This window comes from Antedon bifida, chromosome 3 (assembly GCF_963402885.1).
Source record: "Antedon bifida chromosome 3, ecAntBifi1.1, whole genome shotgun sequence".
Taxonomy (NCBI): domain Eukaryota; kingdom Metazoa; phylum Echinodermata; class Crinoidea; order Comatulida; family Antedonidae; genus Antedon; species Antedon bifida.
The window spans coordinates 2,018,573-3,132,303 of record NC_136228.1 but is presented as its reverse complement, the minus strand read 5'-3'; the positions used below and the strand labels follow the sequence as shown (position 1 = coordinate 3,132,303).

The 1,113,731-nt window shown below is 33.2% G+C and overlaps 79 protein-coding genes and 4 long non-coding RNA genes across 117 annotated transcripts; 45 read left to right on the top strand and 38 right to left on the bottom strand.

The window, feature by feature from the left end:
- The first annotated feature begins 14,889 nt into the window (after nt 1-14,889).
- LOC144837783 (uncharacterized) lies at nt 14,890-34,892 on the top strand. Of its 2 annotated transcripts, XM_078693035.1 has the most exons (10): nt 14,890-15,169; nt 17,278-17,480; nt 20,800-21,332; nt 21,533-21,871; nt 22,495-22,530; nt 23,089-23,487; nt 26,260-26,304; nt 32,848-32,880; nt 33,101-33,163; nt 34,518-34,892. In XM_078693035.1, the coding sequence occupies exons 3-10, from the start codon at nt 20,810-20,812 to the stop codon at nt 34,556-34,558; spliced, it is 1,479 nt and encodes a 492-aa protein (XP_078549161.1). In that variant the 5' UTR covers nt 14,890-15,169; nt 17,278-17,480; nt 20,800-20,809; the 3' UTR covers nt 34,559-34,892. The 2 variants fall into 2 exon arrangements, with proteins under 2 accessions (XP_078549161.1, XP_078549162.1); XM_078693036.1 differs by lacking the exon at nt 17,278-17,480.
- A 490-nt stretch (nt 34,893-35,382) lies between these two features.
- On the top strand, nt 35,383-47,255 carry LOC144837395 (uncharacterized). Its single transcript, XM_078692469.1, has 11 exons — nt 35,383-35,516; nt 35,977-36,039; nt 36,812-36,868; nt 37,003-37,065; nt 37,486-37,548; nt 38,979-39,035; nt 39,327-39,374; nt 39,769-39,819; nt 40,109-40,159; nt 40,569-40,637; nt 41,306-47,255. The coding sequence occupies exons 1-11, from the start codon at nt 35,474-35,476 to the stop codon at nt 45,913-45,915; spliced, it is 5,175 nt and encodes a 1,724-aa protein (XP_078548595.1). The 5' UTR covers nt 35,383-35,473; the 3' UTR covers nt 45,916-47,255.
- Nucleotides 47,256-49,927: 2,672 nt separating this feature from the next.
- Nucleotides 49,928-62,016, bottom strand: LOC144837403 (high affinity copper uptake protein 1-like). Its single transcript, XM_078692480.1, has 6 exons — nt 61,994-62,016; nt 61,665-61,820; nt 57,198-57,380; nt 54,780-54,846; nt 54,332-54,500; nt 49,928-50,187 (listed from the first exon to the last, which is right to left on the bottom strand). Exons 3-6 carry the CDS (start codon nt 57,375-57,377, stop codon nt 49,986-49,988), a joined length of 618 nt encoding a protein of 205 aa, XP_078548606.1. The 5' UTR covers nt 57,378-57,380; nt 61,665-61,820; nt 61,994-62,016; the 3' UTR covers nt 49,928-49,985.
- Nucleotides 62,017-62,093: 77 nt separating this feature from the next.
- Nucleotides 62,094-72,896, top strand: LOC144837397 (ribonuclease 3-like). The gene is made up of 23 exons (XM_078692471.1): nt 62,094-62,206; nt 62,529-63,274; nt 63,559-63,739; nt 63,900-64,047; nt 64,601-64,752; nt 65,068-65,235; nt 65,586-65,744; nt 66,034-66,115; nt 66,346-66,572; nt 66,905-67,032; nt 67,371-67,578; nt 67,669-67,776; nt 67,896-68,258; nt 68,559-68,777; nt 69,037-69,090; nt 69,244-69,347; nt 69,600-69,705; nt 70,021-70,165; nt 70,392-70,474; nt 70,694-70,797; nt 71,039-71,131; nt 71,550-71,596; nt 71,828-72,896. The coding sequence occupies exons 1-23, from the start codon at nt 62,156-62,158 to the stop codon at nt 72,058-72,060; spliced, it is 3,909 nt and encodes a 1,302-aa protein (XP_078548597.1). The 5' UTR covers nt 62,094-62,155; the 3' UTR covers nt 72,061-72,896.
- Nucleotides 72,897-73,604: 708 nt separating this feature from the next.
- LOC144837104 (WD repeat-containing protein 47-like) lies at nt 73,605-84,355 on the bottom strand. 2 transcript variants are annotated; one of them, XM_078692105.1, is made up of 10 exons: nt 84,294-84,355; nt 80,591-81,847; nt 80,136-80,420; nt 78,248-78,694; nt 77,495-77,649; nt 77,018-77,187; nt 76,545-76,712; nt 76,082-76,219; nt 75,614-75,832; nt 73,605-75,108 (listed from the first exon to the last, which is right to left on the bottom strand). In XM_078692105.1, the coding sequence occupies exons 2-10, from the start codon at nt 81,764-81,766 to the stop codon at nt 74,963-74,965; spliced, it is 2,904 nt and encodes a 967-aa protein (XP_078548231.1). In that variant the 5' UTR covers nt 81,767-81,847; nt 84,294-84,355; the 3' UTR covers nt 73,605-74,962. The 2 variants fall into 2 exon arrangements, with proteins under 2 accessions (XP_078548231.1, XP_078548232.1); XM_078692106.1 differs by lacking the exon at nt 78,248-78,694.
- Nucleotides 84,356-84,606: 251 nt separating this feature from the next.
- Nucleotides 84,607-95,837, top strand: LOC144837707 (syntaxin-6-like). The gene is made up of 7 exons (XM_078692932.1): nt 84,607-84,863; nt 85,375-85,544; nt 86,446-86,603; nt 86,800-86,910; nt 90,115-90,221; nt 91,283-91,377; nt 93,812-95,837. Exons 1-7 carry the CDS (start codon nt 84,829-84,831, stop codon nt 93,886-93,888), a joined length of 753 nt encoding a protein of 250 aa, XP_078549058.1. The 5' UTR covers nt 84,607-84,828; the 3' UTR covers nt 93,889-95,837.
- A 937-nt stretch (nt 95,838-96,774) lies between these two features.
- LOC144837608 (uncharacterized) lies at nt 96,775-102,940 on the bottom strand. Its single transcript, XM_078692798.1, has 11 exons — nt 102,805-102,940; nt 100,543-102,263; nt 100,095-100,171; nt 99,857-99,962; nt 99,575-99,653; nt 99,156-99,295; nt 98,785-98,947; nt 98,552-98,641; nt 98,110-98,178; nt 97,594-97,679; nt 96,775-97,300 (listed from the first exon to the last, which is right to left on the bottom strand). Exons 2-11 carry the CDS (start codon nt 102,230-102,232, stop codon nt 97,146-97,148), a joined length of 2,655 nt encoding a protein of 884 aa, XP_078548924.1. The 5' UTR covers nt 102,233-102,263; nt 102,805-102,940; the 3' UTR covers nt 96,775-97,145.
- Nucleotides 102,941-103,020: 80 nt separating this feature from the next.
- Nucleotides 103,021-106,219, top strand: LOC144837301 (protein Dr1-like). Its single transcript, XM_078692351.1, has 4 exons — nt 103,021-103,127; nt 103,483-103,817; nt 104,180-104,343; nt 104,830-106,219. The coding sequence occupies exons 2-4, from the start codon at nt 103,589-103,591 to the stop codon at nt 104,968-104,970; spliced, it is 534 nt and encodes a 177-aa protein (XP_078548477.1). The 5' UTR covers nt 103,021-103,127; nt 103,483-103,588; the 3' UTR covers nt 104,971-106,219.
- A 4,364-nt stretch (nt 106,220-110,583) lies between these two features.
- On the top strand, nt 110,584-122,964 carry LOC144837697 (ADAMTS-like protein 2). The gene is made up of 18 exons (XM_078692914.1): nt 110,584-110,629; nt 110,803-111,029; nt 113,882-113,967; nt 114,110-114,170; nt 114,463-114,559; nt 114,663-114,802; nt 115,945-116,068; nt 116,321-116,398; nt 116,776-116,963; nt 117,070-117,808; nt 118,047-118,202; nt 118,290-118,416; nt 118,923-119,130; nt 119,531-119,689; nt 120,314-120,478; nt 120,719-120,913; nt 121,373-121,529; nt 121,965-122,964. Exons 2-18 carry the CDS (start codon nt 110,919-110,921, stop codon nt 122,075-122,077), a joined length of 2,904 nt encoding a protein of 967 aa, XP_078549040.1. The 5' UTR covers nt 110,584-110,629; nt 110,803-110,918; the 3' UTR covers nt 122,078-122,964.
- A 12,533-nt stretch (nt 122,965-135,497) lies between these two features.
- LOC144837702 (uncharacterized) lies at nt 135,498-140,949 on the top strand. Its single transcript, XM_078692921.1, has 8 exons — nt 135,498-135,857; nt 136,318-136,489; nt 136,855-137,021; nt 137,163-137,268; nt 137,835-137,948; nt 138,311-138,892; nt 139,143-139,379; nt 139,618-140,949. The coding sequence occupies exons 1-8, from the start codon at nt 135,574-135,576 to the stop codon at nt 140,335-140,337; spliced, it is 2,382 nt and encodes a 793-aa protein (XP_078549047.1). The 5' UTR covers nt 135,498-135,573; the 3' UTR covers nt 140,338-140,949.
- Nucleotides 140,636-151,245, bottom strand: LOC144837708 (allograft inflammatory factor 1-like). Its single transcript, XM_078692933.1, has 6 exons — nt 151,015-151,245; nt 143,559-143,620; nt 143,110-143,176; nt 142,613-142,654; nt 142,030-142,192; nt 140,636-141,255 (listed from the first exon to the last, which is right to left on the bottom strand). The coding sequence occupies exons 1-6, from the start codon at nt 151,049-151,051 to the stop codon at nt 141,171-141,173; spliced, it is 456 nt and encodes a 151-aa protein (XP_078549059.1). The 5' UTR covers nt 151,052-151,245; the 3' UTR covers nt 140,636-141,170.
- Nucleotides 151,246-151,662: 417 nt separating this feature from the next.
- Nucleotides 151,663-155,571, bottom strand: LOC144837704 (uncharacterized). 2 transcript variants are annotated; one of them, XM_078692927.1, is made up of 9 exons: nt 155,447-155,571; nt 154,962-155,118; nt 154,806-154,869; nt 154,539-154,640; nt 153,998-154,150; nt 153,742-153,869; nt 153,512-153,612; nt 153,170-153,311; nt 151,663-152,806 (listed from the first exon to the last, which is right to left on the bottom strand). In XM_078692927.1, exons 2-9 carry the CDS (start codon nt 155,094-155,096, stop codon nt 152,657-152,659), a joined length of 975 nt encoding a protein of 324 aa, XP_078549053.1. In that variant the 5' UTR covers nt 155,097-155,118; nt 155,447-155,571; the 3' UTR covers nt 151,663-152,656. The 2 variants fall into 2 exon arrangements, with proteins under 2 accessions (XP_078549053.1, XP_078549052.1); XM_078692926.1 differs by lacking the exon at nt 155,447-155,571 and having other exon boundaries at nt 154,962-155,287.
- A 699-nt stretch (nt 155,572-156,270) lies between these two features.
- Nucleotides 156,271-171,049, top strand: LOC144837700 (sarcosine dehydrogenase, mitochondrial-like). Of its 2 annotated transcripts, none has more exons than XM_078692917.1 (17): nt 156,271-156,288; nt 156,795-157,128; nt 159,523-159,707; nt 160,053-160,232; nt 160,348-160,471; nt 160,888-161,093; nt 161,487-161,616; nt 161,804-161,981; nt 162,393-162,534; nt 163,362-163,445; nt 164,230-164,343; nt 166,008-166,146; nt 167,010-167,120; nt 167,393-167,540; nt 168,215-168,471; nt 169,093-169,261; nt 170,304-171,049. In XM_078692917.1, the coding sequence occupies exons 2-17, from the start codon at nt 156,828-156,830 to the stop codon at nt 170,563-170,565; spliced, it is 2,730 nt and encodes a 909-aa protein (XP_078549043.1). In that variant the 5' UTR covers nt 156,271-156,288; nt 156,795-156,827; the 3' UTR covers nt 170,566-171,049. The 2 variants fall into 2 exon arrangements, with proteins under 2 accessions (XP_078549043.1, XP_078549044.1); XM_078692918.1 differs by lacking the exon at nt 156,271-156,288 and adding an exon at nt 156,343-156,361.
- A 16-nt stretch (nt 171,050-171,065) lies between these two features.
- On the bottom strand, nt 171,066-174,561 carry LOC144837709 (uncharacterized). Its single transcript, XM_078692934.1, has 2 exons — nt 174,335-174,561; nt 171,066-173,987 (listed from the first exon to the last, which is right to left on the bottom strand). Exons 1-2 carry the CDS (start codon nt 174,438-174,440, stop codon nt 173,743-173,745), a joined length of 351 nt encoding a protein of 116 aa, XP_078549060.1. The 5' UTR covers nt 174,441-174,561; the 3' UTR covers nt 171,066-173,742.
- Nucleotides 174,562-174,837: 276 nt separating this feature from the next.
- On the top strand, nt 174,838-182,445 carry LOC144838667 (spliceosome RNA helicase DDX39B). The gene is made up of 10 exons (XM_078694101.1): nt 174,838-174,991; nt 175,571-175,794; nt 176,105-176,232; nt 176,570-176,846; nt 177,263-177,381; nt 179,298-179,429; nt 179,871-179,980; nt 180,326-180,470; nt 181,213-181,360; nt 181,727-182,445. Exons 2-10 carry the CDS (start codon nt 175,593-175,595, stop codon nt 181,741-181,743), a joined length of 1,278 nt encoding a protein of 425 aa, XP_078550227.1. The 5' UTR covers nt 174,838-174,991; nt 175,571-175,592; the 3' UTR covers nt 181,744-182,445.
- Nucleotides 182,446-182,657: 212 nt separating this feature from the next.
- On the bottom strand, nt 182,658-185,382 carry LOC144838668 (prostaglandin E synthase 2-like). Its single transcript, XM_078694103.1, has 5 exons — nt 184,826-185,382; nt 184,142-184,335; nt 183,496-183,696; nt 183,147-183,261; nt 182,658-183,049 (listed from the first exon to the last, which is right to left on the bottom strand). The coding sequence occupies exons 1-5, from the start codon at nt 185,366-185,368 to the stop codon at nt 182,921-182,923; spliced, it is 1,182 nt and encodes a 393-aa protein (XP_078550229.1). The 5' UTR covers nt 185,369-185,382; the 3' UTR covers nt 182,658-182,920.
- Nucleotides 185,383-185,610: 228 nt separating this feature from the next.
- Nucleotides 185,611-196,401, top strand: LOC144837701 (cubilin-like). The gene is made up of 17 exons (XM_078692919.1): nt 185,611-185,703; nt 186,330-186,439; nt 186,726-186,941; nt 187,145-187,252; nt 187,696-187,923; nt 188,624-188,737; nt 189,324-189,566; nt 190,333-190,434; nt 190,769-190,808; nt 191,366-191,658; nt 191,908-192,006; nt 192,408-192,632; nt 193,315-193,662; nt 194,103-194,289; nt 194,586-194,758; nt 194,956-195,072; nt 195,244-196,401. The coding sequence occupies exons 2-17, from the start codon at nt 186,349-186,351 to the stop codon at nt 195,381-195,383; spliced, it is 2,724 nt and encodes a 907-aa protein (XP_078549045.1). The 5' UTR covers nt 185,611-185,703; nt 186,330-186,348; the 3' UTR covers nt 195,384-196,401.
- Nucleotides 196,402-196,883: 482 nt separating this feature from the next.
- On the bottom strand, nt 196,884-203,610 carry LOC144837698 (uncharacterized). Of its 2 annotated transcripts, XM_078692915.1 has the most exons (13): nt 203,524-203,610; nt 202,761-202,929; nt 202,437-202,542; nt 202,078-202,326; nt 201,793-201,895; nt 201,517-201,611; nt 201,139-201,204; nt 200,724-200,883; nt 200,378-200,612; nt 199,935-200,069; nt 199,326-199,555; nt 198,995-199,024; nt 196,884-198,538 (listed from the first exon to the last, which is right to left on the bottom strand). In XM_078692915.1, the coding sequence occupies exons 2-13, from the start codon at nt 202,927-202,929 to the stop codon at nt 197,288-197,290; spliced, it is 2,829 nt and encodes a 942-aa protein (XP_078549041.1). In that variant the 5' UTR covers nt 203,524-203,610; the 3' UTR covers nt 196,884-197,287. The 2 variants fall into 2 exon arrangements, with proteins under 2 accessions (XP_078549041.1, XP_078549042.1); XM_078692916.1 differs by lacking the exon at nt 198,995-199,024 and having other exon boundaries at nt 203,524-203,608.
- Nucleotides 203,611-203,968: 358 nt separating this feature from the next.
- LOC144837703 (WD repeat-containing protein 31-like) lies at nt 203,969-223,950 on the top strand. Of its 3 annotated transcripts, none has more exons than XM_078692923.1 (10): nt 203,969-204,090; nt 204,980-205,100; nt 206,439-206,513; nt 209,922-210,084; nt 212,009-212,177; nt 212,525-212,666; nt 214,327-214,477; nt 214,778-214,847; nt 215,682-215,784; nt 223,914-223,950. In XM_078692923.1, exons 1-9 carry the CDS (start codon nt 204,041-204,043, stop codon nt 215,773-215,775), a joined length of 1,035 nt encoding a protein of 344 aa, XP_078549049.1. In that variant the 5' UTR covers nt 203,969-204,040; the 3' UTR covers nt 215,776-215,784; nt 223,914-223,950. The 3 variants fall into 3 exon arrangements, with proteins under 3 accessions (XP_078549049.1, XP_078549050.1, XP_078549048.1); XM_078692924.1 differs by lacking the exon at nt 223,914-223,950 and adding an exon at nt 216,918-218,501; XM_078692922.1 differs by lacking the exon at nt 223,914-223,950 and having other exon boundaries at nt 215,682-218,501.
- Nucleotides 223,917-224,741, top strand: LOC144837381 (uncharacterized). Its single transcript, XM_078692454.1, has one exon. The coding sequence runs from the start codon at nt 223,917-223,919 to the stop codon at nt 224,739-224,741; it is 825 nt and encodes a 274-aa protein (XP_078548580.1).
- A 1,242-nt stretch (nt 224,742-225,983) lies between these two features.
- On the top strand, nt 225,984-228,841 carry LOC144837705 (uncharacterized). Its single transcript, XM_078692928.1, has 2 exons — nt 225,984-227,263; nt 228,763-228,841. Exon 1 carries the CDS (start codon nt 226,130-226,132, stop codon nt 226,940-226,942), a length of 813 nt encoding a protein of 270 aa, XP_078549054.1. The 5' UTR covers nt 225,984-226,129; the 3' UTR covers nt 226,943-227,263; nt 228,763-228,841.
- LOC144837706 (polyglutamine-binding protein 1-like) lies at nt 227,465-231,523 on the bottom strand. Of its 2 annotated transcripts, XM_078692931.1 has the most exons (8): nt 231,403-231,523; nt 230,969-231,101; nt 230,261-230,319; nt 229,487-229,650; nt 229,074-229,179; nt 228,890-228,965; nt 228,307-228,494; nt 227,465-228,134 (listed from the first exon to the last, which is right to left on the bottom strand). In XM_078692931.1, exons 1-7 carry the CDS (start codon nt 231,482-231,484, stop codon nt 228,356-228,358), a joined length of 759 nt encoding a protein of 252 aa, XP_078549057.1. In that variant the 5' UTR covers nt 231,485-231,523; the 3' UTR covers nt 227,465-228,134; nt 228,307-228,355. The 2 variants fall into 2 exon arrangements, with proteins under 2 accessions (XP_078549057.1, XP_078549056.1); XM_078692930.1 differs by having other exon boundaries at nt 227,465-228,494.
- Nucleotides 231,524-233,671: 2,148 nt separating this feature from the next.
- On the top strand, nt 233,672-235,346 carry LOC144837943 (uncharacterized). The gene is made up of 3 exons (XR_013611572.1): nt 233,672-233,763; nt 234,003-234,161; nt 234,741-235,346. It is a non-coding gene; the product is annotated as an uncharacterized LOC144837943 (long non-coding RNA).
- A 9,840-nt stretch (nt 235,347-245,186) lies between these two features.
- On the bottom strand, nt 245,187-259,589 carry LOC144837375 (uncharacterized). The gene is made up of 16 exons (XM_078692448.1): nt 259,194-259,589; nt 258,910-258,961; nt 258,289-258,469; nt 257,421-257,474; nt 255,913-256,102; nt 255,605-255,735; nt 255,206-255,451; nt 253,742-254,912; nt 251,951-253,570; nt 251,800-251,840; nt 249,128-249,184; nt 248,694-248,816; nt 248,140-248,222; nt 247,784-247,911; nt 247,475-247,598; nt 245,187-247,244 (listed from the first exon to the last, which is right to left on the bottom strand). Exons 1-16 carry the CDS (start codon nt 259,503-259,505, stop codon nt 247,141-247,143), a joined length of 4,617 nt encoding a protein of 1,538 aa, XP_078548574.1. The 5' UTR covers nt 259,506-259,589; the 3' UTR covers nt 245,187-247,140.
- Nucleotides 259,590-260,387: 798 nt separating this feature from the next.
- On the bottom strand, nt 260,388-263,928 carry LOC144838761 (S-crystallin SL11-like). The gene is made up of 5 exons (XM_078694233.1): nt 263,605-263,928; nt 262,099-262,194; nt 261,730-261,842; nt 261,111-261,218; nt 260,388-260,708 (listed from the first exon to the last, which is right to left on the bottom strand). The coding sequence occupies exons 1-5, from the start codon at nt 263,741-263,743 to the stop codon at nt 260,541-260,543; spliced, it is 624 nt and encodes a 207-aa protein (XP_078550359.1). The 5' UTR covers nt 263,744-263,928; the 3' UTR covers nt 260,388-260,540.
- A 422-nt stretch (nt 263,929-264,350) lies between these two features.
- LOC144837374 (S-crystallin SL11-like) lies at nt 264,351-267,065 on the bottom strand. The gene is made up of 4 exons (XM_078692447.1): nt 266,901-267,065; nt 265,756-265,851; nt 264,738-264,787; nt 264,351-264,555 (listed from the first exon to the last, which is right to left on the bottom strand). The coding sequence occupies exons 1-4, from the start codon at nt 267,034-267,036 to the stop codon at nt 264,391-264,393; spliced, it is 447 nt and encodes a 148-aa protein (XP_078548573.1). The 5' UTR covers nt 267,037-267,065; the 3' UTR covers nt 264,351-264,390.
- A 964-nt stretch (nt 267,066-268,029) lies between these two features.
- LOC144838762 (S-crystallin SL11-like) lies at nt 268,030-272,657 on the bottom strand. Its single transcript, XM_078694235.1, has 5 exons — nt 272,439-272,657; nt 270,362-270,457; nt 269,783-269,898; nt 268,815-268,922; nt 268,030-268,476 (listed from the first exon to the last, which is right to left on the bottom strand). Exons 1-5 carry the CDS (start codon nt 272,569-272,571, stop codon nt 268,312-268,314), a joined length of 618 nt encoding a protein of 205 aa, XP_078550361.1. The 5' UTR covers nt 272,572-272,657; the 3' UTR covers nt 268,030-268,311.
- A 1,350-nt stretch (nt 272,658-274,007) lies between these two features.
- On the top strand, nt 274,008-275,587 carry LOC144838760 (uncharacterized). The gene is made up of 3 exons (XM_078694232.1): nt 274,008-274,085; nt 274,494-274,571; nt 274,691-275,587. The coding sequence occupies exons 1-3, from the start codon at nt 274,023-274,025 to the stop codon at nt 275,558-275,560; spliced, it is 1,011 nt and encodes a 336-aa protein (XP_078550358.1). The 5' UTR covers nt 274,008-274,022; the 3' UTR covers nt 275,561-275,587.
- Nucleotides 275,439-280,057, bottom strand: LOC144838763 (S-crystallin SL11-like). Its single transcript, XM_078694236.1, has 5 exons — nt 279,839-280,057; nt 277,565-277,657; nt 277,234-277,349; nt 276,774-276,881; nt 275,439-276,480 (listed from the first exon to the last, which is right to left on the bottom strand). The coding sequence occupies exons 1-5, from the start codon at nt 279,972-279,974 to the stop codon at nt 276,316-276,318; spliced, it is 618 nt and encodes a 205-aa protein (XP_078550362.1). The 5' UTR covers nt 279,975-280,057; the 3' UTR covers nt 275,439-276,315.
- Nucleotides 280,058-287,856: 7,799 nt separating this feature from the next.
- Nucleotides 287,857-293,448, bottom strand: LOC144838862 (adenylate kinase 8-like). The gene is made up of 10 exons (XM_078694378.1): nt 293,319-293,448; nt 292,612-292,696; nt 291,950-292,113; nt 291,236-291,386; nt 290,605-290,676; nt 289,875-290,078; nt 289,614-289,745; nt 289,167-289,256; nt 288,725-288,866; nt 287,857-288,333 (listed from the first exon to the last, which is right to left on the bottom strand). The coding sequence occupies exons 1-10, from the start codon at nt 293,400-293,402 to the stop codon at nt 288,009-288,011; spliced, it is 1,449 nt and encodes a 482-aa protein (XP_078550504.1). The 5' UTR covers nt 293,403-293,448; the 3' UTR covers nt 287,857-288,008.
- Nucleotides 293,449-296,313: 2,865 nt separating this feature from the next.
- LOC144837373 (barH-like 1 homeobox protein) lies at nt 296,314-299,629 on the top strand. The gene is made up of 4 exons (XM_078692446.1): nt 296,314-296,464; nt 298,744-299,065; nt 299,456-299,567; nt 299,618-299,629. Exons 1-4 carry the CDS (start codon nt 296,314-296,316, stop codon nt 299,627-299,629), a joined length of 597 nt encoding a protein of 198 aa, XP_078548572.1.
- On the bottom strand, nt 298,905-386,515 carry LOC144838860 (ATP-dependent DNA helicase DDX31-like). 4 transcript variants are annotated; one of them, XR_013611720.1, is made up of 17 exons: nt 386,406-386,515; nt 385,730-386,001; nt 385,383-385,458; nt 385,138-385,252; nt 384,263-384,372; nt 383,691-383,732; nt 383,024-383,208; nt 382,423-382,529; nt 381,402-381,625; nt 379,086-379,295; nt 377,043-377,102; nt 376,392-376,582; nt 375,952-376,124; nt 375,339-375,522; nt 314,509-314,560; nt 299,437-299,695; nt 298,905-299,024 (listed from the first exon to the last, which is right to left on the bottom strand). XR_013611720.1 is itself a non-coding variant. In XM_078694372.1 (15 exons), the coding sequence occupies exons 1-15, from the start codon at nt 386,472-386,474 to the stop codon at nt 299,683-299,685; spliced, it is 2,031 nt and encodes a 676-aa protein (XP_078550498.1). In that variant the 5' UTR covers nt 386,475-386,515; the 3' UTR covers nt 299,328-299,682. The 4 variants fall into 4 exon arrangements, 2 of the variants coding, with proteins under 2 accessions (XP_078550498.1, XP_078550497.1); XR_013611719.1 differs by lacking the exon at nt 314,509-314,560; XM_078694372.1 differs by lacking the exons at nt 298,905-299,024; nt 314,509-314,560 and having other exon boundaries at nt 299,328-299,695.
- Nucleotides 345,677-352,458, top strand: LOC144837766 (barH-like 2 homeobox protein). The gene is made up of 4 exons (XM_078693006.1): nt 345,677-345,775; nt 346,086-346,628; nt 347,940-348,150; nt 350,207-352,458. The coding sequence occupies exons 2-4, from the start codon at nt 346,196-346,198 to the stop codon at nt 350,463-350,465; spliced, it is 903 nt and encodes a 300-aa protein (XP_078549132.1). The 5' UTR covers nt 345,677-345,775; nt 346,086-346,195; the 3' UTR covers nt 350,466-352,458.
- Nucleotides 386,516-390,164: 3,649 nt separating the features above from the next.
- Nucleotides 390,165-404,016, top strand: LOC144837497 (transcriptional adapter 1-like). Its single transcript, XM_078692642.1, has 10 exons — nt 390,165-390,293; nt 390,552-390,588; nt 398,107-398,161; nt 398,551-398,616; nt 398,710-398,828; nt 399,473-399,682; nt 400,100-400,248; nt 400,995-401,151; nt 401,526-401,729; nt 403,343-404,016. Exons 1-9 carry the CDS (start codon nt 390,223-390,225, stop codon nt 401,724-401,726), a joined length of 1,065 nt encoding a protein of 354 aa, XP_078548768.1. The 5' UTR covers nt 390,165-390,222; the 3' UTR covers nt 401,727-401,729; nt 403,343-404,016.
- A 1,629-nt stretch (nt 404,017-405,645) lies between these two features.
- Nucleotides 405,646-410,746, top strand: LOC144836969 (uncharacterized). 3 transcript variants are annotated; one of them, XM_078691927.1, is made up of 6 exons: nt 405,646-405,833; nt 406,463-406,571; nt 407,249-407,633; nt 408,099-408,200; nt 408,675-408,815; nt 409,625-410,746. In XM_078691927.1, exons 2-6 carry the CDS (start codon nt 406,508-406,510, stop codon nt 410,232-410,234), a joined length of 1,302 nt encoding a protein of 433 aa, XP_078548053.1. In that variant the 5' UTR covers nt 405,646-405,833; nt 406,463-406,507; the 3' UTR covers nt 410,235-410,746. The 3 variants fall into 3 exon arrangements, with proteins under 3 accessions (XP_078548053.1, XP_078548052.1, XP_078548054.1); XM_078691926.1 differs by having other exon boundaries at nt 405,646-405,859; XM_078691928.1 differs by lacking the exon at nt 405,646-405,833 and adding an exon at nt 406,316-406,354.
- A 4,763-nt stretch (nt 410,747-415,509) lies between these two features.
- On the bottom strand, nt 415,510-431,001 carry LOC144838084 (interferon-induced very large GTPase 1-like). The gene is made up of 3 exons (XM_078693443.1): nt 430,982-431,001; nt 421,665-421,740; nt 415,510-421,530 (listed from the first exon to the last, which is right to left on the bottom strand). The coding sequence occupies exon 3, from the start codon at nt 421,515-421,517 to the stop codon at nt 416,805-416,807; it is 4,713 nt and encodes a 1,570-aa protein (XP_078549569.1). The 5' UTR covers nt 421,518-421,530; nt 421,665-421,740; nt 430,982-431,001; the 3' UTR covers nt 415,510-416,804.
- Nucleotides 431,002-454,370: 23,369 nt separating this feature from the next.
- LOC144838857 (interferon-induced very large GTPase 1-like) lies at nt 454,371-462,358 on the bottom strand. The gene is made up of 4 exons (XM_078694363.1): nt 462,305-462,358; nt 460,790-460,838; nt 460,366-460,449; nt 454,371-460,150 (listed from the first exon to the last, which is right to left on the bottom strand). The coding sequence occupies exon 4, from the start codon at nt 460,135-460,137 to the stop codon at nt 455,422-455,424; it is 4,716 nt and encodes a 1,571-aa protein (XP_078550489.1). The 5' UTR covers nt 460,138-460,150; nt 460,366-460,449; nt 460,790-460,838; nt 462,305-462,358; the 3' UTR covers nt 454,371-455,421.
- Nucleotides 462,359-463,553: 1,195 nt separating this feature from the next.
- LOC144837413 (tRNA wybutosine-synthesizing protein 3 homolog) lies at nt 463,554-466,845 on the bottom strand. The gene is made up of 6 exons (XM_078692493.1): nt 466,675-466,845; nt 466,343-466,414; nt 465,986-466,084; nt 465,499-465,570; nt 464,973-465,106; nt 463,554-464,328 (listed from the first exon to the last, which is right to left on the bottom strand). The coding sequence occupies exons 1-6, from the start codon at nt 466,834-466,836 to the stop codon at nt 463,935-463,937; spliced, it is 933 nt and encodes a 310-aa protein (XP_078548619.1). The 5' UTR covers nt 466,837-466,845; the 3' UTR covers nt 463,554-463,934.
- Nucleotides 466,846-467,767: 922 nt separating this feature from the next.
- Nucleotides 467,768-489,528, top strand: LOC144838863 (cholesterol 7-desaturase nvd-like). Its single transcript, XM_078694379.1, has 7 exons — nt 467,768-468,371; nt 477,663-477,851; nt 479,876-480,048; nt 480,715-480,809; nt 484,911-485,058; nt 485,440-485,613; nt 486,161-489,528. Exons 1-7 carry the CDS (start codon nt 467,915-467,917, stop codon nt 486,320-486,322), a joined length of 1,398 nt encoding a protein of 465 aa, XP_078550505.1. The 5' UTR covers nt 467,768-467,914; the 3' UTR covers nt 486,323-489,528.
- Nucleotides 489,529-489,982: 454 nt separating this feature from the next.
- On the bottom strand, nt 489,983-491,085 carry LOC144838871 (C-type lectin 1-like). Its single transcript, XM_078694387.1, has 2 exons — nt 490,807-491,085; nt 489,983-490,409 (listed from the first exon to the last, which is right to left on the bottom strand). The coding sequence occupies exons 1-2, from the start codon at nt 491,068-491,070 to the stop codon at nt 490,059-490,061; spliced, it is 615 nt and encodes a 204-aa protein (XP_078550513.1). The 5' UTR covers nt 491,071-491,085; the 3' UTR covers nt 489,983-490,058.
- On the top strand, nt 490,979-519,852 carry LOC144838861 (transmembrane protein 268-like). Of its 4 annotated transcripts, none has more exons than XM_078694377.1 (11): nt 490,979-491,240; nt 502,923-503,519; nt 503,849-503,896; nt 504,986-505,033; nt 512,321-512,430; nt 512,844-513,113; nt 514,094-514,204; nt 514,780-514,815; nt 516,194-516,250; nt 516,588-516,722; nt 517,346-519,852. In XM_078694377.1, the coding sequence occupies exons 2-11, from the start codon at nt 502,958-502,960 to the stop codon at nt 517,499-517,501; spliced, it is 1,533 nt and encodes a 510-aa protein (XP_078550503.1). In that variant the 5' UTR covers nt 490,979-491,240; nt 502,923-502,957; the 3' UTR covers nt 517,502-519,852. The 4 variants fall into 4 exon arrangements, with proteins under 4 accessions (XP_078550503.1, XP_078550502.1, XP_078550500.1 ...); XM_078694376.1 differs by lacking the exon at nt 490,979-491,240 and adding an exon at nt 496,374-496,492; XM_078694374.1 differs by lacking the exon at nt 490,979-491,240 and adding an exon at nt 499,468-499,864.
- On the bottom strand, nt 491,560-493,305 carry LOC144838476 (uncharacterized). The gene is made up of 2 exons (XM_078693865.1): nt 493,147-493,305; nt 491,560-492,565 (listed from the first exon to the last, which is right to left on the bottom strand). Exons 1-2 carry the CDS (start codon nt 493,213-493,215, stop codon nt 492,146-492,148), a joined length of 489 nt encoding a protein of 162 aa, XP_078549991.1. The 5' UTR covers nt 493,216-493,305; the 3' UTR covers nt 491,560-492,145.
- LOC144838535 (uncharacterized) lies at nt 493,576-495,228 on the bottom strand. The gene is made up of 2 exons (XM_078693936.1): nt 494,947-495,228; nt 493,576-494,490 (listed from the first exon to the last, which is right to left on the bottom strand). The coding sequence occupies exons 1-2, from the start codon at nt 495,013-495,015 to the stop codon at nt 494,164-494,166; spliced, it is 396 nt and encodes a 131-aa protein (XP_078550062.1). The 5' UTR covers nt 495,016-495,228; the 3' UTR covers nt 493,576-494,163.
- A 1,649-nt stretch (nt 519,853-521,501) lies between the features above and the next one.
- LOC144838811 (metal-response element-binding transcription factor 2-like) lies at nt 521,502-530,459 on the top strand. 2 transcript variants are annotated; one of them, XR_013611708.1, is made up of 17 exons: nt 521,502-521,542; nt 522,319-522,564; nt 522,701-522,782; nt 522,908-523,000; nt 523,214-523,317; nt 523,815-523,845; nt 523,962-524,002; nt 524,584-524,660; nt 525,052-525,104; nt 525,444-525,486; nt 525,923-525,991; nt 526,582-526,705; nt 527,242-527,309; nt 527,428-527,601; nt 527,837-527,939; nt 528,561-529,288; nt 529,528-530,459. XR_013611708.1 is itself a non-coding variant. In XM_078694307.1 (16 exons), the coding sequence occupies exons 2-16, from the start codon at nt 522,352-522,354 to the stop codon at nt 529,110-529,112; spliced, it is 1,827 nt and encodes a 608-aa protein (XP_078550433.1). In that variant the 5' UTR covers nt 521,502-521,542; nt 522,319-522,351; the 3' UTR covers nt 529,113-530,459. The 2 variants fall into 2 exon arrangements, 1 of the variants encoding a protein (XP_078550433.1); XM_078694307.1 differs by having other exon boundaries at nt 528,561-530,459.
- A 6,216-nt stretch (nt 530,460-536,675) lies between these two features.
- LOC144837371 (sodium-coupled monocarboxylate transporter 1-like) lies at nt 536,676-540,977 on the top strand. The gene is made up of 11 exons (XM_078692444.1): nt 536,676-536,717; nt 536,837-536,888; nt 537,156-537,220; nt 537,403-537,548; nt 537,859-537,990; nt 538,633-538,756; nt 539,021-539,109; nt 539,831-539,943; nt 540,104-540,168; nt 540,418-540,504; nt 540,813-540,977. The coding sequence occupies exons 1-11, from the start codon at nt 536,694-536,696 to the stop codon at nt 540,975-540,977; spliced, it is 1,062 nt and encodes a 353-aa protein (XP_078548570.1). The 5' UTR covers nt 536,676-536,693.
- Nucleotides 540,978-541,335: 358 nt separating this feature from the next.
- LOC144837378 (uncharacterized) lies at nt 541,336-543,083 on the top strand. The gene is made up of 3 exons (XM_078692450.1): nt 541,336-541,377; nt 541,537-541,718; nt 541,813-543,083. Exons 1-3 carry the CDS (start codon nt 541,350-541,352, stop codon nt 542,716-542,718), a joined length of 1,116 nt encoding a protein of 371 aa, XP_078548576.1. The 5' UTR covers nt 541,336-541,349; the 3' UTR covers nt 542,719-543,083.
- A 340-nt stretch (nt 543,084-543,423) lies between these two features.
- Nucleotides 543,424-548,978, top strand: LOC144837376 (dipeptidyl peptidase 2-like). The gene is given in 11 exon segments (XM_078692449.1): nt 543,424-543,619; nt 544,030-544,169; nt 544,704-544,867; nt 545,208-545,343; nt 545,717-545,804; nt 546,095-546,258; nt 546,404-546,464; nt 546,770-546,891; nt 547,451-547,607; nt 548,005-548,140; nt 548,657-548,978. Coding segments are annotated over 11 exon segments (1,434 nt in total). The 5' UTR covers nt 543,424-543,465; the 3' UTR covers nt 548,769-548,978.
- A 671-nt stretch (nt 548,979-549,649) lies between these two features.
- LOC144837379 (uncharacterized) lies at nt 549,650-552,464 on the bottom strand. The gene is made up of 3 exons (XM_078692451.1): nt 552,343-552,464; nt 551,019-551,617; nt 549,650-550,441 (listed from the first exon to the last, which is right to left on the bottom strand). The coding sequence occupies exons 2-3, from the start codon at nt 551,581-551,583 to the stop codon at nt 549,936-549,938; spliced, it is 1,071 nt and encodes a 356-aa protein (XP_078548577.1). The 5' UTR covers nt 551,584-551,617; nt 552,343-552,464; the 3' UTR covers nt 549,650-549,935.
- A 2,429-nt stretch (nt 552,465-554,893) lies between these two features.
- LOC144837370 (uncharacterized) lies at nt 554,894-569,649 on the bottom strand. The gene is made up of 4 exons (XM_078692443.1): nt 568,650-569,649; nt 560,284-561,156; nt 557,037-559,839; nt 554,894-556,848 (listed from the first exon to the last, which is right to left on the bottom strand). Exons 1-4 carry the CDS (start codon nt 569,647-569,649, stop codon nt 556,782-556,784), a joined length of 4,743 nt encoding a protein of 1,580 aa, XP_078548569.1. The 3' UTR covers nt 554,894-556,781.
- Nucleotides 569,650-571,369: 1,720 nt separating this feature from the next.
- LOC144837829 (uncharacterized) lies at nt 571,370-574,216 on the bottom strand. The gene is made up of 4 exons (XM_078693103.1): nt 574,105-574,216; nt 573,185-573,913; nt 572,905-572,967; nt 571,370-572,577 (listed from the first exon to the last, which is right to left on the bottom strand). The coding sequence occupies exons 2-4, from the start codon at nt 573,879-573,881 to the stop codon at nt 572,078-572,080; spliced, it is 1,260 nt and encodes a 419-aa protein (XP_078549229.1). The 5' UTR covers nt 573,882-573,913; nt 574,105-574,216; the 3' UTR covers nt 571,370-572,077.
- A 2,130-nt stretch (nt 574,217-576,346) lies between these two features.
- Nucleotides 576,347-581,150, bottom strand: LOC144838712 (uncharacterized). Its single transcript, XM_078694168.1, has 3 exons — nt 579,971-581,150; nt 576,822-579,660; nt 576,347-576,493 (listed from the first exon to the last, which is right to left on the bottom strand). Exons 1-3 carry the CDS (start codon nt 581,136-581,138, stop codon nt 576,427-576,429), a joined length of 4,074 nt encoding a protein of 1,357 aa, XP_078550294.1. The 5' UTR covers nt 581,139-581,150; the 3' UTR covers nt 576,347-576,426.
- A 974-nt stretch (nt 581,151-582,124) lies between these two features.
- Nucleotides 582,125-591,729, top strand: LOC144838713 (transcriptional protein SWT1-like). 2 transcript variants are annotated; one of them, XM_078694169.1, is made up of 17 exons: nt 582,125-582,242; nt 582,657-582,791; nt 582,938-583,862; nt 584,107-584,168; nt 584,664-584,751; nt 585,068-585,237; nt 585,941-586,019; nt 586,395-586,483; nt 586,762-586,917; nt 587,301-587,401; nt 587,659-587,721; nt 588,027-588,124; nt 588,484-588,559; nt 588,694-588,921; nt 589,517-589,663; nt 590,224-590,305; nt 590,612-591,729. In XM_078694169.1, exons 2-17 carry the CDS (start codon nt 582,657-582,659, stop codon nt 590,771-590,773), a joined length of 2,661 nt encoding a protein of 886 aa, XP_078550295.1. In that variant the 5' UTR covers nt 582,125-582,242; the 3' UTR covers nt 590,774-591,729. The 2 variants fall into 2 exon arrangements, with proteins under 2 accessions (XP_078550295.1, XP_078550296.1); XM_078694170.1 differs by having other exon boundaries at nt 582,146-582,376.
- Nucleotides 591,730-592,584: 855 nt separating this feature from the next.
- LOC144837540 (beta-1,3-galactosyltransferase 1-like) lies at nt 592,585-594,210 on the top strand. The gene has a single exon (XM_078692711.1). It carries the CDS (start codon nt 592,600-592,602, stop codon nt 594,172-594,174), a length of 1,575 nt encoding a protein of 524 aa, XP_078548837.1. The 5' UTR covers nt 592,585-592,599; the 3' UTR covers nt 594,175-594,210.
- Nucleotides 594,211-594,716: 506 nt separating this feature from the next.
- LOC144838876 (uncharacterized) lies at nt 594,717-870,940 on the top strand. The gene is made up of 3 exons (XR_013611721.1): nt 594,717-595,058; nt 755,317-755,503; nt 870,880-870,940. It is a non-coding gene; the product is annotated as an uncharacterized LOC144838876 (long non-coding RNA).
- Nucleotides 595,678-598,726, bottom strand: LOC144837506 (uncharacterized). Its single transcript, XR_013611509.1, has 2 exons — nt 598,635-598,726; nt 595,678-598,239 (listed from the first exon to the last, which is right to left on the bottom strand). It is a non-coding gene; the product is annotated as an uncharacterized LOC144837506 (long non-coding RNA).
- LOC144838859 (proto-oncogene vav-like) lies at nt 598,987-630,131 on the top strand. 3 transcript variants are annotated; one of them, XM_078694368.1, is made up of 25 exons: nt 598,987-599,265; nt 604,921-605,037; nt 605,461-605,519; nt 606,552-606,617; nt 607,301-607,412; nt 607,878-607,976; nt 608,195-608,263; nt 608,667-608,864; nt 609,497-609,592; nt 609,690-609,835; nt 610,285-610,377; nt 610,729-610,792; nt 612,361-612,381; nt 615,979-616,062; nt 616,609-616,727; nt 616,965-617,060; nt 617,900-618,009; nt 618,356-618,552; nt 618,719-618,819; nt 619,112-619,225; nt 619,676-619,766; nt 620,208-620,310; nt 622,166-622,258; nt 624,651-624,802; nt 625,300-630,131. In XM_078694368.1, exons 1-25 carry the CDS (start codon nt 599,059-599,061, stop codon nt 625,342-625,344), a joined length of 2,652 nt encoding a protein of 883 aa, XP_078550494.1. In that variant the 5' UTR covers nt 598,987-599,058; the 3' UTR covers nt 625,345-630,131. The 3 variants fall into 3 exon arrangements, with proteins under 3 accessions (XP_078550494.1, XP_078550495.1, XP_078550496.1); XM_078694369.1 differs by lacking the exon at nt 612,361-612,381 and having other exon boundaries at nt 598,989-599,265; XM_078694370.1 differs by lacking the exon at nt 622,166-622,258 and having other exon boundaries at nt 598,989-599,265.
- On the top strand, nt 630,306-636,219 carry LOC144838868 (surfeit locus protein 4-like). The gene is made up of 5 exons (XM_078694383.1): nt 630,306-630,450; nt 631,480-631,628; nt 632,705-632,819; nt 633,484-633,527; nt 634,286-636,219. The coding sequence occupies exons 1-5, from the start codon at nt 630,400-630,402 to the stop codon at nt 634,737-634,739; spliced, it is 813 nt and encodes a 270-aa protein (XP_078550509.1). The 5' UTR covers nt 630,306-630,399; the 3' UTR covers nt 634,740-636,219.
- LOC144838875 (voltage-dependent calcium channel type A subunit alpha-1-like) lies at nt 638,605-762,722 on the bottom strand. Its single transcript, XM_078694394.1, has 46 exons — nt 762,446-762,722; nt 748,701-748,938; nt 730,459-730,676; nt 714,870-714,976; nt 712,777-712,916; nt 709,354-709,481; nt 707,097-707,273; nt 706,139-706,335; nt 705,886-705,989; nt 705,310-705,482; nt 704,354-704,467; nt 697,697-697,918; nt 697,181-697,293; nt 696,786-696,895; nt 695,574-695,705; nt 693,785-693,866; nt 693,343-693,460; nt 692,890-693,082; nt 692,461-692,504; nt 689,329-689,517; nt 688,257-688,344; nt 687,951-688,080; nt 687,291-687,463; nt 686,682-686,784; nt 686,089-686,249; nt 685,228-685,368; nt 684,657-684,858; nt 684,058-684,222; nt 683,059-683,169; nt 682,513-682,596; nt 678,055-678,171; nt 677,507-677,572; nt 676,339-676,433; nt 673,316-673,457; nt 672,673-672,800; nt 672,426-672,522; nt 672,152-672,257; nt 671,842-671,946; nt 670,930-670,974; nt 667,512-667,621; nt 653,449-653,639; nt 652,891-652,957; nt 651,155-651,223; nt 648,554-649,726; nt 647,526-647,592; nt 638,605-643,756 (listed from the first exon to the last, which is right to left on the bottom strand). Exons 1-46 carry the CDS (start codon nt 762,447-762,449, stop codon nt 643,188-643,190), a joined length of 7,308 nt encoding a protein of 2,435 aa, XP_078550520.1. The 5' UTR covers nt 762,450-762,722; the 3' UTR covers nt 638,605-643,187.
- On the bottom strand, nt 769,889-791,800 carry LOC144838856 (uncharacterized). Its single transcript, XM_078694362.1, has 23 exons — nt 791,768-791,800; nt 787,582-790,931; nt 787,230-787,310; nt 786,993-787,027; nt 786,745-786,837; nt 786,147-786,235; nt 785,832-785,886; nt 785,147-785,421; nt 784,836-784,945; nt 784,403-784,469; nt 784,043-784,125; nt 776,362-776,591; nt 775,977-776,078; nt 775,450-775,554; nt 775,190-775,305; nt 774,736-774,774; nt 773,964-774,131; nt 773,429-773,573; nt 773,042-773,119; nt 772,396-772,598; nt 771,931-772,009; nt 771,231-771,406; nt 769,889-770,832 (listed from the first exon to the last, which is right to left on the bottom strand). The coding sequence occupies exons 2-23, from the start codon at nt 790,889-790,891 to the stop codon at nt 770,688-770,690; spliced, it is 5,784 nt and encodes a 1,927-aa protein (XP_078550488.1). The 5' UTR covers nt 790,892-790,931; nt 791,768-791,800; the 3' UTR covers nt 769,889-770,687.
- LOC144838877 (uncharacterized) lies at nt 782,965-783,829 on the top strand. Its single transcript, XR_013611722.1, has 2 exons — nt 782,965-783,247; nt 783,385-783,829. It is a non-coding gene; the product is annotated as an uncharacterized LOC144838877 (long non-coding RNA).
- LOC144838858 (large proline-rich protein BAG6-like) lies at nt 808,643-823,118 on the top strand. 3 transcript variants are annotated; one of them, XM_078694367.1, is made up of 22 exons: nt 808,643-808,777; nt 809,190-809,288; nt 809,695-809,736; nt 810,347-810,604; nt 811,302-811,373; nt 811,573-811,707; nt 812,249-812,469; nt 812,762-812,885; nt 812,999-813,163; nt 813,560-813,983; nt 814,246-814,620; nt 815,056-815,297; nt 815,569-815,797; nt 816,237-816,653; nt 817,137-817,306; nt 818,094-818,250; nt 818,455-818,579; nt 819,049-819,199; nt 819,457-819,554; nt 820,157-820,336; nt 821,009-821,116; nt 821,240-823,118. In XM_078694367.1, the coding sequence occupies exons 2-22, from the start codon at nt 809,226-809,228 to the stop codon at nt 821,495-821,497; spliced, it is 4,014 nt and encodes a 1,337-aa protein (XP_078550493.1). In that variant the 5' UTR covers nt 808,643-808,777; nt 809,190-809,225; the 3' UTR covers nt 821,498-823,118. The 3 variants fall into 3 exon arrangements, with proteins under 3 accessions (XP_078550493.1, XP_078550491.1, XP_078550492.1); XM_078694365.1 differs by having other exon boundaries at nt 815,053-815,297; XM_078694366.1 differs by having other exon boundaries at nt 808,661-808,777; nt 809,195-809,288; nt 815,053-815,297.
- Nucleotides 824,160-825,593, bottom strand: LOC144838864 (ileal sodium/bile acid cotransporter-like). The gene has a single exon (XM_078694380.1). The coding sequence runs from the start codon at nt 825,585-825,587 to the stop codon at nt 824,232-824,234; it is 1,356 nt and encodes a 451-aa protein (XP_078550506.1). The 5' UTR covers nt 825,588-825,593; the 3' UTR covers nt 824,160-824,231.
- LOC144838866 (uncharacterized) lies at nt 833,507-846,792 on the bottom strand. Its single transcript, XM_078694381.1, has 6 exons — nt 846,311-846,792; nt 845,572-845,767; nt 844,679-844,709; nt 842,566-842,724; nt 841,626-841,745; nt 833,507-835,337 (listed from the first exon to the last, which is right to left on the bottom strand). The coding sequence occupies exons 1-6, from the start codon at nt 846,388-846,390 to the stop codon at nt 834,628-834,630; spliced, it is 1,296 nt and encodes a 431-aa protein (XP_078550507.1). The 5' UTR covers nt 846,391-846,792; the 3' UTR covers nt 833,507-834,627.
- Nucleotides 870,941-877,220: 6,280 nt separating the features above from the next.
- LOC144838873 (neuronal calcium sensor 1-like) lies at nt 877,221-884,102 on the bottom strand. Of its 2 annotated transcripts, XM_078694390.1 has the most exons (8): nt 884,008-884,102; nt 883,503-883,547; nt 882,277-882,373; nt 881,447-881,471; nt 880,645-880,783; nt 880,043-880,121; nt 879,412-879,578; nt 877,222-879,058 (listed from the first exon to the last, which is right to left on the bottom strand). In XM_078694390.1, exons 3-8 carry the CDS (start codon nt 882,371-882,373, stop codon nt 878,960-878,962), a joined length of 606 nt encoding a protein of 201 aa, XP_078550516.1. In that variant the 5' UTR covers nt 883,503-883,547; nt 884,008-884,102; the 3' UTR covers nt 877,222-878,959. The 2 variants fall into 2 exon arrangements, with proteins under 2 accessions (XP_078550517.1, XP_078550516.1); XM_078694391.1 differs by lacking the exons at nt 883,503-883,547; nt 884,008-884,102 and adding an exon at nt 882,913-883,069 and having other exon boundaries at nt 877,221-879,058.
- A 1,058-nt stretch (nt 884,103-885,160) lies between these two features.
- On the top strand, nt 885,161-892,979 carry LOC144838867 (negative elongation factor E-like). The gene is made up of 8 exons (XM_078694382.1): nt 885,161-885,308; nt 885,863-885,950; nt 886,438-886,499; nt 886,864-887,051; nt 888,131-888,174; nt 888,537-888,678; nt 890,321-890,481; nt 890,849-892,979. The coding sequence occupies exons 1-8, from the start codon at nt 885,231-885,233 to the stop codon at nt 890,929-890,931; spliced, it is 846 nt and encodes a 281-aa protein (XP_078550508.1). The 5' UTR covers nt 885,161-885,230; the 3' UTR covers nt 890,932-892,979.
- Nucleotides 892,980-893,539: 560 nt separating this feature from the next.
- On the top strand, nt 893,540-895,411 carry LOC144838869 (uncharacterized). The gene is made up of 2 exons (XM_078694385.1): nt 893,540-893,732; nt 894,645-895,411. Exons 1-2 carry the CDS (start codon nt 893,610-893,612, stop codon nt 895,299-895,301), a joined length of 780 nt encoding a protein of 259 aa, XP_078550511.1. The 5' UTR covers nt 893,540-893,609; the 3' UTR covers nt 895,302-895,411.
- A 4,385-nt stretch (nt 895,412-899,796) lies between these two features.
- On the top strand, nt 899,797-903,637 carry LOC144838872 (uncharacterized). 2 transcript variants are annotated; one of them, XM_078694388.1, is made up of 2 exons: nt 899,797-899,941; nt 902,537-903,637. In XM_078694388.1, the coding sequence occupies exons 1-2, from the start codon at nt 899,819-899,821 to the stop codon at nt 903,077-903,079; spliced, it is 666 nt and encodes a 221-aa protein (XP_078550514.1). In that variant the 5' UTR covers nt 899,797-899,818; the 3' UTR covers nt 903,080-903,637. The 2 variants fall into 2 exon arrangements, with proteins under 2 accessions (XP_078550514.1, XP_078550515.1); XM_078694389.1 differs by lacking the exon at nt 899,797-899,941 and adding an exon at nt 902,038-902,207.
- Nucleotides 903,638-904,227: 590 nt separating this feature from the next.
- LOC144838870 (uncharacterized) lies at nt 904,228-905,924 on the top strand. The gene is made up of 2 exons (XM_078694386.1): nt 904,228-904,415; nt 905,132-905,924. Exons 1-2 carry the CDS (start codon nt 904,284-904,286, stop codon nt 905,711-905,713), a joined length of 714 nt encoding a protein of 237 aa, XP_078550512.1. The 5' UTR covers nt 904,228-904,283; the 3' UTR covers nt 905,714-905,924.
- Nucleotides 905,925-908,685: 2,761 nt separating this feature from the next.
- LOC144838874 (uncharacterized) lies at nt 908,686-909,976 on the top strand. Its single transcript, XM_078694392.1, has 2 exons — nt 908,686-908,854; nt 909,021-909,976. Exons 1-2 carry the CDS (start codon nt 908,735-908,737, stop codon nt 909,420-909,422), a joined length of 522 nt encoding a protein of 173 aa, XP_078550518.1. The 5' UTR covers nt 908,686-908,734; the 3' UTR covers nt 909,423-909,976.
- A 2,445-nt stretch (nt 909,977-912,421) lies between these two features.
- On the top strand, nt 912,422-913,760 carry LOC144838517 (uncharacterized). The gene is made up of 2 exons (XM_078693915.1): nt 912,422-912,595; nt 912,940-913,760. Exons 1-2 carry the CDS (start codon nt 912,473-912,475, stop codon nt 913,282-913,284), a joined length of 468 nt encoding a protein of 155 aa, XP_078550041.1. The 5' UTR covers nt 912,422-912,472; the 3' UTR covers nt 913,285-913,760.
- A 1,120-nt stretch (nt 913,761-914,880) lies between these two features.
- LOC144837420 (uncharacterized) lies at nt 914,881-918,628 on the bottom strand. Of its 3 annotated transcripts, none has more exons than XM_078692500.1 (5): nt 918,534-918,628; nt 917,672-918,064; nt 916,984-917,120; nt 916,635-916,761; nt 914,881-916,142 (listed from the first exon to the last, which is right to left on the bottom strand). In XM_078692500.1, exons 2-5 carry the CDS (start codon nt 917,943-917,945, stop codon nt 915,601-915,603), a joined length of 1,080 nt encoding a protein of 359 aa, XP_078548626.1. In that variant the 5' UTR covers nt 917,946-918,064; nt 918,534-918,628; the 3' UTR covers nt 914,881-915,600. The 3 variants fall into 3 exon arrangements, with proteins under 3 accessions (XP_078548626.1, XP_078548628.1, XP_078548629.1); XM_078692502.1 differs by having other exon boundaries at nt 918,521-918,601; XM_078692503.1 differs by having other exon boundaries at nt 918,525-918,596.
- Nucleotides 918,629-918,712: 84 nt separating this feature from the next.
- LOC144837632 (transcription termination factor 3, mitochondrial-like) lies at nt 918,713-921,474 on the top strand. 2 transcript variants are annotated; one of them, XM_078692828.1, is made up of 6 exons: nt 918,713-918,916; nt 919,311-920,064; nt 920,164-920,256; nt 920,413-920,533; nt 920,886-921,010; nt 921,213-921,474. In XM_078692828.1, exons 2-6 carry the CDS (start codon nt 919,318-919,320, stop codon nt 921,363-921,365), a joined length of 1,239 nt encoding a protein of 412 aa, XP_078548954.1. In that variant the 5' UTR covers nt 918,713-918,916; nt 919,311-919,317; the 3' UTR covers nt 921,366-921,474. The 2 variants fall into 2 exon arrangements, with proteins under 2 accessions (XP_078548954.1, XP_078548955.1); XM_078692829.1 differs by lacking the exon at nt 918,713-918,916 and adding an exon at nt 918,927-919,022 and having other exon boundaries at nt 919,308-920,064.
- Nucleotides 921,475-925,356: 3,882 nt separating this feature from the next.
- Nucleotides 925,357-943,635, top strand: LOC144837053 (uncharacterized). Of its 3 annotated transcripts, none has more exons than XM_078692037.1 (7): nt 925,357-925,501; nt 925,849-926,126; nt 927,658-927,771; nt 928,179-928,297; nt 929,073-929,164; nt 931,926-932,066; nt 938,466-939,927. In XM_078692037.1, the coding sequence occupies exons 2-7, from the start codon at nt 925,882-925,884 to the stop codon at nt 938,793-938,795; spliced, it is 1,041 nt and encodes a 346-aa protein (XP_078548163.1). In that variant the 5' UTR covers nt 925,357-925,501; nt 925,849-925,881; the 3' UTR covers nt 938,796-939,927. The 3 variants fall into 3 exon arrangements, with proteins under 3 accessions (XP_078548163.1, XP_078548164.1, XP_078548162.1); XM_078692038.1 differs by lacking the exon at nt 938,466-939,927 and adding an exon at nt 943,581-943,635 and having other exon boundaries at nt 925,372-925,501; nt 925,846-926,126; XM_078692036.1 differs by having other exon boundaries at nt 925,372-925,501; nt 925,846-926,126.
- A 9,753-nt stretch (nt 943,636-953,388) lies between these two features.
- Nucleotides 953,389-972,063, bottom strand: LOC144837486 (prokineticin receptor 1-like). The gene is made up of 2 exons (XM_078692623.1): nt 971,722-972,063; nt 953,389-954,199 (listed from the first exon to the last, which is right to left on the bottom strand). Exons 1-2 carry the CDS (start codon nt 972,051-972,053, stop codon nt 953,392-953,394), a joined length of 1,140 nt encoding a protein of 379 aa, XP_078548749.1. The 5' UTR covers nt 972,054-972,063; the 3' UTR covers nt 953,389-953,391.
- A 4,141-nt stretch (nt 972,064-976,204) lies between these two features.
- Nucleotides 976,205-996,870, top strand: LOC144838781 (4-trimethylaminobutyraldehyde dehydrogenase A-like). Its single transcript, XM_078694261.1, has 9 exons — nt 976,205-976,379; nt 976,933-977,078; nt 982,525-982,654; nt 984,468-984,674; nt 987,790-987,914; nt 992,441-992,581; nt 994,714-994,902; nt 995,110-995,339; nt 995,823-996,870. Exons 1-9 carry the CDS (start codon nt 976,211-976,213, stop codon nt 996,028-996,030), a joined length of 1,545 nt encoding a protein of 514 aa, XP_078550387.1. The 5' UTR covers nt 976,205-976,210; the 3' UTR covers nt 996,031-996,870.
- Nucleotides 996,537-1,003,093, bottom strand: LOC144838786 (GDP-fucose protein O-fucosyltransferase 1-like). The gene is made up of 8 exons (XM_078694266.1): nt 1,003,020-1,003,093; nt 1,002,391-1,002,521; nt 1,001,875-1,001,990; nt 1,001,422-1,001,545; nt 999,623-999,788; nt 998,650-998,845; nt 998,199-998,432; nt 996,537-997,849 (listed from the first exon to the last, which is right to left on the bottom strand). Exons 2-8 carry the CDS (start codon nt 1,002,518-1,002,520, stop codon nt 997,646-997,648), a joined length of 1,170 nt encoding a protein of 389 aa, XP_078550392.1. The 5' UTR covers nt 1,002,521; nt 1,003,020-1,003,093; the 3' UTR covers nt 996,537-997,645.
- A 580-nt stretch (nt 1,003,094-1,003,673) lies between these two features.
- LOC144838705 (acyl-CoA dehydrogenase family member 11-like) lies at nt 1,003,674-1,018,478 on the top strand. Its single transcript, XM_078694155.1, has 20 exons — nt 1,003,674-1,003,689; nt 1,004,191-1,004,329; nt 1,004,538-1,004,637; nt 1,004,802-1,004,927; nt 1,005,210-1,005,371; nt 1,009,806-1,009,982; nt 1,010,426-1,010,552; nt 1,010,837-1,010,988; nt 1,011,652-1,011,758; nt 1,011,929-1,012,052; nt 1,012,405-1,012,473; nt 1,012,608-1,012,746; nt 1,013,183-1,013,290; nt 1,013,678-1,013,776; nt 1,014,144-1,014,207; nt 1,014,300-1,014,385; nt 1,016,419-1,016,487; nt 1,016,571-1,016,725; nt 1,017,281-1,017,397; nt 1,017,615-1,018,478. Exons 2-20 carry the CDS (start codon nt 1,004,208-1,004,210, stop codon nt 1,017,831-1,017,833), a joined length of 2,322 nt encoding a protein of 773 aa, XP_078550281.1. The 5' UTR covers nt 1,003,674-1,003,689; nt 1,004,191-1,004,207; the 3' UTR covers nt 1,017,834-1,018,478.
- A 5,415-nt stretch (nt 1,018,479-1,023,893) lies between these two features.
- Nucleotides 1,023,894-1,052,727, bottom strand: LOC144837278 (breast cancer anti-estrogen resistance protein 3 homolog). The gene is made up of 9 exons (XM_078692327.1): nt 1,052,690-1,052,727; nt 1,038,656-1,038,753; nt 1,034,774-1,034,894; nt 1,031,055-1,031,124; nt 1,030,736-1,030,760; nt 1,028,322-1,029,542; nt 1,027,242-1,027,339; nt 1,026,822-1,026,990; nt 1,023,894-1,026,440 (listed from the first exon to the last, which is right to left on the bottom strand). The coding sequence occupies exons 2-9, from the start codon at nt 1,038,746-1,038,748 to the stop codon at nt 1,025,904-1,025,906; spliced, it is 2,334 nt and encodes a 777-aa protein (XP_078548453.1). The 5' UTR covers nt 1,038,749-1,038,753; nt 1,052,690-1,052,727; the 3' UTR covers nt 1,023,894-1,025,903.
- On the bottom strand, nt 1,043,106-1,046,377 carry LOC144838715 (uncharacterized). The gene is made up of 2 exons (XM_078694171.1): nt 1,045,979-1,046,377; nt 1,043,106-1,043,291 (listed from the first exon to the last, which is right to left on the bottom strand). Exons 1-2 carry the CDS (start codon nt 1,046,313-1,046,315, stop codon nt 1,043,272-1,043,274), a joined length of 357 nt encoding a protein of 118 aa, XP_078550297.1. The 5' UTR covers nt 1,046,316-1,046,377; the 3' UTR covers nt 1,043,106-1,043,271.
- Nucleotides 1,047,770-1,050,065, top strand: LOC144837694 (zinc finger BED domain-containing protein 4-like). Its single transcript, XM_078692911.1, has 2 exons — nt 1,047,770-1,048,083; nt 1,048,443-1,050,065. The coding sequence occupies exons 1-2, from the start codon at nt 1,047,934-1,047,936 to the stop codon at nt 1,050,048-1,050,050; spliced, it is 1,758 nt and encodes a 585-aa protein (XP_078549037.1). The 5' UTR covers nt 1,047,770-1,047,933; the 3' UTR covers nt 1,050,051-1,050,065.
- A 563-nt stretch (nt 1,052,728-1,053,290) lies between the features above and the next one.
- Nucleotides 1,053,291-1,062,653, top strand: LOC144837423 (uncharacterized). 5 transcript variants are annotated; one of them, XM_078692519.1, is made up of 11 exons: nt 1,053,291-1,053,375; nt 1,054,102-1,054,302; nt 1,054,674-1,054,865; nt 1,055,024-1,055,164; nt 1,055,425-1,055,565; nt 1,055,911-1,056,576; nt 1,056,922-1,057,113; nt 1,057,404-1,057,538; nt 1,057,777-1,057,902; nt 1,058,697-1,058,763; nt 1,061,170-1,061,298. In XM_078692519.1, exons 2-10 carry the CDS (start codon nt 1,054,111-1,054,113, stop codon nt 1,058,745-1,058,747), a joined length of 1,836 nt encoding a protein of 611 aa, XP_078548645.1. In that variant the 5' UTR covers nt 1,053,291-1,053,375; nt 1,054,102-1,054,110; the 3' UTR covers nt 1,058,748-1,058,763; nt 1,061,170-1,061,298. The 5 variants fall into 5 exon arrangements, with proteins under 5 accessions (XP_078548645.1, XP_078548646.1, XP_078548642.1 ...); XM_078692520.1 differs by having other exon boundaries at nt 1,058,697-1,058,773; nt 1,061,170-1,061,263; XM_078692517.1 differs by lacking the exon at nt 1,058,697-1,058,763 and adding an exon at nt 1,053,679-1,053,720 and having other exon boundaries at nt 1,053,310-1,053,375; nt 1,061,170-1,062,653.
- Nucleotides 1,062,654-1,063,497: 844 nt separating this feature from the next.
- Nucleotides 1,063,498-1,108,604, bottom strand: LOC144838771 (uncharacterized). The gene is made up of 51 exons (XM_078694244.1): nt 1,108,093-1,108,604; nt 1,096,948-1,097,092; nt 1,095,510-1,095,674; nt 1,094,760-1,094,955; nt 1,092,857-1,092,952; nt 1,090,108-1,090,881; nt 1,089,551-1,089,673; nt 1,089,007-1,089,111; nt 1,088,584-1,088,691; nt 1,087,400-1,087,453; nt 1,086,632-1,086,685; nt 1,085,354-1,085,452; nt 1,084,783-1,084,827; nt 1,083,391-1,083,489; nt 1,083,007-1,083,060; nt 1,082,482-1,082,580; nt 1,081,302-1,081,400; nt 1,080,387-1,080,494; nt 1,080,196-1,080,249; nt 1,079,667-1,079,765; nt 1,078,634-1,078,684; nt 1,077,871-1,078,026; nt 1,077,664-1,077,717; nt 1,077,190-1,077,243; nt 1,076,507-1,076,650; nt 1,076,233-1,076,286; nt 1,075,951-1,076,004; nt 1,075,593-1,075,700; nt 1,075,215-1,075,322; nt 1,075,010-1,075,117; nt 1,074,459-1,074,620; nt 1,074,136-1,074,189; nt 1,073,805-1,073,858; nt 1,073,551-1,073,658; nt 1,072,860-1,072,967; nt 1,072,332-1,072,436; nt 1,071,939-1,072,046; nt 1,071,693-1,071,746; nt 1,070,863-1,070,916; nt 1,070,161-1,070,268; nt 1,069,837-1,069,908; nt 1,068,873-1,068,926; nt 1,068,470-1,068,514; nt 1,068,115-1,068,189; nt 1,067,531-1,067,680; nt 1,066,640-1,066,813; nt 1,066,399-1,066,537; nt 1,065,879-1,065,982; nt 1,065,483-1,065,613; nt 1,064,879-1,065,023; nt 1,063,498-1,064,410 (listed from the first exon to the last, which is right to left on the bottom strand). The coding sequence occupies exons 1-51, from the start codon at nt 1,108,463-1,108,465 to the stop codon at nt 1,064,267-1,064,269; spliced, it is 5,988 nt and encodes a 1,995-aa protein (XP_078550370.1). The 5' UTR covers nt 1,108,466-1,108,604; the 3' UTR covers nt 1,063,498-1,064,266.
- Nucleotides 1,108,605-1,109,159: 555 nt separating this feature from the next.
- LOC144838851 (deoxyhypusine synthase-like) lies at nt 1,109,160-1,113,251 on the top strand. 2 transcript variants are annotated; one of them, XM_078694355.1, is made up of 9 exons: nt 1,109,160-1,109,249; nt 1,109,580-1,109,790; nt 1,110,191-1,110,358; nt 1,110,627-1,110,845; nt 1,111,208-1,111,294; nt 1,111,414-1,111,519; nt 1,111,748-1,111,851; nt 1,112,281-1,112,406; nt 1,112,799-1,113,251. In XM_078694355.1, the coding sequence occupies exons 2-9, from the start codon at nt 1,109,599-1,109,601 to the stop codon at nt 1,112,901-1,112,903; spliced, it is 1,107 nt and encodes a 368-aa protein (XP_078550481.1). In that variant the 5' UTR covers nt 1,109,160-1,109,249; nt 1,109,580-1,109,598; the 3' UTR covers nt 1,112,904-1,113,251. The 2 variants fall into 2 exon arrangements, with proteins under 2 accessions (XP_078550481.1, XP_078550482.1); XM_078694356.1 differs by having other exon boundaries at nt 1,109,202-1,109,220.
- The last annotated feature ends 480 nt before the right edge of the window (nt 1,113,252-1,113,731 follow it).

The following is a 1,113,731-nucleotide window of genomic DNA, read 5'->3' as shown; positions in this document are numbered from 1 at the left end:
ATTGTTCGATATGATCAGTGTAGTCAGAATTTGATAACTGAGCACGCATCTTTTAATATCTACGTCATCAATAATTATTATTAATAATCTATATCACATTGTTCGATATGATCAGTGTAGTCAGAATTTGATAACTGAGCACGCATCTTTTAATATCTACCTCATCAATAATTATTATTAATAATCTATATCACATTGTTCGATATGATCAGTGTAGTCAGAATTTGATAACTGAGCACGCATCTTTTAATATTACATCATCAATAATTATTATTAATAATCTATATCACATTGTTCGATATGATCAGTGTAGTCAGAATTTGATAACTGAGCACGCATCTTTTAATATCTACCTCATCAATAATTATTATTAATAATCTATATCACATTATTGGATATGATCAGTGTAGTCAGAATTTGATAACTGAGCACGCATCTTTTAATATCTACCTCATCAATAATTATTATTAATAATCTATATCACATTGTTCGATATGATCAGTGTAGTCAGAATTTGATAACTGAGCACGCATCTTTTAATATCTACCTCATCAATAATTATTATTAATAATCTATATCACATTGTTCGATATGATCAGTGTAGTCAGAATTTGATAACTGAGCACGCATATTTTAATATCTACATCATCAATAATTATTATTAATAATCTATATCACATTGTTCGATATGATCAGTGTAGTCAGAATTTGATAACTGAGCACGCATCTTTTAATATCTACCTCATCAATAATTATTATTAATAATCTATATCACATTGTTGAATATGATCAGTGTAGTCAGAATGTGATAACTGAGCACGCAGCTTTTAATATCTACCTCATCAATAATTATTATTGATAATCTATATCACATTGTTCGATATGATCAGTGTAGTCATAATTTGATAACTGAGCACGCATCTTTTAATATCTACCTCATCAATATTTAATATTAATAATCTATATCACATTGTTGGATATGATCAGTGTAGTCAGAATTTGATAACTGAGCACGCATCTTTTAATATCTACCTCATCAATAATTAGCATTGATATCATATATCACATTGTTGGATATGATCAGTGTAGTCATAATTTGATAACTGAGCACGCATCTTTTAATATCTACCTCATCAATAATTATTATTAATAATCTATATCACATTGTTGGATATGATCAGTGTAGTCATAATTTGATAACTGAGCACGCATCTTTTAATATCTACCTCATCAATAATTATTATTAATAATCTATATCTCATTGTTCGATATGATCAGTGTAGTCAGAATTTGATAACTGAGCACGCATCTTTTAATATCTACCTCATCAATAATTATTATTAATAATCTATATCACATTGTTCGATATGATCGGTGTAGTCAGAATTTGATAACTGAGCACGCATCTTTTAATATCTACCTCATCAATAATTATTATTAATAATCTATATCACATTGTTCGATATGATCAGTGTAGTCAGAATTTGATAACTGAGCACGCATCTTTTAATATCTACATCATCAATAATTATTATTAATAATCAATATCACATTGTTCGATATGATCAGTGTAGTCAGAATTTGATAACTGAGCACGCATCTTTTAATATCTACCTCATCAATAATTATTATTAATAATCTATATCACATTGTTGAATATGATCAGTGTAGTCAGAATGTGATAGCTGAGCACGCAGCTTTTAATATCTACCTCATCAATAATTATTATTGATAATCTATATCACATTGTTCGATATGATCAGTGTAGTCATAATTTGATAACTGAGCACGCATCTTTTAATATCTACCTCATCAATATTTAATATTAATAATCTATATCACATTGTTGGATATGATCAGTGTAGTCAGAATTTGATAACTGAGCACGCATCTTTTAATATCTACCTCATCAATAATTAACATTGATATCATATATCACATTGTTGGATATGATCAGTGTAGTCATAATTTGATAACTGAGCACGCATCTTTTAATATCTACCTCATCAATAATTATTATTAATAATCTATATCACATTGTTGGATATGATCAGTGTAGTCAGAATTTGATAACTGAGCACGCATCTTTTAATATCTACCTCATCAATAATTATTATTAATAATCTATATCTCATTGTTCGATATGTTCAGTGTAGTCAGAATTTGATAACTGAGCACGCATCTTTTAATATCTACCTCATCAATAATTATTATTAATAATCTATATCACATTGTTCGATATGATCAGTGTAGTCAGAATTTGATAACTGAGCACGCATCTTTTAATATCTACCTCATCAATAATTATTATTAATAATATATATCACATTGTTCGATATGATCAGTGTAGTCAGAATTTGATAACTGAGCACGCATCTTTTAATATCTACATCATCAATAATTATTATTAATAATCAATATCACATTGTTCGATATGATCAGTGTAGTCAGAATTTGATAACTGAGCACGCATCTTTTAATATCTACCTCATCAATAATTATTATTAATAATCTATATCACATTGTTGGATATGATCAGTGTAGTCATAATTTGATAACTGAGCACGCATCTTTTAATATCTACCTCATCAATATTTAATATTAATAATCTATATCACATTGTTGGATATGATCAGTGTAGTCAGAATTTGATAACTGAGCACGCATCTTTTAATATCTACCTCATCAATAATTATTATTGATAATCTATATCACATTGTTCGATATGATCAGTGTAGTCATAATTTGATAACTGAGCACGCATCTTTTAATATCTACCTCATCAATAATTAATATTAATAATCTATATCACATTGTTGGATATGATCAGTGTAGTCAGAATTTGATAACTGAGCACGCATCTTTTAATATCTACCTCATCAATAATTAGCATTGATATCATATATCACATTGTTGGATATGATCAGTGTAGTCATAATTTGATAACTGAGCACGCATCTTTTATTATCTACCTCATCAATAATTAATAATAATAATTTATATCACATTGTTGGATATGATCAGTGTAGTCAGAATTTGATAACTGAGCACGCATCTTTTAATATCTACCTCATCAATAATTATTATTAATAATCTATATCTCATTGTTCGATATGATCAGTGTAGTCATAATTTGATAACTGAGCACGCATCTTTTAATATCTACCTCATCAATAATTATTATTAATAATCTATATCACATTGTTCGATATGATCAGTGTAGTCAGAATTTGATAACTGAGCACGCATCTTTTAATATCTACCTCATCAATATTTAATATTAATAATCTATATCACATTGTTGGATATGATCAGTGTAGTCAGAATTTGATAACTGAGCACGCATCTTTTAATATCTACCTCATCAATAATTAGCATTGATATCATATATCACATTGTTGGATATGATCAGTGTAGTCAGAATTTGATAACTGAGCACGCATCTTTTAATATCTACCTCATCAATAATTATTATTAATAATCTATATCTCATTGTTCGATATGATCAGTGTAGTCATAATTTGATAACTGAGCACGCATCTTTTAATATCTACCTCATCAATAATTATTATTAATAATCTATATCACATTGTTCGATATGATCAGTGTAGTCAGAATTTGATTACTGAGCACGCATCTTTTAATATCTACCTCATCAATAATTATTATTAATATCTTATATCACATTGTTGGATATGATCAGTGTAGTCAGAATTTGATAACTGAGCACGCATCTTTCAATATCTACATCATCAATAATTATTATTAATACTCTACATGACATTGTTGGATATGATCAGTGTAGTCATAATTTGATAACTGAGCACGCATCTTTTAATATCTACTTCATCAATAATTAATATTAATATCATATATCACATTGTTAGATGTGATCAGTGTAGTCAGAATTTGATAACTGAGCACGCATCTTTTAATATCGACCTCATCAATAATTATTATTAATATCTTATATCACATTGTTGGATATGATCAGTGTAGTCATAATTTGATAACTGAGCACACATCTTTAAATATCTACTTCATCAATTATTATTATTATTAACAATCTATATCACATTGTTGGATATAATCAGTGTAGTCATAATTAGATAACTGAGCACGCATCTTTTAATATCTACCTCATCAATAATTATTATTAATAATATATATCACATTGTTGGATGATCTGTGTATTCATAATTTGATATAACGCATCTTTTAATATCTACCTAATCAATAATAATTATTAATACTTAATGTTGGATATGATCAGTGTGATTTTGTTAAATTTACTGTATACGAGAGATCGAGTCGATGGGTTTTGAAAATGTGTTATTCTTTTGTTCCTAATCACCCTATTGATTTGTATCCGTTTGCTGTTTAAATGTATACTTTTAAGAACGCATCGTTTATGATGAACGTGTGCCGTTGTAAAAATAAAAATATTCCATATCTTTTTATGTTTCATATGTATTGTAGGGGCTATCATGAGACATGCTTTGACTTCTATTGAGGGTCCCAGTTCTTCTTAACAGAATAAATGTGCAGTGAATGAATAATGTGTGTTTTAACATCGATCTATACAGACCGTAATAATACTCTTCCAGAAATGATATGTTGCTATAATAGGCCTATGACGAATTTCCATTACATTAATAATTCGATTAAAAAGGAAATGTGTCAGAAATACTAAAGAATCCAGTAATCTTATTGATTAATAATTAGTTGTACCATTTCTGATGAACGAACAGAAAACTAAACTTGCAGCCAATCAAAAAGCTGCTGTACTGTATAAGTAGGGAATTTTAAGTAGAAGTTGTTTGTCATTGGTCTCGGCTAATCAGTTATTGCCATTTGACTATGATAGGCATCTTTATTACCTATAACTATGGGTAGACCAAACAATATTAAAATATAATGACTTCTTTCACTTTTTACAAGCTTCTGACCTAGTTTGTGTTTTAAAATGATTTTGGATAAATTGACAGATTTTACCATGTAAACTGTGCAAACTTTAAAAAACACCCCACAAATATCATCCAAACCACTTAATATTGATTATACCACTGCTAGAACTATAAAAGAGGACAATTTATGAAATAATTTTATTGAAATAGCTCTAGGTTTGATTTTTTAGGGTGAAAAATGTCAATTTTGGATAGATTTACAGATTTACCATGTAAACTGCATAAACTTAATGCAAACTTAAAAAAAACACCCCACAAACATCATTCAAACCACTTAATATTGATTATATCACTACTAGAACTGTAAAAGAAGAACATTTTTGAAATCAATTTATTGAAATAGCTCTAAGTTTGACTTTTTAGGGTGAAAAATGTCAATTTTTGATAAATTTACAGATTTTACCATTTAAACTGCGTAAACTTAATGCAAACTTTAAAAAAACACCCCACAAACATCATCCAAACCACTTAATATTGATCATACCACTGCTAGAACTATAAAAGAGGACAATTTATGAAATAATTTTATTGAAATAGCTCTGAGGTTTGATTTTTTAGGGTGAAAAATGTCAATTTTGGATAAATAGATAGATTTTACCATGTAAACTGCGCAAAAGTAATGCAAACTTTAAAAAATACCCCACAAACATCATTCAAACAATTGAATACTGATTATACCACTACTAGAACTATAAAAGAAAACAATTTATGAAATAATTTTATTGAAATAGCTCTAGGTTTGACTTTTTTGGGGTGAAAATGTAATTTTTGGATAAATTGACAGATTTTACCATGTAAACTGTGCAAACTTAAAAAAAACACCCCACAAACATCATCCAAACCACTTAATATTGATCATACCACTGCTAGAACTATAAAAGAGGACAATTTATGAAATAATTTTATTGAAATAGCTCTAAGTTTGATTTTTTAGGGTGAAAAATGTCAATTTTGGATAAATTTACAGATTTTACCATTTAAACTGCGTAAACTTAATGCAAACTTAAAAAAAACACCCCACAAACATCATTCAAACCACTTAATATTGATTATATTACTACTAGAACTATAAAAGAAGACAATTTATGAAATCATTTTATTAAAATAGCTCTAGGTTTGACTTTTTTGGGATAAAAAATGTCAATTTTTGATAAATTGACATATTTTACCATAAATTGCATAAACTTTAATGCAAACTTTAAAAAAAACACCCCACAAACATCATTCAAACCACTTAATATTGATTATATCATTACTAGAAATATAAAAGAAGACAATTTTTGAAATCACTTTATTGAAATAGCTAAGTTTGATTTTTTTAGAGTGAAAAATGATACTTTTGGATAAATTAACAGATTTTACTATGTAAACTTAATGCAAACTTTATAAAAACACCCCACAAACATCGTCCAAACCACTTAATATTGATTATCACTACTAAAACTATAAAAGAAGACAACTTATGAAATGATTTTATTAAAATAGGTCAAAGTTTGACCTTTTTGGATAAATTGACAGATTTTAAAATGTAAACTTTACAATGCAAAAAAGGCCATCTGCAAACATCCTTCAAACCACTTATTATATTAAGACAATATTAATGTTTGAAGCAGATATAAAATGATGCATGCTCAGTTATCAAATGACTAGGCCTACACTGATCATATTCGATATTGGTATATAGACAATTAATATTAATTATTGTTGAGGTAGATATTAGAATATGCGTGCTCAGTTATAAAACTATGACTACACTGATCATATCCAACATTGTGATATAGGATATTATTAATAGTCATTGATAAGGTAGATATTAAAAGATGCATGCTCAGTTATCAAATTATGACTACACTGATCATATTGAACAATGTGATATAGATTATTAATATTAATTATTGATGAGGTAGATATTGAAATATGCGTGCTCAGTTATCAAATTATGACTACACTGATCATATCGAACAATGTGATATAGATTATCAATAATAATTATTGATGAGGTAGATATTAAAAGATGCGTGCTCAGTTATCAAACTATGACTACACTGATCATATCCAACATTGTGATATAGGATATTATTAGTAGTTATTGATAAGGTAGATATTAAAAAACTAAACAGATCATATCCAACAGTATAATAGAGATTATTAATATTAATTAATGATGATGTATCTATATTAAACGATTTTTGCTCAATTATCAAATTATGACTACACTGATCATATCCAACAATGTGACATAGATTATTAATAATAATTATTGATGAAATAGATATTGAAAGATGGGTGCTCAGTTATAAAATTATGACTACACTGATCATATCCAACATTGTGATATAGGATATTATTAATAGTTATTGATAAGGTAGATAATAAAAGATGCATGCTCAGTTATCAAATTATGACTACACTGATTATATCCAACAATGTGATATAGATTATTAGGTGATCATTTAGAATAAAATGATCACCTATTGTTATTGTATAAAATCTTTATTATTATTAGGTGATCATTTAGAATAAAATGATCACCTATTGTTATTGTATCAAATCTTTATTCTTCTTCTTATTCTTATTATTTATTTCTCTCTGTACAAATTTGTGTAACAATTATCTCAAAAAGTTAAATGTCAATGATCACAAATTTTTCACAATGTCTTTTAAATACTTTAACTTAACCATAATAAGCTTTTCAGTGTGATCACTCAACCGTGACGTCATTAATACGCGATTTTGTGAAATCACACTATCAATCATATCTCCATAACTCTTTATCACATATCAATCAAATTCACTACACGTAAACTTCAGGTCAAGGGTAAAAATATAAGCAAATAAAAACTTGCGTGTTTCAAGGTCATGCACGTGAAATTGCGCGTTAAAAATTTAAAAAGCTTGAAATTAAGTTTTGATCAATTTAGAGCATGAATTAGGCCATTTGCGTGTTTCAAAAAATTACTGCGCAAAAAGACGTTTTTGCGCGCGCGATACTTAAAAAGCGTAAACAATACAATTTTTTGTACAAATCGCATTCCACCCACCATCCGTAGTACATTCACCAAATTTGAGTCTGTTGCGACTTAAAATAACGCTATACGAGCAGGTTAAAAATGACAAAATGCGCACATTAATTGCATCAAAGTGCTGAAAATGGTGAAAAATAGGCCTTTTTTAAAATGAAAATAACTCTTCAGAATGCAAGATGACCCCCAATTTTTTTAACTTATTCAGAAAGCTATTGAGTTGTAGATATGAATTCATGTACACATTTGATGTACAAAATGTTGTGACGTCATCAAATGGCCACTTGAATTTAAAAATTAGGATTTTTTATCTTTTTGTGTAGATTATCACATTCAACAGAGAGTATCTCGGTTATTTGTGCTCGAATTTTGCACAAATTGCAGTATGTGCTTGCTTAATTATTTATCTTTCCATGAGTGGTCAGCGTTTTCATTTTAATGACGCCATTGCGCGTAAAACCTTGAATAACGTAGGTCGTGTAATTTCACCTACACCATACATTTGAATATCTTACAGCTCTTCAGAATTAAATGTGACCTTGAAGATTATAAATTATTATGAAAGCTGATGAAATGTAGATATGAATTCATATAAAAAATAAGCCCATCTGATGTTGCGAAGTTATCATATGGCCAGTTGAAGTTAAAAAGTAGTTTTTAAATTTCTTTAGTCAAAGTTATACAAATTTCAAAGAGCGCGCATTGCGCTTCTACGTGCCAAATTCTCTTCCAATTCTTATATTTATTTGCTCAATGCATTATCTTTCAAAATGGTCCACTTCAAGTTTATTTTGATAATTCCATCATATCAAAAAATCAGAACATGATGTGTGTCCCGTAATTTCACCTATGCTACACTGTATATAGATACAGTATATACTGTACATATTGTATATGACATATAATAGGCACAACTCAGCACTATTATACAGATATTGACTGCTTAGAGGTTAAATATAAGATTTGACATCCCCGAGGGAATGATATTATGTTCGAGGGAATATATATTTCCCGAAGCGCCAGCTGAGGGAAATATATATTCCCCGAGAACATAATATCATTCCCAAGGGGATGTCAAATCTTATATTTAACCGATATAAAAGGCAATATCTGTTATATTATATAGCCAAGAACAAGTCTGCTGGTGAAGCTAGGCTAGGCCTCCTATTCTATAGTATTTGTATTGTATGTAAACAAGCCTCCTGCCTAGACACCTTACCTTGCGAAGAATAATATACAGATAATTACTAATTAATGATTCCTTGGCAATAAAATATTCACTTAGGCCTAGGTCGTTTAAATTAACAGAAGAATTTCCATCAATAAGCCTATTAATAATAATATTATAATCAGGTAGGCCGAATAAACAATTCATCGTCTTCTCTTCGAGGAGCTAGCCGAATCACCGGATGTTCAGCGCGTAGTTACTAGGTTACTACCGTGAGTATTGACCAATCACAAACGGTGTTTCATCACATTTAGGGAGGACTAATAACAAATGAGGGCGCTATGTATGCATAGTTTAAATAGTTTAGATGAATAATTTCTTCAAGCAAGCTGCGTGGCGCAACGGTAGAAGCGTTGTCTTGCGATGGAGTGACAATTCCACCCAGGTTCAAATCCAGTAGATGACTTTTGTTTATTTATCGGCAAACGCGAGTGTTGCCACACGAAAATTACACAGTCAATATCATCGAACTCGAGAATGTATATGTTTAATGACAGGGGACACGATAATTACGCGAAAATTACTCAGTCAATATCATCGTACTCGAGGATATATACGATTTACGATCCTCGCAGCGGTAGTCATGTGATGCAGTTTCAACCAATCACGTTCACGTATTTACATAGGCTATGTAATATAAGCATATATAATAGGATGGTATACATCAACATTTTCTGATCGTATGTTAACGTACGTGCATGTTTAAAAAATGTGTGGTTCCCGTAATTTCACCTATGTTACACTGTATATAGATATACTGTACACTGTACTGTATAGAGTATATATTCTATGACACATAATAGGTACAACTCAGCACTATAAGCATATGCATCATGTCGTAGGATGGCGTACATCAACTTTTTATGATCGTATGTTAACGTACGTGCATGTTTAAAAAATGTTAATTTCATTAAAATGATAAAAATGATCACCTATAATTCGTCAAAGTGACGAATTAAATTCTAGTTTTTTTTTTTATTATTTTTTTTCTTTTTATTGTTTCTGTACACTATTTTGTGTAACAATTATCTCAAAAAGTTTAATGTCAATGATTACAAAAATTTCAGAATATCTTTCAAATAATACAACTTAATCCTAATAAGCTTTCCAGCGTGATCACTCATCCGTGACGACATTTATACGCCATTTTGCGAAATCACATTATCAATCATATCTCCATAATTCATTATCACATATTAATGAAATTCACTACACGTAAACTTCAGATCAAGGGTAAAAATATTAGCAAATAAAAACGCACGCGCACGTAGGTTCATGCGCGTGATATCGCGCGTTAAAAATTTAAAACGCTCAAAATTAAGTTTTGATCAATTTAGAGCATGAATTAGGCCATTTGCGTGTTTCAAAAAATTACTGCGCAAAAATGCGTTTTTGCGCGCGCGATACTTAAAAAGCGTAAAAAATATGAATTTTTTTTACAAATCTCATTCTACTCACCATCCTTAGTACATTCACCAAATTTGAGTCAGTTCCGACTTAAAATAACGCTATACGAGCACGTTAAAAATGACAAAATGCGCACATTTATTTTACAAAAGTTCTGAAAATGGTGAAAAATAGGTCTTTTTTAAAATGAAAATAATTCTTCAGAATGCAAGATGACCCCCGATTTTTTTAACTTATTCTGGAAGCCATTGAGTTGTAGATATGAATTCATGTACACATTTTACGTACAAAATGTTTTGACGTCATCAAATGGCCACTTGAATTTAAAAATTAGGATTTGTTATCTTTTTGTGTAGATTATCACATTCAACAGAGCGCATCTTGGTTATGTGTGCTCGAATTTCGCACAACTTTCAGTATGTGCTTGCTTAATTAATTATCTTTATCATGAGTTGACACTATCTTCATTTTAATGACGTCATCACGCGTAAAAACTTGAATAACGTAGGCCGTGTAATTTCACCTTCGCAGTAAATTTGAATATCTTACAGCTCTTCAAAATTGAAGGTTACCTTGATGATTATAATTTATTATGAAAGCTGATGAAATGTAGATATTAATTCATATAAAAATTAAGCCTATCGGATGTTGTGACGTTAACTTATGGCCAGTTGAAGTGAAAAAGTAGTTTTTTCATATTTTTCGTCAAAGTTATACACAATTCAAAGAGCGCGCACAGCGCTTCTACGTGCCAAATTTTTTTCCAAATCTTATATTTTTTTGCTCAATTAATTATCTTTCGAAATTGTCATCTTAAAGTTTAGTTTGATAACGTCATCATGCCAAAAAATTAGAACATGTGTCCCGCAATTTCACCTATGCTACACTGTATATAGATATACAGTATATACTGTACATATTGTATATGGCATATAGGCACAACTCAGCACTATAAGCATATAATAGGATGGCATACATCAACATTTTCCGATCGTATGTTAACGTACGTGCATGTTTAAAAAAAAATTAATTTCAGTAAAATGATAAAAATGATCACCTATAATTCGTCAAAGTGACGAATTAAATTCTAGTTAATAATAATTATTGTTGAGGTAGATATTAAAAGATGCGTGCTCAGTTATCAAATTATGACTACACTGATCATATCCAACAATGTGATATAGATTATTATAATAATTATTGATGAGGTAGATATTAAAAGATGCGTGCTCAGTTATCAAATTATGACTACACTGATCATATCGAACAATGTGATATAAGATATTAATAATAATTATTGATGAGGTAGATATTTAAAGATGCATGCTCAGTTATCAAATTCTGACTACACTGATCACATCTAACAATGTGATATAGATTATTAATAATAATTATTGATGAGGTAGATATTAAAAGATGCGTGCTCAGTTATCAAATTATGACTACACTGATCATATCCAACAATGTGATATAGATTATTAATATTACTTATTGATGAGGTAGATATTAAAAGATGCATGCTCAGTTATCAAATTTTGACTACACTGATCATATCCAACAATGTGATATAGATTATTAATATTAATTATTGATGAGGTAGATATTTAAAGATGTATGCTCAGTTATCAAATTATGACTACACTGATCATATCCAACAGTGTGATATAGATTATCAATATTAATTATTGATGAGGTAGATATTTAAAGATGTATGCTCAGTTATCAAATTATGACTACACTGATCATATCCAACAGTGTGATATAGATTATCAATATTAATTATTGATGAGGTAGATATTTAAAGATGTATGCTCAGTTATCAAACTCTGACTACACTGATCATATCCAACATTGTGATATAGGATATTATTAATAGTTATTGATAAGGTAGATATTAAAAAACTAAACAGATCATATCCAACAGTATGATAAAGATTATTAATATTAATTAATGATGATGTATCTATATTAAAAGATTTTTGCTCAGTTATCAAATTATGACTACACTGATCATATCCAACAATGTGATATAGATTATTAATAATAATTATTGATGAGGTAGATATTAAAAGATGCATGCTCAGTTATCAAATTATGACTACACTGATCATATCGAACAATGTGATATAGATTATTAATATTAATTATTGATGAGGTAGATATTAAAATATGCGTGCTCGGTTATCAAATTATGACTACACTGATCATATCGAACAATGTGATATAGATTATTAATATTAATTATTGATGAGGTAGATATTAAAAGATGCGTGCTCAGTTATCAAATTATGACTACACTGATCATATCCAACAATGTGATATAGATTATTAATATTAATTATTGATGAGGTAGATATTAAAAGATGCATGCTCAGTTATCAAATTATGACTACACAGATCATATCCAACAATGTGATATAGATTATTAATATTAATTATTGATGATTTAGATATTTAAAGATGCGTGCTCAGTTATAAAATTATGACTACACTGATCATATCCAACAGTGTGATATAGATTATTAATATTAATTATTGATGAGGTAGATATTTAAAGATGCGTGCTCAGTTATCAAATTATGACTACACTGATCATATCCAACAATGTGATATAGATTATTAATAATAATTGATGAAATAGATATTGAAAGATGGGTGCTCAGTTATAAAATTATGACTACACTGATCATATCCAAAATTGTGATATAGGATATTATTAATAGTTATTGATAAGGTAGATAATAAAAGATGCGTGCTCAGTTATCAAATTATGACTACACTGATCATATCCAACAATGTGATGTAGAGTATTAATATTAATTATTGATGATGTAGATATTAAAAGATGCATGCTCAGTTATCAAATTATGACTACACTGATCATATCCAACAATGTGATGTAGAGTATTAATATTAATTATTGATGATGTAGATATTATAAGATGCATGCTAAGTTATCAAATTTTGACTACACTGATCATATTTGATATTGTGATTGATGATGATATATTCATATAAAGAGTTTGTTCTTCTGTACAATACTCACAGTATTTTTTAATCCATCCACATGAAGAAGAGACACAAGAAGAGTTGTTTGAAATTGTGAAGCCTCACAACCTTACTAATTGTGATGACATTTAATATAATATTACAGCCATACACAAACAGTAAGGTAGTTAGGGTCACTACAATCTATTAAAATAATTAACATTAATTAACTGGAAACATTGTTAATTATCAGTTTGAGTTTGACTTTTGTCTCTTTTGTTGTAGAATTGAATCTCTCTTTATCCATTGCTTTCAACCTGAAAATAAACAGGCCTAATAGTAATACCTTGCCATTAGCAATGAAATCAACTTACTTACACACTAATATTTTATATAGATAGGCTGTCTATGACCCCCCAGCCTATCCCTAGCTAGGCCTATGCCTCTCTATACCATTCTGCTGGCTAGCTAGCAAGGCCCTAGGCCTAGTCCTATAATTAATAGCACAGGTCTCATATAGATAGGCCTAGAGTGTTTAGACTGAGCCTGGTTATATGCCTATTTATTTAACTAGGCCTAGGCAGGCCTAATCAGCCTAAACTAAGGCCTAATAAACTAGTCTAGGCCCTAACTAGAATACATAGAGCTAGCTAGTTAGGCTAGCCTAGGCCTAGCTACTTATTAGCTAGTAAGTAGGCCTAGCCAGTTCCCTACCCTAGTAGGGCCTAACCAGGTGGGCCTAGCCTCTAGGCCTAGCTAGTAAGTAGTAGTAGTAGTACTAGGCCTACACTAGGCCTAGGCTAGTAGTAGCCTACTAGGCCTACTAGTTAGACTAGGCTAGCCCTAATAGTAGGCCTAGGCTATAGGCCTAGTAGTACTAGGCCTACCTAGGCTACTAGCTAGAGTAGAGAGATGCTAGCCTACCTAGGCCTAGCTAGGCCTAGGCTAGCCTAATAAGGCTAGGCTAGGCCTAGGCCTAGAGCCTAGGCTAGGCTAGGCCTAATCTGCTCTTTTTGGAGGCTAAAATATTGTCTAAAATAAGCTATGACCTACAAACATAGCTTAACTATCTGTTAAGGGTGACACTTATGATGGGTAATCAATAATATGCTTCTAAATCTACCTTTTTGGCTTGCAATCTTAATATCCAGTCTGGCCTAGGCCTGCACGGATCAGGTAGCGAAACGAACGAAGTGAGAGCAGCAGAGGAGCCTGAGGAGGAGGAGGCCTAGCTAGGGCCTATGTTTCAGGCAGAAAAGAACATCTTGTATTTGTGTAATTATATATCTATTTATAGTTATTTTAAAATATATCCCTAACATTTAAAAAATTATATATACTACTGATAATTAATTATAAGAATGATACTCTACCTAATGATATAATAAATTAAATGTATTTTCCGTACGAAATTAATTATATACGAGGATGGCATAAGTGATAGTTCTCTGTTATCAAAAAACAACTACATAATATACCTGTTATTAGAGGCAGTATCGGAAAGATTTACCAAGAATGATGTACTCTTACAGACTTTAGACTCATTGCAGTGTAAGGTAATAAAATGTTTTCCTAATAATTTAACATACTTTAAATGTTATCTTTTTATCAAAATAAATAAAAGACCATTCATTACAAGGACATTTTGATATGAATTCTACTGGTGTCCGCCATTTTCAAGCCTGCAGACATTTTTTTGTATAGGGATTCGTTTCTACAAATGAGTAAAAATTGTCCTAAAAATTGGCTAATCTTTAGTTTGAAAATGATTTGCAGCTTATTTCTATAGTTTTCATTATTATTTCAATTTTTTAACTGATTTTTTAACTGATTAGGGTACGAGTGTATTTATTTATTGTATCCTACTGTATATATTATAGGCCTACAGTGAGTAAATTTTAGTAACTGTTTTATTTAGAGCATTAGGGACTTTTCATTTTGAGTGATCATCCACGAATATATATGAACGTTTCAGAGGACACTTATGTTGACATGCCAGTGAATGTATGACGTAGTAGGCCTAGGCGATTGCTATAAGCGGTCTATAAACGGTCTTAGCGCTTAGCCGGCTATAATTTGTGACGTAGCAAGTAGTCTTTGTTATATACCATTGCTATACTGCGGTCTAACCTGTAAGCGGTCTTTAAAATTAAAGCCTACTCGAAGGAGTCTTAAAACAGTCTTAAACCTCTTTTTTTTTGTTGCCTTTACGTATTATTTATCGTGAAAGACAGCCAATTGAACAGGTTTTAAGTGTTAAGTCAAATAATAATGGTGATTTTATTTTTATATAGGCCTAGAATAGATTTTCTCGCGTAGAAATGTACGTACTGTTATGATTGTGATTTGAACAAATGTGACGAACATTACCTTATATGGTATTCTACACTCAAATTACGCCTTATATTTGATACTTTACGCGGTCTTAGCTAAGACTGTTTTATAGCAATGGTCTAACAGGGGTGGCCTTAGTAAGACCGTCTATCTGATAAAGCCAGCTTTAATCGGGGAGTTAAGACCATCAGGTTATTAGTTAAGATAAATATTTTGGCACATATGGTGTTTCATACGTATAATATAATACTCACAATTACGTATTTTTAGACAAAAATCGAATCGTTGACTAGTGAACTAACATAAAAAAGACAATAACTACATGACTTTTCGCAAGTCTAATGTTATAGGAAAATTCAATATGAATAAACATTTTGATTTACATACATTATACAGTGTCGATAAAAATACTATTTATTTCGTAAAATATGTTGTTTAATTTAACAAAAATGTATCATGTGAGTATGATTCCTGCAACACAAAGATGGAGGTTCAGTGGGGCCCTTTTCATATTTCCTCTTCAAGGTCTAACTATTATTTATTTCTTGCAATTCATACTGTATTGAAAACAGGAACAATAGTGTAAAACTATTTTAGTATTCAAAGCAAACATTACTAAATCCAAGTTCAATTGTTAGATATGGATGGTAGCATGTTATGCTTTAATTACTTTCTACAATTTTTCTCTATTCAGTATTTAGACTGCCAAAAGAAGTTTTCTTGCTCTTGGGTAAATTATTCAATAAGTAAAGGAATCTGGGTGCCTAGTATCTAGGTAAATTAAGTACCTGGGACAGTAATCACCTGGGACAATAACAAACCATAATGGATTTAACTATCGAGGTGGGGAGACTGAATAATGTTGCGCAAGATACATTGTATCTATATATATAACAATTGGGCAATTAAAAAATAATTTAATAGTGGCAATGCAATCAAAACAGGTAGGAAGATATGTAAAACTATACTACATGCAAAAGAATAAGAATATTTATATATTTACACAACAGGCACAGAACATGAATTGAAAACTGTGATATACTAAAATTTAATTAATTAATTTGAAACGATAAAGATGAGAAAATTTGTGAGAGTGAGAAAAAGTAGCCCCATCCATACACCAACATTGTTCTTCACCCCACTCTAACAATGGTAGAATCCAGTTGATGTTGATTTCCTCACTCGTTCTAGCTATTAATGTTAGTAAAAACTGTATGATTAAAGAACTATAACCCAGAAAATTAACAGTTGGCTATGCATGGATGGACAAAATATTGAATACAATAGGCCTATCCGTAGAATGTACTGTTATTATTTTTATTTTGTATAGAATATATTGAATCGCAAGATCGCTTCGATGTGACGCACAAAACGTTGCGGAAATCATAACAATACTTTAACCAGTGAGTTGTTTGGTATTGATCAATTTTGCTAAGCTATGGAGAGAGAGAAGGTCTCTTAGAGACAGTATCGGAAAGAAAATCTACAAATCATGATGTACTCTTATAGACTTTAGACTCATTGCAGTGTAAGGTAATAAAATGTTTTTCTTAAAGATGTATTGTTCCCCTGAAAAAATAATTCTTAACAAAATTTGTGTTGAATATTCCATTTTAATGTAAAATAATAGTTATCTACTTTGATCAAAAATTGAATTGAAAAAAATGTATTTACCAATACCAATATTTGCCAATACAGGAGTTCGTTTCTACAAAAAAGTAAAAAGAAAAGTGGATGTCTGTAAAATGATTTTCAGTTTATTTCTATAGTTTTCATTATTATTTCAATTTAAAAAACTGATTTTTTAACTGATTAGGGTACGAATGTGTATTTATTTATTGTATCCTACTGTGTATACAGTGAGTACATTGTAATACTGTATTTATTTAGAGCATTAGAGACTTTTCGTTTTGATGATAATAATATGCGTTATTATTAATAATGAGCGTTTCAGAGGACACTTAGGTTGACATGCCAGTGAAAGTATGACTTCTTCCCCATTTTACTAGGGCCATATTCAGGATTTTGAGCAATTAAAACATTATTTATACATTCGCAAAGAGGGCATAATTTGTTTACAGCATTCCTGTGGATAAATAATGATAATTTTTTATAATGTTTTTGTTTTGGACCTTATATTAATAAACAAGTCAAATTTTCATAGTTTTAGTGCTTTATTATCCCCACAGTCTCTCTGAAAATGAAAGAAAACCAAACATTATAAAATGCATGCACTATAGCATATATTTGACAAAATTAAATGGGCCGAACGTCCATGGGCCAGATCATCTGGGGCAGAAATGTCCCTGGACCAAATTGTTCTGCTACCTTTATTACTTAGTTTCATATACAAGCTAGATGCTGTGTATTAGTAATCAATACAACAATAGGTTTTAGCTTATTATTTCTTTCATATTCAAGCTAGATGCCTAACTAAGTACTGACTACCACAATATGTTTTAGCTTATTTGGTTTCATATTCAAGTTAGATGCTGTGTTTTTTGTTTTTTTTTTACCATATTTAATGAGGGTGATCCATCCAGCTATTGCTGATCATTAGGGACCCTCAGAGCAGGGCCGTAGCCAGGATCTGTCAAGGGGGGGTTCGGACACTAAGTATTTGGGTCAACCCCACCCCCTCCCTCCCCCCGGGGTGGGGCCTGAGGCGAAGCGAAATTTGCTTAAATGACACCCCTAGATGGCCGGAAATAACACTCTCATGCAGCATGCTACCAATGAGCAAGACGATAACATTTGTTGCCGTATGTTCGATGCGCGACGTGCTCTGTGCGGAACCGCCGATTGTTTGATCATTCACTCGGTATTTTGTTTTGCGTTCAAGTTCAATGCGAACGTAGGCTACGTCTAGGAGAAGCCCCGAAAAAAGCACACTGGGTGAAGGCAAATGCAATTCTTATTATAGCTCTATCTATAATATTAATTTACAGCAATTTGTTGAGGAAATTAAATATACCAATGTAAATAGGTGATATTGATACAGTTGAGTAGCCTACGTATCGGCTGGTGGTCTAGAAAAAAATAATCAGTTCCCATAATGTGAACTACAGTACATGATATTATAGTGTAAAATAATTAATATTCAATATAATCCTACTATAATGATGATACAAACACTATACTTCATAGCCACACATAAATACTGATGTACATCGGAAGGCTATATTATACTTTATGCATGCTGCCTGCCAGTGATCTAAACAATTATAGGTACACAGTTGTCTGGCGGTGTCCTTTGTACGAATCGTTCGTGCTCCAGCTCGCTGTAAGACGCGTCAATATCATGTTACATGCAGGGACAAAACATTTATTTATCAGGTTAAAATCGGCAATTCATTTGCAACTCTTAGAAATTTACAGACACGTACGCTCATACAGGGACGAAGGTACTGTATGAGTTATTCACGAACGAGTTTACGAATTTTCAATTTACGAACAACTTTTTGTACTGTGGGGCACATATTTGGAGGATTTTTGGAGATGAGGGTGAGGTATTGGGCATGTCGGGGATGGGGGTTCGCAGTCGGCTAAGGGGGTTCGCTGTAAAGGAGGGGTTCGCCCGAACCATAAAAACCCACCCTGGCTACGGGCCTGCAGAGGTTCACAAGACAAACATATACACAAGATGCTCTACATAAACAAAGTCTTATTACAAGTCTTTGGGAGTGGTGTAATTTGGTACTTAGAAAAATTCCTGACATGTGACGGGACTTGAACCCAGGACCCTTGGAGTGGTAGCCAAGCATCATAACCACCAAGCCACAACTCCACTTAAGTACTGAGTACCACAATATGTTTTAGTTTATTATTTGGTTTCATATTCAAGTTAGATGCTGTGTAACTAAGTACTGACTACCACAATATGTTTTAGTTTATTATTTGGTTTCATATTCAAGTTAGATGCTGTGTAACTAAGTACTGACTACCACAATATGTTTTAGTTTGTTATTTGGTTTCATATTCAAGTTAGATGCTGTGTAACTAAGTACTGACTACCACAATATGTTTTAGTTTATTATTTGGTTTCATATTCAAGTTAGATGCTGTGTAACTAAGTACTGACTACCACAATATGTTTTAGTTTATTATTTGGTTTCATATTCAAGTTAGATGCTGTGTAACTAAGTACTGAATACCACAATAGGTTTAGCTTATTATTTGGCTTCATATTCAAGCTAGATGATGTGTAACAGTAAAAATGAATGCCTGTATTATTCCAGCAAATTAAATGCTAATTATTAGGCCTGACAACAATTGTGATATAAAATTTGAATTCTAGATCAATGATTACTAGTATTTGTTTTTAATTGTATTAATTGTATGAAATTGTTTTGTACTGTAGTAACATTAGAATATCATCATTGTCTAGATGCTGTAAAATCATACATTTTAAGGCTTATATGTTTTTCAATTCAAAAATATACCAAATGTATATATCTTATTCTGTATGATTGTTTGAGATGAGAGATAAAATAAAGCATTTAGGTTTCTGTCAATTTGTAAATAATTTCATTTTTTAAAACTGTAGAATAAAATTGTAGTGAACTAGTTATTTAACTATGAGCAAATGATTAGAGAAAGAATACAAATTAATGATTAATGTGCACAGCAAAATATTGAATCTTGATGTGTGACATGTATTGCATTATACTTTATTTTTAAAGTTTATATGAGTGGATATGAACATATTATTATTATTTTATTATTATTGTATAATATACATAAACAGTCTAATAAAAATGCATGGACATTTATAAAATTCAAAGCATAGGCCCATTCAGTAGATTTGAATTTGAATGAGAAATTAATATAATCTGGTACTTTGATTTTGCAGATTTGGTAAAATGGCTGAGGGTACTGACAAATTCTTGATATTGAAATCTGAATTAAGTAAATACTATAATGGAAAAAGATACAGTTGGTTAAAATTCTGCTTGTTCAATCTTTTGTGTGTGGAGGACATCACCAATCCAGACTACACATCACTTGATCTTTTCAATGAATTACATAACAAAGGTTTTATCTCTTCTGATAAAGTTAGACTTTTATTGGAGATCTCTAAGCTATCAGAATTAAAGGGTGCTGAAGAACTTGTAAAGCAGTATTTGAAAGCAAATTCGCTCAGTACTGATGAAAATGGATTGTCTTCATACAGAATAAAACTGTTCAAGGCATTAAGAGAAGTTGATCCACAAGGGCTCAAAGATGTTATTTCTTACTATAATCTAAGAAACACTGAAATAACAAATATTTGGGATGCCGTATTTCAACTAGAGGTTGATTGTAAGTTGACTGATGAACAAGACAAAATAGATTGTTTCGCACATCGCCTTCCACCTTGTGCAAAAAACATATTACTAGAAAAAGGTAAGTATACTGGTAAGAGCATATTTTACATTCTGAGGATGATAAACTAATTTAGTTTAATTATTAACAATAAAAGAATAAGAGTTTAAATATTTATCAATTTTAAGTAGTATACTTAGTATAATTGCTAGTATTTATTCTATTTAATTCTATTTGCATTGAATTCATATTTAAAAAATGCTTACTACATTTTTTTAAAGGTGTAATACTTCCTCTTACTGTCAATTCCAACTGTAATCTTGATTTCATGCATGGATGTGTAGAATATTTGGAGCAACAGTTAACCCAAATTATACCATTCTTCAAGTTAACAAAATTGGGAATCAAGCATTCAAAAGCAACACTATGTTTCTATATGTTTACAAATAATCAAGAAGCTTTGAAAAAAATAATGGAAATGCATTTAGATGACAATTTAATCAAGGGGTTAGCAACAATTTTAAAACCAGAAGATCAAGAGAAGTTCTTATATGACTGGAATACGGACATTAATGTGAAAGAATACAAAGCATATTTAAAGATGCTAAGAGAGAAAACAGGTACATTATTAAATTATAGAAATCCAATACTTTCATTAGTGAAACAATTGCAACCATCTTTTAAATAAACTAAAAAATTATCAAGTAGATTTAAAACAAATTCTATACATTATGTTTTTGTAGTGAATTATAAACATTTTACAAAGAGCCTTAAACATTTTTTATGCTAGACAACAAATATAAATTTGCTTTTTTATTCATGGTTTTGTAATGTTTTATATATTTATATAATAGCTTTGAGACATGTCAGAATTACATAGGCTATTTGTTAAAGATATAATTGTCTCCCTGAACAAATATTTTTTTTTAATATGTCATAATGGGGAAAAATATTTTATGTGAAAAAAGGTTTCAACATTGCAAACCACCTAAAAAAACAGTTGCAGTCAATTTTGTATTGATTATATCACTACTTTTATCATAACAGAACACATTTTTTTTACAGTTTGCATGGTTTGCACAATTTGCATAACTCCATCACAATAGCTAGCCCTATATTATTTTAAGTGAAATTTTGTTTTACTACATCCACCTATACTGTTTTTAAATTTTTCTCATTCAAACCTTAATGAACACAATATATACTTAAGCATAAATTAATTCCATTAATGGTTATTTTGCAGGTGACCTTTCAAACACTGGACAGGAAAGATTTGATGGTAAGTATTTTTTGTGTACATTTTTAAAGAAGCAGATGAATTTTTTTTCTCTTTGCAAACAAATCTATAGTCCTGAACAATTACGTTTTCATTGATAGCCACTGAGTAGGACAAGGTTATTACAGAAAAGCGAAGAAACTACATGATGATCGGGTGCTAACTATCTAAACATAGTGGTGCTACTGAGGTTTTTAGTATGAAGAGGATGATATTCTAAAGTTTCCTGAGCCCAAACCAGCCTAACCCTTTCTGCTGTAATCCAATTAAATTTTGTACAGCAAGCAATGTCCACTCTGAAATTTTAACTGAATCCAATTTCATGACAAACATGACCCAGTTAAATACTCCAATAATCATAAATTGTGTTGTAGATTTTTATTATTCACAACAAACTATCCATATTTGGAGATTTTTCTGGATTCTAAGTAGTTGCAAAATGTGTGTTTAAACTGCTTGGAGTTAATTTGAAGGTGCATCAATTTGTAGTGTAAACAGATAGTAAAGGACAAGTTGAAATTCAATCAATTATTTTGATATGAATTGTTTAATTCCTTTAAGGTGTGACATTATTAGTATCTCTTGAGAAACAAAATTCTTCATCATTCAACCAGGAGCAACAACCACAAGCACTGTTACTCCTGTTCAAGTTAATGCAAGAACAGAAAGAATGGACTATATCAGATGTTGATGTAGTTCATGAAACTATAGCAAAACTTGATGAATATTTTCAACACAATCATAACATAACACATAATGAAACAACAACTGGAAGTATAGTGTTACAACTAGTGGTACATGACACAGAAGCGTTGGAAGAGCTATGGAAAATGTATTGTGATAAGAAGCTGCACCAAGGATTAGCACCAATCTTATTAACAGATGAAGACAAGAGTGAACAACAATTATTTGAAATTACCATTGATGAACACGATTACAGAAATGCAAAGGAAACACTTGGTAAGCATTTCGCAGCTTTCAAAATGATTATGTTCCTTTTCTTTTCTCTACAATTGTTAAATTTTAGTATACCCAAACTGACTTTAAATACACATACAATAATTTTGTTATTGAAGCTTTTTTTTATTTCAGTTTTATATTTCAAATATTAAATGTAACATATTTTACTTTTTGTATGTGTCTATTTCGTGAGATCCCTACCTGTATAGACTCTACATATGCCATTATTCCCAATATGGACACCCTTCGAAAGGAAAATGGAATAGTCCAGGTGTCAAAACAGGCCATAAAACCGTCTCTCACGCATGACATCATCCTCATGTTCCTTTTGCTTTCCGTGGAAAGCGGGCGTATGACCTTGAAAGAAACTAATTATAATAGAACAATAACAAAGGACACCTGCATGCCTTTGTGGACTTATTGTGTTTAGCAGCATTCGTGTGAAGAAAGCTTCTACAGGTACCAACATTATCCTTTATTGTCTGCTCATAAAGCCACAGCCTGCTCCGCCTGTCCACGAAGCTAGAATGCCATTTGGCGTGCCTGCGCTGCCGAAAATGCAGCCAATATGCAACCTGTGAGGTATGCATACGCTGGCTTACTCTAGCCCCCCTGGTAGAGCCCTGTCTATTAGCTCCGGAGCCCCGGCCGTACACCCTAACCCTCCACCTGTGCCTCAGATTCTAAGCCCGGATATGCTTATATTAATATCAGAGCAAATGAGCAAGACCCTAAAGAAGAGAGAGTGAATTAAAGCTGGATCGACCAGGGCCCCTCTTCCCGTCCCCTTGCTTAATAATCCAGGTATCGAGGTGCGGGTCTGTGGGGACTCCACTGATTTATATTGATACGATGATAATAAGCCACTCCCGTCCAGGCTTCACCATCTCGTCTCTAGGGCTTTACCGGGTATTCTTTCCCACTTAGGAATCCTGATGCTTCTGAAGGTGGCCTTTGGGACTCGCTCTCCCAAACACCTGCAACCTCCAATGTGCCTGTGGTGGGTATCCATCCAGACTTTTTTGACCATCAGGCCAAACGAATAAAGACCACTAAGGTCGTAAAACCATCGGCCTGGTGTTTGGCAGCACATTCCTGGTTCCTGAAGACCAATTTAAATCAATGATTCGAGAACCGTAGATACCCCGGGCCGCCCGGGATGATCAACACCTAAATCCATCAGCAATGGTGAAAAAAAAGTGTTATGTGATCGTGTACTGTAGTATCGACTTACACTACAGCAAAAACTAATTATGTTAATTGTTTGTATGTTCACCAATTTTTGAATTTACGAGTAACCCTCTGTACCGTGGGACACCTAAAATATATATTTCATACCTGGACTAAATAAAAAACATGCCATTTTCGCTTAGCCAACATCTTTATAACTAAGTTATTCAATTGTCAATGTCCTGTATGTCATGAACTTCTAACTTTACTGGGAAGTCCAGATGGTACGCATGCATACACTTGGTATAAGGTATAAACTGATTTCCCAGACTGAAAATGGTCTATAATTGCGGATGCATCCCTCCCCAAATAAGGCAAACGACCACTTTTTTAAACCTGAGGCATGATGTTTCCAAAGTATAACCACTTCCTGGACCCCCACCGGCCCACCCTAAACTGTTTGTTTTGTCAATAAAACCCCATGGCCCCAACCTCTAAGGATACGATAGCCCGTTGGGTCGTTTCCGTCATCAAGTCAGCGTATGCATCTTCACGCTCATCGCTACTAGCTTATATGCACGAAGTGCGCGGCTCAGTGGCTTTGTGGGCGTTATTTCGAGGGTGTGCCTGTTTAGGATATTTTAGCGCAGCATGGTGGGAGAGCTTAGGTTAGACCAATTTTGCATCGTGCTACCTTCAGGACGTTGTCTTGTCCCAGGCGACCATAGCGTCTGTAATTTGTCGGCCTTCTATTCAGGGTAAGTTGGGTTTTAGTCATAATCACGCCCTCCTCCTGATGCCGGTGCTACTCTGGCATATAGAGTCTATACAGGTAGGGATCTCACGAAATAGACTACACAAACCAACAGTGGTGTGGGTAGTCTATGAGCGAGATACCTGTATAGCAATCCCTCCCGCCTCCCCTCGCCGTGATCACATGAATCTCGGAATATGAGAACGATGTCATGCGTAAGTGACGTTTGGTATGGCCCGCTACGATGCCTGAACTATTCCATTTTCCTTTCAAGGGGTGTCCATATTGGGAATAATGGCATATGTAGAGTCTATACAGGTTAGGTATCTCACTCATAGACTACCAACACCACTGTTTGTGTATTTTGCCGGACACAAATTTCTGATTTCTGGTTATCGGGGATAAAAACTAATTTTGATTGAAGAGAAAATCAGTAGTGCGTAATGCTGTGCGATATTGCCCTAATTACAGTAGGACTAAGCCCAGAAAGTTCTCTGTCCTTAAAGAACCAAGAGTAATATTCTTTTTTTCTCAACAAAGTTAACATTGAAGAGTTGCCCAATTCTTACAGATTTACTTTACACTAGCAATAAAACCATCACCTAGTTACAGTTAAAAATTCTCAATGCATATTACCAGTGGCCATATCGTGTCATATTGCTTCACCTTTATTAAACACTTTATTTAAAATTGTTTTTTTGTGCTTGAAACATGTATAAGTTGGGGTGTAACAACAATGTTATTATCCTGTACATAGTCTATAATAGTATAGACTTTATATACTGTACTCTAATAAATGATATACAAAACTTAAATACAATTATGTGATGTTTGTTTTGGTTTTATAGTTGGAACATCAAAACAAGTAAAACGATCATTAAGTCCAGATCCAGGTATGTTGTATTATTCAGTTTTTGTGTAATTATTTAATAATAACTTGTTATTCGGACTATTATACATACTTTTTGCATTAAACTATTAGCCTATCATAAAGGCTGTTTAGGACTTGCCTGTTTGTATTACTGTCGAGGGTCCAGAGAAATATATGAGTCGAGAATTGAAATATCACACGGTTATATGCTTCCTTTAAGTCTTTATTTACCAATACCGTGATAGAGTTGATTAACTGTGAAACAATAAAAATGACATAATAGGATGGTTAGCTATAAATTATAATGTTCTTGGTTCTTAATTTAAACTGGTTTAACATGACCTATTTAAACAATTGACAGAATGATAATATTAACATTGATCCATCAGCAACAACTGCAATTAATACAGTCTTCTATAATAATGCATAATTGTTGTCTAGTATTACTATTACTATTATAATATGAGCATAAATATTAGCTATTCAAACAACAATTTAACCAAAAAAACGAGCATATAAACTGTTATGCTTTCATAGAAGCAACAGGTATATCTCACTTATGAGATGGTCCCTGAAAGTTAAAACAAAGTTATCTAGGCCTAGCCTACCGAAAGTACCAGCCATAAATAACATCTCAAATAACACAACAAAATGACTATATTCGATAAGAGAATTGAGCTTACCGAATTCTGTAAACTTTCCCTGGCTTATGGTTCAGTAATTTATACAAAAACTTTCTAAAATCTCTCTCTATTTATCTCTTATAATCTCCAACTAACTTCTTAAATCCTGTCTCCTTTCCTTTTCACACAAAAAAGGCATGTTACCATGCAACCTCCTCATATTACAATAGGTTGCCACAGAAAACCAAATATTTTGCCCAATATTAATTAAACTAGAAGCAATGGCTTCTACATTCCGGCCCCTTAATAGTTTACTAATTTAAACTATTACTAAACTACTACAAAATCTACTAAAGAACTGAATCGGTCATTCAAAAAATGGTATAAGTTTCAACTAACATATTACAAAACTAATCAATGTTCTCAGATTCTAAGAGTAAACATAATTTAGCTATAGGTCTTTCGATTACTGATGATTTAGTCTTAACAACACATGATCTAACAAAGTTCTTTGCATCTCTTCGTACTTCTATCACTCTTGCTAAAGACCATGAATTTCTCGGTAATGTGTTATCAGCTATGAGCACCACATCGTCTACTTGAAAATTCAGACGAGGATTCAACCACTTCTGTCGTTGCTGTAATGTTGGTAGGTATTCCTTTCGCCATCTTGTCCAAAATAGATCGCTCAAGTATTGAACTTGTTTCCAGCGCCGTCTAGCGTAAACATCCTTTCTGTCAAATACGCCTGGTGGTAGTGATTGTGTTGACCGCTGGGTCAGAAGCATGTATGGAGTTATGGGACTCAGATCTTCATGATCGCTTGACACAGTAGTCAATGGACGGCTGTTCACAATTAATTCAATTTCACAAAATAGGGTACAGAGCCCTTCATCATCCATCTTTATAGCTTGTTCAGCAAGAAGTCCCTTCATTACCTGCCGAACTGTTCTAATCTGCCGTTCCCACACCCCACCAAAATGGGAGGCTGCGGGTGGATTAAACTTCCACTCTATGTTTTTCTGATGACACCAGGTTTCAATTTTGGCTTGGTTCCAAGAATTCACGGATTCTTTTAATTGTTTCTCTGCACCAACAAAGTTGGTTCCATTGTCGGTTCTTATGCACGTGACCTCTCCTCTTCTGGCCACAAATCTTCTAATAGCATTCAAACAAGAATCTGTATTCATTGTGTGCAAAACTTCCAAATGAATGGCCCGTAAGTTTAAACAAGTGAAAATCAGGCCATATCTTTTCAATACACTTCTTCCTCTTTTAATCTCAAAAGGACCGAACACGTCCATACCAGTGTTCGCGAATGGAGGCTTATCTGGGGTCACACGTTCCGACGGCAAATCTGCCATCTTTTGCTCTCCTACTCTTGCATGTTGTTTACGACATGTTATACACCTTGTAACTATGTGTTTGATAGCCGACACGGCTGCAGGTATCCAATATCCTTTTCTCAGCTCAAATAAACTGAGTTTCTTCCAAGGTGGCCAAGTTGTTTATGGGTGTCGATTATCATAGCTTGTGCAATCTGTGAATCTTTAGGTATTATTAACTGGTGCTTGGCGTACTCATCGAGGGTTGACTTGTTCAAACGACCACCAACTCGTAATAAATCATCTTCCCATACCGGGTCAAGTTTGCGTATCGCACTTCCTCTCATTGCGCGGGCAATCAAACCATTATTTCCTGTTTTAAGTGCAAGGATCTCCCTTTTGAAGTATTTTTGCTCCTCATGATTGATTATTTCTTTCTCTGCAACCTGAAGTTGTAGCAAGTTTAGACTGTGATTAAGTGGTCCGTTCAACTTTTCTATTTCTGCCATAACCTTCTCGGTTTTTTCTTTAGAGTCAGGTTCGTTTTCATATTTCTTCTCTACAGATTTCCTGAATAATACCTTTTGCTGTAGTCTCTCTTTTATTTTCTCCAACAGCCATGCTACAGCACGTTTCAGCTTTCGGAAACTTGAGTACCTTTCAACTAATCGACACATTGCAGATTGCGTTTCATTTACAACTGCTGCATGAGCCTGTCTTTTTACCTCTGGATCGTCAAGTGGTATCACATTTAAGGCTGGTGATTCTTGCCACTTCTCCCATTCTACGGAAGATTTCTGTAGAAACTCAGGACCATGAGTCCATCTATCATTTTTTAGAAACTCATCGATTTTCATTCCACGTGATGCTTCATCAGCCGGATTATTAGCACTGCGTACATATTTCCATTGTGTATTGCAGTCACTCTATTTGCTACGAATGTCTTAAATCGTGCGGTGGTATTGTTAAGGTAGCGCAGAACAGTTTGACTATCTGTCCAATAAACAGTCTCATCTACTCCATCTAATTTATCTAGCAACATCTTAGTTACACGAACAGCCATGGTTGCGGCAGTGAGCTCTAGTCTTGGTACAGTAACATGTTTCAAAGGAGTAACTCGGCTTCTGGCTAACACTAGCGAACATCTAGCTTTACCTTGTTTGTCCTCATATCTCATATATGCTGCCATTCCGTATCCTTTCTCACTTGCATCAGAGAATACATGAAGCTGACGTGAAGCTATTTCTCCAAGACTTTTACTTATGTAACATCTAGGCATGTTCCATTCTTGTAGCCGTTTTAGCTCATCAAGCCATTGTTGCCATCGCCTGAAGTCCACTTCTTCATCAATTTTATCGTCCCATCCGGAACCCTTACGACATAATTCTTGCAGAATCAGTTTAGCAGGAAGGACGAAAGGTGAGACTAATCCTAGCGGATCGAAAACAGAACTTATCACAGAGAGCAGTCCGCGTCGGGTAGCTGGTTTATCAGGTAACTTAATGTCAAAGCCCAACTTATCGGTTTCTGCTGACCAACATACACCCAGTGCTCTTTCGCTTGGTAACTCTGCATTATCTAAATCCAGTGTCTTAAATTCAGGTGCTCGTTCATTGATTGGGATTGACTCCAATACAGCTCTACTATTGCTGATCCATTTGGTCAGCCTAAATCCTCTTTCTGCGCATAATTCTCTTAGACCTTTGGCTAGTTCCATTCCCTTTGCTTCAGTCTCAACTGATACCAAACAATCATCTACATAAAAGTTTCTTTGTATGGCTGTCACCACCTCTTGAGGATATCTTTCACCTACATCTGTAGCTGTTCTCCGCAGAGCAAGATTCGCACATGACGGCGAAGAAGTCGCTCCAAATAGATGGCAAGTCATTCTATATACGCTGGGTTCATTCTCCATATTGCCGTCTTCCCACCAGAGGAATCTCATAAAATCCTGATCATGTTCAGGAACTTTAACCTGTAGAAACATACCTTCTACATCGGACATAAGAGCTATTTCATTTTGACGGAACCTTACTAGAACTCCAATTAAGCTATTTGTAAGATCCGGGCCTTGTAGTAGCACATCGTTCAATGCACTTCCTTGGTACTTTGCCGCACAGTCGAAGACGACACGTATCTTATTTGGCTTATTTGGGTTGTACACTCCATGATGAGGAATATACCAAGTTCTCCCATAATTGATGTTATCTTTCACGATTTTTTCGGCATGTCCCTGTCTTATCTGCTTTTCCATAAACGCAATGTAGTCCTCTTTAAACTTTTGGTTTCTCTCCATTTTCTTTTTTAACGACAGCAGTCTTTGGTCCGCCATTGCACGATTATTCGGCATTATCTGTTTTCTGTCCTTAAAGGGAAGAGCTGTCTCATAGTGGCCATTCCTAAATCCCATTGTCTCGTTTGCTATTTTCAAAAATTTACGGTCATCTTGTGAGTGTTCTTGTTGCTCTTCCTTATCCCTTTCTGGAAAATCAATGCTAATGGCTTTCTCCACAGTGCGGTTGAGCCTATTAATTTCTTCCCGTTCTTCAATTGCCGTTATTTCTAGACGGTTGGCGGGACAACTCTCATTCTTGTATTCTTCACTTTGGTTCTTTCTCACAACATTCCACGGAATCCAACCCAAAGCTGTTTTCGAAGCATAGGGGCTTCCAGGAGGCCCAGTGATGATTTGTAGAGGCGTGTAGGCTTCTGCTACTGCATTACCGATTAGAAGCCCTATATCGGCATCAATGGATGGAAGCTCTATTTCTTTCATATGCGACCATTGAGCTACGTCTTCCATTCTTGGTATGTGAGCCTTTGTAACAGGCATGCCATCTTTTGTGTATACACTAGGTAACGTTATTGAGTTTTCTCCTTTAAGATCACATATCTCAAGTCCATTGACAATGCTGGTGTCTAGTAAACATTGCAAGCCCATAGTATCAAGCGTGATTCTTGCCTTTCGGCCTCCAAGACCCAATTGTTCCTTTAACCTTTCAGAACAAAATGAAACACTACTACCAGGGTCTAGAAATGCGTAAGTCTCAATAGCCAATCCATTCTTCCGAGACCTAGCCATTACGGGCACGATAGCCATAGTGCACAGTGTGTCTCCGGCCCCTGTACGACAAGAGGGTCCTGTGCTATTATTTTGAGGTTGTTCAGTTTGAGTTACTTGTGTTTTATTTTCTGCTGCTACTGCCTGACTTTGCTCATTAGTTCGGTGAAGAAGCGTTGGGTGTCGCTTGCTGCATGTTGAGCATATTGCTCGATTACGGCATCCCTTTGATCGATGTCCGTATTTCAAGCATCCAAAACATCTTCTATTCTCTTGTAGCAGACTAACTCTTTCCGGCACAGTCTTTGCAAGGAACACATCACATTTTTCAATTTTATGATCTCCCTTTTTGCAAATGTAGCATGACCTAGTGTCTGCCGGCTTTGATGTACCATGTTGTGACCTTGAATCGGTTCTTTCGTCCTGTGATTGTACGCTGGTTGCAAAGCTTCCCTTCGTTCCCTTTGGAAGGTTTTGTGTAGCAGCCTTTGGTCGGCTACTAGGTCCGTTCGAGGCTAAAGCGTCCCTACCATATGTTGGGTCATTTGCCTTCTTAGCTTCCCTTTTAACAAACTTCACTAACTCTTTGAAAGAAACAATCACATTTCGGTCCTTTAGATTCTGCACTGTGCTTCTCCATTTTTCATGCAATGAGTAAGGTAGCTTTTTAATTATTGATCTTATGTTCTCTGAATATTCCAAGACTTGCATAGCTTGGATACATTCGACGGCACTTGAGCATTCATTTAGAAATATAGAAAAGGCGTCTAAGGACTTTGAGTTACTTATTGCTGGCCAAGTTATTACCTTCTTTATAAAGGCGTCTGCAATCACCTGTGGGTCTCCATACCTTTCTTCAAACTCTTTAAGTACTGCCAAATATCCTATTTTGGCATCCATATAGCTGTAACCTTCAACTATGTTTAGCGCTTCTCCCATCGTGAATTGTTCAAGATAGTATATCTTCTCATCGTCAGTCTCCGTAAACTTCACAACCCTGTTGTTGAATTGCCTCATAAATTTCTTATATTCTATCGGGTTTCCATCAAACTTTTTTATCTCGCAGACCGGTTTTCTAAGTTCTTTTATCACTGAAGTCAACGCTTCAGTATTTGCTTGACCATCTGGCCTGTCGTTAATTTCCGGTGTGTTGGTGGTTAGCAATCTTTTAGGTGTGGTGGTAGCTAACAACCTCTCAGGTGTGGTGGTGGCTGGTAATTGACTGAGAGTAGGCACAAATAATTACCTTCCAGAATTTATAGGCCTAATCAAGCTTATCAGTTTATATTTTTTTTAAATGAAACTTAGGTACCATTATATCAATCTTTATCATATTAAAAATTGTATTGTCAGTTACCCTATTATATAAACTAAGCTTTGCTTTATGCATTACCTTTTTTTTGCTTTGTCCTTAGGGTCCTCAATCTATGTTCAAAATGTTGATAACTGTTGATAAATAAATGTATATGATATGAACCTGAAGCTACTCTTTTAATTAGGTTAATTTTGTGAACAACATCTGAGCTTTTAATATATGCATTTTTTATTTTTTACAGATGAAATTGGAACATCAGAAAGATCATTTCCAGGTACTGTATGCTATTGTTATATTATGTTAAAGGCTGGCTCCCTGTTTAACATTAATAATAATTATTCCCATAGTATTGATTGTCCTTTTGTAATAAACAATACAACCTTTAAAACTGGAGCTTGAATATAACATATAACTCCTTAACCTCTAACCTCATCAACTTTAAAATGATAAGAATATTTGTTCTTATGCCTATGTTAATTTATATCTAAACTTAGTTGCCTCTGAAAGTGGATGTTACACGCTCTCTGTTACAGACCAAAGTGTTGGATCAAAAAGTGGTGAGTTCTGACCTTTGAAGATAGGACTTGAGAACTAGCTCATTCGTCCCTTTGATGTCATAAATGCAAACTCTACATTTATATATCGGTGAACTTAATAACACAGGTTAAACGTAATGTAGATAAATAGATAAGTTAAATTCAAAGTCAAGTTAAATGTGCAGATGGAGATCAAAATAAACAAACTTTATGGCATGATCAACAGTTAAAATAAATGTCACAAAGAGCACTGTGACAATTAGATAACAATGCTAAGTAAGAAAAATAAAGAAAACTATATTTGAACTCGTCACTTTGACGAGTTCGGGTTATCCGCGCAAACGCAACATGCACCACATACATTATATGAACGCCGACAATTATTATGCCATCCTATGACATGAATTAAATATGTTTACAGTGTTGAATTGTACCTATTTTGTGTCATAAAGCATAACAGTATTTACGGAATACTCTGTATGTTATATACAGTTGAGTGTAGCAAAGATGCTAAAATTAATTTTTAATCCAATTTTTAACTTGATGACATCATCAAAATGTAATATAAAGATAGCAATTTTAGAAGATAATTATCTAAATAATTACATTAATAAAAAATTGAAGAATTTTAGACACGAAAAAGCGAGATGTAAATGCGGTGAATTTTTACAAAAGAGATGAAAATCTGACTTTTTTAATTCAACTGGCCATATGATGACGTGATGACATCAAATAGACAAAATTTTTATAGGAATTCATATCTACAATTCAACAGCTTCCATAATAATAATTTATCATTCTGATCACTTTTCATTCTGAGTAACTATAACAGATTGAAATATACTGTACGAAATTAAGTAGGTCAAATATCAAATACTGCATAGTGTAGATGGCTTATTTGATTCATTACACCTGTTTTGATAACAAGTACTTAATTTGTGTGATGACCATGGTTTTAAGTTAGAAACGATTAGATTAATATATAGTACATAAAAATAGCGTAATAATATAGACTTACCACAGTCGTTTTCAAAGTTGAATTTCGTGATGCAATGTGCGAGGACATGGAAGGTCCGGAAAATAAAATTGCATTAGCTCGTCAACGTCATTAAGTATATTCAAATTAGATGGTATCAGAGCTAATGCTCTGAGGGTTTTGACGTAATACCTTGGAATCTTTCACTCATTCCCTCCAACGATCCATCTATGAACGGCAGGAAAATTGCCCGGCGAAAGTATGTTCTTGGCCCATTTGCATGAACGTTGTTTCTTAAGGTCTGTTTTCCACAGATCCGTGGCATTTGTATTTTATTACCAGACACATCGGCCATGCTCTTCACTTTACTGTATATGTTCTTGAATGTTTTCTTTACAGGCTTGAGAGAGTGCAGGTTGAGCCCATGGCTTGCACAGTGATAATATGGAGCTCGTGGACTGAAGACTTGGAAGAGTTTTGCACATCCCTTTTGGCACCCTGTCATGTTGCCAGCTCAGTCGTAGGTTTGTGCCCTACACATTCCTGGCTCTAGTCCAAGAGATTTCAACGAAGCGACCAGTTTGTCCTCACAATCGATGAACTTGATAAATCGTTCGATAGTTTTTCCTCCTGTTAGGTACCTTATAACAAGTCCAAGCTGTTCCCAGTTTGACGAGTCTGTGACCTCATCGGCCTCAATTCCAAAATATCCACTTCCGTTTTTTATTTCAGTTGTTATAATACGTTGAATAAACTCCTTTATGCATATTATAAGCTCGTTCTGTGCCGTTTTTGATATGTAGGTGGAATTCTTAGCGTAGCAAACCATTTTTATCATGTCAAAAAGTTGCTCCATATTATACATACATTATACATATATATTATACTACAAGTTTCAGAATTTATGAGCAACCATAAAATTTCATAAAATCGCACGTAACTTATGCTGCGCGACTCTAACGTCATATTACACCATACCTCCATGGTTGTACGATGTTATGTCCACAACAATTAGAGATACACGTGCAACAAAATTCTGGGGAAGAAATAAGAATAAGATAGAAAAAAAAAAGATCCTGACAACAACAAGGGGTTATCCGCCAAGTGCGGAAACCAAAAAGGTAAGATAGTTTAGAAGACAATATGCAATATGGGTACAATAAATGGATAATAAAGTAATTGTCTGTAAATGTATTTGTATTTAAATTACGTATTGCTTTAAAGAAGGGACTTAATAACTTAACAACGGTACATAAAAGTAATAGATATATCATTGCTAAACAAATAAAGTATACATTTTTATATTTTTTTTTTTAGTCATAAAAGATGCGGCTACTTCTGTTAGTGAACATTACATGGATTCTGTTACGGATCTCAAACGTGTTGGACCACAAAGTGGTGAGTTCTTGTATGCTGATTAAACTTCATGTGTATGTAATCTTAGATGAAATTGAGATTCAATTGATACTCTCTAATAATCTTAATTAAGTGTAAATTTAGAAGGCAAAATTTAAAATTGGTATGGTAGATGGCACTATGAAATGGTGTGCATTATGTGCATGTTCTTTATACCCTTGTACATTTGTAGCAACCCAAAAAAACTAAATAAAATTTGATAAATATCTAGTGAGAGTTTGATTTTTTGTATATGACTAAATATTTATTGACTTTCAGACACATTGATTTTCACAGTCATGTACCCATGAAAAACATAAATACTTTTTAATACATAAACTTTTATTATTGAAATGAAAAGGTTCAAATACAGTATATGAGTTGCTGTGTTTGTTTAAGAGAGTGACTCTAACCTCATTCAAATTACTAAGAATGCTATTATTATTATTCATATTTAACCTAGCTGCTTCTGAAAGTGGACGTTACACGCTCTCTGTTATGGACGAAAGTGTTGGATCAAAAAGTGGTGAGCTCTTACCTTTAAAGATATGACTTAATTAATTAATTAATTAATTAGGATTGATTGATTGATTGACTTGAGAAATAGCTCATGCAAACTCTACCTTTATATCAGTAAACAATAATAATAGTTTAGATAAAAGTAAACTTTATGGCATGGTCACCAGTTGAAATAAGTCACGAAAAGCAATAGGAAACAGTTGAATAAAATTGGTGATTGGCTGTATATGTATTTGTATCAAATTAGGAAAACTTGCATTAAAGAAAGAATACAAGGAAAAAATATAACAAGTTGTAACCAGGTTTGCACACTGTAGTGAGGCCTGTTTTTGTTCCAAGATGTTCCGAGTTGTTACTGCGCGCGTGTGTTGCCCTGGTATTAAACTGACAATCATATTAATCAAATAGAGCGTATGCTTTCCCCCGAGATTTCACAAGGTTTGCGTATGCATGTGTGAAAACGTATAATAAGTCGGGCGATCAAATCTGGTTACAATTTGCTACAAGATAACCAAGGATTATGAATTACGCAGAAACATAAGTTGCAAGTCGTCTTTCCATTTATTTCTAAACCCATTAATCCAGCAAGCCACCCGGTAATTCAAAGTAGTCCTTCTAATACATGTTAACACGTACATACATAACTAACTAAAAAACGCCTTCACTGCCAGGCTTAAAAAAATGTATAAGGAATTTAGAATTTACAAGCACACCATATAGTTTTTTTAAGTGTTTATGTAAAAGTCATAATTAAAAAGTTCTATATGATTTTTTATTAGCTGCACAAACATACTCCAACACGACTGATATTGAACAAGAAATAAAATCTCTTGAAGGTAGGTAAAAATATTGGTCCATTTAAATGAAAATAATAGTAATAGTGTCTATAATCACAATGACAATCATTGCTGAAAACAATTGTTTTAATTGACAACCATTATTGAAAGTTCAATGTGATTTGTTTTATCAGGTTCAATAAGTTTCTATGCAGGTCGTAAACAAGAACTTGAAGAAGAACTTGCTGAAACTGAACGTGAGTCATCATTTAGAAACAAATTATTATTAGAACAACTAACAAACTATATTTGGTATAAAAAAAATGGTTTGTGGACTGGCTATTGAATTAGTGATGAGTGTAATGACCGGAAATGACATTTTTGACCAAAATGTCCTATTAGACTGAATATGAATGCAAAATTACCTTGTTGTGACCAGTGGTTGTAAGGATCTATTGGTGTTTTGGTCTTATAACCTTTCACCTTGACCTTTTGCCACATTTTCAAAATGTGTAACCAAGCCAAAAATGATTGTTTGACCATCCTAAACCAATTTCTGAAGTCAAATTCTCTGGACCTCAAAGACGTGCATACGAAAGTTGATCTAGCTACTACTGTACAGTAATAAGAAAGCATTAACAATTTTTAAATAATAAATTATATTTTTATTATTACAGGTTTATTAAGACTCAATGAAAATCGTAAGCAAAATCAAGAAGAAGAACTTTCTGAAACAGAAGGTGAGTCATAATACATACACTAATTATTTTAACACACTTAAGTATCCTTGTTATTTGGTTGTTTGCATTTTATTTGGTACACATATACTTGCTTGCTCCAGCATTTAATTATGACCCAGAGTTTTTCGGAACTAGAGATAGATGCCATGTGTTGCGTCTGGCCAGATGAAAGGGGCTAACTTTATAGATGTTGTGGCCCACAATAATTTAAAGGTGAAGGTGTTAGCAAAATGAAATGTTGAAGGCAAGCTGTAGAAGGGATTTCAATGTACTGGTACATGTCTTGAACTGTTTTGCACATCATTTTGTGTTATGTTCCTGTGCTTGGAGGATGACTGTTGTTGATGAAGGATTCTGGTGGTGAGAGGATGCATTACCCATACGGGGAATTCATCCTCTCACCTACTGATTTTGATGTTGGAAGGGAAAGTTGGAATAGTGTCTGTACTTACATTGGTCATGTATGTTGTTTAGTCTAATAGTGCATCTATCTTTCTGACGGCTTAGTTTTATCAACTATGAACTTGTCTTGATGAAAATCAATTTGAAATTTCCAGGTGTCATGGCACTGTCCTAACCATGGACCATTGAGGTACATGAACATTGACAATGTCACAAGTTTAAAATACATTCCTTTTCACTAAATAATCTTTCGCATGGTGAAGTCCACGATTGATAAATTTACACCTTTGCATAGCGAATAATGATCTTTGATTGTAAAATCTAAACAGTTACTCCTAATCGGTCTAATTTGGTATCAATTTGAACAGAAAATATCACATTTTCACGTACATATCTCTCATTAATATTGCGGGAATATTGTTAAATTAAGAGTTTTATAGAAACAGTACTAGTACTAGGAGGCTACGGTCCAGGGGAAAAATACCGGGGGGAGGGGGTTTAGGGGAATGTCCGGGGGTAAAATGTCCAGGGGGAAACTAGCCTAGATCCGATTTCACAACATTAAGATATTATTATTATTATTATTATTATTATTATTTACATGTTTATAAGCATTATAAATTATAGTTACGTCCTGTAATTTGTGAGTTTCTTGCGGTTGGATCCATGTTAAAAAGAATATTACTTTTAAAGCAGCTGGCCTATATACAAATATAAAGTGTCTGAAAACCTGGCCTTTGGCATTCTGTTTAAGACAAAAGTGGAAAAACAATTGAGCGGTTTTAGAAGTTGCATACTTTTTAATTGTGTATTATTCACATGCACAACACATGATATGAAATCAATCAATCAAATGGCGATAATACATTCATAAAAATGTATTATTAAAAGTAAAGTACAATAAAAGTGTATTCATCACATGTATCATATGTTAAAATACAATAAAAGAAAAATAATGAAATAATCAAAAAGAACTTCAAAAGAGCTTGTAAAAAACTTGATACCATTTTATTTGATGTCTTTTATAGATTTACTAAGGCGCTATGAATCGCTTAAAGAAAAACTTAAAGAGATTATAAGTAAAGGTAAGTTTAACGCATTCAAGAATAGCATTAAGCCTGTTTTCCTGTCGACGTTATTCGACACTATCGTTAATAATAATCGGCGATCTTCTACGTAAACATTGAAATGTTCACGATTTACAGGAAAAGGTATTCGCTATCGTTATCATTTCAACTTGATTGTTTTCAAACGATCGTCGTTGAACTTTTAACGATCAACGATGATAGCGTTAAATAACATTGACAGGAAAACAGGCTTTAGAATTTATAAAAAATGTTGTAATAACCCTAACTGTATTTGATTTTTTTTTATAGGTGGAGACCGTGAAATGCAGAAGAAAGAACTACTTTTGTCAACTGAAGGTAGGTTTTGGAAACAATTCCTTATATAACTAGAGGGCACTCTACTTTCAATATATTTTTCCTACATAAAAATTTCCTCCTGAGAAAAAAACATTTTTGTTTGTTTGTGACTTGCCATTTTACTCTGAACCTTAAGTTCAACAGAGTTTTGAAGCAAATTGTGACCTGTAGACAATGCCATTATATATAATATATTGTAAATAGTTTTTGTTGATTGTCACCTTTGACCCTACAACAAAATTCAACTATTAGATGATGGATAAAAATTGAACTTTGGCAAGATTTTGGGTGATAGATCAAGTTTTGAATAAGTAAAGATAGGAAAAATCATAGTATGTAAAAATAAATGTTGTGGAAGCTCTAAGTAAGATGATGTATTTGATTTTTTGGAAAGATGTAGGAGGCCATGAAATACAGAAAGAAGAAATACTTGTTTCAACTGAAGGTAGGATTTGAAAACAATTCCTTACATTAAACATTAATATCAGATAAATAATGAATTTGGACTTTTAAATAAAAAAAAAAAAACCTTACTTAGCTCTGTGTAATAATGAAATGTATACACAATGTGCACACCCAAACCAAAATGCATACTGTAAATAACAATACAGGTCCATAAATTGAAATACATAAGTGCCTGTCACGATCAATCATTAGATCATTAAAATTTTGTAGAAGAATGTTTACAATTTATAAGATTGTTGTAATAAGATGCTCAATTTGGTTTTGGATAGCTAAAGGAGACCAAGGGATGCAAAAAGAAGAACTACATCTTTCAAAAGAAGGTGCGTTTTAAGAATATAAATTATTTTATTATAGTGCAACATTTTATTGTTTCTGATCATGATCATAGCACACACAATCATGATGTATTATGCTTATTTTGGAGATGAGCAGAGGCAATCCAAATCTTTTCCTCTCAACTGTCTCGGATAAGTACTTTACTCACGCAAGATATAGACTGTGGTAGTCACTGATATTTGATTCTTTATTCTTAGCATTGACGAGAGACAACCTCTACACTATCAAACTTTATGTGACAAAAAAATGTGGTGTGCCCATATATGGACATGATGATGTCATATCACTACGATATTTAAGCATAGCACTACCATATTTATATACCATATGGGCTAATTAAGTAGTTTGCATGATTACAGTGGTAGCTTTTCAATCGATTTATTATATTCATAGGTGAACTTCTAAAAAATTATGAAAGACGTAAAGAGGAACTTCAAGAAAACCTTTATTCAACTAAAGAGCGTAAGTTTAGAAATTAGTATTTAAGTACTTTACAAACATTACATTACAATTGTATTAACTTTATATGAAATTGATAACACAATTAGAATTTTTCATTTGATAACTAATGAATCAAATTATAGCAGTTATAATTTGTTAGTTTGTTATTATTGTAATTGTTGATTATAAACAGACAAAATTGGATTATATTTATAAACAATTTGGGCAGTGGAACATAAAAAGTACAGTATAAATATTTTTACCAGAGCCTAAAGTGAAATAGCAAGTACTAATTAAATATAAATAAGTTCACAACCTTTGTGCTCGGATTATAAGAAGAGAAGCACAGAAAAGTTGTTTTAATTAAAACTTCTCCTGGTCGCATACTACAAGTATTATTCCCAATTTGCTTTTAAATGGTAGACATAAAACTTCACAAAAAACTAAGAATTTTTCACTTATTTGTTTGTTGTTAATTTAGGAATATGGTAAGTTCATTGATTAATCGTTAGCAAACATTTTCTATAGAAAAAGAGTCTCGTTTTATATTTTTTCAAACATTCTGCGGGCTAATGTTCTATCATTATTAAATTACAATAAACTATTTTCTATAATTAGACAAATATCATAACCATAACTTTTAAATTATTTTTTTTATTCTAGTTATTTGTACTATTTCTTTTTTACAGAACAAATAGAAACATATCTACTTAATAGACACCAGTGGCACGACATCAACAAATTTACACCAGAAATTTGTAATCCTGATTTTGTAGTTGATGTAAATGATGTTTTCAGTGATTTGGAATTCTGGGAAAAGAAAAGAAACGAGCCTATAACGTTAGATGGTATGTTAAATGTTATCAAATCCAAACCAGCATGTAAAGTTCTTATAGAGAGTGAGATGGGTACTGGTAAAACGACTTTATTAAGATACTTAGCATACAATGCCAAGGAGACTATTAAAGCCCTTGAAGGTAAAATCGTATTCCTTTTGAATGCAAGAGAGTTAGATACAAATAAGAGCATCTTAGATTTGATGGTAAAGCAACTGACAATGAAAGATTTCAGTGCAAGGACCAATCTTCCACATGATTCAAATTTGATTAAACGATTCATATTAAATCATGTGGATAAAGTTGTGTTGATGTTAGACGGCTTAGAGGAATTAAGGTTTAAAAATACAAGCTTAATTACAATGTTGAGAAAAGAAAACCTAGAGAAGAGCATTGTGATACTTACAACAACGTCAGGGAACCTTGATGAATTCATAAAAGTGATTGATATACATGTAAGAGTTGCTGGATTTAGTGAAGATTCTATAGGAAAGTATGTTGACAAACACTTCGGGTATTTTGGTACACCAGAATTTGGAAATTCCCTTAAAAAGGAATTAGGTATTGGCAAACAAGTTTGGAATTGCAAACACCCTGACATTTTGTCATTGTGCAACAACCCCATGTTTCTACTCACAGTTTGTATTATGTGGGGAGATATGCAAAGTCTTCCTCATAATAAAGATGACATTGCTAAAGTATTATTTATTAATATTTTGAATCAGTTTGGAAAAGAGAAACTCCAAAGAATCTCTCAATTTCAGGAAATTCCATTAAAATATGAAAATGCTATGATTTTGTTGGGGAAAAGTATGTTTAACAGCTTAAAAGTAAATCACCTTTCAATAAACGAAAAAGATCTGAACGCCAACAAGGATAATGTTGACTTAGCTTTGAAACTTGGATTTGTTTATAGAGATGCATCAATTGAAAAATCTAACTTTGAAGTGATTTACATGCCTCTTAATAAATTAATAGGAGAGTCATTGGTAGGATTTTACTTGTGCAAATTATGTGAAGCAGAAAGTGTGGAGTGCACAAAGGATACACAAAAATTGCTTACCCAATTAAGTGATGATGACTGGCAAATGATAAGAGAAAGTGAGAATTTAGAGGGGGCAAAAAATGTTGCAATTAATTTCCTTGGTGGTGATGCTGATAAATTATTAAAGCATTGGATTACAAATAATGTATCATATCAGGACCAATTTTTCCGCAGTTTTTATACGACTGTGTCAGCCGACTGCAAAGGACGAGTTCTTGCCCACATTTTAGGCCTTGCTAATGTAGTTGACGTGCATAATTCCAATCTAACAGGTGATGTAATGAATGAAATGATTGGAGAGTGCTCTTATAGAGGATTTGAGTTGCCATTACATGCTCTAAATATTAGTGATAATTACTTCAGTGACATTGATGGTGTTTTACTAGGTAAGTTTTTGAGTACATTGCCTAAACTGATTAAACTTGACATGCATGATTGTCAACTATCAGGTAATATAATGAATTATATGATTCTAACATATAAAGGAAATGAGTTGAGATTGCAAGATCTTGATATTGCAAATAATGATATCAGTGACATAGATGGTACTTTATTTGGTATTTTTTTCAGTAAGTGTTCTAAGCTGGTTAAACTTTACATGTCTAATTGCAAACTATCAGGTAGCGTAATGAATGAAATGGTGAGAGTGCATGCAAGAGATGAGTTAGAATTACAAGAGCTTGATATTGGGAATAATGATATCAGTGACATAGATGGTACTTTACTAGGTACTTACTTGAGTAAGTGTCCTAAGTTGGTTAAACTTGGCATGTCTAATTGCAAACTATCAGGTAACGTAATGAATGAAAGGATGAGAGTTCATGCAAGAGATGAGTTAGAATTACAAGAGCTTAATATTAGGAATAATGATATCAGTGACATAGATGGTACTTTACTAGGTACTTACTTGAGTAAGTGTCCTAAGCTGGTTAAACTTTACATGTCTAATTGCAAACTATCAGGTAACGTAATGAATGAAATGGTGAGAGTGCATGCAAGAGATGAGTTAGAATTACAAGAGCTTGATGTTGGGAATAATGATATCAGTGACATAGATGGTACTTTACTAGGTACTTACTTGAGTAAGTGTCCTAAGCTGGTTAAACTTTACATGCCTAATTGCAACCTATCAGGTGACGTAATGAATGAAATGGTGAGAGTGCATGCAAGAGATGAGTTAGAATTACAAGAGCTTGATGTTGGGAATAATGATATCAGTGACATAGATGGTACTTTACAAGGTACTTTCTTGAGTAAGTGTCCTAAGCTGGTTAAACTTTACATGCCTAATTGCAAACTATCAGGTAACGTAATGAATGAAATGATGAGAGTGCATGCAAGAGATGAGTTAGAATTGCAAGAGCTTGATATTTGGAATAATGATATCAGTGACATAGATGGTACTTTACTAGGTAATTACTTGAGTAAGTGTCCTAAGCTGGTTAAACTTTACATTGATGATTGCAAACTATCAGGTAACGTAATGAATGAAATGATGAGAGCACATGCAAGAAACGAGTTAGAATTACAAGAGCTTGATATTAGGAATAATGATGTCAGTGACATAGATGGTGCTTTCCTAGGTACTTACTTGAGTAAGTGTCCTAAGTTGGTTAAACTTTACATTTTTAATTGCAAACTATCAGGTAACGTAATGAATGAAATGATGAGAGTGCATGCAAGAGATGAGTTAGAATTACAAGAGCTTGATATTTGGAATAATGATATCAGTGACATAGATGGTACTTTACTAGGTACTTACTTGAGTAAGTGTCCTAAGTTTGTTAAACTTTACATTTTTAATTGCAAACTATCAGGTAACGTAATGAATGAAATGATGAGAGTGCATGCAAGAGATGAGTTAGAATTACAAGAGCTTGCTATTTGGAATAATGATATCAGTGACATAGATGGTACTTTACTAGGTACTTACTTGAGTAAGTGTTCTAAGCTGGTTAAACTTTACATTTCTAATTGCAAACTATCGGGTAACGTAATGAATGAAATGATGAGAGTGCATGCAAGAGATGAGTTAGAATTACAATTGCTTAATATTAAGAATAATGATATCAGTGACATAGATGGTACTTTACTAGGTACTTACTTGAGTAAGTGTCCTAAGCTGGTTAAACTTTACATGTCTAATTGCAAACTATCGGGTAACGTAATGAATGAAATGGTGAGAGTGCATGCAAGAGATGAGTTAGAATTACAAGAGCTTTCTATTTGGAATAATGATATCAGTTACATAGATGGTACTTTACTAGGTACTTACTTGAGTAATTGTCCTAAGCTGGTTAAACTTTACATGAATAATTGTAAACTATCCAGTAACGTAATGAATGAAATGATGACAGCACATGAAGGAGATGAGTTAGAATTACAAGAGCTTTCTATTTGGAATAATGATATCAGTGACATAGATGGTGCTTTACTAGGTACTTACTTGAGTAAGTGTCCTAAGCTGGTTCAACTTGACATTTCTAATTGCAAACTATCAGGTAAAGTAATGAATGAAATGATGAGAGTGCATGCAAGAGATGAGTTAGAATTACAAGAGCTTTATATTTGGAATAATGATATCAGTGGCATAGATGGTACTTTACTAGGTACTTACTTGAGTAAGTGTCCTAAGCTGGTTAAACTTTACATGTCTAATTGCAAACTATCCGGTAACATAATGAATGCAATGATGAGAGCACATGCAGTAGATGAGTTAGAATTACAAGAGCTAGATATTAGGAATAAGGATATCAGTGACATAGATGGTACTTTACTAGGTATTTACTTGAGTAAGTGTCCTAAGCTGGTTAAACTTTACATGTCTAATTGCAAACTATCAGGTAACGTAATGAATGAAATGATGAGAGTGCATGCAGGAGATAAGTTAGAATTACATGAGCTTGTTATTGGGAATAATGATATCAGTGACATAGATGGTACTTTACTAGGTACTTACTTGAGTAAGTGTCCTAAGCTGGTTAAACTTTACATTCATAATTGCAAACTATCAGGTAACGTAATGAATGAAATGATGAGAGTGCATGCAGGAGATGAGTTAGAATTACAAGAGCTTTATATTTGGAATAATGATATCAGTGACATAGATGGTGCTTTACTAGGTACTTACTTGAGTAAGTGTCCTAAGCTGGTTAAACTTTACATGTCTAATTGCAAACTATCAGGTAACGTAATGAATGAAATGATGAGAGCACATGCAGGAGATAAGTTAGAATTACAAGAGCTTAATATTAGGAATAATGATATCAGTGACATAGAAGTTACTTTACTAGGTACTTACTTGAGTAAGTGTCCTAAGCTGGTTAAACTTTACATTCATAATTGCAAACTATCAGGTTATGTAGCTAATATTGTGGTCAGAGAGTGTAATAATAGAAGAATCATGTTAATAATGTAGTGTGATATCATTGAGAACTATAGGCATCTCAAAGTTGTTTATTTCAGTACTTCTTATTGTATTACTGCCTGGACACCATATTAGACAATCCAGATGTTTTTGTAGGCCAGACAACAGTTTGATTACCATGGTATAATATGATTTGGGTATTGTAGTAACTTTACTGGGTTACTTTGGGTTATGTTTTTTTAAACATTTTTATGATATAGCATTTATGTTGTTCAATAATGTTTTTTATTCTGTTTTATATATTGTTTTTGAAAATTTACTGTGTATTTAGATGTTTTATTTTCTGGCAAATTGCTGACAGCTGACTCTTTCAAGTCTGAATGTATTTGATTTTGAAATTCTTTTTTAGAGATTTTATCATTTTTTTTTTATTGTATTTAATTTGTTTGTATATAAATGTTTTACTGAATCGTAAACAATGTCTGTTCTATCTTTTTTTGGCAGAAATTGCTTTACTTCGTTGTAGAATTTTTGGCTACTATATATCGTATTAAGTGAGATCGCTATTTAACTACATTGTATTTAAAGCATTTGTATGAGTTGTACGTCCTATGTTTCAGAATGTGTTTGTAAAAATCAATCAATCTTTAGACCTGAACGCATTAAATATTTTGTGACATTATTTACATTAGTAATAACACATTTTTGTGTATTTTTTTTGTTTATATATAAACTTATAATAATATAATATTATAACAATGTGTTACTTTTATTACATTTGAACATTGTGTGTATGTTTTTGTTTATAATGGGATATAGCTATTTTTTATAGTTTTTAACCGATTGACTACAAATTTGTTTTGCTTATTACTATCACTAGCATTTAGTTTTTTTCTGAACTAACCAATGAATCAAAATCAACCTAAAATTGAAGATAGAAACGATAAAACGTTACACAAATTAATTATCAAGTGTGGTTACAGTAGTTGGGTCATGGTTCATATAAGGATTTGTAGTTAGCAGTATTATGTCGGAAATATTTAATCCATAATACAGTCGACTCCGCCTAAGTCGAATCTAAGGGGACTGGTATAAAAATTCGACTTACGCGAGTTTGACTTAGGCGAAGTCGACTGTAGTAGGTCTATAGCGGGGTCATGGCTCATATAAGGATTTGTAGTTAGCAGTATTATGTAGGAAATATTTATATCCATAATAGTAGGTCTATAGTCATCTGTTTATTTTGAAACGTAGATGCTTCTGTAAATAAATGTCTTGAATATATATTGAAATATTATGCACACATAATTATGTTGATATTTATCACTATGTACAATTATTATATTGTAAATAAAAATTGAAATATTATAATAAAAATTTATTATTATTTATTTATTTTCTGGTTGTTTTATTACAATGTTGTTATAGATCTGTTGTAGACTGGTTATTTTTACTCTATAGCTTACTATGTCGGTCGGTAAACACTAAATTACTCAAATTTGCGAATGCGACTGCAGCCATGTATATGGCCTTGTTAGCTATAAGTTTAAAAAAATAATTGATTAGACCAGTCTATCATAGTAATGGCCTTTCATAGAAACTACTGTAACAATTGAATTATATCCAAGACTGTTTATTTGATCATGTTCAAAGCAAGTTTGAGGTACTCCTACCAATCACACCCGCAGAGTTAATTATCTTGCTTTGTCAAGAAAATTAAAATACCTGGTTTTAAAATATAAGCTACAATATTCCATGTACAATGTGTTGGCAAATTAAAGAGGCTCTCGCATTTAGACAACTACCGCTGGAAACTTATCACCGTACATTGCCCTTTAGAGGTTTAGAAAAACTATAGTTAGACAATTAACATTGAGAACAACTAATTGGCAAGGAGGCAAATCAACCAAATCAGCAATTTAGGACAACATAGGAACTAGTTATGTCATGGTAAATGCATTATGTGCATGCATTGAGTAGTATAGGTTCTAGACTCTTTTTTGCACATATGGCATTTCATACGTATAATACTTGAGCTTGAAAAATCCAGACAAAAATTGAAACGCCGACTGATGGACTAACATGAAAAAGACAATAACTACAGACGTAGGGCAAGTCTAGGACAACCAATAAGACTATGCAATATACATAGTTGTGGATCCTAGGTCATTCTAAATCAGAGTGATTGAACCAAAACAAAATAAAACAACACAACTTTGTATCTGAAAATAAGATGCTTTATTTTCATACATTAAAGCAACAACATTTAACATGCATGATAAGGCTAAACAAATTATAATAAAATTATACAGAAAAATGTTTCAAGTTAGCTAATAGTAATGTAATGATTACAACATTGATTACCATTGATATGGTAACAGCAAAAAAATGCAACAATTGAACATTTGTGTGTAATCCAATTGGACAACATTTTGTAAATTAGGTGGCAGAATTATACACATTTTAGCTGGTTTTCACTATGCAAATTGAAAATTACTGAGCTCTGACTTGTTGAGATTTTTTTTCTTCATATCACAAAATATAGATAGAACCATGAATACGTCCATAAACGCTTTTGATTCGCCGCAAATAAATTCACCTAGTTGAAAACAGGCTTTACATTTGCCTGAATTTAGTGACCCATTTCAGATGTAATGAAACATAAAACCAAAGGGACAACACTAAAATAATGTAGGGGGAGGGTGTTGTGTGAACAGAACCTTATTGTAAACACAAATGATCAAGGTGAACATTTTCATATGTCTGAATAATTTGTTAAAATAGTTAATGAGAAATCACAGACTGATAAATGGTGCTTGAGTTGCTTATAAAACTATTAATAATAGTTAATGGGATCGTACTCGTTGCTTCATATAATAATATTCAAACATAATTATTAAAATATTAATAATAGCTGCTGTATAATTAATTATAGCACAATACTAATAATATTAACATAAAAGCGTGTATAATTTATAATGATTATAATACAGTATTACAATAAACTAAATTAAGCTCTATTTAATAAATTCTAACTAATATTTAATATATTTTTAAACTGAGATAAAATTAAATATTATTTACTATACCTAGACAGCCAGGTATTATATGAATATAAGAGGATTTTTCAAAATATGTTTATTGTACATGACTTTCATACCAACAGTCTCACACAAACTGTCAATGTATTTAAAAAATTGACATGCTTAACAAATGTCTAACCTATTCTTTTAAAGCAAGGTAAACATAGTCGCATGGTACACATTGCTATGCCTACAAGAAATAAAGTGGTGCAGTGACTACAAAAAAAGGGAGGAACAATCTGTGTAGACCACAGGGTTGTCAAAGACCTCTGTGAAAAAGTGGTCAGGTTGAAACCTTGTACTGGTGACTATGGCCCTGGTATTAATTTACTTGTATCCATTATAATAAAGTAATGTAAACATATTATATTAATATTTTAGCACCATTCATATTTCAGGTAAATTTAAAAATCTTTGACAATTTTCTTTTGGAACAAATTAGGATGACTCTGTGAGGTCCAGTATTCATCCTTTAGCTATAATGTCTCTGTAATCCACTACATTTATTTATTTTTGTTTTCTTTGTACCCTCGGCAGCAGTACAAAGAAACTAATATCTGTCGTTTAATAAAATTCTAAAATAATTCTTAAACCATTTTATAGACTCATATAATAGAATAAAATTAATCAATCAATTTTTTCATTATCAAAATAGATTGGTCAAGATGATCACACTTCTTATTTAAAAATACGTTCTGTTGCATTTTGTAATTTAAAGTACTGGAATGGCCTATACAATTTTAAGGTTACACCAGCTAGAAGGAAGAGTGGAGACGGAAAGGGGACAGTTTGTTTAAAAAAACATCCTTTATAATGGATGTGATAATAAAAGCTGATTTTTTTTTCATATATTTTAAAATAAAAAACCACCCTTTTGGAAGCATCCTTAAAATTGGTGAATACCCACCCTATGTATGAGCCCCACCCCTCATAAGCCAATCCTCACACACCCCTAACTTAAAATGCACATGACTATTAAGTCAGTAGATTTTTTCTTTATTAAAAATGTCATTGTCTCACAATATACATAATGTAAAATTAATGGCAATGTTCGTTTATATCAACCACGATAGCTTTTTTCCAGCCGAATAAAAAATATCCGAATCCAGCACCGAGGGCGACAGATATGCATAGCCAGCCGTTGTACGTCATGAAGATAAGCATAAGGAAGTAACTGATGGTTACTTGAACAATATGTAAAAACGTCTGCAGAAAATGAGCACCACTCAACCAACGAGTTCTGAAAGAAAACAGATAATATATAACTAGACATGAAACTCGTCACTTTGACGAGTTAGTTATCCGCACCACGACAAACGCCACGTGCACGTCATACGTTGGAATATTGCACACAGATAAAGATTATGGCATTATGACAAGAACTGAAGAATATGATATGCTGTTAGTGCTGAATTCTGTCAATTTGTGTCATATAGTATATACATGCAAACAGTATAAGCTGTATACATATTACATACAGTGTAGAATAGGTGAAATTACGGGACCCGCCATTTATTCCAATTTTTAACATGGCGACGGTATCAAAATGAAACACTTAGATAGCAATTTCAGAAGGAAATTATCTCAGGAACAACATATTAACGTGTAGAAGAAATTTGAATACGTAAAATATAGATGCGCACCCTTTTAAATGTGATGAACTATTACGCAAAATATGAAAATACGACTTTTTTTATTCAACTGGCCATATGATGACGTCACAACATCCGATTGGCAAAATGTTTACATGAATTCGTATCTACAATCCAATAGCTTCCAGAAAACGTTTTAATCGTGATTATCACATTTTATTCTTACGAGCTATTACAGATTAAATTTTACTGTAAAGATGAAATTAATGACCCACGTAATTAAAATTTTTAGGCATGATGACGTCATAAAAATTAAAATATTTTTATCTCATGCTAAAGAAAGTTGATTGACCTACACAATATATAAATGTAGGAGAAAAAGGAATACAGATAAGCGTGATGCGCTCCATTGAATGTGATGAGCAATAACGAAAGAGACAAAAATCCTATATTTTACATTCGTGTGGCCATACGATGACGTCACAATGTTTTTTAGCCTTATTGATGCATGATCCGATATCTACAACTCATCAACTTCTAGATTTTGTAATAAAAATAAACGGTTAACGGTTTACTTTAGAAACTATGACTGTTTAAAAAAAGACATAATTTTGACGATTTTTTAAGCTTTTTCATAAAAAACGCGCACGAATGGTCTAATTCAACGTGTTCGTATGGCGTTATTTAAACTGGAAAAGGTCTAAATTGTTTTCAAAATTACTAGGAAAGGCTTGAAAAATATAATTCAAGAGAAAAAAATATGTTTTTAACGCTACGTGCGCACCACGCGCGTAAAAAATTGCGCGCCCGTGGGAATTTTTGACATGCTCAAAATGACAAGAAACGCGTAAAAAGTTGATTAGAAATTAATTTTGCGCATTTTGAAATTTTAAATGCGCGTGCGCGCGTAACTTCTTGTGAAACATGCCATTTTTAATCCGTAGAAAGTTTGCCCCTGATATGACTTAAATTTTGTCAAAGTGTCGATACTAAATGACTTTTGGTTTTTAATCTATGATCAATCATTGAAATTCATAAAATTGCGCGTAAGTCACATTGCGCAACTTTGACGTCATTCAAAAATAGGAGGTGCACAACTTCACGTAAATGCCCATATGTTGTCAAAGTTATGAAATGTTATGTTTACACATTTTAGAGGAACATGACTCACAAAAAGGAAGGAAGGAAAGAAGAACTAGACATGAAACTCGTCACGTTGACGAGTTAGTTATCCGCACCACGACAAACGCCACGTGCACGTCATACGTTGGAATATTGTACACAGATAAAGTTTATGGCATTATGACAAGAACTGAAGAATATGATATGCTGTTAGTGCTGAATTCTGTCAATTTTGTGTCATATAGTATGTACATGCAAACAGTATAAGCTGTATACATATTACATACAGTGTAGAATAGGTGAAATTACGGGACCCGCCATTTATTCCAATTTTTAACATGGCGACGGTATCAAAATGAAACACTTAGATAGCAATTTCAGAAGGAAATTATCTCAGGAACAACATATTAACGTATAGAAGAAATTTGAATACGTAAAATATAGATGCGCACCCTTTTAAATGTGATGAACTATTACGCAAAATATGAAAATACAACTTTTTTTATTCAACTGGCCATATGATGACGTCACAACATCCGATTGGCAAAATGTTTACATGAATTCGTATCTACAATCCAATAGCTTCCAGAAAACGTTTTAATCGTGATTATCACATTTTATTCTTACGAGCTATTACAGATTAAAATTTACTGTAAAGATGAAATTAATGACCCACGTAATTAAAATTTTTAGGCATGATGACGTCATAAAAATTAAAATATTTTTATCTCATGCTAAAGAAAGTTGATTGACCTACACAATATATAAATGTAGGAGAAAAAGGAATACAGATAAGCGTGATGCGCTCCATTGAATGTGATGAGCAATAACGAAAGAGACAAAAATCCTATATTTTACATTCGTGTGGCCATACGATGACGTCACAATGTTTTTTTAGCCTTATTGATGCATGATCCGATATCTACAACTCATCAACTTCTAGATTTTGTAATAAAAATAAACGGTTAACGGTTTACTTTAGAAACTATGACTGTTTAAAAAAAGACATAATTTTGACGATTTTTTAAGCTTTTTCATAAAAAAACGCGCACGAATTGTCTAATTCAACGTGTTCGTATGGCGTTATTTAAACTGGAAAAGGTCTAAATTGTTTTCAAAATTACTAGGAAAGGCTTGAAAAATGTAATTCAAGAGAAAAAAATATGTTTTTAACGCTACGTGCGCACCGCGCGCGTAAAAAATTGTGCGCCCGTGGGAATTTTTGACATGCTCAAAATGACAAGAAACGCGTAAAAAGTTGATTAGAAATTAATTTTGCGCATTTTGAAATTTTAAATGCGCGTGCGCGCGTAACTTCTTGTGAAACATGCCATTTTTAATCCGTAGAAAGTTTGCCCCTGATATGACTTAAATTTTGTCAAAGTGTCAATACTAAATGACTTTTGGTTTTTAATCTATGATCAATCATTGAAATTCATAAAATTGCGCGTAAGTCACGTTGCGCAACTATGACGTCATTCAAAAATAGGAGGTGCACAACTTCACGTAAATGCCCATATGTTGTAAAAGTTATGAAATGTTATGTTTACACATTTTAGAGGAACACGACTCACAAAAAGGAAGGAAGGAAAGAAGAATAATACAGAAAAAAAATATTGATCTCATACAATAACAAGGAGTTATCCGCTTGGTATACCAAGCGGATAACTAATTAGTTTTACACGATAAACAACAAGCACGAATGTGCGATACTCAGGGTACAGCAAAAGAAGCTGTAATGACTTCATAAGACGGGATGTGACGTCACATACACATCAATAACCTTGCTACCAAATAGTTTATATGGCTATACGGTACCATCTTCGAGACGCCATATGGCCGCATCCTGTTTGAAATTTAAAATCTGGCTCTATAGCTTTGAGGACGTGTACCTGTAGTATATTCATGCCAAATCAAATCTCAATACTACAATGAATAAGGGAGGAGTAGTACTTTATAAATCGCACTTTTTACTTAATAGTGTCGGATGGAAGAGGAGAGGATGAGAGAGTCCTAGACTCGGGTACCCAGAGTAAAAATATTAGAAGTCAACTAAACGCATGACATGGTTTTAAAGCCAATTCTATCTATATTATATTTGAGGTATATAGTTGGAATATATACACAACCATGATTTTATGACATAAACTACAGATTAAAGGTACTTTACCTCTATGCTTTAAATTGAGGGGTCTGTTTACTTCAACTAAATGTTCTAAATTTCGGCTCAGATTTCACTTTTTTCTTGTTTTTATTTTGAGTGAAGAACTTAATTACAGGGCTAAGTGGTTAATCACGGTATAAGTACATTCTCCTATCATGGTTGTCCTGTTTATGTTTAATTTCTACCATGGTTGTGGTACATACTACTTCAACCATGGTTGTGGTACATACTACTTCAACCATGGTTGTGGTACATACTACTTCAACCATGGTTGTGGTACATACTACTTCAACCATGGTTGTGGTACATACTGCTTCAACCATGGTTGTGGTACATACTACTTCAACCATGGTTGTGGTACATCTACTTTAACCATGATTGTGGTACACCATGGTTGTGGTACATTATTTCAGCCATAGTTGTGGTACACTATGGCTGTGGTACAATATTTAAACCTTGGTGTGGTACACTACTTAACCATGGTTGTGGTGCATTTCAATACTTACTCTCCAGAGCCATGTGTTTCTGTCAAAACAGTTTCACTTCCTTTCGCAATTTGCATAGTCTTATAGCGTACATTGACAACAGAACGACGCAGCAATGTCTCTCGCATCACCTTAAGTCCCTCATACAAGATGGCAAGAAAAAACACTGCAATGCATGATCCTACAAGGCCTATAAAAGAAATAAAGAAAAAGTTCTTAAATTAACAATGATATCATTTCACTTGAATGAATGAATCAACATTTTAGGAAAAATACAAACCAAAAATCCAGTAAAATTGATAAGTGGGTCAGTCAGTGATGTGTATCCCAGAGGGGAAGAGGCCAGCCTAGAAACACCTAGCAAAGGGACCAACAGGCTGACACCAAAAAGGCTGGCTTTGCATGGAAAGGACTTGGAGAGAATAGCCAAGTAGCCACAGTAACAAATGATTTCATGCTGGTTCCTTACCTCCAACTGAGCTGACTTCCCATTCTTCAAATAAAATTGTTACATGGGTACCAAGGTAGAACGTCATCTAAAAAAATAAAATGTTAATAATTAATACACAACCAACTGACAACTTAAACATCATTAAAACAAGGCCAACAGCCATTAAGTCGCGTGCTACAATGCACAGTGATACCGGGCCGACAGACAGACCGACAGACATAGTGAACTATAGAGTCGCGTCCACACGACTAAAAACATTGAGTACTGCCAAGAAGACACGATCAATAAATTCTTGTGTAGTTCATTTAAGTGGTTGCAGTTCTCCAAATAGATAAACACTGCCCTCCATCTAGAAAAGTATCAACATAAATTCATAGATTTTTTTGGCAGAACTCTATTGACATTTCAAACAGTTGTTGAAAACTCATCACCAATTTCTCCCTAGTTCGAGCCTTGTGGTCGTAGCGCAATACAGACAGTTCATTTTGGTTAGGTACTATACAAAAAAAAATTATTATTATTTGGCTCCTGTGTACATTCTAGTTTAAAATCAATTAATTTATCATATCTTTATTTTTATATCCATGAAAAACCCAACTATCGTGGCCAATCTCCTAAAATTACATAAAATATACAAATTGGATGTTTCCAATGTTATTGTACATTCTGTGTGTAAAGGAAATTAGGAATTAGCTAGTTACAGTATTGGCTGAAATCCAGATAACAAACACCATTTTACATTACATCATAGAAATATTAGTTCACTATAATATCTCTATGAGTACATCTTGCTTAAATTATATACTGTATGTAATGTACAATACAAAACAGTGAGAGTTACCAGAAGACACAGTCAATGTTTACATTGTTGCTTCATATTGTAATTTAAGTACAGTGTTTGACCTTTGTACATAAGTAGGTCAATTACTGACATCAACACACTTAAAGCATGAAATATATATTATTACCAAGAAAGAAACTACTATTAGTTGACCATTATAGCTTGGTTCACACACTATGACGAAACGCATGAACGTAAGTGCAGCGCAAGTAATTTTACCAATCACGCCCCGTGGATCATCCAAAACTGTCGCTGGTGATGGGTCAATTCCCCTTGCGTTTTGACTATGTCGTTAATTTATTCTTTCTGCCTTCATTCATACTATTATCCATTCATGCTATTATCTGTGTTTGCTGCTATAATTGCTGATATAAAGCCCTATGATGTATTGTACAGCATGACGTAGGCTTACCAGACACACAGGATATACACCAATAGCAACGTACCCCATATTTTGTTTGCAATTTATTCTTACTGTATATAATTATTATTTTTTTATTATTAAAAATACATCCCTTAAATATTAAAATTAATGTACGTCGTGGCGTAAACTTAGATTTGTGATTTATTTCTTTAATCTTTTTATCTTAATGTTCAAACCTTTTGATCACACAGCGAATGCATGCTCAAAATTACATAACAGTTTGGAGGTTATCAGATGTCTGAGTCATAGTTTAAGTAAATAGATGTCGACAGAAACATACTGTATGAAGCAATAGAGATGCATTTAGGTAGACTGATTGGTATTTGCTTCAGCAAGGTACTTAGTGTTTACCCAAGTTGGAATACGTGACCAGTAGGCCTTATGTGAAGGTCACTTTGAGCTATCGTGGTCCCACTAACAATGACTTTTATGACACACTTGAGTGTATATCCTTACTTTTTGATTCGTGTATTATTACGTATCACATGTTGATCACTATTTTGATACGTGCTCACGATTAGGTGGTACATTGAACGATTAAGTATTTGTACAAATGTTGTGCAACAAAAGAATGGTGACTTTCTGTAACGTCTCTATTCAACAACCAAATCATGTTTTGAAATTATTTTTGTTAAAATTTTACATAAAAATACAAAAATATGTTAAAAAGGTTAACATTTGATAAAATACAGATAAAATACATAGTAAAAAATAAAAAAAAAACTCCAAATTGGTGTGTGTAAGGGTACACTGTAGCATATAATGATGAACGTTTCTTTTTATCCTTTGACATTCACAGTCAGTGTGTATAAAACAAATAGTGAATGTTTTGTATTTGTGGAATTGATAGAATACTTTCATTCATTAAAAGACGTACTTGGTCTATTCAATGATGCAATTGGCCAGTCCATCTATCAACTATGAAAATATTCTATCCATTTCACTCATGCACATTAACTATTTGTATGCTTAATCTCACTATATGGTCTCTGACCCTGCTTCTGCTGCAAGCAAATAACGGCTTTATTAATATTGCGAGTAAATAAATTACCTCTACAGCATTTCAGCAAACATTTCTAAAATATAAACATGTTGTAATACTAATGTGATCCTGGTTTTAGCTGCAAGGCAAAATAAAAGTTTGATATACATTGGTTTTTTATTTTTATACCTGCATCATCATCGTATGACTGTCATCTCCGTGGTCCATAGTATGATCCATATGTCCAGTATGGTCCATATGTCCAGTATGGTCCATAGTATGGTCCATATGTCCAGAATGGTCCATATGTCCAGTATGGTCCATTGTGTGGTTCATTGGCATTGCTGTTGTATTCATATCCATATTCATTTTCTGAAACAAGATCATATTTGTTTTCATTTTTCGAAATGTAAAAAAGATTCATAATACATAATATCTACAATTTTAATAATTGAATACCATTAAGATAAAAAAATGGTTTTTAAACTGAAAGCCAACATAAAATAAGCATGTAGTATTAGCAGGAACACTCAGCTGTTGGCCTCCATAAATGTTTCAATGATTTTAATTTACTCATAAAAAAAAAATAGTCAAAAGTATGTTCCAAATAATTTCTGCACTGATGATCTGCACTGAGCTAAGTCAAGCAGAAAGTCAACGGCATTCAACCATAATTCCATCGTAACATAGTAATCTGATTGGTCCAATTAGTTATGTTGAAATCTTTTATGTTTCCTTTTCATGTGGTAGTATCTCTTTTAAGCCGATGGTCAAATTCAAGTATTCAGAGGAAAGAACATAGGAAATATTAAGATTACTGGGGGATAGTCAGTGGCGGATCCAGGATTTTTAAATATATGGGGTGTGCAGGGCCTACAAAAAGTGAAATAAAGGGCTGAGCTTAATTGTATGTCCTATCTTTTGCATTATAATTGGCGAAATTTAGGAAGAGGGGGGGGCCTTGGATCAGCCACTGATAGTTGAGCTAAGATAGGATCACAAGGTGTAGTCATTTCAATTAATCTAGGCCTATGTATTCAAATTGTTGGATTCAAATCTTGGTCGAATTCAACTATCATTAGACCTACTATCATATACTATTGTAAATTTTGTTTTTACATGGCCTGGCAGAAAAACAACTTCTAGTTCTTGGCCCAGTTTTTTTGTTTAAATAAAGCTAATTATTATAAGTGACCTAACAGGAGAAAAGATAGGGAATGTTGGATACTGTAGCTGAGCTAACGTACAGTAGTGCCAACAGGGTGTGGTCAATTTAACTAGGTCGCCCATATATTCTTGAAATTCTTACATCCACCCCAAACACTTTATGGAAGTTCTAGAAGTGGAATTCAAATCAACTTTCTCAAAAATAGGATTTAATTGTTAAATAAATATGGTTTTCATATCAAATCGTTGAATATTATTGTACCAGCAGGAGGTCTATGTTGAACAAAATCATAAAATACAATTCCAGTTGTTCATTTAATGACAAGTGTGCTATGCCAGTTGAGAAACAAAGCAGCCATGTCCTTTTGTCTATTATAAATCATAAATAATTTTGGCACATTTTTAATAATCATAGGCCTGGTGTTAACAATTGTAAATGAATGAGTATAGACCCTGTGGGCCTGGGTATAAAATTTAGGGGAAAAAGGGAAGGAATGGGATTATACTTCAATGAATTTAAAAGAGGTACGAATTTAGCTAAATTAGGTGATGGGATACAGTATATACCCTATTCGAGCATGGAATTATACTTGGTCAATAATAAAACATATTTTGTTACCATAATTTTTTAGGAAAACATATGACCAATGTAGAGAAATTTACCAGCCTCCAATACCTCCTCGCACCTCCTCATCCCCCCCATCCCCCTCAACACCTCCAAATAATTAGCAATGATGAATACCAACAGGTCTGTTAACTAAAAGTGAACTAGTTTCAATAAATTGCGATAATACCTAAATACATTTACCTGGTAGGTAAACAATTGGTACTGTATCTTTGGTTACTAACCTATTCACTTGAGAGTGTCTACTTGTCACGTAGAACAATTTTCATAAAAATATGTGATATTAATATAATTTATAAAACGGAAAGATTGAATGACATTTACAGATGTTTCACATTTTCTGATGACTATTTTGTCATCAGTATAGTTTGTAGGTGGTGTTCATTTTCTCTCCATATGGACTTAAATATAAAAGTAATATGTCATTAGTTACAATGATGTCATCCTTTCCTGTTCACCTGGCATTCTCTTTAAAAGGTGTCCATATGGAATAACAACAACAATTAGACCCACAGAGAATAAACATGATCTTTTAAAAGCGTTGTACACGTATGGCATAATTATCACTGCGTAGGTTCCATTTATAAAAAGCTAATTAAACTTGTAATCAAAACAATTGCTGTGTATTACTATCTAGTAGTACAGAATTACTCTTCTAGATAAATCTCTCTCAAATCCTAATCTAAAATCCATTAACATGTTCTTTAATTTTATATAAACAAAATCCTATTGATGATGATTAAGAGTGAGTGAGTGGCCGAGCGGTTAAGATAGTGGAACCGTAATTACGTAGCCATAACATCGGCAGGGGTTTTGAGGCTCACTCACTCCATGGTTCTGGTGGTAGAACGAGTCTTCTCGTAGGTTCAGTGTACACAACTAGCTCGTGTGCACTTTAAAGAACCTAGTACATCTTTCGAGACGAGTAGGGGGTTACCCCGGTGTATAGTATTAGTACATCACAGCCACTGATCACCAACTGGGCCCTCTGGGAGACCAGTCTTTGACTGAAGAAGTCACCCAGTAACAAACAAACAAATAAACAGCTCAACATTTGATAACAAAAATGTTATGGTGTAATACCCTATACAGTACAAAAGTGCCACTTATAATGCACTACATTACAGTTCATCATTCTAATTTACTGTCAAAACTTACTACTGTATGAAAATAATCCAAATATCAAATATAGTTTATCTAATGTGATTTTTACAATTTTCTGTTCTTTGAATACATAAAACAAAATTCTATTATATAATAGCGCAACATTAGTCAAAAAATGTATGATGCATTGTACTATAGTCAGTCCTTCTAATGAAATTCTAAATTCTAAATCCGCTAATCAAAAATCTTACAAAAAATAATCCAACTTATAAATATCAGTTTATAGTGTTTGATCTTTACGGTTTCCTGTTTATTGATTTTGTAAAACCACAGATTAAATTTATGATCTGTAAAAAGCGCTGTACTACAATGATATTTAATTTAAACGAAACAAATTTAATTTTTAATAAATCATTGTTATTAAACCCTTATATTGTTAAGAACTAACAATACAATGTTTATTTTTTCTGAAAATCTATCAATCGGAATTACAAAACTGTATACATGTAATTTATTTTTACTAACTATTTCTGGAAATAAAATTGCAGATACAGTAGAACACACTATTAAGGGGACACCTCTATCAAAGGGACTTTCTTGCGTTGTGAAATGAATGAGAGGAAATATATTTAATTTTAATTTAGATTAGATTTAACACACATCAAAGTAATCTTAGCCTATGTATATACTGTTTAAAAGATATGTATTTTTTTAGCAATGTACCTTCTAAATAAGAGAAATTATATATATATGTATTATTATATTTATAACAGAGAAGTATAATAAAAGTGGGACGAACAAAAAAAAAAGATTTAACACAGAAAATCCCTATTCAGGGGACATCCCTATTAAGTAAACACTTTTTTTAGTTCAGGTGTTCCTTAGAAATGATATTTAAAATAATTTAATTAATAATAATGACAGATTATTTGTTAAACAGATGTTTTGATAGTAAACTGTTTTATAATTAATGCCAATACTAACAAAGCTGAATCATTAGGGAGCATTGTGTAATTAGCACATTAAAATATAAGCTGGTACTACCAGTTACTGTAAATATAGATAAATAGAAACATTGTTGTTATGATTTTCTAATAAACCTGGCAATATAAATTAATACATTACATGTTTTGAAAACATAATGGATACATTGTATGGTTCTATAATTTGTAATATGATACAGAATAATAATGAAGATTATCTTATTCTATGATCATGTGATTACAGTCCATTGTTGCATTAGAAACATTCCATGTTGCCGTACCTGTAGGTCTATTTGTACTGTACACTATAACAATGCACAGTTAATGCCAAAAAGAGGATTTACTAACTGTATATTATAAAGAATGTTGTTTTTTAATGAAAATGTTTATATTTAAAAATTTAAAAACTTATTTTAATGACATTATCTGCGGATTGGGTCAAAAGTCATAAAACAAACTAGGCCTACAGTATGTTTGCAAAATTTTGTATGGCTAGCACAAGCAACCAGAAAATAATATTGAAAAAATCATATTTTGGAATAGTAAATACTGTTCATTGAGCATTAGAAATAACCTGTAAATAACTGTTTAATATTTTTAATGATGGGCAATATTCAATTATAAAAATACAGGTACTGTACGTAGTAACAATTGTCAATATCTACAAAAACTGTAACCCATCACTTTCAGTTTCATATTTTTACTTAATTTTCACAAATCAAAAATGATTTATTGAGTTGTTATAACAACTTTTCTCGAGTGCTGTATAGTACTTACCTATTTTAGATTAGTCTTATACAAATCTACCGAAAAATAAACGCTGTATACTAGTAACTGTGAAGAAGAAGGTGGGTCTGGTGTCAAATGATGAAGATGCTGGTAGAGAGAGCTGGTGGGTGCAGAACCGTGCAGTGGTGGTCTGGTAGGTTTGGCCTAAGTTTAAGATAAATCATACGGTAGTTTTCGTAGTATCTAACAGTATTAACTATATAATCTAATGAAACTTAACAATATTATTATCACTAATAATGAATTACCAGAAAAACTAGTAAATTAAACAACGAAACAAGTGAAAAACTTTCGTTTTTAAGGAAGTGTAACCTTACCTTTATCAAAAACTGGTCTCCAACTGTGTTTTTATTTGTTGTTGAACTTTAGCCACATAGCACATGTCGCCCTCATCGTAATTATTTTATTATAGAGGGCGCTGATCAATATTATTGTTTCTAAAAAAAAGTTTATTAAAAACGATGTGTTTAATACATTAAATGGAGAACAAAAACTACCATAATACTCGTTTACCTAATTTCAATTATAAGGTATATAATGTTAGGATCACTTTTAGAGCAAAATTATGTTAGTTAGTAGTAGATTCATGTACAACTTTAGCCTAGAGACTCTAGCCTAGCTAACTAAACTTCTAATCCTATCTACTATCTAAGTCTATACTCATACTGTACTACTGTATGTAGCAAGTGCCAAGGCAGGACCTACTATATATGGATAACTCCTCCATCTACACTTCATAAAGCCTAGTAATACTAGCATAGCTTAAGCATAGTGTTAACTACCCAGTATCGACAGGGGAAGAGAGAAGTGTATGGAGTAAACAATTATTTGTTGACCATTCTATTTTTTCAGAGAAGAGAACAAAGCAATCCCACTGATCAACATTCATTTCATCAATCTGAAAAACCACCTTATCCAAGTTTCCGACAAAATGTTCCAGAAAACAGCGATTATTGGGACAAAAAAAGGAGGGAGTTTCCGCCAAGAGGTCACCAATCTTGGCTAGAGCATGACCAACCAAATCCACCCAGAAGAGAGGAAGAGTATCCTGGTCACAGGTTCGACAATGAACCTTGGACAAGTGGCAGCCGACATGAAAAGAGGTTCTCAAATCGATATGATTACAGTGATAGTTATACATCAAGTTATCAAGAAGATCAGTGGAACCCCAGAATGACAGACTTTCCAAGAGAAGCAAGAGAAGGACACCGACTTGAAAGAGAATCTTCCTCTGAAGGAATTCAAAGAGATGATTACAACCAACAAAGAACAAGATACCAACATCAGTCATATGGTGACAGAAGACCAGATGGATATTCCTCTTCAATGTCTTCATCTGGACGCCAGACTTCTCATAAACGTCGATCAAGAAGCAGGTCACCACGGCACAGGTCGTACCAATCTGGAAAACACCAGAGATCAAATCCCATCTCTGTTTCATCACCAGTGTCAAACAGATCGCCATCACGGAAGGAATATCGTGGCAAGAGAGAGGATCATAGATATAGGAGAGAGAAGGAATCTTCATTGGCAAGTGAGCGGAGAGAAGATTCACCATTGAAAATGGATGGTGTGGAGGATGATGTTTCCATGAAAGGGTATGAGTGTGTAATTACAATTCTTATATTAGTAGACACTCCTACAAAGGGAGACCCTATTAAAGGGACATTTGTGAAATGAAAATTTGAAATCTAAAGCTCTGTATACATCAAACTTTATGTGACAAACAAAATGTGATGTGTCCATATGTGGACATGATGATGTCATATCACTACCATATTTGGGCACATAACATTTTTTTGTCAAACTAGTTTGATAGTGTAGACAGAGCTTAATATTCATCATCTTTCATTCCTTTAACATCATTTTATATTTTTTTTAGGTCAATATCGAGAAAAGACAGGTGGGATAACCTAGAGAAAGAAGCTGCATTTTTCACCACATCTCAGAGCAGCAAAGAGAGGGTAAAAGATGATGAGCAAGAGGAGAAACAGGCAACCCCTCCCTGGATACAATGTTCACCAAAAGAGAACTTCTACACAAGTGAGCCTAGCAAACAGAAGGTATAAACTGTATATTGCTTTCTCCTATTTATATGTATAATTATTATCATATCATCCTTATCATGTTATCATTATCTCATTATATTTCATCGTCATCGTAAACAGAAAAATAAATAGGAAATAAAATTCCTAAAAACTGTTGTCTTCATTTTTTAAAAAGAATCAATCAACGATGGCTGCAACAACTAAACTGGAAGAACTTCTTGAGAAATTTCAAACACAAATAGTTGAAAGGGGCAAAAGGGTACGGGCGAATCAACCACCAGTTGATCTTCCAGCACCAAAACGACATTGGCATGTACATAAAGGTATCTATAATCAATCATTTATTAATTTTCATAATTACTCAACATTTTTGTCATTGCTATGCTATTGAACTCCTCCTTTGGAACACCCCTGTTCAGGGGACACCCCTATTTAGGGGACAATTTCCTGTGAAATGAACAAGGGGCAATATATGTTATAACACTACGATCAACCCTATTCAAAGGGAATTTTGTTGAATCCCGAAGGTGTCCCCTTTATTAAGAGTTTTACTGTATATGCTCAATATATTGACCATCATCACTAAATCACCAGCTCTACCGTGCCACCAATAGCAGCTCAGCAGCTCTACCATGCCAACAACACCAGCTTTATCATGCCACCATCACTCGCTCTACCATGGCACCAACACCAGCTTTATCATGCCACCAACACCCGCTGTATCATGCCACCAGCTCTTATCATAACCACCTCTACCATCACACCACCTCTGCCCTTGCCACTTCAGTGCCATCACTACACTGCCACCATTATCAACATGACATTGTGTTTCTACAATCAATCAATTATTTATTATATAATATAATTTTTTTACAGACTGTTCTGACTCATCATGCTCATCTTCCTCGTCTGACTCAAGCTCATCAGAAAGTGATTCCGAAGACTTTGATCCTTTGGAATCTTTTAAGATCAAAGAACAGCATCCGCATCGTCTTCACAAGAACCTCTGGTACAATGATGCTGGAGAGGTTGGTCAAATTTACTATTAAAGATGCATTGTCCCCAAAAAACATGAAAAATGCAGATTAGTAAAGTCAGACTTTGAAGTTTTTTTGTGGTTTTAATCAAGTTAATAACTTCTGTAGAAAAAAAACTAAAAACTAATGTTTTCACTTATAAAAAGACAAAATAAATAGTTAAATTAAAACTAACTGAAAACCCTTTACCCTTAATTTTTGGTTTTAAAATAAATTTTTTATAGTTGTATAATTTTTCTAGGTAAATAATTGTTTTTATCCAATTTTTGTTCAAATTGAATAACTATAATTTTTTTAAATGTTTAGCTTAATGAAGGTCCATTGTGCAGTTGTACACCGACAGCAAGGAAGATAGGGATTCAACACAATATATTTCCAGGAGAGAAAGCTATTCCTTTGTGCGACCCACTTACTAACAATGCTGACAAACTTCATCACTATCGGATTACAATGTCTCCAGCAAAAAATTTCTTGGTAAGACTCAGCAAACTTAAATTGATACTATCATTAGTTTGAACTTTTTCAGTTGCTATTCCTAATATAATTTTCATATTTAATTATTTAATGATTGTTTTTTTTTTTTTAGTTAAAAAATATAACCTTATGAATAACTAATTGGAATAAGCCCATGCAATCTTATTTCAAAAGGAGTATTATACTAATGATATTTTGATATAAAATGACATTAAAACATTTTTTTGTAGAACATAACAAAACATTTTGGGAATGTTGATTGAGAGCATAGAGATGTGAACTATCTATATATCGAGAGCAAACATTTACTTTTTTAGGCCTTATATCAGAATTTTGTTTTTTATTTATAGACGCATCAGCCAACGGTGATAGAGTATGATGACAGGGAGTACATCTTTGAAGGGTTTTCATTGTTTTCACATTTCCCGTTAGATGATATACCTACGTGTACTGTTATCAGATTCCAGATTGAATACACAATACACTTTTTACCTGAAGCCATGCCAGAGGTAGGGTCATTATTATTATTATTATCTATGATACAACATTCATTAGCTTATATACTGTATAAGAATTACTTATCGTTATTGTCCCGAATTTGTAGTCGTTAATAGTAATATACTTACAGACAATTGATTTTCAAAATACAGTATTGCTTATTATATTAAAATCTCAAGTTATCTGTATCTTCAATATGAGCTGAGATATTATTAACATGTGTTCTGTTGCTCTGCATTTGTATTCCATTCAGTTCTGTTTATTTATTTTATTCAATTAAAAATATTTTCTGGATTTTAGAATTTCACAATTTGTGGTATGGATTTATTTGCCAATTTCCTGTTTGATGAGGTACTTGAACTACTTGATTTTCATTACAAAGGTATGTTAAAGGGGCTTTAAGGCATGGTGAACTTTGACCTTTAAGGTACACTCATACTTGTTCCATTTGATGGAACAGAAGTGAACGCTGTTCAATTCATCATCATAATTTTTCAATTATTATTAGACACAGTCTATCATTTTGGTGATACAAAATACGAATGCACCTTTATTCTGAATGTTGTTGACTAAGCATGTGTGATCAGATGTTATGCAACAATTTGTTTTCAGCTAAAGAAGGTTGCCAGCTTTTCCATTTTATGCCACGATTTGCAAGATCACTTCCCAACAACGGAAAAGAGATCCTATCTATGCACCATGTGATGCAGGCGCTTCTACGTAAAGGTCACAGCTTCATGGACGTCCTGGAGGAGATGAAATGGCAGCAGTACGATGACATTGATTGGCAGAGTTTTGCGGAAGACATGAAGAATTCAATCTTAACTTTTCCTGGCAAGGTAGCTCACAATTTAAATGTTTTCGTTTTAAAACTTTTATCTTACTCTACCTGTTAGAATTCAATTGGACAAAAGCTTTTTCTTTTCCTGGCAAGGTTTTTTACTAAATTTACAATTTTAGGATTTCATTTTAAGACGGCCATCTCAAAAAAAATTGTTACAGATCTGGAACTTTTTTTTTTCTGGCAAGGTAACTATTCAATTTTAGGTTTTTGTTTTATTTCACATGTTATAGGTAACAAAATGTCTTTCCTAACAAAATTTTGTACAAGCAGAAATTAACTTGATTTTGCTATAATTTGTTAACTAAATTTACTTGTTACTTCTTGCAGAAACCTAGTTCTATTCGTGTTGACCAGATAGACAGAGAAGAAGAAGAAATGGACCAGCCTCAACCATTTCCTACCATAGTTCACTTTGGAGTGCGACCTATTCAACTAACATACGCTGGCGACCATCAGTACGGCAAATATAACTTTTTTTCTAATTTATATAATAGTTATGTTAGATGAGCAGTTAGGACACTTGACTATCATAAAAAAAGACCTGGGTTCAATTCCTGATAACAACTCCTGTTCCACACAGTTGTCAATGAGTGGTTAGAAATACAAGAGGGGAACGTTGAGGAAAGGAACTGCCCATCCTACCACATAACACAGAGGCTTAGTACAATGAGTTCCTAATAGCTAACTTCCTTGCGCTGAAAATGAATATGGGACTCACCATTTTTTAATGGTTATGTTTAAGTAGCAGATGTTTGTTTTTCTCTACTCATTAGAACTTTTTGTTTACATTTAGGTATCAAAAGTTGTTCAAGTCTATCCTGAAGTTACAGCATCTCATTTCAAATAAACCTAAGGTAACAGCAGCTGACCGACGAAAGCTCACAGAGCGATCGGAACAACTACAGGCCATACGTCTTTCAAAGAACATGTCTCGTGAGGTTACGGCAGAACTGAACTGTGAGGGCGCCTATGTTACTGGCCTAAAATCTGATATATGTCAGGTATGATATGATTAAAGTCTCACCTTGGAGTTATGTTAAAATTCATTTTTAATTTATTACATTGTTAATAAATATTTTCTTTTTTCCCAGCATGCCTTAATGCTTCCGGTTTTGGTGGACCATATACGATACTTTACTTGTCTTCATAATTTGGAGAAATCAATTGGTTATGTGTTTACAGATAAAGTTCTACTGAAGGTATGGCAAATTATCAAATTATTTTTAGGTGTTTTTCTAAACAAGTAAAAGTTTTTGTAAATTTGTTTAGAATTTTAAAGCAGTATTTAAATGAATAAAATTTGTTTAATTTTTTCCAGCATGCTATGACTCATCCGTCGTTTGGCCAAGGTTACGGCATGAACCCAGATCATGTCAGAAACTCGCTTTACAACTGTGGCATGCGCCACCCTGATTACGGCGATGAAAAAGGCAAACAAGAAATGTACAACCGCAAGAAAGGAATCAACATACTCATAAACACGATGTCAAAAATGGCACAGGATGATGAAACGCCCTCTCACATCCATCATTACGAACGGTTAGAATTTCTAGGTGATGCCGTTGTAGAGTTCATCACCAGCACGCATTTGTACTTGTTGTTTCCTGATATTGAAGAAGGAGGATTGGCGACGTTTCGTCAAGCTATTGTGCAGAATCAACATCTTGCTGTTTTAGCCAAGGTTTGTACCTAATTGTTTTTCTTAAAGATTTTTTTTTAAAATTAATTATTTTTCATTGACAGTGTCAATCATCACCAATCTACAAAATCGTCTTTGTTGTATTCATGTATATTTGTTTAAAGAGGTACAGTGTAGAGTTAAGATAATTCATAGGATATTACACTGTTTTCTGTGTCACTTTTTATACTTTAAAACTTAAATAAATAAAAAAGATGCTTTCTAACAAATACTCAATACATTTGAGATGTTTTATAAATCTACCTTGATTTATAATTAAATTAATACATTGTTATTTTTCAGAAATTGAAGTTAGACCACTACCTACTCTATGCACATGGACCTGATCTTTGCCGTAAATCTGACCTTCGACACGCCATGGCTAACTGCTTTGAAGCGTTGATGGGTGCTATGTATCTTGAATCGGGGCTTGAATATGTCAATAAAACATTCTCAAGTGTTCTCTTCAATAAACAAGTGCTGAGAGATATCTGGAATGAATGCCCTAGACATCCTCTGCAGGTAAGATCTATCCATGCATATGATCTGAGGGCTAGTGGAAAAGTGTAGAGCACAGCCCCTCTTTTGGGATACCTTTACTCGGGGAATACCCCCATTATCAAGGGGACACTTTCCCATCAAAATGTGTTTTAACACAAAGGTGAAATATAGGTTTTAACACTATGACCAACCCTTCGTTGAGGTGTCCACTTAATACGGGTTCTAGTGTTACATACAGTAATACTATATTAAATTTAACTTGGTTTTTGTTTATGTGTAGATTGAATGTCCTGGTGGTGACCGTCACATGATAGAATCATATCCAGTCCTTCAGGTAAATATAAACAATATTAGACTTGCCAATAATAATGTTTACAACAAGCAGACAGTCAAATCAACCGGTGGAGTCTGCTGGTTTCAATGATTAGAATAATTATGATACCTTTTAAATATTTGAATGAATGACCCAAATTTCCATTTGTTTCAGAAATTAAACCAGTTAGAAGATTCAACTGGTATTTATTTCAAGAATATTCGTCTTCTGGCTCGAGCATTTACGCAAAGAACTGTGGGATACAACAACCTTACAAGGTAAATTTATAAAGCATGTCCTGTAGTTCTTTATAATATACTGTAGTAAAGTATCTTAACAAAAAAAATGATTTTAGAACACCCCATTTCAGAATGGTATAGTCCACAGATGACCACCTACAATAACAGTCCATCTATAAAGATATAAACCACATTCTTCATAAAAACAGTTTTATTGTTTTAGTTCATCATCAATTGTTTTAATTATCAGTAGTAGTTATTACTGAATATTTTTATCAATTTGTATTTCAGAGGCCATAATCAACGCATGGAGTTTCTTGGTGATTCAGTCTTACAAATTATCACGTCATGTTACCTGTACAGGCATTTCCCAGACCATCATGAAGGACATTTATCGGTAAGATGTTAAAGACATTTGATAAATAAAAAATATAACAGCATTACAAAGATAGACATTATTTAAAAGCTGAAGTATGATGTGTATCTACCAGTCAAATTATTTTATTACAAACAACAAAATTATAATAATTACTCTAGCTACAATAAAAAATATAACAGCATTACAAAAGAGATTATTTATTGAAGTATGATGTATCTACCAGTCAAATTATTTTATTACGAACAGCATAATAATAGAAGTTGTTGCATTTTAAAATATGCCTTTAGTAAATATATTTTGATTATTAATCCATTTAACCTTTTTCATTTGAAGCTTCTTCGAAGTTCTCTAGTAAACAACCGAACACAAGCAACAGTTGCGCGAGAGCTAGGCCTAGATAATTACATAATTGATGTTGATACTCGCAGTAAAAAACCTGGACCGCAGCCTACAAAGACAATAGCTGATTTACTGGAAGGTATGTATGAAATGGTACTTGGATAAACCATTGGTATCTTATCACGTTTTGTTAATGATGATTGTTTATGTTGTTTTTGTTGGCAATAAAGTAAAGTGAAAAAAGTATAAAACATAGTGTGGTTGAATTGTGAATTATATTTACAAAATTACAATAAAAGAATTCATAAAAAGGATTGGAATTTCTTTCATTAATTTTTTAATACCTCAACATTTTATTTAAACAGCTTTTCTTGGTGCTCTGTATGTTGACCGTGGACTTGAATTTGTCCAAGTTTTTTGTGATGTCTGTTTCTTCCCAAGACTAAGTGTAAGTTACTATATTAAGTTAAGAAAAAGGGTAAACAATAGAATAACTGCAGGCATGTAATACATTGCCATAATTAATTTATTTTGATAGTAATATTTTAATTTGAATATGGCCTAATAACAACATGTGTGTGCTCAGTAACATAATACTGTAGTTGACAATAAACATACTTCGATTTTATACAGTATATTATCCCCTTTTATTTTTTGTATCATCTAGGAATTCATCAGAAGTCAGGATTGGAACGATTCAAAGTCACAACTTCAACAATGTTGTCTGACATTAAGACAAGAAAACAAAGAACCGGAATTACCTACCTACAAGTATGTCTACATGTTTTGTACAATATAACATTATAGAGAAACTACACATTAATTAATTATTTATAAAAAGTGAAAATGATATTCTCATTAGACCTAATAATGGAATATGATAATATAATAATATTTCATTGAGATCCAGTCAACACTGTTTTTCCCCCAGTAAATTTGCCTTGGGATTATATACTGTATAACATTATATATTACATTGTATCAATATAAAATTATTGTTTTCATGTGACAGGGTTATTCAACAGACTGGTCCTACAAACACTCGGCGATACACTGTTGCTGTTTATTTTAGAAACAAACGAATTGGAACAGGAACGGCATCAAAGTAAGCATTTAACTTTAAAGACAGTTTAGATTATTACCCCAAAATGCTTGCTAAATAATTGTATAAACAGGTTAAAGAGTAAACAAAATGTGGTTCTGCAGTAACTGCAGTAGAATAATATTTAGCATGATCCCAAATTGTATGTACCGGTATTAATTATTTAACATATTTTAAACAATTCATAAACTCATAAACAATGCTCTTCTACAGCTAGTTTCAATCTCTCCCACTGTGTGAACTTGCTATTGTTTCCGGCTTTCACGCCAATCCCACCCTTTTCCACTTATATTCCAAGTTTCCTGGACTTTCTGCATTCTCACTCCTGAGGACGATCAAAGCATATTGATCGAAACGTCTTTTCAGAACTAATATACATAGTGTACCTCAAACTTATATCAACATTTATTGTTATTATTAGTGTTCAAGATGCACAGATGGCAGCAGCAAAAAATGCCCTGGAAACTTGTAAGTAGAGATTTTTTTAAAGATTTTGGTACAAAAAAAGTCACAATACACATAAATAGTAATTTCATCATGTTTGTAGTATGCAAACTTATGATGATTATCTATAGGCTATTAACTTAGCAGATAACTGAAATAATAGACCAAACATCAACCGATCAATATAATAAGATTGTATTTTTTTTTTTACAATAAACTTAAATTATAAATGACTATTTCTCTTTCTTTTTTTAGATGACTTTCCGCAACTTCAGCATCAGAAACATCTTCTGGGGAAGGTTCATCCAGATCAAAATGAAAGGCAAGAAACCTCACAAGGAAGAAATAAAGACAAAATGAGGAACGATAGAAGAGAAGGAAGGAATCGAGACAGAAGGAAAAACGACAGAAGAGATGATGAAAGCCGCTATAGAGAAAGAGAAGCAGAAAGAACGTTTAAAAGAAGACGGACGGATTCACCATGGTAGAAAATGAATAAAAGTATAGTGCATAGTTCAAGAAATGGCAATCTATTTATGAAATTGTTTCACCATGCCACGCTGAGTGTGAAAATCAGAGGTTTTGTTAATTGTTTTGTCAACAGGTTGAAAATACAATCTGCTGTAAAAATGTGTTACCACACCTTTTCAGTATATTCCCTGGAAACGGATTTAGTTCAATCTAGGTTAAAAAACGTTGTTGTACTTTTGTCAAATACTCTCAGTATAATGATAATAAAGGCAATTCATTGTAAAGCAAGGAAAGGAGACTTTAGGATGTATAATTTGTGCTATACTTTATACTTCACTTTTAAGCCATTATTTACTCTGCTCTTTGTTGTTATATTCCATATTGTACAATGAAATTAACCAAGTACAGTACTGCAAAATATCGTTTACAAATAAATATTTATGTATGCATAATATTTAAAAAAATATAAAGGCAGCGCGCCTACTGTATGACGTCACTAAATTCACGTCACATGCTCTGCAACGTATCTGTTGAATTTGTAAAGATTCAACCAATCAGAACACAGAGATTTTGTCAAAATTGTATTAAGCAGACGATAAGAATGGAAGTGCGAAGGCTCAGCTCAGCAGATACTCTGGGATATTTATTTGATTATTAATTTGATGTAAAGTATTGTTATGGATTGTGAAGTGACCAGAGTAGATAAATAAAAGCGTGGGCACACACTACCGACCATCAATTACTCCTAAACCTGGAATAAAAGGTATGTTTATAAAGCTAGCTAGGCCTAGGGTATATCAAATTGATTGATTGCTAGATTAATGGATGGGAGTTGAGGCCATCAGGCATCATGCAGGGGGATCTCATGCAGGTAGACCTCCCTCAGATAAATGTATGTATAATTATGATCATACATCTTATAATAAACGCCTTTATTCTGTCAAATGTATGATAGTCAATACTTCTTGTATTTACACAGACATATATGTACATTTATATAGAATATCATTTTATCATTGTAGGACAAACAATAAAATTAAGTTTTCTAAACTTTATTCATAGCCGGCGCCAGCTCTGCAGCCCTGATGCGCTAGATTTTTAATACAGCGCCCTCTCTTTCTTTCTTTTAATTTTAAGTTCGCGTTAATTATAAGCCCTCTATTGGTGGGTATGTATTTCTCTATTAATTGGTCACAGGACAGTCTCATAAAAGAGAGCAATGCTTTTATGGTGTACATTATAGAGCAGCAATACTTTTATATTGCTAAGAATTACATTACATTACTGGATTTAGAAAGACATTTTCTGGAAAATATGTGGTGTAAATAATGTGCAATATTGCACATACATACCATGTAATCCTCTTCCATTCTTTATTTTTGACATTTCTTTATACAACAGTAGTATTGTATGTTATGTTTACTGTATTTCTTCCAAATACAGATGATTGCCTTATTCTGTTTTCCAACTGAACACACTTATCAGGGCCATGGCATTATATTGATCAATGATATTTTTTTCACAAAAAAACATAACAAACTGAAGCAAATTCTTTAGTCTATTATTTTATTCAATGCAGTGATTTTATCTTAAGAAAAAAATAACTAAAAACCTACTCAAGCACACCCAACATAGCTCTATATAGCTATAAATAAATAACATTTTATCTTCTTTTAATATCTATTAACAATTTTGATTGATAACTTTCTCAATATCAACAGAAACTATATAGCATAAAATACTTGCAATATATACAAAACATTTTACAAGAGAACACATGTGTGTCTCTTAATATTGCACAAGTATGCGTCTTGCAGTACAAATTTATATCTTGTAATGCATTTTCGAGGGCGCATATCATTAACAGTGCCACTGGCATCTGTGGATACTCTCATAGTAGAGTACATCATCACGGACTTGAATACATGGGCAACAAAGATCAAATTGAAACATTTCTAGCATAAATACAGAAGGTGGGACATCCGAAGAGATATTACTATATCAATTTAAATTACTATAATGACCTTCTCATCAAAATTAATGTCTCTCATTGTTGTGCTATGTCAACATAATGTCAATGACGGCGAAATGTCCCCAATAATTGGGATAGCTATGCAAACAAGTAACAAGTATAATAGGTTACACACCCACAAAGAGTGGCCAAAAAACCCCTTTCTATAAAATCATAAGAAAATTAAAATAACATGTACGGTATGCTGTATGTATTAAATATTATGTATACATAACTTTACTACTGTATACTGTATACTGACTCTAGTACTAACATTTGTTAATGAATTATTCTCAAATTTTAAAAGTTCAACCATGAGCGCACAAGAATTATTGATTAATTATAGGCCAATAGTGACAATAGAGTACTACAGTGTTCTGGAGACACATTATATTACCAGTAGCAAAACAAAGAGAAAACTATTACTAACACTATACCCCTATGGAAAAAGCTTATAATTTTGAATGAAGGTGCTCAAACTACTGACAAATATTTGTATAGTTAAAAAAACAATGAATTACATATACAGTAAGATGCAGCATTGATAATGACAAAGCTTGCATCAGAAGAATTATAATAATACCATAATACCCAGAAGAAATGTAAAAGATATAAAAAGACTTTCATCATACAGTAACTCTTTGGCAGTAACATACTTCAACCTCATGGCCTTGCAGCAACACAAGCCCCACTGCATAACAATTATTATATAACTGTTTTAGTGCCAAGTTCCTTTTAAAACAATGGTTCCATTAAATAGAAGAAAAAAAATTGCATAAACCCTGTAATATAAAGAAATGATGAATGCAGCAGAATTGGGCCTAGGATGTTAGTTCGCATAGACAATTATTGAAAGATTCGATGAATACATTTCATTAGAATGTGTTGTTAGAATTCAGGAGGCATCCTTAAGAATTACAATGATTCCAGAGTGTGGCAGTTCTATCAGCGCTGGATGTTAAGAATGTAAATTGGTTTGGATGCCAGCGACACTGAATTATCTTGTCTTGATGGGTGGCTGCGACAGCACTTGGCAGTGGTTTAGTCAGGTCACCTATTGTAGAAAAATTGACATGTTGTAAGAACTTGGATAGGTCTTCTTGTGCAGTAAATCATAAGGAAATACAGCACATTAACATAGTGGTTAACATACAGTACTTGCCACCCCATCTTAGAATAGTTTATAAGCATACTGTAGTTTTAATTTGTCATGCTTTGTAAATGGGGAGTTAAATGTCTATTGGGTATGAGCTGAACAAATGTCATGTTAGATTTACACAAAAAAAAAAATCAAAGAAAATTGGAGGTTTAAATGCAGTAGAACTCTTATTAAGGGGACACCTTCAGGACCAACAAAGTGTTCCTTCAATAGATATGTCCCCTGAATAGGGGTTGGTCATAGTATTAAAACATATAATTCCCTTGGTTGATCCAAGAAAAAGTGCCCCTTTAATAGGGGTGTCACCTCAATAGGGGTGTCACCTGAATTGGCGTGTCCAAAAGAAGGGGATTCTACTGTAACATTAAATGATGTAATTAACCACATCCTCAAAACTTACCTTGTAAATCGCAAAGTACAACTTTACTATCATATGACCCGCTGAGAAGGTAGTATGCATTTGGAGAGAACCTTACAGTACGTATTTGATCAGTATGAGCTTGGTAGGTTTGAAGTACACGTCCACCACGTATGTCATACAACATTGTCGTGGCATTCTCTTGGCCAGATGCCAACAAACGGCCAGATGGATCAATGCAGACAGATGCGACAGAACTGCCTGTAATGATACATTATAAAAGTTTAGTGTTAAGCTCTGTTTACACTATCAAACTAGTCTGACAAAAAAAGTGTGATGTGCCCAAATATGTTAGTGATAAAAAGGAATAGCGGTGTTAAATGTTAATGTATTTATATAGCACATTCCACAAACAATATCAATGGGTTGAAGGGCCACATCTTGGTGACGCTATTTCGTCTGTCCACTGTATATTATTGGAAGTATTCATGATGTGTATACAGTACATACCCTGGCCTTTGTCTGATCCTGGACTACCAATAATGTTGATACATTTTGGCACCCGTAGATCCCAGAACCTCACTGTCTTGTCCTCAGAACCTGAAGCCAATAGATGGCCTGACCAGCCAAACAATGAGAGAACATGACCTGTGGAAAAACAATGAATATACAAATTAGTATTCAGCAGAGCTATAATTATTTTTCTATACATCCTTATGGCAGATTTTGGTCCTACTACAGTAGAATGTTGAAAATTGATCAGAATTCCCATCATGGATTCCCATTGTTGATAAATACAGTAGAATTCCTTTGGGAACCTCCATTAAAGAGGGGACACTTTCTTGTGAATTGAATGACCACTGGCCAATCTATATTCAGGGGACACTCTATTAAGAGGACACTTTCTTGGGTCCTAATGGTGTCAGTGTTTATGAAAGCATTGTAGTTTCTGTTAAATGATTGGTCTACCAACCTGTGTGACCACTAAGGGAATGCAGTGATCGACCTTTATTGCACTCTGTTACGTAAATACTACAGTTACCAGCTCCTCCACTCAGCAACACCGTTCCATGCGGACTATTCGGTTGGAATGTCAGATCACGAATCGTCCCATCATGCATTGATAACTCTGTATCAGGACCTAATTAACAATATATAAAAGAACAAAGCTTGTATATTTACAGTATCTATTTTACAAAACTGGTAATTGGATAAAAACTTCCAATATTAACAGCAAGCTCATGATTTGCGACGTTGGAACTTGGAAACCACTTAAACAGTGTCGATGAATAGTGATAAAGCATGTCCCAACCTCCCCATATGCGCACAATGAATTAACATGGCCCAACGTGTTCATAGGCCATTGCAAATTAGATGGTTAAAAAATAACTCTTAATACTACTACAGGTATACACAAAAAAATGAAAGGGAAAAAAAAAAAGGTACCTTCTGCATTACACTTTTCTGCATTAAACCGCAGTAATTTAATCAATTTATCGTTAGATCCTGTAGCGATGATGTCATCAGTGTGATTCCACGTTACACAGTAAATAGAGCCTTTGTGATGGCGGTTACGTTTGAATAATACTTCTGGTTGTCTCGGTGGCTGTGGTGACCTATGACACAATCAACATGTGATTATTAAATACCTAGTAGGGATGGTTATAGGAGCCTTCTGTATGTTGGGTTATGCAGTAGTATGCTTAGATAGGTTTTCCAGGGTATTATTGTAAAAATAGTGCCTCCAAAGAACAAACAAAATTGCATAAACAAAGTGTGATGTGCCCAAATATGGTAGTGATATGTCCAGATATGGTAGTGATATGACATCATCGTGTCCATATATACAGTAGGCATATCACATTTTTTTGTCACATAAAGTTTGATAGTGTAGACAGAGCTTTAGTGAAGATTATTACTTACGTTGAAATGTTAGATGGATAAGCGCACACACGCAGGGTTTTTGAGTTGGATCCGACGGCATACATGGATCCTGATGTGTTAAACGATATAGCACGTATAGCTTGAACATCTTCCAGCGTTGTCAGGGGGATGTACTCGGATTTATTGTTTGGAATCTGTCATTTAGAATTAGTCAATTAGCATTGTGTACATAATGTATTGTCAATAGTATTTGATAATAATCACTGTCCACTCCATCAAAATTTGATTTTCCATAAACCAAGGTCTCAAAATTTTCCTATAATTGAAATATATTTTGAAAACCATAGTTATACAATAGGTATACGTTTGTTCAATTATAGCAAAATATACATTTTGTCATAATTTACTTACAACATTAGCATGGATTAGCTGATAATCCTCCTGAGAAAGTGTTAAGACCAATGTGTGGTCACACTGTACTCTTCTTAATGTAATTACTAATGTATTTACTGTATGTCTTTATGCGCTTGACTGTTGCAATATATTCATCCCTGTTTACATTAAAGCAAAGCTACTACTTTGTGTTTCTGTATCACTGAGTGTGAGGTAACATAAAATTGAGCATGCTACACAGTAGACAAATATATTGTATTTTATAAATCTCTGTATACCAGTGTATATAGTATCATACAGTATGTTTGAGTAGCATGCTGACTGAACAACAATAAAAATATTATTACAATTTTCCAAGCATATAAAAAAATATAAGATTAATATATGGAGATCACTAACCACATCACTATGCATATCAACACCGCCACCAATTTCTACATGCAGTGGTTCCGAGTTTAGGTGAAGCATTTTAGGTGTGTCGCCACCGGCAACGTCTGTGTTTGTAGATTTTGAAAACCCCAGGGAAGGGTTTAAAGATAAAGTATTAAGTTTGCTTAATTGAGGAGTTTCCTTCCCCTGACTTATATACGTTAGGTTAACAATATTCCCTCCTTTCCCAATGATTTCCCCAACTGAGGTGTCTAGATTTTGCATCGGTGGTGGTGTGTGTTGAGGGCGGCCTGACTTGAGGAGAGGAATTGATGCTGGAGCTGTGGGTAGAACCGGTGATGCGTCAGGTTCTGGGGTTGCCATTTTATCCATCCTGTTACATTTAGGGGTACTGGAATTGAGACCAAGTGGGGTAATAGAATACGTTGCTGGATATGGAGGGGTAAGCGGGGGTTCCTAGAAAAAAGAAAATTTTACAAAACAATAAAGCATGCCACAATACTACACAAGCAAGCATAACTATTGGATTTTCTAACATTGGATATAAAGTGAAAAAAAATGTTTAAATGTGTAAAGTATAAGGTGCCAAATATGGTTGTTTGCAGCTGCCACTGCTTGGATAGCGATCTAAATTTACGATTAATTAAACAATAATAAATGGAACAAATAATCAGGTCAAAGTGCATTCAGTGAACCGCCGGTGCATAACATACCCTGCAGGAATTTTAAATTGTATAATTAAAACAATATGAAATCCCAAGAAATATACTGTTGATATTTTTGTGCATATTTAAGATTAAGACTACAAAAGTGCCATTGTGACATGATGGTAAAAGTCCTTGCTTATTATAATATGATGTATAATACTGAATGATAATAATGATGTATCAATGTTTGGCATAGGGTTCTTTGACCCCCATTATAGTGATTTTGAAATTGAAATCTATTATAATATCATTTAATCATCAATTCAAGGAGATATTAATACAGTTATTGATGATTTTAGTGGACATTGAATTGGGATGGCATTGTGAAATGCAAAGTATATTTAAAGCTAAACAAACCTACTAAAATTAATTATTCATTCAAGAAGGGCCATTCTGGCTATTGATCATTGGTGTAGATATTAAATGGACCATAGGTAATGGAACATCTGCCTGTCCCAACAATCTCAAGGGCATTATAACTTGTTTTATATAAAAGAAATAATTCATGTGCAAAATTTCTTAAGAACAAAATGCATCTGCTTTAATTAACCCAATAAATTAATAAACCTTATTATAAGATGTCCAGAAGGCAATCGTTTGAATCTTATACAATTATAATTCATGTACCTCAAAGGAGAAAGTGATACAGCGTTTTTGATAGAGTAAATATTAAGCATGTGTCCTGAGATTAATAATCAATAATTAGACTCTTTGCCAGGTGACATTCTGTCTATAACAGATTTCATGTGCAAAATGTAGTCAATTGACAAAATATTTTCATTGAAGGTGTCTGGATGTGAAAACTAGCATTAATTACACTATGTGTTTATAGTAATTTTCCATATGTGTAATGTTTATATTATAAGCTTTCCAACAAAGCTTCTGAAATTATATATTTGAGCAGTAATTTTTGTTTACACCCTAAAGAATAACAAACCACAATAATGAGTAAATATATTGTGATAATACTGTATACAGTAATTAACATCTGAATTAACATATCGTACAAATATATCAAAATAGTGGACAGCTTTTGTATAAGTTACTAGAGGTATCATGGATAAACTAGAATTAGTGACATATTAAATACTTAGTCACATGTAAAAATATTGACCAAAAAAAAACATGTGGAATTAAAATATCAATTACAGAAAGTGGTAAATAATAATAATTAAAATAGTAAAGCCTACTTGATTTGACACAGGTGTCATATTTTTGTTTATCCTATTATTCGCAACAATTCCTGTAGAGGGTGGCCTTGAATCTGTTGACTGGTATGGTGTGGACGTTCCATGTTGTGGTCCCTCGATGACAGAGGCAGAGCCGATAGCGCTGCTTTGGTCCAGTAATTCTCGTTGTAGAGCCTCGCGTCGTCTTTCTTGCGCTTCCATTTGTTGTCGCAACTGTTCTCGCTGCATTTGGTGTTCCTGATACATGTTATGCATGGAATTTGCAACAGGATCTGCTACAATTGGCTAACATTAACAAAATTCATTTTCAATTTAATTTTAAGACATTAAAAAGACATTGTGTAGATCGATTGTACTTTCAGGTTCTCAAATGAGGAATCATTAATCATATTTTGAGCTTTTGTTTGTATGTACAATCTTTTGGATCATATTTAAGAATTTCAACTATTCCTTACCTGTGGGGTTTGCCTCAATATTGGAGACGCTCTGTTACTAATCCTAGTAGAATCAGGAGGACTTCTCTCGACAGTCTCAGTAACCTTCGGAAGCGGTGTTGGCTTACTTGCACTTCCACCACCCATATGGAAATTACTGAAGGAATGGGACAATGGATTGCCGTTTAAAGAACCGCGCAACTCCTCTTCACGGCGTGCTTGTGATATTAGAGCTTCCATAGACGGTGTAAGAGATTGCGAAAGCCGTTGAGGTCCTGCCGACCAAGGTCTACCGCGGTAGAGCGTTGGTGTGGAAGGAGACGGAGATGAGCCTCTTCTTATCGGGGTGGGTGTCATCGGTGTAAGGATTTGCTCTGACCAAGAAGTCTTGGGTTTTAAAAGTTTGTCGCATTCGATTTCTAAACTGCGTTGTTCAAATGGACAACCGAAGGTTTCCTTTGGAATACTTTGAAGCCATGACAACAAACTAAGATCTGCATCATCGCAGCTGGTTCCATTCAGAAGGTTATCAAATGTCTGTGATATGCCTTTCACATTCCTTGATGTAGCTTTCTGTTGGCAGAAATCAACACACGCTTCAAATAAAAGTCCTTTCATCAGAAGTTGACACAAACGATCTGAACTACATTTAAAATCACCTTCAACAGAGTGTTTATCAACAGGTAAGAATTTACTGACCAGTGGACAGACATCATTAAAACACTGCATCCGTGCGATACTTGGACTCCAGTTTTTAAAATCCACATGATCTGCCAACCTTGGTATCGTCAATAAAAGACAAAGGTTATTGTAATCTTCCTTCGATGGGCAGTAAGGTTCCAACTCTTTCAAACAACTTGCAACTTCTTCAGCCGAGAGCTCCATTTGGTTTTGAAAATCTTCACTTTGCATACACAGCATTTCTAAGTATTTATGCTTTAATATTTTGTAACGGAAGACGTTTTCTTCAAAGGTAGGGATGCCTTCTAACGGCTGGATGAATTCCAGGACATCATCCCACTGACCATCTAAGATCAGATGACGCAAGAACAATACATCATCTGAAAATAGTCCGTTCACAACACCGCTTTCTTTCTCAACTGTTCTCATGGACATCAGCAGTTCTCTGGAACTCAGGAAGTCCAGAACGAGTTTAAGAATGTCAGACTCCTTGATGGCAATCTTAGTGAAAACCATTTTGTCTGGAGATGTGGTCAAACCAACTGGATACAGTAGTTAAAATTCAAATAGTGTTTACTCAATCCACTGAAACGGCATCTGAAAGAAAAAAAACAATCATTTATATTGATTTTGGAAGATAATAAAAAAACACCCCCAATTATTTAGATTGATTTTGCAAGAAAACATAATATGGTTATTTTATTTTAAATCTATAGTGATTCAGTAGACTTTAATAATATGGTATTAGACAGTGCACAAATGTTAATGAAAATTTCTGATTTACATTACATATAGCAACTACTTCAGTAAATACTGTAATGGATGCCTTAATAAATAATAGATATTTAGATCATGTACAATACTTACTTTAACATAGACTAGACTACTGTAGTACAATTATATCAGATTAAAAACACTAAGAAACTGTACAGCATGTAAAGTATCTGATCCAAATGGCATGCATTAAAGTTTCTGAACATGTACCAAATACAAAATCGCAGTGTGAATATTTTATGGTATAAATTATGAAATTATTTTATGAATCTATGTAACATATTATTTATGACTGAGTAAAGGTTTGGTAACAGCTTTAGTCTCATAATGCTTGTTCATGCATGCAACTTTTACAGTTAATATTTTACAGAACATTGCATTTTGTTAAAAGTTCAAAGGTTAAATAAAAATTTGTCTAGTGTTAAAATATATATATGAAGACCATTTTTACCACCATGTAACATGGTGGTAAAAACAATTTTTTGGTGGGACTATCCCAGTTTGAACATTGTTAAAAATGGGATAGTCCCACCAAAAAATTGTTGAGATTTATTTTTGAAGGGTCACAAACTCAATTCATTTCAAGATCACATTTATTCGGTAAAGAAAAAAAAATTAAATAGAAAAATAAAAAATATTTTCAATATAAAATTTAATGACAAAAAGAGAGATCGACGTTTCGGTACCATCATAGAACCATTTTCAAGATCAAGTGAATACAAAACAATAATAATTATGTGCACTAAGCACCAAAGTTGGTGACAGGAAATGCTAATTGAGGGCTAATTAAGTAATTAGCTCCTCCTACTGAGTTAGATAAACAATTTAGCTTTGATGGAATCCGATTGTTTATTGAGTGTAGGTTTTATCTCTTTGATCCACAACATCTCCTTAATTAGGCAATCAAACTTATTGTTACATTTAGATAAGACTCTAAAGTATTCAGAGATATCACCAGTTATGCCATGTTGTTTTAGGTGATCGCCTATAATACTTTTGTTATGTTCATTAATGCGTTTGTAAAGGTGTCGGCAAGTGTAACCGACATAGTTTGTATCACACAAACCACATTGAAATTTGTACACAACGCATTGTGAATTAATGATTCTGGGTTTCATTTCTTTAGGTTTTAAGGTGTCACCTATCTTACGACTAGTAAATACTGGTAAAATATCATTTTCAATCTTCGCACTAAGTTGTTTAAGTTGTTTAGTAACCGTGTTACAACAAGTTTGATCCTTGTACGGTAGTACAATCCTAATAGGCTGGGGAGATTCATCAGTTAGCATATCTTCATTAGTATTACTAGGAGTCACACAAGTATTAATGGATTGGTTGAAAGCCTTAACAATATTACTAATAAGATCTAAAGGATAATTCAACTTTTGAAAAATCTTTGTTACATTATCAACCTCTGATAGGAAAATGTCATGCGTAGATGACAATTTGTAGGCCCTATTAAGCATTGTGTGAATTAGATTACGTTTATGTTTGATATCCACATGGCTATCATAATGTAATAATAAGCCTTTATTAGTGGATTTCTTATATACTTTGGTTTCAAGAGATATATCGTTTTTTGAGATAGTCATACCTAAAAAATTTATTGAGTTATCTCTAGCAAAAGAAGATGATAGCAAAACACAGTGTGTATATAAGCATGCAGCAACAATGTTAACATGTTTTGATCGCGGTGCAGTTTTGCTTTGCTTATCACCTTTTTCCCATTGGATTTTTTTAGACCATCAAAACAATTTTTTTTAAATCATACAGTGATGCAAGCTAATCTTGTATGAACATTTTACAGTCAAACTAAAAATGATATAATAACACTTTTTAAGGAACTTGTTTGTCATCGATCAACAAAACAAAAAAGATTGTGAAAAACTTTTTATTTATAAATAAATTAAATTTAGCTAGGCCTAAATATAATTTATTTATAAATTATTATTTATGTTCATTTAGTTTACAGGTTAGATCTAGAAATAGTGGTCCTACTTAAGCCTAGTGCAACATGATTAGGCTTAGGCACGATAGTCTAGGAGCAACCGACAGCTAGCTGGAGGAGAGGGACACCACCCATCGCCGCCCTCTCTAATATTAAAAAATAGGCTGCGCCTAGGCTAGGCCTCGCCTGCTTAAAACATGACATGATTTGCTAGCCTAACTACGCTAAGTAGATTTCTAGCAATATATAGAGGCGTAGGCTAGCATAACAACAGAACTGCACTGGTAAAAAAAACCAAAATAATACAATAAACTAATTTACCTTTACATTTTAAAGCAGATGTTTAGTACGGATTTTTCCGTTCAATTCAATTTCAATTTTTGAGTCATCAAAATTTAACCTTTGACATTGTGCTGCGTGTTAAAACAAGATTATAAAAAATGATCCGATATAAAAGATTGGAATTAATAGCCAAAATTCTTAATAATAATACATAAAAAGAAAGGTTTAATTAATTTTTTTAAACTTTTTTTTAAATAAAAGTACAACCATCAAATATGAAATAATAATTGTCTATACAACAAAATATCTATTCATTTTTTTAAAGGCCATCAAAAAGTGGGAGGGCAATTTTCACGCCGCCCACCACTCTTTTCTTCTCGGCGGATCATACGTCAACTAATGAGCAAACAGACTTTCGTTTCTTTGTTTTCGTCTGTTATTACTCGCCGGATTTCCCTGTATTTTTTCATGTTTCCTTAAATATGACATGAGCTAATGGTTTGTAAATATTAGGACACCTTGTTCACGGTTTTTGATTCATTTACACAAGTTGTTTTAGTGGATTTTATCAGTCATGTCGGTTGAAGACCCATTCTTTGTTGTCAAAGAGTAAGTAATTCGTCTCAGCTTTCAATCAATCTCTTGTCACTTGAGCTAGGCTGTTAGCTAGGCCTCGATATCATACAGTAAGAAGAGATTATCCCGGCCCTCTGTTCACTCATACTTGGTGATCTTGAGCAAGGCCTAGTGTAGTCTTTTAGGATATTTATTAATAAATGACACTCACTAGCAAGGCCTAAAACCTAGGCCTACTAGGCCAGGCCTAGACTTAAAAACTAATAACATTTAATGAAAAACACTGGCATATTTCCTGGCTAGTATAATGAATGAATCAGAATAATACAGTAGGCTTATTTTTTTTAAATGATGTTTTTGTTTCCTTTTTTACACATATTTGCTAATTTAAAAGGAATTGAGGAAGGAAAAGGCCAATGATTTTTGAGCATTTTTAGATTTTCAATTCTTTTGAGAAAACTTACTTAAGTTTTAAGAGAACTTTATTGAAGGTTGTCAATCAATGAAATGAGAAAACAAATGTTAGTGTTGATTTTTCTTACAGAGAAGTTGAAAAAGCAGTAAACAATTCAGAAACACTTTATCAGAGATGGTCAGAAGTTTTAGAAGATCCCGAATCTGTTAGTAAGGAGGAATATGATTGGACAACAAATGAGTTGAGGAATAGTCTACGTAGTATAGAATGGGACTTAGAAGATCTTGAAGAAACAATTGATATCCTTGATTAATACTGACACTGATGTTTGGTGGTTAACATGCTTGTTTACTGTAACAATCCAAGAGTCCTTGGTTCGAATCTTGGCCCTCTCATAGACTCCTACTTAAGCGAAACCTCATATGAGACTTGGTTTACACAAAGCATGGGTTTCCCAACCTAAAAGTGATTTGAATTATTGTTGGATGGTGTCTAAAAATAAAAAAAATATATATTTGGATTTTGCTTTCTATTAATTTATTAAAATAAAGCTAATTAGAAAAATTAGATACCAACCTAAAAATTAACATTAATAATAATATCACCTAACTAAAATTATTGTTTCAATTCCATCCAATCAAAGAAGAGTACCTGTACATGTTTTGATATAATCCTGCCTGTAAGAATTCTCAGAAATTGCCTTGTGTGGTTTTTTCATTGTTAACATTTTTATGAATGTTTTTATTTAATTGAAAAAAAAGTGATATTGAATAGCTTTTATTTCTATTAATCAGTAATCATGAGATCTGTTTATAAACTTGAGTTAAGTGCTCCCATCTGGCTAACCATTAAATTACACGTCACTAAATCACCTTGCTTTTACATTTATATTGTTCATTATTTGGTTCATAGGATTCGGAACTATTGGGGTCAAGCAGGTCATGTGTCACTTTGTCTACTGTATAAATAGTATTTGATTAGTAAAGAATTTAAATTCACTTATAATTTAGTAAATATCCACCGCATAAATTGTGTTGAAAATGTGTGTATTTAAAAATATAACTCTATAATGTTACAATGATTTACATTATATTACATACAGGTAAACAGTAGGTTCTGTCATGGAGGTACAATATCCTCCATGGTATTGTATACAGTAAAAAAATAATGTTTAAATTTCTTTAACATTATTTGTTTTACGAATTGTGGAGGCAAACCCACGCAAGTTTAAAATTGACAGTTTAGACCTTGATGAACGGCGGTTATTTGTTGAGAATACAAAGAAACGTGTAAAAGAGATGAAAGAACACATGTCCAGTGCGAAGACCAAATCAAAAGAGGAAAGCAGAGGAAGACAGGTATGAAAATTGTATTGCAAAGTTTTTACTAAAATTTACGTAAACAGTAGCATAGACTTTTGATACACTTCAAAGCACTGTCACCAGTCACATTTTAAACATTGTAATTTTTGTTAATCTCAGATTTACTGTATCTAGTCTAAACTGCATATTTCTGTATATTATAATTTAATGAACTTATATTTATATCTTTCAGTTTTTAATGAATAATGGGCCAAGCAAAGGATTAGGAAAGTACTCGCGATTAGACAATGAAATCGAAAACTCAAATCAAAATTTTATTGAAAATTCCAGGCAGCAACAAGAGGTAAGAATAATATGATTGATTGATGATATGAAATTCCTTCTATCTTAAGTATTACTATACTCTCTTTGATGTACAGTAAGATGAAGATTGTTCCAAAATCATTTTATGTTCTGCTTCTGAGATAAGAAAAAATGCACAGGTATAGACTAGTATTATTTATGGATATCTATTGATAACACTATTCCTACTACTGTACAGTAATACTCAACAATTAATATAGACACTGACAGACTGTTTTTATTATTGTTGTGGCACTGTCCTTGACTTTCTATCAAGTACTTCTTGAATCCTATGTGTATACAAAGTTGTATAAAGATTAAAGAGATATCAAAATATAAGCCTCTTGAAATTTTCCCACATATGATACAATGTGTGCATTTATTTAACTCTGTAAGTGTAATATTTTTAATTTTTTATTTCAAAAACAATTTTGTTAACACGGTATTGTACACAATGAGAATATATTCCAATTGTTATGTGTACAGTATGATCCAGATAGAAACCTGATCAGCCAGTGGGTTTCCATGTATACTGTACAGGGACTGTACATATCCATTTTATTTTTACAAGTACTGACTTCCATAAACCCACCAAATTATTTTTCTCTTTCTGACTGCTTTTTAAGTTCGCACACTGTTGAAAAACACAAATATGTAGGTATTACTAAGTCCATTTTGTTGTTATCAAAATTCTGTCTTAAAAAATGGCAATTATCAGCAGCACATATGTTATTAATATCCATAAGGTAATTTAGTATTGGGAACAAGGTCAACATTATGACAGATGTAGTGACCCTTTCCCTACCACTGTGAAGTCTTTAGCTCAAATAACAAAATGTTCAGTATTTATACACTACAGCTTAAATTTTCCTGTTTCCAAGTTTCAATTATTTTGCTAACTTTAATTTCTACTTTTCATAAATTGGTTGTCTATGATTCTTTTACCGTATTGTAATCAAGCATTTTATTTTTCACAAAATTATAATCGGAAACAATTTGGCATTCAAATTCCAAACATTTTGATTAAACTACAGTAACTCTGAAATAAGTTACTCAAAACAACTTTATTCATAATATTAATATGTTTATTTATAAAAATACAAGTACAGTAAATATATTAAGTGTTAAAATAATTTATATATAATTGATGTACAGTAAGCAAGCAATATATTAGAATTAAATGATTAAAAATTAAATCTGGTTGAATAAATTATATAGTTGAAATACTGTTATTTGGTTACTGTAGTAGTACAGGAAATATAGAAACATTCCTCCATAGTACAGTATATTCAATAATTAATGAAGTTGTTATGTCAAAATTATGTAAAGCTCTTTATCTTATAAACATTTTTTTATAAACTTAACATTAAATCAGTTTATCAATATTCTTACCCACTGTTGGCGACTTGATGAACTGTGTATTCTATGAATACAGTGGGTAATAAAATGTACAATACTAGACAACCTACTTTCATTGGCCATTTAAAACCTTTTATTGAAAAGAATATGAATGAGTCATTTCTTAATTCATTCAGTCTATTATTACCATTGTTGTATATAGAACTGTGGATTAAAGACGCCGTATTTAAAGCTCTGTCTACACTATGATGTACCCAAATATGGTAGTGATATGCCCAAATTGGTAGTGATATGACATCATCATGTCCATATTTGGCACATCACATTTTTTTTGTCACACAAAGTTTGATAGTGTAGACAGCGCTCAAAAATGTTTTCCCATCATTTCATCTGATAATTGAGATGATCTGCTGTATGGTATAGTCAGAGAGATACTGTATTATTATTAAGTTCAATACAGTATGCTGTGCAACATCACAGCATATGGTAATAATCAAATAATGTAATTGCATGCATTGAGAGTATAAATTGAACAAAACCAATATTACTGTATATATATATTGTGTGGTAAGTTTACATAATTCACAATAGAATATAAAATATTTGTAAAGAGAGATACACTATTCTAAACTGCTTGTAATGTAAGTGCTAAAAATAAAGATAATTAATATCAATTAATAAGTAGATCCAGCAGGAAGCGTTGGCGTCACATCCTTTGCCAGTTGACAGCTAAAATGACATTAACTACATTTTGATACATTACTATTTATAACAACAGGATATTAATACAGTCAACTCTCCCAAAACCAGACACCTTTGGGCTGGCTAAATATGTCTGGTTTTCCAGAAAGTCTGGTATTCGGAATGTGTTTAATTGTAAAAAAAAATTAGGACCCTTTGATCATCAAGAAAAGTCTGGTATTAGGAGGGTTTCTCGTTTTCAGAGTCTGGTAATGGGAGAGTCGTCTATTATATGTTAGCATTCCCCCTGTTTACAAAATCCTGGATCGGCCCCTAAATTTAAATTGGTAATGAAATCTGCATGTTTTAACCCAACCAAGACTTTAGAACAATTCTGCTTGAAATTCAGGTCCATAATGAGGCTTTCAAATAATGTTACCGATTGGTTAGCTGCAATTCCACATGAAACATTTTACAAGATGGGATCATAGTTCAGAGAAACAACAAGTGACAGAAATTGTAAAAAATGTTTTCCTAAAACTAAAATTAATTGTACAGTAACCAAGCTATTATCTAAAATAAATTAGTTTTTCTTTTCTAGTTTTCTCAAAGAAACTACTGTATATTGTTAACCATAATAACAGGATGTATGAAGTTTTAAGATTTTGCAATGTTTTTATTCTTTGTATGATGACCTTTTATGTATTGCTGGCTATTGTTTGCATTGTATCGGTATGTCCACATAAGATAAGCTATGAAATAATTATATAAGGTAGAGTAATTATATTGTCATTCACAATTATGTACTGTATACTTTACTGTACTGTATGATAACAAAAAACAACCTAAAAAATGTAAAATAAAGTTTTGAACTTAATTTCCCAGCTTTTGCATTGCACCTTGGATCCTCTTATGCGTTTATGTGCATTTTTATAGACTTGTTGTGGTACAGTATGTCGAATGTCAAACTTGAGTTAAAAGTTCTAATGACCTTGGCAATGACCTTGGCACAGTACAAAGTCAAATTGGTCATGTTGTGAACATAAATTATGTTTTTATGATTTGTCAAATTCCAATTGTAATATAATCCTATGTCTTGTTTTTCATTTTCATAAATTATTTGTTGTCAATATTATATACATTTTATTTATATTTTATTTTTCAGTTAATTATGGAATCCCAAAATGATCAGCTTGAGCAAGTTGTAGATAGTGTTGGTGTATTACGTCATATGGGACAAGCAATAGGCACAGAACTAGATGAACAAGCAGTGTAAGTAGCCTACTGATGAGGCCAATTATGTCTCCGTTTAAAATGTCCTGCAATAAGCTGTCTACACTATCAAACCAAGAAAAGTGTGGTGTGCCCAAATATGGTAGTGATATACCCAAATATGGTAGTGATATGACATCATCATGTCCATATATGGACTCATCACATTTGTTTGTCACATAACGTTTGATAGTGTAGACAGAGCTTTAGCCACTCTTATGATTGGAAGTACTGTAGGATGTAGGGTCTTTCATCCTGGCATAAAATATGTACAGTACCACCATGGATCTACAGTATTTATTTATTTCAACAATATTTTTTGATTTAACTGATTATTAAGGACAGAACAATACAGTTTGACAAGACAATGTAACTGTAGGGAACAATTAAATACTGTAAAATTAAAATAATACAATCATCTCCTTTTAGTATAAAAAAGGGAAGAATAACCATGCCTGGGTTATTATACAATGCACTAATTAGTCCATGGATAACATTTTCAGCCCATTCTTAAATTTAAGCCCATCCTCAGATTTAAGCCCAGATAAATGGATAACTTAAAATTAAGCCCATCCAAACTAACTTTCCTTTTTATGCTATTATTATAATATAACTTTAAATATTGCAAGAGAACGCCATATTGCTGTTTTCATAATACTGTACACTATTAGTAAAGCTTCTCATTAAATTGCTATGCTGTCTAACTCACACAGGTTATTAAAGTTCAGTGATCATTTCCTGTTTTTTCAGGCTCAATAGTCTACCCACAACCATGCTATGCTAATCATTCATAGTCCCATTGTTATTTTACATTCAATTCAGTTTGTTTAGCCTAACCACTCCTTCATGACAGTTTCCATTACTTTATTATGATATTTTTTGTTTAATATAAAAGCTTAATCATATTTTCTACTGTTTTTTTAAATAAAATTTACTCCTTCATTGATTTAAAAACACATATTTATTTCTCATTCTGTAATTATTATAATAATGATTATAATTATTTCAACAATTGAAACAAAATATGAAAAAAATTAATTTCAAATCATTGATCTTTATAGTATGTTGGATGACTTTTCTGCTGAATTAGAAAACACAGATTCCAAGCTTGACTCAGTTATGAAAAAGATGGCGAAGGTTACTAGAATGTCAAATGGTAAGTATCCATTCCATCTTGCAGGTATATCATCCTTGATTACAGAAATCAATCATACGGTTTAAGAAACTGTACACCTCTTATCATGTGTCTAATGAAACTATTATCTTGTCTGTTTTTTTTAATCAATTAATCATGATATCCAATAAAAAAAACAGCCATTCTACTGTCCTCATAATAATGTTCAAAAAATAATTTACCTGTATTTCAAGTTTTATTATATAAATAATACAATATTAGATATTCAATTCAACTTTATTTATTCATGGAGGACCAGATCAACTTGTTGTTCTTTCCTGGGGCTGTGCATATACAATACAATTTTAACAATCATTAAATATTTACAGTGTAATGTTATATAAAAAAAAAATGTTCAGCTTTTGTTAATAATACTGTACATTAAATTGTTAAAAGTGTGGCAGAAACATTCTTTAAAAAACATTTAGCATTACTATAGGCCTACTGTAACATTATATGTGTGTTTTGGGATTTGAAGTGGCATTTTGTATTGTTATGAGCATACCTTCAAGTGAAAAAAAACCAGTCTATAACCTGTCCTTTAGTTCTACAGGATGGGTTGCAGACCATCAATTATTATACTCCAACAATCTGATGACATTTCATGTTACACAACATCTTCATTATCAACATTCATTAGTGTTTTCAGCCTTAGTAAGGCACATTGTTTAGTTTGGTAATTAGATGAGCTGTCCAGCATAATCAACTCTAATATCTTTTGACATTACATGTTTTGTAACATGTTTAATGTTTAAGTCTAAATAACCTTACAGTAGCAAGGAACATATTGTTTAGTTTGTTAATTAGGTGGACTGAGTCCAGCATAATCAAATCTAATGTCTTCTAACACTACATGTTTTTCAACATGTTATCAGAGCATACATTTAAGTCTTTACAACCATACAGTTAGCAAGGCACATGGTTTAGTTTGTTAATTAGGTAGACCATAGAGATATTGTTCTCCATAATATCTTTATGGGTAGACCGAGTCCAGAATAATCAGATTTAATATCTTCTATTAATAACCTTACAGTAGCAAGACATATTGTTTAGTTTGTTAATTAGGTGGACTGAGTCCAGCATAATCAAATCTAATATAGTCTGACATCTTACATTACATATTTTTCGACATGTTATCAATGCATTAATCAGAATGTTGTTATACAGCCTACTGTACCATTTAGCTCATTAATTACTGTCATTCAGGGTTGTTGATGCTCATTAAGAGACATGACAATAGCCAGTTAATTAGAAACGCTATACTTAAAGTTCATTGGTAATTTTGAACTCATTGTTACAACTGAAAAACATATTGTCTTTTTAATGACGTTCTAAACTGTAAATATTATATCATGGTATTTAAAATACAGTAGAATCCTTCTTTGAGACATCCCTATTAAGGGGACACTTCTCTGTGAAATGAATAAATGGCAATGTATTTTTTAACACTACAGGCAACTTCCATTCAGGGGACAGTCCTATTAAAGGGACTACCTACAATTATATTACCAGTATTGTGATGTGGTAGACTGATACAGTTATGATTTTAATATCTTTATTTTTGTTGTTATATTTTATAATATTATAACTCCAAGTTAGACAACAAATACAATGCATGTTCTAATAATAATATTTTAATCTCTCTTACCAATTCTCATGATGATAGTTGTATCATAATTCAAAATATGATATTAATATTTTTATATCAGTTTCAGCATAATCTAATGACGTTATAATAACAATGATTTTTAGAATTTGTAATATAAATATTTTTGTTTTGTTTTAAACTTTTGTTTTTAAACACAATTTAAATCTTCCTATATAAAATGTTAACACATGAAATCATATGCCAAAATATGTTATTAATAGTAATAATATCAGTAGCATAATGTAATGACGTTATAAACAATTATTGTTTATATTGTAATAGTATTTGAATTATTTTTGGTTTCGGGTGTATCTACATTTAGCAATTATTGCTACAATTTCTAACAGTGTGTATCACTATCAGAAACTTTAACAAATTGTATTTTAATAGTGACATTAAGAAGTCATTATAAAGTCAGTACATTGCAGTATTCAGTACATAAAAATGTAACACATAAAAAATGAAACCAATATGCCATGTTTTTTTCTAGCAGAGATAAAACACAACCAAACTTTTAAGAGGGATGCCTATCACCAACAAATTAGTTCTGCTAGTTGATTATAAAATATGTTTTACATTTGACATTTTTTTGTATGACTATTGGTATTGGTTTTAATTTGTTCACCTCCCTACTGTGGTACAATACAGTACTCCTAGAATTCCTATTACATTCTCAATTAGTTGAATTTATACTTTATTACTTTCCAAGATATAACATCAAAACAATTGTATTTTCTTTTTAAAATTCAAATTCTTTTTTTTTTGTAGATCGACGACAATGGATGGCAATTTTTACGTTACTTATCGTCATGGTTGTAGTCATCATACTATTCTTCGTTCCATGAGAGAGCAGATATTCTATTTATTGAACTGTAACATTGGGCATTTGTACAGCATGGGTTGTCACTGTGTCTTCCATAAACTTTCAATATAACAGGAAGGCTGTGAAAATGATGAAAATCCTGTGTTTGTTTGATTAACACAGCACTGGCCTATGACCTGACCTGGGATGTCCTGTCGTGAATAAACCTTTTTATTTTCTCATGGAAAATTATCATTTTTTGATTTGTTCCTTGTGAATATTGTGCTGTTAGATATGTAATGTAATTTCTGTTTCTAAATATTGCAGATCTTTGCAAGATTGTTGCTGATAGGTACAGTACACACTGAAATAGACTTATTGTGTTGTGTACAATAAAGGATAAGCATTTTAAAAAGAATTCATGTTTGTAATATAAATTCTTCAATTCTGTTTTTTGTCACAAAAAATAAATAATACAGTGTATATAAATGAATAGACAATAATGTGTACAATGCACAAATAGAACAAGTCAATCTTATATTGTGAGGTGGAGTCTGATAAAGGCTGATGACACCAAGGAGTCTGAATAGACCCAGTGGGTCCTGTTGGTAGCGAATTGTTACAAATTTGCTGTTATTTAGTTAAGGGTCTCTCACACACCTTCAAATTGAATGTCAATGTTTCGTTTTCACGATTCTCCACGCAGCTTTTAAATTTGATTTTCCTGCGCCAGACCGGAACCGTGCCAGAACAGACCCTTTAATCAATTTTAATTTTTGTTTAAATATTTTTCATTAATTTACTTGTACTATAAATTATACTTTAGCTAGAGACTGAGAGTAAGGTACTAGTCTTGCATTTTAAAATTAAAAAAAACAATTAGATCTTGTAATTAAATGATATTCCAACCAATTGTATTACATCCCTTTTAAGAGAATAATAAAGTATTTAAAAATTGTCTTTACAAATATCATAACAATGGTTATTGTTGCCTTATTTTGTCTTTAATAGTTTGTTTGTATTTTATTGAACATATGATGTTATAATCCAAGATCAGTGCTTACATACATGTATTCAGATTTCTCTAATGCATAGTATTAAAACCCATATTGGTGTTTGTAATTTTGCTGTTATTTTAATTAGTATATTATTTTGACGACGTTGATTTTAAATCTTGGTAATAATGTATTGTTGGTACAGACAGAATTGGGAAGCACACACAGTATAGAAGCATGTGCTGTATTCTAAGTATTGGCGACATATACAAAGATATATTCTTTGTTGCACTTCTAGCCAGACACAATCTAAAATTTACTTATATCTAGTTAACATTTACATGTTAATTATTTACCTAATTAATGCTCAAGTTAAACAAGCCCTTTTGGAATGATACGGTATGTAATAAGCAGAGCTCTCAGTTATTTTAATGGTAAACTTTTAAACATGAACGTAGGGTATTATGTTGTATGTAATTGTATATAATTCCACCACCTTGAAACCAGGTATAAATTCAATGGTAAAACAATATTACCACAGTAAATAAAATACCAGTCTACTAAACAAACTACAGGAATGTTCAGAGAGTTCTGTGCTTATAAGATAACATAAACACTGTATTATATTCAACATTGAGTCCAGTCAACCTGGTGTTTTGCATACAGGTGCCACAATTATGTACCAGGTGGCTTTGTAAAAAATTACGCAGGTGGTAAATGACATTACAGGTGGTTGAGCATCACACACTGTTCTTAAAGTACTGTACACTTTCTGTTAGCAGTGTTGTTGAAACTGTACAGAATAGTGTCAGGTCGTTTACCTTTTATAAAATAATATACTAAGAAAAGAAATAACATTGTACAGATAATTGAATGGTTAACAGCACTAATTTATAGATACATAATGTATTACGTAGTACTTGATATGGGAGCAGAATTCATGTAAACTGTATCCTAATATTGTAATAATATATAAAATGTCTTTTACAAAACCATGTGTCTGTGTTTTATTGGTTCTATATAAAAATGGTCTTGAATGCTGTAACTGATCGGCTGTGGTTGGTAAAAATATATTGGCATCAAAATGATGGTTTAAAATATGAACTTCATGTGTTACTGTATGCAAGGGAAATTGAAATATCAAATGTACTACAGAACCTTTGGGACACCCTCATATTAAGGAGACACCCTCATATTAAGGGGACACCCTCGTATAAAGGGGACACCCTCGTATTAAGGAGACACCCTCATATTAAGGAGACACCCTCATATTAAGGGGACACCCTCGTATAAAGGGGACACCCTCGTATTAAGGAGACACCCTCATATTAAGGGGACACCCTCGTATAAAGGGGACACCCTCGTATTAAGGAGACACCCTCATATTAAGGGGACACCCTCGTATTAAGGAGACACCCTCATATTAAGGGGACACCCTCGTATAAAGGGGACACACTCATATTAAGGAGACACCCTCATATTAAGGAAACACCCTCATATTAAGGGGAAACTTTCATGTCAAACTAACAAGGGGCAGTATAGGCCTATTATGTTTAAGCAATACAGTCAACCCTTTTTAGTGGACACCTCTATTAAGAGGACATTTTGTTGTGTCCCAAAGATGTTGGTTCTACTGTATCATTTTTAAAATCAAATATGGTATTTATTTCACTTTGAGAAGTATAACACAATCATTTGTTTGTTGAAGACAACACTTTCAGTTTTAGTCGTAGTCACTGTAATGAATGTATGGAAAATCCCTGACATAAACAGAGGAAATCCGCCAATGTAAAAAAGGGGAAATCCTCTGATGTGTAAGAAAGGGGAAATCCCTCATGTAATGACTTTCAAAAATTCATTTGTGCATCGATTTTGTTCAATGTGTTGACTTTTATTAACATTTATACAAAAAAAAAAGAAGCAAACACAAGATGTGCACAATTTGTATTTTTTTATTAGAAAATGTAAAATTAATTAATTAATCCTTTCTTAAATCACTAAAATATATTATCACTGCCTGACAGGATCTGCATGTGTAAAGTGTCATTTCATTTATTCACAAGGTTTCTGAGGCATGTTTACAGTATACTACATACATTAGATTATTGTTCACTCATTGTAAAGCATATTATATTCACACAGTTAATGTAAATTTGATTATACTACATACATTACAAATTATTGTATTATATTCAAAGAGTTTATGTAAAGTTGAAAGTTCAATATTTGTTTTCTGTGATTTTTTGTTATCATAGAAAAGTTATGAAAGGCAGAGGGTGCCCTTTAATTTATTGTCATAAAAGATTCAATCATCATCTGTATCTGAATCACTTTCAATAAATTCTACAGATGTTATAATTAATCCCTTTTCTTTTTCTGTCTTTTTTGCCTTTTCTTCTTGTTTCCTTGCTTTTTCTTTCATTATAGGTAAAACTTCATCCGCAATATAATCCAAAATTTCTATAAAAAAACACCAAAATATTTAAGATTAGTAAATAAATCAGATCTTATTTGATGAACCATTTTTTATTTGAAATAACATGCTATCGTTCAAACATTGTATTAGTATTCATATACAAGTGAAATGTCTCATACTTTCCTCTGGTATAATCCCACCCCTCTAGAATAAAGGGGTGGGATTATACTGGGACTACCCAGGAATATACCTGTGTAATCAGATATAAATAAGGGGTGGGATTAGACCCGAAGTGGGATTATACCAGAGGATATACATTAAGTGTAGTAGAACATACGATCTAGATCTTTATAATGATGTCTTGGAACATGCTTGCTTTTAATAGTATACCAACGAGATCGTAGTTTTTGAGGAGAAACTTTCCTGAAAACAAATAAAAAATAACTAAAATTATTAAATCGTTAATTAAAGGATATGTAATTATTGCAAAAAATTATTATAGATACAAGTTATAGTGTAGTGGCACTGTGGTTGATATACTATACCAATCCCAGGATTTTTTATTTTATGCCTGCCAATACAGCAACAATCTTATTTGGTTTATAAATTTTGATTTTCCCACCCTTTCATTTCATTTATTTATTTCCCACACATTGAACAAGATAGAACCTTAATTGACAAGTCATGTATTTGCTGTTGGATGATGTGGGAAAAAAGAAAGAAATTCTATGACCATCACATTCTAGTATTCTACTTGTTTAATATCCAGAAGCCATCATAGACTACTGGCCCTTTCACAATAACAATGGTTTAATTGAAAATTATAAAAGAAATAGAGAAACAAATATCTAACTTTTTAAATTCTGGCAAAAGAGCCAACCAATCAATTTCTTCTTCATCATGAATATTCATTTCATAAATCCTGTGAAAATAATTACAGAAACAACAAAAAATTCATTCTTAAATTAAAAAAAATTAAAGACCATTGAAAGAACTAGGTTAGAGTTATTGTGTACATTGTCATTAATCCAAGAAATAAACCAAGCCCGTAGCCAGGGAGGTTAGAATGTTTGAACAAACAACACTTTTTCCCAAAATGCCCTTTTAAAACTAGCTACAGTCTCTCTATTTTGCCCTTTTTGTGAAAAAAAAGAAGAACCCTCTGTAAAAATCCTGGCTACGAGCTTGCAAAACAATAAATGTAAATAGTCCAGTAGCTTAGATTGACTTATCTTACTTCTGACCAGAAGTTCAGATTCATCCAGGGCCATTTGTTGTCATTACTATTCTTTTACCTTTCAATCAATCTGACATCATCTGTTTTAGTCCAGGGGTCCTTTTCCAAGATTGTTTCCCCATGAGATAGACCACTCAGGATTGCCAACCTAAAACATAGAAAATAAATAAATAATTAATACAACTTCATTAATGTTAGCTGATCCTGTGTCCAAAAGCACTAGCAGATTTCTTTCTTTGCAAGTACTGAAATTCATAGCCTCTCCTTTCTGTTTTTTGGTCATCAACTCACCATTGATGCCTACACTGCTTAGCCTCTCTTGTCGGCACTTTCTTCTGTACCTTCTCCCATGGGATGTTATAATACCATGCCTCAGACCCCAAGTCCCCTGATACAAGTTCTAGAACTGCCTCCGTTAACTGCCTACACTCATTTTTTGTCCAGACACCAAGAGCTGAAGTATGTAAATGCAAGTACAAATTTGAGATAATAGGAAAATAAATGGCGATGTAATGATAGTGTGACATAGATGGCGCTGTTAACATGATGTTAATCAACGATGGTGGCGATAAAGATTATACAACGTTCAAGTTGAAAATGTATTCAACTGTTTGTTGTAATGGTATTTTATTTTAAATTGCTAAAAAATCTAGATTTATTACTTTTATTAGCAGCGATGCCAAACCGAAAGCAATTGACGACTGAATTTTCTGCCCTGTCAATCAAACGACCTATTTTTGTCCACTTGCTTCCATATTTGGCATGTAGGCGTGCAACAGCTTTTACTTCCTCACTGGTATACCTTAAAGAGAACAGTAATTACAAATTCAGGTTGTTATCTAAAAATGGCCAAGTGTAGTGTGTTTTAATTCATAGTAAATGACTCTGAATGACTCAAGTTCTTCCTGAAAATAACCCACTAATACGACCTACGGGTCGTATAGTGCATTACAACAGTATAGTATCATTAGGAAGCCAGCTTTGAACATGACAAATAAGAAGAATATTTCTGAAATTGTTATAATTATATTTTGGGATCCACTTTGTATGTGCAAATGATACCATCAAAACATTTACTTACCTTCCCTTATAGTTGTTTTTATCAAAGATTTTTCTGCAACGGTAGTAAATATTTAGGAGTGGCCGATCTATACCATTACCTAGACAAAACAATATAATATTAAATGACAATGCTGGTAGGTAGGCCTACTAAAATAATAAGCTAGCTACCTAGGTAGTGCATTGTTTTTCTCTTGTTATACCATTTAAGACAAGAAATGACATGCTTTAATGTTTTTAAAGTATGCATTATTTTTTACAAAATGTTTAAAGTTGCAGGGAAAATGTCTTTAAAGGTACGCACCTAATTTATGGTACATGTCTTTGTCTTTGGTGAGATGCGAGTAATTACCCTCTTCTTCATACTGCTTTGGAAATATTAATTTATCACAATCATAAACTTCAACTTCCTGCAAAAGAGAATTGGGTTAAAATACTGGCTGCATGGTTAATACCTTCATGAGTGAATCTCACTCACTTAAACTGTGTACTGTAGTTCTAATTTTTCATTAGAGTGTGAATGAGGCCTTAGATATCTTTACCTGACAGAATTTGCTCATATTAACTTTAAGAATTTCATCCTCCCATTTCTTCCACATCCCCTTCATTACTTTCATTCCTAGGTTAAAAAACAATGCAAAGAAATGAATAACCATTTTATCCATATACTAAACGGCTAACACAGCTTGAAACAAAATGACTTTGTTTTCTTATAGTGCAAGATACCCAATATTGATATATAACTAAAATGCCTATTGTTAATATACCAATGAAATAAAAATGTTCTTGAATACAATTGTATTTCTAGATGTGATAAGAGACTAAAGTTTTTTTTAAAAAGGTATTTAAAATAAAATATTGTACATACTGCAATTATGATCATAGTAGTGAATAAGTATAAATTACTTTTAGTTAAATACTTTTATAATTTAAATTAAGTTTTTGACATATTCCTATTTGTATTAAGGTAATATAAACAAAACATATTACCCATTGCTCTAAGTTTGTTGACTTGTTCTTTTGATGTGGGTGTCATACCAAAATCATGCAATTTGGCTGATGGAAACGTTTCAAAACCTTTTTCAAGAAATATATCCAAAGACAATTTAGCATAACCTGTGAAATTATCAGTAGAGGAGTTTCCAATTAAAGAATGATTATTTGATTGGAGTTCATTATCAGAAACTTTGTTGAATTTTGTCCTTTTCTTTTGAGAAAGCGAAATGTCTTCGACATCTTTCCTTTTCTTTCTTTTTTTCTTTTGCAAAGTTTCATCTGAACTATCTGTGAACATTTCTTTTGAATGACCGTCGTCAGCAAGAGTATGAATGTTAGGATCATCAACTCTGTTCAAGGAATCTTCTTGTCTATCGTCTTTATCTAGGCTGTGTTTCTTCTTTTTCTTCTTCTTCTTTGAAGAAAGAGAAATCTCTTCTTCCATTTCTCTTTGTATTGTATTGTTACTAGAGTGGACCTGCCTTGAACTTTCTGCAGTCTGGGTATGATTGTCAGAATCATCAACTGAGGTCAAGGAATCTTCACATCTTTCATCTAAGTTGTGCTTCTTTTTCTTCTTCTTTGGTGAAAGAGAAATCTCTTTTGTATTGTTGCTAGAGTGGACCTGCCTTGAACTCTCTCCAGTCTGATTATGATTTTCAGAATCATAAACTGAGGTGAAGGAATCTCCACATCTATCATCTAAGTTGTGCCTCTTCTTTTTCTTCTTCTTTGGTGAAAGAGAAATCTGTTTTGTATTGTTGCTAGAGTGGACCTGCCTTGAACTCTCTCCAGTCTGATTATGATTTTCAGAATCATCAACTGAGGTGAAGGAATCTCCACATCTTTCATCTAAGTTGTGCTTCTTTTTCTTCTTCTTTGGTGAAAGAGAAATCTGTTTTGTATTGTTACTAGAGTGGACCTGCCTTGAACTCTTTCCAGTCTGGGTATGATTGTCAGAATCATCAACTGAGGTCAAGGAATCTTCACATCTATCATCTAAGTTGTGCTTCTTTTTCTTCTTCTTTGGTGAAAGAGAAATCTGTTTTGTATTGTTACTAGAGTGGACCTGCCTTGAACTCTCTCCAGTCTGATTATGATTTTCAGAATCATCAACTGAGGTGAAGGAATCTTCACATCTATCATCTAAGTTGTGCCTCTTCTTTTTCTTTTTCTTTTGTGAAAGAGAAATCTGTTTTGTATTGTTACTAGAGTGGACCTGCCTTGAACTCTTTCCAGTCTGAGTATGAATGTCAGAATCATCAACTGAGGTCAAGGAATCTTCACATCTATCATCTAAGTTGTGCTTCTTCTTTTTCTTCTTCTTTGGTGAAAGAGAAATCTCTTCTTCCTCTTGACTTTCCATCTCTAAATTAGTTGGAGATCCAATGTTATCTTTAATGGTCTCTTTTGCATGCTTTTGCTTTGATCTATCTTCTGTTGTTTTAGTGGAATGGTCAGAATCATTAACTAAGTGACTGTGCTTCTTTTTCTTTTTTCTTTTGGGTGAAACACAGTGAGAGTCAATAACAAGTTCATTGGAGTCATCAATATTTTCTAATCTGTCACGAGGAGACTTTTTCTTGTGTTTTTCTTTAACACTTTGATCAACATACTCTTTTGTAATTGCATTGTCTACTGTTTTATTGTTTCTTCTTTTCGCTTTCTTCTTTAAGCCTCCCATCTTTATGCTAATATCATATTTTCCAATAGTCCTATTAAATACAATAAAAGAATACTTACAATCACAATTATTGTCATACTTTAACTAGGCCTACTCTGAATTTAAACAAAACTTTTGAATTCTGAAAGTAGACATACGTATTCTATAGACTAATGTAGTAATGAATTTATTAATAATTCAGTCAACAAGAAGTAGGCCATATATATAATGAGTTCTCTAAAGAAAGTTCACTATTTAATTTAAATATTATTTAATAATTATTTCTGAAAACACTTTAAAAGAGAATATAATTATCAATATATAAAATTATATAGTAGGTACAGTACACTTAATTACAGGGCGGTATGGATTTGAGATAGGCCTACCTAGCTAGGCCCCAGAGGATTATCTCCCATCTTCACAACGCTGTTACTGACAGTGTATGACTATGATCTTGTTCACTTAACTATGATCCACACACAGGCCTAGCCTAGCTAGGCCTACTACTACTAGCTAGAGAGGGCCTAGGCCCTACCTCTAAGTAGGCCTAGTATGTAAACCGTGTCTAAAAAACGTACGGGGTTGAGAATTACCTTGTTTTGGCAGTTCGAAACGTATTACTATCTGATTGTGCTTAATAGTAAACAACAAAACATTGGTTAGGCCTAGTAGTAGACTAGAGTAGTAGGCCAGCTACGAAGCCCAGTCATCTGTCCAATTCCAATATACCACCACCACGTGAAAAACGTTTTGTGTATTATTATGAGAGGGCGCCATCTACCATGTATTGCTTTAAAAATTAAAAGTAATGGGAAACAAATTTCAGACCCTGCTGTCCTGAGAAGACTTCTTCGTTTTATTATTGAATATTAATTATATAAAGTAGTTACACGTCATCATTAAATTCTGGTAATAGGTAAGATAATGTTAGTTTCTAACTATTTATCAATGCAATATTAAACTAGGCCTAGGCATACATAGGCTCATAGCCTAGTAGGCTAGGCCTACCCTAGCTAGGCTGCTAACATTTTTTTTTACAACCAACAAGAGAGGTGGTGGGTAACCGGAGTAGGAGTGTAATGAGGTTCAACGCAAAGGCCAGGCCTAGCTTAAGTGGTGTATGGGATTCAACACAAAACTAATTTATTATTAAATAGACTGTATATCACTTTAAATGATCAAGTTGTATGAATTTGAATCCGATACAGTAGTGACTGCTTATCATCTTCATCTTATAATATTTCATATGTTTTCTTATGTAATACGAATAGGTTAAATATTTTCTGACGTCATTGCAAATTCATTTAAGTTCCTGTTGAGATGATCTTCAATAGATCCTGACAAAAACTTTTCAAAAATACATCCTTACATTCCAAGATGGCAGAAGCTAATCAAGGTCAACAACCCGATGAAGAGTTGACAGTACCACGCGCAGCTTTAAATAAAATGATTAAAGAACTGTTACCACATACTCGCGTTGCAAATGATGCTCGTGAACTGATCCTAAACTGCTGCACAGAGTTCATCCACCTGATTGCGTCGGAGGCGAATGAAGTGTGTAATAAACAAACAAAGAAGACAATATCTCCAGATCATGTGTTATCAGGTAAAAATGGTGGATTATTTGGTGTAACCATACATATATTATAGTAAACTGGTTGTTTTTTTTGTTTTTCTTTTAGGAAAATTGCCAAGCAAATTCATTCACTATCCTTTAAATTGGCAATCCTTTTTACAGAAGAAAAACATACACTGGATGCTCTACTGTACACATAAACAAAATTTTTATTACAAGTCTTTTGTGGTCAAACACTCTTACTTACGGACGTCACACCCCTATTTAGTGATGTTACCCCCACCTATTTTGAGACACCCTATTAGAGGAAAACTTTCTGAATTTGAATTCCCCAAACTATTTGATCTCTTAATTCAGTTGAATAATAATAATAATTGTTCTTTTGTTCACAGCACTAGAAAGACTAGGCTATGCTGCTTACCTGGATGACTGTAGATCTGTCTTACAAGAATGCAAGACAGAAGCCGTTAGACGACGCAAAAAAAGTCATCGTTTGGAAAATTTAGGAATACCAGAAGAGGAGTTATTACGCCAACAAGAAGCTCTCTTTGAAGAGGTGTGTATGGTTGTATGTCATGCAGCTGGCCTCCTAATTTTTTTCTTAAATTTTGTGTTCCACACATTTAATTGATTACACTCAAATGAGGTTGTGCACAGTTTAAAGTTTGTCTCCAAACTTGGTCTCCTTCTGCACTTTGTGTTTTTTTTACTAGTGTAATTTTGTTCTTTCATTGTAAATGTTTTGTGTGTGTGCAGGAAAACAATAAAAACAAACAGTAAAGGAAGATGATTATGATATGAGTGAGTGGCCAGGCGGTTAAGACAGTGGAACCGTAATTACGTATCCATAACATTAGCACGGGTTCTTTAAAGAACCTAGTACATCTCTCAAGACAAGTAGGGGGTTACCCTGGTGTACTCGTACATCACAGCTACTGATCGCCCAATATAAATAAATAATAACAATATGGTTTATTAGCCCCATTAGTCATACTTATTCCATTTCATTGGTCATGTTCAACTTTTTAATTGTGTTCTTTAGGCACGGAGACAACAAGCTCTGATAGCACAACAGGAATGGTTGGAAATGCAAGCTGCAGCTGGCCAACAGCCTGACCAGCAACTAATGAATGCACAAGTGATTCCAGGTGGTCATCAAGAAATGCATCCCCCAGAAACATGAGGTTCAACAAAAATATGTAATTAATAATCGGTTAATCTTTAGAAATACATTCTTTGATATTGAGATACTGTACCTTAGATACACAAGAGTTGATGTTAGGCCTGTCAGGTTGTGGGTAAAGTCTTGTACAGTCTGAATGCCTTCCAGCATAAAAGTCTTTTCTCTTGCCTTCCACTCTGTAACCATTTCCACTTCAAACCCTCTACATAGCCTCCTACCTACTACAAGTGCCTGGCAGATCCAGTATTTTTCCTGAAGTGCTGGACTTGATTTTTAAAGGACAACTTGACCAAGGTTCATAGTTTAACAATGTATTAGGGGTGTACACATGATTTCAGAACCATCGCGAAATTAAGGATATCACCGCACGCGATCGCCGTACAGCCGTCACCGTAAATCTTTGGAGACCCAGTTCTTAGATGTATTTCTTAAGTTCTGTCTACACTATCAAACTTTGTGACAACAAATGTGAGGTGTCCATATATTGACATGATGATGTAATATCACTACCATATTTGGGCAAATCACACTTTTTTTGTCAAACTAATAAACTGATAGTGTAGACAGAGCTGCAATGTTGCCAAATATGATCCTAGTTATGTCTTAAAGTTTTGGGGTAATTGAAAAAGAGTTGAATACTGTAAAACAACATGCACTGATTGCCAGAATGCTTAACCTGCAGCCTGAATGATTAAGTTCCACAATACTTGCGATGTTTTTTTTTTTAACCTCTTTGTTTTAACTTTAGTCGGTATATTGCAGCTAGATTCTATGAGCTTAAAAATGTTCAAGCCCGTAACCAGTGGTTTCATAGGGCTTGAACAAACCTTTTTCCTGAAGTGCCCCTTTCAAACTAAAGACTAACGAAAGTTCTAACAATTATAGGCCTGACAATATATAGCCAAGCACATGTCATCTACTACTAGACTAGGCCTAAAACATTAGTTGCTTTAGTATTCTCTGATGCCTGCTCGCATTTACAGAACCCAGTAAAAATACTGGCTACGGCTATGGGATAGACATTGTTGATGCTATCCATGTTGTGTCCATGGGCAATACACGTTTTATTCACTTTGGTTGTTGATGAGCAACACAACAATAATGTTTCATTTATTACGGAAGGGGCTGCAGCCACCACTTTCCACCATTCTAACTGATTGTGTCCGACACAACATGTGCATTTCCACAATTTCTTATATTACATAATGTATAGCATTTTGGTTTTTTGAAATAAAATATTAGAAACAGATTGGTACTTCATTTTTTAGTTTAGGTTCAGAGGAAATAAAACTCTTAACTCGAGTTTGCTTCATTTTTTATTAAATAAAGATACAAGATAACTTTATTGTCAAATAGTTCAACGAAAGATTTTAAATTGGTTTTCTCATGGCAACTTAATATAAAAATAGAATAAAATGGCCAGTACCGCACCGTAATATAGACGCCGCGCCGCACTCCATTTCTTGAGCGTTACGAAGACATTCAACTTTTATCTGTTTCTTCTTCGTTTCGTTTGTAAATAACCTCACCGGTACCGTAAAAAAATATATACACGCCGCGCCGCACTTCTTGAGCGTTACGAAGAAATTAAACTTTCACCTTTTATCGGTTTCGCTTCGTTTTCTTGTTTTTGTAAGCAAAATCGCCAGTGTGACGACATTCTGTTTATTTTGGAAAAATTTGCTTTGTCAATGGGAATAAAACTCGCATTGTTCCGTAAGAAAAATGAGACAATGAATGGATCGTGTATAAATAAATATTACACCGGATAGTGACTGTGAAAAAAAGAATATAATAAATACAGTTACTTACCTTATACTGAAAATGTATTGACAACCGGTATAGGGAAATCCTATACAATAATGCAGCTTTCACATTGTTTGATGTTTGTCTACTCTTCGGCCAATGTATGTTTCCTGTGTTTAAAATTATTATGACCACAATATAATTACAAGCAAAACAAATGTTGTTTATTATTAAAATAAAAAAAAATATCCTTTTTCTAATTGTATAAAGTTCAGGTTATAAGTCTTCTAGGTCGCTTTCACATCTTTTTTCGAAATTATTTGACTATATAGACCTAAACAAACAATTGTTTTTGAATACATTTCTCGGTACTGTGTTTAAATGTCCAGTTTCATAGGAAAATCCTTGATACAGCACCACACGTGAAACATGGAGTGCCTGTATCATAGACCCTAACCAATCTTTCTATAATAATACATGTGAAAAACGCATGCGGAATTATTAATTCTTTTCGCGAAAAGATTTAATAATTCATGAATATCAAAAACCATGAACATTTTTAATCACTGATGATGATGCTGTATTACGGATTGCATTTACAGTAAGCCTACTGGATACGTATTTTCATATGTAAAGATACAGCAATGAGAATTATGTGGTTAATTTTGAACATCGATTTTACTAGATAGAAGTTTAGGTTTTATAAGTTGTAAGGTACTGAATAGCCTTCTATTTTATCGTCACTATCTTTTAGGGTGATAGTTCGGCCCGCCATAGTCAGCAATAAGAAATAATTTTTAATATAGATTCGATATAAGTTAGTTTGTATAAGATAAGTTGTAGGTACTGTATAGCCATCAGGCTACTATCGTTTAGGGTGATAGTTTGGGAAATAATTTTGAATATAGATTAGATATACTGTAAGTAAGTTTTTACATGATAAGTTGTAAGTAGGCCTAGTGTATAGCCTTCTACTTTATCGATACTATCTTTTAGGGTGATAGTTCGGCCCGCCATACTCATCAAAAGTCATGAGTCATACGTCCACAATTTGCTTTTGCAGTGTCCTTAAAGACAATACTGAATAGTTTGTAAGATAGGAAGATATCTCATAGTATCGTTGTCACTTAAATAGCGCCGGATATTTACGGAAGTTACATTCTGTCACCAAGGTACGCGAAGCCAAAAGGGAGTTGCACTACTCAACGTCGGTACAAGGTTTCGTAGAGATCATACTACGTTACCTTTTCAAAACAGTAACCAGTTTAGCATACAATTTTATACATCGTTTTTATAGTTTTCCGGCTTCAAAAATCTTTGATTTTTCTCAGGAGAGCGAGATATTCGGAAAGTTTATCAAGTTAGATTCACAGCGTGCGTTTTTATTGTGCTGTTTCGTTGTTTCATTCGCGGTTTAATTTTATATCCTGAATTCATTAAGGTAGGTATATGTATTGTTATATTATTTGTATACACGTGGATTCACTGTTGTTTTTTTTTTTTTTTATAGAATAGGCTTACTTCTTGGTGTACTTGAGGTGCGCGATCATAAAAACTTCTTGTACGAATTGAGTGGCTTGGAAGTGGGGCTATGATCGAGGGTAGACTTTATTTAGGTGTTTAAATTGATACTCTGAGATTTTAATTAAGCTCTGTCTACAAACTATATGTGACAAAATGAGATGTGCCCATAGACACGATGAAATCATGTCACTACTATTGGGCATATCACTACCATATTTGGGCACATCACACTTTTTGATAGTGTAGACAGAACTCTACATACATTCAGTAGTAGGCCTACCTATTGGCATATACGAGTTTTTTTTTCATTATGATCATATAGTTTTTTTCAAAAACGTCAAAGTTCCCATAATTAGCTGTAATTAATAGGCTATAGACATCTATAGGCCTATGTACACATACTACCAATATTTGATGTGTATTATCTGTTTTATTATGAATGATGGTAAACCTTCCTTGCAAGCTATCCGCAGGCATACCGAGATGTCTAGAATCACTTTTTATGCACCATATCCGTGTGAAAACAACACATCTAGGCCTAAGTTAACACACACAACAGGCATGTAATGTCTGTGGTATGAAAGTGGGTTGGTTCAAACCAATGTACTGTACTATATTCTGAATTTCCTTTTGGTTTGAAGGTCCCGTCTTGTCAATAATCAGACCGTACTACCCGAAGTTCAAGCCGACAATTTAAGATGTTATATGCCATAAACTTATGCTGAGAATCAATGCACTATACGGCACGCTTGGAAAATAAACAAAAAGGTATACATTTCAATTGTTTACAACTATGATTTTTTTCTCTATATCAGAATTTCATGATTGATGGGCCTATTAGATATTAACATTTTTGTGCAGTTTTATCCTTTATGTTGCCTTGTCTACTCTCGACCACCATTGTTAGTACAGTAACAGTAATGCGATAGGTACGCCTAAATCTCTGTAATTAATACGAACAATCATCGGTAAAAATCAAAGAAAACCGTGTATAATTTTTGCATTTGTAGGCCTATAATGTTCTTTACATTGTCTAAATGTTTTTAATTTAGCTATTCATCAAATTGCTAAGAATTTCTGAAATTCTTTATGTATTCTTTTTTTTTTTATTTACATGAGGTACGTTACACTATAAAAGTATCACTATTACCTTGCCAGACACTGAGCATTCCTGTCAATTATCTAGGGGTGTTCAAAAAGCGAAAATATAATGCACGTGATCTTGAACTTTACGTCTGACAAACTAATACAATTTGTCATACAAATTAAATTATTGTCAAATTTACAACTTAACTGCGTTATTGCTGAAAACTATATTTTTTTCCAAGAAAGCGAAATTTGATTTAATTCTATTAGTATAATAAAACGAATACAATTGTCATAAAAATATTTTATTATTTATATTTATATTTGGGTCAGTTAGCAACAATTATAAAGTTGTCGAATTTTGATACACGACTGGAACAATCGATACTCGGAAATTAGGATTCCAAATGGCCCGGCCTTCAACTCGATTGGGTAAACTTGGTGTACGAGTTTGGGAAACTTAATTTGTTTTTACAACCTGAAGTTTTAAATTGAATAATTATTTTGGATAAGGTGTCATTTTAAATTAGTACACATCATTCTTGGTGCTGTACATCCACATATGACAATAACTGCCAGTATCATAGGCAATTATTATATATTATTATATATTATATATATGCCGTATTACAGCATCACATGTGATGTGTGTATCGTGGAATGTTTGGTTAGGGTGTTACACACATGAGATTGAGTATCACTGAATTGAACTATGATACTGGATACAGTATCGAGTAGCGGATAGTTATTATTCAAACGAATTTCGGCAAACAAATTTTATTGCTTCATGGTGCAATATTGTCTTAAGCTCTATCTACACTCATCAAACTAGTTTGACAAAAAAAGTGTGATGTGCCCAAATATGGTAGTGCTATGCCCAAATATGGTAGTGATATGACATCATCATGTCTATATATGGGCACATCACATTTTTTTTCGCAGAAAGTTCGATAGTGTAGCCAGAACTTTAGATTAGTACGGTTGTATTTTGATGAATATAATAATAGACAGGCCTATAAATTAAACACCGGAACATAACAAAAATCCCACCATTGACCAATCGTATGTTCACAGTCGGTCATGTGGTTTATTTTTATTTCCTTCGTGGTTGACGGTCTGTGGGAAAATGGTTCCGTAGAGATTCATATTTTTTTCATTCTGCTGTATATGAGTGTTGAGCTATATGTACTTCTTATATAGTTTTCATCGTATAATTTTCTTTCAGTTTTTCCTTTTAGACACTAATACGATCAACTTGTGGTGTCGATTGATTTTAGTGTGTGACAAGAGAGTGTCAACCAAGGTACGACATGTACTCTAGTGAATTATACAACAAAATACTTTATAGAACATCAATTTTTTAAGTGTATGTCTATACCACGTATGTAATATAATAATCCCTACTAAAAAATGGTACAGTCTAAAGTTATAAACTTTCGTCTTTATTGACAAAATGAATTATTTGGTTTCCCATAGGTCGGTTGAAGTATTTACAATTTTCCAAAGCTGGCTTAGGAAAAGGAAGGAACAGAATTTTTCGTCCCTTTCTTTTGGTGATATCATCAAGGGAGCGAGTAGCAAGAACATAGACAATGATGGCCAGAGGAAAGCTATCTCTATGCATGTTTATAGGTTTAACCATTCTATCGGTTATGTTATACGAAGTTTGCTCAAACCCGTTGTTGCCATCAATTTCATCGAAGGTGAGTAATTGAAAATATAATTATTTTCAATAGAGGTTTTAGAACAAAACAATTAAATATAGAAATACAACTTCGCAATACAACTTAATGTGTCTTCACCAGTTGACAAATTAATAACAAACTAAGAGTTAAAATGTGGTGGTGAAGAACTTTGTGTGTTAATATGTGGTGCAGTAGTAGTGTGCAAAGATATTTCCATCTATCGGTTTTCTTTTCAAAAATATATAATAGTATGTGAAAGGGTGAAACAGCATTGGCGTGTTTATAGGGGAAACTTCGAATTTCGATTAACTTTACAAAAATTTGTTCAATAATTCAGAAAGTGTTTTAAAATGTACTTAATATCTGTAAGATACGTATTATTTATTATACGTATTTGTATTCATATTTCGTTTGTATCTTCCAAACCACACCCCTACCAGTTTGTGAACTTTCTGGATCAAACAGTTAGCTCTATATTTTAGGTCTATATTTAGTTTTGTACCGCACCTTTTCTACCCCACTTACGGTACATCAATCATCTAAAAATGTTGGGTGAGGTAGATAAACATTTTTCCAAAAATATCAAGATTAATGTAGAGTTGTATATGAAATTTAAAAAAAAACATGTTTTTATAATTTTGAAATGCTTGTTTTAGATGTAATTGATTTTTTAAAAGTTGAATAATTATTTTGTGTGTACAATGCAATAATGGGTGTTGACGCCCCTTGTGTAAACTTCGGAGATTTGAAAGTGGTATGAGCTAAGCTAAGTTATTATATGTATCAATTTCGTGGAATTAGTTTATCGTCGTTACATATTTATTGACGATGCACAGGCAACCTGTTGTTTGAGACGTACCAGGTACCCTTGTTCCTTCTCTTCAAACCATAACCTAACCAATTTGTACCAGATCCGATTCTGATAACGTATAATGTTCCTCTTCATGTCATTTTGTATTTCAATTCGACTGGGACCTTTCAAAGGTGTGTAGAGTGACCCTCAGAGGTCATAAATAGCAGACTGTCAAATTAGGCATGTAATTCATATTTTCACATTTACACGGATTCTTTGTTTTGCTCTGAGCCTGCGATGGGATTTGTCTGTAGACACAGAATGCAATCTACCCAATGCAATCTCAGATCATGGGAAGGGTACTTGTTGATGAATGAGGAAATTAGTCCATGTGTCAGAAAATATTGAACTGTGTCTGTTTGTTGATGACGTAATAAAGCGACTTGTTGGATTGTTGCATTCCAGAATTCTACCGAATGCATCTTTGTATCAAAGTGTCATTTCAATCCATCTGGCGGTTTCCGAGGCTTTTGTGCTTAAACAGTATTTCTTTTGAAAACTGCGCATTAATATCGTACGATTAATAGAAACATTCGTTTCGCTTCGCTTCGGGTTAGACAGATGTTTAAGTGTCTTTGATATAAAATGTTATTGTTATGGAATTTACAGTGGCATTTATGTAAAAATGAAGGTTAAGATACCTGGTATTCTCATTTTATTTACATATTACGCTTTCTTTCGTCTCAGGTAAATTCCAATGTTGTCATTCAATTCAAAATACAGTAGAATCCTTATTAAAGGAACATATTTATTGTTTGTGTTGCGTTAATAGAGTGTCCACGTATACGGCACGGAGGTTGCCCAAACTGCCTAACCGTATTGCGTTAAAACAAATATTTCGTCCCCTTCGGTTCACGAAGTGTCCCCTAGAGAGTCGAGGTTCCATTTTATGTTAAGTATCCCAATTTTCTACTGTCTTGGACAAACAAGTGTTTTCTTTCACGAGAATGCCAGTTTAAAATGCAGATAATAGATTTATGGAAAGAATTTGAATTAATAGACCTATCCTGTTGTATCTTATAAATAAAAAAATTATTAGACAATAACAAATCTCTTTATACAATTGAAATTTATCACTAGGCCTACTACATGTGATTTCGCCACGCGAACCTTCAAACAATATAAGTGTGTTCTGCTGATTTCTGTTATTTAATACGGTAATAACATGGGAATTCTAATTTTCGCAACTTCCATGTTTGTCACAGCCTATATACCAATCAATAGAGCGCTGGTCTATTCAATTAAAAATATGCAATCTGTACGCACTTTCAAAATTTGACCGGAAAGTCCTCTTCCTATTGGCATTCGATGCCGGAAACTTTGTGATATTTATACCTGTCATCTCTCAATGTGTGTTAATGGCCAGAACGATAGATAGCCCTGCTTTTAGTGTAAAACCTTGGATAGAGGTCTTCCAGCCACGCCTGCAATGTTGGAAATAAGTAATCGAATAACAACAACATTTATTTAGAAACAATTCAAGAAATAAAAGCAGCATATACATTAATTACAATAACTAAAATGGTAACATTAAATAAGAACTGTTTCTGGGATTGGAAAAAGAAGTAAAAGAACTTGTCAAATTCCCCTAAACAACAACAAAAAAGCAACTGCATGACAAATCATTAGCTACGCCTACATATGAGATCCTCCTCACGTCGTAAAACATTCAGCATTACAACTGGGGAAATTAGTGGGTGTATGAACTGCATTGACTTTATATATTTATATAACTTTGTTTTTGTTCTATGAGCTCTTAGATTAAGATTTTTTTTTCTCTATTTTGCTATGAATATATTATGTCACCATGATATTCTGAAATAAAAAGATGAATGAAATGAAATGAAATTTGGACACAAAATAGGAGAGTATGAAAAACATCCCTTTTAAAAAATGTTGTTAGAACCCGTTGGATATGAATCTCTGTAGAAAGTATGTCCCGGAATGGTTCCAGCAATTATAAGTGCATAGTATGATTAGACGAAATGATCTTGAACGTATCTTAAAAATTTCATAGGTTGAATCCTGGACTGAGTGGGGGACCTGTAGCCAACAATGTGGTGGAGGAGTATCGGAACGACGTCATATTTGTCATGACAACAGGTATGTGTAAAAATACAACAACATGGTGGCTATCTCGTTCAATTTCGTCTGTGAATCCTAACCCTTTTATCAGTGCCTATATCGTTTACGTGTCTATAACGTTGTTTTCTGTTTATTAATGTTTGATTATTTTTGTTTATAGTGATTCGCTCATAGAGGAGAAATGCGAAGAAACCGTACAATATAAATTGTGCAATTATCAGGTATTGTTAAAATGTATTCACATACAATAGGATCATTTCATAGTGAGCCTACTGTTATTTAAATATGGATGTCAATCCCGAAATAACGATTACAAAAATTCAAGGATCGATCGATTTATCGATTTATGGTACTTATTGGTTGATTTGTCCATATATTTATATATCGATTGACTTAGTAATTTATCTAAATTTTTTATATATTGATTGATTTATTGATTTCTCAATATATTTATATATCGATTGGCTTATTGATTATTATATATTGATTAATTCTGAATTTGTACGAACTTAGAAATGTCCAGGTGGTAAAGAAGGTATTGGTTGGCATCAATTATGTTCTCGTTTTAATAATGTATATTATCATTGGCGGCCGTACAGACCTAGAGTAGGTAAGTAACAAATTTAATTATCAAATGACGTCACACCTTAAATAATCAACAGTAGATGTTTGTACTGTTTAGTTATATTTTTTCTTTATTATATACTTTACAGATGGGGTGAATTCATGTGCGTTACGTTGCTATGCTACGGAGAACATTAAACTTATGGTACAGTTACCGGACATGCACGACGGAAAGTTATGTAGTAACAGAGATATCGAAAGAGGTGTCTGCCAAAATGGAGAGTGTGTTGTAAGTTGCCAGACTGAACTTATTTACGTCGAGCGCAGCATGTACCATCTATAATCATTGAGAAACAAACATTTCGAGATCGAGATCGTTACTATGGTTAACTTGAAATTGGGGTAGTGATGAGGAATGTCGTCGTCTAGCTTTTTGTCATACGCTGATCCTCGCTTACAGTCCTAGTTTTTTTGTGTCACTCCCCGAATATCAGCGTTTTTTTTACGAAATATATTGAGTGCAACACTGAAAGCAGCTGTATATAACTAAATCAGGTTCATTAATTTTGTTTCCCACTAGGACGCAACGCATTAGACGTAAGCGCAACTTAAAGATTCTTTCCCTCTATGGATGCAACACAAGGTTGACCAATATAATGACAAGCATCAGGTTCGGATAACAATAGTCAAATAACTTGCGTTGCGCTTATACGTCATTGTATTGAGTCCTAGTGGGAACCAAGCTTAAGTTAGCTGACCAATGTTCGGATAATCCAACGCTTGTGATTGGTCAAATTAATTGCGTTGCGCTTGATGAACCCTGTGGGAACCAAATTTAAGAAAATTATGACAACCCGATTTGCTGAACTAGTTGATTGCACTTTGTCAACTTTTGGTCTACTGTACTGTTGGCATTATGTAAACCTTTGTACACACTAGTATTTAAAGCGCTATAACTCTTAGAAGAACACACCAGCTCCTTATCATACCATTCAATTTGATTTTATAACGGTAACCAATGCGTCATATTCGTAACATGGAATTGGAAGAACAAAATGTATTACCTCATGTCTCATCAATTTCTAAGTCTGTAAGAATGTTAAGAAGTATGAAGTGGGACTAAGTAGAGTATCATGACATTGTAACACTGGGTTGTGAGTGAATGATAACATCATGTGAACGTGATGTAAAACCACATTACTCATACATGCCATTGCCAAGGAAGACCTAAACAACATCATAACTGACACTCCTTGTACTCCCCAAGTGTTCAGAGTTTAAGAGATCGTTAATTAGGACATTTTTTGCAACGTTTACTGATATGGTTAGAGTACCGACATTTACGGATCGTCCATTAGAACATTTTGTTGAAGTGTTTACCTGATATGGTGAGAGTATCCGAAATTAATTTATAGGTTTATTTATTTTCAGAAAGTAGGATGCGATGGTATACTTAACTCGGACAAAGCGCTAGATGTTTGCGGAGTTTGTGGCGGGAATTCGAGTGTGTGCGAATCCGTTGAGGGAGAATTTCAAACCAATAATCTTAAAGTAGGTAAGATATTAGTATATTTGATTCAAATTCAAACGTTTTTATTCTTGTATGGCGCTTAGGATCTAAGCGTAAAGTTGAACAATTTCCAATTCAATTATATTTATTTAATATTATGTACAGTATATGTATATATAAATAAAACAATGTTACTTAAGTTTTTAATTAAATGTTTGTAATATGATCATTACAAGTGTGTTCTTTTTATTATAACCACATATTATATATTTAGTAAGATAATTATATTTGTTTCAGGTTACAATAAAGTCGTTGAAATTCCAACAGGAGCGAAAAATATTCAAATAGTGGAAAAACGAGGAAAAAATTATCTTGGTGAGCATCAAATTAAAACCATATCAATATAATTAATTTTAAATATTTTCCAAAATAAATGTAAATGTCGCTTGAAAGCTGATAACGCCGCTCTGGTTTCCGGTGCATTGGGTAATGTTCTGTATTCATACATTTATAATATAATATACAGTATTTAGATAGTATGGGTGTGAGAGAGATAACATATTAAAAGTAATACACATAGACTTGTATCTCAATGAATTGCGATATTCAGTTAAGATGTATCTAATGACAGCTGTAGAATCGGGTGGTTTGAAGTAGGCCTATCTGCATGACAAAAAGTATTGTTGAAACATTTCTGGGATCGTTTTTCTTCACTAGGTAAATTATCAATTACTCTATGAATTCGTTTTCAGCACTTCAGAATGGCGTAGGCGATTATTTTTTAAACGGTGGTTGGTTAATAGAACGACCCGGTCAAATTAATATAGCGGGAACGTTGGTCAATTACAGACGACCACAACGAGGGATTTTGGGACGGCTGCATGGAGAATGGGAGACAATAACAGCGCCTGGACCAACAAACACTAGCATCTGCGTAATGGTACTGTACTTTTCTTAAACCTTTTTTTACAGGTAGTTAAAACATTTCGATTTTTTTAGTTTTGTAACACTTTAGGAAACTGATTGTTGTTTGTTTTGTCTGTCAGGTTTTATGTGCAGATACATCTGCTCACATAGCCTACAAGTTTACTTTACCTACCACAAATCAAGAAGCAACGTTCCATGTCGAATCAGTCATTGGAGAAGAGACATATACTAGGCCAACCGAACGCTCTCCATCAATATCGTTTACAACCACCGTTCAGACGACAGAACCAGGTAAGCTGGTCACTGATTTCAATATCAATGAAAGCTTACGTGATGGTATTTCGAAAGACAAGGCATCGCCTCTTCAGTACGACTCTCTTACACCAATAAGGCCAACGTCTGAAATTCCATTTCTTGACGACGTCCACACGACTGAAAGACCTGCTGATCTTATAATTGATATCGAAAGCGATTCAACACATATAGACGAGAATAAGAAGCTTACTTCGAAAAGAAACCACCTCCACACTTCTACACATGCGCACGAAGATCTGGTTGACGTTGGTCTTGGTGAAATAAATTCAACTGAACATCCACCAGAGAACGTACAAATCGGTACGTCTTTTAATATAGACATCAAATCACCAGATGATGGTGAAACTACCACGTCAAGTCAATATGAGAGAGGCACAGAGGTGTTCCGTCTGGGGTATGTTTTATATCCACCAGAGGAATCTGATTCAGAGATGTCCTCTGAATGGTTTGTGCGAGTTTTTCCAGACGCTGTAGAAGATGTTAATGGCGCCGAAGAAACGGTTGTTGAAGACTTCACAGGACCAACTGCTGAGGCTTATGAGAGTAAGACTTTATTTATTGTTTATACAGTATAATATATATAAATAGACAGTTATTATAGTTAAATGAAAAAAGTGACCATTTATAGGGGTTTTCACAATATAGGCCTAATGATTAGCCGTATAGTGTTAAAACTCATATTTCGTACGTTTCATGAGAAAGTGTCCCCATGGGGGTATCTGTGTCCCCAGAACCAATGTTTCTTAAAAGAAGCCTTCTATATTTATTTACTATCGCACAGATACCTCTACCGATGTCATGAATGTAAATCCAAATGGAGCCAGGAACACGTGGACTAACCAACAAAATACGTATCATCCAAATAACGGCGGTATCCAAAGCACGTACACATGGACTACTGCTGGTTCTAGTGACTGCTCAGCAACGTGTACACGAGGTAAGGAGACTCGTATCCATTTTCACATTGCCTAGCAAATCTACATTAAAACTATTAATGTTGCATTGAAATCATTTTGAATTACAGGTGTGACAACGATAAGTCCTTACTGCCAAAGTGAAGATGGTCAACGAGTTAGTGACCATTATTGTGATATAACTATGAAACCAAGTGTTGGGTTTAATGAATGCCTCAACGAACATTGTGAAGCAAGGTAACCTAGCAGATCTCCCAAATTTAATTTATATATTTTTCACCAATAATATTGTATTTTATATCATTCTAATGTTGTACACAAGAACCCCTAATAAGGGGACACCTTCGGGATACAATAAAGTGTAAGTTCTTAATAGGAGGGGTGTCCCCTGAATAAGGATTGGTTGTAGTGTTAATTAAAATTATACTTATCCTCGTTGGTTTCACGAGAAATTCTCAGCTCTTAGTTCCCACTAGGACGCACTACAATGACGTAAGCGCAACGCAAGTAATTTGACCAATCACAAGCGATGGATTTTTCGAACTGTCGCTTTTCATTGGTCTGCTCTCTTGGCGTTGCACTTACGTACTTGCGTTGCACTTCCTCCCTTCGCTGCGTCCTAGTGGAAACCAAGCTTTAATAGAAGTGTCCCCTGAATAAGAATGTCCCAATGAACGGGGTTGTATTGTAGTCCTTTCTTCTTCTCGATTCTCAAAATTGAAAGATATTGTATTGTGTTCCAGATGGGAGGTTAGTCAATGGAGCGGATGTTCCAAGACTTGCGATGAAGGACGAATAAGCCGTCTTATTAATTGTTGGAGAATGATCAAACCTGGCCTGGATACGTCGGTAGACAGTGGACAATGTGCTCACATTCCTAAGCCGAATTCATCCGAACCTTGTGAGAATATTCCGTGTACACCAACATGGCGGTCCTCCGAGTGGAAAAGTGTAAGAGACTGACTCTCTCTGAGTGAAAAATTCAGATATTAAGAGTTGTGGCCACAGTGGCCACTAATTTTATTTCGATCATTATATAGGCCTAGATTTGAAGAATTGTAGAATATGAAACTTCTGCTGTAAAATATATATTTTTTCATTTATAATATTTGTTAATATTTAACTCTTTATATAATTAATATAATAAAGCTCTGTCTACACTATCAGACAAAAAAGTGTGATGTGCCCAAATATGGTAGTGATAAGCTTAAATATGGTAGTGATATGACATCATCATGTTCATGGGCACATCACCTTGTTTTGACACATCATGTTTGATAGTGTAGACAGAGCTTTACACATATAAAGTGACGATTCATTGTATATATACAAATTGATATTTATATCCTAGTGTAATGTTAGCTGTGGAGAAGGATACGAGAATAGAGATGTGAGATGTGTTGGGCCATTCAACATGGCTTGTGATCAGAACACCAAACCCGTGGCAGAGAAACGGTGCGACGCTGGCAGATGCAAGTACCAATGGCATGCGTTATCGGACTGGACATTGGTAAGTTACCTTAATAACGGGTTGTTAGGAATATTATAGAGATAAGTTAGATAGCATAAATTTGCATTGATCGATTCGTTACGCGCGCGTACAAAACCCTACCATGTTCATCAAAATCTAAACGCTCGTCGTATTTTATGCTCTGTCTACACGATCAAACTAGTTTGACAACAAAAATGTAATGTGCTCATGGTAGTGATATGCCCAAATATGGTAGTGATATGACATCATAATCATGTCCATATATGGGCACATCACATTTTTTTTCAAATAAAGTTTGATAGTGTAGACAGGGCTTTAAGCTTTGATGATGTTACAGATGCGTCGATTACGATTGGTCTAGAACAATATAAGCTATTAGACAATGCATACTTACGCTGCGCTTAGCACAAATTTGGTGTAAATTTTCAAATCAATCTATCGTTCGATTTATATAGTCATTATCATACAGTCATTGCTCATTGCGCTTCAAATGCCTTAGAATTACTAACAACAACAGCCACACTCCTTGTAACCGAGAAAATATCAACCATACTTTTCTACACATGTTATGTTATTGCATCTCAATTATTTGTTAAATTGTTTTACATTGGTTGAACTGTATTCTAATTTTTTTTTTATTAGTGTCCCGGTATTTGCGGCGTACAAACGAGAAATCTGGAATGTAGGGATTACAATGGCACGACTGTTACGTCACAGTTTTGTCAAGAAATTGAGCAACGTTATGAAGGTCAATTATGCGGAGCTAAGACTTGCTCAAACCGTTGGGTTCCTCAGCCTTGGTCACCTGTAAGTTAAAAGCTCTGTCTACACTATCAAACTATGACGTGTGACGTACCCTAATATGGTAGTGATATGACATCATCATTTTTTGTCACATATAAAGTTTGATAGTGTAGACAGGGCTTTAGATTTTGTTATGATTGTTTGATAATAATATTTGTCTCAATTGAGGATGATTCGGATTAGGTCCTCTATTATAATATATAGTACAGTATAATTATTTTGGAATGATATGCATTTTTCTAGTGCTCTGCCAAGTGTGGACAAGGAACGCGCACGCGCACTGTGATATGTGCTTCTGTTGAATCCAATAAGATGGTTGTCCAGCCAGAGAATGCAGGTTACTGTTCAGGAATTATGCCATCGAGATCATCACGCTGTTTTAATGGCAATTGTGTCAGCAGGACGGTTGGACAGTGGTTCACATCGAAATGGTCAGAGGTAAGATATAGTTACTATTTCACAGTGGGTTATTATGCAGTAAGGTTCACATCGGAAAGTGTTCAGATGTGTGGTGAATTACTAGTGGCTGCTGCTGTGTGTATTTGTATTGTAGTGTTGGTTCACATTGTAATGTGGATTGGTAAGCAAGGTTACCACCACAGTGCCACTATTCGTACAATACTGAAAATTTACAACCAACGATACCAAATCATTAAACTAAAATAATTGATAATAAATAATTATTTCTATTAAATAGAATATCAATCAAAAAAGCATAATTACATCAAAAAGTCGTGCGGCGTTTTTTGTAAGAAATATTTATTGTTTTATATTAAAAAGTCCACCACCAGTCGTTTCGATTTTTGTCTGAGAGCTCATTAGTATACGTATGAAACGCCATATGTGCCAAAATATTCTTTCTTCTTTTTAATTTCCGTGTTCTTGCTGTTCTTGCAGTGTTCTGTGACGTGCGGGAATGGCTACCGACATAGAGACGTCAAATGTTACTATAAAGGTGTCGAAGTCAATGGATGCTCCAATGTTTCGAAACCAGTGTCACGAATGGTTTGTCACAAATCTGCCTGTTTATTAGTAGCAGCCGCCACAAAATCAGGTTAGTTTAATTTGTTATTACATTTCAAGTGTTTATATAATACAGAATACTTATGAAATAAATATGACAATAGGGCAAGATATGTTACCTTTTGACTATGTTAGATTTCTGACATTTACTGCAGCTATTACTCAAAGTACCATTTATGTCTCTTATAAGTTCTTAATAATACATTAATAACAATAATTTGATTAAACTAAGAGGGAGGAAAAACAAAGCTTGTGTGAAGCAGCCCAAGAAACTATATTTTTTTTGATTTTATGTATATTTTCGACGATCAACTTTCGACTTTCAACACATGACGTCACTTAGTTTTGATTGTTGTCGCCCTGCATGGAAGTTGTCTGCATGTTTGCCTTCGTCTTATAGTCCTGTCCACAAAAAGGGTGTCTAGTATGCCTATCCATTATCCCTCCGTTTTATTCATTTTTACAGTATGTAGAGATGAGCCTGGACAAAGCTGTCCTTACATTCGTGCTTACTCTATAGGCTTATGCCGACTAAAAATGTATAGCGATACGTGCTGTGAAACATGTGCGGCGTTTTAATCATCATCGCTTCGTTGTAGCAGATGAGGACGCTTTTATACGTATTTAGAGCACGTGTTACGTAATTTGATGGCTTGTTTAACACAAATAGAGAATAATTCGATACTGAAAAATGTGTGTGTTTGTGACGATTACCATTTGTGTTTTCAACCAAGCAGTTTTAATTTATATCATAAAGAGTGCTTTTAGTAAGCTATAGTGACATTATCACAAAAAGAAACATGCATTTCACCATTTTTTGATTACATAATGTTTTGCTATGACACAGGTAAGTTTTAAATTAATAGCACTAATTGTAAATAGACTATGTGCAGTTGCAGGTTATTGCGCTATTGCTGTTATTACTGTATTATTATTTACATTTATCCGTAATTATTTTATGTAGGCCTATAAACTAGAGGACTACAGTGTAATTGATGTGTTATTGTGTGTTTTTTATGTACTTTATTGTATGTTCTTGTATTGTATGTTTGTAAACTAGTTGCCGTCATTTCATAATTACGTTTAATTCATACAGCGAAGGGTTTCAAATCATAACATTGTCATCACAATCTATAACATATCTCACCTACAAAAAGGATGACGTGTGAATTGTTGTCTATATCTGGAACTGAGACTGAGAATTTAACAGGTTGAAATTAATGTATGATTTACACGTAAACATGTGTCCTATAACATACGCCCTATACATTTACAAAACTTAGTTTCTTAAGTTTTAAGTGTATGTAACTCCCATGATATTATCATCTCCCACCGTAATTTTAGAGCAAAACAATTACTTTAATAAATCAATTATTCCATTTATGATATTTGTTGATGGATCGCATTGAATTTAATATTTTATAACATCATTGAACTATGTACAGATTAAAAGAAACAGTGTGTAGTTGTAATATATCTTTTTTCTATGAATCAATAATGATCAATACGTCACACAATATCATTTTCCTCTAATCGTATAAGAGTATAGTATGTTATTATTATATGCGCAATTTGAACGATTTGCGCACAGTATAATTCTCTGGATCCTCAGAAATCGAATGCGCAAACCGTATAGTAAGAATAACTACGTCGCGTCATCAGACCGGAAGGTCACAATTTATTTTTTTTTAAACTGGAGGAGTTTCGGTTATATTTTGTTTTAAAACTCTTCAAAAAATTATAAAGCAGTACAGTATTTTAAAGAAATAATCATCATTATCGTCGATATTGTGTAGGCATAGGCCTACTTATACTAATATGTAACAACGTCACACAATTACTATTTCACCGCGTTACTGAGAAATTGACCGCAGGGCACCACTCAGTAGTTTGACTGACAGACATATCATATCCATCGTCGGATTCATTACCGTATCCAATATAGGCCTATTCAATTAATACAATAACAGCCGTCTAAATTAACTGCTGACAGGTATCTCAACGTATGTTCTTGATGACAATAATTGTTGGCAGGTAGTAATAGTAATTGGCTCAATCTCAATTATTTGTTTCTTTTGAAATTCTGGCAAAATTCAACAGGCTTATATAACAACTAATTTGAATGTTTTCGTATTTCTAATTTTCTCTTTCATAACAATCATTAACAATAAACCTTATTTAAGCAATTTACAATCCATTTAAAATACAAAGAAGAAAATAAAAGCACATCAATCATCATCATAAAACATCATTAAAAGTCTCCCTATTAATATCCACTTTTCCGTATCTGAAAGTATGTGTTGTTTGTGTTCCGTCTATTTTGAATGACTAAACAGTATTATAATAACACAGCGGAAAATTCGTTGTAATAACAATATTTAATCGTGTATAAGATAAACATAATATAACATTACAATGAATATGGGCAAGGCGAAGCACATGACACAGATTTTATTTCAGAAAACATAAACATGGGTGTAGGCCTGTTACTACCAAAAACATTTCGGTGAGTCAATTCACTACCAGCCTCGCGTGTAACACGAGTGTTGTATAGGACTAAATGAATACAGGAGACACGTATTTATTTGTGTTACCACACAGAGTGATAAATGAATAAGATGCACTCAAATAATTTTTAAGGGAAAACAGAAGAAATGCTTTGCAGTTGTTTTGTGTTTAATTTTAGTAACATCATCATTAGTTATAATCTGTTAATTGAAGTAGACACTCTCTTATCTGTTTAATAGCACACTTTTATCTGTATATATTACAGCTACTGGTATAAATACGTGCAATTACAGTATAACATAATGGGATTATTTTTAACCTTTAGACAACATAATAATGTATATTTGCATTTAGTGTATATCATTGTTTGTCAACTTTAAGAAAACGTGTGATATTGGTGGTATATTATTTAACCCTGGAGTTCTCCATTATTTAACAAAGACCAATGTTATGGGTTTATGAGTGCTATTCAAACATCTCACACAGTGTCACAATCGTTGACACGAACGTCGTAGAGAAACAAGCGTCGTAGAAAAGATGACGGTGTATGCACGAAAGTTAATCTTCCTTCAGTTTCAGTGACGAATGGACATAGCCTAATTAGGCAGTACAGCCGAAAGGTAATAGGCCTAAATCTAATCCGATCCATTCTAATCACATAATCCCCAAACTGAAATAGTGAAATGTTAAAAGATTCACAAATGTTAAGGCACAGACGTTATTAGGCATTTTATAAAAGGCCACCAACAGCTATTCACAACAACATAGCAATGGCGTAACTTTGCATAAGTCAGAAGTTAAAATGTCAAAAATCTACTGTATATTCTCAAATTCTCAAAATGTATTCCATGCACATTATTTCACAAAAATGTTCACTTTTCAAAGTATCTTTCTTGATATGGAAGGCCTAGCCATAAACATTCTTAATAGGTGCCTGTTTCTATGGCATTCTCATCCAATTTGCTACTATACGGCAAAGAGCAATACAAACAAGAGTACTGTATAGTTCACATTACAATCAGTGTAGTTATTATTGACAAATGTATTTCTTCAGTCCTTGTTCCATGCATCAGAAACTGTTTTGTACACAAAATGTGTCAAGTTAATCTAAAACTTTCTTTGCATAAAAGAGTTTAAAGTTCAATTTCAAAATTAATCAAATTCTCCGTCAATATCAATATCTTCCAACAATCCTGGATTCGTTACCCAACCGAGAGCGTCAGGATCCGATTCCGGCATGATCAAACACATAAACGGACGATTAGTGTTCCCTTCTTTCGGATAAATAGTAGTAGGTGGAAAACTTTCATGGTATTCGACCCAGCGGCATAACGCACTGTAAATTGCAGGAAACTGGTGACGTAGTTTCACCTCTCGTTGCCTCAGATGACGTTGGATGTTGACAAAACACACTTGGCGCAATTTTCTGTCGCGCGTACCGTCAGGAGGTAGTCCAGGCGGCATTGTCAAGATCAGTGTTTCACCAGTTGTCTCGTTCGCACTTGTGTTGGGCTTGGCCACATGTGTTTCACACAGAGAAAACCTAGCACATTTTTTGATTGCGGTACCTTGTCGGCGTGGAACGGGTTTCTTCGGTATTTCCATTCCAATATTGACGATGATATTTATAATAAATGACGTATTTGGGTCATATTCTTGACATACCGACAGTAAAGAGTTTGTATGTTCGTTTGGCTCTTGCGTTTTTTCAAGCTCTCTGACGGTAATGTACGAAGGAGGTGATGGAACTGCACGGAGTCCATAATGAAAAAACAACCGTGCTGCTATTTCGTTTGGAAATACAATCAAAATAGAACCTCGTCCGTGTGAAAGGAAGCATGTCCGTGCAATTTTTGAAAGGGTATAGTGCGTCGAACCGTCGTCACGACATACGGCTATCGCACGTTTACACGAACTACTTACACGAGCAAAAATACACCTTTGTTTGTGTTGTTCCCAATGTTCAATACGACAGTCACGTGAACAATAGTAGGTATAGCAATGGTGGCAGTTTTTAAAAGACTTCTTTGCTTCTTCGAGATTTGCCGAAGTTCTACATTTACGACAATGCACGACGTGTGTTTTATCGTCCGTTTTTGTGTCTGTTTGCTTTTTGGCGGGATCATTTTGTTTACGTCTGGCAGATGCCATAAAAGAAGATGAATCGCTTTCAGACGACGGTAAGAGTGATGAGGACGATTGTGCACTTTCGTTGTAAGAAAAATTTGAAGAGTTATTCAAACTTGCCGTAGTTAAACCAAGAAGTCCGTCGATGATATTCTCCATAACGACCGCTTTCTCTTTATCTTCTGAATCCGATCTTTGATCAGATCCGTGAAGACGTTTTTCAAATTCCTCTTCATCAATATTATTATTATGAGGATCATCTAAGCGTGTGTCGGTTATACTTATTGAAAGTCCGTTCTTTTTACCGCTAGCTAATAAGTTATCGCGCGATCGGTTTATAACCGGAAATCGCGGAGAATTCTTTTTAGATCCAAGACCAGAATCTGCCCGAGAAGAAGTCCTACCTTTCCCGCTGTTTACACGACTGTCTGATTTCTGTTTCAATACGTCATCATAACTCGATGATATTTTTCTACTTCCAAGATTTGTCAATGAGTTTAATGGGCAAGCAGATGGTTTGTGTTTCTTTTTGTGTTCTACGTGTGGTGGTGCGCTGTGTGTAATAGACGGTACGTATAGGCTGTCCGATTGAGCTGCTGACTCTTCGTAACTACGAAACGATTCTGAATCTTGCCCGGATGACATATTATCGAGATTTATTGCGCTATCATTAGTGATATCCGGTGATAAATTACCCTGATTATCAGACAATTGGTCACTCACCTTTTCCTCACCACATCTTACAATCGATGCGTAATATTCAACATGGTCCGATTCCTTATAAAATTCCGTTGATTCTGGTGACGTTTCATGGCGCGTACTAGTATCGTCTGCTGTTCCTTCTTTTAAAGTTTGTGGCGTACCATAGACTAGTTTATATGTGTATGGATTATGTTTATACTTTACTTCATCAGGGTAAGATTCGTCCCTATTGTTATGCACAGAATTGTTTGTTTCTATTTGCTTCTCAATTTCATTGTTATTTTCACGTCTTGCACCGCCGTTGACACCGGAATATGACCCTCGAATTGGGTTTGAACAATTAATCTCCTTTTGTTTCGTGTCTTTGTTTTCAACATGTACACTCGTAATATAAAATGTAGCAGTACCTTTATTTGACCTCTGCCGCTGAATTTTGAAATTATTCATCGGGATCGGATCCATATTTACAAGGTCTGACTCGGACTGTGGTCTCTCCGTTATTCGGGATTGCTCTACACGTTCCTGTCCAGATATATCATCACTATGTCCACTGTTCAAAACCGTAGTTTTGTCTTTTTCTCTAGCCAGACGATGAATATCGTAGTTACTTTGTGTTTTCAAATACGATGAGGACACAGCCTTGTTACGATATTCGTCGCTGGGACTACTCCGCATCGCTAAATGCTGCGCAGAATAATAATACTTAGCTTTTCGTTCGTATGACATCCTCGTACTTATTGACTTTGTGCTGCTACAGTCGCTGTCACTTCCGAATGACGATGACTTTGGTCGGCTATAAAAAGAATTTTGTCCATAAACAGTTCCACTATCCGATCGTAAAACCTTCCCTTCTGCCATATTTTTCATTTTTCGTTTATGCACGTCGGATTTTTTATACCATTCAGGTAATTGTAGATTTTTTAAAGAGTCGAGGACTCTTTTCTCGTGTACAGATAACCTTCGACTCTCTTCGGTTTTATCACTGGCGACGCTTTCGAGAGATCCTGGAATTTCATAGTTGCTAAGCTTCCTATCATTGGGTAAGCGGTCACTAGCTTCGACATTCCTTAAGTTCGTAGATTTTTCCAAAGGTATATCAACAACTTTAGCAACATCAATGGAGTCTTTCTTCAAAACGGTTAAATCCTCAACATGTTCTAGAGATTTGTCTGATATGACGCTTATATCCTCGTGCAGTGGTTGTTCCGTGATTTTCTCTGACGATACTACATTAACAGGTTCCTCTGTTGTTGCAGGAGGTGATTCAGCATCGGCGATACTGTTCGATTTCCTTCGTAGTAAATGCAACTCGATGGTTATAGTTTGTTTGCTTGTTTGCTCTGTACTCGCTTGATCTTTTCTGCTTTGTACTGGCAAGGCTAAGTCATGTTTACACGAATCATCAATATATTCGTTATCTTCGACACAAATAGAAGGGCCGTGTGTTGATAGCGGTTCTGACTCAAAGTCCACTTGTGATTCTATATCAGTTGTACCGACATGTACTTCAGAAGGATAACATTCTATTTGCCCGGATGAAAAGTCCTGTTGAATAGAACCATTTTCTAAAGGTGACTCAACGCATGCGCTATCTATTGCGTTGTCTTGTTCAACAACACTCAAATTGTTTGATGTAGTAGATGAAACTGCACCGAAATCGTCCCCTGTTCTAACAGGCAGAGGGCGTATTTTATCCAGTTCTTTGATTTCGACAAAAGGTATTTCGAACTGCAGAGGTACTGGATCTGCTGTTCGTGAAATAAACTCTGGTTGAGTGTCTATCGGCTTACATTCAGACGATTCTATTAGATCACTAGTCGACCTACTATTGTCGTCGTCATAACGTATGCTACCACTTTGTAAATTAAGTTCACTAGACGTTCCATTGTTCTTATATAAGTCTGTTCTTTGTACGCCAAAATCTTTTAATTTATTTTGATCTACAATTGCTAATTCATCAAGTGCAACTTCCCTTTCGTTACCGTGGGAACGATCACAAACTTCTTGTTCCGTTATAATCTTTTCAAAACTGTCCTTTTCCTCCGGGATTTGAGATGCATCAGACAAACAACATCTTTCGTGATTGTTTTGTATCGGTGAGCCAATTAATGCGAAACATTTGTTATAGTCTGCGCGTTCTATTTCAGCATCATTGCTTTCTAGATTTGTTTTCATGACAAACGGTTCGGTTTCACGATCAATTAAATCGGATCCTACAACCGGACTAAAGTCTAATGCGTTAGTGATCGGTGGAGAATGACATTCGGTTATCACATTTTCACATTCATAATGTTCTCTACTAATGCCGGTGTCAGGTTCAGAAAACCCACTGTTATTGGGTGTTTGTTCGTATTTGTTCTCAGAACAGAGTTTGGCTGAAACATCATTCGATTGGTCATCTGTTTTTATTTAAAAAAAATTTAAAATAAAAAAAAATTAAAATCAAGATAAAAAATGTCATTAGTATTTGTTATATCATGTGTCAGTCGTAATTGTCGTCATTGACAATCATCATCGTCATCATCATCATAACCATCATCATAACCATCATCATCATCATAACCATCATCATAACCATCATCATCATCATAACCATCATCATCATCATAACCATCATCATAACCATCATCATAACCATCATCATCATAACCATCATCATAACCATCATCATCATCATCATAACCATCATCATAACCATCATCATCATCATAACCATCATCATAATCATCACCATCATCATCATAACCATCATCATCATCGTCATCATCATCTAACCATCATCGTCATCATCATCGTTATCATAACCATGTATCATCGTCATCATCATCGTCATCGTCATCATAACCATCGTCTTGACCATCCTCATCATCATCCTCATCATCATCTTTATCATGGTATGAACCGACCCTTAAATACTGCAAACCACATACAGTAGATTACAGTAATTTCGAAAACAATTCCACAATAACGTTAGTAATAATAAAAGATAATATAAGTACAAACTAGTTGTGATATGCCCTAATATGGTAGTGATATGACATCGTCATGTCCATATTTGGGCACATCACATTTTGTTGTCACATAAAGTTTGATAGTGTAGACAGAGCTTTAAAAAAACCTCTATGATTTCTAACGAAAAATGTTGGTATTGACCAAAACCGGTATTCATTGTGTTGTATTCTGTCACTATTTATGTTAATGACGGTACGTATGCTAATGGCTTACGACATCGTCACAAATACAACTAATCTTAATTATACATTAACACATTTAGACACAACCCTGATATACTTAGCAGACCTTATGTATTACACTAAACGGATTATAATAAACTATATATATAAAAAAATGAATTGTTCGTTTGTGTTCATAAGACATACTAATCAAATATTAATATTGAGTAGGTGAATGGTAAATGCGGCCGGTTTCTGAGTTGGAAATCGATTTCAGAAACATCTGCCGGTACTCATGCCTATAAACCAAAAAACAACTCAGAACATACGAATTACCTTACTTATTTCTAATGTTTAGGATTATCAACGGTATATTCCTTTCGTTGTTTTTTGTTGTTTGTAGGCCTAATGCGATTGGTTATTATAGGATTCATTAAAGCAACAATTGTGACGTCCCCTGATGCTTTATTGAGTTTAACTCGAAAAGACACGCGAGTACCCCGCTGTGTTATAATAAGGTTCGAAAGTGAGCCTGTATTTGCCAAGAATCTGTAGCATTTCAATTATATCAGAATTGTTATCGATTATAGTTAATTTTATGGTAAATAAACCATTCTCGATGCGACTGAATAAAAATCCACTAAACCGAAATTGATTTTTAAATTCAAATGTACGCCGAATAAGAAGAATGTAATGTTATTAATGACATACCTTCACCGACGACTCGCCGAACACGTGACAAGCCAAATAGCACAGCAGGCCACATTAAACCAGTCATTTTAAATCCGTTATTCAGTAAATCCAAATTTAATACACTGAAGCAATCGCATGCACTTTAAACTATAAAGTAAAGCCATAGCATTCGTGTACATGTCTTCTACGCATGCTCACATAATTTTACTAAGCAAGTTCTCATTAATGTAAACAGAGATATCACCATGGTAACGTTTCTCATTAGTACGCGATCTTTTTTTCAATGGACGACAACGTTAATTATCATAGTAGACCTACTCCATCGACGAATATATTAATTTTCACCAAAAATTATCATAAACCATTACGATATTACAAAGATGGAGGACATTTAAAAATTACTATAGATTTTTAAAAAACTTGGGAAGGATTTGAATAAATTGTCATAGAAATCAATTAAATGTTACGGGGCCATAATCCTCTTAGCTAGGTACGTATTTATAGAAACCAATGAAAAAAAACCCTGTTTTTTATATTTAAATTTCAGTTTTAAAAAATGCTCTAAACAGAGAACGCCATATAACGAATAATACTTCTTCACCAACATTAATATACTTCTATATAAAAGAACCCATAATCTTTTACATTTTTGTCATAAAGTCGATTTTTTTTAAAACCATAAATGCCAAAAAAACGATGATATATCAGATGAATGCAATTGGAATTCCACAGACACTAAATTAATTGTCAAGCTTTCGGTAAGATATCGATAAAATGTATCGTATATTCGCATTATAAATTAGTATAGACCGTTCCAGCTATAAATCTACTAAGTGTACTGATAATAGTAGTAGTTGTTATAATATGTATTCATAATGTAGCTGAATTGAGGAGGATAAAACTGGGTTAGATATTCTAAAATGTTGAAGAAACCGTTTGGTGATGGGAGTGTTGGAGAACATTATAAATTAGATATTCCAATCTTAGTCTTCAACTAAATTTACTGATAATAGTTGTTGTTAGAATAAGCTCGTGATTCAGATGAATTGAGGTGGAAAACCAATTAAATATTATTTAAACATTATACTGAAGATGGTGGAAGAGTTTGGAGGAGAAGATAAATGCATTACAAACTAAGATAAATAAACCCATATATTATTATGGGCGTTGTTTAAATCAACCTAATGTTTCCTAGTACAGTAATCGGTTTTGTGAGTAATATTTTTAGATTAAAAAGTAAAATCGACAAAGGTTTGCATGGCGAACAAACACTAAAGTTTGGTTTCGGTGCACCATGTGTTTTCAGAAAGGAAATAAAGGATGGTTGACGCTCTCCACCATATTTTACTTCCTTTTGGAAACATGATGTACCGCCACCGCAAACCTAACTTTGCTATACCAGAAAAAAGGATGGTCACTATTGTTAAAGTTTAATATTTATAATTTGGTTATGTTTACTAAACACTGAAATGATATCGATGTGTTTTGACATATGTTGTTTTTCATTCTAGAAATCATAACTGAGTATACCATTATTATGTGAGTTTCCTGGTGAGTGTGAAGCTGAACTCACCTCAATGACTGTTGCTCTCATAGAATATCCGCATTAGAATCCTCCCCCACGCCCCTCTCCTCAAATACGATAAATGGAAATAATTGGAAATAACCGGCATGTTTTTTCCCACCGGTGCTCACACTACAACAGATACCTCACCACTACAAGTTATCTTATTGGATACGGAAAAATGAATGTCCAAAAAGCAAACAAATTAACAAATGTTGAATTAAGAATAAGAATGCATAATTATATTTACCTATACTTTGTTGAGCACCACTTGTTGATTCAGTTAAAGAATTACAATCATAATCACTTTCTTCTTCTTCTGATACTTCTTCAATTGTTTCTAATCCCCCTGATTCATCAGACTCCTCATCTTCTTCATATTCTCCTGTCTCATATTCTCCCTCTTCTTCTTCGTCGTCATCATCTTCCTCCTGATTGGTATCATTTGTTTTATGATCCTCTTCATACTTTTCAAATTGGCAGTTAGTTCTCAATTTGTCACCGTCAAAGAAAAGTGAATTAGTGACAACTTCTACAGAAACATCATTTAAACAATTCATATCAACATGGTTTGGAATTACTGAGACAAACGAAGACTCAATTAATTCGCCTGAAGCATTGTTATTTTTTAAGTATACTTCTGGTGAAGGTTCATCATTGTCCGCCGGTGCATTTTCAAAGTCGTCTTTATAGAAACAAGCGATTTCCTCAGGCGTAGCCATCTTAGCCGTTTCTATTACTGATGTTGGTACCAGCGTCTCGAGGCCTTCGTTTTCCTCAGCAACTCCTGTGTCTGCAACAACATGTTGGAGGCTTAAATCTATTGTTATCGGGCGCGACCCATTTAAATCAGTCTGATACCGCTTCACGGTAATATTGTCATTGATATCATTATCTGAATGTTCCGATACGACGACAATTGGTGGACGTTGTGTAATGGTTGCTTTATGGCTGAAATCAGGCGTAGATATTTTCTCATCTTCTTGTAGTAGGCCTAACCCATCGGCAGCAACAGTTAATCTGAGCTCATTTGCTAAGTGGTTACCCGTTTTATAATCATTTTCCGAACAACCATTCGTATTTTCTAATCCATTATAAGCATACCTATGTTCAGCTGTACTACATTTCATCGCCGGTGTATTGATTACAAATGTGTTTTCGTTGACAACCAATGAGCGTGAATTATCGAACGGGACAGATTCAGTGAATGAATTCTCTTTGAAAAGATAATCTTCTTCAATCCTATCTTCAATCAAATTAATCCCTAATCGTTTATCTGCGTTCACACTATTTTCTTCCATCAAATTAATCCCTAATCGTTTATCTGCGTTCACACTATTTTCTTTAGTCAAATTAATCCCTAATCGTTTATCTGCGTTCACACTATTTTCTTCAGTCAAATTAATCCCTAATCGTTTATCTGCGTTCACATTACTTTCTTCAATTGAATTAATCCCTAATCGTTTATCTGCGTTCACACTATTTTCCACAATATTGCTTTTTGTTCGTGCGTTAGTTTGAGGGCACAAATCTATGTACTTATCGTCGTCAACGATTTGTCTGTACTCATTGATAACACCCTCGTTATCATTGTTGATTCCAGCGGCAATTAGTCTTTCATCGGCTTTTAACTTATCTGGAATAATTACATTGTTGCAAACAACAACATCGTCTGCAATAATAGGACGCTTATCTTCTGTCTGATCAGCCCCAAAGTCTGGCTTCTTGTCTTCCGTCATTAGTAATTGTTTATCATCAGACGACTTCAGACGAGATTTACTCGGTTTTGCATTACCTGCTGTAGGCCTACCTTCTACAAAGTAACGCGCAGCATATGCTATACTCACAACAACCACGATAGTTCCAATCACTAAAACATGAAAGCTTATCGACCATGTGGCATCCACAACACTACCCTGCACACCGACGTCCTCCATGACGTGTCAGCCTAAGGGCGTCTGAAATACACACTTGAAGAAAAATAAAAACGAATCGATACAACTTTTATAATGTGCATAATGTGTAAAAACGCAACCTTGTTGTTTTGCTTCGAGCGCGGTTTTGTTATTCAAAAACAACGTGTAAGTACAAAGTGCACAGGCCAGATGACTTGGCTCTGAGCAGCACAGATCAAAGTACGTTCACGATTGAATACAATAAGATATGGAAGTTCATATCATTATCTACACCGTACAAACCTTGAGTATAGAAATGTTAATTAGGTATACTACCTGTTGTATCCAATTTGTCATTCACTCACTGCTCAGGAGCAGACGACTTTATTGCTTGCGTAAAAAACAGACGACAGTTCGCTCTGATTATTTCCACGCTATTTTTCATTAGCTTTAGAATAGCCAAAAGCGTTAAGTAACCTTATAGTAGGCGTACCTACAGTAGATTCATCAGATGTTAATCTTGGACACATAAATCGATCAAGACAATTAAGAATTCCCGCCATTACGGTGTTTAAAAAAAACAAAAATCTGTCCGTTTTAATAGCAATCGTACTATTGACTTTTCTTGCACTTCGTGTGCAAGCACTGTTCTATTTTAACATCGGCTGTTTTGTAATTCATTTGCTAATCAAACAGATTCTGTAAACAACCCAAAGCAGACAGCTATAAAAGATAGTTCGGTCAATTACGTCAGCTGTCCACAATCCAATAACTAACATTGTAATGTCTTTATTATTGTGGTTTGATAAATATGATATTTTTAATATGATAATATTCGTGGATGGAATAAAAGAAATAACTGTAAAGAGGGCGTTTTCAATTATTGATTATTGACAATTTGATTGTTTCGTCAACAAAGGATGTTGACACCATAAAACACGCAAGTTAATTTCCGCTATGACAAGAGAAATACTACGTGCCTTGTTAATCAGATGCAGATCTAATTACCGCACTCAGAAATAATTCATTATCATCATCATCATATCATCATCATCATACATCATCAGTCATTCATAATTAACGTTGTCGCACTTTTAAGTGCGATAACGTGAATTATGAATTATGAATGACACATGACAATATTTATTAAAATTAATATCATACCACGAGGCCTAGACCAATATTTATTATACAAACAATATATTTCATCATCGAACTCAATCAGTATTCGTCGTAGCCTATCTTCGATCCACCATGGTCATATTGATTCTTAAATTCAAACATCAGCTAAAACAAATAGGCCTATAGAAAATCGAGGGCGCAAACAATGAGGTTTCATAAAATCAGAATATTGGACGAAATCGAATTCACAACCTGGCAACATTACGAACCATTGTGAAAAGAAATGTAAACATGGCGGCGAACGTCGAAGACGATGTTGGCATTGAAACTAAAACAAGTAGCGAAAATCTTATTTCTAGCGGTGTGATTAGCAACGTAATACTATCAAATACATCTGGAAATCATGTTCCTTTTAAACTTATTGAGAGTAGCGATAGAGTATGGATAGGCCTGTTAAAAAACCCGGAAATATTCGGGGACAACAACTACATCCGTGGTTTCGTGAATGGGCCTGACGAACTGGAGTCGATTTTGGAGGCTCACAAACGGGCCACTACATCGTCATTTAGTGTAAGGTACGGTGATAAATATTGTATCATATTCTTATATCAAGTATTTTTTTACTGCTATTTAATTAGGTTTGGTGAGATTATTCTAGAGATGGGTGAACTAAATTTGAGTCCAATATCTCGTGGTAGAGGACTTAAGTTAAAATATAAGCCGCCTGAAGTAACAGCAGGCCTATCCTGAATACTGTAGGCCTATAATTAGTGGCAAAAATGGTAAATTCAATTTAACATATGATTTTATTAGGAACCATTTAAGTTTACCTGCATTGTTATTATCATTACTAGTAAAAGCTTAATTAGCCAGAATTATTGTCTCATTCAAAAGCCTACTTCATGTAGGCCCTACAGCAGGCTTATTTCAATTGTAGCAGTCCTAGGCTACGTAATTTTCATATTTATATATATTTACTTACGGTACTTATTTATATTATGATTGTACAAATAAAAAACTTTTGTACATTTACAGAACTTCAAATTCTAAACGTGACAAATCAGGCGCTTGGAAAAAGAACATCCAGCCTGTGTTTATTCGTAATTGGGAGCCAAAAATGAAGTTTGATTTTACTCCGTTTATTGTAGTGAAAGTGACGTACATGGAATGTGAATTTGGCAGAGACTACTGGCGCAAGGACAAAAAGGTTATTATCTATTGTTATATTGCTTATCATATTTGCTCCATATTTTGTATAATAACATCGAATCGATGAGAAATGAAATTTATACCACTAGGGCAAGAGAAGAAAATAACTAAGCCACCATAGTTCTTCAATGTAGGATACATTTATTTTTTCCTCCATGGTACAGCACTTGAACCCCGAGAGTAAAATTCCTACATTTATTTAATTTTGTTATTTAATCATTGTTAGCATCCTCGTCAAAATGATCGTTACATTTATCTTACCGTTTAATTTATTTAGTTATTTACGGTATCAATCGTCACTTTTTGAGAAGTCACCTTTCTTCTAAAATCTATAAATAAACTAAAATCGAATTGTCTTCACAGCAAAATGATGACCACAACTATCACAACATGTCAGAGGACGCGACCCTTGACACAGATCCAATTCCTGGGTCACGCAAACGTGGTTGCTTGGCTAGGTTGACAAATTGGGAAGTATTGATTTTCAACGAGTATAAAATATTAAATTGGTCTGAGCTATTACCACATCAGTAAGTGCAATTAAATCAATATGTAATCAGCTGAAATCAATTCGATATCAAGAGAAGTAGGCCTAATGGAAACATGTAATATGTAATGCTATTCCGTTTATGTGCGCATGTGTGTTTATGTTTTACTTTGTTTATTTGTAGACTACGTGAAGCAAAGAGTAAGAAATTAGATGAATTACGGAAAAGGCTGCACAACAATGAAGATGTCCCGTATGAAACGCGTTTTTTCTTAGAGCTTCCATTCAAAGTATGATTATTATTTTCATATTTTCCTTATCGTAAGCCTACTGTAAGCTTGGTTCTAACACTCTAGTACGCAACGCAAGGACGTACACGCAAAGGATCGTCCAAACTGTCGTCTGAGCTTTTTCAAATCGTTGTCTGTGGTTGGTCAAATCGTTGTCTGTGGTTGGTCAAATCAAGGCAATCTAACAACAGGATCCTCAGCTCCAGAGATCAAAATGGTTTATTTGTGGCTGCGACACGATAAGTTCCACGCCCTCTAAACAGACACCGCGCAGCGGAGAATAAGTACAGTACTGTTGGTATTTGTCGCAGCCAGACATAAGATCAAAAGACTATTAAGAGTTCCTATCTTGGCAAGGCGAGCTCAGCGTCATGTTGTTAGATTCCCCTGGTCAAATTAACCTGCGTACATACCAACCAAGCTTTACAGTTAGAAACGTTAAAACAAATCCCTTTCGTTTAAATTCAATATCTACCGTTACTCAATAATGTATACCACAATTCTCCTATTGTGTTGAGAAATTAATAGAATTGTTTGTATCTAACATTTAAATCCATTTCTTTCAGTCAGCACACAAAAACCACGACCAGGTTTCGGATAGTCTTCAATTACGTGTACACCCGAAAATTATTGATCGCATTCACCATCACGTCAGGAGTGGTATAACCGCCAAGGAAAAGGTAACCAAGTATCGGTTCTTTGACCATCATGCTTCAGCGCGCTACCGACGGTAGTCCTCCTTCTGCTAGCGAAGGTATTCTTAGCAGTTGTGATTTGACCAATCACATTATCCGAACTGTCGCTTGTCATTAGTCAATTCGCTTGCGTTGTGCTAACGTTCATAGGTTGCATTGTAGAGTGGGAAGTATTGTGCTATCTTTGTATTTTTGGGTCTTTTTACTCTTTCTCTCGGTCTCGTATACTGTTTTGAAGCAGCGTGTGTATCAGCCATTCTCTAGATGTGTCCAAATAGTCTTGTATAATTACTAAAAAGTCTGCAATGTGAAAAGTTGTATTTACTTTTCTTTTGATTAATTTTTAGGTTAAAGTGTTAGTTGATACGTTTGTAAAGCAAGAACTCTCAAGTTGTGGAGTTGAACCTAATCCGCTGGATAGATCTTACCATCCAACGGATCGAGATCTAACCAACCATATATATCGTGCAATAAACATTGAAAAGATTAAGCGCATTGACCATAACGCCATCCTAGAAACAATCTCCAAACTAGAAGCGAGTGGTCAACAAATTTTCTATCAGCCAACATCAGAGAAGACATGTCAAAAAATGAAAGAAAAAAGTGAAGAAGACTCAATATTTATGTTGATCTACCAAGAATCTTGGCAAAGTAACTTGATGAAGAGTCGATTGAGGGCTCTTTATGTGATTGACTCGACATACAAAACTCATCGATATCCCTTGCCACTGTACACGCTGTGGATTTATATTGATGAGAAGTTTATATGCGTCGCAGTAATAATTATGCAATGTGACGCAACCGATGATTTGGCGCAAGCATTGCGTCATTTAAAACATTGGAACCCGGATTGGAATCCGGAATATTTTCTTATGGATACCCAGCAGCCATGTTGGAAAGCTGTTGAGCAAACCTTTCCAAATTCTAAGGTTAGTAATATAGTAAAGACGACGTAATGACAATATTTTTAAAATGTTTGGTGACATTTAAAAACACGCATTTAAATTAAGTTAGAACCATGAGTACTTCCGGTATTCTAGCAGCTAGTTGAGCAAGTTTTCCATGTTTCAAGAGATGACAGTAAGACTTTTCTTAATTTAAAACAGTATTTTGAAATTGCTGTGAACTATGAATTTTGTGACGTGAATTAAACAAACTTTCTCTTCTCATATTGTACAGGTTTTTGTCAGTTCTTTTCATTGTAACCAATCGTGGTTGCAGTTCTTAAGTTCGAAGAAAGTGAATTTGTCCGAATCGTCCCGCCTACACGTCTACTCTCTTTTACAAAGGGCGGCAAACTCATCATCTAAAGAAGGTTATTTGGAATCCATAGATATGATTCAAGCAACACAGGAATGGGAAAACTCTGAGTATCTTCGTTACGTCATCAATCGATTTTGGTTTCATAATTCCTCGGTGAGTGAATTGGGTTTTCTGGTTTTGTTTTGTTTTCTCTTTTACCCAATGTTTAGTGGTCGTTATGTTGTCATCGCATAGATGTTTTAGAAAATGATGTTTAGAAAGATCCTCTTGATATTATTTCAATCAGAAGATGATTTCTTGTGCATAAGATTAAAATCGGAATATTAACATCGTAAGATAATCTCATCTGTACAAGATTACAATCGAAAAATGATCGTTTCTTTGGTTTCAGAAATGGGCAATGAGTAACCAACCTGAAGAATTGGTCATGGCCATGTCAGGAAATGCGCAAGACAAGTTAAAGTACGCATTGGAATACAGTTATCTTCCACAAATTTGGAGTATGTCTGTCAGTTTACTTCTTGAGTTCTTCAGTGGCATATTCTTTCCAGAGGTAGTCCGTACTGATGGAGGACTGGAACTGGTGAGTTTGGAAAGAACAGTTAGTGATTCCACCAACGAAGCAACGGCTGGTAATAATGTAGATAATCCTGATGATTATGACGATGATTATGATTTAAATCAATCATTTAGTAACTCTGAAGACGCGATGGTAGCATCAATGAAAATGGACATTAGTGTTCTATGCACAGAAATCAATGCCATGTCTCAAAGTTGTAGTCGTAAAGAGAGTCTTCAAAAAGCGTTGAGCATGTTGAGGATCTTGAAGAAAGACCTTGTGGTGGAAATTACCAAGACGTTTAAAGATTCACAGAAACGTGGAAGGAAGCAGCGAAGTAAGTTACTGAAAACACAAAAGAGGCAGAACGTTGAAGAGCCTAGGCCAGAAAAAACAAACGCTATCGATATCCATGTGAATAGATTAGGTGAGCCGGTATTAATATCCGATCATCTTGTTGTATTGAATGAGAATGATGAATGTTGTAGTGTGCCTGGAATTGGAGAAGCGGTTGAGATATCAATTGATCCTTCTGAAATGATGCTTGAGTGACTTAGCACAAAATGTTGGTGTTTAAAAATCAACTGATTGTCGTGACCTCGACTTTATGTAACAAAATGAATAAAATAACATGTTAGGTCAAAGTTCAACCCGAGCTAGGAATCCTGGTTAGGAGTGATGGTACCTTTCCAAATATTTAGCAGCTTCTGCCTTAACTTCAAAGCAAGTTGTCAGAGAGATGAGTGCACGTGTTACACCATATTTTGCACGACATTAATACTCGTCGTTTATAATCCCGTTTTTAATGCAACGTAATTTAATCATTTTAAAATGAAGATCTTGATATAACTATGGCCAACATCATTGTTTATTTATTAAAGATATTGTTTTTATTTCAAACAGTTAAATATATATGATCAAAACGCTGTATTAATAAACACAAAACTTATATTGACAATCTTATATCTACATTAAATTTTAAAAACATCTAAAAAATGCTAATCTTCAGAAAAATTCTTATTTTATAGATCCACATAAATTTGTTCGAAACCAACGTAAATACCATAAAATATTTGACAGTTTTCCGAACAATCAATGTACAAAGAAACACACTTTGTTAGAATATCCACATCAAAATGTAAAGAAATACAAACAAGAAAAGCATCGAAGTGTTCGAGTTAATGTACAAAAACAGATAAGCTTTAAATCCGTCTATTTAAGCTCTGTCTACACTATCAAACTTGATGTAACAACAAAATGTGATGTACCCATAGTAATGGACACGATGACGTCATATCACTACCATATTTGGACACATCACATTTGGTCAAACTAGATTGATAGTGTTGACATAGCTTTATTGGAGACGTGTGGCGTATACGTCTTCAGGGCAAATCTTCAATCTTTCTCACTGATGGCGGACCGCTTGGACCTGGTTTCTCCTTTGATTTTTCTTCGAACATTAGAATACTGCAAAAAAAAAAAAACAAATGTGCATAATTATGTTAGACTAAATAAATGTGTATAACATAACACATCAAAATAGTATATATTTTACACTGTTATGCCCACCATTAGGAGGAAATTCGCAATAGGGTTTTTGTTCACATCCGCCCCATAGCAGCGCCTACTAACCCACCGGAAGATGGTATACTACGTTTTTTCTTTTTCTTATATGTATATAAACGAAGGCAGCGACTTAGGGTTATATCCGATAGACGAGGGAATGAGGGTAAATCACTCTTCACACAATTTTGCACCATTGTCCATATTCATCAAATCTATTTTTAGAATGTCAACAACAATTTTGTTTTCAGATTCTGCTGTCTGTCACATTTTTCCCATAGAGCCATGAAAACTGAGAGTACTAAACACATTAGATCTCTGATTTATGTTTTAATAACAGTCAAAACTAACTTCAACCAATGAGAAGGATTCTTCAACGTTTCGATGTTGAATATATCACCAACTAAGCATCGAAATGTTAGTTTTGCGAAAACGAATGCTAATATACAGTTTCAGTAATTTTTACGAGTACCGATACTCATAATAATGACAATCAATAAATATTTTACATTCCGCTTTATATGATAAATGTTAAGCTCTGTCTACACTATCAAACTGACAAAACAATGTGATGTGCCCATATACAAACACAATGACGTCATATCACTATCATATTTGTGTACATCACACTTTTTTTGTCAAACTAGTTTGATAGTATAGAAAGGGCTTTAAGCGTACATTCTTAAAATTGAGTTCTTCTTTCCTAACATCATCTGCACGTATTCGTGGTAGTTGATTGTTCCGGAGCCATCCAAGTCAACTTGTGCAATCATCTTTTTGATTTCCAGTATATTCTTGTTCTTTCCTAACTTTTCCAACATGTACGCAACGTCGGTAGGATCTAGATAGATAGAGATTACAATGCATTAAATCCATTTGCATGTGTGATGGCGCTAGTTGCAATCCGTTATGCGTGAGTAATTATTGAATGACGTAATGGATAGGGAGTAAGAACTGTTACCCTATGTCAGAAGCCACAGATGTGTAAATGAAGTAGGAATGAATTTAGCTGATTTTTGTTGTTTGTACTTGTCGTCAGAAGAGTAACTGACACATTGTGTTGTATTGTATGTTCCTCCTTTATTTTAAGATTTGTGTTTAAATACCATCAAATGACTTGTTTTAGGTAGTTTTATGGACGTTCCAGTGTCCATGGCTAAATATTTTATTCTTGTTTTAGTTTTTTATGGTTTTTTTTCAATAGAAGACATATTGAACAAGGTAATCCATTTTAGAATTCGAATGTATGTGCGTTTCTTACCCAAATCCCCGGAATCATCAGTGTCGTATTCGATAAATTGCTCTGTTAAAAAGACCAAACAAATATTACATGTATTGAAGAACAGTTGATTATATACATCACACAACTTTATAAAGCATTGCCGACAATTCTGGCTTCAACGTTATGATAATTATGATGATCACGCCAATAATAAACCCAGGCCTACATAATATTAGTACTGTCAATGTACAAAGTATTTATAAAATTATATATGCGTGATACTTTTGCCGACATGATTTCTGTACTGTGAGAAATATAAATGAAAGTTAAACATTTGTATGTTAATTACATTCTCTATTTTTGTAGTCACTTCCGAGAATTGTTCGAAATTTGACTGACTGAATGACTTTTACTTCCTTATTTTGCTAAATATAACATTTTTACTTCTGTAACCCAGTAAGTCCTTCTCATATTGCACGATATGTTGATAAACATATGTGCAATATAACTTTAAAAAAGGATAAACAATACTGTACCTTTGTATGAGGTCAGTTTTTCCTCCAAGTCTTCATACTCTTTGTAATTTCCACTTTCAATAATTTCCTGTTAAAACAGAATGTATGACGTAATATTAATTATGAGAGACTATAAACCTCCTAGTTAATATTTTGGAAATTAATTAATAATTTATAAACGGTGATCTGTGATAAAAAAAAACTCCCCCAACTGGGATTCGAACCCGTATTTTGCTTTCATCTTTAGCTTGGTACACTCTAGGACGCAACGCAAGGACGTAGACGCAACGCAAGCGAGTTGTTGACCAATGATAAGCGACGGTTTGAATAATCATCGCTTGTGATTGGTCAAACCCCTTATTTTGCGTTACGTCGTTGTTTTGCGTCTCTAGTGGAAATTACGCATTATGGCCTTCGTGGTATGTTTTGAATAAATAAATCGCACTTAAATACTTTTGATTAGTACGTACTTGGTTGATGGTGTCAATCTTCTTAGCCTGCTCCTTCTTGACGTCTCCCCATTTTCGACCACCTGTGTTAATAATAAGTTATACATTAGTCAGTAGTGCAACAACCATCTGTTCTCTGTTCATAATTTATAATATTTATATCATCAATTATTCATATTCATCATTACTATCGCATTTACACAATTCGCCGCTCTTTTCCTGTATGTGCTCACTAATTTGCATATAGCAAATGTTCTGTTGTAATGGATATGTCGTACTTGGGGATAGATTCTGTAAATTCTGTCATCATTTAGTTTACAAAGTCTAAGGTTTATGTAAATTACTTATTGGTATAGTTAGTATTACGTCTAAAAAGGCTGCATATACATATTTTTTTTTAATGAAAACAGTTTGATTTGATAGTACCATAACATTGAATATTCATCAAGCATTTATAGTACATGTGTCGTATACAACAATATTTCTATTTGCATACTAGTATAAGAAAGGAATGGACACACTTGTGCTAAGGTGAGAAGCAGCTACTAAACCTAAGCCTCATAGATTCCAGTAAAGATTATGAGCTGGTGCAACACACCGAGTGAGAGGATTTTTGTGTTCTGTTGTTGAGGTGCTTGTGTTTGTATCCGTGGTCTATTCATATGAGGATGGTCAGGTTAGTTTACCACATTATGATATTGATTATCGCTTAAAACATTTTTTTCATTTGTTATAATTATAAAGTTGAAGGTGTGCTCATAAAAATACAAAATAATAGCGCCCATTTACTACTGTAGTACCATATTCTGCAAATGAGAACCTATAATAAAGTCATTTAGGTTCTATTTAGTGACAGTTGCAGAACCTATAGGTGTACAGTACTGTACAATGGACTTAAGGTATTATGTATAATATATTTGGACTTGATAATAATGTATAGCTAATATGTATTATTAGTTTCAGCGACAATACAACTTTTGTAATATTGTCGACTGGATGATATACCAATTATAGTCTACGAGTTGTGTTTACTTCTTTTACACAGTTATTTCCTCGAATATATAAGTCAGTTCCTTATTCATGTCCTGTTTTCTTTCACAGTAGCACCATTAAAATGTATTTATAGGGTAATCGATTATATTAGCAGTATTATCTTACGAGTTATTTTTATCCTCGTTTAACAATTACAAGGAACATCCTCGTATTTCTCTTAGTACACTTTTAACTCCACCAAAGATATCTTGAATGGTTTTACAATCCTGTCTGTATTATATTTAGGCCTACAATGGTTTCCTGGTTTGTCATTACGGAATCCCCCTAAAACTGTTTTATGATTTGTGACCTACATTAACGTTTACATTTATGATTGCGTAACAGCTTGGAATTTCCATTTAGAAATACACAGTGAATGCAGAATTCATACATAAACAAACCAACCTTTGCCTTTGTATATAGAATAGCTAATTATTTGCGCTGTATCTATAATTTCTCGAGTATCATAGGTAAATTATGTAATACCGCGTCACATATGCATCACATGTGACGCCAAATAATGCCATAAAGTAGACAGTGCAGAGAATGTGAACTTATGGCATGCCGCAAGCGTTCTAGTGTAGCCACATGTGCATTGAACCCTGTCCAAATTAGGCCTACCGTACACTATTTTCATATTCCCAGAACGGTAATAAAAATTATATCTCATTATATATCCATCAATAGAGTTTAAAAAGTAATGCAAACCAACTAGAAAAATTAGAGACAAAATGCTGATTCACAATCATAATATTTTAAACAAAGCGCACACCGTTATTGTCGCACAAAGTAAAGATACTAAAAGGCCAATTTACACAGACGAGCGGTAACTGTAAGCGGAAAACCGCGTAACTTGTCCCACGTAGAATATGTAGGCCTAAACCGTCCGTCCTCTGCGTTATTGAGCGTAAACAAATTCTACTCCATAAATAACTAATAACAAAAGAACATATTTATTATCCATATTATTTTATTATTATTACCTTGTCGTTGTTTTGCTTTACTTGTTTGTTTGTCTGTACTGTTTTGTTCCTGTTTGTTCAAACTTCAATATGATTACAACTTCTTAACAGGCTACCCGTCACAAGTTTTTTGGAGGGAGACCTTTAAATGTTATTACTTCCTGGATTTTGCCTCTTAATTATTTATATTTTAATTGTTATTTTGTTTACTTTGATAGAGAAAGAAATAAATGTCATTATGAATGAATGGTCATAAGGAATATAGATTCTATATGTTGTATTACCGTTTGTACCTCTTTATAAATTGGCCTTTAGGCGTTTTAAATTTGCCAAGAAAGGCCCGCTATAATGCGTTGGTCCCCTGGAAACAAATTGTAAATGTTCTGTCATTTTTGTATAATAGTATAATACACAACGGAGCTATAAATTCAAACTGCCACGCTTGTTGCTATGGTTAAGGACGCTACTTTTGAGAAACACACACAGAGAAGCAATCCGGTTTGAATTAGGTGAACCAGTTGAAATGTTAACTTAGATGTAGGCCTACATCATAAAATACAAATCTTGGAAATGAATGTTTTCAATATTTAGAATACTTTTGAGGATTTTTCGGAGTAGTTGTTCAAATCCCTCTCAATTTGTCTTTTGTATGTCCTTTTTGTAATTGTTTGAGGTTTTGAATTGAATAAACAATATCTGGGTAATAATGCTCTGTTACTACCAAACTAGTTTGACAAAAAAAGTGTGATGTGCCCAAATATGGTAGTGATATGCCCAAATATGAAGAATATTTTTTATACTACTTTGGATCTTATTTGAGTAATATTTCTTGTCATAGGCCTAATTGCTGTTGTTCCAAAGACAATTTCACTATTGTTTTTGATTAGGTTCACTGACATTTTTATTATATAAATGTATTCATCATTATTTTGTACAGTATGTTATTTTAGGCCTGTCATTTCTTTAGGTTTTTATTTATTTATTTTGTAGGAATCAATTGTATAATAAACAATCTCTCTGTTGTCTTCTGGTTTGATCGCGTTAGTTGTTAAATCATGGAGGTATAAATACATCCATGATTTAACATTCAGTAATATTCCTTGTCATAGGCCTACAGTAATTGTTTTTATCATTCCAAGGATAGTCATTGTTCTAATGTTAGATAACGTCCGTTGTTTTGTGAATCCACGATTATTTGTACAGTTATATCAATATTAGGTGTTCCGATATTAGTTGTGGAGTTGTGAAGCTGATACTTGTCGAATCATGAACTCATGACGACGAATTCAGAGAATTGTTTCATCAGGTACACATACTATACCGGTAATTGTTATTATTCCAAGGACCATTAGCAATGATAACGTCCGTCGTTGTTAAGTTAGGCCTATTTTCAGTTTCTCACTGTAACTTCGTAAATTTAGAAAACATTCAAGTATGAGATCAATATACAAAAACATTAGTATTTTTAAAGAAAGCTAAAAAATATAATTTTTTGACAGAGCACACATGACGTCCGCATATTTTACTTATCTTGTATGACTCCTTTTTTTTACTGTACCAGAATAAAAAAAATATATTATAAACATTAAATCCTAATATGGTATTATCAATAAATGTAGCCAAATAATGGTACTTAAATGTGTAAAATTGATTGTTGAACAGTATCGCGATTTTATGACCCTCGTCACCAAACGACCTCAGGTTCATATTATTATACAGTAGGCCCCTATTTATTATATTTTTGGAATCCAGCCAAAAGCCTATACCAATAACATTTACAAGTATCGTCCAACGTTGATCCGTACTGGTTTTATTATTTTGTCCATGGTAGGCAGGTGGGCTCCTTCCACACCCCCAGAGCAACTGTCGCACCATGTGATGACGTACGTAATGCACAATGTACTTCGAAAGAGGTTAGGCCTAGGTTTTTTTGTAACGCACACAGGTGGTCTACCGTAGCGTACTTCATTTCAAGTACAAAACACAGTTTAAGTATTAATTGACGCGAATCTATCAAATAAAACGCGATAGTTTACGTATTCAACGCGTGCAAGTCTATTTGCGAGGTTAAATTCAATGTATTCGTCGCCTCCCATTGCTGCACCGGTGTCCTTTATTTGAGCTCACCCTGGAGTTACATGCATGTTTTGTTTATACTTTGACATTGCTAAAGAAAATAAACAATCGTGCTATACATGAAGGTCAAACGCAGCCAATTTATATAAAATCAAAACCAATCACTAACTGTATTATACTCAATTTGAATGGGTGTTTCAAAATTATATATAGGCATCCCAATTTGGGGTTGAACACAAACTGTGGTCAGTCACATACCTGCTCATGCTCAAAGACAGAATACACAATACAGAACTTGTATTGTAATAATGATAGTACAAAATGAAAGTGGAATTTCAACTTAAATTTTAGATGAAGACGCACAGCAGAGGAAACCCAGCCTTGTCGTAGGCCTAATGATGTACCCTTTATTTCATTAATGATTACGATAAAAATGAAACATTATACCGTCTAAATCCATTTGTGCCATTAAAAATCATTTCCGAATTATTTTGACGGTGCTTTTCATACTGTGTAGAGACTAAACACAGGATAACAAGGACCCGGAAAGGAGTGTCGTCGTATGAGCGAATTAAGCCTGAACACAAATTATTTTCTTTTGTACATGATGTTCCACCATTATCTATACGTAACACATTAATCGGACGCATGCTTTCTGTAACAAGGAAGAGCATTATTATGATATCTGCAAAAACGATCAAGGTCCATATTGAGGCACGATTCACAAACAGAAGTTGTTGTGCTCGCGTTGTCTCATAAAAACGATGGAAATTATATTTGTCCTTTCCCCATTTTAATCTATGTTTACGAAGTTAAATTAATAATAAATACACGTGCATGCATATTGCATATCTTTAATTCATATTCATGACGTCACGAAATTATTGAATCGTATAAAAATGATGTCTTATCTTTTAGGATGGGTTTAGTTCGTACGCCCTACTATAGCTTCAGATAGGATAAGGCCTTTGTCGAAATTAATGGTTACTTTGCTTGGTCATTTTGGAACATGTTTACTTCCGTGGCCTATTGATTGACGATGGCATCAAATTATTTTGAAATATCATATAAGGATGACTTTTTGTTTCTTGAAATCCTTTGGTAGTACGTGTCGAAATACCGAATTTGTAAATATTATAGGCCTATTCATTGTTTTGAATAATGTACATGCTAAGTTGATTCTGTTCTTTCGGTTTCATATTAATAAATATTTTATATATTAATAAAATGTTGTTGTTGAATGATACGGGCCAATAACATAGAAATATTGCACTTATTTTTTCCCATTTCAATAAATATCTAACATAATTTCCTGGTTCAACGGTACAATTGTTGGAATGAAGAGCTACCAGAACGGTTAATAATAATATAGGCCTATAGTTGTTTTCATCACCAAAATGACGCTCTTGAATATGCATGTCAATGACGTAGGCCTACCCTAGTAGAACTGTACGTCAATCAAGGCAATCCAACAACAGGACACTGAGCTCGACTTGCCAAGATAGGAACTCGTAACAGTCCTTTGATCGTATGTCTGGCTGCGACAAATACCAACATTAGTGTACAATGTACATTCTTTCGCAGCCACAGATAAATACTGTAAAGTGAATTTCCAGATTTTGTTATAGGCCTAACATGTTTAATATGATTTTGATTAGATACAAATAGATCAGAATATGTTGGTGCCCGCAGTTCTCCGACATAATCTGTTATTTTAATGAGACTGTATCTGCTTTAGATATTAAACGCATATTTTTCATCAACCAATTTATAAATACAATATGGTATTATATCGAAGGACAGATGCTGCCAGTTATTCGCTGAGCTGTAGGCCTACTAATGATTAAAATTGATCAAAACTAGACCACCTGTCTAACACGCGGACCGCGACTCATCTATTCTGCGAGTAACTTCGTGTAGTGTAGTTTTAATAGGCCTAATATCTTGTTATAATCATTGATAAAGTTTCATTCATGGTATTCAGATAAATAGCAAATTGTGATGTAACGGTTTGTTAGTTGAGTGAAGTGTGAAATACTTGTCTACGTTTATTGACTAGTAAGTTACTCATGAAAATTGGATTCTATAGGATATAACTTTGTGAATCTCAATTAGCACAACAAGTTATCTCTAATTCCTCGTTTCCTCTTATATAGTCGCACTGATAAATGTATCATTATTATCTTGTCATCAGAAAGAATGGTCTGATGTGTCACGTGCATCCCCCAGGGCCTCAGTCAGCAACACATTTAGACCAAAGTGTGTCACATGCTCACACACCTCCCCCCCCCTACCCCCACCTCATTAGAGGAACACAGTACATTTAATTATGGCCTATTGACAGGGGAGTGAAATTACGTAATTTCACTCTTTCTGTGGCTTTTTTAAAAGAAAATGTTAAGCCTCAAAAAACTTCCTTGAAACCCATGGATAATTTATTTTTACAGCTCCCTTGATTAAGGTTCCCGCCCCCCCCCCCCCGCCCTACTTTAAAATTATTATAATATAAACAAGCTCGGATGCAAATGAAAATGTATAATAATAATAACACTTCCCAGTTCCGTATTGCGAGTTAATAATTAAAAAGCCAAGGCTTTTATAATAATAACAAAGTAAGGTATTTCTGATTATTAAAACTTGAACAAAATAATAGGTTCTCCACGTGATGCATCGAAAACTACAAAAACACAATTTATTATCAAAAGTGAAAATATTCACGCTCTGTTTATTAATAAAGCAGGCCGTATCAATTACGATAACTCTATACCTCTTATACAAAATATATGGGAGGAAGTGTGATTGAATTGGGAAAAAATAATATATAAATTATTTTATGATTACACAAGCTTTATTGGAAATTGCTGTTATAGGATAGTTGAGGGATAATGATAGATGATGGACTTTAAAAATACTATTTATTGGATCGACATTTAGACGCGTTCGTCTTCTACTAGTTTTATAAGTATAGACATGTATATCAACAAATTGATTTTAAATTTCAAGGTACAGGTCTACAACGAACCTTAAAACGAATTTCAAAGGGGATCGAGGTCTACCTTGAAACGAACCAACCTGAGCCGTAGATTTTAACACGATTGTAATGTGTCTGCAACTACTGTATATGGTAAACATATTTTCATGGTTGCATTTAATAACGTTCTGAAACCCAGGTTTTTTTCTTGTATATACATTCAACACGTAATATACATTGCATAGTTCTGTGTCTGTCGTTTATTAAAAGCATTCCCCGAAGTCGACATGACTAACCCATCCTGTATCCGATGACTCGACCATCACTACAGCTTGCGACCGTAGCAATTAAAGTCACCCTTCACTTTAAAAAATATACAAAGAAAAAAAAGATAGTATTGTCATTTTTTATAAAATATACAATTGCAATGCCTTACCTTGGTAGTCAGCTTTGTCCAGCACAGTAGACGGCATTGTATTTGAAAGACTTTTTTTCTCTCTGGTGAGAACTACCGCGAAAACTGATGTTAAAGATCGTCTGACCACAAATATCAGAAAACCTGTTGATTTTATTCGTTCACACACGGAAGTAGCAAGCTAATCCGGTTGTGAACAGGGGATATGTGCGATGTTTTTGCGTTTGTTTTGATTTTCTTCCTGATAGCAGAATGGTTGTAAAAAAAACCCTTTCCGCTTTTAGACTCTACCACTTAGATATGGGGGTGTTTCGGTTTAAAACTATACAGTGATTTTCCTATGTAGCAGCATTTATTATTCATCAGAGCGTTTTGGTGGATATTTATCGTAACAATTCTGTACAACTCCAAAGTATATTAAATACAATTATTAATAAAAAAATGTTTAAAAAAACATTGTTTATATATATTATTATGTATACAAAAATTACCGTAGTTTTTTTTTTTGAATAAAATACACGCACACGTAACAGTTTAGTGTAAACGTAAATAACAAAAACATGTCTATCGCCCTCTATTGTTACATCAAAAAACAGTGCTATGAAGTTATTGATGATTTGTAATCTTAATCAAATAAAAATTGCAAAATGTAATTATACATGTAGCTGAATTATAATTTATTAAAAATGTTGAAATCACAACAGAATGATAATATAACAATTATAGGTCTTAATTGTTCTTATCTATAAAAATACTATGTACAAAATTATAACAAAAATTATCTTCATAATTGCACTTTCATATATTTGCAATTTAAGGTAATAATTTCATTATATACACATGTATAGATTATTAAAATAATTATATAATTGAATACAAAAGTTGATTACAAATTCAGGGAAGTCACTCTTCCCTGACAGATTTAAGAAAAAAGGCTTTCACAGCATATGCACACAGCTGCATTAATAAATATCATACCTCCATACCTGGACCATTCATATTCATTTAGCAGATAGACTAATATTTACTGTCCTACATCATTTAGTCTTAAGAAAGTGTTGCTACCAACTTAAATACTCTGGCTAACAATCAAATACTCTTGAATACTATAAGAAAACAGTTTTTGAAGTTGGAAGCCCCTCAGAGCTTGGCCAGCCCAATGCAACTACCCAGAGGAGAACCCCTTTAGCTCTGTCTACACTATCAAGCTTTGTGATGTCGCCCATATATGGATATGATGGTGTCATATCACTACCATATTTGGGTACATCACATTTTTTGTCAAACTAAATTGATAGTGTAGACAGAGCTTTAGGATTGCTGAACCACAGGCATATGTTACGCTAATGATTTGTCTCAAAACTGTGATTATAGTACCGTTTGTGTAGGGAAATACATGAATTGGGAATGATTATGGCCCGGATACATGGAGAAGTGGGAAGGAACCGGTGTGAATAAGATATGGAGAAAACAGTTTTGGGACAGTGGTACTTAAATCATATACTGCAATAGCCTTAGTTCAAAGACTGCTGTAGTTAGGAAATCCGAAACTTCAGGGTCCTTATTGCAATCTCCCTCTTTACTTTTTAAGTATCTTTTGCTTGACCAGTGTTTGTCCAGTGCTTGACCAGTGGCTTAGAAAACTAGTTGCTTGTGCAGGTGTCTAGCTCGTAAGGTCCTCATACTTAGTTGCTAGTTCATTTTCTGCATTGAACCGACGCACAGAAAACAAAACATTTTTCCATTTCGCAACTTTACCATTTGTGTCTATGACCAGGTCTGAAGTCTCAAACATCGGACCATCTAACACATCCTAACAAAAAAAATATAAACAAAAACAAATGTTGAATTAATGTATTTTGGAAGAATAACATGTACAGTAGAACACCTCACACATATAAAGGGGACACACCTTTATTAAAGGGACACATATAAAGGGACATCTCTGTTAAGGGGACACATATATTAAAGGGACACATATCAAAGGACACCTATTAAGGGGACACAGATTAAAGGGACACCTCTATTAAGGGGACACTTTTGTGTAACGAACAAGGGGCAATATAATGTATGTATATTAACACTATGGCCAACACCTATTCAGGGGACAATTCAAGTCTAGCACAACGGCTTTTTCTTATTTACAATAGGTATACTGATTGAATCTTCATCTTACCTGTAAATGTTTAATAAGTTCCATAAGGACATCCAACATGTAATGCGCTTCTACCGTCTCTACTGATAAGGTACTGTAACTATCCTCACTAGGTGAGTACACTTCAAATTCAATTCTCTTTTCATCTTCTACACGTGTCCAACTGAAAAAATAGAAATTTATTAAACAACCCAAACAGATATAGCGGGTGCTGACTAACTTTCAACTAACCATTATGTAAATTCATTGTATTGTTAAAGTTATTCTTTTTTTATTAGATTAGCAAGTATGGCTGACATAAGGAAACTGCTGTTTTATGGTGCACAAGACAAAGTTGGTAATAATATTAGAGTATCTAGCTACCTTAATATTTTTCTCCATGATATAAGATAGTCTGTGTTGTCGATACGTAACCTTATTCCTCTATCAAACAAAACAACTGAAAAAGTTGTTCCTGGCCTCAGCTGAAAAGACAAAACAAACATTAAATCATCATTTGGTGATGTACATGACTTGTGGTTGTGAGCCCTCTATTTGTTGGTGTTGTTTTTCTGTTGACATATAAAATTAACATAAAATGAATTTAAACTAACTTGAAGTGACTTTATCTTGACCTCTTGACTAAGGTCACAACCTTTGAACTCAATTGCAAAGTAGTCGTCAATTTCTTGACATATACTAAGATATTGATGATACGTCTCTGATTTTGGAACAATTAATTCTGAAAAAGAATAAATGTTATAATAATATGTCATGCTGAAAATACATAAGAATATATACTTAGGTATTGAAACAGTTTAATTATATTATTGGAGATGTAGTAGAGTAGTACTAACTCTACTGCTATACCTTCAAGCTTAGCTTTAGTACTATCATCTAGTTGTAGCCTTCCAGTACCAATGTCATGTTTGGCTTGATGGTATAAAAGAGGCAGAGCACCCTCTATTTCCATGAGTTGTTTTTCATCTTCTAGATCAAAGCACCATTTTCTAAGTGCCAATCCTGAGACAAAATATAACATTTTCCAGTTAAATTAATTTGCAATTAAAGTTAATTTATAAAAAAAATAGCACGTTCCACTTCAGGTTATGGTCCACCTACTTTTCAGGTTAAGCTCCACCCACTTTTCAGGTTAAGCTCCACCCACTTTTCAGGTTAAGCTCCACCCACTTTTCAGGTTAAGCTCCACCTACTTTTCAGATTGAGCTACACCCACTTTCAGGTTAAGCTCCATCCACTTCAGGTATTATAAATGAAAAAGCTATAGATAGTGTTTTTACAGGAAAGCCTCTACCACAATAAATGTTAGTGACAGGGGTATAAATTAACAAACAGAAATGTTTTTAATTTATTTCATAATGAATATTACAATAAGAACGTAAAAACTCACCTTTTGTATCAGAGGTAACATATTCAGTTCTTTTAAGTTTCATAAATGAATTTGAAGACGCTTGAAACAAGGCAAACTTTTTTGAATACTGTTTACCAATACCTATACAAATTTAGAATTTATTGAATTATTCAAATATATACCTTATTCAAGCAACTACATTAAAACTTATTTAGACACAAGATAGACCTTATTCAAAGACAAAGTGTATACCTTATCATGGAGTATTCTTTACACAATGACCTTATTCAAACTCTAAATATTTACCCAAGTATTTGCAAACTTCTACAACTAAATCTTCAACTAGCATTCTGGATTCGGGCACTGGTATCTGGTAAAAAAAAAACATTATAAGAAAATAATACGCAAGTTTATGGAAAGGAATATTAATACTGGTGACGATAAATTCTGAGAGTGACAAACCTTCAATGTTTCATTAGGCAAAATTGAAACAAATACTTTTTCATGCATCTCTACAGCAGAACCTTTAGGATGAACAGTGCCGGTATCTTCACCAAACAATGCAGAAGACAGCCGCTTTGATAGTCGTTTCATCATGTTTTAACACAATTTTGATTTTCTATCAATCAACGAATCGTATAAAAGAAAAAAAGAACAATATACAATTCAACAAATGCCCAGAGTATATATTTTCTCCAAGCCATATGCAAATTTGAAGTCTAACCAGCTACATTTTAGTAAATTCAAAGCGTCCTAACTAGGCCTAGGCCAGGTTAGTCTACACTGCTAACAGGGAGGACATCAAGGAGGTCCAGCAGCAGGTGGTTTCTTCCGTGTGATTTGCTGTGTGCTATTATTAGAGACGAGGTGAGGCTACTCTACTCTGCTGGTTTAGCCATGAACAATTGAATACCTTCTAATCAACGCAAGAAATCTAAATTACTTACAGCTTATTACAATTATAAATCAAACAATCAGTGTTTTCAGTATCATTTTAGGGTTAATTTTAATTAGTTTAAGATAGGAGTAAAAAATGGCTGACTGAACACTCAAAGTCTGATGTGTCGTCAAAACATCCGGAATGACGTCATTTAATTGACCCGACACACCTCCGCGTGCATCCGATTCATTGACGCGCAGTCTGCTCCCCCATGCTGCTCATCAGCAGATCTTCTATTCTGATTAGATTTGTAATTGAGTTGTTCATTCGCAAAATGTAAAAGAAATATTCAATAAAATGTTAATTAACCATATTGTAGTTATTGATTTTATTTTCAACAAATAGATACAATGGAAAGAAATGAGCTAACACTAAATCCGATCGGTGTACACAGTTTGATTGTATTTATCCATCCATGCAGCAGACATGTTAATCTCATTTTTGTTTTGAATGAATGAAGTGCAATTAAATTATATAAATGTAATTTCGATTCGCCACGTACATATACGGGCACAGATTAACAGTCAGTGCACGCTGGTGAAAACTGGTTTACATTTTGAGAAATCACAATAAACCTATCCATTTTCGAATAAGGGGTGTTATTTTTTCTTTCTCCCAAAAATACTGTATTTATTTTTTTATACTTTCTCAGTAGTACATATCAAGTGTACACTCTACTACTACTATACCTTTAAAATAATTAATGTGTTTTGTATCAGTGGAAAGTTGGGCCTACGCATGATTTGTAAAAAATGTTTTCCCCCATTCAGAGAATGGTACATTCTACAAATTAGTACTAGCTGTGTGTTTGACTGAGTATCAACAACTCATGGTGGTTTGGTGTTACTGGTTTGTTGTATTTCATTTTAAGTTTCACAACTAGGCCTAAGCTAGTCTATGATTTGAATAGAGACAGTCTTAAGTATGTATATAGGAGTGCACAAATTGGGTACTAAAATAAAGACAATATGTCTAGGAATCAAGGATTGCTATTATTAAATATATCTAGCCACCTGAACTTGTCACTTGTGAATTGTGTGTATTGATTGTACACTGTGCACACGCACAGACAACAGCTCGAATTGTGTCACATTACAACGGTCATCCAGGGCAGCAGGAAAGATATGGATGAGGCTATAGTGTGTAGCCTATGCAGGCTGCAAAACACATTTTTTTATATCAGTTGTACTGTATTGGTTATAAACCACTGTCTTGGCTGCCAGTGTTGGCTGAATATGGCTTCCCATCCATGACATGTTTGTAACACTCGGCCACCTCCCCCGGCCCTATCTCAAAAAGAAAAATTACAATTTCCCATGCACTAATTCTATACTCTTATTATACTCTTATTACAGGTTTTGTTTTCCTGAAGTTTTTGGCAAACCACAATGAACCAGTTGATAATCAGATCCCTGCTAACTGCCAGACATGTTAAATCTGTCCAACGAACTGTACCCTCATGTTTCTATAGTAGTACAGCAGGCAGTGATGTAGGAAGTGAGGTTCCCTACAAGACTCTTAAATCAGAAACTACCACTGCCCCAAACTCTGTCCCCGCAGAAGCAGATGTGGTTGTCATAGGGGGCGGGGCTGTAGGTTGCAGTACATTATACCACTTGACAAAGTTGGGAGTAAAAAATGTTGTTTTGATAGAACGAGACCAATTAACAGCGGGAACAACTTGGCATACTGCAGGCAAGTTTTTGGGACAATTTAGAATAAATGTACTTGTAGACAGGCAGCCCAGAGACATTTGGTTAGATGAGCTAGGTACCAATATCTGACTATTTAAGTGTGTTTGGGGTCACTTGAAGTCAATGAAAATGGGAGTCTGCCGGGTACCCCCTGCTGCGTCTAGACCGGGGGACTCCGAAAGGTGCTAAAAAATCGGCACCGGTTAGATGAGAGAGATACCACCTAATTTTACCACCATGGGATGCCCATTGGCATCCTTATACCAGTATCACAAACGACAGAGTTTTTGTCTGCTGCAATAGGCCCGCCAGACCCCCCGAGGGAGGGCCTAAAATGGGGCTAGCATAGATGAGTGAGGTACCACTCAAAATTAATGCCAAATGAACAAGTTGTGTTCATACAATACTAAATGGATAACAACAGACTAATTGTCTGCTGCACCGCAAGTACCAGACACCCTAAAGTTAGACTAGAGACGTGCCCCACAATACAAAAGGTTATTTGTAATTGAAAAATTTGTAAACTTGTTGTGAATAACTCATACCGTCTATAAAGTATATAGCCTTCCTTCAAAAAATGGAACGCTGCGGTTACCTACAATATTTATGTGTGACTATGAAGTATAGTGTATCATCATCATAGAGGATTATAGTGAATTTAATATATTACACTATAATATCTATGGTATCATGTACTGTAGTTTACATTAGGCCTATAGCATTCGATTATTTTTTTCTAGACCACCAGCCGATACGTAGGCCTACTCAACTGTATCAATACCACCTATTTACATTGATATATTTAGTTTCCTCAACAAATTGCTGTAAATAAATATAGATAGAGCTATCAGGGGCAGTCGTAGGACTATTTTAAGAGGGTTGCCCAAAGACTCCAGGGCTGTAGACACTGAGTATTTGAGCAAGCAAATTGTTAAATGACACCCCTAGATGGCCGCAAATGGTACTCTCGCAAGTAAAATTCATAATAATTTTTTTTTCGTTCAATGCGAACGTCACATGGAAGTCCCAGATGAAGGTACTTTTGGTACGGTAATACATTCTAATAACTGTACTCAATTAATGTAAATTAATTATCAATTAATAATTTTAAAAAGTTATACAAAAAATATGAAGCTGTTGCTATAAATATTGAGCAAAAGGTTAAATTGTATAATTTGGAATTTTAATTCATTTAAAAATGCTAAATAAAGTCAGATGTTAAAACCACAATTTCCAAAAATTCATTTTTATTTATCCACTATAAACTTTACAAAAGTGTTGTTTTAAAACAAAGAAAATAATGATAGGACAATTGCAGAAAGAAGCAAACTTTGCTCTGCTACCGGTATAACACGGTTCAAATTTCGGAACGTCTATAAATTACTACGGAAATTCAGCTTAATATTTACGAACGTACGGAAATGAAGATAAATAGAGTACTACACGCATCGGAAATACAAAACTATACGTACAATTATGATTTGGCCTAAAAATTGGCCTTAGATTACGAAAAACCCCCGGCAAAACTCAATAATTATGGACAAATCAATTATTAGCCTTGGCAATATGCCTAATATTTAAAAGGAATGAATATAGGCTATATTTCGTTTGTCGATGAATTTTTGAAATCATGTGTGAATGATTGATCCATTAGAGGTAATCTGTGATGGCTCTAGTAACACTGCTATGCGTGGGTAATTTGTGAATAACGTAGTATGCTACATACACGAAGATCTACAGGGAAGATCTGTACTGTAGTTCATTGCGAGAGGAGGGGGAAGTCCGGTAATGTGTCATGAAAAATGTAACAAGCCAGAGATGAAATAAAATCACTAACATTTAGCTGATTGTCGTTGTTTTAGTCGTCGTCAGAAGTTTATCGACCGACATCTATTTCTCATGTGTAGTAGAGCGTTTCTTTGATTGAATAATATTGTTTGTATTATAACACAAGTTTATTTTGGATTTTCAGTAAATTACCAATGGTTTATTCAAAGTCAAACTGTAACTAATCCCTCAATATTCAATCAAAATGTTATTGTTATACTACTATATTGTTGAAAAATGGATTGCGTGATATGAAAATGGATTGATAGTAAAACGTAATAAAGATACGTTCTTGTCTGGTTATTAGGTATTCATGCTCTGATGAAGCAGAGGATTATTTTTATAGCGTTCCATTTAAAATAAATTTTATTACAAAGAAATATTTTGGTTGTGAAGGTCGTTTTAACAATTCTGACATCTGACAAGATTTGAACCCAGGAACCTGGGATTGGTAGCCGAACATTTAACCACCAAGATACAACTCCAGTCTAGTATGTTTATAATTATTTTAATGGAATTAAAATTGTTTGTTGATAGACTGGCATTACTAAAACTTGTTTACTTACAGGTTTACTATGGCGGTTACGACCCAACGACACGGACACAATCCTACACAATTACACAAGAAACTTGATACGAGATGTACTGGAAGAAGAGACTGGGATCAACCCTGGTTGGATAGAAAATGGCGGTATATTTATAGCATCTAACAAAGAAAGACTGGATGAATATAAACGCATGATGACTGTAAGTGTGTATGAAAAGGGCGGCTGAATAGAATGAAATCTCAGACACTGTTTGCCCTCAGGCCAACCAGAGTTTGATTGCCCTCTCTATTTCTTGGTGGCCGAAATAAATGGCGGCCGAAATAATCAAACATCTAATTGAGATTGGTCTATACTGTTGTATTCCTCAACAGATGCAAAACATTGTTGTAATCTTTTTTTATTTTACTAGGTTGCTTCAGGACCGACCATTTTGTCTATTTGAGTTGCCCTGGGATTGAGGAAAACTGATTCTGCAAGCCCAGCATATTTCTTATATATATTCTTTATATTTCAATCAATAATAAATGTTTTTTAAATTTTCTAGTTGGGAAAGGCATTAGGTATTGAGTCACATATTCTTAGTCCAGAAGAAACGAAAGACTTGTACCCACTTATGAACGTAAACGATATGCATGGCGCCCTCTATAGTCCAGGTGATGGCACTATGGATCCAGCAGGTTACTGCACGGCTTTGTCACGAGCTGCTACAAAAAGTGGAGCTAAGGTACAGTATTTAGAAATAACTATTTTGCTAGGACACAATTGGGAGATAGTGCTCTTGAGCTATGTAATTTAAAAACATTAAGTTCATCTATATACAAGTTTATTTTTATATTTAGGTGATTCTGAACTGCAATGTGACGGGTATAAAAGTAACAGAAGACGACATGGGAACTCGACGTGTTCAAGGGGTTGAGACTGATGCAGGGACGATACGTACAAATACTGTCGTGAATGCCTGTGGTAAAAAGTTATTCATATAAATCGTCTTTAATCGTCTTTAATAGGTATTTAAATATTTGGTTATGGTTGTATTTTTATTCATTTTTTTATGTTTAAAGACATCCAACTTCAGCTAGTTTGCTGGATGGATAAAGCATATTTTGCTTTTAACTTAAACTCTCATTTGAGTGAGTGTAGTATAAAGAGGAGTGAGTTATTACTCAGGTACTAGGTCAGGATTGAACACTGGATTTTGTGATTGGAAAGCAAGCATGTTAACCATCAAGCTACAACTCCACAACAAGATACAGCTCTCCACTACCTGCCTTCACTTATGAAACAATGGTACCTACTGTACAGTATATGAAAACTTGGTGAAATCAAAGAAAGGTCACCAACTAAGTAATTGTAACCAGGATCCTGGATTTTCCTTGCAGGTGCGTGGAGCCCATATGTTGGTGCGATGGCAGGTGTAAATGTACCTCTACTTGCTATGCGGCATGCATACATCGTGTCTGAACGAATCGAGGGGATTCAAAATATGCCAAACGTTAGGGACCATAATGCCTCTGTTTATCTAAAACTCCAAGGAGATGGATTGTCAATTGGTGGCTATGAGCCAAACCCACTTTTCTGGGATAAGGTTTGTTTCAAACTACTTGAATAAATATAACGAAGGTGACACCAAATGAGTTTTTTTCCTATCCCAAAAATAAAGTTAAGCTATATTTTAAAGTTTCTCATAGCCCGACTGTGCACTTAGTGACTGCATTATTCTGCTAGTGAGCACAATACTGGCAGGTGGCTGGGATTACCTTGTAGGTGGGGGCCGGATCATCTTGCTGGTGGCTGGATGACCTTGCAGGTGACATGATGACCTTCCCAGGTAGCTAGTTCTACCTGGGAGATGGTAGGATGGCTGCATACTTGCAGTAGGTGTTTGTACAAGCTCTCAAAAAGTTTTTTTATTCCCAATACTGAACATGGAATAATTTTGTTGTCTGCTTTTGTGACAATTTTTCATTTTCATTTGAAGGTTGAGAATGATTTTGCATTTTCATTATTTGAACTTGACTGGGATGTATTCAGCGTACATATAGATGGCGCCATAAACAGAGTTCCGGTCATTGAGCAAACTGGTGTCAAATCTACCGTGTGTGGACCAGGTGAGTACCATTGCTTTTTATGTTTTACATAAGTTCATTTTGTTCTTCCATGGATGAGATCAACACAAAAAAGCATCCTACACCAACATAGGGATACATTTGGCGCCCTTGACTCTACCAGTGCTCCACACATCAATGGCAAATTGTAAGGAAAATATTAAGTTTACTTCACTTGTCTCCTAAATAGAATCTTTCACAGCCGATCACAAAGCACTTATGGGTGAGAGCCCAGAAGTGAGAGGCTTTTACTTAAACTGTGGATTTAACAGCTCTGGTATGATGTTAAGTGGTGGTGTAGGTTGGCAGCTTGCTGAGTGGATTGTGAATGGTAGGCCTACCATTGATATGTACTCCCTTGATATCAGGTAAGATTTATGTCATCAAAGCCTAGTCTACACTAGGAAACTTGATCGAACTGTTGTTTGTAAACTGTGTTAGCTTGTTTTTAAAAACTAAAGTTTGCTAGTGTAAACTAGATACAAAGGTACAAAAGGCTCAGAATTCAGACTCCACCTGACAACTGGAAACTCTCTTTACTACAGTATTCACCCTGTGTTACTTGGGAGTATCTGTCTGAGCATACAAGCTAGTGAGCGATTGACTTGATCTTATGTCTGCTATTGTACAACAGATTGTCCCTTTACGGTGGTAACTTTTGTCCCGTTGCATATTACAGTATATGAAATTGTCATTTCAGTCAATTTCATTGAAAGCCTTTTTGGGCACAACATTTTAAGAACAGTGCATTATTTTATATAATTTTATTTTTACTCAAGACGTTTTCCAAGTTCTGTAACTGGCAACCAAAAATGGATTAAAGAGAGGAGTCATGAAGCTTACGCTAAAAATTATGCGATGTATTTTCCGCACGACGAACCGCTTGCAAGCCGTGGTCTGAGAAAGGACGCCCTCCACAAGGTATGCTTTGTTGTGAAGGCTATAGTGAAATTATATTTTATCTTGTAAAGTTATTTAAATTGGCTCTTTACATGTACTGTACAGTACAGGTGGCTCTTTACATGTACTGTACAGGTGGCTCTCTACATGTACTGTACAGTACAGGTGGCTCTCTACATGTACTGTACAGTACAGGTGGCTCTTTACATGTACTGTACAGTACAGGTGGCTCTCTACATGTACTGTACAGTACAGGTGGCTCTTTACATGTACTGTGCAGTACGGGTGGCTCTCTACATGTACTGTACAGTACAGGTGGCTCTCTACATGTACTGTACAGTACAGGTGGCTCTCTACATGTACTGTACAGTACAGGTGGCTCTCTACATGTACTGTACAGTACAGGTGGCTCTCTACATGTACAGTACAGGTGGCTCTCTACATGTACTGTACAGTGCAGGGTGTAACAACAAACATTTCTTAATACAAGATTTTGTTATTCTTCGCCCTCTACCAATTTATTGTACTGTAGGCCTAGACAAAATTGGTCTGGTCTACACCACTCGTGTGTGTGTGCAGTACAGTAGCAAAAATGTGTATAACAAACAAATACACAACATCTCTCTCTTTTAATATAGAATTTTTCGAATGAATTATCAATATGGATAAAAAAATGACAGTTCATTTTTCAATTAACATTGTTTTCATTTCTCGATATGCAGATGGCTAGTCTACCATACTCTACTAGACTAATTATCATAAATAATGAATTGATACATCATCAAAATGTGATTATTGCCTTAACATACATGTTAATTATTATCATTGACTATTGGATACAATTGCAGGTACTTGAAGATGCTGGCTGTTTGTATCAAGAACGTCACGGATGGGAAAGACCTGGCTGGTTCAATCTTGAATCTCCAGCACCGGTAAATAATAGTTATATCCTGTCGTTTTAAAAATATACTGCCCTCAATAAAAAAAATGACCACTATTCTATAACTTAACATTTTACCCAGATCCATATATTGAAAGAGTTCAGACATTGAATGGATTAGAAGCCATTTTTGTGTCCAAAATATTACGCGCTCCATGCACGCTCTATGCGTGTGCGTTTAATTTGGATAGTGGTTCTCTATAGTTAATGTATTGTTTTTACATTTTGTTGTTTAAAATCATGTACGCATTAACGTAATAATTTTGTTATTATTTTAATGAAAACCTTTAAACAAATGGATTGTTTTGATATTAAATTCGGTAGTTAAAGCCTTTTGAACATTATGTATTTTTATAACAGCCAGTAATGTACCACGTGACTTTCTAAAATCTATGAACGCAATGTCGTAACTTTTTCAATATATGGCCCTTATTTTACCTATCTAATACTGCCCTATAAAAAAAAAATCTTTATTTTACAGTATAAGTAACATTTTATCCATCCAATGAATGAGCTCTATCTGCAGTATTCATTGAATTCATGATGTTCTAAACGTACAGAATATAGCCGAGAATTTCCAAACGCAGCATTCGCAAAGAAATTGGTTTAAAAATACAGTTTTTGCCGCCAACAAAGCTGTTTTAAAATGTTAAATGGGTGCGAATGACTGGATGGAATCAAAAGTTGTCTTGGCTTAAACGGCTTGAGTATTTAACCAAATTACAAGTTTGTATAATACAAATATTTGATATGTTTATGTTAACTATTTATTTCAGTTAAAACCTTATGATTATTATGGTTACTATGGTATCGAAGCAAACAAAGATTATGCATATGGCAAGTTGCTTAGCGACGAGTACACATATGACTTTCCTAAACACCATGATAAGGTATTACTTTATTTGATTGTTTTAAAATGAATTCTGTTCCAACATATTATCATGATGAAAAAGAAAGCCCCAGTGAGTATAATAATATAATGAATGTTTATGAGTGTAATGGTACAAATAATGGCATGAGGTGAATGATGAAAGGTTATATTTCAACAAATTAAAAAAAAGTGCGTACTATTGCACGCCATGTGACCCACAATCGTCCAATCAAATGACAGGAAATAATTTAGATGTATAATATCTGTATGTGACATGACAACCTTCTTCAAGTAGATCTTGTCGGAATACTTTATTCAATTTTTCTCATCTGTTTAATCCCTTTGTTTAACCACATAGAAACATTATGGTTTGACAGCCATATGAGATGTTAAACTTTCTATATCACTTTATTTTTGACAAATAATTAAATAATTGTCTATTACTACATTCAGATTTCAGTTAAGTTTAAGGTTTAAGTAGACACACAACAATTCAACAGTACGAACGTCAGGTATATTCCGTTTATTTTAGCTGGCTTAACACAATACCACTGCTTACCGGCAAGCTGGCTTAACAACACCACTGCTTGTTTTTTTTTTTGTTTTTTTTTTATTTATTTCGGTATATAAAAAACATTACAAAAAGCAGAACAAGTCTGAAATTATTGTAGTACATATAATAAAAAGTTACATTACAGAACAAAAATACAAACAAATTTACAATATGTATAAAAAAATAAATATACTGTACATTAATCTTTAAAATTTATCCAATATATATATTTATCAAGGTTTTAATTTATTTTTAGCAATATCTACAATAGTATTAATTTAAATGAATTTATTTATTTACTTATAAAAATCCTATATAAAAAAAAAAAAATTTATTGAGAGTTAAGCAGATCAACAATATACGGTACAGCAGACCGTTTATATCTGTCGGTTTTGCATTTAGGCACTTCCAGATTTCCACCATTGGATCTAAGGTTTAATTTTCACTTGCGGCAAGGAGGGAGCATATCCCTGTGCAAAGCCGATTTTATGAGACCCTGACCAAAGGAAAGGACCAGACTTTCCCTCCTTGCCGCAAGCGAAAGGAGTTGCGTCTCCTCTAAAGCTAAATCGTACGATATATAATTTTTTCCCAGGATAGTTCTTAGAGCTCTTTTTTGAACAGCTTCAATTTGATATGCTAATTTTTTAGTAATTGCACCATGCCACACAGGGCATGCATACTCAAGAATAGGTCTAATATAGCAACAGAACACCTTGATCAGGTCATCCACATATTAAAACAATACATAGTATACAGACGCACACATTTATCAATCAATCAATAATACTGTATGTTGTCAAGGACAAATATATAATAATACTGTACTCAACAAAGTAATGAAATTCACTCCATCTTGACAGGATTCAATATTTCGCCATTAATATCATCATTAGGGCTGAATTGCAATAATTGCATTGCATATTGTATGTATTAAATCATTTTGATACCTCATGACAGTATGGATGCATGAGTAGCAAAAATTTGTATAACAAACAAATGTTAAAACGCAGTGAAAAGTGGGAATTTCTGATGCCATGATAGTCGTCATATTGGATCATAGAAGGCGAATAATGTTCAAATATAGTTTAAAACTTTCCAATTACAATTTATTTATGTTTTGTTCTTAGATTGGCAAGGAATGTTTAAGTTGTCGAAATGACGTTGCTGTGTTCAACATGTCTTACTTTGGAAAGTTTTATCTGACTGGACCAGATTCACAGGCAGCTGCTGATTGGATATTCTCAAACGATATGACCAAAAATGAAGGTACTGTATGCTAAATTGGGGAATAACCTGCGACACATACCAAAACTTTCTTTTCCCCTAAGGGTCCATTCGTGTCGTGTGGCAATGACGGGGCTGAAAGTACCACTACACTGGAGTAAAAACCTCCCTCCCCAGAGAAAGATCACTGGGCCTAAAAATGGCAAATTTTAACTGCATCCAAACTGAAATTAGTGTCCTATCTTTTGCATTACACATTACAAAATTTAGGGGGCCGTACCGGCTGGGGACCCCCCACCCCACACTTTGAATCCACCTATGCCCCCTACTCTTCCGAAAAATGTACTAGTTTCTTTCAAGTGCACATGAGCCAGATGTGTACACTGGACCTCCAGCTTTAAGTCCTTATCCAAGAAGTTCTACCATCAGAACAATGGTCGAGGAGTGTCTTGAACATGTGCCGATTGTATAGCTATGGTTTGCGGAGCCGCTGCCTTAACCGCTCGGCCACTCGACTCGTCTTAAATTCTACCCTCAATAGAAAAAAAATTACTACCTTGATTATATTGAGATTATCTAAACCAGTGTTAACAACACCATACTTTTATTTAAGTTAATTATTTCTGGTCTGATTGAGTCTGGTTTTTTTATTTTGAATTTATCAACATTAGTTAACATCAGAGCAATCAACCCAATTTAAATATATTATACCAACTAACTGACTTAAAAATCGATAATAATTCTCCATATCACTCACATTGTAATACTGTATTTGTTGACTTTAAAATACCAATTTGTTGGCTAAACCATATTTTGCAATTTTGCTACAGTATGTGCGAAAAGTGATGATGATTTTGTAATTAATTTTGTTCAGAATGTCAGGATTGAATTTGTTTTTTTTTTAGGTTCAACTGTTTATACATGTATGTTAAATAAACGTGGGGGCGTTGAGGGCGATCTAACAGTTAGTATGATTGAATCTGGTGATGGGAGTCCAGTTGAACCACAATTTGAAGGTTGGAAATTGGACTTTTATTATCTCAAATCAAAATACTTTACCAACAACTATTATATTTTATTGGGATAATTAGAATATAATTCACATACAGTAAAACACCTCATTTGGGAGACACCTATTATAGGGAACACACCTATGAAACAAATGAGTCACAATATATATTTTAACACTACAACCAACTACAGATACTTTGCTAGGTCCCAAAGATGTCCCCTTAATAGAGGTTTTACTGTAGTATAATTCATATTAATCTGTTTTAAATTTGTTCAGGGCGTGGTTTTTATGTTGCTGTTGGTGGGGGTGCAGCGGAGCAGGGCAAGCAACATATACTAACAGAAATACAAGATAAAGGCTTTAATTGTCAACTATTAGATCACAGTGAAGATATGTGTATGATAAGTATACAGGGTCCAAAAAGGTAATTCTGCTGTATTTATTAATAATTATACAATAAATTTTTTTTTGGAAAGTCTTTATGAATTGTTTGAAGGTTTGCATGGCGAAATCAGGAGTGAGGACGATCAAATCATAAGGGCGATCAAAGCATATTGATCGAAATGTTGAGAAACTCAACAGTTCTTTTCAGAACTAATATATGTGGTGTACCGCAAACTTTATATCAACATCTTTATGAATTATTGTAAAATATAAAGATTCTACTTGCAATATTTGTATGTAAATTTGTAACCATTCGAAACATTTTGATTTTTTATAGCAATATATTGTTTTTTTATTTCACTAAAAAGGATACTCCCCCCAAAGTGGTTCAGTAATATGTATTGTTGTTGTTTATATCAAGGCAATCCAACAACATGATGCTGAGCTCTGGAACTCTATATGTGGCTCTGACACAATCAGTTCCACGCCCCTTAACAGATACCGCACGCCGCAGAAAAAATGTTACATAGTACAGTACTGTTGGTATTTTTTGCAGACATAACATCAAATGACTGTTACACAAGTTCCTATCTTGGCAAGGCGAGCTCAGTGTCCTGTTGTTAGATTGCTTGTTTATAGGATATATCTAGACATCTGCTGTGTGATGTAACATAAAATAAAAATAACTAACAAACATTTTTATATTACAAACAGCCGTGCAGTTCTCCAAGCTCTCACCGACACAGATCTTAGCAATGACAACTTCCCATTCTCCACCCAGCAAATGATTAAAATTGGCAAGCATACAGTGCGTGCTATGCGGCTGTCATTTGTGGGTGAGCTAGGCTGGGAATTACACATGGACAATGATGTATCGGTTGAAGTGTACAAAGCTGTTATGGCTGCTGGTGCTGATCATGGGATTGTTAACGCAGGCTACAGAGCAATTGATTCGCTTAGCATTGAAAAAGGTATTGAAGGGACGCCTATGTTAAAGGGACACCTGTATTAAATGGCCACATGTTAATTAAAGAGATGCCTGTATTAAAGGGACACCTGTATTAAAGGGACACATGTTGATTAAAGAGATGCCTGTATTAAAGGGACACCTGTATTAAATGGCCACATGTTAATTAAAGAGATGCCTGTATTAAAGGGACACCTGTATTAAAGGGACACTTGTAATAAAGCGTGCCTGTATTAAAGGGACACCTGTAATAAAAGATGCCTGTATTAAAGGGACACCTGTATTAAAGGGACACCTGTATTAAAGGGACACCTGTAATAAAGAGACAACTGTAATAAAGAATGCCTGTATTAAAGGGATGTCTCAAATGGAAGCCTGTATTAAAGGCACACCTGTATTTACGGGACATCTGTATTAAATGGCTCCCTTTATTAAATGGCCACCTGTATTACAGACACCTGTATTTTTTATTTCAACCATCTTTAAAGAGGTAACCCTTCCAGTTTAACCCAGTGGGTTAACTAGTATTAAATTGACACCCGTATTAAAGGGACGGTATTGTTTAAATTTAACCTTTTCAACTTAACCATAAAAATTACATTACTAATACTGTATCTTGTTGTAGGTTACAGGCATTGGCATGCAGACATCCGGCCAGATGACACACCACTAGAGGGCGGTCTCGCCTTCACTTGTAAACTTAAGTCCGATGTCCCATTTCTAGGCAGAGAAGCGTTGGAGAAACAGAAAGAAGGAGGGCTGAAACGAAGACTAGCTTGTTTCACAATTGATGAGTAAGTGTAGTTTACCATCTTTCCTTGGAGTACTGATAGGAAAGTAAAGTTGAGGAAGAAAATAGACAATAGACTGGCAGGATGTGTGAACACATATTAAGAAAGCATGTCATAATAGACTAGTAGTGTGAACTGGCCATTCCAGAAGTCTTATTGTAGCAAGCACTCTCAACTTTTGTATTTCTATTTTTGGACTTGCATGGTGTTTACCACAATCCTTGTATTGGCCATGCAAACCTTTTAACAATGAGTGTAGTAATTACAGAATAGTATTAAGATTATGAAAGTAAAAATGGTTTTGTATTGTTGAAATAAGTAGGAGGGGCGGAGTCTTTTTGTGGCCCAAACAATACCTTTTCAATTAGTATAATTAATAGTTGTTACAAACACAGTGTCAAGTGACACAAAGCAGAGGGGATTCGAGCAACCCATTTTTTGTTCAATACACATTACTGTACTTTTAAACTCTTCATTCATGATAGAAAAACGCAGTAGTATTCTGACACATGTGTGACCGTGTGTTTCATTTAAAATAGTTCATAAAGTTGAAATGTATGTATGCTATGGCCTCGCGCACTGATGAGTGAAAGGTGTGGGTAAAGACATCATTAGTAGGCCTATACAGTAGTACCAGTTTTATGAATTCCACTGAATATAGAAGTTTGCTGATTTAACAAGTTTAACCTTATTGTTTCTTTTTTTTCATCGTTTTAGCCTTTTTAATGTTTTTTTTTTTGTTCATTTTTTTTATCAGAAATTGAGAAGAATAAATGTTTAGTTGATAGCTTGAGCTGATATTTTTATTTTATACAAAAACTCCAGCTCAAGTATAGTTGTTACCTATGAGTTACTGTGTGGCATGATGTAACTTTTCCACATAGAATCTGTATCTATCCTGTGCGAAAACCGCCCGTCCGCAGTGTGTATATATAACATAGATTCTATACAGTATTTTGATTATCATTACCGCTCATTTGTGTAAATTGGCCTTTACTGTAATCGCTGAACCAAGACTAAATGAGCTATATAAATTCTCTTTCAGTCATGAGGCTCTACTAGGTTTCGAGGCTATATGGAGGAACGATCAAATTGTCGGATTCATCCGCCGTGCTGATTACGGATTCGCCATAGGGAAAAGTTTAGCGTATGGATATGTGACGCATCCTGATGGAAAAACAGTCACTGCTAAATTCATCAGGGAAGGAAAATATGCCATTGAGAAGATGGGAATTAAATTTGCAGCTGATATTCACATGAAATCGCCGTTCGATGCAGAAAATAATAGAGTTAAAGGAAATTATTAAAGGATTATAATAAATTGTCACAAGAATAAGCTATTTTAATTTAAACCTGCCGATTTCTCAAATGGCAAGCACATATGGAAACTTACTGTAGCAAAATACATACAGTATGTATAGCGAGTAGAAAAAAACCCATTATGGACAACAATTTGAAAAAAAAATGATTACAATTTGTAGTAAACAATTTTAAATGAAAAGAAAAAAGTAAAAAAAAAATGAAATAGTAAAGTCATATTGACTACTATAGTAATTAAAATATTAATAGGTTTCATTAGTAGTGATGATTAATAGTGGTGGTCGAGATAAGAGAGTTTGATATATTGATACACAACAAACATAATTTTATGTAGACCTCAGGGAAAGTAGTGATTCTTTCAATATATTTAATAAGCTATTTTTCTGCCAGTATTATGAAAATATTAAAAGATTATTAATAATTTAATTATTTTAATAATAATGTTCAAAAACAGTTCCAGCTGGAAGAGAATAAAGATTTACAACACTTTTACTGTAGTGACCATTGCACATGTTTTATTGGATATCTCATGATTACAGTACAGGGTACATATTACTTCATACACAAGAGAGAACAGAAGGGGGTTTGTCCCCTGTTTTACATACAGCTGTATGTAAGGGAAGGAAAACCTGTATACAGCATTTTGATCCCTGTACGGTGTACATTTTTAGTTTGGTATATTTTAACACACACCAACTTTGTTGGGGGTGAAATACTCTGCATTTGATAAGTATATTTACTTTGTACAAAATGTGAACTATATCAATTTTCCTACACTATATTTTTTATTTAAACTACAGTACATTATTTTACAAGTTTAACAATCTAAGGTATGTATTTAATAACTATATAGTAAGTTATGATTAATGTTTCAATGATCAGTACATATGGTATCCATATATAGTAGTGTAATATTTGTGGGTAAGTTGGAGTATACAGTAAATGAACATGATGATCTGATATAGGCACATCTACAATTATTACTTTTTATTGTCATTAAAACAATTGTACACTTTGTGGATTTTGATTGGTTAACTCTCTAGTTTTAATATACAACAACTATGGATTCCCTTGTTTAAAACACCCCCTTATTCCCTGCCATTGCATATTAATGACATCCAGGTATTTCGTTTCCAAAACCATTCGTTACGACCACTTAAAATAAAGGCCCTCTCGCTCATGTAAAGGCCACTTTAAATACATCTATCTTTAGCTCTCCACCTTCTAAATATATTGCTGTTCCAACAGTGATGGTCCCCTATTAGAGGAACTTAAATGGGTCAAAGTGCATCTACATCTAGGAATGTTATTTGAAGATAATATGAAATATTAATATAGAATATTGTATAATTTACATAAGGAGTACACTTTTGTCGTCTGCTACTAGGCATCCTTCCCATCAGGCATTGCTCAGGCTAATTTTAAGTGTACTTTCTTAAATTTTAAACCTTCATTGCTACCCTTTACAGTACTTACATGTAGGAGAACCAATATACTAATTACTATAATTATATTATTTTAATTTAAAGATTGAGAAACTCAAAAAACTGACCATTGACTATTACGTTGAAATCAAGTAGAGTATGAATTAAGATAATGGAATGGTTGAACCATGGATTAAATTAATCCATGGTTGAACAGAACAAAGTGATATGCCCTCATCTTAGCAACAATTCACAAGGCAGGTTCTTCCAAGTATAATATATAAATTAAAAACACTATTTGATATTATATCATATGAAAAAATAGGAAAGAAATAATTCTATAAATAACACATACAGTATTTGGAAAACGATTAATATACTTAAATTCATTCACAAAGAACAATACAATTCTAGTCTTTTTCATCAGTTCTTCAAATCGGTCGCCAACTAAAACAACATTAGACAACCCACTTATTATTTTTATTCTTTATTTCAAACCAACAGTGTAAAACACCAATAACAGGTTGAAAATAAAATAACTAAACTATAAAATATGAGCCAATATAAATATATACAAAATGAAAAAAAGATTATTTAAATAATTTCATTAATAATACATTTAAATTGAGAAAAATTACAGTTAAAAATATCTAAAGAATTATTTTTTAAAAGACATGAATTGTACAAAGACGAGAGTCTACAGAAAATACCATTTTTACATACATTGACACGAGAAAATTTAACATGAAGAAAGGGTTTACTACGAAGATTACGAACAGGAACATTAAAATAAAACAACGAAACAATATTACAATCAAACTTAGAAGTAAGACATTTATACAGGAAGTGCAAGTCCTGTCTTGCTCTCCTAGATGTCGGGGAAACAATAGGAGGCAGGTTGGCTGCTGGGCCGACAAAGCGCAAGAACTTGTTATGGGTCCGATCAATTCTGGAGGCTTAATACGGAAGATTTTTAGAGTACAGTTTAATCTGTACATCATTTACTTGTAGGATACTCAATTCATCTTCAATTTATATTTACATTAAAAATAAATATTTCAGCACCTTTATTCGTACACCCTTTAAAAATATAAAATAAAATTTCATGTTGGCACTCAATTAAAATCACATCAAGGATTTTCTTTTTAGATCTGTATATATAAATAATAAATATCATTTTTAGTTGGTTATACCCAGATATACTGTAGACAAGCATTGTATTGTGGTAACTGTTTACTGATATGTAATGTAATGAGTATCAAATTAGGGCGTATTCGACTGGTCACTAGCAATCACCTCAAAGTGTTTGTGACTGCTTGCATATGAACAGCAAGAATCTAGATCTGCTGAAATTGTATCTGCTCAAAACAGCAGTCAAATTCAAATCAAGTCAAATACGCCTGTTACCATGCATAATTCGGTGCACCAACCTCCACACATTTTACATGTGCTGCGAGGCTGTGACGATGCTCTTTCATCAATTGTATTGTATGTTTCCACTCTGGGTTTGAATTCTGCTGAAACTGCTGCTCGTCTAAATAAGGTATTCGTTATTGCTTGGTTTCCCACTAGAGATGCAACACAAGGATGTAACGCAAGTTACAAGCGATGGATTTTTCCATTTCAGTTACTTGTATTGTAATTGGCAAACTTTTTTTGTTGCATCTACGTCCTTGCTTTGTGTCTCTAGTGGGAACCAAGCTTAATTTAAAGCTACTTTTCTTGATTCTCATGATATTATTATAATGTAGCATAAGGCATGCCTTCTATTTGCTCGGGTGGTTTCTTCCCCTTTTTCTTCCCTCCTCCTTTATCTGCATTCTTATCATCATCTTTCGCTTCCTCTTTTTCAATTTGCTCACGAGCTTGTCGACTTGAATCTATCAATTCCTGAATTTTGACAATAAGGTCGTCATTCTTTTGTTCAAGTTCAGTTAAATAATTGTCTAGTTGATCAATCGTGTTATTCAGCGATTCATATTCTGCTGCATGTGAAAAAGAGAAAACATTTGTATGTAATTATTATTATTATTAGTAATGTAGAACCCATATATAAGAACAAAACTATCCCATGCCAAACTACTCTAGTTAGTACAAATTTTAGTTAAAAAGAGTAGGCCCTAACCCGGCCCAGGCCAGTAATAAAACTCTCTAATAAATGATGTACAGTATTTATTGGTGAAAAGAAGGGAAAACAGTCTTTTTAAAAGTCCAGGCCAACCAAGTGCTCACTGCAGGTGATTCAACATTAGGGCTAGGCCTGGATTTATCCTAAAAGTCAGCCTAGATAGATATACACCCATCATGGAATCCATTCACCACCACCACCCACCTTGCTCAGTTTCTTCAACATCATCTACCATCATGTCTTCTTGATTTTCACTCTCAACGTCTGAAGATTCATTTTTATCTCCACCAATTCCCGTATGACCATTCATATTGTTATCGTGTCACAATCCTTATCCTTTAAGCCTTTAATTATTATTATTTATTAACTAAAAACATCAACAAAAACTGTTGTTTTTCACTCTTATTTTTTCACTTCTTCACATGATATGATTAGGCTTCTACGAAAAATATGTGTCTGGAATTCAACTTAACATATTGATCGTGTTGGACCACCAAAATCCCCATTTCTTTACTGTGGTTTTTATAATTGGTATATCACATTAACCAAAGGGTAGAAATATAACATAACATGTTTCATATTTCTTTTTCCTACTACATTTTAATAAACAATCCATTTTATTTAGTTATTAAAACAATAGTAATTTGATTATAGGTATATTAAATTACGTTTAGCTATATATGGCTATAATTAAATATTATTTTAGTAAAACTACAAAAGATTTAGTGACCCCTTAAAATCAAAATAGTTTTGTCCAAATACGTCACCACTGTGAAGACGCTGCATCATCAGCCATTTTCTCGTCGACTTTCGGTGTTAGTGAAGAGTTGTGGCTTCTATTTTAATCTGTATTTTTCAAAGGTTTGTGTTCACCAATCAATTTTGTTTGCACTGTTCAATAAAGTAATATAAATTAAACTGTTATTCTATGTTGTTATTTTAAAGAAAAATATAACAGTTGAAACAAATATTTACGTTATCTTTTGAGGAAATAAAATACTTTATAGAATAGACCGAGCTAGCTAGCTAGCTTTTGTTTGTGATTGGATTGGCGGATGAATATAGGAGATCAAAACCATTTATTTATAGGATCGATCCATTATTTTGATAACAATATTAATAAAATGTAATTTTATGTTTTTTAATAAAATTAAAAATGTTTAAATTAACAGCATGCCGTCAAAACATATAATGTTTTACCACAATTAATTACTAAAAATAATTATGACAAGGCTTTGTTGGTTGACTAGGCCTAGGCTTTTAATTTGTCCCAGCATGCACCATAGACTAGAGTGTATAAAAAAATCAATAACTAGCCAGCCAATGGAAAGAATCCATAATACAATAATTTTCAATCAATGTGTTTTAATTATTATTTTCAATAATGCTGTGGAATTCCAGGAAGGAAAAGTTCATACAATTTTTTTGTTCTTTTTATAGCTTTTGAATTTTAAACAACAAAATGGCTGAAAATGAAGATGTACTTTTGGACTACGAAGAAGAACCAGAAATGGCACCAGATGCTGCAGGAGATAGTCAAGTTGCCAAGAAGGAAGTGAAAGGAACCTATGTGTCCATCCACAGTTCTGGTTTTCGGGATTTCCTTCTCAAACCTGAGCTTCTCAGAGCAATTGTTGATTGTGGTTTTGAACATCCCTCAGAAGGTATGCACTGCTCAGGCTGTGCTGTAAATAGTTCTTGGCAAATTAGCAGAAAATAAGCAAACTTCATTTGTGCTAGGCCACGACACGATCACCACTCATTTACTCAGTACCTTTTTTCCTCGAATAGACACCCCGCCACATGCATACTGTATACACAATATTGTATACACCAAAATCCTATATTTGTAGCAGAATTCATTGATTAACACTATTAGTGCATTCTCCCAATGTTGATCATGTATTTTGATTATTAGTGTTGTGCTTTTTATTTGTAATGTGTTTTAGTAATTTGTCATTTAATCTTCCACAGTTCAGCATGAGTGCATTCCACAAGCTATTCTTGGTATGGATGTTCTGTGCCAGGCTAAATCTGGTATGGGTAAAACTGCTGTCTTTGTACTGGCTACCTTACAACAAATTGAACCAGTTGATGGACAGGTATATATATATAATTATTAATGTACACTAAAAATGTTAATGAAAAACAGACTTAACAATGTTTTAATCTAGATATTTTAGAATAATTTTGACATTTTCACACATTCGATATCTATCCATATTTCAAGGTTTTTTTTTGTGTTATTAGGTATTGTCTATAATGCTTGTGTATTTTATTGTTTTGTTCATTTCCTTTTGAGACAAATAAATAAAATGAAATTGTGTTTGTACCCAAAATACAATATACATTACCAAATATGGTGGTGATTGGAAAACAAAACCTGTTTTCCCTTTTTTCAGTATATAAGCATTAACTTTTTGTTTTGTTTTTCTGTAGGTTTCTGTACTGGTCATGTGCCACACAAGAGAGTTGGCTTATCAGATTGCCAAAGAGTATGAACGTTTCTCCAAGTACATGCCCACTATAAAAGTTGGTGTCTTCTTCGGAGGTCTTCACATCACTAAGGATGTCCAAGCTTTGAAGACAAACTGTCCCCACATCGTCGTCGGAACACCAGGTAGAACGCTGGCTCTTGGACGTCAGAAGGCACTCAATTTGAAGAATGTGAAGCATTTCATTTTGGATGAGTGTGACAAAATGTTAGAACAACTAGGTAGGTTGCGTGGTAAAGTTACAAATAAAATTGATTTTTGTTATTTCTAAAATGTTATGCTGCTCTACAAATTCTTATGGTAAATAATGAAGTAACACTTAACAGACTTTAACACAAATACTTTTAAATATTGTGCTTGCATGGAAAATAATTCCAATGTCAAATTTTAATGAACAATTTGAATCCACTTTAAGCTCTGTCTACACTATCAAACTATATGTGACAAAAAAATGTGATGTGCCCATATATGGACATGATGACGTCATATCACTACCATATTTGGGCACATCACAACTAGTTTGATAGTGTAAACAGAGCTTTACTGTGATCAACATGGTGCAAACTCGGCTGCTATTAATAGTCTTTGTTTTATTCACACATCAATCAATGCATATATTTTTTATTCTCTTTGATAGATATGCGGCGTGATGTGCAAGAGATATTCAGAATGACACCACACGAGAAGCAAGTGATGATGTTCAGTGCGACCTTGAGCAAGGAAATCCGACCAGTGTGCAAGAAATTCATGCAAGACGTAAATACATCTCCCTCTTCATTCTCAACACCCTCTTCCATTTGGAGTGTGGCTGGTTAGAGCTAGTCGAGGTTCAGCCGGATGTGGTCTGGTTCGTTTCGCAGCTAGTCTCTATCGAGCGTAGTCGGAGTTAGCGTACTCCGGTTCCTGCACACAAAGCCAAATGAGGAAGCCTAATTTTTCTTTGTCGTTTTTTAAAAGCAACATATGTGGCCCGCGGTTTATGGCATGTTCCGTCAACTTAGTACATAGATGGACTATTTTACACGGTTCTACTATGAAGGACTTAAATTATACACCCCAATATTTTACAATTCAATAAACATAATAGCAGCATTACTATCATTATACAACATGCAGACAAATCATTATACTTCATTTTACATATTTTCATCAACAATAGACAACAAATCATTATTAACCTTCATTTTTGGGAGCTGATCGATTCTTCATGTGAAAGGAAGCCATGAAAATCTACTGGTGTTTTAGAATCTCTACGCTTTAAGAAATGCAATTATTACATCCTGCCGCGTAATATAATATACACAATTATATGTGCCTCTTGCACTGAACATACAGCACTTGCTTACAATACACATGACAGCTATATTTACATAGTATACGCCAGAATGAACTTTATCATTGAAAGATCACGACAGCCAATTTTTCGTAGAATGGTTTTAACGCATCATTGCGCGTATATATTTACATACTCAAGTTGTGCCACATGCACATACATTTCACATGTTCCGGATCTAAATATACTTTACATTTATTTACTTACATTGTCACGAAGTTAAGGAAAATATGAGTACGCGTTTGGACATTGAAATACGATTATTAAGAACTTTGTTTCACGGAAGCGAGTTTGTTTTATATAATTGTGATCATATCTTCGTTTGCGATTCAAATCAACATCTTTTGTCGCTTTCAAACACAATCTTCGCGTATATACACATTCAACATCTTTCATATACAGTATGCAGTTTCACACATTACACAGGCTGGAGAATTTGAAAACAAAATATTCACATATTCATCTACATATAAGTCTTGAAGATCACCAAATTCTATTCATGCTTTTGCTGGAAGCCAAATTGGACTTTTATTAATGATTCGATAGACGTCAGAAGATGTGCCTAGCGTGAAGGTTGATTTAGTTGCATCACCGCGTCTCGGATGAAGTAAACACCATTACCTGTCTTAAGAAGGTATTGCATCTATAATTTGTTTGTTCGTCTTGGCGATCATAGCCGTTACAAGATCAAGAATTTTGCTCATTCTCTATGATCATATCGCGTTGTTGCCTTGCCTGCCACTTACTATCAAGATTGTTATGTTGTCTGAAGTGTATTCTACCAATGCCAGAAATGGAAATCCCGTCATCATGATGTGATTTGGGTGGTATACACAGACTACCTTGTGTGAAGGAATATTTTTCAGTTTATTTTACAACATAATGTATTTTTTGAATAATTCGAATTATCCTATTCTAGTTTGAATTAAATTTAAACAATTCAGTGTTCAAAACCTATTTTTTAATAATATAAAAAAAATAATTATATTTTATTTGGACCAAAATACCACTACTGCCAATATGTACAATTTAGACATGTCCATTTAGACATTTTTTACTGCACATCCAACATTGAAGTTTGAATAATAATTAATTAATATAAATCTATTAAAGGGACACTTCCAGGATCTCTTCTTGGGTACTGTTGTGTCTCCTTAATAGATGTAGGGCCATAGTGCCTAAAATATTAATATTTGTATAATGATAGCATCCCCACAAAGTTTAATTGGCTCTGTCCCTAAAGGGATTAATTATTAATGGTATAAACCCTTGTGGTGAATTCCGCGGGACTGCTTCCACCTTTGGGCGTTATTCCTATGTGTGCTACTTTTTCCAACAGCCTATGGAGGTGTACGTTGACGACGAAACCAAGCTGACTCTTCATGGACTGCAGCAGTATTACGTGAAACTGAAGGATAATGAGAAGAACAGAAAGCTGTTTGATCTTCTTGATGTACTAGAGTTTAATCAGGTATGATCGCTTATTGTAATTTCCAAGGGTGTTGCATAGAGCGGAATAGTCTGCTAAACTTGTGCTGCATTGTGAAATACCATGGGTTTTCTTTGGTCCATTCCATAATAATAATTGTCTTTAACTAAATAAATAAATTTTCTTCAACCACAAGGCTCGAACGAAGTAGTAATTATGTCATTTCATCACTGTTGAAAAACACCTTCTTTCGGATAAGATGTTAAGCTGTGTTAAAAACGGATTAGGGGATCGTCCCCTGTCTGTGTGCAACACCAAAATATTAAAGGTTATTTATACCACTTTAAGGTTGTTGCTGGATGAATAATTTTGTTTTGAGAGTTGGAAATTTGGTCAAAAGTTAAATTCATTGAACATCAAAATAACTTTAAAACTTGCTAAACAAACTTGGAAAATACTGTAATATAATATTTTTGTTTATAGGTTGTCATATTTGTGAAGTCTGTGCAACGATGCATAGCTCTTGCACAGTTACTGGTTGAACAGAACTTTCCAGCAATTGCAATTCACAGGTCCATGGCACAGGAGGAAAGGTAAATACTGTAAAGCTCTGTCTACACTATCGAAATGTCTGAAGTGATCTCATCGTGTCCATATATGGGCACATCACATTTTTTTTGTTGCATAAAGTTTGTGTAACGGACCTTAAAACAATTCTGCGTAAAATAAGTTTTGAGCCTATTTTGACAAGACCTTTTGTTATAATGGTATACACTACACAAATAACATGTTTGAAACAATTGCAGATATTAGAATTACTTTAAAACAATATTTTTAGGAGAATTGAACAATTTTTGCTAAGACAAAATGTGTCGATTTTGACCATGATTTATAAAAAAGAAATAACTAATGTGTATTTTCAATGTTTATCTTAACAGATTGTCAAGATACCAACAATTCAAAGATTTCCAGAAGCGTATACTTGTAGCTACGAACTTGTTCGGTCGTGGTATGGATATTGAACGTGTAAACATTGTGTTCAACTATGACATGCCTGACGATTCAGATACCTATTTGCATAGGGTACATATTTCTATTTCCTTACAATCCAAGCTCTGTCTGCACTATCAAACTAGTTTTTTTTTTTTTCAAAAAAGTGTGATGTGCCCAAATATGGTACAGTGATATGACATCATCATGTTCACATATGGTCACTTCACATTTTTTTGTCACATAAAGTTTGATAGTGTAGACAGAGCATTATAATCAGCCTAACATAATATGTAACATACACCAATGATATATGATCTACAAAAGAAAACAAAAAGATTAGGGTCATAAGTTGCAGGGAAAACTTATACTGTACAAGAATACAAGTATGTAGCATTTTTGTCGGTACAATAACAATTTTATTACGTTGCACATACTTTAGTAAATTTACACGGTGTTCGGATGTTTAAAAATTATGTAAGCATTGTTTTTATTCACGTTTTTACGCGTTCAAACAAAGCAACGGTACACTAGCGGTCGTTTCCCTAATTTATAGTGAGTACCGGCATTGGTAAACGTGGCGATCAAACTGTACTAGCGTTTGGCTCTGAAAAGGGGCTTTAGAGCTAGTTTTGTAATTGTTTTATTCATGTAGTTCCACATGCATACAAAGCGACTACAATTAGGATCATCATCTGGCATCATAGGGTACGTCTAGCGTCCGTGTGGCGGCTTTTGCAAATTACGGTGGTGGTACCAGCGGCGGCTCCTTTTTGGTTAATTTTTTTTTATGAACTAGTTCGTAGATACTAAACTTTACATATTTTGTTACCAGGTTGCTCGTGCTGGACGTTTCGGTACAAAAGGTCTTGCAGTAACTTTTGTCTCAGACGAGACGGACGCCAAGACGTTAAACGAAGTTCAAGACCGGTTTGAAGTGAACATTGGTGAACTACCAGAGGAGATTGACATGTCTTCTTACAGTAAGTACATTACAACTTCTTATAAACAATAAATGTTGTTTTTTTCACCTTATTTGGTGTTATTCTACAAGGCAGTGTTGACAAGGCTGTAGCGAGAAGGCAAATGTAAATGTAATTATTAATATAAAATGTGACGATCTGTTCTGGGGAATTAGGGTGGGTGGTGAAAACTGGAAATTTCATACAAGGCGAGTATCTTGTTCTGCCTCATGCTGGCTGCGCCCCTGGTTGACGTTGCTTAGTGTTAATAGGTAAAATTACCAAGACTATATACAGTATATAAATAAAATAAATACCAATTTACTTAATTTACTCTATTCGACATTGTAAAAGCACAAACTAAGTTTTTATTATTTTCTTTTTCAGTTGAACAGACTGCCTGATCAAACTATTAACTGGCGAAGAAGAGTGGATTTTGTCATCTCATGTTTTATAAAAATTACTTAAATTATTCATAATGATAGGCTATTTTTAGCCCGTTGAATATCCACTCAAAACTAATATGTAAACAATTATTTTGTACAAATGATAATGTTTCCGACTTAGTTTTGTAAAATGTTCCTTTCTGCCTTAGAATCTTGGTTTTTCCACCAATATGGTGTTTTATTGGTTGTGTACAGCTTCTTTCTCTACACTGGAATCATTGTATTTTTTACTATGTGGCATTTAGTTTGGTTAAAATAATTATGTATATTCCAGCTTGCTTAATCTTAATTTTCTGACAATTTAACCATGGTTTTTATACTAGTATATTTTACTTTACCATTGTCATGGAGTAGTAAACATTTTAGATAATGAAATACATAAGTAGTAAATAATATATAACTCCTGAGGGCAGCATATATCTTATCATTGCAAACTGTATAATGTAACTGAAATTAAAATGTCAAACCCACAATCATTTCTTATCTTGGTAAATATAATTATAAATGGTCGTTTTAAAACAAAATCAGGCCTATTGTGTACAGTTGTTGAATTAGATTTACATTTTGTTTTTCTTTTAATGTTTTCCACATCGAATGATGCTTTTCAAGTATTTTTATGTGTATGTAAAGTTTTCACTAATAAAACAAACAAAAATCTCAGTACCTGTAATTATTGTTTATTGTAATATGCATTCATAAACAAAATTAAGTAGCTATTTGATTTTTAAAAAAAGATTTACGTAAAAGAACAAAAATTCATACAACCATTGGTACGTATAGTATAGCAGTATTTGTCGAATTTTAAAGGCATGTACGTACAATGGAATTTTTTTCATTATTCGTACACCTTTGAAAAGTTTTTAAATATGTAAACTGAAAAACATGCATATGAATCATACTAATTTAATACATTTTGTTAAAAAACAACAGCCGTAGCCTGCATACGATTTATATCAAATGTGTGTCGCGCAACACTGGCCTATGGCCCTACAGTGAAGTCTATTCAAAGCCGCTTCCTTGAAAAACTCAAAACATTTTGCGATTTTCACACATTGTGCTCGGAGAAAAGTCAAACTTTAAGCACACTTCATTTTTAGAGTCTATTAGTAGAATATTGTGCACCAGTAATTTAAAATCACTTTGCGCCTCGATGGGTGTTTACCGCATTTTTTGTTCGCTCGTACCACGGTCCAATTTTAGTTTCACGAACCATGTCGTTAAAAGCATCAAGGCCTTCAATGGAACTCAGCACACCATACACCGCCTGCAATAACAAATTGGAAAGAAAATTGTTACGTTTCTAATTTAAAACAAATTAGTATGATTCTAAAAGCGTAATTTATATTTCAATAACATTTTACCAAGTCAGCCATGTTAGGCTCTCTTCCACCCTGGAAGGAATTTTTCCCGACGGATTTCATCCAGTCATTTGCCGCATCATACAGGGAGGATCGTACATCATCTGGTAAGTTGTATCTACAAGTTCAAATACAGTACATTCTAAATTAACTATGTATTTTGAATGGAGATCTAGTGAAAATGAATTTTAAAGCATACATTCCCATTTGACACACATGTGTTTTGACCATCACAAATACTGGTTCCAATTGTTAGTTCGTTTCCAAGCCAAGCTTTATACAAGATTGCAACCACAGTGTGTATTGGATTATAGAACCAGCGTCTCAGATGACAAAATAAAATTGCACTCACTTCTTTTTCAACTTTTTACTAACAAAATACATTCCAAGAGCTCCTATGTATTGAATAACAAACTTCTCGTAACTTGTAAAGTGCGCCTTTTCCGCTATGTAACTGAACGCCTGTACGGATTCATTCCAGGTGCGATAGATATTTGGAGGAATGTTGTGAACTAAAACATCGTCCACCCATATACGCCATTTTCTTTCAAGTCTAATAAAAAGAAATTGTAAAAAAAATGTTTAATTTGTAGAAATGTCATGGCAATATATGATGAATGGCATGTGTTGGGTAGGTAGGTGGCAGGCATGCTGGCTTGTCATACCACTTTTTTTAGGGTAAAGTGTGGTTGTCCAATTATTAATAATAGGCAGATCCCCCATCCCCAAGAACTCATACAGTATACATTTTGATTACATTAAAATATCTGTATAATAATATAATGTTTAATAAACTTCCTTTAATTTGCATTTATATACAGTATATTTTTTTTGTAGCAGGGGGTTTCTATTTTTAAAAGCTATGCTATGCAGAGATTCCCTCTTTCCATTTTTTTTTCTCTTTGTACTATGCTTATTTTAATGTATGTTTATGAATGTGTATGATGAATGGAATAAAGAATGAAATAAATGAATAATGCTATCACAACTTTCATTACTTCATTTCATTTGTTCTCCCGGGTTTTCCCAGCATAATTTCATGACGATTACTGTATTCCACATTTTTCCGGCTCATCCATCCCTTTGACTCGGTTTCAATTTTGGGGTAGTACGTAACAATTTGACGAAGATCTTGATCCGTTAGCAGGAAGCTCTTCAAGGAGCTTATAATTACTGATGAATCATTCATTTGCTGAAAGTGAATTTAATCAAATTATTAACAAAATTTATTTTATGGTAATAAAAAACACCATGGACTAAAGAATAATAATATTGAATAAATTCATCTGGTTCCAAATAATATTTTTGTGGATTTTTACTTTTATGTTGTAAAAATCCACAAAAATAAAGAATAATAATATTCTTTACTCCATGAAAACACGCATTGGATCATCTATAGTAATTATGTATTACTTGACCAGGCCTATATCAAATAGTCGACAGCCAGTTTAGATTTTTAATCAATAAAATTTTAATCTAACCTCTAACATCACTTAATAACAATTTATTTTATAAAAATGCGAATTATATTGGTGGCCATAAATTATTTATACTGTTGTGTTTGCTAATCATATAAAATGTTATTAACATTAACAATAAATACAATTTTAGTTAGTTAATATTTGTTAATTTATTATTTAAATATGAAATCTAATTTAATTTAAAGGTTGAAAACTATATACCACTTGTTCATCTTCTTTGGCTCCTTCATACACAAGTATTGGAACTTTCCGATACTCAGAAAACTTAAGTTCTTTTCTAAAAATAGGATCGACTTCAACTATGTTGTAGGATAAACCATGATAGTCCAGAAATGCTCGGACTTTACAGCAAAATGGACAAACTTGATATTGGTACAATGTAAGCTTAAGACCTGTTGTATCAGTTTGTCTGGTGATATGTTCAATTTCACGCGCCTGGACGACACTAAGCCCTGAAGAAAAGAAACTTGCACTCGCGCCTAGGCCCCTTTCCGTAACAACCGACACGCGATTCCATAAGCTCCGGCCCCACGAAACTCCACCGATAGTGGCGGCTGTACCAAAGGTGAGTAGGCTAGCTCTAATAACATTAGATTTGTTGATGTTTAAATTATCATTGCTAAATCTATTAAATGATAACTGCCTGTTATTTCCAAGAAATATATTATGGTGATTTTTCTTTAAGATATAATTACGCCGAACCAGACTACGAAGAAAAACATTCTGACAACTGGAGGCTGCCATGTTTCCAGAATCACGTGGTTGTTTTGTTGGTGTATACAATTCATATTTTATTCTTAAACCTAAAAGTGTATAATAATTTACTGTTGGATTATTTCTTAAAATTTAAAATTACAGTGTTATCAAATAAATATTTAAATATATTTCTTTATTTTTTTAAGTTTATACAATAAATAATATATATTATTTATATTTGATTTATTATTCACGACCAGACTGACCTCACGCAGACTGTATCTGGGGAAATCGGGAAATTCCCATTTTTACCTCGCTTCTCTGATTATCGATTCTCTGTTCGCCATATTTGTTTGTCACAAAGAAGTAGTAGACAAAACAATGTAAACGGTTTGCTATTTAAATTACTATTTAAATGAAAAAAATATTATATTTTGAACTGTATGTTAGGCTTGTTGTATTTTTAAAGGTCATTTGGAGAGCTAGATAATTAGTAAGAGTAGAGTTCACTTTTCTTGCACGCGTACGTGTTGGTTGGTGCAGGGGGACTTGCAACTCCCTGGTTGGTGCATGGACTCGGAGGTATAATACAATTATACCTCCATGGTTGGTGTGGGTATTCTGTAAGGACCATGTGTTACATGATGTACTAAATCTGAGTTAAATACGATTTTGTATGAGAAGCTACCTGCTGTTTGTGGTTACCTACTAATTAATAGAGGGAAATATATAAAATGAATACATTTTGAATGCTTGCTTAAAATCCCAGGATTTATAATATAACTATAATAATTATATATATTATTATATATATTATTATAATTTATAATAGTTAAAAAAACTAAAAGAAATCATGGGTTTTATATTCATCCTGCAATTGGCATGTTGTACAGTAGGCCTAACCTGATGCTGATGGATGTATTTTGAAACTACTCAGTTGTCTAAGTATATAGACTTAAAAACACAGGTTAAAATCATTAACAAGGAAAAACATTTTTTTTATGTACAGAGATTCCTCACCAAAATTTATGATGGGCAAACAGCACAGTAATTTGATTACATTGCTGCAATTTCTTCTGCTAGCTGGGTTTGTAAATGCCGACTTTATTTCTACTACTGGTGAGTAATCAACAATGTAAACAATATCACAGCAACAACAAATATATTATATTTTTTCATCCAATGAAAAAAATAAAATAAAAATAACATCATATACAGTAACAAAATTGAATATTCTATTATTAATTTAATTTACAGATATATACTGCAAATCAGTTTCAATTTGTTACTTTAGCTACAGTACTGTACATGTTAGAATAAATCAACAGGCAAAAATAATATTAATTTTACCATTAATTATCCGTTTTTAAAATGATTTATTGTATCAGTTTTTAATTTGTCATAGATTGTGGTAGAAAATTGACCAGCTCAGATAATGTCTTTCAATCACCAAATTATGCTGCTGGTGGGCCTTACGATTCCAACACTGAATGTACGTGGTTCGCAACCATATCAGACGGAATGTTTCTAGTCTTTGATGAGTTTTATCTGGATGGTTCTGATGATAAGATCGTTGTCGAGGATGAGGATGGCATCATTGGTACATACTTCGGAATCCAACGTAAGTTGTTCAAAATTATTTGTAAGATCACTGATGCAGAGGGTCTATTTGGGATTGGATTTTTTGTTGTCATCCAAGCAAGCATAATGCAATAAGCTTGAACCCCACATAATCTCACTCATGGTAATGATGTCCAGATGTATTTATTGTATGATTTTTACATGTATCTAGAAACTAGAATTTGTAACGTCTTTTTCTTACAGACAATTTGATCATCCAAACATTGTCTGGCAAACTTAATATTACATTTACAAGTGGCAACGACTCTAGGTCTGGTCTTAGCAGAAAATTCAAAGGTGCTGTCCAGGAAGGTGAGGGCTACAAATATTTTAATAGTAATATTTTACAAAATTACTATTATTAATGGACAGGACAAGATTTTAAACGTTATTGCCTGTGTTTAAGAGGAACCTAAAATCAAATGCAGAAGACAGGGGTGTTGTAAAACTATGCTAAAAAAACACAAATTTTTTAGGGTTAATTTTGCCGGAGACTAGGTGTAGAAATACAGATACTCTGATGGTATATTAGATTAGCCTGATATACAGTAAAAATGATGCAATCGATATAATATGATAGTTACTGTATTATTAAATGTATTAAATATACAGTATATTATAAAATGGCCCTTTTGTGTCGATTTGACATTAGTAGCTGTGCAGTTTTATCTTCATAGATTGTAACCTTCCACATTCAACCCAATTTACTGTATAGTGTAGGCCTAATATATCGCCTTCAATTTGAATCTTTACAGAATGCAAGACTATCTTTCCTCTTGATACACCATTTGGATACATATCAACACCAATATTGAAAAATCAAAATGAAAGCCACCCATTTATTTGTACTTGGTCAGTATCAAGTCCAATTACACTGGGTAGCATATTGTCATTTAACAATGCAAACTTCACAGACACAAATGCTAAACTAGCTGTATATGAAGGCATCAGTGAAGGAGGATTGTTACTAGCAGAATTCTCAGGTATTGCTTTCTAAAATCTTCTTTAAGCTCTGTCTGCATTATCAAACTAGTCTGACAAAAAAAGTGTGATGTGCCCAAATATGGTAGTGATATGCCCAAATATGGGAGTGATATAATCGTGTCCATAATATGCAGGCACATCACATTTTTCTGTTACATAAAGTTTGATAGTGCAGACAAGGCTTTACATGATTGGTCACAACAAACTCTTCTGATTTCAACCATGGCCCTCAAGGCAATCAACTTCAAACTAACATTATTTAATTCAAATTACCGTAATGATAATAATAATGTTGATTTGTATAGCGCCATTTCAATGATCATTGCTCTAGACGCTGTGGACTTAGATGTTACATTTTGCAACTTCATGTATCTCTCACATCACGTCTGCTACCAATTCAGCCTCATCTTCATTTCTACCAATGATAGCCACTAATTTCTGCAAAACATTGATCAATAAATAAAAAATGTTATAGTGAAATTATAGATACAAACACATGTTACCTTTTTACTATTATTAACAAGAAAGTTAGAAAAGCTCTTGTAAAAATCCGTAAAAGCATCAGCTGATATAAACTATTAAAAAATTATATTATTAAGTTATTAAAAATATAGAAAATTGAGATTTACATTCATAGACATTGGTCAATTAACAATTTGTCAAAACAATTTATAGTACAGTAACTATGTCTATTTTTAGAATCCAACCCAGTGCATGCAGTTGTCACAAACACCAATCAGATGTTGATTGAGTTGACTTATGATGTTGCATCACCACCCTTAATAATGGGTCTGTTTAGAACCACTACAGCAGGTAAATTTATCATATAAACTTGATTTTAATATTGTACATAGTAATTCTTTATTTTGTTTTGCTTGTATTGTTTGTCTGGAGTTGGAGAGACACGCCCTTTGACGATAGTTGTCTTTGACAGCTCTTGTCTCTCCTCAGTGCTCTTTTTTTATGTTTCACTGAAAGGAATAAATAAATAAATAACAAGTGTGTGACAATGTGACCATTATGTAATGTTTCCATGACTGTTGTGCATCTACTGGATAGAAGAGAGATGAGGTGTGGAGAGTAAACACAATAGGCATATTTATTTGCCTGTTTTGAGCAGACAGTCAACAGATCTACCTCCTCACTGATGTTATCTAAGTTGTGCAGTTACAATAATTCACTGCAGAGTGTTAACAAGTGACCCACTGAAATTCCCTGAACAAACTAACCATTAGAAATACTGTATGCCTTATACTGTTGATGTACTGTAAGAGTAGGATATTGAGTATAATGCCATATTAAAGAATGGGGAACAATAAAGTTACTTTTAAAACAATGTCGTTGTAGAAAAATATTCCATACAATGTAATAATAATTTAATATTATTATCTTGCAATAGAGTGCACTAATGTGGTTATGTTAACAACCAATGGAGAGCCAACTACCATTTCATCAATTGGATATCCTAAACAGTATCTCAACGACCTCAACTGCTGGTGGCTTGTAGAAGCTGATGACAACTGCACGCTGGTTGTACAAGTGAAAGATGTCAACTTATCTGACGATGAGGACAATTTAGTTTTTTTTTCAGATGCAAGTCGTAGCTCTGAGTATCTTGCAGAACTAAGTGGTCTCCCATTAGGTGAGTGGAACAGTTGTATAATGTAGTCCAAGAATTAAGGGGACACTTTTTGGGACCTACCCTAATAGGAGTATGCCCTAAATGGGGTTTGCCGTAGTGTTACAATTAAGACTTACTGAACTGCCCTTCTTCCTTTCATGAGAAAGTTTTCCCTTAATAGAAATGTTCTTTGAATAGATGTAGGATGTGCGGTTAAGGCCAATTTACACTTGGACGATAACAATTGACATTAAATAGATAAATATGCATTTTTCAAATACAAAACAAAAGAAATCTTAACAAGTTTTCATCCTATGACTATAGGATAACCATCTATGCTTCCTTTGATGAAAATGATATTTTCACATGTCCAATCAAATGACTGATTGATATGTCATGACAATATAACTATTTTATTGTTTTTATTAATCATGACGTCATTTTGATTGGGTTTTAAAACACATTATATATTTCATCAAAGACAGTATAAATGATTATCCTATAGTTCTAGAACGAAAAATGTTCTAATTTCTTTTGTTTTATGTAAGAAAAATGCATGCTTATCTATTTATCATCGATTGTTTTCGTTCCAGTGTAAATGGGCCTTTAAAATATAAACAGCCCTTTTGTTCCTTTTATGGTAAATTTTTCCCTTAATATGGATATCCAAAAGTAGGCCTTAAATCTACTGAAGGTCATTCATATGGAGTTTGATGTTAAAGCTGAGTTTTTAATATTCATTTTGTAAACTTTCAATTTGGTTAAACTGTGTTTATCTTTCTAACAGAGCTCCCAGTGCTTGTAACCGATAGCAACATGATGCTTGTCAGCTTTACCTCTAGTGACATGGGAATTACTGGAGGTTTTTCCTTTGAAATATTTGCACAAGGTATGACCTCTAGCAGATTTATTATAAATGAAAATTGCTATTGCAGGACATTTCACACCTGTTCTGGTACGGTTCCGGTCCAGCGCCGGCAAACATCGAACGCTAATGTTTCCTTTTAACAACGCTCCATGTGCCAATCGATGTGCATGTATCTGCGTCCTATTTGATTTGTCATTGATGGACCGGAACTATTCTGATAATTCACTAGTGATGAGTGCAAACTTATGTACTGTACAAAATTAAAAGAAAAATGGTACTTTTAGTTTTAGTTTTAGTTTAACATTCATAAAGTACCACACATTACAATAATTTCCATTTAATACAATCGTTTCAGATATTGGGGGTGTAATTAGACCAAGAGAATCAGAAGTTATGTAAGTATGAAAAAACAAATTCTTTTAGCTTCTAAAACCTTACAACTAAAATTAATAGTAATAACAATCAGTGTAAAATGTAGCTAAATTTTCTATAAAAGATTAACGAAAATTGCGGAACAATACAAAAATAAACCAATATACTTCATTTGTGTAATTTAGATTGTCAAGATGGTGTGCATTAATAAAAAAAAAATATTTTTATGCAGAGTTATGAATTATGAATTTCTCAACTTAATTTCTTTTCTTTCAATTGTCATCAGTATTTCTTCTTTCAGAATGCAACTTAAAGCTACACTACACTATCAAACTAATGTGATATGCCCAAATATGGTAGTGATATGCCCAAATATGGTAGTGATATGCTCAAATATGGTAGTGATATGAAATCATCGTGTCCATATATAGGCAAATCACATTGTTTTGTCACATAAAGTTTGATAGTGTAGGCAGAAAGAGCTTAAGAAGAATTTAAAATGTTTAGTAGTATAATGTACAGTAATTGTATGCAATTTGTTTTTATTAAAAGGTTAATTATTTATCTTTTTCAATATTAGAAACATCACTCTGCAGGAAAACAATCGTATTTTCCATCTAGTCCAGACAGACGGCCTCCTTCAACCAGTTGTTACACAACTACCACAAGCCAATTATCCCAACAATGGAAATATTTCTGTCAAGTTCTACCAAGACTCGACAACAACCAACGATCCGTTGGTTATCCAAACACCAGAAGATGGCATCGTGCCCGTGATATTTTCCAATACGCGAACGATGTTGATAATAGCAACTGGATTTGATGAACTAGTGAATGGGAGTTTGACAATGCAGGTTACTGCAGTAAAGTCCGGTAAGTATCAGACATTTTTAGGGTCATTCTTTAATAAACTTTCTGTATTGTGTTACGAGCAGCAATCTAATACCATTTAATTTTTACAATAATATGGAAAAAAATCCTCTTTTGGAATGTCTGACTTTCTAATTTGTGTGAAACCTTTTTCGTTGAGCAGTTTTTGTAAAAGGTGAAGTGACACTGCTTGGTGTTTAACATTCATGTTTACCAATCTCTGGATTTAGTTAATGATTTTTGTTTTTTTAGGAACACACCTTTATTCTAGGAATGTAATGGGAGCCAGCTTCAGTGGAAATGCTAAAGAGAATTACTGGATTGTAAATCCAGAAACTACTCATGTTAAAGGTAAAGTATTACTAACCATTTTTGCAATATTCAGTCTATGGTTGTTGATTATCACTATTAAATCCTATTTAGCTTAATATAGAGTACTGTATTCTATATCGATGGTTAAATCCCATTTTGCGAATTATTATGTTGAATAAAGTATTTTATGCTAATGACTAATTCACTTTTACCGCCACCATTTGAATAATTGCATTAAAAGAAATCGTTAAATTTAATCGTTAATAGTACTGGGAAAAAACACACTTGTTTTCACATTTTTGAAATTTTCCTAAGTAGTATGCTGTATAAATAATACTTAAATCAATTGAAAAAATACCAATAATTTTCATCAAATCCATATAAATGTTTGATTATGTACAAGGTAATTTTCGAATTAAGAATTTATTTAAATTTTTCAGACTCAACTTCCATGATTGAGCTGACTTTTCAAGATCTTCCAGTCTCTGGCGGACCTCAAGTCACTATTGGTCAAGGACTTTCTACCAATACATCCCATAATATCGCATCTTTTTCTGGAAGCACGAAAGAACTGTCTCTCCACGTTCCTCTTGCTGATCCTGTTCTGATTAAATTTGAATCAGATGGTCAACTTCCATTCTTTGCTAGCTATCATATAATTGACAGTAAGTAGAATTCTTGATGATGTTGCAGTTTGTAGTATAATTACTTTATAATTCTGATGCATATGATTTTTGTATACATGCTTTTATTATTATTAATCTACTACCTGTATTATGCTGTTATACCTTTTGGGAATTTTATTGACATTTTTATATATGCAAATTTTTCATTTTATGTGTAAATTCTTTGCTGTAAAAACCAAATTGTATTGTATTCATTCTATATTTATCTATTGTATTTAATTAAAAATACATAAATTAAAATGGAGTTATGGTATTACGTGTTATGGTTTTGTAGACTCTGGTTATTGTTTTACATTGCCACCGGCAGCTGTTTCAATTTTGTTCCATACCTAAAAACTTGTAAATTACTAAGTGGAAATGATTTACAAAAAAAATTACCTGAATACAGTAGATGTATTGTCCCCCCCCCCCCCAAAAAGAAGATTAACAAAAAAGGATTATGAATAGGCATCTGTATAAAATAAAATAATTTCTTGTAATAATATATCGTTAATGATTAACTTGCTATATTTGGCATAAATTATTGTACTATTGTACATCCCCCACCTTCCCGTGGTGCAATATGTAGAAAAGAGGTTGTAATTTTGATTTATCTTCTAATATTCATTGTGTGCTTCTTTGTTCATTGTTATTTACACTTTGTTTCTTTTTGCTAAAACAGGCTGTAGTGAGATGGTAGATTCCAGCATGGGATACGGCTCTATTACATCACTGCATTTCCCAAGTGCCTACCCATTGAATTCAGTCTGTGACCAAACCCTCAAAGCAAAAAGCACCAACAAGAAGACGTACTTGACCTTTGACATCTTAAAATTAGCTCAGAGTCATTCAGTTCAAATCACAGAAGTGACAAAAGGTGGTTTTAATGCAATGTATATGCCAGGTGATTTACCCAATGATATTGTCCTAAACAGCTCCAACTTCAAAGTTACTTTGAACAGCGAGATGAAGACGCCCATGACAAATGCTGCGACGGACCAAGGCTACAAAATTGACTTTACCGTCCTTGGTTAGTTTTACACATTTTGTTTTTTCATATTTTTTCTTGAAGAAGTAAAACATTATTAAAGATGTATTGTCCCCCAAAACATGAAAAACTAGAAAGAAGGGCACTCCACTGGAGTGCATACTCTACCTAAAGTATAATTGGGATCCTGGAGTGGTCCTTGACCATATATCTATCTGTGGTTTCAATTTGGTAAAGATCTGGCAATAACTATTTGATTGCTAACAACAGACAGACAAACAAACACACACACGCTATCGACTACATAACCTCCTTGGCGGAGGTAATGAAGATTAATAAAATCATTTTAAATAGACTGTAGTTTTGATAAAAGCTATTTGCTTAAAAAACATTTAACCATAAACCTTGTTAGGCAACAAAGAATGATACAGATAATAAAAACGAAACATGAAAAATAAAAGGTGATATATTTCTTGTTTTAGATTGTGGTGGAAACTTGACTGCAACAACAGGCAAGATGTCCTCTCCAGGTTTTCCAAAGAAGGCCAGTGCTTCAGTTACTTGTGTATGGATAGTGACTGTCCCTTTAAAGGTTAAAGGTTCCAAAGCACTTCCTAGCACAGCAAAGTTGCAGGTCAATGGAACTCAACTAAAAGGTCAAACGAAAAGGTGTGTTGATGAATTCAGCAAAGTAATACCATGGCTCAAAGGCCTGTATTCAACAGTCAAATATTTCCCATCTTAAATAATAATGACTTAGTATTTAAGCTGGGTATTCACTAAATAGAAGAAATTTGTAATTGGTGAATACCACCACTAGGGCCCCTATTTGAAAATCCTGGATCTGCCACTGCCACTTATAATGAGCTATATAAAAATAATTTAAAAAAATATATTTATAATATTAATTTAAATAGTCGTATTTACTTTAGTTTTTTTTAATCAATGCTTTTAAAAATCTTTAGCAACTATATTGAGATATATGATGGGCCAAGTGTACGTTCAACGCTGGTAAACACCTCCACAATGACTTCAGAGAAAGCAACATTTGAAAGCAGGGGTCAAAGTATCGTCGTTAAGTATGTCAATGGGAAAGGTCAGACAGGCTTTCCATTTGAGATTTCCTACTCAACTCATGGTACGTGTTTGAACCTTTAAATTAAATTTTTTTTGTTTTGTTACCAGACCTCTTTATTAGAACTTTTATTCCTGGTTTTGTTTGAATGGGGCACTTCTGGAAAAAGGGGTTCTTTCGAACCCTATGAACCCCCTCCCCCTCCCCCCAGGCTACAGGCTTGTATAACATATTGAACATCAACTATTTTTCCTTATTAGATTGTACTGCTGATGAAGTCTGCCACAATGGGATCTGCCTGCATGAAGATTGGAGATGCGATGGTATTGATCAGTGTGGGGATAGCACTGATGAACAGAACTGTCATACAGGGCTAGGTTGGTAGTGACTGGCTATAAAGGGACTTTTTTTCACCAGTGAACTTCTATTTCAAATGAGGCAAAATTTATAGAATAGACATTACTTCAGTATTTTTACCAAATAATGTCCAATTTATATAACAATCAAAAAATCAAATTTTGTTTAAATTAATGTTTCTTTTTTTTCAGTTACAAAGAAAACCCTTGGTTGGTCAGTTTTTGGAGGTATGCTAGCAACAGTTGTCCTTATTGTTGTTATGATGATTGTATACATAAAATACAAACAGCGAAAAAACAACTACGGACTTCTTGAAACAATAAATACTTAAGTCATTCAACATTTTGGTTTAAACTATTTGCCAACAAGCTGATTGTAGTTAAGTTGCAACATTTAGTTAAATTCAGTTTTTAATTTTTGAAAAACCTTACTACAATTTTAAGATTGTATAGGGTATTCTAAAGTCATTTATCCTCCTTTCAAATCTTTAGTTTCTTTGATAAGATAATGTTGAATGTTTGAAATATTTGCCAACAAGCTGATTATAGTTAAGCTGCAACATTTAGTTAAATTTAGTTTTTAAGAAGTTAGTTTTTTTTTTAAAACCTTAATACTACAATTTTAAGATTGTATATGGTATCCTAAAAGTCATTCATCCTCCTTTCAAATGTTTAGTTTCTTTGATAAGATAAAGTTGTTACTCATTTTAAGTCAAGTCAAATAAATTTGTTATCGTGAGAAAATATCAAGTCTTTCACTTGCTACTTTAGTTTAAGAAAAAACAATTCAGAAACTGATCATTTTAGGAGGAATTGCTGTCGCATATTTCTATCATATATTTCTAGTATTGTAAGCTTTAAGTTTATACACAGACTGGTTTTCCATAAACTAAACAGATAAATAGATAGAACATTGGGTAAAGAGATGCACTTTTTTGAACAATTTTGTATTGTATTCACTACATACTGTTGTTTAGTAGTTTTAGTTTTTAGTAATTTCAATGTGTCTTGAATAGATAGAAAGATAGTTAAGTTTAGCAATTTTTTATTTTCTAGTTTTAGGTCATTATTGTATCTTGAACACATGGTGGTATGTAGATTATACACATTTTTGTAGACTATTTTACAGTAATTCCATCAATATTTCCATTGTATTCAATATTGAATGATTTGAAATCTTTCATTGTTTTTTGCAATAAATGCGCACAAATTTGTGTCGACCAATAAAGAGGCAAGCTTGATGGTGTTGACGACCAAAACGTTCATAAAAGTACTGTATGGTAATTATGCAATTATCTTGTCAATGTTTGTGCAAAACGATGTGAAATTCATATAAAACTTATTTTTAAACTCAAATTTGTCTTGTGTTGATTATTGATTTTCTGTAAACTTGGATAAACACAAAACAAAGTGTAAGTATTTTTTTGCATTTGCAAAGGGCAAATAAAACCGAACTGGTTGGTCAAACTCTCTGTCCTAAAGGCTTATTAGTGGTTATAATTGACATGTGGTACAATTTTAAAAATTAATTTCCATCTAATGCGACACTAAATAATTTTCAACAAGCAAAAAGTGGGAAGGAGTACGAATTCAACCGTCTCCTCAACCAATTATTATGTACTAATCGATAATGCCAGCACTAAAAGTATTTAAATATAATAGTATTTTTTTTCTAGTTGGATGATTTGATATATTTTTGTAAATTGTGCTCTAATTTTGTAGAGAGAACAACCCCATGAGGTGTATCTGGTTAAATGATGTTGAACTTTGAACTATGTGGAACATGAAAACCATTCACACAACTTGGAATGAAAAACAACAAAAAGATCAAGTAAGAAACTATTATTTTTACTGTATTTACCACATAAATATCTCAAACTATAATTTTGTATATACAGATTCAAGAGACGGACAACAAACCTGTGGCATATCCGAGTCTTGGATGCTTTTATAACCCAAATTGGAAAAAATAAATAAAAAACCACAAAAAGATATTTAAAGTAAGAAACTATTTTTACTGTATTTTGCATGTAATAGAAATAAAATTGTTTTTCATAAATGAATTTTCTTATATTCTTTCTATTAGTTTGAATTCTCATTTTCCTCTTTTATTTATTAATTCTATGCTACATTAATTACAGCTTGCAGAATACATGACAGTCTAATGTTTAACCTCTGCTTTTTTCTCTTTACTACTGGCATCATTTCTAGTAACATCAACAGTTTCTGCTGTCACTTAGTCATTGTGTAAAATGTCTTTTTCATCTTGTACATTCACATCATCTTCATTTTGTACATGGACTACATCTTTTGCGTGGACTATATTTTCATCTTTTACATTGACTAAATTTTCTTCAGCAATGCCTACATCTTTTGCATTGACTACATCTTTTTCTTTGACTACATCTTCAGCAATGTCTACATCCTCAGCATTGCCTACATCTTTTGCATTGACTACATCTTTTTCTTTGACTACATCTTTTGCGTTGACTACATCTTTTTCTTTGACTACATCTTTTGCATTGACTACATCTTCATCTTTGACTACATCTTTTGCTTTGACTACATCTTCATCATTGCCTTCATCTTTTTCTTTGGCATCTTCAGCAATGACTACATCCTCTGCATTGCCTACAAGCTTTGCGTTGACTACATCTTCATCTTTTTCTTTGACTACATCTTCAGCAATGACTACATCTTTTTCTTTGACTACATCTTCAGCAATGACTACATCTTCATCTTTTTCCTTGACATCTTCAGCAATGACTACATTCTCTGCATTGCCTACAAGATTTGCGTTGCCTACATCTTTTTCTTTGACTACATCTTCAGCATTGACTACACCTTTTGCATTGACCACATCTTTAGCATTGACTACCTCTTCTTCCTCCTCTTCTTGCAGAGGAGCAAGTGAAGTAGTCACTACGCTTCTTACAGCATCTTGTAGTTCATCAAGGTTGCCTGGTTCATGTCCAGTATTTTCTGGCTCTGGTGAAGGTGGCGGTGCAGCAGGGGCAATGTTCTGATCCTCTACCAATTTTTCTGCTGGAGAGTTCAAATACTCATGTTCATCAATGGAAGGCCAGTTATCTGGTGTTGTCATGCCTGTTAAAGCAGGAGTTGCGACCAGTACTGGAGGCGAGTTCATCTTTTCTGAAGGTTGCACCAAAATGCTGGTTGATTTATCCCACTGCTGATCATGTATACTTGTAGGTATATTTACACTATCAGCCAGTGATGTTGTGTCACTACAACCCTCTTGAATTGTTCTGAGATTTTGTGCTGGTTCCTGCTGCTCTGCGTGGAATGGTGTATTTACAGGAGTTTGAGGAAGTGATCCAGGCATATCATCCACAAACTTGACAATTGTAGAATGCTTTGAAAGAGCACTGTCTGTGTTGAAACTTTGTTTTGTTGCACAAGCTGGTGTTCCCAGCGGCGCCAGTGGCACTCTTGTAGAAAGACTTGGAGATATAGCATGAATTGGCTAAAATTGAAAGAAAAAGATGTATACACAGTATTAAAAAGAACAGCTAATTCTCAAATAATAAAACATCCACGGTGGCCTCTATTGCTTTTTCAGCAGTAGGAAACCATACCAGAGTACTCAAGATTCAAAGACTATAATGAAAGTTGAAATAAACATCAAAGGACAGAAGAACAGAAGCAATGACAAGAAAACATGTTGATGAACCAGTAAAGAGAGCTTGAAATTTAAAAGTAGAAGACCAGACAACATGGTGAAGAAACAAAGAAAGATTAATCAGTGTGCAAACATCGAGAGATGGCACAGCAACATGGAATGATCAACAGTCATTTATCTCTTGTAAGAGAGTGGAAAGATGGTGTAACAGCATATGAATGATAGTAAGTAAGCTTTTCCAAGAGGAAGAAGAAATGGTGTAGTACACAATTTCACAGCAAGCCGAAGACAACAAGTTACCTCATAAATATACCAATGTGATGAATCAAACTGCATGCAAAATGGAGAAAATTATAGAAAAGCATGCATTAATAAAATATATACTGTATGTGAATTTATGAAAATGGTGATAATAAACAGGGTTCAATTTTTTACTAGCCCAGCATACATGGCTAGTAAAAACTGCAACGGGCTTGTCAGGCTAAGTTTCTAGGATGTCTAGTGAGCAAAAGTATGGTAGGTCTAGTCAAGTTGTGTACAAGAATGATGAATTTAAACTTAAGGCGAGGTTTCTAGGCTTAATTCTTCAACACAATCTAACCCAGTAACACAATTTCTTAATAACCCTTACATTTTCTTCAGCAGCTGGGCTTGAACGTAGTGATGTAGAGCGTCGGTAAGGAGACCTCGTCTTGGATTGATCATATGGGCTTTTGTTTCTGGGAGTGATGGGGGTTGTCATTGACAGCCTATCTGATGACATGACACTTGGAATTGTCACATGGAGAGTGGATGCCTTATCAGAATGTATTGGTGTAACAGGTTTAAGTACAACCTTCTTCTCTTTTATTGGTAATGGACCTAAAATAAAAAATAAGTTTCTCAATGAATATTATAAGAGAGACATTGTTTGTTAGACAAATTTGTCCTACTGCACACATCCACAAACATTGGGTATCAAATGGCCGTAATTGTACTGGTAAGGTTTAAACTACATTTGAAAATTATCCAAAATCTTGGAACCATTGTGGTGTCTAAATTCCCATTTTCAACTGTGAACACCCAGGAGGGGGATTACTTGCTCTGGTGTGGGTATTTTGAGAGCGGATATCGTTGTAAGTTAAATATAATGCAATACACTTGCTTAGGATATGGTACTTAAAGAAAAAGACTTATCTGCAGCCACTCCATGACATAGTATGGACATTTATATTTAGAAAGATAACTAAAGAATATTTACCAAGAGTCCAGTCCAGGGGTTTTGCTCTATATGTAAATGGTTTAGTTGGACTAATCCCAGGATGCAATGGTGATAGCTCTCTGGTGGCTACAGATGTCAATTTAGTCATGCTTCTCGTTGCTTCTGGCTTGACACCTGGATATTAAAATTAGAATAATTATATATGCATATTGAATTATAAAATGATCATTGTTTTAATATTATTCCTGTTTATTTCCAATTGTTGAAAGAACTGTGTTGGAAATCTTGGAACAAAGCCAAATTAGTTGCCAGAAACAGAGGGAGTTGGAAAGAGTCCACCTTATGAGCAACAGGGCCTGAAGACAACAGAATAAATGATGATGATCATAGATATTATGTATTCAGAGATTTGAAAAGAAAGGATTCAAACCTAGACCCCTTGATTGGTATGTAGTTTGCCAAAATACACCTTAAATAGTTACCCTTAAGTGGTGCTAATGTTTTCTTTGGTGACTTTGCTGTTAACTCTTTCAACTCAATAACTTTTTCAGCAGCAGGGTCTTCTTCTACAACCTCCTTGATGCATTGCACTTCCTGATCTTTCTCCAATGTTAATTCATTTTCTTTCTTCACATTTTCATCAAGGACAAATGGCTTGGTATGTGTAGGTATGGATTGATCACCAGATGTAAGCTTAGGACCTTCGTTCAGTTCAACCTTAATTTAGAAAAAAAAAAATTGTTGGGGTTTTGTTATTTTCAACATACTAATATTATGTCATGTAAAAATATTTCTAAATGGTACTGTACTGTATAAAAAAGTTATTACCTTTCTATTTAGGAGTATTCCACTGTCCTCAAGGGGTGTTCCTGCTGTATTCCTTTTCTTTGCCAACAGTTTCTGTTGATCACGAATATGTTGTTGGAAGTGTACTTGTGGCAACACCTTTTCTAATAATTTATGCACCCTTTCTTTATCATAAATATCACTAAAAAAATATCACAAAAAAAGAAATAGTAATTTAGTATCTTATTCTTAATGTGAAGCGGCTTTTAATGCAGGAGGCAAAGGGCCCTAGTTAAGCACTCCAATGCTGGTAATTGCATTGGAGCTGCTCAGGCTCTGGGGCCCCTTGGTTTAGTCACTCAGCGTTCTTAGCCCCACTGACTGTGTTTCACTCCACTCTTTACTTTATTAGTCAAATAATATTGTTAGTTAATAAGGTCATTGTATTTTTTCTTACCTATTTTGAGCATGTTCAATTACTTGAAGTAGGACTTCTTTTGGAAGATTCAAAAGCTGTGATATTCTATTAAAAAAAATGATCAATAATTACACTAAACTTGAAGCTAAAAAAGTCATTTCAAAATGTATCTTAAATGCATACAATTTCCATTATCAACTACCTTAGTATTAACTATTTTAAGGTGAATCTAGGATTTTTTAAATTGAGGAGCACTAACATTTATATAATAATAATTCAATAGATGAAAAAAGTAGTTCAGAATGTCAATTTAGCTTTCAAAGCGTGTATGCTCCTAGCGCTGCTAACGGGATCCGCCACTCTATTTTGATCAGAATTACAGGCTTTAAAATATAAATACATTCTATTTAAACTTACTCATCCTCCCGTGGATACTTGAGGTAGGATCTGTGTAAATTGGTTTTCGATGCGTTTGTATATGGGCGTCCACCTGTTGGTGGTTTATGCTTCTTCTGTAGAAAAAAATAAAAAATATAAATAATAATTGTATAACCCAATTAAGGGGATGCCTTTAGGACCCACAATAGGGGTGTCACAAATGTACCATTACCGTACTATCATTCTACAGGGGTATTATAAGCACTGTAATCTTTTAAAAGTAGGTCATCACACATGCTCAGTAACAACACTCACCTTTTCTTGCTTACGATGTTTTTGGACTTTCTTCGGTAGTAGATCTTCTGTCATATCTTTTATTTTCACATGCTCTGGGTGGATTGAGCTTAAAGAGCCGGTGCTAAAAGTAAATATAAATTTGGTTAAATCATATTTGGCACAGTTGCATGTATTTTGTATATCTGTATTTGGGCATGAGTACTTGAGTATGTATTTTTCAAAATTAACATTAATTAATCTTGACCCAGATCAAACACTAGATAGATTTTCGCTATTTTTAAACAATAGTAAAGTTAACACTACCTTTGAATGAATTTGGTATTTAGGTGACTGTTTGCTTTTGCTGATCTGTTTCTAGTGCACCACAAATAAAAGTGAGAACCCACAAAATTATCACTCCAGTCTTCAGGCCATTCCACTATCTCGTGCACTTCTATTTTCTTGAGAACTGGTGGTTTTGATTGGGGTTGCTTCTTGCTGAGTGATGTTGTTGATGTGTTAATAGCTGGTGATCCAGTTGGTGTAACTGAAGCTGTGATTGGGTGGGTTTCACTAAAAAATTAATGAAGTTAATATAAAAATATGATTTAAAATTTCTCATGGTATGGTAAGTGTACCAATATTTAGCTTTGAAAGAGGACACATTTTTTATTAACACTTACTGTAACAAATTTATTGAGGGTGCCGAGGAACTTCTGCCATGTTGCCTCGTAGCAGGTAAACCACTCTCACCCGCAAACAAATCGCAAATCTTTAATGTTGGAAGACCTACAAAATAATTATTCAATAAATTGTATACAAACTATTTTTAGTTAGTATTTTAAAAAATGGAAAAAAGAAATACCCTACTCTGTTGAAATTTGTAAAAAAAAGGGGTTGTATTTTGAAATAATATATTTGAATATACAGTATGTTATTGTGATCAAAACATAACATTTAGATACTACACAGTTAGTAATATATGTATGTAATATAGCCCTAAGTACCATCTGTTTCAGAAATTTCTGAATTTTTGTTTGAAGATTTTTCAACTACTCTGGGTAGTCCTCGTTCAACACGTCGATTGGAAGCCCAACATAACGGATGCTGACACAAGGGTCCACATGCTGTTTCGTCCACATGTTTTCCAGCAGATCTGCTGCTCCGTTCTTGCATCTGAAAAAAGAATTAAAGTTTTTCAACTGGTTTTTTAATAAGTTTTTTGGTTTAGAGAGGCAGGGACATTGGTGACGGTCCAAATGATGATGCAGCATCCTCATGGCCAGGACCTTTGGAAACAAATGGTTAATAATAATAAATAATAATTATTAATAAATAATTTTGTCATCCATATTTTAATATACATTTGATGTGAAAACAAACTGATAAGTCGATTCATTATTATTGAGTATAACTTGGCATAATAAATAACAATAAAATAAATAACAAAAAATATCGGCCTTTTATTTAGATAATAATAATATGGCTGGGATTTAATAATTAAAACAAATTGTTGTATTCACACGTACTCTCCTATGCAACTACCTGTGTCCACTTAAATGGTCCGATACGTCTCTCGAAACTTACTTCCGGGGCGAAACGTCCACCCATGACTCGAAACGTCCTTCTCAGTCCCTTGCCAAGCCACAACAAAGAAACTGAACGAGCCTTCCTACACTACACATACAGAGAGTCTAGCTAGTAATAAGCCTATTCTTTTATATTATATTACTCTTTGTAGTCTAATTAATAATGTGCGTTTATACAAACCTTACTCCAACCTACGTTGCGAAAACCATGCTTAAATTCACATAATTGTCAAGCATGTAGGCCTAGGCTAGGCCAACTTCGTGTTTACAAACAAATATCGCGTGTGTGTAGTCATAACGACCATCTGACGTAAAATTTTGTGGTTGCCGTGAAGTTCATACTTTTGGTACCCAATTACGTGTTGATTGTAATAATGTTTGGTGGTGTAAAAAACGGAGCTATGAATATAATATTTTCCAGTATTATATTGGTTTTAAAAGCAAAGGAGAATTTTATGCAATCCTATTCGAGACATAGTATATAATGGATAAATAATTTAAAAAAAAGAGAGAAGAGGGGAGGAGTCACTGAAACGATGATATGATGAATATGTATTACTTGACATTTGACCTTTCTTCTTGCACAAAAAACAAATGTGTTTTGTTTTTTGGGAGAACGGGAGATCGAGTAAAGTAATGCTGAATTATCACTCATAAAGAATAATATAATGTGTACACTGTTTTGTTTTTGAAAGAAAATGGGAAAGCGTCATAGTAAACACAAACGTGCACGTTCACCTTTGTACGAGTAAGTAACACAATCATCAATTAACATGCAAAAAAGAGGTATTGTTGTTTGTTGTTAGGCCGATTAAACTGCAGACTCAGTACAGTGTGCGGCGCATACAGAAAGGGGATAAATGAGGTGTGAGAGGAGGAACCCTTTTCATGCCATCACTGAAATTAAGAAGAATTAACAGACTAGGCCTAAGACTAGGTTAGTGTAGTGTGGTGCGAAATTTGAAAAAAAAAATGTTGGTGCAGTTCCAAAAATGGTCCAAATAAATCCTTGCAGAAAGAATATTGGATTGTGGAATTTATAAATTAAATTGAGCAAGGTATAAATTAAATTGAGCATATTATAACAAAGCGACTGCCACTTATTTCTGGTTCCCGCTTGGAGGCAACGCAGCGTCATAACCTGCTGGACACAACGCAAGAAACAGGTTTTTAAAACTACTTGTATCAAGATATCTGTAAATTAAATCAAATTATGTTTTGAAATTACAAATCAAAAATTATAACTCTTGTCTCTTGTACAAAAATGAAGTTTTTTGGAAAAGTAGTTTACTCGAGAAAATGCAAGTTTTGTTACTTTAATTAATACTGCCTCGCCGGCTTTTGAAAATTCTGTCCTGTCTTTTAACACTAGCAAGTCTGAAAATTATACTAAAAAGTGGTCCAAAATTGGGACCGTGGTCCGGATTCCCTCCAAAATTTAATGGAGTGGTCCTTGACCAAATATCTATCTGTATTTTGGTAAAGATCCTGTAATTACTTTTTGAGTAATCCTGCTAACAAATAAACAAACAATCACACGCAATCGACTACATATACTTGGCGGAGGTAAATAATAATGTTCACATTTACAAGTGTTGGCTGTTATATACAGTATATTTTTCTCTTGTACAAACAAGGGGTGTTCTGACAGCTGTACCAGTGGACGATGTGAGACGTTATACGCCAGTTCACACTGAGGCCGTTCAGAGTCTTTGCTTAGTCAAGGATGACGTTTGTCTGTCGGGAAGCTCTGATAAGGTAATGAAGGCTCTGTCTACACTATCAAACTAGTTTGACAAAAAAGTGTGATGTGCCCAAATATGGTAGTGATATGCCCAAATATGGTAGTGATATTACAGCATCATGTCCATGTATGGGCATCACATTTTTTGTCACATAAAGTTTGATAGTGTAGACAGAGCTTAAAGTTTTCAAAGAGTCCAGTTATTGGAAAAGTCAACTTTATTACCAATTTTCTTATAAATTTGTAAATAATTTGTAATTTATTCAAAATATGCTCATAGTCCCAGTAGAAAATTTTGCAATTATTTTTTAGCCTACAGGTAAATTAAGGAGTGGGTATTATCTTGAGCATGGAATTAGACTTGTACAGTATTGTGAATTAGTGCACAAACATCATACAGTATCATCTATAAAAAAAAAAATTAAAAAGAGTTAGTTTGCAAAATGTCTTTATTGATAGTTTGGAATATAAGCCAAACAAATCTTAAATTAATATCCAAATGTTTTTTTCTTTTGAATTTAGAATTTTGCCATAATAAGCACCCAGCTTAAGGATAATGTGCAATGCTTTTAAAACTAGACATTTAAAAAAAAGCCATGTATTGAAGCTCTTTGTTCGATTGCATCAGATGATAAGAGCAAACGGATATCATAGTAGCAGTGTTAAATTAAAATTGTATCTGTTATTATTAATGCTTCAAGCATTTTGCAGAAAGCAGTAGTTGTTATTATAATTAGCAAAGTGTCTAGCACTGTAGCAGTGGAAATGTGAGTGGACAAAGATATGTGTAGCTTTTATTTGGTGGCAGAATGAGAGGATACTGCTTGTTGATAACATGATGTGATAAATTTGTAACAATAATTTAAGTGCTTAATAAACTGAGGGAAATACTCAGCAGGGTGCATTGTTTGATAAAACCCCTCCTTTAGGACAACTCTATTAAGGGGACACTTTCCCATGAAACTCACAATTGCTTATATGTTTAATTTACCACTATGACCAACCCCTATAAAGAGGATACCCTTATTACAGGTATACAGTATATCTTTGGATCCTTATCGTGGTCCATATAGAATATCTAATTATTAATTATAAGCTTTTGTGTCATTAATATTGTATATATTTCCTGATTGAAAATATTCATGTTGGTATACAGTAGCTATATACAATAACAATTCATGACAATAACTTGGAAATTGTGGATGTTTATTGTTATGCAAAACAATATAATCAGAGCAAAATATTAATATAGAAAAGGCTTTGCAAGCATTTTTTAAAAGACATTACAGACATTAAATGATAAAGAAAAGAATAATATTGTTAGCAACTCATTGTTTCCTTTTATTCTTCAGAGTCTTGTTCTTTATAAATGGAAAGATGGAACGATTATGCAGAGATGGACAGGGCACAAAAAAGAAATTACTAAGGTATTTAAAATATAAGATGAATGTATGGCCACATTCAACAAGTGCAAAATAAACTTCATAAAGAAAACTAGTAACAAGTATAAAATTGAAAGTTCTATCAAATCTACTGGATTGCCTTAAAACTTATTTTAAATTTGCAAAAATACAGTACAAGAAACAAAATAAGATGTGAAATGGTACAAAATGTATTAAAGAGAATAATCGTTACATAAATCTTTCTATTGGAATTCTTTTCCCAGTTGAGTAGTCGTCTAGATAATATGTTGAGTGTAATTACCTTAATGATTTAAAATGAAAATAATGAGCCAGAGAATTATTAGACTAATTGAAAGGCGGAGGATTAGTGGAACAGCGCATTCATAATGGACAGAACGTTTATTATATCATTGAAAAAGATTAAAGGCAAAATTGTTTAATGCATATTGCATTCTTTAATTAATGAACATTATGAGCTCAATTATTGTGATGCGATGAAGAAGAATCCATGATTAGTTTGAAATCTTTTATTATAATTATTGCTTTTTTTGTACTTTATTATTATCATTTCTTCCTTCTACTTATCTTCTTGCTTCTTCTCTAATATTCCTTCTTATTATTTTTCTACTTCTTCCTTTTTTCCCTATTTTTTCTTGCTACTTTTATTATTATTCCTTCTTCCTACTTTAGTATTCTTTCCTTTTCCTAATTTATTCTTCCTTATTTTTTACTACTTTATTTGTTCCTACTTTAGTAGTCTTCCTTCTTATTTATTCCTACTTTATTATTCTTTCCTTTTCCTACTTTATTCTTCCTTATTTTTTCCTACTTTATTTGTTCCTACTTTAGTAGTCTTCCTTCCTATTTATTCCTACTTTATTATCCTCTTCCTTATTATTCTTCCTTATGTTGTTTCCTACTTTATTCCTCTTCTTCTTACTACTTTCCTTCTTACTACAGTACTTTCCTTCTTACTACTTTCCTTCTTGCTACTTTTTCTTCCTTATTTTGTCCTACTATATTCCTCTTCTTCATACTTTATTCTTCATTATTTTTCCTACTTTATTTCTTCCTTCTTTCTTCTTCCTATTTTTCTATAATTCCTTCTCTTCATTCTTATAACCCAATTAATTGGGGCTATTGTACTATTCATGTACATTTTAATTTATTAATACTGGTCAACATTTCAAAAATGTGCAATAAAAAATAATAACATTAACCAGCAAATATAATATTTTATAAATCTCATGAAATTTGTTGGAACTCTCCTTGCATACAGAAGTTGTATGAAATTTCATTCAAGGCCTCAGTACAAATTATTTTGTGTAAACCAATCAGTGTGGTCTATTAGAATCTTATAAAGCATTCCTTTATTTGTCTAAAATATAGTTAGTTTAAAAAGTTAGGTAAAAACGGAATTACAAAGTGCAAAAGATAAAGAATTTATCAATATAACACGATTCCTGTATATTTTATAAAAAAACATAAAAGATACTGTACAAATGCAAAACAGTAAGGCAAAATAACCCTCATGCACAGCCTAAAAGGGCTTGTTACATAACATAGAGAGAGAGAGTGGCAAAATTGCTAGAATAAACAACGTCTGTATTATATCATTTAATTTGACGTAAAAAAATAAATCAATAGTACAAAAATCATAAACATTAACAGATGTTTACAAATAAGACAGAACTCTACAAAATGTTACCTAACATTTTAATCTACAAATGTTTGGTTGATTTAAAGCTTGTATCAATCCTGTTATTAGCAACTCTGCTCACTGTTGGATGATGTTGAAATATTAATCAATTCATTTTTACGAAAATTAAAAGAAAAATAGGTTAATTGTCTGCATTCACTATTAAGTATTTAATTTCAACTACTTTGTTTGATAACAAAAGAACACAACAGACAGTTGAGTACGACGGCCATAATTTCTTCTTTCTCAAGACGTTACTCAACAACTCTTTTGAAGAATGACTGATTATGGTGTATTTATAGACTAATAAACTATAAATAATAAAAACTTAATGATCCTATATTTACAGGTTAATATTAGCTGTTGATCAATATGGAATCAATTGTCTGTTATATTTTATTTATGATCTGACAAGTTGCCACTTTTTATTTTATATAATTATTAAGGAATTTATGTAACAAATTACTGAAATTTAAATGAAGAACAATGTCAATTAGTTTGATATTTATTTATTTTTCTCTTCAATCACATATGATTTTGTTTTGCTTGCAATAAAACTTAATTGGATGAAGAAGATTTAATTGATTACAGTAGATTACATTTTTGTTAAATATTTGTATTCACAAATTCATTATAGTCTGGGGTTTAAGGTCCTTGTAAGGAACCACTGTTTAATCATTTTGAATAAAACAATACAGTCAGCTCTTTGCACCTTTGGGCTAGCCTATAAATATCTGGTTTCCCAGAAATTCTGGTATTGTGAATGTGTTACTATCCCAAATAGTTTGGGACCTTTTTTAGGACCAGAAAATCTGATTTTGGGAGTTCGGTTTTCAAAGAGTTCCGTGGTGGGAGGGTTGAGACTGTATTTTAACAATGGAAAAACGTAGTTCTTAGCTACATATTTCAATAATATAAACAGCAAGTTTATGAATTTCAAAGGTCACATTGTTCATTAAAATTAAATGAAGCATCTCAGAATATAAACAACAATCAAGAGGTTACTGAATGGAATCGTTAGATCTTTGTCTGAGCAGTAGTCTTTATTCAATAGAAATACAGTCCTTGTCTCATAGTATTCAATAGTAACTTTAGAAAAATCGGTATATAACAGTTGTAATACAAATGTATAAGGACTGTAAATAATTGAAACTAGACATTTTTTGACAAGATAATGAAAATGAAAAATCTAATATTAAATTTCTTCGGAAATTAATTGCCAAAGGCTGAAACCAATTGAGGAGTTCCTTTAATAATAGATTAAAAATTGTAATTTTACTGTAATTTATCAAAGATAGACATTTAAAAAATATATTGGACAGGTGATAACGTAAACGCTTTTTTTCAGTGAACACTTCTTTTTGCAATTGAACCCTTCATGTATATCAATCCATACTAAAAATAAACCCATACCACAACTTTCTTCTCCCCTAAAGGTGCCTTTGTGTCGCTGCCACCAAGCGGTGCCTGTTCGTCTACAACGACAGGGGCTGAATGGACCAGTAAACCGGGGTAACCCCCTTTTTTTCCGAAAGATGAAATGCCATATTTGTACACTGGACCTCCAGTTTTAAGTCCTTATCCAAGAAGACTTGTTCTACCAATGAGGAATGTCTTAAATTGAACCTGTGCCCATTGTATAGATGATTTGCGGCGCCCCTGCCTTAATCAGCCACTAAACTAAAAACATAGTCGTATTATAATTTCTACATTTTAAATGATGTTATTTATAGGTTTCCCACGCCGTGGACTCTGATGCTTTCTTTAGTGCATCGAGGGACACGACTGTAAATATGTGGAAACGAGGAACAACGCAGGGTGGAGTGTGTCAAAATATAAGTCAGACGTTTGAAGGCCATGACCTGGTAGTTACCGGATTAGCAGTTAGTCTACTCAGTAAGTTATCTTTTTTGTTCAGCCACACATCCTCTTTTGATAAAAAGAAAAATAAAAGGATACCCTTAGTCACAATCAGTTGCATTACGGAAACATTAGTTCAGAACCCGTGTAATCATCACCATCAATTTTAAATCACTGACGCAGATCCTGAGTTGGAAATGTCTCATTTTTTAATTTTGAACAAACGAATGCATCATATACAATAGAGATGTAGACATACAATTTTTCAGCTTTACATTTAAAAATAAACTCAACTAATTTTATTAACCATGAAAATTCAACATAAAATTCAGGCTCTACTGGTTCTTTATCCCTCCCTGTGTCAATATGTACAGTAGGTTATTAAATTTTAACTTCAAGATCAAAACAACATCTCACATTATATATGTTTAACATTAATGACATTGACAATCCACAAGTCAGACCTGCCATCTGAAGGATTATGTACTCTGGATGAATAACTTAGTCATTGAGAAGAAGATGCATAAAACATAATGAACATTTTCAACATTTCTCATGAAGCTGGTTTGTATTACTCACTTGAAGTAGTCGGCTAAGTGGCAGATTATTGAAGATGAGACTTTATGTGCTTATGTTACTATTCTCCTTATCTATCTTTCTATTTATAGTTACATATAAATGAAAAAAATGATTACATTTTCTATTTTATATTTGAAGCCTGCTAAAAATGTTTTGGGTAACATGCATGCAATACTGTACCATACAAAATTGGGAACAATTCTCTGACAGTCCATAGCCTCTGCCAATACATTCTACCCTGTTTATTTGCCTGCAGGATTTTGTAATGTTAGGTGCATATTTAAAAAAATGTAAAAAAATATAAAATGTTATTAAGAATAAAAATTAATAATAAAATATTAAAAAAATAAATGATGATGGAAAAAAAAGATCCTCAGGAATTGAACCAGGGATCTCAATTGTGTAAGGCTTGACCAAACTCACATCCACAAGGTTGTAGTTTAATTAGCCTAATCACACTCAGCACTATGACACAAAAATAACAATTTCGTGGAAAATCATATGTAGGGGAATTATATTTTAGGCGGAGGTATGCCCTCTCGGAGTTCCCTTATTTCTAATTTATAATGTACACACCATATTTGGGTATATCACTACCATATTTGGGTACTTTTTTGTTAAACTAGTTTGATAGTGTAGACAGCGAGCTTTATAGTTATTTTGTTTTGTTTGTCTTTGATATGCTCTAACTAAGACTTGTTATCCGACAAATGCTTGGAAGGATTAACAACGTAGCTATACTATTTTTAGTCAAAGTTAACCAGAATTGGCTAATGTGCCAAATTTAATCAAAATTTACTCCAATATTCACAACTTTTGCTGCTGTTAAAATCGCAAAAGCATATCAATTTTGACTATTATTGTGTCTTGATAATTGACATCTAATTTTAGAAACAGTTTATTCAAGCAGATGATTGTATTGTGACTGAAATTTATAGACCGAAAAACATATGCTAATATTTAAATAGAATTCAGATGTACTCAATTTTTATCAGTGGTAATTCACACACGTTCCAAAATCAATTATGTTTTTAAACCAATACAGTTGAGTTCTAATTTTATTTTAATAGGGAATATTTTTGTAGCGAAGTGACATTGCTTGACTCCAAAATTAAATTTTGCATCAAAATTAAATACTTGGGCTTATAAATTGAGTACTCAAATGTGGGCTTATACATGGGTCTATGAAATTTATTTTGAGGAAAACGTGTTGGTAATTGCCACTATATACACACATTGTATTTTGCTGGTTATGTAACCATTAATTTATTTTATCAGCTTTTAGATCTCTCTATAACTTACATATAACTAGTTTAATAATTATCTTAAAATTCTTAAAAAATAAAAATGATTATTCACAAAATTGAAAATGTTCTTTCAGATAATCAAATTATATGTACAGGGTCAAGAGACAACTTTCTAAGATTATGGGATGTAGAAACTGGCGTTTGTACGAAGCAGAGTGCTATATCGAGGAATTTAGTAACAGATGTGAAATGGGTGCCCAATCAACATGCAGTAGCCCAAACCAGCGAGGATAAATGTCTACGGTAAGGAGGTTTGTGTATCCAGGATTTTGAAATAGGGGTTGCCCGGGACCTAAGGATTTTGTAAATGGTTGTTAATGAAGTGCTGCATTGTATTTAACAAATAAAATTTGGATTCTACCTAATGAGGCTATTAAATATTCTTTACAGTCTTTTAAAATTAATATGACTATATATGGATTGATTTACATGTTTACGTATACAACGGTAGTAACCAAAATGGCACCACCTAAAGTATACATACTCACACAGTGAGTACCGTTATGGTACTACGGTATAATTCATCCCTGCTACAACTAATCTCTGTGAGCCATGCAATATGTTTTATTTCTTTATAATCTTTTTTTCAGCTTGTGGGACACTAGATCTCTTCAAGAAAGTCAAATATTTCCTAGAAAAAATTACATTCAAACCTGTTGTGATGTTTCAAAAGATTCTCTTTATTGTGTTACGAGTAGTAATGGGTTTAGCGAACAAGGCTGCGAAGCAACAGTAAGTAGGTATATGCCTAACAGGTATTTGTTAAGTCAAATGGTTGAGCGGTTAAGGCAGGGGCGCCGTTTACCATACCAAAAATGTGTTTAAGGGCGACTCGCTCCTAGTTCTGGTGGTTGAACAAGTTTCTCGGATAAAGACTATAAACCGTAGGTCCAATGTACACAGTTTGTCCATATGTACCGAGTTCATCATTCGAGACGAGTAGGGGGTTTTCCCGGTAAACTAGTTAAAAAAATAGCCCCTGTATCAGGAGGATTACCACCTATCTTACCTACCTATTTACTATTGGTAATCCTTAGCCACATGTGCCTAAAGACATAAAAATATTTTTTAAAACTTGATATACTAGCAGTTTACCCGTCCAATGGATACACAATATTAATTATATTTTTTATATCATAATAATCAAATATTTTATAGCAAATACTGGAAAACAAATTATCATATAATAATAATAGTTTTTAGATTAATTTTAAATGAATTAAAAGTGGGTGAAATATATATAATAATATAATAAATATTTCATTTATTTATTCAACATCAAAAATGTCCTAGAACCCCAAAAGCAACAGAGTCACCATAACATGATATGTCTGAGGCCCCAGAAGAACCTAACTACATAGATTATTTATCAATATACAATATACATTTAAAAAATTTCAAAACATATAAAACTGGTAAAATAAAATGGCACACTGGATTCATATTAAGAATCATATATTCCTTTGGTTGGTTGCTTAGTAATTTTACAGAAAGCATCTTGATTATCTAAATCTTTCATAGTCAAGTTTAAAGTTCTCAATTCATTGATCTTTTATTGCTTGTTGAAATTACTTAATCTTAATTTCTGCAATTAAGCAATTTGTGCAAAGCCCAGAATTGTCCGCATGTTAGTGTTAAGTCCAAGATGTTTATAGCCTTCAGATCGCCATGAAACGGAATATTTATTGCATCATTATGGTAATATATTATTAACTGATAGCCAAAGCGTGAGGCGATTTACTGGTCTATTAAAGATGAAGACATATAAAGCATCGGTAAAGCGCATTTGTGAGTTTGTTGTTGTTGTAAAGGTCAACTGTTCAAGTGAAAGTATTGATGAAAATATTACAATGAAATGTTGGTACACTGAGGATTCCGTATTTAAGGCATATATTTATTGCACTAAGTGATATGTTGTGAAATCAGTCAAGCGTAACATACTTTTGTGACCTGATTCAATCCTCATGATTGGATCAGAAGATTCTTGTTGATATTTAAAACAATTTTACAGTGGAACCGCTATTAAGGAGACACCTTAGGGACCCAAAAATGAAACATTAGAAAGTGTCCCCTTTAAAGGCCAATTTACACAGGCGAGTGGTAATGGTAATACAAATATAGAATCTATGTTATTCCTTATGACCATTTACACACAATGTGGAGCAGACGATCGGTTTCTGCTCAGGCTAGATACAGATTCTACGTGGGACAAACTATGCGGTTTTCCACTTACCGTTAACACATGTCTTTTTAGATTGGCCTTAATAGCAGAGTTCTTAAATGAGAAGATTTACTGTATGTATCAATTATTGTTCTGGTAAAAACAAAAATGCATTGTTTTTTGTGACACTTATTTGTCTGTATTAACTTACAACTCAATTTTTCTTTTTAGTTATGGGATTTAAGGACAGGCAAAATACTAATGGAGTATAAAGGCCACACACAGACAACCTGTGCGTGTGCATTTGCTAAAACAGAACGCCCTCTTGTGGTAACTTGTTCTAACGATTCAACTGTTAAAGTCTGGGATAGAGATTCCTCAGGTAATTTGTTTGATAAATCACAAAAAGAAATTAGAAAAGTTTTATCCTAGAACTAGAGGATAATAATTCTAATAATGCTGTCTGAAAATTCATACGATACAACAATTTTATGTTTTTATGACATTTTATAAATTGGTCGATTTATTTTCATTGAAGACAATGATTAACTCTACAATAAAAACATTTTCAATTTTTTTGCTTTTTTGTGTACTATATTTATCTACTTATCATCATTGGTTTTTGTAAAAACATGCCTTTTATTTTTTCTTCTTCTATCTTCTTTTTTCCCCCTGTTTTTAGAATGCCTTTCAACTCATTACCTTGATGGAGCTGGTTCTCTTTTATCATTGGCTGTTTTTCCTGATACAAGGTAAATTAAAATTACTAAAACAAAATTGTTTTGTTGGAGTGTATACGAACATGGTATATTATTAGGAACGAGTTTTACTTTTTTATTTTTAATCAAAATAATCTATTCATTTGTGAGGATTAAACAAATAAAATGTAAAATAAAGATTTTATTCAATATGAAACATATTTATGCCCTGGACAGCTTTTTTCTTCTCTCATAATCCTCATAAAATAGGTCATAAAAAACATACTGTTATTCATGTGACGTGTATAAATGTGTTTTGTTAAGATTTATTGATGACATTAATTCTCTTCAACTCTGTATTCATTTTACTCTGATTTATCATGTATTGTTTGAAATAACAGATGATACAGCAGTTTTTTTTTTCCCCTGACTCTGGAAATAAATAAATTTGTATTAAATAACTATACAATAAAATATAACAACTACAGTTAACTCTCCTAATATCCTTTAGCTGGTAGCAATATTTTTTTCCCAACCTGTTAAAGCAGATATCATGAATAATGCATAGGATAATTATGGCATAAATTAAATCCATAGTATAGAGGGCATTATGTTTGAATTCGGAGCGATGGATCAAGAAGCCATTTATTTGCAGCACAATTTGTCATACAATTTTTTTTTTGTCCAATCACCAGTGAGCATGAATGACCTCGCTTGACAACAGATATACTCAATATGAAAGCATGCTCAACGCTTGCGATATTTTTCTCAGGGCCCCCGAACGCTTAATTTTCATTTTTCAAGATTTTGGGGGACAATACATCTTTAAGTATAATAAATCATTGTGGTATAATTTTTACATAATTGTTATTACATTTTTGTTTGCAGTATCTGTGTCGGAAGTGTGAATACAGGTGTTCATGTTCTTTCATTTGGCACAGAAAGTGGTAAAGTTAGTCTGAAGAAAACAGCGACGTACTGAGCATGACAGGTACTCCAACCTTTCTTCGTTTAATTTATACTTTAGGTTCGATCTTTCACGATTCATATTCTGCGAGATTTGATGATGGTATCTAAACTAAATGGTTTATTTATCAAATTGTCGGGAATTAATTGAATCGAAATTAAAGAAATTGTTTAACAGCTTGATATTTTGTAATATAGTAGTAGTATGAGAACACCTTTGGGACCAGACAAAGTGTCCCCTAATGGGGGTGTTCTGTGAACAGGGGTATGTGTCTCCTAAATGGCGGATGGCTGTAGTGTTAAAATACATTCCTGTGTTGATTTCACAGGAAAGTGTCCCCTTATATAGTGGTGTCCCCCTGAATAGGGGTGTCCCCTGAATAGGGGTGTCCCCTGAATATTGGTGTCCCCTGAATAGGGGTGTCCCCTGAATAGGGGTGTCTCAAAAGAGGTGTTCTACTGTATTGATTTATGTTCAATTATTGATGAGTCCGTACTACAGTGAACATGTGATTTATTCTACTGCTCATCTGTATTCAGAGTAAATAAACCACCACAACCTTGATAAAATGTATATAATAACAGAGCATGATATTTTAAATTATTTTTCTTGCCAAGCACAACCCTGTTGAATGTGGGTTACTCCTATTATGAAATGGTTTATTCCATTGTTGGTTTTATCCATAATTATCTTCATTGTGATTGTAACATACTGTATGTATGTATAAATGTTGTATTATATTATAAGTCTGTTCGATTTGATATATTATTTACTGTATTAGATGTTATGATTCCAAGTACTTGTGTTTGAGTGCCAATGTTACAAGGGTACGCAACACGCAGGCATAGACAATAATATGTAAATAATATATGTATATGTATGCTTGAAAGTCTTTAGGTCACAAATGTTGAGCATTATAGTATGATTTACAAACTAATAATCTGTACAGTATAACTAACTGCCCATTACATTTTTCAATTACAAATAATTATTGTAATCTGTTCACTGTATACAAAATGGACTGCTTTAAGTTCAGAATATGTTTCAAGAGCATGATATGGTGACATTAATTAGTATTTATGTTGCATTAAAAGAGAAAGCTAAATAATGCAAACAAAGTGACTATTCAATAAAATCCATTAATTTTTAATTTACAGTAATCGGCTGATTATGCGAAAGAAGCTGTGGTCACACGAATATGTTAACTATGTATGCATGCTTAAGATGTGTTCATACAATCTTGTTCCCCTCTGTATGCATGCTTAAGCTGTGTTCACATGAACTAGTTAATTCTGTATGCATGCTTAAGTTGTGTTCACATGAACTAGTTAACTCTTTATACATGCTTAAGCTGTGTTCACATGAACTAGTTAACTCTTTATACATCCTTAAGCTCTGTTCACATGAATTAGTTCACTCTGTATGCATGCTTAAGCTGTGTTCACATGAACTAGTTAACTCTGTATGCATGCTTAAGATGTGGTCACACGAACTTAAGTTAACTATGTATACATGCTTAAGCTCTGTTCACACAAACTAGTTAACTCTGTATGCATGTTTAAGCTGTGTTCACACAATCTTGTTAACTCTGTATGCATGCTTAAGCTGTGTTCATACAATCTATTTTCTCTCTGTATGCATGCTTAAGCTGTGGTCACACGAATACGTTAACTATGTATGCATACTTAAGCTGTGTTCATACAATCTTGTTCCCCTCTGTATGCATGCTTAAGCTGTGGTCACACGAATACGTTAACTATGTATGCATGCTTAAGCTGTGTTCACACAATCTTGTTCCCCTCTGTATGCATACTTAAGCTGTGTTCACACAATCTTGTTAACTCTGTATGCATGCTTAAGCTGTGTTCACACAATTTTGTTAACTCTGTATGCATGCTTAAGCTGATCATAACGTTCGATGTAAATGCTTGTATGGTCAGTACCTCTTCTGTGTTAATTAACTCCGATATAGTGTTAACTCTGATAAGCATCAAAATGTAGTTCAGCCCATGCCATCAGGAGTATGCTGTATAAACCGATGTTTTTTTTACGTAATCTAAACTTCGGTACTACAGTATAGATAAAATAAAAGACACATTTAGTTTAATGATTTAAGGTTGATAGTGGAAGTATAGCAAAACATTTTATATGTTTGTTAGCTTTTGAAAAGCTAGAAATTTAAGGCGATAACGTATTGTACAGTAAAGATAGTTGAATTGTAACAATGTGGTCAGGATTGTGTTCTTGGATTTGTATATTTGATGTATATACAATACCAGATTTTTGTTTTGTCATGGCCAAAAACTATGCGATTTCACTTTTAAAAACCCCATTTCATTTCCTTAAGCTCTGCTTACACTATCATCTTTATGTGACAAAAAAATGTGATGTGCCCATATATGGACATGATGATGTCATATCACTACCATATTTGGGCACTTTTACAAACTAGTTTGATAGTATAGAGTGTAGACAGAGCTTTACAGGATCGTGTAAAAATGATTCTACTGTACTTTAGTAACTACCTTTTACTTCAGTACTTCATGATCACCCATAACAGCTTTCTAACCAGGTTAAAATGCAGTTACTGCAGCAACTACAATTGAATAATTTTCACATGGTTTCTACAATACCATGGCAGTGTATTCCAAGTAATTTATTGTAGTTTTTATAGAACGTTATTAATACATAAGTGTCTTTGTTTAAAAAAAAGTGCAATTTAGTAAATCAATAAATGTGATGCGTTGTTTTTTTTAAAGATTTCTCAAAAGTACTTTGTTCTCTGAAGCAATAAAGGAATGAAAAAAATATTTAAAAAAAAACAATAGTTCGAATAAAGCTCTGTCTACACTATCAAACACGTGTGATGTGTCCAAATATGGTAGTGATATGCCCAATTATAATAGTGATATGCCCAATTATAATAGTGATATGACCTGATCATCATGTCTATATATGGGCACATCACATTTTTTTGTCACAGTTTGAGAGTGCAGACAGAGCTTTATATATTCTTTAAAAAAAACCATTTTAGCACTATGTCTAGTTTTCTCACTATGACCGGCCGGAACGTTGGTCATTCGGTTGGTAGGTGAACACTAACTTGAGCATGCGACTGCAGCCATGTATATGGCCTTGTTAAATTCCAGAAGGAAAAGAAAGATGTTCGCTGAAAATAGAAATGATAGCACGGAGACTGGACTGGCACATCTAATTAAACTAATCTAAAACTAGCTTCTATTTCTTTTTCTATGTAATTACATGGATTTATTATACATGGTGGTATGGTTTATACATGGCGTATTAACCTAGATTCAATTAGTATTAAATTATATAGAAATATTGTACAGTATTGTATTACTCGGATGTTATAAAAGTTTACGTGATATCTTAATTACGTTATCCCAAGGTTTGATCACATGCGGGCGTTTTATTATTAAGAATTATAGGTGGGGAAGAAGCATAATGTTCACATGTAGCCTTATTGGTAACAAGTGGTCAACATTTGGCCATTTTTTGGATTTTTCTGAAAAAAATGACCAAATAATAGTGAGGTAATATGCGCAGACCACATTATGTGCTTCTGCGCATGCCAATTTTTGAAAAAATTAATGGGTCAAAATTGTTTCATATTTCGAACATTTCCCTGTAACTATAGTGTAGGCCTACATGGATTTTCCCCCAAAAATGACCAAATATGGACTGCTTAACATATTGATGGATTTTTTTTTCGATAAATTGCCAAAATTTTATAATTCAATAATTATGCGATAATATTGCCATATATGCGCATATATTGTGTTATCATCATCTTATAGAGGCAATAGTAACTATAGTTATGTCAAAAAATAAAAGGATCGAAATTTACCACTTTTTCGAAAATTTCGCTTTTTTCAAAAATGACCAAAATATCGACATTTTAAAATTCAAATATTATGCAATAATATTGCCATATATGCGCTTATATTGCGTTATAATCAACTTATAGAGTCATAGTAACCAGTTTTGTTGAAAAATAAAAAGGTCGAAATTTGGTCATTTTTCAAAAATTTCCCTGTACTATAGTACAGGGATTTTTTCAAAAATGGCCAAAATATCGACATTTTAAAATTCAATTAGTATGCAAAAATATTGCTATATATGCGCATATATTGCGTTATAATCAACTTATAGAATCATAGTAACCAGTTTTGTCGAAAAATAAAAAGGTCGAAATTTGGTCATTTTTCAAAAATTGACATGCGCAGAACCCATGATTTGTCTCTGCGCATGTTTATTATGCTATAGTAACCATTTATGTCAAAAAATAAAAGGTCGAAAATCGGCCATTTTTCGAAAATTTCCCTGTACTATAGTACAGGGATTTTTTTTAAAAAAATGGGCAATTTTCGACCTTTTTATTTTTCGATAAAACTGGTTACTATAGCACAATTGACATGCGCAGAACGCATTATTCGACTCTGCGCATGTTTATTATGCTATAGTAACACTTTACGTCAAAAAATAAAAAGGTCGAAAATCGGCCATTTTTCGAAAATTTCCCTGTACTATAGTACAGGGATTTTTTCAAAAAAATGGCAATTTTCGACCTTTTTATTTTTTGATAAAACTGGTTACTATAGCACAATTGGCATGCGCAGAACCCATTATTCGACTCTGCGCATGTTTATTATGCTATAGTAACCATTTATGTTAAAAATGGTTACTATAGCACAATTGACATGCGCAGAACCCATTATTCGTCTCTGCGCATGTTTATTATGCTATAGTAACCTTTTATGTCAAAAAATAAAAGGGTTGAAAATCGGCCATTTTTCGAAAATTTTCCTGTACTATAGTACAGGAATTTTTTCAAAAAATGGCCAATTTTCGACCTTTTTATTTTTCGATAAAACTGGTTACTATAGCACAATTGGCATGCGCAGAACCCATTATTCGACTCTGCGCATGTTTATTATGCTATAGTAACCATTTATGTCAAAAGTGGTTACTATAACACAATTGACATGCGCAGAACACATTATTCGTCTCTGCGCATGTTTATTATGCTATAGTAACCATTTTTGTCAAAAAATAAAAGGGTCGAAAATCGGCCATTTTTCGAAAATTTCCCTGTACTATAGTACAGGGATTTTTTTTCAAAAAATGGCAAATTTTCGACCTTTTTATTTTTCGATAAAACTGGTTATAGCACAACTGACATGCGCAAAACCCATTATTCGACTCTGCGCATGTTTATTATGCTATAGTAACCATTTATGTCAAAAATGGTTACTATAGCACAATTGACATGCGCAGAACCAATTATTCGTCTCTGCGCATGTTTATTATGCTATAGTAACCATTTATGTCAAAAAATAAAAGGGTTGAAAATCAGTCATTTTTCGAAAATTTCCCTGTACTATAGTACAGGGATTTTTTCAAAAAATGGCCAATTTTCGACCTTTTTATTTTTTGATAAAACTGGTTACTATAGCACAATTGGCATGCGCAGAACCCATTATTCGACTCTGCGCATGTTTATTATGCTATAGTAACCATTTATGTCAAAAATGGTTACTATAGCACAATTGACATGCGCAGAACCCATTATTCGTCTCTGCGCATGTTTATTATGCTATAGTAACCATTTTTGTCAAAAAATAAAAGGGTCGAAAATCGGCCATTTTTGCGAAAATTTCCCTGTACTATAATAGTACAGGGATTTTTTTCCAAAAAATGGCAAATTTTCGACCTTTTTATTTTTCGATAAAACTGGTTACTATAGCACAACTGACATGCGCAAAACCCATTATTCGACTCTGCGCATGTTTATTATGCTATAGTAACCATTTATGTCAAAAATGGTTACTATTGCACAATTGACATGCGCAGAACCAATTATTCGTCTCTGCGCATGTTTATTATGCTATGGTAACCATTTATGTCAAAAAATAAAAGGGTTGAAAATCGGTCATTTTTCGAAAATTTCCCTGTACTATAGTACAGGGATTTTTTCAAAAAATGGCCAATTTTCGACCTTTTTATTTTTCGATAAAACTGGTTACTATAGCACAATTGAAATGCGCAGAACCCATTATTCGTCTCTGCGCATGTTTATTATGCTATATTAACCATTTATGTCAAAAAATGAAAGGGTTGAAAATCGGCCATTTTTCGAAAATTTCCATGTACTATAGTACAGGGATTTTTTCAAAAAATGGCCAATTTTCGACCTTTTTATTTTTCGATAAAACTGGATACTATAGCACAATTGACATGCGCAGAACCCATTATTCGACTCTGCGCATGTTTATTATGCTATAGTAACCATTTATGTTAAAAATGGTTACTATAGCACAATTGACATGCGCAGAACCCATTATTCGTCTCTGCGCATGTTTATTATGCTATAGTAACCTTTTATGTCAAAAAATAAAAGGGTTGAAAATCGGCCATTTTTCGAAAATTTTCCTGTACTATAGTACAGGAATTTTTTCAAAAAATGGCCAATTTTCGACCTTTTTATTTTTCGATAAAACTGGTTACTATAGCACAATTGGCATGCGCAGAACCCATTATTCGACTCTGCGCATGTTTATTATGCTATAGTAACCATTTATGTCAAAAGTGGTTACTATAACACAATTGACATGCGCAGAACACATTATTCGTCTCTGCGCATGTTTATTATGCTATAGTAACCATTTTTGTCAAAAAATAAAAGGGTCGAAAATCGGCCATTTTTCGAAAATTTCCCTGTACTATAGTACAGGGATTTTTTTTCAAAAAATGGCAAATTTTCGACCTTTTTATTTTTTGATAAAACTGGTTACTATAGCACAATTGGCATGCGCAGAACCCATTATTCGACTCTGCGCATGTTTATTATGCTATAGTAACCATTTATGTCAAAAATGGTTACTATAGCACAATTGACATGCGCAGAACCAATTATTCGTCTCTGCGCATGTTTATTATGCTATAGTAACCATTTATGTCAAAAGTGGTTACTATAGCACAATTGACATGCGCAGAACCCATTATTCGACTCTGCGCATGTTTATTATATGTCTATTATAGTAACCATTTATGTCAAAAAATAAAAGGATCGAAAATCGGACATTTTTCGAAAATTTCCCTGTACTATAGCACAGGGATTTTTTTCCAAAAAATGGGCAATTTTCTACCTTTTTATTTTTCGATAAAACTGGTTACTATAGCACAATTGACATGCGCAGAACCCATTATTCGACTCTGCGCATGTTTATTATGCTATAGTAACCATTTATGTCAAAAGTGGTTATAGCTCAGAACCCATTATTCGTCTCTAGTAACCATTTATGTCAAAAAATAAAAGGGTCGAAATCTGCTATTTTTCGAAAATTTCCCTGTACTATAGTAAAAGGGATTTTTTCAAAAAATGGCCAAAATCTCGACATTTTAAAATTCAGTTATTATGCAATAATATTGCTATATATGCGCATATATTGCGTTATAATCAACTTATAGTCATAGTAACCAGTTTTGTCGAAAAATAAAAAGTTCGAAATTTGGTCATTTTTCGAAATTTTCCCTGTACTATAATACAGGAATTTTTTTCGAAAAATGGCCAAAATATCCACTTTTTAAAATTCAATAATTATGCGATAATATTGCTCTATATTTGTATATATTGTGCTATCATCTTATAGAGCCATAGTAACTAGTTATGTCAAAAAATAAAAGGGTCGAAATTTGCCAATTTTCTCTGTTTTATAGTACAGGGATTTTTTCGAAAAATTGCCAAAATATCCACTTTTAAAATTCAATAATTAAGCGATAATATCGACCAGTTATTTTTATTTCACAACCTGTTTTGGTAATCCCCACGCTGATCTAATTTTAGAAAAACAAAATCCACAAATCCGTTAGTTAGAAATCATAATCATTAGAGGAAATGTGATCCTATGATCTGACTAATATTGATACAGGTAGTTTTTGAACTTTTTAACGACTTCCCCCCCATTGTGTGATACTGGTATCATAAAAAATAAACCCACTTTTCATAGTATTATAGGCTGAGTACGGTATTATATAACTAACATTTCAATGGGATTCTCGCAGTTTACACCCGACTTCCTCCTCATCAGATATATTAGTTGATTGTGATTTTCCTTCTTTCGATTTTGTAGAAAATGGCATCTGAAGAAAAAACAACTCGTATTATGATGTGGTCAACGCCAAGGTGTGTCTCCACAGCAATCGAACGTTCCATTTTGACTTTGAAAGAAGCCGAAGTCTTTAACGAGATGTACTCGGCAGCTTTTCACTTCGGACCAAGTTCTTCTCACTTTCCAATGAACTATCTACCGCTATCACCAGGGTTCTCCTACGAATTTGTAAAATCAGAACTTGAAGAAGAATACCCCGGTAAAAGTGTTTTATTCGGTAAAGACTTTGCATACGCTTTGCGAGGTAACATGAATTTGCTGCCTAGTGGGTTTATCCATACATTTTTAATCCGAAACCCAAGAGAAGTGGTTGTATCAAACGATAGTATAATAAAGAATTCTCTGTTTCTGAACTTGACTGGCTACTCTATGGACAAACAGTTTGATGGCTTGATACTGTTTAAAGAAATGTGGGATTTGTACGTATACGCTAGAGATACGTTACACCAGAATCCGATTGTGATAGACGCTGATGATTTCCTGAAAGATCCAGAAGGCATGATGAAGTTATACTGCGACAAGACAGGAATACCGTTCAGAAAAACAATGCTGACGTGGAGGCCGACTAATGTGTGGCGTATAAACTGGCACAGTTCGTACGCTTTGAGTTTTGCGGGCTGGCTGCTAGGCTACTACGGAAAATCTTTGACAAGTACGGGGTTTCAACAAGTTAAAAAACCTAAACGAAAACTAGATTTAAATTCGATAGATGATAAATCTCTCAAAGCAATTGATGACAACATGAAGTATTACGAATTACTGTATGATAATAGATTAGTACTTCAGTGAATTATGACTTTCTGAATACAGTCAGTACCGGTAATTTTGCGCTTAACGGACATAAACGAGTCTGAGATACAATGTTCAATGTGGAATATGGTGAGGCCTATTTATAATAATTAACCGAGATCACCTTGAATGGGCAGCGTTTGCAAACACTGGTCCGTTAAATGCACAGAGGACTAGTTAGTTAAACAAGTCCACTTGGCCAGTAACAATTTCAGTAAAATGTGTTAATATATCAATAATTTTACTCAATTCACCGCTTCACAATTTCCTTACAAAATATTTCACACATGAACTAATGAACCTGAACCTGAACTAACCAAGATCAATTTTCTGTACCTCGTTTCAAGTTTTTTTTTTAAAGTTAATGTTTAGGTTCATGAACAGTAGCATTTTGGTTGTTAATTGAAGGCCTTCCTCATACAGTAGGCCCATATTCTGTGACAAGTAAAAGGAGTGGAGAGGACCAGTAAAAATGTAATTTCACTGGTCCTCTTGTCTAGTTACAAATAACCTTAACGGAGACCCCCGGTAGGACTATCATTTAAACCTAATACAGGTATCTGTCGATATCTACATTTGAAATTTGACCCTTGGCTTGTGCTATTTAATTAGTTGTTGTTTTAAATTTTATTCATTGGACTTGATAATGACCCCATGATGGAGTCGAAACGTCGTTCTTTTTTAAGCGTTATTTTTATATTATGTAATAGTAGAGTAACCAATTTAATTTAGTTTCAACTTACAAAGTTTACTAAATAGCTATAGATTTACAACTAGCGTCTCGTAATCAACTTAAACTATCACTTAAACTAATGTCATAATACAGGTATTATTCGATATCTACGTTGTTTGAAATACTGGTACAGTAAGTAACTTAATTTAGTTTCAACTGTTAGTACAAATAGCCACAGATTTACAACTTGCGTCTCGTAATCATCTTAAACTATCATTTAAAGTAATGTATTAATACAGGTATTATTCGATATCTACGTTGTTTGAAATACTGGTACAGTAAGCAACTTAAATTAGTTTCAGGAAGCAACTTAAATTAGTTCAAACTGTTAGTACACATCAGATATCGTCACTGCGTTCAATAAATAGACACAGATTCACAACTTGAGTCTGACTCAATAATTCGATATCTACATTGTTTGAAATACTGGTACAGTAAGCAACTTAAATTAGTTCAACTGTTAGTACACAGCAGATATCGTTACTGCGTTCAATAAATAGACACTGACTCAATAATTCGATATCTACACTGTTTGAAACACGGGTACAGCAACCTAGTTTAACTGATAGTACATAGCAGATATTGTTACCACGTTTGGTAGTCACAGAATCTCAAGTTGCGTCACTTCTATTTTATTTGCGTCGCCAGAGTTAAGATGGCGTCTAAAAGTAACAACCCAGTTCGCGTTATGATGTGGTCCACACCAAGAAGCGTTTCCACAGCTATCGCACGTTCACTTGTAACGCTCGAAGAAGCGCAAGTGTTTAATGAAATGTATTCTGCAGTGTTCAACTTTAGAAAAGAATCGAACCAAGTTCCCATATCATCGAGCTTTTCTTACGAATGGGCTAAATCAGAACTCGAAAAAGACTACCCAGGAAAACATGTTATATTTGGTAAAGATTTCGCACATGCCGTACGTGGAAATATGGACTTGATACCTAGTGGCTTCACGCACACTTTTCTGATCAGAAATCCGAAAAAAGTAGTAACTTCACTGAATCGTGTAATCAAGAAGTCTTATGTGTTAAGTTTGTCCGGTGCATCAATTGAAAAACATTATGATGGCATGATACTGTGTAAAGAAATGTGGGATTTGTACGTGTACGCTAGAGATACGTTACACCAGAATCCGATTGTGATAGACGCTGATGATTTCCTGAAAGATCCAGAAGCCATGATGAAGTTGTACTGCGACAAGACCGGGATACCGTTCAGAAAAACAATGCTGACGTGGCAGCCGACTAATATATGGCGTATAAACTGGCGTAGTTCGTATATATTAACAATGTGCGCTTGGTGGTTCGGATATTACGGGAATTCTCTTAACAGCACAGGATTCCAGAGAGTAGACAAACAGACAGAAGATACTGACTTGAGTATGATAGATGAAAAGTCGCTTAAAGCGATTAATGATAATATGGAGTATTATGATTCGCTCTATGCTAATAGATTAGTTCTTAAGTAATATTAAGTGTACTCGTTCATGATTTAAAATATTGCTGTATGAACACATATGTAGTATACCCGATTGACACATACATTAAAAATGTTGAATAGATATCTCCAGCGACATCCTCAGCTAGCTTTCGCACGCTAATTTGTCGCGGTAATGTAAACTCCGTGTAAAACCACCGATTTGATAATACAGCATCACATGTGGTGCCTGTATCATGTAATATGGTTAGGTTAAGTTACTCTAGATACATGTGTGTATTATCACATATTCCTGATACTTCGGAAATAGATACAGTACCGAGAAGATACGAGTATATATGCCGCGTACGCAGTGAGTAACACAGATATAATCTTTACATCCTTTGAAAGATTATGAGTATAACAAACTTCTTGTTTTCACATGAAAACTCTTACGTTGAATGATGTACGTGTGTGAACCGGGTACCGTAACTAATTATTATCTAAGTTGTTTTAGTTTTACGTGTTGAGCATCCTTATTATTGTTTTTCAAATGTTAATATTCTTAAAAAAATAATAGTGTCTTGTAGACTTTATTTAGTTTCGAATATGTATATCTCATCAGCATTTGTCAATTATTTTATATATTTTATTTTTACTTATAATAAAAAGAAAGTATATACTCATTCTTTTTTTAAATACAATTTGGAAAATCTCTGATACATGTTTTATCATTTTTAAATACATTTATTATATTCTCATGGAATATGAGTAAATGTTATACAATAGTTTGCTACTTGGAAATACGAAATATCGGGGACTTTTTAAAAGCGCTACTAAACCATAGAGGGCGATATATTGAAAAAGACATAAAAACATAGAGGGCACTATAAAATGGGTTCCGAGCATGACATATTCTGATGTGTATTCTTTAAAATACATCACCATCACATTAGTTCGCCTTTAGTAACCAAAAAGGGGCAAGTAGTAGAGCCTACAAAGTATTTTAACTTCCACAACAATAGGGATAGTTGCACCTTTCACTTGTACTATTCTGTTGCATTGTATCCATTACGCTCTAGTGCATCACATAATCAAAAAGTCGTGAGGCTGACCATCTAGATGGAACACAAGCTGCGCTCCTGTTTAATGTAGAATCTCAACAGTGATTCAGTTCGCTTTTAACAATCCTTGAAGTGATGTCACCAGCTTTTTTTTCCACTAACGACCAGTGTGGGACATTCCTGGCATTTGTAAACAAATCAAGCAACAAGATATGTTAAGCAAAGCCTGTTATATCGACACACTTCAATTGTAATGTAAGTCTAGCTGTTTTGGTATCACGAATTTGTTACAGTCCAAGACAGACTAAAGTTCATTAGTTGCTACAAACCATAATAAAAGTGTGGCACTCACGACAATCTTGAAATAGAGTTTATTGATTGATAAATAAGATAGGCATCCATCAAGACAAGCCAGCGTTAGCTCGAAGGATTGCACCAGGGTTGGGGTACGGCCTACTCTGGAATAAGGGTCCAGTTGCTGTCACGTCAGCTCCTGTTTTAGCATCGTTAGACATTGGCAGACCAGATGACCAGTCACCTCTGAAAAGAAACAAACTTACAAAATTAACAACAAACGTCTCAATTTAGATGGTCAAATCCATACAGCCAAACAATAGAGGGCACAATAACTTTGAGCTTATTGTCATTTTATATAAGGGCGTGTGGCACAGGGTGTTGGGCGTTTGACTACTAATCGTGAGGTCGAGGTTCGAATCCAACTCTCGCCGCATTGCTTGTATCCTTAGGAAGATACTTACCTTTGCCTCTCTCCACCCAGGTGTATAAATGGGAACCCGGTTAAATCAAGACACAAGTTGGCGCTGATTACTAGCTGCATTATGGGAGTATGTATACATACGTGTTTTATCCAAAAAATTACTAGGGTAAAAAACATTAGGCGCTAAAGTAAATCCAGAATCTTATTGTCATTTTACCTTGGTACATCTGAATAAGATGCAGGGTCCATGGGATCCAGTTCATCATCTCGACTTCTTTTCTTTCGCTGAGAATCTGAAAAAAATTGGCAAAACATTATGTTTGAAAATAATACTAGTGTAAAAAATAGTTTACAAAAAAGTTAAAAAACTATACAAATTAGTAATAATCATTTACACTAACCTCTATTTTGTCTTCCAGGCCTCTGATAAGGGGCATGTCTTCCCTTTTCACCTTTATCTTTGCCGCTCTGCTGGCCTGGAAAGGCTGGGCCAATTGATGGACCAATCTATACAAGTAAAACAAAAATATATAACTAAGTAGGTACATGTTGGTATATAACTGTTGCACGACAACAAAATATAAATTTGCCAAAAAATATTGGAATAAAACCAGACACTCTCCCAATACTAAACAGTCCCAAATTTGTTTTTACAATTAAAAACACATTCCGAATACCAAACTTTCCGGAAAACCAGACATATTTGGCCAGTCCAAAGGTGTCCAGTATTGGGAGAGTTGACTGTATTTACTTTTAAATTATTTATTTGTATTTATATGAAGACATTTGATGGGTGTAATGTTGTGATATGTACCTTTGGTGGTTCTAATCTGTCCCGGACCCCTTCATTTTGATTGTTTTGGGGTACTCTATCCAACGAGGAATCCCAGCGTGTTGTCACTTCCTTCTTTCTTGTCACTTCTTTTGTTTTCTCTTTGTCTGCACTTGATACAGCCTCAGTTATTACAGCTTTTGGATCTTAAAAAAATAAATAAAATTTACCATAGAGACTCAAAAATTTAGGGTAAAAGCAAGAGGAATAGGTTTACAACACCAGAAGACTATTAATGTACAGTGTTTTGCCATATATATGCATACATAAGGAATTACACCAGAGTCCATAAGCAAGGAAGGATTTTTTCTCCCCCTACATAGCACTATTAACTAGATACCAGAGCCATGCCCATTCCTAGTCCTACAGCCTTCATAGACTTTAAAAAAATTTCATAACACTATTAATACAGGATTGTAATTGTAGTTTTGCGTCAGGGAGTTGAGTAATTAGATGTTTTTGCCCTACTCTGACGTAATTTGTACTTTATACTAAGTACATTTGAGAATACTTGCGAAAAAATTCGCAAGTAGTTCTCGGGTGGGACTCGAACCCACGACCTCCAGATCACTAGCTTGGCGTTCATACCTCTAGACCACCGAGCTTGCGCTGATGGCTAGTGAATAATTACTATTAATACAGTAATATACTGTAGCAAATTACTATTTAAAAACCACAGGTCTCATCAACTGGAAAGTAATATTGGGAGAAGTAGAATTTGTGCTTTCTAGTTACCTTTATGTTTCAAATACTTACCTAGTGGATGTAACCATGATACCTTATCTGTATCCGAGTCCCAGAAGTAGTGGTAGCCACTAAAATGTGTAAAAGAAATGTTTTATTAAAATTATCTGTCAAACTACCAACTGGAGACGCAACTGAATTAAAACCGAATTGACTAATCACAAGCGATGGATTATTCGAACCTTTGCTTGTCATTGGTTGTGTCTGTAGAGTGGAAATCAAACTTTAATAGGGACGTTGATTGACAATTGTCGTATTCGATTGGGAACTTTCGCTGTCAACGTAAAGATTTGTTGAGTACTTTTTGTATTTGAATTGTAAATTTGTGCTCAACAGAAAGTCATTCGAATAGAAAGCTTTTTCGTTAAGAACAATCTGAACGCTCAAAATACCCTGTTAAATAAGTACTCAACGGAAAAACTACTCAACAGTCTCACTCGAATACGACAAATGTAGGAGATTTGATACCATCAGTTGGAAATACTTACTTTCGTATAGCCATTCTTGTTGCAAAGCTTTTTCAACACTTACTTAACTATGGCACTTATTAATAATTTCCATGCCATACCATTACTGTATCAAATAGTCATTCTAACTGCTGAGGACAATCAAGAATATTGATTGAAATGTCAAGACATTAAAGAACAGTTTTACACACAAAACTACATATTACTGTGTGTACCGCAAACTTTATATCATCACATACAGTATTATACTTACGATGTTGGGTCTTTTATTCGAAACCATCCTGGTGGCAATTTATCATTTGAGAGTTCTTTTGAAGACTGGTGGTTAGTATTCAAGACATCATCACCCGAGTAGTCTGCAGCAATAATTTCCTCGTCATCAGAAGCTGGTGAAGAAAAGTATGCTTATTTTGATAGTGCCATTGTGTGACTGAAACGGCCGCCAAAATGTTCTAGGCCTACTACTCTACTACACACTACTCCTAAAGAGGCCTTTACTCTAAAAGGCCTAGGCTAGGCCTAGGAAGTTTAGGCCGGTAGCGAACTAGGGGTGACCACCAGGCTAGCTAGGCCTAGGCCTACCTGATAATATTACTTTAGTTAGGCCTAATAAAGGGAGTATTAACCTGAATTTATAAATTAAAAGTGTACTTTGGTTATCCATTAATCTTAATGTACAAAAAATACCTTCATTTCGGGGCTCTATTTGAATGATTCCTCGCTTTTTTAAGCGAGCTGCCAACGCCGGTGGTAACCTTGAGGCCGCCATGTTTGTTATGTTTGTATTGCGCCCTCATACGCATAACAATATTTCTGCCTCTCTGAAGCAGCTGCGCAAACAAAAATTTGGTAGAAGTCGCACGCCCTCCCGCGTGGAAAAACTTTTAGCAAAGATCTTAAAAGTTTTGAAATAAAAAAAAATCTCCGATTATTTAAGGCGTGTTAAACTGAAAAAAATAATGAACGTTCATCCATTAATCCAGCATTTGATTGTTGCCGTCATAATTAAGACTTTTCGGTCTAGTACTACCGACCGCAGATTAATTAAAAGGTCATTATTGAATCCTCAATAACATCATTCCTGTTCTTATACAATAAAATATACTTATAGGATTTGTAACGGAATTAAGATGTTAAAAATGGCCATTTATTAACTTGACATAATTAAATCCATTAACTATTAAATCCTTATCTTATCCGATATATTTCCTTTATCTTCGATCAATTTATCGATTTCCTCGCAGAATTTGTATCACATAATTATTTTAAGCACATTGCCTTTTGTACCACGTATGATGCACAAATTAATTATTATTATTATTATTGAACTTAACTGTATTTGAGTGAACTTTTTTTTCTGTCACCTGTCGCCTGTCGGTGTCCTCCGATCGAAGTAGATTGGCTGTCATGAATTTCCATTCTTTCCTCAGCTATGCCTTTCTCACATACTTCTCATAGCTCATTTTTGTCCATTCCTTTATGTTGGTTGTCCATGTAAAACGTGGCCTACCTCTGCCTCTTTTCCCGTCTATTTTATCATCTAGTATTTCCCTTTTTCATGATATTTCATTAATTTTACTGTGTAATGTAAATACTGTATTAATTCAGCCTCAGCGGCGACTACAGTACCTTAAACCTTAAATATTCACATTTATTTATTTTCCACACAATATGCACAAAATAAACTTACACAGACATCAATAAAATAATAACAACAAGACAGATCCGTAGCCTCTGGCGGCGGCAGATTGTAAAATAAACACTCATCTAGAAATGCAGGTTAAAAGATGAAAGGTTATATTTTTACCATATGAAATTATTTGTCCCATCGCACTCATAAACATGCATTGTTATTTTTTTTTAATTCAATTTTCTGCCATATTATACAATACAATACTTTTTTGATCTAAATGGAACTTCTAGAATGCAAAAAAAAAGGGGATCAGATTTGCAAAAATTTCGTAAGAAAAAAGGTGGTAAGGTGACGATAAGAATCAGCAAAATATGTTGATACATGCTAAATAATCCTTCCAAAACGTCTACAATGCTCTTTAGTCTTTATTCCTATATGAAAATTCAGTTTATGAGGTATTTTGATGTCCTTGAATAATGGCTTGTAGAGATTTTATTAAGAGGAACATTGCATGCTGCACCCGTGTACTAATATTGTCTTATCGATTTATAAATAATAAAAAACATCCGTTAAAAGATTATATGAATTACTGTTAGATCAGATAATAGATGAACTTTAATCAAGGTTATAGCTTAAGATGCCTATAAATGGAGGAAACTCCCTCGTTGGAGTGCATTTCTCTCCTCAAACGACTGACGTCAGAAGATCCAGTACGTGCGCCCAGATACACAACAATGCTCACTCAACAGGAACGCATTGGTAAGTGTTTGGAACCTTATTTATTGTATTCAAATTTCTATTAAAAATGCACATATTTTATATGCCGTTAGAGCTACAGCTTAACAGAAATGGAACTTTGTTGAACATGTTGAAGAGCTTTCTTCCCATGGTCTCAAGGTCAAGTGTTTGATCAATAAATCTTAGACATCACTGACGATGAACTGGTTCAGCGCTTTATGGTGATGTATTGCCTATGTATGTCTTGATTTCTTGATTTTCAAGTTTTATTCTTTCCTCCATGATCAAGTTTCAATTCTGACTATCTCAGAATTGTGCATTTATTGCAAAGAGCTAGCTCCAGTATTCATACACACAAAAGGGCAGATGAAGAACATGATGGCGAGCACAAGCTGAGTTATTAATGTATGGTAACATTGTTATTTTATAATTATTCATTTTCAGATTTTAATTAGCTTGGCCCTGTTTCAAGTAACACTTACTTACAAGCCAATTGATGAACTAAGCAAGGTGCCACCAGAAGGCGAGGCTTCGCTGATTCCAATCTGCCGCAGTAAGATAGCTTCAGAGGCGTCAAAGGATCAGAAAAAAGATATTATAGATAAATTTGGAGCACCTCCGACTGAAGAAGAGGAGTTGGCATTAGGACAAGACCCTACTGATTTGAAGAAAAAAAGGTAGGCATAGATGAGATAATATTCAAGTTTAACACATCTTCATTATCAAAATAATGAACTGTTGGTTTGAGGTACTAAGAAAATGAACGTGTACCGGTGGTCACATGTGGAAAAATATCTTTGAATTACAGTATATCATGCCTACTCAAACAGGCCAATCACTATAAATACAATCTACTTCGTTTCGTTGAGTTCCTTGCGTTCATTATATTGATATGTTTCTGATTTGCTTTCTTTAGAGATGCTGTTGTCCTTCATCCGTACAAGTTATATTCGGACGTCTGTCCAGAAGTAAAAAAATCCTCCCTCCTCTACTACGCACAAAACAGCGCTGGTCAATGGGTCAAGCTTCTACAGACATCTTGGTACAAACAGTACTTCAACACTAACTATTGCAAGTAAGTTTAATTAGATGAATAGTAAGCACGTGTAAAGCTCTCTCTACAAACTAGTTTTACAAAACAAGTGTGATATGCCCAATTATGGTAGTGATATGCTTAAATATGGTAGTGATATGACATCATCATGTCCATATATGACATCATTATGTCCATATATGATCACATCACATTTGTTGCCACATAAGTTTGATAGTGTAGACAGAGCTTTACAGAGTCAGATTTCTTATTTGCATTGTACTTTTTCTGATGACAGCTGTTTATGCATATTGCAATTGATATAAATAAATGTTGTTGATGAATCAATGTTTATACATTAGTTACATGCCGTCTGTATCCATACAAAACGAGCTAAACATATTGGATTAACATTCAAAACGCTGTGTACATCCATATTAATATATTATGGGCACAGAGTCTGTTAGTCCAGGTATGGATTCTAATCTGAGTGGATCTCGCTATTTTGTTTGTGTGCTGAAGGGGATGGGAGTTGAGGAAGGGTTAGCGAGAAGTGTGGTCTGGTATGAACCAGTAATTGCTATTCAGTCAGTGTCGTTAATACTCTTATTTTTCTTCTAGATATAAAACCTGCCAATCTTCTTACGGAAGTCCTGCGATCAAAAATGGCAGATGCTTCCAGAAATACAACTACGTAAGAGCTCTCGTATACAGGCCTTATTCATGTGGTTGGGGATACAACGTCTTCCAGTGGCAGAATATCCGCGTACCATCTTGCTGTTCCTGCCGTATCTATAACATTTATCCAATAGATCCAATAGGACCAATAGAGCCAATAGGACCAATAGACGACCTAAAACATGCTGAATAATCATATTACTCTCAAAGAAACATTTTCCACTTACAACTATAACTAACACTATTTTTGTTATGTTTTAAAAAAAGGCACAATACAACCAGGAATAGAACATACTTATATAACAAATATGCGATAACTTCAAATGTTGTGTTGTTTAACTTTAAATTATTTAATAATATTGCTGTATTCGTGGCAATGGCATTTGAAAAGTAATAAAAGTCCTCTCGTTCCTAGGAAACTACTGTAAGCGTGAGGACAAATATATAAATACATTTACCTCTAGCAAACAAATATTTCAAAGAAACAAACAATACATACGCCTACTGACATACTACTGACTCCAAATAACGAGAGGCAAGCCCACTCATTATCTGATAAATAACTAATAATAATAAAACAACATGTTTATTCTGGATTTTCTGTGCTTCCATATAGTATTTTATTTTTATTAACTTGTCGTTGTCTTGTTTTACTTGTTTGTTTGTCTTGTTTTGTTTCTGTTTGTTTAAACTTCAATATGATTACAACTTCTTAACTGGCTACCCGTCACAAGTTTTTTTGGGAAGGGAAACCTCCAAATGTTATTACTTTCTGGGTTTTGCCTCTTAATTATTTATATTTAAATTGTTATTTTGTTTACTTTGAAATGATAAGAAATAAATGTTAATATGAATGAATGAATATGAATGAATTTTCCTACGGTATATTATTTAACAGCTTTTTGTATTTTAACACATATGTTGACAACTAATGTTGAATAAATATTAACGATGTAATGTATTTGCTATCTTCTGGTGTTTTTCTATAAGAGTACTGAAATATTGTATGGTATAATAAGACAATATAAGAGGTATTCGATATAAAAAAAGTTGACAGCACTATGAAATGAAGATAACGATATAAAGACAAATTTGCTGATGATGTTGATGATGATGATGATACACGACGATGATGAAAATACTGATAACCTGCTTATGTGTGTGTGGTTGGTTGTGTGTAAAAAGTACGGACCAATTCCAGGCTTAAAATATAAAATAGTTATTATTTCTGGAATCTGAATACAACGTGTATTGTGTAAAAATTGACTCTCATAAAGCCTAGGAATTGAAAAAAAATAAATAAATAAAGCATAGGGCTTACATCAATAATAATTAATAATCAATAAACAATTTTTCAATTTAATATGGAAAATGCTTATCAATTAATACTGTATGTACAATAAAAAGAAGTAAAATAATAGAAGGGATACATACAATATAATTGATCAAAACAAGAGTGGTTTTAAAAAGACACTTTAAAAAAAACAAGGTCATATACATGGTTGCAGTCGCGTGCTCAAATTTGAGTTAGTGTTTACCGACCGACCGACATAGTGAGCTGTAGAGTCGCGTTTGTACGCAACTATATAAGGAATTAATTCAAGGTGAATGCTTTTTTTTAAAAAACTTTATTAAAGAAGAAAAATCTAATCCGGGTGTACTGTGGTGATTGTCTGAAAAATGGGACATACATTATCAAGATATATTTTCCCCGAATGAGTTTCTCTCTACATTCCAGACTTTTTCATGATAACCGATATTTCATTTATATAGTTGAACCTAAAGGCCCATTTTACACTTAGGACGATAACGATCGACGATATGATTTCTTTAAAAGAAATTAAATTAGAAAAGTTTTCATTCTAGAACTATAGGATAACCATTAATGTGTCTTTGATAAAAGATATATATTTTTCAAATCAAATGACGTCAACTAACATTGTTGCATCACCACGATATTATTATTATTAATCATGACGTCATTTGATTGTTTGACGTGTTATTATTTTCACAAAAGGCAACATAGTTCTTGGACCAACCATATTGTTTAGATTTCTTTTGTTTATCGTCGATCGTTATCCTCATATTATTATTAAAAATATATAATGGGCCTTGGAACGACTACTGTTTCAGAAGCTGATACACCATAGAACTGGCTTGATCCCTAACTGGATCTAAGATTAATTTCTAGAGAAAGTCTTTGCGGAAAAAATCGCAACCCGGCCCATACGTCTTGCTAGCTTTTCGTGTTGTGATCAATAATGCTTATTGATAATTTTTAATAATACAATTTTTAACAATTATTCATAAAAGGAAGCGCCGGACTCTTATGATCTAATAAGATCCGGAAATTAACAATAAACAACTGCAATCATATTAGTCATTATTGTATTGATAATTATGCAAAAATGATAATTATACTTAAAATTACGGATGTAGAGTTAAATATTCTACCACTTCATAATCAAGAAATTAAACCACTGAGTCGGAATCTGGAAGTGGTAAAATAATTATTATACTCTTCATTCCTCTTCAAAACCGGACTTAATTTTAATTCAGAAATAACTTCAACAAAGAAGAAAAGACACAAGATGGAAAAGTTGAGAGAGTAGGCCCTAATTGATAAATATAACAAGTGAAACTTCGAAATATATTTTACTTTTAACTGTGAATTTCCAACTTTAATCATAAACAACATGAAATAACTAAAATATTAACCTAGTTTGATATATTAGAAAACGCTTATATGTTTACTTTTGATTAGTTTAATAAATATTGAGGAATAAAGAAAAGTCACAAAAAGTCAAAATACTTAAAATTAAGAATTAGGCGAAGTACAAAATTAATAACAAATATATTTAGAAGATAATCTTGCAATGTTACTCTAAAGTTGTAGCATTAAGCTCTGTCTACACTATCAAACTAATGAGATGTGCCCAAATATGGTAGTGATGTGCCAAATATGGTAATGATATGACATCATCGTCTCCATATATGGGCACATCACATTTTTGTTGTCACACAAAGTTTGATAGTGTAGCTTTAAAGTGTTTTTGTACTAATTTATCTTTAACATAATAATAATTGAATGACACTATAAATCATTCTTATTATATCATTAATTGTTCACAGATTGTCATTATCGTTATTAAATAATTAATTAATGATGATATTATGGAAGAATTAACTACGAACTATTTTAAAAGGTCCAAGTTAAGCCCGCTGTTAACACCAGATCCGTACTAAATGATCAAGGGGATCTCTTATCGTAAGTGCAGCACTTCATTTAATTCCACGCAAGTGTTTTACGAGTAGATTTTACACAAGTTTTCTCTATAAAAGATCGCGTTCTTCCACCTTTAGCCATACTCCGAGAATTGTTTCATTCAGCGCTTTTGTTTTTTAAAAACTCATTCGCTCATAAACACAGATATGTCTTCCAGAACACTTTTGGTACGTATTCTATATTTTTTCTTTTATTTTAATTAATTGTTACGCGATTAGTTAAACAAGCACATTTATGGTTATTTATTTCATCACTTTAGGCTAGCTGTTACCATCAACTTGAATAAGAGAGTTTTTATTTATAACACTACATAGACTTTATTACTCGTAGTTGTAAATAAATTACGATATTTTTCATATCAAGACAGATTACACATTTGAAATACTTGCAATGACAATTTCTTTGCTAAAAAAACATTTGTTTGTTAAAACTTATAAAACAAAATATTTCAAATATTGCAACATTTAAAATACTGAAATACAAATTTAGAAATTCGGAAAAAAATAAATTAGATTTTAATGTTTTTTGTTTTCCCCCCAATATATCACACAGAGGCGCCTCACAAGGTGGAACCATCTTAGCTTCAATGCGCCTTAGTGTTACTAAGTGTTACTGAGTACCTAAGTTACTCTTCCAGATTGTTCATTAATAATTTGTATAATAATTCGTATAATGTATGCAAGTTTCTTTTTAATAATGTTTAAGTTGTATTCACCATAAAATATAAATATTGTATATTGTATTCCACAACAATAATAAATATGCTTCCAGTTGTTCAATTAGAAATGGCGTAAAGTAGATATAAATATGTTTCGAAATGTTATCTAAATATTTTTACAACTCTATTTTCTACCCTTAATGTCTTTCAGGCGGTGATTTTCACACTGACGTTGGTCTATTCAGTGACATGCGATTTCAGCGCACCCATTGTAGATGCTGATGCCGCGGCACCAGATGGAAGCAAGAACCTTTGCATAGCTAATGCCAGGGATGCAAGTGCGATCAAACGTAAATATGGTAATCCAGAGGAAGACGTCAGTCCAGATGGTCCAGAATCAAGGTGAGAAACACAAATATTATGAAGGAACGTGTGCATTTCTCTCACAAACATAACGTAACGTAGCGTAACGTAGCATTGCCGGTCAGCGATGTTTGGAAACAAAAAGGTTGCAGTTATTTAGGCGTATCGTCTTTGTGTTAACTTCTTAATAAACTTCTATTGAAAAAGTGTAGTATAGAAAAATATAATAGAAGAAAATTAATGAAAAAAGGATGTAATATGGAATACAAAGTGAATTTACAAGATTAAAATATTAATGATGAAATTTACAAGAAAAAAAAACTAACAAAAATGTGAAAATAATGAAAATAATATGATTTTATGGTGATGACATGAAAGATAATATTAATGTCAATAAATATAAAAGAGAAAAAAAACATTGTCGGTCATACACCAAGTCCCCACCCCCACTACACCTCAATCGGAGTTTAACGTGTTTTTGTATATATCTATAGACTAACAACTAACGATAAAGGACTGCCCATGTCCCTAAAACGGTCAACTTTATATATTTATATTATTTACACAATTACCATTTCCTTTAAACCTAACTTTTTTTAAAAATTATAGATCAGATGCCGTGTTTATACCCGCACCTACATATCGTGATATATGTCCATCTCGCAGTCTGTACCGTCGCATCTACTGGGCCCAGAATACTGCTGGTGTTTGGGTAAGATTGCTACAGACATCTTGGTATAGACAGTATTTCCATGTTACCTACTGCACAACGTAAGTTTGTATGGTTACTTCAAATCCATTATACATTTCTTGGTACTTTATCTAAATGTATCCAGTACCAGGACAATTCCGCAATACAGGCATCATTTACCTAACCTTCCATGATACAGAAATCATGTAAAACACATGGGATGCTATAAATAAGGAATATTTCTATTCTACTTCTATATTTCTACTATCAGACGAAAATATATACTGTGAAACGAGAACGGTACGATTTTTACCTGTTAAAAAATGCCGTGTCCGTGCAACACACACAAAGTCGAATTTCTAAATGCAGAGCAACTGTAATCAATTATAATGTTATATTAAGGTCAATTTGTTTTTTTTTTTTACTTTACAGAAGAATATATTTAGTTTATAAACGTAAAAATAATAATTGTAATTTTTCTTTTCATTTCAGCCGTTCTTGTACAGGACTCTCACCCATTACTTCACCTAGTCGATGTATCATAAAGTACCGTTTCGCCAGGGCGTTGGTCTACCGTACCGGCGGCTGTGGTATTAGCTTTTTGCAATGGCAGTACATCCGAGTACCTTCTTGTTGCGTATGTCAGACCCGCCAACCGTTTATACTCACTAAAGGATAGAGTGTTGTTTAGATAATAATATTAATCAGCATGAATAATCATCATAATTAAGCCTCAGCGCTCTCATTTGCTATTACTATTAGTTAAACGTTTATGTTATGTATGGCTACTCAGAAAATAGATTAAAATACGGTTTGTAGATTGTGTTTTTTTCTTCTGATAAACACAACACTCTACATTATTATTGTGTTTTTTTCTGGATTTAATGTCATGTAATTATATTATTTTGATCTCAGGAACAGAGACATTTTATTTATGATATAGATAATTATACAGTAAAATATAGTTGGAAGGATGGTATTATAAGTTATGTTCCAATAATAAAATAACAACTTACAAATTACGTTTATTTATGCGTGTTTATTACTTGTTAACACTAACAGTGCGTTATTTTACCTGTGTGTACTTCTGATTGGCTAAAAGTAAGACGGTACATTGTATGATTGGTTAACGAATCGGAACACAATGACGGTAATACGGAATACAGAGACTTGATTGGTCACTATTCAAGAACTTAAAGAGCGACGGTTGTGATTGGACGAAAATAATCATCAACGTCACTAATCAGACTGATGAACGAACACGATGATCGACGTTGTTTTGTAAGGTCTTTATAAAAGAATTTAGGGGCGTTCATAACCTTCGTCCGAAACATATATGATCATCCAGTACAACAGGAAGTCAAGAAGATAATTTTATATTGTAATTTTTTAGATGTTTTTATATGAATGGTTTTATGCTATATTTGTTTTTATAGTGTTTTCTTTGTTAATATGACGAGCAATGAATTTCCTTTTTGAGGATCAATAAAAGTTATCTTATCTTATCTTATCTTATAATATTGTGATACTTCAAATTATGTATTGTTTAACTTTATATTATTAATAATATTGCTGTATTCGGGGCAATGGCCTTTAAAAATAATAAAAGTCATGTCGTTCCTAGGAAACTACTAGCAAACAAATATTTTAGAGAAACAGTACACAAGCCTACTAACAGTATAAAACTGACTCCAAATAACGAGAGGCAAGCCTTCTACTCACTATCTGCTTGTCCTATATTATTTAACAGCTGAATGATATTTTGTATTTTAATAATGTTGACAACTAATGATGAATAAATATTAACGATTTAATGTATTTCCTATCTTCTGTTTGTTGTGTGCTGATTGCACGAATTAGATAATGAAAAAACAGCACTATCAGCCGATGAGGATAACTAAATAAAGACAATTTTGTTGATGATAATACAAGACGATGATGAAATATTGATATCATGCTTGTGTGCGTGTTGGGGTGGGGCTCGTTCACAACAAAATGTATTCTTCTACGAGACCGTATGAAAGAAATACAACTATTAAAATTATGAACAAACATTGAAAGGAGAAAAAAAGTATATAAATTTATATTTAACAGATTTAAAGTTAGTAAGTTATATAAATTAAAACAGAAATGCTACAAGTTATGAAACTCACTACCACAAAAAAAGGCTTAAATAATTAAGAAGAAATTAATAGAGAAACATTTTTCAAGGAAAGAGCATTTTTTTTTGTGTTTATATCAATTTCGTTCCAAATTTTTGCTCCACGGTAGAAAAAACTTTTCAATTTATATTCTGTATTAATTTTTTTTAATCATATGAGGATTTTCTTTGAGTAAATTTATTTGATAGAGTAAAGCCATTTTATATAATAAGACTTTTTCGTTGTAGGTAAGTTTACATTCAAGATTATTCCAGTTGAGTTCTTCAATTGCCTCTGTAACCGAATCATACTTTTTTGTGATTATTTTTGCTTCCCTATTTTAAAGCACTTGAAGTTTATGATTAAAATTTTAATTTCATCTGCCCCACACGATTTTACAGTAGTCAATTTGTTTGCTATAATTGTTTATATAGCATTGACTGGAGAAGCTTTGACAACAAACAACATGTTTGTTCCAGGCTAGTAATTCATCATTTTGAACAGTGATAATTTTAATAACACAATTTTTAACAATTATTCATAAAAGGAAGCGCCGGACTCTTTTGATCTAATAAGATCCGGAAATTAACAATAAACAACTCAAATCATATTAGTCATTATTGTATTGCTAATTATGCAAAAATTATAACTATACTTAAAATTACGGATGTAGGCCTATAGTTAAATATTCGACCACTTAATAATCAAGAAATTGAATAACTTTGAGTCGGAATCTGGAAGTGGTGAAATAATTATTATATTTATCATTGGTCTTCAAAATAACCGGACATAATTTTAATCCAGAAATTACTTCAACAAAGAACAAAAGGGCACAAGATGGAAAAGTTGAGATGTGTGATTAATTAATTATACAAATGAAACGGCATGGTGTTGTTCTCATAGCAAACTTAATCTGTTTGCAAACTCCAAGTTTGCCTGTTAGGAGAAGTTCTACAAGAAACTTTACCAAACTTAATCTGTTTTCAAACTCCAAGTTTGCCTGTTAGGAGAAGTTCTACAAGAAACTTTACCAAACTTAATCTGTTTTCAAACTCCAAGTTTGCCTGTTAGGAGAAGTTCTACAAGAAACTTTACCAAACTTAATCTGTTTGCAAACTCCAAGTTTATAGTTAATTTATGACTATGTGTTTATTTGCTATTGATTGGCTAAAAGTATAAAACATTGTGATTGGTTGATGGACCGGAAAACCAAAGAAGACTGTGATTGGGTTCCATCAACGCCAATAATCACACAGACAAGACTATTTTATTGAGTGACGTAATTTTACAAGAACTAACCAAAACCTTTAAGAATATAATGAATAAACTCAATCAATTAACGCAAAAGAATTAGGAAGATATGCTATTTATGTTGTGAAACAAAACAATGAGAAAACAGGAATAATGCAAGGAATTGTTTTTGGTTCAACCAATGCAATAAACTAAAGAACACACGCGGCACTTTCAACCAAACTGAACAAAAGGTCACAGGTCATATTCAAGAACGCAAGGTAGTTGAAAGCCAAAGCTTGCCATCAAAATACATAACATGTGAATTAGGGACTTTAGGAATTCCAAGTCTGGTTTAGAAAGGTGTATAGCTGTTATGTACTTTTAATAAACATTCAGTAATCTAAGTATAACGTACTGTCTTTATTGAGACACAACAATAAGTAGGCCAACAACAAAAATACTGCAACTATTGGTTGTACTAAGGTACATATACAATAAAAAATAAAAAAAACATTATGCAATTGCATTTAAAGAAGTATAACAATTAAGGTGTTCAACATGAAAGGCATGGCAATAATTTCTGAAGGAAAAAAAATGTGTGTTGCAGGATTCGAACCCAGTGTTCTGTTCGAAAGCTACCAATGCAACAATATACAATCTAATAGTTTTTGTCTTACATTAACATTCATAAAAGTGATTAACAAAATATACAAATCAATACTAGGTCTAGCAAAACAATATTAAAATTTAATAAATTAATCATAAAGCACCAATTGATTATACGAGTGATTGCAAATTATTTATCAGTAAACAATTTTTTCGGAGGCAACTACAAATAAAAATTTAATAATTACTACATACAATTTTATTTTTAAGCGGTGCAAATATAGCAAAATATCAAATTTATTTTTAATCAAATTGAAAGCACATATCGTATATATAAAAATATAATATTCATCAATTTCAGTAAAATATTATATATTACAAATGTGTACAAAATAAAATTTCTGAACTGAAAATTATGGAAAAAAAAATGAATTTAGTGTCAATCTACAGGTTTATGGGAAACAAAATCTTTACCAAACTATTTATTATATATAGCTTTTCGTATGAACACATCCTTAAGCGCTACACTATCAAACTTTATGTGACAAAAAAATGTGATATGCCCACGGACATGATGTCATATCACTACCATATTTGGGCACATTACACTGTCTAGTTTGAGACAGAGCTTTAGAGAAATATCACCTTGGAGTAGGCCTACCTAATCTAAGATCTATGGATAAACTTGAATTAGGAAAAAATCAAATGTGAAAACACACTACAGTAAACGACTTAATCGTCTTGAAGGCACGTGTCTACGCAAGTACATATCCGACTCAAAAGGTAAGCCTGTTATCAAATATTATCCGGTTTGTAAGGAGAGATTTAATTTGATAAAATCATTATTATGAATATTAATATTTGATTGGTTTTATGATACTTAAACAAACCATACGTTTATAGATCCTGTCTATAGAAAGAGAGTTAATGTCAGTTATTATTATTATAATTATCTGATTGGCTTTATATGGTATATAAAGTATAAATCCTGGTATTACTTCAAACTGGGGGATAAGTGTTTGTAAGGTTCAATGACACGTTGTAGATCCTTGTAATAAAGTATTTAAATCCTAACTACCTGTTAACAAATTTGATCTTTATTTGATAAGAGAGTATAGACACGAACCAGTTCGTAGGACCAGGGAAGAGTTAAATAACATAATTTAACTCTTCCTTGGTAGGACGTGCTTCAAAATAGAGACAAGCAGTGAAAGCTCCAATAAATACGCCTAATTTATGACAATGTTTGGCAAATCCTACGTAACCAGCAGGCCAATTATTTCCATATACTTTGTTTGTAGGCATAAATCTATCTTCTCTTCAGCGACTTACTCTAGGACTAAAAGGGGGTGGGTGGAGGACTATCTAGAGATCGAGATGAATCTTTTCTCTAATTTTAAGTTTGTTCCTGTTTGTTTTTTTAAATAGGGGCCTAAAATGTGTAAATTGCTAAACATAATGTTGTATCTGTTAGCATTTGATTTGCTTATATTGAAAGGGGTCCAGGTTGGGTGTCAATGCACCTTGACCATGTCTACACAACTGTTCCTAAACGGTTACAATTATAGAAAATATTTTAAATATAGAAACTGAATCTTAATGTTTTACAAAAAGAATGGTGATATTACGATAGATTGATGTGATTGTGATATACAGCTGATATACAGCTGAGCTACATTCTCCCGTAAAATAGTCCCAATTTTATCCGCCTACATTTAATTCTAGAACTAAAAAATAATATCTTTACACATGATCAATAAGAAATACATACAATACAATAGATATTATTCTTATTGATTATGACGTCATTCGATTGAACTATAGGATAAAAACTTTTTTAATATATTGTTTTCTGTTGGAAAATATATATATATATATATATATCTTTAAAAATTTATCGTCGATCGTTAATGAATAATTGTGTTTTCTGAAAGCTCTGTTTTAATTACAAAAATACAAGGTGTCATCTTTACAGCAGAATGTTGAACATCAAGGCATCATAAATGGCACTTAAGCAAAGAAGAAAATGCTCTGAAGTGCGAGGTAGTGTTATTTTGTAAACATTTTGTGGTTGTGAGTGGTTTCTACCAATACAGCCGTCCAATAATATGAAAGATAGTAGGTTGCGGTAGAATAGTATCGATCCATACTTGCTTCTTCCCTGTTCAAATGACTTATGTTCACGCAATGGTATAGCTTCTGGGCAAATGAGAACACTGCCGAACACCAAGTTTAGCGTTGAAACAAATATCAATAATATACACGAAGGATTCATGATTTCCGAAAGGTTGGAACCTCTTGCAAATTATATGTAGTTTGTTTATTTTCACAAAATTGTTTCTCTTTTCTTCGCCCTCTTTTCATTTTCACAGAGATCTACAGCAACCAATCTACAAATCACAGCAATTCAGGGTTCTCCTGCCAAAACATTGATACAGTCATAACCATGGACCTCCATGGTCATAACCTTCCGGATCCAATGAGGTGCTCTGAGCCATGTGAGCATTGCAGTAACACCATCAGAGTTTTCCTTTGAATTGGTTTCTCTGAGCAACAAGCACTATTGTACATAACACTGTATTCTTTCATGTTTTATCATAAGACAACTAATTTGTTCTAAATAGAATATCAACTGAGCCATGCTATTGAAGTCCTGACATATCCTGACATATCCAGACAATTCATCCATCTGAAGTGTTAGAGACTGGGATCACTGCTTTGTTCTTCATCTTTCCATCACAACTCCAACTATCAATGTTTCTGAGTCAAGTGAAGGGTGTTTTATGGGTTACACCTTTTCACACCTAGTGTAACCAGAAATGTGATATATAATGTACTAACATGTTGAAAACTGGAACATGCAAGTATTGTTGTAAGCCGAATTCTCAACGTGGGACCTGGCCAACCAGAAATGTGGTACCTGTGCTGAAATGTCCTGTAAGTTGTATTCAGTTGTCGCATATTGAAGCGCAGTGTAAGCCATTTTCTGATGTCTGCTAACTGATCTCATGAGATACCTGGCCCAACCAGAAATGTGCACGTATTGAAGTGGGCAGTATATTCTGAAGTTCATTCAAGGTATCTGATCTGATGCAGTATTTGACACCTGGTTCAACCAGAAATGTGAACATACTGAAGTGGGCAGTATGTTGTATTCTGATATTCAATCACGTTATCTGATCTTGTGACACTTCATGGACCAATCAGAAATGTGCACATACTTTACTGTTAGTAAACTGTATTCTGGTATTATGGAAAAGCATCTGATCTCATGACATATTTGAGACCCGGCACACTCAAATACGTGCATACTCAAATACATGCACACTGAAGCTGTATCCCACTTAAGTATTCGATGATCAAGACTAGGATTTAGCACAACCAGCAATGTGCTCAACATAGCTAGGTGTTAGTAGTTCTGACCCACGTAAGCACTGTTGTACACTGTATTTTGACGTCAAGGTCATATCTAGAGGAAAGAAAAAAAAACGGCTGGTATTATATTTCATATCAGCATAATATTTCAATATGCTTTGTCAACAGCATTTAGATGTTAGAACCCTACTTTGTTTTAACACCATATGACCAACTTCTATTCAGGGGACATAACTATTTAGAGATTTACAGGTGGAAAGACCCTTTAGCCAGATCAAATGTAATATTGAATTTATGCATCACTATTAGTACTTGTGGTTTTACCTGTTGTTGTCCACTTATCAGTAGCTATATACATGACAGCAGGAATACAGTATTGTGCTATACCTAAGGCATCTGGATCATTAGAGTTTATCATCCATACTGGGAACATGACACGGCTAAAAAACTAATTAGGAAGAAAAACAAACAAATTTACAAAATAAATAAATTGTTATACTGACAAAATTTCACGCAGGCGAGGGCAAACACAATTATTAGAAGTGCATTTTCTTATGTTGCGTAGGTTGCATTATGTCGCGTTGCTAGTGGGAACAAAGCTTTACTAACCTATCTACAAATTGCTACACGTACCTGAGGATATCCAATGAATTTATCCAATGTTTTTAGTTCTTCCTTTGTAATTAAATAAACACATCCTTCAACTGAACTTTCAGGGTTTGCTTCAATGTTGGCAAAAACACCAGCTTCACTATCTGAACCTAAACGAACAATGTAAAATAAATAAATATTCTAGATTTTTAATTTAATTCATGTTAAAAAATAACCCTTTTATGAAGGAGCATCAAATACCAGATAATACCATAGCCCGTAAGACACCAATCGGTGTTGTGATAACACAATTGATACACAATTCTGCCATAAAAAAATGTTTATAAAGTTTATACAGGTTTTTAAAAAATAGAAGTATAATGCAAATTAATATTTACCTTTCTTATTGAACTTTATTTGAAATCCAAATAATAGTCCCCATAGACGCTGCACATCTTTTCTTCCTATGTACAGTGACACTCTAACAATTTACAATAAGATTTTTTTAGTAAAGATGATGTACAGAAGAGAAAACTAATTGATTGGGGTTAGGAAATGCAATGCAAAAAGGATACAAATCGTACGATAAATAAGAATTAAGAAAACAAATTTTTATATAGATTTTATGAACTTTATAACCGGAAATAATATCAACTGCTTGCTGATTCGAATAAAGCCTTACTTAGTTGTACTGTGAGTAGAACCACTACTACTAAAGGGACACTTGTTTGACCTAACAAAGTGTTCTGTGGTTAAACAAGGGGTTGGTTAAAATGTATTTTCTCTTCTTGCTCATTTCACGGGAAGGTGTCCCCTAACAGGGATGTCCCCTGAATAGGGGTATCCAAATGAAGGAGATCTACTGTACTGTATTTGTACTTACAGTGTTTAATTTTAATTGGATTAACAAAAATGAACCTAACACTCATCACTGTTCTTCCTATTTACTCACCTATTTTTGTTCATATTTTCTCCATATGAAAAGTAGTACACATGACCTGGTGGTGGCCGGGCATTAATACGAAAACAAACAGGCGGTATTGGAGCAACTAAAGGCACTTCTTCAACCTTTGACCTGAAGGAATAACAAAAAGACTGTTTGTATTCTGGTTTGCCCACTCTGACGATGTAATTTTACCAAAACATTCAGTACAATTATGCCCAGGTTAGGCAAACCTGGCTCCCTGATGCAAAAGTACTTTGAAGTACAGTAGTAACATTATCAATATGTTTGGCTCTTCATTCTTTTACATACATACAATCTAATATTTAAGAATTATTCAAGCTGCTGTTTCCACTATTTAGTAGTAGAGTAACAGTGTTTAAAAATGAGGTACATTTTCATATTAAAAATGGTCGATTTGTTTGTATAATCTTCTACTGTACCTTGTTTTTGATAGCTGTTTACTACTTGCTACAACAGACAACGTATTTGGCTCGTCTCTGTGAGTAAAGAAAAGAGTTTTTAATTTATACAAAAAAAGAGATAAATTTGCATATTTTACATAATTTAAAACATTACACAATTGAATTTGAATGTTGTGTAAATCCTATTGTTTACCTTTTATATCTTGTCCACATTGTGACGGTACATCATAAACGCATCCTTGAATATATCTGGCATTATGCTATTTACTTTGAACCGCGAGAATGATTTAAATTAAAAGCTAATATGGAAGAGTGTTGCTTGATATAAATAATGTACATTGGAACCGAAAAGTACTGTATTGCAGTCAAAACACATTTGCTGCCAAGCAAACTGTAAAATGATATGTAATCTTAGACAGCTAAACTTCTCCAATACTGGTTATAAAAACTTAGTCCACTTTCACTGGATACTTTTTCAAGATGCTTTACTGTATATAGTCTGCTTTGATAGATGCTTTGTATATAATAAAAGTATAGTTAACGTCTTTCACAAGAACTTGCGTCCACTTTCAATGGATAATTTTTAGATAGATATAATAAAGTAGTATTGAGGTCTTATGAAAAGACTGGACCCAAGATAATCTGGCCTACTGATAGCCTGCTATAATGTTGTATGGTCAATACTGATGACATATAAAGGTCATTTAAAAGACAATAAGTCACTCAAATAGATAAGAACAAACTATATGACATTAAGTTAAATTGTTATGGTTATATGAGCTAAATACAACAATGAAAAGGTACAGTAATGTACTGGATAAACATCTTATATTTATATAATTTGCTCAAATCATCAAATCAGTGTACACATCTTAAAGGTCATGAATAGAAGATTACGACAAAATGTTTCACAATTTGAGACCAAAACAAAGACTGACTCCTGACTTTCATATTCCGAATAAAAATATTGTCAATTGCCAAAAGTATAGCAAGTTAATTTCTGCACAAGGAATAATATTTATATCTTTCATTTCACATTTCTTTCAGTACTGGAAGAACTGTTTGTGATTGAACTTTCTTTTTCATTTTCATTATCTAGCATTTTTCTATCCAATGAATAGACATTATCTAATTAGTCAATACATGATGACCTCTCTGTGACCTGATCGGTCTAAAAAACATTTTTGGCAACAAACGACTAATGGGGAAACAACATAACTCAACGTTTAACCAATTTGGCGTTATGGTAGTGCTAATATTCTATACGTTGCCATTGGAGTAAAAATAAGCTAGAAAAAAAGAATCATACAAAAAGGTCTACAGGTATTTTAAAATTCAATCAAAATTGATACTCACAAGTCAACACATCCTAGAATAAAACAAAATTCTAATCCCAATAAAAATAATTAATTGCTTTCTGAAAATTTCACAACTAAAAAAAAAACAAACTTAGGAATAAGAAATCAACAACCTCAAAATATGAATACCATCGATAAAATCATGAGATAAACTCGAATCGTCTTCTTATTATGAATACACGACTAGAATAATCCATTATTAATTGAGGGTATGTATTTAAAAAAACCCATAGTACTGTACTGTAATTCAAATGGAAAACCAACCACCTGTTCGAAATAGACAGATTAGAACGGTACTTCTAATTACGGACTATTCTACTTATTCTACAGTCAAAGATTCTTATTTTGAGTTTAAAATCGAACAGCTTGTGATAATTTATTGCTTCAGCAACTAACTGCTCTTTATGCAGCTTTTGTGACTCCATGGGGCAATCAATCCATGCTAAAGTCCATCAGTAATTATTCTTTCTAATAATGGAATATTCTAATTGTTTACGCATCATTATTTTTTCTTCTCCTTCAGTTATATTTGTCAAACAGCAGGTGGTAATGTTTCCTGTTGTTTTTGCTGCATTTTTTTTGTTGGCTTAAACGATATGAACTTTTAAGTCACATCTAACATCACCTGCACTGAATTTGGGCTAATCATTTAAACTAAGAGTCATTTACAACGTTGAGCTATCTGGACAAAATAAAGCTCAGTACATTTACACTAAAATGCCAAAATATAGGAACAATGTGAAAACACAGCAATTGTACACACGACTTGTGTGATAAATTAACTGTCAAACTTTACACGCTTCATTGCACATGTTGACCAAATCATCCTCACTTCAAGAGCTGGATTGATTTGTGCATTTATAACTACAATAAATATTTCTGGTAATTTATCAAGGTTTCCAGCCAAAGTAAAAATACTCCTTCCATAAACTTATTACTACCTAAATATGTACATGATTAATATACAGTATAAACACTCTTGAAAAATAAAATACACTTATTGATTAAAGTATTTAGGTATGTCAATATTTACGTCTTGGCTGTCATAAAACATTAACTTTTGAGTAAACATCAATGGACTGGTTGTTATTACACGAAAAACATAAATGTAAAACACAATGTGTAATAGTTCTTCGGTAACTATTTATCTTATGTAAACTGGAAAGCTTACTAAAAAAAGAATATATATTTATATATATCATACTACTAATAAAATATGAATATAAAATAGTATGAGCAATGCCTTTAGTCTAAAAATAAAGGTCGTTACAAAATAAAATGTTCGGCTCTGAATTTTAAGTATTGGCATTTTAAAAATTGCTTTGTACTCACCCACCATTTAATGAAGTGCATAAATTATTTACATTGACTTGCTACAAATCAAAAGAAATTTAAAATGATTAATAAGTTGTGTAAGAGAATAAATCAGTAAAGAAAACAATATGAGGAAATAGTGCACAAAATATAAAACAAAAATCCTCACCGAGATTGAGTCTTCGAACTCTGTATTTGCAGATAGAGTACTCTCTTTGGACTCGGTGCAATTTCCAACAACATTGTCTAACAGTGAGTGATGATCTGTCTGTTGAACTATCTGGCTTTTACACAAAACACTCTTTAAATTCTCATTATGAAAATGGCCATTAACTATGTTCACAAAAGACATATCTTCTCGACTAGCGACATTATTGTTGTACTGGTTCCTATACATCATTACAAGATCATTGGCAACATCTGTCATCTGCAAATCTTCTCTTGGACTCCAACATTCTTTTGAAGATGCCATCACTTCAAGACTTTTCTGAGAGCGTGATGTATTTGATCCACTGTACCCGCTGTCAATCCTGGCGCATGACTGGAAATCTTGTGAAATTTTAGAACTTGGGCATACACAAGTGTCCTCATCAAGACCACATATGCCACAAAATAAAACACTATCATCAATTTCTGGTATATCATCGTATTCTATATCTATATCAGACATGATGTCTTGAGTAGAAAGAGTACCGATAAACTTTTTATCAGATTCATTTACTGGTTCTGACAAACTAGTTTGTTTGGTAGTATCAGACTGTTTTGAATTCCAGTTACTTTGATCACTATAATCTTGGTTAGGATTACCATTATGTTCTTGAGTTCCACCATCAGGTCTTTGAGAACCATCAGTGCCACCATCAGGTCTTTCAGAACCATCAGTGCCACCATTAGGTCTTTCAGAACCATCAGTGGCACCATTAGGTCTTTCAGAACCATCATTAGGTCTTTGGAAATCATCAGTGCCACCATTAGGTGTTTGTGAATCTGTACCACCAGGGCTGTTTGAATCGTTGCCACTATTATGGTCGTTAGAACTATTACCAGGTTCTTGCAAACCAGAACCACCACTGGATCCTGGTGAATCATCATCATTTTTGTCGTCTTCACTTCTGTCATCTTTATCATTTGCATTTTCGGCTTCTTCTTTTTCCTCATCATCCTCTTCCAGTTCCTCCTCTTTATTTTTGTTAACACTATCAGAAATCTGTTCAACATCTTTTGTGAAGAGATCTGCAGAAAATGTGTTGGAATCAGTTGGAATGTCTGAAGCTTCACTATTGCAATTTTCTCCTGAAAGCTCATCTAAAACAGTTCCTTTATTAGCACACGGCACACCTACTTTATATTCTATTGATTCTGGAATCACAAATTGCACATTTTTTACATGATGTCTATTTGACCCTTTCACACTATTAGGAGATGTTTTATCATTATTCTGATTCACAAATTTAAACTGAATATTGTTATTACTGGAACTTTGTTCTTGAAATTCATTTGATTGAAAAGTATCCAACGATTTTTCATATTTCACTTCTGGTAAACATTCATATATATTACCATTTTTATCCTTAATCTCTTCATCAACCACATTACTTTCTTTTAAAGGTATGCTGGTTTCAATTTTAGAAGGAATAAACATAGAATTGCTTGTTTTGGTATCTTCCAAAATAAGATCATCAATTAAACTTTCATTTGAATATAGTGCACTTTCATTATTGGAATTATTCTCTGAATTGGAGTCTTTGAACTCGATGTTGGGATTCTCCACCAAATTGGAGTCTTTGATCTCATTTTTGTAATTCTCAACAAAATTGGAATCTTTGATTTCATTATTTGAATTCTCCATCGAATTAGAATCTTTGATCTCATTGTTGGAATCCTCCACCAAATTGGAATCTTTGATTTTATTATTTGAATTCTCCATCGAATTAGACTCTTTGATCTCATCATCTTTAACATCATTGTTGTTATTTGTTGTGGATCCATCTATTACTAACTCTCTTATAGTACTATTCAGTTCTTCAGTGGCTTTTAGTTCAGTTTTGTTACATTTTGTACTTGGCTCTGGACTTAAAACAGTGTCGCCAGTTACGATATTTTGGGAATTATTTTCAGTATTAATGAGTGTAACAGATTTAGTTTTGTTTCCATTTATATCATTTGACTCTTTGTTAGTTGATGTGATTTGGTCTTCCAAATTATTTTCATTACTACCTTCAACAAGCAGACTTGTTCTAGCCTGGCAAATGTCTTCTAATGATACATTAACCCGATTTGTAATGTCTACTTTTATCTCTATAGATGGAGTGTTTGGTATTTCTGATTTATCTGTTACTGATTGTCTAACATTGTTATCATCACTCTCTTTTAAGAAGTTGTCTGTGACATCCTTCAAAATATTTGAAGATACTTCTTCAACAAATGACATCATCTCAGATTTCTTGGACGTCTCTACAGCCTCATTAATGACAGGGTCTGCTATTTCAGGATTGTTGTTATCTTTAGTAAACTTATCATCCAAAGATAAATCACTGTCATCATTTTCTGGTAATGGGGTTCCTTCTTCCTCCTCTTTCAGAAGCTTCTCCAAATGTTCCTTTGCTACTGCTTCAAGAATATTTGGCTGGTCTGGTGCTGTCGCAGTTCTTTCACCATAAACATCAAACGCTTCATCATCAAAGAAGTTTTGTTGTTCTGATGGCATTTGTACTCTCTCAAGACGGTTTCCACTCCAAACAAGTTCACTGAAGATGTTTTCGCCCGTTGCTTTTGAGGTTTTTAAAATTGATTTTTGAGTGGTAAATGAAACTTTGTCTTTGATTGGTTTTCGTCGATTTTTACCCTTTGTCAAAGCAGAATCAATCATGCCCGCAGCACCATCCATGAGTACATCACTGAAGCTAGATCTACTTTCACCAGCTGATCTATCCAGAAGCTTTGAAAGAGTTTTTTTGTTCGGTGAATGGATTGACATATACTGCATCAGATTTTCTTCCATTTCAAGGTCTGTTGGGATGGATATCAGGTCTAAAAATTGGTTGTATTCATTGCTGCTACTGATGTTGTCACTCACATCACTTTGAACTATCTTGTCCAATTCGGAGAGCGAATCATTGATTTCTGTTTGACTGTAAATAAATAAACTGCAGTTAATCCACTGACAATTATATACTTAAGTGGGTCTTTCAATACACAATAATTACATCTACTTTCTGTGCACTTTATTGCAAAAGTAAGGGGTTACTCCGATGTACTGGTCCATTTTAGCTGATGAGGACAGATGAACAAGCGCTATTTGGTGGCAGCTATAAGACACGAAGGGACCCTTTGTGGAGAAGGTAGTTTCTGTAAGTCTTTCCCTGTGCGCTATTTAGCCCAGGCTATTTATTTACCTAACATATAAACTAGATATTGCTCTTACAAAGTAAATCCATTGAAGTCATCCTGCCGGTCTTCAGACAAATTTGAAGCGATTGATGTCTGATGAACTGACTCTCTTGTTTCTGGTCGCTCGGTAAATACTTCAGGTGGAAGCATATCCAGAAGTTGCTGCTTGCGCATTTGCAACTGGAGTTGGGTTGGACTTTGGGGCTTTCTTTCAGGTTGGATGCCAGCACATTGATCTAATCCTGGTCCTGCTGGTGTGAATGCATGAAGTGGTTTAAGTCTGCAAAAGAACCAGCACATACTTATTTAGTTTTGATAATACTGTACCTTCATCATTTTAACAAGATACTACTGGGTATTATTATTAACCTTCTCAAGTTAATTTGATAACAGACCCGTGTAGAATTTGTAGAATTATACAATAGTAACACACCTTGCTTTGCGTAATCGGCCACTGTGTTTATTTCTGACAATGTCTCTCTCAGCTGCTAAGGACTTTGATACAACACTTATAGCATTTGCAGTTTGCATTTTTAAATCAAAGTCTGGTGCTGGACATCTTTCCTATAGTAGAAAACAAATAAATTTAAGCGAACAAAAATTCTAGTATGAAGTGAGGTTTAACTTGCTCTACAGTAGGTTGAGTTCATATAGAGAATAAAAGAGTGGTCTCATAGTGATCTTAAAATGTCTTTACTTGGTACTGGGTCTTTAATTAGAGGTAAACCTGTATATACATACTGGTAATGGTTCTGAACTATCTGCATGCTTGAATGGATAGTGAACTTGTTGGTTAGGGTAGACACAGGATGACTGAATTGCAGTGGCAGATGGCACTATTCTTGGTTTCCTCTCAGGAGTGTTTGAAGACGGCCAAAACTTGTTACCCATTGACCAGAGGTTTGGTGGACCAGTGATAAAGCTTGGGTTCCTGAATGAACAAAAAGAAGTATTTAGTATTTTTCTTGGAAAGTACATACTGTAGGGTTTTTTCAACACATTATTGTTTGGTACAAGTAGAAGGAATGTCCAAAAATCATTACACAATTGAAATTTGGTTTTATTTTTTACTTTCTCAAAGTTTATTAGTAAATCTACAAGCAGATTACTGTTAAACACAGAACTGCCAAACACAGAAATGTTGTATAAACACAGAGATGTTGACCTCAGAGATGTTGAACTCAGAGCTGTTGAACTCAGAACTGTTGAACATAAAACTGCTGAACACAGAACTGTTGAACACAGAACTGTTGAACACAGAACTGTTGGAATGACAGCAAGACATTGACAGTATCAAATGAGACATAATGAACAAAATGTAATTGAGAAAGAAAATTAGTGGATTGGTTGTCAATAAGTGTAATTATTTGAAAAAGGAAAAGTACAAAGATACAGTATAGTACATCAATTCCACAAAAAAGACTTGTCTTTTAATGGAAAGAACAACAAACACAGACATCTTTTCCTTAAAGAAGATGTAATCGGTTACATGATACGTTCAGGCTATGCTAAGTGCATGCTCTACAGTAACTAGTGAATTAATGAGGTACATTCATTTAATTAAAAGAAAAAGATACAATTATGAGATATTATGTTAAATGGTTTTCAAGCAATTTCAAAAGTTTAGTAATATTACACAGACTAACAAATTACAACATTTTAGGAGCTTTTGGCAATATCAGAACTTATCAGCAGTACTTGAAAAAGCTAGGAAGGAAGTTAAATGCGAACAAAGTTGGTAGCCAGTATGGTCTACACAAATCCCCTAATTTAATGTATGTAGTGTTAGCTATAAAGCTCTGTCTACACTATCAAACTAGTGTGATATGATGTCATTGTGTCCATATATGACCATTTTTTTGTCACATAAAATTTGATAGTGTAGACCGAGCTCTTAAAGTTCAGTATTACAAATTAGTACTATAGATGTTGTGACAGATTTCATTTCCCATTTCTGTCACAGTTACCAAATTCTGAAATTGGCACTAGTTGATTGTGAATATGCCAGTCCCATATTGTTTTGTGCAAATAAACTTTGATTAGTAAAGTTATTATCTGTTTATAATACAATAAAAATATAAAATACATTGTTATATATAATGTTATCACATGCATGTTTTTTAGTATCGCTACAGTAATATTCAATTTTCACAGAAAACAACACCACAGTAGTTTTAGTACCATATTAATAAATAAACACACTGCAAACCCAGAGTTAGAACAGAATCTTGACAAGAGCTTAAACTGACTGATGCATCCAATTGCCACGGTTACCACCATGTGGTCGTCCGCTCCTGGTAGACCTGTAGGTGAATTAACGGATGAAGTGCTAATTTTAAATTTCAATCAATTTGATGTCTTTTAAATCAATTTAAATTTCAGCCAGCTTATAATGCGTTATCAACAATACAGCTATTTCTACTGTATGTATTGACAGTGTGCTAGATCAAGAGCCCATCAAGAGCAGTTGTTCACATGAAGGCCTAATTTGCAAGCTTACGACCAATTTTAACCTTGACTTGTTTGCACATGCAATAAAAAATCTAGTGATAAAAGATGAGTTAACCAAAACCCCACACCAACATTTTGGAAGGAGCTCACAGCGAACCGTATAATGTAGAATTCAATCGCCAATAGTAAGGTAATAAAATAATAAACAAACACTACAAAACACAAACAGCAATTTATGCCACTCAGCAGTTTAATGCCAAACCTCACAATGAAAGGTTTAGTGGGCTTATACCAATGAAAAGAGGGGAGGCGGTGCACCTGTAAAATGCCTCCACATTCATAGAGAATACAGGTACCTCAAGATCTGGCTTACTCGCATCAGTCCCTCCAACGTTTTTAGACTTTTTCGACATATTTTAATGCCTGTTTTTTCCTCTGGGCACTGCTCAGTGTCCCCATAAGCTCAGGGGCCCCTGGGTTTAGCCAGTGAACGTTCATATCCATTACGCCACTGTACCATACACCGACATTTCACAACATTCGAGTTGCCAAAACTTTTCCTTGATAAACAAAGCGGTTTGGCGAGTATAACTGAATCTTAATAACCATTTTCCCCTTCACTAATTATTTTGTGGGTAGAAATATAAACAATAAACATCTTCGTACTTATGGGTGTAAAATGAATAGAAGTCGAATGGAGTTGTCCTTGATGAACATCTAGATGCAAGCTTTGGTGTGCGTGAGCGCCGTAGTTGACTGGATTGGTTTCTAGACATTGTCTGCTCCCTCCTCATTGGTCGGGCAGATGTGTGATGACTGCTGGCTGGTGATTCTTGAGGATCTAAATCTGAGAAATATTGTAAAGGTGATAAACTTAACCCTTTCACTGCGTGTACCGGCATTACCCTATTTAGCCTTTCATATTTTGTTCTTAAATAAATATTACGCACATAGTTGTGACTAATGCTGCACAGTGATAGGGTTATTATAAATCAGATTTTATATTGGTTTTAAACAACCACATGTACTCAGATGTAACGCAAAGACGTAAGTGCAATGCAATTTGACCAATCATGATGCGATGGATCATCGTTCATTCATGTCACGCATGTTTAAAATATGTTGCAATTTATTTTTGTGGTCACAAACCTTTAAATTATAGGAAAAGTAATGATTACCGGAAATTATTAAAATGTGTGTTTAATGGTTTAAGATTTCTGTGATGGTAAGAATGACAAGTGTCTGTTCATGTGAATAACTATTAGCATCTTCAGTGTTTATACTTACCGACGACAATTTTATCTGGTGACACGGTATTGACACTAAGAAATGGTGATGCCTATTAAAGAAAAATATTTTTAGAAACAGAAAGCAAAAACAAATTTAAATTGAAAAATGTCTTTATTTCTAGCTGTGATATTTATTGACACAGTTTTTTTATGTACTTTTAAGCATACCATGGAGCAAAGAATATTATTATTCTTTACTCCATGAGCATACCTAGTTTAAAGCAGCATCATGATTCATAACTTCTTAAAAAGCCTTAAACATAAATAATTTTATAATCCTACCTCCCAAGGTCGTCGACGCCTGGCCCTTGATCGAATAACGGTTCTGTCATTCTGAAAAGTGTCTTCATTCGACTGAATATCTTGTTCTTCTTTCACTGGAGGTCTTGGTTGCAAGACAGCTTTCCTACTGCTAGGCCTAAGGTTAGACCGATGCCCACCCGAATTAACCCGCTTCCTGGAGGGGGAAGACCTACCATTGCTGCGTTGCGATTTCTTGCGACTGGGCCTAACTGGTGATACCTCTTTCCAAGAAACTTTATTAACACTTACACCGGACCCAGAGTATGTTGGGATATCCTGAACGGCAGCCATTGTATTTTACGGTTTGATTTTTAGATTAACATTCATTATTATATTGTCTGGAATGTTGTTTGTCTTTTTCTAAAACCAGACACAAACAAATACAAAGTCAGGCATGACAAACTTTACTAAGCAATCAATCAGCAACAAGTGCATGCTTCAATAACGATGTCTGACGTGCTTAATATCAATCCGCATTTATAATGATAAATAAAAAAAGAACAAAGTAGAATTGAGGATATAAACAATTCTATTTAAAATATTTAAAAAAATCAAGTAGGCCTATAAAATAATAGTATCTCTATTATTAAAATTACTAGACAAACAATATTCACTTACTTAATGAAGTCTACTTTATTTCGGTTTAAGCGGATGCTTAGTTTGTCTTGTGTTGTAAACCGGTCGGTACGGTAACTAAGTACTGTACTCAACGCCAAACAAATACCTTTACTACAAGGGGGCGCTATAACACATTTCATATACAGCATACGCGCGTAAGTTGAATTTTTAATTTCATGATTAAAATAATAATTATAGCCATTTCAGGTTTGTTTCCAATCAAAAGGTTAACTTTAAACCCTTTGCTAAATTAAAAGTTTAAGCTATTGATTATAATAATTATTCGTTTTTGGACAAATTATTATTTTTTATAAATAAATAAATAAATATTGACTCTGGGCTGCATGGAAATCATTTTCTCATAACGACTAGCGGATATTTTTAATCTTTAATAACAAATATCACGTAGATGACGACGATGGTGATATGATGATGATGATGATGATGATGCAATACGAATCTAACAAATCACAATCGCATCATCACAAAATAACATCATCCAAATCCGACAAATATAAGAAAAACGAAATCTAACAAAAAACCAAACAAACAAGAAAAGCTTTAATTTGATTTATTCAATTGAATCATTAAAATATCGATCGATATACTGTAAAATACCCAACTTTTTTATGACGATGCTAAGTTACGAAATAACAGTATTATTATTGTTGCGCACAACGATCTCATACTAGTATTCAACAAGTTTTTTCAATATATTGTCTTAGGCCTGGTCTCAACCCACTTTGCAATCTTCTCATCGGCTCCTACACGCTCCAGCAAGCCATTCAGTAGGGGATATTTATCAAGGACATTTGGCTCCACAGCTTTTACATTATCTGCAAATGTGGTGAAAAATGCGATGTCGGCCAATGTTAACTGTAATGAAAAATAAATGATCAATATTACAGTTACGTGATGGCGCTAGTTACTCTTCGTTATCAGAGCCATATATATATGGCTCTGTTCGTTATCAGAGACATGCGGCCCTGTTCGTTATGCGTGATTGATTTCAGAATGACGTAATGTATAGCGGTATAAAATAATACGTAGCAAGCAGGGTACGCATTGTTATTGTTGGTAATCGGTAGATTGGTGATTTGTACTTTTTAGTTTGTGCGCATAGAGATAATAGAGTTTGCCCCAGTGCTCCGGAGCTGCTGATATAAAACAGAAGAGACCAGTAATTCCAATATGTGTTCTCTTCTAATATGATACTGTATAACTATCATTCCTAATTATCATTCCAAGTTTTCAACAAACATAAAAAACCCAACTTACACCTTTTCCAACGAAGTAGCCATTGCCGCCATTGTTTTGTTTTAAACTCGCTTCCATGGCAACACCGTAGATTTCAACTTTATCCAAAACGTTTTTCAATGTTTCTGCCTATAAAATTAATTATTCATATTTATATCTTGAAAGATGTATTATTACCCCAAAAACATGAAGATCAATAAAATCAGAATTTGAAGGCAATTTTGTAGTTTTAATAAAAATTAATTACTTCCGAAGAAACAAACCGTTTATGATATATCCTTAAAAAAAGCGATTTATTTATAGATTATTAAAAAAAAAACCAAAACTAATTTCTTGGTTTATTATTTTCGCTATGAACTGCAGGCCTGGAACGCAACCACCGTCGCCGGGTCAAAATAGAGCAAACTCACACTCTTTCTCTCACAGTTTTCTCGTTTTACTGAATGGGCAGAGCCATACCCCCTCCGGACATATAAAACAAATAGTGTTAATGGTGTGAGGATCGATTGTCAGACGATCGGGCCCATGGATGATCGGGCCCATTCCAACTCGTTTTACTGAATCAGCAGAGCCTAGCCCCTTCGAACATATCATACAAATAGTGTTGGTGACAGAATCAAGTTACTGATGGTCCTCCTACCTTTGCGTCCTCCTTTGCTAACAGATACTTATAGAACAAATCCATAATATCAGTTAAAGCATTGGTTATAGTGTCAACCTGTGTGTTTTCCTTATTGTTTTTACCATATAGATCTAAATTAGCAAAACATAATGTAAGAAAAGACAAAATCATTTTATTAACCACAACCGATATTTGAATAGTCGTAATCATTTTCGATTATTGAAATTTTAAAAGTCCTTCGTTAATATTTTTGTTACAATACAATATGACGAAAATAATCACTCATCATCAATGTCAATATTACTCCGCTGATCGTCATTATCTTCAACAATTCCTTCACCATCACTATCAATGTATAATGTAATGCAACATAAAACACTTACTTACTAAATTCACGGGCTAAGTAATTTGCGATAGCAGCTGACATTGATATGGATGTCCCATCAGAGAGTGTTAGGAACGGTAGTACTCCGAATGGCGTACCTTATAAATGAAAGAAGAAATGTATTGCGTCAATAATCATTTGATTTTATCTAAGTAGTAATATAAAACTTTCTTCCTACTTTTGGACGCAACGCAATGACGTAACTGCATTGCAAGTAATTTGACCAATCACGACGTTATGTACCATTCGTAGGGTCGCTTCTGATTGGTCAACTCACTTGAGTTTCCCCTACGTCATTGTTTATAACCACAGGTAAAAATGTTTTAATGGGGCCATGATATTAAATATGTTGCTTTCTAAAATAAATAATATTAGGCCTAGCTATTATGCTTTTAAAACGACCGCTTTTCTGCTATTTTTCCGAGGCTAAAAAAGACGATTCTATCGTTAGTAAAATACAAAACAGATTAAGAAAATTGTCATTTTTATGGTGATTTTTTCCATTGTTGCCACTGAAGTGACATGTGCGTTAACATCAAACTATGTTGAGATAGTTCATCTAGATAAATAATAATGAGACGATCGTGAGATTACACTAGACCAATTTACACAGACGAGCGGTAACGCTAATAAAAATATAGAATCTATGTTATTCCTTGTGACCATTTATTACACAATGCGCGGAGTGGACAGGCGGTTTCTGCTCAGGATAGATACAGATTCTACGCGGGACAAGCTACGCGGCTTTCCGCTTACCGTTACCGCTCGTCTGTGTAAATTGTCCTTAACACAACATTAGTAGGCCTATTAGCATAATACTCAGGCGTAGGCCTATCATTTTTTGTCGGAATTTATTCTACCAGAAAAAGCAGTAAAAAGATAATAAAATAATAAGGTAAATGTAGGCCTACATTGTAATAGCAAAGCCTAGATTAAATAACAAGGTCAGTGTCACCACTTTTATTGTTTCCTTTTAGAATGTTTTTGTGGTACAAGGCTACAAACAATTATAGGAAAGAATTCTTGATTCGCTGTAAGCCACCAGCCAGTCATTCTTAAGCAAATTAAATAAAATCAGTATTAACCTTTTGACATTCTCAACGGGTCACATTTAATGGGTGTGGATGAGGGGTGACGGCTCAAACCCCCAACAGACTCGAACTACGTGTGTATGTAATAGTACGATTTTCAGAGTGGAATTGGAGGGCTAAACCTTGAAACTTGCGACACGTACAGCGGACACCCGGAAAACCATGGGAGTGTTCACATATGTATAATTTCAATTAAATATGAAATTAACGCTTTACAGAACGCTCAATAATTTAGGTCATGGAGGGCCCACAATAAATACAGAGATACATAGGCCTACATGTCTATATTAATTGTATATCATTTTGCTACAAACATTATTTATAAATGGAGCAAAATTCACATGTATCATACAATATTATCTTAACGTACCTAGGTTAATAATAATAGTAATCTCAGACTGTATTTCATATACTTACTGCCTTTAACCTGCGCCCAATCCTCGGACCAGGCACTTTCAACCCGTATGTCTTCATATTGAACGCCTGCAACTGCAAATAATAGCCTAGCATTCTCCGCTCGACCTCTTCCAGCAAAGTAAGTGAGTTTATAAGACATGTTGAGAAATCAGTTGCTAATTAACAACGGTAGTGAATGGTACAATGATTGCAACAACTGAATAGACGGATGACTAGGCCAGCACAGATCTATATAGTAAACTGTGCGCGAACAATAAATGACGTAGCGTTTTGGAAAATGCCCGGATGTATCGATTTTAATGATTATAGAAACTCAATAAGCAAACCATGGTTAATCATTGTATTTATAGGCTACTTATGAGAATGGAGTGAGAAGTATAAGTTTCCTTTCTGGTCATTTGCGTCGTACACTCATGTTATGAGTCGTAAAATAGTTCGATTTATATAACAAACCAAGACCGATACTCGTTGAACTTCAAACTATATATTTATGATTGCAATGAATAAATAAAAATACACTTCAGATATAATGAATTCGTGCACAATGATTGGAATCGAGAAGAATAAAACAATCGAAATACTTACAATTACACCTAAAAGCTGGATATAGGCCTATTTTGAAATAAAAGCTAGGCCTATTAGGGCCTATCAGAAAAAAATAGTGCGCTCTATGTGAAATATCTATCAATAGGCCTATAACCTACTGTAAAATAGGCCTATATATTAAATAAATAAGGTAAATTACACACATAATATGACGATATTATAATATATAATTCAAGGTGTTTAAAATTGAGTCTTAGGCCTGGTCTCAACCCACTTTGCAATCTTCTCATTGGCGCCTACGCGTACCATCAAGTCCTTCAGTAGCGGAAGGTTGTCAAGAGCAGTTGGTTCCACAAGCGTTATATTTGAAAATGCGTTGAAAAATGCGATGTCCGCTAACGTCATCTATAAATAATAAGAAAATCAATTCTTTTTAATTCTAATGAATAAAATCTGTGTAGGTACTAACACTGGCCGTCTTTCGTGTCCCTGAAACACTACATCCCCGATTTCTAATCTAATTTAATCTAATTCCTTTAAAATAATCAATAATTACAGACTTATTAATAAAAAAAAACATAACTTACACTTTTCCCAACCAGATAGCCTTGGCCGCCGTTGTTTTGTTCAAAATTAGCTTCAATAGCGGCTCATAACTTGCAACTCTAGCCATGAAAGCTTTTGTTTTTGCTTCCGCCTATCTTTAAAAACAATACAAAACACTATATAAGCTAAGTTGTCGTTAACAAACTACTTATTTCAATGTTTTTGAAAATAAAAGTAAAAAGACGACTTGTCTAAAACAAATTATTGTTCACATTACAGTATCAAACTAGAGGAGAAATCCACAGCATCGCTGACAATTAATGTAGGCCTAAAGATTTTGAAAGAATGATGTCAATAAGATAGGCCTACGATGTACAGTAGTCACGGAGCTAATTAATTAATAGGCGGATCCAAAGTTAGAGTCCTTTTTTCCTCTGGGTCCATTAGGCACCAGGAGCCTAAATCTGTTTGACGTAAATTGTACCGCAGTGTGTAATATGAAATAAAGCACATGGCTAAATGGTTAATTGTTTATTTTCTCTTTCAGTAGCAGAACAGGGTTTTTAAAAATATAGATTATTTAGAAGGCAACATCTAGGTATCATAGGCGAAATATGTGTCCGGATGTACAGTCTTCTGACACGAAACATTTCCGCAGTTTCTTGTTGCATGATCGGATCTCCGATACTTCTGGTAATATTAATACATTTGATTATATAATAATAAAAGTGTCGATACAAGCCTATTGTACCTTAGCTGCGCCCGCTTCCTCTATAAACGCGTACGTGTATACCAATTCCATAATATCAGCTAAAGCACCAGTTACGGTGTCAATATGTGTGTTTTCTATATTGTTTTTACCATATAGGGCCTAGTTCTAAAATGAATAAACACAATTATAAGTAATAAAAGAAATGAAATCATTTCCGCGCCATTGTTACCCTTTTACAGTTATCAACATTGCCTCTATCAAAAGTTCTTCAACTTAATTGTACTTATTATTTTTAATTCAAGCTGATCGTGAAATTAAAAAATAGCCTAACCCATTTTGCGACTTACTAAATTCACGGGCCAAGTAATTGGCGATAGCACCCGACATTGATATTGATGTCCCATCATCGAAGGTCAAGTTTGGTACTACTCCGAATGGCGTACCTGATGGTAAAAAAGATGGCTCGTCAATATGATCATTTAGAAAATGAAATAGTGCATTTTCGATATATATTTCATAGGATGATTTATGAACAAACACTATTTTTTATTTCCTTCTGGTAAAAAATCAGAACCCAGTCAGCTGCAGCTTGGGTAAAGAACTGTACGAAAACAGAACCCAGTCAGCTGCAGCTGAATAGGTAAAGAACTGTAAGGAAACAGAACCCATTTAGCTGCAGCTTAGGTAAAGAACTGTAATTAAACAGAACCCTGTCAGCTGCAGCTTACTAGGTAAAGAACTGTAATAAACCAGAAAACAGTCAGCTGCAGCTTACTAGACAAAGAACTGTAAGGAAATAGTACCCAATCAGCTGCAGCTTACTAGGTAAAAAACTGTAAAACCAAAAACCCAGTCAGCTGCAGCTTACTAGGTAAAGAACTGTAAGGAAACAGTACCCAGTCAGCTGCAGCTTACTAGGTAAAGAACTGTAATAAACCAGAAAACAGTCAGCTGCAGCTTACTAGGTCAAAAACTGTAAAACCAAAAACCCAGTCAGCTGCAGCTTACTAGGTCAAAAACTGTAAAACCAAAAACCCAGTCAGCTGCAGCTTACTAGGTAAAGAACTGTAAGGAAACAGTACCCAATCAGCTGCATGCTTACTAGGTAAAGAACTGTAATAAACCAGAAAACAGTCAGCTGTAACCTACTAGGTAAAGAACTGTAAAACCGAAAACCCAGTCAGCTGCAGCTTACTAGGTAAAGAACTGTAAGGAAACAGTACCCAGTTAGCTGCAGTTTACTAGGTAAAGAACTGTAAGAAACCAGAAAACAGTCAACTGTAACTTACTAGGTAAAGAACTGTAAGGAAACAGAAAGCAGCGGCAGCTTCTTTACTATAATATTTAACATGACGCTTCATTTTTACAAGTTATCTTTTTAGAAGCTTCATAGAAGGTACGATGTAGGGTAAATATAAAAAGGGCAACCTTGCCTACTTTCTGAGTCCTTAAGAATCGATTCCTGCGATTACTAGTCTAGATTAATACTTACTGGCTTTAATCCACTCCCTCCACTCACTCTTCTCAATCCGTTTGTCTTCATATTTGACGTCTGCAACAGCGAATAATAACCTGGAAATCTCCGCACGACCTCTTGAGTTAAAGTAAGTGAGTGTAAACTTAGACATAGTCAGAATAGTTTAGTTATTTTAAGGGTAGTGAATGGTACGACTGATTGCAACTGAATAGACCGATGGATAGGCCTTCACACTGATTTATATAATTGTCTTATGCTCACAAATTACATATTTTTAGAAGAATCTCGAATGTAGATAATAATCGATTCAGTAACTCAATTTAGCGGGTTAATCATTAATGTCTTGATAGGCTACTCAGTGCAATTTACTGGCATCACTGATGGCAATTTATTATATAATAGATTGGATGGAGAGTCCAAACCCAGTCATTAGTTTCTCACCCCGCACCCTGAAGCTTCCTATCGTCACCTTTCGGTTATACTACCATGGAGCTGTATATTATAACAATATTATAGCCCCTTATCTTCTGCAGCGTGCATGGCGCTCTCATTTTTTCATCGACCATAACCAGATCAGGCACTTCACAAAATACCATTATTTAATTGCCTAAATATTTATTCAATAACATATGAGAGGCGTTAAATGACTTCGATCGGGCCCGGATAAATATAATACTAATTAATCATTAATTATAAGCATAATATAATTGTTTTTTACATTTTTATTTATTTTAATGAAAATGACGAAATGAATTTATTATACTGGGTTATGATCCGTGACTGCTGTATAAGTACATCGGGGTAACCCGTATTAGGTTTTTTAAAGTGTACAGGAGCTAGAAATGTGTACACTGGACCTACGGTTTAGGCCTATAGTCCTTATCCGAGAAGACTCGTTCTACCATCAGAACCATGGGGCGAGTGAGCCTCTACGAGCTACGGAATTACGTCTTAACCGCACGGCCACTCACTTCTCAGGCCTAGAACGGTAAAAGTTGGATCTACAGATTGCACAAACTGTTTCCACGCGTACGCAATAATAAGGCGAATTATAATATAGTGGAAAATGTATGTGAGGCAAAGAATTTAAATGTTGGTCTAAAAATACATACAAAGTTAGAAAAAAAACATCTGTACAACGGAATAAGAAAGAAGCAGATTTATTTTACGACCAAACTATCAATCAATATACTGTACCGATCAATAAATACTGTCAAATATCAATGAAAACTGTAAAAAACTATAGTGATCGATAACAGTAAAACGCTATTTGTAAAATATCGACTATAGTTTATTGTAAAATTGATCAATCGGTACTATAAAATATCCAACATTCATTTTCTGACTAAGTTTAGTTACGAAATACAATATTATTGTTACATATATAATATGGCGATATTATAATAATAAATTATCTTCAAGGTGTTTAAAATTGAGTTTTAGGCCTGGTTTCAACCCACTTTGCAATCTTCTTATCGGCGCCTACGCGTGCCAGCAGTGCCTTCAGTAGCGGAAGGTTGTCAAGGGCCTTGTCATCCATAGCAGCTATTTCTGAAAATGCGTTGAAAAATGCGATGTCCGCTAACGTAATCTGTAAATAATAACAAATACATTATTACCACTACTAATCAATAACACGTTTGTCTGCTGTGTTGATGCTTCACTGGTCTTCTCTTGAGAATTCTACAACTACGGTACCCCACCCACAACCTCAACTCCCCACTAAATCACCGAACTAGTAATTTTCATTATTTTGATCCACCAATTAGCCTACATCTAATCCAATCTAATCAATATTGTTAGGCCTACTATTAAATCATATTTGTCTATTTTACATGAAATTCGTTCGTTAATTATAGACATACGATTTTATTGGATAATTAATTACATTAAAACATCATCTTAATTAAATAAACAAACACAACTTACACTTTTTCCAACCAAGTAGCCTTTGCCGCCGTTGTTTTGTTTTAAATTCTCTTCTAGAGCGGCTCCATAACTTGCAATTTTAGCCGAAGCCTTTGTTTTTGCTTCAGCCTATAAAAACACAATGTAATATCCATGTTTAACTTCTTACATATTTCAGTACTTTTTAAAATAAAATTTAAAAAGTGCTATATTTTACTATATACTGGTTTAAACATCTTGAAAGGAGACTGCACGCCACTGGCAAATAATTGAACGATTTTGAAAGAAATCAAACCCATATTTTTTTTTCTTTCATTTCTGTCTGGTAATTTTATAACCAGCGTCGCATCAGCAATAATAGATGGTTTTAACTTTGATAATCTTTGTCGCCCATATATATTTTAAACCCCGTTGGAAACAAGTTATTTTAACAATTTTACGGGTTATCCATGTTTTGCTGTTTGTAAATTATTTTTCGTTTTATGCCAAATAAAGGAATGAAGAATGCCTTTGCCTCACAGTGAGCTGGTTCCAAAGAGAACCCAGTTGGCCTACCCCCGGTCGTCTCCCTTAAATGTTGAAACTTTCAATTCATATTTTTAGTTCAGCACTTAAGACCTAATTATAATACGTAGGGCCAATTCCCCTATTTCAAAATCCCTTATCCTATCCGTCATCGGCCCTACTTTCTCTTAGCATGCAGTTGTTTGTTTGAATTGTTAAAGTCTTGTCTCCTAATCCGTAGACCAGGGTTCGAACCCCATCGATGTGGTTATATATTATGTGATTAAATATAATATTGAGAGGTTATTTAGAGGGTAAAGTTTAGGTGTTGGGCAGTGGCATACGTGTGTTGTGGATGGCCTGTTACAGTCGCTTGACATGAAACAGTACAGCAGTTTCATGTTGTTAAACGTAATACCGTACGGGAATCGGATCTGGCGCTTGTAGTGATATTAATACATTTATTGTTGTCGACAAATGCCTACCTTAGGGCCCTCTTCTTTTGTAAAGATAAACTTGTACACCAAATCCATAATTTCACTCAGGGCATTGGTCACGGTGTCAACCTGCGCATTTTCCTTATTGCCTTTCCCATATAGATCTAAAATGAATAAACAAGTATACTGATAATACAAAAGAGATGGTATATTGGAAATTAAGAGGAGAACGTTCTTTAAAGATGTATTGCCCTCCCAAAACATGAACAATGAAGATTCATTAAATCATACTTTGAATAGGCCAATGTGTAGTTTAAACAAAGTTCATCACTTCCGTAGAAAAAAACCCCGAAAAAATAATTTATAACTTATAAAATGACAAAATAAACGGTTAAATTGAACCAAACACCCATTGGCTGGCAGCTAATTTGACAATTTTTGTACTTTAAATTACAGTTTTTTCAGGTAGGCCTAAATCATTTTTTCCCGACCCATTTTTTGGGTCAAAGTGAATACCATGTCACATTAAAAATGGCTAAAAAACAATATATTTTGTACTCGTTATCATTCTTATTTTTTTAAGCTGATATTGTATATAAAAATGCAACAATATAACACATTTCTTACTAAATTCACGGGCTAAGTAATTTGCGATAGCAGCTGACATTGATATGGATGTTCCATCGGCGAGTTTCAAGTTTGGCAGTACTCCGAATGGCATACCTGATGGTAAAATAAAGAAACGTGTTGCGTCAATTCACAAAATGTTTACTACTGATTGTTGCAAAAATATTGATAATAAATATAATATAGAATGTAAATAAAAAAGCATCATTCAATAAGGAAAGAACAATAATTAATGTTACGTCAAAAGTCGAGCGAAGTTTTTTGTAAGAAATATAAAATGTTTAGGCCTATAAAGAAGTGATCAGATCATATTTTCGGATTTACCAAGATCTTGTTGATATTAATGATGAAGATGTATAAACGAACAAAATGCTGTAATATAAAGTAAAACGGAACCTGTTCTAAATTCTAAACATAAATTAATGTAAATTCTGGTAATAGAAAATATTTTGTTCTCACCTTAATAAAATACAGTGTTAAATAAAATATTTTATCCTTAACTCGAGTCAATTATGTATGCATTTATTTATCTATTTTCTAAAAGTCTACTACTCTCACTTGTCCTGACGAAGGATTAGGCATAGTAGTGTTTTCAGAAAGCCTTTCTCTTTCTTGACTTTTATTTAGCTTTTTGTTTTGTATTATATCTGCACTGAAAAATTTTCTTTCAAGAACACCCCCTTCCACTATCTTTTCAATCCTCCATAAAAAAATTAACATAAGTGTCTTTACTCTTGCCTTACAAATTATGTAAGCATGAATGAAATTGGAAGGAATTTTTATAATTTGTTTTCATTCAGCCAGGGGCGGTGGATTCATATTTCTTACACCCGAGGGTATAAATTGTGCAAGTCACTGTAGCTCCATTCAACCATGCAAAAGATATTGTAGTAAAATAATATTGTAAATTGACACGGTAACACTTTATGTTTATCCAGGTCAGCTTATTGTGTTTATCCAAGGTCAGCTTATTGTAAATATTGCGGCACGATGCAATGATGCAAACAATAATTGAATCGATTTGCCGGCTTCACTGTTCATCAAACATGATAAAGGAAAATGATTCACCGATAAGTATAAGCCTATCACCGTGTTAACGCTAACAAGTCGGGGAAGGAAATATAGGTGGTGGGGGAGAGGATTGCTCTTATCGGATGGAGATATTGACGTCTAGGTTTAAAAGAAAAAAAATCTACAGCTTCTATCCAATTCTATTTTAATATCTATGATTAATCAAAATTGTAGACATACATACTACTAATGTCTAAAATATTACATATTCGGTAAAAAAGCACAAAGGGACTTGTCACATGAATGAATATCATTCATCATCAAGCTACAATGCAAGTTTATATGGTAACGGGACGATTCGGCCCTGAGACGATTCGGCCCGGGACGATTCGGCCCTGGGACGATTCGGCCCGGGACTATTCGGCCCGGGACGATTCGGCCCGGGACGATTCGGCACACTTAAATTTATCGGCTTTGATATGCATTTATAAGCATAAAATAAGCTTTTTTCCCCAAACTTTATTTTCAGAGAGACTATGGGGTAGTACTACTAGGGATAAAGATGCAATAAAGCAAACATTTTGAAAACATTGTCGAAAATGATCATTTTTTAGTCACGCGAACGATGTAAACAAGTTACGCCCTCTGTTGGCCGCTTGGCGAATGCACGAAATAAACAAAGTTTTCGAAGTAATAAATTGAATATAAAATTACGTTTTTTTAGTAATTTATTATATATATTATATCAAGATTGTCAATATAATATATATACGGATTGTTAACACCTTTAAAAACTGGATAAATACCAAAAAAAAATGAATATGAATTTGGTTTAAAGTGAGACGTTTCGGCCCACAAAGTGAGACGATTCGGCCCAAAAGTGGGCCGAATCGTCTCACCAAAAGTGGGCCGAATAGTCCCGGGCCGAATCGTCTCAGGGCCGAATCGTCCCTGAACCGTTTATATAGGCCTAGGCCGGTTTACAAAAGAGCAACATTGTACGCTACTCCCGCATCTTTCAAAGATTCAATGCCTGGATTACCGATTATCCCAGATTAATACTTACTGGCTTTATGTTGGCCCCATGCACTCATTTCAAACCGTTTGTCTTCATATTTAACGCCTGCAACTACAAATAGTAGCCTAGCATTCTCTGCTCGACCTCTTGCATCGAAGTAAGTGAGTGTAAACTTAGACATAGTGAGAATCGGGTTGTTATTTAACGAAGTGAACAGTACGACTGATTGAAACTGAATAGACCGATGAATTGGCAAACACACTGATTTATACACTACGCTGCTCACAGTGACATGGCATATTTTTCGAAGAGGCCCGGATGTTGGCCTAATCGATTAGAATCTAATAAGAAACCAAAGAGCAAACCAGGGTTAATCATTAAATGTCTTGATAGGCTATACGCAGTTCAAAACCGAAATGACAAATATAGGTATCAGAGATGAGTCTAATTAGTGCTTCGATTGAAGTATGTATTTAAATGAATATTACTGTCAAATTATTGAAACAGTGCTCATATTCGGAAGATACTATCATCATCATAATCGCGTCGAGCATAGCTCATCGGCGAAAGTACCGTTAAGTGGCGGATTTAAGAATCTTAAAATAAGGGGTGGGGAAACACACGGGCATACCAACTGTTAAGTTTAGCGCCGAACTTAACCTAACGTCTAGACAATGATTTAATGCCCGTTAGTCCACTAATGATAGTAATTAATTGTAATCTGGTTGTGGGCAGGGTTTACCTTATGCGACAGATATCCCGGATGCATCAATTCATCCCAGATGCCTGAAATTGACATTATCCACACATGGGGGTATAAATAACTCCATAATCCACATTTAATATGTAGAAAACCCTGAAAATATGAAAGTATGGATCTTCAGATTGTATAAACTGCTTTCACGCGTACGCAATGCGTATAATAATGAGTAATTTTACCTAAAAATGTATGTTAAGCGATCTAGCAGTCTATAGGCCTACGATACTGAACAATATTAAAAATGCCAAGTCATCTAAGCAAAACAATCTAAGGTAACCCGATATGATTAATATTTGAAGACTACTTCTTGTGTTGTATCGCATGTTCCAGCACAAAAGAGATTGTTTGCTAAACGTTATACCATGATTCATTAATTTTCCCTATGAGTGCTATGGACTTAATAATGTAACGACATCCTTACAATTCCCTAGAAAGTGCGACGAGTAGTCCTACTGTATCCGATCCAGGGAAGACTATGTTTATCATTCTAGCTCTGCTGACAAAATAGCAGACAAGAAGGCCTTAGTTACATTTCATAACAAAAAATGAACAGATGAAAATAACATTGGGGTTGTCCTTCATTCCTCTCCCATGCTCCTTATCCAGCCCGGTCTTCATGGGACCGCGGACCGCCCCACCATTCTTTTGGAAGATCAACATCATCTCTGTTGCTTTGCTTCAGTTTTCACAAAAAATATATCGCAAAATACGCCCTCTAATTAATCAAACAAGTCGCGCGCGTTGCGCGATTTGTTATAAATCCTATGGTAACGTGTGTAGGTGGCCACGGATACGAATGACAACAAACCGCATTACTTTTTACTGAACTCAGCTTGCTGAACACGTAAACTATTTTAAAGCTTACATTTATCATGGATATCCAAACAAGAATCAGAGAATTCATTGAAAAACGATCCAAAAATAAAGCGACAAAGGTAAGCATAACGAAATTGTTGATATGAAAATGAATAAATCTAAGAAATATTGAAGTAATCGGTCTTATCAGCATACACCCCTGAACAACACCAACGTGTTTTTATAATAATATCGGTTATTTATTGCCATAAATTTGCAACCAAAATGTATAGTACCAGGCCCATTTATTCATTCATCCATCCATCCGTTCATCCATCCGTCACATTATCCATCCATCCATCTAGGTTGTGTATCATTATTATAGACATATTATTTATCGGAACATTCCCTCTCCTTACTCCGCGTGAGTACAAGCCCTTGCCTATTATATGTTGCACTTCCTAAGTAAGTTAACCTAATCAGCTCATGGATGGGTATGGTAATAACAAAATATGATGATATAAACCATTGTTTTATTCATTGTTTAGGAGGGTCGCCCATCTTCACCTTGGTGGAGACGATTTTCCCGGTTTAGAAAGTTTTTCAAACGGCAAAGGAAAACCAAGGTGAGACGAACGATATACTGTATATACAAAAGCATAACTATCGTTTATTCATGATTAAAAGAGATATTAATAATTGTAAAATTGATTATTAAAATTGCTATACTTTTGAATTTGTGTAGGTTTCTCCTATTGCAGCCGATTCTGAGACTGGCAACAACACCACTTTACCAACGTCTCAATCTCGAGCAAGTATTCTCAGAAAAATAATTCGAAGGCTAGAACTCTTTCGTTCAAAGTCTGAATCCCGTGCAAATGAGAGTAGCCTGCAGGACCAAATGCAACCATCAGTATCATCTGGTGACAGTGTTGCAGCAGACATAGACTCTGCTGGTGATAAGCCATCATCTCCACATCGAAACCTTGCCTGGACAGTGTCATTCACCGATGACGTGGCTGAGAAAAATCCAGCCAATGAAATGAAATCGACAGAAGAGAAAGAAAAGATTGACCCAAGGGTGTTCTGGAGACTTGTAAATGCCGACTCTTCTCGGCTTAACAGCGACGAATGGGCGAGCGTTGACGGCGACAACGCATTTGATGAAAGCAGCAATGAAAGTGATAAGAATATGTCTGCATTATCCCGCAACCTGCAAGCACTGCAAGACTTTGGTGAAGAAATGGCATATATGATAAACCGTGCTACAGAAACATGGTCAAAAATCTGTAGGGGACCTTTTCCACATCTACAGGATCTAAGCAAAGACGAGGTGACTGAAATGATGTCTCGTGACTGCATTGACAACACCAATCAGTTAATACCAATCTTCGATGACATCATGAAGGATATATATGACGTCATGAATGTCATTGACGATCATTTTGGCTTGCAAATAGATTTCAAGGATAGACTTCAACTTGAAAGAAGTTTAAGAGATAAACGTCCTGGTATGATGAATCTAGCAAAGTCATACATGAAGCCAAGAGCCTTTCCTACAGTAAACTTCAGAGGTGAATTGGACACAGTTGAAGAATTGCAACTTGAGGACTAACTTATGTCGCTTAACGCTTTCACACAGTTTTACGCACAACAACTATTCAAACGAACTCAAATTGACCATTATTTTATTAACTCTATCTGATTGGTTACGATCTTAAGGAATTCGACTACATAGGATGCACTTCCGATATTACGTAATAAATGAGCACTGTTTGGAATCGAGAAATCTACAGAGAATCGGAGTACCAGTAATTACCTCAGGAACATGCATTGTGCAATAAATTCTTGCAATGAAAAAACTATGTTAATATTGTTTCGTTTCATTTAATGTTTTTTAGTATTTAGGTAGTGGATTATTGAACTCTTTTATTATAATGGAAAAATATGTGTACGTATGGAAGATTGAGAGATACTGTACATAGAATAGGCCTTAAGCTGCTTTCACATCGAGAAGAAAAAATATCGCGAGCCTTTAAGCGTGCTTTCACATCGAGCACGAATTCAGTTACCCGTTGTCATTCATGATCAATGCTAATTAAACAAAAGAAAGAAAATCGTACGATTTTAGCAAACAAAATGGCTTCTTGATCCATCGCTCCGAATCAGGTGGTACGGATTCAAATCGTACGAATTCGGTGTGAACGATCCTATGCTTTACCACTTTATCTACGATATTTTTTCGCAGGGCACCGGACCCAATCCGAGCGCGATGTGAAAGCACCTTTACTAATCGTACATCACGTTAAAACGCACGGCAATCGTAGAGTTGTTAGGCATACGTCATGCTGCGTTGTGTGTGTCATGCATTTAGTATTGGGTCTTTGGTCTTTTTTTAATCCACTCTGCAATCTTCTCATTGGCACTCACACGGCCCATCAACGCCTTCAGCTTCGGAGCATTATCAAGAGCGTCTGGCTTCAGAGTCAGTATTTCTGAATATGCGTTGAAAAATGCGATGTCAGCCAAGGTCAACTATAAATAATAAATTGATAATTGAATACAATAAAAAAGATTGAATAAGAGTATTAATATTACATTAAAATCGTTAGTTAGGCTTCTTATATGTTAGGCGTATTTACACTGAACCGGCCACTAGTTAATTATCATCTCTTCAGCTTATGAATTCCAAGCACTCATGCTAGAACCTAAATTCCAAAAGTGTAGGCCTAGGATAAAAAAAACAACCAGGAACCGAAGGTACCGATATTCCTCTGGATTACACTGAGGTAGGTTCTATTTCTTTGAAGACAATAACCTCAACTTACACTATTTCCAACTAAGTAACCATCGCCGTCATTGTTTTCTTTCAAACCTTTCTCCATGGCAACACCATAACTTTCGACTCTCGGTGTAAACTTTTTCAACGTTTCTGCCTATACATAAAATTTCAACATTTAAGCCGTATGATTTTCTATAAAAATGTACCCAAATAATGGTAGTGATATCCCCAAATATGGTAGTGATATGACATCATTGTGTCCATATATGGGCATTTTTTGTCACATAAAGAGTTTGATAGTGTAGATAGAACTTTAGACAAAATTAATGTTTTTAACAAATAATTAAATTTGGAATAAAGTGGAATAAATACTACATATACATAATGATACGTGAAATCAAGCTAAAATATAATATGTATGTGTGATACGGTTCACGAATAGTGAAAAAAGTCTTTAGGGCACACGTTTTTAAAGAGCCGGGCGTTTTAGTATGGTGGATATATACCTTAGCGTCTTCGTTTTCTCCTAGAACGTGAGTATAGTACAAACCGATAAGCTCATGTAAAGCATTGGTGATGACGTCAATCTGTGCACTTTCCCAGTTACTTTTACCATAATAACCTGAATTCAGCACAATAAAACATCGTGTCGTAAGTTTGTAATAAAATTATATTATCAAATTTATTTCATTTCTCATTCATTTATTTTCATTCAATTTTATTTGATCAAAATAAGTGTCAATTAAAATGCATTTAATAGCCTACACATCACAATACAAAGATTACAAAAACAATAGTTTAACCAATCGTTCCAAAAAATAAACAGGTTATTCTTACCAAATTCTCTGGCTAAGTAGTTTGATATAGCTAAAGTCATTGATAAGGTTTTTCCATCGACTGTTAAGTTTGGTACTACTCCGTATAACGCCTCTGAAACGAGCAAGAACGCATTATTGAAGGATGAAAATGGAGGTGGTGGTATAAAAATAGATTAAACAAATTGTCAAAGCAGAGAGTTAGGTCGAGAACGACGAGTTTCCGGGGCGTGGAACTGATCATGCCGCAGCCACAGATAAACTCTTTGATCTCCGAAGCTAAGTATCCTGTTTTTATATTTCTTTTTCAAAATAAATGATGGATTTTCGTAATTGTGACAAAACTTTAAAAAGTGTGATTTGCCCAGATATGGTAGTTATATGTCCAAATATGGTAGTGATATGACATCATCATGTCCATATATGGGCACCTCACATTTTTTGTCACATAAAGTTTGATAGTGTAGACAGGGCTTAATTCAGAATATTCAAATTAGGCCTCTATACAGTACTTGTACAGTATAATGACATTATTTTTAAAATAAGGGTAGGCTTAATTAAGTATCAGCATCCAAGGGCGAATTACAGTCGATCCGGTCCTTTGGAAATTACAATGCATACATAACAACAACATATAGGACATTGGGTTATATTCAGCACGCATTTAAATTCACATTTTTAGGTCGCCATTCTCTTTAGGCATACACTTTCTCAAGATAAAATTAAGTATTTTATATAAACTTTATTTAGACACGAGACTGATGCACAGTACAACTCGTTCAATCAACAGTGATTGTTTTTATACAAGTTCGTGATATTAAACAAGGCCATATACATGGCTGCAGTCGCGTGCTCAAGTTAGTGTTTACCGACCAAACGACCAACCTACCAACCGACCAACATGGTGAGATGTAGATAAATAATCAAACACCATATAAATACGAAAAAGAAGAGAAAGAAAAACAATTTGAAAAGAAAATTACAGTAGAATGCCTTCCATCTGACAATACAGAATTTAAGGGAGTGCTTCCTTCATGCATGACTTAACAATTTCTGATCATGACAGTTCTGATCAAACAGAATAAACACATTCATAATATGTAGTTTAAACAATGTGAACACGGGAATACCTACATGTTTAACTCTAAACGCACCCCATACTGTGACCTCCTTCCACTCATATACAATGTATATGTATGTTTATTTAAATGCATTTTAAATGAGTGGAAAATAAACGAAATGAAAACTTGCAGTGTAATATAAACAATGATATTGCACAAAATTGTAATAGCTCCATTAAGGTCCAAACCAGACATTTTCCCCCATGTTTTCTAGCTCAGTGAATCTGTCATACGCGGTGTATAGCGCTTGTTCGTGTCGCAGCCACATATATACCCTTTGATCTCTGGAGCTCACCATACTGTCTTTAGTTGCCTTGGTATAACGTTCTCATACACTGAAAGAGATTCGTTTATTGGGAAATATATCTTTGTCTCCCTATTATATTATGTACACCATCAAAACGGATATCATTACCGTACATCGCATACGGTACAACTCCGCGTTTTGTCAATACAGGTATATTATAATATTATAATTGTGTGTTATAATAATAACCCACATTACTAATTATAATTATACCAGTAACAACCACCCTTCAATGTTTATAGTCTGACACTTAATTTTTAAATCTTATTAAACTTGGCAGAGACGATTGAGCTGTTAATCAAACACACATTTATAAAGGTCCTCGGTTAGCGAATCAAATCATATCATTATAATATGATTTTCAATAGACTGTGCTATTTAGGCCTACGTGTGAAATTAAAAATTGCCGCGTCACGTTTGTAAACCATCCGATTGAAGTGGTAACATGACATTGCATTGCTGGGAATAATACGATCAACAAACATTCAAACGTACGACAAAGTCATAAAAACTCCAATACCACCCTCCCTCCCCTCCGCCTATGTGAAATTGGTTGTATGTTCATCATGGTATGTTGTGTAAAATCAGCCCTGGTGCGTCTTTTCGTACGATCGGTTGGTTGTGTACGAAAAAACCCCCGCTAAATAGGATCTACACAATGAGAACTTAAAGTTCTTTATGTAGGCCGCCTACCGTACAGGCCTGTGTATTTGGCAATAGTAAACTGAAAGTAGACTAGACTATTGTTAGGCCCAGCCATTGACGACTCAAAGCGTTGTCACATGCATGAGTTAACGCATTTCCGTGCATGACTGCTACTTAACATTAAACTGTGCCACTTGTAAAAATGGCGAATGTCATTGCTTACTGCTTTTGAAAGATATCGGCCATTCTTCTTCTGTAAATCGTATATCTTTGTATTCAACACCAGCAAGAGCAAAAAGGAACCTTGCATCTTCAACCCGACCCCTTGCATCAAAATACAGCAGTTCGTACGAAGGCATGATTAATATGTATACTAAAATGAACAATCTAAGCAAAGAAAAGAAACCCAAGCCACCGCACCAAACGAGCTATAATAGATAAAATACAATTTATCAGTGGACATTATTTGCATAAAGGGTCATATAGAGTCTGATTACAATCAAACAGTAGTCTAAAATGAAACATTAGATGCATTATGACTTCTTTTATTTCATTTCATTTCATTTCAGAACATTTATTTCTCTTCTCTTTTCTATAAACAGTGTTTGTAAAAAAAACAATTTTAAATAAGAGAGGCGAACCCCAGAAAGTGTAAACTTGTGGTGGGCTGCCAAAAAATAAAAAATATCAAAAAATCATAAAAAAAAACCAAAGTAAACAAAAAAAAACCGATTGAAAATATCAATGAAATTTGAATTAATATTATTTAGGATTCAGTGATTATATGTGGATAATAGATGCCTTTTTAGCTTAAAAGTGAAATGTTTTTTTGTTGGCGATTCAGTTATGTGTTTGGGTAAGTTGTTCCAATATTTTGGCCCTGAAAACTGAATGTTATGTTGGAAAGATAGTGTTTTGTGTAATGGAATATGTATTTTATTTGAGGTTCTTGTGTTATGACTATGATAGTTGAAATTGAATTTGAACAGGGGTTGAAATTGAGCGGGGATTAGGGAATTTAACCAAGAGTATACAAAAATACATTGTTGAAGGCAATTTATATCGTAAATTTTTAAAAGGGAAAGGGATGCAAACAACGGATCTGAGTGGGCTCTTGGAGGCGAGTTTGAAATGTTTCTAATACATTTTTTTTGTAGTAAAAGAAGTTTGTTTAGGTACGACGGATAAGTGTTCCCCCAGACAATATTGCAATAGTGGAGATAAGGAAGAATAAGGGAGCAATATATAGTACGAAGGATGTTTTGAGGAATAAATGCTGAAAGTCTAAAAATAATACCAGAACTTTTAGATATTTTGTTTTCGATTTCGTTAATATGGGCTTTCCAGGTCAATCTACTATCTAAATAGACCCCAAGAAATTTTGTTTTATTCACTAATGGTATTTGGTAAGTGCCAAACTGGAGTTGGTTTGGGCATCCTACTAGTGGTTTGGGCGAATTCCGAAAAATCATAAAATAAAATTGCACTTCTTAAAATTTACGGAGAGCTTGTTTGCAGAAAAGTAATCAAGGATGCTGGGTATGCTATCAATGGTAACTTTAAGGAGCGAGTCTAAATTTGTGTCAGTATATAGGAGGGTGGTATCGTCTGCATATAAAAGGAATGAAAGTAAATTTGAGGATCGGTAAATATCATTTATATATAGCAAGAACAGTAGAGGGCCTAACAGGGATCCTTGAGGGACTCCACATGTAATGGGTTGGAGATCGGATATGGATTGTTTAAATTTAGTGCATTGGTAACGGTTGGTCAGATAACTTTTATAAAGATTATACGCAGGGCCACGGATTCCATAATTAAATAATTTTGTCATTAGGATATCATGGTCTATTGTGTCAAATGCTTTGGAAAGATCGATAAAAAGGCCAATTGCTAATTTGTTTTTTTCAAATGCTTGTACAATCTCGTTTGTTAATTTAAGAAGTGCAATAGATGTGTTATGATCCTTACGGAAGCCAAATTGATTTTTGTATAATATGTTATTCTGCTGAAGAAATGTATATGTTCTGTCATAAATAAGACGTTCAAGAATTTTGGAGAAGATTGGCAGTACTGAAATGGGGCGGTAATTTCCAGGGTCGTGTTTATCACCGGATTTGAAGATCGGGGTAACTTTTGCTAACTTGAGACTATCGGGAAAGAAACCGTTTGATAAACATAAGTTAAAAATATAGCATAGGGGATCTGATATTTGATGAATAACTTGTTTGATAATAGATGGACTTATATCATCAATGCCAGGGGATTTGTCATTTTTGAAATTTTTAACTAAGTCGATTATCTCATCGCTGATAACAGGACTGAGAAATATAGAATTAAGGATAGGAGGGGGAAGATAAGTTTTATAGTTTACATTAGAAGTATTAATGTTTGATGCGAGATTAGGCCCAATATTTACGAAATAATTATTAAAGTGGTTGGAAATGGTAGTAGGGTCATCTGTAAGATTACCCCCGCAGTCAATTACAGATTCACCGTGATCACTCACTACACGTTTTTTAATTAAGGTGTTTATAATTTTCCAAGTACCTTTAATGTCATCTCTTTTTTGGTAAAATTGATCTTCATAATAATCCTTTTTAGCTTTTTTTATTACAGAATTTAGTTTATTTCGAAATTTTTTGTATTCAATTATATTTCTATTAGTTGGGAATTTTAGAGATTTAGAGTACAGTTTATGTTTATGTTTGACGGAAGTAATGAGTCCATTGGTCATCCAAGTCTTAAGTTTTTTATGTTTATTAACCCGATCTTCAAATGGAAAATGCTTATTAAATAACTGTTTAAATTTTGTTTCAAAGGAGGAAAATGCAGGGGTAGGATCGTCAGTTAAATAAATATCGGTCCAAGACACTCTCTCAAGTTCTTCTCTAAAGTTATTTATGGTGGTGTTATTGATCTTACGAAATGATTTTGGGGAATTTAGGCATTTGTCGTGTGAATTGGTAGAAAGTGATGTAATATTAAAAATTGGTAGGTGGTCACTAATATCGCTGTAGATCAGTCCATTAATATTAGGGAATTCAATATTGTTGGTAATTATGTTATCAATTAACGTTGAGGAGGTTTGTGTAATACGGGTGGGTCTGTGGATTAAAGGAAGGAAGAAATTACTAAATAGTAAGTTGACAAAGTGTCTTGACTGATTATTGGACTGATGTTTTAAAATGTCAATATTAAAATCCCCCAATAAATAAATATGTTTGTTTTCACTGGACAAGTTGTTTAATAAGGCGTCAAACGATTCAATAAAGTTATTTGCATCTAAAGAGGGGGCCTTGTAGATGACACCAACAATAATACTTTTCCCAGATTTTCTTTCAATTTCGATAAAAAGTGATTCGTATACGGAACTATCAGATAGTAGATCGACCCTTTCTTTAAATTTAATACCATTTCGGATATAAAAGCCAACACCTCCACCAGCCCTCCCAGGTCTGTTCTTATGAATAAAGGAATAGTGTTCAATTTGTGCTAGGGGATTATCATCCTTTAACCAAGTTTCTGTAATACCAATTACATCAAAGTTATGGTTAAGGGATTTTAATAATATTTGAATGTTATTTATATTATGTAGTAAGCTTCGGGCATTGATATGGAGGGAAGAAAATATTTGTTTATGATTGTCACTTTCACTTAGACAGGCGATTTGTTCAGGTTGGTAGTATTCACAATTTGTTTGGCTGGAAGAAAAAAAATAGGAATCTGGGTTGAGATTTTGTTCATGTTTATCATATGATGAATAAGGATTAAAAATTTGATTATCTAATCGGTTTTGTTTATCATTGTTATTTCCAGTAGGTAGGTTCATTTGGTTTTGTTTACACAGACACACACAAAACTAAACAGGAAGGTCGAAACATGGAGTAGACTAGCGATGTAAACAAAAAAAATATCTTTAAAGGTCACTTTAAAATGTGAAAAATTGGAAACAGTACTCGTAGTAATAATAATAACTGAGTCATAGAGAGATATACATTTATATTAAGTTCAACAAATCATCAAAACCGGTGTCAATGGAGTACACCAGCATTAATAGTGAGGTGAAATAAATCAATTGTTCAAGCAAGATAAAACATTGTTCGGGATACAGTAACGGGAACCAGTGCTGTAATGTAATAAAAAAAAAAAAAAAAAAAACGTCTGTAAAGTAAAAAAGTTAGTATTTAATTTGAAGAAGTTCAGATTTTGTCAAGTTCAGTTAGTGAAGAAATAGAAATAATTACTTCCCTGTCGTTCTTGTCCACTGTTGCCGAAATTCTCCCATCTATTGACCAAACATTTTTTATTTTTGGGTGTTGTTTGGCCTTAGCAAGTAGGTTACGCTTCATCAGAGTCAGGTCCTCTTGTATTGAGATACCACATCCTTTGAGCTTCCTGCGTGCAGATATAACTTTCTTCCTACTCCTGTAGGATGTAAATTTTACAATGATGGGTCTGGGTCTGCGTGCATTTCCATTCCTGGGTCCGGTTCTATGGGACCTGTCAATATCTAGATTGGTAATATTAACTCCCAGTTTACTGCTTGCTAGGTCAAGTACGATTTGGTCTGTATCTTCTTGTTTAGTTTCAGGTATTCCAAACACTCTCAAACAATTTCGCCTTGAGTATTGTTCTAAGTCGTCAATAAGTTCACCTTGTTTTTTTATCTGCCTCTGTATTTCATCCATAAAGGAATTTTCAGACGCAATGTTGCATGACATATCAGCCATTTTATTCTCACAATCGAAAATTTGACTTTCCAGGTGGTCGAGCCTATCCATTGTTTTCGCCATGATCTTGTTTACAGACCTATTAATTGCATCGGCGAAATTATGACTTTCGAGGGCTACGGATACTTGTTTGCTTATAAGATCAGCTATTAATGGACCTTCGAATGCCTTCCTAACGCTGTCCTCAATAAATCTGGCTAGATCCGGACTACTTATCACGTCAGACAATGCCTTGGAATGTCTTGTTGCCTTGCCTGCGTTAGTGGCGGGAGCTTCCTTTGTGTTGGTAGCCATGAGGCTAGCTCGAATAGGCACAGAGTTGAGACTAAAAAACAGTAGTAAAAGTACCTTAAATGCTCCAAAACTTATATGTATCAGTATAATATGTTACTTAGCGACCAGATAAGCGATAAAAGTCAAATTATAACATCGGAATTAGCCTCAAACTTAAAATGAATGAAAAGCCTAGCGGAGCTCGGTAAAAAGCACGTCCGTTCGACACAAAGGCTATTTCGTTATTACATTATGCAACCAAATGCAAATGCATTTCAATAAAATAATATTGACATTTTTAATCACCATGTGGATATAGCCAAGCCAAATTGTAAATAGCGCCACCTGTGGTTGCCACGTGCGTTGCGCGCGGTTTATATAAAACTCTATGACAACGCGTGTAGGTGGCCACGGATACGAATGACAACAAACCGCATTACTTTTTACTGAACTCAGCTTGCTGAAAACGTAAAATATTTTAAAGCTTACATTTATCATGGATATCCAAACAAGAATCAGAGAATTCATTGAAAAACGATCCAAAAATAAGGCGACAAGGGTAAGAATTTTAAAAATAATATAAATTTTGTAGGCCTAGTTTATCACCCAGTATCATCACCACTCCATCCACGATGAAGAAGGACGACGACGGACATCAATGGTGTTCATAATATAGTTAGGGCCTACTCTGTGCCATGCCATCAATATTACAATGATTTTATATAAATTTCACTTCAACCTTCATCTAAAGAACATTTTGTTTTCTCTTTTGTAGGAGGGTCGCCCATCTTCTCCTTGGTGGAGACGATTCTCTCGCTTTAGGAAGTATTTCAAACGACAGAGGAAAAACAGGGTAAGAAGAACGAAATACGCAATAATACCAAGTGTTTAAATAGGAGGCCTACACGTCGATATCGGATACTTAATTGCAATTTTTTGATCTCATTTTAATGTATGTTTCTTTGATTAGGTTTATCCACAAGTGCAAGAAGAAAGCAGTTCACAGAATTATGGGACAGAATCTTCAAAAGTTCAATGCCCTGTTGAACTGTTCCTTGCATCATCTTTTAAAGAAAAGATAAATGGCCTGCCTCGTCAACGATCTGCTGAACAAGAAGGGAGTGACGTTGTTGCAGACACCACCTCTGGCGAAAGTCATCAGGAACTGCCATTGCGAAAGAGCATCGCATGGACTGTGTCTTTAAATGACACTGATGAGAATCCTACAATCTCATCCAGCAGCAGTGAACCTGTTGATGCCAAGGTACTTTGGAATCTGGTGAACGCCGACTCGTCAAATGTGACCGATGACGAATGGGCGAGTTTCAACGATGTCTCCGCCGTCGATGATGTTGATGCCGATCATGAGGATAGATCTGCGTTGTCAAAGAATCTTCAATCTCTCCAAGACTACACAGAAGAGATGACGTACATGCTTCATCGTGCCAACGTCACATGGTCCCAAACCTGCCGAGGACCATTTCCGCATCTGAAATACCTTACCAAGGAACAAGTGATCGAGATAATGTCACATGACTGTACCAACATCACCGACCGTATCAAATTTAAGATTTACACTGCCATGAAGAAAGTCACCGACTTAAACCGTGCGATTGACGACCACCTGGGCATGCAGATTAACTTCAGAGACGAACTTGAACATGACAGGGAGTTGAGAGAAAAACGTCCTAAACGAACCGAGTTGGTATGGACATACATGGAACCAAAGGCATTTCCAACCATGAACTTTAAAGGTGATTTGGAAATGGTTGAAGAAGAGGTAGCTGTAGATGCATCGGCTTACGACGATTGAAGAATGAATGGGGAAAAGAATTGGTTATACAGTAGTATACAGTGTGTAGTTGGGATCGAATCATCAACAAATCGTAGAAGCAACTTCTACAATCAATGTCTATTGAACATTTACTGAACTTTTAATACAATCACAGAAACTTTTGAACGAAGATATTTTTAGAATCATGATCTGACGATTGCAGCACTCAACGACTGAAATACAGAGCAAACGGCGCAAAAGGCGATGTGTGCTTTCCCGGTTATCAACACTTTGAATTCACGATATTTGTAAAATAGAATGTATACATATAATTTCAAAAATATATTTTTCCACATGAATTGTTGCAATAAATATACAATAAATATAAACCATTTGTTTTAATCCATTTTCGTTTGAATTTACTGTAATAAAAAATAATCAACTTTCACACCGACATACAGCCAATGAACATAAGACCAATGAAGATATGAAAAACACATCTCATGACCTGAGGTAACTCCTGACTTACTACAGCACTGTAAAACAAATAATCAAAAGGATTTTAAGCAAGACTTTATTGAATCATATTTACAAATTAAATTAATAATAAGTTGACAAATGTTTGTAAACTATGAACAATTCACGAAAAAATATAATTTAAGAGTTATCTAACCTTTTTGAAATAATTTTAAAAAGTTACATAACTTGTTTACTCTTCAATTATATTTTCTTGAATTTCGCGATATATAATTTGTAAAATAGAATTTGTACATATAATGAATACACTGAAATATATACAAATAATAGAAACTATTTGTTGTTTAAAGATGTATTGTCCCTTGAAACACAAAAAAATGAAGGTCAAAACATTCTAAATTTAAATTGGCCATATCAAAGTAATATTAAAGTTATTCACTTTAAGTCGAAAATTCGAGCCAAAAGCAACAAGTTTACATAATTAACAGGTAAATTAGTTTGATTACATTTTGTCTGGAAAATCATCGCGAGCGACAGTAAACAAAGATTTCAAACGACGAGTACGCATTATGCATATGCTAATTAGGATTGTTTACAACTCGTCACGGTTGAGAAGGTATTTTCACACAGATCATGAGGAAGTTTTATGATTATGCATACAGAGTAGCCAAACAAGCGCGTTTCATTATGGGGTATGTTTTGATCGAAAACTTTGACTGGAAGTCAGAGTTATTTTTTTAACAAAAAAATGTCTGTATTTCAGTTAAATGATTTTTTTTTCGACAAATTTTTGGTGATAGTAAATAACTATTATGATACTTCAAAATTACCCACCTTTTTTCGAAATCTGTTATTTTTTTTTTTTTTGGAATTAGTCAAAGGGACAATACATCTTTAATTCATTTTCGTAATAATGATCAACTTTAAACTGAGGCAACTCAAAAAGCTGACCAGAAGAAAGTGAAATATTCATTTATTATTTAAAAAAAAACACCAGAAATACTTAATAATCTTTATAAAAGTTACAAGTGTGAAGAAAACTGTACACAGTAAGAATAAATGGTCTTATTTCAAAGGAGGATATTTACTGGGTACACCTTCTTATCCAATAGTGTATGACTGCAGCACACGGGGTATCAATCCCTATCCAGATTAGTGGGCAGCTGACTAACCAACATACTTTCCACAAATTCAAAGACTGTATGAGGATCCTGATCAGCATTGATATGTTGTCCTGTTTGATAATAATCCGATAGCTCTTCCACATAAGCGTTATACGCAGCCAATCTTTTTTGAACGGCATCGTCGGAGTCTTCAGGGTGTCTCTGACATCGTTCTTTAATCTGGTTTGAATGAGGAGGGTTGTAGAGGGTGTGGTATATGATACCGGTTACAGGGTCAGTCATGCGTAACGTTAACCTCTCATATACCGAGTCATTTGGAACGTCTAGATAGAACACTCTGTAAAATTTCAAATCAGAAGAATAATTTTGATGACAAAAGCTGTCTATACTATCAAACGTTATGTGACAAAAAATGTGATGTGCTCACCATTATATGGAAAACCCTACGAAATAGCAAAATTGTTAAAATACCACAAACCAGACTTACTCTCTTACACTATATAACTCGTTTGTCAAAAAAGCATGATGTGTTCAAATATGGTAGTGATACTGTATGTTGTGATCGTGTCCATACATGGACGATTCATATTTTCTGTCACATGAAGTTTTATAGTGTTGACAGAGCTTTAAATATGGTTTATATAAGAGCTATTCAATATGGTGTGTCTGTGCCACAGACAATGGATGCCAGGGTCTTTGGCTGGAGAGACATGTACACTCTTTCTTACCTGTTGGGTTCATATCCAGCAGTTTCAAGATTCTCTGCTTGCTCTCTTGTACGTGGGAAACCTCTCAACACCCAACCTCTCGTCACACAATCTATCTGACTCAGACGGTCCTCTATGAGTTTCAGCATAAGATTATCTGGTACTGTACAATAATACAAATTTAAATGAAATAAGAATGTCTATGCCTGTGCGCAATTTTATATATAAGATGTAAGTTTTTAGCATACAATTGGCTGGGACTCCCCGATAGAATAATAATAAAAAGCTTTAAAATAAATTAGAATAAGATAGTCCACGCTTATGCCTGTGTGGAATTTTATAAGATGTACATTATCTATCAGATTCAGATTGCCTGGGATTCTATACAATAGAAGAATATTAAGAGCTTTAAAATTAAATTTTATTTACAATTACATAAAATAAAATATTGCGAAAGGCTTACCTGGCATATCCCTGTTGACATATGGCTTGATGGCTTCTCCTGTCTTGGACTCGTTTGCAATGGCCTCTTTGACAAGCTGACCAGACGATACTAAAATATAAGATAACATATGTAACTATAAGTATCTGAAGAAGATTTCAAGGTGATTAATGAGGGACAAACGAGCATAGGCCTCTTGAAAACCAAGGTAAATCCAATTAAAGAACAAACATTCAGATTGTTTGTGCTTTGAATCATAGAGGTAGCATATGATTAACTTTGATCAATAAATATATAAACAAATACATTAGAAACAAATTTCAGAACTATTTAATTGTTAGCAAAAGCATTATTGCTTAATTATTCCAACCATCAAATATAAAACATCTGTTTTTAATTTAATGAAATGAGAATGCAAATATTGAATAAACATGTGATTATTATTTGAAATTGCAGAAATAAACTTACCACTAATGACGTCATATTTATTGGCCAACAACGCAGCTTGGACACTTTTACCACATCCAGTCGGACCAAGGAGCACAATACGTGGTATGTGTGGAGCAAGACTTCGATGCTTGGAACTCAAAGCTGTTATAACTGAAAAAAAGAAAGAAACTACAATTGTACTAAAGTTGTAAAAAGGGTATAGTAAGATTATAATAAAGTGCCTCTCAATACATTAAACTACTGTATATATGAAATAAGAACATTCTGTTTTAGTTTTACCTTGTGAAAATACATCAGCCTTCGGTTGATCTGCATTGATAACCTTAGTAAATTTCTGATAGCATCGTTTGAGTCCATCTATATGTCTGTGGTAGAGGATGAGGCGTTGAGTCATCTCTGCCTCTGTACACCCTTCTGGAGGTTCAACCAACCTCTTTTCAACCTCGCTGTTTGACGGGTAGTCAAATGTTGTATGGTACACATCTTAAAAAGGAAAAAAAAGAGGAAATTGATTTGTTAACTTTGGGTTTTTCATGTTTTTATTTTGGGATATTGTGTATTGGGCTGGGAGAAAATATTAGAAAATGGGATAAGAGCAGATTTGTGAGGTTGCCGAGTAGGATAGAAAGCAATTGCTTCATGATGTCTTCAGACACTGCCATGAACGACTTCAGAGTATATTGGAGTACACATCTGCTCCATGCCGACATTACCAGTGCAGTTATTATTGTTAGAAGTTGTAGAACAAAAGTTAATGCGCACACGGACAGTTAGAAGTACTCAATCTGTCCAGGCAGGATGAGATTACATTTAAAAGTAGGCTGGCCTTAATTTTGTTAGTAATGGTATTTCTATTTTTTTTAAATTATTGTGTATTTCATTAATTAGGATTTGACTCTGTTTTAATATACATTACCTTATTGGAATGCATGTACATATTTGGGTCATATACCGTCAACTTCCTAGTTGTTTTGTGGGAAGCGCTAAATTTTTCAGAACGAAACCTTACCTCCTGTTTGTGGATCAACTCTTTTCCCCATTTGCCTCTCAATGAGAACTGTATCTGGTGCATCAAGAATAACTACAACACAAACAAATCAAATTCAATACCAAATACAAAAAAATCTTTTTTCTCTTTCATCAACTTTTAAAAGATTGTCTGTATTTATAATAACAAGACCATTGCTTCTTGTAATAAAAGAATGGCCTCAAGACACTTGACTTGGCGTAATCAATTAAAATAGGACACTTTTCAAACTATACGAAATTGTGATTATTTAAGTTATACCCTTTAAAAATGTATTGTCCCCTTGAAAAAAGTATTATTTTTCTTTTTTTGAAGATGCTATTTTAATGTCACATAATATTCACTTTGACCAAAAATTGGATAAAAAAAAAAAGATTTATCTGAAAAAACTGTAATTTACAGAAAAAATAGTAAAATTGGCTGCCATCCAATGAGTTTTTTGTTTAATTTAACTGTTTATTTTGTCATTATAAGTGAAAACATAATTTTCCCATTTTTTTCCCTACGGAAGTGATTAACTTTGATTTTATTAATCTTCATTTTTCATAATTTTGGGGGACAATACATCTTTAAATATAAGCATTTGCAAGTGCATTTTTTAAACTGTCCTTACCAAAGTGCTTTGGCGAGATGCCAACCTGCTGCAAAGCCAATCCTTGTTCTCTGTTCTCAGGGAATCCTTCCATCACCCATCCCTTCTTGATGCAATCAAACAGTTTAAGTCTTGCTTGTAATAACTGCACCCATAGTTCCATCGGTATGGACTGTGATAATTTAAGTAGAAACCAATCAATTTTATTTGTTGTCTCATTTAATATGATTTTTTTTTTTGAGGAATCGGAAGAGTGAATAAAAAACAATTTTCACACGCTTTTTAAAGCTCTGTCTACACTATCAAACTAGTTTGACAAAAAAAGTGTGATATGCACAAATATGGTAGTGATATGACAACATCATGTCCATATATGGGCACATCACATTTTTTTGTCACATAAAGTGTGATAGTGTAGACAGACCTTAAGGTGTACATATTGATAAGAAACCCAAAGCCAGAACTATTTTGTAACCCCCACCTGACTAGGGGTTGGATTGACACAGCACTGTTCATTGATGTGACATACCATCTAGGTTTTTTGACGCACCCCTTTGCCAATAATTATATGTAAATGATGCACCTCTCCTCCTGGGGGTCGTATAGTGGGTCATACAAGTGCATTACTCTGCTTAATTTTTTGTGTATAGGATTTTCAATTGTTAAATATAATAAATAATAATTTCATAAAGAAAGGAGAATAATTGAAAGCGGGTATGAAGATTATCAAAATACCTGTTTCTTGTCTATGATTGCCCTGGCTTTGGCCGCCAATGGGGACACATCATCCTCTAACAGAATCTGTGGAGTGATGTGAGCTGTCCTCAGTTTGGCAGACACCATCTTACCTATTGTTGTCTTACCAGAGGCAGGAGGACCCTGGATGACAATAGCTGGAACTAGAATAAAGTTGAATATGAAATATTGTATTATTATTTCTTTATACTGGGTAGCTTTTCAGTCAAAGACTGTTCTCCCAGAGGTGTATACACCGGGGTAACCCAATAATCGTCTCAAAAGATGTACTAGTGCACAAGCCATTTGTGTACACTGGACCTACGGTTTATAGTCCTTATTGAGAAGACTCCACCAGAGTCATGAAGCGTGTGAGCCTTGAACCCTTGCCGATGTTATGGCTACAGATTACGGTTCCACTGTCTTAACCGTTTGGATACGCACTCAATGAATGGGTTAGGTTGATTATCTTTGAGTAGGGTAGATCAAATTTAATAATTCAGTTTTTTAAAATTATTCGGTCGATTTTGCTGATGGCTGATAAAATCAAAGCATGGAAAATGCCAAAATAAGTTCAGGGTTATTTTACCACCAGGGAAGAGTAAACTTACAACAAAATTAAAAATGTAATTTTCCCTGATTTTTACTGTGTACTATCTTACCATCATCGTCTTCTCGTTTTAATTCCTCAAGCATAAAAGTTAATGGATCTTCTGGCTTTTCCATAAGGAGTCTTGCAATCAGTCGCTAAAATTATAAAACAAAATTAATAATAAATATTCCCCCGCACCATGGATAATAAAAATCGCAGCCTAAATATAGGCGCGCCTAGGCCTAGTAGTAGGTCTATCTATAGGAGGCCTATGTTTTTAATATATTGTTGTACAGTAGGCTAGTTATACTTTTAATATTATTTTAATTTATTATGTATGTCTGGTTTGTATTTTTTTAAATGTTCACTTTCACAATTTTGATACAATTCAGTTCTTGACTTTAATATCAAGATGCTTTTATATATAGGCCTAGCTAGCCTAGTAGTAGTACTATAGGCCCTAATAACTAGCCTAGCCTCGAGCCTAAATTTGTTTAATTATATACTATAGAGGCCCTCCTATCTATTATTTATTAAATAGAATGATAGTAATTAATAGTAATATGCCTTGGCAAAGTCTCCATTATTATCAAATCTAGGGCATATGTAGCCTAGACCTGTTAGAAGCTAGGCCTAGCCTATGCAATTACTCAATCATTATAGACTGAAGCAGCCCCTCGGCCCGCCCGGTGTATTCCTCACAATACACACACACGGGAGGCCTAGCCTTGCCACCTACTTCAGCCTCTAAACGTTCATTAATAGTATTTAACTCACCCTGTATAGTTCGAACAATTCATGTTTCTGAGCATAAGTTGCAAATTGTGGTGGTATACGTAATGGCCTTTTTGTAGCATCCATTTTAACGTCTTTTATAGGAAATTTCTCAAATGCAAGATTGTTTTTGTTTTTGTTGCTAAGCTAGGCGAATTTTGTAATGAAGAGCGCCACCAAAAACAAGTGAACCAAATCGTTGAAACATGATCGAATCATCCGCACACTTTCTGATATTATAGCACATAATAAAATCATAATATTATTAAGATTTAGAATATCTATAAATTTCATTAATTAATTATGGGATCACGTACATTAACATTTTCAACTCCATATCTTCATAAATGTTTTCTCAAGTCTCTAATATTTAATTTTTATTCTATTTAAATCTTTCTTTAATTCTAAATAATTATCCTTTAAACACAAACTTGTATCAATTTTATTTGTTTAAGTTATTTTAAAATGATATTATACAGTATTAACTATTTGTATTTCTGTTAAAGGAAAATCTTCTTAAATTTCAGGAACAATATTGGCCAATTAGGAATTCGAGGCATAGGCATCAAATTGAGGCAGTTTAAATTATTTTTTTCCACAGAAAATACAATTATGCATGTAAAGTTGATTCTAATTCGATTGGTTAGAGTATTTAAAGGTTATAGAGAGGGTTGTTTGGGAGGGGATAGTGGTTGGATAATGGGTAGGGTGGTTAGACAGTGCAATGATAATATCGATAAGGCGATTGAGAACGTATATTAGCAAAAAAACCAACAAAACAAATGCATATAGTAGGCCTAATAATACAACAGGGTACGGATGTAATTTGTATAGGCCTCGCATATCGTTCTATTTGATCAATTTCAAGCTCAGGGGACGAAATCAAAGTAGGTCTAATGTCCGGACCTACATTGTTTTCTAATAGCACCCAAATAGGTCATGGGTCAAACAGATATGTCAAAACTTTGACAAACTGTACTAATCAAGGGTGTGATGAAAACAAACACAATTGACAAGTTTATCAGCAAAGTAAACTAAAAGTGAGTAGATGCGAAAATAAATGGTTTTCTCGGGAGAGTTTAGTGGAGGTGACGACAGACGCGATGGTAAATGACCCGTGTCATGGATAGACCCCTTTGTTGCACTGGTCTATTTTCTTGAAGGATTTGTGGCCAAAAAGACGATTTACGTAGAAAAAGTTGACTCACACGCGACTGAAAGTATAACAAATATCATTGTGGTTTGTAAGACTGACTGACATTTTCTGAGACATGTCGTCATTATTCTCTTTTTATACAGTTTACAAAATAAAACAAACATCTAGGCCCTATACGATGACATTTAAATTAACTTTACTCACGCTCTACTCTCTACAACGAATTTACTTAAAATACCCGATTTTACATTTCTGGTGTTTGTATTCAACTTCAGATTTTCATTTTCATGCTATATAGAAAACATTATCTATAGTACTATATACCCACCAACTTGCTTGCACTTTTTTCACTTTCTAGGGAGTCACCGTATCATGGTATTACATTGGTTAAACTACCTAAACTACTGAAAAATAATCTATCTGGCTTTTATAGCAGAATTTTGCTACATTTTGTATTTGGTCAAAATGGAAATGTTTTTTTCGTTGTGATTTCTGTTGTTTTATTAGGCCTATACATCTTTCTCAATTCAGGCGAGTCATCAATTCAACAATCAGGGCACTCGTCACTGTCTAAGTTCAAGAAATATTGAGGTTAACTAAACTAATAATTAAAATTAAGTTTCTGTTTTGTGTTGGCCCTTATGAGTCACGCAATAATGGATATATCTGCAGTTATACAAAGATTTAGTGTTGGCATACCGATAGAAATTAACACCATTGCTTTTCTAATTAACTAAATTGGCGAATAGTAGATCCGTCATCGCTTCTTTGATTATAGTTATTGTGGTACTCGATGTGTGTTACTATTATACACTGTTACCAACGGAAATTCTTTGCGATGATCAGAAACCATTCCTACACTGTCATCAGTCTAACGAGCTTCTTTCAAATAAAACGTCCAATTAAATGAATGCACACAAACCGTAACTTAATTGATACCTCACCCATCTCGCGGGGATGGTTAGCCTGTCAATAACGCATCGTATTTGTTGTTTAGAGAGCTTAGCTCTACGTGTCTAATAAATCACTAGGCCTGAATCTCACTGATCGCCACCACCAACTAAACGCTTTAATTATCAACAATTAGACGGACACGGAGGAAATGTGACAACAATAATTGGCTATTAATGGGAATTACTGAATCTTAGGCCATGATGTATTGCCGAACTGTCCATAATGTGTGCAAATACCGGGCTAATAGGATACCCGAGCAGGTATAAATTGGACAAGTTTAACAATTCCTCATTGAGGAAAAGATCATTGAAACTCAAGAGAACTAAGCGGTATTTCTTAACTTTCAACAAGATATACACACGCGTTGCTGCCACGCGTACAAACGTTGATATACTTATCTTGATAACTTATCAAGATAAACAGACAGCGCGGTATCTTACTGGAGTGTTTAACGATTCTCCATTGAGGTAAAGATTGTTGAAACTCCGAGAGCTAAGTGGTTCAACAGGATACACACGCGTTGCCACGCGTACAAACGTTGATATACTTATCTTGATAACATATCAAGATAAAGAGTTAGAGTGATATCTTAAAACCAAGAAACATCTTCAGATGCTTTAATAACTTTGACAAAACGGCAAGACATCTTTGTTTCGCACATCTAAAGAAACATCATCGGTATAACTTCGAAGGAAACGAAAACGTTTTTCGTCGAAACAACAAAACAAATTTCGTTCAACTTAACTTTTGATGCAGCAAATCGAATTATTTCGAATATCTTTAAAAGAGATGTGATTGCCGAACGGTTGGAATTCAAACAAAACTTGTTTTCGTTAAACACATTTGTATATTTTCAAAATTATTCCTTATTCCTCTCCTTTTCGGACAATGGCGAATTATATTCCAACAAGAAAGCGGTCGTTCTTCATCCGAGATATTCTAGGTTCGGCATTTGAGGATGAAACCAACAGACCAGTTGTTACAGCTACAGGAAAGCCGTTTCCATTTCCCAACGATCCGATACTTTCGAAAATACACGGTAAGTTGATATTCTGTTTATCACCTAACGAAAAACCAAACTTAAGAAATGTATACTTTTTTGAGAGTTTCAATTTTAAATACCTATATCCTATTTATATCTTTATATTTTTATAATTCTTTGTTATGATTTTTCGTCTTGTCTTGCTGAGGACCAAATAAAATCAGCCCACGCTGGCCGAGTCACACTCTTGAAATATGGTGAAATAAATAAATAAATAAATAAATAATTTGATAGGGCTCCAATGATTAGCCTTTATTTCGACTGTTGCTTGATAATTGGAACAAAACTAAATAAAATATCAACGTATAAGACAACGACAAGTAGTGTGTAACAAAATTCCGAATAATAGATAAATAATTTGATATAATTTAGTATGTCATGTATAGGGCGCGGCCTTGTTAGAATTGGTCATAATAGCAAAATAGTTATTTTAAAGTTATACTTATATTCTGTTTATTCTGAATCAATTTATTTTTAATCTGTTTATAAGTACAGGTCTATACCTGTTAATGTTAATAATATTTGCCAATCTTTAAAATGAATTTAATAAAAGAATTTATATTGTTATTTTTGATAATGGACAAAAGCATTTCAGTATTTCAGTAGTGTTTTCTTAAATCGATCATAATGCATTCAATTCAATTTCAATTCAATTTCATTTTATTTCGGAAATATCATCCATATAAATAAACTTATAAACCATAAAACTAAACTTAAGTATATAGAATGCTTCTCCATCTACAATACATTTTGGAGTTATGGAGCATATGTTTGCAAACACAAGCAACAAGGATGTTACCACTATTCAACATACGTTGCATGAAACTATAGGTAGATTTTCGCATGTACTCGTTAAAGGAAGGAACACCATGTTCATTACGCACGCTCAAACATAAAATAGTTATGTTCGTTTTTTAATCCATTACAAACTAGCTTTGCCCAGAATCCGGTAACTGAGCATGCCTTGCCAAGATAGGAACTCGTAACAGTCCTTTGATCTTATGCCTGGCTACGACAAATACCAACGGTAATGTAAAAGGGCGTCGAAATGATCATGTCGCAGCCACAGATAAATCCTTTGATCTCCGGAGCTCAGCATCCTGTTGTTAGATTATTGCCTTGGTTTTTGTGAACGGTTCTATCCTACACGTGCACTCATTTCTCACAATTTTTTTATCCGGCCATCGGACCGTAATCCGGGTTAGTGTGAACGTAGCTTTAACCAAGATCATGAAGCATCGGGTGTAATCTTCATTCGCTTTATAATAATTTAATAACCGATCAATCTAAACCCAGATCAAACTGGAATCACAAAGCAAACCAATAAACGATATAGCGCCAGCATAATTGAGTTACCAACCGCCTATGATACTATAAATTTTCTAAATAAACATTAACCACGATAATTCGTTTACATTAGTCCAGTTATCCCGGATAGCTTCGTAAAGACGCGCGCAAAGACGTTTTTAAAGTTCATGTAATCTACTATCACTATCAAGATCAGATAATACCTACAGAAAAATCCATCTTGGCACACGATATCGTGTTTACAAAACCAATGAAATAACGCGTGTAAGTGGTTAATGCATTGAACGGGCATCGGCAAATGTATCATTTAATGATTACAATCATATTAACTCGATTGCGCTGTGAAGGAATCGTTAATAACGTCAAAAGTTGAACATGGTTAACTCAAAATGAAGAAATCGAACAAACATCATTTCACATTATCAAACGATGAGCGTTTTCCAATTAGCAAATTAAAACGCGTATTTGTGCCAAGCGCAGTTTTACTAAAAGTATCGGCGTTTGTGGTGAGTTTAAACAAGAATCTTTCACATCATTAAAAAGACTGTTTTGGCTTGTTGAAGTAATTGATTATTATTATTACATTCGTAATCATGAAATGAAAACTAAGAAATCAAATTGCAATTACATATTCATCATACATTTTAAGATGTTTTTCCGTTATTTACCGTACAATTCGGCAAATTCTAGATAGTGTATTTTATTATCTATTACCACTATCATAGTCAAACTCCGTAATACAGCATATCACATATGATGGCTGTATCATGGCACGTAACTAGACTCTTAACCTAACCTTCCATGATACAAGCACCACAATGATACACATGTGATGCTGTATTACGAACTATCCTATGATACTTCGGAAATAGATAGTAATAGATAGACACACAGCACTGAGAATTGGATTATTGATGAACATTTTAGTAATATTTTATTAAAATATTGTCTTATTTTTCTATTTTCAGCTAAAGCCGTTGAGAACACCTTAAAGTTCTTCCGTCCACGAATTCTAACCATAGATTTAAATCAAAGCTTTTCATTATTGCCGCCAAAATCTGTCAGCCCGGCAGACGATAGACACAGGTCCGAAGCTCCTTTACCGGCAACCCTTCCGATAAAGCCAAAAAGGCCAAGAAGGCGGCGGACAACGTTCACACAATCGCAACTTGTTGTCCTAGAGAAGAAGTTCCGATGCCAGAAGTACTTGAGTGTGGTGGACAGAGGTGAACTGGCGAATAAACTCAACCTGAACGAAACACAAGTGAAGACGTGGTACCAAAACAGAAGGTAAGGTTTCCAATTTTCCGAAATGTTTGAAACTTTACCGGAGATATCTTTTTAGTGGCAAGAATTTGAGGACTTCTTTTCGGACAACTGAATAGTGTTCAGGCCGAACGTAGGCCTTTCATAGCCGAAACCCTGGTGCGAGAAGAGGCAACTTTATGATAGGGATCCCATCTTAAGCTTCAACAAGTAGGCCTATAAAGGACATCAATTCATATCGATTGTATTTTTCGTTGAAATTGAAATTTAATTTGCCGATTCTAAACATACGGTTGGTTACGGGTTGTGCCCGTGCTTTCAAACCACATGTTATCTTATACAGTGGATCAAAACCTAATTGGAATACATCATTAGAAAAGAAAATAAAATCTTACTTGGTTTTGTTTCTTACAGAACAAAATGGAAAAGATTGACAGAACCAAGTGACAGAATGGAACAACTACGGAACCATTTCTGCGATGAAGACGGCTGTCCTGGTAGACTACGAAGACACGTTGATGATCTTGTCAGGCTGACACAAAAGGAGGCTAACAATGACCTTCACAATGAACTTAGCTCATCATTTGAGGCTAAAGTTGATATTTGTAATGAACTGTCTTCTCGGTACGTCTGTCATGACATTAGGCATACAGTCTAATTTGATAAAACATATAAATAGACCGATGAGTAAAACAAGAATAATATAGGTCATATTAACAGTTTTAGTCAAGCAACCTGTATAATATAGCTCTGTTGTCTACACTATCAAACTATATGTGACAGAAAAATATGAAGTGCCCATTTATTATGACGTCATATCACTACGATATTTGTGCACATCACACTTTTTTTTGTCAAACTAGTTTGATAGTGTAGATAGAGCTACATTATTGAAAAATAAAATGTACATAGAACAATGATAATATATTGTATTCATCTTAAATAACTGAAATTTTAACCATTTAACCAGTAAAACCTCTATTAAAGGGACATTTTCAAGACAAAGTTCCCTCGTGGTAGGTGTCATATGGATTGACCGTATAGTCTTAAAACGTGATATCTCGTTCGTTTTCAGAGTGTACCCCAAATAAACGCGTTATACTGTAAAATGAAACATTAATTGTCACAACAAAGAGACAATATTTCATAAAAAAAATCAGTACAGTAATATGAAAATTAATATCTATATTACTACAATTATTATTAATATACAGAACCCCTCCTTTGGGACACCTGGGCCACTATTCCTGTGCAGCAACGAAGGAGAGGAAATGTTATCACTACGACCAACCGATCAGGGATTATTAGGGTATCCCTTCTTTGGTTCCGAAAGCGTCACCTTAAATAGGGATTCTACTGTATGGCATGGTATCATTATTCAACAACAGTACACACGTTTCTGACGTCCTGATACGTATGAAATATGTGAGTGAGCCCTCTCTCTCGCATGTGCGCTGTTGCACAACATGAATCGAAAAAGATAAGAAAATGGGTTCAATATTAATATATGTATAATACTATATGTTGATTACGCATATCATAGTGCTTATTCTAGTAGAATATAAAACATCAATTATAAATCGTATCATAAATCTACTTTGATCATACCTCGGTACTTGGAGGCTATATTTCTTATTCCAAAAAACAAATTCTAACAAAACAAAACAAAATATTATTGTAAAACTAAATACGAGTTTAATGAGGGTGGCGTAAGCACACACAAAAACCTCTCCAAAACGTTAAAGACACAGTTTATGCGTGCGCGTTGAAATGTTGATGACGGAGATCTTTTGTGTACGACACGCGGACGAACAAGTCAACTTTTTTGTAAGCTAGTACCTGCGCATGCGTCGTTTGAAAAACAACTTTATAAACCTTTGTTGTTCGATGTCTCCTATATGAAATATAATCTATATCCAATTTTGTTTACGTCTGAAAGTTTCCTAAGTATTCGTAAACTAATCACTCTTTTATTGCAAAGCCTTCTGGCAATCGTGAAATCTTTAACATCCTGTAGTGAGATATATTATAGCAAACGTTAAACGCGCCCCATTTAACTTTTAGTTGTAAACACCCATTCGAAGCTTTATCAGCGTGAAATTGCAACAAAAAAGATCATTTCCGATTCAAATTTTCGTGTTTCTTTGCCTCTAATAACCCTTAGGCAAAATGCAACAATTGCATAAATGGTTTAGTCATTCGAAATAATATACGTTACACTCCCCTTGTGTTAACTTGTCGACATTGTTTAAATTATAACGTTATACTATAATTAACGAATACGTGTCTCGTTGTATCTATTCGATACCATCATTGTAAGTGTGTGCGTCTTAGAAACGGAAACTTTAATTACTACAGGAACTTAAAGGAGTAGTTCACCAAAATATAAATAGCCGTTTTTATTTATTCACGCCTTTGAAATACAAATATCCCGAATCGCGTGGATAACTTGTTATCGGTATCTCGTCCTTGTACCGAGACGTTTTTCAGTAGCACGCGTTTAAGCTTATAGTTTCTCACTACTTGGACGCACGCACGGACATTAAGCGCAACGCAAGTGATCTGGCCAATCACAAGTGATGGATTATTCGAACTGTTGCTTGTCATTGGTCAACTCGATTTCGTTGTGTCTACGTCCATTGCGTCCCAGTAAAGGAGCCAATCTTCAAACATATTTATATCAGTGGTGTGAATACGCGCCTCTTTAAAAAGACTATTAGAAATTGGCGCGAGTCCTCCGCCGGTATTAAATTGACCATCGAGTTGGACAATCGTTGAGATATTTAAAATCCCTTGTTTAATATCGTTTAGAACACGAACTAGTATAAAAACAGTTCGATCGTGGCGAAATTGATGTCATTTACCTGAAGGACGGACGCCAAACGTCCAGGTTCATTTTGTTTCACTTTATTATGTAGGTTGACCAGTGATAGTCTTCATCAACACAATATTAAACGTCATAAAAACTCAATTACAGATTGTGATAAGATATTAATCATAGTATTCAGTTTCTTGTCATTGTAATTTTTGTTGTAACTTACTGATTAGCTATTTAAGAAGATAACGAAAAAGTTTAGACCAATCCGTAGCGCGACGCTTGTTTACGCGCGCGCGCGTAGTACTCACGACTATTAATATGGTAATTTTAATAATAATAGTGAGGGTGGTCCATCCAGCCGATGCTCAAAAACCCAAAGGTGACAACATACAACCGTGAAATAACATAAAAATCACACAATATACAAATAAATATTGGGAATATAAATAAATATGAAATAATTATAAACAAATATTAAACTACATAAAAACATAAAAAAACAAATAATTATTTCGTTCATAAGAAATAAGACAGTTTCGCATTCATCGCATCAGTTATATTTTAAGATCTTTCTATAAAATGACGTACAATGATTGTTATAAAATATTCCAAAATAATTATTATTAGGCTAATAATTATTATCCAATATGGATTAAAATACCGTGCCTATTCTATGCTCTCCCAATTAACTTCGGAATTTTTAGATGATTATAAACTGGTTTTTGCGTACGCCCTATTACACCCTTTTGTGGGGCCACACGGGCAAACCGAGGTCCAATTTTTTCCGCTTTTAACCCTTTTGTTCACGCAAGAGGCCAGCGCACTCCGGGGTGTTTTTCTTTGGCTCGCTATTGACTCCGATAGCAGTGGTACATATTTTCTTTATACTAATAACTTAAGACACGTTTAAATATTGTATTGAGATCAACAGCTTGAACAATAGTATAATTCTGTATAACTCCTGTGGCGTGCGATGGCGTAGAAGTTGAAGTGGTCGTAGAAAAATAGCTAATGGCGTATGTGTAAAGATTTTTCCGTTTACACTCATTTGGTGAGAATAATATAATCCTGTGCTACAAAGAATCTAATGTAAACCGTGCAAGGTCGGTTGTACTGTACTCTTTACGATAAACAAAATATTGATTCATAAATTATTTTGAAGTGAATTGCAGAAAGATCAAGTGAAACTATAAAAAAGCACAACGGTAAAAAATAACAGAAGATTGTAGCCAAAAATAGTTGATAGCTCATATCCATATTATTTCTTATATTTTTTCTTTATTGACACGCTGGGCAGTGAACAACATGGCACAATGCAGTATATAGTACAATTTTGAAGCATCAATATACACAAAATCTTAAAGAGTCCTAACATGTACTCTAACTGTGTATAATATGCAGATCTGATGGATACTCTGTTACACATTTTAGAGTATAGTTATATATATATATATATATTTTATAAACATCTATATTTTTTTATAAACATCTAAACATTGAATGAAACAACAAAAATTTTTACTATTGAAAATATCGTTGCCCTAGTCGTTGTCATAGATCGATAATTTCATTTCAACTTGTCTGCGATCGATTGGGTTTTTTTATTTTTTTTTATTTTGCAAAAAAATGGACTTTATATTATAACGTAAGTCATGATATAGAGATAAATCATTCGTCCTATTTTCATTATTAATATTCTAAACTATATTTCAAATATTATCTGTAACAACTTCCCTGAGCCACATCGGCTCGCCGGCATAAATGCTAAGTTTTGGTTGATTAAAAAAAATCACTAACCTTGATTGGAAAATAAATTGGTATAATTCTAAATATTTTTTTTCTCGATTATTCGTAATTATATTGATCTACGTCAGATTGGAAATATCCTCATTCGAAATGCATAAAACCCACATTAGGCCTGGCATTACCGGCGTATGTGTGTTGGGGGAATTTGGATATTATACACCTCTAAATTGTTTTCCGGCCTAGATATAATGGGTCTATAAATCGACCATATTATCCTTAATACAGCGTGGTATTGCTATTTAAATTCTCCTTCCCTCAGCCATCGTTATCACAACCACAGATAACCATAATAATTATTCCAATAATTATTTTTATTATAGTCTAATTGTTAGTAATAAGTCTAATAATTGGCATAAATATTTCCAATCAGTTTCGTTATACCGGAATGATGATGAAGTTTCCAGCTCATTGGCAACCAGATTTGGAATTTAAACGGGATTTCGATGGAATAATTTCATCATTAAAAGAATCACGTGGTAATGTTCCATGTAATATTGCTTATCTTTTTCTAGCAGATGGATCCCAAAAGAAAAAAAAAAGCTTCATTCTCGGCGAAGTTCTCATTACCCTATTTTTTTTCCAAAGTAGGATATATATTTCGTTTCTTTCTTTATACAGCCTTTTCTTTCCACGACACCTTAATTTTTTGGCCATTTAAAAAACAAAAAAGTAAGTTCACATTTGACTCGAGATATTTTCACGTATACACAAATTTGCTGTCACATGTCTTTCTTAAGCTCTGTTTCCACTATCAAACTTTATGTGATGTGCCCATATATGGACATAATGATGTCATATCACTACCATATTTAAGCATATCACTACCATATTTGGGCACATCACGCTTGATAGTGTAGACAGAGCTGTATACACCAATGGCGGGTAAAAAACGTGTCCATATTGTAGATGCGCGTGACGTGCAACCGAGTGGCAAACGATATTTAGTGTATAACTGAAATATATTTAGAATTTACATTTGCCTATGCCAGATAACTGTATGAAATGCAACTTATTGCGTTTGAATATTGGTTTTATTTAAAAGAAAATATTATAATGCATTATGTAAAAATAATAAACCAATTTATCACTGAATTAAAACCAAATGTTATATTAATTGTGGCGGTTAAAAATTCAACAATTCAAATTTGTAATCAAAGTAACAGAAAAACAGAGATAAAACACGAAACAATATGAACGGAGATATAATAACAGACGTGACAAACGAGAATTAAGACAAACATTTAAAAAAAATTATCAAAAAGGCTTATAATAAATATTTTGTTATCTCCAATAGGCCTATGTTATACGATTTACTCACTATGGAAATATAATTAAAAAATAATATTATTTCGCTTAAAAATATATATTTACATACAAAATAGAGGGAAGTTAAGATCTAAATTCCTGTTGGCAAATCTAGCAAATTGTTGAATGGGGTCCGGTGCCCTGTGGGGTTCAAATAGAATAATCCGATGTTCTAAGTGCTTACATAAATTTTGATGGAATTTAAAAGGAGACGTGCTTTCATAGTTAACACCTTTCGCCATACCCTATAACCAATCTACCAAGTTGTTTACAGCGTTGATGCCTACTCATCTCGAGCGTCACTAACTCCATTTATACAAAAGTCAAACCACTCGTTGATATTAACACGCAGACGGTCGTTTATTATTCGTCACAAATCGTACGAAAAGAATAACATAATTGGTGATTTTTATCGCTAATTTATTATACGACTCGATGCATTGGTATGGCAGAACACAAAGGCAAATTATAATTATCGATTCTTTTTATTTTAATTGCTAGATTTTAGTTGACTTTAAATCAATCAACTGTGGAAGGTAAAATATCATATTCAATGATATTATTACATGGATGGTACGTCAGAACGGTCATGAACTATACCGCGTTTACACGGAAATTCAGTAATTTATTCTTTAATGAAATGTTATACAACTTTTAATTTTCTGAAACGTTTTTCTTTAAATTCGATTAACTTTCGTTATCTATTCATTAAATGATGCAAAAATATGTGCAAGTGAATTCAAACTAAATAAAAAAAATTATTAAACAAAAGTTTCTTTAAAATGTATAAAATAGATATTCAATAATAATAATTATCATATTCAATAATATTGTTACACGCCATGAACTACCGCGTTTACACGGAAATTCAAACAGTAATCATTATTTTTCTGAGGAAATGTTTTACTTTTAATTCGTGTTCGATTTGTTGGCACTGTACCTATTTTCTTTTTCATTGAACGATGCAAAATGTGTGCAAGTTAATTCAAATTAAATAATGTAATATCATATATTATTAAAGATGTATTGTCCCCCTGAAAAAATAATACTTAAAAAATGTTTGGTTGAGTATTCCATTTTAATGTAACATAATAGTTATCCACTTTGACCAAAAATTGGATCGAAAAAAAATGTATTTACCTGAAAAAAATGTAATTCAAAGCAAAAAATGGTCAAATTGGCTGCCAGCCAATGGATTTTTGGTTGAATTTAATCATTAATTCTGTATAATAATAATTCTTATAAGTGGAAACATGACTTTTTTCGGTTTTTTTTCTACTGAAGTGATTAACTTTATTAAAACTACAAAATAACATATTCAAAATCTGATTTAATTAATCTTCCTTTTTCATGTTTTTGGGGGACAATACATCTTTAACTGAACTCTTTATTATGTTCAATGCGAGACTGGATGGAATAGTAAAATTAGCAAGAATATAAAAGGAGAATCCTCCCGGAAAATGAAGAATTTACGCATACGCCCAAATCAAGACAAACACTTTCATTTATTATATTTATTTAATTCATTGAATTATCGAATGACATTAAGAGTTTTAAAATGTTTAGCATTATTAATCAAAAGTTTTCTTAAAATGTTTAAAATAATATACATTAAGTATAAGGATAGTTGACCGTATGGACTCATGCATTGTGTACCGCCCTCTGGATTATCTTTCGTCAGAATTGTTTTGCCGAAGGAATTATTGCTTTCAGGATTCGATCAAATAACTCAAAAAGATTTGTCAAAAAAATAAACAATAAATAAAGCTAATGAATTATATTTCAATTTGAAAACAAAAACCAACGATATTTTATCATGCTGAATTTTAACTGATGGGCCCATAAGTATAGAGCATTAGCATTTAGTATACTTATCATAGAATTGTTTTGCGCAAGGAATTATTGCTTTAACGATTCGATCAAATAACTCAAAAAGACTTGTCAACAAAAAAAATAATAAATAAAGCTAATGAATTATATTTCAATTCATGTCATGCTGAATTTTAACTGATAGGCCCATAAGTATAGAGAATTAGCATTATACTTATAGAATGCTAACATAATTATGACTGGGGTAATAATGTTCAGCGCATTGAGAGCTTGCTTATATGCGCTATATAAGAATGAACTATTATTATTATAATTATGTATGTCAATATTTTCCAATTTCCAATAAATGAAATCACATATTAAAATAAATAAATTTGTTTTTATTATCAGATTTTTAAATAATTAGAAATTAAAAAATAAAGAACCTATCTATATAATTATACAGTGCATTTTTAACATGATGATTATGTATATAAAACAAATTATTACGCGCGTACAAAAATAGATACTTTATTATCAGAGTTAGTACGCGCGCGTTAGGTAGTAGCAAGAGTATCACAATTTTGACGCGCGTGCAAGTAGTATCAAAGTTTGTACGCGCGCGTCAAGTAGTATCAGTACGACTATTGTAAATCAACGTATCGAAATGTCGGTCGGGTCGGGGCTTTCTGGGTGATAATATTTAAAAAATCATCGCGCCTCCAGAGTATACAATTAACAAACGATATGTTTGACAATATTCAGCAATCAGTATTTGAAATTTTTCGTTCATTTTTTATGAAGTAAATCTAATAGCAGATGTGTGGTGTTTATTCTAAGACTGAACTCCCTCATGGCAACACTCGTTTTTTATCACCAAGTGCCAAAATATAGGATTACATAGCGCGAGAGAGTAGCCCACATTTCTCGTTCAGTTCGATAAATTGCAAAATAAGTTACTGTAAATGCCCATTATAATATTGAATAAAACATGATAAAAATAATCGACTTAATTTCCGTAGAGATATTCCGATAGAATTCTGATCTTCATTATGATATTATTTTATATAAAAAATATCCGTAATTAATAATTGTTTATAGATGAACATGTATATAACTCTGACGTCATTTTTTAAGTGTAATACTTATTACATTTTTATACTAATTGCAAACTTTGTCTCGAGGGTGGATCAATTATTGTTTGGGCAAAACATTTTTCTACAGGAATCTCTGAAGCAAAAATAAGTAATAATTATAGGAATATGTTTTCCGAAAGCTTGGCAAGAAAATCTTTCCGCATTGTTTATCGTATGAAAATTCAACTAAATTACAATAGGTAAAGGTGGGTTTCCTCGAAGGACAAAGTGTAACATAACATTACATATACGCTTTGAACCCACCGACGGCATAATCAACTACCGCGACTTAGGCTACTATCAAAGGTGCTTCGCATTGTTTTCTTATTAAGTTTTAACGACTTTCTAATTAACGTTAATAACATTTTAATTTACCCAAGATCGGTTCGGATCTAACGTATGTGTTCCGCAAATTCGTTGGATCAAGGAATTAAATGAAATGATACCGACAGTAATCGCGGTAAATACTTCTAATTGTGTAACTGATGCTACTTTTGTGTACAAGTATTTCAAATAGGTGCGATCGCATTGTATCAAATAGGCAGTGTATTTTGTCGGTAGGACGTAGAATAAAGACAACACTTAACACGTTTAAATAATCGAATTACAGAAGTCAGAATTAATTAATTTAATCGTTCCATCTTTACAAAGAAGTAAAGGATGTGACTTATTGCTTTTATGAAGAACACCAATCAATGTTATGTAGGCTTAAAGAAATTATTTGGATATAGATACGGAAAAACTACGGATCTAATGTGAAATATTGTCTTGTATTAGGGAAGAGTGAAATGTTACTCTTCTTGCTGTAGAGGCTAAACAATGTTTGTTTAGACTTGGATATAGAACCGTAACTAACTATACGGATTTATGCTGGAATATTGAGTTGTAAACTTTATTCAGAGAAGAGTACAATTTCACTCTTTCTGCTTTAAAAATGGTGGATCCAAGTCCTAAATCTTGAATAACATAATATAATATATATAATATAATGCGACATTTATATAGCGCTATTTCGTAAAGATCAGAGCGCTTTGAGTGTTAGTTGATTATTAAAATTATCTAGACTCTGAGCAGGAAATAGGCTTGTTAATGACAATAAAAAATAAATTGAAACAACGAAGATGATTCAAACACTACCGCACTGTTCCCCTGCAATTTAAGGCGCAAGGCCCGCCTGGACAGTATTCACAGTGTCATAGTGGTGTTTGGCGTCTATCTATAACACAAGAGATGCAGGACATCTGAAAGAAATGTTGTTCTTAAAATAGTAATTGGTTCATAGTTCAATCATCAACGTACAAATAGACCACCACAGTTGGCCTAGTTAATAACCAGCGATTTAATAACACAATTCGCGTCAATATTCCTACAAAATGATCATTATTCCAATTGAATTATATTGTTATGAGTTGTGTAAATATTTATTGACCGAATTGTATTGTTCTAAACGGCTCATGATGATCATTGATCAATTTCACCTGTTTATCATAATTCATTCTCTAATTTTCTATAAGTATAGATTATCGATTATCAGCATCATTAAATATAGGCCTAGTTTATGAATACTTGTTTATCACAATTCTCTAATTTCCAATAAGTATCAATTATCAGTTATCAACATTATTAAGTATAGTCCTAATTTAGAATATTGATCAAGTTCCTCTGTTTACTATAATTTTAATTGTATACATACAAACTGTTTCAAAGCTAAATTTAAATATCTCTATTTATATAAGTATCGATTGTCAATTATTAATAAGTAGGCCAATACTTATTAATAATATTCAGTTACACCTTCACTTTCAGTGGCCTAACAAACTAGACTCCTCTCTACAACAAAAATGTTGAACAAAACTGTATCTAATGCGCAAGATCAGAAACTATCTAGTCCTGATAATGAACTCTATCAATAAAAGGAAATTCTTCTAAAAGTACATCATAGTATTGACTTTAATGTCAAAGTACCCACAATTTAAAGTAAATTTATATACCAAAATCATGTCTAAAAAGAATATTTACAAATAAAATGCAACGAGAAATATGATATCATGTAGGCTTAAACTTAAAATGCTACTTAAAAAGGTTAACAACATTATAACAACATTATAATAGAAAGCGAGAAAGTCAATATCATTAATAATTCTTTATAAATAAATAATGTGCCGGCAATTAACTCCTTGCACAAGTAATCCACGTCGTGTTGGTCATGTCATTGTGAAAAAAAAACTTTTTTATGAAAATATGTTATGCTTCGGATAAAATAAAAATGTAATGATAAAGTGGTTTATAATAAAATAGATAGAAACAAATATGCTATATGTCGGTTTTTGGTAAAATTGAAGTTTTGTCTTTTATCTCAGTATTTGCCACAATATACTCTGTCGATTCTATTATTGCTTGTTTTGAATGTTATGAAAGTTTGTATATGTGCATAACGTCCAGTTATCGTCCTGGATTTTATTTATTTTTTTGGCGAATAGATTGTCTATTGATTATAGGATATATTAGTGACGTCACAAATGTTTACTAAAAAATCTCGAGTTATCTGTATCTTCAACACGCGGCCGAAATATTAAAAAGCACGCCCTCTATTTCGCTCAGAGAGCGCTTAATTTATTCATTAATTATTTTTTATTGAATGGCCAATAAACACATTGTTAAAACTATCGGTTACAACGTTCTTTAATTATGCAATTAAAAAAAAATCTAAGTCGTAACAAAAAATAAACAATTTAAGTAAACACAGAGGACAGATCAAGGAAAAGCTTATCTAATTAAGTTGGCATCGTCGGCACTCTTTGCGGAACATTTACCAATTCAATACCATCACAATAAAGCAAAAGAAGGCTGCGATGAGAAAAAGACAGAACACAAACAAAAAAGAACGGTGGGTTTGGACTTTACAGCGTATTTACAAAAGAACTAATCATGTTCCTTCTATGTTTTAGTTACACAAGGCGATAATCGGATAATTGTTCAGCTAAGAATTCTATGTAGACGATTTAAGCTCTGTTCAATTGCTGTAATAGATATCCTAAAGAAGGCGGCACATTAAAGGGTGGCATTTAACCCACCCGGGTTATTTCACATGTGTCTGGGATCCCTGTGATAAAGTACAATTCCATTGCTACTCGTCTTTTCGATTAATGAAAACAATTATACAAATGATTGGAACATATATGATTAAACCTATAACTTAAATTTATAGGTCCATGATTGGAACATTCAATATTTAAAGATGTATTGTGAGCCCCACCCTTCCAAGAAAAGCATAAATGATGGTTAATAAGATATCAGAATTTGCAGTTTTAAAGGTAATCATTTAGGTAGAAAAAAAACACATAAAGAGACAAAATAAACGGTCAATTTTTAACCAAAAAGCCATGGTCTGACAGAAAATGTGACTATATATTTTGCTTAAAATTACATTTCTTTAGTTGAATTTAATTTTTTAATTCAAATTTTTTTTTTTAATCAAATTTTCCAAAATAAACCAAAACCATAAATTAATATTACAGCATCGAAATATAATTCAACAAGTAACCTAGACTGAAAAGAACAGGTTGACAACCCAGGTTACAGTACCACAAACGGATTAGAGCCGTTTAAAGCTCTGTCTACACTATCAAACTAGTTTCACAAAAAATATCGTAGTGATATTCCCAAATATGTTAGTGATATGACATCATCATGCCCATATATGGGCACATCACAGTTGTTCAATTCAATTCAATTCAAAGTAACATTTATTTTCTTCAAATAAACAGTATACAAAATTGTGTAAAGAAAGGTAATATGAATGAAGAAGGCATGTTGTCACATAAAGTTTGATAGTGTAGACAGAGCTTAAAGCAGGCAAGAGCAACTTTACTGACAATCCTTTCAAACAGACATTATCCAGCGATTAATCAACCTCAGTGTCATCAAAGAAAAGACGCCGCCGCCACAAAGTCAGAGTAAAATAAAAGAAAATAAGTGAATCAATCAAATAAATCGTTTTTTAATTCAACGCGAACGCCTATGATTGAATAATCGATTTTAGCTGTTTTGTTGTTTTAATTGAACTGTTCCAGAAGAACCCATAGCAATTTAAAGTCTTTTGGTGATAAGTTAAAGTATTACGGGTGCGGTATTCATTAAGCGCCAGTTTAGACTCTTTATGACGACTTTAATTATACCTTTGGTGACGTCACCTCTATCTGTAGATTTGACTGTTATTAATTAATATGAAATACCAGTCATCTGGGTAACTTTGGTCATTAAACAAGCTAATAAGGCGCCAACTTTGAGGAGGCAGACGATTGATTAATCTATTTTTGCAAAGTATACATCAAGAACAACAATTTAAAAACTTTTACTTTACGAAACGATCACTGGTGTTTTTAATAACGTAATAAGTGACTCGTTAAACATGTGTTTAAATACAGAAATAAGACACAAATGTTTCTTATTATTGTTTGACATGTGTTGCTCAAACCGACTGAACGTAATGTCTTCGTGATTGGTTATTTCCGAAGTTACAGCTTCGTTTATTCGGATGCGACCAGCTTTGAATGATTCGGCGAGGTTTAGCGACAAATCTTTACCAACATCGAGCAAGGTCATCGTACGAATCAATAAAACCCATTCGGAAATGTTCACTCGGCGTACGCGTAACATCTTCCCTCCCTGCTCGAGTTGGTCGCGTTTTCGCGCAAGGCGGAAATAGACGGTGCCTAACAAACCGTTCCATTTTGAAAAATAAATTGAGCTTAATTGATTCAAATAAGTAATTCATTTTGGCAACACAACTAAACAAAAGCTAATGTTTTTACTTAGTTGTTCATTAGTTCGCTTGGTTTAATCATTTTACTGAATCATTTTGTTAAACCTAAGATGGCGCCATAATTTGCGTGCAGACGAATCGTTAGCTAACTTCCTGCGTTGTGCCCTGGGTGGCGTAAATGTGAAGATGTCCACACGTTAAATGAATTATTACATTTTGCTACGTGTGAAAAGGATCCCTAAAGATTCTTAAAATAGCGATGAGTTGCTGTTATTGGGTCCACCCGAATGACTATAAGATGCCGAACAAACAACAATACATTTTTATTTATTAATTTGTGCAATACCATTAAAAAAACACAGCAAGCTATTAATCGACGATAAATTGTTACCATTGATCGATCGGTACATGTATTATTTTGTCATAATTATGTTATGACAGTTATGTTATGTTATACATAACGAAATGCTTTGATTTGTTTAAAGAGTTGGTGATTATGTTGGTATTTACGGTGTCATCTTCAGATAGATCGCTTAGGACGTTAATTATAGGGCAATCGTGATTTAAAAGTCACACGTTAAAATATAGTAAAACCAATTCTTTAGGACACCCCTATTCAGGGTATCACACCCCTACTATCGAAATTCACTAGGCCCTAAGCCTACTGCATGACAACTGCACGAAGAAGAGAAAGAGAGCCTACAATAACTTGAATTCTAAATTTTGCATTTATAAGTTTTTTTCCTAATAACAGAACAAGAAAAGTTATTTAATTTAAGTGGATCAGTTCAAGGTCACCGTTAAATAATAAAACAATATTAGACAATATTTAGGCCTATATAATGAAATCCAATGTAATTATTAACAGCCATTAAACAGCTGTTAAATACATAATTAAGAAGCATGTGTTTAAATGCATTGGTGTTACGTTAGGGTTAGAATCATCACTCGAGAGATGAGTTACACCACGTGCCAACGAACGGCAAACAATACTGCGATCAACTAATCCAAACAAAATAATGTGAAAAATGATGTTTAGAAATATAATTAAGTTAAAATGATTGTTATAAATTGTCATAAAACTCATGAACATCAATCAATAAAGACAAACATAATGCGAAAAGGATGTTAAGAAATATAATTAAGTTATTAAATTATTTTAATAAATTGGCATTAAAAGAAAAAATAATTTTAAAAAATGACAAAAGGATTAAGGTAAATATTATTTTAATAAATTAGAATTAAACCTGGACGTTAACAAATAGTAGAAAAATAATTTTAAAAAAATGACCAATATAATTAAGTTAAAATTATTTCAATTAATTTCCAACAAACTAATGCATTTTTTATAAATTATAATTATTATATTAATATAAATGTTATTGTATTGTTGATCATTTCAAACCTTATGTTGCAAATATGATTTGAATGACGCATTGCCAATCAACAGCATAGAGATAGTTCTTTTTAAAGATGCGCTGTTTCTCTTGAGAATAATAATGCGACTTACTTATTACCAAAGATAAGATTTAGTAAGTTAAACAATAAAAATATCCGAGTATCAAATACAATTATTAAAAAGATGCACTATTCTCTTGAATTAGAAAAAAAACTCCAATTGTGAAGTTGTTGAACTATCAACAAAACAAATTTTAGTAAGACATTGAAAAAAAGAGTACTAAACCATTGAAAACAAGATACTTTGAACAAATATAAGTAAAAAACAAGTAAAACACGTAAAAAATAAAACAAAATCACATCATTAAACAGACTCAAAAGAGAACAAAACTCCATAAGACACACTTTTCAAGATATTCAACAAACTAACCTTTAAATCTGTTGTTTGTATATCAACATCATTTGGTTTTCATAATTAATGACTGAAGGTAAAAAAAGACGATATAATCTTCAACAAGAAAATGAATTTGTTGCAGTTATGTATTTCGATGCTTCAGGTCTATTACTAACTGCTGTTTCTATTTCTCATTTATAAATGTATTTGGTCCTCGAGCTGTTTCTTCAGGAAAAAGTAATATATATATTTCGTTGATCTTAAGGAAGATCGCAGACAGACTTTCAAATTCAACCATGAAGAAAGAACAATTTACTTTATGCAACATTTGATATACTGTATATGAGAATCCAGTTTAGCCCTAATGTGTATAGCTAGGAAGAGAACTATAGTTCAGTTCAGGAAAATGTGGTTATGCAAGTATCTATACAAACCTTAATATAAAGTATTATAATCTATGGTTATCCACTTTGACTACAAATTGGATCGAAGAAAATGTATTTACCTACCAAAAAATTAATGGATTTTTGGTTGAATGTAACCATTTATTTTGTCGTTTTGTAAGTGAAATCATTTTTTTTTGTTGTTTCCTTTTCTGCGGAAGTGCTAAACTTCCAAAGTCTGATTTAAGTAATCTTCATGTTTCATGTTTTTGAGGGACAATACATCTTTAATGATTAACAATACCATTGTTTAACCCTCTCCTTATTTAAGGGGACACTTTCTCATGAAGCGAACGAGAAATTATATTATATTTAAATATGGATACAAGAGTAAGCTATTAAATGGAATTTTTTGGGTAGGATTTTAGAAGTTAAAGTACTTATACAAAGAAACATTCAATATTTGAAATTGTTTTATTGTCTACAGAATTTTGATCAATTTAAATCGAATCGTTAGAAGACACTTCGCGATAATTGCCCCATTATCAACGAAATTTCAATGAAGATTAATGAAGCCTTGACTACTGATGAGGTATCGAAACCCCAGCGACCTACTCTACTTATTTTAAGCAATATCGAAAAAGTCACATGTCGAGAAACGAAGCTAATTATAGTGTAGGCATGTGTATCTCCCAAGATCCTCTTAAAAATGATTGCTAATATCTATCGAATTATTGTTTACCATCTCGTCGCACATTGTCAAAATAGAGAAGGTAATGTTAACCTGAACGGCGGCGCTTAACTAGGCCAATATCATTTTCATTGCTAGGATAAGTGACACTGCAAACGGAAATAAAAATGTGAAGTCAAGTAACAAAAAATAATATAAAAGCATTTCTGAAACGAGAACATGGAGTGAACTAAGAAATGTAGACGATAGATTCACTAACTTACGATACAATAATTAACAGCAGTTTTGTATCTTGAGAGATAATCAGAAACGTGGTTGTTCATTTTCGTTCCTTTGAGTCTAAACAACTTCCTTCATTATAAGGTGAACGACCATCATTTCTAATAAAATCGAGGAGGAGGAAATCAAGATTCACATGTTTAAGTTGAATGAGTTCGTCATCAAAACATGCGTGCGTAACGCGTCATCATGCGCATAAACGTCACACGTAATGTAACCGCACAAGATACGACATCTGTCTTATAAGCTTGTTTCCACGAATTTTGTTATAGTTCTTTTCTTTGCCGCCATCGTGCAACGTACCGCACTTAATTTGTTCGACGTACGCCGCTGCGGCACAAACTGAGAATACACATTATTAGCCCGTTATCGGTACTGTATTCATTGTTTAGTATCATTTTACCACATAAGTATCACATGTGCCAACTGTAACATGCCATAAGCCTAACCTAACATTACAATTTCCACATGTTTTATCAGCGAAAGAATCTGCCTATGATAGATAAAGACAGCTAATGATGTGGAGATCAGTACAGATAATCGGATTAAAATTCAGACAAAAACTTAAAAAGGTTCCTCATTTCATTTTTTTACGCGGACAGTTTTGGACTTAGTAAAATACACAATGAACCTGTCATTTCAATCCATTCTGCGATTTGAAAGCCTTTGGGCGCAAAACTTAAACTTAAACCGTGCATTTTAGTATAATGCGTAAAACATAATGATTATTGAAACACACAACGAATACATGACACAGAAGATACTTGTGAATGATTAATAATTGATAATAACATGACGACGACGATACCGATGTTGAAATTATTGATGAAAAATTCTGATGGAGATTATGACGCTGATAATAATATTGTTAATGAGAATGTCTGTGTCTGTGCAAGCCGCATATCAATACTGCGTTTATCGCATCATGAGAAAAGAAGATAGCATGAGATTAGGAACACACGAGAAGGAAATGAGATCGGAAAACTTTCATCCAAATTAAAGTCGCAATGTCGGAAGAATCCGGGAACTATACCAGGATTTAAACCAAGAACTGCCATGATTTGGTTAAATTAAGTTATATAACTTAGTTTGTAACTTCTACTTAGTTGTATAACATCTACTTATTTTCTAGAATCTTTCCATCGAACCACAAAATTAAATTATGAGGTCTAGATAGAGATGACATGCGCAAACTATGCTTAAGAATAATACAATCTTAGACATTTCCTTAAACATGATTGCGACGAATTCATTGGTTTTACGTCAATCGTCAGCTATACATAGCATAATTTTAACGGTAACAAACCGCTAAGCCAATCGCTTCGACGGTTGGACCGGATTACAGTTTTAAATCGGAATTGCTTGTGTATTTAGAAGGAATTATAAGATATCCGATTTAACTGAAATAAACATGTGAGTGATGACAGCACAGTGAATATATCACCGTATAGTCAACACGTTTTTAATAATTATATAATTTATAAATTGTATTACGTCAGACCAATGACATTATGTAAGTCTCCGAGTTATCGTCTGATTTTCATTTAGGCTAAATTTAAGATTCAAAGATGTATTGTTCCCCAAAAACATGAAAAATAAAGATTAATAAAATCAGACTTTGAATATATTAATTTGTAGTTTATTAAAGTTAATCACTTCCGTAGAAAAAAACCCGGGAAAAAAATAAATGTTGTCACTTATAAAATGGTTAAATTCAACCAAAATCTTATTGGCTGGCAGCCAATTTGACTATTTTTTTGCTTTACATTACAGTTTTTTAGGTAAATACATTTGTTTTCCGATCCAATTTTTGGTCAAAGTGGGTAACTATATTAGGTGATATAAAAAAATGGCATATTGAACAAAATATTTTTTGATAATTATCTTTTCAGGGAGACAATACATCTTTAATAAACGAGTAATCGATAAACTGAAGCCACTCGCATACTTTTGAAGGAGTGGATTTTGAGTGAAGTTGATGTGGGCCATTTGACCGGCTCGTGCAATGACGTCACGCGCAAGTAATTTGACCAATCACAAAACTCAGTTCGAATAATCCATCACTTGTGATTGGTTAAATGCATGCTATTTACAAGTAAAGAGACTGTAACTCAGAATGTTTATCGCAAAAAAATAATAAAAAATAATTCGAACATAACTAATTACAAGCCACTATCGGAGGATAGCATAATTTTCTTTCGCTGAACCTTTGAAAATTGACTGCACCTCGATAGATCACCTAACTCTACAAAGGTGAGGTGTTAAAACAGGCACCAGGATCAGGCTCATCAGCTAGCGCTGGGAATTTGCATTTACATCAGTGGGACTAAGCAAAATCGGGCACTGATCAACAGAGCGCAACACATCACACCTCGCAAAATGACAGTAATTTAGCGCACGCTCACAAGAACAAAATGGCAAAGTAGAACAATCATTACTTCAATTAGCAGCTTATTTACGTCACAAAAATACAATATTCATCATTATTACAACTATTTTATAACATAAACACAATAATTTAGGTTCATGAAAGTCCAGCAAGTTCTGTTTATAATAGATATCCGGGTCTATTTTTGGAAAAAATCTACAGCTTGTAAGCTGCCATATAATTAAAATAAATAATATTACATAGCCTATGATGTAAATACTTAGAAGGTGATTGGTCGTAAAGGCATCACATGACTACCGTTTCGTAGATAAAAAATGAATGAAGATGAACTAGAAAGAATTGACAACAAAGTCTTGCAATCAACAATAATAAATACACTACAAAAATAATCGGTTAATCAGTGAAGTAAAAAAACAGTATGCGATACAACAAAAAGGTAGAATAATATGTTTACACTAAGTAAAATAATAATAAATAGCCTAATACAGAGTACATTGTATTGTAAAACAATGTTAGGCCTATACTCATGATAATAACTGGGCCCTCTGGGAGACCAGTTTTTGACTGAAGAGGTCACCCAGTATTAAATAATAACATATACAGTACGCTGTTGAGAGAAAAAAAATAACAATTATAATAACAATTTATTTATATTTTTATTAATAACAGTATTTATTTTACACTATCAAACTTTATGGGATAAAACAAATGTTTCCATATATGGACATGATGATGTCATATCACTTACATTTGGGGCACATCACACTTTTTTTTTGTCAAACCAGTTTGATAGTGTAGTTTTATATAAAAAATATAATATGATCTATTAATGTAAAACATGTAACATAAAATAATGTAATATATATGTGTATTTATGTATGTATATATGTAAAATATGACATACACATAAAACATAGTGATGTTATAGCGCTAGTTACAATCCGTTATGCGTGATTAATATTATTAAATGACGTACGGTAATGCATTAGGGGCAACAAATAGAGGAAGATTTGTAGGCCTAGACTCGCGTGCTCGTCCACTGCGAGTACGGCCGAGTTCGGTGCCATGCTATTGTGTCAATGTAGTAAATAAAGGACGAATGAATTTAACTGATTGTACCTGTTTTGTATAGTTATTGACCGACATAATATTGTGAGACAAAATGGGGTCAAATGTGTAATATTTTTTTAGTATTCTTATTATTAGTTATTCATCTAGGCCTAATGTTATAAAATATAATATAAACTCTGTTATGTAAAACAATTTATAGAAGATAACAAATTAAAATTAATTTTGAATTTTCTAAATAACCTAAGGCTAGAATCAAAATCATAATTGGTTTTTATATTGAATTCATAATTATAACGATTGGTGATTTGGTTGGTTAATTACGCGCGAGGTACGCTGTTTTGTTGGTGATAATTGCGCCAAATTATTTCTACCACCTTAGTTCACCTAACAGCGAATAAATTATACACAGTTCATTATATTGAATTCAAGTAGAATTTTGAAATCTCTTAGATCGAATTAAACGCTTTCCTCTGAGTTACGCCAAATAATTATGGACAAATTATGACCGAAATTAGTGAAGGTGTGACAAGAAAAAAAATGGACTAAATCAGTAAGCAGTGAGCCGTGACACTGCTGTTAATATCGCGTAAGATATCTCCACATATCGCTTCAGTATTATGGAGAATAGACAAACGAGACGTTTGGGACCATTCGCGAGAAAACTTATGAATAAATAAGAAAGCAATTGCAAACGTAATTAAGCCCCTTTAGGCCATCACAAAACAATCTGTTGTTTTACAGACTATATTGATATTTCATTTACTATTATTCGAAATGGGATTAGTGATTTTAAATATATTGGAATTTTATTTATACAATATTACAATATTAAGTTTTGTAATGGGAATAAAAAAAAAACAATATTACAAAGTAAAAAAAACATCAACGGTATTATCAATCTAGATGACGAAGATTGGTGGTTATAAAAATGTAATTGATTTTTAAGAAAATACAATGAGGATAATAATGATGAGAGGGTAATACTTATAATCTTGATAATGACGATAATGATGCTATAATGATGATGATGACGACATTCGATTTAAAATACAAAAATGATCATAAGGGTGATGACGTTGATTTAAAGATGATGATGGTGATGATGTCGATGATTCTAATGACCAATATCGATGATGACAATGATTATGACGTTGATATAAAGATGATGACAATAATGAAGTTGATGTTGTGACAAAAATGATAAATGTTGAAGTTGATGATGGTGATGATGAAGATGATGACGTTGATATAAAGATGATGACCTTGATGATGATAAAAAGGTTGAAGTTTATGACAACGATGGTGGTGAAGTCGATGATGATAATTATTATGACGTTGATATAAAGATGATGAAGTTGTTGATGATGATGATGATGATGTTGATATAAAGATGATGACGATGAGAGACGTTGATGTTGTGACGATAATGATAAAAGGATGAAGTTCATGACAGTGATGATGGTGATGATGTTGATAGAAAGATGATAACATAGATGAAAGTCATGCCGATGATTTGTGATTATGAATATGACAAGGATGGATAAAATGATGGGAGAAGATAATGGTGAAGATGATGATGACGTATTCATAACAATGATGATGACGAAAACAAATATATAGTTTCCGTTGATGAAATTGATGATGATTCCAAATTATGATTAAATGAATACAATAATGATGGAAATGATGATAATTATAAAATAATTACTAATTAAAATCTCAGTATTGATGCATAATGCCGAGGGAATAGATTTTTTTAAAAAGTCTAATTATACTTTAATGATGATAGCGATACAATAACGAAAAGGGTAAAAGAACGTCACACTAGATTGACGGCAACACTGCTTGCTAATGACTTCAATTAATAAATAAAAAAATGACGCCCCGGATGGCGATATAAAACACCGTAGTATCTCGCCCGTCGCGCATATCTAAGAGGTTTTAGTCTGCTTGGTGACATATTCCACACAGACGATGCTACACGATTCCTGTGAATACATTTGAAAGTTAAAAAGACAATATTGAAAAGAAACAAATCGAAGTGGCTGGCAATTTCAGTTCAATTTGCAGGTCTGTCATGCGTGTCACTATATGTTGGATACTTGGCGACTTTAACCCAACTGGGAATCGTGTTTTTAAGTGTAGTTGAGTTAAGAATTGAAAGCCGATTCGCTCATCGTTTATCACGGACCAGTCGCGCTCGCTAAAGCTAAGGAGAATGTACGCGAGTACGCATAACTGAGCAGGTGTTTATGACATACGATACATATTCGATCATAAGTTTATGATAGGGTAATTTCAAGCATTCATAAAAAGCTAAACGTGTCCAATTTAGCAGACAATATATTCAGTACTACTATAGTTATGTCGCCTTCGTTATCTTCATTACAAACAAACCGTTCTTAGATGTTCATTTTGTTTGCCGTTTATTCACGTTTTATGATGAATCGTGACGTCACTGGTTCATCGATATTTGTTTCGTATGTGATGCTGATTTGAGTATCAACCCATTGCCTGTTCTATATTTCTTTTTACCTGTCCTAGTTATCTCTAAATATAGGCCTGTACAATGTTAAGACAAATCATGAACATACACAATGTCTAATAACGATCTATAGGGTAGGCCTATTACATTTACGTTTAGCATATCATCATACAACAACGCAAATGTGACTGGTGCCGAGTGAACCAGCACTATGCCTCACATCAATGACAAGTTTTGGTACCACGAAAGATACACGTGCGATTCGCACGTACACACAAGTCGTCAGCGAAAACTTGCGTCTTGTTTCGTGTTCTATAACATGCTACGTGACGCGTAGTTAACCACTTCGTACAACTTGCCACGTGACGTGACTGTCGTAACTGAACCAGTGGCCGTATTCATAAATCACTCTTGAAGTAAGATATTTCCCTTAAATATTAAGTATTTCACTTAAATCAATAAATATTTAAGTATTTCCCTTAAATTGTATTCACTTCGGCCTAGATAGTTAAGGGTAGGCCTAAGGCATACGTGTTTGCCTTAGCCTAAACGTGAATGGTGAATACGGCCACTGCTCTTTGCAGGTCTAAATACAACCATCATCACCGTTTTTATGAGCAGCAGGAATGTAGTAGAATTAGCGCAACCGTACACGCGCAAATGGACAGACCGACAGACCAACTGACTAATCTAGTACAATACCGTTAATAAATCCGCTTTATATTGTTCATAACAATTAGTTAAATTAAGTGTGACGCTACGAAACAAATACATAGTTGTTACAAGTCCACGCGTGTGGCCCGCGTGTACATGTGAGCTCACGAATCATAAAATCAGTTTCAATAGTGGTTATTCTGTTGTTAAGATTAGTCTGGGAATTTGCCATACGGTTTTGCATAATACCAACTTTATGAGCGAACCACGAATAAAAATGAAATTTCAATTAATAAATATTAGGTGATAAAATGACAATAAGATAACAACTGCTAAGCAAAGAAAAACTGCTATTTTTACATCTAAATTGTACTCAATAAGACTAATAACCAGAGTGAATTCTCACAGATTAAATGAACGTTATGATTAACACTAACATTTTGATTAAAGGTAAAGACACGTCAATCAAATAATATCCCTATATTATATTTTTATTACATTTCATATTGCAAAGCTATTAATTTTGCTTTATTATTATTGTATTATATTATTACTCTTATTTTAATAAAACATGTTATGAATTCATCTTCAATTTGTCATTTTGATTGAGTTTATTACTCGTTAAAGATGTTTATATCACAGATGTACTGTAGGCAAGCACGTAACCTCGCGTTCTACATAGCGATATAAAACTTAGAATACAGTAATAACAAGATAGATACAGTAAGTGTGGTAGTATTAAAAATAATTAGATTATAGATTATTAAATATTATTATATTAAAAATATTGGGAATTCATAATAGTTTAACATTATATTTTTTTTTCATTAAAAAAATCTCATAAGAACGCCTCCTGTGGAACATCCCTGTGAAGGGGTCAATTTCCTGCGAAACGAACGAGGGACAATAATATAATGTAGGTAACACCTCAAATTCCTCCTTTTTAATTTGCACTTTCAAAATTGTCTGTTGATTGTTCAGCGCTTAGAGAAACTCTACATATTGCGCTATATTAAATTATTATTATTAACATTAAGCCGACTAACCTCGATTTAGGGGGAATTATTTGCATGGACTATTTTTGATCGTTGTGTCTGAACACGTTAATTTTAACGAAACGGATTACCGTACGCCTTGCGTTAGATAAGAAACATTAACGCTGTGAATATGAACATACCTCTGTAAAATGCTGGTGTTACATGGTCAAAAATCTCATACTTAAAAGCTTGTAACTGTTGTTGAGACTTTTATTGATTTTGGTTTAAGATAAATTCGTACATTATTGTGAGGTTTTACAAAAAAAAAAGCACTAAAACCGATTTTAATGAAAACTAACATGTGTGGTTATATCACTACTCCATTTTTATTACAGGGGTCAGTATTTGTTTTTGACGAGGCGTGTAATGGTTTGTGATAAGTTTATATAAGCCATTGCACCGAAAATAAAGTTTATATAATGCCCTTGCACTGAAAATAAAGTTTATATAATGCCATTGCACTGAAAATAAAGTTTATATAATGCCATTGCACCGAAAATAAAGTTTATATAATGCCATTGCACCGAAAATAAAGTTTATATAATGCCATTGCACCGAAAATAAAGTTTATATAATGCCATTGCACTGAAAATAAAGTTTATATAATGCCATTGCACCGAAAATAAAGTTTATATAATGCCATTGCACCGAAAATAAAGTTTATATAATGCCATTGCACCGAAAATAAAGTTTATATAATGCCATTTCACTGAAAATAAAGTTTATATAACATGCCATTGCACCGAAATATATGCCTCTCACTCTTGCTTTGTTTCGGGCGATATACATGCATCACTTTGTAACCAAAAGAAATAAATTGTAAGACCAAGCTTAACGTCTCATTCGAAGGACGAGACAAACAAGTAGACATATTTCGTGAACCGATTGGTTTAACGTATTATTACGAATGATTATTTCCCTACAACAAACGGAATAAGAGTTGACTTTATGATAACATTAACAGTTTTTATATTATAGATTTATAATAGGATAATAAATGTATTGTCCAATCATTATGATGATCAATAAGAACATGACGTCACTTGATTGGGAGACAATCATCGAAGACAGTTACTGTATATTTATTTTGTTTTCTGTAGAAAAATGTATATTTATCTATTTATCGTCATATCCCTAGTATGAACTTACTCTAGTCCTAGTATAAAAAAGCCTTAAAGCAAATATTTTAATATCGTTAATATTATTAAAGTAAATAAACATAGGCCGTGTTTCCGCAGCCAAAAATTACCCGATAATTAACCGATAAAAACTAGCCGATAATTAACCGATGATAATTAACCGATAAAAATTAACCGACAGGACCACAATGCAAAACAAGTTTATTTCTACTTGATTGTGTATTATCCTGTATAAATATGTTGTTAAATAAATAAATAAATAAATAATAAACTGCCTGTGGAAACGGGGTTTAAAAATTAACCGATAATTATCTCATTCAAATCAGATAATTATCGGATAAATGCGATAATTGTTATCCTTTGACCTCCTGAAGGAAAAAATTGTTGCAATGTGATTGGGCATCTGGTTGGTTGGTAATGACTTATCATGCGCACTTTATTGGTTAAAAAACTTAAACCGATAATTTGGTTTTGGCTGCGGAAACACGGCCATATATCTAAAGTTTTACACACTCATAAGTTCAAAGTGAATCCTACGATATATAGGTCTACATGCACGTTATTGTGTACATAAAAATTATGGTTCATGTAAACGGAAACACTAAAAAAATGTCGGCAGTAAAAACGTAATGCAGGTTAGATAATATTACCGTGTCCGGTCAAGTGAACGGTTACAACTATCATACAATCCGACAGATCGTCAACCTGCATTTGTACACATATTTCCGTTGTGTTAAAATACAAGGAGTCGGTTATCCACATTATTTCATGTAACGTTATATTTAAAAGTTAATGACGGCGATTCACTTTAAACGTGACAATTTTCTATGGCGTCGAAGTAATCAGCATCAGTATGCGTCTGTATGGGTTGTTAGTGTGTATACTTAAAGCTCTGTCTACACTATCAAAGTTTGTGACAAAAAAAAAATTGACGTGCCTATATATGGATATGATGATATTTGGGCACATCACACATTTTTTTGTCAAACTAGTTTAATAGTGTAGACAGAGCTTAAGGATAGAAAATTGCGCGTAGGTGACGTACCTGTACAAAGCAATGACGCAAGAGCACCGCAAGTAATTTGACCAATCACGACACGATGGATCACCCGAACTGTCGCTTGCGATTGGTCGACTCACCTACGTCATTATGGAAGTTTAGGGAGTTTTCGGCGAAACACGTAAACTATACTATTTGTTAATTATTTTGCAATAACATAAATAAAAAAAAATTTCTATGGCAAGGTTTTATAAGAAAAAAGAAATTTTTTTCAAAGAATTTAGCCCTCAAAAAATGTAGGAAACTCGTATTTGGTGTTACATCGAGACTACTTTATGGCTAGGCCTTATAAGTTTGTTGATGACATTTTCAAAGGGCACTGTTCTTAATCCTCCCTTCCCCGCCAGCACTCGCTACACACATATTTTGTTAACTATGGCCCTTTTATATGATCATCCATCCAATCGCTGGTGAAATTATCGACGGTGGCTCTTGTCAGACACGTCTCCTGTCGTGGTTTTCTATGTGTATTTTGATTTAAATAAGAATCGCCTCAAATCAATTTGATTGAATGGTGATATTTGTAAAGTTCATTGACTAGGATTTTGTTTAGTACCAAATCATTTAATACAACTGCTCTAACTTATCCGAAAATCCTTCGTTCCGGCTTGTCGGTCAAGGAAGAGAATTACCTAAACAAAGAACACGGTAAATGATGGCGTTAGATGATTTATGAAATTAAAAGGATGACACGTGATTGTTGACCAAATTTGTAGCAAGGTGTTACTGTTATTATTTTAAAATCATTTCAATCATTCATATCCATCGATCAATAAAATCGAAAGAAAAGGTCAAAAGGGTTAATAATCATTGATTAATTTGTAACCTTTCTCATGGTTAATGTTGCACACATTATTCGATCAAATCAAACTGCAGAATATCAAAGGACAACAAGGTTATTAATGATCACTGATTAATAACCTTTGACACAGGTCAATGTGGCAGACATTCATGAGATCAAATCGAACTACAGAAAATAAATAGGTCAAAATGTTATTAATTATTGTAGCCTTTGACCTGGGTCAATGTTGCAGAAATTAATGCAATCATAAATTATTATTATGACTTTAGTAGTGTACATTATCTTATCTTAAGCCGTTTATATAGTTTAAATTACAGCGGTGAAAGTTGCTTGGTTAGGCATACCAATGAACTGGCTGAATAAGATGAGACGCAGCCTACGCGAACGAAAGTATAATTTGACCAACCATAGTAGTTCGGGTGACCCGTCGCTTGTTATTGGTCAATTGGTTTGCACGTGATACGCAGTCAAGTTTTAACAGTTATAATACATTAACTGGTACGTAACCTTCTCCGTTGCTTGTGTTTTTTTAAATACACATTTAGCAAACTCATGCAATTTTTATCAGTTCGTTTTGCACACATACGAACCGTTCATCGACAGAAAAACATCGTCAATACACTAGCAAACCGAAGGTGTCAATACGAAGTGTCAATTCACTAACGATTCTACCTACAGGCTTTTTAACTATTGATATGACAGTAACGCCAATACAATCGAAATCAATAAGTAAAATTATTCATGAAACGAGTCTGTAATTTCTCATTGAATTGGAGACTAAACACTGGTAAGTAGATGCGATTAGGAACGCTCGAAGACATTTCTTAATGAAAGATTTCACCCAATTTAGAAATTATGTATGTTAGATAAACAATTCATCGCGTAAGTGAACACGACTAACTTCTCCTAATTTCTACTTATTCGTCTAGAAACTCAGATCGATAAACAACTGTTTCTCTCCTCATTAAAAACAAATTGACCAGTTTTTAATATTTTTAAAGTCATAATTTTCCCTTTAGGGAAGTAAATAGCCATGTGATCAACTCTGGACGATTGTGAACTATACAGGTGGAACGAAGAAAGGACATGTTCACACATGTGCCAAATTTACATAATATAAAGCTAAATTAAATATTTAAGTAATATCTAATCCCTAAACAACTTTTAAAAAAAGTTCGGAAACTTTCAAGTAAAAAAGGGCCTAATGTTCAAAGTGACATATTTATAACCATCATTTATAAATAAACATCACATAAATAAATTAAATATAAATTAAATTCTAAACGCCCGGTAATATACTGAAATAATTAATTAATTTGAAACGATAAAGATGAGGAAATCTGTGAGAATGAGAAAAAGTAGCCCTAACCGAGATTCGAACCAGGAACCTTCTGCTTGATATGCAGATGTCCTAACCATTATACCACTGGGGCTTTTATGGTATTGTTCTAACTCGATTCGATAGCGACTATCTCAAACAAATCATCTAATATTAGGCCTAACAAAGAAAGTGGCGCTATTTAAAATCTGACTAATGATTGAACATTTATAATACATGACCGTGAGTGAAAAGCAAAGTGGTTTATGGCCAAAATCCGCCATCTTTGATGATTCAATTCCTAGAAAATGTTATTTTGTCGACGCACAATATGTGTGAGACTGCACATGCGCAGAATGATAGGCCTGATAAATTTAGGTAAAGGCGAACATTTTATTTTTTTCTTTTCTTTCTTTTGAGGCTTGGTGCGTTTATTCTTTTGCAGCTCATAACGAAAAATACACGAAAAGACGCACAGCGTAGACGTGTGCGTACAAATATTTGAGCCATTATCAGACGCTTTTGAACGCCGCCCACGATATGTCTCAATCTACTGACGAGATACTAATATAATTTTTCTGAAATTGATGCAGTAAGACCTTCTTGTTTTAATAATTTATTTCGCTTATTAACGCATCAGAGTTTAAAGTATCCATGTGGTCGTATAATAGAATTAAATTGATATTCGTATAATCTCCAATACTGACAACAAAATGGTAAATTGATTAAGTTTCTAAAGAGGGACAATAACCCATTATCACAATAGGTGTAAAATATTGATCACTTTATTGTGTAAACAGTTATTGCATATTGATCAAGTTTAACATATAATAATGTATCGTCTTACTGATGGTTTCTTTGTCAAAAAAAGTTAATTTTTACACATGCCTTGTTTCGTCACCTCGATTATAGATTTTTCAATAAAATAACATATTGCTTACCGCGCTTGTTGTTTACGCTAATTCTCCTTCTAAGTTAAATCATCAATATACTTATTATCGGAAAGCACAATGAAAGGTTTACAGTAATTTATCACGCTCGTGTGCATACCGTAAACGATCGAGAAAAAAAAATGTTGCTGTCGAATAAGCGCGAGTGCCGAGCGCCATGTCGAGTTTCATCGGTAAAACAGTAAATCACCAAATAAGCGATGTTAATTATCGAATAAATACGGTACCACTGCAAAATAAGTTCCACTTCAAATAGGCTTACCATAAACAAGACGCACAACGTAGACGCGCGCGTACGGTAACGAGTACAATTATTATCATGCCTGCCTGTGATAACAGAATCTAATTTCGTCACCTGGACCAGAATTGCCAATTGAGTCCGACTTTAAGTTTACCCGTCATATATACACTATACCGGTAGGTCATATGTCGAAAAGCTCGCCTTGTCTATTTTTAGTTTATACTGATAAAATATATTTTCCCCTTTAATAAAGAACTTAGTTGATGATATGATTGATACACATGGAGACCATCCTTCAAAGTTATTTTATGAAGATGACCATGTTATTGGTCGGCGATTACTGAGTTACTGGCTTATTTATACGCTCAATTTCACTTTAAGCGAAATGACAGAAGTGTTTACAAAAAACCATGTCAAAAATATATTGTATTATTAGAAAACTACGCCTATGCCTACTATACGACAGAACTAAAAACCGGGATTTTTGTAATCCCCATTGGAACGTACCACCAACGCAATTTAAACATTCTTCAGTACGTAAATGAAAATTGACTTGAAGTTAAATAATTATACCTAGTATTTATTAAAAATATTCCACTTAATTGATGAATATGTCCATAATATGTGATATATCGACATCATACCTATTCTACGAACAATTGTGCGGCAATGACGCACTTCTTTGATAGGCCTACAGGTATGGAAGGCGCAAAGTCAAAAACGTTATTATCCACAAGGAAAACGGAATGTTAACATGTTCAATTCACTGAAAAACTTTCGGAATGGAACTCAACAAAGTTAAAAAAATACCGGAATAATAATATTAGAAGGCAAATGTACGGTTATACGTACATCAGGAATATATTAAGTGTTAAATAATAAAAACAAAGTAGGCCTAAACAGAAATATGTAAGAGTCATTCCTGTTTTAATAATACAAAAAAAGCAATATAAAAATTTTATGAAATAACTGACTCATTGAAAACACGTTTAGCGCAAATTACGAGTCATTTGTCGCATGCTTTGAAAAATACCGCGTATATCGTTAAGTAGCACCAATCTTTTTCAAACGACGAATGCTTAACGTGCATAAAATGATTAGCGATGAGTCTTGTTTTGGGTACAAACGATGATAGTGTAAAGAAAGGAAAACCTTGTTGCAAAATGACTATTTTCTCTACTTATATTCTCAGTCATGTATGTCCAAACGCAATTGCAATAACGACCATAATTGCAACACACTCAATGAAGCGAGACCTAAACGAACCATTAAACAGACGATAATCCGAGGGTGATTATTATTTTTCAAATCGACAAAAATGATGAAGTGTAAAATGTCTTTTCCTGAGCCAGTTTCTAGGCCTCATTGATTCTTTCTAGTTTCCCCATGTTCACGATAATTACCGCGTCGTCAGACCTTTGTGAGCCGTTTAACGTTTCGCTCTCTCTCGTCTCTGTCTTTTAATTGCGTCCTTTCACGGTTGGTGAGTTCTGGCAATAGCATTTTAGGCCCGCCGATTTTTATTATTTTTCAAGATAGATGACAGGCTAAATGCGTCACTGACGTGAATGAATTCGTTAACTTACCATCCAAAGCACTTGTTTATACAGTTTATGAGTTGATATGCAAGATGAATTTGCCATTAAAGGGATGAACATCGTTTTAAATGGCAATACAAATGGTTGGAAATGTATTTGACGTCCAGCACCACCCAACTCACGAGTTAACGAACGTTAGAATACATTTAATTTAGTTATGATCTAAAAGTATATATTTTTTTTAGTAACACAATTTTCTCTTTTTTTTAAATCCTAATGTAACTCAATTATAATTGCTTATCAAGGAAATAAAAGAGGAAATATTAAATAGAATTTAGCAAAAAAAACCTGATTCCGAAAACAAGATAATGAAACATTTTAAACCGTGGACAGTATTAGGCCTATATTTTAGATATTATACACATATTTTAACCAAAAGAAATTCTAAAATGCTGTAACCTAATTTTATTCTGTTTACCTGTATATTATTTGCCAGTAACACAACAAAGATTACAAAAGCCGTGATATTATCAATGTTTGAACGCGGGTATTAAATACTATGGCATTATTATCATTATTCGAACTGTGCGCGTAAAAAATACGTGACAATATTTGAACGCACGCGTATCAAAGGCGTAATATTATCAATGTTTGAACGCGGGTATTAATACCTTGGCATTATTATCATTATTCGAACTGTGCGCGTACAAAAGACGTGATAATATTTGAACGTACGCGTAACATTATCAATGTTTCAACGCGCGCAAAAAAAAATCCGGGTCATTGTTGTCTTTGTGATTTCTTTCTATTTCTTTCCGACGTACTATGTATAGTATAAACGCTACGTTGGCACAACACGTCACAGTGCGCATGTAGATAATCACGTGGTTGTGCCAAATTAACTTTTGTACACCGCGCACTATAGTCGCGACGCGTAGTTGTACTGCTCGTTTATAAAATTGAACCAATAGAAGATAATAATATATTATTACCTCCAAAACGAGAACAAAAATTAATGCACTTTCCCGTAAACTGTAGTTCCCGGAATACTATAAACGGCATAAACATATTTATGTAAAGCACAAAGACCAATAAATATGAATATTATAATCATAAGCTAAAAACTAAAAAAAAAACAACAATTAAAATATTTAAAAGTGCAGTAACAATTATGTTTTATGAACTATTCATAATAATAATTAACCTATTTAATGTATATTATCAGTGCCGTAGATTTTACAATGTAAAATTGAAATGCTATTGGAACTGCATTGTATAAAATATCTCTGTATATATTTTTGTCTTTAAAGTGAAATTTAAAATATAATATATACTATATTGTTCTGTATAATATTAAATAATACCGTAAATAGCATCAGTAAAACATAAGTAATTATTACACAAAGAAATTCTTAAAACAATTATGGTTCAAAATTACAATTTAAAATGTGTAAAATCCATTGAAGCTTTTTCTTTATAATGAGTACAATGTAAATACACTAAGTGGATAATAAACGAGATTTAAATACAAAATAAACTCTGTAATTCTATTTAATGTATTAAGAAGAGCACAAAGAACAGGTGCGATAAGAAACTTTACTCCGGCAAGTGTCTGAGCAATAAGTAAGAATGATCTTAAGCGGTTCTTGTAATATCAACATAGACCCGCCTGGGACACGATATTGTAGTTTGATAGCGCCGTAATTGCTACTCAATGCCACTCGAGTTTTAGTAGAAAATTATGATTTGTTTGAGAGTGCCCACTTATGATTGCTAGCATGCATCTAGATAAACTTTCCGCGTGTGTGACAGGCCTGGTTGGTCATGCGTCGAAAACACAACTGTTACTCTGCGTTAGGCCTAGCATCGACGGAATACATTTAAGCGCAGCTTGCACAGACCTACAGCTACAGCTGTTTATTCCAGTGAACTAAAATACGATTAAAAAATGATTAAATATGGCATGTTCTCGTTTATGAATGGTTTAAAAGGCGTTTGCTTCGTGGATGTCATTTGTGTGAGATATTATCTATGGCCTGGGTATCAATCCGAGGAATTGTCGCACTCGGAACAGGGTCAAATTTGGTCGTTCGGGTCGATGAATATTTTCTCCCAAGGCTCGAGAAATTAATTTTAACTGTATTAATAATGATGATCATAAAATCATTGCTAATGTCATGCAAATAGTATTGTACCAAACAAAATTGAAATTTTGTTGTATTCGTTGTAGGAATAATTAGTTTTGTTTAGCGATATTGATGGTACTTCATGCCGGCAAATGAAGCCGCCTTAACGAACAATTTAAATTGTATTTCTAATTGTATAAATAAATACACACGAAGACTGTAGATAGCTTATTTGTGATAATGCCGATGTTTTATTTTAAAATTACTTGGTTTTTCTACTACTACTCAGCAGCACGTGACAAACCAAAGATACTTACTTAAATTAAGTAAATACCCTAATAAATCGACCCCTTTAAAGATCATGAATAAAAACAAAGCTAGAAAATAGCGTAAAAGTGCCTTAATGTTTCCATTTTGTCTATATATAGGATCACTCACTGCCCAATGATCTGCGAACGAACGCCGGTATATTTATATTGAAGTATAATGCGGTCTGAGTATACCAACTAACTATGCGGCATTTGGCTTCCGATGCGCTTCAATAGAGCAACTATCTGAGGCCTATTAGTGCGCACGTGTCTCCCTCATTCGCCTCAATTAGCTCGCGTTTGATTGCTTTTCAATATAGTCACTGATAACCCCAAGGATACAGTGTAATGGGTCGCAAAACACATCTTAACAATGCCATAGATTTCATTTGAATTACGGAACGACACATTAAGAATTAATAATAATTTTGTTAGGAACTAATCATGTAATAACGGCGAATGGAATACCGATAATTGGCTTATTGTAATATTTACCCGTAGGCAGATAGGATGCCATGTAAACGATCATTTAAAAGAGAACAATAAAGAAAGTCAGAAACAAATATTGATAGGTCTAGGCCTACTCTAAGCCTAAGTAATTTTAAATACAATCTGCACCATCCGCCCAGAGGACTACCAAAGCTCCGTCTATCTGCACCAATATACAGTACCACTGATGTTATAAAGAGGTAAAGTGCTTCGCTCCCACCATGGAGAAATATCTCATGCTCCCATACAACCCAGGCTTCTTGGTCCAAATCACCAAGTTATAATATATTATACCATGGACGACCTACAAATTAATACTTTATAGGTCCATTGTTATGTTTAAATATGGACAAATTGTAACACAAACGGTAGGAGGAACTTTTAACTACAGTTATAGGCCTACTGTATTAAATTTAAACTTTTAAGATAAATATATATTTTAGTATTTTGACTGGGATGTGGGCCAACTTATTAAATAAACTCAATTTATTTGTACGTTAACACTATATTACCAAACAAATTGAAAGAATCTTTTTAAAGAAATATAAAAATACTACTTAGACGGGTGTTTAATTCAAATAAAAAAATTAAATAAAATATATATCTCTTCAATCATAACATATTTACTTTTAATATTCAACAAGACGGTGGCTGTTTCCGACAAGCGACTCATTATTTGCCATTTCTCAATTTGTATTCATTAAGAAACATAAATCAATCTGACTAAGTCGAGTCGTCTCATTCAGGAAGCAATTTGCTTTTATTAACACCTTGTTAAATACAAGGTTTATTGTATACTAAATTCAAATTAGATTCGTTTTATGTCACTCTCGCATCTATTTGTTGTATTTCACCCGTTGCCGATATTGAGTTGATAATGCACTGCTAAAGACAAAAGGATGTATATAATAAATATACATTCTTCAGGTTTCTCAATCTTTATCGTTTCTAAAATATTCAGAATATCACTGAGCGGTTGAATAATAATATGTTCAATTTATGTATTTAATTACGATTACTAATAAGTAACATAGACTAGTAATACATATTCAATAACAAAATAAACGAATAAATAATCGTTTAAACTTCAAACATAATTTCTAAAAGTTCCGAAAAAATCCCACAATTTTCTGATTTCTGATTGGCTGTTGCTCTAAAAATGTCACCATTATTTGGGTACAAAATAACTCAATTTCAAAATGAGAATGGAGGTTTGGAATGAATAGCAACGATAAGCTAGAGTGATAACCACGATGAAAAGTTACTTTACGAACATCATAAAGGAAATTATATTACAATCAACAATAACTAACAAAAGGTAATTTAAGTAAGTTTATTTTGGTATTGTGTGGTTAAGCGATATTTTAACAGATGACTGACAAAAAGAACTTACATTTTACAATTTTGATTGATATTGTTAAAATTTGCCGGCAATAAAAAGCAGTCAACGAAAAAAAAAAATCAGTCAAGCCGAAATGAAGCCCTGATGAGTATAACAGACAAAACTTTCGGTTTGCATTATTTACATATATTATACACTCAAACAATTTTAAAACTTGGAATTCTTTAGAAATATACGAATAGAAAGTAAAAACAACCCCGTTCATTTAAGTTTGTATGTTTGTCAGATGAAGAGTGAAATGTTTGATTAACGCATGAATCAATTCTTTTAAATATTTATTTTACATTTATTTATGACGGTTTAAAAAAATCAAGTTTTACCATGAGCCAAAGTGTTGATTACAAAAGAACAAGAAGTATAAAAGAAGGAATTGATAGTACGTTTAGCATACACAAAAAAATAAAAAGTATGACATATGCAATATAATTTAAATACAAATACAAATATTCATCAAATCACAAATAAAACAAAATAATAGTACAATAATTCAAGACAATGATGAAATGGGGTCTCAGGAAACCAGGAGGTTTGTGTGATAGAGACTACAGATTACTTTAACAAAACAATTTAAACATTTGTTTACAAAATAATAGTTCAAGTTTAACAGTAAAAAAGATAATGAGGGAGGAGGAGAGGGAAGACCACAAAAAAAAATTGACAAGCAAGATAATTACCGTAAGTGTATAAAATAGAAATGAGAATAATAAAGGTAGGCGCTTGCTACAAAAGAGAGAAAATGGAGTGAATAAATGACATAGAATTCAATTAGTTCTAAGATATATTGGTAGGTCGATTTTCAAAGAAACAAAACCTTTCTAAATGAAGACAGAAGTTGATGGTGATTCTCGACGAACGATAAACTTCATAAAACAAAAACAAAATTACGACCATTACAATCCAACACAAGTATCACATTTTATTATCACTATCTAATCAAGGACTCTCAAACACACTTAACTTTTAAATTTCTTTCCATTAAGATTATTTTTGTCTGAAAGAACTTCTCAAAGAGATTGATCATGTGTTGATTTGTACACTGCATTTGCAATAACTAACGAGCTAACTAATACGAGAACGTGTTACAAAACGCCACAATCGTTGTAAATATTTGGGTTACAAGCTGTGATATTGGCCCATCAATCTTACCATGCTTACATCATTAGTTTCCTATTAAGACTCATCGTGAAATAACCGCCACGTTTACGTCCGGAACCGTTTGTACGAACACTCAAAATGATCACGTCCAATTAGAAAATTTAACCAAATAACCGCGTGTAATACTCTGGCTGTTTTGTTTATATATATTTGGTATTTTTTCTATCGCGTGTAATTCTCGCTGTTTTGTACGAACATTCAAAATGATCACGTCCAATTGGAAAATTTAACCAAATAACCGCCTGTAATACTCTCGCTGTTTTGTTTATATATATTTGGTATTTTTTCTATCACGTGTAATTCTCGCTGTTTTGTTTAGGCCTATATAGGTCTATTTGGTATTTTTCCTATAACGTCAACAGATTACGGTCTAATTACGGTCTTTGTATTATAAGAGAATGCAATCAATTTTCTTACAAGTTACCGTAGCATTTGGCAGACTTTATTTCTCCTGCAAGTGTTCTCTCGACATCTTAAATTGTAAGTCATTAATTATGTTTTAATTAAGCTTTCATTATAACAAAGGAAAGTGCAAGCCTATCAATGCAATACAAACATTCATTTTTGTTAATCGGTAGGCCTACTGCAAATATCGTATAATAATCTTACCGGTAACAAATTAAAGGTAGGCCTCTACCGTAGATGTACCGTACGGTATTATCTCACAAAACATGGAAAATAAAAATTCATATAAAAAGTTTGATAAAGTTTTTTCAGTTTGCTTTTAAACAGAAATAAACCAAAAAATACATTAGGAAGACGGACTAATAAAACAAAATATTCCGAGAACATTATAAATATTGAAGAAGATTTGAAGTTTGACCTCAACATTAGTGAGATCTTAGGCAACCACCTGACCTGAACACATTTTACAATTTACAAAACTATTTTGATATTTTTATAAATTACAATGAATGAAAAAAATTAAACAGTAAGTTTTATCCAACCACGGGAGTAATTCTTTCTAAACGTATTGGTCTTTTCACTAAAACTGCATCAAGCATACTTATAAAGAGCTATCTAATCGATACACCTAAAACGTCTTTAATCTCAACTATTAAATCAATATTGAACGTTTTAATCTATTAAGCATTGACCACCGGTCGGTCTTACTTATAAGTAAGTTTTAATCCTATTTTTATCTAAGTAGTTTCTTATTGTAAAAATTGTATAAATTATTCTAGAACAATGTTTTTGAAATGCCTTTTCACATTTAAAAAAAAGGAAAATGACATAGGAATTAACTATCACGCAAAGCATCTTGGGTATAATATCGAATTTAATACGCCAATCATCGGAGGACAGATAATGACTATTATTGCAACATTGATCTTCCTACAAAACTTACAAGATTTAAACAAATCATAATAATGATTATTCAGACCTTTTAAGCTATACTCAAAAGGAAAACGAATTACATTTAAATGACATTAAAAATTAAAACCATCTCAAAAAAGAACAAAAGAACAAACATACCAGTACGTGTCTTTCTATTGATATTCCAGATAAAGGTTATAGGAGATGATCAAGGATTTGTAATAATTTGCTAAACGTTTATTTAGCGTTGTTAAATACAGTCTTCATGAATAATAAAAGGAACATCAACTGCACAAATTAACTTTAACCTTGTTTTGTAAGCTCATCAACACAAACTTTAGCTTAGGTCATGACTGAGGAGCCTGCGGTGACAAAAAGTGAACAACATACCATTTCCTACCTGTTGAAAACAGGGGTGGATTCGGTGGGGTGGGGGAACTATTTTGTATATCTACTTCTGACTATTAATATGTTAGCGCACCGTTAAAAAAAATCAGTCCCTGACTGAAGGGGTTTAAAAGCACAGTGCAATTGCAACATGTAAAGGAGAAGGGCGATTTAAATCTATTTAAAGGTAAGCCTATTGAAATATCATATCATTTCAAACGGTTGCAAAAGCAGGAGAAATTACCCGACCTTCACCATTTTGTTGAGGACGAACTGACTTACGGGAGATTTGGGCTTATAAGATCGATGCCTTCCCCGGGACGCTCTATAGTACGATTATTTTAAAAGAATGATGTTTGCAAAAACAAGAGTATGTGAATACGTCTGTGACGTCAGTATGTAAAATGATGTATAGTTATCAAATATATCATCTAAAAAGACGATGATTATTTATTTTTAACGAAGCGATATCATTTAAGACGACAATTTATTTGAATTCTAAATTGAATACGATTTATAAAACATTTATTTTCAACGTTGACGTTAAAGAATCGTTATAAATGCCACACCAATCAAATTCCAAAATCTAATGGATTTCAAAATTCAGAATGTGTTTTATAATTTGGAAAGTTATAGATAAATATGATTTGAATGGACACATTACAAAAGCATTCATATCATCGTCTACAATTTATTACCTAGCATTTTATTTCTCCTCAGTACTAGTTATCTTTTATTAAAACCTGGATGAAAAGCAATTTATTATGAAGAAGAAATAGAGTGTTTGTAACCTAGAGGGACCATAAAATAATTAACATCAATGGAAACCAACGGTTTACAGTCAATTTTACATTAATTTATAAAATCTATATAAAATCCTCATTTGAATGATTTGTTTTAGTAATTACAATGGTGTGAGTTGACAAGATGATGATTGGTTCCTTTCTGATCGTCTGCTAGTTTAACGTTCGTTTGTATCGCGTTTGCTGATTGGTCCTTCGGATCGTCTGCTAGATTAGCATCGTTTGTATCGCACTTTCTGATTGGTTGCTTCAAGTTATACAGACTTGAACAACGAGGCGTTTGAAGAGTTCACGGAAAAAAAACTTTTTTTTCTACGGAAAGTTGTTTTGTTGTAACGTTTATATAGTTTTTGTAAACATAAATTTGACATCGAGATATTGTTCAGTGGTGGTTATTTGTATCGTACCGTATTCTATAGTTAGCTTATTTTGAAACGCCTTTAAACTCTGTATAACAACTGTACAACGTGGTCTATGTATAGGTCAATTCAGATTCACAATAGGTCAAAGGTTAGATAGAAAAAGAAGTCTTTATTCAGTAACGACCACACCTGTAGTGACTATTATCGGTCTGTAAAAATATTCAATTAAATTTAATTCAAACTGTTAATTAATCAATGATTAAATTGCGGTAGCTCTAACACACTGGGAATTTACCGCAGTAATGACGTCTCGGATTTGCCGTAATGATTGCGTTTTGTTTTTGATGGTCATGATAAATGTATTCATTCTCTACCTTTGATGTTAACCAGCATTCTAAAGATCGTCAGCTTGACAGGTCTTTATCTACGCCTTTGTCCATTATTAGGTAAAACTTAATTAACTTACGCGTTACGTATTGGTGTCCGATTATCGTTTGTTCTTTGCCGACAGGTAATTATATGCATAATGAGATACTGATAAATGTATTTAATTCGTTAATGAACCAGAGAGAGAATTTGAAATATACAGAGCACTGTAATGTACAGGGGACACCTCTATTCAGGGAACACCTCTATACAGGAGACACCTATTCAGGGGACACCTCTATTCAGGGGACACTTCTATTCGTCAATGAACCACATAGAATATACAGACCAATGAATTTGCTTATGCTTATCCTTGCCAATTTGCCTAAATATAAATACATATATATATAAAACAAAAAATAAAACCCATGCAACCGTAGTAAATAACTTTTATTTTTAACAGTATTATATCAAAACGGAAGTTTTAATTTCGTTTTAATGAATATTTTTTATCGGAAGCACTTGGTAACGAGTGCATTTTATGCGTAATAAATAGAAAATAATTTGAAAATTATAGAAGATAAAAATATGGGAGGCTGTGGGAGTTGCCTCCAATAATTGGTTTGGTGTGAAATGCAATGTTCAGTATTTAATGATTAAAGATATATAAATCATGGCATCCCCGTTGGAATAAACGATGCAAAATGTATAATTAGGAAAACAACAGCACGTAACATTTCCTTAAGATGTAACGAATGATTTGTTGATCAAGATTATATAAGCTTTTTTTAAAATCCGGGTTCCATTTCAAAATTCTTACATTTCAGTTGTCTGAAATTTTTATATTACGACCTGAAGAAATTCTAAGTTTAAACAATCTTTAAATGTATTTTTATGTATTTATTTATTTAATCACACTTTTGTTTAAAGATGTATTGTCCCTTTGTGAAATTCCAAAAAAAAAAAAAAAAAAAGATTTCGAAAAAAAGTGGGTCATTTTGAAGTATCATAATAGTTATTAACTTTCACCAAAAATTAGTCGAAAAAAAAATCATTTAACTGAAATACAGACGTTTTTTGGTTAAAAAAATAACTTTGACTTCCAGTCAAAGTTTTCGATCAAAACATATCTCATAATGCAACGCGCTTATTTGGCTACTCTGTATGCATAATCATAAAACTTCTTTGCGATCTGTTTGAAAACACCTTCTCAACCGTGACAAGTTGTAAACAATCCTAATTAGCATCATGCATAATGTATACTCATGGTTTGAAATTTTTGTTTACTTTCGCTCACGACAATTTTACAGACGAAGTGTAATCAAATTAATTTAGCTGTTAATTACGTAAAATTGTTGTTTTTGGCTTGAATTTTCGACTTAAAGTGAATAACTTTAATATTACTTTGATATGGCCAATTTAAATTTAGAATATTTTGACCTTCATTTTTTTGTGTTTCAAGGGACAATACATCTTTAAATTAAAATATCAGCCAATTCTGGCTTATGAGTGAACAAATTTATATAAATAACAATTAAAATAGACACGGATAAAAACATCTAATAAAATAACAACATTAAACAGTCTTACAGTCTTTTTTTTCCCGAGTAGAAGGGGAAAAAGAAACAAAAAATACTGTGATGTAAATAAATATGTTAAAAATGAAAAATTAAGTGTTAAAACAATGGACTGGCGTAATGAGAGAAAATGTATGGTATTATTTCAATTTTAAAACACGTCATATCCAAATATACAAATGATGTATTTGTATATAATTATTTTATATAAGTTTTATAGGTTCTTGGATGGACATTCCTCACTCATCAGTGTTTGTTTCGGTGGTCAAAGGGCGAGAAAGTTACGGTAGGTCAACACAACAGTCGACCATCTACCAACGTTAGCCTTTTGGCTGTCTATTTCACATTGAACAATAGAAACACTTAATCAAGGATAAATCTATTTCAAACATGAATCTTTTAATTCACCGACCAAATAACCTAAATTCGTTTTGTGATTACATTTTCTTTGCATTCGTTTTAGATACAAGTGCAACAGTTAAATGTTATTTCATTGGTTATTATGGGAAGCGATTAAAACGTCTGTCTATGGTTCGCCGGATTAGCAAAAACATTTGTCTTTATCGGTAAAACTCTTTGATCGCATTTCGTTGCTCTTTTTCAGTAGATCAGTGTATTTAATCTTATTAATTCGATTCAAATAAGGTGGCAAATGAGCATTGTAAATGACAAACTGTTTTCTTTTATAACTGTGGGTTTGTAATGAAAGTTTTGCAGCCAAACAAAGCATTTCGGGTAAGTCTCATCATCACAGACCTAACCGATAATCGCGTACAACGTTTTCCCTTTTCAGTCTAAAGTTCGAAGTAATGTATAAGATAATTAACAAGGTAATTAAATGGTGTATATTTCGTTTCGGAATTTTTGATGTTATCTATAGCCACGAAATGAGCATCGCAATGTAAACTGCTATTTAGAGACACCGTGGATTTACTAAACTATACAATACATAGTGTTGTTATGTTAGAAAACTTACAATAATTGCGATATTCTAGCAACACCGTTGTGGAGGTATTTTAGTGACGACCGCGAATCGAATGGATGATGACATCATGTATGTGATTTCCAAATTTACAACATCGGTCTGAACAAGATGGGTACTTTCATTTCAATTCACCTGTGGTTTAAATTCACAACCATTGTGAGAACAATGCGTTTGAGAAGAACTTTACACAAAGATAACGTTCAATGAGCTATTTGAATAACTTGTTATTTAACTAAGGGAAATATTGAAATGAAAATGTATCAACTTCAGTGCGCGGTCAAAGGTTTAGTACGCGGTCGTCAACGTTTTTTGTAGGCGCTCATCAACGGTTTTATTACGCGCCCATCAACGGTTTTAGTACGCGCTTGTCAACAGTTTAGTACGCGCCCGTCAATAGTTTTAGTACGCGCACGTCAATAGTTTTAGTACGCGCCCGTCAACCGTTTTAGTACGCGCCCGTCAACGGTTTTAGTAAGCGCCCGTCAACGGTTTTAGTACGCGCTTGTCAATTTTTTTAAAACTTTAATATTAGCTATGACAACATTAAAGTTAATTTTATGCGGTTATGATTTATTTCGCTGTTCACACTTACACCTACAAACGCCTACCATACTTTACATAGATTCAAATCAATAACCCACAGTACGTGATTAAGATAAGAACAACTATAAAATACGCAATAAAATGTGTTATAAAACACATTATATCAGTTAAAAATCACAAGTTATTCGTTCAATGACAATAAACAAGTTGTTTTGATGGTGATATTATTCTACTAACCTCAGGTGAGCTAAGATTACGCGATTAAAATATCAAAAAGAAAGCAATCAGGCAAAAGATCTAAACGAAATTACCAAAATTGCAATATTATTTCGGACGAATGGGTATAATTATGTTAATAAGTTAAACTGGTCGGTGTTCTACACACCGGTATTATGGGCCTAGACGCCTAAAGAAATTAAAAGCGGAACTGCTAAATACTAAATTCTCTTGTAATTCACTCATCTAGAAAATCACCATTCCACGACTCTATTATCAACTATTGTCTGCAATTAGCTCCCAGTTTTGACTTTGTAAAATGTTTTTTTATTTTGTGGTATGCGTTGCTTAAGGCAATTTTTCGCTTTGTGTTTAATAACCTAGGTGTAGTCATACCAGTGTTGTTTTTGTAATACTATAAAATTAACGTTGAAAAACAGAACTTTTCACGCCTTATTTGAGCAAATGTTGTGTTTTTTTTATATTCTGGCTAGCGTCTAAAGCCCATGCGTGCAAATTACGCGATACGCTAAACTGAACAGGCGGTATTGGTTTCCCTCAGGCTACTCGCCAATTATGATTGAATGAATTCACTTTTGACCAAACTCACTGTTGGATCAATATTACAGGCCATTAATAGTAATTAAATACACTTTAAACTCCTAACGATTATAAAATTATAATTCAAAATCGATATTTTGAGAACGTATCGTCGATCATAGAAAAATATGCCCCACGATTGTATTGTTTCTTAAATTTGGTTTTCACTTCCACGCAACGCAACGACGTAGGCACAACAGTGAGTTTACCAATCACATTGAGTGATCCATCGCGTCGCGAATGGTCCAGTACTTGCGGCGCACACGTCCTTGCGGAAACCATGGCTATATAAAAAACTTCACCCTAGGGTTCCACAATGATGCAGAAAATAATCTTTACTTTTATTTTTGTATACTATTATTTCTTCAGCAGTAAGTATTACTTAATAACTTGATTTCTCAATTAAGTGCTACGTTTATAGGCTGCTTATAACGGGACAAATATTAATATTAAGCCACCATAATATCACTGTAAAACACGTATATTTCAATTCACTAGTCGGTTAAAAAACGATGCTTTGCACATTAATATTAAGAAATAGTCTTCATGATATTAGTGGAGGCGACAACGCGAAACGATAAACTATTATTACTACACATGCGCAATAAGGGGTGATGATAATTCAACATATTATTGACCTTATTATCGCTACACGATATAAATTGAATAATAGATACACGTTAGCTAGACAAAATAGTCAGTTATCCTACATGTGATAGGTGTCAACGTACACGTATAAATATGATTATCTAACGAATAATCCATCTCATTACTGTTTTACATTACTTTCATTTATCATAATACGAGGTGTAGATTTAAGCACGAGAGAAATGATGTTAGATAAGAAACAAGAGCGAGCAACTTCAAACAAAGTAAGGGGTTAACATTTCTATTATCAATAATACGAAATGCCACATATGAAGTCACATGTGACAAACATATGACGTATTATCACACAATTTTCCTACATACAAAATGAAGAATTATGTAGCAAACGTCGTGAAATAATATCCCCTAGGCTAATACTAAGATATAATGTTATATAAAGATTGGAAATACATTTTTGTAACACCTTTTACTTGGAATCATTAATCAGATGAATATTTAAAAAAAATACTATAAAGAACTTAAAAATTAACTTTCGTTTCATTTATGGGCATAATAATTATTCCATATTCTATAACTACTAAATTTGATAGGCCTATAATATGTGTATGTATGCATAGTAATATAAAACATACTACGAAAATGTTGAGGTAAGCCATTATTCATAATAATCATTTCAACTTTTTATTGGTGGTCACGAAAAAAATAGAAATCGATTCGGCAACGACTTTTGACAAATAATGTACAGTAATGTAAAATGTACATATAAGTCCTGGTTCCTATAAATTGTATCAAATCGTAATTCCTATGAGTAGGCCTATATCGCATACATTTTTAAAATGTCGAAAATAACCAGTAGGCTTCATCAGTGGTTAAGATACGAACGAATAATAACTTAAGAGTTCAAAGATTCACAAAATATAGGCTATACGTTAACATTTCACTACAGAATCTTGAAACCATGGTCATGTGCATCGAATGGTTCTTTTTGTATTATTTGTATTTAAATTTCAATAACTATTTTATGCCTAGAAACAACGAGAAAGCTATCAAACAGCTGTAACTTTGTTAACAATCTTAATTTCATTTTTCTTTTGTCGTGTTATTATTTGTTTATGAGAGCCAGAATAAAATGTCAAAAAACACACCGTTTATTATAGCAATATTATTTACAATTGCAAAGTTATCGACAGATGTTTTGATTGAATAAAAGTTTTATATTATTTAACTAGTTTTAATGGTCGCGTCTTATAGGGGTATACTGTCCATGTTAAGAAAACCTTAACAAAACCTTCATCGTTTTATTGTTGACTGAGAGGAAATATAAATTGTATCTAGTTTGTTCGACGGTGATAATTTCTTTTAATACACTTTATAACTCATTAACCAATAGTTAATTTCAAATTAGCAAGAATACAAAATTGCTGGAACGTGATGATAGCTGATAAGCGTAAATTATTATACGAGGTACGTGTGAATGGAACGCGCATGTTCCTGCGTTTGTTTATTTGTTTGTTCGTGTCTGCCACGAGGCCAAGACAAAAGCGGCTTTGTTGTACTGAAGCATCTGATATAATTTCATTGCAATTGCCTTTTGAATAGCACTTCGCCTCTATCATTTGTCAATTTGTTCGGTTTATTGAATTTTAAGCCTTTTGTCAACACAAAAACGATGTTCTTGATCAAAGAGCATTGAAGCGTGACAGTGACCAATCAGCGCCTGGTGTAAAACTCATTAAGCGTGCATTTCGCTCGCTCTCATTCGCTGTTGTCTGTATACCACGTGCTCAGAATTACTCAAACTTAGGTGGTTCGAACCAATGGATAGTCACTCGATTCTATAGATTTAACAATGCTTTTCAATCCATTGGTCTACCTCTAAAAAGACAGTGAAACACTCTTCAACATCACAAAGTGTGCAACGGTTGTTGAGACACCACTTGTTTTCTCTTCAAAACTCAAAAGCCGGTTATTATCACTCAAGATAGTGCAAACTAAAGTATATTCGTTACAGGTTTATTTAGGTAAGATTGAAGAAAATTCTAATACTATTATTAACAAATTGACAATTTATATTTTCTTATACCAATAATAATTGTTTAATTAATAATTATTTAAAATATAGTTGTATCGTAATGTTTTAAGTTTTTTTAAACAAAAATTGTTAAAGATATTCGTTTGTAAAATAACTTTTGCAAATATGTGGAGTTGATGTTTTCAATTTTTCTTTAAGTAAAAGTGATTAGAACTTGTGAGTCATCTCACACCTACGTTTTATTCAGGTAATGAAGCAAAACGGTTCCATTAATGATATTTTTTTCTCCTTATTCACAGCGTTTGTTAACGGACCGACATCGAGTAACATCAGTTTTTACTCGCGGTTGATGACGGATCATAACACTACTAGGACACAAATTATCAACTAATCGTTATACATATTCAACATGAAGCCTTTAATATCAGACAGCCCAAGGGTTGAGGAAGTCACTACAGAAAGAGATCAAAACATGAACGTACCCGAGGACAGTGTTCAAATTGATGTTGAAAAATGTTCACATCACAATAAACAATCAACAATTATTGAAGAAAAAGTGGAAAACAGAGTACAGCCATCAAGTCCAGAACCACAAAAAGCAACAACACAAGTATCCTCATTCCTTATTAGAGACATTTTGGGCGATGTTGAACGAAAACGTGAAGTAAATAGGGACTTATTCGTATCAAAAAACTCATCATTTGTAAAACACTGTAAAGACATTGGTAACGAAACTGAAGACGCTCATGTAAGGTGTACAAAGAGACGGTATTCAGATATGGAAGACGACGAGGATGATGAGGGCGAGGACGACAGCGAAGACGATGATTCCGACTCAGGAGGTAGGCCTAACATTCATTTTATTCAATCATCTTTATAATCTAAGTGTTAATTAGCATTTAAAATGTATAACTGTATTTTAACAGCTTTAGCATACACTTATTTGATTTCGTCTATTTTTGTAGAAAGAATTTGATGAATTAAAATGTAATTTAGTTTAATTTAAAATGATATAATAATAGCACTATAAGAGGTATTTTAATAATATGCTTGAAGATAGTGTAACAAGAAATTACTATTCTTTAATATTGTTCTTTAGGCCTAACTGTTAAACATTGGAGAGATATTTCTCACTTAAGAGCGGCATAGACAAATATTAAACAAAACATTTAAATCGAAATTTGGCAATAAAATTACGTTATGCATCTAAATTAAAATAATTATTTAATTACTGTATAAATTTAATGTTTAACAAGAGTAGTGTGTTTGCTGTTTCTAGTTTACAACAGGTTAACTAAACAAAACGTACCATATGTCATCAAATTTAATCTTTAAACATAATTATTGTAATTAATTGATGAAAACGAAAGCTACACATTTTTATATATTTTGTTTTGTTTCGTAATTTAAATATTTTAATTTAAATACAGTAGTGCAAACAAAATAATATTAAACATGTTGTCATGTTGCCAGATGTTAAAACATCATAATAATTTGTTTAAATAAAATAAAACATATTAGCATTTAATTGCTTTAGTATATTATTCGTTCGCTAAATAATTTAATTTATTAATATAAATTCGTTATTCGTTAATACGGCATAGTGTATCTTATACATTGCAATGTCGTACAGGCTTAACTTGTTCGAAGCTACACCACCGCATGTGTAAAGCACAGTTAGCGCGCCTAAGTCGTGATGAGCTTAGCACTGCTTCGGGGGTAACACGGCTGCAACAACATCGTATGCCTCATTTTTTATAAGCTGTTTATTTTCTTTGGATAGAATAAAAAATAATAAAAGCATTGTTCATATCTAATTAAGTTTTAAGAATATTATTATATACTTAATTCACACCTGAATAATTAGACTTTAATTGTGACTTTTAAACGCTTTAAATGTGTGGATTGTGAACACCTACAATTGATATAATGTGGAGAGATTTAGAGTTTTTATAACAGCCTATAAATACAACAAATCAAATATTATGTGCCAAAAATAATTATTAATAGGCTATCTTGTTCTTATAAGAGAATGTTAGAATTATCGCTTACTTAATCTAATTCAAGCACACACGGTAATGTAAGCTATTATACTAACTTTAGTGTAATTTATTCTAAGCAAATTAACTGAATTTATTTCACTTTATTAATAGTTAAAGATAACGAAATTTCATCAAGCGACGGAACATCAACAAAATCGAAGAAACCACGCAAGGCCCGAACAGCTTTCACAGACCACCAACTCAACACACTTGAACGCAGCTTTGAACGGCAGAAATACCTGTCGGTACAGGATCGAATGGAACTAGCAGCAAGCCTAGGCCTAACTGATACACAAGTTAAAACGTGGTACCAAAATAGAAGGTAATTTAATTGTTTTTGTTTGTTTGATTAGTAGTCAAATTCTTGGTGTAACAATGACTTAAATGAAATGTGACCAACATTCTATTCTATAAAAAGAATATTTTTTATTCATAGGCCTAATTAATATTGAACTTAATCTGTTTCAATTGGATACTCCTTGTGGTTTTTAATTATAGTTTAATTAATACCACCCTCATTATATGTACATTCAACCTATTATTAATTAATAGCCAAAAACGCAATGCAATAACTATGTTTCATATTCAGAATTCACATTGATAAGTAAGACTAATCTAATTTTTTTGTATGAAAATGTTTCTTGAAACGCATTAACATGAATGGAAAAAATCTGTTTAATCATTATGCATTCTAAGAATGATAATGTACTTCTACACTTGTTCGGTTCAATCATTATTTCGTTAACATGGTACAAGAAATTCGGGTTTTTTTTTAAATCGTCAACGCGTTGCACAGTTTGATACGCGCGCGTTCAAAGTTGGATGTAAATTAACGCATTTTGCACGCGCGCGATCAATTTGTATCTCTTCTCTGTTTTTAAAATTACGATAGAAAAAATTCTCACCTAAAAATTGTGTTATTCTTGTAAAATGATTCAACAAAAATTGAAGGTTCTAAAATAGCATGAACATTAACATGGGCTATCATAAATGTAACTCTATATTATGCAAACGGTTGAAAAGCAATAAGCTCAAATATGAACAGTATCATAAAAGTATTTTACGTCCAACCCTTGTAAAAATATACCACACGTTATTCCCCTGCGAGTTCAGACATATTAGCTGTAATAAAAGTTCTATAGAAGCGAACAAATTGCCTTGGGAAAACAAATTGGTATCGTTTCCGATGTTAAACCGTAAGTTTAATAGTACTCATACCTGTACACGTAAACAAAATATCGTTATATTTTTATTGGCCTCGAACAAATAGATATTATAGGCTGTAATGTTTATTTAGACCTAAGTTTGGGTTTAAAGTATTTATCACTCTATTATGGACTAAATGTTTCCAATAGATCCCTTGCGACCTGTAAATCCCATATATTCTCTGTGAAAAATGATACACACGAACAAGCCTAGAGACATGTATAACTTGAGTAAATCCTTCAACAATAGGTAGTAAATCGTACCTTTAGAATGAGCAAAATGTTTCTTTTCATCTTTCGTTCCCTGAAGCAAGTTATAGTGTTCACAGGTGTTACTCTATAAACAGGGCGGTTTAGTTATAACAAGTTTTATACAAGGGGTATATGAGTACATATAAAGTAGAATTTTATATTGTAAATAAGTCAAAACACAGAATATACACTTCAAAAACATATTGCCAAAACGGAAAATTATTACAGTCGTGTATCTATATAATTATATATATCAATATTTATCAAGGGGTTGGTACAAGGGAGGAGATAGAGACCATAACGTAAACAATTTTAATATTAAATCATTAAACATTTAGAATTTTTTTTAAAATGTTATAAACATTCTCTAGGCCGATACGTTTGTAAATGTGAATCCACTCTCAACACGCTTGGGTTGTCTCGCAATATAACAGTATTGTAGTACTTAATGGTCACTGCAGTAATTATATTAATAATCTTAAAGTAATCCTTAATTCGTTATGACCTAAAGCAGCACACTGGATATCAGTTATATCGACAAACACAGAAGATAAATAATGAGGTGTTAAAAGGAATAATGATAAAGATAGTGTCATGAATGACAAATCATTATCTATCGCCACGAACATCTTCTACATAAACTGAGTGATTGAATTTAGAATTAGAAGCGAGTTAAAGTTCAAACTTCTCAGAGAGATTATCGCAATTGGTATTGTTTAGTTAAATCAATAAATTTGATTAGAATATTGAGTATACGACGAACAAATATACGCGCGCGTACAAAATGTGTACTGATATTATCAACTTTTGTACGCGCGCGTATATTTTTTTGATACCTTTAATACGACAGTATAGGTCAAATTAGTCGTGTTTAAATTTGTCCCCATAAATGTTAACAAATGTTACTATTTATTCTTGCAGGACAAAATGGAAACGACAAACACAAGTCGGTCTGGAACTTCTAGCAGAAGCCGGTAACTATTCGTCAATGCACCGTCTGTTTGCACCACCATTCTACTACCACCCAACGCAAGGCATCATCTCAAACATGGACGGCTTATACAGCATCCATCACGGACAGAGACCAGTTTTTCCCAGAGTATTCCTACACGGGCTACAACAACACGTTAACCACCTACCACTCACACCGAAAGCAATCCACCCGCACTCATCTCATTAGAGACAGTCTAAATAGTTTTTAACTTTTTATTAATTTATTATTTGAATTAAAATTGGCTTTTATAAATGTTTAAATTCCAATTTAAAATACCACGAACGCGTTTCCACCATGTATTGTTGCATATTGAAATAATTGTGTTGCGTTGAGCACATTCCATAAAGTGCTGCTAAAACACATCCGCGGCGTGCCATACACGTCAGTATGTATTGTACATGCGCTCGACGCAACACGCGTAAATCAAACAGTATGCAACAAACTTAATTTGATATATAAATAAGATAATTTTGTTTCTAATTACTAGTGTCCAGTTGATTACTAATCGATTATAAGCTTTAGTTTAATTTGTTTTAGGTATCTAAAACCGTTTGAATCCTAGCTTACTAATTACTCAATAGCAATCTGATCTTGGCTAATTTAAGTAGCTGTGAAGTTAACGTGATCGAAATTATAAATAAGATTCGAGTTGATTGATGAAGAGTGTCTTGATGACGATAATGATGATAATGATGTATTGATCATTCGAAGAGACACAAAATAGACGCGCGCGTACAAAAACTGTATTAATGTCATCAGCATTTGTACGCGCATGTCAAATTGTGTGTCAACAAACTTAATTTTGAAACATGGAACCTAACGAAAGTAGAGTTATCTACTAAACATTTTCACGAACTCTCAGAAAAATAGTCCTCTAAAAATAATTAATAATTATAAATACGTTATTTATGTTTAATATTATTGATCATATTGTATATCAATGACCTATCAATAGCACATCAATGTAAAGGTCACGTGAACATTCATGCGTATCATTTACATATGTTGACTTCACAAGTATTTTATAATTAATTTATCTTGTTTTATTTTATTTTGCTTCAGCCGTTCGCTGAATTTAATCAAAGACTGAAATATTTTGTTTGTAAAAAGTGTACAGATAGAAATTACGTAAATCATTCCTTGGGATATTTTTCAAATAGAAACACAGAGTTCAAAGTTCATATTTTAGAGTTACAATTTACTGGTATCCGGTTAAAAAATTAGTTTGGGCGCAATACTAAAAATTCCAAGACTTGATAGCGTACGTTCACATTACAACTTTTAACACGTTCTGTAGCCTACAAGTTGAATACACTCGATGTAAACGCGTTAAAATGAATTTCGTGTGAACACACGTTAATAAAACTTTTGAACAATATTGAGTATTTAACATAGGAAAACATTTTAAACGGATTTAAATTTGTTAATCAGGTAGTTTCCGTCGATAAATATGCATAACCTATATTTTTTAATCTGCTATATTCACCATATTTTCTATTTCAAAATTCTGTAAATTACCTAAAATTGGGTGTCTATCGTTTCGATGACCCGGATTGCGTTAAATACCGTCCCAGTTACATAAGTTGAATACAACTTTAACCATCTAAAAACAATTAACTGTTAGTAAAGAATTCACTATATTTAAATTCTAATTCAATTCGGATCGATTTTAGCAACTCACGATGCGAAATTAATATGAATAAATACATAGTGTTTATTAGACACTGTAATATGGGTGTTAAAATCATCTTTATAATTGACTGGGCGAACTGAGTCGAATATATTAGTTCATCTTAAAAAAAATCAAACATCGACCACTTTTACGATTAGAGATTTGATATGTTGTAATAATATTTAAAAAATATATCATTTTACTTTGACCAAATAAGTGACAAACAATATTAATTTCAACCAAATAAGTGTTTTAAGGAACAAATTTATTTGTCGACACAATGAATAGAAACAATTGCAGTATGGTCTCACTCCGGATTTGAATGAACTCTGATGTTATATATAAATAGTATATGTGTTCTTGTTATATAGCGTGTAAATATATTATGAATTATTATTATTATAAATGCGAAAGATTATTTGTTTTTATAGAATTGTTTTTGTCGTTAATTGATGGTGATAATGTTTAATTATTTATAAAATATTTCACAGATTTTAATAAAACATTATCAAACAATTATAAAAGTATTGTTCGTGTCTTTTTAATGTATTCACGCTAAAGAAGCCGGTATTGGGAGTTGGATACATTGTACTGTAGAAACCTAAGGGTGAGCGAATGAGACATAATGTGAGAAACAGATACATATATACATAACTGATGGCCGATATTCAGTGCTATACGCGTGGTTATTAAGGGAGTGGAGGGTTAGCTGCAGTATACGAGCAACGTGTGTGGACAACAGACACTGTGAATCATGGGGAGATTTCCAGTAGTTGATCTGAGCACATGGACATGGTTTAATATTGTGAAACTGTGAAAGGGGTTAGATGCAGCACGAGTCACGTAGTGTGGACATGGTTTAATATACAGAAACTGTGAGGGAGCGAGAACCAGTGTATGAGCCACCTAGTGTGGACAATAATATACAGAAACTGAAGGGCGTGATATCCAATAGATGAGCCACGTAAGTGTTGAACGGTAATGCGCAGAAGCCATGAAGGGAGTGAGATCCAGTAAATAAGTCTGGTAGTATATGGGCAATGGTTTAATATACAGAAAATAAAAGGGGGAAGATCTGGCACATGAGCCACGTACGTGTGGACAATCATGAAGGTTGTGGTAGGGGGTGGGGGTGGTTGTGGTACATTTCCAACATAGTTCGGCCAATACAATACATCGACAACGTGAAGGGTGACGCGAGATCAATGAGTATATGCGCCACGTAAGCATGTCTGTGGACTAAACTAAATCAATAAGAAGAGATACTAAATGTCACAATTGCATTTTATCAGAAAATAATATGGAAGTTTCACCTAGCCTCAACTCAGACTTGTAGTAACAAAGAGGGCGTTATTTAACTTAATTTCAACAGAATGCCTTTGTTAGCCTAGAACATAGAAGAAACAGATTTGCACTGAGCGCATTGCTGAGTTTCAATGTTTAAACAATTATTTTGGATCTAAATAAAAAATATCCAAATTATACACAGAAGAAAAGAAATTACTAAAATTAAAAATAAAGTACTGTAATTCCTATAAATGGCAACCAACAACATTTTAGTAGTAAGTAAAGAATAACAGAAGACTAAAGGAAGGCGGGTCAAACTATCGATTTCGACAAAAATGACGAGAAAAATCAGTAACAGTTTCGTTTTACAAGTTGCTAAATAAAAGATGCAATTGCGAGATCCATTATGACACCAAACTGTCTCAATGTTGACGCGCGCGTACTAAATGTGTCATTAGTATTTAAACGCGAGCGTACTAAATGTGTCATCATAATTTGAACGCGCACGTTGAATGTTGAGTAGGATAACACAAAGTAGACGCGCGCGTATCAAAATCACATTGTTGTAACATTTTGGACTAGTGTGTTTCTCTGCAGTGTCATTGATGACTCGTTTGTCGCCAAAACTACGAACGATTCTTTCAGTAGGCCTAATAACCAATCATGAGGCGGCCCTGTGGGATAGCGGAATATTGCTGCCTACACAGCTCATGTTTCTTACACTGATATCACACTATCATCAATATTATTCAGAATTCGGAATAGTATCACAGCACATTAATAAGAAATGACCACTGAGATAAAATGTATGTTACTAATGCGACAAAAAAACAATACACGCGGCAGATTATTGTACAAAAATGTTAAGATACAGGCTTTTATTTTTTATAATTATATATATTTAAAACATACATTTTGTATAACAATGTATACTTGTAATCACTTAATATAGAGCCTACTGTGTGTGACAGAATGTCGCCTGAACTATCTAACAGAATGTTTATGGTTTTTGTTTTATGAAGAAATGACCAGCGAGATAACATTTATGATACTAATGCGGCCGACAAAAACAATACGAAAGAATAATTTAAAACTATAAGAGGGGCAAAGCTTGTTAGAGGCAGCCCATAAAACTGAAAAAAAAAGTTTATTGAAAGTTGGTATGGAAGGAAGTAAAAGAGATTGTTTATTATGCCAGTTTAATATTATTATATTTCCAACGTCATCATTTGATTTAGTTAGGTAGATGATAACAAAATATTTTAATATGAATGACAAAAATACTTATACATTATTTGTAAAAGAAACGTATTTTGTTGTTGATGTTAATAAAAGTATTACAACGATAATGAAAACACATAATTAGAAAGTAATTCCTCCATGATATTCTAATCTTTAATACAAATATACTACAAAACTGGACAGGTTTTAGATTGCGCGGACTGAATAAACTCGACATGCATATAATGTTCATGTAATTAATAATTCACGGATAACTATCCGCATTGTTGATTAATTTAGCGAGGTAGCTTTGCAGTCGTGTTACACTAACACCTTTAAGGCATCCAACTGCAATATAATCATTTTCTGTGATGAATCGACTGATCACTGTTGTTAACTCCAATTGTTTCTTAGCCGACGTGTTGTGTCAAATTACAGGCGATATCAAACGCGCGCCTTTTGATCCGTGTGGGCTCGTTCACACTGCGGCTGTTTACGCGTTTCAGTTGACCAATAAAACTTGGAGCTTGTTCACATTAGCGGCTTACATGATTGCGTCATCAAGCAGTGTCTACGCACTTACGTCAATAATTTCTAAGCTTTTCTGATGCACAACGTTCGCACTAAAGTAGAGTTATCATGTTTACGTCAAACACTAAAGCAGTGTTTCCATCTTCGCGAAAATTGCGTTTCAGTGACCTGCCAAACGACGCTATACGTTGACAATTACGTAAGACTATACACACTATTTGACTCTAACGTTAGACATAAACGCATGTATACAACGTATATACATCCGATTGATATAACAGTATCCATTTTTGTACGCGCGCGTCGGCTTTAGTTTCCGCGCGAATGACTTAACTTTGTTCATCGCAGTATTCTTGATAAAATGAGAGCATTCATATCATACAATTAAAATCGCATTACCGATTATATTATTATTATGAAGTAGTTTTGTCGAGTTTTTCTAGTCGGCTTCGGATACAAACAGTGGTGAGCCGACCGCGCAGCTGTCAGGCCGTATCAGTTTCTTTGGCGAACAAGTCAAACGATACATTATTATGTGATATAAATTTACTAATGTGTCTAGAAAATTACACAATAATCTATAATAGTAGTCGACTGTTTCTTCTTAAATCTTAATGTCGTTTTGTTGGTAAACGCAATATCATATGTTTTCTTGTATTATTTTAAATATCAATACACTACATTTGATAAAGTACAATAAAAATGTATATATTTCTATATATCAGGCCCTAACTTTACTGAAAAATTAAACAGAAGGAAGAAACAATACACACCAACAAGCGACAATGTTAAGAGTGAAAACAAATTGTCGCTAACAGAGATTCGAACTTAAAAATTGTCACTAACCGAAAATCGAACTAAAATGTTCATTATAACCGAGACTGAGAATCAAATTCCACTTGTCACAACTGAGATTCGATCTCAAATTGTTACTGAGACTCGACGAACTCAAATTGTCACCACCAAGACTCGAACGAAATTTGTCACAACCGAGAATTGAACTAATTGTCCCTAAATGAGATCCGAACTAAAATTGTTACTAACCGAGATTCGACAAACTCAGATTGTCAAAAACCGGGACTCGAACTCAAATTGTCCCTAACCGAGACTTAGGCATAACAATAAAAAAAATAAGTTACCGAAAACTGTGTTACCAAAGTGTTTGATAACACAGTTGCTGAATCACAATCACCAAGCAAATCTTTTCAATTAAGGGTAAAAGAAGAAGCTTAGTTGATTATACAAAGTAGTGTAAATTGAGAAGTTGAACAAGGAAATTTCAGCTTAAACATCAAGTCAAAAGTAACATTTATTTCTCTCAGTTAATAATAATTAACTACAATTATTTGAGGAATCTAGAAAACTGAGGCAGGTATTTGAGAGCGAGGAGAGAAGAATAACTGTTATTATTAAAGTAGGCTTACCAGTTATGAAAAATTTCTTTTTTATCTGCAAGACTCATGATGGTAGAAGTTGCTTTTAAGACAACAGAGAATGATTATTAGGCATAAGATTTAAGAACTTGTATTGGTCCGCTTAACAAAATGGAAATTCATTTTGCTTGGCATAATTAAAACATTAAAACTATAATTAATGATACAGTATATGCAACCATTTGCAACAGTTTTGTCAAAGTTTTTGAAATGCCAGCTACTGATATTATTTTTAGTAGCATATTTCACGAAAGAAGAGGACGCACAAATGGCAACATTTCTCAATCTTTGAAGCATCTGATAGACGTAGACGAGGCATCATTTGAAGACAATCGGATAAACCATCTGAATATGGTACTCTTGACATTGATGACGTTAAAGAAGAAGCCGGCTCAGAATAAGCAGGGTTGCGACCACCAATCATGATGGGCTGAGGCTTTGCATTACTTTTTGTTCAAGTTTTGAATTTACAGAAATGTCAATAAAAACGCATAAAAGCATGTCTACACTATCAAACTTTACGTGACAAAGAAATGTGATGTGCCCATAGGCCTATATAGACATGATGATGTCATATCACTACCATATTTGACCATATCGCTACCAAATTTGGGCACATCACACTTTTTTGTCAAACTAGTTTGATAGTGTAGACATAGCTTAACATTCGTTAATATTTCCTCACAGATCACATGTGCGCAAGCTCCCCTGAAATCCGGTGTGAGACCTTTTTCGACATATTTTAATGCCTGCCTTTTCTTCTGGGCACTGTTCATGGTACCCCATAGGCTCTAATGTCCCTGGGTTTAGCCAGTAAGCGTTCATAGCCGTTAAGCCACTGCCCATCCCTCTTAATAGGGATGTCGACCCCACTAACAAAAGCTAGTGACTCCCATAATAAGAAGCATAGCTTGCTTATTGTTGTGCTAAACAAATATCGCTCCATTATAACAAAGACTTATTATTACCCAACTTCATCTTATTCATTTATGTGCGATGCGGCGCCGATTATTTTTAATATATAATTAAATTTCTAATTATATTATGCCATTTATTCTAATAATCAATAACATGAATATCATCTCTTATTGTCTCTACTTATAAAAATTAATAAGAAACCGTTACATAATTACAAAGTGTAAATTGATATTAATGTCTACGTTGTATAAACATTAAGTAGCGCTAATATGGACTTAAGAGTTTTAATTTACAGTCTTTTGAACAACATACTTAATTCATTTGCACGTTCTTAACCAGTCAGCGTATCTGTTTAATCGTTACAGCAGACCTTCACATAATAATTTTATTGTGATGTATGATATTGTATAGCAATAAGAATTTGTAATAGACGTTCTTAGAATCTAAACACAGCTATCAATTATGCAATAATTCCCGTTAGCGTGTTCGATATAAAGAATAAAACGTTCATAAAATAGACTATAAAACCACTCTATTGTTTTCCTCGTAACATCTATGTTTACTTATATAATTACATATACATATTTATAAGTATTGTATATAATATGCAATATTAGTTCGCATGCTGAATAATACATACAAGAATATACAATAGATACATTTATTGAAAAACACGAACATAAAAAAGAATATTTTTTTTTAAGGAATTCTTTTTTTCTGATAAAAGTTGATAATTATTTTTGTAGGCCTATTTGAATTTAATTTTTTTAAATCTCTCGTGAGTGTGTGTACAATCTTAGCCGACCCATATGTAAAAGCTATAGAAAACCAATCAATAGATTGGTATATCGACTAACCGACCGACTATTAATTTATTATCCATTCAATTAACAACATTATCTATTATAATAATCGTTAATTGCACTACAAATTCTACGCTCGCGTAAAAATATCATTGTATAACTCAATAACATTTGAACGTACAAATGCATTATCATCCCAAATTGAACGCGCGCGTAAAATATCTGTCTGACGTCACTAACAAAATGGAAATGCGATAAATGCTGGATATGAGCCTACATTTCTGAATGACAAGAATTTAATACATCATGCATTATAAATATTACCTATACCTAAGAAGTCGACCTAGTTTGCACTTTCACAATGCTTAATTTCATAATTATTAGAATATGATTACCATAATACACCCATATAAATGACATGACTAATAATCTATTAATATGATTTGTCATCATTTAATATTAATGTTTTGTTAAGTAGCGAATGTGAAGATCACATGTCAACACATTTGAAACCACAGAATGCTTTTAAAAATACAAAAAGAAAAGGAGTTACTATCATATACAGGACCATGCAAAACAGGTGCTACATCTATTACCTGATATGTTTTTATCCTGTATAGGCCTAAATATGTTTTAAATAAAAAAAAAGAATAAATATCAATCAATGGAATTTAACAGAAATGATAACAGCATAATAGGAACAAAAGTTGCAGTTCTTGTGGTAACGTACTAAAAAAAAAAACATGGGTACAGAGTGAGAAAAAAATGAAAACATCGGCTTGAAAAGAAAATTAGGATTTGGTTTTCAGGAGAACAACTGGTCTGCACGTTTCAATATTCAAATTAAATTGTCTTTAACAATAGGCCTAAGATTAATTTTTTATTTGTATAAAAATCGAAGCGAAGAATAAAAATATGTCTGTTCATGTATATTTATACAATTTAGGCCTACGATCTATTTTTATCTTTTCGATACAATCTAACGATTGGTAAATTATTATTACTTAAAACAAAATATATCTGTATTAAACTAATCTTGTTTATTCAACCATTTATGGAATGTACAAAAGAAAATATCGTTTTTAATTCTTATGAACTTAATATTCTCAAACACGCGGCTCTTTTGTGTCTAATTATAACTCTTTAATTTGACACCGTTCTCATTTTTGGGAGCCACTTGCGCGTGCGGTAAGGTTTCAAATTACCAATAATACATTGTAATAAATACAGTAATCTTTATGATAAGTGAATGATTCGTTTCACAATCAATATACAAAACGTTAACAAATGAAACACATTTTGACACACCATACATCTGTCGAGATACCATCATCATCAAAATTAATTTTTTCTGTAATAAGATCGCGTTAGAAAGTTATATCTGATCGATTTGAGAGCACCAGTCAATAGCGACATACGAGTGTGACTTTACACATCAACTAGTACCAATTACAAGCTGTTGATCACTGTAATTTGTTACAATATAAAACAATTGTTACACGAGATGGTAAATAGTGCTTAAGGTGAAGTCTACTACTTGATATGCTAGGCCTAAGCTACTTGAAGACAAGTCAATAATGTATTGATAAATATTTAAGTACTTGTATCGAACGAATCGAAGTTGATACGAGTGTAATAATAAACAAGTCATTATATCAATACGAAATGACAGAGTGATAACTTCTAAGATTAATTAACACAAGGCGTCGTTAGCGTATCTGTATTTATGTACTAGTTTTTTATTAACAGTTGTATGAATTATAGCGCGTCGAACAAACAAAAATATCAGATCTGTCTACGGGGGAAAACGTCAATATAAAATAAGCGGGAAGCAAACGGAAAAGAGAGTTTAATTTGGTTAAAATGCACGTTTTACGAACACAAGTAGTTTATAGTCTGCGTATTGAATACCTTATCACTGTTAGAAGAGATCCATTTATCTTATATTATGACACGATCGTCTTTGAGTGGGTAATCAATTAATCCTATAAACGTAATAATTATTCTTGTAATAATACGCTCGTCAAAGAAAAGCTGTTTTATTCTCACGACGTGTGTACTTTATAATTTCTTAGCAGCAATCCAAAATTTAATTACATTAACGCCGAAGACGTTAAAATATCATTCAAAAAGCGACCAACTCATCAATTGGTGTAAAATAGACTCGAAGGCGCAGCGGTGAAGTCAAAGAAGTCTCCCAGTTGGTATATTCTTCGCGCGCGAAGGTCACACGACTTTACCGTTTGCGGCGCAACCTGTTGGTATCTACGCGGAGAACCACGCGTGCGGCGTCTGAGTGTGACATTTAATTTTTTAGGACTACAATTAATTTATTTTAGCTGCATATTGTTTTTAAAGATAATTTGAAAGCTAATGAATTCGATCAATTTAAAATGTTTCAATGACTGTGTTTAAAAAAAAATGATCCGAGATTCGAATTAGTTCCCTTTTATGTCATGTAGGCTTCATCATGACGTCACGAACACTGCCTTACTATTACTGCTTAGTATAGGCCTATAGTTGCACGACTTTGAATAGGCCTAGGTCGTTTTGTTTTAATGAAGTTAACTTCCGTAGAAAAAAAATGTTTTCACTTATAAGAAGACAAAATAAACGGTTAAATTCAGCTAAAAACACATTGACTTACAGTAAATCTAACTATTTTATGCCTTAAATCATTTTATTTTCAGATAAATAATTTTTTTTCGATCCAATTTTTGGTCAATGTGAATAACTACTAATATATAGATGTGGCATTGGAATGGCATATTCAACAACAAAAATCCAAAGAATTATTTTTTTTAGGGGGACAATATATCTCTAAATGATTTCGAAAACAAATCAGATATAGGCCTACATAAATTATATAAACATATACTTCTCTGAAAAGCTATTTAACCTTTTATATAATTATTTCAAAAAAAACAAATTATTAACAAAAATCGAATGTCAACGCGGAACATAATTACTTTCTGTTACATGTTTTTCAGTTAGTTTACATTAGTACGCATGACCGTAAGTTATCATTCTGCGTGGCTCTAATATGGTCAGAGTAACGACACGTGACAATTTTTGTAAGAAAAGTTTCAGCCAAATAGACAAAGATAAATGACGTCATTATAATTACTGTATTCGATAAACAGCATAAACGAAGATTTGCAATAAAGAAATCTAGATACATACTTACGCATATGTTTTCTTAAGGATTTTAACCTGTTTAATGTAAATGTTACGATTTCAGCCTTTTGACTATTTGTGTCATTGATCGTCTGTTTTTGGACAATAAATATACAGTAGGGCCTACCTGAATTACATGAATCAAAATGTAGGCCTACGATAGGTTGTTGGTCGCGGGGAACGAGCGAAATGAGAATGTTATTAAGCAAATGATATCGACGCCAAAGGTTAGCGATATCGACGCCTGTTAGCGATATCGACGCCTAATGTTAGTTAATGATTGGATGTAAAATGAAGAGATGGTTTGGTCAGGTAGTAAGAGAAAATGTGTGGAATCGGCTAGAATGGAAGAAACGTAAAACTACTAGTGTAGCTAACAAGCAAACCTAGAAAATAGACAAACTGACGACGTTACTACCACAAACTCATAAATAGGCAAAACAATATAAATGAAGAAAATAAAAAGTATGGAACGCCTAATTTGGATTTTAAGATTTTTAATGATACCGTGTACTAAAAATACAGAGGTAATAATAATATTATACCGAGTTTGAAGTTGGGTAATGGTAGTCTACTATACTTTCTACTATAACATTCGCAAGTAGTTCTCAAATGTACTTGGTATAAAGTACAAATTACGTCAGAGTAGGGCAAAACATCTAATTACTCAACTCCCTGACGCAAAACTACAATTACAATTTCTACATAATAATATATTTATTGCTACATATAATAATACCGTAATACAACAACAATTCAAACAAGACAAAATGTTGATAATAATGGAACGCCTTTTACACGCGCACGTCTACTTTTTGGTGACAACAATGTATTATTGTGTAATAGATAGCTTGATGTAGTCCTACAAGGACAAATATTGACATAAAAAAATTAGACAATCGAAGATATACAATGTAATGTTTTCTGGTTAATCTGTTGTTTAAGAGAATACTGAATTCTTTTTTTTTAAAAAAATGATGTTTTATTATCACAAACAAAACGAAAATTTGCAATAATCTTTTGTACAACGAATTTATTATCATTTAAAATACAATTTAGAACATTAAACTTCAATAACTATACAAAACAAACGCGAAGATCAAGGATTTCTTTTATTTTACCCAAAATAAAACCCATTAAATGTTTTATTTTTGTTGGGTAATCTATTAACTTTTGTGAACGAATACAGCCTTGTGAAGTCTTGTACTGTATATTAATTTTGATTATCATTACAACCATATTAATTTAGTTAATTAAATAATATTGTTTTTATAGAATTATCTTCCGTTTTAAAATTTAGAATCGGGTGAGTAGGCCTACTCATACACTTTTTCTCCAGTGAGATGACAACATTTGATATTTGAAAATAAAAAAAAATCGACCATTACAATAAAACGCAGTTGGTATACACGGATTAGCGTTTAATTTTAATAAATTACTATTCCTACAAGAACGTAATAGGCCTACGATTTATTTCATTCCTCCACACGATTGCGTAGTATAAAAGAACTATAGGTGGCAGCAAACACTGTTTTCAACCTTAGACAGTATCCGGAAAAAGTATATCATGGAGTATAATCGACAAAAACACGGAATTCCACACAAAAATAACAAAATATTTTAGTGTTTAATTTCTTTCATAAACCGAATTAATTAACATTATTTCCAATAAAGAAAATAACATGAAAATATTGTTATTGTTTTTAAATTCGTTGAATTTCAATTAACAATAATATTAAACGCAAGCATTATAAAAACATGCAATAAAAGCTTACCTCACACTAAGTTTATATAATTTAAAAATGGCCCCCATGATGATTTTTTTTTTTAAATTACATACTAAGGCTGATCGACCAGAGACTTACTATATTTTGAATTTCACAAAACTTTGATTCGGCATCGATTTTCCAAGTGGAGTCACATAACTGGCCTACATACTAATTCAGGTGTCCGGTTAATAAAGACAAAACTGTATACAAAATAATATAGGAAATATTATATACGGTATATTAAAATACTTAATATCTAGGCCTAATATAGAAAGTTGAATCCATCTTCTGAATATGGCAGATATTACGATTTAATAGGATACTTTAGTGAGTGTTACCTCTTCTTCGATGGGTATTTACTAGTAAAGAAGTCCTGTGAGACGCGGCATTTTGCAACCGTTGTAGATGTAATAATTGTTTTTTCGTGGTCACTTTCATTATCAATGTGATACGATTACACACAATAAATAGCAAATGTCAGTGGTATTTTACTGCTTTCATCCTAAGAGAGCTTTTATGATGATTTTTAACTAGGCAGTGTGTCTGCAGCACGCGCCGTTGGGACCTGTGATATAGGTATGATGATCAAGAACACGTGATTTATACACAATAACCGCATCTTCACGAATCCACTTAAATGTTTAAATTACAAAATCATTTGTAATTATGTATATCCTTCTAATTAGCGACCGTTTTCGGGACAGGGGTTTTATTTTTTCGTTAAATCATAATCCTGAACCTAACCATGATGGTGGTTATAAACAAAATCTCGGGCACGGGTTCTTGATGAAAAAGGGTATGCTAAATGCACGTACGGTATTGGATAAATCGTTATTTCAAATCAAAACTCGCATTTATATACATTATTTATAACATCAACACATTTATGTAATCGCGTGCGTCATTTTCAGTATTGTTTCCTTTTCAAATAAAACATTCGAAATGTAATCCTATTTTGCCTTTTTATTTTTTTATATTATATTATTTTATATATAGTCAACTTCTATGCTTTCATTTCCGACTGAATGGTGCTTTTGTAAACCAGGACTTTAGACCAAACAAGTATTTCGTAGTCTTATCTTTCCTTTTAATTTCAATACACAACTATCGTTATATATTTAGTTGCGGTATTATTTTTTCTCCGTTGTATTAATTTTGTTTAAACGAATTGAGTTATTTACTGTTTTGCCTATGTTTTAATAATTTTCCCTAATTTATTTTGCTACTGGTACTTCCAAAATTCATAATAAATATATACCATATCTTTTTAGTTATGTATAAGTTTCGAGTTTTTGTTCATTCTATAAGAAAACTGGGGCATTAATTTGCGAATCTAACTCTAAAGTCTCCACATATTTTGTTATACCGCATATTACCTTTGTTCTCATTTTTCAAATAATGTATTGTTTTCTTAGCAAACTGGGACATTCGGAATGTATAAATACGTTGACTCCATAAACCTTATCGTTTTTGATATCTCAAGATTCGAGTTAATAACGCTATTAAACTTCTCTCAAAACGACACTCTAGGAGCTATTACAAAACTTGTTATTCATTTGCGATATATATTTAATTTCATTGATGATATTCGACACCAAAAGGTAGGTTGGGTACGTCTGTCAGCGAACGCGTCGAGTCCGTGTTTATTTCATCAGTATATATATTCATACATATATTCTATTGTGTCTCAATTTGTATACGTAGGTGAATAGTCATACAGCGACACGTAGACATATAAAATACACAACAGAGACACAATTCTTTCTTGAAAAGCGAACCGAATCACTCTCCGGGAATAATAAGTATGCATTTCTGATAACGTTAAGAAAACCCTACAAAATTAGAAACTACAACAAAAAAGTCAAGAAAATATTTGATATTATAACATTTTTTTAAAAACATTTAATTACAATCGTGTAACATTATGTATATTTTGTATTAAAAGTGTATTTAAAGATATATTTTCCCCTAAAAAAAAATTATTTTTTTTAATTTGTTGTTGTTGAATATGCAATTTTAATGTCACATAATAGTTATTCACTTTGACCAAAAACTGGATCGAAAAAAAAAAAGATTTCCTGTAAAAAACGTAATTTAAGCAAACAATACCTAAATTGTCTGTCAGACAATGGTTTTTGGTTAAAATTAACCGTTCTTTTGTCTTTTTATAAGTGAAATTATTATTTTTGTTGATTTGTTTTTCTACAGAAGTGAACAACTTTATTAAAACTGCAAAATGGCCTATTCAAAATCTGATTAATATTTATTGTTCATGTTTTTGGGGACAATACATCTTTAATTAATTGTGGCTTGTACTATAATGCTAGAAGCCTTCTTTGTGTATAATTAAACTGTTATGTTATTGTTTATACGTATTAGATATTGTTTCAGTTTAATGAGTCACTATTTAATAATATATAATTGTATACAGAAGAAGCGAATTAATTCTTACCTTATCCTGTTTAAGACCTTCTTAGATCTTATATTTTTAATTTGTAATATTACCTTTGATGGTGTTTTAATTAATTTAGACCTTTAGATTATTAAAATAATACTGGATAATTACAAAGTGATTTGTGACGAGTTAAAATGAAAACGCAATTAGGAGAAATTAAATAGTAGGAATATACTTTAAAATGGTAACGTAATGGTTGAGGAGTATTTTTTTTCTTTTATTATTCTCCGTTACAATATTGCATGTTGTATCAAAGAGATATAACTTATGTCTCGGGTCACATTCTATGGTACAGATAGGCTACTACATCAGTACTTCTATGAATGGATGACTAGTTGGTGACAAGAACGGTAGTTGGTCATACCCAGTACCGTTTTGATTTTACGATCATTCGGGAAACCACCTCACGATATTAAGAGTTAAAGTTCTATTATATCTTTTTGATTAAAAATCAAAATCAAATTTAAAATAGAAATCGTCTTTTTTACTGTCAATTTTAGAAGTCTTATTCTCAGTTTTAAACATATCTGTATCTTCCATGTGGCAATGTTTGAAATTGTTTAATTAAATATCTGATATTATTCATATTTCTAGCGATATTATATAACTCTATGAGCAAGCTTCAGTTTCAGCCACCTGGCCTGCCGCATTTCCTTTGCAGCTCCTGCCACCCGGTCGGTTACAGCCGGCCCCACATACATTCTGCAACCAAACCTGCAACCAACCGTCCACTCTCAGTTTATTTTGTACTGCTGTATTTGGTCAGAATATGTTTCAAAATTCAAACACACTCAAATACCAAATACAGCAACATCAGTCACAATTTCATTTGTATTTTCTCAATTTCTCAATAACAATGTTTTTGTGCGAGTTCAGTGCATCTACTTTTTATGCATTTTCCTTCTTTTAGTCATTTTACCACGTTTCACCGCAACAACGGAAGACAAATCAGTAATTCCACTCGCATGTTCCGAGACTAGCATTTGTCTTATGTTCATCTTCATGTAGTTAGATGGTCTAGAATTTATATCAAAGCAATAACACGTGTTTAATAAATGAGCATGTAATCATTGTAAACAATCATTTCATGCTTTAAATGCATTTTTTATTCATTTAAAATGTATATATTAATGCTATATTCAATCCTTAAAAACATGGAAGTTAAAAAAATATTAATATTTATTGCTGAAACCATGGAGGAAATATATTTCCTCCATGCTGAAACAAACATCAACTTGAACAATACAACAAAATTGCATTTTACAATAAAACAGGACGAATGAATGCTGATAAATTGATAAAACAATATATACATTTTTAGGGTGAGGTGGGGGAGGGAAGACTGAGGGTACAGACGAGGTATATATTTAAATGCACAACAGTATGTGATTGTTTAAAACAATGAAGGACTCTTTAGCTCTGTCTATCAAACTTTATGTGATGTCCCCATATATGGACATAATGTCATATCACTACCATATTTAGGCATATCACTACCATATTTAGGCATATCACCACAATATTTGGGCATTTTTTTTGTCAAACTAAGTGAACATAAAATACCAGCTAAAATGTGCATTATTATTATTTACAGCCATGTCGATTTGTTATATATTTTATCTTGTGAAAGGTTTAAAACATGACAAATTTGTCAAGGGTAGAAGAAATTTAAATATCACTATAATGTGTCAAATATATTGGATGCGGAGCAATCAGATAAAGGTAAAAGATGTAATAATCATATTAAAGAACTAAATGAACTGTTTGGACATCTTACAAGGACGGATGACAGATGGAGTGGACTATAAGAATAGAATGGCACTATGGCTAGATGAAGAGATAGAGAGATGGAAAGACGAGATAGAAAACCAGCATAGACATGAAACACCAAAGATGGCAGGGTTTGGGAGAGGCTTTGCTATGACCAAGAGTGGAATGATATATTTTATAATAATTTCATTAAGTTAAATATGTTTTTTTTTAAATAAAATGAATAAATGAAAATACTTCAATACTAAAAATAAAGGTTTTTTATGGATCAGGATATTTTTAAAAAAATCCAAAAGACATTTAAAAAAATAAATTGTCTGAGTTATCTTTAAAGCTCAGGTACAGGCATGAATTTTAAATATAATATTTGGTGAATTGTACATAATTTAACATAAATCATGACGAAAAAACATGAATTTCCATTAAAATGGTCAATTAGAAAAATTCTGCTATAAAACCAGACAGACTTTTTGTCAGTAGTTAGGTAGTTTAACCTAATATAATAACATGTCTGGTGACTTCCTAGAAAGCGGAAAAAAAAAGAAAAAAGATGGTGGGTATACAGTTGGTAATATTTGCTATAGCACGAAACCCTAATATTTAATTAAAGATAATTTAATTCAGTATTATGTAAGAAATACAATAGGCAAAATTATTTTTTTATTCAAACACCCTAGTAAAATTAAAGCCAATTTAATTCAGAAGACATTTAAAAAGTAAATTTTCCCAGTTAGTTTAAAATATATTTCATATTTAGTAATTTCATAAATATACAAAGCCTATTGAAATAACCTATTACATTATAAAGCCAATTTATGACCGAAAAAAGAAAGAAAATTGGACAGAATGATCAACAAGTTTCAGCTACTGAAATAATGTGGTTTAAATTGCATTACGTATGAAAATAAATTGAGTTAATAGCTTGATGATGTACACTATTCATTAACCACTACTTTGAATATGCCTTTAGGACGTAGTACAAGTTGGACAAACAATCCAATTAGATTTTCTAATACACCTAATTGGATAAAATACTTTAAAAAATAGACTAAGAGTTTATAATTATACTAACAAATTGTAACACAGATAAATGGTTATTAGGGAAAAGAATTAATGAACAAAAAAACTATTTACAAATATTGCAATTTTCAGGAGATGTGATAAGCATGCTAGTTTTGAATTAAATGTAAAAACTATCAGAGAGTTTAATTATTGGATGAGCAAATTAGGTAAGATTATACAAAACCAAATTGAGTTTTTAAAGTTAAGAATTAGTAAGTTGAACTCATTAAAAGATATTAGATTATTTAACAATCAACCAATCATACAGCCTGTTGTATAATTAGAATCTTCAAATAAAACTATTATACATGTTTTTTAAATGGTTAATTCAAAGTCATGTGGTTGGAAAATGTATTTGCTTTAGATTTAAAGCAGGGAGTTGTTAATTAAAAAAAGTTGTGTTAAAATGTTTTGTAAAGTTTCTTTATTCAATTGATTTACGTAAATAATAAGGTACCATGGAAGCAAAATAACATTACAAAGTTTTACTGGTAGAAATGTTAGTAGCAAATTTGTGAAAGACAATGTATTATAACCATTATTTAATCAATATCATAATACAATTAACACAGTTAAGAATACAAAACACCAGGATTGGACCAATTGGATCTGGATATAGAGGACCTTAATTCTGCATCCAGTATATCACCTAAGTAAGTAAACTTAAGTAATAATATTAAGATTAAATTATATAATTGAACTTTAAAAGGTGTGGTAGAGAATAAACATAGATGGTCAACATGGAATAAGTGACATTACCACTTGTAATTTAAAAGGAGAAATTGACATTGACAAAAATGATGACAATGTTGGTCTGATTTCAACCATGGTCATAAATTAAGAAGTACTGTTCATAAGTTTCAGTTAACTATTCCTTTTGTAAGATTAACTAGTTCTTCCCACTTTATTTATGTTTCTGGCCCTTTAATTTGGAATCAATTAGATACTAGTATTGTTAACTCCTCTTCTTGCAAGATCCTCTAATAATGGTATTTTTGTATTGTCTCATTATAAATTACCACTCTTTTTATTACTGTATTGCTTTTACTATTGATAGAAACTAATAAATGTTGAATTATTATTATTATTATTATAATGGCAGTGACCAATGCATGATTTGAACCCCGAATAACGGAACTAACATTTAACATTGGATGCATTTCAATAGTGAATAAAAACATCCATAACATGATTGTTACACCGAGTAAACTCATCGAGTTTGTTGAACAATATCCAAGCATGTTGATATAATAAAAATAATTAAAATGCCAAGTGATAAATTCTAAAGTATATTGTATTATTAGCCTACTAATTATTATATTTGATGATAAGTACATGAGGTTATCAAACAATAATATACCTCTCCTTTATCATGCTTTTAATCTAAAGTATATAATGGCTAATATATCATTACCAAGACACCACTCACTTGCACAATTAAGATTAGGTTGTGAAAATTGAGTCTATTAAGAGACGATGTGGTATATTAGATTGATAGATAGGCTTAAAATCTATTATTACTGATACAATCTTAATTCCAGTGTGTGCATTAAAATGTATTCATCCATTGTACAGCGTTCTAAAAGCTTTAATTAATGAAAATTTGCAATTAGATATTTAGAACACGCTAGAAAAAACCTTCAAGATAAATTAAATACAATCGTCAGAAATCAACAAGGATAAGAGTTAATTATGGGAAATATGATTCCTTTTTAAGCTTAATAAATTATATTATACCCACATAATAATGGGTATTGATGATATCATTTCATGACTATATTATTAAAAGAAATACAAGTAATGTGGGTTCGGTACACAATGCGATTCATAAAATTAAAAAAGTAATGTTGAGAATGTCTTTAATACATTTCTGTACAAAATGCTATAATGGTAATTACATAAGTAAAGACTACAGGTAAATTTGAAGAAAAAGACTATATTTGTCAATATACATTTTATTCTATTATCTACATCATGCCATAGAAGTATATACCTACCTTTACATGGTATAACTAATCTGTAGTTAGTGATTCTATTAAGGAACCATTTCAAAATTACTCTATTGCAGTTAATACAATTTGTTTGCCCTTTAACCCTGTTTTATGCAAATAAACCAACCAACCAACCGACCGAAATTGCTGTAAATGTTGAAAAATTGTTTAAACATTTATATTTGCTTGTTTTGAATAGGTTTAATCATGCACACCTATTGCACTGCCTCATAAACATTGAATCAAACTAATATAATACATTACTGCAGTAAAACCAGTAGAAAAATTAAATACGCAGCCAGAAAACTTAAACTAAAGTATAGACAACCGGATACAAAGAAAAGACAGTACAAGGCAACTGTAGTACCAAATCGAGCCATACTGTACTCAAATAAAACAAAGGAACACAATCAACAAAGTCAAACTTGAAGACATAATGTACTTCTGCTTAATTTAAAACTGAACAATTGTTTTGTGTGACCTAATCTAAAATAATTGAATGTAAATTATGTGGTTGACAAAACTACTTTGTTACTGAAAATTGGAAAGGAAAATGATTGACACCAAGTTGTTTATGACTAATAAAGTAAACTATATAACAGAAAGCAACAATTTTTAAATACTTGACAATAATAACGTTTATACAGATTCAAAGACTGAATTAATTACAGAAAAAACAACAATGATGTGGATATCAGTGGTTGGATCCCAATTGAGATACACAATAATATTTAACTGTACAACAAACAAACACAACAAATTTCATGTGATGGATAGGAAATAGGAGTTTTACATTTTGGTAGTTACAACCATGGCATTACGTCAGGATTGAACCATGGACCTTGTAAAGCAATCAACCACCAAGCTACAGCTCCACAAAATGCAAAAAGCTAAATTGAAATATAAAAGAAATAACAAACAAATTCTTTTATTTTATTAGAAAATGATAAATAAATTCTAATAATTTCTTATAAGAAAAGGAACCCTAAAAAGTAATTTTAAAATAAAGAGGATGTTACTCTTGGAAGAGCTTATTCAGAATTGTTTGTAGGTTGCTAAAGGTCTCTCTACACTATTAGTGTCAAACTTTATGTGAACAAAAAAATGTGATGTGCCCATATATGGACATGAGAAATAAGAGATGAGATAAGAAACAGTATGTAGCACATAAAAAAAAAAACCACTCGAAAAAGAGCAGCTATGCAATGCAGAGAGTGCCTCAAAGGGAACCCATAAGCATTTACTACTATATTCTAAACATTTTAAATCAAAGGGTGGGAACGAGAGTGTTATGAAGAAAGATTGGGTTTAGGAGGTATAGAGATAGGTTTAACATTCAAATACCAGGATATTGAACTAAAGGTACTGTAGTTTAAACTCCTTATATTTTTTAGGACTTTTGTTGACTTTACTTCCTGCCGATAAAATAAACAACTTCAAATGTTTACAATTTGCAGTAATTTCCGAGTGAAGACAAAAATTCCAGAAAGTGTGAAATACTGAAATACCATTTTCTTGATGAATTACAGACGCTTACATTTAATTAAAGAATCTGAATCGATTTAACTATATAGAAGTTATTCTAATTTACCACCAACTAGAGACAAAACAAGCAAAAAATGTTAAAGAATAGTTGTTTTTGCAAGTAATCAACATGGCTCAGTAGCTCAGAAAAGGACTTAAAACCATCTGTAAAGCATCTGGGACAAAAACACAACAGGGGTACACCAAAAAATAATTTGACTTCTTTTCAATACGAACAAACGAAAAAGGAAATTATCTTTTCAACAACATTTGGCTCGATTTTGCAGACAATCAGACCATGATAAGTTTCTGAATGCTGGTTTAGTGAACAAACTTATTAGAATGGAAACCGCATTTTGATTGGGTAGTGAAGGGTAAAAATCTGACCAATCAGGCGTGCCTAATGGCTATATTAGTTTCAGACTGCTTTCAGGATAGAAATGAACATGTTTTCATTTCATTGTTAATGTTACGTACTTTGAGAACCTTCATATTCATGCATCTTTTTTCAAAGATTAGAACCATATCGATCTAAAAATGATAAGTCTATGGAATAATTTAAATGGAACTTTCACAAGAAGTTAGAAATCCATACTACTAACATTATTTGTCAAATTACTACTATTATAAAGAGAAACTTTATTAACTAGGTTTCATCTGAATTGTCTACTGTTACTTACTTTGAAATTCTTAATATATTCATGCTTTTTTTTTTTTTTAAGATTAGTACTATATCGATCTAAAAATGATAAGTCTATGGAATAATTTAAATGGAACTATCACAAGTTAGAAATCCATACTACTAACATTATTTGTCAAATTACTTCTAATTATGCACTTTTCATCCTTTTTATTGTATAATTATGTCATTTTTTTTTATCCTACTATTATATAGAGAAACTTTATTAACTAGGTAACTAGGTTTCATCTGAATTGTCTACTGTTACGTACTTTGAAATTCTTTATATATTCATGCTTATTTTCTTTTTTTAAGATTAGTACTATATCGATCTAAAAATGATAAGTCTATGGAATAATTTAAATGGAACTATTGTGTACTGTCTAACATTATGATTACTTGCTTTGTTATCATTATGGGCACTGACACTGAGCATTATATTGCATAACATACAGCACACTTCTATTATACCTAGTAAAACTCATACCATTTTGTTAGGTTTCTTTCTGCCCTTATATAGGACAAAATAGGGTCAAAGTACATTGATTGGTTATTCTTGAAACTAGTAAACTATTTTTTATTAACCAATAAAATAAAATCCGGCATTCCAAGATGTATGTTCTTTACGTTTGTAAATTCAAATAAAATTATTTGTGTAACATTCTTGTAAGTTCTATATCATAATATTCATAATTAATTCTTTTTCAAAACTATAAACAACTTTTTAAATTATTATAACTGCATTAAAACAGTCTAAAGGAAAGAAACTGTAACTTCAAAATCATTGGTAGGAAGCCTTAATCATATTATATCTATTAGACAGGAGAATATCTCCACAAAAAATTCCTCTGTGTATTTAACAGATCCTGTAGGCGCCTAACGTAACGATAACAGTAGTTAATCAAATAGCGATGTACACTTATTAGAACCGAGATAACAATAAAAGAACAATGAATAAATAATACAACTTGTAGCTACTAATCATTGTGACGGTTTATTCGCCGTGGGACGCATGTAACAGTCGATAATTAACCTTAACTGCAGCCTTTTCCTTACTTTATTTTTTCCTTTTATCTAATAAGGTAATATAATTAAATGATTACAAACTTGTAATTTGTAGATACCCTCAAGTAATTTGCGAAATGGTTTTAAGTAGTGGTTGGAATGACATTTTACAGTACAATAAGACACAGAGCATGAAATGCATTATGTCCCCAGGGAGCTTTAGATTTACTAGTGTTATCAAATTAGTAGAATTGGCAAGTAAAACATCACATTATAAGCTTTTCTATTGTGTTCAGAAAACAAATTAGAATAATGGATTTGATTATCATCAGATGAGTTATCAAAATGACAAGGAATAACAGAGCAGCGTTATTACGGACATATTGTATAGGAGAGTATGAATAAAGTATTAAGAGATAATTATCAGCCCCAGGAGCCTAAATGGAGACTGTGTTTGAATGGGTGCATATTTGAATGACTTATTCATTACAATAGCTTACTCAAGTACGTAATCGTGTATAAAGAGCGCTGCGCTATACACGCCCGACGTCCAAAAGAACACACTTATCTACCGTAATTAACGCATTCGACTCAGTAATGAGACATTAGCGTAATGAAAGTGTTCTTGGTTCAGTTCTATAATTGGCAAATTGCCAGAGTTTTCGATCTTCGAAAAACCCTAATTTCTAGTAAATAGCGTTGCGGAATAAGTTAAAAAACTCAACCTGCTCGGGTATACAACGTACGGTTATTTAATTTACGTTAATGAAAGGAAATGTTGGCGCCACAAATTGCAAACAAGAAACGATGTATCCGAATCGGTAACGGAAGTTATTAAATAAGCGTTTGTTTAAGAATCCTTGGGAATTGGAAGGAGGATTGATCAGAAAATGGGAACGTACACTAGTTATTATGTTCGGTATGATTTACAGTATTATGCAATCACTTTATTACATAATAAAATACATAAACAAAATACACACAAGAGGAAACATATATGATTATGTTCAGGTATACAATAAACATATCTATGATTGAAGTCTTTGTTTTATTTCTTTCCAACATCGATATTATTATACAATGTAATTGAATTATCACGTTGTGGAAAATAAAAATATGATCAGATTCGAAACGTTGAAACCTCATAATGTGTTTTGTTTCTTTATATAGAAAATAATATGTGCTTATTTATAGTGAATATTTTGAATATTATTCATTTTTATTATATTTACTATTCATCTTTGTGCTCTCTGTACTTACTACCTATGCCAGGAATTAGCTGCCAAAATTGTTTTGCTAAATTTCCTATGCGAGTATCGGATGTCGTCAAAGACCAGGAATGTGCCACGTAATCGAACAAAATACTCATATGTTTTACCCGTTTCATATTTTGTACATTTTAACCATACAACAAGTTGTACCTATAGAACATATCAAGAAATTGGACAGACGTGTCCTATTCTTACGTCAGAGTACGGAAAACATCTGACCAACTTAGCTCGCTGAACAATGCTGCTTTGTAGTAATAATGATCATCGTTACTCTAATGTACATGCGGCGGCGCGTGTGAAAATGGTATTTTATGTTGAACATTTATTTTGGCAATGCCTTGTTACATTGGAACTAGAATGCAAACTAAACAAAGTACATGAAAGGTAGAACACCGAAATGAAGTAAAAAAATGCATTTATGGTAGTAGAAATAAAATAAATATTCACTTTCAACAAAATAAATACTTACTTTCAATAAAATAAATACTCACTTTTTTTTCTTCAACTCTGTGGCTTGTTTATGTCTCTGTTTCTGTATATTGCTACCAATGGTTGTCGGCGTAACCCGTAGGCCAAAGCTTTTTGCTACGTGACCCAAATGGAGATTTTTCACATGGAATATGTGTTTTAAATAAGATGGATACGTGGCATAGGCACGTATGAAGGATTGGTAAGCTGGAAATTTTAAAAAAAAATGGTATAATTTTATTATTTCAAATATGATCAGATCTGATCTATGTTGATTTGTGATAAGTAAAATTAATAAGAGTAAAATATTACATAGATGAAATAAATTAAAGGAGGAAGTGAGCAAGGGGAGGAGAGAATGAGCCATTGGAAGAGGGAAGAGGAGCAGTGAAAAATAGGAGATAGACCTGGATGAAAGAAAGAGATTGATAGAGAGATGAATGAAGAGATCAATAAAGTGAAAAAATGAATGAATAGGTTGATGAAGGAAATACCAAAAATGAATGCATTGAATCATTTATGGTATAATGCATACTTTTTTTTATGAACATGAAGTATAATTAAATGAATGAATAAATTATTTGAAGATGCATAGCACAATAACTAAAATAAAATATCTTGAAATAACAGACCAACCTGTCTTGGCAAGTTGCTGATTATCATTCTCCTTTAATACATAATTCTCCATACGTAACTGTAACGAAGACGCAGCTTCTTCCCACGTATGGTGCGCCCTCTTGTGCTGCTTGCTTGAAAAGTCGTAGCTTAATAAAGTATTTAGTATATCTTTTACAGCCATTTCCTTTAAACTAAAGAAAAAACAAATTGTAAAAACATTTTTATAAAAGTTGAGATTTTACAAATATGGCCAGGGAGTAAAGTAAATAATGATAAATTTGTAAACAAATCAAAATATTGGGTTTATAAACTACAGTAAGAAGGGAGAACTAATGGCAAGAAGCACCTGTATGTCGCTACGCTGGCAGGAGCGGCATTTCAGTAAGTTTTTATAGCTGGTTGACACCTACTAACTATGACAATCTAATCTTTTCATTAATTTCCAAATATCTGCTAACCTTATTTTCTGCTTTGATAAGATGTCAACATATCCCGCCTCGGCTGGTGTTAAGAAGAGAATGGATTGGCCTTCTTTGCCGATTCTAGCGGTTCTACCAACACGGTGAATGTATACTTCTGGTGTCTCAGGAGTATTATATTGCACTATCCAGTTAACTTTAGGCAGATCAAGCCCCCTTGCAGCTACATCCTACAAAGAAAAAAACAATATTATTAGCTATAAAATTGAATCTATTAAAAGTTATAGTAGCATTTCATCAGAGATAGGATGTGAGTGAATTAAATGGCCGAGTGGTTAATGTAGGGGTGCCATTTACCATACCTAAAGAGCCAACAATATCGGCATGGCTTAGAGGCCGTCTCGCCTATAGTTCTAGTGGTCTTCTCAGATAATCAGATGCACTTTAAAGAACCCAGTTAATTATTAGACACGAGTATGGGGTAACCATGAGTCACATAATTGGCCCTGTTCAGAAGATTACCACCTATCTGATAGAACAGTAATTAATGTATTATTGGTAATCCTACATGTGTCTAAATACATAAAGTAAATAGAGCTGTTCCACTATACCTGGTTGAAAGTTTATACTTAATCAGGTCGGTAGGTAATTTTCATTTTAAATTTGACCAAAAATATCAAAAAGACTTACTGTGCATAATAGAACACCAGATTGTACTAAGCAGAATTCTTGGTAAATGCTTGTTCTTTCCTGGAAAACCAAAAACATATATGTTTTAGATCATCATATTAACTGCATGATAGGAAATGTAGGCCTATACTGTAGATGGTATGATATTTTTATTTATTTTATTTCACACGCATCTAACAGTGAGTAAGAACTATTTAATAATTTATCGTGCTTATAAAACTAAGTCTCATTTGAGGCTTAGGGAGTGGAGTTGAAAGAGTTGTGAGTTACAACCCTGGCACTAGGACCTTGGGATTTGAAGGTATAGTACATGGAGGTATATAGTATATGGTGTGGGGTATATAGTATATGGTGGGAGAGAGTCTAATAATACACTTTATACAGCACATAGACATTTTAGACTGACTAGTAATAATGTAAATAAAACTTTCTCAATCAAGACTTTTGCTTGACACACCAACCCCCATTACTGTAGTAAGATGACTACATACAGAAAAGCAATTATGTGTATATAATGTATCTAAGCTCTAGTAATACTCCATAATAATGGCAATATCATTATATAATTATAGTCTTTCTTTTCTGTGTAAACATCATATTGTTTACAATTTGGTAACAGTAACCCTTGGCCCAGTTTCTAGATGAAATAATAGACCATAGATCCTGTTCCTTCAGGCTAAATATTTGTGTCGTCAACTTATTAAGAAAAACGATAGAAAAGGCGTCGCAACTAATTTCATGTTTAATTAAGGATGTTGTAACGAACCATGAACAATGTATCTACTACTTTAAATATAGTATTTTTAAAATACACAAAATTATATAATCATATTATAATTTCTAAATTAGCTTTCCTAAATATCGAAAACCATTGTTTATAAGTATAGTTAAAGTAATAGTTTAGAAATATAAGTTTTATTTGCTTATACCTAAGAACAGTATAAGTTTTAAACTTTAATAAAATGTAATTACCAAATAATCTATTTTTAATTCAAATTCTTAAAAAATGGGTCAGTTTTTGACAAAGTGTTTTTTAATTTTTTGAAACGTAATAACTTAATCTACACTTAAAATAAGAATTATTATTTTATTGAGTGACATCTTTAAAAATATTTACATTTAATCTATTAGCAATCCTGATGAAACTATGTTTATAAAAAAAATTATTTACTTATTATTTGTCCAAATTGTTAATTTAAAAAAAAGAATTTATAACATTTTGGAAGTAATAAATTGAGAAGCATTGTTGTTTTGCAAAATATAAAACAAAGTTGATCATGTCCGTTTTGAAATGTTTCCAGGCGCTTTATTATAATCTGGCGACAATGTTTTATCACATTAGTGAGGCATTAACAAAAACTTCAATCACAGTTTTTGGTTCAAAATGTTTCTTTTATCATGAGACACAATAAACATATTATGAAGAAGGTAGAATTGAAGACTAGGGCTCTTCCACTATACCATGTTCCAGGTAGAAAGAATTACCATCCAATCAAATTACACTATCAGTGTATCTACCAGAAAAGTCCGGGTTTCAATCTAGGTTGTTGTTTGAAATTGGATGATCCAGGATTTTGAAATTGGGGAAGTGGGGATAGAAAAAACAGGAATGGGGATAATTATGAATGGGAAGCCTGGGACAGGGAAAACAGGAATGGGAAAGTGGGGATAGGGATAATTATCAATGGGATGTCCGGGACAGGGAAAACAGGAATGGGAAAGTGGGGATAGGGATAATTATCAATGGGATGTCCGGGACAGGGAAAACAGGAATGGGAAAGTGGGGATAGGGATAATTATCAATGGGATGTCCGGGACAGGGAAAACAGGAATGGGAAAGTGGGGATAGGGATAATTATCAATGGGATGTCCGGGACAGGGAAAACAGGAATGGGAAAGTGGGGATAGGGATAATTATCAAAACGGACTACTGTACAAGGAAAGTGGGGACGAAAATGTATTATTTATTATTTCAGTCACTTTAGAGTTACTTCTCTTTACTTTAAAAACATTCATATTTCATAATAAAACAAAAAATATCACCTCTTGCGACATGTTTCCGTGAAGTTTATAGAAAGTTATCTTGTCATCATCATCATCTTCTTCTTCCCTCGTTTCTCCTAATATTTCATTGACTTCATCGATTTCTGTTTTCTCTTCTCGTTTATTGAGGATGCAATCCAAAAGAGCATGATGAAATTCAACCGAATCTCGACTTGATAAAAAAACTACAACTTTCGATTTCTGAGACACCTACATTTTGAAGAAAAATAAAAACATATGGAAATAAAAGAATAAAGTATATTATGAAAGAACTAGAAATTGAAAAATGTTTCATTGAAAAAATGAAACTAGTTCCTAATATTGGTAGAGTAAAATCAAAATAACGGAACTTTTAGTAAAAATTGTGGTTTTCCATAATTAAAAAAATGGACTTGAATCAACTATCTATTGTTTATGGTAAAGTTCAATAAACTGTAAAATTAGTTTGATAATAGAGACATATTATTTGAAAATAAGCCAACAGCCATAACGCAATAAACACAGACAATTGACAATTTTCTGCTAACAATTATTAACAATTTAAAACTTGTTGTTTCTGACACACATGTTTGCCAAAAACGGAATTAAAAAAAATATATATTATTCTCTCTATTTTTCCCCCCTTTTTGGATACTTTTAATTTACAATTATATCTACATAGATGATCATAAGATTATTTTGGCAAAATGGTAAATTGCATAAGATTAAAAAAAAAAAAAATTAAACAAAAGATAACATAGAGGGCGCCAAACTCATTATATAACAATTTAAGGAAAATGTTAAAATTAATTTTTATAATTTGTTTACATTATATTGAATACTACATTGTTGTACCTTGGATACTTTAATCCCAAATTAATGTTATATATTTTATTAAATTTATATAAACTATTATTATAATTATTTATACTATTTATAAGTAGTCAATTAATATAATCATTTAAATTTGTTTCAACTATCCTATGTATAATAAATTACTTTCTGCTTCAGTATTTATTAACACACATTTCTCATGAAAATATGAATTATAAAAAAAATTGATACTAAGATGCTGTACACAACAAAACTTATAGATTAAAAACAAATGTTATTTCTTTATATCAAAAATATTACCATTTATCACTTTTGAGAATCATTTTTTTATAGAGAAAAAATAAATTCTTTAAATTTGTTTTCTCTAAGATTAACAAGAACGGTTTGTTTCTTATAGTTTAGTAGAGCCAAGAGTGGTACTTCAAGTTAAGGGTGATGTTGGCTGGCTCCTACGAGAGCTGTTTTACAATGCTTTCATTATTTTGTCACAGTTCAAATTACGCATTGTCCGTTCATACTGAGCTGTTGTTGGATAAAGTAGGGCAAGAGGTAGAAACGAAGATTTTCATGGCCTTTAAAAAACGAATGAGTGTGAATTCTTTTATGTCCGGATATAACAAGAATTAACGATTAAACTTGATCACCAAACTGAGACAGAAACTTTGAGAAAACAAAACCTGAGCCTGAATAATAGTTGTACAGTCTCATTATTACATATCAAAGTTTAGACGTTGAATGTTGGATTTATATTGTTAAGAAACATCTTCTGTTCTATAAAATGTAGTAAACTTGTTTGAATTTGAGGTACTTTATACTTAGCTTGTTTAAAACTGTAAGTGATAAAATAAATTTAGAACATTTTTTAATGGAAAATAAATGAATAATAATCATAATACTGCATTTTCCTCAAAAGAAACAAATTTATTCCATTATATTTAAAATACAATAACTGGATATTTTTGACCAAGAATTGTACAAAAACTATATTTTTTTTGGCACTGGATAAATACATTTAATCGAGGGAGGTGTTTATTTTTTTGGGTGTAATATGCTAACATGTATAACCAAATAAATATCCTTTAGATATGAAAAAATACAATATAATTAATATCGAGAAGTAAAAATTGTTTCAAAATGCTTGGTAAATTGTAGATCATGTCATACAATGAATTCTACTACAAATAGAAAGGTGTATAGAAAGGTAATACAATATTGTGTATATATGCATGTGCATGATGTTCTATGGGGCATTTCTTTGAGGGAGGTGTTTATTCAAAGCGAGGCGTTTATTTCAAATTGAGGAGTTTATTCAAATAAATACGGTATTTGAAGTCTAACCAGAGTTGTGATAGCTTTTGTTTGCTTAGTATTAAAAACTGTAGCGTGTTTGTATCGTTCTCGTTTTTTAAGTGTTGAGGGCCTTTCAGTCTTCGCTATTTTGAGTCACCTTCATTAAACAAAGTTTAATACAAAACAATGAAAAACCTCTAAAATTAAATATACCTTGCATCGCCACAGTAAAAAAGCTGTTAGTGTGACTAATCTCAGTTTACTGGGAACCATCAAGAAATACTGCTTTAACTGGTTTGGTGTGCTGTAATATTTATCTGCCTCTTTACTCATCTCCTTCGTTGCATCATTCTGCACCAATGCTCCAGATTCTTGATTCTTTGCGATGTCAATATGAAGGGGGTCGTGGAGAGATATGCCAGCAAGTCGTTCAACACCTAACAACAATTTATAAAATGTGAAAAAAAAAATTATTGTATTGTATATCATTAACATGAAAATACATACAAAACTTTATGTATACAGATTTATTGTTTCAAATATAGAAACACAATAAAATATAATGAAAATCACATAAAAAACAACTTTAAAAAGCTTGTAAAATTCACTTTATAGGTTATTGTGAGTGTACATTAGCTAGAGACATAAGCTGGAAATTGTCGGCTTTATAGATAAGAATAAAAATGTTGAAAAGAAAATTGGCTATACAACTATATACGTCCCTAAATGCTACTATTAAACTTTGGCATCCCAGCCGCCTTTATAGCACAAGATTAAGTTAACATCATTCATGTTAAAATAATACTAATATAATCTTATTTCATTATCAGTGATACTTTTTACAAAGCGCCTCACAATATCATATTATATTTTTACATTTTGTTTCATGTTTTTTATTTTTTGTTCCATTACAATGCTGCTTTTACAAAGCGCTGCAGCCTCTCCGAAATACGATTTTTTACAAAGTGCCTTACAAAAACCGATTTCATATTTTGTTTCATTAAGACGATATGTGCTTTGAAGAAATACAGGACATGAGGCAAAGAAGTTCACTCATTTTTTTACCAATTTCAACATCATTAAACAAGGTTGGTATAATAAATACAACATATAAATTTAACTCAAGTTAAAATAATTTCATCTTCAATTATATAAAATATACTCGTCCAAGAATGTATAGGGACAGCACACATCAACTAAATGCATTTTATTTTGTTCCAGGCTTGTGTGTTACCTTCTGTTAATGTTGCTGACAGTAGTATGTTCTGTCGTGATTTACTTTGTTCATTTACTGCATTCATTATCATTGCAACATCCTTTTCAAAACCCATGTCTAACAATCTGTAAAAAGAAAGTTTTGAAAGTTTTAATTTGTTCAAAACTTTGTACACACTGACAGACAAATACCGCTTTTTCCGTCTAACGCCGCAGTTCACACACACACCGAGGTCCACATCCTACAAAACACCAGGGTTAACACATACCATACCAAAAGGTGGCATTGATGCTCCAGTCTGTGTGTGTAAACGCCAGAGTTTTGTGATGTGAAAATATTGTGGAATTACTATAACTAACCTTGATTGTAAACCAGTAAAATAAACTTACGTTTTCAAGGCAGTTTCGTCAGCTTGACTTCTTCAGTTGATATGCGTTATGACACTGATTGGCCTCCTTTCCAGTCACTGGATGTTATTGGTGCGTAGCATAGCATAGCAACTGAAGAAGTCAAGCTTGTCTGTCTTGAAAACGTAAGTTTATACTACTGGTTTACAATCAAGGAACTACATATCAATTATACTATCGAAACCAGAGGAAATGTTTTCACTATAACTAACCTGTCAGCTTCATCCAGCACAAACCATTTGAGTCCACTAAGGTCCAGTGATTTGGTGTTCTGTACATGATCCACCATCCTACCTGGGGTAGCTATCAGGATGTTGATTCCCTTACGAATCCTAGCTTTCTCAGCCTTCTTCTTCTCTCCTCCCATTATGCTTCCAGGAACAATCCACTGGAAAGGCTAAAAATAAACATATTTCATGAAGATACTTTTGGTTTTCCTGCACAATGTCACAACATACACATTAATCTGGGCTGAGAAATGACTCTAATTTCTGAGTAGACACGCGTGGCCCTTTCCATACAATTAAAAATAAATATTTCTATGAATAACCAATATTATGGATGAACATCTGAGCATGTTTACAAATTATGAAACCTGTGATGGCTTATGAAATGACTCCAATTTCCAAGTTGCTCACAACTTGTTTGTAAGCATGTACAGTACAGATACGCGTGGCCATTTAGCATAAAATCCATACAATTAATAATACATATTTCTCTGAATAACCAACAAAAAAAAAGGATTTAAATCATAGGCCATAATATCATGTTGAATAAATTTCTTAATTCTGGTTAGTTACATGATACAAAATTATTTATTTCTTATTCTTCACCTATAAATAATATTTTTTTGTGCAAAAAAAATGTAATTCAACTTACATATACAAGTTTTCTGAAAGTTTCAAAACTTTGCAAAGCCAACTATAAGAAAATACATTTTTATTATTGTTTGAAGGTTTTCATGGCAAAATCAATATGTTGATGGTACACGTGACCAAGTATATTTAATTCTGATAAGAACTGTTGAGCTACCTAAAATTTCGATCAATATAGTTTGATCGTCCTCAGGAAGTGAGAGAAACAGATTTTTCCAGTTATTGTACTATTTATGAAAGATGAATATATATATAAACTTTATTTATTCACAACTCATTCAATAAATACTGTTTGTTTTTACACAAGTTTTACATGACAACATAACACATTTTCACTTATTGGTAAGTTTAGTGAGCTATCGAAACACAGTGAAATTTTAAGAAATTAGATATGGATATAAAATTCATAGCATATTTAGCCAATATTTAACATTTTAAGAAATCAGATACATATATAAAATTCATAGCATATTTAGCCAATATTTAACATTTTAAGAAAATAGATACGGATATAAAAGTCATAGTATATTCAGCCAATATTGAACATTTTAAGAAATTAGAAGCCTGAATACTAACCTCTCTTGTTGGAACCAAAACCAATGCATAGACACCATGTGACCTTGCAACTGGTGGTTGCATTGCTTGTAGGCTTTGCACAATGGGTACAGCATAGGCTAAGGTTTTACCTGTAGTAGTAAATTAGAAAATATGAATAAAGTGAAATATATTATAACGCAAAGAATAAAACAAACTTCAAGACAATATTATAATATTTTATCAGGCCTTTTCTTTTGAGGTGAGCAAGTGCGATCACTCACCTAACACACTCCTAAACTGCCCTTGAGGAGTGTGATTTACAACACACTTATATTTGATAAACTTTTACACACCAAAATACAAACGGCACACCTACAGCACCCCTGAATGTATTGAGGAGTGCAATTTGTAGCACCCTACAATTTTAAAAAGACAAGGCCTGTTTTGTCTTTCGAAAATTGGTGCTATAGGAGTTAAAATATCATCATATGGAAAATAGTATAATTGACAAAGAAAGTGTTAGGTTGTTACAAAATGTGAATTCTCTGTATGGTAGTTACTGTGAGATGGTAGTTATTGTGAGATGGTAGTTACTGATTGTGTTGGTAGCAATACTCTAGTAATGTTTTAGTAGCTGATGGAAATATACTGTAGTATTCTCCTGCACGTCAAAGATTTGACTTTTAGTTCTGTGGTGCTGATATTATTGGTGTTAGGTAGCATTGGCAGCATTGAGTGTAAGGTGGCCGATGCTAGTATTGATTGATTGGTTTAGTGTTGATGTATGTTATTAGTCATTTAGTTATAGTGTTAATGGTGTTACCATTAAAACTAATATTGGTCATTTAGTGATAGTTTTAGTGTTAATGGTGGCATCACTCAATAATGGTCAACCAGAATAAAATGACAATTACCCGTTCCTGTTTGTGATTTGATGAGAACATCTTGACCACTGATGATTGCTGGGATAGCTTCCTTTTGAACGTGCGTTACTTGTGTTAACTTTAATCTTTCCTCCAAATTTGAAATCTAAAAAAATATAGTTAATGCACTTTAACATTATATACACTTTTTAAATTTATTTTAAATTCTGCTTGAAGACAGGAAGAAGGGGAAAACTTTTTGTACCGATTTAAAAAAAATTAATGTAATACACTACCATAAAGGGATGTAGGCTGAGGTTCTGGAAGCTAGAGTCTGAAAATAAACCTTCCTTGTGTTGTTTTACATTGTTCCTAAAATTAAAAAGTATATATATATTCACTATTGTGGAAAATTAATAGTATTTGAAAAACAATTTATTCATTTATAACAATATAAATAATAAGAATTTAACCAGGTTTATATTAAATGTATACATATGAATATATTACATGATAATAATATACATTGTGCTTTGAAAATTAGAAACATAGCGATTTATGTAAAAAGCGATTATGTAAAACCACTGTAAACTTTACATACTTTTTCTGATACTGACATATTTTTTAAAATTTGGATACATACTTTTTTATGACTGGAATTTCTGGATTATTTTTAAACAATGATGATACAACTCCTTGAGCTGCATCATGTTTAAAGTTATTAGAAACTGTCAGCTGCTCACTAGCATTTTTGGTTTTCAATTTCTTCGCTGGTGGTAACTTTAATTGGTTTGAGTTATATTTAGTTTTTAAATCGGTTGTTAGGCGTTTCATAGAATTTTTAGGCGGAGACTTCCCGAATGTGTTCTGCCATTTTTCCCTCTTGGCTGGAATATTCTGAACAAATCTTTTAAACTAAATAAACAAAAAAGCAAACAACAAAAATTACTGCAATTACACTTTACTTACACTTACAGTAAGACTCAATGAATGATTGATGAATGTTATTATATTACTAAAAAGACTAATTTTAATCAATATTTTAGGTTTTAAAATGTAATAGCATTTAAATTAATAGGCTGCAGGCAATAGCTCCACTGCTACTACACAGACGTCTCGACTAGCTAGGCCAGACAAGGAATACTCGTAGACGCCATACATACGTGGCTGGGCCGGGTCCCATCTATCAAGATAGGCCTAAAATCATTACATTTCAACTACTTTCTTAGCCTACCTAGCATTGATTGGCCTAATTTTTAACTTTATTATTAGTTAGCCTGTATTTTTTATTTAAGATTATATATTCTGTCAGTTCTCACATTTTTCGAATCAGGTTTTGGCCTACTTTCTGTTGAAAGATTGAGTGTTATACCCGAATCACTGTCCATAATTTACAGTTTCAACTTGCTAGGCCGTCTGCTTTCTGAAAAAATGAAATGAGCACATGTTGACGTGTTTGTAAATATGGTAACGCCCTCAACGATATTGTTGGACTTAAAATGTTATGGAAGGCAGAAAGCGCATTTAACAAGTACCTCTGATCACACACAATCGAAATATTCAAGCTTCTTTTATTTTTGAGTGGCGTTAAAAAACACAATGGCTCCTTGCATTTCTTAATTAATTAATGTAAACAATTTGAAACACTTAATCCAACGTTAAAAAAAAAAAAAAAATTCATAAAAAAAATATCCGGAGGAGTTCGAACCTCAGCTGATAGCACTCAAAACTGAGCATTACCCGTTGCACCACAAACTGAAACATGACTGAACAGCTGATAATAGCCTATTTATACGTGTATTACGTAATTCATCATTACGTCATAAATATCCTAATAAACCTTGCTTAAAACAAAATGATCAGTTAGCTCAGTCGTCTGAGCGTCGTGTTAACAACACGTATGTCGTGGGTTCGATTCCCATGCTGGTCGGTGGAATAGAGTTAAAGGCATGCGGCCACTGTGTTTGGGGTTCACAGATCATACGTCCCCCTTTCCACCACACATCATGAGGCGACAACATCAATGCATCTGGTGATGTGGTGGAAACGACCCCAAAAGGCTGTGGCAGGGCCTTAGTGCTGAGGCAGGAAGAGCACATTTACCATCTTTTTTTTTTTGGCTCTCGCCAACTGCTTTGATGGTTTAAATTTTATGTTTAGCGCCCTCAATTTATTTTAATGTAAAAAAAAGGGAATTAATTCTCTTCGTTACGTGTTTAGAAGAGAATTAATTTTATCTCATCGTAGTTTAGTATGCCGTGCGTTTGTTATGCAAATGAGTGTGCACATGTGCTGTGGGAAAGATGGTATTGTTAGTCATTCGCGATCAACACACAACACTGTTCAATTTTTAGTTTGTTAATCTTTTACATTAGAATTATAATTCTACCGTTACACATTATAGTGTATTTTTAAATATCCGTTTCATGCAAGATATTGTATTGTAGGCCTACTAATATGTTGTGAATAAAAGTTTATGGTAGAATAAATAAATAAATAAATATGTTTTAAGCAGGTCTTCGAAATTGAAGCATAATTATGAAGTCGAGTTTTTTAAAACCCAACCTAAAATTCGCATCTGGATAGTTGAAATTTAACATTATAATTATCAAAGGTGATATGATAATTGTAATTGTTTTCTAAATTATAGAAATATTAAAATTAGTAAGTAGGCTTTTGTGTGCTAGCTCTGTTTGTATTTCATAGTTTTGTTTTGTTGAATTACCGTCACGGCCGGCCGCGTGCATTGCATGTCTCACACTTGGGCAACAATCACCATTGTATGGCTGGTCCTGAAGACTTATATATTTCGCTTCATAATTTCCGGGGACTAAGCTTTCATTCTTAGCTCTGCCCCAACCATGGTGAGCTTAACTGGAGACTTAAAATTTAATTTCATATTTCAATAAATATTTTTTCAAAATTGTCTTTGCTCAGCCCCAATCATGGTGGGGCAGTGAAGACTCTTATATATCATGTTTCAAAATACTATATGTGTCATTTCTGGGGACCTAGTTGTAGCTATTTTAAACAGTTTGGTAAGCCCTGTGTCGCATCTGGATAGTTGAAATGTTAACATTATCATAATTATCATAGGTGATTATGTATAGTAATAAGTATAAGTTAAGTGCATTTCTGGGCTCTATTTTCATTATTAGCTCTGCCTCAACCATGGATGTGCTAGTAGGCCCTACTGGAGACTACATGATTTTATTATTTAATTTTATATTTCAATGAATAGGTGCACTTTCCGGGGACAAGCTCATATATTGTCCTGGTGAGTCTTAGTTTGTTTCATATAATTTCAAATCATGTAACGCCATTTTTTCGGGCGGGAACCTATACTGTATAATGCTTTTTTTCAAAATTGTCTTTGCTCAGCCCAAGCATGGTGGGGTACTGAAGATTCTTATGCATGTTGTTTGAAAACATAATAGATGTCATTTTCGGGTACCTTGTAGCTCTATTTTAAACAGTTTGGTATGTGCGTGCGTTGTTATGCAAATGAGTTTGTGCAGATGTATTATGGTGAAGATGGTATGTTAGTCATTCGCGGTCAACACGCCACACTGTTAAATGTTGATGCTGTTAATTATTTACATTAGAAGATTTTTCAAATCATGTAAATGAAATATTTTCCGGGCGGGAAGCTAGCAGTTCCCCTCGTTTAGTTTGCAAAAGTAATCTCGAAAAGAACTCCATGTGGAAAAGAATCCCACCCAAGAGTACTAAAAATGAAGGAGCACATAGGCTTCTTTTCGAGGTTTTATGGCAGTCTATTTAATGCAAAATAATGCCATGCAACTTTGTTTAAAAAAAGGTCCACTTGACATTTACAATCCTCAAAATATCTCTCTTTCAAAATAAAAGAAAAACAATATTCATTATTTTCCATTAAAAAAAATCCACTGGCGCCAAATTGGGTCCACTTGAGCACAATGTATTAACATACGAAAAGATTGAAACTTGAGTGAATTTATTTCTATTTTATATCACTGCTCCCCTGGTGCCAAATTGTGTCCACTTGAGCACAGTGTTTTAAACAAAAAGATATTAACATTTAGTGACTTTAATTCTATTTTATATCACTGTGCTCCACTGGGGCCAAATTGGGTCCACTTGAGCACATTGTATTAACATACGAAACGATATTAAAATTTAGTGACTTTATTTCTATTTTATTTTTTTATTAAACCTTATTAGTGAGGGTGACCCTAAACAGCATAATGCAGACAGTCAAAAACATATGGAAAAAGAAAAACGGATGAACTATGTTCAAAAAAATAATATATATGTACTTAAATACAGAAATATAGCCTACAATACTATACAAAACGTTGAGTTTTTTCTTTTGGGATTAAATATTTTTTTAGAGCAGACTTAAAATTATTTATTGTTACCGCATTTCTTAGTTTGGTGGGTAGCAAATTCAGGTATGTTGGTGCTCTATAGATGAAGCTGTTCTTAAAAGTTGCAGTTTTAGAGAAAGGGACGACAAATTTCCTCTCACTGACACTTCGGGTACATTGATGATTTGGAATTCTGGCAAGACGCATAGCAAGGTATTCCGGAGCAAGACCATTTGCATACCTGTAGGCAAGGGAGCCCAGTTGTAGATACATGGATCTTGGACTGTATGAAGATTTAATTATGTTAGTTCGTGGTGTGAGAGGATGAGCTTTAATGATAATGCGAAATGCTCTATTTTGAATGGTCTGTATTCGGTCAATATTCGATCTGATTCTCCAAACAATACAGCAATTGTCAAATGTGTGAAATGACGGGCACGCGATAAGATGGAGATGGACAAGCCCAGTTTGGAACGGAGTTTATTTACATGAAAAGAAAAAGATAAATTTGAATCAATGTGAATGCCAAGATGTTTCTGTTTGTCAGTTTGTGATATGGGTATATACGAAACGATATTAAAAGTAGTGACTTTTATTTCTATTTTATATCACTGTGCTACCCTGGTGCTTAATTGGGTCAACTTGAGCAGTTACCGTAGTGCTATTTCTATTATTGAAGTTAATAAAGGCATAAATGGCGCTCCGTATAGAAGTAGAGAATGCTCGATCGTCGAAATTACGCTCTGAATATACGTACCTCGAATGACATAATAAATAAAAAACAAAAATGGCTGGGTTTTCGGAGCTAGAAAAAGCTCGAAAGCAACTATCCAGTGTTCTTGGAGATGACATCAAGCAGTAAGTATATGCATTTGTTTATTATTTACTGGTTTGTTTAATATATTAAGTAAAAACAAGACATTTATCTAAGCTAGGCCTAGCTAGACGTACGGTATCATCTGTCAGGTGTGTAGCTACCGGCTCAAGCTTACTCAGTCAGCAGATGAATATCCGCAAATGATGGTGGGGAAGGAGAGAGCTAGGCCTAGCCTATTACCGTAATCTTCTAAGCCTATCGGGGTCTATTTGATGAACACATTTTTCTATTTTATGTAGATATTGGACCAACATGAAGCTATGGTTTCGACAAAAGGTAGTTTTTATAATTTTATATATAGGCCTAGCTAGGCCTATACTATTGTAACGAAACTTCTGGTCTTTGTTCCTCTACGGATGACTTTCGTAGAGGAAGGTGAGTAAGGCCACAGTTGTACACCGTGGACTTCAATTGAAATCAATACAGAAATAATGACAACACGAAATCACTTTTATCTTCAAGGTAGTATTTATTACTCAACTTACCCTTCATTAAGAACTAATACAATCGCAAAAGGAATGAATGTTGTACTGTGCAATAAATAGCTCCCAGACAATCAGACAGGGTCTACTCCTTATCAAATCCAGAGATCAACTGCCGTTCTCCACATCTCCCTCCATTACATTATTAAATACCCACCCCTCTATCACATTAATCTGACCAATAAAACATGGAACAAAAAGCTCTTCCATCAATTAGGAGTATACCCCCCATATCGCAAACAAATAGAGGGCAGCATTTTACCCATATTCGTTACATTGCCCCCTTCTAACACATATTTGTCCCCAAATATCAACGTTAATTCTAAAAACAATAACACCATAACACAACTATCTAACAAATTCTTCTTTTAAAATTAAGACGTTCAGGGTCTACTATGCCTGACGTTACTCTAACTTATAGGTTCTTGTTTCTCTGTCGATTTGTACTGTTTGTCCATCTTCAAGGTACGTTGTCTCGTATTTTACCACGACTTCAACTGTTCTATCTACCAATGTAGCGTCTAGCGGTGGTCTGTTAGCATCCATACTAGTCACCAGGCTATTCCTCTCTAACTGAGATAACAACGGCGGTTTCCCTCCTGTAGTCTTCATCTTCTGCTGCTTGCGTACAGGGCTTTCGGTCAACGCTTCCCTTACTAATGACTCACTTCCTGGAGACAGGGTTAGTGCATCAACATAAGCCGGCTCCTGTGGCAAAGACTGGTGTCGTTCCGCCTTATGACGATTGTGGGTCCTTCGTAGATGTCCCCGGAGATTGTTTCTGGACCTGAAGTTCCCTCCACAAATATGGCAAGGATACCTCCTCTCTACTCGCACCCCGCGAGCCGCTACAGGAACACTGGTTTCCTCAGAATCTGCAAAAAGAGAAGGATCAGTTTCATTATCAGTTTCATTATCAGTTACATTATCCCTGAACCTAACAGGCAGCCGGCGGTCTCGCCTTGGGTTGCGCCGCAGATTCAGTTCAGGTACTAGAGAGCCAGGATCATCTGCTCCGGATACCCTTTCATGTTGTTCTGTAGCCTCTTCGGATTCGGGTGCACTTTCGAGAGGCTCCTCATGTGGTTCTGTAGCCTCTTCGGTTTCGGGTGCACCTTCGAGAGGCTCCAGTAAATGGCAAGTTCCCCAATCAGGGGCATGGTTGCCTTGGTAAGGTTTCAACTGATCGCAGTGAACCACCTTCTTCTTCCCAGACCTAGTCAGTTTTAGACGAAAGGTAATGTCCGTAAGTTTTTCTATGATCAGGTAGGGGCCTTTCCAGCGGCATTCCAACTTTGGAGCAAGCCCCTTTCTCTTAGTATGGTCAAACATCCACACCCAGTCTCCCACAGCTATTTGGGGATCTCTTGCCAGCCGGTCGTATGTAGACTTCTGTCGGCGGGCACTGGACTTAAGGACCTCCCGAGCCCTTGCAATGGCCTTCTGTATCTTCTCTCGTACGTAGGGGGCGGTTACGGTACCTCCTTCGCTACTCTCTGTCTCACCCACGGGTGGGGGTGACGGGAAAGCAAGGTCCACGGGCAGCTGTACTTCTCTGCCTAACATCAGCATATTCGGGGTTTCCCCTGTTGACTCTTGAGGCGTGCATCTATACGCAAACGTGGCGTAGGGTAACCATTCATCCCAATCCTTCTGTTTGCGGACTGGGTCTAGCATTAAGGAAACTATGGTCACTAACGTTCGATTAAACCTTTCTACCATTCCGTCCGATTTCGGATTATACGGGGTAGTTCGGGTTTTTGTTATCCCTAACAGGGTGCATATTTCTGCCAACACCTGTGACTCAAAGTTTCTACCTTGGTCGGTGTGTAGTTGGCGTGGTACGCCGAATCGGAGTAAGAAATTGTCGACTAAAGCCTTGGCGACAGTCGCAGCTGTTTTGTTGGGCAAGGCATATGCCTCTACCCATTTACTTAGATAGTCTCCCACGACCAAGACGTATTTATTTCCGCTGTCAGTCTCTGGTAACGGACCGAGGATATCCATCGCCACACGTTCTAATGTTTCGGATACTGGCCAATGATGCAGTGGCGCCCGTTTCTTGGGATTTGGACCCTTTTTGCTGGCACATGGATCGCATCTCTGTAAACAGGTTCTTACTGACAAATACATTTGTGGCCAGTAATAGCGCTGCTTTAATAGTGCAAGCGTTTTGCGCTGCCCCAGATGACCACCCGTTCGTCCTCCATGTAACTCACGTATCGTGTTTTCTCGCATTGACGTAGGTACTACTAACCGGTACGCTTGTTCTTGGCCATCATGAGATTCCCATCGTCTGTACAGTACTCCCCTGCAAACCTCTAGTACCTCCCAAAGAACCCACAAGGGTCTATCAATCGGATCCACTTCGCCCCATTCAGGCCGAGGGCTTTCCGACTCTTTGGCCCTAATCACCCAAGATAATGACGGGTCCTTCAACTGTTCCTCACGAAGATTGAGGTCACTCATGTCTGGTATCAACCTTGTCAACCTTAGAAATGGATGAGGCGAAGTGTCTGGTTCTTCTGGTTCTGTATCAGCCGCATCCGCATCATTGTTAGTTCGCCCACACTGTTTACATGGGCGACGAGACAAAGCGTCGGCATTCCCATGTCGGGACCCCGGGCGGTGTTGTATTTCTAACTGGTACTCTGCAATTATCTCAAACCACCGAGCTAGCTGCCCTTCTGGATTCTTGAAATTCATGAGCCATTTTAGCGAAGCATGGTCGGTCCTGATTTTTAAAGGCCTCCCATACAAATACTGTCTGAAATGTTTGAGGTACACTACAACAGCCAGGAGTTCACGGCGGGTCACGCAATAGTTCCTTTCGGCTTTCCCCAAGGTTCGGCTAGCATAGCTGATCACCTTCTCTTCGCCATTTTGAACTTGTGACAGGACTCCACCAATCCCCACATTACTGGCATCAGTGTCAAGAATGAACTCACCCTCAGCTCTTGGATAGGCTAGTATAGGAGACTGTTGTAGTTTTTCCTTCAGTGTCTGGAATGACTGTTCCTGCTCTGTTCTCCACGCAAAGGGTCTGGCCTTCTCGGTTAACTGGTACAGTGGGCGAGCGATGCTGGAGAAGTCTTTGATAAACCGCCTATAGTACGAGGCTAGGCCCAGGAAGCTACGCACATCCCGTACACTTACAGGGTGTGGCCAATCCCGTACAGTCTCTATTTTTGAAGGATCGGTGCTAATCCCTTGTGCGGACACAATGTGCCCCAGGTACAGTACTTCTGACTGGAACAAGTGACATTTGTTTGGTTTTAATTTTAGCCCTGCATTCTGCAGTCTTCGAAAAACTTCACTCAGCCGTTCAATATTTTCACTGACATCCTTTCCGTAGACGATAATGTCGTCCAGGTAGATGAGTAGAGTTTCCCACTGCAGGCCTTTCAAGACCCTTTCCATCAAACGTTCGAAGGTCGAGGGTGCGTTACATAACCCGAAAGGCATAACCTTCCAGCTGTAGTGCCCTCCTCTCACAACAAACGCTGCTTTCCTTCTAGCGTCTGTGTCCAGCTCCACCTGCCAATAGCCAGAGGCTAGGTCTAAGGTAGAGAAACACCTGGCACCAGCCAGGGCATCCAGGGAGTCATCTATCCGAGGGATAGGATATGCATCTTTAATTGTGGCGTCGTTAAGCCGCCTGTAATCGACACAAAATCTTTTCGAGCCATCTTTCTTAGCTACTAATACGATGTTTGCAGCCCAAGGACTTTCCGTAGGTTCGATAATACCCCGGGTCAGCAGGTCATCCACCTGTCGACTTATCTCCTCCTGGTAGCGTACCGGGTGCCGCCGTGGTTGCTCCCGGATCGGTATGCTGTCACCGGTGTTTATAGAGTGTTTTACAATGTCTGTGCGACCCAAGTCATGATCCCCTTTCGAGAAGACAGACTGGTACTCATTGAGTAGCTTAGCGATCCTCCCCTTCTCTTGTGCCTCCACCGCAACACAGCTTCTAGAATACAGGTCAGACAAGAAAGTTGGAACCTGATTCTCCTTGTCCGACTTATAACGCTGTTCTTCTGGCTCTCCTTCGATCGTGACCACAGGTGTCAAAACACCTATTGTGGTATCCGCATGTAGCATCCGAGTGGTATCTCCGGGATTGTATACTCGTAACGGAATTGCAGTTGTTTTATCACCCACTAGCGTTCGGGCTAAAATCAGTCCGTTCCCAGTTAGTTCCTCCACCTCCAGAGGCTCAACCATCCTAGGGCCGACTAGGCCCTCTGCCCGGTTGGAATAACCCGTTATCAGGTGTTCATGTCCGGGTAAAATTTCTACTGATTCTCTGACAAATATTTTAGGTTCGAATGGATTACCATCTTTGCTTGCAAACGCAACAACATCGTCTTCCATTTGTAACTTCAAGGTCCGCAAATCAATGTTTCCACCGACCATCATGAGGAAATCCATCCCAATTATACCGGACGGTTGAATATCCGCAATCAGTGCATCTACCTGACGACTCTTACGGCCGACTTGTACCGTCACCCGGGCCTTGCCACGGGCCTGGAACGTTCCTCCGTCCACCTGGTGAATGGCACTACCGAAGGTGGCTAGTTCGGGCCGCTGTTCTGCCGGTATTTGATTGAAAAGGGACATGGAAAGGAAAGTATGAGAAGCGCCAGTGTCGACTAGAAGGTGGGATTCCACCTGATTCACCTTAGCTACCACGTACAATCCATCTTTTGGATCAGACAGAGACAAGTGCCGCTTCCCCTTCCGTTTCTGCTTTCGTTTCCGCTTCTTAGGTCCTTGTCTGCTTACAACCTTCCCCCGGACCTCGGGGTTGGTTGCGTTTCGTTTCCCGACGGAGTCTGCCTTTCAATGTCAGCATTGCACTCCCTGGCAAAATGTCCTTCCTTCCCACAACGGAAGCACGTTCTGTTCCCGACAGCCCTTTTATTCGCCATTCTAGGTGGTGGAACATCATTCCGGCCTGGACCTAATGATTGGCCTGCAATCTGCCGGGCCATGTCCGCTACCGCTCGTTCCACCTGAGCTAGCCTTACAGACTCCCCATCGTTATTGTGAACTACTCGTACACGGGCAGGTTTGTTAAGGCCGTTATCCGATCGCTGGTTTTCCAACATCTTAAAGCCTTCAGCGTTTAGAGCTGCTGTAATAGCCCCATCTAATGTAGTCGGACACGCCCTAAACACACCAGCTCTCAATTCTGGGTCATGAACAGCTTCCATAAAGTGGCCCTTGGCCAGCCTCTCCCTCTGCTCCTCTTTAAGGTCAGGATATGCTCGCATGGCCAACTCACGAATCGATTGGCCTAGCGCTTGTAATCCTTCGCCTGGTTTCTGCCTGCGTAGCCTTAGCTCAAGCAAGTAGTTCTCGGCTTGTTGAGCTGTTCCGAATCGCCGTTCTAAAGTTTTCACTAACCCATCGAACGTGTAATTCCCTCCTGGAAAATTACTCAGCACTCCAAGTGCCGGACCTTTGAGACAAGCTGCCAGGAAGGTAGCTGCTTTCTCGTCCGTCCACTGATTCGCTTTTCGACAAGATTCGAAGTGAGTGCGATACTCCCTCCATGGCACCTTGCCTTCATAGCGATCTGGGTTGATGACTGGTCGCTTCACCCCAAAGCACTTCTCGAACGCCTCTGGGCCAACAATGGCATTCTGTCGTTCTAGAGGCCAGGGTCGAGTACTGGCTTCCCGTTCACTACCTGTACCTTGGACCATCGTAACATTTCCAGGCACACATGTCTCCTTGTCCCGACTTCCGGGGAAACTCACTAGACTAGGTGTCTGGGCAGGGTTAGGTACCACAGGTAGGTTGCCTGGTGCCCTATTCCGCACCTGGTAATTTGACTCTCCAGGCCAGATTGAGTTTATACCCCGTAATGTACTAAACATCGATACCTGGCTTGGGTCTAGCTGGTCTTGGCCTGACTGGCTCAAACCTAGCTGGCTTGGGCCTAGCTGGTTTGGGCCCGACGGGCTTAAACCTAGCTGGCTTGGGCCTGGCTGGTCTTGGCCTGACTGGCTCAAACCTAGCTGGCTTGGGCCTAACTGGTTTGGAATTGACTGGCTTAAACCTAGCTGGTTTGGGCCTAACTGGTTTGGAATTGACTGGCTTAAACCTAGCTGGTTTGGAGTTGACTGGCTTAAACCTAGCTGGCTTATGCCTAACTGGTTTGGAGTTGACTGGCTTAAACCTAGCTGGCTTAGGCCTAACTGGTTTGGAATTGACTGGCTTAAACCTAGTTGGCTTGGGCCTAACTGGTTTGGGCCCGACTGGCTTAAACCTAGCTGGCTTGGGCCTAACTGGTTTGGGCCTGACTGGCTTAAACCTAGCTGGCTTGGGCCTAACTGGTTTGGGCCTGACTGGTTTGGGCCTGACTTGTCAAATCCAGATCTATAACCAGATTCCGGTTCCAACAGTGCGTGTAGTCTGGATTTATCGTTTATTGAACTAAACGGTGTACTGGTAGGAGCGGGTGGCCTAGGCCTAACAGGCAGTCGATACTCGGGTGTTGTAAACACCTCAGGTAAGCTAACTTTAGCCTGGGTTTGACCTTGCGCCTCCAATGCCTTACACTCTTGTTCTAACTTAAGTATTTGTTCTTGGATAACATCAATATTCGCATCCATATTTGGATTTCACACAATTAATCAATAAGACAAAAGTGATACAGATGTAATAAATAATCCCACTTCTGACACCAATGTAACGAAACTTCTGGTCTTTGTTCCTCTACGGATGACTTTCGTAGAGGAAGGTGAGTAAGGCCACAGTTGTACACCGTGGACTTCAATTGAAATCAATACAGAAATAATGACAACACTTTTATCTTCAAGGTAGTATTTATTACTCAACTTACCCTTCATTAAGAACTAATACAATCGCAAAAGGAATGAATGTTGTACTGTGCAATAAATAGCTCCCAGACAATCAGACAGGGTCTACTCCTTATCAAATCCAGAGATCAACTGCCGTTCTCCACATCTCCCTCCATTACATTATTAAATACCCACCCCTCTATCACATTAATCTGACCAATAAAACATGGAACAAAAAGCTCTTCCATCAATTAGGAGTATACCCCCCATATCGCAAACAAATAGAGGGCAGCATTTTACCCATATTCGTTACACTATATAGTATAGGCTAGTATAATAAGTATAGGCTATTTATTAAAATATTAATTTATGTACAAGTATAATAATAAGTTTACTCTAGATTTTTCAATTTTCAACATATTTATTTATCTAAATGTGTACTATGTTTAAATTGTATCTATAAGTATACACAATTAATAATTCTTATTTTTAAAAAGGTAACAAAGGAAGAATTTGATAATGAAGCAAGAAGGCTACTTAAAGATAAAAATGGTTTGTATATGTTGATCAACCTTTTTTTTTATATATTTTTTATCTTTGAAAGATTTCCTTACATAAAACCATTACTGATCTTATTCTTGGCAGTCTTGTTTCTGCCTCAAAAAGCATTTCACTTCTGTAAAATGATTTCACATGCATATATAACTAAAGCCCTGTCTACACTATCAAACTATTTTGACAAAAAAAGTGTGATGTGCCCAAATATGGTAGTGATGCCCAAATATGGTAGCGATATATCATAACCATATTTGGGCACATTACATTTTTTTGTCACATAAAATTTGATAGTGTAGACAGAGCTTTAGTAAAGTACAGTAATACAAAATAATTTGTATAATGTTTGCGTGCCATAGTTCAAATTATTGATATCTTTCTTTCAGTTCAATTACATAATGAATTCTTAGTGGCAATTTTAGCAAAGTGTGAAAGTCTGACCCATGCCGCAGGTAAGTTCAAAGTTCAAATTTGAAAAAGCTAATCAGTATCAATAAAACTTTTTTCTATACAATGCAATTAATTTCTGCACTGTTTCTTTTAAGAGCAAGTCAAAGTTGAAGCCAGTACACCGGTTCACCCACCGCCAAGTAAGGTGATAAAGAAAGAAAAAGAGGCAAAACCAGTCAAGAAGCGGCGACAATCAGTCAAGTTGTCGTTAGATGTACGTACAATATCATTTAAAGCTTGAACGCAATTAAAAAACGTAGGCACAAGTGAGTTGACCAATCACAAGTGGCAGTGGGGATGATCCATCGTGTCATGATTGTTCAAATTACTTATGTGAGTGAGTGAGTGGCCGAGCGGTTAAGACAGTGGAACTGTAATTATGTAGCCATAACAATACATCGGCAAGGGTTCGAGGCTCACTCGCTCCATGGTTCTGGTGGTAGAACTAGTCTTCTCGGATAAGGACTATAAACCGTAGGTCCAGTGTACACATAGCTCATGTGCACTTAAAAGAACCTAGTACATCTTTCGAGATGAGTAGGGGGCTACCCCGGTGTACTAGTCAACACAAACACACCACTGTCGCACACAGCCACTGTCTGTGCAATTGGGACTGGACCGTTTTTAGAGGTGTTTACCACCACCTGTTGGTCCCGATCCTTCACTAACAGTGTTAGTGAGAAGTTGAATAAATAAAAATAAAAAATAAATGAAATAGAATAAAAATTAAATCCTTGCGTTGTGTCCAAGTGGTAACCAAGGCTTTATTCTTTCATTCTCCAATTGATCTGTTAATTCTACATTACTGTTATCTTTATTTTAAATAATAATTTGTAAAATGTTCTCTTATTTTTGTAGCATCGGTTTATACCTATAGAGCCACTGCCGGAGACAACATCAATTGAGCCTAGGCTCTTACAGGATAGTGAGCAGTTGAGTTTCTGTGCAGGCAGCAGGCTTCTACCAGACCCTAGCATGTTGCATGGTAGGATGTTTGTGACGGCCTGGGAGTTTGGTCTAGACCAGATTGAGGATGATACCGTCTCAATGATGGTACATGCATCAGAGGTTAGTAGATGTGGTCCTCTCAAGGAGGTATTTTGTATTAAAGTGGCCCTCCCAAAGAGGTGGTTTGTATTTAAGTGTTCCTCTCAAGGAGGTATTTTGTATTTAAGTGGCCCTCTCAAGGATGTATTTTGCATTTAAGTGGTCCTCTCAAGGAGGTATTTTGTATTTAAGTGGCCATCTGAAGGAGGTATTTTGTATTTAAGTGGCCCTCCCAAAGATGTGGTTCGTATTTAAGTGATCTCCCAAAGAGGTGGTTTTTATTTAAGTGGTCCTCTCAAGGAGATATATTGTATTTAAGTGGTCCTCATACTTATTTTATCTCCCTGTTTATATAAACACAAACAAATACAGTATTAATGACATTTTTACACTGTTTTGATAATATAATAAAGTGCAGTACAATATTTATTTTTGCAGCAAATATTAAAAGATATTTTAACGCATGCCTTCTGCTTGAGAAGTGGTTATCAGGTCCGGCACGGAAACTTCCGCCATGCGATAGGCACTCACACACATGTTCCATCAATGAGAACAAGACAGCGAGATCAAAGCAACTGGACTTCAACGTAAGTTAATTACTATTATTGTATTCACTAATTTCATTTCATATCTTTGTTTATTCTGGAAAACTCATTTAATACATAAGTACTGGTCTCCCATGAGGTCCCGATTTGTGACTTAACTACAAAATTAAAGCAAAATATAATCAATCAGAAATCAGAAATAAAAACCTGTTTTTGATCTTAAACAATTTAATATTCATTCATTTAATACATCTGTTTCTCTTCATTTTTTTATATTTAACAAATATTAATAGATATGACAAATGTTTCCATTGATATTGTGTCCAGTAAGGGAGGATCTATTGAAAATATAATAGGTTAATTACAATCCTGAACAAGATTTTGCTTTGCAGCATGAGTGGCACTATCATATAAATAAAGTGCTATGAAATCCTGTAATTTTGTTGTGTAACGGCTATGAGCACTCATTGGTTAAACCCAGGGACCCAGAGTTTATGACTGTCCCTGAACAGTGCCCAGAAAAAAAAACAGGCATTCAAATATGTCAAAAAAGGCCCGAGGCCTCTAATGTTGTAGGGCCACTTAGGGTTCCTAAACCATGGGTCTCAGGTTTCTACCTTACGACACTGCCTGTAACACACTTTGGGACCCTTTAAAGTCATCCCAGATATCACTCAGCTGAAAATGATTTTTTGTTGGTCTGCCATTGAATTGTTCATGTGATATCTAATAAATCACATTTTCTATTATGAGTTTAATAATAACATTTTTAATTTATTTGTTTTTAGGATGCCGACTACAGTGGATTCACTTCATGGGCAGATCGCAGGCAAGCAGCCTTCGGTAGAAGAAGCTGAGGCCCAGGCTGTGATGCAAGCAGCAATAGGTGGCATCCAACCACCACGTAAACCTATGTCACTATATGATCTGCAAGATACACTTAAGGTAGGCTAAAATGTGTATGCCTTTCGATACTTTTCGGATGAGACTTAAAGATGTTGGTTCTAATATTTTCTGTATTTTCACCCATACACTGTCAACTCTAAATAATTCCATGAAATAGAATCTTTTCCATTTTTCACATGGAAAGCTGGTGGTTGCATACACAGTTGTTAAGATTTCCCAAATAGTGCACTCTATGGTCGAGTTTAAATACTTGTTTATATCACCCCCTATTCTTTGTCTATGCTTTTATAATATTTAATTTTTCCAAGTTGAGACCGGTACCTTCAAGCCATGAACCCAAGTATGTCCAATTTGGTCATGTATATGTAATTTTAAATATTTTGGTTTTTTAATACATTTATGTTTTTTATTAGACATATAAGAAAATGCTACCATCGCATACTATATACAGCATCAATATGGAACGTATAATAGCTGGCTTATGGCATCCAAGTCACGAAGAGCTAGAGCAAGATATTCTACATAGGGAAGAAAAACTGTACAAAGAAGAAATTGAGATAAGTGAAAAATGGTCAGCGCAGTGGAGAACAGATGACCTTACCAAAGTGCTATAATAGGTTTGTTTATAACACACCTGATTGTGTTCTTGCAATTTTATTGGTATAATTACGCATCACATGCCATTTCTTATTAGTTATACCAGGGAAGAGATACCTAAATGATGATAATTAATTGGTTCTAATGCATGTTCAGCTTTTTTTTAAAATTTTAATAATTGTTGCCATGCATGGTTTTTGACTGATTTCACGTTCGAAAATCAACATCTAGTGTGCGCCATTTATAGCTTTTCTACTCTGTGTCCGAATTTAGAGCACTGCCTTTTTGAATAGCCTAGCTTTCTGGCCTAGCCTTCGTCAATGATCTAGGATGAATACAGACGTAGTACATTGCCATAGTTATCATTGGCGTAATAAGTAATCATTAGTTAACAGTTGATAGAAAATTCAGGCAATGTTTTTTTGTGAGAAATTTAGTAAAAGCATTGTGAAGAAAAACTGAATACATACAATACAAAGTATTAAATTAGTTATGGATTTATTTCCTTAAAATCAACTTTATTCCAGGTGATGAATACAAATTATTAGTGACTGCCATAATAGATTAATTAATTTTCTGAGATGATTGATTTTTAAACAGTGAATATTGAAGTTATTGAATGAGCTTTAAACAAATTTGACATCTCCAAATCCAAGTGCTGCCTTCTCTGTACAAATATACTTATGAAGTTTATTTAAAACATCTTCAATGGATGGGCGTTGGCTAGGATCCTCTGCTGTCATATCGCGGCTCAAAATCTGAAGTTCTGGTAAAAGAATGTGGTCATAGAGCTCTTTAAACAAAACTCCCAGGGCGTAGATATCAGTAGCCGTTGTCTCGACCAAGTCACCAGTTATGAATTCTGGAGCAACTTCTGGCCAAATAGTAGAAAATCTTTCTCTTTCCTCCTCCTTACTGAAGTCTTCTTGGTAAAGTCTTGGTTGTTGTGTAGATGCAAGTGACACGGAACCAAGATCGACGATTCTTCCACACAGTCGTTCCTTCGTATTTGTCAAAACAATGTTGCGCGATGCAATGTTGTTGTGCAGATATCCGTTATTGTGCAAGACCTGGATTCCAGATGTGATGTCATAAGCAATGAGAAGCCATAGTAGTAGAGAATGTTCATTCTTGATGCCTTTGCATTCTTGAAGGTACTCCTGAAGTGAAGCATTATGATAATCACCTATGCTGAAGAGTTCCATATAAATGTCCAATATATGCTCATCTGGATCATAATGTATGCCATAAATCTTTGGGAAGAGTACACAATCTGATAATTTTGACAGTATTTTGGCCTCAATAAAACCTTTCCTAATGTAATAATTCTTTTCATAAATTAACATTGGTTTTTCCTCCAGGACAGATGTCGGATCGATGGACTTCACTGCAATCATTGTTGCTGAACCAGTTTCTGATATTTTCTCTGCTAGTTTCATTAAACCAGATGTTCCATTTCCAATAATTATTTCTTTACCTCTGCATAAGACAGGTTTGATGATATCATTAAAAGTTGGAAGTTTAAATGATAGAAGTGCTTCTAGGTCCTTCAGTCTGTAATTTACCCCCTTTTTCCATTGGGCAACTTTTCGGATCAGAGTTGTGTATTTACTGATGTCTTCTTCATTTTCAGATTCACTATCTGGTTGAATGGATGATCTACTAGAGCAGCTAGATACAGATGATGTAGCTTCTGCTGTAGTTACACCTTGGTTCTTGGCAGGAGGCAGAAGTGCGTCACCACATTGACACAACATAGAGGTCATGGTACTTGCATCATTGACTTGGCATATACTTGGTGAAGTTGTCGTAGATGTACTCTTTAACTCTTTGGGTAGAGTCTGAACTGATGCATGACAGGCTGTCTTGTGATCCGGTTGGCATGAGGCATCTTTCATAACCGTCTTTTTCTGGTTTTCCTCAGTCTGAACAGATGCATGGCAGATTATCTTGGGGTCCGGTTGGGAGTATTGGCACGAGGCATCTTTCATGACAATCAGCTTTTTCCGTTTTCGCTTGGAACGGGTTTGAACAGATGCATTCCGAGTTGACTTGCCATCTGCGTAAGAGTATTGGCACCAAGCGTCTTTCTTTGTGGTTGCCTTCTGCTGATTCTGGACATCGGAAGTCTGACAACCTTGTTCTTTTTTCTCATAGCTGTCAGTTGTTGGCGCTTGCCTCAGCATGCACATTCCAAAGATGAAGGTTGTGAAGCGGCTTGCAAATGATGCATTATCCTCTCTACAATAAATATTATTAGAATTAAAATCACTTGAGACTGTCATTATTTAAAAATAAATGTTGTATTTGTTTTTTTAAACCAAAATTATTGTACTGCAGCTACATCAGTAACTACACTTTGTTCACTTTTTAACTGTTATTTTAAAAAAAGCATCTTCGTGTGAAGTGCTTGGGTGGGGTGTATAATCAAACTATTTTTTATAGTGACTGGCTCATTGTAGACTTTGAAGCAAACTAATATCATTTGTTGCTTCATGAAATATATAGTTACTGCAGTAACTGCAATAGAATAATTTTGACATGTACTGTATATGTTGAATGACGTGTTCAAAGTTTGGTAGAAACTGCCAAATTATTGAGAGGCAGCAGACTGCGGGCTACATTTTAGGCTTACCTGCCAGCGGCTTTATTGGCGTCAGGGTGAACTTTATTTTTCTTTTTTCTACCCATCCTTAATCAAAAAGAAAGCTGAAAACATAAATGATAGAATTAAATAAACAATACAACAATTGAAATCTCAATGATGGAAAAATATAAAAAAAATTGTAAAATTTATTTGACTTCAAATTCATTGCAATTTTATTGAATTGCCTTTTAAAAAAATAAAAAAGAAAATCAACACAATATTGTCGATGTGTTTGTAGATATATCAATCAGGAAAATCATTTCCTATACAAAAATCGGTTGTGCACTATTCTATAGTGTTCAATAAACCTATGACGTACTCTTATCACAAGCTTGCCACTGAAGCTATCCTGTGCAAGTACAAACAAAAAATACAAATATAAAAGTACGACTTAGGCTAATTTATAAAAAAAAAATCATTAAACAAAGTTGAATACTAACTAAACTTCTACTACGTAGCCTAATATATAGCCATTAGGCTTATACAAATTTTAACAAGACATCTAGGTAAGGCTAATATTCCAATTTTACCACAATTCAAAATATATAAAAAACAAAATTGGCTACCGATGATTTAAAAAAAACTTATTTGTATTGCTTACCAATGTTTGGTTGACAAACCGTGCTTTAAGATAAGAAAAACAGGCAATTTAATAGCGTAGTTTGTAAGTACGTGTACTTCTCAACTAAGCGAATTCGTAAGTATGATTATTTGTTGTGGTGAATTGTTTCACGGGGATACGTGTTTCTATGTACGCGCAATGCGTGTTATCTTCGGGCGCGCAAATATTGACGCGCATTTCCTGTATTTCCCACAAAAAGAATGCGCCAAAATAAGGTCCAGCAGCAGCATTATGCCATTATAACGTTTTGATTTTATAAAATCATCTTAATTTCATCTTAACTTAGTATTAAGTCTATTCCATTAAGTCCAGTCCAAATCCATTCCATACGATCCACAGTACTGGTTTGATAAATTAGCTAGTTTTAAAATACTAACAGAATTGATAAAATAAACAGTACTATAGGCATAATCATATACAAGTTCTTGACTATGCAAGCAAAATGAAGAAACATTATGAAAGGAAAAGAATAATTAATTTGAGTAGAAATACAAACAATATTTTAATTTACAAAACATATCGTTGTACTTGTAGTTTGATGTTGAATTGAAACAAAATTATGTTTAATGTTAAACGAAATGTTATACAATTATCCTTTGTCAAAAATTATAAACTTTCTTTATATCTATTCACAGTGATGTACAAGTACAGTGCATGTAATACAAAAAAACAGTTTATCGTTTCAATACGATTAAATTCATTTTCAACAGTCAAGGTGGTACAAATTGTACTGTTTTAGCTTTTGACGAATTTGGCGTCCCATATTGTGCACCGCCACCATCGGCGAGTTACACGTCAACAAAAAATGAAAACATGGTGCTCGCTCTTGTAGTTGTTGTTGTAAACATTTCCTAGGTTTGCGATTTTGACGTTGTTTTACAGTAAATAAAACAGTTTAATATTTCTACATCAGTAGCTAAGACACAGTAAAATATATATTTGTAATTGCTTGACTGTGTGTAGGCCCAACGGTGATGTGATTGTAGGGTTACTTATTGTAGGGCTAGTAGGCTAGGCCTGCCTCTCTAGGCTAGACTCTAGTCACACACTGACAGGCCTAGACTCAGTCTAGGCCTGTCAGTGTGTGAAGAATCACTCAGTCTCAGTCTGCTGTGTCCCCCTGCCTTATATGATGCTAAAACCCTGCCTAGCTAGGCTGGTTCCCCTGGCCTACATAGGCTACGGTACCTCTAATTAGGCCTACATTTTTTGCACAACCTTTCTTTAGTTGTATTGTAGGCTAAGAATTGAATAGGCTTCATAATTCATACTGAGTATTTGATATTTCTTTTCTAGCTAGGCTAGGCCTAGTCTAGAATAGAAAGGTGTAGCCTACCTATGTTATGAAAATTAACAGAGTTGGTCCTACAGTACAGGTAGGTAGGCCCTTCTTTCAGTACTACCGTTTCTACATCTCTGACTAGACAATTAATATTTACATAAATTTAATTACAATTTTTTTTTCCATTTGATTTAAATTATAGTAATGCAAGTTATTCTATGTCGTGTTTGACTGGCAATGACAAACAATGGAGGGTTGGTCAGGCTTCACAGATGAACAACTGCAACGGTTGAAAGGCCAAGATGATTGTAGTATGTCAAGCATATACTTTTAACATTAATAGAGTCTTGTTATTTTTCAATTTGTAAAGAAAAAGCTGTCTTGTTCTGCTATACTGTTTGTATGCAGTGCAGTTTTGTCTACACTATCAAAATAGTTTGGCAAAACAAGTATGATGTGCCCAAATATGGTAGTGATATAATTATGATAGTAGTGGTATGACATCATCATGTCTATGGGCATCTCACATTTTTTGTCACGTACAGTTTGATAGTGTAGACAGAGCTTTAGAGATGGGTTCACACCAAAAATGATTAAACTATCCTGGAGAAGTGAAATTACTATTTCATTGTAATCATTTCATCAGTCATTTTGAACTTCCCTTGTGATACTGATAATTCATGGGTTTTCATTGAAGCAGTTTTACAGTTTAAGGGATAAGCTTAAAATCCATTTTTTAGTGACAAAAGAACAATTAGAAAGAAACTACCAAAAATACCAGTTTATGACAAGTTAATTGTAATAACGTTAAATTATTATTATTAATATGCCATTATTTAAATATATTTCAGTTCTGTAAGAGTAAATACTTTATATTATTTCATAGAAACTCTGCCCTATGATAAATTATATATAGATGAAATATGTTTGTAAAAAAGTTAAATACTCACCCCAATTAACTTTTAACTTGTATGTCTTTTTAAATCAGATACACAGAAGCCAACACAAAGAAGAAAAGATCCAAGAAGAAATCCTGCCACGAATAGAAATAGAGCGAGGGAGACATCACACCAGAGACAACGAGCGACTAATGAAGATTCAAGCCCACCATTGGACATTAATCAAATGTTATCACTTCCGAGTGAACGCAAAACAAAACCAAGCAACCACAAACAAAGGCAAAGAAATTCAGAGTTACAAACTGGTAATGAAGCTCCCGTGACTAAGGAGAAGGTTAAAAGTCAGGAAAAGAGCTCAGTTGATAAAGAAAGTGGTAAAAAAGATAAAGAAGAGGTGAAAGATGAAGTAGAAAATAAAGAGGATGAAGTAAAGACTGTAGAGGTTAATGAAATAGATGAGGCTGAGGGTAAAAGGTAATACAAACCAATCATTTTTAAAATTACTGTTTTATTTGTTGTGTTTGCCGTCGAGAACTGAAGATAAACAGTAATATATGATTTAGTTGATCGAATACTGTAAATTAATTACATAAAAGTATAACTATAACATTTCACAAACACTTGATTTTGTTTATGTTGTTGTTAGTTACAGTCTGGCTTGATGTCACCTCAGTGTTGGTGATGTCACTATGCTTTAATGCATTGTAGACGTTGTCTTGCTGATCTGGGTCTGAATAATGTTATAATATATATGTGGAAGGTTGTGTCTGCCTTCATTTGTTGTTTTTCTGAATCCACATTGATTATCTAACTTTCGTTTCAAACTATATATTATAATAATGTAATATATAAATGTCAATATAAATATATTATAACATTTGAAAGCGTCATTCTTTGAATTATCAATTTTGATTTACTGTCCTTTTGTTGTGTTAACAGTCGAGAGCTTACCCAACTGGAACAGATACAGAAAAAACAGATGGAAATGGAAGAGGAAAACAGGAAAAAGAAATTAGCATTGACGAAAGCAATAAATGAAAGGTGAGCGTACAGCATAATAAATACAAAATATACAGTTAGTTAAAGTCCATATCCATTTATTAATTTTGCTGTTAAAATAATAGGCCTACTTTTATTTAAAGTCTTTGAATTTATCATGTGGAACTTTTAGTGGAATTGTTTTGTGGTTCATTGCTTGTCTTTGGTTCAATCCTGTCCCAGTCACAGGATCTTCCTGCCTTATACAAACTTCGCTTTTTTTGGAATGTTGTCCCTCTTATTTTAATCATATTTACTGTTAATTTTTATATTCTATGAAAGAGAAGAGAAATAAATGTTACTTTGATTGATTTATTGATTGATTCCTTATAATCAAAAACAGCGTCACTACCTACAGTAAGCCTCAAATGAAACTTGGTATAGAAAACATGGATTTTGTTCATGGTGAGTTATTTTTTCTGTTTATGGTGTTGAATAAAATAATAAAAAAAAATATTTGTTTTCATTTTTCACTAGGAAGAAAAGAACGCAGGCAGAAACAAAACAACTTGCATTCATTCAAAGAGAATTAGGAAAGTTAGAGTCCTTACTGTCAGCGGATGTTAAGATATTGAGAGAGAAGATAGAAACAAGTAGTTTTGAATATAATGCTGCAAGGTATGTATAAATCCTGCCAATATCATCCAATGCTGCCCAGTAGAGAACTAGATTTGCAGGTCATAGCTATTTTTTTATTTTATGTCTTTAGGCACATGTGGTCAAGGATACAAGTATTGCCAATAGTAAATTATTCACTGTCCTATCAGATATTTTGTTAACCAATTCACCGGGGTAACCCTCTACTCTCGAATGGTTCTTTAAAGTGCACACTGGACCTACGGTTTATAAGTCCTTATCCGAGAAGACTAGGAGCGAGTCGACCTCGAACCCACGATACCGATATTGTTGACTCTTTAGGTACGGTAAAATGGCTCCCCTGCTTTAACCGCTCAGCCATTTGACTCACTCGATCAAGCAAACGGATAAGAGACCAGGAGCCCACAGCCTAGCCGGAAAGTTAACAATTTTTATGCATGTAAAAATTATATATGTAAATATCAATGTTAAGTGGGTGTGGTTTAATTGGTTGGAGGGACATTTTAAGGGGTAAAAAAAAATTATCTACATCAGCTCAAAAGTCAAACCCATGAAATCCTTTGCAAATGAATGTAATGCATGAACATTGCCATTTCATTGGTGGAGGTGGTCCAAAAATGAATTCAGCCCAAAATTAACCTTCTAATAAACTCATAACTATCATGCATGACCATAAGTCATCTTCTACAGAATGTGTTTGGAGGCTATCATGTTTGTCTACGTTAACTATGTTGCAGACACCAAGATTCCAAGGACACTTTACCCACCGATACATTATTAGAAATAATTTTTTTTTATAACAATAGAATATTATGTTTGCTTCTTGACAGGAAACGGTACGAAAAAGCTGAGAATGAATTTGTTGCCGCAAAGCTTCACCTGCATAAAGTGACCGAACATAAAGAGGCATTAACCGAACACCTTTACACAATAATTCAAGAAAACGAAAACAGAAAAGCGAACAAATTGGCAGAACTTATGGAAAAGTTAAATGTCGAAAACATGAATGAGTTTATTGATGAGGCAGAGAAAGAGATGGAACGTCAACAAAACAGCCAATCAAAAGAGATAGAACAACAACCAATCAGCCAATCAAAAGAGATAGAACATCAACCTACCAGCAAATCAAAAGAAATAAATTCTCATCCAATCAGCCCAACGCTAAAGACTGCTCCATCACTATCCAATGGTCAACAAAGCAGTATAAAAATTGATGACAATTTAGGGAATGTTACTTTAAATAGTGAACCGTCTTCAAAAGACAGTGTTGAGAATTTAGTAGTTTCACCGAATATATCTCTGTTTAATTCAAATCCTCATGGGTTAGAGACTATAGCCGAAGTAGACTCGGAAATACCAATACTTGTCGACGAAGCTACTACAAATGTGAATGAACTAAATGAACACGATCAAGAAAATATCCAATCAGTTGAAGCATAAATTACATATTATTAGTTTTATTTTTTTATACTGATAAGATATGACAACGTTACAGTAGCATGAGACTGCATGATACATCTTTTAATATTATTTGAGATATTTTTATTAGAAGTTGTTATGAACTGAATAGATTTCACCTTTAATTTTATTTATACTGTATATAATTTTTTTGATTTAATGACTCCTGAGTTTGCATGGAAAAACTGAAAAAAAAATAGATTTTTGTATTAAATTTGTATGAGTATAGATTATTTTATGGTTGTAATTATGACATTATTTGCACATGCTTACAAACCATTCTGTGCTGTGATAGCTTCCAAAATTACCCCAATTGTCAGAATTTCTTGTAATCGCTGTTTTGTTGATTTGTATTTTCATCATCTTTGAATCACAAAGTGTTCAATATTTGTAATGCGGATTTTAATAATTAGGCTTTTAAGTTTTTATAGTTTATTTATTCTTTAATAACAGTACTTTACTCTGTAGATACAATTTTATATTTATACAAACCACTTAATAACATATTTGGTAATAGTTTTCCATTGGTCTGTCTTCATTGCAGTATAGAATTATTTCTATCCTAGTTATATATATATAAACACATCAGGCAAAGAACATTAATTCTAAACCGAAATTGAATTAATTAATTTGAAACGATAAAGATAAGGAAATCTGTGAGAATGAGAAAAAGTCGCCCCAACCGAGACTCGAACTCGGACCGTCTGCTGGATATATGCAGTTGCCCTAACCATTAGACCACTGGGGCTTTCATGGTATTGTTCAAACTCGATTGGATAGAGCGACTCTTTAACATTCTCGGCGTGGTACGGTACCCATAGTTTTATATATAGATATTTTTTTACTTTTTATTCTTAACAAATTTATAGGGTTCAATAAAAAAGGTTTTTGTTTTTAATTCATGTCCAATTCAATTACCTGATTATTTATTACAATTATGATTATTACTAATTACTATTATATTTTTATTTTAAACAATTAAATAGTCAAAATCAAGCCTAGCATTGTTGATTTTTTTTTCAATTCTCACTTTATAATTAACCTGAGCACACAGCACCTGGCTGGATATCCTAAACGATCAGACTCCAGACGTTTATTTAAAGATCAATTCTTTTATTCTGTCGTCGCTTTTGTTTCATGGTCTTAAATCCGTTGTTTTTTCATCGTAAAACCAGTCACGTTGTTTCATGGTTTTAAGTACGTTGTTTTTTTCATCGTAAAACCAGTAACGTTGTTTCATGGTCTTAAGTACGTTGTTTTTTCATCGTAAAACCACGTTGCTTCGTAAATTATTTTATCTTCGTGATGGGTTTCGTCAACATCAGTTTGTTTTCTTCATACATTGTTTCGTCATCGTAAATTATTCTAGTATATCTTGGCTAACCAGAGCCAACGTCTGCTTTAAACTTAAAAATGTAATAAAAAAAAAAGTGAAACGCACGTTGATTCAAGTTTTTTTACAAAGCAATCTCTGCCAAACATCATACAACGTGTTCAGGAATCAATGTACCGTGTATATCGCTTGGCGAAGGCGACTGAAGGAAACTTTCTAAAAAAGCACTACAAACACATTTCTTTTTTAAGCATTATACATATGGAATTGAATTAAAACTTTACTCTCTGCAATTTAGGCTTATTGGCACATTGACATGAACGATTAATAAATAGGTTACAATTACATTATTTAAAGCATTAGTCAAATAAAAAGAAGCTGAATTTTACAACACAAAAATCTGATATCAATATCACAAACGAACCAAATTAAGTAAGTGGTCACACGAATCTTAAAACGTATTTTACAAACAGAAATTGGTTTTTTAAAAAACCGATAAAAACAAGTTTTAGTCAGGTGGATCGTCGCGCGCGGAATCAGTGGAATGGAGAGTCAATTGAACTCCGGAAGTGAAAGCTTTCATTTCCGCGCGCTGTTTTGAAACAATGTCGATTACTGTAAACTAAAAGAAGAATTTTATATAGGCTAGGTCTGCCTACTATTATCACAAATGTACTCTTACTGGATTAAAAAAAAATAGTATAGAAGGAAGAAAACTGGTACGAGATAGTCAAAGAATTAGGATGAATGGTGAGTATTCAAAAAGACATTTTTCAATCTTTGCTTGTTTGGTTCGATGTCATGGAGGTAAAATTTGATAGGCCTAGGCTACCTCCATGGTGGTTGAGGGTGATATCGGCGCTCGGTCTTATTTTTGTTGGCTTAGAAACAACTAGATGGTCGAGAAACAGAACGTCATCGTTTATGACGAGAGTCTCCCGATATTTTAAGTCCCATGTTGGATAAACAAAAACGTATCCCGATATTTCTAATTTCTACTACTCTAGATAAAGTGAGAACAAAATAACATATTATTAATAAATTATGCTAATATTTGGTTCGTAAGATGTTTATAAATAGATTCATACATTGTTTGATAATAAGTAAAATGTACCCTTGTTTACTTTACGACATATTAAATTATATGCTCTGGCCAATACCTTTTAATAGCGCCCTCTCTATAGCTTGATTTATTTTTCAAAATATTATAGTACCCTCTATAGTTGATTTTGTAGAACCTCTCGAAGTTGGGAGGTCTGAAATTACGGATGAAATTATATTTACAATGTGCATTTTTGTATGTTGGACTGTCACGACAAATATGATCTGGGACCAAAGTCGGTCCGGCCGGACCAGTTTTGGCTCTAAATTTGTTGCCAAAAGCAGTCCGCCACTTCCAAAATCGGTCCTTTTTTCTTTCTCGGCCTAATCAATCAATATTGGTATAATTGCTTTATAATAATTGTATTAAATTGATTTATTGATTGACTAACCATAAATCAGTGATAAATTAAATTGTTTTTTAACATCATGGAGAAACGAAGATAAGATGTTTAAACTAAAGAACAAAATGGATTAAAAACAGACATAGATAGGGCTATATTGTTGTACACAAAAAGCCTAACAATTAGTACTAATTTATGATGAGTTGCTACTAATATTGATAATTTAAAAATAGGCTTAATTTATAATATTAAAATTACAAATAAAACCCCGTAATTTTCAATATGATGACTAATAATAATGATGGAGTAAGAGCAGTTTTCTGTTTGGGCTCATGCCTAGTATTACTTGCTCCTGGCAAGATGAATTGTAAATGTACTTTTTTATGAACTTTTGCCGAATAAATATTATTATTATTATTATAATATACATTATGACTAATTTTGCGCACCATTTGTAAGACCAGACCATATTTGGCGGCCAAAAACAGTTTTACTGGCCGGACCGATTTTATCCAGGCCGGACCAGTTTTGGCGGCCGGACCAGTTTTGGCGGCCAAAATTGGCCCGGCCGGACAGGTTTTGGCAGCCATAAATGGTTCTCTGGACCGATTTTGGTGGTGATTAAACAGCATTAACAATAATACAAATTGGGATAGGCATTAATGGTCTAAAAGTGGCATTTATATTTTGTGACATTTTAGATATTTTCTATAATGATATAATATAAAAAGTATATATATTTCAATTGATATAGGAAACTATAGGATAATTATTCACTACTGTTCTACAAATGTCTTATCTTATATATTACAATTAGAATTATGTTTCACAATTACTGTGTAACGGAGACACAAACGTTACCGATAATGGAATGTATGAACATCCGATAGTCATTTTAGACTATACGTTACAACTAGGGCTACATCTAAAGGCCTACGTGAAGTTCGTGGCTAATTTACTATCTTCTTCAGTGTAGAAAATGTGATTGTATTTAGTAGCGAAGTAGTAAATATTTGCTTCGAATCTTTACCTGAGCAACAAGCTGATTTTGTTTTCGCAACTTTTTGATAACTTTATCATGAATTTTGCTGCTTTGTTTGTTCAATATTCACGATGATATTGGCATAGTCTGTAATAATGTTTGCTTAACAATCATTGTAAATATATATGTTGCTGATTACAGAATATTGACATGAAAAAATGGCAAAACGTTCGCCGTGTTTCGAAATTTATAATATAAAAAACACCCGTTTAACAGGCTACTGTAACACAGGTCATAACTAAATTATTGCAGTAACCATAGATATAATCAAGTACTCACTGCTACATGAAAGTCACACGTAAAGAGAGATTGTTCAATGTTTGAAATGAATAATTATTTAAATGTAACTATACAGTGAAAGCATGTACGACAATTATACAAAGTCATAGTGCTTACTTCTGTATGTTGGATAAACGCATATAAACTGAATTAAAAATTATTTCTCTAAGTATTTAACGTTGAATAAATACTATTTAAACTGATATACAGTTGTACACGTGTTTCGCTCATGATTCTTTCTTAAACCGAAAATACACATGAAAATTCACATGCGCACCAACCAATTAAATATCAGGATTCATGAAGTTGATAAAAACTAAAGAAATAAGGTTATGTTATTAAAGTTCATTTATTTGGTCATTGGCAAGCAAAGTCAATAGAACAGAATAAGCTTAATATTTATTGTGAAACATCCACAGCATAGTGCTTAAGCTATCTGCCATTAACTAACGATGATTTAAGCGGAAAGGAGAGCGATTTTTTACTTCAGCACAGTATTTTAGTAAGCATGAATTGATACATAACGCATTACAAATACCGATCTAAGTAACGTAGACAATGCATTCTACTCTGCATGTTTACGTTATATTTTTTTCCTTTCCTTTCTGTTGTTCATTGTTCATTCGATCCTTTCTCTTTCCAAATTCAATTTCAATGAGTGACATAGATGGCATGGTGGTCATTACATATTTTGTCATCATCATATTATCGTTTTAGTGTTTATAACTTTACTGTGTATACAACTAGTTTAACTTCAACATGACAAATTATGTTTTATAATATTTTGTCGTCGTTTCTATCGTTTTTTGTCGTTTTTGCCATCATTGTTTTTCGTCGTTTTTATCCTTGTTTCATCATTTTGTCATCGTTTTTGCCATCGTTATTTTGTCGTTGATTTTATTATTGTTTTGTCGTTTTTCTCGTCGTTTTTGTTATCATTTTTGTAATCGTTGTTTTTTTCGTCGTTTTTTCATCTTTATTTTTTTTTTCATCGTTTGTTTAGCACATTGTTTTCTTGTTTCTTTTACTGTCTATACATATGTGAATATGTATTTAATTATCTCCATTGTTGTTGGTCTCGACTCACTTCTTTATAGTAATCTAACAGCCAAACAATAAAGCACACACATAACGTTATTCTAATTCTAAAAGCGCATTTTATTGTGCAAACTGATTTACTTATAATATACGATTAGATAAGTATTTATTTTTAATATCATGATAACAATAGACCCTACTAATATTGGAGATATATTCCTAATTCATAGTAACAAACAGAATAGGTAACATATTGAAACGAATTATTCAACTTAAAATGAAAAATAGTATTAATAATTAATTACTGGTATACATTATGATTTTGTTCCATCTCTTTATTTTGTGTTTCTCTAGTTTTATTTTATCTGAAATAATTCAGTGGAACTTCTAGTAGCAATTACTGGTATACATATTTGTTAAAGCAATACAGTACAAACAAAAACATTATAAAGATATTATAAACTAATAAAATAAAACTAATATATTAAAAGAAAAGCAATATTAATTATATATTTTAAAATAAATATACAAAAGGAGCAATTTACTGCCCCCTGAAAAACTAGAGGGTCCCAATAAAGCATATAATGTAATACATCAACCTTATAGTGGTCCCAAGAGACTAATTGTAATTAATGCATAATTTAATTATTTACATAGTATCAGTTAAAATAGAATAGTATTGGATTAATAATAATTATTTCCTTAAAAAAAAACAATGAAAGCTTAACTAAAACATCAACATAAAAAGCTTGAAATCGTAATATGATTAGTTTGTGTCTAGAATGGATAGAGCATGTAACAACTAACTAAAGTTAAAATTATTAAAATTAAAATTAAATTAAAAAACTGAAAAACAATAGGAAAACAATATCACAATAAAGTGTAATTATATTGGAAATATTAAAAAAAATGTAGTATAGGCCTACCATTTTACGTTGAAGTTAACATTGATATTAAATAAACATCACCACAGTGACGACAAACTTATCTAAACATGCACATTGATACAATCTACAAAGTAGATAAAATACTGTATGCTAATTGATACAATCATTTAAGAAGACATTCTTATAACTCGGGCTCAGCAATAAAAACCAATGCCATTTACTGACGCAACTAGTTTACATAGAAATGTGTGTATATTGCTCAATTATTATATGGTCTTTTTAATATGCAAAAACCACAACAATTTTTAAATTTTCAAAGCATTATTGTGTTTAATAGTATAATTATCTTGAAATTTAAACATTTGGATTTTTTTATTCAGTGTTGTTATATTTGACAATCGACTGTCGCTTTCGAAATACAATACTGTACTCGGTAGTATAAAAGAATAGTGACACGGGAAAAACAATAATTCTCAATTTCAGGTCATAGTAGAGTTTGAAATGTATTAATCGATCGTTGTTGTTGATTTAAATGTCGTAGTGTTCTTTCATTTCTTTTATTGCTTCTTCTTTTGTAATATTCTTCCATCCTCCAGGAATATCAGCCTTCTTAACCTTGTAGTATTGAGCAAGTTCAGTATTGTATGTTGCCATGAACCATTTCCAGTACTTCTCTGACTCACCATCCAGAGGTTCAATTTTCCATGATGCATAGTAGTCATTCACGGTCTTATAATCTTTGTAATTGACGACCTCGTTGTTCGTATGTTGATTTATAAATGTTTGTCCAGCCATTACTGAAGTTGTGCATAATTCTGTCAGAAGTTTTTTAGAATCAGTCCAATGATATCCGGCGACTCCTTGTGGTCTGTGACATTCTGTACGATGATGATCGCCACCAACAAGCTCGCATAGTGTTTTACAAAATGGACACATCATCTGGCATTTTAGTAAATCTTCTGTAGCAAATTCACAGCAAAATGTTCTAATTTTACTGAAAATAGTTTGATCATAAGCTTTGATTATTGTATCTTCGACATCTTTCAGTTGAAGTAATAAGGAATCGATAAGCTCCTTTAAATCGAGATTTCTGTCCTGCTTTAAATAGCCAATGTCTGCTTTGACACAAAACATTTTGTCAGTGTGTTCAAGAAAAGTTGGCCACCATGATTTTAGTGTGACAGTACGTTTTGCACTTAGACTTTTAACAACTTTCTCCAATCCTTGTATTATGTCACGAACTTTACAGCCGTATATTTCTTGTAGCAAAGAATGACCGGTTTTATTTTTTTGGGAACAGATTATCTCTATTTGTTCGGAGGTGAACGTTTTGATACATTGTATTGGATCAGACAAATACTGCACAAAAGCTTGAAAGTTGCCTTTCTGTGCCATCTCAATAAGCATCCATGCATGAAGTGACATCTTACTAGAAAACCCTTTGCCTGAAGAGTGTCCTAGATATTCCATTACTCCAAGTTTGCATTTCTCTGGAAGGGATGTTTGAATAGCATGTGTAAGCTCTCGAGAAATAGCCAACGAAACTTTAACAACAAAATGGAGACCTTTACAATCTGCTTTGAACATTTCCCACAATCGATCTTTTTGACACTCCATGTATTGCTTCGGGTCATTTTCGAGTTTATGCTTCTCTTGCAATTTTTCCAAGCTGGGTATAAGCAACATCTTGAAATTACATATGGCTAGTCGAATCTTTCCATGTACGGTAAATCCAAACTTCTCTTCTACTTTTATTTCTCCAAGTCCGTTTGAGAGCTCACTGAGAAGTTGAATTCCGAGTGTTTTAGTGTACTTCAATCCTTCCTGTTCAGGCCTTAATATTTGTTTTTCAAGTTTGTTCAGAATTTGATTTTTTTGTAAATTGGCCTGATTCACTAAGTTTTGCTTGCTTCCGACACCGAACCATGATGTAATTTTCGCCATTTTTCCGAAGTGCATATCCGCTTCAAGTACTTCAGTTTGGCGATGATCACCATACTGCAATAGATCAATAACATCCGATTTATTGTTGTCTAAGAATGCCTTAGTAGCGATTTTTTGAAAAGACCTTTGAATGTTGTCGTATTCATCTCCAGGTGGTATCCCAGAAACCCATTTTTTCCAGTTTTTTGTAAACTCCATTTTAAGTTCGTTATCAGATAGGCCTATTGGTTTATGTCGACACACATCGGCAAGCTGCCTAGCTTTTACATTGATTTCTTCTTCCTGGATTTTGATTTTGGCATCAATGACACGTCTACCATTTTTTTTTTTTTTAATGGATGAATATTCATCAATTAGACGTTCCTGTTTCACTTCCTCACAAACATCGTTTATTTGTTTTTCCATTTTAAATTTCCATTCCTGGCAGGCTTTTTTATTTTTTTCAAAATATTTCGCCATTTTGGATTTAAATTCACCGATGTCTTTATCTAATTTCTGTTCGTATTCACTAAGGATTTTTTCTCCAGCTTCTTTAAACTCTTCAGCCTGTAGTTTATTACATTTATTTTGAAGTTCGTTGCTGTATTCCTGTGCTTTTATTCTAAATAGACGGGAATGATGCACATATTCTTTATTCAAATTATTGAATGCTGTAATCTCAAGAGAATTTTTGAAACTGAAAACAAAATCTTGACCCAGTATTGCTTTCCAGAGACTGGAAAGCAACTTCGTAAAATCTCCGATATATTTAGCATCAGTATCCGCTATAAATTTCAAGATTTGTTTCTTTACTTTAAGAATGCCTTGGCTGTAACCTGGATTAGGGGGCGCCATCGGTGGATCTCCTTGCCAAAGGCCGGAAATGTACATTACATGTTCGTTTTCTTGAAAATTGATGACATCCGAAAACGATTCATATTTTTCACTGCAATTTTCTGCTTCAGCTGCAATTTTTGTGATTTTATCCAACATTTCTCGCATCTTTCTTTTTTGTGTCGTATTCATATCAGAGGCTGTGATTTCAGTGACGTTTTGGTGTACAAATAAGCAGCTGGGTTTGATTTTAACATTTTCCATTTTCATAAAAGCATGAACTGCAATTTGAAGAGTGTCTTGCATATCTGTTGGATTCTCTCCCATGATATTTATTATGGTAAGATCACCTAAACCAATTACAAGCGTGGCTAGTTCATTGTCACGGTTGTTGGCCATCTCGACGCTAGCGAATTCAGGAGACCTCAAACCTTCAGTGTCAACCACCAGAATGTAGTCACATTGTGTCTTTACGCTCAAACCTGTATCTAAAGATACCAGTTGGGCGAATATACCTTTAGTACATCTGCCGGCGCTAACTGAAAATTGTAAACCAAACATGGCATTTAACATGGTTGATTTTCCGCTACTTTGAATGCCTAATACAGATAACACAAACATTTTTTTATTGCCAAGTTGGTCCCTTAGAGAATTGAATACGGCTTCAATCCAAGTAAGAGGCACGTAGGCTGCATCACCATCCATCAGCTCAACTGGGTATCCATGTAGTAACATTTCTGCTGTTGCTGTTGCTAAACCAGATGTTGAAGACATTTCTTGAGATTGTAGCTTGGATATCATTTCAAAATTCTGTCCAATCTCTCTACTGAAGTGCTCTAATCCCAAAGAATTCTGTGAAAGCGTTTCTTCAAGTATTTCAACTTCCTTTTTCATTGAATCACTTGAATGTTTTGGTTTTTTTTTTCTTTGTTGACATAAAGCATTCCATCGATCAATGTACTTTCTACGTATTGGCTGTAGCTTTTCAATGCTATAGCGATCGGTCATTATCTTAACGTACCCAAAGAAATATTTTCTTTTAAACAACGGGGTTGCGAATGAGGCTTTAAACATATTATATGTACTAGGCACACGTCTGCTATTATGTCCAGTCAACTGTTTAACACGTAGGTCTACAATATCTTTCTCGAGTTTGTCACGGTATTCTTCAATTAACATATCACCCCTGTCTAGTAGTCGATGCTGTTCTTTTTCTGTATCTCCAATATTCACTGTTACCATCTGCAACGGCAGCTCATTTTGTTTACCCGATTTAGTTACGCAGATGAGCAATTCGTTTGCATTCTTCTTAGCTTCGATACACTCTGGTAAGTCTTCGTCAACATGGTAAGTCATTCTCTTTGCTAAGTCAATGCAGTTCTCGATACTCTTATCGCATACATCCGTCTGATGACGTTCTTTCACATACGATTCAAGTAATTTCCAAACTTCTGCGCTTATTTTCAGCGTGTTCTTGTTTGATGACATAACATACTGTACGTGTTTGTTCACTTCTGTTTTATCATTTACCGTTCGAACCACTTCTTTAAAATCTTTTCCAGGTCTTCCATCTAATATAAAAATTACGTGACCATTTTGTAGGTACAATGATTTAAGTAACTCGGCGTCACTCTCCTCCAAATCAGCCGATGTAACGAATGCAATAGTGACCAGTGATATCTCCGACAGAAATTGTGTCTGAAGTTGGAAATCTGATGCATTTCCTCGCAGATTTATAAAAGTAAGCGCATCTGAAAAGTTGTCTTCTGTTTTTTGTGTGGGAAGGTACCACGCCAATTCTAATAAGCCATCTGATATTTTTCGTTCTAAATTTCCACCTTTGCATCCAGAGTTAAAGAAAATATCATGTTTCTGCTCGTTAATGACACAGTTGATGATTTTAGATTTGGATATTTTAGGTCTTCCTAATCGTAAAGCAGAAACAATCGGCAAACTTGTTTTTGCCATTGATTTTTCAGTCGAACCTGAACTCGTTTTCCATTTTTTTTTAATTGTGCTCATTCCCCACACAATCAGTTCCCATGTTTTGTCCCTAACATCAGCAACTGGCATCAATAACGGAATAGCTAACTGGCACATCGCCATTTTCTCAAACAAAATCTGTCTTAAGAAATTGTCACAACACAAGAAAATAGCTACGAGTGCATCTATTGGACTTACTTGAATACTTTCATTGCTGTTATTTGATTCATCATCGTCATCATCATCGTAGTCATCATCATCTTGTAAAATAGAAAAAGATTGACTTTCCTGTAAATCAAAAGATCTTCCTTCATAGTTACACATTATAAGATTTTGCAACATGTACCATGGTATGTTATGTGGGTCATCATTGAGTTCCTTTGTTGAAATCACATTTTCAGAAACTTGAAAGACTTTTTCACGAGTTAGTTTTTGGGGATAATATTCTCTCAGTCCCAGATGGCTGACCACCTTGTGAATGTTTGTAGATTTATTTGCCATCTTCTCTGATGAACTGTAAATAATAACAAAATCAATACAAAATAATTATCACGATCCCCACGAGAAAGGTGGAGAGAGGGGGAGGGGGGGGGGGAGTTGGGAGTGATGGTGGAGAAAAAAAAGATTAAAATACTCTAAAATACTCACATTTAAAATTGTTCAAAAACATGCCAGTCTTCCTCAGCAAAATATAAATGTCTTGTTTTAATGGAATTCATCAGATCTAAAAATAAAAATAAAAATCAATTACAAATATTTACTATATTCCAATGGATTTTGAATTTCAATTCATGAAAAATGTTATGTCGTCATCATACGGGCCACCCGAATATAAAAACAATCGTATTTTTGTCTCTTTCGTCATAGCTCATCACATGTAATAAAGTGCATCTCGCTTGTCCGTACCTCTTTTCCTCCAGATTCTAATATTTTCTTTTTGATCATTTTTTTGATGATAATGTTTGAACAACTTGGGTCTTTTAATTTCATCTCACTTATGCTACACTGTATGTAGTGTGTTATACTATTTGACAAAATAATATTTTTTTTATTTAGCTCTAACAACATGTATTATTAGCCTATTTTCTTCATGTCATAATAATTATAATGTTATAATCTTAATCTGTGCAAATTTTCACCAACCGAGAGGGAAAAAATAATTCTATTGTAGACCAGAATTGTCCGTAGATTACGAATCTGTAAGGTACTATCTTATAGAATAGGAAGCGTTTTTTTTAAATATAAGCTGTCAAAGGTAAACATTTACTAATGAAAATCCAATTTTATTTACACTTTTAAAATCAAATATAAACTAATATTTAACATAAAAGTTGATGTTTTATCATTCTTTTAAGATATCCACAATCGGATGGAAATTAATTTAAAAAAAAAGATAATTTATAAAAATGTGTTAATTAATTAAAATTTGTATAAAGATATAACACAAGTACATAGTTATTTTAACATATTTAGGCCTAATTAAAAAAAAACTTTGTTATGTTAATGTACTAATAAAAATTAAAAGTTAAATGTAAAACAGAAGATGCTAGTAAACTTCATTAGTTAAAAAAATATAAATAGGCCTAAACTTCAGTAGTAGATATGTACAGAAAAAATATATACAGTGTTTATATTAAGACGTTGTAAGAAAAAATCCATGTTCGAAACAAATTTTATAATTATGAAGATACCACTCCATCATCAAATAACACAAAATGTGGAAGGCCGATAGCATTGCAATAAACAACATTTACCTACAGTTTATTTTTCATTTTAAAATTCTCATAATGACAATTATATTTGGCTACAGATAATCGTGTTGTGTTCATTCGCTTTGTGTTCATTTTGACAACATCCAGTTATTCGATCACGCCAAAGTTTCTGTATTCGAGAGCCATTTGGGCAATTGCAAGAGCGTACGTATACATTTAGGTAAGGACGTAGGTTTTTATAGGACGTAAATTTGTATTCGCGTATTTAAGGCCACATATTTCAGTAAATCGCGCGTAACCATTTCTTTCCGTACCCAGCTTTATGTTGGCTAGGGTTTATAAATATTGCATTTTTGGTAGGTGAGTGAATTACGTTCTGTAATGCAATGTGTAAATATTTATTTTCCCAATGTGTGTTTTTTGTTATTTAACAGACTTTGCATTTACGTAATCCATCTATTATTTTTTATTGTAGGCCTATTTATTAATGATGGGCACAATTGCAGTATATTAAACTACAAAAGTGCATTCTATCGTGTCAGTATTATGTGCAGAGTGCCTTAAATTGCGTTTTTGTCAATTTCCAGTTATGTAGGCCGAATCTTTATATATTCGAGAACATCCGTGGGCACGTATTAGAGGGTACGCGAGCGAAGTGTCTAGTCTAGTGTATATAATTACCGATTTTTCAAGCGCACGATTTTCAAGTTTGATGTGCCTGTGAATTGTTATTTTGCAATTAATATTCATCAAAATAAATTGAATTTATCAATTGCAAAAATTCGTGAAACAAACACAAAATTTACATTTTTGAAATGGATTTTGTACAATAACAATAGGCGATATTTTAAGATCATCTTAATAATTAAATTAATAATTAGACTGTCAAAATGTTATGCTTAAATAAGATAAATCTTTAAGCAACACTCATATAAAATACATTTTCGCAAAGCTACTGTAGGTTGGTCAGAACAAGGTAGCAGAGTTGCAATATCGTTAGCTAGACACAAGAAGAGCAGCAAACCTCAAGCGAGAACAGTCAGATTATTCTCAAAATGCTAAATTTTAAATTATTTGCAATCTTGGGAATGAAGGACATTATTGTATGGGAAATGTTTTTAAAAAAGATAACATCAAAAGGTTGTATAAAAACATAATCTGTGGCTAGCGACTATATTGAAGCTCACGATTGACTGTTTAAAGTTGTATTGTCCCCCTGTTTGAATCCTGAACTGCTGTCCATCTTACAAAAACTTCCGGACTTAGCAGTATTCTGCGATTATTGATATTGCTATTTATTCTACTTTTCCGTCTCTTTTTTTCTGAATTTGTGACCAACGCACCAGGACGCTTCTGACCCTTCTGACTCGCCGTCATAAGAATGTTTTCTGTCCCCGCGCGCGAGAGGTTGTTGTTCCTCCGGCAGCCGGCAGTGCGATATAAGTTTTGATCAGTGTTTCCCCGCATGGGGAAAATTGAACAATATATGCATATTCATGAGCAAATCCAGGGGCAAAGGTTAAAATCAACCGGAAGTCGGTTGGCTGCCAGCCAACCGACTTCCGGTTGACTATTTTTTACTTTAAATTACGATTTTCTCAGGTAAATAATTTTTTTTTTATCCAATTTTTTTTCAAAGTGAATAACTTTTATGTATCATTAAAATGGCCTTTAAAAAAAAAGTTTTTTTTCAGGGGGACAATACATCTTTAAGACTCACTCGCTTTGTTGCAATACACAGTTCTACGCGGACCAGGCTACTTTACCGTTACGTTTGGAATCCACTGAATCAGTGGATGGCCTATCCCCTCAACATGTCAATTGTGGTCAAAGTCAAAGTCAAATAAACATTTATTTCTTTCATATTCATATTTGAGTAAAACATTATAATTTCTGATATTTTATATATAAATATTTTTTTTAGAGATATAATACAGTAAATCATAATGTATAAAAAAAAGATGATTCAGTTATATAAAAAATGAAAGAGGCAAAAAAACCCAAGAAAGTATCGATCAATTGGAAACAAAAATCCAATTGAAAACTTGTATGTTGGGAAGCCATGTAAGAAAATTATATACCTATATATATAAATGACTTTGACTTTGACTTTGACTTAAAGTAACATTTAGTAAAATAGACACTGATTTTGTCTTTTTTTAACTTGCGCTTTCTTTAATTTTGACTTTAGTGACCTTTCGGAAGATATGGAAGGATACAGTAACGTATACAAAATATTAATCTGCACATGCGTATTCCCTGTTTGCTTATTCAGGACTAACTATTGATATATTTAACGTTCAGTCCGATAGACGCCGTTTTGAAACTTGTTAACAATAAACCAACAATATTTCTTACAAAAAGCGCCCTTTACTTTTTGACTTAAAAGTTTTATTTATTGTTCTTTTCTCAGAAATAAGGATTTATTATCAATAATATATTTTGTAAATATAATCAGGTCACAGAACAAAAATATAATCATAAACTAAACTATTGTAATGTACATATTCCAGGGTAGGGGCATTATCCCTAAGGTCGGTAGTGGCTCGGCCCGTGTAGGCCTACTAGAGATAACGATGTAAAATAAATTATACATTGCCTATAAGAAGTTTGTATCAATAGTATGATAAATAACAATTTTGAAAATCTGACTTAGTTTTCGAAATATAGGTTTTAAAATATCGTATCGTATCGAATATGACAAATTAAAAGTTATAAAAATTGTTTAATGTAAAGTAATTTCGATCGAGATGAATAATGAAGATAATGAAAAAAAAACATTAAAAAATATCCCTTAATTAATTGTATAATTATAACCAGCATGCCGTTCTCTATTTACTGCTTTTTAAAGATTACGGTATAGTTATGTAAAAAAAGTACATTTTCAAAAAATTCAAAAATAATATAAGAAACATATTTAATTAAAACAATTATGTAAGCGACACAAATTTATTAAAACTGTAAATATATAATACTTATTGAGGACAAAATCTTGAATGAGTGGCGTTAAAGAAAACGTTTTATCTTCGACCCAATCTTTAAAAACTAGAATGAAATACTATAGTCTTTGATTTGTGTAAATCTGAAACAGATTTAGATAATTATCCGGGAGAAAATGTCCTAGAGGGGAGGAAGAAATAGTCCGATGGGAAATGTCACTGGGAGGGGGAGGGGATTGTCCGGTCACAAAAAGGTGACGCTCGAATGTTAAAAGCGGAGCAGAGCAGCCTGATAGACGGGATGGGTTTTTCGATCGAGCTTTTAAAATAGAAGTACTTTTAACAAAGCCGACATGCTACCATATAATATAATTTTAATCGATCAATTGGACCATTGTAACAAATTAATTGTGATACGTGACTAGGATACGCAAGATGTGTCACGTCATGGTTATATTTATAACAAAAGGTGTTCACTGGAAATTCCGACTTAATAGCCCGGATTAATTATCTTTAGGCACAGACTCATGCGCAGTAGTGTATTTCTAAGGGCGGATCCAGTGTCCACGGGGTTCAGACCCCACCCCACGATGTGCGCGTCACAGCTGGACGTTCTTTTCGGATATAAATAGAAATTTACAGCGGCCGATCAGGAGCAGCATGAGATTATATCTATCATAAACTCACACAACTTGCACATATGTGGTTTTCTGCACCCAAAGTTGGTATATTAGGTTGTTTGTACAAAGTGACATGGGTCATATATATATATATTTAAAATTGCGTTCACAAACCCTGACACATGCCATTCCATTATTTGTGCTGTTTAGAAAATCCTGACATTTCAAGGCACCTCTGAATCCAAATACAATAATAATAAACACACTTAGGCTACACGGAAATTAAATAAAAAGAGTACATAACACGATAATATGCTCCAACAGACAGGAATGTATCCTATATTATTATCCTTGTTCGTGAACGAGTGTAGCATATTGTTTGAAGGCTTGTATGCGCGAAATCAAATGTTGATATAAAGTTTGCGCGGTACTGAGGAAGATCAAAGCATATTGATCGAAACGTCGAGAAACTCAACAGATCTTTTCAAAACAAATATACGTGGTATACCGCAAACAGATTATAAAAATGGTTGTTTTTTAACATAATGATATTAGGCCTAATAATGATTATCAGCTAGCACCTCCGACGGCCCAGATGATAATAATAATAATGATTATCAGCTAGCACCTCCTACGGCCCAGATGATGATCATGACTCATGATTATCAGCTAGCACATCCTCCGGCCCAGATGATGATAGTAATAATAATTATCAGTTAGCACCTCCCACGGCCCAGATGATGACCATTGATAATGATTATCAGCTAGCACCTCCTACGGCCCAGATGATGATCATTGATAATGATTATCAGCTAGCACCTCCTACGGCCCAGATGATGATCATTGATAATGATTATCAGCTAGCACCTCCTACGGCCCAGATGATGATCATGACTCATTATTATCAGTTAGCACCTCCGACGGCCCAGATGATGGTCATTGATAATGATTATCAGCTAGCACCTCCTACGGCCCAGATGATGATCATTGATAATGATTATCAGCTAGAACCTCCTACGGCCCAGATGATGATCATGACTCATGATTATCAGCTAGCACCTCCGACGGCCCAGATGATGATCAGTGATAATGATTATCAGTTAGCACCTCCTACGGCCCAGATGATGATCAGTGATAATGATTATCAGCTAGCACCTCCTACGGCCCAGATGATGATCATTGATAATGAGTATCAGCTAGCACCTCCTACGGCCCAGATGATGGACGTCGGAGGTGTAGCTGATGATCATTATTACTATTATATAAACGGCCAAACAAAAAATTGTTTGTTTACCTACCGCCCGCCCCTAAATCGCCGAAAGCTATAGGCTATGGGGTGTTTTTATTTTCTTAAGGTTTCTTAAAGCCGATTTTCCACTAAGTGAATCTGTTCGCGCGAATCCAACGTTTCAAAGAGAAAAAAATCGCGCTACTCTCTTTCCACTACATAGCGACGTTCATGTTCCTCGCGTGGCTGCTGAGTTTTTGATTCGCATGAGTGCTCATGAAAGGTCATAGCTCATTTCCTGAGCTCTAATTGGTTGCGCAATATTTCACTTCGCAAAAAGTAGAAACAATTCTAACTAGTAAATTTCGTCGCAGAAGGGAGTATGACAGACAGAAACTTGAATACGCATGCGTATAGCATGATGTTACGATTCGCGTGAACAAATTCGCCTAGTGGAAAATCGGCTTTAATACATGACTTTCGACCTAAGCTTAGCGTTATTACAGACCGATATCTATCTTGCCTATCTAAGTTCTATGAGAGGGCGAGTGTACGATCAGACAATGTCATTTTTACTTAAATATAATGTACTTAGCAATTGATAATAAAAAGTTCGTAATGGAGTCTTCCTTTATCAAAAGCATTTGACTCTATGAATCATGAAATATTGCTTGATAAACTAAGGCATTATGGTATAAGAGGCATTGCTCTAGAATGGTCTGTAAGCTATTTAAGTAATAGGAAACAATAATATGTAGAAATCGAAGGCTGTAAATCGGATTACACACGCTATGTCAAATGTTTGTGTGAACTATCTGTTGTGAAAATTTTACTAAATTTGAATAAGGCATTGCTGAGCTATGTGGTCAGAAAGTTTTAAAAATATGAAAACGATAAAATTGTGGTCGAAGGTTGAAATTTGGTTAATATATCCATTTTTAAAACGTATTATTAAATATATATATGAATATAAATTTGTTTTTCTAATTTGTTGGGGATAGGTAGTATAGTAGAACAATATTTCAAATTATCCAAAATCATATTTTTCATAAATTTGGAAAAATATGTATTTTTAGGGGTAGAGGTTAGCCTTAACTAATAAATAGTTATTTTTGTATAATAATGTAGGATTACAGTATCATTGTGTAGGCCTATTGTATTTTTAAAAACATTAAGGGCTGCGGCATGGTAAGAATGTATTAAGAATACACTCGTTGTTGATATAAAGTTTGCGGTACACCACGTATATTAGTTCTGAAAAGATCTGTTGAGTTTCTCGACGTTTCGATCAATATGCTTTGAAAACTTTAGCCTATATCAACATTTGATTTCGCCACATGCAAACCTTCAAACAATATGCTACACTCGTTCACGAACAAGGATAATACCAATAATAGGATACTTTAATAGGATACATTCCTGTCTGTTGGAGCATATTATCGTGTTATGTACTGTTTTTATTTAATTTCCGTGTAGCCTAAGTGTGTTTATTATTATTGTATTTGGATTCAGAGGTGCCTTGAAATGTCAGGATTTTCTAAAGAGCACAAATAATGGAATGGCATGTGTCAGGGTTTGTGAACGCAATTTTAAATATATATATACGACCCATGTCACTTTGTACAAACAACCTAATATACCACCTTTGGGTGCAGAAAACAACATTTATGACTCGGATACAGGTTTCTAATAGCCAACATAGCACTGTTTAGTAAATCTCTAAACTACACCTGTATCACTCGCCTTAAAAGTATGCAAATTATTAGTAAAATTTACTACACATGAGAACACGCACGCGCATAGTAGATTACATTGGATTACAGTGTAAAGCCAACCCATCCAATTATTAAAACTACGTATAAAAATAATCAGGCCCACCACTATGGTTCTTTATATTCATGTCTAGGCAATCTATCTAAACAATGCTATATACATGGCTGCAGTTCATGCTCAAATTTGAGTTAGTGTTTACCGACCCACTGATCAACCGACCGACATAGTGAGCTGTAGAGTCGCGTATGCACGCGACTAAAAACAGCAAGTGAAACAAATTGAAGAACAGAGATTTTTAAATGGTCACATATGACGAGCAGGTCAAAATTTGAGCATCACACCTCTGTCACTCATCCCAATGATATGCAAATTAGCTTAAATACGCAAATTAGGGTGAAATTACAGGGGTTACAACAACAAGGCCATATACATGGCTGCAGTCGCGTGTGCACATTTGAGTTAGTGTTTACCGACCGACTGACATAGTGAGCTATTATCACTGTTTAGTAAATCTCTAAACTACACCTGTATCACTCGCCTTAAAAGTATGCAAATTATTTGTAAAATTTACATGAAATATGCAAATTAGGGGGTGAAATACAGGTTCCTATATATCGAAAACTTAGAGATTAAAATTAAAGATTATGTAATCATTGTTTATGGTATGCTGATCGGTAATTTGCATAAAATGCCATGTGGCGCTGGCGTACGTATGACAACGTACGTATAGACTAAATAAAATAAAAGATTACTGTACAATCATATCTCAACCTAAAGGAGTGGTCCATAACCATATCAATCAAGTTACGGAATTGTTTCGTCAACTACAACATTCTTCAGCATTAAACAAATACGAATCAATGGATTTGACCGAAAATTATATAAGTTGTGTTGTACCATAGCGCTGAGGGTAAAGTGCATTATGTGAAAAGAAGAAAGCCCTTTTTTTAGAAGTTCAACACATGCTACCAAATTGACTACTGGGGTAAGTACACTGATATGTTTTAAATACAATATAACAGTTTAAAATTAAATCCAGTTAGTTTAGTAACAAGTTTAGTTTTTTATTTCTTACACACCTGCAGTATCTTTAATTGGCAAAATGGGGTAGAGCTGTAGAAATATTATTGATATTAAATAATGTTTCGTTAATTATCAAAACTACTGGTTCTGTGTTGATAAATTACGGTACGTAAAGTAACAAGTATACGTTATAGCAGTTGAATGAAGTTTTGTATTCGTTGTATTCAGTCAATTCTCCCTATTTAACTCATAAATATTCATTTTGTATAATACGTTCAGTATCATAGTGTATGTACTATGAAAATACGCACTAGAAAAACACTCGCTCACGAATAAGAAACTACTTAACGCCTTATAGTTTAAAGCTATGTCTCATTTTTAGACTCTACAGCTCACTATGTCGGTCGTTTGGTCGGTCGGTTGGTCGGTCGGTAAACACTAACTTGAGCACGCGACTGCAGTCATGTATATGGCCTTTCTTTTAAATAACATTTTTCACCAAATCATCAGACAGCCTCTGTAACACCCACTGTGTTTGATCAAATCAGATTTGAGACTACCGACGTCATCTTTTAATTGTTCAAGCCGATATATTAATCAATAGTACTGTTTCAACTAATTAATACTGTCTTTCAGACCGCGAATTTTTAATTTAATCTAATATACGAACCTTTTAATTCCTGTCCAAAATCACACCCATAACTACGAAGTATTACGCCATGTTGAGTTATTGCAATGTGACGGTTCTTTGCTTCACACACCCAATTTAGACATTTAGACGTCGCTTTTTGGAAATGTTAAACTTTGCAGTCATTGGCTAATATCTTTTTAAAGGTAGGCCTATATTTAAATTAGTTTACATAACTATAAAAAATATGTATACCCTGGATCAATGGTGATTTCCTTCAGACGTTGAACAAACATTTACTGGCAAGAATTTGAAATGTTAACTTTGCAGTCATTGGTTAATATCTTTTTAAAGGTATATTTAAATTAGTTTACATAACTATAAATAAATATGTATACCCTGGATCAATGGTTATTTCCTTAAGACGTTGAACAAAAGTTTACTGGCAAGAATTTGGTTATTTCTCTTGTATTAGAATAAACGTACGTCATGACCTTATTTTCTTTTATATATGATTACATACAAATGCATTTTTTATTTTCGTTTTTGGGTCTTGCGTGACAAGAAATTTCTCCTTTAATCCTCTATTAATGGTATTGTTGTATTGTTTCATTATTATATATTACCATTTTTTCATTGTATTGTATTGTTTACCATTGATAGAAATTAATCATGTTCATTGATTGATTTATGTTATGATTTATTATTATTATTATTATTATAATTATGGATTATTTAAGACACGGCAATCGGTTTATTTTAAAGTTTGGGTTATACAATTTTTAATTGAAAGTTGAGCTAGTATACAGTCATCTTTTGTCAGTTTTCAGTATGCGAGGAAAATAGTTTAATTTAACCACTAACAAAATAAAATTAAAAAAAATGTTTTCTGTTTTCTTGTCGTTTTCAGATTATCACTCTTCCTAGTGTGACGTTTTTTCTCTGTTTTTATCAATTCCTTTCCACTATTTTAGCATCATTCTATTTTTCGTTAATATCATTCTCCTTATCGTCATGCTAAGATTTAACTTAATAACAAAATCCATTATTACACAGATTCGTTTCGAAGATGTTTACTGAATTAAAAGATAAAAGCAGGACAGCTGTCTTTTGAACCATAAGCGTATTGTATACTTCTTTTGTATTTTCTTATTTCCGTGTCTATAGAATTGTTTGGATTTAGTATTAATCTATTTTTATCAATATCTATTTCCTTATTTTCATGTTAAAGTTTAACTCAATAATACAATACTGTAGATCATTATACAAATTCTTTTGAAACGCTACAAGTACGGTATGTATAATTTTGCCAAAAGAAATTTGTCACGCACTTATTGTATAGAAAACAGATCTAAATCTAAACATATAATAGTGGTTTTAAATTGGCTACACTTTTGTACTGAATTAAAGTATAATAGGATTACATGCCTGTCTGTTGGACCATGAGCGTGTTATGTAGGCCCCCTACTCTGCTTTTCTTTAATTTCCGTGTGTTTAGAATGACTTGAATTTAGAAAGGTACTTTGAAAATATCATTGCCGTCAAGGTTGTCTAAACAATGACATGACATGTGTCAGCATTTTTGAAAGATAATTTTATATTTAAAATAGTATACAACCAATTTACCTATTCTAAAGAAACCATAAAAAGTCGTTAGAAAGAAAGCCTTAAACAACAGCCGACAAAAAACGGGTTCGATCGAGTCCAGAGACATAATTAACCTTAACGTTGTAAAAATGACAATAAATACTATCGTATCGTAATCTTGTCAAAATGCCCACAGTGATGAGCAGTCGTATATCGTGTACGTTATACTCGTGGAAATTGTTCTCAACGCAAAGTTTGACTCATGTAAATGGGCAACAAAGTTACAGAACAAGTTTCCCCAACCATGCAATGCTGTATTGGTAAGCCGCAGCGGTCGTCGGTGCCAACGATGATTGTATCAGTGATACAGCTTATTTACTGAGAGGAACTTCAACTAAAGTACCTGTACACAAAATACCTGCAAATACCAATGGCTAAATATAGTATTGTTGTATTGTTTAAAATTAAAAAACAACGTTGCAGAACTAGGACCAGACAAACCACCTTTTCATTCAGAGCTATAAATAATTGGAATTCTCTACCTGGGCATGCTGTTGAAGAAATTAAGAAAGACCAACCCATATCAACAAATAAAATATAGGACTAAACGATATAAAAATAGCCCTTTACCATACCTAATTAACCTGCTGATTAATAAAGAATAATTACAATTAGCCAAAGTTGCCGTCATCAACCAATGTGAAATAATAAACAAATAGTACATAAGTTTTAATACAGATATTTTAATAGGCCATGATTTGTAACAATTTCTTTTAATATAAGATGTTATTTTTATGTGAGAACTTTTTTATATGTGCAATATTTTGTAAAATTTTACACAATTTAGCCTTTGGCTACAATGTAAATTTTCGTTTTATTTATTATTTATTGAATTGAAGCCAATACAATAAACCGATTCAAATCAGGATTGGAAAAATATTGGACAAACCACTCAATGAAGTACGACCCTTACATCAGTGATGCACTGGAGAAGTAATGAGGGGCAAACAAGCAACGCTTCCAGCCTCTAAACCCAAGTAAACCCAAGTAAACCCAGGTTTCATTATTATATATTACTTTTTTTGTATTGTATTGTTTACCATTGATAGAAATTAATTATGTCCATTGATTGATTAATTTATGTTATGGTTTAGTATTATTTATTTTAATTATGGATTATTTAAGACACGGCAAGTCGGTTTATTTTAAAGTTTAGGTCATACAATTGAAAGCTGAGCTACTGTATACTGACATCTTTTGTCAGTTTTCAGTATGCGAGGAAAATAATTTAATTTAACCACTAACAAAAAAAAAACATGTTTTCTGTTTTCTTGTCGTTTTCAGATTATCACTTTTCTTAGTGATTTATACATTTTTCCTCTGTTTTTATCTATTCCTTTCCACTAAATAGCATTACTCTATTTTCCGTCAATATCATTATCATGCTAAAATTTAACTCAATAATACAATCCATTATTATACGGATTCGTTTCGAAGATGTTTACTGAATTAAAAGATAAAAGCAGGATAGCTGTCTTTTGAACCATAAGCGTGTTACATACTTCTTTTGTATTTTCTTATTTCCGTGTCTATAGAATTATTTGGATTTAGTATTACTCTATTTTCATCAATATCATTTTCATTATTTTCATGCCTTTTGAAACGCTACAAGTACGGTATGTATAATGTTGCCAAAAGAAATTTGTCACGCACTTATTGTATAGAAAACAGATCTAAATCTAAGCATATAATAGTGATTTTAATTTGGCTACACTTTTGTACTGAATTAAAGTATAATAGGATTACATGCCTGTCTGTTGGACCATGAGCGTGTTATGTAGGCCCCCTACTCTGCTTTTCTTTAATTTCCGTGTGTTTGAATGACTTGAATTTAGAAAGGTACTTTGAAAATATCATTTTCCGTCAAGGTTTTCTAAACGGCACAAATAATGGCATGGCATGTGGTCAGCATTATAAAGGACATTTTATACAGTATAACAATACCAGTTGACTTTGCCTTTGTCGTTTTCTACCAGTCATTGATGTTAATTATGACATTAATATTACATAGCCTATGTAAATACGTGAACGTGGTTGGTTGAAACTGCATCACATGACTACCGCTGCGAGGATCGTAAATTGTATACCTTATTGTGTATCATGTGGCCCACCATCGTTCAATCAAACTACAGAAATCCATTGAGGTGTTATATAATCATTGATCTATAAATCAGGTTCATGATACGATTGTGCTTTGTTATGTCAGTCATTTTAACCTAATTTAAGCATTGAATGAATTCGTACTACAAGCTTGTTAATATTGAAACTACTAATTTTCGATTGGAATTATTTTTTAAGGAAAGAAGAAACAATTATTCAAAATGTATTATTTTTTTCAATACTGTCATTAGAACTTAATCAATAAAAGAAACAGGTTTTATTAGTTTAAAATACAGTCTTACATGTAATAATAAAAACATATTACAGTATCATAACGAAAATGCAATTAAATGATACAAAAAAGACACAATATTTCCTTTTTTTTTAATGAACATTTTAAACAAAAAATCAAACATAATTCGATAGGCCTAATGTCAGCAAACAAAGCATATATCAAAAAATTGTATTTCATTTCACTATGGAAACTTACAGATGACTAATGACTAACTTTTATTTATGAATGACAATATACTACATTGATAAAATGCAATGTGCGATGATTGACATTTTGTATTTTTTCCCAATCAAAATCTAAAACCAGCAAAAATGTGCACCCCGGAAAATAAATTTGAAACTTGGCTGTGTTATCGTAATCAAAACATTTTCAATTTATCAGTCGATTTAAAATCGTTTGTAATTATTTGCGCTGTTTGTAGTTACAAATGTTATTGTATTGACATTAGGCCTATATATCAATTCGTCATAGGGAAATAAAATAAAATTTGTTTTTATTGGACAAAATTACTATTATTCAATTACTTAGTTTTCTGAAAAAGGTTCGATCATAAAAATAACTTCAGATTTTATAACCGTTCAGAGAATGAGTTTCTACAATTTACCACGAAGAAGGAATTACAGAAAAAAAACAGTAGGATAATCTAATGTTGGACTAGATTTGCTGAAACCATTATCGTCATCATCATCCTCATCATCATCATCAGGTGATGATGATGTTAAACGAGTTACAGTTTTCAAGTCGCCTCAAGTCAGCTCACTGTTTCGTCGATGGTGATTATTGTATTTGCTTTTAGCCAATTATGCTCAATAACGTTTGATATAACAAACAAAATTCGTTTGATCTGTTGATTTTAGTTTTCATGATATTAAGGAAGCGACTGTAGCCATGTTGTCTACACTAAAAGGCCTACATGGGAATAGTTCAAATTATATGGCTCGCTCTTGTTATATTATTTTCATTGTGACTATCATGCTATAAATAACACCGTCTTAGGAGAAAATATAGAAATCATAGAATGTAATTACAAATCATGATTACTAAACAATATTAATGGGTGAAAAACTCGTTCGTAGACCTACAGATGAAAAAAAAAACTGTAGTAGGAATATGTATGTCTAAATTGAAATCACGATTTTCAGATGATTCAATATATAATATCGATGATTTCTACGTTCTTTTGTTATGTTAATTTTCCCTTTTTAAATTTTGAATATGAGGCAGAATTTCTACCCTCCCACATTTTTTTTCTATATTAGCGTTCTTTTTATTAACATGCCAAAATGTAACTTAACATATATGGATACTGATATTAGATATTAAAAAATAAATTTGGTGGTTTTTACTTTATTTATGTTTCGTCGTCATTGTTATCGTCGTTGTCGTTGCTGTTGTTATCGTTGTTGTGGCTTCTGTCGTCGCCATTGTTGTTGTTGCCATCGTCTTTGTTGTCGTCGAAAAATTGTCGTCGATGTTGTTGTCGTCGTCGTCTTCATCGTTGTTTTGTCATCGTCATTGTTGTCGTTGTCGTCGTCGTTGTTGTTGTTGTCGTCGTCGTTGTTTGTTTTGTCGTCGTCATCACCATGTTGTCGTGATTATCCATATCTTTTTCGTCATGCAAGATTAAACAGTAACTTAATTTAATAATATGGAGGAAGCTATTTTTTTAGTCCTCAATCTTCTGTCTTCTCCGTCATCACCGTATCGAATAAAATCGATGACTTTTTATTCACACGTATTTATCTATTCAAATCGTTTATTTGAATCGACTGAACCCACTGCACAACGAATTAATAAAATACAGAAAGTGATTCTAATTCTAAAAGTACAATTTATTTTTGCAAATCAAATCACCAAACAGATTATACAATATTATTGGTCATAATATAATATTACGATAATGTTACATATTCTTCTTCTACCTCCTTAAGTAACAAATAATAGTAATACAAGAAAGCACATTAAATCGATTAAAGTTTAAGAAAAACATAGTAATTATACATTTGCATAAAATATAATTCAAAAAGGTGTAATTGACTGTCTCCTCCTACACACTAGGTAGGCTTAGAAAAACCCTAAATACAAACAACGTTGGATTAAAGTAAATATAAGCAAATTGTTACTGTTATATTGTTCAGTACAGAATATTATTAGATTATAATTTCATATTCTGGAATCTGCTTTTAAAATTACTGTAATTGTAAAATATTACAATAATAATAGTTTTGATTTGTTTCCACTGTCATTCAAACTTGCAAACATTACACACTGAAAATACTAAATTAACAAATTTAATGAAATGAAAAACATAACTATTATAAAATAATAGATCTTACAGTAATATTAATTGTAAATGTATTATATCTCATTGCTTTGTGATAAGAACTTAATTGGTAAAAGAATTAAATTACCTTTTTATTGAATATGAAACCGTGAAAGTAAAATACCTTAACTGAAGTAACTATTAAAATTAACAATATGAAAACAATACAATGAAAAAAATCAAAATATTCATACAAAAATGGTGCCACTAATTTAACACAATTAAATGATAAAATACGATTATGTATACCACGGAAACTTAACTTGACTAAATGTTTGAATTTATACAATATAATTGTATAATAATAATGCGAGTTGATATAATAATATGCGAGTGAATATAATATGCAAGAATATATAGTATTATACAAGACGATATAATTGTAATTATGTAATTATTACGATTAACTCAAGCTTAGTTATGGAAACTAATATTCCTATATAAAAATAATTCTAAAATTACAATTAAAAAATTACTTATACCGTGTACTGTAACAGACCGACGTCCTAATTAAACTAAAATGCTACAAACATTTTCAATTAACATTCATATTTTTGGAAACATTTATCATTGGTTTATAATTACGAGACGATTATTATTACGATTAAAGTTACAGTAATAAATACGTGCGGATAACAATAATTTCGTGCTCAGTTATGGCAAATACATTATATTCCTAGTAGCAACTCTACTCTTCTAAACGTACAATGTGTTTTAACAACTAATGCTACAATTTAAACGATACAATACAAACAATATTAATTTACCTTAATATGTATGGAAACATTTTAGTTCATTATTAAATATTAAAAACAAAAAACAAAATAATTATGCCAAATAGTGTGATTCATTGAAATTCATCGGTTGATCGAGTCAGTTTCCCTATCCTCTAAAAATAAGAGGTGATTTGAATTTTCTTAAATTTTAGATATGATGCTCTTTTATACGAGAAGATATATTAAATATTCACCAAACATTATTGATATCACATCTTTTAGGAGGACCAACAATAACTTCCAAATGATGAGCATTAATTACCATTAAAGATCAAAGATATTTAATGTGCCAACAAAATAAAAATTAAATATGTAGGCAACACACGATACGTTTTCATTTGATAGTCGAACAAATCAATTGATCTACGCATTAGGAATTTTGGTAAGGGTTGTTTAATATACAAAATGCGGAGTATTTTTGTTCCGACCGATTATATAGGCCTAGATTTGTTGTGACCTCTGTAATTGCCACTATTTCTGGGTATCCGTGATGATATGACGACACCATAAAGAAATCTTCAGACGTTGGTACAGCACATTAGTCCAATTATCCGTCATAGAAACAGTTACCAATCAATCTTTTAACATCGTTGCTGTTGTTGATTATTTAAATGTTGTACAATTTTTTCATATCTTCCGTCGCATCCTCCATTGTAATATCATTCCATCCGTCTGGAATATCAGCTTCATTAGCATTGTAGTATTCAGCAAGTTCAGTATTATAAGTTGCCATAAACCATTTCCAGTACATCTCTGAATCGCCTGCCAGAGGTTCAATTTTCCATGATGCGTAGTATTCATTGACAGTCCTGTAATCTCTGTAATTAATGACTCTGCTGTTCGTATCTTCATTCTGAAAACTATAGTTAGACAATACTCCAGTTGTGCACAAGTCTGGGTTGAGCTTTTCAGAATCCACCCAGTGATATCCGGCAACCCCTTTTGGTCTGTGACAATCTGTCCGATGATGATCGTGTGGTCCCTGAAGATCGCATAGTGCTTTACAAAATGGACACACCTCTTGGCAAGCTAGTAGATCAGCTGTAAAGAACTTACAACAGGATGTGCTTATTTTGCTGAAAATGCTACTATCATAAGCTTTAATAATTATGTCTTCGATGTCGTTTAGTTCAACTAATAATCTATCACTAAACTCTTCCAAATCCAGATCTCTATCCTCATCAAAAAACCTAATATCTGTTTTGACGTATAATTCTTTATCAATATTTTTGAGTAAGGTTGACCACCATGATTTCATTGTGATAGCACCTTCCGCTCTTAAAGCAGTAATAGCTTGCTTTAATCCAGTTAATATTTCATGAACTTTACGATTGTATATTTCTTGTAGTAAAGAAGTACCGGTTTTATTTTTCTTGAAGCAAATTTTCTTTATTTGTTGAGAGGTAAACGTTGTGATAAATACGGGACAAAGGTTTGAAACTTGCCTTTCTCTGCCATTTCAATCAGCATCCATGCATGGAGAGACATCTTACTAGAAAACTGTTTACCGGAAGAATATCTTAGATGATCAATTACTCCAAGTTTGCATTTCTCTGGAAGAGCTGTTTGAACAGAACTTGCAACCTCTCGAGAAATGGATGACGCCACTTTAACAATTATGTGCAAGTCTTTACATTCCTCTTCAAAAATTTGTTGCAATCGTTCTCTTTGAGATTTCATGTATAGTCGCGTGTCGTTTTCAAGTTTATAATGCGTTTGCATTCGTTCTAAGTCAGGTATTAGTTTAACTTTGTAGTTACACAGGGCTAATCGAATCTTTCCCTTTTCGTTAAGGTGAACTTTCTCATCTATTTTTATTTCTTCAAGTTCACTTGATAGGGAACTGAGAAGTTCTGATCCCAGTTGTTTAGTGTAACTTCTTCCATTCCGTGCATGATTTGAAATGTGTGTTTGAAGTTTTTCAAGAATGCGTTGTTTTTCCCAATTAGCCTGATTTACATATGCTTTCTTGCTTACGGCAGAACCACCGAACGCGTTAACAAATGTTTTAAAAAATCTTTTAAACCGATTGGTATTAACAGACAAGTCAGTTTCACGTACTTCAGTAGGGAAATCTTTGAACTGCAATACACTAGTAACTTCCGATTTATGATTTTCTAAGAAACACTCTTCAGTAATTATTTGAAAAGATCTTTGTATATCTACATAATCTTCACCAATAGGTATTGCAGAAACCCACGTGTTCCAATGTTTAGTGAACTCCAGTTCAAGATCTTTATCAGAAAGATGTTTATTTCGATACACGTCCGCTAGTTTCTTAGCTTTTTGATAGATGTCTTGCTCCTGCAATTTTATCTTGGCATCAATGTCAGCTCTTTCAATCATTTTATTTCTAATGGACGTAAATGCATCCATCAGCTCTTTTCTAATCTCCTTACAAAGGTATTCAAGTTGTAAATCCATTTTACCCTTCCATTGACATGCTTTTATTTCTTCTTTGAAATAAGATTCCATGTTTGATTGAAATGTACGAATGTCCGAGTCTTCCAATTTCTGTAAGTACTTTTTCAAAATGTGTTCCCCATCTTCTCTTATTTGTTCAGCTGTTAATTTCTTACATTCAACTTGAAGTCTGTAGATGTATGTCAGTGCATTTCGTCTGAAATCACGAGCATGCTTTACATATTCTGCATTCAAAGCATTAAACGCTTGGATCTCAACAGAATTTTTGAAACTGAATACGAAATTTTGACATAATATTGCTCTCCAAAGATCGCGCAGCAATGTTGTAAAATCTTCTATATGTTTAGGTTTGGAATATTTGAGGAATTCCAAGACTTGTTTCTTCACTTGAAGAATGCATTTGCTGTAACCAGGATTAGGGGGCGCCATCGGTGGATCTCCTTGCCAGAGGCTGGACATGTACATTATATGTTTGTTTTCTTGAAAATTAATAACATCAGAAAACGATTTATACCTTTCACTGCAATGTTCTGCGTCGGCTGCAATTCTTGTAATTTTATCCAACATTTCTCTCATACTTCTTTTTTGTGTCGTATTTAAATCAGATGCTGCGACATCAGTGACGTTTTGATGTACAAACAAGCAACTAGGTTTGATGTTAACATTATCCATTTTCATAAAAGCATGTACAGCGATTTGAAGTGTGTCTTGCATGTCTGTTGGGTTTTCTCCCATAATGTTTATTATGGTAAGATCACCTAATCCAATCACGAGCGTTGCTAGTTCGTTATCACGATTGCTATCCTGCTGCATACTGGTGAATTCAGGAGACCGCAATCCCTCAGTGTCAACCACCAGAATGTAGTCACATTGTGTGTCGTCTCTTAAACCTTTATCTAATGATACCAGCTGAGCGAATATACCTTTAGTACATCTGCCGGCACTAACGGAAAATTGTAAACCAAACATTGCGTTTAACATGGTTGATTTTCCGCTACTTTGAATGCCCAGTACTGATAACACAAACACTTTTTTATTGCCAACTTGGTACCTGAGAGAACTGAACACGGCTTCAATCCAAGTGAGAGGCACGTGGGCTGCATTACCATCCATCAGCTCAATGGGATATCCATGTAGTAACATCTCAGCAGCAACTTCTGCTAAATGGCAATTTTCGTCAAGTGTTTGGATTTTTAAATCTGACAACATTTCGTAATACTGTCCAATTTCTCGATTAAAATGTTCTAATCCCAACGAGTTGTGCGAAAGTTTCTGTTCAAGTTTATCAAGTTCACTTTTCATTAATTTTGATGATTCATTTTTTCGTTCGTCACAATACCTGCTCCATCGTTGGATGTAATCTGCACGTATTGGCTGTAGCGTATCGATACTATGTCGATCGGTCATTATCTTAACAAACCCAAAGAAATATTTTCTTTTTATAAGCGAGTTTCTGAATGAGGCTGTAAACATATCGTATGTACAATGCTCGCATCTGTGTTGCTGTAACTGTTTTCGACGTAGGACTTTTATTTCTTTCTTTAGGCTGTCAATATATTCTTCAATTTGCCTAATTCCTTTCCTTAGCAGGCGGTGCTTTTCTTTTTCCGTCTCTCCAATTTGAAGTGTTGCCATCTGCAATGGCAGCTCTTTTGGTTTCCCTTTTCTAACTACGCGCTTGAGTAATTCCACAGCATTTGTTTTGGCTTCTGAACAATCTTGTAAAATTTCGTCGACATGATAATTCATTCTCTGTCCAACTTCAGTGCACATCTCGATACTCATATCGCTTACCATCTTCCGATTACATTCTTCAAAATTAGATCTGACCAATCCCCAAATTTCTCCGCTTATTTTCAGTTCGTTCTTATTTGATGCTTTAACATATCGTATTTGTTTCTTCACATCTCTGATTTTTGTTTCCATTTTACGCAAGGCTTCTGTTAACTCTGCTCTAAGAGATCCATCTAAGATAAAAATTACATGACCCCTTTGTTTGTATAATGATTCAAGTAAGGCATCGTCATCTTTGTTGAAGTCAGCACAGGAAATAAACGCGATAGTGACCAGTGATATCTCGGATAGGAAATATGTCTGCCTTTTGAAATAAGATGCATTTCCCCGTAAATTTATAAAAGTTAGTGCATCCGAAAAATCATTCGTACTTTTCTGTGTTGGAAGGTACCAGGCCATTTCTAATAAGCCATCTGATAATTTTCGCTCTAAATTACCACCTTTGCACCCAGAATGAAAGAAAACATCATGTTTCTGCTCATTAATGACACAGTTGACAATTTTAGATTTGGATATTTTAGGTCTTCCTATTCGCAAAGCAGACACAATCGGTAACTTTTCTACCACCATTGACTTTTCACAAGACAAACCTGAACTCGTTTGCCATTTCTTTGTGATTGTGCTCATTCCCCACACAATCATTTCCCACTCTTTGTCCTTTACGTCCGCAACTGGCATTAGCAACGGAATAGCTAACTGGCATATTGACAATTTTTCAATCAAAATTTGTTTTAAAAAATTATCACAACATAAGAAAATAGCTACTAGTGCGTCTATTGGACTAACTTGATTGTTTTTACACTGATTTAGTTCTTCTTCTTGTAGAAGAGAATGAAAGGAAAAGGCTGTTCCATGAAATGATTGATTTTCTTCTAAATCATAAGATCTTCCTTCGTAGTTGCACATTATAAGGTTTTGCAACATGTACCATGGTATTTTGCTTGGGTCATCATTGAGTTCCTCTTGTAAAATCACATTTTTAGAAACTTCAAAGACTTTTTCCCGAGTTAGTTTTCTGGGATAATAATTCTGTAGCCTTAGAAGTCTAACTACCTGCTGGTAGTGTACATCACATTTAACTTCCATCTTTAAACAAAAAGAATGAATAAAATGTTTGATGTCTTCCTTTATCAAAATCATTTGACTCTATGAATCATGAAATATTGCTTGATAAACTAAGGCATTATGGTATAAGAGGCATTGCTCTAGAATGGTTTGTAAGCTATTTAAGTAATAGAAAACAATATGTAGAAATCGAAGGATGTAAATCATCGGATTACACAATATATTTGTGTGAACTATCTGTTGTGAAAATTTTACTAAATTTGAATAAGGCATTGCTGAGTTATGTGGTCAGAAAGTACGAGAAAATTGAGGTCAAAGGTTGAAAATTTGGTTATTATATCCATTTTTAAAACGTATTATTAAATATTAAATAAATATATATATATAAATATAATTTTTTTTTTTTTTTTTTTTTGGGTAGCTAGTATAATAGAACAATATTTCAAAAATATCAAAATCACATTTTTCATAAATTTGGAGAAAGGGCTGCGGCGTGGTAAGAATGTATTAAGAATACACTCGTTGTTTGTGGTACACCACATATATTAGTTCTGAAAAGATCTGTTGAGTTTCTCGACGTTTCGATCAATATGCTTTGATCGTCCTCAGTACCGCGCAAACTTTATATCAACATTTGATTTCGCGCATACAAACCTTCAAACAATATGCTACACTCGTTCACGAACAAGGATAATACCAATAATAGGATACTTTAATAGGATACATTCCTGTCTTTTGGAGCATATATCGTGTTATGTACTGTTTTTATTGAAATTCAGTGTAGCCTAAGTGTGTTTATTATTACTGTATTTGGATTCAGAGGTGCCTTGAAATGTCAGGATTTTCTAAAGAGCACAAATAATGGAATGGCATGTGTCAGGGTTTGTAAATATATATATATGACCCATGTCACTTTGTACAAACAACCTAATATACTACCTTTGGGTGCAGAAAACAACATTTATTTTGTGGAAACATGGAACTCTAATTGTGAAAACTTAAAAAAGCATAACTGTGCATTTCATGTATGTACTCATTTACATAACTACTGTAAATCATCTTTGTTTTCTGTTATTTTTAGTTTTACTAGAAATTCCAGCTTGACAGCCTGGTTCAATTACTACACATGAGAACACGCACGCGCATAGTAGATTACATTGGATTACAGTGTAAAGCCAACCCATCCAATTATTAAAACTACGTATAAAAATAATCAGGCCCACCACTATGGTTCTTTATATTCATGTCTAGGCAATCTATCTAAACAAGGCTATATACATGGCTGCAGTCGCGTGCTCAAATTTGAGTTAGTGTTTACCGACCGACCGATCAACCGACCGACATAGTGAGCTGTAGAGTCGCGTATGCACGCGACTAAAAACAGCAAGTAAAACAAACAGAAGGACAGAGATTTTTAAATGGTCACATATGACGAGCAGGTCAAAATTTGAGCATCACACCTCTGTCACTCATCCCAATGATATGCAAATTAGCTTAAATACGCAAATTAGGATGAAATTACAGGGGTTACAACAACAAGGCCATATACATGGCTGCAATCGCGTGTGTAAATTTGAGTTAGTGTTTACCGACCGACCGACATAGTGAGCATTAGAGTCGCGTGCTAAAAACTATAGTAGAGTTGATTTTTTTTCACTAATTTATTCAGAATGTATATATTTATATTTGCTCTAATTACATATTTTACGAAAAAATTATCGGAAGTACAGTATTTGACCCTCGACCCTATTTATCAATGTTTACATACACAATTCGACTATGTAGAGACTTTGTTTTGGCCTCAAATGATTCAGATACACTTTTGTCACACACCTCGAAAACATGCAAATTAGTAGTACAATTAAAATGAAATATGCAAATACAGTTGTCCCATATCTTAAAAACCACTAATTCTAGAGAGTTGATTTTTTTCACAGCCGTATTCAGAATGTACATATTTCTATTTGCTCTAATGAAACATTTTACAAAAACAAATTACTGGTGGAAGTACGACATTTGACCCTCGACTCCATTTCTCAATATTGCATATATATTTTGGAAAAATATGTATTTTTAGGGGTAAGCTAGCCTAAGGCTTAACTAATAAATAGTTATTTTTGCATAATAATGTAGGCTTACAGTATCATTGTGTAGGCCTATTGTATTTTTGAAAACATTAAGGGCTGCGGCATGGTAAGAATGTATTACGAATACACTCGTTGTTGATATAAAGTTTGCGGTACACCACGTATATTAGTTCTGAAAAGATCTGTTGAGTTTCTCGACGTTTCGATCAATATGCTTTGAAAACTTTATATCAACATTTGATTTCGCCACATGCAAACCTTCAAACAATATAATACACTCGATCACGAACAAGGATAATAATAATCCTATAATAATAGGATACTTTAATAGGATACATTCCTGTCTGTTGGAGCATATATCGTGTTATGTACTGTTTTTATTTAATTTCAGTGTAGCATAAGTGTGTTTATTATTACTGTATTTGGATTCAGAGGTGCCTTGAAATGTCAGGATTTTCTAAAGAGCACAAATAATGGAATGGCATGTGTCAGGGTTTGTGAACGCAATTTTAAATATCTATATATATGACCCATGTCACTTTGTACAACAACCTAATATACCACCTTTGGGTGCAGAAAACAACATGTGTGCAAACATGGAGGAACCCTATATGTGAAAACTTATAAAAAGCATAACTGTGCATTTCATGTACGTATTCATATATATATAAATTTACGTAAGGGCAAAATACGGTAAATCGCGCGTTACTTCTAGAATGTTTACTCGATGGTATATAAAGTTGGTTCGTACTTTCGGTACTGATTTTAACCACCTGATATAACCCTGTTTACTAATTTAATTGCGTTAGATAATTAGTTATTGACGATTAAAACGAATTTAGGTTCAACGATTTTCCCCAAATAGGGGTGTTTTTCGATCGTGGTATACACTGTCTAATGGATGTCTATCTTGAGAAATACCCACAGACAATAATACGTGGATGCTTTGCATTTTTCTATCTCCTCCTATGATAATTGTTTTTAATAGCTGAAAACCGGTTGAACAGCTCGAGTACAGCATCATAATGTTGAAGACAGACCGATTTTCTTTAAAAAATACTATTTTGATAGATTTAATATACGTTTATACAAATGTATTGATTTCCGATGAATGGAACATTCCAATATAACTCTTTCGTTTAACACAAGTACCATTAGCTGTAGGTAAACTTATTGGCACTTGGGGAATTAACCTAAAACCTAAGTATTAAAATCGCAAATGTTTTACTGTATCAAGTGGTATATTATTGATAGGCCTATAAAACATGAAAAACATATTTCGTAACTGAGTAGATAAAGAATATATTTAAAAATTGTTCTTCTTTGCACCCATATCCTCTTCCCGATCCCTCATCCAAATCTTACACACAAAACACAAATTGGGTTTGTTTAAATGAGTCCAAATAAAAATGTTGGACTCATTTTGTGACAAGTTTCTCTTTCGAAAGTAATTCCCTGGGTGCTAATTTTAGTTGACTACATAAATCATCGTGTCTATTTATTCCTTTCTGTAAATGACAATAACTATTATAGTCCTGCAGTACGTAAACATTTTTTTACGCTAAAATTACTGTGTATCCGAGAACCATCTGTGGGCACGACCTAGATGGTACGCGAGCGAAGCGAGCGTACCATCTAGTTTACATAACTACTGTAAATCATCTTTGTTTTCTGTTATTTTTAGTTTTACTGGAAATTCCAGCTTGACAGCCTGGTTCAATTACTACACATGAAAACACGCGCGCGCATAATAGATTACATTGGATTACAGTGAAAGTAAAGCCAACCCATCCAATTATTGAAACTACGTATAAAAATAATCAGGCCCACCACTATGGTTCTTTATATTCATGTCTAGGCAATCTATCTAAACAAGGCTATATACATGGCTGCAGTTGCGTGCTCAAATTTGAGTTAGTGTTTACCGACCGACCGACCAACCGACCGACATAGTGAGCTGTAGAGTCGCGTATGCACGCGACTAACAACAGCAAGTGAAACCAATTGAACAGAGATTTTTAAATGGTCACATATGACGAGCAGATCAAAACAACTCTGTCACTCATCCCAATGATATGCAGCTTAGCTTAAATATGCAAATTAGGGTGAAATTACAGGGGTTACAACAACAAGGCCATATACATGGCTGCAGTCGCGTGTGCAATTTTTAGTTAGTGTTTACCGACCGACCGACATAGTGAGCTATAGAGTCGCGTGCTAAAAACTATAGTAGAGTTGATTTTTTCACTGATTTATTCAGAATGTATATATTTATATTTGCTCTAATTTTACGAAAAAATGATCGGAAGTACAATATTTGACCCTCGACCCTATTTATCAATGTTTACATACACAATTCGACTATGTAGAGACTTTGTTTTGGCCTCAAATGATTCAGATACACTTTTGTCATACACCTCGAAAACATGCAAATTAGTAGTACAATTAAAATGAAATATGCAAATACAGTGTCCCATATCTTGAAAACCACTAATTCTAGAGAGTTGATTTTTTTCCCAGCCGTATTCAGAATGTACATATTTCTATTTGCTCTAATGAAACATTTTACAAAAACAAATTACTGGAAGTACGACATTTGACCCTCGACTCAATTTCTTAATATTGCATATATTATAATGAAACTGAAAAATCTTTAGAGAATTTGCTCTGCCCTCAAATGACTCGGATACAGGTTTCTAATAGCCAACATAGCACTGTTTAGTAAATCTCGAAACTACACCTGTATCACTCAACTTGAAAGTATGCAAATTATTATTAAAATGTACATGAAATATGCAAATTAGGGGTGAAATACAGGTTCCTATATATCGAAAACTTAGAGATTAAAGTTAAAGATTATGTAATCATTGTTTATGGTATGCTGATCGGTAATTTGCATAAAATGCCATGTGGCGCTGGCGTACGTATGACAACGTACGTATTGACTGAATAGAATAAAAGATTACTGTACAATCATATCACAACCTAAAGGAGTGGTCCATAACCATATCAATCAAGTTACGGAATTTGTTCGTCAACTACAACATTCTTCAGCATTAAACAAATACGAATCAATGGATTTGACCGAAAATTATATAAGTTGTGTTGTACCATAGCGCTGAGGGTAGAGTGCATTATGTGAAAAGTTCAACACATGCTACCAAATTGTAAGTACATTGATATGTTTTAACTACAATATAACAGTTTTAAAAAAAATCCAGTTAGTTTAGTAACAAGTTTAGTTTTTATTTCTTATAAATCTGCAGTATCTTTAATTGGCAAAATGGGGTAGAGCTGTATAAATATTATTGATATTATATAATGTTTCGTTAATTATCAAAACTGCTGGTCCTGTGTTGATTATTTACGGTACGTAACTTAACAATTATACGTTATGGCAGTTAAATGAATGAATTTTTGTATTCGTTGTATTCAGTCAATTCGGTCAGGATAACAATTTCTCCCTATTTAACTCATAAATATTCATTTTGTATAATACGTTCAATACGGTACTATCTACTATGAAAATACGTATTGGGAAAACACTCGCTCACGAATAAGAAACTACTTAACGCCTTATAGTTTAAAGCTATGTCTCAGTTTTAGTCGCGTGCGTGCAACGCTACTCTACAGCTCACTATGTCGGTCGGTTGGTCGGTCGGTCGGTAAACACTAACTTGAGCACGCGACTGCAGCCATGTATATGGCCTCACTTTTAAACAACATTACTTTTACCAAATGGTGGTGGTGGTGGTGGTGGTGGTGGTGGTGGTGGTGTTGGTGTTGGTGTTGGTGTTGGTGTTGGTGTTGGTGTTGGTGTTGGTGTTGGTGTTGGTGGTGGTGGTGGTGGTGGTGTTGGTGGTGGTGTTGGTGTTGGTGTTGGTGTTGGTGTTGGTGTTGGTGTTGGTGTTGGTGTTGGTGTTGGTAGTATTAGTGGTAGTATTAGTGGTAGTATTAGTGGTAGTATTAGTGGTAGTATTAGTGGTATTATTAGTGGTAGTATTAGTGGTAGTATTAGTATTATTATTATTAGTATTATTATTAGTATTATTATTAGTATTATTAGTATTATTAGTATTATTATTATTATTATAATTGAAATTTGAGCTAGTATGCAGTCATCTTTTGTCAGTTTTCAGTATGCGAGGAAAATAGTTTAATTTAACCACTAACAAAATAAAATAAAAAAACATGTTTTCTGTTTCCTTGTCGTTTTCAGATTATCACTCTTCTTAGTGATTTATACGTTTTTCCTCCGTTTTTATCAATTCCTTTCCACTATAGCATTATTCTATTTTTCGTCAATATCATTTTCCTTATCGTCATGCTAAAATTTAACTCAATAATACAATCCATTATATTATACGGATTCGTTTCGAAGATGTTTACTGAATTGAAAGATAAAAGCAGGATAGCTGTCTTTTGAGCCATAAGCGTGTTACATACTTCTTTTTTATTTTCTTATTTCCGTGTCTATAGAATTATTTGGATTTAGTATTGCTCTATTTTCATCAATATCATTTTCATTATTTTCATGCTTTTTGAAACGCTACAAGTACGGTTTGTATAATGTTGCCAAAAGAAATTTGTCACGCACTTATTGTATAGAAAACAGATCTAAATCTAAACATATAATAGTGATTTTAAATTGGCAACACTTTTGTACTGAATTAAAGTATAATAGGATTACATGCCTGTCTGTTGGACCATGAACGTGTTATATAGGCCCCCTACTCTGCTTTTCTTTAATTTCCGTGTGTTTTTGAATGACTTGAATTTAGAAAGGTACTTTAAAAATATCATTGCCGTCAAGGTTTTCTAAACGGCACAAATAATGGCATGACATGTGGTCAGCATTTATAAAGGACATTTCATATAACAATACCAGTTGACTTTGCCTTTGTTGTTTTCTACCAGTCATTGAAGTTAAATATGATATTAAAATGACATTAACATTACATAGCCTATGAAAATACGTGAATGTGATTGGTTGAAACTGCATCATATGACTACCGCTGTGAGGATCGTAAATCGTATATAATGTAAAAATAGTGCACTTATTGTGTATCATGTAGCCCACCATCGTCCAATCAAATGACAGGAATCCATTGAGGTGTTATATAATCATTGACCTATAAATCAGGTCCATGATATGATTGTGCTTTGTTATGTCAGTCATTTTAACCTAATTTAAGCATTGAATGAATTCGTACTACAAGCTTGTTAATATTGAAACTACTGATTTTCGATTGGAATTATTTTTTAAGGAAAGAAGAAACAATTATACAAAATGTATTATTTTTTTAATACTGTAATTAGAACTTAATCAATAAAAGAAACCGGTTTTATTAGTTTAAAATACAGTCTTACATGTAAAAATAAAATAATAAAAATATATTACAGTATCATACCGAAAATGCAATTAAATGATACAAAAAGGCACAATATTTACTTGTTTTAATTAACATTTAAACAAAAATAAAACATGATTCGATATGCCTAATGTCAGCAAACAAAGCATATATCAAAACATTGTATTTCATTTCACTATGGAAACTTACAGATGACTAATGACTAACTTTTATTTATGAATGACAATATACTACATTAAAAAATGCAATGTGCGATGATTGACATTTTGTATTTTTTCCCATTCAAAATCTAAAACCAGCAAAAAGGTGCACCCGGAAAATACATTTGAAACTTGGCTGTGTTATCGTCATCAAAACATTTTCAATTTATCAGTCGAATTAAAATCGTTTGTAATTATTTGCGCTGTTTATAGTTACAAATGTTATTGTATTGACATTATATATCAATTCGTCATACAGATTGGACTAAATTACTATTATTCAATTACTTAGTTTTCTGAAAAAGGTTCTAAAAATAACTTCAGATTTTATAACCGTTCAGAGAATGAGTTTCTACAATTTACCACGAAGAAGGCTAAGATCAAAGGAATTACAGCAAAATGTACGTCATTCACAAAAAAAAAACAGTAAGATAATCTAATGTGGGACTAGATTTGATTCGCTAAAACAATTAGCATCATTATCGTCATCATCATCATCATCAGGTGAGGATGATGTTGAACGAGTTACAGTTTTCAAGTCGCCTCAAGTCAGCTCACTGTTTCGTCGATGGTAATTATTGTATTTGCTTTTAGCCAATTATGCTCAATAACGTTTGATATAAAAACAAAATTCGTTTGATCTGTTAGCCCTGATTTATGTACAGTAGGCCTACGACGAATGAAAGCTTGATTTTAGTTTTCATGATATTAAGGAAGCGACTGTAGCCACGTTGTCTACACTAAAAGGCCTACATGGGAATAATTCAAATTATATGGCTCGCTCTTGTTATATTATTTTCATTGTGACTATCATGCTATAAATAACACCGTCTTAGCAGAAAATATATATAAACCATAGAATGTAATTGAAAATCATGATTACTAAACAATATTAATGGGTGAAAAACTCGTTCGTAGACCTACAGATGAATTAAAAAAACTGTGGTAGGAATATGTATGTCTAAATTGAAATCACGATTTTCAGATGATTCAATATATAATATCGATGATTTCTACGTTCTTTTGTTATGTTCATTTTCCCTTTTTAAATTTTGAATATGAGGCAGAATTTCTACCCTCCCACATTTTTTTTCTATATTAGCGTTCTTTTTATTAACATGCCAAAATGTAACTTAACATATATGGATACTGATATTAGACATTAAAAAATAAATTTTAGTTGGTGGTTTTTACTTTATTTATGTTTCGTCGTCATTGTTATCGTCGTTGTCGTTGCTGTTGTTATCGTTGTTGTTGCTTCTGTCGTCGCCATTGTTGTTGTTGCCATCGTCTTTGTTGTCGTCGAAAAATTGTCGTCGATGTTGTTGTTGTCGTCTTCATCGTTGTTTTGCCATCGTCATTGTTGTCGTCGTCGTTGTTGTTGTCGTTGTCGTCGTCGTTGTTTGTTTTGTCGTCGTCATCACCATGTTGTCGTGATTATCCATATCTTTTTCGTCATGCAAGATTAAACAGTAACTTAATTTAATAATATGGAGGAAGCTATTTTTTTAGTCGTCAATCTTCTGTCTTCTCCGTCATCACCGTATCGAATAAAATCGATGACTTTTTATTCACACGCATTTATCTATTCAAATCGTTTATTTGAATCGACTGAACCCACTGCACAACGAATTAATAAAATACAGAAAGTGATTCTAATTCTAAAAGTACAATTTATTTTTGCAAATCAAATCACCAAACAGATTATACAATATTATTGGTCATAATATAATATTACGATAATGTTACATATTCTTCTTCTACCTCCTTAAGTAACAAATAATAGTAATACAAGAGTACATAGTAATTATACATTTGCATAAAATATAATTCAAAAAGGTGTAATTGACTGTCTCCTACACACTGGGTAGGCTTAGAATAACCCTAAATACAACCAACGTTGGATTAAAGTAAATATAAGCAAATTGTTACTGTTATATTTTTCAGTACAGAATATTATTAGATTATAATTTCATATTCTGGAAACTGCTTTTAAAATTACTGTAATTGTAAAATATTACAATAATAATAGTTTTGATTTTTTCCCCACTGTCATTAAAACTTGCAAACATTACACACTAAAATACTAAATTAACAAATTTTAATGAAAAAAATAACTATTATTAAATAATAGATCTTACAGTAATATTAATTGTAAATGTATTATCTCATTGCTGTGATAAGAACTTAATTGGTAAAAGAATTAAATTACTTTTTTAATGGATATGAAACCGTAAAAGTAAAATACCTTAACTGAGGTAACTATTAAAATTAACAATATGAAAACAATACAGTGAACATAATAAAAATGTTCATACAAAAATGGTGCCACTAATAATAACACAATGAGTATACTTTTGAGATTATAAAGAAAAATACGATGTATACCACGGCAACTTAACTTGACTAAATATTAGAATGTATCCAATATAATTACATAATAATAATGCGACTGAATATAATAATAATAATGCGAGTGGATATAATATGCAAGAATATATAGTATTATACAAGACGATATAATTGTAACTATTATGATTAACTCGAGCTTAGTTATGGAAACTAATATTCCTATATAAAAATAATTATAAAATTACAATTAAAAAATTACTTATACCGTGTACTGTAACAGACCGACGTCCTAATTACACTAACATGCTAGAAACATTTTCAATTTACATTCATACTTTTGGAACATTTATCATTGATATAATTACGACACAATTATTATTATTATTACAACGATTAAAGATAAAGTAATAAATACGTGCGGATAAAAATAATTTCGTGCTCAGTTATGGCAACTACATTATATTCCTATCAGCAATTATTCTCTTCTAAACGTACAATGTGTTATGTGATAACTAATGCTACAATTGAAACGATACAATACAAAACATTAGTAATTTACATTAATGTGTTTGTAAACATCTATCACTGAATTAGATATAGCCCACGGTTAAACATTTAGTAAATTATTAATATTTTAAAACAAATGTAATTCCAAATATTGTGATTTATTGACATGAAATTCATAATTATTAAATCAATCTTAATCGGTTGATCGAGTCAGTTTCCCTCTCCTGGTAAATGTTAAAATTCATGGAGTATCGTAAATAAGACGTGAATTGCATTTTCTGACATTTTAGATATGATATACGAGAAGATATATTAGAATATTCTCCAATCATTACTGATATCAACATCTTCTAGGGGTTCTAGGACACCTACCCCCTAGACAGTTACCTCCCGGATGTTTACCACCCGGACAACTACCCCCTTAGGACAACTACCCCCTTAGGATAACAACCCCCCGGACAACTACCCCCCGGACAACTACCCCCGGTCAACTACCCCCGGTCAACTACCCCCCGGACAACTACCCCCTCCCTTAGGACTATATTTATGTTCAATCTTTTACTTTTGTTTACAATAATGAATAGTAATTCGTCAAAGTATCGAATTAAAATATAGTTATTAATTCCTATTATACACTGTTGCAGAGTCAGGTTGTTGAATGGTCTGGGTGGTAGTTGTCCGTCCAGGGGGTAGTTGTTCTAAAGGGATAGTTGTCTGGGTGGTAGTTGTCCAGGGGTTAGTTGTCCTACGGAGGTAGTTGTCCTAAAAGATTATTTGCCCTCGGAGTATTGACCTATTAGTTGTCCAGGGGTTAGTTGTCCTACGGAGGTAGTTGTCCTAAATGATTATTTGCCCTCGGAGTATTGTCCAGGTTCAGGAGGTAGTTGTCCTACGGAGAGTATTGTGTCAGAGGTAGTTGTCCGCGGGGTAATTACCCGGGGGGGTCATTGTCCGGGGGGGGGTGGTAATTATCAGGGGGTAATTGTTCCTAGGGGGTAATTGTCCGGGGGGGGTAGTTGTCCAGGGGGTAGTTGTCCTAAGGGGGTTGTTGTCCTAAGGGGGTAGTTGTCCGGGGGGTATTTGTCCGGGGGGTAGTTGTCCTAAAGGGGTAGATGTCCTAAGGGGGTAGTTGTCCAGGTGGTGGTTGTCCGGGGGGTAGTTTTCCGGGGGGTAAATGTCCAGGGGGTGAATATCCGGATACGTCTTCTAGGACCAGCAATAGCTTCCAAAATAATGAGCATTAATTACCATTAAAGATCAAAGTCATTTACCGTGCCAACAAAATACAAATTAATTATACAGGCAACACACGATACGTTTTCTTTTGATAGACGACAAAATCAATTGATATACATAGTGCGGAGTATTTTTGTTCGACTATATACATTTGTTGTGACCTTTGTGAATTTTTTGTTGGTATCAGCGAAGGTATGAAGACACCATAAAGTAATCTTCAGACGTTGGTACAGCACATTAGTCCAATTATCCGTCATAGAAACAGTTTACCAATCAATCTTTTAACTTCGTCGTTGTTGATTACTTAAATGTTGTACAATTTGTTCATATCTTCTTTTGCTTCTTCTATTGTAATACACTTCCATCCTAATGGGATATCAGCTTCCTTAGCATTGTAGTATTCAGCAAGTTCAGTATTGTATGTTGCCATGAACCATTTCCAGAACGTCTCCGCCTCGCCTCCCAGTGGTTCAATTTTCCATGATGCATAATGTTCATTCACAGTCCTATAATCTCTGTAATTAACCCATTCCTCATTCGTGTGTGCATTGTTAAATCTATGATTTGACAGTACTGAAGTTGTGCATATATCTGACGTAAGTTTCGTAGATTCCTCGTACCTATATCCGGCAACCCCTTGTGGTCTGTGACAATCTGTACGATGGTGATCATGTTTACCATTAAGATCGCATAGTGCTTTACAAAATGGACACACCTCCTGACAAGCTAGTAGATCAGCTGTAAAGAAGTCACAACATGATGTGCTTATTTCAAAGAACATGCTACTATCGTAGGATTCAATGACGGCGTCTTCGATGCTTTTTAGTTTACCTACCAAATAATCGGTGAGATCTTTTAAATTCAGATCCCTCTCCTCATCAAACAAATCAATGTCTGTTTTGACGTGTAACTCTTTACCAATCTGTTCGAGTAAATTTTGCCACCACGTTTTCATTGTGACAGTAGATCTACATTTCGCACTTAAGGTAGTGATTGCTTGCTTTAATCCTGTAACTATTTCACGAACGTTGTGACCATATATTTCTCGAAGTACAGAACTACCGGTTTCATCATCCTTCCGTAAACACATGTTTCCTATTTGTTCCGAGGTGAAACTTTTGATGCACTGTATTGGATTAGATAAATACTGCACAAAAGATTGAAAATTGTCTTTGTCTGCCATTTCAGTCAGCATCCATGCATGAAGAGACATCTTACTAGAAAACCCTTTACTTGAGGAGTGCCTTAGATGGTCGATTACTCCAAGATAGCATTTCTTGGGAAGTGATGTTTTAATTGCACTTGTAAGTTCTCGATATATAGCTGATGCTACTTTAACAACTATGTGGAGACCTTCACATTCCTCTTTGAATCTTTTCAACAATTCGTCCCTGTGAGACTCCATGTAAAGTCTCGGATCATTTTCGCGTTTATGTTGCTCCTGCATTCTTTCCAAGCTGGGTATCAGTTCAACCATGAAATTACATACGGATAGACGGATATTTCTTTTTTCCTTGACGCAAACGTTCTCTTCTATTTTCATCTCCCCGAGTTTCCTCGATAGTTCGGAAAAAAGTTCGAATCCTATTTGTTTAGTGTATTTTCTTCCATTTTGTACATGATTTGAGATTTGTTGTTGGCGTTCTTCTAGAATCTGTTGTTTGATCCAATTTGCATTTTGCACACATGCTTGCTTGTTTATGTAACCCAATCGTGATTTGATGACCTGAAACCATCCAAAATCCAAATCTTTTTCAACTATTTCAGTTTGGGAAAGGTCAGTCTGCCATACACGATTAACCTCTGATTGATGATGTTGTATGTAAAACTCTTCCGAGATTCTTTCAAACGACTTTCTTATATCTTCGTAATCATCACCACTTGGTAAAGCAGAAACCCATTCATTCCAGTTTTTAGCAAACTCACTTTCGAGATCTTCATCAGATAGTTGTTTATCTCGATACACGTCGGCCAGCTCCTTAGCTTTTCGATAGATGCTTTGTCTCTGCATTTTAATGTTTTCATCAATTTCAGCTCTTCCAATTGTTTTATTTCGAATAGATGTAAATACATCCCTCAGATCTTTTTTAATTTCTTTACAAAGATCTTCGAGTTGTAACTCTATTTTAACCTTCCATTGACCTGCTCTTTCTTCTTCTTCAAAATAAGATTCAACACTTTTTTCAAAATCATCGATGTCTTTTTTTAATTCCTGTAAGTAACTGTCAAGGATTTTTTCTCCATCGTCTTTCATCTTTTCCGTAGTTAGTTTCATACATTCATTTTGAAGACTGTGGCTATGTTCCAGTGCGTTTCTTCTGAATGTACGGGCATGCTTCACATATTCTGTATTCAAAGCATTATAAGCTTGAATCTCAAGAGAATTTTTAAAACTGAATACAAAATTCTGACATAATATTGCTTTCCAAAGATCGGATAACAATTGTGTGAAATCATCAATACTTTTACGTTCGGATTTTTTTAAGAATGTCAAAATGTGTTTCTTTACTTGAAGAATGCATTTGCTGTAACCAGGATTAGGAGGCGCCATTGGGGGATCTCCTTTCCAGAGGCTGGAAATGTACACTATATGTTTGTTTTCTTGAAAATTAATGACATCGGAAAACGATTTATATTTTCCACTGCAATTCTCAGCTTCAGCTGCAACTTCTGTGATTTTATCCAACATTTCTCGCATATTGCGTTTTTGTGTCGTATTCAAATCAGAAGCTGTGACATCAGTGACGTTTTGGTGTACAAATAAGCAGCTGGGTTTGATATGAACATTATCCATTTTCATAAAAGCATGGACAGCAATTTGAAGTGTGTCTTGCATGTCTGTTGGGTTTTCTCCCATAATATTTATTATGGTAAGGTCGCCTAAACCAATTACGAGTGTGGCTAGTTCATTGTCACGGTAGTTGGTCTTTTGGATGCTGGCGAATTCAGGAGACCGCAAACCTTCAGTGTCAACAACCAGGATGTAATCGCATTGTGTTTCTTCTATTAAACTTTCATCTAATGATACCAGCTGAGCGAATATACCTTTAGTGCATCTGCCAGCACTAACGGAAAACTGTAAACCAAACATGGTATTCAGCATAGTTGATTTTCCACTACTTTGAATGCCTAGTACAGACAACACGAACATTTTCTTATTACCAATTTGGTGCTTAAGGGAATTAAACACGGCATTGATCCAAGTTAGAGGAACATGGGCTGCATCACCATCCATCAGCTCAATTGGATATCCATGTAGTAACATATCAGCAGCCACTTTTGGAAGATGAGAAGTATCGGAGTTAAGTGTTGGTAACTTCAAGTTTGGTAACATTTCATAACTCTGTCCAATTTCTCGATTGTAATGTTCTAATCCCAAAGAGTTTTGTGAAAGTTGTTGTTCAAGTTCATCAAGTTTGTCTTTCATTGATTTTAATGCTGCTTTCGAAGTTTCAGGTTCGTTTTTTCTTTCGTCACATAACTCATTCCATTTAACGATGTATTTTTCACGTATTGGCTGGAGATTGTCGATGCTATATCGATCGGTCATTATCTTAACATACCCAAAGAAATATTTTCTTTTTATAAGCGAGTTTGTGAATGAGGTTCTGAACATCTTATATGTACAACAATCACTTCTGTGTTTGTCTATGTATAACTGTTTACGACGTAGGTCTTCTCTCTCTTTCTTTAGTCTATCAACGTATTTTTCAATTTGCATCTTTCCTTTTCTTAGTAGCCGATGTTGTTCTTTTTTCGTCTCTCCAATTTTCACTGTTACCATCTGCAAGGGCAGCTCGTTTTGTTTTCCCTCTCTAGTTACGCGGTCGAGCAATTCTTTGGCACTCTGTTTTGCTTCGTAGCAATCTTGTACGGTTTCGTCAATGTGATAATTCATTCTCTCTGCTAATCCAATGCACGTTTCGATACTTCTATCGCATACAGCATTCCGATTATTTTCTTCAAAATTAGATTCAAGCAATTCCCAAATTTCCGCGCTTATCTTCAGCTTGTTCTTGTTTAATGAAATAACATATTGTACTTGTTTCTTCACATCTCTAATATATTTCTCCATTTTAAAAAGCCCTTTTTCTAAATCTTTTCCAGGAGTTCCATCTAAGATAAAAATTACGTGACCCTTTTGTAGGTGCAATGATTCAAGTAGCGCGATGTGATGTTCGTTAAAATCAGCGCAGGAAATAAACGCAATAGTGACCAGTGATATTTCTGATAAAAAATATGTCTGCCTTCTGAAATCTAATGCATTTCCTCGCAAATTCATGAAGGTAAGAGCATTCGTACGTTTATGTGTTGGAAGGTACCATGCCATTTCTATTAAACCATCTGATAATTTTCGCTCTAAATTACCACCTTTGCACCCAGAATTAAAGAAAATATCATGTTTCTGCTCATTAATGACACAGTTGACAATTTTAGATTTGGATATTTTAGGTCTTCCTATTCGCAAAGCAGACACAATCGGTAACTTTTCTACCACCATTGATCGTTCACAAGATGAACCTAAACCCGTTTGCCATTTCTTTGTGATTGTGCTCATTCCCCACACAATCAGTTCCCATTGTTTGTCCTTTACGTCTGTAACTGGGATCAGTAAAGGAATAGCTAACTGACATATCGACAACTTTTCAATCAAAATTTGTCTTAAGAAGTTGTCGCAACACAGGAATATGGCTACTAGTGCGTCTATTGGACATATCTTACTATTTTCATTACATTTATTTGATCTTTCTGTTTCTTGTAAAACAGAAGTGAGTGAAAACCCCTTTCTATGAACAGATTTGTTTTCTTTTAAATCAAAAGATCTTCCTTCATAGTTACACATTACAAGATTTTGCAAAATGTACCAAGGTATTTTACTTGGGTCATCATTGAGTTCCTCAGGTGTAATCACATTTTTGGAAACTACAAATACATCTTCACGAGTTAGTTTTCTGGGATAATATTTCTGTAGTCGTAAATGTTCCACAACCTGCTGGTGAATTTCAAATGAATCGTCCATCTTTTCTAAAGAACTGTAATTAGAACAAAATTGATGAACACAAGTTCATCAATAGCTATTTCATTGTACAGTAAACTATGTATTTGTTAATGGAGCACATCACCGATTAGCAAAGGCTATTCTTGTTTGCTCCCATTTTGCCATTGTGAATGAAGAACAACAATAAGTGTGTGATGATCCTCAAAAGAAACAATAACATATGTTATAAATACCACTAGTTAAACTTACTTGACATTCTTTTCCAAAGTAGGCCTACTTTAGTTTTTCCCAGCAAACTCTTATTTTTGGGCTTTAACGGAATTCGCTTAAGATCTACAAACACAATTTTTTTATTAAATGAAAAGGTATGATCATCATTACAAATACAACTAAGAAAATTTAAGAAAAAAAAACGATTTTAAAATAAGGAATCTATTATGTTGTAAGAGCGGAATCTCGATTGAATAAAAGACATCTGCGTATGAATAATGCGTATAAATCTTACTGATGACTGTCTATTGCTGAACAATTCCTAACAAATCATAATTCAGTAGGCCTACAGTAGTCTACGACGATTACTGATCTTGTTTACTAAAATTGCATATAAAAAGGGAAAGAAATGTGAATAGTACTTTACTGTGCATCTTATGAAAACATTCAAGCACTATCTTACCAAAGGTCACTTCATTCGTGGTATCCTGCGACAAACAGTCTCACATGACCTAAGGTAGAATGACATAACAGCAAAAAATCAAATAGGTATTTTAATAATTATTATGAAGTTCAAAGTACGCTTTGTGAAACCATTCTTAAGCGCTTTAGAAGCTGGTTTATTGAGAGGGCCATTATTTTCGCGCACGTACCTTGAAATGCTTGTATTAGGGGACTAATAATAGTTATATATTATTATAGTAATATAAGATTACGTTCTATGCGAGTTTACAAACAGTGAGTATGTATGAGTTGAATGGGGATTTTATTTCTTGTGTTTAATAATGAATGAATCAATCAATTATTTCCATCAATTTATGCCCATCTTGAATCAGGTGTGGAAGTTTGATGCAAAAAAGGCGACGCTCGAATTTTGGCTGAGCAGTCAGACAGCGCACTCGACAGGTTGGTTTTTGGTCGGTGGCAAAACACTCTCAATATTTTTTGATTGATTAGTTGATGGAAATAAAAAAATGAGCAGGGCCTAGGCCTACAATTAATTAAAAATACATTATTAAGAACACACTTCAATGAAATTTTAAAATGTGTGGAGACATACAGTAGGCCTATATTACTGTATAAACATTTAAACATGTATGGTTAGAAATCTTTAAAATACAAACAAGTGTAGGCCTATATCAAGTGATACAAAAACAACCAATCACATCTCTCACTTATTACGACGTAGCCGGAGCAACACACTTGCATCATCATCTTATTTTAACTATATTGGATATTCCAACTCGACAGCTATTGGTTATAGTTTACATAGAGTCACGCAAGCGTAAAGGTAAAATAATCTTATGGAGATGGAACGTGTCTTTCCTCTGCTTTTTCACGGGAATTTCCAATAATAATAAAAATAAGCTTTATTTATTCACGGATACTTAACCCAACTTACTTAACTTCAGTAAGACCGTGCTCAAAGAAAAACACCAACAAAAATAATGTAAAAAGACCTTAGGCCTAATTACTATCAAAACAAAGCAGATAATAAAACAATTACAATGAAAATAAAATGAAACAAGGATACACTTACTAACTATAAAATTAAATAATACAATCTTAATTGTATAAGCACGTTTTACTTATGACACCTACGAACACGGGTACGTCTAGGCATTACGCGGGTGTGTAATTTGTGCAAATTGGAGAGATCAATAAAGTTCAGTAAAGGCGCGTCATCGGCATTTTAAAACACTCACCTCAAAATTGAGATTTTTAAGAATATTTTATGGCTTTTTTTATGAGTATTGTATTTTACTAAACCTTTTGAACATGTTCTAGAATAATAAATATGGTACCCTTGCCACTTATTGTCAAAAAGACGATACGATATGTAGCGCAGCCTACTTCGACTTGATTCACCCTGGTGGACGGATGTCTCTACAATATACTAGTATACTAGAGTACAGCTGCCACCTCACAAAATTAAATGACAAACTTTGAAATCGTAGGTCAGGCCTTTCATACTTACCAAAATCCCGGTTTATTGCGTTGAGTCAACCAAATGTGTGATCTGAACGACATATTATTGCAATATGGAGCTTTGGGGACGTTGCTTCACACCACGCCTGGTTCTTGGGAAATTCCAACTTTGCAGCCATTGGTTAACACTCTCTCCCAGTCAAAGTCGTTAAAATGTACTTTGCATAACAAAAGAAAGACCATAGAGTCCTGATGAGTGAGGTTGTACTAAAAATAGTTTCTTGGAAATATTACGGTATCACACTGTAACCTTGGTCTGGGTACAGAGAACAAGCGTAGAATGCTACAACGTAAGGGCAAAATTCGGTAAATCGCGCGTTATTTCTAGAATGTTTACTCGATGGTAAGTTGGTTAGAATCTCGGTACTGATTTTAACCACCTGATGTAACCCTGTTTACTAATTAAATTTTGTTAGATAATTAGTTATTGACAATTAAAACGAATTTAGGTTCAACGATTTGCCCCAAATAGGGGTGTTTTCCGATCGTGGTATACACTGTCTAATGGATGTCCTCATGAAAAATACCTGCACACAATAATACGAGGATACTTCGCATGTTCCTATCTCCTCCTAATAATAATTAATTGTTTTTAATAGCTGAAAACCGGTTGAACAGCTCGAGTACAGTATCATAATGTTGAAGACAGGCCGATTTTCTTTAAAAAACACTATTTTGATAGATTTAATATACGTTTATACAAATGTATTGATTTGCGATGAAAGGAACATTCCAATCCCTCAGACTCCCAGTTTGTAGGTAAATTTATGAGCCCTTGGTTTAACACAAGTAGGTAAATTTATGGGACCTTTGAGAATAAAACTTATATATAGTATTGCAATACTTTGACAATATTGTAAATACTGTACGTATTAACCATTTTTGGTCACCATTTGAATCGAAATTGTCTTACTGTGAATGTGGTTATTGTTAGATATATAAACAAAATATACAAAGAACATTTATTTATGTGACTGTGGGTAGATTACTAACAGTTGCTTCTCAAAGTTTTTGTATTAATTAATAATTATAAAAAATATAAACGTCGTAGTGGTGTATCGTTACATGTACTTTACTATTTCAATCGACTATAACAGGGACAGTTTTAAAAAAGTATTATAAATCGTAAATGTTTTACTGTGTTTAGTTGTATATTATTGATAGGCCTATAAAACATTTAAAACAATATTTCGTTACTGAGTGGATAGAGTATAATTATATATAAATTGTTCTTCCCATCCTCTTCCCCATCCCTCAACTCTAATGTTATATACAAAACACAAATTGGGTTTGTTTAAATGAGTTCAAATAAAAAAATTGGACTCATTTTTAAGACAAGGCCTAATTCCCAGGGTGCTAATTTTACATAAATCATCGTGTCTATTTATTCGTTTCTGTAAACGACAATGTACTATAGTCCTGCGGTACGTACATTTTTTACGCTGAAATTACTGTGTATTCGAGAACCATCTGTGGACACGACCTAGATGGTACGCGAGCATACCATCTAGTAAGTTTTATTCATCTACAGTACAATCTTCAAATAAATGCAGGCAAATTTTATCTTCTACTTTTTAAAGAATATAATTTGATAAAAGTATCAGAAAACTATACACTATTCATTGATTGTTAAATAAGCATGAGATTTCTATGTCTTCTCCATCAGTGTTTATGGGTGAATCTCTTAACCTCTGACCCTTCTCATTAGTGTTTATGGTTATATCCGTTAATCCTTGACTTGTTTTACAAGTGTTCATTTGTGGATCTTCTAAACTCGGACCATCTTCTTCAGTGTTCATTGGCTGATCCCCTGATAACCTTTGACCACTTTCCTCCGTTTTCATTGGTTGAGCCCCTGATAACCTTTGACCCCTATTAGTCATATTTCCAGTCTTTGGTATACAATTGATTGCTGTTGATTTTTTATTTCTCCTTCCAGGACCATTTTTATCATTGCTATCAATATTATCATCTTTAATTTTCTCCAATGCAATTTTTAAATTTCTTGTAAATCTGAAATATAAAACGATGTATGCTCAAATATAATCCAGAATATATCTCCATTTAATTACAGATCATGTGAGGACCATGTTTTAAGACAACTTATCTGCCCTGAATGACAGCAAGGTCCTTAGTACAAAGGTGTTCATACTGTAGAGTATACAGTAATTAAAATAGGTAAGTATTGATTTGTTAGTGAGGAGATCTTAACTGATGATATTGTAGCTTACTACATTTCATGATGCACTATACGACTATGCTGCTGTCGAGTCGAAAAGTCATTCATAAACATGTAAGCATGCACAGAATGACTATCTCGCCATGAAGGTGAAATGTTGCTTATATACTATCCAGGCAGGAATACAGTACATGAAAGTTTACAGTTCTGACATTCCCAGTGTTTCATACATTTTTTTTGCTATCTATCTAACTATATATCTGGTCAAAATATTGACATATACCTGTCAAATCTTTATTTGCAATCTGTTAACAGGGTTGACTTTAAAGAAGAACAAGTTTCTTAAGCTCTGTCTACACTATCAAACTAGTTTGACAAAAAAAGTGTGATGTGCCCAAATGTGGTCACATTTTTTTGTCACATAAAGTTTGATAGTGTAGACAGCGCTTTAATAAAATGCATATTAGTCCCAATTTACCTATCAATTCTTCTGAAGTTTTCTTCCATTTTCTCATTGGCTAGCTGCACTATATAATGTAAATATTCCGTACTGACAAGAATATGTCCGTCTTTTGACAGAGGTACCTCCAAACCATGAGTGCTTCGTACCGCCTCATTAGGAAAACAAATAAACAATTTCAATATTCAATGCATTTCTCAATATTCATTTACATTTCTATTAATAAAATTAAATTTAGAAGATAAAATATGTAACATTTGTTATGTAAAGTGGGAATCTAATTTTATTATTATTTAATTTTTGTAGTTCACTGCTAACATTTTTTTTTTTTAATTTAAAAATTTCTTGTCTTTATATACACTTATTTAGTAAAATCAGGTTCTCTTTTTTAAAGGTATTGTATAATATATATAATATTATTTGTATATTTCAATCATTGTTACAAGGAAATAAAAGTTGTAATTATAAAATTGTTATATCTAAAGAATATAAAAATGAAAATAGGTAAGTATTGATTACTTTGATAATATTGATTAAAACATACAGTTATGATTTTGCCTTTCTTTCCTATGGATATCCCAGAATTCCTAAATCCAGATGCTATTGCAGCCTCATGCTTGAAGAAGAAAACAATCATAACAATGGAGTAATTCATAATGGTATTTTAACATATTTTAGAAAATGTCTGATTTTGAATTTAAAGCTCAGGTACAGGCATACATTTGAAATAAATGTACATAAAACAAATACCATATGTGTAACAAAAACAACGACAAAAAAAATACAAAATAGTGTAGCACATAAAAATCCCAAAAATTATGAACATAGGTGAAATTATAGATCGATAATTATTAGAATGTATGATCAATAGAAATGTTTTTTAGTGTGGTTTTGAATTGATTACACTACATGTGTGATATTGTATTCAATGTTGATGATGGTACCTCCATGGTTGATGCCTACTAAACAGATTTGTTCTGATGATTTTTACATGGTATAAAGCTTACATATTTGTTTTCATTTAGACTTACCAAGATCCTAGCTTTTTCAATATCTGAACATTGAACATGTAAAACAAATGGTTCAAACTTAAAGAATGCATTCCCAGTAATATTTGACACACTTTCCTCCTGCAAAATAAAATCAGTAAATTTAATACAGTTTATATCATGGTTAAATTTAGAGCATGTCCAGCAACAGCACCACTATCAAAATCTGATTCTCCTTCCTAGTAATGATTGAATACCAGTTCCACCAGGCTCATTTAACACTATTAGTTTCAAATTGTAGTCAATTCAAATACAATAAAACATATTTTTTTACATAAAAAATGTTGAAACCCTTCGTGGGTCCCTGTATGCCAACACTGAAAGAAAGTGATTCTATACCAGTTGCTGATTGGATGAAAGTTCATGTGTTATATATAGCCATTCGCATCCTTTCTTTTGAATTCCACTTGCCTAAAAAATAAAATATAAAAAAAACATGAAAACATTTATAATTCACATCATCGTCAAGCGATCAGTCAAAAAGAATGTTCGTTTCGGCTGTTTACTTTGTGAGGCTAATAGTACCGCTAGGCCTACTTGTAATCCACAAAACGCTAGGCCTAACACCAAGCCAAAAGTACGCATTATTGAGTCCCCGTACTTCCCTGTACTGCTGTAGAAACTGAGTCGAGACTTACTCTACTAGAGCCTAGTAGGCTACCAATTCTTACCTCTTGAAATATACATATTCGACCAGAACATGAGCTAGTGGTAAAGTAATAAGAACTGGCATTTATTATATCTATTAACGGTACAATAGCCTCGTCAATTGAACCTTTTTTACTTAAATCGGCAATTACCAATCTTGATTGTTTTGTTTTCAAAAAATTCATGTTTGAGAGAAAACATGACAACTTCGAAAACACGTGTGTGACGTGAATATAATCTAGTATGCTGCCACCTACAATTCAAGAGTTGTGGCACGAAGAAAGGGGTTGACAAACTTTTTAAAAGCGTTTCGTGATACGTATTGGTTATTAAATTATCATAATTATACCAATAAATATTTTACATCACAATGTCATTGTATACGGGTATAACGGAGTTTACCAGCTTCGGATACAATAACGGATATTAATACCTGGTAAACAGGAAAAAATAAGAAAAACCACAACATAGGCATATGTATACGATAGACATCACGTTGTCACATACTCGATTTCAGACACCTGGTACATACACACAGAAATATAAGACACCTGTACGATATGTTGTATGACGTCACATCGCGTCCTATTTATTTTCCCCTCATCGTATGACGTCACGTCATCGTACAGGTGTCTTGTTCTTCCTGATACTAATATTGAGATGACGTCACGTCTTATAGAGCGAAACGAGAGGCATCGGTATTAATAGTGAACGTGACCCATTTAGTAAATATTTTAAAATAAAAAAATAAATATACAAATATTAAGAAGTTAGATCAGGCCTGAGTTAGGCATAAACATTGTTAAAACAACCAATGATTTTCTGATTTATTCCACATTTTCCATCTCGTTGTCACGTCTGAATCTATCCTAATCACAGTGTATAAAGCACATAATAGACGTCACCCATTATTTAATATACTGTAGTCTATAATTTTAATTAGGTTGTAGAAAAAAATGTAATGAATAATTAGTCTATTAGATCTTTTTCCTGTTATGTAATACCCAATTTCGCGCCGAATTATGAGTGACCCTATATGAAAATGGACGAGTCTGCAATTACACCACCAGTTGTATATTTACACAACAAGAAATCCTGCTCAATGAAGGTACGGACGCGTTTTCGTAGCAACCAGTCATCCATGCCAGGTTTTTTATTCCGTTATGAATGTTAATTTGATCATTGAAAACAACCTGTTTACCTAAGCGTACCTGTAAAATATTTATTCTACAACTCTTGGCGTGAAGAACACCCAAATACAAGATGTTAAAAAATTGGTTTGTGTCGCTAATTTTGATAATTGTTAGCGCGATTTTAATTGTAGCGGTGACAGCCGCATCACCTGGTCTAAGTGAGAGGCTAAAGATGTTTGGCTTACCGTTGGGCTCAAACTTAGCTGATGTTGGACACCTGTTAGAACAACATATTCTAGAGTTTGTTAAATTACAAACACCAATTTCGGTTTTATGTTATTCTTTGTCAACGTATGTACTGTATAAATTATATTATATTTTGTTTGCACCGTTGTACTTCGTTCGTAAGCATGGTGATGTCGGTTATATAATTGAAAACAAGAGCATCAATAAAAAAGATGTAGCGAATGATATAAAGAGAAGACGAAAGGCAGGAGAAGTACCACCAGTCTATCCCAACGGTTGGTTTAGAGTCATAGAATCAAGGTTCCTAAAGGTCTTTGAAGTTAAATATGTTAGCATGCTTGGTAAGTTTTAATATTATTATTATAATTTTAAAAATTAAAATTGAATCTTAAATTGTTTGGTTTTTCTTCTAGAGGTCTACTAAAGTTCATTGTGTACAATACAATGCACGTTACTGCACTTTAAGTTGATGGGATAGTCAAAAGAGATTAAGCTGCAGTAATCTTATGTAATCCACCTAATCCCAAGTTATCCTACCTACCAGTACTAATGCATATATAAAATTTCTTAATAATTCATATAGAATTGCAGATGTGATCATAAGCAGTTTATGTATTATGTACAATGTATTAGTTTTTGTTGTTTTCTTTTGTTGCTTTTGTTTTGTTTTTGTTTTCAATTTGTGATTATTTGTCAGGTTTACCTGAAATCATGTAAGTTTAATCATTATACTTTTTAATATTTTGTTTATATTTGTATGGATGCACCATTGAAATGTGTGCCACTGATTCTAAAGTGAGTACCAATAAAATACTGAATATAGCTTATACTGTAAATGTCCCTTTTAATTTCTCAGTGCTCCACCCATGACAAATTACGTCAGCATATTTTATAAACAAAACGTGCTGATATTCTGACAAACATAACATGACAATGTTTTTGACTTTTTTATACACTTTTTAGATCATATAAATAAATAATAAAACAAAAACAATTAAATTTGATTTTTGTAAGACTAGATTAAAAATCAGCATATACATGCCCTACTAGGTTAGGTTGCAGCATCAACAACTCTGGACTTTTTCAATTGCGTGCCGGGCTGCGTGTGATCGAGCAAACCAAGAAACGATCACTTAAATATACACTGTAAATACTATATAATTATTAGTGGTCTAGCTCAATCATCACCATCACTATTTAGTGTCAGCTTTACCAATAAAAAAAAAACGTTGACTGAAAAAAAAGCCTTAGCGGTTTTATGATTCTCTACAACAGTGGTAGTACAGCAGTACATACTACTTGGATGGCATAGTATGGAAAGTGTATATAGGAATCCTATTGTACATCTCTTTTTTCAGAACCTTAGCATGGTTATATTGTGATTATTGATTTTAAGCTTTTGTGTGTTGTATTACTCAGTTATGCAATACTCTAGCAAACTATGCAGAAAATGTATTCCAATAGGTTATAGAATTCACACTGTTCAATACTGTTACTTTAGTATCCATTTAAAGACACCTTCTCTACGTTTTTTAGATCTATTTTAAGATCACAAACTATATTTAATGTAAAAATAATACTATATGGTCCCATTGCGATAACTTTTTTCGTCTTTAAATGGTTAAAAATGTGAAAAATAAGTCTATTCTAATAATTATAGCAGCCCGCTATAAATCCCAAAATGCATTGCACGCGGATTTATATTTCTGTTTTTCTTCTGTAATTCACCCACTTTCCGATCGATCGTGAGGCCAAAACAAATGGAAGACTCCTAACTTTTCAACGAAAATACCGGGTTTTCCCCAATTTGTATCAACGGAGTCTGGCAAAAATAGAAAGACAATTATTGCAGCAACTATACAACGTCAGGCTAGGTATATAGCTAGCGTATGATGTTCGTACGTTACCGATGTTTACCAGCTAGGCCTACAAAACTAAGCCTAGCTAGGCTACGCCTAAAGACCGTCCACGAGAGGTCAGTCGCCGCGAGCTACTTAGGTAGTGCATTGTTTCTCACTTTTTATCATAATTTACCATAAAACGTACATTTAAGACAGGTGTTCCCTGAATAGGAGTTGGTCGTAATGTTTATACTGTATTGCCTCTCTTTCGTTGTCAAAGAAATTATCTCCTTAATAGGGATGTTGCCTGATTAGGCCTGTCCCCTGATTAGGCCTGTCCCCTGATTAGGCCTGTCCCCTGATTTGGTCTGTCCCTTGATTAGGCCTGTCCCTTGATTAGGTACTGTATGCGCCTTAAATATGGGTGTCCCAAAGCAGGGCTTCTGCTAAATTCAGATTCGAAAATTTAGGTGAGGAAATATTTAAACAATAGAATAAGAGTACAGTATCTCATTGGAGTATCCACAGAGCAGGTGTGTCCCCTGAATTAGGGATAAAAAATTCAGATGAGGAAATATGAACAATTTTGAATTTTTTACCATCATCGATATTAAGCAAAAATTTCAAAAAAGATCTGTAGCTGTTTCATTTGTGTTGTTTGCCATCCAGGAGGGTATCCCAAGAGCTTGGTGGCAGATAGCAATCTGTACTTTGGACGCCATGCTTCATCTCTGATAAAACAACTGATCTCGTTGAGATGATGCCAGTTTGTTTCGTCCAATCAAATTCATTTCTCTTCTCACCTCATATTTATTCTGGTGAATGATTTGTCGAAAATGTTCCACAGGTCTTTAGGAAGTACTTTAGATATTTGTTGATTAAATCTTTGTAAATTAACTATTAAAATGATTTTTATCTCTGTCTGCACTCAAGAATAGGTAAACATGTTAGCTTATTTAAAATACAAGATGCCATATCGCTCAATACATGTTTTATCACCATTAAATTTGAGGAAAAATGGTCAACTTCTACACTAATCAATTTGAGAGAAATGTGTATATTTCGTGTCTAGCTTACCTGGATAAACCGACATTGGCCTATTCTCTCCGAGAAGAGAGCTACAACTGGAATATATTAAAAACTTTTGAAAAACCCCTGTCAGATAATGGTACATTCCATGAACCCTGCCCTTAAGTGGGAACATCCCAACACACCACCATCATCATTTTCTTTTCGAGACATGGTAGAAGTAACATGTCTGAATGAAGAGCTACACTTATGTCGTTTTCTTTTGTTGTTTTTGTACTTTTTTTTCTATTATACTTATACAATATATATTGTTTTCCATTGAAATGAAAGTTCTTTACAGCCTTGTTGAAAAATACCATTGAGGTGAACAAGTGTCAGCGTAGTCAATGTATGTTATTATTATTATAGAGTATCAATGGAAAACTAAGTAGTTGGAAAAATGTCAAGATCTCAACATTTAACCACTTACTGTACATACTCTAAATATTACAAATCTACATAGAAAGTTGATGTGCAAAATTGAACGCAATTTTTACACAATACCGTATTCTGAAAAACTAATAATATTCAGTAGTTACTAATAGATATAATTTCCCCATTCTTTATTCTTCAACTTTCTGGTGTATAGTATATATAGTACTAAACATATTTCTTCTAATACTTCCAATAACCAATTTCTTAAATTTCAATCAAATGAGTGTAAATTATATTTTTAACTTTTCACTTTCTGTTAATCTTCAATAATTGCATCATTAATCATGGTAATGTTCTGTTTTATTATGAAACTATTATTATTAAATAAATATTAGATCATGTTTTATTAATATTTTGTAATTGTTCACAGCCTCTCTGCATCTCTTACGTACCACTGTATATACAATAAACATTTAAAATGTCGTTTAAGCCCTTTAATGGAGCTCAGGGAGAAATGCACAGTTTACATTTAATCTGATGCTAATTCGCAAAACCGATAAAGTTTAAATGTCTTGGAGTACTTTGAATTTTTTTAGATAATAAAACTATGGATAAGATATTAGACATCAGTACAATACCTACAGTACCTTGCATACTGGAATATAACCAATACAGTTGGACGAACTTTAATAATCAACAAAGTTCACATGACTATCTATCTCAGAGTAAATAATGATATTAATCACTAAACTGATAGATACCCTATTTATTCAAAATAATTCTTCTCTTGAATAAATTACCCCTATGAAACATTGTTTGGAATAAATGCCACAGGGTGTTAATAGTCTTTTCCCTTGCCCCACCTCATTATACTTTGCCCCACCTCATTATACCTTGCCCCACCTGAGTGGCCGAGCGGTTAAAGACAGTGGAACCATAATCCAGCTCACTCGCTTCATGGTTCCGCTGGTAGAACAAGTCTTTTCGGATAAGGACTATAAACTGTAGGTCCAGTGTACACACATTGCTCGTGTGCACTTTAAAGAACCTAGTACATCTTTCGAGACGAGTAGGGGGTTACCCCGGTGTACTAGTTAACACTCAGCCACTGTGTCGTGGACAGAAGATAGAGTGCTGTAAAACGCTGCAGGGAGGTCATTACGAGACCCTTAGGGGAGTTATTATTATTAAAAGGTTTTTTAATAATATGTATTTTACCACTTGATATTAAATGTGTTGTAGTCTTTCATGTTTAAGGGGTTACCATTTTAAGCCCAAAAAAAAATTGTGTTCCCCATGAAACTACAGGATATTGTATATAAAGAGAGCAATGTCATCTACAGGATTTTGATTTAGGTGGGGCCAAGCTAGAATTGTAAAAGTGCTAATACATATGACATCTTATGGATTGCAATTTTTGAAATTTAGGATTTTGAATCTGTCAATTTCAAATCCCATCAAAAGTGTTAAACTGTCTTTATAATTAGCTTACAAAATGATTTGTTGCTACTTTTATTTATATAAAAGTAATTAATTATAATTTTTATTGATTTCGATATTCATTTCAGTAGTTTGTCTCATTTCTCTTTGGCATAATTATGGTGTAAACAAAAAACAGGCAAAATTTGTGATAATAAAAAGTAATTATTCATGATTTCATTGTTGCATATGAAAATGGAATCAATAATATCAATGGTTTGATTATGAATAATTGATTCATTACATTGAAAGTGCAAGTATGTATTACTGTTTCATTTGTTCCATTCAGTATTAGCAATCTGGGCAAAAAAGAATATTATCAGCTCGGAAAATGATTAAATTAATTAGGAATGGAAAAATAGTAATAGGAAATAATGTTATAATTCAGAGGAATGTTATGATCTTGGGGAAATGCTATGATCCTAGGAGAACGTTAAGTTCCTGCTGGTTTAATCCTGGCAGAATGTTTTATCCTGGGGAAATGCTATGATCCTAGGAGAACGTTAAGTTCCTGCTGGTTTAATCCTGGCAGAATGTTTTATCCTGGGGAAATGCTATGATCCTAGGAAAATGTTAAGTTCCTGCTGGTTTAATCCTGGCAGAATGTTTTATCCTGGGGAAATGCTATGATCCTAGGAGAACGTTAAGTTCCTGCTGGTTTAATCCTGGCAGAATGTTTTATCCTGTGGAAATGCTATGATCCTAGGAAAATGTTAAGTTCCTGCTGGTTTAATCCTGGCAGAATGTTTTATCCTGTGGAAATGCTATGATCCTAGGAAAACGTTAAGTTCCTGCTGGTTTAATCCTGGCAGAATGTTTTATCCTGTGGAAATGTAATATTTATGAGAATGTTTTTAATCCCGAGGGAATAATGTGATTTAAGGAGAATGTTATGATCCTAGGCTATAATATTATGATCATGAGTATCTTTTTAATCCTGAGGGAATAATGTGATCCTAGAGGAGAATGTTATAATCCTAAAGGAGAATGTTATTATCCAAAAATGTTTTTAATCCTTAGAGAATAGTGTAAACAGCATATAGGAGAATGTTATGATCCTGAGAATCTTTTTAATCCTGAAGGAATAGTGTAATCATAGAAAAGAATGTTATGATCCAAAAGTGTTGTTAATCCTTAGAGAATAGTGTGATCCTAGATAATTTTATAATCCCACAGTGGGATGGGGAAATGTATGGATGTATGTCAAAACCAAGGAAATATTACAGTCCTTGGAAGGGGTTTTAACTCTCAATAGTAAGGTAGTGAAGTTGAGGAATCATCACAAAGAAACAAATAAGGCTATATTATTATGTTTGAAAAAATCTGAATTGTTCGCTATATAAATCCAATCCAAATCTTATATTAGCTTTATAGATTACCATCACAAGTTCACAAATCTACCAAACGTCACATGGCTCAAATATGACTTACAATTAGCCAATCAAATGTCTATTGGTGCTATAGAAATAAATGCAATATTCCATGGTAACAAACACAAATAATCTAGCCGGGCTTATTAAAATCAATGACAATTGAACAACTGAAATATTGATTGGTTTAAGGTATTTAAAAGGCAATCCCAGGTTTATGAGTATCGCATCATAATTACTATAGCAAAATGCTAAGTAAAGTAATTATTTTATTTGCTAGAGTGGACTGAATTCGGGTTTTTGGTATTTGTGTTGTGGTATTTGGAGGTGTGGCATGAGTCACATGGTTTAAGCAGGGAGATGTAAAATAAAATCTCGCTGGTTTAAGGTATTAGTTTTTAGGTTGATAGATATTTCCTCCATGGTTTGAAAGAGGATCTTAATACCACAATGGGGTGTGAACATTCTAATTGAAAACTTCCTCCAATAAATCAAATCAAAATAAACAATTATTTATAGAGGAAATACAACCATATAGAATTAGTTTGTAAACCAATTCCTCCATGGATTTTACTATGGAGGAATTTGAAACCAATTCCTTCAGGCCATACTACAGTACAGTACTATCTAGTTAATAAGTATCTCAGAGAGATCATTACAGTACTGCTGTAAATGTCTCTCATGTTGTGTTTACGAAGTTTTTAAGCACACGGAACATGCTGCTGGCACCAGAAAACCAAACCATCTTCAAATCTAGTCAGCCATTCATGGAAACTGAACGGCACCAATTTAAATTTGTGCGCGAATGTAGTTTGATTTGCATAGAATTCTTTAAAAATGCAGAAGCCTGAGGCCCCTGCCTTAGGAACCCCAAGTTGCCCTCTACCGTTGAAAGTCTCGGGGGTTTTTTAGCCTTTTTCGACATATTTAAATGCCTGTTTTTTTCCTCTGGACACTGCTCAGGGACCCCCATAAGATCCGGGACCCCTGGGTTTAGCCAATGAACGCTCATACTGTAGCTGTAACGCCACTGATTCCAATTGGAGATGTATATTTTGTCACTATGGGTACCCCTATTAAGGTAAAAAAAATTCTTTGGTCCCAAATCTGTCCCCTTAATAAGTGTTCTACTGTATTATGAATGGATATGATACAGACAGTTGTATTTTGGTAATCATACGTAGTAAACCCCTAACCTATTCATATTGTAAAAGGCACAAGTCTACATATATCATAAAATTGAATTGTTCTACATTCATTCATCACTAAGCACCTTGTTGTACAAACAATGGCTGTTGCTCCAACAGAGTGAATGTTGTCAAAACACAGTTATTGGATCTCTTAAGCCTTGTCTACACTATCAAACCTAATGTGATGTGCCCATATATGGACATGATAATGTCATATCACAACCATATTTTAGCATATCACGACCATATTTGAGCATATCACAACCATATTTGAGCATATCACCATATTTGGGCACATCATACTTTTTGGTAACGAGTTTGATAGTGTAGACAGAGCTGTACTGTTTGACAATCCATCCACCAAAAAACTGTTGCTATGAGAAATTAAGAAATTTTACTCCACAATATAGAAATGCTTATATTAATGATTTTTTATTTATATAAAATTATGTGGGACAGGAAGTTAATTTCCCCTTCCCCTTTAAAAAAATAATAAATTTCAGGACAACATAAACCTTTGACACCTGAGTTAACACTTTAATACAAATTGTGACTTTGATTCCAGGTCACTCTAAAAATTGCTTTCTGTGCCCTGAATTTTCAATAATCAATATTAGATTGATTGCATAGCAGTTTTATCTATTCCTAGCCCTTGTAGAAGATAAGAATGAGGCTGTATTATATTAAATTACAATAAATTATTTTGGTGAACAAATAATTATAATAAATTATTTTATTTATTTTTTAATAAGGTTGAATATTCTTAATTATTTAGTTCATATAGTAGAACTCCTTTTCTTGTTATAGTAGATATATATCACATACCATATTTAGGCACATTACATTTTTTTTGTCAAACTCGTTTGATAGTATAGACAGAGCTTTTGGCCAAATTAATTGAATATCTCAATTGCTCTTTAAATCTTAGGAAACAGACTTTAAAATGAATCACATGATCAAAGTACAGAGTCCATGGGTGTACCCTGTATCAATGTTATCACGGCCAGCTCACATGCATATTGTCACGTAGTTTATTTGTTTTGTACTACGATTCATAGATTAGTAATTGTGGTAATGGTATATAGTTTGATTTTGAGAGATGGAAGAGAGTAAAGAAAAAGAAATTGAAGATCATTTTTATTACAAATGGATAAACGGTGTAGGCCTACACAAAAGCAAAAAAAAAAAAATAAGCCTACAGTGAAAAATATTAGAACGAAAGAAGTCATCCCAACCATTACCTCCATGCAGATATAGTTGGTTTTGGTTCATAGTTTTTCAATTTGTTATAGTATAGACAAATTGCCATAGAAAAAATGATTTCACTGTCCTTACATTACATAAACAAAAGAAGTGTTATGTTTTTTTTTCCATGAGAAATAATCCCAATATCTGACAGGATTTGAACCCATGACCTTGGGAAGGGAAGCCAAGCATTTAACCACCAAGTTACAACTTCCACTCTCTACTGTTTATATAATTGATTAAGATTGTATTTATGTATTATTATAGACAATTTATACTTGTATATATAATATAATAAATCATTTTTCTGCTCTCCAACGGCATTAAATCAATTTATAATAATGATATTCAATCATAATAACCAGAAGTGGGAATAGGCTAAAACCCAAACAGATTCTGCACTCACTCCATATTACAATACAGTAAACAAACAGTTAAAATATACAACAACATTTAACAATTGTAATACAATTTTAATTAAATCCTCGCAGGAATAATAACTCATTTCTTCTATTAAATATACGGTTAGGCTACAGTATAGGATGGTATCTTACAGATGTTTTTACTGTATTTATAATTTGTCACTACAAGATGATAACACCTTTTGTCTGTGTATTTTTAATTAGATATAAATAATGTATACGATTAATGTTATTGGCAGGGAATGATATTAATGGTCGTGTACAGTATGTTATAAATTATATTTAATATCAATTGTCAATATGGCATTGGTCACAGGCATCACCTCTGTAAAATGACATTTTAAAATAAATTTAGATTTTTTGTCACAGATTTCTTTTAATTTTTCAACATATAGAGATTGAAATAACTAACAGACAGGCCAATTAAAATTATATATTATTTTTTTCTATAGTTTTGTGTAAAGTTGATAAACATTTTGTTTTCCAACCATTATTTGGACCTCAAGGTTATGTCAATGTGCCATTACGAATATTGGTTGCTGAATATGTGTATTCCTATTTCTGATTATTTTGCAAATATAATTTCATTTTACATCTAGAAATTTCTAATATTAATTTTGTTTATATTTTACTTACTTACAGGAGAAGAGCTAGCTGTGTATAGGGGTGAGGATGGAAAAGCCCATGTTGTCAATGCATATTGCCCACATCTTGGAGCTAATTTAGGGGTCGGAGGTCAAGTGAAGGGAAACTGCATTGAATGTCCATTCCATGGTTGGAAATTCAGGGGAGAAGATGGAAAGTGCGTTGACATACCCTATGCAAGTAAAGGTAATGTTTGAGATATTGATAGAGAATACCAAATATGGCTCGAGTATAGTCCCACGGGGCTGGGTATAAATTTGTTCATACTTCTGCTAGATGCAGTTTAAAACAGTTGATGCTGTGTTCTATATTCAATCATACAGGACTGCATAATTTGTAATAGTAGCCTGAAGTGTGTGTTTTTTAAATCTGTCCTATGAAAAATTTGAATTTACTTTATTAAAAATTAATATGATACATTATTAAAACAGTGTGTTTTTTTTTTTGTATAAGTCATTTCTATGAGTAACTATAATTAACCGTTATAATAACAAAAAATGTCTGGAAAAATGTAAATTATCTGTCTTTTTAATAAGTCATGTTTTTAAAATAATATTTGTGGTATTTCTGTTTCCAAATAAAAGGTTTTATGCTAGACATCTTGTGGCTAAACATTTTTCTTGGGCGACAAGAATACGTGCTTTATCCTCATAATATCATTGTAGAGAAATAATTACCATTGATATAGACATGATATTATTGCTATTATGGTTATTATAAATACCTGTTTCTCAGGCTTTTTTGCTCCAGGGTAAAGTTTTTTCATCCCTGGGGTAACAGCTGAATAGGCAGACATCATCCAATACTTTTCAATACACATGTTTTTAGGTTTTAGTCAAGTTTCGGTTTATTTAGGTTTACTGGACTGTTCCGTGGTATTGCTATATCAGATGGCATTATGTTAATGATCGCTTTTATTAGGTTTGTTAGTAAGAAGCTTAGAAATAAGAAACTACAAAGTTTATGTTTTTTATTAAATTAAACTTGCGACCAGTATTGGGAACATGTTAGAACACTTACAGTATTAAAGGAATACTTTCTATTCAAACAAACAAGCAATATATGTTTTAACACTACGGCTATCCTCTATTCAGGGGACACAGTATTATGAGTCACTTTGTTTTTTTCCAAAGATGTCCCTATTAAGGGTATCATATGAATTATATACACACTTGATAGCAGTAGCAATGTAGACATTTTAGATGAATACCTATGTTTACCATTATTATATTCTAACATGCATTTATACATCTAAAAGAACGATAACAACCATTAAACAAGGGATGTATGTATTATAGCTACCAAAAGATTAAGATCAGGGCAAAAGTTAATGTGTAAATGGCAATTGAAGGCCTAATTAATTATACTACTTCAACTTGTATGTAATAAATACCTTTCTTAGGGTTAGTGTGCTATAAGGTGAAAATTAAGTGCAAGGATTTAAAGTAAACTTAGATGGAATTAGATGGAAGAATAGGACTTACTTTGCAAACTAAAGCTCTTTGTCTTTTGGTAATATAAGGGTTAATTTAGTTTTGAAAACTTTCGGGACATGCTCCCTCCTTGCCGCGAGCGGATAAGAACCCGAAGTCTAATATTATTAATAAGCTTCATGTGCCAAGGTTTAGAACAGAGCCATATAGAAAGTCTGCCATACCAATAATTATTAATGCGATAAACAAAATGTTTTACTTATCGTTTTGATTTAGCTTTTCACTTTTTTTTTTTTGTATCTCCATTGAGATCCAGCCACTAATACCCACAGCATTGTCATTTTTTCAGTAATTTGCCTTTGGATTTATATATATAATTATTAACTTATAAGGGTGGAGTCTTATTCAGACTCCACCCTGTCACCTTTTGTTGTATTTCTTTTATTCCTGTCCACCCAGGCAGCATTTACCAGTTTTTATACTATGACTAACTTTTCTGGCTGTTTTACTTTATCGTTTTGATTTAGCTTTTCGCTTGTTTTTTTGTATCTCCATTGATATCCAGCCACTGATACCCACAGCATTGTCATTTGTTCAGTAATTTGCCTTTGGATTTATATAATTATTAACTTAAATTTAATAATGCTTTAATTAATTTTCACCTGGATCCCTTCATTTCAATATAGGCTTAATAATGAAAAAAATGCAGATGCAAATATTAATAATTATTGAAAACTTTATAAAAGCCAATATTACAATGTTTATTTCATTTTGTAGTTCCAGAGTTTGCAAAAATTAAGTCTTGGCCGTCAATTGAAATCTATGGACTTGTTTTAATGTGGTATCATGCGGAGAACTCGGAGCCATTATGGTATCCACCAGAAATTCCAAACTTTGACAAAATGAGATATCAAGGGTACACAGAACATCAGGTCAATGCTCATATTCAGGTAAATAATTATTTTCATTTATATAGCTCGATTGAAATACCAGTTCTCATCAGATCACCAAAGTTAAGCAATGTTGGGCCGGGTTGTGTTCTTGGATGGGAGAATGTACAGTATAGACCAGATGTGAATGTTAGGGAATCGGATTGGTATGTGATAGGGTTTCAACCTGTCTGTGCCATATTCATTATATCCTTTAAGCAAGATGCTTAACACTCACATTGCTTCGTCCTTCGGATTGGACGTGTACATACAGTGCCTGTTGAAAATCTTAGTACATTCCAAAAAAGAGCAGAGGCTTGTCTTTCCTAGTATGCTGATCTGGGTGGACGCTGCAATACTGGCTGTAGTGGGCATAGAGCCTATAAATCATTATATTCCACTAATGTTAGGGTATCAATATAGTGCAGTCAATGCTGTGGCTTAAATCTACTCTAACCTTAGCCATGGTGTAGAGGTATGAACACCAGTGGGTTGTGGGTTCAAGTCCCATTTGCAATTTTTTTTTTTCCACAAAAGTTTCTACAATTCTTTCAAAACATCTGAGTTAAATTAAAATAACATTGAGAGACTGTATCCCATATGGAGATACAAACAAGATGATGATATGTAGTAATATCAAGTTCTCCTTTTAAGAATTAATTTGTCTTTTCATTATTTGTTCAACAGGAAGTTCCAGAAAATGGCGCAGATATAAATCACCTAACTCATCTTCATACGCCGTTCATATTAAGTGGAACAGATTTGCGATATTCAGCAAACAGGTATGAAAGGTTTTACTCATATTTTACTCGTATGTGTACAGTAAGTAAAGCACTCTGGATTTAGGAATCAATGGGGACAAGTGGGTATTGAAGAAAAATTGTTTGAGTAGTTGAAATTTATTTTGACTAGTTGTCATGATGAGCTAGGCCTATTTTACTAGTACAGTTTCTCTGTTGATCTCATTTTATAACCCAAATGACTACAGGCTTGACTGATATAGAATAGAGTAAACGCCTCACTCATTTTGAAAGTTTTTTTTTTAGTATAGAATCTAGTTCTGGTTGTCCCATGACCTAGAGGATCTTAGGAGCATAGCAGATGCGATACAGTGAACCAAGTCCTTCCATATAGGGGAATTAGTAGTTGTACTCATCATGATACGATACACAGGCATAAGCCATATCTTCCAGTGTGCCTATCTCCTCTTTAGGCTGGCGGAGTTTTTGCTGGATTGCCATATAGAATACACATGTTAAAATTGTTACCAGGATTTGCTCAATTAGTGTCTGTTTTCTATCTACTGGTAATGCCTGCTTTCATGAAACTGGGTTCAAATCTAGTTCTACAAATTGGTCAGGAACACCTCTTCCTCATCTGTTATTAATTTACAATCTGTAGTACTTCCTTTTATTGGTTAACCTGTTCAGCCATCTGCACTGTATAGGTTGTATGATTGTGGTTATTGTCTGACGTCATTTCAAACTACCTGGTATTACAAATATGTAAACACTACTTTGTTTAGAGAAAAAAAATACACCAAAAAAAACCCAGAAAAGATTGTATAAGATTAAAAAGAAATTCTCAGAATGTAACAAACAAATTGATAATCATCTTCCATTCAACCATACAATCAATAGATTCTCAAGGTTTAACTTTGTAAAGAAATAAATACTAAAATAGTGTATTTTTTTCCGCTTTATGGTATAATTCTGAAAACCAGGTTTTCCAGAAAGTTTTCAGGATACTTATTATTGTGCAAAAATAAAATGACAGAAATGGAATCCAAAAAATGTAATTGTAATAAAATAGATTATGTAAATTCAATTCCTGAAAACATGACAATGGTTAAATCTCAATGGAGATGCAAAAATATAATAAAAACGATAAAATAAAGTGAAACCACCAGAAAGAGATGTATATAATGTAAAATAATGGTAAATGCCAAAATAAATGTAGATAATTTAAACTGTGAATCAAAAAATAGAAAATGTATCTATGGTCCATTACCATCAGACTTTAACTGGTCTCAAGTAATGAGAAACCAAAGTCCATTGGGTAAAGATGGCCCAGCAACTGCTGAGCTCCGGAAACAAGTAAGTAAACATCCATTTTAGGTTTAAGTACAATTTCTGTTTAACTTTGATTATAATAAACAGAAGCGGCACCACATCCTGGGGTATTGAATAATCCTCAACCTGTTGCTGTTCGTTGGGGTGGGGTAATCGACCACAAACACCGACAGTTCCTTAAAACATTTAAGTCCATCCAAACCACTAAGACGCATGATTGGTTTTACCATGAAAAGCATAATAATTGCTACACTTGCTTTAGCGGAAAATAGCTGGATATGTAATAGTGCTATTGGGGGAAAATAGGGAACAAACAACTTACTTATGTGTGGTAGGGTAGGTTTCGAGCTGGTATAGCAGAGAAATACTATCAAATAAGTGGCTATATTGCTAACCTAATCATACTAATTAATAAAGGACCTATTCGACTCCTTTAACTAACAGTTAACTTGACACACCCCTTCAACTCTATTAACCTTCAACCATAACCTGGGCCAATCATAATCACAGAAAACTTGGCAGAACATCATTCAATGCATCACAATATATTTTTAGATTAATATGATTTTTATCACATGTTTTTAATAGAAGATAACGATGACCTTAACATTATAAATTCCAAAAATATTTAAGTTCTCTCCTGAGACAAACTTGCAATGTATTTATGGACAAGGTCAGAGTAAGAAATTCAATTCTGGTTTAAGAAAACATACATTAAATTGTAATGTCAATAAAGATATGCAATAGAGAATTTTGACTACAATATTTTCCTTTTTTTCTCCTCCACCATCCCAGAATGAATGAGCGTGAACAATCCTCACTCTGCCCCATAACATCGTCGAAAAAAGGAAGTAAGAAAATAGAGAAAAAAAAGAAAACCAAATTATTATCTAGACCTGTTAGTTTCTTCGATATACGTGTGCGTGTGACACCCAATGAAGAAATTAGTTTTCAGACTAGTTTTACCTAAACTAAATTTGTCCATGCTTTTAAATTTTATTTAACATTTTTATATAATTTTTCATAATTAATAATGGTATAATTGTTTAAATTATATATATTATTTAGAACCGTGAACGAGTGTCTCAGTTTTAATTTTATATGTAACACTGTTACTAACAGAGTTCAACAGGTTTTGGAATGTTATGAAAATTAATTAAATTCAGTTGTTTTTTTTTTTCAAGGTCCTGGAAATTGACTTTGGAATTAAATATATTCTGTGTACTTTACATACATACATTTATATGAATAAATTAAGTCATCTTAGTTCATCGTGTTTTATTTTATTTTATTTACCTCTACCTCAGTGTATAAGCATATAGAAACTATAAACCACCCAGCGGTGATACTAGAAATTTAGTTAATTTTTAAAGCTATTATGTGTGTACAATGGAATAGCAATTGATTAGTATGTACCACAATACTTGATCTTAAACCACAAAATCATAAAATCAATGTACAAAAGGTGTTTAATGTTTATACAGTGAATTGTAACAGATTGTTTATCTAAAAGTTTGTTCAAAGTTGAAGCAGTGAACAAAGTCCTTTATAGCATTATTCCACTGAATTGTGAACGGCAGTATACTAATATTTATTCATTGGTAAAGACTGTTTTATTCAGTTTTGTTTTTTAATCCAGTCTTAATGCAACTTTATCAATTATGATATCATTTTAAATAGCAAAAGTTAACTTTTTCCTAATACAAACTTTAATCCTAAGATTTCACTTGACATAATATACAAACATTTCCACATAAATATTTAGTCATTCTCCACTTTAAAGACTGTTTCACTCTCTTTTGTCTTCTTTTAATCCAGTGTAAATGCAACTTTACCGATTTATGATATCACATTTTAAATAGCAAATGTTAACCTTTTCCTTTACAAACTTTAATCCTAAAATTTCACTTTATATATACAAACTTCCCACATGAATATTTGATCATAAATTCTACTACAGTCAAAGGTAAAACGTGCCAATTATGATGCGATTGGCCTGTTATACTATCCTCTATGGTGTATGGGGGTTGAGGTGCTCAGCATAAGCCCACAGTTTCAAATCTTACCAGAGGTTGTTTTATCATTTTATAGCTACTTTTCATAGCAGATTTAAGTTTGAAATGGTATTAACATTGAATGTTCCAAATTGTCCTACAATATTATTGATTTAAGAAGAATAATAAAAATGTTTAATATTTAATGTGTATTTTAAAGCTTCAATTGTTACACAAATGTTATCTTAATAATGTGTTTTATAGCATGTGTCAATTATGAAAAAGAGCATATATTTACATTGATTTTATATGACTCGGTGTATTAGGGACGTTTAGATTTGAGTAAACAAAGTTCAATATTCAATATTCATCTTGTTTGTAATTGCAGTGTTATGACGTCATACGTCCACTCGTACTCATATCGGAGAGCGAACGCCAATATGCCACTGTACAAGTGCTCAAATTTGCCAATCGACGTGCCAGTCGCCTATCGCATGCGCATATAAAAATGACCTAATAGGGTAGCAGTCTAAAAGTCCATGTACTGTCAATAGACAACTTTTGTATGTATTGGGAAGGAGGGAATTAAAGGACATTTCTGCAACAGAAGCTCTGAGCCAACCGAGATAGCCCTGGATCCATGTCATTGACCCAGACACAGCACTCATCACTCCCTCCCCCACACACAAAAATAAACCTCCTTACTCCAACTGTGCGTGCTTTCTAAAAACATTGGTTTGTTTTCTCCTACCTGCCATGTACATTTGAATGTACTAAAATAAACAAATTACATTAGATACTTTTTTTCATTTTTTAGTTTTTGGGATTGGATAACGCACGGTTGGGATGGTAATTGGAAACAAGATGAAAATGATAAACACATAGGAGAACTGACTCTGCTACACAAACTGAGCTTGTTTGGTATTGAAATTAAAAAGTTAAACTTGAATGTTACGGCAACTCAGGTTAGTATTGCATATACTTAGAACCCTCAATTGTCTAAAGGGTCTTTCACACCTGTTCCGACATGGTTCTGGTCCAGCGCCATCAAATAGAATATCAATGTTTCGATTTCATGCGGCTATGCGCATACCGATTGACTCATATAAGGTTTCATGATTTTTGGCTGCCAGACCTTTTTAAAGGTTCTGTCATGTATGCCAGAAACAAGTTATTTAAAACATAGGGCGCCACAACAGTATCCGACTGTCTGCTGCACCCTACCTCTCGGTTGGTTAAAGAATGTTAACCGAAGACGCTCCTATATATAATGTAATAGAATACAAATTAATAGAGGGCGCCATACATACAATCAACCTAGGTTACAATTTAATTGTTTTTTACAGGTTGGCCCGTCAATTGTCCACCTCACTTTCAAGACATTCTTAGGTACGGCATGTATGGTGCATTCTATCACACCAGTGGAGCCGCTCGTACAAAAGATTACGCATTCCATATACGTGGACGGCTTTATTCCAACTATTGTCGGTAAATTCTTACTGTGGGCCGAAGCAGTCCAGGTTAGTTTGGGTTAGATTCTTTAGCAGTAAAGAAGAGATTATTTTTTTTTATAAAACCAAATACAGTATGGCTGTGTGTAAACACAAAACATAAAAAAAAATTAAAATTTTTGTTTTAGACCAAATTGTTTATCGTTACCATATATAGCAGTATTACTGTAGAATCCCTATTAAAGGCTGTTCCCACTAGGACGCAATGCAATGACGTAAGCGCAACACAAGTGAGTTGACCAATCAAGCGACAGTTAAAATAGTCCATTACTTGTGATTGGTCAATTTATTTGCGTCATACTTACGTCCCTGTGCTGCATCCTAATTGGGAATCTTTGGGACCCAACATAATGTCCCCTTAATAGATGTTCTTTGTATTGTTAAAGATATATTCCCCTTGTTAATTTCACAGGAAAGTGTCCCCTGAATAGGTGTGTACCAATTCACACTATTTAACAGCAAAGAAAATTACAAAAAAACAATTTATGAGCAGATAAATGTTAAATTACAGTAATTGTTTTTATTGGATTTGACATAATGGACGTTTCTGTTTCAGATTGAACGAGATGTAATGATATGGAATCATAAAACGTATGTAGACAAACCGTTACTGGTAAAAGAGGACCATTTGATAGCTAAGCATCGACGATGGTACTCACAATTCTACTCTGAAAATAGCCCAAGACTTAAACTTCAAAAAGACACCCTAGATTTTTAAATTCAATGAAAAATATTTTTAATTAAAAATGTCAATTGCATTTCAAATTGAAACGTAAATCAAATATTGCATGTCAGGAAAATTCTCAGAAAGAGGAGATATAGATTTTAGGTGAGTCCCCTTCCTAGTATTTTCTGGGGTATGGGTACAAGTTACTTGCAACAGTGTAATTTGCATGTTGGGCTATGGATTTCATACTGATAAACAAACAAAACATTCGCATACACATAGAGAATTTATTCGCTATCATCTTAATTGACCATTGTCTAGAGGGATTGTTTTTCTTTTAGACAAATACAGAGGAAAAAGTAAACCACACTGGAGAATTATTAATCTGAAATATTTTTTATAATTTAAAAATTTCAAAGCATTTCATTAATGTAGATGTTTAGTCTGACCATTTTATTTTGTCATTTTTGTATGTTTGTAAATTTTGTTGTGAATTTTTTAATGTGCTTTTTATAATTCATAAATAACTTTCCAAAAATAAGTAATATTTGATTTTAAAATTGATCAGTAAATGATTTATTCTTTAGAATATTTTTTATCAATATATAGATTTATGCAACATTTCTTTGCTGTAGATAAAGATTTAAGATAAGGTTTCTTTATGGAAATATTGTATTCCTTCCAATCCCAGTAGCCTGGGTTCTAATCCTACCTATAGTTCTAGAATTAAGAGGACACTGCTATAGGTTGTTTTAAATTTTCTTTTAAGAGGTACCATAATGGGTAAAAGTATGGTACGATAATTACCTCATTTGGTGGTACAGTATAATATAATAGTTTGTGAATAGTTTGTGTGACTATGTTATTTTTAATCAACGAAAAATGTAGTTATTGTTATTTATAAAAACAAATCTATATATTCTAACACCCACTTATTGGTGTTTAAATATTTTATCTGTCTAGTGATGGCAGACATGAATATGATGCGAGTTCCTAGGCAATATACCTATTATATTGCTCAGAAAGGGCAATTTAACATTATTATATTGACCAGACAGGGCAATAGAACAAATTATATTGACCGAACATGGCCATATAACATGTTATATTGATCGGACAGGGCCATATACTGGTACTGGTACTGGTTCAAATAACCGTCCCCCAGAGACATCTGGTAGCCATTGACTTAAAGTTGGCATTTGGATGTGTTACTTTTAAATGTAGGCCTACAGTATGAGAGTGACTACTACCAAATTACACAGTCTCAAAACAACTTATAAACAGTTCATATATACAGTTAAAACATTGCTGGGAATTATAAATTTCTGTTGAAGCAGGCTCTAATGAAGTTGCATCTAGTAACATATTATATTGGTCAGACAGAGCCATATAACATGTTATATTGACCGGACAGGGCTATATAACCGCGAAACGGTAGTCATAATTTCATTTCGACCAATTACTGTACATTGTCCTATTTACAATTAAGTGTGTATCATGCAGGGATAAAATGGAGATGATGTTCGAGAAATATTCCAGAAATTCATTAGTAATACAATATGTAGGTTTATTCGGTTAGAACCACTGTATATAAACATTTTAAATATCCATTTCCTGGTATTTCTAAAGATCTATAAAGATTAGAAATTTCTTGAAAATCGGAGAATCGCAGTTGATAAACTAAATCTATATTGTTTCCACGCTGAAAACCAATAGATGCACTAATTATGTTTAAACAGGGAAGAGTGAAAATACTCTAAAAATTTTTAAACATCGGCGGCGTGTCATAGATTATGTCGTCATCGGGAATGATATGTGAATTTATATGTGCTGTACCATAAACGATTTTAATGAAACTGATTAATTATATCATAACCTCTTTGGTGTGTAGGCCTACTCGTTTGTTGTTAGCCGTTTGGTTTTATAGCTCATATTTTTATAAATAATACATTTAATAATAACTGTTAATACAATTTTTTAACTCGTAGATGACAGCGAGATAGAAATTACTAAACTGCGAAAATTGCCAAATTTTGAATATTTTTAACAAATGCCAAATACGAGAATGTATTTCATTTTATTTAAATATAGTTTTTTATAAATGTTCTCGTTAAAATTGCAACTGACTTTGCTCTCATCATATTTGTTCATCATATTTGTATATCATATGGTATACAAAACCGGCAATTCAGTGACGTGGCTGAAGGTCAGTCTATAATGACTGAACTTAAGTCTTTATAGAGTGAGTGACTGATGACGTCACTTCACATCCATACAGAATCAATCGCGTAAACGTACAGAATCTTCAGTGACGTCATGAAGACGTACAGTTTGACGCGCGTGTTTAAATGTTGATAATAGTACGTTTTGTATACGCGCGTGCGTATTTACTTAAGTTAATGACGTATCAGTCTTTCGAAACTTCCGATTTTTCTGAATTATTTTGAATTATCCACCATTTTTTTTTCTTTTTTATGGTTGACTTTTTCACCTTTAATCTTCCGATTCACTGGGCATTCGAAAGCCGACTGTTTCACGATAAATATATATTTGATTTCAGTGACTGGGAATATAATTGTTAATTGTTAAGTGTCAAAATGTTCTAATGCTATTTATATAGACTTTTTGTATAATTGAGAAATGAAAAGTAATGCAATATATATTATATCTTTTATATTTATCGAATCATGACAAATCAGCTCCAATTGAAAACTATATTTATATAATATTTTAAGGATTTTGCAGTTAGATAGATCACTTATTTTAATGCAACACTGAATAGTTCTATCTGTTTATTGGTATTAAAAGGTGGTGAAATGTTGCTTTTAAACTATCTGCATCGCTTGTAATTTAGAATAAAAAAATCTACTAAAAGAATATCAGTTTTGTTGCAAATGTTTTCGGGCATTGTATTACGTCAGAAACGGCGCTACTTCTCATCTTTCCTTGTGCGCCGCCATTTGGGTCCTCCTAAATACCAAGCCCTATCAATATAACCAAGCCACCACACGTGTAAGTGTAAATTATACAAAATAGGATTTAATTAGTGTTAATTGCATTTCATCAATAAAATTAAAATTTTTGGAGCGATTTTTTTTTTCAAAAATATTGAAAATTTGCCGTCATATGTCGACGCAAACATACAAGTTGACGCATTTCTGACGCATTGTACATTCTCGACGCTGATTTTTTACACCAAAATCACCTCAAAATTGCAATTAACACATGTATAATTTAAACTTTATAATGGTAGGGCTTGGTTATAATTGATTGGGCATGGTTATAATTGGTATTTAGGAGGACCCGGAATTTCGCCATCTTTATAGAACGGAAACTGCAAGAAACTGTTTTTGTTTGTATGAACATTTTCCCATTTAAATTTACTATAATCTCTCTAAAAGAATTAAATTTGGTATAACGCTGTAATATTTCTTGAATACTCATTAGGAAGTTTTGTCTTTTCGGGAGAGAAGAAGTTGTTTTTGTCATGAGGAAAAAAGACCTATCGATTTGAATCCAAGCCTGGTCGGTAGCGACCAAGCGTTCATTCATCCGTTCAGGCTTACTTTATTTACCTGCTAAGACTTCAGGACCAATTATCGCTAACTGGGTAGATAACCACTTACCCGGTTAAATTACTAAACGTGAACGGGCCATTACATATGATACAGCCCACACTACCGATATCAAACAATACAATTGTTTAGCAGATTACTGAATTAAATTATGATTTATTATCGTACCATATTTATTAACACTTTTTTACCTTTTTATCATTTTAACATTTTCAGTTACTTTTGTATTTTAATACAGATAGTAATATATTAAAGGCTTGCTTGTCCTTGGCTTTTGACTTGCAGATAAATGGTTGGAGGATGCTGCATTGTGCAGTATGCCATACACCGCCACTCTTGAATATTGCCGCGCATTCAGTAGGCATATTGAACGTTCCAGCCACGTTTGTAGGCTGCGAACTATCCCAAAGAGCGAACGTAAACGGAGAGCCGTCAAGCCAAGTGGTCCATGTATTTGTATTAGTATACGTCAGCCCGATCCAGTAGAATCCAACGTTCAGAATTCCTGTCAGTAACACGTTCTCTTCCATCGAAGTAATGGACGTTAATTGTCCCTCTAATTTCTGAAAGTTGGAAAATATTTTAAAATCATTAGACGTGACGCAGAGTACTATTTTATTTTGTACACATTGGTATTAAACACATAAATGACAGTTCCAAATTCAAGTAATGCTTTCAAATTTGCACACCAAACCGTCGCAATTGAACATGTGCTTCCTGTTAACAAGTTCTGCTCACATAAATGTGTTCAAGAGCTGAACACATGACGTGTTCAAGAGCTGAACACATGACATGTTCAAATGATGTTTTTGAATTAAACAACAGTGTTAAATAATAGAACAAAAAGGGTGTTTAATTTATGTTCATTTAATTAACACCGGGCGTTTCATGATATGATATTTTTTTAGCCGATAGTGATTTTAGGCCTAAATTTAGCGTGTGTTCTTGATGCCTACTTACCGTTTCACAGTGTGTCTTCGCGGCAGCAAATGTAAGAGCAGTTTCAACAACAACGTAACAGAATCCGTTTAACTCGGCATCACAAGCAAACGAAATTTCTAGAGTGGACAATACAAAAATAACTCTGATAATTTGCCCGACAACGACCATGATTGTCTGATTCTGTGGAATACAGTATCCAGTATCTGGTAAGACACTGGCTAGGACGGAGCTGTTGGAGAGTATGCAGGTGTCCAACAAGCAGTGTATTTCTGAAATTTGCATATTCGTATATCCACGCATGCGTAGTGTATTAATCGAAATATTTCTTTGTTGAATTATGGAGGAATTCTCCATGGTCGTTCAATAAAGTTTGGAAAGATAAAATGGATCGTCTGCAAGTAATATATGTTCGGAAGATTCAGTGTGGTGCTTTTTCAATCCGTAATAGACAGGTAGGCCTTTAAAGCTTGTAATTTGAACAGCAATTTATAAGTCAGTTAAAAATGATTCTTGAACATTGTAATAATATAGTATTTCATGCCTGACTGACTTCAGCAGAGGGAAAATAGTTACAGTATAGCACAACAGCCCCTCCCAGCCCCCCCTAGTGGGACATTCCTATGAGAGGGACGCGAATGTGTCCCATTATTACGTATTACGTAAATGAATGCAACAACAAAAAACCATTTTCAAATGTACTACATAATATGAAATATGTTAATTTATTAATTCGAATTATTGTTTTTTTAACATCTTATTCGTTTGAGCGGATTACACAAATACTATTATTATGAATGATACACACACAATTCAACAACTGCATTTACATTAGTTTTCTTTGCATTCTTCTTTCTAGTCGCATGCTAGCAAATAATTATATTTTTGTTTACATATATGCCTATATTTAATGTTGTTATTTAGATAACATTATATATATTTTATCCAAAGGAAAATTACTAAAATAATGTACAATAATGATGTTGGTATCAGTGGCTGGATCTCAATGCAATAGAGATATAAATAAAATAAGATCTGAAAAAATGACAACGCTGTGGGTATCAGCATGGAGTAATAATTAAGTATCAGTAGCTGGATCTTAATGGAGATATACAATAAAATAAGCTCTGAAAAAATGACAATAATGCTGTGGGTATAGGAAGATACACAATAAAATAAGCACTGAAAAAATGACAATACTGCAGTGGGTATGGCTGGATCTCATTGGAGATACAAATAAAATAAACAGAAAGCTAAATCAAAACAGCCAGCAGATAAAAAGTGCCAAGCTTTCGGAAAACACTATTCATTCGTCAGTACTAATTTGTTATTTCTATATTCATACAATTTTATTATTAAGTCATCTTCCACCTTTTTCATCTGCAGATGTTTCACCAGTTCCACCAGTAATTTTCCGAAACTTTTTTAAAACGTGTTTCAATTCCTGTTGCTCCTTTTGTTCTATAGACATCACGTGTTCAATTTCTTCCATGTCGTGCGTAAATTCATCCTGCAGTTTACTAATCGTTTCTTTCTTTTCACCATCTTTCATATTTCCAACATGTAAATTCTTCAGCTTGTGTTCCATCTCTTTTTCTGTTTCGTAGACGTCTCTCATGCCTTGCATTTCTTGATGGTTCCTTTTGTATTTGACACCAAGGCGTTGGCGTAACAAAGACATGCTGTGACTCTTGTCTTTCTCGGACAAATCCGAGCTTTTGATTCGTCTAATCTGTTCTAACACGTGACTGCGGAGGCCATGTGCCACTCCAGCATCGTCCTATAACATCAAGGAAATAATGTGTTATCTGTTTATGGGTCTAAAAAAATACAGCATAAATACACCAACACTACGTCGGTATATAGTTAAATCTTCATGAAATAGAGACAGTTGACGCGCGCGTTTAAAAGCTGTTGATAATGGTACGCGTCATGCATGCGCGCGTAAAATGTTTGTCTCTGCGCGTGCGGTATTTTTATGCGCACTATGTGTGCGTTATTTTTTAAATTGTTAATAATTTGTTACCTGAAGTGTTATCTGTTTATGGTCTAAAAAAAATACAGCATAAATACATCAACACTACGTCGGTAGTTAAATATTCATGAAATAGAGACAGTTGACGCGCGCGTTTAAAAACTGTTGATAATGGTACGCGTCTTGCACGCGCGCGTACAATGTGTGTTTCCGTGCGTGTGGTCTCTTTGTGCGCACTATGTGTGCGTTATGTTTTAACTTGTTAATAATAGTCAAAGACTGTATCTTTGATAATATTGATGGAATTATTTCCTCCTTGGTAATATCACACAATAGGACATTTAACAAATAAGTCTTGTAATATAATTGTATGTAATCGTACTTACCACAGTTTCTGCATGTACAGATATTATCGCTGTAAACGACATAAACAAGAACGCAACTTGAATATGCATGTTTAATGGTGTAACTTCGAGAAATGAATGTTTTACGTTCAACTCGAACGATGATCTTCCAACTCGTTTTTTAAAACCGTAATGAGCCCGAATCAATAGGGTCGATTGTATCATTCGTTTCTATAGAAACCACTGGTGTTGTATAACATGTCCATTAAATGACTTCAAATCGATATGAATAATTTACAATGGACGTGCTGGTATAAAATAAGATATTTTAAAAGGGCATTGTCATATGATTTATAACCACAATGCTTATTCACAAACAATAAAAGAAAAGTTGTTATTGTATTTTATTTATTACCTTAACAAACATACACAAGTAAGTAAAGTGTGAATGACATGTAAAAATTTAACGGCATAGTAATAGCATTTACAGTATAGCATTACTGTAATAATTATGCTAATACTGTATTTAAATTCAAATAATGACACAACTCTAAATAGTGTTGTTTATTGATTGAACAATTACACAATGCATAGAATATATGTAATAGACAGTGTGTGTATGATTATCAAACAGCTTGCTGAATATTTCCATAAACAGTTTTAAAGAAACAAAATGGAGTTACTGCAACAACGACAGTACCCTTAGTCATAGACACCGGTACGGAAGTAAAATATGTAAAGCTCTGTCCACACAAGTGGATTGACTAAAATACAGTTTATTTGCGCAGCTGAAAAAAATGATATTAAGATCTATCTACACTAACAAAATAGTTTGACAAAGTGTGATGCTCCCGAATAGGGTAGTGATATGACATCCAGTCATGTCCATATATGGGCACACCACATTTGTTTGTACATAAAGTTTTATAGTGTAGACAGAGCTACGGTATACAGTTTATTGGAACTTAATTGTAAATAACAGTACGAGGCCAATAGCGGGTGCTTCTTCTGGGATTAAGAGTTTAATTGGTTTGTTTTTTATTTGGCCTAGCTCCTCGTTTACTCTTTTTGAGATGCTGCCTTCTTCTTTCCGATGGCACCTTTACTCTTTATTTTCTTGAAGAGTTCTACCAACTCATGATGTTCCTTTTCTTCGGCTGACAATAATTTCTTAATCACTTCAGTCTCCTCAGTGATTTCTTTCTCTAGATTTCCAATTGACATTGTCTTCTCTCCTTCTGGCATATCGTCAAGCTTGACGTTCTTCAGTTTGTCTGCCACTTTCTGCTGTTTCTCATAGACTTCTTTGAGACCTATGATCTCTTTGGTATTTCTCTTGTACTCATCCTGAAGATGTTTTCGAATCTTATTCAATTTACTCGGTTTCTGTAAAATTAATAAAAACAACATGTCTTTATTGTTAGGCCAAGATCATTCAAGATTAATTTGTTAACCCTTGGTTACTTTTGGTTGCATAATATGTCCTTCTAGCTTGCTAACTAGTGGTTTACACCGTCAACTTAAAGTTTCAGTGATAGGCCTACTCTCTAACTAATCGAATTTTTAATGAATCTCTATCAATTGAAATAAGTTTAAATATAACATTTATTATTATTACTGATAAATATTATACAGTAATCCGAATAATTAAAGTTGGTGACTACTAAAACGATGAACTGAATTTAGAAAAAATAACGGGTTTCTTCACGTTAAAAAAGTAACACGACACTTGGCAGTGATCCACAGCCTTTGAGGAGCTAGATTTACCTATCAGAATTCGAATTAACGCCTTTCTCTATCTGTCTCTAAACCCCTTAAAACACAATTTTGTTGTTTACTTACGAATGCTTCAACTTGAAATGTTAACATCACTACAAATGTCAGGAAAATAAGTCCAGTTTTGGCGTCCATTTCAACGGTTATTTTCTGAACGACGAAGTTGGTTCAAGAGTCGAGTTCCACACAACCTGTTTCGAGACCTCCAAGTTTGCTAATGGGATTTAACATTCATGTGAATCGATGAAAACAATTCGATTGTGACATTCATTTCTATGAAAACAATCAAGTGTTATGTAACACTGGATTGTCGATTTCAGCTAAGCCTATTCACTACACTGTGTGAAGGATTCAAAGACAAAGAAATCCCCCTGTAAACGCCCTTGGTGCGTGCATCGTATTTTGTCACCTCCCTCCCTGCTTGGTGACTTGGTGTTTTATTTTGAGTCATCGTATTGTCTAATGTCACGTCAGTAAGAACTGTGACTTTTTCTTAGAATGTGAAAAACCTGCATAAGAATTCATTCATTTCAGTTGAATACGAATAATTATACAAGATATATTGTCTCCCTGAAAAATAATTTATTTTTACATTTTTTGTTGAATATGTTATTTTAATGTTACATAATAGTTATTCACTTTGACCAAAAAAAATGGATGAAAACAAAATTATTAAACTGAAAGAAATATAGTTTAAAGCAAAAAATATCTAAATTCATTGAGTTTTTCATGTTTTTGTGGAACAATACACTCTTTATTGGTGACTAAAAAGTGAAACCTTTCAGTGGAAAATTTCAATTTGTGTAAAGAACAAATCTTTTGTTGCAAACATATATAGTAATACATCATATAAAACTCATGGGTTTTTATTTGTGAAATGTTTCGATCAATTTACATTTATCGGCAGTTTATAATCAAATATTATGTTTGAAAGATGATAATGAATAATATCCAGGTAACGTATCCGCCTACTGAATCTACGCCCTCTATTACAGACAGGCGTATAACTTTGGCTTCTTAAACAATTTTTCGACGTTTAGTACCCGCTGAAGTGTAGGTGCATGTATATTTTACACACTATAGTAATAGTATACATTTTCTGTTTCTTGTTTCGGTTTAATACCGTGTATTTCATGCATTTTTTATATACTATCAATACCTCCATGATCAATATACAGTATCAGATCTTATACGCGGATAAGATATTATAAAGGTAAAGTTTATTACAACGCTTTTGTATCTGCGGTGGTGCGTTTATAATAACAAAGCAATATAAAACTAAAAGAAAAGTATAAAAAATAATATTTGAATCTTATATAAGAAAGGAACGAAAAACAATTTAAAACTAAAGAGAAAAATCAAAAAAATCTTATTGAGTATGATGGGACGGAGTCGAGAGGACAATTTGGTCTCTGGCACTTGAGGGCGGCCTAACAAATTTGCATCGCCGCAATTCAACTCTCTCGCAACAACAACACAACATACACAAAATCTGTGATGTTTTAATAACATAACAAATTGAAAATTAAAATGTGTAAAAGCACTTGATGAGTTTAAAAGATGGATAACGAAAATTACAAATCAAGCTATGCGAAACTATCATCCGGTTCAGGTGAGTAAAGTGTACAGTTAACCCAAAAACGCATTTTTATTTATGAAACTTATTTCATCAATTACTTTTGATTCACCTTTTTAGGCCTTACCTTTTCGTCTGTGGTAGGCCCGCCTCCGCCGTGTGGTCCCCACAAAGAAACCATTTCCCTGCTGGTGGTGATTCCGGAAACTCCCAGAGGTGGTACGTGTTTAGAGCCCTATCACCTTTTGAAGCGGCTTAGGCCCTAGCGAGCAACTCAAAATAAAATGAACAATGATACCCTAGGCTACAATTGTAAATATTGTTGGGTAGCTTAGAAATTATCTTATTTTTTTTGTAGACTTTGTAATTTTTATTTGTTTTATTTTATTGTTTTTCACTAGCTTAGCTAGCTAGGGCCTAGTCTAGTGGCTAGCCTAGCCTAGCCCTACTAGCTAGGCCTAGGCATATATGGTAGGCCCACATACAGACAGTTTAATCCAATTAAATTATAAAAATTATTGACTCTCTGGTCTCATAAATATTTAGGTTAAGTGCTGGTCATCTCGTCATATCCAAGCCAACCATCTCATACTCAACTTGGAAAACCCGTATATAATCAGTACTAGGCCTATAGGGCCTAGTAATAATAGGTATCTATTAGCTACCAATCTTGGCAAACTTGTAGTTGTAACCAGGGCCAGCCAACTCGTACACTACCAACTTTTGCAAAGGCTTATTCTATCCACTATTTGGCGAACTCGTACCACAATTAATAATTAAATGCTGTTTTATATTTTCTGTATTCAACTAAAATGTTTTGTCCGGTTAATGGGGTTTGTTTGCATCCAAATAATATTTTCACCACGTTTGATCCAGTTAGCCTACAATGTAAACATGTAAATTTACAAATTAACTCTTCCGAATTACGTGAAAACATTAAAACCAAGGACTACTGCATTTAATCCGTCAATTATGCGTTTGACTGAAGCAGCTGCAAGGAGGACAAGTGTTGATTATTAAGCAACGCACTAACGATGCACTAAATAATAATATCGGGCAGACTATGATACAGTAACTCATTAGGCTGTGTGCTACTAGAACAATTAATTTAAGAGCTCAAATCTGGAGTGTTATGTGATGTCTGTTCTAACATCCAAGACACGTAAACAGTATAGATTTACTATAAAACAGTATATTGGTCCAATTATGTCAGATTACTATATTATGCGCTTATAGAGATATTAGGATGTGTCTTGCTCGCCACCTCGACTAAGGTTGATGGTTTCTAGGCCCAGGCAACGACCGACAACACATCGATTGACCTGACCTAGGTTGGTCGTCGGTCGTCACAAATCAAGAGCTTTCAAAATAGTTGCAAATTACATATTGGAAATTTATTCCTTATATTAGACTCAATAACACTGGAACCTGACGAAGTGTGGATTAGGCCCTACTAAATATTATATGTATCCAACCACAGTGTGGCACCTACACTATCCCCTGTTCTTTTCTATCATCATCTCTTACAAAAGTTCTTTATCATTTAGGCCTATATCCTATCCAAAGAATGAGGCAATGAGAGTAAACATTAGGCCACAATTGCTATCTTTATTCATTCACATTTATTTAAAACAGCCAAAAAATAACAAGGAATTTACAATCCTTTCTAGAGTATGCTAGTAGTATGCTCTCTTTAACACCATGCCTTTCTTGTAGGCCATCCCTTGTTGTCCATAAATATCGTTCTCTCATTACAACTACCCGTACATCATATTCTAATATAATAGTTGATAATTTCCCCGGTTTTTCTAAATTTTTAATCCCCTGCCACATTGGTTTCAGTCTCATAATGGTTAATTAGTCCAATACAATGTGCACTTTATTACTCGTAACAACCAAAACCATTCAACCTCTGTTTCTTAGTACACTACATCATCTCAGAAAAATACTGTACCTTAGAGAATTTGTTTATCACTTAATATAATTCCATCGTAGAGTTCTATTTCGATTAATATTTTCTAAAGTGAATTGAAATGAAGACTGTTTTATGAATCATTGAATGTACCGAAAGCAAAGATGTTGCTTGCGTCAGGGACTTAATGAAACATGTGTTTGATGAGTTATTGTACTGTAGTTTCACTTCTAGACCTTGGGATCCTGCAGTCACATGATTTCACTTCCTGATTTTGAATCGATCTCCGTTAATAGTCACATGGAGAATTACCCGGCAAAGTATGGGAAGCAAGAACAAGGAGAATCCCTGTCATCATGCACTGGGCAAGGCAGTTGAATCATACTTTTTAAATTACTAACTGTATAGCTACTGTATTGATGTTATTTTCTGACTAATTAGGGAAATCCCCTTCAGCAAATTTTTGATATGCTTTTATACACTGTGAACTTTAAAGATGACTCGTACGCTGTTAACTGTTAATAGGATTTTACTGACTGTAATTGGATCAAATTTTCTTGAAGAGCTTTCACATTTATAATTGATATTTCTGATTGACCTTTTATTGTCTATTGTTCTGTTGGATGCAAACTAAGCACTTTTGGATGTGGTTAAACTACGACCGTCACACTCAGAGTTTTTGGACGATCACTTCAAGATTGTTAAACCATGATGATACTACTACTACTTTACTGATACAGAGTACAAATTGTCTTAATAATTTTTTGTATGGAATCGTCTAATCTGTCACAAATTGTTCATTTTGCTGGTTGATTTTTTTATGTATTAAAGTTCAAACTGATACAGGATGTATTGTATGCTATTGTTCCTGTTAAATTAGACCAACTTCCTTAAGATTTGGATCTGTTTACAAGACCTGAATACATTTCTATTGTCATACAGTAGATGTCATCTATTCTATTACTGATTGTAAGCCTACAGTACTTAAGTCAAACAAATGTAGGTCTGAAGTTAAGTGATTTACCAATTCTAATCGTGAATTCGTTATCAATTATTGTACAGTAGTTTTAATATTCATCAGTCGTTTTTTTTTTCTTGGAAAGATGAAACATGTTGTTACTAGGAAACGTTATCTTGACTTATGTAGTAGCCATTTTGGATCATAATGTTGTTTTTTACCTTCATTGATGTCTGGATGAGGATAGACATTGCACATTCATTGGTGTTCAAGAAGTCAAGCTATGGACAAATGTAGTATTTCACAAGTTTCGGTGAAAATCATCTTTTTGAAAAAGTTAAAGAGTTGAAGACACTGCTTAGAATGTCAGCAGTTACGCACTTTAGTCGTTTTTACAATGATTCGACCGAAGTTCTACAGACGACTGGTCCAGATTCTCCAATATTTCAAGGATCCTATGAATACGATAATGATGTTGACCTGACCTCACCAATTGTTGATGATGATATTTTGTTTTTAGGGTTTGAATTGTCCACAGGTAAGGTTAAAAATGTTTAAAAGGTTAAAGGTTGAAGTACTGTCAAGTTTCCATGGTAAGACGTACAGTATAGTATTACATAGCAAACAGTATACATGGGTTAGGTTGACGGGGTTGAAAGCCTTTAGTGCACAAGGGACAGTGCCTTATGGTACAGTATGAAGCCAAACACAATGTTGATACAGTACTTAAGCACTTATAGTATTCTATTCAAAAGGTTGCCTTTTGTATGTACACCAGTTTGAATCCATATCCGATCTTAACATTTGTGAACAAAAGACATCTTAACAATTGGAACACAATATCACATGTGCTTTTGTATAATTTACACTATGAAGAAAGTTCTCTGACCCTAACCTTTATAAATGCTAGAATAAATATTACATGCTTACAGCTCATGTAAGTGTGTGTAGTATTATTAGTAAAATCAAATAATAGTACGTACTTAAAAATTAGGGGAATTATTTTATTATATGACAATTTTGTTATTATTGTTATTCCATGGAGGTATATGGTTGTTCCAACAACAATGCAAGATAACATCAAGGCCTACAGTACGCTACAGTTAAACTAACTTTGGCAACAAAAAATATATAACAAAGAATAGACCTAGAACTAGAAATTAAACCAGACCCATCAGGCTAACACAACACCAAAAATAAACCATTTTAAAAAAACTGATTAAATTAATTTCCCATAGCAATTTTTTAATGCAAAAACTTTTGGCCTACACCTACAGTAATATGTCTGGTTTTCCAAAAAGGCTGGTATTCCAATGTATTTCTTATGGTAAAAAAAAGGACATCCAGATCATTTTTTACCAGGAAAACATATTTTGGGAGATTTTCCAGTTTTCAGAGAGTCGGAATGAGAGAGTCGGAATGAGAGAGTCGAATGAACAATTTGCTGTTTAGTTCAAATGGCCTGTTTGTTGTCATTACGACATTGTGGTTTCAATAATTAATAATATACTTCAGATGGATTTCATTGCCATATGTCTAATATTATGAATAATAGTTTAGTAAATGGTTGAGCACAGATTGCTGTAATAATTCAAGTGGAACTAGGATTCATATTAATCCACTACTTCCTGTCAGAGACGATAATATTATTATATTCTTTATAATATTATGTCGCTATTATTACAGTACAAAATGTACAATGTTGTGATGTAGTCAGTTACTGCAGTATAATCCCTATTAAAGGCCAATTTACACAGACGAGCGGTAACGGTTAAAAAATATTTAGATATATATTTTATTCCTTTTTACCATATACACACAACGCGGAGCAGACGGGTAGTTTCCGCTATTGAGGATAGATACAGATTCTACGTTGGACAAGTTGACGCGGGTTTCCGCTAAATATCGTTACCACTCATCTTTGTAGATTGTCCTTTAGGGGACACCTTCGGTAATAGGGGTGGAATTTATTTATAACAATACATGTAAATTTGTTTATTTTATAATAGTTTTTAACATTTTGATTAATTCACTATAATAATTTTTACAATGGCGAATTTAATTGTTTCCGTAGTATTACTATTACACTAATAACTTCCTATTAAATTTGCTATTTTAATTGATTTACTAAAACCTACTGACAACCAAGTTTATTTAAACAACGATCAATTTTGCAATTCCTACATGTGACCCATCAGGTCAATTAGCCTCCAAGCAGGATGTTCTTTTGTTGCGGCTACAAAGGAATTACCATAGTTACTTGGTAATCTAAGAATGCCCCTTGTTTTTTATATTTAGATATTTCACATTTCATTAGCTTAATACAAATTACTAAATCTGTTAAGTATACAACGGCCTAGACTAGTTATAACATAACCCTTTTTGTGTAGTTTGACCGATTTACAGTATACAGTATAGAGGGTAATAATTTCTTTAGATGTCTATAGCCTCGATCGTACTAGACTAAATTTAGTTAAATTAACAGAGTCGCCGGCTAAAGTGACCAAGAAAAGTCGAATCCGAACACTGGCTACATTTCCCACAGGGTTAAATTAGCCAAGTCCAATAGTTGCTTTTACCAACTACTGCCTGCCCAGTATTACTAACCATGCGGCTAAAAGGTCCAATCCAAACGCGCGATTCATGTTAACACATGCGAGTCAGTCGTTGTTTTTAACATCATGGTTAAATTTTGGTATAAAATATTCATTATGTGAAAATATTCAAGTGCGAACGATAATCAAATCTTCCGATGACATTGGGTAAAGCTACCGGTGGTTAAATTAACCATTTTTCAAGTTCAGTGCAAACAAGATTTATGTGTACCACCTTGGCTTCAAAATTAAACTAAATTAAAAAATCATTAGAAAAAAAACAGCAAAGATTGGTTGAATGTTTAAATTTAAAATAAATTAATTTATATTTTTACCAGCCCATACATCAAAGCATCTCAATGCTCCTGTACAGTAAAATTACAAATCTTTATTAACAAAATTTAATCATTTAATTTTAAAATCATACTTTTTATTAAAATGAAATAAGAAAAAGTTTCAATGTTTTGCCATAGGAAAGCGATGATATATTTGTGTATTTTATTGATGGTAGCCATTATGATTAAGAAGAATTAAAATAAATATATACTTAAAGCATTTTAAACGTTGTTATGTTTAATAGCTAGTTACAGCATCATCATCAGCATCATAATTATCTATTTTTTGTGCTGTTCTCATTACGGTTTACAAGTTTTTACACACTCTGTACAACCTCATGTTGTGAAGCGATTTTACTAAAGTTTGTCATCCAGTGGTGCAAATCCTATTAAATTATCAATTTGACCCAACATATATAAAATCCATCACTTTTCAACTAGGTCAACTTCTTATCATAGTTACAGCAAGATTTTGGGAAAGTGTTGGTTAGGATAGTGAGTGTGGGTGTTTTCCCCAAAACCAGTCCAAATAAGTTTCCCTTTTTTTTAAACTAATGCTGACTCAGCCCTAATAAGTAATAGAATCTTTGCTATGAGAGTGGCTGAATTTTATTTAGTACATTAAATAACCAATAATAAATAATGTTTATTTTGTTTTATATATTAGAGGACCTTGTAGATGATTACACAACGAGTAAAATAATGGATTGGGAACCGGATGGGAGTATACACGATGACGATACCGTTTTTCTATCGGATCATGGCAATGACGACAAATCAGACAGTTCTGTTGTGCAAATGGACTGCCAATCATCCGCAGCTACAAGTTCAGCGGCAACCACACCTTCCGGGATAGCGCCCCCACTCGTCGATGAAGAGACGAGCCACGCTTTTTTCTGTTATAATAAAGAAGATGACGAGTGGGCAATGAACGTCATGCGTAATCTAGAATCGCCGTCGTACGGTTTTCGATTCGTGAATCACAACCATGAACTAGACCCACATCAAACAGGGATGGATGCCATTGTAAATGCCATGAGTACGGCCAAGAAAATCGTAATTGTATTAACGCCGGGATTCATGCAAAGTATCTGGTGTCGCCACGAAAACTTAAAAGCCTTGCGGCCTTATTTTGCCGACCCACGAAAGGTCATTCCAGTTATACTTACAGAAGTTGATTTACCAGACTTTTTAGAAGGAATTACGACAATAAATGCTTTATCAAAGAATTTTTTACAAAAATTTGTTGCTACTCTGAGCCAAGGTTTGTTTTTATAATGTAGATTTTTAAAATTATCAATATTTAAATTTTCAGTGATTTTTTTTTTTTTTATGTAGAAGAATATCGGCATGTTCAATCGTTGCAGGTAGTTTATTATTCTCTATCGGCACGTTAATGTTTTATGCGCATGGTCGATCTTACACCTAGTTCTCAGCCGATAATTAACAGATAAAGATACACTTGTACAGTTATTAGATGTCCGTTTCACCATGACGATAAGAAACTTTAAATAATTTTCCAGATTGACCTTGCCAATAGCCTCAATGTTTTTTTTTTTAATTCATTAAATTTTAGTTTTATTTTTCTATTAGGAAGTTCTAATGGAATGATGTTAGGATTGAGGAGCAGTAATCGACTGGGTAAGACAAATTATTTTTCTGTGCATTCAAATGCAAACTTTGAACATAGGAAGTCAAGAAGATAAACATTACAAATGTCATAATATTATTATATTTTATTAATAGATACATGATGTATGAGTTGTTGATTTACACACTGAGAAAATGTCAACATTTTAATATAACCTAAAAAGTCCCTCAAAAAATGTAATATAGTTTAATAATAGTCGCTTAATTCTATAATGAAATAGATGCATTCAATAATATGGATAAACTATAGAAATCTTTCTTTTTTACTAATGTCTGTTGTATTATTTATACATAAATATGTTAAACTTTTCATGAATAACAATATGTTTCTTCCGTAAAATAACAAACTGCATTGCTACTAAACTTACAATAACATACTTAGGAAATATTACTAAATGGTTTGATATTTTGATAACCTGTGGTTTTAAAATTTCATCAATATATATGCAGACCAGCTGACTACAATACAGTATGTAAATTCTGTTTTATTATCCCACACGCAATGTAATAATAAAAAGTGAATTGCTCGGGTCTTACCAGCCCCACTGTATGTACAGTACAACCATTCTATTACCAATAGGAAAGTATAAACAATTGACCACTCTATGGGCCTGTTTCTGAAACATTGACCACTCTGTGGGCCTGCTTCTGAATCCACGACTCTATGGGCCTATTTCTGAACCCCCGTAACCCCTCTGTGGGCGGGCCTGCTTCTTTGAATCTTTGGCCACAATGGTTCCCTTTTTGAACAGTACACTTCACTATACCTGTAGGATTATTTCAGAACCATTGATCAAATCTATGGCCCTGTTTTTAAATCATTGACCACTTTTATGGGCCTACAGTATTTCTGAACCATTGACCATGCTATGGGTCTATTTCTGAACCATATACCACTCTATGCATCGGCTTGTCTCTACATTTATTTTTAGTTAAACTTTAATTAGTTTCTGCTGTGCATTTTGAGTAAATATACAGTAGGATTTTGAAATTTTAATTAATTTTATTATGAAATTATCTATATAAATAATAATTAAAAATGAATATATAATTATTTTGAAAATATTTTATTCAAATAAGTTGCTACAATCGACAAGGAAATATACGACATATTTCACAACCCGAATGGTAAGGTTAAAGTAATGTTGTAAAAATATTGTGAAATGTAAACAATTCAATTATGAATATTGGTTGTTAATTATGCATGATTCAATATGGTCTATTTTCCAGCTGTGTTAGATGTTAGCTGTCAAAATTGTTTTTTTAATGTTGTATGAATTGGTGTATTCGCTTGGGAAATCTCAATGGCTCAAATTCATTAAAAAAAATTGTGAGGACAGTCACCAGGCAATCGAGAAGCAAAAAAAAAATCCCCAGGGTGCCGGATAATGCTGCTTTACAAATTGTATGCGTTCGTTCGAAGAAAAATGGGGTACTGTCTACCTAATCGCCCTCCCCTAGCCAGCCATCTACCTAGGATCGGCACCAGTGTAAAATCCTCTGCCATTGTTCTGGAGTTTGCTTGTGTAACTCTTACTTTTCTTGAACACAAATTCACTCAATGAACTTGGCTTCAACATTTATTCTATCTATACTAGATTGTCATATCCCATGATGCATGTATGACAAAAAAAAAGGAATATATTATTTATTTGGTTTTTATGTGTTTACTGGACATATATACTGTAGTTTGTGGCAGTCCTTTTGTTCTCCTACTGTACATGCACACACATACTGTACCCCACCCCCACCCCACCTCGATTAAGATTCCATATCCAATCTTCTCCTCTGACCTAAGCCTGTAGCCAAGGTGAGTTTGGGGGATCAAAATGAACCAATTTTTTCCTGAAGTGCCTTTTTCAAATTACAGATCAGCAGTAAAGTTTTGATAAATATGCTGTCTAGCCTATAGTAGCTCATGTAGATTTTTGCCCCTTTTGTAGGAAACAAAGTTCTTTGTAAAAATCCTAGCTACGGGCTTGTGACCAAACCCTACATTTTATGTTTATTGCGCACTATGTTACTCAACTAAAGCACCACTCTACACAATACACGCACATAAACAGCATGATGTCTGTCACGCAATAACATTATAAAGCATGTGCAATTTGTTATATTAAATAAATGTTATTAAATCGTTCACGATTAAAGTGAAAATGCATTTAGCAATTTCCGTTGCATTATCATTTTTTGACGAGTCTATTAATTTCATTTTTTATCATGTATGAAAATAGTAATTGACATTATATGGATAGTTTTCATATTAATTTCATTTTGACATGAAATGACAGTGATGGTTACAAAATAATAAATTATAATGTACACAATATAACATTAGTGTACAGAGATTGTTTAAAATTAAACTGTATTGAAGATTTCATTTTAATATGTTTTATATGTTTTATGATAGTATTTTGATATCTTTAAACCGGGTGTATGTACTGTACTAAAGTGTCACAAACAAATTTACTTTCTCAGTAGATAGTATTTGCGAAATAAAGATGGTGATGCCTTCAAATAAATTTTTATCTGGGTTAAGAATTATTTACTATATAGTGAATAGGAAGCCATGGTTGCTATTTTATTTTGCAAAAAATGTTTAGCGTGGAATAGTATAATTGTTTGGTTTTTACTATTTTGATTTTTAGGAAATGTTTTTATCTTTCATTGTGAACACCATGGTAATTGTACTACAGATAGTCACAATAACAGTTGTGTGTTAGTCAGTTACTATAATAATGCACTGTTGTCATTGACTTTTGTGCCCTAAAGCTTTCTATCTATGCAATGCATTGAAATGATTACCAATACTGTACTCTTAAAATCAGCTTTTCATACTGTTACTGTATGTATTTATATTACCAATACTGTTTAATAATTTTGACTATAATTATTTCGACGTCACAATATCAGCATTACTGTACTCAAACACAATCAACATTTATCTCAGGAAAACCGGCGAGTTCAGTTTGCATTTCATTTATATGCTGGTACCCTTAATTTCAACCAATAGTACTGTTTCATAAAAATTTAATTTGATTTGAAAAATGGAATATTATGTTAACATACCTTACTGTAATGTCAATCTCATTATCTTTATTATTATAATGTTAGATATTCTGTGTGGCTTTCTTTACTACAGTACTTCTGGTTAGTATACTCATGGAGTTATAAAAAAAAATTAATTTTATAACTCCATGGTATACTAAACTGTATTTCTATTGTCAGAAACCAAATTAGTGATAAATTAGCTTTTGAACAAATAAGTCCGTCGCCAGTCAAGGTTTTTAATTTTTAAAATTAGTTCCTAATAATATTAATAATTATTTTTCTTCTCTATCATCATTATTTTTTTTATGGCATTTTGTTATTAGTTTATTAAACATTTTTTGGGAAATTTGATCTTTATTATTATTTTTGTTTTGGCATTAGCGATTTTAATAATTCAACGTTATTCTCTGAATTGAATTTATTAGCCAAATGATGCGTGACACGAACATTTATTGATCAAAGTCGTTTGGTAATTACTAGTAGTCCCTTCCTTGGGGCAACAAACTAATAATCCAATCAAAATTATTTTGAAATTCAAGTAGAAGCGAGTGAAACTGGAGACGGAGATCAGAATGACTGTCGCATCTCGGTGTTTGGTTCTCTTTTACATTATTTATTGCCTTTCCTATTAGATAGATCACCAGCATTTTAGATTGTTGTCATTGCCATGTTAATTTAACACAAAAAAAATGCCATATTCGCCCCACTACTAAATGTTTTTTAATTAAATTAAATTTAGTGGGTTACAATTCTTCAAAATGATGGTTATTGGCGGTAGGCAAATATTAATTTGTAAGTTTAATAATAAAAAGTATAAATAAATATCAATATTTTTGAATAGGTAATTTTTCAGGGTTTTTTTTAAAAGTTATTCGCTTTCATATTTAAAAAAACTGATAAATATAAAAATACTTGAAATAAACTTTTATTAAACTTACCCAAAAAAGGATTTCAGGTTGACTATTTCTTTTTTTGCTTTTTATTTACAGTTTTTTCAGGTCAATATTTTTTTCCCCAATCAAATTATTATGTTGACATGTTCAACAAATATTTAAAAAAAATTATTTTAGGATGACAAGACATAAAAACATAATTTCTGCTAAATATATAATAACCCAAATTTGGGCATTAACATATTAGTTACTGTATCAGTAATTGAGGAAGCAAAATTACTGATAAACCTATTAAAAAAATAGCATATTGTTTTTTTTTCATTTAACATGTAATATTACTGCTAAACTTCTTATTTAATATGAAAGCAAGTGTTATAGAGTTATTTTGTATTTATCCAAATCTATTATTAACATTACATTTCATAATTTATAGTTATGAGTTGACACTAAAAGCTTTCAAATGAATATTTAAGAGCGTGGTTCGCGATTGAGTGTTTCAGAATACTACATTTCAGCTGATATTAATGTTTTACTGAGGATAATCCAACAAATAGGGACATAATATTATTATTAGGAGTGGCTACAGAATAATAATGTTGCTACATCATAGTAGTAATGTAATTTAAATTATTAAATTTGAAATATTAATTTTCATTATTACTGTAGTCTACTGTATGTATGGCCTATTGTATACTTTTGAAGCTCTGTCTACACTATCAAACTTTATGTGACAAAAAAATGTGACGTGCCCATATATGGACATATCACTACCATATTTGGCCATATCACTTACTATCATATTTTCATACTAGTTTGATAGTGTAGACAGAATATATTATACTGTAGTATTCATATATTAGTTCATGTAGTATTTTAAAATCAGAGTTGATCAGTTTTGTAAATGTGACCTAAAGGTCATCTAATTGTTTGCATAACTTTTATAGTAGTCCACAAGTAAATAAGCAAAATGTTGAAGTATTCCTCACTATATCAATTATTTTCTTGTTCAAACAAATTTAGTATTGAAATATGCCAGAATGCAAACATATAGAATAACCCAAAAGAGTGTCCATAGTTTGGGGCTGGATTCACCAAAACTAGAAATTTGCTAGTAGATTTTTCATAAACTGTTGAAAATGTCCAAATACTGTAATATAGTAACTATTAGCTGGTTGTTTAGTTTTTGAAAACATTTAGTTTAGCGAAGGTACTGTGGGCTTGATCTACCTATTTCTGAAATTTTACATTTTGTAGAAATAATTAATTTCACGAAAATATTTGCTTGTTTTGTTTTGCAAGTTATATGTTGTAAAAAAGGTTTGCTAGTGGATATTTTTTTAGCAATGGTGGTTGGTCGTTATTGTCATCAATTTCTCTTCCTCTCTACACCAAACTACTTTGAATTCTCCAGAAGATTCAGCAAGATGGTTTTGTTTTTAAACAAGAATATTAAGATTCGTTTGCTATTTTCTTCTTCGATATGTTTCTAAAACCATTCATGTTTTTAAAATTTAAACAATTATTGTTTCCCCTGAAGCTCTGTCTACACTATCAAACTTTATGCGACCAAAAAATGTGATGTGCCCGGCCATATATGGACATGATGATGTCATATCACTACCATATTTGAACGTATCACTACCATATTTGGGCACATCACACTTTGACAGAGCTTTACATTGTCTATAAACATTTTGATTGTTTGATTCAAAATGTTTTTTTTTTCATAAATTTTTCAACATTTATTGAAAGAAAGGCTAATGACTTGCATCTCTAGACGCTCGTAGAATTTAATAGGAAAAACATTTAATGTTATTAAAACGAGTTCTTATACTTTAGAATTAATATCTTGGGAATATTGATGGATATACCATGAAATTTACAATGTCAAAGTGTTCACATTTGCCAGATGCGTTTCCATGACTACACAATGCAGTGTGATGCAAAACAATTACATTTATATTTATGTGTTGATATTGTTTATAACCAGGGAGATGTAAAAATAATCTCCCTGTTATAACATAACAGTTTATACCAAAGAATTATTTGGACAGTAGTTTTTTTGGACAATTATTTTTGACTAAAGAAAAAATTGTGACATCCTTTTAAAAACAATCTTTTTTTTTTGATGAATAATTTTTCCTGGTTTTTTTTTCAGTGGTATAAATATATCATTAAACAATTGGAAAAGAAAATATGCTTTGGGCTAAAATGTTATTGATTTTTTAAAGTTTAAAAAAAGGAAAGCTACAGTACAGTGATATCGCTACTCCATAGTTGCCCATAGAGAATTTAGTTTAAAGAACTCTTTAATGTTTTTGTAGTATAATATTTGAGAAGATCCCAAGATTTTCTTTATTGGAAAGCAATTTAGTTTGGAAAAGATGATGATCCCTGTAAGAAGTACGTATATTGTCTGACTATAATGAGAATAATAAAAGCCAAAATACTAAACTAAACTCACTTCATTAGAAGGTGGATTAGGTTGGATAAGGAAAAGAAAAACGATAAACTTTTAAAAAGGTTACTGAACATTAGTACACAAAAGTATTATTAGACAATAGTATGAATAGACAATAGTATGAATAGACAAAAATATGACTAGACAATAATAGGAATAGACAAAAGTATGAATAAACAATGGTGTACAGACAATCTGTATGAATCGTTAAAAACTGGTTTAAAACAAAATATTTAAAGAATTGTAATAATCATTTTACCTATGTTCAACCATAACAACCATTATTATTTACCATTGCAAATAAAAAGTACGTCACACCAAAGTTCAGAAATTTATTTGGTTTTTTAAACCGGTTTTTTCGAGAACACACTGGTTATAATAACAAGTATATACATACTGTACAGAAAACTTTAAAAAGGCTAAACTGTAATTTGCATGATTACTTTATGGAGACCATTTTTTCATTCCTGAAATGGTGACCAAAATAATGTTGAAAATATTATGCATATAATTTTGTAAGTGTGCTGGTGAGTTGTATAGACATGGCACTTAAACATTAGCTACATAAGCCTCTGACTTACACTGCAAGGTTGTAAACAAAGCAATAAATATATATTACATCTATAAACACATTAAGCAGTTACACTATGGTATTTTTATAATTATAGAACTGCTATACAGTATTCAGAAAGGGTAGCAACACGTATTTCTTATTTTATCTGAGACTATTATGTTATGAATGAACTTTTGCAGTTGGTTAAGACTGCTGTTTGTCCACCTTAATATAAATAGCTTTCGTTTTGCGAAACTAGGTCATGTTAAGTCATTGTGCGTATGTTAGGATATTGTGATGTCCCCGCTCGTCAGCTCGACATTAGTTTGATGGTTTAGGTCGAGGCGATCGATTGGCCTGACCTGGTCTTTGGTTGTCACTGCAAATCAAAAGCTCACTAATATAGAAAAGGATGTATTGGAGAAGTACAGGTTGGGTGAAAAAGAAGCCAACATTTTAAGGGTTCGTGGAAAAAAATAAAACAGTACATTCAGGTACCCAGGTTCTTGACTGGGTGCTGGGTGAATTTAAATTTAAGGAGGTAGAAGGGTGCGTGTTCCTGCCAACCTCAACCAGCACAATTGTAAATAAATGGATGGCATTTGTCAAAACTATGAAAACATTGCACTGCAATATCCAAGCTGCTGTTTTAAATTATTTTAAATTTATATAATTTCATAATAAATTTTGTGGAAAAACTATAATTCTATAATCATTGGTTGCTCATTAAGGCCAATTTACACAGAGGAGCAGTAATGGTAAGTGAAAAACCATGTACAGTAACTTGTCCCAAATAGAATATGTTTCTTTCCTGAGCGTTGTGTGTAAATGGTAATAAGAAATAACATAGATTCTATATTTTTATTACCGTTACAGCTCGTCTGTGTAAATTAGCCATTATTGTCAGACTATACACTACAGTAAATTTGTTTTTATGTTACCACAATTATGCAAAATTTTTCAGTATGCAAATTGGTACTGCACTATACCAAAAATATACTTTATGGACATTCATTTGGTGTTCACTTTTTTTAGTCTTTGATACTCGTCTTTTAAATAGAATGGTATGTCTTTAAAATTATTTGTCTTGTATTACTAGTTGCTTAGCAATGTGCATCACTGGGAAATGTATGGCTTTCTTCTCATCAAAAGATGAATTTGTATTTAATTTTCTGATAGTATTGTGTAGGCTTTACAATAGCTTTATAATATCAATCACGTAATATATTAATTCTATGTGCAATTAAGTTGATTATATAATATATAAGTTTATTACTATGTATTAATATGACCTTTAAATACATTTTTTTTGGTGTTCATAAATTATTCAACATTTTATCCCAGGGTAGGCTTTGCTTGAGTCAGTTAACTGACATTGTGATATTTATTGCCATTCCTTGGATGCTGAATGTACATTAAAAAAATGATATAATACTGTATATTTTTATTTCATTTAGCTTTGTACAATGGCGTTAAACTCGGTGATGTTCGGTCAACAACGAACGGTTGCAGATCTAGGTTTGACACGATTTACTGTCCAGATGAGATTGCGAGGAGAGGCGTAAACGTAAGTCATCAATAATGCTGATTGACTTTAGGTTCTACAGTATAGTTAAGAAAACGATGGGAAACCCTAAAATGTTCGGAAATGCCCAAACTGTTTGGAAAATCTCACACCCTAATCTTCTGAAAGAAACACTACTGTAGGTTTCTTAGTGCACATGAGCCATATGTGTACACTTGACCACCAATTTTTGTATTACAATTTAGGTTGCAGCACCACCGCCTAACCGTCCGACTCTGTATTTTGGTTTGGCCACTTTTTTATGAAGTCTCCCAATATTTAATTTTTCCAAGTTGTGACCTTTGTACAATATCAGTTGTTTGTTGGTAATGTGGCCGTGTTGAGGACCGTTAAATATATACATTAAATTTCTTTTCTTAAAGTTCTCATTATAAAAATAATCGTTTATTTTACAGATTCCACAAAGAGATTACACAGCAGCTGTGTCATTGATGATAGATGACCCCAAAATGAAATGCTACACACTTTGGTATAACCAACCATTTGGTTTACTAATGACTTTAGTCCTCTGCAGTCTCGTCATTGTCGGTATCATCGGTAACCTTAGCGGGTTCGGTGAGAGCAATGGACCGTTACACATTGGTGCGTCAACCATCGTCGCTATCGTACTCTGTCTCGTCATAATTGGTTTATTAAGTCTGATTGCGCATTACGAGAAAATTAAAGTGAGTGAATTTTAAAGACATCATTGCATTTCAATATTTATAACAATATAATTATTGATTTAGCATAATTGTATTCACCTAGGGTTAATTCAGAGTTTTGTTGTTTCAACGTGCATATAGTGAAAAGCTAAAAAAAGCAGCTCAAACACAATATAGGCCTGCTACCAGATAAACTAGAGTACCTCTGTAAAAGTGAGCCGGTATTATAACAATTTACCTGTTTTACCCATATGTACAATAACATAGTAATTTGCCTCTAAAAATAAATGGGCACTGTGAAAATTACTATAGGCTATGGACACCCTGAAGTTCAACAAAAACAATGCCATTCTGATTTCTCCCCTTGCCTCTGCCCCCTTTCTCCCACCAACTCCTTTATAGAGCTATAGCTATTGGTATTAGAGATATTTTCACAATTTTTTTTTTATCTTTATACTTAATCAGTAATTCAAATGTAATTAACATTAATGACTGAAGGAAATTTAATTAAGCATTATGTATGTTTGATTGAGGTTAATTAATAATTAGATTTTATCATCAGATAATTATGCATATCAATAAAACCACAATGTAGATCTTGAATTGCGATACAGTAATTAATTACATATTATCTAATGACTTTCATGTTGTACATTCATCATTTTTCAAATTATCATGTGTTCGTCGGCGATGACAAAGCTGAGCCTGTGAAATTATATATTGGTGGTTAGGATCCTTAGTTACCAATCCCAGAATTCCCTTCCTGTCGGTCTGGTTTTCGCAAAAAAAGGGAACATAATCTCTGTTCAAGCCACTAGGTTGTCAAAGGCCTCTGTGAAAATGTGGTCAGGTTGAAACCTTGCCAACCCCGTACTGGTGGCTAAACTGCAGCCCAGATATGACTAGAATTTAACCAAATTTGTAACTTGTATATGATATTTTATGATATTATAATTTTATAATGAATATTCTTTAAATACTGGTTTGTTTATTTCTTATAGTTAACAACACAAATGGAAGGACCAATCGCAAAGGCTAATGGATATTTTACAAAACACAATGTCTTGATTGCTATGTCAGACAATCTGATTGGTTGCTGGAACAGAGCTGTTGTATCCTTTATAACAATATGATTATAGCTACTTTATTTTGTGATACGACACTAGACTACCGAGTTATCAAGATTTGGGACACCCCTATTCTGGGAACACTTTCCTTTAGAACGAACGAAGAGAAATATATGTAAAAATAAATATAAGATTTAAATATTAAATAATAGAAATATGAATTATTAAATAGTTTATCCATCCTGTAATTGGTAAGTTACATGCTGTTGGATGCGTATGAAAAAATGAACGAAGAGAAATATGTAAAAATAAATATAAGATTTAAATATTAAATAATAGTTACAGTATGTAATTGGTGAATTACATGCTGTTGGATGCTTATGAATTAAAAAAAAAATGTTTATGTCCTATTAAAGGAACACTTTGTTGGATGCAGACGGTGTCCCTTTAATATAGAGTTATAATAGTATTATTTCACAATAGACAAAAGTACTGGTGCAACTAATTAAATTGTTTAGGTAGTTTGAGACCTAGTTGGTTATTTTTCATATTGTATATTGAAATGATGAATTATTATTAAATTATGTTTTTATGTTTTCCTTCAATCTTCTTATCATTAGCTGCATTTTATATATTATAATCTTGACGACTGTAAGGTAAGCAACCACTTCCACTAGTAGTACATTATTCCTATAGTACCTTGGGGCAAGAGTATGTACTGTAATTGTGTTTTTCAATAAAGTCCTTAAGAGAAACCAATAGATTGTACAGATAATCTAGCTGGTTAAATATTACATTCAACATTTCTACATGGAGATTATATATTTATATATAGTATGATACATTAACTAAAATAAAAACCACAAAAATGAACATTATTTTTTATATTGTTATCAATATCATTGTTACAAACTACAAAAAAAACTTTAGCGTTTGTCCTAATTCTTTTATATAAAAATGAACAAATTCATAAGAGAAATAATTATTATTATATTATTATACATCAAATAAAGCTTTTTTTTTTAGAACAGAATAGAACGACAATTCATTTTAGTATTATCTGTATCAAAAAAGCATTTGCAGTTTTATTTGATACATTACACTAATTTGAAATATGATTATTTGACCAGAGGGGAGAAAAATGCATCTTCAAAGTTCAATGATAAATGTAATCATTTGTGTTCTAGTTATAAATGCCTTAAAGGTGTATTATGATAATTGTAAAATCAATTAGTAGATTAGTATTAGGAAATATATAAATATGGATTTGATATTTCCGTAACAGATTCCATTTTTTGAAGGGCATGGGTTTTCAATTTTCTCTGAGGATATATAGATGGCCTATAAAAATGTAATTTAAACAACATTAATCATGAAAAGCGGTTGTGTCAAAGATGGTTTATCGTGAGCTTTTAATCTATTCGGCGCCAAAAGGAAGACAAATCTACATAATGCTCTCAAATCTTATTGGTTAAAAATCTGATTCATGCAACTACTCCAATCCGTAAATTGATATAGTGGTGTGAACTTCTGATAACAAAAATAAGGGAGAATAAACATCAAAGCAGAAGGTAGTTTTGTCTGTTTGCTATGCTACACTGGTGAATAATAATAGTTAGTTTCTTAAGCAAGCTCTCAGTGTGCTACACATTATCACCACGGTCATTTTTTTTTATCTAACACGTATGGAAACATAATGCACCTAGTAATCAGCGCAAAGTTGTGTTTTGATCTAAAACCGGGTACCTATTTTATACACCTGGGTGGAGAGAGGCAAATGTAAGTAAAGTGTCTTGCCTAAGGATACAAGCAATGCGGCGAGAGTTGGATTCGATCCACGATCTTATGATCCGTTTCCAACGTCCAACACCACCACACGCCCTCACAAAAGAATTATTCTCTGACACACATTTGGTGTAGTCACAGTGTGCTATCACAACACTCATTAGTAAAATAATGTTCAATAAGCTCTAATTCTGTTGGTCAATAATTTAAAAATTATTTAATTTAATCATTATAATGTTTTATTTACAGGAACATTTTAAGCAATTTCTTAATGAGTTGAAGTCAAACCAACGAGAATACAATCAGGTAAACATAGTCTTTTTAAAGGGACACGTTCTCATGAAACAAAGAATGAAATGTTTTACACATCAGCCAATGTATAAGACACTTTGTGTGAATCAACATGAAAGTTGACAAAAAATCTGTCAAAGCAGCAGCTGACATAAACTACTTTAAAAATGTGTATGTTTTTCATATTATAAACTAAAATTGAAGTCGTTAGTAAAATCATACTTTACTTCAAATAAAACACATAAGAATGTAACAAAAGGTCAGGTCACAGTTTGGAGGACCAAGCATATGCAGGGAAAAACAAGACAACAAATACAAAACACTTAAAATAGTTATACTTTTATTTACTTAGGATGTAACAGTTGGTATTGATCTAAATGGCAGTAGAATAATGGAAAATCCCACAGAAAGTGAAGATACAACTCGTCTAACCCTTGACCCACGCAGGGCGATGTTGACGGCAGACACAGAGCCACGGAACTTTGAGGTCAGTGCAGAAATATGCTTTTGTTTACTCACAAAGTATTATAATGAGATTTCTATTAATCTATTAAAGATGTATTGTCCCCCAGAAAAAATAATTCTTGATTTTTTTTTAATACGTCATTTTGTCACCTAATAATTATCCACTTTTTTTTCCAAATATTGGATTGAAAAAAAAATGTATTTACCTAAAAAAAACTGTAATTTAAAAAAAGTCAAATTGGCTGCCAGCCAATGGGTTATTGGTTGAAATTAACCATTTATTTTGTCATTTTATAAGCGAAATCCAAATCTTCAATGTTTTGAGATTATTTAAAGGGCTAATATCTTAAAATATATTCAGGAAGTAGGTTGGCTAACATTACAATAATAATAACAATAATTAATCTCATAAATTATTCATGATTTTTGCCTGAGACATTGAGTAATAAACATTTCACGGGTTGCTTTCCACCAGGCTTATACGCATGAATGCGTATAAGCTGACTTTTGATTCGTGCAAGCAAATTCGCCTGGTAATGGAAAATAGGCTTTAAGGCAGGTTACAAACTCATGTATCTTGCGTGCCAGTTCAATTGTATTGAATATGAATTTTTTATAATATTTGTCTTTTCTTTTTCTGTACAGGAAGAAGTTGAACTAATATTATTACAACACAGTGCTGTTTACACAAAGTTACTCATTAAAGGAAAATTACCAAAAGGACTAAGAACACTACATTGCAAGAAAGGAATGTGTCTGTGTCAGTTTGTGGCACGAGTCATATACAACAAAAACATTTGAAGAAAAGCCTGTTATATATTTGAATTCCACTGACACAGATAATGAACTCATGAAATAAGTTATTTTCATTCGAAATGTCATCAGATCCAGAACCGTGACGCGACTCAGACAAACGGTCTTACCACCTGTTCTGGAAAACATTTTAGGCAATTGCATTTGTTTACACTCTCAATATTACTTGTGGAGATTTGTTCTAAATCTTAGAGGAATTTAACTCAAAACCAACCAACAGTTTTGTAACTCTGTGGGTTAATCAATGAGTTGATGGAGCTTGTAAATGTTAGCGATCGACTATTCATCAATTTTGGTTAGCACACATGCGCAAATTCAAGAAGAAGATGGCTCCCCTCTATATTATTAACTCTGACGGCCTGAGAAATCTAAGAAATTTCGCTACATGTTCAGCCACAGCTATTTAATTAAGTCTTCGTTTTAAAGTAATATGTTACCAATTTCTATAGCTACATTTGCACTTGTTCTGTTTCATGGAGCGGAAGACCGTGCTGTTCAAACCCATATATATGATTTTCCATTTTAACAAAACACCGCCATCTATTTTGTTAAACGGAATAAGTGTGAAAGTAATTTTGCCTTTTACAACAGTTTTAAACTTAAAATGTACACAATAATAGAAAAAATAGCAATAACAATAAAATATAAAGAATTTCTTGGACTTGTAAATAAGAGATTATTTTATGAAAGATGTAACATAGGTTTTTGAATGGTGACATATATAATACTGAAATAAAATAAATTCAGAATAATTGTAAATTAGATATATTCTCTTAGTAAAAGAATGTAATATTTGCGATTAGAAAAATTATTTTACAATTGCTGATTTGGAAATTGGTTATATTTTCCTTTGATACATAGAGGTAAAGACAGATAGGGAGATTTTAAACATAGTAAAGTAATTATTTTGTTTTCTCTTTTACAAAAAAGTTGTAGTGTAACAAGTCCTCACTTTCTATGTTCCTCGTAATATTCTTCAAATTAGATTCTTCTTATTTTATCTTTCTTTCCCATCTCTCCGCATGTCATCTTGGAACATTATGCTCTACATCAAACTTCTAAATTCCAATCTCTATTTGACTCATCATTTCATAAATGTCCATCTACCTAAACCGATCTAAACTAGTTAATTTTCTTTGATCCTTTCTTCTCCACTGTTAACCATATTTCCCACATAACTCCGCCTATTTTTAAAACAAATTTGCATATGTAAATAAGTTTGTACATTCAGCTATGGAGAGAAAAACAATACTTTATCCAATAAGTCTTTCACGTGTAGATATATTATTAATTAATGGCACAAATTATGTTTGCAAAATGGTTTTACGTTACACAGAATGTCAATGTGACAAATCCATATATAGTCATTAATGCTAAATATGGGCATACTATAGATTGGCTTATCACATTATTTTTAGCTTGCATATTTTTTTTCTAGTTTGGGTGTTAAAATATTTCCATTGCTTTTATGAGAACCACATTTTATAATAGTGTATAGGAATTAAATTATTGTTACAGTAATGTTAATTATGTATATTTTGTAATGTACTGTACTGAATTTTATTGTTTAAAATACTTAAGGGTATTTATTAGATAACTAGGCCTAGATTGAAGCAATAATCTTTTTCCATCTTAAAAGTTGTTGAAGAATTAGTTTTCCTTTCTATATTTTTTATATTATATTTTTATTACAATATTATTACCCAAGTTTGTTAAACTTGTTTGTAAACCCTTATACTTTTTATACTTTATTTATGCTATATCCCTCACGCTGCCTTAGCTTTTTAATATTCATGTTCATTTATTTACTCCTTTATCTATTATAATTTTGTATTCTAAAGTTATCCAATGTTTAATAGTTTTACATTACATTTTTTTTCTGGCAATACTTCAGAGCATGGAGAAATCCTCTATGTTTTGAGCTACAATGAAGTAGGCTCACCATAGATGCTCTAGACCTGCTACATATTGATGTATGCTATAATAAGAGATGCCACAACTACTAAATGCTACAAATATAGTACTACAGATACATAGGCCTAGCATAAAAACAAATATACAATTTTGTAAACTGCATATGTATGCTACAAATATAGTTTTTTTCAAGGATACATGCTACAACTATATGCTACACAATTCTACAAATGTAATGTTATAGATTTAACAATGCAAGTCAATGTCTGCCACACGTACAAGAACATGCTACAATACGATGCTATAATGTAATCGTGCCACAGATCTGTGGCAATACAGTTGTGGGATGCAAATGTCATGTCACAATGTCACACAAACATGCTACAGATACATTGCTACAAACGCAATAATGTACTGCAACTATTCTATAAAACTATGCTTTAATACAATGTCGTCGTGTAACCTAAAAAACACGTTGCTATTAAAATGTCAATACTGCCCTACATAAAACCAGTGCTACAATTAACAATGCTACAGGTGATCTCTATGCTGTTGCACTGTCAAAATAATAACTTAATAACTGTAGGTCTAACTGTATCAATTTCAAATGTTTATGCAGACGATATTTTTAACGAATCAAACTTCTATATTTAACATTAAAATGTTAAACTGTACTGTCATTTGTTTTAAATTATGTATCAGTGCATTGTGTCCGGGGATATTCTCATCCAAGGAAAATGCTCTCATAACAGAAACAGGATATCTTTAAAATGTAGCTATATACTATATATTTAGACATTTTTTGTAATGTATATTCAATACAGTAATAATATTATTTAATACTTTGGTAGGTTTGTAAATTCCGAAATATCTTCCCATCATCACAACTCGTACATCTTGACGTTATAGAAATTATGAAATGCATGTTATAAACATGTTTGTAACAACGCAATATACGATATATTTTTCTTGTGTATATTTTAAAACATTACAATGTAGAGATCACACGTGTCAAGATATATAGATGAATTATTACTTGCATTTTTATGATATACATTCTTGAAAAATCTGAGTTTTGTTTCTTTTAACGTGTTTAATAAAGACGTACGGGGCTACTATTATTAAAAATGTTTTGATGTGTTTTATTTATTGGGTTGACCAATCGAGGATAATATCGGATCGGCGATCGTTAATCCTAGGCTGTCTATACACTAGCAGAAAGTTTGCAAATTCGAAGTCTGCAACCAAAATAGATAAATAGTAGTTTATAGTATAGAGTAGGTTTTACTTGGAACTTGTTGATTATTGAACATTTATTTTGATAATAACGGGTGTCTAAAAAACTCAGATCTAAGATAATTATATCTGAGTTTAGTAACAACGGCATAGCCTAAAGTAAAGGGCGTAAAGAACAAAAAGTATAAATATACGAATAAAAATTAAAACTATATAAACTTGTGTCACGGGAGTTCGCTTGTGTTTTCAAAAGTTTGTATAAATCGGGGAAGAACGATTCATTTCTCCTGATATAAACATACGATTTGTTTGTCTTACGTGGGTTCGTCCCACTTTTATTTCCATATACAGTACATTTCTCTGTATATGTAAAAAGGGCAGTATATTTCAATTTAAAAACGACTAAAATGCGTTTGAATCTCGGAACCAGCAACCATTATTTATAATAAAGAAGACCTACCATGAGTGATGGAAGATGCTGAAAACACTACGGCACGTTCTTAATATTTTAGCATGTCTTAGCATTTACCTCCATGGTATGAGTATGGTATGAGAAAAAGATTCTCAAAGAAAAGACTTCGATCTTCTCTATTAATCCATGGAATATAAAGAATAGCACGACATCCTAAAACTAAACAAAGGATCTCATGAATTCTCAAAGACATTATTTAATTATTCAGTTTAATACAAAACACTAACATTCGTACTAAAATATCTAACTTTTATTTTTGCCTATTATGATAAAAAGGTGATTAGCTACGTAACGCATTCAGATGACGCCACGATAAAAGGGTCAATAATATCGATATTCTGGCAACCGTAATTATTGAAGATTTCGCGGGAAATGGCGGAATTTGAGAAGTGATTGAATGAGATCGAGTAAGTTCAACTATGTTTTTTTGTGTTAATTATGTACTTTGAAGGTAATTTAGTTAATGCATAGAACATTGCTATGGTTTAAAAAATAGTTTTTAGGTCTGAACTACGTAATTAGTCCTACTCATTTATGAAATATGCGTAATTTTACTACCACTAAGCTAAGCCCAGCCAGGCCAGGATATAGTCACCACTGACTGTGTTACATGCTGGAACAAAACTGGTAGTGGTAGGTTAGGAGAGGGAGTGTGCAGAGTCTCTTGGCGTGTAGTGTAGGCCTAGATTAGGCTAGGCGATAGAAGGTAGCTAAATATAAGATACGGGCTGATTTAATGGGAAGATTATCATGCTAATTAGTAGATGAACATTCATTCATCATGATTGAAAATTGGAAATTGCATTAATAATAATATTAATAATAAATTATTAAATTATTGACATTTTTAGGACACGTTTTTGCCTTTGGACAGGAGGAGCCTGGCCTGGTACTACTACTACTACTACTAGTACTTACTAGTCCTAACCTACACTAAAAGACTAGCTACGAGGCCTACCCTGTCACAGTGTCTTTCTCTCTTCCGTAATGTAAGCCAGGCATAAGAAAACCAAAAACAAAACATAAATTTAGCATTAGTAGGCCTCTACACAGCAGAAACCCAGCAGTGCTAGCTGAATGTATGTGTATTGCATTAAAATCCTAGCCTATAGATAGTACAATTATAGCATGATGCACTACCTTCACTCTTCTTTACCTTCAAATTTTGTGATAATTTTCTTAGATAACAAGAACAAACATTAAACAAGAAAAGGTAATGATGGCTGAAATGGAAAATGTTAATGAAATGGAAAATGTTAATGAAACAATAGAGGAACCAACAAAAGAGGGACCAACGAAAGAGGAACCAACGAAGGAGGAAGCGTCAACTAGTCAAGCTCAATCACCCACGTCATGTACGTACTCTGAAGGAATGGAAGTGTTAGCAAGATGGACGGATGGCCTATCATACCTTGGTACAATACAAAAGGTAAGCCTACCACAAACCTGTAGAAGTTATATAAAAGTGTACATACTTTTCACTACTAGTAACTAGTATCTCAGAAAACCATTCATTTGGATTTACAGTGCCATTATAAAATATTTTCTTATTTTTTTCTTCATAGGTGGAATCCGACCTTGGCAAATGTTTTGTTACTTTTGAAGATAACTCTGAACATTGGGTTCTATATAAAGATCTACAAAAAGGTTTGTGATGTGTTGTTGCAGTTGCTGAATCTACTTCTAAGACTAATCTTAAAGGGTAGCCCCAGGACCATTAGGACTAATCATAAACATTGATAAAAATAATAACCTTACTTATTTTTTATTAGGTGTGCAGATGGGAGAAATCACATGTACGTTGTGTCATAGTGGTGAATCTGTTTTGCCAAATGAAATAGTTCTCTGTGATCACTGTGGTCTAGGTAAGTTACACATGGGCCTTGTGACTAACTTAAGACCTATGTTAAATAGAACTAGGAAAGATACACATTGGCATTAGTAACTTAGACATAGGCTTTAACCTATGTTACATGGGCCTGGGTGAGTTACACAATAGCCTTACGTACAGTATTAAGTGGGTTACATGCTGGAAAGCGCAATTAATGGTAATGTGGTTTTTTTTATATCTTCACCAGGTTATCATCAAAACTGCCATCAACCTACAATAGAGCACAAAGTGTTGCTATCAGAGGATGAACCATGGATCTGTCGTCAGTGCGTATTTGTCACGTCACAGAAGGTAAACAATATGTTTCAGTTGCTCAAATAGAGCAAATCCCTTTTTAGTATAACTGCCATCTGGCTGAACAGATAATATGAATAATATCTCAAATTTAATTCAAATTATCTTTACCTATTCTTCTGGAAATTCATTTATTACATATATAAATATATATAACAATAGAGGTAAAAAAAAACAGGTAAAATGTACAGACTAAGAAGAAACAGACAACATCAAACATGAAAACAAAATCTAAACAATACAAATTATAGAGTTCATTATTATTTACGTTTTAAAACTTGAATAAAAGTCTCATGGCAGTTGTAATTGCTTAAGGGCAAAATGATTTAACTTCATCTAATTTAATATAATTTGTAACAGAAAGTTTAAATAAACAAACATCCTTGTCAAGTATGTCACTGTTTTGTTTACTACATGTACAGTTTGTTTTAAATGTCAATGTATAACACATGTTCTCAAGTGAGTTTTTGAATACATGTTTGTTTACTCATTAGGTTGGTGGCGCTACACGTAGGGGATCAGCAGGCAAGTAAATATTGCAATTCCCGATAACATTTCCAATTTAAACTTTTATTCTAACTTTTTAGTTTATTACTTAAAAGAATGGATATTTAACTTTATAAATCTTTTTAAAAATTTAGCAAAAGTATTTCAAGAAATGAAACGGTCTTTGCCATATAGGGTAAGATTTTATTATCATCGTCATCATTATCATCATGATTCATTATTGTCATTATCATCACTATCATCTTCATTAATATCATTGTCATTATCAGCATGATTCATTATTGTCATTGTCATCACTATCATCTTCATTATTATCATTGTCATTATCAGCATGATTCATTATTGTCATTATCATCACTATCATCTTCATTATTATCATCGTCATCATTATCAGCATGATTCATTATTGTCATTATTATTCCTATAATCTTCATTATTATCATTGTCATCATTATCAGCATGATTCATTATTGTTATCATTACTATCATCTTCATTATTATCATCATTATCAGCATGATTCATTATTGTCAGTATCATTCCTATCATCTTCATTATTATTGTTATCATCATTATCATTGTCAGCATGATTCATTATTGTCCTCATCATTACTGTCATCGTCATCATTATCAGCATGATTGATTATTGTCATCAATACTATCGTCTTCATTATTATCCTTTTCATCATATGTCGCATATGTAACCTAAACTAGCTGTCTAGTCACACATAATATTCAAAAGCAATATTTGTTTACAGCTTGGCTCTCTTCACTGGGATAGTAACCATCGTGTGAACACAGAACAGTGTTACTGTTATTGTGGAGGGCCTGGAGAGTAAGTACTAAATGTGTACAAATTAAAAATATTTTTTTGATAATGTATTTTTTTGTTTTAATTCAAAATACCAATACAAAGTATGTGTATTTATGAAAATAACTGTTGAGTTTCTCAACATTTCGATCGATATTCTTCAATCGTCCTCGTGAGTGACATTCAAAGTATTATACGGATGCTAGTTTAGTATTAACCGATTTATCTACTGCCCTCTATGTAATGTTTTAGCCTGAATATACCATATTTATACAAATGGTCGTTTATTCCAAAAGATGTTTTATTGTGGGCGTTTATTTCAAGGAGGCATTTATTCAAACTGGGATGTTTAAATAAATATGGTAGTTTATCTAATCGATGTTTTTTCTATTTTTTTTTCACAATTCTTTTTTAGCTGGTACTTAAAAATGCTGCAATGTTGCCGATGTAAGCAGTGGTTTCACGAAGGTGAGAATTTTTTCATAATTAATTTGTAGTTTGACCTATCATAATCTTGGAGCTTATCATTATATCCTCAGTTTCCATAGAAAAAAATGGAAACTGCTATACTTGTTCCTAATTCATGACTCGTTTTATAATTGACATATAAAATGACATTACATAAGGACTGTATATTATTCATTTTGTTGGTTTTGTTTGCCTATTGTGGAATTTTATCAATGATGGCTAAGAAAAACGTTTGAATTCAGTTACTGTAAGTCTCCTTTATATAACAAACACAAATATACAAATACAATTTTTTAAATAAAAATATAATCAACTAAGTACTATTTCTATTTATTTCAGCATGTGTGCAATGTTTAGAGACGCCAATGTTATATGGTGATAGGTTAGTTCCTTTTTTTTCATTTATATTTTAGTACTTAAAATAGGTATGCATGGATTTACTGTATTTAGAAATACAGTACTGACAGAAATACAGCAACAAAAGGGCACTCAGAAAGCACAAACCTCCACCTAGGCATATGACAATTTAATGACATGTTCCCATACAGCTATGAAACCATCCTTTAAAATCTTGTGAAAATCTAGCAATAACTTTTTGAGTAATCCTGCTGACAAATATAGAAACAAACAAATACACACACAAATCGGCTATTCTGCCCGAAATAATAATTTAGCCAACTTTCTCAAATTATGGTTGATTTTAAGAATTTCTGAATTTTAGAATGCTCCTAGAATGAATCCATTGTGTGGTGTATTTTTTCAGAATTAAAATAATATTTATGAATATTAATTTCTCATTTACTCATTAAATTAAACAGGTTTTACATATTTGTTTGTTCAGTCTGCAATCAGGGACCAGAGTATTTGAAGAGACTGACATTAAAATGGTAAGAGACTGACATTAAAATGGTAAGAGACTGACATTAAAATGGTAAGAGACTGACATTAAAATGGTAAGAGACTGACATAAAATGGTAAGAGACTGACATTAAAATGGTAAGAGACTGACATTAAAATGGTAAGAGACTGACATTAAAATGGTAAGAGACTGACATTAAAATGGTAAGAGACTGAAATTAAAATGGTAAGAGACTGACATTAAAATGGTAAGGAGGTTGATGTTATGTTTCATTTGCCTTCTCATGTGTGGACATCTATTTCATATAACAACCCAACATAAGCATAAATGAACCCTGGCCTTCATTTAATATCACACCTACAAATTTTTCTAAATGCCTCTACAAATTTTTCTAAATACCTAAAAATAATCAAATTCTGTATACCACCCAGTGGTTTCTCATTACATGAGCCTTTATTAGGACCCCAAGCACCACCAAAACTATCTAGTTCCATTTAACAAACAAACACCTCTGCAAAATGCTCTCAGAAACTACTGGTTAATAGACATACGACTAGATCAAAAACATAACTTAATTACATAATTTGAATATTTATATATATTATTTGTTTTATTCAGGGCCGACGTTGCACACCTCGTTTTATACAATCTCACATTATTACACAAGAAAAAATATTATGATATTGAAGAAGAGATAATTCCTTTCTTAAATGAAATTTGGGACAGACTACAAGCTCCAAATGTAAGTTGGTTGAACTCTTAGTTTAACGTTCACACTATTACAGAAAATCTATAGCTTTTCACTATTCAGATATGTTTATGACTATTCTTAAGCTCTGTCTACACTATCAATAGTTTGAAAAGAAAATTTGTGCCCAAATATGGTAGTAATATTTCCAAGTATGGTAGTGATATGACATCATCATGTCCATATATGGGCACATCACATTTTGTTGTCGCATAAAGTTTGATAGTGTAGACAAGTCTTTAGTGCTTGTTCACACTAGGGGCATAGATTACAAACCATTAGGAAACAAAGATGTATTATATGTTGTTATCTAACTGTGCATGTTGAAGAGATCTAGTAGCTGTTCGAACTCCTCGCTGTTCGAACTCCTCGCTGTTTTTGAGCAGTGCAAACCCTTTTGCAAGCTGTTTTAGCAGCTTGTGAATGACCAATCCATTCGTAAACTGTGATATTATGTAGTAACTAGATAACTTAACATTTAAATGATGCCATTTTTCTTATTATTTATTGGATTGAACTTTTTATTTCAGCTACCAAATAGTTCAAGACTTGAAAGACCTAAATGTATATTAGGTGCTCTATCATCGTCAAAAAATAAGTAAGAATTTCTTTTGGTGAAAAAATGTAGTATTTGTACAAATAAATTTGCCATGTGTAAAACAACCTTATCATTTCCTTATATAATATGTGTTCCTTTGTTTGTAATTCTACACAAGATTTCGTTGTGGAAAAGAAGTTAAAAAGAAGAAAACCATTTGGGGGTTAAGGATCCGTACACCGCCTATTCAACCCCAAGTAGTCTTGCCAGCGATTGGACAGATCACAGAGGAAGTTATGAATGACCTTCAGATGAAAGGTCGAAAGGTTGTGACCTTTGTTCCAGTTCAAAGGTATAATATTTTTGTATTGTATTTTTTGTAAAAATGTGAAATATCCAAATACATTTTTCCAGTATTTGAACATAATCAAAGGATGATAAAATAAAATTAGAACGTTTTTCTAATTAAACTTTTTAATTGTTTTAAATAAACTTTTTATTATTTTTATTTGAAATTGTTTAATATTTTTAATTAAACTCCTAAATACTTTTTATTAAACTTTTTAATATTTCTAACCTTTTGATAGCAACTCGCCGGTACCGTTATCGCGCAAAAGAAAATCTAAAGAACAGATTGATAAACGTATGAAGAAGGCCAAGAAAACGCAGGACGAAGCTGCCCCTAATAAGGTATGACATTGTCTCCAATTATAGACCACTTTTGTGTTCTGGGCACGGTAAATCATTGATATCTTAAGAAAAGTCCAAATTGAATATTCAAAGGCCAAGTATTCATTAGTATTTATTTATTATTCATGTTAAACATGCATCTATGAATATATTTTTAAATTGTTGGAGTTTCTTCAAGTTAAAATGCAGATAAATTACAATTAAAAAACCCTCTTCCATTAAAAGTTAGTACATAGAAAACATGTAAAACAAAAAAAAATGTAAAATGCATAAAGAAAAACCAGTAAAACACATAAAAAAACAAGTGAAACATATATTTTTTTAAAAGAAAAATAAAAGACATTAAAAGACAAGTGAAACACCAAAAAATAACAAGTAATACAAACAAATTTGTAAAGGTTTTTAAATAGTTGTGGAGCTGTCTTCTAATCCTGACTTAGTGCCAGGGTTGACTCTTTCAACTCCACTCCCTAAGCCTCAAATGAGACTTAGTTTATAAGCACGATAAATTATAAAATAGTTTATCCATCCTGTAATTGGTGATTTTCTCACTGTTTGATGCATAAACCAATTTTAAACAAAAATTCTAATAAATAAATAATTTTTAATCTGTATTTTCAGACTTCAATCATTCCTCATGGAAAAAAATCAAATAATATTCTAAATGGAAGATGTAACATAAACAGTTTCCTTAACTCCATTCCGCTTGGCGGACCATCTGTGTTAGACTCCATTCAGCCACTAGAAACATTCCAATGCGGTGACATTTTGTTGCCTGCAACGACCTATGCAATCAGCACAAGTACATCTGAAAGTAGTTCTGTCGTATCAATGGCTAGCATTACGAATTCGGAAAATGGTTTCAGAAGAAAAAAAAGGCAAAGAAAATGGAAGAAATATGACCCGAATGATGAACTTGAAACAGCTCACTTTAACGGCGAAGTTAATGATATGAAGTCGAGTGTTGACGATAATTTTACTTTAGTTAATCCGAGAGTAAATGGATTTACGGAAACGCCACAATCTATGGCTGATCTAAAAAAATCAATTCAATCGTACTTCGGTGTTGAAAGTCGAATGGCTTCGGGAGAACAATATACGGTTCACGGAAAGAGAACAACAGACGATGGACAAGTAGAATATCTTATCGAATGGGATTCTTGCCCTCCATAGCTCAGAGAAATATTTTTTCAATAATTATTAAATGCATACAACGTCTCATCGTGCCTTATTATAACAAATTAATTATACTTTTTTATATATAAAACCAAATAAGTGATAAATTGTAGATTTTGCAAAAGATACCCGAATTTCTATTTATAGGTACTACTAGACATTTTTATATGATAGTTAAATCTGCCCCAGAAAAAAAAGACCTGATCATTAGTTAATTTTATTTATGGGGGTGGGGGAGTTGAAGACTTGGCAGATAGAGACAACATTGAACGTTAAAGGCTAGCTCCTAATTTTAAATTGCCTTTGTTATAAAATAATTATTTACGATCATCAGTAATACTCCAGTCCCATTTTTTTTAAATAGGAAGGAAAAAAACAAATAATTTTTTTTTTTATGGTGGGTGAGGATGAGGTTGGTCTTCCAAAGGAACTTGAAATTAAAATAATTCCATTATTCCATTTCAAACCAAAAAAATTTGTTGCTGCGAAAATGCTCTCTGAATTTTTCATTTTCAAAAATTATGAATTATTATAAATGCTAGGGAGTTAAAGGACAACTTTAACGAGAACCATATTTTTACAACGTATTAGGGATGTACATATTATGATTTCAGAACAATCGCGAGATTTAGGATATTGTCGTACAGCCGTCGCCGTAAATTGCTGTGACGTCACAAGTGCGTGGCAAATTTTACGTCATGAGTTTTCACTGTTGTTAACATACAAGAGATAGGTACCGTCACTTCAATTGCTAATTTGACCTGTGTTAGGCTTAAATTTGCCAAAATGTTTAGTCTGGTATTTTGAAAAAACACTTCATTATCCAGATAGGCAAAAGAAAAAATAAAAAAATTCAACATTTATATTTTTTATGATTTATTTAAAAAGTGTGTTTACTAGAAATGTTAGCCCTAATGCGTTGTTACAATTTGGTTCTCGGTCAAGTTGTCCTTTAACAACTCCCTAGAAATACATTATTGTTCCTTGCAAAATGGTTTTAATTGCTTGTTGTAGGCCTATGTTATATACTACATCAGTACTACTCAATGTGTATTCATTAGGCTGGTGCACACTAAAGTGATGCCCATCTATTCTGCTAAGAACAAATATGAATCGCTTTAGTGTACACCAACCATAAACAGACCCAGTGTTAGTCTGTCTGCCTTTTCCAATAGTATGCCTATTCTCTTGGCTAGGCCCGGAGCTAAAAATGTAAACCTAAATTTAGTCACAGCTTAGCTTTTGCAATTTAAATCAAATGCGAATGTTCAGGTTATTATAAATAATTGTATTACGGTTTAATAAATTGTATTTAGTCATTTTGAACTAAATTCATTTTCATAATTATAGTTTTGCATCTAAGGCCTTTTAAATTGTGATTTAATAAAGCTTGGTTTTACCACTAAAAGCCACATTGCAATACGCACGTGCAACGCAAGTAATTCGCCAGTTTGAATGATACATCGCTTGTGATTGGTCAAATTAGTTGTGTCGTATGTCGTTGTGTCATGTAGTGGGAGGAACCAAGCTTTAATAACTTACATTTAGTTCTAGAAATGCCATAGAGGTATTATAGAACTAGAGAGTCAACTCCGGAAATATTTATTTATAATCGGTTCTATTATTAAATGTTTGAACATAGATAGTGCGGCCTATTTAAGGATTTCCCACCCGTTCCGTTGACTCTCTAATTGTAATACCCACTGTGAAGAAAATAGGAAGTAGGTTAGAAACTAATTGGCTTCATTCACTTTCCCCAAATGTATGTTACTGAAGCTACCACAATGGCAAAAGATGTGTAAGCATGCGCAAATGCGATTGGTTCACACCGCTTGCTATCCTTGGTAAGCTGGTTCATACCAAGGCAATCTAACATGACGCTGAGCTCGCTTTGCCAAGATAGGAACTCGTAACAGTCTTTTGATCTTATGTCTGGCTGAGACAAAGACCGTACTATGCATGCACTGTGTACATATTCTCCGCGGCGCGCGGTGTTAAAGGAGTGGAAATGATCGGTCGCAGCCACAGATAAACCATTTGATCTCCGGACTGGTTCACTTGTAGAACAAAAAGAACAAAGTGGTATAGCAGCCTCTTTTCAATATTTACAGTTTTATTTTAGCACGAATAGCAATACTGTATGTTGGTAAGTATACATAGATACATTTAAATACTGTGTATTATTAACACAATAACGAGCTCAGACACTCGACGTAACACTGACGTCACCGTCTTAAGTCCCCTACTTGACGGCTGATATTTTACAACTGTCGAGATTTAATCTTAAGTATTGTTCAATCATTTGTTTAGAGAAGGCCTACTCAAACTGTATGAGTAGGCCTATAACGTGCCTAATGTGTATAGCCTAGGCTATTATATACTGTACATCTGTTATGTTACGGTATTACCGTAAACATCTGTTTAGTAGTAGTGTTTAGTCCTATGAGTGAGATGAGTATAACATGATTGTTTAATGTGAGTTTACGAACCGTAGGCGTAAACCTTTGTTTATGAGGTCCTACTTAAGTTCTATGAGTATAACATGTTTAATGTGTATAGCCATTATATAGTATATATTATATTGTATAGTTACGTAAAGATTTGTTTAGGACGTCCTACTCAAATTATAATGAGTATAACTTGTTTAATCTGTTACAGCACATACACTATCGCATTATATACAGTCATGTGGTTAAAGAAAATTAAGCGTGTCTTCTTGAAAGAATTGTTCCACATATTCTGACTGACAATTGTTACTTATCAGGTATATCTTTTTGTGTCTTTTTTTTTTTTGGTCTTTAAAAAGTATGTTTCCGTTAGGCAATGCGTTTACATTTTATGAATATAACGGCCCACGGCAAAATGTCCAAATAACTATCTCTTCACTTTTTCGCAGATTCTCCGCCATCGATGAACAGTAGCGAAATCCGGCATTGCTGATCTCTTGGAAGAACCTTCGGAACGAGTCGTCACATTTACAGATTCCAGGACGGAGTGACTCCTTATCTAATTTACACACGTTACAAATGAGTCTGTTATCGTTATCTCGGTTCAACTTTGGCATCGCTCGCATGACATCGGAATCTGTGTACCCATACCATTCGGTAAGTCCGCCCCAATGTTTGCGCTGTTCTAATTCAAACGTTACATTTTTGTTAAATAGTCCACGGCTTTCTTTAGCCGCTAAGATGGCTTCTGATAATTGTTCGATTTGGTAAAAGTCTGCTTCGGCTTCGAGGAGATCCCATTCGGAGAAGTGGTCCGGTAGGCAAAGTTGTGCGGTACGCAAAAAGTTTAAAATGTACCGAAATATCTTGCCGTCGCGATCAATGACGTAACTACCGCGGTTGTCTTTCACTGGCGGGAAACGACCGCTGAACATGCTACCGATCATGGAATCCGGGTACATCGTTAACGTCGAAACATTGGTTACGTAATGCTTGCCGCCAACGTTTAAGTTGATGATTTGATCGGTTTTCATCTTCTGCTGAGAACCAAAGTTTGAAATGTATATCCGGTAGGCCTCCACTTGCAACCTAAATAAAACAAACATATTTAAATGTATCAATTTTATGTTATTTAAAATGTAGACAACATTGCTGTAAAAACGATAAGAATTGAATTAACTTATGGCGAACTAATTTAACTGGCTCAATATAGGTATCAGGGGGAAAATGGCAAAATCAGCACTGTGATCATGTTACAAGAGTTGTCAAAACAATATAGATTATCTGATAAACTCCTAGAAAGTAAGAAACCTTCTGCCATTTGTCCCCTGACTGGTATGTATTATGTAGTGTATAGGCTGACATTTTTATTCAAATTTGAATTCCAACATTCTACCCTGGCACCCGTTCGGGTTTAGTCATTTACCCGGTAAGTTGTCCAGTCACGATATGAAGCAAATTTAGTATAGCGCGTAGAGAAATAACGGACAAATTTGTGTTGTCTGTTCGTTTTAAAAAATCTCCACAATATTGCACAAAAATAGAAATCTTCATAAGTGCAACAACGATTACCACAGTCCTGACATTTTTCACAAATTAGTATTACGGTACCATGGCAACAGACGTTTTCACAATGATGGATGAGAAAGGTATTATAGGTTTATACGACATTACAATCATTGAGACGCGTGTAATAATATTATTGAATAAATATTGTGATTTTACTATATACTTCCCCTTCTAAGTTGGGTCCAGGATCGAATCCATATTTTAAAATGGGGATAGGTATGCAGGAGGGAGGGGGTGGGGATTTGGGGCGCTGAGAAGGATGGGGATTAAAAATTGTAATATGAATTGCTGAACATTATTACTGCGTTTTATCTTTTGTATGGTTAATTATGTTACCCACGCTTGCTGCTTTGTAATGTAATGGTGTGGGGTGGGGGGAGATGTTGTGGTAGGGGGAAGGCGAATACAGTACAAAGATTCATACCGTCACATTATTATTAACTGAAGTGTGAATTAATTTTGGCAATTTATCAGAACTCGTGAGCCTCATTAAATATCGGAAATTGAAATGCAAAAGCCATTTTGCTTCAAATATATTAAGTCGGGACTCTCGATCCATTTTTATTTTAAACACAATCAAAGGTTACATAATTCCCTGTTATATTATCTTATCATAACAAATCCATTCACGCGCTGCTCCGACAAATCAATAACAGAGCTGACCATGTATTAATTTCACCAGTCAGACGTGATGTTGGCCATAATAGGATTTCAAAGCTATTTTTAATATTTGAGTTCATACAAAGTTCAGCGTGGAAATTTAAAATGCGCCTGAAGGACGGCTTTGTGCATGCCCCATCCCTCTAAATTTAGCCTACTAGTAAAACAGGAAATTTTTCAATACACATGATTTAACATGGTAAGGTAGAAGGTAAAGGTCCCGTATTCAATTCTGAACACTTAGGGGTAATGAGCTGTTAGGAGCTCATTTGAGAAGCCTCGAAATTATGTAGTAGTAGGGTCACGCCGCCTTATCCTCCTTTGTATTTTCAACCAGGTACTCATTTACAGCTGAGTAGACTGGGAGTTTCGGAAATTGAACTCAGGTCTCTCTGTGTGACAGTCTAGTGTCCAAACCACTCGACTATCCAACTCCTTTAAAATGTTAACTGAATCAAACATTCGCGCCGGTAACAGTCAACACGTGCTATAAATAGGAGGCATGTAGCCTATATGTAGACCTATAGACACGCATCACTAAATATAAAGTTTGTTAACCAGAAATATACGAACAGATCCCCGAATTAATCATTATGCGAGCTTGGGAAGGCATGGTCAACATGCAATAGTTATGACGTACTACACAATAATAACAATAACTAATTTAAGTTACCTCTGGGAAATAATTCCACCCCCCCCCCCCTCCCCCTATTCCCGGTACATTTGTTCCAAGTCCAAAAGTGTACAACAAAGAATTAAGTACAGAAATACATTTATTCTAAATCTAAAATTTTTTCAAGAGAAGACAAAAAAAAATGTATTTACCTAAGTATAGTATTATTAAGTCTGTTTTTCTCTCATTGACCAGCTTTATGTCCATACAATCACTGCGGAATGTCTGTCTGTAAGAATTGATATTATTAGTAAACTGTATTTATACAGACATTTTGTAAAGACAGTGTGTGCTCTCATTGGCTGGTTCGCTAAACGTATGATACAGCTTCACCTACTTGAGTACGGTGCAAAACATGTCTGTAATTTTCCATTACCTTGTTTGACCTGATCAGCTGTAAGCTACTACACAATATCCATATCTTGTTTTATTTCGTTGTAGACATGCCAGTATATTGATTGCTATCGATTTTAAATATTGTTATAGGCCTATACTTGATTAATTATATTAACCTTTTAGCATGAATATTCATGGTTTCGAGGAATCAAGGTGCCAGTCGTTCATTTTTAATATTCACGAGGTCTCTCTTCAAATTACCGGAAAATTATTCCCCTTTGTATGATATTTCCTGTATAAAGTTCATTATATAAGATAATAGTAAACATGATGACATCAAAATATAGCTATCATGCAAGCAAACAAGACGGATCGTGGCCACATTCCCCGTCTCTAGCACCTCGATCAGTCTGTTGCACACTGTTGGGTGAGGGGAGGGGAGAGATCCCGCTGCCCCGCTCCATCTAATCATTCTAAGAAAACAATATATAGGCCCTATCTATAAAATCTTATTTCAGCCCGATTTAGACCTACTTTTTTCCGTCAGATGCTTTTCGCTTCAAATCCTATCCGCTGTTTTCTTTTGTCGCGGTTGAATCTGAAGCCAGTTGTATCAGACTTTGGACTTATAGGCCATAATCGAAAATAAACGAATATAAACAACATTCTTTCATTTTGTTATGGACGTCAGTGTTTTGGCGGCACAGTAAACTATTAGACCTGAAAATGTTTAGCTTATAACTTTTGCTATGTGTTCAGCACGTGTTTTTGCCGTGGACGACTACGTTTTGTTCGGAATTGTACTATGCATATACCTTTTTTCTGGATATTATTTTGCACAGGCTAGAGGCCAGCCTCAGAATAGTGATGACTTTATGTTAGCAAGTGGTTCTTTAGGGGGCAAAGTGATATGTTTGTCTTTAGCTAGTTCAATGCTACCCGGCCTAGCTATTCTCATTTTACCTCTACAACTTTATTATAAAGGCATTGTAATTGTATTAATATGTGTCGCCTATGCAGTTGGAATTACTGTTACTTGTTTTATTTATTTACCAATCTTCTCACATCTGAAAACTAGGAGTATATTCAGTGTAAGTGAAGATTTGATTTAAATATTCAATACTTACTTTATCCAAACAAGGGGTAAAACATGCTTTTCACCGCTTTACTTATACTTAGCTCCCGCCATTAGTCTGTGTGATCAAGGCAATCTGACTGGAGATCAAAGGGTTTGGCTGCGACACGGTCAGTTCCACGATCCTTAACAACAGACATAAGATCGAATGACTGTTACGAGTTCCTATAAAGCGAGCTCAGTGTCCTGTTGTTAGATTGCCTTGGTTATAAATGCAATATTGTTACTGTGTTGTGTCATTTGATCCACCGAAAAATTTATACTCACGAATTTTTTCCCTATTTATTAATTTTTCGTTAGGTTTAAATTAAATGTTTCAGGTTAACATGTTAATAATATTGATGATAACCCCACTTTTTCGACTGTGGTAAAGCCTTGTCACACTATCAAACTAGTTTGATAAACAAAGTTTGATTTGCCCAAATATGGTAGTGATATTTTCAAATATGGTAGTGATATGACATCATCATGTCCGTATATGGACACTACATTTTAAACCCGGAGCTACACTTTAAAATTGGAATTGTTATCAATGTTATTTTATTTTAAAATTACCATATTTTAATAGATAAAATAAACGACCAGGCATATTTAAGCAATCTTTTAGTTTGAGATTAATTTTCAATGCCAGGTGCTAAAAAGGTACAATATAATTTTTTCCCGGAGTATCCCTTTAAATTCATTTTTTTTTTATGACGTCATTTTTTTTTATACAGTTTCTGAAGGTTCGTTTTTCAAGACATACACAGCTTTTAGCAATGATAATTCACTGTCTGTATTCGGTAAGTAATACATTATGAATCCAATTGCATCGTCGTAAATTGTTGCTGTAAAGTGTTGCAGAAATTGGATTGGTTGACCGTGATCCTAACTAGCATAATTTTTCTTTTTTACTTTTCAGATAACATTTTGTGTTTTGAATGCATACGTTTCAATATCAGCACTCAGTAAAGGTAGGCAATTGCAATTATTTTATTCGGCATTTATTTATTAATGAAGAAAAAACTATAATTGTTTGTAAATGATCGGATTAATTTGACTTTTAGATTTGACTATTAAGAGGGAAAATATTCTGGTCTGAAGGAGGGGGAGGTTGATTAATATTCATTCTTCCCTTGGGCTAATCTGACACCCTATTAAGATGACATTTTGAACATGTCCCCTTAATAGGGGTTCTACTGTATAGTATAACCCCATCAACATTATAATTTTTCTTATAGCTACTGGTTTTCCGTTCCAAACGGTTGTCTTGATTGGAAGTGTCACCACGTTATATTCAATTTTTGTAAGTTGGTGTTGAGATAAAACAGTACTGTAAAGGCCTATATACTGTACCTTTTAAGAATATCGTACACGTGGCTAGTACAAGCTAGTTCAGAGTCCAGTGGGAACCAGAATGCTACCGACGTTGTTGAATAATAAAAAATAACGAAAAATGTATCCCTTTTTATTTATATTCAATTGAAGGGAGGTTTGCGAGCTGTGGTTTGGAATCAAGTTTTTCAGTACTTCATTGTGTGTATCGGACTTACGGGATTCGTCATTAAGGGACTCGTACAACAAGGATTATCAATATTCACGTCATTCAGTAATCTTGGTGACGCTAGTCAAAGGTATGACCACTAATATTTTTACTTTAAATGACACAATGTAGGCTTACAAATCGAATATTTTGTTTTCTAAAGCACTCTAGTCCAAGTAGAACTCCATCTTTAAGGAACTCCGATTCCAGGTACACTTTGAGCTTGATGGGGTTGGTTACAATGTTAGCGTTTACATTAATCTATCATTGCTCTTAAAAAAACTTATTATGATATAATACCCCTTTCACACCAAAACACCGGGGCGTCAACTCCGGATTGTCTCCGGAGTTTTGCTTTTGGTGTGAAAGGTATAATATGCATTATGTCCTACTTTCTTTAGCTCAATCGTTCCAACATGGTATACCACAGTGACGTTGGTAATAGGTGGATCTATCCATGTTGTATCTGTAATAGCTGTTAATCAGTCGTACATACAACGTGCTCTCGCACTCAAACCAAATAAACGAAAACGGTAAGTGTAAACTTGTAAAAAAGTGTAATGTGCTCAAATATGGTAGTGATATGCCCAAATATGGTAGTGATATGACATCATTCTGTCCATAATACATCACATTCTTTTTGTCACAAAGTTTGATAGTGTAGACAGAGCTTTAGTTTGGAACTTTTATGCACATTTATATAAACAGTGCATAGATATGTCTGCAGATTGCTCTCTCATAACAAACAGTCCTAGGGTGGACAGTCATAGAAAAGTTATGTTTATTCTTCATCAACAAACTGCGACGTCTTTACGTACCATTGTAACTGGTTCTCGATCCGTTTTCAATGCATGCGCAGTCCCCTAGAACGCAACGTAAGGAGGTAATCGCAGTGCAAGTAATTCGACCAATCACGATACGATAGAGAAACTGTCGATTCTGATTGGTCAACAGTAATTAAGTTCACTTAGGTTGACCCTGGTCTCCCCAATTTCATTTTTTTTGTTATGTATAATATTGAAATAGACCGAATAAGATGAAGTGAAATTAAACTCACTTGCGTGTGCGTACGCCCCTGCGTTGCTTCCAACAAATGGAAAGCAAGTACTTTTACACAAACACAAGCGTGATTATTATGTTTATTACTAGTGGTTTATCGTTATTTATTCCTACAGGTTTTTCCTAAGTAGTTTGATTGCTTTGTCGGTGGCGTTTTTACTTTTGTTCATGTCAGCGCTAGTTATAAATGCTACAACTAAAGATTGTTCTTATGAATATCCAAGCATGCCGTTTTTGCAGGTAATCATTATTATTATTCCCACCGATATAATAGAACAATTATACAACTAATAAATTTAAATTTATATAACAAATCAATTACTATAAAACGCAAGATAGTGTGTTTGTTTGATTTAGTTTGATTCGTGCATCTTGCACGTTAACGTAAGAAATGGTGGGCTGTAATTGCCAGCTAGTGAAGTGGCCCTGCAGAGCAAAACAACCGTTATACTTCATTTGAAAATATATTGATTTAATCCTGTGTTATGGTCGGTTATTTTCTAGATACTGCCATACACAGTAACCCATGGGTTGAAACATCATCCTGGGATGCCTGGTTTCTTCCTGGCTGTCATTTTCAGTTCGTCAATGAGGTACACACCATCCAAGAGAACATGAGACGCATCACTAACATACATCAGCTTGTTACACGTTTCTAACACATTCTATGAGTCATTTCGACTAGAACGCATGAGACGCGACATGTCATCAAGGAAGCTTAAATGTTTCACGTTTAAATCAACGCTTAGGGCTCATTCTGACTAGAACACATGAGACGCGTCACGCATACGTCATATCACACTGCTTGATTACCATTTTACATCTGTAATTATTCATTTCGACTAGAACACATGAGACGCTTGAATACATCACACAGCGTGTTTCATATCAACGCTTAGGAGGACTCATTCCAACACATGAGACGCTTGAATACATCACACAGCGTGTTTCTTTATCAACGCTTAGGACGACCCTCATTCCAACACATGAAACGCTCCAATACATCACACAGCGTGTTTCTTTATCAACGCTTAGGAGACGCGTCACGAATTTCGCGTCACGTACAACACGTCACAAAGCTTGTTTCACGTTTACATCAACACTTCTCATTCAGACTAGAACACATGGGACGCGTCAAGCATACGTCACAGAGCTTGTTTACCATTTGCATCGACGCTCTAATATTCATTTCGACTATCTAAAACACATGAGACGCTCGAATACATCACACAGCGTGCTTGGACTCATTCCGTCACGCGCATCACAGAGCTTTCACTTTTTTAACTACTGTATTTTAAAAAGTGTTATTTTTAGCTTTACAGCATCGGCTCTGCATTCAATGTCAACGGTTTTTGGTGAAGACGTTATTAAGACTACGTTTAGCGAAATACGGGATTCTGTCTATCTTAATTTTCTTAAAGTTACGGGTAAGTGCTTGGAAAGGTCTTCATCAGTGGCAAAATCATGTATTTTGCCAAGCGTGAAAAATAAAACATAGGCCTACTGCATATAAATTATAGGGTCAAGTTAAACTATCATGGATGGATATAAACCATTAAATTCAGGAATTTAATTCGGTTTTTTCAGTTGTCTGTTTTGGTCTTATTGTAACCTTTGTTCCGTTGGTCATGAATGGTAATCAGGCTGAGCAAGTAAGTATGGACAACATTTAATAATGTGTTTCTAGTTTGCCATCGTCGTTATAATAAATCACAACATCTTAAGTTTAATTTTACAAAAACCGTCGTCTATTTTTCATCGTCATATTTTTGTTGACGTCACCAACTTTCTTGTCACAAGTCACTCTTCTCATTATTTTATCACAACCATTATACAATCAAAGTAATTCATTATTTCCATAACATTACCTTTATTGTTACCGAATTATTTTTCTCTTCCAGTTAGCGTTAAGTATTCCTGGCTTGTTTGGTGGACCTCTTCTTGGGTTATTTACACTTGGTATTTTCTTCTCTCGAGTAGATGGTGTGGTAGGTTTAAACTCTTTTCGCATACAATAAACATCTAAAGGCCAATTTACACAGACGAGCGGTAACGGTAATAAACAAAATAGAATTTGTTATTCCTTATGACCAATTACACAAAACGCGGAGCAGACGGACGGTTTCCGCTTAGGATAGATACAGATTCTACGTGGGACAAGCTACACGGTTTTCCGCTTACCGTTACCGCGCTCGTCTATGTAAATTGGCCTTTACGCGCACGTTTCAAGTAAACGCTGAATACATTCGCACAAGAAAATAAAAGATAATTGATATTCAGTTATTTTTATCTCTAGGCAGCATCTGTTGGTTGCGTATTCTCCATTGCTGTCAACATCTGGAGTTACACATACGGTAGTAAGATGGATGTTAACACCCTGCCTCACCTACAACTTGGCGGCTGTAACAGCACTAGAAATGGCACCTTGATATACGCACAAGCCATTTCTGATGATACGTAGGTACATTTAGCATGGCAAAGCCCACAGCTAATGTACTTTTTAAGTGTGAGAAAGAAAGGCTACATAACTGTTTACTGTATCTATTTTGTTCGGAGCGCATCAGGCTCGCGTCCCCTTATAAATTATATTTAACTTATAGATAAAAATACACAAAGCATGCCCTGCCTTGTTCGTGCCTAGGCACTAAATGCTCCTCCACCCCCCCTACACCTTTTATTAGCATGTGCGTGTGAACTGTGATAATTATTGTTTAACATTTATATATATGTCTTTTTTCATACCATTCCTTCTTTTAGGAAAGAAGAACACGTTTGGCACCTGTTGTTTTCGTACACTTGGTATGCTTTCTCAGGTTTTGTAGTAGCTGTAGCCATGGGTATGACAACAGGTCTTGTTAGAGGTAAGAACATAAGTAACTCACTTTCGGCTTTCTTTCTTACGCCATGTTTGGGGTTCACCTCAAATATCCATTTTATCTCATTTAACCGTAAATCATCAGAATAACGATAAACGACACCAGTCGTGTGATTCGTGATGACGTATTGATTCTTTTTCACAGGATGTCGTCCACATAAGAATTCAGAAACCTCGTTTTTCAAGTCAATATCTCCGTCTTCTTATTGCATTTGTTTCGGTAAAAAAGGATTCCGAAGTCGCGATACAAATCTTGATAATGATGATTATGATTACTATGGTGGTGGTGATGATGACGACGATAGCAAAGACGGAAGAAACCATAGGGTAAGTATGACGTTCTAAGAATGATCACCTTTTAACGGTTTGTAATGTAAACAACGTCAGTACTAATATTGGTTTGTATTATTACATTTTGTAGGAATTCCATGAATTAGAGCTGTACCACCGGTCGCCATTCCGCCGGGGATCGAGTTCGCGATGGCTTACCGAAGGAAATAGATTTTACGAACAGGACAGTACTGAAGGAGCGGCGGCGCGAATTGAGCAGCGACGCCCTTTCATTGGACGCCGGTCCTCGTCTATGGCAAGCAGCACAGATTCGGCGTACGCAACCGTGCGAGGTTTTGATCTTATCAACCAAATAGCGCAAATTCACGAGTTGGAGAACTATGAGGAAGAACCTATCAACCGAAGTGCTCAGACTGAGCACGTTCAAGAAGTTGGAGACAAAGACAGCAAGATGCAGTCTGTTGGAAGGTTTAATGTCGCCAAAGTTCCTTTAAAAGAGTCTTCTACACAAAACACCAGTTCTCTTGATGTACCAAGTACAAGTAAGCGTGGCAGATTTACAGTAACCCCATTAAAAGAGAAGAAGACTGAAGCCATCACTACCTCAGCAGAACATGAAAATCCGACACGCTCGGTTAACCCAAAAGAAACTCATTGCGAACGAACTGCGCGCGCAATTTCTTACGACAATGACAAGCAGACTATTAAAAATAACAGATTCCAAGTGTCTAAAATCAGTTTGAATGCAATACCATCATCAGAAACAAATTTAGAAGAAAAACTTTCCAATGCGGTTGACGACGTTTACAAAGACACTAAAAAATCGTCTTCCACAAACGATCCACGCTCACCAGATCACAAAGGACGCTTTTTGATAAGTAAGTGTAATAAAGGTGCAACCCAGTTACCGATTGTGAAATTGTTCAGTCCAAATAGATCATCGTTTGTTGCTCCAGATATTGGAAATGATTTGCTTCTAGAAATTGACAACGAATTATTTAGTAGAGACCAGGCTTACTTAGAAACTGAATTATAGTTATTCAAAGTAAAAACATTTGCTGACGAAGATGCTGATGAGCTAAAGACAACACTGATTTACACACACACGGTGGGACCGACCGTGTCTATAGAAAACTTTAATTTATACGCACAGTTAACTGTGCCAATAGCCTCGTATAATCTGACACTGTAGGCTGATTCCAGTACAGTTTCCGATTTTCATATTTATACTTTTGCCGAAATGTACTGTTCCTCGCTTGTCACCCAACACACACAAAATGACACGTTGCGTATCTTCGTACATACAATACTTTTATTAATATTGTTTATATATTGGTTCAATTAGGTATTTGTAAATAAATATTATCACACCTTGACAATTGATAAATATTATCAGGGATCCCTGATAATATATACGGTAGTCTCAAAGTTTGAGAATCTAAAATGTGGATTTTTGTACAGTTACAGTTTTTTTACCTACAGTATATGGGTAATAATAAAATACATTAATACTCTACTTGATCTGCGTACAATCAAAAGGGGAAAAAAAATCAAAAGAGCAAAAATCATTTTTTTTCCCCAACCAAATGAACTACTGGCCAATCATAAAACGCCAACCAATCATACAGTATACAGTAGGCCTATCTTTCCAATTACTGTACTCTCTTATACCAACGGGAACATTATTTAAAAATAGGTGGCGCTCTGCCTTTTTAAATTTTTTTTTCCAGATATCGAGTCACGTGAAATACATCGGTTTTGTCAGGTGATAAAACAAACAAAAATGAAACCGATAATATTTATCATTTGTATTGCTTTTTATGCAATAGAAAGCAATGCATACGATTACGAAACGAAATACTTTGATCAAACTATAGATCATTTCAACTTTGCTAGTTATGGAAGTCAAACTTTTAAACAGAAATACCTATATAATGGTAAGTTTATCTAGGCTAGGCCTAGCCTAGTCAGCCTGACTGACTCGTGACTGCTGGCTGAGACCCGTCCTTCCTGCTGTATATTTTAGTTAGGCCAGAATACAGGTAAAACCCACTAGGGTGATAGTACTAGGCCTACACTTAACACTATACTGCATGCTAGACAGGGCAGGTGATGTACGGTTGTAGCACCGGTCGATTTTATTTATCGCATAGGCCTTTATATATGTTGATTTCATGTAATAATAATATTATATGTGAATAATGATTAATGAACAAATAATAAATAAAGATACATTTTTATTTTTAAAGCTTTTTATATATAATTGAATTAGTTATTTATTCCTACAGCAGAATAGACACATGTTTGCAGTTTTATATTCAATTTTCAACTCATTCTTTTTTTTCAGATACATATTGGGATCGTAGTAATGGACCCATTTTCTTTTACACTGGAAATGAGGGACCTATTGAGGGCTTTCTGCAGAACTCATGACTTGTCTACGACCTTGCAGTCCAATCAAAAGCCCTCATAATCTTTGCAGAACATGTTAGTGCTAAACAGATATTCTTCAACACCCTCTTCTTTCTGCGCCATTCATGTTTTATATAAAAAATACAAAAATGAAAATAGGTGTATAAATAATTAAACACTATAAACTTTTATATCAGACCTCCCAACTCTCTGATTTTTTTGGATATATGAGAAAAAAATAATAATGATAATAATATTGAAAAAAATTTTATTATGCTGCTTACTAGAGATTTTAGTTTGTCAACTACAGGCCTGGCATATCCAGTGTTTACTGTAGATGCTAATGTCTAAGATTGGTTTTATGTTTTGTTTTTTTTTGCCCTCTATTTTTTGACCATGCTTTCATATATTCTCCGATATTTTACTTTTCCAATTTGGGACCTTGGTATACTACTTAAAAACATTTAACATTCAGAATTGAATAAGTTATAAACAAAATTTCCACTGTAATAATATCATTCATGGTATACATTATTTTATATGTATTATTACTGTTGCTGGAGTTTTAGTATTTCTCTGTTAACATGTAAAGCATTTTCTTTATTGTAGAGATTTTATGGCTCGTCACTGCCTTTTGGAAAGGACTCGTTCACACCAGAGAAAATCAGTTTATTGACGTTGGAACAAGCGATGGCTGACTACGCCATTATAATCAAACATTTAAAAGAAGATTTATCGGTTCAGAATACACAGGTCATTGCATTTGGCGGAAGGTATAAAGTATAAAGATATGCTGCATGAAACTTACATTCTCTGCACCATTTTACATACCAAATTTACCACCCACAAAAAATGTATTGACCAACAAGGTCATTCATTAGTCAATGATGTAATCAATAGTTGAGTCTTCGATAGTGATGACCTATGACCCAAGTCCTATGTGTGTTGTTGGTCGTTGTCTAGATATAGAATCCGCCAAAAAGTGATGTGTAATTAAATCCAGTAGAAAATGTCTTCTCATGGGATAATGATAATATTATAAAATTAATTAGTTAAATATTTGTAATGAATTATTTTCATGGTTATTGTTATGTTATTTTCTTTTGTCTGCAGCTATGGAGGTATGCTAGCTGCTTACATGAGATTCAAATACCCAAATGTAATAGACGGAGCATTAGCCGCAAGTGCTCCTATTTATCTGATTGCTGGCAAAGGAGATCGAACTGAGTTATTTGCAGATGTGACAAAGGTAATAACATTACATTTAGTCCAACTGTTGAGCTCTGTCGGCACTCTCAAACTTTATGTGATGTGCCCATATATGGACATGATGATGTCATATCACTGCCATATTTGGGCACATCACACTTTTGTTAGTGTGGACAGAACTTTAAACATTTAATTAAGAATCAAATGTTTTGATGAAGTATTACTGTACTCCGATGTTGTATAAGCCTTTTTTAGTATTGTTGCTTATGTTTACTGTTTAGTCTGTGCTGTATTTTTTTTTTATACCATACATAAGCCCACTGCCTTCAACGTGAACTTATACTGGAATGTGTACAGCACTAACTATCTAGTATATCATTTCTACATATCTATCTAATGTTTTTTTTGTACAGGACTTTGAGAAGGCTGACCCAAAGTGTCCTAAAACAGTCATGACTGCTTTTAGTAAGCTGGATAGTCTTGTGCAAATGGGTGATCAAGGTATGTACAAATTTTAACTATGAAATGGTGAAATATAAACATACATTATATAGCCCATGTAGAAATGTGAACGTGATTGGTCGATGCTATCATTTCGAGGATCGTAAACGTTATTGATCCCCAATGTCATTTGAAGTAATTTTCGTATCCCTGTCATTAGACTTACAAAATCCACTGAAATCCTGAGGACCCAGTCATTTTCGTGCAGCAACTCACTCAGCTTTGTTTCTTAAAAATATATAGTCCCTCAATAAAAATATCATATGACTATTTTGCTTTTATTATTTCAGGTCTTAAGACAATCACTGAAACATTTAGACTATGTAAACCACTCACTGCAGCTCAAGCAACGCATCTTAAAGGCTGGGTACGCAACTCATTCACCAGCCTAGCTATGATGGACTACCCATACCCTACACACTTCTTGGCTCCATTACCAGGCTATCCAGTTAACGTAAGTATTACCTTGTAACAGACAATATATACATGACCATGAAGGCCTTATAAATATTTGGTTTTATAACCAAGCTCTCCACTAATCTAGTCACAATATGAATAGATATTCATTCTTATTACAGTTTATGATAATTCCTTTTCAGTATGCATGTAAAATGATTTTAGCTGCTACTGATCCGTTGCAAGGCCTGGCTGAAGCTGCAGGTAATATCACATTTACTTGTATACAAAACCAATATGCACCGAGGAAGGGGTAGTGTTACCAGAAAGCTCTGTAATTTCTCTCTGGCTGTTTTACTTCATATTGTTTTGATTTAGCTTTTTTCTTATTTTTTTGTATCTTCATTGAGATTCAGTAACTAATGCAGCAGTAATTTGTAATTTGCCTTTTGATTTTAAAATTCAATAATACACTGTTTTGAATGAAAAAGTGTTAATATTGTTTAGAAGTTGAGTTTATATTAATTCTTAGTTGAAGGATTACTGTAGATCAAATGTAATTTTTGTAGGTTTGTTTTACAATGGCACGGGAGGCAGCCTGAAATGTTTTGACATTTTCACTGAATTTATTGAATGTGCTGACCCTACTGGTTGTGGTACTGGCAACGACAGATTAGCATAGGATTACCAGGTAAAGTAACTTCAGATGCTCCTAAATATTATCAAAATGAGACATTTAGTCATAGTGGCTGGTTAAAAGCTGCTTAGACTTCAAACAATTTATTGATTCGGTTTAGGCGAGAGAGCTTTAGAATTGGCAGCACTGACATGACATAAATATATAAATAACATCTAAGTCCCAGTGGTGTAATGCAGGGGGAAAAGACTTCTGGTTTGGCACTCCTAAGGGGCTCTCTGACGCTGGGTAGTTGCATTGGAATGTTAATTCTCTAGGGACACTTAAGCTATGGGTTTAGCCAGTGAGTGCTCATAGCTGTTACGCCACTTCTAAATCCACAGCGCCATGAGAAATGATCATTGGAATGGCGCTATAAAAATAGATTATTATTTTAGGAAATTTGACTTTAGCTTTACACAAGTCTGCAGAACTAATGAGATAAACTGTGATTGCACTGACTTGAACTTATCCTTTCTCACATACAAGTGTGATGCTTTTACCAATGTGTCACATTTCTTGTTGTTTGATGACTATTCTTTCAAACTTATGAGATTCAAATTCATTTTTTCAGGCTTGTACTGAATTGATCTTACCAGAGGGATCCAACGGACAGACAGACATGTTCCCGTCACTTCCTTTTACATTGAAGATGAGGGATGAGTATTGCCAGAAAACATGGAAAGTAAAACCAAGAAATGACTGGCTTGATATTAGTGTGTGGGGAGAAGGTACTGTATATAATACTACAGTATCAATATCTCAATATCGAACTTTCCAAAATGAAATTTAAACTTTTTTAGCATTCAATTTGGTCACATTATGTTATATCAAATACATTCTGAAAAATAAAAGGAAATCTTTTTAGGTTGGCTTAAGAGTGGACCAGTTTTAGGACAGATTTAAATTTGTTGGGTGACCTACAGTATGACCTAGGAATTAATTATTCCATGGTAATTCATTGTGCACATCTGCGCACATTGGGACATGCTTCAGCATTCATAGTTTTGGTAGATTCTAGGTCCAAACAAACTAATGACACATACTGAAAAGGCAAAGAAAAAAAAATTAAATAATAATTATTTCTACCAATTCTTGTTCACTAAACTTATTCATTCTTCACTTTAGATATAAAATCAGCAAGCAATATAATATTTTCAAACGGTGAGCTTGATCCATGGAGAGGTGGTGGCGTGCTTTCTAATATATCGGACTCCCTAGTGTCTTTCATTGTTAAAGGCGGTGCCCATCATTACGATATGAGGTAAGTAAGCGGGAATGATCTATTTATTAGTTTCTATCAATGGTGAAAGCAATACAATAAAAAAAGTGGTAATTTATAATGAGACATACAAAAATACCATTAATAATAATCAATCCTTAATACAGTGCCTTACAGGGGCGGATCCAGGCTTTTTTAAACGGGAGAGCGCTAACATGTGATATTAATAGTCTGTCAAGTAGTTAATAATTTTATTTTAGCTGTCAAAGGTTGAAACGCGCAATTCTTGCGCTGTCCCCTACATTCTCCCTTCACAATTACATACCTCCCAAATTCAGTGAAAATTTGTTATTATTCCATATCACCATCTCAACCAAATCAAACAATAACAATACAGTATTGAAACGAATAGAACCCGGTGCATTGAACATGGTAGGCACTGCACTATTAGCTCTAGTGGGTTCGTAGATAGTCTAGCCAAATTTCACTTTTTGTTTCCAGTTAAACTGAGGACAACTATTAATACATTAATTTATTTTATTTTGTTTTTCTCTGCAGAGGTTCAGATTCAAGAGACATTCCCTCAGTCATAGGCGTCCGTGCAGAAGAATCAAATCTCATAAATAAATGGATTGCAAAAGCCAAGTTATTAAAAAGAAAAAACATTTAAAGTAAACTACGCAATATAATCACTTAAATACACAGTTAAGGTAAACAAATAAATAATCAATGTTTTACTAATTAAAACAACTCGCATGTAATTCCTAACCTCAATACATTATTCAGCACGATTGTTGCTTTGTTCAATGGACATATTGTTTTACTCATTAATATTTTAAATTAATTGTTGTAATTTTGTACTAATAAATTGGACAAACAAGTAACAAAATTGTATTTGTCTATGTCATTGTGTTCTTGTAATACTGTAATATGTATGTTTTGTAATGTCTATTTATCTGTATATAATAATAATCATCACCATCATAATGAAGCAGTCGCATTTGAGATGGAGTTCACAATGCAACCCCACAATCCTTTGTTCAGGATATGAATCAGCTGGTGTCCCTTGCAATGCAGCCAACATAGTTTATTCGTCTTCTTCCTCTAGACGGACATGGGAGCCTCAAACAGAATATATTTATTTGGCAAGGTTATGTACATAAGTTACTAGAAGCAAGTAACTGTTCGTACTCTGTCAAACAAAGGCTTACAAGCTGTAATTATACATCTCAATATTTTGTTTGCATGATGTTATTGTTAATGTAATATTACTGTTACGGTTTTTTTTTACACTATTTCGGCAACTTTTGTTGGTGTTAGGCTCACCTTAACGTCTTTGTCACATGTGCCTATTATATAGTTTAGGAAAATATGGCACACTGCAATTCACACTCGGTAGTATGTTATATAGTGCCGCGCTGCCATTTACAAATCATAATTATAAAAAACATTTATTGAAAAAGAATATTAAGAGTACATTAAAATTGAATGAACTGTTAATCAATAATGAACTTAATTTTAAACAAGTAAACCAGCCGGTTCACATAAAGTGCAGTGATTTTTACTAAAAATATTAATTATAAAATATATACATAACCCTTACCCCCTAACCCTAACATCAGTTTTAAAAGACCTACAGTAATGATAAATAAAAAAATTAAAAAGTACTGACTATTAATTTAATTATACTGAATAAATACAAAGTTTCATTAGAGGTCTACAATCAATGGAAAAGGTGAATGAATACATAATAACATTGTAAGTCTATTTCAGTCCATAATTTATATAGCTATATAAATTGAATTAATGGTTAAATATAAACCACTGCAGAGTCACCTTATTTTCCTCTTTTCAACACCTTCTTAACTGATTCGATTTTGTTTTCAGTCAGCAACCCTCGACGTTGAAAATCTAAAATCAAATTCCAGCTGTCGGCATACTTCTTAAGGACAGAAAAGTTGTATCGTCCATCTAGAGTCTTAATTTCTGAATCACTAAGAGACTTGCCCAGCTTAAAAACAGTTTGAGTGTGTTCTGAAAATTTGACTATCTTACGCTCTTTGATATCTTTGAAAGCAGGAAGCTTATCTTTAATGCTTGGGTCAAATCCAAATTGTCCAGTTACCTTTATTACATCATACAGAACTGTAAGATTTGTTCGACTCAGTAGTCCTTTATTAGTTAAAAGACCTAACAGTTCGGATGTACTGGTAACCCTTTTCAATGCTTCATCATCTGGAAAATGTTCTAGTAATAGAACTTGTAGTCTGTTAAGGAGTCCACGTTGATCATACCACTCACTAACGTCCGTCATCAACTGATAAAAATCATCGTCTGAAATATCTATGAATAAGATGAAGAAAGTGTTGAATACTATGTATGAATTTGATATAATTGACTTTCGGTCGAAAGTTTATGTAAGTGGAAATTAAATGGGGCAGTGATCCTTATAACAATAACTTTTAAATAAGCCCTAATCCATGTTTTTATCTTTATTTGTAAAACTGATGATTACCGAATTACTGATTAAATTCTAATATGAACTTAAAAGTCCATAATAACATCGCAATAAAAATATAATTATTACCAAATTATAATATATATTTATAAGTATATATTTAAACAAGTAATGTACGATCTAATTGAATTGTATTGTACAACATTTGTCCTGTCTATTTTACATGTTATGGTTATCTGTATATTTAACTATTAACGGCTTTATATCACTTGTTCAGTCATGGGTTAAAAAATCTTCTCAATGAATGCATCAATTGTTAACATTTTAGGCTATTGCATAGAAACTCGCATTTTGCACTATTTTTCTGTAAACTTGTACTAAAATAAAAGGAAATATAGGCTAAAGATGTGTATATTCACATGTAACACCAACATTTTTTGGACAATTAATTAGCATACTTACCGAGATATAGACTTTCGATCTTCTGCCTGTCAGTGTCATCAAGCTGCTTATTACCGCACAAATCAATCTCGTTTTTGTCAACTCCTACTACTTGGAGGATTTCTGACAGTTTACTCCATTCAGTGTTGAATTTAACTTTAGGCATACGATAGCAATATGCGTGTGCGACATCGTTTCTGAATTTATTGAGGAGAATAATGTTCGCTAATATGCGATCACCAGGCGTAGTCTCACCTATCCAGTCAGATGTGTTGATACCTTTACCTTCAAATGAATGCTTTATCAACTTGAATAATAAACTAATATCAATTTTGTTTATATCAGCCTCGACTCCTTCTTCTGGGAATAACTTGTTGTATTGGTCTTTAAATAGTTTACCTAGCTTCTTTTTACAGGTATCTTCATTTTTAAAATTGTCGTTTACATATTTTTGAAATTGGTTTGGTTGTAGGCCACCATCAGCTGCATGATTAAGAAAAAACTTCACCATTGCCTTTGTACCTTCCTCGTATAGCAAATAAGAAAGTTGGAAAAAGTTGTTGATTTCATCATTATCACTTGCCATGATTTCAGTTTCAAGCCGATAGCCACTTAGGAACCTGTTGATTAATATGAAATACTAGTTATATTTCGTAGCTGGTAGTGGGGAAATCATTAACAAATAAAAAGATGTGCATGATCATTAACCACCAACCGTTCGTCAATAAGGATCAATAACCAGATCTACTTAAATATGTTATCGTCTTTTATGATTTTTTTTTTCATACTCAACACCTTCATCCCTGTCGTAATTGGAGAATTAAAATAAAGGAAACCGCCCTGTGGTCGAAAATATAGTGTTCGTCATCATCGCTTCTATCCATGGTGCCGTGGATTTTTAAAATGAGTTTTGTACGTTAGATCTATAATTCACTATAGATAATTGGATAAGTCTTTTTGGTCAAAAACAAATATTATAATAATAATTTGAATAAAATAGAGACTAGACTAGAATAGAGTGCTATTCTAAATTATGATGATGGTGAGTTATAGAAATATATACAAATTATTCAATAGAACTATACAGCATTAACGGTTGAATGTCACTGTAAAATTTACGTATTACAATCTTTCCCTTTTGGCCTTGCTTTCTACAGTTACAGTGGAAGTGGTTAGCTTTTCTACATCATAACCTGGAATTCCGTATCCGGACAAAGAGCAATTTTAGTAGGCCATCCCTGGTCCTTCTCGCATATTTTTCCTTCCCGCAGAAAGCAAGAATTTTGATTGTTATACTCCAATATTTATCAACAAATCAAATACCAGGTTCTTAATTAACACTTACCAAATCACTTGTTGGTTTTATTTCACCTAAATAAAGGACGTGATTAACAAATATATTATGTCAGCTACCAGTTTCACTCGAACACAACCAATATGGCGCTTGATCGATATATAGGTGTGACTCAATCCATTGACTAGCATATGAAACCTAGCGAATGTAAGGCTATAAATGGAAACATTACGTTATATTAAAATTTCCAATTCATATTGAAAATTCTTTATAAATGATACGCAATGAACTTTCTTTCTTCCCAAATTTCCTTTGTATTATATGCATTGTATTTTGTTCGTTGCAGTTGTTTAAACGCTAAAGCAGTACTTGGGACTCTGCCAGTATATAATAATAATATTCTTATATAGCGCTTAATGCACAGTGCTTCATAATACTACCCCGGTCTTTTTTCTTATCAAACACGAATGGGAACATAGGGCTTACTCCCATAACACAGTTAGTTGATCTAACCGGGTACCCATTTTATACACCTTGGTACGGTGGAGAGAGGAAATGTAAATAAAGTGTCTTGCCTAAGGATACAAACAATGCGGCGAGAGTTGAATTCGATCTCACGATCAGAAATCCACCAACGTCCAACCATGGAGGTGAACAAATCATTTTTTTTAAATATTATTTTTTCACCTCCCTGGTCCAACCATACATCCATGGTCCAGCACATACCATTATTATTATACGAATACGAATAGAACTTTATTGCAATCAAACGAAAGATTGAAGTTTAACAAAAGCGTTTCACTCAGAAAAATAAAATGCAATATACAAATATAAAAGACATTCAGAAATGTAGAACATACAATCAAAAAATTAAAACAAAATTACAATTAAAAATCACTTATTATAAAAACAATAAATATAAAATTCAAATTGTTAAAGACATAGGCCTGCAGGATAAAAATTTAAAAGTATTAAAAATGTTTACAAATTTAAAAAATGTTAAAAACTTCAAAAATTTTCAATAATATTTACACACAAAGGTACGGAAGGTCGCGGAAACATAACACAAAATGTTTACCATTTTTGGAATAATCCGTGATTAATAATAAACGTTTTTGAACGGTTAGTTTTAACTCTAGGGATACAGAACTCACGGAGTCTTCTAAGATTATAAGCAGCAGAAGGAGCCTGCGGTAACAAATGATTCAATCTGTGACTGGGGTCTTTGATTTTAACAAAAAAATCCTTGCACAGTCGAACACGGCGGTCTTCTAAGGTAGAAAAACCAAGGAAGCTGCGGGCATCGGAATAAGTAGCATGCGGAAAAATACATTTAAAGGCCCTTCTCTGAATTTGTTCAAGTTGTTGATTCTGTTGCTTCGTAATATTTGATCCCCAAACTGGGGCCGCATATTCTAATATTGGTCTAATGATACTAGTATAAAATTGGACAAGTGCGGGGGCATCCAGGCCTGCCCTCCGCACCTGTTTGAGAAAGTATTATAGATATACTATATCTAATGTTATGATAATAGTCTCGAGAATGGTTTTGTGAAATTATATATTATAACAATTTGTATATCATGACAACATTATCATATCTAGAGTCAGTTTCTATATTATAAAACTTGCGTACGCTACTATAATGTATAATAATACGTGTGATAACGCGAACATGGTCAAAATCAATTTCCGTGATTCACGCCTACATTTAAACAACACGATTGCGTTTTGTTCTTCATACCTTAATGTGAAATAATAAATAATATTAAATGTACACGTCAAAAAGAGGCGTTCAAAATGGGAAATATATTTCAAATTTATGTTAATATACTTATTTTGAATCCACTATAGGCATACTCTTCAGAATAAATCGTTACCACTTTATTTTTATGTATGAAAGGTATGACTTCTAGATATGAATTTAGGAACAATTTTGTTCTGTCAAATGTTTAGAGGTCATCATGACCATCTAAATCGTAAAAATATCGATTTTCACCTCTTTCGTTAGGTCTAATAGTGTAGCATATTCATTCGAGCGCATCTTGCTTGTTTACTATTGCACAATTCTTTCTGTCTTATTTTAACATGCTATTAAATACTGATGTTTTTGTAATTTATCTTTACAGACCTAATAAAAGCCCCAACAGAATAACTGCTTTTTCGTCAAACAAAGGCATGCAAACTGTAAGTATAAATGTCAATGTTTTGTTTGCAAATTGTAGAACTGCTGTTCATATTCATTTTGAAAACTTGCACTGTTTTTAGTAGCGTGCAACGTGACTCTACAGCTCACTATGTCGGTCGGTCGGTCGGTTGGTCGGTCGGTTGGTCGGTAAACACTAACTTGAGCACGCCACAGCTATGTATATGACCTTGTTTAGTGTAGTTATCGATTTAATTGGACGCGGACAGCAACAACAGAGAATGGAACCTCTTTTTTGCGGCTACGTCAAATCAGACAAAGAGTGTTATACCTGGAAATTGTGTGTATTACCAGGGACGAGTTTTCACTCTGGTATTACACGCTCAGTTGGATGTGGTACAAGCTGCGTCACCAGTTCCAAAGTGTGTATAATTTACGACATAATAGACAACCATAATAATTACAAAACATTTATTTCCAAAAAGAGTACATAAAAAGAATTAAAATGTTCAATTATATCATGAACCTACGATTATCTTCATCTGGTCCGTAAGTTATATTTCCGAAGTGTTTATAATTTTTAAGCCATGTTGTTTTTTGTAAACTCACATTAGTTCACATTCTCAAATTAAGTGGTGGAATTTCAGTCTTAATCTACTAAACATTACTTAATTCATGCAGGATTTTTAAAATGGATTTTCTACTAATTATCTTTAATTTTCCGTTCCTAACCAAAATACGACTAGCAACCTGGGTCCTGGGTGATATTTATGTGCCCATTTCTAGAATTGTCTGATGAGTCTTTATGTTGGTAAAACACAAAGGCCAGACTTTTAACCCACCTCAGTCTCGCTTCATGCCCGCTCAGATTATTTAGGTATTATACAGTAAGATATAATAATTAGACTAAGCTCAATCGTGTGTTTAGGTATGTGGATGCTATTTATCAAATAATAATGAGTCCGGGTGGTATTGTCCAGGGGGTAGTTTTCCTAGACCCTTATGAAACTAGAGTATAGATCAATAATTATTTTAATGTATGATCAATATATTTTTTGTCTTTTTTTTGTTGGTTGGGAAATTAACTAAATTAACAGGCATTCCAATTTATTTATAACATTAATTAATTATTAAGAAACTGCGGATCACCTAATTTTTGGTGACGAGTTTTAGTTCTGGTTTTTCATCATTAAATGCCTTACAATTAAATAATAAATAAATAATGTAAATTCATGATTGCATTATGAACAACATTACAACAACATGATTATTAACAAATATAAATTCAATAATTAGTTAAAATATTAAGTATTTCTTCAGATGTAGCCTTTTGTACAATATTATGCCCAACTACAACAGTATAATACTAACCACTTGTGTCTATCTTTGCCATCGTAATTAAAAGAAATTCAGTATGTAACCAAATACAAGGTAAGCTTCATATAATAACACACTACATTATTACAATCCTCATGTATTCAAAGTTATTTCATGGGGAAAACATATTAATCATATAACAAGTTGAATACTGTACTTTGTACACTATAAGATGAAAGGCATATATCGTAATGTCAACTAATAAAACAATATAATACAATTACAGTAAACTTTTTTGAACGGAATGAATATAAGTCATTATGTCGTAAGTTTATTAACCTATTCATTTTCAGAAGAAATAAAAAAAAATAAAAGGGGTAGGCCTACAGTCAAAGAAAGAACATTTAAAGAAAGATAACATAAGTATACAATTCCAAATAAGTCATGATTCAACCTTTTGATATTTATTTGATCATCACCATGCCTTGATCCCCTCTCATTGTTTTGAAGTAGTTTTATCGTATGTTATTTAAATCATAATCAATGCATCATTTTTAAACAAAAGATCATAAATAAAATAATGTTTTGTCCGGAAGTAAAGACATTACATTAGAATGACATTAGAAATTTATGAATCAATTCAAAGATTAGGTCTAAACTATAAAACACGTAAAGATGAAATAATGTTTTAACTTCAAGGGTTTTATGTTAATGTTCAGTTGAAGAGCCACTGCGTAGTGTATAGGTAAGTTTGGTAACCTTTCGTCCAAATTGAGATCGTGCGGAAATACAACAACCGTTAATCAAATATGTTACGAATAATTTATATTATACAGTATTTAAGGAAAAGGACCATTATTCTTGTGACAATACTGATGTAACGGGAAACTAATCAGATGACGTTGATTGACCCATTGCTAAGCCCATGTATACTGTAAACTTGTTTAAGCAATAAGCTTACATCATTAAACAAACTTTTTGTAAATATCTGGACTTTCCACATGTTACCATAAAGATTGCTGTCGTCTTAGCAGAGCTGAATCTTTTTTAAGTTTTCAATCACAATACCAGGTGGAATACACTCTCCAGAATATCTATGTAAAACAGTAAACAACGTTAATATTTATTTATTCATGTTTCAGATACTAGGTTCATTTTGTTTGTTTTGCTGTTGTTTTAATTGTCTCTTGTGAGGCGCCATCCTCTTTCAGCAATATGATGCAAAAATTATAAAAAATGATTGCTTATTGGGAAAAAATTCTTTAAAGAAAATATGACCTACCTAAAAGTATTCAGATTCGGATGATTTTCGCAGGCCACTGCTACTTGCTGTAGTCCATCCTTGGGCATCCATAAACTGACTACTTGAAGAATTTCAAGAGATTCGATTCTTTCTAGCATCTTTACAACTGCGTTGCATGTATCAGTTGTAATCGTACATTCTTTTTTAATTTCCTCCAGCTTATCTTCGTCTCTTTTACCACACAGGCTTAAAATCTTCAGATACGGCATTTCGATGAGATTTTCCGCGGCACAGCTAACCATCAAGTCACAGCTGTTGGTCATGTCTGTTATCTTTAACTCCACCAACTGACGACACTGGCTGGCTGTCCCAACAATTCGATTTGCCTCTGAATCAGACATCCATTGTAGTGGAAGCGTAATCAGTTTTAATGCTTTCATATTCTGTATTCCTTGGGAAAATGAATCACTAGCTGCGTCGTATAGTTGATATAGAGAAAGCTTTTCCATCTTTTGAACTTCATGTAAAGTCTGCGATAATGTAACCATTCCTTGTTCGGTAACAGGACTGTAACTAACATTCAAGTTTGTCAATTTTCTTATGTACTTGAAACTTTCCGCTAGAAACCCGATTCCGTCTCCAAGTGGATTGTCTTTGAGGATCAATTCCTTTAAGTTGTGAGTCTGTTCCAAAAATGTTGCAACAGTTCTGCATATCTCAGGTCCAACGTTGGCACTTGAAAGGTTGATAACAGTGAGCGTTGACTTTCGTAAAGCATTTGGTAAAACGTCAGCCATGGTACTTATATCAAATCCAAGAATTGTAATCTTTTCAAGGTTTACATTCTGGAGTGAACTTACAACTGTTTTGATGTCCGTGGCGTCTCCTTTGTATTTGCTGGTAACTTGAGACATTTTCATACCAGATAAACACTGATAATCTGGAACAGGCTCCTGAAAGGCTGGAGGTAGCGTTTCTTCCATCTGACACTCTCGTAATTTCTGACTGAGCTCTGCTGTAGGCATTTCCGAATACTTTCTGATAAATTCGTCTTCTTCGTCGTCTGGGAACATTTCCCACAAAGTACTCTTCTCTTTTTTCGTCTCAAGGCGGATGTTTATCAATTCCACTTTGTCGATATTTAGGTGTACATACCTTGGTGGGTCTTCTTGAGCCTCGCTATATTTGAGAAGATAACCAAGTGAGTTCGCGGTTGAAGAAGAGAAGTTACTAAATCGAATGTGTCTTTGTTTAAATATTAGAGCCATAACATCATTAAGAGAACCATGACATTGACTTTCATGGTAACAGCGTACAACTAATTCTAAATATGTTTGAAACCGCATACTTTCCTCAAATGAAAGTTTGCCTGCCACATAGCTATCACTATTAACAGACAATTCTTTTTTAAAAATCTTGTGTAAGTGGGTTAAAACCAATTTGGCAACATCTATGTGTTCACCACTCAAGAACAAAAGAAGCATCTCAAATTGGAAAGCATCTTTGACGGTAGTTATTCTATCCAAGTATGACTGAAATTCTTCAGGTTTACGGCGTGCCAGTTTAGCAGCATACATTGCTGCACACTTTTCTTGCGCAGTTTTATGGAAGAATAAAAATTCAACCGCTGGCTTCATGCTTTCTTCTAGCTTTTCTATTATTGGGAAGTAAGAGTCATCGTCATCAGTGTCTTTGTCTTCTTGTTCTTTGTGTGGCACATTCCCTGACATGTCTCTCGTTAGTAATCCAATCTTACATGAAACTAAAACAACCTTATTTGATGTAGTTCCTTCCATTTCTGCACTAGCATTAAAGTCACATTCTCTAAACGTGAGGGTCATATTATTAAATAAACCATCCAGTCCAACGCGGCCAATGATTTCAACATCTTTTTCCAAATATTTAGTTAGTTGTTCCTTGTTTTCGCTAGATTTGTTCAAGTGGGTCATAATCATGTGTTCTAACAGTTTTTGATATAGTTCACTCAATGTTTCTGGAAGTTTCATTGGTGCGTTGACTTTCCATAACCAGCAAAGGATCATAGTCATCATTGGCAAGGTTGCAATACCGGTGATTAGGCCATTGTCGTGTAAGTACCTTATTAGAGCCTTTCCACTGTCAGGGTCTTCATGAAAAAACTTGTCGACATACAGTCCTATGTTTTGTGTCGAAAACCCGTGTATCTCACAATGTAAGTAGATACCTCTATATTCCTTCAACGCGTCAACCTTCCATGGCCGCGATGTTACCACCACAACACTTGATCTCTGATGTTCGTTTGTTAGAAGCTTCACGATTTCTCCTTTTCCTTGGCTTTCATTACTCTGTGGTTTGTATTCATCACATGCATCAAGTAGTACGGCTACTTCACCTGGATTCTCCTTGACAAACTGATTCAGCAGATCTTTATACTTACAATACTCTTGTGTAAGAATACGATGCTTAAACAGAGCGTCAACAACATTTTCATCTCGAGATATCTTCTGCATACTGAGAGCTACTACAAGCTTAAAACGTTTTATTGGTGAATTGCTGTTTTCATTTGCCCAGTCATAAGCCATTTTATTAATAAGAGTTGACTTGCCAATCCCAGCTCTACCATAACATAATACCCTAGTTATCGGATCACCAATGTGTGTGAAAATGTCATGGTAAGATTTTAAAGGAATTTTATGTTGTATGCCGGGTTTAAGTAGATCTACAAATAATGTTATGTCTGTAAACAATGTGTCCATTGTGACAATTTTGGAAGGATCCCATGGTAGTAACTGAATCTGGTTCCTGGTTTGACGATAATTCTGTTTAACAGCATTGAAGCAAAGTTGAAGAGCGTCGCCTCTTTCTGTATAGATAAAATATTAGATAAGATATTTAGCTACAAAAACAAACCTTAATATAGATCTTTGAAATAATTCTGTTTCCATCTGGTTTTTTTTATGTAAATACATTATTAAAGATAACCAATAGATTATGTATACTGCATAGCATCAAGCAACGCTACTCCCATCAACAACTAACAACTAGTCATTGCCAGAATACTAGTATTATCTAGATCGAAACGTTGCACGTACGTAATTTATTGGCATATCTTTAAAAATGTATATATCTACCTTAACATCGGCGCTTGTGGAGAAGGGAAATGAGAAAATTGCAACTAGTTTATTCCATTATTCTTATTCCTTGTTATTTCATTATTCTTAATAATTTTGTAAAACGGGAAAGACCTTATCCATAGTCTGTAAAAGTAAGTATCGTTACAAATGCAACAAAGGAATAATATACTAACCCTTAAGAAAGTTTCCTTGCATTCTCATCATAAACTCATCAGTTAGATGTTTGACAACAGATTGTGTTTTTGTTTGTTGCATTATTTCTAGTTTTGTTTCGGATAATGTACTTCGAACGTCTTCGTTTTCCCCGCTATTTTGAACTCTACGTCCACCTGATGTTGTTCTGGTAGCTACTTTGATATCTAATCCTGGTAGCTGGTCGTCTAGAGCTAGGTCTACTGTGACTGTGGGATTTCTTTCTTTAATTTGTGAATGTAATACAGTTTCCTTCAGTTTTTCCCTAAGCTTTTTGATTTCGTCAATGATCTTCTGTTGTTCAGTTTCCCTAATAATCTTAGAAGCATACGGTTTAATCTCATTTTCGTTCACTCCTAATACTTGCAGGATAGCTGATAAACGATCCAATTCTTCCTTAAAATCAGCTTCTGTAATATGAGGGTGCGGCTTGTGTCCTAGGAAATTTCTGAAGTTCTTGAGGTGAATCACGTTCGCTAATTTGGGATTATCAAGCTTAGCTTCCCAATCAGTCTTAGAGTCCTCGATTTTTTTAAATCCACAAAGATGCCTTATCATCTTGCATAATAAAGTTATATCAAGTTTGTTTATATCAGCTTCTCCTTCAGATGGGAACAGCAATTTGCGTTGTGTTTCGTGTAACCCTTTTAATTTGTTGTTAAAATTATTTTCATTTGCTTTCATAAATGTGTGAAATGTTTTCGGTTGTAGGCCATTATGTTTAAGAAAAAACTTTCTCATTGCCTCTGTACCTTTCTCAGTTACCAAACACCATAATCGGCAATAGTTTTCGGTTTCATTATCAAAAGGTTTACTTTCCATGCTTTTTGAAAGCTGGTGGCCAATTTTGGAATCTGTTGATAAATGAAGAAGAAAAAAGTAGAAAGACAAGTCCAAGATGTCTATTCTTTCTGTCTCAACACCATCGTGTTTCTCTTTGGGATTGCTGGAGAACGAAATTAAATCCTTGCCATCCTAAATTCGTCGATAAGTCAAATTATGGTTACAACCGCCAACAGTATGGAATGATACTAAACCCTCTTTATATTCCGACCACCAAGCTATATTTTAAAATATCAATATCACAGCTGAAAAACAAAGTCCAGGTAGCTGGAAGATGAATACGTCATTTTTACAAGATGATTTAAAAAAAATATTAGAAGAATGAAAATGTAAACGTTAAACATACACGACAATATGTCCCATAGATTGACATGGGACATACTTAAAATAATAATAACAGAATTTGCAAGAACATGTGGTAAACATAAAGCAAGAGAAAACAGAAAAAGATCCTTAGACAAAAATGTTTCAATATGTACAGTATTTGATCTAAAAAAGTTAATCTTGAGCTAGAATTGATATATGCTAATGAGGCAAAGTATACAAATAATGAATGTTTATGAGAGGAGTGATACAAATAATGGCATGAGGTGAATAATGAAAGGTTGTATTTTCCCGAGTCGACAGCAGCCGAGTGGAAATATAACGTTTCATCATCTATATATAAATTATGGTTAATTCTGACATAGGCGAGCACTGCACCCTCAAGAAAACTATGTTAACAATGTTTTTTTGCTTCCTTATATCAATACAAATCAATTTTTTGCTGTTGGCCGAAAAATAAAATTGGGATGCTTAGTCGGTACAGGAGCCAAATCGTCAATATGGTCAATGTTGGTTGGTCTCTACTTGGTGTATTGGAATATTTTGTGCCAAACTACTCAGAAGACCAATATTTCTATTCACTCTAATAGGAAACTTTTGCCAAAAGTGGACGGAAACACCTTTTCTGACCACTGGTCAAGAAATTGGCCATATGAATATCGCAGCAACCACTGGTCAGACAGTGGTCTCAAATTACTCGCAAAGTATATGTTTATATTTGTTCTAATGTAATAAAAATCATAAAACTGTCAATAAACCCATCATTTTGACCTTTGCTATATAGCCGGCACAAACATTTTTGGCTTAGAGCACACTTTTCATATCTCAGAAATTGTTGGGCGGTTAATAGGTTAACTGTCAAAATAAGGTGTTTTTAAAACATTTTGTGTATTTCTGTTGTATTGTTTTGCAAGTAATTTGAGACTAAAATTATAACTTTCTGACTAGTGGTTGCTGAGATATTGGAATGGTTATTTTCTTGACCAATGGTCAAAAATAAAGTTTTTTGTCATTTTTGTGAAAAGTTGTTCATTAAAGTAAATAGAAATATGTATACATATACTTTGCGAGTAATTTGAGACCACAATTATCACTTTCTGACCAGTGGGTGCTGAGATATTCATAATGGTCAATCTCTATCAACTACGACGTTAACCTCGTGCGCCATAAATTGGCAATATACTGTAATGCAAATGTATATTAATATGCGTATTTTAAATCCACTTATATTAATAAATCGTCTTTATGTTCATACTCGTCACCATATTTCTGTGGGTTGCCATTAATATAGTTTTCGTAATCACTATCAATTGTGTCATGCAGGATTTTTAAAATGGATTTTCTACTAATTATCTTTAATTTTCCGTTCCCATCCAAAATACGACTAGCAACCCGAGTCCTGGGTAATATTGATGTGCCCATTTCTGGAATTGTCTAATGAGTCTTTATGGCAAAATACAAAGGCTAGACCTTCAACCCACCTCAGTCTCGCTTTATGCCCGCTCAGATTATTTAGGTATTATAAGATATAATAATTAGACTAATCTCAATCGTGTGTTTAGGTTTGTGGATGCTATTTATCCGAGTGCAATTCTAAATATCGTATCCAGCCCTAACCGAAGTGGTACTTAGGTGTAAATAAAATATACAAAATAATCATTATTAACGGCTGACAATACCATATTTACCATTAAAAGTCAACATAAAGTTACCTAATAATCCAATCTTTCCTTTTCTGAAATTGCTTCTACCCCCAATTGGACGTTTATCGTTTCTACATCAAAGAACCTTAAATTCCGTATCAGGACAAAGAGAATTTTTTTTAGTAGGCCATCCCTGATCCTTCTCGCTAATTTCCCTTCCCGCAAAAAGCAATAATGTTTTATCCTATTATGAAACTCCAAAATAATTAATCAAAAATCAAATACCGGTCTTTTTGTTATTATTAACACTTACCAAATCACTTTTGGTCTTATTTCACCGCAACAAAAAACGTTATAAACGTCGTATTATGTCTATTCTGTGTTTACACGAACTCTACCAATATGGCGCTTCGAAGGACTAAATACGTCATAATTCGTTGACTATAAATGGTGTGACCCAATGAATGTAAGAGTTCTTTATTTGTTATCTATAATTAGAAACATTACGTTATATCAAAATTTCCAAATTCAAATCCTTAATTGTGCGTATCACCTATTGTGTTTTATGTTCGTGACCTTTCTTTCTTCCCAAATTTTCTTTGTATTATGCATTGTATTTTGTTCGTCGTAGTTCTTTACAGCGGTAAAAGCAGTATAAATCTCACTCGGCCAGTACTGTATACTGTGTTATGTAAATGTTTTATAATATAGTCTCGTCACTTAACTACGCACGATGTTGTGAAACTCTATGATTTATCTAAAACAAAATGTCCTATGCCTACCACAATACGTAGGTTACGTGCGATAGGCCTATGGTAAAAATCAATTTCTAATCAATTCAGATTTTAGACCACCGTGATTCAGACTATGTTGAAAATTTTCACCAAAAAAAATTGTTTTTGTTCTTCATACCCTGAATGTGAAATAACGACTTATGTGCAAGACGAAAATGCGCTGAAAATTGGCAATGCAAATAAATCCACTATAGTTAGCTTCTCGCAATAAAACGTCACCCCTTATTGTTTACGTATGGAAGGTATGAGTTTTAGCTATGAATTCATGAACAATTTTGACCTATATCGAATGTTCGGAGGTCATGACCATTTAATTGTTAGATCTTAATCTCTTATGATGCCTAGTTCAGCATATTCATAACGCATCATCTTGTGTTGGATTAATCATTATTGTTTCAAATGTATTGTTTCAAAATTCTTTCTGTCTTATGTTAACATGCCATTGTATACTTGTAATACTTATGTATGTTTTGTTTTCAACATCTCCTCTTATTACATAGAGTAATAACAGGAGCGTTCGCCTTGAGTCCAATCAGAATACCTGCTCTCATTTTGTCGAACAAGGCATACAACACAGTAAGTATAAATCTCCATATTTTGTAATATATAACAATTAATTGTAAAACTACTGTTCAAGTTGATGTTGATGTTGAACCTTAAACTATTTTGATAGTAGTTACTTAGAGTTGACAACACAGAAAGCAGTAACAGAGAAAACATTTAACCGGAGCACTATTGCCTCTTTTTTTTACACAGATACTCAAATCAGACAAAGCCTGTTTTAAATACAGTTTATGTGGAAATATTATATATGCCTATTTTATTATTTTATATTTAACATACAGTTTCATTTCACGCGGTTGCATGTCGTACAGTGCCGCGTCGCCAGTTTGCAAACGTATAGGCCTACTATGACACAAAAAACAACAATCGTATTTCAACACATTTATTCCCAACGTTCGCTAATTCGGAATTATCAAGCATAACTTCCCAATCTTTTTCAGATTCATTGATATCATTAAATCCGCAAAGATGTCTTATCAACTTGCATAATAATTTCACATCAAGTTGGTTTATATCAGCTTCTCCTTCTTTCGATGGGAATAACAATTTGAGTTGTTTATTTTGCTTTTTGCCCCCCTTTTCAACGTTTCGATAATTTCCTTTTTATTTCTTTTCATATAACCGTGAAATGTGTGCGGTTGTAGGCCATTAGGTGCATGTTTAAGGAAAAATCTGTCTCATTGCCTTTGTGCCTTCCTCAAATAGCAAACAGCAAATTCGGTAATAGTTCTCTGTTTCCTGATTAAAAGGGCTACTTGCCATGGTTTCTAAAAGCTGATTGAAGGGATGCCGGTTAATAGTTATTCACAATAGCTATAATTATTAATCAATTTGATTAATCTTTATTTTCTATGTTTTTGGAGGACAATATATCTTTAAGGGCTGATAATACCATTTTCCATTGATGCTTTTCAATACAAAGGTGCCTATCAATATTCTAATCTTTCATTTTTTAAATGACCCTCATACTTGCTGTGGAAGCTATTTAGTAGTTTTCTACCAGTATGAGCCACTACATCCTACAGTTTAATTAAGAACTATTCGACTGATTAGTATATTAGAAAAATAATTTGTTTAATTTAATTTTATTCATTTCGACAGTATAAAATTTGTTATACTTGGTATACAAACATTGTAAATACAACATTTATCTCAAATGAAATCAAATAATTTAAAGGAGTAAAATGAACTTACAGTCAGTGTATCTTTGTAATATTAAAGTTACCATCCGCATGCAAAGCAAATAAGGTTCAGATATTTTTATTCAGAGCATACACCCATTCGTTGATTTGTAGAATGTTTAGTTCCACCAGCACGAGCCACTCCTTGCCGAATGCCACAAACGAATGATCGGCTGAGTATTTCAAACCAATGCGTCACTATTGAATTTGATATGTTTAATTGTTATGCTTACAATTCCAAATATCTACATAATGATGATTTTACAGCTAAATGCACACTTTCTTCAACATCTAAAAATAGCAATACTGGTTTTTACTGGTTTTATTCAATAAACTAGTGTGTAATCCTATGTCAATACAATCCATTTGGTGATTGGACCGATTTATATATATAGTATAATATATAAATAATTTGTTTAATTTAATTTTATTCATTTCGACAGTATAGAATTTGTTATACTTTATTTGGTATACAAAAAATCTCAAATGAAATCAATTAATTTAAAGGAGTCAAATGAATACTTACAGTCAGTGTATCTTTGTAATATTAGGCCTAAAGTTACCATCTGCATGCAAAGCAAATACGGTTCATGTATTTCACTCTACAGGTCACTATGTCGGTCACTATGTCGGTCGGTCGGTTGGTAAACACTAACTTGAGCACGCGACTGCAGCCGTGTATATGGCCTTGTTATTCAGAGAATACACCCATTTGTTGATTTGTAGAATGTTTAGTTCTACCAGCACAAGCCACTCCTTGCCGAATGCCACAAACGAATGATCGGCTGAGTATTTCAAACCAATGCGTCACTATTGAATTTGATATGTTTAATTGTTATGCTTACAATTTCAAATATCTACATAATGATGGTTTTACAGCTAAATGCACACTTTCTTCAACATGTAAAAATAGCAATACTGGCTTTTACTGGTTTTATTCAATATTTTACTAATTCATTCAAAGGAAATTATACTTGTATATTATTTATTGTAATATTTCCATTTGTTTAAAAGCATACACTACATAAAGTTAGTATAAATCTCAATATTGTGTTGTAAAACTACTCTTGATCTAATGATTTGATAGTGACGTTCACAATACGAACAGCAGAAACACCAACAGAGAAAATAGTCAAAATGAATCCAAAACAATATTTTTTTTATCTTATGTGGGTTCATCCCACTTTTATTTCCATACAAATGTTCTCTTTACATATATTTTTCACTATACACTATAGGCTACATATTATTATATTAACAATGTTTGTTTAATCATCTGTTTACATATACTGTTTTAAAGAGTTTTATTAATTTGTTTACATATTATCACATTGATTACATAGTTTCCTCTTTTTATACATATTATCTGTAACACATTTCCATTAAAAAGCTAATTTTTTTCGTATATAGTTGTTCTTGTTTTATTTCATCTACCATATTTTCATTTAACAATGCATATTTTCTGTTATACTCATTACTTACTAAATATTTACTATTAACATAATATTTTTGTTCTTATTTCCAACAGATTATCCTTTTTTGCATCTATAACTCATTAAATTTTCATTTAACTTTTTTACTTTCTTCTCTTATGTGGGTTCATTCCACTTTTTATTTTTTTTTTACTTATTTTCTTTAAAAACTATTTCCATATATTATTTTGTTTATACATACATCATCATTTAACCACATTGATTACATAGTTTCCCTTTTTTATATATATTATCTATAACACATTTTCATTAACAAGCTTATTTTGTCTTACATAGTTGTTTTTGTTTTTTTCATCTACATGCATATTTATTTCATACAATCATAATACTTTTATGTTTAATAAATCCATCCCATGGGTTTGTCCCATTTTATTTTTCTTTGGATTTATCTATGCAAACATATTTTCATTTAACAACACATATTCTCTGTTATACTAATAACTTACTAACTTTTTACTGTTAACATAATATTTTTCTCATCCTTTAACATTGATCTTTTTGATCTTTAAATGTTTACAAAATTTATTTCCAACAGATTATCCTTTTTTGCATCTACAGTATAACCCATCAAATTTTCATTTAACTTTTTTTTTCTTATGTGGGTTCATTCCATTTTTATTTTCTTTTTTTACTTATTTTCTTTAAAAAATATTTTCATATATTATTTTGTTTATACATACATTTTACATGGTTTTACATTTTTTGTCGAGTTAATTTGGATATTTTTGTAGAGTCATTTTCATATTTTCTTGAATTGGAAAGAGCCTTTCTCGAAACTTCAAAGTATGTTTAAATGTATCGATTATATGCCTACAGTAAGGATTAGGTATGGTGTAACTTATTGTAAAAAAAGAACATACAATGTACTCATCTTAAATGTCATTAGGCCTACTGTCGTTTTAAATTATTTATTTATTAGCCAAATAATGTTCTGGTATAGGCCTATGAAAGTTCTTCGAATATCTTTATTTCGCAGTTAATGTCTCGCTTCCTTGCCTCGAATTCTTCCTATGTACCGACATTATTAGGCAATGTAATCATAATGCTTCATCTTGCTCGTGATTTTTGTGGTAGGTTGGTTGACGTCATCGGTTATTTTTCCGCCAACTTAATTCTGCCCTCCTAGTTGTGCGCTTGGTCTGGTTTGATTGAATTAGTATTTGTGTTTTCCGACGTTGAAAAGCTAACTTATTATACAGCACGCGTCGCACACCTTTGCCATGTGGCACGTCCTATCATACACTGTAATACAAATCAAGATACATACAATAAATGCAAATGCTAACATTTTCTGTAAACCAAAGTATACCTAAAAGTAGTAGACGTACATGTCTCGGGTCAATTTTGATACTACACTTACTGAACTGATATTTTTTTTTAGAAACAAGAAAAACTCCCGCCACACCCCACCCACCACCTTCGTAAGTAAAGGAATGATCAATGCAAATGACCAACTACGACAGAATGATATTAGGGAAGAATGAGATTGTAATTGAGATACTAACCACTGTGAGTATCCTTTGTGTCTTTCTTCATCTCTACATCTGATTGAAAATTCCGAACTGTTTGATGTTTAAATGATTGTAATTTTTCTTCAAACAGTTGGTCATTACAACTTATAGGTTCAGTACGATACCAATCAATGTCTTGTTCGCTGACTCCTAATGCTTGCAGGATATCTGATAAACGATTCCATTTTGTCTCAAAATCATCGTCACTAATAAAATAGTGATGAGCGTGTGCTAGATTATTTCTGATGGTTTTTAGATCATTAATATTTTTGAAGCAAACTTTCATCAAAATACATAATAAATTATCATCGAGTTTGTTTATATCAGGTTCTTTCAACTGTAATAGTAACAGTTCCTTCTTTTTTCCCTTCATTTTATCCAACAATATAGTTTTATTTTTTTCTATAAATCTGGGTAATGGGTCCGGTTGAGATGTCAGAATAAACTTTTTCATTGCCTCTTTACTTTCCTCATCTAGGTTTTTAAAATCATCATCAGGTACAAACAGATTAGTTATCAATAAATGTAATAAAGTAATATCAACTTTTTTTATATCCGGTTCTTCCCACGGAAATAACAAATTGTATTGTTCATGGCCTAGCTTTTTTCTACCTTTCATTTTATCCAATTCATTTTTATTTTTTTTTATAAATTTTGAAAATGAGTCCGGTTGAGATGAAAGAAGAAACTGTTTCATTGCCTCTATACTTTCTTTAACTGGTTCTTTGGCATCAGCTCCTACGCAAAACATTTTTATCAAAATATCTAATGTATACCTGTCAAGTTTGTTTATATCAGAATCTTTCGGTGTAAATAATACATTGTACTGTTCCTTCGATAGCTTCTTTTTATTCAATCTATTTTTATTTTTTTCTATAAATTTGGCAAAGTTCGGTTGATATCGAAGGAAAAACTGTCTCAATGCGTCAGTCCCTTTCTCAACAACCAACCAATAGATTCGCACAAAGTTTTCGTTTTGCTTATTCCAAGCCATGGTTTGGTTTGTGAAACCTGGTGATTAATGAATCTTGATCCTAATCCTCACCAATATTGATCAACAAATCAAATACAAGCGTTATAAATATTAATTATCACTTACCAAATTAGCTTTTGGCTTTATTTCACCTAAATAAAGGACGTGATAAACAAATATATTAGACTATATACCTGTTTCATACGTAGGTCCTACACCAATATGGCGTTCCGATAGATGACTAGCATATAATACGTTTTTCAATCGTGACATGCGTATTACTGTTCGCATCATTGTGTTTTAGTATCCTTCCCACAATTCCTATGTATTGTGTTATATATAATTATTTAGATAATTTATTAATGTTAATCTGGATCTATGTTTAAAGAAGCTTACCATTCATTATTTAAATAAGAAGCCTATTTGTTAGAAGATTACCATGCTGCTGTTAGGGAACGAAACGTTAACTTTAACGCTATTTCCCAACATGCAGCGGACAAGCTCCGCCCACTTTGTAAAAAATCGATCTGAGCGTGCGCAAGCATTACGAAAAACTTTAGTTACGTGCGTCGAGAATCTTATTTCTGAAAAATAGCGTCAACAAAAATGATAACCGAAGGGTATCGAAATCATTAAAAATCTGCAAAATATTTAAGAATACAAATTGTAAATTTAATTAAGCCAAACAATAAGAATCATCGCAATATGCTACAGTATATATCACCCAATATGCATGATTTAAACTTGCCTAGCTGAGCCTAGTCTAAGCCTAATGTATTTGTTTGATTTGTTTTTATTTTATACGAGTGGTAGGCCTATATGTTGCGTGCACGAGACAGTGTTGCGTTCTACGGTCCTGTCGAAGCACGAAATCAAAACGTTAACAAGTTTACATTAACGCAGCTGGTCGCTGAACTACCGTTAAAGTTAACGTTTACGTACTCCTGCGAAAGCGTTTATTGCTGTTTATCATTACTTTAGGAAAAAATGTTTTAGTATTATTAATACATAATAATTATCACTTGGTTAGGTTAAGCATAATTTATGTTTGGGTCTTTGTTCTGGTTTCTAGTGAGAAAAGTTCTAACTAGGGCCCATGCTAATAATGATTGTAATTTTCTTATTCATACTTATACTTTGTACTTATTATTCTCGTTATACCATATTATTATTGAAATAAACGTTCAAAAATTGAATTAAATTGAATATGCATTGTAGGCCTATTTTAATAGTTCGTCGCAGGCAAAAGCTGTAAAATCAGTACTTCAGTTACTTCAGTGACCAATATAATGTATAGATATACAGTATCTGCTTCAGGCATGTTGAACAAAATACTTGGCAATATACTGTAATCCAAATTTACCAATGTAAATATGTATGTATTTTAATTCCACTATAGCTCATCAGAATAAAATGTGGTCCCTTGTTGTCTACGCATGGAAGTAATTATTCTATAGTAGATATGAATCCATGCATGATTTTGACCTGTTGAATGTTGTTCTCTTTTCCGCATACCTATTCATTCGGAATTCAAGTTGCATATCTGTTCAATTATTCATTATTTAATATTCAGATTTATTGTTGTAATTTTGTAAAAATAAAAAAACAAACAAAATGATTTCTAAAATCTTGAAATAATTTCAAAAACTCTGGTATAATATAAATAAAGGACATAAGTTTATATTGAGGTATTTATTGCAGAAATACATCAACTTGTACCAAACAGAAGGCATTCAATGACTGGACAATTCTTAGTACAAAGTTAAAATGTTAAAATGTTAAAAACACGATAAAATATCTTTTTTTAAATATTAAGATTAAAAATATAAGCTGCAATTACGACCTTTGATAGATTTATCATTCATCTTATTATATCAGTAATAACGGGAACAGCGAAGTGTTTCCACCGTGTAGTTTTACAATAGGGTACATTAACAGTTTAAACTCTGACAATGGTTATGATATGGAGGTAGATGTCACAAAAAAAATGGAAAACACTATTGCCTCAGTTAATCAACTTAAATTGTCTCTTCTTGGGGTAATACAGAGGGTAATACATACATTAAGTCATTATCCTAACCATCATATATAATTAACACCATAACTAGCTATATTAGCTCTCTTTCAATCCGTATTGCATACTTGCATGATAAACATTTTTAACAATGAAAACAGAAAAAGATAATGGCTTAAATATACATTTTTTATTGATAATTGATCAATTGGTGTTTGGATATTTGTTTGTTTTCAGGAAAGTTATTTTTTGCTTAATAACGTAACCATCACAAGTGTGTTAATTAAAAACACTATTTTATGCTTTTAGTTTATGCTTGTAAAATTTCAACTACCATAACTAATGTTTTAAATACTTTTTAAAAATATTACAGTCCAATGTTTGTATGCATATTAAACTACAGATAAACAACCACAAAGTCAAATCTATTGATTTTTATCTTTTCAACACTTCCTTAATCTCTTCCATTTTGTTTTCACTTAGCAACCCTCGTGGTTCAAAATCCAAAATCAGACTCCAGCTGTCTGTATAATCCTCCAGGTCAGGGAAGTTATATCTTCCATCAAGAGTTTTGATTTCCGAGTCACTAAGTTTTTTACCAAGATTAAAAATCTCTTTTGTATGTGCTGACAATGATACTACTTCACGCTCTCTGATATTATCGAAAGCACGAAGCTTTATTTTGGTAGTTGAAATAAAACCAAATTGTTCAGTTAATTTTATTGTGTCGTATAAGAGAGACAGATTTGTTTGACTCAATAGCTCACGTTCAACTAAAAGAGCTAGCAGTTTGGTTGTAGTGGTAACCCTTTTTAGTGCTTCGTTATTGGGAAAATACTGTAATAATAAAACTTGTAGCCTGTTCAGGAGTTTACGTCTGTCAAACCATTGTGCGAAATCCTTAATCAACTGCCTAAAATCGTCCATAGAGAGATCTATATGGATGAAGAAGAGCAAGTGTTTAATGTTATGTAATAAATTAGTACAGTAAAATTAACAGAGTTAATTGTTAATTGTTGAAATCATAATTGTTGTTAAGATTAAGAACATTAATTCATGAACACCGCAATAATTGTATATATCTATAATCAATTCTTTAGAATACACCACCATATGCATATAGCAAAAACTACCGACTCCTATTATTTCATTATTACTGACATTATTCTTTGTGTTGATCTGTCCATGTGTTCACCAATTCTTTGTCAATATCATCCTGACATAATCATTCATATCATAATCTGTATCTTTTTGTAACTTACTTTCACTTGGTAGGCTCTGTTCATTGAATGGCGTCCCATCATTTTCATCCGCCTCTCTGCTGCCTAAAGAGAACAAAATGAGATGGGTGATAAAACTGAAAGAAGTTGAATTTAGTTACTCTGAACGGTTGACAGCGAGGAGAGACTCACGCTGTCAAAAGATTATTGTGAGGGCGCCCCGCAATATATTTTCAAACTAAGGTGTGCCATTATTCACTTTAACATGTACAGAGACAATATCTTTTTGCGAATTGTAAGGTCAGACAGAATGAATATTTACCACTGAGAAATTTATTTTCCTCCGTGTCTTCTAGTCTCATCAATGTATTACTTAGATCATGTTGGTTTTGCTCCACTATCTCTAATCTTTCGTCCATGCCGTCAACCATTTCTTCCACGTCTCCAACTCTTTCTTCCAGATCTTCTAGAACCTGTTGGATTTTTGTGATGATCATTTCTCGGTCATTTTCATTAATATTCTTATTAGCATAGTCATCAATCACAACTCGGTTGACTCCCAATGCTTCCAGAATAACTGATAAACGGCTCCATTCACGGACAAACTCAGCTAGATTTATACGATAGCCATTGTTGTGGGCCTGATCATTTCTGATGTTTTTGAGGTCAGTAACCTTTTTCAATTCATCTTTATCACATACGCAAAGATTACTTATCAAAATGTTTAATAAAGTCATATCCAGTTCGTTTATATTAGCTTCTCCTTCTTCTGGTGGGAATAACAATTCACTTTGTGATTTGTATAGATTTTTTTGGCGTTTGTCTTTTTTTAATGTTCGGATAAATTCATTTTTCTTTTGTTTTATGAATACGTGAAATTGATTTGGTGGTAGGGGTTGGCCATCATCAGAGACATGTGTAAGAAAAAACTGTCTCATTGCCTCCGTACCCGCCTCAAACAGCAAACAACAAAGTCGGTAATAGTTCTCGGTTTCCTTATCATAAGGCTTACTTGCCATGGTTTCTGAAAACGGCTAGCCAATTTAGCAAACTGTTGATAAATGAAGATGCCAGTTAATAACTGCAGTGTGGTAGGTTATCGTCTGCATACAAAATACCTGTACTTTAGTCTTTACGACGTAGCCTATACTGTATCCAGACAAAGAGCAATTTTAGTAGGCTCTATATTTCCTATCCCTAATCCCCTCAACAAAATATCACTTGTTAATAATGAACACTTACCAATTCACTTTGATATTTTCCCCCAAATTCGGGAATCACACGTTCACCACCAATATGGCGCTTCTATCGATGTATTGTAGCTCAATCCATTCACTATTGTATGCAACTCACTGACTGTAATACAATTGACTATATAATGAGGTTTTTTTGATAGGCTATAAATAGAAACATTACGTTATATTAAAATTTCCAATTCGTATATGACTCATATGACGCTACACATGCTCAGAAAACAATTATGACCTAAGTGATTAAGTAAGCAAAGGTTGTTCACCAACCACCAAAAGCATGTGGAAATAGTGCATTTAACCCTTTCTGGCTTCTCAATTTCCCTGTTCACACAATATTGGTATATTAAAGTGATTTCGACGGCGTAGAACAGCAACCTGTACTATATGGCTCTTTTTCACAGCTACGTACGCACCAATTGATTGTTTACAGTTTCAAAGATCGCGAATGTGTATACACACAAAAAAACATTCATAATTTCAAAACATTTATTGCAAAACGAATAGAATACAGTAGTTCACACTCTCTAAATCAAATTCACCATATTTGGTTTTGAAATTTAAATATTCTTTCTCAAAACTTAAACAAATATATGGATTATAGCATGCCTAAAGGTTTAAGTATTAAACACAATACTTGTTATTGTTAATAGTAATTATTATATCAAAGTATATATAGTGAAGGTTCTTCTGAATGTAATTATTATCAAGCTAAAATTAAGTACTGTTTATATTAATACATATAAACATTGCATTTTACATTCACACATCAACACTGTATTGGACTTTATCGGACCGCGGATGTATAGTTTTAGCACCATATGACAAAACAAGGCCAACAGCCATTAAGTCGCGTGCTACAATGCATAGTGATACCGGACCGACAGACAGACCGACAGACCGACCGACCGACCGACATAGTGAACTATACTGACCGAAATTACTGAACATGTTTAAAAATGTTGAAATGTTTAAAAACATTTATATTTTTTTAATTTACACGTGCGTAGCCTGTCACTTTTGACGTGCTCGTATAACGTAATTTCGAGTTAAGTAAGTCAAGAAAACAGAAATCGGGCAAAAAGAGTGCGCAATAACATTTAACGCGCAGTGCGCGCGCAAAAATCTGCGCAGTCATGGCAATTTTGTAAACGCTTAAAATTTCCTGAAACGTACTCTTATTTCATCGAAAATAAATTTTGAAAATTGTAAGCGCGCGTACGCATGCGTTACATGCGCTACGCACGTAATTGTATTGCCAAATGATGATTTATGCCCTGAAATTTATGAGTACCAAATTTTATTTAATTGTGATTCATGGTTGTGAAGATATGATTACAAACGTGATTTCGTTAAATCGTGCGTAGACCGCGTAATTTGTTATTGCGCATCGTGAAAACATAACCACATCGATTCCTGGCCATAAGGAATATTCTGTGAAAAATTGACATAGCTAGATTAAACTGATATCAAGATAAGTTCAGAAAGCGATAAAACGCATAGTGATACCGGACCGACAGACCGACAGACAGACCGACAGACAGACAGACCGACCAACCGACCGACATAGTGAACTATAGAGTCGCGTCCACGCGACTAAAAAATGTTTAAATAAACGAATTGAAAGTACTATTGCACAAGGAGTCTAAAACACTAAATTTAATTTGAAAGACATAATATAGTCACTAACGGTACCTTGTAAAAAGTTGGCATCGTAAAAAAGTCTAGTACATGTATATAATACGGCAAATAATTAAAATAAAATATGCAATAACCCTAAAATCAGTTAAATAATATATTTCATTTCATAGTAACATTTATTTTCTTCATAATATACAAAATATAAATAATACAATAGAACATTCATAACGAGAAGTAAGGTAGTTAAAACAATACAATCTTTTTTTCCATCTTTAAAAAATGAATAAAACAATATTATGAAGGAGGCACAATTTCTGGAAAGATATATAAAAAGTTATCTGGAATCTGAACTGTAAATATCAGGACAGTATAATAAATATACAGTATATTATTCTTTTAATAAATATATTAACATCCTATTATATCATTGAGAAAATACTGTGCTCTATCATTATATGAAAATATTTGTTGGCGAAGATAAAGGTACAGACCTTTTGCCTTAATTGTGCGAACTTCAGTCTAAATTGGCTAATTTGCATTTATATTAAACTTTTTTTGACTGAGTAAAAATATTTTTATTCTCTTACATTGTGTGGCATCCATGGATTGAACATCCACTGTTGTGCATAACTTTGTTCTAATTGAGTTTAAATATCTTGATGCAGTCTGCTTCCTAGTAAAGCTCAATCTTCTTGAAGTTGTTAATGTCAATACCAGGTGGAACACACTCTCCAGAATATCTAGGAAAAATACAGACGTTTTTTAATTCGTTCATTCATTTACATAGATAAGCGAATCACGGACGGGAAGAAGTAAGATAAATACATGTTTGATTACTGTGTAAGTCGTAACAATGTTAGATATTTAAAGTGCAGTGCAATAACTGGCCAAATTTACAAAAGTAGTCAAAACTATACCTGACCTCCATTATTTAAAGGTATAGTACAAATACCTATGCCAAAGATTTGTGAATTGTTTTAAATTTGTAAAGCGAATAATTCACGGCTCTAATGGTGAACTACCATGAGCTTTGCGTTCATATAAAACAGTGTTCGACTATAAACCTACCTAAACGTTTTCAGATTGTGGTGATCTTCGCAGGCCATAGCCACCTCCTCTAGTCCTTCTTTGGGCATCCACAAACTTACGATTTGAAGACGTTCAAGAGATCCGATTCTTCTTAACATCCTTACAACTGCATTACACGCACCATTTGTTATCGTACATTCTTTTTTGATTATTTCCACTCTTCCTTCATCGCGTTTACCATACAGGCTTACAATCTTCAGATACGGCATTTCGATGAGGTTGTCTGCAGCACAGCTAACCATCAAGTCACAACTATTAGTCATATCTGTAATCTTTAACTCAACCATCTGAGGGCACTGACAAGCCCTTTGAACAATTCTAAAAGCTTCTGATGCAGACAGTCCTTGTAGTGGAAGGGTAATCAACTCTAATGCCTTCATGTTCCGTATTCCTTGGGCGAATGATTCACTAGCTGCGTCGAATAATTGATATATAGAAAGCTTCTCCATTTGTTGTAATTCGTGTAAATTTTGTGACAATATAACCATTCCTTGTTCGGTAACAGGACTGTAACTGACATTCAAGTTTGTAAGTTTTGTTACGTACTTGAAATATTCCGCTAGATACCCGATTCCATCGCCAATGGGATTATTCTTGAGGATCAGTTCCTTTAAGTTGTGAGTCTTTTTTAACGACTTTGCAACTGTTCTGCATATATCAGGTCCAACGTTGGCACTTGAAAGGTTAATAACAGTTAGCGTTGACTTTCGTAAAGCATTTGGCAAAACGTCAGCCATGCTACTTATGTCAAACCCAAGAATTGTAATCTTTTCGATGTTTACATTCTGGAGTGAACTCACAACAGGTGTGATGTCCGTGTCGTCGCCTCCATGTTCGTGGATGACTTGAAACGTCCTCATAAAAGATAAACACTGATATTCTGGAAAATGACGAAAGGCTGGAGGTAGTGTTTCCACCCGACACTCTCGTAGTTTCCGTCTTAGCCTTTCTATAGGCATTTGCGAATACCTTTTCACCTTTCTGATAAATTCTTGTTGGTCATCTGGAAACATTTCCCACAAAGTGCTTATCTCTTTGTTCGTCTGAATGCTGATGTTCATCAGTTCGATCTTGTGAATATTTAAGTTTGCATTTTTCGTTTGGTCTTCTTGAGCCTCGCTATATTTGAGTAGATAACCAAGTGAGTTCGCGGTTGTAGGTGAGAAATTACTAAATCGAATATGCCTATGTTTGAATATTTGAAGCATAATATCATTAAGAGAACCACAACATTTGCTTTCGTGATAACATCGAATGATTAATTCTACATATTCTTGATACCGCATACTTCCTTCAAATGATAGTCTACCCGATACATAGCTATCGCTATTAACTGATAATTCCTTTTCGAAAATCTCCAATAAGTGGGTTAAAACCAATTTGGAAACTTTTCTATGTTCGCCACTCAAGAACAAAAGAAGCATTTCAAATTGGAGAGCATCTTTGGCGGTAACTATTCTATTCAAGTATAATGAATGAAATTCTTCAGGTTTACGGCGCGCCAATTTAGCAGCATACATTGCTGCACACTTTTCCTGCGCAGTTTTGTGGAAGAATAGAACTCCAACCTCTGGCTTCATGCTGGCTTTAAGCTGAGTCGTTGAGAAGTAACAGTCATCATCAGAATCCGTGTCTTCATCTTCTGGTTCTTTGTATGGCACATTCCCCGAGACAGTGTCCCTCATCAGTAATCCGATCTTGCATGCAATTGCAACAACATTCTTTGATGTGGTATCTTCTAATTGTGCACTACCATCAAAATCACTTTCTCTAAATGTGAGTGTCCTGTTATTAAATAACCCATCCAGTCCAACACGACCAATGATTTTAACCACTTTATTCAAATACTTGGTCAGTTGCTCTGTGTTATCACTGTCTTTGTCCAAGTGCCTCTTAAACATGTAGTCTAACAGTTTTTGATATAGTTCACTCAATGTTTCTGGAAGTTTCATTGATGCGTTGTCTTTCCATAACCAGCAAAGGATCATAGTCATCATTGGTAAGGTGGCAATACCGGTGATTAGGCCATTGCTGTGCAAGTATTTTATTAGAGCCTTTCCCCTGGCAGCGTCTCGTTGAAAAAACTTTTCCACATAGATTTCTACGTTCTTTTTAGAAAAACCTTGCAGCTCACAATGTAAGTAGATGCCTCTGTGTTCTTTAAATTCTTCAACTCTCCATGGCCGCGATGTTACCACCACAAAGCTTGATCTCAGATGTTTGTTTTCTAGAAGCTTCAAGATTTCTCCATTTTCTGGGCTATCAATACTCTGTGGTTTGTATTCATCGCATGCATCAAGTAGTACGGCTACTTCACCCGGTTGCTGCTCCACAAACCGATTCAAGGTATCTTTGTATATAAGATGCTCTCGAGTCAAAATACCGTGCTTAAACAGAGCTTCAACAACATTTTCATCTGGTGATATCTTCTGCATGCTGAGAGCTACTACAAGCTTGAAACGTTTTATTGGTGAATCGCTGTTTCCCTTTGCCCAGTCATAAGCCATTTTATTGATAAGAGTTGACTTGCCAATCCCGGCTCTACCATAACCTAATACCCTAGTTATGGGAACTCCACTACTTGTGTCATTTTTGAACATGTCATGATAAGAATTTAGAGGAATTTTAAGTTGTTCGTTGGGTTCAAGTAAATCCACAACTAACGTTAAGTTGGTAAACAATGTGTCCATGCTGACAATGTCCGAACGATCCCATGGTAGTAACTGAATCTGGTTCCTCGTTTGAAGATAATTCTGTTTAACAGCGTTGAAGCAAAGTTGTAGAGCGTCGTTTTCACATTCAACACGATGATGTGGTGCTGTGGAAGATAAAAGGAATTCATTTATTCATATACATTTATTTATCAACAGCTTGAGATAATTTCAACATAAATATATTAATGAAACAAGAAAATAAACTGTTGATAGGGTCCCAAACTAGAAGATAAATCATTGTCTCGTGAAGAGGAATAATTTAGCTTGGTTGGAACCGGTCGGTAAATCAAGGCCCGTATCATAGAAAATGGACAGATTTAATGTTGCCGTGCCCAGTATTTCTTTGTGTAAAATTTAATAAAACCCGGCCTCCTTAGTGAGTTAAAGTCGGTATCATTCATAGGTAATACTAACCACTGGGAAAGACATGTTCTATCTTTTCTTGCAAGCTCCCCACTGTATTAGTTAGATTCTGGACAACGACCTGTGTATTTTGTTGTCCACGAACTAATAATGCCAGACTTCCCTTCAAATCCAATTCATCCTGTACTCTTCCGATATCATGTACTGTATCCTGACCCTCAGATGCAGATGTTGTTCTGGTGGCTACTTTATATGACTCCGCACTTGAATTAATATATTTCTTTTGTATCACATTGCTTTCTTTCATACCGTGTGTAAACAACTTGTCAATGTTTTGTTTGTTTGGGTCTACTTTTTCGGGAGATCTAACTTTGTAGTCAAGTTGTGCACACGATACTTTACATAGGCCCGTGTTTAGTGTTAAAATTTGTGTAGAGTTTGTGGGTTGAGTAAGCCTAGCTTCAGATTGATGTTTATCGGTACTCTTTAAAGCATCCATTTGATCTTTTAGAGTTCTCATTGAAGTCTTGACATCTTCTTGGCCATCCAACACATCTCTAATCGCTGATTCATTTTGTTTAGTGACTGATGAGATTGTCTGCAATTCTCGCTGGATGTCTCCAACTATTTCTTTCAGTTCCTCCTCAAGCTCTCTGATTTCTTCGATAACCTTCTTTTGGTCAGTAACACTAATATCTTTAGTAGCATACAAATCAATCACCTTCTTGTCAACTCCTAATACTTGCAGCATTTTTGACAAACGAATCCATTCATTCTTGAAATCAGCTGGACTAATACGACAGCAATCCGGGTGTGCTTTAGAGTTTCTGAAGTTCTTGAGACGAACGATGTTCGCTAATTCGGAATTCCCAGGCATCTCATTCCATTTGGTTTCATCCACCATATTATCTTTAAACACGCATAAATGCTTTATCAACATAAATAACAAAGTGATATCAAGTTTTTTTATATCAGCTTTTCCTTTTATGGGGAATAACATCTTGTTTTGTTTGTTTGTCAGTGTATTTGGTTTCAAATTTTCGATAAGTTTATCTCTATTATTTGCCAAGAATTCGTGAAGTTGGCTTGGCTGTAGGCCATAACCAGAAGCATGGCTAAGAAAAAAACGTCTCATGGCCTCTGTACCTTCTGAGAGTAGCAAACAACAAATACGAGAATAGTTTTCGGTTTCCTTATCATAAACCGGGAGACTTGCCATAGTTTCAGCTGTAACTGTTAGCCGATTTAGGAACTGTGGATTAAATGAAGAAATTCGATTTAATAATGGGTTCTACTAGCCTCTCTATTTAGGGAACATATCCCTAAAATAAGAGGAAACCTCGTGATCTGAATAAGGGTCATGCAGTATATCTTACACATAATGGTGGCGGTGAGGAAGTGGATAAAGGCTTATAAACTTACTATAAAACATAATATAGTTTATTTTCTGGACCACCTGGATTCGTTCAATTAATCTTTAGTCCTATTGTTTTTCATGGACCAACGACTTAACTTCTCATCCGATAGATCCGGTAAGGGACTCATATACACGTCTGTCCACACTCTGCCCTATAGCAATGCGATGTGGCCGACCCTTTGTGAAACCTAAATACAAAATTGAAATTCAATAGAATTGTAGTATTGTTTTATACTTGTTTCCTTTGACCTTTGGTATCGGTCAGCCAACATGTAGCCTAACTTGAAATTAGTTGTTCATGCTATTTAGGCCTATAGGATGCTTAGCCCTAGTCCAACTCCCGATCTTGATCATACCATCGTTATCTTATCTGGATATCAAGAAAGATTAAACGGACAAATTTAATCTGCTGTCCTGATAGTCACCGTGTGTGACACCCACAAACTTAACTTACCAAATAGCTAGCTTACTAGCCTTTAAATTGCGCCGAAATAAATGAATTGTAACATCGACTTCTGTCGTATCTCTATGTTAACCAATATGGCGGTTGATGAGTGTAAGATTTGGTTTGAGAGAAACTGTATAAATAGAAACATTACGAGATTTAGAAATTCCAAATCGTCTTCATTTCAACCTAAAAAAGTTAGTACCAAGGCCCAAAGAAAGTACTGTAATTTTTACAATACTCAAGTCGGATGGGCTGTGAATAATGGTACAGTAATTTAAATCCTGGTGTGGGCGTTCCTTCTGGATCGCCGTAGAAAATGACGCTTGAGCGAGCAGCTGCTGTTGTGGTTGTGATTGTGGTGGAGATCTGAGTGCGGGATAAGGCGATGAGTAGCCTATATGTTCCAAAAAATCCTAATGATCTTCCTTAAGACACTCTTCTTTATAATATAAAGCAAGGTAACATATATGTATATCGTCATGTATAATATTTTACAGCAGTAGTCTTACTGCTTTATATATACAGTGACTTCTTTCCGGGTTGCCTAGGCCACGCTTTGTGTTCACCGTAGGAAACTGATTTGAAGAATAAGGTAGTGTGATGTGCCTGGATTTCTGGGAATATCAAAAACACTTGTTGTAGACTAGGCCTAGACTACTTACCACTGCTGTTTTAGGTGTTGTGGCGGTGCTGATCTGCGTATGCGCTGCATTGCTGGTTGCCATGGGTTCATTTATTTTCATAAGTGAATGGGGGTGTATGGGATTAGCAACTTGAAGTACTTTTAAGTTTTCTGAATCCAACTTCACCATGCCTCTCATTCATTGATTCTCATAACATAATGATTTTTTGTGAACTTGCAAATTGTTCAGATGTCGGTTAAGCCTGATTCCAAGGATCTTCCGGAAGGATGGGTTTTAAAATTATCAAGAGGTCATGGTATACCTTACTACTTCGACACGAAGACAGGACAGTCATCTTGGAAAAAGCCTACTACTATGGACCAGGTAAGTTAAAAATAAAATAATGGATGATTATTATTATTGAAAAAAAAAGATAGACTTACATTAAATGCAAGCCACACTTGCTCACCTCAAAAGACAATGCCTGGAAATGTCTAATTTAATTTCTTTTAATATGTTTCGTTTTATAGACTTTACCAAATGAAACAAAAAAGAAAAGTTTGTCAAAGGAAAAAGCAAATAATGTTGATTTTCAAGCTAAAGAAAAAGACAGTTCATTTGTAAACAAAATGAAAGGAGAAATAAAGAAATATCGTGAAAGTTACAGTAAAATGTCACAAATTCGAAAGAAAAGTGTTGAACAAATACAGAAAGAAGTTCAGGAAAAGTTTAAGAAGTTTTATGAACAAAAGACAATGAACAAGAAAACTGTACAAAGGGCACATGAATTGTCGAAAAAAGTACAAATTATTGAAAAGATAACAATTCCTAATACAAATGCTGAGATTAACAAGAAGATAGGAAAGCCTGAACCCAAAATGATTTCAAACAAAGAAACGGAAAAACTAAACAGAGAAATAAAAACTGTCATTGTCAATAAGTTACACAATGTGAAAAAAGAAGTTACTCATAAAAATCCGAAAAAGTCTCCAGATAAGCGTAAACCAGAACAAAGAGAACTGATTGTTATTAGAGAGACTAAAAGTAAAAGGAAAAGAAGAAAAAATAAGTTAAAAAATGAAGATATTAACATGTCGGAGAAAAGCCATAGTATAAAGTCAAATAAGGGAAAGCAAAAATCATCTCAGTGTAAGAAGAACATCCAGACCATTACAACATTGAATAAATTAAATACACAGTGTGCTAAAGAAAGAATTAAAAGTGCTCTCCCATGTTTGGAGATAAAAAAGAATTGGAATATAAGTATTACAAAATCTCTTTCTAAAAGACCATTCTCTCACTCGTCTGTGTCATCTTCCACTCTGGCAAATACAAGTGCGTCATCAGCAGATGTTGAATTTATAGGAGAAACATCTCTGGTAACCATAAACACCAGGAGGAACATTGTTCGAGAAGATGTTGACTCTGAAGATGTCTGGATGGAGGGAATTGAAGGTGAGTATTTTGTTGGATGTTTACCAGTGGAAGAGTGCTTAAAATAAATACTCCTGGCATCAGATCAAAAAAGAATCAGTTTGCTGGTCATTGTAGGAGCTGCATTGCTGGCTGTTGTCTGTCAGTAAATGCCTGATTAGATTTTCCTAAGTTTCCAGTTACACTACTGTTAATACATTTACATAAAGAATGCCATAAATGAAATAAATATACCTAAAAATGACATAATCTTGTATTTTTTCAGTTACTGATCCTGGTGATGTAAATCAAATCATTGAAGATATTCACATGGAATCACAAGAAAGGGTTTGCTAAAATACTTAAAAATTGTTACAGGCATAGACAAATTTCTAAACCACCCAGTGATATAAGCTAGAAATTAATTACTTTTTGAACAGTAAAGATGAGGAAATCTTTGAAAAATCAAAGATTTGAACCCCAAACCTTCTGCTTGATATTTACAGTAGACATTTACAGGGACTCTTTAACACACACAGAAAAGTTCTTGAAAGTATGTATGTGCAACAGAGGTAAAATTTATACACCTCATCTGTTTACTTTGAAAAGTACTACTCACTACTCTATAACCCCCATTAAGGGGACATAACATAACCCCCCATTAAGGGGACATCTCCTTGACCCAACATATTGTCCCTTAATAGTGTTGTCCCTTGAATAGAGGTTGTTTGTAATGTTAAAACATATCTTGCTCTTTTTATGGAAAAGTGTAGGTACCTTCCCAAAGAAGAGGTCTACTGTATTTTATATATAAATTGATTTTTTTTAAATGCATTTTTTCAGTTTCAGCCAGTTTATGTTGTGCTTGATACTAATGTACTTATAACAAGCTGGACATTTTTACAACAAATTACGAAAACTAACTCTAAAGGTATAGCAATAGATAAACATTGTTTTAATGTTAAAATTAACTTTCCAATTTTCCTTAAAATACCGGTTGTATATGGAGGTGGGCTTCAGCACTTAATTTTACAATTTTTAGGCCCTCTGCACCCTTCCCCTATTTTAAAATCATGGACGTATGGCCACTGGCGACTCTGCTGATATAGTGCACAGTTTACCTTAAAAAGTACTAGATGCACGGTCAACTGTGCCGATAGAAAATGAATTACTAATATTATTAAGTACATACCCGTGCCGATAGTCATTTCCATATTGTAATCAAAATATTTATTCCCGATGTACAGAGTTCCCATATGTATGTTTTATTGTACCTTGGGTCGTGATCCAAGAACTTGACGGCTTAAAGCAGTCGCAGAGGTCAAGCACTCTTAGAGTTGATGTCATGAATGCTATCAAGTATGTCAATCAAGCCATCAGAGAGAAGCACCGGATGATTGGCCAGTCAATACAAGATGTAAGTGGACATTTTTACTGCCAGATTTAATTCAAACGGGATACTTATTCCTCAGTACCTGTTTTGAAAGACACACCTGTACAGCGTGTGCCTTCTGACAGATGAAAAAATATGGAAATGTGCTCTAGGAATTTTTGGAGACTCAAACCTGACTACTCCATCCACCTTACCAATCTTCCTTGACTCAGCCCTGGTTTCACCAATGTAATCTAACAACAGGTCTGAGCTCGCATTGCCAAGATAGGAACTCTGTCCTTTGATCTTATGTCTTGCTGTGACAAATACCAACAGTACTGTATGTACATATTCTACTTGGCCTACAGTGCCTGTTAAAGGCGTGGAACTGATCGTGTCGCAGCCACAGATAAACCCTTTGATCTCCGGAGCTCAGCATCCTATTGTTAAATCGCTCTGATTTCATTAACAAGGAATAAAGGAAATTTTACATACTGTAGGCTGTGGCAAATTCTGAATATCTTAAATTACTGCAAATTGAGAGTCTATACATTCATTCATTTATTTCCTTTATCTTGGATAGTACATTAATATACAAAGCAAACAAAACGAGAAAAACATTTCACCACGAATTTACATCTTCCACAAAAACAACCTAAAATATCAAGACTGCTTTAAGATTCTGCAAGAATTGTGATATCTCTGAAAATCATATTTTTAAATAATTTTGTATGTCTTCTTGTTCCAGGTATATCTATACGATGGATGCAATGTTAACAATAATGATGACAATATTTTAAAATGTTGTCTGCAGTATCAACAAAAAGGTAAGTCAACAAAAAAAAAATCTTGACAATATAAACTGAATTTTTACACTTTTAAATATTTGTATATTGACAAAGGTCAATGATGAAAATGTTTTTGGAAATGGTAAAACGTCTGTCATGGGATACACCCAATACTCTGTATCGTATCTAGATTTCTCCAGTTTCATAGGAAATTGGTAATGCAGCATCACATGTGTTTCACATGTGTTTCATCTTGTTGTATCACCTTGCATCATAGACCATAACTTAACCAAAACATACATGAGGCAAATATTGTTGTTTGTGGAGATACAGCACTAAGAATCACGTATGGTATGTCAGATAAAATATATGTACATATTCACGTTTTGTGTTTTTATCTTTCTTTTTTTGTAGTTAAGACTGGCAGCGTTGTTCTCTGTACCAATGATATTAATCTCCAAACTAAAGCTTTAATTTCTGGCGTGAATGCATTTGCACAAAAGGTATAATTTTGAAGATACAGTTAACTTGCCCAATACTGGACACTCTTGGGCTGGTCCAAAATGTCTAGTTTTCTGTGGTTTCAATAATATGAATGAATTTTAAACCTTTTGAACTATAAGGGAAGTGTAGTTTTTTCAGAGTTTCCATATTTGGGAGAGCTTTTGAATAGCCCAATTGACTGAAATAGAAAATTGTGTGTATTGTTGAGGATGATTATGAACTGAAATTGTGTTTGATGAAATAAAGAATAACAAGTTTAATTCTTTATTTTATTTAGAACTTTACAATAGAGATAAAAAAGCTCCAACCAACTAGTTTAGGTTCACCAGATCACATGCAATTATCAATTGATTTTCCCGTGGCAAATAATGGTACAGTCCAGTCTCTTCAACCAATAGAAAATGAGTCTGATATTGCCTGCAAATTTGAAATGGTAAGTTTTTAATATAGTGAGTACACTCTGCACATGTGCTGAGTTTTTGGGTTGCACTTACAGATTCCATCAGAGAAATATTTATTTAATATTTGACCCAAGTATAATCCCATGCTCAAGTATATTCCCACTCCCAAATGTTAGGCTAAATTTGAACACAAAACCATAAATTTATTGACAATGCCATCCTAGTATTGAACCCACTACTCTAATTTTAGCCACATTCCATATTCTTGGACTATACACTGTCATGTACACTAATTATAATTTATAGACTAATTTCTATATAATTCTACATATTGGCGTATTTAACTGATGTTATACTATACAACATTTTTAACAAATATTTTTAAACTTGTGATATTTGTGTCATTGGTTTTCAGCAATCTTTACGAGAAATAGAAACGGAAATGAAAGCGGTTTTAAAGAGCGCCCTCTCTTTGGCCTTGGAGATGGAAATGAAAGATATATATGAAGAGCAATGGTAAGTAACCAGTCATAAAGGTTTGTTTAGAAAATATGATCCTTTCCCAGATTATATTAAAACTTGTTTTAACACTTGCAAACATACATACTAGATCAGGATTGAACCCTGGATCTTGGGATTGCCAGCATGTTAACCACCAAGCTACAGCTCTACTACATTAAATAGAGTGGAATATAATACTATACAAATAATGACTTTGTGCCCTAATGGATTTAAATGACAGGTTACACAGTATAGACATTTTTTTCTTTCAGGCTTGATATTGTCATGGTTAAACCTCCGTGGTCTTTTAGGGATATCATGGTGTGCTATGATAAGTAAGTATTTTATATTTATATTGTCTTTATAATGCAATATATATCTGTGCTATAATAACACTAAAATTAACACTGTGTAAATAAAAAATCATTAATATTAAAGGCAACATTTTTATTTAACTAAAAAAAATGTGCATAAAAAAAACAATTTTATATGGCCCTCGACGAGCTACTACTAAAAAAATTGTTTAACACGTTGGCTGCCAGCGACGAGTTTACTCGTCATATCGGTATATCATATCTTTTCTAAAGAAGTACCATCTTCCAGCTAAGGGCAAGGTTTACCAATTTTTAATTTCTTTTAGACATTGGATTGCAGTGTTTGGTATGTTTCTTCCAAGGCCAATAAAATCAGTTGTAACTTCACTACTGCAGTATGCAAAATCATCAATACATTCCAGAGGTAAGGACTTTATAACACAATCACCTAAAGCTTGGTTCCCACTAGGATGCAATACAAGGACGTAAGCAGCAACATAATTTTACCAGTTTGAAAGACAGTTTGAATAATCCATCGCTTGTAACTGGTCAAATTACGTTGCGCTTACTCCTTGATTCGCATCCAAGCTAAAGTGTATCCCTACCATTTGATTGGTCATGTGTCATTCATTAATTTCTCCCATGATTGAAGAACTACTACAGGGTATATGTATGCTCAAACTTTTGTAAACATCAGCATTTTGTTTGAAGTGGTAACCTAGTGAATAATGTATTCAGAGATTCAAGATTCAATTTATTGTCACATTTGATTTTTTTTTATAGTTCAAAACCCAGAACGCCTTAAGTTACTGATATCTAAAGCAATAACACTATGCCAATCTCAAGTTTCTCATTTTAAGTAAGTTTAATCTTTTTTTTACATTGATTTACTCAAAACATTTCTCATTACTATTTTTATTACAATGTTTATATTGGGTTTTTTTTTAAACGGTCACTATTTAGTAAAAAATATAACAATTTTTTTTTTGAAAGGTCAAGAATTCCAGAAATACCACATGCAATAAATTCGCTGCAGTCGCTACGTAAACAATGCGATAATTTAATAAACAAATTGAAATGTGATACCAAAGATATGAAAAAGAGTGTGGTCAACGAAGTTAAGCAAGAGCCCTTGGTAACAAGCACAGTACCTGAGAATGAAACAAGCAACCACATCGCTCAGGTGTTTGATACTGTATGGCATGTCATATTACAAATAAGGTAAACAGAATGTTACACAAATATTGAATGTTTATGAGTGCAATGGTACAAATAATTTCATGAGGTAAAAATAGATTATTTCATCTTTCCTTGAATTGAATTAATTGTTCCATTGCAGAAATATGAAACATTCATTATTTCTTTTAAAACACCTATTTTGAATGAGAGGGTAGTCCAAGGCCTAAATCAAAGAGATTGCATGTATTTTAGCCAACATCTATCGCAAACGACAATGTCAATTAGTCTTACATTCATTGATAAAACTAAGCCAGGACTGTTTAAAGCACCCAGGTTGGTCCTAACATTGATCAAGTGCTTTTCTCATCCAGTGCCCACCTTAGGCAGATACTAATGTGGTGGCTGCCATAAAAGTCAGCATTGCTAATTTCAAATGCCTAATGGGACCCCAGCATCATATATATACAGCACCAGATATTCCCAGATGGTCTTCCATCCAAGCTCTAACTGGGCCCAATGTTGCTTAACTTCGGTGATCTTACGACAATCAGTTTTTCAATGTATTAAGGCCGTATTAAACTCAATGAGATAAGTCATTATTTTATGCATAATTAATGATGATAACTTCTTTTTCTAGTGTTTTGGTGTTCGATAGTCTAGGCTTCCCACATCAACTTGTCTGTGAAGGTATAGAGGGTATGACAAGACCTAGTGTCACACAAGCCTTACAGTGGCTGTACTCGTCAGGGGAAATGTTACAAAATATTGTTGAAGCTTTCCACAGGTTTGTTAAAAATTGTAATATTTAAGATAATTAAAATCTAAAATGTTAATTCTTATCTAAACATCAAGTGTTCTCAAGGTATTTATTGTTTATACCATAAAGTACTAATGCAACTGTATTCATACAAATTAACCCAGACTCCTGTTCCAAACAGATTGCAGTGTTAGTCTAGGCCACCTAGACTTTCAACATACCACTCCAGGGTTATTGCTTACTTAGTCTTGAGATAAACTCAAACTTGTATGACTAGATTCTTTCATAAAGTCCACTTTTCCATGATATTTGGAAGCTTTTCCTTCATCACACATACCAGTGTATGTACTGCTCTACCTCTTTTGCTTTTTCATGTTTTGGTTGCCAAAATAAGACATCCAAGATTATTTCCATTTGGCAGATGTTAAAATTCAGTCTCAGTGTTTCAGTAATAACTTAGAATTCCTAGGGTTTATGTTTACCACAATTCCAATTTCACTTTATTTAGGTTTTCCAAAGTAGTGGTTGAATTTTTACATACAAAAGTTCTATTAGTAAAATTGGTATCATTAACTTACTTATTGCAGAGTGTTAGCAACATCTAGAGTATCAAAACATGACTCAAGCACACTTCTAGAAAAACTCACACAACTCCTGGTTGAGACTAAGGTAAGAATTATAATTGTTCCCGATTATATTGCAATTTATTCATTTTTGAATAAACAATTTGACTTCAGGATTAGGCTTATATTTCAGCAAAAACAACAATTATTAATTTAGAAAGAAAATTCTTTAAAATACAAATTAGAGGTCCCTTCACAACTGTAGGTTTGTGGTTTACCATTGTGTACCACAAACCTAACTTTACTAGCGTTATTCGCCATGTTAAACATTAATTTATTAACTTATTATTATTGTTTTGTTACAATATTAATTGTTTAGCTATTATTTATTTATTTAATTTTTGTTTGGCAGGCTACACTAGATTTTAAGATTGATGAGGATGATTTCCAACAGTTTTGCTGTGTGGAAAGTAACCGTACAATCCTAACAAATGGAGTTGTCCAACTTCAAAACATACTTGCAATGTTAGAGCAGTGTGCTGTAGCATGCTCCAGTCATACACCTATGCAATAATAGTACATGTATACAGTTGAGTGATTTCTTTATATACACTGTTCATAAGTTGTGGAAGACCAATATGACATCTTAAGAAAGGTTAAAGGTTAAATATTTTGGTCCATGGCCTACAAAACCCTAATTTTGTTGATGGTGTATTTTTGGTAACTTCTTCAACAAGAAATATTTTGAGAATGCCGTAAAAAAAAGATTACTAAGGAAATTATTCAAATCCATAGCTCAGCTGCAGAGATAGACAGGTTTTTCTTCAGTTCAGAGATAAATCTGATGCTATTTATTTAGAGGACAACATATCAGCTGACGCAGATTTTTTTTTTTTCATTTTTAAAGTTGTCTTGTTTTGTTTTAAATATAAATAAAAACATTTTAATACATACAAGTAATTAAATAGCCAAGACATTGTCATGTATTAATAGTTAAAAAAACTTTTAATAACTATATTATCTATGTCATCGTCGGAGATGATTATTCTGATGATTATGATTTACGGACCACTTCAAGATTATTCTACTTCAGTTACTGCAGTAAATACATTTTGTTTACTCTTTATACCCTTTTATGCAAATATTGACAAATATAATAATAGATAATCATACACGCTGTTTATTACAGCCTACCTCATTGGAACAAACGAAAATCACATGTTACTGCAGTAAATTACTGCATTAATTAAAATAATGTTAGCATGAACTCTTTAAGAGTGTGTATTATACTTTCGTACTTAAATACTGTAGCTTGGTGCTAAATAAATACATTTTAAAATAAATTTTAAGCAAAATAAATTTAAAAAATTTAAATCAAATTGTTGATAGAAAAGAACCTTTTTTTTATTTTCCTTAAACTTATTAGTATAGATTCTATTTCGATTTAAATTATTAATTTCTTTAAAAAAGAAATAATTGATTTAAACAAATAACATTTAATAAAGAAATAAAAGAAAACATGAATTTAGTTGGGCTTATATAAGAATGTAAATATATTTAATTTATATTATTATTTTATGTTTTTTAGTGTGCAATACAGGAAAAAAAAATGTTTATATTTAAAAATTATTTATTGTTTCTGAAAATAAAATATATTTAAAGTTTGATGCTTTCTAGTCTTCATTTTATGACATTCTTTTAAATAATATAACAAATAATAACACAAATAACATTTTCAAAAATACGTTAACAACATAAAGGTTGGTTTCCCGGATGTGAGCGCGCTTCAAGTAATTTGACCAATCACGACGACACGTGGATCATTTGACCTGCCGTTTGTAATTTGTCAACCCACCTCCGTTGTGCACGTCGCGACTGTAGACGACTAGGTAGTGTACTGTAGGCAAAGTAGTCATTTTCATCAGCAACGAAAAAGGAAACATAATTTGTTCAATGACAAAATCAGTCCGACACTTTATCGATTAACAAGACAATTGGACGAATCATCCACACTTATCGATCAGGGGCGTCCCATACTAACAGGTGGTGTGCGTCCCTATATCCCCATAGCTATCACGTGTAAACCCTGGTCTAAAATCAATAAATTTGCTAAAGGGACCCAATTAACTTATGATAATTATGTGTAAACTAACGGTCGATTTTAACCGCAAATAGACAAATGCGATTCTTTTAGTAAATCAATGCAACCAAACAGAGTTTGCCACGACACATTACTCTGATAAAATCTATACATTATTTTGTTTTCAGTCTATTACTTTAGTTTATTACTGTAGTGTTGGATGCGTTGTAATAGTTTTACGAATGAACTAAAACAAATCTCGTAAATTGAACGTTTTGTACTGGAACTGTCGTTTTGATATCTCGTACTTTTATGTTTAAATGAACGGTATAGTTTCAAGCGTCGAAGAAGTAAACCTGATAAATAGAAAATCGGAAATGTTGCTCCATCCGAGAACTAAGAAACCTAGCGCCGTTTTCTGGATTATACTTGTTTTAGTGTTGCTCTTCGTGTATTATTTTTCGGTGACAAATACTAAGTCGGAACCAGAAACTCTTAACGTTAACCCGAAGTTATTAGTGAATGGACATGACGTTAATCGGCAACCTGCGTTACAAGAGAAAAATGCACAAGTGATAGATATTGGCGGAGTTGTTGAAAGACCAGTTGTTGGTGTTGCTAATGTTCCGCAACAGCAAATACTGCAACATGGTCAACCAGTGGAAGCTGTACGATATCCTGCTGGCGTCAACCAACAACCATTGAACCAACAACCAGTGAACCAACAACCTTTGAACCAACAACCATTGAACCAACTACCAGTGAATCAGCAACCTCTGCAACAAGCTGCTCAATATGCCGTCGAAAAGAAACCAGCAAAACGTGGCGGATTTGCAAATCCTCTTCCATTACACCAGGAACCAGAGCTTCTACGGCCAGACATAGCGGGGAAATTTCTCGATCTGGGACACGGACTACAAGTACGAAAGGACGCCAACCCAGACTACATAGATGCTGTACTAAACAACCAGAATGCAGACAATGTCCCTGTGATCCCACAATTTAATCCAAATAAACACGTAGAAAACAAGAAGTTCGAAGATTTTGCAGACGTCAAAAGACCAGACCCAAAGTCTTTCCCGGTGGGCCTATACTTAAGACCCACCTCTTGCGAAGCAGCAGATTTGGTTGTTCTTGTGACCACTGTAGTGAAAGAAGCACATCTACGCTCAATGATTCGTCGAACCTGGGGCAAGAAAGCTAACGTAGATAAACCAGAAACAATAGTAGGTAATTGGAAGATTTACTTTCTGATGGGTAGACCTCGGAACAGCACTGATAACGAAGCCATCGTCAAAGAATCGCAGTTAAATAATGACATCATTCAAGGAGATTTTATAGATTTGCTGGAAGAGACAACAAGAAAAGTGTTGATGGGGATGCAGTGGATTGTTGATAGTAACTGCCAACCTCCGCATGTCTTAAGAGCAGAAACGGATATGTACATTAACATGCCTTCTCTTTTGAATTGGTTAAACACCCAACCACGTGGTAGTTTATACACAGGCCACGTTGTACGTCGAAATGTTCCGAATCGTGACGTAGAAAGCCCGTATTATATCCCAGAAACGGATTATCCCAGATCGACATTACCAGAATACGCCAATGCGCCCGTATATCTTATTTCGTACAACTACGTCACTCAGTTTCTCAAAGCCATTCCATCCGTTACACCAGTTGCAATGGATGGTGTGTACATAGGACTTCTGGCGGAGAGTCAAGGAATTAGACCAATACATAGCGAACATTTTGTTTTGATGAAAAGACCCTCTAATGTTTGTATGTACAAACACATGTTCTTCATTTTCAAAATTTCCGAAGGTGAACTAATTCATATATATCACGTGGTAGAACGACATTTAAAGGACAGGGAATGTGGTAGAACGGATTTTTAAAAATATGAAAGACAATTATTAGATTATTTCTCACCTAGAGCCTAGTCCATACTATCAAACTTGATCCAGCTTTTGGTATGGTGAACTAAGAGTTTACCACTGTTTGTGACATGACTGTCGATTTGGCCATCTGAATCACGTGTCTGTTACTGTTATTTGATTCGCTGAATTTGTAAACCTAATGAAAGTGCATGGTAAAGCTCTGTCTAGACTATCAAACTTTATGTGCCCAAATGACGATGACGTCATATCACTACAATATGGGCATCACCTATTTGTCACATAAAGTTTGATAGTGTAGAGTTTATCTTTCTTCAGTTTGTCAAAGTTCTTCATCTGGTTAACATCCACTAGTAAACATTCAAAAACGAAAATAAAAAGTTTCTAGACTTACGCTGCTGCCTAGTGTACACTAACATGCTCCTGTCGAACTTGCACTTTTTGATTTTAACAAAGTTTGCTAGTGTAGACTATAAGGTAAACATTGACAAATTGTGTTTGCATGCTCGATTTTGTCAAGAAAAGTTTCTGTTGCTAGACCAGTTAACAAACTTTGGTAAACTACACTTGCAAACTTTAGTTTGCGAATTCGAGCGTGACAAACAATGCTAGTGTAGACTCGTTGGCAAAGAGCTTGCAATATATTGGTGACGTTAGAAAAGGTTAAAACAAATCTCGAGTCATTGCACGCACTCGGTCTCTCTACGTTTTAAGTATCTTGCTCGTAGCATCAATTTCTTTACTACGTTTAATCAGGGAAGAGTGCATGTTTTCCCCGGTTTAATTCATTTGAATATTGTAGTTTCATCCACGCTACAATGAATACAAAACATACATGTTATATGCACCCAACGTGGAATTATAAATTAGCGCTTATTGTAAACGTCGGATTGTATGTTGTGCTTACTGCGAAGTTTATGTTTTAAATGTATACATTTTATTTATTCACAATTATCTTATAATAGGCTACTGTAAAAACAATTACATGATTTAATAATTACAATAATAAAGAATACTTAAATAAGTTTAAATTAGTTTATGTATCGATTGATTTTGGCCCGACGGCGCAATGATCAAATAATCGCTTACACAGAATACTGTAAAACGCGCCTGTAAAATAAAACGCCGCGACGAATGCGTAATTTATTCTTATGTTGGCCTACCTGTAAAATAAAACGCCGCGACGAATACGTCATTTATTCTTATGTACCTGTAAAATAAAACGCCGCGACGTATACGTAATTTATTCGTATGTACCTGTAAAATAAAAGGCCGCGACGAATGAGCGATTTATTCTTATGTACCTGTAAAATAAAACGCCGCGACGGGTAAAAGCTAATGAGATTGAAATTAATTTAATGACAAAAATATTATATCCTTGTTTAAAAAAATAGGTGACATTTGAATAAAGAATCGTTTGAGCCATTACCATAAACACTCTAATGGGAAATTTAATTTCGGATGAAACAAACAACATAACACAATCTAACGTTTATCTATCTGTAATGTTTAATTTGATTTAATGGAACTGTGACATAAAAATATTACTACAATACTGCTAATACGTTATCGAGTTAAATACTCGTACCTGGAATATGTAAAACACACCACCGACGAATAATGGCGAGTATTATTAAAACTATAATAAAGTGAAACAAAATGTCATTAACCAACGAATATGACACCATGATGCGAATTTTAAATATGAGTTTTATTGCACTGCATTTTTGTTAACAAGGTGGTAATCAGGAAATTTGGAGGGTCTAAAACTGGAGGTAAACATAATTATTGCAATATACAATCTGGATATGGATAATATGAATATCATTAGTAATATTAAACTGTAATAACAACTGTAGTGTAACTCTACTGTGTTCCCTTAGGGGAAATTCTTTCAGTGTATTTTCCCCTTCACCGTCGCTCAAAATTCGCATTAACTTCAATTCACAGAAGATAGGAGTAGCCTATACTAAACTTATAGCTATAGAATAAAATAATTATTTATACTTATCGTTAATACTGTTATGTTCAGCAATAATATATGCATACGATAATGTGACATGTGTATCGTCGCCAAATTAGGATTACGCAATCAACATAAAGCGAAGTTTAAAATAATAATACGGTAATAATTAAGTAGGAGGCCTTTTATTTAAGTACCGTTTAAGATGAACATGGTCTGGTAGTGACAAGTTTGAAATATAGGCCCTAAATCAATATTTAAGATTATTGCGGCCCTTATACATCGTTTTTTAATCACATCTTAATCACAATATCACGATCGTTTTAATCATCATTTACGATTATTTTCATTACGTCATCGTTTTATCCGATTCTGTCTCATTTTGTTAAACGTTTGGTTTGGAGTGACATGTGACTCTCCGTATCTTCACACTTTGCCCAGAACAGTACTGATAATCGGATACTGATAATATAATGAAAATTACTGTGATTTGATGATGAAAACGACCGTGTGATGAGGTTAATATTTTTATGAAAACAATATTTATACCAGCTATAATTATGAATAATAATAACATAGGATAATAATAATCTAGTAATAAGGATATAGTAAATCGTTATGAATGTTGATAACGTGTATATAAGTGGACGTTTAGCGATTGCCTAACAAGTTCTTATGCATTCCGTGTGCAAGGTATAACTTCACTTTTAACTATGGCATTTTAAGTAAATCGGCAAGTAAATGCCATAACCTTTTATAACAGATTAAAATCGTCAGAGCAACATTTTATTAGCATAGAGTGTATTGAGAATAAGGATTTAAAATACATAAAAAAGGAAACATATTAGTATTGCATAGGGAGCAGTCACGGATTTAAAATATATTAAAATGCTAGCAAGTGTAGTACTATATAAAGAGAAATAGATTTAAACACACAATAAGTACAACATTATGAGATTAAATATTTAACTTATTCTGGTATGAATAAAATATGACTTGTCATTGGATGATATGCAATGCATTGCATCACCTATTGTATTCTTAAGATGTTTATTATATTATATTTATATATTATAATAATTGATCTTCCAAGTTGATATAATCTACTTCCAAATTAATGGAATTTAAAATTAGGACGTTTCCTTTTTTCTTTTTTCGAGGCTCATAATAAACAGAAAATATTATTTTATTCATTTTATTAGATTTATACCATTTTCACAAAGATACCTCTCTAATATAAAGCTCTGTCTACACAATCAAACTTTATTTGACAACAAAATGTGATGTGCCCATATATGGAATGATGATGTCATATCACTACCATATTTGCACATATCACTACCATATTTGGGCACAACACAAACTAGTTTGATAAGTGTAGACAGAGCTTTAGAGACCACAATGTCCTGAATGTGATCATTAACTGGAGGTAGATCTATATTTTTCAATCGATCTTAAAACCATCTACAGTGCAATCTGGAAGCATACAATGGTGAATTGAAAAAACTTTTATCAGCTCATTTCTTCAGCATTCGCAATGTAATTGCATGACATAACTGACCGAAGAATATGATGCACATTGTGACCAGTTTGGATTATTTCAGCACGTACATTATCTTGGACCAACTATCTGCCATATCTTTAGTAATCCTTTCAATTTTCTCCACTTCTTTCAAAGTTGTTGAGAGTTGTAATGAACTACAAGCGACCTTCACAACACAACACAGAACTGTGATTTGACAACTTTCTGATCTTTTTTAATAATCATTTTATCTTCTTTCTTTAAAATCACGGAATGATTTCCGAACCTAGTAAAAGTTTGTTTTGAAGTATGACTTGACGTAGAGGCTCCATTTGTTTGACTCCTGGCTGTATTGTGACCCTGTGCTGTATTGTGACCCCAGGCTGTATTGTGACTCAGGGCTGTATTATGACCCCTGGCTGTATCGTGACTCAAGGAGAAAAACCCTCTTCGTTGTTGCTCCTTGAAGATTACAAAAGCTGTGTCTTGGTAACGTTCGTGGATGAACTGTTTGTAGCTCGCATCTACTTTATTTTTAGGCATTTATTTTTAATATTCGATCTTTGCTTCATTTTTTGTTCTGGAAAAGAATATTTCAATTTAAATATAATAAATATAAACTATAAATTTAAATGTAAAAAATGAAAACTGCCTTCCTCGATCCAGCCACCAATGCCACTAGGCCTATATCCATAGAACCACACTTAACCTAACCAGCATGATTATTGGTTGTCATTCAGGCAGCTAGGCAGACGGCGGCTCGGGCGATATGGTAGGGAGATGCATGATGACAGGGCAACGAATGACTCGTACCGAGGGCCGAGTACTACACTATGATTTATTATAAATGATCCTAGCCTAGCTAGTCAAGTGCTGAGCTTTGTTGGTAACCTAGAAAGTAGTACATATAGTGCGTAAACCGATATAATAATTATATAATGTTTAAATAATATATCGCAACATGCTACAACGTACAATTCAGATGTTAACATTCTTTTTAATGGATCACTTTTTTGCTTGACATTTTGTAAACAAACAATAACTCATGGCCAGTCATTGTACTAAATATTCATTAGGTCATATGCAAATTAACCATTTAATACGACCTTTCCAAAATTGTATATCTAATAAAGAACAACTATTAGATTTTAAATTATATTACTTATATTTATAATTGTTTTTATTTAGTTTTATTATAATTATATTAAAATATTTGTGTATTTTGAATTTATTTATTTTAATTGTGTGTTTAGAATATCTTGAAAAACAATTTAATGTACAATGCAGGAAAAACTCCCAAAAACGACAAAGAGAGAAGAATAGCAAGATTTGGTAATCGCGAGACGGGCACGTAAAACGGGCTGCTCTCATCGCGCTAGCGCTCACACCGTGAGGCAAAATGACGGAACCCTGGAAAGTTTGTAGAGACTGGTTAATCGATTGTAAAGTTATTCAAAATGGAAACCGGCTAACACAATTCAATGCAGAAATATTCGATTTGGCTCAGCTATTACGAGATGGAGTGGTGTTATGCCAATTACTTAACATGATAAAACCGGGAACGGTGGACTTGCGTAGCATTTCGATTCGTCCTCAAATGTTCAAGGTACGGTAATGACAATCCGCCCAGCTGTGTGTGTGTGCGTTTAGTAGGAATGGTGAACCCAGCCAGGCTTAGCCTTATTTCCTGGTTGGATTGCTGTATATTTTGTATGTAATATAACTAAAAAGGCTAAGTCAGTCCCACTAATTTGATATAGAAGGATCTTGTTTTTACATTTAAACTTTACAATTCAAGTTTTTATTAGTATAATAATTTATATAATGACAATTAAAAGAGATGCTTTTAAAAGCAGGTTAGGTAGGCTACTTGCTTGCACATGAATGAAGATTTTAATTATAATACAGTATACAGTACAGTGTATTTATAGGCCTATTAGTAATGGGCCCTAAATATTTAATCAGTTTTAACTGTCTAAGTAAGAATAGGCCTATTTAGTTTTTTAGGTAGGCTTATTAGAGAGAGTTGTGGAATTTTAACTGTTTAACCTTTTTTTTGCTGTGGCAGTGTTTTTCATGACAGATTAATTTATATTTCTACCTAGTATTTAGTAATAATAATAATACATACAGAACATAAGCAAATAACAAATCATGAACAAATATAAATGTTATTAGGCCTTATCCGAGGCCTTATGTAATGCGTTGCTACGTAATTTCTTGTTACTTTTTTAATGCAATTTTCGGCAGAGCATAGAAAGTCAAACTCGCTATTTTGCTACAGTAGTATAAACCTTTTTTTTTATGATGGGCTTTTAAAAAAAATCTGTTTTCTCAAAAAAAATAGTGATATTTAACCCACATTATCATATTTTGGTATGTATGTTGGTTAAAAATATTGTAAAACTAAAAATAATGATGATCATAATTTAAAAATTGAATGAGAGAAATAGCGTTGAAACTAAATTCTTTTGGCCTTAAAACGTAATATTTTCTTCTTTTTTTTAATTTGTAGGTTACAGGTTTTGAATGGGATTTCCATTCACAGCTTCCTGTTATGGGAACCTATGTTCATATAGAATAAATAAATATGATCTTTCAAGTGTCTAGTTGCAATTTCGCTGTACAGTAGTTCAGGCCTATTAACTGTACACAGTATTTACAGTGCCAGTGTTCCATAACAGTCATCAGATTGTCTGTCCAAGACGACTAAAATTGTGTTGAAGAACAGTAACATATTTTGAAAGATCATTTTTATAAAGTTACCACGCAATAAACGAGGATGTTTTTGTAGAATCAGCCCGGTTTCTGTTCAAAGTTTAAAAGAGTAACAGTATCTCTGCCAAAATATAGTTTGTTTTTGTATATAATAGTGGACAAAAAATTTATTTGATAGAGTATACTTTCTCCATGGAATACAGTGAGACCAGTTTTTGGCAAAAATCGCAATATAAGCTAAGTAGGGATAAAACTTTACTGATACTTTTTAAGTCCAAAGAATGGATTTTTAGTACGTACATTTTTAGGTACGAATATGACAAAATGTTACAACCCAATCTGTAATGGCCTTGTCCATTACATGCAATTTACGAATTTCCCAATTTACACCCACACTCGTCTACTTTGACAATTCTCATTTCCCCCAACTTGAAATGATTCTGTCGTCGCACTTGTGTCCCAAAACCAATTTGATTTGTGTAATCTGTTTCTACATTGAATTATGACTTAATTCTCTGAAACCTAATTTTCTTTTCTGTCATTAAGTAGGGTGATTTGATGTTTTTTAGGTTTAAAAATTATGTTTGTTATGTTAGTATTTGGATTTCCTCTATCTTTGGTCTGCCAACTTTTGACTTTATTCTAAATGTATTCAATTAACTCCTTACACTTAGCTAATGTACTGCAGTGCAGATAATCTGAACAAACCTGTCAACCATGATCTTGCTACTGTACAGTAAGTCTTGTCAAAGGTATTTGCTTGTTTTCCCAAAATCTTGGAATTTTTCTCTGATTGATTTTTTGTGCTTTTTAAAAATTTAATTGCAATTCTGATCCAGCCAATGTTAACGCACATCATTTCTGTTAATTATTAAAATTCAACCATTTGAAATATTTCAGTGTACTTTTCAGTACTGACTATAAATACCCCCCAATTTGGATGCGTCGGACGCACAAAGAATTCATCAGGAAAGCGTCCTGAATACATCCAATTTGTGGACGCGTCAGATGCTTTTTTTAGACTGTACTACAGAAATCCATTGCTATTGTTTTTGGCGATCTGATTTAGATTATGAAAAATTTTCCAAAATTACAATTTCAGGAAATACAAGCTAATAAAAAAATTTTTTTTATAGGATTTGTTTGTTTCATTTATTTATAAGTGAATAGTGAAAGAATTAAATGCTTTTGAGGTTTCTATCAAAATAAAAACAAAAATTTCTTTCTATTTAGGCCAATTTTTACATATCCAATAGTAAATTGGTTGGATGGTTTGTCAAACGTAATTTTTACTTTATACTATGAGAACATTGATAATACTTCGCAAAAATTCACAAGTAATTCTCAGGTGGGACTTGAACCCCTGACCTCCAGATTACTAGCCTGGCGTTCATACCTCTAGACCACCGAGCAAAGTAATATACAGTACATAGTAATGTTCAAGACAAATTGAGCCATAAATAAAGGAAAATATTTATTATAATATATACTGTATGTTCCATGATTCATAAAAAAAAAACCATTTTATTTTTAAAAGCTAAAATTTGAAACTATGACATTTTAGCTTAGAACAGAAGGTCTTTGCTTTACAAGTTTTATTGTTAAGCAAAATGACAAATTTTCTTTTTTGTTGTTGAATTGAAATGTAATTTATTATTTTATTATTTTATCCACATCCAACAGCGAACAATTCACCAATTGAATACTGGATGTTAGTAATAACCCAATTGGTGTCATGTACAATATTGGTTACAATTACATCATTGGGGGTTGTTTTACCATGTACAGAAATAGAAACATGACCAGGAAACTTAGAATAAATCAATTTAGAATAGACCTGCTATTGATATATTTTGTACTACTAAAAAAATAGTCCCATTCTTTAGTAATTTGTGTTGTATTGAAATTGATTGGTGACTTGTTCTTCTCCTTGGTTTGGTTTATAAACTAAGTTCTTTTATTAAAGTCACTGGAGCATTTAGAAATATGAATTGACATTATTTTTGCTGTTTTTTTTCATACTTTAATATTTATGGAAAGAGTATTCTTTTGTATAAATTTCAGTCAACGATCTAATTGTTAGATCATGGCAGGATTTCAGCAGATAAATTTAAAAAATAAAATTTTAAAAAGGAATAGTATACTTTATTGTACAACATGCATGCATGAAATTTCAAAAGGATTGTATGAAACCCTGTATACTGGTGGCATAGGTCACTGGTTTAGCACTCCTATCCTGAGGGGCTCTCTAACGCTGGGTAGTTGCAGTGGGCTGTTCATACTGTGGGGCCCCTCAAACTCTGGTGCCCCTGGGTTTAGTCAGTAAGCGCTCATTAGCCGTTATGCCACTGTAATGTACACTATCTACAGTACATTTCAACTTTAAGATGTAAACATCATTATGTTGTGTTGTCTTCAATCCATTGTTTAATTGATAGACTGAATGTTTTTTTAATTGATGTTGTCATTCTTGTGTTCTAATGAGCCTTGATTATAAACAATGAATAAACTGTTAATAGTACATGTTCTGCTAGACAATCTAATCAGGCAAGTTGCTACAGTATAACTGTAATGGAAGTGTAAATAGAAATTGTAACAGTTTCAGATGCTTTAGATGAATTATTAAATAAGTCAACTAATTGTTAATTTATAGACTGATGTTTTTTTAATTGATAATTGTCATGCCTGTGTTCTAATGAGCCTTGATTACTGTATAAACATTGATAAACTGTGCACAGTTACACAACTGAACTTTTATTGTATCTCTTTTAAATCAGAGGCACAGTCTCAATGAGATGTGCAACAAGGTTACACTGAATAATAAAAACAAATTTGACATAAGAACAAATTACACAAGATTAAAGTAAACTGACAACGATTAAAGATGTATTGTCCCCCAAAAACATGAAAAATGAAGATTAATTAAATCAGACTTTGAATATGTTATTTTGTAGTTTTAATCAAGTTAATCACTTCCATAGAAAAAAAAATGAAAAAAAAAATGTTTTCACTTATAAAATGACAAAATAAATGGTTAAATTCAACCAAAAATCCATTGGCTGGCAGCCAATTTGACCATTTTTTGCTTTAAATTACATTTTTCTCAGGTAAATACATTTTATTTCGATTCAATTTTTGGTCAAAGTGGATAACTATTATGTTACATTAAAATGGAATATTCAACAAAAAATTTTTTAAGAATTTTTTTTCAGGGGGACAATACATCTTTAAAAACTAAGAAATGTATAAGTTTGAGAAGGAATTGTATTATATATCATTTTGTGTGTTCCATGCCATGGTCAGAAATATTTTACAATGTTTGTCAAAAATATTACTTGCTAATTCGTATTCATCATTGGTTAATTGAGTTGGTGTAATTTTGAATTCATTATGGATTTCAAGGTCATCAAAGAATAAGTGGTATTTAAGATCTAGTACTGTAGTAAACAATTCCCAGAACATGGATAGATTATTGTTGTTTAGTTCAGTAAATAGTACATGTTCTGGTCATGGAGTAATAATGATCAGTCAGTGGTATAGTACGTAGGTAGCCAATCACTATCAGGCAAGTTGTTATTGTAAGTAAGTGTAAATAGAAATATTTAAATATAAGTTATAAAAGTTTCAGATGATTTAGATAGATAGAATATTAAATAAGTCAATTTTTTAGGTCAGTTTTGATTTTAAAGATAATGTATAAACTTTCGTCACACTGACCTGAAAAAAAAAAGATTGTTTTTTTCAAACACATCATTATTTATCAATGTTTTTTTTTTATTATGTTAAACAATTTTAAGCATGATCATAAAGAGCATTATGAACGCAGCCATATGTTCATAAAACCGTTGTTGACAATAGTCTGGTGACCACAGTATTATTAAGTCTTGGATAAAACTCTATGCTGGGGATTTCCCCTTCAGGTTATTTGTACACACTTCACATTCCATTAAATTGGTTGTGTATAAGATAAGTCAACCAGGAAATAATAATATTCTGTATCTTCTTGTATATTATCAACATTGAATGATATCAATTTTATTTGATTGTAATCTGTTCTGTCCCTGGATAGACCCAGTTATTTATTTTTATCTTGTGACATTGAGTTTATGAAACAGGACAGTAAAGGCCAACTCAGACAGCCTCGTAGGATGAGGCGTACTGTAGTTTTTAGGTTGTCAGGAGAACTTTAAACATGTTTAATTTTCTCCTGACGACGATCTGTGGGGGCCTTGTCGTACGACGCTGTCTGAGTTGGCCTGTAGCAGGCAGTTGTTATTTGAACACGTCATGCTAAGGATAGGATGACTTTTGGACTCAATAGTTGCATAGTCGCTTGCCTTGTGTTGAAAAAAAAAAATCATTAGGGGCTTTTTGATAAACAACCGACGGCAACCTGACTACTGTACAGTACTGTAGTTCAAATAAGTTCATCGTGTACATGCTGGGAAGTTAGGACATGTTTATTCGAATTTAAGTCTAGATGACAGCCAACGACAAATAACAATGCAGATTAATTTAGTATTGTTTTTTTTTTAATTTATAGTTTTCGTGTACAAAAAACATCAACGTGTTCCTGCAGGCTTGTGCAACAACCTTTAAATTGTCACAGAGCCAACTGTTTGCAGCCGATTCCTTGTACGACGTCTCTGACTTTGAAGCTGTGAGTATTCTCTAGTCTTGCATTGTTTATTTCTTAAGGCAGCCTCCAAGAATTGAGTTTCATATGGTATTCAAGAATCTGTATGGGAAAAAAAAAATTGTTTTTTAAATTTTTTGAGGAATTAAAAAACAAATTCAATATGCATTAAAATAATCAAAGGGTAATTTTACCGAAAAGAAGTAGCTTTTGATATTGTAAGTAATGCTGAAAAATGTTAGTCGTAAGGGTGGAAAATGATATAATATTTCAAACACTGTTCCCTTTTCTGTGTATATTCAAATCCAATAAGAACTCTCACTTGACACAAAATGACAATTGTTTTATATTAAAATGTCAATTTCACTCTCTATTAAACAGTATCAATATCATATATTTAATTTTATTAATAGCTTTTGTTTTTTTTTTATTAAAATATTGTTTCAGGTTATTCTAACATTATCGCACTTATCAAAGACCCCGGAGTCATGTGCAATTGCAAAACCGTAAGTAACTTATTGTACAGCGACAACATTATTTTGATTCTAAATGGAAATTGTCATCACATACCAGGTGTTAAGAAGAGACAGCCAATCATTATTTAAATTGTTACAATATTTCAACAGAACAGACATTTCATTATAGTGTAGTTAGATGGATATAAAGTAAGATAGGTCATAGGTCGCAAACTGAACTGAAGTTCAGTGTATTCTTGACACGACTATTCATTTAAATTATAATGTCCCGTAGTTTGATTTTATTTCGCAAATTCCCAGAAAACTTAAATAATCGTTTTGTTCTACGACATTCAAATGATTCATCTCACAACATTTCGAGGAAAAATTATTTTAATCTTGTTATTTGTACAGTAATTCTGATTGTCATTAAATCAGAACTAAACAAGAAAGGGTACAGTACATATGTTTGAATGCAAAAAAACTCATTTCATTTCTAGTCCATCTTACAACTTAAAGCATTTTGGGCACAAATTTGAATACCAGTTCTTTAGTATACAAATATTGACATTTTTTAGTCGAATATGGAGAAGGATAGGCCTTGTAAAAAGGCAGTCAAAATGTTCACAACAAAACTGAACAATGGCAATTAAATGAACATATTTTTTGTATGATAAAATGGGAGAAAATCAAGCCAAAGCCCTTCCTCTCCCTTTTGCCTGATGTGCCCTTTTCAACTAGAGACCAGGCTTAAGTAATAGTATATAAGCCTATACTAGCCTTATGATTGTTAGCTCTTTTGTGGAAATACAAACTTAAATACAATGCATGTCAAAATATGTTAGCACTTTAGGCAGTGTGTCGTTATACACTAATACTTTCAAATGTAGTTCTCTTTCTATGATTAATCTATACTATATGTTTATGGAAGCTTTAAAAAAAAACACAGAAAACTGGTTTTGCTCTTGATTTAGTTTTCTAATAATACAGCAACTAAATACCACTACTAGCTACAGGCAGATTGTAGCAAGTTGTACTCTTAATTTCTAAAATTTTATCTTAATTTCTCTGTTTTGTTTGAAGATTTGAACTTGAAGAACAAAAGTATGAAGACGAAGACATATATAAAAACCTGGAAGACTTGGCTGAGTAAGTTTTATATTTATAAGAAAAAAAAGAAATTAATTTATGTTTATAAGATTTATGTATACCATTATTCAGCCATGCTTACTGCAGGAGAATAATTTATAGAGCTTTTTAGGCCTAATACTGGGTAGAGAAATGATGACTCATTGGTATATTTTGTCTAGTTTTAACGCCTCTTCATGACCACCAAGCAGTGATTGTTCCACCCACTCCTTAAGAACTTGGCACCCTACCTGAAACCAGAGTCAACTGGCAGCAATAATAGAAACTTTTAGATTTGAGTGAATGTGAACAAAGTTCACGTCCACATGTGCATATCATGAAAATAATGTCATAGGGTAGCAGTTGACGTAAAAATCTAAAAGTCTCTAATAGCACATTTTCACCCAGTACTGTGATCTCACCCACTCTTTATCAACTTGGCAATAATATCACTTACTCATTGCTATAGCTTGGAGTTTCTGTGTACACCCAGCTTAAGGCTTCATAAAACCACACAATACTGTGATCTTATCCATTCTTAACAACTTGGCACCCTCTCAGGCACACACAACTGTGAGTCAGCAGAAATAATAACTCTATCCATTTCTAGATGGTACATTCTATGTGCATCTAGCTTAAGACTTCTATATCTGTACCCTTACTTGATTCGTATATAAACATCTGTCTAAATGTTATCTTTGCAGTAACCATGACGTCGCTGATGAAATCTATGAAACGATGGACCAGGATGACGACAATGAAGGCATTTATGATGATTTGGTGACGCTAAGAGAAAGATTAAAACCAGAACAAGAAGTAAATGATAATTTTTACAAAAATTCCTGCATTGGGACACTCCTATCCAGGAGACACCCCTATCCAGGAGACACCCCTATCCAGGAGACACCCCTATCCAGGAGACACCCCTATCCAGGAGACACCCCTATCCAGGAGACACCCCTATCCAGGAGACACCCCTATTAAGGGACACTTTGCAATGAAACAAATGAGGGAAATAAATGCTAACCCTTATTTGGGGAAGAGTTTGTTTGGTCCCAAAGGTCCCTTTAATTCTACTGTATATAGTGTACTACAAGAAAATGTGTCTATATTGTGCCTGCTTACCTGGAGAAACCGACATTAGCCCTTTCCCCATACCGGTGTGGAACAATTGCAAAAAGAAGAATTATTAGTGGAACACCCCTAACTTATAATGATAATGTATTGAAGGTGAGATGAATATGATGTGATATGATTTTGTCTCTTTTTTTATTCATTTAGAAAACAAAATTGACTCCACTAGACAAACGAAAATATTGCGTAGATGAAATCGTTGATACAGAAGAAAGATACGTTGATGCCTTAGGAAACCTCGTTAGCGTAAGACATTTTTTTAAACATTGTAGCATTTTATCAAACAACTAAAATTTCAAATAGTATTATTATTATACAGTATTATTGTAATTAGTGATCCTGTATCTTGCTATGTAAAGCAGGTGGTGTACTTACATATACAGGTGGTAAATTTGCATACTGTACTGTTAATAATCTGGTGAATTCCATAGTGTAACACCATTTTAATTTCCCTTTTTCCGCAGAAATTCATCAGGCCTTTAAGTTCAGTTTTAACAAAGGAGGACAAGAAAAAGATATTTATGAACATAGAGGTAAAGTTATTATTTTGCATATTTATGAGGTTCTTGAATGCTAGTTGAGATGCATTTGCATATATTAGGATGTAATCAGGTGGTGCGTTTAAAAACAAGCAATCAGATAGTTAGTGCATTTACATACTATCAATTTGGTAGTGCATTTGCATATCAGAATGTAAGCATGTTATGCATTTAAAAATAGACAGTGAATTTGAATAAATAGAATGTAAGTAGGTGGTGCACTTAAATATAATGTACTTGGGTGGTGGATTACATAGTACCAATATGTTAGTTGATTTGCATATGACAATTTAAGCAGGTGGTGAATTAACAAAACAGACAGTACATTTGCATATCAGATGTTGTGTTTAAAGCAATAGATAATATTAATTTCTTTCTTTTTTCATTCTTTTCTCAGGATCTTCACAGTCGGCACTTAAAGTTTTCAAAAGAATTAAGTAGGTCACGGGACAATGGAACGGTTAACATGAGCGACATCTTTATCAAGCACAAAGGACAGTTCCTGATCTACGGTTTCTATTGCTCGTTCCTAACAAACGCACAGCGCCACATTGACGAAGTTTGTAAAAATGTCAATGTCGTCAAAAAGATTGAGGTAATTGAAATTACACTTTAGTTGTATAGAGATTCTGTTTTCCTGTTATTATTCAAAATTGGAAAATCTTCCAACTACCCATCAAGAAAATGTGCCATATTTAAATACAGAAGAACAAATTGTCTCCTTAAAGGATATCTCCAGAATTGGAAGGGCCCCTAAAGAAGGAGGGGGCCCCTAAAGAAGGATGGGGCCCCTAAAGAAGGAGGGGGCCCCTAAAGAAGGAGGAGGCCCCCTAAGGAAGGAGGGGGCCCCTAAGGAAGAAGGGGCCCCGTAAAGAAGGAGGAGGGCCCAAAAGAAGAAGGAGGGGGTGGGCCAAAAGAAGAAGGAGGGGGTGGGCCAAAAGAAGGAGGGGGTGGGGCCAAAAGAAGAAGGAGGGGCGGTGGGGTCAAAAGAAGAAGGAGGGGGTGGGGCCAAAAGAAGAAGGAGGGGGTGGGGCCAAAAGAAGAAGGAGGCGGGTGGGGCCAAAAGAAGAAGGAGGCGGGTGGGGCCAAAAGAGTAGAGCCATAGGAGGAAGGTTGGGGTTGATGGTGTGTTACTATTGTAATAGCAGTCCCACGTATAACTAATATTTTAACAAGTTATTGTAATGGTAGTATTAAATTATTAACAGATTTTTTTCTTTCATACAGGAATGCCAGATGAAGTACAATGAGAATAAATTTTCATTACGCGACTTACTTAATGTTCCTATGCAAAGAATACTTAAATACCACTTACTTCTTCGGGTAAGTTAATTTGTAATTTATTTTGATTGGCCATTGCAAATTTGTCTTTGCCAATTTACGATTTAAAAACAAATTGTTTGTTTTTTTGATCCAACAGGAATTGATCAAACACACAGACAAAAGTCATCCAGATAGGAGTGGCCTGGACAAAGCTCTAGAAGAGATGCAGGACCTATCGCAGTATGTCAATGAAGTAAAGAGAGATCACGAAAATATGCAGACGAATTCAGAGATGGAAAAAAGGTAACAAAATGAATATCGCACACGCAATTGTAAAGCCTTGTCTACACTTACCAAACTTTATGTGACAACAAAATGTAATGTGCCCATATATGGACATGATGATATCACTACCATATTTGGGCATATCACACTTGTTTTGTCAAACTAGTAGTAGACAGAGTTTAACAAATTTTCAGTACTGTTTCCAAATGTCCATATATCCAGTATCATGGGCAGCATCACATGTGGAACACGTATAAAGTGTGTATCATAAACCGTAACTTTCTATGATACAGGCATCACATGTGAAATATGTGAGATGCTGTATCATGGAATTTGCCTATGGTACTTGACATATATTGTCATATGTGGAGATACTGCACTGAGAATCGGGTGCACAATGGTATATTAGCCTTACCATCAATCTAGTACCATATCACATTCTAAAATATTTTTCTTAATTATTTCAGTTTGGTAAACTACCACGGATGTCCTTTAAATGAATTTGGAAGAATTCTAAAGGATGGTGATCTGAAAATCAAAATGGGCAAAGCCAGCAGAGGGTGCGTTCTATTTACATTTAAATGTATTAACATTTTTCCCAGAGTTGTTTTTTGTTGATTGATATTTTGACATCGTTTTCATCACCAGATCTATAGAGCGTAAAGCAACATGCATTCTAAGTATTTGCGCATTTTGGTCTTTTACTCCTTTCACATCGGGGAAGTGTAGCACACAACGCCAGAGTTTTGTATGGTGTGAGCTCCTGTGTGTGTAAGCTCTGCAATTTTTGCCTTGTAATGTGGAAGGGGTTTTGAATAGGTCTTTAACTTTAATATCCCAGCAGGCACTTTATCTAAAGTTGGATTTTTATGTAGCGCCAATAATTTTTATTAATATTTTTTTATTTTCAGCCCCGTTAATAGTAACTGCTTCTTGTTTGATAAGGCGTTATTAATCTGTGAAAAGAAAGGAAAGGTTGGTATTTTTAATAAACTCTATTTTTATCGCGATATTTAGAAATTATATTTCTGGTTGTTAGTTTAATAGTTCAATAGTTTAGTTTTAATTTATTATTAATATTGTTATTTGCAGCTATTGAGCTTTAACTAATGTTGTAGTAAATAAAAACCCGTCTTTTTGGATTTAGGAAATTCCAATAATGCATTCTATAATTCCAAATATTGTTAATTTTTTTTTCAGTTTTCTCTCTCCATAGTTGCGTCTGCCACCAACATTTTATTTTATTTAAAATGGAAGCACTACCCAATTTAACAAGAACTTGTTTTTCACATTTGTCGACTGTTTACCAACTTCACAAAAATGTCCAAAACCAAAACTAACATATGCAAATAGTACTTCAATTTGATGTCATAGGTCATAGGCCATCGCAAAATTAAAATCTCCTATACAGGGTCACACTTCTAGGTTGACTCTGAAAAATTCATTTTTTACCCTTAAAAAATTTCTTTTTCAGTTGTGGGTTATCTTTTTTGTCATGTCAGACAAAATATTTGGTTTTCCAATGACCACAATCTTGACAGTTCAAATTATGGAAATTGAATTTTTAAAATTAACATGTGTATTTATTATTCTTAAATAAGAATCTCGTTTTAAAATTTGCCAGTCAATGTGTTTTCTTGAATTCCTAAATGATACTACAACAGTTTCAATTTTACAGCTACGACGTGAAATAACAATAAATGTTATGTGGATTATTTAATCATTTTGTTTCCGGCTAATTTCTTTTTCAGAAGATTTTATGCTTTACTATTAGAATACCTACAGTAGAATATAGTTTCCAAAATGAATAAGATAAATTTCTCATTTGAAGCTAGCTGGTACCATTTTAATTTTCAGTTGCTTGCTTTAGCAAATTGATTTATCGCTAACTTTTTTATATATAAATGTACGACTATGTCGTGTTTTTACTTCGTCCCAATTTCCCCAGTAAGTCTATGCATATATTGTATGCAGTTTCCTAAATACTGTGTCACATGTGTCTAACCTTTATCACAAAAGTTTTATACTTAACAAAGTAAGATAGAGATAGAATGCACAGAAAATCTGTGTCTATGTCTTCTCAAACTTTCCCAAATTTGACTTAGTAGATACCAGTACCCCTTTTGCATCACCTAGTACACACCAAAATGCACACTAAGCATGGTTGCTTACATTATGTGTGTATAAAGGGTTTTGCTAGGTCATGTGAAATAGTCAAGTCTACACAATGGTATCGATGGGTACTGTAAATCCTAAATGTGACCTCTCTATCAGATGGGGTAGTTCTTGTGTAAGCCTGTAGCCAGGGGAGGGGGGGCGGGGGTGGGGGTTTGAAGGTTTAAACCCTATTTTTCCCCCTGAAGCACCAGCAGTGAAGTGATGGTAAATAGGCTTAGCCCAGCTCATGATGAATTGTCCTGAATAACAAACCCCTGTAAAATTCTTGGCTACAGGCTTGTGTGACTTTTAATAAAGTTTAGTTTATTTTTTGCTAAGCTTGTTGATTGTATTTCTTTCTTTTTTTTCGTAACTTCTGTTTTTAGCTTGTTATGGAGAAATTTTGGGTAGGTAGCGTGTTACAAAGGGTGATGACACAGCTCTGAGGTGGCATGTTTTTGAGAAATGTTTGCATGTTATTCAATCTGCTTTTTCAATTTTGTATTTAAAAAAAAATTATTTATTAATCGACTTTCGTTTATTCTTTCAATGCAGAATGAGTTTTATATTATTTGTGTCCATTTTTTTTATTTTTTAGAATTAAAATTTCTTTTTTTCGTTCAAGAGCTCTAACATAAGATCATTTTTGCATTATTTAACCATTATAACAGATAATATTTAATGATTGTACCATAGTCAGTTGTTTTTTGGAAGGCCACCTATGTTTTGTTCATTTTCTGTGGAGTAAAGAACACACAAATCATGCTGTTCAGGTTTGGCTGTTCATAGTAAACTGACTTCAAAATGTTAAATTGATTAAATCATACATCTAAGCTTCATTTCCACTAGGACGCAATGCAAATACACACATCACAAGTGTCACCAATCACATTGAACAGATTATCTGAACTCTTGCTCGTGATTGGTCAAATTAGCTACTTATATTGCGTCCTAGTGGGAACTAAGCTTTATTTCAACACATCATTTTGTAGCTGGCACTGAACACTTGGTAGGGTTTCATCTTCCATATTGTTCGGACATTTGGAGGGTAGATAGATGCACATAACGTGAATAATTTTCAGGAAGTACAGTATTGAGTACCCAAAATACAGTACTACAAACAAGTAATTCATTTCCATATAATGATTTCATTTATATTATAATAAAAGGATAATAAAAGTTTAATTTGCAACAAACAAACTCATTTGACTTTAAATTACAGTTTTTTAAATATTTTTATTTTCGATTCAATTTTTGGTTCAAATGAATAACTATGTGACGTTAAAATGGCATATTTAAAAAAAAAAATAGTTTTTATTATTTTTTTCAGGGAGATAATTATGTTTAATGGGAGGTTGTCTTTAAAATAATTAATTAATGAAACCAATAATTAGTGATTTTGGTAAAACCAATACACTAAACAATAACATTGTAATAACATCATTACTTTTGTTTCAGATTTTATCTTCTTTTTTTTACAGCTCTTAGTTATATAAGTTATTAATATTTTCTTTTATTTTCTTTTTCATCTAAATTATTTACTTTTTTTGGTTAATTTATTTTAACATAATGTAATTTAATTCTTTCTATATACGATTACATTATTAATACTTTAACATAGTAACTTGAATAGAATAGTACATTAGTATACATATTAAGCCCATTTTTCATAAGATTCATTTTAAGGGAATAATAATATTAACACAACAAAGTGTATCCTAGCCATTTGATTGGCTGACACATATCATGTGCCATGCATTATTTGGATCCATTCTCACGATTAGGTGGTACATTGTATGTTCATGTTTTTACTAAAATTGGTTACATTCATAGTAGGTGTGTAAAGCTCTGTCTACACTATCAAACTAGTTTGACAAAAAAAGTGTGATGTGCCCAAATATGGTAGTGATATGCCCAAAAATGGTGGTGATATGACATCATCATGTCTATATATGGGTACATCATGTTTTTTTTACACATAACATTTGATAGTGTACACAGAGCTTTATAAAGCAAATGAATGTTTTGTGTTTGTGGAATGTATAGAACAAGTAGTCATTGACTGTTTTGTTCAACTTGGATCCGCCTTGCTTTGAATAGAGCAGTCTGTCTTTCAACTAGTAAAATCGTCTATCCATTCCGCTATCAAACATTTATTTGATTACAGTAGTATGAGTACAGTAGGGCCATTATATGAAAATGATTGTCCCTTAAAATCAATTTAAAAGATCACAAATTGTCTTATTGTTTATAGTTATTTATATATTGAATTTATGAAGGAAAGTAAATTAAAAGAAAATACTTTTAAGTTACTGAATGAATTTCATAAGAGAGTTAAATCAAACCATGTACAATTAACATACTCCTTTTCACTTGAATATGCTTTAGTTAGGCAGTTAATATATTTCAATATTTTAAGCATTAACAAAAGTACATAAAAATACTTTAGTGAATAAATATCCACTCCACAATAGGATTAGTGTATTTTTATTATATTATTATTTGTGTATTAGTTTACCATGGACAATTGGATAAATAGTGCTCTCAAAAGAGTGACAGTAGCTTGAGACCAGTACAGCTTCTAGAATAGACACCAATTGCATTGTTACATGCTTCTGAAATCTTCATTTTTTTTTCTCTCTATATAATAAACCTTACACTGCAGCTCCCCTCCCAATACTTTCACGGATAATCATTGAATTGCTTTCTTTAGTACAGTACTATACCAATCGCTTAAAAAATTTAATATTTCAAAATCACATAACTCAAATTACAAATATTTTTTTAATTCCCGAAATACCATTAAGCCCTAGGTGAAAGTCATACGCCCTCGTTCTAACCCTTCTTTCCACATAGATGTGAGATTAAATGCTGCAATGAAAGGGTTAAAATTTTATTTATTTATACATATTTAATTTGTTAAAATGATTTCTTTTATGTCTGCAGTTACAGACAGTACTTCAACCTATACATTTTTTAGATTTTAGATTTAGCTTCCATAATTTGTAGATTAAAATATAGTAGAACCCCTCAATTGAGGACACCCTATTAAGGGGACATAACTATTAAAGGGACACTTTTTTGTGATACAAATGAAAGGCAATATATGTTTTAACACTATGGCTGGCCAACCCCTATTCAGGGGACACACTTATTAAGGGGACATTTTTTTTTTGGGTCCCGAAGGTGTCCCTCTAATAGGGGTTCTACTGTAATATACATATGGATTTAATTATTTAAGTTAGTTTAGGTCACTTTCTTCTTCATTTTACAACCGTATCTAATTTCCCCAGCACTCGCACTAAACAGGAAACATATTTTGTAAGAGTTGAATATTATGTTCAAAAAAAAAATGTTTGAGCAAAAATACTTTTTTTAGAATAATTCTCAATTTAACTGTACTTTAAATTAAAAAATGAGTTTAATTAAATACAATAGTATATCCCAAAGCTTTGGACACCCCAATCAAGGAGACACTTTCCTGAGAAATGAACAAAGGTGAAATATAGGTTTCATGGGACACTTTGTTTGGTCCCAAAGATGCCTCATTAACAGAGGTTCTTTTAATAATAAAAACAAGTTGACGCATGTCGGCCTGTCAAAGCTATTGTTAACAAGCACGAAGAAGTACGAGTGCGCTATCTGTCTTGGAAATTCTTGAATGACTTCTCTCTGAAGAGTTATAAAACAATTTTTGTTTACTTTTTTTATAATTGTTTTTAAGCAAATTTGCATCGTGTTATGTCATGACAAACAAAATTAATGCCAGTGTTTAATTTAAGCATTTCTTTTAATTATATCTGAATTATTTAATAATTAATTACGAGACTAAACCTATACATATGCAATCTCCTTTGTTGCCCATTGAAATAATTTGTGTTTGTGTTCATCTAATTTTTTTCCTGTTGATTTTGTCTGGTTTTTTTTCTCCTCTTTTTTCCATCCTTAATTTGTTGAATTTGTTTGATTGTAAATTTGAATTGAATATTTTATTTATTTTTTAGGGACAAGAGACGCATGAATTCAAACATTTAATAAAACTTTCACAGTACGAAGTTGAAGACAATTTGCCAAAAGGAAAAGGAAAGGTTTGTTTCAATGTAGTACTGTATGTAGTAAGCCTTCATGAATAATAATAATAATATTTATTCGGTCATCAATGTAAAAATAAATAGGAATGAGAATAGACTAAAGCCTAAACAGATTCTGCACTCACTCCATAACTACTACTACTGCCAGTTAGATCTTTTTGAGTGATGTTACTGCAAAAATGATATGTCATCACAATTTAGCAACGTTGGGTTTGCTAGATAACTTGCATTTTAGGCATAGTGGGTGTTATATAGACTTTTCAGAGTTATAAGGTTAGAGATTGAACTAGTATGTGAGATGCTTGTGCCTACCTGTCCAATAATAATTGTGTCCTTTCAATGCAAGATTGTCCTTCAGATGGGATGTAAAGCAAGTTAAAGAATTTGGTAAATCTTGATATGCACTGCATAGTGGCTGCCGTTGGTCCATAGAAGACCTACAGTATTCCACATTTTCTCAGTTTCCCGTTAAGCCCGAGGATAGTTATAATTAAATGTTCATTTAGTTTTCACTGTACAACCAATTGTATTGACTCTTTACAGTGGAATTGGTGTTTCTGGCTGACACCAAAAGAGGGTATTCCAGAATTAACACCAGTTGAAATTTACACTAAAACAGAAGAAATGATGTTGAGATGGGTTACTAGCATCAAAACAGCCAAGTATGTTGTAAACTTTTTTTGATTTGATAAACAAACAAACCCTTGTTAAGCTCTCCTAAATTGGTCTTGTGAATCTCTCTGACAAAGAATTAATTCACAATTATTGCTGAGAAATGTCTTTACTTTAATATTACTAAAATCCAAATGATATTACTTTGACTGTTTAAATTGTTTGATCTTTCATGACATAAGACCTAGGTGTGTTTTTAACGATTTGAATATATATTCTATTTGTAGAGACAACATCAACCCAAAACATGGAACCCATCACAAATTTGAATTTACCAGCTTCACAGACCCTACATACTGTGAAGGTTGCATGAAACTTTTGAGGTTAGTAAAGTATACAAAAATGCCTAAAGCTCTGTTTACACTATTACACTATCAAACTAAGTGTCATATGCCCAAATAATGGTAGTGATATGCCCAAATATGGTAGTGATATGACATCATCATGTCCTTATGTGCACATCAAACTTTGTTTGTCACATAAAGTTGTATAGTGTAGACAGAGCTTTAGGTAGCCATGGTCACTTCACTTATTTCTGGGAGCCTACAAGTTAAGTTAAGCTTATTTAGGCTTCCTTCCACACATATTATGTTTTTAAATTAAAAAAATTAAAATTTAATTTTTTAACCTGTTATTATAATTATTATGTTTTGTTTATATGTTTGGAGAATATATTGAATAAACTAATTAAATACTATGGCATCTTCAGAAGAAGAGTTGGCGCTCTAGACTCAACTGTCAAAATGAGTGTCTTGGGTTACACTATTTTTTTAGTATTATATTTAAAATTTTGTATGACAATTTTTATTGATGCCTCTGGCCGTGTTTCCACAGCCATTTTTAAACAAGCTGATAATAATAAAAAATGTACATGATCAAACATTACCGAACAACCAAGTGCCAATCACAACACAACAATTTGTCCTTCAGGTCAAAGGTTAAAAGTTATTGCATTTATCTGATAAGCTGATTTGAATGAGCAGAATCAGAACCATCTTTGTCCCTCCTTGACTCACTCAAGTGGTAGACACACAAATGAGCATTGCTCTTTTGGTTTTTCCCACCGTATTTCTTCTTTTTAAATATAATCTCAAGCAATTTGGAAAATAAGAAAGAAATTTGAAAATTGGGTCATAACAATAATAATTTATTATTATTTAAGGGGCGTGTTTTTCCAAGGATACAAATGTACCAGATGTAGAAAAGCTGCGCACAAAGATTGTTTAACAAAAAAGATCATCATGGCATGTGTACCAAGAAGGTCTACTACATGTGAGTACATTTACATCATCGTGGTTGTCATTGTATACCATCATTGTAACTACATTATTGTCCTTTTTATCATCATAATTGTCATTTATATTGTAATTTTTACATGATTCATTTGCCATTATATATCATCAATGTAACAGCATTGTCATTTATCATCATTGTCATACATTATCATTGTCCTTTATATCATCAATGTTATCACCATTGTAATTTGCATAATTGTCATTTATCATCATTGTCATTAAACATTATCATTGTCCTTTATATCATCATTGATCATAACAAACAATGTCATAAATTTGCAATGTATTTCTCCGTTTTCATTTTTTATAATGTGATGTTACAGCCGCCAAAAAGCCAGTAATAGATGTCGCTAAAGCTAGGAGTAATTACTCAGGACTTCCTCCACCTCCTGATAATCACACACCAGTGAAGTTTGATAAAGGTCACGTTCTTGAAATCTACGATAAACTTGACGATTACTGGTGGATTGGATGCAATACGTCGACACTGCAAACTGGATACATTCCCACAAAGTACTTGGTGAGTTCTTTTGGCGCAGCGTGTTAGTTCGAGTTAATTCCCCCTAAAACGCTGAATGAACAGCTTAGCTCTGAGAGATGGGATGTATGGGAAAGTCGAGGGCTTTGATCATGCTACATATTGTTGGGGTGAAATTTTAAATTAATTTCTTTTTTATTTTTAATAGGAAAGGCCACAATATCAAGAAACAACCATCACACCAGTTAATTCAATAAGGCAGCCTGGCAGTCCACACCCACATCCTTCAAACCTATTTGAATATAAATGGTCAGTATGCGTTTCGGTCATTTTTCAATAAAATGTTTAAATTAAGTAAATGTAAATACATATTTTGTTTAGACCAATATCAAGTCTCTACGATTTGTAGTTGCATAGATATGAAAAATGTTGGGGAATGTGTGTCAAAGGTCAACAAAATGTTCAAAGAGCAATAATTTGTGTAAGGCCTTTAATGCTTATCCCTGACCAAGTTCACACAAAATGTACACTGCAATGAACACACATTGCCCTCAGCCTATAGTAGTCTTGTTTGAAATCTTGTGTTTTATTAATTTTCTAGGTTTGTTGGTACAATGGAACGTGCAAGTGCTAATGAACAATTAAAGGATACATCTGATGGCTGTTTCTTAGTTCGTGAAAGGGGCGAAGGTGGTGGTTATGCTATTAGTATCAGGTAAATTGTGGCACAGTAGCTTGGTGGTTAATATTCTTGTCTGCAAATTCCATGGCTTGGGACCAGTCCAGATTTGATCACTAAGGCTTTTAACCTCCATATCTGTATACGTATGGGTAAACCCTGCGTACTAAGTCACACATTCTGTGTAGCTCGACATCAATACCATACGTTTCGACGTTCGACGCACTTCACTCCAATCCATCATTTCACTCATTTAATAAATATTTTAAACTGCAGTAGAAACCTTCATGGGGAGCCCTTCCTTGGGACACCCCTATAAAGCGGAAATTTTACTGTAAAATGAACAAAATGCAATATATGTTTTAACAATATAGTCAATCCGTATTCAGGGGTCATCCCTATTAAGAGGACACCTTGTTGGGTCCCAAAGATTTCCCCTGAATAGAGGTTATACTGAACTTACAACTATTTAAAATTGTTTTTTAGATATGACAATACTGTTAAACATATGAAGGTGTTAGTAACAATAGACAGAATGTTCTATCTAGTTGAAGCCCATCCATTTGCAACTCTTCCGGTAAGTTACCCTAAAAAAGCTACCCTAAAAAAGCTACCCTAAAAAAGTTACCCTAAAAAGGTGCTTTGTAACTTGATTCCGGCTCAAGTGGTGCACTGTTGTTAATATACAGAATACAAAATAATAATAATTGCAGCTATTTATATTCTATATAGCAATTTGACCTCCTAATACACTTCATTGCTTGTAAGATCTGAAAGGTCATTGTTTGACTACAAAACATTGGCCTAAGACAACCTAGGCTAAGTTTACGGCTTTCGTTCTCTGGGGGTGAAACCAGTTTTTGGAAGCCATAGATCTGCCCTCATTACTCACTTGCATTTTTCGATTTCTAGTATAGAGCCACATATAACACTGTTTTGTTTTACATTCGGAGACATGTTTCATATGATATAACCATATATGGCGATGTGTAGCAATACAGTATGACTTCTTTTACAGCAACTGATAGAGTATTATCAAAAAAACACATTAGCACATGTATTTCAAGGTTTAGACAGCATCTTAAGTATACCAATACGAGAATATAACAAGCAATGTACAAGTAAGTATGCATTTTTATATAATTTTCCTTTATTTTTCTATTTTATTTTACAATTTGTGTTTAAATTCCACTCCATATCCGTCGGTGTCAATCTCTTAAGCATTTATAATTGTTTATTTATTATTATATTATTAATTGTTACCTAATCTATTTAGCGATTTCTATATTGCAAATAAGTCTAAATAAATCTACCTATACAATACAATATACAAAAATTAGGGAGGCCCTCCAATTAATATCATGTTTTAACTTATCAGTTTCTCATTTCCATAATACCCATGGCTATATTTTCAAGTGTATATGTGTTTATTAAAATTAACTGAATTTTTTAATTGCTGCTATAAGGGCATTAGACAGTTAGATGCAGTACCGTGATTTGGGCATACATCGGATGTATACAACGCTCTGAGATTTTCACCCATGGCTGCTATCCCCATCCCCTAAAAGTGTACAAATTTACTACCTAAATTATAACCAATTTATAACATTTGCACTAATATTCCAGTCACATTGGCCTGTACACAAACATACGTCATATAATACACTAATTACATTATTTAATTATTTTCATTTCAAGAACTTAGCTGTCGCTTTGTGAAATTATTGAATTTAATTTAATCATTTTTGTGTACAAAAGTTTAATTGGTTGGTGAAGCTAAATTTTGGTTTCCTACTAAAGACGCAACAAAAGGACGTAAACGCAATGTAAGCGAATTGACCAATGAAGACAAGTAACAGCAATAATCCATCACTTGTGATTGGTCAAATCATTTACATCCTTGTGTTGCGTCTCTAGTGGAAACCAAAAATAAGTAATAACAAATTGGGATCATTTGGTTAATAAATTAACAAAGGAATAATAGGTTGTTTTTTTTTTTACTTTTTTAAAGAAAATGCTTAACAATGCAATAAGAAAAATGTCAACATTTCCACATGAATTAGACATAAAACAAGCATTTAAGTCAAATGTTAGAATTTATTTTGTTTCAGTTTTGCTTTAAACAATAAATAAAATACTTTTCTATAATTTATAATGTTTAAAAATAATACTAATATTAGTATTAGTACTAATAATAATATAATACATAAAAAAATTACTTAAATTATTAAACCAATAGTATGCATGAATAATTGTTCCTCCTTGCATCTTATGTGTCACCTTAGAATCCTGTCTTTCCTGCATGTTAAGTGTCTTAAGCCTGGCACATATGAGATCTAACCGGCAGATATAACACATTTAAAACCAGAAAATGGCAATGGCTATCCATACACAAGAATTTGATTATTTTATGCATAGCAATTGGTTTTATAGTCCACTCGCAGTGAAAAAATAACATATATTTCTCGCACATGTTCTGCATTTACCAGATACATGTACAGTATCTAGTCTAGTGCCAATATACATCATGCAGTATCTTGTCTTTTGACAGTAACGATAATCCCATATGAGATAATGTATAGTGTCTCAATATACCGGAAAAACTTTTCAGCTAATTAGTTATTGCGTCCTAATTAGTAAACCATGGTTCAAAAGCCAACATGGTCGTTTTTTTTTGTTTTTTTTTTTCAAATACTGAGAGGTTATTTTTAGAGGTAAAGTAAATATTTAGGAGTGCTATGGTTGTGTCTGTTGCCATCTGCAGACACGCTACTGCCGGCTTTTTATTCTCGTTAGACATGATACAGTATAATAATCGGCTGCTAAATAAATTTTCGGACGCAAACTGCAAGAAAAGGGTTATTCAAGTTGTATATCTCATGTGTGCCAGGCTTTCAGCAGTATAAACATTTTTGTTTCCATACTTTTTCCTGCATGTTGTAAATCCGGTTCATTACTGAACACTTCGTTTTGCAGCACCTCAAAGAAACCCGCTTTCTCCAAGGCATTCGGTTTGTAGTTCAACAAATAATCATACCACACCTACGGACAATGGTATAACACATGCATGTATGTAATATTAGAATCCTTTTAAACTGTTACAGTAGTTTATAATGTGCATGTTTTATTTTTTAAGCAAATATCTAAATGTAAAAAATAAACACACACCACTTGAATATGTGTGTATAAACATACACCATTTGAATATTCCTTCACAAAACAAGGTTGTGATTTGCATGCCTTGAATACAAACTGCAAACATGCAATAAAGATACCTATACGGCATGAAAACACGATTATTTCTCCCATCCTTTTTAAGGCTTCAACTTCGTTAGTTTCAAGTCTGCAATCAATATTAAGGAGCTATTTGCGATGACCTAGGACTTGTGTCAATTGCACATTACGTCATTTGTTCAAGTTATCGTCCAGCTCTCTAAAATTGATTAAAATTTTTGAGTACATTTGTGTAGCTATTTACGCTGTTTAGTGTTTATTCTCGTGGTTCGTGTAGCACAAGTTTTTGCTTCTATCATATTCTTCATGTGACCATTCAAACAATAATATACAATGAGCTATGTCATGGTCGCGCTAAGGCCGACTCGAACAGCGTTGTACGACGAGGCCCGACGAACCGTCTCATCGGGAGAAAATTAAACATGTTTTAAGTTCTCCCGACGATCTAAATTGTCGGGCCTCGTCGTACGATGCTTTCTGAGTTGGCCTTAAAAATTATAAGTTCAGGTTTTTCTGTAAAGCCTAAACTACAGCCACTTGCACTGCATACTAACTGCTTTTGCTTTTGTAGGTTTAACAATTAATAATTATCATCGTCATCATAACTTACCATTACTTATACCGCAATTCTATTGTCAGAGTTAATAAACAGACCTGAAACGTATTTAAATTCATGTATTTTGAATGATGTTTTTTTAAATTATTTAAAACGGATTAAGAAGAACAATTTTACACAGATTATAAATTTAAAAACCCTGGTTCTCATCAGATCACCAAAATTAAGCAAAGTTGGGCGTGGTAGAACTTGGGTGGGAAACTGTGTGGGAATATCGGGTACTTACCAAATAGACCCTTCATAAAGTGATATCGTGTAATGGTGAGCATGTGAGAGGCATGTGTTTGTCATAGTGACTGTATCCTCAGGCATTGACTCCATTGCCTCAACCTTCGGATGGGATGTAATGTCGCCGAACACATTAATTTGCATGTCCACAATGGAAGCCTGTGCATGTATTGTATTTATCAAAGATAATGATGATACTCCGCTTATATGCATGCATGAAAATAACTATAAAATAAATTATTATATTATTATTAAACAGTGTCGTACTGGGTAATACAGTATTTCTACATTCACACATACAGTAGAACTAGAAACAGTGGCATAGTACAAGATTTATACACAGTAGTGCTATAGTACAGTATTCTTCATTTCATTGACATACAGTAGTACAGTATTCTACATTGTATTGTCATACAGTAGTACAGTATTCTTCATTGTATTGACATACAGTAGTACAGTATTCTACATTGTATTGACATACATTATTACAGTATTCTACATTGTATTGACATACAGTAGTACAGTATTCTACATTGCATTGACATACAGTAGTACAGTATTCTACATTGTATTGACATACAGTAGTACAGTATTCTTCATTGTATTGACATACAGTAGTACAGTATTCTTCATTTCATTGACATACAGTAGTACAGTATTCTTCATTGCATTGACATACAGTAGTACAGTATTCTTCATTGCATTGACATACAGTAGTACAGTATTCTACATTGTATTGACATACATTAGTACAGTATTCTACATTGTATTGACATACAGTAGTACAGTATTCTTCATTGTATTGACATACAGTAGTACAGTATTCTTCATTGTATTGACATACAGTAGTACAGTATTCTTCATTGTATTGACATACAGTAGTACAGTATTCTTCATTGTATTGACATACAGTAGTACAGTATTCTTCATTGTATTGACATACAGTAGTACAGTATTCTACATTTCATTGACATACAGTAGTACAGTATTCTACATTTCATTGACATACAGTAGTACAGTATTTTACATTGTATTGACATACAGTAGTACAGTATTTTACATTGTATTGACATACAGTAGTACAGTATTCTACATTGCATTGACATACAGTAGTACAGTATTCTACATTGTATTGACATACAGTAGTACAGTATTCTACATTATAAGACATTAGTTGATGTGAATCATGTGCCATGCATTATTTGTATACTATAGCATGATACTAGGTATCATGAGGTACTAAGGGACATTCAGGCTTTTGTAAAAATTTAAGGTGCGGATTAATTAAATAAATGAGAATTAAAACATTATATTAGGTAGATATACAGATTTTGAATAATATATTAAAAGTATTCCTTTTGTAATATATTTTATTACTTACAGCTCAAAAAAATGTGGTAAGCTACGGAACAGCACTTTATGACTTCTCAGCTCGTGGAATAAGAGAGCTGTCACTAAAAACTGGCCAGACAGTTGCAATTATAAGCAAGGCAGGAGGACACAGGGGATGGTGGAAAGGAAGGGTTGGAGATAAGGTAATGTAATATACTTCCCCCAAATCTCCACCCACCCCAAAATAAGCTTAAATCCAAACATTACAATGCAAAAGCTAGAACATTAGGTTAAGTACATCATTATTTGACAAGTTTAAGGGCCCCTACCCCTATTTCAAAATTCTAATGTGACACAATAGTCTTAAAGTACAAGACAGGAAGAATAACTAAAGGGTAATAACTGCAGATTTCCACTGTTTGCTCTGATGGTTTTCAATCATGGAATCCGAATGCCTAGCCTCAAATTCATTTTAAACATGCATATTTTTAGAAAGATGTTTTCTTTCCTTTAGATAGTCAATGTCAAACCCAATGTTTACTGCAGTGACTTCAATATTCAAACATTGAAGTAAAATGCATTACTGCAGTAAAAAATGCAGTTACTGCGGTAGAATAATTTTAATCTCTTAATAAAATAGAATTCAACAATGTCCACATTTGAGTGTGTTGCTTATATTCTGTGTGTTTGTTTTTTTCAGGAGGGTTATTTTCCATCAACATATGTGCAGGAGGAAGACTTGTAGAATTTATATTAATTGTATCAAGACCAAAATATTTGACTCTTTTGAGACCAGCAATCATATCGATCAATGTGCATATCAGACTGCTCTTTTAACTATCCTTATTGACCAATTGTAGTTTCTTAAATTCCATTTCTTTTATCTGGTTATCGTGTTATCATTCTTCTAAAATGATTCCTAACTCGAATGAAAGAAAAAAGAAGACAGAAACTAACCAATCATTACGCACATAATATTGTATCCACTAAATTAGCCATAATAATCATTGACACTTTATTTTTTAGTTTCAACAGTGAATAGGTATGTAGTTAACGATATGTAATCAGGTGTATCCCATAATGCAAAGTGAACTTTATCGTAAGAAGAGCATGAATTACGAAATGAAAGAATTATTGGGATTCACAATATCTGTTTCAACATAAAACCAATATCATGATTGTAATAGTAGAACCCCTCCTTTGGGCACCCCTATTCAGGGGACATATCTATTAAGAGGACACCCCTATTCAGGGGACATATCTATTAAGAGGACACCCCTATTCAGAGGACAAGAGGAATATATAATTACACAATGGCCAGCCCCTATTCATGGGACATCCCTGTTAAGAGAAGACTTTGTTTGGTCATGAGGGTGTCCCTTTAATAGGGGTTCTACTTTAACAAATATCTTATACTGACCATTATTCCAGTAAATACAGCAACTAGCCTAAATCATTAGTCATTTTTTAGAAATTTTATTTCAGTAAAACCAAACATAGCATCTTTAGATTTAAACGCAACTATAGTCCCACCAAATATATTTATAATTTTCCTGTTGTTTTTTTTTAATATAATTATTGTTTTGATACTATTGTGTGTAGTTTGCATGTAAACATTCAAAATAACTATTTTTATGTTGATTTTGTGGATATATATATATTTGTTATAGTTATGCTTTTTATAATGGTTAATTTTATTGTAGTTACTGATAATTAATTATTCTATGCAAATGATTTTGTACCAAAAAACAATAAAACCCACATGAGTAATATAGTCAGCTTAGAAAAAAAATGTAATATGTATGATTAAGATTATGATTTTGATTTGATAGATTATATATACTGTAAATGATTCGATAAGAGCCTCTTAAATATTTCTCTGCAACTATTTCATCAATTTTTGGGCGGGGTCAGTTTACGAAGACCCTAATGTGACTAGGATTACATAATAATGTATATTTAGATTTAGAAAGTAAAACAATTTATTTAATTCATAACTTAATAGGAAAAAGCTGGTAGTTTTTTGTATTTCGTTTTACACAACATCACAAATCATTTATTTATTAAGGGTAATCTTTAATATATTCCTGAACTTAATTAGGCAAAATATTGTTATATATAACATAATTATTATATATGTTATTCAAACTTTTTACTATTATTTAGAATAATCATGGTTTTTCTTCAAAAGCAATTATTTACTTAACCTAAAAGATTGTTTTGAAAAGGGCAAATACTTACTTTTTTCTATCATATACTTTGTTTGTCACAATTGGCCTTCCATATTGAATTATTTAACTTTTTGTCATAATATAAATATAAATTTGTAAATTATTAAAATCATTGGGTTTGGTCTGAGAAGCGAATATATTTACGTAACATGTCTAATATTGTCTGGCATCAAGTATTTGTCACAATTGGCCTTCCATATCGAAGTATTTAACTTTATCATAATTATATATATGAATATAAATTTGTAAATTATTGTATATTTGACCTGGATGAGATTGTGCTTGATTTTCATAGAAGATCCAGCTAGGTAAAATAATGAACTAACCTTCAGGTTTATAAGTTTAAAGAGTAGCTCCGGGTATAAAGTTTCTACTGATTTAAACCTTACAACAACATTGATAAACTCCTATCTTATAACATGAAAAAGTCCTGCAGCACAACTTTTTTTTTAAAGGGACTTATTTAATGATGCTAGTTCTGCTTTTACCACTGACTAAAAAATATGTGGGGCTATTATCAATGTTGTTGCAAATGTTTAAGTTGTATAATAAACCATAGACATTTTAAACTCGGAGCCCCCTTTTAATTGTTATCAGCAGCTGTATGTTAAATGAACACAATTCCTAACAAACCATTTATAATATATCTACTATTTAGCTGTTACTGTTACTCACTGTGTCGCAATACCACGTATCTCCCAATATTGGACTTTCTAAAAACTGAAAACTTTCCCAAAAGTTGGACTTTTCATGAGGTCCAAAAGGTCCCAAATTCTTTTCTAGATTTTAAAACGCATTCTAAATACCAGAATTTTGGATAAACATATTAAGGTTGTCTGGTGATGGGAGAGTTGACTGTAGAGTATTATAATATCACTCGTGCATAACGATGCGATGTCTGTTAACAAAAAAACGTGTCGCATGGTACTGTGATGAATTTACACAACTTCAGTGTAGTTTGGAGTCGGGCATAAAGCTCTGTCTATACTATCAAACTAGTTTTACAAAAAAAGTGTGATGTGCCTAAATAATGGTAGTGATATACCCAAATATGGTAGTGATATGACATCATCATGTCAATATATGGGCACATCACATAACATTTTTGTCACATAAAGTTTGATAGTGTAGACAGAGCTTAACATATTTCTTGATGTCTATTTTCACCATCAAACGGAGTCATGTGATAATGTGATGTCTACATAGTTTAGAGAATTAAACAGTAATATGTATTCATACAGCGTGTAATGCTATGTTGTAAGTCATTTGTAAATAATCATATTGTATGCTTATAATCTGAGCTTGCACCGTCTTTCAAATCAGTCCAGACATTTTGTTTTGCCTTTCATAAATTAGCTATACACATATATTTATTCTTTTTTTTTACAATTAAATGTTATGTGAATCATAAATATACTTACTGATATCATTTCAGGTCACTTCATATTTTAAATTTTACATTTTCGATTGAAAAAATTATAGTAATAATAAATTAGTACTAATATTAATAATAATTTATTGTTTCCCTCAATAATAATACAACTTTGGTGTACCAGGGTTCTGGTCCAGAGGCAGATACATGGGGAGTGCTAACATAGAATAATCTGTTGAAGATAGATAAAAATAATTTCATTTTTAGGAAAAGCACATACCTTTGGAGCTACTGTGCCCCTTGATGTGCCCCTTGATCTACCCCTGTTCCCCCTGGATCCGCCCCTGTTCCCCCTGGATCCGTAAATACATTAAAGTTGCACAACTATACTTTGTATTTAAATAGTTTGTCTTATCAATCACACTTAAGTGAGATATTTTACAAATACAATTTCACTTAAGTCAATAATCATTTAAGAATTTCTCTTAAAAGAGTATGTGGTATTACTTAAGATAGGAAAATGTTTAAATGTAAAGCATTTGTTCCTTTAGCTTAATTGTGAATGATGTCACACAACTTGTTACTATCTGAATCTTAACTGCTTGCCCATCATTTATTTGCTTGCCCATTTTCATTCCTGCTTGCCCACACTCACTCCCTAGCTGAATTAATAATTAGAACCTGTATTAAAATCAAATATTTTTCAAATATGTTTTAATTGTATCATATTCATATCATATTTAATATTTTGAAACTTATTTACTTTCAAACTCACTATATTGTCAAATATTCACAATTTAGTGATGGGAAAATTTGTGGTAAAATTGACTTAGCGATAAATGTGCTTAGTATTGTTGTACATTATAGTAACTTTTGATATTTTTTCTTCGAACAAAATAATAATAAATATACTGTACAGTACATATGCGTACCAGTCAAAGGGTTTTGATCTAAAACAATGTTACATTATTAATTATGAATAAACTTCGTAATTATTAATGCTATTTTTATTACATTTTTGTATTATATTAAAGAAAAGAAAATATGAAGCTTTTTTGTTATCAAAATACATTTTAAAAAGGTAGTGTTAGTATGTAAAAAATACAGTACTCGCAACCCGGAATTATTGTACTAAAATATTTATTGCTATTTCATTAATTTCAGTAGAACCCTTTTTTATTTAGAACACCCCTATTAAGTATTAAGGAGACAGGTGTCAATGTAATACTGATTATACTATATGTATCTGAAACTTTTTTTTATTTAACTCGTACATATATTTGTACGCTTATTTTATTATTATAATAATAATACTACATTTCTTATATTTTCATATGTTGCTGGATATGAAATAATATAATACATTTTTGTTATTCTAGTTGATAGTTGTTTGTTTACAAGGTATTGGAATCTAAAGGGTAAATCCAGTTATAAAATTATTATTGTTTATATGATAGTACAGTACTTCTAAACACACTGTTAAAATCATAGAGATATTATCTCTTAATTATTATTTTACACATTGTTAAAATCATAGTGATATATCTATGTAAAAATGTATCATTTTTGGTTGCATATTTCTACCCAAGTTAATTAGTCATTTTGAGGACTAAGTGCTGTTTTGATGAAACAGAATATTTTGACAAGTCTTCCGTGTTTTGCTTCATTGCTGTTTAAAAAAAAGTAGCATTTATAAAATAAAAGTGTTGTTATGCTATGAAAAACAATAATAATTTCAAACATGGACCTACCCTTTAAGCCACACTCCACAATATAGTATTTTTGTATGAATATGAATAGCTAATTAGGGTTTTTGGTTTTTGTAATACTCTATTATAATGATTAAAATACCATAGTTAATCCATAGTTTTATTTAAGAAAAATCTGTAAAGGTCTTGCAACAATAATAATGTATTATAATTGCTTCTGTATACCTTGCCTTTTGTGTTTATTATTTATTATTAAACATCAATTTCCTCTTGAATTACATAAAAACCCAACAATTTACATAAAAGACCACGCCCCCTGATGATTGACACGTAAAGTTGTTCATTTTCAACGTGGCATGGCCTTTTGATGTCACTTCCGCAAAAAGGTCACCTGTTTCATGCCTGGCTAAACGATCCGGGAGGAGCTGAACCCAAAGCCGGTTATAGGCCTGCGATTTATTTTGTTATTTTGGTGTATTTTAAGCAGAATGGCTTCTCAGCAAGATATCATAAGCAAGGCTGAAGATGTTGCAGATCAGGTAATTGTAATATTACAACGTTTTATACTGTTTTGATGACAATAAACTGTTAAATTGACATTGTCTTGTGTCTTAAAATTCAAGTTCCTCAGCCGCCTTCTCCCGGTGGTCGGTCGGTGCGTAAGTAGCCTTTAAAGTCGACACATCGGACACATCATCAGCATTCGTGGTCACTTTGACCGACTAGGCCTAGGCCTACTACTACCTGACAGGAACAACAATTATTTACCGACGAAACAGACTTTGTCTTCCTAGGTATTTTCCCAATTAGAATCCCACAATACAGCAAAATCGATTGAAATTAATTTAAAAAGATGACAATCGCATCAATTTCTCATCCATATGTGGGAGAGGCTGTCTTTTTTTATTAATTCAACTTTATTTATAGGGTGTAACCCTTCCTTCCAGTTGGACAAATGTTGTGGGTGATGGAATGTTGTACTCCCTGGTCGTACGTGTAGTCTAGCCTAGGCCTACTCTAGCTTGCTCATCTAGCTAGTTTGTAAACGAGATATACTGTACTTGCTCATTTTTAGTTATGTTTGAAATCATTCACATTTATTTTTGTTGCAATCAAATCAACTGCTATTTTGTGTAGAGTGCATCAAACTGCAAGCACTCAATTGAGAATATCTTTTGTTGCCACTGCTGACTAAAGAACTTACCAAAAAATATCCCTCTCAATATGAGGAAAGCTGACCTAACCCTCCTTCAATAAAGATGATGGCTGAAGCGAGTACAAACAATAATCATATAATCCATACAAAATACCAGAAGTGAATTTATTGTGACCCAAAATAAACTCATTTGATTTGGTAGCGGGACAAACCGACCCAGGGACGAATCATCTTGGGCTTAATCGTCCTGAGGCCGAATCATTTTGGAATCATCAATGTTTATTAATTCTTTATTCATGTATTACTTGCCATACTTTTATTTGTTATGTAAAATGAAAGTTCTACAGAACATGGCAATTTGTTGTATGATTTGCGCAACTTGAATACTGGAATAATCTCTTGCTTTTTAAAGGTTTTGAGAAAAAGTAAGCATGTATTGCCTCATGTTGCCCGACTGTGCCTCATCAGTACGTTTCTGGAAGATGGCGTTCGTATGTGGTTCCAGTGGCATGAACAACGAGAATACATTGAACAAACCTGGGGCTGTGGATGGTTCTTGAGGTAAGTTCAAAGGTCAGGTTCAAAGGTTAACTTGTTTTAAATCTTTTAGATTTTTGACTGGCTATTATTGTAAAAATAGTTTACCTATAATAAAAGAGGCACTTTCCTGGTCGAAATTCATGAGGAGCTACATATACTGTAGCATTATTCATTCATTCAATTCATTCATTTACTTTATTTCGGATAGTATACATTCATATACAAAATGTACAAAACAGAGGAAAAATTTCAACAAGGAAATTTAAAATTACAGCATTCCACAAAAACAACATAAAATATTAATTTTTAGCAATACAATGCTGATACCGGTTGGGAAAGCCTATTAAGAAACGAATGAAGAAACATGGCCATTAAGGGGACATTTTATTGGTTTCACAAAGATGTCCCTTTAATAATGGTTCTACTAGGGAAGTAAAACTCTTCTCTTGTTCTATTGTAGTATAACAATGCTATCTAGCTTTTTAAAATCATTTAGATAACTTGACAGTTAACCATGGCGATCATTTTAATCCTGTTCAAGATTTAACATTCATTAATTCAAGGCCTAAATTATTGTACAGTTTCCATATGTTTTGTGGTTTTTTCATTCAATTAAATAATCAAACATTACACTATACTGGTCATATGTAAATATATCAATGAATAAATTAAGGATTTATTGTGATTGATGACTATTAATTAATTATGTTTAGACAAATAAGTGAGAAAAATATGTATTGGTTTCCGCTTGCAAAATCAAAATGTCAATTCATACATAATTTCTAAAGGTCAATTTATAAATAGTGCAACTGCAAATGTGTTATTTTAAATAACATTATTTTCTTAACTCTAAGTATAAATGATTTTATAATAACCAATAATTCATCTCTTTATTAATATAAATTAATTTATATTATTGGAGGTTTTTCCAGCATATTTGATTATAAATATTTAATCATAATTATAAATTAATTTAGCTACTCAAGAGTAGCTAGAGACAGAAGTGAATGGTCAATTGGTGAAGAGGCCTTCGTCCTGCATTTGAAAGAAATAGGTTAAGAAGAAGATAAATTAATTTACACTTTTTTATTCGCCAGCATATTATTTGTGTTTGTGAATCTATTTGGACAACTTGGTGGTTGTGTAATGATCTTAAGTAGAACAAAGGTACCAATAGCCTGTGGCTGTCTCTTTGGCATCATTGCTCTTCAGGTAATGAATTATTTATTACTGTATAATTAATTAAGTAAGTGATATATACATATATATACACACATACATACATAGTTTTTTTATCATGTTTGTAATATACAAACATATTATATTTATATTGTATTTTATATTTTGTATTGCTCCTTTTTTTAAAATTAATTTGGGTGTGTCTTAGGAAAAATAATGCCACTTTAATCAAATTAAATTATAGTATATAATTCATAATTATAATTTCAATTTTCTGCTGTTCAAATATGCTAATATTGTTTAATAACCCATCTAGTAACGACAGTAGCATTAATTCTATGCATCATTTTAGAAAAGTCTAGCATTATCTAGAATTATTAATTTGCATAGCAATTCTTTACATCTACTTCCCAAAATATAGCATTATTTACCGATTTCTAGCAATTTTTTTGCAATGAAATAAATGTAATTGTTTTAATCAAGATTATTTCTAGCATTTTGAATTAAATAATATTTGATGTTGTTGTTTTTCATCCAAATAATACCATAACACGCATATTATTGGTTTATTAGAAACAATAGCTTTGATATGCTGTAAGCCATAGTCACATATTTGTGGTCAAACCTAGCAACAGCATTGTTCGGACCAGCCAATAAATGACCTATTTAATTACCAAAATATTTTGCTTTCTTTCAGACTGTTGCGTATAGTATATTATGGGACATCAAATTCTTGATGAGGTAGGTATGAATAACAAATATGAAGGATATATTTTTTTTAAAATATATTTTATTTATTTCTAGTATTTCATAAAACAATATAAATTACATTGCAAAAAAATAAAGTAATCTTTTAAAGTTACAAACATATATGGCTATGAAGGGATATACAATGTATAATTTATATATCTAAAATCAGTAATAGTTTATAACATACCTGAAAATGTATTTTTGGAATTTAATTGATTGATTTTGTATCATTCTACTAGTATTGTATTAAGTGCTACTGCATGTAAAAGTTCTATTCAATGGTTATATTGCACGTTCAGGTTTTTGTAAACATTTTGAGAATGTTGTGCATTGTCAGTCTAGTGACTTTTGTGCGCAATCGAAAAAAACAACTTGAAGTGCACACCCTCTGTAATTGTTCTACTCTGCATTCAAAATCATAGAGCTGCCTTTGTTGAAAGCCTCTCGCCTAACTTTCTTTGGAGTATTATGCGTGTTATAAAGCAAATAATGACTGTTTTATATTATACTAACTCATTAGATAAAGAGAATATGTTTTCTGAAATCTGTTAACTCATGAAAATATTCTCCCTATTATTTGGTCTTTTAGCCTCTTTTGAATTTATTAATTTGTTTTTATCAAAGATGAAAATAAATGTTTATTTGAAATAGTATAAACATTCATCATTTGTATAATATATTATACAAAATTTAACTAATATAAGCTGTAATACTTATTATATGTTCTTTACTTTTTTTTCTTCTTACAGAAATATGGCACTAGTTGGCGGATTAATCTTACTTTTGGCAGAGAGTAAAACCGAAGGACGCAGTCTATTTGCAGGTGTTCCATCCTCCGGAGAAAATAGACCGAAAACATACATGCAGCTCAGTGGAAGAATTCTTGTGGTTCTCATGTTCTTTACACTTCTACGTTTCGACACATCACCGGTAAATATAATACAAAATGTGTTCGGTACAGGGTTGATTATTTTAATTGCCGTCGGATTCAAGACAAAACTCGCAGCAATGATCTTAGTTGCGTGGCTCACGGCGCTCAACTTTTACACAAACGCGTGGTGGAATATTCCAGAGTATCGACCACTTCGTGATTTCTTAAAGTACGATTTTTTCCAAACCTTTTCCGTGATAGGTGGGCTCATGTTATTAGTTGCTTTAGGTCCAGGTGGTGTCAGTATGGATGAACATAAAAAGAACTGGTAGAAATAATTAAAATAAATTGTGTTCGTCTTCAAAGCATACAACATTGTAGCTTGTCATTTATTTTCCTACTTTATAGGCCAACTGTACAATAAACAGTATTTATTTTTGATCATGTCAAGAATTATTTTACTGCAGTAACTATAATTATTACTGCAGTAACTACAATTTGCAGTGACAATTTAGTTTGCTTCAATGTAGAAAGGCATTGGCTACAATAAACTAAACATTTATTAAATAATTGATTAAACAGGTTTAAGTGTAAACAAATTCTAATTACTGCAGTAGAATAATTTGCGATGGTCCATTAACAAATAAGAGAAAAAAAATAACCAGTTATGATTTGATCTGCTGATTCAAACAATTGCTACAATGTATGTTGCAACACTATTCTATATAAGCAACAATAATATGTTTTATGAGGAATTTCTGGTGTTATGATTGGTTTTTGAAGGTCACATGGTATGGCAGGAGTCCATTAAAGTTACAAACCATAAAAGGTTAAGTTATGAATGAATTATTTTTTTTAGGGTATGTTCAGATCCATGGAGTTATGCTTTTTCATATCGCTAGCAATGTCATATTATAATTAGCGTTGTAACAGTGTTCAGACTCGATTAACTAACGCTGTTGTTACAAACTGAAGTGTCACATATTTGGTCGAACATCTGGTATGCAAGAGTAAATTTGATTGGTTGGATGTCAAAATCATTGATGCATGGCTTTCATATCATTCACTAATCTTGTACCGTGAGCGGTTGTACGAAAGACTCTCTCTATGTCTGAACAGGCCCTTAAACATGGCAGTTGCAGTACTGCATGTTGCTTTGTTTAGAAAGGTCACAAAGTATTGTTTAAATAGGACTGAAAGTTGTTCAGTCATTTTCAGGTAACCGGCCTTTAATTTTGGAAATGTCCAAGAACTGTGCTCAAATATGCATAACCCTAGCTAAACAAGAACTAAAAATTCAGAATAGCGAAACATCTTCTAACAATATCAAATATGCATATTGATAGTGATACTGTAGTTTCCCTAAAGTATTTTGATAAACCACCTTTTTTCATGCATAAAATAAAGCATCTATAATTTTGAAAAAAGGTTCTATTCACGTTTTTATGCCGCTATTAGATGATAGATTTGATTTTTTTTGTGGGTTGATTTTTTCCCCGAGATATATATCTGACTTTATGAAAATGCTATTTGTAACAAACGATTAGCTTGTACTGTTGATTCCAGATAGAATGTACATACATTAATAATTTTCAATGTTCACGATTCTTCGTTCAATCTCACTAAATAACATAGAAATTTTCTTATTTTTTAAAAAGAAAAATGCTTTATATTACTACTTTTAATAATTTTGCACTGTAATGTATATAGCCTCAAAATGATGATGATGTGTAAATAAACCATCCCATGATGCATTGTTTCATGTACCCCACCCACCATTCCGAATAAAATCGCTTATTTCTTCTCAATTTACTTAATATGCTAATGTTGATGTTTTGTGTATTGCAATTGAAAAAAAATAAATACAACTACAATTTTTCAGTTTTTATTCAATATTGACGGCCAATAAAATGTAATTGGGGCAAAACTAGCCTGACATATAGTATCTTGTACAGCAACCATTCAGGGCTAGCTGCCAACATATATTGGGCTAGTGTCTGAATACTAGATCTCGCCGCTTGGCTTATTTAAATAATATAAGACCTAGATAATATTAAAGATGTATTTTCCCCCAAAAACATGAAAAATAAAGATGAATAACTAACTGAAGAGGGAATTTTGTACAAGTTTTAATAATGTTGTTCACTTCCACAGAAAAAAATACAAACAAAAATAATGATTTCACTTATTTTAAGAAAAACATTCAATTACATTTTTTCAGGTAAATAATTTGTTAACTATTATGTGACATTAAAATGGCATATTCAACAAAAAATTCAGAGTGACAATATATCTGTTATATATATATTTATATATTATACTGTGCCTGTATTGTCTTAGTTTGGGTAGAAAATGTGTCTAGTGGGGACATTTTTGAAAAATGACCATATTTTGATCCTTTTATTTTTCGACATGACTAGTTACTGTCACGTGGCTCTATAAGATGATGATAATATATGCGCATATATTGCAATATTTTCGCTTAATAATTGAATTTTAAAAAGTGGCTGTTTTGGCAATTTAAATTTTCGACCCTTTTATTTTTTGAAATAACTGGTTCCTATGACTCTATAAAATGGAGATAATGCAATATATGTACATATATGGCAATATTATTGCATAATAAGTAAATTTGAAAAAGTCATAATTTTGGCAATTTTTTAAAAATGACCAAATTTCGACCCTTTTATTTTTGTTAATAACTGGTTCCTATGACTCTATAAGAAGGTTATAATGCAATATATGCAAATATATGGCAATATTATTGCATAATAAGTGAATTTGAAAAAGTCGATATTTTGGCAATTTTTGAAAAAATCCCTGTACTATAGTACAGGGAAATTTTCGAAAAATGATCAAATTTCGACCCTTTTATTTTTTTTAATAACTGGTTCCTATGACTCTATAAGATGGTTATAATGCAATATATGCACATATATGGCAATATTATTGCATAATAAGTGAATTTGAAAAATCGATATTTTGGCAATTTTTGAAAAAATCCCTGTACTATAGTACAAGGAAATTTTCGAAAAATGATCAAATTTCGACCCTTTTATTTTTTTTAATAACTGGTTCCTATGACTCTATAAGATGGTTATAATGCAATATATGTACATATATGGCAATATTATTGCATAATAAATGAATTTGAAAAGGTCGATATTTTGGCAATTTTTGAAAAAATCCCTGTACTATAGTACAGGGAAATTTTCGAAAAATGATCAAATTTCGACCTTTTTATTTTTTTTAATAACTGGTTCCTATGACTCTATAAGATGGTTATAATGCAATATATGTACATATATGGCAATATTATTGCATAATAAATGAATTTGAAAAGGTCGATATTTTGTCAATTTTTGAAAAAATCCCTGTACTATAGTACAGGGAAATTTTCGAAAAATGACCAAATTTCGACCCTTTTATTTTTTTTAATAACTGGTTTCTATGACTCTATAAGATGGTTATAATGCAATATATGTACATATATGGCAATATTATTGCATAATAAATGAATTTGAAAAGGTCGATATTTTGGCAATTTTTGAAAAAATCCCTGTACTGTAGTACAGGGAAATTTTCGAAAAATGACCAAATTTCGACCCTTTTATTTTTTTTAATAACTGGTTCCTATGACTCTATAAGATGGTTATAATGCAATATATGTACATATATGGCAATATTATTGCATATTAAGTGAATTTGAAAAAGTCGATATTTTGGCAATTTTTGAGAAAATCCCTGTACTATAGCACAGGGAAATTTTGCCAAATGTCGAACATTTATTTTTTTGAAAAATTGGCATGCGCAGAATCACTTATTGTGGTCTGCGCATGTTATCTCAACACATACATATATCTGGGTCAATATTTGTTGACCCTTTTATTTTGACATACTGATTACTATGGCACTATATTAATATGATAGTGAAATACAATATATAGCAATTATAGCATAATTTAATTTATAAAAGTTCATATAATTATTTGCCATTTTAATAATTTAGATAATTTGTAATAAGAGTTTGGTTCCCACTTTCACACAACGTAGGCACAACAAATATGGTAGTGATATGCCCAAATATGGTAGTGAAATGCCCAAATATGATAGTGATATATCCAAATTACGTCCATCAAGGGGGAACCAAAGTTTACGGTTCTTATGGCGAAGAAATAAACGATCAGAACGAATCGCTGCTGAATAACCGTAGGACGTTTATTACCGTTAGTAATACATAAGATTTGACAATTCTTTTGGCACACAATTATAAAGACGGAGAAGCATGGTGTTAAAACTGGTATAGAAAAAATAAAAACAAAAACACCAAACAATACCATTTTCACCAATGATTGTGTATATACTCTGTCTATTCAGGAAAGAATAAAACTACACTCTTCCCTTGAGCCGTGTGCCATTAACTCACTGAGAATATTCTCCGTGTTTAACCAAACAATAACAAATTGAAATCTTAAGAAAAATGTACACAACTGTACTGCTAGTTGTGTTGAAACCATCGTATTGACTCTATACTTTTATACGTACCTGGTTTCATTATTACTATGCTTATACAGTCTATTATACATAATATAATAATTTCAAAATTCCCTAACGTAATCCCGTTCTTTGATCACCTTTTTTGAAGTATAAAAACACTGTATTTACATAACAAACATATCCCAAGTGGTTAAACCATATAATTATGAACAAAAAAAAACAACGAACAGTTTGGAAGGCATATTAAAAGTTTTGCCAAATTAACATTTGTTTTTGTCGTTGCAGTTGTAATAATTTGCATAGTATACACCAACAAAAGCTAAACTAAATATATCACATACAACTTGCGTGGAAATAAAATCTGTTATTTAAGTAAAAAAAGTCTACATAAGTAAAAGATCGACACTATATGTTTGAACATTTTTAGCATTGCAATGCTGTTTTTGAAACAATCAAATCATAAAAATGGGTTTAAAAAAGTATTTTATGGTGTACGTGCAGTGAACACGTAAATACGGTGCATATGGGGTTCAATTTTTCAATAATAATTATTCAATCGGAGCACCATTATAATTTAATGTTACTCGAATGTAAAATCTGCAAAACCGACTACTGTAAAATGCATGAAAATGCCTATAAACTAGCTGATACGGTTTAATCTAAAAAGCTCATACAAGATTTACTCACCACTGCACTAAAACTTGTTAGAAACAGATGAAAGATGTAAAAAAAAAAATTAATTGATCACTTAGAAAAAATTACATTGAAAAAAACGTCAGATCACCGCATTGCCAATAATGAACGTATACAACAGTTCTTTACAGTGGGAGAAAAAAAAGAGTAATTACCAGACCGAACCGAACTCTTCGTGTGATTAGGGCTGCACCTTTTTAATTAAAGCATTTAGCTTAATTATAAATACTAGTGCTTATAATAAATTGGTAGATAGTTTAATTACGGCTTTCTCAATGATTGTCTTCAATTTGTATATATAAATAGTATGTTTAACTTTACGTAGTTTAATTTGATGCAATTCAATTGTACATATCAATCTTTACTATATTATATTTCAATATGAGCGGGTTCCTTCTACTAAATACGAGTTTCCACTGCATTTGATACAGAGTCTCTGTGTATTCATTTCACTAAAATGGTTTTTAAAAAAAAAGAATTTCCTTAATATAAGGTTTCTCTACATGGGTTATGGGATAATCTAATTCGACAGTTTTTATTTGGTGAGACTTGTATAAAATAAATCGTTTTAATATAATAAATATATCATTAAAAAATCGATGACAAGACATGCACTCTACTGTACTGTTCAATCCTTGACCTGCAATTACTGATGTTTTCTATAAAAATGAGGTCGTCCTCGCGTTTTACACGCGAGGCAATGGCAGAGGACTTGTGATCAGTATTCTACATTGATATAATTTTACCTTCTATTTACGTGAACTGAGAAAGGCCTACCATTAAATGTTTATTCCTATGAACAGCGCTTTAAATCTACATTGATAAAGTGTTTTTTTTTTCGCTTTCTTTCCAATCTCAGATACTGGGTTCGAATCATTTATTTTTGCAAGTTTGCGGTTATTATATTGCTTAAAATAACATTAGGTTATTACAATCGGAGAAAACTTGTTTTAACTGAAATTGTCAGAAATTTGTTGCAGAAAATGGTAATCCAATTAAATATGAAGAATGGTATTATTGAAAGTGTAAACTTTAAAATAAGATTCCCTATCATCACTACAAGTGATCGAGTCGCGTCGCTTAGACCTAAATGTTCACTTAGAAATAGATTGTAACAACGCTGCTCATACGAACAAACTCTAATTTTATTTAATGTGTACAGTATCTTTGGTTGACCATTTTGAGTGAAATTAGAATCATTAGGCCTAACCAAAATAAAGTTTTTCTTCTAGGCCTATCCGAAAAGCATGTCTAGGCCACCTATCTCTACCATCTACTGTTGTAGTACTTAAAAAACAAGGATCAAATCAGGCACTTAACCGTGAACATTGCATCGTTGTAACAAGGCTCAACTCAAACCAATAGTTTAAATATGCCTCACTTAAAATGTGGATAAATACAAAAGAAACAAACATGAATAGAATAAAATACTGTATTCCAATAATATAGATAATAAATAAAGTTTTGTATAGTTAAAACAATAAAAAATCGTTTATTTTTAGTTTTATATATATTTTTTTGAAGTAAAATTAATGGCAAGTATTTTAAGTTTATAAAGGTGCATACAGAAAATGTCTAATGATGCTATATTCTACAATAGTTACAGTAGTATTAAGCCCCAAACAGTTATTTAACTAGCAAATGTATTTATAAATATTGAACAAGTTAAAACGGGTCGATTATAGATAATCTATGTAAAATTTCATAAAAAATAAATTAGGACACTACATACATGCTTTGGAAAAAAGTTTCGTTCATATTCAAAACCTTAGATATATAATAAAATAAACATAATTGTATTTAGCACATAGCTCAATATACAGTTATCGTATATACATTTCATTGGAAATGCAAGTGTGCGCAATGTAGTAAATATCTGCAAAGTTATATAAGGTTCGTTAACAATTATTGCACACAGTTTTTCAAACTCACTTTTACACACTCTCCTTTTGTACAAATTGGCAATTTGCCATCGGTTATAACTTACTACACTACTATGCATTGTATCATTATCAAAGCTGATTTAGATCAAATAATTAAAGTCTAATAAGGTATTTAACATTGACATTATTATTATTATGTGTTGACATCTTCATATCTACATTATTTAAAGACCTCGGCCCTTGTGGTAGGTCAGATATCGGAATATTCCAAAGATGCATGAATAATATACAGGGTAATAAAAATACCTTGATTTCTGGGATATTTTAATGTGCCTGGATTTCCAGGATAGTTTTATTAGGACCTGGGTATTCAGAGTAGTTAATTAAGTCCTAGATACCCAGGGTAGTAACAAAAACCTGGATCAACAAGGTAATATAGTATACCTAGATTCCCAGGTCAGCTAATATTAAAGGTATATATTATAAACCTGGATATACAGGGTATTTTAATGACCTAGATACACAGATTGTTGCAACAAATATATATAAGAATAGCCAGAATATTTGCAAAAATGTTGTTTTTTTTGTAAAACATGGTTTATGATTATAGATTGTGTGTAAGATCATGCTAACATTTATCAGCAAACAATATATCCAATCAGGTACAGTAACACCATAGGATTGGTCTGTTAAAATATTTTAGCAATATTTTAATTGTGCAATATATATATATATAACAATAATTTTACCCTGTTTATGCATTTGTTTTTAAATGTGCAATCCTTTTTTACTCAATCAGAATAACATCTTGTGGTGGATAATATAAGGTACATATACTCATCAATTATGTTGGCGAATTAATAAAATGTCTATCATTTTATATAATATATGTATATATGAATATTTAATAAATTAATTAAATAGATTACGTTATCTAAATTGAATAGAGGCACTGTACAATTATAATTGATCAGTAAAATTGCACATTTGTCCAAAAATCGGCTGACAGCATTTAGCAGTGCCGGTTTAAAATTCACATAATTTTGACATTACAATGTAAGTCAGTTTTGAATATTATACAAAAATAAGAAAAATTATCTTTGCTACATCATGTTTCTCTTCTACTAGTATTAATAAGTATATGAAACCACTAACTGGATTTATAACACCTGTATGCTAAATATAAAATACAACCAGGTACATATTCTACAGTCAAATAAGAAAAAATGGATTCTAGGAACTATCCTATAAAATCTTTGCCGCTATTTCTCTATTTAAAAGTAAAAGTATTTTGTAACCGAGAATTATTAGCATTTATATCTTTGCTTTGAAATATTTCATTTATACTAAATATCTGCTCACTTCAGCAACATCAAAACTTTTTTTAATTAATATTTATAGTATTTTTGTGAATGATTATATATAAAAAACAATGGAATGAACAATGCACGTATGGCAATACTATCGCACTGCCCTGGCAACCAACTAGGATTACCCAGCATGCCAGTTCAAAAACATTTACAATAGAAGTGATTATTCATAAACATATATATTTAATAGATTGTATAACCATACATTTTTGTTTTTACAATGCATCAGTAAATGCAATTTTTATACAATTTTTTTTAAATTTGATAACATTAATAATAATAATAATACATGGATTTACAATATTAAAACCATTTGCAGCAGAATGTGCCTCCTCTACTATGTCCATTCCTCTTCATCATCCGAGTAACCAGCTATATGCATACATTCATTATTTGTGTGTATTCTACCATGTCCTCTTGATACACCTTGCAGTGCCTTTTGTGGACTTTGCGTCTGCATCCCATGACCCCGTCCCCTAGACGAAACACCCGGTCGATGGCCGTTGGGTAGTAAAGGATCCGTGTCATCTCTGATAGAAAGATGCGGCGACAACGCCGGGTCTGCTACACCGTAAGGTCTCCTTTCGGTAACTGGTAGTGAATCAAGTGTTTTAGTTGAAGAGTGGTATGGATGTGTCTGAGGCTTTAGCATCTCACTGGAATGGTACATATAACCACTGTTATTTACATGTTGAGGTACCTGAGGGAGTCTGCGACCAGTGCCTCTTTGTACTGTTCCTTCCATACCACTGCTTGCCAGACGATCCTGGCTATAACTCCGTCTACTTTTGGCACCCTTTTCATCATATGAGCCATTAGCTCGGTTATCATAGGGAACTCTCTTAACCGGATTATCTTGGTCCAAAAGACGGTCTGTTATGTGCTGACCTTTGACTCGCCCGCGGTCTACATAATCACAAAAATAAACCAAAATAAATTTAAAATTGTACAAAACTGATTGAGTCTTGTTATTCTATTCTATTATAAAATCAGTCAGTATTTTAAAAATTCAATTTCAAAATAATTATAACATGAAAATTAAAGAACAAAGTTGGATATTTAATAACTACTTCAACTTGTCTTAGCAGAAAAATTGTATATTTTTTTTTCATGCTTGTATCAATCCAAAACTGTAAATCTATAAAAATTCATTGATGAAATTGCGTATTTTACATGTTGAGAAAATGACCAATAAGAATTGATCAGATTTGAATTGATCACATGTTATTACATGATAATCAAATGCTATACACTGATGATCACATGCTTTTAGTATATGTTCACATGTTAGTTGTATGATAAACACATGATTACTGCATGCCAGGAATTGACAGACAAACATAGGGATTTAAAGCATACAAAAGCATATTTTTTGTTAAGCTGGATCATGAGCCTGTATCCCATAAAAATACACTAACAAACACTTTCTAAAAGTGTCCTACAATATCTTCTAAAAATACAAAATTTCAAACAGTGTTGCAAAGTGTTGTGAAGCGACTAAAATATTAACTTTTCTACGTAAAAACAATGAGGACGGTTCAGTTTTTCATTATTTTTGGTTAACAATTCAATCGGTTATTTCATAATTTTAAATATCAAATTTTGAAATAAATGCTTGAATTGAGAAACATACAAGACAATATACAAATTAAAGTAGACAGTTAAACCAAAATTAACGGAAAAGAGAAAGAAAGAATTCAACGCAAATCAAGAGATAACTTCACAAAGAGGAAAATAATCACTTCAACACATTATGTACAATACACTCGTCCTAGTGATTAGTATAAACAAACAATATGGTATTAATTATTTTTTATTTTGCTTTATTTTGTTGCATTTATGATGAATTTATTTGTTTTTAATTTATTTTGAATTTAACTTTTAAGATCATTATCATTAAAATGTATTTTAATTAAAAAGATTTGTAGTTTTCATATTGTTATTATCTTATTACCATCTTATCTTGTATTATTGAAATTACTTATTGGAAAGTTCAAATGAAATATTTAAATATAGATTTTAACGCTTTTTATACTAATACTTTTTATACTAGTTTTCTGTCGAAGGAAAACATTTCTTCACAAATATTTTATCGTGGAGGGAATAAAATGTTATTTAATTTATTCAAGTATTGCCATAAAAAGAATCATTAACACAGTAGAACCCTTATTAAGGGGACTTGCAGGACCTAATAAGGTTGTCCAAAAGGAGATTATTGTTATTGCTATTAATATCATTGTCAACATTATTATCAATTTTATTGTACCATTATGATAATATTTATTATCTTATTTTTGGTTATATTGTTATCTCAAAATTCAAACAACAGTATTGTTGCATCTAACTCTAGAAAAAAAAGTGAGGCACTTCAAACAAATTGTGAAAAAAGGAAGAATAAAGAAAATAAAAGAACTGAAGAGGCATGGTACCGATAGGTTAGTAAGAGAGAGGAGGCTGGTTGAAAAAGGCATCATAGGCATCATAAGAATAATAGTTAGAGTCATCATATGAATCATCTTCATTAAAACTTGTTTCATCTTCTTCCCTTAGCTGAGTAAGAAATTAGGAAAAGAGTGTAGAACATAATGAAATGAAAATTTAGTAAATGAGGAGATGGAATGAATGGAATAGAGAAAAAAAATAAGAAAAATACATAGAAGAAATACAGTACAGACAAGTAAAAGAAACACATACAGTAGAGAAAGATAAAAGAAAGGAATACAGTACAGACAAGGTAAGTGAAAGAAATACAGTACAGACAAATAAAAGAAAGTAATAAATTATAAACAAGATACAAAGAAACAAATAGAATTCAGACAAAAAAAACACAAGATAAAAGAAAAAAAATACAGTACAGATAAAAGAGAGAGATAATGAAGTAATGAATAGAACAAAAACATATTAATATATTCAACTCTCTCAATTCTCTGATTTTCCAGAAAATTGTGTTTCCAAAATAGATTTTCAAAAGTTGGAATGAATTTAGAAACTTTTGAAATTCTGGTTTTTAGAAAAATATACAGTACATAAAAGAAAAATAAAACGAAAAACAAATATGGGTGATAACATTGAATGAGTTGATGAGAATATGCTGTAACTAATGCATCCAACATATATAACAAAACAAATGAATGCTTAAGTGTGATAGTACCTGAAAAGTAGATTATAAGGTTTAGGATATAAACATTATACATTACAGAAAATGGAAAAGATATGATAAGGAAGAAATGGATACAAAAGAAGTCATGAAAAGAAGTTAAAGACAACTGAAGTTAAAGACAAAATAGTAAATAAAATACAGTATCTGAAAATTCAACAATATTTCACAAACAAAAAATACAGATACTGATACATTATGAACAGACAGACAGACATTGTGCAAAACCAAATGATAACAAAATGAAAGTAAAGTTATTACAAAAGAAAGGATAGGACAAGCAACCAAATATATAATTTCATATTTTGGAATTAATATGATAGAACTAATAAATTTCTAAATTCAACTATAGACAACTTTCTACTGCATTCCAGAGAATATTACAATACATATTTAGGTTATAAAATATAGGTAAATTACCATGGAAACATAATTAAATGCTGTATATCATACAGAAACATTATTATCCATGGAGATGGTATAAGATACAGTATAAATTTTAAATAAGATTTCTTTCTATAATTTTTGATGATGAAATTTAAATTTGGGAGTTTAGCAACAACATCTGTAACATATTAACTACAATTGTTCCATAATAATTTAACAATTTTAATTTTAAAGAAAAAAGTTCCAGCATTCATTCATTTGCATATCAAGGATTCATTGCAGACCGAGAAATTCACTGATACGTTTAAATTTGGAATTAGCATTAAACATTATTATTATTATTCAGCATTGAAGAGAAATCTAGCAATTTTCCACAAGAGAATTGCGTCAACAAAATTTCAGAGAGTGTAAACCCGCAAGACGTATTTGTTATGTACATTTGTCAACCTTTATGTTTCATCTTCCATTCTTCATGAGTACCAATTTTTTGAGAATTCATTTCCAGAATATGTATCGGTTGAATTTCTAACAAAGTTCACTTGAAATATATCAAATGATACAAGTATACAGTAGAACCTCTATTAAGGAGACAACAGCAGGACCCGACAAATTGTCCCTTTAAAGGGCTGTAATCTGAATAGGGGTTGCCACTTATTCGTTTCTCCAAGGATCGTTGCTTGTGTCCCAAAAGAGGGGTTCTACTGAAAAATATATTGAAGTTGCGCAGAGATCTGAAAGAAGATCTGAAAGCTAAAATGGGAGAGAGGAAAGTTTTGAAAAATCTAAATGGGAAATTCTACAGGAAAAGTGTGGAAACTATGATTTCAGACAAGAGCAGAGCTATCTACAAAGAATGATTTATCATAATAAATAATAATCAATGTTATCATAATGATACAAATGACAATGGGATGACATAATGCAATGTGATTGAATGAGATTACTGCTGTGGTTGCTGAGCAAACAGTTAGCAAATTAGAAATAGCTGATAAGTAAATAAAAATAAAATACAACAAAAGTATGTTAGTGATAAACAAAACTAAACATCCATTGGTCAGAGTGTAGACCAATCAGGATAGGTGTAACATAAACATGATTAGAAAAAATGTTTAAAAGGAGATTGATTGTTACCTGAGACATGAGATTGGGGAGGGGACATACCGTCCCCATAAGTATGCCTCTCTTGTCTAACTGCAGCCTTCACAAATCAATATGGTAAATTAGAAAAAAAAGAAAAATGCAAAGAAAGGACACAAAATACATGCATATCAAAAACAAGCGATTAAACTAGAATAAAATCTTGTTTTAAAAGTGATTTATGAACAATTACTATTCTAGGGATTTAAAGTTAAAATGTCAACTAGAATGTTTGGATATAAACATTAAAAACATGTTTAAAATTATTATTTTAAGGACCTTTAACAAGCAAACTATTGTGGGATAATTATTATCATTCCATGCTTTCATTTTTAAGAACCTAGTATTTGTTTTTTTCAAATGGGTACTTTAAACAGAGTTTCCAATGCATATTCATTTCACTGAATAAATAATTATTCAATTCAAAAATGAGTTTGTGATGAATACATAAACATGTGGAACCTGAATTTGAAAGAAGTTATTAAGAAATTAATTAAATCTCAAAAGCTCCAGTGAGGATTTTGCCATTTCAGTGAAAGGGAGAAAATTTGTTGAAAATAAATTTGTAGAGAATAAAACAAAATGGTTGGCCATGCAAACGTGCCTGTTTTGAGAATTTATACCTTTTGTGGTTGTTATTTTTAAATCAAATCAAACACATTATCAAAATTTCATGCATTGTAAACAATGGTGACAAGATATAAAACATGCAGTATCGTCTAAAATCTTAAGTACCCGCCGTTTTAAGATTTCATCTACTACGGTACTCCTAACTATATTTTGCTGAAAACGCATCCTACCAAATACAGGGATCGACTAGTCATTTAAAACGGCTAAATCGGCTATCACTAAATTTCTACCATTAGCATTGGAAGTTAAAATACAAGGGCACATTTAAATTGATTGATTTATATCAATCTGATACAAAGGAGAGGTATAAACTACCACATGTATGTAGGTATAATTACTACTTCTGCAGTATAACATTGAAATTGCAATACAATTATAACAACAACAATCACCTCTTCTCTTAAGTTCGTTGACCCAGGTCTGCGTTTGCGATTGAACGAGTCCTCCAATCTACTCTCGGAATTGTCTCGCTTCTGAGAAGTCGGATCCAAGGTTTTACGACTGTCCCTCGATGCTCTTGTATCAGTACCATCCCTATCCGTTGTCCTATCTATGTTGTTATTGTAAGATCTATCGTACGACGACATGGCAAGGTCCCTTCTTTGGTTATTGTTATTTTGATGGTCTACGAGTCTGTTATTGTCTAAATTATTTTGATTAGTTGATCGTGGTTGCCTATTGTTTAATATACTGTTGCCTGGACTACGACCATCCCAAAACCTATCGTTTGTTGTTTTACTATTGTGGGTTTGGTCAGATTCCCTTGGAAGACTATTTTGAGATTTTGATTGTACGTCGAATTGACTACTACTAGGACTTATCGCGGCAATTGAATGTCGTTCTCGAGATTCATTGCGAGGGAAATTTAAGTTAGAATCTAATCCACTAGTGGGTGAATCTGAGAAGGAACGACGGTGTTGAAAATCTTGCATATCTACTCCAAGTTGTTTAATATTTTTACTACCCGGTCTGGGATCCATTATCCTATTATCACGTTCATTCGGATGTGGCCAGCTAGATTTTCTAATATCATTTTTAGGGCCTGGAATATTAAAAGGCCTGTGTTCTCGAGGGGAGGACTGATAACCAGGATGTGGTGATCTACCACGGTGCGATAAACTCATACTCGATCTAGACATTCTATCGTCTTCATTTGATCTCGAACGTCTTTGATGCCTTCCCATGCTTTCATCTATAGGATCTTTTAAATCATCGAAAAAACTACGATCATTTCTAGCCTCTTCATTAATGGAATTTCTACGCGATCTATTTGTTGGCGTGTACTGATCGATCGGGCGCATATGGGGGTCACTAAGGTTGTTACGAATAACAGGTCGTCTATCGGGATAATTTGCATAATCTTCAAGACCTTCGAGTTGGTCAAACGGTGAATATCTATCTCTGCTAACATCCCGTCCCCTTCCTTTGCCTACTCCTCGAGTTTGATCATGCATAGCACGCTCAATACCCCTATCTCTATCTAACTGGTAATATTCTACGTCTTGAGAAGGCCTAGCTCTAGTATGGTTGGAAGCGTAAAAATCTGCATGCTTGTCCCACGGTTGCTTTTAAATAAAAATTGAAAAAAAAAATGAAAGGTCAAACACATCAAGCAAAAATCATAAGCTTGCCATAGAAAAAAAACATTGTCAGGCTTTCATAATTACAATCAAATATGAATGTTATTACTTAAAATTATGAAACAAATGACAAAGTTTTAATGAACAAACTTATTGTGGTATATTTATTTGTGTGCATGAAAATGAAATAGTAATTTAGTGATGGGTTAAGCACTGTGATTTAAACCAACATGCAGAAATCTGGGTTATAAAGTGCAAAACATTGAACAATCTGTACGTCGCTCTGGGATAAACAAACAACGCTATACAACATAAATTATACATATCCCAGAGTGTTGTAAGGATTGAACATCTACCGTACAATTAGTTCTAAGAGCATCAAAGCCCTTCTCTATAACATGGGTCAAGGGTCAACAGGTGCAGTGAATTTGGGAACAAGTAAAAAATAAAAACAACTAATATTTAATTCAGGCCAAAGGGTTGTGAATCAGGCAATGTACCACTCAGCCACACATTCTGTGGTGGTGGTTTGTACATGTGATACACACATGATATACAGATGTGATTCACATGTAGTGCACCTGTGCATGTAGTGCAATAAGCAGCTGCGCATTCTGCAGGTGCACCTTTGTATAACATACATATCTACAGTGGCACATGTGATCACATGTCATCTGCATGTATGGCACATGTGATCACATGTCATCTGCATGTATGACACATGTGATCAAATGACATCTGCATGTATGGCAAATGTGATCACATGTCATCTGCATGTATGGCACATGTAAATCAATATATTAGCATAAATTATCTTTTGGGGAGACATCTGAAGGCAAATTACACGAGATGCACGTTATGAATTATTAATAATGAATTAGGTATATTCATGTGATTGGATGCTAATATCTATATATATATAAATATCATATAATGTATTTTCATTGTTAAGTAATGCATCATTCCATGTTGTTTAAAAAATTACTCAATAAACAAGTATTTGTTAATTACAAAACAGAAACAACAAACAAATTACGCACACATATTTCTGTAAAGAACTTTAGACATGGTAAAATCAGATTTGAATTTGTATTTTGAGTATTGCGTTGTATCGAAGTATATTGATAATTGTGATGTCACAATACCACATGATATCAGTCTTTTGCATGGCAGCAGGTATTGAGTACCATCCATGCAGGTAGATTGATTTGATCTGTATTTGAATTACTCAAAATTATTATTATTTTTTAAATTAAAAGCAGTACATTATAAATTTAAATGTTAAGATGGGTACAACTGAAAATGGTTAAACTATAGATTATTATAGAATCATAAGTGGTATTGCGACTCAGTTGTTTAAATTTGTACATGATGTTGTAATATTTTTGTTTGTTCTTTTAATGTGTAACTTACTCTGCGATCTAAAGATGATGATTTTTTATCGGGATTATCTCTATGCTTCATATCAACCATCTCAAATCCCTGTTAAACATAAAAATAAAAGAAAAATAATAAAACAAAAGATTTTTAAAAGTTTAAGATCATATTAAGGTAAAGTGCAAGATAAAAATGTTTAACATCTTATAATCTGATCTCATTTCTACTGAATTGTACTAATATTCTGATGGTACTAATTGGGTATCAACTACAGTACTTTATACTGAAAGAACAGAATCTAGGGAGAAAGGTTTTTGGATCTAAATTTCGCACAATAAAAAGAGTTTTGTTGTTCCTGTTTTGATATTTCAATGATGTAAGAGAAATAATAAGAAGCATAAACACTGCATGCAAAACCCAAAAAAGAAAAAAAAGCATTTCTAAAATCATAAAAAAAAGAATACCAAACTGAAAATGATCAAATAAGTCATGATTAAGTGCACAATTAATGACTAGGTATCCTGAGAATTTGTTCTCATCAGCTCACTCATTCCAATAAGTGCACTCTTGTTTGAGAGGGAACTCTCAATGAGGGTTACTTTCTTTGTAAAGGTACACTTTTGTATGAGGGCAACTTAACAATGAGATGCACTTTTAATGGTGCATCCTCTTGATGATGTTTACTATAAAGCTCCACTATTTTAAGAGGATACCTTAATAATGAGAGGCACTAATGTATAAGGGACTGAGGGGCACTCTTCATGAGGTTTACTCTCCTATGTAAAAGAGATATAGGTACTCTCTTGTAAGAGGATATCTTAATAATGAGAGGCACTCAAATGAAGCCCACTATTCTATGTTTAAGGCATAGGTACACTCTTGTAAAAGGACACACTCACAATGAATGAGGGCCACTATTAATGAGGTATACAGTATTGTATTGAAGAAGTATGCCTCGTGAGAAGCGTTGGACTTTATTTGATCATTTACAGTCACTAAAAGACAAGTTGTTAATTCATGCACGCAGATCACCTCATTGTTATTAACATATAAGCTAAACAGTTGATCATTAAATTCCTCGTCAGAACTGTCCAATACAATTCCCTCCACTAGGCCATCCTGTCAGGGTACATTTAAAAGCACATAGAAGCACAAGTAAAACCAAACAAAATTATTACAATTATAGCAAGCAATTTATCAACAAAAAACTGGTAATCTTATTTAAAGATGCACTGTCTCTCATGGTGGAAAAAAATTACTAATAATAAAACACAATTTGAATGAATGTAATGTCTGTGGAAGATCTAGAGGGCTGTTTTCCTTTTATCATTTTGATCTATTTTTCTGCTTATTTTGATTGTATCCCCATTGAGATCCAGCCACTAACACCCACAGCATTGTCATTTTTTGAGCAATTTGCTTTAGATTAACTTGGATTTACTTTTCTTTTATTTTAAAATCATTTTTAACAATTTGTTAGTTAAGAAACAACAGTACATCTTTATTAAGACAATGAATGAAGATATACTGTATAGATTATTAGTTTTATAAATATATTCAAAAGAAAATGGTGAGAAATTGTAACGGTCGTGTGATATTAATATAAAACAATGAAGAACTTATAGAACATCCCGAACAGACAGACAGAAAAAAACCATTTAAATTTGTTGGTACGAGCAAATTATATAGATGGCAATTGCAATTTGTAGTTTTTATGCCATTTTTTTATACTCCATATTATGACACACATAATTTGAAGCTACGTTACTTACCCTTGAGCCGCTGGGCGAGTCCTTACCTCCTCTTCTATTAACTCCATTACTTGTACTGTTACTTTGTCTAAAAGATAAAAAATGATAAATATAATAAACAACAAAAATAAATTACCAAACTACCAAATTTAGCCTGGTCTTCGAACAATCTTCTACTAATTTTAGTCTATAGTCAACTTTTAAACCATTATTTCACATAGCACATTTCATTTATCATCAATTTAAAGACATATTGTCCCCTTGAAATTTTTTGTTTCTAATTTTTTGTTTTTGATGCTATTTTTATGTTTCATAATAGTTATTCACTTTGAAGAAAAATTATTTACCTTAAAAAACCTAATTTATATAAAAAGCAATGGGTTTTTGATTGAATTTAACCGTTTGCTTTGTTATTTTATAAGTGAAAACATTATTTTTCACCGTTTTTCTGTTGAAGTGATTTACTTTATTAAAATTACAAAATGGCCTATTCATAATCTAATTATTAATCTTCATTTTTCATGTTTTCGAGGGACAGTATATCTCTAATTGTAAATAACACTAGATTACATATAGTACCTGATCGGCATAGGTGATTGCGCCCTCATTTTTGGAGCTCCATCCACCTGTATGTTCAGTAGGGCGTGTACAGGCGCAGCATTTTTTATCTGCATTTCCAATTCCTTATCCTGAATATGATCTGCGTCCATCGGTTGCGTTGTTTTTTCTTTCTTAACAACACTAGCGATAGCACTGAACATCTTCGTTTGCTACAAAAGTAAACAAAAGAAAAGATTATTACTTATTCATAATATTATATATACATTTTTAAATAAATTGCACAGTATACTTACCACTACATTACCATTCCAAGTTAATTCTTATAGTACTATATTTTTTTTTAATATCAATTTCTTAAACATGGACCAGAACAATAATTTTGGATGTCTAAAAAGTTACAGAATCTAAACTTGAAACAAACAATTTAGGCAACGTAATGTTTATAAGCTGACCACAATATCATGGATTTTAATCCATTGAATTTTAAGTTCAAATATGTGTGGTACAGTACACCTCCATATACAATTCAATTTAACTTTATTTAACCACGGAGGCTCAGATCAACACATGCTTGTTCTTCCCTACAAGTTGACAAAACCAAATTTATCTAATTTCCAGTCTAAACATTTCTTTAAAATGTAATGTAAAAATGTTTATTATCAAGTAAAAATCTTGATAAAGCTACAAAAAATTATAATAAAATGTGAGACAAAGCGGTGATATAATTAATTTCATAGTGAACTGCAGTCATGAAATTATTTTAGTGCTAATAAATATATAAACAGCATTTATATATATATATGATAATTATAGAAAAAATGTGCGCAAACCTATTCATGAAGAAAAAATGTGAAGAAAAATAGATAATAATATATAGTTGAATATTATACAGGTACAGAATTTAAGCATGGGTGAATATAGGGGTATATAGAACCTGGACTAGATATACCAAACAATATAATTATTGTGTTATATGGGGATCAGAGGAAAACCTGCTAATATACATAACAAAGTTCTATTAATTCAGGTCCCATTGAGACACAGTATTAAGTAATATACAGGGGTGTACATACGGTTACCTCCTGAGTGGAGGGAATAGTGATTTGTGTTGTAAAAGATGTATGTAACATTCATTTAATATTCAAATTAGTACAATTAAGTTTGCATAAACTTAAAATTTGCATATTTAATTTGTAGTATACTTGGTCAATTTTTCTATTTATGCAAATTGTTATTTTAACATTGATTACTAACTGCTGTACACAAATTATAGAGTAAGATATGGTAAAGAAATGGAATGAATGATTCTTTTTTTTTCTTATTTGGAATAAAAATTATAATATCAATTCTGAAACCTGTGCTTGAAAATGGAATAATTATAAATGAATCATGCCAAGGCAAGTAAACAAGCCTTCTTAAAAAATTTTGGAAAAAAACACATGATTAAAATATACCAAAAGATCATGCAAGAAATGGGAAAAAATGGAGTAAATGCATTCTTTTGTAAAGTGCTTTATTTCAGGAAACCTTAGACTATCACAACAAACAAGGAGGTAAAATGGACAATCCTATCACTAGATATCGGCTCTAAACACATTTGTGTCCTTGTGTTCTGTGTGCGTGTATGTTTCAAATGTAACTGGGTGTGTTCCAGTGCAGTTCAAAGATGTGCACATTGTTTCTACAAAAAGTATCTTGCACAATTTTTTATAAATTTTATAAATTTGAATTTGTAATTTTCCACCCTTAAAATTTGGTTTTAAATATTAAAAACCAAACCAAATATTAAAACCAATTTTCAATTATGTTAAAGAATTATACATGGTTTAATTTCAGATTGATAGTGGCTTATTGGTTTGTTTGTGGTGTATTAAAAAAACATAGTTATATTCACAGAGGCCACATATATCAATTTGGTGTGGCACACATTATTTATACATTTTTATATGGTTATACAACACATTTCTGACGAAACATGCCTTCTGCATTGGGCATAAAGGAATTGAAGGAGAGGTGTGTTCAATCTAAGAAAAGATAAAACTTTCAGGGATCGAATTTAATATTCATATTAAGAATAAATTAATTTATAGCACTATTTACTGTATATAAATATGATAAAAGATAAATAGTTAAAAATATATATATATAACCGGTTTGGATATCATATGGGGTATAGTCATATAATTGTAAAAATGACAAGACTCTTATGCAGAAAATATGTGGATATGTTAGTATATAAAAGTGCACAAAAATTGTGAATTAAAGATATCAAGAAAGTCATGCAAATTGTGTTGGGTGAACCAGGTGAACATAAGTTAGGGTGAACACTTCTTTTGCGGTTACCTGCTTAGCATCTTGAATTATCTAAAATTGACCAATTCATGCAAGAAAAAAATTTTACAAAGGTTATTGACACAGTCTGTGACAAGTGACAAAAGAATAAAAAAGTGTAAAATGACAATTGTAACATGAAAATTTGTAGGTAAGGGAGAAGTTAATCATTTATCCCTGGTCTGTGATATGTTAATTACAAATGGAGAATTAATGAATTATTCATGAGTGCAGTTATTAGGAAGTTGTTATATATATTACCCTCTCCTAAATCTATCTATATAGTTAATATTAACAAATAAAAAATAAAAACTTTACCAAAACCACTAATCTACATTAAATCTTTCCCACAAAATTACCCAATTATAAAGAAAATAAAAATTCATAAAATGTATCAACAAAATTATTATAAGCTTTTGCAAATCTGAGAAGGCGGATGAAAATCAATATGAAACATTTAACCACACTGGTTGATCAAATTATCTTAAAAATACAACACAACAAAAGTACAAAACAAATCCCAAAAACAATACAAACAAATTGATTTCAAATGATAAAAAAGCTGAAAAAGAAATTTGTGAATGAAATTACGGAAACAATGAAATGATCTGTTTAGAAAAAATAATATTTAAATCATAATTTAACTATGATTTTTATTGTTTTTTTTGCTAAATAATGTTATGTTAATGTTCCAACACCAATGCATACATGGATGGTTAAATACCACATTAGCATATACAATAGGCATCAACCAACACCTGTAGGTAAGTAAACCAAATACTATATACCAACACCAAAAGATTCACACAAATCCAGAAAAACCCATACAAAGCCCAAAATTAAAAAACTGTATATTCTTGTGAACCCAAAAATAACGGATTGAGGATTTGTATACCATTATACATACCAACGTTAATTTGTTATCAAAACCAAGTACCATGTTAAACTAGAATATGTAGTATTTTTACCTTACCTCAAACACCAGATATAAACCAAAACAAATAAGGAACCATTAATACCAAAATGTCAATACCAAGAAAACCAGAGAATCAACAAAAAACTTCAAACACTATAGAGTAACCAACAACCAATGTGAAGGCGACGCTGATAAAACTCAATAATGAGCAAACATTTTCTCAAATTTTTGTTTCAAGTTTTAAAATTTATTTCCAATAACAAAATAAAAAACCACCAATTACAAAGTTTCTGCATAGGAATGACATTTGGTTATAAAGTCTTATTCATGTCCTAACAGCGAATCAATCGTAACATTTTGTAAAAGGCATGTCTTAGTTGGAAACAGGACTATATAAATGTTGCATTATTATATTTAAAGACATCGGCAGATGCGTCAAAATTAAAATTATAAACTTTGTTAAAAAGATCCGAGTTACATAAAAAGTTGCTATAAATAAGCAGACAAGTTCTGTATTAAAATTGCAATGGAATATTTAACCAATAAACCCTTCTAATTTAAACAAAAGCTGATATTTTATTTTTTAATTGAACTTATAATCAAAACCATTTACCAAACTATTTATATTAATTATTTTCAGTAAGAAATCTTGCTTATAGTTAGAGAAAACAACTGTAGCCTGCTGTATCTGTGTTTTGATTTTTACATATAAAGGATAAAAATGTTTTGAATAACACCTCAAATGAAAAATCTTCCATTAATTGAAAGAAAAAATGTAGATAGATATATTTTCACTGAAAATGTTTAGATAAATATATTGTATCAATAGTCTTATTTGAATCTTAAAACATTCATAACTAACAGAAAACAGATTGCTAAATTTAATAAAATTGCTTAAAACCTTAAAAACTTGATTAAATGAGTATGAATAATTTATTAATAATACAATACTGTAAGTTAATAGTACCCATAAAACCCAATTATTAATTATATTTTATATAGACTCTTTCATATTTACATATATGTACATAGTATATAATTTTATGTATGCAAATTACTTAAGTCCAGATACATCATTTGCATACACATGGTTTTGGATATTTGCATATTCAAATTTAAATCAAATTTAATTTATTAGATTTTTAATGTCACAGTTTTAATTAGTAAATGATTAAGTATTACTAATTATTTATTGTTATAATTTTATTATGATTACTAATTTGTTTGACAAATAATGATTTATATTTAGAATAGTAAAAAAATATAAGCTTAAAATTATATAAATGATGAAAATAAATATTAGCTAAAATAAATGTCAAACTCAATGGAATGTTTAAAACATTGGAATTGCACGATAAAATCTACAATAAAACATATCCACCTTGAGTGCATTGCCAATATTACACGTCAAAACTATTCTAGAAAACAAATAGTAAACTTAAAAAATAAAGAATTTGATCCTATGAGATACTAGATTGGATCCATGTAAATACCCTACATCTCACACTATAAAATGGATTCCGAAGAAGAAATACTAAAAACTATATTATTACTGTTATTCAAAAACTAGAATGGATCAACGTAAATCCCTCCATCTATATTATGACTGTTGCACTCACATTACAATAGATCCAAAGAAATAATACTGTCAATCATATTATGACTGTTACCCGAATACTAGAATGGATCCTTTCAAATACCCTGCATAGTTTATCCATCCAAATAAACAATCACTACCACTACTGCCGATCGTGGACAGCTGCAATTATTTCAATTTTAAATTTATTTGCACTTGATATTTGTATTGTAATATTACCAACACTCAACAACATATGTACAATTGCCATTGATACTAAAACTGCCGAAACTTGTTTATAAACTTGTTTATAAACTTGTTTATAAACTTGTTTATACCTCAAACATTCCAATAATATTTAACAATACAAAAGAAATATAAAACCCTTTACATTTACATATTTATATTTCAGAAAAAATAAAAGTTTTAAAAATTGTATTTATGATAAATAAAAAATATTCAAGCCTCTGTTTTCTGTCAAAACCTGTTGCATGCTTTGGTAATCTACGCCATAGAGTCCTGAAATCAAAAAAACATTAAATTAAAAGAAAACATTATGATATAGGAAAATCTATCTTTTAAGTATTTACATAAAAGGTAGATTCAAATACTTTTTTCTTATACATGTTGATAGCAAATATGAGAAATTTGTACCAAAATTGTAATTTATACAAAAATATGTATCTTTTTTAGAAATTTAATTCACCAAAATATTTAATTACATTATGTTATTATGGTAATTAATGCTTGTCAACATATTGATTGCACAATAAATTAATAAAAAGTAAAAATATTAAAAGTAATAAATGTACAATTATATATGGACAATTTGGAATAATTATTTGCAAATATTCCATAATTAATATAATATAAACAAAATTTGTTTCAATATAGTTTCTTAATTAATTATTAATTTTATTAATATATTTACGTAATAAAAATTGAATTCATATTTTGCTTATTAGAAAGGAAAAACCAAATTTGAGAAAACAATTTTTAAAAATGAAAATGTATGATATATATTATGTTCAACATTTAATTTATGATTTTAGACCTGATAAGTTTTAGAACATTCTAAGAGAAATTTATGATGAAATAGTTATTAAACTGTAAATTATTTCTAAATTGAAATTTAAAATTATCTGTAAATATAATACTCATAAAGTTAATACTTTACTAATATAACTATTAGTTATTGTTAGACAGGAGATATCGAAATATGGAAAATTTTATGAAAATGATGAAATACAACCATTAAAAAAATAAATTTTGATTTCATAATCTTAACAGTAAATGGCTTTTATTACTGCATTTTCTTCATAATTAGTTAGTAATTTAATTGTTATTGTTAGGAAGTGATGATAATGATAACAATGATTTGAGAGATTAAGCACCAACATGATAAGAAAGAAGTATAATAGAGAGTTTGTTGAAGAAACCTTGAAGAAATGTTATTCCAAATCTACTTATAAATAAAACAAAATCAATGATGTTAGTCTGCCTTGTAAAACCCAACTAAGACTACCACATTAGTATGTTTGTTTGAAACATGATAAAAAGAGCAAAACCAATGGAAAATTACAGTAAGAACTGTTTTAGATGTTAAAGCAAAAAATAATCAAATTGACTGGAAGTCAGTGGGGTTTTGGTTGAATTTTACCATTTATTTTGTCTTTATATAAAGTGAAAACATTTTTTTGGTCTGAAGGCTGACTTACTTAATCTTCATTTTCATGTTTTTTGGGGGACAAAACATCTTTAAATAATGGAAACCGCTACAATATGGCTGGATGTCTATATTAAGTTGTTAGATTAAAAAAAATAACTGTTAAATTTGAAATTTGAGTTTATAATAATATATTATGGTATGGTGAGATGATGCTAATATAGCAATAGCAAAGACGGAGTTGGTAAATTGAGAAAATATAAATTATTCATAGTAACTTTTAACACTAACAGTCTGCTTAAAGATTTTTCTATTTCACAATCTTATTATTTTTCTACGAGCCATTTTAAACTATTATTTGCTATTTGTACTATATAAAAAAATTATTATTTTTGTATTTGTTGCTTTTGAAAATTGCGCCTTGGTTATAAAAGATACTAACATTAAAGTTTGTTGTTGTATTATATCCTTCGTCTTGATGCTTAGTATCATGTTTCAACCGCCTAATTCACTACTTAAAATAATAATAAAATAATCCCATTGTCACCAATAACCTTTTATACATAGATTCTATGTTTTTAAGATCTGTCAGATTCATTCTGTGTTTGTTCATATAATTTTAGTGCATGCATTTTCTACAAAGGGGGGTGGGGGGGGGGGGGCAGTCGGCAGTATTATGCGCTATACCCCACTATTTCAAAATCTCAGATCTGCCATGAGAAATAAACAAAAATCATTAGTCACAATTTCAATAATTTGGTTGCATAGAATTTATGAATAAAAGAGCCCAATAAATTATAAGTAGACTACTGTACTATCAATTCTAATACATTTGTTTACCCAAAATATTAACAGTAAATATAACTAAATACCAAGACACAATCTTTTAATATTGTGTTTATTTAGATATACAGTACAAGTGTGTTTAAGATTTAGCCTATTCAATATTGTGAATACTAGTATAAGAGACCAATGAATCATATACTGTATACGGTTTGAGTTATGTTGAAATTTGTGGTGCAAATATAGTTGTAGTAAATGCTGAAATGCATAGAATATTAATACTAAATATCATCAGATTACAGTAGTATTGGCAAAGGGCCATATATTGTCTCCACAATGTTATGACCACACCTATTCAAATTGTGTGTATATAATGTATTTTTTTAAATTTTTTTTTATACCATATTTAATGAGGGTGATCCATCCAGCAATTGCTGATCATTAGGGACCCTCAGAGGTTCACAAGACAAACATATACACAAGATGCTCTACATAAACAAAGTCTTATTACAAGTCTTTGGGAGTGGAGTTGTAATTTGGTCCTTAGACAAAATCCTGACATGTGACGGGACCATCATAACCACCAAGCCACAACTCCACTTTCTTTGTAACAAGGGGTTTCTTATTTGATAAGGTCTGCTTCAGGATCCTCAATGTAATTGTGCTATTGTTTTCCTGGTCTTAATAAAAATATATTTATATGGCCCACATGTATTTATGTCTGATTAGTTTTTTTTGGTTACAAATTCAACAGTTACTAATTGTTTGCTAACAGGTTAATTCCGTGACTGGAATATAGCATACGTTTATTTGACGTGTTTAAAACCTTATCGTTATACTTCAGAAAATTTCCCCAAATATTAATTTAATTAGAGATAAAGTTTAGTATGAATGAAAAGCATATTTATATAGATGAGTTGAAGCCCTATAATCATTATTATTTCATAAAAGCTATGAAAGATGAATTGGTTAATTATGGTAATTAGAAGCGTCTATGAAGTGCAGTTCCTCTGATATTGCAGTGCAAACACCTGGAATATGCAAATCAAGTTTTTAAATATGCAAAAGACATTAACATGCAGTAAAAAAATGGTCAAGAAAGTGAGTAGAAATTGATGATACCTAGAATTCCACCCTTGTGAAAAGCATTTGAATGTAATGTGTTATAGCAACCACAAAAGCAGATAAAACATCTCGATATTCTGTATGCTTTCTTTATAAATGAAATATCATTTTCAGTTAAAATATGAAATGTACAACAAGTGTAATAATAGTGTTAAAATATGAATGTGCCAATTATTAATGTGCTCAACATTGTTTCAGCTGAAAAGACAAGCATACAGAATGGGTGCATGTTTTTGCTTTTCACCAAAATATTTAAAGAAAATATGTCAAAAAAATGACCCATCAGTGAACAAACAAAATACCTGAATGGACCCATTTTGCGGCTGATCAGTTAGAGTTAAGACATTATTATTTGCGGGAACTTGTAAGCGAGATCGTTGCTCTAGCTCCAACGCTTTACGACGTTCCACTTTGGCCAAGTATTCCTTTCGTTTTTGATCACGCAGCTGTTTGAGAAACGAATATCATGTTCATATAAAATTTATTTTATCTATTAGCAAGCATTTTTTTTTTCAGGCAAACACTCCCCTCTATAAAAAGAGCATTCATACATATAAATATAACAGAAAATGACACCTGTCACTAAAGTGATACATCACAGGTGCACTTTATGAACACCTGTTTAATAATTTATGTAAATTATGCATTCCAAAATCCTACAACAATGCATGCTACGTATCATCCGCCATGACTGCAAATATTTCACGGATATAAAATCAAACAATTGTAAAGGGATAGTATATATTATTGTTGACATTCATGGCATAAGAAGCCAGAATAATAAGATGCAAACCTATGCATTGCCAGGGGTTGTAGTAACACACAGAAAGGATGCAAATGCCTATTTTAATTTAAAATTCGCCGAAAAGCACTACTGTTTGAGATAGTAATTACTACTACGACAGACTAAGAAGAGAAAGAGAGAAAAAGAAAAAAACATCAAGCAGATAAATGCAGTAAGGGGACATAATCCACAACTGAAATTGCCGTACACAATAGAGGGCGCATAACAGAAATACTGCTCCAACAGTCGCAAGACATAATAACACTGGAGCAATCTTGAAATGTGCGTATAAACATCCCAAAAGTGTTTGTTGCAAACGATTTACCAGATTTATCGAAAACATCACATGCCTAATCAAAACGCTCAAGCAATAAAATAAAAATTCCTTAAATTTATATTTCTAATAATATACAAAGTATAGCAAAATGATATATTTATTTTACTACACCTTTGATTTTAATCTTGAAATTAAAATTATATTATACATATAAATAATTATAGATTTCATTAAAAGAATTACACAATTTAATGTGTACAATGTAGTGTAGAATTGATTTTATGTTAAAAATCAGAGAAAAAACAGACAGACAAAAAGACAGCTATAAAAGAGAAAGTTAAAATAAAATTTACATTAGAACCAAGAGATGGTGCACCTACCGGAACCATTACTATGTTTAACATTTTTAAGAGAGTACAAACGAGGATTACAAAAAGTCACATGAAAAATGGATAATCCAGTTATTAAACGGATGGATTAGAATAAGACATCAAGTGGATAATCCGGAATATTAAAATGGATTAGAATAAGACAAAGTGGATAATCCAATTAACTTAAATGGATTAGATTAAGACAAAACAGGGATAATCCAGTTAACTGATGTGGATTAGAATAAGACAATCTAGGGATTACGTATACATATAAATATAAACAGTCAGTATAGAAACATTTTCTATATTTAATTTAGTTTAGATAATTAAAAATATTTTATAGATAATAAAAAAAACTGTAAATATCGACAGGCAGTATATTATTATAAATAGTTTTAAAAAGTTTAGGTAGGTTTACATAAAAATATAACGAAAGCCACGGATTTGTAGTAAAAAGGGGTAGATACAAAACAAGGAAAAAGTATATGGGAATATAACAGGAATAAAAAGATGGAGAAATTACACAGCCAAGTCAAAAACAGAAATTCAAAGATGTTTGGAAGTCAAAACACTCATCAAACAGCCAAAGAAACAATATACATAAGACAAAAAATATTGACACAATTTAAAAAAAAAGTTGTCCTAACTGATAATAACTAGAGAATCATATTACACACATTTTACATCTTAAAAGAAAAGATTTTTTTGAATAATAAAAAGTCACAATAAATTGAGATTAAGTTCAGATGAGAAATAAAAGAGTACAACTTGGCGTCTATAGCATTCTTCAGGATCAGCTATAATACTGACAAGAGAGAGAGAGAGTATTGATAAAGGAGAAGATTATTAACAAAAAATTATTTGGAAACATTTTTGTAAAACTTGTAATAGTAAATATCTGTAGTAGGTTCATGAAACACCAAAGACAAATTTGAAATTCAAGCATAAGTGAATTTCCATTTGAAAATGTTTGGAAGATGCTATCTAATTTTATCATTATTTAATACAGTAGTAGTTTGTCAATATTGTTTTGATTTCAAATTTATTTATAACAAAAAAATCAGTTTTGATATAAAAAAAACTATAAATTGTGGTTAAAAAACTGTTAAAAAATTGAAAAAAAACATACTATCAAACACTGTTCCAAAATGAAGAAACTTTAAATTTGCTCTTTATAATGTTTCTTAAATTTTAGCACTTTAATTATACAAGTTTTTTAAAAATGCATCCACAGTTGAGTCAAACGCTGAAGAAAACAAAGTAACGAAAAATCTTACAAAAAATAATGAAATTAACAAAGAAACTACCACTCTCAACACTTGCCACACAAACCACAGAGCGAGAGAGAAACACAAGAGGACAATAACAGGTACCATACTGGCCCAATTTTGTCGTACTTTTAAAAAGTCGTCTGAAAATAGTGCCCTGTATTTGGGTTCATTGAGATCGGCATTTGGGTGCTTCTTCATAATATACTTATAATAAGCGTTTTCCTATCGAGATATAAAATAATGATAGAGGGCGCATGCTTGTTTACGTAGTACCAAAATATCTGAATGACCTTTGTAGTGGTTTTATCAATAAGTCTGAATTTATGAATTGTTATTTGAAAAGCTTTACTACATACATTTTAGGCAAAATTATGCTAATTTATTACTCAATACTGTCCAATCAATGTTAGAGTAAGTGATTGTGGAGGCTCTGGCAGTAACATTTCTGCAAAACGCCTGCCTATAATTCGGGAATCTAAAATATGGTGGTTCTTTTTAGAAACATTAACTTAAGTAGAAACTAATGTTTAAGTTTACTTTCGGAAATGAAATTTAATAAGTTTAAAGTAAGTCATTTTTTATTTGAAAATTTTAAATAATATTTTTTAAAGAATAAAACAAATTTATTGAGTGGTCTTTCTGAATTTTGATACTAAGTAAACTTTTAAGCACATATAAATAAAATAAATAAAATGTATTAGCCTTAAAATGCACCAATTCCATTACTTTAAATTTATACAGATTTTGTTAAAAATTATAAATTTAAAATCCAAATCAATATTAAATGTCCTCAACAAATATTATCATTGCTTCCATGTATAAAACAGTCACACATTATAAATTAAAAATAACATTTAATAATTGATTTTAGTTAAAATTCTACAACTGCTTGGATTGAAAGTTTAGGAATTTGATTAGAAACAAATTTTAGCTGGAAAACTGCTTCTGTAATGTCTTTGCCATGTGCGACCTTTTCACCAACCGTCTGACATTTATATATAAAATAACAATAGTAATTCATCATAATAATAATTCATATCATTTTTGAAACAATAATTTTGATGGAAGCTTATAGACAGTTTAACAAGACAAGAAGCGACACAAACAATTTAGCGTTACAATATTTACAATAACAGATTTCAACTAAAATCATGCAATGTTCCGTGAGGAGGACAGGTTCCAGCAAGCAGGGGAGGAAAGAAACAAAAACAAACACACATGAATTCAACTTGCATATATAAATTAAATTTGGAACTACATGATTACTAAATTATATGCATATTTGGAATTAATTAATAATTATTCAAAATATAAACAAAATGTATGCATATATTAATACTTAAGTCAATATGTATATTCTATTATGCATATTCAAAAGTAAATTTACATATCAAAGGGGAGTTTAATTACTTTGAATGCTTATGCAAATTTAGGTGCAAAAACAATCTTATAAATGTATGGTTTCAAACAAAAACGTGAAAATGAAAAGAAACAAATTATTAATATTATAATAAATAGTAGAACTTATTGTATTTATAAGCATTTATTATCTTTTTTAAAGAAACTTTGTATACAAAAAAAGGTCTGTAAAATAAGTAATCATGCACTAAGATGCAGTGGTCACTGGCTCATGGAAGTAAAACATGACGCCAACACAAACAGCAAAGAGGCCTCTGGCCTTTGTTGCCAGAAATTAGGCAACTGCTTTGGTAGCCAGAACAATTGTGCTTGTCCTGGTAACTAAAAATAGGTGCTTGTCTTAGTGGCCAGAACAATGTGCTTGCCCTTTGTTAGTTTTAGTTACAACAAAAACTTGTGACACTCTGGCCTTGATAGCAAAAAAAATGTGATGCTTGCCTCTCAGTAGCACAATAAGCATTAACTTAGCATATCTATGGAGAAGAACTCATCAAATCTCATCTCATAATATATTCCCTGGGACGTTTTCTTTTTACCTCCTCTAGCACACCTCCTCCACACAATACAACAACAACAAATAGAATTACCAGAAACTAATAAACAGAAATTGTATACAAAACGTATCAGTACAGTTGCATGCTAACAATTATAAATTAATTAAAGAAAATACTTCATGTTCCTATTGGTCATAACATTTTACACATGCAAAAAATTAATATTCATTATAAATTTTCAAATATTTGACGTTTCTATTTAAAAAATACTTTGGTATGAATAATCTGATAAATAGATGATAAAAAAATATAACTTTTGCGTTTTAACTTCTACCAAAGAGAATCAACCGTCTGTGAGTGCATTAAATCTTTACTAATAGTTTTCTTACTTCTTGTACTATAATTTAAATTTATAGTTTATAATTTTTTTTTATTTTTCAAAAGATCCCTCTAAAAGCTGAGAGTTTGATTTCTAAACAAGCAAGCATGCCGTAGTACATTAAAAAATATTATAAACAAATTTATTCCATAAAAGGTATAAATTTGAAACAAATTAACTGGATAAAAACACAAAGAGAGGTCAACAGCTTGTATTATCTTCTCTGGAAACGATTTAGGAAGTATGGGTATATATAAAATGGATAAACAGACAGACTGTAACACAAGGAAGGATAAACACACAACATGAATACTTAATCTAAACTTTAACAATTGTGTCGAAATATCGATAAGATTATTAAGTTCAAAATATTAGTGATGTTAACATAATAATCATTTGATGTTAATATGATATATGTTTGATAATGATGTTGATAAATGATAAACCAGATAAATGTTGATGATGTTTATGATGAAAATGATATCGAACAAAAATTATGTTAGTTGAAAATATGCAAATATGACAATTTTGATTTTTAAGTTAAGAAAGATATGTTACAACATAATAAAGAATACAACATCAGAATCAATGTACACTGACGATCGTTATCAAAATAGACTCAGAATTAACAACAAATTCCTAAGAAGGTATAAATACAATAAAATAAAGTAAAAACTTATCTATCTTACCAATCTAGCAGTTCCATCTCTCTTCGCTCTCGTCTTATACTCTTTCCAAGTTTCGTAGATTAACAATGCAGCGTATATCTTGCCCACTGTTAACTTTTCACCAATCAGCTCTGAAACAATAATATAACTATACTTGTCAGATACCTCAGCTATCACCATAGATAAATAGTAAGATCTGTCTACACTATCAAACTAGTTTGACTAAAAAGTGTGATGTGCCAAACAATAGTAGTGATATGATATCATCATGTCCATATATGAGCACATCATCTTTTTCGTAACATAAAGTCTGGTAGTAGAGTAGACAGAGCTTAATTGTAGTGTACGACATTCTAAGAAGTTATTTATAGTTGCTTTTTTCCAAATTTTAAATAATACACTTAGAATATTTTTCCAGATTCTTTTACTATGTTCTTAAACACAGGCCATTTTTTACCACCGACTAAAGGTCTCATCTGAAAAGCTGCTAGTCTGTATTTTTACCCGTTTGAGGCGAACTCCAGAGCAGCAGTAAGGGATTAAACAGCAAGGATTTAAAAAAAAACAATTTTACCAAATTTTTACCCAACTGAGCTAATGAGAATATCAAACTAAAATCAATTGCTTTAAATGGGTTTAATATTTAGCTTTTTTTTTCAAAAGGGTTAAAAATTACAAAAAATATTTTGAATATTTTTTAAATAGATTTAATTTTGTTAGTTGCAAAACTACAAAACTGCATCAAGGAAAAGGCAAGGATTGGAGATGATACTTTTTATTGGTCGAAGGAAAAAATGTTGTTTACAACAAGCAAATCAAAAAACTAATTTTCTATATATATATATATTGTTTTTATAATGATATACCTTACCATATATCATATTTTCTATTGGGTAATTGAAAATAAAACACATAAAAGATTGAAATAAAAGACAAAAGCAAAATAACTAAATCATAGAAAAGACAAACAAAATGAAAGAGAATTGGTATGAATTGGATTAAAAACTGTTGATCGATATCCCAAATTAAAGCAAGTAGAAATATTTATCCAAAATACGCAAAAAGAGCTCATTTTAAAAACGCAAAGCATTTCTCCAATCTGAAACAAACATTTTACAAAATTAATATTTAACATTAACAATAAGTTTATAATAAAAATATTATTTATTGTATGGAAAAAGACAAATGCTAAAATCACCCAGCGATAATGCCAAGTTAATGCCAAGATATAATGTGTAAATGATATAAACTGGTATGGTATTAAGGTATGACTCCAGGTTTGACATCTAGAGAGTTTAGGTTCGGGTCACACAAGAACAGCTTGTAGATTCACACCTGTGCCATGTACAGTACAGTACAAAAATGGCAAAAAAAAAAAATCCTTAACTAATTTATTTTCAAAAACAAAACAGAAAAAAAATCTTCAATTTCAGCAAAATTCACCCAAATGAAATTTTTACAGGGTTCAAAAAATAACTGCCACCTTCCAAAAAAAAAATGTTTCTAAATAAAATGCAATACTCACTATTATTAAAACCTAAATGAAAAAGTACAAACAAAATACCACTTTTGATTAACATATTTCCGACCGTTTAAATTATATTATAACCAAATTTTTTTAATGCCATTTCTAACCAAGCTAAAAAAGACTTATCTAACTAATGTTATCAACCTGCAGATAAATCAAGTTCCAGTTAGTTGCATGGTGATCCAGATCACACAGGTTTGGTCTTTGTAGGGCTGTGCATCAAGAAAATCAATATACTAAGTCTACCATACTTAATTTTGTGATCCAAAACCCAATTCTAACCCTGACTATGAGTCCCACACATTTTCCTTAGGTTGTGGAACTGTACTAGAAAAACATGCATTTATGCATTTCTGACTTTTACTTAATTAATTGAGTACCCATGAAAACTATCACCTCCTATTCATAAATGGAATAAGCTGGAATGTTAATATGGAAGTTGAGTAGATGAGTAACGGATATCTGTACATTTTTTCTTTCGTTCGCTGCCAAGAACTTTTCCATAACAGAATGGAAAAACTTGTTCTTGCTTGTAAGCTACAGTACTGTATAGAGTCTCATTTGAGGCTTAGTGAGTGGAGTAGAAAAAGACGCAAGTCAGGATTGAAGCCTGGACCTTGGGATTGAAAGGCAACCATGCTAACCATCAAGCTACAGCTTCACTTATTTTAGTTATATTATATTATCATCTATGTAATCAGTTGTTGCTATTCACTACTATACTGTATCTACGCATTTTCATAAGCAGTTTAATAAACATTAAACAAACATTTACCGATGTATTCAAAGATGGATATAGTATATTAAGTTGTATAAAATATGATCTTAAAATAGTAAACGCACACAAACCACACACACATTTTATTAGTATGTTAAGATTGCCAAATATAATATATTGTTCACTTCATTTTCGATTGTTTACTAAAGTAAGATTTTTTTTTTTTTCCAGATATATAGTAAAAAAAACACCACTCAATTTTGGCATTCCTTAAATTACACAGGTTTTTGGTCGTCAATAAACTTTATTATTAGCGCTGTGGCAACAACAAAGGTATATAGGAAAAAGCGGGATAAAAAGCTGACGCATAAACAGCAATATTTTAGATATCAATCTCCTAATTCAAATAGTCAAAAAGCATTTTATTTATTTAATACATGTATACAAAACAGCAAATGTGGATAAAATATTTCTTCTGCTTCTGTTTTGTCTAAAAAATATGTTATAGCCAAAGCTATCTCCTTTAGCAGATTACAGTAAGCTTTTAATAAAAATACTGATGACATTTAGTTGAAGATAGGTGGGTCAAGGTTTGTAGTTAACAGAAACTCCTTACAGTAAACATTGGTTTTTTGGTTGGAGCTTTTAGGATAAAAATATGAAACCATATTCTGATAGCTAGTAGAATAAATAATTGGTGTGATTTGTTCAACAGGAATATACAATGAATGCATAAGTTTATGTAAATTGGAAAATTCAAAAAACAAAATGAGTTAAATTGTTTAAAATGTTTTAATTAGGAAGGACTGCAAATGCTAAGGTTGGCATGCTAAATTTGTGAAGATTATCAATATAGGTTAAAGATGCACTTGAATTCGTGGACAGAACCAAGTGTTGAGAACCAAACATGCAGGTAAAATACTATGGGAAATTTTTAATTGAAATGTGAATTATTTTAATATATTGGATAATAATATGTAAAAAACTATTGTATTGGTAGATTTTTAAGGGGGAGTTAGGTACACATTAAAGGTGTTTTAAAAAGATGATGAAATATTCAACTTCTGCAGGCTCTAAAAACACATAGGGCCGCATATGGGAATGTAGCAGGATACAAGGACATGCTTCACTGAGTTTCCAATGCAATAAGCTGTGTTTTGCATATGGCGGACGGTTTGCTCTGTATTAAATACCTTTCCTTCGTTTACACTCATCACACCTGCCTTCTTCAACATGTTCTTTGTTCACAAAGGAATAATGACAAAATAAAAAATGTAAATATATAAATGATCCCTAGAAAGTGAGGAAATGCGAATTCGGCCTTCTACGGTAAAACGGAAAAACACTTGAATTGATGACAATTTTTCATGTACATCTAGTGTCCTTCTGAATGATACTAATGTAGACAGGGGACACTTTACCATGAATTTGAAATATATACACTGCGGCCCACCCCACTTTGGCCCTAACCTTTGTTAGGGCCAAAGGTTCCCCCTTAATAGGGGTTCTACTGTACTGTTTTCTAATGACAAGATGCACGGACAGTTCTCGAACTTATGCCTTCTCACACACAAGTTCAATACCATTGCGCCGTCTTGCTCTTACAGGTTGTTTTGACACATTAATTGTTATTAACTCTTAAGTTAATTAAAAATATGCAAATTAATGTTAAGGATATATACACTTTTTAAAAAGCTATGGGTCAATTGAGGTCAAACGCACGACAAACGAGAGCTCCATACCGTAAACCTTCTTTGGATAGGTTGGGTAATAACCTAACATTATCAAAAAGAAATAAAATGACAATAGAACGAAAAGAAAGAGTTAAAAAATAAACACAAATAAATAAAAGAGAGCTGTAGAAAAATGAAAAAGAGAACAATACATATATCGGTAACTCCTAATTTTTAATTTAAATAACTCTATTATATTTTTATAATTTAAATTACTACATAAAATCATATAGAAAATTTAATAAAGTTTAATTTGGATTCAAGATTAAATATTATTACCTTTTAAAGTAATATGTAACAAGATTTGTCTATCTATATTATTACACCAAAATAAGTTTCATTATACATAAAGCTAAAACATAAAATTCATACCACAGTCTGGAGGGACCAGAAGGTCTATTTTCTTCTCCGGTAATCGAGGCCAGAAGACTTTGACAGCCTCTCGTAATTCTCTATCATGACGGTCACGATCGACAACTGAGGATAAATGAAATAAAAACTTGTTGAAATTTACACTTTTTATGCTATTAAGATCACAGTGGGTACCAATTCCAATCAAACCATTATGTTATTTATCTACTATATACTTTTTCTGTTGTGGTGAAAATAAATTTTGAATTGAAATTGAATTGAATTTTGGGGTTTTGAAGGAAAACTGAGATTGAATTTGAATTGAACTTACCATTGCCGATTTTAATATCTAATGCTGTTCTAATGAGAGCCATCAATGTCGTGGTAAAATGGACCTCCATCGTATCGTTAAGTGGCATGTTCATTCTGATCAATCGCTGAGAAAGGAGACAAAATACATTCAATATTGAAAACAATTCTTATCCTTTTCAAAACAAGTGGGATCAGGCTTTATGTGCCTGAAATTGCATATTATTCCAGGTATAGTTATTTCAATCATGGAAATATAATAAAACGTTAAAAATGCTTAGAAACATTTTACAAACCTTGTAAGCTATTCTGACAGGGCAATTTGCGCCAAATCCTACAGGAGGTTCCATTTTCCTCAACATGGTATACATTTTCCCATAATTTAACTTCCCCCTGAAAGAGGAATATAGTTAGAAAATAATTTTAACATATAAAATCAAATGACCAGCATCTGAAAACCATTTTCAGACATAAATGTCAATAAATCTAAATTTGTAGACAAAATAATAAAATTCTAAAGAGATCAAAATAATAAGTCCTTACGTTGCTGCAGGCTCAAAATCTCCCCAAATCCGAACATACTCATCCAAGTGATGAGCACCCAGAATTGATGCATCTCTTGTTAAATAATCAAAATTGTCCATAATAACAGCAACGAAAAGATTTAACATCTGAAAATAAAACATTAGAATTGGAATAGTCTTGCCTACACAGATTTATAGTACTTGTCTACACCAGAATTTTAGCAGTAGAATCTTGTCTAAACCAGTTTATAGAGGTAGGATCTTGTCTAAACCAGTTTATAGAGGTAGGATCTTGTCTACACCAGCTTATAGCAGCAGAATCTTGTCTAAACTGGTTTATAGTGGTAGGATCTTGTGTACACTGGTTTATAGTGGTAGGATCTTGTCTAAACTGGTTTATAGTGGTAGGATCTTGTCTAAACTGGTTTATAGTGGTAGGATCTTGTCTAAACTGGTTTATAGTGGTAGGATCTTGTGTACACTGGTTTATAGTGGTAGGATCTTGTGTACACTGGCAACCAAACACCATTTTCAAAAATCAACTTTTTTGTTCACATTTATAAATGTAGTGTCTCCAACATTTTAATAAAAGACCCCTGAGGAATAAAAATGTGCACGACTGAAAGGCATGATTAGACTGTAAAAAAATTTAATTTACTTACCAAAAATGAGCAAAGGAAAATAAAGCTAACGAAATATACGTATGCAAACGGGGATCCACATTCATTTCCTGCCTTGCCCTCACACGCTCTACCCGATATACATGCTAACATAATCAGTTGCCAACTCTCCCCTGTTGCGCACCTATACACGTTGAGAAACGTCCAATAAAAATGTATATTAATATATATTTAATATGGAGTCAAAGATGAAATTGGTGGCATTGACAATAATTTCAATACTAAATAATTTGGATATGGTTAATTTTTTTGAAAATAAATTCAGGATAATATGCAAATCATGCAATTGAATAAAATCCCCAAAAGTATAAAAGAAGATTTAAGCAATATCTTAACTTAATATTAGAAAGGCAACTTTACAACAGGCTATTATTACGCATTACAAATACATAAAATGTTTAATGTGAAAACGGGAAAGTAGATTGTATACATATTTTATGTCTATATTGCAAAACAAGAGCACACTTTTATTGAACCATCCGCCATTTTCCTGCATTCTAAAGCATTCTAGCTGATTTTTTTTTTTTTGTAACCGGTTTTGTTTTGTTGAAAATATGCTCTTAAGATACATACATTTATAATAAACAAAAGAAGGGATAGATACAACATTTATTATATAGCCCTCTAAGATATATTGAATTACAAAAAGAATCTCTACAATAATACAATTAAATACATATGTTAAAACTTATAAGTTTTTAATTTAGACCATCACTTTTAAAGCCAAATGATGTGTTTTCTGTTTTTTTATAAAATTTAGAAGTTCTTTCTCAATATCACTTTAAATGTAAATTAGTTTTTTTATTAGATTATATAATGTAGAGAGTCTTTTTTAAATTCAAAAACATTTCTGGACATTTGAACATTATTTGTTACAATAATTATTTTTATAATATAGTTTATAAAGAGGAAATGAGAATTCAATAAATATTTAATAATCCTTTTTGTGCGTGCTTGATTTGGCATATCTTTTTATCACAACCTGAGCGCTAAAATAATATTTTGATATTTCCTTGTAAAAACTATTACAATTTTATTTATATTTTCACAAATGCTATATTAAATAATCATTTCTCTTTTAGAAAAACATATTTATTCCCAAGAAAAGATTTTAAAAAAAGATAATGGTTAGTTTTGCAGTAAAGTTTCACGTTATTTTGAACAATAGAATTACACAATACTAAAGAAATCTGTTATTGTTAAATATATGACAAATATCTATTTTAGCAGAGAACTGCTACTGTAAATAAACATAAATAGCAACATTTAGCAGAATAAGGAAATACAAAAGAATAGAATTATATGTCACGAAAGTACATAGAGTATTAAAGAATTGATTTTAACTTGATTTTATCACATTGTTTTTGTAAGAACTAGAATAATCTGGTTTAAAACAAATTAAACTGGTTTGAACCAAAGTAAACTGGTAAAGCAATACTGTTTAATAATTGGCTAACTAATATATCACGTTTAACCAGTTTAAACCAGTTAAATACAGACTGTAACTTTAGTTGATACCACATGCAGTAAAGGAGTTTCGTGCAATACGCCAAACTTTTTTAAAACCTTATTTAGTGAGAAAGGTTGTATTAAATTTCTAATTTTAATTTTTAATGTTTTTTAATCTTTTCTTTTGCATTATATAGCAAGTTTATTACAGATCTGTATTATTAATAAGAAAGAAATACACAGGGAATTGATAGGTAAGGAAGAATAGTAATAGTTAAGGAACAATATACAGGTATAAAGAGGCTATTTTGGTTGTAAAGACAGCAAAGAATACATTTTTAAAACCTTTAAACAATATAAAAACAAAGATAGGTTATTACATAGAAGATCATCACCCCATTTACACTTACTGGCCTAAAGGATGGTGGTGTTTAAAAGGGAGTTTACACTTACAGTCTTTGTAGTTAAAAAAATATATTTTTTTAGTCCATTGGTATTTGGTTAATTTCATTTTGAATATTAATGAGTCATATTATACTCATTGTTTGACAATAAAATGTTGCTCTATGGTTTGATCTAAGTCAAAAAATTCAAATATGATATGCGCGACTACATATGCCAGTCTAAACCAGTTCCAGCCATTTGTCCAGGTGATCCTAGTTTGAGGAACTTACAGTAGGTTTGGCCCAAAAGTGTAAATGAGGTGAAAGATACATACAACAAATGCATTGATATCATGAACTGTATTAAGCATAAGGTAGCCCTTAGTATGTGTTAGCAAGATAAAATTCCAAAAAAGATCACTACTATCCAGCCAGCAAGAGACAAATTCCCGTCCAATAAACCAAACATTAGGTTCAGATACCACATATAAAAGTTTGAATATTGAATATGAAATTAAACGCAGTCAAATTTAACAAAAATCATAATCAAAAGAAGTAAAGAATTTCAAAGAGGTAGCCAATACATATGGGTAAAAGGTAAGTGTCAGGTTGGGATTTATTAAAACATCTTTTTTTCCACATTGATGATGGGATAGTCGGTGTTACATCAAGGATCAATAGACAAGGATATATAGACGGGACACCAGACACAATTTTTAATGTTTCTGCTGTTAGATTTGGTCTACCTGAATAGTAGTAGAAGAGCTGTAAAGAACAGCTGAAAATTGTTATGACTATTAATCTCTGTTTCATCATTGAGTTCTACATTTCCGAACATCTGATGGCGTTGCATGCGTGTGTGGAGAGAAACAAAAAAAGAAAAAAACACCACTGCTTATTGTTTGAATGATTAAGTGAAATCAGTTTTTACAACTGATGACCTAGATTTCCATGAATGTGAATAGGTACGTAAAAAATGCAAAAACTTCAAAGCTCAATGACAGTCTCTGGCATTCAGAATCAGAAACAACGACTTTGTGTATTCATAATGACCTTTGACATTTATTTTTTGTACTGCACTGAGTGTAGTTTTTGTAGTTATCACATACCTATGCATACTCCCTGGTCTAACATATTAGTTTGGTTGGCATTTTGCCAGAAGTGAAACATTACCTGAACAATAGCAGGAGCGACATAAAAAAGTTATGAAAATTGTTGTGCGTGTTGATAGAGCTTGAAGTATCAGAATATTTAATATCACCGAATATCTAGATTCAAAAGCATAAATAAAGTTAACACATCCTTGGTTTAGAGACTTCCAGTCCCTTTAGAGTTGTTTCACCTTTAACCTGTGAAGAAATCGGCCAGTAGATTATGTATCGCCCTCCCCCACCCTTGGTTCTTAGTATGATAAATCCTATTCTACACAGCTATACTAGAATGGAGTGCATGAGTTGAAACCATAACAGGGCAGGGAAGAATTTGAACCAGAACAATAGTGTGACTTCCACCACCAGAATTATGGACAAGAACCTCCTCAAACCCGCTCTAATTTTATGCCCATGGTTTGTTGTAGTGCCCCTGAATTAGCTCGAAGTTTAATTTTCTGTCAACTTACTAGCAAATCTAACTAGCTAAATGAGAAAGCAAACAGCCAAAAAAAAAAGTCAATTATTATGTTGTCGAATCAATTGCTAGGGTAAATTTTCGAGCCCTGTAACCACTCAGTCACTCAACCTCACGATACTTTCATCCAATCACATTATAATAACTTCTTCACATCATTAAACTCTGTTATTTAATCACAGAATTCAACTGTAATAATGTCACTCAAACAAATTAACTACCTAATATTAAAATACTATAAAGTTATAACTTTTAATCACAAATTGTTTATCCTAATAATCTAATCTAACCATTAACTCATCATCACTCACTCAATACACTTTAAAAAACAACTTGATTTTTTGATGACATCTGCTACTCCTATTCCCCCAAAAAGCGAAACATATTATTTGTTAATTTTTCAAATAAAAAAATAATGTATATTAAACAGATTATAATAGGGGATTTTAGGGAAGAATGTATAGGGTAAATTCTTTCCTAAAATTTTGTCTAACATCAACGCAGGCATTTAAGATGGAGTATTTTCTGTTGTTGCCAAGTATATAATTTTAAAAAGCAATGCTTGAGCGCACAAGGCTGGATATGAAACAAAATGGTTGTATGTGTATCACATGACTTTTTAGATTCATGGACCTAACTTCAAATGATAAAAGCAGACAAGAGAGAGAGAAAATTAGGCGCAAAAGATTAATAAATTTATGCTAAAAAGACTCACCTGCATTCCAATAATTGCATAGATAAAGAAAAGCATTCCAATTAATAGGCATACCCATGGCAATGCCTAAGACAAGAAAAAAAAGTGAAAAACAAAATATGTTAAATGTATGCAAATATGTTTGATTCTGGATGTTTGGTAACCCATAGAGTAGAACCAACTTCATTTTCAATTACCTTTGAAAACAATCTCTTCAACTTGTTTTGTATAGTGTACAAAGACGGTTTTCCATAATAAAATTGTCCTACATACTCAGTACATTGAGGAGAATCAGTGGCTTAACACCTATGAGCGCTAACTGGCTGAACTCATGTGCCCCAGAGCTTAAGGAGCCCCAGACCATGAGCAGCATCAATCAGCTATCCAGTGTTGGCCCCATAGAAGTGCTACACCAGGGAGACTCAATATTTCTTGGATGAGACTCAAACCAACCAACTGAAGATAGTCCGGTGTTCATACTAACAAGCTAGGGTTAGATAGAGTATGCAAATACAATGTCTATGGAAGGCAAAATTACAAAAGTCACTATAATAAATGTCATTTTATACCTTGAAAGACTGCACAAAAGTCCAAAGTAGGATTCGAATCGACGATCCTTGACGTAAAAGTTTGATGAGCCTAGCTGCTCGAAAAAGCCTCAAAACACTCAAATTAATAAATCCCTCCTGTAAAAACAAACAAGAAAGTGTCATACCAAATACAAATTAAGTTATGCTGGTTATTTGTACCTGCTATACCCTTTTACAACTACACAGAGAGAGATCAGCTTCCTGACAACCCTTGCAGACTATATTTTTATTTCACTATCTATCCTATTTATTATATACAGTAGCAGTACGAAAGTTTGTCCCATAGATTGCAACATGCAATTTCCACATGCAATTTGAAATTCATCCAACAACCTTCAATTTTATAAGTGAAGTATTTAAGTGACATAATTTGATAAAAAATATTGATATTCAACGCAACGAAAAGATATCTGGATTATAGACACTGTTGACAAATGGTAGCATGCACATGGATCTAGACAAATCTTTGAATCTAAGATGACTAGTAAGTGCGTTTTTTGTGTTTGTATTATATGGCTTATATATTACACAATACAGGACAGTCAAATCATTATGGAGAAAATAGCATAGAACAAGTACAGTAACTCACAGTGACTCAAATTAAATTAACAAATATCCTCGTCACTGACAAAAATTCTCAATTATTACACGGCCTTTATTTAAATATTGATAGTGCGATTCAGAATTAAATCAAAGGAGCTTTTTTTTTATGATATCAAGCTTTAAATGTGTAACAAATCTAAACAAAAATAGTTTAGTTTGTTTTGACACTTTCTAAGAAATTCCTTCAGAGACCATTAAACGGTGAAAAACCAAAATGTTACATTTCTGGAACAATTTTCTTGTTTTTCAAACAAATATCAGTGGTAAATTAAATCAACTATAAGTATTAATTATCAATAAAATACAAATACAATGAAAAAAATGTGTTTTGATTATTTTTTAGAATTTTGAAGCTTCTAGACGAAGGAATTCTAGAAATATTTGTGATAAAAAACAGCAATAAAAATTAGTTAGAGAGCAAAAAAAAAAAACAAAAACCAAAAATACAAAAGATTAATGGGAAAAAACGAAGACATATATTTGTGGTGAAAAATGAATAATGTGAAAACAACATTGCAAACACAATTTATCTTATTATCATAGAAGGAAATATACAAGAAAAGTTTTCTTTGAAAATAAATTTTCTCTGCAAGAATTGTATAGCAAGTTATTTTTAAAAATTATTTTCAGGAATGAATTTTTTAAAATTATCATATCAGGACAAAGGGCAATCTGTAATTTGCTAACACCAAGTTCGTCAAGAAATTTTTTCAAAAGTTTTCCAGACCAGTTGACAAACCTTGGAAAACTATAGAAAACAGAGGTCAGGATGTTTGTGAAATCAGCCAATCAAATTAAGTTATTGTAGTCAAGTGATCCAGCAGATGAACACAAAGTCAAAGAATATTTATGTGCTATAAACAACAAAATACAAGACATAACACATATGTATTGTCTCTTAGTACAGCGTCAACTGAAACAAAAAAGTCGCAACTAAAGGAAAAAATAAAATAGCAAATTAAAATTCACAAACTTCAACAAATCATTTTAGTAGGCACTTCAGAGTATTAAATAAATATTGCAGAATTTCATTTTCTAAAATGTTAGTAAGAATACAGTACTAAACGCTAAATGTTTACCCTAACAGTACGTTTATATAAACATGTGTAATTTGTTGAAGATATACAAAAGATGTATCAATTTAAAATTACTTTAAATTATGAATATATATATTGCAAAGTGTAAATGACCATTTAAATATATCTAATAAAAATACCCTAATAAAATACAATGACTTTAAAACATAAAATTCTAAAAGTTAACAGTATTTTTAAAGAAAGAATTTAGTTTTTGAATAAAATTACATAGGATGATATGATATACATATAATATTGCAGTGTGCATAATATCTAAATAAGAGTTTACAATTGATTACATATTAATACAGGGTTGTAAAAAGTAGGTGGATCTGAGGTACAGAGGATAGAATGATGCCTAGCAGATGTCTCTGCTAGCAAGAACACCTTTAATTGCAGGCGTGAATAACTGGTCTGTAGACATTTGGGATTGCCACATTGCAGAAGGAAAGTCCAGTCACAACATGTTCTGTTCGAGTAGAATAATGTACTCTATGGTAGTAGAGTATATTTTAGAAAATGAGCATGTCTGTATGTATTGTTTATAGTTTATACATACAAAATAAAATGAGCTAGCTACAACTTGCCAACTATCCCTTCTACCCCTGAATCCATTTACTTTCCACTGTATAAAAACCCTGATTTTTACATAAAGCAAGCAACAACTTTACCATACAATTATTAAACACAAAACGTTAGTAATATATGGTAGGTACCAGCCAAACGAAAGTGCAAGAAATGGTGGTTTTTGTGAAAAATGTCAAACAAAAATTCTATAAGTTATATAATATAAATTCACAGGCATAGAATATTTACTAAACTGCCCAATGATATATTAGAAATCATTAAATTTGTTGAAACAGTAAAGATGTGGAAATCTGTGAGAATGAGAAAAAGCCACTCCAACCAAGATTCGAACCTGCGTCCTAACCATTAGACCACTGGTTTAAAATTGATTGGATAGTGTCTTTTTAACACATTTGGCGTGGTGCAGCATAACATTAAATATCATTATTTGTTATTTAATTTGTATAATTCGGTACAATTTGAATTAATAACACAAATTTCACAATAACCAACAATAAATAAATATAGGGGTGGAAACGGAGGGAGTTAGTTTAACAAATACACCATCATCTAGTGATATGTATATAAATGATTAGTAATAACAAAAACACAAAAACACAAAACATGATGCTCTGAGCAGATCCCTGGCGACTAAACCTGAGATAGGAATCACCAACAAATTATAAATTTAGGAACTAAAACAAAATCATAATTTTATTCATTCATTATTAAATTTACTTGTATATGCAATTATAGCATAATTAATCTTTTTTTTAAAGTTATGTCATAAAAAAATTTAATTAAGATTTATTGATTGAAAGGCCGTTACAAGAATATACTTAGAGACGTGACACTATGATTACATAATTTTTTGTGCATGAATGCCCAATAGGCAAGTATGGTTCCAAACACAAGCATTCCACAGTGTTCGTGTGCATGGCAGCTCATGAGAGTGGCAGTCAACTAGAAAGGGCCACGTATTAATACTTACTTTCTATGTAGGTGAAAGAAAAACACAAAGGCAATACATGGTTAGCAGAGAGGAATGGATATATAGGGGTAACAAAGGAGGGGGGTTTTGTGGCAGAGGGGGTGGCAACAGTTGATGAGGTGTCATATTAGGTATTGGCTGGTTAACTAATGTAATGTATAGCCTTCATTGAAGGTTTACTAACAAGACATAGGAGTAGACAGTAATATATAAACAGATTATTATTTACATTAATGAATATAATAATGATCAAAAGTATAACATTTTTTTAAAAATTCAAATAGCAAAACCAAAATTAAAACACATTATATAAACAAATATTCATAACATTGGTAGATAATATTGTTTTTATCTGACAGAGGGAGGGAGGATGTAAATTTAAAAAGCTGTTTATTCGCACAGGTACATCCAAAAACAATATACAAGGGGTTTCCCTGTGTGAAATATTACGTCAACAAGCGTCGACTTTTATTTGTTAAAGTTTTTACACTTCTTTGTCTAGGTACAATAAGCTTGCATTTTTGCAGTACACTTAAACAAAGAGAAACCCCTTTTTGAATGTTAATTTTAAGCAAGGCCTATGTAATGATATATGAATAGGTACTTTATCATCAGGGGGTTACGTTGGGGGGGTACATCTTTTATTACTTTAGCATCTAGTTTAAATCGAACCAATTCAAACACAGACATGTAAGCAGGTCAATGACCTTAAGGTTAATGAACTCAAAGATTACATGAGCATGTTAATTTTAGCAGGTTAATAATATGGATGTTATATTTTTATCTATTTTTGTTAGAAATGAAATTATTTAAATGAATGAACTATTAGGTTTTAGCCATTCAATTGAAAAAAGTATATATAATAAAAACGAAAAAAAGATTTTCATTTTCCGAGTAATTTTTTTTAAAATTTTCATTTTTACTTTATGTTCTAAAAAAGGTATATATGCAATTGTAAATTAGTAAACAACACTTAAACCAAAATAAATAATTTTGAATAAATACCTTTTTTTGAGACTATTTTTAATATAACAACATAAAAATTGACAATAACAACCCAAAGTTATACCGATAAAAATAAAAACCTCGCCAATTTTTAAAACTGATGCTTTCTGTGCATGCCTTAACTAGAATACTTTTTCATTTTTGGAAGAAAAGAGTTATCAGTTTTAAATATTTGTAAAGGAAAAAAAAACTTACCCCATATTCAGAGACTAGGATGTCTGTAATACTACCAACAACACAAATGAAGTCAAAAATATTCCATGCATCTCTGAAGTAGTTCTAAAAAAAACACACAATTATTTATATTTTATTAAACACCTGAGTGTTTCCTTACCATTTGATTGTTAGTGATATTCCCCAATATGGTAGTGATATGACATCATCGTGTCCATATATGGGCACATCACATTTTTTTGTCACATAGTTTGTCACAGAGCTTAAGACCTAGCCTGGCTAAAACAAAGACACTTTTCAAAGAAGCCCCCAAGCCCGCATGTACAGGGTCTGCAGACTATGTCTAGGAGGGGGCTTACCCTCGCCGATTGTGTTGCGAAATAACTGTCACGCTCTGTGAATTACCGTCCCCTTCGATTACCGTCCCAATGTCAATGCTCCTCAATATTTCAACTCTTGTATACTAGTACACATTGCATGGTATAGGAAGGACAGGACAGATTTTTACACAAATTTTATACAAAAAATTAAGAAATTAGAATTAATGTCAATGGTCAGATCACTTACCCTTACGCCATAAGCTACCAATTTTAGGATACATTCCACTGTGAACATTGTTGTAAAAAAAACGTTGAAGTAACTTAAAATGTCATCCAACTTATCAGGTTGATCATAGTACTAAAATAAAATAAATATATTTAAAACTGTTTATCCATAATACTTAACAAAAACAAAATAAAATCAATATATATTTGGTATATTTGTTGAGATTCAGAAATATAATACCACAGTAAAACATAATGGTATGAGATGGTGGACAGAAAGAAGAGCCTATGTATAGTGTTCCCCTTGAGGACTGCATTAAACTTGTTTATATAAGCATTATATTTCTTTGGAATCTATTAACTTGGATAACCTTAAATTTTCACGTCTTTGCTCCAACCAACTCTTTTAAATATTCATTTTTTTCCACTATTCCTCATACATGTAAATAATAATTATATACACTTTTATATACACTGTTTCAAATTTCACAGTTTGGACTTCCAGGCCCGCCGACTACAGTACTTTAGTTTACTTTTGCCATCCATTGCCAATTGTTTTTGTATTTTATTGTATTGTTCTGGCGAAATAAATGAATGTATTGGAGAAGTTGCCTATGGAAGTTGGAAACAGGTCAACCCTTAGTATGCATTACTCTCTAATATAAGGGGCCTATGTGAGTTCCCCATTAATTGTCCTGATGGTGGAACTTTATAACTTCAAAATGTTATATCCATATTCAATTCGCAATAAATTTAAATTTTTATATAATTTATTTTAATGAATTTTATCATTGAAAAGACTTTTTCAAAATAGTTAATATCTTTTGAAATGAAAAAACCTCAAACAATAAAGGTAAAGGTATTTATATTTGTCCTCAAGCTTAACTGGAAACTGAGGAAATTCGGATTAGGTCCTCCACGGACCCACGGCAGCACATTGTGTTATTTTAATCCACTGAATACTTTAGAGTACATTTTTTATAACAGGGCATTATAGTATGAGTATATAACAGATACTTACAGGCATCATGAGAGTTATCGTGTTGATTGCAATCAGTGCCATGATAAAATATTCAAAGGGGGATGACACAACGAACGTCCACACTTTAAACTGAAAGTTTGTCTGATCCTTTGGCATAAATCTGTCTACGGGTTTTGCAGTAATGCAAAATTCTATGCATTGTTTCTGAAATACAATATTTATTTGGCAATTGTAACAAATACTATAATAATAATAATAATCAGTAGTGGGAAAATCTTAACGACCGGTTTTAACGGCAATAATATAAAAACATTTTTCTTACAGAAAGAAAGTTGTTATTTTTAGCAGAAAAGGGTATAAGTTTCATTTGAGGCTTAGGGAGTAAAGCTGAAAGAGTTACAAGCCTGCACTAGGTCAGGATTGGACCTTGGGTTGGAAGACAAGCACGTTAACCACCATACCATTATTATAGCATAACCTGCATTTACACTGTCTTTGAAGAAAATAATAGTTTTTACGCAACCAAAAGTTATTAAATTATCAAGAATTTTTTTGCAAGTAGTTTCAATTACGTCAGCGTAGGGCAAACTTCTGACCAATTAAATAATCAGCCTTAATCTGAAGATAATTGATCTCACCTGGTTCTTATCTATATCGCCATCTTCATACTGCGCGTCTCCCTGTTCCTGAAATGTAATGATGATGAGGGCAACGAAAATGTTCAAGAAAAAGAACGGAAAAATAATGAAGTACACTACATAGTAAATGGCCATCTGTGTACGTGAGTAAGGTGAAGGTCCCTGGCCCTCCACGGTGGCATCCATTGAGTATTTCAAAATGCTAGAAAAAAAAGAAGACAATTTTAACAAATAAAAAAAAGCATATACACCAATTAATGAGAGCAAATGTAGTCTGTGAATTGTATTGAAGATGAAATACACTGTTTTATGGAATGTTCAACTTATGATGATATCAGATCTCATTTATTCAACATTATTAGCCGGCTCAACCCATCATTTTCAGATCCAACAAATTTAGAAAAATTCAAATTGATGGCAACCACAGTTCTACAGTTGCTAAATTTTCCTTTGTTTAAGTTTTGTGCCTGTGTGTTGTATAACTATAATTGCCTTAATAAATTGGTCAACTTGGTCATATCACTACCATATTTGAGCATATCACTACCATATTTGGGTAATTTCAACTTACTCAGGCCACCCTTCTCCTGTGGAAACTGTGAATAACGTTAGCATCGATGCGATAACATTGTCATAATGAAAATCGCGCTTTTCCCAAACTCGTGCCTCAACACTAGTAATCTCATCGCCTTCATATCTGAAAAAATTTCCCCTGAAAAAGAAATATAGATAAAGATCAAAATTAGAACAAGAGATATGTGTAATTATTAGTTACTAATCATTGTCCTCATTGATGCGTGTTAAGTTATATTCTCCCCTCATTGGGCCCATCCTCATTCAGGGGACACCTCTATTAAGGCCAATTTACACAGATGAGCAGTAATGGTAATAAAAATATAGAATCTATGTTAATTGGTATTCCTGATGAACACTTGCACACAACACGGAGCAGACGGGAGGTTTATGCTCAGGATAGATACAGATTCTATGTGGGACAAGCTACATGGTTTTCCGCTTACCGTTACCGCTCTGTGTAAATTGGCATTTTAAAGAGACACTTTTCCATGAAATCAACAAGGGGTAATATATAACACACCTTTTTAAGGGAAATTTTTTGTTGGGTCCTGAAAGTGTCCTCTTAAAAGTGGTTGTAAAGTAGTAAAAAAACAATCTCAATTTAAATTCACTTTTTGATTTAGCTTTCTCTTCATTAATTGGTATTTTATTTTTAAGTAACTTGTCTTTCAATCTACTAAATCGTCATAAAAATACAACCTCTCTAAAGTATACAAGTTGTGTTTTGACGCTCCATATCCTGGACACACATAAGTACGAAAGAAAGGAGAAGGGGTGAGGAGAGAGAGACGGAAGGAAAGATGTGGATATTTTGTAAAAGAAATTGTCAGTTTCCATTGATTAGGAATACACTTACATGCAATCGGGTTCTGTCACTTTAGACATGTCGGTACAATAATTAAATCGTCCCTTTAAAAGTTGAACACCTATGACTGCGAAGATGAACATGAACAGGAAGTAAACGATGGCGATGTTTACAACGTTTTTGACTGAATGTACTACGCAATCGAATACAGCCTAAAATGATAAGAAAAAATGTCAGTAATATTGTTTTTTGATCAAGTAGAACACACCGACTTGTATCAAGCCACAAATCAAACACATTGCTCGCTCCATGGTTCTGGTGGTAGAAAAAGTCTTCTCGGATAAGTACTACTGTATAAACCGTAGGTCCAGTGTATACATCTGGCTCATGTGCAATTTAAAGAACCCAGTACATCTTTTGAGGCGAGTAGGAGGTTACCCCGTGTACTAGTATATACACAGCCAGCTGTCACACACACACACACACTTATCATAACTCATCATGAGGGCCCCTTGATTGTGAGCATACGCTGTTTAGGGTCACCCTCTATAAATAAGGTTAAATAAAAATATTTAAAAAACGATTTCTCATGATTATTAAATCAAATACAAAAATGCTGAAATAAACACATGAAAATGAGGTACCTTCAGTTTTGGTATTCTTTTGATGGTTTTCAGAGGACGCAATACTCTCAACACACGGAGACATTTAATGGTACTTAGGTCTCCACTACCTTCACCATCAGAGCTACAAAATGAAAAAATCAAATGAACATATATTTTTTATATAATTTACATACCGTGTATACATCATTTGTAACCAAGCGGGTATAATTTTTAGTAAGCCCTGTTTACACTTTCACTTGTTGATCCTGTACCGCTCAACATTCAATGCCCAGTAAATGAATATGAACCAATAGGTGAAATGCATATATTAATTATTTATTAACACATTGTAAAGTGGGCACAAATTATGTCATGGCCGTGCCAGTTTGTGCCATTGATTAAACCAGTAGTGAAAGTGCCTATAAATAGGTCTAACTAATGAACATGGTCAATCATGGTCAATCATACCTAGCCAGCAGGCAAATTTTTTTCATCTACTAAGCTATGCTTAAAGGTGCCCATATGTAGACATGATGATGTCATATCACTACTAAATTTGGGCATATCACTACCATATTTGGGCACATTACACTTTTTTTGTGAAACTAGTTTGATAGTGTAAACAGAGCATAAGATTATAATACTTACGTTGAATTAACACCAAATGCCACAAGGGCACAGATGACAACCGTAGCATCTAGAATGTTCCATATATCTCTGATATAGGCACCAGGGTGCAATATCAGGCCCATATCCACTATCTTCATAACTAACTCAATTGTGAAGATTCCCGTGAAGAGATAATCAAGGTAATTTAATACCTAAAAGAAACAAGCAATAAACATTTTAAAATTAAAATTAGTGTTAGTTAGTTAATTGAGACACAGAAGAGGTATTATGTGTTAAAACAATATTGATGAGGTGGGTGTCCTTTTTTCTCCCAATGTATTATTTGTAAAATACAAGACAAGCACTCAGTCAACGTCAAAAGTCAAACGTGGTATATCGCAAAAATTATATATAATACATTCAGTCATTCTCACCAAACACAAGAACAAAACAGGTGCATTGTGGGATAATAGCACATTTCTTTCCAACCAATCATTGTCTGTTTCCATGCTTTGCAATTTTCACTTCTATTTTTGTTATGGACCTCGGTGACAAACGGCTAGCAATGGCTATGAGCGCTTACTGGTTAAACCTAAGACCAGAGCTGGGTTGGTGGCCCAAGAGAAGTTTTAGATGGCTCATTAGATCAGCCTCTGCGTTACGCCACTAATTGCATAGCAGAAATATTGTAAAACTTACTTTGTTACGTTCACTGTCTGTGTTGACCGGGTCTTCTGCTGCTAACGCTATACTACTAAGGCCGATTACGATCATGATGGTGATATCAAACCATCTGTTTATTACGCATTTGTGGACCAGCACACGGAAGCTGTAAATATAAAATAATTTAAATTAATTTTGACAAGAGTTTATGTTATGTATAAATTTTCTTACACCATTTTGAATACCAGTCGGAGCTAATTTAAACCGGCAAATCTTGCTGGCAAAACCTGCATCGGAAGACCATAGAAGATATAAAAAGAAAAGAATGAGTTTTTAACTTACGGATTTGTTGAACTGAAAATGAACAAGGAACTGAATGGGACAATTGCTTTTGGAACCCCTTCTTCTTCCTCCTCCTCTCCTTCTGGAGCTAAAAAAATGCAAAAAAAAGCAATTGGGTCAAAGGTTAAATGTTAACAGCTTTCAATTACACAGTTTCTATGCACTACTGTATCTCACAATGTCTGATGAATATTTTTGTATTAAAACACAATTCGACTTAAAACAACATATTTTTAAAGCATCAAAAATTAATATAAAATATATAAAGTATATAAATCATAATTTCAGCAGTATTTACTATGTAAATTAAATTTATAATTTTTCCAATATAACATAATATTGGTTATCTAACTACAAATAATTGTAAGATAAAACAACAAAATCAACACTGTAGAAAAAACACTGTATATTTCAATTTACAACATTCATACCAATTAATAACATTCATATCGACCTTTCATTTTCACGAAAATGAAAGGGCAAAGGTCAAAACAAAAAATAAGCTACTATACTTTTTTAGGCATACCTAGACTAAGCACACACAGTTCATACCTCACATACTGGGTTCATCTCCATATATAAATACAATGGTTCACATTCTACTATCTAGCTTCAAGTCTACATATAGTACTTTACATATCACCAGGGGCAGATTTAATGTGTGCACGTATTGCCCCTTTGACAGATAAAATGAAATTATAAACTACTTTTTTGATATCCTCTCTTTTAATGTTAGCACTCCCTCGTTCGGTAAATCTAAGATCTGCCCTTGACTGCTCATGTTATAGTTGATGTCTGTGGGTTAAGAATCTATACTAACTGCATATTGGTCTAATGGTATTATACACGCTTTGAATTCAAATGGAATGGTTCAATCCTAACAAAGTCATTTTTTTCATACCAAAACAAATTGGAAGTTTTTTTGTTCAAATTAAGATTTACTAGACGTTGCGTTTGTTTTAAATCAGAGTTTCCTTTTTCGATTTAACTAGACCATTTCTGATTATTGTATATTATTTATTTCAAATTTATTAAAATATTGCACCAGAATAGGAAACAAAACTAGAAAAACCTTCTTCTTCGGGATCTTTCGTCTTCTTCTTTATGGAACATTCACAATGACACGAACAAACCCAAGGACATTCACATTGGGGATAGGAACAAGGAAAATGAAATCCATTCACGTTAAGATGATCATAGTATCTCTTTAACCGGACTTTCCACGTAGCGGTATCCGATTCTATTTCTTCTTCAAGTTCTTCTAAAACAAAAATCATAGTTACAAATACACAGAAACGAAAACAAACAAAACTATCCTAAATAGGGCAACCTCTGATTGGCAAAAAATGTCTGGGTTAACTTTGGGTTAAAAACAAAATCAATTTTCAGAGCTTTTTTTAATACAATAATCTAAATATTATTTAAGATTTTTTTTCTTAATTTCTTTATGTTTCAATGACAGAAATAACATTTTTATTTTTATGAAATTAAAATATTAATCAAAGGAAGATAATTCTTTATTCTTGTTTTTTTATATTGTATTTTGAAATTATTTCCATAAATTAATTATAACAATTTTCAACAAGAATGAATTTTGACATTAAGATTTAGAATAACATCACAATTAGTTATTAATTTATTCTTTTTCTTGGTATAGTTTGGAAATTCAATTTTCTAATTGATTAAAAAAATTCAAAAGGAAATTATAAGGATATTGTTGTCTTTAAATTTTCAAAATATAATCTAAATGGCAAAGTGAAATTAAATAATCATTATTTTTGTATTAATTTGGGGTATTTCCCTTTAAAATAAATGTCAATTTAACAAAGATTTTAAAAAAGTGATTCCATCTCATGCAGATGGTGGAAAAATTGAGTACTACAATTTTCATTCCAATGTTAGTTATTGATAATACATTTAGCATAGAAATACACCATAGACAAATCCATGATATAAAGTGATTGAGAGAAAGGTGAATAAAAATGTCAGTGATGAAGAAATATTAAGTGCTTTAAATATCAGACGGTATTAAATAATTTGCATTTAGAAAAATTGAGTATTAAACTGTTTGACTGTTAGTGTCAGTATTTTAAATAATATCGCATGAATTCCCAATGTTAGTTTTTAATGATAAATTTAGTATAGAAAATGATAAACACACCATGAAATGTGATTGAGAAAGTGTATAATAAATATCTTGTAAGAAATAGTGTTAAGAATATTTAAAAAATCAAAATTTATTTTAAAAGTAAAGAAAATATAATCAGGGATGTGCCCACATTGGGGGGGGGGGGGGGGGGGGTCCACTTAGGACTAAATTTCCGCCTGGCACCAATGAAATATCTTGAATCCCGCGGTTGTTGTGGGGCTGAATTCACAGAAAAATTAAGACTTGAAACAAGATATCCTTTTGATATGACATGCCATATGTGCCAAAATGATTTTTTTTTATAGAAAGCTGAATCACCGATTCAACAATTGCAAATATAGCCTGAAATTCGCTTGACCAACTATACTACATTATGCCCTCACTCATTTATATTCTTCTGTGATATTTTGGGAGATAGTTAGCACAATGTTTTCTGTAGCCATTAGAAGATACAGTAAGAGGTGAGATTGTTCATCCCAAAATTCAAAAACAAATCAAATGTATTTATTACTGTACAATGCCCCAATGATTTAAATTAATAAACATTGCTCAAAGGGGAAAAAAACTAAACTGGTCTCATCCAGTTCGGTCTCATCTAAACCGGTTATGTACACACCAGGAATCATCTCTCCACTATTCACATACAGTACATGAAAAATGATATCTTAAAACTATAGTTAGTATTGCCACTACTGTACTATGAAACCATTATACCATGATGCCTAACCATGTTATAGAATGACCAACACATACTTTCAAACGAGCTTGACACTCAAAATCTAAAGAGGTATGAACGGAAAATTTACGAGCATTCGTTCAAATTCTAAATCACTAAATTTAAGCAAAATTTAGTCTTTACTGTGAAGAAGAGAAAACACCTTAAAACAAACTAAAAGAATTTACACAATGAATAATGAACCAGTAAAAGAACAGTTGATTAGTAAATCTAGTATACCTTTATACCCATGTGCAGTATTTTATAATGCATAGTCAGCGTGCCATAGTTGAAATTACCAGTGCATAATGTTCACCAGAGCATTGTGTGTTAAACTCAGTGAGGTAAAGCCGAAGGGTAGAGGGCGTACTCCAGACTGAAAAGTGATTCCAACAGGAGAGGGAACCAACAAGATGGCGGCCGTAAATGTGTTCAAAAACATTATTTAATATAAAAAATAAATTACAACACATATTCTTGCCAAAGCACAGTGAAGTTTTTATAAAATTATATTGTTAATCGCAATGGAATTAATAATTTCTTGGTAATCTAGCATTGTTTGTATACGAGGATCATATAGAATGTGTTCACGTTGCGTATCGTTCTCACGCAGATAGGCTCAACACAGGCATATAGCAGTGCGACTGCGTAGGGCATATCTGATTGGTCAATTGCAGCCGCCATCTTGTTGGTTCTCTCTCCATGGAGAATCACTTTTTGAACTGCTATAACCTTGTTCTTTGCGATCTAGCCTTCGGCTATAAAATCATTGGTAAAACTAAACCAAATGGCATGTACCATTATCAATAAAGGTATAACATACCAACAATATGGAACTGAATCATTGTGATATTATTAAAACAATTAATTAATGAATAATAGTAGAAATAAATTGTTTTACTATTGCTATTTATTATTAAATAAATTAAAGTAGGATAAACCTCAGAATATAAAATTATATTTAATTTATATTTATTAAATCAAATTATTGTTTTGAAGCAAATGTAAAGATTTCACTTTTTTTTGTGTAGTGCATTTTTTTTAAATTTTAAAACCAATTACAGTTTCTACTTCATAATTCACTGATATTTGATTCAGTTCCATATTGACATTTATTCAACATTCCGATTGCTGTATTTCGACTACGAAAGCAATAGAGCATGACAAACATTTGAGCACGCTCAGAAGTCCATACTGACTTCAAGACCAGCTTGGTGATAGCTTTTGGGAATACAGAAATTGCATTAGTCAAAAGATAAAAAACTTGTCATGCTTAATTGCTTTTGTATAGTCTTGATGTCTAATAACTAAACATGTAAGTTAAGCTTAGATTTTCCTACCTCCTTCAGTCTTTTTATTTACGTCATTTGACTTCCCCTCTTCACTGTAAAACAAAAAATTATATAACAATATTGAATATTGATCAAACACAATATGAAGCAAAATTATACTGATGTTTTGGTTGATAGACTTCAGATAAAAACAGGAGGCTTCCTAGATGCAGTATCCAACTGCTGCCACAATTTACCAACATAAAGAAATCAGAAGCCATAACCATAATGCCTTCTGACTAGCCTAGAAAGGGTCAATTGAAGGACTTTCCGATTGGCCTAGAACGAGTTGAATGCATGGCCTTCCGATTGGCATAGAAAGAGTTAATATTGCAGGGCTTGACTATCCTAGCAGGATTTAAATGAATGGCCTTCCAACTGCCTTAGAAAGAGTTAATTCTAGGGGCTTCTTATTAAACAGGCAAGAGCTAGACTTACATGGCGAGTTGTCCTGTATCAGGGTTTGGTGATCCCTTTCTGCTCATACTTGGTGTCTGTTGAACTAACGCTTCCATCTCTCGATTGATTTTATCCTGTTTCTCTGCGTTCTCTAACTCTTCCAATCTGGAGAGCTCTTGAGCATTGGCTAAGTTATCCACGGCAATGGCAAGGAAGACATTCAACAGAGTATCTGAAGATCAGCGGCTTAGGAAAACTTTATTTTTCATTATTTCATTTAATATGGCAGCAACAAGGAGAAATAGTCTGGAGCCTGGGAATTGAATGCTGGAGCCTGGGGATTGATTGCTAGACCCCGGGAAATTGAATGCTGGATCCTGGGAATTGAATACTGGAGCATAAGAATTGAATGCTGGACCCTGGGGATTGAATGCTGAACTTGAACTTGGCCATGGAACTATAGCCACATCTTGCAATGTTAAAAAAGGATACAGTTACCGAAGAGCACCAAAATGATAAAGTAAATGCTAGCCCACATGCCAGATGGTACACCACCTTGTGAGACGATGCCGTTGTACATAACAGCATTCCAATCTTCCCCTGTCAAGATCTAGAATAAATAAAACAATTGAATATAAATTTTAAAGAAATCATTAAGTAGCTTTGTAAAAAAAAAACTAAAAGGCAGGAATTTAAATCTACACATCCTTTGAGAGACTCTATGTCTGAGGGAGACAATCATTGATAAAATACATAGCAAAAAGGGTTATGATACTTTTAGATTACTGCACATGTAAAATGCAATATACCTCCAGGCATTAGGTTAGGATTGTACTCCATACTAGGTTAGGATTAAACCTTTAACCTTGGAATTGTAAGGAAGGAAAGCAAGCACTCACTCTACCAATTCCACTAACATTTTTTTAAATCTTACCTGGAATACAGTCATGAGAGCTATGGGGAATGTGTCAAAGTTGCTGGATGGTTTATCCTCATTAGGATTAATTGTATTGAAGCTAAAACAATAACAAAACAATTATGTACAACTAAAGAATTTAATAATACAAAATGTTACTGCATTTTTTCCAGATTATGTTAAATTAAAGAAATGATCCTACGCCAATTTCACAATTGCAAACTGCACTCACTAAAACATGTTATCATTATTGACTATATTCAAACAAGGTTACCATTAGTCAATAATACTATTCACGAAACACCTATTCTAATTGTTCTTTATAGATCAATAACGGCTAATCTTATATGATCAATACCAATCAATAATCTTCTAATAATTGTTGTTTAAATTTAATATCATGACTCAATGAAACATTTTACTTGTAATGAATCATTTGTTTTGAAATAAGTATAAGTTTTGAACGTATACATACTGATACATACTTTCAACACATACATTTAATACATTTATTTTTTAAATATTAAGCATATTCGGCTGTCTATTTCAAGCATATCTATCTACTAATTTGACTGCTGTAAGTTGTTTGTAAGGGACCAGATAATATACCCATAAAAATGTTGTTTTATTTAGATAAATTTGCAATGAAGTAGAGCACAACAAAAAAAATCAGAATATGATGCACATAGTCTTCCTAAATTTGTATAGAATTTTTCAAGAAAACATGAATATATTAACATAAGTTATATTTCATTATATTGAAAAACATGCATGCAATGAATAGGGGAATAAAGTAGGCTGGGTTGAATATTGTGACGAGGTACATAAAATTTATGATTATGGGAAAATTGACAAAAAAATTTGAATGAAATAATTTGTCATTAAATTCGCTAAGGTAATATACTATTTTTTTCAAGTATGATATTAATTTATTCTCTATTGTGCATTTTACAATGGATTCACTGTAATTGTTTAAATTGGATGAAAATTTAGATAATTTTTTTTGTGTATATATATATATATATATAGTTTGTAAAATAAAAAATGAATTATATATTCAATATTAATAATATAAATTAATAGTAGAATGTTTCAAATGTTATTAAGGGGACACTTTGTTAGGTCTCAAATTGCCACCTTAAATCTTGGTTCCAACTAGGATGCAACGCAACGCAACAGCGTAAGATCAGTGCAAGTAATTTGACCAATCACAAACGATGAATTATCCAAACTGTTGTAATTGGTCAACTCAATTGAATATTGTCCTTGCGTTGCGTCCTAGTCGGAACAAATCTTTATAGGGCTTCTACAGTAGTTAACATACAGAAATATTAATTTATAATATAAATTTTATATATTCACAGTACACTGTATAACATGCAATACAATTTTCGCATTTTGCAATCCACATAATACACCCCAATGCCCATATATGGTTTGATTAACAGTAAATCTGCTATAATATATGGTTAATTTGTAGTAATACTGTATTGATACCCAAAAATTAATATAGAACGTATAGAATAATTCAATTTTCATATATTTACAGCACCAACGAAAAACATCTTCCGTTTGTTAGCCAATCTCCCACAATACATGTGTCAACATAATTATTTCCGTATTGACATTTCCCACAATGCATGTGTTTCAAAATATTTCCCACAATCAGGATGTTAACATCTCCCACAATGCACTTCGAATATTTCCAATAACTCAACTTCAGTAATGTTTGGAATTGGGGGCGCATGGATTGCGATAGGCGAGAATTGCTGCAACCGTAACTTTTCACTACTGTACACGTAATTACCTTCCTCCAAACAACTGCATCCCCAGCATAGCAAAGATGAGAATGAACAGGAAGAGTAGGAACAATAAACTCGCAATGGATCGTAAACTACTGAGTAGGGAGATGACTAAATTCCTTAGAGAGGACCAATATCTATAGGTGGATCCGATGAATGGAGAATATAATGAAACAGAAAGATGAAAAAAATTTTAAATTAATAATCAATGTAATATATATATTTAATGATCAGATAAAAGGGTGATGTTGATTCCTTTGTTTCTTGTTTGTTTACATTTTCATTGTAATAGTAACTTTTGCCATTTGGAAACGAGACACCATATCGTATTGTTATGGTCAAATGATCTTAGGTGAGAAATTAATTGCAAAACTGTGGCAAACAAGTTGAAATACGATTTGTTTTAAGCAGTATCTCTATTCAATTATAATTTAGTTTTTTCGATAAATTTCCATTAATTGTAGCGAAGTCGAGAAAACTTTAAATCAACATAAAGCTTGGTTCCCACTAGGATGCAAGTGCAACGCAGGTAAATTTGATTAGTCACATCACGATTGGTCTTGCATTGCACCCTAGTGGGAACCAAGCTTAATAAAATACAGCAACAATACTGTATGTCAAATTGATAATTCAATTTTATTTGTCCACGATAAGTTAAAATTGTTTTACAGTTCTAAACAAGAAAGAATGGAAGCTGGGATGTCGTCCATGATATGGTAGGTGGAGAGATGATTCCTCGTTGTCCGTTACTTACTATCCACCAAATAGTTGCATTCCGAGCAACGCAAATATTACAAGAAACAGGAAAAGGAGAAAGACCAAGCTTAAAATCGATTGTAAACTATGGAACAAGGAGACTAGCAGATTGCGCAATGACTTCCAGTATCTGTGAACAAGGATGTTAATGTTTATTACGGTACATAAGTTAGACCTGACCTCTAACCTACAAAAATATTCAGAATTAAAAGTTAACCGTGTGCAGTTTGGTATTTGTCGAATTACATTTCTCCATATCACAAAATACAAAATAAAGCAGCACGTTCATTTTATTTACTTTCCGTTCCATACTTCAGTGAGACATACCTATTGTTTGCTAGAGTTTGAGAATGTAAACATCATGTCCGGATGATTTGACTTTTGGTACTCGATCATGATTTTTAGAAATGATTATGTTACAATTATTTTTCCTAGATTCATTTTTTTTTAAATATACTCGCCTTGTTACTTTGAAAATTCTAAGCAAACGAAGAGCTCGCAGGACACTGAGGCCAAACGATGAATCTTTGAATATTGACCAGATGACCTCAAACAAGCTCGCTAAAATGACCTGTGAAAAACAAACCAAAAAAGCTCAATCGAATGTGCTATATTCCTGTGGGTATTTTGTAATTTTTTAAAACTTTTTTTTCCTCCTCACTTGTAGCTGCAACCCATGTCCATTCTCAAAGTTGCAATCCTGAATCCATTCTCGAAGTTAAATATCCTTCATAACAAACCACCTCACATAACAACTTAAGATGTCGGCATGTATGATGAAACATTATGTTATAAAGAGGTTTTGTACAGAGCTAACAAAAATATGCAAATTACACTATAATGTATAATAACATACCATGCAATCAAACTTATTAAATGCTGACTTGAAATATATCTGAGGTCCTAAACCATACATTTTTATTGACATCTCCAAGATGAAGACGCATAGGAATGTTATTTCCGCATAGACTGTAAAACGAAAGAAAGTTTTAAGGTTAGAAAATGCAAAAAATAGAATTGAATAGATTGGTGGTAAGATTGTGGCTGGTCCTTCTAAACCCTAGTTTTTTAGAGATGTGCCCTGATTAGAGGTTGGTCTTAATGTTACAATGCCTCTTGCTCTTTCCACAGGAAGGTGTCTGAATATGGTGTCCCAAAGGAGGGGTATCTTAAAGGTGGGGTTCTATCGTTGCCATGCGAAATAGAGTTTTACTGGCTTACCAATACCTTTTTTGTGATGTATCCATATTTGTTATTGTATTTATACGGTTGCGAAACCGCCATAACATCTGATGGTATATGGTACAAAGGTCTATATTTGTATATTATTTGATAAAACTCTTAACTTAAAACAATATAAAAAAATACTTACAGAGGAAGGTTCCGAGCCATGATGGTTGCGGATAGTGCTCAATAGCAACACATACGGTATTCAGAAATACGAGCACAATGACGAGCCAGTAGAAGCCCTGAGATTTCACCATCTTACGAATCAATATCCGAAATTGGTACTCCTTCTTGCGAAAACCCGAACATTGCTTCTTTTTCTGCCTTTCTGGTTTTTTGGAGTGATTTTTGGAATTTGTTAGTGGCTCTGGGTTAATATGCATAACATAAAAATGGTAGGGAAGGGGGGTTGGGGGAGGGAGGGTAGGGCATATTAATGAGACGGGTGTGTGTGTGAGGGTGTATGTTAACACATGCATAGGCAGTCGTTAGAAAAGTCCAAATTAAATAGACGGGAAATTGTGTTAGTAAGTGGTTATGCAAATATCAAAGAAAACAAAGAGGATAATTGCCAAATAAAACGTGATGTAAGCAAGCAGGAGAGGGTAGTGGAAAAAGAGAAGGAAGAAAAAGAAAATTTTCATTAAGAATCATGCGTTTGTACCATGTATGTTGATTTGATTGACCAGCCAATAGGATTGGCCTTTCATTCAAGAACAGAAGAGAGCTTTTGACCGCAACAAATGAAAGGATTCAAGCGTAGCAATGATCCGCCCACTTTACACACGGAATCAGTGAATTGTGACCATTACTCCATTTATAGGTCCATGGTTGTAGCATGGAGCTAACTAATTTTATAGCTCCATGGATGTAGAGTAGAAGTTATCACAGAAGGCTGCAATTTAATCAGTGAGTTTTATGAGCATGTGCAAAAGCTTGTTACGCTTGAATGCATTTCAAATTCTGTGTTCAGTCAAAAGATCCCCATCACTATCTTTTTGTGTACAGATTAAAGAGTCTGCATTAATGTTCAACCATTATTTTTTTTTGTACTTGTTTATAAATAAATTAAAACCAATACATATATTTTATAATTGGTCAAACATTAATACTAGACCAAAGAGTAATACATAATCTATTTTTAGATCAAAGAGTAATACATAAATCTATTTTTAGATCAAAGAGTAATACATAAATCTATTTTTAGATTTATTGATACAATAAAAACACTGTTTATCATTAATTTGCATATTGTAAAATTACTAATTTAATTGTAATAAATAAAAGAGTAAACAATTAATATTTAATTAGTAATGTACATAGATCACTACCACAATAGATACGGATTATTACATTTTAATTTATTAATAAGCAACCACTATATAAAACAATGTAATTAAATATTTAAATTTTTTTAAATTATACAATTTGAAATATGAAACATGCTAGAAATATCATAAATTAAAGTTTATTTTTAAGGTTGGGATAAAATAAATGGTCATTGAAAAACAGAATTAAATTAATGTAAATTGGTTTATGCAAATTAAATGATAAACATGTGTTTAAATCAAATTTAAATATTTGTGATCTTTGTCTCTTAACTCTCTGTGCACAATGTATTTGATAGATTGGCCAGCCTCTCTTAATATTACTAATATCCCACCTCTAAATGCTAAAACATTGACTTATTAAGAAAAGGAAGATTAATATACATAAAATATTAGAAAAAGTGCTAGACCATAACTATAACATTATATCCACATAAAATAACTGTAAATGATAGAATAAACTGAAGAGATGAATATATAAGCAGTGTAGATAAATAAGCGGCGCAAGAAAAATAAGCGGCGCAAGAAAAATAAGCGGCGCAAGAAAAATAAGCGGCGCAAGAAATGTAAGCGGTGCAGGAAGTATAAGCGGCGCAAGAAATATGAGTACCGTACTTGTAGATGAATAAAAAGAAATATATGGTAGAAGAATAAGTGGTATAGAATAAGCGGCGTAAGAATAAATGACGAAGAATATGTGGTGTAAAAGAATAAGCGGCGAAGAATAGGTGGTATAAAAGAGTAAGCAACAGATAGGAAAAAGCGGCATAGCGGAATAATTAGTGTTGTAGAAGAACACATGGTGTAAAGAATAAATGGTATATAAGCGGCACAGAAATATAAGCCACTTAAGTGGCGCAGAAAAATAAGAGACATAGAGGAATAAGTGGCACAGATAATCACTGTCATTCTATCATTTACAGTACTAAACTATTCTTTTTAGACTTAGTCAAAGAAAGAAAAATAAAAGGGCTGAACCCAAGATTTGCCCAGACAATGAAACGATTAACAATATAACTCCTGTCGTACAAATAGCCAATATCATGGTAAACAAAATGTTTCATTAACGATAAATATTAAAGCTAAACAAATCCATTCTATTAAAATTTAAATATTCTTTTCACAAATAAAACAAATTTACATACTCTACTATGGTATTAAATCTTTTTAAATGAGAATAATTTGTAATAAATTGGTTGTCATAACAAAATAATAAATTTCGAATTAAGCTGCTGTAAAATGTAAAATGTCTGCTCTATATATATATATACTAATATCAATCAAATCTAACCTAAAATTCCTTGTAATATTCTTTCTACATATCGCTATACATCATGTATTTGATATAAAAAAATACGCCCCCACAGATGTTTTATACTGGATACAGCTTTGCGGCATCATTAGCTATTGAACTTGGCGGTGTTAATTCATTTTTTATGCACTTACTTATTAGTGGATTTATAATAACATGGAACGCTTTTCTAGGAATTCTGCCCACAAACATCTTCTTAATTATATTGGTAACCGTGGGATCAAATGAACTATAAATAACATTTGTTTTTAATATAAGAATTTGGACATATTTAATTGTAGATGGAGAAACAGTATTTTCTATAATAGTTAGTATTTACTGTAAATTTAAATTTATTACAGTATTTATACCATTATTTTTTTTAAGATGAGGCTGCAATACCATTTCTAATTTTAGTGTACATACATTACAAGGGCCTAAAATGACTTATTCATTAGAAATAGATTATTCCAAAATACTGTACTTAGAAATAAAAATCTAAAATTTGGTACATTTTTTGTACAAATCGTTATTCATAAAATAATGAAGGTTCAATAGTTTGATTTTTGAGAACTGTGAACATTTCAATGCAGAAAATTATTCTATGCTTGGTATTAATGAATTTATGCATCAGCGCTAAAATGAGTCACAATAATTCTACATTTTGTCAAATTGGAAAACTAGTCAGTGCTGATGAATCATGGGTAATATCTGGTGAATGATGGGTAATCAGTAAAGAAGAAAAATGGGTAATCAGTACAGAAGAATGATGGGTAATAAGTAAAGAATCATGGGTAATACGTACTGATGAATAATGTATACTGATGAATCATGGGTAATATGTACTGATGAATAATGTATACTAATAAATCATGGGTAATAAGTACTGATGAATCATGGGTAATTATCAGTTTATTTTAATTAAGATGCTGAAAGGTGTATATAATTATAACACAAGAATAATTGACTAACAATATTATAAATATTTTGTTTAACATTAAATATTTTATATTTTTATTAAGCATACTGTAATTATTATGCAGTTTATTTTTTTCAACTACACTCTGGTTTCATATTTTCTTATTTATTTGAAAATTTCAAAATGTTCTTGTTCTGCAAATGGAATTTTTGTATACGCTATTTAAGTTTATACCCATATATGTCACAAAATAATTATTATTCGATTATCATATCAATAAATTTTAAATATAAATCAATAAATAAATCATGAAACATTGTTTTTTACAAGATTATCATTTCTTAAAGAGGAATTATTCAATAGCATATTTATGTCTGATCATTAATAAATCATATTTCATATAATTTATGTTTTTTGGCATATTGTAAATCACTGTGTGTATGCATGCAAATTGGGATGATGCTATCTACAGTAGTAACACAGTATTTAAACATTGCTATAGTTCACATACTAAAACAAGGTTTTAGAATCTATTAGATGTTAAAATTGTACGACAACACAATCTGTTAAAAGCATGCCTAAAAGGAGAATAAATACAATATACTACAAATCCATGCTATTTAAGAAAAAAATGTATTAAATCGTCAAATATCAAAGGTCAAATATATATATGTACAGTCTCTTGTACCAAGTACAAATTCGCAGACACTTTTAACTGACAAAAAAGAAGCAGTTCATCATTACGAAGCCTATTGTACATTTAACAAACCAGTGGCGGATCCAACTTCCTCTTTTCCCCTTCTTTTGAAAAATTAAGATTGGTCGACACCCTTGATTTAATTTACAATTAAGGTGGCCGATGGAGGTAATATACCTCCATGGGTGACCTTATCGGGAACAGACTAATGTGTAACTTGGACGTAGTGTATTGCTTCTAGTTGGTTTCAAAGGCTGTCCCCTGAATAGAGGTATCCCAAAGGAGGGGTAATCAGAAAAATTTATCAGGATGTCACGCACAAAACCAGCCATGGGTGTGTACAATATTTCTCAAGGACACCACTCTTGTATATAGCAGCCAAAGGTGTTTTCTAAGGCCCCTGTAACAACTGTTGTACAGCAAACCTCCAAGTACCAGTCAAGGGCGTTTTTTAAGGACACTGTAACAACATGCATGACCTCCCTTTAGATCAGCCACTGGAAGGAAGCAGTACAGACTTGGCCAGAAACCTAAGAATATAGTAGAAAATAGACAAACAGAAGAAGACTCAAAACATCTTGCACAAGCTACACAAGATTTGAAATAAGAAAGTTGTAGTTAGTGAATAAAGCTATGCTAATTCTGCTGTGGTAATCAATGAACAAAGATGCTTCCATTACGCACTAGCCCATTGGGCTACTTGGCAGTTGATTCTAATAGCCCACATGCCATCTTGCTAGGCCGGACTAATTTTACGGAACATTAATATTAATTTTGTTTCTCCATGTGCAGTTTAAGTATGTACAGACTGTAAGGAGTCAATTTTTTCGATTTGCTAGTCCAGCCAGATTTTAACTTTCTACATCGGGCTAGTATGTCAAGCTCTATGTTAAGCTGTATTTCCAAATCAAAATTGTTGTCAAAAGGTTTATTATATATAATTTTGAAGAGGAATTACATAACTTTATCAAAATGTCCATACAAGATTATAACCTTTTCTCCTCTTTTATAATCTACCAATATGTCTCAATAAACCTCATAAGAAATATCTTGAACATTGATTACACACACTAGATGAACTAATGGGTTTGCTAAGAACACAGGTTCATGAATATTCATATTAAAGGTCAGGTCATTCACTACTTCTTGCAGTTATGATTGTGGAGAATTAATTTCTTTTTAGTCCAACAACCATTGTTGTTTTAAATAATTTAATCTAACCTACAAAATCCTACTAATTTAAAATTATCAATCAATTAAAACAAAACAAACTTTCACAAACAAAAAACTTGCACAAACGTCAAACAGTCACAAATTCTAATGCTAAATAAGCCTACTAAAAACAACATCTACTATGTGCATATAACCATAGTATTCTTTCTATTTATTTATGTTTATTTATGTTTATGTATATAAAAGTAATGAATATTCATAAACCATGTCAAAGATAGGCACACGTTGAAATATTCTCTAGGTTAAATCTAGGAACAATAACTAAAGCATAGGAGAAACTATTGGACGGTAACTTGTAATAACTGCATAACTGCGTACTATTCAAACAGCGAGAATAATCTCAGTTTTCGCAAGTCTTGCACCTTAAGTTCAATTATATATGAAGAATAAGATGCGATAAAAATTTTATAGGATTCATTTGCATATCGAATATAATTAGAAGATACATACACACAAGATAAAGGAGCTTTGATTGTTTTAAATCTTAAAAAAAAAACCATTTTTGTATTGTTATGTAGTTTAAGCTAAATTTTAATATGGGTCATTTTATACTTTTTATACAGTATTATTTTAAATTTTAATGTCTTGTGGCATCATTACATTTTATGGAATATGCGCAATATCAATTATTAATAAATTATTGTTCAATTAATAAATTAGTACTAGAAAAAAATGAAGCACAGAAGAGAACAATCTGGATTTTGGAGAGTTATCCCGGTTTCAGAGAATTTTTCTGCAGAAGACTTTTAAATCTGCCTAAATGTGAAACTGCTTCATTGACCTAAATGAAGGCGCTAGACTTGCGAAATACTTTAATGGTTGTGCTTCACCACCTATGCACATGCAATGAATAGTTACGCAATGTAATTTCTAAATGAATAAACGTTTCAATCATTTATCTTCTTCCATGTATCAGTACTGAAGATAATTTTAGTTATATATTTTTATTTTTGTTTTGATTGCAAGAGGTTTCATCGAAGCAAGCGACAAGATAGAGAGATGGCTATTTTCATTGAAGATCAAGCTTGATAAATACATCATCTTAAACATTCCAAGTATAACATTTATTTATAATGGTAAAAAGAGTATTTTTAGTATTTTATACCATGAAAAGCTAGATGATGTAGTCTCTCAAACTTAATCTCAAACAAGCTTTAAATTCAAGTTACACACTAAAGTTCAACTAGAAGTATGACAGACATAAGAAGCAAGACTTCCAGGAACATTAGACAACTCCCACTACCAGAGACAATAAGAAGAAATAGAGTAATAAAAAAACAGCCGGCAAGCGACCAGGAAGGAGCGATTGGAGATATTATTCCAAGAGGGCCTACCGTTTTTCTTAACCTCGATAGTGTCTATTTCTCCCACTACGGCGGCAACACCGTTTCCAGCATCCCCGTTAGTTTGAAGTTCTTTTTGTTGCATTGCAGCCGCCCGACGACGAGCTATATAGAACGAAAGCAAACTCATGGAAAAAGCATGCATCACACAAAACACAAATGAGTGAAAAAATAAAAACCCTTTAAATGATGCTCAAACAAAATAAGGATTTTAAATGCAATATACAGTTCAGTGAACACCAACGGCAAAATCAAGTGAATAATATTTAATATAATTATTTTTCATTCATGTGCATGATATTTTAACATTCAAAACATAATATACAGTATTATTAGTGCAGCCATTAACATGGTGGTATACTGTGCTGTCAGTGATTGCAATTTAAAGGATTTTATATACTTTATTAAATCAAATAATTGCAAAAAAAGCAAAATAAACTTTTGTAATTAAGCTATGGACAATTGGGTGGCTAACCAGGGATAATAAGGTTGACATTTGACCTTTATAAATTTATAGTTAGGGTCACTTGATATATGTAATTATAAGGAGCATCTTTGGGTTCAATATTTAACATCAATTCAATAAAAATAATAAATAAATATTTTAAATAAAATTTCATTCTTATCAGTAAATAATACAAAACAAATCGGTTATTTCAATATCATTTTATATTATTTTTCACATCAGAAAAATTAAAAAATTAATATTAGACTGTTTAATTTTAGGTTTTCATGCAATAATTTGTTTTTATTTCATTCGCAATAGAGTTTGTAGCATCACAGTACCATGTGACCTCCTTCGTTGTCAAAAGAGATCGCAAATAATGTCTGTAACATTTATTGGTCAATTCTCATTGGTCGGTTCAAATCGTTTCTGTAGCAACGGAGCGGTATCACATAGTATTGTGATGGAAAACTTTCAAACTCTATTATATGTTAATTTTTACCTTCTATTGCTGCCCGTTCTTCGTCTGTTATTGATGTGTCGTTAAGTAACACCTCCTCGGCTTTGCGAATCCAATCTATGTAACCGTCTAATTCTCGTTCTGTTTGCTGCTGGCGCCGCATTTTTAAAAAAAGTCGTCTATTTTCTACACGCTCTCTTTCTTTAGCGAATTCTCTGTTAGAATTTAATGAAATAGAAATTTCCTTAGAAAGGAAGCTCTGGAGGGGATTTTTATAAGTTACGTTTTTTTTTGTTAATGATTTAAATTATTTAAGTCATGTTCACATGTTTGCTAATCAAGAGCTGCTCATGACCAATTGCTAATGAGTGCAAATTGCATGATGGACTAATTGGTGCATTATCCCGGCTAAGCTGATAAGCTTGTTTCAGATTTCCTTATTCCTCACCCAAACAAGATTAAGCTTGATCAAGAGCTGCTCATGAGCAGCTTTTTAAGATCAACCATGACAAAAACCACTCTTAAGTGGCTGTTCAAACTAGAATATGGCCATAAGCCAACACACCAATCATGAGCAACCTCTAACATGTGAACGCGATATTAGTTTATACAACTTACCCACTCAGTACACCAAGTACTAAATTAAGCATGAAGAATGATCCTAAAATTATAAGGGGGATAAAATACAACCACACAAATGCGCTTCCATGAGCATTCGCACACTGCAAAACAAAATAAAAAAATATAGTTATGTTATGGTATTACTACTTAAAGTAGACTTATGCGATGCTGATACAGTTTCACATATGACACATGTGACAAAGTATTAAAGAATTTGCCTGTGATACCGGACAAATGCGACTTCACTTACATCATACATTACTTCTGTCCATCCTTCCATAGTAATACACTGAAATACTGTTAACATTGCAAATAACATATTGTCAAAATTAACGATTCCAAACTTAGGACCGCTCCAATATTCGGTACACTGCGACTGATTTGAACAATGCCGACCACTACCATTGGTAAAGCTACACACCATGGGTTCGTCCTCCGCAAATACCCCTATAAAATGAAGAATAATGTCATTCATTTTTCACAATATCACATTATTAAAGGGATCATGTAAAAATTATTGTAGTACAATTTACTGCATATATATTATTTACTGCAGTAGAATAATTTGAAATGATCTCGGATGAGCTTGGTTCCCACTAAGACAAAACGCAAAGACCAATAAAAAGCGATGGATTATTCGAACTGTCACTTGTGATTGGTCAATTAGCTTGCGTCCTTTTGTTGCATCCCAGCGGGAACAAAGCTTAAGATATCAAAGCAAAGTTTGCACTGTTTATTTTATTTTATGAGTGGAATGGATATAATATTTTCATATATCGAAAGATAGACCAGTTTATCTGTTAAAGATGTATTGTCCCTCTTAAAAAAATAAGTCTTTTGAATATGCCATTTTAATGTCATATAATAGTTGAAAAAATTATTTACCTGGAAAAACTGTAATTTAAAGCAAAAAAATAGTCAAATTGGCCGCTACCAGCCAATGGGTTTTTGGTTGAATTTAACCATTTATTTTGTCATTTTACAAGTGAAAACATAATTTTTTTTTTAAAGTTATTAACTTTATTAAAACTACAAAATAACCTATTCAAAGTCTGATTTCATTAATCTTCATTTTTTATGTTTTTTGGGGTACAATACATCTTTAAATAAATCAAGGAATGAAAATATTCCATCCATACAAATCATTCATTATTTGTTTATTAACACACCCAGTTTTGATTTAGCAATGATTAATAAACAATACTTACATGTTCTTGTTTCTGTTCCAGTAACATTACTTAATTTAAAGCATGTTTTATGGAAAGATCCACGGAAAAACTCCATTCCGGTGATGGCAAAAATAACGATGACAAAGAAAATAAGGAGGGCAATTTGCAGCAAGGGGGCCATTGCACATAAAATAGATTTGAGTACAACTTGTAAACCTGTAAGGAATAAGTGTAAGTTAGATATGTTTGGATATGTTTCGTAATCACAGTGGTCTAAAGGTCCGATTCCATGCTAGTATTCTGGAGATTATGGGTTCAAGTCCCATCAAAAGTATCTTTTTTCTTTTTCACTAAATTATTCATATCATTTGAATCCTAATAATTTTGTTAATAAGGTTTAAATTAATTCAACTGGTTTTCTTTTTTATTAATTCATGTATAAAATAGACATTTTTGTTTAATGTTTAGATTTTTCCAAAGTCATAATTCATTTTTCACTAAATGCAAAACATGTTTTATGCAGATATTCTTGAATTAAGTAATTTTTAGATCATTTTTCGATAAATTGTGTGTTACAATAATCTTGATCACTTTTGATGCAGATTTTATTAAATTACATACGTTTCAGATGATTTTTAGATTCTATGTTTTGATCTATAATCTATTACCATCTACATATCTAGCAATATAAACCCTTACACCACTATTCTATGTAAAAAAAAAAATTAAAATCATAAAACTTGATATTTGGAATTTAACTGATGAAAGAAATAGATCTCATTAATTGTTTTGCTTTATATAATAAACATTAATTTTAATTAAATACTAAACATTTTGTCATAGCTTTTTAAAATCAATTTTAAGATTATTTAAGTGTTTTTAAGTATTTCTTTTGAAAAATGAATAAATATTAAAGACCAATATAATTAGTAGTAATTAGTACTGTATTAATCTGTTGGATTAATTAGGCTTACAGATTATTACGGATTAATACAGATTATTGAACCAGTATCAATAATATATCACATACAAATTAATACAGATTCAGGGATTACTGGTTGTTAGCGAACAATAATTAAGACAAATAATATTTTGTCCAAAAATATAAATGGATTAGTTTTAAATGAGAGGCAATGGGGATATCACAAATCCTCATCACTTTTTTGGGATTAAATTCTATAAATTAGTAAACGGATTATCAAAAATAAAATATTTTATTACAGTATAATATAATATAGAGTTTTAATTTGACATTAATACATGTAAACCATTTCTTTCATCAGTTAATTTACAATGAAATACATTTGAAAAAACCACAACATACATTCATGGTCAGTAGTAATAGCGGGGAATTTAAAATGAAAAGCTGAAACTAGTTAAAGGTTTTACCTGGCTTGCGAGAGCAAAATGCCATTCTCTTACTTGTTGTATATTCTCAGCTATTTTGATGTGCAAGTCTAGAAAATGTCTTCCAGACTGCTGTATATCTTTTACATGAAAATTTGTATTTGATAGAAAGAAATTTTGAATTTAGTAGCCTAAAGCGAATTGGGTATGACAATGGCGCTATTGATACTATTATTATTAATGGTGATAGATATAATTGATAACAATGATGTCGTTGGTGTATGATGTCATTGATGATAATGATGTCATTGATGATATGATGTCATTGGTGTTGGTTTTATATGTTATTAATGGTGATATCATTGATGATAATGATGTCATTGATGATAATGATGTCGTTGGTGTTGGTTTTATATGTTATTAATGGTGATATCATTGATGATAATGATGTCATTGATGATAATGATGTCATTGATATTAGTGTTGGTTTTATGTTATTAATGATGTCATTAATGATATGTCATTGATGATAATGATGTCATTGATGATAATGATGCCATTGATGATAATGTCATTGATGTTGGTTTTATATTTTATTAATGATATCATTGATGATAATGATGTTATTTGTTTATATGTTATTAATGGAAATATAATTGATGATATTGATAATGATGTCATTGATGTTAGTGGTGGTATTGATAATGATGATATTGTTGACAATGATGGTGATGTTATGGTATATGGTAGGATTATAATGAAAAATGCCAATCGTGATTGTGCTGGTCAAAACATAGCCATAATTTGGATGGTGACTGAAAAAAAGTGTTGTAATTTGCTAGGAGATTAAGTCACTCCATCAATTGCATCTTTTCTAAATTATTTTTTTGCGCATAATTCTTGTTATAATAAACCGTCAAGAAGCACTGCAAGCCTGCCCTCAACTTACTTGGTATCCCTGACACAAGTTTGAGAGGTCTTAGAACTCTGACAGCTCGCAATGTATTGAAATCAAATCCTGTATCCTCTTGTTTCTCCCCTTCTGGAGTTATAATGCCTAACACAAATGTGACAAGTCTGAAAGGGACATGCAACGGGTAAAAAGGTCAAGGGTCAGCTGGGTTAAAGGTCAAACAATGTGTTGTTAAAAAGGTGAGCACAATTAGAAGATGAGGAAAGAATCAGGGTTGCGAATAATTAATGAGCAATTTGCATTTTTGAATAGTAAACACCACTTGGAATAATTATAAACTTGCAACTTGTACAGTACATTCAACTGCCTTAAACACTCCATTCAATCTAAAGTACATACTATTCAAAAACACAAAAAGCCATCAATTACACAACTATAACTGTAGCAACGTAGTTTTATATAAAGAGCGTATATATTCAGTTTGTTATATCACTGAAAAAAGGGAAAAAATCCTCTCTTTTTTGTGTCAAATTCACAATAGCTATCAGTCTATGCTTTTTCCTATCTGACATCAAATTTCTGTCTATTTTCAAACAATTTTTAAAATTTTAATTCATTATAAATGTTTTTAATATAGTCGCATTAAATTGAAAAAATGAAATGATTTCTGTTTTCTTCTCATAGATATTTTTGTCTATCATTAGTACAGTATTATAATACACAGGTGTCACATGTTATACATGTGACACCTGTATTGTAATACTGTGTTATATGTTGTGTTAATAGGTGGCACTGTATGACAGAATTTGACTATGGAAAATGCTATAGTTTGAAATACAGCACAGAGAATCAGGTGATTTTCGAGTATCTTGGCACATGATATAACACAAAAATTGCACCACAAAATATCTTGATTTTGTCAATCGAGGATTTTAACAAATTATTAAAAAACCAGACTAGGGACAACTGAAATTGGAACAAAACATTGTATCCTATGAATTTGTGATTATGATTACAAATTATGAATTATAAACATCAAAATAATTATGCACCCAACTGTTAACTATTGTGAATTTCGCTTCTTTTTTAAAAAATGATTTTGTACATTGTACAAATTTAGACAAATGGAAAATCTGGAGGCGAAGCTAAAAATAGATTAGGACAGAGAATAGGTTATGTCTGCTAAAAAACATTGTAATAAAGATATCATTTTTTAGAACCATATATCAACGTCAATTATTTTCATCCCCCTCAATATATAAAAATTTACGTTTTTCCAACAAAAAAAAACAGTTGACACTGATGATAGGTCTTAAAAAAGGATCTATCTATAATATCTGGTAAATATAGAAGGAATGACAGTTAAAAGGGGATGGCGCTGTGCAGGATCCAATCTACAGCTAGTAAGAAAATTAGTCCAAAAAATGGTTGAAAGGTTTTTATCTGCTGTAGTTGACTTACTTTCAAAACCTGACACCAATTTTAAGGGTCTTAAAACTCTGATGGCTCGGAGAGCTGGCACGTTAAAGATGGGATTTAAAATGCTTAGTAGCCTGAAGAAACCCAGGTATGTGTTTATTGCACAAGGCGGAAGATTGCAAGAACGAGAGCAAAAACATTATGATAATATATGATATAGATAATGAGTTCAATTTGGATAATCGCATCGAGCAAAGCTCATCAACGAACATTCCATTTAATTGTATGAAAAGATGTCTAGCTGGATTCGAATATTTGTCATGTGGTTTACATGATAAGCACAAAACCTTCTTCACAGATTTCTATCCCTCAGACATATTTTCATACAAGCATACATTTATACTGTGACTTAATCTAAAATTACAGTACATCAAAAACAGAGCTCAATATTTTGTCTTTTAATTTACATCAATTCAGATTTATAACTGTAATAATTGATTCATTGAATGGATTTGAATTTATTTAAAAAATCAGTATGAAAAATACATACAAAGTGATAACATTAATTACTGACATTCCGAAATTATTCATATATACATTTATAAAAGATTTTCCAGGATAAGCATATTAACTTATTTCCATTGGGATCCTGTTAGAATCTAAAATAATCTAAAAATTAGTGCACAGGCTTTGTTTCTTTTGTGACTTTTAATCAATAATATATCTCATTGTTTATTGTGGTGGGCCAAGAACCAAAATCATGTTGGTTAAGCCTACTGGGCTTAAACACCAACCTGTGAGATTCTGTTTTTAATGTGACATATATTTGAGCTCTATTTTGAATTTTTTTTATATAAAATTAACCTGGAACAAACCACCAGAAAATGTTTTAATAATTTATGAAACTATATGAATGTTAATGTTTTTTAAACAAAAATATTTAGTTAAACTAGAGTATAGTGAATTAAATGTTTTAAAATTTGTTCAGTTTACAACATTTAATAGTAGCTGGTTCCGAAGGTATACAGAGCGAGATTTCAGATTTTTCAATTGCATGATGGGACATGAATCAACAGATAGTTTCAAATAAACAGCACATGACACTGACAAACCAGTGCAGTATCCGTCACGATATTTTACTGGTTTGGTAATTATTATTTTGTACCTCGCAACAATTGAAAAATCTAACATTTTTTAATATTTCCTGAAAAAAAGTTTCAACAACAAAAAATATTATACAACAACTATTCACCATGAATGAGGTAACCGAGCATCATCATTCATAAAAAAACAAATCTAACCCTAGCCTAGGCCTAGCCCAAAGCACGATGAAGAAGCGGCGTCAGCTCATCATCACACTGGCACTGCTGCCTACCTAGCCTCCGCCTAGCTAGAGGTTGGCCTCCGAGTCTATGGTCATCATATTTCATCATCCACCTCATAATTTCAACAATTCAATATAACTGCATATCTACGCCTAGAGTAGACTAGTAAGCTCGAAAAATATAACCAACTAGGCCTAGGCCTAACTAATCTCAAAGAAAGACGGAGATCAAAACATGTGGACCACCACCCATCCCCAGAGAAGGCAGAGGCTACGGTTCAATAAATTCATCTCACGGGGGTGGGTTTTGAGACGAGTGACGTCAGAAGAATGGATGATAGGGATAATATAATTTTGTTCTTTACATTTTAAACATTATTATAATTCTTTCTAGTCAAAGTAGGGACAAATTAAATATTTCTAAATTTATATAGGTTGAAATATAAATGATTTGCTTTACATATTAATACATCAGTAATGGAAAACAAACAAAATATAAATCACACAACCCATTTTAACAATCGACGAATCTTTAAAAAAGTTTTTGTAACGAAGAGGGCGACACACAAACGAACTTACTTTAACTTTTCGTGCTTTTTTTAAAGTCTAATAATACTGGTTTTTTTTCTATAAAGCATGATTATTGAATTCCATAATAATAGTAAAATAATAAAAATGCTAAAACCAATAAGCACAAATAAATGTTGTTAACTTACCCAGAAACTACTACTACAAAATCCATTATATTCCATCCGTTTCTTAGATAGGAACCTTGATGTAATAAAAATCCCTGCCCCGTGACTTTGATGACAAATTCAAAGCAGAAAATTACTAAGAAATACAGTTCTGTTGCTTCCTGTATAAAGAACACAAATACATGCAAATTCAATACAATACAGTGATCATATTCACTTAAGTGAGATATTCCATTTAAGTACTAAGTTCACTTAAGTCAACACATATTTAAGAATTTCACTAAAGTGGTATTCCCTTATACTTGAATTGGTAGTCGAATGGAGCAATATCTTATTATTTCTCCATGTGGTAGTCGTGAGCTGGTGGGTTTCAAGAGAATATGGGAGTGTCTTTGTTACTTATACTATTGTTTACTTACCCCATATAGCCTCTGGGTATCAGAAGGACTGGAATTGCACTTGGATGGGTTTAAACTATATTTGAAACCCAGAGTGGGCGAGTATTTGGGGCAAGGAGATTGTTTTGTATTATCCGGAGTTGTATTTATATTTCCATCAAAATAAGACGACATACTGTCTCTCTCTCCCCACATTACAGAAACAACTCAAAAACTCAATCTTATTATAATAATAATTATATTAAATATATTTTATATATTTAAACATTAAACACATAAAACATTATAAATTACTTTAAATAAGAAGAAATATTTGCTTGGTGTGAGAATAAATTAAAAGGAATATTGCATTTCTCATGTTGTTTGCAATATGTATGGTCACATTTACACAGTCCATGGTAATTGTGGATTAAATTCGGATTAGACAATACAATCTTATCTATTCTCAATATCAAATATGTACTGTTAAAAGTATACAGTAATATGTGCATTTTTTGTATTCCTGATAAATACGCGTCACTGTGTATATACATATATCTAATCAATAGTTATCGATTTTCCTATACATGTGTTAAGTTCAATTACATTAGAATTACACTAGACTGAATTGCCATGTTCAAATAAAACGAAGTAAACCCATTATAATTATTATTAACTGTGCAAGGAAATTGTTCTCTAACGTTCACGTTTATTCTGAAATAAGGATTTTAGTATAAATGTAAATTAGCTTGCTGTTGCCGATACATAATTTATTTTACGTCGATGACGAGAGAGATGCCTCAGTAATAATCTACTCCTTAACGCTGAGGGGGTAGGATAGGGTGTTTTTAGATAATTAAAATTTGCTTTTATTATTATTATCATCATTAGTACGCGCACCATATTTAAACTGAAGTAAAATTATTTAACAATAATCAATTTATAATTGAAAAAAACCAACGTCGTGTCTGGGCCTTAAATCTGTATGATATGTCATAAGTAAGTCATTTTTTCATCAAATTTCAAGTCCACTGAACGCCATTTATTATGTTTCGAATATCGGATCAATTTGATGACTCGATTGGAAAATTCTTGTCAAGAACGGTAAAAATGAGATCTAACATTCTTTGTCACGTCGAGTGTGGATCGGATTTGGTAGTGGATGTGATTATTCAAAGTGATCTTATCGGCGGCAACCTATAAACTAAATAATAATATGCTTTTTTTTCTCTATCATCTGGAACCCTACTGCGATTATCATGTGCAGTATGTTTACGGTCACATGATACGCCTGAACATTTTCCACGTCATGCTTTCCTGTGTGTGGGTTATTACAACGCATCTCCGTCGACACCACGTTACGAATATTGACGTAACGATTATGAGGTGTTGGTCATCATGTTTGTAGACTGTTGACAAGGTCAGCACCAAATGTCATTATCATACATTTGAGGCGTGCGTTCAAAGATTGATGACAATGGTGTACAACATTTGTACGCGCGCGCCAACTATGACGTAACCAATCACTATTACATGTCACATCATAAAACTATTTATTATTGAATATTGATTTAAAGTGTCATTATCATAAAGTTGACGCGTGCAATGACAATGACATGTTTACAACATTTGTACGCGCGCGCGCCAACTATGAAGTAACTAACACTAATACAGGTCAAATGATTAACCTTTATTTGATACATTTAATTTGATACAAGTAAATAGAAGGAAACTTACCAGTTGTATTGACAGTGGTGTTTTATCCTGTTCTGGAAGATGGGTCTCCAAAGCTAAGACGACACAGTTGGCGATAATTGTACATAGGATCAGATAATCAAACGGAGTAAACATTTCGTTAAGGAAAATTCACATTATATCACATTAATTATTCTAAAAACAATATCATTAAACTGAAAAACTTAAAATATAAACGACGTGCAAGTAAAAAAAAAAGTAGAATTAAGATTTTTTTAAATGTTACGAAAGCAAATACAACATAACTTGACCAAAATAAATATTAGGATTATCGGATACCAAACATGAATTGATGGGACGATAAGAAGGCTGTCTGTCACGTTTCAAAATCAGGATAATCATATCATTTGGATATCAAAATCAATATAATTTCTTACAATATACAAAATGAATGGGGCACTGATTTCAAAAGGCAGAGAAGATTGTGCTGGAAGTGTCAACAGAAAAATTAATAATAAATAAAAACAATTGATCTAGCTTTTAATATGGAATATAAAAGTAGGTACCATTGAGTAGCGCCTTTTTAATATTCCGACATCTTATTATGATTTATTCGAACTCGTACAGAACATCATTGGGCGTATCTTGGCCTTCTATAGCCAGTATGTACAGCAGTTTGAACATACTAATAGCTTTATCGCCATGCAGGTACAGTGTGTGCCATCTAATACGTTCATGATTCAACCAGCACTGTATAATAGCCATAATGAAGAATAAATAATGCATACGTATCGTTTCAATCTGCAATGTGTCGTTTTTTTAAATATTTATAGATATTCGTACAATACACACGGTCGTATTTTAAGATATTCTCTAAAACTAAATAACCATTAAAATTACGTTGTATCGGAATAATATACAGAAACGTATATTATGTTTTAAGATTTGTGTCATCATCACATTATTTTTACGCCGGAATGATTATGATATTGATCAATGATTAATTTTGATGATAATGAAAATGAGTTCAATGATGATAATTTTGTGTATGATGATGATAATGACGCTGAAAACAAATATGATGAAAATGGTGGACGATACTTTTAGGTTTTGATGATGATGATGATAATGATGATAACGATGATGATGATGATGATGATGACGCTCGTAGTCGCCTGCTGCTGATGATATGGGCCGTTGTTAATGATAATGTTGTTTACATTCGGTCTAAGATTTAAAATGAAAACTTAGATTTTTTACAAAAAAAACTCAGAAGTGTTTGACCTATCGCGAATAAGCATGATCATCATTAATGTTATTAACATTACCATAAGCACATTTTCCCGTGCTTGCCTCAACACGATAAAACCGAAATTAAACGCACGAGAATGTATAATGACAAAAACAAGCTCATCTTATATTTCTTCGTTGACGTCATTGTTTTTTATCTGTAGTCAATACCCAACCATAATATAAGCTGTACGCATTTTATGTAATATCAAACTTAATGAGAAATGCAAGTTAATATATAGTGAATACAATCATATTGAAATTTGCACGTGAGATAATGCTAGAAATCGTATTTTATTATTACAAGTATTAATAACTAATCATGTTTACGTTCTGTTTCAGGTTGGATATGAAAAAAACTACGTATATTGAATGTTATTTAAAGCATCAGAAGTTGATGTTAGAGAATTTAGAAGGCGCGGAAGAATGTAAGCGCAAATACGCACTCACGTGCGTATAAATACTGATGATAATAATTGTAATTGTTTTTTTTTTGTCTTGTACCTTTTGTCGTGCCTCCAAGGCTTGACTATATAGCCCTTGTTCCCTGGACTTTATTTTCTTATTTCATTTGATTGTGCTCTGTTCGATTTGCTTTTTGTTTTATTGTATAAAGCTCTGTCTACACTATCAAACTTTATGTGACAAAAAATGTGATGATGTCATATCACTACCATATTTGGGCATATCACCATCATACTTGGGCACATCACACTTTTTTTGTCAAACTAGTTTATTGTAGACAGAATTTAAAAGTGGTTTAAATAGAAAAAAAAACTAACAACTCATTTTGTACGCGAATAATTCCTTTAACTGGTCTACTATTTGAATCAATGCAAATATATATAAATAACAATTCATATATTTATATAGAACATATTAATTATTACTATCTTTATTACTAACATGCTTATAGCACTGTCCTAATTTATTATAAAATTCCTCTAATCATTATCGATTGTTTAGTGCTTTTAGAATAATTAGTGTGTGATATTGAATTGCAAAGGTCAAGTAACGCACCAAAGGTCAAGTAACGCATCAAATATGCATATTCAACGCACTCAATAATCATCATAATCGAGTTGTTGAAAATTCTTATATGAGTTAAGCTCTGAAATTCAGAATGAGTTATGTAAACAATACCACTTAAAGATGTACTGTCCTCCAAAAACATGAAAAATGAAGACTAATTAAATCAGACATTGAATAGGTTATTTTGGTGACATTAAAATGGCATATTCAACAACAAAAAATCATCGTAAAAATTATTTTTCAGGGGGACAATACGGTACCCCTGAAAATGAATAAAATAAAATTTCACTAATGTAAGGAATAGAGGTTGCAAGCACAGGTGCGTTGGCGCTTTGACGCGATATTGTGCCACTTCGTATAATTATTAATTTATATAAATGAAAACGAAACAAGCTAAATAATGAATGCAAAACAATATAGTCGAAGTTAAGTCAAATTATACTACACAGGCCTACTCTAGATTTCGACGTGGATCTTATCACTAGATGCCCCAACCCCCTATCTGGTTTAAGGAATACATAATTTACATACAATATTATAGGCCTAGGCTTGCTAAATATACACCTTATTATTACAATTCCAACTAGGCCTCAATTATATTATTATTTTTATTCTAACACAAAATACAAGATGGCTAATGTTAATATTTTTAAATGATTACAGATGCTGTTTGTTTATTTAATTCGGTACTCAAACAAGATACTAGGATACCCCATAAAGCTGAAATAGCTTATTTCCAATGGGGTCCTTATAAAAGTTACAAAAACATATAGTTTTGCCCAATAAAGTTATTGGCGTACAGTAGGCCTAATATGCTGACTACTACAGCAGATGCAACTCTGAATCGAGTGGTTTTGACGTATGTTTTCCGCTCGTACACACAGCCATACGGTGTAATCAATATTTACAATGTATTTAATTTTTATGTCGTAGAGTAACTGTTAGCCGAATGACCCACAGATATACACATTTATTAATGAAACGGGTCATATAATGACAGTGCTTAAATTTGAATTAAATCTTTCCTTTGATATTATTTCAAGGTCTAATGATTTAGAGAGACAGACCAGAATAGTGTAGGCCTATAGTTATAAACACGGTTCAATGTAGGCCTCATAACTATTATTACATTCATTCATTTCACAGAACCGTGACGTAAGACACATAGGTCTAGGAAACAGGCCTACACATCCATTAACGTTCAAATTATAAAGCACTTTTTAAATTATATTGTAATTTATTCGAATTGAATTATAATAGCTTACAATGCGAGAGATAATTATGCAGGTTCTACACTCGCTGAGCCCCGATTTTCGGTGTGATGTATCTCTAATAATTGTCCAGTATCATGGAAGTTCCGTAATACCGTATCACATGTGGTGTCTGTATAATGCAAGGTTGGATTATGGTCTATGATAGGTGATACATGTGAAAAACATGTAATGCTGTATCATGGTATTTTCCTATCTCCATAAATTGATATACAGTACCGAGAATGATTGGCTACTGAGGTTGTGCAACAAAATTGAAACGTTTGAATGAATGTTCAAAATAATAACTGTTCTACCTTCACTTAATAACTTCAATAAAGCTTATTATACATACAGGAAAGAATAAATCAATTAGTTATTGAGAAGGCATTCTTATTCAACACAACAATATCAATAATAATGAGAATAATGATTAATTAGCATATAATATTGATAGTAAGTCTACACAACACTCGATTGAGCTTTGTATTAATATGAATAAGACAGGCCTAGTCGGCGCCTGTATATCAAATGAGTAGTGCTTCTAATGACCCTTCAGTCTAACAGCTGAATTGAGGGTGTTACTGTTAGCATGGTGGGAATCTCACAATGAATTATTAGTGACTTAGGAGAGCCTCACAAGAGAATTATCGGTGATTTGGTGATGTCATAATAATAGAAAAAATAAAAGCCTGCATACACGTAATTATGTGCTGCACTATGGGCTTCTACAGGTACACGTCAGTCGGCATTTCATAATGTTGAATATGTTCTAGTCGGCGTTCCATAGGGCACGAGCGTATTATACGTAACATTCAATATTACAGGGGCTTGCACCTGTCATGGTCGCACCAGGACTACGTCATGTAGAGCAGATCATCATGTATAGGACATAAAGACCTATAATGTAAATTGAACAGTTACCCTGGAGCTAATATCGAATTACTTTCTGTCTTTTTAAAATAAATAATACATGTACTATGCTATAATCTATACAATGTACTGTGTTAACTTTCAGAAAGAAGTATACAATATTAATTTGAATTTACCGTTTTATCCGTTTTCATTAATTATAATTATATATCAACATTAATATAGTAATTATTCTTCGCTGTATAGCCTATCATACGTGATATCATGGGTATTATAGTATTCAATAAGACAAAAAATGGACGCGCGCGTACTGCAATTTTCATCAGTTTGTTAACGCGCATGTTAAACCATGCATGTCCTTCTCGTGTCACTGCTGGATATTTAACACAGCAATCTTTAGAAATCCTTCTAAAATTAAGATCTCTTTTCTAAAAACAGCAAAATATATACGCCTTTTTACAACAAATGTAGGCTAAACACTATGAATATGTTTAGGCCGACTTAAGTAATATTTGAGCAGCACGCAGTGTTGCCATCTTATATTGTTAGATTCTTTTCGAACGGCGGAATTAGCATGTTTTAAGCTCGGTAAATCTGAACTCTGCAGGTAACGCTCCGTCTTGCCAGTATTAATTAACTTCGGCGAGTCGCACAAATTCATCTCTGGTGCTAGGAACGGCACGAATATAGCGATAAATGCTAATGCGTACATATTAGCATTAAGCATTGCTTATGATTATTATAGAGATGTTTTATCTAATACCTTAGTTATCAAACGAGTTGCCCCCGCCCGCTGCACACACTCTATATCGATCTTTCGATGTCACTTCTCAATATGATTTGCTTGATCCAATTACAATATGAATCAAATTTAAAAATCATTTTTTATGAGTTCACGCGGTAGGCCTAACTATTACATGTTCATGAAATCCGTAGTAGTGCACAGACCACAAATTATACCTTCCTTGAAAAGTCATTTAATTAAAAAAACTAAATTTAGGCCCAAAATCAATTTGAAAACCAACTTTACGAATGCTGTTTCATTCATAAATTATTTTACTTAAAACTGGTAAAATCCACTAAAATTCCTAGTACAAAAAAAAAGACTTTCATTATGAAAATACCATTTTTCCTGCAAAATAAAAAGTTAAATACGTAAAAGAAAAATATATTGCGAGTATTTTATTGTTATTAACATTTCTGGAAGAAACCAAAAAATAGTAGATTCTGGTTAAAACAATCTTTTTCCTAATCTAGGCCTATACTGTAGTTCTAAAAATAGGCCATGTCACTGTGTATAGTAAAGGAGAAATTATTACAGTTTAGACATAAACCGTATAATCTTAAAACATAAACGACGAAAACCCAACGTTCAAAATATAGCTGCACTAGTAGATTGTATAATACTACTGCATCTCGTAATGCATTATGTATGCAGTTGCTAGCAATTTCAGATCGAATGGGAAACGTGACGTCACGAAGCGCTATTTGAATGTAAAAAAAAAACAACGGAATATTAACCGTCTACAGAATTGCGTTTTATTAGTTTTACAGCCTCTGTCGTTGTGTCAGTTTATTTTAGAATCTATTTTGGTATTATTAAAAAATTATAATACGTTATAGCGCATGCGCAGTAGGACGGTTGAATTTTGTTCTTGGGTGTGGATTGTATTATGGTTTTATGCGAAAAAATACACGTGACTGAAATCAACCAATAAAACACACACATTTTTGTCATTAAAACACATTTCGAGTCATTGATTACAACATCGTGCGTCCTTTCGAGATGGGTATAATTCAAAACTAATTTTGGAGTCGTGACCCGTCACCCAATTAGGCTTAATTTTTAACAGTTTAGGCATACGGCGGTATAAACTACGTTTTGGTCCGGTGGTCGGAAAAATAAATCTGAATCGTTACGTTTCTAGATCATTTTGTACGGAATACTCCGGAACGAACTGTGTGTGAACATATATTTTCTTTGACACAAGCCTACATCCATTTTAATGATTATTTTTATCCGGAATCCTTGTGAATATAACTTAAAGACATTTCACAAATGTTAAACAATGTCGTCACATTTCATAATTAAAACTCTACTCACGTTCGTCTGCTTCGAGTTACTCCCATGAGTCTCGGCTAGATCGTTATAGTATTGATGATGTTTATAATTTTAATTAATGTACGCGATAAACTAATTATGAAGATGAGTAATATTAGCCGCATCATGTATTCGAAGAATATACTATTACGAACATAGATAGCCAAGGAATACGTTTGTTATTATTGAGATTGAGAATATACTGAGGAGAATGGCGTACAAGAATTTATGCTGTTTTTTTAAAATATGCGGTTGAAAATAATTGTGAATGAAATAAACATTTATGATGATGATGTTGGCTGATAAGGATTCACATGATAAAGACAGAACATGATAATAATGATTTTGAAAATGATATGATGAATATGATAATAATTACAACGTTTGATTTATTGTGGTAATGTTGTTTATGAATATATAATTATGCAATGATAATAATTATGAATAATGATGCTAGTGATTAAGAGAAATTCATGATGATATGAATATGATAATGATGACAACGTTGTTTTTATGTGTGTATAATTATGAAAATATGATTTATGGTGTTGAAATAAATACAAATAAAATTGAAAATAAATATATGATTATTAAATATGACGACTAATCAATGTCGAAGAGTATTATTGTATATTATTATTATTATGTTACCAGATAACTGTGAAGATGACATGGCTGTTGATGATGACATCCCTAATAAGGGGACACTTTGTGGGATCAGACAGTCTTCCATTAATATGGGGCAGGGATGATACTGTACCCTAATCACTTCTCAAAAGCATTTTTAAAGAACAAAAACCGAATCCTAGGCTTAATAAATAAACAGAATATGTTTCCGTGAATGGAATTAGGCCTATTTGCGGTATGCAACTGAACGATGTATTAACCGTATGAATATGCTGGTTACGAAACCCAATGGCGTTAGGTATTCCGTACATGTACAACCATGTACAATGTACAATACCAACAAACGAAACTATTTCTTTAAACAGAAAGATATGTCCTATAGAAAGGTATGTCGTTATTATTGATACACTGGACATGTGTATTTGGGCTCATGGGGATGGGTTATATGTTATGCCGTTATATACAATAAGTGGGCTTTACTCCGAAGGAAGATGATACACATTGATAACAACTTATCGTCATTGTTATCTCTTATTTTACATCACAGTTTTAAGCTTGGAGATGCTGAAGAAGAATGATTGAGATAAGATAATGATGATCCAACGATGACCTTAGTTAGGCTAATATTATGATTATGCAAAGTTAATCGTCCAAGATCGAGATGAATATTTAAAATTAATCGAGATGAATATCATAAAGTTAATCATGATGATTGTGTAAAGTTATTCATGATGAAGATATGTAAAGTTAGTCGTGATGATTATACAAAGTTAATCGTGATGAATTTAATAGGCCTACAGTTCATCATGATAAAAATTATGTTAAAGTAAATCGTGATGATAATCAAAAGTTAATCGTGATGAAAGTTAATCTTGACGATTATGTAAATTAAATCATGGTGAAAGTTAATCGTGATGAAAGTTAATCGTGATGATTACTATAAAGTTAATCGTAATGAAAATTAATCTTGATGATTATGTAAATTTATTCATGATGAAAGTCAATCGTGATGATTATGTAAATGTAATCATGATGAAAGTCAATCGTGATGATTATGTAAATGTAATCATGATGAAAGTTAATCGTGATGATTATAAAGTTAATCGTGATGAAAGTTAATCGTGATAAGTGCGTAAAGTTAATCGTGATGAAAGTTAATCGTGATGCTTATAAAATTAATCGTGATGAAAGTTAATCGTGATGAGTGCGTAAAGTTAATCGTGATGAAAGTTAATCGTGATGATTACGTAAAGTTAATCGTGATGAAGGTTTATCGTGCTGAGTACGTAAAGTTAATCGTGATGATGTCGGTGATGACAGAGTAAATACATTGACAGTATCCTACTGTGAACCCCTATTTAGGGGACACTTTTGACCCCACAACGAGAGTGATACATTAACAATAACATTAATAACAGTGACAAAGCTATTGAATACGTAGATCATTAAAACTGTTCTCTAAATCCATCCTTTCCAACAAAACGAAGATGATCACTTTTGAGAAATACATTTCGAAACAAAATGTATTACGAACAAAATCATGACATAAGTATAAATGACGTCATTACTCTATTACGTAAGTTGTAATAATTATTTGGTAAAGTAATGAGATTTTGCCATGTTAGCTGAGTACATGTTTATCTATCTTATTATAATATGTTTGGTTTATTGGATTCAGGTTATCAAATTTCGTCTATCGTCTTCCAAAGTGTTAAAGCTTTTGGCATCTGCATTCTTACTGAAATAATTGTATATAGTATAAAGAACACGATAATAGATGGTTGTAAATAATTAAAAATTGAAATAAAATATACCGAAGTGTATAAACTATTGATCTAATTGTTAGGTTGTGGTGAAATTCGATTACTACGACCTTTATATAGTGCACTTAAATGCTGGATTGGTACGATGAATTTATGGTCGGAAAGCACTTCAGCTTCAGGTTATGTTGGATCTGAAAAGCTTGAATACGCGTCAAAAGGCCGAGCGGAAGGCATGCCTCACGGGCGCCGTTTACCGTACCTAAAGAGCCAACAATGCCATGGTTCGAGGTTCGCTCCTAGTGGTGGTGGAACATGTCTTATCGGATAACTTGGTATAAGGACTATAGTAGTTTGCTCGTATGGATTTTAAAGAACAAAGTTCATCTTTCGAGGTAGGGGTGTTACTCCGGTGAACCGGTTCACAAAAAACTTCTGTGCCAGGGGATTACCAACTATCTGATATGACAGTGATTAATTATGGCAGGCCTATTCCTGGAAATAAAATAAATATAATAACACGGTTCCACCATAAAAGAAATAAGAATGAAAGGTATAACTACTGCCTATATAAGAAGATGGGGACAATTACATAATTAATAGGCCAACTACAGTACTCTATTTCAACTTAACTTATTGAGAGTAAAATGGGGTGGGGGGTGGGGGGGGGGGGGATAGATTCGAGACAAAGGGTTTGAGAGAAAACTGGAACCTATAACATTTCTTGTAATTCTTTTTTAGAAAACAAACAATCGAATATTGTTAACTACGCTTCGTTTATGATAATTTGCATATCGACAAGTAATTCAAAAGCAAGTCCATTCAACTCTTAAGGTTCGCGTGGCACACCAGTATATCGGGGGGGGGGGGGGGGGGGGTAAATATTTTCTGCTGCGTTCAGACGCCAAACATTACACCGGTTAAACATCCGATATACCTCCGTCTGAAAGCTAGGCCATGATGTGAACGGTCGCTCAAATGCGGATTCTATCGAGAGAGCGATCCACGAAACGCTTTCATATCAACTCGCGAGGCATGTGAACGAGGCTTTATTTATCTTCTTCACGATGATAAAAACACGTTTCCACGAGGACGCCAAATAAATGAAAATACATTTATTTATAAAACGAACAATTTTCCGTTACATAATTTTGTAATTAACTCATAAATAATTTGATAATGTAAGGTCAATTAGTAGTCAATTATTCATTTATTTTCGCGACCTTCGCAATTGTGTCATTAATAAATACTATGCTTTTAAATGTGGTGGTAGAGAATGCAATGATTTAAACTGAAAGGGAAAAAAGAAGTAGAGATAATTTTTAGAGTCCAGACCTGGCCTATCGCTAATCTAGGCCTAGTAACAAATAACAATACCTTTATGTATACTAATAGTTAAAGGACAACTTGACTGAGGATTTTTACAACGTATTAAGGACATATGATTTCATAACCATCGCGAGATTAAGGATATCGCCGCACGCGCTCGCCGTCGTACAGCCGTCGCCGTAAATTTCAAAATCGTAGGCCTATTGCACATACATTCTTCACAGATATGACAAAACGTTGAAGAGTCGTCAGACAATCAACAGCACTGCAGTTTCTTGTCTATTGGCTACAAACTGTCTATACACAGCCTCTTCAAATACGTTGCCGCTTTTCTATAGGCCTAAGCCTTGTTTGACTGAATAGTTCCAATCGGAAGAGAATTTCCCCCTTTCCCCTTATTTTACTATAGTAAGAGAGATTAAGAGAGATTAAGAGAGATTAAGAGAGATTGTTTAGAGGGTTCAAGGTTCAAATCCTATTTCTATTTTGGGCATAACACAGACTTCGTGAGCAGTTTATTGGCTCTAGACATGACACCGGCTGCGAGAGCGACTGCTTATAATGTTGGTGTATGGGAAAAAATGTAATCATCATGGTTGTTGTCTGTCTTTAAGTAGGCCTATAGTAGGCATATATTATTCTTCGTTAAGTAACTAGCCTCAAACGCATTCATTAAATCGAATTCCTTAATTTTTAAAAAGTGGATGACACGCGGCACCTTAAGGTCCCTATACAACTGTAGTAAAGCCACCGCCATACCATAAATTATAAATTTAAAAATCCATTTCAAAATTTAAGATATCATTCATGATTTAGCATTAGTCACTTTGAAATAGTGTAGTAAGCATAGAGTATACGTGACATGCGCAATGCAGAACATTGGACCGTGGCATTTTGATGTAATTACGCGAACTATTAGGGTGATGATTAGGACTGTAAATTAAATTCCACGATCGAAGCGGATCTGCATATATTGATGACTATTATTTGACTTGTCAAAAAAATCGTTTCTTGAATAAATACATGAATAAGTCAGTACGTATCTTGTATTAATAATGATACGGTCAAAAGTTAAAAGTTTTTTTTTAATAACGGAGGAAGCTGTATATTTCTTTGCTAATAATAAGGTTGACGCATAGTATGAAAGGTTAACGCTTGGTATAAAATGTTGACGCATGGTATAAAATGTTGACGCATGGTATAAAATGTTGACGCTTAGAATAAAATGTTGACGAATGATATAAAAGGTTGACGAAAGATATAAAAGGTTGAGATATGGTACGAAAGGTTGTCGCGTGATCACAAAGTACACGTTGTGTGTACGTCTTTGTGCCACTGTCACTTGTACTATTTGTTTTTATCGTTCTCTTTAAATTTTAAAAGTCCCTTTCTACAAATTCGACCTAATGTTTGTACTAACAGCATTATTATCATTTCATGCTCATTAGGTATACCACGACTTAAGAATCTACTTGATTGTTAAATTTAAGTATTCTGTATTGCGCAATTTTATAAATTAAAGATGAAGATCTACCAAAAATGGTGAACATAAAAGTGACAAAAAGCAAATAGGCGATAGCTAACGACATAAATTGACTATTAATATACCGTATGAGATCATGCTTGGTATAACCGCCTCGCAAAACGCACGCGAGAATTATTCGTGAAATGACAAATACTGTCGAAGAAAGACAATATTTTGTTACTTTTTCCATTAAATGAGATACGAGAAGACAAATTATTGTTTATAATTTCCTATTAGAAAATTTGATATCTTCCGGGTATATTACTAAGAAATATTTCTCAATTTATATAACGTTAATATAATACCGTAGGCCTAATTATATTCATTAATAATACATATTATAATTGGTGTATATTAAACTATACCACGCACCGAGTATAAAGCGTATATGGAAATAAATGCCCTAGACCCTGAGTCTAGGAACGACGAAGACGACATTAATAATAGTAATGCGAAATAGTTGGTCCATAACATATTATTTAGTAGGTAGTGGATTCTGTAATTACAAGCTACAACAGAATTAACAAGTTGATTGGCATTCATACGTCTTAAATGTACTACGTTCTAATCAAAGATAATTAATGAATGAAGTGAATCTTAGAACGAACTAATCACTACAGTAGTTACATGCTGATGTGGTTAGGACGGCAAGGTATAATACGTTATATGAGTCGTGTTCACACGCACATTTAAGCGGCGAAGATACGTACAGCAGTACTGTAGAATGTGAAGTGCGTTCACACGCATTAGGGCTAAGTGTCCATAACCGATTTAAGCTGATTCGAATGGTAAACGTGTTTTACATGTTTGGATTAGGAAAAACGAATTACTATCTACAATATAGGCTTATAACTATTATATAAGCAAATTTATCATCATTTTTTTTTAGAAAAACGAATTACTATCTACAATATAGGCTTATAACTATTATATAAGCAAATTTATCATATAATCATCGTTTATAAATTCTACTTGTCCATAGTTATGAAGACAATGCCCGTTATAAAGAGATCATTAGATACACGTTCATTAAAGCCTGTTTTCCTGTCGACGTTATTCGACGCTATCGTTAACAATAATCGGCAATCTTCTACGTAAACATTGAAATGTTAACGATTTACAGGAAAAGGTATTCGCTATCGTTATCATTTCAACTTGATCGTTTTCAAACGATCGTCGTTGAACTGTTAACAATCAACGACGATTGCGTCGAATAACGTCGACAGGAAAACAGGCTTAAGATAGTAACGAGTTGTGTACGCGCGCGTTAATTCTGGGCCACTTTATACGCGTCACTGCTGACATAATATAGCCTACGTGTAAAAACGCAAAGTTAATATACATAATATGGAACGCCAATATTAGAAAGCGACTGCATATTTATAATTATGCTATGTATTGACTTTAATAACAATGCATGTTCTATCCTTGACAATTACAAGTTATTGATTAATTCGACGTGACCTTTGACATGCAAAACTCAATGGACTGAAGAGCAACGACAACAGCCTTGTCATCGTTTGGAATTATAAAAACTCATTTTAAATTGGATTATTGTAATTACTCTCATCGTTGGCTAATAAACTAAAAAATTAATTAGTATCGAATATAGACCTAATAGATGGATGTTTGGAGTGGCCGGAAAAAATGTATTTATATGCGACGTGTGAATTGTCGCTTTATATATCATTGTGGAGTGGATTAAACCGTTTGGTCTTGTATGTAGGCTAATTATAATAATGCATAATTATGAATAATAAAATTATCTCCTTATTTCCTTTATCCATGTATCATCCCACGGTTAGAGTGGTGTCATAGTAAATAGTCTGTTAGTAAGTCTGTCAGTACTGATGCCTAGTACAAAAGACTGTTGGCCATGTCTTTAATTTACGGCAGAAATTATGTTTTTAAAGTACAGTTTGGAGATTTACTAGATCCGCCCTTGTATACCAAAGTGAAAATGCGTAAAACCTAATATCAAAGAAAAAGGGTAACCATCCAAAAAATGGAGAGGTAGACCTACAAACATACATATGGGATTGACAAAAGATCCATGGATGTGTTCCGTAGACCTAAAATTTAGCAGAAATGATGTGTCAGATCGGACCATGCTAAGAACTATCTAAAATAAGATACTATAGGCCTAGAAATAAAGAAAACAAACGCGACAGAACAAATTTACGACGAGAAATCAGTATTATCATTTCGCAGTCTATAAATCATAATGATAAAGCGACTAGGCGTTAACGCACCAGACGCATTAACAGTATTCTGAGTGAGATGTGAAATAAGTATAGTATAATATTCCTAATAAAACTAGGCCGTTGTGGTAATCCCAGGCGTTAAATACACGAAGATCCGCTGCATCAGATACATTAGAAATAAATTAACTAGGCCATGTAGGCCTAGGCGTTAATACAACAGGAGCTACATTACAGAAAAATGCCATGTGTAGTTAGTGAAGAGATAGTCGGACATGAAATGGTGAAAGACCAGCTGCTGGGCCACTACTTAACATCTGTGAGAGTGACAAAGTTAATCTGGATACTTCTTAAATTAATGCATTATGATGACGATATAAAACTGATGCATAATTCATGAGAAGCAATTATTCATAAGTATATGGAAATATGTATCATGCGTTATGTGTTGATTTCTGTAAGTTGAAAGCAGAATAAAAAGAAATAGTGATGGCCATGCATGAATACTACTGTATATTATAATATTATTATATATGTTATATAATATATGCATTTATAATAATGAAGTCGACATACAAAGTACCCGTTGCAATCTATACTCTCATCCAGGTCTCTTAAACCAATAATAAAAAATACCCTGTTTGTAGGGCCAAGAGGTAGTAATCCAATGTATACACAATATATATTACAATACAATTTAGAATTGACCAATTATATAAAGTCAAATAAGAACGAATTTCAGTCAAATAAGAACGAATTTCAGTCAAATAAATGAATACATTAATGTCAAGCAAAACGTAGGCCAGAAAATAATATAAAACATTATCAAAGTCTACGGTCGATAAATACGTATGAATAGTCAGTCTGTAATAATAGGAATATCCTTCCACGGACATCGTGCGAATAGCTGAGTAGTATATAATGATTATAATATTATAATTACATAGAGACGGAAATGTCAAAATCTTTAAATAAAAAGACGAATAATAATAAAGTTTACTTGCTTAGACGAATGTGTTTTTAAAATATGTAGCAATTTTATCATTAATTTCTCATTGATGTTTAATTAATCAGATTATTCAATGAAATAGAATCGAATGCTTCGTGTAGGTATTATACTAACCGAATGGGTGGGGACGGTGCCTATCATATTATGTTCAAAGTAAATAAAAATTATAATTAATACGGGTTAGATAACGCAACAATGACAGACGCGTTGAATACCGCCTAAGCGCTGGTCAAACATAGAGAACGGCTGTTGGGCCTAAGTAACTGTATACGGTATTTTTAAAGGGGCGTGATGATGTATACTATCATACGGTAGAATAAGCCAATATTGGGACGCGTGCATAAAATGATAAATCATATAATATGAACTTATGGAATTTATAACAATTTGGATTTATGATAACATTAATATTAATGTTCAATAATAATAATAATGTATAATGAGAGGTATTTAAGGGTTATTGTACGGGGGAGTGATTTGCATATTTTAGTATTTACATTCTTAAATTGCATAGTAAAAGAATAATAAAAATAATAATCTTACCTTTGTTAACTGTATAATATAATCATATATAATATAGAAAGCAAATATATAGAATATCACAAATAATAAAAAATCAATAGATAAGGATATGGCCAGCTTATTACCCAGTTGGCGCACCGTCGTATAAAATTCTCCTCGCTCAATATGAACAAGGCTCTGTTACTGCACAGGAAATCCCAGATAAATCGAAAAACGGTTCTTTTTTCCTGGGCCTCCGCCGGCGCCCGACCGCCTCCTTCCCCACCATTTGGTTTGTACGCTACCTCCATGTTGCTCGTGACGTAACCGGCTGTTGTCAAAGATGACATTCTGATGAAAAAAGAACCATTATTAACGCGTCAGTCTTAGATGTACAAAATACAACAATTACAATATTACATTCGCCTGTCGTTTCCTTCTGTCTTAACTGCCAAATTTGTACGAAAATTTCTTTTTCAACAACAGCATAAATTCCTTGGTTTATTGTAGCGCGGCTACGCCATCGTTTTTGCCGCAGTAAAATGTATAGAATCCTTAGTGTAGCAATTAACGTGTGATCGCCAGCAAATGGCTCTGTACAATGTTATTTCCTCGCTACAGCTTCTAGCTATGATCACCGAAGCAGCCAAGCGAAATACATATTTATTAATTAATTATTTATGCGGGTTACGGAGTAGCTCGATATGCGGGCGGCGACGATCGACAAATTCACACTTTAAAGAGGCAGTGACGTTTAAAATAAAAATTACAACATTAATAATCATACATTTTAAATATTTATACAACTTTTGTCAACATTTTTTTTTCTGATAACAGCATCGGTCTCGTTGGCTTATACGAAACGCTTGACTGCACAAACGCAGTTGTTCTAACAATAGCAGAAATGTTAAGAACAATACGACAACAGCTAATTTGCTTATAGATTATTAACATTTGCTCATAAATAATTCATTATTACAACTAGATATTAGCATAACTGAAGGAAAACAGTTTTTATATGAGTTTAACTTTCCGATGCTTCCGATAATAGCAGTTTTATGCCTATATAATAATATGCAAATTGAAAAATTGTCATACTTGGGGGATGGGTTAACACGAGATATTCTCTGAAAACAGATTTGGCAGGGATGCCTATCCCTTCCCACTGTAAACATTCTGCCAAATAGGGGAGCGCTAGAAAGTAATGTGATATTTTGGTTGGGACTTTTTCCGCGGAACCCAATGTAACTCGGTGATACTTTAATGCTGAATTGAATTCTAAATTTTTAATCCTTTGTACTGCTAGAAGTACGTTTGCAATTGAGGGATATTTTGTCCGCAATCATGGATGTTGCGCCTATTTTGGAACATAAAACGTATGGTAACTCCAATTTTGGACCACGTATGAACTTGATTTCATTGTCAAATTGTACTACTAGCAAAGTTGGCCATATTGGATTCCAAGATGGCTGCCATTAAAATTTTGTTAGATTTTATGTATTCAATTATCTATACATATAAAAGTAAGAGAAACCACTGTTTATAGGTTGATATCAGGTGTATCAAACTAACTATGAGCCTAAACCACAGTCTATCAAACTAGTTTGACAAAAAAAGTGTCATGTGCCCAAATATGGTGGTAGTGATATGCCCAAATACGGTAGTGTGACATCATCATGTCCAAATATGGCCACATTACATTTTATAGTCTGATAGTGTAGACAGATCTTAACGCTTAAAAAAAAACTGTGTTCCTGTATAATTATAAACATTACAAACACACATCTTGTTTTAATCTCCTTACTAATGTAGCGAAGGATGTTAATGTTTACCAATTTTGATTACTTTCTTAGAAGAACTAGTCTCGGTAGTACAGTATGAGGTGCATTTTGTAATGAAACAGAAAATCTAAGGCTATTTATGGAAAATACATTCAACAGAGATGAACAAAGGATGTATAAAAATAGATTAAAGTATTTGGAATGTGAACAAATTAGAAACACTCCTGGACACCACTTCTATTTGGGGACACCATTTCTAATCGGGGACACCACTTCTATTTGAGGACACCACTAATATTTGGGGAAACCACTAATATTTGGGGAAACCACTCCTATTCGGGGACATTCTCTATTATCGGGACACTTGCCAGTAAGAAGAACAAGGGACAATATGTTTTAACACTACGGCAAACTCCCAGTGAAACTGTGTTGACTCCCAAATGTGTTCACTTAATAAGGTTTTTACAGTATTTTAAAAAAAATAATGATATTCAGTTTTTAAAGAAAGAACCTTCCAACGATTACGAGACAAACTATACTGTATAATGTCCTTCTAAAACAACACTTTAATTAGAGACTAAACAATGAATAGGCTTACTTGTTTAATGAAACATGTTATAAAATAAAATAACACTACCCCTTTAAATTAGCAATCACTCGAGTACCTGCGCATGCGTATGAAGGACGATATGCTCTGTACACATGCATTATTATTGGTTTTTCTTCTTCATAATAAGTTCATATTGATTCGAGATGTTAGTAAATATTACATGGTGTCACTCTATTAATTCTTGTTAGTAATTTTAAAGATGATTCTGCTCGGTTTAAATCATGTTGGAAACGACGAATAATTATAATATTTTGATGAAATGAAGAAACTGCAGATGCGCAGAGAGCTGAATTCATTTTGTAGCGTGACGTTGCATGGCAATTACATATCATTTGGTTATTCGTGTAGTATGGGTAGGATGATGGGCTATATAAAGGAGATGAGAAATGTTATAGTCAACATCTTCGTAGAATATTTCTATAGACATAAAGATGTATTGTCCCCCTGAAAAAAGATAATTCTTTTTGTTGAATATGCCCTTTTTAATGTCACATACTAGTTATTCACTTTGACCAAAAATTGGATGGTAAAAAAATTATTTACTTTAAAAAAAAACTGTAATTTAAAGCAACAAATAGAATTCAATAGGTTTTTGGTTGGATGTAACCGTTTATTATGTGTTTTTATAAGTGAAACTTAACTTTTTAAGGGTTTTTTCTACGTAAGGAATTAAAAAAAAAAGGACTAAACCTGCGAAATGGTATATTGGTATGATATGGTATATAAGTTTGTTTGTTTGTTCTTAATCTTCACTCTTCATGTTTTTGGAGGTGTGCTTAATTTTAAAGAGTGCTAAATTTTAAAGACAGTTAGAGTATAGGCCAAAGTAACAGCCAATTTGACTATTTTTTGCTCTAAATTACACCTTTTTTCCAGTAAATAATTATTTATCCATATAATTGTTGGTCAAAGTGAATAACTACTATACATATTCAACAAAACAAATTTAAATTGTTTTTTTTTTCAGGGGATACTAATATCTTATACATATACATATATGTATAAAACTTATGCATCATTTACCTTCAGGTCACTATTGCAGGATACAAGGAAGGTGATATACTCAGTAATATTCTTTATTGCAAATTATATTACTATTATTATTATTTGACATATGATACAGATTATATTGGTGGGTATTTGTTGCGCATGTGCAATTGAAAAGTGCTGGTCCACCGTACCACGTGACGTAGACACGAAAGCAACCCAGTGTACGTCGTACAACATTGAACTACATTTAATTTATTAAATTAACATTCCATTTTCCTCGAATCGGATCAAAAAGAATGATTTATTTATTTGTTATTTATTTCAACAATATTTTACGAGGGTGGTCCATCCAGCCGAAGCTGATCATTAGGGACCCTCACAAATATACAAAAAGACGAAACATAAACATAAAAAAAAAAATAAAATAAATATAATTATAAATATAATGATGATGATGATATACCTTACTTATTGTAAATCCAAGTCCTTATTTTTAAAATTAAACTTAGGCCTACAATATTGTAATTTCTTAATCAACTACTACAATATGATTGGAAACGATACGAAGAATACATCTACCGACAACATAATATAATTTCTTTTTGATTGATATTGTTTAGAAGCGTATTCATCGAACTGTAAACATAATACAATCATTCATTAATATTCAATAACGTTTACAGCCACTAACATGCGCGATGTGGCATGCGCAGAGAGAGGTGCGCCTCACGGTCTTTACGTACATTATACGTTTGCCGTGGAAGCTGAACGCGAAAACGCATAATATAAACTGCAGTAAAGTGGCGTGAAAGTAGCTGTAATTTTTTCACTGCCGGTCAGTGCTCTCGTGTCAATAGATACTTGTCAGATGTGACACCTTTTGTGATAGTGACACGCGACAAAGTCATTGATATACAGTTAGACGGATGTCAGAATTGACAGAAAATATCAGACAACGCACCTGCATGTATATGGTGTTACAAACACCAAATAGAAACACTAGTACACGCGCGTATCAAAACCGGTAAAGTATTATCATTGTTTAAACGCACGCGTTACACATTACATGGGCCCGCTTAGACTTGATTTACCCAGGTAGGTTGTTTTCACTTACCACCCGGATAAACTAACCTGAATGGAACCTGTTTCTCCGTGATTTCTAACTTAGAGATTGCAAATAAATATATGTATCTTGTAAGTTCATCATTTATTTTGTGATGGAGACAAAAAATAATTTAAAATAAAAATACAAATTGGACACAATCCTCATCAAATAGAAAGGCGACACCCACTCCGCCGACACAACCACAACAAAGCACCGCTTCAACAATACTGAAACCAATTTCAGGTTTAATTTAATACCAAGTGTATTAGAAACTCCTCCAGAAGAGATAATTTGTATTCACGAAATCATTTCCTAAGTGCTAAGCCTGTGGAGCTGCGAAGAGGAGCGGTGCTTTAGGTACCCGTTGCCCCGTAGTAATCTGTACGGCCAGAACGAACAGCTGTGAAAACAAGGGAATAGCACGCTAACGATTAAACATGTGTCCAAGTGTGTTGTAATATAGAACTGTATTATTAGTTGGTACATACGGTGTAGGTGGTAATTGATAATTCAAAAATTAAAAAATGAAATGATTTTACCACTAGCTAAAGTTATTGAAGAAGAAATGGAGTATTGGGGGTTTGGATTGACTACAGCCTTATTGTTTGATGTATTAAGGCCAATTTACAGACGAGCGGTAACGGTAAACAGTAATCGGAAAACAAAAATATAGAATCTATGTTATTTCTTATGACCATTTACACAAAACGCGGAGCGAACGGGCGGTTGAGCGGAAACCCGCTCAGGATAGATACAGATTCTACGTGTACTAGCTACGCGCTCGTCTGTGTAAATTTGCGTTTATTGGTACAAAATATAATAATTAATAATTGCTTATATTCACCGGTAAATGTTAGGATATTTTGAATAATGTATACCTGAATATAATTTAGAAACAATAGTACATTGCAATACACATTAGAATAGCATTGATGTAAGCCTACACAATAATTATGCATGTATAACGATGTGATTCATTAGGGACATAAGAAGACGGCATGTGACGGTATGCACCATCAACATTGTTTTCTACTTATAGGCAAATTTATTCACGAGGAATATATATTTACGCAACTGATCAGAGATTCGCCTAGTGGAAGCAATGCTTAAAGGAGAAAATAAAACGTAGAAACGAAAGTAGATGAATGAGCTATGGTGTGCCAAGGGTTAATTAGCGTAATGAAGACCCCTTAAGTAGAAGTGAAATCCGAACTAATCAGCGGTTCATAGACCTTAAACTTGTTCAAGTAATTGAAGCGTATCATATTCTAACCCAAGATTTGTTCCACGATGAAGACTAGATACACCGTATGCGTCCGACCTTAACATCAGACAACCAAGATAGAAGCTTACAACTGAAACAACATTTGATTAATTGAATAATTATGTAGTGCTAGGGGGGTCAGTTGAATGTCACGCATGCGCAGTATAATTTCAACAAAGTTCCCTTACCCGTAAATTGCAAGCGTGCGGTATTATCATTATTATAATCTATACCAAAATGTTATTCTGCTGTAGGTAGGTAAATATTATGCAAGACTATTATTTGACTGGTGGATGGACATTAATTAATTTCTATTCATAAATATACGAAGATAATTTTATTTTAATTTGATTGAAATTAACATTATTCCCACAGGGCAACGCAAGAATGGAACGCATTTATCTATCTAGTTCGCTATATGCGTAAAGGCCAATTTACACAGATGGGCGATAACGCTAATAAAAATATAGAATCTATATAGGCCTAGTATGTTATTCCTTATGACCATTTACACACAACGCGTAGCCACGGACGGGAGGTTTCCGCTCAGGATAAACAGATTCTACGCGGGACAAGTTTTCCGTTTATTGTTATTACTGTTATCACTCGATCGTCTGTGTAATAGGGTTTATAGGGTATAGCGCACTGTGAAATTCAAATGAAATGCCAGCAAGAAACGAGTTAAATAAGCAATATAAAGTTTCCTGACGGATAGAGATTGGCAAACAAGGAAGACGATGTGAAATTTCACTCTTCTCTGGATAAACCAGCGTTATACAGTAGTCTTGTCATTATTCAGTAGTCCGGTGTCGTATTTTCAGCGCACGCTATCGCATCGAAAAGGTGTCGACCTTTATTTTCAAAAGTTATATATTCAGACTGAGTGTATGTTTCAGCTCTGTTCGTGACCATGGACAGTAACTAAATTTTGCATCATGGCGAGACACGAATATCGGTAGGCCTACTGCATATTAAAAAGTAAAATGATACATATAACGCAGAGATCCTTGCCACGAGCCGGTGACGCGTGTTGACCCTGTGGTGACGCGTGTTGACTCTGTGGTGACGCTTGTTGACCCTGTGGTGACGCGTGTTGACCCGGTGACGCGTGCCGACAAGTTTCCACGCGTTTCAAAAGTTGTGTACAGTATTCATGTTGCACGGTCTGTGACAAAAATCTGCCCAATCCGAGCGAGATTCGAACCCGGATTCTACTACTTGACATGCATACATCTTACCATTAGACCACTAGGGCTTCATGGTGTCTTATATTTCCTTGAAACAACGCTCATCAATAGAAAGGTCACAACTTATACATGTAATTATAATAACATATAACGTATAACATAACGCATATAACCACGTGTGATAGCATCCGTGATTACGCCAAATTATTTTTTTTTTAATGGGGTAGTCGCGGAAGTTATCACAACAAAAAACGGTTGTGTTAATACATTATGAAATATTAATTTACAAATCGTCGAAGTATTATTAGCTGTACATTTTGTTTGTTATTCAGTTAAAAATAGACGAACCAGATGACATTTTAAGTATAAATCAGGCATTAAAGTAATCAATTTTATGAATATATTAATAAATAACCGTTATCATAAAGATCAACTTTAATTCATACAGTTACGTGATCAGCTATTATACAAATATTAAATGTTATGACTTACAGATACAGTATACCCAAACACGTGAGCCACACACTTTTCTTTTTCAAATGAATTGTATTTCAATAAATTTTATAAATATTGTTTTCACATACCGGTGGATCTGAATCTGATTTTAGTTATTCTTTTACAATTTTCGCAGAAAATATTGAACGAGTAGTGTTCAATTTTACATTTTCTAATCTTTTCCCCTAGAAAAACTGCGGAGTGTACACACACTTTTTCACGCGTAAAAAAGTGCGGAGACCGGAGCTACCCTTTAAGCCAATAGAATCCGGGCATAAGTAGGCCTATACTTTAAAGGTTCACTTTCCTTTAAATTCATGCAATTCAATGCATTAGTACTGTAGAGCAATCGAATGGGAATTTTATTCGCTACATTTATTTAAAATCAATCATTGATAATTTAAAAAATATATAAACTGGAAAAAATGTCCTGGCCACAGTGTACTGTAGGCCTACTACTAAGGACGGAATCGAAGTGACGTAAGTAAAAGAGTAGATGGCCAAAGGCACTGTGGTACCTACGGATGATCCACATGTAGGACAGTGCCCTGGGCCATGGCTACTCTTTTGATGATGTCTAAATGGCATAGGCAAAGTAGTAGCCATGAGGCCTAGGGAACTGTAGCCTACGAACATAATGCATGGTCCTACAAGAGACGCAACACAAGGGCGTAAACGCAACGTAAGTGATTTGACCAATCACAAGGCTATGGATTATTCGAACTATCGGTCGCCATTGGTCAACTTGCTTGCGCTGTGTCTACGCCATTGTGTTGCGTGCGTCCGTGCGTTGCTTCTACGTAACTTTGCGTTGCGTCTCTAGTGGGAGCAAGCTGAAGAGCGGGGTGGCATAAACAAAGAAGTAGCCTTTAGCCTAGGAAACTGAGGCCTACGAACCTAAAGACGAACAGTCATCAGCAAATGATGAGTAGCTATGACTAATTCAATTAATTTGGAAACAAAGTTTAATAATTCATCTATACGATATCGTTTAGAATAGAATATGACACATGTCAATAGGTAAGTGTGTAGGCGTTATTAGTTTCTTAAAGAGCGAACTTTATACATACGTTCTTCTTCTTCTTTTTAAAATTAAAACAGCGTCAACATGACGAGATGTAAGCCCACGCTGAAATATAACTAATATGATGGTGCCAACATTTATCCAGTGGCATTGGGAAAAAAAGCGTAAAGCTCTGTCTACACTATGTGTGTGATATACCCATATATGAACACGATGGCATCATATTACTACCATATTTGGGCACATCACACTTTTTGTTGACAGTGTAGACAGCGCTTAAGACCTATAAGAGCCGAAACAGTGTCAGGCCTACAGCTCTAATTCTGTTATTTCCTTCAAGTTCTCCAAATTTGCGGGCCCACTAAATTTCGAAACGTACACAAGATAGGACATTATGTTAAGATCAGGGCCTAATGCCACAATTTAGGAACTGGGCCCCACTCATCGAAATCCTGGATCCGCCAGGATCGGAAGTTTTGTCGACAAATACTTTGCCGACGACGACAAGGATTTCTCTATGTGCTGAATCTAATTATACAGTGCAGTTCGTTACAAAAATGATGCACACTGAATATGAAAACTGACTGACGTATGCTGCTCAATCGATACACGAATGATATCATGTCTGGTGTCTATAAACAGCGTGCAATATCGTGAATTCTGACAGGAAACTCTATCCCATGGGAAACTGAGCCTCCTCTCTTCTTCAAAAGCGTTAGATTGTCAATGGTTTTCTACCAGCCAGCGTGGTCGTTTTTGTAGTAGGATATTATAAAGTGGAACAATTATTTAGGTCAGTACTGGTTAATATGTATGGGTTGGATGCTGTGGTATGAGCTTGTTACAGTCAGCAGACACGACACTAAATGATGTTTATTGTCACTAGACATGATACCGTATCGTACGAAAGTCGGTTAGATGATAAAGCAAGGTTAAACAACTAAAAAACCGCTTCGTTTCTACATGGTTAAAATATATTTGATCAGTTTTTAAGAAATCAAATTGTATATGGATATATTACAAACTGCATCTTGACATTTTAAATGTATAATTTCAACGTATGTTGGTACGAACATGAGCGATCATACAAACGACATTTGTAACAAATGACGCATACAAAACGAAATACAAATGTTAACATTTGAATACGCAAGTATGGCTTCACTAATGACAGTACATAGTTTTTGAACGGTGTTCTATTAGCGGACATCTGTATACATATCTTAGTAACGAGGAGAAGTGTTATATGAATTTATAAATATACTTATTTGGATATTATGAGAGGTATTAGAACTATTTTCTTGCTTTTAGGTTTCTACAAGCTAATCAGCATTGCATAATTGGCCTAAGTAAGAAATCGCAATGGCGAAAGAGACATTATAATTATTACGCGCGCCTACAATCATTGATGATACGAGTCTTTACGCGCGCGTCGATTTCTGTGTATGTTAATTTCTCTCTAGGTCACTGATGGATTGGTATTCGTAAATGTATTATTAAAGTATGAGCTTTTTGGATCGAATTGTGTACCACGTCAACCTTTATTTAACCATTATTTAACCCAATTGATGCGTATAAATATAATATAAACTGATTATTGTACCTTTCAATGCCGCTACTGTAAGATCAATACATTATATGAGTAGGCCTAGTTGTAGCATTTTACGAGATATCTGTTCAATAAATGATGATATATTTTCATCTTACTCCTGAATTAAAATATATGCTTACGACTAAATAGACATACATAATGCGATGTGTTTAACGTGTTCGTTTTTAAAGTAAAATTGTCGTTTTATCCCGAACTGAAATGATAGTCTGCTGCAATGTATGTACGTCAATATCATAAGGGATCGTCTGAGAAAATGTTACTGTGAGAGGGAATGTTAATATTTCGCGCGGCAATATAATTATTGATGGCGACTTAATCCTATACGATTACTTGTTCATTAATAAAACGCCGGGATCGTCTCCTATATTTGGGTTTTCTTCATGCATTTTCTTCATACATTCTCAATATGAAAGTGGATGGACCGACTAACCGACCGACGGACATACCAACGCTAAAGCTCTGTCAACACTATCAATCCTTATGTGACAAAACAATGTGATGAGCCCATATACGGACATGGTGATGTCATATAACTACCATATTTGGGCATATCACTACCATATTTGGGCACATCACAATATTGTTGTCAAACTAATTTGATAGTGTCGACAGAGCTTAACATTCCAAATTATATTTAATGACAAATGTTTTTATTGAGCAACATTTTGAAAAGTTATTTTTGACTTGAAATTTAATCTGTTGTAATTTTGTTTCTTTTTTTTTTGTTCTATTTAAAATATTCATCAAACGTTCAATATATATCATACAGTATTTATTTATTTATTATTTATTCAGAAAAAAACAGGTAAAAATAAAAAACGAAGACAATTTCTCTGGAAGATTCAACCGGAAAAATTGTTATCAATAATTACAAATATTATAAAAACCAAATATTCTTAATATAAAAACAGAATATTATTAAAATCAGATTTTGAATAGGCCGTAAAAAAAACACAAAATAAATGGTTCAATTCATCAAAAAACCCCATTGGCTAATATTATCCTTCGAAGGATTGATGAAACAAGAGGCAGATTTTCTAAATTAACAACGCAATATTACAATAAAACTTGTCAAGAAGTTATTTTAAAGATGTATTTTAGTCCCTCAAAAATATAAAACTTAAAAAAAAGGAAAATAATAATAATGATGATTTCAATTATAAGACAACAGTTTGACAATGAGATTCCGGTTAACTTTTTAAAGTAGATATTTTTTCCAATCCAATTTTTCGGCCAAAGTGAATAAATTAATAGACATTAAAATGTTTTTTAAAGTATGGTTGTTTTTTTTTCAGGAACTGCTCAACCTCCAGAAGATACAGAACAACGTAACTTTTTACCATCTAATTTTTTTTCAACATTGATTTGTTGAAAAGTAACTTTCATATTTATTTGTTCTCTACCAACGAGATGAATGACAGTTTTTCAGTGCCGACGTACATTTACCCATGTATCACGGAATATTCGGTAATACAGCACCACACGTGAATCACATGGTGCCTGTATCATGTAAAGTTAGCTTACGGGTTAGGTTATGGTCTATAATACTACAGATACAGTACTGAGAATCGGTTGGTCTGTCGCCTAATCTAATTATATCTTGTCTTGTCAATTCAGTAAAAGAAGAAATAATGTTACCGATGTTGGCTTAAATAACATCGATTTTAGTGATTGGAAAGTGATCGTGTAGAAACAAAGCTTTGTGTATGTCAACCGAATTTGATGTTATATCGACTGGTATGAGCATTTAAATCAATAATGTCTGCAAATAGCTATAGCCGAAAACAAGTCATGTAGGGAAAGGAGTATTCGGCGATAGTGCTGGACAAATGAAACGTAATAACGGTAAGCCCGCCCGTACTATTTATACCACCGGGATGGACAAATTTGTGGCTAGCAATGCTTGGTATTCTTGAACTCTAGAAAAGCACGTATGTCTCTCACGTACTTTTTCTTACGCACGCACAACAACAGTGGCCCTTCAAGTTCCAACGCTGGAGGCCTCGGGTGTTTTTAGCCTATTTAATTCCTGTTTTTTCTCTGGGAACTGCTCATAATGCCCCCATAAGCTCCGGGGCCACCATAAGCTCCGGGGCCCCCATAAGCTCCGGGGCCCCTGGGTTTAGCCAGTCAGCGATCATAGCCGTTACGCCACCAAAGAGGTCAACCTGACCCTTAACGAACACTGTAGGCCTACTCTGAGCATACGGTGTAACGGTGGTTATAATACTCGATCTATCCATAAAAGAAATATTTCCTCCATGCAGGGGGAGGAGTGAATCTTCCTGCTTCATGATCTGTCAACATAGGATCATAGGCTCGAATCCCACTTTGATCAAATGATGGTATAGTGTTGATAGTTGAGCAATAGTTATAAATGAGAACTGATCGTTTATATTGAGTATAACAAACTATGCTAATTTAAATATTATTTGCATATAGTGTCCTGCTTTTATTTTAATGTTTTATTCTTATCCATTTTCTCATAAACGTAGTAACATTAGCAATTTTCTTACGTAGCAATTTTAGTTTATTCCTTTTAGCGTTGCAAATATGCAAATGCTAACATTCTGTCATACGAATTGAAGCAGTCTTATTATTTTTTTTATTCATGCGTCACACGAAAACAACAATAATGATGACCAACCACATTAGTGATGACGTCACAGTGACTCGGGGTCATTTTCTGCATATAAGCAGCTAGCAGCTTAATACTTGAGTTCTTCGGTTGATTGGAAACAAGATGCGAATTTCGCATAATCGATTTTCCTCAACGCGTAATCTGTGTTAAACGTATGATGAACACTACAGCCAAACTCGGGATGAATATAATGTTGCAATAATGATAACACAAATTGAAGCGAGTATGAACACGTGACGTATACGTGCATATATAAGAAGGCAATATAATTTGTCTACATAAAATACATATAAGACTATTATGTTAGATTGTATAATATATTATTCAGAGATGAGATTTGCTGCAGAAACCATTTCTGAGAAAATGACATCGTAAAATATCATGAGATTTTAAAACGTTCTGATCAATCTGGGTGGCCATGTATCGTTCGAAAATATAATTTGTCTGCATAAAATACATAAAACAATTATGTTATAATAAATTATTCATAGATGGAGATCTACTACAGTAACCATTTCTGGGAAAATGATAACTTGTAATTATATTAGAGATAATGGATTTTCAAACGTTCGGATATCCTCTACACTATAGTTAAAAATGTATTGGCGGCCAAAACATGAAAAATAATGATGGATAAAATCAAACGTTGAATAAACCATTCTGTAGTTATTATAATAAAATGTATTCAACTTTACCAAAACGCTTTAAAAAAAGCAAAAACCCATTGACAACTTCCGGTTGATTTTTTTTCTTTAAATTAAAGTTATTTTTTCCAATCTAATTTTGGTCAAAAGATTCTTATATTTCAAGAAGACAATATTATCTTTAAATATAATTATTCGTCTGTCTCTGTCTCTCATGTTTTACCTGTATAATTATTACTGTTTGTGGTTGTATCGCCTGAACGTTCAATTAAACATCTATCGATTCAAGTTGTTTGGGTGAATATGCGAACGAACGCCACTAAATTAAGTACATCAACGTGCACTCTACAAAATATATTTGGCAAGTATAGTTTTATTTTAAAATGAGATTTCACTTTGCATAACGAGGTTACCATGGTTACATAATATCATTAATGTATGGTAATTCGTGTATAAAATTTGTGTTAAACACGTTTTAGCATCAGATATTTCTTCATAAAAAAAATTTGTATTTAGATACATCTAAATACAATGGAAAGGACCAAGGAGAGACATTCGGGACCCAAAAAGTGTCCCTTTAATAGGGATGTCCCCAGAATAAGGTGTTGGTCGTAGTGTTAAAAACATACGGTATACTCCCCTATTTCAGTTCACAGCACAGTGTCCCCATAAATAGGGGTGTAACCTGGATGAGGGTGTACCAAATAAGGGGTTGTACTGTAGTTGAATATAGCGTTATATAATCTATTTTTAGAACATACGATTATCATTTATCTAATATCCCCGTCATTATAAGGCTATAATCGTTAATGTATTACCGTAGTTGGCGGTATTGATAATTTTTTAACTGATTCTTCCACGCCCATATTTATAAATAATTTTGACCATTACTTCCTGAAAAAGTGTTGGTGGGTTGAAAACAAGACTGTTTTAATATTAATTTACGAAAATTGTTTGATATTCTTAAAATTATTAGTGGAGGTGGATATAAAACATCATTGTTCTGTTACAGTAGTGGAAAATCTGAAGAAGAATTCAGTGAAAATCAAATTAAATGTGTCTGTTGAACCAAGGCAATCTACAACAGGACACTGAGCTCACCTTGCCAAGATAGAAACTCATAACAGTCCTTTGGTCGTATGTCTGGCTGCGACAAATATCAACAGTACTGTATGAACATATTCTCCGCGGCGTCTATAAGGGGCGTGGAACTGATCGCGTCGCAGCCACAGATAAACCCTTTGACGCTATATAGCAATGATGTGGTCTTTTGATTTTTCTTTCTTAAATTACTTTACGATCTCCTGAACCTTCTTTCGTCAGGATTAGTAAAATATATGAACATAAGCTACGTATTACCCAAGCTATAGTCTTAGTAACAAAATACTCGCCAATATATATCATCATTTATAATCGTCATCATAGCTTTAGTTGTGGGCCCATCATTTTCAGGAGTAAGCCTAGGCCTAACTCATTTACTAGGCTTTTTTCCTGAATGGGAAATTCTTAATTTCTTATTTTGAGAAAATTACAAATTATTTATTTTTAAGAAATAACTCATCTTTGAATTATTATGCGCAATCGATTTTAAAAGTATCGTCGTATTAAATAGGTAATAGGCAGCTAAGGATAAATATCGTCTGCTAGGCACGTGACGTGTATTCGCATGCGCAGATTGCAAGTGAGATGATTGTTGAATGAAAGAAGACAGTAATTCTTTTTATGAATATATTTACAATATTTTCGCCGACATAAAATATGAATGCGTACACTGGACTGATTAAAAGAATAAGATGTTCATCAAGGCTTTTACAGTTCACCTAGGCCTAAGATAACATCTCTTTTTCAGAATAGGTTTGGTTATTGGGACGGGATTACGCATTCACTTTGTGCACATTAATTTTGTACCCATTTTCATTAGGTCAAATCAATAATATCCAGTAATTTAATTCATAATTGCGACCCCTATGTTTTGTAATTATCATTATTTTATTTCATTTCATTTATTTATTTGACCAACAAACCAAAAGATAAAATATACAGAAATTAGTCAGGAACTGCTAAAGTAAATAAGATTTATTCAATTATTAATGTTTTAATTTTAAGTAAAACCATTAGCCGTGAGTTAGGTGTGGTTAAGAAAGTTCTAGAGCGTGTTAACCTCTCTCTGCAAAGAGGGCGTTGTTCAGTCCAGTCCCAGCAAGTTCATAAACGCACCACATTTTGTGATAATAATAATAATAACTGGTACTAAGTTGATATAGCGCATTATGCTGAAAGCCTCAATGCGCTTTACAAAGACAGAAAATTTAGAAAAATTACAAATTAAAAAGGTGGGTTTTGAGGAGAGATTTGAAGACACTGGTGGAAGTAGCCAGACGGATGATGGTGTCTTCTAGAAAGTATACAGTATATGGGATGAAAACTTGATACCAAGGCAATATAACAACAGGACACTGAGCTATCCTGCCAAGATAGGAGCTAGTCACAGTCTTTTGATCCTATGTCTGGCTGCGACATACCTCCACGACGCACGGTGTCGACAAAGGGGCGTGAAACTGATCGATCGCACTCGCAGATAAGCCCTTTGATCTACGGAGCTCAGCGTCCTGTTGCCATGGTTATACAGCATGCCGTTTATGGTCGCTAGACATGACACCGCTCATGTATCGGGTTATATTGCTATACAACATCTATTCAAACAATTATAAACTTTACTGTTTATAACAATCAAATTCTAATCAAATTAATTCATCTTAAGAAGTTTCCGCCGATGCCTGAAAATTTGCCTATAAATGAATTAGGTTATAAATCAAAGTTAATTAGCATATAAATGGAAAATAAAGAGTGAGTTTTAATTACTTCAATCTTGAATAATGGTAAGTTAACAGTATTCGACTCTGGTTTGACTTTTTAGATTTGCCTAGAAGCGTAAGATCTAATTTAATTCGACAAAGATAAAACTGGCATATATAGAAACATAAAACTCAGTAAAATATATGGATACATTATGGTTGCCATGGACAACAACTGTTGATAATAATCAACGTCATAATCCGTAAAGTTACAGCAGCATCAGTAATTTGTATTCAGATAATTCCAAAGATTTTCTGATAAAATTGCAGGTTTTACGTACCAAAATAATAATGGTAGGCCTATATTGTGTTTCTAAAAAGCGGTATATATTTTTATAAACGGCAAGCCAAGGGCTTATTGTTTCCGAAATCAATAGGCCCCACTATGTTTGAAAAAACGGCATCTTCAAACTGGTATGCTACGTTTCCTAAAATCGGTACTAATGTTTCTTAAAAAATCAGTATGTTCCTTAAACCGGTATAAAAGGTATTACGTTTTCTAAAATCGGTACTATTTCTTAAAACCGGCATCCATATTCCCAAACAACCGACAGGGGCTTTCGCTGTGTTCTTAATGTCGCAAAAACCCATCCAATTAATGTTTCCTTTTAATTATCAACGGTTTCCAGGCAACGAGCAATTATCGAGCAACTATCTTTTTGCATCAATCAACCATATAGGCCTATCTATGAAACGCCAAAAGCGCAAAAAATGTTAGCAAATCAACGATGAAGTCGATTGACCGTCTAGACTAGTAATGTCTTGCAATTATCAACTTGTGTTTAAACATTGGTGTTAATTTGACTCGCCATAGACAAGTGAATTATTGACTGACGAGTTTCCCGACTAAATGCAATTTCGAACAAGTAATTGACATGACCAGAGTACGAACGGAGCCAGTGGTCATTTTCCTTACTATTTTGCATAATGTATCTTACACATCAAATGTTAATTGCATATATTGTATAGGCCTACCCTTAATTTATAAATAATCAAACTTATGCACAAAAGGAAACTTTGTCCTAAGCCTCCTGATAAAACCACACGACTGATACTTGCATCCGATAGAATACCTACAATTGCATTTTTAGCCAATCGTAATTTTTGTTTTTGTGAAAATGTATTTTTTAAACCAAAAGCTGCGTCGTTCGGTTATTCTCGGCCTTTTTCTCTACGTCACAATCGGAGTCAAAAAAGGGTCATCACGAATCACCAACTACGGTGTCCGTCCAATAGACCACGGCAAACTGCTAGTTGCCTGTATATCTACCACGTATTATGTTTTGACGGACGGGAAACCACTAGTTGTATTTCTAATTCTAATAATATTTTATATTTTTTTTAATAATTATTTAGCGAACAGGATTTCATACCGCAGTTCTGCTATCGTACACGTTTTCCTGCCGCCCGTCTGCAATCGCCTTCCGCCGTAACCCATATGCGCTGTCAATCACTTAAATATGATTTTGACGATAATTTTATTTTAAATTCAATAAAATACAATTGTGACTGTATGCTATTTTTAATGCAATGTGATTAGCAGCGAGGACATGCAGTCATTTTCGATATTGTTGCTTTCAGAAGATCCAAGTTGTTTATCTTCACTAGAATCGGCTGAATTACAATAATAATATGAATTCATAATATCGTATGTAGCAATGGACACGCATCAACAATGAGAGTCTAATAGTATACTGTACAACGGACTGAGTAACGCCTTAATTCAGTATTAACATTAAAGAAAGCTGTACATTCAAATTGTTACTCTTCATTGCGTACCGTATATAAATTCAAAATATATTATTATGGAACATACGTTTTCTTCCTGCCTGCTTTGAAATTTTTTTTTTCTTTGCGCATATTTGTCATAATTTATTCGCAGTTCAACTGCGAGTCTACATTAAACAACGTATTTATTCTTAAAATCACTATATCCGCATCAATGATAATGACGTATTGACATTGGTAACTATAGGTAACCGTAATTTTCTTGTACAAATAATGTTAAACCATACTTCGTATCAAATCATGTCTATGGAGCGCATAATGCACTGTTGTCACATATCATTAAAATCTTCAAGAATTATGCTTTCGTGCGCTGCTTGTTTTCATCAATTATTAACGATAACAAAAAATGGCGGCAAATAAAAATATAGTGTGGACTTACTCAAGCAGTCTGCGCTCCCTGCGCTGTATTTGTTCCTTTGTTAGTTTGCCTCCTTGTTTTTCTTTCCATTCTGTAACTGTTTTCGAAGCTAACTCTACCTCAGGTTCGTATGCAACGTTGATTACTCCACCGTTTGTCTCAGCCTCGTTGTAATTGGAGACCGAAGCATTACTGGACCTGCGCACTCGTGGTGCCACGTTCAACATGGCGACACGGCCGCCGATCGCACCTGCCGCGGCTGAAAAAAGGGGGAAAAAACATAAACATATATATCATTTCAACATACATTAATCAATAAGTCTAATATAAAAAATGTTAAAATAATTCGTGTAATGATTATAATTATGATGATGATGATTTATTGAAATATAAATACGTCTATAAAACTAGGCCTAATTCTTAGTAGAATGATATTTAGTTAAAGTATGGTTTTATTGATGTTTTTCATAATACCAAACATAACATAAAAAGAAACACTCCACTCCATAGATTCGAAGAAAAAAATATCTACAGTAGAGCCCCTATTATTAAAGTACTGTACTCAACAAAGTCCCTCAAAAGGAGTGTAGTACGAATAAGTGCAATCGGAGGATCTTTAATTTCTGATCTTTACCACCGCCCAGCTTCCCCCACCCCGCTCTCATCCCAGCACATCCGATTGCAGCTGTCACTAAATAAATAGTTTAACTAACGATCGCAAGTCATTGAAATACTGTCTATGTTATTACAGGTTTTCTGCAGCCAAAGTATAACGTAATGTAAACCTAATGACAGATATAATATGTATATTAAAAGTATTTAATCCATATAGCTACATTTCCTGTCACCAACTTGGGTGAATGCATGTAATGTATTTTTTATTTACATGATCTTGAAAATGGTCCCATGATGGTTCCGAAACGTCGATCTCTCTTTTTGTCATTACATTTTGTATTGAAATTAGGCCTACAGTATACAGTAAACTTTTTTTTAATTCGTACATAGACTTCTACCTTAATGACTTGCGACAGTCAGTTAAGATGTATCGAATTGACAGCTGCAGAATCGGCTGCACATTGTATACAATAATACTAATATTATTTATTAGGCAAGTATTTAGGAGCAAAAATAGGCATGATCAGAATAACTATAGTGCTCTAACTCTATCACCACTCTCCCTCTTCACTTAACATCTCAATACGCCATTGGAAACTACCATCAGTTTAATTATAAAGAAAATCACGTATTTTTATTTTATTTTATTTATTGTATTCAATCGAAACCAACAGACAGGCCACTAACAGGTTTGATACAAAAAAAGCCAGGACTGTTTCAAGCACCTTATTCCGGGTCCTAACATTGATCAAGGGCTTCTCTCGTCTATTTGTGATAGATACCCAATGTATTCATAAATTCTAATTCTAAATGATATGTGACACGTGCGCAAAGTGTTATATCTATCCTACGTGCGGTTTTCGAGCCATTTCTACAAAAAAAGATTTTGTTGTGCATGATTCAAATAAACATAACGATCTTCGCGGTTTATTAAATATCTCCCTCTATACTGTAGATTAAGTGTATTAAACTAATAAAGTACCATACGTGCAGTTATGAAGGTTAAGAAAAATACGGGTTTAAAAACTGTTTTAGTGTCACGAGATAATAATAGAATTATACAAAACAATTAATGGATGGATCTTATTTTAGCTTAGGCCTTAGGCTTTCACTGAGTAATAAGTAGAAATTTCAGATAGGCCCATGTGCTTATAGTAAATGCTTGTATGTTGTATATATCACAGTACCGTAGGGTATATAATATATGCAAAAATAGTAGGCCTAGTAGTAGGTATGTCTGTGCGCAAAACAAAAGTTCGAGAGTGCAAGAAATATAATAAATTAATAATAATAATAAAATAATTAAACACAGATAAGACAATTTTTACTGTAACTGTAGGCTAACATTGTTTTAAAGCAATCGATGTTGATTAGCTACTACTGCAGTAATAGTTAACTCCTGCAGTAAAAGTATCGAACAGTTTCATATGTTTTCACTGTGAACAGTCATTGATTATGTTGTGTACTCCCGCCGCAAGATGGCTCACTACTAGATTTTCTATATACCATTACTCCTATTTCAATCAAAATGATATCGGAGATTTTCTATTGGTAATTTAAATAACCAGACTTGTCGTATAAATGTTTAATGATTATCATGTTTTCTTTGACATTACAACTTGCATTTAATATATTACATAGTTGAATTATAGCGTGGTATTTATTTACCGTATTTAGGCCTCGATTACGGAAGTATAATACGTATAGTATCGAAGATATACACACAGTATGATATGCCTAAGATTGAATATTTCATCAGGAGAGGCCCATTATAGGTTTATATGATTAGGCCTCTTGTATTAAAGGTGTGTTCAGACATGGAGAAGTAAGTTAAGCTAACTTATTTCGCCATGGTTCAGACGACGACGACGATGATGATGTTGATAAGGATGACGTCATAAGGCTTACATTTCGATATACTTAATCCCCGAATTCTAATTAATTGAATCGTTCATATCTAGGCATATATTGATACTTTTTAAAAATTTCACTTACAATTCATATCAATAAGGAATAGGAGTAGGCCAATAGCTAAACAAAAATAACGCATATATATAAATTTTAGACAAGTGTGTACACTTTCTCACGTGATCTATATGTAGGTGGAACGTAGAATGATTTCACTAATATAAGGTTTAATGTGATCACCTATAATTGTATGGTTTCGGCAGAGGGGAGGTTGAATGTTTTTATACTGTTATTGTTTTTTAATTGCTTAAAGATGTATTGTCCCCCAAAAACATAGAAAAACGTAGGGAAAAAATGTTTTCACTTATAAAATGAATGAATAAAACAAAAAAGAGAACCGAAGTTCGCCGCGGCCGACTCCCTATGCATTGTAGCTGCACACAACACAAACGCGTTTTACTTACACAGTTGAGATACATTAATTTGTGCTTGACGTTTATACTAATCATGAGGAACAAATGAAACCATAACATTTCATAATTTCCAGTTTTAGAATTTAAATTGATTTTCACACATTTGGACACAAATCCTATAGCAAAGCTCGACACACCTCTCATATTGGTCGATAATTCGATACGTGCTTTATCCGACAACAGGTTTTGTTTCCTGATTCGTATAACTGGACAATTTAAACAGCAAAACAAGTAGATCTATAGAAAGTTGCAACGCATGCGATCGATTCCAACTTTTACATTGCAATGACGCAATTGTTTTGTAGGTTTTAACATGTTGTATAGGTAGCGTGATGTTGTATCGCCACTCGATTTTCTGTGCTGTATCTCCACATAAAGGCCAAATTACACTGTATCAGGATACATTCTGTAATACAGCATCTTATTTATATCACATGTGGTGCCTGTATCATGCAATGGTTATACGGTCATGGTTTATAATATACTAGGCGATGAATGTGAAACACAAGTCACCGCAAATCAAAAGAAAATTTTTGTTAATTATTTCGATTTCTACAAAGAATATATTTCTTATTTCTTTTCTAATAAAAGTTCGTCCTTTAAATGTGTTTAGCTTCTGTAAGCAAACCAATTATTCTTGGGTAATATTGTATTTTAAAATAGATTGCCATATAACTTTATTTAATCATTAGGCATATTATTTTATTATTACTAGAATGATTGAGCTTGGCCGGCAATAACGCCGATTTTATACTGATAGAAAAAACACTACAGTATATATACTATATAAAGCCTGTTTTCCTGTCGACGTTATTCGACGCTATCGTTAACAATAATCGACAATCTTCTACGTAAACATTGAAATGTTTGATAGCGTCGAATAACGTCGACAGAAAAACAGGCTTTAGTCGTATAACTAGTGGCCGCAGTGGAAATAATAAGAACAATTTTGGATGCAGTGCCACCCGAAATTTTCTAAACTGTATCTCCATATACCGGTATGGCATTTTGTCTAGTATCGTGGGCAACTTATGTAATACACAGTGTCACATTAGGTCTATGTGTCTATGTATCTATGTGTCACATTAGGTCTATGTGAATCGAGTGGATTTATTTTGTTTGGAAATAACAAATTGAATACTACATTTTATGCATTCATTTGATTTTATATTTTGAAAGTAGAGTTCGTTAAATCATGGGGTATTATTATTATGTATTATTTCATTGTTATTGATTGTACCATGAAGGAATTAGTTTATAATATTGTACAAGCCACACATGTTACACACATGTGAGGCTGTATCAAGGAATGGGTCTATGATACCGTATATACTAAAAATACATTGTAATAAACAGTGCCTAAACCCGATTAAATTATACAAAAGGAAAATGTAACATTTATGTGTATGGACTTTGTTCTTATTGTTTTTTTTCTATTATATGATAATAATATATATATTATGTACGGTGAAAGTCAGAAATGAAGTTGAATTGTATACAAAAATCATTATGCAAATTACGACACAGTCAAGACACCGACACAAACCAATAGAATAATGAATAAATTAAACATTAATATATTATATAATAACTGAATGATTTATTCACTATGTCTGGTGATGATTATGTATTGATTTTGCATTTGATTATTTGGATTAAATAATTTACAAAAAGATGCAGATTTCTCCAACAAACGTAGTCTAGAAACATCGACACATGTTACATTGTAAAAGAATAAAAAGCGTTTCCCGCTCGGTTTTCCGCTTACCGTTACCGCTCGTCTGTGTAAATTGGCCTTTAAGGTTGAAAAAAGGTGTCCAAAAAAAGGTCTCTTATACTTTAATGTTTCATTTAGTTATAATATGTCCCCTATTAGAACAGGTATGAAAGACCCATGCATATGGGGTATTCTTCTAGGCTGCCGAAAAATGGAATTTAATTTAAGGGAATCTTTACCTAAATGGAGTATAATAATCGTATGAAACCGTGAATCAGAGCAGATACGGCAAAACCTTATGTTATGTGACCTCATTGACCTATAGGATTGTTAATAGAAGAAACGCTCGACTTTCTAATGGGTTATAATTAGCATTCTCTTATAAGTCTAATTGATTGGTTTCAGCTTTTCTTAAGCCTAGCACCAAATAATGCTACGCAGAGTATAGTATATCATTACAACGTAGATTATGATATGTAATAACAATTTACCACTATTATATTGAAATGGAATATATATTTACTTCAGCGAAGATCTATTAACAGTTAGACATTGAAAATTGCCGATTCAATTTCAATATTTTTTTTTTCATGATTTTAATCAATACATACATTCTTCTTTTATACATTTATAATATCTTAACCTGTCTAACAACCATACAGCAGCGTTCAACGCAACATGCCTTTATAATCAATATAATGTTTGAGAAAAAAAACATATTTGGATGCGACAGAACATCCGGAACTCTCGCTTGTGATTGGTCTAAAGTAGGCCTGTTTGTGATGTACGGTACTACGTTATACGTTCTACATAGTAGAAACGAAGTTTAAGAAATGTATAAGTCACCTAAGACGGGTGAAGGGCTAAGTCAGTTATATTTGTGTATCGACTCTTGTTGTCGATTTAGCAGCGAAATTTCATTTTCAAGAGTCATGAGACTCGAACTAATCGAACAGTCATTCTTCTCACGCTAGAATATGAACGTCCGCAGAATAACTATTGTACTCGATAGTTGCATAGCCGTGCGGTTAGTTATGCATGCGATATCCGCTAAATGAAATATACTTACCGCTGTAATAGAAATCGCTGTTTGTAAAGCATGGTTCTCACTAGAGACGTAACGCAGGGACGTAACGCAACGTAAGCGAGTTGACCAATGACAAGCGACTGTTTGAATACTTCATTGCTTGTGATTGGTTAAATTACTTACGTTGCGTTACGTCCTTATGTTGCGTCTCTAGTGAGAACCAAGCTTTAGGTGGCGTGCATGGGCGAATAGGGAGAAATCAAGTTATTTCTGAATGGAATACTGCAGAAACGAAACAGTACATAAATAGTAATGCCATGTCTCGATAGGATCTGTACACATGTGTAAAGTGTCATTTGAATCCATTTTGTTGTTTTCAAAAACGTGCATTTATTTATTTATTTAAATGTATAATATAAAGCAGTGTACATAGCACCACCAGTCGGGTGTTTATTTGTCGGTAAACCTTACGTAATTCCAAACGTTAACTTTTCCCTTCACTTTGAATCCGATTATTTGCTTAATACTATTATCATACATGTCTCAATTTAGTTTAGTATATAATATAATATTGATTGGTACGTATAGACAAGCTAAATAAATATTGTAATAGCACAGCATAAAAACAGATAAAAATAGAGTAATTTAATAAATGACGTCATCGTCTAAAGAAAATATGGTAGTCTCCGATGTTATTGTATATGTATTTACTAATTATCTTATTAGCTTTATAAAAAATGCAATATGCGTTTATATTGTGAATCTCATCGGATACTACTGTGCAATACTGTGTGTACAAGAATTGCCGATTATCGGTTCTGTATCTATAATTTGCCCAGTATCATAGGCAAGTTATATGATACCGCATCACATATGGATCTTGTTGGACCTGTAAAGCTTGGTTGCCACTAGAACGTAACGCAAGGACGTAAACGCAACGCAAGCGTTTTAACCAATGACAAGCGAAGTTATAGACAGTTAGCAATCACAAGCGAATAAGCCATCGCTTGTGATTGGTCAATTCACTTGCGTTGCGTTACGTCCTTGCGTTGCGTCGCTAGTGGGAACCACGCTTAAGAATACGGTGCGCAAATAAAAACAAAATGCACGTTCTATTTTTTATTTCACCATATTTTGTATTCACCATAACATATTGTATTGTATGGTATGGTATCCTAATTTTCAGCTATTTTATTTATTTTTAATTGTTGATTTTTAAATTATCGTTTAACTTAAATGTTAAATTTAATATTAATTGTATGAATTGGTTATATGGAGAAGGTGTGGGGTGGAGGTGGTGAAAAACATTACAAAAGATAATAAAAAGGAGGATACACATTTGATTCACGCGTTCATCAGTTGATAAAAAAACGTTCGACATTTGTACGCGCGCGTCAAATTTAATTTCCACGGCGCGACACGCGACTACGCTCGAAGAAAATGCGCAGACAGTTCGATTAATAGTTCTGCACTGAAAGGTCGCTCGCTAATAATGATGATCGCAGCTTTAAAATGGCGTTTTGAATTACAGAATAGTATAAGTCTGCAGAAGCGGTCAGTTTAGGATACAGCATACACAAGCTGATGGAAACAACACGTTTGGTAATAAAAGGCGCCATACAAAAAATTTTAGTTCAAACTCAAACCATAATCCTTTTGAAACTAAAAACTGAGCCTAATAAAGCGTATCATGTCAGGGAATAAATCCAATGTAAATAGCTACAATAACGACAGAAAAAGCATTTACCCTGGAGATAAAAGTAAGGGCACATCGCTTAACCTTATTGTAAAAATGTATTCTTTAAATTGGATGGATTGAATAAATTATCATAATATCAAGACGGACGGAACTCTGTTGAGTAATTGTAGAAATAACAAAATAGAATAAGTTCCTTTTCAATAATATGATAAACAAAATGGTATGATAATGATGAAATAATTTATGATAGTTAATAGTGCTTGTAACGCCGATATCCTCAGAAAAAACATTCCATTAATACGGGGATATACAATACAAGGAGTTTCCTCAACCTGTTGTACTGTAGATGTTTTTAAAACTGAAAATGGGGGGTAGGGAGGAAATAGGGACTGGAGAAGGGGACTAGGGGTTGAACACAATCACAGACGTACGTGACATTGTCTTTGTAATACAGTAGAGTAGGTAGCAAATTATACAGCGAATATAAAGTGTCTGAATATACGATTTACGATATCCTCAAATAGAAGTTTTGCCGGAGTCATGGACCGAACTAAAGGCCATTCATTAACCATTTAACATTCACGAAGATTGTCCTTACATGGAGGTAAATAATATACCTCCATGCTTATAGAAAGGAAGCTGCATCATACAGTGTTGGATTTTTAAGATTGTATTTAAAAAAAGACAATGCGGTACACATTTATTCATTGCGTGACGTAACTCTAGAACAATCAATCTGCCATCCGTCGCTTCCTTTTTTTATTCCACTATAGTAATTGGCTACATTGTATGGAGTCATATCATTTTCACTAAAAGTGTGTGCTGTAATAACGTAATGATAATCACTATAAACTTGAGAATTTAGCCCCAACATATTGTCTTCCAAATAATTGAATACACTTTTTTGTTCATACACTTATTGGATCATTCGTATTCATTTGTATTACAAATTGGATGCGATTGATATTGTATATTATTTAACAAGTTGGATGAATGAAGAGCAGCGGTTAAATCAATAGATTGCATCGCGTAGATTGACATGACGTGAAATAGAGAAGAAAAGCATGGGCGGATTCAGAGTAGGGGGTGGGGGACTCCATCTCACCCCCTTTCCCTTTTTAAATGAAAAAAATAGAGCTTCTACAGTAGTTCAAGTTCATTAACATTTGTAGGTCTAATGGTTATCAGCAAGAAAATAAAGGAAACTAGAGTAGAAGACCGACTACTGTAAATGACGTCTATTATTAGGTTAACATTAGAAGTATTTTGTACTCTCATAATGAAATGTTTGGGCTATGGAAAATTAATAAACAAAAACAAACACCCCTCTTTTTATCATCCCATTCGATTATCTGTAATGTACTGTACCTCTATATGACATTATGGTCAGTATCATAGGCAATTGATGTAATACAGTGTCACATATGTATCACATGTGACATCTGTATTAGTGTATGATAAGGTTCAGATGTAACACTGTATCACATTGCGTATGATACCTTAGCAATTATAGAGAGAATCGATTAGGCATCCAAAAGGAATACGTGTTGTAGCAATATATGAAAAAAAAACATTATAACGTTGAAAATGTTTCTATTATTTTCACAAAATTGCCTGAAGGCCGATAACCAGAATGTTTCCACACTTAATAAATAAAAAAACTGAACGTGAAGCATGACTTTAAACGAAGGGCTTACTAGCTCGAATACTGACAGACAAGACGATGACCCTATACTGTGTAATTTGGCCGAGTTTATACTAATGTTTTTCCTTCATCAGATAAGCGAACGATTAACTACAGAATCAATATATAGTGCGCATAATATGCAGTACGTAGGAGTAGCATTGAAGTCAGTAGTAAAGAGAATATTTAACTTGATCCATTTCGATCTAACAAAAAAAAATGCTGGCTAAAAGATGAGTCCACTACAATAAAGATATGAATAAAGAGATTTCATGGTCTATCAGAGAAAACCTACGTCTAGGAAACCTACAGTATAATGCGTGGATATGGATGGTCACGGAAATACTACAACAGTGCCATAAACCTCTTTAATATTATAATTTCGATATACAGTAGTCAATTATTTCAACAGCCATATTAAAAATGTTTTCTAATAATATAGGACAAGGAAATATATACCGTATATTACAATTTGAACTTGATGTCTTACATTTTAGGATGGGTACCGTAACACAGGACACGACTCACCACTTAACTACTTGATTCGAAGCCTTTATTAACAGTATGACCGCATAAACAGTCAAAGAGTCCGAAACGTGTTTACAATACCAAAAAATGTTCTACTGCATGCGAGATTCTCTTTTCAATATTGTATTGAGTAAAATTATAAATTGTCTGAATAAAATTTATTTCCGATATCCTCAAAGTTTTGCCGGAGTCATGGACCGAACTGAGACCATTCCTTAACCATTTTAACATTGACGGCGAGTGTCTCCTTGAAATGGAAGCTGCATCACACAGTGTTGGATTTTTTGATTTTTTTGTGTTTCACATAATATGTATATAGTAGTAACTTAACTTAACCTTACATGACATAGGTACCACAAGTGATATACATGAGATGCTGTATTACCAAAATATTCCTTTGATACTTCGGGAATAGATAGTATGTGGACAGCACTGGAAATTGAATCGGGTGAAAAAAACAGCACGGCAAAAAAAAAAATGGGCTTATTTCACGATGTTCATTCTGCTTCATGCGCGGAATAGCAACACAACATGATAACGTTGTTTGAATGAATAGGAATAATCAATGGTCAGAGAATGGCATACTTTCACGTCAGGATGAAGGTAATTCTAAATGACAATATTAATCCATGATTAGGTAAGTTTGTTGTTCAATTGGTTTTATAGCCAGAAAGAATAAACTAATAAAATGCAGGCTATGCAGATCCAGCAGACCGTAAAAAGGGCAAAAAAAACAATTATTCAAAGAACGTCGTCGAGTCAGACCACTATAATACGATATTTTATACATATATTCGGATAGAAACGGCAATATCAATGTTATATTCATTAGTTCAATTATTTACTATTCTATTATATAACCGTACAAGAGCGATATCATGTCTAAAGCTCTGTCTACACTATATCAAACTTTATGTGACAAAAAATTGTGATGTGCCCATATGGACATGAAGATGTCATTATCACTACCATATTTGGGCATATGACTACCATATTTGGGCACATCACCTTTTTTTGTTAAACTAGTTTGATAGTGTAGACAGAGCTTTAGCAACAATGCGTCTTCAGCAAGTCATTTGTTCGGCTTTCTTATTTGGTTGTGTTTAGCTTTCCAACGTAATGAACGTAGTAAAGAAATTGAGCGGCGCCCCATAGTTTGCAGAACGTCCATATGGACTAGAGGGTTGCGTTAAGTTTATAATGTAGGAGTATAGGGGTGCTACGGTGTAGGCATGTTGCCGTCAGCCTGGTACTCGGTCACTAAACACATTATGATACCGTACGAGAATCGGCTAGTGCTAACAAAGTTATAGTAGGCCTACTGTAGATTTGAACGAATACGTTCATTCTACTGATCTCCAACAAGACTAGGAAACACTCATCTACAGTACTAAATGAGGAATTCGTTCAATGGGGCTACAATTTGGCGCTAATTATACCAGGTGTCATTAATATCAATGATCTCTTTTCACCTATAGTAGGCCTAATTATCGACAGATATTTCTTAACTTCTCTTTAGGTCGAAATAAATGTATCTAAACGAATTAATTCATTTTTTTCGTTTCACTGGCGTCGTGATTGGTCAAATTACTTGCGGACCGGTTACGTCCTTGTGTTCAGTTCAAGTAGTGGGAACACGCTTTGGGGACAAGTCGACCAGTTGCTGGCAACTATAGTATAGTTTGGCCAAAATAACACAACTATGCGTATTTTTTTTAAAGAGTTCCCTCTGTTGCACCTACTAAATCAGGAAATTTAACTCAAAACCAACACTAAGAAAAAAACTACATGTTTTTTCTTTCCTCCATACCATTCATGCCAAGGTATAACTTAAGTAGTCCTACTAAACGGCAGTTAAGCCTTTTTTGGTTGTTTTTCTTCTCAGGTGATATTATCGCATGGTACATGATACTGTCGCGCGATTAATGCCTTCATTTGTGTTGTAATAACACTTTTAATGATTCTTCTACCTCTATCAAATATAATTTCTCTACGTTCTAACTAACCAGATTATTATTTTAGTCATTTACTGTCAGTAGATTACTATTTAAGGGACACCCCGCTTTAAAGCTACATTCACACTTGTAGGAACGGAAGGCGGTGACGTTAGTTAAACAATAGAAAATCATGACAACAAATCGAACGGCGCCGCCGTCATCCGTTGAACTTGGTTCCCACTATGACGCAACGCAAGGACGTAAACGCAACGCAAGCGTATTGACCAATGACAAGCGACAGTCGAATAAATCCATCGCTTGTGATTGGTCAAATCCCTTAGATTGCGTCCTTGCGTTGCGTCTATAGTGGGAACCAAGCATTACGTGAAACGGAACAAGTATGAATGTGGCTTTAAGGGGTCACTTTCTCGTGAAACTACGGTCAAGGGGACACTAAAGCTTGGTTCCCACTCTAGCGACGCAACATACGCAACATTAAGAAAATACCTTTCCAATAATTGTGTTTGCCCTCTCTCCTGCTTGAAATCAAACTTGCGATATTTGCAGCAGCACTGTTGCGTCGTTGGTTCCCACTTGTGATTACGCAATACAGCACTTTGCGTCAATCGCTGCGTTGCGTCGCTAGTGGGAATCACGCTTAAATGAGGGAACACTTGGTCGGGTCCTGAACGTGTCCCATTAAAAATGTTCAATATTAATCATCTCTATTCAGCTGATACCCTTAATAAGTGGACATTTTGCTGGGTCCCTGAAGGTGTCCCGTAATAGGGGTAGGCCTACTAATATACTTCATATCATATTATGGATTGTATTCTCATTTTCATGACCTACGATACTGTATACTGTCAACAGATATTGATGATCTATGGAATGTGACATCCGCTTACACTCATTAACTATTAATGATTATTCTGGGATCAATTCCTTGTAATACTAAGGCCTGTGAGTTGTACAGGTTAAGACAAAATCAATTCAGTCGTTTAGTTTTGCATAAAGGCCAAGCAACACTAGATTTAATGTTAAAATGGCAAATACTGTTCCTCTCGTCTTACGTACTGTAGGCCTACATTAGGTAGTGAACCTTATGAGGGGTGTGCATAAAGGTAAAAACATCCCTATCTTGCAACACGGCACAATCAGTGACGTAGTAAAATCACAAAGTTGACGCGGACGCGCGCGTACAAATATGTTTTATCAACGTTTCAACGCGCGCGTGAGGTTATGTGCGCTTTAAACGCGCGCGTAAGTTTGCATACATGTTTCAGACCAACATTTTGACCTTCTAGAGTGGTGTGTTTGGAGGGGATAAAAAGAAAAACTTGATAACTATTTGAATCACATAAAAATGAAGAAATCACTTTTGTGTGTGCCTCACATAGCAGAAATATATTATTACTACGTTCATTCAATCAGTCACGTGCAAAAACAAATGCATGTATGTATTTATTATTAATATATAGTGAGTTTTACGCTCTGACTAAATCGTCTACTATCGTCAGCATAGGAAACTATTACTGTTACGCTCTACTACATTTGTAAATAATATTTTGAACATTATGAATTTATAATTTAGAGTTTTAGGGTAATATACATATTATTCAGTGGTGATTTAAAGCCCACTTGTATGTTTATTCGTATGCCCGATGATAATTAAATTTTGCGCAAAATGTCATGATATTTAATATAGCCAATAACTGAACGGTATTCGCATGCCAGATTGCATACCATAACACGCAAGGTTCGAGGCATGAATAATACTAGAACCATTAATTATAATTCCTGTATTTATATCTGATAGGCCTATGTCGCATTCCAACAGCCTGAGCGCAGGTAGACATCAGTAATATCATGATGCATTATTATAAGCGACATGCGAACATTATATAGACCATTAGCACTGTAAACTATGTAAATTCTGCATAATTGACGCTCGTACGTACGGACATGATGAGATTCGTCTTATATAGGCCTATCGGACGCAGGTTATATAGCAATATATTCCGTTAGATAATTCGACGGATTAATAATGCCAAACAATTAACACGTACGGGACAGTGTCAATCGGAAACCCATATAGAACTTATACAGCGGTGGAGTCCGTACTGTCACTCGGACCCTGGTAAGTGAACATCTTATCTAAAATAAGTTTATACTTACCCATGTTGAAGACTTGACTCTATGGCTATGTAAATATGTCCGAATATATAAGATCCAGAATTATATGATAGTAGTTTTGTGAGTCAGCATCGCGAACGGGCTGGATTGTACTCTGTTGGTGTCAACTGTGGCTTTTCTCTTTTTAGATTTCGTTACGCATGAAAGGGCCTTCATAATAGGGGGATAACCGATTCTGGACCGTATCTGCATATCAAAGCCTATTCAACACCGTACCAAAATAATCAATAACCCTCGGGCATTTAAAAAAATCATATTTGTCATTTTCTACTGATTTTCAATAGATTGAAGGTTGAGGCAGTCATGACATGGCATAATCAATAGAAGGGTTTTTTATATAGTATATACGATATATCGATTGCGTACGTAGGCCTAACATATCACACATCAAGTACGTACGCTTCGAGTACGCGTAATGCGCCATATGTACGTATTCGGTCTTTAGTAATACCGTTTTGGATTTTGTATTTTAGCAGATTAATTAGGCAAAAACGTGGAAGTTTAACATTGGATCTTTTTCAGGTGATCTAATAATGTCAAAGTTCACCAAGCAGTCGCAATGAGCGTAATTATATATTTTAAAAATATTTTACCATGAACTATCAGAATCGAAGCACATATACAATTTTTAAGTTCTCCGCCTCCTTTTCCTGAAAGTGCCCTCAAACTAAAACTCATTTTAGGGTTTATAATTAGTCTTTATATTGTTTTTTAATTAGAGCGAATGGTATGTGTTTGGCCAACTATGAACTTCTAAAATTTGAAGCTGGACGTTTGGACGCAACGCAAGGACGTAAGAAGAAGCGGCGCCTCAAGTATTTAAACACAAATCACGACGACGCGAAGTGTCCTGATTGGTCAAGTCACGTGCGTTGTTCCTACGTCGTCGACGTAATGTATGAAGTAATAAATACGGCGACTTTCACAGACTGTATTTATAACCTGCCGTATGAGGGCAGTGTAATGATATAAATGATGCCGACGCATTATAATTCAGTGTAAACCAAAATAAATGCGTTTCTAGATTTTTCCAACGGAAAGTTATTTGAAGCAAAACAAAAAATATAATTAAGTGTATATTGCCTCTATGCCATCTAAAATAATAGGCTACAACTCTAAAAAAAACTGATTACACTATTGAAATGTAGATACTGTACCCTATAATGATGATAGAAGAGAATTATAGGCCTACATTATTGATAACAATAACAAACATATGAAACGGTCATATTTTCGTTTTGACACGACGAAGAGACGTTTTACGCGCGCATTTAAATGCTGACAATGATGGTAGCGTTCACACTCTGATGATGATAATAGTACAGCATTTTACGCGCGCGTAAACTTTATGTCGGTGTTGCTCAAGAGGACATTTCGTTTTTTACGACGCGCCTCGTGATTACGCATCTGTCGAGTCGAAACATCAGTCTCAGAAATATATTACGAGCATGCACAGAGTGACTTTTAGACTCAATGGCCACATAATCGCGTGGTGCGTCGTGAAAATCGTGCATAACTTACTATGTGTTGGAGAGCATCTCCCAAAAAATGATTGTGAGAAACTACACTAAAAGCATTATGTAAATCCGTGTGATGATGTGTATTACGTATTAAAAGATGAAATAAGCCTAAATGTGTTAATTAAAAGCTAATATTCTAATACTATCCCATAGAGGTAATTTGACAATGTCGGAAAAAGACTCCCAGCAGCCTACAAAATGAACGTTATGTAAATGAACGTTACGTATAAAACGAACGTTACGTAAACTTACCGTCACTGCTTGTCATGATGCAATTACTGATAATAAAATAATAAAATATAAATCCAAGAAATTGAAAACAATTATCACCATTGTTATATCTTAAAAATAAGAAAAACAACGTTGCACGCGGCAGGTCTATCATTAACGACAACAGTTATAGTAAACAGATTTTGAAACGTCATCGCTGAACAATACGAATAAAGTGATTACGTCACAAAACCGACAAGATAGACAATAAGGTGTGAACAGATTGTAAGATTAACACATACGTTTTATCAACAATCTATTTTATACTTTTAAAAAACAAACATTTCCACATTAAAATGCGTATCATTTACATATTAGGCCTATAGATTAACATTTTAATGATATTCTCGTGAGTGAAAAGTGATTTTAACCAAAATAGACTATATATTATAATTTTGTATTATTGACTATGAAAAAATTGTTTTAATTAAAAATTAAAGTGCGATGCTTTCTTATAAATTATGCATTTTGTTTGCATAATTTAGTTGCTTTATAGCCATTATTAGTGGTATATATCGTTTATGTTAACGGAATTTTTCCAATTGACAATAAAATTTGATTTTCTGATCACAGTGAATTTTGAGAGGTTCTTTGTTTAGGGTGGATTGAAGTGCCAGTGGCAATTTGAAACCGGCCTACTCACGATTTCATCTTATTCTAACCTCAAACTAATTATCCTAATAACTCTAAAAATAAAGCTAGCTCTGTCTACACCATCAAACTAGTTACATGTGATGTGACCAAATATGGTAATGATATGCCCAAATATGGTAGTGATATGACATCATCATGTCCATATATGGCCACATTACATTTTGTTTTCGAGTCACATAAGGTTTGATAGTGTAGAAAGAGGTTAATATAGCTGCCAAAATCAAGTGCTCAGGAGGAAATTTGTTGTTAAAAACATCGGTGTTGTTGGCCCAACTTTTCTAATTTATTAAAGGGTTTTCAGTTTTTTGGCCGATTGTCAACATTTCTGAAGACATCAGCAATAGAGTTGGCATTTTTATATTTCTCGTGTCTATGAAAAGAATGTCACATGTGACTCTGTAATTAGAAATTTGCCTATATACAAGTGTTTATTATACTGTAGACTAATTGGCTAATAACGTTGGAAGGTAATGCGTTTGATTCAGCATCAACAATATTATCATTATAACAAACAGAAGTGAAACAGTCTGTCTGCACTATCAAACTTTTTATAAGACAACAAAAAATGTGATATACCCATATATGGACATGATGATGTCATATCACTACCTTATTTGGGCAAATCACTGCCATATTTGGGCACATCACACTTTTTTTGTCAAACTAGTTTGAGGTGAAGACAGCGCTTTACTGTTATATTTGATGCTTTAAAGGTTAGCTCCGGGTTTAAAATTCATATTGCTTATTATGAAATGTAAACATTTACAACAGCATTGCTAACAACCCCACTTATTTCCTCCGTCAGTGGTCGAAAAATAAGTTAGGTTATCATAAATGTTGTTGAAAAGTTTTATAATTTATAATATAAACTTTATACCCGGTGTCAACCTTTAACAGAAAACTTTTCAAGATAAGGAAAACGACTTACCTTATTATTAGGTTATGATTCCAATAGTGGTATTATCCAGACATTATATTCACTTTAAAAAGGACTAGGCCTACATTACGGAATATAGATTAACACAGGTTTTCATTTATTGCCTTTAAAAAAATGTAAATTGAAATAAATTAAAATTTGGGTTTAAAATTAATTAAGAAATGTAGAACTCCAGTCGTACAACATTTGGATTCGAACCTACCCTTTTCTGTTTTATCGGCCATATTAACACAAGTCAATTAAGCCATACAGTAGTATATATTTACATACATTATAATATACAAGACAAACATGTACTCTCTACCTTCATTCAGATATTTTTTCTGAGGCATAGGATTTGAACTCCGGACTGGAAGCTTCTCATTAGATAGTGATTGATTAAATCACCATGTTTTATAGTAAAAACTGATTTATAAATATAGAATCACTACTGTATTATTTTACAAAATATTTATTCAAAAAAACGGGAAAAATGATGGTGGTACGACTATTGGTAAACAGTGCAAGGACAATATACAGCACGTGTTACTCAGAATATTACTATTAACAGACTTCTACTAAAATAATCTAAATTTGCAATGTCATTTAACAGAACAAAAGAATAATCGTGATGATGTATAAATGGCAAATACTACAAAACAAGGTGTTTAAACATGACGATGTTTGTCGAGTTGTTAGCGTACGGTGTTTGATGATATTGAATGATAGAATGAATGGCATATTGAATCGAGTCGAGGTCATTCTTTAGAGTAAGTGGCTATTAAAAAGGACATTACTTTATTCAAATATCATTTTATCTTGTTACAATATGTATACATCTACGAACAGACTCAATGTGCATTTAAACGTTGATGAAAATGATATAGTTGCACGCGCGCGTCAAATTTGAGTTATCAATTGCAACGCGCTCCCGTCTCTTATGTGCGTCCGTAATCACCATTGGCACTAGGATAAGGGATCACCGGTAAAATTAAATAACTATCTTTTATGAAGTAAATACAAGAGAAATTCTTAAAAAGTTTGATGACTTAAGTAAGGAAATATTTCACTTAAGTGTATGTGAATACGGCCACAAAATCCATAAAAATCATAAATAACTTTTTTCAGAGATTCTATGATCGATTAAGAGAATCGTTTCTTGCCATTTTTATATTTTTTATCTCTCCCATCTTTTTTTCTTTTATCTTTTTCAAAGGAAATGTAACTCGAAATATCAGAAGGTACCGTACCCGAATCAATAGTCACTTGTTCACATTGATTAGTGATTTCCAAATCTGTACACTGCGTCACTTTTACAATCGTATTTATAAATATCTGAGTCATTTAAACGTATAATAGCTTATTAACACAATAATTATAGAAAAACCGTTACTGAGCAATATGTAATTTAGATTCAATATTGATGCATAAATGCATAAAATTCAATGAGTAATTTAGGTTGATACCAGTATAATTTAGGAATATTGGATATTGCTTTGAATTGTACACTATTATATTATTTATTGTCACACGTAGGCTGAATTAAATTCAAATTTAAATCACGCACGGTGTGGGTACAACCGTGACCTCACTAGTATCCGCTGAGCATCACACAAAGAAAACGTATAGAAATATGCTTAACTTCTTGAATTTTACTTGCTACCACAATATAACTAATAAATCATATACTCCAGCCCATAAGGTGAGCATGGCAAGCTACCGAAGCAGCAACTTTGGATACAATATAACGAAGCTGCCGCGTTACGTGGTCTTTAAATTACTACTGTATGCAAATTACCAATGGAATAGAAACAGTTGCTAGGCCTAATAAGCATAACAATTGGTTAATCATTTCTCTATTTATCTACTTATAATTCTATTTTCTGAGAGGATACGTAAATTTGTCAATAAAAATAGGCCTACGTAAATTTCGCTAGAAAACAGCTCAACACCGAGTATTCATAATACCAAGAATCAATATGTTTAAAGAAGTCCATCTCGAAAAGAAGCCTTCCTCTTTAGTTTGCAAAAGTATTCTCGGATTGATGACCATCTCAAAAAGACGCCCGCAAGAGTTTTAACAAAAGAAGCAGCCCATGGGCTTCTTTTCGAGCGTTGTGGTATAATAATGTGTAATTTCAATATATATTTCATCTTCATCTTTTATTTTTATTTAAAACTTACTATCAACTCTTTTTGTTTGGTCTTACGTGGGTTCATCCAATTTATATTTCTCCATTTGTCAATAAATAATTATGAAAGTAAAAGTGTATTTACACTGTCAATTCTCTCTCTTAAAAAGTTATAATGATTCTTTCTTGTATTCTTTATTTAATAAAAAATTTAAATCGTAGAAAGTACTGAATTGCATTGATATTACAGCAGATACAACAACAAACAATTTCAAAGAAAAGTACCGACCACACTCTAATCTAGTCAGATATTATACTATAAGTGAGCTGTTTTGAAAACGTTAGTTACTATATCTTTCTTCTAGAGATTGCTAGGTATTTGTCTCAATACTTTTTTTCTGTTTTTGTTTTACGAAATTATTTTCTTAATTGTAATATTTTTGATAATGGTAAGTTGTTCCAAAATGTTGAGCTGGTGTGAGAAACTTTAAATGTTACGTGTTTTGGGATCTTAAATGATCAACCGTACTAAAATAATTAATGATCTAATATAGGCCTATTATTTCCAGTAGAACATGTGACAAGCAGCAGAAAAAAGATCCTATTCATTCCTAGAACAAGTTCAATGTGAGGCGAATAATGTTTGAAAAAGTAAAAGTTGCTATTAATGAATATCTCTCCATGGTGGCTGATATCACCCTGGTCATCAATAATTGGTTTTACCATGGAGAAATAATTATTTCTCCATGGTTTTACTCATAAAACATTTATGTTCGATCCTCCGTCATGTAAGCTTGTTTTGTGGTTGTCCGTTTCATTTCATTTTACAATGTATTTATTGTGTCGTGCTTGAAATAAAATAAATATCAATCAATGTAGCCTGCTATTACAAATTATATACGATATATCCTTACCTTTGATATGAGAAGTATTCCTAATTCCGTTTTTATTTCACTTGTAAAATACCGATGGCCATAACACTAACTAACTGTATTTAATATTTCCTACCGGTAGAATTGCAGTATCGTCATTGAATTGTTTGGTTTGTGATTTGCGTAACTAAAAACATCATTACATGATAATAGAAAACATCTGGTATTCCATGCTTGTCACTTGTTGAAAAATCATCAAAAAACGCCAGCACAACCCACCAATCAGAACGCCACAGTAAAGCAAATTGAATGCGTTGGAACCGTCTGAGACCAAACAGATGAGCGGTAAACTGTAAGCGGAATACCGTGTAGCTTTTCCAATTTATTACACAAGCGGAAAGTTCAGTTTAAACAAAGTAACGGTAAATAAAAAAAAACATTTCGCTGAAGAAATGAACGGTTGATTGAATTTCTAATAACCAATCAGTCGCGTGTCATCCGAAATTCAAACGTTATTAACGTAAAAACGTCTAGCGTGAACCAGTTCAAACGTTATTAACGTAAAAACGGCTAGTGTGAACCAGTTCAAACGTTATTAACGTTACGATCATCTAGTGTGAATCAACGTTATTAACGTTACGATCATCTAGTGTGAACCACTTCACACGTTATGAACGTTACGATCATCTAGTGTGAACCACTTCACACGTTATGAACGTTATTACAATCATCTAGTGTGAACCACTTCATACGTTATGAACGTTACGATCATCTAGTGTGAACCACTTCACACGTTATGAACGTTACAATCATCTAGTGTGAACCACTTCACAGGTTTAATTAACGTAAAAACGTCTAGTAGTGTAAACCAATTCAAACATCAACTTTACTTGCTTTAAGCCTATTTTCCACTAGTCAAATTTGCTCGTGCGAATCGAAAGTGGCAGCTTTTACGCATCTTCCAAATCCCAACTACACATGCGTATAAGCTTGTGGTTTACAAATTCGCCTTGTGAAAAATCGGCTTAATATAAAATACAAATTCACTAATTAAATTAACCTGTTTTTAAAACAATTTAATAAAAAATGTCTATAACAAAAAAATGTGACATTTTGTGCGTAAAACACATACATAATTCATATATTTAAAACTACAATATTCACTAACCAATTAAATTAGGTAAAATTTACACAAAATATCATAAATGAAGCAATTTAAATAAAACATTTTTTATAGACTGAAGTACTTTTATCAACACACACCAATGCAACAATTCTCATTAAATATATATTGAATAAAAAGAAAAATTCTCTAAAGACAATATTGAAATTGATTGTTGTAAATTTAATTACACCACATTGTTAAATTACGACGTTGGTGGCAGCATTTTGAATTGATGTTTACCTATAAAAATAATGCACACTTTCATAATTATGAATTACTGAGGTGCAAACCAATATATGCACACAAAAAGTAAAAATAGTTTGGTTCAGACTTGGACGCAAAACGACAAGTGCAACGCTAGTGGGTCGACCAATCACAAATGAAAGTTTGGATGGTCCATCGCATCGTGATTGGTCAAAATTCTTGTGGAGTAGTTACGTCCTTGCTTTGTATCCACGTAGAATCCAAGCTTTAGAAAATGAATAGCTCACCGGCAGCCCAACCCTGTATACAGAATGTACTGTACTAATGGCTTCACTATTGAAAAAAAATTAATTATACTACATAAAGGAAAAAATATTTACAGAAGTGCTCTAAACTTAAAAATAATTGTTAAAATTAAATCTATGCCTTTTTGGGAACGTCATAAAACAGTGTCCGAATCGATTAAACATTCAACCGTTAAATTAACAAGGTTAGTCAACAACAATTTCTTCTTCTGTTTCTGGATCTTCTTGTTCTTGGTCGGGTCGTGGTAAAGGATGTTTACAGTACGCCGAACCGCAACAGCAATTAAAGTATTTGGATTTGATTGCCCAGAATTTATCACCATAATCAAACCTATAAACAAATTAATTGAAGTTAAAAACAACTTAACATACAGTAAGACTCCTGTTGAGGGTCTTTCACACCTGTTCCGGCATGAATCCGGTCCAGCGCCGGCAAATCCAATCGAACGTCAATGTTTCGTTTTTACGCGGTTACGTCGATTGGTGCATAGCCACGTTGTGAAAACAAAACATTGGCGACATAATGTCCTCTTTATAGGGGTAAAAAATGCACAAAATTTGTTTTTTGAAGTGCACATTGGTGAAAGATAGTTGCACACAAACTGAAGCTCAAACGTTGACCCACTGATTATTAAATGTACAGTTACCTTGCCCAGTGGGCTAGGGAGAAAAACAAAATTAAGCAACAAACCATCATCAAAATCTAGAAAGTAAAAAAAAAGTACATACCCTAATTCTTCATAAGCATCAACGTCACGAGAGGTAAAAAAGACAATGCGTGGAAACCTCAAATCGTGGTGGTCTATGAAAATCCTAACAGGTACAATGTTTGGCTCACATAAATGGTTAATGAACCTACTGATATTGCCATAGTAACGTGCATCAATACAATACACATCTCCTTCCTGGAAAAAAAAAGTTTATTATTACCATTACTTGTTTTGTGGACGAAATAAAAAAAAGTACAGTTGCTTTTTCGTGGAGGTTATTTAGGAGGTTGTTATACTAAATGGCATTGTGTAATCAAAATTTAGTGAACAGCTACCTTAGAACCATAATCCATCCATATTACAGGGACACCCTTGGGACCAGATCACCTTTCTACCTGGATCTACCTGGATTTTGAGACTTAAAGCATTAATGCTTCTGTGCCCCTCTTGACCAGAACATATTATTCTTAGATTATGGACTGTATTTTAACTTCGCTGTATAGGAGTTTGTGGTAGCGTAAAAACATATAGTTCCCTTCATTGACTGTGTCGTAATAGGGGTGTCCAAAATGAGGGGTTTTACTGTAGTTCCAAAGGATGACAAGATAGAGTACTAGGAGTTAGATGATGTCATGATTCTAAACTTATAATAGCCTTATAAGACAAGAGTACAGTAGCAATACACTAAAGATCTCCACAATTTGCTGAACGCTACTTACTCTATTGTCTAAATCAAAGAGGTAGGAATCATCTTGTCTCCTATCTGCTTCTTCATCTGATATTAATTCACCCGCATATCTGGATTAATAAGAAATAAATCAGGTTAAAGTCAAATTAAACAAAAACCCATTTGCTGGCAGCCAATTTGACTAGTTTTTGCTTTAAATTACAGTTTTTTCAGGTAAAATGGCATATTCAACAAAAATTGTTTAAGAATTATTTTTTCAGGGGGACAATTCATCTTTAAGAACCAGTAGAGAATAATATTTGTAAAGAAACAAAAACAGTAAACATAGTCTTAAGCTCTGTTTACACCATCAAACTAGTTTGACAAAAAAGTGTGATGTGCCCAAATACGGTAGTGATATGCCATCATCATGTCAATATATGGGCACATCACATTTTTTTGTCACATAAAGTTTGATAGTGTAGACAGAGCTTTAAATAAAAATGCTATAACTTACTCGCATATAAATGTTCCTTTGGGAATTTTCTGCATCGCCCTCAATCCCCAACCCATTTTATTCGTTCTGAACAGTTGAAGATGACATCGGATGCCATGCTGAACGACACGATTCTTGCAACTCATCCAACAATTACACGCTCGACCGCACTCAAAGATTAACGGTGGATCCTGGTAGTTGAACTCATCCACAAGCTTGCCATTCTAAATTTTTAAATTTTTTTTTAATTTAGATAATTTTTCATTTTAGATTGGGAAATTGTATTGCAGATTAATGATGCAAGTTTTAATACAGTAGTAGCCTCCAGGGTTGAAATATTTAAATATGGAAATACAATAGTTCAAAAGAAAATCGAAAGTGGAAATGTAATTACATAGCCATAACATCGGCAAGGGTTCGAGGCTCACTCGCTCCATGGTTCTGGTAGTAGAATGAGTGTTCTCGGATAAGGACTATAAACCGTATACTCATCTAGCTCATGTGCATTTTACAGAATCTAGTACATATTTCGAGACAAGTAGGGGGTTACCTCGGTATACTAGTACACACACAGCCACTGACAACGGTAACTAGGCCCTCTGGGAGAACAGTCTTTGACTGAAGAGGCTACCCAGTATAAAGAAAAAGAAATTTAAAAGAAGTATACCTTGTTGTACCAGCATTTTGTGCTACTCTGGCCACAGAAACAAGAATCTAATGCGCAGTCATCATCACATTTGCAACCCTACAATCAATAACACAAAACAATTATTAAATAAAATGATTTAAATACATACATGATAAGCACCTGGGATTTATGCAAATAAGGTGATTATAAATCCTAGAGCAACAGGCACAGATAATAAATTAACATTAGATTCTCTTCAGAGGAATGTAGTCATTGAAGAAAGAGTAGAACATGTTAATAGGGGTGTCCACTGTATAGGGGTCGGCCGTACTGTATTACATATTTTGTCCCGCGTTCGTTTTACAAAAAAGTGTCTCCTTACCATGTGATAAAAAAAAGTGAGAAGAAAAATGTCAAAATATGCACCTTCATATGGATGATACGTCTGTCAATGTTTAACGATGATTTTTCACAGCTATTTGCTACATACAGGAAATCAGTTGGAATTGGAAAATTATCGACTGCATTGACAACTTGGATTGGTCTTGCCTCCCGACCTCGTGAAATATCCCTAAAAACAAAACAAAAGAATAAGTTAACATCTACCGGTATCAAGTCCGGTAGGGGCGTCACAAATCACAGCCACAATATTGGCACAGGTTCAAGGAACACCTTCCCCACAGTTTTGATGGTAGAACAAGTCTTCTTGGATAAAAACTTCAAACTGGAGGTCCATTGTACAAAACTGGCACAAGAACCTAGTGTATCTTTAAACATGTTGTTGATAGACAAATGAGCACCGTTTGGTGACAGGACTCTTACTAATGGCAGAAAGCCCATCCCACCCATGTCGCAACACTATCTAGAGATAGTAGGAGCAGTATTTCAGTAAATCTCTGCACGAAACGGCCCTTACAATGTTTTGGTTTATTATTATCTACATTAACAGATCTTGCCTTACTTTGACAGTATTCGTTCTGACCGAACAGTACGCAGCGCAGAAGCCTGACGTATCTTCTGGTTTACTTGTAATGCAAGATACACGTTAGATTTGGCATCGCAACAGTCTAAAGCTGAGTCCTTTTCTCGGTTCTTCAAGAGTGTGTTTGCTTCTCGCATCAATAATGTTCTGAAAATTACGAATGTTAGACAAAAGAGTTTCATTATAGTGCTATGACACCATAGCTGGAAAGAAGGAAAAATGGATGATAAAATTACTTTTTAAATAAGCTAATTTATTAACGTTTGCATAGTAATTAATAAATTACCATACTTATTCGAATAAACACAACAGGGTTTTATAACACATTTCTACAGTATTTGTAGTAGAATTCACGACTTCAAAGAGCTACAATGTACCAAGCATTTTGATACCATTTTTACTGTATTTTATCACTTCTTGATATTATTTGTGTTTTTCATATCTAGGAGGATATTTTTTTGGTTAATACATGTTACCATAATAAGCCCATAAAACTAAATGCCTCTCTCGAACGAACATCCACCAAAAAACCCTGCCAAACAATTAATGTCCCAGAGCATTTATTCAAATAAAATATGGTAGCTTATTCCAAAAAAAAATTGTATAATTCATAAAACTTAAGAAGCCAAATTAAATTCTTTGTAGAGGAATGAAAAATGTTAGCATTTATTATTATTATTATATTATGCTCAAATTATTAAGAAGCGGTTTAGTGACTAATATCTACTAAAGTTTCAAGTGTTTAACTTACACAACGCTATCATATCTATCCTCCCTGGCAGCAATATGCCTGAAAAAATTAACACAATAAGCTTACTTACTCAAATTCTTTTGTATGCTTGCAGGTAGATAATTAAATTTTTGATTTTGTTGATGATTAATAGGATTATATTACTTGATAAGGATAACTTTAGGATAGAATGGCTTTTTATAATTGTGTTTTCGTTACTGTTTTTAACTTTGAATACGAGACAAGCGTTATAATTTGTGGACGAATAAAGATATTTTTTCTTATCTATTTTTTAATAATATATTAACGTTATATATATATATATATATATATATATAATATATTAACGTAATAATACTCTGTTAACTAAATACTCAACAGTCTTTGACCGAACAGGCCAACTTTGAACAATAATTATTATAGATTAGTTTAAACATAATAATACTCTGTTAACAATAGAGGGTGTTACACTTACAAGGGCGTGTCTCCATTATGATTGGCAGCATTTACGTCACAATTGCTTTCAATAAACAGTTTGATGATGTCATGGGCACCAGCATAGGCTGCCCAATGCAGGCCAGAGTTGCCTTCCTAAATGCGTCAAAAAGATTATAGTAACAATACAAATGATGGCAGTATATTGTACAGAAACAGTACTGTAACAGAATACAAGGCTGCAGTGAGTCTATTGTATGATCCCAGAACATGTACAGGGAAAATTCACATTATACATACCTGATCTGTGATGTTAGGATTACATCCTCTATCAAGTAAATGTTGAACAACATCCAAATGCCTAGCCTCTGCACCCCAGACTAGTGGTGTCCAGCCACCATCATCCTGCAATGTACAATCACATTGAAAGACTAAACATTGATTCAGCTAAGAGCTGTCTATAAGCATCAGATTGTCAATGCTGTATCTTGTTTGTTTGTTTTATTTGATTTCCACAAATAATATATAACATATTTCTTTATAAATAATTAGTTAAGTATAAATGTGGATGGTGGTCAAAATAAATCTAAGAAAAAGCAAAGACCATATGACAATATTTGTCCAGTATAACAGGCAACTTCCATAATACAGCATATCTTGTGTATCAAATGTGGTGCTTTTATCATGAAAGGTTAGGGTCTACCTATCTATGATACAGGTGACACATGCGTGAAACATAGAATTTGCCTATGATATTGGACAACTTTAAATACAGTACCGAGAAATGGGTGGAATAAAAAACCTGTAATAATTCAACAAATGTTTACCTGGATGTTAACGTTGGTAACAGAGAGTGAAGTGAGATATTGTACACCTTCTAAGAAACCATTCTTTGCTGCTATATGTAAGGCAGCCGTACCTTCATCATCCTGCGAGAAAAAAACCCATAACAAATTGTTAATTATAAATTTATCTAGTTATAGTATTATATCAAAGATTTTTTTCATTTGAAATTTTAAAGTAATTTGTCGAAAAATTACTAAATACAAATGGCACTGGGTTTGGTTAACTAGTTTCTAATTTCTAAACAAGAATCTAATTTCTATCTTCTTTAGTTGACAGATAAAGGTATATTTGTTGTAATTATGTAGAAAAATTGTTAGAAATAAAATACCATCCGCTCCATTGCATACAATTAATACAATTTCTCACCTTACAACTGACGTCAGCTCCATTGAATACAAGCTGTTTGAAACACTCAATGTGCTTATTTGCTGCTGCGCACATCAAGGGTGTTTGTGTGTCCTCATCTTTGGCATTGCAATTACCCCCAGCCTGTAGCAGCACATACAAGATGACATGATGACCCTTCGTGGTGGCGGCGTGCATCGCAGTTTCATAATTGTACTCAGGAAATCGATGATTGGGATCAAATCCTTCAACTATAGTAAAAAGTAAAAAAAAGCATTTTCAGAAAACTTCTTCCTAAAGACCTTGGTTGACCTCTTTGACCACTACATCAATGGCACATCATGAGCTTAGAACAGGTTCAAGAGAATGAAAAATGCAGATTGGTCAAACCTAGAAAACATGCACTTTCTTCTGTAAACTATGGCAGGAAAAATAGTGAAATTTATGTAATGGATCGGAAAGCTTCCGAAGTTTCTTATACCTACATTATTGGTGGCGCAATATATTGCATTGCATTGCTATTGTTCACTACTGGTATTCGCGGGCGTATTTGCATATCAGGTGAATGATTATATCGAATAGGCTGCGTGAGCGTTGGTTCTGCAGAAGTTGTTTTAGTTGTTGTCTGAGTAAGACATGTTATATACTGTATTTCTTTTAAGTGTGGATTCTCGCCAATACTGTGAGTAGATAATTATTTTCTATACAACCATAATGTTTTACAGTATTACTCCATGTGCATAACCGAGTTAAGTTGTTATCGTTCATTATTTGTAACGACAATGAATTCACTGTTTATAATTTCTCTTTGATATACAGCTTTGTCTTATTAGATAGCATACATGTTGAAGTTAGTTGTATCACATACCATGTTGAAGTTAATTGGATAACTTACCAGGTTGATGTGATTAGTAGTATGAAATTGGTGTATTGGATCCAGGTATAAGTTCGTTAAATGTTATATACAGTAATACTAATGTTATATACAGTAATACTAATTGATAATTAGTGAAGTGACCATATTATAGTAAGCTTGCTTGTGATTGTTTTTATTGTTGAATTATATTACACTGCTGGAAAAATAATAATTATGACGTTGTTTTATACAGGGTTTGTTCCTGTTTAGAAAAATAAATGATACAGAGTAAATGCAGCCTCATCTTGCGTATTGTTTTGTTGCATGGGATACATGGCTTCACAAACCAAACCTTAATGGTCTAAACCTAGCAAATCAATATTAAGGATTCCCGAACCACGACAAATTGGCGTCACGGACAGGATGGATGCAACGTTTCAAGCGTTCCTGAAGGAGGATTGCATTGTGTATTTTCAACAATTGTTTTACCAAACCCTGGATCGTGCATAAGACAAGGAGTATTGGACAGATAAGATTTATGAACTTAATTTAATTTTAGAACGGAAAGTGTATGGTTTTATATATATTACAGAATCTTTGTTCCGATGGACATGGCAGCCAGTGTGTTGTTATTTAAGATGATGTTGTGAATTGATGCTTATACTTACCTTATATGAAATATTGTTACTTTTGTATTACATTTACGATACTTATTTTTTGTATTGAAACTCTGTTTATTGTAGTAGTGTTTAAAGTATTTGTAGTTACTATAATATTGTCACAAATTCACCTTCTGCAATGTCGCTAGGCGAATCTAAATCTGAAGCAGCTGCAAGCGGCGATGGCGTTAATGATATGATTGCGGCATTAACTAATGTTTTAAAAGGCGTTTCGGTTCAGAAAGCTCCTCCGATTAAGTTAGTAAAATTTAAGGGTGTTCCAAGTTCTCCTGGGGACCTTACGTTAAAAGAATGGCTTGAAGATTTTCGAATTTATTGTGATCATTATTCGTTGGGCGATGATGATCGATACGATACCCTGATTAGTCATCTTGGTGGCTGTGCGAAGGATGAGGTTAAATGCAGTATGAGCATGTGTGAAAATGGGAAGAATGTGAAAGCGGCTATAAGAATTTTAGAACTCGCTTTTAAATCGGAGGATTCTGTTGCATCATATAGTTCAGCATTCTATTCTAGGCAATTGTTACCGGGTGAAACCTTGGCTGAATATAGCCTTTCTTTAATGAAATTGTACTCCCAACTTGTCGAAGCGTCTCGCCCCTCTGAGCAATCCGCTTTGAGACATCTTCAAGATACTACTTTAAAGCAGCGTTTAGTGGACGGTGTTCGTGATCCTACAGTTAAGCGTGAATTACGTCGCATTGAGCTAGCTTTTAGAGGAAAATCTTTTTTTGATATGCGCGAAGAAGTTCTTGAGTTGTATAAAATTGATATTGTTAGGACAAATCCGCGTGCACATGGCGTAGAATGTAATGAACGGCCCTCAGAACTATCAGAAGTAAAGCGAGAATTGCAAGCATTAAAGAAACAAATTAGCGAAATTCAGCGTTCCCAATTTATATCTAGTCCACCTAAGTTTAATCAAAATTCTACAGGTCCTTTAAAATGTTACAATTGCGGTAAAAATGGTCATACCAAATCTGATTGTGAAATACCTTCTGGGTTGTGTTGGTTTTGTAGAGGAAGAGGTCATTATTCATATGCATGTCCACATAAGAATCGTAGTAGTAATTCTAATACTCCGGGTATCCAACGTAGTGCTTCAGATACGCCTATTCAAGATATAATTAATACTGTTTCTAAGTCACAAGCCAATCATCCAATTCCAACTGGTAATGTTGAACGTGAAGTTCATATCCCTGTTGTTGCCACGGACAATAATGGAAATATGTCTAACGCCCAATCCTTGAAATGTTCCGATGCTGTTTTAGTAGATAAATTAGTAGCCAGAAGTCCATGTACTATCGTTAGAATAGGCTCAACTGAGTTAGGTTGTATCTTGGATACAGGGGCTGAAGCTTCAATAATTCCGTCATCGGTCTATAATAAGCAGTTAAAGTCAATTGTTGGAGAGCTGGGATCTGTTAATGGACTTTTCATGAATGTTATCGGTGTTTGTGGGGTGGAGGTTCCAATCGAAGGATATGTAGAAATTCCCATTGTTATAGGTGAACAAAAGTTAACTGGTAGCTTTTTGGTAGTTTCAGATGCTGTCACTGTAACTAATCATAGTAATGAATATCCTGTTTTGATTGGGTGTAACATTTTACGCGAATTACAAGGTTTCCATCTATTACGTGATCTTTCACAGGTAACAGCTACACATGTTGATGCTCCATGGAATAGAAAGGCTGAAATTCTTTTGCAAGTAGATGAGGATGAATCAAGTATCTTAGTTTCTTTGCAACATTCTGACGTGACTGTTCCTTGTGATTCACATTCAGACATTGTTGACGGTAGTGTAAAATCTGATATTGATGATTGTAAATTTAGTGACCACACCCAAAGTCGACTCGTATCCGTCGGTTCTGTGCGTAAGTTATATGACATTAATCACTCTTATTCTAATTCTTTTTGTGGTACCGAGTTAAATTCTGAGAGCCAGCAGTTACCGCCTGGGGTAATTATCAACGGTAACCTTGATTGTGTGGAAACTCAACTAGTGACTAACCTATTGTCCAAATATAATCATGTTTTTTCTCATAGTGCTTTTGATGTTGGAAAGTGTGATGTTATTCCTCATGTTATCAATTTAAAAGATGAAACTCCAATTAGACTACCATATCGTCGTATTCCTCCTCATTCTATATCAAGTGTTAAGTCTATGTTACAAGAAATGTTAGACCAGGGAATAATTAGGCCGTCCAAGAGCGAATTTGCAAGTCCCATTGTGTTGGTCAAAAAGAAAGACGGGTCTTTGCGCATGTGCGTTGATTATAGGAAGTTGAATTTCCAAACGTTGAAAGATTCATTTCCCCTACCACGCATTGATGAGGTTTTAGAAGTACTCACTGGGTCTTGTTATTTTTCTACCTTAGATTTATCTCATGGATTTTTCCAAATTATAATGGCAGACGAATCCATTAATAAAACTGCATTTAGGGTTCCTTGGGGACTGTATGAATTTGTTCGTATGCCGCAGGGTCTGTCTAATAGCCCGGGAACATTTCAACGTGTAATGGAATATGTATTAGGCGACATGAATTTGACTCAGATTGTGTTGTACTTGGATGACATTTTGATATTTTCTTCTTCGTTTAAACAACATTTATCTAGATTAGAAAATGTGTTGTCTAGATTGTATAAGTATGGGTTAAAGGTTAAGGGCAAGAAGTGCGATTTCTTTAAGACGGAGGTAACCTATTTGGGTCATGTTATTTCATCTGCTGGAGTTGCTGTAGACTATGGGAAAATAGAAAAGATACTGACCTGGCCAACGCCAAACAGCATTACTGAACTTAAATCATTTCTGGGACTCTCTTCATACTATCGAAAGTTTATCTGTAATTATGCCAAAATTGCTGCGCCTTTGCATTTGGTAACCCGGTTGTCTGACACACAAGCGGGGAAGGCCTACAGGTTTCGTTGGACTGAAATTGAAGAAGCTGTATTTGTTGAATTAAAAAATGCTTTAACTAAACCCCCAGTTCTTGTATATCCCAAATTTGATGAACCATTTGTTATTGAAGTAGATGCCAGTTTGAAAGGTTTAGGTGCTTGCTTGTTGCAGGACTCTAATGGTTCTCTTCATCCAATTGCTTATGCAAGTAGAAGTCTTCGTGGTGCTGAATGCCGATACCCTGATTTATCGAGTTTTAAGTTGGAGTTGTTGGGGCTAAAATGGGCAGTGGTGGATAAATTCGCTTCTTACATTCAGGGTTCAAAGGTTACCATTTTTACTGATCATAATCCTTTAGCGCATTTAAAAACTGCAAAGCTTGGCGCTACAGAAATGAGATGGGTCTCTCAGTTAGCTATGTTCGATATTGAAATCAAATATAAGCCAGGTTCTAGCAACAAATGTGCCGATACTTTAAGTCGTCGTCCGATTAGCGTGTGTACAGATTTTAAGTCAGATCTAGGAGTTATCGCTTCATGTCTTAATATATATGTTGATTCTCATCCCTCAATTAATAAGTGTAAACCACGTATTGAAATTGATCAATCATCACGTAGTATTAACAAGGCATTGTCTATTTTTCCTTCTTACTCTCATGAGCAGTTGGCAGAATGTCAGAAGAAAGATAGGGAATTGGGAGAAATCTGGAAATTATGGATGGAAAAATGGTGTCCTGGTGACCGCTACAATACAGATAATTCTAGAATGTTGGGCTGGTTGAGACAGTGGACAAGTTATAGAGAGATTTGTGGAGTTCTGTATAGAGAGATCAATGAAGATATCCATGGTAAAATTCATCAATTGTTAGTGCCTACTAATTTGCGCAATCTTTTTATAGATTTATGTCATGATAAATGGGCTCATCAAGGAGTTCAACGGACTATACAACTTCTAAAGCGTCGATGTTTCTGGCCAGGTATGAACGGTGATGTACGTACGCATATTTCCAAGTGTTTTAGTTGTGTATCTAGTAAAGTCCCTACACCAACGGTCAAACCCCCTCTTCGTCATATTCTAGCCTTTCGTCCCGAAGAGATTCTTGCTATAGATTTCTTAAAGATGGATCGTGGAAAGGGAGGCTATGAGGACATTCTTGTTATGACTGATGTGTTTAGTAAGTTTTCACTAGCGGTCCCATGTAAAGATCAGACGGCTGATACAGTGGCTCGTGTATTGAGAGATAATTGGTTTTCCCATTATGGTGTGCCAGCACGGTTACATTCGGATCAAGGTAGATCCTTTGAGGGTAAAATTATTCGAGGTATATGTGGTCTTTATGGCATGACAAAATCTCGCACTACGGCGTATTGGCCTGCAAGTAATGGGCAGTGCGAACGTTTCAACAAGACCTTATGCAGTTTATTGCGTTCTTTAAGCCCGAAAGATCGACACAAATGGCCCGAATTGCTGCAGCATATTGTGTTTATGTATAATTCCACCCCTCATACCGTTACAGGTGTAACACCGTATCTTCTTATGTTTGGTCGTGAACCATTAATTCCATTAGATCACTTTATTGGAGGTGCGGAACAAGATTGGTCTGAGGATTATTTGACTAAAGAAGCTGATCTCATGAAGAGGGCATATGAAGTGGTTTCACGTAGAATCAAATCAGCAGCAGCTAAAGAAGAGCATCGTTATAAGTCTTGTTCTCCGAAGGAAATATTAGAAATTGGTGATCGGGTTTTACTTCGCCGAAGACATTTTAATACTAGACATAAATTGGCTAATAAGTTCGAGGAGCACTCATATATTGTTGAGACTATTAACAAAGAAGCAGACGTTTTTGGTATCCGCTCTGCAGTTGGGGGTCCTTTGAATTATGTTAACCGCAGACGATTGCGATCAGATCCTAGGAGTGTGGTGGAAGAACCGGTACATTTTGATTGGAATGAGTGGTTGCCGTATGATGGTCTAGAAGCGGATGTAAACTATAAAGATGAAAGTTGTGAGTCTGAATCTGACGATGATGTTGAAAGTTTTAAGATTGTTGTAGATGTGAATTCTGATAAACAAATAGATGTTGAGCGTGATGATTCGGGAGTAATTCCAAGGCGATCATCTCGTTCTACAAAAGGTGTTCACAAAAATTGATATCGTTTAACCATGTCTCTTCAAAAATAAATTTGTTTGTTTCGCTCCTTTTGGGTCAAAAGGGCATCCAAGCGGGGAAATTGTAATGGATCGGAAAGCTTCCGAAGTTTCTTATACCTACATTATTGGTGGCGCAATATATTGCATTGCATTGCTATTGTTCACTACTGGTATTCGCGGGCGTATTTGCATATCAGGTGAATGATTATATCGAATAGGCTGCGTGAGCGTTGGTTCTGCAGAAGTTGTTTTAGTTGTTGTCTGAGTAAGACATGTTATATACTGTATTTCTTTTAAGTGTGGATTCTCGCCAATACTGTGAGTAGATAATTATTTTCTATACAACCATAATGTTTTACAGTATTACTCCATGTGCATAACCGAGTTAAGTTGTTATCGTTCATTATTTGTAACGACAATGAATTCACTGTTTATAATTTCTCTTTGATATACAGCTTTGTCTTATTAGATAGCATACATGTTGAAGTTAGTTGTATCACATACCATGTTGAAGTTAATTGGATAACTTACCAGGTTGATGTGATTAGTAGTATGAAATTGGTGTATTGGATCCAGGTATAAGTTCGTTAAATGTTATATACAGTAATACTAATGTTATATACAGTAATACTAATTGATAATTAGTGAAGTGACCATATTATAGTAAGCTTGCTTGTGATTGTTTTTATTGTTGAATTATATTACACTGCTGGAAAAATAATAATTATGACGTTGTTTTATACAGGGTTTGTTCCTGTTTAGAAAAATAAATGATACAGAGTAAATGCAGCCTCATCTTGCGTATTGTTTTGTTGCATGGGATACATGGCTTCACAAACCAAACCTTAATGGTCTAAACCTAGCAAATCAATATTAAGGATTCCCGAACCACGACATTTACTTGACTCAACTGCACGATACCAAGTTTAAAAAGCTAGTTTAGTAAACAACAATTAGAAACACTTCAAGAAATAAGTAGTTTTATATTGTACTAAAGGGTTACCACCATTGTAACATTAATAGTGTTAGTATATTTTGTCTATAATTAGCAGTCTATATACTGTATATTATTTATAATTGTAGAGAAACTTGTAATAAAATGGGGTTTCTTACCTAATAAGGCAATTACTTTCATCAGATCTCCTTTCAAAGATGGTAAATACAGGTTTTTAGGAGTAAATCCAAGCTTCTTGGACCTAAAAGGTGAAAAATGATCACAAACTGAAACACACTACAAAATAGTTTGTAAAAAAGGCAAGTTATAGGGGAATGTCTATATACATTCAACTTTTTAGAGAAATGGAACATGACTGCAAATCCAATTCTGAATATTAAGCATGCATCTTGAAATCCAGAATTTCCAGAAAGTAGAAATATTGCTGATTCAGATTTCATTTGTTCAGTCATGTATACCTAATAAAGTTTACTTCTTTGCAGATTTACTAATTTAGGTGGAATTGGAAGAAGACTTACTTGAATGTATTAATACACTTTAGTGCAGCAATTAGTGTACTTCTACTTGGTCCAACAGAAAGAAAATCTAGGAGAAAAAATAGTTTTGATAGTAAAAATGGAGTGCCATATTTGAGAAGTCCTCATGTTCAAAAAGAACAGGAGAATCACCAGTTGTAGAAACGCAATTGCAGAACTGTGTGTTCTAAATCAACATGAGAAGAAGTAAAGTTGAAGAGTGCAATGGAAATCCAGTCAACTCTTCCAATACTGGACTTTCTGGAAAACTTGAAAACTCTCCCAAAACCAGACCTTTCTTAAAGTTCAAAAGGTGCCAAAAACACATTCAGAATACCAGACTTTCCAGCACACCATATTAGGTCAGACCAAGGGTGTCTGGTATTGGGACGGTTGACTGGATAAGCTTTACATAAGTAATAGCAAGCAAACAAACCTGTGCATATGGACTTTCCATTTTTCAATTTAACGGAACATGATTCCTTCTCCTGCTCATTTTCTTCAGGATTGTTAGGTAAACACAATGATTTACCTCCCATCCTTGCCCTGCAGAAACAATCACATAACAAATGAAGAAAAGAAAGATTCTTGACAATCACAAGAGGTGATCCATCTAGTGCAAATCACTACAGTACATTTAAATTATCACAGCATAAATTAACTATTATGCCATCAGTGGATGGAGATCAAGATTGAATAAACAACACGTATGAAGGGAAACACGTGAAAATCTATAATTTCACAAACCTTTTATTGCTACTTTCATATTGCTCAATGAAACTTGGAATGATGTTGCTTTCCACCGTTTCTAACAACGCTATCGGCAGCCTAATCTGCCGCTGCATTTGCAACTCTTGTGCCGTGATAAGAGAAAGATTTTCTGGAATGATATTAGTAACTTTGTGCGCTCTGGACGCATCTTCACCACAATGAGGACAATAAAGTGTATTGTTGATCTCGGCGATACATTCACTGTGGAAATGATGTCGTGTGTGATCTCGTCTACACTCCATAAATGTTCCCTAAAAATCAAATTAAAAATAAGTAATTGGTTCCACATAAATATATATTTTTTATATTGCTTCTCTAGACTAATTATACTTAAATTAAGAAAATCATTTTGTAGTTTTAATAAAGTTAATCACTTCTGAAAAACCAGAAAAAATAATGTTTTCGTTTATAAAAAGACAATATAAACAGACAGTTAAATTCAACCAAAAACCTATTGGCTGGTAGGCAATTTTACTCTTTTTTGCTTTAACTTATAGTTTTTTCAGATAAATATTTGTTTTTCTATCAAATTTGTTTGTCAAAGTGAGAACCTATTATGTGACATTAAAATGGCATATTCAAAACACAAAAAAATGGAAAAAATTAATTTTCTGTGGGACAATATATCTTGAAATGTTTATCAAAAAATTCTTAAACTTACCATTGAGCAAAAGCAGCCACATCCTGGACACCAGCCATGAACAAGCGCTTTTCTCCTGTGACAAATACAATTCAATAGTTACTAACAATTCTGTACATGACCGAATAAAATAAAATAAACAAAATATCAGAATAGTAAAATCTGAAAGAAGTTTGACACTTTTAGAAATTATATATAAAAATGTAGAATACAGTAGAACCTCTCATCTGGGACACCCCTATTAAGGTAACAAGACATTTTCCCCAATTCAGGGGACACTTTCAAATGAGACCGTTTGGGACACTTAATAGGTGTTTTATTGTTACGGTACTTTACCTGTGGTCTTTACAAAGTGTTATTGCAGAAATTTTTGTTGATGGTTGACATAAAACAGGATATTCAACTTTTTCTGTACATAATAATATCTGTTAGAAAAACAAATAGAAAGAAAACCTGAGTAAAAAAACATTTGTGAATGGAATCAATTAAATGATCAAAAATCTCAAAACTTTGTGTCCAAAAACTGGAATTACAGTAATTCTAAAATGGACATTTTTTTGTGATACATCTTAAATATCTTTAATAAAATTAAATTTGCCACTGTCTGGAGAAGTTTGATTCCTATTTAGACTAGTTACTGGAAGCTGCCATTTTGTCTGTCTACCATCACATGTCTGCAAAGCATGTAAAGGTTGATTCTTTTTGATTTGTCGAGTTCACAAACCTCAGAAAACTAGTTTGTCAATAAGGTGCATATATGTTTTCCAAAGTTTTCCAGACCATTTGACAAACTTTGGAAAACTGCAGAAAACAAGTTTACAGAAGTCTACATTTAGCAAACTTTGGAAAACAAAACTTGCATACTAAAGTTTATTTTGAAAATTCATGATTTATTTTTTGATGATTCTGATATTGAAAAGGTTGAATAACTTACCCCTCCGTCAACATATTCAACAGCTTCACATATCCCTGAGTTAGTCTGGCTAGAGGTATTTTCCATTAAACAACAGCATATGGATGTATTCACCTACAGAATAAAGAATTTCATTCAGAAATGAATCCTAGAAATAGCCTAGGATATTTATTTCTTATAGTATACATAGACCATTAGACCAAATACAACCATATATAAGATCAACTTGTGCTCTCTGACCCAGAGAGATAAAAACAATTGGAACATACCTTTATATTTTTCCTTTTTGTGCTCTCACATGTTTCTAGTAAAGAAAAATCAATAGAAATTATTTAATTAATAAACATGAATTGTAGAGTAGTACCCTTCCTTTGGAACAGCTCTATTCAGGGGACACATTAAGGAGATACTTTGAAACAATCAAGGGGAACTTTTTGACTTTCTAACACAAGTGTTACCTTCGCCAAAAACACACTTTTATCAATACTTTTGAGAACAAAACCAACCTGATAGCATCGAGTCATCGAAAACAGTAGTGGAAACCCTAGGTTGTACAGTTATGTCTTCAGAAACCTCATGCTGATGATCTAAATATCATTAATAGAAGTAAAAGTATATATAAAAATAAACATAACCTTTTTTCAGTTATACTAAAAAATATCATACCTCAAAAGTGTAAAGCTCCATCTAAACTATAAAATTTTATGTGACAAAAAAATGTGATGTGCCCAAATATGGACATGATGATATCACATCACTACCAAATCATCACACTTATTTGTCAAACTAGTTTGATAGTGTAGACAGAGCTTAAGAAATCACCATCATATTAAAAGTGACATAAAGAAAGTGAATTACCTATGGCTTCCAAACGTTTTAACTTATTTTTTTGTCTCATCTGTTGTGCTCGGTATTCATAGGTCACTTTGCGTTTTCTTTTCCGTTTTTCCTCAGCTTTCTTCAATGAGTATTCAGTTTCTGTCAATTTTTTTTTCAATTTCATTTGATTCATTTTAAAGGTATTCTGTGAAGGGTCGTTGAGTTCTGAAGTTTGTTCCGAGATTTCTGGATATAAATCAACAGACATATTTTCTTCCAAACTCTCTGTTACCTTATTATTCCATTGTTTTAAGTTCTTTTTCATGTCATTTAAATCAATCATTTCAACTTTTTGAAAATGTTCTTCATTTTGTTTGATGTCTTGAGTAGGATTATTCGAAACCACGTTATTTGTTATTTCCGATGCTTTGATGCTATTACTTTGTGAAGAGTTTTTACCAAGTTCATGATTAGAAACAGATAAGAAAGACATGTTAGATCCATTTATACATGATTTAAACAGTTTAACTCTGTCAGTACTGGAGTCCGTATCTTTCAGTACTACAGGTTCAGTACATTTTAATGGAACACTTCTTTCAGATTCTTGTTTCAATGATTTAAACACAGAGAAAATGTTGTCTATTTTGTTTCCTCCTTTTGCAGGTAAAATGTCTTTGTCAGATTTCTCATCCTTTCTGGAGAGTTGTACTTCTTGCACTGGAATTTCTATTGCGCTTTGATCATATTGGTTCCTGTCAGAAACATTTTGTTCAACTGCTGAATTTGTGGTTGTATTAAGTGATGTTTGAGAAATTTTAGCATTTCCATCTGACAAATTATTTTTATGAAATTTGGAATTTTCATCTGCAACCGATTTCTTATCGATCTTTTCATCGACAGAATCAAGTGAAGTAAAAGATGACGTAACAGGAAGAACAGTTGGCGTCTGGTGTTGTATTACAACTTTTTGTCCTGTGTTGCTTGAACCTAGACTAGTAATTGGCGAAGATGTTGGTAACAATATGCTAAGAGGGCGCTCTCCATTTTTTATAGGTGCTTTTGACATATCAACTATACTCAGCAGTTCATTGACTGTCCGACCTTTTACTAAATTAGTTGGAATAAGAACGTTTGCTTTTGAAGCTTTAACACAGTTCAGGAGCGTTGCAGAGGCCTGCAAAGAATTTGTTTTTTCAGTTAAAATATTTTCTTGCTTATCACCAACATCTTGTATTTTATGTGTTCTATTAAATTTTTTATTTTTAAACATTTGAATTTGCAAAGGTCTTTTGTGTGCTTTTTCGCGGAAAAAATTAATTCCGTTTCTATGTTCTATGTTCCGTTTTACTAATTGTTTCTGGTTTGGTACAGGTTGTTTTTCTTCATCACTTGACTGACTTGATTGAAATCTACGGGGTGCCTTCCTTTTTCTTTTACCTCTTCGGATATCAACACTTTTTCTAGATGTTTTCTTCAAAAAATTGTTCACAGATGTTACAGGAACTTTATGTTTAGAAATAAGATCATTTACTGGTATCGTCACTGTCCCTGGCAAATCTAATCCATTTTCTACAGCTGTGGCAATCTGAGGTTTTTCCCCAGTAGACTTTTGATGGTCAGATTGTCCAGATATAGGAACCAGTACATAATTTGTAACAATGCCTTTGTTATTAGTTTGTTGTAACATATGCATTTTGTTTGCAGATTGCAAACACTCCTGTTTTATTGTTTTATTTAAATCTTTGCATTCAGGTGTATTTGAAAGCGAGGTAACAGATTTTCTGGCTGTTTTTGGAAGTGAGGAAACAGACTTCTTGGCCATTTCTACGAGTGAAGGGACAGAATTCCTTGCTATTTTTTTAAGTGAAGGAACAGACTTCCTGGCTGTTTTTAGAGGTGAAGGAACTGATTTTCTTGCTGCTTTTTTAAGTGAAGGGAGGGACTTCCTTGCTGTTTTTGGAAGTGAAAGAACCGACTTCCTGGCTGTTTTTAGAGGTGAAGAAAATGATTTTCCTGCTGCTTTTTGAAGTGAAGGGAGAGACTTCCTGGCTGTTTTTGGAGGCGAGTGGAAAGACTTCCTGGCTGTTTTTGAAAGTGAAGGAACAGACTTTCTGGCTGTATAGTAGCGATGAGGTTCACAAAGAGATTTTCGAGCAGTTAATTTATGATGCGGAGGTGGAACATATAAAACTTCAACACATGAATCACTGGAATCATCAAATGTAAACGAAGAATCCGACTCCTCTGAGGTGCTGATTAAAATTCTTTTGCTCATTACATTGTTTGATTTTCTATCTTTCAATGTTGAATTTGTTTGTAAAATTCCTTTTTTAGTGATGCCATTCAAACAACTTTTTCTAGCTGTTGGAATACCACAATTGGCTTTCTTATTTTCTACTTTTAAAAATAAAACATCATTTTCGGATTCTTCTGACGATGTTAGAATTGGTGGCTTTGCATTACATTCCTCTTCTAAGTCTTGATCCACCGTTCCATCTTTATTTACGGTAAGTACAGAACTCGATACATGACTTACCATTTGCATGTCCATAGTTACCTCTTTAACCACAAGATGAGTACATGGCGTTAATGTCGGTTTAACAGCTTTTTTTAAGTAATCCTTATGTCTCAGACCGATATTGACAGGTCCTTTAAAATCACTACGTGGAATGGGTTGTTTAGGATGACTATCTAGAAGCTTTGTATCCTTTTTCAACGTTTTCTGGAAATACTCTGGTACCCTGCTTTCCGAGTGATCAGAAAGCAATTTTCGAGCTGCAACATTTACAGACTTTGGAGATTCCTCTTTTGCAAGAACAAGTTCCTCATAAGCATTTTCAACTTCAAGGCCTAACTGTTTCCATCTTTTTTTCCGTGAACTATAACCATCCATGCTTGGAGACCAGGTTTTATCAGTATCCGAAGCAGCACTCCAATTTTCTGATTCAGTAAACTTACCAGACGAATGTTCCAAGTCAGTTTCATCAGGACTTAGCAAGTTAAGAGTTGTTTGAAAGTTTTTGCCTAATATCTTTTGAGCCTGCTCATTAATTTTGTCATGTTGGTTTGTACAGTTATTTTGAATACCAGGTGAAGTAACTATTGTTTCGAAAGTATCTTCTGCATCTTTCTTATCTGGATTTTCAGTTGGTAATTCTTTACTCATTCCTGCAACTATTGGCAATGATGCATCAGTTGTTGAAAGACTCTTTTCTTTTTTCTCTATAGAATCGGCTTTCGCTAGTTTTTCGTTAAATACATTGATTTGCTTGGTTTCCATTTTACCATTGCATAAACTATCTGAATGTTTATCCCCAGCTTGCTGTTGGTTTTCATCAGGTCCTGTCATCTTTCTTTTCTTTACAAACACTTCCAACACATTATAGTTTCTGAGGGGAAAAGGTGTGCATTAAAAATAAATGTTATTAAGTACAAAATGAAAAAAAAAAAAAATTCTGTAAATATTTAGTGTGCTTCGTAGGCAGTCACGAAAAATGATGCTGCACAGTATTTCGCAATTTAAAAAAAATCATGACGCCAATGCTGCAACACTGTAAAGAACATGACCTAAATATGGGGGCGAGTTCAATGGCTGTATTCACCAATCAAAGACAAGTTTTCATTATTTTCACTAATTGAAGTCAACCAAATTTCCTAGGTTGGAGACATTCTTCTATACTAAAATTATACTTCTAACCAAAATAAAGTTTCCCAGATAAATAAAAACACTAATTTTTTGACACAGTTTTAGAAATGGAAATAAATGCAGAAGCAGAAAAAAAACATGTGAAAAGACAGTCAGTGTTTGTATAGGCAAATGTGGATACTGGTAAAAATACCAATGGTTAAATTTATATATTTAAACAAAATCTCAACTTTGTTAGTCAGTTTTTAAAATAACCTAATATGCATCTTTTTTCTTTTCTGAAGATAATATTTCATAAGATAAAAAGGGGTTTTTTTTATAAAGCCTCAGATTTTCACTTAAGTACAACTATCTTAACTTAAGCAACAAGTCTAGCTAATGTTCTAAGCACATATAACCATCCTTCAGTTCCTTTAATTTAAAGGTTCACCTTAAAAAAAAGACACTTTTTACCATCTTTCACATTTGGGTACAATCTAACAATGCTTATAGTAAGTACTAATTACATTTTAATAAATAACCAACTAAATTGTAACCAATATCTTTAAAAGATATTTTAAAATATATAAATATATATACAAGAGGTAATGACTATCACTGTGTAGTTTACTGTACAAGTAACAAAACAGAAGTGACCTTTGTACTCTTGAACTATAGAGGGCTTTATTATCCAGCAATACAGTGTACATACAAACACATAGAGAACAAAGGAAATTATAATAGTTGATAACAATACATAACTTTAAATATTATATGTGTTAATAATCAAAGATGTCTTTAGTTTATACAGTAATCATCTAATTAATAGTTAAATTGTTATACTAGAAATACTATATTATTTGTTTGTATTAATGTATATGTTATGTACAGTTTGTCTGAAATAGTTAAATTTGAATTATTATCCTAGAAAATTCTTACTCAAATTATTTGAATAAAAATAGTTTTCCCTGGAGAATGCTTGTTCCAACAATAAATTTTTATCTGATTATTGTACTAATATTACACCAATCATGTCAACAGTGCATTATCTAACAGGTATATAAAATAAAACTTAGCTACTTCCAGATATTGTTGTTATTGCAATGTACCAAGCCCAGGGTGTCAAAGATTCACTATCCAATAAAGTGAATAAATTGTTAATGTACCGTTTTTTTGTGATAAACTTTAGCTTTTATACATTATTCTTTTTGAGAAAAAAAAATTGAAATTATTTATGTACCGTGTGCAACAATTATATATTATCATATTCATGAGCTATTTTGAAGAAATACAAGTGAGAAGAACCCAGAAAAGACAAAAAAAATGGTATATTTTCTAGTCTTTTAAGCAACTTACTCTACTATGAATAAACATATTTTACCATTAATCATGTGCAACAATTTCCATTAACATTATGGATTTCAGTGGAACAAATCAAGACAAAATTTTCTAAACTTCTGATTATTTTAAAAATTTAAACATCTGGTTAGAATTTATATCTTACTTCTATTTCTGATGATAGCAAAATACAATACAGAAAATTGTGGTTACAAAAAAAATCTACATATTTTAAGCTCTGTCTACACATCAAAAAGTGTGATGTGCCCAAATATGGTTATGATATGCCTAATTATGGTAGTGATATGTCATCATGGCCATATATGGGTACATCACCTTCTTTCGACAGAGCTTGGTAAGTATCATTTCTATTAGACGGAAATTATAAATATTTTATAGACTATTGGGACTCCTTAGATTAGTCAATTTCTTTTCTTTTCTGAACTAGAAGATACAAATGAAAACATGCAAAAAAAGACAACATTATTATGATTAAAATTTCATAAGGAACATTTTTATAATAAGTGTACATAAATTAAACAAACTCTCAATTATCTTCAATCATTCGGAGTGTACATAAATTAAACAAATGTCTTTTCTTCAAGATTGAAGAATGTATGCAGAGAGAAGATTTTATTCATCATAAAAAATGTTCTTCATCATAATTTATACACATCAACCACCTTTTGTTTTTGATTTTCTTTCTAACACTCTGACAAATTGTTTATCTATCCTCATTTGCATACTTTTATTGTCTGTCTGTGTAATTATTATCAGGCCTGATGATGATCCAATAAAGATTGAAACGTTGAATCATGACTTCCCTCTCATTTTTAGAGTAAGTTTTAAACTATGTACAGTAATAATTACTACATTGTGAGAAATGCCCTTTATGGCTCAGCAATGGATGTCAACTCGCGTTTTCTACTCCAAGAGTTATAATATATTTGCCAGCCTGAGGTTCACATGAGCGGTTGTTATTGTATCTGTTTTTAGTTGCATGCAACGTGACTCTACAACTCACCATGTCGGTCGATTGGTTGGATAGTTGGTCGGTCGGTAAACACTAACTCAAATTTAAGCACGCGACTGCGGCCATGTATATGGCCTTGTTGGTATAGTTGTGCATATAAAGAGTTTTTTATATGTTATATTTTTATATATACAATGATTAATAAAAAAGATAATAAATGAAATGAATAATCATAGTGTGGAGAGCCTATTGACTGTTTTAGGCCCTTATTGATTTACATTCTTTTGTCTGTATGTTTGTTTTTTGTTTTCTATGGCAAAATAAATGATGAAAGGTGCTGCAATTGTTTCTACAATACAGACAATAATGTAAACAATCACTTTCATAACTTCTCTGATTTATGCTTCTTTTGATTCACCTAATTCATAAATTTGACTAAAAGGATTTATTTTAAATGTTTAAGATTTTTAAATACAAAATGATGGTTCTGATTTTATGGTCTAAATCTAATTTTAAAAATCTATGTTGATGACAAATGCATAAAAATAATATTTACCTAACTGTATAATATATATAAATAATACATTCAAAAATTTAAATTAGTGTGTATCCTGATATTTTTTTTAGTTTGTAACATTTTACTAAAACAAAAGGAGGGAAATTTTAATGTCGCCATACTTCACATACTGCATTACTACTGCAGTGACTTGCATTACGAATAAATTACTTCTTCTATCAAAGCCACTATCTTATTGTTTATGAAATAAGTCTATTTTAATTTTTTTAATTAAGTGAATTTACTATGGAATGAAAAGACTAAAGCCTTGATCGCACTGGACTTATTTGTTAAAATTAACCGAGTGGCTGGATCAATCGTTTTTAACATCATAGTTAAATTTTGGTAAAGTTACGATAAAACTAACTACGTGAAAATATCCAAGTGCGAACGATGATCAAATCTTCCGATGACATTGGGTAAAGCTACCATGGTTCAATTTACCATTTTTTCAAGTACAGTGCGAACAAGGCTTTACAATAGAAAGTGTTTGTTTTAGTAGTGTATTATTTAGCAACTTCCTGCCTAACAAGCTGTTTGGATTACTAATTGTATATTTCAAAAATCATGAAAAAAAAATCTTTTTCTGCCAGTTCTCTGTTATTCTTTCAAAGCTGTGAAATGATTGCTGGAGACTACTATGGCAATATAAATAGACTAACGCAATTAAGAAACAACAAACATCAGATAGAAGGCGCTACATATATATCAACAAAAATTACGTTTAGCATAATTGGATCTACATAGAATTAAAATTTATTTCAAGGTATATTCTATTTCAGTGTACTAAATGATCAGTTTCAATTTATATCTCAGTAAGCCAAGTTTTTAACTCATACCATCCATGTAAGTTAATGAGAGACTGAAACCAACATAGGCCTATTGTCAATTAAACAATCATGTATTGTTTAACAGGAATATAGGCCTAGGAAAATCTTGTTATGGATATAATCGTCCGAATAGAAAATGAAAAGTAAACTAGATATACAGTAATAAGTACATGTTGTTAAGGCCTCAAAGATGGGTACATTGCAATTTGAAAATGCAGATAATATTATAAACATATTACTTCCTGCCTAATCTATATTGATAATCTACTACTATTTAACATTGCTGATGTGGTCACAAATTAAATCTATCCACCTATATAATATACTGTAACCTACCTATCTATAATATAACCTACAAAGATCATTCTTACAGTTTATTAAATAGAATTTAAAACTAGTATTAGATATGGGCGGGTAATACGTACGTTTTGCGGTTTAAACAACCAAACAAAAACGAGTTCTAAACAGAAACAATGGAGTAGTAAAAAAATAACCATGTGCATATCAAAGGAGGTTCCACACAGTAAAGAAGAAAGAGCTTAAAAATCACACTCAAACATTACAAATTGACCTAAGTCACTTACAGAACAGATCAAACTACAATTGTGATATAATTATTCTAAAAATGTATATTTTTCTTGTTTTAACATTTTTTGTCTACTAAAAACTGAATAAGGAAGTTTGTTAAAAGATGTTCATTCTCTGAACCAAAAATTAAGGAACATATTTTTCAACAATTTAAAAAAAAAAACAGCAGAGGAAAAAGTGTTAAAAATGACATTTAATGGTGAAAGACGCAATTCCTACTGAGTTCTTGATATTTAAAATTGGTTACCATAGAACATACTAACTTCTTCTGGGTCATACAAATCTGGAGACTTTTAAAAAGATTTACCAAAAAGTTGGCGATTCATGAATTTTATTATTTCTACTTGTTCAATTTCAGCTGCTAAATTTGTCCTTTAACCCGGGAAGAACGCTAATTATTTGCTGCCCTTCTAATTTAATCTGGCAAAGTTGGCCGTTGGTGACAATATTTTTTTTGTTTATTTCATCGTCGTGAAGTCAGAAAAATATGAATATATTGCAAATTTAGTAAAGATTTATATCAATCAAATTTATTCATAAATCGTATTATCTTGCAGGGAAATCGTAAAAACAGAAATATCAGATGAAAATTACATTTTATTAAAAGACAATGAAGATCAGTAAAATCGAATGGTTTTTTTTTTCTGATCGGGAGACTGAACTGTGAAATTTGTTTTTAAAATTTTGTGACACTGCCAGAATCTGCCAGGTCCGAGGCCAATTATTTTGAAGAAACAAACAACAAACAAACAAACTTTACATCTTGAAAACTGAAAATAGAAAAAGGAGGAAGACTTCTCATGCTACTCTAGGCTTGATCACTACTACAATATATGACAAAAATGTTACAGTACTCAAGTTTTGGTTTATCTAGATTTCTAGAAAAAGAAAAATTTGCAAATTTTAAATAGATTGTTTTTTTAGATATTTTTCGTCATCAAGTTTTCAGTTGAGCACTTGATGTTGTTCAATGTCGAAATAGTTGTTTTACTTTACCAACGTAGAAACCGGAGCATAAAAACATTATTTACCAAAGCAATTACTGTATAGACTTGTACAGGTGGTACACCCTGCAAATATTTTAACACTTTAATTAGGTAATTAATCTAGAAAGTGTGGAATTATTCTGATTTTATGAGCATACTACCATCATTTTCATGAGTTAAAATGCAGAAAATGGTTCAAACCAAAATAAAACTTACATTTTTTTTAAATATCAAAAAAAAGTTAAAAAATATAAACAAAATCAAACTTTTGAGAAAAAACGTGCAATGCAATCTCACAACTAATTTATAAAAGCATTGGATATCCAAAGCATTCCCTACGAAATATGTTTCTGATGTTTTCAACAAAATTCTAGTTGTTCCCTGCAACTTCGGCAAACTTGACATCTCAAAAAGTGTATTCTTTTATGTACATACAATTTACCGGCCACGCTAGCGTCAAGCAAGAGGGGCTTGAAAAACAAACCACACACAGCCTACTCAAAACATATAGCGACCAGTAGATTAAAGATATCTAAACTAATATAGGTATTTAAATTAAACTGAACATCGTACAATTAGAAGTATTTATTGATAAAACTGACACCAACTACAAGTGACATACTATTCATAAAATATCGAATAAAACAAGTATTTGTACGCTGAAGCTCTCACCTTTCGATCGGTCGCCATTATTTTACCGCGTCGAGGGACAGAGCATGCGCGCTGAGTCTTTAAAGTCCACTGCTTCGGTAGTACTACAAGTTCTCCCCATATTTTTAAAGATAAAAGAACGCCGAGCAAATTTCAAATATTCATTGTTAAAAAAAAAAAATATTGAACGCTTTTAGTTTGGTATTGAACGCTACAAATTGATGTAAAAGAGAACGTGGAAATAAAATAGGTCTACATCAATTGTTTTAGGCCTTAATAAATAAGTTCTAAGTGAAGTAAGCCCATGCCACTTTTCTGGAAATGATGTTGCCATCAATGCTTCCAACACTAATTTCTTTTTAAAAGAGTCATCTACAAATTTTCAATAATGATTTTACATGGCAGATTAAAGAAAAATGTAGAAATTAATATATTTTCACCTCACTGAATAATTAACTCATTTTATGATAATCAAGATCCATATAGGTCTAAGCTCGGTTGACGCGATTAAATAGATCGAGGCCTATGCAATTAAAATTGGAATTTAAACTGACATATAGGTCTAGTTATTTAACATTATTTAAAGTAGAATATGTTGACTATAAAAAATGTACTTGTAAATATGCACAAACAGTCAGAAACTAGTATCCATAGATGTTCAAGTCTGGAACGATAGGCCTTAGCACTCCATCTTCAAATTTTATCAGGCAGGGAGAATAAACTTCACGACTAAAAATTGTTAAGTTGACATGAATATGTATTCCTAGTGATATAACTACTTCTTTAGACAGCAACCACGTTTTCATGAAGACCGTGGCCAATATAATGGAACTACTTTTCTTGCACCGCCGCCATATTGATGACGTCATTACAGTTGTAACTAACAATGATTATTGGTGAATCAAATACTACTCAATATTCAAACATCTGTAAACATGATCCAATGAAGTTTTTGTATACACCTGTAGGCCTACAATTTTCATCGATCATCGGGGGTGAAACTAATTGACAATCGTTCGGGCAATCGTTAAGCCTCATATTTTAAGCCTAAACAAGCAAGCAGTAGAGTTCCACATCTCACACTATCTCTCTATAATCGGAAGTTATTTTTTAAATCAGAGGTGTTATATGAAACCGATACACATTCATCATAACACAAATAATGTATTTATTTATTTCATGGGATTAACTTACCTTGTATTGCCTTGGAGAGATAATAGCAATAATAATTTATTGAACATTACACTTTTTGTAACAGTGGCACACTTCGAAACGAAGTGTGTTTTACAAATAACATTTACTAAAAACCACATTACAATGTTAAACTATAAAATGTATAACAATAATAATAAAATGTAATAATAATTACCAAACTGCTACATAGCACCCCATCCCCCTATCCCCTATCTAGCCTCTAAAAATCCCCATCCCAAATCCAACATATTTAAATTAATACAAATAATATACAGTAATATCAAAGTTTTACACAACATACAACACAAACAATTTTAATTTAAGAGATCAGATCTTTTTTTTCAACATTTTTTGACAAGGCTTACATAATTTTTCAGTCAATTCACAACAAATATGGTCGTTTTCAAGATAAAATACTTATGATACAAATAACATTCCTTTAAAACTAAAATGATTAATTAAATTCATAATGTTCATTAGAAAAAGAAATAATTTATCTATAAGTCTTACGTAATACGTAGGTCAATAAACATTATTGTTTTTGCAGAATACATGACTATTAGAATCCACCTTCGAAATTGAAAGATCGGAAGCCACTAAAGTTAAAAAGTGCATCTGTCATTGGTAATTATTTTCTGAAAACAATTCAATGCATAATCATTACCATAAAGAAATAATTTCTCCGTCGACATACCGATCATTTCCGGGCTAGGCCTAAATTGTATCGAACACATAAACACCATAAATAAACAATAATCAACACGTAATACCGACTGTAAAATAAACATAGGCCTAAATGAAAGTTAAGACTCAGGTAAGCGTTAATAACGGCCGTAAAATAAAACTCACAATAATAAATAAAAAGGATACATAAGTTATTTATTATTTTTGTTTTCGAATAAACAAAGTCTCATTGGCACGCGCGCGTGTTCCTGCGCTAATAAAAGTCGTACCAATAAATATCATCGTTTTACCTCGCAGTACCTTTACTACTACAATTCAAGGTCAATCAGTTTAGTTTCTATAATTCATTGTTGTTTTCTATGAAATCTAAACAAGTTGTACCTATAATAATGATCAGTACACAATAATTGTAAAATGATAATCTGGTTCTATTGATAATATAAAACATAACTATAGATTTTATATGGATATAAACAACGACCGGCTACCACTCAAACAGACGGTGAATATCATTTTATTTTTAACAGTGTTTGGTTGAGTTATTATGGAACGATTGTATGCATAATAATGTATTTTTGTATTTGTATCTATATATTTAATCACACTCTTGTTTACAACCAGACCAACCAATTCTAGCTTATGAGTGAACAAATATATAATATAGAAATTAAAATAGACACAGAAACATCAAACAAAATAACAAGTTGCAAATGTGAAACCTCATGTAAAACCACATGACGTAACCTAGACCAGTGCTTGAATTTTGCAGTTTTCACTATAATTTATATAAATTATTCATATCTACACTATCGAACTTTATGTGACAAAAAAATGTGACGTGCCCATATATGGACATGATGATGTCATATCACTACCATATTTGGAAATATCACTACCATATTTGGGCACATCAAACACACTTTTTTTGTCTAACTAGTTTGATAGTGTAGACAGAGTTTTAGGCCCATTTCCACTAGAACGATAAAGATTGACGATAACAAGTAAACATACGTTTATAACCATTTATGCTGTCTTTGATAAAAAATATTTGTTTTAATCCAATCAAATGACGTCATGATCAATAAATCATCGTTATTGCTCTTACTTATGACGTCATTTGATTGGACGTGTGAAAATATTATTTTCATCAATGAGAGCATAAATTGTTATCTATTGTTCTAGAATGAAAACGTTTATAATTTCTTTTGTTTTATGTAACAAAAATGTATGTTTACCACTTTATCGTTCCTAGTGTGTGTAACAACAGCCTTATAAGCAGCCAATTTCTAAGATTTTTCATTGTAGATAGGGGCCTACGTGCCCATTCCACTCTTCAACACAATTTCTCCTGCTGGTTTTTCGTACAATATTCTTTGTAGGCCTACTGACCATGGAGGTAAAAAAATATTTTTTACCTCTATACTGACGGTTTTCCATTTGAAACCATAGGTCAATTCATAGATATTTAGTAACTCATCAGCGCACGGATTGGTTTTGAAAGTAGCGTCAAATAGACATTTAATGATACAAGGCTTACGTAGGGCTCATATACAAAACTTTAAAACATTTCTCATATATAGGCCTATATATTCTGGGTAAAGGCCTACCATGAGTTAGGCCTATCAAGACTCAAGACGTTTATAATAAGGGCCTTTTGGGGAAAGCTATTTGAATGTTTAACATGGGAATTCGATTCATTTAGTTCAATGGTTGCAGAATAAAGGAATGGTGACTTAGTTTCTGTAGATTGTGAACATCACGGAGACGATTACTAACAATAGTTATTCAAATATAGATTGAAAAGGTAATAATATAGTTTATTGATGTGACCGTTCAATCGCTCTAATGACTCCATTGAACCAAACCGTATGAACTTCCGGATATTGAGCAGTTCTGAGTGGGCCATCAACTGTAACCATGAAAGAATTATATTATAATTCCTTCGTGCTGTGATAATATTTATAATTCGAACATTTATTTAAAACTATGATACAGCATTAGCAATGCTGTGTAAAAATGTATACTGTATACAATTATGAACATTATGATATCAAGTGGTGACGTGGCACTATAAAGTATCCCATAATGCAATTTTCGTAGCAATTGTGATTGCAAACAAAGATGGAAAACGTCATGGATCATTCATGGACCTATAAATTGAATAGACCTAAGTTATAGGCCCGTTGATCACATGGAAATACCTCCACATTGTCTTAAAAACCTTTTTTTTTGTATGCCTACTCTGGCCTACGTAACTGTAGTCAGCCTATAGAAAATCTGCTGTGTTCCAATTTCTTCCTGAGTATAACGCTTTTATTTATTTATGTGAATGCAAATATTAGCAAAAGATAACACATTGATTGTTATTGAAATGGATATATTTTGTTGTACTGGGAAATCATCCAACACAGGAGATGCCCTAAATTAATCTTTACTTTGAGAAGCACGAGGATAGCCTGCAGCTCAATTTACGTAATCATGAAAAACAATAAGCAGCATTACCGGTCCGGGGTTCTTTTGACGTCGTTAGGCCTATTAGTAATACATTAGATTATAATCAATCAACGCGTACTGTCAGTGGTGTTCCTAGAATATGTTACCAAACAATATCGATTATGACCCTTGTACAAAAAAACTCGTTTGTCAAGATTGATGATGATACCTTGGATCACATGATGATGCTAGGGAGGAGGTTGATCGATATAGAAAATGCCTAGGCCTATAACTATGCCCCGCTCGGATTCTTCTGAACTTTTCAAATTTTATGGTAGGCCTCAAATTTTGTTACGTCTTTGGCTACAACTTTTGAGCACGAAGAGATACAATGATAGTTAACATAAATTCAATGACAAAATGTGATGCAGCAGGCGACTAAGTTGCACTGATGGAATATTGTTTTATGGTTAATTGATGATTTGGTAGTACAGTATACTTAAATGTATTTCTTGCTGGACAAATGCATCATGACTCAAAACTATGTACAACACTATGGACAAGATTTAACATCGAAAAAGAATGTAGAAACATGCATCTCAGATCGCATACCCTGAGTGGTTAGCATGTAACATTGTGTGTAGGCCTATAAATATATACTTTCCTTTCTTATTATCTATTTTCCCATCGCTACTCTAGTTCATTTTTTCACCCAGGCCTAATCTGGTAACATCAACACAGAAAAAAAATAACAACATTTATATATAGGTATCTGTTAATGTCAACGAATTATCTTTTGTACACTCTTTCTTGCGTGCACGTGACCCAATGCGAGATTCTAATCATTGTTTGTGAAATGTAATATATTGTTCATAACAGATAAGAGTAGGCCTATCTCAAAACGGTTTATTAACATTTTTATGAAACAGGGTGGCCGAATCATTTAATTAATTAAGTAGCCTTCCATTACAAGAGTAGTTAACCTAGACTCATTCCTTTTATATTTACTTACATAAGATATTTTGTTTTATATTGTAAAGTAAAACTCACACATTTTACGTTTGACGTAATGGTTAAGCCGTCTTCTGTTTCGTCGGCCACTCCTGATATTGAATTTCCTATCGATTATTCCGTGATAACTTGTGTAGTTATTAGTTACCGTATTTTCTGTTTCTATTGTATTTTATTTGAAAGAATGTCGTTATGCTATTGCTCATGTTGCAATGTAATTGTGTAGGCCTATATAGGTATAGGTGATATTACTTACCGTTTTGAGTCACTCTGTCGTGTTCATTGAAAATGAGTAAATTTAAAACCAAAGCCATAAATTTTCAAAACTTTAGTTAGGCCTATGAAGGGTTGTGGCAGACATCACCACGATTGTATTTAATGATGACGTAGGCCTATGAAGGGTTGTGGCAGACATCACCACGATCGTATGTAATGATGAAGTACGTGCATGTTGGCGTTTGCACGGATCTAAAGTGACGAGTTAAAAGTTCTATTAATCTTATATTTAATTGTTAATTGACTTGATTTACTTTTATTTATATGTTTACTCTTTTAATGTAATGTGGAAATAGGTATGCATGTGTTAACTTTTAGGTTATATTCATTTGAATTTATTGAAGCGTCTTTATTTACTGCTGGGCAAAGGTTAAAGGTCAAATTAGTATACGATTTCCAGTAATTGTCATCATCTGACGTCATCGGCTATATGCTAATTATACAATGGTTGCCACCAATAGCAGATAACAATTTTTAGAATATAATTTACATCTATATGCATACTGTTGGTAATTATTTAAACTATAATCTTCCGTAAACAACAACATATTTTGGAAATTCGTTTCGCCTTCAAACTACCTACAGTACCATACACACGTCATAATAATCGGGTTCTATCTCTAAAAATCAATTGTCAATGTTACAAATACATTACTTATTGATCTATTCAAAAAAAGTCTCTGTGTGACCGTAGAATATTGAATAGCAAATAAACTGTAACTCCGTTACTGATGAAGTGCGTTGAAACATTGATGAGAATGTTACATTTTAGTTATACTCATTTTTTATTATTGAAAAATCAAGCTGAATTTTGATATTGTTTTGCTTTACAGTTTTGTAAACTACATCGCCTGATTGATTTTCCAAATCTACTGTATCCAAAATCAAGAGTCACAATGATTAGAAATCGTATACTGTATTAATTTGACCTTTAACCTTTGGCCATACAGTAAATAAAGCTACAATAAATAAGAAACAGTGTATTTACACAGTAACACTCATACTATATTTATATGAAGCCAAATGGCACAGAGAGATTGTTTTTGTTTTGTTTTATTAAAAATTTAAGATTAGGCCTACAGGAACATTTTAATTTAAAAACGGAAGATACGCCTATAAGGCTTATGAGTCTAAAACAAGTGAAGACCTACTTTTCTATATGTATCTAGAAACATTATCTACAAAGTCAACGGTCCTTATCGAGTACTATTATCCTAAAAGCACTTTTCCAATTCCCATTAATTATATACCTCTATGCTCCATTCAACTTCTGGTTCTCCATTTAGACATTACAACTTTTAAAACAATCCACCTATAGTATAGGCGTTACATAGGTAACACTTTTTCAAACTGAGGCTTAGAGAAATCTAGCGGTGTCAAACTAAATAAATACACACCTGAAAAGTTTCTCTTTATCGCATTATTCATACTAGAGCAACATATATAATAATATTCTAGCCTACAGACTAATTTTTACCAGCACTGTTTTAGACAAGATTGGAATAGTGCTGGGAGGGGAAATTACAATAGAGCGAATAATTTATCGATCATATTATGCTATTGTATTTTTACAATCCGAGTCATGTGACATTTGAAGTGACATTTTATTTACTGTTAATTCAATAATAAAAAAAGACGTATACAGAAAAGAGTAGGCCTCAATATAGAAATAGTGTTAGGACTATTAAATGATAAATAATAATTGAACAGCTGAATGCAAGACAATTGTCTCGGCCAGTTGTCTCATGTAGTCTGTAACATCAAGCTCTCTATATTTTCTATATTTAGAATATTTATTTTTCTATATATACAGATTTTTTTCTCATGTTTTATATATGCAGAGCAGTATCGAGCATGGATACATGTTATTAAAGGCACGTTTTATAGCCATTCTTCGTTATCAAGTCATGTGACATTTTACGCCACTCCCGTCTGTCTTTGTTAATGGCATAAATATCAATGCGCGAGCTCATACTGAGATCCCGGATCTTCTGACGTCATCTGCTATATGCTAATAATAAAATGGTTTCCACCACGAGCAGACAAGTTTTAAAATAAAAATGTACTGTTGGTAATTAATTAAACTAATATAATCTTCCGTAAACAACATCTTGGCTTTACCCTGCCAGCGAATCATTTTTGGGAAATTCGTTTCGTCTTTAAACTACCGGTAGCTACCATACACACCGTAATCTAATCGGGTTGTTTCTATACCTTCTATTTCTATACATTTTTTTTAAATGTTACAAATACATTACTTATTAATCTATCTCAGAAAAGTTAATGTGTGACCGTAGAATATTCAATAGCAAATAAAACTGTAACAACGTTGCTCGTTGCAGCGCGTTGAAGTTGATGAAAAGTAAAATCAAATTTGTTGTACGCGCGCGTAAACGTTGTGTTTCTCGCGGTTAAGAAATAGCAGAGCAACAAACAAAGTTTGCTTTGTAATAAAGTTGTCAATAATAATTCGATGAGGTCTTATGCAATTCTTAGTTTCATTCGAGTTTTATATAAGACCTCATTAATGAACTTTGCCATGTGATGCGATTAATATTAACATATCAGTCTTAGGCCCGAATTGTATCACATACTAAGTGAATTTATTCATAAATATATGACTGTAAGGGCCGAGATTTATTTTTTGAACAATGTCAAGTAATTTAGAATGTTATATAGGGCTAGCTATTAATACAATGCTCTGGCATCACAAGAGAAACGCTCTGTGGTTCAGTCACAAATTGTTACGTTACAGACCTGGAAATATCAATGCGCGATCCGAGCAACACCTAATAGAACCCGGATGGTTTGACGTCAATAAGATATGCAAATTTTTATGACGCCATGTTCGAAAAGAAAAGGCTAGCTTTGCAATATGTGAAAAATGTGCTACAATGACTTGTATTTGTGTAAATGAATTTAAATCAAGAGAGAATATCGCACACAAAGAAAGGACATGACGTGAACCAAACAATTTGTAAAAAAAAACCAAAATTGTCCGAAATAAATGTTCAAACTAAGGAATAAATATAGGCCTACTCCTCGTGATTTGAGGCACTGTAGGCCTATTGGGCCTATGTCCGATTTGTTTTTTTTTCATTGTACAGTAAACCCTCAAAAGTACACATTTAAGTACAAGAAATGATATACGCCAATTGCAAACAAAACAATGAAATGTGCTGTTTGAGGAGAAGATTATGAAGGCTACTATAAGGGCTGTGTCACAAACACAATGTAAAATATATTATTGTTTGTTTAATTTTAAACTAATGTGAAGACCAAATTTCTATTCATGTGTGACCAAATATTGTTAATATTATAAATGTTCATTGTGTCCAAGGATTACCAATATGTAAAATGATAATAATGTATATTGTATGACTATGTGGAGTAAATTTAACGGACTACGTAAGCTACTGAATAACGTTTTCTCATTTTTTACGAATATTTGGAGAAACGAACTTCATTCAAATATTTTAATTGAACATCCATGGTTTTAAGAACAGAATTCATTATCATGACAGTTGTAGGCCTAATAGTCTAATCATGGAAATAATATTTCCTCCATGGTCTAATTAAAACCACATCCAACCTGCATCAGCGTTGGTGCAAATTGATATTTTAGGTTGTTTTTGTGGAAGATGCTATTGTTAATTGCCTGGTGACGTTTTTTCTCTTTTTGTTTTGTATTGTATGGATGCACTATCCGAAATAAAGAAAATGATGATGATATATCACCATTCTTCATTGGCCTACGTGTCGTTCGATGTTAACTGTTTTATTCTGTTTCGAATAATTTGTAGGCCTATTTGAAGAAAAATTAAAATCATATGCGTTTATCCATTTTTAAAATGTTTTTTTTTTCATTTCCTCTTTTTAGATAAAATGATTTCATTTTTTCATATCTCTGCCAAATACTAAGTGTTTTGTTATATAAAACAACCGGCCATATCTGAACGACTTTCAAAGCAGGATACCAAGTTTAACAAGTTTGGTTAATATAAAACAACCGGCCATACTGAACGACTTTCAAAGCAGGATACCAAGTTTAACAAGTTTGGCTTTTTATGTTTTATTACATCATTTATCAATCAAAATATTTTTTCAGAAGGCATTTGTTTTTATGTTTGAACGGACCCCTTCACATGATATATCTTCATTTTGGTGATTTCGAAATGGGATATCTCTGGTAGGCCTTCCAGACAAAATGAAGTAGTTTGTTTTTATCTGTGGCTGTTTTTTTTTCAGGTAAGCCTATCGAAATAAATAAAATAAAAATCAAATATAAGATACAACTGCAAAATGAACCAAGCTAAATGAAAATTTGATATATTTCGGATTTTTTTTTATGGTAATGGTATTTTATCATTACGGTTTGATAAAATACATTCAGAACATTTTATATATAAATATCTATGTAGCATTTCCTCTCATGCTAAATGCTTCTTTCTTTTTGCCGTGTGTGTAAATGCCGGGTCTTTTTCAAGTTCTAGTTTCAAGTTCATAATGGAAAACAGAATACAATAATAATTAATATTGTACACATAGGTAACATACACATTTCGATACACCGATCATAATAGTATACGTTCCAATAATTATAGTTTACAATAATTATCATTTCATAATTGTGCGGCTTTGTGTTAAACGATTATTTTTTCCAGTTGATTGTTCCGAATTAAACAATAAAATCTATATTCTTTTGTATTCAAATTTTGTAAATAGAAAGAAGCATTAAAAAAAGGAAATAAACGGTGGTTTATCAGATGAATAAAATGTAGGTTATAGATAATAATACCGTAATTAATTTGACTGTGTTTTTTATTCAACCTCACCAGAGTCACCAGATATAGTAGGCCTATCACTGCAAAAAAGTCTGGTTTTTATATTCTGTTATTTTTACATTTATATTGATTCATTTTAAGTTAATAATATTATTTATTTTTTGTATGCATTTTATTTATGATGTGTATTTCACACAACATGTTATATTTTTGCATTTATTTTGTTTCATTTTAAGTTATTATTTGGACGCACCTTTATAATCCGCAAAGTGTGCCACTGTTGTAAAAGTGAAGTTTCCAATAACTTATTATATCATATTTATAGCAGAAAAAAAGTTTTAAAGATATGTTATCCTCCTAAGAAAATATTTAGTTTTGTTCAAAGAGGTTGTATGTTGTATGTTCGTTGATACGTACGATGCAATTCCAAAAGAGGTTCAGTATCTGAATCTCTAAGCTATGATAATCGCCAATTATCATAGAGGGCGTTTTCATTTTTAAAATCCTGTCACAACTTCAATATAGTCGTTTATTTAATAGTTTAGTAATGTAGGCCTACATATTATAATATATTAATCAATATTTATAATAATATCTAATACATTGCTTATCAAACGAACATAAATGTATACGAAGTTTTAAAAACCTATTGCGTTGTTGACAGAGGTCAAGTAGAAATCCGAATGAACTTGGATTAAAGTAAAATAAGGCATTTTTTTAACCGGGGAAAACAACATTTTTCGTTCGATTATTTTATTTTTATTTTATTGAATCTTAAAACATTACTATTATACTAGTGAATTTACATAAATGTTTTTGTTTTCCTTTTTATATGCCTAACCCTAAAAAGGGACAGGCAGATCGATTTGGTACATTCATTTAGGCCTCCAAAATCAATAATTTCAATAACATTTTATTCACAACAAAGAAAAAGTATAAGACTCAACAATTAGTAAATTACAAGCAATTGTTTCAAATTCATTTCTAATTACTTTTTTTGCTAAATGAGTAAACAGATATTTTAAAGATAATTATTAGTCATTGACTCACATGATGGAACAACCAGAAGGTTCTGGTGAGAAATGAATGATGTTTATCAGAAATTCCCAAACCACGCCATAACCGGCTGCCTGGGAAATAACAGTAACAGCTTTATGGGTAATTAAAAAAGAACGAAAACTACGTACGTGTTTCTGACAAATCGTTTTGTATTTCAACACAACATTTTAAATAACAAACTGACTGCATTTGTTAACCTTTACTCAATTAGGACGTTGGTTAAATCATTTAGCCTAGTTTGGCTTGTGTAAGTACTTTATTAATGAGTATTTTATGGCCTTTTCAGCGAAAAATGCTAGGCCCTTCTCTTGACAGATTATCGCACTTATTTCAGGTGTGCCTATTGGGTTGGATCCGGTTACAGATGCTGCCTTTCCCGTCTTCAGTTGGGCCTAGCTCTTAATACGATTTCATTTCCTTGTTTTAGTTTGGTTTATTTTGGTTTTACAGAAAAATATATTTACACTGTCGCAGAAGATTCTGTTCTACCTGCATAAGTCCACGCTTTGTTAATTATTGTTTGTGTGTATTTCTGTTTGTTTTTTTTAAAATTTGTTTTTGCTTTTTTGACTTGACACTAGATTAGCCTCTAGGAGGCTAGGATAGATAGCCTAGGCCAGAGTATTAATAATGCTGACTTTATTTTTATTTATTTTTAGTACAGTACTGTAAATTTGTGTAAATTTGAAAGAAATATGATAGAAGTGACCATCAAAACATTGGACTCTAAAACCCATCCTTTCTCAACTTCAGATGATGTAAGTATTGAATAAAAATAATAAATGATTTCTACTAGCCTAAAAACCCACTGGTTTTGTTGGAAAATATATTAAATACAGTAAAACCCATATAGGGTACACCTTTGGTACAAACAAAGTATCCTCTCAATTCAAAGGGTTTCCCATGAATAGGAGTTGGCCATAGGAGTGTTCAAACATAAATATTTTGCCTCTTTTTGGGCTTGACCTTGATGTGGTATCCTCTCTGAATAGGGTGTCCTAAAGAAGGGGCTCCATTGTGTTCTATTCTACCTGAGAAAGGGATTGATTTTACTATAAATTGGTTAATAATCTAGATTCACATAACTGGTATTAATTGAATATTGATAGTTATGTTATTGATTTTGTTATCAAATGTGAAAGCAGATTTCTATTTATTTTATAGATCACAGTCCAAGGATTTAAGGAACAGATAGCAGAGGATGTGGTAGGTAGAAATATAAGTGAATAGAAATTACCTATTGGATTTCTGAAAATAAACAAACAATATTATTCAACAATATCTGACACAAATAATAATAGTTTATTGTTATTCATTAAACATTGGCACGATAAAAAAAATGGTGTTGTTTTGAATTCAAGTTATTAATAGTCAAGGATATACCGTGACTTATTGTGTACAGTAGATAATTATTTTTGGATGGTTTGTATTATGAATGTTGATGTTTTGTGATCCTGTGATCCTCTCTTCCCCAACACAATTCCATACATAGATAAGAGTGAATTCAACCAGTTATACTGTACTGTTAGAAGAATATTTATTTATTTTCTAGTAAATTATATGGAAAGTGGTATATTTTCTAAATTTTTCTGTCAATGTAAAGCGCATTAAGGCTTTCAGCATAATGCGCTATATCAAGTACCAGTTATTATTATTATTATATTATTGTAAAGAGCTTTAGTACATTAAACCTTCTTGATGTCTTTTAGATTGCATTTATTCAATAAACATTACTGTAATATATCTTAATATCTTTAATAATAATATAAAACAATGTTGATATTATTAAAACATTGTGTATTATTTTTTCCTATAGAAAATTACAGCGAACCTTCAGCGTTTGATATACCAAGGTCGGGTTCTTCAAGATGGAAAGAAGCTTTCTGAATACAACGTCGATGGAAAGGTTATCCATTTAGTAGAGCGCCCTCCACCATCGAAGCGACCTGCTACGAGCACCAATGCAGAATCAAGTAGTTCTACATCGTCAAGCTCACATGCTTCTAATGACAGTAACATTTTTGTAGGATCAATATCATTGCCTTCAGACTTGCAAGATCAGGTCGAAGTTCAGGTCAGAGTTCATGTCATTTTTCTCTTGTCACTACAGTTAAATCCTGCCTGCTTTTGGGACAGCCTTATTAAAGGGCACTTTCCCTCAAAGGGGAATGTTTTAACACAATGACCAACCTATATTTAATGGAGACCCCTATTAAGAGGACATTTTTTTGGAACAGCCTTATTATAGGGCACTTTGAAACAATTAAAGGGGAAACATTTTAACAGCCTCTATTAGTATTAAGAGGACAGCTGGTTGTGTCTTGAATCTGTCCCTTTAATAGCAGTTTTACTGTAATATTGAGTTGTAGGCAGTGTTTCCAAATTTGGAATAGTTGCAGAAGCTATCACAACGCAAAATGATTTTTCTGGATACTGATTTCCTATTTCTAAAATCCTATAGGGAACAAGATTTCTCTCTATTGATATGCTTGTGTAAAATGCAAACAAATGTTTCTTTAGTGACTCTGCGCGGTCACTACATGTTTTCACCAGAATAAAGAATAAAGACCAATGTATGGTGTGAGAGATTATTTTAATTCTCAACATGACTATTATATACAAATTATCTAATTTATTATTCATAGAAGAAATATCAAAATATGCACATAAAAATTCACTTCTTTTTAACTGAAAATAAGTTTAGATCACTACAGTAATATTTGCTAACACAAGCACAGAAAGACTTAAAGTTCTTTGTTTTTTTCTTATAGCGTATAGTGCAGCAAGTTGTATCTGACATGGGAGAGTTGGGTCGTAATGCTCGTGTCACATCAAGATCTTCGGTACCTATTCAAATGTTATTTATTTGATCAATATTTAAAGAGGAAAGCACTTCCAGTTCTTGTTGTAGAGGACCTGATTATTTATCGTTTTACTTTTAAAAATAGCTAACTTTAAATAAATTTTTAGCAATATTGATTTTTATTGTTTAGTTTTGGGAAATTTCTACCTAACATTTACTGTCTTGTTTTTGTTGTTTAGCCCGATGGTTCGTCCGTAGATGTCCACATTAATCTCGGTCAAGTCCCGATACATCAGATCAGCGCATCACAAGTTCGAATTAACCAATCACGTAACATGATACGCCAAGCCAACGCTATCATTGATCGTCTAGAGGTATTTAATGATTCATAAATTTATATTTTTATTTTGAGTGATGATTGACATTATTTAATATCCATCAAGTAAAATACAATACATACAAAGATTTAAAAATAATATGTTGATTACCCATTTAGTCGACATCACAATTAAGTTGCCCACTTATGTCCATATATTGTGTGTATGTTGAAAAATATTTTAACACTCTGAAACATGTATCTGGATTAATTAAATACTTAATTATTTTATGCTTTTAAATACTTTTCAATATGAAATATTTATAAGTATGTATATCACACTCTCTCAAAAATGTATGTTAAATATCTCTTAAATTCAAAAAATTATTTTCTATTTTAAAAGGCTTTTTGAGAAAAAAAAAGGTTTTGACATTAGCAGTTCTTAGGAAGTTGCAATTTCATGAGCAGGAAAGATATTGAGATCTTGAAAAAATGTGATTTTGATAGAATTCAGTTTTGTGGATTTATGATATTTTGTACTGCTGTAGTGTTAATCACAAATTAATTGCATTGAAAACTAATTGAATATGCCTCTTTAGAATCCACCACAACAGGCAGAAAATCAAACTGATGGCTCCAGCAGTGAGAGTGGAGCCACAGCATCATCTGCAGCTGCCAACTCTGCTTCTTCTGCTGCCACTGAGGAAGAACCAATGGTTACTGATACAAGTGATGGTACAACACAAGAAGATAGCCAAGGTGGTGCTCGAGCCTCTAACACTCAGTCAGGTACATCAAGCAGAGGTAGTGGACAGAGCATGTAAGTATTATTGTAGATAAGTTCATCTCTGGATTGACCTTGGCAAAATGGTTGATAAGTGGTAAATTGTATAAAAACACCAGTTCTTGTCAAATCACCACATGGACCTGGTAGAAATTGGACAGGTACACTATTTGAAAAGAGTGGGGGGATTGTCTCCCGCTGGGCTGATCATGGTCCTGTACTGGACCCTCTGAGAGAACAGTCTTGTATTGAAGAGGTCACTTAGTATAAAGAAGAAATGACTTATTTTCCGTTCCATACTTGAACATTCCTCTTATTTATTTGACAGACATCCACCTATAACTGCGATGGCGGACATTTTAGATGAAGTGATGCGATTGAATGAACGACTGCGACCTCATATGGAGAGTTATAGAGACATGATGAGAGCTGATCTTCCTTACGATGGCAATGTATGTATTTTCTACAAATTAGTATTATAGTACAGGCATTTAGCTTTCTTTAGCTCTTTTTTAAATTACCGTAGTATGATTGCTTAATACGATAATTTGATATTTACATTTAGTCACGGTTAATGCGAGATGCGCAGCGTTCACAGAATCTGGTTGGTCAAGTAATGCATCTCATAAGTCATGTGTACCATTCGCTCTCCGACTGCGGTTCAAATATGACATCACCACCACCAAGAAACCTACGAGTACCGCAGACAGGACCACCGGTTCCAATACAGGTATAATTATTGTTATACAGTTAATTATAGAACATTAATTTACCTTGGTTTATGATAGGTTAATGTGTTTATGTGTCCAAATATTGTATTTTGTTAATGCCTGGTAAGACAATAGACTCACTGCAACCCCTATAATATAATTGTAAGTAATAATTAGTATGTAAAGAAGATTTTTAATTAAATAACAATAGGCGCTAGGTGGTTGCTATTGCTTGCTGCAGGATTTTTAATTTGCAGACTGAACAGGAAAGTATCTCTGAAATATTCTGTTTGCCATTTCCATCCTTTCTTCTGTTTTAGAGCCATATATTTTATTCTGATTTTTCAATTTAAAAATAATACTGTACTACTAATATGAATGTGAAATTTAAATACTTCTTTGTTTTTTTGTTTTAGATTAGTCTACCGCCCGCAATATTTGCATTCAATGGTTCAAGACAAGGAGGAAATAACCAGCAATCTAGAGACATCAATGCCAACCAAACCATGCCACCAGGACAAGACCAAAACCACAACCAAACCGGAGAAGCAGCAGCCTCTCAGGCTTCAGTATCTAGCCCTGAATCAAGCAGCACAACAGGTTCCTCAACCACAACATCAACACCTACTGCTGCAACAACCAGACCAACAACAACAGCCAGCACCACTAACCCTAGAGTCTCAAACATGGTTGTGTCAAACACCCAGACGATTGTTATCTCACCTCAGGGGATATCAAACATATCTGGGCCTCCACCAAGGATGATGGGGACACAACAGCCGCAAGGAGCATTTGGTAGGGGTGTAATAAGACCCGGAAGAGGCGGTGGTAGTAACGGAGGTAAGCGACAAGTTGCATTAAGCATATTCCATATACTCGGAATGTGATGTGAAACTCTGTAAGGTAAATTAAATTACTAAAGCTCTGTCTACCCTATCAAACTTTATGTGACAAAAAAATGTGATATGCCCATATATGGACATGATGATGTCATATCACTAGCATATTACTACCATATTTGGGCACATCACACCTTTTTTGTAAAAATAGTTTGATAGTGTAGACAGAGCTTTAAATCTAAATTGTGATTAACTCTTTCCAGGAGCTTCAATACATATACATCAAGTTCCGCATCAAGGTGGACCAATCACACCGCAGGTTATGTCGGCACTCATGGGAGCCATTTCAGGCCAACTACCAGGTGTACAAATGACCGGAATTCGGTCGAGTTTAGGCCCAATTGGATCTAGGCCAAACTCGGGCCCAGCTGGAGCTAGGCCTAATTCAGGATCTAGATTTCATTTAGGTCCTAGGCCTGCTTCAAGTTCTGGTGGACCTCGGCCGTCAATGAGTCCTGATTTGTCTGTACCTGCTTCAAGTCCTGCTGGACCTAGACCAGCGTCAAGTCCAGCACCGGCTTCAAGTTCAAATGCAAGTGCTACCACAGCATCTAGTGAACAGCAAGCGCAACCAAATGGTACGTATCTTGGTCATTTTTTCATAACTCTTGAAGGATAAATAAGAAGATATTTATAGTAAGACCAAACTTATGCCCATTTCACACATAGACCGAATGTAAAATGTAAGTATTAACAACACTGAGTTATTTTCATTTTGTTCACACCATCTACTTTGTACACTTAATTAATTTACTATGCCTGTTATAGTTGTGTTGCTCATTTTGCTAGTTAGTTTTTTCACAACTAGAAAATGTTTGGTACTGGGTAAAAAAGTAAATAACCTAATTACCTGTATCACATTTCTGGACCACTTTTTATTTTTTTACAAGGCCGTACGTCAAAACTAAAAGGCTGATCTTTATCCTGATTCTTGATCCTTTTTCTCTTTTTACTCCTGGCGGAAGTGTCAACTCTCTGATTGCTCTTGTTTTTTTTTAACTTGCCACCAGTAGGCAGCAGATCAAGCACTACCACTACCAGCACCAATTCAACCAGTAGCTCTACCAGTTCCAGGTCACAGACGGCACCAACAGGTGCAAACCAACAAAGAGCTCATTCACCATTAGGAATGTTTAATCTGCTTTCTGGTAATGGTAATTCGTTTGATGCGTTTTTACCCTGTCAATCACGCCACATTCCAAGTCAATCTCAAGGGACCAGGCCAGCACCAGCCCCGAGCTCAAATGTAGGACCAGTAAGTATATTACATTGGTCAATTTCTATCTCATGTTTATTTTGTCGGCATTGTGAAAAAGGTAGCACCACTCACAGTACCAAACAATCTTTTAAATGTTAAATTCCTTTTCTAAATAGTATACTATTTTTTTAGAACCTCTGGCCTGAGTGCTCGTATCGCCACTGCTTCTCTGTTATAATTACCTGATACAATTATATATATCATTTTTATAATGACCTGAGTGTACTTATTTGTAAAATGACAATTAACTGTTTGTTTTCATATACAGCCTCTACATGGCATATTTCAAGATATTGTTGGAGCCTTTCAAAACTTGCCTAGCCAACAGCAGCAACAACAGAGCTCTAGGCCTCAGCCAGCCACTCCATCAACCACATCACAAGGCACTACATCAAGTACCTCTTCAACCAGTTCACAGTCACAGACAAGAGCTCAAGCAAGCTCTATTGCCAATGCTTTTATCGGAACGTTTATGAACCAACAGACAGCTGGTGGAGGTAAGCTTATGATTAAAAACATAGAGGTGTTATATAACTAGAAAGTGAACTAGACATAGTGAAGTGATGCAAACTCAAAATGACCCCTCAAAATGACCACTCAAAATGACCCCTCAAAATGGCCACCGTATCTGTTAAAAAATATTAAGATATAAATTGATAATTGAAAAAAAAATACAGTACAGTTTTTACTGTAATTTACTTATATTATATTTAAATTACTTATATTGTTAATAGTAATCAAATTATTGGTTAATGTATAAAGTTTATAAAATACTGACTGGCGTTAATATACTCAACATAATAGATTATAATAACTATATGATTAAACACAATTATGTGTACCTGAGATGGGAATGGAGACATAGCTATTACCTAGTAAATATAGCAGTGTGTTCGACTTGTTGATTTAACACATGTTTTGATTCACATTCTATAGGAAGTAATTCATCTGCGGGGGGTAACCCGTTTGCCCAGCTTCTACTGGGAGGAATGGGACAAGGAAGATCGGCAACAGGAACTCCAAATGCATCAACATCCGCTGGGAGCCAAAACAGATCATCTAGTCAACAAAGTGGCACAGCATCGAGCGAAGGTCTCTTAGAATTAATGCAGCAATTTGCACGAAGAACCCCAAATATGTCGCCTGGTAGCGGTCCAAGCACAAGAAACAGACCCACCTCTTCGAGTCAACAAAGCAACCAAGCGCCCTCACCTAGCGAGACTATGTTTTTTGATTTGGTGCAAGGGATCTCAGAGCATGTCGCCATGGCTGCAACTGGTCAAGATTCAGCATTGACCATTCATCAATTTTTAAGTGGTCTTGACCAATCTTATGCTGAGCAGCATGTTGAAGGTACTTTTGTTTTATCTATTTTTAGAATTTTCTTTTCATCAGGTTCATCTATTCCCAAATAATGAATAAATTTAAGTACTATAGTATTTTAGAGTACTACCAAACCCGTAGTCAGGAGGGAGTTGAAGAGTTCGAACAAAAACCCTTTTTTCTGAAGTGCCCTCTTCAAACTAGAGACCAGCGCCGAAGATGGTGGTAAACACAGTAGGCCTAACAAGCTTACCTTACAATGGAAATAACATCCAGATGAAGCTGGACTACAACATTTAAATAATGCCATAAATAACACCCCAACCCCCTATAAAATTTGAATTTCTTTACTTCACTGCATTGTGGGAAATTAACAAAATCTCAAAGTCAGTTGTTTCTATTTAACATTAATGCATTTGGAACCAGACCAGCTACAGGTAGTTCAGTAGTAATTGTACTAAAAAACAATACAGTATTTAGTTTATTTTTTTTACAAATGTGTTTACTTGACAGGTTTCTTTTACGAGGCATTTGATTATTACGCAAGAAACTTTACGATGACAGATCTGTCGCATCTTATATTTGGACGTTCTGAGCCACTACAGCAGAATCGGCAGAGTCTTCGTAGATTTGTGAACGAGAAAGTATTAAGAGGGCGACAACCGAGTGAAGAAAACATTACAGTGTGTTATTTTTTCATTTATTTTTTACCATTTTATATGCATAAAAATCAGCTTGACTTGCCACTTACAGGATGGATATAAGCTGTACTGCTGTGCTTTGAGAGTCAAATCAAAATAGTCATGATTTACAAACCTGGCAGTATGAATAAATCAATTACATGCAGGCAGTCATGCTGATCGCCACTTCCGAAAAGACAGATTGATTGATTGATTGATTTTATGGATTACTCTAATAAATACTGTAATGGAATCATTTGTTGGTTTAATTAATGGATTGACTGATGTTGTTTTATTTTATTTCTTATTTATCATGCCAGTGATTGACTGAGATTAGTAGATTGATTGGTTGATTGATTAATTGATTGATTAAATGGATTACTTATTAATAAATACTGTAATGGAATCATTGATTGGTTTAATGAATGGATTGACTGATTTTTTAAATTTTATTTCTTATTTGTCATGCCAATAATTGACAGAGATTAGTGTGTTCATTGATTGATTGATAGATTGATTTTATTGATTACTTTAATAAATGATGGAATTATTGATTGATTGATTGAATTAATGTGTTGATTGGTTGTTTGATTGATTTATAGATTGATTTTATGGATTACTTACTAATTAATACTGTAATGGAATCATTAATTGGTTTAATTAATTGATTGACTGATTTTGTTTTATTTATTATTTATCATGCCAGTGATTGACTGAGATTAGTGTGTTCATTGATTGATAGATTGATTGATTTTTTTTATTGATTTCCATTTATTGAATTCTTTCACAGTTGGCAGTAAATGAAATTGCTTTGGAAGTAATAAACCAATTGGAAGAAGATGCACCAGAAATCACAAGTGTCAGAGAAGGGGTTGACATCAAAGCTACAAACCTTAAATTTGTTCAGAGCGCACTCTTAAAAATGGTTAAATACATTCTTGATGATCGTAAGTGTATCTTAGTTGATTACTAAATCTATTGCTACTTAATAGAAAAAAAATAAATAAATGTGAATGAAATGTAAAAAATAAAAATATACATATAATAACTGTCCCATTACAGTTATCACTATTACATTTGACCGACGGTCCTAAAGTTATCTCTTTAATAGGGATTCTACTGTAATTTCTAACAATTTTGTTTATCCATAGATGATCCTACGTTTGGAGTCACTCTGCACAACATGATACGTGATAGTTTACACAGATGGATTGTTTTAAATATTTACTGTATGAACGGACAACAACCAGTTCTTGATACAATGGTAGCTTGTATGGTACGTTCACACTATAAAGAATTTCTTAATTGAAAAGCTGTACAGCAATCTTTTCGCTTAAGTCAAGACAGTTTAAGGAGTGCTTAAGTGAAAAACTGAAGCTTGATTTTTTCAAAGCATTTCTTTTTATCTTGTGGAATGAAGATCTAAAATTTAAGAGGAAAATACATAAAAAAATATGTGTTTAGTTTATTTTGACTTGAGCTCTGTCTACACTATCTTTATGTGTCAAAGAAATGTGATGTGCCCATATGTGGACATGATGATGTCATATCACTACCATTTTTAAGCATATCACTACCATCTTTAGGCACATCACACTTTAAAACAAAGTTGAGATGATTATTTTTTGCTAATACTCAAGTTTATCAGTTTATTTATTTCAAAATTCCTCAATATGAGTAATATACACATGAATTAGTTCCTTCAGCATAACATTTAAAAAATTGTTCACAATTTTTTCATTTAGCGCACTTGGATGGGGAATATTAACTCTGGATTTAGTAACATAATGATCTCAATGACAACACAGAATTTTGGTCAAATTATCAGCAATCTATCGATAACAGAGGCGGACATTCTTGAACATGTTGTAAGGACAGACACACAGCAAGAAATGGGTAAGCTAGAAAATTGTTTGGATTTGATTGGTCACCAAGTATCTTAACCAACAAATTAACTCCACTAACACACAGCATTAAACACTAATTGCAGATCAAGAACGTAAGCCTATCCTGAGGCTTAGAGTAGTCCTATCCAGAATTCAAACCCAGGTCCAAGCTTATTTGCTAACTACTTTGCTAATATTTTCAGTAACTTGTAATATATGATATGAATGTGCAAAAGTGTTGAATTATTTATTGTGGTTATTTTGTAGAAAGAGAATCAGAAGCTGTTGCTAGTTCTACATCTGAAGTTGAAAGAAAGACAGGAAATGGAAATGCAAATAGTACACAAGAAAACAACAGACCAGATGTAATTCTTTTTACATTTTTTTCATTATTTATGTATGAAGTCCACCATACTGTAAAGATTATTCCTTCAGAGTCATGGATGGCTGACTTCATGAATATTCATGGTTGACTTGCTTCATGAATATTCATGATTGACTTGCTTCATGAATATGAATGTAGTGAGAACACAGTAGGATCCCACTTTATGTTGTAGCTCTTGTTTCCTACATCAAATGAAGTTTGTATCTATGAAGAGCTGTAAACTATAGAACGATCATGCAGGACCGCAAATTGAAATGTTCGACTTACCTTATACACTAGTACTCCTCATTTGGGACATCCTTATTCCAAGGACACCCTTATTCCAGGGATAGCCTTATACCAGGGATGCCCCTTTTCAAAGGATACCCTTATTCCAGGGACAGTCTTATTCCAGGGATAGCTTTATTCCAGAGAAAGCCTTATTCCAAGGATAGCATTCAATACTACAATTCAACCTCAATTCAGGGGACAATTTGTCGAGTCAATAAGCATGTCCCCTTAATAATAAGTAATGTTCTTCAATTAAAAGAAATTTGAACACCATGAAAATAGCATAATTTAAACTTGCATGCTTGCGTTTAGGCAATGGAAGTTGATGATGATGCAAATGAGGCATCTGCTAATCTGGTATCCTCAACTGTCTCAGAATCAGAACCAGACCGATCGACAATGAGGCAGTCTTCTAGAATGCAGGCAAATGGTGTTGACAGTACTGGAACGGTTCTTCTTGGAACTGAGAGATGGCATGCGTCTGTACCAGTTGTACGTCAATGTTTTTTTAATTTCTTGCCTTGTTTTGTCATACTCTTAAGGCCAATTTACACAGGCAAGCGGTAACGTTAAAAGCGGGAAAACAAAATATAGAATATATGTTGTTTCCTATGACGATTTACCCAAAACACGGACGGTATCCGCTCTTGATACAGATTGTACGTGGGATAAGCTATGCGGTTTCCCGCTTATCGTTAACGCTCGTCTGTGTAAATTAGCCATTATTGGCTTCTTTAAGTAATTTTATATGAAATAACTTGTTGCTCTCTCAGTCAATGTCAGCGAACTGTATTTTTGCAACATTCAATTCCATGATATATTTTCTTTAATGGCCTAACCTCTGTTTGCAGGGCCGTAGCCAGCATGAGGCGCTCGCCTTGTCTGAAATGTTCAATTTTCACCAACACCAATTCGCCACCAGAGATCATCATATTTTAAATTAATAATTATATTTAAACCATCTTTGCCTCATCTGTTTTTAACCTCTTGCTACGCCCTTGGTTTGGCTGCCAAACTTTAGTATTCAGGAGAAGAGGTCTCACTTGTTCAATGCAATGGCTGTTAATCATATAACATCATATTGGTAAATTAGAATAAAACAAAAAAGGAAATTGTGCCATTTAAAAAAAAGATTTTGTTTTCTCATTCTTTTGATGCCACCAGGATTGGGTTCCAGTTATTGAGCGTGACATCAATCGACAAAGACGCCAAGCTCCTCAAGCGGCCTTTAGTGATGCTTATCTTAGCACTCTCCCTCCTAAGCGCATTAAGGTAAGTACATGGTTATATTAGGGAGCATGTCAATCCCCCTCTTTTTTATCTAATTTTTAGTTAAATCTTGTTTATTTCATAGAATTCTGTAACTTTTAAAATTATTTTATATGTTTTCTTTAGCTAATGCAAGATAGTAAAGCACACATACAGAACGGTACCGATAAATTCCTAGAAGAGAGTCTATCTCGAGCGGTGAGCAGCGCGGGTGTGCAGCCCACGACCAGCCTTTCTGCGCTCATGCAAGATGTGAGAGAAGACGAGCAACTACAGGCAGCGTGCGAAGACCAGGTGAAGAACGTCCTCAAACAACGTATACAAAAAGATACCGACTATGACGCCACAAGATTTCCAAGTACAGAAAAATACTTGCGTAAATAGGTATGACTAGATAGATAAATCATGCAGTTTAGATTCTGTACTTTATTTTCTCCTATTATATTACCATCGTAAGGTAACTGTTATTATTACAGTGTATTAATAAGCAGTCGATATAATTTAATTAGAGTACTATTAAAAAATAGTGCCCCTGAAAAAGACTTTTTAAATTTCATTATACATGTATTAGATGGTTTACTGCACGTGATACAATAATTACACCTCAATAGTGCACCTTTCAGAAACTTATGAAAAAAAATGTAATATTGTATATACATTAATTACTCAACGTTGTAGTGTTACTACAAAATACTGTAAAACATGCTTCATTGGAATAAGTCTAAACCTATTAGTTTAATCGGACCTTTTTAAGGCCATTAATTAAAGCGTCTCTCATACCTGCTCCGCTCTGGCTCCAGTTCAGGTTTGTGTAAGATTGCGCGTACAGCATTAGTGAATTCAGCTACATGCATATCGAGTAAAAAGATTATGGAATAGTCACTTGGAGCGTCGTGAAAATGAAACATTGACGCGCGATTTTATTTGCCAGAGCCGGAACACCAGAGAGAAAGTGCGAAAGACACTTAAGCCTGTACAAGTATTTAAAACCAGCAAAAAAACACTTGAAATATCAGTCAATTATATTGACGTCTTAATACAAAAAAACATATTGTACAAAAAAACCTAAATATAATAAACTAAAAAACGTAAAATATGATAACTGAAAAATATATAAACAGTTATAATCTTTTCTTACAAGTAAAAAAAAGCAATTTGAAAAATGAATAGAAATACTGCATTAATTATCATAAAACGTAAATCAATTATATGATAAGATATAAAGTTAATACAATCGGTAAACATACATTAACTTTACACCGTAAGTGAAAATAGAAATGGCTGTCCATTTTTTAGGATGACTAGTTGGGTGAGTGTGGGGGTTGTGAGGAGTAGGGTAGGTACAACTGAAAGTCTGCTTTGAAATCTGAGCAAAGCTGCTCAAATGTGAAGGGGTTGTCAAGCCTAGAACCGTATATAGAGTTTAGACGGTTGCCTGGATAGAAAACAAAGTATTAAGAAATTGTAGGTAAAAGTTTTCTAGAAACCAGTGAGGCCCTTTTTCTTGCTTTTTAGATAAAGAAAACTAAGTCTTAGTTTTCTAGAAAGCAAGGTTGGTCAGTGACGATCATACGATGATTTGCGTTTTAGGTCAAGAAAATTAGTTTTTTAGACAACCTGTTTAGGCCCCCAAGTGACGGTTAAAGATGGTCTAAAATATCTAAATACTCTACCCAGTTTGGACACTCATCATGTTCAAATCAAGTTGTTACCTTTGCGTTCCTATTGTATGGGTGTAAGCTGATAGTGAAAATATATGCTTATCATATTCAAAAAAAATATTTTATTACAGTATTTAATTTTTAGTAACATTTGTGAGTATAAAAAGTTGGTGAATTACATTTTAATATTTAATTTTTCTGTGTATGTACAGTTTAGGGGAAGACTTCTTTTAATTATTTAAACCTGAACATGCTTATGCTAAAGGTGACTCGATTTTAATGATTTTTATCGTTAAAATCAGGTCTACTTTTAATACTAATAATAAATAAAGCTTGACACATTATTGAATGTTTTGTATTCTTCAAATTTATATGCTTTTTTTTACATATTTTAATGGTTAATGGGTGTAGCTGATAAGTTTAGGTTTTTAAATTAGTCTTGACGTCTTATTCAACAAAATTTAGACTTGCCTCAAGTCTGTAGTTCTTTTTTATGTTAGTCCACCAGTCGGCGTTTCGATTTTTTGAGATCAAGTATTATACGTATGAATCGCCATATGTGGCAAAATATTTATATTTACTAATTTCATTCTGGAACCTAGACTACGGGAAATTGTACTCAGTTTGTAATGTATGTTTATAGATGCTAAAAAGTGCGTTAATTAGAATCAAGATGTCCAAAAGTATCAAGATGTCCAATAGTATGGTCAGTTATTAATTTAGTAGATTTTGTTATTGATTCTCATTGCTGTACATATGGAAATATTTGTCCAGAACCGTATCAAGTCAAATTTCGTGATACAACGTCCCATGTGTCATCACATGTGGTCCAGTATCATGGAAAGTTAGATTAAGGGTTTAGGATCTATGATACAGGCGTCACACATGAAACACATGAGATACTGTATCACGATTTTGTCTATGATACTGAAATGAAAGGATATTATCATGGCAACTTAGATATACTGTACATACAGTCCTTGCGTACACTGTAAACAGCCATTTCAAAATATAACTTGTGGGTGTTCAAAGAGAGAGCTAGTAAAGGCCTCACAATATGACCAAGGCAATCTACAACAGGACACTGAGCTCGCCTTGCCAAGATAGACACTCGTAACCATCCTTTGATCTTATGTCTGGCTGCGACAAATACCAACAACAATACCATACATATTTTCTGCTGTGCACGGTGTCTCTACAGCTTGGTTCCCACTAGAGACGCAACGCAAGGACGTAACGCAACGTAAATGATTTGACCAATCACAAGCGATGGATTATTCAAACAGTGGCTTGTCATTGGTCAACTCGTCTGCGTTGCGCGTACGTCCTTGCGTTGCGTCTCTAGTGGTAACTACGCTTAAAGGCCGTGAAACTGATGTATCGTAGCCACAGATAAACACTTTGATCTCCGGAGCAGCTCAGCATCCTGTGAGATTGCCTTGATTGGACAAACTACTTTAGGCTTCAGTTGCAGAAGACGCATTGATATCAGAAAGTTCAACATCTTTGTTTTCTGGAGGAGGAGGAGGAGGAGCACCAGTGTCCTCATTCACTTTTGCCGTGTCATCTTCATTTACAGCCTTATACTTGTTCTGGAAAAATTTCACATAAACCAGATAACCCAACACCAGAGTACATCCTTCGATGAGCGTGGTCATGGTAATTAACAGAGGTATTCGAGAGACAAGATCAGCCTCCGGTTGAGGGTATGCAAATCTGATAACAGCCGTCGCCAGAACACTGTTTTGAACTCCAGTCTCCAGCGCTATTGTGATGGCTTGCTCACGCTCTCGTCGTGTGATCTTCGAAATGCCGAAACCAAGGAATCCGCCTACAAGTGGGTATAGGAAACAAGCGAGCCAAATCTGCCAGGTACCTCGGAAAACGTAAAGATTCGACGGCACACCTAGGCCCATTGAAACAAATATAAGAACATACGCGAACGGTTTTAGGAGACACAGGCATACGTTTTTAATTTTTGAGAGTTTGTATCTGATTAAGATTCCTACTAAGGTAGGCGCGACCATCACAGCAAATTGTTGAATCATTTCCTTAAAAGGCGTTTTTAAAGCTTCGTCACCCTCAACAAATCTCTCCGCGTAGATAAAGAGATTCAAAGGCATGAAGGCGAGCGCAGCTATCGTAGAACAAAATGTCATTGTTAGGCTTAAGATGAAGTCACAATCAAGAAGCAACGTAAATATGTTACTCAACCATCCGCCTGGGCATGACCCATCGACTAAGAGACCGACGGCAGACTGAGGGTTATCTGAAAAGATAGCATTAGCTAAGCAAAATGCCAACAACGGCATGACGATGAACTGGCATAACATTCCAATAGAGACGCCTACTGGACGTCGAAGATGACTCCAGATGACCTTCAAGTCAAGTTTAGTACCCATACTGACGTACGATACCAGTGTCCATATTAGAAGAAAATACGTGAAGATGAAATTTAGTATCGTTGGTGTACGTAGAACTTTGACGACTTCTTCGAATTCGCTTGAATCAGAGCTAATGATCTTGATGGTTAGGATTTCGACTCCGACAGACAAGCCAATGATGGTGGCATTGAAGGATACGGTTTCTGATGGCAGGACATCCAAGGATATGACGTCAGGTTCAACTCTGAAAACGTGTTGATCCGAGCTTTGAAGTTGTATGGTAATGTTGTGCCGTGCTTGATCTTGCTTGACGTGGAAGGTAACTGTTTTTGTAAATTTCTCAAAAGTTTTGAGAAAGCCTTCATCCATCCCTTCATAGGTAGCTTCCAGAGTATACCCATCCACGGAAACAACTGCCATCACCATCATAAGAAACGGAATTTCTTTAAACATTCTATTAAAAAAAAGTAGAAACAAAAATAAATATTTTAATTCTTATATTCCCTTAAAATTGTATTGATTGTGAAATTCACACACTGGCAAACAGCCATTACAATGTACTAATGACCGTACACATTTTCCTTGAATTATTTTTTTTCCCAATCATACAGTGACGTAGTTCGGTCTTTTAAGAACATTTTACAGTATTTTTTTTCTCATACCGTTCAGGAGTTACGATTTTTAATTAACATGGTGTCCTGAAATCCCCTGAAAATGCTATTATATTTTTGTTTTTTACGCTCAGCTGGTTACGATTGTTTGTCATCTCTGCAAATATGGCTTCCGTAGCACGAAAATCGTCTATCGTTTATATCAGAATCTCTGGTCCATAGGTCCATAGAAAATAAACATAATTTCGTATGAAATTAAACAAATTTAAATAAAAGTAAGTGACAGTACATACTGTGCCTATATTCCTCCTTCTGTTTTGTTAAAATATTTATTCTCAATTGGTATTTCTTATTATGTTTTCTTTTCCCGATTTCATCATTCGACCACCAGGCGCAAAATGTGCGCGCACGTATGCAAGCTGTCATAACGAAAGAGTAATTTTAACGCGTCCGTACGTCACAAACGGTATTATATCCGACAGTTTAATATCGTTTACTGAACTCTACAACCCATGCCGTGGTCCTCAAGGCTTGTTTTAGCCAGCCCACTATATAGGCATACATTTTCTCCGGGGCACAAAAGTTCAACCAATAACTTGAAACTAAGATATGTTTTGAGTTATTTAATCTGCACTCGTTATAATGAAATTATCATATCAAAATGTCCCGGTTATGAATAACAGTGAGCTAAGGTTCTTCATATTGTGGCACCCATGGGAGCTAAAATTCCCGCAGGCCAAGTATCGCGTTGGATTAATATTTCCTATAGGCCTACCAAAGAACGAAGTGAAATATAACTTTAAAAAAATTTAAAATTATACTTTCCTAAAAAATTATCACTCAAACTAGGTTTGATAATAAATGTATAATATAAATTGTTGTTATTATCATTATTACATAAATATTTTGTTTTAGATAAAGATTACTTATTCTTTTTTTTTTTCATTATTTAAATCGCAATAATGTATATGGAGGGATAACAGGGATATCTGTTATTTTACAATCCCTGCTTATAGTCCAAAGTCCACAATATCGACCGCTGTGTGTGTACGCGCGCGTACCAAACGCTTTGACTTAAATACCATTTTCACAACGTTTAGTATCGAAATGAATGATGGTAAGTAAGACGGTAGGCACCCACTGAAATTAAACTAGGCCTACGTATAGGATTTTTCAGGGAGGACTTAGGCCTATGGTAAGCTTTTTTTATACAATTGTTATTTACGTGTTTGATGTTTTGTGGACCAGGATATGCATGTTTTAGAAAACGTATAAATTTAAATGACCCTCTACATTTTCCTCGAGTCAGTCAATAACCTCTTGGAATTACACGGTGTGGTTACATTTACATTCGTTTTAACTTACAAATTATAACAATAACATAGAGGAACGAAATTGACAGGATAAATCCGTTTTTTCAAAACGTTACGTTTTAAAGAATAACTTTTAATATCCTAACCCTAACCCTAACCCTAACCCTTTTCTTATAGTTACAACGTTAGGCCTGTATTAGTGCCAGGACAACCTTTCATCATGTTCTTAAACAGTTTATTGACATTTCGACATAGCCTATCCTTGCATAGGCCTATAATATTATATGTTTAAAATTGAGTATTTATAGTTTCGTTGAATTGTATTGTCATACATAACGATCAAGTTTTATGATATAGCAGTGGTACCGTGTTACATTTTTTGGACGTATCATTTATTTAAAAAAGTATACCTCAGATGGACTTAAAGCATGTTAGTAGTGTTGTTATTTATTCTTTTGTATGCAACCTAATGCATGACAAATCTAGAAAATGTATTCAAACGGCTCCAAAAAAATTAAATAAAACGAATATACCGCTACATATATTTTTTCATCGCTGGTTCAACAATAATTAGCCGCTTCTGTGTTATGTGGTAAATTATATGATACAGTACCGCATGTTTCGCGTGGATCAGTATAATAAACCTAAACATCATACAGACGTCACATGTAATGGTACCTATATTACTGGACAGTGCCATGTGAAGAATATACAGTATCAACCTCTTTTGGGGGAAGAAACTAATTATGGTATCCGTAAAATTGTCTTCCCTTAAGCTCTGTCTACACTATCAAATTAGTTTGACAAAAGAAGTGTGCGATGTGCCCAAATAGACAGAGTTTACAGCAGGTTAATATCCTACGGCTTTACTTGGACAGGACAAATCTCTTTTTTAAAAGAAAGGGCAGAAAGGTTAAGTGAAACGGAAATGAAGATCACCAGTACATTTGTTTTTCATAGATGCAAGTCAATTCAATTTCTCTATACAGTTTGAAATAAATCATTTTGCATCAACCAGCTTCTTTTAATACAATGACATGACATACACCACTCCATCTTAATCTGTTTGGTAATCGAATTTTGCTGAACTTTACACATCTTTATTCAGTTGAATGTTTTTTTTTTAATATCCAGTAGAACCCCTCTTGAGGGAACCAACTATGTGTCGCCATAGTATACTAAGCCCAAGGGTTTGGATGGTCGTATGTAAAAAAAAGCATGTTCCCATCCCTCATTCGTTTCATAGGAAAATGTTCCCATGGCCCTAAAATAGAAGGGCTGTCCTCCAGGAATAGGAGTGCCCCAGAAAGAGGTTTTTATTTTTTCATCGCTGGTGGTTCAACAATAATTAGCCGCTTCTTTATTATCATTATATTTGTGTTATAATATAATTCAATGCGTTGTTTATTTAAAGAATCGCATTCCATGCACCGTGCTTGCTGGATTACGACCCATCAGCAGGTGCAACTACCCGATTTGACAGTAACAATAATGATATTCCCTTAGTGAATACTGACATTTCAGACTAAACCACCTGTACTATTTCTTACATAGTAAAGTTCATAAATTTTGATTTATTTTCCGTGACCATAAAGACTGTCTCTATGCTAGAAATGTCACTGTACCCTAAAATAGCCTAAGTTAGGAATAACATTATTGTTCACATTTATAAAATATAATTATTATTAAATTTTATTTTTAAAATACCTGTCAGTAGGCCTTACATAGGCTAAACTGCTCAGTTCTTTAAATATGTATTGTCAGCAGTTTTCAGGTTTTCACTTATATGTTTTTGTTAGTAGAACATGTTGCTCTATATAGGCTACCTTGAGGGTAAATGGGATTTTAGTGACTTTACATGAACTTTTGAATAAACACATGTATAGACATTCCAAGTCCATGTATTTAGGGGTAAGAGTACTCCTTGGATGAATGAAGTCCCGGCTTAGAAAAGGAAAAGGTCTGTTCGCTCTAAAGGCCAATTTACACAGAAGAGCATTCCTTACGACTATTTACACACAACTCGGAGCAGACGGGCGGTTCCCTGCCCAGGATAGATACAGATTCCACGTGGGGACAAGCTACGCGGTTTTCCGCTTACCATTACCGCTCGTCTGTGTAAATTGGCCTTTGGTTCCCTTTAATAGGACGCAACGCAGGTACGTAAGTGCAACGCAAGTGAGTTGACCCAGGCAAGCTACAGTTCGGATGAGTCGTGATTGGCGTTCAAATTACTTGGAAACAAGCTCATCATTATCAAACTATCTGACGTTCATAAAAATACCATCTGTATGCCTATATTCATTATTGCTAATAGCCGATAGTTACCGGTATCTTATCGATCATAGATAAATCCGCAGTGAAATAATATTTTCTAAACCATATTGCCGATTATATAAAATCTAGATAAATAATCAATAAACCTATCATTAAATTAAACATTCCAGTATGGTAATACAGAAATAGTAATAGTAATTTTATGTTTTGTTTTATGAATTACATTTAGGCCTACTATACATTCACTATAATAATGTTTATTTGTGAGAGATTCTTAAAATATTTCCTATATAATAATTATTTTATGTCCGTCATGGCGTTCCATACTATAGCGAATCTTACTTTCTTAAAAGTTTCATTATTTATTGTTAAAAAGGTTTATTATCAATCGTTTCCTATATTAAAAAAAATGAAGGTCTACTCCAAAAACGTTTTTCAATTATTGATTTTACCGTGATTCTCAATAGATGCTCAATTTGAATAAGTAGCCGATAAAATACAACAATAGGCCTTTTACACCAGGAAGAATGAGATTCACACTTCTATGACAAGATAATGCAATCAATGTATGTGACATAAAGATAGGCCCATTGGCCAATGTTACACCGACAATAAATTTGAATGAAGAACGTTAAGTTTTTTTGATAAGAAAAAGAAAAAAAAATAGAAAACGCAGACTAAATAAACAAGAACTAAGATACATGAGTTTCGATCGGTCGTATATTGAAAGAAAAACTATATATATACTTAGATTAATGTTAGAATTTAAAAATAAATGTTATATAATAAGAATAGACCTATCTATCATAGATAAAAAGTAGCTTGAAGAATTATTTTAATTCTCCGTATTTTAAAGTTTATATATTTCAAAGACCCCAATTAGTTAATCTATTATTCGCGGTTAATAAAGATAATAATAGGTTACCTACCTGTTTTGATCAGAAACGTTAGTTCGTATCAACCTGTTGACTTATAGGCGAACAGACAACTAAGTTATCTATAGAAACTCAGCGTTTATATAGGCAACCAATCACGAAGCGAAATCAATTCCCACTTGGCCGACTGGCGTGCTAAAACGTATATAAAACTAGCCCGGATGGAAAGTTATATTTCAGATTTTATTTGAAAAAAACTGATTTTACTGTTGAAAGTATTACACCCCGAGGAGGTGCTTTATGACCCACTGTGTCGGGGTCAACAGTGACAGTAAGCTTATACCGTTTTCACGGAGAAAGAAAACAACATTTCCTCCGCGATGTGCTGACTTGTCAGAAGGGAGATGGGTGTTTGTAAATTGTCATAGAGATGTCACGTCAAATAATATTTTACATATTTTTGCGGGGTGGGGACGGGGGAAGTCTGCTTCAATTAAACACTGTTATTACTCTGCCTTATGATGAGAAAAGTATATAATGGCCTACAAAATTCTAATTCTAATCATTAATAATTGTCTTTTTATATATTTTACTCTTCTGTTCTATTGTATTCCTTCTGTGCGTGTGCTTGGTTATTCCGACTGAGAGGTAGGCAATGTGGTTAAAATCACCTCTTGAATATGAATGATGTCTCCTCATGTGGCGCAAACGTCAGTGGGTGGTTGGCTTTACATACATAGGCAATGTATAGTTGACTTTTAAAAGAACCATTAATAAATGGTCTAAGAAAGCACCACATAGGTAGGAAGAGAGTTCGTTATTTTTACTTGTTATTGAATTTGACTACGAATATAGTTTACAAAAGTAGGCCAATAGAGACAAGTTTTAGAAACAATGAACGATTTCTCATTTAAAGATGTATTGTCCCTCTGACAAAAGAATTTTTTTGTTGAATATGCCATTTTAATGTCAGATAATAATTATCCAATTTAACCAAAAATTGTACCTAAACAAATTATATTATACATTTAAAGCAAAAATTAGTCAAATTGGCTGCCAGCCAATAAATGTTTTGTTGAATTTAACCATTTATTTTGTCATTGCTAAAACATTGTTTTTTTTTATACAGAAGTGAACTTTATTAAAACTACAAAATAACCTATTCAAAGTCTGATTTAATTAATCTTCATTTTTCACAATATATCTTTAAACGCAAGAATCGTGTAGAGAGAGAAGGATCAATAACTACTGAAGCTTTTTAGAAAAAAACATTTTTAAAACACAAGCCACGCTCAAGCTGGGTTTGGACGCATCGTAATGACGAATGCGCAACGCAATTTGACTAATAACTCAATTTGACCAATAACGCAATTTGACCAATAACGCAATTTACCATCTAAACTGCTATCGCTTTCATTGTTCAACCGTATTTGCTTTGCGTTTACTACGGCGCATCGTCGTTACGTTGCGTCGTAGTGGGAGTGAGCTTAAAGCGTGGTTCCCAATAGCGACGCAACGCAAGGACGTAACGCAACGCAAGTGAATTGACCAATCACAAGCGATGGCTTATTCGCTTGTGATTGCTAACTGTCTATAACTTCGCTTGTCATTGGTTAAAACGCTTGCGTTGCGTTTACGTCCTTGCGTTACGTTCTAGTGGGAACCAAGCTTAAGTGATTTGACCAATCACAAGCGATGGATTATTCGAACAGTGGCTTGTCATTGGTCAACTCGCTTGCGTTACGCTTACGTCCTTGCGTTGTTTCTCTAGTGGGAATCACGCTTAATCCATACAGACTGATGGACGCGGTCGTCATATCAGTTGGCCTACTACCTGATGGGGAAGGATTATCAAGACCCATTTTTATATCCGATCAAATATGTTTCTTTGATAATATATGAATGTATGCAAAAATTGCCAGACATAGACTGATTCTCTGGTAAAACGTTGTTCATTTGTGAAAATACGTGTTGTCCGTTTGAGTAATTAGAATTATCAATTTTGGGCACGTATACGTTTTGCGTGTCTGTCTGTCTGACCTTGGAGGAATTATTATAAATAATATAATGGTTTGTCTGTTCGTATTTTTGGTGTTATTTTTTTATTATTTTTTTTTTTTTGCGATGCTTGCCTTCCATAATAAATTAGGTCTCGAACAATCTGTTGGCGTCAAAAATTACGTGACTGTCACAATGACAGAATGTTTCTTTAAATCACATTAGAAATAATGTCCCTTTATAGGCCTACTGCAAAATATCCACATAACGTGTTAGCAAAGTACATGAATGCAAACAAAGTAACATAGGCCTACTTTGGCGGAATTCCTTTCTTTCGTCCTTGAAACCATGTTTCTATCGGCCTAATTAAAGTGTTGGTTTTTATTTGGTAAGGCCTCAATACAATTTTACTTTCATGTCAAAAACTGCATCTAATGTTCTATATTTTTTGTTAAGCGTTAAAGCATATAGGGGACACCAATACTACGGGGACACCAATACTACGGGGACACCAATACTACGGGGAAACCAATACTACGGGGACACTTTCATTTCAAACGAACAGGGGAAAATGCAGGCCTATGTTTAAACACTACGCGGCTAATAATCCTTATTCTTTCCATGACACTATAAAGCTCTGTCCACACTATCAAACTTTATGCCACGAAAAAATGTGCCCATATATGGACATGATGATTTCAGTATCACTATGGTGCATACCATTGTCATATTTGGGCACATCACACTTGTTTTGTCAAACTAGTTTGATAGTGTAGACAGAGGGGATAATTTGTTGTGGCCTGCCTGATTTCTCTTTCTAGGACCAGGGAAGAGTTAACTCTTCCCTGTTAGGACTTAACGCAAACACTCAGCACAAATTATTCCACCAACGCAATACAAAACATGGGATGACGATCAAATTGCCAATAATTCTTAAGCAAACAGATTAGGGATTGAAAGAAACGCTAAGTAGAGGGCGTCATGTACCATATCGATCGTCACAAGATGCTGAAACCGAGTAGGCCTACTATAGTAAAAGATTAAATCAACGCATATTACATTTTTGAAAGAGTTTCAGTAGTGCGCTTATGGTGGCGCTTATTTAAGCAGTCAGGCAGCATCTATTGTAGGCTAACTATCAGTTTCCACTTAAGCCCGCTTTTCTTTCGAATTTATTCGTACGAAACCGAAAGCGCATGCGTGAAGACTTTCCTTTCTAAGGTAGGTTATGCCAGACAGGAATACTACTCTGAACAACAATGGTCTAATTTAAAATTCAGCAAACCTTTTTATTTCAAATAATTCTATAAGCAATCAATATTATAAAAAGCTAATTATTACGGTAGCTTTAAAAAAAATGTAAAATAATTACCACAGTGACGACGACGACCAAAGCGGTTTACAAAAACAAAAGTTATTTTAATTAACAATATACAAACATTTTTATCATTTCAACTAAATATTTTCTGCTATTAATTCTAGTTTAGATAATTTTCGATTACACGGGTACAACACTACCAAAAACATATATGGAATACCACTGGAATTCGTGGTCGGAAAGAAACTATCACAGAGGTTTAGAGAGAATTAGCAGACAATTTTGTCACACTTTATTGTCTCATCTTCTTTAATATCGAGACCCTGCAGATTATGGTGTATACAATTACTAATAAAAATGTATATATAGACGAAATAGTTATGTTTCTTTCTTAAAATATGAGGTAAATACAGAGAGTATTTAGTTATAGATGCAAATACTGTACAGTAGATGATTGGTACAAAATGTCCATTTAAAAGAAATTTTCATTTTCAAACCAACGAAATGTAGGAGATAACTGGCTCAATATAAGTGAATTACAATTATTTTTAGGCCCATTACTAAATAAAGCGATGGTATACAATATATTGTTACAAAAATGATAGTACTTTCAATGGACTGGAAAATATTACTAATCTAACGTGTTACCATTTTGTAAAAAAAATAGAAGCTTCGTTTATACGAGAGATTCGATTAGCTTGGTATACCATACCTGACGTGAATTTTCTAAACCAGCCCAGCCGTTCTAAACCTTTTCTAAAATTGATTCACAACGACGTAGGTACAACCGCAAGTTGACCAATCACAAGTGACAGTTCGGATGATTCGCCGCGTCGTGATTGGTCAAATTACATGCGGCGCGCTTGGTCCTTGTGTTGCGCTTCCAAGAGCGAGCCTAGCTTAATTTTAAACCCATCTCTCTTTTATGCAAGGCTGTTAGGCCCTATGCGATTTTTATAATACTAAGATTAAGAAGAAAGATTTACCAAAATGAGATCATAGAAAGGAGACGATTGAACATGAGAGGATTTGAGAAAAGCAGAAATTTGATTTAATTATAATCAACACTTTAAAATATTAAACTTCAGTATCTTCACCATCTGAATATTCTCGATTAAGAACCACGTGATTGTCACTAATTCCATTTTCTTCGTTTCCATTTAATTCGCCAGCATCTTCTCCATTTTCCATAAACTTTAAACTGACAGATGATGACCTTTCCTTGACTTCCTGATCATATTCATCTTCCTGAACTACCTCCTCCCCCTCGTCATAATCTTGCTTGCTGCTTTGATCATCATCAAACTCCACCATGTCGCCTATACCATTCAATTGTTCCCAATCTTCTTCGCTTAACTTAGTCGCTATACTTCCTTCCTCGTGCAGTTCCCCATTATTATATTCTGCTTTAATAACCTCCTGTTGTACAACGTCTTCTGAAATTGAATTCGTCTCAACCGCGTCGCTAGCTGCGCGTTTAACGCTTTCTTCTCGTTTTCGTACAATCTCCTCAGCTTTCCTTTTTGACGGTGTTCGCGTCAATGGTGAGCGTTCATATTCCGGTTCTGGTTCGGACTCTGGGTCTGACTCGGGCTCTTCTTTAACATCTAATGATACGTTAACTTTGTCAGCAGGAACGTTCTTTTTATATTCACCCGGCATGTTTCCATTACCTATAGGCTTGTAATGCGCTACAATAACATATTTATTTTTATTCCTCATTCTGGCTTTAGCGACTCCAAAGTCGGTGGAATTTTTCCAAACCATTTGTGTGAAATGACTGGTATCTGTGGAATAAAAATAATATCATGCATTAATATCAAATATTGTTGATTTATGAAATAAATAACTGAAGATGCCAATACAAGATTTTGTGAGATAGCTAGATTTGTTCGGTGCCGTCATAAACCAATAAGCATATTATAGGTATCAAGTTACATCATCTATGTGATTGATGGTCAATATTTAGTGTCTTTAATGGGGAGAAAGAGACAAAATCTAGTTTTAGGTCACATCATCCAAGATACGATTGTATTTTATTACACGATGAAGACTATTCTAGGTTCCAGAGATTTTTTATATAAAAAGATAAATATTTTGGCACACATGACGTTTCATACGTAAACTACTTTATCTATCTCCTGATGAGAGGTATATTCAGAGCGTCATTCTGACGATGGAGCATTCTCTACTTCCCTACCGAGCGCCATTTATGCCTTTATTTACTTCAGAAATAGAAATAGTACTACGGTAACTTGTCCAGTCACTGAATTGTAATATATTTTGTATGTTAATACACTGTGCTCAATATTGAACCCAATTTGTCAGGGGAGCACAGTGTGGTATATAGAAAATTCACTAAGTTTTAATAAATTTAAGAAAAAAAAATCCTTTGTTGATATAAAGTTTGCGGTACACCACGTATATTAGTTCAGAAAAGAACTGTTGAGTTTCTCGACGTTTCGATCAATATGCTTTGATCGTCCTCAGGAATAATACCCTTTGTGTTCCCTTTAGCAGAGTAAAAAAGTTAAAATGTTGATGATAATTTTTACATTAGAAAATTGTTCAAATCATGTAATAAAAACATTTTCCAGCCGGGAACCTATCTTTTAGTTTGCAAAAGTAATCTCGAAAAAAACTCCATGTGGAAAAGAAGCCCACCCAAGAGTACTAAAAATGAAGGAGCACGTGGGCTTCTTTTCGAGGGTTTTATGGCAGTCTATTCATTGGAAAATAATGCTATGCAATTTTGCTTCTGATTTTAAAAAGGTCCACTTGTTTAGGCCTGATATATATTTACAACCTTCAAAATATCTCTCTTTCAAAATAAAAGAAAAACAATATTCGTTATTTTATTTATTATTTTTTTTTTTTTATTAAAAAAAAAATATCCGTAGAGGTTCGAACCCAATCTACTAGAGCTGAGAGCACCCAAAGCTGAGCATTACCCGTTAGGCCACAACGTAATACATGACAGAACAGCTGATAATAGTCTATGTATACGTGTATTACATAATTCATCATTACGTCATAAATATCACATTAAGCTTGTTAAAACCAAAAATGAATGCCATACACTTTTGTTTATGATTTAAGGTCCACTTGCCTAGGCCTGACATTTTCAATCCTCCAAATATCTCTCTTTCAAAAAAAAAAAACAATTCATAAAAAAAATATCCGTAGAGGTTCGAACCCCGGCTGATAGCACTCAAAACTGAGCAGTACCCGTTGCACCACAAACTGAAACATGACTGAACAGATGATAATTGTCTATTTATACGTGTATTATGTAATTCATCATTACGTCATTAATATCCTATTAACCTTGCTAAAACCTGATTTTAAAAAGGTCCACTTGTTTAGGCCTGACATTTACAACCCTCAAAATATCTCTCTTTCAAAATAAAAGAAAACAATATTCATTATTTTATTTTTTTTTTTTTTTTTATTAAAAAAAAAATATCCGTAGAGGTTCGAACCCAATCTACTAGAGCTGAGAGCACCCAAAGCTGAGCATTACCCGTTAGGCCACAAAGTAGTACATGACCGAACAGCTGATAATAGTCTATTTATACGTGTATTACGTAATTCATCACTTCATCATAAATATCACATTAACCTTGTTAAAACCAAAATGATCAGTTAGCTCAGTCGCCTGAGCGTCGTGTTGATAACACGTATGTCGTGGGTTCGATTCCCACGCTGGTCGGTGGAATAGAGTTAAAGGCATGCGGCCACTGTGTTTGGGGTTCACAGAATTATACGTCCCCCTTTCCACCACACATCATGAGGCGACAACATCAATGCATCTGGTGATGTGCTGGAAACGACCCTAAAAGGCTGTGGCAGGGCCTTAGTGCTGAGGCAGGGAGAGCACATTTAACATCTTTTTTTTTATTTAATTTTTTTTCCAACCTGTATTTGATCTCGTAAATTTTATGTTTGCCGCCCTCAATTTTAAAAGAAATTGAATTTTATATTTTCATCGCAGGTGTATGAAACGGGTTTGGTATGCCATGCGTTGTTAAGCAATGGTTGTGCAGGTGTAGTGGGAAAGATGGTATTGTTAGTCATTCGCGGTCAACACGCCACACTGTTAAATTTTGATTTTGTTAATCAATATTGCTACATTGGTAGCGAAATGTCCGATTCATGCAAGATATTGTATTGTAAAATGTTATGAATAAACTTTTATGGTAGTTGGTGTGTATTGCCGCACCGTCCTTAGAATAAACAGATAGTTTGTCTCCGATGGTTTTGGTATGGGGTTAATGGAGAGTGAAATAAGATAAAATATAGAACATTTGCAAAGATGCCGACTTCTAGACAAATTTCGAAGCTTAGATTAATTCCGCCGCCGGGTAGGCCTTATACGAAGTCGAGTTTTAAAGTAGAAAACCTCACCTAAAATGTTGAAGTCGCATCTGGATAGTTGAAATTTTAACATTATCATAATTATCATAGATGATTATGTATAGTTATAAGTATAAGTGCAATTCTTGGCTCTATTTTCATTATTAGCTCTGCCCCAACCATGGTGGGCTAATTTCAATGAATTATAGGTGCACTTTCCGATGACAAGCTCTATTGTCCTGGTGAGTCTTAAATAGTTTGTTTCATATAATTTAAAATCATGTAAAGTGCCATTTTTCGGGCGGGAACCTATGCAGGTTCTATTTTTCAAAATTGGCTTTGCTCAGCGCCAAGCATGGTGGGGTACTGAAGATTCTTATTCATGTTGTTTGAAGAAATAATAGATGTCATTTCGGGTACCTTGCAGCTCTATATTAAACAGTTTGATATGCCGTGCGTTGTTATGCAAATGAGTTTGTGCAGGTGTATTATGGGGAAGATGGTATTTTAGTCATTCGCGGTCAACACGCCACACTGTTAAATTTTTATGTTGTTAATCTTTACATTAGAAGATTGTTCAAATCATGTAAATAAAACATTTTCCGGCCGGGAACCTCAGCTCCCCTCTTTTTAGTTTGCAAAGTAATCTCGAAAAGAACTCCATGTGGAAAAGAAGCCTACCCAAGAGTACTAAAAATGAAGGAGCACATGGGCTTCTTTTCGAGGTTTTATGGCAGTCTATTTGATGAAAAATAATGCCATGCAACTTTGTTTCTGATTTTAAAAAAGGTCCACTTGTTTAGGCCTGACATTTACAACCCTCAAAATATCTCTCTTTCAAAATAAAAGAAAAACAATATTCATTATTTTATTTATTTATTTTTTAAAATTTATTTATTGTTTATTTAAACAAAATTATCCGTAGAGGTTCGAACCCAATCTACTAGAGCTGAGAGCTCCCAAAGCTGAGCATTACCCGTTAGGCCACAACGTAATACATGACAGAACAGCTGATAATAGCCTATGTATACGTGTATTACATAATTCATCATTACGTCATAAATATCACATTAAGCTTGTTAAAACCAAAAATGAATGCCATACACTTTTGTTTATGATTTAAGGTCCTGCACTTGCCTAGGCCTGACATTTTCAATCCTCCAAATATCTCTCTTTCAAAAAAAAAAACAATTCATAAAAAAAATATCCGTAGAAGTTCGAACCCCGGCTGATAGCACTCAAAACTGAGCAGTACCCGTTGCACCACAAACTGAAACATGACTGAACAGATGATAATTGTCTATTTATACGTGTATTATGTAATTCATCATTACGTCATTAATATCCTATTAACCTTGCTAAAACCTGATTTTAAAAAGGTCCACTTGTTTAGGCCTGACATTTACAACCCTCAAAATATCTCTCTTTCAAAATAAAAGAAAAACAATATTCATTATTTTATTTATTTATTTTTTTTTTATTAAAAAAAAAAAATATCCGTAGAGGTTCGAACCCAATCTACTAGAGCTGAGAGCACCCAAAGCTGAGCATTACCCGTTAGGCCACAAAGTAGTACATGACTGAACAGCTGATAATAGTCTATTTATACGTGTATTACGTAATTCATCATTTCATCATAAATATCACATTAACCTTGTTAAAACTAAAATGATCAGTTAGCTCAGTCGCCTGAGCGTCGTGTTGACAACACGTATGTCGTGGGTTCGATTCCCACGCTGGTCGGTGGAATAGAGTTAAAGGCATGCGGCCACTGTGTTTGGGGTTCACAGAATTATACGTCCCCCTTTCCACCACACATCATGAGGCGACAACATCAATGCATCTGGTGATGTGCTGGAAACGACCCCAAAAGGCTGTGGCAGGGCCTTAGTGCTGAGGCAGGGAGAGCACATTTAACATCTTTTTTTTTATTTAATTTTTTTTCCAACATGTATTCGATCTCGTAAATTTTATGTTTGCCGCCCTCAATATTAAAAGAAATTGAATTTTATATTTTCATCGCAGGTGTATGAAACGGGTTTGGTATGCCATGCGTTGTTAAGCAATGGTTGTGCAGGTGTAGTGGGAAAGATGGTATTGTTAGTCATTTGCGGTCAACACGCCACACTGTTAAATTTTGATTTTGTTAATCAATATTGCTACATTGGTAGCGAAATGTCCGATTCATGCAAGATATTGTATTGTAAAATGTTATGAATAAACTTTTATGGTAGTTGGTGTGTATTGCCGCACCGTCCTCAGAATAAACATTTTAAACAGATAGTTTGTCTCCGATGGTTTTTGTATGGGGTTAATGGAGAGTGAAATAAGATCAAATTTAGAACATTTGTAAAGATGCCGATTTCTAGATCAATTTCGAAGCTTAGATTAATTCCGCCGCCGGGTAGGCCTTATACGAAGTCGAGTTTTAAAGTAGAAAACCCACCTAAAATGTTGAAGTCGCATCTGGATAGTTGAAATTTTAACATTATCATAATTACCATAGGTGACTATGTATAGTAATAAGTATAAGTGCAATTCGGGGCTCTATTTTCATTATTAGCTCTGCCCCAACTTAATATTTAATTTCATATTTCAATGAATAGGTGCACTCTCCGGTGACACTAAATAAGTATTTATCTTAGACAAACGCAAGTTATTAAAATCACTGATATGGCTTGAAACTAATTGTTATGGAGTAACCGATATTTAGCATAGCCTATATAGGCCTACCTGGAATTTTGAAATGTTTTTGAAGTATTTTCAGAAGTATTTTTTCTCGATGTTTCTGTATTTGACTATTTGTGCTCCACCACTGGCGCCAAATTGGATCCACTGGAGCACAGTGTATTAACATACGAAAAGATATTAACATTCAGTAACTTATTTGTTGGTGCCAAATCGTGTCCACTTGAGCAAAGTGTAGACCTATTAACATACGAAAAGACATTCAAATTAAGTGATTTTATTTCTATTTTTATCACTGTGCTCCACTGGCGCCAAATTGGTCCACTTGAGCAGTTACCGTAGTACTATTTCTATTATTGAAGTTAATGAAGGCATAAATGGCGCTCCGTAGAAAAGTAGAGCCTGCTCCAGTCGCCAGAATGACGCTCTGAATATACCTCCTGATGATACAGACTTGTGTGGGGGCGCGCAAGTCTCTACATATAGACGTTTAACCAATTAGAAAAACAGAGCAGTCAAACAAGACCCGGATGTTAAATATTTTCCGCTCGTCTTTTTGAACGTGCAAGAAACATCGTGGAAAAACGAAAAATGAAGGAAACAATTATGTTTTATATTGCAAATTTTACCTGGATTTTAAAACTACTTTTTACAAGAGAGATGTCTGTTACATGGAGACTGCCACAGGTATAGAATGAATGGTGAGTAGGCACTTCATTTTGTATTCAGAATGCCTAAGCCCAAGCACCATTTTAAAACTATGTGGATGGCGTAGGCTGATTCTCTGGCCTGACAACGAGGTCAGACTAAGCCTAGCCTATACACACAGGGCCTAGAAACAGACCCTAATTAATTACTGAGCATTTTATAAAGCGCTCTTAAACTGCTGTCATTCACGCTATGACCAAAAGTATATTTGAAACATTTTAGTATTTTAGCATTTTTCGTATTTCAAAACAAATTTCATAGCAGGCCTACTAGGCCTAGCCCTCTAGGCAGGCTAATTCGTCTAGCCTCGTTCTCCTACTTACTATATTGCCACATAGGCATGTCAAACTTGTAGGCATCTACTTCTTCAAGCCACGATTCCACAACCTGACTTCCAGACACATTCTCTTTGTCTTCGGTTATCAAAATATTCTCACCATAAACTAATTTAATATATAAACATAACAATATAATAATACAATTATCAAATTCAAAATCTTTTATTGTCCAATATTCATAACAAATAAAAATTTGATATTTGATATTTTACACACTACTAAACACAAAAAAATAAAATATATAAAATGGAATAGGTTGATAAAAATCGATATGTGTTGTTTTTTAATATAATTACAACGCAATGACACGTTCCATTAAATCTTTTTTCACAATCAATTGTATTGGTGAAGGGCTAGTGTTGCCCGAAAGCTCTGCTACTTTTTCTGGCTGTTTTACTTTCTGGTTTTGATTTAGCTTTTTGCGTATGTTATTTTGTATCTCCATTGAGATCCAGCCACGGATACGTACCCACAGCATTGTCATTTTTCAGTAATTTGCCTTTGGATTTAATAAATCGTAATCAATTAGGTTTATTATACCTATCTGGGTAATACAGTACTTTAAACCACTGTTGTGACTACAGGTATTTTATAATTAGTCAATGAGTAGGTTTATAAAACTTAGATGATGAGGATTTAGCCCAAACTGATAGAGAAGGTCTACCGCGCTGATGAATTAAAAACATGTTTGAAAGCTAGTGTGCACAAACTTGTTAGAGCTGTGCATTATGCAGTACTGTATTATGATTGATTGGTGGGAACCAGGTAGTATTTACCTCCAATAGAAACTAAGAAAACATAAAAGACAATGCAAAACTCTAAGTATAGTATAATAAGAAGCAAAAGCGAAAAGATTGCTAATATTAGGGTAATTCTTTGTCTTAAGTTTGATAGGGAAAATAATGTGTAAATAATAGTAAATCACCTCTATTTTCACTATGTTGTAAATATCCTTTGTTTGCCAGTTTTTTTGCCCATTCTTTAGCAGTGGTGGCAGCGTCATCAGACCAGTTCAGTTGTGGAATACCAAATTCCTCTCGCACTGTATTATGAGCCGTTAGACAGGCTGATTGAAACTTGTTGGCTAAAATTAGAAAATTGAAGGAAAAAAATGTTGTAATTACAAACAGAAACTATTGGTTGTTAGGGAGTTTAGGGACATTCCTTCTTCTGATTAGTGATCACTTTCAGAACGAACGTTTTACATTTTGTAGACAGTTTAATCTTCTTTTAATACTTTTGAACGACCTATATAGCGACCACTTTTAGGACCTAGTGGCCAATCATATCACACTTAAGCGAGTAATTTCCCTTAAATATTTAAGTATTTCACTTAACTCAATACATACATATTTTATTTTAAGGGAAATACTTAAAAGTATTTCCCTTAATTTGTATTCACTTGGATAGGAGATTTGTTTAATTTTAAGGGTAGCCTAAGTGTGAATGATGAATACGGCCACTTCTGTCTCTGAATATAAATTACTTTAGGAAAAGCTTTTTTTCTAATTAGCGATCACCTTCGGAACGAACGTTCTAAACCTCTTCGAACCTTTTTGAATAACCTTTTTCGAATTAGCGACAACTTTTTTACTGAATTTTCAGATATTCGCGTGTCAATTTTACCGCCGGGTTTCACCTGCTCAGAACCGTGGTATTATGAACAACTTGGTTTGGAGAGAATAATGCAAATTATTCTTAAGACCATTTGGAATAAACCACTTCAAATGCATGATGCATTCGTTGTTTATTTATTTAATCATTGTAGCAATCAACTGATGTTACTACTATTGTCATTTTATTGATACAACAAATTAACATCATGATTTCTCTGATAATTCTATCAATATACTGTATATATAGCTGCACGTAATCATGTAGAAAGCTCAGGCGTCGGAGGAGCAATTTCATATTCGAGTATTATTATCCTTCATAATTTGGTCTCCACATGTTTACCATTTGCTTATTAATTTTACAAACGATACGCAGTTTATGGTTCATAAAGCTGGAAATAGGTATAATTGCATTGGTGTACTAGTTATTAACGGTTCAAACGTCAGTCAGCCGCGGTAACAGCCGGTTGGTGGGCCTTGGCCACGATACAGTGTAGAACCTAGTTAAATCCCTATTTAGGCCTAACTTTGTAAAACAAAAGATAGGTATAAATAATATATACTACAACAAACGTGAAGATGTTGATAACATGATCAAACGTATAGTTTATATAGACAATTGTACATTTTTTAAAGATATAGGTACGGTCGCCCTTGTAACAACTCATCATGATATACACACAATAACACGTTAACTTCGGATCGAAATGCAAAGAAAAATAAAAAAAATGTAGCTTGTTTAATAAAGATATATGTAGCTTTGTATAAACAGATAATATAGTAAACATCTTACATTTAAATTACATTGTACTACATTCCTTTGTTCAACAATAAAAGAACATAAAACAGAACTTACAAGTAAAATGCAAAGCTATATAGTGTTTATTATTATTACGGTCATTATGGACATGCTTGATATTACCAACACCTTACAGTACATTACTGATAAATACACCCAATGGTATAATACCATTTAGCCAGCCTTAAGCAGTAGCCTACACTTAAAGTACACAAGACTCATTACATATAATATAACACATACTAGACAACCAACATCAGTGACGTCACGAAGGATACGCAAGCTGATGATGCGCGCGCACGTTGAAACGCTGAATGGTACGACTCGTATGCGCGTGCGTCAACTGTATGTTTTGTCATTGACGATTTACATACATAGATAATAGGATTATTAGAAAACATATTGTTTGTATACAGTTATTACTCAATAAAAACGTTTATCGCCGTGTTAAAATGCATAAACATAAATTATCTAAATGGAGCTATTATTTACGTATACATATGCAAAATAACTGTATAACTATAAATAATCTTGTTTTTAAGAGAAAATGGTGCCTGTGCTGTGCTTTCAAAGTGTGTGTATTCATTTAGCCCTAGAATACAAGCAGTTTGAAAATAAGTTCTTACGCTTTGGTGTGTTATCCTCTGGTTCTGGAGGCTGGAAAATAATATAAATACTGTATATTTATTTTGAAAATATTAATAGCATATTAAACCCAGTAGCATACTCTGATTTATAATACCATAATTTATATTATATCATAATGGCGAAATCGAACAATCAACGTTGTAAGCCTACTTCAAAAATGCAAAACAGAGAACCTTTCTTTTGGTACATCTCTATTCAGTGGACACTGGTATTAAGAGGACACTTTCTCGTGTAACGAATGAGAGGAAATAATTGTTTTAAACTCTATGGCCAACCCTTACTCAGGGAATACCCCATTATACAGAGACACTTTCCGAGTTTTGCTGTTTTATCAAACGAAAGATACATAAAGCATTATTCTGTTGGTTGAGATATTGTTTAATATCTCATATGATTTTAACTGCCAGCATCTTTACCAAATATATTTTAACATGTTGTGTTGTGAATAGTAGGCCGGTTAATATGCATTATTCTGATTGAATACGGTTTCAAACGTGTTTTAAAAGAGTTGTTAAATAGCAGTTTATTGTTTTTCACACGCCATTGTGCCAAAAAGTCAATGGATTATGGTCCTGATCTCAATTAATTGTCCTTCATTGTCTTCTATATTTTAATTAATAATGGTTTGTTTTGTAATTGTGGTTGTGAAGACATTTATACATCAATTGGAGTTATTTAAAGTTTAAGGATGATGATGACCTGGAGAGAGATGATGATGAAGAGGGTATGATGAGGAGATTTATAGATGGAAGTTTCTAAACGAAAAGATGATTTTTATTGAAAAAGAACGTATTTTCTAGGACGAAATATGATTAAAATAAATAATTATTCACAGACCTACTTTTACGATATTATAATTCTATAGGCCTACCTGTGGAATGTCCTCAGGAAATACAAATATTGTAGGAATAGCAGTAGGTTTAAGACGAGTTTTTCCTTTATACATTTCAAAATTATCTTGAGTAAAATGTCTGGAGCACAAGAGTGTCCTTGCTTTTGGCATCCACTTGCCCACATTCATGTTCATTACCCATATCCACAGTCTGTTTGAGTCTCGGTGGGGAAATCTAGAAAGACGGTCAATCATACATTCAGTCTAACCTTATCCTATTAATCGTTGTTACACGCAACAGACTCTTGCAGAACTAAGATTGTTTGGCCAAAGAAACCGTAAGTCGAACCATGTGAGCTCGGACCTACTGTAGTCCTAACCTTAAATTTGAATAAAATGTATAGGATACCGTATTCTAGGAAGAAGCAACTCTAGCCCTTTAAAACGGTGTGTTGAATGAAAGGGTTTAGATATATAAGTACTGTATATGCATACTCGTGTCAACTAGGCACAGGCCATCACAACAGCTATTCGGCAATTGTTTATACTGTAGTATTATACATTGTTGTCGGTTGGAGTTTTTTTTTTATTAATGACGAATTCACATTTTATATAAACTCCTTATAGGAAGATGTTGGATTGACTATCAATTAAAAGATATTTCTATCTCCCATCAGTCTCGAAGTTAGCCCAGCCAACAATCATACATTTGTATTTTATAGATCTAAACATAATCGTTACATTGTGCAATGTTAAATTAGGAGGAAGAGCATCTTACCTGTGGAACGTAATTCCTTTCTCTCTAGGTATAGTCGTATCATGGTATTTACAACCCTGAGCTGAACACTGTAAAGGCATTTGGCTGCCAGATGTTGATAGCTGCAGACTTAAACTGACAATACGGTTTCAATCTCTCTTCTCAATCGCCGCCGTCAAACGTTTTTAGACATACATCAGTTTAATGGTACTACTTTACACATGTACCATTACAGTCGATAATAGTTGTTGAATTTAAGGTGATGTATTCTGCAAATGCGTGACTTACCATGGCGGTTACACAACTGGATATAATCCAAAAATATGGACACTATTATATAAACATTCGAACGTTACTAATATCAAATATTCATTTGCATTTTATTCACCATTGGTTTTCAAACAGATCAGTCGCGTCTCCGTCCGTCCGTACGCACTAATAATATCGCATTTGTTAAAATAAGCCTTTTAATTACAGGTCAGCGAATCAAACAATATAGCCAAGTTAATCAATCGCACTTCGGTAATCAATATTTTATAGTAAGCATAAAGGCCATATCGTTAGATCATCATCATTGATATTCATATATTATGATAGTCGTACATTCAATGTATCAGACCCGAAATAACCTTCGTTCACATGGGAGCAAATTTAATCGTCCCTTGTAAGAGTACAATTGCAATGAGATAACATTGTTTTGCGGCATTTTCACACACGAGTAAATTAAATGATATTCAGCTCCAAACGCACAGTGAATGCGGTGCACATTAGATCAATTCCCCACAATTTGTCTATCGAACTTAGCACCTTGATACAAATATACATAACGATCGTTCTCGTGTGAACCGACCGTTAAACATTGACAAATATAGTTGAAAATTGCTCCAGTGGGAACTGAATGTTTTGGGCCTGAAGTAAACGGTTTTATTACATTGTGATTATAGCAATTTTAAACTAATGATGCGTGTTAATGTAAAGTGCAATTTAGGCCATTGGCTAGCAATAGTTACGTTACAGTGTCTATCCCGGGATCGGGAATATGCATATTCTGTATTTCCCTTGACAGTTGATTGCGGTTGCCGGTATTATTATTATTAATAAGTGTGGACATGAATTTCCATTTTCGGTTGGTTTGACGACTCGTGTTTGTTCCCATACATACATTTTTTATTTCAGCACATGGCAGGAAGTTTTTCTTGAATTCAGTTTGTGCTAGGGCTAGGGGTAGGCCTACGTATACTGAGACGTGTTTTTAGCTATGGTAGCTATGCATAATGTTGTTAATATCACACCATCAGATAGGCCCTATCGTATATAATTTAGTCTTCATCATTTTTTAAACTATTATTTTTTATTAACAAGTGACCCTATTATAACTGGATTGAAAACTTAATAATATTTTTTTTTTAATTGAACTTCATTGTGACTTAGCACGTAACTATTTTGAAACTTCCACCCAGGACTATGGGGCGCCAAATGATGTGTATAAGCCTTGTATTTAAAACGAATAGGCCTAATGTGTGCTAACATTAAATAGGCTGTGGAATGTGTAAATTACATGGCCCAGGCCTAGATCATTGGATAGACCTGCCCCAAGTCTCTATAGTTTTTGTTGATTTCGTTGTTAGTTAGGCATACTGTACAGTATTCATTTTACCATGTACTTCCAATAGTATTTTGGTCTGTAAAGCCAATGTGTTATGGACCCTCTGGGACTAAAGACGTCCTCCAGTATAAAAAAAATAAATGTATGAAATGCCATGTGTGCCAAAATGATTATCTTTTTTTCAATATTAACTTGAATCGCCGTCTAGAACCATGGACCTATAATAGGTCCATACTAGAACGTAGACAAGTAATTGGGTACAACCGTACAGGCTAGGTTACTGTATAGTGTATGATATGCGTAGTTGACTAATAGCAGTCCCTGTCACGACGTGCTTGCATCTATAGTTGTATATTTGTAAAAAATCAAATCTATTTCCATATTACATTAAAGATAACAGAATACATTACGAGTGACAGTATAATTAATATACGCAATCATTAGCACGAGCCAACACGATCGAACATAATGATTTACGTATTCTGTCGTGTACAATTAGAAACAAATCCAAAAGGGCTCTTTTAAAATCCTTGCCATCGTCCGTACGTGCAAATAGACCACATTCCGTCTATTTTGAGTACATACACGTTGCTCTAATATATAACACCTTTAATCCCCCTTTCAAAATAACATCAAATCTAAATGCGCATGGCAGGTGTGATCTATATTAAACATCGTATAGAACACAAGCTATATATTTTATGAATACGTCAAGGAATTATATTAACTTAAAAACAAAAATGGACATTTCAATTTTTGTGTTAATCGTTATAATTTAATTAGAAAAAGCGAATACATTTATAAATTAATTTTTTCAATAATTGTTACTATACTTTTTTCATTTTAAAAATGTCATCTTCTCCAATAGCGTAAAAGGAGTGATAACAGTTTATTTTGATCTATAATAATACAATCGGCCTACAAAATATACATATACATGATGATACGATCACTTCACCCGATTGCTGCTCTACTGACTTTATCTCCACATACTTTATGGCTTTTATTTGTCCAGTATCAGGTAAATTGTGTAATACAGTGTCACATTGTATCACACATACCGCCTGTATTACGTTAAGGATATGTTAGAATTATTACCTATCACACATGCGTCACATGTGATACACATGTAATACTGTGTTACAGGATTTGCATATGATACTCCGTACAAATGGATACAGTACTGATAGTTGAATCAAGTTTACAGACAAGGAGTGGCAGACAAGAGTTAATCTTTTCTTACATTCATTTTCTAGGCCTACGTGCTGTGTCAGTGACACCAGAGTCCCATAATGATGCTTCAGTTGTAGTTGTCATAGCAACATGACAATGCACTCTACAACATATAGATTACAATAGGGCAATAGATTAATATTTCTCTTGTAAAACTGATGACTGATTTATATCTGTATGGCTCATCAAAGAAATCTCTTCTTAAGTTTAACACATTTTGTGGAGTATGCGGTGAATAATTATAGTTATATATCCGATGGCGGTGTTATTCCGTAAATTTAATTTGTTTGTACCAATCGCCAGTGTATCGTAGCACAATTCGCGTACACAAAACTAAATTAACAAACATTCATAAAATAAAATGCCGTACAAAACTATGTTTCAGACATTAGACCGGTTATCAATTATTCTAATCAAACGTTTAAAATCGAACTTTTCCATGTAACACGGTCGTACAGTACTTTACCTTTTTTATTTTAAGATATAGCGATATTTTAGTACATATAGGCCTATTATCTTAAATAGTAATAGGATCATACATGGTACTGGCAGTAGTAGATAGTTTAGTAGACATTAGCCCACATACAGTACGTACATACAGTAGGCCTACGATGTGTCTATTGAAAAGATTATAAAAGACAACTGTTGCCATGTCATGACCTCTCACTTTATTTGAACACTTGTAAAACAGACAAGTACGTGATTAAACATTTTAACTGTACTTCATATTTCCTGAAATACTAATATTCATAGACCAGGACTACGGAACGATTGGCTTACCAGCTGTAGGCCTACTGTAACTGTGTTTACACATAGAGATATTATATTCACGATACTATATAATTATTATCTATGGTAGCTAGACTAGTGTCCACACGTATATAACAACTCCTGGCGTTTTAAACACTATAAGTTCGTACTTCTTATTTGATGGTCTTTTCTTGGATCACTATAGAAATTCTTATTTAAAATAAGTGTAGCGTGTGTAAGAACAGTTAGCATTGGTCTTGCAATCAAAGACACTTGTCTGATTGTGTTGATCTGGTTGTATATCAACTCCAATTAAAAACTGGCTCCACAGCCATTCATTGAGAATTCTACCCTGTTAGTCTTTAATTGTGTAAATTTACAGAGAAAATATTGATAACCTGGCAGAGATATGTAATTTCATGGTTGATTAAGCTAGAGAGAAACTACACTGCCATGTAGCTTAACCATGTGTAAATAGTAATGTATTAAAAGTTATCTGCGCCTTACCTGGCATTATGGCCACTTTGAGATATGTATATCCACAAGTGAAAAAGCTTCAACCTTCTGTGTGTTGTAGAAGTATCCAAGAAACTAGTTTTTCCTGTAATTGTCCGTACAGTAGCAACGTTTCGAAACAGTAGTAGTATTGCTAGGTTAATGTGCTGGTAGCTTATGTCCCTGGTGTCTGATTTGCTGTTTGTCGTGTTAAGTCCAAAGTCGACTAGTCATGACTAATCACAAACTTACACCACAATGTACTCTTGCCGAATATAATAATAGAACAGGTAAGAATGCTAGAATAGAATACAATACGTTTGTTAGGTTAGTAGATACATGCCAAGGTTAAAGACCGGTGCTTAGTTTCTCGTAGTATTTTGAAAAGGCCTTTTTATAAAGGTTTTGTTTAGTTTGTAAGGTAAAAGAAAACTACTTTCTGAATAAAGGATTTGAAAGCAAATACGTCACGCTTCGGTAGCTTGATATGTCACAGTGGTTGCATCACCAACACTGTCGTATAGACTTACTTGCTATTTAATATACTTTGCGATTAGGGCATTTTTGAAAACAATATATGAGCAGTATTTCCTTATTCATGCTTAATCCCGTACTTTTTGAAAATATATCATATTATATGCATAACAAATGAAAAAAAATTAATTTTGATCCAGAACATTCCTATTGTTATATAATATTGTTGTATAACGATCCTTCATTAATTAGCAGTAGGCCGATTAAACTATTTTTGGAAAATGAGCCTTATTATATGTATTAACAATTTTAAGTCACATTCAACAGAATACAGTCATGGGCGTTCCAGTTTTATTGTATTTGAAAAATCTAATTAAATTAAAAAAGTTATTTTGTCTTTATGTGGTTCTTCAGTAGTATCAATATTATGGTTTTTAAGATTCCTAAATTCTATAGCGTAGCAGTTCCTCTCCTCCAGTCACACATCCACCACAAGCACCTACTCGACCACCCTTTTAACTCAATGTGGGCTAGGGTGGCTGCATCCCAATTGTGTTATAAGCTGTATTTCGTACTATAATACAAATTGACGATTGGAAAATGCGCGTGTATAATAACTATTCAGACAATTTTCATATTCAAGTCATTTGTGGAATTTCACCTCATCTAATTTGTCCTATATTTTTATCGAGCAGTTTAAAGTAATAGTAATTTGTGGTTAACACAATTTTTGATGCGATATAAATTACGAAAAATATCGCCATCATTCCACTATTTGTTCGATTCAATGGTAGGCCAATTTAAATTATCTTTATACTTACATTAGGCATATCATCTTATGTTTGATGATTCTGGTTTAAGCTCTGTATACACTACGGTATAAAACTAGTTCCACAAAAACATGTGTGATGTACCCAAATATGGCAGTGATATGCCCAAATATGGCAGTGATATGCCCAAATATGGCAGTGATATGCCCACATATGGATGGTAGTTAGGCCTATATGGAATTTTGTTTGATAGTGTAGACAGAGCTTTAGAGGGTTCTGCTAAGCACTGCATCCCATTTTAGCAGACATTTAATCATCGTATCTCATCACAATCGTCGACGTAATCATCATAATCATTATAACATTAACATTAATACTTATTTGAACATTATTATATGATTTTTAATAATAATTGCATTAAAAACAGACCACACAGATCCAAGGTTTCTATTCTTTTAATTACAAAACATGAACAAATAAATTGGTGAATATCACCTACCCACTTCAGGGTGCATTACATTGTAATGTATACAATAAATATCCTTTAAAATAAAGGTACTATGGTGTTTTTTTCTTTAAAGTTCAATAAATAATCCTACTCAACTATTAATAATACTGTATACGAAAATGAACATTACCGTTTCGCCATATATCTTCAATATTAGTAAATCGTAAGGTTTAGGGCTACGGGCTCCGGTTGGGTGACGCGAGACTCGTCTCCAAATTACAAAAAAAACAAGACTTTTTTCATGACGGGAAGTGGCGCGGAAGGCGGCAATTCAGATTAACCTCGTGCCATGCCTTAAGTCCCCGTTCACACGAGGAGTGATAATTTACATATGACATATAATTATACAAAATGACTGAAGTAGATACCGTATATAGGCTAATATCATTCTTAAATACCACTACAAAATTTAAATTGTGTTACCTTATATAAAAGGCTTATTATTTAAATATTTAGTTTTTAAAATAAATATTTCACTTGGCCTACCAAAAAAACTGTTTGTTTGTGGCAGGTGAACATATCGCCAGATATGATAATAATTCAACATTTATTAGTTTCTATCAATGGTAAAGCAATTCAAAAAAATCTTTTATAAAAAAGGAGTGGTAATTTATAATGAGACAATACAAAAATACCATTAATAGAGGATCTTGCAAGAAGAGATTTCTTGTCACGCAAGACCCATAAACAAAAAGAAAAAAATACATTTGTATTGATTGACAGGGCCTTGTTGTACGAATACATCCGTTTCTCCTGTCCTGATGTGTAAAGTCCCTAAATGACTGTCAATAGTCAGTTAAGATCTATCCAGAGACAGTCGTCCTGATGCGTAAAGTCCCTGAACAAGGCAACACTATTGCCGCCGAGGGGAAATCACCAAGGAGAATTTACCTTGTTGGTTTTATTGCATGAACCACAATATTATTAAGGTGAACGCTGCACAATCGCAAGTGAATATAACTTTAATAACCTAATTACGACATTTACAGAAACGGAAGGGTGGAATCCGTTTTCGTTATCGTATTTTGTGCGTTTTCTTTCATCTACTGTTTACGTGGTTTTCGCTAATTTATAAAAGTTATTGAAAGTACAGTGTCTTTATACTAATTTATGGTAAACTTAATTACTTCAATAAATAGCATTAACTATTATAAATATAAAAATACAAGAATGAATATTTTTTTATAATACACATTTGAATTAATAAATATGATTAAATATTACAAAAGGTTTGGTTATAACGAATGCATGATTACGAGGTACAATGGCGGAACATTGCCCCGTACCAAAATGGCGGAACATTGTCCCGTACCAAAATGGCGGAATATTGTCCCGTACCAAAATGGCGGAACATTGTCCCGTACCAAAATGGCGGAACATTGTCCAGTACCAAAATGGCGCTTACGTTATGAGGTGTGTATGAATCGTATGACGTCATCCGTCATTTGACTGATGTAGTCCGTAAAATTCTGAAGAATACCCAACGTTAAACGATTGATGATAACAGAGTTGATCAAGGGTGTTAGATGAACAGAAGAGGGTGTTGTTGAAGAAGCCAATGTCGATGCGTTTAGTGACGTAAGCTAAAAAGAGGGAAAAGAAATAACTACGTCAAAACATGCGTACACACAAATCCGTGCCGTCATAGCATGCTTTTCAGCGACTACAAAAAATTGTGTGCATGCGCAGTTAGGCATATTTCATGTTAGAATGTAAACGTATACAAAATTGACGACATCAATATTGTTTTAATAGTTGTATATGCTTAATAGGCTCTAATTTGATTCGTTTAAAATCGGTACGCTTGATAACCGTGAAAATCAGTACTAACTACGTTCACACTTAGTCTCAGTTCGAGTACGGTGGCCGGATAACTAAAATATAATGTAAATAATAGTATCCAGGAGGAATATGAAATTTGCACACTAACGCATTCCATATTGCGTACAAAACGCACGTGTGTAATTCAAAACGTAACGCTGCCCGAAGTTTCTGGCCACCGGACCTAAACCAGGCTCAGTGTGTGAACGTAGCCTTAAACAAAGATGGCCGACCGTACTTACCACTTGGTTTGTTTCAGCAATACATACATTTGTACTCGACAACGCGTCGGTAAAATCGCTTGTAAAGTTGCTGGAAGACGTTGCTACACGTGACTCCATACGTATCATAATGCCAATTGCTACACCGTAAGTCTTCAAATTCTTTAGGTGGTAGAGCATAACTAACGTACTCTATTTATGGATATGAAATTGAAAAAATAAATTATTGATTGAGATTACACTTTTTATACAGACCCCATGTGCAGTTAAAGTATATACAAATATATACATATAAACACATCAGGCAAAGAACATTAATTCTAAACCGCCCGGTGATATACTGAAATTTAATTAATTAATCTGAAACGATAAAGATGAGGAAATCTGTGAGAATGAGAAATATATTTAATTGGTTTATTATAGATCCAAAAATCACTTTTGTCGCGTCCACCATACCTACGGTACCACTCCTACATACAGTGCGACATTCTCGATGCAATACGCGTTTGCAGTGAGTCTATAGCCTATTATCACATGATATACTATTACAAGAAATACATATCAATGGTACAATACTTTTCCTTTTAAATACTGCTTTCACACTGATTTTTCATTATATTTTCATTAAATTGGTCAATAATTGTGACGAGGACACTACATTTAAAATGACGTGGTAATATATGATAATAATACTTACGTTTGATGCTAATGACGTATTAATACTTGCCAGAGTGGGTATCCCTCTTATTGTAGCATTTACATGTGCACTTCTTGAACCAAATCGCTCAATTTTCTAAAGAAATAACATGTCCAATTTTCATTTTTATCAGTCGATCTAATAATTCTTCGTATTTTCTTATAGGTCATTTCAGACTTAGAAATGATAGAATACATACGATTTGAAGAGATATGTGCACATCGTAAAGCTTGGTTCCCATTAGCAACGCAACGACGTAATCCAACGCAACATAAGTGATTTAATCAATCACAAACGATGGATTATTCGAACAGTGGCTTGTCATTGCTCAACTCACTTGCGTTGCGCATACGTCCTAGGGTTGCGTCTCTAGTGGGGACCACGCTTTAGACATCCGATTATTCGCGAAGTTTACATGCGTTAATAATGATGATGGAAATACGGTCAACGCAAAACTCACAATTTAAACAATGCAGTAAAAAATAAAAAGAAAGCAGAAGCATTGGCTACAAAGGGACATTTTACAGCAGACGATAATGCGGGCACGTGACTGCGATCCCTGGTATCAATGGTACAAAAATACTACGTGACGATATTGAAACTAGGCAGAAAACGGTTCAGAGTACTTTTATTACAGGAAGTTAATTTTAGTACCGCCGGAGCAAAACAAAATCGATTGAGAACTTATGCGCTACCAGTAATGCGCATGTGCATGGTTATTTGGCGGGAAAAGTACGCGGTCTATAACCCGTGCTCGAGATGTGTTATCACGGGTAAAAATAGATACACAAAATAGGTTTCCCTTTAATAGAGGTTTAAAAACTGTACTTACGTATCGCAGTAACGTTGCATCCACTATGTTTGATAATGTCTGTAAGTTGTCTTTTAAAGAGTTGTAATTTTGAATAAGATCATTTGTAGCCCTGTTTGTTGGCCTTGCTGTGCCACGATGAATGCTTGCCGATATTAGTACGGCTACTGTAAAATAAGTAAGACCTTATTAATTAACAGAATACCTTATTGCCATGTACGGATAAATAGAACAATCGTGTACGGATAAATAGAAAAATCGTTTACGGATAAATAGAATAATCAGGGAAATCGTTTTTATTTCTCCCGATCATTTAGTTTCACAACGATATATGAATATATAATCAAACAATACATTTCTATTTAATTGAATCAACAAAAAAGAACGTAAATATTATTTCTTTAAAAAGATATATTAAAAACATTTCTTAAAGATTCAGAAAAATGAAAATTAATAACATAAATAACAGAATATCCATTGAAATCCTTTGATACTATAGTTGTATTAGAATGTGTTGTTTTCCGTGAAAACCCTCTTCTGGGACATTCTTCATAGGACACGCCTACTTTGTTGTTTCCCAAAAATTGTTCCCGTAGGCCTACTGAGTTTCATGGTTGTTTGTCAATTCCGGAGTCATAGGTTCGAATCAGACCTGCCAACTACCATTATTTTACCAAGTGTCCAAAACAGACACATTTGTTGACTGAGCTGTAAACAAAATTTATTAAAAACCAACACTTTTGAATTGACCAGTTTAATACCTATAGCGATAATTCCAGAAAGATTCATTGCAGTCTCTTCTAAGTTTACTTAATATCTGTTGTTGAATTAATCTTTGTTCTTTATGATGTGCCATCTTCATTTTGATTCTGTTTTATATTTAAAGATAGGCCTAATTACGAAATAAATGACCACAGTATCAGAATAAATGCATTACGGTGGTGGTTTTCAGTGGGTTGAATAAGGAACAGGGATTTTTCCTGTTCATTAGTATAGCACCTTAATAATCACTAGGAATTAATGTGTAATTAATTGCTTTCAATTTCCGTTATCATATTCACATTTAAATCGGAACAAACTGATATTGAAATCGTTGATTTTTTTTCCTTCGAGTAATTAAGCATCGGTACCCATCTATAGGCCAATTTACACAGACGGGCGGTAACGATAAGCGGAAACCGCGTAGCTCATCCCATATCGGAAACCGTTGTGTATAAATGGTCATAAGAATTAACATAGATTCTTTATTTGTATTACCTTTATCGTTTGTGTAAATTGTCCTACGAAGAATTTATATGACTGTTAATTACTAATTAGTAAATCGCCCTTCATGGATTAGGCCTTCTAAATAAGTTCTTGAATATCATCATCATATCAAAACAATATTTCGTTGTTACTTATTATTACGGTACTTCTAACAACGTTTTTGCAAGTGATATTTTGACCAATGTCAAGCGACGACTTAGATGAGTTCAGATGAGCCGTCGTCTGTTATTGGTTAGTTCTCTTGGATTATGTTTTAAGGCTATTAAACCAATGTTTTGTTGTTTTATAGGTTCGTCTCACTTTTTTTAATCGAAGAATAATCCATCATTGTTTCACCTTTTTGTTTTTTCACATTGTTCTCATTTAAAGACGTATTGTCCCTCTAAACAAATAATTCCTAACAAAATTGTTTTTGAATATGCCAGTAATTTTTAATGTAGCATAATAGTTACTATATTGACCTGAAAAAACTGTAATTTAAAGCAAAAAAATTGTCAAATTGGCTGCGAGCCAATAAGGTTTTAGCTGAATGTAACCATTTATTTTGTCATTTTTATAAGTGAAAACATTTTTTTTCATTTTTTTTTCTACGGAAGTGATTAACATTGTTAAAACTACAAAAGAACATATTCAAAGTCTGATTTAATTAATCTTCATTTTTCATGTTTTTTGGGGGAAAATAAATTTTTAAAGGAATTTGTTTATTGATTTTGTGAATACAATATTTAATAATTATCATAGCTCAGTGCTTTGTTACGTAAGCTTGTGAAACATTCACTAATCACAGGGTATAGTATCGAAAGGGGATGGTCTAAGTTATGTAATTTACCTTTAAGAAATAATAATATTCATCTTTCTGTGGGTGTGAATGAGAGTAAATTAAGGCTCTGTTTACATTATCTCCGAAAGTTGTGGTTTTATGAAAAGGCTTTAACAAAGGGAATGTTAATATATTTTTGTTAACTCCGATGTGTTATATCGACGTTTTGAAATAAAAAGATACCTGGATCATCATCGACAAATGAATTATATAGCTCGTTTAACGTACCGTGTATTTTAGTAAATTAAGCAATATTGATTGACTCCCACACCCAACATGAAAAGTTACCCGGAGAAAGTAAATATGTATTTAAGCAATATTACCAAAGGTGGTTCCGGAAATTAATCATATAAGAAGAAGGATAAAATTACACAGACCTAGGTAACAAATATGTATAAAAATAATAACGTCAATATACTAATGGAGAAAATGTAACATTCAGAATCGAAGTTGATCAAAATCTATTATTTTATAATAGGATAAAAAAAAATCTACTAGTTATTTCTGATATTTATTTTCACATGATGCGGTCATTATTAAATCAAACATCTTGAAAATAATAACTTGTACTACACATTTGAGCTGATTTTCTGGCTAAGTTGTTGGCAAATTGTCGATTTAAATTACGGAAAATTTAGCGTACATTTTCCACGATTGTACGATTATTATCAGATATTCGGTGTCGCTGTCAATACAATAGACACACGGCAGCTTAACAATACACATAGTATAGCGAGGACCATCATTTTAAATATGGGGATGAGATGCAAGCCAAGCGGTCTTAAATTGTCTTTTTAGTGAACAGCGAAGATTCTTGAATCATTGTATGTAAAGTTTCATTTAGATCTGAGTGTTTCAGCGCATTTGACGAAGAAGGGTTTTTAGAACTGTGCAAAGGTGCTTACGAAGTAGAAGGAAATGATCAATATAGCCGTTTGTATTGATGCGCGCCAGACGATGTTTAATTAAGGTTTATTGATGAGTGCTGGTAATTAGTAGTGTTTCATAGTAATATCAATACATATTGAGGTGTAACATAACTGTAACAATGATATTGTAACAGTTGCCAATACTGTTTACGTCTTCGGCGGCTTATTAAAATCGACATTGGTATAAAACAACACAATTGATTTTACATTGTTAACTGTTATTGTTGATTTATTGTTATAAATTAGATATAGGTGGTTTGAGTTGCTGCTTAGGAGAGAGGCCGTAGTGGACTGAAATAGAAGGAACCCTGAACTACTAACAGTTGTGTTGTTATCGTTTGCGTATTTGTCGAAATTCGGCGCCCCACACTCAACCCTCTTTGATCATCCGCCTATGGGAGATTATCTTATTATGACTTCTGGTGGTGTCACTCTTATTATTCCTTTCCCAAATGATGTAGATTCTTTGCACTACTGTCGTGCTGATTAATTTTTACGGATTCATTCATTCATTCATCAGAAAAATTACTTCAATTTATTTAAATTGTCATTTGCATATAAAATATACATATAAATTGTGTATAATGTAAAAAAACAGAAACATTTAAAAACTAACAAAAATAATTACAAAGTGATAGGTATTTAAGATACTGAAATCGATGTGGTATGATAAAATTGCGATTTATTGAAAGAGGCAACGCGGCCCCAAAGTATAAAAATGTGTAAGATGAAGTACCCCATCTTTTTCATTATATTTATTTTGTATATAAAATGTACTGCTTTGCAATGTTAGGTTTAATGACAAGCACACGCCGAAATTTACAAAACAAAATGAGCGACCGAGGGCTTGCTCCTTTCCCCTTTATATACCCTGTATATTTTGTTTGATTTGAATTGAATTTAACCAGGAAGAAGTCGACAAGATTTTTGCCCAGTTCGCAACACGTCTGTTGCTTCTGCATTTGAGGTCAAATTATGAAAGTTATACAGTAAACCAGTTTACATACAAACACGGAACGAAAATGAAAGCTGTTTTAACGCGTAATATTTTTAGAACCGTAGCAAGTAAAATGTATAGAATCAATGTCGCCCTCTTGCGATAGGTATAATAACTGTGGAGGACGTAGAGGGCAGTGGTTATAAAAACTATGTACGATGTACATTTACTGTCAATTATCAGTAAGAAATGCTCAGGGGCCCCCATAAGCTCCGTGACCCCTGGGTTTAGCCAATGAGCGCTCATAGCCGTTGCGCCAATGGTTGCGTCCAAGGGGGATCCAAACTTTACGAACCATCAATAGTTAACCATGGCAACAACCTCATCGGCATTGTAATCATCCTGATTTTATCATCATCATATGTTTCGTCATCATCATCATTAAACGTTTTGTCATCATCATCACCACCATCATCATACGTTTTGTCATCATCATCGACGAGATCGAGCATCATGACTCATATTCAATGTCAACCAATATCATCAATGTAAAAACAGTAGCATCACACTTACACCCTTGGCTTTACGAATAGGTCTACCTATCGTACGTACTACAACATTATTGAGTGATTATTATGTCACCAACATTAGTCAATCAAAGAACATTATATCTAGAAACATTGTAATTCAATTTATTGGTAAAAACTCTGGAATATATAGCTTGAAAAACATTTTTCAAATACCCGTATTTCAAAACATACTAGTTTTTGTAGTAACTTATCTTTGGAAGTAAAAGCGCTTAAAATATACGGCGCCTCATTTGCAAGGCGTGCGCGTATAACATTGACAACATTGTATTTGTGAACGCCGCTCGGTCAGAAAGAAATTATTTGTGTGGAGGGGAGAAGGTTATTGTACAAAGCCTGTCTTGTGCTCTTCGTGGTTTATGCCAGAATTACTAAAATTAATATCATACGTTGAAAAGTTTTTATTGTTTGGCTTATATAAGTTTTAAGTGAAACTCTTAAACTATTTTCCCCTTTAGGATGGTAATGGTAATGTTATCGTCATTGATGGGATATATCATTTTCAATTGTTTTGTGTTAGTTCGATTAAAGTGAAACTTTATTCAATTAAACATGTTGTTTTGGGGTTTTTTTTGCTGCTGGTGGTATCTACAATATCTAAGGTAGGCTATACTTGGGGTAAATGGGGTCTCTAGTCGAACTTTAGAGGAGTCTGCCAGGACCAAGGCAGTGTACAGATAGTCTGTAATAGGTCATTTGGTATTGCTTACAATGTGCTAAATCATATAACATTGGTTGCTGGTGGTATCTACAATATCTAAGCTGGGATAGTTGGGGAAAGGGGGTCTCTAGTCTAACTTTAGAGGGGTCTGCCAGGGCCAAGGCAGTGTACAGATAGTCTGTAATAGGTCATTAATTGGTCGGGGTGGGGGGGGGGGGGGTCTGGCGGGCCTATTGCAGCAGATAAAAAGTCTGTCGTTTGTGATACTGGTATAAGGATGCCAATGGGAATCCCATGGTGGTAAAATTAGGTGGTATCTCTCTCATCTAACCGGTGCCGATTTTTTAGTACCTTTCGGGGTCCCCCGGTCTAGACACAGCAGGGGGTACCCGGCAGACTCCCATTTTCATTGACTTCAAGTGACCCCAACACAATTAAATAGTCAGATACTGGTACCTAGCTAATCTAACCAAATGTCTCTGGGCTGCCTGTCTACTTTGTCAGTCAGACGTATCCATATTCGGATGGGTAGGCTACCCGCTATCATGGGTATTCACAATATCCAATAGTAAAAGTGGCCCAACGAAAGTGACCTAACCTAGTAGGCCACACACGACGAGTAGGCCTACTTGACCCTCTCACTCGGTCTCCCCACAATCCATATTATTGATATAATAGTACACCACTTTAAGTTACGTACCAATAAGTAAATAATAAAACAAATTGCTTTTTTTAATTTATGTAAAATTTATTCTTAATGTAAAAAAGTATGCATTTAAACATTATACTGTTATTTTAATGGAAGAAACACGTTTCAGCTGATTTAAGCACCCTAAACACCTTAAGTTTCATAAACAATATTATTATACTTAAACTACAGTTGTATATTACACATTTCCATTTTATAAATGGTTACAGGAATTCACTGAATAGACTTTGAAGTTCAAATTTTTTTTAATAACTATTATCCTATTTCTTTCAATATGAAAGTACTTTATAAGTATCTAGATTATACATCCAAATGTTTTTTGTTTTCCAAATGTTGGAACAATTTTTTAAAATATATGTGGTTTTCTTAATTGAAACCATGTTTATAAATTCAGCGCTGCTTTAACCAATAACCTTAAATAAATAGCATCTAAATAATTTATATAAATAGCATAACAAATATTACCAAAGTACTTTATAAGTATATGGATTATACATCTAAATGTTTTTTTGTTTTCCAAATATTGGAACAATTGTTTTTAAATATATGTGGTTTCCTTAATTCAAACCATGTGCTGCTTCAACCAATAACCTTAAATACATAACATCTAAATAATTTATATAAATAGTATAAAAAATGAAGCTTTGTGTTTTACTTTATTCTGGAAGCGCTTAATATATACAGCACCTGATTCTTCAGGAATACACCAAAACCAAGACGCGCGCGTATAAACCCTGATCATTTTGTACTGGCATTCTTATTGGACGCGTTCGTCAGATGTCTTCTCGTGGTGACGTATTAATATATAAATAATTGATTATTTAAAATATATTTTCGATCTTATTATTATTTACAAATTGTAAGTTAAATTGCATTCGGATTCAAGGTTTAGTACTCAATTGGAATTCAAATTAGATAATGTAACATATCTAAAGTTATTTATATATATTACTATTTAAAAAAAATATTATTTCAGAAAAATTATTTATTTTTGCTTGCTATGAGCTAAACAGAATGGTACAACAGATGAATGAAATTCTATTTACAATTGCGTGGTGGTGCGCAGTGCACCTTGTATAAATCAAATCCTCTCATTTATTGCGAGCCAGTGAAACGCAGTCTGATGACGTCATCTCTCAAAACGCTCAGATAATCTGCAAAGTTGTCCATAGTGGCAACCATCATAAAGTCGTTCGCTTGTTCGTTGTAAAACCTACATGCAACCGGGTGTCCCTCTGATCCAGCAATCAAATCGTGTTCCAACTCTTGCTCAAGCTTTAAAGAAAAAATAATAATAATTAGTAAAGATATTTAAACTTTTTAATTTTTTATTTCAAGTATTAATTCGATTTCTGTGTATAGATAGTGTTTATCCATGATATTCGATACTGTTAAAACCGTACGCGCGCGCGTAAACTCTGATAATGTAAACCTTTTGTACGCCGCCTTAAAAAAGCTTGTGGTTATTTTGTGTTTTAGAAAGATTGATATTGTTAAATAAAATCAAATAAAAGTGTAGTAACCTAAATCAAAAATATGTACTTCGATAATTTGTTTAATATTAGTTTAATATTAACATAATAGATCCCACATTAGAGCGACATTCACATTAATTTGTTCCGTTTCACGGAAGGAATAAGATTCCCTTTTTTTTATGATTTTCCATTTTAAACACACGGCACCGTGTGAATGTGGCTTTACAGTGAGCTAACAATGGTATTGATACTACTGCCAAACGATTAAAATGACTGACAGTAACTCTATCTTCAGTCAATTGACTGTTGACTGTGTGAAAAGACTGTTACCAAAGAGAACGTTTACAACAACAAAATACTTACATATCTCGTTATACGATGTTGTACTTCTGTTATTACTAATTGTATTTTGACAAAATCGTCAAAATAATTCGGTGTTCTGTCCATTTTTGTTTCATAATTCTTGAAACAGATCATAGCATTGTTGTAAGTGAACAGTTCATCATAGTATGCTGCAAATATCTGAGGGAACTGCAAAAGAAACCATAAGACGGTAAATTGACATGGCATTTCTATTGATCACATGGTGTTAGGGGAGCGGGAGGGGGAGGGGCGTTGTTCAATGGCCTTTTAGCTAAATCTTTTTGGGTTTTTCCCACTATATGGGGTGGAGAACCAAAGCCAGAGCGTAGGCCTACGTTAACAAATCACATCTTTTGTGCGTGTAACATCGCAATGCAGTGCGGGTTAGTTGACCCAATCACAGGCGCGCGAAGGTTCTTGATTGGTCAAGTTACTTTACGGTGAGCTTGAGCGAGAAGTGATTCACCAATTATGACAAGCGACAGTTCGAATGATCTATCGCTTCGTACGTCACTGGATAAATAGCTTGTGATGCGCTTACGTAGTTGCGGCGTCCATGTGGAAACCAAACGTTAGTTTCTAATTACTTACCGTTATATCTGGTTGTTGTGACCTAGCGTAGGCATCTTGATTTTGAGGTACATTGTTATTTGTGTATCCGTTCGTGTACCCAGGATCACCAAACCTCATAGTTTTCTATAAACAAAAATATTACTACTAGGATGAGTAATCACAAGCAATTGTCAAGAAAATATTATTAAAAATAACAACAATTTGAATAGACAAAAATAATATTAATGACCGTGGCGATACATAATGATAATATAGCATATGTAAATCAATAATATAGTATACTTGTATAAAATGACAATGATAGTTAAATAATTGGTAAGACAAAAATGACAACAATAAGGAATAGTGAATAATTGTGATTAAATGAAATTATCATTATATAATGTGTAATATTTTAGTATGGTAACGAGTACCCACGTGTTGAAAAGGGAAAAGCGATTGCCTAAAGCTGGCGGACTTGGATCGATCTAGTTTTACTTTCGCGTCAATAAAGTATAACAACTATCGATTACTTAATTCACAAAATTAATCATAGTTAATATTATACTGGATAACTACATTTACTGTTTACTTGGTTTTTTTAAAGGCCCTTTTGGTAATATGTGATATATGTATATATTGTGACCTCATGAGTTACATGAATGAACACTAAATCCCAACTACTATATTATTAGGAGGCAACGCAGGAACATAATCGCAACGCAAGTAATTTTGCCAATCACGGCGGCGCGCGCTCGATGAATCATCCAAACTATTGCCTGTGATTGGTCAAATTACACGTATGCTGTCGTTGCGTTGCGTCTCAAAGTGTGAATCAAGCTTTAGTTTGAAAGCAAGCGAGGCAAATGTGAATATTAACTGATTTCTGATATAATAAACATGCCGTTACAAACTTTAAATCATTTAAAGATAACTCCACGTTTTATAAGCCAAAACACAGTAAACTACCCCTGCACTGATAAGGCTGAAACGAATAAATACGAACGGTAATACAGTATGAGAAAATCGTTCCAATCGTCAGTCTATGTGCCCCTTCAATCAGACTGGACAGTCTATGGGCCCGTTTAATCAGACTGCAGTCTATGGGCCCGTTCAATCAGATTGCAGTCTATGGGCCTGTTCAATCAGACTGCAGTCTATGGGCCCGTTCAATCAGACTGCAGTCTATGGGCCCATTCAATCAGACTGCAGTCTATGGGCCCGTTCATGCTTTATATACCCGGGTACGTTGGTGACCTACCACCAATAAACTATGCCCATGAAACCAACTTACGCGCGGGTGGGCGAATAACTAAAGGCGCCAAGACTGTAAATTGAACATAAAATAGATAGGCCTATAAGTTTATTTGTCTGAAACCGAACTAACTCCATTGTTGGTACATTATGCCATGGTATGGACAATGTCTTTCATCGATTAATCCAAATAGGAAATTTGAATTCAGTCTATTACAAGACTATTAGTATGAGTCCGGAGATTACGGGTTCCCACCTCCCATTCATTCTAAAATAAAAACCGAATATATTTGTGTGTTTTAAAAGTAAAATACATTACCACTCACCATATTATTTAATATTGATCTTTGTCTATTTACCAATTCTTCGACTTTATTATCTAAATCGTCGGCAATTGAGGGGATAGGAGCTGCTTTCACACTGTATAAGCAGGTAGCGATTATTAATAAAACGACTGCGAATGAAAGAAACAAATTACATTATTATAAAGACTATAAAAAAAGAGATAATAGAGAAAAATATTCTTAAAGAATTAAAAACTTGTTCGCGCATGCATAAGACATTTTATAATACTGTAGGCATTAAATGTTGATTGCACAGTAACTATTGATACACGCACAGCTTGGTTCCTACAAGGACGACGCACGCCTGTGATTGGTCAAAATACATGCGTTGCGCTTACATCCCTGCGTTACGTCCTAGTATGAAAGTTAAAGCGTGGTTCCCACTGGCGACGCAACGCAAGGACGTAACGCAACGCAAGTGAATTGACCAATCACAAGCGATGGCTTATTCGCTTGTGATTGCTAACTGTCTATAACTTCGCTTGTCATTGGTCAACACGCTTGCGTTGCGTTTACGTCCTTGCGTTACGTTCTAGTGGGAACCAAGCTTTAGTTCTAATAAAGTTCTAGTTGAATTGTATAATTATCACTTGATCGTTTTATGGAGATGAGCGGTAACTACGATTGATATTATTAATTAAGCTCATCGTCCATCATAGGAATGAGGGACCTCAAAACAAACGTAAAACATGATTATTGCGCACATAAGTACATAATCTATAATCAATTTATTATCCGTTAAAGGTTTATAGGCAAACTATCCTACCAATAGAATAATGTACAGAAATTGGCCGGGATCTATCTATCCATTCATCGCGTACACGATCATGGCAAAACCCTATTTAGTAGCCTAATGGGCTCAGATCACATAAGGAAAAAAATAATAAAATTCAACGTATAAACTCTTACCTGTCTCCATTCTGTTGATGTTTACGTTTAGGAATGATTTGATTTGACTCCATCTCTGCTTTTATATATGTAAGGCTATCTGATCATTTCTCAGATTCAAAATACCGCTTTCCCTATTACCGATGAAGTTTTACTTACCTTACCGATGATGTAATCGTTAACAGTAATGTTAGCCAATAGTGCTGTTATGTACTGTTACGTATGCTATGCAAAGTTGTTTTGAGCTATGATTGGATGATGTGAATGACATCATGGGATTCCCCTTTTCGATGCAGTAACGAAATAATTTCACAGTCGACTCAGTACGCTGCAAGAAAACGGAAGATTTAGTTTGATATTGGAATCATAGGCCTAAACCACTTACAGTTTTCAAATCGCTGTATTGTCTGTCACTATTTTTCGTGTTTAGGATTATATTAGATGATTTTGAATTTCAACATGCCATCGGAAGTGAATTGCAGTGCAGCAGATCGCGTACATATAGGCCTACTGTTAGTAAGCCTAGCTTTAGGTAGGCTAGGCCTTAGTGTGTGCCGCTGAACGCGGTAAACGTGTACGGTACCCGTGTGTGTACAACATTCTGAATAGTATAGGCCGCTTATAAAAGGTGCTCGGTTTGGTAACCAGGGAAGAGAGATTGTAAATCTGACTTCTTGATAGGTGGGTTGTTTGTGAAGGTGCCACTTACACTATCTGCGATAGAGGTTACCCTGACACCAAAAAAGGCCCACAAATCTCATGGTTTTGGAGTCCCGAATTTTTTAATTTGCACAACAAAAATATAGGAGGTTGATCTCCAGGAATTGTATTTTATGTAGAATTTGTGTTATCTATAATATGCCTATTATATTATATATATTAATGTTATGTTAGGTAATTTTTTCAATTCATTGGCCAGTTATTTAGATTTTTACTAGTTTTAATGTTGTGCTCATTTATTTTATTGTTTTTATATGATGTATTACAAGTGTGTTTCTCAATTTGTTGATGTTATTTTCTGCTATCTTTTTAAAACATTTTAAATATTTTAAGTACCTTTTAATAATGTAAACAATTGTCACAATCCAGTTTTCTGTGAAGATCATTTTAGTAACTATACCATTATGAATGAATGAATAATACACTGTACTTAGGCCTATATGCGTATTTAATACTTAAAGGTCTTGTATTAGAAACTTTGGTTCAGAATAAAACTGGTATGTAAATTGAATACGATATTGATTACAGTAGTTATGTTTTTGAGTGTTTTTTTTTCAATTGAGTTTGATTTCCTCAAACGAACGGGATATGGAGTGGAAGATTGCAGTATTATGAGAGGTATCGTAGGCTTAACGATGTGTTCTTCGGTGGTTACCGTTAGTTGATGCCGAATCCTGAAGGAGGAGAGTGTAATTGTCTCAAATCTTATCTGTTTCGCTACGATATATGCTTTTTAAATACAGTAGGCCTACTACTATTAAAGATGTATTGTCCCCCAAAAAACATGAAAAGTAAAGATTAATAAAATCAGGCTGTTATTTAAGTTTGGTCTAATTGAATTTTCTGACCTATATGGATCTCAGTAGCGGAAATCTTTTCTGTTTCGCTACGGTATATGCTTTTTAAATACAGTAGGCCTACTATTAAAGTATTGTCTCTCCCCCACCCCCCCCCCCCCCCCAAAAAAAAAAAACATTAAAAGTAAAGATTAATAACATTTTTATTTATTTATTTATTCTGGTTTATTTTAAAACAACATTGCAGTACAAAACTAAATTGCGTCCAATAACATCAATAGGAAAATACAACCATGAAAATAGAAAAAAAACCCGTATAGATATATTATAGAATCAAGCTAAATTGCATATACATATAAAAAATATATTTATTCTTTTATTTATTTATTTAACAAAATATTTATACAGGATTATACACAATCAAGTAAAAATATACTTGTTTTGCATTGTGGTCCTGTCGACAAAAACGGATACAAATTTAATTACTTATACAATTACAATTAATAATTGTATAAATATGTATAAAATTCATTAAAAAAAATATAGCATTATAAAACTGTGAATTTATATATTTAAATAATTGCGAAAAAATTCCAGTTTTCCTAAAAACAAATAAAAGTATATTTTTAATTTATTGAATACATAGATATTATATTTGATAAACGATTTCATGATAGTTTCGGTTCATTATGCATCTTAGAACCACTAAATAGTTTTTTAATTATGAAAAATAAAATGTTATATATGTTGACAGGTCTTGACATAGTATCGGTATCTGTTTGCAATAGACCCATAGCAACCGTTCATGCCTCTCCTTTTTGCAACAGACAACATAACATTAGTTTCGGTTTCGATACCCTGTCTATTGAATTAGGCATTGTATAAATAGATATGAAAGGAAATCCCAATTCTAAAAATAGATACTTCGATTAGATCATCAATACGCGGAATGAAACTTCCCGATGCTAAAAATAGATTTGTCCATTTATGTGTATAATCCGTCTTGATGAAGATATGGATACCAAACAACAATACATGCGGTATATATACGACATTATATGCGACATTTCCTGAATATTATGAAGTGAAGATGATGTATATATGACTTAATTATTGATTAATATAATATTGGGTTGTTTTTATTGTCAATAGTAAAAAAAAATCATAATCATATCATTTTCAATTTGCAATTTATTAAACAGTAAAAATCAGTGATATGTTACGTACGTACATATTCTTAAATAAGACCATGGGCCTAAACAAAACGTCTAATTACCTTAATTAACGTAATCAATCAACCGTGAAATCGGTTGAACACTTTGTCTTCTTACAGAAGATACTTTTTTATAATAATTTTAAAATCATCTTTACTGTCAAAATACAGTAATCTTTGAACTTCCTTAGCTCAACACGCGGGATGCACGCGTGTATTTTGCGAGTGAAAATCGCAAATTAGCAGCTGGTATGTCGTGCCATGGTCAGGAGGCTCTGTAACACAATTTAAATCTTATATAATAGATACTATACTAGGCCCTAGTTCTTATAAACAGTGGGTCTGCCTTATTCTTAAACATTGTACAAAATTAAACACTGTTGAGTAGAGAATCTCTGGTGAGATAGAGGTCACTAACATTATACCTTAATTACATTTTTTTTATATGTTTATAATACTGTAGAATCAAGCACAAACGGCCAGCACAACATAGGCCCAAACAATGGCAAGAAAAGCAAGCACCCTGATATATCAATTAAACAACTATTCCAATATACACATTATAAATAATAGAAAACATATAATAAATAATAATAGTCAACACTAATATCTCTAATAGACTAGGGGTAACCTTAATGCAACTAGTCTTAATACTGCACGTACTGTCAGGTTATGTTATCTGAAGAATAAATTGTATAGCCTCTGTTTACACTTTACACTGCACTTATTAAGTTAAATTATTTAACTTAAACGTATGACAACATCGTCTACGAGGTATACTGTTGTGGTATATAATAGCACATAACTTGAAGGGCGTTTGATTTGATTGAAACCAATAATACAAGAAAACCCGATTATTAAACATTGTTGCACGAACCAAGGATTTGTTTAAACGCCTGACGTCAGCGTCTACCGTGTTATAACATACATTGTATGCACTCATCCTTGCTTCTTTCCCACTAGGACGCAACGCAAGAACGTAAGCGCAACGCAAGTAATTTGACCAATGACAAAGCGATGGATGATGATTCATCGCGCCGTGATTGGTTAAATTACTTGCGTTGCTTTAAAAAAGGAGTGTGTGTTTATTTTCATAAGGTTGTTTTATCAGAAATAAATAATTATTAGCTAAATATTAATTTTCTTTTTAATAAAAATTAACTTATTGTCATGAAAATCAAGAGCTGCTACTATTATGATGTAAACGTATGACGTCATCATAGAGCACACTTACAAAAGTTGATAAATTTTCAACGATTACGGCATTTTCGTTGATTCGATGAGCATCGTTAAAATATCGGCGACATGGAAAAGGAGCCAATGTAGCCACATTGAGTCCGCCACCATCACCAGTACTTTGAAGCTGTGGAGTAAAGAACAAAACTATTAAAATCAATATAAATGTCTAGAACACAGATTTATCAAAAAAAATAATAAATTTGAAATAAACTTTTTTTTTAGTATTCTATTTATTAGCAGTTAATTACAACAAAGCTCGGTTCCCGCTTGGATGCAACGCAAAAAGATGAAGAAGCTCACCGCAAGTAATTTGACCAATCACGACACGATGGATCACCCGAACCGTCGCTTGTGATTGGTCAAATTCTTGCGTTGAAGCTTACGTTGTTGCGTTCAAGTACGCAACGCAGCGACGTATCGACGCAAAGTGCTGTATTGCGTAATCACAAGTGGAAACCGACGACGCAATAGTGCTGCAAACATCGCAGGTTTGATTTCACGCAGGCGGGGGGCAAACACAATTATTGGAAGGGCATTTTCTTACGTTGCGTCATTTGCGTTACGTTACGTCGCTAGTGGGAACCACGCTTAAGCAACATGAAATAAAAGAAACTTACATAATTATCAATGCGATAATTAACTTGTAAGATGTCGTTGATTATATCTTGAGAAGCTTCTGAATAGTTTGTTGACGAGGAGGAGATGATGGATTCTCTTTGCTTAACACAAATCATTCCTTGGCGATAACCCCTGAGGTCTGTAATATACTCCCGAAAATGATCGTTCTAATCAAAAGAAAAATGAGTTAATGGTATTGGTTTTATAATTAAACTGATAATAGAAATATGATGGGACGTAAAGCCGTTGGTCCCGTGTACATACGGCACAATATTACACTATTCGCAAAAAGTAGAGGATCGTCTCCTAGGTGTGCTGGTAGGCGCTGCACTGCTGGCTGCCGTGGTACCATGGAGGGCCCTAATCAGTTTCCAGTTAAGCATGAGGACAAATATAAATACCTTATACCTTATAATATGCTTAATAGTTTAATGGTGGTCCGCATAGCAAACAAAAACACTATTAGAGAAGGTATCCGGAGGCTTTGCACATAATTTCTTTTTTCAATTTGTAAATTTAAGATTGTAGCAGGGAGTTGTGCAATTTTACTTTTTCCTGTTTGTAGTAATAAAGGCCAATGTGCACAGACGAGTGAGCATAGCCAGAATATCTGTCCGTCCGCTCCGAGTTTACGTGTTTTTAAGTGGTCATAAGAAATAACATTAGATTCTGTATTTTTGTTTTTCGTTTACCACTAACGCTCGTCTGTATAAATTGAAACATTCCCAAGTTAACTTTATCCAATTTCCCTTGTTAAAGAATTTACATTATGTTATACCGCAAATCTAACTTTACTTCTATTATTTTTTTTAAATATACAATACGTGGATCTATACAAATTTATATTTTAAAATCAACAGTTCGCATACAAACTTACCGTTGTAAGATTTCTAACGAGAGCCGCTGTGTGTTGCGTAAGATGCCCATGTGTTTTGTTGGTAGAATATCTCAAGTTACCATTAAATCGATCATTTATCTGAAATATTTTTAAATGAGAGAAACAAAATATTAGATTAACAAACTGCCTAATATATCATCAAACTGCCTATTATATCTGGGTGTGATAATTAACAATTAACGTATTGAGAATTAAGGTAAGGACTCGCTCATCGCATGTATAATGTGTCCAATCACAATTTGGATCATCCCATGTGATTGTTGATTGACGTCACGTGGCGTTACGTGCATATTTGCGTTAAAGCCATGTTTACACTTGGAGGAAATGCAGACGTAAACCCGCCGTAAAGCTGGGTTTCCACTTGGACGTCATGCAAGGACGTAAGCGCAACACAATTAGCGAGTTCACCAATGACAAGCGATAGTTTGAATATCCCATCGCTTGTGATTAGTCAACTCACTTGTGTTGCGTCCAAGTGAGAACCAATACGTTCAAGGTCACTACGTAAGCTCTGTCGACACATAGTCAAAGGTTGACTATGGTCTACACTATCAAACTTTATCCAAAAAAAATGTGATGTGCCAATAATTATAGAATAATGTCGTCATATCACTACCATGTTTGGGCACATCTCACTTTTTTTTCAAACTAGTTTGATAGTGTAGACAGAGCTTAAAATTATGTAAACTTGGTTCCCTCCCGATGTCAACGTAAGTGAGTTGACATCCAAACACAAGAACCAACGCAAAGACGTATAATGTACGTCGCAACGCAAGTAAAATGTGCATTGTGCGTTCGTGGTCATTGCGTGTCCCAGAGTGCAACCCCAAGCTCAAATTTTACTTAACTGCGCATTGTTTTTCCAATTTACTGTAGAAAATAAAGCTGGTAAACTTACATAGTCATTCCACAAATTGGCTACTCGTCCATTCAGCGTCTGTACGTAGTCCTGTAATGTCGATGTTAGTGACGAGGTGCTCCGTACGCTTCTAGCATCTGCTTTCATCGGCGAATACATTGTCAAAATACATACAATACCTACACATAAACATCATTAATACTATTGTTTAATATACGCACAGATCAATAGCAATATACCGTAGGCTACCCTAGTTATTGTTACTTATTCTTTATATCCGTCGGATTGCCCATCACGAAATCAGTGTACTGTTGGATGTTGCTCGTAAGACTTACTCTAGGCCACATACATATTTTGGACATATTTTGCGACGTTTGTACCAGTGGAAGTCACGTGGTTAAATCACAATGATTTAATTTCCAAATTAGAACGGAACGTTTATCAACCAGAAGATCCATGTAAACTGTCATAAAATTTTAAACATTGTTTTAAATATTTTATATCGTGCTTTTTAGCACAACGCTTTTGAAACTGTGCGTTATAGTATGACAAGCTGAAGTTTATTTTTTTAATTGAATTAAATTGATCACTTTATTTCACAAGATCATTTTCACTATTCACAACTCTTAATCTAAAACCATAAACGTGCTATTTGACAATCAGTATGTTTCAAAGGTTCTCTATTAGGCCTATAGGACCGTAACGAAGATACAATAGTATGAATAACAGTATGATATGAATAATATTAATTAAACACGATACTCTTTCAAAGGTATCTTGAACAATATTAAAAGTTAAATGTTTTCTATTTTCTTTAAGATATTTATTTATTTATTCAACAATATTTCTAGAGGGTGACTCAGCCAGCGGAAGTTGATTTTGAGGGGGCCTCAACAATACAAGCAACATAAAAACATTACAAGTAAAAAATATATTACAAAATATTAAAATTCAATAAAGTATAAATATATAAATGTAAATTGAAAGGCAAAAATGTAAAAAGGTTAGAAAGATAACAATTTCAAATGTGTCATTATGAAGCATAACATTCTTTAATTTACTTTTAAAATTTAAAAAAGTATTGCATGATTATTAATCATCATCATTAAATGATGACAATATTTCTGTGATATGAGCATCTCGGTGAATATTGTTTAACTATGCGTTTTAAATAAAACTATATCATAATAATTTAAAGAAATAGTCAATGCTATTTTTATGTATAGGTCGATACTTACCAAATACGAACATACTCCTGAGCATTTTTAAATCGGTCTTCTTAAGAGCAAATATATTTTTAAAATACCATGTTATTGTTACTTACCTATTTTATATCATTTATAATACAGTAATTTATTCCAAGTGCGAAAACATTGCTGAAAATCTGTAAGTCAATTTATTCGTATTGCAATGTATAGGCTCTTATCCTATGCCTGGATGATGTACCAGGAACATTGAATGTGTCATATTGCAATCAACTATTCCCGAGTACTACTCGCTGTGAAATCCACTTCCAACGTTGAAACCGATATCGACTTTCGATCGATCCATCATGGAATATCCATTGGTTATACTATATTATGTTGTTACATTTATCGGATTTAGTGTATATTCAAATCAACTACAATTAATCTAAATCCATGGATTAGTTACGTAACTAATCTCTCTATTAAATAAATGTATTATTTTATAATAATAAATTGTGTTCAGTTTTAAGTATTTTTGTTATATTTTAAATAGAAACGCACTGCACTGCACATTTTTTTTTCATAAAAATCCAACAAATATATATTTACAGAAATTAAAAATCAATATTTCAAATATTAAATATAATATTTGATAACAAAAAAAAACATCTGTTTTGGTTTCGGGTGATTAATTAGGTCAAATGTTACATCATATTTCTCAATAATGATCATGGTTATTTTCTAATGTATCCTTAGTGTAGTATGCCATAGGCCTATATGATATTATAGTTCAAAAGTTTGGGTTTCGAATATGTGGCATATACATATACATTGCCTCGTAGATTTAATTTGCATCAAGTAGAAAAAAATTTCTTAATTTTTGTGTTTTTTTTTTTTCAAGAATTTCAAGAAAAATTTTTTTAAAAATGATAGGATAATAACGCGGAAAATGCACCTGTTATACTAAACATTATACTTGAACCAGAGGTGAGAAACAAATTGACGACGAACCCACAAACAACCAAGCAGTAATAATAACGGAAGTTGTTGTCGAGCTATTGTTGGAAATGACCTAGCATGTATCTCATTCAGCTTTACGAGCATAGTATCATTACATCAGTGTTTCAATTGGCCATTATTACCATGTAATATGAAATAATGTCGACTATTAGCCATATAGAAATTGATAATAATAGTTTTCTTATATCCTTAATAGTGGTTAGTGTCTTTAGGACGGACTGACAGGGGAAAGGTCGGTAAAACGTCTTCCGGTGAGAGCAACCGAAGACGGGGAATGCCGATGAATTTTTTCTTGTTTTTAGTCCACTTTCATGGATGACCATTTGTTTTGTAAACATACGCAATACTTATAAAGAATTTGTAATTTGTTTATTGATTAGACATCTTAATATGCATTTTCACTATTTGTAAAGTTGCCTCAAAGAAATGAAAGTGACAACTGATTGAATCATAATTATATAATAGATGTTTTTTTTTTATTGTAAATTTGGTAATTATCTTATTAGTTGACGCCGCGTACCTTTCTTAGTACTGAGTGCCACTGATGCAAATGGTGCTTGTCAATAAATATTATCTAAGTTCAACTCTACTTAGAGGAAGACTTTATTTGTAGGCCAGCAGCCTTAACACATAATTATTTCAATTGCATATATATATGCTAAATAAAATTATTAGTTTTTTCTAATGACTTGGTTACGTTGTTAGACTTTTGTTATTATTATTTATTTATTTCATGGTATCAAAAACAAAACAGGACCGACGCAGCGGTAACACACGCAGAAAAAAAAATGATTCTGCAGTAAACAATTCAAGTACCATCTGAGTACATTCCTTAGTAATTTAAGCATCTTTTATAACTTCGTAAAGATATATTATCCACTGAACAATTAAAAAAAATGTTTTTGTTAACTTCAATAAAAATACAAAATGGCCATTCAAATTGCATTAATCTTCATTTTTCATGTTTTTTTAGGACAATATTAGATCTTTAATATGTTGGTTTTCAGTTTAAAAACACCATACACCACACCTCTCTACATAAGTTAAATAAGAAAGACAATATATATTTTGCAATAATACTTTTGAGTTGTTACTGTTGTTACTGGGCCTAATTTGTCAGTATAAAATTGAATGAAAATATTCAGTAATTAGTTTAAATAATATTCATATTCATAAAAATATGTATAGATATAGATATACTGTTATGTGACGATGATTTCATAACCTATAGTAGGCCCTCGATATATCTGCAGAACGTTTAAATGTCTTTTTTGTTGTCCGGGCCATATATTTATATCAATTTGGCCTATAGTTTTATTATTCATTCATATTTTGTTGTTATACTTTTATAAGGCCCCCCATCAATTATTATGTCTGGGTACGGTCCGTGCACCTGTTGTGGTAGGCCTAAAGATAAAGAAGATGATATCGATACTACCGATTTACCGTCCTCTCGAAAACGCTTTTTAAAGAAATATCTATTTTTGTTAAAATGCTAAAAAATACAATTCATGATTATTTGTTTATTAATAACAATTTATGTTATTGTTGTGGACAGATCGTTGAGTTAAATAAAAGCAATACAATGGTTTCAATTGGCAAACTGGCAATCTATGACTTTCGGTTTGTTAGTAAGAATACAGATACTATAATGCTCCGTTTTAAAATACGTTGTGCCCCAAAAACGTACATACCAAATCTAGAAATTGGGGAAGGGGATACAATAGTTAATGGCGGCGCACGCAATTCTGGGGAATTATTTTTCCCCCAAATTCCACAATTTACCTAACGGATGTCACTTACATCCTTACCGATATACTTAATAACAACCATTTGATTTACTGGCTCCTGTGACAACACACTGGACCTTTAATATAGCGATGTCATATGAGTGGTAGCCCCCAAGAGGCCAAATGTAGTTTATTATTAAGCTTTAGTAGTATATTTAGCATTGCTTGTACAGTATCAGTAGAAATATATATTATGTATTGTTAAATGTATACTCTTAATAAACTGGGAAAGCTTTACTTTATATTTGTGTTGTGTGTAAAAGCACGATATATTATATAGTAGTTTATAGTTTATCATTTGGCGAGTTGCTCGCTGTTGGATGTGTATGAAATAATTTTTTTTTAAATCATATTTGTACCCTTTATATAGAACACATCAACAACAACAACACTTTATTTTTTAAATATTTTATTTCACATCAATAATGTCCCAAGATTTAAAAAAAAAATCATATTGTGGTCTAAGAAGCAAGTATGAAATGATCTCAAATATTATTTCCATATTTATTTTAATGAGGTATTTAAAAAACTCAGTGATGGTTGTATGGACGTTACACTGTATCCATAAATACTACAGTATTACCCTTTTTTTTTTTTACACCATATTTAATGAGGGTGATCCATCCAGCAATTGCTGATCATTAGGGACCCTCAGATGTTCACAATACAAACATATACACTTGATGCTCTACATAAACAAAGTCTTATTACAAGTCTTTGGGAGTGGAGTTGTAATTTGGTCCTTAGAAAAAATCCTGACATGTGACGGGACTTGAACCCAGGACCCTTAGAGTGGCAGCCAAGCATCATAACCACCAAGCCACAACTCCACTCCTAATATTTTATGTATTTTCTTATTGTATATCTTAGCCTCAGCAATAATTTTCAAATTGGATCACTGCAATGTTCAAACATGGAAACATATATGCCGCAAGATCATCTACATCGAGCTGTTGAAAGTGGTGAGTTGTTCTTTAAATCATTCCTGGCATTTGACAAGACTGACATCCAGTGACTGTATTCAACGTTCACACTTAGGATAAGGCAAATGCTTACCCTTAAAATCTAAAATATCTCGTATCTAAATGAATACAATTTAAGAGAAATCCTTAAATATTTATTGAATTAAGTGAAATACTTTAAGGGAAATATCTAAGTGTGATTGGTGAATACGGCGCCACAGGACTCTGTAAGACTTACATAATCACCAAGTTAATACTTAAGATACATTTTCTGTTTAATAAAAAAAAAATTTACGTTGAAATACAAATTAAGAATGTATATTTACAATAATACAAACCAATTTATACCAATGTTTGTGAGAACATCTTGTATTACCTTAGTTACAAGCTATAAAAACATATCAATGATTTTGTTGGAATACATCAACACCGCCCTCTGGAGATAGAAGAATTCCACTCAATCTCTCCCCAGCTGTGTTACATTTTGACAACATTTTCTCAGCTCTTATAAAGCTAATACAAGATATTACCTTCAGCTATAATCATTGGCATTTCCAGGATTTTGTAATAGACAAAATGAAGTGCATAACATTACCATACCCTATCTTTTGCACTGTAATTTTAAATTTAGAGGGGTGACCCTATGAACTTGCACCATATGAACTATCAACCAATTCAATCTACTTTTGCAATAGGCCTACACTGTATCTTAACAATAAATACTTTTTACATATCCACCAATTTGACACCTTATGTTTTTGTTTAAATAGGTTACACATTATGAACAGATGACTTGATCAATTAAATATATTTACATTTTAAAATCTAATTTAATAAATAAGAGAACAAATTTGTTTACATGATTATATTTAAGAAAAGTGCCAGCACATCCCTTTGGAGAAATGGAATCACCCACCACTCTTTTTTCTTTAATTTCAATACTAAATATGTAGTGCTTTTTTACCCTGGTTCCACCATACTGTACATATGACTTGGTATGTCCCTGATGTGGGGTTCCTCCCCTACGTCCTACACATGATTTGGTTTTTCCCTGATGTACCTTGGCTTGGTATTTCCCCGATGTGGGGTTCTTCCACTAAGCATGATTTGCTTTTTCCCAGATGTGCCAAATATTAGCAGTCTCTTGTTGTATAATTGCACAAAACTTGTCAATGACTGTAACAAAATGTTGATAACTACACAAGGCCATCATAAAGACAGAGTGCTTTTATGATGCTTGGGTCCAGTTTACACCCGTCTTTGAACTCTTCTTTTGACAGTTTGTGTGTCAGGTTCTGAAAGATAGAATGTGTAGTGTCATAAATATAGCCTTGTTCACACTGGCATACGTTTAGTAAAATTAAAGCTCTGTCTAAACTATCAAAAGTTTATGTGACAAAAAAATGTGATGTGGGCATGATGATGTCATATCACTGCCATATTTAGTGCAGTAAAATCTTCCGGTTGTTTAAACTTGAATTATCAATTTATCCGCTCTCCGCCTCGACAGAGTTATGACGGTTTTTAGGTCCAGCTGATGACCAACGAAATATTGACATGACCTAGCTTGTTCCTAGGTCAAAAGGTCATTACCAGCTCGGTCAGTTTAACCGACCTATGCTGTTTGCATTGTACCTTCAAAACATACCTTGTCCATTTTTTTGAAGATTTTAGAAACCATTTTTTCTGGTGTGCTCTCATCCTCTGGGTAAGTTACCATGGTACCAACCATTTTATAAATTGCATCTACAACATCAGTCATTTCTTCCTCAGTAATGTAACCATCTTTATCGAGATCATACAGTTTAAATGCCCCTATTTGTTATTAAGTTAAATAATTAATGTTATTAGTAGTCAAGTAAACATAGGAACACAGTAAATTACAGAGTTAAAATTTAGTAGTACAGTATTATAAAGCTCTGTCTGCACTATCAAACTAGTTTGACAAAAAAAAGTGTGATGTGCCCAAATATGGTAGTGATATGACATCATCATGTACATATATGGGCACATAACATTTTTTTGTCACATAAAGTTTGATAGTGTAGACAGAGCTTTATACATTTAGTAAAATGTTGTTTATTATTAATATGAATACTTTATTGTGTGTGCAAGCTTGACAGCTTTATTGTACAAAAGTAAGAGGTGACTTTACCCTGGCTTTGTTGTTTTATTGATGTAATTTTGAAAATAAAAATTTAAAAAAATGTTTTAAAGTACAGTAAACATAGGGGTTTTTTCAGGATCTCCAGCAAAAAAAGATTTAAAAGAATGCTTACATTCTAATTTATCCTCCACGGTTCCTCTTGATGTAACCGATAAAGCTTTAATGAATTCAGTGAATTCAATCAACCCATCCTAAAAAAACAAAACTTTATTTATTAAAAACACATTCATATTTGTATAGTACCTATATGTTACAACGTTTGAACAATGGCCAGATTGCGTGTAACAAGAACAAGATTACAAACTCTAAAAATGAAAAGACATGAAAAGATAAATAACAAAATTAGGCATTAAGGAGGCAGATAAAGATATAAATGAGTGTATAAGCCCATCCATTGATATGGGCTTATTCCTGTAATCAAATCAAAATGTTGATCAGTAAATACCTACATAGATGATGTATCATTGATATTGAGTATACCCCCGATATCGTAACGCTTTAAACCAGTTTTCTACTAGGTTAATTTATTCACATAAATTGCAAGAGTTGGTTTATGCAAAACTGTATTCGTAATACAGCCAATCAGAACTCAGAAATGTTTCATTCGTAACAAATAAATTTGTATGAGCCTTAAAATTGATATTCTGTATTCTTAGTTTATGTTTTGGGAATAAACCATTAAAAATAGGGAGTTATTAATTCTGAGAACCATACCTGATTGTCGTCAAATACTTTAAAAACAAAAGTTGCAAATTTGGTAGCATCCCCAAAGGGAAAGAATTGTTGATAGATACTCAGAAACTCATGTTGATGTAAACTGCCATCCGGACAGTCCTTCATAAACCCACGGTGCCTGTATAATAAAAGAAAACATAAAAATAACAAATCCATCTGACCAATCTGACCTGCAATAAATCTCTCTATGGACACATTTTCAAATCCAGATCTTGAAGTTCTGGTCAATAATAATTTAACAGCTGCCAGTTTTAGCAAGGCCTCTGAGGGTACACGCGGGTTGTTATAAATCTTGCTACTTTCTTGTAAATAAAGTGCGCCTTGAGCACTTTGTGGATATGTGTGCTTTATAAATCTTATTATCTTATCTTTTAAGTTTAATTTATTAAGTGGAGTTTAGTTTAAAGATATATTGTCCCCCTCAAAAAATAATGGTTTAAATTTTTTGTTTATTTTAATTTTGCCATGTTAATGTTATTTACCTGAAAAATGGAATTTAACGCAAAAGATAGTCAAATTGACAATTGGCTTGAAGTCAACGGGTTTTTGGTTGAATTTAACTGTTTATTTTGTCTTTTTATAAGTGAAGTATTATTTTTTTATATATATTTTTTTTCTACAGAATTGATTAACTTGATTAAAACTGTGAAATTGCATAATCAAAGTCTTTTTTTTTAAATCTTCATTTGTCATATTATTTTTGGGGTAGAGTACATCTTTAAATATTTCATAAAAGACAAGTATTTTTTGTATTTTATTTTTTTAGTTACATTATACTTACCACTGTGAAATTTCTTTTGAAGAAACTGAAATAGGAAATGGGAAAACTATTAGAAAAATGTATTTGCTAAACCTATTTTTAGTCGCGTGCAACACGACTCTACAGCTCACTATGTCGGTCAATCGGTAAACACTAACTTGAGCACGCGACTGCAGCCATCTATATGGCCTTGTTTTTATACAATATTACATATGAGTGTTGGTAATCCATATTCTATCTATATAATACTACTGTTATTGTTGTTAGCTTTATAAATTTCTTTACTATTCAGAAATTGTATAAGACTGTAGCTTGTAAATTGTTGTATTGTACAGTAGGAATTTGGAAAAGTATTTGAAAAATATATTATTTTTTTTACAATATTAGATATGTTGGTAATCTATATTCTCATACTGTAATACTACTACTGTTGTTGTTAGCATTATCACTTTCTTTACTATTGAGAAATTGTGTAGTTTGTAAATTGTTGTACTGTATTGTGTATATATATCCGAGGATCAGCTGAATTATTCTGCATTGAATTACTATACTACTAACTGTAACTACTTGAGATGGTTAAACCGGCATGGAGATATTAATTAAATGCAGTGTAGTGTACTATGAAGGAAGTGTTTTGCCTAACCCCGATTTCCTGTTGCAAAGATGCTTAAAAGCTCTGTCTGTAGATACACTATCATAGTTTGACAACAAAAAGTGTGATGTGCCCAAATACGGTAGTGATATGGCCAACTATGGTAGTGATATGACATCATCATGTCCATATATGGGCACATCACATTTTTTTGTCACATAAATTTTGATAGTGTAGACAGAGCTTTAAATTGACTTACAATGCGTGTTTGTTTGTAGATCTTTGAGAATAGCGCTGTCTAGCTTACTGCCGCTTTTACCCATTAGTCTGTTTTTACCTAGAACGTTTAGTACCATCTAAAAAGAAAAAGAATGTTACGTTTAATTTATAGTAGAAAAATAATAACATTTAATTTCAAATTGAAAATGTATTTTAATATATTTTTTAGGACTTATTTGATTGCTCAGTGTTTTTCTGGGTTGGGGGAGGGGTCTGATGCTCAAGAAATTGTGCATGGCTGGTCCCTGGTGGATATAACCGCCGAACTGAAACATCAAGTCAACAAGATGTGGTGGGGAGAAAGTACATTCTTTTATGAGTGGCATTTATGTGAATGAATGAAGGCAAAATTATGGAATTACAGGCCGACTGATTGCCTTTTAGCAGCATTTTAACCCAGTGCAGGCTTAATTCAAATTCAATATAAAGGCAAATAGTAAGCAAGGCTATCAAACATTACAGCCTTACAGTTAGTTTATTTGTCTTCAAAACTGATATAAGATTAAGTCACGATTGCTTTTTAGATTGACATACGAACAAAAATAATCATTATACAGACAGTACATCTTGGTAAAAATATAGAGTACAGTACATGGATTAAATATTAAATACTTACAAAATATGCCTATTCCGTGAAAAATAGAAAATTGGCTGCCTTAGTTACGCGTAAACCACCATAATGACGGCATATACACAACAACTAAAGAAAGCACGCGCATGAAAGCAGTTTGCATTGACCTTTAGCACTAAGAACTACTACTACAGTAAGTATATTCATTGTTGTCTTAACAATAGGAAATCAATATGCTTTTGAATACAAAAAGTAAATGGAATCTACCATTATTCAGCAGGGAGAATATAATATATAAAATTAGGTAATGATTAATTACAAGAGGTAATATAATTTTATAATTTTCAATAAATTGTCTTTAATATATACTTGTCGCACTTTATGAAAAAATAATTCTGGTCAATACTTTTGAGGGCGAATGAAAGTTATGGAAAAAGAGTGGAATTATTGTCATGGAAAAAAGTGTAATTATATATTTTGACTATAGAGGGCAGCCTACTAATATTTGTTAACATCAGGGACACATTTATATACCCTCATCATACATAGACTAACTATGCTAACTATTTGTACAGAATTGATTGATTAATTAGGAGAACATTGGCAGAGTAGTTAATTGGCAAAAATGCACTAACCTTTTTCAGATATTAATTTATTAATAATCAAATCAAGTGTGTTTTCTGCAAGACAAAGTATATTTATTTTGATTTAATTTTTAATCTAATTGATAGTGTATTTAATGAAAATGTCTTCCCAAATACAGTAGTAATTAGTAGTATACACTCTTGTAGTTAACTAGAAGACTGTCTCTACATATTAATTGAACACTAATCTGGCTCCATCCCAAAAAGAGCGGACTTGGTTGCCTCTAGATATCATGTGACCGTTTAAGCTCTGTCTGCACTATCAAACTAGTTTGACAAAGAAGTATGATGTGCCCAAATATGGTAGTGATTTTTGCCACATAAAGTTTGATAGTGTAGACAGAGCTTTACAAAAAAGGAAGAGTTTCTATCAAATGTACAGCAAGCCAATCCTATTTTAATACATTTGACATTAATTTTCTTCTTCATCTTGTATTTTAATATCACAAGGTGAAATACTTATGAAATATATTTGGTTAAGGACAAACAGACATACCTTTTTAATAAAAGTGTTCGTGTTCTCTGATAGTGACCCTTTTAGACAAAAAATATGCAACAGCGAAAGTTAAGATGACGAAGAAAAATGCAAACCAATAAAATGTATATTCATCGAAGATGTCTGTGAATCCGGGTATACCTTCATATACGTTCTTAAATGGGTGTACAGGTGCCTTTATTCCCATCGTGAAACATTCACTGATCTGAAAAATATTCAATTCAATCATTGTATTGTATTGTCTCATTTATCATTTCACCATAATAATAATTAGCATTTTCATATTTTCTTAGTTTAGGTAGGTTAGTAGTGCTGTGTGTATACCGCTAGGTTAATATAACTCAATGATCTAAATAATATATAGGATTTATTTGTTACTTTTTATGTGATTCTTCTTCATACAAGTACTTAATGATGCCCAATTCTAAGGTGTGGTATTCACAAGTTACTTCGAGTTTGGAGTCGAAAGGAAGTCGAAATAAAAACAGGTGCGAAACGGAACTAGCACCGAGCAATTAGCATTGAACATAAAAATAACTAGGCCTAAGATTATTCTGTATTAATAGGGTTATTATTAGTAATAAACAGTTAATTTGAAATATCTAGAGATTACACCTACAAACGTCAATAATTGTGTTCGTTACGCTTCGCTGAACTTGGCACTACTGCATGCTGCTGTAACAACATAATATGATGTGCGAGAACAAAAAGGAGAGAGGGATGGTTATGCCTAGGCCTAGTTGTTGTTTATATGTCTTTAAAATCGATTAGAATCGTAATAAATGCATACCTATAAAATAATGACTTGTTGTTTTACTATTTAATAACACAATAATGTCCAAAATCACTTGAGAAAGCACCCAAAACAGATCGCTTAAATTCTCAAATTGTCTTTTTATTGTTTTTCTGTCCGCTACTGTGAGCCCTCAACGGTGGACTGGTGAACTAAAATTGGATTAAAGTTTCAATTTTAAGAAAGAAAAAAAAAACACGATACGTCAAACAAATCTCTTCAATATAATAAAATAAATGTATACATTATTTTATTAAAGTTAAACAAATTAAATAAATCGAACGTGTAAGTACTCGATAATATACGCTCCAAATATTAAACAATCAATTGTATGCAGATGAACCTTGACCTAAACAAAAATAAAAGCAGAAGAACTTAACCGAGACGAGTGCTAAGCTTACAAAAATATATAATCATTGTGACATTGAAAATGAAGATGTTATTTCCTTCCAGATTGACTGAAGAAGAAGAAATACTTCAACAGAAGTTTGCATTACTTAAAAAAAAGGTAAATTTGTTTTCAAATATTGTTGATCTATATGTAAGCTTTATTTAATTAATTAGGCTAGCCTAGGCCGTAGGCTAGGCCTAGCTAGTAGAGTAGGCCTAGCTAGTAGTCTAGCTAGGCCGCCTACATACAACTAGGGGCCTAGCTAGAAAGTCTGTAGGCTCCTGTTGACTAACTGGATTCGCTAGGTATGATGGTCTAGACTATTGCCCTAGAGCCGAGCTTTCAAGAATCCAAGTAGAGCATCACATGAACTTCAGTTTTAGTTGTTGTCGTTTTGTCCTAACGTCATCATTTGTGTTATAAATTTTAAAAAGGTAATGTGAACTTATTTAAATAATATTAATAAAAATATGTATTTCAGCATTTTCTACACCATATATACGCCTTGTACACTCATTAGATAAGACCTTTTACTTTTAGGCCTATTTTAAATTTTAAACTAGTTAGGCCAATTATTATTTTATTAGAAAAAACAGCTAATAATGATAAAAATGCACCCCAGCCAATTTTTAAATATGTGATCATGATCTACCTTGTTTTATCTTGTGTAGAAACGAGCATTGCATTTATTGAAGCAGGCAAAAGCAAAGCCCCCAGCTGAATCACAAGAGGCCAAACCAAAGGGCAATGCCAAAAGAAGTAAGTTTGACAACCTCCTCAGTAGTCAAGTGGTTTAAACACCCACCCTGGAAACAAAAAGTTATAGTGTTGTTCGGATGATGGCAATCTAACAACAGGACATTGTCTTGTTAAGATAGGAACTCGTACAGTCCTTTGATCTCATGTCTGGGCTGCGACAACTACCAACAGTAACTGTACTATGTACATATTCGCTGCTGTGTGCAGTACCTGTAAAGGTTGGGAACTGATCGTGTCGCAGCCACAGATAAACCTTTTGATCTCTGGACCTCAGCATCCTGTTGTTAGATTGCTCTAGTTTCACCAACAAAGGATAAAGTAAATTTTACGCAGACTCTGGTGAATTCTGAATAACTTGAATTACTGCAAATTGAGGGTCTATACCAACTAATACTTTTGATGTGAGGGTTACTAGGAAATGGCAGTATTATTATTTTTAATTTGTATTATATATTTATTTAATAATTATTATTTTATCTTTTATCAGCTATTTCAGAAGTTAGTCAAGAAGAAGCAAAAGAAATGGCGAAGAAAGTTCTAGCGACTCAGGTATACTCTTTTGGTGGAGCTCATCTTCCACACCTCATCCCCCTATAATAATCTAATATTTTTTTCGATCCACAAATTTTTGGTATTTCAGGTATATATTATTAAAATATTTAACTGATGCTATCTGACAATATAAATACGTATATGACCAACAAATGCTTGAATATAATCCCACCCCCTAAGTTGGACTAAATTTGAACCTAAATCCATTCTTAATGTGATCCAAATATAATCCCACCCCTAATTTTCACAAACCAATCAGGTGTGAAATGTGAATAATTTTGTTTTAAAATTTTTTCACAATTTCATTGAACAGTTTTTCTATACTATTTCCTGGCTAATACATATACATTTTTTTATACAGTCGGCTATGGTTAAAAAAGAAAAAGGTTTCAAACGATCAAAACATTTTGAAAGGAAGATTAAAGACACTGAGAAACCGGATAAATCCGGTATGGTGCCGTTTGAACCTTTCAACGGTGCCGGTGAAGAAGACACACCGTCAACACCAACTAAAGATAGACGTTCTTCCTACAGACCATTATATGAAAGGTATTTAATTCCAGTAGGAACCTCTCCTTTGTTTAAGCTCTGCCTACACTATCAAACTATATGTGACAAAAAATGTGATGTGATGTACCCATATATGGACATCATGATGTCATATCACCACCATATATTGGCACATTACACTTTTTTTGTCAAAACTAGTTTGATAGTGTAGACAGAGCTAGACTAGAGGCAATATATTTTTCAACCCATATTTAGAGGACATTTTGTTTGGTCCCAATGTTGTCCCATAAAGCTTGGTTCCCATTAGAGACGCAACACAAGCAAGTTGACCAGTCACAAGCGATTGTTGAATAATTCATCACTTGTGATTGGTCAAATCACTGTCTATATATTTAAGTAAAATTGAAAAGTGCGATTTTGTTTTGATCTTAGTTTACAGTATAAGTTCAACATTGTAAATAACTTGTTTTAGTTGATTGTATTTTTTAAAGGTTTATTTATATTTAATAATTTTGTAAAAATTTGTGTTTAAAGATGTATTGTCCCTTTGTCAAATTCCAAAAAAATAAAAAATAAAAGATTTCTAAAAAAAGTGGGTCATTTTGAAGTATCATAATAGTTATTAACTTTCACCAAAAATTAGTCGAGAAAAAAATCATTTTACTGAAATACAGACGTTTTTTGGTTAAAAAAATAACTTTGACTTCCAGTCAAAGTTTTCGATCAAAACATATCTCATAATGCAACGCGCTTATTTGGTTACTCTGTATGCATAATCATAAAACTTCCTCGCGATCTGTGTGAAAACACATTCTCAAACGTGACGAGTTGTAAACAATCCTAATTAGCATCATGCATAATGTATAATCATGGTTTGAAATCTTTGTTTACTTTCGCTCGCGACGATTTTCCAGACTAAATGTAATCAAATTAATTTAGCTGTTAATTACGTAAAATTGTTGTTTTTGGCTCGAATTTTCGACTTAAAGTGAATAACTTTAATATTACTTTGATATGGCCAATTTAAATTTAGAATATTCTGACCTTCATTTTTTTGTGTTTCAAGGGACAATACATCTTTAAACTAAAAAATGTGTTGAATTTGTCATCTCTTCTAGTTTTGTGAGTAGCAGTGACAGACAGCCAAGAAAATATGAAGAAAGTAAGTAAAATGCTTGAATTATTGATATATTAAAATACTTTATGTATTTATGTTTATTATGTTAGTTTATGAACATGACTTTTATATATATTCAGATGGCCAAAACAACAATAATAAATGGCAAATAAAAGATAAGAAATCAACCATTTTTTCAACTTAAATATTTATCCTTAAAAATGTATTGTCCCCTTGAAAAAAATAATTCTTAAAATTTTTTTGTTGAATATGCTATTTTAATGTCACCTAATAGTATTCCAGTTTGATCAAAAATTGGATAAAAAAAAATGTTTAGTCAATGATGACTTTAGTAGGTCATCACAAATTGAAATTCTTAGGCTGTTTACTATAAAATCTTTTTTAAGGACCATCATATTCAGATATGGAACCAAAACGAGGAAACACAATTTATGTAAAAGGCACAAATATGTTAACAGAAAAATTGTGTCAAGAAGCTTTTAAAAAATATGGAAACATTCTAAATATGAACCTGGAAAAAGATAAAAAGTAAGTAAAACAATATTTACATTCATAAATCGTCAAATTCATTTTCACTAACAATTTTTAGTACTCTTTTTACCACTGGTGGGAAACAGTTTTTATCGCATCCTGCCGAACAAAGAATGTGTTTTCTGCATTTTACATGCCTCGAATAATGCGTCCACATGGTCATTCTTTACTATAATACAGTACAGTCAACTCTCCCAAAACTGGACTCTCTGAAAACCAGAAACTCTGCCAATACCAGACCTTTCTTGAGGTCCAAAAGGTACTAAATTCCTTTTTTACCATTACAAACACATTCTGAATACCAGACTTTCCAGAAAACCAGATATTATGCCAGCCAAAAGGTGTCTGGTATTGGGAGAGTAGACTGTACTGTAGATGCCAATATTTTTTAAATAGTGTCCTCTATAGTTTTAAGATGTATTTTTATAGGGCCCTCATTTCTTTGGTAATGGTTTTATAAATTCTGCTTATATTTCATGTTTCCATGTTAGTACCTCTACCTCTAGTGGCACTATCAATGTTAACAAAACATGTAGTGTTTGAACCAGTATTGCGTAGCATATAGTCGCCAGACAGACTTATTTATGAAATGATTTCAATGCAACTATTGTGAATTTATTATGTGTTTTTAAAATTACAGAATATTTTAATATTTGAACTATAATTAATATGGTTTTAACCTTTAATGTATAACTTTCTTGTTGAAAGAACTTCAATTGAACACAGAATGTCTAAAAGATTTGTAGTGTATTTATTTTGAAAGAGTTCAATCAATTGGAACTTACTTTTGTAAAGCAACATTTTTATGTAATCTCTATATTAAATTTGTCATTGTGCTGTTGACTTAATGTTGAAAGCCTAATGGTATTAATCAAAGAAATATACTTACTATAAATAACTATATTTTGGCTTGTAAATACTAGAGCAGTGTTTCTAATAACAATCTTATTATACTAGCAATTAGAGGTTTTTAAAAAATGACAGGCACTTAAAAATCTATTTAGAAAGAACAGTATTTTCTTGTGAACAGAAATGGGTCCTTTTGAAAAATCACAAAGGATATCTTATCTTATGTTTCCATTCACAATCGCCCAAAAACAGTTTTCGGGGAGCAATTTTTAGCTGCAATGCAAAACTGTTTTTTAGGAAGAAAATTGTTTTTAAACAGAAACAGGTCCTTAGTGGTAATTTATGTTTCATTAAATTTATTCAAACAACACAAATAAAATACATGAATACGTGTATGATGCTAACTGAAAAATTAGCTAAAAAACATGGAATTACCTTTTTTGTCTAGTGTGGGTTCTTCCCACTTTTATTATGATACTTCCCACTTTTAATGATACAAATCCAAAGAGAAATTACTGAAAAATGACAATGCTCTCGGTATCAGTGGCTGGATCTGTTTAGATTTTTTTTTAACATTGTTTTCTCTCTTTTGTATGTACTGTATGTATATATATATATACAGTGTTAAAAGTAGTTACAATAAATAAATACTGTATATGCTTATAATATATTCATAAACCACATTTACCATCATTTGCATTTACAATTACAGTAATATATAAATAACAATTGCAAATAAAAAGACGATAAAGATAAAATAAATCAAATCAAAATTGCATTATATTTTCAGTGTTGCTTTTGTGACCTTTGATAAAGTAGAAGGAGCCGAAGCAGCCATCAAAGAGATGAATAAAGCTATAATCCAAGACGTCAAGTTGAGGGTATCGTTCGCAAGACGTCAACCATTGCAAGAGGGACCAGGGGACTCGTCATCACCTTGGGCTGATGTTTGTAAGTTACCTTTCAGTTTATGATATACTTTCATTTTCATAAAGGTATCCAATTGATCCTACAGATCATAAAATATGTATTGTCCTCCAAAAACATAAAATCAAATTTTGAATAGGCCATTTTGTAGTTTTAATCAAGTTATTCACTTTCATAGGAAACAAAAAAAAATATAGATTTTACTTATAAAAACTTTTACAAAAAAGTAAGGGGTTAGATTTAATAAGATAAAAATGTTAGGTAATATTTCTTTTTCCAGTGATAACTAGTATGTGAAAATAAAATGGCATATTATTATTATTTATAAAAAAATAATTTTTTTCAGGCAATATATCTTTAACAGTTTTTTTTCCCTTTATTTTAATTTTAGCATTTAATCGTACGAAACCGAGGCATCAAGACAAACGGTCTGTGTTAAGCTACAAAGAGGATGAAGATCTTTTCTCATCATAACCAAAAGATACGCATACACACACTATTGGATCAATTTAAGCAGGGTACTATCGTAAGCTACTTATCTGTTCACACTGTCGTATCTTGTTTAACAAAATATTGATATTGTTGGATTTATATTATGCATTTGAATACAAAATTGTGATAATATGTTGGTAGTGTATACTGGAAGCTGATTGGACAGCTTTTTGGTGGATTTATTGGAGGATGGAATTCACTTTATTCGGGAAAGTTGAGACATGATGTGGACTCCAAATGAATCATGTCAACTTCAGTGCTTGACATAATGGTAAAGCTCTGTGAGTACTAGGCAGTTGAGGGTGGATCTCAAATGTTCTGATTATGTTATTAAAACATCATGGAAGTATGGATTGAAGTGTTGATTCAGCTAGCCACTCATGGTGGGCCTTGGTGGTGTGGTGAAATAGGAGAGCTGCCACACTTTGATTTGAACTGCCTAAATGCCGAGTGATTTTAATCAGCAGCAACCTGGCGATCATCATCATTTTTGTCACATGGATGAAATGAAATAACAAATTTTGAGTAATATCTATCCTGAAATTAAAAAAAAAGTGAAAAAAACCCATAAAAACAATACACTGTAATTAGTGAAAAGCTGAAAGAAAGGAAAAAGATGGAATTCAACAAAAACAAGGCCATACATGGCTGCAGTCGCGTGCTCAAGTTAGTGTTTACCGACCAACCGACCGACATAGTGAGCTCTAGAGTCGTGTTGAACACAACTAAAAAGAAAGAAAAAATATAGAAAACCTTTATATACAATATAATATACAAAATAATGGCAATTCAATTCATCTTTTATTGGTCTAATTCATATAAAAATAAAATCAGAAAATCTTTAATACACTGCAGCAGTTTAAAATACCTAAAACCGGGTAAATTTAATCAAACATAATACTGGTATGACACGCCATGTGTGCCAAATAGTTAATAGAATATTGACTAGTTATGGAGTCTCGATATTGTATGTTCAATATTAGTTATTTAAACACAAGAACAGTTTTAAAGTGGCAGTGTCGTTTGGCGGTTGCTTAACCTAAATCATGGGTTCGAATCCCATGGCAGGAATTGTTCATGTATGCTTAGATCAGCACCATTAAATGATTACCATACTACGTTTAGAAGCGTGGGTTTATTTTATAAAAACTAATTGACGTTTAACGCTGTTGGATATTTATTTAAAGGGATGTCAAAGATACGACGTGGGTGAAAGTTCATTCACTTCTCAGCAGTGTTCTTTTTTGGTTTTGCGCCATTAAGCTACACGTCAAATATAAAGTGTTTTTTAGCCCTTATTCTTTACAATAGGAATTGCGTCACTAGACAAAAAGGCATAAAATAACAGCATAAGGCATGAGAATGTATATAATAGAATAAAAGGATGGTTGATTGCACTACCTTTATCACAAATAAAAATACAGCGAACTGGTAATAAAAGGAGAATGAAAATATTTACAGTGTCTAGCTGAGTTTATTACACCTTTTTTAAGAAAGGCTAATTTAGAGAGACGATGAGACTGTCTACAAATAGCAGAGTTTATAACACTATTTTGAATGAAGTTCGTACATATAGAATATAGGTTGTTTTTTATTGGATTCTTCGAGGACATGTTTATGAAAAAATGTAGTAAAAATGGATCACAAAACACCACACACTATAATATAATAATAGTACCACACGTGCGCCTACCGCCAGACGCTATATAATGCACGTTTAGTACGCGTACGCGTTTGAACATGACCCATAAATAATCAACCTCGCTCCAAATGCTTGGTTCCCATTTTATTGGTCAACTCACTTGCGTTGCGCTCACGTTCTTGCGGTGCGTCCTAGTGGGAACCAACCTTATCACCTGAACATAATTTCTGTACGCCCTTCTAGAGTACGAAAGTGCATTAGCGTCCAGCCCCGGGCGTGTGGTATTATTTATGTATAGATTCAAGATTATTTATTCGTCCATAAACTAGATATTTGACTTTCCTTTCGCAATATTATACATAGCCTATAAAATACATTAAAACATCCAAAAAATGAAGTGATAAAAAGTATGCTTGAATATATATATATATGTGTATTCGTTATATTTGCAATAATGTACACTAATTTGTTACTGAACTATGGAGAATTTTTTTTCCGAAATAAAAGATGAATGAATGAATGAATACTTGATAAAATAGTGTGTGTTTGTGTGTGTGTGTGGTGTTTAGTTAAGACCGCTAACAATGACTAGAATATTATGAAAAATGTGCTGCGCGGTATGCATATAAATGTAAAATAGTACCAGGGAAGAGTGGAATTTCTCTCTTCCCTGGTAGTACGACTAATCCAGGCCTACTTTATATAAGTAAAACCTCTGCGTGGACATTAAATCTTTTGTACTATAAGTCTGATTTACTTCAGAAGGTCAGAGGTATAATTGTAGTAAAGTTTGACAAAACGATTTATTGATAGAAGAAATCCATTTAAACAATGGCGTGTGATTTCCATTGTTAAACCCTCCTACGTCGCCGAACTATTAAAAGAAAAAATCTAGTACTCGTCTTTCACGCATTGTGTGCTCTGCTTGTTGAACCGTACAGTTGACAATCAAAGTCACAGAAGTCAAATTTTGGTTTTAAGGAAATCAGTTGATTTTGTCTTCAGAAGAATCCTGATCATGGCTGTGCTTAGGAGAATCGTCGTAGATCTTGCCATTTTAAACGTTGTTTTACTAAGTTTATCGCCGTGCTGTGTCGGTCGTGTAATCAACACTAGAGATGTTGCAGGCGATCAGCTTTTGGTGAGTTTTCACATTTTTTCAATTTGTATAAGAATAGTAATAACTAATAGCATAGAGATATAGTAAACTATAATATATCTATGCTAATAATGAGATATATAACTAGAGGGAGTTAACGCCTTGAAATAACCATATGACATACCATTTCCAGACCAAAATGACACTTGGTTGAAATATTTTAAAATAGTCTGATTTCACAATGTATTGGAATATTAGAAACACATTAATTTGAGAATTGTGTAGGTAGTCTATCTCGTATTGCTTAAACACGGTGATTGATTATAGTCTGGTATTACTTTGGACGTTCGTTGTAGTGAGAGGGCCTAGATACCAGGAGGTTGTATCACCTAGAATAATATTGAATGTTGCTAAAGCTCTGTCTACATTATCAAACTTTATGTGACAAAAAAATGTGATGTGCCCATATATGGACATGATGATGTCATAGCACTACCATATTTAGGCATATCACTACCATATTTGGGCACATCACACTTTTTTGTCAAACTAGTTTGATAGTGTAGACAGAGCTTAAAGCTGCTCTGTCTACGTCACTATCAAATAGGAGGTTGTATTACCTAGAATAATATTGAAAGTTGCTAAAGCTGCTCTGTCTACGTCACTATCAAACTAGTTTGACAACAAAAGTTTGATGTGCCCATGGTAGTGATATTCCCAAATATGGTAGTGATATGACATCATCATGTCCATATAATAGGGAATCACATTTTTGTGTCACATAAAGTTTGATAGTGTAGACAGAGCTTAAGGACGTGGATTTATAGAATAATTGAAAATCGAATAATTTTCTTTTGTTTGCTACATGCCTATAGTTCCAGCAACGCATTTAAAACATTAAAGGGACGTATGAAATCAAACTTAATTTGTTTTGTATTTTTTAATCTATTACAGGAACGTGAACTTGACGACTTTAAGGTAAAATGGCTACTTGATAAATTGATGTCGCTCATCAGCAACGACGAAGACGTTGAAATCACCACCACCGTTGAATCCATTCAAACTACAGCGCCATCGACAACCAATGCCCAAAAACCGGTTGACAACGCCGTCTATATCCAGCACATTGTCAATTGCTACAAATCTTATCGATTTATTACCGAACAAGGTCTAAGTGAACGTGACAACATCTATAACATCGTAAACGTACAATGCATGGCAGACCCCACCGTGGAACGATTTGTCAAAGTTTTAACCGCTTATTATAATTACAAACTCAATAAAGAAATTGGGTATAGCGATTACGCTGTGGTGGAATGGCTGTTTAGCATTTTTGATGAAGACACTGAAGGCGAACAGATAAACACTGATGTTTACCAAGAAGAGGTAAAGACAACAGCTGCACAACCAACAATAGAACCAACTTCTGAGAATACCACTACCAGAAAGGTTGACCCTACAACCCTGAAACAAGAAACAACTGAAGAGCAAGATGCCAATGTGCCAACTACATCCTCTCCCCTAAATGAAGAGAACAATGGCGAAGACTTAGTACGAGAGTTACAGCTTGAACGTATACTAAATATATTAAAAAAACAAAGAAAGGGTTAAACTACGACACTGACTACCATTTTTTTAGTTATAAAACCAGAAAACGAGGCCTAAATATTATAAATTGATGGGTATTTATGTGAACTAATATAATTATAAAACTAACTATAGGCCTAAATAAATTTCTTTCTGTTGTTGGGTTAGTAACTGATTTGTTTGAAACTTGGTGATGTTGTTTTGATACAAATTCAAACCATCCTCAGAAAAGATACTTTATAATTGAATAGCATTGGATGAAAATAAAGTAAACGTTATTTATAGCATTGTTTTTTTTTTCATTCGATTGCTTTACACTTTCGTTTTAAGATGCATTTGCATTAGACCGTTTTCTATACGCGTCCATCATACAAGATCTGGACGTAATGGTGGTAAATCGCCAAACGTACTTCTAAAAGATTTGATAAAAGAAAGAACCGGACGCGATGTATATTTGGTGTCGTTAATTGTTATTCGTCTGTTGCGTACAACGGCCTGTCTGGAAATAACCACCTTCTACAAAAAAAGATCGTAAAATATAGAAAGTAGACATGCGCAGAAGTTCTTCCCTGAGCTAACACATTTTTCTGTTGCAAAATTACCTAAATTGTATATAGACAGAATTTTTGCAATTGAGCATGCGCACTGATCGTGTATATATGTCTTATAAGCAAAGCGAAACACTTTTTTGTTCGGCCAATCTTCTATTTACTGGGGGAAAAATCGCGTCTGTGTGACGATAACTTTTGCGAGTAACATTACAGTAGCTCTTTTGTACAATATAGTTAATTGACTTAATTGCAGGAAGCTATAGAAATTATTATAAAATACATTTGTGAATACCATCGCGTGATTGTAAGGGCTGTTGACACCAGTAGCTATATATAATAACTGACGGCAAGACAGTTTTTAGTTGCTTTTGCGTCGTTTAGCTAAAAGGAGAGAGAGACATGATGGCAGTGTTTAAGAGAGTCGTTGCTGATCTTGTTATTTTGAACATTGTCTTGCTGAGTTTATCGTCTTGCTATGCCGCTCGTGTAATCGACACTAGAGATGCTGATAATGATGGTGACTTTGAGGTAAGGTTTTATTTATTACATTTTAAGAATATTTAGGTTTTACCTTATTTTTGTAAGATGTTAGTAGAGAACATAAGTAATTGCATATCGTAGGAAATGATACACATGGTTTATACCATAGTACAGTATAATAACAGGATACGATGATTTAACTTGGCCTAGAGAAAATATGTTCCAAACTGAAACGCGCTCATTTTCAACTTCAATTTTATAATTATAATGGAATTGTTCATCTCGGTAAAAATTGGTCTATACATTTGTAACAAATTTGACATTTTAAAATTAATTGTGAAGGTATAACATTGAGAAAATCTGCTAGAATGAAAAAGACGCTTCCACCGAACGTAAAGCCATGGCAATGAGGTTGCCTATCGTAAAACCACGAAAATAACTTTTCATAATTCCCTCTGCGTATGAGCAACAAAAAGGAGGCTGAACAGGCTTAAGTCTAATGATAAAATATAATTTTCATAGGACCGTGAACTTGTCATGGCTGTAAAAGAGCTCTATGCCGCACTGATGGAAGAAAGAAACGACATAGAGTCCATTCCAACAACCACTTCCGAGCAGCAGCAGCAACCTGATACAGACCCGAAAGTGGCACGCCTTGTCAAATTTCTGACCGCTAACAGATTCACAGAAAAAGATGAAATTGTACGAAAAGCTTTGAAGAAAAAGAAGATATATTCAAGGTGGTGGCCGAAGGCTAACGGACTAGTAGTGTACGGCTAGCAATTATAGAGCCCGTATTTCATTGTTGCTACTTGTGATTTCAATTATTCCGTTATTCACAGTATATTGTACTCAGTTTGTACTGCCCTTGGTTTCTTTTGATTTATTTTCGGTTCCTTTAAGACGCATGTTTTGTAGACTTTAAACGTGTTGTCTAAACATTTCATGTAATCTGGCGCGTAAAGACAATAACTAATGTTTCTTCTTTTTCATGTTTTTTACTACTGTATTTTGTTCTTGTATTTTCACTAAGAAACGGAAACTGGGATATGGAAGGTCCGTATATACCCCACAGAATAAATTATGAGAATAAATCAGCTTTATTTTGTAAAATTTTAGTTTTATAAATATTATATATATACTCAGTTTGTACTGTTGTTTGGTTTCTTCTTCGTGAAGACAACTTTAAATCATTGAATTAGTTTCGCTTTTTTTTTACTGTTTTGGTTATTTTGGTAATTTAAACAATGTTGTAATAGGCTATAACTGTTTTATTGTATTTGGAAGATACAAATAAATATACATACCTGTTATAATAGTAGATATTTTTTGTCAATCTATATTTTAATCCTTACTACAAAAGTTGTGCCGAGCCTTTGATTGATTTGTTGACTTTATTCGAAATTCTCATAAAAACAATACAAAAATACGAAGAAAATCACGATAACTCTTTAAACTATAAAGTTTGTTTTCAAAGGGGTCCTAAGACGTTCAAAATATGAAAATTGAGTGAAAAAAAATATAATTTATAAAAACACAATTAAAACATATGCCTTAGAAAAAGAATCCACGAGTTAAAAATGGATAAAATACACATAAAAAGGACTGATACAAATTATAGAAAATTGATAAGACAGTATAAAATATTAATTTGATCCTCCATTAACATTCGTTTTACATGCCATTTAAAAGTATATTTGAAGGTGTTGATTTTAATTTCATTTGGCGGTTCGTTCCATTTTTGAATTGCATTTTTAAATGTTTTTGAAACTTGGCAAGTGTTTCCTGCTTACAACAAAATGTGTGTGTCCTAGTATAATGGGTATGTTCTACCCGGACATATATTTTTTTAAATGTTAAAAACATTATTTATTTGAAGCTGAGTGACTCTATTTCGGATATTTAAATGTGATAGAGTCCTTGTTTAAATGAATCTAATTAACCTCATTTTTGGCTCTTTGTATAGTTTAATATATGTTAGCGTTTACCGACCGACCCACCGACCGACCAACATAGTTAGCTGTAAAAACTGTATGTAAAAAGTACTGGGAAGGTAAATCAGACTCGTTTGTGCGGGAGGAGTGGCGTACCCCCCACAAGCATACACACTTAGTGGAGTCTGGCCCAAACGCTAAAGAAATGGAGATGGGCACCGCGGCCGTTAGCATTAGCTTAGGTTTCGACTTTACCTTTACCTATTGTTGTAAAACATACTTATACTGATGGCGGCGCTATTGCTCCCAATTCCGTCCCATAATGCATCGCTCACGTGTTGCACGGTTTGACACATACTGTACTAAATCATGCTTAAATATATATAAATATATTATTATAATTATATCAAAATCAATCCTGATCTGTCCATCATAAATGATCCAATTTGCATAAAATCAAAATGGCTACCATTTGACAACTTTGACCCCAATTATCTCTTAAACCATGAAGAATGTTGTACAAGAATGTATTAAACACAAAAACATGACATCACTCATCCACAACAAATGAATAAACGAATTTAATAAATTTATGTAGCCAATCAGTATTCATGATTTCTGCCTGAGACTTCGAGTAATAAACAATTTGCGAACCGAATACGATTATTATATTTTGTTGCCGTTCACTTTTATTCGTCTGTCTGCCTGAATCTAACCATCTTTAACAAAAACAAGGCCATGTACATGGCTGCAGTCGCGTGCGCAAATTTGAGTTAGTGTTTACCGACCGACCGACCAACCAACCGTCCGACCGACATAGTGAGCTATGCACGCGACAAAAAAAAAACCGGTCTGATTAAAAAAGAAACACAAAATATGCAAATTAAGTCATTGTGCGTCACACTACAAGTCAAAACAGTAATGCTAAAATAGCAGACCGTAAATGTAGAAAGTAGACATGCGCAGAATGAAGAGTTCGTCACTGAGCTCAAACATTTTTCTATTGCAAAATTACCTAGATTTTATATGAATAAAATTGAATTAAACATACCAGTGATAATTCTGGACAGAATTGTCGCATTGAGCATGCGCACTAATCGTTTATATAGGCCTTATAAGCAAAAACACTTTTTTGTTCGGCCAATCTTCTATTTACTGGGGAAAAATCGCGTCTGGGTGTACTGTCGATAAGTTTTGCGAGTAACATTATGCACATAAAAAATTTATATGAACGGTTACGGGATAAAAATACGATGTTAACGTGTATCCGTTATTCACTGTTGATGCGGATAAGGCCAGATGATGATGCACCATCGTTGTTATAAATAAAGTAGGCCTATACATGAATTAACTTGTACGTGAGAAGAATACTAAACGACATAATAATGCTAAACGATTTTTCTTTGCGCGAAGGTCAAACGTAATAGGCCTATTGTAGAATTGACAAATGACATAAAAATGTAAAAATATTTACTCTGTTAGGCTGGCACTCAACCGAATCATAGACATAATTAAATAAATACTTGTCATTGATTGTGCTAAGCTTGTTCAACAATGAAAGTTATATGAAACGATCATGGCTGTGCTTAGGAGAATCGTCGCAGATCTTGTCATTTTAAACGTTGTTTTACTAAGTTTATCGTCGTGCTGTGTCGGTCGTGTAATCAACACTAGAGATGCAGTTGCTGAAGAATTTAATGTAAGTTTGTTTGTGTTTTGTTTTGTGAATTACAATATAATATTACTTTAACGTACCTATCGATTGATTGAAATATATATTTATACTGGGTAACCTCTTCAGTCAAAGACTGGTCTCCCAGAGGGCCCAGTTGGTGATCAGTGGCTGTGATGTACTAATACACCGGGGTAACCCCTTACTCGTCTCGAAAGATGTACTAGGTTCTTTAAAGTGCACACGAGCTAGATGTGTACACTGGACCTACGGTTTATAGTCCTTATCCGAGAAGACTCGTTCTACCACCAGAACCATGGAGTGAGTGAGCCTCGAACCCGTGCCGATGTTATGACTACGTAATTACGGTTCTGTATTCTGTACTGTATTATCCTCTTCGGGCCTCGTAGCCCATAAGTCTGTAGTGACACATCTCCAGTTGGTTCTATCGCCGCCGATTTGCTTTGCTTCGTTCTGTGTCCTCCATCTCTCTCTCTCCCCCTTTCTCTTTCTTCTGCCTTCTGATTTCCATTTCATTGCTGTCAAACAATGAATATTGGTTTCCATTCTCATTACAAGCCAATCCATTTCCATCTTTTAATCTTTGTCTCTTTGCTTATTCTTTTCATGTTGGTGATTTTTAGTATATTAGGCTTATTATCCTTATATAACATAATGACCAACTTATTTTAACTATCATCTGTAGACATTTGAATACTAGTTCATCACGTTTCTGATTATCATGCTCGTTGGTTTTTCATGTCTCAGCTCCATTTAGAGCTTTGATAATATTAACATATTGTCACTTTATAGGAACGTGAACTTGACATGGTGGTAAAAGAGCTCTATGCCAAATTGATGGAAGAAAGAAACGACATACAGACCACTACAGTGTCCATTCCAACAATCACTTCCAAGCAGCAACCTGATACAGACCTGTATATCCAGCACATTGTCAACTGCTACAAATCTCACCAATTTGTTACTGAACAAGGTCTAAGTGAACGTGACGACATCTACAACATTGTAAACGTCCAATGTATGGCAGACCCGGAAGTGGCACGAATTGTCAAACTCTTAACCACTTACAGATTATTAGAAAATGATCAAAGTGGTAAAGGTCATAATTTTTCGAAAAGGAAGATGTCGGACGATTTTTCCACGTGGCTACCGCCATGGCTTCTCTCCAACAATGGTTAGAAACGGACCCCAACGCTCCTACAATTTCGTAACTTCTGTGGTTAACTTCTTTTTCTGTGATTTTTCCCATTTTATAGCCTATGCACACTGTTTTGTTAAGTAGTCTTAAATAGTTTAGGTTGTAGACCGTGATTCGACTTAAAATGGGCAAACATTTTGACACATATGGCGTTTCATACGTACCATACGGTACTTCGAGCTGAATCATAAGTACTGTAGTTTATTGACAAAAATCGAAACGCCACTGGAATATACTAAACATAAAAAATAGAATAACTACAGACTCAAGTTTATCCATGTATTGTTGCTTCATATTTCAAGTTTCTATTTAGGAAAAGTTAAGATTTTAAATTGTCGTGAAAACAACGTTTAACTAGAGAATTGTTTCTCCTTTTTTATACTTTTACTACTTTTATAATTGTATTTTTGTTGTATTTCTAATTAAAAGTTGGAAATAAAAAAGGAAAAGGGTCATTGATGTGGATTTTCTTGTATGTGTGTAAAGCCCTTTATCTGTGAAAGACTGTCAAAGAAAACATGGAACAATCGGATCTCAAAGAAATTATGGAACATCGGATCTCTAACAGCAATCGAATTAAATCAGCCACGAAGCATCGAATCGAAGAAATAAATTGTGGAAAATGGAATCTCGAGATGTAACCATGAAACATCGGATCTCAAGAAAGTATAAAACATTGGATCTCGAAGAAACAATTAACATGGATCTCTAAGAACAATAATCGGATATTGAGAAAACACAATGAACATCTCTCGCACTTACAAGGGTTCAAACATAGAATTTGACCAGCGAAACATTTCAATTGTTATGCCCGTCTACGTCACCAATTACAAAGAAAGAAATAAAAATACCTGTCGACCACGTATTGTGATTTGTTTGCTGAAGCGTTCAATTGACAATCGAAGTCAAATTTAAAACAAATCAGTTGATTTTGTTGTCAGAAGGATCGTGACCATGGCTGTGCTAAGGAGAATCGTCGTAGATCTTGCCATTTTAAACGTTGTTTTACTAAGTTTATCGTCGTGCTGTGTCGGTCGTGTAATCAACACTAGAGAGGTTGGTGAAGAGTTGGAGGTGAGTGAATTACATTACATACAGTATGTTTACTATTATAATATTTTTATTTGACCGCTGAGTAACACTGACACGATTAGAATAGTATGCAAATCTGTAGCCATCCAACCGAAACTGGTTCCGTTCCATTTTATTTATAATTTTCATATTATATACCTTTTCCACGTTTAAGCCTACTATAATCCGATTGTGCCTGAGACGCCCTATCATTAGGAGGATACCGTGATGTGCGTGTAACTATACTCTGCTATGCATTATTTGTTTTGTCATAAACGTAAAAAGATAGATTTAATAAATTAAATAATTATTATGCCATATAATTTTCATAGAATCGTGAACTTGACATGGTGGTAAAAGAGCTCTATGCCAAATTGATGGAAGAAAGAAACGACATACAGACCACTACAGTGTCCATTCCAACAACCACATCCAAGCAGCAACCTGATGCAGACCTGTATATCCAGCACATTGTCAACTGCTATAAATCTTACCAATTTGTTACTGAACAAGGTCTAAGTGAACGTGACGACATCTACAACATTGTAAACGTCCAATGTATGGTGGACCCGGAAGTGGCACGCCTTGTCAAACTCTTAACCGCGTATTATTATTATGAAAACATTGATGTGCCAGGCAGTGACAGTAGTAGCAGTGAGGAAGACAGCAGCAGTGAGGAGGACAGCAGCAGTGAAGAAGAGATACGGACGACAGTTGCACCCGAACCAACTACGACATCAAACCCAATGACGACCCGTCAACAGAAAACCTCTGAATCGCCCCTGAATGAAGAAAACAATGACGAAGATGCAGTGCGTGAATTGCTCCTTGAAAGAATACTAATGATGATGAATAAAAAACACATAAGAGGGTGAAAGTTTTTTTTTTCATAATGGTATTTATATACATAACATGGCAGTCCGAAGGCTGCATTGCGAAATATATTAGAATTATTTTAGTTTAAAAACTCTTGTTTAAATTACTGCACCATAAAAATAGTTTAAACTCTGGACAAAAGAGACACACAACATCTAGGTAGAGGTAATTTGGTATTTAGCCTAGTGTTATCAGAATTATTCCTTGGGGGGAGAAGGGAATTTAATTTAGATTGTTGGGAAAGAAGGGGTTTATTTTGTGGGTAAAACCTGGTCGTATAATTACAAGTCAACATAAGAAAACATTTAAAGGGTATTTGGGGTCTACTAACTGTAAACGTCATTTTAGACACTGCCAATACCCATATTTCATCAATATTATTAGGCCTGTTCAGATTAAACTACTTGCCGATCTAAGTCGGGTTTATGGGCACAATTTTGTAAAATGAACCAACTTACCCGGTTAACTAAGCCTAAACGCATGCATCTTTTGTCTTTTAAACTCATTACTGAACAAACCCTAATATTACATAATAAAATACAATGAATAATTGAGAATACTAATGTTTTTTCAATAAAAAAAAATTAACCCATATTTGTGGTAATTGTTGTTTACGTTGACATCAAGTTTGCAGTAGGCTGCGCCACGTATGTGTAGTTCTAAAAGGAGGACTGATGGGTTTCTCGACGTTTTCATCAATGGATTAAGGGCATCAAAATACTTTGATCGTCCTCAGGAGTGAAGTATACAATGGTGGTGTACCGCAAACTTTATAAGATCAACTTATTGATTTCGCCATACACGGCTTAAACAATATATTGTTCTTTATTGGCATATTTTCCACATACACGTGTTGTATCGACGAGGGGTCGGATCTTTCGACGATACCATCAAGCGTCGGATCTTGAATAAAGCAACGGATCTCTAAGAACAATCCATCGGATGTAGAATAATCTATGGAAAAAAGCTCTGAACAGCATCTGAACCATGGTGTCATGATCCAACGCACTTTTACGAAGGTCAAACATCGAATTTGAAACATCGAAACATTTCTATTGTTTAGCCCCATTACGTCAACAATTACAAAGAAAGAAATAAAAATACCTGTCGAACACGTATTGTGTGATTTGCTTGCTGAACCGTTCAATTGACAATCAAAGTCAAATTTTAGTCGAAAAGAAATCAGTTGATTTTCTATTCGGAATGATCGTGATCATGGCTGTGCTTAGGAGAATCGTCGTAGATCTTGCCATTTTAAACGTTGTTTTACTAAGTTTATCGTCGTGCTGTGTCGGTCGTGTAATCAACACTAGAGATGTTGGTGAAGAGCTACAGGTAAGTTTTAATGCATTTTAAGAAAGTTTAGTGTTTGCACTCTTGCTGAGTAACAACTCACGTAGTTATGCAAATTAGTCACTCTACCGCAAATGTGTACTTTTGTAAAGTATTATTTGTTCCATGATTGTTTAGGCTTACATTATCCGATCATTGTGCGCTTTCAATCTGTAACACGACCTGCTGTGATGGCGTGATATATATTACCATGGAAAAATGTACAGTAGTAGATGAAAATCTACAGTAGTCTATCGTTTTTCCATTCTACGAGAAACATTTCTCAATGGTATTATATTATACATACAGTACAAAATGTATACCTTTTAAATAATATTAATAATTTAGTATATCATCTTTTATTTTTAGACTAAAGATAAAATGAATATAGCTATTCTGTACATTTATTCTGATGGTCTACGTATTTGATAAATAATACTATTTTAACTTTTTGCTTCTTTTTTGTCACACATTAACAAATTCATTTTCTTTGTTTTCTTCTAAATAACTACCGTATTTCTAAATGCGGAAGATCACTATTTTTATAACGATTTGTTTTTTAATTGAAAAAATAAGATGAAATATAATTTAATTTTTTTTTATCTTTTGTTTTTATCTTTTTTTAACAATTACAGAATCTCATATATATATTTACATTATTTTCTGCATATTTTTTTGTTATGTTATCTATTACAAAATATGAAATATAATCTTTATAGAAACGTGAACTTGACATGGTGGTAAAAGAACTCTATGCCAAGTTTAAGGAAGGAAGGAACGACATACAGACCACAGTGTCCATTCCAACAACCACATCCAAGCAGCAACCTGATGCAGACTTGTATATCCAGCACATTGTCAACTGCTACAAATCTTACCAATTTGTTACTGAACAAGGTCTAAGTGAACGTGACGACATCTACAACATTGTAAACGTACAATGTATGATGGACCCGGAAGTGGCACGCCTTGTCAAACTCTTAACCGCGTATTACTTATATGACACGTTTTTCTTCGATGAAGACAGTGGTAGTGAATACGAAGAATATTTTGATGAAGATGAACAAAAAGAACCAAACATAGGCGACGAATATATACCGACTACAGCTGCACCCGAACCACCAACGACTACCAACAAGGTTGCCGTTACGACCCAGAAACAAGAAGCTTCTGAATCTCCCTTAGATGAGGACGAAAACGACGACGAGGAAGCCGTGAGTGAATTACTCCTTGAGAGAATAATGATGATGATGATGATGATAAAGAAACAAAGACCAGGCGAGGACTTTGGTCGGGGGTAAACTGGTGATGATTAGGCCTACCGGTATTTTAGATGTTTTCATTATGAGGGTATTTGGGGGCTTCTAACTAATTTTGAATTATTACTGTCGACATTATAAATGTTCCTTGTTAAACAAAATCTAATAACAATTTACGATTTACTTTACTTGAGAATACCATTAATATGATATTGTTAAGGGTGTTTCTTTATAAATAAATATTCAATCATTATTTGTGTTCCATAATTTGTGTTTACTTTTGTTGGTGAAACTAAGTCAATATGTCCTTGTTGAAACACCTCACCTGTATTATCAACGTACACGAGTTTTAACATAGCGCTCGCGTGTGGAGGCTGCACGACAGGTGACGTAACGTCTCGTCGTCTGGTGGGTGTGGAACAGCAGAATATTTATCTAATAAAACACACAGCGGGACATTCAACGAAACACACAGCGGGACATTCAACGAAACACACAGCGGGACATTCAACGAAACACACAGCGGGACATGCAACGAATTTTATTCAAAATACGTAGTATGCGTAAGTAAATTTTGAAATACTTTGTATTGAGTAAAATGTAGTTTCAGTTTATTGTTTGTTGGACAAAAATAAGCATTTAACGGCAGATCAAACATCAGTTTGGAGTTTAGATTAAATCAATGGTGGATTAGGTAACATTTTCAGTACACATCATCAGTGTATTTGTCTATAATTAGAGCTGGAGTTGTAAAGGAAGTTGTAAAAGTATTTTTTGACAACTCCCTGATTAGAGCGAGTCTGTACCTGTTTAACATGCAACTTTATATAAAAGTTATTCTTTAGCAGTCTGTGACATATTATGGCAATATACTATATATTATATACTGCCTCGTTTCGACTGCGTAACCAAGTAGGCATATACAATAGGCTTTTAAACTCACTTAATTTTGTATAATAGTTGTGATATGCAGTAAAAGTCACTGATGTATGCTAATAATATACTGAAATACCAAACAATACAATAGGCTTTTAAAATCATATATAAAAGTTGTGATATAAAAGTCAATGCCATATAATACGCCTCCTTTCGACTGTTAATACCAAAAAAGGAATATTTTAACTAACATAATCTAAAATGTAAGGTTAAAGCGAAATCCACCCACATCAAACACCACCTGGTTCTTTGTTACCCTTTTAGTTTCAGCTACATGCCTTCTTGATCTTGTAGTTGTTTATTAGAGCAAGTCGTATATCTGTTCAGAAACTACCTATTCACAATAGGTTTTTAAAATCACTTAATATAATATTTGTTCTATAGCTGCAGTCCCAGACGTATGCCACAATAATATAATTATGTCTCCGTAACATACAATTTATCAGACAACCTAATTGTTGAATGCATCCATACATTACCAAATGGGAAATACAAAAGCCTTCAAACGACAACATTGATTGATTGATTGATTGATTGATTGATTGATTGATCACGTTATTTCAGAATAAAACATTCCATGTATACAACAAACAGAAAATCACACTAAAATTAGATTATCTCCCATTTAGTGAAGAGATTTGAAGACCGTAACAGATAGTTTGTAGTGCACATAACAAGATTTTTTTCACCATTCAAAACTTTTATTCTAAAACCATAGACGTAACATTCTCACTGAGTTGTTATAGTATACCTCTAAACATTTAATAGTGTTTACAGTGTGATTACTATGGCACACCAAGACGGACATAACTATGTCCGTCTTGGGCGTGTGGCGCTGTGTGTTGGACGTTCGACTACTGATCGTTAGACCGAGGTTCGAATCCAACTCTCGCCGCATTGCTTGTATCCTTAGGCAAGATACTTTACTTACGTTTGCCTCTCTCCACCCAGGTGTATAAATGGGTACCCGGTTAGATCAAGACACAACTTTGCGCTGATTACTAGCTGCATATATGGGAGTATGTTTCCATAGGTGTTTGATCAGGAAATGACTGGGGTGATAATGTTCAGCGCATTGAGAGCTTGCTTATATGCGCTATATAAGAATGAACTATTATTATTATTATTATTATTATTATTATTATTATGTCAAGTTGACCTCGCTTATGTCCGTCCTGGCGTGCCATAGATTACACCATGAATAGATACAGTAACAATATTTCACTTTAAAACTCCATTTATAATCTCTCACCAAATTTTTGCTGGAACTTATCAGGATGCAAGAAAAAAATTAAAAATTAAACAGTTGATTTTGAATTGTTTTGGATCATGCTGGTACACTAGAGCTGTCATATAATTACTTTAAACATTGATAACTGAAATGCTGCTTAATGTAGGGAAAGATAGCAAACGTATCTAAAAGATACAAATTCTAAAACATGAGATAGGCCTATAGCTATCGACGATAAGTAGATCAACATACATTTTTCTTACAAAAAAACGAAAAGAAATCGAAAAGATTTATTTTTATTATAGGATAACCATTTATGCTGATAAAATGATATTTATAAAATCATAATAATAATAATAGTTAATAAAAACAATAAAATCGTATATTCACAATATTATAATTGCGCTTATTAATCATGACGTCATCTGATTGGACAGCATAAATGGTTATCAAAAGTTCTAGGTTGAAAAATGTTTCTATTCTTTTCTGTAGAAAAATGCATATATATACTAGGTCTATCATTGATTGTTATCTTCCTAGCAGGGAGTTTTTAGTTATCAACTCCCTGTTCCGCCCTTTACACTTGCGCAGAATGAATGTATGCAGTAGATATTTTTTTTAAAAAGAAAATGATAAAATGTGACCAATCGGAAATGTCGAACTTTTGTCTACTGAAAAAAAAAATCGCGTGTGAGCGTCAATAATAAAGTTAGCGAATATATTAACTCTTTTGTTAAGTTAATTATAGAAAGCCAGACAACATTATTGTAAAATATACTTTATGAATACCATCACGTTTCACTGTATTGTCTGTTGACACCAATAGGCCTATATAACAACTGACAACAAGACAAGGTTTCAGTTGCCTTTGCGTCGTTTAGTAGGAGAGAGTAATCATGGCAATTTATAAGAGAGTCGTTGCTGAACTTGTTGTTTTGAACATTGTCTTGCTGAGTTTATCGTCTTGCTGTTCCGCTCGTGTAATCCGCACTAGAGATGTTTCCAAAGACTTGGAGGTGAGTTATTAATTACATTAAAAAATATTCTTTTTTTATTTATTTTATTTCTGTTTCTATTATGTGTTGTCATTGTTTTGTCGATAGGTTGTTTAAGTTAGAATTATTAAGTAGATATATTATTGAATACGTGTCTAGTGAATGAAGTATTATTATTATTTTATAGGAACGTGAACTTGACATGGCTGTAAAAGAGCTATATGCCAAATTCAAGGAAGAAAGAAACGACATACAGACCACTACAGTGTCCATTCCAACAACCACTTCCAAGCAGCAACCTGATACAGACTTGTATATCCAGCACATTGTCAACTGCTACAAATCATACCAATTTGTTACCGAACAAGGTCTAAGTGAACGTGATGACATCTACAACATTGTAAACGTCCAATGTATGGCAGACCCGACAGTGGCACAAATTGTCAAACTCTTAACCACTTACAGATTGTCAGAAAATGATCAAAGTGGTAAAGGTCATAATTTTTCGAAAAGGAAGATATCGGACGATCTGTGGCAACGGATAATCCTCCTCCGACCCCAGTCGTTCCGACCCCAGTACAACGGTTAGAACCGGAGCCAAACGCTCCTACAATTTCGTAACTTCTGCGGTAAACTTCTTCTGCGCAAATTTGAGTTAGTGTTTACCGATCAACCGACCGACCAACCGACGGCTAGCCCAATTTCATTTTCGCATTTTTGTGTTTTCAATTATTACATTATATACTAGTAGTTTGTAGAAATTGCTTTGAGCTTCTTTCGAATTAGTTTTAGGTATGTTTATGTGTAGCCGCCACAAACTCCTTTTTATGCATTCAACTACATTATTATTTTGTTGTAAATGTATTCTCATTGGATCAGAAACATGGGTCTGGAAGGTCAATTACTGACCCCAAAATATATATTATGGGAGGTCAACATCCGCTTAATGGCCCTATTGCTTGGATACCACTATCCATTGTCATGATTTATTATTTCAAGTCAATTATAAGTATATACTCAGTTTGTACTGCTGCTTTTGGTAATTTGATTTATGTTAAGTTTCTATTAAAACATTTAACGGTTGTAAGGGTTAAACTTATATAACAAAAGATGCAAATAATTAACTATTGTTGATGCAATATACGTTGTTTTGTTTTTGTTTATTGTTATTTTTTGTGTGGTCAATCTATCTTTATTTAACCAGAGAAAAGTAAGGCTTCTTCCCTCATTTAACCGTTGCGGTTACATCTGCAAAAGTTGTGCGCGACACGAGCACTGCCGGCCGCCGAACGTCTTTTGCCGACAAACTATTCGCCGACCGGACATTTCTCCGACCCGTCATTTCGTCGACAGGACATTCCACCGACAGGATGTAAGCAAAATGTATGGTCGTCCAGTGTGACGCAGCCCTAGCTCTGTCTAAACTATCAAACTGCATGATGTGCTAATGGACATGATGATGTCATATTATTACTACCATATTTGGCACATGACGCTTTTTTTTAGTTTGATAGTGCTGTAAAATGTGTATGTTAAATACTTTCTAGGACTCGCTCATCTTCTCCTCTTCTTCTTCCATCGGGACACTATTGAGCCAAAAACTACTAGTTCTTTACGCGTCGTCTGACGGCTCTAAAACATGGCATGCATACTAGGGTAATAGGTGAACAAAGCTATAGACAGAAAATTTACGTACTTCAACCGGATGCAGAATTATGACGTCCTAAACATGGTACCGATCGAAAAGTGCGATTTATAAAGTACTACTCCTCCCTTATTCGTTGAAGTATTTAGCTGGGATTTGGCATATACTACAGGGACATGTCCTCAAAGCTATAGAGCCGGATTTTTTAATTTCAAACCGGCAGCCATATGACGTCTCGAAAATGGTACCTTGGTGCCAAACGATTTTCATCGTAATATAGCCGTGTTTGGCGTCATTTCAAAGGTCTTGACTATAACCTATATATGATATTGTGACGTCACCCCTGCTCCCAGAAATAGCAAAAAGTAGCCGTATTTGGTAGTGAGTGTCAGGTTATGGTTTGCCTTGCTTTTAGTAACATTTAGCAATAAGCATGCAATGCTTTCATTAAATAAGTGCATTAGGTACATAGAGACTATTTGCATTTTGCGCTATACAAATTTAAAAGCATTAACCATTAGAGCGAGTCACATGTTTACCACACAAACTCAATAAGCCTATTCACAATAAGTTTTAAAAACCAATTAGCAGTGCATTAGGTAAAATTTTGGCAAAACATCATCAGTACAATTATTTTGTTAGAGCGAGTCACATGTGTACCACGCAAAGTAAACATAATAGACCTATTCACAATAAGCTTAAAAACCATACAACTCATATAGCCTCAATCAATGAGATATGTCAATACATAATCTTCTTGTTGGGCAAAAATAAGCATTTAACGGTAGATCAAACATCAGTTTGGAGTTTCGATTAAACCAATGGTGGATTAGGTAAAATTTTCAATAAACATCATCAGTGTATTTGTCTATAATTAAAGGGAGTTGTAAAATAATTAAACTATTTGTTTACAACTCCCTGATTAGAGCGAGTCTGTACCTGTTTAACATGCAACTTTATATAAAAGTTATTCTTTAGCAGTCTGTGACATATGGCAATATACTATATATTATATACTGCCTCGTTTCGACTGCGTAACCAAGTAGGCATATACAATAGGCTTTTAAAATCACCTAATTGTGTATAATAGTTGTGATATGCAGTAAAAGTCACTGATGTATGCTAATATAATATACTGAAATACCAAATACAATACAATAGGCTTTTAAAATCATATATAAGTGATATAAAAGTCAGTGACGTATGGCCATATAATACGCCTCCTTTCGACTGCTAATACCAAAAAGGAATATTTTAACATAATCTAAAATGTAAGGTTATAAAGCGAGCCCCAGCCACATCAAATACCACCTGACTTAGGAAGGTTATTGATTCTTTTACCTTTTTGTTCTCAGCTACATGATTTCTTGCTGTTGAAGTTGTTTATTAGAGCAAGTCGTATCTGTTCAGAAACTACCTATTCACAATAGGTTTTTCAAATCACTTAATCTAATATTTGTTCTATAGCAGTCACAGACGTATGTCACAATAATATAATATGTCTCCGTAACATACAATTTATCAGACAACCTAATTGTTGAATGCATACATATTGATTGATTGATCACGTTATTTCAGAATAAAACATTCCATGTATACAACAAACAGAAAATCACACTAAAATTAGATTTTCTCCCATTTAGTGAAGAGATTTGAAGATCGTAACAGATAGTTCGTAGTACACCTAACAAGATCATTTTCACTATTCAAAACTCTTATTCTAAAACCATAAACGAAAATTTCGAACTTCTGTCTACTGAAAAAAAAAATCGCGTGTGAGCGTCAATAATCAAGTTAGCGAATATATTAACTCTTTGTTAAGTTGATTAGGCCTATAGAAAGCCAGACAACATTATTATAAAATATACTTTTATGAATACAATCACGTGTTATTGCAATGACTTTTGACACATTGGCCTATATAATAACTGACACCGAAGACAGTTTTTTAGTTGCTTTTGCGTCGTTCAGCTGAAAGGAGAGAGAGACCAGACATGATGGCAGTGTTTAAGAAAGTCGTTGCTGATCTTGTTGTTTTGAACATTGTCTTGCTGAGTTTATCGTCTTGCTGTTCCGCTCGTGTAATCCGCACTAGAGATGTTTCCAAAGACTTGGAGGTGAGTTATTGATTACATTAAAAAATATTTAGGCCTAATTTTGTGTTTTTCGGTTTTTTTTGTGTTAATAAGCAACACAAGTAATAGATATCGTAGGAATTGATACTATATAATATAATCTATACAGAATACGGTATACCCATTCGGGTAAGTTGGTTATTTTTACCTAACTGAGTTAGCGGTAACTCTACTCATGAAACCAACAGAATTCTGAGCTCCAGAGATCGAAGGGTTTATCTGTGGCTGCGACAAGATCTGTTCCACACCCCTTAACAGACACCGCGCGCCGCAGAGAATATGTACATTAGTACAGTACTAATAAACAAAGAATTATTATTTTATAGCAACGTGAACTTGAAATGGCTGTAAAAGAGCTCTATGCCAAACTGATGGAAGACGACATAGAGTCCATTCCAACAACCACTTTCAAGCAGCAACCTGATACAGACCTGTATATCCAGCACATTGTCAACTGCTACAAATCTTACCAATTTGTTACCAAACAAGGTCTAAGTGAACGTGACGACATTTACAACATTGTAAACGTTCAATGTATGGCAGACCCGGAAGTGATACGAATTGTCAAACTTTTGACCAATTACAGATTCGCAGAAAACGGTGAAATTGGAGAGTACCAGTCGGGGCATCAGTTTATTAAAAAGAAAGAGGAGCCAATTCGACAAGGCTAGCCACTTGCCCAAAAGTGTTCCGACAATTTCATTTTCGCATTTTTGTGTTTTCAATTTTTACATTATATACCAGTAGTTTGTAGAAATTGCTTTGAGCTTCTTTCGATTTAGGTTTTGGTATTTTTATGTGTAGCCGCCACAAACTCTTAAATTTGCTCCTTTTTATGCATTCAACTACATTATTATTTTGTTGTAAATGTATTCTCATTGGATCAGAAACATGGGTCTGGAAGGTCAATTACTGACCTCAAAATATATATTATGGGAGGTCAACATCCGCTTAATAGCCTCTATTGCTTGGACACCACTATCCATTGTCATAATTTGTTATTTCAAGTCAATTATAAGTTTGTACTGCTGCTTTTGATAATTTGATTTATTTTAAGTTTCTATTAAAACATTTAACGATTGTAAGGGTTGAACTTATATCACAAAAGATGCAAATAAATAAAATTAACTATTGTTGATGCAATATATGTTGTTTTGATTTGTTTGATTATTGTTTTTTTTTGTTTTGGTCAATCTATATTTAACCAGAACAAAATAAGGCTTCTTCTCTGATTTAACCGTGCGCGACACGATCACTGCCGAACGCCATTTTGCCGACAAACTAAACGGACATTTCTTCTACCCGTCATTTCTTCGACCCGTCATTTCTTCTACCCGTCATTTCTTCGACAGGACATTTCGCCGCCGACAGGACATTTCGCCGACAGGAAATTCCACCGACAGGACATTCCACCGACAGGATGTAAGCAGTATGTTTATATCCATTTATTGTATCCATCCATTATAGAACGTTATCGTCCAGCGTGACGCAGCCCTAGCTCTGTCTACACTATCAAACTGTATGCTGTGCTAATGGCCATGATGATGTCATATTACTGCCATATTTGGGCATATCATACTTTTTTTTGTAAAACTAATTTGATAGTACGTAAGGATGTAAACCCAACGCAAGCGAGTTGACATGACAAGCGACAGTTTGATCCATCGCTTGTGATTGGCGAAATCACTTACGTTTTTTACAGATTCATTGAAAACCTTTAAAAAATGCAGGATATCAGGGAGATGAGCTTTTGAAGAGAATGCCATCCCGTCGCATATCGCCGGGATAGAAATGCTAGCAACGGAGTCCAGGCAATCTAACAACAGGACGCTGAGCTCGCCTTCTCCAACTCGTAACAGTCCTTTGATCTTATGTGTGGCTGCGACAAATTTCAACAGTAATGTAATATGTACATATATTCTCCGCGACGCGCGGTGTCCGATCCGGTAATGGGCGTGGAACTGATCATGTCGCAGACACAGATAAACACTTTGATCTCCGAAGCTCAGCATCTTATTGTTAGATTGCCTTGGAGAGCCTTTAAGTGTTCCGGAAATGTTGCAACACGATTTATGATTTTATTTAGGTCGCCCAATTCTCGGTAATCGGAGTTTTCTTTTACTTCTTTCGATTTAGGCCTATAAGTTTAAATATATTATTAAGAATTTACCTTTGTAGACTTTAAACTTTTCAATCATTTCAACAAAATCTTAACCTCTGTCTGCACTATCAAACTTTATGTGACAAAAAATGTGATGGACACGATGACGTCATATCACTACCATTTGGGCATATCACATACCATACTTATGCACATCACAATTTGTTTGTCAAACTAGTTTGATAGTGTAAACAGAGCTGTAAAGTGTAAGTTAAATACTTTTTGTAAGTGTGTCAGGTTATTATTTGCCTTGCTTTTACATACATTTGGCAATAAGCATTTAATGCTTTAATTAAATAAGTGCATAGGTACATAGACTATTTGTATTTTGCGCTATACAAATTTAAAACCATTATTAGAGCGAGTCGCGCTTTACCACACAAACTCAATAGGCCTATTCACAATAAGTTTTAAAAACCAATTATCAGTGCATTAGGTAAAATTTTGGCAAAACATCATCAGCACAATTATTTTGTTAGAGCGAGTCACATGTGTACCACGCAAAGTACACTTAACAGACCTATTCACAATAAGCTTAAAAACCATACAACTCATATAGCCTCAATCAATGAGATATGTCAATACATAATCTTCTTGTTGGGCAAAAAGACCTATTCACAATAAGTTTAAAAACCTACAACTTTTGTAGTTTTATAGCCATTTTTATATTTTTATAGTCAATGCATAATTATAGACTTATTTTATTGCAACATACAATGTCAAACTGTCTGTCGGGTGTCTACATTAGACAAGGCCTTCAAGCTGCACCTTTATGATTAAAATACAATAGGCTTTTAAAATCTTTTTATTAACAAAACTATAAAAACTAGCTAGGTATGTCTTCTATTAATTTGTTTAGACCTTGACTAAGTTCATTGACTTGTTTTAAAATCCGTTCACTATCTTTATGTAATCTTTCACCAAATTTCTGCTGAAACTTATCTGGATGCCAGAATCGAAGTTGAGTTAAAACAAATTTTTTTAAAGACTTGGTTTCGACTCCGCATTGCAACACTTCTAGCATTCCAGTTACATCTGACCTCTGACCCGGCCACGGAATATCCTCATATTCTAACACTTTTGAATCATCATTATTATTGTTGAAAAAATTTTCCGATATTAATAAATACTCTTCTTTTTTTCTTTTCAGCTTCATCGCAGCTTTTTCTTTTTGTTTCTCTAAATATTTCTCATGATCTTTTTGGAGTTTGCGTAATAATTTTTCATTGTTTGTGGATTTTTCTTTGGTTTTGTTTGATTTTTGCCGTGGTTGTTTCCGATGATTTTGTTTTGTATGATATTCAGAAGACATTCTTTCAGCCCATTCGTCATACGTTTCGTTCTGGCACTGATTTTGACCATTAAAACCTGAAAAAGCAAAAATAATTTTTACTAGATACTGTAAATAAAAAAACGTAACATTTTAATATCAAAAATTGAGAAAAGCACACACTATATAATACAAATACCAAAAAAGGGAATGTTTAAAGTGCATATAAATAAATTACAAATTTAAAACATACTAAAAACTAAAGATATTATTAATTACTGTACAGTATTATACTGTATAACATTCAATCACAACATACCAAATCAAAAGTATATTTCATGTAAAAACATGCAAAAGTTGGTACTGTATTTCAGATGTAATATTAATATTTTAGACGTATCAATACATATAATATTACAATGTCGCACTATATAACAAGGCCATAATACATAGCTGCAGTCACGCTCGCAAATTTGAGTTAGTGTTTACCGATCAACCGACCGACCAACCAACATAGTGGGCTGTAGAGTCACGTAACTCTGTCTTTGATGACAATTAAAATATTAATGGTGTCAAAGTGGTCAACATACTTGTCCAATATCTGTCATCGTTCATTTGCATATGCTCATATGCATATTCATCAGCCAGTTTGTCATTCCAATCCCGATTGAAATCTTGCTCCTCATTCTGCCGTGATGCACCTTGCGAACTTGAAGCCTGAAATGGGAAATGTATTTTTATTTAAATACCCTCTGTTTTACAGCGAAGTACCTTGATCTAAGCGAAACCCCACCCACATCAAACACCACAAAAAAAATGTGATGTGCCCATATGGACATGCTGATGTCATATCACTACCATGTTTGGGCACATCACACTTTTTTGTCACATAAATTTTGATAATGTAGACAGGGCTTTAGGTTGTTGATTCTTTGTTACCTTTTTAGTTTCAGCTACATGACTCCTTGCTCTTGCAAGTAGTAATGCGGGCGTCACACCTAAACCATTCCGTTGCTTTTGCATGATTTCATTCGAGGTGGCATTGAGAAGTAATGATTCCACCAAGTCACTCAGCACTAAGTACAATTAAAAAAAACAGTTTTAAGAGAAATCAAACAAAGAATAAAATCGGATAAACAAAAATATTTAAACACAAATTTACATAAAAATACTGATGTCAACATGATCTGTTAGCTATAACCACAGTAGCAACCCTATTAAGGGGACACTTTTGGGACAAAGTGTCCCCTTAATAGAGGTGGGCCATTAATGGGGTTGGTCAAATTAATAATATATTGTCCCTTGTCCATTTTACCTAAGTGTTCCCTTAATAGGGGTTTCCCCTGAATATCGGGTGTCCCAAAGAAGGGGTTCAGATCTACTGTATAAACAGTTCTTAATTTTAACTTTTTTTTTTGTAATAATAATAGCAGAAAATAAAATAATATATCACTTAATATATTCACTACTTTTCAAACTGAATCAATCAATCATTGAACAGATTGGAGCGAGCTTGGGAGGCGAGTGGGATGGAAAAAATGTAATAGTAATTATGATATATAAAACATTAACATTAAAAAGCATATTTCTTGTATACTTATAAATGATATATACAAATAAAACGCACAATGATTATCGCCCTCTAGGACACGATTCAGAGCCAGATGAATCGGAGTGTTGTCATCTTTATCCAGACAATTTGCACTGCAACCTGCTCGCATCAATGCCCTAGCAACAGCATCTTCGCCATGGTAACACGCTAGATGTAGGAGAGTACGCCCACTGCCAGTTTTCACATCGTTGATGCTCTTTCCTTCCTTTTTCCACTTTTTAAGACATCGCTTCACTTTGTGTAATGCTCCATTCTTTACATACTGAATAAGTTTATCTCTATCTTTCATTATTTGTTCAATTCAATTGATTTCATCAATGTTTTTGGTAGAAAAAACGTGTTTTTTCTCCCAATTCAGTACTCTTCTGTTGGTGGATGAATGATATAGCGAATTCTTTTTCTTCATATCTGTGGAAATCAATAAGCAAATTAATACAATTTGAACAAAACGTCTTTTTCTCATTCCCTCTTCCTACTTTACCCTCCCTGTTGCTTCTACATTACAAGCCTACACTCTAGGACTCTAGCTAGCTATTTTAGTAGATTATATTCCAGGCCCATTATATATTTTAAGAAGGTAGGTATAGGCTACCTACTAACTACTACCTAGGCCCTAGGTTTAGGCCTACGCCACTACTACTAGCTAGCCCAGTAGTAGTAGGAAGAATTTTTTAGGCATTCGGCTAGGCTCTAGCGGCCTAGGTTAGTCGTCTAGGCAGGGAGTTGTAACTCCCTGCCTGCTCTAGGTAGTACGTAGAGTAGGCCTAGCCTAGGAGGTCATAGGGATTAGTGACTGTATATAAGCTAGTGTCATAGTCTAAATAAATAAAACTGTGGGTTTCATCTTTTATGCATGCTGTCGACATACTCCACTAACCAATCTCATCGCCGTCGATCGTCAGTTGATGGATTTTTAATTGTCATCGTCAATTTTCACACGACCCGGCGTCGTTTTTGTTTTGTTCGCCACGCACCACTAATTTTTCGTTTCAATCAGGGATAGAGGGCGGTATTTATTATTTTTAACAGAGGGAAAAAAGGACACATGTTATCAAAGATATATGTTGTTTTTTAGGCTAATATTTGGTTTTGATTATTAGTTCAGGTTTATTTAACCTTGCGATATTATTATAATGATCTGATACAGTACGTAAACAACTCCTGTAAAACTGAACAATTTAACATAAACTGTTTTACCAAACAGGTCTAGGCCAAAAGGCTAGACTAGGCCCCTATTTATTGTACTTTACTATACTAAAGGTAAGAATACAAAAGCTACCCGACTAGACAGCGTGGGACAGACAGAGGAGTAAAGCTCTAATTCCAATGTCATGTACATGTGAGATCAGTCATTCATAACTTAAAGGTACATGAGGGCAGGCCCAAGCCCACAGTATTAATTATTACTACTGGTAATACTATAATCTAGCTTGCCTTTTAGGCCTGCCTCTCACTGGCTGCATTTTTATTCAATACTAACTATATTATTATCTGTTTTTGCCTTTCTGTTTATCCGATTAAAATAATAGTAGATATACCATGCCAGAATAAAGTATACTATACTACAAGATCTTTTATATACAGTCTGTAGAGCGACCAGTCGAAAACACCAGCTAGCAAAGTCACTAAATGTGTTTTTTTATTTTACCAGTAGTCCTTGAATGAAAATGACAACAGCAGGAGCATCCAGATGTCTTCAAGGGTTAATGAGAGTCATCTCTGTGAAGAATGTTTGTTATCCAAGACTTATACTTACTCACAATCATAAAAATTGTCCATATATGACGGCAAACAGAACATGGTTTTCAACTTATCAAATAAAAAATAATGGAATATCAGAGAGTGAAACATATTTAATTAAGGATAAATTCAAAGAGGATACAGAGAATGTAGAGACATCAGAAATAGAGAAGGTTGATGATGGTGAAGATTTAAATAATAATTCATTACAACACGTAATGACCATAGATAAATTACAGCCATTTGACGACAACACTTACATGGATATTCTTGCGGAAACGGAGACACCAATGATCCTTGAATCGTACACCAAGCCATCGCTTCCCGCGCAAACATTCACCTTGCAGTCGTTTGTCCAGCAATCCCCAACGCTTCAGAAACTGATACACCTCGGGGTTGATCTTCACAAAATCCAGAAGAGACAAGATGCAGCAAATGCCATTCTCAAAATGGACTTCGATCGGGACATCAAAGATAAAATTGCATTTCTTTACAATGTTGGTGTCGTCAGTGACAATTTAGGCAATTTTATAACAAAGAATCCACATATTTTAAGTGACGAATTAAATTCTCTTGAAGTTAGAATCTCGTATCTTAAATCCAAGAAGTTTTCCAAAGATTCTATATCGTTAATTGTCAACAGAGCTCCATATTTTTTAAGTTTTTCCGTAAGTTGAATTACTTTATTTTTCTTTTTAAATACATCCATTTATTTCTGATAATGAACGAAAATAACAAAATTAAATTCTTTTTATTTCCCTAAATAGACAGAAAGAGTTGATAGAAAGCTTGGTTATTTCCAGAAGGAGTTTCACCTGACAGGCAATGAAGTTAGACACCTTGTAACCAAATGTCCACAGGTACAGTAACCAGGATTGTTAGCAGTGGCGTAATGGCTATGAGCACTCACTGGCTAAACTCAGAGGCCCCAACAAAATTTTCCTTATAGCTGTTGATAGTTTCACCTATTGACCTTTGATTATTTTAATAAATGTAAATTTTTCATTTACTTGTAGTTGGTAACTAACAAAATTTCTCGGATACAAGAAAACATGTATGTGATACATAATCTACTTGGTTTTTCAAAGTCAGCAATGAAAGTAATGGTCCTCAAGTCACCCAAGTTGCTTCTTACAGGTAATAGTGATTGCATGTATGACTTTTTGACTTGATAGCTGCATAGTCAGATAGTCGTGCACTATGTAATAGAAAAACCTTAATTGACAGTGGAAAGTAATGGATTCTCTTCTAATGTGCTAGTTATGATGAGATGTTGCTGCCCTGGGTATATAACTACCCTGGTTTTATAGCTTTCCTGGGTTATAACTGCCCTGGATATTTAGCTACCCCTGGTACAGTATATGTAGCTGCCCTAGCAGCCCAGTGTATATGGTTGCCCTGGGTATAGATGCCATGGGTATGCTTCTGAGCATCACCTGGCCATGGATTTATTCCTGCATGAGCTTTTTGTTTTACTTTTTTTTTTCAGGTAAACAGAGTTTGATGAGTACATTTGATTACATACATAATGAGATGGAAATACCTCATCAACTGTTCATTCATTTTCCTGCTGTATTGAGAACTCGTTTACTCAATGTTAAAGAAAGAGATCAGGTATGCTTTTAAATGTTAATTTGGATTAGGTCCTCCGTGGACCTACGGCAGCCAGCAGATCATCACACCGGGAGACAATTCCCTATTCTTTTCAAATAGTGTAAAAGTTCTTTTACAGGCACTCCCAGTAGGCAAATAACAATTTTTTTAGATCTAGTTAATCGATCATAATATTCTTCATTCTAATTTTTTATCTTCTTAGTATTTGCGAAACCTTGGTCTTGCACAATATGATCCAAAGATGCCTGGCTATATATCCCTACAGAAACTTGTGGAAGGATCAGATGAGTTATTTTGTCAAGAAATTGCTAAGTCATCAGTAGAAGATTTCAATGCTTTTCTAAAAACTATATAAATTATTTTCACTAAAGCAGGGGAAATTATTGAGGCATAGGTGCATGTGCATACCTAACCTAACCCTTCCCTTAAAACTTGGATTCCAAATAAATTTATATTATTCCGGAGTTTATTCCAATTGAAGTTTAATCTGAAACTAAAAGAGCCAGTCGTACGGGCCAGATAGAAACTTAAAAAACAGGTTGTTAATATTGTTGGAGCACTGTTACACTTTGTATGTCTTGGTTTTATCTGTGTACATCAGGGGAATGGAATGTGGGGCTAGGCTTATCTGACAACTTTGGGTTTAGGTAATTTATGTCTTCTTTAATTACAAACAGTGCAAGAGGGCTCTTTATATTATGGTTCCCTGTCATTTGAGATTTTGCACTAGGTTACACCCAGTACATTGTCCCTAATGCAGATATAGCATTCCCAATATTAGATAAAAAAACATAAAAAGATGGACTTCCTAAATTATCGTATTGTAACCTAGCTGGTGGTCTTCTTTCTCTACGTGGACAGGTCAAAGTCGCCTCCCCTCTCAAATCGTCATCTTGGGGTTCTTCATGATCAATTTGGTCAGTGGTCGGAGGTTTATCAGTTGCATCACTTGAAGTTAACAAGACCAGTTCATCCATTGAAGTTGGTTCCGGTTGATTAACCATTGGTTGTGACATATTGGATGCAGGTTTCCATGAGACGTTGGAAGGTAGCTGGTGCTCCTTTAATACTTGTGGCATTCGCTCGAACTTATACAAACCTACAGGAAGGACAAATGCTGTTCGCTCCTTGTTCTTCTCTTTCATGGGAATTCAAATCTATGACTGAGAACCAGCTTGAGACGCTTAAATAGTCAACTGCATCTTGAATGAGAGGTACTGGTCTGGAACTGACCTTGAATTTAGTAGTCTGTAATCAACACACATCCTCAAGCTTCCATTTTTCTTGCGGACAAGTACTATTGGAGATGCATATCGGCTCTTAGATTCGCGGATTACTCCATGGTCTAACAGCTTGTATGTGGTTCTGTAAGTCTTTTTTAAGATCAGTAGTACGTTCACGGAAAGGGCTGTCGTTAGTAAGGTTGATTTCGTGTTCTGCATGTTTTGCTTGGCAAAGACGTTCGATCTGGTTTCAAACTTCTCTAGTATGCGGGTCTTTATTTCGGGTGAAACATCTTTTCCCCACTTGAACGGCAATTTACTAGCTTTACTGGACACATTAGTCATTCCACATGTTACATTACTGTTACTATTTACCTCTACTGAGAGAATCTATAAGCACAGTCTTTGGTGTTCGCAAACGGTTCTGTATAATACCTTGCATTTCCTTGGTCATACCTGCAGGAATAGTAGTCGAGCCTTTCGCTTTTACTACTCCCAACTTGTGCTTCTTTCTCTGCCTTGCTATACAGTGTGGCGCACCAGGAATGCATATTTAACTTTTGCAAGTATTGATTACCAGCATCTTTCTTACATCTTCGTCTTAAATTATCAAAAAGTCCAGTGTTAGTACCAATTATAATTTGGTGTTGTGCATGTGGATTGTTTTTTACTACTAAGGTTAAAGTTGAAAACGACTGTCGGGTGCCAGCAAAATATTAGTTAAAGCCCAATTCTATCTTGGTCCAGCCAAGATATGGTATCTTTCCGCCTCCACCATGTCAAAGAACAAGGTCAGAAAGTGGATACAGCTTTGTTACTAATAACGGTAACTTGAGATCCGCTGTCGAGGAGGCAAGGATGGCATATTCCATTAATGTAACAGACATCAACTATACTCTCTCCAACTAAACCATGTGGAATGTCACCATTCGGAGCTACTGGTCGTCTGATGACATCTAGTCGCTCCTTCTTAGATGCCGTCTTCCGTTTCCCTGATGCAGTGTGCAGTTTTTCGTTTACTAGCACCTTGGTTCTGGCTATTCTGGCAACTACGTCTCATGTGTCCCTCTTCTCCACATGTATATAGCAAAAGTATGGTCGGGGCCGTCTAGGCTGACGTGGTTGGCTAGAAGAATGTGGTGGTGTTGTATACTTAGTTGACTGTTTCTGGTAGCTACATGCTGAACTAGCCAGGAATTAATCAATCCTACCTAGCCTTTCAACCAGGTCTTGTTCTGACTAACGATCATTTACCGCTTCAACCTTCGCCACATGTGCATTCCTAGCATCAATTGCCTTCTTTTCCCTTGGTATTCCTCTTCCCATCTACGCACCTGTCCTACTGTAGCAGAGTCAGGTAGGTCGGTGCATTAGGAACTTGATCTCGAAGATGCAGGTCAACAAGGAGAAGTTGGTCGAATAGAGTTCCCTTCAGGAATTGCTTCAAAAGCGCCTGGTTGGCATTGTCTGCTGTAATCCCTCCTTTTTGTACTATCTTCCTTAATGAAGACTGTAGTCTGGACAGGTAATCAGAAGACTTCTCGCCTACTTGGTGATCTAAACCCACAAACTGGTAATAGAGTTCTGCTCCCGCAAGCGTAGTTCCAAACAGCGGTGGCTTGCGGGTTATCTTTCTTCAAGTCATCTATTATATCTAATACTGGGGATCTTAGAGCCTCTCTCAGTCTTCTCTTCTTCTCCGATTTGGATACTTCAGTTTCGGCTTCTTCTGTCAGCGCTTTGGCTTGCGCCCACCAAACATGATATTTGTCCTCATTTTTTGACTTGTCGGTTGTGTGACCAGAGCTTTCGGTAGTTGCTACCAAGTGAAAGTCTAGACAGGTCAATTGCCGGTGAAGTGATAGTCGTAGAAGCTGATTCCATTGGTGTTGATGTCACGGCTGCCTTCTTTAGGATGATGGTTCACATCTCTATGTCTTTGGCTACCACAATCGTTTCTGGAAGGTTTAGTTCTCTGACATGTATGGAAAGCTTAGCCAATTCTAGCGTCTTCTGCCAGCCATGAGCATCTATCTCCTCTCGTCTGTCCACTGTTTCAGTTGGAAGCGACCTATACAGAGAAATATAAGTTCGTTTTGTAGGAATTTCCAAAACTAGGATTCCAAATAAATTTATGTTATTCCGAAGTTTATTCCAGTTGAAGTTTAATGTGAAACTAAAAGAGCCAGTCGTATGGGCCGGGCCAGATAGAAACTTAAAAAACAGGTTGTTAATATTGTCTTGGTTTTATCTGTGTGAATCAGGGGAATGGAATGTGGGGCTGTGCTTATCTGACAACTTTGGGTTAGGTAATTTATGCTTTTTTTTACAAACATTGCAAGAGGGCTCTTTATATTATGGTTCCCTGTCATTTGGCATTTTGCACTGGGTTACACCAATATTTTCACAATTCAAGTTCATTCTGTGCAGTTAATGTGCTCTATTGAACTCAAGTCTATTTTATATCATTATCTGCTTTATGAGGTGATGCCAGAAAATGTCCAGAAAATAAATGCTTTAGACCGTACTCAGACGTGTGTACAGCTCACCAAACCTAATGTTGCACAATCAGACCTCCCAAATCTCGCAAGAATCTCCTGTTAGATTCAAATATTTTATGTCATCTTCTCCCGATTTTTTGGATAAACAAAAAAAATATACTGATAAATGTATACTTTTATAATTTCTACTACTAGGCTCTAGAGAATATAAAACATACTATCGATCTGTAACATATTTATAATCAATTTTTTATAAGCATTTTTAAAATACATTTTCACTCTTTCCTATATATATATATATATTGTTATATATTTTAATTGGGCCCTCTTTTTTCAAAATGTTATATGGTGTCCCTAGTTTTGACTGATATTTCATTTTTCCTGTTGTTAACTATTAACAAAATATATACCTTAGCATGGTAATTTAAGTGATACAGAACATTTTTCTATAAAAATAATTAGTAACAATTAAATACTGATTCAGCTGAAAACTAAAATCTGAGATCTTTTTGCATTACATCACTGCGCGAGAGAGGGCAGTAAACTGTATGGAGGTATATTTGGGGTACGTTATGTAACACAACAACCATGACAGGCTACATATTACGTCCTCAAAATACACCTCGTCTGTGTACCACGTAAACAAACCCACGTTTATGACCGGGAATCATAAATAAAAATAGAGATGAGTAAGCTAGTCCTATATAATCGGTTCTGAAATTGACAAATTAATTATAAAGTAAAATAGGCATATTTCTTAACTTGCGGTAAGTACTTGATATTTTTGCAGGGCCAGTTAAGCTAGGCCTAGAGAGGCCTCACTCATCATAAATAAGACATACATAAAACATAGGCCTAACCTCTAACTTCCTAACCAAACCAGGCGTATCTTTTATAGGCCTACTATACTACTACTACTACTACTAGGCCTACCGTAGCTCCTATCTTTACTATAGTACAATGATAAAAGGCCTATTTTTTGTTTATTATAAGCCTGGTATGTTATTGTTAATCAAGTGGTAGTTTGTTATGTTATGAATTTTAAATGCATTGTGCAAGCTACAACTATATATACAACATCCGCAAATTGATTAAAATTTATTTTTACCAGCAGGGAATATAGTAAGGCCGCTACAGCTAAACCAACATGAGTGAAATACGACCAAACCTATTCTTAGGATCTCGTGGAGATGCACGCGACAACAAGCTACGGGCAATTTCAATAAGTAATGTGTTGTCAATTGAATGGGCCAAGCCTCACCTGCCTGCCAATATTTCCAACAAATTTGTGTATGTAGATGACGACCCTGATGCGGATCTACTGAGCCTGATGCCGCAGTGTGTCAAATTCATTGAAGATTCCGTTGAAAATGGAGGCGTATTAGTTCATTGGTAATTAATTGCAATTTCACCACAATATTGACCATTCACAAATACAGTTTTAAAAGGAAACCTCCTTTTGGCCACCCATATTCAAGGCTAAATTAGGGGCAATATAATAGTTTCAACACTATGGCCTTTAACCCCTATTGAGGAGAAACCCTATTTATTTATAAGACAAAACTTTGTTGTGTTCTTTGGTGTTCCCTTAGTATGGGTTTTATTTTACGCCGTGGCTAAAGATACGGTACCGTATCCACACTTCTAAAAACTAAAGGTACGGTAGTTATAGAGGGCATTGCCGTTTGATAAAGGTACAGTAAACTTGCATTCCTAAAACTCGTACCTAAATATAAAACTCGTACCTAAATATAAAACTCGTACCTAAATATTAAACCTCGTTCCTAAATTTCAAAATTTGTTCCTAAATATTAAAAACATAACCCTCTAAATAATCTCTCTTAAATTAAAAACTAAACCGTCAATAAGAGAATCGAACCTGCAACCCCTTAAGCCATAGCCTCATCACTAGCACACTAAGCCACACGGCATTGCCTTAACCTATTTGATTAACATCTACCTTACATAGCGCTCTCTATAATTACCGTACCTTTATTTTATGGATACGGTACCGTATCTTTAGCCCCAACGTTTATTTTATTGTGTTTACTAAATCAACACATCTGGCCTGAAAAGTCGTTCATATTAAACACTGATTAAACTCTGGAGAAAAATAAATACACTTTCAAAAGTGTATGCCCAATTTTGTCATGTAAATTTTAATTTTTTGGATCCAATTTTTGGTAAAAGTGAAAAAACTACTATGGAACTTCGAAATCTCATACAGTATTCAACAAAAATTATTTGTTCAGTGGGACAATATATCTTATATAAAAAATACAAAATATGTAATATATTGGCATAACTTAATAACATAAAATTTTGTATTTTTAAAGAAATTGTCCTTCCCTGAAAAGTTCTTTAAAAAAAAAATTCATATGCCATTTTAATGTTGCATAATAGGTATTCACTTTGGCCAAAAATTGGATGAAAACAATTATTTACCTGAAAAAACTGTAGGCCTAATTTAAAGCAAAAATAATAGTAAAATTTCTATCAGACAATAGTTTTTTATTAAATGTAACCATTTTTTTTTTAGAGAATAACAAAGTTTATATTACTGCAAAATGTCTAATTTTATTAATCTTCATTTTTCATGTTTTTGGGGGAGAATACTATACTTCTTTAATTAAATTATTAATTTGATATTTCTTCATTGTATCATGCACACATCACAATACATTTAAACTGAATCAGTAGTTAGATAGAAGGTATATCATCATAGTAAATACTTTAAATCTTAAAATAGTTCATCTGTCACAGATGGAAAATAATTGATTATGAAAGCTAAATAGAAAAGATCAGTATTCTTTTATTTCTGACAGAAATGACGTACTAAGCACCATTTTAATTACCTTTAATTAAAAATTTTAAAGAGAACCAAAAAACATCGCCCACCTCTAACCTATTTAACCTGTTTCAGTTTTATGGGTATATCTCGCAGTTCCACGATAGTCGCTGCTTACCTTATGAAAAACGAGAACATTTCATTTGATGACGCACTTGTTTCAATACGCAAAGCTCGACCTCAAGCCAGGTAATATAGACATATTGAAATTACTGTCTCTGTTCAAATCTTTAAATCTCATCCTAACATCTGTATCCTTTCAGCATTATACTAATATTTGTAGAAGATGTTCCACATCCTTGTGCCGTTCACTACAGTCCTTGTGTATTATTGCGCCCTACATCTTCTAATCTATACTAACTTAACTAGTGGGTTTTTTATACATGTACATCTCAGTTCAGTAGTTAACATCTTTTAAGAATAACGAAAGTAAAAAAAAAGTAATTTATCTTTGTAGAGACGCAAGATTAGCATTAATCTTGAAACTATAAATATTTCATTTACGCTAATGTTAGCCTCGCATCAATCTTTCGGGTTTGATGAAACTAGGCTATATAAAATATTACAATTTATACTTTGTGTGTCTTTCTTTTTAGACCTAATTTTGGATTTCGTCAGCAGTTGGATTTATTCAGAGAAATGAATTTTACCGTGGATAAAGAAAATAAGAAGTATAAAAGTCATTTATTACGAGAACTTGGACTTAATTTCCGAGGTAAACTAAATCAGTTCTATAAATTACTTGTACAGTCGACCAGATAGACATCGAAAACCAGAAATATTTTTTTTTAAAAATAAGAATGTCTTAATAAGGTCCCAATTTCTTTCCTACTATTTGAAATGGCTTTCAGGGAAATTTTGGGCTAGCCCATTTTAAGGCCAACTCAGACAGCGTCATACGACGAGGCCCGGCGAACTGTCATGTTGGAAGAAAAGTAAACATGTTAATGTTTCAAGTTCTCGCGACGGCCTAAAAACTACGCCCGACACTATCCAAGTTGACTCGTCTCGGACATCATCGAAGAGTCAAGACGCTTCGTCGAACCTCGTTGTACAACGTTTGTCTGAGGTGGCATTAAGCAATCAAGAATTATTATAATTTAAGACATAGGGAATGTTCTGTATTCCTTGTTTTTTATGTCTAGGTTTAATTTAATTGTGTCCTGTTTTAGAGAGCCCCTATTCAGGGGACACCTGTATTAAGTGGACACTTTACTGTGTAAAGAACAAGGTACAATATGTACAGCTCCAACTCCTATTAAGGGGACTTTTTTTTTAGGCTTGAAAATGTCCCCTTAATAGAGGTTTACTGTTTTGACAACATTCAGCAGCCTATACATACATCTAAGGATTCCAGTGGTAATATAAAGGTATTTTACTACTGTTTTTGTAAAAAGCATAAAAACAGAGGGTTGTTTTTAATTTTGAATAGTGTGATTTTCATTTTTGTGGGAAATAGTTAACAGCAATCAATCAACTTTTTTTAATAGATTTTCCTGATATCTTTCAAGATGACGTTGACTGTAGTGAGGACAAAACCTTTTCAGAAGTTGATTTAGCTGCCATCGCAGTGGAATATGAAGTAGGGCCATCACAGATATTACTAGTAATGATACCCAACTTCCCCCAAAGAGGGTACCCCCCAATGGCTGACAGATGCGATTATTTATTTATGTATACCCTATGTGTATGGATGCATACAGTATCAACTTCTACGTCCTTTTACTTGCAAACATCATATTATATTCAGATACAATCTACACATATGTCATAGAAATGCATAGAGTAAAATAGTTTGTTATAGAATATTAAATTATTATTATTTTATTATTATTGTTTATTCAGGCAAAAGATTCTACATTTTACAAAATATAATACAAATCAACAAATTAAACAAACACGACGCAAAAAGAAAATATAAAATTCTAATCACTAGCTGCCAAGAAAGCACAAAAGCAGCCTAAGCCACTGTCACCAATTAGGTGTGTACCTCCAACCAATGACTATTAAATAAGTAGTAAAAATAATATAAATAACATAGATGATGACAAAATATATGATGTTTAAATGTTTATGGGCTAAACTTGATTACTTTTTACTATTTTAAGCACATCCCATGTTTTATTGTATATATTAAATTATATATTTTGAGATATTGTTTTTGAGCAATAGATGTGGCAATTCATTCTTCAAATTTTCTTCGAAATTGTAAATTATTACTTTTACATTAATGCATTTTTGCCAATGGCTGTCATTTTGGGACTTCCTTGTTAACTTCCATCCTGCCGTCGCCAATAGCGCCCTCAAGCTATCTCTAAAACAAGACAAGAAATTTCCCACTATAAAGAATACACGGAAAAGTGCCCTCTAGCTTTTTATTAAAAAAAATTATGTGCAATAAAGTAAAGTTTTTTAAATTTGAGACATTTGTTACCCTACAGTTTGTTAATTTCTGACATAAAATTTGATTAAATGATTTTTTCATTACAAACATTTAAATAACATTTTCTTTTTCAATTAAAGATATATTGTCCCCCTAAAAATTTGTTTTTAAAATCTTTTGTTGAATATGCCATTTTAATGTCACATAATAGATATTCACTTTCACTAAAAACTGGATTGAAAAATGATTTACCTGAAAAAATGTCATTTACAGCAAAAAATAGTTAAATTGTCTGTCAGGTTAAAATTAATCGTTTCATTAGTCTTTTTATAGGTTTTTTTTATATATAGAAGTAAATAACTTTATTAAAACTGCCTATTTAAGTCTGATTTTATTAATTTTCATTTTTCATGTTTTTGCGGACAATACATCTTTAATGTAAATAATGATTCTCAGTCACAGTTATATTATTTTTTATGTGTTTATCCTTAAAATCCCTAGGAAAGATCTGATAAAACAGACAATGGTCTGTCCTCCTTGAGATGTCTTTTTTTTTTTAAGAATTATTCATTTCCTAGAAATGAATCTAGTAGTATCTTCAAGGAAAAATTGTTATTTCAAACAAATATCCGCAAAAAAAAAACAATGTTAACACTAATTTTCATTGTGGAATGATAGATAAAAATGTCCTAATTTATGACAAGACAGGTTTACAGACTTATAGTTGGATCCTCTATAAAGCTACTGTAGCAACTCTAACTTATCAATTTATGTCTCCGAAAATATTGAATATATATTCAACACAACGTTGAACAATATGATTTTTTCATTTATACATTTTATTTTAATACTAAAAAGTAATGAAGTGGAATAAAGTAGAATCCCAATTAAAGCTTGGTTCCCATTAGGATGTAAGCGTAACGTAAGTGAGTTGTCCAATCACAACGCGATGGATCATCGAACTGTCGCTTGCCATTGGTCATCTCACTTGCGTTGCATCATAGTGCTTAGCTTAAGGGGACACCATGGGAATTCAACAAAGTTTCCCCTTAATTGGCCGTTGTGTTATAAAGTAAGGTATTCTACTGTTACTTACTGTACTTCAAAGATGCCTTTTTGCGGTAATTATTTATTATCTTATTCAAGTAAATTTTCTTTTGGATGATCCAAAGTCAAATAAATCGTAAAACTTACGTTTTTTACTCTAGCTTTCGCTGGTCAACTACGCAGCTTAATCACTCATGATTAAGCTGCGTCGTTGACCAGCGAAAGCTAGAGAAAAAATCTTTATTTGACTTTGGATCATCCAAAAGAAAATTTACTTGAATACTATACAGTGATCCAGATGAACCTTTTTACTAATATTTATTATCTTATTTTGCTTTTGATGTTGTTTGTACCATTTTGTAATGTGTAAAGTGCTATGTAGCGCTTAATTTAAAAAAAAATGCCTTATACCAAATTCACACACACTTGGTACAAAGCTGTGAAAACATTTCCATGGATTACAAGTCAATGTAACATTAATGTAACACAGTGTATGTATCTGTGTATGTATCTTTCTAATATAAAATATAACTTAGTATTAGAGATAACAGAGATATTCATCTAAAGGCCCATTTACACTAGGACGATAAGGAACGAACTAGGAGATAAGTATTTTTCTTACATACAGTACAACAATAGGATATACATTTATGCTGTCTTTGCTCAATCATGACGTCATTTAATTGGACATGTGAAAATATAATTTTCATCAAAGGAAGCATAGATGGTTATACTATAGTTATAGGATGAAAACTTGTTATATTTATTTTCTTTTATGTATGAAAACTGCATATTTATTGTCAATCGTTATCGCCCTAGTGTAAATAGGCCTTAAGAATTTATTACATTTTGTTAAATTTGTGTTGTAATGTGAATCAAGTATTACTCTACAACCTTTTATCTCTTTCCATAGGATGTATTTAGCCGGTGTAGGAGTATTGCCAAAGAGAACGTTGAAAGTAGTTTTTTGGAATGGTTAGTCAGTTTGAGACAGTTTCTTAGAAAACATAGAAGAGATATATCTGACAACATGCCACTTGATTTACAAACACGGGTGAGTCAATTCTTTTTCTTATTTACAAAAGATGGTCAAAAAATGTTATGACATGGTACAATTTTCTTTATATGTCACTAAAATATAATGTTGTATAGTTCATTTTGAGCTATTTGCATCATTGGTGTTCTTGGGTGTTGGTGTTGAACCACATTCATTTTGTCATCAAGATATAATCGCATTCTCAAATAAATTCTCTCAAAAATATATTGCGTTTGTAAAGTGCTTCTAAACTGCTGTCTTGCAGCAAAATTCAATTGAACTAGTAAGAACAGATTTAAATTACATTGACAGATGTGAAATGAAAGCTGAATCGAGATCAATGGTGCTTAAGCAAAAAAAATAACCTTTTGGGTCCACGTTTGGTGAAGTTTTTAGAGTGAATAACATATTAAATAAGTCCATTTTGGGGAAAAAAAATGCTGGACATGATAGAACATAAGGTGAAATAATACTCTGTAGATAAGTAATCTTTACTGATAATTGCATATGTTTCTCATCAACATTTTTCACTCGACTCCCTATCTTTTATTACTCTCGTATATTACTCTTTATTATGCAATTTTTACTACATAATTAGAATTAATTGTAGATACTACGATTGTTCATATCCAGCATGTTTTATTGTGATTTATATATCATTAACATGGAGCCAGTCAAATGAATTTATCTGACTTCATTTACCATTCATTTGAATGGAACGCAATTACATACACTTTTGCCAAACCAAATGATAGAAGGAAAACTAGTACTCTCGTAATTTGCCTATTTCAAGCCAAGTTTGCTAAATTTAGATAGAGTAGTATTCTGCCTAATGACTTCATTTTAATTGGATGAATTATCTGTGCCATCTATTGTTAGTCACTGGGAATCGGTTAGGTTACATTTTTTAGGTTTCAGTGCTGCGAAATTGGGTAATTATCACGTTTTCTAGCTGTACTTACTTGGCAGTCCCAGATATTTGATTGACAGTTCATACGTTTTGTTGATTTTATGTTGTTGTTTTACCCTTAAGCGTGGTTCCCACTAGAACGCAAAACAGCGATGTATTGACGCAAAGTGCTGTATTGCGTAATCACAAGTGGGAACCGACGACGCAATAGTGCTGCAAACATCACAGGTTTGATTTCACGCAGGCGGGGGCAAGTACAATTATTGGAAGGGAATTTTCTTACGTTGCGTAGATTACGTCATTGGAAAAGAGTCTAACGGTTGAATGACAAATCCCAAATTCTGGTATTTATGAGTCCCATAATATTATATAATACTGTAAATCAAAACAGTCCATGAAAGTTTTTGTTTGTACTAAAGTGACAGAAATTGAGTCTGTATTTCATATCAAGTCAAGTTATTCACTTCTGTAACAAAAAAATAATCTTTATTCACATTATAAAAAGAGAAAAGAAACGTTTAATAATAACTCAAAAGCCATTGTCGGACAAACAATTTAAGTATTTTTTGCTTTAAATTACATTTTTTCAGGTAAAATAACTATTATGTGACAATAAAATGACACATTCAAAAACAAATTTGAAATAAAAAATATTTTTCAGAGGAACAATATATCTTTAAAACTGTTACGTCAATAAAGCGAGCAGCGTTTTTTGTAAGAAATATTTCTTGTTTAATATTGTATTTTAATACACTCAAAATATTTTGTTTATCCAAAGAGGGTCAACATCTCACCTTTCATACTTCTATATTGTATTGCAACCTTTTATGGCCTCTTGTATGAGAAACAATAACAATACTATTTTTTAACTGTCATTCTTATTGAATAATGTGACTATAAAAGCAATACATCTAGGATAAATAATATTTGAACAATAAGCAATTGTGATTGCATCTAATGGGATAAAGAGATTCTGGGAAAGTAAGTACAAGGCTCTAGGCTTCTGCAACATTTATTACAACATCTAATAAATTGTAAAAGAGAATTTTATTATTTTATGGATTCAAAACATTCCTCTAAATTATTTTTATAACATGGCTAGTACTCGCAAAACAGCCAACCCCACAGAATTTATGTTGGAAGTTTAGAACACAATTTACGTAACAAAATATTGAAAACAATATTAATTTTAAACCTATACTATTACCAAATAAATATGTTAAACAATTTTTGTAATAATAGATCCTTCCTAAATATTGACAAATATTTTTCATTTAATTTATAATTAATATAATAATCTTGGAATCTTGTTGGAATTTATGTTTAGGAATATTTGAATACCGATATTTTTATTGATGTTGAATTCCAAATCGGTCTTATTAATTTTCGCAGTTTTTTTAAATGATAGGCCTACAGTAATATATTTACATTTTTTAGTAAAAAAAAATAAAATTTGTGTCAAATATTCAAAATGGAAATTAGAATTTCATGAACATTGCATTTTTACTGTATATATTAAATAAAGTGAAAAATTACTTTGTTGTTAAAAAAAGAGAGAACGTTCAGTATTGCAAAAGTACAGTAGTTAAATCTCAAACATGTTTTAATATTTGTAAAAGTACCATTATTACATTTTTACTGTACTAGAGTTACTGTAGTTTTTTAACTCAATCCTCCAATCAAATATCTAGAATCTAATCAGGTGTGTTATAAATGAATGTACTTTTCTTGAGACTTTGTGCTATAAAGAGTCTTCCATCATAATACATGATGGGTTAAAAGTTACACACATACATAATGTTGTCGTTTTCTATTTTAAAACCAATTACAGTTGTTTAAATCACTGATGTGTTAGGGTCAATATATTATAAAGGAGAACATTCTAAAATAGATAGAAGAATTTAATTGTATAATATAATGCACAGTTCTCAAGGACTTTGTTCCCTAAAGTCTTCTAGATAGGATACATGATGGCTTAACATTTCCAAACATACTTGTGTGTTCATGTATCCCTTCACTACTTTAAATCCAGAATTAAAGGGGGATTTTTTTTTTTCTCCCATGAGTTCATAAAAGATGAAAAGAATAAATTGTAAAATAGATAGAAAGGCATCTTTAAAGACTATAAATATTTATATAAAACCATACAATTACTAATAATGATGAGCATTGTAAAAATGTCATTATACAGTGTGTAATGACTTGGAAATTGTTAATGCTTAAAAAAAATTATTGATATAATATATCAATTGAAAAATTTCTCTCTTTTTTTATGCAAATTTTTCAGATGTTTTAAAAATTGTCAAATGATTTGAAATGCTAATCTTTATTGAAATATTTCTAAAAGCCACTGTGAATTTGAAATATCAATACATTCTGTATTGTGTTTATTGTGTAATACGGCGGCATTATGAATATTCTTTAATTATTTTTATCTGAAAAAAATTATCTGTAAAAATTCTTGGCATCCTTCATGCATTTGGGATATGTCTAGCTCTAGAAAGATTAAAGGCTATTTATACCCTTTCGATTTGAGAGAAGTGAATTCGGCACCTCTATTTAAACGTCAAACTTTTCTTTTTAATTAATTAATAAGTATTGTTAGGTGCTCTGTTCTTTGTAGGGCGCCATATAAAAACTTTTATGGAATAGAATAGAATACCCTTTAACATTGCCGAGCAAAGCTCCTAAGTGTAAACACACCGGGGGCCACAATACAAAACGTCAGTGTTGATGCATCGGTGTGTGTGTGTAGTTATTTCTAGGCGATGCGAAGGTGGTAATTGAGGCTTACCCACAAGCTCAAATTTGTATTTTATTTTTTTATCAAATGAATATTTAGGTCAATAATGAGATAAAAAGGAAACACATAAAGACTTGAAATGAGCTTGATAAAAATTTACGTTAAAAAGAAAATAGTCAACAAGTATATTTTTTTTAATATTTTGTTTAAATATAAATAAATAAGACACAATTTAGTTTAATGAATATGTTAATATAATTGTCAAGTATTAAAACCCGGGCTTGATTATTTAAGTTAAAGAAGAACAACTATTTCTGTAAATAATTTCCATTGACTTATTGACTTAACATTTCTATAGGGCTTTTTTATAATGTAATAACAAAGGAACTTACCGAGTAACAATTTTCAATTAAAATAGTTGTTTTCTTTTAGAAAATCCTTTAATGCATATATTATAAATTTGGGAAAGTTGATGCTGGATGAATTTTCTGTTTGATGTGACAGAACAATGTTATTACAGTATTGAATAATATGATAATGATTCTGAAATACAGTTCTTATTATTAGTTTCATTTTTTTATTGCGGTATTGTTGATTATTGTAATAATGATTTTTGCGTACAATTATCATTGTAAATGAAAGTACTTTATATTAATCAATGTAATAACCATATTGCATCACAAAGGGACAAGTATTAATGGCTTGCTCTCTAAAAGTAGGGCACAGTGATCGTTTAACGTTTCTAAACGGTTATATTTAACTCATGCTATCATTCTAAATTGGTTGACTTTCATAGATACTTCTAGACTTTTTGTCTACTGAATTTTAATTTTTTTTCTAATTTAACATGCACTTTTTTTAATATATTCCATTCGTTTGTGTTCCTTGGCATGTATTGAGAAACTTGAAAAGTTTAGGTTAATTAGAAAATGTTGTGAAGTCAATCTATAAACTATGATTGATGATTAACCAAGAGGTTACATAACTGGAGGGTCAACTCTAAAAGCAACTCATAAAGAAAAAAACTTTTTCGTGGCGGCATCACTTTTCGGCCAATCAGATATGCCAGTTTGTAATCACGCACCACCACACCTCGTTAGCGTATCAACACGAGAAGTTGTTCTTATACTATCCTTGTATGCACAAATTAAAAACAAGAAATTTAGTTTTATATATTAAATAATAATTTTGAATAAATATATATATATACGGCTATTTTCCTTACCTTTTTCACATCACTGCAGTATTGTTTACGGTCTCTAGTAATTGTATAACATCTTTGTATATATATCATTATAATCATGTCCAATATAAAAAAAGTTAACAATCTTATAAAGTACAAGATACCACCCAGAAATGTAGAACCCCTAAAGATCTATTCAGGGAAATAAGGGACAATATACGTTTTAACACTATGACCAGGGGACAACCCTATTAAAGGGACACTTTCTTGTTAAACGAACAAAGGGACAATATACGTTTTAACACTACGTCCAGGGGACAACCCTATTAAAGGGACACTTTGGAGGGTCCAGAGGGTGATCTTTTAGTGTTGTTTCTACTACATCCTAATTTAAACCAGATGAATCGGTAAAGTTAGTATTTGTGAAATAAATCAGCGCCGTATCGTCGGCATATCTCAGAAAATGGTGTCTATTAACATCGAGTCATTACTATTCTAAATTTGTGAACAAAAATCAAACAGAAGCGTTATTCAAGTTCCATCGTAAAGCAATGTTGACCATTGGATTGTCAAGAGAGTAAATTCCATCAACGAATTATGTGTAACCAAATAGCTAAATATGAAAATATTTTTATTGACAAATTCTGTTCTTGCTATTCATTACACAAGAGAGAATTTCTAACCAATGTCTTACAAATGTTGAACTGACTTCAAAATACCATGTTAAAATGTTTTTAAGTACAGCCGCGCTGATAACATATCTTTCACTGCGACACTTTATTGAGCTGCAGTTTTTTGGCATTCCACATTTTGTTTCTCAGCGCAAATGGTAAACACACATTTATTCTCATTTTGAGTTAGTAAAAATGTCCACATCTACTTTATAGTTTATGAAGGCTAGAATATCAATAAATGTCTTTCTTTATTTTTTTTTTATTATTATTATTATTTTATTTTTTTTAATTTTTTTTATAACAACAGTGTTTAGAACAGTCTTATGAAAAACATTAAGTTTAGAAAATTTATTTTATTATTGATTATTTATTATATTACAGTATATTTGATTTCTGTATATAAACTTTTTTTTTCTCTCTCACAAATTGTTGTTACCGGTATGTAAGAATTTGTGATTCTTTACAACAAAACCCCCAAAAACATGAAAAATAAAGATTAATAAAACCAGACTTTGAATAGGTTATTTTGTAGTTTTAATCAAGTTAATCACTTCCATAGAGAAAATGGAAAAATTTATGATTTTCAATTATAAAATGACAAAATAAATGGTTAAATTCAACCAAAGGCTGGCAGCTAATTTGACTATTTTTTGCTTTAAATTACAGTTTTTTAGGTAAATACATTTTTTTTTCAATCCAATTTTTGGTCAAAGTGAATAACTGTTAGGTGACATTAAAATGGCATATTCAACAAAAAATCTATTATTTTTTCAGGACAAACATATTTAAACCAATTAAATTGAATTATAAATTGATTTTTTTTTTCCTTTTTCACACACAGAATGTCATATTTAGGTCAATCTTGAAATTAATAATTATATAATTTTTTTTATTACGTTTTTTTTAGAAATCAATCAAACCCGACTCTGACTTTTCTGCCAACCGACTTGTTGATTTGAAGTATCAGAAAGGGTTAGGTAATGACTCCCTAGCTTCCTTGCTTTTAACTATCACATCAAACAGTGGTCTATGTCTTGATGTGGCGGTATACCAGGCAGCTGGGTATCTCTGCTATCTTAAGGAGTTAAAATATGCAGTTGTCACCGATTCCAAGGAGTTTGTGATCTTGGAATATAAAGGTGATAACAAAGTATTGCAGAGGGCAAAGGTCGCTGATATAAAATTGTTTATGAGGCACTATAGTGCTTTATTCCTTTGGAATAAGACATTGCCATAAACTGTGTTAATACTACTATAATAGTGCTAATAGATATAAAGGCAATAACAGATAGGCTAAATAAGGATAAAATAGGTTTATTTATGCAACCAGGCTTGCCATTTTGGTACTTAGTACAATTTTCTATTCATAAATGGGATACTGATAATCTAGATATGAAACAGTATAAAATATACAATACGTATCAATAATAGTACAGTAGTTTAACTAAATAACACTCTGATGACACTTTAATTTATGATGTTGTTGTTTTTTGTCATAAGTTAAATATGTACAGAATTCTTAGTGAATTTTCTCTGTAATATTTATATAAATCATGATTTTCAAATTTAAAACAGGTGAAATTTGAGATATTTATATATTAATTGCGATCATCATCATCAATGAATGTTAAATATGAGTTAATTGTAAATTTGATTTGAGTCTATATATTGGACGCAAGCAGTGTCGTTTCCTGTGAAAGGAGATCTGGCAGCAATATTTACATGAAATAGAACAATTTAAATAACAGTATATACAGTTGTATATAGTCTAATTTGCATATACAGCTGTGGAATATAATTATAGAGGGCTCTATTGTCTAACATATATAGTATTTTAATGATGAGTATTACTGAATCTTCAATCATTATTGAGTATTATTCTATTTTATATTATGTAATGGATATGTGAAAACCAGGTCGTGTAGGTGACAGTGGACAGACATAAAGAAGAATGCATTAAGATATAAACCTGAGCATTTTACTATGCACTACAGACTGTTTTATGAAAAAACATCAACATGTATTGTAATAATTATTAGAGTACTGGCTTTATAGGGGCAGTGCTGTAGCAAGAACATATATTGCAGTACCAATCTCTTATAGCCAGGGGGTTAATAGAGTTCGAAAGACCCCCCCCCCCCCCCTCCGTTTTCCTAATAAAGTGCCCTTTTCAAACTAGTGACCAGCTGCAGTGCTGTTAAAAATAGGCCTTAAGCGACGCAATAGTGCTGCAAACATCGCAGGTTTGATTTCACGCAGGGTGGGGGGGGGGGGGGAGGAAACACGATTATTAGAAGGGCATTTTCTTACGTTGCGCAGATTGCATTACGTTGCGTCGCTAGTGAGAACAAAGCTTAAAGGCCAACAAAGACAGCGTCGTACGACGAGGCCCGATGAAACTAGCCCTAATCGATTTTTCTTCAGTTGCTTACACCTGAACTCTCCCCTTTTATGGAAAAAGAACTTGCCTATATTTATGCAGTATTTTTAAATTTGATAATTCAGTGTGTCTACTAATTGGCTATTAGTGGATATGACCCGTATTATGCGCATTTAATGATTCTTTATATACCAATCAATATGAACACATTTAAATGTAAATACATTAATGAATACTAATATTGACAGAATTATGTTTTATTCTTAAATTAATGAATACATTTATTGAATAAAGTCCCCGAAGGTGTCCGCTTATTGGAGTAGGGGTTTTACTGTTTTTACGTGCGACAAGCTACGCGGTTTGCCGCTTACACGTGCGACAAGCTACGCGGTTTGCCGCTTACCGTTACCGCTCGTCTGTGTAAACTGGCCTTTAGAAGGCTACCATTCAATCTCTTGGCCCTAATGCGATCTTCGTTTTAAAGCCTATGTACTATTAAACAAATTATGCTGTATTTCGTATCCAAACAACGTATTCGCAAGCGTTCTCATATTATATTCGGAAATAATTATATTTCGATTTTAATATTCAATAAAACATTTTAAATCGATACTAATTTAAATATAATGTTGATACTTAGCTTTTAAAAATAGAAAGGTCTGTTAGGTTATTTAAATTTATGTATACGGTATATAATAACCTATTTTAATGAATGTTAATTGAAAATTAATTAAAGTAATAAATATCGTTTCTAAAGGCTAAATATAAAATATTTAGATGTATTACATTGAATTTCACAGTAAAATAGATGATGACGTATAAAAGGACATCTGTTACCGAATTTCAGTGAATGTTATTTACATCAGAAGTAAATTTTTTCTATAAATTTTTAAGTTATATTACACTTTACAGCCTACTTTCAGCTACTGTTAATGTTATATCAAATTGGTAATGTTCTCTTCTAAAAGCTAAATGTTATCAAATAAATGTATTACATAAAATTTCGTCGTAAAATAGGAAAGGTACGGTAATAAAAATGACAGATAACCACATTCTACAATCAGAATATTAACAATATTTCTTTTAGATAACTATTTTAAAATAAATGTATTATTACATTACATTTCGCCATAAAATAGAAATGTAATAAATGAGGACATTACTGGACATTATTATTACCAATTTCATTGTGATGCAGCTATTTAAATGTAGGCCTAAAGCCATACACAATTTGTCCATTGTTTGGTAATTTATCTCGATAAGTGTTTCGGAGAAGAAGATGAAAATGACAAATAAATGCAATGTTAAATAGCATTTTCCCCGAAACACTAAAATATTAAACATTTAAAAATGTATTTATTGTGCAATAAAAAAAAATCTTCAATTCAATCGATTATATTTTTCTTATTCGTGTCATTACTCGTATGCCGTCGGCCTCTTTATTCTTGGATGAACAGATGTGTGCTGGCGCGTAATAATAAATAGTTCAACAACCATCCTTGCTTTTTTCCAAAATTTGTCACAAAAACAAGATAACATTTCTGATAAACTTGGTTTGCTCAAGTTTGCAAGAATTCCACGCAAACTTTGGATCAATAGATGAGAAATTGCTATTAATTTAAAATTATAATTATTTTGTTGTGGCTATTAGAGTTTAAATACTTGTGAAATAAGAAAAAATAAACACTATAGTTGAAATTATGATACGATTACAAAACCAAAATTATGTGTTGTGTACAAAGCATGATTAAAGTTGAAATGATTTAAAGGAATTTATATTTGTACAGTATATATTCATTTCAATTCAATTCAAAGTAACATTTATTTTCTTCAAATTAAAACAGTATACAAAATGGTGTAAAGAAAGGTAATATGATTGAAGAAGGCATGTTCAAAAAAGCAAAAAGCTTGTGACAGACATGCCCAAACAAAGACTAGATTTAAACAACACGGAAAAAGAAAAGAAAATAAAGAAATAACAATATATAAATTTACATACTTAAATTGAATGTGTATAAATTATAATACTATAAGAATTATGTTTGTGTTAGAAGAAAGTGTTAAAAAAACTATAGGCCTAATCTGTGTAATTTATGTATAAATGAAAGGAATAAATGTGGGTCGTTTTGAATTTTCCAATAACATCTAATGGACATTGCCCAGGACCACGTATATGAATCTGGCAGGTTTTTGAATTGGTTTACCGTGACGTCAGCACCGGTATCAATTTTAAATTCTATTGCGTATCCCTCGATGTGCATGTTTACTGTCCACGAACCTAATCGTGATGTCGCTGGATCTACTACTCCTAAAAATGTCGACGGGTTACACTACCACAAATTCCTTCAACAACTTTTCAACAACGACGTTTCAGATTTTTCTTCAACCGTCCTTAACAAGGACGGTTGCTTAAGGCCCTCGCCTAGCGAAGTTAAATTCCAAACGTACCGTTAGACGATAAACAACCCGATAAATGCAAAAGTAACTCCGTTATATAACAACGTTTGAAGACCGTCGGGAAAAGTGTTGTCATGTTTCAAAAGAAATGCACATGTTGTTACGTCAACGAAACACATTAAAATTTCAGAGGTATAATAGTGTCACTATATTATTCCTTGTCTATATTACAATAGATCAGTAAATTCAGTTCTTTATAGACTCTCACCGTACGTCACAGTATTGTCATATAACACATGGAAAACAAATAAAACACAGAACGAAAGCAAAATATAAATTTTTACACAACAAATATTTGAGACATTATGATACATTCTGTGACACTTTGATGCTGAGAACCGTCTGAGCTAAAACATTTGATATTTAAAGTAAAATTTATTTTATTTATTTATTTATTTTATTTTGATGTCTTTAGGCAATGTGGCCAAGGATTACCAATAGTGAATTAATCATTTTTATACGAAAAAATATATGATAATATAAATAAAAAATAAAGATCAAACATAAGGTCACAAAAGGTTGTTTCCTATTTTTCCAATTCCAGATCTCCTATTTTATAATTTTTCAATTTTTATAAAAACAATTATATATACACCGGCGTTTGTACCGTATAAATCGAATGAAAGTACTCAAAGGTTAATTTGTTTGAGAAATCATACATTGCACATGACTGTAACATAATAACATCATCAGCATACTGTCTGCTGGGATTCGAAACTATACCACGCAATATAAACTCTTTAGTATTTTCCTCTTTAAAGTTTTTTTTTTTTTAATTCTAAAGCAACACCTCGTCACTAACTCCCTTTAGAGATTCTTTTTATGATGAAATAACAATACAATATCTAAATTAATAGTTATGACCTTAAAAATAATCTTAAAAAAATATATTGTTGTCTTAGACTTGATGTAGTTCCACTTTGTAATCATACCATACTATAATGTACGGTTGTGCTCAAAAGGCTTCCAAACCATTGTAACACGCAGCGAATTTCCAAAGAAAAGACATTTCTAGCAATGTATAAAGTTATTTTTCAGCTGTTTTTTAGTTAATTTTATTGTATATATTAAGTATTTTTTACATCGTAACTAAATTCCTCTCGTTTAAATAATGATACACTCTTGGAAGACAGTGTAGATAATTATGTTTTATTTATAATCTTTATTGTCTCCATGTGAATTCAGGGTGATCGGTAATAGGGGCGACATAGATTTACTGAATGTACAGAAAACACGTATACAGTACATAAGTTTGATTTTGATGTGTAATCATTAACTTTACCAATTTAGCCAGTTATTTCTATTTAAAACTACATTACATACTGTCAAAGTATTGTTTGTCCATTTAACATCTGAGTATGTGTTATTATATCAGCGGAGAGTAAAGCGAAAAATAAACCTTTTCTTTTGCAGTTACAGAACTTTTTTGTTAGGTTATGATAGGCCTATAATTGACAATCATTTTTGTAAATTTCTTAGAAATAAAGTATACAAATCCAAAGAAAAATGAAAAACAATAAATTTTACGAAGGAAAATACTATTTTTAGATGTTAAAAATAAAAAATAATAGTATGGAGTATAACACTTAAACTTGGCGTGCTGATGAAATGCTCGCCAATATCGTCTCCACAATCATTTTTGACTGAAGGATGCTTGGTATTGCTGACGAAAAATAAGTTTAGTTATTACCTCCGCCGCCTAAGATGTTATATTTGTGTGGGTGTGCTCTTGATCTGAGTGAGTGAATGCATCTGTCTGTCTGTCTGTCTGTCTGTTAGCAGAATAGCGTCAAAACTAAAAGACGGATCTTTAACAAATGTACACAGTTATGGGATCACGGACGACTCCATTAATTTATTATAAATAATTTTGGAGGAAATCCGGACCATGATCCCAATTCTGGACCACTTTTATTTAGGTCGTACGTCAAAACTAAAAGACAGATATTTGCCAAATTTAAACCACCGATAGATATGTGGTCACAGACGGCTCCATTCAATTTTGGATGAAATCCGGTCCATGATCCTAATTCTGGACTACTTTTATTATTTTAATTAGGCCGTCGTACGTCAAAACTAAAAGACAGATATTTACCAAATTTAAACCACCGATAGATATGTGGTCACAGACGGCCTCGTTCAATTTTGGATGAAATCCGGTCCATGATCCCAATTCTGGACCACTTTTTATTTTGTTTACTATACTCAGTTTAGGCCGTACGTCAAAACTACAAGACGGATATTTATCACGATTCTTGATGCTTTTTCTCTTTTTACTCCTGGCGGAGGTTGCTACTTGTACTCTGATTGCTCTTGTTATCAATGGTGTTGCAAAGGATTATGCTTAGAATGCAAACATTGTTATTTATTCATTCACAATTACAATGTTCAATTATAGTACCGAAATAAGCGGGTGCTTTTCAGTTTACATGTACAGACAGACATACCAGACAACATTCATGAACAAAAACAGATTGAAATAAAATATGTACATAAAAAAAATCAACTAAATAAATATGGATCACTCATATGACCGGTCAACACCTCTTGGACACTCCCCGTGTGGGAAAAAGGGGGAAATTCCCGTTTAATTTGATAATAAACAATGGACAAGTTATTACACCCGGAGTTAACCTTTAAACATTCGATTTTATTTATCTCAGGGGCATTTACAGTCTGGAAAAACCAACCCACGCTACTTCATTAAAACAAGAAGATACATACGACCAATATACATTACGTGTCTACATCGTTAAATTGTCCCTTCTTAATGTAATAATCAGCTTTTTTTTTCTCAGTATCTTTTCAAGTGTTTTGTTTTTCATCGTGCACGATTGTTTCAAACTTTGTAACATGCGTCATTTAATAATTTTATGTTAATTTGTTATCACGGAAAAGCTTATTCGTACACCGTTACTTGAAGAGCATTAAATCCATATCAATTTCCTTAATAACTATGTGTTTATCAAGGCCATAACATTAGAGTAGAAAACTATTAACACTCCTGACGTTGTGTTGCTATAGTTGATGCAGCGACTCAGGAGCTTAAATGATTAGTTATGAAATTGGCAGGAATAGCCCAATAGAAGTCAATACGCGCACAAAATTTGACCGTTGATTCAGGGAAGAAGAGTGAAATACTGGTTGACTTTCCGCCTGTCAATTGCCTCATGTTTGGTTTTCTATCCTCTTCCAATCATGCGGTTATCGTGTCCAATGAAAGCTTGGTTCCCACTAGGACGTAAGCCCAACGCAAGCGAGTTGACCAATGAAATTTGAGCGTGGTTCCCACTAGAGACGCAACACAACGACGTAATGCAACGTAAGGGATTTGACCAATCACAAGCGATGAATAATTATTCGCTTGCGTTGCGTATACGTCCTTGCGTTGCGTATACGTCCTTGCGTTGCGTATACGTCCTTGCGTTGCGTCCTAGTGGGAACCAAGCTTAAGTAATTTATGTATTTTATACACTATGTATGGACCTAATTGTATAGGTCTATGAGCAGCTGATATAGGTTGATAATCGAGAGTTCGTAACAGCTCATCGCACGTATGTTTTATCTATGTAAACCTATCTACTGAATTTTCTGATCCTTATCAATATTTTTATGACTCTACACAATAAAGCAATCTATGGACACGTTTGGTTTAATGTTCTGTCATCATCATGTCATTAGACAATAATTATATTTATATTAACGTACTAATACTAACTAATGTAATCCTAATTGACAACATGGTGACAGCAACATAGTACAACTACGGTATGTAATGTCTACAACAAGTTTAGAGAAAAAACAGTAGTAACTAGAGTACAAAAACCTCCGCCTACTGTAAAATTCCACTACATAAAATTTCCCTGGAAAATATATATATATAGCCTATATATATTTTTTTTTTATTAGTTATTAGTTCTAAGTGTAAATAGGCTAACTGCACACTACAAAGTCGTGGATGAAAGTTTTGTGTAATGGTTATGTATCCAGCCTCTCACAGTTGAGATCGCTGGTGCAAGTCCCGCTGAGGTTATTTTTTTTTTTCATAATTTTTTTATTTCTTTTTTTTTGTGGACCTTGATCTTTGATCCTGACCCTTCAAAATGTAACCACAAGTATATGATAAATCATTGATCATTGTGGCTAAGTTTGGTGAGAATCGGATAAAAACTGTAGTCTCTAGGCAGTAAAATAGTTTTTTGTTAGTTGTGACCTTGACCTATGACCTTTTCCCTCAAAGTCGAACTCGTCCGAGCTTTTGGGGCATAGAACATTGTGGCCAATCGGATGAAAACTGTGGCCTCCAGGCTGTTCACAGACAGACAGACAGACAGACACACACACAAACATACAGGGGTGAAAATATAAAATTTAATTTGTTTAGCTAGATACCCACATCACTGAGAACACCTGTGAGTTATGTACCTTAAATTGCTGGTAAACGGAAGCAGTGATGTTGGTTCGATTTGGTTTTGTTTTTTATTAAGTTTTGTCAAATTTATCAATAGTATTTAGGTTTAAGGGGAATATGTTTCATGGTTTTCACAAGCGCCTTGAGCACTTTAGTGGATATGTGCACTGTATAAATCTTATTATTATTATTATTAATATTATTATTATAACCTCCTTGGCGAAGGTAATAACAACCGCATGATTATTGCGTCACAGCTTAAACTATAATAAAGTAGATTAGAGATCGCGGTCGTCGTCGTCGTCGTCGTCATTATAATTCTAGTCATCCGTCCACGTCAGGCTGAACCCATCATGTGCAGCTCTCATTCAGGATATGCCATCAAAGAGCAGGACACCATGTAAGAACGAACGAAATTCTGCCGTCGTCGTCGTCATCATCGTCGTCGTCATCATTTCAGTCATTATCAGTCCACATCAGGACGAAGACCTCAAGCTGAACCCATCATGTGCAGCTCTTATCCAGGATGGCAAAGAGAAGGCCACCATGTCAAAATGAATCGCTATATCGAATAAATTTGCATACATTTACTGTAAAACAAAACATTTTAGTATCCTGTAATTTATAAAATAAATAAGATAGTCATAATAGTCGAGTGGAATGCGGGTCGCCCTCGAATAAGGGTCACACTGTACTGCGGCAATACACAGTTATGTTTTATGTGTCACGCGCGGCGCTTTGATTCAGATTGTTAAAAAAAGTACAAATTAACTATGTTTCTCGTTGTTTGACATGATTTGACTAAGTGCTCACTTTCACTAAAATTATATCGGTCGTTTTCTTTTCTCATTCGATATATATGCTTGTCGTATACCTTAAATCTAACCTATAATAATGTGTGAGATAGTACAACCTAATAATGTTCGACATAATGCGTGTGCAACACGTAAAGTTGACGCATTTCTTTTGTGAAAAACGCACTTTTATTGCAACAGTTGACGCATTTAATTGCTGGATTTTAACAACGCTGGTTTAAAAAATATTATAAATAAATCCATTATTGTTTTAGCAGCTTTAGCATAAAATGAATAGTCATGGTGAAATAGACATTAACAACTAATGGTAATAGTGTTTTAAAGATTTGATTATTATATCATCCATTTTCATTGTGTACGTGTGTGATAATCCACTTAAATTCCATATATATAATATTGTCGTTAAGTATAGCATGCCTTTGCTACTTCAAAAGTGCTTTTACCCTTCTAAATACCATTGTTCGTCTTCTTGTCTAGTTGGACTATACATAATAATAATAGATTAATTTCCATGGCATTATTTAGTATAGTATTCTGTTATTTCGGTATAAATGAAGATTAGAGTTGTTATTGTAATTTAATTAACACAGCTTTTGTTACGAGAAAATTGTCATTAATAATATAATAATAATAATATTTATTCAACTAGTTAAAGTGCCGGTACATAACCTGCTAGGAAAAAGTATATAGATAAGCCCAAACAGTATAACTGTTCTTCTACATCATAAACACCAATAAAATACAGAAATACATAGAAGTATGTAGCTGTCACTAGATAGAGCATAACTGACAATCGCAAGTCATCTAGAAACGAGTCTATTGTTTACTATTATAAATACTGTATAACTACAGTATACATACTGTTAATCTTCTTCTTTCGCTGTCCATAATCTTGCACCAAGTCTATAGTTATTGTCTATTTTATGTTTTAAGAAGAGATAAATGTATTTAAACATTAAAATTAAATTATGCATATTCTATAGAAACTATAGAGAAAAGATAAAACAAAAATCAATGGAAAATGCGATAATATGTAAACAATTGAACAAAACTAAAAAAAAAAGTGTATTTAAACAGATGATGAAAACAAACATTGTCAATATAATAATATGTAAGTGTATTGAAAATGTTTTTAGAGAAAAATATATGTAAAGAGATAGGAATGTATGGAAATAAAAATGGGATGAACCAACATAAGAAAAAAAATTATCCATATTCCTAAATTGTCTGCCGACAATTTGAATGTTATGAAATTTGAAAATAACCGTTAATTGATGTTGATGGTATCCGTTTGTTATATAGAATGGAGCAACAAAATATGTTTTCCGTTTCTGTGAACTCCGCTGAGATAGTTACGTAATTTACTGCCGCGGCAAATGTACCTTTGATCTGAACTGCGATGTTTCTCCTCTTATTTTGTTGCTCTGTGGTTTAAATTGCAATGATAGAGTTCTTTGTTGTGTCCTATTCTGGTCTTTTAACTGTCCGTACGAATTCTGTCAAAGCTACTATGACTAGAGTATTCATTGGAAGACTTTGTTCCTTTCTTTTTCTATTTATAGAATCAACCGTTTTACGTTGTTTCTTTCTGTTACAAAGTTCTATATTTCTTATTGTGTATGGTTTTATAATTTTTATGAGTATTTTCAGTTAATTTCAACCTCATGTTTAGTTGTGTATGTCAAATGAATTACAATTTTTGATTTATTCGAATTTTAATTTGTTTTATGAGGGTATTTTATAATAGTATAGTACATAATTCGCATAACCTTTCCAAACATTCTAATTTTTAAAAAAATGTTTCGTTATTTTTCTTTAATATCTTACCTTTTCATCATTAAAAAATCTTCTTTTCTACTTTCAAGTACAAGTCGGTCTCTTTCTTCTCTCTCTCTGACCTTTGACCTTAACAATTTTCGTACATCGCCATTGACATTTTGTATCGCGGAGTAATGAAGAAGACAGTTCGTGTAACTACTTCAAAATTAAGTAATTGATTTATATCGTATTCATTCAATCTTCTCCGATCTTGTTTTCTCAATCTATCTTAATAAAGTAATTTTATGGTATTATGAAAAGTCATTGGCCTATGTAAGGATTTTCATTTATAAGATGGAATAATGTATATAGCTTTTCTAATTCCAAATTATAAATAAATAAAATTTGAAAGCAATGGCTTTACTTACGTCGCTGAACCTGCTGAGTTAGCGATTGATTGGTTGAATGTGTCACTTTCTATACTGACTTTATATGTAGACCCTATATTGACTGTTTATATCTTACTAATACAAATAAAGCTTTTCATTTACTAACTCGTCACACTCCACTCTACAGATACGACCATAGTTTATATAACTTTAATACTGTGTAATTCGTTCAGATTGATTACGTGTGTGTGATCATCTACGCGTGTCACATGCATCCACGTACGTCGTGTGTGTCGTATCCATGCGCGTCACAATCATCTACGTGACGTGTGTCACATGCATCTACGTGTGTCACATACATCCACGAGTGTGTGTCGTATCCACGCGTGTCAAATGCATGTACGCGTGTCTCATACATCCACGTGTGTGTGACGCATCCACGCGAGTCACAATCATCTACCCGTGTGTGTCACATGCATCTATGCGTGTCACATGCATCCATGCGGGTCACATGCATCTACGCGGGTCACAAGGATCTACGCGGGTCACAAGGATCTACGTTTCACATGCATCCACGCGTGTCACATGCATCCACACGTTTCGCATGCATCTACGCGTGCCACATGCATCTACGCGAGTCACAAGGATATACGTGTCACATGCATCTATGCGTCACATGCATCTACGTGTGTCACATTCATCTACGCGTCACATGCATCTACGCGTGTCACATTCAACAACCAGTACTTCCGATAGTGCATACTTTCATGTGTGTGTCACATAATTCATATGACTGGGTTTATGTTCTATTCAACATAGTATCTCTAGTTAGGAATTACACTTTAGTTTCATGTTGTTTTTGGACTCTTGAGTGATATTAAAACGTAATGTTTCCAGTATAGTATTTCAATATTGATTTTATTTCTAACTTAATACTATGCAATTCTAATTATAATACCCGCAATAAAACACCTGCATGTCCAGAAAACCAAACGCGGGGTTTTTGTTCTCGTTTATTACAGTGAAATATGTGTTGTGACTACTTCTGCAACTACGCCATTTATCATGCAATTGGTTTATATAAAAGTAAGTCGAGATTTGATTTGTTGCCAGATGTTTTGCTCTGAAATAAATAATATCTATAGTTATTTTAGTTTAGTCTAATACTCATTTAAATCTTATTTTATTTCTGTTTTTATGACCATTATTTATTTATAAGTTTCCGTTTCTTAATACCCGTATCTTTTGTATAAAGAGAGCTACTTACTGCACTTATATTCTTTTGGAAAATATATTGTTTGCTTTCTTTATTTGTATATATCTAGGCAAATTACCAAGGATAACCATCAATGTATTCCCACCTGACAACTTAAACTTGTTTACAGGTATTCTTGATTATGTCTGAAAATACGCGACGTGAGTCATAGTGTTTGGCTAGAACATCTGACTACTGTATGTCGTTAAACAATTGTTTAAATTTGATTTTTTTTCTTTATTCAATTGGAGACAATGTAAAAACTCGGTCGGTGACACAATCTAGAAATGTTAAAGATGCATTAATAAAATTGGCACTTTAAATAGGTCATTTTGTAGTTTTAACAAAGTTAATCACTTCCCGTAGAAAAAAACTGAAAAAAATAATGTTTTTAGTTATAAAATGACAAAATGAACAGTTGAATTCAACCAAAAACCCATTTGCTGGCACCCAATTTGACTATTTTGTGCATAAAATTAGTTTTTAAGTAAATCATTTTTTTAGTACAATTTTTGGTCAAAGTGATTAACAAAAACATGTAAAAAGATATTTATTCAGGGGGAAAATACATTAAGAAATACTTTACGAAATCATTTTTCCAATTGACACAAAATAAACTCTTAACACTCTATTCTCTTCGAAACTTTTAATTTTATAATAAAATGTTTTTATATTATACACGTATTCCGAGCTGAGAATATTATAGTATTATTAATTTAAATTTCACTTGTGGCAAAGGCGTCATATCAAAAAGAAATGGCAGAATTGTGTGCGCAATAATTGCTTAGAAAATATTCTATATTATCTTAATCTTTAAAAGAAGCAATTGTAAAGGTGGGCGATATATTAAAGGGCATTGTCTTGAGAAATACTTTCTTCTGCTCACTGACGTCATGATATTGAACAGCGCCACCAAAGGATTATAATAGTTTGTTGCATGGAGAAATAAATAAGTTATTTTTCCATGGTGGTTGAAAGTACCGTAATTGCAATCGGGAGATTAGGCCAGAGAGACTGTATAATCACTGACGTCATGATATTGAACAGCGCCACCAAAGGATTATAATAGTTTGTTGCATGGAGAAATAAATAAGTTATTTTTCCATGGTGGTTGAAAGTACCGTAATTACAATCGGGAGATTAGGCCAGAGAGACTGTATAATCGTTTAGAAAATGATGAGTGAAAGCAAGTGGTAGCCATTCTAGAGTATTAAACGAGAAATGCAGAAATGTGTTGTGTTAATGATGCTCGTATATTATACATTATGATCTAATAGTAATACTCAGATCGGACATTGCACTTTTAACGTAATCGACAGCCTATAAATGGTACTCTCTGTGAGGCCCTTAAGGCCGCCCATACTCGTGACGTAGAGGGCAAGGAAATTCGTTTGGTTCTCTGACAAAATTCAGTTTCCCGAAAACACCATGTGCAATGAAATTGTTTTTCTAGATTACATTAGCCAATATACACACAACATTTAATTAATAATAATAATATTGATTCGGTCACCAATGAAAAATAACCAGGAGTGAGAAAGCTCAAACAGATTCTGCACTCACTCCATAACAATACAAACAGTAAAATGTAACCTTAATTAAAATTAAACAATTGTAATACACATAAACTCTACATAACATGAAATAATGTGTTTTGTTGGAGCAGCCTTAAATATTGTATTGTGTGTGTTATGTCATTTGGTATGTGCTCCCATAGGAAAGGAAACAAAGTATTGCCTTACGAATTCCAACGTAAAAGCCTACCCGTACACCTTTCACTAGTTTTAATATGCTAATTGAAAGAATGAGGATGTAACCCTTTCAACACCTTAAATCCTAATAAATGTCTATGTAATTAATTTGAACAAGTCTTCAATAGATAATATTTCTAGCACTTTCAATCTATAAAAATAAGATATGTCCCAAGAACCTTCCCTTCTAAGCATCACTATCCTTGTTGCCTTCCTTTGTAGGCCTATACTTTCTAGTAATAATATGAGACTTCTCAAATGGTGCCCACATTGAACAACAGTAGGTAACCACTGGAAGTAATTATAGAGCTTTGTATAAGTTTAACATAGCGAACCAGGACATATTTTACTAATAACATTTTGAAATGAAACCAAAAGTAATGAATTATTATTATTTTTAAAAATATACTTAACAATTATGTTTGTGTCGTTTTATGTCGGTAGGCCTATCTATATTGCACAAAATGTAGACATAAAATCTTAAAAGTTGTTTATAGTTCCAAGTAGGAACACCTGAACCTATCAATATCTAAACTCAATAACAAATAAATTCATCTTGAATCATGGATTATTACCATGATGTATAGATCAGCTCTTCTTCCCTTTTTTTTTAAACTTCAAGTTGAATCTGCATCTTCTTTAACGATCAAAATAGCTGACGTTCTTTCGAGTCTCGAAACAGGTTGGTACGTAAAAGAACTACGTGGCGTTCGTTGACTGTTGTTCCCGCCAGTGGTGGCGACGCGTCCAACGCAACTGGAGGTTGTTGCGCGACGCGTCAGCTGCATACCTTGTACGCTCATTATAGACGGCTTGCTGAAATATTTCGGAAATATCGCTGCCAAAAGCATACGAGCATGTTTCCTAAAGTTTGGATTCATAATAACGTATGTGATTGTATCAATTATACAATTACTCATTGCTAAGCATTCCACAGTGTAAAAGGCGTAATATACCAAAATATCCGTATTATTAAACAGGAGCATGACGTCACGACAAAAAATGTAACTGTAATATGGTCCATAGCAGACGGCAAATGTTACCACCAGTATAATGAGCATGCGCACACTTCGTTTTTTCGACTGTTCGGAGGCTGCAGCCTGCTGAGCAGTACACTGATTGCCTGGGATGTTCCTGAACCATAGTTTAACAGCGATTCGAGAATACACGGCAGTCATTATAATCATAGGTATAATAAAAGCAATTATTATTAATGTTAACGTGTAGTTGCGTAAGTGATGTCCGTTTTTCCAATCTATTAAACACTGTTTAATCGTTCCGTCATCTTTGTGAATTTTTAAAATGTCTGTATTTATTAATGTTGGTATTGCCAGGCAGAATGAGAATATCCAAACGAAAGAAATGATGATGATAGTACACAGGCGTGTCATGCGCGGTCTCAGCGGATTCATAATGATTACATACCTGAGGGAAAAAAAAGACAACGTTAACGTTTAAGAATACGTCGATCGAAAAGTTTATATAAAGTTATTATTCTGTCGAGTGCCGTTTAAATTACGGACGAGAATAGATAAACATGCATTTGGGACAGTTTTCATTTAAGAACTACAGAATAACCATTTATACTGCTGTTTTGAACGACGAAAATAATAGTTTTAAAGGTCCAATCAAATGATGTCATAATAAGTGAGAACAATAAACATTTGCTGTATCGTCGCGATATTATTGCTCTTCGTGATGTCATTTGATTAGACTTCAGACAGAATAAATGGTTATCAATTGTTTGGTTGTTGAACGGTTAGTTTAGCTGTTAATTTGTTGGTTTAGTTTAGTTTTAGATTAGTTGTTAATTTTTTTTTTTGGTTGTTGATTGGTTACTTTAGTTGTTGAACGGTTAGTTTAGTTGTTGAACGGTTGTTGAACGGTCTGTCGGTGTTGACTGGAGGTACGTGGGTGGTTGTTATAGTGTTTTTTTTTTTATTTCCTTACTTTTTTATTATTTTTATTTATTCATTTTTTTAATTCATTGGTGTGTGCTGTTTTGTCCTGGTCTGTCGGTATATCGATCGTTTGATTGCTTTTGTGCTTGGCATGGTATTTCGTTGAATATTTTATGCACATTTGAAGTCTCTTTTTTATTATGATTAATTTTCTGTGGGCTTTTTTTTTCTTTGTCCCTAAAACATCATTATTGGTTCTCGTGACAATTTGGGTGAGATGGCATCAAGTAGACATTTTTATGTTAGTCCACGGCCACGACGTTTCAATTTTTGTCTGAAAGCTCAAGTAGTATACGGATGAAACGCCATATGTGCCAAAATATTTATCTTTTTACTAATATTAAGTCAAAACTCTGTATGAAACCCACTAGGCACCAATAATGTGCATTATTGGTTTAAGCACAAAAAAGTTGAATGTATAGAATCCATATTTTTAGCTAATTTTCCCAAATTAAGCATGTAATTACTTCATAACCTTTTATAACACTTATATTTTGCTTAAGCTTAAAATAAGCTATTCCTCACTTCATTAACACTGCTTTTGTCACTGCTGAAGCTATATTTCGCTTTACTATTGCTAAGTTGCCATTTCAGTAGATCTGCTACTTTTTTTAGCAATGTTATTTCTGAAATTAACATACCCAATCTATGTACTGTATGCGCGTCTGACAGTCGAGCCTTTGATAACATAATAGTCTTTCATATTATTATATAATAACATAAAATGTAAGCCTACCAGTAATATAATAACAGCAATATTATATCATAACAATTGCAGAACCAAATTAATTTAATTATTTATAATAATAATAATAATTATATTGTTAAGATAAGCTGATGTTTATGTTGTAAAATTCATTAAATTAAAGTATATGTAAATGCATGTAAATGTAATCGTGTTTCACTGGAAGTTACGTGCACACGTTTAAATGCTCATCCTCAAGGACAGGTGACGTCACAATGGACGCATATCCCCGGGCGTTTCGGAAGGTGCCTTGGTGTTTTTAAAGTATTGTCTCATCCTAAAAATCTCCCAACCCCTCCAGCACATGCACACCATCTTCCCAATTCTTACAATCCGACCATGGAGGTTATACCTCCATGATCCGACTACCGTTCGAGGTACAGTACTATATTATAAGCTATTATTATTGCTTTCCTGTCACGATGCTGAATGCCATGTGGTATAGTATGCATGAATTGTATTTAAGCTATTACTGTATACTAAATAATAGAACAGGCTGTTTAACACATTAATATTAATTGATCGTTTTCATTAAAAAGTTGTTATTATTAATTATAGAATGTTGAATTATTAATAAGTATTTTAATCTGATCAATATTATTATCAAAAGATGAGATTATTTTTTCTCGTTGTGGTGGTAATGTTTTATTAGTTTTCATTAGAGGCGAATAATCCTACTTACTGTACATAACAAACGTCCTTTTGATTTTGTTCAATTTGTTGATTTTTTAGTAAAATTGAGGGCTAAATTATCCTGTAAAAATAGGATTAATTTGATTTGATAACTTTATTGTACAAATACATGCATCCATGTTCAAAGAGGATCTAGGAAATTATAGCAGAAGCTAAACTAAGCCTAGACCTGCTGACGTTAACATTGTACATGCTGTCAAATCTATACACAGTTTGAGGAAGATACTATACTTATTTTACGACGCTCTACATATGTTAGACCTACGAAAGACATAATCAGTAGCCTAGCCTATAGCCTAGCATGGACTAGATAGGTCTACTCGGGTGAGGTTAGGACGTGTTTCTTCACTCGATTCCTCGACAACATTTTGGCGGATTCTCAAACGATCACAAATCGAAATTTATACAAACGTGATGACAAATCAGTTATATTTTGTAATATCTATGACAACCCAGTGTTGTCCTTTTAATCTTAATCAACTATAGTGTTGTTCGGCCTAAAGCCCGAGGCTTACCATACTTAACCAATCAAAGGTTACAGAATATGAGGGGAAAAACATTTGAGACGAGCAAGACAAGCAAGTCGCTGTAAATACATTTAATTCAAGAACAGAAGGATACCATTCAGTATGAAATTACTAAAACCATGATATTGTTTTTACAACATAAATATTTATTCTAATAGTAATAAACTTAGTAAACTAAAATGTTAAAGATTAGGGCATTCAATGCTTAAATCGACAAATGTTAAGTAAGATTATTTTATGCTGATTCGTGTTTTTTTAAAGTTCTATATTATTATTATATTTACCTAAATAACCTCTTTTCAAGTACCTTGACCTTGTGTTTTATATTAACTTTTTGAATTATAAAAACACTCGCAGAATCTAAATTGAATTAATTTAGGGTTTTAAAATTAATTTTCACCTTTATAACCTCAGGGATCAGGACTCGAGTTCAGCTACGGTTAATTTATTTATCATATAGATTGATGCACCTTCATTTGAAGGGTTTTTTTTAAATTATTTTTCAGCAGTCTAAATTCAATTGAATGTATTTTTTTTTATTGACTTTCAGTAATAGTATTTCGTAAGGATCGCCATATTTTGAATTATGGTTTGAAAATGTCGTATTTATAAGGTTTCTGTGCCGCAGTGGGTATAATCACGTAATAAGCATTAAAGACTTCAGTGATGGCCATCGATTACTTTGTAACTGTGATTTAATAGACATTTAATAAACATTGTGTATAGTAAGTACATAATATTTCAAAGGTTATCTGCAAAAAACTCAATCAATTAATGCCACTTTTCTTTGGCATATATAGCATTTATGCTCTATAGTCTGCGAGGTGCCACATTAGGCCTTTTGCCATCCGGCCAATTGCCATCCGGCCATTTGCCACACGACCATTTGCCACACGGCCAATTTCCACCCGGCCAATTGCCACACGGCCAATTGCCACTCGGCCAATTTCCACACGGCCATTTGCCACACGACCATTTGCCACACGGCCAATTGCCACTCGGCCAATTTCCACTCGGCCAATTGCCACACGGCCAATTGCCACACGGCCAATTGCCACTCGGCCAATTGCCACCCGGCCAATTTCCACACGGCCAATTTCCACACGACCATTTGCCACTCGGCCAATTTCCACATGGCCAATTGCCACACGGCCAATTGCCACTCGGCCATTTGCCACCCGGCCGTATTATTTTTTTCCCTATTAGGTTAAGGCAGAAACTATAGAGGGACTATGAATATTCATGATGTGACGGCAACCCATGAAAATAGTCTTCACGTGGTAACCGAAAATGATCTCTCGCCGCACCTACGTACGTATAGTATCAAACATTGAGTGTAAATGAAATTGATTAAGAATTTGGACCTGGAAAGGACCTGTTGTCACCCGACCTGTTGTCACCCGACCTGTTGCTACCCGGCCTGTTGTCACCCGATCTGTTGCCCTGGGCTAATATATAGGTTTATAAATTTCCCGGCTCTCGGTACAGTTATTTGTATTTGAAGCCAATTCATTAAACCCGCTGGGATGCACCTGTCTATGACCAACTGTGATTTACAATAATTATTTTGGTATTTAAAAAAAAATCTAATATCACGATATAGAGATAACTAGGCCCTATATTCTCATCCAGTTGAAATGTTATAATGATGTGTTATACTAATATTAATTAAACAGTTTTGTGACAGTCAATTGAAGATCATAGCATTTTGTCCTGAAATCAACGAAATAAATTGATTTAGATAAATACAAACCAAGTGGTAAACAACATAGGCATACATGATATGTTACTTTATCAACTATCTGAAAATAGCCCTAACAGTTTAAACATCTGGGTCTATACTATTCCATAGAAAAGCAATGTAGCTAAAATGATTTCAATTTCTGAATTGAGAGACAACGGCGTCCATTTTAATTTAATTGTAGACCTAATTAACAAGTGCAAATGTTTATTCAATTGCTAATAAAATCAATGCTATAACCCTAGCTTTATTTTACCAAGGCAATTTACTAAGTATCCGTTTTAGGTCATGGAATTTGGTTCATGGTGATCAATAATGTTAAAGGTGTTTAGACGTTTCGTAATCACTGATCGTGACCATATAGCTTGTTCACTGGAAACAGCGTCAAAGTAACTGATGCATCACTCTTGGTTAATGTAACTTAAACTTTAACAGAGTGTAGACAGAGATTATGACTTTATGATTTTTACTACTGTTAGCTATGTATACATATAAGTCCTAGGTCATGTCATCGCAAATCGAAAGCTATATAATCTATCCCACTACGCAACGCAATGACGTACACGCAACACAATTATTTTGACCACCAATCACAAGCGATATTTCAGATGATCGGTTGATTGTGATTGGTCAAATCACTTCCGTCCTGTCACAAACTTTTGTTATAGTGATTAGTTATTGTAAAAATAGATGTTTGCTTTTTATTGTGGTCTCATAAATCTTAATTGAACTATCCGTTAGTTCCGAGCTTGTATAGAATTAACTAAAAATCAATCTTAGTTAGATTTTTCTTTGATAAATGTTTAGAATAAGATAATACAGTACATTAAAACGATACTTTAGGGACACATTAAGACATACACAGCGTAGTATTAAATCTAAAATGGTTCAAGTTGAGTTGAAAGCCATTCTTATTTCATTGCACCACATTTAACAATATTGCTATATATCTTAATTTAATATATCAATATAATTTACGCGAGTGCGTCAACATCAACAATGCCTCACGTGACTAAAGTAAATTAAGAATAATATTATATTTATGAAAAAAACGATGAATCCTTGGAAATTATAATATGTAAACCATATTTTTATAATTGGTATCTGAAAACGAGTAAAATATTAATATCGTTTCATGCTTTTTTTATTCGTTCAGTTTTTATATTTGTCATTTTATATGTCATATAACTTGCCTTTAGATTTTAAAGTATCAATAATTATGTTTTCCACCGCCACAGGGTATTGACATTTGATTATAAGTTTACCCAGATATATAAAATTGTATAATGTAACATTCGTAACGGTGATATATGGAAGGCTCCGAGTGATACTTATTTCAAAAATGCAATTTAAACCCAAATATGGAATATATCATAATCGAAAGTACCTGCAAAATAATGTAGGCTAAACTGTAATTTAAATTCATCAAGTGTCCTTGGGACGTTTAAATCGTCACTATTACTATGTGATCGCAAATACTTATGAATGCTAATGCTAATTGGACAATTTATTTAGAGAACTGTTGTATCAATTTGCTTATTATAATTCAATATGTTTTATTTATTTATTGTTTTATATTATTATTTGCACAACACAAAACTAACAAGAAATGCATTTACATGAAATTCTCGATCACTACACAAACTACACTAAATATCTGTCTACACTATTAAACTTTATGTTACAAATTTAAGAGCAGTTTCAATACCCATAATAATGGACACGGTGATGTCATATCACTACCATATTTAGGCATATCACTATATTTGGGCACTTCACACTTTGTCAAACTAGTTTGGAAAAGTAGATTGTAATATTGTGGTCGCTGTCGCAGCAGCAGTGTGAATGGCTTTTCGTTCGATTCCGTAAATCGGTGTACACTATTTTTAAAATTGTATTATATTTATTCATTCATTCAATCGATTTCGGAATCTCTGGTCCTTAAGCTTGGTTCACACTAGCGACGCAACGTAACGCAATCTACGCAACGTAAGAAAATGCCCTTCTAATAATTGTGTTTGCCCCCGCCCGCGTGAAATCAAACCTGCGATGTTTGCAGCACTATTGCGTCGTCGGTTCCCACTTGTGATTACGCAATACAGCACTTTGCGTCAATACGTCGCTGCGTTGCGTTCTAGTGGGAACCACGCTTTAAAGGTAAAATTACGAATATAAATATATATTTGTTTAAGTTCTTCATATATATATTTATATGTTTATGAATATTAAAAAGTAATTTAAACGGTTAAATTATATCGTTCGATCCGTTTTCCATGAACAGACTATACTATATTTATTAATGATTTAGGCATATTATTATGTAATAGTAATTATGTTAACTAATTAATTCAGAGTGTGAAATGGTGTTATGAATACATTTTATTATAGTACTGGTCTGCGGGGAATTCATTTGACAATGTTTCTTCTTCCCAATGGTGCATCTAGAGGATTATCTGGCTTACAGCTTCTATCGATGTCGGCACTGTTGTCCAATTTCCCTCAAACGATCTCAGAGGAAGAGGAAGAAGATGTTACCTTGACAACGGTAGTTCACGCATTTTCTAGCTTGGAAATAGAAAGAAGGGTTTGATGTTGGCCTACAGCAATTTTAATTTACATGCTTGGTTTCCATTGGACGAGACGCAAAGACGCAGGTACAACAAAAGTTCAAATGATTCATCACGTCATTATTGGTAAAATTACAATCTTCATTTTCATGTTTTGGGGGGACAATACATCTTTAAACTAAGTATTTATCAAAGAAAAAAATTAACGTTTACATAAAATTAAGTGAAACTTCAAATTCTATTTGCTATGGATGTAAAAAAAAAACGTTTAACTCTCAATTTGCATAAACAAACATCTTATTCCAGGTGGTGGGGTTCTTATCTATATCCGCGAGTGACAATATTATGTCTGATTTAAAGCGCTTCAGAAATCAGTTTAACTGTTTGTGACGATCGCTTATGGGTAATTGCAAAGAAAACATTGAGAAGTTGCAGTTCTTTATAACATAGTCAAGCCTTGTTTATAAATGCGTAATAGTTCAAATTAAGACCTTTAGGCTTAAGCTAAGGGTGAAAAAACGATAATAACATATATTCATCGGCTGTCGCCTAACCAACCAAACGGAATACTAATATTAGTTATTCAATTTCAATTATGGAAAAAAAATTATTCACAAAGATTAAAAGAAATAAATTGAAGTTGCGCTCAAGAATATTAACCATGATCCTGACAGCAACAATTAATTAAAGTTTTTATATGCAACATGTAATAGTAACCGTCGAACTAACGATAATAATTTGATATTATTCTAATAATAATGTTATTATATATATATAATTTATTATATCAATTATTTTGTATAAAATGCAATTGGGTTTTTTTTATAAATATAATATTTTGATATGCGTATTAATGTCATAAATACCAACACATTGTCGCTATTATAATAAATAAATAAAAGTGGGACGGGATGACGAAAAATGAAAAATGCAATTAATGTTAGGCCTAGGCCAGCTATCTGTGAAGAAGAATAACAGTCTGATACGAGCATTTAGCAAAAGCACGTAAGGAAGCGAACCTTAATTGACTGTCTTCTGTTTTTTAATCCTAAATGCATTAAATTAAAGGAGTTCATTTTCACTTGTTGTTAAAGGCTCAGAAAACTTGAGTTAATTCAGTCATTTTCTGATAACATTTTCTAATCTATCACGTTCACGCGCCTTGTAAGGTTATGACACGGTTGATTAGTTCACGGTCAGGTATGTAAAACTTTATTAAGAAATGACGTCTAGGAAAAAAATATCAATTTTATACTAAATCCTCTGTTTATATTACTTTTTAAGAAATGAGTATAGTAGTGAACTTACGAATTGCAAGAACCTCTAGAACTTTATGTAAAATATTATACATTATATTGTCGTCCAGCGTTCGGGTTTAGTTAATTCCCCGGGTAAGTTAGTGACCTACCCACCAAAGTTAGCGATAATTAGTCCGTGAAGCCAACTTTACCCGTGTAAATTACTAAACCTGAACGTACTCATGACACGCGCATTTAACGGGCCCTTATTATAACAGAATTTCCAAACTCAACGTACGCGAATATTTACCTCTTTATATTTTGTTATAACCAGGTATGCCTATCTATTCTAGAGCTCAGTAGTCTATACTATCAAACTAGTTTGACATAAAAGTGTGATGTGCCCAAACATGGTAGTGATATGACATCATCGTGTCCATGGGTACATCACATTGTTTTTGTCACATACTAAGGTTTGATAGTAGACAGAGCTTTAAGATGAGTTATGTCCCTTATGTTGATAAGATTATTTTCCAAAAGTGATCACTGATTAGATTTTTAATTTGATTTCGTCTACTTTGCCTCAATTGAATGATGAAAATTCCTCTCCGCGGTATTATATATTTTTGTATTTAAAAATTAAATTACAATTTTTTTTCAGTTTTATGTTCGACAATCTTGAGCTAAATCAAATTTAAACTGATTTGATAACGTTTCTGTTTACTTGGTAATTTGTTCACTGTGCCTTCGATATTGGATTGGTACGTTTTCTTTCTGCAATTTATTTTTTTCATTAAATTACATTTTTTATAGTTCAATTTAAATAGATAGGAAACAGAATCACAGGAACAGGGTCATGTTACTGTATTTGTTTATCTTATCTCTTAGTTAAACGTTTTTCTCTTTTTGAATGCGTCGTCGAAAAGACGTGTGTGAACGTACTTAGATTTTAAGCTATCGTTCACACTGAGACCAGATTCGGCCCTAAATGTGTGAACAGTTCTATCATGAACATACACCCATTTTCACGATTCAGATTTTCATCCGGCCAGCATTCATTTTTTTCCTATTGAGTTAAGGCAGAAATCATAGATAATGTTGTCACGAAATTGATTTATGCCATTCTCATAATGTATTCTTAACCTGATAGGAGAAAAAATAGACCGGCTTCGTTGTGAACCCACTCCGGTGCACACAGATGTTGGTCCAAATGAAATTCAAGAAACGTTATTGGTCCACTTTAAAATGGAAATTTATTTTTTGAAGAGTTTAATCACATTCGATAAATAGAGAATAGTCCAGAACATGTCTTGAGGTCGGTGCACACTGAACAATTTAGACGTGAAACGTCACCGTCAAATCGAACCATTCTTTTGAACGAACGAACGATTTAAGTGTAAACAAAGCGGTGAATTCGGGGCTCGCGACGGCTTCGCGGGTGAATTCGCTTGAGTTGTACCACTGGGCAACTTTTTCAAGCTTCGCGCGACTCGCTTCAATTTGACGCTGCCGCGTGTACGTATGAACCGGCCTTTAGTTATATCTGCAAGTAAAGCGAACTATATATAAATTAACTGTTATTTATGAACATTTTTCTCGTTTGAATTATGATTTTAAAATAATAAAAACATCCGTAAAATAACTGAATTTACTTGATATTTTTATATTCTGTCTATTATAAAAGCCTAATAATACCCAAAGGACGCAATAATTAGAACTCTGCACATGCGCATAGTCGCATGGTTTGTCTATAATATCTTACAATAAAAATCGACATATTGAGATTAATGCGTTAATAAAAAAAATTAATGTATTTTGTTTAAGTTTTCCTTCCGGCCTAAGTTTTCCTCTTTAAAAATATACAGTATCCAATTTTCTATTTTTTTCTAAAAAAATCAATGATGAATTCTGTGCCAAGTACACGAATACTGAAACGTAGTTTCTGATTTATTTATGCAAAACATTCGATGGAAATCTTTCTGTAGAAGCATGACTTGAAGGGCGATTTTTATCTTCCCAATAAAATGCCCTTCATACCTGCAAGTAATGGTTAGACTTGGCCCAAGTCTCTGCGGGCTAAAAATATCAATATATTTATTCCCCCAGTCTGTTATTGTCTTTTTTACGTTATCACATCATCAAGATATAAAAAATAGCCCACTTTTTTTTGTAGATTATTTGCATGAAATTGTTTGATTTGATGTTTTTAATTAAAAGACCTTTTGTAAAAAAATCCTCAGTCCAGCTTTTTTGGCTGCTACGGATTTTTATTTGCCTTAGTGAATTGTTTTTTTAAATTGAAATAAAGATACCGAGATATGTTATTCCACCAGTCGGCGTTTCAATTTTTGTTTGAATACTCAAAATACGAACTTATGTATTATACGTATGAAACGCCATATGTGCCAAAATATTTACTTTTTACTAATTTCGGTCTAGAACCGTACCACCTAGACTAGAGACATGCGAGCAAAAAAAACACAACACAAAGCAACTGTACTAAAAATACGAACTCATGTATTATACGTATGAAACGCCATATGTGCCAAAATGTATACTTTTTTACGGTCTAGAACAACCGTACCTAGACTAGAGACATGCGAGCAAAAAAAACACAACACAACTGTACTAAAGTAGATTCGACGAATAAACTTGTTTTTATAATTGATTCATCATCCCTGTGTTTAATTCTCCTTTAATTGTGTTATTATTACGCGTCTTCGTTGTTATAAAAACCGCGTCGACTCTAAGCAACCGATTTAATTTAACTTATTTCTCAAAACATGTATCTATTTAGTAATCGGCTTTAATGTTGTTCTTCCAATTTGATATTTTTCTGCGTGACGACATTATTTCAGAAAATATGATGCAAGTTGTCAATTGATAACTCTCGACGAAATCGGATTATATTTAAATGTTACTGATTTCTTCGTTTTTTCAATTCTATTAAATTCGTTAAAACTACTTTATGTTATAAGAGCATGGGTGACACTCCACACGTATCAGGCGATTTTTGTTAAGTGCTTCTTGAGTTTTAATACAAGGTTAATGTATCGTGTATTTGTGTGATTATTTTTTATTAATTCTATCCTGTCTCTGTGATTGGCCATGACTTTTTGGTAATTTGTAACTATTATTGTATGTTATAATCACCATTGTTGCCACAACTATTATTTTTCTCGTAATCATAATTATCAGGACTAGTACTATAGGCTATTCATAGGGTTCTTTCGATATTGACGACCTATGACCTATGACGTCATGTTAATATATTTGTACATGCGTTACTTTTGGATTGGCAATAGACACAATAGGGGGATTTAACAATACTTTTAACTTACAATATTTTGTTTGCAATTAAGTTAGAAGTATTTTGAATAAATTGACTGCATTCTTTTAGCGGGTGGGTGATAACAGATTGGTGTGTGCATGCTAAAGGGGCGGAGAACTGATCCTGTCGCAACCACAGATGAAACCTGTGATTTATTCCTCATGTGGCAATTTAAAAAGGAGATGGATTACATTTGCGTACAATAATAAAAGATAATATAAATGTCATGAAATTTATATAATAATCCGTAAATGGCAATTTCTATTACGGTTAGTTTTGCATCATGAGGCAACACTCAAATTCGTATCATAGAGATCATAGGTTTAAATTGTTTTACATTGCCTTACTTTTTTCCAAATGTGTTTATCACAAAAGCAAAAATGTGTCAAAAGGTGGGTGTACACAGCGCGCGTTAGGCGCAGGCTTTTGGCATGTATCAGGTGTCATTATTATTATTTTCATGTGATTTGAAAATAATCACGCATCTGAAGTAGATTATATATTTTTAAAGAGTTAATGCGAATGTGATTTATCTCGTCAAACATGAGTTCCATGCGTTAATAAGTTGTATGATAGTGTGGCCATAAAGTGTTAATCGCTTCTACGTATAGCTGAATTCAAATAACAGTTACACTTGTTTCAACAGCTGGATTCAAAATGAATTCAACTCTATTGTAGGTTAAGCTTGATTCCCACTAGAGACGCAACGCAAGGACGTAACGCAACGTAAGTGATTTGACCAATCACAAGCGATGGATTATTAATTGAACAGTCGCTTGTCATTGGTCAACTCGCTTGCGTTACGTCCTTGCGTTGCGTATTACATATTTATATATTCAATTTTTAGAAAGAGTTCTGATAACTTTAGGGTTAATACAGTATTATACACCTGTTGGATTCTGATGTGAATGTATCTTTAACAGTTATACGATACGATAGATAGTATTTATTGTCATTTAAACAGCAAGGTAAACATGAAATGTGATTGGTTGAATTTAATTTAGACATATGAAAATAATAATATAAAGCGTCGTAACCAGGGATTCTAAAGTGATCTACAAAGTTGCTATTAAATACATGAATTGAATGAATTATAAACATTGGTTGAATTTAATTTAGACATATGAAAATAATAATATAAAGCGTCGTAACCAGAGATTCTAAAGTGATCTACAAAGTTGCTATTAAATACATGAATTGAATGAATTATAAACATGATTGAGGTGGAAGTCCTATTCTACACGTATTGGACCCGGTGTGAATGTACCTTTAGAAGTTCGCCTTCTCAATGGTTAATGATCCAGTATTCTATACTTATTGGATCTGGTGCCAATGCACCTTTAGTACGGTAGTTACTTAGGCGTACCTCTATAATTTTGTTGTTCATCTAGTATTCTAATTTTTACACTCATTGGATCTGGTGTGAATGTACCTTTAGTAACATGTAGGTATATTCTATGTTTGTAATCATTGTGTTATGCACATTGTATCCGGTGTGAATGTACCTTTAAAACAGAGACATGCTTTACTCTACGATTGTTATATGACGGCTACTCTAAGTTGTGATTTTTAGCTTTGTCTGAACGCACTCTTACGGTCTTGTATAAGTATCATGTGGTTGACAATGTATTCTATTTTTCGATTTGGACCTCCGAATAGTTTGGATTGGATTCCTGTGCGAATGCACCTTTAGATAACTAGGCCGATCACTTGTATATACAATACCCGGTTTTCTGTTAGAATCAATTTACTATTTAAAAAAAAGGTTATTTCAGTAAACTAAAGCAAGATGTAACGTAATGTAATACTAAAAATCGACTTTATTACACTCACGAAGTAGGTCCATTAGGTTGATTTCTAGTCACCTCGTTTCCCTTTTTAGAAATTATATTTTTTCAATATTGCCTGTATTTTTCTTATAACCACTTTATTACAGTGAACCTCTCCTTTGACATGACACATTTATTAAGGGACCACTTTGTTTGATCTCGAGGTGTCCCTTTAATAGGATTGTACTGTGTTTATTAAGGGACCACTTTGTTGGATGTCGAGGTGTCCCTTTAATAGGATTGTACTGTGTTTATTAAGGGACCACTTTGTTTGATCTCGAGGTGTCCCTTTAATAGGATTGTACTGTGTTTATTAAGGGACCACTTTGTTGGATGTCGAGGTGTCCCTTTAATAGGATTGTACTGTGTTTATTAAGGGACCACTTTGTTGGATGTCGAGGTGTCCCTTTAATAGGATTGTACTGTGTTTATTAAGGGACCACTTTGTTTGATCTCGAGGTGTCCCTTTAATAGGATTGTACTGTGTTTATTAAGGGACCACTTTGTTGGATGTCGAGGTGTCCCTTTAATAGGATTGTACTGTGTTTATTAAGGGACCACTTTGTTTGATCTCGAGGTGTCCCTTTAATAGGATTGTACTGTGTTTATTAAGGGACCACTTTGTTGGATGTCGAGGTGTCCCTTTAATAGGATTGTACTGTGTTTATTAAGGGACCACTTTGTTTGATCCCAAAGTGTCCCTTTAATAGGATTGTACTGTGTTTATTAAGGGACCACTTTGTTGGATGTCGAGGTGTCCCTTTAATAGGATTGTACTGTGTTTATTAAGGGACCACTTTGTTGGATGTCGAGGTGTCCCTTTAATAGGATTGTACTGTGTTTATTAAGGGACCACTTTGTTTGATCTCGAGGTGTCCCTTTAATAGGATTGTACTGTGTTTATTAAGGGACCACTTTGTTGGATGTCGAGGTGTCCCTTTAATAGGATTGTACTGTGTTTATTAAGGGACCACTTTGTTTGATCCCAAAGTGTCCCTTTAATAGGATTGTACTGTGTTTATTAAAGGACCACTTTCCAGTGAAACAAACATAAAACAGTATATTTTAACACTACGACATTTGTACTGTATTCAGGGACTTCATGTGACATTTTGTTGAATCCCTTTAATTTACTGTATTCCAATGTCATACATTATAAACCATATCAATATATTTCTACTTACATTATAAGACACGCGTATTATTCAAGTAAAATTACTTGGTGATTACCGTGTTATGTTTCCTACACTCATTGGGCGAATCACGAATCGAAAGCCCCATGCGCAGTAATATTTCTATATCTACTTTTTTTTGTGATGACAAACAAAAAAAAGCGCAACCAATCAAATTGCCATATTCAGGAGACAGCCCTAACGAAGGGCAATATATACTTATGTTTTAACACAACTCAGACTGGACACCCAAGGGGCACTTTATGTCCCTCCTGACCATTTAATCATGAGTTCTACTTCTACCCTATTGATATACTGTATATATGACTGTGACTGTCAATTTTGACACTCACACTCGAGTACACACTCGCTTGAACTGAAAGGCTAGGGTTGCCCGATAGCTCTGCTAATTTTGTTTCTGGCTGTTTTAATTTATCGTTTTAATTTAGCTTTTTGCTTATCACGCTGCTGCTCTAGCCCGCTACGTCACAAGAGATGACTCATTCAGATATAAAGCAAGCAGCAGTTTCAGTACTGAGAGACTGAAGTTTTTGCTAAAATGCATACTCGACTATAATTTATAGGTCCCAGCTGCTGGACCCAAAAAACGTATGGGAAAAGAGTCTATGAGGGCTCACGGTTGAACGATTTTGGATTCTTGCTCTTTGATTGGTTGACGCCAATCAACAGATTGTGGAAGAATTTCCACTTGTGCCAACTTGAATTCTCTAGAGGGTATTCAGTTGCATGCCTACAGTTCAGGTTGAGGTCACAGACAAACAGGCTACAGCACATTAAAGTTCAAAATTGACCATTTTAAATGCCATTTTTTTTGTTGGCAAATAATACATTGTTGGAAAGATACACATGTCTTCTTTCAAATGCTGTGTATACAATTAACTAGTGAAAAATGGGCATGTGATTCATAATTAAAGAACTATCTGTGATTTGTATGTATCTTTGCGATTAAAGGACATCTTTTTAATAATTAAGCATAAATTAATCAAAAGAACAATGATTAATTTTAAAATGTCGAGCGGCGTTTTTTGTAAGAAAATTTCTTGTTTTATTTTGTATCTCCATTGAGATCCAGCCACTCTGAAGATACCCACAGCATTGTCATTTTTCAGTAATTTGCCTTTGGATGTATTATACTGTACGGTTTATATTTCTTGTGTACAAATTAACTATAGTCATCACGGGGGGTCGCACTATTAGAAGAAGCGCGTGCAGAGGATTAACGTGATCAGTAGTAACTGTATTTGATACAAATAGATATAGAAAAGCTTAATCAGTTCATGAAAAGCAATATTAACGCTACAATCCAACTAAGTAAAGTTCAACTTCTGCGTTCTAACCGTAATTAGTTGCATTCAACCTAGATACGGTAGTGTAATTATAAAACAGTGCAATAATGAGATTAACCCAGAAAATGTCATCTGTCACCTCTTTTAACATTTGTATTGGAATTGCTGTCTCATCATCATCCATTTTAAATCGTTTTTAATGTCACCATTTATTCATAGATCAAACGGTTTACTAGGATGATGAAAAGGCCAGCAATACTTAATTTTTCTGTTTTCGTTCTCTAATCAGAAAAAGCTTCATTTAATGATTTGTGACATTAGACACAACACTTAGACGCGCGCGTAACTATTAAAAAGTGTGTTTTTTTGTGTTGTTGAATATTAACGTCTCTCATTGTGACAGTGACGTCACCTAATGTTATTCAGGAAACATTAGACGCGCGTACTAAAAACGTCTCATTGTGGTGACGACAGACATTAGACGCGCGCGGGAGTAGAAACATTCGGTTTTTTTTTAATGTGTTACAGTACCGGCACTAGTCTGGGCTCCAGACGGAGTTTTGTAATAATATAAATATTTTTGCACATATGGCGTTTCATACGTGTATTACTTGAGTTTGGATACTGTATTTTCAGACAAAAATCGCGGTCGAAATAAAAACAAATAAAAAAAAGACAATAAATACAGACTCTGTGTATTTTCAGACAAAAATCGCGGTCGAAATAAAAACAAATAAAAAAAAAGACAATAAATACAGACTTGGGGCAAGTCTATACCGGCACTTAATGATTGGTGACATCACATACAACATTTGGCGCGCGCGTAAATGTTTTTTAGTACGCAGTTCTTGTGGCGTTATCAAATTATTAATATGAACTTATATTAGTTGATGATGCCACACTTTATGTATTTTAAGTTGTTGATATAATTTAAATATTCTATTGTAATGAGTTATAACATTTAATATTCAATTTCCTATTGAATTAATCGTTATTTGTTGTTGTATGTAGATACTAATTTAAATTTATTTTAACGAAATATTTTTTTATAATATTATTTCAATTAAAATTGTTGTTGTATTGATCTGTGCTGGTACTCTATTCAATATTTTGTTCACGTTCACAGAAAAGTGTATTACAAAGTTTTTTTTTCTATAATATATGAATGATGATTTCTAGGTCCTGTTAAGTTAAGGCCAATTTACACGGACAAGCGGCGGTAACGGTAAGCGGAAAACCGCGTAGCTTGTCCCACGTCGGTAGAATCTGTATCTATCCTCATCGTAAACCGCGCGTTGTGTAAAATGGTCATAAGGAATAACATAGATTCTATATTTTTATTACCGTTACCTCATCTGTGTAAATTAGCGGAAACCAGCTCAGAATAGATACAGCAGATTCTACATTTAGTTGGACAAGCACGCGGTTTTCTGTCGACGTAACAATTCCAGTTTTGTTACGATTTTGTTGTTTCGACAGGAAACCGATTCCGATCGAATATTTGTGAAATAGACGCGCAACGTAAGAAAATTGTAACGAACGTTATTGCCTCATTTATAACAAAATAAACATTGCGGACATTTCATAAGTTGCGTTTCGTTTTCACGACGCGCACGAGCTTACGCGGCTATCGAGTCTAATAGTCATTCTGACCGTCCGGAGAATGACCTTCGAGTATTGTAGGATGTGGCTCGTCGTTTATTAACTTATCGGTTATTGAACGCGAGCGTCCTAACGCATATGAGAAAAAGATTTTTAAAAAGTCGATTTTGTACTCTTCCTTTCTGACACACTATTAAAAAATACAATTTTGTTTATTATAATTAATTGGCTTACCGGTCAAGTGCCATTACGAGCAGTGAGTTTGTCGACACGTACAATGACGCGGATTTCACGTAATTCACCAGCTTGCAGATCTCCTCTCCGTAAGGCCACACTGACGTCGTGTAGTAGTGAAAATTGAACGGAACGCAAATGACAGCTACTAAAAAGTCAGACCAAGCTAGGTTGCCAATTAGGATGTTTGTAGTCGTTCGCATACGTCTATAGGCGGCAATCACACAGCACAGTAACAGATTCCCAATGCCAGATATAACCATCATACAGACATAGACGGACGCTAGGAGAACTTTTACCGCTGGATGGACATCCGGAAATGAATCTTTCATCGGTGGTAGGTTGATAGTGTGGTTATTAATACTATATTCTCCATAATCTACATAATTACCACCCTCGTAATAATTGAATGACACATTCCCGAACCCCATAATGTCACATTTAAAAATACTTCAGCTCTGTATATTCACAACTTTCCCATAGTATTCATCTTCCTAAGTAGCAGAAAAGATGTGTTCCTCTCAGATAATACCAGCTGAAAGTAGTCCATCCAATTTCTTTAGAATCACAATCATTAGTGCCGAATTTGTTACTACTACCGTACTTGGATAATTTGCGTCAAATATCACCAGCCAATCAGAAACGGTCCCGCCCACTTTCAAATATTGAATTCATATTTTTCTTCTGACTATTTTGTCATTACTATAGTATAGTATATAAACCGGTTTTCTATACGTTTAGTGTACTATTTTCCATTGTCAATATCGATGTAATAATTATTGTTAGAACATTGTAAGTTAAACCACACAGGGCCGTAGCCAGCATGAGGTAGATGAGGCGCTCGCCTCGTCTGAAATTTTCAATTTTCACCACCAACCCCAATTCCCCAGCACAGATCATCATATTTTTTATTAATAATTATATTTAAAGCATCTTTGCCTTGTCTGTATTTAACATCTCGCTGCGGCCTTGCCACTGAAGAGTGAAAAGGTTCACCCGTGCAACAACCGTGCTTACGAAGCCACTTTTATACACAAAGGTCCGTCCCATTTTCACGTCCGGTGGTTCGGATATAAAATTTGTACCATTTTTATGCGCATACAAACACGTACCGTATATCTATTTTTACGCACGGGTGTACAAATCGCTGTTTAAAGCGCCGTAAAATGTGTGCACGCACGTATATAAAACGTAGTGCCATTTTCACATGCGCATACAAAATCTCCCTCTGCCAAGTGTGGTACTTCCGTAATGGTGTTTTCATTATATATTTAAATGGGATAAAAGGGTTGGCGAGTATATTTATTACCAGCTTGATTTTTACCCGCTCGACAGTAAAACGGTGGTGAGTGCAATTATTACTAACATAACATCATTTTTACGCGCTCGACAGTATAACGGTGGTGAGTGCAATTATTACTAACTTAACATGATTTTGACGCGCTCGACGGTATAAGACGGTGAGTGTATTATTACCAAAACATGATTTTGACGCGCTCGACAGTAAAACGGTGGTGAGTGCAATTATTACTAACATAACATCATTTTTACGCGCTCGACAGTATAACGGTGGTGAGTGCAATTATTACTAACTTAACATGATTTTTACGCGCTCAATAGAATAACGAGTGAGTGCATTATTTATACTAAATCATCATGTTCTTTATTCGGGCTCCTCATCTACATGTTTTTACGCTCGCATAAACATTGTTTTATTACGTGAGTGCCAAGTGCTGTAACGGTACATGACTGTAATGTCAGAAATATAATCTTCTCGAGTAGAGAGCTATAAACAGCACATTATTTTAATAAGTTTATATCTATCTGTAAATTTTGTATCGGATATCCTTTCAATTTTCTCAGTTCGTAATTAAAGGAATGAAATGTAAATTATATAAATGAAGATGGTTTTTACGGTCCAGTTGTCGTCGAAGTCGTCATCATTAGTTTGAACAACATCTAATCTCCTACATGCTACATTGATTAATGAATATGCCATAAATTGTATTTTCAATAAAGTATATTATCTGGAAAAAAATTTATTAACTTGATTTAAGATAATGTCTTCCCTTTAGGCAATTCACTAAGGTTGACGATTTAATTCTGATGTTCGAATTTTTAGCTTTAAATCAATATTTCAGGAAATGGCATATCATGTTTATATATAACCAACACGTGGAAAGGATCGGACAAATTATATTAAGTATACATCTCTTCCCTTCCTTCAGGTGATTTAATTATCCGAATGTATTTTCAGCTTGTATTATATAATATTTCAGAGCAGTGTGATATCCGTTTTATATAACTAACACATGACCATGACAAAGTTGTATTATTATTTTTATAATTATTATTACTTGTGCAAATCTGCCGGTGTATTAATGTTACACAAAATTAAACACAGTGCGTTATGACAGCGAACACGTGGTTGTACGTTGATAGTTTTCAAACCATTATAGCATTATAGCTATTTCATTTCATTATTTATTTGGTCTATTTAAGTATATACAAAACAAAAAAAACTGAAATTGGGGAGACCAGGGTCAACCTAAGTGAACTTAATCACTGTAGCTGAGCCGGTTGACCCAACCCCAAAGTCAGTTTTAAAAGACGTAAAGACAAAATACAGTTAAAGCGAATCAAAATGAATATGAACTTTCCTAATGAAGGCTGATGGGCTTTCTAGGACTGCAGCATCTGTCAACGGTCTGGGAAGCTGGTCCCAGACACGGGGTAACCTGATTGCTATAGAATGGAAAAAAAACCTGTGTCCTTGATGTCTGAAGCACAAGCGATCATTGTGACGAGTATTTATTAAAACAGACAAAGATGAAACTGAAAGCAAATTTAACCTCTCCTCATAGCACATCTGTCCACGATGCTGTTTGAGAGCAAGACGAGTTGCTCTCCTATGGACCCCCTATTGCAAACTACCACGGTAGGATGGTATCCGTACATTCAATGTGGGAGACTGTATATGGTCCCGTTCGGGTTCTCATTTGATTGACTAGAAATCAAAATTCTAAATTTAAATACTCATTTTTAAAAGAAATGGACGTACGTAAGCGCGCCGCAAGTAATTTAACCAATCACAACGCGATTGGTCATCCGAAATGTCGCTTGTGAATGGTCAACTCACGTGCGTTGTGCCTACGTCGTCGTTGCATTTGCGTCCAAGCTGGGAACCAAGGTTTAAGAACTATGCTTGATATTACGAATGAAGTAAGTTTAGCAAAAAGACAATATTCAATCAAATTAATAGTTTTGTAAGCTTTTCGTTTAGTTTCAATGTTCCCAAAATCGCCAATAATAAAGTAAAATGCTACCACTATCTGAAGTCTGATACAGCTAATGATTCCTTGGCAATAAAATATTCACTTAGGCCTAGGTCGTTTAAATTAACAGAAGAATTTCCATCAATAAGCCTATTAATAATAATATTATAACCAGGTAGGCCGAATAAACAATTCGTCTTCTTCTCTTCGAGGAGCCGAATCACCGGATGTTCAGTGCGTACTAGTTACAAAGTGACTACCGTGAGTATTGACCAATCACAAACGGTGTTTCATCACATTTAGGGAGGACTAATAACAAATGAGGGTGCTATGTATGCATAGTTTAAATAGTTTAGATGATTAATTTCTTCAAGCAAGCTCCTTGGCGCAGCGGTAGAAGCGTTGTCTTGCGATGGAGTGACAATTCCACCCAGGTTCAAGATCCAGTAAATGACTTTTGTTTATTTATCGGCCACACGAAAATTACACAGTCAATATCATCGAACTCGAGAATGTATATGTTTAATGACAGGGGACACGATAATTACGCGAATATTAATCGGTCAATATCATCGTTCTCGAGGATATATACGATTTACGATCCTCGCAGCGGTAGTCATGTGACGCATTTTCAACCAATCACGTTCACGTATTTACATAGGCTATGTAATATATATCATTATCGTTTTCTTGTAGCGTATCCGATAAACAATTACCCGTTAATATACATCCTCTTCAGTTGTTGTAAATCTGCTCATAAAAATTGTTTAATCCCCGTGGCTGGAAACTTTTTTTCATCCTCTAGGCTTTTGACTAATTGATATACAACTTTATGATTATCAAGAATGCTCAGCGATCAGTGGTATTATTACAGTAATAATTCCTCGTTTAGCGATACATTAAAATAATCGGTCATAACGTGTTTTATATTAGGTTTCTTTGAAAGAGGTCATCAGTGACACTTAGACCACCGGGGATATCCCATAATTCATAGAGTGAGTCTAAGATTTGAACCCAAGAGATTGGTAAGCAATCACATTAACCAGAAAGTTGCAATTTAATCTACGCCAACAATTCTGTAATTCTGGGAAACAAACATTCCTCATAGAAATAAGTTTAAATTTATTGATTGTTTAAAGACCCAAACTTTTATATTAATATATAGAGGGCAGCATTCATGTTATTTTACTGTGAAAAACCCACCGGCAAAAACGATGTATAAGTCTACAACAGTAGTGAATCAAATTCTTTTAAAACCTTCGTTCTGTAGGCAGATTTCTACAGAATTTTTAAATCAACCGTTGAATTTTATCAATGGTGTACGCAAAACGCCCACAAGTCAGAATTCGGACGAAGATTTTAAAGTGTTTAATCCAGCCAAAGGTTAGGCCTGTCAATGATCAGCAGAAGCGGCCACGCACACGTGTGACAGGTGACTGCTCGCCTGTGCCAGCTGCCTACAACCATACTACAGTAGCTAGGCCAGGTCACGGATCTGTTTTGTGATCTTTATCGTGACAATACAACAATTTTATTTTTTATTAATCATGACGTTATTTGAGTTTCAAAAAAATAATATTTTTAAAATTTATCAAAAACAGCATAGGCCTAAATGATTTAATATCCCATCCGCCATAGGCCTAGTTCTTGAAGGAAAACCTGTCTTAACTTTTTTTTTTTTACTTGTTTTGTGTAAGAAAAATGCATGCTTATCAATTTATCGTCGATTGTTATCGTCCTTGTGTAAATGGGGCGTACACTATCAAACTATCAAAAAAAGTTTGATGTGCCCAAATATGGTAGTGCTATGGCCAAATATGGTAGCGATATGACATCATCATGTCCATATATGGGCAAATCACATTTTTTTGTCACATAAAGTTTGATAGTATAGACAGAGCTTTAGAATATTCTCTCTTTATAAAAACTATTTCAGGTGAAGTAATATGCGAGACCGTAAGCTCAGGTGCAGAAGATGTTGACAGCGCCGTGCAGGCTGCCAAAGATGCTTTTCCGGAGTGGTCCAGACTATCTGGGTTTGAAAGAGGAAAGATTTTAATGTCTGTTGCAAATAGGGTGAAGGTAAACATTTGATATCCATAAATATTTAAAAAGCTTTCTAAAAAAAAATTTTCTACAGTAGTTGAAATAGTTGAATGAGTAAGGACACTGCTAACCACAGTCTTGGCACAAATTAAAATTGAAAAAAAAAACTTTTTTCCACAAAAAAGAATGGTGTGCAAGCGCAACCCCTGGATCTGTCATTGACTTTTTAAAGACCTCCAGTACCTGCAACTATAATGCCAGACTGTTAATAATATAAATATTGGATAGTGTCCAATGCACTAACTTCATGTAGGGCAAATGTAAAGGCAAAATAACCAATATATATCTTTCACAGATTGAAATTATTTGTACCATTTCACAAATATAAAACATTTATTATTTGTTTTATAACAAAGCTACTTTTATAGAATAAAATTATTTGTACCATTTCACAAATAAAACAAATTTGTTTTGTAACAAACCTACTTTAACAAGAGGCTAGGCCATCCAAAACCTAAACCATTGCATGTTTCAACTTAACAGTGATTTTGATTCTTTAAAATACAATTTTTTAGCTTTATGTAAAGAAACTTTAGATAAATGCCAAGACTTAAATATGTTTGAACAAGTTTTTGATACTGAAAATTATACTTTTAATTCATTCTCTGTTAAAACCATAGATGATCATGTTGCAGATGCATACACTTTGGATTGGTTAAATAATATAAACCAAAAGTCATCCCTTGAAGATTACTCCAAACTAAAAGAAAGTCCTAGCCTTGAGAGTTATCTTCTTGATAAAACCAATTTCACAGGTGCAAGCTTAAAATTTAAATTAAGATCCAACACTTTACCTCTAGATGGACGAACCTGTAAATGGTCTAAAGAAATATCTGGCCACTGCACTTTATGTCAGAGTGGTGAAATAGAAAATGTACAACACTTTTTATTTAATTGCCAAGCTTTTAATGCTATAAGGGAGATCCAATTAGTGAAGCTAAATAATGACCTTGAAAATTTGGATGAGTCTGCAACATGGGAACATTTTATAAATGCTGATGTTAATGGAAAAACTACTATAGTTTTAGTGGGGGATATTAACTTGGATCCTAGTAAAGCTGTCTTGACAGCATTTGACAAATACTGTAAGAATTTTCTTAAAGTTGCCTGGAAAAAAAGATCCGAGTTAAAAAATAGCTAATTTGCATTGTTGCTTTATAATTTTGTTTATTAATTTTCGCTATTATTGTATTTAATGTTACAGAGAAAGACTGGTGTACATCTCTGTAAATCTTTTTAAAATTACTATTTGTGTTTACTGTATTCGTTGATTTTAAATGTTTATTTTCTTATGTTTAACTTCATACTTTAATTTGTTAATTTTTACAAATGCTAAGTTTGGTTTATTTTAGGCCTTTCATATTATTAATTATTTTATCACTGTAAACAACACTTAACTGTTACATGGAGGTTTCTTCTTAAAAAATTTATATTCATTTTAACTCTCAAAACATAAATCATGATTTTTCTAAGATAAAAATGTTAATAAAATACTAAAAATAAGACTAAAGTATAAAAATAATTAGGAAAACATAAATAATAATAAAAATAGTACCACTGTAAATAAATTACAATTAACGTTCATAATAATACAGTATTAACAAGAACATAAATAATAATAATTAATGAATAAATATACTTATATACAGTAGGCCTATACTCCATCAAAAGTTAAGTGTTGTACTTTTTCACTATTGTATAATTCATTTCCTTTTCTTTTTTTCTTTAAACCTATGAACGCACCGTCATAAAACGTGTGCCGCTGTTCTAAAAGCGTCTGTTCAATAAAGTTATTTATATTTATTTATTTATTAAAAAAAGGCAGCTCCTATTTAGAACGCGGAGTACAGGTTGATCGAACGTGATCAGTCAACAACAGCCTCTTCTCACGCGTGTATTTGTCTCACTTAATACTGTGTAACAAAAATGAACAGACAAAACAAAATTACTCAACGACAAGGCACGTTTGACTGTGTTGCATTTATTTTCTATCATGTGATCCTACTTGCGTCCAATCAAATAACAAGAGTATACTTAGGCGTGTTATGTTAGCGCTCCTCCGTGAAATATCTTGGATCCGCCTATGAGGCCTGGCAGTAGCAAACAAGGGAGGATTAATGCTACACGTTCTCTCCGCCTATGAGGCCTGGCAGTAGCAAACAAGGCAGGATTAATGCTACACGTTCTCCGCAAATTCAATGTTTACTCTTATCAAAATCCGCGAATAACATATTAAAAAATAACTAACTTTGGTTTTCAGTTACACGGTCATACCTTATAACTTAAGAATTTAATCTGCGTTGCGGATATTGATATAGAAATATTTGAAATATGATATGTATATTTCACTTTCATGTTTTATATATTTTCGAGGGATGAATTACAGTAACTTTATCCACTAGCACATTAATTTAATAGAGAATTAAATGATAATCGTGAATTAAATAAATTTAATCGTGATTAAAATGTATGTTATTACATGCATGTATGAAGTCTTATATAATGTAATAAAAAGGGTTACAATTGTATTACCTTGAATCAAATTAAAATTTAAATTTTTCAGTAATCTATGTTTAAAATTTCTTGTTATAAAATCATAAGCAAATCACATTTTTTTGCTACATAAAGTTTGATAGTGTAGAGAAGGCTTAAGGACAAACAATATGTAACAGATTTGTCTGCCCACAGATAGAATACACTCTGTCAGTCAGCAGCGAGACGGTTTTTCGAATAAAAATGATTTGTGATGTCAGCAATCGACCTGCGTTACTTTTTTTGTAAAATTTGAATCAATTTATCACTTTCCTAATTGGACCTCGGAGACACAACTAGTAATTACAAACCTATTATTTGAAGATGAGCGAGTTAAAATCACATATTAACTTTCTTAAACCTTTTTATTGTGAATAAATAAATAGGAATGAGTCGTAAAAACACATTCTATTACATGACATCTTATTCAGAATTGAAAAATGTTACATGTGAAAGATATTTTTGGAGATAGTTAGAATATTTATTTCTTTTTTAACCCGAGTTTAAAGGAACGTTTGAAAGAGCTTTTGCTCTAGGTTTGATGCAACAGGCTTTGAAATAATGGGATGGATTGCCATTGAAATAGTTCAGATTCAAACCAAGATCTTTTGTTTGATATGCAAGCACCGTACTATTAGACCATTGAGCCTTTCTTGGTTTTTTTCTATAAATCTGGATGCATAGAACCCTTGTCCTCAATATTTTGGAAGAAATACTAATATATTAGTGGAACAACAAACTGTTAGGTGTCTCCTGCACATCCCCTGAATAGGATTTATTAGTGTTAAAACACCCCCCTCCCCTTGCTTCACAAGATATTCCAAATAAGAGATATCTCAAATAATGGGTTCTTTCTATTGTATGATTTTAGCAAAATAAAAGAAACAAAAATCATTGATAACTTTAATAAAAATAAAAGATGGAAAATAACAATTTTGAAAAATGAAACATTTTTTGAAATTCTGCTAATAATCATTGCAACTATGTCATATAAAACTTATTTTATATTACTGTTATTGTTAATAAAAATGTTTCTGTATTTTTTTTCTTAATTCATTTTCAAATATCATTAGCCAGTTCAAGTAAATTTTCTTTAGCCTCTTCCAACACTGTATGTTTTTGTTAAATCATCAAAACCTTTTTTTTTTATTTTGTTATATTAATCATTGTAACTATGTCATATAATACTTATTTTATATTACTGTTTTTTTCTTAATTATTGTTTTTTTCTTAATTCAAATATCTTTCTTTAATCTCTCCCAACACTATACTATTTTTTCAAATACTTTTTTTTTAATCTTTGAATTTGTGGCATACAACATTTATTTTATATTACTGTTACTATTTTTATTCTCTTTTTTTTTTTGTATTGTTTTTGTCTTAATTCATGACCATATCTTTATATAGCCTCTCTCAGCACTACATGTTTTTGATAAATCATCTTTCGGGCATTCTCTGATCTCCAATTCACTCCACACATCTCATTTGTCATGGTTTCAGAGTATCTCATGGCACTTTTGTTTTAATGAATAACAAATATTTTTGCTTAAATCAAGATAGTGATTGTACCATTGACTTTAAACAACTTAAGATGATTGTTTTGCATTTCGTGATTGATATATTTGACCCCGGGTCAAATTAATTATCACTCTTCAGTGTTTTCTCTGAGGCTTGTCTTAGTATGCTTAACTATATCCTTGTAGTTGGTGACATTGGATGATTGTTTGTAGCATTTTGAATATTTAACATCATGATATGTGACAAGTACATTTCAAATGAAATCTGATAATACAACATAGTGTAATGATTCAAGTGATTACAATGACTAATGCAAAATTCACACATATTAAAAAGTATCCGAAATTTTAAAAATTCATAACCAATCGTTTTCTTGATACAAATGTGTTTCAAGAGTGAGTTTTAATTTTCCCCGATGTATATCACGAAACAGTGTGGTAATTTCTAACCAGCCCTGAGAGGCCGGTAACAATTACCTTGTTAGTATTTGAATAAATTTTGAAACTTTACGCGCAGGTGAATTTGAATACTCTTACACCGTGCGAATGCGGGAAATGATTATGATATCTGAGGAGATATCTTGGTAACAACTTATTACTCCACTTTATTGTACTGTAATGTTTAGTAGCTTTTCAGAATTCCCAACTTGGAGAATTTAAATATTGGGAGACTTTATTAAAATTTGGCCAAGCCATAGAGGGGTCTATAATTTTGTTTAAACATGCCACCATAGAGGGCGCTAGTTAAACAATCTCGGCCATCACCATCTATAAAACAATGTATATTCCATTTACTTTCTGTTAAACGTGGCATACTGTATACTATTGTCATTGAATTTATGCATTTTCAGAATTTTTTTTTGTCCTAAATTAGACAAAATTTCACTTTTAGTGGGAAACAGAAGGGCACTCAAAATGCCTGGGAAACTACCACAATTATCGGGCAACCTGGGAATTCTGGCTAATGATAGGTTATATTTTGTGTTCTGGCACTGTGCAGGTTATAGTCTGGGGTCCAGACGGAGTTTTGTCTTAATATTAGTAAAAATATAAATATTTTTGCACATATGGCGTTTCATACGTGTATTACTTGAGATATTGTATTTATTTATTTTCAGACAAAAATCGAAATAAAACAAATAGATAAAAAAAAAGACAATGAATGCAGGTTATAAAACAAAACCTTCCCCCTCTTTTCTTCCAGGTCATAAATGTGTAGTGTCATAGACAAATTCTAAAATACAGTGATAACATATTATGTAACTGTAGAAAATTTACAGTGTATTTGCAGTTAAAACATGCGACACTGTATCAGACAACTTTTGTAGATACTGAGATAATTCACATCTATTAGTATGGTTTTTTTCTTATAGGAACGTGGAGAAGAACTTGCAGAACTTGAGGTATATAACAATGGAAAACCAATTTGGGAAGCACGAGTCGATGTACAATCCGTGATTGACGGATTAGAGTATAATGCGGGGCTAGCTCCGACTATTTCAGGTACTTAAATTCAGTTGTCACGCAGTACAGACCGGGTACCTATAGGCATAAAAGTGCAGGTTCAAGCCCTTCTCCACCATAGTTCTGGTAGTAGAATACACATCTGACGTAAAAATTGTAGCAAAATGCTTGGTAAATTGTATATCATAAATCAATGAATTCTACTACAAATGCAATAATGTGTATGCATGTGGCGGGACGTTTATTCGAGGAAAGAAACAAAAAAGTGGGGGCGTTTATTCAAAATGATGTCCTATCAAGGACGTTTATTCGAGGGAGACGTTTTATTCAAAGCGGGCGAACGGTATCTTCATTTTCATAAAATGTCCATAGTATAATTACAGACGTTGTTCCGTAGTACTTGAAAAGCCTACACCAGTGAAATGCTTGGCACAGCCTCTTGATAACCCCAGTTGCTGTTAAATTCAGTGGGTGGAGTGTTTTCGCATGCATCATTTCGCATGAAAAATGATTACAAAATTGTAGCGAAAAAAATATATAAAGGAGATTAATATGTGTTATTCTTATATAAGTGACCTTTGTAGTATATAGTTTATATGGGTTTCTTGAATTACACACCGGAATTAAACATTATTATGTGTACAGTAATTATAGATAGTAATTCATGTTACTTTAATCTTTTAAGCTGAAATAGTTTCGATTAGGAAAAAAACAATTACCATACTGTCAACAAATAAGTGCCAAACTTGTTAATAATTTCCTGAAATCGAATGTAACAATACTATATAATGATAATTCAATAACTACTTTGAAATAATTTGCATCGGTCAGCTAAGTTAATTGGTCACTTGTTTGCCATTGCGATCACATGTTTGCCCGTCAGACCAATTAATATTGTGAATTATACAAATAATGAATGTTGAAAGAATGATTGTTCTGTGTAGGCTTTCAACTCTCATGAGAATGTTCTCCCCATTCAACATGTCAAAAGTTAGGTGGAAAACTAAGGCCACTCAGAAAGTCAGTGCTTGGATTTTGGATGCAGAGTAGACCATGCACATAACCGGTTTTTTTTAAATGCAAATTTCGCCAGTTTTGTGCTGAGCGTGCAATAGTTAATTAATAGAACCATTAAATAGAGTGAATAAATAAAATCGAAAAGATGATAATACTCAACAACACACATACTAACCAATCAGATGCCACGCTGAAAAGAGCAAGCCAATAATAACTTATTACCTCTTAAAATGACAATGTAAAAGATAGGGTATTAGGTTAAGTTCAACACGTTTAGGGTCTGTCCCCCTCCCCTTTCATTTCAGAATTCAGGATACGCCTCAGGAACAATAGATTTGTGTAGTTTATCACAAAAGGTTCCTTTATTGACTTGTTATTGCCTCATGCACTCAAAAGGTTCTTTTCAACATCAAGTCACCTTTTATATCTATTTTTATTAGCTAATTGCACAAAATATAAACCTCAACTACAAGACAATTGATTTATTATCTTATTGCACAATACAAAAACAGATTACGTTTTTCTCTATCTTAGTCTCCCTTTGGGTTTTTGACAAAACATCCATCTTTGTCAGCGTGTAGTTATTTTAATTTCACCGTATTCCCCTGAGATTCTTTTACCTAAATTACAAGCTGGGTATTCCTTAAAAGTTGAATGCCATCCAATTATTTTTACGTCTTAAATGATAGGGGAAAAAGACATATTGTAAGTAAGGTTTAAATCTAAAGAAAAGTAAGACAAAACAATTGTTTTTAATTTTGATTGTATTTTTTGGTATAAATATTATTGAAATTTGATATTTGCTTTAAAAACTAATTTTTATCCTATATTTTAGGGCAACAGATTCAACTATCAGGTGGCTCATTTGCATATACAAGACAAGAACCACTTGGAGTTTGTGTTGGAATCGGTGCTTGGAATTTCCCAGTTCAAATTGCTGGTTGGAAATCGGCACCAGCCTTGGCGTGCGGTAATACTATGGTTTATAAGCCGTCGCAGTTTACACCCCTATCTGCTATTCTATTGGCCGAAATTTATAAAGGTGAGTTCCGTACTGATTGTGGTTTCTGTAAAAAAAATCATTAAACTGGTAGGGTTGTTAGCCCAGGGCAGGGATAAATGACAAGGCGATGAAATGGACCCTCAACACTAAGGTAACGTAACACCTTACTCTTTTCCGAAAGGTGCATTGAGTTCTTTCAAGGTAATCTAACATCAGGATGCTGAGCTCCGGAGATCAAAGGGTTTATCTGTGGCTGTGACAATCCTTGTCCGGCACAACAATCATATGCCGATATTGTGGCTGATAGTTTGCAGTTTCGCCATCTTTAAATGACAACTTGACCGAGGACAATATTTTTACAACGTATTAGGGATGTACATATGATTTCAGAACAATCGTGAGATTAAGGATATCACCCAACGCGCTCGCCGTACAGCCGTCGCCAATAAATTGCTGTGACGTCACAGGTGCATCGCAAAATCTACTTAATGAGTTCAGATAAGCAAAAAAAATCAACATTTATATTTGTTTACGATTTATTTACAAAGTGTGTTTACTAGAAATTTTTGCGATTTGCCAGACTCTGCCAGAAAACTCATGACGTAAATTTTGCGATGCACCTGTAACATCACAGTAATTTACGGCGGCGGCTGTACGGTGAGCGCGTGCGCCGATATCCCTAATCTTCCGATGGTTCTGAAATCATATGTACCTCCCTAATACGTTGTTAAAATATGGTCCTCGGTCAAGTTTTCCTTTAACTGCATGGCCCCTTGACTGGATAAGCTTTACTTAACCAATATTGCGTTGCAGACACTCGCATCAACACAGACTATCGTAAATGAATGTTTTTGAAAACAAATAAAATATGTCTACTTCAAAAACAATGTTACATACAATAAAATGTCTTCATTCTCATTTATGTAGCTTTGGGAATAAAAACTACTTATTACTTTTTTATATTTGATAAATGAGCTTGATATATTATATGCTTTAATCTTTGCTTAAGCACATAATGTAATTAAAATTGTTAAGTAATCCCATAATAACAATAACACTTCGATGATACCCTTAAGATAAGCCATTCAAGTCATTATTGTTGTCATTCACATTTTGGATACTCTCCATAGAGTGTTTTAATTAAAACCATAACTGATATGCAATGCACACTAATACAGTATTTTGTTTATTTTGTATTTATGTCTTTACGCATATGTGGCCAAGGATTACCAATAGTAAATTAATCACTGTCCTATCAGATAGGTGGTAATCCCCCAGATGCAGGGGCTATTTTGTGAACCACTTCAATACAGTATAACGCCCAACTCAACTCAAATGATGAACTGGGTTCTTTCAAAGTGCACACAGTTTACACTGGACCTACGGTTTATAGTCCTTATCTAAGAAGACTTGTTCCAACACTAGAACTAGGTGGATATTGTTGGCTCCTTATGTACGGTAAACAGCGGCCCTGCCTTAGCCACTCGGCCATTTGACTCACTTTGATTCTGAAACCCATATCGAGGCATTCAAGTCAAGTATCATTTATTGTCATTTGTTTTAAGAAAAAAAAACATAGAAATTCTGTTGGCAGAACACAATGTCCAACATTCACCCTCATTACCATCAGATTAAAAAACATATACAGTAGAAGAAACAAGGTGTCCCCTTATGGGTGTCTCCTTAATAGAGGCTGTCTGTCTGCAATGCTCCTCATTTGTTTCATGGTAAAGTGTCTCCTCATAAGGTGTTCTTTTAATAAGGGTGTCCCCGAGTGCAGTTCAAGTAGAAGATTAAGTCTGTTCCTGTTTTTTGTTTTGTTAGTTATGTATTTGATAGATCTTTAAGGCAATTTGCAATGACGTAGACACAACGCAAGTATTCAAACATAAACCGAAATTAATGTGAATCTGGAAGATACTGTACAGTTATTTAGCTAGCCCGATTTAACTGTTATAGTTATAACGGGAAGACATTTTTTTTGTTGCATTTCATAAAATCCCTTGATACTCGTCAACAGTATTGTATAACTTTTATGTCTGTACTTTATTGCCTTTTTATATGTTGTTTTTATTTGATACACAAACACAATGTCTCTTTCTTGTCAATAAAAAAAATATAGGTTTCACAATCTACTATATAATTTTTGTTCAATGCTAATATATAGTATGTTAGATAACATACTATAATGCACTGTTAGTTCAAATGTTAAAGGAGTTTCTGTACAGTATATTAATGAAAAAAAAAATGAGGTATGATTTTCAATAATACTTAACTATAATATAATGCACTGTCCTTAAAATGTTGTGCTGTGTGCCTTTTAAACTTGTGGTGGTTTGAGGAGACTTTTTACATACTGTGCATGATATTACTTTTTTGTTTTTATTTTATACAAATACGTACAGATTGAGAATTGATTGATTGACTGAGAACCCTCTTAGCAACCAATATTAGCATGTTTTCTATTCTCTTATGTCTATCTGGAGTAGAAAAATTGTTAATTAAAACAAAATCGGGAGAAATTGTAGTTGCAGGTGTGAAACAACTTGGGAGAATTCCGACACTATTAGGAGAGTTGGGAGATCTGTACTGTATATACTGTATGCTGAGAAGTACCACAAATGTGATGTAGTCAGTAAAGCTGAACATACAGTTTATTTGCGTGGTGATGTTGATTGTTATTAACATTCATTGGAGTTTACCAATATCAAGAGAGTTATTTGTTAAATGTTGACCTTTTTTCAATTCCCTCGACTCCTGATTATGTACTTTTTATGTAGTATCCATAAATATTCATCTTGGAACATTCATTTTTGTTTATTCACATTTGATTGTCACTGTATTTGAAATTGGTTTAACACTTGAAGGGGTGCAATTTAAAATAAGAGGTTTTTGCAGTCTGCACATTTTTGTAATAAATCTTTTAAATAATATAAATATATATAAATCATTAAAAGAACTACTTTTAATAATAAATAATATTTTCCTAATTTAATTAAGCACTTTTTAAACCAAAGTTTTGGTTGTTTTTTGAGAAAAAGGTTGTCTGAAATTGTAAAGTGGAGCAGGAACAGAGTCGTAGAGTCCTCAACTCAGTCCTCAAGAATGTTTTTGAATAGTTTTTAATTGAAGGTTTTTTATATATATTTTACAGAGGGTGGTATCCCTGATGGTGTTTTTAATGTGCTCCAGGGTCAAGCAGAAACTGGTAGTTTATTAACGTCTCATCCAGATGTTGCTAAAGTCTCCTTTACAGGCAGTGTACTGACTGGTCAAAAGGTAAGTTTACTTGGTTTTGAGCCTCCCCTTTCTCCCAACCACACACCCCTTTGCTCCCCAACCACACCCCTTTGCTCCCCAACCATACCCCCTTGCTCCCCAACCACACCCCCATGCTCCCCCAACCACACCCATTTGATCCCCAACCACACCCCCTTGCTCCCCAACCACACCCCTTGCTCCCCAACCACACCCACTTTCTCCCCAACCACACCCCTTTGCTCCCCAACCACACCCCCTTGCTCCCCAACATCATCCCCTTGCTCCCCAACCTCCCCCATTGGAACCTAATAACCCCCTTTCCCCAACCTCCGCTTTGCTCCTTAACCTCCTCCCTTTGCTCCTCCCCCTTGGAACACCCAACCTCCTCCCCTTGGAACACCCAACCTCCTCCCCTTGAAACACCCAACCTCCTCGCCTTGGAACCCCCAACCTCCTCCCCCTTGGAACACCAAACCTCCTCCCTTTGTCTCAACCTCATCTCTCATGTAGTATGGAACGCCGCAACATTTTGATAATATGAATTTTATGACATGATGTGAATGAAATGCATGGATGATCTGAATTTTACGTGATGTGAATGGAATGTATCGATGATATGAATTCTGTCGCGATGTGAATGAAATGTTTTTTATTAAAAAAGTGAAAATATTGGTTGCGTGTGTCATTCCCCCGCTCTCTGCTTGGTACCGGACCTCTCCATGTTCTAGCTCGACTTAAGGCCTACAGTAACTCTGTTAGGATTCGCTGTAAGGGATCCATATTGATGACAGCGTGCAGAGAGGAGGAGAGGCCTGGTGGTACCAAGGCTTTGATAACCTTGACTCTTGTTTATTATTTAGTTGGCTGCCAGTAATGAATTTACTTATTCTATAAAATACTTTAAAAGTATTCCAGAACATGTTAAGAAATATTTCTTAAAATTGTTTATGCTACACGAATCAGAATAAAATGAGAAGGTTAGAGTTGAGGCTTACCTGCCATATAAGACTAATAAAATGCTATCAGTATTCAGGGAGCAGCATCTATTGTATTGACCTATGTTGCATGTAATTGCTTTTATGCTAACTATTTGCAATGATATTGAGTCTTTGCTCGTTTAGATAAACATTTGATCTGACATTGGAATTTTTCTCAATTTCTGACTTTCAAATTCAACCAAATGGCATGTACAGAATAAATACAAATACCGATTCTTGTATAATCAAGAATGCCACACTTTAGTATTTAGTATCCAACATTCCAAAACTACATGGTATACAACATGAATGTTTATGATGTGAATGGAGAGAATGTTTCATGAGCTATACGAGTGCAATGTTCTCCATTTGAATAAAAATATTTAATAATTTGTATTTTATTAAACACACCTTATGTTCTTTATTCAATTAATCTGCTTGAATCAGTACCAAAGGCTAGACCAAGGAGTTGTTAAATAATGATGATTTTACAACTCACTGGCTAGGCGGGCTGGGCCATTCAAGAAGGTAGTGCTATTTTACATGTTGGCCTAATTATGTGGCAGAAAATTTCTATAATGGTTACAAAAATCTGAACATGCAATGGTGCCATTAAGTATCACCACTCAAAATCACTTTTCTGTGCAACGTAACTAATAATTAATGGCACATGATGCACAATTAACCAGACGAGAGTCAATGTACGGATTAGTGATTTAATGATGACCTCTGAAATTGGCTCAAAAATATATTTTTTTGTAAACAAATTCCGCCCTAACTCAAATTCCGCATTGAATAGTCATGTGGTTTCGGAGGAGATAGAATAACAAATTCAGGTATAGTGCTATTATAGTAATAATAATAATATAGATATAAATAACCTCTACAGTAGGTCACATAGTATATGACTGATTGCCTAGCCTGAAGTAAGATGTCTAAAATGTTGAGATAGAAAATTGGTTTTATCATCAATTCATCAAAAACGTTGCAAAGTATTTTAATTTTTTTTATTATTCATTAAAAGACCGATATATCAGCTATAGATTTGACAGTTTATATAGTACGATAATGTTTTTGATATTGCTGCGTTGATTTCAAATATTACCCAACCATAATTTATCCTCGTTGAGTGTCTCCCCCCCCCCTTCCCCACCTAAAAAACTAAATTGGGTCGACTTTGGGGGGTGGGGTGGTGCTATATCCGGAGAAAGCCTCGTCCAGGAAAAAGAAAACTATGCCTGTTTGTGAAATCAGACATAAAGTAAGGGGTGGGATTAGACCCGAAGTGGGATTATAACCGAGGATATACAATAATCAAACAAATGTTGGAACAAAATGATATTTAAAAACTATTAAAAATAAGCCCTCTTCTTTCTCTCCTTTTTTTATTATTGTTGACGTATTTATCCAATCTATGTAGGGTTTTTCAAACACTATGAATAAAACTTTATATTCCAGATGCGTATCTTTTATCTGTAAGTGTAAAGCTATAGTGTAAAGATAATAATTTAAAACAACTGCTATATGAAATCCTTTGAAATGTCAACTACAGATTCATTTTCATTAAATTTCTAAATCGAAATATATCCGCAGTTAGTGAACAGTGTCATTCTCTATCCTTTTCAAAATCTTGTTTCAAAGTGTTTAAAAGGTTCCTTGTGATTCACAGAATAACAATAATTTCAAGAAATCGGATATATAGCTTCATGGCTATTTTATGTGCTTGAATAAACGTCTGTGTTAGCATTTACAAACACTTTTTATACTTATATAGATGTTTGTAGTTGTTACCATGTTTGTATGAAATGTAAATATACTAGTAATCATCCCCAGTTTAGCTGGAAATGCTGGTTGGGTCTTTCTGGACAGCCTCTTACCATGATCAGTACATCTGGAGATGACCACTTTTTTCAGTGAACCAAATGATTTACACTATCAAACTTTATGTGACAAAAAAAATGTTATGTGCCCATATATGGACATGATGATGTCATATCACTACCATTGTAAGCATATCACTACCATAATATTTGGACACATCAAACTAGTTTGATAGTGTAGACAGGGCTTAGGACCGTCGACTTTGTGTCCAATCTAATGGACTGATAATGGGCAATATGGCACAAGTCAAGATTCAAACCCACACCTCTAATCTGATTCCTTCAACATACCACTGAAAGTTTTAGAAAATTTCATAGATGTTGGGGTTGGGAAGAAGGTTATCTGTTTTTCATTTGTTGAGGAATTTTGTACTGCAATTCAGTTTGATTTTGATAATTCTACATCTGATTTGTTGTTTTTTTTCTGTCTTTCAACTTTTATGAAAACACAACATGACAAATATCTTTAAAATGTACTGTACATAGATTCAAGCCAGGATTTTTTCAGAGGCAAGGGCACTTTTTCCCACAAAAGGGTGGCACAAACCGTCATAAGCCACCTAGATTTGCTGATCTCTTTTAGTTTGTTCGAACCTCAAAACTCCCTCTGGCTACAGAGATTCAAAAGATTGAGTAACTTTTGTAGGCTACATTTGCAATAGTTCACTCAATCAAGAAAATACGAGACACATAAATTTCAACGGTGTTCACTCGGCGAAGCAATTACGTTAATGCAAAGTCATATCCAATATTATTTACGTACTATTGTCAATAACGATAATTAGGGTTCGATAATCTGGGCTGAGTGATTGAATTAGCCTACGTTCGTGAATGTTCCTTTGAGTTAATGAGTTTTTTTTTTAAAGCAAATATAAATCATTAAATCTATAACTTGATCAAAACAATCCTGTTTTGTAAAACATACCCTTTGTTGTATTATCTTACTAAATGTCACAAAGCTAATTACCACATTAGCTGTTGATGATAAACAGGTGTATAAGACTATATTATATAGATTTAAGATATTTTAAATGACATTTTAGCCTTTTATATGAAATTCGTAAATTCTGTATATAATAAGCAAGAGGTACAAATCTTGGCAGAGGATTTTTTATCATGTAAATTATTGTTTTTTGGACAGATTTAACAATTCATTTTATTTTTGTTCATTGTTTGCTCATTGTTTTGTGTACAGTATGCATAAATTATGCTTATTTATAAAATGTATAAATTTTGCGAAATTTCACTTTAAATTACAATTTTTTCAAGTAATTAAATATTTGCGATCCCATTTTTGGTCAGTGACAAATGTGACATGAAATAAGATATTTTAAAACAAATAAATGTAACATTGAACAAATACATAAGACAATCTTGTTTAACAACTAGTTAGACCTGACCTTAATCAAAAGAGGAAAACAAATATGTCTACAGTGCAAGATTACCTTTGTGAAGAATTAGATTGTGATGAATGGTATCCAATTTAATTCCTAATAATCTTGTTCTACTTAATTTCACCGTTTTTCGAAGGAACTATTTATTTTCTTTGCATTTATGAGTACATTTAATCATGTCTCTGTCGTGTCCTGTATTTTAAGAAGTCCTTCTAGGCTGGTAATATGTATTTATAAAATCCAAAAAGTCATTTGTTAATTAAAAGTTCAATGTTTTATTTATTTAACTTTAGATTATGGAGAGCTGTGCAAAAGATATTAAGAAGATTACATTGGAACTCGGAGGGAAATCACCTCTGATTATTTTTGCCGATTGTAATCTTGAGAATGCAGTCAAAGGAGCCATGATGGCCAATTTTATGACACAGGGAGAGGTAAATATGAAAATCTAATATTCAGGGGTAATCCTTATTCAGGGGACACTTTACTGTAAAATGAGTGAGGGGAAATAATTTTTCAACACAATAGGTCAAACCTTATTCAAGGGCACTTCTAAAGGGGGTACATCTGAAGGGGGAACTTTGTTGGGTCTCTAAAGGTGAAGGAGTCACCACCCCTAACTACCTTTTATCTCCACATACGGCAATATTTTCCTCCAGAAGTAAACATACAAATGTAATTTCATTCTTCATGATTTGCCCAGTATTATAGGAATATTTCGATAATACAGGATCTCATGTGTATCACATATGGTGCCTGTATCATGTAAGGTTAAGTTAAGGGTTAGGTTATGGTCTGTGATACTGGGAGATACTGTACATGTGAAACACATATGATCCTATATTACTGAATATTCTGTGATACAGGATAAATCAAGATGGTGCGCTCTGTCACTCCACAGTCCATCATTTTACTTCAAACAAAATTTAAAAGAAAGCTTTAACATATGAAATAACAAGACATTTATTGAAAAAGACAGTTTTTGCTACAATCTATCTCTTTCCTTCCAAATTCAGGGCCTTTTACGCATATTTAATTGATGAATGTTGACTCAGTAGATTAATGTTTCAACTAGCGTTCCTAAAAGCCATGAAGACTTACTAGCTGTAATCAAAAAGATTTGTGTAATTATTTTGGAAATACCTGACCCTGTTCCAGATTCAGTTCTCTGAAATGTTTTGACATAAAGAAGCCCTAAATATAAGTAGGGGGGTTTGTTGGGACTAAACTTAAAAGGAGTGTCACATGACTAGTGGTTCATGGCCATAGTGTCATTTTTCATTTCATTGGAAAGTGTTCCCTTAATAAGCGTGTTGACCCATTAATATGGCATCTGCCAAAGCAGGAATTATACTATATATTTTTTTAAATCCTGTCTTGGATTCGAAAGTGTTATAATAAGTAAAATATTTATAGAATTCTGTGTTTGAAATAAAGTATCAAATACTCTTTTATTACTCTGTTTTGGATAAAAAATGATGAATGTTTTTGTGAAAGTTTATTATTCATTGGTCATACTGACATTCTGTCATCTAATACTTTAAAATCCATAATGCATTTCGAGAGCAAATACAGTACATTATTTATTTGTAATAATAATCGGTTACTATCATACAATAAAAAGCATAAAATCTTTTCAATATTTTTGACGAGCCGGTATGTTCTTATATTGGCGCTTAATTGACGCAATCAATTTTGAATCAATTCATGTCGAACACAAAAAGGTTTTTGATGAGGAATTGTCAGTAAATAAAGTTAAATTTGTTTGGTATTATTTTAATGATTGATAGCTTAGCACCAGTTTCTGTCGCTAATGGTAGATGCCTGCACGTTATAAATTTTGTTTTTTTTGTTTATTAATATCCATCTGCGTAATAACACCCCTTGTTTTGCTGCACAGCAGCTAGGAATGAGCATTGCGACACATTACGTACATCTGATAATCATGTAAAATTATGTGAATTGAATGTTTCTATGTCGAGTGGCCGAGCATTGAGGCAGGGTGCTGCTTACCAGAGCCATAAGATCGGCACAGTTGGCCATGCTGGTGGTATAAAAAGTCTTCTCAAATAACATGAATTTGAAGGTCCCATGTACAAATTATTCGGAAGAGTAGTGGGCTACCCAGGTGTACATTTCATCGCTTAAGAAGTGCCGATTTCAAACCCATGGTATCAGTATTCTTGCACAGGTTTAAATTTTAAAAGTTAGAAATTTGGGGGGAAAAAATTGCCTATTGTCAATTCTCGGCTGGATCTCAGCTGTATATAAAAAGAAAAAAAATATATCATTTCAAAATCATGCGTAAATGCCAATACAGACAAGCAGTAATGGTAAGCGGAAAACCGCGTAGCTTGTCCCATGTGGTTTGTGTAAATGGTCATAAGGAATAACATCTATATATTATTACCATTACCTCTCATCTGTGTAAATTGACCTTTTTGGTATGATGTATAGGCAAAAGTTTAAAACAAATTTTATGATGCAAGTAATGAATTTTACAGGCCATTTATAGTTTAATTTTAATCCATGATTCTAACCAACTATAACGTTTTATTTCCCCTAGGTATGCTCAAACGGAACTAGAGTGTTTGTAGAACGAAGCATTAAAGACAAATTTGTAGAAAAATTATTAGCGAAAACAAAACAGATGAAGATTGGCAATCCCATGCATGAGGAAACAATGGTTGGAGCGATGATTAATAAAGAACATATGGAAAAAGTCATGAGGTATATAGAGGGCGCCAAACAGCAGGTAATTATTACTGTGTTGTATTTTACATGTATCACTTGGGTACTTTTGTGTGAGTGACAAAACCACACAAGAGGGGTGAACTTCATATTCAAAATGCTGTTCTATGAGGGGGGAGGGGCGTTTATTCAAAGCAGGGAGTTTATTCGAATAAATACTGTAGATAAAATTAATGATTGTACTGAAAAAAGAACTTGTTTTTACTAACAGGGGGCCAAGATCTTGTGCGGAGGTGAAAGAATAATTCCAACCGATGCCTCTCTTTCCAACGGCTTCTTCCTGAGTCCGTGTATAATGGATAATTGCACAGATGACATGACGGTAGTCAAGGAAGAAATATTCGGAGCTGCGATGGCAGTGTTAACGTTTGACGAGGAAGACGAGGTAGTACAACGCGCTAACAATACCAAGTTTGGTTTGGCTGGTGGTGTTTTTACAAGGTATATATAGTATAGGGCCTCTTCCAATTAAGGGCCAACGTTGGCTGCTCCCAATTAATGGCCAACGTTGGATATATTCAAACCATTGGTGTTAGATTTGCGCGTGTCTCGCACAATCTGCCCTGTTCTGCTATTGTTGAACTCTAGGTGCTATGCGTAACATCCTTGCGTTAATGAATGGTAAATCTTACATTAGGGACATTTCGTTTTCATTTCACAAAACTACACGTTAATTAAGTGGATATGATGGACGTACCCGGAAACATTTGAGCATGTGCAGAAGTCTGACTCAATATGTGTGTGGTTGCAGGGTGCATACAAAAAAACAGATTGCTATTATTAAATCAAATCATAGTGTTCATTACACATGCTCAGAAACAGTACAGCGCTGTGATAGCTTACCATTAACAAGCCACAAATGCTCGCTCATGCTTACAAAACGGTGGCAGCTTTAAGCTTCCATGTTTTATTTATTATTTTCAGTGACTTGACCCGTGGTCACCGTGTCAGTGCAAACATACAGTCAGGAACATGTTTTATCAATAACTACAACCTGTACCCAATAGAGATGCCGTTCGGAGGATACAAGCAATCTGGTCTAGGTCGGGAACTAGGAAGAAGCGCTATCGACAGCTATACACAAACTAAAATGGTTTATGTAGAAATGGGTGACGTAGACTGTCCTTATTAATATTAACAAATGATTTTAAATATTCAATATTTTCTTGTAACAAAAGAATAAAAGTGATTACCATATGCAAATGAGTACAGGGAAAACTCCACATATTCAAATTAGGTGCGTAAGGATTCAGTCATGCTTCGGTGAACATTTATTCAAACTTGGTGGTTATTCAGACAGAGTTTTGTTTATATGTTTGTAATTTATCACATTTTTATTTTTAATTGTAAAAATAACAAATTTTGTCAATAGTTATATTTGAATTTGTTCAATTACTTTCTCTAGTGACAATTTATCTGTGCAATTTTGTCCCGCTAACAACATTTTCGGAACTGCAGCTGCTAAAATAATCTATCTCATAGATTTTAAATTATGTAATCATTCATTTAAGTTGGTGTAACTAAAAAATAAATATTATTAATAATAATTAATATGGAAATGTGATGTTGTCATAGAAGGAGTGAGGTAAGAAGGGAGAGCCGTAATCAATTTAAAATAAGCAATAAAATAAAACCCAATATAATAATGGTACATTTTATTTGGAAAGACGTATTGATAGACAAAAATAAATTGATATTCTTAAGTGTATAAATAGCATAAAACAAATGGTGTATAAAATACATTAAAAATTTCACAAACGTTGCTATGGTGGGTTAGTTTAGAAAAAGGGAAAACCTGCGATTTATTCATCATATTGATGATACCTAGCAAGAGCGTATTCATACAATGGTAATTATGGATTCGGTGAGCGTTAATTCGTGGGTGTATTCCACCTCATTAGGCTTTGGATGTGCTACTGCCTAAAATAATTTATAATATAATAGAAAATCATTAAAAGTATTATATAATTTATTCATTATGTGTACTATTTTGTCTCGTTTTGATGCCATATAATTATTATTATTGTTATTTTATTTAAATGTTTGACTGACATAATTTCATTGGCTACGTCCTGTGCATTTTCCCAGTGGTTTTTTTTTTCACTTCACACAAATAATACCCTCGGTCCCTGCAGGGAAACCCTTAAAATTATTTAAGGGAAATAATTTAATATTTATTGAGTTAAGTGTAATACTTAAGAGAAATATCTCACTTAAGTGTGATTGGTGAATGTGGCCATTGGTTTCTTTTGTACCAAAATTGCTGTTCCAATAACTAAAAGGGAATAAAAGAAGATGCACCCATCACCAAAATGTGTGCAATCTAAAGGCCAATTTACACAGACTAGCGGTAACAGTAATAAAAATATAGAATCTGTGTTATTCCTTATGACGATTACAAACGTGGAGTGGACAGGCGGTTTCTGCTCAGGATAGATACAGATTCTATGTGGACAAGTGGTTTTCCTCTTACCTTTACCGCTCCTCAATGTAAATTGGCCTTAAATGTGTTTCATTTGTTCATACATAGCTATATGTGTTGTGTTAATCTAATAATTTATTATGTGAACTATTCTTAAAGCTCTGTCTACACTATCAAACTAGTTTGAAAAAAAATGTGGTGTGCCCAAATATGGTAGTGATATGATGTCATCATGTCCATATGAGCACATCACTTTTTTGTTGCCACATAAAATTTGATAGTGTAGACAGAGCTTTACACAAATCATAATCCTGGTAATGTAACATCACAGTTCAGTTTTGTTACTATCTATATTTTTGAGTTTTTTTATATCAAAATACCAAAATGAAGATGGCTTATTTGCTGCATCTCTTTCCCGTTTGGCAAATGCAGAGAATGAAGAAACACAGTTTCCAATGTAGTGGTCCGACCTGCCCAGAATTGCCAAATCAACGTGTGGTTCACTCGGTATTCGTTGAATGATTTTTACCTGTGCAAAAAATATGAATATTATATTTTTTTTTAAACACAGGAGAACCTGTATGTACTTTTTTAGGCAACCCCCTAGTCGTCTTGAATGATGAACTGGGTTTATTAATGTGGACACGGGTTATAACTGTTCACTGGACCTACAGTTTATAGTCCTTATTCGAGAAGACATGTTCCACCACCAGAACCAGGAGCGAGTCAGCCTTCATGCCGATATTGTTGGCACTTTATGTATGGTAAACGGCGCCCCTGCCTTAACCACTCGGCCATTTGACTTTCTTTAATGCTAATAGCCCAGTGGTCTCATAGTACCGAAAAGTTTTTACAATTAAAATATATTGCAACTATACCTTGGTACCCTTCAGGTCTGTTTTCAATTCTTTTACCGAAGGATTATGATCAGTCGCTACGTACACCGCGGTAGCTTTGATCTTTTTGATAATCGACTTCAATTGTTTAGCAATCAGCTGTCGGTCAGGGTAACACAGATCATAAGACATTTTGCCGTGTTCGTTGTTGCTACCGAGACACTGCGGCGACGCAAAGAACTGATGACCGCTCGTTGCGTGTTCACAAGCTTTTTTCTGAAAACAAATAATTTGCATATGTTCGGTTAATAATTACTTTATTTCACATTATTTCTCATTCAACTATGTTGACCAATTTGCCATTGGTTTCATGGTTTGTTCTGTGATTACCCTATTTCCGTATATTGCGTCATTGCAGAAGCTATCACAACGCTTATTTGCATAAAAGCATGTGCAGGTGCTCTGTGGCATTATGTAGTGCAAAAGTTCTTACAAAGTCGGATCCTCGTCTCAAATGAACCCCAATGAACGGACCATCAGAAAGTTCTTTTGCTATGAAGTCTTCGGCTTCGCTGTTGATGAAGTTAGACCATCGTAGAAAAATGTGCAGTTTACGATTTTCTGCATTAACAGGAAATGCGGCGGGTGCCCCGGAGAAAGCTAGCACTGGGTACGTGGAGACAGGAAACCTGTAATTACGTAAAGGAAATTATGTTAATAGATACGAACGTCTTTATTCAGTTGAATTTACATGCATGAGTGATTTTTCTAAAGCGCCCTTATTTTTAGATTTTAGCCCGGTAAGAATTCATAAGAACACAAAATCAGCTGCTATTTTTATATATTATGAGTATGTAATCCCATGCTCAAGTTTAATCCCACCCCAACTTTGATCAATTGCATTGTATAATCCCACTCTCCAATCCCTGGGACTATGCTCTGTCAAATATATTTTCAACTGACCCCATTTTAAATTGATGCTGTGAGAAACATAATAATTTGTTTAGGCCTAATTTTATTTGAATTTCACATCATGCGTTGAAATTCAATATATCATATGAACTGTATTTATTAGATTACACTGGCCCACTTGACACACCCAGCCCACTTGACACACCCGGCCCATGACAGAAATAAATGGCACAAAATAGTAGAACGCGCTATGTCCAATGATGATGAAGCGGACTGATGGTGACTTGTATGTTAGATTACTTGAATGATTTGAAATTCTTGATGAACATTAGCAAACTAGTAATGTGTTTTCTTTCTAAAAATAACTCAAAGGTGATCCTAAAGCAGAGAAATATTCTGTAATACGTTGCAGACCTCACATTATCCTTCATGGTCTCTGACTACAAGGCGTTACAGTTCGCATTCCATCAACGTAGCACTAGATATCTGCATCATAAATTCTACTTTGACTAGAGTTTGAACCTATTACCTAATTGACAGGTAAAAGCACTTACACTTCGTGCCATTTTTCTTTTATATTTGAATACTGTGTTGAATAAGAGAGAGGCTGGTAGGAACGATGGTTATCAAATTCGATTTTGAAGTTGTCCCAGAACGGTCCAAATGGATTCCCCTCCTTCATTGGACATTTTCCATTATCTCGAAATACGTAACAAATACCTGAAAAATTCCAAAAAATTATGTAATGTATAATTGCATTAATGTATATATTTAAATATATCTATACATCACTTATTGTGAATGAATGTACTATAAGATGACGGCGTATCAACTTGTTGCTCGTGCTTACAATTGAGGTGAGTGTTGTTCCGCCTTACCATGCCAGGGGTGTTCAAGAGTCGATATCTAATAAAATGTTCACAATACCATGAAAGTACTAGTGGTCTATAAAAGCTCTGTCTACACTATCAAACTTTATGTGATAAAACAAATGTGATGTGCCCATATAAGGACATAATGATGTCATATCACTACCGTAGTTGGGCATATCACTACCATATTTGGGCACATCACACTTTATTTGTCAAACTAGTTTGATAGTATAGACAGAGCTTTATGGTTAGGACATCTGTATATCAAGCAGAAGCTGTCTGGTTTGAATCATGACTGAGGCAGATTAATTATTTCCATAGATTCCCTCATCTTCACTGTTTACAAAATTAAGTACATTTAAAATTGTAATATTTCATGTTAAACTTTGTTATATCATGCAGTGGCATAATGGCTATGAGCGGTCACTGGCTAAACCCAGGGGCACCAGAGGTCAAGGGCCCCAGAGGTCAAGGGCCCCACAGCATCAGCAGTTTAATACAACTACCCAGCGTTGGAGCGCACATTAGGAGCACTAAACCAGGGCATTTGCATTACGCCACTGATATGGGGGATCCTTCGTGGTTATATACTGTAGGCCTATTACGGATATTATTAAATGCCATATGCAGATAGTAGCAGACTTATGTTAACCCCATAAAATAGTATCTCTATACTGCGTTTTGACCTTGATGTTCCTGCGGTCTGACTCCATTCATACTCCTAAATTTAAAACAATTTCCTGGATAGGCCTTTAATTTGTATAATTCTTTTGTGAACAAGGCAACCCTTGAACTGTGGTCTCTAATCTATCTTCAACATGTCATGTAATTGGGGAGAGAGATAAGATCTTATTGTAAACTGTCGGAAATTTATTTCCCAACACTTAAAAGTTTTACTGCCAATCCAGGCCAATAATTACCTTGACAAACCTATATATGCTCACTAAAAAACACGCTATTCAAAAACGTTTTCCTGGTCTTAGGCATGTCAATCAGAATATCCTTACCACATATATTCATGCCTGTAGCCTGGGGTGTTGGTAGGGTTCGAACCTACCAACCTTTTTTTGAGGTATACATTTCAAATTAGAGGTTAGCTACAGGACTAGGTGCTTGCATATGCTCGCACTTTGCCCCATTTTGGCCGAAAAGAACCTCCACATTGCTGGCTACAGGCTTGATATTTGTGTTTTCACTTTCAATTATTAAATATGTATTGCTATTGCGCAAGGATGTTAATGCGCTGTAAGTAATTTGATCAATCATCATGGATCGTCAAAAATGTCGCTTGTGATTGGTCAAGTCACTTGCGACGTACCTACGTTGTTGTGTTGTGTCCAAGTGGTAAAAAGTAGATAGCTTATCTACTACTGTACTACTTTCCAGTATTGAACAACAGTGCCCTCGTGGGCTTCATTATTAATGTTAATGTTTCCACATACACTAATGTTTAATAATGCATTTCTATACTAATTACTTACCTGTACGTTCACCAGGGGGCCATATAACTGGAGCAATTTCTTTCATGAATTTTTCCATAGTGATTACTCTATGAAATTTTTTCAGTGGCTCAACTTGAAAATATTTATCGAAGGGAATCTGACTCTACGGAAAAAAAATGCAAATGTAAAAATTATTAAATAACAGTGTCTCTGCTGCAGTTACCCATTTGGGTATAATCTCATATTAAAGGCAATTCCTCGTAAGACAAATGTAGGGACATTTTAAGTTTTAAGACCAACCCTTATTAAGGGGATACTTTGTTGCGTCCTGAAGATGTCCCTTTAATAGAGGTTCTACAGTAGAAATTATCAAATTTTGCTCCTGAACAATTTTATTTACACTTGTAAAGAGAGAGTTTCAGGATTTGCTGTTGTGTAAAAAATGTTGCTCATGTTTTTATTTTAAGAGAGTTTAATTTTTTAATAACTTACTGAACTGGGTTTCATATATTCATACTCTACCCATGGTGGTAGAATTAATGTTCTATCTAAACCCTTAGCAAAAGCTAATGCTCCTAGAAAATGATCAGCCTGGTTCCCGAATCGACCTATTGAAAAAATATATTTAATTATTATCATTTTCATTATTAATTAGCAGAAATAACATTTTTGGACTTCTCTGGGGCTCAGTCATCATAATACTTGTTCAGAAACGACACACAAGTAGTAGTGGTCAACAGTAATGGTCAAGTGATATTTTGCATTATAATGACCACCTTCATTTGTTTATTACAATATAGTTGATGTAACACTAAAAACACAAAATAAGATAATATAATAGTACAGTGGCCATATTCAACAATCGCACTTCCGTAAGATATTTCCCTTAAATATTACGTATTTCACTTAGATAGGAGATTTTTTTTTATTTTACGGGTAAGTGTGAATGGTGAATATGACCCCTGGTGTCTATCAATTACATGCATTGACTTATCTATGGTAACTTACCCATACATGGGCAGTATGCCACATAGCCTTTCTTATCATATTCAAAGCCTTCTGGAATGTCCAGTCCAGAAGTTGTTGCTATAGAAACTGATAAGAAGACTAATATACAGAAAAATCCTATTGGCCCCATCCTAGAAACAAAATAAAAAGGGGTTTATTTGATATCAATTTCCAGGAAATATGTTCACTCTCTCTTCTTTTACAGATGGCCAACGTCAAGGAGGAGGACCAGGGGATGGGATGGTAGAAAATCAATTGGTGGGTGGTCATCATGATCTGTGATTTTGTGCCTTCTTATTCTCCACTATTATTGCCATTCGCTTTAGAGCTATTTCTTTGCACTTTAATAATAGGCTTACATCGTCCACAAGAAATTGTATAGGTCTATTATTACCGTATGCTTTCTTTACAGCAGCCTTTACTAATTTACCATTTGGCCTTCGTGTAAGTGGTTAGGCCAGCTAGGTACAATGATGGTTATGCCAGCTTTGTCTGCTGCTGACAGTCAGTGTGCTTGCGCGCCTGGCCTTCCAATTTAAACCGTAATAATAGTAATATATTAACATGTTTCTAACACTACAATGACGTGGTTTTTGTATCCATGTGTTATACAAAATACTAATTTTTACCTAGCTAAACAAACCCGTCGTAGTATCAGCAGGAGTTTTGCTTCTTCATCCGCCACAAGATTTTCATTCAAGCATGAACTAAACAAAACGAAAGGTTACTCACAGGTCACGGCAGCCAATCGGAAAGGAACACGTCATTGTATGGGAAACCCCCCTATTCAACCAATCACTGGCACGCCTTTTTTTTCTTCCAATTTTATTGAGGTCTTTATATATTTTCTCTACGTAAACTACCTTTACATTTAGTCTAATAAATATAAATTATTCCTCAAATGATGTAAGAGGGAAGTTTTACTGCGGATAGTATTGGGTTTATGCAAGTCATTCATTTAAAAATCTTAACTGACCTGGATTTTTTTCAGATGATGAATTAAAGCTCATTATAATAGATTTATTTACCAAGTCAAAACACATTCTGAACTATATGTGTTTCTTTTTTGTTATGCATAACTGCCGCAGTTACAAGATTAATGGTGATTTCGTACATGATATAAATTAATCCCGGGGCGCGCGTGTGTGTGAACCCAATCTTACATATCCAGGTCAGTGGAGTGAAATTGTCATGTCATGCTTGAGTAGTTTATTATCTAATCGCGCATACGCCCCCATGTGATCGAAGTCTACATGTAAACTTCGTGCATGTTGTGTGTTTATTGGATTCAAACGAAAAGTAAGGAAGGAATCTCTAAAAAACAGCAATTTATATGTTATTGAATTACTTAGCATTATGTTTTATAATTTGTCATGATATTTAATTCAGCTGGACCTCTAGTAGTAGGCTAGTTAGCGGTTAGCTAGGCCTAGGCCCCTAGACGATAATAAATAAGCCTGGTTATTTAGGCCTCCTATCTAGGCTAGCCTATAGGCCTATGCCTATTTAGTATTTTAATAAGACCTCTCCAGGGGGCTAGGTAGCTAGGCTAGTACTAGTAGTAGTAGGGGCCCTTTTTAGCCTACCTACCTAGACCTAGCTTGTTTAGAAAGTAGTAGTAGGCCTCCTAGCTTTTATTATGACGGCAGGCATATTGATTTAGTACTTTAGTCGGCCTACTGTATGTCACTAACCTAATTAATTAGCCTCTCTAGGCCTAGGAAGTATTTCATTTTGACAAACCATATTCCGAAAAGAGAACATTTATATTTCATTCAAATTAAATTTATTATGGTACAGCCTAGAGCGAATTGAAAATGGACCTGTCACAGGTGCGTGAAGAGCACAGATTTGATGAAGCGGCGCTCCATCAGTATCTTATTCAGAATGTTAACGATTTTCCAAAAACCTCAAGTCAACTAAAGATACATCAATACAGGTATTATATACATCATATCACATAATATACTGAATTAAAATATTATGCATATTTTTCCACCATTACATTGCCCATGTTATATCTAAACTGTTTATAGCAACAAATGTTTGTTATGACTGTAAAACAAATTTAACAGTAGGCCTTTGCAGCATACACCACCATTGGCCTTTGACCTTTTCATTAAATTATCACTTAATATAATTTGTAGAATGGGTCAATCCAATCCAACATTCCTTCTAGAGAAAGACGGACAGAAGTTTGTGATGCGAAAGAAGCCACCAGGACAGCTTTTGAAGGGAGCACATCAGGTATAATTCATTGAAAATAATAACCCCTGTTATCAACTTATGAATATTCATGCAATGAGTCTGAGGCGATTTCAGTATAGCCTTATCATAAACATTAAAAGGGCAAACAAATAAGTATACAGGTCACGTTTTTGTTATGATACCTTTCTTTATCTGTTTATTAGATTGATCGTGAATACCATATTCAAAAGGTGCTGTACAATATCGGATTCCCAGTACCAAAGCAGTATTGTTACTGTGCAGATGCTAAAATCATTGGTACTGAATTTTATGTGATGGAACATGTTGCTGTAAGTATATTAGGGAGCTTTCTATTTATGATGGCCTTTGACCTAACTAGGTCGGGTTAATCTATGTTAATAATGTTACAAAAAATGTGATGTGCCCATACGGACATGATGATGTCATATCACTGCCATATTTGGGCATATCACTACCATATTTAGGCACATCACTACCATATTTGGGCATATCACAATTTGTTTTGTCAAACTAGTTTGATAGTGTAGACAGAGCTACTACTGTATTTATACAGTACAAGTAGAATGTATCTTTACCATTTGTTCCTACAGGGAAGAATATTCCGTGACCCGAGTCTACCTGGAATTGAGCCCCGGGAAAGAACTAAGATCTACACGGCAATGGCTATGACACTCGCTCAACTACATGATGTATTTTGGAGAAGTCTTGACCTACAAAATTATGGAAGGCAAACTGATTACTGTAAAAGACAGGTACTCTTCCAAATCCTTCAAAGGAGTTTTTTTTTAAGTAGGAGAGAGGCAGTGGAAGAATTTTTTTTTTTTTTTTTTTCATTTCATTTATTTCACTATCATCATCGCAGCCTTAGCTGAATTACAAAGATATTTACATTTTCTCAATATTAAAATTTGTATAAAAGTATAAAACCAATGATAATTATATATAAAAAAGGAGGCAATTTACACAAGAAATACAATACAGGAACATTCAACAAGTTTAGCATTAAAATATTAAAATAGAAAAAAAAAAAAACACCAAAGAGGACCAATAAGAATTGCATAGCTGTACTGGGTGATATATAATGATTATTCATTTAGAAGCGAGATAAGGTATGGTATTGCACTTTTTCTATATCTTTCAACTCTGCATTTGGGTTGTTGATACTTTACACGTCTTAGTTTCATGTTACTTACATTCTTCACTGGAAACCATTTTCCAAAATGAATACTTTTTGAACAATTGAGAGCAAACTTATAGCATAGATTACGCCTTCTATCAGATAAAGTATCTAAAGAAAGATCATTGAGTGCTTGGTCATAACATATGTAGTCATTACACAATATTATTCTGCAAGCCCTTTTTTGGACAGATTCTATCATATCACTTTGTTTCTTAGTGAGACTAGAATGCCATACTGGGACAGCATATTCAACACTTGGTCTTATGTAACTCTTAAATACATCTACAAGATCAAATTTCGGAAGATTGAACTTTCTTAATCTACACAATATATGCAGACGTCTGCTGGCTTTCGATACAATTTCTTTAACATTACGGTCCCATTTGAGGTTGGCTTGTATCCATAAACCTAGTAACTTAGTTTCATTAACGATTTCAATTGTAGCATTACCAATCAAAAGGGGTTCATGTTCATATTGATTTCTTTGAAAGTTAAAATACATAGTTTTACATTTAGTTGGGTTAAGTTTTAGTTTGTTTTCATTAGACCATACATTCAGTAAAGCAACATCATTCTGAATTGAGGAAATTTCATCCTTTTTTACTATCTGTCCTATGCACAAATCATCTACATATTTCCAAGTTTTACATGGCGAGTCTTGCATGGCATCATTAATTAGAGCAAGAAAGATCATAGGCCCAAGGAGTGTGCCTTGAGGGACGCCACATGTTAGATTAACACTCATTGATAATGTGGATTTATAGCGTACTTGTTGGGTTCTGTTTGACAAAAAGCTAATTAACCACGGTACAATTTCAGGTCTACAGCCAAGTGTTACTAATTTAGAAACTGCTATTGTGTGGTCAACACAATCGAATGCTTTACTAAAGTCAGTTAAAACTAACTGACCAACAGATTTGGGAATGTTACTACCTTCATAGAACACATTTAGTAGATCAACCAAATTATGGGTTGTAGAAAAGTGTTTACGGCAACCATATTGGTTGTTATCAAGATTTTTCTCGATATCTGTTAAGAGCCATTTTTTAATGAAGCCCTCAGCTACCTTAGCTAGGATACATGTAAGCGAGATTGGTCGAAATTTGTCAACCCTAGTACAACCATTTTCTTTGGGAACAGGAGTAACAATAGCATCCTTCCACATAGTTGGGACATGACCCTCACTGAGGGAGGCATTTAAGATATTAGTCATAGGGATGCTTAGTTCGCATGCAAAATCTCTTATTAATCTGTTAGGCACATTATCAGGGCCCGGGGACTTATTTACTTTAACTTTTCTTAATTGATTGTACATTTCCCATTCTTTTACATTAGGGGGTTTATTGGCAGGTAAATACGTAGGAAGCTTACATAAATCAATACTAGGTCTGCTTTGGGAAGTTATAGCAAAATGGTTGTTTACAAAATTACTTATACCATGATAGTCATCCTGCGGAATATCCTCTACACTAATAAGTGGTTGGGGTTTAGTTTTATTAGCTAACATCTGCACGCCTTGGTGCCATTTATGGGGATTAGTAGCTTTTAAGTTTAATAAACGTTCATTGTAAAAGTTCATTTTGTCTTTCTTGATCACTTTTTGTACCATATTCCTATAGAATTTCCATTGCAGCGATTTACCATGATTAGTAAAAGCGTGTTGACGTTTCATTATAAGATCCTTTGCTTGTTGCGAAATCCATGGCTTATCAGTTGGATGTATCTTAATGGATTTAACCGGGAAGAAAGTGTTGATAGCAGAAGTCAATGACAAATAAAATGATTGCGTTTTCTGTTCAGTATTACTCGCGTTAATAACCTCGTTCCAGTCATGGGTAGTTATCCAACGGCCAAATTCTTCAACACTTCTCGCTTTCATTGGTCTGATTACACGCTTTTCGATTTTGTTGCTATTCGTCCTTGTAGTTGCTGACAACAGAACACAATTATGATCGCTAGCACCCATCGGCGACACAATTCGGGGATTGCAATAATACTGCTTCAGATTGGTGGCTATAATATCTAGTATTGCATCCCCTCGCGTTGGTTCTTTCACAATTTGTTTTAGGTTATGTGCACGGCATAGTGGGGCTAGGTCAGTTCTGTTCAGGTCCCCCATAATAATGAAGCCAGCGTCTGGGTGTTTAAGTTTAAGACTGTCAAGAGATTTAATAATATGATCCAAAAGCAGTTGTTGGTCAGAAGAATTAGGTGGAATATATATTCCACAAACTATAATAGAGGATACAGCTCTGGGGAGCCTCTTCGGTCTTATAAAAACCCAAACACACTCTAGCTCTTCGGGTACTACTATTTCAGGTATTCTTCGCGACAGAAATTCAGAATTAACATATACGGCCACTCCACCACCCTTCTTATGCGTTCTATGATAGGTATAAATATTGAAGTTGTTAATCATCAGTGCATCATCTGTTATTTGCGGTGTTTGCCAAGTCTCTGTGACAACTGCTAAATCAATACAATTTTGAAGTAGAAGGGTTTCTAGTTCGTCCACACGGTAGATTAAAGAACGCGGGTTAGTCAGGAAAATCGATGGGAGTGATGGCTGTAACTTTGTATAGTTGACTTTACGAAGTGAATTAGGGAATAAACTACTTAGAAAACGCCCTCGCTTGTTGTCTATATAATCAGAAGCACGTGTAACAGTGATAATAGTGGGAATTTTTCTGCGTATATTTACACCACCTCTTCTACCTCTACTTTTACGATAGATGCCAAGATTATTCAGCTTAGTGAGGGTTCCCTTAGGTAGGTATTGCTCCTTATTACGACGTTTAATGAAGGCTGATCCAATATAAAATAGCTCATGTCTGGAATAACGAGTCATTTTGGCTTGCTCAGTGGCTTGTGTATCATTCCAAGATAAGAATTAAATCCCTTTTCGTTAAAATTTGAGAACTTATCTCACCCCAACAACAGCAGTACAGATACAATGTTAAAAAGGGGAATTATCTCAATCCAACACCAACAGTACAGTTAAAATGTTAAAAAGTGGTTCCACATCAAAACATGAAAAGAAAAAGTACTTGCACAAAGTTAACATAAGATCACAAACACATAAAGATCATCATGCTACAGTCGCCCAATACTTCTGAAACCGCCAATTCTGTCGGTTGGTCTGGGCCTAGGCTAGGCTGCCCACTCGGCTTGCCAGAATTCTCCGCCGACAACCGTCCGACGATAGGTCGCGGCGAGCCCAGCCAGTATCCTGGTTATAGTTTCAGTTGTGGGCTTAGCAAGTTAATGTTCAGATTGCAATTTATAAGCATAACATGTAGCATTCAATCCACAGTACAATGCACAAATTTTACAACTAAAGCAACAGATGTCCACAAAACAACAAAAAACCAGTCACAAAAGAGGAATTCCAGAGCCAAAAAACTGTAAACTAATTAAGAATGGCGACAGCTATAAAGCGCCCTCTTTACAGATGAAGAACAATAATTTCATAACAAATAAACACTCTGTGCAACGAACCGTAACAGACTTCTGTGAATGCTCATTCATCTCATTGAATGGGAAGGAACATATCTATCAACTATTTTTAGTTCACCTACTAAAAACTTTTGATTCAATACTAATTGGTCAAGTAGTAGTAATGGGAGACTTTATGAAAGTGTAGTCTAAACATTTTTAAGATACACCAAACCATAGACAATGCTATTTTAAACAATCTTGGACATTGACATTTAAAAAATAGATATGCCAGGCCTTTTATAGGCCAATGTGTATTGTTCATTCTCAAGTGCCTTTATTTTACAAACTAGAGTTATACCACTGATAATAGAGCCTAAATGATGTGGGTTTTTTGTCATATCCGAAACAATCGGGAGAAATTGCACCTTTTTAGTGAGAGATGGGAGATCACTTGAAATATCAGGGAAACTTCTGTGATTATTTGGAAATTTGAGAGCTCTATGCATCAATTAGCTTGTATTATTAGAAAGATTAATTATTTTAAAGTAAGTCATTTCTGTCTTGTCAGGTTTCCACTTGGTCAAAACAGTATGAAGGAGCAACAAAGATGGCCTCCCTTCCTGGGGTCGCTAGTGCTAATGACCTCCTCAAGTGGCTTCCAGATAACATACCAAAAGATGCCAAGAACGCCTGCATTGTGCATGGAGACTTCAGGCTTGATAACCTAGTCTTTCACGAACGTATAGTAAGGCTAAGAATTTTGTTCATCATGTTTTTAAAAAATGCCCCCCATTTAATCTCAAGGTGCAACAGTCTGTTTCAATTAGTTTTACATTTGAAATAACTTTTACTATACTAATTCCGGTTTTGCCTGAAAGATTTACCGAAATAAATCATAACCAGAATTAAAAATGGTAATAGACACTCATTTCTTGTATTGGTAGACCTAGACCTACCAATGTTAACAAGATGGATCAGAGTATAGAGTATACAAGGGGATTGATAAAATACAATTATATATTTGACTTTTTTTGTATTTACACTTAGGATTTGGTAACTTGCTTTCTAAATTGTCAAAACACTTAGTAATAAAGATACTACATTTTTTTAAATTCTGAAAATGGCCCCATTGTGCACACAGCTACATTAAAGAAGTTTAATAATTGGTTTCTTTTATATTCTTGCTAGCCCACTGTCATTGCGGTACTGGACTGGGAGTTGTCAACGTTAGGGGATCCATTTGCTGATATTGCCTATAACTGCCTGCCTTACATTTGGCCTAAGAACATGCCTCTTACAATCTATGACCAAAATAGTATGTACTGTATTCACTTTTCTATCGCTTTTGATATAAATGTATAACCAATCAAATCAAGCTATTTTAAATTACGTATTCAATCGTGAAATTATAATTTAAAGGAAATGTCAGAGTTGTTGGAATATAATGTATAGTGCAGTGTTGAGAATTTGAAATTGTTTAGGTGAAATGGTGTAATTTGTCCTAAATCTCTGGGAAATCGAGACTGAAAATGAGTTTTTTATTGTTTGACTATGCAATTTTAAGGTGCATACATACATTTGTGTTCTTCTCGTTGATAGGTACGGTTGGTGATTTGTCGAGCATTGCTGGTATCCATTCACACGAGAACTATGTGAAGCTGTACTGCAAGTTCCGTATGATTCCACATCCAATACCAAACTGGCATTTTTACCAAGTTCTTGCATTCTTTAAATCCATGTCAATTATTCGGGTATGTTTACTATTTTCAAAAGTTGAAATTGCTACTGTTAAAACAACATAAAATGTTAAGATCTGGAGAGCAAAGAAGTGTATATCTAAAGCCCAGTATACACTAACAAACTTTACATATTTTTTTTGCAAACTAAGAGTTTGTCTATGTTGCAAGCTAAGATTTTCTAGTGTAGACTTCTAAAAACTAGTTTCTGCAGTTTTTCAAACTTTGGAAAACTTTTCACAACAAACGTGAGGTTTGCTTGAATAATCTCAACTTAATTATTTCCAAATTGCATGTGATTCAATAGTATTAAAAATTTAATTTAAAAAGAAGCAAAACGTTGAGAAAAACCAAAAGAGCAATGCTCTTTAATGTGGCTACCCTTATACATAATATCTATGTCTACACACACATATATATATATATTAAAAGAACTATATAATATTAATAAAACCATGACAGGACAATACATAAACAAATAAGACAAATTACATAACACAAAGCTAACTGTAGGAAAATATGTTGATAAAAACATATAGCATATATATATAGCATATAGCTGATAAAAACACAGAATTGTAAATATAAAATGAAATAAGATGTTTTTTGTATTGAGGTTTAAAAATATTAACACTATTGGTGTTACCTTACTTTTAAGTTGTATGTATTTTGTTATAGGGTGTATATGCAAGAAGAGTGCTAGGCAATGCTAGTTCAGATATTGCATCTAATTTCCAGGATAGTGTTAAAAACCTTGCTAACACTGCTATGGACCTGGTACGAAGGTAATAATAATAATAATAATATTCTAGACGCTTTATTTCAAATGACTATCTGCACTTTCTGACGGAATATACAGATGTGTGTAAATTGTCCTTTACTATTATCTAACCAGAAATATTAGTTTAAATTGAAATATTAAAATTAAATTTATTTTCAATTTATTATTTTATAGCTATGATATGGACAATTATAGCGATTTGCCAATCCTACAAACTCAACCAATGTCGGCTAAAGGGAGGAAGATTCTAGAAGACGTCAAAGAATTTATAAAACAACATGTCTACCCAGCGGAAGAGGTGAGAAACATTTTGAATTTAAAGGATAAGTTTGTATGGACAGAATTATACAACATGAAAAATTCCTTACACTGTAGAGAAAACAGGTCTAAAGGTTGTTGAGCCATTGTTGTAATTAAATGATAATTTGCAAAACATTTGCTTGTTTGTGTTTTTTTATCACATTAAAATGATGTGAAATAGATAATTTAAGAGGGCGCTGAACATCAGATATTCATATATCGGAATCTAGTGTAAATGTCATAGAAATTTATTCAAAATTCGTTTCTGATTTTGTTATATTATTACAAATACAAGTGCCTTCCAAAACATCTTGGTTACTCAGGCTTGTGCAATTTATTTCATATTTCAGATATATTATCAGCAACTTAAGGAGTCTGCCACACCATGGACAGTTATTCCTATTATGGAACAACTTAAGGTTTGAAAATTATATTGTATTTTAATTATATAATATTGAAAGACATTTTTAGTTGGTTTCATAATAAAAATAAATATGTTATAAGAAAATGCAGTAAATTACAATTTCTAACACAGAATTCATTTGTTCTGTAGGCCAAGGCAAGGAAGGCTGGTTTATGGAACTTGTTCCTGCCAGGTGTGAGTGGCATTAGTGTACTAGAGTATGCCTACATGGCGGAGGAAATGGGCAGATCACCTATAGCATCAGAGGTGTTCAACTGCAGTGCTCCAGGTAAAATTATAAACTTTTTTTATTCATCTGTACATTTCAAAAACACATCATTTTCATTAAGGAATTTTGAAGTTGCCACACAAATAAAAGAAACTGTAATCCACATTTTTTCCATTATAATTAATTAGGAAAAATAAGCACCCACATCCTACTCAGATAGTTTAATATACCCTACCCAGACAATCCCAGTCATGTTGATACTCGCTTACAGTAGTCCCCGCATTTTGACCTCTAAATTGTATCCAAGGTAGCAGATAATTTTCAATTTTCATATAAATATTTCCAGTAAAATTGCAGCCATTTTATACGACATAATGGATGCATGCAGTAGGAAAAATTTGTATGCAACAAACAAATTATAACAAATTATATAATCTCTTTCTCTTTTAAATAAAACAAAAATTGATAAAAACACATTATTATTTGAATTTTACAGATACTGGCAATATGGAGGTGCTTCATATGTATGGAAACGAGGAACAAAAGAAAACCTGGCTTGAACCATTGCTAAATGGAAAAATACGATCTTGTTTCGGCATGACAGGTATGCTCAAGTTGATTATTTGAAAACTATTTATGTGACCACCAAAGTGACATAGATTTGAGTTGAAACCTGCTGAGATATTCGTGTGTTTACTAGTCTAAATACATGACTCCTTGTTTTGTCAATAATAAGCAAAAAGATTAACACAAATACAGTAGAACATCTCTTTTACGCTTACCCCTATTAAGGGAATAATTTCTCAGGAAACAAACAAGTTCAAGTATATGTTTAACACTACAGCAAATCCCTATTCAAGAGACACCCTTATTAAAGGGACACTTTTTTAGTCCCGAAAGGTGTCCCCTTAATAGGGGTTGTACTGTATTCCCATTTTCTGTTGAAAATTGTTTCATATTTTATATTATGGTGGTGTTTTTATTCTTGTAGAACCACAGGTTGCCTCAAGCGATGCCACCAACATGGAATGTACTATGCAAAGAGTTGGTGATGAGTATGTGATCAATGGACGCAAATGGTGGAGTAGTGGTATGACAACTATGTTTCTATTTAATAATAAATATCTACGTACCACAACGAGGGTGTACTAAAAGATGAGGGCGTATAAACTTGTTGCCCGTGACTACAATTGAGGACGAGTGTTGTTCCGCCTTACCATTCCGGGGCCATTAAAGAGTCGCTATCCAATCAAATTTCAACAATACCATGCAATCTCCAGTGTTCTAATGGTTAGAACATATCAAGCAGAAGGTCCAAGTTCAAATCTCAGTTGGGCTGGCTTTTTCTTAATTTATTTAATATTCAGTATGTCACCAGGCAGTTTCTTTTGTGCCTGAAATTTAGATTTAAAGCACATAGTTAACACAATTCCCTATTGTTTTTTTGTCCATATAAGGTGCTGGTGACCCCAGGTGTAAGCTGATTATACTAATGACTAGAGCAGGTGATATGAAAAGCAGGTAAAGTTAATTTGCATAAATTTAACAAGCATCTGTAAACCAATCAGAATTGTAATAGCATCAGTAACTACCTCATTTTTAATTTGTTACAGGCATTCTAGTCACAGTATGATTATTGTTCCCATGGAAACCCCAGGAATCACTAAGATTCGACCTTTGTCCGTCTATGGTTCAGAAGGTAGGTTATAAAATGTTTGATACTGTATTATTATTTTTTCTTATTTATTACTTCTTTTTTTCTTATTTATTACTTATACGTAATTATCATGCTAATTATTGCCTCGTTTAAATACAACCTGTGTTATTGGTATATAAATACTTTAGACGTTGATTTCAGTTCTGATGATGAGAATAGTATTCTCAAAACATGTCACGGTATTGTAAGGCAGTTTGCCTGTTCATCAAATGCCTCATAATTAATTTGGATTTCAACTCCAAAGTTTGGTGGTATCATACATGATTTATACTTACCAAAGGAAGGTTATAAAATGTTTAATATTACTTCTTTCTCTTTTATTTACTACTTTATAGTTATTTTGTCTTTTTTTCTTTTTCTTTTTAGTTATCCGCTTGGTAGAGCGGATAACTCCTTGTTACTGTATGGGATCAATATTTTTTTTCTGTATTATTCTTGGATCCTTCCTTCCTTTTTGTGAGTCGCGTTTCTCTAAAATGTGTAAACATAACATTTCATAACTTTGACAACATATGGGCATTTACGTGAAGTTGTGCACCTCCTATTTTTGAATGACGTCATAGTTGCGCAACGTGACTTACGCGCAATTTTATGAATTTCAATGATTGATTATAGATTAAAAACCAAAAGTCATTTAGTATTGACACTTTGACAAAATTTAAGTCATATCAGGGGCAAACTTTCTACGGATTAAAAATGGCATGTTTCACAAGAAGTTACGCGCGCACGTGCATTTAAAATTTCAAAATGCGCAAAATTAATTTCTAATCAACTTTTTATGCGTTTCTTGTCATTTTGAGCATGTCAAAAATTCCCACGGGCGCGCAATTTTTTACGCACGCGGTGCGCACGTAGCGTTAAAAACATATTTTTTTCTCTTGAATTATATTTTTCAAGTCTTTCCTAGTAATTTTGAAAACAATTTAGACCTTTTCCAGTTTAAATAACGCCATACGAACACGTTGAATTAGACAATTCGTGCGCGTTTTTTATGAAAAAGCTTAAAAAATCGTCAAAATTATGTCTTTTTTTAAACAGTCATAGTTTCTAAAGTAAACCGTGAACCGTTTATTTTTATTACAAAATCTAGAAGTTGATGAGTTGTAGATATCGGATCATGCATCGATAAGGCTAAAAAAACATTGTGACGTCATCGTATGGCCACACGAATGTAAAATATAGGATTTTTGTCTCTTTCGTTATTGCTCATCACATTCAATGGAGCGCATCACGCTTATCTGTATTCCTTTTTCGCCTAAATTTATATATTGTGTAGGTCAATCAACTTTCTTTAGCATGAGATAAAAATATTTTAATTTTTATGACGTCATCATGCCTAAAAATTTTAATTACGTGGGTCATTAATTTCATCTTTACAGTAAATTTTAATCTGTAATAGCTCGTAAGAATAAAATGTGATAATCACGATTAAAACGTTTTCTGGAAGCTATTGGATTGTAGATACGAATTCATGTAAACATTTTGCCAATCGGATGTTGTGACGTCATCATATGGCCAGTTGAATAAAAAAAGTCGTATTTTCATATTTTGCGTAATAGTTCATCACATTTAAAAGGGTGCGCATCTATATTTTACGTATTCAAATTTCTTCTACACGTTAATATGTTGTTCCTGAGATAATTTCCTTCAGAAATTGCTATTTAAGTGTTTCATTTTGATACCGTCGCCATGTTAAAAATTGGAATAAATGGCGGGTCCCGTAATTTCACCTATTCTACACTGTATGTAATATGTATACAGATTATACTCTTTGCATGTATATACTATATGACACAAATTGACAGAATTCAGCACTAACAGCATATCATATTCTTCAGTTCTTGTCATAATGCCATAATCTTTATCTGTGTGCAATATTCCAACGTATGACGTGCACGTGGCGTTTGTCGTGGTGCGGATAACTAACTCGTCAAAGTGACGAGTTTCATGTCTAGTCTTTCTTTTTCTTATTTACATATTTCTTACTTACTTTTTTTATTTTTTTTTTTCATTAGATCCTCCTCACGGCCATCTGGAATTGAAATTTGAAAATGTTCGTGTACCTGCTTCCAATCTCATCCTTGGTAAATATTTTATTCTTTTATTTTATGTATTGTAATTCAATTTGTAATGTGATGTACCCCTTTCAATTGTTGTAATTTTTCAGGTGAAGGACGTGGTTTTGAGATAGCTCAAGGAAGGCTAGGCCCTGGTCGTATACACCATTGTATGAGACTGATAGGTTTAGCCGAGAGGTCACTTGGCCTCCTTTGCGACAGAGCTTTTCAGAGAAAGGCGTTTAAAAAAAGGCTAATTGAAATGGTAAGAAAGAGACAACTTTTGTGCAAGAAACATTTTTAGTAAATTTAGTGATTACTAATAATTAAAATTATAATATTGCCTTTTATTGTTTATAACAATAAGGCAAATTATCGATACAATGAAAAATAAGACATTTTAATTTATATAATATACCATGTATCCTCTGGTATAATCCCATTATCCCTAGAACACAAATTTGGGGGTGAGAGGACCCGAGGGAAAATGATTGGTAAGCATTTCTTGTAAAAACTCATCTGAACTGGCTAGATAGAGGCCTACAACTATGCCAAAAGTCAATACTGTGACTATACCCGTTGATATGCCAGCTTGTGAATAAATGGGGGGTAGGATTAGACCAGAAGTGGGATTGTACCCAAGGATATACAGTAATAATTTTTTTTACTTTCTGCCTTCCCATAATTGCTTAGAGAGCCACTACTTTTGCCGATCTTGCTGGCCTTTGTAAAGAGGCAAAGAGTAATTTTAATCATTTTTATTAATGTTTTTTTTTAAATAGCAAAATACATAAAAATGAAATTATTAAATATTTTACAGGGTGTAATACAGCACAAAATAGCCGAGTGCCGTATATCTATTGATCAAGCTCGATTATTGGTTCTGAAAGCGGCGCATACCATTGATGTTAAGGGGGTGAAAGCTGCAAGACAACAGGTAAATTATAAGAAACCATTATCAAACTCACTTAGCAAAAATGTCTTTTTATATAGTCATTGAATTTGCTTAAGTCTGTTTTCAAAATTTTGAAATACTTTTTACATTTTTATTCATTCGTTCATTACGATAAATACTAAACTCCATCGAACCAACATATAAATTATGCATAATTTTACTGTATAAATTTCAATGATTTGATGCTTGTTTATTACAGGTTGCTATGATAAAAGTAGTAGTACCACGCATGGCCGTGTCCGTGATAGACGAAGCAATTCAAGTGCATGGGGGAGCCGGCGTTTCAAGTGATACACCGCTAGCCGGCTTCTACGCCATCGCTCGATCATTGAGGATTGCTGATGGACCGGATGAAGTCCATCTATCACAGATTGCCAAGCAAGAGATTTTAGCGCAAAGTAAGAAGTCAATGTTGTAATTGAAGATACACTTCATAATAATTACATAATCTCTATTTTTACACAACCCATTTTAGAGGTACTGTGTATGAAATCATTAAAAATCAAACATTTATATTGTGGCATTTCTAAAAAGATGATTAAAGGTGCATTTTTTCCTGAAATACAGTAAATGAGTTTAGTTTAATTTTAAATGAATCAAAAGTGGGTGAAAGTTTGAGTTTGTTGCAAAAAGAGTTCCGCCATGGAATGGTAGTTTACCTATACAAAAATGAAATACCAAATATTGTTATTTTTGATAAATGTAAATGATCAGTTTATTGTGATTTTAAAAGCAAATACTAAACAAAACAATATGCAACTACATAGGAATAAGTTATATAGATAATTAATTATATAAGAAATAAAGAAAATTATATTGACTAATGAATAATTGTCTATAAACTGTAAGTAGCGAATAAAATATTTTCTTTTTTTTTTCAAAAAAAAATGCATATAATTGAGAGGTAATTTTAAAATAAATTCGTATATGAAGTAAATGATTTGAATAAATAAGTTATATAATTAAGGTAGTTTGAAAATAGTTTATGTAATATAAATTATGTAATTTGCATTATAAATTATATAATTTGCATATAATTTAAATAATTTAAATACTGTATGAATTATGACTATTGATTATGCTATATTTTTTATTAATTTTCATATAATTTAGATATTAAATTTAAAAATAATTATGTAATATCCATATATTGTCATTCATATTAAAACCTATAGTAATATATACCTCATGATTAGGCATATTTTAAAATTAATATTTTCTTTTTTATAAATATCACCCAATATAATACTTCAATATTTATGCGATATTATTGCCATATATTGTGTTATCATCATCTTATAGTGTCATAGTAACTAGTTATGTCAAAAAATAAAATGGTCCTAATTTGGCAATTTTTCTAAAATTTCCCTGTACTATAGTACAAGGATTTTTTCGAAAATTGGTCAAAATATCCACTTTTTAAATTCAATATTTATGCGATAATATTGCCATATATTGTGTTATCATCATCTTATAGTGCCATAGTAACTAGTTATGTCAAAAAATAAAAGGGTCGAAATTTGGCCATTTTTCGAAAATTTTCCTGTACTATAATAATATAGTAGTATATATAATTTTTAACTTTTTATTATTATTCGACTCTGGGCATCTTTATTATGCTATAGTAACCATTTATGTCAAAAAATAAAAGAGTCAAAATTCGGTAATTTTTCGAAAATTTCCCTGTACAGGGATTTTTTAAAAAAATGGCAATTTTTCGCCTTTTTATTTTACGATAAAACTGGTTACTATAGCACAATTGACATGCGCAGAACGCATTGTTCGACTCTGCGCATGTTTATTATGCTATAGTAACCATTTATTTAAAAAGTGGTTACTATAGCACAATTAACATGCGCAGAACGCATTATTCGACTCTGCGCATGTTTATTATGCTATAGTAGTAACCATTTATGTCAAAAAATAAAAGGGTCGAAATTCGGTCATTTTTCGAAAATTTCCCTGTACTATAGTACAGGGATTGTTCCAAAAAATGGCCATTTTTCGCCTTTTTATTTTTCGATAAAACTGGTTACTATAGCACAATTGACATGCGCAGAACGCATTATTCGACTCTGCGCATGTTTATTATGCTATAGTAACCATTTATTTCAAAAGTGGTTACTATAGCACAATTAACATGCGCAGAACGCATTATTCGACTCTGCGTATGTTTATTATGCTATAGTAACCATTTATGTCAAAAAATAAAAGGGTCGAAATTCGGCTATTTTTCGAAAATTTCCCTGTACTATAGTACAGGGATTTTTTCAAAAAATGGCCATTTTTCGCCTTATTATTTTTCGATAAAACTGGTTACAATAGCACAATTGACATGCGCAGAACGCATTATTCGACTCTGCGCATGTTTATTATGCTATAGTAACCATTTATGTCAAAAGTTGTTACTATAGCACAATTAACATGCGCAGAACGCATTATTTGACTCTGCGCATGTTTATTATGCTATAGTAACCATTTATGTCAAAAAATAAAAGGGTCGAAATTCGGTCATTTTTCGAAAATTTCCCTGTACTATAGTACAGGGATTTTTTTTTAAAAATGGCCAATTTTCGACTTTTTTATTTTTCGATAAAACTGGTTACTATAGCACAATTGACATGCGCAGAACGCATTATTCGACTCTGCGCGTGTTTATTATGCTATAGTAACCATTTATGTCAAAAAATAAAAGGGTCGAAATTCGGCCATTTTTCGAAAATTTCTCTGTACTATAGTACAGGGATTTTTTCAAAAAATGGCCATTTTTCGCCTTTTTATTTTTCGATAAAACTGGTTACTATAGCACAATTGACATGCGCAGAACGCATTATTCGACTCTGCGCATGTTTATTATGCTATAGTAACCATTTATTTCAAAAGTGGTTACTATAGCACAATTAACATGCGCAGAACGCATTATTCGACTCTGCGCATGTTTATTATGCTATATTAACCATTTATGTCAAAAAATAAAAGGGTCGAAATTCGGCCATTTTTGGAAAATTTCCCTGTACTATTGTACAGGGATTTTTTTCAAAAAATGGCCATTTTTCGCCTTTTTATTTTTCGATAAAACTGGTTACTATAGCACAATTGACATGCGCAGAACGCATTATTCGACTCTTCGCATGTTTATTATGCTATAGTAACCATTTATGTCAAAAAATAAAAGGGTCGAAATTCGGCCATTTTTCGAAAATTTCCCTGTACTATAGTACAGGGATTTTTTCAAAAAATGGCCATTTTTCGCCTTTTTATTTTTCGATAAAATGTTTATTATGCTATAGTAACCATTTATTTCAAAAGTGGTTACTATAGCACAATTAACATGCGCAGAACGCATTATTCGACTCTGCGCATGTTTATTATGCTATATTAACCATTTATGTCAAAAAATAAAAGGGTCGAAATTCGGCCATTTTTGGAAAATTTCCCTGTACTATAGTACAGGGATTTTTTTTCAAAAAATGGCCATTTTTCGCCTTTTTATTTTTCGATAAAACTGGTTACTATAGCCCAATTGACATGCGCATAACGCATTATTCGACTCTGCGCATGTTTATTATGCTATAGTAACCATTTATGTCAAAAAATAAAAGGGTCGAAATTCGGCCATTTTTGGAAAATTTCCCTGTACTATATAGTACAGGGATTTTTTCAAAAAATGGCCATTTTTCGCCTTTTTATTTTTCGATAAAACTGGTTACTATAGCACAATTGACATGCGCAGAACGCATTATTCGACTCTGTGCATGTTTATTATGCTATAGTAACCATTTATTTTTAAAGTGGTTACTATAGCACAATTAACATGCGCAGAACGCATTATTCGACTCTGCGCATGTTTATTATGCTATATTAACCATTTATGTCAAAAAATAAAAGGGTCGAAATTCGGCCATTTTTGGAAAATTTCCCTGTACTATAGTACAGGGATTTTTTCAAAAAACGGCCATTTTTCGCCTTTTTATTTTTCGATAAAACTGGTTACTATAGCACAATTGACATGAGCAGAACGCATTATTCGACTCTGCGCATGTTTATTATGCTATAGTAACCATTTATTTCAAAAGTGGTTACTATAGCACAATTAACATGCGCAGAACGCATTATTCGACTCTGCGCGTGTTTATTATGCTATAGTAACCATTTATGTCAAAAAATAAAAGGGTCGAAATTCGGCCATTTTTGGAAAATTTCCCTGTACTATAGTACAGGGATTTTTTCAAAAAATGGCAATTTTTCGCCTTTTTATTTTTCGATAAAACTGGTTACTTTACCACAATTGGCATCCGCAGAACGCATTACTCGACTCTGCGCATGTTTATTATACTATATTAACCATTTATGTCAAAAAATAAAAGGGTCGAAATTCGGTCATTTTTCGAAAATTTCCCTGTACTATAGTACAGGGATTTTTTCAAAAAATGGCCAATTTTCGACCATTTTAATTTTCGATAAAACTGGTTACTATAGCACAATTGACATGCGCAGAACGCATTATTCGACACTGCGCATGTTTATTATGCTATAGTAACCATTTATGTCAAAAGTGGTTACTATAGCACAATTAACATGCGCAGAACGCATTATTCGACTCTGCGCATGTTTATTATGCTATAGTAACCATTTATGTCAAAAAATAAAAGGGTCGAAATTCGGCCATTTTTGGAAAATTTCCCTGTACTATAGTACAGGGATTTTTTCAAAAAATGGCAATTTTTCGCATTTTTATTTTTCGATAAAACTGGTTACTTTACCACAATTGGCATCCGCAGAACGCATTACTCGACTCTGCGCATGTTTATTATACTATATTAACCATTTATGTCAAAAAATAAAAGGGTCGAAATTCGGTCATTTTTCGAAAATTTCCCTGTACTATAGTACAGGGATTTTTTCAAAAAATGGCCAATTTTCGACCATTTTAATTTTCGATAAAACTGGTTACTATAGCACAATTGACATGCGCAGAACGCATTATTCGACACTGCGCATGTTTATTATGCTATAGTAACCATTTATGTCAAAAGTGGTTACTATAGCACAATTAACATGCGCAGAACGCATTATTCGACTCTGCGCGTGTTTATTATGCTATAGTAACCATTTATGTCAAAAAATAAAAGGGTCGAAATTCGGCCATTTTTGGAAAATTTCCCGGTACTATAGTACAGGGATTTTTTCAAAAAATGGCCATTTTTCGCATTTTTATTTTTCGATAAAACTGGTTACTATAGCACAATTGACATGCGCAGAACGCATTATTCGACTCTGCGCATGTTTATTATGCTATAGTAACCATTTATTTCAAAAGTGGTTACTATAGCACAATTAACATGCGCAGAACGCATTATTCGACTCTGCGCATGTTTATTATGCTATATTAACCATTTATGTCAAAAAATAAAAGGGTCGAAATTCGGCCATTTTTCGAAAATTTCCCTGTACTATAGTACAGGGATTTTTTCAAAAAATGGCCATTTTTCGCCTTTTTATTTTTCGATAAAACTGGTTACTATAGCACAATTGACATGCGCAGAACGCATTATTCGACTCTGCGCATGTTTATTATGCTATAGTAACCATTTATTTCAAAAGTGGTTACTATAGCACAATTAACATGCGCAGAACGCATTATTCGACTCTGCGCATTTTTATTATGCTATAGTAACCATTTATGTCAAAAAATAAAAGGGTCGAAATTCGGCCAGTTTTGGACAATTTCCCTGTACTATAGTACAGGGATTTTTTCAAAAAATGGCCATTTTTCGCCTTTTTATTTTTCGATAAAACTGGTTACTATAGCACAATTGACATGCGCAGAACGCATTATTCGACTCTTCGCATGTTTATTATGCTATAGTAACCATTTATGTCAAAAGTGGTTACTATAGCACAATTAACATGCACAGAACGCATTATTCGACTCTGCGCGTGTTTATTATGCTATAGTAACCATTTATGTCAAAAAATAAAAGGGTCGAAATTCGGTCATTTTTCGAAAATTTTCGTGTACTATAGTACAGGGATTTTTTTTTAAAATGGCCATTTTTCGCCTTTTTATTTTTCGATAAAACTGGTTACTATAGCACAATTGACATGCGTAGAACGCATTATTCGACTCTGCGCATGTTTATTATGCTATAGTAACCATTTATGTACAAAAATAAAAGGTTCGAAAATCTGTCATTTTTCGAAATTTTGTCGAAAAATGGCCAAAATATCATGTTTTTAAAAATTTGTATGCGATAATATTGCTGTATATGATCATACATCATCTTATAGTGCCATAGAAACCATTTATGTCGAAAAATAAAAGATTCGAAAATTGGCCATTTTCTGAAAACTATCCTTGTACTAGGCTTATGGTAAACGAGATTTGGGAGATATCTGCGTGAACGTTGAAATACGTTACTTAATTTTATACCTCCTTGGTCGAATTATCAAATTATATTGCATATTTGAAACCGCTTGCAGTTACCAGCACACTCAATAACATGCTTACCACCTAAAGTGAGATTATTATATATCAATACTATAATTGTCGGTAAACGGTATAATTTATTTGACAAATATGATTGAATAATTACATGTGAATTAACCGTTTTAAACATATTAATGTTTTTTAGTGCAAGCTGTATACAGTAATAATATTAACATCTTTCAGAAACTGGGGTAGGCGTGTCTTTTCCACTTAGGCCTACGTCCTTGCGCTGCGTCCTAGTGGTAACCAAACGAGGCACTAGACGTATGCAACTGTTCACACTAATATCGACACCCCACTTGATGCAGCTGTCGTGTCAAAACGTCATTCTACACACAATCAGAAGCATTTGAGCATGTGCAGAATGACCTTTAGACTCAATAGCAGGTAAAGATAAAGTGCCTTTCTATAAATATAAGCTAAAATTATTGTAACACCAACACTGTTGAACATTAAAATAGTAACTATTTAAAGAGTTTTAATATATATATATATATATATTAAAAATAATGTGGTAGAATTAATGTGTTAGAATAGGATGGATAAATATTACAGTACTATTAATGATGGCTTAACTAAATAATGGTCTCTGACCACAAGAACTGAAAACCATTTTAGAGTGTTGGTATTCACTTGAAGTTGATGATAACTTATTTAAATTTCTGGCAAAATCGAAGAAGGCACGCTTGGCCTGAATCCATCCAAATTAAAGGAAGAATACAAAATATATAACAGATGCCGTTTTGGCCGTCACATTTGAATCCAAGATGGCGGATAATATTGAAATGTACATCACATTGAATCCAAGATGGCGGATAATATTGAATTGTATAGCACATACAAAATTTGCAAGTAATTCTGGCGATGGATTCGAACCCATGACATCCAGAACACTAGGCTGTGATTACTCTTGTTACACTATAGATAAGTTTAAATAAATCTATAATTTTTAAGCCTAGGCCTAGTCTTATTTCACAATCTTGGATTTACCATTGATACATAGGTAATGTAATTAGTAATGCTTGGAGAATATGTATAAAATATTCTAATACATTACTTAATAAAATAATACTATTTAAAAAAAACTTGGTTAAAAATATTGCTTGAGGCTATATTGTAATCTCACAAATATTATTATGTAAAATTAAAAAAACAAACATATATTTCTGACAATTAAAATGTATCGCAAACATTTTTGAGTTGAGAACAAAACAAAACTATAAAATAACCTTAAATATAATTTATTTATTACACTAATGCTTTTTGTAAAATAAGGTCTAATAATAATGAATTAAATGAATAGTGAATTTCCAGCAAAGCACTATTTTAGGGCTTAACAGCAAAATTATGTCCTAACACTGAATATAACACTTTAAATAATCTCTCCCAACCAGTAAAAAAATACTGAAAATGTCGATGGGTTTTGAACTCAGGGCTTTAGGGCTTGCAAAAAACCGTCCACTATAATGTCCGAATTTATGCCATAATTAATCTCATGAATTATTCATTCATTCACTCATTATAGTTTTTGGTTGTAAATGGCGATTAAGTCCTGCTAGTGCCGCTAAGGAAATAGAAATAGTTATCAAATGTTTGTAATCTGAGCAATGAATTAAAATGACACTTTATTATTACAGATCCTGCCGTGGAGTGCCTTTTTTGATATACAATACAACCTCTATAAAGAGGGAACCCCTTAATAATGGTGTCCCCCAAATAGGGATGTCTCCTACATATGGGTGTCCAAGAGAAGGGGTTTTACTGTATTACCAAAATGAGTTATTTTATATTTACAAAATAAATATATCACTATTTCTTTTACATACTCCTCTGTACAATAGCTAGGAGTCATTATACGGATTGTAAGGGATGAACTCAGATACTTGGTTCATGCTACCGATTCATAAGGGATGAACTCAGATACTTGGTTCATGCTACCGATTCATAAGGGATGAACTCAGATACTTGGTTCATCATACCGATTTATAAGGGATGATCTCAGATACTTGGTTCAGCTTTCGTTACAAGTAGGTTCAACATTTGTTCATATTTCATAAAACGTTCTTGACCGTTACTTTGTAAGCCCTTTTGACCCCATAAAACAACCATGTGCAACTCAGTGCGGAAGCTATCAAGAATATCTTGTTCTGGTTTGAAATCCTGTAACTTGGAATTCGCGTTCAATTGATACGTCGTCGTTTTACTAATAATACCTCTAACAAAAGTTAGATGGCGTATGAATACCTCCAAACCAAAGCTGTCTGCACAATCTACCCACAGTTCATCTTTAGGCAGACTATCTGTAACCTGTTTGTTGATTGGTTGATGCCAATCCCTGCTGGTTAACGGCGTCCAATCCATATCTAGAAGGTGTACAACTGGCATGATAGGTGGAATACTTGTCTGAGTTATATTGAGTACGGTCTTGCCTTGCTGATGTTTCTTAAAGTGTGATCGTAGTTTAGTGTCGTGAAGCAGAGCACTGCTTGTGTACGATTTCCTCAACAGTTCCCAAGTCAATCTCAAATCTCGAACCTTCAAAACAAAAATATAAATAAAATAGTTGATGATAACTTAATCATTCTCTGTATAGTCATACACTACAGTACTGTGATTGTAAAAAATATTGCTTACAAATTGTTCAATACAATTCAAATCAGAGTAGGGCAAACTCAGGTTTTTTAAATAGCACCCTCTATGTTTGGATGTAATTTTGTCCAATATTTCATTTTTCCAAGCTCTGTAACTTTGTAATACTGATGTTACTCTGAAAAACGTACCCTTTTAATCATTTTTAATATTACAACACGGTAACTCATAACTTCTATGAATCATAATAATTATCAACATAATCAGTATCATCACCATGATTAGATATTCTCAATAGCATATTCATAATCCCTTATCATCACTAACCTGTTTGGATGCTAGGCCTTCCATGATAGCTGCAAAAGCAAACATGTCCCCCAGCTTGTAGGCTATTGTGTCTGCTAGTTGGATCCATGCATGCAGTAGCTTAACTCTCTTCTCAATCACCATACAGTAAACGATGGTTACGGAACACCATAATCGCAAACAATTAAATCTGTTAAAATATAGAGTAATTTAAATCATGTATTTTTATATTATGTTAAATAAATGTTCACTTGTTCAATCCTTGGTTGGGTATAGTGTGTAGAAATGTATTCACAGGCCAAGGGTGGTAGACAGAAGACATGGCACGTGTCGGTTGAAGTCCACAAGGCTCTTATAAAATGTAAAGTTCCACCACTAGTCTTTAAACTTTAAAAGTTAAGATACAATCAATGAACCAATGATACTAATACAATTGCTCACCTTTCTTGTAGGTCACTCCTTAAATAAGATCCTTGTGGAAGGGTTAACAGCTCCAGGCCGGATAAACATCCATCAGGAATAGACAACATTTGGAGAAGCTGGAAGAGAATTAAAAACATTAATTCAATTAGAAAAAGTGCCTGTTTATACTGCATAACACTGAATAACTGTTTGGTTAAAATAATTTGTTCTCCCAAAAAAACCTTTTCAATCAGTGGGTGGAATACAATGTGCTCAGGTGGTTAACATGCAAGATGCTACAGTATTTGATTGAAGGCAGGGAATAAAATAAATAGTATTTTGCGTTGCAGCTAAATATTGCAGGAGCGATAACCGATAAATGACGTTTCAACACCAATTGATTTAGTTGTTTTAACCATGGATATTTCTCCATGTTTTAACATATAAAAAAAACCGATTCCATAATTTGTCGTTATTTTTTTTCTTTTTTAACATAATTACTGGTATGTATTTTATTATAACAACATCCTGTGTATGTTGTGCTTTTTGAAATACGCAATTTAAAATCACTTTTGCATCAAGTGTTAGTAATTATAGTAAGGGTAAACCACAGAGACAACAGGAAACAAACGAAGTGATGCATTTAATAACATTATTTTACAATCTATTATTACAGTATTGGTGTTTTACACTGTTGGTTTGAAATAAAGGTCACCGAAGCCAGCCTTTGAACGTTGAGTCATTGCTATAGGACTATTTTTCTCGCAATTACGAACGTTTAAGTTGAATAACTCACTCACACATACAGGAAAATGCATATTGTTACCGAAATATGTTATCAGACAATTGCATGTTGGGATGTACGAAACTGAAAGGTTGTTTAAAAGTTTAGTGAATTTCAAAGATCCTAACATGGAAAAGTGAAATATCAGGAGTTATCCAAATTCTTTCACTCTATGTACTTCCCCATTTTACCAACATCAAGTGGCATCACTAGGTTGATACCCTAAGAAATATGTACGTCATTCAACAAAATTGATTTTGTCGCCTTTTAACTACTATGTTGAGCTAAATGATTGATAATTATTTAAATAAAAAGAATAAAATACAAAATCTTACCTCCACATCTAAACTGAGAATATGTTGACCTAAAACCAACGAACTGTTATTAATTAACATATCTTGGACATTTGCCAACACCCGATTATCTAAGATTCTATGGTCATCTGGCAGTATATTGCACTTGAACTCGGTTGGATGGAATTTAGAAGACATTTGATTGGTCGGAAGCCTTGGATGTTGAACTATGACCGCAGGTTGGACCGGGTCAGCCTGATTTTGAAATATGTCAGGTGGTTGTATGACATCTGCATGAGGTACTGAGTTGGTTTGGTTAACTCCTGCAGGGGCGCAATTCTCCCCCTCTACATAATCGGGTTCCATGTTATCAGAAAGGAATCGATTTCGGGAAAATTCTTCGTAAAGAAGATTTCCCGGTTCATCTCGTATCAAAATTGTTTCTTTGTTTGAGTGATTACCGTCATCACGTACCGGCTTTTCGTCTAAATACGATAAGTTCTCCATATTAAGATTCTGATCGGTTTTATAATTGTTTTCATCAATTTTCATCGAATCCATTATTTCTGATGTATTTTTCATTTTTATCGGATAGCTATACAAAGCCTTTTCCTCGGGCGTTATAGTTCTAGGCTGCGATGTCTCTTTTTCAATCGGCCTAGAATTTGGCGAGTCATAACAGTTTTCTGATTCATCTCTCGATAATCGTTTTTGAAATTGGGGAACGCCGCTCATGCGAGGTGTAATAACTTTAGGAGTGACCACTCCGTAAACAGGAATATCTGAATTTTTTAGATTGGCTAGTGCATATTTTGTATCTGTATAGCTAAGTGGTAATGTCCGGTTAACTGGCATGCGTATAATTGCGTGTGATGTCCGTGAAACTGGTTTCTTCCCGTGGTAATACATAACAAGTGCTGGAACAGAGTCAAATACATTATTTTCCAGTTGGTATTGTATCTTAGCATATGGCGTATATTCTTGTTGAATAGTTTTGTTTATTACAAAATGCAGCACTTCTTTATTCCACATGACTCCGAGCACGTAACTACCAGGTTTTGAGATTGAGTCTCTAACAAGAAATTCTCCATCTTCTTTAAGGCTTTTGACAGCCTGTTCCCGACTGATTCCGCCATGGAACCATGCATGACTTCGTATATCATCGCGAGGTAGGTTCAATTCCATTTCCAGGTCTTTTTTTAACTGTTCTTCCGAAGGTTTCTTTTCCCAGGGATCCATTTTGTCAGGTGTTGGTCTGTAAAACTGTGGAGAAATTAGTTGAAATAAGTATTACATATCATAATGGCTCTGACACCATGTGAAAGATCGAAACTTTATTTTACATACATTCTGTTTCTTAGTAATTTGGTATCCATTCTAACCAGGTGTGTGCCTAGGTCTGTTGGATGTTGGACTAACTGATACCGCGAGATCATGGGTTCGCCCGTCGTATTGCTTACGTCCTTGGGCAATACACTTGCCTCTCTCCAACCAGGTATACAAATGGGTACCTAGTAAGGCCAAGACACAACTTTGGGCTGATTACTAGCTGCATTATGGGAGTATGTTTCCATACGTCTTTGATCCAAAAATAAAAATAATATGTACAGCGCTTATAGGTTTCACAACATTAGGCGCTTTAAAAATCTAGGATATTATTAATATTATTAAAGTCAAGGTTCATAATTTTAAAATGAATGATCGATTATGAATGACAATGTATTACAAGCCAAGTCTATTGTACTTCCAATGTACCACTAGATACATCAAAAAGTATGAAAAATTAGCGTAGGGTCGTTAACCCATAACCTGATTTATTACAAATTATTAAAATATGTATAACACATAATCTGATGAGTTATTGGCATGTGATATAGTAAAAGGAAGACTTTCAATTTCTATGCAATATAATGTCTGTGACCCCAGCACATGATGTGAGACTAATTCACTGTGACAAATTGAATAATAATATGAAGCATGGTGCAAGACGAACACAACTACTATTAATTTTAATAATCTACTACTAATAAGGAAACCACTGATGCATAACACAAGTGAATAAATTCCTTAATAGTGTTAATATTTCTGTCTACCTTTAAGGCCCATTTATAGTAGGACGATACTGTAACTATTATTAATTTTAATAATCTACTATTTAGGAAACCACAAGTGAATTCCTTAATAGTGTTATTTCTGTCTACCTTAGGCCATAGTAACACATTTATATAATTCATTTAACATATTAAATCAAAGTAAATTACTGAAAATATTATTGGCTGGACCTCATTGAAGATACATACAAAATAAGCAAAAAGCTAAATCAAAACGATAATGTAAATCAGCCAGAAAAAAAAAAGCCAAACCTTTGGAAAACACTTTTCCTTCATCAGGGCCAATTTATTTTAATTTAAAATATTGATATGTATTCAATATAAGCAAATTTTTTACTAACTTACCTTGGATGATTCCCCTTGTATGCTACTGTGAAGTACAAAAATAAATAAATATGTAAAATCAAATATTTAAAACATAAATTACATTATTCTAATATTATATATAACATGGTTTATTATTGAAAAAAACATACATCTGTATATGCTTCATGTTTAAAATTAACAGTATTTAAAAAAATTAATTTATTAAATTATGAACTATTTATGCTAAAAAATAATAATATAGTGTAAAGTACCTAAAAATACAATTTTCAATCAAATGTGATTTTTGTTATTATTATTGTGAATAACAAAATTCTTATGACTAATATGTTATACATACCTGTGACGATGAGTTTTATTAGCACGACTTGACTGGCCTCTTTTACGAGGTAGTGTTCCAATGTGACCGGCTAAAACAAATAATCAAAATAAACGATAAAAAGCCGTAAAATATACATAAATACAATTAAATGCAAGCTTTATGCTAAAATGTCTAATTCCAAACACATTCTGAGACATGTTAATAGATAAGACAGCTCAAAGAATATAGCAATATTATCAAGAAAAAAGATCTATCAGGTATTAAATAATTTGTATTGAGAAATTATAATATGTGATAAAATGTGATAATATGTATTACAGTGATAATATGGAAATAGTGAGATACTTAGTACAAAAGAGAGCCCAAGGAATAGAGGAATGTTATCAGACAATTTGTCAGGAATTCACCAATTTGTAATGAGAAATGATAACATTTGATAAATGTTAAGTGATAAAATGGAATGTGAATCACGACATGTATTTTAAGTAGAGAGAAATGTTGTATAATTGTATAAGGGTCTGTTTCTGCTGAAAAAATCAAAATAATCGATTTTTTCCAGTCACCGCAAACCACAAAAATAATCGCGTTGCAATTGAAAATTGCTACGACTTTAATCGGTTATTCAGGTAATCGGTTTTTAAAATCACGTCATCATTCCCCCCACAGCGCATTCAAGTTATGAAAGGCCGATGAGAGTTGGTTTGTTTACATCCTATCGCTGCGTTAAACTCTCACATGTAGGATTAAAAATTACTCTTATGTAAAGCTATATTATTTGTAAAACATCTAGGCCTACTACCGTACCACATACAACAGAATAATGATGTTATATTAATAAAGACACGTCGGCGAGAAAAGTTCGTTTCGCCGTTCGTTGGTTCTACCTTCGGCCTGCTAGGCCTACTATAGGCTATATATTTCTACCGAAACAGACAACAGGCCTACAAAAGGACATGTAAAACATCGTTAGCCTGGACTGGTGGGATGTAAGGGTGTACTTGTAACACAAAATCCTGGAGTCTCTCGGTATAATTCTCCCCCACAAAATAATAAAAATCAAATGTTTAACATTTGATTGTTATTCGGTCTACATCGCGATCGTTGTTTTGCGTCGTCGTCGATATCGCGCAAATAAACAGCATGCTTTGTGACGTGAATGAGTTTGCCATACTCTAGAGGTCAAAGTGGGGTCAATAATCGCTATTTGTGTTGCAGCTCAAAACTGCTCCGCAATAATCGGTTAAAACAAGAAATAATCGATTAAAACACGCAATGGATTGAGTGTTTTTAATCGGTTATTTTTAATCGGTTATTTTATTTTGCGCCGTTTCTGCTGCCCAAAAATAATCGATTAAAAAAATAAACGGTTAATAATCGATTATTTCTGCTCAGCAGAAACAGGCCCTAAGTATTACTCTCAGATTACTGTACAGTATTTAAAGTATTTTTTCATGCAAAATTGGTTACAAAATGCCAAAGGTTCATTTTAACGGAGTTAAAAAATATATTTGTTATACCAGTGTGTATCATGAAAATCCATATCAAGCAAAGTGACTGCGTTAGAAAATATCTCCATTCAGATATCCTTTCTCACACACATCTGCCCAAAGATTAACAGCATATAAGAAGCTGATAGCGAAATGGGTGTGTCACATGTGATACATGTATCATAAGCCAAAGCCTAACCTTAACATGATACACACAACATGTTATACATATGTGACACTGTATTACAGTATTTGCCTATGATACTGGACATATAATTCCATTTATGTGGAGATACAGTACAGAGAATCAGGTGGAATATGATGGTACTTTATTTATACACCAGCTAACCAGTTGTCACAGCTGAAACAGACCCAAAATACATTTTGTGGGATAACCTTTGACATAAATTGCAGTAATATTTGATGGTGTAAAGTTATTAATTCTGTGACAAATTGAATACATAAACCACAATAGCATACCAGAGAGGTATTAATGGTTGGGTAATTGGGCTTAATGAGGCTTGACATTAACAATAAGAGGATGAGCAGGCTTGATAAACTATCATACCAAGCCTGTCTTTTTTGATTGGACCGACCTTGATACAGTAACTATACTTGATTCTTACAACTTTAAAAAATAAATGTGCAATCAAATTTTGATTGTTCTTTTTATGTATAGAACATTTTTAAACATCAATACATAATAAATTCTAAACAGCACGGTGATATACTGAAATTTGAACTATAAAGATAAGAAAATCTGTAAGATTGAGAAAAAGTCCCCCCAACTGAGATTCGAACACAGAACCTTCTGCTTGATGTAGATGTCATAACCATTAGACCACTGGGGTTTCCATGGTATTTAAATTCGTATTATAAGAATAATGTCAATGTTTAAAGAATGAATTTCTGTCTTGCCTTTGACAATTTTCCAGCAATTTATTTTTTTAATTAGTTGTCAATATTCTCGATATGTAATTTTTTAATGAATAATTTATATCAATTAGTGATAATTGAAAATAATTATCAACAGTAAATAGCATTTGACAAAATGCTGCATTATGAAAAACTGAACCAAAAGAGAAAGTAGAACAAGTCAATATAACATATAAGAAGAGAAGACAAAATGCCTTTATTTGTTCATGCAAAGTTGGACGTCTACCTTTGCATGAATTACGCAACTCGCTACTTCGATTTTCATTATTGTAAACACTTTTAACGTAAGAAGAAAAACGATTCCATATACCTCCTATGAAAAAAATACAATGGCTTATCAGATAATAAATATATTGATGGATGCCAAAAAGTAAAGTAAGGTTTGCGATACATTGTGTGATTCTAAAAGGTTGAGAATTTCTTGATGTTTTGGTTGTTGCATAACAACTGTTATTACTCCAGAAGATTGTTGGAGGGATTTGGAATGAGATGCCCATATTTGGTAGGAGATGCCCATATTTGGTAGGAGACGCCCATATTTGGTAAGAGATGCCCATATTTGGAATGAGATGCCCATATTTGGTAGGAGACGCCCATATTTGGTAAGAGATGCCCGTATTTGGTATGAGATACCCATATTTGGTAGAACATGCCCACATTTGGTAAGAGATGCTCGTATTTACTGTAGTAGGAGATGCCAATATTTGGTAGAACATGCCCGTATTTGGTAAGAGATGCCCGTATTTGGTAGGAGATGCCTGTATTTGGATTTGAATATGGATAAAAACATCTAAAAACTTATCTTAAAGTAATATTTAATTAATGACTACAGTAATAACTATAGAATGAAATCTTCCTGCTTCTAAACAATATTAACCAGGTGTTTTATAGCATAATTTATCTTGTTAATAAAAGTGTTCTATTTAACAAACAATATATCAATATTATACAGTAGCTAATTAAGAATTGTTACACCAGCAGCACACACCATCAGTAAGATCATGGATGCAACTGATTTATTGAACAGTGACTGAGATTGCAGAATGTCAGCGTGGATTTGAATTCATCATTTTCATTTTACAAACTATATGGTACATTATTTATGTATGCACTAAATTATTTAAAGAAATTTTGGGAGAGAGGGTGAAGGAGTTCCCAGATGCAGAAAACCCCCAGAATTTTGTGAAAGACAATTGAGGGTAAAGTAATTGAGTATGAAGTGAAACTTATTTTTTGTTTAATTATTGAATATCACAATTAAATAATTCTCAATTACTTTTTACAAATAATAAATTGAAAACAAGATAAACTTACCCGTGTTATATCTCGTACATTTTTGTCGGATGAGTATGAGGTTTGACGCGATTCGTGCCCGGTGCACAGCGTTTTTTATTCCGATGTCCAGCAAATCTTGCTCTGTCAGATGTAACAATGTCTGTCAATGACAAAAAAATGCAAATGTGAATGAAATGAATAATATACAGTCAGTATTCGTTATAATATACAGTCAACTCTCCATAACACCCCTAGGCTGGTTTAATATGTCTGGTTTAAAGAAATTCTGGTATTCGAAATGTGTTTTTAATGGTAAAAAGAATCTTTTGGAAGAAATTTTCAGAGAGTTTGGTATTAGGAGAGTACGACTGTTAAGTACATTATAATGGTTATTATATTTCTGTAATTTAATATATTATTTTAAATAAAACATACAAAAGGATAATTTAGTCTTTTTTCCCTACATTTAATCTTATTTTTAACACATTTTTTATTCTCTTTCTGTGTTGGGTTTGAACAGGAAGACACGTTTGTGAATAATATTTGCGTTAGCAAAAATAATAGCAGCACCGGAATTTAAAGGCACTCCTAAACATTTACAATAGGTGAAAGAAAAACACTTTATAAAGACAAATTATTTACTTGATTGGGAAATATTAAGGAAAATTAAGCATAAAAAAACTAGTTCATTTAAGAGCATTATGCAACGAACCAACACCAAGATATAGATGATAAAAAAAACATAAAAGAAATTTAGTTCGATAGAATAAGAAGTATCTTTGGTAAAAATAGTATAAAATTTGAACTATTTTATGAACTTGAAAGAGATCGTTTACACAGAAGGTGGAATAAATACAAAATACCTCAGGCTACAGATTGTGAAGGAAGCGTAAAATGATTTTACACCTTTTTATGCTAAAAGGTACTGTAGTATGAATAGCAAATCTAACCTTTTCGATTTTGCAGGATTACTTTCAAAATGTAACCCTATGATTATATTGTATATCACACGCATATTCCTGATTATACTACATGCAGGGTGATACAGTTTTTAAAAATAAATTAACATTTATAATATTTATATGTAAAAAAACTATATTGATGATTTTAATAATATAAATAAATTACATAAAATATATTCATATGAAACTTTAGAATTAAGACAGCAAGAATGAGGTATAATTATTCTTATTACTGTACTAATAATTTTAAAAAAAGGAAAAAAAAGAAGATATTGGTTATAGTCATAATCATAATACAATGTAAAAATAATTTGTTAGAACAATCTCAATAATCAAAACGATTAGAATGCTTTAAGATGACATCTTCGGGACCCAACAAAGTTATCTCCTCAAAATAGGGATGTTCTAAGAACACTGTAGGTAGACAGTAGTGTTGAAAAAGTGTGATTTGGAATTTGGAAAGTGTCACTTAATAGGGGGATATACTTGAAACACCTCTAATAATGGGAAACTTTGTTGGTTCCCTAAAGTGTCCTCTTATTAATAGAGGTTCTACTGTATTTATATGTACACAATACAGTGATCTAACATTTTGTTTAAATACAAATAATAAATTGTATCTAAAAATAGTAACATGCTTTATGATAGTTGATACTTTACTATAATAATAACAATAATATATATATATATATATATATATAATTAACAACAAAGACAATGAAAACTAACATAGATGATTTTAAAGTACATACCACTGATGATTGTTTGTCCGATTTAAAAATTAAAATGAAATCCAAAAAATGAAATTATTCATTGTAAAATGTTATACTTTAGCTATGAATCATAACTGATTAGTAAATCCTTTATCAAACACGGAAAACCTTGAGAAATGATCCTAGAATGAATTACTGGAATATGACCAGCATCGGGATGAGGATTAAACTTGGAATGATATCACGGTTGAATTCCTTAACCAATAAAAATCATAGATAGAATATTATTAATATGAGAGGAGAAAAGGGAGTGTTATTTCTAATCAGTGATTTCAATATCAATACAATGTTTGGATTTATATCACAGTAAATAAAAATCCACGAACAAATTTAAAATCCGAGTGTTATTCCAATCAAATAAATGATAAAAAACATCATAGGAATCTATGACATCACAGTTACAATTAAAATCTAGGAAAGAGTTTACAATCCAAGTGTTTTTCCAGGAAAAAGTTCAAAATCTGAATATTCATCAAGGAATGTTTAATTCCGAATCAATTGCACACTACAATATACAGTAGTACACAGTATTCTGTAGCAAAGTTGATCTGTTTAAAAAACCACAGAATCAGTCATTATATAGACAACAACTATTGGTAAGTGGGTGGAATGCCAGTTTCAGAAGTACCCACTGGGAATCTTAACCCGACCAATTATGTATCTATTGAGTAATTTCCATGTGGGAGCTAGGAATTTTGAACTGGTACAGTGCTTGTATTGTGTCCAATAATAATTAGATAAAAACTTGACAAACTTGTACTGTATTGGTTAAGATATAGTAAACTATGAATTTATTTATACATTTTAAAAATATCTTGCAATACCAGTATTAATGTTAATTATTGATATTCTCCATTGGTAATGTCCATGTGTGGAAATTGGGAATGTTCAACTGGCACTGTCAATTATTCTATTAACTGTTAAATGCCGATTTCAATCCGTAACTTCTAAGTGGGAATGTTAATTATTCCATGAGATGTTTGGTATCCATAAGAGGCATTTGGAAATGTTCAATTGGCACCGTCAATTGTTCCAATCACTGTGATGTTGTTTTTCTTCCGTAATTTCCAAGAGGAATTTGGCGATGTTTAACTGGCACCATAAATTATTCCATTCACTGTGATGCCGTTTTTCTTTCGTAATTTCCAAGAGGAATTTGGGAAACTTCTAAGATAGGAAATGTTCAACAAGCACTGCGGAATATTCTATCTAATATAATAAATACCTCTATCTGTGATTTCTATTGATCTCAACCTGCAGGTGGTAAATTTGAAATGTTCAACTTGAACAACTGATTATTGCGTCTAATAAAATGTCCAGTTCTCCATATTGCAACATGATAAAAGTCAACTGATGGTTATCAAGTGTTATTAACTCACCTACCTGTTATTGTTGTCATAACAGTACTAAGTCTACCGTATAACACAGGTAGTTTAACTTTGCTTTTCGTCTGTTTTGTTGATATTTAAGTATTCAATGACTTGATTAACAATAAGAAGGTAAGAGAGTATAACAGAAGGTGGCAGACTGGAAGAATTGTGCACTCTGGTGTTATAACCCTCAGGGTCAAGGGTCAATCAATAGTATATTTAATATCAAACATAGAGATTTAAGTTACAGTGAAGTATAATATCTCTATGATTACAGCAAAGAGGAGTGTCAATAATTGTGAATAATGTACCGTATTGCCTCAATAATAAGACTATTCTTTTGATCAAGAAATTTGGTCACATTTAGGGGAGAGGAACCATACAACCAAAAAACAATGTTTTCAGATATTCTTTAAATAAAAATTACACAAACTTGCTTGCTGATTTAATTATATTTTTCTGTAAAATTTCCAAATAAAATTATATTAAATTGCTCATGTTTTCCTAAACATTGTATACAAAGCAAAAAATGTTTTAGACATTCATTGTTAACACTTACGGCTGAAAGCTAATATGTAGACAATCTACACTCCCAGGCCGATTTATTTTTTTATTCATCTAATACCATCTTTAATGAGGGTGGCCTATCAAATTCCAGTGAAGAAACTGATCATTAAAGGGCCCTCAATAAATACATACAAAACATACAAACTAAATATTTAGAATAATATATAAAATCGGTAAATTAAAAGTTAAAATCGTTTTTTTTTAAATAGATCATTTTAACTAAGGAAATAAATAGTAAATTTAACTCACATCAACCGTTGTGTGCGGCTTAAAGTTGTCGACATATTGCTCGAGTTGCAACGTTTTCAACCAAATATCAACTCCAACTCCTTGACTCATCATATCATCTGCGTATGTAAAAAAAAACGTTTATTACCGTCTTAGAAAATAATCCTAATATGTTAACTGTTGAGTACTGTCAAGCATTGAATAAACCACAGTGTAAACAGCTGTATTCCACACAGTAGTACGATAGGGAAATCCCACTGATGGTACTTTGTAGCTTTATGATCTTGTATTGCTGTACGGAGTAACTTCTAATTGTTGTGGAGTCAAATAACATAAATATATCAATATAATATAAATAATACACGGGATGAGGATTAACTTGGAATGATATCACGATTAAATTTTTCAGCCAATAAAAATCCTGTTAAGAAAGAAACAATGTTATTCCAAATGGAATTACTGGTAGTGTTATTAAACAACACTGGGATCAATGACATCACAGTAAACAATTTGAAATCCTTTTAGGAAAGCGTTTAAATACAACGGGAAAAGGGAGTGTTATTCCCATTGGAATTACTGGTAGTATTATTAACAACATTGGGATGTATGACATCACAACAATAGAAATCCTGTTTGGAAAGAGTTCACAATCCAAGTGTTTAAGGAGTGTTATTCCCATATAAAATGGCGTAACCCACTACAATTGTTTGTGTTTTAATATCATTGTGAAATAGAATATTTTAACTCATGAATATCATAACACAATATCTTTACTAGAAAATCATGCATATTTTCTTTCCTATTCTTAAATATTGTACGATTCATTTCTTCACAATATTGAATATGAAATCATAATCATAATCATAATCCAACAATATCCCATGATGCGACAACGGTTTCCTACGCTCCATGTTGGTCCTCTAAAACAACAATTGAGTGAGTTACGTTTCTTCCAAACTTTTACATTTTTCACTGAAATTTAAAAGACTTTTAGTATTTACCGTTTATAAATCATTTTAAACTTACCTCCTGCTATATTTTCACTAATTGATAGTATTAATTTCAAACGTATTCTGAATGGTTCTCCTCGAAATTGTAACTGCTATCAATCAATACACTGCGTACTTTACAATTCACGTTTACTTACTAAATAACAATCGCCTACTGTCCTTAATCGTCCTTAATGAAATATCAGAAGCATTATCTGTCTGCGATAGATAACTACAAATAAGGACTTTGATCGTCATGTCCAAAGCATACACCATTAACATGAATTGCACATGTACTCGTACGGTCATTAACGCAATTGTGTACATGTCTAAAGCTTACGCAAGCCCGTCAACTCGAATACTATATCAATAACTGATACAATAGAACAGGAAATCAGATAGGATTTATCAAGTAAAGTTCACAATGAAATCACACCTCAAGAGACAATTAAAATGTTTCAAGTTCAAAGTCGGATCGGCTAATTCCCTAACTTTATCTTCAAAGGGAAACAATTACGCAGCTGTTCTTGAGACAATGGGAACAATTAAACAAACAGTAAAGCAATTAATTAAACAATAAAGACATTGATTAAACAATCAAGTTATTTACCAGTATTAAACATAAAGTAGTTGATTGGCATACACTATATACATGAACAACCGGAACCTGAGTGAAGTGGTAGAGTGGGAGGGCCACTGTAAACCAAAGCCATAAAATCGACACAGGTTCAATGTTCTCTCTCTCATAGTTTTGGTAGTAGACTTCAAACTGGAGGTTCAATGTGCAAATCTTTCAAAAGAAGGAGGGAGGGGGTGTTTACCCGGGAACGGTACTTGTTTGTTACTCCAGTGTAATGAAATACACATACCATCATAAATTATGATGTTTCAATATTTCAACATGAATTTGTCATCATCAAGAACAATACAATTAACCAATCTAATCTTTATGACATCATCAAAAGTCAATCAATTAACCAATAGAGCAGTCAATCAATCAACCAATCAAAACAGAGCTGATGATGACCTATGATCAAATTTACTGTTCAATCAATCATTAAACTGTCAATAACTAATCAATCAAACAATCTATCAATCAAGTAAATAGTGATTTTGTTGATGTAAAGTATTATATGGACAGTTTCAATTGAGCAAGAAAATAAACAGTTTTAAAACCATATTTTGAAAAAAGGGCACTTTCTTGCCAAGAGAAATAGGTCCTTAAAAAAACACAAAAAAGAACCGATCTTAAATTCTGGTCTTGATCGTCAAAATACATTTTTAAAATGGTTTCTTTGAAGCAATTTTTAGCGCCCTCGGTTTGACCTCACCTTAACACAATTTTTTTAATCAATTTACTGAATATGATAATTGATGATGGGGAAGAGATATGTTAATAAAGTTGTTTTATGGTATATGATGAATAACAATAATATTCTTACTTTGACTCGAACCAGCAACCTCTTGCTAAGAGAGTGCCATACCATTAGACCATGGCCGAATATTTAATACAGTAGAACCACTCCTTTGGGACACTCCTACTAAGTGGACATCCCTAATAAGTGGACATCCCTAATAAGGGGACACTTTACTATTGTAATGACCGACAGGAAATATACGTTTTAACACTTCGGCCATTCCCTATTCGGTGGACACTTCTATGAAGGGAACACTTTTTCATGTAATTATCAAGGGAAATATATTTTTTAACACTACGACAAACCACTATTCAGAGGAAATCCCTATTAAATGGACATTTTTCATATAACTGTCAAGGGGAAATATATGTTTTAACAAGTCTACTACCAACCCCTATTCAGAGGACACTCCTATTAAGGGGACATTTTTTTGCCGTTGAATATGTCCCCTTAATGGGGGTTCTTCTACTGCATTATGGTCAAAGTAATCTTTATACCATATCACAGCAAGATTTAATTTTAATATACCCTAATAATCTTATTTGTGGTAGCACAGTTTTTTTATTACCATTGTACTTAATGTCCTTGGACCTCAAAAAGTTCTCCTTTACTACATCTTCGGCTAATTACCATAATAAGACTATTTTATTTACCATTGTTTGATAAACGTGACACATTAGACTACTAATTGTTAAACAATGCCTCGGGCATATTTAGTACTTTGTAGGTTCTCTATGATGGCCTGTTAATCTATTGATAATTCTACACTACGCTTTGAAAGGATTTTTTAAATCATTTATAAAAAATAAAATATATTTGCCTCCTAAACAAATAATTTAAACATTTTTTTGTTGTTAAATAGACCATTAGAATGACATATAGTTATTCACTTTGACCAAAAATTAGATACAAACAAATATATTCACCTGATAAAACCGCAATTTATTTTTAAAAATTAATTTAATTTTTTATTAACAAAATCAACTGGAAGCCTATAGTCTGGATGGAGGACGACATGTTTCTAGTTTTAAGCAACATTTTAAAGTGTTATTTTTGCCCCATCCACTTTTTGAAAAGTCTTGAAAATTGTTAGTGTATTTGTATTTCATGCTTCATTAAAAAATGGACCAGTAAAATAAAATTTATATTGCTTTATTTTTCGATAATAAAAGATTTTCACAAAGAACCAACAAAGGAATTGTTGTTTATAGGTGAGTGCACAGTAGAGCATTCATACAATATTTATATAAAATCTGATAACATTTGTTTAACATGTGTAATATACTTACTGTACTAATAATATACCACCTTTGATCATGACATGATCATTGTGAAAGCTAAATCCAGACTAATGAGCATATAAATAGCAATGTAATAACCTGTGTCTATAAAATTCTGGGGACATCCCCGAATAACTCGGTCATTAATAGGCTAATAATTTCATAAAAACAGCCTTTAATTGAACGATTTTAAGACCAAATGAATAAAAAACATAAATGTTTTTAATATATTCAGGAACCAACATTGAAATGTAATATTAAATACATGATATTGAAGAGTTTGAACAAATTTGAAATGTGTTGTCAAATTAGAAATAAAACAAAAAACTCACAGATATATAATTTATTCACGGTATTGAAGACGTAAAGAAATCTAAAATTGTGTTAAAACAAGAAACTGACGGATCATGGTTTTATTCCTGGTATTGAACAGTTGAACAAATAAAAAATGTGTTGTCAAATTATAAATAAAACAAGAAACTTACAGACATATAATTTATTCCTGGTATTGAAGACGTAAAAAAATCTAAAATTGTGTTAAAACAAGAAACTGATGGATCATGTGTTTATTCCTGGTATTGAACAGTTGAACAAATAAAAAATGTGTTGTCAAATAAAAAATAAAACAAGAAACTCACAGATATAATTTATTCCAGGTATTGAAGACGTAAAGAAATATAAAATGTTGTTAAAACAAGAAACTGACGAATCATACGTTTATTCCTGGTATTGAAGAGCTGAACAAATTTGAAATGTGTTGTCTGCATTCTTGTACAGTGTCTATATTTACCTAGAATCTTCACAATAGGCAAGAACAATTCAAAATACTCATGTCCAATGCCGTTCACTTTGAGATGTATAGGCCAATTCAGCTTACTGTTGTTAGGGTGATGTTTGCACCTCTGAATAACAGATTCCCATGGTTTTGATTCCTAAGGGCTCCCATCTTCTTAACCTTTGACATTATTATCTAATAGATGATAAGGTACTCATGTATTCTCAATTGTGATTGGTTGGATGCCTTCTTGTTATATTTTTTAATAATATTAACTTGTGTATATAATACATATAATATGTATTTAGTGCAATGTGTAATGTTTATGTATAATATGCAATGATCTGATTAACAAAAACAATTTATGAAATAATTACGAATCACATCTGTATAGCATGATTTAACAAATATAAAGCTCTGTCTACACTATCAAACTTTATGTGACAAAAATGTGATATACAGTATGGACAATAATGTCATATAACTACCATATTTCAGCACATCACACTTTTTTGATAGTGTAGAAAGAGCCTTAAGTCTACACTATCAAACTTTATGTGACAAAAAAGTTTGATGTGCCCAAATATGGTAGTGATATGACATCATCACATCCCTATATGGGCACATCACATTTTTTTGTCACATAAAGTTTGATAGTGTAGACAGAGCTTAAGATGTTATTTTTGTAAATATTGTTTTACCTGCCACACATTTATAACAAAATATTTCAGATGGATAAGATATAAAAATTATTTATAATTCCATAAAAATGTACAAAAAAAAACATGTGGAAGGAGGTCAAAAGGTTAAAACAAATAATAAAAAATAAAGGTGTAGTAGTATTCCAGTTTACAAGAGCTTAAATACGTTAAATACAAAGCATGAAAAGAAACACTGCTGCAACCAGAATTTTTTTAACATTTACAAATTTTTGTAATATTGTTTGTTGGGGAGGAGAAAGCCATGTCATTTTTAAGAAACACAGCAGACGTCACTTAACCTGTACGACCTTGAAGGGAGTTTACGAAGCCCCAGACTTTCAGTTCTTGTCTTGTGAAAATGTTAATCTTGGTTACAACCCAAAATCCCTGAGCTTCATTACAACCTTCCCATCCATTTTGGGTAAAACAACAAAACTTACATTAACAATGATCAAATTTTGCAAAAAAAATGAGAACATTTTGCAAAACAAAATTAGAAAATTCTGATTCATCCATAAATTAATTTTTCATTTTATTTTAAATAATTTTGACTGTCAACGTAAAAATTCTCTGGACAGTTGAATCTGTGTGCACTGTTTGGAAAAGTAGCGTGACTTCCTCAATACACAAGTGACTCAAGGCATATCACTTTTTATAAACAAAATGAGTCTGAAATGCTGCATGACTCATACACCAGTAGAAACATGATTAACAAACTTGTATTCAACATTTTAGTTTCTTTTACTTTCTTTAATAATGAAAATCAAACAAAGTTAATATACCAACATAAATTGAAGTTTACCGTTTACTAATGTTGCACTCTGCTGTTGTATTCTTAAATCCAATATTGATACTAAAACACTATAATCAGTCGAGTCAATAAACAACAAAGTTTGCCTATACGTACTAGATATTTAAGTTTTAGCAATCTGAACTGCAAGGATAAATTTAATATTGCTTCATGCTAATTTGTCTATAAATTGGTAAAGATGATTTTTAGTATTAGTTTAATTAGTGCAATGCTGTACTCAATTTAAATTGTAACCTTATTTAGTCATTAAGGATCTCAAAACTACATTATTGCAAAGTAAGTAAGTAATATTTATTGCTTTCCAAGAACAGTACAAATTTATAAAACAGTATAATGTAAATGAAAAGAAAGAGAAAACATTAAATATAATAATACAAGACCAAACTAGAAAATAAGCATGCAATTACTGCAGTAACTATATTTTTACTGCAATTAATGTATGATGTTAGTTTCAAATGTACAAGTTTATGAGACAGTCGCTACAATAAACCGAGTGTATAATTGCCCATAAAAAGCTTGCAAAATAATAGCATAAACTTATAGCAAACAAAATGTATTTACTGTACTGCAGTAACTGCAGTGGAATACTGTACTGCAGTAACTGCACTGGAATAATGTTTATATGGTGCATAAATATTACACACAAGATTTAAATTGTGAAAATCAAACTTTTCTAGAAAACCAGACACTTTTGTTAAAATTTGTTTAATAATAATATTAATTTAATATTGAAAATGAACCCTTATAGTAACTGACATGATTACTCATATATTTGATAAAGGTCACGCAAAGTACTTAGAATTAAATTAAGAATGCTAAGTGTTTTATAATCATGCTTGATATCAATTTCAAGCTTGTCAATAAAAGGCGCTCTACTCACAAAGCCTCAAATTAGGTCATAAAACCGATATAATTTAAATAAAAACTGTATGAAATATAAGATGAACAAATAATGTTCGAAATATAGAATCATTATTTCTTGCCTCACATTTTTTGGGATTTTTTTTTATATTATATCAAACTTATTTGATATTATATATTAAAATAATATTTTTATATTTGCACTAACTCGAAATTTGTTATCCTAAAATGCATGACTAGCACCATTTAAGCTGCGCCATTTTTTTCTTTCCCCTGACATCAAAATCAGGTCACAAAGAGGTCATCCATTTGACGGATAACATCTAGTTTATGTAAGAAGTGTCATGCAAAATGTAAACCAAATCAAATTTGTCTTAATTTCCTAATTTCAAGTACAAAGTAGAATTGTATAAATCACATTTTTATACAAAGTTTTCCTAATCAGAGGAGGATAGGCTTATTGTGCACCAAAGGTGGGCTTGTAATTGAGGATGGAATTGTAAACTTACTGAATAATTCCAATGCTGCCAGTTGCACGTCAGGTTTTCTATCAACGGATGAATATATTGAATTTTCTTCGGTAATATCTATAGTTGGAAGTTCCACCGTTGGACTACTAATCGACATAATCTGCTTCTGTTTGTTTTTACTTCTTCCTCTGTGCTCAGACATCCCTCGTCGAAGACCAGCAAGGTCGATTTCTGTCTTGGCACTGCCATTTTTATTGCTCTCTTTCCTAAATGATTTTGATCTTCCAAGTTTAGGTATCAACGACCAGCGTTTGCGGCCTTTCTTAGATTCCTTATCGTCCTGCGAGTTTTGTTCGTCCTTACCCCTTCGTTCCATTATATCGAAATGTGCATGCCGGTACACGATAAAATAATGTTTTCACGTGATAAAATACTGTTAAGCAAAGTGAAACTCGACTTGGACAGTGTTCAAGTCGTTGCATTCTATCGAAATGACAATCTGAAAATCTGAACCAGTAAGCTGCGGACACTGTAGCGTGCTGGAACCGTAAAAGATAACTGAACAATCTGTTACATGTTGTGTTTTCCACAATGATTCACAAAATAAGGCATGACTGGTCAAGGATAATAGTTCATCGTACTACGTAAATGAAAAAACAATTTTGAGGGAAGGGATGACAAAAACTTCCAATCACAAATAATAACCAGAAAACAAGATCTTTTAAAATCCAATATACATCTTCAACAAAACTGTTAATCCAAAAGTTTGTCTAACTATTTTATGATGGAACAAAATGTTTCAATAGAAACTGGATCAAGAGAGAGGCTCTTAACCGATTGGTTGATAAATAATACAAGTATCCTGTACACACACTGACTGCTCGGAAATATTATCACCACAGAGACTAGAAACTATCCAAGTGTCAATAAACATGATAATTAGTCAGGCTTATTAACAGATAAGTGATTTTACAATTAATATGCCTCTACGAGTAATATTATTTCCTCAATTAAGATTTTTTTACAAGTTTTGTGATAAAATTACAATGTAGACAAAAAGACAGATTACAGGATAATAATAATGATGTACAGTATCATAATATGATATGAACAGATATTTAAAGAAAGAATAAAATAATAATTAACAGAATTAATAAACATATAAAATTAACAATTAACACATTGACAAATGGTCATATTTTGAACAAAAATTGGGTCAAGTTTCTTTTTTTTTTGGATGAGACTGGGAGAAATAACTCAAAGAACATTGGTGCTATATGTACACAAAATAGAATATATTAGGGTTTGTACTATGGTCACCTCTATTATTGGGACACTCCGATTAAAGGGACACTTTTTTGGGTCCCAATGTGCCCCTTTTATTGAGATTCTACCGTATAATTTTTTTTATATTAAATGAAACATTTTTGCCTCAAACATGATTTATGTAATTTTTATACGCCTAAACCTTATAATACTGTATGTTTAAAAGCCAAGATATATGCAAAATAAATAATCAGTGATGAATTACATTTTATTTTCATCATTTTTTTTTCTAGAAAATGATAAATTAGATCAAACTACTGTTGAATGAAAATGTATGGTTTTGATTAATAGGCTATAGCAATGGATCCAAATGAATACGTCTGGGCATAATATAACAGGTTACAATTAGAATCGCTCAAGCATGACTTTCCTCACACAACAAGCCAAGAATTGAATTGTTAAATTACCAGTCAACCAATCAGGAATTGGAATTACGAATTCCAATTTAATGCTAGAATTGGAATTACAGCTGCTGTTGTTGTGTTGGTGTTGTTTCATATCTACAGTTTCAGGCCTAGAAAAACATCAGAGAGCTTAGGAAAATTCATTTGTTTTCAGTGTTTATCAGTGTAAATATCACAAACTTGTTGTAGTGTAGTAGTTTTTAGTAGATTTCAGATCATTCTGATCTACCTTTTCTTACATGGTTTTGTGACTGTGGTGTAATAATGCCACGCATTAGAGCATCCGTTTACAACCATTTTACAGACCCCAGTGTCAGCAAAACATTGGGAAATTGCAGAGCAACTTGTATGCACTGTGGTATTTCAGTGTCTGGATCAACAAAGGCTACATCAAACTTTAGAAGGCATCTACAGGTAAGTGAGTACACATGTACACTAGCAGAATACTGTAGAACTAAACAGGAACGCTCAAAAAAAATTTCTTGGTTTGTAAAATTTGGAACAGTCCAGTGGTACTTGGTCCTTTAAATTTTAAGTTTTACCTTCCCCTGAATAGAGCGCCCTTCATTCGTGTCACTGGAAATTGTCGAACACAAAAAAAATCAGAATTAAACTTGGCCAAAACCAGACATTTTGTCAGGTCCAAAAGGTTGCGAATTGTTTTCAATTACAGTACACTATCGATTCGGTAAAAACCCTTTGGGTCAGTCCAAGAGTGTCCAGTAATGAAAGTGTTGACAGTAGTTTAAAATAAATGTTTGTATTATTTTCAGAGAAGACATCCTGAAATTCTGCAGATAGCCGATTCACAAGTTTCAAATAATGATCAAAAAGTTATGAACAAATTCATGATCGAACCTGGACAAATCAAGTGGAGGCATTGTGATCCTAACCAGATCCAACTGAATGACCAACTGGTTAAGTTTATAGCCACTGATCTTCTACCTCTATCTATCGTTGATAGTGATAGTTTACGTGAGCTGTTGCAAGTAGCCCAGCCTCAGTTTAACATGCCTAGCAGAAACTATCTGAGTACGATAGAAATACCACATCAACGTGCTACCATCGAGAGCAAAGTTAAATCTCAAATACAGAAAGTTCCAAATATCTGTCTCTCTTTGGATGTGTGGTCCAGCACAAATCAGCACTTCTTTATTGGAATAATAGCAAATTACATTTTAGACTTTACACAGCACTCTGTCCTTTTAGGATGCCAGCGGTTGAAAGATCGACCCAATGATGATCTCGTCCTTCAGATGTACAACGAAACAATCACAGCTTACGACATTGCAGATAAGGTTTGTAATATAATTACTGATAATATTTCAAAGGATTTTAGCATTCTACCAGATGACACTGTGGCAGTTGATGCTGATGAAGATGGCACTAAACATGCGGTGGCTGTATCAATAACAGACGAGTATCGCTACCTTCCATTGCGTCATAGCCCTTGTTTTACTCATGCTTTGCAACTTGTAGTTTCTGATAGTCTGCAAGAAAGTGACATGCAACAGGTGTTGGTCAAGGGATTGATGCTGTTAGGCTCAACAGAAGGCTTAGAATCCAGCCCACAAGATGGAACATCATGGAACAACCAGCTTAAGATGCTTAGACCTATAAAAACAATTCCTGAAGAGACTTTAGCAGAGTTTGAAGAAACGTTTAAACTTGTTGAATACGAGATCAAACTGATTATCGAACTATGTGAGATTTTGAAACCATTTGAAGAAGTTATGGATCGGATTGACGGAGAGCAAGATGTTACATCTAGCCTTGTTATTGCCTGTGTTCGAAGTCTTAGACAAGCTGTTGCCAAGCAGAAGGAAGTTTACAAGAGCGAGATTGTGGAAACATTAGAGTCATCTATAGAAAAACATATTTCCCAATATGAACAAATGGATGATTTCAAACTAGCGGCAACCGTAGATCCACGATTCAAGTTAGACTGGTGTAAGGACGATGAAGTAGAAGGAGTAAAGAACTTATTAATGCGTAAAGCAGAACTCATCTGGTCAAGACCAACTGCACAAGATCAACCAGTTGAAAATAAACGTAGTGGCATGTTTTCTTTCATGACATCTCGATCTCTGCCATCTAACCAACCATGGGATTCCTCATCCACGGAGGTATCTGAATATCTTAACCAACCATGTGAACCAGAAGATGTAAGTCCACTCGACTACTGGCAGTCAAACCACCAGAGGTATCCTGTAGTTGCTCAAATTGCCTTGCAGTATCTTTCAATTCCTGCATCCTCGCAATCAACCAAGAGGATCTACAGCAACGATGGAAAAGTCTTTAGCCCAGAAACGTGTAATTTAAGTGAAGCAAGATTTGAACAATTGATGTTTATTCGTTGTAACTACAAAATTAAGGATTAATATGACTGAACAACAAAATAAGAATTGATGACACCAATTTAAATTTGTTGTTTTTGAAAGATTCAGAATAACTATATAATTTGTTGATTTTGTGATTAAAGATTATATAAAGGTGTAGTTGCATGTATACGATATCAATCTTATTTCTCCAGAAACTTTTTAAAGAATTAATTAAATTAAGAATATAAAAGACAAATCGGTACGATTTGTAAAAGTTTGAATATAAAAATAATAGAAACAATTAAAAAGGATATTACTTTGCTGCTTTCAATTGTTTTTACATTTGAAAATTGAATTAACAACAATCATACAAATTATATAAACAATAAATATTATATAATTTATGAAAATATCAATCATTTGAGATAAAATGGCTACTACAAAAAGGGAATGTACTGTATGGTACAGTTAGAGTATCTAGTAAAAAATTATTTCACTGCAGTAATACATTTTGTTTACTCTTTAACCAGTTTTTACAGGCAATTTGGCAATGAATTACGGTATTTTATCACACAGATTAACTTTTGTCGTAAGATACCATGACCATGAAAATGTTAAATGTTCTACTTGAGTTTACTGCAGTAACATTTTGCTTACTTGTTTAGCTTTTTTGGGCAATCATGCACACTGTTTATTTTAGCACTAAATTAAAATCAATATAGTAAAAATGTATTTTTTGCAGTAATTTTGTTGAATTTAATTAAGTTGGTCACATGATATTTCATCATTTTGAATCCATCACAAGACCAAGAGAGATAATTCTAAAACATCAAAAGTTTCATGCTCTGTCTACACTATAACTAAAAAAGTGTGATGTGCCCAAATATGTTAGTGATCATGTCCATATATGGACACATCACTTTTTTTTCCACAAAAAGTTTGCTAGTGTAGACAGAGCTTTAAAATATGTTATTAATTTGCAATAAAGAAATAAGTACCAGCATTCAAACTTGGTTAAAAAGTGACTATTTAACCTAGGTAAATTGCTGGAGGCAAAATATTCGGTTGTTGATGTTCTTTACATGGAAGTAGGTCTGGCAGGGTATTTAGAGATTTACCAGTTCAGAAGTTCATCTACAGAATGTTTGATAATAAATACCTGAGTAAATATTAAGAAAGTAGCAGGATTTAGTATGGAATAATTTAATAGCAATTAAATCTTTAAGACCAAGAGGTTTAACTCTTACAAATTGCCAGTTGACTATTTTTCTCTAGTATTTTAGCTTCATTAAATAGAAACGCACTAAGATGACCCGTTTGTCTGTCTGTATTTATTTTCTATCTGTTTCTCAGGTCAAATGAAGAACTTGACATCCTTTTCTCAAGATAGATAACCAACACAATAGTTTATCTGTTTTACAGTCTACAGCATACCTGCTGCATATTTGCCACTCATCTTTATGGAATTTAACTTATTCTTTTAACAGTACAGGGACTGTATAATATAGTTTTACAGTATTGCCATCTTAGGTCAAGTTTCAAAATCAATTTGACATCTCATTTTTCTAAATAAATAATTATGTAATATAATATTGTATCTGATATTCATCTTACACAGATTCATTCCATCCCAGATCATTTTTCAAATTACAGTATGCAATAATTATGAAAAATAATCCAGTAAAAATAATAACATAATTAAGGTTACTTACTGTGTTTACACTACGTAAATTTGGTCCAATATGGATGTACAGAAATGCAGATAAATACTATAGAAATTCACGATCGTACAAGTTTTTTAATTTTTTTTTATTTATTCAAAGAACAATGTTTCCCACTTTACAGGTGATGTTATATAAAAAAATATACTAAAAAAAAACCAGCACCCACAAGTTAACGGGAAACATAGCTAGCAATGTACACGACGTTTAAACATACTTAAAGAATCAGAAAACAAATCAACTTCAGTTCATTTACATGGACATACCAAATGTTGTTTTTGTTGTCTCTTCAATTTAATTCAATGATATTTTATTAACTGGTAGGTTAAGAAAATATTATTGCCTTATTATTTATTTATGGGCATATATATTATAAACCAACAGTAACACAATACTGTACTAATAATTTGATGACCAAAATAGCCAAAAACACAAAATGCCTGTTGAGCATTGGACGTATGTTTTCTCAAACAACAAACATAGCTTAATGATGGGCTTTTTATGGGCCAGGTCATTAAACTCCGGTTCATCTCAAACCGTTTGAGCAGCTGCATGTGGCTATAGCATTTCAATCTCATTAAAAAAACGTCAATGCTATATTATACTTATAGTAAATAATAAGTTAATAACACTCAGTGACAGTGACTCTTTTCTTTATTTAAAAACATAAATATAAGTTATACAGCAATCTCTTTAGAATTAGTAGGCCTACAAATCTATATCGAAAATAAAACTAAATTCACTGGCGTTGTGGAGTTCGAGTGTGGAGGAGGAGAATGACCTTCCATGATGCCACCACTCACTAGACTGGGCCTACAACACATCGAGTAAAGGAATGTAAAAAAAACACTTAATTACGTAATTATTACACAAGAAAGCTGGTTCCAAACCTATATGTATTGAGGTAGGCTATAGATGTACTAATAAAGTTAAAAATTGATTGTTTTCAGTTATGTTTACTTAAGAAAATCTTCTTACCTTTTCAACTTTCTTCCGCTGCTGCCGAGGAGGCAGCTTTTGTTGTGTGACCAGGTTTTTAAATTCGTCTGCGAGTCAATGAAGCGTGAAGTAAAAAACAAAACAAGCGTGTTTTATTTTAATAATATTTTATATACCATACAATATATAATAATTTAATATAAAACAACATAAATAAATAGTATACAAAAAAATTCCAAAACAGGCAACATGATTCTATATTTTTGAAATAGGAAAATAATTACAAAGTATTCATAGGAAGGAGCGTCTCACCAGTCCCTGGGGCCTGGTCTCACATGGAAATTCCTATCTTATCTATTAGATGAACAATAAAGTAAGTTATAATATATATAATAATAAGTTATATATTATTATTTTCCAAATACCGGTTATATTATTTAATGGCATGAACTTTAGTGAATACCACCGATACCACTATTTCAGGGAGATAGCAATGGGGAAATAAGTGAAGAAAAAAATATGAGAAAGTTTTTAAGTTTACGAACTAAACCGAAACTAAGTTTCTAAAAATTGGTAAAATAACCCTGGACATTGCGGCAACTAATCACACCAATAAACAAAACATACCAAAACAATCAATGAGGAAGTTTTTGGGTGGTGCGTACGTGCGATGACAAAACGGTTTTACCATCATTTGTTTCGATAGTGTAATAGGAGGAAACACGGTTAGTTATTTTACTGGTTAATGAAACAACTGTAGGGATATTAGTTTTATGAAACTGAATAATAATATTTTAAGTTCGATTTAGAATGTTAGTCCTGAGAGACTTGTAAACGTTAGGAGGTAGGCCTATAATAATCAGCAACAAGTGTCAGATTAAGCAATCGGTAGGTCCTAAAAGCAGCAGATCGCCGCGACTTAGTCAGCAACTTACGTGGTATGTTCCGATGGTGGTAGGCTTGACTATGAAGTGTACCATGTCATGGGAAGCTAGTTATAAGACGTTATAATGTCACTTTTCTTTTAGTATTTGTTTTAGACAAGATTAGGCTGTGCAAATAATGTATCGGTAAGTAAGTACCATACACAAAATTGTTTCCGCAGAGCAGGGAGGGTTGTTGGATTTTAAATCGTTGGTGTTAAGCCTTGTCTAGACATCAAACTTTATGTGACAAAAAAATGTGATGTGCCCAATATGGACATGATGATGTCATAGCACATCACACTTTTTTTGTCAAACTAGTTTGATAGTGTAGACAGAGCTTTAGTGCACTTAAACTTCAAATCAATATCACAGTTGTTACTAGGCACCACACATCTATGCAGCTGTTGAGTCTAACTGTCATGTTCATATGTTGGTGAACAATCACATTTTTACTTTTTGACATGTGGAAATTAAAGATCGCTTAAAATGTCAATAATCACTTAAAAATACAATTTTTACTTGTAGCTGGTAGAAATGGATTCTATACTTACTCATAAAGAAACTATTCTGACCTGGCACCAGGGTGTTACAGCGTTTGATCGAGGAAGCCATCAGGAATCTTTAGATATTTTGCTTCAGATTCCAGAAGCGTCGATAACGTCAAGAATTTTCTACAACATTGGACACATCTACCTTTTTCTACAGGAATACACAGAGGCAGCCAAGGTTTGAAGAATGTTGTTGCTTTTAAATATTTCTAATTGTGATTGATATATGTTAGAAATAGTAGTGTTTAAATATAGCTATATCATTTGACTAGGTTCCATGTTCTTCTTATATAAACAATTAGTCTTGAAGTGAAATGGTAGAAAGTTTTCGATTTATGAATACGATGGAAAACCTAGGCATATTGTGTTGTTACCGAGGTTGTTGAGGAAGTGTATCACAATGTTTTGTCGCAAATTGAAAACTCTCTATTGCCTTGACGCTAACGACCAAAAAAGTTGATAACCTAACTCACATCCACGTTCTGTGAAATAATGTCAGTTAATTATGTAATTTTCTATGTTAAAAATGTCTTTTTGTTTCTTCCAAAGAATTTTGAAGCAGCTTTTGAGAAAGACTGCCATCTAGCTGCTGCTTTCTTCCAGTGTGGTGTTGCTCTTTTTCGGAACAACAAATTCAACCAAGCGCGCAAGATGTTCGAAAAGAGCAAAGAGTGTCTTCGTGATTCACAGTACATCGATTACAAAGCCGTTGGAATGACTTGTAAACTGTACAGATGTGAGGTTAGTAAGAAAAACAAGATGAGCTGGAGACCTCTCTGCGATATTGTTTGATCTATAGGCCTCATCCTTCAGATGGGATGTAATGCATAAGCATACAAAAATGTGTATTATGATATTTGATGATGTATAACGCACAATTTTTACTTTCTTTCTGATAGATTCTCTTCAACATATCTACTGCAGTTGCCGCAATGACAAAAGATCCCGAGTGGGCGCTTGATATATTAAGCGACACGGACAAATGCGAGAAAGAACCAAACCATGTTCAATCAATCCAAAAAGCAAAAAATCAACTCAAGGTAGATCTATAAAATAGTCAAATAAAAACTGCTGTCCAGAAATATTACTGTACATACTTTTTTATCTTTTTTTGCCATGATGTATAAACATTACTACACCTAAACATTACTACACCTAAACATTACTACACCTAAACATTACTACACCTAAACATTACTACACCTAAACATTACTTCACCTAAACACTAAACCTAAACATTATACCTAAATTCTACACCTAAACATTAAATTCAATTTGTATTTTTCAAACTTCTTTCAGGATGGCGTTACTCCTTCAATTTTCAGTCTTCCTGAAAAAGAATTGTTTAGACCTCCAAAAGACAAAATAGAAAACATAAATAAGACGGATTACTTAGGACAATCTAAAGTAGTTCATACGGTACCAGGATCTAGCGTAAAAGTAAGGCAAAGTAATTTGTAATGTATTCTAAGTGTCTACTTATTGGATACCAGAAAGTCTTGGCAAAACTAATGCAGTAGACAGACTGAGAAATTTCCATTGGACGATTTCAAGAGGGGAGGATTGTTTGACATGTAGGCCTTTTCCAACCCTATCTTAGAAAATAATTACAGACCCCTGAAAAAAAAAAATTAACTTGGGTGTTCAGCTTGATATGGAGACGTCTTACCATTACATCAATGGGCATTGATGGTATAAAGCATAAATAGAATATCCACTATTTTCACCTCACTATGCCTTTAAAATCAACATTGTAACATACTTTCTCTATTGTTTAATCTACAGAAACCTGCCAAAAAAAAGGAAGAAAAGGTTATAGATTTACCCATTCCTAAGAGGTCCTCCTTGGAACCCCCATCAAGAAAACCTCCAGGTTCAAACATGTTCAAACCAATCAACTCTCAAGATTCTAGGTCGAGTCCCACACCTCCAAACAGATTGCCGCCCTCTCCAACATCACCTTTTAATAATGAATCAGACAGGTTACAACCATCAAATGGTAAACCACCTGGACGATCTAGCCCAGTACCACCTGGCAGACCACCACCATCTGGGCCAGGAGGGAGACCTACCCCAAGCCCAACACCTCCAATGAGACCACCTCCTATGAGCAGTGGCAGGCCTAGTCCATCCCCACCAGCAAGGCTACCTCCTCAAAGTTTTGAACGACTGAACAGTGCTGGTAAAGGTCCTCCAGCAAGGCCGCCACCAATTTCTACATCTAATCTCTCACCACAACCATCACCAATAAATTCACGAGGGCCTAGTCCAAACAAACTCTCGCATAAAGAAACTATTGTGACTTGGCATAAAGCTATGCAGGTGTACGAGTCTGGTGCAATTTCAGAAGCCTTGGAGAACCTTACTTCAATTCCAGAGCCTTCTGCCAAGATTCTCTTTAACATCGGAAGCTTTCAACTCTTAACTAATGATGTGGCTAATGCACAAAAGGCATGTAATAATAATTTAAAATCACAAAAATATACTAGTTAAAACAAAAGTAAATTCTGAAAATTAAAATTGTTTATTACATATTACAATTGAAGGTTAGCTTATTATAGTAGAGAACTTTAAGAAAAAACAAAACTGTAGTTTCCGACTTCCTAAGATCAAATTCTGCCTAAAGCAAGGATGTAATCGCAATGCAAGTAATTTGTCCAATCACATTGTGATATACCATTTGAACTATTGCTTGTGATTGGTCAACTCACTTTTGTCTGTAACACTGCATAACAAGACTTCTTTTAAGAATTCCTGCGATTCTAAATAATGTATGTATTTTTTATTACGTTTCAGACATTAGAATTAGCAGTTGAAAAGGACGAACACATGGCGATTGGCTTCTTCCAACAAGGGATTGCTTTGGCTCAACAATCAAGTTATGAATCGGCGTGGAAAGCGTTTGATAAAGCTCGCAGGGCACTGCGACAAAATGACAGCATCGACTACAAGCAAATAGGATTGCCCTACAAACTATATGAATGCGAGGTTCAGTTTTGAATTATATATTTGGGATAGGTCCTAAATTTGAATCAATTTGAGAAAATGTGTCTCTAAATAGAAGAATTTTTTTTTAAACCAGGGTGTTAATAATTTTTTTTTTTTAAATTTGAATCACTTCATTAAATTTTCACTCTAATTTGAGGATCTTGGTGTTTTTAAAATAGTCTTTCTTTAATCTGCGATACAAGATATCTGGTCTTCAATTGGAGGACTGTGTTTGGAACCTATTGTATTGTATTGTATTGGACTTACTTTTTATGATTTTTATTTCATAGGTTCTCTATAACCAGTCTCTTATGTACTATCACCTTGATGATATGAAGTTAGCTAAAGAAGTTTTGGAGTTGGCACTGAAGAAAAAATCTGAAATTAGACATAGTAAAATTGATTCTGCTATGGTTCAGCTTAAGGTAAATTAAATAGAAATATTATTTATTCAATTAATTCACCCTTAGAAGGGCACTATTTAAATAATAGTTCCCCACACCTTATATATATATAACAAATTTTGTTAGCCACTGGCCGTTAATTACCACAATTACTAAGGCTAAAAAATACTATAATTAAAGATTTTCATAAAAAGATTTTTTACTAGTTTGAACTTTGTTATGCTTGAATGATTTTAATATATATTTATTTTTAAAATAGGCATCAACAGCCTTTGATTTATTCACCCTTCCTAAAGACGCCGTGTTCAAGCCACCAGCCTCGAAGGTGGAAAATATATCAAAGGTGGATTACCTAGGCCAGAAAAAGGTCGTAGCCAAGTTTGAGGTACGAACACTCGTTAGTAATGGGTACCAGAAATGATGACTAACACTAATACTGTAACTACTAACAATAATCATGTCTGTATATTAATTCCAATAAAGTATGAAAATTATATTATTATTATATTGTTTTTGTGTTGATTGGGTACGTCATAGTAATTAAAGAAAATACATGCATGTTGGATCTATGTAGTATAAAAATGGATGAATTTGAAGCCCTAAGAAACTAATCTTACTCACAAAAGAAATGCTATTTGAAGAATCAATAAACCTTGTGTCAGACCCTTTGGTAAAGTTTGTGTGAACTGGGCATATACCTCTAAAAGCTTGTTTCCCTCAAGGACGTAAGCCCCAGAAATTTGACAAATCACAATGTCTACATTGAGTTGTGGGAACAAATCTTAAGGGTGAAAGGTTTGATTATTTTTCCAAATTGAAACTTTACATGCTATAAAGCCTCGTCTACACTATCAAACTTTATGTGACAACAAAATGTGATGTGCCCATGGACATGATGATGTCATTTCACTACCATATTTGACCACATCAATACCACATTTGGGCACATAACACCTTTTTGGTCAAACTAGTTTGATTGTGTAGACAGAGCTTTAGAGAGAATAGAATTATCCCCCATAGAATTGTTTTTACTGTTTTGTCTTTTTTTGTCTATATATACTGTATGTTTATTTCTAACACTGTTTCATTGATTTTTCTTGAAACGATTGAATATTGTTAAATGTATGTTAATTGCGTTTTATGTTATTTTTATTTGGTGTTTTTCCTTCTGAAAAAAAGGGCAAAGCAGAGCGTGGTATCGCTGCACTAGCCACATCGATGATTTATTAAGGGCAAGTGTTTGTGGGTAATAAAATGTAATAATCATGCGTCATATTTTGTGTTCTATTAAACATAAATTCATCGCATTTCATTATTTCAATTTGTGGTATTAGTGTGAGACATGCTTGTGCTCTCATTCATTTTCTAAATGCATTAATAATTAACTTTTGTGGATTGCTTGGGGCAGGAACTAACTATAAGATTCAAATTGCTTACAGTAACCTCTTAGGTAAAATTTCCAGGGTAGAATCCAGGATTTTTTTTTGATTTGGAAGCAGTAACATTTTTTGAAAACTCTTTAAAAAAAATAGATATGCTACCCCCTTGATCTGCCTACCTGTTCCACTCTCCCAACTTTTTTTTAAAAAACAAAAATATGCCTCCCATTTAAGTAGAGGCTTACGCACTAAACCTATTGCTAAAATAAGCCTACCTTGCATCTAAAATGCTTTATGCAGGTACATAGGCCAATCCACTACGTGTTATATTCAGTTATAAACCCACTTACCACTCATGTCAACTCAACTGGCCTATTATAACAGAGTTTCTGGGTAGTATGATATCCAGAATATTATACATTGTAGGAAAGAATTTTGGAAGTTTGAAACCTATGTAGGCCTAGTTTCAGATATTTTGAGATACTATTGTTGGAGGCAAATAATACTCCATAATCCACAATGCATGCCATGGTGACTAAGCCGTTTCCATTTTAACAATGGTGTTACAATATTGTAAGAGTCCTTATCATTAATCAGTTGTATTTATAACAAGTCTTGGAATGCAATTTGTTAGCTAGTTCCCAAACTATTGGTTTCTATCTTTTCTTATTTTTAATTTGACACAAATAAATTGTTTGAAATAAAAATAAATGCATGATACAGCATTTGAGAAAAGAAAATTGTTATTTTATTTTATACATTGTTATAATTATTTTAAAACCTATCATTGTCAAAATATACATTATTCACTGTTTGTTACAAATGTTTTATATTATATATACAGCATATGTAAATCCAAAGGCAAATTACTGAAAAAATGACAATGCTGTGGATATCAGTAGCTGGATTTCAATGGAGCCACAAAATAAAATAAGCAGAAAGCTAAATCAAAACGACAAAGTAAAACAGCCAGAAAAATTAGCGGAGCTTTTGGGCAACACTAGCCTTTAATCAGCATAATATATATATATGTATTTATTGTAAATTGTGAGATGTCTTGCTTTAAGCTAAAAATTTGTATAACTTACAAAACCTATAAAATCAACCAACTTAATACCATACCATATCAGCATTATTGGAACTTCAACCTTTTTCTGCTAAATATTTAAATTTTAACTTGAAAATTATTTTTGCTAACTACGGTATTCTAAAATAGTGCTATAAAAAAAATTAGAAGTTTTATTAAAAAATGCAAACTTTATTATTACATTATATTACAGAATGATAATGAATGAACAAGAATAGTAGCTAGGCAAAGGTTCATTATCGACATCATTCCTCAACTCTAGTTCCATTGCATTTAGTTGGTAGATTCGTAAATATTGCCCAACCGTATGTGTAAAATGTACTGAACAAAATGCAAAAAAATGGCTCTCAGTGATCAATACAAAATCTCTAGTTCACTAACCAGGTGAATCAGACTGCCAATCTCTTGGGTGAGACTTCAACCAGACACTCTAGGCCACACCTTGTACCATACCTCTTTCTAGGCTGCAGTGTCTTGTACCTAATAAAGTTGTTACTGGGACGAAACTCCAACCAAACAATCTCCAGACCACTAACCTGGGACCACCTCTTTCTAGGCTGCTGTGTCTTGTACCTTATAGAAGTTGTTCTCGGATGAAATTCCAACCAAACAATCTCTTAGATTATAGCTTGTGCCTGAATGGGGCCTGAATAATAAGTTTTAAAAATAAGAATTTTCCATAAAGTCGTTCAGTACATTTTTCACAGATTTGAACAAATTTACTATCATACCAGATTCTTCTTACATATGGTAGAGTATTATGGTAGAAGTCATTACATTGTCTGAATGATTACATACTTCATCCGTATTGCTATTAGAATTTGTTCGCATTTTAATATTATTGGTAATAAATGGTCTAATAATAATCAAACGTTTCTATTGCGCATATGCTAATGTTAAACAAAATGACGCATTTTATCCTTAAATTTGCTAAATAAAAATTTTGAAATTAATTTGAAATAACTCAGAAGTGGGTGAATTGGTGCTTCCAAATATCGGCATCCCTAAATATTGACTAAAAACTTAAATAATTAACTAGTCTCCATGATCTGATCTGCTTGAGTTTGAAAAGCTAGATCTGCCAAATAAGCCTAACGAATGCAAATGCTGAAACTCTAGAAAAAAGTGGTATAGCAAGTAATTAGAAATTGTACTAACATAATAATTTATTTGTTTGTTTAAATAGGAAAAAGAATTGAATGGCAGACCAAGTAAGTTGCCACCACGACTAAGCATGGATCTTGGAAATAAGTATAAACATCCGGAAGAAAAACGACGATCGTCCAGTCCTGGAATACGCATCTCATATCACGGTAGTTTAGACGAAGATGCTAATGTTTTTAGAAATGAAATGAATGACAACCGTTGTAACTCACCGCCTGATCTCGATGAAGAAGGCGATACTTACGGACCTGTCCCCGAAGGTATAAACAGTGTACGTATACCAAGTCTCGGAACACTTCCAGATATAATCGACGTACGCTCATCCACCCTTGGACCTTTACCAGATGTTAGCATTTTACGTTCACCCAGCCCCGGTCCTCCAGCCCGCCCAGCACCAACTCCTCCTCTTGATGAACGAGCAGAAAGTCCTGGACCTCCCACGAGAGATGCCCCCGCACCGCCGGTCCCATTAAAACGTGGCGAAGATTTAGATGAGTTGTACACCAATGTAAGGGCAAAAAAGTATAATAATGTTGCATTACCTAAAGTTCTTTCTCCGACAGCAGATAAGAAGCCATTTCCATCGCCCAAACCCAAACGTTTTTAAGACTCTTAAATAATCCAATAGTAGCTTGAAAAGTTTAATAGATGTTGTTTATGTGTCGTTTTTTTGTAAAATGTTATTATAAAAGGAAAACTAACTTGTTCTAAATCTGGGGGTAGCAGCAACTGACAAAAACAATACGGTTTCAAACTTATTATTTAATATCCTTTTTTTATTTTTGTTTAATTTATTTTCAGTACTTACCCAGGTGGTGTTATTGCATTCCAAATGAAATAGTTTTTTAACAATAGTGTATATATAGTGTACAGACTTAATGTGGACATTTCTTTAATTTATTATTTAAAGACTTTAGTATATATTCCAAATTCATTCCATTTTTAGGGTATTCAAAATATAAAATTAGATATTGTAAAATAAGGTAAAATTTAGATATTTTGTTATAAACACTAAAAATTAAAGAAAAAAAAATGTTTGTATAGATCAGTAACACATTGTCATTGCAAAGGTAACAGATATAGGTAATTTGCAACTCTTTACTTTATGAAGTTAAGAGCCAAAAAAGCCCCTGTAAATTTTAATGAAGTTTAATGATGTTATGTATATAGAAGATGAGTTATTTTTTTACAATGTATAAAAGACAATAGGTTGAATGTGTATAATGTGAAAGATATAAAAAACCATCCAACTATTCTGTAAATTTAGTTTTCCAATTGACGTCACTGTATTTTATATGTTAAAACTTTTCAAATTATGCAAATTGAATGTAGAATACCTCAGAATAAGCACCAATGCTAGTGCACATAATAGCTTATTTGCATGAGATGCAGGTGGTGGGGTGCAAGTTGTTATTGTAATGAAAATTAAAACTTTTTAAAAGCTTTTCAAAGTTTGTATATTCATTTTTTGTATGTGCGAGGGCGATAAATAAATGCATGCTGGTATATTGTCTGTTCAGGGCCGATATGTAAAGGCATTTGAATATACTGTACAGTATCATATTTTGATATACTAGATATTGTAAATTGCAAGCGAGTGCTGCGAGCAGATATCTGGACATACAAAATGTCCAAAAGGAGAAATTACTCGTGGTCATGTCCTCGCACATGGTCTTATATTTTTTATTTATTTTGTTTTATTTTTTTTTTATTGCACCTTATTTATAGAGGGTGACCATAAACAGCGTATGCTGACACCGGGGTAACCCCCTACTCGTCTCAAAAGATGTACTAGGTTCTTTAAAGTGCACATGACACTGGACCTACGGTTTATGGTCCTTATCCAAAAAGACTCGTTCTACCACCAGAACCATGGAGCGAGTGAGGCTCGAACCCTTGCCGATGTTAATATGGCAAGGTATTGCGGTTTTTATAGACTGCCCACGGACTATGCAGTGTATGTTGTAACAAGCTGTAACAAGCCAATGACCTTTGGGATCTGACCAGCAATAAAGCGTGACGGGAGGTCAAATTGGTGTTCAAAATAAGCAGAGATGCTCTGCAGCAATTGCATAGCTTACTGTATAAAACGAGAACGTGATATGTTTAAAATGGCTACGTGAAGGATAAAAAAATTCTCGTGTATATTTGTTTATAGTAACCGGTCTAAGGGATTGCACCAACAACAGTGAATGCAGATGATCCGAGCACTTACTCACAAATTTGAGCGAAATCTGAAGTAAACTTGCATATGCTTAAAAAGATATATAAATTACGGTGATCTAGTTTTCTTTGGTGAAATGTATTTACATACAACGATAAAATAAACTACTGACTTTCATTATAATTTAATTTACAAGAATACTTTCTTTAAATGATACAATGATAATAACCTACTTACAATACCATAAATTATAAAATGTCATTTATTAAAATGTTAACATATATTATACTACAATTAAAAATGTCCCAGGATTTATTTCTATCTAGTTGTACTGTATTTATTTCTTTTGTCTATTCACAAAAAATGTCAACGACAGGATTTTTATTTTATTTTCAAAAAATGTGGACCAAAAAAATGATAAAATTATAAATATTATAACTCACAAAAAATGTCAGCAACAATAACGGTAGGATTTTTATTTAATTTTTAACCATATAGAAGTTAATGACGCGTACCATACATTGTTTATACCCTGATATGTTTAAATGCAGCACATCGTAACACTCTTTCAGGAATGCTTTTTGTATCTCGTTCGTAGAGTACCGTAAATGATCAAAGAAGCGCAACTGTCACAACATTTGTTAAATCGGTTTCAGTACACCTCTTGTAGCGCTCATGCGTCAAATATTTATTTCAGTGGTGTTGAATGCGCGACAATTACTGAGTGGACAGAGAATTAAAATATTTTTTGTTAGATCAACTTATTTACTCGACATGGAACAGCCTGGGGAGACTTGTCCAGGTCAGCTTTTTCTAAGGAACTAGTTTGTTGCTGTGTATATCGTCAAAAGGAGTTTGGCGCTTCTTAGACCACTTGCGTACTAATGCCACTGCAGCGCTAATTTGACCATTTACGGTATGGACACTGCTTTGTCTACACTAGACGTCACTGTCATCACAAAAAGCACACTTCTCCAATTTGTAAGCCAAACTTTTGAGCATCTCTTACGTCTTTTACAGCAAAGTCTATGATAGGTAATAATGCAAGTTTACCAGTTTCAAACTGAAATGTTGTCTTACGAACTTTTGAGGAATTTTGCTGAAAAATAAAGTATTTAAAATCAGTAAATAGTTTAAAGCTTCCGAAAATCATCGATTTAACAAAAAATTAGTATTATATTTTTATTATTCTCATTTTCTCACTTTAGGCAGGTTGCTCATAAAGGCCAGTGCACACTGAACATTTACACACGAGCGACACGTGACAAAGCGCCAAAACAAAGCGAGTCGCATGAAGCTTGGAAAAGGTACCCATGGAGCAATTCAAGCAAATTCATGCTGAATGCATTCATGTGATCCAAATTCACCGCATTGAAGTTGAAAATCGACAGATGCCTACACTTCACATTTGATTTGATGTTCACACTGAAATAATTTGATGTAATTTGGTTTGATGCCACTTTGCTTGCCAATTGTGCACAAGCATCTCAATTGAGATCACTTACTGTCATCAAGCATCTTAAACATTCAGCCGAAAACATAGGAAAATTCAACATACAATACTTACTCGACACAGGTCTTTAGTGACTTTGTATGAAGGATGCGTCGATCTTAACGTTTTTCCATTTTGCGCTAAAAATTCTAAAGCTTTGTTATAATTCTTTTTATTTCGATCATAATAAGCTATTGTGTTCACACACTTGAATGTAAATCTGTAGAAACAATTAAAAAATAAGATTGGAGAATCTTTGCATATTAAGTAGTAAGCACAGAACGATTTCTCAAAACCAGTCACTTTGGGATAATATTTTTTGTTTGGAGACAAGTCTTCTGGAGAGGCCATATAGCCGTTAAGGCTAGTGGCTAATAAAACCTCTCCTCTTAAATAATCACAAAGACAAACATATTCACAACATGCTCTACACAAACCAAGCCTTTGAAAGTGGAGTTGTTCTGTCATGAGAAAAAACCCTGTGGCCATATTCACCAATCACACACTTAACTCAATAAATATTTAACTATTTCCCTTAAATTGTATGCATTTAGATAGGAGATTTTTTTAATTTTAAGGGTGTTTCCTTAAGTTTAAGTGTGAATGCGGCCACTGGCATCTGATTTGAACGCAAGACCCTGGCAAAAGTAGCCAAGCACCAAGCTACAGCTCCACTCACCTTTGTATTGCTTTACTACTACGTAGTTTTAGAAATCTTAACTGAACCTTATTAGCTTCATAACTAAACTGTTCAGTACTTTGGCTTTTACTAAACCAATGTTTATCCATACTCCATTTTTTGAGAGCAATCTGAAATACAATAAAAGACTACATTATAAAACTTTGTGACAAAATAATGTGATGTGTCCATATATGGACATGGTCATATTACTACCATTTGGTCACATCACATTTTTTTTCCCAGACTAATTTGATAGTGTAGTGTTTCAACCAAGACATCCTATTTATAGATACAGAGATTGCATATTTGATTACTTTACCATATGATTTGCATATATGATCATTTGCATATTGGATCATTTGCATATTAATAAGGTGATTGAATGATACCAACCTCCTTTTTAGGATCAACGCAGGTGTATCCGCCACCAGAGAGATTACAGTATGCTTTGAACTTATCACCGTCTGCCCCACCATTTGGATCCAACCAATAATAACCTAAAACAGAAATTAATATAATTATAATTTTAGATATATTTATAAAAACAGAAGATTTTAAGCCTGTTCTCCATTAGTGATTTCGCGCGAATCAAACATTCCTGAGTTATAATTGGTTGTGCATTTTTCCACGTCACAAAAACTAGATGAAAATATAAATACATTTTCGATTCGCGCAGATAAATTCGTCTAGTGGAAAAACGACTTTACTTATAGCAAAAAAATAGCAAAACAAATGAACAATGGATTGAATACAAATGTTTTTCTTTATTTTATTTATTTATTCATCCAGTAAAAAATAAAATATTGATAAAAAAAATATATACAAAATGTCCTCTTAATAGGAGGGAGAATGGAACACTTTTCTTGTGCGTTTCCAGATGCTATTCTACAACCAATTTATAACAATTTCTCACCGTCTGTGAGGTTAGGGTGCATGCGCTTTAAGTCTTTGCAAGACACAGCAGGAAAATCTTTAGAACCACGCGGCGTCTCAACTTCCTTCAATTTCTCGGATAATATTTGTAACTTGGACAATAAATCAGCCATTTCATCCTATAATAAAAAACATACATTTATTTACAATACATTTACTTATTAAGGTGAATTTTTTTAATTGAAAAAAATATTATGTTGGCAATGTGCCAAGTGACGCACCTTTTCAGCTTGTGTTTTCTCGGTGGCTGGTGGTCCAAGTCCTTCAACGGGGTGGAATGATGATGGTTTTGTAACGGAATCGGGAAAAGCTGCTACCGGTTCAGGAGTACTCGTAACTCTACCACCTGGACCCGGAACAATTTGAATATTTGGACTAGGAGCACCTGGAACAAACTAATGGAATAAAATAAAGTATGTTTAAACTTAACTTTTGTCAGTAAGTTTTCTCTCATTGTGTCAAAATTTTTTTTAATGCTTAGATTTTTGTACTATTAACACATATTCACCAGATAGATTTTGCATTGTAAGAGGAAGTTTATACTCCATAAATATAGCCAGGCGTACATATACTGATAAAATTCATTATGGCAAGGTTCCAATCCAACTTATTTAAGCGATTATGCTACTGTAGACCATCACCATCCGCCACATTATATAACACAATTTTTCAATCTAGTCAGTGATTACGCTAGATCATGATTGCATATACACATCTCTACATTTTTCAAGCATCAAATACATTTTCAATCTAGCTACTTAGCTATTCTATCTATGAAATTATGATTTGAAGCATACATTTAGAGGTTAGGCACACTTCAATTTTATTTAGCAAGACTTTGCTTCAAATTATTTGAGAAAGTAGAGGTGCCATGAGTCACACACACACATTTTACAAGCATCAAATACATTCATCTGGTAGCTACACTATCCACTTAAGCTCTGTCTACACTATCAAACTAATGACAAAATATGGTAGTGATATGACATCATTTCCATATATGGGCACATTACATGTTTTTGTCACATAACATTTGATAGTGTAGACAGAACTTTCTAAAGCATAAAGACATTACTAAGCAAGTGCAAAGTGCACATAAGAATGAAATCTACCACAAATTCTTTTGAGAGTATTTCTACAGCTTCTTTAATAGCGTTTTCTAATAACAAGAGATTATCTCGTCTACGATGACTATATGCTAGCACGAGAGGCATGCTCATCTGCAACGGTAGAACGCTTCTAGATCTTCTACGTTTATTCTTCTGTTTAAGGGAAGAAGAAGGAAAGAAAAAAGGTACGACATATACATGCAAGAGAACAGTATGAGGAAAGGTTTAGGGAAGGTGATGGCATTTGGTATAAATACATTCACAAAGTCACAATTCTTAACAATTCATTGAACATTAGTCATATAAAAAGTTGTACAATAAGAAAGAATGTAAAGGAAGCCATTATTTTTTGTAATGTGTTTTTAATGGTCCAAAACATTTTGGACATTTTTGACCTTAAGAAAAAATCTGTTTTGGGAAGAGTTTCTGTCATTAGTCGACTTCACTTATCATAGAAAAAACAAATACAAAAAATATATATATATATCTAATATCTAGCATGCAACCAGGCTTCATCCAGTCACACTACAGATCTATATTTTAATATTGCTTTAAAGTTGCCACCTTGTCTATAATATCTAGATTACCTTATTTGGTCGACCATCAGGTTTAGGAGTGGCCTCTGGATAATTAATGCTCCATGAAAGATAGGTAGAGTTACCCTAATACAAGTTTACAGAAGGAAGGAAGACGATATCATAAGAGGAAAGAAAATTAAGAAGTTAGTGGTAGAAATTTAAATAATCAACAATAGAAAAAAGATGAAAAATAAATTACAATTACATCCTCTGAAGTATCATTTGAAGAAGATACTTACACCTGTATTCGAATGTAAATTGTGTTTAGTCATTGAATGTTTTCTGGGCACAACTAATGAAATCTTATTAAAGAAGACAAGGTATGAAAAATATTCAGAAAAAAAAATTATCAAATCAGGCTTACCTCCAATGTGATAGATGGACCTAAGCCAGGAGGCCCAGGTGGACCCTGTCAAAAATAAATTACAAAATTCAAAACTTATTAGCGTGTTATATATATATTTTTTTTCATAACATGAGCAGGGTCAAAACATTGGATCATGTGTGTGTGTGTTAACAAATTAGCTTCCCTTTACAGACCTAAGACCTATAATACATAATGCGAAATTGGCCTTAGTCTGGACCTAAAATATTCCAAAACTGTGTCACAGAATCAAGTGAAGAAGAACATCCCAATGTCCCAACATGTCTACAATGAATTAACATATTAAAATTAAATTGAACGCTCCCAAGTAACAATAACAAAGCAGTGTGGGCACAGTATAGTATTATTATATATCATATAGTATCCAGAAACAAAAACTTACTGGCGGTCCTGGTATACCCTTTCTACCTCTTCGTCCTTTTTCGCCTTTAGGACCCTAAAAAATAAATTATTGATAAAAATGCAATAGATTGTAACAAGACAAAAAATCTATATGAATATGACTTTTTTGTGCAAAGTGCAAAGGATTCATTCCACAGAAAATAAGACAAAGGATAAATGCCAATTGGTAGAGGTCTATAAGCTACAGTAAAGTGATAAGGTTACTAAATTGTAGGTCTCACTCCAATTAAAGACCACTTTGGGACCAGTGGCTGTATTCACCGTTGTTAGTGGTCGGTGAAATTGTTTAGCAGAGTACGATTGGAGGGAGACCTGAGATTGGAAAGATACATGCGAGCCACCATTAACCTTCACCAACACACCACAATAGAGAACACTAACATGCTTGTTGTCAACCAAGTAAAAGAGGAACAGGCTAAAAGGGAAAATGTAGAGAAAGGGTGAGGTATAGTAGGACCACAGGGGTAAGAATGACTTGAAAAGAGGGAACAGCATTCCATGCTTAACTTAAGCATTTACTCACGGTATCACCTTGATCCCCTGGAGGACCCATACGACCTTTTTTACCCCGTTTGCCTTTTCGTTTTTTACCCTGAAATAAATCAATTTCTTCTAAATACTAGAAATATAATACACAAAGAACTAAGCCTCTAAAACAATGATGTGTTACTTGCCAAAAATGTTATCATGTGAAGTTCATATCATAATGCACAGTTCTAAAATATTTGTGCCCCAAAGTCAATTTACACATGTATATTATATTCAAATTGTTTTGATTTTTGCTCAGTCATGCATAACTAATAGGTTTTTTACAGATTGTCATGAAGTTTCCAATCCCAAATTTGTTTTTTCTGAACATTTTAGCAGATAATTCTTTTTTGCAATTGAGTAACCATCATAGTGCTTAGAAGCATGTCCTTTTTTTATACATTATAGTAACTCACTAATGATCCACGCGGACCAGGTGGCCCTATCGTACCAACTAGACCAGGTGGCCCAGGCTTACCAATTATACCCTGAAAATGGTAATATGTTAGATAGATAAATCAATACAACAAATTTTTTTTTTATTTTAATTTTAATTAACAATTTTCAACACTTTATTGGTCAATCCAAAATTAAACAGACATGTCATTTTTATTATTTACAGTTTTAATTGAAATATGAAATCTTATATGAAAATTGTCAATACATGTGTATCTTATGTTTAAAACATTTGCTTTTATTTTTTTGTTTTTAAAACAGTTTTATTCTATTATTTAACAAACCGTAATTCCTTTTGGACCCTGTTTTCCACTTTTTCCTCTCCATCCTTGGTCACCTTTCATCCCCTTTGGTCCTTCTGGTCCATACACACCTCTATCTCCACTAATACCCTACAAAATCACAATATTTATAGTTAGAAAACAGCAACAGATCCATGATTTTGAAATAGTGGAGAAGGGGGAGGGCCTAAAAATTGTGAAATGTAATGATGAACTTAATCTGATGTCCAATCTTTTGCATTATAATTTTCAGGATAGCCTTGGCTGGCAAATTAAATAAAGAATTCTGAAGGTGAATTAGTATGTTTCTTAACCAACAAATATTTCAATATTCTCATTTTTTCTCAGTACTCAGTGGTCTTTTACAAAAACCAGACATTAACCAAATAAACACAGAAAAATAATGTTGTTGTGTACACATTATGAGGTAAAGTATGTGACTATACAAAAAATGTAATAGTTAGCACTGAAGATGGTCTATGACAAAATTTCTGTTTTGAAATAAAAATGTGAAAATGTTTTAAAATGAACAATAGTTTGTTTTTTTTTGAACCAGCTAATTTTCCATTCTCAAACAGGTTCTTATATTACTGTACAATGAGGAACACTTGGAATGTAATTCCAGACCTAGCAGCTTAATTTTACATCTTTTATATATTTTTTTATTTCGCAACAAAGTTATCTTAAGAATGGTTGGAAAAAGACCTTGGTTCCGGCACGTCCTTGTTCACCGTTGATCCCTTGCCGTCCATCTGGACCCTACAAGAGATTTGAAAAAAAAAATATTTTTAGATATTATAACATCATTCAGCTCAAGTTTAAGGAGTGGAGTTGTGGCTTGGTGGTTATGATGCTTGGCTGCCACTCCAAGGGTCCTGGGTTCAAGTCCCGTCACATGTCAGGATTTTTTCTAAGGACCAAATTACAACTCCACTCCCAAAGACTTGTAATAAGACTTTGTTTATGTAGAGCATCTTGTGTATATGTTTGTATTGTGAACCTCTGAGGGTCCCTAATGATCAGCAATTGCTGGATGGATCACCCTCATTAAATATGGTAAAAAAAAAAAAAAAAAAAAAAGTTGGAGAGCATTTTAAGACACCAATCACACTTCAGTGAGATACTTCCCTTAAATATTATTTCACTTAAGTCAATAAATATTTAAGGATTTCACTTAAGTGGTATTCACATAGTTAAGGTATTAAGGCATTTTAAATGTTTAGCTTAAGTGTGAATGAATGTGAATACTGCCACTGTTACCTATTTAGTGTCAATTTGAATGTTACTCACCCTTGGACCTGATATACCACCATTTAGTGTCAATTTGAATGTTACTCACCCTTGGACCTGATATACCACCATTTAGTGTCAATTTGAATGTTACTCACCCTTGGACCTGATATACCACCATTTAGTGTCAATTTGAATGTTACTCACCCTTGGACCTGATATACCACCATTTAGTGTCAATTTGAATGTTACTCACCCTTGGACCTGATATACCACCATTTAGTGTCAATTTGAATGTTACTCACCCTTGGACCTGATATACCACGTTTGCCTTGCTTTCCTGGTTCACCCATAACTCCCTATTTCATACAAAATAATAACAATTATGTTTCAAGCGAAAATGTTTTGCAGATTAATGGTCACAAATAGATTAGTTTTGAATTACTGTAATTTGTTACTTACAACGTTGGTTGGTTATGAATGACATAATCTGATGAAGAGATCAATTTTTCAGATTTTTTTGTTATTACCTTTTGGTTGTTCATACTTACTGGACGTCCAAATTTGCCTCGTGAACCTCGCCTTCCTATTCCCCCTTCATCACCTTTTGGGCCTTCATCCCCTTGCTCTCCCTTGCTGCCAACTGGTCCGCTATCACCCTAGAAATACCAAGCAACACAACAATAGTTGCATCATTGTGAGTACTGGATTGGCCCTTTTAGTAGCTATTAGCAACTGAAGAGTGCCATTATAACACCATGGTGCCAAACTGAGCTGCAATCTGGCCAAGTTTTTTTTTTATTGTAAATTGACTCATTACACCATGGTTGGTCCTGGGGTAAAAATCCATCCCCAAACCCAAATCTGTGTTCAAGATGGTGACTTTTTAGCAGTCATTATGGTAGTTTTAATTACTGTACAGGCTTCTTTTTTATGCATTATACCTGTGGGCCTTGTAATCCTTGTACTCCTCTTGGACCTTTGCGACCAGGCCTACCTGCTACTGTTGTGCCCATCAAGCCTTTCTCACCCTTTGTCCCTTGTGGTCCCTACAAATAGAAATATCATCATTATATTTTTTAAAAAAAGAAAATAATGAAAACAAATGAAAATGAAGATACATTGAATTGTTCTGTTGTTTATAAAATTAAATTGATGAAGTTGAATGAAATTGGTGGTCAAGCCACAATAGGAAACAATATCATTATATCAAACTCTGTGATGAAGCAATTAGTTCGTATCAAATCTCTTATTGTATAGATCAAATTACATTTTGTGATTGACCAATGATATGTATTGTTAGGTTGTTGAATATTTTTTCTTGAGACCCTCTTCAATTGAGCTTAAAATTATTATGATAAACCCAAAAAGATCTTTCAATTAAATGATATCACCAGACTGACGTATTTCGCGAATGAAATCTATACCCTGTATACTATTTATATCGACAACTACGATGGCAATATACTTACAAGATTTCCAATTTCACCAACACTTCCTTTCACTCCTTTGACACCCTTAATGCCTTTAATTCCAGGACTTCCAATTTCTCCCTTAGGTCCACTTGGCCCAGATCTCCCCTTTGATGACAAATAATATATATTGTAAAGCTCTGTCTACACTATCAAACTTTATGTGACAAAAATATGATATATGGATATGATGATGTCATATCACTACCATATTTGGGTATATCACTTTCATATTTAGGCATATCACACTTTTTTTGTCTAACTATTTTGATAGTGTGGACAGAGCTTAACTGTAAAAAATTCAATTGATTAAACTGATTTTTGGTCACAAAAACTAAATTGAAAACAGTGTCCGGTTCAGGGTTGGATCTAGTATTATTTAAACGGGGGGGGGGGGGGGGGGTTGTTGAAGCTAACATAGAGTATTAATGGTCTTTCAATAATAGATATCAAAGTAGTTAGTTTCAGCTGACAAAAGAGAGGACACATTTTTTTTAATCTGCCTCCTAATATGCAAGAAGGTGATATTTGATCTGATTTATTTGGTTCAAAACACACACATATGGAACAATATAAACAAAACTAATTGAACCAGGATAACCAAAGAACGTTTTGAATAATATAAATTTATTTCTATTTGGGTTCTTAAGATACTTTACTTGTAAAAAAAAATGTTTAATTAGAAATTTACCTGACGTCCTGGTGGGCCTACTTTTCCAGATTCTCCTTGTACTCCTTTCAAGCCAGCTACACTGATATCTCCTTTGTCACCAATTTGTCCTTTTAGACCCTTTTCACCCTAAAAACAAATTAAATTGTAGTAGATCAAATATACATTTAAATCATTTAAAATACAGGCGCTGCTCAAATAACAGGCGCTGCTCAAATAAAGTTGATAAAATCTGTGTTCCAAATATATTAGTTTTACAGCATATGATAACTTACAATTACTCCCAAGTTTCCGGTCAAGCCAGGTTCTCCATCAATTCCTTTCTCACCCTAATTAAGGACAACAAATTTTTATAATTTAATTCATCAATACAATCATAATCACTCTTATCTTTATCACTATCATCATCATCATGTTAATTTTCTTTGACTTCATTCAGTCGGAATTATCATTAACGACACAACAAAAATGAATTACCTTAAATACAAATGGGTTACATCTGCCATTTATTTTGACTTTTTATGTTCTATGTACAAGATCACATGCTCACAATCTTTTCAAATAGATAATAATTTCATTGATTTATATATAAAAAAACACTTTTACCTGTAAGCCTGTGTTGCCTTGCATACCCACATCTCCTTTATCACCATTAGGTCCCTAAAAACCAATTCATAAAACCCAATCTCATTAGAACCCCTATTAAGGGGACACCTTCAGGACCACATTTGGTTGTCCCATGAATATGGGTTGGCTGTAGTGTTTAAACATTCATACATTGCCTCTTGTTTTATGGCAATGTTTCTTTCACATTTTATTATGCATAATATTTGATCTAATTAATTTAATTGGTCACAGAAAGTTGTTTAAATGTTTGCAAATAAATTACTGCTTTATTAAACAGAAAATTATATAAAATATTAACTTACAGAATAACCTTCGACACCATCGTAACCTTTCTGACCTGTTGGTCCTTGTACACCAATGTTACCAACAAAACCTTTGCTACCTTTAACTCCTACCAATCCATCTGGACCCGGTTCACCTTCATCGCCTATGCTGCCAGATTTTCCAAAATTGCCCTTACGACCCTAGTTAATGAAACAAATTAAACATACCTCTTAACATTTTTTTTAATAGAAATTGTTACACAAAAATGTTTTACATATTTATGTGCATAAAAAACTAATTAGTAATGCATGACTAAGCACCAATCAATGTTGTTTGGTGAATCATCCACTACACAGTACATTCACTGAGCCCTGTAAGACTGCTCAGAGATATGTCAAATGGAAAGAATTTGACAACTGTTTTTCACCTATTCCGAATGTGTTAATTTGGAAACATTATTTTTAGAAGTGAAAGAAATGAGTTCCTTATTAAAATTTAGCCTCCAACCATTTATACAATGAAATAATCTTAGCTGAGCTCGTATTTAGAATTCTCTTTTTGCAAGATATGTTGTAGTTACAGCAAATACCTTGTTGCCTATTGGACCTCTGATGCCCTTTTCTCCCGGTTGGCCTTTATCTCCCTTTTCACCAGGTACTCCTTGTATTCCTCTCGTACCAGTGTATCCTCTGCCACCCTGTTAAATTATACATACAACGAAAATTGTGAAAAAAACATGGGGTGTATAAAAAGAGAGAGAATGATGGTGATGATAGAAAAGAGATTTTACTCACATCACGACCTGGTGCTGCAGGTTCCCCCGTACGTCCAGGCTTTCCCTTTCCACCTTTTGCTCCTTTCGGACCATCAGGACCTCCTGGCCCTGGTGAACCAAGAATTCCCTGTGAAAACGTTAAAATAAGAAATAAAATTAACTACAATTGAACCCTATTAATGAGACATCTTCGGGGGACAACAAAGAGTCCCCTCTTAATAGGGGTTGGCCGTAGTATATATTTCTAATTATTCACTTCAAGTGTTTAAATAAGGGTGTCCAAAGGGAGGAGTTCTACTGTATCTAAAGTATTCATAGAAAAGGAATTTTATTCATTTGAGAGACACAATCATGTCAACAATTGATATTAATACCATTATTATTAAAAAGTACTTACCCTGAAACCGCCTCTACCTAGAAGTCCAAATGAACCAGCTAGGCCAGGTGTTCCTGTGTCTCCTTTGACACCAAGCATACCAGCACTGCCCTTGCCACCTTTTTCTCCCTATTGTAAAAATAATAGATTACCTATATCGCTAAAATTACAGTATAGTTTTAACAAATACTGATAAAGTAGAGTAACAAATTTCCAAACCATACAAGAGCTGGAAAATTATTAGTATTGAGTTTAGTTTTGTCATTAAAAATTTTTATATTACAAAAAAAAAATTTCCAAACCATAAAAGATGTGGAAAGAAAAAAATTGGTACAAATTCATTTATATTTCATCAATTAAATGTCTACTATCAACGTACCTCTTCACCTTTAATACCAGAAGCACCATCTTCTCCAGGTCGACCAGGGTCTCCCTAAAACCAAATAATAGTACTTAGTAGTACCTGGTGCTTATATTCGAGGCTTGTATTCAGGGTTTATATCCAGGGCTCATATTCCACAATGCAGTATGGAAGTTATGTCAGAAAACTCAACAGGTATGATCCTGCCAGCACTGGATTGTTTGGGACATTTTAGAGCATTTTGCTTCTGTATAAACATGTATCAAATTGCAATTCATATTATACAATTATTTTACATACCTTCTCACCTGGGATTCCTGTAGCTCCTTTTAATCCATTATCACCCTTTGGACCCTATAAGTATCAGAAAGGTATATATGTACATAAGTTTCTGAGAAGTCATATAATCCTGTTATTGACAAAATCTCTCCCTTTAAATATTACACAATAGGGAGTTTTTTATTTGAGATTACCTACGGGTCATGGGTCATCAGTTGAAATGGAAAGATCCCTAATAAGTCATGTACAGTACCAACCTATCCTTCACCAATAATTTTTTGAAAATTGAAGTTACCTTTCGACCTTTAGTTCCTTCTTCACCCATGATACCAATCAAGCCAGCTGTACCATTCCTTCCAGGTGGGCCAGGATCACCCGGCATTCCAGGTGGTCCTCTTGCTCCATGTGATCCTCTAGGACCAGCATAACCTTTTACTCCCTAATTCAGTGTTAATAATTTAATAATAATAATTTATAGGCATATAATAACAATATATAATTCAGTATGATTAGTTTTTTTTTAAATTTATTACAGTTTTTAGTCTCTTTGAGAGTGGCCTCCCCACTAAATAATAACAAAGACAAACATATACACAAGATGCTTTGAGAGTAGAGTAGTTCTGTCGTGAGAAAAACCCTTGCATCTGACAGGATTTGAACCCAGGACCCTGGGATCAGTAGCCAAGCATAAAACCACCAAGCTAAAGCTCCACTCCATGAAACAAATGTACATTATAGAGGTACCAATGAACTAGATAAAATTGAACCATGTATATAAAGAAGTACGACATTCAACAAATTGAAAGCCATTTTGTGTCAAGCATACTGTCTTTACATGCATACTGTTGCTGCAGATCATGTGCTTGTGAGAAAGAAAGAAGAATATATTTTGCAGTGGTTTTTGTATGTGTATGTCTATAAATCAACTACAGTATGTATAGATATGGCTCTGTGCTGTTGAGGGTAGATAACACTTACAGGCAACCCTTTGGTACCATTGACACCTTTCAGTCCACGAATTCCAGGTAAGCCCTACCAATAGTATAAACATAACAATACATTAAAATAAATTCATTCAATTAAATACATTGAAATCAGATGAAATTGTTTACACATAACAATAGATTAATTTTACTAATTAAATTCATCTCAGAGAGCTGTGTTTAAATACTATAGTATATGAGAGAAAAATGTAATTTAGTTTTGTGAGAGATTGAATAAGACAGTCACCATGGATTTTCAAATTTTTTTTTCACATAAAAAAATATGTATTTAGTGACACAAATGAAACATTATGTTACCATGTCATTCTTAACAATGGAAAACTGCTTTTTTTCCATCTATGGATCTCTTCTAATCTCATCCAATTTCTTGGCAAACAATCATATGTAATAATTACATAAAGGTAAATACGACATATTTAATTAATAAGACAAGTTAATTGGCTCTTACCGGTGGACCAGGCCAGGCTGTACTACCACCATCTCCTGGGTCTCCCTTTTTGCCCTAAAAAATAAATTTATATAATGTTTTATGCCATGCTGACTTAATAAGTTGGTGACTTTCATGGTTCAATTTTAGGTCAACTAAAGTACAATCACGATTTTCTGCTAAACTATTCTGCTGAAAGAAAAATAAAATTGCAAATTTCTTTCTGACCTTTTGACCTTTAGTTCCATTGATCATTGATGGCAATCCTGGCTGGCCTGGTGGACCAATGCTTCCTCTGACCCCTTTGTCTCCTCTTTCTCCAATTAGTCCATTAAGTCCAGGAGGTCCTTGTTCTCCCCTTTTTCCTGGCATACCGGTTGGACCCTACATTGATTGAAAGAGTGCAAGTTACATTCTAATGAATCATTAATTGGAAACAAGAAAAACTGAATCTTATTTCTACATTATATTCAACACAAGGCCAACTCAAAGAAATGTTTGTCAAGCTTAAAATGTTAGAAATCTTTATCACATGATACGTATACTTTCTTACTGTTTTACTTTACCATTTTGATTGTTTTGCTTATTTTTTTTTACATCTTCATTGAGAGCCAGACACTGATAGCCACAGCTTATTTTTAGTAATTTGTCTTTGGATCAACAATTTTAGATACTTTTTATTTTCAGAAGCAAGAGAGAGGCAGAGAGGAACTGAATGCAACTAGAAAAAGTGACGAGAAGTGGTGCGGTTTTCGCAATAGGGAACAATTCCCTGGAATAGGGAACATTCCAAAAGTTGGAGTAAAGCTCTGTCTACACTATCAAACTAGTTTGACAAAAAAAGTGTGATATGCCCAAATATGGTAGGGATATGACATCATCATGTCCATATATGGGCACATCACATTTTTTTGTCAGATAAAGTTTGATAGTGCAGACAGAGCTTTAGAGTACTGTAACTACGGTATATAATTTGAATAATTGTTCTTACTGGTATCCCATAGCCTGCATAGCCAGGTTCTCCGTCTAGACCAGGCAGGCCCTAGAAAAACAAAACATAAACAAATTAAAATACAAGTTATATTACTTTTATCCCTGTATCATAAAAAAACAACAATTAATATAGCAAAATGTTTTAAGTTAAAACTTGTCTCAAGATAATTTTCTTCTCTTGGAGAGCACATCTGGATCATAATTTTAAAATTAAATACATTTTTATAATTTTGCCAGAATTTTTTATTTTTTATAACTTTTAAATTTTGTCTGCACTTGTTTTGTTCTTTTTTATTTATTTTCAACTGCAGTTAATTCACAAAGATTTTCTGATTTTTATATGAATTAGAACAATAAAGATGAATTGAATTGAGAATTTGAACTACATGATACATTTTACATATTTGTAATAGGAAAAAGAATCATAGCATCTACAATAGGTCAAAAAGTTAGGATTAAAACCGTGGCTAAAAATGGGAAGTTACTGTAATTTGCATAATGCCGTCAGTCTGGTAACAATTATTTGGCAAAAGAAAGATCATTTGAGTAACCCATGACACTTTACTTGTGATTCTGTGGATTTTGACAAGTAGATATTTACGTATGTTGTATCAGACACAAAGGAAAGTTGTGACTTCCTTGATAACTTGAGTCACTTGAGAATTCATATTAATTTCTCAGCCTTTCTTTAAAAAGATACCCATCTCAAAAGATATTGATATTGTTATTAAAAAAATGTATTAATATTTAATTCAGGCACAGATCCAAAAATATATATATATATCATAAGGCCGGGGGGCATTTGTATGAAATATCTATGTAACAATAACAATATTATTGACCAAAAATCTATCATAGAAAAGAGGAAATATATTAGACGAGTTAAGGATGTACCCCAATTTCCACTGAATCTACCATAGTTTCATTGATTTTTTTTCCATTCTTTTGCTGCAATATATGAAACATCTTTTTATTTATATCGCTTTAAACATACAATGTCTGTTGATGAAATAGAAACTAAACCTACGTACAATTTCACCAAGTTCACCTTTGACTCCTTTTACTCCAGGTCGTCCGGAGTATCCTCTACGACCTGGATGTCCATCAAACCCCTGCTCATTTGATTTACCCTGAGTTTAAAAAAACACAATGATAAATATTATGGAGATATCAGGGTTTTTTTTATGTGGCATAATAGTGTGTTTTAAATCAAAACATTAAAATTTCTCTATTTTGTTCAAAAATGGAAATAACATTTCTACATGACTGCCACAAAAACATTGATCATAAATTAAAGGTAAGCACTCATCAGCACTGGATAGGGAACAGCTAGCAATGACCACTACTTGGGTCCAACAGTATAAACATTTTTTTAAAGAAAATAAACATACTAAAATTGGAAAGTGCAATTATTTGAATTCAGATTCCGTTCACCAAATATATCCAATTAGTAATTATCAAAAAAAAAATAAGAAGAAATTACACTCAAGCAAGCTTAGCAGTACTTTATTGACACCTTTGGATCCCAAAAAAAGTGATTATGTGATTCTTTTTTCATACCTTTTCTCCTGGTGCGCCAGGCACACCCATCATTCCAGGTGGACCGTCCATTCCCTAAACGAACATCAAATGAAAGAAAGTAAATTCTATATGTCAGATCGTGCAAAGTTATACCAAAAATATAATAATGTATACAGATTAATATACTTTATACATATATATATATTATATTATAATTTAATATTACTTACATTTTCTCCTTTCATACCGTTTCCTCCTTTTATTCCTTTAATTCCAGGGTGTCCAACTAGTCCTATCTTACCTGGGGCACCTGCTGGGCCATTGTTACCCTTAAGCCCCTATAATTAAATCAGAACATCTGTGAAAAGGTACTATATACTATTAAAGTACTAGAAGAAACAATTCAGATGCTAATCAATCACCAATCAATCCATCAATCAATAACCAACCAATCATCAATTACTATTCAATCAATTAATCACCAATTGATCATTTAACAATAAATCGTGAATTAATGAATCTTTCAATCAATCATCAATTACCAATCAATCAATTCATCAATAATTTACCAGATCAATTAATCAATAATCTTCAATCAATCAATTACCAATCGATCAATTAATTACCAATTAGGAAGTGTTTTCTGTAAAACATAATGTATATCATATAACACAAATGTAAATAGACACTTTCAGTGATGTTGAGGTTATACAGAATTACAGAAATTATTCAACTAAAGAAAAAATTCAGAAATGTATAAAACATTATTTTAACAAAATGGTAAAAAAAAAAGGAAATCTGTAATTTCTTTGTTTCAAGAGAAAAGTAGTATATTTATGATATATCACAATATGTAATACTTTCTTCACTCGTGGAGACAATGTTAATGACATATGTGGAAAATACAAAAAGACTTATGTAGTGTTTCTGGTTTTCAGGGAGACCACTATATCAAACAGTTCAATTATTGTTCTATCGATGCGTCAAATCCAATGCCGAGATTTAATTGTACGATTCATATTTTCTTTCATCACATACAGATAAGACTGATAGTCACTTGTTATTGTATGTTATATGTATTATTCACCAATAAAAACAGACAAGACGTTATCGCAACGCAGAAAGATCATATCAATTCACAATACCTTTTCTCCGGGGATTCCTCGTTCGCCACTGATGCTAACATTCCCAGCAGGCCCTATATCGCCTTGTTCACCCTTCAAGCCTGGTGTACCCACAGTTCCCTGATAAAATCAAAGATATGAAACAATTGAATTATTTTATGTTAATGTTAAAGTTCATGGGCTTAAATGAAATTGTCAAATGTAGTACTTTTAAATACAAATTTTCTACTACTCTTTTGATAAACAGGATTCGGTACAATTAGGGCAGCTTCTTTAGGGGCAGCTTCTTTACAAAAAATGTAGAATTTTGCGTAGGGCTAGGAGCAGGTTGGAGCATCTAGTCCAGTTGCGTAACACAGAGGCCTGAAGCCGCTGGATTAGGGACGCTAAGCGGCCATCAACGACATATTTGAAAGCATCTGGGCCCTGCTTAGGGGTCCCAATAAGCTCTGGGCACCTGGGTTTAGCCAGTCAGCACTCTCATAGCCGTTATGCCACTGACTTCCTTGTCCTTCTACTTAAACTCAATATTTGTATCACCAAGGTTACTTCCAGCCCATATCTGACTTTAACAGGCTTAATAACGTCCAATAGTAGATAAATAAATTTGCATTACAATTATTGAAATGTTGCACACAGGCTTATATTGCAAACGTAATATTATCTATTTATCATTTATTTTATTCATAAAATAGTTATACAGAATGGTGGTAATAATATTTATCAGAATTTAAAAGCTATTGAAAATATGATACTGTATATAAATATGTAAAGATAAAACAATATTGATAACTCAATAAATAATTAGATATAAGTACAGCTCTTTCTTAGAGATACCCCTCCTTTGAGACACCCCACCTTTGAGACACCCCTCCTTTTGGACACCCCACCTTTCGGACACCCCATCTTTTGGACACCCCACCTTTCGGATACCCCTCCTTCCTTCCTCCTACACTATGGCAAATAAACCTTTTTTGGAGGACCCATCTATAAAGGAGCACATTGTTTGGTTCTAACATCATCTGTATCAGTAAACTATGTAAAGATGTAAAAGTAAATAATTAGAAATAAGTACAGCCCCGCCTTCTTAGAGAATTGTTTGAAAAAATTGTTAATACAAAATATTACTTAGGATTTTAATAATTCCCTACTTTTGGACCTTTTCCAAATTTGGACATTCATGACGTTATATTGTTAATACCTTTTGGCCTTTCAATCCAATAGGGCCTTGTTCACCGGATTTTCCTGGAGGACCAGGATCACCAACCAGCCCAAGAGCACCTGCCGATCCATTGAAACCCTAAAAGACACAGAGTTTGACATCAAGTTTATTTATACATTATTATCACATATTACGTCAAACACTGTGTTAATCAGTTCCCTTAGGAACATCTATGTTTTATTTAACATGACAAACAAAAGAAGAAAATGTCAGTTTGCGGCGTCTTCAAGCTTAGAATAAACTGCTTTTGATGCCAAATTTAAGTTAAAAAATTGACAATAGACTTTTTATCTAAAACTTTAAACAAACATAATCTTGAAATTACTCCACTAGTTAAATATATACTGTCTGTGAAAATAAGTCATACATATTACAATTATGCTTATTATCGTGGATTGAATATAAATTATTGAATACTTTTTTTATTTAATGTTAATCAAATAACAAGGAAATGAATTATCAAAATTTAATTAAAAATGAAAAAAATTTATGTAAAATTCATACATTTTCTGCATCTCGTCCAAATGTGCCATTAACACCAGGAAAACCAATAGGACCCTGCAAAATCAATCAATCATAATATAAATTTACATACAGGTGTCACTTTTATATAAAGACCACTTTTCTGACTGGTTATAGAGTTTATGGTATTTTCAATCAATATTTTTTACTGTAATTATAAATTATATTTTGATAAAATAAATAATTGGTATAGTGACATTTTCATTTAAAAAAATGTAATTTCAGTTATTTCGTTTTATAAAAGTATAGTACATACAAAAATGTAACAATACACAAGTACATAAGAATATAGTTTAAAAATCCACACGATGCATGGATCTTCAGATTGATACAAAAAAGGATTATTATACGAGATTAATTTTTTACCGGTAGGCCATATAAACCTGGTCGTCCAACTCTTCCCTGATCTCCATTCGGACCTGTTGCTCCTGGAGGTCCACGTTCTCCTCTTTTCCCCATAGGACCCTTTAAAATAAAACAAAGTGGTAACACTAATATAGTAAGAAAAGTAACTGTTTAATTGTACTTGGTCAATAAAATTCAAAATAAAGAAATGACCAGAAACTGTCAATATTGTTAGTAGATTATAGTTAACAAAACCAAAACAAAAAAAAAAAAATTTATTATTTATTGTGATAGCTTTAGTTATAACCCCAAATTCACAATGCAGATTTAGTACTCTGTATTAATTTGTGCCCCAAAATATAGGTATTGTTTAATTTTTTCAATAAATTGTTTTTCATCTTGCTAAACTTACTTACTAAAAACAATTTATAAATGTTACAAACATATACAAAAATATAATATAAACAAATCATAAGGAATATATATTTCAATAATAACTTTTCTGGCTGTTTACTTTATCGTTTTGATTTAGCTTTTCGCTTTTTTATTTGTATCTCCATTGAGATCCAGCCACTGATACCCACAGCATTGTCATTTTTTTCAGTAATTTGCCTTTGGATTTATATATTTCAATAATACATTTTTATTTGTAAACTTTTGTTTGAGAGCATCACACTGTGAAATTCCCTTCAAAAGCCGATATATAAAATGTCATGTTTTTCAAGTAACATTCAAACCCAGCCAATCAAATAGATAATTCAATAAACAAAGATTTGAAATATATAAAATAAAATTGACAACATTGAGTTGTCCCGGGTAAGTCACTGTCATTGAAGATGACATGAGTCAGGCACCTATGGGAATTGTACGCCAGTTATCAATATGAAAATTACAAGTAGCAAAACACTACACCCAAAATTGAAACTATCTCTAAGAGATTAAATATCAAATCAGATACAGGTGAAATTACTTTCCTTTGTCTACTGTTCCAAAAAACGAAATCATTTATAGTCTGTCATATAGTTATAGTAGTATAATACTAGAAAACATATAAATACATAAGACTATTAACAAGGAGCTTTTGATTTTGCTAACAATGACTACGTCATGGTTAATTCATTGTGCACATGCCGGGATGTTGGAACGCATGTCATCGCTTTTCACCTCAACACAGGTTTGACGGTTTCTAGGTCCAGGTGATGACTGACGACACATAGATTGACATGACCTAGTTAGGTTGCCTCATGGATTCAGGCTGAAGATGAGGGACCATATCAATTTGATCACTGTGTGTGTGGATACCAACCAGAGAATGCATTGAATTATAAACAGTTTAAGCTGTTTAGGTTTGTGTATATATAACAAATACGTACTTGTACAGTTTTAATATATTTAATAATGAAGTGCTTTTACCTGATCACCTGACACACCTTGTGGTCCTGGTATTCCACCCGTTCCCTAAAAAATAAAAAAGAAAATTATATTTTAACTCTGCAAATACATGTCCAGGGTAGATATAAATGTAATAATTATAAATATTGTGTTAGTTAAGTGTTAAATTGCAAGAAATAGGTAGCTATCAATAACTCTTTAACCATGAGAGTTGAGGGAGGGGGAGGGGAGTTATGAGGACGTCAGGACCCTGGCTTCAGGTCATTCTCTGTGCTGTATACCTCTGTTACAATTGTAAAGCTCTGTCTACACTATCAAATTAGTTTTACAAAAAAAAGTGTGATGTGCCCAAATATGGTAGCAATATGCCTAAATATGGTAGTGATATGACATCATCATGTCCATATATAGGCACATAACATTTTTTTGTCACATAAAGTTTGATAGTGTAGTGTAGACAGAGCTTAAGCCTTGAGAAAACATGGCAAGTTCATGATCACATTTATATTCACAACTATATTGCGGTTCAGAGATTTAACATATATACATAAAACCTAGGCGCAATACTGTCCCGGTTTTGATTAATACTTACGGCAACACCAGGAATTCCAGGCATGCCTTGTCTTCCACGAAGACCCCGTAAGCCATCCTCGCCGGGTATTCCATTATAGCCATTATATCCATCCATTCCCTAAAGAAAAAACATCATTTCAAATTTTTAGAAAAATTAAGGTACTGTAAGTTATTTTGCCATTTATAAAACTGGATCTTGAAATAGAACCTACCTGTGGAAGAAAAAAACGAAGTTGTAGTAATTTTTTTTATTATATTTTTTATTATTTTTTTCTTAAAAAAAAAAATGTATAAAATTTCAAAGTTCATCTTGTTATTATTTAATGATATATCTTGGGGTGGGTCAAACTTAAAGCCTGTCTGACTCCTATGACTCTCCCCAAACAAGTTTATCATTATTTTATTGTATATTATATGTATGTTTTATTGTGGAAATAAATCGAAATTGAAATATTATTTTTTATTTTTTTGTGGACAACACATCTTTTTAAGAAAAGAAAGCTACAAGTTGCAACTTAAGCACGGCTAGAACTACCACTTTCTACTGCGCACACATGGATCTCATAACAGCGTCTAGAATGCACAGTATCTTAATCTACGCTTCCTCTTCCTTAAATGGTTACAATGCTGAGGAAACATCTCTACCTCACCTGTTCACAATAAAGGTGAAACGATGACTAACAGTCCCCAGGTAACCAGTAAAGGTAAGTGCTAGGGAGTATTGCTCATTATGAGAAAATGTTGCCATATGCGGGAGCGACAGGGGCGCGCGTCTGACAATATAGATATAGTGCTCGGACTACTATGTTGACTGGAATAATAAATTAAGTCTGAACGCAAGTCTGAAAACACAGGTATAGAGTATTTCTATATGTGAAAGTACTACACTTAATCAAGTTGAAACACAAGCTTGACAACATAGATATAGTATGAAGTACTTTCTGCATGTTGACAGAAACACCAAGTCTGAACACAGGCTTAACAACAGAGACACCGGGTGGAGTACATCTATGTGAAAGCAGAAACAAAAACACTCAATCTAGTCTGAACGCAAGCTTGACAACATAGATATAGTATGAAGCACTTTTTATATTATGACAGAAACAATCAAGTCTGAACACAAGCTTGACAACAGAGACACCATATTACATTACAGTTAGGTGAAACAGCAAAGTGTGAACGCAAGTCTACAACACAATATATAGAGTACTACCAAAATATCAGTTTTTCAAAACTATGTAGCATAATATGAATATTTAGTTTTTGAACATTTCCAATGGAAAAGAAAGTTACTTACACGTCGCCCCTCTACTCCCTTCTCCCCTATTTCACCGACTGCACCAGGGTAGCCCTAAAATAACAATAAATAATTTATGGTGTTTATTTTAACCACAAAATATAGTTATAATGAAATATTAGCTGAATTAAGCAATCACAGTGAGCTACAATTAAAGTCATTAAATCAAGACAAAAATAGTATTTTAAATATTTTGATTTTATTTTATTTCATTTACACATTTAAAAAAGTTAATTTGCTGAAAGAAAAATGTACAAATATATTAATGAAAAAATTGTTCTAAATTCACCATTTTTTAAAGATGTATTGTCCCCCAAAAACATGAAAAATGAAGATTAATTAAATCAGACTTTGAATAAGTTATTTTGTAGTTTTAATAAAGTTCATCACTTCCATAGAAAAAGAAACGAAAAAAATCATGTTTTCACTTATAAAATGACAAAATAAATGGTTAAATTCAACCAAAAATCCATTGGCTGGCAGCCAATTTGACCATTTTTTGCTTTAAATTACATTTTTTCAGGTAAATACATTTTTTTTCGATCAAATTTTTGGTCAAAGTGGATTAGTGAACTATTATGTTACATTAAAATGGAATATTCAACAAAAATTTTTTTAAGAATTATTTTTTCAGGGGGACAATACATCTTTAAAGCAAAATTTTCTAAAAAAATGTTGTGGTGTTTTATGTATTGCAATTTATATAACACAGACTAAGCTCATTTTTACATAAAATATGAAAATCCTAATATGGTATTAATAAAGTACCTGGCTTCCTTTTGTTCCCTTTGGACCACGCCTACCTGTGAGCCCCAAGCTACCCTGGGGAGAGAAAAGAAATTATCATAAACAAAATGCGTCTGGTTATTGTTGTAGAAGCTTGAATGGCCGGTGTAATCAGCATTATTTTTCAAAAAAACCTAGACTTGCCACACAACTTTCTTTTAGAATTTCTTTTTATTCCACGTAGCATAACCAGCGGACATTTGTATATTTTTTTTTATACAGGTAAAGTATAGATATGACACGCCATGTTTGCCAAATTGTTTTGTTTTGCCAATATTAAATGGCATTTCTGTGTAGAACACCATACAAACTCCAATATATAAAATCTTGTGTGGAGTGGTCAATATAATTATGGTGTTTATTAAAGTGTATTTCCCTCGAAATAATTTTTTTTATTGATGCAATATTATGTATGTAAACAAATTATAATTTTTCCAATTGTGTATCTATTATTTATTCATTATTTATCTATCATTTATTTATTATTTATTTCTTATAACACAAATTTTGAAAAAAAAAATCATTTTAATATTAAATAGGTCATACAGTTCTGGCGAACATATTTATTTATTTATTGCATCTGAAAATATATTGATATTAAAATATAAGTACAGTACATAGAAACAAAACAAACTCTCTAAAAGTCAAATGAAAGCAGAATTTACATTTGCAAGATAAACAGGATTTAATTGAAATGAAATTTGAAACTGATTAACAATCAAAATGAAAGTAAAATATCATTTGATATCGTGATAATGAATAATCCAAAGATAAACAAAGAAAATGTCTGTCAATTAATATAAACCAAAGTGAATGCAGTTTATATCCTAAAAAACATTTATTAAAAATATCTATGTACATGAATATAAATTGACAGGCACAGAACTAATTCTAAACCGTCCGGCGAATTAATTAATTTAGAAAAGATAAAGATGAGAAAATTTGTGAGAATAAGAAAAAGTCACCCACACCAAGATTCAGACTTGAAACCTTCTACTTGATATATATGTATACACACATTTGCACTTTTTAAATAAAAATGCATGTTTATTTAATAAATTATTTACTAAATAGCACTAAACTAAAATAACAAAAAAAATATATTTCTCCAAACTTTGAAGTTCTGACGAATTCTTAACACAATAACCCAACATTAAAAAACTTACTGGAGGGCCAATAGGACCCCTTCTGCCTCGATTACCACGTTTTCCAAATTTTCCACGTGGTCCAAGTTCACCTCTAGCCCCTGGAGCTCCAGGGTAGCCCCTCTTTTTCTATTTAAAAAAAACAGTCATAAAATATTAGAAAATTAGATCAGAAAAGAAGTTTCTCTCCTGCTAATCTACTAAGGTACATAAAGCTCTGATAAATTCCTGCAAACAGATACAGTTGTCCATATGTTGAGCTGAGAGCACATTAAATGTCTAGTTTTACATTTAAATCAAACAAATGAATTAAAATCGTTTAAACTCTATAAAGTCCCAATTTAAGATGACATTGAAATTAAATATTAATTTTGGGTACCCTTGCTGCTATTGTACATTTTATTTATAGTTGAACCAGAAAAAGTAAACAAATTTTATTTATACCATTCCTTGTTGTCCTTTTGGTCCAATCTTTCCTTTTTCTCCTTTAAGACCTGGAGGACCTGGTGGCCCACGCTTGCCCGGTGGTCCAATCAATCCAATTTCAACCTAAAATAAAGACATAATATACATTATTTCTGATTTCTAAAGAATTTCTGTCATTTATTTATCAAAATTTCAGCAGATCAAAGGTAAATGTATTTTCTGGTCTTCAAGTTGAACTGGAAACAGAGGAAATTTGGATTAGGCCCTCCATGGACCCATGGCCACCAGCAGTGCAGCCCTCACCAGACCAGCACATCAAGAGACGATCCCCTACTCTTTTTGAATAGTGTTACCAAGTTCTTTTAAGTATCTTGCCTAAGGATGCAGTCAGTATGGTACAGATAGGCTCAAAAACATGCCTATCACATGCTAGTCCGATATTATTTTTGCACATCACATATACACAGCACCCGACGCGATTCCGATGTTTTAATGCAGTAAATTATCGCTCATACTCTTGGGTTGGCATACAATTATAAATATCTGTGTATCTACAACTTACTGGCCATTCTGTCTTCATGTCTTCTACAATATGATATACTGTGTACTCATCATCATATTTTAACAAATCCTGTATAAATGCTTCTGTAAGGCCTGGGTATCCTTTCACACTAAGTATAAATTCCTGTGAAAAAAAATTGATATTTTCAATATAATTCATTATCAGTATATTAATCCTATATTACTATCTAATAAATAATCAATTCAATAGAAAGAATTTTAAATCAGTTAAGCCTGACTTATTTAATATTTTGAAACAAGTTTTTTCATTTTTTGCACTAATACTAAAACCATAACATTGTACCATAATAGAGAATAAAGATTAGCTTTCTTATAACATGTAGGAATTATAATGCACAGTTCTCAAATACTTTGTGCACAAATGCTCTTAAACTGCAGATAGATTAAAATATATGAACAATATTGTTGTTATAATTTATTTATGAGATAATTAGATGACTATATAACTTCATTAGAAAGAGTTCTCAAAGGGAATAACTAGCTTGTAAGTTCTCCACTTATGATTTTATCAAAAAGCAAAAAAATATCACTTCTTACTTTTCTTTCATCTTCATCAGGTTTAGATGTCGATTTATCAAATGCAGGATAATAATCACCGTTATTATTTTCATATTCATTATTATCTGTTATCATATCATTTTTAATATATTCTGTGATGTCATCAATTGGTACTTGAGTAACTACTGAAGGTTCAACAACAAATGTTTCATCTTTAATTGTATACGTTGCCGTCGTCGTAAACACACGAGGGAGCTGTATATCTGGCGTTCCCTTAATTTCCGTTGCTATTTCCTTGCTACTTACTTCTGGTAGCGATGTACTTAACGTATCAGTTGGATAGACCATTTCCGTTACAAGCGTCGTGTTTATATCGTCTGTTTCGGGAATACGAGTTACAGAAATATTTTTATCTACACTGTCGGTTGTATTTACACTATGTAGTGCTTCCAGCGTTTCAATCTGGACTTCAGCCGTTGTATACAAGTCTGTAGTATAACTCGCTGTTGCTGAGATTTCAGTTGTAGCAGGGATATTTACATCGCTTGTTGTGGGTCTAACTGTAACATCATTAACAATTGTAGTATAAACCTCAATCGACTCAGTAGTCCTTTTTAAATCAAATTCTTTATTTAATCTTTCCGTTGATGGAATGGATGTTGTTCTATCTTCAAAATTTATAAGATTATTTGGCGTTTCTAAATCTTCTAGACTAAAAGTCGTAGATTGAGTAGATTGAGTAGTTGGGATTACACTCTCATCTATTTCTGTTGCTATATTCGTAGTATAATATATACTTGTTGTTGGTATAACCTACAAGACAAAAAATGAAAAATATAAAATAATTTTTTTTTAAATATTAAAAAAAATATATAAAGAGTGAGAGTACATGGACAACTCTCAAAACACTAATCTATTTACAATAATAAATGAAATAGTAAAAGGTAGATGAACAGAGTAGAGTGGTGGTGCCAGTGGCTGTGTGCCTCCATATGTGTGACGTAAAAAAACAAAAAAAAACAAAAAACATTGACAATAATTCTGCTTTAACATCCTGATAGTATTGTCAGTAAATTTACTTACAAATTACATCAGAGGAATTCAAATGCAAATATTTATTTTATCTTTTTTTTCTCAACAAATGCTGAAAATTAATGAAAGGGGCCAGCACCACTCACCCGAGGTTCTGACATCTCCAGTCTCTCTGCTGGTGCCACCCTTGAGAAATTGGAGGGGGGTCAATACTTTCAGTAATTTAGGAATATTTTATTTTTAAAGAGCATTTATTTTTTATATTTTTAAAAAGGTGGTGGTGGGGGAAGAGCTAGATTCACCATCCACCAAGAGGTATACCTATACCATACCAAAAGGAATTGATATTGTATTGGTATTCTGAAAGGAAATACAAAGGTCTATATTTGCTTGTAACATATTACAATTTCAACTGATCTTTGCCACGGGCAACTCCTAATTACTTCTTCAACTGTGATACTATCGGCTTTCAAATCGCCAGAAGTATTTAGCACCAAAAATGCCTTATCTAAATATTAACTCTCCTATTCTCGTCTATAAAAAAAAAGGTAACATAAAACTCCAATCTTCAAATATTATTTTATGATACATTTGGTATTTTCATGGGATTCAAAGCACATTCTCTCACACCATTCCCGTAGTATTTTGGCGATAATCTCTAGTTAGCTGGCAATTCCAACTGTGATTAATTTACTATAGAGCCAATTATTTGTGTGCATGTTGCTATGCAAGCTCGGTGTCAGAGGTCGTGAGTTGAAAACTGTATGTGGTCAATTTTTAATAGAATACGAAAATAGATATCAAAGATAGATATTAATAAATTTATCAAACTAGTCATATTTAAAAAAAAGTTTGTACAAAACAAATATAGATATTTTATGTGGTTATGGTTACAATTTAGCCTAAATTAGGGGGTGGGATTATACTCAAGGATGGAAATTATACGTGGTCATATACGGTCAAAACAATATTTATATATAAGTCCAAAGGGAAATAATACTGAAAAAACATGGCAATGCTGTGGGTATCAATGGCTGTATCTCAATGGAGATGAAATAAGCATAAAGGCTAAATTGAAACGGTACAGTAAAACAGCCATAAAAAAGTGCCAAGTATTGAAAAAATATTCCTTCGTCAGGGCTAAAATATTCACATATACATTGTATCATTAAAAGTTTAGGTGGAGTTGTTTTATGCTCTTCCCTTATTGGAGAAATAACTCCATGGTGTCATATAATAGGCACTCTCTTATCTATCCATTAGATGGGCTATGTAAACCAGTACACCAGGGTGCTAACTCATCTCGTAAAATACGCTGGGGTTCTTTGAGTGCAAATGCATGAATTGTGTACCCAGTTCCTATAGTTTACATCCCTTTATAGAGAGTTTTTCTGTTGTCAAAATTAAAAACCAAGAGCATCTCGAACTCAATACAGCCTGTATGGTTACAGATTTCTGGTGCACTCTGACTTCCACTTTGTAATCTCAATTTACTAGGTAAAGAATGTTGATTAAAGGCATATACGATTATGATTCAAATGATATGATTACATGATTATGATTACACTGATTATGATTGTTGTGGACATATGAACGGGCGCCATTTGGTGGCAGAACTCGACGCGAAGGGACCCTTAGGTGTCGTCTACACCTGTGCACAATTCAGGCTGTAAGACGCAGGTTATTCCCCCATTAAATTTATTTACACTGATGATGATGATGTTAACAAATTTTTTTAAAGCATTGCTATACTTACTGGCGGTAACAGAAAGAATGGGAAACAAGTAAAGTACTGTGTACATTCATTTACAGCATATGGGTTATCTACAAACAGTAGATGTTGAATTGCACCCTACAAAAAGAAAAAAAATACACATTTATTAGATTACATTTCTTGGCTAATATCCAATATATCACTTGTCATGAACACATTCTCACATAACATAACACTAACCTACAGTAAACATAACCTGGTAAACCAAATGTTTGAATGCACACATTTCTGCAATATCATTTAACATTTTTAATGGTCATTTTAATCACATAATACTTTCTCATATTCCTTGTAAAACAACTATGTATTAACAACCTGTGAATTTGAGGAATGTTTGGTTGGACAGGGTTTTGCACTAAAAATTAACATTTTAAGGGTTGGCATTCTTAAATTTTACTTACACAATCATAACATACTTTTGTATGTTTTTATTTAAGTTTTATAACATTGAAATTTCTTGATAAATTTGTTTAAAACTACTAATTTATATTATTACATTTTTTTTATATAAGGATTAATATGATAAAATGATAATAATAATAAATTTATCATTGCATGGACTATATGAAAGCATTACCATTTGGTTATGCATTCATTATATTCCCTATTCAAGGGACACCCCTACAAAATTCAAAAGACACCCTAATTCAAGGACACCCCTATTCAAGGGACACCCCTATTCAAGGGACACCCCTACAAAATTCAAAAGACATCCTAATTCAAGGGACAACCCTATTCCAAGAACACCCCTATTCAAAAGACACCCCAATTCAAAAGACATCCCAATTTAAGGGACACCATGCCCAATTCAAAGGACACCCTATTTAAAGGACACCCCTATTCAAGGGACACCCCTATTAAGGGGATACTTTTCTGTGAAAAAATGAACAATATATAAACATATGACCAGTCACTCAGGGGACAATCCTATTCAGGAAACTTTTTGTTGGTGTCACACCTTTTTTAGCATTTAATCAACAGTTTATATAAGCTAAAAGGCTTTATCGTAAATAGATGAGAGTGGAACCATATCTCAGTAGGGTACGTGAATATTAGAACACCATGCTGTTACTGGTCATGAGAAACGTGCCTATAACACAATTACATTTCTTAGTTTAAATGATAGTCAGGTCAACATCTTTAATACACTTTGTTGTCTCAATTAAATTTGTTTTAAAAATGTTGCGTGTATTTTGATACCCCTGATACTAATCACTTTCACTGACATCACATACCAATGAACATTTAATGTAAACGCATTTTAATCTAATTTTACGGAATTTGATTTTAACATTGAGAACGTATATCAAATTGAATATTATCTTCTAAAGCACTGTTCCATCAATTTACCAATGCTTGGGTCATCTCCTCATCTTCCACTCTCCTCATCTCCTCCTCCCCATGTTTTATCATTCACCAAATGTTTAGGTCATATGTTCATATGAACATCTCCCCTTTTTTTTCTTTGGATCATCCCACATATTTGGGTTATCCCGGATGTTTTAAATTCATCATCCTTTTTTTCCACAAAAGGGGCAAACATCTATTTACTACCTCTCTCACTACTTTATTTATTATTTATTTATTACATACGCATCCAACAGCAAGCACTAACTCGCCAATTACAGGATGGATATACTATTTTATAATTTATTGTGCTTATAAAATAAATCTCATTTGAGGCTTAGGGAGTGGAGTTGAAAGAGTCGTGAGTTACACACCATAGCACTAGGTAAGGATTGAACCCTTGACATTGGGATTGGAAGACAAGCATGTTAACCACCATACTACAGCTCCACTACTACTTTCTAATAGGAAAGGGCAGGAAAGGAGGGGTTTGTACCATCAAACCCCCCTTCTCCTCCTAACTATGAATTTGGCTTACCTGGAATGGTTTTTCAAATGACATCAAAGACCCACCAATAACCACTGTACTTCCGGAATCAACATTCAATGTGTGTTCATTGTTTATTTTTAATGATGATACTTCTTTACAATCTCTATACAATCGTATCCGACTTGAATCAATGCTAATTCCAATTTTATGCCAATCGTTATCGGCTAAATCTTTAATAAAAAATCTGTAAAGAGATAAATTATTATGAAGAAACAATTCTAGGAATCTACCTCTCCTCCCATGTTATATGCAAAAAAGCATATAAAAAAGAATTTAAAGGAAAATAAATCACACTGTATTCAACATTGATACTAAATAAGAAAATGTGTTATTTAGGGCACAACCCTATTAAAGTCAGAAATTGTGTTTTTTGCTTGTTTTTTATATATTTAGGCAAATTGCCAAGGATAACCATAAGCAAATTTAATTACTATCCTGTTCACAAGACAAACATATACACAAGATGCTCTACCAAAGTCTTGACCAAGTCTTTGGGAGTGGAGTAAAAATCCTGACATATGACAATTCTTGGGAAAATATGTCCCCACAATACCGGTAATGATATTCTTATAATCAGTAATTTATTTTTAAATACAAGCTCTTAAACTAATTTTTTTTTTATACTTTTCTGCAATTATTGGGCCATTTTGTACAGGGATTTTTTTTTCTTCATGAAAATTAAAAATTTTAATTAATTGCGGTCTAATCAAATATTAATAAATATTTAAATGAAATTACCTGTATGATTGGAGGCTCCCAAGACGAACCTGAACGTCAATAACGTTTGAACCAATGAGAACACGCAGTTGAAATGAATTACTTGAATCCACAAATGTTAAAATATTTGACAAAAAAGCTTCCTGATATTTTACTTGCATTAGAATTGATAGACTTTGTGGAAATCTGTGAATTAAAGTTTTAAGAAAAAAAATCAACTTCTTTAGTTCACTAAAACAAAGAGAACATAATTATGTTGACCCTTTAACAATGTACATCGAGATATAAGTGGAGAAAACAGGAGATCAGGGAATGAACGCAATCAAATGTACTGAAAGATGATTTAAAAATATCTTGTGTTGGGCAAGCTTAAATAAAAAAACAAAAGGATAAAATTAGATAAAAAGTATAGCTTAATAAAAAAAATGCATATGATGAAAGGCTAATGTTGCCCGAAAGCTCAGCTATTTTTTCTGGCTCTTTTACATTATCGTTTTGATTAATAGCTTTTTGCTTATTTTATTTTGTATCTTCATTGACATATCCAGCCACTGATACCATAAATTAAAACAAGAATATCACTGGAATTTTTTATTCAAAAGCAAATCCATTTTGAAACTGTTTAAACACAGTAATAATCTATCTAATTGGTGAAAACAGCTTTCACAACATGTCACAAATACATATTAAAATGTATGACATGTAAAACAATTGAATTAGCCATATTTGAGATTGTACTAAATCACCAATGACGTTAATAAGTATAATTATCTATAATCACAGAAGGAGAACAGTGAATGAAATGAATAATCGCCAAGGGGATTGACAGTGATAATTACATTTGACGTGCTTTAATAGTAAAAATTGGAGTAATTGCAAACAGACCGCTACGATGGTGCATAGGGCTATCGCTTATGAAATTGAAATATGCTAACTATTCAGAGAACATTTCTGTGACGATATTAATATGAAGAAAAGGAAAACAAAATAGTGGAATGGAAAATGTTAATTAAATTTGAAATATATCCAGTAGGCATTTCTACGGTGGTCCAAAGAGGAGGAGTTGGTTTTTGGAAAGAAAATTGAAAAATCTCTATTTACTTTTAAAATTTGAAATATTTGTTTTAACCATTCCTGAAACTCTGAATTCCTGAATTTCTTATGGACAAGACATATATTCTACTTCAGTTACTGCAGTAATTGATGCTGTTTGTTGCAATACAATCATTAATAGGTTAAAATATGAAAAATATATAGTTACTGTAGTAGAATAATTTTCACATGGTCCCTTTAAGTTCCGAAAGTTCTTTCCCATTATTCAAAATGCACTTTCATATTTTTCTGGAAAACCACCCGTTTTTTACCAGTCCAAGCTGTGTCGCTTAACCACATTCAAAACCTATAATAACATCTGTTTACTTAAGAAAACAAGTTGAAGTTTAAAGTACTGTTTGTATACCTGGACGTTGTTAAGCTGGACAGAGGAAGGCTAACTGTAGCTTCTGGTTGCCATTGGTAATATATACAATCGTTCTGGTCCAATAACATATGTACCTCATTAGGAACCTCGCCAAGTCTCATTAGGCCTAATAGGTCAACCACCTCTGTAATCATAAACAAATAATAGGCGTTAATAATTAATAATAAACAATTAAAATTATTGAATTAGGCACACACCCTCTTTGAACATAAATGCTTGAGGGTGGGCTTATATTTGAGGATAAAAATTCCATTATTGCTCTTGATTGGTTTTAAGTTGAGCATGAGGACATAAAGATCAGTCTCTGCAGTATTAGTACTGGTGTAACATAGTTTACTACTACCATTGCCTCGTCATTCGAATAGAACATTAAGCCATGTATAAAGTATTAACCCACCATCTTAAGTATAGAATTTGGTCAAGTTTGGGTTGGGCTTATACTTGAAACCATATCAAATCAAATACATTTTTATCTGTCCCATATAAAGGGTACATGGAAAAATTGTTTTCCTCTACAGAAAATATTTCAAGATTTCAATTTATTTTTCAAAATTGCATAAGATTATTTTAAGGTAAATAGTTAAAATAAACCAAACAAGGAGGGAAAAAACAAAAGAACAATGCTCGATTTTATGGCTACCATATATGTAATGTATATAAATGTAATGTAATATTTAATGTATATAAATATTTAATGTATTGGCCTTATTATGGCCTGAAAAAAGAATTCACTGATATCAACACAATACGATTGACAAAATGATTGACAGTTACTGATTTATAAGTTAAATGTTATTGTTATTTCTGTCCCCCTTGGGTGTTTACAATAATAGTTTACCAATTATATAGGTGTCAAATAAGCTGTAAAATAAGTCATTTCATGTCAATCAATCAATCAATTAAATGAGGTAAAAGAGCATAGCACAAAGCTCTATCTACACTATCAAACTTTATGTGATGTGCCCATATATGGACATGATGATATATGACATACCATATTTAAGCATCTCTCTACCATATTTGGGCACATCACACTTTTTTGTCAAACTAGTTTGATAGTGTAGACAGAGCTTTAGATCACCATGTGAAAAGAAGTCGTCACAAACAAAGATTTGAACTTTTGTTGCACATTAAAAATATTGATGCATCGTTTTGTTTTATTACTGGCATAACGGAGGAGACAAAGGCCCCTAGTTTAGCACTCATAAGGGGCTCCAACGATGGGTAGTTGCATTGGGGCTGCTCAGGCTCTGAGCTCCTTAAGCTCTGGGGCACATGAGTTTAGCCAGTGAGCACTCATAGCCATTACACCACTGTTACTTACGTTAAGTATCAAATGTTACATAAAAGCTACAATGGGTTTTGGATTAGCCTAATATTTAACCTTTAAATACCGAGATTATACCATTGACATAATCTGTCTGTGTCAAGTGTTTCCTGTTATAAATGGTCGTAGGAATGTCACAGAATAATACAAGGTGCTTCCAAAAATAAGTTTAAATGTTTGATATTTCTATTAATAAATTTAAGGTTTGGAAAGAGGTAAGCTGGCCGCAATGGACTTAACCAGAGAGTCCACACGTTTAGTACGATACAATGCTATTCACTCCTTGGCCCCATTTAATAGCGACACATATACCTTCAACTTAATACTACTTGAGACCAGAAAAATTATTTGACCCAATACCACTTGATTTTACTACGGTTCAGGAGATGAGTATGTTATGGGGTTTTTTTTTTTTTTCAAAAGTTATAATACGCTTTTTATGTATTGTCCCCAAAAAACATGAAGAATTAGGATTGATAAAATCAGACTTTGAATGAATTTTAGACAATGATTACACTTATTTTATAAAATGATTAAATAAATGGTTAAATTTAACAGAAACAGAGAATTTGACTATTTTTTGCTTTAAATTAAAGTAAATAAATTTGTTTAATCCAATTTTTGGTCAAAGTGAATAGCGAGTTTTATTTAACATTAAAATGGCATATTCAACCAAAACAAATATTTTAATTATTTTTATGATATTTATAATTAATTTTCTTGAATAGAAGTTTCTAAAATTAAATTTGAAAGCGATGCTTCTATTAATCTTTTCATGTTCAAACTTACGAAGTTGTACACCATGTACGATATTGCATAACTTTGTATGTGCGAACAGACCCTTACTTAAATACTAACATATCCTTCATCACATAGTAAATAACAGTTTGCTTCCACAATCTAAATCTCTGTAGGTGTGAACAGACTCTTATTCAAATACTAACATATCTTTCATCACAGTTAATATACAATTTCCACAATTGAAAAAAATGTAGTTGTTAACAGACCCTTACTCAAATACCTTTCATCAAAGTAAATAATGTAGTTGTGAACAGACCCTTACTCAAATACTAACATATCCTTTCATCACAGTAATTAATAGTTTCCACAATTGAAAAACAATGCTAAGTTCCAATTACAATTCAAATTAAAACCAGATAAATACATGTTTTGATTGCCAACCAAGTTCATTTGTTTTGATAAATATTCTCATGGTATATAAAAACAAATCTTATCAAGTTTTTCTCTTTGAAATAACAAGCCAAAGGATTAAAATGGGAAATGAATCAAAAGTGGTAAAATAACTGTTATTTTGCATTGCAGCTAAAAGGTTTACAGTACAGTAATAACTGGTTAAACAACATTCCTACAAACCATCACTTGATAATCGCTATTTTGAGAGCGCAATTTAACCGGGTTATTTCAAGTATGCCCCATTTCTGCTGTCAAGAAACTGGGGGTAAATTTATTCACAGCGTTATCACAGCAGAAACAGGCCAAGCCGCCCTTAGACTCATGAACCCCAGTCCAGGTCGGTTAGCCTTTATACAAGGTTTCTCACCTTGACTTATGGAAGTCTTTCCAAGACAAAACACCACCAGGAAAGGTTGAGTCATGATTATCAAACAGACTCCATAATCCTCACTTTTCAAAATCCCTCTTGACATTCATTTCAAGTGTTAACACTTCAAATTTTCAACCACATCATGTCTACAGCAACGTAATTTGTGGTATACAGTAACAAAACAATTAATTGTAATGACTTATGTAATAGACTAATTGAACTGCTTACTAAGATAATACCATCAACAAATTGTAATTTGTAATACGTCAATCCTACGGTTCTAGCACGGATTTCATTTAAAAACGGTTTTTACTGATGGTCTTTACTTCTTCTTGAGTCTTCTTGATTCGATCCAACTAAAACCACCTGTTCGACTTGTGGGAACAAAAAAGGTCTAAAATGTTTTCGTACAAATATACATAAACCAATAGTGGTGTTGGTAGTCTATGAGTGCTAGGTTACCTGGACAATAGGAGAAAGGCTATTGTTGGTTTATCCAGGTAAACTAGGCACGAAATAGACTAAATGTGTTTTGTAAAATACCAGATATTAGCAAATAATAATTATACAAATAATTAAATGTTTATGAGTTAAATGGGAAGAATATGAGTAGACCGACTGTTGAAAAGGTTTGGATAGGTTTTATTCAATTCATGAAAATATTCTCCCTATTCAACGTTCATTCTACTGTTTTAATACAAGGTTTGAGTGCAATAGTAAATAGTCATAAGGAATAGATTCTATAGTTTTATTACAGTTACCGCTCGTCAGTGAAAATTAGCCTTACAAAAGCATTGGCTAGATTCATGCAGTCTTTAGTTCAGAATTTTCTACAACCAATTTTAATATCCTGGACAATTATAATATTCTTCATTCTCTCTCATGTCCTACATCATTATCAGTAGATCTCAGCATGAAACATCAACATAGTTCAAAAGTAATTCAATATTGCTCTAAACTGACAACGTGAATCATACCAATTATAGAATGATACAAAACAAGTATACAGTACATATATAGTGCAAGTCTATATTTAGTCATTAGAAATTCTAAAATAAAATCATTCAATAAAAAAGTCATGTTACATACACAGTACTAAAACTCCATTGAAATTGATTGAAATGAATGAGGGGAAATATGTGTTCTTAACACACTATAGCCAACCGCTAATGAGCGACACTGAGACCTATAAGAGGATGCTTTCCCGTTCAAATTAAAGAAGGGCAATGTGTATGTTTTAACACACTACTATGGCAAACCACTATTGAGAGAACACCTCTATTAAGGGGACACTTTCCCATTGAAATGAACGAGGGACAATATATGTTTTTTAAAACTATGGCCAACCACTTAGGAGGACACTTATTGAGGGGACACTTTGAAATGAACTAGGAGAAATATAATTCATAAGTAGTTTATATCAGCTGCTGCTTTTACGGATTTTTTTCTTGCATGGATGGAATATTTAGAAACCATGAATAATTCTATAATAAATGTATAAAATAATAAATTCATTGTCATAAATTTACAAATTTTTATATAAAACTAAAAATAGGCTTACAAGAAAACTCTTTAACTTGTTTAGTTTAGGCAAAAAAATAACTTTTAGTCATATATTATTTTTTCAAGGATACAAATTAATAATGATAAAATGTGCGTATGCATTGATAGATTGCACAAAAGAAAAAAATAATCTCTGATATCAACTTGCTTGCCTTACAGATGAAGACAATTATACATATATTCATTTTTCTAAACCAAGACTCTGGAAAATTTCTCAAAACCAAATCTTAAAAAGGTCACAAATTGATTATCACTATTGAAAATTCCAGGTACTATTTTTCCAAAAGCTCCTTGGCAAGAAACTAATAATAATACTAATTTATTATTATGATATAGCCAGATGTTTTTTTTTTCTTATTAAGGACCAGATTAATAGATATAGGTCAAAATGTGTACACATATAGAAATTTATTGGTGAAAGTGGGTCACAGCAGAGACCAGCAACCCTATATAATAATCATTTCAAGATTGTTTTAATACCTTTAAATCTTTGTCATCAGAACAATTGGCTCAGCTGTACCTTTTAAGCCTTGTTCACACTGGACTTGAAAAATGTTAAATTTACCACAATGTACATTTGACCCCTGTTCACACTTAGGTAATATTAATACTGTTAGTTTTGCCACGATTTCACCAAAATTTAACTGTGACGTTAAAAACTGAAAATTGAAGCATATAATTAAGGTCAACTCATATATTTACCAGAGTCACTTGATTGGATCGGATTGGTCACTGTGGTTAGCTTAACCGAGACCATGGTAAGTTCTACCGGTACCAGGCAGGTAAAATGAACTGCTTGTCTTGGTTAATTTAACCTATAGGTGAATTGTATCCAGTGCTGAGATGGGACTTTTCTGGAAAATTAACGAGTCGCCGGCTATTACTGACCAAGAAAAGTGTATGGTAAACTAAATACGTTAAAATATCTAAGTGCGAACGATGGTCAAATCTTCGGATGACATTGGGTAAGGCTAACCACAATTAAATACCATTTTTAAAGTTCAGTGCGAACAAGGCTTTAGTAAATTTGACTAAATAAGTCCAGTGCGGGATAGATGTATCATTCACACTACAACCTGAATTCTAGGCCATTATTAGCCTAATCTGAACAATGCATCACTTTCACTTTATCTTTATATTTTTACCTGACCTACCAAATGTCCTTTATTTAGCTGTAACGTTCTCTATTAATTTCTGCTTCCGCTGTTTTGCACAACATGAAATTAAATGTCACAAACACTGATACTACGCTTGCCAAGTTAAACAGGATATTTGGTGCTAGCTAAGCCAATACTAATGTATCCCCTTAAACATTCAATGTTTGAACAAATTAATTACCATAGATAATTTCACATACTATCATGCTTTTTCTTCAATTTATTTTTTAGAGTTTTTTTATATTTTTATATAAATATTTTGTCCAGTTCATTCCAGTCATACGTCTTCACAAAAATATTCTTGTCTACACTATCAAACTTTATGTGACAAAAAATGTGATGTGCCAGAATATGGCAGTGGTATGCCCAAAGATGGTAGTGATGTAACATCATCGTGTCCATATCACATTACAAGTGGTGCGAACTGATCTTTATAATACATATGATATTTGTAAAATTAAAAAATGTATTTTTAAAAAGACCTTGAATAGACCATTTCACAGTATTAATCAAATTTGTCAAAAAATTTTCACTTATGAAAAGACATAATAAATGGTTAAATTCAACCAAAAACCAATTGACTTTCAATCGATTTGACTATTTTTTTGCTTTAAATTACATTTTTTCAGGTAAAAAATGTTTTTATTCTGATCAAAGTGAAAAACTAATATGTGCCATCAAAATGGCATATTCAACAGAAATTTTTGTTAAAATATATTTTTTCAAGACAATAAATATTGTAGATCATTTCCACATCATGTTTTTTCTATTTTTTATACACATTTTGTCCTTTTCATTCATGCACTCGGCAATACATCTTTACAAAAATACTTTAAGTAAATATTACACGATATATTGCTGTTAATACCCGATGTGTTTCCCAAAAGGTTTAGCTGTGGTTTACATAGATACTTTTGTACATAGCCCATCACTGTATTTGTTCCTGTGAAGTTTTGAGACTTCCTGAATGGCAGACAGTAACATGTGCTATGTTGTAGTATTCTGGTGTTTTACTTTACTTTTTCTTTACCAATTTACTACTAAAGGAAATGAGTGATGACAGGATATATTTTAACAGGGGTAAATAATTGAAAATTTATAAAATAGGAATTTTACTGAATTACTTCGGTTGAATTATTTTTCTCTGTCGCTTGTGACGATAAAATTACTAAATTACACGATGATGCAGACTTAAAAAAACAAACAAAAAATCAAATGTAATTTTTACCATGTTGTTTAAATCACTAATATACTAATTAAACCTAACCAATATACTATCGTATCGTATAAAAAATAGTTTTTATAGAAAAAAAACTTTTTTAAAGAAATTTTGCAGGGAATAGGGCTTTTAGTTATATAAAATCATTTGTTTTGTATACAATTTTTTTTATTAATAATAACAAAGTATTATAATTATTATTTTTGTCTGGTTTTTAGTGCAAAACCTTGGATGTCTATTAAAGATCTAAATAATTTAAATTAGCATGGACTCATTTCTCAATGCCACACTCTTCCTTAGACTAGTTGCAAATAAGCTCAATGATGTCACAGGTCACATGGGAGTCTGCGATATAACAGGGTCATTGACAGTGCATGGGAAGGAGGCAAACAAACTATATTATTTCAAGGAAATGTTTGATTATCTGACGTCTTTACCAAATTAAGGCAAAACGAAATATTCTATGAAAGCTACAGATATTCTTCAGGGGTGAAAAATTAAGGGTCACATGATCCAGAGCGACCTATATTTAATAAGGGGCGACAATTTTGTTTGTAAACATATCCTTATTAGGAGACAATTTATATTTTAAAGCAATATCATTAAAATAACGTCATTACTGTATTTACATTTTAAACCTTAAAATAAGATCGAAATCTGCAGCAAAAAAAAAAATGACTCTCCAAGAATGGAACTTGCTACCTTCATGCTTAAAACAAAGACTTTAAACTTGGAAACTTGATATGTACTGTAGATACTATACCATATTCATCATCAACACTTAGGCTAGAGAACACAAAGTTTAAAGTTTTTCTATCTAACTATTGTTAAGTGAATATTGCTTAAGGTAAATTCTTAATGACTTAGGTGAAATACTTAATATTTTTACTTAACTCATTCAGCCTCAATGTTGTATAGTGGTATGGTGGAATATCAGAATTACTAGAATTAATACTGTAGAATAACTACTGTACTAGAATACCATGTAATAAAGGATTAATTCTTTCCCTACTTTTCACAAAATTGGTGATTGGCTTGTTGGAATTAATTGTAAATATTGGCATCATACATCATAAAAATATTTAAAGAAAGAAGAATCAACTGAAAATAATTCACTAATTTATTCTATACGAGGGAAACTTGTTTTAAAGCTCTGTCTACACTATCAAACTAGTTTGACAAAAAAAGTATGATGTGCCCAAATATGATAGTGATATACCCAAATATGGTAGTGATATGATGTCATCATGTCCATATTTGGGCACATTTTTTTGTCACATAAAGTTTGATAATGTAGACAGAGCTTAAAAAGGACAATTTTATGTATACATTTACATGTTATAAAGTAGTACAATTATGGTGATTCAACAAATTTCAAACTAAATCAAATCAACTATTATATATTTATAATTAAGTTTATATAACACGTGTTAAGTCAATCTCATAGTTTCCTTTGGGAATAAAAAGGGAACGCTGATGATCTTTTCCACTGGGATTCTGCTTGAATACAAGAATGGGATGGGATAAACCTTTGGGATATTCCTAGACACAACTATAATAATCACAGAAATTAAATTATGATTAACAAAATGATATAAAATCAAAATAAATTTAGTGATAATTTATGTTAAATTCGGAAACATGTGTTCAGACATTGCCACATTATTTTGTTCCATAACAATTGGGAATAAAGTATTTATTTTTGTATCATTTAAACCTTTGGGATTTTCCAGAAAATAGTTTCACAAACATATTGGCTCAAAGTAGCCACAAAAATTATCATTGTGATTTAACAAAATGATCAAATTATTATAAATTCAATAATGCTTTGAGTTTATTAGCGAACAAAGTCCCAGTTTTCAGTCACGTTACGAAGGTTGGACAAACGCCCACAATTCTTGTAAAAGTTTAAAGATTTACGCATTTAAGATTTTGGCAAAAATACAGGAACAGAACGTCGATTGCGATCAAAAGGAATGATATGAAACCATAATAAATTAGTAATAACTTATTAAGAGAGAACATATTGAATTGTTTTGTTTTCGGTCACATTTAAGGCTTGGGAGGGAATGCCTTTGTTTTGTCTGTTCTTCTGGGAGTCTACTCGTTATCATTTGGATGAGTATTACTGTAATTTCTAATGACATTTGACAGTCTCAGTTTATTTGTTTATTCATTTAAAACATAATACAGAACAGAATTCTATCTTTAATTTGCATTATTTTGTTATTGTATAAGTTGCGCATTATTTTGTAATCCCCAGGAGAGTAGATCGTGTTCAATGATAAAGTTCTAATAAAGTAGAAGCCATCCTTCGGGATATCTCTATTTAGGGGACAACCCTATCATTAAGGGGATAATTTCCTGTGAAACGAACAAAGAACAATATATATTTTATATAGTAAGAGTCAGAAATGCAGTATAGAAAGTAGTGTAGATACTTTCTCAATTAAAAAACAAAACCTTTGTATATATTTCGTTATTTCTTAATTGATAATATATACAAGTAAGACATAACAAGATTTATATATATATGCGATAATAGATGTTAAAACAATATTATTAAACAATAATTTATAACCATGGGAAAAAACAAAGATAATTACAATTTCATTCCATAGATTTAAAGATTTCATTTCGAAAGCAGATGTATAAAATTGAAAGTAACAATGCAATGCGATAATAAATAGATTTTGCGAGGACAATCAGTATATAAAAACATTGCAAACATTCCAAGTTCAGTTGCCCAGTTGGGTACCATGTTTCATTAAGTATACCTCTCATCTCCAACTAAAATAGCATGCCAAGATTTCAAGTTTTATAATACCAAAACAACAAAGAAGGCATCATCACACTAATATTGTAGGACTCTAAAATGACACCCTACCACTTGTCAAGGTCACTGATGATGTCATCAATGGGTTCTCTGTGTTCATTATGTAATTACTGTTTTTTTGGAAAACTGAAAAGGTACAATGACATATCCAAGAATTTGAAATGAAAGTAGGCCTACATATATTATTATTTAAAATGATCATTTAGCCTAACTAAGGTTAAAGGACAACTCTGGCAAAGCACGAACAATTTCTAGTAAACACACTTTTTAAATAAATCGTAAAAAATAGAAATTATGAATTTGTTTGTTGTTTCTTTTTCCTATCTGGATATTGAAGTGCTTCTTCAAACACTAATAATTTGGCAAATTTAAGCCTAATACAGGTCAAATTAGCAATTAAAGTGGCAGATCTTTTGTATGGGATTGAAAACTCAGGAGGTAGGTTTTGCTAAGACAGCAATTTACAGCGACGACTGTACGGCGAGCGAGCCTGTGTTCTGAAATCATATGTACATTCCTAAAACAATATGTCTATATAAATACTGTAATGAAGGGGGAGGGGGAGATTTTGTGACAGGGGATGTGAGATCTTAATCACTCCTAGTGCACTCTGATAAGACCATGTACTCCATGCATACAGTAGACTAAGCTAGTATGTTATCAATAAAAATATTCAATGTGAAAATGAGTAATTAAAAGCCTGTTGAATCATATATTCCTTATAACCTTCGTGAATGCACTTTACACCCAGCATACACAAGCAGACAGATTCACAGTTAAAGTTGTCTCGACAGGAAATTAAACAATTTTAATTATTGAAATAACTATTTAATTGAGCTCAGTTATTGCATGTATTTTAATGTTAAGTCATATCAGCCTACAAAATATTTTTTTGATTTTTTTTTAAACAAGTTGATTTGAGGAAATACAGTATTATTAAATTCTTAGGGAAATATACTATAATGCAATCTTCAAACAATTTGCACCCTAAAGGCTATTAAAATTGTTTGATGGATTAAAATGGCAGGCTTTATAAGCATTTTTTTTTTTGGAGTCCCTGGTTTACTAAGTCTTTCAAGTTGGGCTACTATACTCTAATTTCCCCAAATCAATGCTTTTTTTCGTTTACTAATATTTCATTACCCTCTTTGCGACACCCCATATTTAGGGATACTTTACTTTAAAACAAAAAAGGGGCATATAGATGTTTTAACACAAGGAGATATTTTGTTGGGCCGAGGGTGCACCTTTTGGGTACCGGACAACATAGCCCGATGCCGCCCAAGAAAGACCGACTAAAGTAAACATCATCCAATAGTATTTGAAAGTTGACTTAACATTTTTACCAAATAAAGATGATGTTGAGCGGTATTTAGGGTTAGGACTGCCCCCTCTACTGTATTGGAGAGAAATAGCAGTTTTCAATAAAACTTCAACCAAGTTTGTTTGCATACTCACGTCCATTTTGTTGAGTTGATGAAGGCATATATTCCCCATCACCACTTGTATTTCCATCATCTTCGACATCACTTGAAGATGATTCATCAAAAATTACATATTTATCAAAACTATCCTCAAGAAATGAGTCCGTATCACTAGATACACTACTACTAGACGATTCCTGAAATATAACAACACCGTCTGTTTCTAAAATTTCATCTTCAATTAATCCGTTATTTTCGTTTAATTGACCCGTAACAAACGTTGATAAACACAATACATATATCATTAGCATTGTGACATACACAGGCAAACGTGCGAGTCTACCAAACATTGTTTTCCCGGTGCGAAGATGCTTAGCATAAACCAAGTCATTTCCAACGGCACACATGTTCTGAGTTATTTTCCAAGTTATCCGAAAATATAGGACAAAATGAGTAAAACAGTGAAACAAGAACTATATTGCAGCCCAAAATCATGATGCATTTAAACCCCCCGCGACAGCCAAGTAACCCTTCACGTACATTCCAATGAACTTAGCCTGGACAACAAGAGAACACTTCAGAACTTTTGCTCAAGAATGGATAAGTACCTCGTCGTGTAGGACTGTTCCATTTATACCAGTCATCTAAATTTAATCTTTATAATATTCATCATGTCTAAATAATACTATAAAATAAACAAAACTTCACATAAACATACACAATATGAAATAACTACAACCTAGTTGGTATAAAAGGGAAAATATACAATTAAATTAAAGTAGAAATTGTATTATCCTTGTTTTTGCCTTCCTTGAAATGGACGCGCGTACTTAAAATAGAGGGCGATGTACAGAAAAATAGCCTTTTCAAATCGTATTAGTAATTTGTCGACATAATATTATAAATGACGATGAAATTATGTTTATCGCTATTTTACGAGTTAAATTGAATTATCTATAACGATAATTCACTTCTAACGGCAAAATATAAATATTACTGCAATCATGATTTAGCTAGAGCAAAGTTGTTTAGAGGTAAAAATAAAGAGCGCCGGGAACTAGGAATATGCCGCCCTCTTGTGTGAGCAAAATAAAAACATCAACAGAAGTCTTGCATGGGAATTGTGCAACACACATGTGTTTGTTTTGTTTGTAAAAACGCAGTAAAAGATATTTAATTGTATTGTAAAAAGTAAAGATCGTCCGTTAGTGATTACCTAGTTCTAGTAGTTTGCCCATTATAATGTGTACTAAACTAGGTCTAGCCTCCTAGCTAGTTTGCTAGCCCTTATCACTAGGCCAGCCTCTAGCCACTAACTTTATTACTTAGACTCTTCGTAGGTAGGACTAGAGGCTAGATCTAGCTGCAATGCTGAAATTGAGTCGCTTCGTACTTTTAATTACAATACATGACATTTAGTTTGAAAAACTACATTTGACCAAATTGAGATGAATTACTAACATCACAGATAGTTCCATATTCCCAGAAACCTATTTAAATATTTATTATTATGTTTTCTAGGCATTTGAAGATTTTTATCATGGCAAACGTACCTGGAGTTGCTCAAAATGCTGTATTGGTGCAAAGTTCAGAGATGCCAGAAGACTCTGTGAAGGTCAAAGGTTATGATTTTAACCAGGGTATTGATTATCATGCCCTCCTTCAATCTTATTTGACATCTGGTTTCCAAGCAACAAACTTTGGACGGGCAGTGGAGGAAATAAACAAAATGGTACAAATTATTGCATAACAGTGGTTAAAAAATGTATTGAGCTATCGGCACGGTCAACCATGCATACAATTTGTGCATGTAAATTATTCCTTCCATTCGGCACGGTTTACCTTGCAAATAGTCAATACTTATATATGGTACTAATCAAATAATGTCCATAGATGGGCACATCACATTTGTTTGTCACATGGAGTTTGATAGTGTAGACAGAGCTTTAGTGTGGTGGCTATCGGCACAGTCAACCGTACATCAAATTTATTATTGTGTTGCCAGGGATGATTTTTTGGGTGGTGAGGTTGCGACAGATATATAAACAAATTTGGGCCCACTAAAACACTTTCCAGATCCAAATCTAGTTTTCTATTGTTTTACGGAATAATGAGATTTTTTATACTTTCAGCTTGACAAACGAGCAGAGCCAATTTCTGAAGAGAAAGTTAAGACCGGTACAGAACTTAACCCGTTACATAGAACTCATACTAATTGTACAATCTTCTTAGGGTTTACCTCAAACTTAATCTCATCTGGTGTGCGTGAGATTCTTAAGTTTCTTGTACAACATAATCTAGTAAGTGTGAATAGTGTCACTTTTATTTATTGTTTCTCTCCTTTTTAAACAGAGAAACTCTCTCATGACAGGTTCGTCCCATTAAAAAAAAAGTTTATAAAGCAGTTACGTAAACACTCAACCAAAAGTGAAATGAGTATGTCACACCTCCTCCAAAAACACATGCCAAATACCAGACAGAAAACCAGACATATTTGGCCAGCCCAAAATGTCCGGTATTGGAAGAGTTGACTCTATACACATTTGTTTGAGATTCTATACTTCACAGGTAGATTGTATAGTGACCACAGCTGGTGGTGTTGAAGAGGACCTCATTAAGTGTCTAGGCAACACTTACCTTGGTGACTTCCATCTAAGTGGTGCCAGCCTTCGTGAGAAAGGCATCAACAGGATTGGAAACTTATTAGTACCTAACGATAATTACTGTAAATTTGAGGACTGGATAGTCCCAATCTTAAATGAGATGTTAAAGGAACAAGATACAAAGGTAATTTAAATACAGTAGAATCTAGGGGGAAAGTTTCAGAACACAAGCTATAATAATAGGAGTATCCTCCAAATTTGAGTGTCCCTAAATAGGGGTTGACTGTACTGTTATATATTGCCACTCTTTGGTTTCTTTGGAAAAAGTTGTCCCCATAATTATAGATTGGTTCCCACAAGTACACAACAATAGCCTAGAATGCACAGTGCCAGTTCAAATTGTCACTTGTGACACAAACAAGATAAGAAGGTACAGCCAAATCTCACAAGAGCAAGCAAGATTCCACCAATTAAGTATAGGTAGTCTAATAGTAGTTCAATTTGGCAAAAACTGCTGGAAAAACATTTTAATTTTATTATTTAAAGGGAATGCAGTGGACCCCTTCAAGAATGATAGCAAGGTTTGGAAAAGAGATCAACAATCCTGACTCTGTTTGGTATTGGGCATATAAGGTAAAACATTATATTACTGTATTACCATTTTATACAATTTATTGGATATAGCAATATCTATTTTATAAATCCTATTTGTTGAATTATTACACTAATCAATTATGAATACACTTTTTTAGAATGAAATTCCAGTGTTTTGTCCGGCAATTACTGACGGCTCGATTGGCGACATGGTTTATTTTCATTCGTACAAAAATCCTGGATTACGTATAGACATTGCTGAAGGTAAATGGGTGACGCAAACTAATACTATGTTACTATTGTTTAGTGTGGCTAGAGTTTGACAAAAAAAGTGTGCCCAAATATGGCAGTGATATGCCCAAATATGGTAGTGATGACATCATTATGTCCATATATGGGCACATCACATAAAGTTTGATAGTGTAGACAGAGCTTTGCACTCCTGCATGCTTCCCTCAACTTCAGTCACTTACCTTTTCTTCTATTTTATAGATATACGGTTGATAAACAGTCAGGCTGTGTATGCATCCCATACTGGTATGATATTGTTAGGGGGCGGTGTCATTAAACATCATATCTGCAATGCAAATCTTATGGTTAGTAACCATTCCCTTAAGTTTTTGTTGGTCAATAATAGTTTGATGATTTCAAAAGTGATCTATATTACTAAAATGAAAATAGAAACCATTCCACATCCGGTGCTTCATACACGTCAATTCAAAAGCCTCATACAATAAACATTTCCCAAAACAGTAATTTTGTTCTTGGAAGTCCTGGTACATTGGTAGTTGATTTTACTAGCATGTGAGAGGCATGGATTGGAGACCGGTCTGTGATATACTGTATTGATACCTTACTCTCATTGGCTCATCTTTCGGATGGAATGTAACGCTGTTGGTCCTGTGTATATATTGCTCATGCATACAATAACAAACTTGGTACACTGGGAAAACACTGAAGAAGACAACCAGTCTTGTTAGACTTGGACATATATTTATGGTGGTTTTTTTTTTAACCTTGTGTAGAGGAATGGAGCGGACTTTGCTGTATTTGTGAACACAGCACAAGAGTTTGATGGTTCTGACTCGGGTGCCCGGCCTGATGAGGCAGTCTCCTGGGGTAAAATCAAAATGACAGCTCAACCAGTTAAGGTAACAAAACAAGAAAATATAAATCTAAAAGCAAATTACTGAAAAAATGAAATGCTAGAAAAAAATAATTCTGACAATTAATAAATGGGAAAAAAAAAGAAGTGGGAATTGTTGGTTCTTCTACATAAATTACACACATGTATTGTATAAGGGCATGTGGCGCAGTGTGTTGGATGAGAGTTTGAATCAAACGCATTGCTTGTTGTTTTAGGCAAGACGCTTTACTTTTGTCTCTCTCCACCCAGGTGGATTCTGTATCTGGAAATAGTGGCAACCATTTTCACAGGGGTCAAATTCATATCAGTTTTCTAGACTAGTATAGTAATTAATATTATGTTACTTAAATATAAGAAATTAAATTATAAAAATTGTAATATTTTTTATTTGTTAAGGTATATGGTGAGGCAACACTTATATTTCCATTACTGGTAGCTGAAACGTTTGCAAGAAGAGTAAAATTACCAAATGTTGAGCAAGATAAACCTGCAAGTCTTTAGTTTAACAATATGAAAGGTCACAACTCTAACCCTTGACCTTCTAAGACCAAAGGTCACAACTTTATAACTGGCCATTCATTTGTTTGCTACATTTGGAAGAGTGAAAAGTGAAAGATAAATCAGCAATTCTTTAGTTTAACTTTATGAAAGGTCAAAACTCTAACCTTTGACATTCTAAGACCAAAGGTCACAACTTAATGACTGGCAATGCATATTGAAAGTGGTAGTTAACAATACTAAACATTAAGCAAAAGGTACAACATGACAGTATTTAGTTACTATTGAAAAGGTTGTTTGACCTTTGAACGTGTCATTAAGAAAGTTATTAAAAAAATGTAATGACAAAGATTACTGTTCCTACCTTTGATCATTAGATTTATCATATTTGTCTGACTTGCTACCGCTTGCCATGTTGGTAAAAGTAAGCTAAGTAGAAGGAAATGTTTCAATGACCAGTATGTTATCTGGAATGACAAATCAAAAATTGGGGTCAGATTTATTAAACATGCTTACGAGAAAAAAAAATAATTTAAACTTTGTTGGGTCAAGTCTGTTGTAATAAATTAAATCTTGGATGATAACGTCCATAACATAAAAAGAATTTGTTTAATAAATAAAGCTAATTTTTTTAACTTAAGTGCATCTTAGCTTTCTTGAATTAAGCAAAACATTTATAAATGACAGTCCAGGTACATAGATATACTGGGAAGGTAATTGTAATTATTTTTTTTGCTCTTGGTATAGAACTGGTTGTTTATTAATAGCTTTATATATTGATGATGATATCCTAATAAAATAAGAAGACCATTAAACAATTAGTTTTGATCC

Excerpts from the sequence above, each read along its gene's own strand:
- LOC144837783 (XM_078693036.1), top strand. The coding sequence starts at position 20,810 with ATGGCTGAGGGTACTGACAAATTCTTGATATTGAAATCTGAATTAAGT. Across the intron at positions 21,333-21,532 it reads AAACATATTACTAGAAAAAG|GTGTAATACTTCCTCTTACT; the intron begins GTAAGTATACTG and ends ATTTTTTTAAAG. Across the intron at positions 23,488-26,259 it reads AAATGCAAAGGAAACACTTG|TTGGAACATCAAAACAAGTA; the intron begins GTAAGCATTTCG and ends TTGGTTTTATAG.
- LOC144837395 (XM_078692469.1), top strand. The coding sequence starts at position 35,474 with ATGGATTCTGTTACGGATCTCAAACGTGTTGGACCACAAAGTG. Across the intron at positions 36,040-36,811 it reads AAGTGTTGGATCAAAAAGTG|CTGCACAAACATACTCCAAC; the intron begins GTGAGCTCTTAC and ends ATTTTTTATTAG. Across the intron at positions 40,638-41,305 it reads CCTTTATTCAACTAAAGAGC|AACAAATAGAAACATATCTA; the intron begins GTAAGTTTAGAA and ends TCTTTTTTACAG.
- LOC144837403 (XM_078692480.1), bottom strand. The coding sequence starts at position 57,377 with ATGAATATGGATATGAATACAACAGCAATGCCAATGAACCACACAATG. Across the intron at positions 54,501-54,779 it reads GGAAGTCAGCTCAGTTGGAG|GCCTTGTAGGATCATGCATT; the intron begins GTAAGGAACCAG and ends TTTCTTTTATAG. Across the intron at positions 50,188-54,331 it reads GAAACACATGGCTCTGGAGA|AACTCGTTGGTTGAGTGGTG; the intron begins GTAAGTATTGAA and ends GTTTTCTTTCAG.
- LOC144837397 (XM_078692471.1), top strand. The coding sequence starts at position 62,156 with ATGGAGAACAAAAACTACCATAATACTCGTTTACCTAATTTCAATTAT. Across the intron at positions 62,207-62,528 it reads TACCTAATTTCAATTATAAG|AGAAGAGAACAAAGCAATCC; the intron begins GTATATAATGTT and ends CTATTTTTTCAG. Across the intron at positions 68,778-69,036 it reads GCCCTAGACATCCTCTGCAG|ATTGAATGTCCTGGTGGTGA; the intron begins GTAAGATCTATC and ends GTTTATGTGTAG.
- LOC144837104 (XM_078692105.1), bottom strand. The coding sequence starts at position 81,766 with ATGGTTTTCACTAAGATTGCCATCAAGGAGTCTGACATTCTTAAACTC. Across the intron at positions 76,220-76,544 it reads TTCCCTTAGTGGTCACACAG|GTCATGTTCTCTCATTGTTT; the intron begins GTTGGTAGACCA and ends GTTTTTCCACAG. Across the intron at positions 75,109-75,613 it reads TGTACTTTGCGATTTACAAG|GTGACCTGACTAAACCACTG; the intron begins GTAAGTTTTGAG and ends TTTCTACAATAG.
- LOC144837707 (XM_078692932.1), top strand. The coding sequence starts at position 84,829 with ATGTCGGTTGAAGACCCATTCTTTGTTGTCAAAGA. Across the intron at positions 85,545-86,445 it reads AGATCTTGAAGAAACAATTG|GAATTGTGGAGGCAAACCCA; the intron begins ATATCCTTGATT and ends TATTTGTTTTAC. Across the intron at positions 91,378-93,811 it reads GGTTACTAGAATGTCAAATG|ATCGACGACAATGGATGGCA; the intron begins GTAAGTATCCAT and ends TTTTTTTTGTAG.
- LOC144837608 (XM_078692798.1), bottom strand. The coding sequence starts at position 102,232 with ATGGGAGGCTTAAAGAAGAAAGCGAAAAGAAGAAACAATAAAACAGTA. Across the intron at positions 99,654-99,856 it reads AGACATGTACCATAAATTAG|GTAATGGTATAGATCGGCCA; the intron begins GTGCGTACCTTT and ends TGTTTTGTCTAG. Across the intron at positions 99,296-99,574 it reads AAAAACAACTATAAGGGAAG|GTATACCAGTGAGGAAGTAA; the intron begins GTAAGTAAATGT and ends GTTCTCTTTAAG.
- LOC144837301 (XM_078692351.1), top strand. The coding sequence starts at position 103,589 with ATGGCAGAAGCTAATCAAGGTCAACAACCCGATGAAGAGTTGACAGTA. Across the intron at positions 103,818-104,179 it reads TCCAGATCATGTGTTATCAG|CACTAGAAAGACTAGGCTAT; the intron begins GTAAAAATGGTG and ends TTTTGTTCACAG. Across the intron at positions 104,344-104,829 it reads AAGAAGCTCTCTTTGAAGAG|GCACGGAGACAACAAGCTCT; the intron begins GTGTGTATGGTT and ends TGTGTTCTTTAG.
- LOC144837697 (XM_078692914.1), top strand. The coding sequence starts at position 110,919 with ATGATGGCCAGAGGAAAGCTATCTCTATGCATGTTTATAGGTTTAACC. Across the intron at positions 119,131-119,530 it reads GGTCCTCCGAGTGGAAAAGT|TGTAATGTTAGCTGTGGAGA; the intron begins GTAAGAGACTGA and ends TTTATATCCTAG. Across the intron at positions 120,479-120,718 it reads TTCCTCAGCCTTGGTCACCT|TGCTCTGCCAAGTGTGGACA; the intron begins GTAAGTTAAAAG and ends GCATTTTTCTAG.
- LOC144837702 (XM_078692921.1), top strand. The coding sequence starts at position 135,574 with ATGGCGGCGAACGTCGAAGACGATGTTGGCATTGAAACTAAAACAAGT. Across the intron at positions 136,490-136,854 it reads ACTGGCGCAAGGACAAAAAG|CAAAATGATGACCACAACTA; the intron begins GTTATTATCTAT and ends TTGTCTTCACAG. Across the intron at positions 137,949-138,310 it reads GTATAACCGCCAAGGAAAAG|GTTAAAGTGTTAGTTGATAC; the intron begins GTAACCAAGTAT and ends ATTAATTTTTAG.
- LOC144837708 (XM_078692933.1), bottom strand. The coding sequence starts at position 151,051 with ATGCCGTCTACTGTGCTGGACAAAGCTGACTACCAAG. Across the intron at positions 143,177-143,558 it reads AGATTGACACCATCAACCAA|GAAATTATTGAAAGTGGAAA; the intron begins GTACGTACTAAT and ends CTGTTTTAACAG. Across the intron at positions 142,193-142,612 it reads TGATGATTCCGGGGATTTGG|ATCCTACCGACGTTGCGTAC; the intron begins GTAAGAAACGCA and ends CTATCTATCTAG.
- LOC144837704 (XM_078692927.1), bottom strand. The coding sequence starts at position 155,096 with ATGATGAAACGACTATCAAAGCGGCTGTCTTCTGCATTGTTTGGTGAA. Across the intron at positions 154,870-154,961 it reads TGCCTAATGAAACATTGAAG|ATACCAGTGCCCGAATCCAG; the intron begins GTTTGTCACTCT and ends TTTTTTTACCAG. Across the intron at positions 153,312-153,511 it reads TCATGGAGAAAAATATTAAG|TTGGACACGTGTAGAAGATG; the intron begins GTAGCTAGATAC and ends CTATTTTTTCAG.
- LOC144837700 (XM_078692917.1), top strand. The coding sequence starts at position 156,828 with ATGAACCAGTTGATAATCAGATCCCTGCTAACTGCCAGACATGTTAAA. Across the intron at positions 157,129-159,522 it reads AGCGGGAACAACTTGGCATA|TTACAGGTTTACTATGGCGG; the intron begins CTGCAGGCAAGT and ends AAACTTGTTTAC. Across the intron at positions 167,121-167,392 it reads AGTTGAACCACAATTTGAAG|GGCGTGGTTTTTATGTTGCT; the intron begins GTTGGAAATTGG and ends AAATTTGTTCAG.
- LOC144837709 (XM_078692934.1), bottom strand. The coding sequence starts at position 174,440 with ATGAATGGTCATACGGGAATTGGTGGAGATAAAAATGAATCTTCAGAC. Across the intron at positions 173,988-174,334 it reads TGTTGAAGAAACTGAGCAAG|CAGAATATGAATCGCTGAAT; the intron begins GTGGGTGGTGGT and ends TTTCACATGCAG.
- LOC144838667 (XM_078694101.1), top strand. The coding sequence starts at position 175,593 with ATGGCTGAAAATGAAGATGTACTTTTGGACTACGAAGAAGAACCAGAA. Across the intron at positions 176,847-177,262 it reads CAAAATGTTAGAACAACTAG|ATATGCGGCGTGATGTGCAA; the intron begins GTAGGTTGCGTG and ends TCTCTTTGATAG. Across the intron at positions 180,471-181,212 it reads CAGATACCTATTTGCATAGG|GTTGCTCGTGCTGGACGTTT; the intron begins GTACATATTTCT and ends TTTTGTTACCAG.
- LOC144838668 (XM_078694103.1), bottom strand. The coding sequence starts at position 185,368 with ATGGCAGCCTCCAGTTGTCAGAATGTTTTTCTTCGTAGTCTGGTTCGG. Across the intron at positions 184,336-184,825 it reads CCAAAGAAGATGAACAAGTG|CAAATGAATGATTCATCAGT; the intron begins GTATATAGTTTT and ends ATTCACTTTCAG. Across the intron at positions 183,262-183,495 it reads AGTAAAAAGTTGAAAAAGAA|ATACAACTTACCAGATGATG; the intron begins GTGAGTGCAATT and ends TTGAACTTGTAG.
- LOC144837701 (XM_078692919.1), top strand. The coding sequence starts at position 186,349 with ATGATGGGCAAACAGCACAGTAATTTGATTACATTGCTGCAATTTCTT. Across the intron at positions 186,440-186,725 it reads CGACTTTATTTCTACTACTG|ATTGTGGTAGAAAATTGACC; the intron begins GTGAGTAATCAA and ends AATTTGTCATAG. Across the intron at positions 193,663-194,102 it reads AATTGACTTTACCGTCCTTG|ATTGTGGTGGAAACTTGACT; the intron begins GTTAGTTTTACA and ends TTCTTGTTTTAG.
- LOC144837698 (XM_078692915.1), bottom strand. The coding sequence starts at position 202,929 with ATGCAAGAACGGAGCAGCAGATCTGCTGGAAAACATGTGGACGAAACA. Across the intron at positions 202,327-202,436 it reads CCCTCAATAAATTTGTTACA|TGAAACCCACCCAATCACAG; the intron begins GTAAGTGTTAAT and ends TTAATTTTTTAG. Across the intron at positions 200,884-201,138 it reads ATTGAACATGCTCAAAATAG|TGATATTTATGATAAAGAAA; the intron begins GTAAGAAAAAAT and ends ATATTTTTTTAG.
- LOC144837703 (XM_078692923.1), top strand. The coding sequence starts at position 204,041 with ATGGGAAAGCGTCATAGTAAACACAAACGTGCACGTTCACCTTTGTAC. Across the intron at positions 210,085-212,008 it reads ATTAGCAGTTAGTCTACTCA|ATAATCAAATTATATGTACA; the intron begins GTAAGTTATCTT and ends ATGTTCTTTCAG. Across the intron at positions 214,848-215,681 it reads GCTGTTTTTCCTGATACAAG|TATCTGTGTCGGAAGTGTGA; the intron begins GTAAATTAAAAT and ends TTTTGTTTGCAG.
- LOC144837381 (XM_078692454.1), top strand. The coding sequence starts at position 223,917 with ATGGCATCTGAAGAAAAAACAACTCGTATTATGATGTGGTCAACGCCA.
- LOC144837705 (XM_078692928.1), top strand. The coding sequence starts at position 226,130 with ATGGCGTCTAAAAGTAACAACCCAGTTCGCGTTATGATGTGGTCCACA.
- LOC144837706 (XM_078692930.1), bottom strand. The coding sequence starts at position 231,484 with ATGGCGGCCTCAAGGTTACCACCGGCGTTGGCAGCTCGCTTAAAAAAG. Across the intron at positions 228,966-229,073 it reads GCCTGGAAGACAAAATAGAG|ATTCTCAGCGAAAGAAAAGA; the intron begins GTTAGTGTAAAT and ends AATTTTTTTCAG. Across the intron at positions 228,495-228,889 it reads TCTTATTCAGATGTACCAAG|AGGTGACTGGTCATCTGGTC; the intron begins GTAAAATGACAA and ends GTTTCTTTTCAG.
- LOC144837375 (XM_078692448.1), bottom strand. The coding sequence starts at position 259,505 with ATGGCTGCCGTTCAGGATATCCCAACATACTCTGGGTCCGGTGTAAGT. Across the intron at positions 258,470-258,909 it reads ACCAGATAAAATTGTCGTCG|ATTTAGATCCTCAAGAATCA; the intron begins GTAAGTATAAAC and ends AATATTTCTCAG. Across the intron at positions 255,452-255,604 it reads GGCCGATTACGCAAAGCAAG|ACTTAAACCACTTCATGCAT; the intron begins GTGTGTTACTAT and ends GTTCTTTTGCAG.
- LOC144838761 (XM_078694233.1), bottom strand. The coding sequence starts at position 263,743 with ATGTCTTATAAACTCACTTACTTTGCTGGAAGAGGTCGAGCGGAGAAT. Across the intron at positions 262,195-263,604 it reads TTGGGCGCAGGTTAAAGGCA|GTACGCCATTCGGAGTACTA; the intron begins GTAAGTATATGA and ends TTCATTTATAAG. Across the intron at positions 261,219-261,729 it reads TAGCAAAGGAGGACGCAAAG|GCAGAAACATTGAAAAACGT; the intron begins GTAGGAGGACCA and ends TTAATTTTATAG.
- LOC144837374 (XM_078692447.1), bottom strand. The coding sequence starts at position 267,036 with ATGTCTAAGTTTACACTCACTTACTTTAACTCAAGAGGTCGTGCGGAG. Across the intron at positions 264,788-265,755 it reads TTACTTGGCCCGTGAATTTA|CTAATTTTGAACAAAACAAC; the intron begins GTAAGTCGCAAA and ends CCGCTATTGAAG. Across the intron at positions 264,556-264,737 it reads GCTATCTGGTTGGGAAAAGT|ATGACGTTAGCGGACATCGC; the intron begins GTAAGTTATGTT and ends TATTATTTATAG.
- LOC144838762 (XM_078694235.1), bottom strand. The coding sequence starts at position 272,571 with ATGTCTAAGTTTACACTCACTTACTTCGATGCAAGAGGTCGAGCAGAG. Across the intron at positions 270,458-272,438 it reads ATGGGGCCAACATAAAGCCA|GTATGCCATTCGGAGTACTG; the intron begins GTAAGTATTAAT and ends TTTTACCATCAG. Across the intron at positions 269,899-270,361 it reads TTACTTAGCCCGTGAATTTA|ATCTATATGGGAAAGGCAAT; the intron begins GTAAGAAATGTG and ends TATTCATTTTAG.
- LOC144838760 (XM_078694232.1), top strand. The coding sequence starts at position 274,023 with ATGGATATCCAAACAAGAATCAGAGAATTCATTGAAAAACGATCCAAA. Across the intron at positions 274,086-274,493 it reads CCAAAAATAAAGCGACAAAG|GAGGGTCGCCCATCTTCACC; the intron begins GTAAGCATAACG and ends TTCATTGTTTAG. Across the intron at positions 274,572-274,690 it reads AACGGCAAAGGAAAACCAAG|GTTTCTCCTATTGCAGCCGA; the intron begins GTGAGACGAACG and ends GAATTTGTGTAG.
- LOC144838763 (XM_078694236.1), bottom strand. The coding sequence starts at position 279,974 with ATGCCTTCGTACGAACTGCTGTATTTTGATGCAAGGGGTCGGGTTGAA. Across the intron at positions 276,882-277,233 it reads GAGAAAACGAAGACGCTAAG|GCAGAAACGTTGAAAAAGTT; the intron begins GTATATATCCAC and ends TTTTATGTATAG. Across the intron at positions 276,481-276,773 it reads GTTACTTAGTTGGAAATAGT|TTGACCTTGGCTGACATCGC; the intron begins GTAAGTTGAGGT and ends TATTATTTATAG.
- LOC144838862 (XM_078694378.1), bottom strand. The coding sequence starts at position 293,402 with ATGGATGCTACAAAAAGGCCATTACGTATACCACCACAATTTGCAACT. Across the intron at positions 289,257-289,613 it reads TAAATATGACGTCATTAGTG|TATCGTCTGGTCAGCTTGTC; the intron begins GTAAGTTTATTT and ends CTTATATTTTAG. Across the intron at positions 288,867-289,166 it reads TGTCAACAGGGATATGCCAG|TACCAGATAATCTTATGCTG; the intron begins GTAAGCCTTTCG and ends ATTATTGTACAG.
- LOC144837373 (XM_078692446.1), top strand. The coding sequence starts at position 296,314 with ATGGCGAATTATATTCCAACAAGAAAGCGGTCGTTCTTCATCCGAGAT. Across the intron at positions 296,465-298,743 it reads GATACTTTCGAAAATACACG|CTAAAGCCGTTGAGAACACC; the intron begins GTAAGTTGATAT and ends TTCTATTTTCAG. Across the intron at positions 299,066-299,455 it reads ACGTGGTACCAAAACAGAAG|AACAAAATGGAAAAGATTGA; the intron begins GTAAGGTTTCCA and ends TGTTTCTTACAG.
- LOC144837766 (XM_078693006.1), top strand. The coding sequence starts at position 346,196 with ATGAAGCCTTTAATATCAGACAGCCCAAGGGTTGAGGAAGTCACTACA. Across the intron at positions 346,629-347,939 it reads CGATGATTCCGACTCAGGAG|TTAAAGATAACGAAATTTCA; the intron begins GTAGGCCTAACA and ends CTTTATTAATAG. Across the intron at positions 348,151-350,206 it reads ACGTGGTACCAAAATAGAAG|GACAAAATGGAAACGACAAA; the intron begins GTAATTTAATTG and ends TTATTCTTGCAG.
- LOC144838860 (XM_078694371.1), bottom strand. The coding sequence starts at position 386,474 with ATGGACAGTGATTCGGGTATAACACTCAATCTTTCAACAGAAAGTAGG. Across the intron at positions 386,002-386,405 it reads CAAAACCTGATTCGAAAAAT|TTTAAAAGATTTGTTCAGAA; the intron begins GTGAGAACTGAC and ends TTGTTTATTTAG. Across the intron at positions 376,583-377,042 it reads CTGGTGTTCTATTATGCACA|GATGTAGCTGCAAGGGGGCT; the intron begins GTAAGTCTTTTT and ends TTTTCTTTGTAG.
- LOC144837497 (XM_078692642.1), top strand. The coding sequence starts at position 390,223 with ATGGCTGGGTTTTCGGAGCTAGAAAAAGCTCGAAAGCAACTATCCAGT. Across the intron at positions 390,294-390,551 it reads CTTGGAGATGACATCAAGCA|ATATTGGACCAACATGAAGC; the intron begins GTAAGTATATGC and ends TATTTTATGTAG. Across the intron at positions 398,617-398,709 it reads AAGTCTGACCCATGCCGCAG|AGCAAGTCAAAGTTGAAGCC; the intron begins GTAAGTTCAAAG and ends GTTTCTTTTAAG.
- LOC144836969 (XM_078691927.1), top strand. The coding sequence starts at position 406,508 with ATGGAGGGTTGGTCAGGCTTCACAGATGAACAACTGCAACGGTTGAAA. Across the intron at positions 406,572-407,248 it reads GAAAGGCCAAGATGATTGTA|ATACACAGAAGCCAACACAA; the intron begins GTATGTCAAGCA and ends TTTTTAAATCAG. Across the intron at positions 407,634-408,098 it reads GATGAGGCTGAGGGTAAAAG|TCGAGAGCTTACCCAACTGG; the intron begins GTAATACAAACC and ends TTGTGTTAACAG.
- LOC144838084 (XM_078693443.1), bottom strand. The coding sequence starts at position 421,517 with ATGGCAAATAAATCTACAAACATTCACAAGGTGGTCAGCCATCTGGGA.
- LOC144838857 (XM_078694363.1), bottom strand. The coding sequence starts at position 460,137 with ATGGACGATTCATTTGAAATTCACCAGCAGGTTGTGGAACATTTACGA.
- LOC144837413 (XM_078692493.1), bottom strand. The coding sequence starts at position 466,836 with ATGAATTTTTTGAAAACAAAACAATCAAGATTGGTAATTGCCGATTTA. Across the intron at positions 466,085-466,342 it reads TTTCATCCAATCAGCAACTG|GAGGAAAGTGTGTCAAATAT; the intron begins GTATAGAATCAC and ends TTTATTTTGCAG. Across the intron at positions 464,329-464,972 it reads AACTTCAGAAGAATTGATAG|ATTTACAAGAAATTTAAAAA; the intron begins GTAAATTGGGAC and ends TTTATATTTCAG.
- LOC144838863 (XM_078694379.1), top strand. The coding sequence starts at position 467,915 with ATGTTAAAAAATTGGTTTGTGTCGCTAATTTTGATAATTGTTAGCGCG. Across the intron at positions 480,049-480,714 it reads AGGTCAATGCTCATATTCAG|GAAGTTCCAGAAAATGGCGC; the intron begins GTAAATAATTAT and ends TTTGTTCAACAG. Across the intron at positions 485,614-486,160 it reads TGTGGGCCGAAGCAGTCCAG|ATTGAACGAGATGTAATGAT; the intron begins GTTAGTTTGGGT and ends TTTCTGTTTCAG.
- LOC144838871 (XM_078694387.1), bottom strand. The coding sequence starts at position 491,070 with ATGCAAATTTCAGAAATACACTGCTTGTTGGACACCTGCATACTCTCC. Across the intron at positions 490,410-490,806 it reads CGAAGACACACTGTGAAACG|AAATTAGAGGGACAATTAAC; the intron begins GTAAGTAGGCAT and ends TCCAACTTTCAG.
- LOC144838476 (XM_078693865.1), bottom strand. The coding sequence starts at position 493,215 with ATGCATATTCAAGTTGCGTTCTTGTTTATGTCGTTTACAGCGATAATA. Across the intron at positions 492,566-493,146 it reads CTGTACATGCAGAAACTGTG|GACGATGCTGGAGTGGCACA; the intron begins GTAAGTACGATT and ends TTGATGTTATAG.
- LOC144838535 (XM_078693936.1), bottom strand. The coding sequence starts at position 495,015 with ATGGACGCCAAAACTGGACTTATTTTCCTGACATTTGTAGTGATGTTA. Across the intron at positions 494,491-494,946 it reads CATTTCAAGTTGAAGCATTC|AAACCGAGTAAATTGAATAA; the intron begins GTAAGTAAACAA and ends TTAATTTTACAG.
- LOC144838861 (XM_078694374.1), top strand. The coding sequence starts at position 499,690 with ATGTCAGCAGTTACGCACTTTAGTCGTTTTTACAATGATTCGACCGAA. Across the intron at positions 505,034-512,320 it reads CATATTTCACAACCCGAATG|CTTTGTACAATGGCGTTAAA; the intron begins GTAAGGTTAAAG and ends TATTTCATTTAG. Across the intron at positions 512,431-512,843 it reads TTGCGAGGAGAGGCGTAAAC|ATTCCACAAAGAGATTACAC; the intron begins GTAAGTCATCAA and ends TTTATTTTACAG.
- LOC144838811 (XM_078694307.1), top strand. The coding sequence starts at position 522,352 with ATGATGGCTGAAATGGAAAATGTTAATGAAATGGAAAATGTTAATGAA. Across the intron at positions 525,487-525,922 it reads CCAATGTTATATGGTGATAG|GTTTTACATATTTGTTTGTT; the intron begins GTTAGTTCCTTT and ends TAAATTAAACAG. Across the intron at positions 527,310-527,427 it reads CTATCATCGTCAAAAAATAA|ATTTCGTTGTGGAAAAGAAG; the intron begins GTAAGAATTTCT and ends ATTCTACACAAG.
- LOC144837371 (XM_078692444.1), top strand. The coding sequence starts at position 536,694 with ATGATAATTCACTGTCTGTATTCG. Across the intron at positions 536,889-537,155 it reads AATATCAGCACTCAGTAAAG|CTACTGGTTTTCCGTTCCAA; the intron begins GTAGGCAATTGC and ends TTTTTCTTATAG. Across the intron at positions 538,757-539,020 it reads CAAGCATGCCGTTTTTGCAG|ATACTGCCATACACAGTAAC; the intron begins GTAATCATTATT and ends GTTATTTTCTAG.
- LOC144837378 (XM_078692450.1), top strand. The coding sequence starts at position 541,350 with ATGGGTATGACAACAGGTCTTGTTAGAG. Across the intron at positions 541,378-541,536 it reads GACAACAGGTCTTGTTAGAG|GATGTCGTCCACATAAGAAT; the intron begins GTAAGAACATAA and ends TCTTTTTCACAG. Across the intron at positions 541,719-541,812 it reads AAGACGGAAGAAACCATAGG|GAATTCCATGAATTAGAGCT; the intron begins GTAAGTATGACG and ends TACATTTTGTAG.
- LOC144837379 (XM_078692451.1), bottom strand. The coding sequence starts at position 551,583 with ATGGCAAGTGATAATGATGAAATCAACAACTTTTTCCAACTTTCTTAT. Across the intron at positions 550,442-551,018 it reads GATCGAAAGTCTATATCTCG|ATATTTCAGACGATGATTTT; the intron begins GTAAGTATGCTA and ends TCTTATTCATAG.
- LOC144837370 (XM_078692443.1), bottom strand. The coding sequence starts at position 569,649 with ATGGCTTGGAATAAGCAAAACGAAAACTTTGTGCGAATCTATTGGTTG. Across the intron at positions 561,157-568,649 it reads CACAAAGGATACTCACAGTG|ATTCCAAAATTGGCCACCAG; the intron begins GTTAGTATCTCA and ends ATTTATCAACAG. Across the intron at positions 556,849-557,036 it reads CCGAATCTGAATACTTTTAG|ATATTCTGGAGAGTGTATTC; the intron begins GTAGGTCATATT and ends TGTTTTACATAG.
- LOC144837829 (XM_078693103.1), bottom strand. The coding sequence starts at position 573,881 with ATGGCAAGTAAGCCTTATGATAAGGAAACCGAGAACTATTACCGACTT. Across the intron at positions 572,968-573,184 it reads GGAAAATAAATTTCTCAGTG|GCAGCAGAGAGGCGGATGAA; the intron begins GTAAATATTCAT and ends TGTTCTCTTTAG. Across the intron at positions 572,578-572,904 it reads ACAGAGCCTACCAAGTGAAA|ATCTCTCTATGGACGATTTT; the intron begins GTAAGTTACAAA and ends TCATCCATATAG.
- LOC144838712 (XM_078694168.1), bottom strand. The coding sequence starts at position 581,138 with ATGGCAAGTCTCCCGGTTTATGATAAGGAAACCGAAAACTATTCTCGT. Across the intron at positions 579,661-579,970 it reads AGAACATGTCTTTCCCAGTG|CACCACATCATCGTGTTGAA; the intron begins GTTAGTATTACC and ends TATCTTCCACAG. Across the intron at positions 576,494-576,821 it reads CACAATCTGAAAACGTTTAG|ATATTCTGGAGAGTGTGTTC; the intron begins GTAGGTTTATAG and ends TATTTTTCCTAG.
- LOC144838713 (XM_078694169.1), top strand. The coding sequence starts at position 582,657 with ATGTCGGTTAAGCCTGATTCCAAGGATCTTCCGGAAGGATGGGTTTTA. Across the intron at positions 587,402-587,658 it reads GATATATATGAAGAGCAATG|GCTTGATATTGTCATGGTTA; the intron begins GTAAGTAACCAG and ends TTTTTCTTTCAG. Across the intron at positions 587,722-588,026 it reads ATCATGGTGTGCTATGATAA|ACATTGGATTGCAGTGTTTG; the intron begins GTAAGTATTTTA and ends AATTTCTTTTAG.
- LOC144837540 (XM_078692711.1), top strand. The coding sequence starts at position 592,600 with ATGAACGGTATAGTTTCAAGCGTCGAAGAAGTAAACCTGATAAATAGA.
- LOC144838859 (XM_078694368.1), top strand. The coding sequence starts at position 599,059 with ATGACGGAACCCTGGAAAGTTTGTAGAGACTGGTTAATCGATTGTAAA. Across the intron at positions 618,820-619,111 it reads AACCTATTTGAATATAAATG|GTTTGTTGGTACAATGGAAC; the intron begins GTCAGTATGCGT and ends TTAATTTTCTAG. Across the intron at positions 622,259-624,650 it reads CAATGGTATAACACATGCAT|CTCAAAAAAATGTGGTAAGC; the intron begins GTATGTAATATT and ends TATTACTTACAG.
- LOC144838868 (XM_078694383.1), top strand. The coding sequence starts at position 630,400 with ATGGCTTCTCAGCAAGATATCATAAGCAAGGCTGAAGATGTTGCAGAT. Across the intron at positions 632,820-633,483 it reads TTGGCATCATTGCTCTTCAG|ACTGTTGCGTATAGTATATT; the intron begins GTAATGAATTAT and ends GCTTTCTTTCAG. Across the intron at positions 633,528-634,285 it reads GACATCAAATTCTTGATGAG|AAATATGGCACTAGTTGGCG; the intron begins GTAGGTATGAAT and ends TTCTTCTTACAG.
- LOC144838875 (XM_078694394.1), bottom strand. Across the intron at positions 707,274-709,353 it reads ACTTGTGTCAGGGATACCAA|GTTTACAAGTTGTACTCAAA; the intron begins GTAAGTTGAGGG and ends TATTCCTTACAG. Across the intron at positions 693,083-693,342 it reads TTTGGTGCTCTTCGGTAACT|ATACTCTGTTGAATGTCTTC; the intron begins GTATCCTTTTTT and ends GCTGATCTTCAG.
- LOC144838856 (XM_078694362.1), bottom strand. The coding sequence starts at position 790,891 with ATGACAGGACCTGATGAAAACCAACAGCAAGCTGGGGATAAACATTCA. Across the intron at positions 786,236-786,744 it reads TTGAATATGTTGACGGAGGG|ATATTATTATGTACAGAAAA; the intron begins GTAAGTTATTCA and ends TTTTTCTAACAG. Across the intron at positions 773,574-773,963 it reads TCAGAACGAATACTGTCAAA|GGATATTTCACGAGGTCGGG; the intron begins GTAAGGCAAGAT and ends TTTTGTTTTTAG.
- LOC144838858 (XM_078694365.1), top strand. The coding sequence starts at position 809,226 with ATGATAGAAGTGACCATCAAAACATTGGACTCTAAAACCCATCCTTTC. Across the intron at positions 809,737-810,346 it reads AACAGATAGCAGAGGATGTG|AAAATTACAGCGAACCTTCA; the intron begins GTAGGTAGAAAT and ends TTTTTCCTATAG. Across the intron at positions 811,374-811,572 it reads GTGTCACATCAAGATCTTCG|CCCGATGGTTCGTCCGTAGA; the intron begins GTACCTATTCAA and ends TTTGTTGTTTAG.
- LOC144838864 (XM_078694380.1), bottom strand. The coding sequence starts at position 825,587 with ATGATGGTGATGGCAGTTGTTTCCGTGGATGGGTATACTCTGGAAGCT.
- LOC144838866 (XM_078694381.1), bottom strand. The coding sequence starts at position 846,390 with ATGCCTTTACAGTGTTCAGCTCAGGGTTGTAAATACCATGATACGACT. Across the intron at positions 842,725-844,678 it reads AGAGGATAACACACCAAAGC|CCAACAAGTTTCAATCAGCC; the intron begins GTAAGAACTTAT and ends TTCTAATTTTAG. Across the intron at positions 835,338-841,625 it reads CATGCCTATGTGGCAATATA|ATACCAGTCATTTCACACAA; the intron begins GTAAGTAGGAGA and ends TTTATTCCACAG.
- LOC144838873 (XM_078694390.1), bottom strand. The coding sequence starts at position 882,373 with ATGGTACTAAACGTTCTAGGTAAAAACAGACTAATGGGTAAAAGCGGC. Across the intron at positions 880,784-881,446 it reads TCAAAAGAAATTTCACAGTG|GCACCGTGGGTTTATGAAGG; the intron begins GTAAGTATAATG and ends TTTATTATACAG. Across the intron at positions 880,122-880,644 it reads AAGTATTTGACGACAATCAG|GATGGGTTGATTGAATTCAC; the intron begins GTATGGTTCTCA and ends TTGTTTTTTTAG.
- LOC144838867 (XM_078694382.1), top strand. The coding sequence starts at position 885,231 with ATGAAGATGTTATTTCCTTCCAGATTGACTGAAGAAGAAGAAATACTT. Across the intron at positions 888,679-890,320 it reads AACCTGGAAAAAGATAAAAA|TGTTGCTTTTGTGACCTTTG; the intron begins GTAAGTAAAACA and ends TTATATTTTCAG. Across the intron at positions 890,482-890,848 it reads ATCACCTTGGGCTGATGTTT|CATTTAATCGTACGAAACCG; the intron begins GTAAGTTACCTT and ends TTTTAATTTTAG.
- LOC144838869 (XM_078694385.1), top strand. The coding sequence starts at position 893,610 with ATGGCTGTGCTTAGGAGAATCGTCGTAGATCTTGCCATTTTAAACGTT. Across the intron at positions 893,733-894,644 it reads TTGCAGGCGATCAGCTTTTG|GAACGTGAACTTGACGACTT; the intron begins GTGAGTTTTCAC and ends AATCTATTACAG.
- LOC144838872 (XM_078694388.1), top strand. The coding sequence starts at position 899,819 with ATGGCTGTGCTTAGGAGAATCGTCGCAGATCTTGTCATTTTAAACGTT. Across the intron at positions 899,942-902,536 it reads CAGTTGCTGAAGAATTTAAT|AATCGTGAACTTGACATGGT; the intron begins GTAAGTTTGTTT and ends TAATTTTCATAG.
- LOC144838870 (XM_078694386.1), top strand. The coding sequence starts at position 904,284 with ATGATCGTGATCATGGCTGTGCTTAGGAGAATCGTCGTAGATCTTGCC. Across the intron at positions 904,416-905,131 it reads ATGTTGGTGAAGAGCTACAG|AAACGTGAACTTGACATGGT; the intron begins GTAAGTTTTAAT and ends TAATCTTTATAG.
- LOC144838874 (XM_078694392.1), top strand. The coding sequence starts at position 908,735 with ATGGCAATTTATAAGAGAGTCGTTGCTGAACTTGTTGTTTTGAACATT. Across the intron at positions 908,855-909,020 it reads ATGTTTCCAAAGACTTGGAG|GAACGTGAACTTGACATGGC; the intron begins GTGAGTTATTAA and ends ATTATTTTATAG.
- LOC144838517 (XM_078693915.1), top strand. The coding sequence starts at position 912,473 with ATGATGGCAGTGTTTAAGAAAGTCGTTGCTGATCTTGTTGTTTTGAAC. Across the intron at positions 912,596-912,939 it reads ATGTTTCCAAAGACTTGGAG|CAACGTGAACTTGAAATGGC; the intron begins GTGAGTTATTGA and ends ATTATTTTATAG.
- LOC144837420 (XM_078692500.1), bottom strand. The coding sequence starts at position 917,945 with ATGAAAGATAGAGATAAACTTATTCAGTATGTAAAGAATGGAGCATTA. Across the intron at positions 917,121-917,671 it reads CCTAGAGGGCGATAATCATT|TGCTGAGTGACTTGGTGGAA; the intron begins GTGCGTTTTATT and ends AATTGTACTTAG. Across the intron at positions 916,143-916,634 it reads CGATGACAGATATTGGACAA|GTTTTAATGGTCAAAATCAG; the intron begins GTATGTTGACCA and ends TTGCTTTTTCAG.
- LOC144837632 (XM_078692828.1), top strand. The coding sequence starts at position 919,318 with ATGAAAATGACAACAGCAGGAGCATCCAGATGTCTTCAAGGGTTAATG. Across the intron at positions 920,065-920,163 it reads CATATTTTTTAAGTTTTTCC|ACAGAAAGAGTTGATAGAAA; the intron begins GTAAGTTGAATT and ends TTCCCTAAATAG. Across the intron at positions 921,011-921,212 it reads ATGTTAAAGAAAGAGATCAG|TATTTGCGAAACCTTGGTCT; the intron begins GTATGCTTTTAA and ends TTATCTTCTTAG.
- LOC144837053 (XM_078692037.1), top strand. The coding sequence starts at position 925,882 with ATGAGTGAAATACGACCAAACCTATTCTTAGGATCTCGTGGAGATGCA. Across the intron at positions 926,127-927,657 it reads GGAGGCGTATTAGTTCATTG|TTTTATGGGTATATCTCGCA; the intron begins GTAATTAATTGC and ends AACCTGTTTCAG. Across the intron at positions 927,772-928,178 it reads AAAGCTCGACCTCAAGCCAG|ACCTAATTTTGGATTTCGTC; the intron begins GTAATATAGACA and ends CTTTCTTTTTAG.
- LOC144837486 (XM_078692623.1), bottom strand. The coding sequence starts at position 972,053 with ATGAAAGATTCATTTCCGGATGTCCATCCAGCGGTAAAAGTTCTCCTA. Across the intron at positions 954,200-971,721 it reads CTCGTAATGGCACTTGACCG|GTATGTAATCATTATGAATC; the intron begins GTAAGCCAATTA and ends TTTTTCCCTCAG.
- LOC144838781 (XM_078694261.1), top strand. The coding sequence starts at position 976,211 with ATGTATAAGTCTACAACAGTAGTGAATCAAATTCTTTTAAAACCTTCG. Across the intron at positions 976,380-976,932 it reads AGTGTTTAATCCAGCCAAAG|GTGAAGTAATATGCGAGACC; the intron begins GTTAGGCCTGTC and ends AAACTATTTCAG. Across the intron at positions 992,582-994,713 it reads ATTTTATGACACAGGGAGAG|GTATGCTCAAACGGAACTAG; the intron begins GTAAATATGAAA and ends TATTTCCCCTAG.
- LOC144838786 (XM_078694266.1), bottom strand. The coding sequence starts at position 1,002,520 with ATGGGGCCAATAGGATTTTTCTGTATATTAGTCTTCTTATCAGTTTCT. Across the intron at positions 1,001,991-1,002,390 it reads GGCATACTGCCCATGTATGG|GTCGATTCGGGAACCAGGCT; the intron begins GTAAGTTACCAT and ends TTTTTTCAATAG. Across the intron at positions 998,433-998,649 it reads TGAGACGAGGATCCGACTTT|AAAAAAGCTTGTGAACACGC; the intron begins GTAAGAACTTTT and ends ATTTGTTTTCAG.
- LOC144838705 (XM_078694155.1), top strand. The coding sequence starts at position 1,004,208 with ATGGACCTGTCACAGGTGCGTGAAGAGCACAGATTTGATGAAGCGGCG. Across the intron at positions 1,004,330-1,004,537 it reads CTAAAGATACATCAATACAG|AATGGGTCAATCCAATCCAA; the intron begins GTATTATATACA and ends TATAATTTGTAG. Across the intron at positions 1,005,372-1,009,805 it reads CTGATTACTGTAAAAGACAG|GTTTCCACTTGGTCAAAACA; the intron begins GTACTCTTCCAA and ends CTGTCTTGTCAG.
- LOC144837278 (XM_078692327.1), bottom strand. The coding sequence starts at position 1,038,748 with ATGATGAGTCAAGGAGTTGGAGTTGATATTTGGTTGAAAACGTTGCAA. Across the intron at positions 1,031,125-1,034,773 it reads ATGTACGAGATATAACACGG|CCGGTCACATTGGAACACTA; the intron begins GTAAGTTTATCT and ends TATTTGTTTTAG. Across the intron at positions 1,026,991-1,027,241 it reads AGGAGTGACCTACAAGAAAG|ATTTAATTGTTTGCGATTAT; the intron begins GTGAGCAATTGT and ends ATATTTTAACAG.
- LOC144838715 (XM_078694171.1), bottom strand. The coding sequence starts at position 1,046,315 with ATGGAACGAAGGGGTAAGGACGAACAAAACTCGCAGGACGATAAGGAA. Across the intron at positions 1,043,292-1,045,978 it reads GGCAGCATTGGAATTATTCA|ATAATAATGTCAAAGGTTAA; the intron begins GTAAGTTTACAA and ends ATCATCTATTAG.
- LOC144837694 (XM_078692911.1), top strand. The coding sequence starts at position 1,047,934 with ATGCCACGCATTAGAGCATCCGTTTACAACCATTTTACAGACCCCAGT. Across the intron at positions 1,048,084-1,048,442 it reads ACTTTAGAAGGCATCTACAG|AGAAGACATCCTGAAATTCT; the intron begins GTAAGTGAGTAC and ends TATTATTTTCAG.
- LOC144837423 (XM_078692516.1), top strand. The coding sequence starts at position 1,054,111 with ATGGATTCTATACTTACTCATAAAGAAACTATTCTGACCTGGCACCAG. Across the intron at positions 1,055,566-1,055,910 it reads TACCAGGATCTAGCGTAAAA|AAACCTGCCAAAAAAAAGGA; the intron begins GTAAGGCAAAGT and ends TTTAATCTACAG. Across the intron at positions 1,057,114-1,057,403 it reads ACAAACTATATGAATGCGAG|GTTCTCTATAACCAGTCTCT; the intron begins GTTCAGTTTTGA and ends TTTATTTCATAG.
- LOC144838771 (XM_078694244.1), bottom strand. The coding sequence starts at position 1,108,465 with ATGTGTGCCGTTGGAAATGACTTGGTTTATGCTAAGCATCTTCGCACC. Across the intron at positions 1,088,692-1,089,006 it reads CAAAAGGACAACAAGGAATG|AAAAAGAGGGGCTACCCTGG; the intron begins GTATAAATAAAA and ends TTTTTTAAATAG. Across the intron at positions 1,075,701-1,075,950 it reads CTGGTATTAAAGGTGAAGAG|GGAGAAAAAGGTGGCAAGGG; the intron begins GTACGTTGATAG and ends TTTTTACAATAG.
- LOC144838851 (XM_078694355.1), top strand. The coding sequence starts at position 1,109,599 with ATGGCAAACGTACCTGGAGTTGCTCAAAATGCTGTATTGGTGCAAAGT. Across the intron at positions 1,111,852-1,112,280 it reads TCTGCAATGCAAATCTTATG|AGGAATGGAGCGGACTTTGC; the intron begins GTTAGTAACCAT and ends AACCTTGTGTAG. Across the intron at positions 1,112,407-1,112,798 it reads TGACAGCTCAACCAGTTAAG|GTATATGGTGAGGCAACACT; the intron begins GTAACAAAACAA and ends TTATTTGTTAAG.